Below are 1,153,433 nucleotides of genomic sequence, written 5' to 3'. Positions count from 1 at the left end.
TTATTAATTAAATTGTGTACTTACCTGCAATTATCCATATGCCAGTTTTTAGGTCCCTCCACCCTGCCCCTCCCCCTCCCCACCTCCCTGCCCCACCGTAACTCCCTCCACGGCCCGCGGCTGTTCAGACCCATCCACCTCTGCCTCTCACATACCTACACATCATACACGCACACGCCACAGGTCAGACACACCAAGCGCACACACACAGCATAAGAAGCTCAAAGCTCCACGCACCCATTCTCAAGGGGAAGTAGGCACACCCACAGGGAGAGGGGAGACACCTCACATACGCATCCACACACCCAGTAGAACTGACTCACACCCCTGTACCTCCACCCCCAATGTGTCCCCGGGTTCAGGTGGTAGTTTTTCCGCACTGGCTGAGGTGTGCAGCCAGGTCTTTGAAGCTACTTTCGGCGATGACCCAGTCAGTGTGGATGAATCCACAACACCTGCACCCACTCCACCTGTCCTTCCCTCTCCTGTCCATGCGGTGCCGGAGGATTCCACAGATGGTGCCCCCATAGTCACCACAGCGGATTAAACGCCATGTGCAGGCAGGTTTAGGTGTGATGACACCCAAGGAGGCACAAACTGTTGCAGAGACTTTTTTGGACTGGCCATTGGCCTTTAATGAGCGAGGACTCTTATTTGCTTTGCTATTTTAGCACCAGCTGAATAAAGCTATTTGTTTCCTTTTCAGAACTTTTGTTTGTGTGAAAATGTCTGTGACTGCTGTGTGCCTGGGAGCTGATGTGATGTTAGAATATAAGTATGATGACATGTGTCACTCTCCTGATGGTAATGTGGTTATCAATGGTAGGTTTGTGATGTAAAGGTTGGCCACTGGTGGGCAGTGGGGTGGGTCTCAGCCACCCACTCTGATGTTGGGCACTGGTGGGCAGTGGGGGGGTGTTAGCCATATACACACTCTGATGCTGGGCACTGGTGGGCAGTGGGGGGGGGGGGCGGTAGCCATACACACACTCTGATGCTGGGCACTGGTGGGCAGTGGGGGGGGTTAGCCATACACACACTCTGATGCTGGGCACTGGTGGGCAGTGGGGGGGTGTTAGCCATACACACACTCTGATGCTGTGCACTGGTGGGCAGTGGGGGGGGGTTAGCCATACACACACTCTGATGCTGGGCACTGCTGGGCAGTGGGGGGGTGTTAGCCATACACACACTCTGATGCTGGCACTGGTGGGCAGTGGGGGGGTTGTTAGCCATACACACACTCTGATGCTGGGCACTAGTGGGCAGTGGGGGGGGGGGTTAGCCATACATACACTCTGATGCTGGGCACTGGTGGGCAGTGGGGGGGTGTTAGCCATACACACACTCTGATGCTGGGCACTGGTGGGCAGTGGGGGGGGGGTTAGCCATACACACACTCTGATGCTGGGCACTGGTGGGCAGTGGGGGGGGGTAGCCATACACACACTCTGATGCTGGGCACTGGTGGGCAGTGGGGGGTGTTAGCTATACACACACTCTGATGCTGGGCACTGGTGGGCAGTGGGGGGGGTGTTAGCCATACACACACTCTGATGCTGGGCACTGGTGGGCAGTGGGGGGGTGTTAGCCATACACACACTCTGATGCTGGGCACTGGTGGGCAGTGGGGGGGTGTTAGCCATACACACACTCTGATGCTGGGCACTGGTGGGCAGTGGGGGGGGGGGGTTAGCCATACACACACTCTGATGCTGGGCACTGGTGGGCAGTGGGGGGGGGGTTAGCCATACACACACTCTGATGCTGGGCACTGGTGGGCAGTGGGGGGGGTGTTAGCCATACACACACTCTGATGCTGGGCACTGGTGGGCAGGGGGGGGTCTCAGACACTCACTCTGATACTTACACATACAATTACTTAGCAGACGTATGTCCCACACGTCTATTACACTGGTGAAGTGCGGTGACGTACGTCGATGACGTACATGCGGCACGTATTCCACTGGTGTTGTGCGGTGACGTACCGTACCCCGAGGTCGATGACGTAGGTGCGGTACGCGTCCGTATTCCACTGGTGTTGTGCGGTGACGTACCGTACCCCGAGGTCGATGACGTAGGTGCGGTACGTGTCCGTATTCCACTGGTGTTGTGCGGTGACGTACCGTACCCCGAGGTCGATGACGTAGGTGCGGTACGTCTCCGTATTGCACTGGTGTTGTGCGGTGACGTACCGTACCCCGTGGTCGATGACGTACATGCGGCACGTATTCCACTGGTGTTGTGCGGTGACGTACCGTACCCCGAGGTCGATGACGTAGGTGCGGTACGTGTCCGTATTCCACTGGTGTTGTGCGGTGACGTACCGTACCCCGAGGTCGATGACGTAGGTGCGGTACATCTCCATATTCCACTGGTGTTGTGCGGTGACGTACTGTACCCCGAGGTTGATGACGTAGGTGCGGTACGTCTCCGTATTCCACTGGTGTTGTGCGGTGACGTACCGTACCCCGAGGTCGATGACGTAGGTGCGGTACGTCTCCGTATTGCACTGGTGTTGTGCGGTGACGTACCGTACCCCGTGGTCGATGACGTACATGCGGCACGTATTCCACTGGTGTTGTGCGGTGACGTACCGTACCCCGAGGTCGATGACGTACATGCGGCACGTATTGCACTGGTGTTGTGCGGTGACGTACCGTACCCCGAGGTCGATGACGTAGGTGCGGTACGTCTCCATATTGCACTGGTGTTTTGCGGTGACGTACCATACCCCGTGGTCGATGACGTACATGCGGCACGTATTCCACTGGTGTTGTGCGGTGACGTACCGTACCCCGAGGTCGATGACGTAGGTGCGGTACGTCTCCGAATTCCACTGGTGAAGTGCAGGAGTGTGTGGCGCAACGTACCCAGACATTACAGTCGTGCAATGGAGATGTGCGCGTGTGGCAACACGTACAGGTATGTTGAAGTTCGTTGTACTCACCTTCTGCGCCGTCGTCGGTTTCTAAATACGAGGTGGTGGCCGTACAGGATAGGGATGAGACGGACGATGGCGTTCATGTCCTGCTTGTTGCGTACCGGCGTGCGGTTCGTGCAGGAGTGTGGTTTTACGGTAGTTTCGAGCTCTCGTAGAATAAGAGCCGTACGGAGTGTGTTCTACACGGATCGTACTTCCTGGTTCGGGAGACGCGGTCTTTTTACGTCCGAACGTAGCGTGTAACGTCAGCCGACTGCAAATCGTATGGACTTTCGATTCGGATGGCGTTTTTTCCGAGCCGTACGGAGTGACGCTTTAGATTGTGATCGTACTTGCAGATTCGTACGTGGACGCCTACGGGTACGATTCGTACGGGGAAAAACGCTCCCAACCGCTATTCGGAGCGCTTTTTCACGGATCGGAATTGACGCCTAGGTCTCAAACATACACGACGCCTCCGTAACAACGAAGTTTCACCTAAAACATACCAAAACCACGACAACATACACACAATAACACTAGAAACTTCTAATCTACCCTCAAGCACTACTACTCTCTAAGAAATATTAGTTAAAATTCACCTTACCTTTCTCAACGCGAAGCAGCTCCCAACCGCAAGCTTCTCCAGTCCTGAATGAAGCAAAATAACCTTACGCGGTAAAAAAGTAGTCCCCTTAAACCATATTAGAAACGTAAACATACTAAATACAATGTTCTAATAAGAAATAAAATACATACCCACACTTATAATTTCAAACTAAATTTTGTAACACAAATTACTATTTAATTAGCTTAGATATCCTTTCTTAATTAATATTAAAGAATATTTTTTGAATATTATTTAATATTAATATTACAAAAATATATAAACATTGTAAAAAATACATATTAAATATTAATGTTAATTTATATTTATTATAAATAATTTTTGCTTTATTTAAGTGAATGTAGTTTTTTTTTGCTTTTGTAAATTAATAATATAAATAAATAATAAATATTATGTATTGTTATTATTAATATAATTTAAATATGTCAATAGGAAATATATACAATTACAACTATAACATTGAGTTACTATTTGCAGAAGCTTTTTTTTTAAATGTGACATTTTTTTATAATTAGTTAACAATTGTAAATTAATTTTAATGATTAATATAAAATATTAATTATTATTATTAATTATTCTAACCATGTATGTAAATAATAAAAATGTAATCAGAAACATTATATCCAACTAAGTCATTGTTTTACTATTTGATATAGTATTAGGAATAAAAAAAATTGCCAAAATAATTGTATACATATAACAATAATTATTGTTTATTCATAGTTTATTAAGAACATTGTATTTAATATCTATCAAAGTATTTGACAGTGTTTTTTGTATTAAATCTTTAAAACATATATTTACTTTCTTATTAGATTATAATAATTTATATATCAAACATGTACATTTAATAATATTAATATATAATATATTAACATTATTAAATAAATATTTAACAGGCTGTTAAAAATTTGATTACAATTTTGTGTAAATATTACTAATTGTTACCCAAATATAATTATGAAAACTTTTTATATTTTTTGTATAAATACAGTGAAAAATATATTTTTTCGAAAATGTACAACATTTATAAATCAAAATAAATGTAATTCAATACATCCTATTTTCTTAACTACTTATATTAAATGTTAATTTTTTGGAATATTGTACTATACATGTTATAAATACAAATTGACAATAAACATTTTAAAAACATCCATGTGTACTTATTTATCTTAGATTATGACACAGTTATGTTAAAATTTCTGGGAGGGTGCTGGACACTGACCAATTATAATTTACTATTCCCACTCCAGTCAGGCAAATATCAGGGAAGGTGCTGGACACTGACCAATTATAATTTACTATTCCTACTCCAGTCAGGCAAATATCATGGAAGGGGCTGGACACTGACCAATTATAATTTACTATTACTACTCCAGTCAGGCATGTATCAGGGAAGGTGCTGGACACTGACCAATTATAATTTACTATTCCCACTCCAGTCAGGCAAATATCAGGGAAGGTGCTGGACACTGACCAATTATAATTTACTATTCCTACTCCAGTCAGGCATATATCAGGGAAGGTGCTGGACACTGATCAATTATAATTTACTATTCCAACTCCAGTCAGGCATATATCAGGGAAAGTGCTGGACACTGATCAATGAAAATTTACTATTACAACTCCAGTCAAGCATATATCAGGGAAGGTGCTGGACACTGACCAATTATAATTTACTATTCCAACTCCAGTCAGACATATATCAGGGAAGGTGCTGGACACTGACCAATTATATTTTACTATTCCAACTAAAGTCAGGCAAATATCAGGGAAGGTGCTGGACACTGACCAATTATAATTTACTATTCCAACTCCAGGCAGGCTAATATCAAGGAAGGTGCTGGACACTGACCAATTATAATTTACTATTCCAACTCCAGTCAAGCAAATATCAGGGAAGGTGCTGGACAGTGACCAATTATAATTTACTATTCTAACTCCAGTCAAGCAAATATCATGGAAGGTGCAGGACACTGACCAATTATAATTTACTATTCCCACTCCAGTCAGGCAAATATCAGGGAAGGTGCTGGGCACTAACCAATTATAATTTACTATTCCTACTCCAGTCTGGCATATATCAGGGAAGGTGCTGGACACTGACCAATTATAATTTAATAATCCAACTCCAGTCAGGCAAATATCAGGGAAGGTACTGGACACTGACCAATTACAATTTACTATTCCACCTCCAGTCAAGCAAATATCAGGGAAGGTGCTGGACACTGACCAATTATAATTTACTATTCTAACTCCAGTCAAGCTAATATCAGGGAAGGTGCTGGACACTGACCAATTAAAATTTACTATTACCACTCCAGTCAGGCAAATATCAGGGAAGGTGCTGGACACTAACCAATTATAATTTACTATTCCTACTCCAGTCAGGCATATATCAGGGAAGGTGCTGGACACTGACCAATTATAATTTACTATTCCAACTCCAATCAGGCAAATATCAGGGAAGGTGCTGGACACTGACCAATTATAATTTACTATTCCAACTCCAGTCAAGCAAATATCAGGGAAGGTGCTGGACAGTGACCAATTATAATTTATTATTCTAACTCCAGTCAAGCAAATATCAGGGAAGGTGCTGGACACTGACCAATTATAATTTAATATTCCCACTCCAGTCAGGCAAATATCAGGGAATGTGCTGGACACTGACCAATTATAATTTACTATTCCTACTCCAGTCAGGCAAATATCAGGGAAGGTGCTGGACACTGGCCAATTATAATTTACTATTCCTACTCCAGTCAGGCATATATCAGGGAAGGTGCTGGACACTGACCAATTATAATTTACTATTCTAACTCCAGTCAAGCAAATATCAGGGAAGGTGCTGGACACTGACCAATTATAATTTAATATTCCCACTCCAGTCAGGCAAATATCAGAGAATGTGCTGGACACTGACCAATTATAATTTACTATTCCTACTCCAGTCAGGCAAATATCAGGGAAGGTGCGGGACACTGACCAATTATAATTTACTATTACAACTCCAGTCAAGCATATATCAGGGAAGGTGCTGGACACTGACCAATTATAATTTACTATTCCTACTCCAGTCAGGCAAATATCAGGGAAGGTGCTGGACACTGACCAATTATAATTTACTATTCCTACTCCAGTCAGGCATATATCAGGGAAGGTGCTGTACACTGACCAATTATAATTTACTATTCCAACTCCAGTCAAGCAATTATCAGGAAAGTTGCTGGACACTGACCAATTATAATTTTCTATTCTAACTCCAGTCAAGCAAATATCAGGGAAGGTGCTGGACACTGACCAATTATAATTTACTATTCCCACTCCAGTCAGGCAAATATCAGGGAAGCTGCTGGACACTAACCAATTATAATTTACTATTCCTACTCCAGTCAGGCTTATATCAGGGAAGGTGCTGGACACTGACCAATTATAATTTACTATTCCAACTCCAGTCTGGCAAATATCAGGGAAGGTGCTGGACACTGACCAATTATAAATTACTATTCCTACTCCAGTCAGGCATATATCAGGGAAGATTCTGGACACTGAACAAATATAATTTACTATTCCAACTCCAATCAGGCATATATCAATGTAGGTGGTGGACAATGATCCAATATAAATGTTACCACATATAGATTTTTCTTACCATTTTTTAAATTTTTAAAAATTTATATATATTTATAGACAAAATTGTTATTAACATTTTAAAATGTAATGTTTATGTTATAAATAAAATATGGATTTTTTTTTAAATATTCAAAATTTGTTTAAATAATTGTAAAATATAAAAAATTATATAATTATTAAATGAAAATTTTAATTTGTATTTAATATGATAATATTTTTTTTTATTTTAAAAAACTTTTAAATATTTTATTACAATTTATTATCTTTTTATTTTAACTTTGATTTTTTTTTCTATATTTCAGAAAAAAAACAATTATTCATTTTTTGGATATTTAGGTATTTATTATTTTACGAATTTTAAATTATTTTTAAAATTTTGTAAAATTTTAAAATTAAAATCAAAATGTAAAAAAATTTGTTAATTTTTTTTATTTTAAAAATTAATAAATAAATTTGTTATTTTTTTAAAAAAAGATTGCAATACATTATTTATAATTTATATTAAAAAAATTCCCATTATTTTTTTAGTATTTTATTTCTAAATTTGTGTTAATTTTTAATAAATTTATTTCCAAACTTCAAATAATATTATTACATTTTCTATCATATTTTTAAATTACTCCCCACCCTTATCCCCTATTAACCCAACATCCGGCTCCTAAACACTGACATAAATTTCAAAATTTAATAAATTAACATTTAATTTTTTTTAATTATTATTAATATTATTTTGTTAACATTAATCTTTTTTTAACATTTTTTTTAACATTTTTTATTATTTTTTTACCTTATTATATCCATTGTATCTCTACATTTTCGATATTTTTTCCTATTACTAAAAATCGATATTAATACTACTCGATATTTTTGACAGGATATTTTTGTACTCTATATTTTTTAACCATTAAATATAATGATATTTTCTACCTCGATATTCTTACTGTCGATATTTACATATACTCGATATTTTTTACACGATATTTTGTCCATTTGATATTTTGGAATCGATATTATGACTAGTTACCAGCTCCCCCCATCACAGGTCAGCGCCCAGTGCGACCGCACTAGTCGCACTGTCCTAAAGCCGACCCTGCTAACCGATTTTACCTGTGCGAGCCCCTACTGCTAATTAGGCCACTTTATGTGGCCAACAGCCTTGCAATATTGAACAGTGGTCAGTGTGTGCTGTCTAGCTTTGGATTTGTACTGGAAGCATGTCCTTCCAGTGCAGATTCCTCTGCCTACAGGATCTCAGAAGTATTCAATGTATTGGGTGTGTGATGTACACTTCAGCACACACACAATACATTGGTGTTTAGGAGATATGGAAACTTTTTCCCTGGTTAACACTTGCCTCAAGGAGGCGTTCATTTTTGATGCATAGCCCATTCTGGCTATCTTTATAGCTTGGGTTTGGCATCAAGACCTACATGCGTTTGCTCTGACCCTCTCAAGTAAAGCTCCAGTAACGTCACCGTGAGGCAAAGCAACTCACACTGCTTTCTTCAGGCTCAAAATACCTTTTGCACTGGAAAGTAAATACCTTTAAATCACTTAGGGGGTCATTATGATGACGGGCGCACTTTGTCCGCCCGTCACCATAGTGGGAAACGGGACCACCCGCCATAAGGGCGGGGGTCCCGTGGGGGGCATTAGGATGTGCCCGCCACAGTGGCGGGCACATCCTGTAGTTTTAGCATTGTGACGGGCGGTGCACTCTGCACCGCCCGCCACGATGCTAAAAATGCTTTTTTGCATTTGCATATGCAAAGCGGCAGGCACCGCGCGGTGCCTGCTGTTTTGCATATGCAAATGTGGGGGGGTACCATAGGTACCCCCCATGTGCCCCCTGACAGTGGTGTGAACCTGGGGGCCCTGCAGGGGGCCCCCGCAGCAATCCCCGCCTGCCTTTCCGTGGCGGCATTGCCGCCGCGGAAAAGCAGCTGCAGACAGGCACCCTAATATGGATGGCGGTGTCTGATAGACACCGCCACCATATGGTTCCATTACCGCCCCGGCCGCAATGCGACCGGGGCGGAAAAGCGGCGGACGGTGTTTTCGTCCGCCGCGGTCCCCCCCGCCATCCTAATATGGCGGGGGGGAATTAGCATGCGGATGTCGGGCGGATTGCCCCCGCCAGGGTGGCGGTGGCTACCGCCACCCTGGCGGGGGCAATCCGCCCGACATCCTAATGGACCCCATAGCTGTGACACAGAGCCTAAGTAAATCTCGGCCATTATCCTTCACCTTAGAATTATGCACCAGGAGAGCACCTTATTATGCAGCAGGGTTGAGTAAATTGTGCAGCATAAAAGACAAATTATGCGGCATAATGCAGCATTTTAAAAATAATATTACTTTATTATTTTGTCATTTTTACTCATGGCAATACTGTATGGGCAAATATTTCACATAGGTACCCGTTTAACCACCATATACAGAAACAGGCAACTAAATGATGACCAGTTAATCGCTACGATGGGCCTTCCCCTAAAAGTAAATACATTGCCATGTTTTAATAACTTTTGATCTATTTGTGTTAGAAACTAATATTTTGTGAAAATCTGCAGACTATGCAGCAGAGGGTGGATTAAATGGAAAATGCACATATCCTTAATTATGAGGAAAAAGCAGCGGCCGCAGAATTGCATAAATCCAGTGCCCCTGATCATAAAATTAGATACTTTTTGTGAACAGATCATCAACTTCATGCATATTGATCATATGTTTGTTCTGTATGCAGTACTAGTCTCCTTACCATTTCTCACAATCTGCACAAAGATTCAACTCTGCAGTGTTTACAGTTAATAACTGACAAACAGATGGGTCTCTGATGGATATTGCCATTTTTTATGTGGTGCACCCCAAAATCTTTTGCCCTATCTGTTATACTGACTTTAGAATTCTGTGCACTTTACTCTTGCTAACAAGTAGTAAAGTACTGGTGCTCCCCCTGTAAACATGTTAGAATTGGCATAACCCTATTTGGTGCATTTGACTTACTTGTGAGTCCTAGTATATGGTACAAAGTGTACCCAGACACTGTAAGCAATCCACTACAAAAGCAGTGTAAAACATAGTTCAGGCCTACTACTGTAGCCTGACTAATGCAGATTTTAAACTGCAAATCAAACTGTAAAAATAAACCGTTCCCTTTCTCAGATAGACTGTTCGTGTGTCATATGTTCTTATTTTCCTCTGTACAAAATTCAATAAAATCTGTTTATAAAAAAACAGTTTTGACAGGTCTGAACCTTCCTTTACATTTTAATAAGTCACTCCTAAGTCAGCCTCTTAGCACATACGACAGGGGGCCGGGCATTTAAAAGTAGAACATGTAGAAATGTAATGTCTTTACAGTGACTAGCATCTAAAAGCTCTTTTCACTGTAGCAAGTACAGCATACGGTGCTCACCAAACGAAGCTCCAGCAAACACCATTCCCGACCGGATCTTTGCACTTCATCGACAACCCTCTATGACTCCAGGCCTGCTATTTGGACTACAGCGACGTCCATCCATGATGCTCTCCTAGGACCTTGCAGCCTCCTCCATCGCAAACTAGACTTTTCGTGCTGAACTTAGAGGAGGTTAACTTTTTCAGGTAGACTAACCCGGTCCCTGTATCCAGCCCAGGCTCCATGGTGATCAGCCTGAACTTGTGACTTTCTCCTGTCGAGCACGACCAGATGACCCAGAGTGGCACTTTGTGCATTTAGGCGCTATACTTACCTAAAACATTACAATTGCATATCTCTGTTCTACCGATTGGATTTTTGTCATTCTGGCATCATTTTATTTATTAAAATGTTCTCTTTTTTTCTAAAGTGGTTGGGTATTTTTCTTGTGCTGTGTTTTCACTTTGTTGCTCTTTGTGGGCTGCATAAATACTTTACACATTGTCTCTAAATTAAGCCTGACTGCTTTTGTGGCAAGCTACTAGAGGGTTAAGCATTGGTTAATTTAGTAACCTTTGTGGTTCACAGTGCCAGGGATTGCTGTTGCTACTTGAATATGTTCTTCACCCAACTCAACCAAAATCCAATTTTCCACACTGCAGCACTTAATATCATTCCAAATCCGGGGTGCCCATCTTACTAGGTCAGTTGTTCCAACACCCTATTTGTTCCAACATTAATACATAAAATAGAAGAGGCACACCAAAGCTATCTGGCAAAATAAGATCAATATCACAGAGGATTTAGCCCACAAAGCACTCAAACTATCCTGCACTACTTTAATGTCGACCAAGCTACAAGCTCAGTTCTATAAAACTTTTTTCGACCTTTATTATACTCCCGAAACAATTTCAAAATGGGGGGAAGGGAAGGGGACTCTTTGTCCCAGATGCAATCGACCTAAAGTCGATCTGATACATATGTTTGGCTACATGTCATACTCTAGATAATATTAAACGAGAAGTTTCCAACTTTCTATCTGAAATATTCGATGTCGATATAGAGATTGGCACAGCAGAAATCATGTTAGGAGTAGACCAAGTTAGTAGACCCATTGCCATGCAGGGACTCATATATATTGCTATGGCAGTCTTAAGAATCTGTTTGACTTCCGCATGGCTGGATCAATATCCACCAACATTTCAACAGTGGCGGATGCGCTTTTTAGCTACATATAATCTTGAAATTGCCATTTATAGCCAGAAAGGTATCAGGAAAAAAATAACAGGATTAAAAATTTGGGACCCAGTTAGATTATGGTTATTGAGCCCAGCATAGATCAATACGGCTGAGAGGCATCGAGTGTTTTGGAATGTAACGATGTATTTCTTTTTGCTCTTTGTTTTTTTTATTCCTTATCCTTCGAAGCCTGTATATTCCTTTGTATTTTTTTTTTTTTATTCTTTAATTTTTTTTCTGTATAATTTTTGATTCTTTTACTGCTCTATCTGTACCGGGTGGCAGGGGGGGGGGAGGGAGGGGTAACCGCGATGTAAAAATAAAAAGTTAAAAATCTCAATAAAGATTTGTTAAAAAAAAAAACAAAGCTTGTGACAAATCCTCTTTTTTAATTTGCGATACAAAAAACGTTACCGTCTAGGATTAAAAAAGCAGGTCCTGATGCATAAAATGATGCACTCATATCACCCTAATGCACAAATTGAGTTTTATTAGTAAAAGATCATCTTTTTTCATTCTTGTGAACATCAATATGAGATGCAGCGACTTATTTAATCTCAGAAAGAATAAGACATCGTCATGGTTTATGTATATACTGTAAAGTATATTTTTTAATTTCCTGTTTTTATACATGAGTATAAGACCATCCAAACCACAGCGGCCAACCAATCCCTGCTGTGCACAGTCGGTGGCTGACAAAGCAGGGGATTTCCCCTTTTTTGTTTATATTTTTATTCATTTATATTGTTACTATTGTTATTATTACTAATATTGTTAATATTAATAATAATATTATTTTAGTCTTTTAAACAAAAAAAAATGTAAAACTACTTCAATTATATAATTTACCACTTAGGACATATTTCTAAAAAAGATACAATTTGGCTCAGCACATAAAAAGCGACTAGAAGCACAAATAATCATTAGCATTGCTATTTTTAAAGTATTGCACACCCTGCAGTATAATTCACAAACGTATTAAAGACTTTTGCCAGAGTTTTCAAACTTTGCAACCTTGCTTGGGTTCACAAACACTGCCCTAGGGTCTAGAAAACCTGTAGCAAAATGTATTTTTTTCAAATTAACTCAAGGGGAAGGGGGTACTTAATGGTGCCATCAACTGGTGGTGGAGGCCAGGGCCCTCTACTTGGGCTAAGGGGTCAGGGGATGCACCTCTTGCCCCCTTATGGCTCATTTATTTCTGGAAAGGTGGCCCAAATAAATGTTTCCGAGTTGTGGCCAGCCAATCGGAGGTTTTGGGTCATGAGCCCAGCTTCGGGGCAATGGGAATTTATAACTGCAATATCCCTTGGCTTTCCAAACGCTAAGGATGAGTAAAATGATCCTCTTAGCCCCTTTGCTTTGCCCAAGGGTGATGGGTGCTTAAAAAAATACATTTGCAATGCAATCGGTCTCGCCTTTGGGACCTTATATGTATTTAGCTTTGCAGCACATTAGCTTGGGTGCTGATACATCTATTGTTCTTTAACAAGGAGGGAAAGTAAGAACCAAACTGCGAGGCACGCCAGGTACGGGAATACATGGAGGGAAATATTGCCTTTCAGCTGGAAATGGTGTAGTCCAAAGCTTTGTTTTTAATATAAAATTAGGACCTTCTGTGTTCATATCACAGAAAATACAAGATTTAAAAAAAATATTATTGTCTACGGGTGCTCATGGAAGACAACTTCTATGGACTGGAATCTAGCGAATGCTAAAGTGATTCTGATATTTTACTGACCTCTGCTGGTCGTTTTCTATCAAGAAAGTGAAATAGAGGCAGTTGCCAGAAAAATGTAAAAAAGAAAGTCCCTCAGCAAGAGCAATTTTTGTATTTTTCTGGCCTCGACTGATTGTTTTCTATCAAGAGAGTTAAACAGAGGCAGTTGAACAAGCAGAAAGTCATTCTGGTATTTTACTGACCTCTACTGGTCGTTTTCTATCAAGACAGTTAAATAGAGGCAGTTGGACAGAATAAAAGTCACTAAGCAGAAGCAGATAAGTCATAGGGCTAATCTCCAGAGCCCACAAAGTAAGTACATGTATATACTAAAGTATATACAAGAGGTCTCAAATGCTCGACCTAAATAGGGGTGAGCGGGCATGCACTCCTGAATCCTGCTTTCAAATGAGAAATTATCATTGTGCAAGATACCCTCACTAATCATAAATTAGATTGTACAATTTTTTACATATTCGGCATGCTAACTTATATTTACAGCTACCAGCATTTAGTTGGACATAATTACTTCAAACAATTATGTTTGAAATAACATTCAAACTTACAAAAAAGAAAAATAAATATAATCACTTTGCAATTCTTTTACAAACAAAATCATATATAGTCACATCAAATTTCTTTTTAGAAACCAAACATTATCATATCCTGTCTAATGTACAAATGGGTTATATTTACTGATCTTTTCAATCAGATGTAGACACTTGCAATCAGTTAATAAATACTTCAGTTATTGAGGTGCTATATGAGGTTACTGTTGTGATGACTCAATTTGTTGGAGGTGTCCTTTATAATGATTTAGTACAGGCAACTTATAAAGTCTATATGGCACAGAGTTGTTCATTATACATGCCTACACTTTTCAATCGTCGCACTATGTGACAATATCTCAATGAGATCCTCCTTGGGGCCCAAAATGTTGTTCTGTGAAGAATTAAAGAATGTATATATTTTTGATACAATTATAGTGTTTTCATTGAATCCCTAGGGTTACAATAATTGAGTATTCACGTTTGTAACACAAATAACAGGAAATTAATACTTAAATGGTTCCTTCCTGGACATTTTGCTTCTATTGTTTATGATACCCAGTCCCTGGGGGATTATTGGGTGGCTCTGTTCTATTGCTATTGGTTCTGTGAAGCAAGTCAGTGAAAGGCCAGTGTTTTAGTTCTTCTTATGTTGCTGAACATTTAGGCGAAAGGTTTTCTTATGTTTGTAAACCACTTTGGGCCTGATTGTGAGTCAGTCAGTGCATTTCGCCCCCTGCGCGAGCTCCTGTTGGTACAAGTTGGCAGATATTTAAAGTATCCGCTAATTATCGTATGTGCTAAATTCCTCAAACTTCATTAAAGTTTGGCAGGTCAAACCTGCTGAAAGTTAACAGGGGGAAAACCATACGATATTTACTTTATCATGCAGATTTTGGTGCATTAAAAAACAAAATCTGCATGTTATCCCCCAGAAACTGGTAATAGGTGCTATTTATCTCACCCGGTACATAACGCATCCTGTGGCATTGCCATTTATCAGGTACGATAAGTAGCACCTATACCCGTAATCAGGGTCATCATTTTGTGGTGTTCGACTGCCATTTAGTTGAGTCACTGTTTCACTTGCAAAGTCCTCCATGAACTAAAGGATGTTGCCTTCATATTTTCTTCCAGTTTTTTGGGGGTTTTTTGGCACACCACGTTGTTGGTGAAAAGACTCCTGCGGTCTTTGTTCGGGTCAGGAGATTTGGCGCCTGTTGCTTGTCACTATACTTTTGCCATTGTTTGTCCAACTGATCCAATTTGGAAATGGCATGGAAGTGGGTGCGATCAGATGTGTTTATCTGTGCTGGCTATTAAAGTACAGGTCTGGGCCACCTGTCATTCATCTCTGCACTCTGTATCTGCTTAAAGTGGTGGTTTTGTCTTTGTGAAACCCCCCAAATGAATTGAAGCTTGCGAGATCAAAAAATGGGCACCCATTTCTGAATACAAAATGGTGTCTGCACCCTCAAAATGTATTTTTATTCACGAGTTTACCACCCACTAAAAGCATTTTCCCCATGTATGCACAATTTGTCCTTGCTTCTGGGTATGTTACCACTAAAGCTTACTTTGTAAAATAATGAGTGCCTGTGCCCACAGCTCTGCTCAGAAACTCACGGCCGGTCCTAGTAAATGTTGGCACACCCAATACTAAGGCTGCTTAGGCCAGAATCCACCTCATGCCTTTTAATTCACTATCAGACACTCCCTACACCATTATCTGATTCTTACGTTCTCCCTTTCTGACAGATTTTCCATCTTTCCCTTTTTCTTTCTTTCCTCAGTGGTTTCTTTTCCCTCTCTTGCTCTTCATCAATATCTGCTGTGGGAAATAGGCATTGGTCCCCAAAAATAAGTGCTGGTGGGTCCCACCTGCTCAAATTAGGCACAACCCCACTTTGTGACCTAGAAGTGTTCATCAGGTTTCCTCCTCTCTGTGTAACTATGTTGTCCGCACAGATAAACTCACAAACTTGGGTGAGGGTGGGGGGTAAATAATTCAATATTTTATCAGATAATTACATTTCATGAAAAATTGGAATCTGTATGACAGACCTCACAAGGTTAACGGTTATGATACAATTAATACAATTGACTCTTTCTAGCCCACCTGACACCTTTTTCAAATCTAAAATCTCAACAACTACTGAACTAATCTAAACCACTTTATTTTTGTTAAGGCTTTCCAGTTGAAGTTCTACTTTCATTCCAAGTTTGGTTCAGTTAAAACAAAGTACAATATATATACATGTGATGGAGCAGGGTTTTCGCAAAAAGAAACCAGCTCAAATTAACTCCCCTATAATACATACTAAAAGTGTGCGGTGTGAAATTAATATGCAAATCACATGAACACGTAGGAAACCGCTTTGCGCGTGTATGCACTAACATAAAATAATGCATGATAGAACAAAATCGTATTTACATTGTGCTTTGAAAGAAACAAGAAATAATGCATAACTAGGCAGCATCTTGCATCTTTCTTTAAAATAATAATGAATAATGTCGCTTTTACCTAAAGCTTTGCAAAGGAAAACTCTAACATAGGATAGTGCAAAAGTGGGGGGTAAACAGTGAAAAGTGCATTTCTGTGTAATTAATGAATGTTTATGTTTCATTTGCCATAGTGAGCTGAATGGGCCTCCATTATTCCTAAATTAGCCTGATAGATGAGGGGCTGGAAAAATGAGCAAGAATGACATTGCAAGACAGACTGAAGCGCTGAGCGCTGCAGAGAAAGAATAAAAGTTCAAGGATGTTCATCTCAAAGAGCATTGTTTGCCTGCCAATAGATGAGATTGACCTTGGGACTAAAGACTCCTTTCGTGGACGCAGCTGAAAAATACGTATGAAAGAATGTAAAAGCATCTAGTATTGAAAATGAATAAACGAGTCAGAAATTACGTTATGGGGGCAATGAATACACAATAGGCTGTACAAAATGTGAATGGGAACCTGATGGTGTGACAGACCACCTCCCAAATCCACCAATGAGCTGTCGAATTTCATGAAATGTTTCAACTGATGTGGAATGGACATATAGATTTTAGGCAGTGCTTAATTTGTAAAATATGAAGTGCAGGTGCTCAAATGTTTGTCGGAGGCCACACCCAATTTTTCTGGCCCCACCCACTCCCTCCACTGGCTCCACCCACTTACTCTATTAATTCCACCCACATCTTCAACTGGCAATGCTAAAAGTCAGATGGCATCTATGTAAAAACTGAGCCCTGTTAGCTGATTTTCTTTTTTAGGACTAGAGCCCTTGGGAGTACCTCACCAGCCCCATACCCATGCCAGAGCAAACTTGAGTCTGAAAGCCTTCTCTGACAACCTTGCAGTTGCATTTAGGGGGGTCAGGCATTTGTATGCCCCACTCCTGCCCCCCGTGGCTACAGCGACCCTGTACACACATAGTGGTCGCAATAAAGACACCAGTCAGCCTGGACATAAAGCAGGTGACAAAGCGAAAAGGTTGCCAGTGGGGTGTGGCTCCCAGCCATAGGCCTGCTGCCTTGCAAAGTCACGGACGTCAGAAAGCTGCCTGCAGTGCTGGAAAACTCAAGACCAATAAGTAGGTACCAGCCACTGCCACCAACCCGAGTGTGTGTTCTGTCTGTGTGTCAATAATAACATACATTATTTCTTTTCAATAGTGGGAAGCAAACTATTTACATCGGATTCCCTTTCTTTTAGGCCTCATTACGAACGCACTAGAAACAATTGTTTTTTTCCGACTACAACAAGCACAAACTTTTTTTTTGTAAGGACTCAGGTCAGACATTTTTTGTTGATTCACCTCACTCATGTACTTTAGCCATTAACCCTTCGAAATAATCTGCTTGCTTCTTAAAGGCACCACGCAGATAACATCACTTTCTGCATTATCATTACACCCATGCCTTCCACTGCATGAAGTAGTATGACTGTTCTCCTCAGTTTTTAGCTGCCTCCCGTTAGCGCACTTACAGCCTGATTCATGTACGGGCCGTTTTGCGTGGCCCTAATAGCGAATCATAGCGACTCGCTATTGAGGACACGCAAAACGGTATTCATGTAGGAATTGCTAAATAAATAGCGATTCCTACATGTTCTCTATTTGCGAGTAGAAATTTGCTACTCGCAAAAAAAGGAATAACTCCCCATTCATTCCTATGGGCCAAAAGGCCCATAGGAATGAATGGGGAGTATCCCTTATTTGCGAGTAGCAATTTACTACTCGCAAATAAGATAGCGATTTTAAGGGTGCCAGGGGTGTCCAAAGGACACCCTGTAGCACCCCTAAAATGCACATTTGAACAGGTGTTGCGCACACACATGTCCAAAGGACATGTGTGTGTGCAACATGCAACTTAGAAAAATGCTTTTAAAAGCATTTTTCTAAGTTTTTGCTATTTACCGAGAGGTCTGACCTCTCGGTAAATAGCGGCCCAAATTTGCAAAATCGCAATTTTTGAAAGTGTCATGAATAGCATTTAAGGAATCTCTAATAGAGATTCCTTAAATGCTAATCCTCGCATATTAGCTAATTCTTCATTAGCGATTTTGGCATTTGGGATTGTGAATCCCAAATGCCAAAATTGCACTCGCAAAAGGCAAGATTCTGAGAATCTTGCCCTTTGCGAGTGCAATTTAGCTTCATGAATCAGGCTGATAGTCCAGTGACTTCTTAGACTTCTCGTTGCTCAATGAAGTGTTATTTCGAATATTTATGTTTCACTTGTCTTTATTGCTTGGTTTAGCTCACAAAAGAGTGTCACTTAAAGCATGATCGCGCCATGCTGGCTCTGCGCAGTGCACTAAGAGGAGCCGTGTAAGCACAGATAAGAGTGACTTCCAATAACCCGTTATAGTGGGCGTTAATTGTGCGCACATGGGAGTGTCACTCCTAGTAGTTGAAATGTCACTCTAACCTCAGTTATGAAAATGTCAAACAGCATTCTGAAACCTTGGCAGCTGTGTCAGTCCTCCGGTTCAGTAAGGGAAAGTTCCCCACCCAGAGGGGTGCGGGGTGTAGCCACTGTATTCTAGTTCGGTTAGGGAGAGCACAGCGGATGTATCGGCACTTTTCTCCAGTTACACCCAGATTGTTATATTGGAAGAAAGAGCCCATCTACGGGGCAGGGTAGAGCATGGCACGTGCTCCGGAGAGTGATGCCGGTGTTTTAATACTATAGGAGGAAGGCTTGAAATTGGACGCTTGGTCAGTCATTGGGCACTTGTGCTGTGCAGCATCGAGGAGTCCAGCACTCGGTACCACCGCCCATCTATAGATCCACTCCCTCTATGAGAGTCAATGCACCCGAGGCCTGCTGATTACTATCTTAAAAGATAGAAAACTGTCCAATGAAAATGAGCCCCCCATGCATGACATCTGGCTCCTCTTTTTATTTTACGCTAGCATCGCATTGGCCTTTTAACTTTACTTAAACCTTATCCGGAACCGGCAGGCCAGTACTGCGGCGCCTGCAGGGCATGCCCCGCCCGGCCATATGCAGATAAATAAAAGAGTACCACTACGGCCAGCGGGGGTGACGCCTTCCGCGCCTACTACTAGGCCAGGCACTGGTCTCTGCTTGGTCTGGCATTCAGTGAATCTGCCAAACCCAACCCGGGTTACTTGGTTTACAATTACTGCTTAATTTAGAATATTACAGTTATTACTTCTGGTGGGACGGCCCTTTCAGTAATATGATTAGGTGGCCTGGTGCTGCTTACTACCAGACCGGCGGCAGCCCTGTACTACTGGCTGGCTGCTGATCAATGCCTGCACAGGATGCCCAGCTCAGCTCTGCCCTTAACGTCGTCGTTGGCCAGGCTGACTTAAACAGCGATGTGGCAATCAAATGTGAAAAAAAACTGCGTGCGCTGCGCGCACAGCCCCTACCCAATCAGAGCCTCCAGCGCGCCCGCCCAAAAAACCCAGTGTGTGTGTGTTCTGCAGCCCGCCCACCGGCAAGTGACAACAGTTAACACTACACCTACTGAAATAAGAAGGGCTGCAGCCCGCGCCCCCCTTCTTCTACATATTATTTAATTGATGAATATTCACTTGGGCTGCAGACCGAGTGGTTAAGAAGTCTAACAGCAGCAACAGTAAACGCCGTGACTCACACTTGATATATGTGAAAAACAAGCTGTGAGCCTGCGGCGCCTGCACCTAGTATATACAGTAAAGGTACATTTAAAAAAACATGAATGTGTGACATGTGCAGCAGATACGTAGACCCGGCCCTGCTAATTAAGTGCCGGTGCTAAGCCCCGGAAAGCACCGGCACAAATTAAGCTAGGGTATAACTGGGATGCCTTTAGGGGTGTGGTTAGGCAGTTGTCATCGGGGAGAGAGAATTGGGAGGAGAGAGATGAGAGGTGTGAAGCATCGCTGTCCGTTGGTTTGCAGAGAGGCCTACCTGATCCTGTCCTTGTCCTGCTCTTGGGTTCTAACGTCTTTGTTCCCTGACTCTATTTCAGGGGACCCCCACCGTCTCCTTGGCTAGGGGGGTGGTATTACACTGATTCCTTGGGTTAGTATTATCCTTCTGACTTGTACTTTGCATAATTATTTGCATATGTAATTTTGTTTTGAAACTTATGTCTCTTCATCTATCCACTCCGTCATAAGTATATTGTTTCGTATTATTTAGATGAAACTCATGTCTCTTCATCTATCCACTCTGTTATATGTATATTGTTTCGCATTACCTTGCTGAAACTGATGTCTTGTAATTTATCCACTCCTTCATGTGCATATTGGATATTAAGGATGAGTTTGACACTGTTTGCATTTTGCTGATGTTTTTCTCTCCCTTTTGTGAATTCATTGTTTGCATTTGTAACCTTATGCAGTTGAGATAAACTTTATTAATCTTACATAGTGTCTGTGATTAGTTAGCTAACTAGGTAGTTAGATAGTACTATCATTGCCATCAACTTCTCAACTAATTGGTTCATCGATCAAGAGGCAAGTAAGTCGATATAATGTTCAGTTATGTATTTAGATATGTTAAACATGAACCTGTGAAGAAAACAAATCTTAACGTCATTAAAACTTGAACTCCAAGGACGCGGCGCGCGGCGAAGCAGGATGGCCGCCACTTGAGGACTCCCGCCGCATCGAGCTGCGCTAGAACTAACAGGGACCTCTTCTGCATCTTCCTGCCTCTCCTGGTGGGCTGTTCTGGACATCGGAACACATGGAGAGTGTTTCCTGCAAGTATCAGACCTCAAGGAGGTCTTTATGACTCTTTTCTCGTTCCCGTATTTTTCGGAGCTCTGACGGCTGCCATTTTAGGTGAATTCACCTCGCGCTTTCTCATCTCCACAGCGCGATGTTGCGGTGCCGCTTTTGTTCTTCTGCCCCCACCTTATGCCTGTTACTGGTTTGACTTTGCTATTTATTTAGGGGCAAAGGGGTTTTTTTTCCTCTTCCCAGCTTCCTGTGATATTTGTTAGTGACTATAATGCAGCTGAATGAGGCACCTGCGTATTTCAATGTGGCGCAGTTCTTTTTTTACGCTACTGCCTTAATTTTGCGTTCTCCTTCTCGCCTGCTCCTCAGGAATAGCTTGTTTTTCCTTCTCTTTCCTGGAGTTTTCCTCTTTTTTTCTTTTCCTGTGGAGCTTCTTTGACGCCCATTATCTGAATCTGACGCAGCAGTGTTTAACTTGTTTTGCATTGGTTGCAAGCATGGAGCATTCGCAGAAATCCCAGGGTCCTTCAACTGGGGGTTGTAAGGATACCAAGGCTACTACTGGTAAATGCCTCAAACAGGATCCGCCTTCTCCCTCCAAGTCGCCTCTTCCACTCACGTTGGAAGATATTATGGAGGAATTGCGTCTTATTAGACCTTTTATGACTGAAACCGCCGCCTTCTTACAGCGCATTGAGGACAAATGGACAGGCCTTGATTCCAGACTTTCAGATGTCGAGCAGAAGGTCAGAGATGCCCAAGATGTGGTAAACACTATTGAAACTCTTAAAAAAGAAGTCAGTCAATTGAAGAGGACCACGGAGGATTTGGAAAATCAAAATAGGCGCAACAATCTGCGCATTTACGTATTCCAGAAAATTCTGAAGGCACCGACCTGATAACGTTCTTGAAAATTCAAGTCCTCCAGCTTGTTGGTCTCCCTAAAACTACGGACTTCAATATCCAGAGAGAGCGCATAGACTTGGGCCTCAGACTGCTTCTACCTCTTCCAAACCACGTGGCATTATTGCTTACTTTCTCCTTTATTCAGGCCTAATGGTTATTATCAGCGCAGCGAAACAGCACAAACAACTCTTTTGGTCCGGTCACAGAATCTTCTTTAGTCAAGATGTCTCCAAATCCACTGCTAGTCATCGGAAGGAATTTCTTGATCTGAGACCTGCACTTCGATCTATGAATGCTCGCTACGGACTAATTCATCCCTGTTTCTTCAAGGTTACATATAAAGAAAGATCTTGGAGTTGAGAGGATCCAGCGGACCTTCGCAAGTTTATCCATTCACATAAAGGAGAACAGATGGAACTCAGCAAGCCATGATAATGACTTCATATTTCCGTAATTTGTATTAGTTTCTCTTTATTTTGCTTCCCGCTATTGTTAATATGTTGGCTGTTTGCTGTTTTTCGTTTACTGTTCATCATTTCCTCATCATTACCTTCTTGTTTTTCAGGTATGTTTTCTTTCTCCTACTTGGTGCCACCCCTCCATTTGTGCCCTTCTGTATGCTCTACGTGTTCTGTATTATTCCACGGCCCCGTTCCTCCCTATTGTATGGTAAGCCCCCTTTATCCTTCCTTCTACGTGTTTTTGTCATGTAACTATTTCTCTACCTTATCTATGTTGTATCCCATTATGTACCCTTTCTTCATTCTGTCCCATTCTATCATATTTCTTTCTCGATGTTCCTCTCCTGGGTGGCTGTTCTGCCTTTCGTTGCCCTCCTCCCCCTCTAATGCCTCTTCCTTTCTATTGCTTTTTGACTAGAGTCTTCGGACTCTTGGTCATCTTCATCTTGATTCCCATTCTGGTGGAGTCCTATCCTCCACTGCCTTTTTCTTTTTTCTTTTCTTTGCCTCTTTCTCTCTCCTTTTCTTATTCCGCTTCTGTTATTCTACACTTCATTACTTCCTGTTCATCTCTCTTCTTATTCTCTCTTCATGTATCCTTCCACTACTTTACATTTTGCTCATTTCATAACAATTGGTTCCTCTAACATCCTTATCTTCTTTTTGTTCTTTATGCGATTTCCTCTTCTCCTTCCATTTCAGCCTCTTTATCCTTTCTTATTCATTCATCTACATCTTTCTATTTTTCTCTCATCTATTTGAATTCATCTATTTCCTCTTTCCTTTTTCAAAATATTTCCTCTTTTAACCCTCTATTTTTTTATACTCCTTTCTCATGAAGGGACTACGCATTATAACTTGGAACGTTAAGGGATTGTGCAATCCCATTAAAAGACATCGAGTGCTTTCGCACCTTGCTAGATTGAATTGTCATATTACAATGTTGCAATAATCTCATCTCACAACCCAAGATTTATCTATGTTACGCAAGTATTTGGTTGGTGAGATTGTTTGTTTACCTGCGGTTAATAATAAGAATGGTGTAATTACTTTATTTCATAAGTCTTTGAATGTTGTTTTGCATAACGAGTCTGTTGATACCAATGGTAGATGGCTATATTTAGATGTTACAGTTAACAATCACCCTTTTTCTCTGTGTAATGTTTATGGTCCAAATGGTGTTGATACATCCTTCTGGAATGATTTTTCCACCCTCCTCTCCTCACACTCTGCCGAACACTTAATCCTGGGTGGGGACTGTAACCAATTAATGGACCCTTTCCTTAATCGTAAGTCTCAGACTAGATATGTCCCTAATAGAATGCAGAAAGGTTTCTCCAAGACTATTACCAATAGGGCACTTATAGATGCATGGCGCACTTCTCACCCTGATATTCTTGAATTTTCCTTTTTTTCCCCTGTTCACAAATCGCACTCAAGGATTGATTACTTTTTCCTCACACAGCCCACCTTCCAATATGTGAATAAGGTTGAAATTGGCTCCATACTCATATATGGCCATGCCCCAGTTATTCTAGATATGGATTATCCTTCTCCCTCCTCTACTTCCAAGAGATGGCGCTTCAATAATTCTCTTCTTTTAGATACTCAATTCTCCGAACAATTCCTTGCATTCGCCCAAGAATTTTTTCGACTTAATCTCTCCTCCGTCTCACAATTTCATGTTCTCTGGGATGCTTTTAAAGCCTCTGCTATGGGCTTTATTATCGATTATATTTCGCGAAAGAAAAAGAAAGCTCTTTCTCACTCCTTATCGCTTCTTAAGCAAATTAAAGCTCTTGAGCACAAGTATTTTACTCATTCTTCCCCTGGTATTTTACCTCTTCTTATTCTAACTAAGATGCTATATAATAAGCTTTCCTGGGACTCGGCCAGTAATACCCTCCTTAAATTTAATGCCAAGATGTATGGTGGTCGCAACAAAGCCGACAGATCTCTAGCGAACTATCTAAAGATTACAAAAATAAAGTCTAAAATTGCAGCCATTAACGACGCTTTGAGTACTTTACACTTTTCTGACTCCTCCATACTTGATTGCTTTTCTAAATATTATACCTCTTCATATACACCAGAGACTTTTCCTTCTTCTGACCTTCTTGATTCTTTTTTTCAAACCATCCCCAAATCCCCTGACAATGCCCCTGACCTTACCTCCTTATATATATCCATTTCTGCTGCGGAACTTATTGAGACGTTATCCCTATTGCCTAAAGACAAAACACCAGGTCCAGACGGTTTCACAGTTCGTTTTTTCCTACATTTTAAAACTCTTCTGATCCCTCATTTATTGTCACTGGTGGATTTGTCTGTTGGTGAATCTCAGGGTTCCTTCACGCAAGCAATGTTTTGCCTCATCCCAAAAAAGGATAAAGACCCCTCTGGGTAAGAATTATAGACCAATTTCCCTTATTAATACTGATTGCGAAATCTACGCTAAACTCCTCGCCCTCCGCATTGATAAGGTTATACCCGATTTAGTTAACATATACCAATCTGGTTTTGTGAAAGGTCGTTCAATCACAGATAATTCACGTACTTTCCTTAACATCATTCATCTTTCGTCAAAATCTGACTCTCCTCTTGCAGCTGTTACCCTTGATGCTGAAAAAGCTTTCGATAGGGTAAGCTGGGACTTCATTTTTGGCTCTTTGAGATGGCATGGCTTTAGCCCCACTATCATTAAATGTATTGAAATATTATATTCTACTCCAACCACTTCTGTTTGGGTTAATGGTTGTCAATCCAGTTATTTCCCTCTTCTTCGAGGGACTAGACAGGGCTGTCCCCTTTCTCCCCTTCTCTTCATTCTTGCCCTTGAGCCTTTCCTAGAAACCATTAGACGTTCCAAATGCTATACAGGTTTCAATTTCAAAATGTAGATATTAGATTCCCAGCTTACGCTGATGATATCCTTCTTTTTATTTCAAACCCATCTGTTTCCTTACCAGAATTTTTCTCCCTATTGAACAGTTATTCTACTGTCTCGGGCTACAAGTTGAATATTGATAAATCTGAAATTCTACCCCTCAACAAATTCTGCCTCCCCTCTATGTTTACCGACTCTGGCTTTGAGAGGTCCTCTTCTCATATTAAATGTCTCGGCATTCTCTACTGTAATAACCTTAAGAACCTTGTTAAAATTAATCTTGCTGAAATTTGTAAAAAGACCTCAGCCCTTATTGACAGTTGGTCTCCTCTTTTCCTTTCATGGTGGGGTAGATTTGCCAAAATTAAAATGATGCTTCTCCCTATCATTAATTTTTATCTTTCCATGCTTGCCATTTCTCTTCCTAACACCTTCTTTCGTACCATCAATACTATCCTCATCAAGTTTTTGTGGTACAATCGCAAATCTAGATTGTCACTAGCTTGACTCCAACTTCCTAAAGATTCTGGGGGAGTTAATTTCCCTAATCCTAAACGATACCATTCAGCCTTTACTTTCTGATTCTACCTCTTCTACCTGTACTGCATGGAGCTCTTTGGAACAGGCCCAATATTCTCCCTTCTCTCTTCTTTCTGCAATTTTGATTGCTTTGCTTCCAAAACATATGTCGTTCCCCACTCTTGCTCATTCTTAGGCGTTAGCTCTTTCCTCGTTTTGTGCCCATCCCTCTTTCAATTCTTGCTCCACGAATATTCCTCTCTGGTATAACAAACACTTTAAGATTAATATCGCGCTTTGTTTTGGAAGGAGTGGATTGATAAAGCTATTTTTACCCCTCAGCACTTGATGAAAGATGGCACCTTTATGTCCTTTTCTGCCCTCCAATCCCTCTACCATATCTCCTCACATCACGCCTCTCAATATAGTACACTCACAGATGTCCTTACTCGCTATTATGCCCCTGCGCACTCCAATCCCACTACCTCTTCTGACCAACTATCTCCTTCCCCAAACCCTATTGATTTTTCATCTCAATTTAAGGCGGCTACCATATATAAATTAATATCACATTCCCATGCTACCAGAGTTAAATCCCCCTTAGAAATACAATGGGAAAAAGACCTAAGTCTTGATCTTCCTATACGTACTTGGGAATTGCTTTGGTCCAGAATTCACACTACTTCCCGCTCTGCTAGTACAACGCAAACTTTATATTATTTTTGTAATAGACTCTTTCTGACCCCTTGTGACCTTCACCGTTTTCATTTGCTAGACTCCTCTAAATGTTGGTCATGACCTCATGTCACGGCAGACCTTCTACACATGTTTTTCCATTGTCGTCTGACCAATACCTTATAGACCACTATTTGGAATAAACTTAATGATATCCTTCAACTAGATGTTCCTTTTCATATTAACCACGTTTTCTTGGGCAGTCTCTCCCCAGCTTTTGCCAATCATAAGGATGTAGGCCCTTTTATTAATCTTTTCTTAGCAATTTCCTTTCAGATCATTATTGTTCACTGGAAGGACCCTTCTAAAATCTCTTACCAAGCCTGGTTGAATTTATTATGTCATCATCACAGAATGGACAGAGCTTACGCAACCTCCACCTTCTTGTTAATTAAGAGAGATTTATTATGGTTACCTTTAACTACCTTCTTATCTAGAAAGTTAACATGATTTTTGTAATTATTATTTCTTCATTGCTATACTTTTTGTACAGTCATTTGTTTTAAAGATGTTTCACCTTTCCTACTTTCTTTCTTCTTTGCATCTTGCTCTCTTCTTCCTCCTCCTTTTCTCCTTTTTCTTTTCTTTCTTCTCTTCATCTAAGTTAAAATTCACCAAAATGCCTTTTTCTTTTTTTTTTTGCTTCACTAAGTATAGTTTCTTCTATAGGACATTATGTCATTTCGCCTTTGCTTTATATTCCAAGTTGTTAATTGTTCCTACTATTACTATTATTTTGAACTGATGTTTTACATTGTTTTATAACCTCAATAAAGCATTTTAAACTTTAAAAACTTGACCTCCAGCTCATCAAGGATTTGGGTGAATGTGTATGGGCCATTGTATGTAATGTTGTCGATTATTGATCCCTGATTAATTGGTGAGCGCTAGATCACTTGTGTGTGTGTGTGTGTGTGTATACATGCACACCTGGGTCCAGTGTATGTTGAGCTATGGAATGTCTGAGGTGTGACGTGGTAATGCCACATCTTGGGCCTTTGGGTTGTGTAGGTCTGTATAAAGATTACCCTGTAGCAAGCTGTAAAGGTATCTATGGTTACAGGCAATATCTGTTGCTGGTAGAAGAATGAATCAGAGTCCATAGATATATATGAAGGACAGTATAGTGTCCATTTAATGGATCAACCAGTTCTCAAATACATCATATGCTGCAAAAGGACCTGTGTAAGCAAACCTCTTCTCCCTCACCCGGAGGAGATAGTGTGCTGTTTTCCTTATAGGGGCCATCAAGCAAATTATGTCACACAGTCGCTTAGCAAGTGGGCCACCCCGGGTGACACAAGTTTCGGGGGCAGGGGCCCCATGTTCTCTCTGCACCAAGCTGGAGAAGCCGTCACAGGACTTGCCAGCACCAGCTCTTTCTTACATGCGTCTGCCAAGGGGCAACCGCAGTGACTACTACAGGCGGCCCAACATCTAGCTATGCCACTGATGTCACAATAAGTCTCAAAACTCAAGCAGACATCATCAAGAAACGAACAATCTAGAACCGTTATTGTTGGTGATTGTTACAAATGGATGGGTGGGTGGGGAGAACTGCTCTTTTCCTCTCTTAGGAACACTCCTTTAAGCGCCATGAATAGGCAAGGGCCAATGGCCAAAAACTTGTTGTATTTTATTACTTATTAAATCATTTTATTTGCTCTACTTTTTTAAACAAGTAACAATTGTGAAATGCAGAGTCCCTCCAACCACTAACACAGCTAAAATATAATCACTAGTAGATTTTGATTTTATTTTTACTTTCAGATCTGCTTCAGTTTTCCAGATTGTTAACAGGCCTTGTCTAAATCAGTCATGTTAAAATGGTCGATTTAGCCCTAAGTACAATTTTGGCATTCATAAGTTATGTTTGGCCTAGATCTTTGGATTCTGCAAAGTAGTAGCCCATTACTGGGGTAGATGAATTCTGTGGTTGTCGAATTCCTGGATTTATGAATAGCAAGATTTCCTGGTCCTTCCTGAGTCCACCTCATACCTCTTTCTCTCACCACCATACACGCCCTGTCTTTCTTCCTCACTTTGGAAAGTTCTTTTTTTTATCCATGCTTTCTTTCTGTGCTGCTCTTTTGCTATCTTTCTCTTACTCCTTCCCCCCTTTTCTGCCTTGCTCTCTCTCTTGTTCTGTGTCAAAGCATAATGATGAAAAAGGAGACCCGGGTCCCAGAAATGAATGCTGGTGCCCGGATGTATGATGTATTCATGCATGCTTTTACAATGCATGCCTTTACAATGCGGGTATTCCAACGAACATGTCGTTCTCACGCGTTCCATTACAACGCAAGTTGTTACAACGACTTGCCTTTGGGAAGCGCTGGACTGTGGAATAGTATGTTTTACTATTCCAACTCCAATCTGTGCAACAGTAGGGAAGGTGTTGGATTTAAGATACGACAATGCGTACCCTAAAGCAAGTCGTTGTAACAACTTGCATTGTAACAGAACGCATGGTAACGTTGTGTTCGTTGTAGTGCCTGCATTGTAATGGTACTGCGTAGTTCTGTCTGCTGTTTACCCTAGTGCCCACCAACTGCAAAAGCTGGCAAAATGAAGCACTGATTGAGACAACACATAAAGGCACTCACAGGCTCAACTACAGCTGCACCCAGGGCAAGAAGGAGCTGTCCAGGCTAGAAGCCTTTGTGAAGTCACATAAGCACATTCTCTGCACATTTACCAAGAGAGGGCCACAGCAGGACATTCCTTTATTTTGACAATGAACCGCCACACTTTTTCAGAAAAACTGGAGTAGGCCAAAACCCGGTTGAAGCTACCCCTTTGCACTTTCTCTCTTGCAGGTGAGACAACTGTATTGGGTTATTTTACCATTAAAACCAGCTTCATAGGTTGTCCATAAGTCCATAAAAGCAACTAGAATGAAAACACTAGAATTTATTCATATTTTTGAGGAATGGGACTCTGCCACTAGGAGTGCTGAGCTATTGCCCTAGAATAAGAATGACAGATGCCATAGATGAAGTGTTGGAAGCCATCTTCATACTTCAAGATGTGAACTTAGATGCAGGAGGTGCTGCTGGGTAAGGCATTCTGCACTTATGAACGAAACTGAGCCAGATGCCCCCTAATAATGGGGTGACCCAATCATCCCGTCTTACTTTAATCACACCATCCTTAAGTACTAGTAGTCACTGTTTTCTATAATTAACTGAATATGAAACTTTGAGATCAAAAACACTTAGGGATTTTTTGAGATGTGGGTGAGGGGGTTCTCCTGTCAGGAATACAGTTGCATCACCAGAAGCTTAGATGGCGTCGGTCATGTCTCTCAAGGGCAGATTTCACCTGGGTTGCATTTCATCTACTCCTGCTGGGAAGTTCTAATTTTCCTTTCTCTCTGCAAATTGACCTGTGCTAGAATCAGAATCTAAGGGATGCACGTCGTTACAACGCATGCTTTTACAACGCATGCCTTTACGACGCAAGTTTTACGCAAGTTTTACAACGCAAGTCGTTACAACGACTTGCGTTGGGGGGCGCTGGATAGTGAATAGTTTAATTTACTATTTACTATTCCAACTCCAGTCCCTGTGGATAGTAGGAAAGGTGTTGGATAGTATATTAAAACTATTCCCTATCCTAGAGCGCCCCCCAGCGCAAGTCGTTGTAAAAGGTGCGTTGTAATGGTTGCGTCGTAAAGGTACTTCTTTGTAAAAGTTGCGTTGTAAATGCTGTTCCCCGAATCTAAGTGATTTATTCATTACCTTGCTTGTTTATTACTGCTAGGAAGGCTTGGTTCCCACTGTTGACTATCTTTGTGCACCAGCATGGTGCAGCTGTGATTTTCCATTCATTTTCCTCTTTCAGCTATACCGTTATGTTGGAAATTGCCTTTTCTAGGGTGATTTCCCTCAACCTTTTGCTTTTGTACCTCCTGGTTTTCCACTGATCTATGTGTTAACCTTAGGACTTTGAGCACTTTTGACATTGTCATTCAGTAGCAAAGCTCTGTGCTTATCATATACATACTGGTGATTGGTGTATACTTGATTGGCTGATTTGAGTTAGCTGTAAATCTCTTGCCAAAGGGTAAGACATAAACCTAGGATCTCTAACTCAAATGTACCTCCTTGGGCCTGCAGCACTGGTTGTGCCAAACAAGGAGGTAGCTCTTCAAACATGTCACAGGTTTGCCATGACAGAGCCTGTGTGTGCAGGTTACTGTTACTCTGTTTGGTATTGAAAAACTACTTGCCAAGGTTCTTTATGTCTCTTGCTATACTGGAGTACTCCTTGTGGACAGGGTGCAGTGTAGGGAAGAGGTAAGGTATGTGCGCATGCGCTACATACCCTAGTAGTGAATGGCCCCGGATGGTGTGTTCAGCATGGAAGAGCCTGCTTCTTGCATTGGATTAACATTCAGGATTTGTGGAAAGGCTATTTAGCGGTATTTCCGACGTGCAGAAGAATGGCAGCATAGTCCATACTAATATAATAAAGAGAGAGCCCAAACCTTTGAGGCGGGTAATCTCAGGAACCACAGCACCAATCACAACATCCAATACAGCGTTGGAAAGGGCAGTTGCAGCAGAAGGACATAGGCTATGGAGACGCCCATCATATACATTAAAAAGGTAAAAGAACCGTGCCAGCAAAGTAGTCCCTTGTGGGCATGTCTGCGTTGTGCTGTGGGCGTGTGCTGGGGGGCAAACGCTGGGGGCGTGTGGTACGTACCACCCTTCATGTCATGTCTCATATCGTGTGCTAATCCCACCCTGCTCCCTTTAAATACCCCTGCACCCCATAATCATAACCCGCCCTTACTCCTTAAAATACCCCAACACCCTTAAACACTAACCCATCTTAACCCTATAAATATACCCTGTACCTCAAAACCCAAACCTATCCCTAATCCCTAAAAATACCCCTGTACCAAAAAACGCAAACCTAGCACTGAACCCTATAAATACCCCTGTACCCCAAAACCCAAACCTAGCCCTTAACCCTTAAAATACCCCTGTACCCCAAAACCCAAACCTACCCCTGAACCCTGAAAATACCCATATACCCCAAAACCCAAACCTAGCCCTGAACCCTAAAAATACCCCTGTACCCCAAAACCCATTCCTATCCCTAAACCCTAAAACTACCCCTGTACCCCATAACCCAAAACTATATCTGAACCCTTAAAATACCCAAACACCGCAAAACATATACCTCAGTACCCCAAAACATATACCCCTATACCCATACTAACCTTATCCAAACATTTAAAAAAAACATGCTTTTACCATTCATGCATTTACAACGAATTTCGTTGTAAATGTATGCGTGGTAAAAGCATATAAAATGTAATGCCATGCGTTATAATGGCATTGCGGAGTCATAGTACTTTCGTAATGAAAGTATGCGGAGTGATGGTATGCGGAAAGAAAGTTGCGGAATAATGGGTGTTTACCCTCCCCCGGTAAGTACATTGGTGGCATGGCGGCACACATCTCCAGCAACATACTCATATTTTTTCACCACCCATTTGAAAAGTGCACAGGTCTCTCATTGATGGCCAGCACCGACATACACTTTTAGACACACCTCCCGCCACAAGTTCTAGAATTGCGAACTTTAGAGCTGGGGAGCTACGTTCGAATCTCGGCATCAGCTCAACATCCTGTTATTCCGGGCAAATCGCTTTGTCTCCCCGTGCCTACCACAAATGAATGTGTTCTTCTGTAATGTAAATTATGCTCATGCCATGTTGTCGAGTCTGCGCTATATAATATTGCAAGGAAAAATAAAGTAGAGAAACTCGAGTTCACACACTACTGAACGCGCACTCTTAAGTGCATCAGCAGTGCACTGTGAATCGGAGCGTTTCACAGGCCTGTCACAGATAAGAAATGCTATCTAAACGAAATTCTACAAAACAATATGCTACTGGCCGGCAGCAATTCATACCCGGACAACGTCGGGACGGGCTGCTAGTATTTGATATTGATGAGTTGGTAATGGCAAATCCTCTCTGGTGTTGCAAGAGGATTCAACATTACTAACATGGAAATACCACTTTGGGAAAGTGGGTATTACCGTGCTCAGGGCTTTGTGTGCCTGTCAGCCTGCCTCCAATCCACATCTGGATGCTGGGGGGACCGCTACATCTGTGCATAACTGATAAGACAGCCATAAACCAGGGGCTCAAGGTAAATTGCAGATCGTTGAGGGGCCTTTCTGGGATTGATAGGTGGGGTGGAATTGGCCCCTGCATTCCAAGGGGCAGGATCTTGGCCCCAATAAAGATATTGATCAATCAATCAATCAATGACACTTATAGAGCGCGCTACATACCCGTAGGGTCTCAAGGCGCTGGGGGAGGGGGGGTGCCGCTACTGCTCGAACAGCCAGGTCTTCAGCTTCTTCCTGAAGGAGAGGTGGTCTCGGGTCAGGCGCAGGTCGGTCGGGAGGGAGTTCCAGGTCTTGGCGGCCAGGTAGGAGAAGGACCTTCCTCCTGTAGTCGCTCTTCGGATGCGGGGGACGGCGGCGAGGGCGTGGTTGGCTGATCGGAGGTGGCGTTTGGGAGCGTAGAAGTTGATCCGGCTGTTGAGGTAGCTCGTGCCTTGGTCGTGTAGGGCTTTGTGTGCGTGGGTGAGGAGGCGGAAGGTGATTCTTTTGTTGACGGGGAGCCAGTGGAGGTCTCTCAGATGTCCGGAGATGTGGCTGGTTCGTGGGATGTCGAGGATGAGTCTGGCGGAGGCGTTCTGGATCCGCTGGAGTCTCTTCTGGAGCTTGGCGGTGGTACCGGCGTAGAGGGCGTTGCCGTAGTCCAGTCGGCTAGTGACGAGGGCCTGGGTGACGGTCTTCCTGGTCTCGGTGGGGATCCACCAGAAGATCTTCCGTAGCATGCGTAGGATGTTGAAGCAAGCCGAGGAGACGTTGTTGACTTGCCTGGTCATGGAGAGGGAGGAGTCCAGGATGAAGCCCAGGTTGCGTGCATGGTCTGTCGGTTTGGGTGCGGTGCCCAGGGCGGGAGGCCACCAGGAGTCGTCCCAGGCGGAGGGTGAAGAGCCCAGGATGAGGACCTCCGTCTTGTCAGAGTTCAGTTTCAGGCGGCTGGTCGTCATCCACTCGGCTACCTCTTTCATCCCTTCGTGCAGGTTGGCTCTGGCGGCGGCGGGGTCGTTGGTCAGGGAGAGGATCAGCTGGGTGTCATCGGCGTAGGAGATTATGCTGAGGTTGTGTTGGCGTGCGATGGCCGCTAGGGGGCTCATGTAGACGTTGAAGAGGGTGGGGCTCAGCGAGGATCCTTGAGGGACGCCGCAGATGACTTCGGAGGCCTCTGACTTGTACGGTGGTAGGCTCCTGGGGTAGGATGGCAGACAGGAAAGAATTTAGAGGGGGTCCTTGCATTTCAAAGGTGGCCTTTTGAACTGATCACATGTTCATAGGCCATTTTGGGTTTAACTACTGGGACTCTGCACTCAGGAGTTAAAATAAGCTTTGTGGGATTGGAACCATACTACGCTGGTTCGATGCTGGGACTTTGACAAGAGGAACTATTGGGGAATAAGGGACTGCAACTGGATTATCTGAAGACTTGTGGTGGCCTCTGGCTTGTTGTGCTCTAGGAATGGTACTATCACTTGGTGGATTTTTGCCTGGATGTTGCTGGCCTGCAGCTAATTGCCAACTTTCATGGCCAGAGTCCCTAATCACTCTCCGAGGGATGGTTGGCTCACCTTCTGTCCATGAGATACCAGGGACAGAAAGGATCTCCTCATTTCCACGAGATGGACCGCGCAGGGTGCAGCAGAACAGGTGGAAGTGATTTTGGTTGGTACAGGGACCAATCTGATGTATGCCATAATCACACTTTGCAGAGGAGTGGGCTTGTAAGGATCAGCACTCACCTGGGGTGTGGAACATAAGAAGTTCGAGGAGTCAGGGGAAGTCTGTCAAGTCTGAGGGACATGTGCTGGCAACCGAAAACCTGTGCCAGCTTGCACTCTGTAGCGTGTGGTGTCTGTGGGGTGTTGAAGGAAGCTGCTGAGTCGATGGAACTTGAGCTGGCAGCCTAGACTGACCTCGCCCTCCATATCAGGAGGACGAAAGAGCCCGACATCGCTGCCTCAGTCTGAGGTCACTGGCTCCTTCTCCCCAGACCACACTACAAGGTATTCTGTTATGGAAAAAATCATGACTGGACCCAAGAGGTGTCGCTGTGCCTTGTGGGTGCCCACGGCTGACTGTCTGGAGCAACTGCATATTGCACCTCCGCCAGAGGGGAAACATTTTTCCAATTGGGAATCACCAGCTGCCGGTGTCAGAGTCTTTTGCCTATTGGGAGGTGGGGGTAGTGATCAACCACTTGTGAAAATGCAGCTGGATGCCTGGACACCTAATCTGGAGGGACGAAACCCAGCACTTGTTTTCTTCCACTTTAGGTGGTCCAAATAATCTCTTCAAAGTGTTTCCAGATGGGGCAACATGTATTGTTGGCTGGTGTCGTTTGAGTGAATGAGGGGCTGTGTCACGTGACATAGTCGAAACCTAAGATTTCTTGACCATTGCAACTGAATGTGGTATGTGATATTGGGAATGTCAGGTTTTCCGAATACCTCTGAATAGTGCATATATGTTCATGACATTCTGCTGCTAATGGGAGAGTTTAACAATTGCATATAACTGTTGAGTACATATCCAATGTGTATGTCATGTTAATTTTAATGTGTGTAATACAAAGATCAGAATTCTGCTGCTCGAGTAGATGTTCTACTCGAGTGGCCGCTTCCTCAACATGAGCTATCTGTGACCACTCGCGTTGAGAAATCTCGCCGGGAGGTAGTCTAGAGCACGAGTTTCCTTGCTTAACATTGGCGAGAGCAAGCAAGGAAAAAACTCTGCTCTGCAGATTTTTTAGGAACTCCGCACGAGTGCAGAATGGGAAAAGCTTTGCAAACTCTGCAAGCGGAATTTCACACCAAGGCCTCCCTGACTGCTCTGTGCCAAGCTACCCAAGTGTGCGCACAGATTTTCAACCAAGTGCATCGTACTCATCCTATCTTGGATGATGGATTCTATCTGGCTCCAACAAGTAGCTACAGGCAGGGCCATTCAAATCAATCAGAACAGATTTCCTCAAACCACAGATTGTACATAATGTTTCGTTTTCAGTTGGTTTATCAGGGCATGACAGTTTCTAGGGCAATACAGTAGAAGGTTGAATAGTACACCATCAGACTGGAGTACAGAAATGACCCCACAAAGCAAGAATGAAGCAATATTGGAAATTACCATGGGAGTAAGGCTAGAAAAACGTTTCAACTTCTCTTGTGTATTCCGTGATCTCCATGGAAGGGAAGTATAAGGTAAAGGGAATAATTCTTTTAGATGGTGGCATAATATGTGTGTGTGTTTGTGTGTGTGTGTGTGTGTCTGTGTGTTTATGTGTAGGTTTGTGTGGAGATGCTTCCAATTACACAAATTAATTGAATATTTTGAATGTGTTTTATGTGAGCAAGTTCTGTACATGCTTTCAATATATCTAGCCTGAATTTTACTTTTTGATATTTTTGTTTAGCACTCACTTCAACTGAGTAGCTGCTTTAGTGAACTTTCAGTGAAAGGGTGGTGAGCGCTATACATGGTTAGGTCTGAGCAGGGCTTACTCTGTCACAAGCTTGAGGTGAGTCATTATTTTTGGAGCTCCTTTGAATTTGAGCTTTTTACAAAAAGACTCTCTTTGACTTATCTTTCTCAAGAAGTTAGTGACTAGGGGCCAGATGTACCAATATTAGGAATAGCGATTACCTAATTGCGATTACTAATGTATGAAACTCAGAGTTTTATTTAGAGGTTCCTAGTGGGTCATGATTTAATCAATCTACCTCATAAATATTAATAAGGTAGGTCGCAATTTGCGACCCATTATGAATCAACACCACCACAGGGATGGTGGCCTGCTGAGGTCAGCAGACCACTATGTCTGTGGTTGCTTTTTAAGAAAGCAGTCTTTTTTTTATTCGACCTATTTTTCTTAAAGGTAAACAAGATGCATTTAAAAAGAAAAGTGTCTTTTAAAAAAAAGATTTTTCTCCCATGTACCACTGCTTTCTCTTAAACAGACTTTTTTTTTACATTCCCAAATGTTAAGGAGTCCCATCTGCAAATTCATTACTACTACACTTCAGTAGTCCCTAAATTATGAATGTTTTGCAAACGGAATTCAGTTGCAAAACGTTAATACATCCCATTCTGATTCTGTATTCTGAAGGGAAAACCCCTTCCAAATACTGAATAGGTATTTGGTCGCAAACCAAAGTTCTGATTCGGTAACATGCTACTAAATCGCAGTTTAAGTTTGATACATACCAAAATACTTTTTTGCAGTCACAAATGGGCCAATTCTGCAAATCAGCCCTTTTGCGACTGGAAAACAACTTGATACATGTGGCCCTAGATCACTAAATAATGGACACTGAAAGACCCTTACTGCTGCGAGGCTTGATAAACTGCGTGCTCCTGGCTTTGATCCGTGAAAACTCTGAACGACCATGTCATTGGCCCAAACTTCTTGCTCCAGGGAGTGGAAAAACTAATCAGCCAGAGAATTATATTGTGTGCTGCATTTGTAAAAGAATAAGTGTCAGGACCCAAAAATGTTCTCAGATGCCTGATTCCAGCACTGCAAACGTCGGGATTGCTAGATATCGAAGCTGTCTAGACTTGGTCTAACCTAATGCCTCTTTCATCCTCAAACCTACACTCTATGTCCCTTCATCTCATTCTTGCGGGTTCTTTTTCATCTCTACTTTGTTCATTAGTCAGTTTTCCATCTCTCATCCCTACATTTTCACTTTCTTCTGCCTCTTGTTCTAGGCCAAAGCCAGTGCCAGTAAGCCCCACCTGCAAACACTGTCTCAGAGTAAGCACTGATCCCCTTCTATAAGAGTTGATTGGATTATCCAAAAATATATAGTAAAGACACAAAATGTGACGATGGAACGGGTGGCCTGAATGTCCTGCAGATATTGGACAGCTCTAGTAGTGATTTTGAGGACACAAGAAGGATATCAGTGTAGGAAAGTGAAAAAACATGTGTATGTGTGTGTGTGTGTGTGTGCGTGTGTGTGTGTGTGTGTGTGTGTGTGTGTTTTTTCATGGTAAATGTGACACTGAATATGGGTAGGTTATGCTGAGATGATTTGGGATCCAAATGTTGGTGATAAATGTGCATTATGTGTGTATTAAGGCTGAATTATGTGTGCATGCTGAATGTGCCTTGTTTGTGTTGAAATGCTTGATCACTATGTGGGTGATTTCAAGTTGGGCCAGCAAGCCCCATAATAGGATTACAAGTGCTATTGTTTCTGAGCACATATCGACCTACAAAAAGCAATTGGAAATATGCCTGGGAAACCAGCCAGATTTCAGCACAAACATGCAAAAAGCGATAAGGTTGAACTGCCTTCCTCATGTAATTCCCCCTTATAGATGAGGAAATTGACAATGGCAAAGTCGTATAATCCTTGAACGCACAGTAATTGATGCGGCGTGATACCTTCAAAGACAGTAATCCCCTTCCTTGTACTTTTTAGGGTATGTTTTCTGTTTGTAAAAGAAGGCACTTCATTTCCTCCATGCCTTGATTTGGTATGTGTATTACAAATTCAAATCAATTATACATAATACAGTTGTCGGGTGGAATTGTTAGATGTTTAGTTTGTTCAAAAATTCATTGGTATCTCTGATGTAGGATGGAGTCATCTGAACCAATGGTGGAAAGGATTCATTATGTATTTACCAATTGGTTCATGATTCAAACTACTTCCAGATACTATCAGTCGGAAAGGAGGATCTTGGGAATTTTTTATGTACTTTTGGTAACATATACAGTCTTGACCTGCATGGAAAAGTAGTTGTTAGAATGTCTCAGTGTTGTAGATCAGAATTTACACCCCTCAAGACAAGTGAGTCCGAAATGCATTGGCCATGGATGGAATGATATGAGAAATATTATGCAATTAGCAAAATATTATATGAAGATGGCACATGTGAAGCAACAGAGTGAGTAGGATGTTGAAGAAAAGAGTGATTTAAATAACATGATGGCTAAAAAGTACAAGAGGGTGGATTACTGTCTTTAAAGGCATCGTATCTTATCAATTACTGTGTGCTCAAGGTTTATATGACCTTTGCCATATAATGCATAGTGTTATACACATAAGGCTGTGGACAGATAGCCTACTAGAACATCAGGTCGAGAATAAGGAACATTTTTAAGAGTGATCACTCATAGTATGCTTAATGAACATCACATTTTATGATAATGGACCAGTGAAGGCCCAGGAATAACATTCCATCTCAGTTATATCATGTATTTCCGTGCATTATTTCCAGCCTGTTTGTATTGGATAATGTTGCATGCATGGTGCATGTGTACGTATGTGCTTTTTATCCGTTTCATGCATGTTTTGTGTGTCTGAAAGGTTTCGTTTCCAGGTAAGTGCTAGGGTCTATGTCTCCATTTTTATCACGTACAAACGTGGTGTTGAAGGGCCGAAAGACAGCCAATCTGATCGCTTGGTTGCTTCAGTGCCCTCCCATTGCGCGAGCCCTCTGGTGGGCGGGAGGAAGCTGTTATTTGTTCTCTCCTGTCCTCAGACTCTCGGCCATCCTCGAGCCCTTGGGGATTAAGCAAAGATTGTGCACGTGTCCTTCATATCATCTTTCACCAAACTACCTAGGAGCGGGGCAAGTTAATCCAGGACAGATGCTAAATTACATTTTTACTAAGATTAAAAGGCAAGCCTTTTCCGCTAATCCAGAAAATGTTGTTTCCCTTCAGATTGGTTACCGCTTGCGAGAGGTGTTTCATGCACTCTGACATCTGGATTAATCAAATAGAGATTAAAGGACGGGGAGGATTCATAAGGAAAAATTACAAGCTAAGGCTTTCTGGGTCTGTGATGACCTTCTTGCCTCAAGACGGACATTGGCAGGTTCAGATAAGAAACCCCATAACCACTCTATCAGTTCTTTTTTTTTTTCATATAGCGCATTTTTTTTTAAATAGTTTTATATAGCGCAAACTCGACCCAAATGTAACAGAATGCTTTACATGAGCACTGGTTGTGTTACAGATGGACCAATTCATTTTGTTAGGCATGGGGAGATTAAGTGATTTGCCCTGAATCACAGGATGTTGAGCGTCCCTGCTAAAACTCAAACCCAGTTCTCCAGCTTCGAGGTCGACCGCTCTGGCCAATAGGCATGATTCAACCCACTGTGTGTGCCTCAGCAGTTGCTGCACCCTTTCACCCTTCATGCTTGTGACTAATGCACAAGGAATCTCCCGGCATATTGGATCATTCACAAGGAAACCACCTCCCTCTTGCAAGGAACTGAGGGCCATATTATCAAGAAAGGGCGATACATTATCGCCGCTTTTATTGGCAGGAAACTGCCGCTAAAAGGGCGATAATGGGGTTGATAATATGCCCTTGTGAATTCCCACAGAAGCCCAGGTTCTGGTGTTAACCTGGGCTTCTATGGGAATTCACAAGGGCATATTATCAAGCCCTTTATCGCCGTTTTAGCAGCAGTTTCCTGCCGATAAAAGTGGCAGGGGCATATGTGCCCAAGGATGTGGAAGGGACACTGTACCCCAATTATGGCTGTATTTTTCCGCTAATCTAGAAGGCAATGGGTCCATTCCCATTGCTTGATCTATAATACATGGCACGCTTACGCTACTGTTGGAGGTCGGCGAGCGAACAAATTAACAGGGAGAGCCGAGTCAGAGCTGAGGCAAGAGTCAGGCTTGACTCTTAGAGCCCATGCAAGAGCCGAGCCCTGAAAATGTGTTCTATGTAAATCATATAACAAACACCAATAACAATATGATAAAGTCTCTTAAAAATAAAGCATGCTTCTTTAACGTGCGGAAGCTTTGGCATTAATACGTCATATTATATCACTGTACTGAGACATACTTTTTAAAAGTGATAGTCTTTAAACATGAACCAATAGTGAACTTAGAGGAAAAACGGTGTCATGCAAACCCTGTACATGGCCCAGATTATTATAGAGCAACATTATAGTCTATTAAATCCAACACAAAAGGTTTTTGTACAACTTGTATTCTGAACTCACATATTTAAAAGTACTTCATCCCCAATAATGAAGAAAAAAGAGTTTTGGTAAAATAAAATGTCTGCCTGCAATCACAGAATTTAAGAGGGGAAGCCACGATTTTTCCGGGTTTCCTGGTTGCACCTTGTACAAATCAGCCACTAATTGGGTGTTTTTTTGTCTTTCATTTTTTGAAGTTGCTCTTTGTTTTGGCATCTTTATGCACTTGTCTGCAGTTTTTATATAGCACAAACTGGGCCAAAGGTATTGGAGTACTTTACATGAGCAACATTTACATTACAGAATGTCACATTCAGATTTTATAGGCACAGGAAGAATAAGTGTTTTTCCCAGAGTCACAGGATGTTGAGGTGTCGTAGAGACTCAAAGCTGGTTCCCCAATTCCAAAGTCCGCATGTCTTGCTGTTACGCCACCTCATGGGCAAAGGGTGCGTGGCAGGCAGAATTCACGTGAAAGCTTGGCTCATTGTGGGCTCGAGCTTTCAGTGCCTTGCCTAACTCTGTACTGATGGAGTATGTGGCAGCCATTTTATGGATGCTTGTGTGACAGCATCCCACAAATTATCATTATAGTAATGGTAGCAGTGGACCTGATTCAGTCCCCAAGACAGCAATACACATACGTTACTTACTTTAGAAATACATTCCATGCTTTTCTTAAATGACTAATTTTCTTGGGAGAGCATAGATACCATCTTGGAAATTTATTCAAATTCGAACCAAGGATGTGCAGCATGATGCTGGCTAGGTGACATTTGAGAAAAATGTGCCTTATTGATCCAATAGATTCATCCCCAGAACAGACAGAAATTGGTGACAAGGTTACCCAATTGGTCCAAGGGAAAAGCCACTAGGTTAACAGGCTCAGAGAGTCATTTTATTGCATTATGGATAAAGGGAGGAAGCAAGCAACGATGAGGCAAGCTATCTGACCTGCTGGACCTCGGGAGCTGGTGGTCTTGGCAGTTCAATTGTTTACTGCCCAGCGCAGGTGAGGTGGCACCAACCGGGGGTCAACTGAACTTGATGAGATCACTACTGATTGCTGAAGAACACTTTATGACTTGATTTTGCATCCCTTGACTTGTCCCTTCAGGAGAATCGGTGAATGCTTCATAAGCCACTGTGAGGCAGCGATGGGTTGTGTGTGTTTGTGAATATGTGCGCTTGTTTATACTTCCATATATATTAGCATGTGTGTATGTATGAGTGCGTGAGGACATATGGGTGTGCCTATTAGTGCTTCTTTGTACACGTGTGTGCATTTTGTGTTACACCTAATTTATGGGGGTCACACCTGCTTTATCTTCTAGCCCCCAAATTCCTTTTCAGAGAATAAGATTACTGGCAGGTGTCTTTCACGCCATACTTACTGCGTTAAGCTCAAGTGAAAGGGAGTGTTTGGAGTCGTAGCATCTCTCATTCACAGGCGGTATGTATGGATCCCAGCAGCCCTTCGATCAGAAAATACACACGATAGGTAGTATTATACTATATGGTTATTTGTCAGACACTACTTGTATGCAAACCATGTGCATTACAATGATTGTAAAAATTATAAACAGGTCAACAATAAATACATATCAGTGTTAAGGTCAAATACGTCCCAATCTATTTCGGCATAGAGATAGTTGAGATTATATGCATACAATAATTTTGTAATATGCCAGCTCATGCAATGCTTCCCTGTATAAACTATGGTGCTTTCAGGTTCGAAATTGGAACTCTATGTTTTTGAGCTCACTCAAGCAACCAGTCTGAGGTTACCCCGCCCCTTTTACAAACACCTTTTTTTTTTAGCTTTCCCAGGCGTAGCTTTAAATGGAGTAATAAGGGTGAGCTCCTTTATCATTACCCCCTCACAGGACCTCCTCATCCCAGTCCTTACAATAGTGAAACGATCCCGCCCACCGGCCATCTAAAATGCTAGTCTTTCTTTTGTTATTATTATAGAAAATTCTCCCATCCTCCGCCATGTCTGTTAGTAACAAGACCGGACACAATCACAGGGGAGAGAGAGAGAGGATAGGACCGGGACGAGTGGGACCTTAATCGGGGTAATGAAGATTGTAACTAACAACACATTATGCAGGCTATTTGAAAAATCGATTGTGTGTATACAGAGGTGTACTGCTGCTTTCCTTCCCTCTGCCTGTACAGAACACAATAGGTAATCTCCCGCTTAGCTATCTCTTTAGCTCCAGCACTCACAAATAATGCATGCAGCAGAGAATGTTAAGTTTCCTTCTTGACCAAGCTAGCAGGAGTTAAAAATGCATGGCAACCCAAGCACACGCCTATTAGGTCTAAACATAATAAAAATGACATGCTGGCCTGCTTTGTGTTTCTAAGCCTTTTACTTGTCCCTCACATGAATAGTATTTGAACATCAAAAGCATTGATAAATCAGCATGAGTTACATGCAAACAGGACTGTATTTATTGTATGCAATGCTAAAACATATAAAAGTCCTGGTGTGTGTGTGTGTGTGTGCGTGTGTGCGTGTGCCTGCGTGCGTGCCTGCGTGTGTGTGTGTGTGTGTGTGTGTAAAATACCTGACTTTATGATGATAGAAATCTGGTGGGAAATACCTAGACATATGAAGGCAATGTCAGGCCTAAGGTGTGAGTACCTGGGCATATTACAGCAATATAATGACATGAATACCAGGGTATATGATAGCAGGGGCTGCCAAATAGTGACCCTACCTGGGCATGTGATGATAATAATGTCTGCAAAATGATAGGAGAACCTGCGCATACAAGGCTCGGACGTGCTATCATTGGGTGTAGTGTTGTGATAGGGCTGAACCACAAACTTGCAATATCTGGCATGAAGTGAGAGAACCTGGCCATACCTAGAACAAGGGCGGTGTATCGATGCCGTGCATAAAGAAATAACTGGGACATGGTGACAGTGCCTGAGCATAGCATTGCAATGCCAAGAGACATGCCAAGAAGTGTTTATGTAAAGCATACGTTATGAACATCATATCTTCATGCCTGGCAAATGATGAGGATACTCAGGCATGTGACAGAATGCATTCAACCACTGGTATGTAGTTTTTGGAGATATAATGGTAAGGTTTGGTGTGTTCTACCACTATATGGGCATCTGATGGAAATGCCCTTATATGGGAAGAATATCTGTGGTAATGATGGCAATGACTGGCATAAGTAGAGAGTAGTTGGATGAGGCAGTGTGTGTTTTAGTTTGTGTCTGCTTGCCTTGATAATTGTACAATGTGGCCAGTATGTGCATGGGGTCATTAAGGGTAACACTGCCTGAATGGACATTGTTGTCTATTATGGTTAAAAGGGGTTATGGCTTTACTCTGGAAATGCAGACACTACCATGTCAAAATGTGCTTTAGTGCAGCATTATGGAAGCTAGAACAGCAATGGTGTTGCATCGAAGCGGTGTTAAAGCTGATATCAGTGCGATGTCTGTAACCCGAGGGATACCTCTGCTGTCTGAGCCTGTAAAACATATTGTGATAGCAATGAACAACCTCCTGAAATCACTTTTCACAATAAGGAGGTCTGGTCAACTTGCACAGTGCCATTGGCACACTGAGCCATTCATGCATATCAGAGCACATCCATTCGCACACAAAGCAGCCCTGGCCTATGTGAGCTGTACCCCTGTGAGGCCGGCTGGTCAAGCAGGACTCTCTCATATGTGAACATTTGATTCTATTATATTCAAGATGTCTTGTACAACGCACAGGACAGCTGCCCTAAAGGGCCTTCCAGCAATGGGCCTCCCGGCACTTTGATGTACTTGAACAGAAACATGACAGGCTGCCCACTGAGAGTCATATTAGTACCTGCACCCTGCACTATGGAATGTTTAAGTAATGCTCTGATATTGGCAGAATCCTTGAATAGATGAGCAATATTCATGAATAGTTTAGCAACATTCAGAAATATGTGGAAAGTGTGCTGTCTTACAATGGCATCACCATAGCAGCAATTTAGATGGTATATTATGTTCGTACACAAAGTCGATTACCTATTAACTGATTAATGAGAACATCGCACAATGTTCATTCTTTAGTCACTCATTTTTTCTCATTCTTCAGTCTTGGATTCATTTGCTTCATCGCTCGTTTAATGCAATAGAGCACTGGAGATTACATATCATATGCCTCAAAGTTCATTAGCTAATACATCATATCATTCAAATGTCCAGTCTCCTAACTAGGCCTTGGCAAGCATGACTGAAATTATCTGTAAATATTCAAAGGATTATTCAGGGCAATTCAGGTAAAACAGATATTGGTTAGGTCAATGTGGACTCAAGGGGTGGGTGAAACTCACGAAGTTTCACTCCGCAGATTGCTTTGGCGTTACATAAAAACTCTGCGAGATTCCACGGGGTTCTGACCATCGACAGAAAATATGCAGCTGGCGCTGCAATTTTGTGCTGATTGCGCAAGCAGAATGAAACATCAGCGCAAACTGCACCATGCATTGTGCAAGAGCACCCCGCCATTGAAGTTGATTTTGATGTTGCTCGAGTAGAAAATGTACTCAAGCAGCAGCAAATCTACTTGAGAGGCAGCCCTCTGACCGCGACCCCCCGCAACCACCTGCGACCACCGAGTTAGAAAATTGAGCCACGGGATGCAAAATCTCGATCGCGCTCGCCAGCTCTCGTTTTCTGGAACCTCGTGGGAGAAATATTCCACCATACGGCAATTGGTGTAATTTGGACAGAACTCGGCGTAAAAGAGTAATGTGGAGTGACAAAAATTCTGCCAATTAAACAGAAAAATGAAACCTTCATCCCACCCCTAATTGACTCTTGATTCTTCATTGTGATTCAGATGCCAACTGGAGAGGCTCTGAATGTCTACCACAGCCCCACTCCTGAAGAGGGGGCATGGTGAGCTCCATGTACTCTCTGGGTCCCCCACATGGGTGGTGTGCACTCAGTTTTCACCTCCCAGGAGTGAGAGCCTGGCTCTCATAATTCCAAGCACAGGTTGGAGGATCGTTCATAATCCCTGTGAATGTGGCTCTTTTATATCGCTCACTCAGTCATTGAGAGAGGAGCCGAAAGGGCCACAGATACTCGTGAGGAAGCTTTAATTCCGCATCTCAAGGTTCAAGCAAACAAGATGTCCACCTCCGTCAAAGTTACTGTGCCATGAGAGTTCACTAGACAGTGTGCTTAAGTTCAGAGGTTCACAGCAGCAAGGAGCTGCTGCACAGCACACCTTACTTTCTAGTATTGACTTGGAGGGCAAAAGTATGCAGCAGCTTCTCCTGAAACAACTTTTAGCTAGCCAAAATGGCAGATCCTGACCCTTGTCAGGAAATATGAAGTGCTGCCATTAATGAGGAAACACAACCTTTCACCTTCATTGCATACACTGGATAAAAAGAATCTCTCTACCAGCACCTGCACATCATCCCACTCAAGAAGATGCTGTTATGCACCTACAGCTGGTGTTGCTTTGCTCCCTGGCAGTGAAGACTTTAATCTTTAGGTATTCCACACTACACACAATCTTGATCCTTCCTACTCTCATTACTTCGGGGGCGCAGAGGTGAAGACCAGAGTCTTTTTTTCTCCCAATAGTGATCAGCCATTGACAGAGCACCTTGAAATTCTCAGCTTATATAAAGACTGTTGGTATCCGGACAACCTGGAGCAGGACAGCTTCCTCTGACGATGTACTGCTCAGGGTGGTGAACACTTGCTTTGACCTGATTAAATGCCATGAGTGTTTACTAACGTTAAAATCTGCAGGCTTTGCATGTCGTTGTTGATGAAGCAACATTTTGGCCACACTTAGTACCTGGGTAAGCTACTAATAGTGGATATATACATGGACTCCACAATGCTTGTTTCTCTGACTGACCATTAACCATTGTTACTGTAGGAGGCCTTTAATGCTTGGGGCACTGCCCTCGGCACCCCCACTCCCATGGACCATGCCCGCAACCTTGGAATCATCCCTCAGCATGACCAACCAGGTCAACGCCGTCTCCTCCACGTGCTTCAACACCCTCCACATTCTCCACAAGAGCTTCAAATGAATCCCCTCCAAATCCAGAAAGACTGTCACCCAAGCATTCATAACCAGCAGACAGGACTACGGAAACGCCCTCTATACGGAGTCAAGAGATCACTGCTCTGAAAGCTCCAGACCATCCAGAACACCGCCGACAAACTTGTCCTTGGCATCCCATCACAAGACCACATCACCAAGCACCTCCGAGACCTCCCCTGGCTCCCTGTCGAGAAGAGAATGACCTTCAAGCTCCTAATGCACGCCCACAAATCCCTCCACAACATCGGACCCCAGTACCTCAATGAAAGAGTCTCCTTCTATGCACCCAAGAGAAGCCTCGGCTCCGCCGACCTTGCCCTGGGCTTAACCCCTTGAATCCACAGAGCCAGAACGTGGGTAAAAATGAGCATAAGCAAAGCCAACAGGTCTAGCGTTGTCTGATAACCTTTGATTTATTTTGTTAGTGAGTGTTTTATGGATTAAGACATGTGACTCACAAGAGGCCTGATAGAAGAATTGTGGGAATCTGCCAGGCCCTTTCCTAAGCAAAACAAGCATTGTCTAAAGCAAATATATATATATATATATATATATATATATATATATATATATATATTTTTTTTTTTTTTTTATTTTTTTTTTATTTTTTTATGTAAAAGCACACATTGCACTGGCAAGACCTGGCAATGTAAGGAACTACTAATTGTGCAGATGTACACATTGTGAGACAGCATAATGCTATCACTTACAGTCAGGTAAGCCAATGTGATGTGTGTGTGAATTAATGGAAAACGAAAACTGAGAAACCACATTGTAGGAAACCAAATCATGGAAAACCAATTTTAAGGAAAGACAATTTTAAGGAAATACAAAAAAATCTAAAATTAAAGGAAACATTTCAAAGGGATAATGTTTAGAGCGATGAGGGGTTATTAGGAGTCAAGAATAATTGGAGTTCGGGCATACAGGTTTTTAGAGTTCAGAAAAGGGTGAAGTGTATGGGTGATGAGAGTTTTTAGGTCACACGGATGAGTGGTATTTAGGTGTGGGAGGTGTTTTTAGGTTTCAGGGATGGGTGGCATGTAAGGATGCTGAGGGATTTTAGGTAAGGATGGCCATAGCTCGTGGAGTTTTACTATGTGGAAATCCATGGAGTTGCAGGAAAACTCTGTGAATTCTGTGGAGTTCCACAAGCGGGCAGAGATTCTCCAATCCCCCACCCTAGCAGAAGAGCACTTAATGTTGTGAGTGCCAAACTATTGCAGCATGATATGCAGGGGCAACACGTCAGCCAGAGAAGCTTGGAGCCCCAGGTAAAGCAGCCCATCCTTACGAAGTCCATCAGGGCATCCTAGCCACCTCCAGGAGTCCAGACCGCTTCCCGGTCACCCACCCGCTGCACAGTTGAAGGGTCCAGCAGGTTCAACGCCCAGAGTGACCTGCCATGGAGCGGCCAAGCAGCTGCACAGCCCCATGGTGGCCCCCTGCTGGCCCGTACTGTCCTTGAACATTGCAGGTCAAGCGAGGTGGTGGCTTCTCCTCAGGGCCAGCAGGCGGCTTCCATTACTGTCTGGTGCCTGCGCCAGCAGGCCGGGGCAGAGAAAAAAACAACATGTCTCTTAGCTGGAACGCATTGTGCTGTTCAAGCTTTGTTTACAGTCTGTTTATCTTGTAAACTGATAACAAGGCTTCAACCGCACAATGCGTTCCAGCAAAGAAAGCAGAAGGCCCGAGTCATCACGTCACTCGTCCTGACTTGCTGAAGGCTCCCACAGACAGGGAAAACTCTGCTACGCTTGTTGAACTTCGTGCTTTGAGCGGAAAGCTGAGTTGCAAAATTCCACAAACTCCATCCACGGAGCAGAGTTAACAGCCCAGACTTCGATTTAGGGTTCATGGATGGACGTTGTTTAGGGCTGCTGAAGGTTCAATTATGGATTTTGGCTGGGTTTGTGAAGAGTTTTTAAAGTTCAGGATGGTGTGAAGTTTAGGGTGGTGAGGGCTTTTAAGGATTCAGGGGTGGGTGGAGTTCAGATGTGGAAAGTGGATTTTAGGGCTCAGGGATGAATAGTTTAGGGTAATGACTTCTTATGGGTCATGGATGATTGGTGTTTAAAGGCGGTGAGGGTTTATAGGGTTCAGGGATGGAAGCAGTTTGGGCGTGCTGAGGTGTTTTAAGGGATATGGGATGGGTGGGGTTTCGGGATAGAAAGGGGTTTTTAGTGTTCAGGAATCGGTGGATTTTAGGGTTCAGGGATAGGTGGATTTCCTTGTCGTGGCTGTCAAGTGGCTGTCAATTGGTTGTTCTCCCTTCTTCAATTCAGTCCCACACCTTGTCATGTGTTGTAAAGGACCATGACTTGCCGTTGCCCAATACTCTCAACTTGGCTGGAAATAGCATCATATATTTGAGGCTGTCTGTCGGCAATGTTCTATTACTGCATTTTCATAGGGTTAATCGCCTTTGATTCGTGCAGCATGTAGAATTGTATCACAGTCGCAAAAATTAAGCATCTGTGCAATAATAATTTGTGGGGAGGGGCTGGCTTTGGCAGTGGTGTTGGTGCCCTGTGCCTGTGTCGTTTGGGTTGAAGATGGCTAACTATGAGGTCTTCCAGGAACAAATCTCACTGGGGCCCTCCGCCCCCTCTGGTACTGCTACCACCCTGATGTTGTTTCTGTGGGACCTCCACTCTTGGTCTTCCAAATTTGCAGCCATTCTCTTGTGATGATGTGTAAGTTGCTGTATCTGTTGTTCCATTTGCCTGGTGGCGGATTGCAATTCCTTAATATTTGTCTCAGCAACAGCGACCTTCTCTGAAGTCTTGTTCATGTCTGCCTAAGGGAGATTCACTTCGATGGTGACCTTGTCCATTTTGGACTCCAATGTTGTTCCTAGTTCTCAGATAGCCGCCATGATGGTCCCCATGGAGGGCTCCGTAGTCTCCTGACTCCCCCGTGTTGCTGCACCCTCTGCCATTGTCTTCCTGGGCACCACCGCATATTTGTCAAGCTTATTCCTTTGGGATGGGAAGACACCCTTGGGCCGCATTGCATTCCAACTGTAGGGGGGTTGTGCTCCCTCACCCTGGCACCAGCCTTCCCCCTGTTCTATGTGGATTTGCCTGTTGAGTCAGCGGTGTTGATTCAGCCAGAGTGGGTATACATAGAGCTAACAAGAGTGTGTATGGGCCCTGGAGGGAACCCTACTACCTGGCCCTCCGCTTCTTCCCCACAGCAGGCCCTGTGGCCACAGTCTTTCCACTGAGCCCCCCTCTGTCAAACAGTTCATAATCTTGGGTGGGCCAGATCCGCCCAGATCCTTCATCTGATCCTGGGCTCAAGGATTTTCCCTGCTTGTGGCCGGGGAGAGTGGCTGGGACAAGGCCCACCCGTCTGTCTCTGGTCATCAGTGAAGCAGCGCCTCCGGCTGGCACCTCAGTCCTCGATCCTTCTCTGCCGCAGGGAGGTCCTCGCTAGCAGCACCCAGGCCAGGCCAACCTCAGCCCAAATGGCTCCACCCCACATGAGCCTCTGGGGGCACAGCTCTTGGTCCTGCCTTGGCTCCGGATGCAAGTCGATCTCACTGCAGCAGCCCCATGCTAGGGGACAGGGTATTACAACAAGGATCTCAGCTCCCACACTGACCTATTTGGCCTTGCCCGCACTGTCAGATGCCCTCACTCGCAACCGAGGCTGGAGGGAAAAAGTGTGGGTCGGGTCCACCCGTCTTTCGTACGGCATCGGTGGGGCCGTGCCTTCTGCCGGATACCTCACTGCCGCCAGAAGGCCTTCTGCGGTGGTGCCCAAGCTGGGCCGTACCAAGCCCTGATTCCCCCTTCTCTGATGGGCCTCCGGGAGAACCGTTCTCGGCCATGCTTTACCTCCAGGCGCGGGCTGCCTCCTACACAGACACCCAGGTAGTCCCTGAACCTCAATTTCAATTTCGATGATTGCAAGAGGGCTACCTCGGAGCTCTTCTACTGTGTGGCCATCTTTGCTGGCGCCAAGCCACACCCGAAGGAGCATTCTTAATGTCAATACTTGTTGTTAGTAGATATCCGGCTGTGCAGCATTTGCGGGGCATACACAGAAGTTGGATGCTTTTTGTTGGGCAGAGACCAAGGCTTGAGCAATTGTCAGCATTTACTTTGGTTTGCGTCTTGTGTGATTGTGGCGCTCATACTGCAACTGGCTCATCGCAGCATGCATGGGGACTGGGAGCATGGTGAATGAGAGATTCGAGAGGCTTTGTACAGGATCACACAGTTTCAATGAATGAGATGGCAGTGGCATATCTCACAAGCACTGCATGGGCACCTCTTATATACATGGTGTTGGCAGACTCTCACTTGCACATGCTCTCTCTTGCACACATACACTCCTCCATCACTTGGGCACAGTTTCTTAACACACAGAGCCATTGCTCATTACTTGTTCCACCGTAATTGCAGCTCCCAGCAGCTCATGGCGGCACAAGTCCATTTTTCATTTTTGAGGCATTTCTCTGCTCATGTTTTTGGCGCAGGTGGGCACAGGTGGGCACCTTGGACATTTACTGATGTGGGTTGCAGCCTTCCATGTTGCATATTGTCATTTGGTGAAGCTGTGCTGCAGTGCGTGCAGCACAAAATTGATGAATGGCTGAGATGAACCCTCAGGCAGCCAATCATTTTGACAGGAGTTCTTCTGGCCAATTCAGGATCATCACACTTTCCTACTCGGGATGGACTATGTTTCTCATTGTTTGATTGGCTGTGAGCACCTTGGTCCTGCTTGCTGTGATTACGGGACAAAATGCACCTGTTGGTTAGAGTGGGTGATAGGTGCGCATCTTACAGATGGCCAGCTGGCCAAAGACGTTCTGGACTTGTGGTCACTGGAAAGTGGAAATATCGAGGGACCGGGCCCACTAGCTGTGGACGGTGTGTGTCGCCCTGTGTTGTCATGTGAAGATGAGTGGTTGTTGGCAGCCCAGTTTGACCGCCTATTTCCCGGATGGCAGTGGCCAGGTGAGCCTCAAATGCAACGGCGTAGCCCTCTAGAGCTGCCAGTGCCAGAGTGGATCACTGGTGCAAATTGGAAGCTCCCGTGCTGGGGTTGCACATCACCCAGCTGTGCCTCTGGTGTTGGGGTTTCTCTTGGTTCAGATTGCGAGGGCACCCGTGCATGGTGGCCCTCTCCTCCCTGCCAGAAAGGGCCTATACACTGCCAGGCATCCAGGCTGCAGAGGCACCCAGGTGGTGCTGTTGGTTGGTTGGTCGCAACAATTCCGCTGCGCACGACACTCCACGGAATCTCGCTGAGTTTATAGGTAACTCTGCGGAATTCCACAGAGTAGAACTCCACGACCTCTGCCCAGCCCTAGTTTTAAAAGAGTTCAAAAAGTAAGTCTGATAAAAAGATGGAACACGAGTTTATATGGAAAAAAGAATCATTTGAATAAGAAATTGTTATTGCAGACAGCATGTTGGAGGTCTGACTTTACAAAAAAAACAAAAGCGGTCAGTAGGTACTCAAGGTTATGTAGGTAGCAAATGATAGGGTGAGGCTGAAAGGAATACATCACATCCGAAGCGTGGTGGAATAATGATCAGAAGAGGAATAAGTTCATTCATTGTCAGAAGCACTAGCCTTGTAGTCCAGATTCAATGGGAGAGAAGAATGTTTCCACGTCCTTTTCACGGGCAACCATACATGAGATAATATGTATGTTAGCATTAGACCTGGGAAAGAGAAAGGAGATAAGAGAGAAAGCAGAGACACTGGATAACAGCACCATGAGTCAACATTTGACTCCCCACTGCCTTCAAAGGCTTATATGCTGACATCTATAGACAAGACAAGAAAATATCTTTAATATCAAATCAATCTTGGAGAAAGTGGAGAAGTGTGGCTCAATGGTTAGAGCGGCAGACCCTGATGCAGAGGTCTAGCCCGGGACTGGGGTTCAATTCCCCGCCTCGGCGGGTCTTGAGCTCAAAAATTCCACGGACCTGATCATTTTCGCCTCGGTGCCTATTCCAATCATGGAGTCCCACTCTGCAACTCTGGGCAATAGCTTGCTTAATCTCCACAACGGCCCCCACAATGCTAAGGATGCCTGGCCTCCACCTTGGGTGTGCCCAGGAGTGGACACCTCACAGGGAAAGCCAGGATGGGTTCCACAGCGGTATTCGTACAAGCGCCTTGAGACCCTTGCGGGTGAGTAGTGCGCTATACAAGTATTAATTTAATTTAATCTTCCTTTAGCCTCGCATACATCCCATTTCACATAATACACTTTCAGAATATCTCTGTGCTTCCGACTCTAAGTTCTGATGGTATCCGGAATTTCCCAAGAACTGAACCATAAATATTATCTCTGAAACAGATGTCAAAAGTATTCTGACCTATTGTATGTCTTTCACTGAAGGCAATTATCTTTTGCTTTATGTGAACCTGCTCCCTGTTTCAAAAATATATTTCTTCATAAAACTTTACAATTTACCGCATCAAGAAAAAATGTATCAAAGTTTCTGAAGTGAAAAGGATTATCGCTGTTCCTCATGTAAGTCACCAAGGTGGAAAATTGAAAATTATAACCTTAAATGATAGTTCTGAAACCACACTTTAGCATATAGTTTGCCTACACAAACACAATTGTATTCCAAGAAATACTGATCTGCATTCAGTTCATAGTTCTTAAACCACACTTTAGCATATAGTTTGCCTCCACAAACACAATTGTATTCCAAGAAATGCTTATCTGCATTCAGTTCATAATTCTGACAGTTCCAAAGGCAATCACAATCTGTTTCCGAGGTTTTTTAAAACTCTGGCAACAAGCTCCTGGCTACAGCAACAACGTTTCTCAATTGACTAGCAAGCATGCACGAGACGATAAAAAACATATATTCAGTAACTTCAAAATATCCACTGATATTTCCTTACCGCATGAGAGACCTGTGGCTTCAGGAGACTTGTGGGTTCTGTGACTATACTCAGGCATCTCACATAGTACATCCAGTGAAGATGCAAAGCCTCCCTCTAAGTGAGATCAACACACTGCATGCACTGCCAACATCTGATAGCAACACCTGAGTATGGTCCTCATACGCTCATTGCGAGTGAAGAGGTGAGGGCCGGCCCCTTATCGTGACTTTCAAGCACTGAGTTCAACTGTTGAGTAATGTTCTGGTAAATAAAAAGAACCATAAATAGATCAAGGATACATATATCCTCATATGCTCAAAAGAACCATTCATTTACTGCAAATTATCTGTGGAGTCAGTTTAGCTGAGCTGCTCAGGGAGGACCTCCTAATGCAATCCTATGTACCTAAATCCACAGTTGATGGAAGACGAGTGATCCACTGTCTCTCAATTGAGTTTTCCAAAGACCACCTTAAAATCTAGAGATGCCAAGATGCCTAGAGCAAATTCTTCTTCTTAATCATAGCATCCTTGATTGAAAGGCATTTGAACAAAAAAAAAGCATTAGTCCAGTGGTCGAATTCCACTGTAAACCTTGGCTGTTCACAGCCCACATTTTCCGCTCTGCTAATCAATCCCGTGTCCTGATTTTGGAGGAGATTTCCACACAGCGTGACCGGGACCAACTTGGGATAGTGGTCTCTAGTAGGCTATCCTGGTGCTGCCTTATCTTTTAGAAAACAAGATATGCTCAGTTTGCTTCAAAGCCCAGGACATGCAGCCTACCAGGGCCATCAAGTTACTGCTTTACAGTAACACTGGTCCCCTCAGGGTCAAGCATTCTGAAAGAAAAGAAGATGAACCAGCAACACTATGGATTTGACTGTGCATATTTCCCAGGGAGAGTATCTTTCATGTGCAAATGTGTGGTTCACAAAGATGATTGATCTGTATCTTTTCTATTTAATATTGCTATTCTATTCTCGACCCACAGTAATGGCATTAAGGCATCCCCAGAGTCCTTCATTGTTATATGAATGGATAGAGCCTTTGGATGCTACATTCAGCCTTGATTTCCCACAGATCATTCCAACTATTCTTTTAAGAGATGAAGCTGTGCCACATACTTGCATTGACTACAATGTACATAGACAAGGAGTGTCTAATCTAATCTAATGACCTGGAAGACCAAATCCTGTGGATGAATAATGAATATATAACATTATAGGAATGTTATTTCATTGCTCGGTATCATGGTGGAGATTATTTAACATTCAATAGACACATATTTGATGAATCTGTTGGATCTTTAGCCAGAGAAGCCAGTAAGGGCTGGGAAAGTTGTTAACCATAGTAAAGAGTTGTAGCTGTAGTATGATTACTCATTCAACACTTTGGCACGTAAGATATATTCAAAAGGGGCCTAGAAATGTCCAGATAGATGGATCCAATTTATACTATTGAAAAATCAGGACGTTAGAACTTTTGCGGTCTGCAGATATGATTTATTCATTCAAAGACAAATTGATCAATCTCAATACATGCTCCATCATCGTGGACTTACAAGCAGCCCAGAGTAATTACCAATGGCTCAAATTAAGATGTTTGTTAGCAATTGGGTTGTTGGTCATGGGGGTGGTGAGCCTTTCTCAGACAACAGTCACAATCCTTGTCAGGGTGAACCACAAAAAGTTAAAAAATTAACTTGTGTTTAACCCTCTTGTAGCCTGGCATAAAAGCAGTTAGGCTTAACTCAGCGGCAATGTGTAAAGTAATTATGGACCACTCAAATAGTAATAAAGTGAAAACACAAGACAAGAAAACTCCCACACTAATTTGGAAAAATACTGTAAATATTAATACATTATTTGACACCAAAATGTCCAAAATGCAATCAGTAGAATCGTAGTTAAGAATTTAAAACTGTTATAGTGTAAAATAGCACCTAAAAGATCAAAGCACCAACCGTGGACACCTAGTCGTACGAGACGAGGGCAAACTCAAAGGTTATGGCTGGACAAGATGGAGCGCAGGTCAGATACACAAAGTGGATTGGGCCTGGTTTCTGCTTACCTTTGTACTTAAAAAAATTTCAAAGAAAAATGTCTGAGAAGGTAAAGTTCATTGGTACAAAGCAACTGGCGATGTCAGAGGAGGCGTCCTCATTGCCTGGAAGCTGCTGTACAAAGTCGCAATGAAGATACCTAGGTTCAGACTTAGGGCATCATTAGGATGGCGGGCGGATATCCTGATGTGAAAAGGGACCGCCCGCCATAAGTGCGCCGGTCCCGTGGGAATGATTAGGATGCGCCCGCCACACTGGCGGGTGCATCCTGCATTTTTAACATTGCTGCGGACGATGCTTTCAGCATCACCTGCCGCAATGTAAAAAATGCATGCTGTGCATATCCATGCACAACGTGGCAGGCACAGCACGGCTGCCTCCCGCCTGCATCTTGATAGGGATGGCGGTGTCTAGTAGACACCACCACCATATTAATAGGGGTGGGCGGACATTTCCGTTCCGCCCACGGAATGTACGGAAATTTGCCCTTCCGCAAAAGAAGGTGGAAAAACGGGGCAAATTTCCACACACTCGGGGGCGGAACGGAGGTTGCCCGCCTGCCCACCGCCCGCCGCCCACCTGCCCCCCGCCCACCTCCTGCCCGCGCGGGAGCCTGCGCATGCGCATTCCCGGTGAGGAATGCGCATGCGCAGGCTCCCGTGCATGTGCAGTTTCAAGAAGAAGGCGCCATAGACAGGAAGAGATGTCCCCGCATTAAGATAAGTGTTTTAAAGTTTATTGCAGGCTTTATTATTTTTAATATTGCGGGCGGGAGGCGGGCGGGCGGCCGGCGGGTGCCACGTAATGGAATTTTGCGGAGATGCATGGAAATTGGTTCAATTTCCGTGCCTCTCCGCGAAAGTCCATTACACGACTTCCGTCCCCACCCCTACATATATTAAACCCTTTTCCGCCCGGTTGACTTGTCGACCGGGTGGAAAAGCGGCGGACGGTCTTCCTGTCCGCCGTGGTACACCCCTCCATACTAATATGGTGGGGGGAAATGGGTGGTGGGCGGGGAAGGATGTAGGGTTGATCGCCACCGCCATGCGGGTGGTGGCGATCCACCCTACAACCTAATTGGCTCCTAAGTCTCTTTTTTGAAAGTCAAAAATCACCAGTGGGGTGAAGCTGCAGACTGTAGCCCAAAAGGGCACCAAAAGGCAGGATACCCCTTCTGCGATTAGACGCTTAACGGGATTTTTCTGATGAGAAGAACATAGCGGGAGCTGCCATGAAGTCAGCCCAAATGGTGATGACCTTGGACGGATCGTTGAGCAGGTAGGTCAGAGCATTTTCTGGGCAAACGACTTTGGATTTAGGCTATCTAGGCACCTTTAGCACCACTTCCAAGGGTCCAGGACTGGAGGGGCACCACTTGGAGTGTCAGGACTAACAACTCAAGCAGGGTCCAGTTGCAGGTTTAGGATGGTTGGAGTCTTTTCTTTTCCTGAGACCCTGATCAGGAGACCAGAACACTAGCCCCTGAAGTAGGAGTGGGCAGAATTTGCTGAGTTTTACTCCGCTGAATTCCGCAGACTTACATAAACACTCCTTAATATTACCACTAAGTTCTGCGAGCTGCAGAATTTCGGCACATCGCTCTGATTTTCAATGCCAGGAACATGTCTTGTGTTGTAGTATGAGGGTGAATAGCACTACTGGTGCTGCTTCTTTATGCTACTCAAGTAGATTTTCTATTTGAGCAACAGCTTTCTCAACGTAAATACTAGAGACCTGCTGCGACCACCTGTGTTGAGAAATCGCGCTAGAACTCATCCTAGCGCTTAATTTATTTTCCTTGCGCTTGGCAACTTAACATTCGGGAGCCATGCACAAGAAAAATCCACCATGCAGCAGAGTTTTTCTGGAACTCCATGCTCCAGGCGGACCACGGAGTGGGAAAACACCACTGGTGGAGCTAAGTTTACCATCCACCCCTACCTTTAAGTCCTTCTAGAACTCCTGGGTTTATGTAGAAGAGTAGGACTCAAGCAGCAGGCCAAACCTCTGGACTCTCAGAGCAGGCTTCAGACAGTAGGGCCGACCTTCTTGATGTAGCAAAGCAGTCCTCTGAAGAACCTGAAGTACACTGCAGGCCACAGCATCAGACAGCCTTCTAAGAGCCCTTACTCAGATCCATGAGTAAACTGAAGAGCAGGTCTGAGGGTCCTTTGTTTATACTTGGTGCCCCTTTTGAAGTGTCTGGAATTTCCTGCCTCCCTGTCTTGGTTCCAGTCTGTCTGCAGGCCCAATAGGCTAGTGTGAAGTTGTTTGTATTAGAGCAGGGCACAGACTTTTGAAGTGCAAATGGGTCTGTGCATAGCTCTGCCCTCCCCATCCTGCCTGAGATGGCACATCTTGTCTCTGTTTTGTGTGGCTGTTTGAAAGGAATACACAAAGGCGAACTGTCAACTACACCCAGTCATGTGACCCAGGAACAGGCTTACAGGCACCAAATGGTTAGGACAAGAAAATACTAACTTTCTAAAAGTGGCGTTTTCAGAATTGTGACTTAAAATCTGATTTTAAATCACAATTACTCACACACCAAACGGATGTATGACGTTACAACGCATACTTTTACAACGCCTACCTTTACATCGCAAGTTTTACAACGCATACCATTACAACGCATAATGCTTTTGGGCGCTGGATAGTGAATAGTTTAATTTACTATTCCAACTCCAGTCCCCGTGGATAGTAGGGAAGGTGTTGGATAGTACATTAAACCTATTCCCTATCCTAGAGCGCCCCCCAGCGCTATGCGTTGTAATGGTTTGCGTTGTAAAAGTTGCGTTGTAATGGTAGTTTGTTGTAAAAGTTTTGTTGTAAAGGCTGTATACTACACCAAACATGACTTTCCTACCTGCTCCCAATCAAAAGTCACTTGATTATTGTAAGCAGGTAACCCAACGTTATCCTATGGGTGAGGTAGGCCTCACAGTAATAAAACATGAGTTTGTGGATTTTTCACTACCAGGACATGTAAATCTTAAAAGTACAAGTCCAAATGTTCAATTACAATGCACCCTGCCCTATGGACTGTATAGGGCCTACTTTAGGGGTGACTTATATGTAATAAGAAGGGAGTCTAAGGCTTGGCAAGGGGGTTATTTTGGCGGGTCGAAGTGGCAGTTTAAAACTGCCAATAGGCTGCATGGCAGACCAGGAACAGGTTTTAAGGACTACTTAAGTGGATGGCACTATAAGTCTGCAGGCCCACTAGTAGCATTATATTCACCAGCCCTGAATATATGGTATACCACTTTAATACAGGCTTTTAGGTAAATTTAATATGCCAATCAGGTGTAAGACAACTTGACCATGTTTTAGGTAGTGAGCAGAAGCACGTAAACGTTGGTTAGCAGTGGTAAAGTAAACAGAGTTCTAAGGCCAACAGAACATTTCAGAAACAAATGAGGGTGAAGGCAAAATGTTTGGGGGAAGACCACCCTAAGGCTCACAGGTCTAACACGGTCTCCCTATAATGTTTTGTTTTACTTAGTACAAGCACCCTAAGTGTAATGGTTATGCCTAGATGTGGGCCCCATAGCCTTTCTACTATAAGGCTCAAGCTGAATCCGACAGAAGAGGTGAAATAAATCTGAAGCCTGTCCCCGGTTGTCTGAGTTACCATTCAGAGTAGGCGTGCCTAGCAGTTCGGTCCAGCCTGTTCCTATTAGATAATGATAAGGACTGGCTTGCAGATGGTTTCCCCTCTCTATAGTGACACAGTTTGCAAAAACCTCTGCACTGGAATGCTGCACAAAGCAATTCCCAATGGTTGAGATTAGTTCAAGCATTCCATCCATCGTTTTGTTGTTCTCATTAACATACTGAGCTTGAGCAGAGGACAGCCCCTATGTAGTAATCATGATTATCAAGCACCTATGGCACACTGCCATTTGATTGTGTGCCATATCTCCAACAGTGATGTGCATATAACGTGTTGCCATGTTGAAGCCCGCCCCCATGCTTATCTCTGTATAGAAGCCATTGATGTAATCTCTGTGATAATCACCGAGGAGAGAGTCTCCAGTGTTAAACCCAAAGCAAGTGTTAATGCCTGGCAAGGCTTCCCATCTAATTAAAATACAGCCTGGCTCTGAGCCTTCTTTGTTTCAATGGAAGCCGCCTGCAGCCCAAAGCGCCTCTCGAAATTACATTTTAGCGAGTTCCCAGTGGCAGACATAATTGATATGTGGGAGAAAAAGACACCTGATACATACTAGTTTGTTTTTTTAGACCTGTATTCTCCTTGCCACAAACATGGTTACAAAAGATACATATTTTGGGGGTTATCATCAAACTTTATTCTTTATCGTCATTGAAAATTGGGAATATAAACAGATCTACAGAGACAAATGATAAACCTGCACACAGTTTTTACGCATGCGTGCCAATTTGCCTCCTTCATGTAATGTCAGGAGTGCATAAAGTGCCTTCATGGCAGCATGATGTTGAAGTACATTGGAGACATGCACTAATTCCTCTAAGCTCGCACTTGTGTAATATATGCATTTCATTAATTACTCAAGTCAGGGTTTGAGAAAAGGGAATGATTTACTTTTTTTAACCCCTTAACCCCTTGGCCGCGGCGGTAATTCCGCCGTGGCGCTGGGGGGCCGTGGGGCGCTGCCATGCTCGTGACGGAACAACCCCGTCACGAGCCACAGGTGTGCTGTGCTTGTGACGGAGTGGTTCCGTCACGGCCACGCCCGCTTAATAGAATGCGCCGCGCAGGCGCTGAATCGTGGCAGCGTGGGCGGGGCGGCACGCCGTGACGGAACCACTCCGTCACCAGCACAGCGCGTCCGTGGCTGGTGACGGAGTGGTTCCATCACCAGCACACAAGAGGTTAAAGTAATTATTCTTTTCATAATTACAAATAAGTAGTCCACACATGCATAGACTTCCTAGTTCTTACACATATATTCAACACTGAAGTGATCTATGCACACTTTTTTCCCTCTTTTCACACTTATTAGGCCTGTTATGTTGAAATGGAAGTTAATTGTTCGTGTTAAGTGTATGAGGGAAACTGAAACATTTCTTTCCTTCCAAATATTTGTCCAGTGCTTTAAATGGGCCGGTACTCACCGGTACTGAGTACCGGCACTTTTCATTTTTAACCTCCCGAGTACCGGCACTTTTTTCATCGCCATGGAGCGTACCGGTACTGATGACTGGTAGGCTCAGTGGTACATGTGCTGCTAAGGATGAGGCTGTCTTGAACGCCACTCAGACAAAGCGCCACCGTAGCCCTGTACCGAGTCGCGGCTGAATCATTCAGCAGCGGCTCATTACATTTTGTTAGTGTGTGGGGGAGGAACCTCAGTATCACGCTGTGAGTGACAGGGGGGCACGCTCAGTATCACGCTGTGAGTGACGGGGTCCGATCAGAACCTGCACTGTAAATCACAGGTGTGAAATTTCGCAGCCACTCAAGGTCCAGACAACTGGCTGAGATTCTGCAAGATGAAAGCCGTGGGAGGTAGGAACTGGCGGCATTGATGCTCTCTTGACCGGGTGAGAGGGGTGTTGGGAGACACTGTCTCTCTCCCTTTTCTGTAGTGCAGGCTTCGATCTTTACCTGTCTCCTGCTCCTTCACTTTTCGCCATTGAGATGTCTCTACTGTCTCCGTCTTGTTTCTATTCTACCATTTACCGGTAGCCACCGAAGTAAAGAAAAAAAACGCATATTCACCGGCATCTGCAGAAGCATTCTGGATGGTTACCATAGTGGTTTATGTGGTGTTAGTCAGGGATGGTTCCACTCAGCAGTCTGTATATTATAATCAAAATACATTTTTTACAGAATTGTGATCTGGATGAATTTGAGGTATGCTCACAAATAATGAGGCTAAAGTTTGTATACTGCACACCACAAAGCATAAATACACAAAACTAGGGTTCTGGTGAATCCTGCTTATTGACAAGAGTCATGAAAACGGGTGTATAGTAAAGGAATCGTGTGGGTTCTTTATTTGAAAGTGAAAGGAGCTAAAGACGTACATATTTAAGGCTATGTTCCTGTTGATACACAGCTTACCGCCATGGTCTGCTCCTGGTAATTAATATCCATGCTGTCCTGAGCCTGGCCTCTGGCCTGAACATCCGAGCAAGGTCTAGCTGTGGTTGGGGTGGGGTCGGAGTTGAAATCTTTTCAGGTTTCAAAGCTGAACTGGACTGTGATTTAGGGTCTCTGTGGGACTGGGGGTGGTCTCTAGTTTTAGGCTGGAAGATAGGTAGGCCTGGGCTGCGTTTTGTGCCCAGCCGGAGAGATTGATGAATTATGTGCTCATCTAGGCTCTGAGCTGGACAAAAAAACTAAACTCTAAACTTAGGTGGGCTCTGAGCTGTGCTGGTTCATCAACTGGTCAGTGAATGGGCTAGAATCATTAACCCTCACCCGGTTGGACAGAGAACAGGACTGGAGTGAGCTGCAGACATGGGCGCGCTGAAAACTGGTGATAAAATGGCTGCACGTGGGAGGCTGATGCTGGAGTTTACTCACAGAAAGCACAACTGGGACAGATCCGCACCTGCCACACACTTACCGAAGACGGACTGACAACACTTACTACTCACACATTGCCTCACAAGAACAGGGAGTGGCTCGCAAGCAGCTCCTGTCTCTGGCCCAGGCAGGGTTATGGGCTGGGTCATTGTGGGTAGGGTTGGGTTCCCCTGGATAGGGTTGGGTTCTGCACTGAGTTATTCTGGATAGGGTTGGGTTCTGCACGGAGTTCTTCTGGGCAGGGTTGGGTATGGACTGGGTTCTTCTGGGCAGAGTTGGGTTTGGGACTGAATTCTTCTGGGCAGGGTTAGGTTCTGAACTGGGTTCTACTGGGCAGGGTTGGATTCTGCACTGGGTTCTTCTGGGCAGAGTGGTTCTGGGCAGTGTTAGGCTCTGGACTGGGTTCTTGGGTACTGGACTGTGTTCTTCTGGGCAGGGTTGGATTCTGGGAGTTGGGTTCTGGACTGAGTTCTTCTGGGCTGGGTTAGGTTCTGCACTGGGTTCTTCTGGACAGGGTTAGAATCTGCACTGAGTTCTTCTGGGCAGGGTTGGGTTATGGGCTGGGTTCTTCTGGGCAGGGTTGGCTTCTGCACTGAGTTCTTCTGGGCAGGGTTGGGTTATGGGCTGGGTTCTTCTGGACAGGATTGTGTTCTGGGTTGGGTTCTTCTAGATATGGTTGGGTTCAGGGCTCGGTTCTTCTAGGCAGGGTTGGGTTCTGGACTGGGTTCTTGGGTTTTGGACTGGGTTTTTCTGGGCAGGGTTGGATTCCGCACTGGGTTCTTCTGGGCAGAGTTGGGTTCTGGACTGAGTTCTTCTGGGCAGGGTTAGGTTCTGGACTGGGTTCTTGGGTTCTGGACTGGGTTCTTCTAGGCAGGGTTGGATTCTGCACTTGGTTCTTCTGGGCAGAGTTGGATTCTGGACTGAGTTCTTCTGGGCAGAGTTAGGTTCTGGACTGGGTTCTTGGGTTCTGGACTGGGATCTTCTGGGCAGGGTTGGATTCTGCACTGGGTTCTTCTGGGCAGGGTTGTGTTCTGGGAGTTGGGTTCTGGACTGAGTTCTTCTGGGCAGGGTTAGGTTCTGCACTGGGTTCTTCTGGACAGGGTTGGAATCTGCACTGAGTTCTTCTGGGCATGGTTGGGTTATGGGCTGGGTTCTTCTGGGTAGGGTTGGCTTCTGCACTGAGTTTTTCTGGGCAGAGATGGGTTATGAGCTGGGTTCTTCTGGGCAGGGTTGTGTTCTGGGTTGGGTTATTCTAGATAGGATTGGGTTCAGGGCTCGGTTCTTCAGGCAAGGTTGGGTTCTAGACTGAGTTCTTCTGGGCATGGTTAGGTTCTGGACTGGGTTTTTGGGTTCTGGACTAGGTTCTTCTGGGCAGGGTTGGATTCTGCACTGGGTTCTTCTGTGCAGGGTTGGATTCTGCACTGGGTTCTTCTGGGCAGTGTTGTGTTCTGGACAGAGTTCTGGGCAGGGTTAGGTTCTGGACTGGGTTCTTGGGTTCTGGACTGGGTTCTTCTGGGCAGGGTTGTGTTCTGAACTGTGTTCTTCTGGAGAAGGTTGGGTGCTGCACTGAGTTCTTCTGGGCAGGTTTGGGTTCTGCACTGGGTTCTTCTGGACACAGCTGTGTTCTGGGCTGGGTCCTGTGTTAGGCCCTGAGCTGGACTCCACCCTCGTCTGAGCAGGGGACAGACTGGCTCTTGGCTGTGCTGTGAGAAGGAAAGGGCTGAGCCAAGGGTAGGATAGATTAAAGGGCAGGGTTGGGTTGCACTTGCAAAGAGAGGTGAGCTGTGGGCAGGATTGGTTCACTGAAGGAGAATAGCTCTAGACTTGGCTGGGGTGGGTTGGACCCAAGGCTGGGATCATCCCTGAGCTGAGCTGGGTTCTGGGATCTTCAGATTTGGGCTTGAAGTGAGCTGTCTCTGTGTTGGCATAGCCAATAGGTCTCGCTTTTGGGACCTCATAAGTATTTAGTTATGCAGCACAATATCCTTGGTGCAACAACATCAGCTGTTACACTTATAAGGTCCCAAAGGCGAGACCTATTGGCTCTGCCAATGCTTGTTAATTCTGTGGTGAGCCTTTTGTGTTATTGAATATCTGCTTTTGTGTGAGAGAGAGGAAGCGACAGAAAGAGCATCAGGACATAATGTGAAGGTATTTTAACTGAAAATGTGAGGAATGTTTTGTGTGTGCATGTCTGCTTGTTCTTGGGCCTGTGTGTGAGCGCATGCTCATAGGCAAGAATGTATGAATGCTGTACCAAAATAAAACAAATAAGAACTGAAGCTGCAAATATAAAAAACGCAGAAACTAAAGCATAACACATTGTTTGGCCTTGATGTAATTTTTTGTGAGGAAAGAACCACTTTATGTTCATACATTTATCATGTTTTTTGGCGTGTGCTAAAACTGCTGTAACTAACATGTTCCTTTAAATGCAATGAGCGGCTTACACAGTTGAAAGGGGCATATTAGGAGACAGGTTATTAATTGTCTCATCTGCCATGCGCACATGTGCAGAGGTAATTTGCACATGCAGGCAATTTGAGACTGTTGATAAGTGTTTAAGGGCAAAATGATTACTTGACAGATGGCAGTAGTGTCATTATATAATTATGCCCGCCCTCAGCTCCGCCCCTTGCCCAGCCCCCTAGCTCAATTTGATGAGTACCTGCACTTATTTTTCCCCATTTAAAGCCCTGTATTTGTCACATTTTGCATCTCAGTAGCAGCCGCGGCCGATAGTGGGAGTACGGGCCGGGCGGTGACGTGGGGAGGGGGAGGGGCAGGGTGAAGGGTAGTAATGTATGGAATCCAGACCTCAACAGGTAAGTAAACATAAAAATAAATAAAACGAATTTCGTTGCGCGCACTGAATCACCAAATGCGATGCAGTGCGCGCAACGAAATTCGTTTTATTTATTTTTATTTTTACTTACCTGTTAAGGTTTCATATGTTTATGTGTTTCCATACAAATGCACACTCAGTCCACTCTCTCAATAGTGTAGTACATGTGTACCTCCATTTGTAAATCATTCGTGAATTGAAAATAGTTCCAGGTCACTTAATTTATCATTGGTGAATCAACTCCTAATGTTGAAAGACGTGGCATATTTTTGGGGAGTGGCGTTTCTCTGTAAAGTTCACATGCGGGTAGATTTTCTCCTCGGCATAGTGTTTCTGCAGTGCTCGGTTCCGGTCTTTTTTTTGTGGTCTTTGACTAGTATGTATTCTGAACCAGTACACTGGTAACTTTTTCATTTCCCTAATTCATGCGTGCTAGCTGTTTTTTGTGAATGAATCTTGCTGTCAACTGTTACCAGTTTCCTTGACTGGCGCATTTCTATAGCGAGGTTAGTAAGGAAGATGTGAAAAGTAACAGCGTAGTCCTCTAACTTTTGCGTTTGTAAACAAATGAAGGCTCACACTTAATAACGAGTTGCACCGGTGCTCAGGCAATGTCAATTTATTTACCATTTTAAAGACCCACGTGTGCAGTGTTAAATTACTTTGTCTCGCGCCCAAGCAATCCTTTAGTAAATGTGGGCATAAGTTACTTATTTGTGAAACGGTTCAGTGAACGCGTCCTACAGCACGGCTAGCCACAGAGGCCGGCATTGAATAGATCTGTGTTGCACAAAATGGCCGCCCTGTCCAGGGTGCTGAAAGGATGCATTTTATTCTGGTACGGCCCGTAGAGGCAGCAACTGAAAGGAAAAGCTAATTAGCAGGATTAGCACGAGAAACTGTGCTCTGCTTTTATTTCTAATAAATGTAATCTAACATTGGTCTGGCTGTAAAGGCTTCCGATCCCAACTGCCGAACTGCGGCCTCAGAGTGATAATAATAATAGCAAAGAAACATACCAGTTCTGCTCTCACAACCCAGCTGCCCCTTCAACCCACTGGTTGGCTGTACCTTTACCCTGGCACAGCTTCCTGCTGAAACCGCCGCCCTGTCCAGGGTGCTGAAACAGGCTGCGTTTGTGTTTAGACTGAGCTGTAGAGGCAGAAAAGCTAATAAACAAGATTAGCGGAAGAGTCTGGGGTCTGTGTTTCGTTTTTTAATTGCAATCTAATATTGATGTGGCTACAGAACACATAGGCTTTTGAGCGCATATGCCTCCAATAGCTCAATACTAATAAACATTAGAAGAAGAAGAACAGCACAGTAGCAGGCCATTTCCTCTCTTAGAAGAACCCAGCTGTCCCTTCGACCACTTATCTACTGTATCTTTGCCTTTAGCCCAGTACATGTTTCTGCTGCCTTTTGGCTACCTTCGATGTATAATAATACATATTTTTACCATAACTACCATACTGCAACAACATATTGTTATTATAATAATTAATATTATTATACGTAATGATGATGAGGCTAATAGTAATAGTAATAATAATAATAATAATAATAATAATAATAATAATAATAATAATGCAAACGAATACGTGTATGCTCCTCTAGAGCATCTAGAATGGACCGAGCCAAGCTGGCAAAGAAAGGCCACTAGCACGCACTAAATAGTGGCAGGGTGGAAGTTGGCATCCCACCCACCAGCAACCACAACAGTCCTCTTCATCTGCCATGAGCTAAAAAGAGAAATGGGATGGGGGAGGAGACTAACTCTGAAGACGCAATTGTGGCAGGGTATGAGACTAGGCCCTTTGTCAAGATTACCAGGGTTTAAAAAATGTCAGTATAGGCATCTCCTCTGTGGATGATGTATGGGATGCAACCAGTGTGTACCCTTTAAACACATGCAGGTGACAAATGGCATAGCGATGTAGCAGCCATTAAATACCTTCCTCTGAGCCATGCAATGCAAGTCAGAACCCCCTCAGGGAGAGAAGACCAAAGAGGATCCCCCCTTGAAAGAAGGTCACTAGATGGCTGCATTAATACGAAGGCTATCTCCCCCACCTATGTACACTGACGAGAAACACACAGGGGGAACTAGAGGAGCCAAGGGCACGTTGGCAGAGAAACATTCTAGGATGACGAATGAAGGGATGCATTACAATTCCGAAGAGAAGTGGCCATGAAGACTAAATTCCACTTAATCCAATTGAAAGTCCTTCATAGAATGTATTACACCCGAGTCCTCCTGCACCCAAATCTGCAGGGCCAGGGATGATAAATGCATGCAGAACAGTGGTCAGAAAGACAATTTCCTCCACACTCTATGGGAAAGCCCTAAACTCCAACGACATTGAGAGGGAGCTGTACGTAGAAGAGGCTATTGAACTATGTATTGATGCAGAAGCTCCCATTGTGCTACGGGGAATCTGACAGAACTATAGTAATGAAGAAAGAAGTTATGCCAAAGTGGGCCAGCACAGTGTATTCAAATCTACAAGACTGGATAGAGGGAGTAGACGCGTGTAGAGCATGGGAACAAGCAGTCTATCATGGAGAGAACTGCCTCAAAAAATTGAACAAATTTGGGAAGGGGGATGGGATACAGGGATGTAGTGAAATGAAGGTCTCAAAAAAGAAACAAAGAGATGATGGAACAGAGATATGGGAAGGGGGAGGACAAAGGGACAAGGGGGATGTACAACTACCTAGAGCCATTGAGAACTATGGCAAGATGTGCCCCAGGGAACTTTGCCCGTAATATGTACCTTCGGACTGGTGCGAGGGGGAAGAAGTATGTGAGGGTCACTGCACTGTTTGGGATATTTTATTACTTGACACCTTTGTGTCAATCTAAAACCCAAATATGTATTATTATTAATATTATTATTAATAATAATAATAATAAGAATACTAAGCAGAAGATGAACAGCATCTTTGTCAGACATTTTGCATATAGCATCAATGTTGAACATTAGGTAGATGGGTCTTAAAAATACAGTGGCTATCTTCAGGTGCCTCAAAACCATAAAACACACGTCACCAACAGGCCTTCTGACTGCACCTCTTCTGTCGACCACAATCTATTTGTTTAATTCTATGATTGGTTCTCTCCTAAACCCCTGTGTCCTGAGTCCTCTAGAAAGAGCTGTATTGAGCCCCTTCAACTCTTAGTCGGATAATCAGCACCTCTATCAGTCCTATGCACCATAGGGAGAAAGGTGTAATGCTAGCAGAGTAAAGACAACAAGATTGTTGTATTAAGTTTAAACAGTGTCATATTTAACATCACATGAATTGTAGTATTAGATACATATTTTACAGAAGCAAGAGTGAGAGTGGGAGGACCCACACATTTCTACTGTCCGACCAATGCTTGGATGATGGAATCAAATTCAGACGTGGAAATAAATGGTTTTCTTCCATGAAGCCGAAAGCGACAGGAGTTGGCTGATCTGGCAATTTCAGTGAATATAGTGAGAGCAGAGCCAAACCCAGTGATCAAACAGTGGAGATCAAACTATAAAAAATATCAAGACAAGACAGAATAAAGATCCAAAGTAGAGTCAATGGATTGAATGAAGAAATCCTGTTTACAAGGATTGATTCTAATGGGTAAAAAAATGACAAAGTTATTTATGGGACAAGGCAGTCTTTCAGATGGAGGACCTCCATTAAAGATTATATTTTAAAATAGCACTTGGTTCATTAGCATACTCATGAATAAAGATACACCTGCTGCACTCCAGGTCCCCAAGCAGCTCTCTATAGGCCCTCAGTACAAGTCAGATAGAGAAGTCTCCAGAGGGACGATACCACCCCACCCATTTCTAAGTGGGCCAGTGTTGCCGCAACAGAATTACTGGCATGGGCCCGGTTTTACTTAGTGCCAATCCACACTTGGTAAAACCATCAGGGCTCTAGGGCAAGTAAAGCAATAAGAATTATGGACTTTTGCAAAACTACAAAGGTTTTACTGACTGTAGTAATGTCACACACATATCTGGTCAGTGGGGTAAAGACGTCCAGCTGTAAATGAGTCTCATATTCAGACAGGATTCCAAATTTCTTTATGAATGTTATAGACCTTGCCCTTATGTATCAACTCAGTTACCCAAAGAAATATATTGTGTGCTTTGGATATATATTGCTTTTGAGCCCCTCACAGCATTCATTTTTAATGTATTCATTATAAATGCATTATTTCATTGTATTGTATTTACTGCATACAATGATGTTTGAATATAGGTGGATAGTGAACCAGTAGCTCATATCTTTTGTACTGAATATTATGATTTATAAAGAACATTAGATTTAGGCAAATGTGTAGGAGAAAATATTTTCTTTTTTGCACACCTTACATTACTAATCATAATGTCTGTTTTTGATAATAATATTGAGAGATCCTATATAAGTTGGATGTAAAGGCATTTCAGCAGAGAAAGAATATGCAGATTTCTGAAGGAGCATCAAAGATGCAAACAATCTGCTTAAAAGTCACACACTGGCATGAGCTGATACTAATAATCTATTTCCCAGGAATAGCGCGACAAAACAAATACAGATCCTGGCCTAGCTTCTGGGTGCAAGGGTGTAGAAGGAAAAACATTGCTTACGTCATGAGGGAAAGGTACATGTCTGAGTAGGAGGTATTTGGGAAACTTGCTTTCTAGATCTTCTAAACACAAGCTTCAGAGAACTGGAATGGAGATTGGAGTTGTGTCATGAGTTGCAGAAAATTTGAAGATCATCAGTTGAGAGTCACAGTGCTCCCCAAATCGCTCCAATGATACTAGTGTGTATATAAGGTCACAATAAGAAAAAGGGGAAAGTGGGTTAAGGAATAGTACATGCATCTTATCGGGGCATCAATATAGCTCAACACTAGGGCGCATTTCTGAAGAGTGCGGAAGGAAAATAACAAAGCTAAGGGACACAGAGCCACTGAAAAACTAGCATTGACAGGAATCACTACAACCACTATGCACTGTAACAGTCCCTTCATGCCCTAGAATTGCTTTACCTTTTAGTACAGTTATGTGCTCATTTCTACCTCCTAAATGCCACCTATCAGTTCTCCATTGTCTTCAGTCAAAATGAAAATGTGGTATTGATTCTTTTGGATGAAACATGTGAGGCCATACACCTTCCAAAATGCAAGTGGGGTGTGTTGTTTACTGTAAGGGGTGTGTTGTCTGAATGCTGACGTGGGCTGAGGAGTTGATAGAAGTTAATAAAGCAAACTGTTGGCAAAGTTAATAGACCTTGACTTTCGAATGTGGCATGGGCTATTGGCTTTGTCAATTCGTTTTTTCCTCACGGATAGCAACAAAGTGTGCAGATGCACAGAGACCATCTTGAAATGCTTTCTCTTAAGCTTTATGAAAAGGCATTTCACAATGGCTGCCATGCTTGCACAGGGATCTTTGTGCATTCATTGTGGCCCTCTTTAAACGCTTTTTTAAAAATAGTTTTATAAAAAACAATCCAAGATGTCCACCTGGGCATCTGCATATATTCATGTCCACAATGGTAGTCATCTTGGAATCTTCTGTATTCAAAATATAACCAAAATCATTCCAAAATGGCTTCTGTGAATTCCAAGGAAAGTCATTTGCATTTCTCTAAGGATGTACAAATCATGGATGTCCATTCACCAAAATGCCTTGGGTGGTGGAAGTGATTTCACACACTCTCTCCCACATAAATACACTGTTACCCGCAAGCATGCACAGGACCTACATTTAAAAGAATTGTATTAATTATCTCAGCTGCCAGAAATATTAGACTCATAGTGAATAATGTACTATTATTCACTATGAGTGTAATAAAAAATTGACAGAAAACAAGGGAGAGTGGAGCACTAATCTTACATTCAGAAGGATGAGTTTGCTGTGTTTCAGATATTGATCTTGCCTCCTCTGAGGCCAGGGGTCACAAAGGCAGTGCAAGGGGTTGCAAGGTGCAAGCCAGGGGTCGCAGGTGCATCCCCCAGCGACCCCTAAATGATGTCCATGGGAAAAACTGAGGTTTTTTTGTGTGTGACATTTGAACTTCTCAGAAGAATTATGGGTTTTTCTGCATATAATACCCGGGCAGTCATCTGTGTTAAAAATGAAAGTGAGGTATCCCCTCATGATGAAATGCATTTGACATACCAGCTCACTGGATTACCTATAGATCTTCTAAAGTCATGATGTGAACGTTGCTAGCATAGTGCAAGCAGCACAATTCTGCGTGAACTAAGTCTCCAGCACACAAAAATTATGTGACCAGAAAACCAAAAAAAAGACATTATGTTGGATGCGCATAACCCAATGGCTGAAGTTTGCACCATGTTACATTCATGTCAAAGTACACCCATATCCCTAGGCATTATGTTTCTTGTAGAAAGACTTGTACCAGTGAACCCGGACAAAGACCCAAAGTCCTTGAAGCAAAGACATGTATCGCCTGATTTCTAGATGCTTGTGCTTGTTGTCTTTCTTTGCAGATACTGCTTGAATGTATGATAAAAAATGGATGTGAATAAAGAGAAATTAAAAAAATGCAGTTCCTTACTGTTTCTGCGATGGTTACGTTTTAATTGATACCTTTTGAATTCTCTAATCTGTGTTTCTCCATTTTTGTTTAGTTGCACTTTTGTGTATTTAACTTTTTAATTAAACCTCTATCACATTTCACTGGAGATTTGTACTGTTGCCAAGTTCGGTGTGAGGCGTTGTCCAATCTTACATCTCTCAAGATTTACTACTATAAATGATGGGGCCCATAAACGTTTGGAGTAACACAGTTCTGGACTCAAAGCCAGTTGGATTTACACTTTCCTGCGGCCTTCCGTGCAACATATATAATAATGCTGACGGGCCGGATTGACCATATATTCCATGGGACATTTGCTCGGAGGGCCTGAGCCGCCATTGGAGGCAGGTGCCTTAGTTGCTTTCCCCAACTCTTCAAGATTAATTGCAGGAGGCACAGTGGGGCTCCAGGAGAGAGAGAGAGAGAGAGAGAGAGAGAGAGAGAGAGAGAAAGAGAGAGAGAGAGAAAGAGAAAGAGAGAGAGAGAGAGAGAGAGAGAGAGAGAGAGAGAGAGAGAGAGAGAGAGATCCTTGTGGGAGAAGAGAGAGGGATGTCAATTAGAGGTCAGGGGAAGGGTGGTCAATGGTATATGTGTTCAAGGAAACCCTGAGCTCGACTGTGTAAGGCACTACGAGGCCTCTTAAGGTGTTTACGCATCAGGTGTGTCCAAAGACTGTGAGGTCAGTTATAATTAAGCAAGGTTCCGAGAAAAACTTCACACAAGTCACTGCTTTTAGTTTGGTCAAGTAGATCTATATTTACTTTAAATAAGCTGTAAAATGAAGGAATTGTGTAACTTAAACTCGAGTGACACTTTTTGCTGTACTCTGGCGAGAGTGACAGATGCAGGCCCATGACACCTGTCCTCCCACACACCTGTTAAATACCAAGGGGCAGATTTATGAAGCCCTTGCGCCGCCGGTGCGTCACTTTTTCCCATGTTAAAAATGACGCACCGGCGGCGCAAGGCCTTCATAAATCTGCCCCCAAGTTTTGCTGCCTTTTTTCCTCCTTTTGAAATAGTACAGCTTGGCCAAGCTGCGCCTCTTCTTGCTGTTGAAATATGATGGGACAAATATTTTAAGTTGGGTAAAAAAACTATCCAGCGCCCCATTCCTTGTACCTCATACAATCTTAGGGCAGCTCAGATTTAATATTGCTTCTTTTTAAAACTTAATCTTACATTGATTTAATAATATTGCTTTTTAAAACCTAACCTAAAATGCATGCAACTGTAGAACTACGAATCATAGTATTTTTGAAACTTTACAGACATGTCTTATGTGTATTGGTAAGGCCAATGGAATACCAAATTATACAGCGGGGTTGGCTGAATAAAGCAGCAAGGAAAGGTAAATTAACTACCAATTATACAGCACCCCTTTCAAATATAAGCAGCTGCTGAACTGCATAGTACATTTTATATTTCCTATGCACATGCCACCTTGGGATTTAATACACAGGGCATTGGAGAAACATGCAATATACGTGTCTGATATGCCCGCCGCTTTGAAAAATGTGTCTGATATGTAAACATGAACTTGAGTAAATAATAGAGAAGAAAATAATGAGGCAGAAGGGATCGGTCTTTGCACTCGGACTGAATTGTATTTAAATATTTTAGGGCATTTATTTCGTGGTGTAAACAAAAGTCATTCTCCTAGTTCCCCTGGTTTGTTAGGGATGTTTGCTCTATCCGAAAAACATAGTCACCGCTACAAAGAAATGTGTCCAATTAAGTTATGTAAAGTGTCTGGGATTTAAATACTTATTGATTTTGAGTTTAAAACCTTGTTAAAAATATGTGACTAATGCAGCAGATGGTGGATTATATCATCAGTTAAAAAAAATTCTTATCTACAAGGAAAATGCAGTAGTTGCAAAATCGTGTTTTTCTACTGACCCCCGGGAATTTGTATACAAGGAAAAAATGGCTGGATTTTCCTATTGTATTTCTTTCAACTTTTTGAAGTTGGACCTCCCAAATATTGTCATGTCACATCTTTACAGACTTCCATAGGTGTTTCGTTCTTTTCCTCCTTTGACGTATTTTTGGATTTGTGTGTGCTTGGTACAGAGACCCCTTGAATTCCCCACAAAAAATGCCTTCCATCTACTACCTAGGTATCTATCCTGTTTCCTTACATCCTGAATGAATACGTTTATAGAGAGAAATTAGACTGAGTCGTGCAGTCAACTTAGTAGGTTTACAATAAGTGCAAATAATCATGTAAAAGGCTGTTATGGCAAAATATTAAACAAGAACTGCATGAACCATGAAGTATTGTCGCAGATGAGTCAGTGAAATAATACAAATAATGTAGGGGAGGACAGAGGAGGAAAACAGCAATTAGAGATCAGGAGAGGAGTTATTGGCACTGCACGTTCACAGCCTAGCATTGCTCGGCAGTGACTGGGTGCCAGGGTCTGCACGAGCGCCTGGGTAGAGTTCCAGGAATCTATCTCCACAGGCTGTCGTGTTATTCAGTTGTTCGAAAGTGGTTGCTACGAGGGATTGCCCACTTCTATCAGTTCAATCAAAACTCTATCCAAAGCAGTTCAGGTGCCTCGAATATACCCACCTGTGGCCACATCATAAGTTTATCATGAAGGTATCACTTTATGCTGTCTGTTTCCAACTTTGGATGGTCATTTTTTCACGACCTGTGTCCTGTGGGCAGGTATGAAACTAGAGATGTTCACATATAGCGCACAGTAGCGAAAGTCCCCCCTACTAATGTCTAGCTAATCTGATCAGATTTAAAGATACTGCCTGGAATATACTGCTTGCCAAACTCAACACACTTCTAGGAGCTGCAAAATCACATAACAAATTAATAATGCTTCAATAATATTTCGATAGGGAAAATTAAAGGATTTCTTTTAATACTCACTTTTCAACGATGAGGTAGATCGCATAAAATTACCACAATGTAACCAGTTTATTATCTATGATATAAAGTACACCCATCTATAAATTATATTGATCTTGCTACTCATCGAGGAATTATCTTACTGCACAGAAGCACGAGACTGCAGGATAAATGCCTTTATTAGTTGACAGAAGTGCAAGATGACTTGTAATATCCTTTAAATGTGCAGACTAGGATTTTCATTCAATATATTATTAATCTACTTGCCCCAAATGGTGTATTTTGTACTGCACTAGTTTCATTGAAATCATGTTTAAGATAAACCTGACTTTTTGGCCAAATGAACTTTGCATTCTTGGATTTTATTTTTATTCAAACGAACAATGTTAACATCTATACAAGACACAAAATGTGACATGTTGGTGAAAATCCCATGGCTGGCTGAAGTCTCCCTTTCGACATGGTGTCACTTGCATAGAAAAGAGAGGTGTCCAAGTATTTAAAAAAAATACCTTCGTCTGGGTATGGGTATAAAGCTTGCACCATTATTGAAATATTCAAGTGTCTATTGGACGCAACATATTCCAAAGTACTCCTTGGGAATTGAGCATCCTTCCCCAAGGACTGCCACACTGCTCTTATATCCTTGTTTAGAATGAAGCTGGAGCCCCATGAAAGCCTTCTGCCTGCTCACACCTGAAGGTGGGCTCACTGTGCTCTGCCCAGTGGAGGGCAGGCAGGGCAACAACACTGCGAGGAAAGAGGTGTGTCTGCCGGTGTTGAAATGCAGAGTTACTGCAACAAAGCGAAGGTAAGAACCCCTAACTTCAGAATGTTTGAGGGTGAGTGTGTGCAGATAGCAGAGTGGTCTCTCTGTGCCAGAAGAAGTAGACATTTGCGTTTGTTCTAAAGTCTGGACTTTATAGGGGCTGAACCTTGAGTGGACCTGGGTATTATCAGGAGCAGAGCTTGGAGCTGAATAAACATGATCAGAGCTTTGAGTGAGTCTCTATGCTATTAGGAGGAGGGCTCTGGGCGAGTCTGTGTTTTTCAGATCGGAGTTGTGAGTGATTTTGGGTAATATCAGGAATAACACTTACAGTGAGTTTGTGTGTATGAAGTAATAAGTGTAGGTTTGTTACTAAGCCTGAGCACTATACACAACCACACACCTGACATACTCTGTCAATTACCAAGAGACATTTAATGATAGAATGTTAGCACTATTAATAAGAATGGTTACTAAGGGTCTAATTTAGAGCTTGGCAGATAGGTTACTCCATTACACGCGTGATGGATAGCCATCTGCCGTATAAGAAATTCCATATGATATAATGCACTTGTAATGTAGTGAACAGAATATATCTCACATTAATGATGGAGAATAACATTCGTCAAACTCTAAATATGCCCAAAATCTGTATTGATAGAAGAAGACAAATCCTTCAGTGCTATTAGGAGCAAAACTCTTGTCAGTGTCGAGCCTGGGTTATCAGGAGCAGGACCTTAAGTGAGTCAAACTGAAGTTAATCGGATCTCCGAGTGGATCTGGGTATTATCAATAACTTGTTTTTGAGGATTTCCAGATTGATTTTCTTAGAATTGCTTATTGCTGATCTAGTGATTTGAAGGTCAAGGATTCACATCCGAACAAGGTAGACTCTGCATTTCTGAGGTCACTAAATTGAGTACTTTAAATTGGGTAACAGTGACAACTACACTTACAAAGTTTGGCAATGGCAGAAGAGTGGTATGACGTGCAAAATAAAAACAATGTTTTACTATAAGAGCTGTGGGTTAGTCTCTGCATTATCAAGAGTTCAGCCAGTAGTAATTGTGAGAATAATCCAGAAGAAATCAATTATACAGTATTAAATCAAACAAGAATAGCACCTCAGAATCTCACTGACTGACTATTTTATCTAAGCCGACAAAGATAAAACAAAGAAGAGAATTGATAATGAATTCCCTTTCTTGTTCTTCTTCGCATAATATGCCAATCATCAGTATTATCCTAAAAGCTTTCAGGTGACATAGATTACCTTGTTAAAATGCATGTTCCAATTACTTTCATAAAACTCCCTTTACTCCAGCAGAAAACTATGAAAGGAAAGTAATTCTGTCACACAGTATTGGAATGTCATTATCTGCAGCTCAGTCAAACCATGAGCACTGTGTGGCCTTCATTTCCTGAGAAACATTTTACCCTAACACAATCTTCTAAGGGGCACTATCCCTTTGCACAGCATTGCTAAGGACATTGTTGCTTGATGAACGGTATTTATGGTTACAGCCTTATTTGTGGTTCAATTTTGTTTTATTGTATTTTTAACCACTTGACCGAAACATAGTGATACTAATGCTCAAAACGTCTGCTGTGGCTCACTTGAGAAAAGATTTAGGTGTCTTCATATCTCAGTTAGTTCATTCTCTGTCTTGATCTCCAGGTCCTGGGTGGGACTAGGGATGGAGCAAAAGGGCCTCATTGCAATGATCATATAAGAACTAGGGGTGGGTGAAACTCGCTGAGTTACACTCCATGGAAACCCACTGAGTTACAGAAAAGCTCTGCGAGATTCAGTGGAGGTCTGCCAAAGGACGTCAAGATTGCATGTCATGCTGCTTGAGCTGCAATTTAGTGCCAGTAGCTCTAGCAGTGCTGAAAAATCATGGCAAACAGCACCATGCAGTATGCAAGTGCACGCGGGCATTGGACTTGACTTTGTTGCTATTTGGGTAGAAAATCTAGCAGATCTATTCGAGAAGCAGCCCTATGACCATGACTTCTTGCGCCTACAGCCGTCCACAATAGAAAATCGAGCTAGGGAATGCAAAATCACCTGCACGCTTGCCAGCTTGCATTTCTGGAGCCTTGTGGGGGAAAAATTCTGCCACACGTAGATTGGTGGAATTTGGCCAGAACTTCATGTTAAATGATTAATACGGAGACACCTAATTCTGACAATTGCATGGGTGGAATGAAACATTCCTCCCACCCTTAGTAATAACGGAATCTCCAGTTATTCTTGCCACTTTCTGTGGCAGTTTATGACAGCTGCAATGAGGACTGGAGTCCATTTCAGGTTTCGGTGTCGTCAATCCTCCGCTTTAGCTGCTAAATTGAGGGATGTCCCTGGAACTGATAACCTGAGTCCCACTAAAATATTTCTTAGGTTTACACTGGCATCTTCTTCCTGAAAGCGGAAAAGGTGGATGGGCAGATGGATGGATTGGTGTGATAAATATGGTCCAGATAGAATCATTGATTGGTTAATGGATGGCTGGAATGAAGAGGGAACAGATGGTAGAATGAAGGGATGGATTGGTGATTAGATAGAAGTTTGGAAAGGTGAAAGTTGAAAGTGGATGTGAGGATGAATTGATAGATGGAAAGTTGCAACTGTCAAGGAGACCATTTTCAGAAGGAGTCAGGCATTCTTGCTTCATTTACTCATTGTCATTAGGTGTTTGGTCAAAAGTGGGGGTCATTAAAAATTCTGGCTACTCCCTTGTCCAGATGACATGGACAATCCTATAAATGCACAACCATAAAGGACAGGATAGGTGGGAGAATTCAAAGTCTAGGGATTTTAATGGTGAGTAAACATGAGGATCTCAGGGTGAATTAAAAAGTCTATGAAAAGTATAACCAAGAAGAGTGACAAACTATTGACGCACCATGGGAAAGGTGCTAATATTGATCAAAACTTCACTCCACTGTACTCTACAGCACATCACTCCACATTCAGACACTCCACTCTACTCTACAACTCTCCAGGCCACTCTACATCACTTCACTCCACTCTACTCTACAACATGCTACTCCACTGTACGCCTCACCACTCTACGCCACCTCACTCTATGCTATTTCACTTTGTGCCCAATCCACTCTATGCCACTCCACTGTATGCTATTCCACTGAATGCTGCCCCTTCACTCTACACCACCCCACTTAAAGCCACTCCACTCTATGCCACTCCAATCTATGATATTCCATGCTACTCCACTCCACTCTACACCACTCCACTCTATGCTACTCAACGCTACATCACTCTCCTCTATGGCATTCCACTCTGTGCCACTCAGCACTGTGCTATTACACTGCCCGCAACTCCACTCTACACCACTTCACTCTACGCTGTTCCACTCTATGCCTACACCATTCCACTGTGCTCTTTTTCATTGTACTTTCAAAAAGGGGGTGATGATGGACAGAGTATCTGAGTTAATCAGAACACTCCTACCCAGTCAAGAGATCAGGGCTTGATCCATCACCGTTTTTTAGCTCACTGCACCATCCCAGTTCAGAACCTGGCTACATGCAAATTAGTCTGTCCCTTGTCCAGTGCATCATGGGAACAGGGCAGACCAAACTACCAAGCCAATTATTCACTGGAAAGGAAACAAGCTTCCGCGGACCGGTTTCTGGCATTACAGCCGTCTTCGGCCCGGCTTGCTTGAATCCTGATGGTGCAGTGAGCAAGGGACTCATGTCTGAGCATACCCTTCCACACTTATGGTGGCCAAAATATTTTAAAAAGGGGGTGGTGATGGACAGAGTATCTGAGTTAATCAGAACACTCCTACCCAGTCAAGAGATCAGGGCTTGATCCATCACCGTTTTTTAGCTCACTGCACCATCCCAGTTCAGAACCTGGCTATATGCAAATTAGTCTGTCCCTGGCCCAGTGCATCATGGGAACAGGGCAGACCAAACTATAAAAGCCAATTCTTCACTGGAAAGGAAACAAGCTTCCGGGGACCGGTTTCTGGCATTACAGCCGTCTTCGGCCCGGCTTGCTTGAATCCTGATGGTGCAGTGAGCAAGGGACTCATGTCTGAGCATACCCTTCCACACTTATGGTGGCCAAAATAATTTCAAAAAGGGGGTGGTGATGGAAAGAGTATCTGAGTTAATCAGAACACTCCTACCCAGTCAAGAGATCAGGGCTTGATCCATCACCGTTTTTTAGCTCACTGCACCATCCCAGTTCAGAACCTGGCTATATGCAAATTAGTCTGTCCCTGGCCCAGTGCATCATGGGAACAGGGCAGACCAAACTACCAAGCCAATTCTTCACTGGAAAGGAAACAAGCTTCCAAGGACCGGTTTCTGGCATTACAGCCGTCTTCGGCCCGGCTTGCTTGAATCCTGATGGTGCAGTGAGCAAGGGACTCATGTCTGAGCATACCCTTCCACACTTATGGTGGCCAAAATAATTTCAAAAAGGGGGTGGTGATGGACAGAGTATCTGAGTTAATCAGAACACTCCTACCCAGTCAAGAGATCAGGGCTTGATCCATCACCGTTTTTTAGCTCACTGCACCATCCCAGTTCAGAACCTGGCTATATGCAAATTAGTCTGTCCCTGGCCCAGTGCATCATGGGAACAGGGCAGACCAAACTACCAAGCCAATTCTTCACTGGAAAGGAAACAAGCTTCCGGGGACCGGTTTCTGGCATTACAGCCGTCTTCGGCCCGGCTTGCTTGAATCCTGATGGTGCAGTGAGCAAGGGACTCATGTCTGAGCATACCCTTCCACACTTATGGTGGCCAAAATAATTTCAAAAAGGGGGTGGTGATGGACAGAGTATCTGAGTTAATCAGAACACTCCTACCCAGTCAAGAGATCAGGGCTTGATCTATCACCGTTTTTTAGCTCACTGCACCATCCCAGTTCAGAACCTGGCTATATGCAAATTAGTCTGTCCCTGGCCCAGTGCATCATGGGAACAGGGCAGACCAAACTACCAAGCCAATTCTTCACTGGAAAGGAAACAAGCTTCCGGGGACCGGTTTCTGGCATTACAGCCGTCTTCGGCCCGGCTTGCTTGAATCCTGATGGTGCAGTGAGCAAGGGACTCATGTCTGAGCATACCCTTCCACATTTAAGGTGGCCAAAATAATTTCAAAAAGGGGGTGGTGGTGGACACAGTATCTGAGTTAATCAGAACACTCCTACCCAGACAAGAGATCAGGGCTTGATCCATCACCGTTTTTTAGCTCACTGTACCATCCCAGTTCAGAACCTGGCTATATGCAAATTAGTCTGTCCCTGGCCCAGTGCATCATGGGAACAGGGCAGACCAAACTACCAAGCCAATTCTTCACTGGAAAGGAAACAAGCTTCCGGGGAATGGTTTCTGGCATTACAGCCGTCTTCGACCCGGCCTGCTTGAATCCTGATGGTGCAGTGAGCAAGGGACTCATGTCTGAGCATACCCTTCCACACTTATGATGGCCAAAATAATTTCAAAAAGGGGGTGGTGATGGACGGAGTATCTGAGTTAATCAGAACACTCCTACCCAGTCAAGAGATCAGGGCTTGATCCATCACCGTTTTTTAGCTCACTGCACCATCCCAGTTCAGAACCTGGCTATATGCAAATTAGTTTGTCCCTGGCCCAGTGCATCATGAGAACAGGGCAGACCAAACTACCAAGCCAATTCTTCACTGGAAAGGAAACAAGCTTCCGGGGACCGGTTTCTGGCATTACAGCCGTCTTCGGCCCGGCTTGCTTGAATCCTGATGGTCCAGTGAGCAAGGGACTCATGTCTGAGCATACCCTTCCACACTTATGGTGGCCAAAATAATTTCAAAAAGGGGGTGGTGATGGACAGAGTATCTGAGTTAATCAGAACACTCCTACCCAGTCAAGAGATCAGGGCTTGATCCATCACCGTTTTTTAGCTCACTGCACCATCCCAGTTCAGTACCTGGCTATATGCAAATTAGTCTGTCCCTGGCCCAGTGCATCATGGGAACAGGGCAGACCAAACTACCAAGCCAATTCTTCACTGGAAAGGAAACACGTTTCCGGGGACCGGTTTCTGGCATTACAGCCGTCTTCGGCCCGGCTTGCTTGAATCCTGATGGTGCATGAGCAAGGGACTCATGTCTGAGCATACCCTTCCACACTTATGGTGGCCAAAATAATTTCAAAAAGGGGGTGGTGATGGACAGAGTATCTGAGTTAATCAGAACACTCCTACCCAGTCAAGAGATCAGGGCTTGATCCATCACCGTTTTTTAGCTCACTGCACCATCCCAGTTCAGAACCTGGCTATATGCAAATTAGTCTGTCCCTGGCCCAGTGCATCATGGGAACAGGGCAGACCAAACTACCAAGCCAATTCTTCACTGGAAAGGAAACAAGCTTCCGGGGACCGGTTTCTGGCATTACAGCTGTCTTCGACCCGGCTTGCTTGAATCCTGATGCTGCAGTGAGCAAGGGACTCATGTCTGAGCATACCCTTCCACACTTATGGTGGCCAAAATAATTTCAAAAAGGGGGTGGTGATGGACAGAGTATCTGAGTTAATCAGAACACTCCTACCCAGTCAAGAGATCAGGGCTTGATCCATCACCGTTTTTTAGCTCACTGCACCATCCCAGTTCAGATCCTGGCTATATGCAAATTAGTCTGTCCCTGGCCCAGTGCATCATGGGAACAGGGCAGACCAAACTACCAAGCCAATTCTTCACTGGAAAGGAAACAAGCTTCCGGGGACCGGTTTCTGGCATTACAGCCGTCTTCGGCCCGGCTTGCTTGAATCCTGATGGTGCAGTGAGCAAGGGACTCATGTCTGAGCATACCCTTCCACACTTATGGTGGCCAAAATAATTTCAAAAAGGGGGTGGTGATGGACAGAGTATCTGAGTTAATCAGAACACTCCTACCCAGTCAAGAGATCAGGGCTTGATCCAACACCGTTTTTTAGCTCACTGCACCATCCCAGTTCAGAACCTGGCTATATGCAAATTAGTCTGTCCCTGGCCCAGTGCATCATGGGGACAGGGCAGACCAAACTACCAAGCCAATTCTTCACTGGAAAGGAAACAAGCTTCCGGGGACCGGTTTCTGGCATTACAGCCGTCTTCGGCCCGGCTTGCTTGAATCCTGATGGTGCAGTGAGCAAGGGACTCATGTCTGAGCATACCCTTCCACACTTATGGTGACCAAAATAATTTCAAAAAGGGGGTGGTGATGGACAGAGTATCTGAGTTAATCAGAACACTCCTACCCAGTCAAGAGATCAGGGCTTGATCCATCACCGTTTTTTAGCTCACTGCACCATCCCAGTTCAGAACCTGGCTATATGCAAATTAGTCTGTCCCTGTCCCAGTGCATCATGGGAACAGGGCAGACCAAACTACCAAGCCAATTCTTCACTGGAAAGGAAACAAGCTTCCGGGGACCGGTTTCTGGCATTACAGCCGTCTTCGGGCCGGCTTGCTTTAATCCTGATGGTGCAGTGAGCACGGGACTCATGTCTGAGCATACCCTTCCACACTTATGGTGGCCAAAATAATTTCAAAAAGGGGGTGGTGATGGACAGAGTATCTGAGTTAATCAGAACACTCCTACCCAGTCAAGAGATCAGGGCTTGATCCATCACCGTTTTTTAGCTCACTGCACCATCCCAGTTCAGAACCTGGCTATATGCAAATTAGTCTGTCCCTGGCCCAGTGCATCATGGGAACAGGGCAGACCAAACTACAAAGCCAATTCTTCACTGGAAAGGAAACAAGCTTTCGGGGACCGGTTCCTGGCATTACAGCCGTCTTCGGCCCGGCTTGTTCGAATCCTGATGGTACAGTGAGCAAGGGACTCATGTCTGAGCATACCCTTCCACACTTATGGTGGCCAAAATCATTTCAAAAAGGGGGTGGTGATGGACAGAGTATCTGAGTTAATCAGAAAACTCCTACCCAGTCAAGAGATCAGGGCTTGATCCATCACCGTTTTTTAGCTCACTGCACCATCCCAGTTCAGAACCTGGCTATATGCAAATTAGTCTGTCCCTGGCCCAGTGCATCATGGGAACAGGGCAGACCAAACTACAAAGCCAATTCTTCACTGGAAAGGAAAAAAGCTTTCGGGGACCGGTTCCTGGCATTACAGCCGTCTTCGGCCCGGCTTGCTTGAATCCTGATGGTGCAGTGAGCAAGGGACTCATGTCTGAGCATACCCTTCCACACTTATGGTGGCCAAAATCATTTAAAAAAGGGGGTGGTGATGGACAGAGTATCTGAGTTAATCAGAACACTCCTACCCAGTCAAGAGATCAGGGCTTGATCCATCACCGTTTTTTAGCTCACTGCACCATCCCAGTTCAGAACCTGGCTATATGCAAATTAGTCTGTCCCTGGCCCAGTGCATCATGGGAACAGGGCAGACCAAACTACCAAGCCAATTCTTCACTGGAAAGGAAACAAGCTTCCGGGGACCGGTTTCTGGCATTACAGCCGTCTTGGGCCCGGCTTGCTTGAATCCTGATGGTGCAGTGAGCAAGGGACTCATGTCTGAGCATGCCCTTCCACACTTATGGTGGCCAAAATAATTTCAAAAAGGGGGTGGTGATGGACAGAGTATCTGAGTTAATCAGAACACTCCTACCCAGTCAAGAGATCAGGGCTTGATCCATCACCGTTTTTTAGCTCACTGCACCATCCCAGTTCAGAACCTGGCTATATGCAAATTAGTCTGTCCCTGGCCCAGTGCATCATGGGAACAGGGCAGACCAAACTACCAAGTCAATTCTTCACTGGAAAGGAAACAAGCTTCCGGGGACCGGTTTCTGGCATTACAGCCGTCTTCGGCCCGGCATGCTTGAATCCTGATGGTGCAGTGAGCAAGGGACTCATGTCTGAGCATGCCCTTACACACTTATGGTGGCCAAAATAATTTCAAAAAGGGGGTGGTGATGGACAGAGTATCTGAGTTAATCAGAACACTCCTACCCAGTCAAGAGATCAGGGCTTGATCCATCACCGGTTTTTAGCTCACTGCACCATCCCAGTTCAGAACCTGGCTATATGCAAATTAGACTGTCCCTGCCCAGTGCATCATGGGAACAGGGCGGACCAAACTACCAAGCCAATTCTTCACTGGAAAGGAAACAAGCTTCCGGGGACCGGTTTCTGGCATTACAGCCGTCTTCGGCCCGGCTTGCTTGAATCCTGATGGTGCAGTGAGCAAGGGACTCAAGTCTGAGCATACCCTTCCACACTTATGGTGGCCAAAATAATTTTAAAAAGGGGGTGGTGATGGACAGAGTATCTGAGTTAATCAGAACACTCCTACCCAGTCAAGAGATCAGGGCTTGATCCATCACCGTTTTTTAGCTCACTGCACCATCCCAGTTCAGAACCTGGCTATATGCAAATGAGTCTGTCCCTGGCCCAGTGCATCATGGGAACAGGGCAGACCAAACTACCAAGCCAATTTTTCACTGGAAAGGAAACACCTTTCCGGGGACCGGTTTCTGGCATTACAGCCTTCTTCGGCCCGGCTTGCTTGAATCCTGATGGTGCAGTGAGCAAGGGACCCATGTCTGAGCATACCCTTCCACACTTATGGTGGCCAAAATAATTTCAAAAAGGGGGTGGTGATGGACAGAGTATCTGAGTTAATCAGAACACTCCTACCCAGTCAAGAGATCAGGGCTTGATCCATCACCGTTTTTTAGCTCACTGCACCATCCCAGTTCAGAATCTGGCTATATGCAAATTAGTCTGTCCCTGGCCCAGTGCATCATGGGAACAGGGCAGACCAAACTACCAAGCCAATTCTTCACTGGAAAGGAAACAAGCTTCCGGGGACCGGTTTCTGGCATTACAGCCGTCTTCGGCCCGGCTTGCTTGAATCCTGATGGTGCAGTGAGCAAGGGACTCATGTCTGAGCATACCCTTCCACACTTATGGTGGCCAAAATAATTTCAAAAAGGGGGTGGTGATGGAAAGAGTATCTGAGTTAATCAGAACACTCCTACCCAGTCAAGAGATCAGGGCTTGATCCATCACCGTTTTTTAGCTCACTGCACCATCCCAGTTCAGAACCTGGCTATATGCAAATTAGTCTGTCCCTGGCCCAGTGCATCATGGGAACAGGGCAGACCAAACTACCAAGCCAATTCTTCACTGGAAAGGAAACAAGCTTCCAGGGACCGGTTTCTGGCATTACAGCCGTCTTCGGCCGGGCTTGCTTGAATCCTGATGGTGCAGTGAGCAAGGGACTCATGTCTGAGCATACCCTTCCACACTTATGGTGGCCAAAATAATTTCAAAAAGGGGGTGGTGATGGACAGAGTATCTGAGTTAATCAGAACACTCCTACCCAGTCAAGAGATCAGGGCTTGATCCATCACCGTTTTTTAGCTCACTGCACCATCCCAGTTCAGAACCTGGCTATATGCAAATTAGTCTGTCCCTGGCCCAGTGCATCATGGGAACAGGGCAGACCAAACTACCAAGCCAATTCTTCACTGGAAAGGAAACAAGCTTCCGGGGACCGGTTTCTGGCATTACAGCCGTCTTCGGCCCGGCTTGCTTGAATCCTGATGGTGCAGTGAGCAAGGGACTCATGTCTGAGCATACCCTTCCACACTTATGGTGGCCAAAATAATTTCAAAAAGGGGGTGGTGATGGACAGAGTATCTGAGTTAATCAGAACACTCCTACCCAGTCAAGAGATCAGGGCTTGATCCATCACCGTTTTTTAGCTCACTGCACCATCCCAGTTCAGAACCTGGCTATATGCAAATTAATCTGTCCCTGGCCCAGTGCATCATGGGAACAGGGCAGACCAAACTACCAAGCCAATTCTTCACTGGAAAGGAAACAAGCTTCCGGGGACCGGTTTCTGGCATTACAGCCGTCTTCGGCCCGGCTTGCTTGAATCCTGATGGTGCAGTGAGCAAGGGACTCATGTCTGAGCATACCCTTCCACATTTAAGGTGGCCAAAATAATTTCAAAAAGGGGGTGGTGGTGGACACAGTATCTGAGTTAATCAGAACACTCCTACCCAGACAAGAGATCAGGGCTTGATCCATCACCGTTTTTTAGCTCACTGTACCATCCCAGTTCAGAACCTGGCTATATGCAAATTAGTCTGTCCCTGGCCCAGTGCATCATGGGAACAGGGCAGACCAAACTACCAAGCCAATTCTTCACTGGAAAGGAAACAAGCTTCCGGGGAATGGTTTCTGGCATTACAGCCGTCTTCGACCCGGCCTGCTTGAATCCTGATGGTGCAGTGAGCAAGGGACTCATGTCTGAGCATACCCTTCCACACTTATGATGGCCAAAATAATTTCAAAAAGGGGGTGGTGATGGACGGAGTATCTGAGTTAATCAGAACACTCCTACCCAGTCAAGAGATCAGGGCTTGATCCATCACCGTTTTTTAGCTCACTGCACCATCCCAGTTCAGAACCTGGCTATATGCAAATTAGTTTGTCCCTGGCCCAGTGCATCATGAGAACAGGGCAGACCAAACTACCAAGCCAATTCTTCACTGGAAAGGAAACAAGCTTCCGGGGACCGGTTTCTGGCATTACAGCCGTCTTCGGCCCGGCTGGCTTGAATCCTGATGGTCCAGTGAGCAAGGGACTCATGTCTGAGCATACCCTTCCACACTTATGGTGGCCAAAATAATTTCAAAAAGGGGGTGGTGATGGACAGAGTATCTGAGTTAATCAGAACACTCCTACCCAGTCAAGAGATCAGGGCTTGATCCATCACCGTTTTTTAGCTCACTGCACCATCCCAGTTCAGTACCTGGCTATATGCAAATTAGTCTGTCCCTGGCCCAGTGCATCATGGGAACAGGGCAGACCAAACTACCAAGCCAATTCTTCACTGGAAAGGAAACACGTTTCCGGGGACCGGTTTCTGGCATTACAGCCGTCTTCGGCCCGGCTTGCTTGAATCCTGATGGTGCATGAGCAAGGGACTCATGTCTGAGCATACCCTTCCACACTTATGGTGGCCAAAATAATTTCAAAAAGGGGGTGGTGATGGACAGAGTATCTGAGTTAATCAGAACACTCCTACCCAGTCAAGAGATCAGGGCTTGATCCATCACCGTTTTTTAGCTCACTGCACCATCCCAGTTCAGAACCTGGCTATATGCAAATTAGTCTGTCCCTGGCCCAGTGCATCATGGGAACAGGGCAGACCAAACTACCAAGCCAATTCTTCACTGGAAAGGAAACAAGCTTCCGGGGACCGGTTTCTGGCATTACAGCTGTCTTCGACCCGGCTTGCTTGAATCCTGATGCTGCAGTGAGCAAGGGACTCATGTCTGAGCATACCCTTCCACACTTATGGTGGCCAAAATAATTTCAAAAAGGGGGTGGTGATGGACAGAGTATCTGAGTTAATCAGAACACTCCTACCCAGTCAAGAGATCAGGGCTTGATCCATCACCGTTTTTTAGCTCACTGCACCATCCCAGTTCAGATCCTGGCTATATGCAAATTAGTCTGTCCCTGGCCCAGTGCATCATGGGAACAGGGCAGACCAAACTAACAAGCCAATTCTTCACTGGAAAGGAAACAAGCTTCCGGGGACCGGTTTCTGGCATTACAGCCGTCTTCGGCCCGGCTTGCTTGAATCCTGATGGTGCAGTGAGCAAGGGACTCATGTCTGAGCATACCCTTCCACACTTATGGTGGCCAAAATAATTTCAAAAAGGGGGTGGTGATGGACAGAGTATCTGAGTTAATCAGAACACTCCTACCCAGTCAAGAGATCAGGGCTTGATCCAACACCGTTTTTTAGCTCACTGCACCATCCCAGTTCAGAACCTGGCTATATGCAAATTAGTCTGTCCCTGGCCCAGTGCATCATGGGGACAGGGCAGACCAAACTACCAAGCCAATTCTTCACTGGAAAGGAAACAAGCTTCCGGGGACCGGTTTCTGGCATTACAGCCGTCTTCGGCCCGGCTTGCTTGAATCCTGATGGTGCAGTGAGCAAGGGACTCATGTCTGAGCATACCCTTCCACATTTATGGTGACCAAAATAATTTCAAAAAGGGGGTGGTGATGGACAGAGTATCTGAGTTAATCAGAACACTCCTACCCAGTCAAGAGATCAGGGCTTGATCCATCACCGTTTTTTAGCTCACTGCACCATCCCAGTTCAGAACCTGGCTATATGCAAATTAGTCTGTCCCTGTCCCAGTGCATCATGGGAACAGGGCAGACCAAACTACCAAGCCAATTCTTCACTGGAAAGGAAACAAGCTTCCGGGGACCGGTTTCTGGCATTACAGCCGTCTTCGGGCCGGCTTGCTTTAATCCTGATGGTGCAGTGAGCACGGGACTCATGTCTGAGCATACCCTTCCACACTTATGGTGGCCAAAATAATTTCAAAAAGGGGGTGGTGATGGACAGAGTATCTGAGTTAATCAGAACACTCCTACCCAGTCAAGAGATCAGGGCTTGATCCATCACCGTTTTTTAGCTCACTGCACCATCCCAGTTCAGAACCTGGCTATATGCAAATTAGTCTGTCCCTGGCCCAGTGCATCATGGGAACAGGGCAGACCAAACTACAAAGCCAATTCTTCACTGGAAAGGAAACAAGCTTTCGGGGACCGGTTCCTGGCATTACAGCCGTCTTCGGCCCGGCTTGTTCGAATCCTGATGGTACAGTGAGCAAGGGACTCATGTCTGAGCATACCCTTCCACACTTATGGTGGCCAAAATCATTTCAAAAAGGGGGTGGTGATGGACAGAGTATCTGAGTTAATCAGAACACTCCTACCCAGTCAAGAGATCAGGGCTTGATCCATCACCGTTTTTTAGCTCACTGCACCATCCCAGTTCAGAACCTGGCTATATGCAAATTAGTCTGTCCCTGGCCCAGTGCATCATGGGAACAGGGCAGACCAAACTACAAAGCCAATTCTTCACTGGAAAGGAAACAAGCTTTCGGGGACCGGTTCCTGGCATTACAGCCGTCTTCGGCCCGGCTTGCTTGAATCCTGATGGTGCAGTGAGCAAGGGACTCATGTCTGAGCATACCCTTCCACACTTATGGTGGCCAAAATCATTTAAAAAAGGGGGTGGTGATGGACAGAGTATCTGAGTTAATCAGAACACTCCTACCCAGTCAAGAGATCAGGGCTTGATCCATCACCGTTTTTTAGCTCACTGCACCATCCCAGTTCAGAACCTGGCTATATGCAAATTAGTCTGTCCCTGGCCCAGTGCATCATGGGAACAGGGCAGACCAAACTACCAAGCCAATTCTTCACTGGAAAGGAAACAAGCTTCCGGGGACCGGTTTCTGGCATTACAGCCGTCTTGGGCCCGGCTTGCTTGAATCCTGATGGTGCAGTGAGCAAGGGACTCATGTCTGAGCATGCCCTTCCACACTTATGGTGGCCAAAATAATTTCAAAAAGGGGGTGGTGATGGACAGAGTATCTGAGTTAATCAGAACACTCCTACCCAGTCAAGAGATCAGGGCTTGATCCATCACCGTTTTTTAGCTCACTGCACCATCCCAGTTCAGAACCTGGCTATATGCAAATTAGTCTGTCCCTGGCCCAGTGCATCATGGGAACAGGGCAGACCAAACTACCAAGTCAATTCTTCACTGGAAAGGAAACAAGCTTCCGGGGACCGGTTTCTGGCATTACAGCCGTCTTCGGCCCGGCATGCTTGAATCCTGATGGTGCAGTGAGCAAGGGACTCATGTCTGAGCATGCCCTTACACACTTATGGTGGCCAAAATAATTTCAAAAAGGGGGTGGTGATGGACAGAGTATCTGAGTTAATCAGAACACTCCTACCCAGTCAAGAGATCAGGGCTTGATCCATCACCGTTTTTTAGCTCACTGCACCATCCCAGTTCAGAACCTGGCTATATGCAAATGAGTCTGTCCCTGGCCCAGTGCATCATGGGAACAGGGCAGACCAAACTACCAAGCCAATTTTTCACTGGAAAGGAAACACCTTTCCGGGGACCGGTTTCTGGCATTACAGCCTTCTTCGGCCCGGCTTGCTTGAATCCTGATGGTGCAGTGAGCAAGGGACCCATGTCTGAGCATACCCTTCCACACTTATGGTGGCCAAAATAATTTCAAAAAGGGGGTGGTGATGGACAGAGTATCTGAGTTAATCAGAACACTCCTACCCAGTCAAGAGATCAGGGCTTGATCCATCACCGTTTTTTAGCTCACTGCACCATCCCAGTTCAGAATCTGGCTATATGCAAATTAGTCTGTCCCTGGCCCAGTGCATCATGGGAACAGGGCAGACCAAACTACCAAGCCAATTCTTCACTGGAAAGGAAACAAGCTTCCGGGAACCGGTTTCTGGCATTACAGCCGTCTTCGGCCCGGCTTGCTTCTATCCTGATGGTGCAGTGAGCAAGGGACTCATGTCTGAGCATACCCTTCCACACTTATGGTGACCAAAATAATTTCAAAAAGGGGGTGGTGATGGACAGAGTATCTGAGTTAATCAGAACACTCCTACCCAGTCAAGAGATCAGGGCTTGATCCATCACCGTTTTTTAGCTCACTGCACCATCCCAGTTCAGAACCTGGCTATATGCAAATTAGTCTGTCCCTGGCCCAGTGCATCATGGGAACAGGGCAGACCAAACTACCAAGCCAATTCTTCACATGAAAGGAAACAAGCTTTCGGGGACCGGTTTCTGGCATTACAGCCGTCTTCGGCCCGGCTTGCTTGAATCCTGATGGTGCAGTGAGCAAGGGACTCATGTCTGAGCATACCCTTCCACACTTATGGTGGCCAAAATAATTTCAAAAAGGGGGTGGTGATGGACAGAGTATCTGAGTTAATCAGAACACTCCTACCCAGTCAAGAGATCAGGGCTTGATCCATCACCGTTTTTTAGCTCACTGCACCATCCCAGTTCAGAACTTGGCTATATGCAAATTAGTCTGTCCCTGGCCCAGTGCATCATGGGAACAGGGCAGATCAAACTTCCAAGCCAATTCTTCACTGGAAATGAAACAAGCTTCCGGGGACCGGTTTCTGGCATTACAGCCGTCTTCGGCCCGGCTTGCTTGAATCCTGATGGTGCAGTGAGCAAGGGACTCAAGTCTGAGCATACCCTTCCACACTTATGGTGGCTAAAATAATTTCAAAAAGGGGGTGGTGATGGACAGAGTATCTGAGTTAATCAGAACACTCCTACCCAGTCAAGAGATCAGGGCTTGATCCATCACCGTTTTTTAGCTCACTGCACCATCCCAGTTCAGAACCTGGATATATGCAAATGAGTCTGTCCCTGGCCCAGTGCATCATGGGAACAGGGCAGACCAAACTACCAAGCCAATTTTTCACTGGAAAGGAAACACGTTTCCGGGGACCGGTTTCTGGCATTACAGCCTTCTTCGGCCCGGCTTGCTTGAATCCTGATGGTGCAGTGAGCAAGGGACTCATGTCTGAGCATACCCTTCCACACTTATGGTGGCCAAAATAATCTCAAAAAGGGGGTGGTGATGGACAGAGTATCTGAGTTAATCAGAACACTCCTACCCAGTCAAGAGATCAGGGCTTGATCCATCACCGTTTTTTAGCTCACTGCACCATCCCAGTTCAGAACCTGGCTATATGCAAATTAGTCTGTCCCTGGCCCAGTGCATCATGGGAACAGGGCAGACCAAACTACCAAGCCAATTCTTCACTGGAAAGGAAACAAGCTTCCGGGAACCGGTTTCTGGCATTACAGCCGTCTTCGGCCCGGCTTGCTTGTATCCTGATGGTGCAGTGAGCAAGGGACTCATGTCTGAGCATACCCGTCCACACTTATGGTGACCAAAATAATTTCAAAAAGGGGGTGGTGATGGACAGAGTATCTGAGTTAATCAGAACACTCCTACCCAGTCAAGAGATCAGGGCTTGATCCATCACCGTTTTTTAGCTCACTGCACCATCCCAGTTCAGAACCTGGCTATATGCAAATTAGTCTGTCCCTGTCCCAGTGCATCATGGGAACAGGGCAGACCAAACTACCAAGCCAATTCTTCACTGGAAAGGAAACAAGCTTCCGGGGACCGGTTTCTGGCATTACAGCCGTCTTCGGCCCGGCTTGCTTGAATCCTGATGGTGCAGTGAGCAAGGGACTCATGTCTGAGCATACCCTTCCACACTTATGGTGGCCAAAATAATTTCAAAAAGGGGGTGGTGATGGACAGAGTATCTGAGTTAATCAGAACACTCCTACCCAGTCAAGAGATCAGGGCTTGATCCATCACCGTTTTTTAGCTCACTGCACCATCCCAGTTCAGAACTTGGCTATATGCAAATTAGTCTGTCCCTGGCCCAGTGCATCATGGGAACAGGGCAGACCAAACTTCCAAGCCAATTCTTCACTGGAAATGAAACAAGCTTCCGGGGACCGGTTTCTGGCATTACAGCCGTCTTCGGCCCGGCTTGCTTGAATCCTGATGGTGCAGTGAGCAAGGAACTCATGTCTGAGCATACCCTTCCACACTTATGGTGGCCAAAATAATTTCAAAAAGGGTGTGGTGATGGACAGAGTATCTGAGTTAATCAGAACACTCCTACCCAGTCAAGAGATCAGGGCTTGATCCATCACCGTTTTTTAGCTCATTGCACCATCCCAGTTCAGAACCTGGCTACATGCAAATTAGTCTGTCTCTGGCCCAGTGCATCATGGGAACAGGGCAGACCAAACTACCAAGCCAATTCTTCACTGGAAAGGAAACAAGCTTCCGGGGACCGGTTTCTGGCATTACAGCCGTCTTCGGCCCGGCTTGCTTGAATCCTGATGGTGCAGTGAGCAAGGGACTCATGTCTGAGCATACCCTTCCACACTTATGGTGGCCAAAATAATTTCAAAAAGGGGGTGGTGATGGACAGAGTATCTGAGTTAATCAGAACACTCCTACCCAGTCAAGAGATCAGGGCTTGATCCATCACCGTTTTTTAGCTCACTGCACCATCCCAGTTCAGAACCTGGCTATATGCAAATTAGTCTGTCCCTGGCCTAGTGCATCATGGGAACAGGGCAGACCAAACTACCAAGCCAATTCTTCACTGGAAAGGAAACAAGCTTTCGGGGACCGGTTTCTGGCATTACAGCCGTCTTCGGCCCGGCTTGCTTGAATCCTGATGGTGCAGTGAGCAAGGGACTCATGTCTGAGCATACCCTTCCACACTTATGGTGGCCAAAATCATTTCAAAAAGGGGGTGGTGATGGACAGAGTATCTGAGTTAATCAGAACACTCCTACCCAGTCAAGAGATCAGGGCTTGATCCATCACCGTTTTTTAGCTCACTGCACCATCCGAGTTCAGAACCTGGCTATATGCAAATTAGTCTGTCCCTGGCCCAGTGCATCATGGGAACAGGGCAGACCAAACTACCAAGCCAATTCTTCACTGGAAAGGAGACAAGCTTCCGGGGACCGGTTTCTGGCATTACAGCCGTCTTCGGCCCGGCTTGCTTGAATCCTGATGGTGCAGTGAGCAAGGGACTCATGTCTGAGCATACCCTTCCACACTTATGGTGGCCAAAATAATTTCAAAAAGGGCGTGGTGATGGACAGAGTATCTGAGTTAATCAGAACACTCCTACCCAGTCAAGAGATCAGGGCTTGATCCATCACCGTTTTTTAGCTCACTGCACCATCCCAGTTTAGAACCTGGCTATATGCAAATTAGTCTGTCCCTGGCCCAGTGCATCATGGGAACAGGGCAGACCAAACTACCAAGCAAATTCTTCACTGGGAAGGAAACAAGCTTCAGGGGACCGGTTTCTGGCATTACAGCCGTCTTCGGCCCGGCTTGCTTGAATCCTGATGGTGAAGTGAGCAAGGGACTCATGTCTGAGCATACCCTTCCACACTTATGGTGGCCAAAATAATTTCAAAAAGGGGGTGGTGATGGACAGAGTATCTGAGTTAATCAGAACACTCCTACCCAGTCAAGAGATCAGGGCTTGATCCATCACCGTTTTTTAGCTCACTGCACCATCCCAGTTCAGAACCTGGCTATATGCAAATTAGTCTGTCCCTGGCCCAGTGCATCATGGGAACAGGGCAGACCAAACTACCAAGTCAATTCTTCACTGGAAAGGAAACAAGCTTCCGGGGACCGGTTTCTGGCATTACAGCCTTCTTCGGCCCGGCTTGCTTGAATCCTGATGGTGCAGTGAGCAAGGGACTCATGTCTGAGCATGCCCTTCCACACTTATGGTGGCCAAAATAATTTCAAAAAGGGGGTGGTGATGGACAGAGTATCTGAGTTAATCAGAACACTCCTACCCAGTCAAGAGATCAGGGCTTGATCCATCACCGTTTTTTAGCTCACTGCACCATCCCAGTTCAGAACCTGGCTATATGCAAATGAGTCTGTCCCTGGCCCAGTGCATCATGGGAACAGGGCAGACCAAACTACCAAGCCAATTCTTCACTGGAAAGGAAACAAGCTTCTGGGGACCGGTTTCTGGCATTACAGCCGTCTTCGGCCCGGCATGCTTGAATCCTGATGGTGCAGTGAGCAAGGGACTCATGTCTGAGCATGCCCTTACACACTTATGGTGGCCAAAATAATTTCAAAAAGGGGGTGGTGATGGACAGAGTATCTGAGTTAATCAGAACACTCCTACCCAGTCAAGAGATAAGGGCTTGATCCATCACCGTTTTTTAGCTCACTGCACCATCCCAGTTCAGAACCTGGCTATATGCAAATTAGACTGTCCCTGGCCCAGTGCATCATGGGAACAGGGCAGACCAAACTTCCAAGCCAATTCTTCACTGGAAATTAAACAAGCTTCCGGGGACCGGTTTCTGGCATTACAGCCGTCTTCGGCCCGGCTTGCTTGAATCCTGATGGTGCAGTGAGCAAGGGACTCATGTCTGAGCATACCCTTCCACACTTATGGTGGCCAAAATAATTTCAAAAAGGGCGTGGTGATGGACAGAGTATCTGAGTTAATCAGAACACTCCTACCCAGTCAAGAGATCAGGGCTTGATCCATCGCCGTTTTTTAGCTCACTGCACCGTCCCAGTTCAGAACCTGGCTATATGCAAATTAGTCTGTCCCTGGCCCAGTGCACCATGGGAACAGGGCAGACCAAACTACCAAGCCAATTCTTCACCGGAAAGGAAACAAGCTTCCGGGGACCGGTTTCTGGCATTACAGCCGTCTTCGGCCCGGCTTGCTTGAATCCTGATGGTGCAGTGAGCAAGGGACTCATGTTGAGCATACCCTTCCACACTTATGGTGGCCAAAATAATGTCAAAAAGGGCGTGGTGATGGACAGAGTATCTGAGTTAATCAGAACACTCCTACCCAGTCAAGAGATCAGGGCTTGATCCATCACCGTTTTTTAGCTCACTGCACCATCCCAGTTCAGAACCTGGCTATATGCAAATTAGTCTGTCCCTGGCCCAGTGCAACATGGGAACAGGGCAGACCAAACTGCCAAGCCAATTCTTCACCGGAAAGGAAACAAGCTTCCGGGGACCGGTTTCTGGCATTACAGCCGTCTTCGGCCCGGCTTGCTTGAATCCTGATGGTGCAGTGAGCAAGGGACTCATGTCTGAGCATACCCTTCCACACTTATGGTGGCCAAAATAATTTCAAAAAGGGGGTGGTGATGGACAGAGTATCTGAGTTAATCAGAACACTCCTACCCAGTCAAGAGATCAGGGCTTGATCCATCACCGTTTTTTAGCTCACTGCACCATCCCAGTTCAGAACCTGGCTATATGCAAATTAGTCTGTCCCTGGCCCAGTGCATCATGGGAAGAGGGCAGACCAAACTACCAAGTCAATTCTTCACTGGAAAGGAAACAAGCTTTCGGGGACCGGTTTCTGGCATTACAGCCGTCTTCGGCCCGGCTTGCTTGAATCCTGATGGTGCAGTGAGCAAGGGACTCATGTCTGAGCATACCCTTCCACACTCATGGTGGCCAAAATAATTTCAAAAAGGGGGTGGTGATGGACAGAGTATCTGAGTTAATCAGAACACTCCTACCCAGTCAAGAGATCAGGGCTTGATCCATCACCGTTTTTTAGCTCACTGCACCATCCCAGTTCAGAACCTGGCTATATGCAAATTAGTCTGTCCCTGGCCCAGTGCATCTTGGCAACAGGGCAGACCAAACTACCAAGCCAATTCTTCACTGGAAAGGAAACAAGCTTCCGTGGACCGGTTTCTGGCATTACAGCCATCTTCGGCCCGGCTTGCTTGAATCCTGATGGTGCAGTGAGCAAGGGACTCATGTCTGAGCATACCCTTCCACACTTATGGTGGCCAAAATAATTTCAAAAAGGGCGTGGTGATGGACAGAGTATCTGAGTTAATCAGAACACTCCTACCCAGTGAAGAGATCAGGCCTTGATCCATCACCGTTTTTTAGCTCACTGCACCATCCCAGTTCAGAACCTGGCTATATGCAAATTAGTCTGTCCCTGGCCCAGTGCATCATGGGAACAGGGCAGACCAAACTACCAAGCAAATTCTTCACTGGGAAGGAAACAAGCTTCAGGGGACCGGTTTCTGGCATTACAGCCGTCTTCGGCCCGGCTTGCTTGAATCCTGATGGTGAAGTGAGCAAGGGACTCATGTCTGAGCATACCCTTCCACACTTATGGTGGCCAAAATAATTTCAAAAAGGGGGTGGTGATGGACAGAGTATCTGAGTTAATCAGAACACTCCTACCCAGTCAAGAGATCAGGGCTTGATCCATCACCGTTTTTTAGCTCACTGCACCATCCCAGTTCAGAACCTGGCTATATGCAAATTAGTCTGTCCCTGGCCCAGTGCATCATGGGAACAGGGCAGACCAAACTACCAAGTCAATTCTTCACTGGAAAGGAAACAAGCTTCCGGGGACCGGTTTCTGGCATTACAGCCTTCTTCGGCCCGGCTTGCTTGAATCATGATGGTGCAGTGAGCAAGGGACTCATGTCTGAGCATGCCCTTCCACACTTATGGTGGCCAAAATAATTTCAAAAAGGGGGTGGTGATGGACAGAGTATCTGAGTTAATCAGAACACTCCTACCCAGTCAAGAGATCAGGGCTTGATCCATCACCGTTTTTTAGCTCACTGCACCATCCCAGTTCAGAACCTGGCTATATGCAAATGAGTCTGTCCCTGGCCCAGTGCATCATGGGAACAGGGCAGACCAAACTACCAAGCCAATTCTTCACTGGAAAGGAAACAAGCTTCCGGGGACCGGTTTCTGGCATTACAGCCGTCTTCGGCCCGGCATGCTTGAATCCTGATGATGCAGTGAGCAAGGGACTCATGTCTGAGCATGCCCTTACACACTTATGGTGGCCAAAATAATTTCAAAAAGGGGGTGGTGATGGACAGAGTATCTGAGTTAATCAGAACACTCCTACCCAGTCAAAAGATAAGGGCTTGATCTATCACCGTTTTTTAGCTCACTGCACCATCCCAGTTCAGAACCTGGCTATATGCAAATTAGACTGTCCCTGGCCCAGTGCATCATGGGAACAGGGCAGACCAAACTTCCAAGCCAATTCTTCACTGGAAATTAAACAAGCTTCCGGGGACCGGTTTCTGGCATTACAGCCGTCTTCGGCCCGGCTTGCTTGAATCCTGATGGTGCAGTGAGCAAGGGACTCATGTCTGAGCATACCCTTCCACACTTATGGTGGCCAAAATAATTTCAAAAAGGGCGTGGTGATGGACAGAGTATCTGAGTTAATCAGAACACTCCTACCCAGTCAAGAGATCAGGGCTTGATCCATCGCCGTTTTTTAGCTCACTGCACCGTCCCAGTTCAGAACCTGGCTATATGCAAATTAGTCTGTCCCTGGCCCAGTGCACCATGGGAACAGGGCAGACCAAACTACCAAGCCAATTCTTCACCGGAAAGGAAACAAGCTTCCGGGGACCGGTTTCTGGCATTACAGCCGTCTTCGGCCCGGCTTGCTTGAATCCTGATGGTGCAGTGAGCAAGGGACTCATGTCTGAGCATACCCTTCCACACTTATGGTGGCCAAAATAATTTCAAAAAGGGCGTGGTGATGGACAGAGTATCTGAGTTAATCAGAACACTCCTACCCAGTCAAGAGATCAGGGCTTGATCCATCACCGTTTTTTAGCTCACTGCACCATCCCAGTTCAGAACCTGGCTATATGCAAATTAGTCTGTCCCTGGCCCAGTGCAACATGGGAACAGGGCAGACCAAACTACCAAGCCAATTCTTCACCGGAAAGGAAACAAGCTTCCGGGGACCGGTTTCTGGCATTACAGCCGTCTTCGGCCCGGCTTGCTTGAATCCTGATGGTGCAGTGAGCAAGGGACTCATGTCTGAGCATACCCTTCCACACTTATGGTGGCCAAAATAATTTCAAAAAGGGGGTGGTGATGGACAGAGTATCTGAGTTAATCAGAACACTCCTACCCAGTCAAGAGATCAGGGCTTCATCCATCACCATTTTTTAGCTCACTGCACCATCCCAGTTCAGAACCTGGCTATATGCAAATTAGTCTGTCCCTGGCCCAGTGCATCATGGGAAGAGGGCAGACCAAACTACCAAGTCAATTCTTCACTGGAAAGGAAACAAGCTTTCGGGGACCGGTTTCTGGCATTACAGCCGTCTTCGGCCCGGCTTGCTTGAATCCTGATGGTGCAGTGAGCAAGGGACTCATGTCTGAGCATACCCTTCCACACTCATGGTGGCCAAAATAATTTCAAAAAGGGGGTGGTGATGGACAGAGTATCTGAGTTAATCAGAACACTCCTACCCAGTCAAGAGATCAGGGCTTGATCCATCACCGTTTTTTAGCTCACTGCACCATCCCAGTTCAGAACCTGGCTATATGCAAATTAGTCTGTCCCTGGCCCAGTGCATCTTGGGAACAGGGCAGACCAAACTACCAAACCAATTCTTCACTGGAAAGGAAACAAGCTTCCGTGGACCGGTTTCTGGCATTACAGCCATCTTCGGCCCGGCTTGCTTGAATCCTGATGGTGCAGTGAGCAAGGGACTCATGTCTGAGCATACCCTTCCACACTTATGGTGGCCAAAATAATTTCAAAAAGGGCGTGGTGATGGACAGAGTATCTGAGTTAATCAGAACACTCCTACCCAGTGAAGAGATCAGGGCTTGATCCATCACCGTTTTTTAGCTCACTGCACCATCCCAGTTCAGAACCTGGCTATATGCAAATTAGTCTGTCCCTGGCCCAGTGCATCATGGGAACAGGGCAGACCAAACTACCAAGCCAATTCTTCACTGGAAAGGAAACAAGCTTCCGTGGACCGGTTTCTGGCATTACAGCCGTCTTCGGCCCGGCTTGCTTGAATCCTGATGGTGCAGTGAGCAAGGGACTCATGTCTGAGCATACCCTTCCACACTTATGGTGGCCAAAATAATTTCAAAAAGGGGGTGGCGATGGACAGAGTATCTGAGTTAATCAGAACACTCCTACCCAGTCAAGAGATCAGGGCTTGATCCATCACCGTTTTTTAGCTCACTGCACCATCCCAGTTCAGAACCTGGCTATATGCAAATTAGTCTGTCCCTGGCCCAGTGCATCATGGGAACAGGGCAGACCAAACTACCAAGCCAATTTTTCACTGGAAAGGAAACAAGCTTCCGGGACCGGTTTCTGGCATTACAGCCGTCTTCGGCCCGGCTTGCTTGAATCCTGATGGTGCAGTGAGCAAGGGACTCATGTCTGAGCATACCCTTCCACACTTATGGTGGCCAAAATAATTTAAAAAAGGGGGTGGCGATGGACAGAGTATCTGAGTTAATCAGAACACTCCTACCCAGTCAAGAGATCAGAGCTTGATCCATCACCGTTTTTTAGCTCACTGCACCATCCCAGTTCAGAACCTGGCTATATGCAAATTAGTCTGTCCCTGGCCCAGTACATCATGGGAACAGGGCAGACCAAACTACCAAGCCAATTCTTCACTGGAAAGGAAACAAGCTTCCGGGGACCGGTTTCTGGCATTACAGCCGTCTTCGGCCCGGCATGCTTGAATCCTGATGGTGCAGTGAGCAAGGGACTCATGTCTGAGCATGCCCTTACACAATTATGGTGGCCAAAATAATTTCAAAAAGGGGGTGGTGATGGACAGAGTATCTGAGTTAATCAGAACACTCCTACCCAGTCAAGAGATCAGGGCTTGATCCATCACCGTTTTTTAGCTCACTGCACCATCCCAGTTCAGAACCTGGCTATATGCAAATTAGTCTGTCCCTGGCCCAGTGCATCATGGGAACAGGGCAGACCAAACTACCAAGCCAATTCTTCACTGGAAAGGAAACAAGCTTCCGGGGACCGGTTTCTGGCATTACAGCCGTCTTCGGCCCGGCTTGCTTGAATCCTGATGGTGCAGTGAGCAAGGGACTCATGTCTGAGCATACCCTTCCACACTTATGGTGGCCAAAATAATTTCAAAAAGGGGGTGGTGATGGACAGAGTATCTGAGTTAATCAGAACACTCCTACCCAGTCAAGAGATCAGGGCTTGATCCTTTCCAGTAAAGAATTGGCTTGGTAGTTTGGTCTGCCCTGTCCCATGATGCACTGGGCCAGGGTCAGACTAATTTGCATGTAGCCAGGTTCTGACCTGGGATGGTGCAGTGAGCTAAAAAACGGTGATGGATCAAGCCCTGATCTTTTGACTGGGTAGGAGTGTTCTGCCTAATTCAGATACTCTGTCCATCACCACCCCCTTTTTGAATCGTTTTGGGTACCACAAATGTGGAAGGGTATGCTCAGATGTGAGTCCCTTGCTCACTGCACCATCAGGATTCAAGCAAACCGGGCCGAAGACGGCAGTAATGCCAGAAACCGGTCCCCGGAAGCTTGTTTCCTTTCCAGTAAAGAATTGGCTTGGTAGTTTGGTCTGCCCTGTTCCCATGATGCACTGGGCCAGGGTCAGACTAATTTGCATGTAGCCAGGTTCTGACCTGGGATGGTGCAGTGAGCTAAAAAACGGTGATGGATCAAGCCCTGATCTTTTGACTGGGTAGGAGTGTTCTGCTTAATTCAGATACTCTGTCCATCACCACCCCCTTTTTGAATCGTTTTGGCCACCACAAGTGTGGAAGGGTATGCTCAGATGTGAGTCCCTTGCTCACTGCACCATCAGGATTCAAGCAAACCGGGCCGAAGACGGCAGTAATGCCAGAAACCGGTCCCCGGAAGCTTGTTTCCTTTCCAGTAAAGAATTGGCTTGGTAGTTTGGTCTGCCCTGTTCCCATGATGCACTGGGCCAGGGTCAGACTAATTTGCATGTAGCCAGGTTCTGACCTGGGATGGTGCAGTGAGCTAAAAAACGGTGATGGATCAAGCCCTGATCTTTTGACTGGGTAGGAGTGTTCTGCTTAATTCAGATACTCTGTCCATCACCACCCTCTTTTTGAATCGTTTTGGCCACCACAAGTGTGGAAGGGTATGCTCAGATGTGAGTCCCTTGCTCACTGCACCATCAGGATTCAAGCAAGCCCGGCCGAAGACGGCTATAATGCCAGAAACCGGTCCCCTGAAGCTTGTTTCCTTTCCAGTAAAGAATTGGCTTGGTAGTTTGGTCTGCCCTGTTCCCATGATGCACTGGGCCAGGGTCAGACTAATTTGCATGTAGCCAGGTTCTGACCTGGGATGGTGCAGTGAGCTAAAAAACGGTGATGGATCAAGCCCTGATCTTTTGCCTGGGTAGGAGTGTTCTGCTTAATTCAGATACTCTGTCCATCACCACCCCCTTTTTGAATCGTTTTGGCCACCACAAGTGTGGAAGGGTATGCTCAGATGTGAGTCCCTTGCTCACTGCACCATCAGGATTCAAGCAAGCCGGGCCGAAGACGGCTGTAATGCCAGAAACCGGTCCCCGGAAGCTTGTTTCCTTTCCAGTAAAGAATTGGCTTGGTAGTTTGGTCTGCCCTGTTCCCATGATGCACTGGGCCAGGGACAGACTAATTTGCATATAGCCAGGTTCTGAACTGGGATGGTGCAGTGAGCTAAAAAACAATGATGGATCAAGCCCTGATCTTTTGACTGGGTTGGAGTGTTCTGCTTAATTCAGATACTCTGTCCATCACCACCCCCTTTTTGAATCTTTTTCATTGTACAGCACTTTACGCCACTCCACTTTAAGCTATTCCACTCTAGATGTCTCCACTCTATGCAGTTCCACTCTACGCCACTCTACTCTATACCACTGCACTGTGTGCCACTCCATTCTACACTCCTCCATTCTATGCTATTCCACTCTACCCCGTTCCACTCTACGCCACCCAATTTACAGTATCCCACTCTACCCCACTCTACTCTATGCCACTCCACTCTATGCTATTCCTCTTTATGTCAATCCACTCTACACCACTCCATTCTACAGTATTCCACTCTATGCCACTCCATTCTACACCACTCCAGCGTATGGTATGTAACTCTACTGTATGACATGCTACTCGACTCTATGCCACTCCAGTCTATGGCACTCCATTGTATGGCACCCTACTCTACAACATGCCAGTACACTAAGCATGGGCGTAAAATCCGCTCCGATCGCGGATTTTTTGGATTTTCGGCAAATTCGCAATCCGCGAACTCTCGCGAATTTGTCGTAAATCCGTGAATCCGCTCGCCGCGGATTTTTTGCTTGGTTGCGGCGCGCGGCGTGGTGCACGGCGTTCACTTTCCGTCATTAAGCATTTGCCGAGTTGTTTTTCTCGATCATATTTTGCGAGTGCCGCGCCATTTTGGATCTTGCTGCGTGATCCCGCGGGAGTTTGGCACCCGCGAATACGTAATCGCGGCTTGCCACCTTGCACAGCACACCTCGCGAGAGTTCGCAATTGCGAACACGTAGTTGCGGCGTAAAGGAACAATCTCGCACTCGCGAAATAGAGATTTTGCAATTCTGCACAAGAAAATCACCAGCAAACAGGATAAACCTTCAGAAAATTATGATTTTTATCAGAATCACTCCTCAGGTTGACATTTGCATGGCCTTTTTTTTTTGCAAGGAGTCCATTTTGGGGGGGGGAGGAAGGAAGTGCCCCACAGTCTCCAACTTCCTGTTCCTGTCCAGCAGGCTCCACCCAGTGCTTTGTCCATCTCCTGGTCACTTTCATTTGCATCTGGAGCTGGAAGGATTACTTTTTGTGGGTGCTGCTGGATATTTGGATTTGAGGCCTTTTTGACTTTCTTTGGATCACTTTTGGATTAGAAATCAACTTTCACAAGTAAGTTTGTTTGGGGCATTACAGTTGCTGCAACTACAATTTTGGAACTTTTTCAGAACATTAAATAAATTATATTGTGGGTAGCCACAGTATCCAGTAGGACCAGGGTTGGTTATGGGTGCATGATACAACTGTTTTGTTGAATTTAAACACCATTGAGGCCATGGATGGGCTGGGATTGTGCTGATTTTTGTTGTTTTTGTCGTTTTTTGGGGGCTGCTGGTGGGGCCCTTTGCCCAGGGGTGGTGAGTGTTGCATGGGCCTAGTCTTTCTGTGGGGTGTCTTCTTGAATTTAAACATCATTGAGGCCATGGATGGGCTGGGATTGTGCTTATTTTATTGTTTTTTGTCGTTTTTTTGGGGCTGCTGGTGTGGCCTTTTGCCCAGGGGTGGTGGTGCATGGACTGAGTGTGCTTGTGGTGTGGTCTCACTCTCTTTAATGTAAACATCATGGATGGCATTGGATTGTGGTGATTTCTGGCTGCTTTTCTGTTTTTTGGGGGTGTACTGTTGATGTGGACTGGCCATGTGGGTGGTGGTGGTGGCCATCTTGAGTGCTGGCTGGTACAGGCAACATGTGCTTGGGGTGCAAGGGGCCATTTTGAAGAGAGGCAGTGTCTGAGGCCTGCACTTATTTTGCCTACCTTTCATCCATTATGCCCAGGGGTAGTGAGTGTTGCATGGGCCTAGTGTTTCTGAGGGGTGTCTTCTTGAATGTCAACACCATTGAGGCCATGGATGGGCTGGGATTGTGCAGATTTTATTGTTTTTTGTCATTTTTTTGGGCTGCTGGTGGGGCCCTTTTCCCAGGGGTGGTGAGTGTTGCATGGGCCTAGTCTTTCTGTGGGGTGTCCTCTTGAATTTAAACACCATTGAGGCCATGGATGGGCTGGGATTGTGCTGTTTTTTGTTGTTTTTGTTGTTTTTTTGGGGCTGCTGGTGTGGCCTTTTGCCCAGGGGTAGTGGTGCATGGACTGAGTGTGCCTGTAGTGTGGTCTCACTCTCTTTAATGTAAATATCCTGGATGGCATTGGATTGTGGTGATTTTTGGCTGTTTTTCTGTTTTTTTGGGGTGTACTGTTGATGTGGACTGGCTTGGGGTGTAAGGGGCCATTTTGAAGAGAGGCAGTGTCTGAGGCCTGCACTTATTTTGCCTACTTTTCATCCATTATGCCCAGGGGTAGTGAGTGTTGCATGGGCCTAGTCTTTCTGTGGGGTGTCTTCTCGAATTTAAACACCATTGAGGCCATGGATGGGCTGGGATTGTGCTGAATTTTGTCGTTTTTGTCGTTTTTTGGGGCTGCTGGTGGGGCCCTTTGACCAGGGGTGGTGAGTGTTGCATGGGCCTAGTCTTTCTGTGGGGTGTCCTCTTGAATTTAAACACCATTGAGGCCATGGATGGGCTGGGATTGTGCTGTTTTTTGTGTTTTTGTCGTTTTTTTGGGGCTGCTGGTGTGGCCTTTTGCCAAGGGGTAGTGATGCATGGACTGAGTGTGCCTGTGGGGTCTCACTCTCTTTAATGTAAACATCCTGGATGGCATTGGATTGTGGTGATTTTTGGCTGTTTTTCTGTTTTTTTGGGGTGTACTGTTGATGTGGACTGGCCATGTGGGTGGTGGTGGTGGCCATCTTGAGTGCTGGCTGGTACAGGCAACATGTGCTTGGGGTGCAAGGGGCCATTTTGAAGAGAGGCAGTGTCAGAGGCCTGCACTTATTTTGCCTACCTTTCATCCATTATGCCCAGGGGTAGTGAGTGTTGCATGGGCCTAGTGTTTCTGAGGGGTGTCTTCTTGAATTTCAACACCATTGAGGCCATGGATGGGCTGGGATTGTGCTGATTTTATTGTTTTTTGTCGTTTTTTTGGGGCTGCTGGTAGGGCCCTTTGCCCAGGGGTGGTGAGTGTTGCATGGGCCTAGTCTTTCTGTGGGGTGTCCTCTTGAATTTAAACACCATTGAGGCCATGGATGGGCTGGAATTGTGCTGTTTTTTGTTGTTTTTGTCGTTTTTATGGGGCTGCTGGTGTGGCCTTTTGCCCAGGGGTAGTGGTGCATGGACTGAGTGTGCCTGTAGTGTGGTCTCACTCTCTTTAATGTAAACATCCTGGATGGCATTGGATTGTGGTGATTTTTGGCTGTTTTTCTGTTTTTTTGGGGTGTTCTGTTGATGTGGACTGGCTTGGGGTGTAAGGGGCCATTTTGAAGAGAGGCAGTGTCTGAGGCCTGCACTTATTTTGCCTACTTTTCATCCATTATGCCCAGGGGTAGTGAGTGTTGCATACTTGCATGGCCCTAGTCTTTCTGTGGGGTGTCTTCAATGTAAACATCATGGATGGCATGGGATTGTGCTGATTTTTCTGTGTTTTGTCGATTTTTTGGGGTGTATAACTGAACTGATGTTCCTCTGTCTTCCATTGCTTTTAGGTGCACAAGACTCAAGAGAACCACCAGTGCCAGGAAGAAGTCCTGCAGCGGTGTGTGTGTGCAGCATAACGTCACGCGACGTCACGTCTGGACACAGACAACTCTGCAACTCGTGCAACTGCTGCCTGCTGTTCTGACCTGCTCTGAAGAAGCTGGCCCCAAAAAAAGTTACCCGTAGCTCCTCTAGCAAGAAAGGTGCCAGTAAGGAGCAGAAGAAGCAAGTTACCAAGGAGACTGGTGTGCCGCCCGCCCCTTTTTTTGGGAGTAAAAAAAAAAGTATGCCTGCAGCAGCAGCGGGATCTGCTGGGGACCAAGCTGGCAGCAGCACCCCCGCTCCATTGGGCTCAGTGCCACCACCACCACCACGCCAACTTAAGTCCAAGCCCTTGAGTGCTGCAGAGGCAGCCAGTATAGTTCTTCAATCACCATCGACCAGTGATGTTGGCTCATCGCAAGAAAGCAGCAGCAATGTCCCTCAATCAACACAGGTTGTTGTAGCTCATCTGACGAGTGTTGAACAACCACAGCCGCAACAACAATCACATGTGCAAGTACAAGCCCAAGTACATGTGGAAGGAGATGCGCAAGCAGAGGTGCATGGAGGGTCACAAGTGCCCACAATAGTTGTTCCTCCCGAAGTAGGGGCACATCAGGAATTGACAATCAAGGCGAGGTATCATTTGAGGAAGACACTCCTCCTGATGATCATTCATTGTCTTCCACACCCCTAGCAAGGAAGAGATCAAGGGTGGTGTCTACATCTTCTTCAAGCACACCTCCTTCTGATGATACGGATCAAAATTGGGAACCAGCACCACTGCCGTCTGAGAGTGAGGCACACCATGATCTGACAAAGGTAGTTAAGCGTAAAAGGAAGCTCGTCCAAAGTCTCAGACTTATGGAGTGTGATGATGAGGCTCAACAAGAAGTGGCGGATACTGCTGCTGATGAAGACTCTGACAACAACGACCCAGTCATCATAAAGGTCACTGCAGCCCCAGCGGGCATGCAGCAAACAGACATTTTGACCCTAGCCCGAAAAGCTGCTGAGCGTGATGATGATGATGTTGTCGACGAGGAGGCAGTGGAAACACCACCACAATCATTGGAGTTAAGTAGTACACCAACTCGTACCGCTTCCATATTTCTTTCTGGCAAGAAGGAACCTCCATCCACCTCGACCTTAATTAGTGGCGGTGAAAGTGCACAACGTACAAAAGTTGGGCAATCCAGATCCTCCACTTCATCTGGCATTAGCAGCATGACCACCACCACCAGTATCGCCGCCTCCTCCGGCCCCCAAAGACACTTCAAGTCCCCAGTTTGGGACTTCTTTACTGTTTGCCCACAAAGGGAAAAGTTCGCCATTTGTACCATTTGTAAGGTTGCAGTTAGTCGTGGTAAGTTAGGTACCAACTATGGTACCGGAGGCCAGAGAGGTCATCTTAGGAGACAGCACACTGTCCAATGGTTTGAGCACCTAAAGGCGATCAAGGAAGCCCGAATTGGAAGTCGAGAAAACGTTGATGTTTCATCTGATGATGACGAGGAGGAAGAAGACGTGTCAAACACTTCACTTACACCCAGTACCCCTGTCAGCAGCACACCCAATGTGAGGCACACTAAGAGTGTTGGAGCGAGTGAGACACCAACGCGCAAAAGTTCACCAGCGAGCATAATTGGGTCAACGAAGTCATTATCATCCCGTAAATGCTTGGTCCAGGGCAACATTAGAACCATGTTTTCTTCAGACGCGCCATATAAACGCAACCACCCACTGACGCGTCTGTATAACACTAAGCTGGCTAAAATGCTAGCTGTGGACCTTCTCCCTTTTTCTTTTGTAGAAGCGGTAGGTTTTCTAGAATTAGTGGCAACGCTCTGCCCTAAATGGAAGGTTCCTAGCCGGTTCTATTTTGCCAGAGTTGTGGTTCCAGCACTACATGAAGATGTGCTGGAGGCGATTGGGGCAGCTTTGCAGAAGAGTGCTGTTCACACTATACATCTGACAACAGACATGTGGACCAGTGGCGCAGGCGCTGATTACATGTGCATCACTGCACACTGGGTCTCTTTTTCAGGTGTTAAAGCAAAGCTAAACGCAGGTGTTGACCCGGACCAAGTTTTTAAAGCTGCTCGGAAACATGCAACACTAGCCATGTTTGGCTTGGAGAAAGTCACACAGCAGAAAACATTTTGGACGAGTTTAACAAAAAGGTCTTTCACTGGCTGGCCCCAAAAAAACGCCAGATTGGTTATGTTTCCACGGATAATGGCGCCAATGTAGTTAAGGCCATGTCGCTGGGTGCATATTTCAGAGTGCCGTGTTTGGCGCACTGTATCAACCTGGTAGTTCAAAAATTCTTGAGTGATACAGACAGTACAGCGTTCGAGGTAATAGCCACCTGCCGCAAAATGTGCAACCATTTCAGCCATTCTTTTAAGGCCCGGAAGCATCTGAGGAGCCTGCTACTTCAACGTCGAATGCCAGTGAAAGCACTCATCCAGGAGGTGGCAACACGTTGGAACTCAACCTTCTACATGCTTGAGCGTCTGTATGAGCAGTATACGGTACTCGATCACTATTTCTTAACAGAGGGTACAGCTCAGAAGGACCTGCGGATGGGTGCGGCGCAATGGGACATAGTTAAAAGCCTGACAGACATGCTTCGTCCTTTTGAGTTCTTCACGCGTGCAGTCAGCCAGGAGGACTGTAATTTGGGAAAAGCTATCCCATTGTTGTGCATGCTGGAGCACCAACTGAAGGCGGTGTCTTCTGAGTTTGAAAAAGATGAAAAAAAAGACCCTTTTATTTTGTCGGAGAAATTATTAGAGCGCCTACGTGGTGATAAACGTCTTAAAAAGATCAAGTCAGAACAGCATTACATTTGTGCTACTATTCTGGATCCACGCTACAAAAAGGCACTGGCAGGCCAAGCATTCTTTCCTTTTGCTGATGAAGATGTTCAAAACTACAAACATTGGCTAGCCTGGTCAGCCAAGAGGTTTGAAAAAGAACAGCAGGATATTGAAGGAGAAGGCAGTACATCAGCATCAGCATCAGCAGGCCATCCCCAGTCAAAAAAATCCACTTCTGCACCTGTGGCTGTGGCACAAGTGACCTCTCAGCCGTTAAAGACACCGGCAACCGGATCATCTGCACCACACACAACAGTAACAGTGGCTGCTGTAGAGGATTGGCTAACTTTGCTTGGGTATGGTTCTCGAAAAAATGTCACAGGCACAGCAAAAAGTAAGCAAAGTGGAGGAACCGTTGATGACCTTGAGTCGATGGTGCAGGACTATCTGAATGACTCAACAGAGGTCTTTCTTAATGATGAGCCATTGCAGTATTGGCATGGGAAAAAACAATTGTGGCCACAGCTCTCCAACCTGGCTATAAACTATTTGTCTTGCCCACTCGCAAGTGTGTCTTCTGAACGTGTTTTCAGTGCTGCTGGTGGCATTGTAACTCCCAAACGGAGCCGCCTCTCGCCCAAATATGTGGAGCGGCTGACAAAGATCAAGATGAATCAGCACCTCATACCACCAGATTACAAAGTACGAGAAAGCACGCCGCATGAAGACGAGGAAGACGGCAACGTAGATGAGGGGATTTGTTCTCTGTTCGGTGACACTGACCTCCTCCTGCCTGAATTCGCAGAGTATGATGACAAAATCTTCTTCTTATTCCCTGACACCGAGCCCTGAAAATGAGACAATGAATCAATAACTTTCTTTTTCGTCCTTATTCACTTTTATTCCTGTGTGTCTGTCTTTCTTTGTTTTGCACAGTTAATTTAATTCAAACTTTAATCACCTAATCCCAAAAACAAGCCCATCTGCAGAACTGTCTTCACTTGTTTGCTTATTGATTTGAAGGTGCCGCAGTCTACATTCCTCAGGTTCACAAGTTCTGAAGAACATGCTCCTCTATCCTCCTCCTCCAGACTCCGATTTCCCTCAAAGCAGAGGGCTGGATTACGCCCAATGAAGAAAGACTCAGCACTTGTGGGGGTGTTCTACTTCTTTGCGGGTGAGTTGACGGCTCTGGGCCCATTGCTGTGAAGCTCTAATAACGGATAAAAGTGTTTTGGACCAAATATGAGGCGGAAATTTCTTGCCATTTTTGCTGATTTGCTTGCCTTTGAGGTGCTCTTTGGCGGGGTTCCGGGTGTTTGTGGGTGAGTTTTGGGGTCTGGGAGCACTGCTGCAACAGTCTAATGTTGATTGCATTTGCTTTTCAGGAAATCCATGGTGGAAAACAGGAGTTATGATGATGACCTAGCTGCACAGCGCGTTTGGACCGAAGGCCGAGAGATATTGTAAGTATGAGATTTTTCTTTTTTGCTGTTTGGGGGTGTTGTCGCGTGCTTTTTTGCGGGTGGGTTGGCGGGTCTTCTTGGGGCATTCCTGGGAAGGTCTAATACCGGATAGAAGTGTTTTGGACAAAATCCATAAGGAAAAGCCTTTTTTTTGCTATTTCTTCTGACATCTTGCTCAATGTAGCGTTTTGGGGGGCTTCCTGGTGTTTGTGGATGGGTTGCGGGGTCTCTGTCGAAGCACTGCTGCGACAGTCTAATCTTGATTGCATTTGCTTTTCAGGAAATCCATGGTGGAAAACAGGAGTTATGATGATGACCTTGCTGCACAGTGCGTTTGGACCGAAAGCCGAGAGATATTGTAAGTATGAGATTTTGCTTTTTTGCTGTTTGGGGGTGTGGTGGTCGCATGCTTTTTTGCGGGTGGGTTCTTGGGGCATTCCTGGGAAGGTCTAATACCGGATAGAAGTGTTTTGGACAAAATCCATAAGGAAAAGCCTTTTTTTTGCTATTTCTTCTGACATCTTGCTCAATGTAGCGTTTTGGGGGGCTTCCTGGTGTTTGTGGGTGGGTTGCGGGGTCTCTGTCGAAGCACTGCTGCGACAGTCTAATCTTGATTGCATTTGCTTTTCAGGAAATCCATGGTGGAAAACAGGAGTTATGATGATGACCTAGCTGCACAGCGCGTTTGGACCGAAGGCCGAGAGATATTGTAAGTATGAGATTTTGCTTTTTTGCTGTTTGGGGGTGTGGTGGTCGCGTGCTTTTTTGGGGGTGGGTTGGCGGGTCTTGGGGCATTCCTGGGAAGGTCTAATACCGGATAGAAGTGTTTTGGACAAAATCCATAAGGCAAAACCTTTTGCCACTTTTTGTAACTTAGGGTTCGTTAGGGTTAGCCCTAGCAGCAGGATTGCATGTGTTTCGGGGTGTTCTATTGCAACTCAGTTCTGGGGTTTTAGAGCACTCTTGGAGCGATGCTGGCTATGGATACTTTTGCTTGCTTGCAAGTGGTTTGAATACAATCCACGGTGGGTAAGGGTGTATTTGGGCCTACTTTTACTTTTAAAGTACGTTTTGTCACCATTTTTCTGCTAGGCCTCGTTTTTTGAGATCTGATTGGGGGTCTTCTACATTTGCGACTGGCTTTAGTAAGGGTCTTGGTGGGAGCATTGCTGGGAAGGTCAAATTTTGTTCTAAAACACAGTTTACAGTACACCTACCTTGAGGGGAAAGATCCGCTATAATATTTTGGCCATACTTATTTATCCTTAAAAAGGTGACTCAGACAGAGTACGCAATTTCAAAAATATTGTACTGTCTATTAGGGAAATCAAAGTGTGACTTTTTGCACCACACAGCTTACATACCTTATATTTATTTATCAGTGGTATTGTAATAGCACTTCCTGTTTTCCGTTCAATAATTACAGGCCGGGTTTCAGTCGACATCCGCCAGGCAGGCAGTGGACAGGGTGTCTTCTGTCAGTGGTCACCAACATTGATGGACGAAGCGTCAGCTGGAATGGAGGAGTGCCGCTAATAAGAGGAATTGTTTGCTGCATGCAACTTACTTACCAAATTCAACAGGACAACTCCAACAACATACAGAATACAGATACAGTATCCATTGTTTTCTTCTATGAGTGTGACTGCATGTGGTTAGCTTTAGTTTGTACCCAAAGATTTCTTTATCTTCAATTATTGTTTGTCCATGCTGTGCTTTTTTTTCTTCTCTCAACAAAACCTACCCAAAAAGAAACCCCCATTCCCATCCATTTTCCAAACCCTAACCCTCTTCCCCCGGGCTGTGTGGTTTTGCTTGATGTCTGACTAAATGACATCACTAATTCCACACACTTGCTGGGGAGGATAAGGTCATAGCAACAGGCTGGTGAAGGAATACGAGGATATCTTCTAGACTTACTCAGCTTCAGTACTATTTCTTGTAGTAGTAGGAGCCAATGTCAACTAAATTCAACGCAAGTACTAGTTATACTTGCAATACTTTACCATTTGTTAGGCTACATTGTGGCACTGTTCTAGTTTACTGTCACCTGCTATATTCTCGATCGTACCGTAACCGTTGTAATGCTACAGTAAGGACAAACCAGGTTTCGTTTTCTTTTTTCCCATAGGCATGCAACTGCCACTGTGTCACACCACTAGTACCACCGCAATGAGGAAATTTCATCCGCCCAGGAATGCCAACCTTAATCCCCATTTCACGTGGAGCCAGCCCTGGGCCTAGCCCTAATTGCTAACACAAATTACAGGTAAGATAAGCGTTTGGTGGGAGGTAGTATAATGGAGTATTATGACTAGACGAGAGATTGACGGTAGTACTACTAAAGTCCTATGACTCTTCAGGAAAACAAACTTACTGTTACACCCCCACCCACCAGACTGAAAAGCAGTAAAAAACAGGTATGGTCAGATAAAGTTCAAAAAAGTATATTTATGTAGCCCTAACAAAATAATTTCCCTCAAGACCCTCCCTAACCCCAAAGATTGTCTTTGAAAAGTCCCAAAAAGAACCCAACTCCCAAATCCCACCCCCCCAAAAGTCTCTAAAAAAAGGGCAAGGGACACTCCACTACTGGAGGGTGCTGGTGAATTTTGCGGCCAGGGCATCATATTCCTTGCGGAGGGTGGCAAGGTCGAAGCGGAGGCCCTCCACCAAGTTCTTGTACCTAAGGACCTCCTGCTCCAGGTAGGACATTCGGACTCCTAGGCGGCGCTGGCGTGCCTTGCAGCTCCTGTGGGGGCAGCTGGTCTTTTTGCTGCTTGGCGGTGGCGGTTGGCTTTGTTAGCCCGGCTCTGTACCGCTGGAGCACTGCGCTGGCTGGCAGCCCGTGGGGTCACGGAGGAGGATGCAGCTGTCCCACTCGAGGATGTTGTAGTTGCACCGGTCGACTGCGTGTCCTCCTCCTCCTCCAGGGCCACCAGCCGCCGATATTCGGCGACAGTGGCATCCAGCCTCCGTTGCCGGGCCATTCGAGCCTGCTCCCTCCGTGATGTCGATTTGGAAGGAGCAACTATATGAAGAAAGAAAGACATAGTCTGTAACCAATGCTCCTTCACATTAATAACACAAAGTGATTGAGCCGAAAGTTGTGTCACAGTACAAGTAGCAAATTGAAAGCACAGTACATAACTATTGAGGACAGTATCTATCTAACCTCCCACTTCTGCATCCTTGCTCTAACATTAGTGGGAGTTTAATGAACAAATTCTACGACCACTATGGACTTCCATTACAGTCGACTATGACAGTACATCAGTCTTATTCTTCTTCTTCTCTCTTGTTTAGGAAAATTGGTACGTTATCTTATGCAAGCCGGCAGAATGCCAGCGCAGTGAACTTGCACCCGAGAAAAACAGACGCACACCATGATGAGTGAGACAGACTTGCGTTACTGTACCGGTCCAGTACATGCAGGTGGTGAAGCTATTACTTTTCTATTACGGGTGGCACTGAGAATACCCTGTTACAAGGGCTACTGCTTAATTAATTTACCTTTCACCCTACAGTGCAAATGAGTACTAGAAAAGGAGAATGAAGAAGATAAATAATTAGATTATCTATCACTTCACATGGGATGTATTTGATGACATATGGGATGACTTTAGGTGCTTTGCTTATTATTGAGTGAACAGTGATACACCCACACATGAATGACGTACTACTACTAAACTAAAGTTATTAAGAGAGGTACGGAGTGTCCACCGTAATGACCGGATATATGCTGTGCTTGCAGTTGCAATACAAACTACTGCTACTATTCATGGTAGTATTGGACACATTTACAATTTCTTTTCCTTGCCTTCCCTACACTGGAACGGACGTGCGGGTGCGGTGTTACATGCTCTTCAAGGTAACACTTAGTTCATCCAGCGACCATCTACTCTCTCTAGATACACATGTGCTATCTAAGAGTCAGATAATACCATGCTCCAGGCATCCATCCATTCAAAGTATATGCACACATACAGTTTCTGTTTCACCCACCCAGGCTGTTGTCCTTCCACCCATCCTTGATTCATCATTGACCCAGCCATGCACCGTACCATATTCTTTCCTTCCCAGCCACCTCGGGGGCCAAGCAAACACATATCATTCTTCTTTGCCAGCCATCATAAAATTTCTCGTCCTTCCACACTTACTTACACCCTTGTTTCGCTTTTCGTTCATCCCATCCATCAAGTTCATCTAAGATCTTATTGGGATTCTTCTCACCAAAAACTTCACAGCTAAGTCGAAGTACATTTCGAGGAGGCTACTACCTGGTTGATTTGTAATACACCCGTGCAGAAAGCACACTATGCAGTCTTCAATCTCAATAAGTAAGGAATATATAGCTTACCTCTTCCCGCCACCACCGTGCGAACCCTCACAGGAACGTCCGCCGGCACTTCCACCGCATCCTCCCCAGAGTCCTCGCCCAACACCACCACCTCCGCGCTGGCCCCGCCACCAGATGTTACACCTACAAAGTACATTTAAGAATGTTAGAAATACACCACTCACTACTATATCATATTTGGTCTAGGAGGAATAAAGAAATTTAAAAAAACCGAAATACAATGTAATAATTTGTAACTGTATACTCTACAGTAAAAATGTCCCTTTTTCCAGGGAAGGCTGTTGTCTTGCTGCACTTTTTGGCACAACTGATGAATGCCTACTTTTTATTTTTAACACACAACACTTTTTCTCCTAACAGAAGCTTGACTTCTAAGAACACGATCAGGGTCAAGCTCAAGTTCAAACCAGGTGAGAGCTCAGCTCGACCACAAGAAATGTGTCCAATTAATCGTTAGCACTAAGCACTTTTCCATTTTCAGTTAAACGTTTACTTTTATGACGAAGTCGATTTTAATAAATGTGTTTAGTTTTAATAAAGCTTTTAAACTTAAATAGACTCTGTGGTTTTTGGTCCTCCAGACTAGAGTGGATGAGCTAAAGGTTTTGGAATTTTTGCAAGCATGAGTGCCTCTGACACTTCTTGACTGTGACTCCGTACTCTTGTCCTGCGTAGGATAATCTAATGATCATTGGGGATCAATCATCGGTGACTTAGGGAGCTAAATGACTCTGCCACACTATCTAGTCAGTAAGGAGATTGGGGGTTCTTCAAAGTCTGATATCACTGAGGTATGTGGAAAGAAAGTCTACCTGCGCCTATTATAATTGATAAACAATGCACTATTTAGTGTTCATAGTTCGGTTTGTGCAGATTTGTCCCTGCAACAGTAGTAGACTGGATTGTCCTCCTATCCAAACCAAAAGTAAAGTAGTATCTTATTCGTTCTTGGTGGTCATTCACCTTTTTATTGTTGGCAATTGTCAAAGCATAAACATTTAGAAGACTTGAAAAGACATTATGGACAATCCCAGAGGACTGCACTCAGTGCATAGAGCTATTGCTGACTAGAATGGGAGTCCAATGGAATTGCCAAATGTGCAATCTTAGTTAGCTACACAGACAGACTAATAAGAATAATCTAGTAATACCACAGGGAGTCATAGTCGAGGCAGGATAAGAATTTAGATCCAGTCTACAAGAAGATCAAAGACGATTTAGAAAAAATCGAATGAGGAACACTAGGAAAAAATAGGTACTCTATATTAAAATTAAAACTTACTGGGGCCAGCAAAGGAGCCCTCGCCTGCCCGATCCTGGCCTGCATCCTCCTGAACAGCACCCTCCTCCTCCTCCTCCTGTGTCCTCTTGCCCTTGGGGGGAGCTGATGTACAACATGAAAGAAAGAAAGACCAGAAAACATGGATGAGATTTGTCAACCAAATCAAACATTTCAAAAGAACAATAACAAAATATTTTGGAGCAATAGCAAATAGATAGACAACTATTCCACGGGATATATTGACCAATCTCATGTGGTATACTACGTTATTCGTATTGCCTGATTTGCGGACCGTTGACTTTGAAAGTTCCTATGTAACTCACTAAACAGACTACTAAAAAGGTTTGCCTAGGCCTGGCAGGCAGCAGTCCACAGCACGCGAAGTGACAGACAAAGTCCATCCTGCTTGCAGATCAGTGAATACTCAAACTATCAATCCACCGACCACCACCACTATTTCTTCTTATAGCCATGTGTCTAAAGGAAGGACTGGACTTCAGTCTGTTGGGGCTGATTTAGAAGTCCCTTGCGGCTCATTTTCCTCCATTGTTGCGTGACTTTTGTGACGCAGCGGCAGAACAAAAGAGTCGCCATGGTGCGGCGTATATATTAAAAAAAAACGCATATGGGAGATGCATCACGTTGTAAAGCCCTGCGCCATCAGGGGGCGTTCCGGCGTCAGGGAGGGCGTTCCTGCACAGGAACGAATCCTAAAAGTGGCTGAGGGAAATCTACAAGATGTCAACCAGTCACTTTTAGGACAATGATGCGTGACTCAAACCCTGCGCCTGCTTGAAGCCGACGTACGGCTTGATGCAGCATTGAGGAGATAGGGCACCCCAGAGCATTGCTGGAGCTGCGCCATCGTTGGCACGCAACTCCAGCAATGCGCCGCCTTTACGGCACAGATGCGTAAGGCTTCTGTGACGTTTTGGGCCAATGGGTGGTGGTGGCATGGCGCACAATTACTGCCGCATCCCTGCTACTTTGCAGGGATGCGCCGGTAATTGAAAATATGACCCTTAGTGTCTAGCATTACGCAGTTCTTATCTTTACTCTACACTCATACATAATTTCCCAGGCCAATGAAATGAACACAAAATACAAAACAAATAAGCATAGTAGTAAGCAAGGCTACTGAGAAGGAGAGCAGTGCACCTGAAATGCATAGAAGATTTTGAAATATAATTTACCTACAATGTAATCGGCAGCATTATTGCTCTTGGTAAAGAACAAAGATTTGCAAATAACAGAGCCGGATAAAACAGAGTAGTGATGAATAGCTACTACTACTCACCAAGCCCGGGGACCTCTACGCCGAGCGCGTCCAGCAAGTCCCATTCCCGGTCCATGACATCCGTCCAGCGGTGGGTGGCCTGGTTATAGGTGCGCCGGACCCCAGAGAGCTTAAACATGGCCCGGCACACCTTCTCCCACCGCTTCCGGCGCTCCCGGATGCCATAGCCGGTTGCGATCTTGCCGCCTCCCAGGATGGTCTTGGGGAGGCGGCGCTGGACGTAGAAGATTAGTGCGCCCACCTCCTCCGCGCTAAAGATCTCCCGTGGCACCACTTGCTCCCCCCTCAAACGCCCGCACGGGAGCCGGGCACGGGGTGCGGGACCCTTCCCCTTCTCAGGGTGCTTCCCGGCTCCCTTTACCATGGTCTGGGCAGAAATAAAGTTAAATGATAAAGAAGAAATAGAATAGTGAAGAAGAAAAGAAAAGAGTTTAAAAAAGTAGTTTAAAATTAACTAAAAGTAGCAGAAAACACAAAAATATAGAGCTAGAAAAATAGAGGGATAGATAATAAGTAAAATAGATCAAATAAACTTCAAACAAGCAAAGGATAGCAGAGATTCAGAGAGGATACAGAAAGCATGCCCAGAACCATAGCAATGAATGAGAAACAAGATGGCCGCGCCCATTCACGACCGCGTGGGTAAGTTCGCGCGAGATTTTCCTCGCGATCACGCGCGAAATTGTACTAGCGAGCAGCACACTTTGCGAGATTACACATAGCGGCCGGAAACGGAATTACGTCACGCAAACAAGATGGCCGCGCCCGTGTACGACCGCGTGGGTAAGTTCGCAAACGTATCACTACAAGCGCCTTGCGAACATGCAAAAAATCACGCGAACATACACGCCGCAAAAAAAAATAGTGTATTCGCACGCATTCGCGGCTTCCAAAATCGATCTCGCACGGATTCGCGCCCCGCAAATCGCGCGAAATTGCAGAAAAACGATTTTTGCTAAACTGAAAGCAATCACCAGGTGCAAAAGTTCAAACTTAACATTAGTAACCATTCACTCTAGTGCTTCCTGAGGGGCCCCTCCAGAGTTCAGATGCCTATTTGCAACTATTCTATGACCCTGCTATGACCCAAACAGCAGGCTCATAGAATAGCTACAAGTAGACCATAAAGGTCCTGTGAAAAAAAATTGCACTGCAACAGAAAGCAAATTACAGATAAGGAAGGAAGCAGGTGCCAGCCAGACTGAAAGTTTCAAAATTACTGACACATTAATCACCCCCAAATTAATTCATGGCAGTTGAAGAAGGGCAGGTGTGCTTGCTTTCACTGCAACAGAAAGCAAATTACAGATAAGGAAGGAAGCAGGTGCCAGCCAGACTGGAAGTTTCAAAATCACTGACACATTAATCAACCCCAAATTAATTCATGGCAGTTGAAGCAGGGCAGGTGTGCTTGCTTTTTTTCACCCCCATAATATACAGTGATAAACAAACCTAATGGGTGGCAGTGAGGATGTACCAGAGGGTGGCATGGGTGTACCAGAGGGTGGCAGTGGTGAAACAGAGGGTGCTGTGAACCTGTGATGATAAACCAGACGTAGAAACAACATAGTCACGGCCGTTGCGAGCCGAAAAGTAAGTTCGCAATTGCGAAATGGTCCACAAATCCTCGCGAACGCGCGCCAACACAAAAAACGTAAAAATCCGCAAATCCGCGAGAGTTCGCGTATTTTTGCGGATTGCGAATCCGTAAATTCGCAAATTCCCCTATGCGAGATCCGCTAGATCCGCCCATACTTACAGGACACTCTACACCACTCTACTCGACAACAAGCCAATTTATGACACTTTACTCAACTCTATTTTCCATCTCTCTCACCATGCCCTTCCACTCCACTGTCTGACATGCCACTCCACTCTTTGACATGCTACTCCACTATATGCTACACCATTCCAATCTACTTCACGCCACATCACTCTACTCTACAACGTAACTCTCCACTCTTTGACACTTTGCTCCACTCTGTGCTACACCACTCCACTCAACTCTTCTCCACTCTATGCAACTCCAGTCTACAGTATTTTATATATGCCACTCTCTTCTATGCCATTCCACTGTACGCCACACCACTCTACTCCACACCACACCACTCTACTCCACTCAACACTACACCATTGCACTGTATGTCACTCCACTGTACGCTTTTTCGCTGTATGCACTCCACTCTACGCCACTCCACTGTATGCTATTCCACTTTACGTTACTCCACTCTGCGCTCTGCTCTACCCCACTCTACTCCACACCAATCTACTACGCTATTCCACTTCATACCACTCCACTCTACACCACTCCACTCTACAGTATTCCACTGTACGACACTCCACTGTATGGTATTCCACTCTATGCCATGCCACTCTACTGTATAACATGCTACTCAACTCTACAGTATTCTAGTCTATGCCACGCCACTGTATGCCACTGTACTCTACTCTACATGCCACACTACTCTACAACATGCCACTTCAATTTTTGACAGTGTACTCCACTCTGATATAAACCACTCCACTCTACTGCACTCCATGCCACTCCATTCTATGAAATTCTACGACATTCCACTCCACTCTATGACATTTTACTCCTCCCTACACTACCCCTCCCCACTATTCCCCACCCGCGTCTACTCAACTGCACCACACTTTACCTCACTCTGTGTCACTGGATGACACTCCAGTCTATAGCACACCCCTCCGCTCTATGACATGCCACTCCACTATACGACACACAACTCCAATTAACGGCATGCAACTCCACTCAATGCTTTTCCACCCTACACCCCTCAACTTTACGCAACTCCACTCTATGCCATTCCACTCTATGCCACTCCATTCTATGCTATTCCACTGTACTCTACTCCACTTCATGCCACTCCACTCTACACCACTCCACTCTATGCCACTCCACTCTATGCCCAGCCACTGTACACCTCTCCACTGAAACGCCACTCCACTCCACACCACACCACTCCACTCTATGTTATTCCACTGAACACCACTCCACTCTACTCCACTCCACTCAAAGCCCCTCCAGTCTACACCATTCTACTCTATAGAACTCCACTCTACTTTACAATGCACTACTCGCTCTATGCTACTCCATTCTACACCACTCCACTGTACCCCATTCCACTCTATTCTAGGACACACCACTATGCTCTACGCCACTTTACTATTCTCTATAACATGATACTCCACTGTGTGCCACTCCAGTCTACACAACTCCAGTCTACACAACTAGGCCTGGGCGGAGTTCACAGAGTTCTACTCTGAGGAATTCTGTAAAGTGTCGGAAAACGTTGCCGCTCTCCACAGAGTTCCACTAGTGGCGGAGTCTGTTAAGTCGCGCTCTCCGCACCGATTTTAGCATCAAGAGTTTACCCTGCGTTATAAAATCAATGTGAACTGCCCTACACATCATGCCAGAGGGGCTGCTGCTTTCTGACACTCGAATAGACATTCTACTCAAGCAGCAGCTTCCTCAACGTGAGCGGACGATTTTTCAACGCTAGCGGTCGCGACCTGCTGCAACCATCTGCGTTGAGAAATCTCGCTGGGAGGAGGTCGAGCATGCAATTTTTTCTCGTACGTGATCGCCAACTTAACGTTGGTGAGCCCCTCGAGAAAAAAATCTTCTCTTCGCTTCACTTTGCTGAGTTTTGCCATACTCCGGACAGAGCACGGAGTGGACAAAACAATGCCAACTCCGCGAGCTGAGCAGAATTCTTCACCCACCCCTGTAAACAAAACTCCGCTCCATGCCACCTTACTCTAGTCCCCCCAAAGACACTCTATTCCCCTCCACTCTACCACACAATACTCAACTCTGTAGCACTCCACTGTATAACAATGTACTCCAGTGTATGCAAGTGTACGGCACTCTGCTTTACTCTATGACACAGTACGATACTCTACTCCATTCTACATTACTCCCTCTATGCCACTCCACCCCACTTTACTGCACTCTACTCTATGACACACTTCTCCACTCTAGTGTACTATACTCCTCTACTCCACTCTACACCACTCCACTCTATGTTACTCTATCCCACTAAACTCTATGACACTCTATGTCACTCCACTCTACCACATTATACTGCATTCTGCTCTACTCCACCCCATTCCACTCTACAACGCATAAATTAACTTTGTAGCACTCCACTGTACACCACTCTAAACCACTTTCTAGCACTGTATGACTACACTCTATGACTGCATCCTACTCTATGACAAACTACTCCACTCTAGTTTACTGTACTCCACTACTCCACACTACACTTCTGCACTTTACACTACTCTATCCCACTCAATTCTATGACACTCTATGAAATTCCACTCTACCACACTATAGAGCACTGTATTCCACTCCACTCCACACCACTCTACTCCTCTTAAAGACACTCTACTCAGCTCAAGGACACTCTTTGCCCCTCCATTCTACTACACACCACTCCACTTTATATCACTCCACTGTGCAACAGTGTACTCCAGTGTATGCTAGTGTACAACCCTCTAATTTACTCTGTCACTGTACAAAACTCTACCTCATTCTACGTGACTACTGCTATTCCACGCCACGCTGCACTGCACTCTTCTCTATGACACACTACTCCACTCTAGACTACTGTACTCCACTACGCCACTCCACACAACTCCACTTTGTGCTTCTCTATTCCACTCAACTTTACCACCCTCTATACCACTCCATTCTACCATACGCTATGCCACTCCACTCTACAACATTGTAATCCACTCTGGTGCACTTCACTCTACAACACCTCCCCGCACTCTACAACATGCCAGTACAGTCAAGTCCACTGTACGACACACCACTCCACTCTATGACAATTTACTCCACTGTATGCTACACCAGTCCAATCTACTTCACTCCACGCCACTCTACTCAACAATATAGTACTCCACTCTATGACACTTTACTCCTCTCTACTCCATTTTATGATACTTTATACCACTGTATGACACTCCACTCTATGTCACTCCACTCTACAACACTCTACTCAGCTCTACGCAACTCAACTCTACAAGACTCTACTAAACTCTACTCCACACTATGCCTTTACACTCCTCTGTACAACACTCTACGTCACGCTATGCCCCTACACTCCACTGTGCAATACTCTACTCCATTCTACGACGCTTTCGAACTCTTTACCACAAGCCACTCCACTCTACTGTACAACTTGCCACTCCAGTTTATGACACTTTCTTCGGCTCTGCGCTACACCACTCCATTCTACTGCACTCTGTGCGACTCTGCTCTTGAACACATCACTCCACTCTATGGCACTTTACACCATTATACGCTATGCCACTTCCACTCTACTCCATTTCATTCTATGACATTAACTATAACTCGCACCTTCTCCATTCACTGCTTATAGCCTTTCATATTAAATCGCTTATATGAACTTAAATCAATGTTTTCACAACCTCATTTATGACATACCAAATCGCATCATTTTCAAGAACACAGTGCATGGTAGAGTGGCGACAGTGTAAATAGGAAGCTTGTGAGAATGTTGTTGCCCCGCCACTGGATCCTGTCCCTTTCGTTCTTGGTCAACACTTCCCCAACCTGCAGCATCACGCCTAAGGTATGTATGTAGCACACACTTAATCAAAATGGGGTGGAGTGCTGTACAGATATGCTGCCTACGAGCACTTCCGGGTTAGCTGTGTTCTGGCGGCAGAAGTGAACTTTTACTGCATGGTGATGTAGTACTCTTTACAGGGGTACGTTTTCAGCTTGTACTTGTACTGTGTAATGGTTAGGAGCCACTGACGGAAGCAGAGACACAGTTCCAGTTCCTAGATGCCAAACCCTTCCTGCACAAGTGGGCTGTCAACGCTGCCTGTTCATTGTTCCTTTCATCTTTCCCTCTTATTCCCTTTACTTTTATCTTTCTCGCCTCTTTTCTCCCTAATTTGATGTTTTTTGTTAACTTTCTCGCCCCTTTCTTATTTTGACGTTTTGCTCCTTGTCACTTGTCTTGCTCTGTCCATCACTCAGCTCCTTCTCTTCATGCCAGCACTCCCAGTCACAATACACAGCAGGTGGGCTCTCCTCCCATGCACCCACACCCCTCCCCCATCACTAACCCTCTTGCCTCTCCCACCCCCTTCTCATTGGTTTCCTAACAGAAATAACCGTATTACAGCTTAAACTCCCCTAATCCTTCAAGTTTCCAAGACGCCTTGTGTCATTTAATAAACCCGGGTGCTGTAAAATGGACGGTTAATACAAGTCGAGAGCTGTATGCATTATATTTTTTTTCAATTTGCCAAGATCAAAATGAAATCAAAACCTGGTCTCTTTCCATCGCCTGGCTAAGAAAGACCCGGGCAGGCTGATCTGTCAAACACTGGAAATGCTGAAGAGCCCTTTCCTAACGATAATAAAACAATTTTCTCTTCTGCACAGAGAGCCTGCCAGTGAATTAGACAGCAGCTGTCACTCCATTTTAGCAGCGCTGTCAAGTAAAAGGTCTCAATCAAAACCTGGAATAGGAATGGAGAACACTATTTTTCCGCAAATTGAGGTCGTCTAGAACTATGGCAGTGGCAGGCAGAAGCCACCGCAGAGATTTTTCATTACAAAGTAATGCACCGATTTCGACCAATCGGGAGCGCGCTCCTGCTACAACGAGAGGCAGCACAGAAACGCAAATGGAGGCTGCCTGGGGCTCTTCTGACGTAGCCTGGTGCCTGACTGGCGGCCATATGGCTGGTCGCGTTCCTTTCCAAACTTCACGCCACCTCCTCTTGAGCGTCCTAAATAAAAGATTTCTGGGCATATTTACAAGGGCCATATCTCAGCTTTTTTGTTTTTTAAAGCCAAAAAAGCAGAGATAAAAATATTGCTCTATTTACAAGAGGGTGCTAACATGCATTAGTGCGTGTTAGCACACTTTTTTCCAACGCCTCCCCTTGCATCTCTAATGAGGAGCAAAGTGGGCATCACTGGGCAGGACAACCTTGTAAATATCGCTGATGTGAAAATCGCAATATTTACAAGGTGGCTCACGCATTTTAGCAGAGGTTAGTTTTAGGCGAAAACCGCTGTTTTCGCCAATAACTAACGTCTGCTAAAATCATGACTAACCCATACCTAACATGGGGGGTGGATTCTTGTGTTACGACCACATGGTCGCATCAACAAGCATATCGCCGTTTTGCAGGGAACATCTCTGGAAAACCAGCTATGTTCCATGCAAAACGGCGTCTACCCCGCTATCGCTGGAATTTATTTCGCCATTGCGCTATGTGTTGTAAATACAGCGCAAGCATGGCGATAAATTCCAGCGATAGGCGGCGATAAATATAAAAGCGCTAAGTGCGCTTTGCGATATTTATCGACTTCTGTTGTAAATATGCCCCTTCATTTCTGAAACCTTTATGTATTCGTTTTTTTCCTGAGGCTCCGTTACTGCTGTTTATCTATCTATTTGTTTATTTATTTAATTACTTGCTTATTTATTTATTTATTCGTTAATTCATTGATTGATTTATTGATTGTTAGGGCATTCATAAACAGTAACTAGGTATGGTGTCAGCATGATCTACATGAGAGAATGTGGCATTGGAGCAAAGGCAACAACTGCTGACAAAGCAAATAAGTCTGTCTTTAATGTGTTGCTTTAATTATTATGTACACGTACGATTTGTGCTGTGTGTCTGTACAACGTACCTCTTTCTGTGACGTGTGTGTGTGCGTGTGTGCCACTTGTTTTATTCCTCCAGTGCCGCAAGGTTTGGGAATAAAATGACAATGTCACCACACTTTGCCACATCACTGTGAACATTAACACTTACTACAACTTAGCTTCCATATTCGCGTATTTAGCACTAAGATATTCTTCTCGGAAGGTAGTGTCCTTTTACTGCACAATGGCATTGTGCATAAAAAGCTGAGCAAAATGTAAACTTAAAAAGAAAAGTTGTGCATTCTTTTGCCATTGTGCATAAAACAGCTTTGGTGATGACGCAGAAAAAGTGAAGTGACGATATCACAATGTGGTGAAAAAATCTTTGCACAACCGAAGTGAAAGTTAAACCATTAAGCTTCACAAATGGGGGGAATCACCCCAAATCAGAAGTAGTAGTACATGAGCCTGTTTTGTTGAATTTCTATTATCAGCACTATTACCCTTCCTCATCTCCAATCTCCATAGCACTCCCTCCAAACATTAGGAAAATTCGAAACACAGCAACATTTAAGAAGGAAGCGAAGATCCTCATGATGAGTAAGTTCCTTACATAGGTAAGACAACTCATCACTAGAACTGAAATATAGACGTTCCAATACAGAACATCTATGTAATTAGAAGGGCAAGTTACCGGCGTTAATGGAGATAAATGCTCTACGATATGACCCATGAATCAGGACTGGCGGTACACATTGAGACCAAGCTGTATTTTTATATCTACCTTATGCTACTGTTACTGTATATATATATATATGCTCACCTCCTTAAAGTCGAATAATTATGTACCTCTTATCTCTTTAAATGATTATACTATATATGTTTAATCTCTAACCTACCTCTTGTAATGTAAAGTGCTCTGATACCTACGGGTCTTGTTCGCGCTATACAAAACTTTACAATAAATAAATAAATAGATAGACCACCCTAGAAAAATAACTTAATGTAATATGAAGTTGGCCCAAGCACACTGTAGTGGGCTGGCCACATGTGTTCAGATGACAAAGTAGAAGTAGCCGAGATGATGTTGATGAAGTTTATTCAGTTCTTAGAAGTAGTTACAGCAAGCTCATAAGTAGAGTAGATACAGAGCCCCACCAGGAGCAGCTTCCTAGCTGCCCAGCCCATCATCCAACTGACAACACTCACACACCAGGGACCCAAGCATTCCACTCATGTCACTCACGCCAACATTCTACACAGAACACTCACACTGGCTCAACAGCTAGAGAGAAGGTGAAAGGGAACATAACAGCATAACATGAGAATACTAAACACACCCCAAGAAGGGTGTCTCTGGCATCAAAGGCTTGGCTTGGGGTCTCCGTAGGTCAGCCGCGGTCACTTCACGTAAGAGCAGTGAGGCGGGAGGGCCAAGTTAGGAGGGATTTCGAGAGATGACCACGAGGGATAATTAATTAATTATTTAATTTTCCCTCGTGGTCGTTTCTCAAAATCCCCCCTCACCTGGCCCCACCGGTCTTACCTGCAGCGGCCGTGCCTGCAGCAGGTTCTGGTGGCCCCCAAGGTTAAGCACAATCGCACTGGTGGCTGAACACTCTCAGTAAAAAGCCCCATCCACTGGAATCATTTACTGCCCCTTTAATGCTTGCTTTGGCATCAGTCAGTAAACACCTTGGTTTCAAGAAAGCCTTCAAAATGTTCCTCTTCTGGTGCCCCATAAAACACTTCAAGTTGCCTGCTTCACAAATAACTGGCTGTCTATGCAGCGCTTTGTCAAGTTTTTGTTATTTCCAAGGGCTGCAAACAAAAGGTCTTAATATTACCCAATTCAGAAGCATTTCATGTATCGACCTCGATAGGATGAAAATCTGACATTACATTGCTCGAATTTAAATTTGTGATCTGCGGGTCACCCTAGATCTCACCACAGACTAATCCTCTCACTGAGCCACCTGTTGCTATGAGGAAAGTGAAGATATAATGTATGTGGATGTAGTGTGTCCAGATATTTGCGGTGCTGAATATAGTAATATTCGTGGTAATTTTCACAATCTTATCCGTGGATATTTAAAATAGGCTACTTTATTTTGCAGAAATGAAAAAAACGTTATTCGGAGTTCACATAATATTGTGCAAATGTTGACCGTCCCTAGTGGAGATGAAGGCATGCAGGAAGCGCGTGGACACAGGCTAATCTGAACATCAGAGCCGTGCTGTGAGTGTAAAGGTGAGTAAACCAGGCATGGCTCGAGATTGGCTCAGGCTTAGGTCCCTTAGGACTGTCACACCAAAACAGAGCTGGGCCACGCCTTCAGGGCTCTGAACCTTTCCCTCACTAATGCACCTTTCATAAGGCAAAAACTGCTAATTGCTTTTCACTTCAACTTTTCCTTTCATTAAATGTCAGTATGTGCAGTGAAATAATCCAACGTGCTAAATTGACACGCAAAGGTTGAACGATTTTTGTATTCATTTCAGCGACTTTATCATATGTTTGCATGACATTTGTTAAATAAACCAAATCTTTCAGTGGCCTGACTCCTTTGGCTGTTCGAGCCAAGCCTGAACCGCTCTGTTTTAGCTTGACTGGCCCGCCTATATATCAATATGATATCTTGCCTGCCTCAAAAACAATGGCAAAGAGGGTGGGGCCAAGTGCAGAGTGCAAGGGCAGCGCCACCCACCTGCTGCGAGCGCAGCATGCGAACACATATAAATAAAATGGAATTTCGGTGCCATTTTATTTATTTGCCACCACACCGGGTCATACTGTCTACAGCGCGAGTGTGGGTGCGTGGCCGAATCCTGCAAATGCCGGATGTCTGCACTGGTCTACAGTGCGCATGTCAGATTAGCTGGCCATTGCAGAATGGCAAACCCGACATGCGCACTGTTAATCCCAAATCTGTGAAACAGCCTTGGGATTGCTGGCACAGGACCTCTGCCTCAAAATAGGCGCTGGGTGAGCCTGCTCCCACCAATCCTGGAGCTGCTGTCACAGCATGAAAGCAGCTCCAGGATTGGTCCAGGATTAGTTGGAGTTCCGTTCGACAAGCAGGAAGGAAGACCTTCCTGTTCCTGCTGGTGGAAGTGCTGCAGTGGTCGTGCAGCTCCGTGTTTATGGTGAGTAGTGCTTTCGCACCCCACCTTTTTATATTTGAGGGGTGCTACAGCTGTATTTCTGCTGGCCCCCTCCCTTGTGTCCCTTCACCACTCCATAATGCAAAGTAAAGAACACTTAAATACAGAGTGCTGGTATGTAGCTATTCAGCTACGGACAAGAAGGCATGGCTATAGGTTAAGAACTAATGAAAAAGCGAGATGTAACCAAAAGGAGGCGTCACAGCAATTAGAAAAGAACACTAGGAGAGGAAAGCAACTGAAGATGGAATGATAAAAAAGAGAAATTCCAAACACACACACACATACGTATGCATAGAAGTGAAAATAAATGCGGCCCAAAAAAGCGTTATTCACAGCAATTTCACTTATGAATGCACTTTCAAACATATGTTACTACATTATAAAGGTCAAATTAGAGTTATTACCATACTATAATAAAGTGAAATTCACATGAGAAAATCACTGTTTACTGCCTCACAGATTTTATATGGAACGGCTCTCCTTACAATCAAAACTTAAAACCTTGCATCCAGGTTTTGATTATTCATCTCCTTTTCAGTCTTGTGGTGAATGATGTCACCTGGACCCATCAAAGTCAATAATGGAGAACTTTACACAGTTACCAATTATGTTTACTCTCTCTCTCTCTCTCTCTCTCTCTCTCTAAATATATATATATATATCTATATCTATACTAATATAATAAAGAGAGAGCCCAAACCTTTGAGGCGGGTAATCTCCGGAACCACAGCACCAATCACAACACCCAATACAGCGTTGGAAAGGGCAGTTGCAGCAGAAGGACATAGGCTATGCAGACGCCCACCATATACATTTAAAAGGTAAAAGAACCGTGCCAGCAAAGTAGTCCCTTGTGGGCGTGTCTGCGTTGTGCTGTGGGCGTGTGCTGGGGGCGTGACAAACGCTGGGGGCGTGTGATATGTTCCGCCCTTCATGCCATGTCTCATATCGTGTGCTAATCCCACCCTGCTCCCTTTAAATACCCCTGCACCCCATAATCATAACACACCCTTACTCCTTAAAATACCCCAACACCCTTAAAAACGAAACCATCTTAACCCTATAAATATACCCTGTACCCCAAAACCCAAACCTAACCCTAAAAATACCCCGGTACGCCAAAACCCAAATCTAGCCCTGAACCCTAAAAATACCCCTGTACCCCAAAACCCAAACCTAGCCCTGAACCCTAAAAATACCACTGTACCCCAAAACCACCCCTGAACCCTAAAATACCCCTGTACCCCAACACCCAAACCTAGCCCTGAACCCTTAAAATAACCCTGTACCCAAAAACCCAAACCTACCACTGAACCCTAAAATACCCCTGTACCCCAAAACCCAAACCTAGCCCTTAACCCTAAAAATACCCCTGTACCCCAAAACCCAAACCTAGCCCTGAACCCTTAAAATACCCCTGTACCCCAAAACCCAAACCTACCCCTGAACCCTAAAATACCTCTATACCCCAAAACCCAAACCTAGCCCTGAACCCTAAAAATACCCCTGTACCCCAAAACCCATACCTATCCCTAAACCCTAAAACTACCCCTGTTCCCCATAACCCAAAACTATATCTGAACCCTTAAAATACCCAAACACCCCAAAACATATACCTCAGTACCCCAAAACATATACCCCTATACCCATACTTACCTTATCCAAACATTAAAAAAAACATGCTTTTACCATTCATGCATTTACAACGAATTTCGTTGTAAATATATGCGTGGTAAAAGCATATAAAATGTAATGCCATGCGTTATAATGGCATTGCGGAGTCATGGTACTTTCGTAATGAAAGTATGCGGAGTGATGGTATGCGGAAAGAAAGTTGCGTAATAATGGGTGTTTACCCTCCCCCGGTAAGTACATTGGTAGCACGGCGGCCCACATCTCCAGCAACATACTCATATTTTTTCACCACCCATTTGAAAAATGCACAGGTCTCTCTCATTGATGGCCTGCACCGACATACACTTTTAGACACACCTCCCGCCACAAGTTCTAGAATTGTGAACTTTAGAGCTGGGGAGCTATGTTCGAATCTCGGCATCAGCTCAACATCCTGTGATTCCAGGCAAATCGCTTTGTCTCCCCGTGCCTACCACAAATGAATGTGTTCTTCTGTAATGTAAAGTGTGCTCATGCCATGTTGTCGAGTTCGCGCTATATAATATTGCAAGGAAAAATAAAGTAGGGAAACTCGAGTTCACACACTACTGAACGCGCACTCTTCAGTGCATCAGCAGTGCACTGTGAATCGGAGCGTTTCACAGGCCTGTCACAGATAAGAAATGCTATCAAAACGAAATTCTACAAAACAATATACTACTGGCCGGCAGCAATTCATACTCGGACAACGTCGGGACGGGCTGCTAGTATATATATATATATATATAGAGAGAGAGAGAGATATAGATATATAGATATGTATACATATATCTTGCACTCTCTCTCTATATATATATATAAATATATTTGTATATATATATATATATAGAGAGAGAGCTGAAGATATATGTATATATATATATATATATATATGTACATACACAGAAACGTGTGCCAACATTCTTTGCATTTTCCTGTTATAGGTTATCCATGGCTTTTTTCTGTGCCCTTCATATGCCCATTCTGAAAATCATCTCCAGAGACACCCTTGCAGAGAAAGAGTTATTGTTCAGATACTCCAGGCTTTTCCTTTTGATTCAGACCCTGCTGTCAGTTTCTCTGCCCCATAACTCTCAGAACACATCCGTTTCATCTCAATGACGAGCGACAAAAGGATTCAGCATCTGGCACTAAGAAAGCTTCAAGCACTGAGTGTACTTCTGTCACTCAGCAGCTGTGTGCTACACCCCACTGCCTGCACTGTTCTGCTGAAAGAGGATCAGAGGCAAACAGTATGAGATTGAGGGGGCCTTTGAAACCATTTCATGTTCTGCATGCCTCCCTGGAGATTGCCACCTGCTTCTAAAGAGTCCTAATAAGGGAAGGGAAGCAATTGTCTAGATGTAGAGAAGCCTGCTACAATGCAACATTGTTGGTTCAATTTATGAAACTCATAGCAAGAGTAGTGGCAACTGGGGAAGGGTGTAGGTCCCTTGATAAGACTCTTATGTTTTTGCAAAAGATGCTTTGTTGTTGCAGCTGGAATGAACTCCCAAAAATAATTTGTATCTCCTTTTGCCATACACACTATTATGTCATTGCCTTCAAGCTAAGGACCCGCTTTATAGTTTGGCGGAGAGAGTACACCACAAAGCTGATGGAGTACCCCTCCACCAAACAGAAGGTCCGCCCGATTGATTTACAGACGGGTGGAATTTCAGTATGTAGACAGCGGAGATTACTCCATCTCTGTCACCCACATACCATTCCACTGGCCCAAAAGAGTATGGGATGTTAGAGGTTTGGCCATTTGTCTGCCTGACCACTTTACTGTGGGTGGAGATAGGCAGCTTTTTTTTTTACAAACCACCACCCAAAACGTGGTGGCATGTAAAAGTAAAAACTTTTCAATGGCCCTTGGAGAACACTCCCATGGTGAGAAGGTCATTGCTTTATTTTTAAAAACAAAATCCCAGTTTGGGATTTTGTTCTTGAAAATAAAAAAATAAAAGGAAAGTGTGCAGTGCGGTGTCATCATGTTGCGGGAGCCACATGATAACAGCACTTTTAATGCATTTACAGTAACCATCGTGACAACCGTTCCTGTATATGTGAGAGATGTCCGCTGGGCCAGCAAACATCTCTAAATTTGATGGGCAGAGTATTCTTTGCCTCGCCTAAAGTACTGTGTCATGGTGACGGTACTAACACCGTCCACCAAAGTCAAAATCAGGCCCCATAATATGAGGTAACTTGTACTTATCTGACCTCTTTAAACAAATTAACTAGGCTGGGTGGAGTTCATGGAGTTCTACTCTGCGGAACTCTGCGAAGTTCCACAAAAAATCTGCCACACTCCGCGGATTGCCGCCAGCTGTGGAGTCTATTAAGTCGAATTACTTAAACTGATTTTAGGTGCTTGGAGAGTTTCCTGCACTGTAAAATCAGTGAGAACAGCACTCTGCTTGGCACTAGAGGGCACTGCTGCTTTCAGCTGTGACCTGCCATGACCTTCTACGCTGGGAAATCTCGCCCGCAGGAGGACTAGCACATGATTTTTTCTGGCAAGCACTCTCCAACTTAATATTGTGGAGCTGCGTGGGAAATAAACTCTGCTCCACCTCACTTTGCTGAGTTTTTGGGAACTCCGCACAGAGCGCAGAGTTAGCTAAACTCTGTGAACTCCGACAGTGGAGCAGAATACTTCACCTGTCCCCTTTCTTCTCCTAATTCCCCAACTTTCTCAACATGTGCTTTTTTCGTGAGCCCTGTCTGTATTGTGTCCCAGTCCTACCACTCCTACCCCACCATACCCACCCCGTTTATCTAGTCTATCTACTTGCCTTCCATAACCCTGAATTACCAGTGCCCTGGCTATCTTGTCTGCACTGTCTGCACATGGAGCCAGGTTGTCCCTCTCCATTGTACTCTATATTTCATGTACCTTATTTCCTCAATTTATTTTTAAGTTTAAAAAAGCTTTATTGAATCAAATATGCCAAGTAAAACAGTAGTACAGAATCACAATCAATAAGAAAAAAGAATCGGAGAAATGGAAAGATACAATATAAGGGTGAATTTTAAAAACAAGAAATCCCAAAAAGGGAAAACATAATATATGTACTAAGGGAAAATGCTTTTTTTTTTACTTTATATTTTGGAAGAGAGAAAGAGAGAAAGAGGGAAAAAGAAAGGAAGAAAGAGAGAGAAGGAGGAGGAAATGAAAACAGAAGATTAAGATAAATTAAAAGAAACAATTGAGGCATATTAGGATACACGTCTGGAAAGAAAATCAGTTAAAGGTAACCATAACACATCTCTTTTAATCAAAAGAGAGGTAGTATTAGCATGGGCACGATCAAGTCTGTGATGATGACATAACAAATTCCACCATGCGTTATAAGAGATCTTTGAAGTATCTTTCCAATTTGTAGTAATAATCTGCAAAGAAATATCTATAAACAAGTCTATAAATTTATGAACAGTATATGAAACATTCCAAATAGGAGAAGAACCACCTAGAAAAATATGAACAATGTCAAAAGTGTGATTGGAGCTTAAAATAGCATTCAGCTTGCACCATATTTGTTGCCAAAGGGATATAACCAAGGGGCATTGAAAAAAACATATGAAAGAGATTACTGTCAGGATAAGGACATGACCAACATTGACTGGAATCTAAGGTTTTGAACTTGAATAGGTCAGAAGAGGTAAGGAAAAGTCGGTGTTAAAAGAAATAAAGAGTCTGAGTGGTGCTAGCTGAATGAGATACGGTGTGAATTTTAGACCAGATGGATTCCCTAATAGGAAAGGAAAATTCCTGTGCTAGATCCTTTTCCCATGCAAGTTCGGGTTTGGATTTAGGGCAGTCGGGGGTAGAGCGGGAGAGGATCTTGTAAATAGTAGCAGCTTTGTGTGGGGTGGTAAAATCTAATGGAGTAGAGTCTGATGGAGCAGTATCAGATAATGAATTGTGGTACGAGATGAGAGTAGATAAGGCTAGTTTAAAATCAGGAAACTGAGGAGAATATGTATTAGATAATTGAAAGGATGAGCGAATATCTGAAAAATCCAATAAGGAACCATTAACAAAGAGCTTATCTACATACATAATACCTTTGTCAATCCATTCCTTCCAAAAGAGGGCTTTGTTATTGATCTTCAGAGAATGATTATACCATAACGGGATAAGAGAGTGTAAATGTGCTTGAGAAAAAGAGGAGCGAAACAATGAAAGTGAAAGCACCCTGGAGAGTTTGAAAGTGGGTGAAAGAAATCGTTTAGGGGTTGAGATAAATGAGTAGCCGTGAGGAAAGGGAAAAGCGAAAGCTGAGCTAGCTCTAGGGCACTCCATGCAGTGATAGGGAGAGAGGATGAATCTGCAAGGAATTGCCAGATTTGTTTTAAGGTGAAGGAAGAATGAAAACGAACAAGGTTGGGAAAATTTACACCTCCCAAATGTTTTGGTTGCTGAAGGCGAAACAGGGATATCCTGGGTTTATGGTTGTTCCAGAGAAAACAAACAAGGATGCGATTGATAAGCGTGAAAAAGTAGGCAGGGAGGGAAATGGGAAGCATAGAGAGATAAAATTAATAATGGGGAGAAGCATCATTTTAATAGTTGCCAATCTTCCCCACCAGGATAAAAATAGGGGGGACCAACGTTCAATTAGATCAGACGGCTTGGAAAGAATATCTTTATGATTGATTTTGATGGTATCTTTGATAGAATTGGCATATAGGACACCCAAACATTTGATGCTCGTTGGATTCCAATCAAAACCGGAGCCATGAAACATATGTGAAAAACAATGTTTGTTAAGAGGTAATACTTCAGACTTATCAATATTTAACTTATATCCAGAGACTGAGGAATATTCATTAAGTAAGGAAAAAGACCAGGTAAAGAAGTAGTAGGTTTAGAGATATAAAGTAAAATATCATCAGCATATGCTGTGAATTTGATGTCTAGCGTTTTATAAACAAAACTGGAGTAGGATGAAGAGCACCAAATTTTTTCAAGGAAAGGTTCTAAGGCTAAAATAAAAAGAAGGGGAGACAAAGGACAACCTTGTCTAGTACCCCTATGTAAAGGGAAGTAAGCTGACTGAGCACTGTCAACCCAAATAGAAGTAGAGGGGGCTGAATATAATAATTGGATTAGTTTAATAATATGGGGACTGAAACCATGCCAACGAAGAGCCCCAAACATGAAGTCCCAATTAACCCTATCAAATGCTTTCTCCGCATCAAGGGTGATGGCAGCAAGAGGGGCATTCATTTTGGAGGCAAGATGAATAATGTTGAGGAGGGTTCTAGAATTATCAGTAATAGACCTGCCTTTAACAAAGCCGGACTGATAAATGTTGATGAGGTCCGGAACAACAGTATTCGATCGGGAAGCTAACATTTTGCATACATTTTACAGTCTGTATTGATTAAAGAAATAGGCCGATAATTTTTGCAAAAGGAGGGGTCTTTATCTTTTTTGGGGAGTAAGCATAACATGGCTTGAGTAAAAGAACCTCTGGATTCACCCATGGAGAGAAAGGAAGCTATCAATGAGGATAAGTGTGGTATTAGATAATTTTTAAAATGAAAATGAAAGCGGACAGTAAAACCATCAGGGCCGGGAGACTTATCTTTGGGTAAAAGAGTGATTGCTTGCAAAATCTCCTTTTCAGAGATGGGGGCATCAAGAGAGGAGAAATCAAGATCAACGGTTGAGGATTTAGGTATGTTTAGAAAGAAGAGTCTATTTGAGAAGGGGATGGAGTCGATTCAGGTGTGTATAAAGAGGAGTAGTACTGAACGAAACAGTCAAGAATCTTATCATCCGTGCTGTGACGATTCCCATGCGCATCAGTAATAACAGCTATGTTAGATTTTTGTTTCTTAATTTTAAGGTAATTTGCAAGAAATCTGCCAGCTTTATTGCGCCCTCCATACATTTTAGAATTAAATTTTAAGAGGTGATTGCAGGCCGCCTCACAAGAGTATTTATTAAATTTAAGTTTGGCTTTAATAAGGGAAGAAAGAGCTTCAGGAGAATTGGATGTATAAAAAATATGCTCCAGATCTTTGATCTGTTTAAGGATAAGGGAGGATTTGGAAAGGGCCTGCTTCTTTTTACGAGAAACAAAGTCAATGATAAAGCCTCTGGCTGAAGCTTTGAAAGCATCCCAGACAAAATGGAATTGGGAAGCAGAGTTAAGATTATTATGAAAGAATTCTTCCATAAAAAGAGTAAATTGATTAACAAATTGAGGGTCCAGAAGGAGAGAGTTATTGAAACGCCAACGACGGGAGCTGGGAGTAGGTGAAGATAAATCAATGTCTAGAATAACAGGGGCATGATCTGAAATGAGAATAGAACCAATTTCAATATTTGTCATAAATTGAAAAGTGTGTTGAGTGATAAAAATATAATCAATCCAGGAATGTAGTGCATGGACAGGAGAAAAAAAGGAAAATCCCAGAGTATCCGGGTGAGACAATCTCCAGGAGTCAATTAAACCTCTAGAAGAGATTGCTTTGTAAAAGGACTTTTGCATTTTGTTAGGAATATATCTGGTCTGAGACTTACGATCCAGGAAAGGGTCCATTAACTGATTACAATCACCTCCAACAATTGAATCAACACTGGTGTGAGAGGAAAGAACTTGGAGAAGTCATTCCAAAAAGTGGGATCAATACCATTGGGACCATAAACATTGCAAAAGGATAAATCTGAGTTATTTACTGTAACATCTAAATACAGCCATCTACCATTCGAGTCTGAAATCTCATTTTTTAACTGAATTGACAATGATTTGTGAAACAGAATGAGAACACCCATCTTATTGTTAACTGAAGGCGAACAGAATACATCACCCACCCATTGTTTGCGTAGAGAGGAAAGGTCTTTTTGGGAAAGGTGAGTTTCTTATAACAAAGCAACTTGGCATTTCAATCTTGCTAAATGAGATAAAACCCTTTGTTTTTTAACCGGGTTACGAAAGACCTTTAACATTCCAAGATATTACATGAAGACTATTCATTTAAGAAGAAAATAGGAAGATATGCTTAAAGATAGACAAAAAGAAGGGAGCTGAGATAGAAATAAGCAAAAGATAAACAGCTTAGGAGAGGAAGGAAAAACTATTGAAAGGAAAGAATGCCATGAGGAAAGAAATAAAGTGGGAGGAAAGCTAGAAGGAAAAAGAGAGGAATGGGAGATCAAAACTCCCCTGAGATAAAGTGAAGAAAAAAAATGGCGAAAAGCCAAATGGCTTCAGCCATGCAGGTCAAAAGCATGAAGGACAATAAAGTGAGAGCGGGAGCAGCAAAGGACAAACAACCGCACAGCAAAAGAGAACGTCAAATGTATGGCCTCAAAAACATTGGCTACAAAAAGGGAAGAAAAAATAAAATTGGGTCAGGAGACCAAACACGACAATATAAAACAAATGAAGGAAACTTACCCAACAATAGGGAAAGGAAGGCAGTGTACTAGGATGCATAGAAAAGACAACCGAACAGCACAATGAAGGGAAGATAAAACCAAAACAGTGGAGAGGAGACCTAAAAAACAAGGTGAGAAGAACAAGAACACGTTACCATGAGGAACAAAATACCGAGAAGTTATAAAACAACAAGCAAAAACACAGAAACATTAAGAACTGCTGTGTTCCATGGAGTCTTATTTATGAGTGTTGATAAACTTCCGAAGGTCCGCTGGATCGTCGAAGCTGAAAGTTCTTTCTTTGTAAGTCACTTTGAAAAAGCAAGGGTGAATGAGTCCGTATCTGGCATTCATGGATCGTAGTGTAGGTCGTAAATCCAGAAATTCCTTGTGTCGGGCAGCAGTCAGCTTAGAAACATCCTGAGTGAGAAAAATGTTGTGACCAGAGCATAGTAACTGCTTGTGCTGTTTGGCAGAGTGAAGAATAGTCATAAGGTCAGAGTAGAGACGAAAATAGGCGATGATGCCTCTAGGTTTAGAAGATATAGAAGAGTTTTTTGGTCCAAGACGATGCGCCCTTTGAATATTCACATCCAGATGCTTAGGAAGTCTTTAAAAATTGGATGATGTCTGACCCCTCCGAATTCTCCGGAATACTATAAATGCGCAGATTGTTGCGCCTATTACGATTTCCCAAATCCTCAGAGGTTTTCTTGAGCATATCAACTTCCTTTGTAAGGCTGGCAACCTTAGCAACAACATCTTGAGCATCACTGATCTGTTGTTCGACATCTTATCCAGGTTGGACCACTTTTCGTCCAGTCTCTGTAACGTAGTGGTGGTATCAGCCATAAAAGGGCGTATGAGGCGTAGCTCCTCCATGATATCTTCTAGAGTGACAGGAAGTGGAGACTTAGAGGGAGAGGGAGGATCCTTTTTGAGGCGCTTACCAGAGGAAGCCAGGTCGTTGCGTGTAGAGAAAGCGGTATTAGAAGCTCTGGAGTTATGTGCATGCTCCATTATGACGAACACTGAGAGAACCAGTGTAAAGGTAAAGGGAAAGTGGACCACCAGGGCACGTAAGTGATAAGCTGACCCAAAGAGCAACAGCAGTCAAGTGGAAAGCACACTAAGGGGATTAAGTGCTCAAAAATACAGCAAACTGTGAGAGAATGGTAGGGCTGTTACATGGACCAAGGGATATACCACATATGCCAGTGACGCACATTCAAAGGAATAATGCTGAGGTAAAAATAGTTCCAAGAAACGTCATTGAATCAGTCAATTAGAAGAGTTATCCAGTGTTTGCAGCAATAAGTGAGAAATGAAGGTAACTGGAGGGTCAGAGACAAGAAAAAAGGAAAAAAAATTGTTTTGGAAAAAAAAACGAGTGAAAAAACAAAATGGTGGCCGCTGTCGAAGGAGGAGCATTTCCACTATTATCTACTTGAAAAAATGCATTTGAAGCCCCAGAAAGCAAACCCAGCTGAGAAGAAGCATCTCCGATTACAAAAACCGCCGATTTGCAGAGAGAACGCTGGCGAGGAACAAGTCCTTCTTCACAAAGCGCCGCCTGACATCGCGGAGCTCAAGTGGGAGCGGCCATTTTGTTTCGCCACGTCGCACGCTCTCATTTCCTCAATTTATGTAATCTGTAAATTTCCATCCCAATTTAGTTCTCATGGGGCTTTTGAATGCCACCAGGACCCCTTCCTATGGACTGTTTTTCTGCCTCCCCCTCACTGTCATTTTAATGGCCACAACACCATGCCTCCATGTCCATTGTACACTACCCCTCCATCACTTGTGTGAAAAATACCCTGGGACATTGTACATACTTAATACAAGGTACTGAGATAGCACAGCACACCCCCCCACTCAAATTTACCTATTGTGAATTCCCTCCTTCCATTCCCTCTCTTATCAAATGCCCCAAGCCACCAGCTGGAGTCCTGGTTGTTTCCTGATACCTACTAATCCACTGAGGTGCTTACACGCAATCTGTTACATACCACACCCCTCACAGCACCATCACTGAAAGGACAATAAACTCAAACTACACTACAGTCCTTCATCCTAAATCAAATGCTACCTTTACCCAGTACTCCACTTACACTCCCCTCCTCTTTACCAAAGCTCAAGACCACCACATCCTGTCACACCATAACACTGTGCCCCTTGATGTGACTGACAGCACTTGGAATAACTCTGCATTAATGATTAAACATATCTGGAACACAGTCCGTAGTTGACATTCATCATGCACTTTCAATGACACCAATCAACCTCTGTTGCTATCCCTCTCTCCTAGGTGCAATGAGTTAAAATTATAAGCAAATTGCATAGGAGGACTTCTAGCCATATGCAGGGGTGCCATGGACTGTGAGGGTACTTTACACTGTTGGCAGAAACAAATGTCCAGTTTACCAAAACAACAGATGAATCCTCATGTATTCTTGGCCTGAATCCCTCATCATAAAAGAACCACACCACAAAATAAACCTATTCTGTGTTGTCCATATCAAGGCCAAATACATAATTAGTGCTACGCTCCTCTCCAGAAACCTGCAAAAACAACAGTTGATGGACAGAATGCAGAACAATGTCATACATTCACCTCAGTACAGAGATCTAGGCCTAAATCCATCGTTTTTTTGCACTCCACACCACCCCAGTTCAGACATGGCCATATGCAAATCAGCCTTGATCTTGTGCCTCATGGGAACAGTCCAGCCCGAACTGCCAAGCCACGTCTTCCCTGGACCGGAATCAAGCATCCTAGGACCGGTTTCTGGCTATCAGCCATCATCAGCCCGGATAGCTTGACTCCAGTGGTGTGGAGAGCACGGGACTCACGTCTGAGCATACCCGTCCCACTCGGAGTGACAAATGGAAAAACAACAGTTGATGGACAGAATGCAGAACAATGTCATACATTCACCCCAGTACAGAGATCTGGGCCTAAATCCATCGTTTTTTTGCACTCCACACCACCCCAGTTCAGACATGGCTATATGCAAATCAGCCTTGACCCTGTGCCTCATGGGAACAGTCCAGCCCGAACTGCCAAGCCATGTCTTCCCTGGACCAGAATCAAGCATCCTAGGACCGGTTTCTGGCTATCAGCCATCATCAGCCAGGATAGCTTGACTCCAGTGGTGTTGAGAGCACGAGACTCACGTCTGAGCATACCCGTCCCACTCGGGGTGACAAATGGAAAAACAACAGTTGATGGACAGAATGCAGAACAATGTCATACATTCACCCCAGTACAGAGATCTGGGCCTAAATCCATCGTTTGTTTGCACTCCACACCACCCCAGTTCAGACATGGCCATATTCAAATCAGCCTTGACCCTGTGCCTCATGGGAACAGTCCAGCCCGAACTGCCAAGCCATGTCTTCCCTGGACCGGAATCAAGCATCCTAGGACCGGTTTCTGGCTATCAGCCATCATCAGCCAGGATAGCTTGACTCCAGTGGTGTTGAGAGCACGAGACTCACGTCTGAGCATACCCGTCCCACTCGGGGTGACAAATGCAAAAACAACAGTTGATGGACAGAATGCAGAACAATGTCATACATTCAACCCAGTACAGAGATCTGGGCCTAAATCCATCGTTGTTTTGCACTCAGAAGGACTGATGTACTGCTCTGCTGCAAGAAGGACTGCGACTCTGCTTCTCTAATGCTCTGCTGCCCTATTGCTTGAGTAAGAAGGACAGGGCCTGCATTTTAATCCCATGACCACCAGCGTGACTCCAAGGGCTAGTTGGCTGGTCTCCTGATCAGATACTCAGGGACAGAAAAGGCTCCAGGCAGTCACCACGAAGCCAGCACCTGGACTAAGTCAGCTATGAGTTTTGCTGGCCAAGTGGTGCCACCCCAGTCCTGGACCATTGAAAGGGGTCCTCAAGGTGCTCTGCCAGCTTAGCTGTGGTCCTGTGAACAGAATCAACGCAGTGCAATGCATCTCCTCACAGCTATGTGCTTGACCTGGCATCCTTGGTGTGGTTTCCACTGTCTTTTTTGCTTCTGTTTCTTGTATTTTTGAGTATATGCTAGACTTGATTTTTAACTCTGGGCACTTTATCCCTGCTGATCGGTGCTAAAGTGCTAGTTCTCCTGTGTAAATTGTGATTATGATTTGTTACCCATGATTGACATATTTGATTTACTGGTAAGTCCCTAGTAAAGTGCACTGTCTATGCCAGGGTCTGTACATCAACTGCTACTAGCGGGCCTGCAGTACTGATTGTGCCATCAATATGAATAGCCCTGAATACGTCTCAGACCTGCCACTGCAGTGTCTGCAAGTGCAGTTTTCAACTGCCATGTCAACCTTGTTAGTGCACCCCTTGCCAGGCCCCAAGCCTCCTTTTTTCTACTTGTCAGACACCCTTTTCAGTAGGCTCAAGGTAACCAAATGGACAGGGTGAGGTGTATGTGAAAGGTAGGACATATACTGATGTGTTTTACATTCCCTGATAGTGAAATACTGCCAATTTCACTTTCACTATTGCAAGGACTATCTCTCACTTAGGTTTTCATTGGAGCTGCCATGTAACATCTTACAAGTGTAACGTTCAATTGGGATGAGATAGAAATTTGGAGTTTGAGTTCCCTGAACTCAGGATTGAAAAATACATCTTTCTGTAAGGGTTTTTTTAAATTGTGTGTTTGAAAATGCCACTTTTAGAAAGTGACACTGACACCTGAATAGGGCTGTGCCTGTCATCTCACAATAATGTCAACACCCCCTGTAATGTGTCAGGAGCCAGGGCAGGGCAAGGCAGGATCTGTGCACTACAAAGATTATCCTTTGAAATATGCGAAATATGCGTACTTCAAAAGTCAAAAGGGGGATAAGTATTGGACCTGTAACCCCACATTTTAACAACACTTCTGGATCAAGAGGAGATCCTGCCAAGAAGAAGAGCTGGAGAAGCCATAGGAGAAAACTGCCACTCTGATTGTTGCTGTGTTGTACTGGCTTACTGCTTCCTGTGTCTGTCTTGGGCGGAAGAATGGCTGGACTGTACTTTCCTATTCTGCTTATCAAGGTTCTCCAAGGGCTTTTGTGTGCTTGCCTCCTGTTGGAAGGCTCAGGGTCAGCAAAGACTTGACCTGCAGCCCCTAAACTCCTCTGATGGGAGTTCTGACCTGCCAAGTGGTGCCAATTCCAGTTCTGGGCATTGGAGGTGGCTTTGCTGCTAGAAGAAGAAAATCCATGCAGTGATCTTCCACCCCTACTTTTCCTCCAGAAGCTTGCTGCACAGTTACAAAACCAGTGCATCACAGAGCTGCCGCGGAAGATCCAACGCTTCGCCTGTTCGCGTGGCCTTCAAATCGCTGCACCCCAAATCCCAGACACCGTGTCTCTGACATCCGAGACACCAGCTGCGACTCCGCCAAGGTCCACTGTGCGGCCGAAAAACCATTGCATCACTGCGCTATGGCTGAAGGATCCACACAGCGCCTGTTCATGGCTGCGAGAATCGACAAAGAGCCTGTTTCGCCTCATCAACCTAAGAGCTTCCAGATTTTCCACACATTGCACCTGTGCTCCAAGTTTCCAGTCTCATCACCCAGCAGGAAGGAGACGCTTTCATAATTTGATGCATTGTTTCCCCTCACAGTAAGGAATCAACCCAGCACTTCTGCATGCAGCAGAACTGACGCCTCCTTTCCCCTGGGACTCCAGAGTTGACAAATCGCTGTGTTTTCTGACACTTCCCTCCTATGCAGCTGTTTTTAATCTCAGATTTTGATGCACCAAAAGTGGTTTGTGCTAAAATCAACGCATCCATAGAGCTCTATGGACAAAATTGCTTAAACCTTTAAAACATGATATGTTTGCGTCTGTATTTTGAATTTTTGTTGTTTTGGTCTTGTTTGGTTTAGATAACAATTGGTTCTTTTTCTAAAATGGCATGGTGTCCATTTGTAGTGTTTTAACTGTGTTACTGTGTGTCTTATGTATAAAAGGTTTACACATTGCCTCTGAGATAGGCCTGACGGCTTGTGCCAAACTACCAAGGGGGTGAGCAGGGATTATCTTGGGTGTATAACTCCATTACCCAGACTAAAAGGAAGGGTCCCTATTTGCAGAGGGTGCAAACCTCTTCCAGCTAGAGCCACCATTTCTAATTCTATGCTTCAGAACTGACACTGTGTGATGCATCCCCAATGCAGGGCCTCACATCGCAGCCTGCAGCTCCTTGGAACCGCTGCTGTGCATCCTTTATGTAGGACTTTGCATTGCAAACCCATAGTCAAAGGCATCCTCAATGATGACCCAGGCACTCGAGGAACATGTATTAAGTAATCTGAGTCATCAGCATAGATGGCACCTGGCACATGCTCAGGCAGTGGGACACAAAATCTGTACAGGTTCAGTTTAAATTGTTTGATTTATGTATTCTTCTTCTGGGAGTCATCCATCTTATCTTTTTTTCTGAGTTTTTATTAGCTCTTTTAAGGATCCAAGTGCTATGCTTTTCCCACCTGCGCTTCTTCAGGAGCATCACGTAAATCACTCTGCAGAGTAAACCAAGATCACACTATTCACACAAACAGAATATTAAAGCAAAACATATATTAATAGCCAATTATTTTTCATCTAGGTCAGCAATCAGGAACTACATCAAAAACATCTTCTTCAAGAGCAAGGAAACCCAGACATACTAATGCTTTTCCTGGGCTAGTCCCAGTGGTGTATGTTATTTACTGGGGGTGGTGGGGGAAGTGGATGGGGAGGGTTGTAAATGAAAAACAAAACATTTACCTTCATGCCAGCCACCCGGCCGTCCGCCGCCTCTCAGTCTGCCCACCGCCTCTCGCTCCTGTAAGAAGGAACAGGAAGCACCCAGGCTCTTGGCTCCCCTAGCCAATCACAGCGCTGCAATGCAGTGCTGTGATTGGTCTGAGTGTCGTGGATCGGTGCTCAGGCAGGGAATGGGAGCCTGGGGCATGTTCTGCACCCAGGCTGTAATGCAGCCTGTGTGCAGAACATGCAAAGTGAGCATGATTGTTTGGCAGGCCCAAGATGGCCGGTCAAAGCGTCATTGCACACCTTGGAGTGGGCAAACCACTCCTCCCCTGCCCTGGTCTGGCAGTCCAGCCTGCCCTGCACCAGGAAAGGAAAACTAAAATGATAGTAAAGCTAGTTATTATCATTTTAGTGTTCTTTAAATACTGATCTGTGAGCAGTGGGGCAAAGGCAGAGGAGCCGCCACTGGCTGGTCCATTAAATTGTTTCGGGATCTCATTGCTGTGGTAGCTGCAAATCTAAACTGTGGGTTTGCAGTTATGGAAAGAAGTGACATCATGAGAACAAAATGGTTAGAACGTCTCTGATATGAAACAGAAGTTCTACTTCTTAGAGATAAAGAGTGGAAACCTTCAATTCTCAACTACTTTGGTGGCAATCTATGCCAGTTCTGTGGCGGGCAGCTTTACGGGATCATGAGTTGCTGCGAAAGTCAACAGTATGTATGAAAAAAGCCATTTGTGTATGAGTCATGCTAGAGATACAGGGGCAGATTTATAGTAACTGGCGCATCCCTGCATATCAGCAGGGATGCGCCAGTTATTGTGCGTCAAGGCAGACACCTCTTTACAATGCGGCGCACCATGGGGCAAGAATAGACAGATGCGTGACGCATCTGCTGCTGTAAAGGTGACGCAGCTCCAGCAAGGCTCAGGGTGCCCCAATGCCTAATATGCTGCATCAATCCTTACTCTTGCTTCAAGCAGGCGCATGGTTTTGATGCAGCATGGCCTTAAAAGTGACTGAGTGAAATCTTGTAGATTTCACTCAACCACTTTTAGAAGGCGTTCCTGCGCCAGAACGCCCCCCATGCGCCGGAACGCCCACATGTGGCACAGGGCTTTACAATGTGATGCATCTCCCAGATGTGTCACGTTGTAAATACTCCGCAGCCTGGCGCTGGCTTTGCGCCGCCACTGCGTCACAAAAGTGACGCAACGGCGGCGCAAATGTGGTGTATGGGGCTTCTAAATCTGCCCCGTAGTGCTTACAGATATGAAACAAGGTTGTCCATATTTTCATGTGTCCGCCGTAAGTGTATCAGAGTAATATGTGGTGTTGTTCTACACCAGTATGAACTGAGAGTTGGTAGGGGCTGACTTTAGTGCAAGCTGGTCTGGTATCTCAGATTACTTCAGGTATTCACCATTCATGACCACTCACTAAAAAACCGAGAGCATGGTTCATCTTGGGAAAAACAGCTTAACACTCAGGGGCCGCTTCACTACGGACCTCTGCATGCGAGGAGGAGGCCCCGTAGTCGCGGCAGGGCCACGCAATGGGTAACAGCAGTACAGAGGTCCCATCATGACTGCGCGGCCTCTGCCATGAGTTAGTAGGCTCTTTGTGAATCGAGCCCTCACAGTCATGGGTCAAAGACCTGGAAAAACCACCAGTTAAGGTGGTCGTAGGTTAAAACTCTGTCAAATCATCCTACAGCCTCCTGTTGAGACTGAGACTAGCACATGCTGAACGCAGTTTTCATAAATCTTAGCAAAGTAAGATGTTTATTTCCACTAATGCAGTTAGCCTTACAAAGTACTAAGGTCAGCAGTGTTCCCTCTATACAGAACTGGAAGAAATCAGAGATTGCAGAGTTATGGAGATGACATTTCTTCGCTGTCTTCTGCGTGGTAAGTATGCGCACCAGAGCCGTGCAGGAAATGCTGACAGCTACAGGTTTAGCCTGTAATAAAAGCTTGCAATACCTCTTCTCGCACAGCTTCCAATTTCAGTTGCCCAGTGTGATTTAATAACGCTGTCACATAAAAAATATTGATTCGCTGTTTCCCCAGCTGAACTTTCACCTGGAAATGGAGGCGCAGAGTGGATGGTTATGCTTTTACATAAAGCAGAGCAAAACATTCACTTACAGAAGGAGGCAAAGGTAGAGGAGAAATGGAGATGGTGCAGGAGTCAGAAAATGCCCTGTTTCGGCATGACCCTCCATTTTTTTCTCGCCTCCTGACTCCCCTTTTTAACAAAGCCATAACATGCGGTTTGATTCCTGAGTCCTGGAGAGGAAGTATCCTTAACCCAATCCACAAGTCGGGTTCCCGCTCGGATCCCTCCAATTACAGATTAATCGCATTGATAGATGTGGAGGCGAAACTATACGCATCTAATCTTTTGGTTGAGCTAGAGGCTTGGGTCAGCAGATCAAACTTAATACCTTACACGCAAACTGGATTTCGGGCAGGGATGGGCACCCTCACCAATATTTCAGCGGTTACTCTCATAGCCAATCAGTCATTTGCAAAATCTAGGCCCTTGTACGGCTGCTTTATCGACCTAAAAGCAGCGTTCGATAAAGTTTTCAAGAGCCAATTTATGGGCAAAAATGCAAGACTGGGGGGTTCCGCCACGACTCCTGATGGCCATCATCAATCTATACTCACATACGTGGGTACAAATCAAGAAAGGAGATGGGTCCAGTTTAACTGGCAAAATTCCAACATCCAATGGGCTAAAACAGGGTTGCGTACTGGCACCCTGCCTATTTAACATTTACACCTCCGACCTCGATAAGCGCCTCAGGTTAATCCAAGCCGACCCTCCAAAATTGGGAAAAAAAACGATCCCTTGTGTCCAATATGCCGATGACATCGTCCTGCTAGCACAAACTCCCATAGGCCTACAGAAACTGATTACAGAATTAGGAGACCATGCCACCTCGAACCAACTCACGATTAACCATAAAAAAACAAAAGTTATGTGTTTCTCGAAATCTATTAAAACATCGAAAAGTCAAACTTTTTCCTGGAATTTGGGTGAGCATCAATTGACTAGGGTTATGTGCTATAAATACCTGGGCTTCCAGCTAGATGGTAAGCTTAACTTCAAATCACACTTGGACCAAGGTCGCATGAAAGCCAAACAACTGTTCTTCGCTTTTAAAACTCTAAGGAAAAAACTTATAGGATGCTCTACCGCCCACCTGCTTAAAGTGATTGCGGCAAAATTTTTACCTTCCATTTCATACGGCTCAGAAATTCTGAATACTAAAGATGCCACAGTCCTAAATACAGCATAATCTATACTATTTAAGAGACTTTTCTCAATTCCGCTACACACCTCACAGGCACAAATCCGCCTAGAATATGGTCTAAAAAATCAGATTATGGCCAGACAAGGCGCCCTAGTAAAATACTACTGGAGGATGAGGGAGGCAGAAGATAACACCCTAGCCCATTACTGTTGGGTCGAGATTGAAAACCAAAAGAGCCTAGCCAACTCAACCACAGCAGCCCTGAAGGAATTCCTGTCGGCATTACAGTTAGAGGATGCTTGGCTCACCCTCACAACGTACTCCGGATTTAAAATCGTAGTCAATAACGCTATCAAACGGACCTCTTTATTAACTGATAAAACGTCCTTTGCAAAAAAATATCATGCCTGGGCTGTGATAAAGGATTACCAGAGGCTGAAGCCGCAACAATACCAGTTGGAACAATTCTCCCATCAGAAAAAACATTATCTGACTATGATACGCATGGGGTCTTTCCCCTCAAAGGATTTGACCCCAAAATGGAAACAAACATGGCCATTCAAGGAGTGTCGTCTCTGTGGTCAAGGGGAAGAGTCACTACTACATTTTCTATGTACTTGCTCTTTTTTATTGGAAGCCCGAAAATCCATCCTCCGGGAGGCTCTAAGGAAGGAACAAACAAGAACATGTAGAGCAGCGGTCATTAAATGTCTCGGAGGGTCGTCAATTCCCCTGTCCTGTAGAGCCATAATACTATGGAAAATCACAGCAAAAGAACTGGCACAATGCGACTCTGCCAAGCAGCCAACTAATTAGCAGATTTTTCCCAAATGCATTGTTATATTCGTCATTATTTTTAAAATAATAAGCATCTCCTTATTCTGACATTGACCTTAAGTCTTTCTAGGTTTTTAAAAATGTATATTCTAAAGCACTGCGTTTTATGATGGTTGTCCATCATTTCATGATTTTTTTAATGAATCAAATAAAAGTATATTTTGACTGACTGACCTGGGACTGGAGTCATTGAATGAACCTGTGTCTTGCCTGAAGTCTTTCACACTCCTAGATGTGTGCCCTTGTGAGTTAGGATCTAGTGAAAGGCGTGTGATCATGGACATCCATTGGCATTACATTTACACCTGTCCTTGTGTCTTGTGCTGTCCTGCTACCCCCTTTGTCCGTGGACATCAAAGCAGCAGCTTGCATTTCCTCTACCAACTCTGCAGCAGCTAGGAGGCCCTTGAAGGGGGAGGCAGTGGGAGGGGGGGGTGCAACAAGGGGCCAAGGCGATATTGCTGTGTTTGATATTGTGGGGCATATTATCAATGTGAATTCCCATAGCAGCCCAGGTTAACACCAGAACCTGGGCTGCTATGGGAATTCACAAGGGCCTATTATCAAGCCCATTATCGCCGCTTTAGCGGTAGTTTCCTGCCGATAAAGTGGCGATAAATTTATCCCCTGTTCTTGATAATGTGCCCCTATTTTCCTTTTGCCTGCGTTGTTTTGATTCAATGGCCTGCTATTTTTCGCCAAGAAGTTCTTTAGTCATTGTACATTTGTCATACATATTTATATTTTTGTTTGTAGATTCTGTGCTCGCTTTGTTTGATATTATGTTCCTTTTGACTGCGTTGTTTTGATTCTATGGCCTACTATTTTTGTTTGTTCCATTTTCGTAACAGTTCTGTCATGTAACGTAACTGGTTCTATTGTACTGTGCTCTGACACCTTCGGGTAAAGTCCGCGCTTTATAAAAATGCATTAGATAAATAAATAAATAAATAAATAAAGTGTGTGTGTGATGACACTTCCACTAAATCGACGTGCATGTGTGAGGTGGAGCAAAACATGAGATAACCTACACTGAACACTGGGTAAAAAAGCGTAACCTTCCTACATGCAGCCGCTGCCCTGGGGCTTCACGTTCACGTTATATGACATTTTCTAAGGCTTGTGTGTGAGTGGCGTCTCAATGCCCTTCCAGCTGGTGGCCTTTTGTTCCAGCTGCCAGGAAGCAGGCCAGGCTCAGGGGAGAAGAAGCTGCATGTTTAACTAACCTTCTCAATGTGAGTGTGACAGAGACCATTGAAGATTGAAGTGATCCAACAGCTTCACCGCTATCCACGCGCCAACTGGAACAAGAGAGATGGACTGCACATGCAGAATAGGAAATACCGGGGGGGCTTATTTTACAAGCCCCTTGCGCCACTTTTGCGTCGCTTTTAAATAAGCCCCTGCGTGTCCATTAATGAATATCAAACATTTACTGAATGTAAAGTGTGGTTCAGCCTTTTACAGAACTCACATTTTCAAGAAAGTAAATATATTTTAGTTCTGCTCACTCGTACTTCTGATGGGTCAGGTACACATGTGCGCATGTCATGTTGAGTGAGCATGGCTCTTCCGCTGTTCTTTGGTTGACTGATGCTGACAAACTGACTGCCTTACCTTTTAAGTTTCTGCAAATGCGTAATAGGTCTCATGTTGCCAGAGCAATCCTCTGAGATAAGGCTGGGACCGATCGAAGCAGGACATCAACCTAGGTGAGGCAGTGAGAGCCAGACGTGTGGAGGACGAGTTGTGGTGTGTGCTTTAAGTGAGCCAGGTCCCTCTGGGTCTCAGACCCAGTAGTATTTCAAAATGGACATTGAGACCGGTCCTTCTGGCAGCTGCGGCCCGTGCAGGTAAGAGCGGTGGGGTGGATTTCGACAGACGACGACGAGGGAACATTAATTATTTATTTAATTTCCCATCGTCTGTTGAAATTCTCTCCACCCGGCCCCACCACCTCACCGCTCTTACCTGCACGGGCCACGGCTGCCTTTTGGAACCTATATTGATGTCCTCAGCTTCAGTGGCAAAACATTAATCAATTTCTGAACAATCAATGCAAAAATTGTTAAGGTAATCCATGTTTTACTTAATCTTGCATTCCCTAAAAGTGTTAGCCATTTCCAGGATGTGTGTTTCTGTAGTTTTTTTCCATGTAGCATATTACTCTTATATCTTGCATACTTTGAAACTGAGTCACCTCTATGTGTTCATAATGGGCCACAATTGAGAGCTTTGGCGTTGAGACTAAAGGCAGTGCGAGTTTCTCAGTTGGTCAAAAAAGCCCTCTTCCAGGCACCGGACCAGTGCAGAATTAAAACTGTCTTGCAGGGCGGTGTAGAATTCTTGCATTTAATTCATGCATGTTTAGGATGGCTATCACCATTCCAGTAACTGATAGGCTATAGTTCACTTTGTAGAGGTAATGGCAAGGTTCTGTGATGTTGAACGTGCCAGAGAAGGTCAGAAAGCAGTGGTCTCACTCATTGGATGTAGCATGGGCCATCCCCATGCCTGACAGTGGTCTAGGGTGACTTTTACACATCAAGGGAGAAGAATTAGGATAGCTGCAATGTTATTCCTCATGTACTAGTGATTGACTATGATGGTGCCTTAATATGAATGTCAGGGCCACTGTTCAATCTTCAGTGGAAGGGCGAGCAGCTGTGGGCTTGTCTGGGATGATCTTATGTTTTCACCAAGAACTTTAGTTGGAATTTTGTAAAGGGAATAAGAATTCAAAATTACCCAATAAGAATTCAAAATTTCCCAAATTGAAAAATAGTAGCATTGGACCTATGGTTTGACTTTCTCAAGATGGGAGTCAGCTGATATTTTTGTAACTCTTGGCCGTATGTCACTCTATAAAGGTCAGCAATATCGACCATCAAAAATATCACATTTGCTACATCACCTACCACTACATCGCTATGATAAGTAAATATTTAATATTCTTAACTTCACATCTACTACCCTTGAAAATTTCGTGATAGTCGATATAGGGGATGCAATATTTTTGTCCTGCAATTTAACAAATGACCTATAGTGACCCACACACCTGGATCACCAGCAAGTTAACATAACCTGTACTTCTATAAACTTAGAACCTGTCTTTTCCGTATAAAACTGCATTTTGTCACTCATGTATGGTCACCAGAAGCTTTTGTTTTCGCCCCTTGCGTATATGATAGATAATGCACCTGTATTTGATCTGGTGTAAACGTCATTTTGATACAGATTTAATGGGTAACTGTCGCATATTCAACGCCAGGGGTAGTAAGCGCTATATAAATGCAATATTTCAGCAACAAGCACCTGTCGCAGCTAAAAGGGTCATTATTTGATGTGAAAGAACTGGAAGGAAACAGAGAAAATAAGTGCTGAGTGGTTGTGTGACAATCAAGTCTCCTCGAGCGTTTTTCACACAGCCTTGGCATGCTCTTTTCATTTTGTTGTCTGCTTGAAGCCTCCAGCACTTCTAAATGCAGGGAACTGTAAATGGGTTTAGACAGGGCCAGCTTTAGCGCTGGTGGCGCCAGTGTGACAATGTTTGTTGGCGCCCCCAATGACCTCCTTCTCTATCACCCTTTAACAGTGGCCCTCGAGTCTCCATAACCACTCGCTCCCTCACATGCTTTTCTCTTGTTTTATAGCGCCACTCATACCAGTGTAAAATGTCAGAGCACTTTACATCACATACACATTAAACAGCGATAAGCGATTTCTACCCAAGTGAACCCTTTCTGTACAACTAGGACAATGAAAGACTGGGATAAAAAAATCATAAGGCACTAATCAGTACCTTTCAGTTTCACACAACGCTTTGATGACAGTTAATAGCTCCTTGTGCAATATTATGATTTAGACTTATAAAATGCAAGTAATTAAAGGGGCTCTCCGACAGAAGCAGTAACTCATTGACCTATTTTCATTATATGCACTTTGTGATCTGCATGATACAAGTGCTTTGCAGCTGGCAGCGCTACTTTATGATGAGTCAAAACTTCCACTATACAAACCTCCCATCTCTCTCTAGTAAGAACATTAATCACCAGAGTTATCTTGACATTTTCACGGTTGCCTGAAAATTGCTGTAGGCAAGGAACATGGCAGCAGGTGCTTTTAAAACCAGATTGGACTTGAAAACACGCGTCCCCCAAAGTCAGGGCCTGGTGTGGTGGAACCAATCGCACCGCCCTAGAGCCGGCCCTGGGCTTAGATACTAGACTTTGCAATTTCAGCCCTGCCCAAGAATTGGAATTAACATATGCAAATCTTTCAAGGACATAAAAGAGACAGCTGAAGATACCTCTTGTGTATTTGTGAGCATTCACACAGTGGCGGCTGGTATTTAACGGAGGTGGTGAGGTGAGTCGTAGGGGAAAGGGGGAGGAAATGAAAAAAAATGAAACACCTGTGTGCTGCTACCGCCGTCGCCTCTCGGTCATCTTTGCATGCTTCCAGGACCCCAGGGCAGGCCGCACCCACCTCCCAGGCTCCTCTTAGCCTGTCACAACACTGCAATGCAGAGTTATGATTGGTCTGAGCGACGTAGTTTGGCGCTCAGCCAGGGACTGGGAACCTGGGCATGTTCTCCACCCAGGCTGTAATGCAGTCTGGATGGAAAACATGCAAAATGCACATGACGGTTTGGCCAGCCAGAGACCGCTGGTCAAAGCGTCATGCGCACTTGGAGATGGAAAACTACTCATCCTTTGCCCTGCTCTGTGAGCAGTGCAGCCCCACACCCACCCAGCTGAACAAGGACGTGAAAATGAAATGATAATAAGTTATTATAATTTCATTTCTTCCTTTTTGACCTGCTCACTGGGGTAACGCTCTTTTGCCACGCCTTAGTGGAGGAGCCACCCCTGCATTCACAAACTGAAATCCAATCCCATTCCCACCAGGGAAAGGACTAAAAGTTACTCTGGCCAAGGGACTGGAGTACTCCTCTTTCAGAATGAGAAGGGGAACAGGTCAGCTCCAAGGAAGGGCTTTCTAAATGGGCAAATATGTTAGTGATCCCGTGGAGAAATAAAAGGAAAGGACAAATATACATTTGTACATTACGCTATGTACACCATGTAGAATGTTGTATAGTGGGCAAAGAGTGGGAGATGTCACATGACATTCACCTCCAATGACATCAGAGGCATTACGTTTTGGATCAACATCTAATGTGGGTGTATTTCAGATATTCAAATTGAGTACTGAAAGGTGTTACTAGCTCAATAATGCTGTGTTCTTGCTTAGACGTTCAGGGAAAATTGTTCTGTAATTAGGAAGAGATGATAAATGAATTAAGGATAGGAGCGAAGGCTATTTCTCGAAATAGATTTAATTAAGAATGAATTAAGAATTATGTAAAAAATTGAAATAGTTCGCCCTTCAGAGAAAGAAAGTGAACTATTATGTGAAAATGTGGCCACTGTGAGCTCTCCTGTTAAAGTTACAAATAATGCTCCTAAAAATGTGCAGAAAACTAAGGAGTCCAATTAAGCAAAACAACCTTTTAAAACCATGACTAAGATGAATATGATGATGAGCTGATATAGAAGACTGAACTAACTGGTGAATAAAAAGTGCAATAAATTATTAAATAGTCACAGAGCGCGGGTGCAAGGATATCTTAAAACAGAAATAAAAAAGTGAGGCAGGTGTCCCAAAAACAAAACGCGTCCAAAAAACAAAATATTCTCTCTCTAAAATATGACATCAAGATCTAATCTATTTAATACTGTCTGATTTACTGTAAGAAATCCTGGCGATCATTGTTGATGCCGATCTTGTAGCCAAAATGGAGGTGTCTAGCTAAGTAGTCCCATGTTCAAGTGGACAAAAAAGAATATACCAGGTCAATGCAATGAGTCCGCCCTTAAGCGGCCTACACCCTCTCTTACATATGCCTTTTCAGACCACCCTGATTGGGTTATGGTTCCTAGAACATAAGTAAGCACAGAACAACCCAGATTAGTTAAACGTATTTATTAAAGAAAGTCGAGCTCCGGCAATTGACCAAGTCTTGAACAAATAATAAGTGGGTTAAGTCACCCCAAATTGTGAAGCAAACTACTGCACCGCCCTCTGCATGAATGCCAGTCCTGGCATTCCCCAGCGAAGGGCACCGTGCTAAGAAGTGGCCGACAATGCCACTCGAATTGAACAGTCTATGAAACCGGAGAGCAATAAAGTAACAGGCAAACCCGTCCCCCGCAAGAATGCCTGTCCAGGCACTCGCCAACGTGGGGTACAGTAAGTGCGCAGTTGAAGGCACTGCCACTGGTGAAGAACACTGTTTTCACAGGAAAGAGCTGAGCCTAGCTCCGCAACAAGTATCAACCTCGGGTCTTGTACAGTGTACGTGGTTTCTAGGGACAAGAGGAATGCGGCTTGAAAGGTAGGAATCCACTGTCACGGGGCAAGCGCTCAGTAGAGAAGCCTCTAGGAAACGAGCGCTATGGCAGAGACTCGGTTAGTGCTAGCACCCAGCAATACGAGGCAGAGCGTAGGAGGGGTACAGATCGGGTCGCGTAGAGCAGCCGCTCTCGCACAGAACACCCGTACCACAAACGTCTGGACAGGAAGCGATAAAGGAACGCTATTCCCTACCTCGTCGAGGAGACTGGAATCGCCAGCTCTGGAATCGAAATATCCGACACTGTCCCTGTCGGCCGCCATCATTTTAAGTTCCGCGCATGATCGCGCACAGCCTCACGGGAGTTATAGTTTTTCCCGCTGCCTCTGCTGGGACATGTAGTTCGTGTCTGCGCTCTGCGAGGTTCCCTTGCGCTGCTGATGCGTTCCGTATTCCGGGTGACACATGACAGTACATCCCTCCTCACAAAGGGGCCCCACAGGGACCAGGCTTCGCTGGATATTTTTTGTGGAAAGCCGCCACCAAACGTGGCGCCGAAACACAGGTAACAGGTTCCCATGATTGTTCTTGGGGGCCAAACCCTTTCCAGGCAACAAGATACCAAAGCTTGCCCCTCTTCCACTTGGAATCGCGGACACCTTCAACTTCGTACTCGCGTTCAGCTTCCATCTGAACAGCCGAGGTAGACGGTGGTGCTTTAGATACCGAGGGTTTCAACAGGGAAATATGGAATACCGGATGTACCCGCATGGCTGAAGGCAATGACAGTCTCATGTTCACCAGGCTGATGCACTTTGCAATTCGAAAGGGGCCTATGAACTTAGGATGGAACAGGCTGTGCTTCCGGAAGTGCATGTTGCGGGAAGATACCCACACATAGTTCCCTGCTTTGTACAACGGGCCTGGTCTTCGGTGGCGATCAGCTTGCATCTTGTACCTCACCTTGGATTCCGCCAAACACCTCTGGGTGCGCATTACCGTTTCCTTGATACGAGTCGTTCTCTTGGACGTCTCTGGCATGCCTTGGCTCCCTGCCGGGTGTGTGAACGGAAGAAACCATGGATGGTGTCCGTAATTACCGTAAAACTGTGACACCTTGGTGGAACTGTGTGTGGCGTTGTTGTACGCTATTTCGGCAAGCCACAACAGCTCCACCCATTCCTCTTTACCCTGATCGATGAAACAGCGCAAGTTCTGCTTGAGGGTTTGGTTGAGTCTCTCCGTTTGGCCGTCCGTCTGTGGGTGATAACTGGTGGACAGCGCGGATGTGACGTGTAACGAGGAGCACCAAGTCTTCCAAAAGCTGGCGGTGAACTGTGATCCCCTGTCCGACACAATCACACTGGGCAGACCGTGCAGCCGCACCACGTCCTTCAACAACACTGAGGCCAGCCGTCTGGCTGATGGCACCCCCTTGCAGGCTATAAAATGCCCCATCTTGCTGAGGTAGTCGACCACCACCAAGATGGCGGTATGTCCTTGGTCCACATGAAGCCCCACTATGAAGTCTAAGGAGATATTCTCCCATGGTTTGGTGGGAGTCGGAAGGGGCTGCAACAATCCTTGTTATCTGCGATGATCCGTTTTCATTGCGGCGCAAATGTTGCACGAAGCGACCCATTCCTTCACGTCGTTCCGCATGTTAGGCCACCAGAATTGTCGTGAGAGGTACTCTGCTGTTTTCTCGGGCCCCAGATGACCCGCACTAGGCGCCTCATGACACCACTGGAATGCCTGTTTCCGAAGCCTCGGAGTGGGTAGTAGTAAGCAACTCCCTTTCATGGGGATCTGGTCCCTCACCTGCCATTCTGCGTGGTGAAGCAGCCAAGTCTTCCACTCGAACGTGAGCACGCCCTTCTGCACCCCCTTCAGGAAGCTGTCAGGCTGTATCACCCCGATAACCCTCTCCGGGTGGATGATCGAGTTTGCTGGTGCATGGACGGGAGTCAGGCCCGACGCTGGCGTGAAAGCGCATCCGCTTTTCGGTTCTCAGCACCTGGCCTGTAGGTGATCACGAAATTGAAGCCTGAGAAGAAAAGCATCCACCTCATCTGCCGTGGAGATAGGTGCCTGGCTGTTGTCATGAATTGCAGGTTCCTGTGGTCTGTAAAGACAGAGACCACGTGCTTTGCCCCAATCACCACCACCCTTTCCCCATACACTCCTTTCAAAGTATTCACACTTGTACAGCCCCTTATTCAGGACTATTTTCTTGCCCTACGCTAAGAATAAATTGGCCTTGATTATCTAGTAAAGGTTTAAGTGTTTCTGCACACCTATGCATATATACTTTCCTGTTTTACTCAAGATGGCATTTCCTCATTCCCCTTTCCATGTTTTTTCTGTCTGAATATTGTGTTTTTTTATTCATTCGTATACAGGTTCCTCAAATTTCTTTCTGGCAAAGGCTATATCCCTGAGTGCATACTATTACGTGAAAATCGGAACTCTACAATCAGTTTACCCTAAATCTCTTAAAAGATACTGTGTCATCACAGAGCATATATGTATTCACACATATTCTGTTTATGCAATGGGATGCGCCACCACATAGGTGTTGCCAGGACAGCAGAGATAGCAGACTCAGCCGGTTTGCAATGTGTGCACTGATGAATAATTGCATCTTGATGGGTGGTGCCTACAGCCCACAAACACAGAACCTACAAACTACCCCATTGTTCCAGTCAGTGGAAGACCTGGATCCTGCATGATAAGTATGGGGGAATGAGGCAAGGATCCTGCTAGGTAATTACAGACAACCACAAAGCACTTCACTTACAGGAGTAAAACAGATAACTGTTTGACAGTCTCATTTTACATAGTAGAGGGAGACACCTTGAAACTGGCTACATTAAATTAGCCTATGTTAGTATAAGCTAGGCATAGCTATAGCTTTCATAAAGCTTAACATACACCAGTAAACGTTTCTAGATGCTACAGTATGGCAAAAAGTGTTGCATATGCAAAAAGGAACTGATATGCCAATAGTGGCTCACATTTTTTTAAAGCAATTTTATTTAATTTTCGTTACATTTTACACAAGTATTGTTGCATCTTTGGCACGAATATTGCATACATATACCACAATTCTATTTGTCCATAGAGTCCATGGTGAGGCATATGAATAGTGGATACGTCAGTTGATTGCTACTAATGTCATGCCTTGTATAGTTGTGTTTGAGCATGGCTCCTATAGTGACCATCCTTCCTGGCTGATACCCGGTCTCTAGAACTACCAGTGCAAACAACTAACTGGGGATTGAAACCAGGGATGGGGGGGGGGGGGTAAGGTGGGGCATGGGCCATCCCCAGTGGACCACCGAGGGGTTGCATTATTATGGGCGATTTGGGAGGTGTCCTGAGTCATGACGCTTGTGGATCAGGGTGACTTGCATGAGTCTCTGTCTTCCTGATAGTGCACTGTGCGTGTAGGTCATGGCGATGTCTGGGTGTGACAAAGCTGTCAAGGGTATCTCAGGAGATTCAGAATGCGCGACGCGTCCGGAGACTTCCACTGCCAGAGGCGGTGATGGTGGTTGTTGGGAATTTGTTGTATGGTGTCTGAATTGGTGAAGTAGCGTGGCCCACTCTGTGGATATGTGTTTCCTACGTATACCCCGCACCTCCTCCTGCCTTATTGTGTCTTCCTCCGCAGAGCCCCACTGGCCTACCGCCCGATCCATGCCACTATCGGGGCACCTCTGGATCCTGCCAGTGCATTGCAATCACTCTCTTTGCCAGTAGGAGGGCTAAGGAGGCAAATCTTGTTTGCACCTTCAGAGACTTTCGCCTGGAGAATACTCTGATCCCACTGGCCTCCCATGTGTTCATGTCGATAAACCCTGTTATTTCTTGCAGTGTGTCATCATGAATTGTGCTGCAATAGAATTGTATTGTGAGGCTTTGCCGAAACATGTGTTTGAATGTTGCGTCCGGGGACTGGCATCTCGGGCAAAAGAAGCACATTCCGGCGTAGTACAGTTGGAGCCATGCTGGTGTTAGGTAGGCCAGATGCAGTATGGAAAATTGTATGTTCTTAAACTGGGCGTTTCTACTAGATACTTTCTTTGGGTATTCTTAAGCTTGTTACCATTCCTTGTCATGCAGTGGGCATCCCAACTCCTCATCCCACTTCTGTCACAGTGGGGTGAGTGTAGTGGTGGCAAGGTCGCGGATAGCTTTAGAAAGTCAGGTGATTAAGTGCCGGCATGTGCCCATGAGGAGTATTGCATGGAGCACGGCGTGTGTTGCAGGCTCCCCCACTGCTACCTGTATAGATTACGCTGATACAGGGAGGGCTCCAGGGGGCAGTAGCCGGCAGAGAGCTTGCCCTGTGATTGGGCCTTTGTCCGAGGTGATCTCCCCCAGATGTTCCCTGCTGTCCAGCGAGACAGCCTTTGGAACTGCGCTGAACGGAAGTAAGCCTAGAAGGAGGGAGCTCTCAGTCCCCCTCGGTCTGTTGGTAGTTGTAGTTTTGTAAGGGCTACTCTGCGACATCCGTTTCTCCATATGAGGGAGCATAATAGTGTATCTAGTTCTCTGAAAAAGGAGCAAGGGGGAATGACTGGGATGTTGGCAAAGTGATAGAGAAATTGTGGCCCCAGAATCATCTCTGCCAATGCAATCTTGCCTATAGGGGCTTGAGTAGGTTCTCCCAGAATTTTCCCCGGGTTCTGGCACCAGCCAGAGCTCTGCAGTGATTGCCCTTGGATAGTTCCAAGGGGGAACAGTACAGTTTGACATCAAGGTACCATGGGGCTTGCTCACTTCAGGCTGTTCTTGAGCCTTCCGCACATATCTCAGTGGGGGGGAAGGTTTGAAACCAGTGGATATATGGTGGAATCGCCCAGTTAATTTTCAGGCCTGATGCAGCCGCAAAGTCTGAAAGCGTTGTCTAGATGGGATTGAGGTCTGCTGTGATATCTCGTACATACAGCAGCAAATCATTTGCATATGAGGACACATTATGTGTGATGCCTGCTATCGGTATGCCCCAGCTCTCTCCCTCCCGACACAGCCGGATCGCCAGAGGCTCCATCGCAATGGCGAACAAACGGGGGGAGAGGGGACATCCTTGGCTAGTGTCCCTCTCTATTTGAAGGGGGGATGAGGTATATTATCTCAGCCTCCCCTTGGATGTATGCTTCATATATAGTAGTTTTTTGTACACTCTGAAGGCAAGACCAAGCACCATCCATTCGAGTGTCTCATAAAAGTACGGCCAGGTCAGTGTATCAAATGCTTTTTCCAGGTCCAGGATCAGACAGGCCGCCCTCGGGTAATAACTCTGTGCCCACTTCTGGACCTGGAATAGTCTGTGAATGTTTTATGAGGTGCTACTACCTGGAACAAACCCGTTTTGATCTTGGTGTAATAATGGTGGGATTGCCTGGGCTAGACGATCTGCTAGGATCTTGCAATCGGCAGCCAGTTGCATCGGGTCCCTTTCAGGCTTCAGGAATTAAACTAATAAAGTTTCCAAAAGGGAACCATGACATTCCCCTTCCTCCAATGGCACTTTGTACATGTCCGCTAGTTTCGGCGCTAACAATGTGGCAAAGGTTCCATAATACTCTACGGGCAGGCCGTCTAGCCCAGGGGCTTTGTTCCGAGCCAGGGCCTGCTTGGCTTATTTCACATTCTGCGGTGTGATTTCCGCTTCAAGGAGTGATCTGTCCTCTATTCTGATCTGAGTTATGGTGAGGGGTGCTAGGAACAGGTCAGCTAATCTCTGGCAGGCTTGCTCAGGGCATTTGTAGAGCATTACATAATGGTTTTAAAAGAGTAGTAAAATATTTGTCTGGAAATGTGCATCTCCCGTGGGGCTTATTATTTCTATAATAGGCTGTGTATCCTGGTTCTGATGAGCAAACCAGGCCAGAGTACCCCTGATGTATCCCCCTCTATCTTATCTGCCTCACTGTGTATAATTTGAAGTTGCATCCTGCAGGTCTACGGGGGCTGCGGCATATGCCATCTTGACTTCTGCGACTTGGAGTGGGGACGCTGACCCTTTGTCTGCTGCCTTAGTCATGGCCGCTAGTGTGTTTTCGGTTTCTTGCAGGCTTTGGTTGAGCTTCCTGCACACTCCCGCAATCTGCCTGATACATGCCCCTCGAGTGACCACTTTAAAGGCATCCCATTCTAAAGCCCTGATAGAGGCTGTGTGGACATTTTTCACGAAGTATTCTTTGTTACCATCTTCCTGGTCATGACGAAACATGGCGTCCTCAGGCATTACCGCAGCTATTTCCAGGTGGGGATCAGGGGGGGGCGGTCGCCATTTGAAGGTTAAAAGATGTGCATCTTATCAGAGGCAACTCTCCTGAGATAGTCTGTTTGCTGGATTATGGGGATTATAGTCGGCGAGCACAGAAACCATTTGAGGCAAATAGGTAGGTTATTGGATACCAAATGGAAGGAATATAGCCTAGACGTTGGATTCCGGTTCCTCAACTCGTAGTCAAGGACCATTGTTTCTCCCACAAGCTGAAATGCTCTACTGCGCAGCGGAGAGGGGCGCCGAGGTTTGCGACCGGTCTAAGGTCAGCTCCAGGACATAATTATAGTCACCGCCTAAAATCCAAGGCGATGTTGTGAGTTGTGCCAGTTGTGTTGACAGCAGGTCGCAGAACTTTCCTTGCTCAGTGTTCGGGGCGTAGATGCTCCTGAGGAGTATGGGTTGTCCATCTAGGAGCCCGTCCATGCGTGCATATCGGCACTCCGTGTACACCATCCTATGGGTTTCTCTCAATGGAGTCCCCGGCCTGAGCCAGATCAATGCTCATTGCACGAACACAGAGTATGTTGTAGCATAAGTGGTGCCCCGCCAGCGTTTTTGCATGCACTCGCGTTCGATCTTTATGAGATGGGTTTCATGTAGCAGGACTATTTGCACTTTTTAGCACTTGACGTAGGAGTAGACTGCATACCACTTGCGCACTGTGTCCATTCCGCAGACATTTAGGGTTAGTAGACTAACATCTGCAAGTTGTAGCCATGATTTGGTGCATCTTGTGCCTGGGGAGGGGTGGTGGTGTGGAAATCGAAAATAATTTCTGTTAACATAAGCTGAAGCCATCTTGATTGTGGCATCCATTTTGTTAGCTATGTAATTCTTCTGTCTTCACTGTTGCTTGCCTTTCCATACTGCATGTGTCATCAAGTTTAGTTAACTCCTTCTGTACTGAGCCAAAGCAATGTATGTGCTGAGAGAAGGCCTGTAGCTGCTCAAATGCACCTGGTCAAAGATGTAACTGTCAAGACATTTTGTGCTGCTGTGAACAGTTGTGTTTCCCCTCCCACTTTGCTGACTAAGTGATTACTCATCTGCCCATGTCTGGCTGTAACTATTTCTGTGTAGGTCTGTATCTTCTATTTGTATCTACCTTCTTACTCTGCAAAAAAGTCTGTATATAAGCGCCATGGCCTGTGTATTCAATGTGCTACCTCCTGGAACACTTGAGGGTGTTGTATGGACGTAGTCCCACTCATGAGAGATTAATAAACGTGTTCTTTGAATTCCAGCTTCAGTGCCAATCTCTATTTTGTTGGTCTATGGACCTGTGGACAAGATTAGGGTGAACCCTGCACCATTGTGCTCATTAAAAGGCACATTTCCACAGTGGGAGGCACCCTGTGCTGTGCCTGATCCTGACCCTAATGAAAGTAGTGTCATGTGGAGAGGCCCGGCCTGCATGGGGTTATAATCGCTTTATTGGGAGGTAATGGAATACTATTTGGGGACCTGGTCCCAACTTTTCGGGCTTATTACAACCGGTGATACATCAAAACCAAACATGGAGCTTAAATTCTAATATGTTTAAGGGGCTGTGTACCTGTGACCCTGCCTTCCGTGCCCTTTGTGGTTTGTATGTCCAGGTGTGGAGCCGGCGGGCCCTTTGTGTCTCAATGAGGATGGGGAAGTGTAGAGAGAACAGTGGTTTTGTGTCTTTGCTGTGGACTCCAATTTATGAGCTATGTAGAAATTTCACCAGGGGATAATTGAGCGGGAGAAGTGGAGCATGAGTGTGAGGGACTGTTTCTCTTAAATTAGCATGTCTGCTGTCTGGGGGGTCACTAATGGTGGGGTTATCGAGTCTGCTCGAGATACGCTGGTTTCTCTGGAGTCGTCTTCAGACAAGAAGATGTGCAGGCCCTCCTCCTCTTCCTAATTTGCAGCAGTAGGATCCAGTTCTGCCACTGCTTGGAGGGCTCTTTTTTGTTGAGCCATTATTTCCTCAAGATTGGGGGGAATTGTGGTGGGGCCTGGGTGCTGCTGCTCTTTTTGTTGTGAGATTCTTTCCCCTCGCTGGCCCCAGCTTTGCGTTTCTCGTGTGTTTCGGGATATTTCTGGTGTACCTTGCCCAGCACATTGAGTTCCAACCAATCAAGCGCTTCCTTCGGGTCGGAGAAAAACTTTGTGTCGCCTTCAGGTAGTACTCTGAGACAAGCCGGGAAAAGTAGTAAACATTGGATTCCCTTTTGACGGAGCATTCGTTTTACTTTCCGGGAAGGATGCTCGTTGGCGTTGAACAGCCCTGGAATAATCCGGGAAGATCTCACCATGCTGCTCTTCTCCTGGAGGATTCTGTCAGCAGCTGACGAAGTTGCACAACAGACATAACAAAAATATGCCCAAAGTAACCAAATCCAGCACAATGAGGAGACAACAGAAACCTCAGAAGACCTGAGTATTTAGTTGTTTTTCAGTGGGACCATCAGGGATCTCGTGCACCCAAGCCATGCCCTTTCTCCAAAAAGCACCACAACAATTCCACACCTATGGCCACAATGACATGATTAATGAACAATGAAGAAAGCACTGCTTGCAGAGATGATGCAAGGGTATGTTATCACCTCCCTGACTAGCTCTCACTCCGCTTGAACTGTCAGAGCAACACTCTGCTCCCAGGAGCCACATGGCCAAAATGTATGCATTAAAGACAATTGTTGAAAGATTCTAAAAGAAAAATTAAGGTGGTATAAGATCCAGGGAAAAGCTGTGAACTAAAGAAAGGTTCTAGGCATGACAGTAGGTTGTGAAACTGGAAGTCATAGTGGGCCTGGATTGATCTTTGTAAATATTAATGGCTTCTCAATGGACAAACACTGCTTGTTGCTCTACCTACTCAGTGGTATAGCAAGGATTCCCTGAGCCCTAGTACATGCTAGGGACACGGGACACTGTCCCACCTAGATGGATAATAAAAGAGAGTGGTAATTGGGCTGTACTAGGCCCCTCAAACCCCTGGGTCCCACAACCCATGCACCTGCTGAACTCAGTGAATTAATGATAGCAACTCCCTTGGACTTGATCAATTGGATGCACACTCTTTCTGCAGCTGCCTTCATTTTCCAAATGCTGCTGTTCTTGATTGGCATTCTTGTTTCTTCATCCTTTCCTTTGGTTTCAATAGATCTAAAGCTGCTTGCAAGGAGGTGGAATTCTGACCCTACATGAAACACAAAGTTATGAATGCTAAGTCTAAAGATATTATTACTAGAGGCTAGCTCAAAAAGAAACATCTGGGGGCCCTTCCAGTCGCCTACAGCATCTTTACCTTGCAGTGAGAATTAATTTCGCCAACCAATCAGAAACCTCCTGGGGATTTACCATTCAGTGCAGGGGCTAAAATATATCCAACGAGAAGGCTTTTTGCAGAGCAAAGCCTGTAATCTGCGATCAAAGGATCCTGGGTCAATGAATGCCACTCTGGGGCCAAAGATTAGTGTACGGTGTAATACAAATTCTGAGATTGCCTGAGGCAGTGCAGCTGCTTTATCGATTCGCATTCCCTTGAAGCATCGGGGCATGTGACTGGGTCATGCTGTCATATTTCTCTTTCAGACACTGTGCTTTTCCCCTCTTTCCTGGATTGGAGTTTTCGACCATACATAATACCTTATTTCATGGTTCATAGCATTTTTAGGATATGTCTCTGCAATTTATGATGGAGGAAATGTGCGGTGTTTTTTTTTTAGGATTATTCACCCTAATGAACTGAGACAGGTGATGTGGAAATAGGATACCTTAGCACAAATTCACACTTTTTGCAAGCTTTTCAAGCATAGGTGCACGGATTCTACCCCGACCTTATGACAATTCACCAACATGACAGTGGTAAAGGAAGTGACGTTATAGGGTGACTCCAGATTACACCGCACAATGTGATATCACGTGAACCTTTGCTCCTAATGAGATCAGAGTTAAGAACTGATACATGACACTTGATTCTGATGCCACCGAAGTTAACAAAAAACAGTAATAATTTCTAGGGGTTCCACCTTCGTCTATGCAGAAACAGTGATTATCTGATAAACACAACCGTCACATACCAGGTGCTAGATCATAGTTGCATTTATAAACTGCTTCCTGCCCCTGACAGGGCCTCAAAGCACATTTTAGCAATAGAAGCTGCCACTCTGAGGGTGTTTGGTTGCAAGAAAGCATGTTAAAAGGTGAGGCCTTGTGCAAGTGTTTTTCTGTGTGCTCAAAGTTTTTTATTAAACGAATTTTTCATAAATATTAAACACAATACAAAGAATAATACCGAACAATAAGGTATATGAACATCCTGCAATATAAGGAATTTAAACATCCATTAGCAATGAAATAGAATACCTATAACAACATTAATAAATGCATAATAAATATAAATACAATATAAACAAAATATTTTAAAAACGGGCTGCATTGAACAGAGGTTGACTGATAAAGATGCAAATACATATTTTAAATTGAAGAACATGCACTGATGTAGGAATCAAGACTGGAACAAGTGTTTTAATGTTGTGCGTGATGTCCAGAGTTGTTCTCCTATCATACATGCGTCTTGGTGTCTAGTGAAGAGAAAGGAATAGGAAGAGGGCTCTTGAATTGAATTGTCGAACACTTGCTTGAGGGGTGAACATTGATGGAAGGTGAGATGGGGTACGTAGATAAAGGTATAGTGCGTGCCTTGATGCTGCAGTTTGGATTTCCTGCAGTATTTGAAGAAATAAGAGCAAGCCCTCGTGTAGAGGGTTTTCACTTTCATAAATGTCATTGGTGGTATGATGAGTTCTTGGAGACACATAGCTGTAGGGTGGCAGTAATTCCATTATGCACTGTTTAGGTTCCCTTGTTCGGACATGAGGGTATAAGGGTACTCAGCCTCTATTGGTCAGTGGCTCAGAGTCTATGCTTAAGTTCTGAGATGTCTAGGTCACATGGATTTCTGGAATTTGGATGATGTGAGCAGTGCGTAATTTGTGAAAAAATAAGTGCAGGTGTCCTTGTCAGGAGGCCACTGCAGCCTTCACCACCCATTGCCCCTATCAGCACTGCCAGTGACAGTACCAAAACAGGTACTAACTATTACACTCCCACTAGAGTGACAATTCAGACCACTCCAGCCCCCTAAAGTTACATGAATGACTTTGGGGCAGTATTTGTAATTTTAAGGTATATTGAATTGGCCAACAACTGTTGTGCTCGTCTTTAAATTAAATAAACAGAGCCCCCATGTGGCAGACCATCATAAGCGCCAGTATAGACAATTATGTGCCGGTAACACCACTGGAAACCACCGACTCAAATTAAGCACTGTATGTGAGTGTTTGGTGCATCGTTGTAGCATTTTAGGTAGAAAGCCTTGAGGGAGGGGGCTGAGAAGAATTGAAGAAGTCTCATGAGATGATCCAGCCTTAAGGTACACTAGAGTCGGTGCCAAAAGAAGCTGATGTATATGGGAGCAGTGAGTTGTTACTGGAACTATTAGAGATGAAGAACAAGATCCAGGATGGTTCTTTTTCTGTCAAACTTCTTTAGTCTTAATAGGAGGTTCTGCTGGGTGACTCTGTCAACCACGGTGGATTGGTCAGGAATCGTCAACTCTCTTTCGGCCCATCGTGGTTTCTCTGATTCCAAAGTCAAGGAGAGATTAAGGAATATTAGACAAACTTTAAATAATGTATTTTCCTCCCAAAACAAAACTATTTCAAAAGAACTAAAATGAAATGACACCTTCTCATGTGTCACATCGACTATTAACACTATTAGTACCACCATATAAAAGTACCACATTGCACCATAAGAAGGTGATACAGGTGCAGCAGACTGGATTCATTTTCGGGTTAGTCGTATTGTTCCAGCACCATGGACAGCAAGCAAAGCATGGCTGCGCATGGCTCAGCTTCACAGGCACGAGGCGGGGAGGCTGATCCCGCATAGAGAGAGGGTGCTTGGGAAGGGCATGGCTCCACTCAGCCTTTTGTTGGTGCTATGCAAACGGAAATCGTAACATATCGAAGGTGAGGCCACCGTTGATTGGTTGTGCGTTTTCCCTTGAGTTTATGAAATATCTAACTCTGTATGTTGTAAGGAGAGGTGTTACATTACGTGTTAAGGACGTTATATACAATTTCTAGCTTTAATTGAAAAAAACATACCTGGCAGTGTCATTGGAGGTTTCAGGTGCGGGAATGCAGCAAGTTTACCTTAATTGCAGGTGGGAGTGGGTGGAATCGGTGGAGTTTCATTCTACGGAATTCCATGGAATTGCATTAAAATTCCATGAAATTCCACTGAGATCAGCGAAGGGACAGAGTGAGCACCACAATGTGCAGTGCATACCCTTTGGTGTCCTTACATAAGTATGTAAGGGCACAGAAGGGTAGCCCCTCCAGTGCATACTACTCAGCGCCCTTATATACATATGTAAGGGCACCAAGGGGTATGCACTGCATTGCTTACCCCTCAGTACCATTATATACTTATGTAAAGGCAACAAGGGGTATGCGCTGCAATGCACTGCAGCGAAAGATGTTAAAGGCTTGTAGGGTTAGAATTCACACACCAGCTTTGAAAATTAGCTAACACAGGCAGCTGTACTCAGGAGGGCGATACTGACTCCAAAGATTGGATCATTTCTCAATGATTGACTAAAAGAAATCACTCGCTGAGAAAGAAGCCAATAGCTGAAGTGCACAAAGTTAATATTGCATCAACAATATCGTCTCACACAACTATTGTGAAAATCGTTATTGTGATTTATTTTTTTATTCGAATTTGCTTGATTACTAGTTATGCAAACTATTTAATTGATAAGGTATTCTTTTTTGTAAATTGTCCATTATTTTACATTTCCATTAGATAATTATGTTATTAATTATGTAAACATTGTTATTGTTTCCAGTGAATTCATTCGTTTTAATGTGGCTTTTCCAAGATTTAGTATTTTCTGCAATTTCTGTTTTCTATATTCTATTTATCAATTTAGTTCGTTTTAGTATCAGTTCACATTCCCTTTTGTGGGTTGTTAGGATTGTAGAGGAGTGAGATGGGAAGCATTTTAAGCTTCAACCCATAAACCTTGTGTTTTAAAAAATAATTTCATTCATTTATTTATTGTTTAATGCACATTTTCTGTTTACTTTTATTATATATATATTACACATTATCTTTCATTACCTTCTTCATTTTTCCATTTTATATAAATGTATCTTTATATATGTAATATTTTCAAATGAAATTCTTTTTTTAAAGTTATTATTCTTTTGAACTATTTTTAATATATACTTGCCTGTGTGATGTGGATACTTAGGACCACAATATTTTGTAGACAATATTATTGTTGCTTATATTGTAAGTATGTAAACGAAGTATTTAGGACTACAACATTTTTGCTGGGTTATTTTTGGATCACAATATTTTTGGCGCCAGTATTCTGTCATGAAAGCACAGCTACAGTAGGCTGACTCATTGCCCCTTTAGTTATGTAGCGGTGAATGAAAGCAAAATGTGAATGACCCTCGAGCAGACCAATGTAAGAATAGAAGAATAGAAGGCTGGCTTTAAGCCCCCATATCCAAGTATATTATTTGCATGTATGTTTTGTAAAGTCAAACAGTCTTGGCTATCTTGGCCAACATCAAACTTTGAAAACCTGGATATAGGCATAATACAACTATTACATTATTATTTGCCAGGGAAGTTGCAAACCACACACCCTAAAGATTCTTCAAATCTCTTTTCATTGAGAAGAATAACAAGAAGTGAGCCTACAAGACATCATTGGAAAGCAATGTAAATAGAAAATAATTGATGACCCTTAGAATGATATATGCTGCAGAACAAATACACCATTGTAATGTATGAGGATAATGGAGAATGCATGTAAAGTCAACTGTATTGGCATCTCTCCACTGACAGAATTACTCACATAGTATAGTGCTTTCTTACTTATATCTGGGAAATTGCAACAAGCAGGATAAAATGTTCCACGTTTGGTGGACCTGTCCTGTGATCATAATTTATTGGAAATAAATACAACAAAAAATAAAGTTACTCATTGTAAGAACGTTTGATCTTCCTGTATGTATTAGGTGTTCCTTGAGATGAAATACAGTCAAAGTTAAAACCTAGGGGGAGGAGCCAAGATGGCGATCGGGATGGCTGCATAAACGCTCAGCTCCGGGAGCCCTCCCGCCCCGCACATACATCCTGGCTATTAACCTGAGCAGTATTTGTTGATTCGAGTAGGGGAAGGAAAGCATTCACTTACCATCCGCTTCTATGGCTCCACCATGCAGTTGACCCGAAGAAATGTCCCCGGTTGTTTGGCGGCCTTCGAGGTGCTGAGACCGGGATCTCGAGTGAGGAGAGTATCCAGTCGTGACTGCGACCCCAGCGGCCACTGGTCGCGATGGGAAGCCACTTGGAGAGAGCCTGAGGTCTGAGAGCCGAAAGAAATTATACCAACCCGCTCCCAATAGCGGGTTGCCCTGCGAGAGGTGCGGTATAGCTGGACCGGAGAGAGTCCATGGTGCCCAGTTCCCCTTCGGTGTGACGCCCGGTCATGTTAACAGCCCCCCCGGGAGCCGGTGGGTGACTCCTAGAGAGCAAAAGGGAGCTTGTTTAGCCTTTTGGTGACTCTCCTTTCTGTTACCTGCCTTGACTATTGAGATCCTGCTGTGGATCCTGCTGGTTCCAGGGGTTGGTCCCGATCCCGCGGTGAGGTGGAGGAGAACAAGATCGCAACGGCTGAAATGGCGGACGCTGCCCCCCTGCGTACCCGCCGTCCGGGCAGAGAAACCGGTGCACAGGAGAACCCCGGGGGTTGGCAGAGCGATGAAAGACCCACACCAGGCGATATTTTGGTTGCTTTAACAACTCTGCAGATTGCCCTGTTCCGGGAGGCCTGGGAATTGGGTGAAAAGGTGGCCGCCATTGTTGGCCCGCCATTTTGTAACGGCATGGATCGCTTTCGAGTAGGCGCCGAGGTGTTTCCCTCTGATTCATTAACGTATTCCCCGGATGAGTCTCCGTTCTTGGAGCTGCAGCTGGGTGTGGTGCGTGGGCTGGCAGCAGATTCCCCTGTGGCACGTGCGACTGTTTTGCCGGGGCCTCTCTCCGGTCGGCGAGTGGAGGAATGGCATCGCTCCATGGTTTGGGCGACCCCGGCGGGGTTTCGACATTTCCCTCATCGTGTGATCCCTTTTCCATGTTTGGCGGGACTGTGTTCTGACTCGAGACTGTCGGGGGTTTCGATATTGTCGTATTCAGACTTCCGCCATGCATCCTCCGCGAGACTTTGGTGGCTGGGATCCTATGGAGCAACGATACTGCCTGATTCTCTCGGTGCACTCAGACCCTTTGTGCTACTTCGCATCCCGTCTAAGGAACTATTCAATGTTGGTATTCTTGACAGAAGTGGCCAGGGGTGACTTTGATTCGGACATGGAGGGACTCATGGATGGTTGACGTTAATTTGAGGGGTGCTTATCGGAGTTGTAATTGATTGCGCTATACGTGATTACTGTTCTTTGTACTTCTTCTACCGTTGCTGTTTAGACGATTTTGGATGCGGTGGTGGGAGGGGCCGAATGACCAGATCGAGGGCCCTTCAACTGTCCTTTTTCTCTCTCTTTCTTTTTCTCTTTTCTTTTCTGTATTTCAGGCCTCTTATTTAGGGCGACAGGCACGCTGCTGGGGAGGTAGGCCGTAGCCTTTTGCAGGGGTGCAGGGTTGGGGGTTGGGGGATGGGCTTGTTATTTTGTTCTCTCTTTGTCTCTATGGCCCTTTGCCCTTTTCCTTTTTCGATGTCGTCCGTTTCCATGTTTCCTATACTGTGGTGCGCCTCTAGGGGCGGGACTAGCTCGCCATGATTGCTCCGTGTTTTATGCATCCATCCTGACTCTTATGCACCCTCCCCCGTCACTCCCAATGTGTGTACATCACTGGCGTAAAACTTCCTGCTTCCACTTAGCTGTACTAGGGGCGTGTGTGACTGTGCGACATCGATTTTCTTTTTCTTTTTCGATATTGTAAAATGGACCGTCTCCGATCCTTATTATTATATGGTAATTTGAATTCTGTCATATCCTGGATGCTGCTCAACCTTCGACCTCCGGACCGCTGTATATTTGTACACTCCATTCCTCTTTCCCGATCTGATTAGCGGCCGGCCGGTCTGGTTGTAGGCCCATGTTTGTATTTCCGTGTCACAACAATAAAGGTTCTTTAAAAAAAAAAAAAAAAGCATGGACCTGTGAAATATGAGCGCTCTGTAGCTCCCTCAAGCTTCTTTACACTTAAGTTGAGATGCAGTCATCACAATAAAGGAGTCCAAACAAAAAAAAAAAAGTTAAAACCTATTGGTGGCCATAAGTTATATAATCAGTCTTCAAAATAACTGCTCCACCAACAGATCTTCGATTGAAAAAGGTGTGAAACGCATGCATTATATGGACGTATAACAGGCAGTCAACCCCAGTTTGGTGATATTTGGTCGCCACTTACTGCACACCTTCATTGAAGCAATACTCACACCATATGAAGATTTTGGATCTTAAATACTTCCTGAATTTTACTCTTATTTTTCCTAAGATACTGAACTGTGCTGTGAGAGTACATAGATAATAGAGTATACTGACATAAATATAAATGTTTCCTTCTTCCAATATTAGATCCAAACATGGTGAGGACAAGCAGGCAACGTCAGCATAACAGATTGGCTCACCTCTGTATTGGGACCTGGGACAACTGTGTCTTTTTTTAGGCACTATGTATTGTTGATACTTATCAATATTTGCAATTACTGGTCACAGATCCTACAGCTCATACATCTAATACCAATATGTGGGAATCACAAAAGGTTACAGACATGTCATATATGATGCACATATTACAGTTTCCCTGTTTTTTTAATTGCACCATATTCTATTAAGGGTGGGGCGAGTAAGAGAGATAATTTAAGGCCCCCCTGATGCACCCCAAAAAAGGTAAGTGTGCAAATGTGGCGCACACACATGCCCTAAGGGCATGTATATGCATGACATGACACTATGAAAAATGCTATTTTGTGCATTTTTCAAAGAATTTGCAAATTACCATCAACTTGAAGTTAATCCTTAATGCAAAGTCGCATTTTTAAAATGCTTCATGCATTGCATTTAGGGAATCGCAAATTGCAATTCCCTAAATGCAGTCACAAAATAGGTAATCACAAAATATGCGGTTACCTATTTTGCGAAGGCATTTAGGTTTGATGCATCGGAAATGGCTTTTTACCAGGCGCAAACTGGCCAATTCTGCGAATCGGCCCGTTTGCGACTGGTAAAAAGCTTGATGCACGTGCTCCCAAGTTTTCAATTTTCAACTTTGGATGCTGACTGCTGAAAGCAGCCAAAATATCTGGGTGAATTTCATGGAAGAATGAGGAAGCATCAGTGGAATTGTGTGTGGTATACCGGATTCTCTGGGTAATTCCTAATTTCTCAGTGATCTTCCACTTCTAATCCAAAGTAACTCAGCATCCATGGCATGACTGGTATTCCTGGTGTCAATAACTCTGGAGCGCAGAATTTAATTAAAGGAGGAACTTGCAAAGAAAGTCTAAAAACAAAGACACGGTTGACCTATGCTCAAACACAAATGTAAGTCCATCTGATCCTTCAAAAAATGGAGCTGGGATCCAAATAAAAACATCGCTATACATTTGCAAGATTAAGCATGTGTCCCTTCTTGTCAATTACTCTCCCTGTCATCAAGAGCCTGTCATGAACACTTTTTATACTATTTGCATATTATACTTTCTATGTAATGCCTGCATGTACACAATGCCAAATAAATAAAGATCTAAAAAAAACAGTTGAACTCTTTCCCCGTGATCTATTCATCCAAACAGCCTTCCAAATGTGCCCACCTCATGCCCCATCATGCCCGTCATGCCCCATCATGCCCCGTCATGCCAGCTATCCTAATGTCTGTCCAGCACTGAAAGATGAATAATATGACACTTCATTCACCTGATCAGAAGTCTAACCTGCTCCCATTTCCTCTGTCCCTTCTCATTATAAACAAGAGCATTTTATAATGTGAACAGCTTCTATATGTACATGCAACTATACAACTCAACATAGTGCAACAGGCAGCTACTGTGTCAATGTTTGCCTGCCATTTTCATGATGTATTGTGTCAAATGCTCGGAAAAGCACTATCATCTCCATGTCCTTAGGATTTTCCATCAGTAATTGTCTTTAAAAAATTTGCCAACTAAGGTAAGTTGTCAAAGTTTATTATAAAAATCTAGTCTAAATTTGCATATATCTACTTAGACTATTACAATACAATTAGATTATGTTTGCAACTTTAAGGTATGCAGACATGCATCTCGAAAAGATTCCCTCCCACGCTATTGACATGATTGTCACTTGAACGATAGTGCCAAACCTTGATCCATCTACTCCTTACCCCACATTCAATTTTCTTTAGAATTTACATTTTCTGAGAATTCACTTTTTCGTACCACTTCCACCTTTTTTATTACGCACATTCTCTGAAGCATATCTTATTTCAGATTATGATAGATTTTTTAAAGTGATGCCAAATAAGCTTACTCTGTCTGTGATGCCAATGCTTTGTTTACACCAGATACATCCCTTTATGTCTCCCGTGCTTGCAGTTCTAGCCTTCTGTGCCCTGTCGAGGATAGAGAACCTACAGCAATCTAACAAATTCTTTCACTGGAAATAATAGTCAGTATAGAGACACAAGCAATCAGTCCTGCCAGAGAACCAGCATAAAGCTATTTGCTGCTTTCCCAGCCCCCAGTTAGTATGCACATAAACTCTTGTATCAATAGTTCTAACATGCTGCAGAGTGTATGAGGCCTAAATATACCCATTATAGGTTAATCAATCAATCAAGTTGGGCTTGCATAGTGCAGCTTATCACCCGAGGTGGTCTCCATGCCACTGTGCCGCAGGTATCAGTCGAAGATCCAGATCTTGAGTCCCTTTTTCAAGTGGGTCAATGTGGATGAAGAGCAGAGGTGGCGTAGGAGGGTGTTCCTAGACTTGAAGACGAGTTGGGAGAAGAGCATCCTCCCGAGCGGCATCAGCAGATACAAGGTATCTGTGCGAGGGCGAGGTGTGCAGAGCAGAGGTTACTGGGATGCCAATGGAAATGCAGGCGGGGCTTCATGTAGGCGGGTCCTTGGTTGTAAAGGGCTTTGTAGGAGTGGGTCAGAAGCATGATTAGGTACCTCTTCTGGATGGGTAGCCAGTGGAGGTCCTTCAGGTGCTGAGTGATGTGGGCCCTCTTGTGCAAGTTGAAGACCAGTCTGGCTGCTGTGTTCTGGATCCTCTTCAGCCTTTTCATGAGTCCAGTGGTGGTGTCTGTATAGACTGCATTGCCGTAATCCAGCCGGCTGAGGATGAGAGCTTCCATCACAGTTTTCCTGGTGCTAATGGAGAGCCACTTGAAGAATTTGCAGAGCATGTGGAAGAAGGCAGAGGAGACGACGTTGACCTGACATTTCATTGTGAGTTCACTGTCCAGGATGATGCTGAGGTAGCAGGCGTGGTCTTTCAGAGTGGGGGTGGGTCCGGGGTCCAATGAACACCAGGAGCTGTTCCAGAGGATGGTGTGTTTGCTGAGGATCAAAACTTCAGTTTTGTCTGCGTTGAGCTTTAGGCAGTTCTTCTTTGTCCAGGCTGAGATGTTCTTCATACAGTTGTGGAAGTTAGTCTTTGCCAAGGAGGGGTCTGCTGAGAGTGAGAGGACGAGCTGGGTATCGTTGGTGTAGGAGATGATGTTGATGTCATGTGATCTGACAATGTCTGTGAGTGGTGTCATGTAGATGTTGAAAATGGTTGAACTGAGGGATGAGCCTTGAGAGACACCGCAGATGGTGTGCTTTGGTTGTGAGGTGAACGTAGGGAGGCCGACTCTCCTGGTGTGCCCCGTGAGAAATTATGCTATCCATCTGAGCCCTCGTCTGTGATTCCGATATGGCGCAGTCAATTTATGTGTATGTGGTAGGAGATGGTGTCGAAGGCCTAAGAAAGGTCAATCAGGAACAGGGCGGCTGGTTCTCCTCTGTTGAGTAGAGTGCGGATGTCATCTGTTGCAGCGATTAGGGCTATCTCGGTGGTGTGGTTGGCACTGAAGCCTGATTGGGAGGGGTTGAGTGTGTTGTTTTTTTCCAGGTGTCCAGTGAGTTGGAGGTTGATGGCCTTGTCCTGGACCTTGACGAGAAACGGGAGCAGTGAGATGTAATGGTTGAGCTGGAGCTTTCTGGGGTCTGCAGATGGTATCTTGAGGAGGGGTCTCATAGGGGAGAGGAGTTGACCTAATGGGCGGTAGACCTCGAATCTGGGAAACCGGTTACGAGTCTCAGCAATGAAGCTGAACATCCTGTTATTCTGGGCAAATCCCTTAATCTCCCTGTACCTGTCAAAAATGAATGTGTGTCCTCATGTAACACAACTGGTGCTATATAAAGCCCTCTGATACCTGATACTGGGTCAAGTTTGTGCTATGTAAAACTCCATTAAAAAAAAACCTCTGCGTATTTCCAGGCATTGAGAAAGGTGGTTGTAGTGATGGAGCCATTGAGGATGGTGGTATGGCACAGATGAAAGCAACAGACAGACAAATAGGCAGAATGCCCTTCGGATCAGTCCTGTACCTGAAGATGCTCCTTTCTGACTAGGAGCAGAATATCAAGGCTTTTTATAATGGTTTCCACAACACACAAAGCACTGGTTTCCCTTGGTGTCCAAAAGATACAGTGACATTTAAAGCAATGTGTGGCCCACACATTACAAACATGGTGAGAGTGAATGCATTGGTAAACAAATTCAAACATCATGGATAAGTAAAACTATCATAATGCACAAAGTTTATACACTAATAAAATACATGCAGTTTGCTATGGGTCATAGCTGAAAACCTCAATGGGCACCAACTAAAGATAATAAGATATACCACGGCTGTATATTATATTGTGAATGATGCATTCATCATTGGACATGAGGGCATATGACAACTGTAATTAAATGAATTATTTCAAAGATGTCCATCCACCTGCTGATAACATATTTACAAAGCCAAAGTATGGGGACATAAGAACCCTAGTAAGGTTTGAAGGTGCAGCTGTCTGAAAAATGTATTATTATCAATTCATTAGCATGTATGTAGACCGGGCATTGGCTCTGCCCGGCAGGAGTATTGCCCTCTCAAATATTGCCACTGGATGCTTGGTGGATCATTCTTCATCTGCGGAGTGATGGCATTGCAATTCACAAGGGCCTATTTTACATCTTTAAAAAACTCGGCATCATCATTGTTAGACCTGACATCATTGGCATGAGTCTCTTCTCCATTTTTTCTGTTTGCCTCCTCTGTTTACGATGTTTTTGCTGGTATATTGCTTTGGGCACTGTGCCACTGCTGATCAGTGCCACAGTGCAAGTGCTCCCTATGTGAAATTGCTGTATTGATTGACTTCCATGTTTGGCTTATTTGGTTTACTGTCAGTCCCTAGTAGAGTGCACCAGGAGTGCCAGGGCTTGTAAATACAAATGCTGCTAGTGGGCCTGCAGCACATGTTGTGCCACCCACAAGAGCGGCCTAGTAAAAGTATGTCTGAAGGTCTACCATTGCTAGACCACGTGCAGTCTGACTGTCACGAGGACTGCGCAAGTACACCTACTTGCCAGTCCCTAAACCTTCCCTTAACTTCATGTTAGTCACCCCTATGGTAGGCCCAAGGGCAGGGTGCATTGTAAGCATAAGGTAGGACAAGCCTGACAAGGTTGGCATGTCCTGATAGTGAATTACAGCCATATTCGTTTTTCACTATTGTAAGGTAACCTGCTCTCCATCAGTTAGAATGGGCTGCCAGGATTATTAATGCTATAATCCTAGCGGGCTCGGGGAGCATGGTGCAATGTCGAGTTTGGTATCCCTGAACTCAGGGTTTAATAACGCATCCGTTTCGGTGGATGGTTTTTGGACTCTGTGTTTGAAAATAGCACTTTTAGAAAGTAGCTATTTTCTTGTCTAACTGTCTACCGGTCTCTGCTGGTTCTGGTGTGCGTGTGACAGGAGCTGGGTGGCTCCAGAGGTCTGAATGAGTCAGTGTGGGATGAGTGGGGCATTTGCATTGAGAGTAGGGGAAGAGTAGCTCCTGATAGCCTGCCCTGCCTGATACAATGCTGGCTCCGCCCCCCTGCCAGGCGACTGATGACTCTGTGCCTGCCAGGGACTTTCCTGGCCCCACCTCCTGCCGGGCAACTGATGGCCCTGCCCCTGCCAGTAACAATGCTGGCTCCGCTCCTGCTGGGCGGCTGAGGACTCTGCCCTGCACAGTGAATAGGCCAGGTGCTTAGGCCTGGCAACACCCACAACAAACCCAAGATGGGGGGAAATTCCCCTGCATGGACAAAGGGATCAAAGCCAAAATGGGGTATAAGAGAAGGACCCCTGAACCAAGAATTTAGATCACTTCTGACAAGGAAACCTGAACCAAGGACAAGAAGCCTGCTGATCTAAGGACTGCCTACCCCTTCTGCCAGAGTGCTGTTTGTTGGGGGAATCCTGCAGTTGCTTCTTTATTTTTGCCAAGGAACCAGGAGAGAGGAACTGAGTGTGTACTCTCAAACTTGCTAAGAAAATCTCCAAGGGCTGGAAGAAGTGCCAGCCTCCTGTTGAAGTCAGAGGGTCAAAGGACTTCATTTATTTGCTGAAAGTGCTTGTTGCTGGAACTTGAAATCCAGCACCTCTGAAGAATCCAGCAATCTCGACGCCGACGGACGTCGCCGAATCCAGCTCGACATCGTGAGGAACGGCTCCAGTGTCCCGCACCTTCGACGCCGGCCGCCGGGCCCGATCGACGCCGGTAGCGACGCCAGTGAGTAGCGAGTTCGGCTCCAGCTCCAAGGGACCCTGTGTCGACGCTGCCGCTGATCGCATCGACGCCGAGCCCTCTCGACGCCGTGAGCGCTGCTCACTCTTGCAACATCGACATCGACGACGCCGTATCCTGCTTCATCCCGTGAGCGCTGCTCCCGCCTGACTTCGGTCGACGCCGCTGCAGATCGCCCCGACTCCGAGGCCCGATCGACGCCGAAGACGCGACGCCGGACATCTCGACGCCGCTGATCATCGAGTGCTTCACTTTTCCAAGGTACTGTGTTGTTGGGGTCTGTGCGATTCCGGGCTCGACGTAGCGCTCCTCGCGGTCGACGCCGAACCTTTGGATTAACTTTGCCTCGACGTCGTGTGACTCCCGTGTGGGTTACATTGTTGCCAAGAACTGTGTTTTAAAGAAGAAGAGTTGCTTTTGATACTAAAGACTTTTGTGCTAAGAAGAAACCGTGCTTGAACTATTATTTTTCCTTCCAAGAGTATTTATTAAGACTGTGGTATATTTTTGTCGTTATTTGGTCTTGTGCTAAGCCTTATATAAAAATACTTATTTTTATAATACTACTGTGTCGTGTCCATTTGTAGTGTATTCACTTTATTACTGTATGTGGTCATAAATGCTTAACGCACTGCCTCTGAGATAAGCCTGTCTGCTTTGCCAAGCTACCAAGGGGGTGAGCAGGGGTTATCTAAGTGTGTGATCCCCTTGCCCTGACTAGAAAAGGTGTGTCCCTATTTGTCAGAAGTGTATACCTCTGCCAACTAGAGACAGCCGCTTCTAACATTGGTGGCAGCGGTGGGATTTGAACTTTGCATTTATGACCCATGTGCAGTGATAGTGTGCGCTACATAGTGAAAGCAGACCATAGCGCAGCCACAATCTGTTTTGGTTGGATATCCTATTTTTGTTCTCCGCTTTTCCTGAAGCTTGATTTTTGAAACTGCCAGTTTTGACCATGAGTGATGCCGGAGTCACTACCCCTGTTGTTGTGGAGGAGTTTGATAGGAAGAAGATAAAGAAATACAACAGAAAGCAACTGGAGCACTTTTGCGAGCAGTTGAAAGTCCCTACTCCAGGCCTCTCCAGAAAAGCAGAATATCTCAAAGCATTGGAGGCCTGGTTAGAGGCCAGAGATCCCTCTGATCCGGTGGTGGTACCGACAGGGGAAGGGGAGGAGGAAGTGCCCGTGAATGGGCCTGTATCCCCTCCTGGCAGCAGTGTTTCCTCCAAAGGTCTTTCTCCTGAAGAAAGAGAAGAAAGGGCGAAGGAGCGAGCATACAACATGGAAATGGCAAAACTTAAGATAAATGGGCAGTTGGAGTTAGAGAATGCAAGAGGCAGGAGAGAAGCTGATCTGGAGATCAAAAGGTTGGAGTTTGAAAGAGAGAAGTTAGCTATGGAGCGTGATACCAGGTTGAGGGAGTTGGAGCTCAAAGCTAAAGAGTTAGAATTGAATCCCTCTGGTGGCAGCATCCCATCTGTGCCTGCAGAAAGTAGGTTTTATTTTCCCAAAGATGTGATCAAAGATTTTCAGAAGAATGAGGATATTGGTCAATGGTTTAAAGCATATGAGTTAGCATTGTTGGCCCACCGGGTCCCTGAGAAGGATTGGGGAGCGGGGTTGTGGGGTCGCTTTGTGAATGAGGGAAGAGATACCCTGTTAGACATGCCTGTTGAGGATAGGATGTCTTATACTCATATGAAAGATGCTTTAATGTTGAGGTATGGCCTAACCCCAGAAAAGTACAGACAGGCCTTTAGAGAATGTAAGAAGTTGCCTGGTACGACGTGGGTGGAATATGTGTCATATTTTTGCAGAGCCATGGATGGTTGGGTAAAGGGCAGCAAAGTGGAAAGTTATGATGCTCTTTATGATTTGTTTGCTTGGGAGTACTTGTCTAATAACTGTTTCCCAGAGCTGCGCCAGCACCTTATTGATAGCAAGATATCTAACCCTAGAAAACTTGCTGAGGAGGCGGACCGCTGGGTCAGTACCAGGGTCCATAAGGGTCCAGTGGGAGACTCAGCCAAAGGTGGGCAGGGTCCCCAGCAGAAGAGTGGGGGGGACAAGGGTAAACAGAGGGAGTTCCAGAAAGGGCCCCAAAGTAATCCCCAAGGGAACCAAGGGAAGGGTTCCCAGCCTCCCCCTGTGAAGAAATCAGAGGCCCCGCCAGGTAAACCTGGTCATAGGGGCCCAATGACCTGCTTCGCTTGTAAGCAGGTGGGACACCGTTTTTATGATCCTCAGTGTCCCTTGAAGAATTCTGGTGCACCACCCAGTGCACCACCCCGTCAGTTGGCGAGTGTAGCCCTGGGAGGGGAGGAGATGGTTGCCCATGGTGGGGAGGGTCCCGCAGAGATGTCCCTGGTCTCTCTAGGAGACATGGAATTGGTCCCTCCACCCCCTCTGCCTAGTAACACTAAGAAATATAGGCAGTGGGTGACCATTAAGGGCCATAGAGTGGAAGCTCTCAGAGACACCGGAGCGAGTGTGACAGCTGTCAAGTGTCACTTGGTGTCCAGAGAGCAGGTTGTTCCCCACGCATTCTACCCTGTGATAGCTGCTGACAACTCCCAGAGAGAGTGTGAGGTAGCTCAGGTTCCCTTTCAATGGGGGGGAGTTTCAGGTACTCTTCAAGTTGCTGTAAGGCCCGTCATGCCTGTTGATTGTCTCCTGGGCAATGATTTGGAAGACTCCCCTTGGGCTAAGGTGGAGAGGGAGACACATTTGAAAATGTTGGGTGTGCCAGAGTGGGTGTGTGCAACCACTCGATCCATGACAGCAAGTAAGGGTGTTGATGGGGTTCTGGAGCCTGAAAGTATGGCCCAGGACCCAGCTGTGAAGAGAAGAGGCAGGGGGCGCGGGAAACCGTCCCCCGTAGTTCCCGTGGTCCAGGAGGAGGCAGACCTTGAGGGGTATGCCCTGGAACCCACAGGTGAACAAGTTGCTGAACTGGGAGACCTGCCCGAGCTGACCCACTGGCAGCAGGATGGTGGTCCCTCCAGGGAAGAATTTTGTGCAGAACAGAAAGTGTGCCCTTCTCTTGTGGGTATGAGGCAGCAGGCCTCAGCCCAGACAACAGGTGATCAGTTAGGGTCACATTTGGTCTACTGGGAGAACGATCTCCTGTATAGCGAGCCTAAGGCTGCTGAGCCTGGGTCAGCCCGTGTGCTGGTGGTACCCCAGCGCTTCAGAGCCTTCCTACTGGGTTTGGCTCATGACGTTCCTTTAGCTGGACATCTGGGGCAGGACAAGACCTATGACAGGCTTGTCACCCATTTTTATTGGCCTCAGATGAGAAGGGATACAGATATCCATTGCAAGACCTGTCAAACTTGCCAGGCAAGTGGGAAAAGCGGGCGGAAGCAGAAGGCTCCCCTCCAACCTTTTCCCGTGGTCAGTACCCCCTTTGACCGGGTGGGGATTGACATTGTTGGGCCCCTGGACCCCAAGACAGCCCTGGGCAACAGGTTCATCCTGGTCTTGGTGGACCATGCCACACGGTACCCGGAAGCCATCCCTCTCAGAACAGTGACGGCCCCCGTGGTGGGACGGGCACTGATGGGTGTTTTCTCCCGAATGGGGTTCCCCAGAGAGGTGGTGTCAGACCGGGGCACCAACTTCATTTCCAACTATATGAAGTCTCTGTGGAAGGAGTGTGGGGTAACCTACAAGTTCACCACTCCTTACCACCCTCAAGGTAATGGGTTGGTTGAAAGATTCAACCGTACCCTTAAAGGCATGATTATGGGTCTTGAAGAACCAATGAGGCGTAAATGGGACGTCCTCTTGCCATGCCTGTTGTTTGCTTACCGTGAGGTGCCACAGAAGTCTCTAGGGTTCAGCCCCTTTGAGCTTTTGTATGGACACCCGGTAAGAGGACCTTTGAGTCTGGTCAAAGAAGGCTGGGAGCAATCTCCCAGGAAACCTCCCCAGGATGTATACAGTTACATGCTGGCCTTTAGGAACCAGACTAGGCGCTTCAGAGATCTTGCTCAGGCAAATCTGGAGGCCAGCCAGGAAGAGATGAAGCGGTGGTACGACCGGAATGCCACTCTGGTGGAGCTTCAGCCTGGACAGAAAGTTTGGGTCATGTCCCCTGTGGAACCTTGTGCGCTCAAGGACAGGTGGACTGGACCATTTGAGGTTGTGGAGAAAAAGAGCGATGTCACCTACATGGTGGACTTGAAGTCTCCCAGGAACCCCTTGCGGGCCCTGCATGTCAACCGTTTGAAGCCCCACTTAGAAAGGTCCGAAGTGGGCATGCTCATAGCTACAGATGCTGGAATGGAGGAGGAGAGTGAGCCTCTTCCTGACCTCCTGTATGCAAAAGAGCAAGATGGGTCAGTGGATGGTGTTGTCCTCTCTGACACATTGACCCCTGAACAGCAGCAGGATTGTCGCCAATTGTTGGGACAATTCCCTGATCTGTTTTCCTTGATTCCTGGTGTCACTCAGTGGTGTGTCCATGATGTGGACACCGGGGACAGCACTCCTGTGAAGCACAAGGCTTACAGAGTGACTGACAAGGTCAGAGCATACATCAAGGAGGAGGTCTCCAAAATGTTTGCCTTAGGGGTGGTTGAGTCCTCTAGCAGTCCTTGGGCCAGCCCAGTGGTCTTGGTCCCAAAGGCTGCAGCGCCTGGTGCTTCACCGGAACTTCGGTTCTGTGTGGATTACCGAGGACTCAATTCAGTCACCAAGACTGACGCGCACCCCATCCCCAGAGCTGATGAGCTCATAGATCGGTTAGGGGCTGCCCGGTACCTTAGTACGTTTGATCTGACGTCTGGGTACTGGCAGATCGCCTTGACTGATGGGGCAAAAGAGAGGTCAGCGTTCTCCACACCAGATGGGCACTACCAGTTCCGGGTTATGCCCTTTGGGATGAAGAATGCCCCTGCCACCTTCCAGAGGTTGGTCAACCAGGTCTTGGCTGGACTGGAGGATTTCAGTGCCGCCTACCTGGACGACATCGCAGTGTTCAGCGCCAGCTGGGAGGAACACTTGCGCCACCTCCTGGAAGTGTTGTTGGCCCGGCGCAGAGCAGGCCTCACAATCAAAGCCAGTAAGTGCCAGATTGGGCAGGGTTCAGTGGTGTACTTGGGGCACCAAGTAGGGAGCGGCAAGGTGGCCCCCTGCAACCCAAGATTGATACCATCCTGGCATGGGCACCGCCCAAAACCCAGACTCAGGTGAGAGCCTTCTTGGGTCTCACGGGTTACTACAGGAGGTTTGTCAAGTATTATGGTAACATTGTGCACCCCTTGACTTCGCTGACTTCCAGGAAGCAGCCAAGACTTGTGATCTGGACTGACGCCTGTCAGACGGCCTTTGACACCCTGAAAACTGCAATGTGCACAGCACCCATACTCCAGGCACCCGACTTTTCTAAAGAATTTGTTGTCCAGACGGACGCTTCAGAGCATGGCGTGGGGGCTGTTCTAGCTCAGGTGAATGAAGAGGGCCGAGACTTACCTGTAGCCTTCATCAGCAGGAGGTTACTTCCCAGGGAACAGAGGTGGAGTGCGATAGAGAGAGAAGCATTTGCTGTGGTCTGGGCGCTGAAGAAGCTAAGACCCTACCTGTTTGGGACTCACTTCCGGGTTCAGACAGACCACAGGCCCCTCAGATGGTTGATGCAGATGAGGGGTGAGAATCCAAAGCTGTTGAGGTGGTCCATTGCCCTACAGGGGATGGACTTCACGGTGGAACACCGCCCTGGCACAGATCACGCCAATGCTGATGGTCTGTCCAGATTTTTCCGCCTTAGTGATGAGGACTCCCTAGGGTAAGGGTAGTTCTCCCCACATTTCAGCTGGAGGGGACACGTGTTAGACCAGACATCATTGGCATGAGTCTCTCCTCCATTTTTTCTGTTTGCCTCCTCTGTTTACGATGTTTTTGCTGGTATATTGCTTTGGGCACTGTGCCACTGCTGATCAGTGCCACAGTGCAAGTGCTCCCTATGTGAAATTGCTGTATTGATTGACTTCCATGTTTGGCTTATTTGGTTTACTGTCAGTCCCTAGTAGAGTGCACCAGGAGTGCCAGGGCTTGTAAATACAAATGCTGCTAGTGGGCCTGCAGCACATGTTGTGCCACCCACAAGAGCGGCCTAGTAAAAGTATGTCTGAAGGTCTACCATTGCTAGACCATGTGCAGTCTGACTGTCACGAGGACTGCACAAGTACACCTACTTGCCAGTCCCTAAACCTTCCCTTAACTTCATGTTAGTCACCCCTATGGTAGGCCCAAGGGCAGGGTGCATTGTAAGCATAAGGTAGGACAAGCCTGACAAGGTTGGCATGTCCTGATAGTGAATTACAGCCATATTCGTTTTTCACTATTGTAAGGTAACCTGCTCTCCATCAGTTAGAATGGGCTGCCAGGATTATTAATGCTATAATCCTAGCGGGCTCGGGGAGCATGGTGCAATGTCGAGTTTGGTATCCCTGAACTCAGGGTTTAATAACGCATCCGTTTGGGTGAATGGTTTTTGGACTCTGTGTTTGAAAATAGCACTTTTAGAAAGTAGCTATTTTCTTGTCTAACTGTCTACCGGTCTCTGCTGGTTCTGGTGTGCGTGTGACAGGAGCTGGGTGGCTCCAGAGGTCTGAATGAGTCAGTGTGGGATGAGTGGGGCATTTGCATTGAGAGTAGGGGAAGAGTAGCTCCTGATAGCCTGCCCTGCCTGATACAATGCTGGCTCCGCCCCCCTGCCAGGCGACTGATGACTCTGTGCCTGCCAGGGACTTTCCTGGCCCCACCTCCTGCCGGGCAACTGATGGCCCTGCCTCTGCCAGTAACAATGCTGGCTCCGCTCCTGCTGGGCGGCTGAGGACTCTGCCCTGCACAGTGAATAGGCCAGGTGCTTAGGCCTGGCAACACCCACAACAAACCCAAGATGGGGGGAAATTCCCCTGCATGGACAAAGGGATCAAAGCCAAAAAGGGGTATAAGAGAAGGACCCCTGAACCAAGAATTTAGATCACTTCTGACAAGGAAACCTGAACCAAGGACAAGAAGCCTGCTGATCTAAGGACTGCCTAGCCCTTCTGCCAGAGTGCTGTTTGTTGGTGGAATCCTGCAGTTGCTTCTTTATTTTTGCCAAGGAACCAGGAGAGAGGAACTGAGTGTGTACTCTCAAACTTGCTAAGAAAATCTCCAAGGGCTGGAAGAAGTGCCAGCCTCCTGTTGAAGTCACAGGGTCAAAGGACTTCATTTATTTGCTGAAAGTGCTTGTTGCTGGAACTTGAAATCCAGCACCTCTGAAGAATCCAGCAATCTCGACGCCGACGGACGTCGCCGAATCCAGCTCGACATCGTGAGGAACGGCTCCAGTGTCCCGCACCTTCGACGCCGGCCGCCGGGCCCGATCGACGCCGGTAGCGACGCCAGTGAGTAGCGAGTTCGGCTCCAGCTCCAAGGGACCCTGTGTCGACGCCGCCGCTGATCGCATCGACGCCGAGCCCTCTCGACGCCGTGAGCGCTGCTCACTCTTGCAACATCGACATCGACGACGCCGTATCCTGCTTCATCCCGTGAGCGCTGCTCCCGCCTGACTTCGGTCGACGCCGCTGCAGATCGCCCCGACTCCGAGGCCCGATCGACGCCGAAGACGCGACGCCGGACATCTCGACGCCGCTGATCATCGAGTGCTTCACTTTTCCAAGGTACTGTGTTTTTGGGGTCTGTGCGACTCCGGGCTCGACGTAGCGCTCCTCGCGGTCGACGCCGAACCTTTGGATTAACTTTGCCTCGACGTCTTGTGACTCCCGTGTGGGTTACATTGTTGCCAAGAACTGTGTTTTAAAGAAGAAGAGTTGCTTTTGATACTAAAGACTTTTGTGCTAAGAAGAAACCGTGCTTGAACTATTATTTTTCCTTCCAAGAGTATTTATTAAGACTGTGGTATATTTTTGTCGTTATTTGGTCTTGTGCTAAGCCTTATATAAAAATACTTATTTTTATAATACTACTGTGTCGTGTCCATTTGTAGTGTATTCACTTTATTACTGTATGTGGTCATAAATGCTTAACGCACTGCCTCTGAGATAAGCCTGTCTGCTTTGCCAAGCTACCAAGGGGGTGAGCAGGGGTTATCTAAGTGTGTGATCCCCTTGCCCTGACTAGAAAAGGTGTGTCCCTATTTGTCAGAAGTGTACACCTCTGCCAACTAGAGACAGCCGCTTCTAACAATCATACAATAAGTTATTTATCTCATGGATGCATTGTTTTTTCACTGCAGCTGGATTTAAAAAATATATTTTAGTGACGGTTTAAAAGTACGCCTGATGTTTGTTTCGCTGGACATCCGCCCAGCTTTTCAGAGCTCATTAATCTCATAAATTTCATTTTTGATAGGTACCGAGTGCAACCTGAAACACAAACAAGCATTGCCAAAGCTCGTGTTGACTGCCTACTTTTGGCCTTACCAATGTTTCTGCTGTTTGTGAATGCTTTTTGTGAAATTGGACAAGGAAACTCCGGGCTGCGTCATTCCATTATCCTGTATCCGGTGGTGGGTGTGTCAAAAATGAACATGACACAACAAAAGACCACTGGATGAACAGAGCGGAGTGAAAGCTCCTATTTAGTAAGTATTTGTATATATAAGATTTTATTAAAATCAAAGGGGCTTATTTACAAGCCACCCTCACGTCAATTTTCCCAAGTTAAAATTGACGCAAAAGTGGCGCAAGGGGCTTGTAAATCTGCCCCAAAGTGTTTTGGCTAACCTCAACCCTCTAAAAACGAGGTAGATCTAACCAGGGGAAAAGAGCAGAGCAGTTAGGCCTTCCTGTCTTCATCTGCCGAACTGGAACCTGTGAATTTGCTTCCCCTCCATCGAGCTAAGTCTGTCTCTGGCCCAAAACAGCCATTTCACTATTGTATTATTTCTGCAAAACGTTCACAGCTTCATATGATTAAAACAGCAGACAGTTTATTTCTGCCTGGGGCAACCTTTGCACTTTAATAACAACATATTTCCCAAGCCTGTACCATTACGGTTAATTGTGCAATAGATTCAAATTAACTCGTTTTTAATGTGGTTAGAAAATCATTTCTGTTTCCTATTAGAAGATAATAGCCAATCCTCTGTTCCATCAGGGCAAGGGGTGATGCAAACACTGGGCGCTCTGGGATAAGGCTGGTATATGCGGCTTTAATTAGCCCAACCATCTCTACAAATAATTTAAGTCTGTGTCCTGAAGGCTAGATGCTCTAGGGTTTGATGATCTGCTTTGGGGATGCAGCAATTTACAGAGAGAGGGTGCTCGCCAATGGTGCCAGCCCATTAAATTCATAGGGTTTTAGAAATGTGCAGAAAATTAACAAACACTTGCAACAACAATGGTACAAATCATATCCTGCAATCTGGAGCACATACTCAAATACAAATTGGGAAAATGTGGTATTGTTTCAACAAAAGATGGGATGTTGTTTAATACTACAGAAGTTCCATTTACATTGTGGCATAAGCAGGAAAGAGGATGAAGATTTAGGCAAGGAGCAGGGATGGACTAAGAACGCAAATCGGCCCTGGTTAATTAAGTCAGGCCAGGCGCGGGGTGGCGGTAAAGGGGGGGGGGGGGTTGGTTGGTGCGGGCTGGGCGCGGAAAACACTGAAGCTGCTTTTGTTGCAGGGGCCGATATTGCAGCCATGCTGCCAAACCGCCCCCCCTCCCCCCCACTAGCTAAAGCTGCCCACCCAGCGGTCCAAAACCGGCCCCCACCCTGGCAGCCCCCCGGGTTAAAAGCCCTGACAAGGAGTTTTAACACAAGTTAAAACAAGAAATGGTAAAGTAAATAGGCCTGGGTATTTTATAAGTGAAAGTGCTTCTTCAGCGATTGGGAAATGTAATGTGGTTGTTTGGCTGTGTGAGTGAGTGGGTGAATGTGAGAATGTGTCATGGGTAACTGGACGAGGGAACTGGTATTCAAATGAATGAGCCAGTAGGTGAGCGATTGGATGGATAATTAAGTGCATGACCGGATAGCTAGATGACTGACTGAGTGTATGAATAGATGGGGGTATACTGACAGCTTATCTGTATTAATAGCTGAGGCCTCCGGTTAGGGCCGGCTTTATCGCTGGTGGGGCCTGATGCGACAATTTTTGTTGCCAACCCCCAATGACCTCCTTCTTCACGGATTCCAACATTGCTTCACATCTCCATAGCCCTGTCTCACATAAATTTCATTTGTTTTGTTGTGCCAGTGTACAGTGTTAGACCACTTCAAATCACATACACAATATAATGCAAATCATACAAGCGGGTAAATCAGCGTATGGGAAATGTCACTTAAACAATGAAGAGTGCAAAGTGTAGGAGTCACATGACATCCATACTGGCAGGCAGAATAGTTTAAGAGTGCTTGGTCGGGAGAAGCATTAACTGCAGATTTAAAATATTTCACAGTGCTTGGGGTTGGCTTTACTTAAAATAATTTTGGGGGGAAACAATTGACTCTTTTTAGCAACATCAGGATGATGAAAACCTGGGGGGAAAACATAATGTTAAAACCAATAACATGCAGTTTTCATACAGCTCTTTGATGACAGTTCAGAGATCACTGCGCTATATTAGGATTGTAACTTATGAACTGCAGGTACCGATAGGATTTTCCTAATTAAACAGTAACCAACTGACCTACCTACATGAAATACAATTCTGGGATCTGCTTGGTACATGTTCTTTGCAGCAGGCACATTAGCCCTCTTTATTGCTTTATAATGAGTTAAAACTGCCACTAGAAAAAACATCATATCTTTTCAGCAGGTACATTAATTCCCAGATGTACCTTGACATTTTTATTGTTGCCTTAAAATTGCGGGACACAGAAGGAAATCTGCAGCAAGTGTTTTTAAACTCATAAGATATTTTAAAACACCACTCCCCGAGGTCAGCACCAGATGCGGTTGCACCGGTCACACCACCCTAAAGCCAGCCCTGCTTCAGGTGGCTGTAGAGACTTTATGAAAATAACAAAACTGCCACTGCGAACATCACATCAGGGCTGGTGTACTGTATTGTATTTCATTCATTGTACAATATTCCATTGCACTATATTATATTCCATTGCATTGTATAGTATTGCATTTGATAATATTGGGTTGAGTTGTATGCCAGTGCTGCTTTGTACTGTATTAGTATTATATACTTTTGCACTGTACAGTACTGTGCAACATATAGTACTGCAATTAACACTACTATTGCATAGTATTCAAGTGTTCAGTAATGAACTGAATAGTCACATCCATTGATACATAGCACATTGGTGTGCACAGTATTATTGCACAGTGTCACATTGTATAGGACTATGTTAAATTAGATAAAATGTTTGCATTGTATAGTATTGCTTTGTTCTGTACTGTGTTGTTGTACTGTGTCGGTTTGTATAATAGTGATGTTTTTATAGCATTGTCCAGTAAGGTATCAGTAAAAGGCAGGTCCAGCTAATTGTGTGGGCAGTAAAGAGCAACAGGAGGTGATTGTCATGGATGAAATCGCAACAGGTGTCTGACAGAACCAGCCTTAGAGGCTGGCTGGAGAGGGGGCTCAGAGAGCAGACCAGGGAAAAGGGAGAGCTGAGCATCAAATCGCACTGCACTCCAAGGCAAATCTAGAATGGGCCTCATGTGAGGCAACTAGTTGTGCAAGACTTCTTCCAACCAGATAAAGACCTACTTCAATATCAAAGTCAGTCTAAAAAAGACAACTAAAATGGAATAGTAACAAAATTGGTAAATCCAAAATGTCTCACTTTTAAAAGATGTTACTCAACCTTTTGGCTTTACGCCATAAAGGACTGTAGAAATATAGCAACCTTAAAAATGATTGGAGGTATGAAACAGAACAGAACATCCATGTTGACTACAGCACAAGCACAAGATTAGGAAAAATGCTTTGTTTTCCTCAAACAGTAAATACCTCATGTAAAATGTAGAAAGTGTGCGATGGAATGAGGTTGTTCTGTTTCATTGAGCACATATATTCAACTAATTGAATCAGCACCATTCCAAGATGGCTGACAACTATATTACACAAAACCATTCCTGTCATCAATTTCTGCAGCCCTTATGAAAATCAAGGTTTAAGGTTATTATTTTAAATATACACACTCCATGAAAAAATCTTTTGCTAATATTAAGTTATTGTTTACTCTCCTCAAAAGAGTTTAACATAAGAAATACATTATTAAGAAAGTTATGGTTATGAAATCTACCCAAAATAACCCCAATGTTGGCTAGTTATGGATATTTGAGAAAACCATCTTTTGCATAAAAAATAATTTCTAAAGGAATGGCTGTAAAAAAAGAAATATTAATACAATATGTATATGAGTAATATTTAAACAGGGGAGCGTGGCTTGGTCGCCGAGGGGAATGGCGGCGTGAGCCCGGAGCTCGGTGCCAAATCCCCGATACATCCTGAAATTAAGTGCGGAAACCTGCGTAGATACGGGCATCCATGCTCTGACAGCAAAAAGGAACAGCGGCGGCGCCCCGGGAGCTATTAAAAGCGCCCTTCCGACGGCACACTGACCTGACTAAGAGGGCGACTGTGTTTGAGGAAGGAGGCGACCCAATATGGCGGAGGCGGCCGGAGCTGGCGCTTGCGGACACTGAAGTCCAGCCCCACAAGGTGACTTCGGAGGAGACCTGCACGAGTGAACAGTGGAGGCGACTAAGGCACATCCGACTGTATGAGCGGTGAAAACTAGCGCTTGGAGACGTGCGAGCTGGGGCCCGATTCGGAACCCGTGTGGCGGAGACGGCGGTTCCCGAAATGGCGACTGCTATTTCCACCGCGTACTGAGAGGGCCGCCGGGGGCTGAGGACCTGGGAAGAGATTGGGAGCCCTCGCAGCGGCGGACAACCCGGACCTCCGATTGCCCGTAGACGGAGCAGACTGCTTGTCCTGGACGGTGAGAGGGCCCTCGGGGTTCGGGTGCAGCGCCTAGAACTACTCAGCGCGGACTGGAGGGGAAGCGGCCTGTTGGCAGCGGAGGGGAGGAGTGCTGAGGACAACTCTGGGATCCGAGAGGGGCTGACTTTGTTTGCGGAGCGCACTGCCCTATGGGGGAGAATTGCTCGAGGTTCTCACGAGGGGCAGTGGAGGAGCCCACATGCTGTGCTGCTGCGTGGAGCTGGATGATTGCAGACAGAGCACACTGGCGTAACAGAGGTGCAGGAACTGGAACATACCACGAGTTGATGCATGGGAGCTGCCGAGGTACCGTAGGCGCCGGGGGAGAGTGGCTGGACTGGCCCTGTGGAGGAGAGAGCTTCCCCTGCACGATAAACCTGAGAGCGTCCCTGGGACCTTACTCTGATCTGATCTGCTGGTACGCCCGATATGGAGGGTAGGGGACTGGTGAACGACGCCCCACGTGGAGACTCCCCGTGGCGTTGTTCATCCTGAGAGGAACGGCGCCCTAGAATCACCACAGTACTGCGGTCAGGGCGCAGCAGCAGACTGGTGGTGCCTGGCATTTGAGACCCGTGGGGGGTGTCATTATCATCGTCACGGCCTTGCAGGCCCAGGTCCGGGTACCGGCTGTGCACTGTGGATTGTGAGGCACTGGGGGCCCGGTGAAGCGGTTGAGTGGAGCTGAGGTGGGGAGTGCGTGGACCTGGAGACCCCCTTGGCGCGGCACGGGAACCACCCGGAGGGCTTGTGAGGAGCTAGGTAACTGAAGATTGCTGCCACACGCCCCTGGCCTGGGTGGGTGGCTGAAGGAAGAGGAGGCGAGGAATAGAGAGCGCTGGGGGCCCTCTCCGCCCTCACGTAGTCACTGCCTGGTGGGCTGTTAAAGTGCAAGACGTCGGACTGGGGCTGATTGCTCCCCCTTGTGGAGCTCCAAGCGACCCTAGCCCACATATGGTACGGCACCAGCGAGCTGGGACCGGAGGCGTCTGGGCGCCGGGAGACTGCTGAGGCACCTGTACTGGATGGACAACGAGCGCTGGAATAGTGGGAGCACTGCGATTGCGCTGGAGCTCAGGCTGAGGGACAGCAGTCCTACGAAGACCCTTGTTGAGTGTTCACCCCCAGTGGGGCTGCGAGTGCCCCCTTTGGATTTGCGGCACGACCGGCTGGCACAGTGTCACAATGGGGAAGCCTAAGGGGAAGCAATAGGGGGCCACCGGCTCCGACATACCCGAGAATACCGCACCGGGGTCCGCGGATCTGCAGCAACTCCAGGATCGCATCCTGGAGGCCATATCGGCAACGAGGGAAGCCCTGCAGCAGGATATTGCACAGGTTGCAATGGGGTTGGGGCTCTTGGGTGCGGACCACAGCAAACTTAAGGACAGGGTTAAGAGCACGGAAGATGCCCTGACGGAGCTGATCCCGGCTCATAAGTCAGCGGAGGTGAGGCTGGCGGACGCACTGGAACGAATACAAACGCTGGAACGACGGGCAGAGGACGCTGAAAATCGTAGCCGACGCAACAACATCCGCTTGGTGGGTCTGCCGGAGAAGAAGGAAGGTGAGGACATGGTAGGATACTTGGACAACTGGCTCAGATCGGAAGTGACGTCGGAAGGCCTGTCCCCTTTCTTCACACTTGAGCGAACACACCGGGTTCCGGCTAGGCCTCCCAAACCGGGCCAACCGCCCCGACCGGTAGTCATAAAGTTGCTGCACTTCAAGGACAGGGATTTGCTGCTTCAGAGGGCCAGGGACGCAGGTCCATTCCAAGTGGACAATTGCAAAGTGACACTGTTCCCTGACTATACTTTTGAAACCCAGAAATTGCGTGCCTCCTTCCTATCAATCAAACGGGAATTGCGGACCGAAGGTATACAATACTCTCTACTCTTCCCGGCAAAACTCAGAGTGGTGGTAGATGACAAGACCCTCTTCTTCCCCACATTGGCGGATGCCTGGGCTTGGTGGGAAACTTACAAGGCAGGAACGGATGGAGCGAAACTCAGGGAGGAAGAGGAGCGACGCCGGCCGCAAGTGGGGAAATCGCAGAGGCTCCGGAGACGCCGACAGGGTTCTAGAAGACCCACAGAGTCTCAGACTGAGGGGGAGCGGAGGGCAGCGCTGCAGGCGGTGGTGGAACTTTCGGGGTCTGCCACAGCCCAGCCGCGCCGAGGAACTGATTCAGAGGGCCACGCCACGGGCTCGGAAACGGACCAGTCGGATGCTAATAGCGTCAAGGGCCCGGTGGTGACACCACAGACGTCGGAGGTAATCTTGGAAGCCTGATGCAGTGGCTGACGGAGAGGGTCGTTGGTGGTACCTGAGGGGAGCCTAAGCCTAATGATGCCAATACATGCGGTAATATTGATTGGCTTTTCGCAAGTGGTTATGGGGGGATTGTTGGGCGGGAGGATGGGATAGTAGCAGCAGCCGCCTCCGGGACCGGGTTCCACCCTATCAGCCCATAAGGCCTCTGCAGCGATGACTGCAGACTAGTTGGACGGTTGGGTTGTTTATTTCAGAGTTTGGAGCTAATATTTCGGAATTGGGTCCTGTTCTGGGGGGAGGGGGTTGAGGGTGGTTGGGGACGGTCTCCGTGGGAGTTCATCTGGATTTGCTCAGGATGAGGTACCTCTGGAGGTGGGGAAAGTTAACTTGAAGTTCTGTTGGGGGGGACCACCACTTGTGCTAGAGCGAGGAGTTGCGCTACGCTATGTCGGCTACTATGGGACTATGGCTAATATTGGTACGTTGAGATGTGTAACCTGGAATGTGAGGGGGCTGCATACTATGGCGAGAAGGCACAAGATCCATGCTTACCTGGTTCATAGAGGAGCTCACATCGCGCTGTTGCAGGAAACACATCTAACAAAACAAGAGAGTGTAGCGCTACAGCGCGGGTGGAGAGGGCAGGTGTTCAGCACCACGTATTCGGCATTCGCAAGGGGTGCGCTAATATGGATCAGGGCGGGCACTCCTTTTCAAGTAGTTAGGCACACGATAGACCCTGAGGGCAGGTTTGTGGCTGTCGAAGGCAAACTCAGGGGCCGGGATATAGCTCTGTGCAGCGTGTATGCACCAAACCATGACCAGTTGGCTTACTTGACGAGACTGTCTGGGGCGCTTGCGAACTATATGGCGGGCCTTATCATGGTGGGAGGGGACTTTAATTCGGTGATAGATGTTACATTAGACAGATCCCACCCGCCACTGGGGAGCTCCCCGGTGCACCGACTGGCGAAGGGCAGGTCAGACTGGCAGGAGAGGCGGGATTGGCAGACGCTTGGCGCGCGCAGCACCCGACAGAGAGAGATTACTCATATTATTCTAGCTTGCACGACCTTCATGTCCGACTTGTTGCGATCTTGTGCTCCCCACTCGTGTTGCCTGCTGTAACACGTACTGAATACCTAACCCGCACAATTTCAGATCATGACCCCATGCTGCTGACGCTGGACTGGATGACTGAGACTTCGCGAGTCCCTACCTGGCAGTTGAGACCGGAAACGCTAGATGACCCACTGTTCCGAGCGGCGCTAGAAGAGGGGATCACCCATTATTTTACCAAGAACGAGGGCACTACCACTTCCAGGGCAATGGAATGGAATGCCTTCAAGGTGGTTATCCAGGGACACTGTATAGGGAAATACGCAGGTGTGCGTAAGGTTCTACTGGACGACCTGGATAAGGCAGAGAGGAAATTGCGAGTGGCAGAAGTGGCGCGACCTAACCACCCCGAGCTCCAGGACGGCGTTAGTGAGGCCAGGGAAGCAGTGGCGGTTGAGGTAGAGCACCTACGTAGCTTTGATCACAAAGCCTACTTGCTGAGGGCACACGCTGAGGGGGACAAGGCTGGGACACTGCTTGCATGGTTAGCTAACCCTGCTAAGCGCAGCTCCCCGATCCTAACGCTGGAAGGGGAGGGAGGACGCTCACTCTGTACCCAGATGGAGATACTGAACAGCTTCCAATCCTATTATGAGACTCTTTATAGGAGCGCGTTAGAGGGGCGGGAGAGCGAAATTGACACCTTCCTTGAGGGTTTGCAGTTGCCACAATTGGACCAAGAACAGGCAGACATCCTGGGCAGGGACATTGACTTGGGGGAGATCAGGAGTGCCGTGAAGCGGATGGCCCGTAACAAAACTCCGGGTTTGGATGGCTTGCCCATAGAATTTTACAGTAAATATCTAGACCTACTCGCTCCACGACTCCTAACGGTATATAACGAGGCTAGACTGCAGGGCCGGTTGCCCCAATCCATGTGTGAGGCACTGGTGATCCCATTGCTGAAGCCAGGCAGGGAGAGTCACAGCCCAGCTTCTTACCGCCCGCTCTCTATGCTGATCACGGACTACAAAATACTAAGTACTATATTAGCGGCCAGACTGTTGCAGTATATGACTGGACTGGTCCACAAAGACCAGTCCGGCTTTATACCCACGCGCAATACCACAATAAATATTCGGCGACTTCTACGCCTACTGGATGACCCGCTGGCGGGAGCACAGATGCCCCTGGTGCTGTCAATAGATATCGAAAAGGCGTTCGACAGTTTAGAGTGGGAGTACCTGTACAGGGTCATGCACCGGTTCGGCCTCGGAGACGGCTACATCCAGTGGACGAGAGTGTTGTACGCGTCGGCGGTGGCGAGGGTGCGGGTGGGCTCGCTCGTATCGCACCAGTATCCGATGGGTTGCGGCACCCGGCAGGGCTGCTCCCTGTCCCCCCTATTGTTTGCCCTAGCTATAGAACCTCTCGCGGCTGAGGCCAGTCCAGGAAGGCACTATAAGGGTGTAGTCAGCAGAGGGGGCCCTCCGTTTGTTTCGCTGTACGCAGACGACCTCCTGCTGTTCCTTGAGGATGCGGAGGGGGCACTGGCGGGCGCGGAGGCACTTCTATCGCGCTTTGGCAGGCTCTCAGGACTGCAGGTAAATTGGTCCAAGACCTGCCTCTTCCCCTTGCGGCGAGGAGAGGTACGACCGGTCCAGCGCCAACTGCTCAACTGGGAACCCACCTGTCTGTATTACCTGGGAGTGTACGTATACCACTCTGCTGTGGACATGCTGGAGGGCAACGTGGGCCGTTGCATACGTGCATTGAAGGGAAGCATGTCCTTTTGGGCCACCCTCCCGCTGTCGGTAACCGGCCGGATTGCGTTATTAAAAATGATCGCTTTGCCTTTTCTCTATTATTATCGTACGCTACCTGTATGGATATCCGGGTCCGTCTTCCAACAACTGAAGTCGCAAGTGACATCGTTTCTCTGGGGCACGGGCAGGCGCAGAATAGCATTGTCCACGCTTCTTCGCCCGAAGGACGAGGGTGGTCTGGCGGTCCCAGACTTCGAGCTTTATTACTTAGCGGCGCAATTGCAGATCTTTACGCAGGAGGTGGCGAGGGTGTTCCGGGGTCCGGAGCACAAAAGGGATGGAGGTACTCCACGCCACGTCCTGGCTTATATCACCTTACAACAGAGGCTTGCCCTCAGAGATCTGATTCAGGAGGAGCGGACGTTCAGGCTTTGCTGGAACAGAGCGCAACGTCGGGCGGGCGTACGTCACCCGTACACACCGGAGATACCGCTGGGAATGGTGACGGTGCTCCCCCACGGAGGGGACTGGTCACACCTGCAGACCTGGGAAGACGCAGGACTACAAATGTTGGGTGATTTGTATGAAGATGGGGTGCTCCTGCCGTTCCAATCTCTTCCAGACTGTTTCGACCTACCGAGGGGCGATTACTTGCTACACGTCGCGGTGACCGGGGCCATACAGGTGTGGTATATAAATAAATAATACCGGATCTATTTTTGAATGAATGAATGAATAACAGATAGCTCAATAAATAAGAGTCAAAATTCGAGGTAGTAGGAGTTTTGCAGGTTTATTACAGCATAAGGACAGGAACAGGACAACCTGCACGGAATAGGATGGCAAGCCTGGCAGCGCTGCCGCGGTCAGGGTCTAGAATGGCTCACCAACAGGATCGGAACTGGGAACACTTTTTAACAACAATACATGAGCATATATACATAACGCCAACACATAGCATTACATTGCAATGGGCGTAGCAGTGGGTGGAGCAAGAGGCATGACGCGAAACAGTCGCGAAAGATAAGGGCTAAAGAGGGTGTAACTGGGTGTGCACATAGACATGTGATGCAAATGTAACAGAATATGTCATGAATGGGCGGAAACATTGGAGGGAGCTACCTAAGGAGCCGGGACCTCTAACCTGATGGTGCGCGCAAACTGGCAATGACGTGTTACTAGGAGAAGCTGGGGGCTATGAACTCTGTGCTAGGAGCAGAGACTAAAGTCTGGAGGGTCGGAGCGACATGTACCTAAACCCTATCTGGTATCTAATGTTTAGGGAACATGTTGATATAAACTAGAAGTCCTGAGGGGAAAAGCTAACAGACTCTAAGGCTAGAGCATGTATTTATTCTACATGTAGTGCGTGATGAAGAATATTAAACCATTAAATACAGTATTTCTCTTAACATGGGGCCGAATAGGCTAGACAATGACGGAAACTATTGATGCAGTTCAGTAGCTTGGGAATGCAGAGAAGGAGGACTAAACTGATAGCTGGAATCATAACATAGTCTTGGCAGACTCAGAGGCAGAGCCAAGCTGCACCGGGCACTGCGAGGCAGGAAGTAAGTGAAAGGTCGAGGATACAGGTGGGGGCTGTATCGCTCCTCAGCGAGGCTTCAGGAGACAGGAGCTGAATCTGGTGTCCGGGCCCTGTTGAGGCCTAGAAACGGGGACTTTCAATGAATTAACGTGCACACTGAGAAACGTGGCAACATAGTTTTACATAGGCCTGACACTCATATTACTCACGAGAACTGGGAAATGACATACCAGAGGTGGACACAACTATAATTGCGTCTTGAATCGGACATGGGGAATACATATGCATATTTAATCATGCACACATAACATATGATGGATGACACGTAGGGACATAGAACATGACAACATTTACTTTTCCACATTCCCTCCTTGTCACTACGTTTTCATCAGGAAACATCAATATTCATGATGCCATCTATCATTTCATACAGTACCATTTGTTCATCTCGAATTGTCTTGGAACGAGATTTAGAACGGGGCTTGGGACTAGGAATACAAGAGGTAGCACACATGCCGCAAATCGCAGGGCCACATTGTATACAGAGGCAGCAGCTGAATATGATCGCAACTGCGATACCTAGAAAGGACAGGACTTTCCATCCCCAGGCGGAAATTATATTCCAGAACCAACCGGACCATGTCCAGGTGCCTGGATCTTGGTGTAACAGATGGGCAATTTTATGAAGTCTGGTTATAGCTGAATAAACAGACGGCGCGTTATTTGGAATGAAAATGCAGCAACTGGATCCGATGAGTCTACAGGCCCCGCCCCTATCGGCCAGTATGACGTCAAGGACGAGACGATTCTGGAGCACAACAATTCTCATAAAGGATTGCTCTTCGGTTAAGTTACCTAGAGCGGAGGCAGTCTCATCTACTACAGCTTCAAGGGTTCTTGTTAACCTACGGATTAGCTTACTATTTACAACTGTACCTAAATAAGGGAAAACACCTTTATCAATATCAATGAATTGCTCTGCAGCAGTTTCAGTATAGTCGACAATCGGGAGATTTCTCTTGTGTCTAGTATGTACTAGGTAGGAATTCCTATGGTAGTCAGGTGGGGCTAGAAAAACAGGTGGCAGTAGGAAGGCAATGTAACAGGTTCCCTCCCAATCGAGGGGCAGACGAACATATGCAGTTTGACCACAAACAAAATAAGAATGACGTGAAGCTTTAAAAATAGATTTCCCACTGTCACTATACTTGACAATAGTAGTACAATCACTATGTCCTACATGTACAGAACCATAATTACGAACACATAATTCGCCTTTGACTGGTAACACTGAAATAGCAGGTGAGTCTGGAGTAGTATCAGACTGAACATTCAGGACCATAAAATTCGACGAATAGTTACCTAAATTGTACACTTCATTTTCTAGATCTAAACCTGTTCTGTGGGGGGGACCATGCTTGTCTGGGAAACATGTGCTGTTAAGAAAAGACATATCTGTTGAGGATGACGTTAAGGTGGACCATGCTCCACACGAACCATTATGTGAAAAAGGATAAGGAAAGAGTGGCAGAACTCCCTTTGACGTCTGGAAAGGGGGGAGTCGACCACACACCCAACAATTAGTGGCATTGCTGGTCTGGTGTGAATAATGCAACATGCGGATAAAAGTATTGTTACGCATAGCGAGGCGGTATGAATATTCATGAGGAGGCAGATCACTAAACGTGTGCTCTACTGTAACATTAGAATGCTTATTTACATGAGGAACTGGAAAACACAGATAAAATGCGTAACTAGTGCAGGAAGTCAAAAGGCTGAGAAATAATATGAAACTTAGAAAAACGATACATCGGATTGAGTTTTGACTGACTCTCTCACTATGGGGGTCTATTTTATACATGTCAGAAACAGTCTAACCGTTTCACCTAGGGGAGGACTTAGACAATCAAACTGGCTGACTTATTTTACTAGACCGTAGCTTTTGCTTATACTCCTGCTGCGGAGTTTTCTCTAACAGGGGAGGGGTTGTGCCAATGTCATTTGCGGGACAGTCCTTAGGAACAATGTTTTGACAAGTTTTTAAATCCTGGGAAATGTTCTTGGAGACCGGCTTTAATCCGTAGAATTTCTTGACGTGCGAAAGGTGTACCCAGCCGCGGCGTCCTTCCAATTTCACGGCTGTACGGGTGGTGAGGAGGACCTGACGGGGCTCCTTCCAACGTGGCTCCAGCGGACTTGATCTGTCAAAGTTACGTACGAGGACCATTGAACCTGGAACGATTTCATGCGGGGCCACCTCGGTATTGTCTGGAAATGCGGCGGCAACCTGTGAACGACATGAGTTGAGGGCAGACATCAAGGAAGCTAGGTAATCTGTCAGCATATTACATGAAACATTAGTAATACTTCGGGGTCTAGGAGTACCCCACATGTTAGGGGGGCGGCCGAAAACGACCTCATACGGGGACAGACCTGATCTGGAATGTGCGACCATGCGCATATAAAACAAAGCAACTGGCAGAGCTACTAGCCAGTCCACACCTTTCTCTTTACATATTTTGGCAATTCGGATTTTCAGAGTCTGATTATGTCTCTCGACCAGACCAGCTGCTTCAGGATGGCGTACACAATGAAACTTCCACTGGTACCCTAACAACAGGGAAACGTGCTTCATGAGTTCAGATGAGAATGGCTGACCGTTATCAGAATATACGACTCTAGGGAGTCCATATCGAGGGAAAAACTCACGAACCAACTGCTTGGCAGTGGTCGCGGCTGTGTAATCTGGGACTGGATATGCTTCTGTCCATCTGGACAAAGCGCATACAACTACAAGAACATACTTGAAACCTCGACATCGCTCCATCTGAATATAATCCATCTGGAGGACCTCAAAAGGGTGGTCAGGAGGCTGGAATCCCCCTTGTTCCACCGGGACACTTTTACCTGGATTAAACTGACAACATATCATACAGGTACGGACTTTCTGCTTGGCTGCAGCTCGTAAATGCTTGTTGAACCAAATGTTCTGGATACTGTCTAACATTGCTTTTTCTCCTAAATGTGCTGGACTATGTGCGGTATTAATGATAACTTGAACCATAGAGTCGGGGAGAAACCATGTGGTTCTTCCCTTTGTCACCCATCCTTGATCTGTCTGGACCCCTCCTTGTTCAGACCATTTCTTGATTTCATCGGGAGTAGCATGTAACTGGATATCTATGACATCCTGGGTGGGGTCCTTAACTGTCATACATGTAGTCAGATCTGGAGTTTGTGTCTGTGTCGGATTAACTTGAATGTCTGGAGTCTGTGCTGTAAGCTTGGCTGTGCGATCTGCTAGATCATTACCTTGGGAAATAATGTCAGTAACTTTCGTATGTGCTTTGCATTTCATAATAGCAATGGATGTCGGTAAATGTATTGCATCTAACAGAGCTTGGATAAGGAAACCATGCTGAATTTTGGCTCCATGAGAAGTCATGAAACCTCTCTCCTGCCAGAGTACTCCAAAGTCGTGAACGACTCCAAATGCGTAGCGTGAATCTGTGTAAATATTAACTTTCTTTTCCTTGGCGTGTATACAAGCTTGTGTCAGAGCAACTAGCTCTGCTGCTTGAGCGGACAGAGTGTCAATGCGGTGTGTCTCAATAACTTCAGTGTCAGTAGTCACTGCATACGCGGCAACTAAATCTCCTGTACTAGTTCTCATACATGACCCATCCACGTAAAGTGTCAGGTCGGGATCTAGTAACGGAATGTCTGTCAGGTCTTGTCTTGGCTTTGTCGTAATGTTGACTACTTCCACACAATTGTGTGCGGCAGAATTTGAACTAGCTGATGGCAACAGTGTAGCAGGGTTCAGGACGTTGCAGCGTCTGATTTCTATGTGTGGCTGGAACAGTGTCAATTCATAACCCGTTAAACGTGCAATTGTCAGGTGCTGTGTTTGTGTTCTATTTAAAAGAACTTCCACGGAGTGTGGAACTTGTACTGTCAGGGAGTGTCCTAAAACTATGGAATCACTTTGTCTGATAGCTAGTGCTGTGGCTGCAACTGACTTGAGGCACGCGGGCAAAGCCTGGGCGACTGGATCTAATGTGCTAGAAAAATAAGCACACGGCTTGTATTGTCCTGCTTGATCTTGTGTGAGAACAGATAATGCTGTACCTTCGCGTTCAGTGACGAAAAGTGTAAAAGGCTTGCTGTAGTTCGGTGTAGCTAGAACTGGAGCTTGACATAAAGCTTTCTTTAACTCGTTGAAACTAAGTGTATGTTCAGATGTCCAAGGGAGGACAGTCGGTGCGGCTGTCTCCTGTGTCGTTAACTGTATCAGTGGTTTGGCTAGAAACGCATACTGAGGAATCCATTGTCTGCAGTAAGAAGTAAGGCCAATAAAGGCACGTACCTCCTTCTGGGTCCTGGGCTGAGGAAGACTCGCTATCAACTGGATGCGATCGGGTGTCAACTGCCTACCCCTCTTGGACAGCAAGTGTCCTAAGTAAACCACTTGCTGGACACAGAATTGAAGCTTCGAAGGGGACACCTTGTGCCCCATCTCGGCTAGGAAATACAGAACCGTCAGTGACGCTCGCTCGCAATCACGTTCAGAACGGGCTGTGATCAATAGATCATCGACATACTGGAGCAGGGCAGTGTCAGTTGGCATGTGAATATTGTCTAGTTGTCTCTTAAGTGCTTGACTGTAAATACTAGGACTTTCTGTGAAACCTTGAGGAGCTCGTGTAAACATATAGCTCCTTCCATTTAAACAAAATCCGAAAAGAAACTGACTGTCTGGATGGATGGGAACACTAAAAAATGCATTCTTAAGATCGATTACTGTAAAGAACATGGCTTCGGAATCAATGGCTGTCAATAGGGAAGAGATATCTGGGACAACTGGGTACTGAGGAATAATACATTTGTTAAGTTCTCGTAAATCAATCACTAATCGATATACTGGGGGTGCATTTGGATCAGTTCGTTTCATGACTGGAATGATCGGAGAGTTACATACATTGGAGTCAGTTTCTACAACTACTCCTTGAGCCATGAGCTCGTCTATAATTTTGGATAAGGCTGCTACAGCCTCAGGTGGCAATCTATACTGCCTGATTCGTGGTAACACTACACCTGGTTTGAGAGTCACACGATGGGGTGTGATTTGCATGTAACCTACATCAGTTGGACCTTGCGCCCATAAATGCTGCGGGACATAAGACAATCTCGGATCAAAATCTCGTAATACATAGTGACCCTTAAAGTCACGTAGGAACAATCGTATTCCCTCGGGGGAACAACATATAACTGCACCTAACTCTTTCAATGTCTTAATGCCTAACAGATTTTCTGGACATGACTTAGTAAGTAACAGATCAGTAGTGCGGGACAATGGACCTACTTCTAGAGTGACTGGCTTTGAAATCTCATTTACGATAGGCTTTCCTGAAAATCCAAGGGAAACATTTCTAGAGCCTGAGAGCGGAGCCCCTGGAACTTCGGCGTGACTAATTGTGGTCCTACTTGCCCCTGTATCAATCAAAAACTTTCTGTCTTTCCCTAATACTTGACTGTGAACATAGGGACCCTCTTGATCTACAGGTATCTCGATGAGAGGCAAGCCTACCTCCCTCTCTAGGCTGTTTCATGAATACTGCTGATACTCTGGATACTCAGACTGTGCATACTGGTACATCTGCGATGTAACATGCTGTGTTGCAGCAATAGGCTGCGGTGCTGTAACTGTCTGTGGTGCATTCTGTGACTGAGGAGTCTGTGAAACTTGTTCTTGTCTAGGCGGACGTGGTCTTTCTTTAGTCTTACCAGTAGCTATGTTATGTTTCAGAACTGTACACTCGTTTATGAAATGACCTGGCTGTTTACAATAATTGCAGTTCCCTTTAACGGGTGCTGCAGGATGACTGGCTTGATTCGGACCCCTCTTCTGACTGTCGTGAGGAACAGATTGTGCAACTAGCACTTTCATTTTTGTGTCTTTCATACGTTTTCTTTCGTGTTCTTGTTCTTCTCTGATTCTATTCTGGTGATACTGGAGCATCTGGAGCATCTGGGACGGAGTATTAGCTTGCCAGGTACTTTCGACTTTCAGAACTCGGTTTTTAATTGGTGGACTTGAGTTCTCGACTAATTTAGTAACGAAAAGGTGAGGGTACGACTCACTACTTGTCTTGAGACCACTGTTGATACTAAAGCACTTTTCAAACCTAGAATAAAAATCACTAATATCTTCATCTTGTTTCTGTTTACAGGCTGAGATTGCATCCCAGTCTTCTTTTCTAGTTGTCAATAATCTGAGTAAAACTTGAATCAATAATTCTGGTAATTCTTTACATTTCTCTCCTAGACCAGTACCTGGTACACGTATCTTATCTTCTGCTTCTAGGACTGCCCAATCTATCTTTTTCTCTCCCACCTCCCATTCTTTCTCTTTGAGCTTTTCATACACCCCTGCGGGCAACAGAACCTTTAACATTTTAATTATATCCGGGTATGTGTATTCTCCCATACGGAGCATATCTTTTAATTCTCTATGGTACCCTGCTGGATCTTTGTCATGACAGGGAATTAATTTCTTCATCTCTAGAAGTTCCATCTTTGTGATTGGAGTGTATACAAACACTCGCTGCATTTCGCCACCCGCTCCTCTGACTGGGTGGACTTCTCGTAACGGATTCTGTCTGTCTATGTAGAATGATTTACTTTCTGGGGGTGAGACATGAACGAAATGCGGGTTCAAGAACATTCTATATTTATGGCGTTGTTCTAGAATGACACTAATTAAATCGGTACCTAGACCTCTCCATCTGTACTGGAGTAACTCGTTCAGGATATCATGTAACGGGCCTGGATCAGAATGTTGACCCTCATACAGAGTAATGAGGTGCTGAATCATATACATACCCACCAGTCGCTGCTCGGCTGGGGGCATTTTCAGAAACATTTGTGCCACTATTTCGTCTGGAAAAGTGGTAGAATCAGTAATCCATCGGACTGCTGACCGAACTATTTCTTGTTCATGCATAGTACTTAACTCACTATAACCGATTCGTGATTTCAGAATGTGATCGGTAGCTTGGAATACTTGTTCTAGGGAACCTTGTTCTGGTGCTGAATGATGGGAAATTGGCTTGTGTTCTAGACGTAAATGGCGATCTGGAAATCTAGGTTTTCCTACATACGCTATTCTGGCGGTATTCTCATCGTCTTCTTCTTCAGGATCAGAGGTACTTTCTTTCTCGCTTACTTGTGCTGCTTTACGCTGTTCGTGTATCTTTATTATCTCTCTACGGATTTTCTTGTACATACTTTCCATGGCACCAATGGTATTGTGCTTTCCTTCGGCTATATTATCACTCCACTTTGTTAGAGTTTTCATTTCTTCCGGGTCTTTAGACGGATGATCCTGTTCTCTTATTAGACAGTTAATTAAGAACTTTAATATCATGCGCTGAATCTCGGCTTTCCTTTGAGACATGGCATCACTAATACTTTGTGGGTCATCCCCTGTACGGATGAAACGATATATCCTGTCTAGATCTTCTTTCATATTCGGCAGGGTGACTAGATACTCGGTCACTCTCCTTACGCGTACGGAATATAAAACCATATTAAACTCGCCTGGAACTGGGTCATAGACACATTCGCCAAGGGTTTGCCTGATCTCTGCAACAGACTTATTATTTTTAGGAGTACGCTGTGATGCTTGAGCATGTAATTCGAGTGCTGATAAACGCTTGTATGGCGGCGGGGTTTGAGGAAGATCTCCTCCTGCAGCCCCTAAACTAGAATCATCAACTGATGCTTTTCGTCCTGGCAGGGTGGGTAATTGTAACGTGGGCTGGACTTGTATGGCGGGCTGACCCGGGGGGGCTGTTAAGGGCACCCCGGTGTCTGGGGGAGTAGGAATTACCTGATTTACAGGGACTGGCGGAGCGCGAACAGGATTTACATATTCAGGGATTGTGTCGTCCAAATAGGACGAGATGAAAATATCAGCTGCGGTCGGTTTGTGACGTAGCTTGGTCGGAACTAACGGTGGCGGGAAATTACTAGATGCCTCCGGGGTCGCTTTTGGCAAGCCCTCGGCAAGAAGAGGATACATACCCTTAATGAGGGCGTTCCTCTGTCTGTCTGATTGCTCAGTTCTAACTCGTTCACCTATCTCGATTAATTCCCTTTCTTGGGCTCGTTCTTGGGATTCTCTACTTAGTTCTGACTTTCTGATTTCTTTTTCGGTTCTTTTATGAGCTTCTTTTCGCCATAGCTCGATGGCATCTTTCTGTGATTGTCTGGCTTTCTTTTTCCATAATGCCTCCTCTACTCTCATGATGCACTCGGCATCCCACGTACCTGATACGGGCCATCTATACTTCTCTTCTAGCTCCTTTGTATACTCTACCCATAAATCTAAATATAATATGGCGCTTATGCCATGTTTCTGATACATAAAGTGACCTGGACTGTCCCTAGGCGGGACGGGAACTGCTGCTTCCAGCAGACCCTTTCTAGTTTTCAACTGACGTAACTTGGAAAATATGGGCATGACTGAACTGTAATCTAGACACAATACAATACACAATAAACATGATACTTATTCCCCATTCATACCACGACATTAAAATACATGAAAAACATTTAAAATAACAGTTCGAACAGAATACTACCTGGAAATATTGCGAACAGAACACTTGAAATTTCTCGAGAACAGAACTGACTAGAACAGAAACTAGATGCACTGCTGAAACAGTACGAAACTTACCGGTCTCTTAAAGAGACACGTCAGGACCCGCATCCACCGAAGTGGACACTTCGTTTGTGGGACTGTGTACCACCAACCCACAGACCAGAGTCAATTTAAATTGACCCTGTCTAGATACCACCCCAGTAACGGTACTCACCGGGCAGCAAGAACGGAAGGCCTCGGACTGGACTGCACTGCTACGACGATGACGACGAACTTCGGACTTCAGTTACGGGTGGACCTCCGGATACCTCGGACCTTGTACTCTTGGCTTGGGCTCTGGTCGGGACTCGCCGCGTTCCTCCACCGTCTCGTTTGGATGCTGGACCGCCTCCTCCGTCTTCTCCGTGGGCCTGAGGGATACTTGAGCAGAAATATCTGCCACTGCGCAGAAGAGTTCCGTCACGACTGCAGAGGGTCAGGGGGTCGGCGTGGCTTCACCGACGCGTGGGGAAAGGGCAAGTCCCTATTCGGGCGCCATTATGTGGTATATAAATAAATAATACCGGATCTATTTTTGAATGAATGAATGAATAACAGATAGCTCAATAAATAAGAGTCAAAATTCGAGGTAGTAGGAGTTTTGCAGGTTTATTACAGCATAAGGACAGGAACAGGACAACCTGCACGGAATAGGATGGCAAGCCTGGCAGCGCTGCCGCGGTCAGGGTCTAGAATGGCTCACCAACAGGATCGGAACTGGGAACACTTTTTAACAACAATACATGAGCATATATACATAACGCCAACACATAGCATTACATTGCAATGGGCGTAGCAGTGGGTGGAGCAAGAGGCATGACGCGAAACAGTCGCGAAAGATAAGGGCTAAAGAGGGTGTAACTGGGTGTGCACATAGACATGTGATGCAAATGTAACAGAATATGTCATGAATGGGCGGAAACATTGGAGGGGGCTACCTAAGGAGCCGGGACCTCTAACCTGATGGTGCGCGCAAACTGGCAATGACGTGTTACTAGGAGAAGCTGGGGGCTATGAACTCTGTGCTAGGAGCAGAGACTAAAGTCTGGAGGGTCGGAGCGACATGTACCTAAACCCTATCTGGTATCTAATGTTTAGGGAACATGTTGATATAAACTAGAAGTCCTGAGGGGAAAAGCTAACAGACTCTAAGGCTAGAGCATGTATTTATTCTACATGTAGTGCGTGATGAAGAATATTAAACCATTAAATACAGTATTTCTCTTAACATGGGGCCGAATAGGCTAGACAATGACGGAAACTATTGATGCAGTTCAGTAGCTTGGGAATGCAGAGAAGGAGGACTAAACTGATAGCTGGAATCATAACATAGTCTTGGCAGACTCAGAGGCAGAGCCAAGCTGCACCGGGCACTGCGAGGCAGGAAGTAAGTGAAAGGTCGAGGATACAGGTGGGGGCTGTATCGCTCCTCAGCGAGGCTTCAGGAGACAGGAGCTGAATCTGGTGTCCGGGCCCTGTTGAGGCCTAGAAACGGGGACTTTCAATGAATTAACGTGCACACTGAGAAACGTGGCAACATAGTTTTACATAGGCCTGACACTCATATTACTCACGAGAACTGGGAAATGACATACCAGAGGTGGACACAACTATAATTGCGTCTTGAATCGGACATGGGGAATACATATGCATATTTAATCATGCACACATAACATATGATGGATGACACGTAGGGACATAGAACATGACAAAATTTACTTTTCCACACAGGCGCACTGGAAAGAGGGGCTCCTCGAACCCGCAACGACCATGGCTTGCCAGTACACCATGATGGCAGCTGGCACTTATAAAGCAGTGAAGTGCCTCTACTCTAGGATGTCGCGGGAGACTCTGCTGCCCTTGACTGCATTGAAAGCCAAATGGGAAGCGGATCTGGATATGGAGATCCCTGACACAACATGGGCGCAGATAGTGCGGCGGGCCCGGAAAAGCACGAGAAACGCACGCTTCCAGCTTATACACTTTTATGTCCTCCACAGAGCTTATTTAACACCTGGCAAAATGAGGAAATATTTTGGGGTGGCGGAAGCGGCGTGCCCCAGATGCACTGCGGGAGTGGTGGAATTGGGCCATATGTTGTGGTCCTGCCCTCACCTGCGGGATTACTGGCGGGATATTGGAGAGACACTAAACGACGTCACGGACAGAGGGTTGCAATACGACATGGCCATTAGTATACTGCATTGGTTCCCTCATACGCCCAAAAATAAGATCACCAGCAAATTTATCGATATGTGTCTCCTTTTGGCCAAAAGAGAAATAACGAGGAACTGGAAATCCAGAACGGGCCCTACACATAGGCAGTGGACCAATGAGTTCCTGAAATGGGCAGCTAGTGAAAGTACACTTAGATACCAATTGGCTCGCCGCTAGTCGGACAACAAGGCATTAGACGCAGCGACAGCGTGGGAGGCGCTAGTGCAGGCTTTGCGAGATAGCACAGCACTGGGAGAGGAGGACCCTCCGAACTCAGACGTAGATGCCCCCAGAAACACCCAGGACACATCACATCTCTAGACACATATTTACCCCTGACAGCACTCATGGATGCGGACTAACCAAACTCCGGCGCAGGTGGAGGTACTCGAGGGGGGAGGGGGGAGTTGGGGGGTAACCTAGTTGCGGGGGGGGGTTTAGGGGGGAGTAAAACAAAAGCGGACAAGTGCATATTTGACTAGATGGCTGTGCCTGATCATGCGTCACTGGAACGGGGGTACAACTGTTCAATGCTGCCCGACATCCGGGTTGTGGGCTCAAAGGCCGTGTATGAAGATGAACAATTGATGACTAGAATTGGCGTCTGAGAGGCAGTGCCTAGAAAAATGTACTTTGTATTTCATATGTCTGCAATAAAAACTGTTTTAACAAAAAAATGAGTAACATTTAAACAATATACAAATAGATCTAATACATAAATATACACATTTAGTGCCTCATTTACGATGGCGGTTGGAGTTGCCTCTACCCCACCCAACCATAGGTCGGCCGTTCCGCACACCGAATTAGGATGCGATCGCTCATGGTGCAGTCACAAACTCCCATTTCTCTATGGGAGCTTGTGCAGTGGGCAGAAACCACTCGCAGCAAAAGCTGCCATGGAGAAACTGGAGTTTGTGTAAATCCCTGGAGCGTGCTGCAGGCACCTCACAATGCCTCCCATATAGTGCAGGGACTTTCAAGGGGGCACCATAGGTGCCCCACATGTCCACAACCGGAGGTCAGGAGGGAAGGGGGCTCTGCTAGGGGACCCCACAGTCACTTTTTGATATGAAAAGGCTGTCAGAAAACAACATCATAATCCCGGTGGCAGAAACACCTTCCTTAAGGGATTATGAGCGGTTTCCTTGAGCCCGTCCGAACCAAGTCGGTGTCCTGATGAAACAATGGAGTAAAGGAATAAACCTTCACATGCAAGCTATACTGGAGTCCACCTCTCCTTTGTTTCACAAGCCAAGAAACAAGTGATATTTGTGTTCATCAGAGCTCACATTCGAACACGCACCGTTACCACCAGGGCCAGGGGCAACAGTGAGAGGATTGTGGACTTTTTTTAAAATTATATATATATATATATATATATATATATATATATATGCGAAAACTCCAAACAACACCACTTCCGAATCAGACAGGAGTCAGATCGGCGAGGTAACAGAGGAGACGGACCACCAAATGCGCTTCACAGGTTCTTTTTTTATTGCAAAATTGTCAGTAGGCAAGAGGGCACTACGCGTTTCGGGCTCGAAAAGCCCTTGTTCACATGCCTATATATTTTATATATATATATATGTATATATATATATATATATATATATATATATATATATATATATATATATATATATACACATATAGGCATATTTGCCATTTTAAACAACTGCACTCTAAAGGTGCATGGACAAAACACATGGCAGCAGCAGCCTTTAACATAGAGTTGAGAGAAGAGTAAAAGATGCTCTGTAACTGATAGGTAAGCATAGTAGTACCTTGGCACTCATTTAATCCTCCAATTCAATATCCACAAACGTGGAAATCCAAGCACAAATGGTTGGCTCTAAAACCAATGTTTTTCTTCAGAAAGAATGAATGCCAGTAGAAACTCCAGTGGAAGAACTCATGTAGATTAGGTATGTTAGGAAAAAGATGTATACGGCAAAAAAGGAGACAGGACAAAGAATGAGTCTTTGCATGTACTGCCGCAACACATGCAGTTTTGCTCATCATTGCCTTCCTGTAAAGGAAAGAGATAAGAGACAGACTTGGCTGACAGAGCAAGTCTGAGTCAATTGCACTCTCTAGACCTGTCACCGATGAAGCTCATTTCGCCTACCTGTGTCTTTGTCACAAGGAGATGATCCTAATTAGTCACCTGCGGAATTACCGGATATTTCATGGACAGTGACTTTCAGCAGACATAATTACTTCCCATTAAAATTTAAAAATTGCAGAACCTATCAGGGATATTGATGGGAATGCATTACCTCTGACGATGTATGCCAGGAACCTCTAATTATACTAACCCATTACAAAGACACTAAATTATTGTTTTTGGTATAATTGATGGTCCATCATTCCTGTGGTTCTGGGTACACCATGGTTACAACTAATTGAGCCTTTAATTAGATGGAAGCAACTTTCTATTCAGACCATTGGTGATGGAAACAAATTACCAACAAGTCTCATTATCCTGGTCTTGAAATTGTCTGCTCAAAGTTTAGAGGACAATAACGTCTTTCAGCAAGTGCAGGGGGGATATTAAACTTAGATCAATGGCAATGGCTTAAAAAACAACTAAACTACAGACAATTAGTAGATGAACTTATCTGCCAGGAGCAACAGGTGTAAAAATACCACAAGAAGATATGTGAAAAAAACTATTTCATGATGTCACATCATTTCAATCGCAGAACATCCAGAGAAAGAAAATTAAATTAGTCAGAAGGAACTTTCAATTGTCTCATCAAGTGACTACCTTCAAGGTCTATAAGCTGTGTGTGCCAAGCAAAGGTGGTAAAAACTCTCATGGCTTTTTACAACCTATACCAACACCGGTGTAACCCCAGACACAATAAACTGCCTCAACCCTTCAGCACAACATTGAATTGGAAACTTCACACCTAGATGTGGACCTGGGCTTTACTCCACAGTGCAAAGAGGGACAGAGACTTGATCTAGACCAATAAGAGTCATTTGCCTTCAGGCACTTCACAAGCAATTTATCACTGACTTGTTGGTAGATCAACTTTCAACAGGGAAATCTCACTTTTCTGGCTACTTGCACCAGGGCCAGTGATGGTGACTGCCATAAGAGAAAGAGAGAGAGTAGAGACCCTCAGTTGCAGATTCCTGGTTACTTCACCAAAAGAAGGGTACTCTGTACTTTGCTCTGCTCCTTGACTGAGAGACACTAATCTTCTTCCTGATGATAAAACACAACATCCTTTTAAGGATTAGTGAAACCTTACTCAACATGTTAATCTAGAGACTTATGGAAAGTTCTCATATTGATAATACCACACAGAGGGAATGAACTGCTGAGTAACAGATCAAAAAAACTAAGGTATGAGGGCGAGGCCTGTCAGAAATTAGATTACTGGTTGATGGAGTAAAACCCTACTCAAGCAGCAACCACAATCCTTATCAGGGTGAGGCACAAGCAAATCCCAACCTAACCTGTGGTCAACCCTCTGGTAGCTTACCACAGAGCAGTCACGCTTAACTTAGAGGCAATGTGGAAAGTATTTATGCAGCACTTCAAACAGTAAGAAAGTGACAAGACAACACAAGAAAAGTCCTGCACCAATCGAAAAAAAGAGAGTATAGTTTAATAAATAAGTTAAGACTAAAATGATAAAATCCAATCAGAGAACCAGAGACAAGCAAGTTTAAGATTTCATCACAAATCGAGCCAAACAGCACAAAGCGCAAATTGTGGCTATCTGGTCGCACAGGACCAGGGCACAGTCATAAGTTCAGGCCAACCATGATGCTGCACCGGTCGGCTACAGGGAATTAGTTAGGCCCACTAAAGAAGAGTGCCCTAAGTCCTGGTTGTAGAGCTTTGTGAGATCCTGCATCAAGAATGCATTGTACACTTGAGGAGATGTGTCAGTTCAGAGGAGCTGCAGAACGGTGATGTGAGGTCCTGCAATGTTGTCGAGGATCCCGTTAATGAGGGCTTGCAATGCAAAGTCCTGAATCAAGGAAGTGCCACACAGTCAAGGAGATGTGTAAAGAAGGCGATGAAAGGACCTGCGTCAGCGAAGCTTCACACAGCAGTGGTTTCGATGTGGGCTGCAAGGTTGATGTGGAGTCCTTGCACTGAGAGAATTCTTATAGCAGAGGGGATGGATCGGTTATGCTTGGGTTTGCACCGTGCAACAGAGGAGATGCGTCAGTTCTGCTGGATCTACTGATGGGCTGGAATAGCACCTTTAGGCCCACTTCCAAGGGTCTGGGGTGGCACAATGTGGCAAGGTAGGACTTGCAGATGACAGAGTCGAGCTGCTAGGATCTAGGTTGTTAGCTTCTGTACCTTAGGCTCTAGTCAGAAGGGCAGCCAAATGGCCCTTGGAGTCACTCCGGGGTCCACTGTTCAACAGACTAACTGTAGGGGGAGTGCAGCCCTGTGTGTAGGTCTATTCAAGGGTATGTAGGGCTTTGCCCAGCTCCACGTTCTCATCCTCCCAGTGACAGCCCATTTAGGCACACTTAAGCTCTCTATTGCGTGTGACTGTCTAGAAGAAATACACAAAGCCCAATTGACAGCTACATCAATCCATATGACCCAGAGAAAGGCTGCAGGCACTAAACGACAAAGGCAGAAAAATACAAACTTTCTAAAAGTGCCATTTTTTAAAGTGTAAATTGAAATTCCACGTCACTATGAGAGAGGATTTTTCATTTAAATCCCAATACCACCAAACATGAACTTGATACCTGCTCCCATTTGGAAATTATCCCCTTTAGATTTAATCAGGCAACTCCAATATTATCTTATGGGAGGGACAGGCCTTCTAGTAGCAAACAACAAGTGTAAGAGTTTTCACTAGCAGGCAGTGTTCAATTTGAGCTGATGGTTTCCGGTGCTATGCACCAGTACTGAATTGTCAACAGTCTACCATATAGTGGGAAAGTTTGTCTGATTTAGAGATGAGCTCAAGCACAAATGGGGCTTTTTGGGGCCTAGAACAGTCTGTAGTGTCATATTTGTAGGAGTGTGATGTTGAATAACTGTATTGGTACTGTAATTGACAGCGCTGGCAGGGGCAATGAATGGTGTAAGCAGCAGTGACCTCCTGATGAGGGCTCTGGCACGTACTTTTCCTTTAAAAATTAAGCCCTGCTTCAAGGACATGTAAAACTAACAATGAATGATGTCCAACTTTTTTAATAAACACTGCACCCTGTCCTGTGTGCTTCCATGGCCTACCCTGTGGGTGAAGTATATGAAATAATAACCAAAGTTTGTGCCTGGCAAAAGGGTTATTTTTCCAGGCCGAAATGGCAGTTTGAAACTGCACACACAGGCTGCAATGGCAGACCTGAGAATATGTTTAATGTGCTACCTATGTGGGTGGCACAACCAGTGCTGCAGGCTCACCAGTAGCATTTAATTTAGAGGTCCTGGGCACAGGTAGTGCCACTTTATTAGGGACTTCCAAGTATATTTAATTTGCCAATTTGATATAAGCCAATTCTACCATGTTTTAAGGAGAGGGCACAAGCACTTTAGCACTGGTTAGCAGTGGTAAAGTGCACAGAGTCCTATAGGCCAATAGAAAAAAAGTCAGCACAAGAGGAGGAGTGAAGGCAAAACATTAGACGAGAACCACTGCAAGGATGCCAGGTCTAACAATGTCCCAGACAGGAACTTTCTTAAGCAAAAGAGAAGCAGGTTTTAAGCTGCACCTTTCACTCGTAAAATGGAACTGATGAAAATGTGCATGCGTGCACTGATGGAGTGCGCTGTGTGTGAAGTATGCATGACTGTGCTGGACAGGCTTGCTGTACCGTGTATTAAAACAGATACGGAAGTTGTTTGCAGTCCTGCCACTTAGGAATGGGAGTATATCTTGTAATTTACATGTTTTGGGTGAAACATAATTTCTCATCCATCATGTAGCAAATCTTTTCATTTGAGAGAATAAGAACTTTGCAGACATTTCTCGCCTCCCTCCATTCTTACTTTCATTTATGTTCAGATTAAGAATACACGTTCAAGGACTTGAGGAGCTATGCTACTAAGGTAATCAATTTGTAATCTATGTATGGTAAATGTGCAATGTATCGGGAGGATCCTATATGTCATAACGGAGATCACGAAAGCATAAAAATATTGTCTAGGTGAGTGCTATGTATCATCGTTATGGATGATTTGTTCATGTAAATGATCTCTTGGTGCATTCATTGGGGGACTTTATCTGTCTATCTAATTTGCACTTTGTTTGCTTTCTCCTTCACCGTTGCTCATTCTTCCTGTGCTCCTGTTGCAGTTTGCAGCTAGTCTTCTTTGCCCCATTTCCTGCTTCCTTTACTCTATGATGCTTTGCTACTACTCATCCTCATCTTCTGTGTTCCTCCATGTAATCATGTCATTCCTTGATGCCTTTCCATAGGCCACCAGACTGTTCTCTAGTCTTTTTCATGCTTCACTCTAGCTCCTGGCGCATAAGTGCTGCACTCCCCAGTGCTGTCATCACTTCATGTACTGTTGCCTTCAGCACTCCAGTTTTCAGTATATGCATTCCACTATTTTTCAGTCATCTCTGCTCCATGTATTTGTAATTCCATTTCTTACAACCCTCCTTTGTGTGTCAGTCCCTCTGCAGTAATGCTTTTCACTTGTCAGTAGTGTTGTCCATACCCTACAGCCCTTTCCTTCGCCTCCCTAGATTTTCATTTGTATATTTCGATTCTATTTTGTTATGAATCACTTACTATGTAAGTCCTCTCCTTAAGTGCTGGCTTGCTAGTAACGATCCTCAGACCCCTCCTAGTCTGATCACTGCACGTTATGTTGTCTTCTAAGTTCTGCTTGCTAACAGCTTACTCCTAGTTGTCTTTCAGTAGCACTCACAGTGTTGTTCCAACCAAACCCATACAAACAGCTGCCTTTGTTTATAATAATTCTCTGTATGTGCCTATGGTTCATGTGCTGGCAAAGTGAGCCTCATCAACTTGCCCAAATGGCCACTAACTTCCTCCCACATTCTTTTCCATCCAGAGCCCATTTTACGCACATGTATAGTTACAGCCAGACATCTGTCATTAAAATAATTTCTTACCCTTTTCTGATCACTGCTTAAATTGGTCTTTGCCTGTACACATTGCCTATATGATTGTGTCTACATTGGGCTTTTTTATTCATCTTGTCTAGTCATCAGAGGGTTTAATAGGTCTCATTCACAAACCTGGTAAAAGATAAATTCTTGTTTGTCTGTGCTTCAGAAAGAGCAAGTTGTACCAAATGAGAGAATGCCCAGCCGCGTAGCTAGGGGGGGCCCGCCCCAGGCGGCACCATTTTGGGGGCGGCAGCCGCGAGGCACTGGCGTCCCGTTGCCGCGGCCTTTATAATTTATTTGGGACACTACTTTACAGTAATGTCCCCAAATAAATTATGAAGGCACCCGCAACGGGCCGCCAGTGCTGCGAGCGCGGCCCGTTTAAAGTGCAACTGCTTCCTGCAGCATGTGTGCAGCGCACGCATGCCATGCCACGCCACCACCACCTAGAATAGGCCCGTCGCACACAGAATTAACTTCTGCAAGGTTGACTGCGACGGGCGAGGCGGCTGCATGTAGCATGACTAGCATGATGGGTGCGGGGAGTCTACCAGCAGTGATGCGGACCTCTGGTGTTTGCGGATTGAAAAGCTTGAAGACGCAGTAAGGTCAGTGCATGGGATAGTACTGATATTTCTTGGTGAACAAGCATAACACTTCTCTGAATGGCAGTGCGCATTTGCTTTGCATTTCTCTTCCCTGTCGTAGGCCTTACCAGTGAAGAGGCCCCACCTCTCTGCAGACACATTTATGCACTACCACACAAAAAAGACCTAATCCCCCAAGTACTACTCTATAAAAGGGTGTTATACACATCTCACATACTTTTTTTTCTGCTTTGCATACCTTAATATTATCGTTTCTTGAATTGGTCCTGTTCAGGGGCATCCTTCAGAATAGAGTCCTGCAATGGTGCTGCGTGGACTCAACCCCCATTCCCTGTCGAGTATGGATTGAGGGTGGATTACTTTATTTGGTCTCTCTTTCTACAGCTTCTCAGCCCTAGCGCACGTCTAATCTGCACTTGTTCCCTCTGTTGATTGGAATTGAAGGGATGGGTGTACAGCATATGCGCCATGTTACATGTTTATTTGGTGGCCATAGATGCACATCCCCAGCTGAAGGTGTTTGCTACACAAGGCTACTTAAGCTGTAGAGTGCTGCGCCTCAGGTGACTGTTAGTCCTGGCTGGTTCACTGCTATTAGAGCAATGTTTGCCTTTAGTTGCTTGATGGAGGGCGAGTACTCTTCTAAGAGACTGACAGGCCTTCAACTTCAGAAAGTCAGGGAGGTGTAAAGGGTGTTTAGGGGGTTCGTTTAAATGCCTTTATGACTGAAACATCTAGAGACACCTGTTTCTTCTCATTCTGCTTGGTTTTCACAGGATGCTGGGGAAAACTCAGATACATCAGCCTTGACAGACCCCAGAGGGGGTTTTGTTGATAAAGAGGGTTTATTCTGGTCCTGTCTTCCTTAGGAAAGAACTTGGGGCTTCCTATAGTTCCAGTGAATGCTCTGTTCAATAGTTGTGCTCCCTTTTCTCTGTTAGATAGGCTTCTTCTTAGATCCCTCAGTATGATTCCAGTTTTCAAGCATGCCATCCTTCACGAATAGAAAGGCATGGAGAAAATCACTGTCAACCAGTTTGTAACCAGAATATATCCAGTGGAAAACCATACTTTCCACTTCCTGTGACTGTAGATCCAGGGCTTCAGAACTGTACAGGTTGCTTGAAAGAGACCAGGGAGGATTTCACCCATAGGAATGTAGGTGGGGCCGTATACAAGGCCTATTTAGTACTCAACCTGTGCATGAAGGCTTTTATTCTTCATATGCCTCCCAGAGTTTAGTCATTGGCTTCCACTTTCTTTCCATAACTATCCTAGAGGGTACAGATTGTGCAGATCTTGTTGCTAAAATGGAATTACAAGTACAGTTTTTCGCAGGTGATTCCTTTGACACTCTAAGAGCTACAGCGATTTCCTCTGGGGCAGTCATTGCTGCTCTGTGCCATGTATTGAAGCATGATTGGTAGGCACATGGTCTTCAGAAATCTTCTGTTCTTCATCTTCTCTTTCTTGGCTGCTCTTTGTTTGGTCCTGAGTTAGATGATCTCATTCACAAATATTTCAAGAACAGTGACCATGCCCTACCCTTTACTTTCACCAAAAAGGGTTCTGATTCATCCAAGTCCTATTCAAAATGACAGGCCTACTTCCCTCGCAGACATCACACTGCTCAGGGTCAGCCTATAGGTTGTGCCAGTCATTTCAAAGTTAAGAACTTGGGATCCTCATTTAAGTCCTCTTCAAATTCGTTGGCCAAACTGCATTGATCCTGACATTCACAGCCTTTATACATTAAGCATCATGTGTCAGGCAGAGGAAGACTTAGATTTTTCTTTGACATTTAGAAACAGATCATCTCAGATGCCTAAGCATTGGGTATTTTCAAGATGAGTACAAAATGGAGTCCCCCATGCTACATCCGAATTCGGAGCCCTTGATAACTTTTTTGACCCTCTTCAGCGTACAATCAAGAGAGACTAATGGATGGAATTAAAACCCTCTTGGACAAGCTGACTGATGCTCCTGTTACCAGGAAAGAGCAGCAAAAGGGGTTTATTCACACTTCTTTCTGCTCCCAAAGGTGTCTAGGGGTGAGGTCTGCCTCACCAATCTGAAAGTGAATCAGTTTGTGAAGATGATTCACTTTAAGATTGAAACTCTTCAGTCAGTTATTCCCCTCATCCTGCCCGGAGAATTTCTGGCTGTCAAGGGGTTGGAAAAGGCCTATCTCCATGCCCCCATTTGGTTTCCTCACCACAGGTTCATTCGATGCACTGTTCCGTCTCTTGATTTTCATTTAATGGTTCTTCCTTTTGGCCTTAAATTGACGTCAAGTCTACAGTGGCCATTTTCATCCCCAACAAAGGAATAGCCCTCCATCAATATTTGGATGGCTGGTTAGTTCATGCTCTTCGAGAAGCAAGTCTCTGGTGAATATAGAGTCTGTCCATCGTTTTCTGAACTGCATAGGGTGCTTGATCAACTCAACAAGAAAATCGAGACTGGAATCTATTGATGATCTCAACTATATTGTGGCTCATTTAACGATAGATATCGGAATGGTTTCCTTTCCCTACAACTTGCCTGTCAACTTAGGTTTAACTTGATATCCTCACTGGCTCACTGATCATCTCTTGGAGTTTGATGCTGAAGCAGGAGGAGATGAGTAGTACTCACTCTTCTTCAGGAGGATTTAGATTACTTCTTTCCTTCTGGTTATCCTGTCTCTTTACTCATGCTTTCTTGTTTTGTGCTTCCCTCTAGGTATCTACAGTCTTTGTCATTCCATGGGCATTTCTCCACTTGCTCTCAGTGTTACGACATTTTCAATTGTTGAGGTCTAGCTTTTTGATTATATGATCTCAAAATCCCAGTGACCATAGAGTTTGTTCAGGAACTTTGTTGGCGATTGATCCAATTTCATTGAGAAAAGTGATTGCCCTTTCTATCATTACATTTATAATAATAACAATGGTTCAAGCACAAAAACATTTAAGAAAAGACCAAATACATGAAAGAGATACCCATGGACCAACATAAGGTTGATATTGCAAAAAAACGTATTTACTAAAGCAGTAATTAAAAATAACAATAAAGCAACAAGTCAGTAGACTAACAGGAGCTCATACAGTTACACAACCAACATTACAGAAAATACAATTGACAGTCTAAACAAAACAATGGCAGAGGCAGTATACTATACACATATTCTGAAACTGTATCATGGATCAAGCCATGCTGGCCCAGCCGCCTATTGATGGCCACCGTTGACTTAGATGATATTGCAGTAAACATTTAGGGCATTCAAAAATTTAATGACCTGAAAACATCCTACAGCACCCCATTGTTCCCGCTCTACATTAATGTAACCCTGGTGTCAAACAAATTGAGTAGAGGAAACTTTTTTTAAAACATCACACTACTACACTGGAAGCTAATTCATACTGTAGCCCTTATATAGTGCATTCAACTGTGTAGCCTTGGACCGTGTCATGTATGTGCATGTAACTTGCATGATCGAGGTAACTATCAGCAGCGATACTACCTGTCTCTCGGACCTGTTTCAAGTGCTCGCCATCCTTTTTCCCCAGCACCCCCCCCCCCACCCTGGGGGCAGCAATTTGAGGGATAGCCCTGGGCGCCACAAGTTCTAGCTACGCCTCTGAGAATGCCGGTGTTTCCCACTAAGGAGGTCGGGACTCTTGATATGCAACAAATATTTGCCCTCTGCACCTTTGTTGTCTCTTCGGGTAGTCGTGGATTAGTTATCAATATCCAGCTCAAGTCCTTAAATGGAGGTACATGCTGGTGACTCACTTGCTATTGGATACGCTAGGCACACACCCTAAACCCCTACATGACTTACCTATAGTAAAATATCTGTGTACGTGGAAAGATTTCAAGAGGACTATATCAGGACTGTATGCCACAAAACAATACTTGACACCCAATTTTCGTTAGGTACCTCGACGGACCTTCAGTGATGGTGGGTAAGTAGGTTACAAATGGAATTCTAAGACAATGAATGGGACTTGATTCTGAAAGATTACAACTCAGGAGTGGACTCCAAGGGTCTCGTATGGAATATAGGGGCACATGCCTTTCCCAATGCATGTAGGTTTAGTAATTCGTAATTTACGTAATCGGCAATTTTTTGCGATTACCTAAATTGCGAATGCATTTACGGAACCACAATTTGCGAATTCCTAATAACGATGCATGTAGCCTTTCCTAAATGTGAACTGTGCATTTAGGAAACGCTAATTACCATCAACTTCAAGTTGATGGTAATATGTGCATACTTTGAAAAATGCACAAAAAAGATTTTGTTACATGGTGCCCCCACCCTGGCAGCACACTGCCGGGGAAATGCCCGGTTCCCGCTACTGCCAGTCCGGCCATGCATGCGCCAACAACACTGTAGCCCTTCTTGGAAACCTTGAGTAACTTATTTGATATTATTTCGAAATGTAGAGTTTATTGCTTATCCTTATTCTTTAATTTGCGAGAGTGAGACACGAGGTCTTAATCTGTTGCTATGTGATAAAAAGTCAATAGAGAAATATAATAATAAAAAACAAATCAGCTGTAAGAAGCTGGTGTAGGGTTCAATACAACACAGCTATGAGATCAAAATGTACAGCCAGAGCTGTTTGGTTTGTAAAATAAATGTGCAGTAAACATGAAAGTCAAATAAGTGACAACGCACCCACATCACGATAAACAATAAAAACGAGATTATTAAATACTATGTACAGACCGTGATCACCAGCTGTTGAAAACCACCACTGTACTCCAGCCCAAAGAAACGCAAAACAATATTGTAGCCACTGTAAAGGAAAGAACGTCTGGCAAACTTGCATCGCTAGTAATTGTTTCCCAATGTGAAAAACACATTGTATAAAGGAGGATTACAATCCTCCCACCAAACTAGTAACTTCGTATCAGGTTTGCAAAATTTTTACCATCTGGGACCCTGCCGATGCTGTAAACAGCCAAAGCAAAAGCAACATAGAGGCAAGACAAATAGTAATGTTAAACTAAGACTACTATGGAAAACAAGAGTGCCTGGGAGTTTTGGTGTTTTAGAGTTTAGAAAAGTGGTGTAACTGCAAAGGAGCTGGGAAGATAAACCTGCCCCTGAGGTTATTCCCTGTAAAAGGGGATCTCTCAAGACCTGGACCATCTATATGAACAAGGTCAGCAGCTCCACACTCAAGAGGACAGGACGGATATGGCCTGTGGGCCCGGTGGACAAAGGGCAGACAGTGGGACTACTAGTCCATCTCTCGGTCCAGCCAGCGTGTGGGCCAGCGAGGTGGAAAACTACAGCAGAGACAAATGTTGGTGCAGGGAGGAAATGGCTTCGCCATAAAGAGTGACCACTAAGCTGACTGGCACTTTAATCGGTTGGCTTCCTTAGCTAGCCCTCTTTGGACCAGTAGTAAGAGCTGAGGATGGCTACTCAACGCTGTGGTCATGTCTCTGGTCTCCATGGTCGACTCTGAGCATCTGCACAGCAAATGTCCGCAGCGGCAGCAGCGCAGGGCAGCAAAGCTTCCGCGGGACCTGCAGGCATGTTACCAATCAGGAGGAAATGGGCACCACTCTCAGTGGCGTAGCAGGGTCAGGTGGAACCCGGTGCAGAAAATTTCTTGTCACCCCCACTTGACAAAATGGCAAAAAGATATGTTTAAAACACATATTTTTGCCATTTTGTCTCCCCCCTCAGTGATGACACCCGGGGCGGCCCGCACCCCCCTTCCTACGCCACTGACCGCTATGCTTCAGATATGAAAGCATCAGGGTCCACGGACATCTTTCTCCAGGGTCCATGGAGGCCTTTCTCCAATAAGGCGTTCAATAAGCACAATAAACCAGAAGGAGAGCTCCATCTTAAAGTTCCAGATCCTGATTGTTGGACAGGAGATCACTGCCAATCTGGTTCGGCGCACTACAAATGTTTGTAAATTTTACACATTATTTTGAGGCAGATCCTACGTCCTAAAAGACCTTCCTGGGAAGGATGCCTATTGACTTTGCACACATCCTCCAGGGGCATACTCTGGTTGGAACAACTATATTCTAGGCAGGTTCTGGCGACAAAGGAAGTAGGAGAGAAAAATACATTTAGAGTGAGCTTTTAGCAGCATCCTTCATCCACCTTGCAAATGCTATTCTCACATGATCAGGTAAGGTAAACCCTACTCACAAGTGCACTGATAGCAATCATGCTCCGATTAGGATCATTGCAAAACCAATTCTTATAATGTTCACAAACTTTTTCACTCATAAAAGAGAATACGCAAGCGCGCCACCTTATACCCAATCGCTATGGAGTTAATTTAGAAAAGAATGCTAGTATGCATCACCTCTGGGTAAAGCTGCGGCACCCTAAACTAAAATGTTACCTCCAGCCTGAGCCAGTTGGGTGGAGGCTGAACAGTGTCTCCCCGTTGAGACTACATAGTGAGGAGATGAATGGAAGGTCTCCTCTCATCTCTGAGGGGCACAAGATCTATAGTTTGAATGGCTCTTGGGATCATGGTCATGTAAATCTCATACAAGTATGGTAAACACTTGCACAGATAACTTTTGAATACTCACAAACATCTGTAAGGATATTTCGCACCTTTATCTGCAGAGGTAATGTATAACTTGAAGACACAGAGGGAACTGCAGAAGAAAGTGTGGGAAGGAAAGCATATGTCAATCACCAATCACATTGGTTGTCTCGGGGAAGGGTGGAGGATGAAAATATATTTTAGGGAGCATAGTTTTAAGTGAGAACATATATTTTTTCTAAACTAAATTGAAAAATGTGCCAAAGTCTTACACTGACGTATTTTACTCCATCTGTGAAATAAATGTATACACATAAATCTGTTTGTTGTGCCAGTTGTAAGCTACACATGCTTTAGGTTAATGAATTTCCCCAACCTCACCTGGTTCACCTCAATGGATATTCTGCTCATTTAGATACACAAGAAAGAGGCGGCAACTTGCACCAAAAGCAGAGACATTACAAGTGTGGCAAAATTGATAACCACAACGATTATGACTTGTCAGTTATATCATGCCTGATTCTGTAGATTCCCTTGAGAAGCCCTGTATATAAAAGGTACTACAGCAATCCGGTGTGATAGCATTCTGCTATTGACATTGGAAGGATGAAAGTCTGAGTTGGCCCTGACAGAATTTGTACTTGTGTCCTGGAAAACATTGAGATCTCAGCAACGAGCCATCATATCAGCCAGCTCAGTGACCATCATAATCCCTGAGTGTGTGCCACTCTCATAAATACATGCAATTTAAGCATCAGGAAATGTTTGCTTTTGCATCCACTCTTTGTTTAAAAAGGAGTGGACATGCAATATGCCAGGTTTATCTATACACTTTGTAGGGTACATCAGGTTGAACAAACTTCCACTCAGAGCAGCAACAACTTGCTGGGCTGTACTGTGTCAAAGGGAGAGTGTGGGAATTCAACATATTTATTTACCAAGATATGTTGCAGTCTTACTCTCACCCTGCTCTGGCGCACCGAGTTTGACTAGCGCCCTGGCTATGGGCAGGTCAGAGTTTCCCTGCCTCTGGACAAACCCATGTTTGTGTAGGGATCAGAATGCTCAGTTGTGTGCCACTTACCTCATCTGTTGTCCCAAAAAAGTACCAGAATGTTTTTAAATAAGTACAGATAGAAATTCATTAGAAGGAAATATAACGGTGCTTGGGAAAGATCAGAGCTGTAAGGTCTCCTGTTTGTGTTTCACTGGTAAACAAGAAAACACTCGGGCCCACTTGAGGTTTAGATAATGGTAAGATATTTGAAAGAGGATTGCATGGGTGAATGTGTTATTTCAAGAGTGACTAATTGGCCCATGAAAAACTGTTAAAGTAAACAATAATTAAAATAAGCAGACAACAGGAGCAGTCACTTATTAACCGCGGGCAACCACAGCAAAGCATGGCCACCGACCAGCAGAGAAAGGCTCACCGGAACAAGACAGAGAGAGATGTCACTTCCGCCGACTCTCTGCCCCAATGACAAATAGAGCTATTGAGGTTTGGTTCAGAATTTGAATATGACTGGGCCGAGACCCAGTTTTATACATTTGTTAAATAGAAAAAGAGTGGAAAAGGGCTGTCTGTCGTGCACTTTACTTGCTGCAGGCATGTTTCCAAGCCCCCTACACGCCTGCACCATCTGAGTGTTTCAGAAATTCATATTAAGCTGGAAGTGTGCTTTTCTGATAGCAAGCAATAATTTGTATCAGAGGTGGGTTGGGGCCAAAACAAAATGAACAGTGGACAATTTATAGATAAGGAAAAATAATTAGGTACAAGTCACTGATCCTACAATTGACTCCGTAAAGGGCCAAGATGCCTTCACAGCAACTAATGGCCCTTGACGCCATTTTACTCAACTAACGCTAGGACTCAGTGGCAGAGCTGCTCACTGTAACTGAGCACAGATTTATACGAGCAATAAGGCCTTCCACAGAGGTCTTCATCTTGGGCATTTGGCTGGACTAAAACAGCCTATATGCCATGGTTTTGCCCTTACTGCTGTGTTTCGAGGCTTAATAAGATCCTGCGGGGCTCATAATTGCAGGACTTTATTGTACCACAGACATGCGTCTCCTCTTAGAGAAGGGGATAATCCCTCCCTCGGAGACAAGCTCATCAGCCCTGGGCCGGAGGGATGGTTTTAATCTGCTCAGTTCTACATCTTTTATGAAAGGGATCTGTTCTCATTCCAGGGGTCACAGAGCTTACCTCCTGCAGACCCCCCCTCCCCCCCCACACACACACCTTCAACATCTCTGTCTTTTGTTTATTGCTGCTTTTGTTTTATCTCCTGACTTTGAATATTTTAACAAGACATTAAAGGGATAAAATAAAAAATCCAGGCAGCAAGACTATTTTACGGACCAGGTGCTATCTTAAAATGGCTCTTAGTTCTGGTTTATCTTTTCAGAGTCGTTTTCTTTGTTATTTGTACTCTCACTTGTTTATTTGTGTGTTTTAGTAGGTTGTTTAATAGGACCTTGAAGCTTGTTTTCCTGCTGCCTATATACATTTAATAAACAAAGAAATACACCTCTTTATGGCTAGTGGTAGATGTGGTAGAACGTCATGCTTTTAATGCAGTTAGGACAGTGATATGTATTTCACAAACTGTGATTAGGACAAATTAAGTCCAGTTCCCCAAACGGTATGGATAATAATTTTCTTAACGACAAACGCCCACAGATATGCTTCTCTATCTTCAGGAGAATTTTCCCCATTTCTGAGGGCAACATCCCCTGAGCAGGTGACAAAACAAGCACAGTGTAAACCCACGTCCTGTGAGTAGTCATAAATAGAAATATAAGTGCACCTTTGACCTTGAAGTGTTACAAGATATCTGGAGTGTCCCTTGCAGCTTGTTACCACCGGAAATGGTAGAAGGATGGTGCTTGGTTGTGCAGTCTTGAATGTACGCATTCTGTTGGGCCATGTCACTCATCGCCATATTCCTCCTAGTTTTCCTGTTGTGTAACAGTGCCACCAGGAGGTTGGTGCACACTATTAGAGAGGTGTGGCGCAGCGGCCAGAGTGGATGACTCTGTAGTGCTGGACTCACAGAACTTTGATCCCCGGCAGCAGCTCAGCTTAGCACCTTGTGCCTTTGGGCATTAGCTCACGCAATGTCCCCGACTGACCCCAGCGCCTTTCAGTTTCAGACCCTTAGGGGTGAGTAAATTGCGCTTTTCAAATACTGGATTTATCGGTGACAGTGATGGCACATGTATGCAGTCCAGTGTGAGTAAATGTGAACAGGATATTATTTGATACAACTGTGTTCCACATATCACCTATTCTAGAGGCCAAATGTGCCTAGGCAGTGGCGTAAATGTTTAATTGCGCATGTTTAGACAAGATATACAGGATGTAGTTCACAGAATGGGAGAGGGAGTATGGAAGACTGCTGCAAGTGACAGTACCTTGCTACCAGAAGGATGTAATTTGAGTACTGATGGCGAACCCTCCCCAAACAAATATTAAATGGCCTAGAGCACACCTGGAGAGTAACAACAATCGGGAAAGTATACCTATATCCCATACCTATATCCCCTCCACACCTTCCTTGTGGGATCCTGCCCAAGGTGCATCTGCCACCGCCTTGGCTGTCTCTCATGCATTGCGGAAGTGCATGGAGAAGGGGAGGCTACTGTTTCTCAGAAGTGAGGAGCTTATTTACTTCCTACACTCCAGTCCAGTGGTTAGCCGAAATCAAGCGACAGCCAGTCGCACAATAATTCTTAGAGGTTATTTGAAGTGAAACGACATCCTTGAAACCTTGAAAGCAAGCCTGCGGGATAGTGAATTATGTTGCATCAGTAATAGACCTGTGGGCAGCATCTGTGAAAGCTTGTGGAGGCATCTACATCACTGGGACGTCGGATAGCGAGAGGGTGGGGTGCTATCGCTATATGTACCTTCTGTGCAATACGCTTCTCCGTACTACCTCCCTAACCAATTTTATTAATACAAATTGTAAAGTGGACATCAACTGAGAAATTTGGGTTAAATTTGATCAGCAGGAGGGGTTTGGTCTTTTGGGGCGCCTTCTAAGGTGTGAAAAGCCATCCGGGTATTTGAATAACAATTCACTGTGGTGGGGAATGTTTAACATTAATGGCTTACTGTACGCTGTGGTTGAGCCAGACGTATTAGTTGTAAGTTAACATGTTTCAGCCTTTACTCCTATTCATAATTGGCAACAAGCGCTAAGCGTGTACGTGAGAGTGACACTTTGATCTGATGGCACAGGGATAGCCCTTGCTGCTCCCAGGTGAGAAACTGGTACCACCACAGCTGATCTACCCATTCACTGGCCATCATTAATGGGCATCCATTGGAACCAATGCTAGATTTCAAATGAAGGGTCAGCCCAGAGCCTACACAGTCTGAAAACTGCTATTAGCATATGCCATCACCCAGAGCACATGTTTTCAGTCTTCCTTTCAGAGTCTATGCTTTTGTGAAGGATGTTTTTGCAATCTAGGTTTTCACCCAGTCCCTCACGTGAATACAATATTATTCATACACGTTACACTCCAAGACTCTCAGCTTCTTCTCTTGTTTCTAATTCTCTTATCTGATACACATGCCACCCATTCCTAGCCTCATAACATGCATGTAGCTTCATCAACTCCTCTCCATACATTTGCAATTCCTACTAGATATGGCCTCTCTTCTTATAAATGTGTACTTTTAAGGATTTTAGTGGGAAATCCCGAGGGACTTTCAAGAGTAAATCAGAGAGCACAGCAATTTGTGAAACTTTACAAGGCATTTGCTTGCCACATGCAGTCAAAATAATTGCATTGTATTCATGATATTGTAGTTTCCATAATTATTTTGGAAAATCTATCCATTTCGTTACACTTGTAAGTTCAATGCATGGCCCCAATGCATCTAAAGACTATGCCTGTCCCTTCATCAGAACCCAAGTTGAAAAGTTGCTATGTCCACATCTACAAGTTAAGGAGTTTAAGAAATTGGTTACTGGTCGGGGGCGGTGATGAAACACTACTCAAGCAGCAACCACAACCCTTGTTAGGGTGAGCCACTAGCAAACCCGAAATGTACCTGTGCTCAAACGTCTGGTAGCTTGGCACAGAGCAGTTAGGCTTAACTTAGAGGCAATATGTAAAGTAGTATGCAGCACTTCAAGCACTAATTAAGTGATTAATTAAAAAACAAATTAAAAACTCATAAAAATTATTTAACTTCCCACACTTTAACCCTATAATCCCCACAACCCACAGCTAAAATATAGCTGTAAAAAAATGAATCACACAACTTATTTTCAATTAAAAAACTAATAGTATTTAACAACAAATTTTAAAGTAAGTAACATTAATTTACTTCCCACACTGTACTCCTATAACAATCAAACCCACACACAAAAAATATACAAATACCCTAATTAAATATAAATTAATTAAATATTACTAATGTTCAACTAATTTTTAGTTTATTAAACACAAATTACTTCCCCCTTTTACCACTATAAACACAACAAAACACACCTAAAATGAATTACACAAATTACATATTTAATTTTCAATTAATTAATTAATAGTAATAAACAACTAATTATTAATTAATTAAACATAAACTTGTTCCCACCCTTAACCTCTATAATCCCACAGCCTGCACCTAAAATTAATTACACAGTTTCATGTAATTAATTTTCTACCAATTAATTAATATTAAGAACTAATTATTAATTAATAAAAAATATATTACTTCCCACCCTTTACCCCATAAACCCCACAACCCACACCTACATAAATCACACAATTAACATTATTAATTATCAATTAATTAGTTAATATAAATTAACAATTAATTATTAATTAATGAAACATAAATTACTTCCTGCCCATTACCCATGTGTACCCCAAAACCTGCACCTAAAATTAATAAACAACTTCCATATGTAATTTTGAATCAATGTATTATTATAAATTAACAACTAATTATTAATTAATCAAAAATAAATTACTACCCACCCTTTAACCCTATAAACCCCACAACCTGCCTCTAAATAATATACACAATTACCATAATTAATTATCAATTAATTATTAATATTTATTAACAGTCTTTTAATAATTAATTGCAAATAAAATACTTCCCTTAATTAATGCTATAAAATCTAAATTAAATAAATACAAAAATATTCATTAATTTATTATAATTAAAAACCTTCCTGACCTATTCCCCTATAAACCCACAACCTGCAACGGAACTAAAAAATGAAAAACATAAACAATACTTATACAAAAAAATCTATGAACTAAAATACATAACATTAATTAAAACATCGATATTTTAAACATCTATTTTCTTGCAAACAATATTAATGACTTCTATATTTAATTTTTTTTTATTTCTTACCTAAACTTCGATATTCTTGACCACGATATTCTTGCTGTCGATATTTCTGAATCAGGATATTTCCAACTCGATATTTGTGCAAGTCGACATTTACAACTCGATATTCTATCTTAGCACCATTGTAAAAATTGCATTGGTGTCAACATATTGTGAAATATCTGCTGTGATACTTGTTGTGAATCCTTCTTTGGTTTAAGTAGCCTGTAAGTCCTTCAATATTATTAGACTGCTGTACACCCTGTCGTGGACTGATTGCACTGGTATGCTGTGCACAACGTATGGTATCTTGTACACCCTTTGTGATATGTTCACCTGATTGCGACGTTAGCATATTGTAATCCCTCTTGTGAAGGTAGTATGTTATAGACATTGGGGTTGATCTATATTAAAGACCGTGCTATGGTCTATTTACACCATGTGGGTTTAGTCATCTAAGCAACCTGTAGTAGTACTAGAATATGTTACATCCTTTGTAGCAAGCAAGCATGTAATGTAAATAATTGGTACCTTCACTGGAGCCCAAGACTGTGGTAAAAAATGTAGGGGTTTGACTGGACCAGAAATTAATTATGAAGGAGCAGGCTTCTACCACCATTGGCGCTTGCTTCCATGCACTAGGTCTTTTGTGAAGAGTATTCCCCTACCTCCCCTTGTACATTCGTAAAACTCTGATCCAGGCACTAGTATTAAGATGACTAGACTACTGCAATGCGTTGCTGATCTCAGCCAGTGCAGCATCACTGAAGAAAATGCAAGTGGTCCAAAACACGGCTGCACGACTTGTCTCCAATGCACTTGCCCTCCACCCCTCTCTTCCTCTCCTGCAGAGGCTGCATTGGTTGCCAGTGCCAGTGGCGTCACTAGGGTTGGTGTCACCCGGTGCGGGTAACTCATGGTGTCACCCCCTCAGAACTTACCGGATGGACCAACTCACCCTCTGCCTGCACCATGTCCCCTCTGCCTGCACCACCTCTCCCTCTGTCCGCACAATCTCCCCTCCGCCTGCACCATTTCGGCCCCTGCCTGCACCATCTTTCCCTCAGCCTACACCATCTCACCCTCTGCCTGCACCATCTCCCCTCTGCCTGTACCATCTCCCCTCTGGTTGCACCATCTCTCCCTGTATCCACACCATCTCCCCTCTGCCTGCACCATCTCTCCCTCTGCCTGCACCATCTCTCCCTCTGCCTGCACCATCTCCCCTCTGCCTGCACCATCTCTCCCTCTGCCTGCACCATCTTCCCTCCGCCTGCACCATCTCCCCCTCTGCCTGCACCATCTCTCCCTCTGCCTGCACCATCTCCCCTCCGCCTGCAACATCTCTCCCTCTGTCTGCACCATCACCCCTCCGCCTGCACCATTTCAACCCCTGCCTGCACCATGTTTCCCTCAACCTACACCATTTCACCCTCTGCCTACACCATCTCCCCTCTGCCTGCACCATCTCCCTTTTGGTTGCACCATCTCTCCCTCTGTCCGCACCATCTCCCCTCCGCCTGCACCATCTCTCCCTCTGCCTGCACCATCTCTCCCTCTGCCTGCACCATCTCTCCCTCTGCCTGCACCATCTCTCCCTCTGCCAGCACCATCTCTCCCTCTGCCTGCACCATCTCCCCTCTGCCTGCACCATCTCTCCCTCTGCCTGAACCATCTCCCCTCCACCTGCACCATCACTCCCTCTGCCTACACCATCTCCCGTCCGCCTGCATTATCTCTCCCTCTATCTGCACCATCTCCCCTCCGCCTGCCCCATCTCACCCCCTGCCTGCACCATCTCACCCTCTGCCTGCACCATCTCCCCTCTGCCTGCACCATCTCCCCTCTGCCTGCACCATCTCTCCCTTTGTCCACACTATCTCCCCTCTGCCTACACCATCTCTCCCTCTGCCTGCACCATCTCTCCCTCTGCCTGCACCATCTCCCCTCCGCCTGCAACTTCTCTCCCTCTGTCTGCACCATCTCCCGTCTGCCTGCACCCTTTCACCCCCTGCCTGCACCATCTTTCCCTCAACCTACACCATCTCACCCTCTCCCTGCACCATCTCCCCTCTGCCTGCACCATCTCCCCTCTGGTTGCACCATCTCTCCCTCTGCCTGCACCATCTCCTCTCTGCCTGCACCATCTCTCCCTCTGCCTGAACCCAGTGGCGTCACTAGGGTTGGTGTCACCCGGTGCGGGTAACTCATGGTGTCATCCCCTCACAACTTACCGGATGGACCAACTCACCCTCTGCCTGCACCATGTCCCCTCTGCCTGAACCATCTCTCCCTCTATCCGCACCATCTCGCCTCCGCCTGCACCATTTCACCCCCTGCCTGCACCATCTTCCCCTCAGCCTACACCATCTCACCCTCTGCCTGTACCATCTCCCCTCTGCCTGTACCATCTCCCCTCTGGTTGCACCATCTCTCCCTGTGTCCACACCATCTCCCCTCCGCCTGCACCATCTCTCCCTCTGCCTGCACCATCTCTCCCTCTGCCTGCACCATCTCCCCTCTGCCTGCACCATCTCTCCCTCTGCCTGCACATCTCCCCTCTGCCTGCACCATCTCCCCTCTGCCTGCACCATCTCTTGCTTTGTCCACACTATCTCCCCTCTGTCTGCACCATCTCCCCTCTGCTGCACCATCTCACCGCCTGCCTGCACCATCTCACCCTCTGCCTGCACCATCTCTCCCTTTGCCTGCACCATCTCCCCTCCGCCTGCACCATCTCACCCTCTGCCTGCACCATCTCCCTCTCTGCCTGCACCATCCCTCCCCCTCCGCCTGCACTCCCTCCCTCCACCTGCTGCTCTTTTAACCCTTTCCTTGTCACCTTCTCCACCCTCCCCCCCCCCATGGTTTCTCCCTCACAGTTCTCGGCTTTTCTCAAAGTGACTGAAATAAACACAGGAAATGTGCTTTGAATTTGTGCGCGCGCAGCTGAGGATAAGTTTAAATAGACACAGAGCAGAGGCGAGGCTGCAGAGCTGTGTTACATACACAGCGTAACCAGATGGTGTCACCCCATGTGAGGGTGTCACCCGGTGCCGTCCGCACCCCCCTCACCCCCCTAGTGACGCCACTGGCCAGTGCGGAAGCAAATCCACTTTAAGATCTGCTGCATTGTGCATAAAGCCCTAAACGGCAAGGCCCCCAGTTATTTGGCAGAGAAATTCAAAAATATCAGCCTCCTAGAACACTACGCTCAGGGACCAAATCTTTACTTCTGGTCCCACGCTGGAAAAAAGCTTGGCTAGGCAGGAAAGCCTTCTTCCACTTAGCCCTACCTTCTGGAACCAACTTCCAATCTCTGATCTCCTTAAATTCCATAGGCTTCTGAAGATTATATTGTTCCAACCTATTCCCCTGTTTCTGACTGACTAAGCAGTTGGCGAGCGCGGAGATACTCCTTTGGGGGGCGATTCAGGCGCTTTATAAATCCTAAATCAAATCAAATCAATCAAAATCAACACATTTGAAGTAAAACTGTCTTTATTTTTTATTTTTATTATCAATTATTTTTTAATTACACGTTTCTATACATTCATCTTAATACAATATAAAGCAAATGGTAATTTATTTATTTATTGACACATTCAAACCAATGATACTGTAAGAGGTGGTGGAGTGAAAAGAAGATGGATACAATCCCGTTTGGTAGATCTATGAAGATTGATGTCCCTCAAAGTATTGAAATTCCATCCAACAATAGCCAGTCATGGCGATTCTAATAGATTCCACTCCAGGGTCAAAAGGTTGGATGGGTCATTTGTATTAGGCCACAGAAACCCCCACACAGAAAATTATAGTTAGAGCATGCCATTCACCCCCCCAAAAACACCTACCTGAGCTAACAAATTCAGAGTTCAGCAATTCCACCCCCACTCCTTTGCTTGACCTTAAAGCAGTTGCAAACCTTTTGGATAATTCAACTTGATCAGAGACTATATAATACCGATCCAGATGATGCCATTAATGAGCCATACTTTGATTGCTTTAGAGGGAAAACGGTAACAACGAGGACCCCAAAAATACATTTGTTTGTTTTTCCAATGCTTCCCACCCAGTCTGCAACCCCGAACTCCCCCTCAGATAATTTTCCCACTGCTAATTGGCATTTTGAAAGTCATATGAGCAGGGGAGTTAGAGAGGGTTAAAGTAAACCCATAAAACTAAAGAGTGTACCCCACCCCACCTACCCTCAATGCACCCTACCCGACACTTTGCCCCATCTGTGAGGGCATATCCTAAATACATCTCAGGGGTTCGCATCTTTTGTGATAGGCTCTATCAGGGCATCAACATCCCTCAGGCTGCGATAGTTATACATTTGGTTAATCCACATTATGTGGGGCTTGACTGGGAATTGTAATTGAGCCTTAGCACCTATTTCATGGACTTCCTTCATTTTCCTGCCCAGATCCCACTAGCATTGTTCTGTGGCTTTGCAAACGTCTGACCTTATAATAAAGGTGACACCCTTACTAGCAAAGGAACCACTCGTCAATGCAGTGCCTAGGATAAGCTCTTTTACCATGTAAGACAAAATGTTTGCCAACATCATCCTAGGTATATGACGCTTCGGGTTTCTCCTGAACAGTTCTCTATGGGCTCTCTAAATCTCCTGCTCGAGATTCATGTCAGGCTGATCTTTGAGGACCGTATCTCTAAGGAAAGCTATCATGAACCTCTTTATGTCCCCTTCCTCCTCTATCTCTGGGACATTGAGGATTTGAAGATTATTCCTCGAGACTGAGTCTTGATCCTTTCCAGATGCTCTCTCAAAACTTGTTTTTGCTTTACCAGCTCTTCAATGCCTGTTGTGTTCTTTTGTATATCCTGCTTAGCCTGAGTGACCTCCTCTTCCAGCACTCTGGTTTTTTCAGCCACCTCATCCACTGTTTTACTCCTGGTCTGGCAGGAGGCTTGAATACCTTTCTGATTAGCCTCAGGGACCTCAAATCTATTTTTAAGTTCAGCCTTGAGGCCCAACAAAATTGAGCCAAAGATCCATCAGGCTGCACTACACCTGTCTCAGTCCCATCTAGCCCATCTCTGACCAGTGAGGAGGCCATCCGCTTGTGTTGTTCTCCCCGACAAGGCACCCCTCCACCCTCACTCCTCACAGAGGGTACAAGCTCTCAAATCAGTTACTGATGGCTATCTGGGGCTCATACTGGGTGGCAACAGCTGCTTCGAGGTCAGCTGATATATTTGGTGTATCCGTATTGCTAACAACTGAGGGACTTTGCAGATACACGTCTTCCTGTCTCTGATCCTCCAAAGTCATGACATAAGGACCGCCATCAGTACAGAAAAAACAGGTGAAGCCATAACCTCAAGAAGGAGTTCAATGATGGGGTAACTTTAATCTGAGTAGTAGCCTTTATACCGCTCCTACCCACAGCTCCTTACAGCTTGTTAAGCTGGCCTGTAGATCTCCCCTATCCCAACCATTAAGTCTTGAGGTTTAAGGCCCCAGTGCCCTTTCCAACACAAATGACTTTTTTTAGGATGGTGTCGGGTCCCGCTTGGGACCAGTTTGCGCAAGGCCTTGCTTCAGAAGCAACTGTAGAGGGGAGTCTGGGCGGGAGAGAATGCAGTGAGCATCTTGAGTGCTGACTCAGGTCTCTCTTGTCTTTAAAGGCTAACCAATGATGTGTGGAAGTTTACCCTGCTTATGCCCCACAGTGCAGCCTCTGAAACCCTTGCACTTGCCCCGGTTGATGAGTACAGAAATGCAAACACAGGGTACTAATTCTCCTCTGTTCTTATCCCAGGCCGCTCCTCCAGGCGTCCCCATTATGCCAGGACGGTCGGTCCCTGTTTTTAACCAGCTGTCCCAGAAAACTTCAAGAAATTTAGCTCATGTCCCCGTTTTTGGAGGGGGTCGACTGAAAACGGTGGGAGGTGTTTTTTATGTTTGACAAAGCAGGGATAGTTAGCAGTTGTTTCAAGAAAGCAATTTAATTAACAGGCAAGCTACTGAGCTTAAAAATTGCATTTTATGTATGTTCTTACTGCCTGTTCTGTAATTCTCTGCTGAGGCGCGCTCTCATCGCTTGAAGTTAAATGGCAGTCCTTCTTCTATTTTTTGTGAAATGTCCCGGTTTTTGGCTTTAAAATTCTGGTCACTCTAACTAACCCAACAAGGGCTTTCCTTACGCACTGGGGCTCCCGCATGATGTCCTCCTAGCGGGGAGCCTTGCGTGAGTGGCCAGTGTCAGGAAGGGCCCTCTAGGTATGAAAAGCATCAGCAAGCTTCCAACAATCCTCCAACGATGAAACAGTCTTCACAGAGCCCTCCAGATGCCTGTTTTCCAAGGCATCCAACTTCAAAGGACAGCGGGCAGAAGCCTGGTATGGCAAGACCGACTAGTTTGTAGCTGCCATGTTTCCCCGCAGATTTTTTCTTCCAGATCGAAAACATTTTACCGCACGGGGTGATGGAACGTAAATTAATATTCTAACTAATTATATAAATTAAAAATATTTCAATAAAAATGTAACCTGTAAAATCATTTCAAATGAATTAAAATGACAAGTTTTAGTACAAGTGTGTTGTCTCTTTTTAACTTTTGTAGCCCTAGGTAAATAGGAGTTATGGAAACGTGTTTTAATTATTTTTACCTAAAATTGATAGCTCTGTTTAAATAATTTGAAATTATTTTTCACAAAATGGGCTATTACTTTGGCAGAGATCTCCCCAAAAGGTGCAAAGGTACTAATAGTAATTTTACGCGTAAATTCAGCCATAAGAGTCTCCTCCCTTCATTTGAGGTGGTGTAGAGATTAAGTCCACATCTAGGAGTAAATCTACACATGGAAATGTTAAATTCCATCTATGAGGGGATGTACACTTAGGTATAGGTGTAGATTTAAACATGAGCCAGTCCTACACATTCAAACTTACCTTTGTAAATAGGGCCCCTTGTGTTACGTTAGTATGTTGTATACCTTACTGTGGTGATAGTCCATCATACAGACATTTGTAGCGCTGGCATTACTTAGAAAGAGTACTAGGCTAAGTCACACAGTTATGTCAACTATTGTTGACTAAAGCTTCATCAATCTGGTGAGTCCTTGCTGCTACCAGCAAGCATGATCCGATAGTATTTGACATCAATGTAAAGGGTAATATCAATAAGGTAATTATGCCTCGCCCTTGTACTGTCCCCATGACCTTCACTCAATAAATATAGTTTGAGAGGCAGCCAGATATGTCGTAATAATGGCTTCTGGTACGTCAGGAGAACAGTGTATATTTCTGGTAAAATAAGTGACTATTTTAAAAACGACACTTCTAGTCAGGGGGAAGAGCAGTAGACAGCTGTGCCAGTCTGTGGTGTCTTTTTATCTCAGCCTTGCTGTATTAATATTGTGACAACTCACACAACCACAAAAACCGTCTACAGATGAGCAGCTTATACATCAGTAAAAGGCGCCCACTTCACAAAGGAAAAATGGAAATTACCTGAATAAGGCTCTCAGTACACGTTGTTTGGAATAGGGTGGCACATTCACCACCGGTGGTGTATGCCTTCACCCGAGGGTGAGGCATTTATCACATGTAGAAATTGCTTCCCAGTCTGACTTTTCAACAGGAAATGAAGCAAAACATGCAGGTATTAAGCAACACATTTCTGCATGTTTTGCCTTTTAACCATGTATTTTCCCCCAATATATTAAGGCATCACATAACACGTTACTCTGTGCAAACTCTTCTTTGAACAGATATGAGAATTTATTCCATAAATTGTAATGAGGGGCAAATGTTAACCTTCCATGACCAACTTACTCATACTTTAATTATGTGTTTAGAAGCCGGCTCCAAGTGGTATAAATGGAATACTAAAATATTCAATAAAAATGAAGAAGCAAAGAAAAAGTAGGTGTACCCCTGGGAGTGGCCTAAGAAGGGACAAGGGAATTCAATAAAGATGATTGAATACACCCACAAGGACTGTAGGCCTCAGTGGTGAACTCAGCTCCGTTCGTGGAGCTCGTGGATTGCAGAAAACTCCACTCCGAGTAGCACAGCAGAGTTTTCCCCCGTTTGTGAACAGTAAGGGCCTCATTATGATTGCGGATAATCCGCATACTCCGGGCCGGCGGAAGCCACCGCCGGCCCGGAGTATGCGGATTATCCGCCGCAGTGAAATAGAAGACCCACCGCCAGATCAGGATGGCGGTGGGAGTGCGGTTGGACCAGTGGCGGACGGCAGGTCCGTCCGCCACTGATCCGCGGTGTGAGGAGGGCTATTTGGTGACGGTGTCTGCAAGACACCGTCAGCCAAATTAGGAATTGCATGAACACATGCTTTTCTGCGGCGACTTTTCCGCCGTGGAAAAGCATGTGGACTTTGGCTTTTGGGGGCCCGTTGCGGGCCCCCAGGGTGTCGGGGGGTGGGGGGTGCACATGGGGGGTACCTATGGTACCCCCCAACATTTACATGCACAAAGCGGCAGGCACCGCGCGGTGCCTGCCGCTTCATGCATGTAAATGTAACACATGCAGTTTTAACATTGCGGCGGGTGCTGCTTCAAGCAGCACCTGCCGCAATGTTAAAACATACAGGATGTGACCGCCAGGGTGGCGGTCACATCCTAATTTGCACGGAGGGACCGCCGCTGCCCCTGCGGACGGTCCCTCCACCTCTGGGGTGACGGACGGACGCAAGTCCGTCCGCCATCCTAATCGGCCCCTATGTTAGTGACGTGAGCTGCCGCTCAGGTAGAACTTCTACCAGAGCGGAAGGAAACTCAGCCAGGACGGCAGTTCACGCCGCACTCCGCCGCTTGCAGAGCACTGCAGATTTTTTTTGTCACTTTGCAGAGTTCCACGTAAACTGTGCAAACTACGCCCAGCCTGCAAAGGAGCTTGGCTGTCTGCTCATAGTTTCTTCTATTCAATGATTGCACCCTTGCAACAACGGATATGAGCCACTAATCTAGAAACCACATCCTTAAATCTATTAGCTTTTGAAATTTGTAATGTGTATTAAATAATGTGATATATTTTCTTCATTGATTCTATACAATTATCCGTTTCCTCAACATCTTATGAATAAATCCTATCATATAGTCAAGTGTATATAAAACAGTTGCTGTGTTCGTCCACCTTCCTTAGATCCATATCTATAAGTGGAAATTATTCTCTCCAGAGCAAAATAAATAAACTAGAAAAATAAACTAGTCAGAACTAGGTTACACAGACATTTACTGACAGGTTATCTAAATGGGAATACAATTAAGAACGCTCTTGTGCTTTTTCACAGATGACCACAAGTATCGAGGCAACTTCAGCTATATTTCTAGCCAATGCTCCAGACATTGGACAGTGTTAGAAAGATACAGCATTATGACATGCTGAAAAGTTGTTCAAAAATATTGAAGAAATAGAAACGGAGGTCCTTGAAGCTGTAAGTCTGCCAAACATCAAAGACGCTTTGGCCAATTGAGAAAAATCCATAACAGAATTTCAGACTATAACCTTGAACAGAAAACTCACAAAAGTGCATAAGAAAAACATTATCTACCCATACGTCCCAGACAATTATTATCAGACATCTTAAAAGGGACAACAAAGTTTCTAATTCAATTCCACCTCAGAGATAAGTAACCAAATCAAGTAGCTCTAGTAACACTGAATACGCTTTGTTAGACCCGTCTGCTTCTGAGAGTCCCCTCACCACTATGATTTCTTTTGTTCCCCTGTACCTCCCAAAATTTGTCGCTTTTTATTTGTCTACCAGGACTTTTTATGTGTTGTCTCATGGGGTTAGATGTTCCTTGATGCCCAGTTGCTCACAAGGTTTGTGGCACCTATTTACAAGGCGCCTGGCCCAAACCTGTGGCATTACAAACTGGGGTTGTCAACCTGTATAAATGAACTTAAAATGGTGGACACCCTTTTTCCTCATGTGAAGTGACTCCCATTGGAGCCTTCATGAACCCTGGCCTTTTGAGGTTTTGGCGCGCTTTGGTTGGCGCGCATTTCTGACAGGAATTCCTTTATTTTCCTCAGGTACACAAAATGGCTGCTCTAGAACCCCAGTACGGTGGCTGTGAGTGTCCTAAATACCCCTCAAGAGTGCCTTGTCATTGTCACAGCCAGAGAAGGTTCTAGAACCTTCTGGCTCGTGCCAGTACCCCAGGGCACTGGCTATATAAGGCCCAGTCCCTGGCGGCCATTTTAGATTTGATTAGATTTGATTTGAGGAGAAGATGATGATGAAGTTCAGATTAGAGAAGAGATTCCAGACTTGACACCAGATTGACACCTGCCCTGTTGACCCCTGAGGTGGCTGGTAGCGCAGGCAGTAGAGCAGCAAAGGGTTGCTGGCGTTGTGTCTGACTGGCGTTCCAGTCAGCTACGTGAGAAGTGATCTAGCGCCTACAGCGCCTGCCCAGCGAGTACCTCATTGCCCCCAAAAGACTGTGGCCAGATTCGTGTGCCTCCCCGCCCCCCGGTGGTGAACTGTGATCGATTTATCGAGTCGCGAGGCGAGAGCAAGTTCGCCGCGGCCGCGATCGTCAGCTGTGTCCCCTTCGCGACAGGTGCCTCTAGAGGGGAGCTCGGACGTCTCCGAGCCCCACCAGCGTAGAACGCTTCCTGCGCAGATAGAAGGTGAGGTGGTGCGCCGGGGCGGGGAAAGGCCGGCCTTCGTTGGGCGGGACCAGTGTCTCTGCCACTCCCCAGTAACCCGGGAGCTGTAGCTGTGGGCGGGAACCCCCCTGTATGCGGAAGTCGGAGGGAGGTCCGTGGAGCCCCTGAGAGCCCCGTCGCTAACGAGAGGAGTGCTGTGCCCGACTGAATCGTATCTTGACTGCAGCCGATGTGAGGTGGGCCCGTTTCCTCATAGTGAATGCAGCGTTGTGAAGGAACTGTGAACCGGCATTTATTTGACTGTGCGCGAAGGTTGTGTGACCTCTCCGGCAGCCCGTTCGTCGGTCTAATGACTTTGAACTGGTGCCGCCTGTGCTCAAGTGGTGCTAAAGCCCGTAGGCGCGCATAGACTTCACTGGCAAAGCAGAGATCCTATCCCGGTGACCGCCGAGTGCAAATGATGTATTTACTGTGTTTCCTTGCCTTCTAGATATACGCGCATACGCCTTGAGTGATTAATAAAGAGTCCCAAACCTTATTCTGTGCTCAGAGAAGCCGTATACCTGGTCATTGAAAACAGCATAAACTGTAAGAGTTATCTTTCCCATTTGAAGCGTATTGCACATGTAATGATTCTAAAGTATTTAATTGGTGGCAGCGATACCAGAAGAAACATGTGGTTGTTTATTTAAATGGACCAATATTTATCCTGATATTTATTCTGATATTTATTGTGATACTCATCCCTGAAGTTATTCTATTTGTTAATACTATTTATTACCAGAACTGTATGACCAAAAGAAATGTATATGTGCTTTCCCAGTCAACCCTATTTACAACAAAGAACTTTTATATAAAGGAATCGTATTTTTCTACAGAAGTGGTGTGGTGTCCTTCTTTTTGGTGTGGATGTACAAGGAGTTATTATTGGGTCAGAGCCGGCTTAACACTACAGCCTTCACTTGCCTTGTCACTTGAGCCAAGCTACCCCCTTTCTGCTGGGCTTGCCCATCGCAGGTCCAACACGCTTCATATCCAAAACCAGGCACAAGTACAAGCTCACTTCTACCAGACCCACAAGCACCAAATTTGAACAGCCTCTGATTTGTTTAGGATGAGGTAGAGGCAGAGAGGGCAGTCATGGGAGGAGCAGTGGGAGACCATCTGTGAATTATCAATTTGAAGTATCTTACAACAGATGTAATCACTATCGATGGTAGTTCAACCCACAGTTGAGACGACAATGATGTTCAACTTTTCCAAGTATTTTCTTCCCATACACCGATATAAGTCTTAAGTAAAGGGCTTTCCACTAACAAGCCTGATTATTTCCACATTAAAATTGAGCTGCTCAAGTTCTTCAGGAAAAGGTAGATTACACTTTTTCTTCAAGAACAGAGAGGACTCACCCACTCAACAGGGCACTCCCTACAGAGCAACATCCATCTTTTGCCTTCCTGCAAATTCTTCTCCAGTAGAGGTACGGCCTTTTGAAAAATGATTATGTAATAAATTGACACAATATGCAATCAGAGATCTTCTATTAGGTGCAATAAGAGCAAGTCAGAGAAAGGAGGCCTCCTATCCCTCAAGTTCAATCAGAGCATCATCATAAAGACAATGGGTAAGGGGGGAGGAATAGTAACACGAACACAGCAAACTATAACCAAGAAGTACAGAGACAACTTGCCAACCAAAACAATAAAAACATTCTTATCAAAAGCCCCTCTTCTGAAATATCATCGCTCATCAAACAAATCACTGAATCTGGCTGTTATTATTATAAATTTTATAGAGCGCTTGGTTACACCTGCTGGTGTGTCCCCGCGCTCAAAGCTGCTGTTTGTTTCCTTAAGAGTGGGATTCTGGTTGCGGCTCGAAGCCCTATTTGAGTCCTTGAGGGTTGGGGAACAGGATTGTTTTCAGTTCTTTACGGAATATCAGCTCAGATTTTTCCATGTTGCTGTGAATACAAAACACTGATTCCTCAACAAATGGGGGGCATCACACGTTTCCATACATCCACCCAGGTGGTCTATAATAGCTTATGGTGCTTCAATATTAAAACTGGTGTGCTGATACACTGATTGGTTTGTCAAACATTTTGTATCCAACACCTCTTCCTATGCGAGGCACAAAGATTATTTTATAAATCAGATAAAAAAACCTCTATTAAATTCTAACCAGAAACTGCTATTTACATTGGACATACAAGCACTATAATTTAATACCCTGCAGCATGAAGCCCACCAAATGTTATGGAATATTCTGGACACAAGTTTCAATACTACACAGGCTCCCATTACTTTCATATTCTGTTTAGTACAAAATCCACTTTTAATTTTTACAATATTAAGGATGCAGCAATGGAACCCATCTCCATCCCAAAGTTGGTGAACCTATATATGAACTGCTATGAACCTAAATATATCTTGAATTCACAATGTCTATTTTTTATTCCATATATCCTTATAGAAGAGGTATGTAGATAACGTTTTACCCTCTCACTCTTTCTAAACTGGGTTAACTTTTGCAATATTGACATCCAATTCATATTGGGATGCCATTGTGAAAATATCAACACCTTATTGCTCACAGATAAAAGTAAGGAAGGTAATCTCCATATCATATCTTAACCCACAGCCCAGACAACTATGCTCACATACACCAGTCACCATCCACAAAGTCTATGCGATAATTTACCTTTTGGACAGTTTCTATGCTTAAGAAGGAATTTAAGTAGAAGGAATACTACTTCCGAAAATCTTGTATCCTAATTCTAATACTTCTAGACAGAGGGTATATCAGAAGGTTTCTGATCAGACCACACAAAAGAGCCTGATTCTTTTCCTGAGAATTATTCCTTACTCCATCACAGAAAGGCAGTTCCCCAACTAGACTAACATTAATGACACAATTTAACAATTTAATGCAGATGGTAATGTTCTAAAAAAAAAAAAAGATTGTCCTCAGACATTGGGGTATTCTCTACTCATTAAAACCTACATTAGAAGAATTGATAGTCTCTTTTAAAAGAGGCAAGAATCTCTGTGACCAAATCATCAAGGCACAATCATGAAATACCAACAAAAGTGAAACAATCATTAATCTATTGTGTCTAAGTACAATAATTAGCCTCTAGAGGTGTGGGCCTTGCATGGGATTCAACACAAATGTCTTTAAACATGGCACAATTTGTGTGCCCCTGTGTTAGAAATTGGGTTTCTGGTTGTCAGAGTATGCATCAAATACAAGCAGGAACCACCACCCTAGTCAGGGTAAGCTAGATACACACTAAACGATACCTGTGCTCACCCTCTTGTAGCTTGGCACAGAGAAGTCAGGTTATCTTAAGAGACAATGTGTAAAGTATTTGTGTAAACACAAACACAGTAACACAATGAAAACAGCACAAACATTCTCCACACAAGGTTAGGAAAATAGATTATATTTTTATGAGTAAAACAAGACCAAATTGACATAAATCCAAAGATAAGAACTAGAATTAGGAATCTTTAAAGAATACATAAAAAAATAGTGCTTATAAACATATGGTGCTTAGAGTTTACTTGAGGTTCCGCTGGACTGGGGTAAATCCAAAGGTCAGGTTGACCACGAAGTAAGGCAGGCCAGCGACAGAACTCACGCAGGTCCCACTAAAAAGTATCTTGGATGGTGCAAGCTTCGACTTTGAAGACTCAATGCGTCGCTTCTAATCAACCCAGCCATCAATGCCTCATTGAAGAAGCCTTTTATGATGCAGGCGCTGCTACGTTGAGCTGAGCAGTCAATGTCTTTGAGTGGCTCCTGCAGCGGCGTCGAAGGGCAATGCATCAGTTCCGATCGAAGCAAAGTCATTTTGATGGTTCTGTATTGCAGAAATCACCTTTTATGAGCCCAGGACTGGATTGGCACCACACTGCAGGGCAGGACTCACTGATGGGAGAGTCAAGGTGCTGTTGCAAGGTTGAAGGAAGTCTGATGAACTTGAGACTTCGGAAAAGGGGGCAAGCCAGCAAGCCCTTGAAGTCACACTGGGTTCAAGTAAGGGGGGTCCAGTCCTTGCCCTCAGTAGAGCAGAGATCTGCAGGTAGCAGGGCAGCACAGTAAAGCAGAAAAACAGTTCTTCTAGAGCTGCAGTCAAGCAGAGTGGCAGTCCCTTTGCATAGCAGTCTTTACACCTGGCAGAGTACTTCACATGTCCAGTAGTGTACTGTCTTGGTAGGGTCAGAGCCCCTGTACTTATGGCCAGCTGTACCTTTGAAGTGGGGGTGACTTCAAAGAGAGGTCTTTTAAGTACACACTGATCCTTTCTTCCCAACTGTGGCTCCATACTATCAGTAGGGGGCAATCAGCCCTTTATTTGGAAAACAGAGCACTACCTATTCAAGTGTAAGTGTCTGCTCCCCCTTCCATCCCAGGAGGAGTTATCAGAATGCAGATGAATGCAAGTGAGTTCTCTGTCTCACCTACCCTTCATGTGTTTGTGGCTAATTAGAGGGAATGCACAAAGTGTACCTGTCACAAGGCCTGGGTGGTAAATTCCGTTCCACTCGCGGAATTTGAGGAATTTGGGTAATTTCGTGTTCCGCTGAGCACACGAAATTGCCCGAAATTCTGCGTTCGGCGGCTTCGCAAAATTTTTGCTTGTTCGCGTTCTCAAAATGCGTGTTCGCAAGATATTTCCACCCGAGCAGGCAAACGATTGCGAACAGTAAAAAAGCATTGCGAACAAGCAATTCCGAGTGTTTGCGGAATTTTTGCTTGTTCGCGGAGATTTTTTACCGTTTCATGGAGATTTGCGTAACGTGATTACGCAAATTCCGTCTACCTGTCACCCATCCCAGACGCGTATTGGAGACAGGCTGCAGGCACACAGAGCAGTAGGAGCAGAGAAATGCCCACTTCCTAAAAGTGCTCCGAATTGGAGAGGCATACCGCCCCGCACCGGACGCACAGCTATGTTTTACTTTGCATTCCACAGATGCCAATCGACACATTCTTTTTCTTCCAAGTTCTTTTATTTTATCAAAATAATCAGAAGTTAATCATTTCTTCCAGCTTTTTGCGCAAATCACAAGATTCACCAAATTCTAAAAGGTACAGCAATGCTTATCCAAGCTTTATCCTGCACCCCGAGGGCGTGCGTAAATTTGATCCACACTCATCAATTTCATTTACCCAATGCAATTCGGGTCATTCTTCGACCCTTCGTCAAGGGTTTGATTATCTAAAATGCAAAACACATCTTTTTAAAAACACATCTTTTAAAAAAAAATTCTTACCCAATCTCTTTCGTTATTTACTAACACATTGGTACCCTGCACCCTCCCCAGAATCAACATTTTCCCGCTATAAGCATAACAAATGCTACTGCTACCTCCTCTCTTGTGAAAGGTATGATGAAAATACAAATAGTGAACTAGTTTCTATCTTTGAAATCATATGAATATTTGAGCAATGTGGTAGTAGAGGAAACATAGAGGAGGGTATCGCCCAGAGGGATCAGGGGAGAGGAGGTTCACGTCATTAAGGCCTGGGACACACAATAATCACGAAGACAGCACTTGAGGAGAGGCACGAAAGGGAAAAATAGCTTTGAAAGTACTGGTATTCATACATAGGAGTAGCATTTGTTATGCTTATAGCGGGAAAACGTTGATTCTGGGGAGGGTGCAGGGTACCAATGTGTTAGTAAATAACAAAAGAGATTGGGTAAGACATTTTTTTAAAAAGATGTGTTTTGCATTTTAGATAATCAAACCCCTGACGAAGGGTCGAAGAATGACCCGAAATGCATTGGGTAATTGAAATTGATGAGTGTGGATCAAATTTACGCACGCCCTCGGGGTGCAGGATAAAGCTTGGATAAGCATTGCTGTACCTTCTAGAATTTGGTGAAGACGTAAGCGCCTCTCTTGTGATTTGCGCAAAAAGCTGGAAGAAATGATTAACTTCTGATTATTTTGATAAAATAAAAGAACTTGGAAGAAAAAGAATGTGTCGATTGGCATCTGTGGAATGCAAAGTAAAACATAGCTGTGCGTCCGGTGCGGGGCGGTATGCCGCTCCAATTCAGAGCATAATAAGTAATAGCGTGGCTTTGGGCTGTCCACGGTTTCCGGGGAGCACGCAAAGAGAAGTGAATATGGAGGAATAAACAGAAAAGAATGTGAAAAAGTGGTGTGCACCATGTCACTCATACAGTGCACTTCCTAAAAGTGGCATTTCTAAAATAGTAATGTTAAAATCAACTTCACCAGTAAAGAGGATTTATCATTACCATTTCAAAGATATGAAACATGAAGCAGCTACTGATTTCTAATGAGGTATTACAGCTCAAAAGTGTATTAAGGAATTCCCAATGCTATTCTAGGAGATAAGTATGCCTCACAGTTGTGAAAAAATAATTTGGGTGTTTGTCACTACCAAGATATGGACAACTTAACAGTCATGTCATACCTCTTCCTTACACAGCACCCTGCCTATGGGCCAATTCAGGCCTATTTTTGGAGTAACTTATGTGTAATAAAAGGGGAGTTTAAGGCTTAGCAAGTAGCTTTAAATGTCAAGTTAAAGTGGCAGTAAACTGCACCCACAGGCCCTGCAATGAAAGGCTTTAGACAGGTTTGAAAGTCTTCTTGTGTGGATGGCACAATCAGTGCTGCAGGCCCAATAGTAGCACTTGAGTTGCAGGCTCTGGGTATATAGTATACCACTTTACAAGGGACTTACAAGTTAACCAAATATGCCAATTGTGTATGCGCGAATGTTACCATGTTTAGAAGAGAGAGCACATGCTCTTTAGCATTGGTTAGCAGTGGTAAAGTGTTCAGAGTCCTGAAACTAACAAAAAGATTGTCATAAAAAGAGGAGGAGCAAGTCGAAAAGTTAGGGGTGACCCTTCAGAGAGGGCCATTTTCGAACACCCTGCACAATTTTACCAATTGAAATAGTACTAATATTGTTTATCTGGCAGTTTGACAATATGGGCGCCTTGCCAACTCAATATTGGGCAAGCAACACAGCAGGTAAATACAGTATACAACACAAAAGAAGGACCAGATTTCGCAAGGAAAACTCAACATTTCAGTGTGGACAATCTCAAAGTGGATACACTAACATGGCAAGTAACTAAATTGGTCGCATCTAATCTCTTAGGTGGCAATGTATATTGTCTTCAGAGAAAGCAAATGGATCGACCCCTTGAACTCTATGAATAAGGATGAATTGTAACCTCATAATTTTGTAAAACTTTAATGATATAGTGACTCGCATATATTTCCTGAACAACTTTCTGAGTTTTATCTATTTCACAATTTGCTTGTGCACAAAAACACAGAACCCTTCTCACAGTATATGTGTGTATATCATGTGTTTTTGTATTGCCAATAACTTGTATGATGTATTTATATGTGCCAATCATTGAAATCGTGCCTTATCACTAGTTTTGTAAACAACTGCATGGGTTTTCTTTATTGCCAAAATCAGTAATCAGAATGTTTGCATTGTCACCATTATTAAACATACTTTCCTTTGTTATTAGCATTTGTATCACTGTCCGCAATCAAATTCACCTTCTTGAGAGACCAATATAGCCTGGGAGCTCTAAGTCTACTTTCTGCTCCCTCTACCCACAAGGTACCCACCATCCTTCCTCAGTTTTTATATGCATATTTGGGCATGGATTTCGGTTGCTCTAGTGGCCAGGTGGTCATCTCCGCTCTGCATTTACTCTGTGCTCTAGACTTGAGGAGCACTTCTGTGCATAGACTTCATCCTCCTAATTGGCACTCAACACTGGCCTGAGTCCTGTTATGGTGGAACACGAACAATGATCGCTCTTTAGACACAACTCTTCCACATTTATAAGCATCCCTCTCTGTTGGAATACGTGTCCGACTAAAAGCTTCCTTCTGGGTGCTCTGAGATGGGATGTTAATTAGTCCTGGCAACCCACTACTAGAATCAATCAACTTTCTATAACGAGCAGCATTGTAGTCCTAATGTTTTTCAACAATGAGTATGTCTCAGCATTCAGTAACAACACCTCCATAGGACCAAAGCTAGTAAAGTGACCGATTACTGTCACCCCTAGCCCCTACTTGACCAATCCACATCCTAGGCATTGTTGAGCTTACAAAAACAGTTTCTTTCAGGCCTTCATCCTTGAGTTACCAGAGGAGTTCTCACAACTTCTGTAACAGCCATTGACTTCCTGTTGCAACACTAAGGGGGAATCCAATAGCTTACTCTATTGGGCCACCTTCACACGCTTACTTTCCTCCCTTGAAGCTAAGCCTTCTCTATCTTTCCAACATGACAGATCAACCATTTAGGAATATTTGATTTTTGATTCCCTAATTTAATGTTCAAAGGCTCTGGGACAACAGTGTTAAAAAGCAGTATCCACTATGAAAATGCCCAATATTGACCCCGTGCTACCCAATGCCCCTGCAAAAAAGCCTCCTAATCTCCTACTTCGATTAGCTTATGAGCAAACATTTCCATGGGAGGCCTGGCTTTCTCCCTTACTACTGGAACCTCCTCCATCTCAGTTGTGGCATGTTGGATAGTGAAACCTAGAGAGGAAGCATTTAGTGCCAACCTCCATGAGCAACCACATTGTGTCCTCCTTTGCCATCACTTTTTGAATATACTCATCTTCTCCCTTTTTTGCAAAGACTGACACAGTTTGGAATCAGCCATATTGCTTGTAGTAAGTGTTTTGTGGCAAAATTTGGCTAAAACCCAATGCTTATTAAATATTGCCTCCAGGGAGATATCGACCAGTTTCATGGTCTCTTCACTGGAGTGTAGTATAGTGAGAACGTTACATGCCCTTCAAACATGAAGTCCTGCATTGTTGTCTCGACTTCAGAATAGTTCTGCAAATTATTTGATCTTGATCCTAAATGACTAAAGTACCCTATATGTTGTGGTCCCCTTTTCTGCCATTATGAGAGAACATTGACACTGACTCAATGTAGGGAATAAACCCCAAGGAAATGTAGTCACTGGCGGTCCGTTTCTTTGGCGTTCACTCGGCGGTGCCTACAAAATAGGCACCCCAATGGGAACGTCAAAGGTAATTCCAGCATGGCATGGACTGTTTAGTGCATGCACACAGGGGGGCACATGTTGCGCCCCCCCCTGTGTGCACCACATGGAGTGAGGCGCAAGGGGGTCCATTAGGGCTCCCTTTCTGTCCTCACCGCCACTGCTTTCATGAAGGAAAGACCTCCATGAAATCAGTGGCAGTGAGGAATGTCATAATATGCTTGGCAGGACTGCAGCTGTCAAGTCCTCCGCGTCACCACCAGGAAATGGCTGTTACCTGGCGGTGTCAGCGGTCTCAGGGCGGCAAAACGCCAGGCCACAATGTGGCGCTCAGACAGTCACCACACCATGATTCTGGCGGTTCGAGGACCGCCAGACCTGTAATTAGGCCCTTACAGCCAGATTCATCAAGCTTAATTGCGCTTGCAAAGGGCCAGATTCTGAGAATCTGGCCCTTTGTGAGTGCAATTTTTGCATTTGGGATTCATCACCCCAAATGCAAAATTCGCTAATAAAGAATTCGCACATTTGCGAGGAATTGCAGTTAAGGAATCTCTATTTGAGATTCCTTAAATGCAATTCATTAACCAATTTTAAATTGCGAATTCCCAATATTTGGCCGCTATTTACCACAAAGTCAGACTTCGTGGTAAATAGCGAAAAAAATAGAAAAAAGCACTTTAGTGCATTATTCTCTGTTGCATGTTACACACACACATGTCCTTTGGACATGTGTGTGCGCAACACCTGTGTAATGTTGCATTTCAGGGGTGTTACAGGGTGTCCTTTGGACACCCCTGGCACCCTTGAAATTGCATCCTTATTTGCGATTAGCAAACTGCTAACCGCAAATAAGGAATAACTCCCCATGCATTCCTATGGGCCTGTAGGCCCATAGGAATGCATGGGGAGTTATTCCTTATTTGCGATTAGCAATTTGCTAATCGCAAATAAGGAACATGTAGGAATCGCAATATTTTTTGCAATTCCTACATGAATCCCGTTTTGCAAGTCCTTAATAGCGATTCCTTATGAATCGCTATTAAAGACTCGCAAAACGGGTCTTTGATGAATCTACCTGTTAGTCTCAAGTTCAGAATGCCCTTACAGTATAGTTACACTTAATATGTAGGGAAATGTCAAACTTGAAACATATCCCACGGTGATGAAAAACGTTGTTAAAAATCTGCAAGTCACTAAATTGTATTTTGTAAACAGAACAATGGACCATTTCTTTACTACAGTTAACAAGTGGTTACAGGACATTTTGGGGCATATTTACAAGAAGTTAATGCCACCAGAACGTCACTTTTCCCCATGTTCTATTGACGTTAACTCCTTCGCCTTATTTACCAGGCAGCGTTAAGCCATTTGACGTGGCTTAACGTTGCCTTGTAAATAATGCCCCTATTCACGCAGCACTTAGTGTGAAAGGTGCATGCAATGGGTGTAGCAGTGGATGTTCTGCCGCAACACCCATTGCTTTTTGATGCTGCCCAATATTTACAAGGTATGTGAATACCTGGTCTTAAGCAGGTGATAAGAGGAGAAATGCTGAATTTCTTCTCGTATTTTGCTCCTTTCATGTGTGCTGCATTCTACAGCACACATAGAAACAGCAAATTGCATATAAAGATTGTTTATGTGGAGGAAGGTGTCCCTTTATGCACATAAACAATCACCCCTGCAGCTCAGGCACCTATGCAATATTTTGCAAAGGTGCCTGCTCTGGTGCTAGTCAGCTTCTTTAGCGCTAGCATTAGGGGAAACACAGGGGTGTGCCGTATTTTCGTAAATACAGCGCATCCCCGCATTTTGAAACTGACGAATTACAGCATTACCAATCTTGCCGTAACATCGCAGTCTGCCAGTTTCTAGTAAATATGCACCTCAGTCTCCAAGGGCTGACTGGCCATTAACTCAATGTTGCAAATGCAAAGGCTTTAGTGCCACATCATCAGTCGCTCACATTCCTCTGTATTGCATATCTGTCATGCACTGGCTTGGTGTGGTGTGCAGGACCAAGCTCCTCAAAGACAAAACAGTCCTGCAGAAATCAGGACTGTTGGCCAGCTAGGTGTATGTGGACACTTCATGATATGTGTAACCTACTCTTATAACTCTAGTAAAATTGGTACCATTCGATACATCTAACTCATTCATGGAATGAGGTGATTCAATTTCACCAAACGGTTCATCTCCAGGGTTCTTCTAAGTAACATTCTACTTAGGTCTTCATTTAGTGAATATTACAAGAGTAAAACTATGTTAAATATAAAGGTGTGCAGTTGCAAAGTCTGCCAACTAATAATTTGGAATACTGAGTTTACAAAAAAAAAGAAAATACGGGCACCCCTACCAGGTTACAGATCTTGCAGTCAGAGTGCTGTCAACCACAACTCTGTAGCAGCCATTTATAGAGAATCCCCATTGACCCTGATTCGTGGTCAAAAAGGACATTTCTACTTGCCATGATATAGGGAGACTGGCACACATTCAGTTTTACATATACATATGCACCTAGAAATTGTCCGTCTCTTGAAGATTCCATTAATCTCCCCATTACAGGCTTCCTTCACTTCACTTAGTGTCGCACCAGGGTACTCTTATTATCTTTGTACTGTGGTCGATGTGTGTGTATAAAAGGATGGCTTCTGTGAGAAGACATTGACCACAACACAATATGTTGGTGTCCACCAATTTCTGTCATGGAGGTAGGAATAGAATCCCGTGAAATCTTCGTTCTACAACAGCCCTTGCAGGCATTACCACATAGCCCCTTGTTTATATTGCCAGTGGCAGCTTGGATATGATGCCCAATAATGGCTGATACACATCCCACCGGATATCTGTTGTCTCCACCAGGGTGGAGCCTTCAAAAGTGATTTTGTTGCCTGCATACTCTGGATCTGAATGAGGTATGGTCCTACATTAAATACTAGATTTCTGTCAGTGCCATGAGCTATGGATTAACACTGGCTATTTGAGCCCGGTCATAGGAAAATCCTCAAATCTGACAAGCACCTACAGGACAGCTGATGGAGGCTGCAAGCCAGGACTAGGATCTTGCTTGTGCCATTTCCCTGGAGGCTGAGACCAGCACAAGCTTGAAGGTCTCAAAGAACTGCCTGAAACAGCTGTGTTCTACAAAAATAAGAGAAGATAGTGTACTGTGAAAGGAGCAGGCCCTGGCTTGAGGACAATTGTCCAAGGGCTGCTCCTCCACTAAGGCAGAGGAGTGTCGCCCAACTGAGTATAAAAAAAAACAAAATGATAATAAAGCTTAATTAAAATGTTATGTTATTATCATTTTTTTCTTGAAATCAGCCAGGTTGTGGCGGGCTGGGCTTGCCTGGTAGAGGGAGGAGGAGTGGTTCCTGCTAAACTTAAGTGCGCATGAGGGTTTGATGGCCGTCTCAGGCCGGCCAAACTGGCATGTGCACTTTGCATGTTCTCCACCCAGGCTGCATTACAACCTAGGTGGAGAACATGCCCAGCCTCCCAGTCCCCTTCTGAGTGCTAATCCACAGCTCTCAGACCAATCGCAACGCTGTCTTACCAGTTCTGTGATTGGTCAGGGGTTTCTGGGATGAGGAGTGCTTCCTGTTCCCGTGTCGGAGGAAGAGAGGCGGCGGCTGGCGATCGTTAAGTTTTTTTTCTCTAAACACCCGTCACCTCTTCCGCCGCACCACTGTTCCCTAACTGCCACCACTGCAATTGTCAATACCCACTGAGATTGCAGCCAGCAAAAAGGCCGAACTTTAGTTATAAAATTCAGTTCAAGCAAGACCCAGAACCATAAAGACCTTCTTCTCATTGAATATGGAAAAAGTAAATAAGAACTGAAATACTTTATTTCGGTAAACAACCTTTACAACGAAACTTTTACAACGCACTACCATTACAACGCGGTCATTACAACGCAAACTATTACAACGCATTGCGCTGGGGGCGCTCTAGGATAGGGAATAGGTTAATTTACTATCCAATAACCTTCTCTAGTGTCCACGGGGACTGGAGTTGGAATAGTAAATTAAACTATTCACTATCCAACACCCAAAAGCACTATGCGTTGTAATGGATTGCGATGTAAAAACCGCGTTGTAAAGGAAGGCGTTGTAATAGCCTGCGTTGTAACATCATACATCCCTTTATTTCCTCATTCTGACCCATATTCTTGCACTCCACCTCTATCTGTCTTTTTTCTCATGCCTTGTCTCTTCTCTTCTCGAATCCATGGTGCTAACTTTGACCCTTCCAATTTCTTTGTATTCCATATCACCCCTCACTCTCACCTTTGAATTTCAACTTTTTTTAATCTGAAAATCCAAACGTTTCTCACATTCCTGTGCATAGATCTTCAAATCCTTCCTGAAGTCTTCTCTCATCCAGATTTGTGTTCTTCTCTCTTCTAGCACAGTCACACTATTTTGTTTCCATTCTATTATCAATGAGTCAATGCTATAATCACAGGGCAGCTCCTCCGCTGGATCAGAGAAGCGTCTCCCCACTTAAATGCCCCCGGGCTGAAAAATAAAATGGTAATTTATTGTCAGGGCGGGGCTTACTGAGAGCACGGAGGAGAGTGGGCTGTAAATGCACTTTTGAAAGTGTGCATGTCCCTTTCATCGGCCATCTTGAGAGGGCCAGTCCGACATGCACACTTTAAAACCTGTATCCAGCTGTTTTAAGACAGCCAGGTTTGAGCAAGTGCAGTTCTCCAGAGCACTGTGGAGTGCTGAATGGGGACTCTCCATTCCCCAACTTTGTTTGAGAGAGGATGCATTTGCTGTAGCAGCTGCATGGCCCGTGTGATTAACTCCATTTTGTATGCCCCAAACCGCAATTGTAGATCTTTTCCTAGCCATGGCCAGTTGAGTGGAAACAAGGCTGGACCACACGGCTAAGCTGAATTTGAAGGCTTGTGTTCTCCCCATTATGGTCAGTGGTACGACCACATGTGTCGGGTCGAAACGTTGATGCTCTTTCATTAAGCCTGGATTGATTGGACATCTGTGCAGAGTGGCAATAGTAACTTAACAATGGACGACTTCTAGATGCGATATATAGGTTATTAGAAATTGTATACCCGACAGGCTTCCATGAACAATAATATGATTTGTGAAAAGGTCTAAAGGACCCCCCTGCTTTTTGATTTTCCTTTTTCTTCTCTGAGCACTCATCTTTATCATTTTATCCATTTATGGATCTAAGAGTTTTCGATATAATATGTACATAAGAATGTTGTTTGAGCCTGATTTATGGGTAACTAAACTTGCAGAAATGCAATTATGTTTATGTGTCTTAATCTTCTGGTTTTTAATCATGTCTGCGGCCCTATCCTGGTAACTGTGCATTGAATCTACAAGACTTTTTTTCTTCTTTTCCAAATTGTGGTAGGAGATCTTTTGATATATTCAGTTCTTCTATGCCTCTTGTTGCTTTATTGGATCGGACCATTGTTTGTCTGTACCCTCCAATCAGGGAGCAGCTCTCAAGCATAAGAGCTGCATCAGTATTGGTCAAGGGATTTTCCTGGTGACCAGGCTGAAGTCGCGAGAGTTCCTGAGCAAGAGATTCTGTCCTAAGGTGAGTTTACTTTTAATATATTTCAAGTTTATTTGCGCAAACCCGTTTATTTTTATTTTTTTTATTTTATTTGAGTGTGCGCACCCATCCTCCCGTCGACGCCAACTGCCATTGTATAATCAGTCTTTATTCTACAGTGTACAAGCTGAAATTATACATTCTCCCCTGCTCTTCTTTCTCTTAAGTTGCACACCGGTTTCGAGTTTTATGTTTTTTAAACTCTATCCATGCTTTGGATCCTCCTTATCTGTCATCGATTACTTCCTTCTGATCCATGCTCTTCCATTCTGCTCTCAAACCCAAGTTTGATAGGTTGCCCCTTCCAATGGTCCCGCCTCACCTCGTGGACAGCCTCGTTATCATTCCTTTTCTTTGGCTGCATAAACGCTTGTAATCTCCGGGTTATGACTGCTCAATGAATTCTCCAGCTCTTATAAGTTCTTCCGACCCTTGGGGCGAATTATTTCCATTGTTAAGGCCAGTCCATTTGAGTAGTCGTGATAGAATTGTACAGAGGGTTCTGTACAAATTGTTCAAAGGCGATAATGCAATAGTACTTGACAAAGGAACCTCGCATTAAGTGTACTTAAGGAAAGACAATTGTTATCTAAGGGAGCAAGTTATTTCTTCTATACAATATTCAGATTTTACACAGCCTTTTATGATTCTTGCTGGCTCTATACTACGCAATTACCTCTGTGTGAATTTTCAGTGTAATTATTTTGTTTATTCAGAGTTAATCTTTCTCAGAAATTGTAGAAATTGATTCTCGCTGTATGATGTATTATCAGCACTTTATGGTCTAATGGTTGCATTCTTCAAATGCCTGCTTCAATATTCTAATTGATGCCCAAAGAGGCTTTCCAGCTGTGTTCTAAAAGACATTTGTATTTCACTATTAGCTTGCACCACACCTGCAGTTTTGGGCTCACGCTGGCCACGATTTAGCATTTTACCTGTTAAATGCTAATCCTAGAATGATTTTGTGCTTCAGTACTTCCCTGGTTTAAACATTTGATGCAAGGGCTCACTTGAAGTATTTTTGCTTGCTGGCAACTTAGCTGCCCCTGCAGAGTTCCTTGCCAATCTGGTCGGAAAGGGCATGCCAAGAACATTTGAGTGCAAATCTAATGCCAGCTGAGCCGCTATGTCTTTGCAGCCCACTCAATACTGATTTCCTTTCTCAGACACAAACCCCCATATTGGTAGGTTGTTTTTGTTTTAAAACAAAATGGCAATATCCCTCACTGACTAGGAGAACCCAGTCCATGGTGGGCGCTGCTGATTTTTTCTTTGCTTGGGACGACTGTGCGCGTAGGATCAATCCACGTTGGCAGCCCACATAAAATAATGTGGGACGCCTGACATTTACACAGCTGCAGCTTGGTGGCAGATAGGTCCCAGCTAAAGGCTTTCAGCGCCAGAGGAAACCTTCTCCCCCACCCTTGGAAACAAATCAGTTCACCTCCAAATGGCGAGTGGTACCAGAAATGTGGCATATGCAGGGTGTCTGCTGGTTTACAGTGGATGTACCACCCCCCCACCCTCTAAATGACCCCCAAAGAATTTCCGAAGTTGGAAATGGTGATAGACCAGGTGATAAACCTTTGACGATTGATGGCGGCTTCACTTTGGGGATCAATTTGACGGTAGCCGTACAATAAAGCAATGTCTTTTTCACACAGCCTCAACGACTGGGCAATTTCTCAAGCCCGTAATAAAGACCAGGTACCTATGGAGTCCGCTTAGCACATTGGGGGTCTTCGCATCAGTGCACTCAATGTTGTGGTCACGCGTTCATCAAACTAACTCAAAATGGTGCTCCTCCCAGTGCACACCAAGCATCATGTTGAACTTTCAAGAGCATTGATACTGACAAGATTGGACTACGGTTACACTGCCTAAACTGGGCTCCATGGACCCTTGATCCAGAAATCACACAGACATCAGAAGAAGTCATGAAGCACACGCCAAAACCTCACCTAACCCTTCCTTTTAAAGCACTCTCCTAGCTCCCAGTGGAGCAAAGAATACAACTGCTTACTGTGAGTCCAATTCTTAAAAAGCGAATCCACGCCTATAGGTATATCCATGTTGCTAAGTCATCCTATGTGCGCTGTGCTTCCCCATTTTTTGCAGACTGGTATTGGGGGTATCTAACTCTGACTGCCCCTGGGCACTGCCTAACAGGCACAGGGCCAGTGCTATGGTACAAACACAGTGAAAACACACACATACCTGAGGGTACACTTTATTTTAGGGTACACTTATAATTGGCGTGATCTACCCTATACATCAATAGTACATGGGCAGGGGGATTAAAACTACCCTTAAGGTCCTACTATAGGGGATGGCAGTTTAGAGACCAGCAGCTCTTTCTGCCCTTGCATGTGTGCACTGCTGACAGCCTGAGTTCATTTTAAAAGCAGCCCTGCTTTTAAATGTAAATTGTGCCCAAACTCGACTTTGGTGGTAGGGGCACTTACAAAAGTGATAAACAACAATATCTTGCATATTAATCACCCCCAGGGTCTCCCTTAGGTGTCCCAGGGGTGAAGGGTCATGTATGTATGAGGAGGACCCTTTTAAAAGAGGTTTTATATGCCCTGAGGACAGATAAATTACACAATTCACTTCCCCCATTGTAGTAAAGTGCTTCCTAAAATCGACTTTTGCGCTAGGAGCACTGTGGAGTTAGGATCAACACTATTTGTAGATATTCCAGATCCCTAAAGTCTACCCTGGGTGTCCCGGGGGTGTTGGGCTCCTGTAATCATAAGCAGGTTCCTTATAAAAGATGTTTTATATGCCCTGGCTAAAGCAGGAATTTGCAGATGTTAGGGAGAGGAGAGCTATGGTAATGAGCCATGGTAATGAGCCATACTGGAGGTTGGTTTAACTAGTTCTAGCTCCTCTGCTGATAATTCAGTCATACTGAATTTTGGAGAAATAGTGCTTTAGAGTAAGTGGTCATGCTCTGGAGTGTGGCCCTTCACCTCATTGGACAGGAGTGATCTACTGCTTGACCTCAGAGAACACGGAATAAATATGTGAGAGGTGCTGAGCCGCTCAGATCTGCTGCTTGAAACTAAGAGAAGAAGAAGGTTTGCCAAGCTGGAATCTCGATTTTCACCATTAGGCCCTGCATTCTGACTGACTGCGCCTGGTGCACTATCTGGAACTACAGCCCTTTGGGTCCACCTTGCTTCAAGAGGAATAACAAGTCGACTCCCTGCAAGCTGCAGTTTCACAGAGTTCACTTGGTCAATCACCATCAAGAATCCCCAACCTGGAGTGTGTCCAGTGGGTTAGTAAGGGTTTTGCCCAAGTGGAAATTTGAACTTTATTGTTTAGTTAATTAAAACCATAACAATTTCATTTGCAGCACACAACCAATTATAAAACTTTTTGAGATACTCATTAAAACGAAGAAGAAAAAAAAAGAAGTCACATAAAAATTTTGTATAAACAAAAATAAAAACTAGATAATTCTCCTCCAGTTATTCAAAACATATCAAAAGGAAATGAGGCGTGAAGATTAACCATTAGCAATTATAGACTTCCGGCAGTTTTAAGGCGTTTCTCGCAGTTACCGCTCTAAGTGTACTGGGGATGCTCAGACGTGAGTCCCAGGCACTCCACACCACTGGAATCAAGCTAGCCGGGCTGAAGAGAGGTGTTACCTCGAAACCGGGCCGGTCCTCGGATGCTTGTTTCCGTTCTGGGAAGGACATGGCTTTTGTAGTTCAGACTGGACTGTTCCCATGGGGCACAGGGTCAGCGCTGATTTGCATATCGCCATTGTCTAACCCAGGGTGGTGTGGAGTGGAAAAACGATGGATTTGGGCCCAGATCTTTGGACTGGGCTGAATGTGTGACATTGATCCACATTCTGTCCATCATTGTTGTGTTTGCAGTTACCGCTCTAAGTGTACTGGGGATGCTCAGACGTGAGTCCCAGGCACTCCACACCACTGGAATCAAGCTAGCCGGGCTGAAGAGAGGTGTTACCTCGAAACCGGGCCGGTCCTCGGATGCTTGTTTCCGTTCTGGGAAGGACATGGCTTTTGTAGTTCAGACTGGACTGTTCCCATGGGGCACAGGGTCAGCGCTGATTTGCATATCGCCATTGTCTAACCCAGGGTGGTGTGGAGTGGAAAAACGATGGATTTGGGCCCAGATCTTTGGACTGGGCTGAATGTGTGACATTGATCCACATTCTGTCCATCATTGTTGTGTTTGCAGTTACCGCTCTAAGTGTACTGGGGATGCTCAGACGTGAGTCCCAGGCACTCCACACCACTGGAATCAAGCTAGCCGGGCTGAAGAGAGGTGTTACCTCGAAACCGGGCCGGTCCTCGGATGCTTGTTTCCGTTCTGGGAAGGACATGGCTTTTGTAGTTCAGACTGGACTGTTCCCATGGGGCACAGGGTCAGCGCTGATTTGCATATCGCCATTGTCTACCCAGGGTGGTGTGGAGTGGAAAAACGATGGATTTGGGCCCAGATCTTTGGACTGGGCTGAATGTGTGACATTGATCCACATTCTGTCCATCATTGTTGTGTTTGCAGTTACCGCTCTAAGTGTACTGGGGATGCTCAGACGTGAGTCCCAGGCACTCCACACCACTGGAATCAAGCTAGCCGGGCTGAAGAGAGGTGTTACCTCGAAACCGGGCCGGTCCTCGGATGCTTGTTTCCGTTCTGGGAAGGACATGGCTTTTGTAGTTCAGACTGGACTGTTCCCATGGGGCACAGGGTCAGCGCTGATTTGCATATCGCCATTGTCTAACCCAGGGTGGTGTGGAGTGGAAAAACGATGGATTTGGGCCCAGATCTTTGGACTGGGCTGAATGTGTGACATTGATCCACATTCTGTCCATCATTGTTGTGTTTGCAGTTACCGCTCTAAGTGTACTGGGGATGCTCAGACGTGAGTCCCAGGCACTCCACACCACTGGAATCAAGCTAGCCGGGCTGAAGAGAGGTGTTACCTCGAAACCGGGCCGGTCCTCGGATGCTTGTTTCCGTTCTGGGAAGGACATGGCTTTTGTAGTTCAGACTGGACTGTTCCCATGGGGCACAGGGTCAGCGCTGATTTGCATATCGCCATTGTCTAACCCAGGGTGGTGTGGAGTGGAAAAACGATGGATTTGGGCCCAGATCTTTGGACTGGGCTGAATGTGTGACATTGATCCACATTCTGTCCATCATTGTTGTGTTTGCAGTTACCGCTCTAAGTGTACTGGGGATGCTCAGACGTGAGTCCCAGGCACTCCACACCACTGGAATCAAGCTAGCCGGGCTGAAGAGAGGTGTTACCTCGAAACCGGGCCGGTCCTCGGATGCTTGTTTCCGTTCTGGGAAGGACATGGCTTTTGTAGTTCAGACTGGACTGTTCCCATGGGGCACAGGGTCAGCGCTGATTTGCATATCGCCATTGTCTAACCCAGGGTGGTGTGGAGTGGAAAAACGATGGATTTGGGCCCAGATCTTTGGACTGGGCTGAATGTGTGACATTGATCCACATTCTGTCCATCATTGTTGTGTTTGCAGTTACCGCTCTAAGTGTACTGGGGATGCTCAGACGTGAGTCCCAGGCACTCCACACCACTGGAATCAAGCTAGCCGGGCTGAAGAGAGGTGTTACCTCGAAACCGGGCCGGTCCTCGGATGCTTGTTTCCGTTCTGGGAAGGACATGGCTTTTGTAGTTCAGACTGGACTGTTCCCATGGGGCACAGGGTCAGCGCTGATTTGCATATCGCCATTGTCTAACCCAGGGTGGTGTGGAGTGGAAAAACGATGGATTTGGGCCCAGATCTTTGGACTGGGCTGAATGTGTGACATTGATCCACATTCTGTCCATCATTGTTGTGTTTGCAGTTTCTCGAATGCCTGCAAGAATTTTACCAGCTTGCAGTGTATTTGAGGGGCAGTAGAGTCCAAACCTCCAATAATGGCAGATCTACATGTCTGTAATCTCTTAATCCGAAAGGTATGTTTTAAAAAGTATGACTGTTCCTTGATCAACATCTTGCAATGACAAATTGTATGAATTAAATCTTCTTTAGGACTACCACAGAGACAGCTTCATGCTGCTTCCAGGTGGGCTCCTCAGCTAAGGTTGGTTTTGCCCAAGTGGATTGTGGGTACTAAAGTCCCAAACTTTCAAAGACCATCTTGGAGTTTCCAGACCCTTGGATTGTGTTTTGAACACTTTGGACCCACAAGAGGAGCAGGATCCCACCATGATCTGGCCTCCAACATATGGTCTTCAGCAGAATTCTAAGGCTGACAATCTGTCTTAGGCTAAGGCTTTTACTAGGGGTGGGCGGAGTTCATGGAGTGACCAAATAGTTCTGTGAAATTCCACAGAGTTCCGCGTGCAGGCTACAAATTGAATGCTGACAAAACTCAGGTATTAACTACTGTGGGGATCTAGAACCTTGTTACTGGAACTTGTGTCACTGTAACTTACCTGGGAGTAAAGATAACGGCTAAGATTAATCAGATCATTGATTTAAATTTTGCACACTTGTTAAAAGAAACTACTAAATTGCTAAAAAAATATGGCATAGGCTTCCTATAGGCCTGTTAGGCAGATGTAACCTGATCAAAATGAAAATATTGCCTACATTCTTATTTTTGTTCCGTTCTATTCCTCTGAAAGTCCCCAACACATTCTTTAAAAAATTAGAAGGGGCTCTTAGCAGTTTTATTTGGGGATATAAAAAACCGAGGAGGGCAATCGAATTTCTTAAAGCCACATATGATCAGGGTGGCCTTGGTCTCCCAGACTTTAAAATCTATTTCTGGGCCACTTTTACGGGCCGTTTTCGTAGCTTGCTTGGCCTAGATCAGTCTGATTTTGTGTTTAGGTTTATGCTTGGGAATCAGAGTGATCCAAACTATTTCAAAAGGGTAAAGTTCAAGAACTTAAGGGATATTGCCTATATTTGGCAAGGAATGTCTATTAGATGTGACTTACCGATATTCCATAAAAACTATCCATTGTGGGAGAACCCGATTTTCCCTGAGGTATTTAAGGATCAAGCGGGTAAAATTTGGGCAAACCATGGAGTAAATTGTTTGGGGGATTTGTATAATGATAGAGATATCAAATCATTCGAAAATTTAAGACTGGCCTATAAACTCCCAGCCTATTGTTTTTTTAAATATGCACAGAATAAAAACTATCTTGTCTCAAATCTGGCCGTAAAAGAAATAAGACATTCAACAATCTGGGATTGTATTTACTCCTGTATAATCATAGACCATTGGGCAGTGAGAAATTAGTGGAACGCTGTACCCCAAATTTGGAGACATGGTCTCACCCAGAATGATCGAACAAGTACTAGGCTATGTTAAAAATTCAGTCCACTCTGTCAGTCTACAAGTTCAGCAAACACGCATGATGTATTATACCCTTACTCGAATAGCAAAATGGGCCCAAGGAAATAAGATGGGGGATAAGGTGAAATGCTCAAAATGTGGGCTGTAAACTTTAAACATATGTTTATGGAATGTCTGGAATTCAATGGATGTTGGAGGAAAATTTAGCAAATACTTAGCTCAAAAATAGGATTGGATCATAAACTCACTGATCTTGAAATCATGTTAGGATATAAGGATGATAACCCGGCAGTAGCACGTCTTTTCACGATCTTGATGGCTGCAGCTAGATTGGCTATTGCCAGGGCATGGGTCTCGACTACACCACCGGTGGCAGAGGATTGGTGGGTGATTATCAGAGATACCTATGGCTTAGAAGCCGCTCTGGCAAAGGCAAGGGGCATCAAATCATTAGTAAAATTAGAGGCGCTCTGGGGGCCAATGGCCTTGGATGGCTTAATATAGCTAGATCTGGCAAAAATATGAAATAAGAAGTAATACACCTAAAATGTTCGCAACTGCTCTTCCGTATGTATTTGCTATGTTATCTTTCTCCCACCTTTTTTTTCTGCCTCACTATTATGTTCTTGCCTATGTGTTAATTATAATATCTGCTTATCTATATTAATTTGTCTGTATAACCGCCGCCAACCCCGCCCCTTTTTGCCTTCTGTACCCTCCCCGCTCCCGCCTCCCAGCTGCTCCGCCCCCCCGCGCACTTCGCCATATATGGCGACCGCGCGAACGCGCAGCGGGCGCGCCGATTGTGCGCCGAAGGCGCGCCAAAGGTAAGCCCGTCTGCGCCCGTCCGCGCCTGGCCCACGCCCAGTGCCAGGACCCCTGGCCCCCACCGACGGAAGACGACCCGACTGTCCTACAGCGCCACAGAACTCGTCGCACTCAACACCGGCAGATTCCCTGGATGCCACCAAGCCACCCCGAAGCACACCCACGGACCCTTCAGTTGCAACGCCTGCAAGTTCACCTGCATCCGGACCTGCCCCACACCAGCACCTGGCAAACCGAACACCAGCAGCAACCACCTCAAGTGCATCCTCCTCAACACCCGCTCCGTCCACAGACACGCCATCGAACTCTGGAACCTCCTAGACACCACAGCCCCGGACGTTGCCTTCCTCACAGAGACCTGGATGAACGCCTCTTCAGCGCCCGACATCGCCATCGCCATCCCTGAGGGCTACAAGATCACCCGGAGGGACCGCACCGCCAACCAGACGGGAGGAGGCATCGCCATCATCCACAGGAACACCATCCGGATCACGACCAGCACCGACAACTCCCTTAACACCGCGGAACACCTGCACTTCCAGATCCACACCGACCCGAAGACCACCCTCAGAGGCACCCTGATCTACCGACCCCCGGGACCACGCACCCAATTCAGCGAGGACATCGCCGACTTCGTCAGCCCGCATGCCCTCCCTTCCGCTGACTACATCCTCCTGGGGGACCTCAACTTCCACCTGGAGAACAACAACGGCCGCAACACCACCACCCTGCTCGACAACCTCGCCAACCTGGGACTCAAGCAGCTGGTGTCCACCCCCACCCACCTCGCCGGACACACACTCGACGCCGTCTTCTCATCCAGCACAGACATCGCCTTCAGCCACGCCTCAGAACTTCAATGGACGGACCACAGCTGTGTCCACTTCACCTTCAAAAGAACGACGATCCACCACCACCAGCAACAGGCTGCCCGTAGAAGCTGGAACAAGATCACAGCCGACCAGCTCACCGCCTCCCTGAGCCAGCACCCTCCTGCCAGCTCAGCGAACCCCAGCCAGGCCGCCGACAACCTCACAAAGTGGATCAGCAACTGCGCGGACGAACTCGCCCCCCTACGGACCCCGCCCAGCAGACCCGGCAGCAAGAAGGCCCCATGGTTCACCGACGAACTCAAGAGCTCCAAGAAGAACTGCCGAGCCCTCGAGAAAGTCTGGAGAAGGGAACCAACACCGGACAACATGACCACCCTCAAGCTCGCCACCCGGAAGCACCACCAACTGATCCGCGCCGCCAAGAAAACCGCATTCAAGGACCGGCTGGACAACAACGCACACAACTGCAAGGAACTCTTCAACATCGTGAAAGAGCTCTCCAACCCCAGCGCAGGAAACAACGACATAACCCCATCGCAAGACCTCTGCAACTCCCTCGCCTCCTACTTCCACAACAAGATCGCAGACATACACAACAGCTTCAGCATTCATCCGACGCACGCCACAAACACAGCTACGCCGCCCACCACCACCCTCCGCGCCTGGACTCCAATCAGCACCGAAGACACCGTGCGCATGATGAACTCCGTCCACTCCGGATCTCCGACCGACACCTGCCCTCACCATGTCTTCAACAAGGCAGACGCTGTCATCGCACCCCACCTGCGGGACATTATCAACACCTCCTTCGACTCCGCCACCTTCCCTGAGAGCTGGAAGCACGCCGAACTCAGCGCTCTACTCAAGAAACCCACAGCGGACCCCACCGAACTCAAGAATTACCGCCCCATCTCGCTCCTCCCGTTTCCAGCCAAAGTCATCGAGAAGACCGTCAACAAGCAGTTGGCCGCCTTCCTCGAGACGAATGGATCCCTCGACCCCTCACAGTCTGGCTTCCGAGCCAACCACAGCACCGAGACCGCCCTCATCGCTGCCACCGACGACATCCGAGCCCTGATGGACAACGGAGACACAGCGGCCCTCATCCTCCTAGACCTCTCCACGGCATTCGACACGGTCTGTCACCGCACCCTAGTGCAGCGCCTCAGCAATGCCGGAATCCAGGAGACACTCTGTTCATCACCACCCCCTTTTCTGAATCGTTTTTGGCCACTATAGGTGTGGCAGGGTATACTCAGACATGAGTCCCTTTCTCACTGCTCCATCAGGATTCAAGCAAGCCGGGCCGAAGAGGCTGAAATGCCAGAAACCGGTCCCCGGTAGCTTGTCTCCTTTCTGGTGAAGAATTGGCTTGGTAGTTTGGTCTGCCCTGTTCCCATGATGCACTGGGCCAGGGACAGACTAATTTGCATATAGCCAGGTTCTGAGCTGGGATGGGGCAGTGAGATAAATAACGGTGATGGATCAAGCCCTGATCTTTGGACTGGGTAAGAGTGGTCTGCTTAATTCAGACACTCTGTTCATCACCACCCCCTTTTCTGAATCGGAATCCAGGAGAAGGCACTGGAATGGATCATCTCCTTCCTCGACGGAAGGACACAGAGAGTCCGCCTACCACCGTACAAGTCAGAGGCCACCAAAGTCATCTGCGGCGTCCCTCAAGGTTCCTCGCTGAGCCCCACCCTCTTCAACGTCTAAATGAGCCCCCTCGCGGCCATCGCACGCCAACACAACCTCAACATAATCTCCTACGCCGACGACACCCAGCTGATCCTCTCCCTGACCAACGACCCCGCCGCCGCCAGAGCCAACCTGCACGAAGGGATGAAAGATGTAGCCGAGTGGATGACGACCAGCCGCCTGAAACTGAACTCAGACAAGACGGAGGTCCTCATCCTGGGCTCCTCGCCCTCCGCCTGGGACGACTCCTGGTGGCCCCCCGCCCTGGGCACCGCACCCAAACCGACGGACCACGCACGCAACCTGGGCTTCATCCTGGACTCCTCCCTCTCCATGACCAGACAAGTCAACGCCGTCTCCTCGTCATGCTTCAACATCCTGCGCATGCTACGGAAGATCTTCTGATGGATCCCCACCGAGACTAGGAAGACTGTCACCCAGGCCCTCGTCACCAGCCGACTGGACTACGGCAACGCCCTCTACGCCGGAACCACCGCCAAGCTCCAGAAGAGACTCCAGCGGATCCAGAACGCCTCAGCCAGACTCATCCTCGACATCCCACGAAACAGCCACATCTCCGGACATCTGAGAGACCTGCACTGGCTCCCCGTCAACAAAAGAATAACCTTCCGTCTCCTCACCCACGCACACAAAGCCCTACACGATTAAGGCCCGAGCTACCTCAACAACCGAATCAACTTCTACGCTCCCAAGCGCCACCTCCGATCAACCAGCCACGCCCTCGCCGCCGTCCCCCGCATCCGAAGAGCAACAACAGGAGGAAGGTCCTTCTCCTACCTGGCCGCCAAGACCTGGAACTCCCTCCCGACCGACCTGCGCCTGACCCAAGACCACCTCTCCTTCAGGAAGAAGCTGAAGACCTGGGCTGTTCGAGCAGTAACGGCTCCCCCCCCCACCCCCCCAAGCGCCTTGAGACCCTACGGGTGAGTAGCGCGCTCTATAAATGTCTTTGATTGATTGATTGATTGATATATGTTAATTATAAAATTATGCCCTATCTGATGGAAATGTAAAAAATTATTTTTAAAAAAAAAGGAGTTCCGCGTGCAGGTGGAGTCTGTCACCCCTAGGGCTGAGTGACTGATTATGCAAAAAGGGTAGTGTAGTCACTGTAGAAAAGGTATGCACTGATGGAGGCACAGTGAGTGGAACAACGGCATCAACACTGAGGCCAGAGAGACCATAAGCTCCTCACAAAGCCTGCCCTGCACCAACTCAAAGTACAAAGTGCAATTCCCAAAGTGCGAGGCAGAGAGGCAGGAGGAAAGAGTGAGTAGAGGAGGCAGAAGAAAACTGACAGGAATAATAGTTTGGAAAGCAGCTGCATTAGGGCTAAAGGCTGGAGAGCTTGTAATCCATTAAGTAAATCCATTGGAGCCAGAAGTATGTGTGCATTGTAACGTTTAAGGTAACGAAAACTAAAAGGTGGGTGGGAGAAGGACATCGGATCAGGAGGACACAACATAGAGTGTGAGACAGGGAAAGATGACAGGGAGCCTAGGCTTGAGGTGAAATGCGGATCAGAGAGACACAGGTATGTTCATCAACTATCTTTCGCTACATTGCCTTGTGCGGTCACACAGTGCGTGCCTAGGCTCTCATCTCAAGCAACCACATCGCCCTCCTCGGTTTAGCTCTCACCACCTGCTCCACTTCCTACAGACCTCCTCCTGCAGCACCATATGGGTGGAGAGTAAATGCAGGCCCTCATTCATGCACCCCGTTCGGTACTCTACAAAAACAAGCTCACATTGGATTCATGGGGGTTGTGTGCATGGGAAGTCTCAGTGGTGCCTAGTAGAAATGTAGCATTTACACTGCCAGCGTCAAATTAACTTGCGACTACAAATGAAATCCCTGAACATGTCCAGTGAGAAGCCATAGTACACATCCTCATATGCTTCCCAGCCTTACACTGGCTTGATAAGATCTTGGCACATTACAAACTATGCAAGGGATGGGCCACGTTATTGCAGCTGCCATGCTAGGATTAGGCATATACAAAAAAGAGTGACAGTAAAACTTCACCATGTGGCAGAGGCAGAGGTTTTGCTGAAGTCCACGCTTCAAGCAGAGCGCGGAGTGACAAAAACTCAGTGAACTCCGCTCGCAGAGTGGAGTTTACCATCCAGGGCTAGCTTTTATCACTTAAAGGCCACACATGGGTGCACCACTCTCATTTAGTAGGATGCCAAATTACCTACAGTCATCCTCTATACAGAACCTTGGTGTTCATGGGCATGGTTTGTATTGACTGAGACTGGCTGCCTAAGTCCCAGTGCCAGTCCAGCTGCTCCATCCTGCCTCCTGCTGGCCTTATGAAACAAAGGCATGACGTTGCCCTTTTCGGCCTCTTTAAAAATGCAACATGTTTATCTTCTGATTGGACCTAATAAATGGAGTTTCGGGGGAGAAGCCAAGCTCGCGACCGTGATGGCCGCGTTGTAGCTCGGCTCCGTCAACCTTCCTGCCTGAACCGTCTATCCTGCACCTTATCCTGCCCCGAGAAGTCTTACTTGATGGAATATGGATTTATGACGTTTTGCTGGCACTTACCGTCTGCTCCGGATGGTCCTAAGTGCCGCGGATCCTGAGCTGCGACCTGTCCGCTTCGCGGCCTCCGGGGCAGGCGGGCCTGGACTCGTCTGTGGCGCCCGGGCGGGGCGGATCGCCGGGGCCGACCCCTTGGTGGAGGAGCGGGGTCGGCCGGAGCGGCCACTCTGCGGTTGGACTGGTGGGGACTGACCGGGCCTGGTCTGGCTGTCTGGGGACCTGGTGGTGGAGCGTTGCCTTCCACGGACGGGGGTTGACCACATGGACGACTCGTCTCCCCTTTGTTCTCCTGTTCGGCCATCTTGAAACCCTCCGCCCGGTCTCGGCGGGCGGCGCCCGTGGGTCGGTGGCGCCGGCTGCCTCAATATTCTGGTGGCCCGCCTTTCTGCCCTGGGGGGTCCATTGCTTGTTGCCGGTTTGATCCCATCGCACTCCGTTGGCGGCCGGATTGGGGTCGGAGATTGCCGCGGCCGCGCCGGGCTGCAAAGATGGCGGCCCGCACCCTGCATCTATGCCTCGTTGGGGACGGCGACATTGGCTCGCCGCACGGCACGTTTGCTGAATACTGTAAAGGTGAGCCTACAGTTGGCGACGTATTCGTCGCCTTGTGTTCCTGGCGTGCTTCCATGACTGTGCCTGTCCCTGGGCTGGCTGGTAGCCCTTGTTCCGGGCTCGTTGTGCCGTCCCCTGCGTGTATGGCTTCGCCGCTTCAGGGTGCCGCGGTGCCTTTCCTGGACATCGACCATCCTAAGACCACCGGTTGTTTGGACGTCCGGATGCCTGCTGCCCTGTATTGTCTGGAGTTCCTCCCTGTGGTGAATGCATTGGAGGGCCCCCAGCCGAGATCCGTCCGGATCTGTCTCGCCGGGTCTCCCGGTGATTTTTTGCTTCGGCCTGCCGAGTGGAGATCCTGTGACTTTTTCACCGGGGCGATTTTTTCCCCTTGGCCTGTGGAGCCGCGTTTTAGTCGTCTGCTGCTGTTGCCGCCCTTTTTTGCTCATCTGGTCCGAAGCCGTTATAATTTGTGTAGTGGCTCGACATTTGGAATCCTTGCTTTTTACCTCTGGCCCCTCATGTTCTGGTTCTTTGTACACTCTGTGCCTATGGCACTGGACAGACGAGGACAAGGTTGAAATGTACTTGCACCGCCGGACTGTTACTTTGTGGAATGGCCAGATGACTGCCCTGCGGCTATACCTGTATGATTGATTCCTCTTCATATTCCTGGTGCCTGTTTATCTTTTGAACTGCCCTCGTCTTCTAGTGGGCTCTGAATGTGCTTGGACGGGAGGGTTGGGAGCTGGTAGTTTTGCCTCTGTGTCTCCTCTCCCGATGGTTTTTTCTTTCCTCCCCCTTCCTCTCTTTTTGCCTACATGGTTTCTTCCTTACTTTTTGCCTCTTCTATATTTCGGGTTTCCGGTTAGGGCGACAGGCACGCTGCTGGGGGGGTAGGCCATAGCCTTCTGCAGGGGTGCAGGGTGGGGTGGGTGGGGGGGGTCTGTCTTTTTGTTTTTCTTTTGTTCTTGGTTCTATGGCTCTCGTGTACTCTTTTTTCTGGACGCTGCGTCTGCATGTGGGCCTCATGGGGTGCTTTTTGCCAGCGTGGGCCTGTGGCCTCCCTGTTACCGATGTTCATGGCGCATCCATTACTCCTGTTTCCTCTGGTTCCATGGGCTGCCCCTTTTTCGTATGCTTTCCTTGCCATGGGGCACATGCTGTGGGGCCGCGTCCTCCTCTCCCTGTTTTTTCATCCCCTTTTTCCTGGTGTTCTTTCCCCTTTTTTCCCCTTTCTTCTCTCATTCCCTGGGTCGATGTAGTGGATGGCTTCGTATTGCAATCCTGACTTCCTTTTATGTATTGATGCGTATCTTTGTAGTGACGGGTGGGCGTTGGGCAGTGGATGGTATTGTTTGCTGATGTGGGACTCACGTCTTGCCCTTGCTGTACTGTAGCTGTTCTTTTTTGAAACTCGCTGTGTTTGTTTCACTGCCTGCTGACGCCCCGCCACGGACTTTTGGACCTTAATAACTGCAATGTTCCTGCTACTCACCCTATTATATTATAAAATTAACCTTCACTTTTCCTGTTCACTGTAGTTTCCTTGTGGCTTTATGCCTTGCTTTGTTGCGTCTGTAATATCGGAGACCTGCTGGGTTTCTCTCCTGGCCTATGTGCTATTATAGTGTGGTGGCCGGCCCGCTGGGTTGTAGGCCCGTATTTGTCAGCTATATATGCACAATAAAGGTTTTCAAAAAAATAAAAAAATAAAAATAAATGGAGTTTCACCAGCTCCAACCTTTACCCATCATTTCAAGAGTGACAGATAACTCTAGGCCTGTATGCCTAGCCAATCCCAAAGGCACCATCCAACCAATTTCAGAGCTCAGCTCACACCAAAAGGAAAACTCTTTTTCAGAACAGTGACTTAAAATCTGACTTTACCAATAAAGAGGATTTTGAATTCAAATTAATTTGAGTGTAAACATCATGGGCCTGGTTTAGGTCTTGGTGCATTTGGTTCCGCCGTAATTTTTCTGTCGGATTCTCCATCCACCTACTAGGCGGTCTGCCAGCCTCAAGGCAAAAGCGGCTGTTGGAGAGAGTCCAGCTACTTACAATGTGCATTTTCATTAAGGAAACTGTGGGGAGAAAACCTCCAAACCTGAGTTGGCAGAATCAAAGGGATATGAGGTAGAAACAAAACTTTTTTTCTGTTTTCCACTTCGGGTTCTGTCTTGAACCTGATTGTCCCACTCCTTCCTTTACTGCTGCTACTTGACTGCTAAGAAAATCAACTCCGTCGCCGCCCGGATCAAAGGTAAGCATCTTCTTTTTTTTCCCCTATGAATCGTGTGCTTACTTTTGCCCTAGACTCGTGCATTTTTACATTGCTCTTAAGTGTTTATTTTACAGCTTATTGTGGTAAAATAAACAAACGAGTATCAACTCATAAGAAAAAAATAGCAATTTTAAAATTACAAATATGTAAAAATAAGTGAGATAATTCTATCATGTACTTTTTTTTATTACCCCAAACAAATGTAAGAAAAAAAGGAGTAAGGGTAGGAGGGATGGTAGAGTAGTGGCTTTTGGAGGTAGAGGGAGCTGGAGTGGGTGATGCGCTTGTGTCTGTATGTTTGAGGGTGGCATGTGGGTCAGATGTAGGGTATGTAGGTTTGCATGTGTGTTTTTGGGCTGGTGTTTGATGATCTGGTGAGTGTGTGTGTTTGTGCTGCTTGTGTCTGATGGAGTGGGTGCCCGCAAAGAAATTAGGGTGCTTGGGATTGGGGGTGCGAGTTTGAATTTGGGTTGAGGGAGGGACAGAAGGTTGAGCTGAATGCAAGGCTGGGGTGTGTGAGGAGGCTGCTATGCTATATGTTAATAAAATGCAAAACACATTAGCAACAGCTAATTCAAAAACAAGCACTACATGTATGTTTAGTTTGTTTAGTGACATTAAAAATCATGACTTACGATGTTAAGTGGGGCTGTTTCAATATTTCGGGAAATAAATTCTTTAATCTCTCATTTTAATGAAGAGACCCATATTTCGTCTTTCAAATATGATTTAGTGAATACCCAGCGTTTGGGAGTCCCTAAATGTTCCCCTAGAACGAATTCTATGACCAGCATAGCGTGATCGTAGAACACATTATATACAGTCCTATGGTGGTGCAGGCTAAGTGTTCGGGAAGCAAGATACAAATCAATCTGTGAAGAAGACTTAAGTCTCGCTGACCAGCAGGAATATTCTCTTTTGCATGGGTTTTGTATACGCCAAGGGTCACTGAGATTAAGTGTTGTTTTATAGTTGAGAATAGTTTGCCCTACTTTTGGTTTGTGCTGCCTTCTCGATTGAGAAGATGAGTCTAACTTGGGATTCATAACGACAATGAAATCTCCGCCAATAACTATATCTCCTACCACCATGAGCAGAGACTGAAATAAAGCTTCATAAACTTCAACGTTGTCATTTAATGGTCCATAAAAACTAACAAAGGTGATGGGTCGCTGTCTATTTTTAATTTTACATGTGGCCCAGCACCAACGTCCTGAGCCCCCCTCTTCTGTCTGAATAATTTCAGGATATATATTCTTATTTAAAAATATCGCAGCCCCTCTCTGGGATTCAGTACATGATGAAAAGTCCTGAAACGCTGCCCAGGTTTTAAACATTGAAAACTCTTCGATCTTGGAGATAGGAATATGTGTCTCCTGTAAAAGGATAACAGCAGGATTTTCAGCCTTAATCCACATTTCTACCGCCCGCCTCTTTTTAGTATTATTTAAGCCATTAACATTAAAAGAGATGATTTTCAGACTCTCCTTACTCATCATTAGAGCTTATTTTACACATAACTATACCTTTTCTGTCTAGCCAATCCATACCTTTTGTATATTCTCTACAGCTGGAATTCAAACCATAAGAAAATAGAACCAACATCACACCAATAACTTCATTTTTCCATATTTTTTCCATCCCCCCACCCCCTCCCATGAACTCATCCTCTCCACGCCCCACCTCCAGTGGCCCCTCTTCCACCCCCACACTGGCCACGGGAACCTATCCCCCAACATTGGGGTGTCCTGTTATTACACCCACTGGCCCCCTGGGTCCCCCAGCCCATTCACCCCCCCCCCCCCTGGCTTCTTAAGCCCGAAACTCCAAATTACCAAATTATAGTAGCATCAGGTGATTACCAAATTATATTAGCATCAGGTGATTAATCAGCCCCACTATATCTAGCTCATCTGACCATTTGAGATCTCTTTAAGCAAATCCTGTGCTCCGTTTATATCTGATAACATGTAGAATCTACCTTTAACTAAGACTTTAAGCTTAGACTGATGAGCAATCATAGCTTGAGCACCTCTAGCTTTGAAAAGCTGTAACATTTTTACAAACTCCTTCCTTCTGCAGGTAGCAGCGGCAGACATGTCCGAAAAAATTCAGCATTTAGATGTTTCATTGACTGCAAATTGTCGTTGTTGGATAGCCGTGGAAAGAATAGTCTCTTTTATCCGAACATCGGCGAAATATAACAAAATTGTGCGGGGGAGAGTGGAATTTGGAAAGGGCTGGGCGGGAACCCAGTGTGCCTGTGTAATCGTTAAATCACCCTCATGGTTGGGAATCACTTTTTGTTTAAAAAAAGAATTAACCCATTGCACTGTGTTAGACCCCTCAATTCCTTCCGGAACCCCTACTATTCCGAGGTTTGATCTGTGATTGTAATTCTCCAAATCATCCAATTTGGTTTCCAATGTCCGTGTAGTCTTGGAGATCGATTTAACATAATTTTTAGCCTCAGTCATTTGATCCTCTAAATTCGATATTCGGGTCTCAGCTTCTTGGAGACGGCCTGGAAAGGTGGAAACTAGGTCCTCAATCTTTTCCAACCGCTGGTGAATTAAAGCCAACTCTGCCTTTTGAGACCTCTTCATCTCCCGCACCTCGTCGAGAATTAAATTCAGCATGTCCTTTACTGACATCTGTCTTTCCCCCGTAATTTCGGTATCCAGGTCTAACAAAGGGCTTAATGGGTCAACAAGGTCAACCGAGTCAGAGGAGCCCGCTAAATCAGCCGTAACAGCTGATTGAGTGACAACTTGTACCGATGCCATATTCGCCATATTAATGAGTGAGCCATTTTCTGTTTGAACGGAGGGTACTGGCTGGTTTACCCCGGCAAATACGGGAGGAGTGACGTTAGTGTTAACACTGGTGTTGATAATGTTGATATTTGGAAGCCGGCGCCCTGAAACTTCAGTCACAGCCAGTGGGTCAGGGGATTGACTTACTACAGCAGCTGCTTGAGTAAGACTGCAGGTAGAGAGCACACCAGTTTTTTTTATCAAACAATGGAAACGGTTTTGCACCCTTTGCCACCCCAGGGATCTTAATCTGTTTTCGTATTTATATCTTCTTGAAGATGAGCCGCTATGGTAACTTGAGAAACCGCTGAGTCCATATTCGTAGACCCTGCCTCTTCTCCTGGAATGATATGAATTGAAGGCTCCGTCAAAGAGCCCTCCAGCTCATCTGAGCTCCCCGACGTGACGTCCTCATCATATTCGCCTTTATCGCCTTTGCCCCCTTTTTCGCCTTTACTTAATAATTTGGCGGCATTCTTTGCTTCTTTGGCTTGCAAGCGGAGGGCTTTCGCCTTGCGAGTATTTAGTAGTTTCCCCATACTTAAAGTTGTATACCTCCGGGTTTTTGAAGCCCGAGAGCAGCAGGAGTCAGTAATTGCAGTAATTATAGCTGAGGCAGTTCTGGTGGCGAGAAATAGTTCACTTGCGCCCCACAGGAAAAATTTACCAATGAGCCACCCGACTGTGAACCCTAAGAGCTGCAGGGAAGGGCGTGCTGTGCTGTTTATCTGTGTTTTTAGAAAGTACTCTTTCTCGTCCAGCCCTGCCCTGCTCTGGACCTCCAATAGTCTCAATATCCACTGTGGGTGCAGCTCATAGTGCAAGAGGAAAAAAAAAGCCCAAGTGACTTACCCGTCACAGTTTCGTAGTTGGTGAAGAGGCCTCCTGCTGAAAAACCTCATGTAGAAGAAGTAAGCATCAGCGCCGGATGCTCAAATCTGTGATGAAAGGGCCCGGTATGGTCGAACAAGAATCCCGACCCACAGGCGTCAGGAGACCAAGCGAGCCGTCCCAGAGCAGTTTCCCGTTCTCTAAGAACCAGCTGGTCAGTATGTGAACCCGTAAATCAGCGCGCGTCCTCCGGAGCAACACCGACCAGCATCGGAGCATCGGAGCCCGGCAAAGAAAGCCGCAATGTCTTCCCCATCGATTTCTATCCGTATTCCGTCTCTGTCTAGGTCTGTTTTTGGGGGAGGCAAAATAAGAACGCGGAACTCCGGCTGAGAGCAGTAAAACGCCAGCTACCAGCCACTGCCTGCCGCCGCCATCTTCCACATAGGGGGAGGAGCTGAGGACCAGACCCCAGGTGTTACACGGAGGTGTTGCGGTTTAGGCCCATTACTTAAAGGCTTTCATCCGCGGCATACTCATAGGGAAAGAGGCGGCCGCTCTGTCTGCTGCTAGGTCTATTAAAAATTCATTGGAACTTCGTATACAAGCCCTAAGCATTCAAAGGCAATATAATCCTTCGAAGAACATTAGAGAAGAACTGTGCAAAGCTAAACTGGAATTCAGTACATATTTACACGGTCAGAGTGAGAAGTCATTCCAAAATCAATCTCAAAGAATATACGAAGAGAGCAATTTCACAGGGAAATTTTTAGCCTGGCAGGTCAGAGAACAAGCCGCCACAAATTTGATTCGCGGTTTAAAGTGCCCAGTGACGCATGAGTATACAGCAGATTCGGAGGAGATAGGGAAGATAATGATTACTCACTACAATAATATTTATAGTCATCATAAATACAATTTATCTACAAAAACGAACTAATTTCTTAGAAAAATCTGCTATGCCTTCCCTCTCTGATATTCAACAATGGGCAATGGTGAACCCATTTTCTTTGGAAGAAGTTGTGCAGGTAGTGAAGGATTTACCGAATGGCAAAGCGTGCGGCCCAGGTGGGCTACCCGCTGAGTTTTTCAAAGTTTTTTTTCCTGTTTTTTCCGATTTATTTTTGCAATTACTCAACTCCATGCTGGAAGGAGGGATTATTCCAGAATCTTTTCGGGAAAGCACGGTGGTTAGTTTTTTGAACAAGGGGAAAGATGCTAAAGACCCTAATTCATACCGACCAATTACTTTATTAAATTCTGATTATAAGATTGCCACAAAGTTATTGTCTATTCGGTTTAACCATATATCACCAGATCTGATACATCCTGATCAGAATGGTTTCATTGCAGGCAGACAATTGATTACAAACACTCATTATTTGGTTGAAGCTTTGCATTTTTTTGAGACACAGGGGCTTTCGGCTTTAATTTTGTTGTTAGATGCAGAAAAAGCTTTTGATTTGGTGGTGTGTGAGACACTTTTTATTATTTTGCAATATTTTGGTATTCCGGATAAAATTACCAACTTAATTCGTAATTTATATACCGGTTCAAAGGAGAATATCATTATAAACACTTCAAATGTAGGGTCAGTTTCAGTTCGACGTGGCACAAGGCAAGGTTGTCCTTTATCCCCTGTCCTTTTTGCTTTTTTCATCGAGCCCCTTGCAATTGCAATTCGAGATTGTGCTGGGATTTCTCCTCCTGTCCCGTTAATGTCTAAGATCAAGCTTTACACCGATGACATTATGTTATTAATTAAAACCGATTTACAATCTCAAGTTTGAGTATTCCAGCTCTTTGAAGAATTCAAGACTTTTGGAGGATATCGGATTAATAAAAAGAAAACAGAAATATCGGTCTTTGGCGGTAGAAACCCTGAAATGCATCATGATTTAAGTGGCTGTATTAATGATAACCCGAAGAGATATCTCGGGATTTTTTTTCCAGTCTCAGTTAAAGACCTGTTCAGTCTTAATTTTGATCCCCTTCTTCGAAAGGTTCATAAAATGCTCACTCGTTAGAATCCCTTGCCACTATCAATTCTAGGACGAGAGGCCCTGATAAAAATGTAAATTTTGCCATTATTCAATTTGTTGTTCTCCACGATTCCATGTTTTCTGTCAGGAATATTTTTTTCTAAAGTTGAATCTATGCTCTCAGGGTTTATTTGGGCGAAAAAAACACCTCGAATTGCAATGAGTACTCTTTATGAGGACTCCGACCAGGGCGGCCTTTCATTACCGAATCTTAGAGAATATTATAACGCCTACTTCGCTCAGTATTTGTCAAGATTCAAGGAGCAAACTATGTATTAAAATCCTTTTATTAACTTCTTTTTTGAGATAATTTGCCTCGAAAGTCAGATACCTTCCCCCTTGCAGGTTCCTAAATCCCCTAAACTTGTCCGCTATAAGACATTAGCATGGTTTTTTAGGAAACTCACAGATATGCTCAAAATATATTCTCTGTCCCTCTTTAATTCCACCTCTTCACTGATTAATGTAATTGCATTCACAGAAAGGAGGTGGGGCTTGAAATACTGAAATATTGCGCTAGGGTCGGATTTAGTAAAGTGTCCGATTTTTAAAAAAATGGTGTATGGATATCCCCGTCAGAGATAAAATCCTTAGTTGATGGGAATTCTCTGTTAGTCGGGTCCTATAACAAAATATATAAAATATTAGAACAATTTGCCCCTACCCAGTTTATTCATTTATCTTCTTTGAACAATGATCTTTTGTTTAATGCAGTAAACAGGAAACCGGGCGACTGGAAACGTTGCTTAGCTCAGACTAGGGAGGTAGATCTGGGTCTTAAAGCTGCTAAAAAATGGAGGGAACAAGAAAACCACGAACTATCTCCGAACACCTGGAGGACTCTCAATAAATTCAATTTTAGTACATTAAGGGGTGAGAAGTTTTGTTAAGATAATGGTCTCGGACAGTTGGATATGTGTACTGATAAATTCTGAGTTATTGTATTTTGTATTATTATTTGCAATGACATTATATAACTTTAAAAAAAACTTTAAATTTTTTTTAAAAAAATCATGACTTACTGGTGTACTTACCAGTCTCCACTGGATGTAGAATCTGCAAGACCTTCTCCTCCCAGGCCTATAGTGGTAAGAGGGACTTGGAGAACCACCACCAATCCTCTGGGCCTCCAGGTGATGCTTGGAGGTATGCAAGTGGCAACAATTAGCACAAACACACCAGGTGTGTGATGCTAGCATCCATCCAAAAGCCACAGCAATAGTTCAATGTAGAACATACCTCAAAACTGACTCAATCCGTCACTCCTCCAGGAATCCGCCACTAGGACACGTCAGTACAACTGAGAAATAGGCTCTAAATAGGCTCTGTGCAATCCCGCCTAATGTTAGCCAGCAGAGAAGTCCGCCACGTCGAAAGAGGTGAGCTGCTTACATGATGGAAAACAGTCTGTTGACGCGGACAGAGGTTCAGCAAGCCTACATCTAAATACAGTGGGCGGGAATATGTCAGCTCGACAGAGTACTTGTACCCACTACCACAGAGGGACGATGGGAGTCCCGCCTAGATCTAAATCAGGCCCCATATTTATATCTGCTCCCAATACCAATCTAAAGTTATAACAAATTAGATGCAATAAGGTAACCCTGTGTTAGTCAATGAGAGAGATAGGCCTCAACGAGAGAGATATGCCTAACAGAAGTGAAAATCGACTTTAGGAGTTTGCACTGCTCAGAAATGTAAAACTCAAACCCACATGTCCTAATGTTTAAACATAAGGCACCCTGCCCTATGAGCCTTTAGGGTTTACTATAGTGGTGACCTATGTATTAAAAAGGAAGTGTTAGGCCTCGCAAAAGGTTTATTTTGCTAGGTTAAAATAAATGGTAGTTTAAAACACCATTACAGCCTGCAGTGACAGGCCTGAGACATGTTTTAAAAGTCTACTTTAGTCGGGAGCATAATAGGTGCTACAACCCACTAGTAGCATTCAATTTGCCAACCATGGATACCGGTAGTACGATTTACTAGGGACGTACAAGCAAATTAATTGTAAAAATGAGTTGTATACCAATTGTACCATGTGTTAGGGAGAGAGCACAAGCACTTAACCACTGTTTAGCAGGGAAAGCATGCACAGAGAGAATGCCAACAAAAGCAGCATCAGTAACAGAAGGCAAAGATCTGGGGGAGACCATGCAGTAAGGGCCAGGTCCAACAGATACGGGTTAGTCAATCTTCCCAAAGATGAAGTGACATCATTGTCTATGCTAATTGGTTTCCTATCAATGTTCTTTTAACTTTTTGCCTGTTTTCCAGGTCCAAGGGAGGGCAAATTCGGTGTGCAACCCTGGTTGGTTGAGTCAATGCAAAGTTAATTCATGAGATGCTTATCTGTGGTTCTGGAGTCTGGAAAGTGTGTTCATTCCGAAATCTTTTACATGGATCACTAAGGATGGGTCAAGGCAGGACTTTAAGAGGGGTGGGTCCTGCCAGGTCTCAGAAGGGGCAGTAATTAAAAACTGACTCAGAACCAGGTCCCTATTGGACCCTATATTTATGTCCTCAACTGCACCGGTAAAACACTGATCAATTTATCAGCAATAACTACAAAAATCCTTAGGATTATCCATGGTAGTGACATAGGCCCTCTTAACATTTCACATGTTTAAAATTGTCCATTTCGTAAGATAAGTTACTTTTGCGAATGTTGTGTTTCTGTAGTCTTTTTTCAGGCTACATGACTCCTGTATACCGCATAGTGTGAATCGAGTTGCATCTAGGTGTCTGGGTGAGTTTAGGCTATGAGTAGGTGTTCATGACTGAGTGTTATTGAAAACTCTGAAGATGAGGCTGAATGCAGTGCAAGTTTTTCACATCGCCTGTCCCTGAGTCATTAAGTGTTCAGACTAGACTATATGCTCACCCTATTCTTGGCTTCTCTGCAGAGCACACAAAGAGATGGGCACATGTGTGCCAATTTTAATGTGAAAGTGTGTGAAGGAATTACACAACTCTCAAAATATTGACAGAACCAGTGGAAATGAAAATGTTTTCTTTACGAGAGAGTGCAGGAGAGAAAGAGAGAGTGTGTGTGTGTGAGACACGGAGAGATGGAATGGTGAAGTGGAGGTGACGCAAGGAGGTACATGCAGAAAGATAGAGTAACAACCTAGTCATGAAGCAGAAGTAGATGAGGTGTGAGGTAGGAGGTAGGAGGATTTACGAATAACAGGGGGAGAAAAAGAGTGTCACTGTTTAACAGAGTGAGAACCTGCAGAGGAACGCGGTGTAAAGGGCAGAACAGGAGTGGCAGAGACACTTTGAAGACCACTACTCCTTCCAGAGACCATAGAAATGTTTAATTCTCAGTCTCATATTTTCAGAAATTAACATTTTTAATTTATATTATTCAAAAGATCATGGTTGTTACTCATGTACCTAATACAGGTAAGAAGCATTGGCAAAGCCAATAGGTCCGGCTAGTTTCAGGTGTATTTATCATTAATGTGTGATATGCCTGGAGGCAAGAACAGAAAACATACAGGTTAACGAATCCAAATACTTGCCAGGTGGCATAATGTGTGTGGCAATGATGTTCCAGCCACACCCATAATTATGTAGGCTATGCCTCTTAGAAAAGATACATAGTTACTCTACTTAAACCAATCTCCTTTTAGAGACTTCCCCTCACACCTTTTTCATCCCACATAATAAACTGAGTCAGGGCAATCACAGACAATGCTTACAGTGTTTAAGCTATGCAGGTGGGGGGCAAAAACACTAATTTTATGCAGACTGGGACTCGGTTTTCATCATCAGACTTTGACCCAGAGAAAGAAAGAAAATAGAGGAAGAAGGAGAAAGAAACAAAAACTATTGAGAACGTGAGAAAGCAGTAATGAAAAGGAACTTGCAAGTGTGAGATAATGAAACAAAGAAGTATGGTGGTGGGAAAGAGAGGCACGATGTAGAATCAAGACCGAGCAGTCTTGGTATTTGGCAATCTCATAATTTAAATGCACTGGCAGTGTACTCTTAAAATAAAGCCAGCACCTATTTTTTTTTAAATTGACCGCATCACACTTCTATCCAGCATGAATGGAGCTGCTCATATCAAGAGGGGGTGTGTCCAAAGGACTGCTTCCCCCTCCCTAATGTCAACTATGTGTGCAATAAAATAATAATTTGATGAACCTGGCTCCTTTGGTAACAGGAAAAACATTGGAGGTCACAGAGCCGTTTTCAACTCTGGTTTGGCTCATCTGGCCAAGCAAGCAGGGTGGAGTGGAGGGAGAGAACAAGTCACAACACCTATTTTGTAAAAAAAGATGATTTTTTCCTAAGGGTGGGCGCAGAATTCCCTGAAGTTGATCAAGAACTCTGTGAATTCCCCAATTTCTCTCCGTCAGATTCCCAATTAATAAAACAGAAACCTCATATACTTTCGGTAAAATAACAAGTATCTCTGTCTTTACATGCTAAAATGCATATAGTCATTTCACAAAAGTGATTTTTAAAATTTAGCAAGCAGTAAGAGGTGATGATTTTGGGATCCTCCCCAACCCGGGGAGAGAACAAAGCAGATGCCTTGAAAACAAAGAGCACATCTTGCTGAACAATTCGGTGATGGTCCTATACCTTCAGGACCACCCCGAGCACAGTTATGGGCAAAAATACAATCCCAACCAAAGGCTCTGCAAAGCATTATGGGACAAGATTAGCAGTGGGCAGTGAATATTATAGTATGCAATATCAAAATAATTCTACAAAGTGCTGCAGTTCCACTAGTCGTTACTAGGTGTCCCTCACGAGTCAAATGCAAAATCATTGAAACCCTTTCATGAAGCTGCAGTTCCACTAGTCGTTACTAGGTGTCCCTCGTGAGTCAAATATTTGACTTGAGGGACAACTAGAAAGGGGTGGTTCTAAAAGGATGGGACCGCCACTGAATCATTCTGCATGATATGCTCTTTGTGGTCAAGGCATCTGCTTGGTCCTCCACCTAGGTTAGGGGGGACCCCAAAATCATCACCTCTCTGATTGCCTGATATTTTCCATTTTCAAAGTTATCTTTTGTGAATTAGTTATATGCTTTTTAGCATATAAAGTTGCTTTATCAAAACATTTCTGGGTGCAGTGTAGTAACTGATTCCATTACGTGGACAAACTGAGTTTTTGCCTGAATTCTGCGTTTTTTAAGGGATGCGTAGTTAACAAATCTCCTTAATGGAATGCGTAGTTAACAAATGTCCACAAACTCATTGCCCAGGGTTAATTTCTTCCACAAATTCAACATAAGACGTAAAACTTTGAATTCAGTCTTGGGCTAAATGTAGATTGTTCAAAATTTGAATCTGCATATAAATATATTTGTGGATAGAACAGCCACCTTAAATGTTAGACCATAAACTAAGAAACACAGTTCCTCATTAGTAACTCTGAAATTCATCAAGCTGGTACATTATAAAACAATAAAATAAATAAATAAAAATCATTGTTTGTGAATGTATTTGCTTGAAAAGTTTGGAAACCAAAATCAATCGAAGCCAGACCTAACAACTTCTAAAAATATTTTACTATGTGCGAAGAGTGGGTGGGGCCTAGGAGGGCAGCACTAACAGGTAGATTCATCAAGCATTTTTGCGAGTGCAAACGGTGCGAATCACAAAATGTGACCGTTTGCGCCCGCAAAAATGGCATTTGAGATTCATCAATGGTTCATGAACTCGCAATTTGAAAAATCGCAAATAATTGCGATTTCTCAAATTGCGATCGCATTTAAGGAATCTCAATTAGAGATTCCTTAAATGCTATTCATGAACGTTTGAAAAATTGCGAATTCACTATTTTTTGCCGCTATTTACTGCGAAGTCTGACTTCGTGGTAAATAGCGAAAACTTAGAAAAATGCACTTTAGTGCATTTTTCTAAGTTGTATGTTACACACACACACATGTCCTTTGGACATGTGTGTGCGCAACATCAGTCTACATTGACATTTCAGGGGTGTTACAGGGTGTCCTTTGGACACCCCTTGCACCCTTGAAATCGCATCCTTATTTGCGATTAGCAAATTGCTGAATGAATGGGGAGTCATTCCTTATTTGCGATTAGCAATTTGCTAATCGCAAATAAGGAAGCTGTAGAAATCAAAATAATATTGCGATTTCTACATGAATCCCGTTTTGCGAGTCTTTAATAGCGATTCCTTAATAATCGCTAATAAGGACTCGCAAATCGGGACATTGATGAATCTGGGGGTATGTGCCAAGCATGGCCTGAGGCATCTCTACCTGCTCCCAATAACTTCAACACAAAAACAATGTTTCTGAGACTGCCACCGACATCCTGGGGAGGTTTCATACGCTGCAAGGACATCCACTGTGCAGGGTCTCCAAGCACAAGTTGGAAACCCATTCATTGCAGGGTATTTCCAGCTCATCTTGTTTACCACCCTGTGATATTGGCTCTTCACAGGGGACCTTGTGTGAGTTTGTAGGTCTGTGAAGCTGATGCCACAGGTAACCGGAAGTGAGTTGGTGAATTATGACAAGATTAAGTACATCGCAGAGTGTGATATACCGTTAAGGAAATGGGAAGTTTTCTAAACTGGAAGTGCTGCTTAAAGGATTATTTAATTGGCTCAGTTTGTTGCAAGATGTTTTCCTAGCATGCATATACCTTGTTTTTGCAGTATTTGTTATACTATCCACATACAACAACATAAGAAGCATTTGCAAAGCTAAGAGATGCGGCTTTAATGTGCCAGCAGAGAGAAAACAAGCATTGGTACAGCCAATAGGTCTCGGCAGTGCAAGAGTTATTGGCGTTGTCAATGGATTTTGGCCATATTGTATAGCAGCACGGCTGAAAATTTGAACGTCCTTGAAAAAAGTGCTTTGACATGACCAATGCTGGCTGTGTCTTACCACATTTTGTCTGGCAGAAGGGGTGGGACAAGCACAACAGCACGAGGCGGGGCAAGTAACGCAACACAGGAGGGGCTGGAGAGTGGGTGGGAAGAAGGTAAACAAGCATTGGTAATGCATCGGTTTCGCCAATGTAATGAATAAAGAGCTGTTTTCATCAATCATCGTACGGGAGAAGGAAATAGCTCCCTGACAGACAACACAGGAGTAGAGAGGATGTGGCATAGTAGCCATGGCTGCTAGACTTGAGAGCTGGGGATCCCGGTTCCAGTCTCTGCGACACTGCACAACATCCTGTGATTCTATTCCAATCACTTTACTCTCTTCGGGTGATAAATTGTCATATAAATATGCTGCAAGAGTAAAAGACAAAACTTTATGAAAATATTGTTACACCAAAGCGGATGTTAACAATATTTTGGCGGCGGGAAACTGATAGGAGAAGCAGATGAGGAACAAGCATTGGTAAATGCAGGAAAATATGCTACAGCCAATAGAAATGAAGGAAAGGTATATGGCACTCATAGGAACCAATGAGAAGCCAGGAAAGAGAGGAGGCAGAATGTAAGTCTCTTTTAAGTTTATATTAAAAACAATAGATTTCTCAAGCACAGTGCAAGCTCTGTGCAGGCGAAACCTAATAAAAAGGCATTTAGTATTTGGTAAAACACTCCCTTCACTTTGCATAAATTTGACCAGCCTTGTTTTTAGCTGTGTCACATTACACCATCAATACTTCTTGGCCTCTGAAGTTGAGCAACACCACACACACTTTTGAAATTGCATCCCATGCTTTATGGACAGCTCAGGCCATAGCGTGCCTCAGCTCCATACAACAGATTGCCCATGTAGATTTAAGGGCGAATGTATTGCAACAGAGATGGGGTCCGTTCTGCCTTTGGCTAGTGGTCTTGCATATTTCAATGAGCTGGCTTTAGAAAAACTAAGAAAACAGACAACACAAATGAAGGCGGGTGGAGGGGGAGATGAAATAAGGACCAGAGCGGGTGGTGGGAGGAGAAGAAATGTACGGGGCAGACGACAGGGAGGGAAAAAAGTGACATGGATGGGTGGAAGGGGAGAAAAGTGACATGGACGGGGCAGAGGGGAGGGAAGTAAAGTTACATGGGCGGGACGGGTGGAGGGGAGAAAAGTGACATGGACGGGGCAGGTGGGAGGGGGAAAAGTGACATGGGTGGGGTGGATGGGAGGGGAGAAAAGTGAGATGGATGGGACAGGTGGAAGGGGAGAAAAGTGACACGGATGGGGCAAGTGGGAGGGTTAAAAAGAGACATGGATGGGTGCATGGAAGGAGAAAAAGCACATGGGTGGGTAAGAGGTGAAAAAGCGACATGGGCTGGTGGGAGGGGAAAAAGCAACATGGACAAGGGGTCCGTGGGATTAAAAAAAAGTGACATGGATGGGAGATATTGTAGGGGGCCTGAAAACAAATTAAAAAAACAAAAGTTATCACCTTTGAGATAGCTATTGGCTTTTGTCAATGCTTTTTTAGCCACTTCATTCCCAATTTCTGAAAGTAAAACTAAAGCTCTGGGACTTCTATGAGTTACTTTTACTTTCAGCCATGCTACACAAGGCTGCTATGCAGCATGGCAAAAAAATTAAAAAAAAGCCAATAGCTCACTCATAGGCGAGCCCTATTGGGTTTGTGCTTACTTATAATTGCTGTGTATTGTGGGAGTTGTAGTCCCAGCTTTACATTAGGACTTATCAAACTACCACTGTCAGAATGCCACAAAAAAACAGAACTGGTAACTACTTCCACCTATCATGCTATTGCACTGACACTACCAACAAAGCAGCATTTACTGACACACAAGAGAGCCGATTCACTGGAGAGAAACTATAAATTTGCACTTTGTATCAAAACCAGCTGGGCTGCTCATGAAAGTTGGAAAAGCATTCTTTGCTATAAATATAATTTTAGGGAGCAACAGAAGAAAAGATATGACATCATCCTTTGAACTTTTCCTGAAACCCATAGGCTGCTATAAAAAATGTAAATAATAAACCCTACATTCTTCCCATCAGTGATTTATTTGATCCATTCATCATGGCACCATACATAGATAGCAGTTTCACTTCCCAACACAAGAGTAAATGCGGCTTTTTTAGGCGGACTGCGCGTAAACAAGAGCAAGAATGAGAAAGTGAAAGCCTACTGTAATACCTGTCATCCAGTCAGGGGATCCAAGCTGTAGAGAATGTCCATTGTAAGATGGCAAGGAGCGTCTACAGGCAGCAGTCAGAGGGACAGCAACAAAACATAAGCATTGAAGAAAAGTTCTATGATGCAGCCAGCACTGGCTGTGTCATAGCATAGTGCTTCTTTTTCTTGTGGGAGGGTCAGAGTAATCAATACAACCTGGGAGGAGGGTGAGAAGGACAGGTCAAGCAACACAATGGGGGGGGCAAGGGAGAGTGGGACAGGAAAAGACGGTCAGCAAACCCATGCACTCCTATGAAGTGCATAACGAAAAAGAATGAAGTGCTGACACACAAAGCAAGCAGCGATGAGGGAACGGGTGGGGGATGGGTCAAGCAGTGAAGCTCGAGGGTTTTGAAGGGAGGAGCAAGCAACACCAAGGATATTCATTTAAAATAAAAATAAATCCTCTCACTTTCAAGTCAGGCAAAGAAAAGTCAGGCGCTCTCAGAAAACAGTGTCTGACTTTGACCTTGGTCTTTGAGTGCACAGCAAAAGTGATGAGCTAAGAACAAGATGTACTGGCCTGTTTACAAAAATGGAGCTCGGAGCGAGTGAAAACAGGAGCGCTCATTTGAAGTGCTCAAAAATAAAGAAAAAAGTAGTTCCTAAAACAGTTTCTAAAATGGCAGCAGTGGATGCAAAGTAGTAATTGGACCATGCTTTTGTGGAGGGCTAAACAAAGGAAGAAGCACGATGCATGCATGCCGTGGACCAACGGGGAGAAAGAATATGAGAGCTACGATGGAGCCTGCAAGTTGGAAGCTTATCGGCAGGCTGAAGCCCACATATTGAATACAACAGTCTCCTTGGGACAATGCCGATACCTAACCAGAGTATTTGTACCTGCATTGACGGCCCATACCACCATTGCACATTGGGATGTGGAAGAATCTGCCCAGACACAGCACAAACATCTCCTCTTACTTTCTTTTGTACCAATATGTTTCCTTGTATTGTGTGTAGAGAAAGACAAACTGTGTTTCGAAATAAGCTGCTAGGGCTGGGACATGATAGAGTAAGATCCCGGCAACTGAGATTGTGCTGGAAAGAACCAAGAAAATACACTTCTGATCCCTGCAGATCCAGAAAGCTGATTTCTTGGGAAAAAAAAGCTTGTGAATTTTGTTACATCATGGTGGTATGTGTTTCAGTGTAATTAAGAGGAACAGTCTTTCAGTGTAGTATTTATTAGGTACAAGATCACCGATGAGGAGCTTAAAATCGGTTGATATGGGTCTTTTCTAGATGCTGCTGCTAACATAACATGAGTATTTGTAAAGCGCGGGTACACTGTGAAGGGTATCTTGGCACTGAATACCAGATGCTTATGGTTACCCAACTCAATGGTATTCATATTATCGACCTCTGAAGGATGAAAGGCTGAGTGGACCCACCAGGATTTGAACCAGTGAACTCAAACCTGAGCCCCTATAGTGAACGCATTAGTCTACTATGCCCCAGACCCGGTTGCTGTGTCCACCTGAGTGCTTCCATGCTGCCATTTTCTAGGTGACTAGCAATTAAATCACGGCCTTAATTATCATTCCACAATGATTCAGTTATTTCCCTATCTTTTTGCGCAGTATTACCCACTTATCCCAGTGGGGGCTAATATAAAATACCGGGAAAGTCAATGCAATTCATTTTTGTTACTTGTGTAAAAAGGGATGGTGCAAGCTGTATTTGCACCAGAGTAATTGTGCAGCAAACTAATTATCCAATACGTGTCATCACCTTTTAGAAGTGAAAGACTGGGCTAGGTTTCAAGCAAAAAGATGTTGTTCCATTTTATGTTCCATTTGTAGCAAATACGGACATTTTCACACGCCTTTTGTTTGTGCTCTAAGGTTTCTATTTTGTCAGAATTGTTTTTTGGGTATCAAGAAAAAAAGAACACGGCAGTGCAACAGGAGTACATCATGGTACAGAATGAAGATTGTTACATGGGGGAGGGGAGAGAGGAGTAGCAGGGTGGGGAGGAGAGGGAAAGGGGAGGGGGAGGGATGGAGGTAGCATAACAATGCAGAAAGGTACATCATCAACATGAACAGTGTAGCAACTCGGATAACTCGAAATGTGGTGGCGTTGGTGAGTGCTATGGACAGCAGAAGGGAGGGGTTCATGGGCTAGCGGTAGTCACTGAGTTGAGGGGAATGTGAGCGAGGGCACAGGGTGGGGGGATGGGGAGGAGGTGCGCACCTTTGTCTGATCCTGGTATGAAGGGTATCGTAAGTCTTGAGCGTTGGTGGTAGGTGATGAGGTAGGGACAGCAGTGTGTGGTGTGATGAGGGGGATGGCTCAGTGAGTCTATGTGGACGGAGATGTTATGTACTTCTGAGGAGGCGGTGTGGATTGCATCTTCAAGAAGGAGGTTGGTGTGCCAGATTTTAGTGATGTGATGGTGGCTGCCCAAGTTGAATAGAGGATGGGTAGGTGTCTGCCTACATGTCCGAGGGCAGGAAAGGGAGTTGGGTGGGTAGGGGACACAACGTGTGATGGGGGAGGGGAGGGCAGGGCAGAGGGGAGATGGGGGTTTGAAAATATGGAGAGGGGGAGATAAGGAATGGCAGAAGGGGTGAGAAAAGGGAGAAGGGGTGGGAGAAAGGTGAGGGAGGGGTGTGTGGTAGTGTGGTTGAGGGTATCAGTAGGGGATGAGAAGATGGGGGGACGGGGAGGATTGAGCTGATCAGTAGTTGTTGCATTCTGGAATAATGGCCCGTACAGTGTGGATAGGGCAATAGGTTGTTAGTGTGTGGCATCCCGGAGGAAGGGGGCCAATGTCTGCGCAAACATTTCTGCCTGATCCTGCATGCCATAAGTAGCACATTCGTGGGACATTTTTGGGATCATCCCCACCGTCCAATCTCTTGTGAGTGGTGGGTGGGTGACCTCCATTGCTGAAGGATGCAAAGCTTAGCTGTGGATAGTGACATGTGTAGGAGGCGGCGTTGTGGGCTGGTAATGTCCGGGGAGTCTCTGACATCATGCAGGAGGATGACTGGAGGGGTGAGGGGAAGGTGGAGGGAATTGACTCACCCAGTGTGTCCCCTACATAGGACAAGAAAGGTTGAATAGAGGAACATTGACAAAGTATGTGGGAAAGGTCAAAATGTGTGTCTGGGCATCTCCAACACCTGGAGAGTGTTGCAGTAGGCCGGCCCTCTGTAGTTTCACAGGGGTCCAGTACCAATCATGAAGGGTCTTAAAAAGGCAAAATTCTAGCCAGGCCTCGCAAGTTCCCTTGTCCAGGGCCTCTTCGATTTCTATCTAGTCCTCTTCCTCAACTGTGAATTGTAGTCATGCCTGCCATTTTGCACGGAGGCCGTGTAGCAGAGGTTGTGAGAACAGGTGGTTCATCAGGGCTCCATATGGTTCCAACATCACTCCTTTGTGTCAGCCCCATACTGACAGATAGTCCACTATCGGCGACGATTGAAGGGCCCAAGGACGAGTACCAAAACATCCCTCAGGCAGTGTTGTAGCTTCAAATGCTGCCAGGCCTGCTGCAGGGGTAGCCCAAATTCCTTTCACAGTGGAGCGAAAGGTTTTAAGTCACCATCCAGTAGTACCTGGTCCAGGTTCTGTATGCCCACTGCCTTCTATATGTGCCAGTGGAGTTTCTGGCTGACTATTCGGATGCTGTCATGGGCCCAGATTGATGCCTCAGTGTGTAGGCGGTGGTCTATGCCCAGAAGGTGGTGCAAGTCTTCTGGGAGCATACTTGGACTGTAGAAGTAAGAAGACCTAATTTGGGCTGTCACCTCAGAGTTTATGGGAGTCAATAATAGTAGTGGGTTCGAGAATTTCCTTGATTTTATTACAGCCCCTATAGCTAAGCAGCTGTCAGTCAAGTTCCGACATGGTACCCTTCCTCTTAGGAATTTTACCTAGAGCTGGAAGACTGTTATCGATTATAGCTCTGTATGCCCTGTCTGCCTTCAGGTTGAAGAAACCCTTATGCACTTTTTTTCTTCTACCCGGAGTACAAACAACCTAGGAAACTATGGATAATCCCAGTTTGAAGGAATTTGTGTTTTAGACAATGGGGTTGATTCCGATTCGGTAAAATCCCCTACGAATCGCCGTACAGAGCATTTTTCCCGTACGAATCGTACACCTTTAATGTACCTGTATGTACAATGAAGTACGATCCAAACCCAAAGCAGATCTCCGTACGAATCGTACGAAAGACCATACGACTTAAAAATACGTACAAATCGCATTCGGAACACGCAGTACGCGACGTCCGTACGGATTGAAGCAGCTTTTTACGAACCAGCAAATACGATTCGTTACGACAACACTCGGTACGACTCTTTTTCTACGGGAGTTTAAAACGTCCGTAAAAGCATATTTCGACTCGAACGCCGTGTAAAATGGACCCCCCGGGTTCCCGAGTGCACTCCATGATTGCAGGGGTACGGTGCGTAGGGGTACGGGGCATCGGGGTACGGTGCATGGGTGTATGGTGCATGGGGGTACGGTGCGTAGGTGTATGGTGCATGGGGGTATGGTGCGTGGGTGTACGGTGCATAGAGGTACAGAGCATAGGGGTACAGTGCATACCCTGATGATTGCAGGGGTACTGTGCATATATGAATGTGTGGTTCTCCATACGAATTGCTCATACAACGTTTTCCGTACCAATCGGCTTCTCGTTCCCCGGTCCGGATCGTACTTGTCGGGTCGTACAGCATGTCTACGATTTGTACGGTTCACCGTGAGGATCCTGTATCGTACGGATTTTCCCTTGCTTTTCGTAAGGTTCGCATACATTCATACATATTCTTTTCCTATGGATCGTACTACGCGATTCGGACGGATTTGTACGATTCGTACGGAAACGGCTACGAATACGAATCGTCGTACGGATTTGTTTCCTGAATCGGAATCGACCCCAATGTGTTGCAGCGTGCTGACGCTTCTGAAGTACATGTTTGTGTAGTTGCTTACATTTTACATCACAGCTGATGCATAAGGTGAAATGCGCCGGCTTGAGTATAACAGGTTCTGTGAGCCTCTTAGACAACTCTGTTAGCATGCTGCGTGTAAATGGTCCCTTCTTTGTAGGCCCAAACGCATTTGCTCTCCCCAGAACCTCAAATGGGGATGATCCCATGTGAAGACCTTATTTCTGCTTGGTTGATCTTAGTATTTTTCTCCAATTCTTTGGTGTGGTTACATGCATTTGTATGAGGGAATTTCCTTAACATATGTAAATTTGCTGTTAGGCGAAATGCACATTTTAGAATCATACATGTTCTAACCTGTATTTGTATAATGGATTTTATTTAGTATATCTGCTCTCTGCGGATTATTTGTATGCAGTGAATCTGATATATTTATGACTTTTATTGTTTATACGAGCTCTCTTGGTTTTTACTAAAATAAAGGATATTGAGTAATTGGTTGATTGATTGAAAGAGGAAACTCACAAAGTGAAAAACAGGAAATAAACTTACTTGTAAAGTCAACAAGTAGGACCCTAAGGCGAAAGATTTGAAATGCATGCCACAGTGAAAAGGCAAAAACAAAGAGGGATTGCATTCTGCATCCATTTGATTTATGAGATTAAGAATTTAATGTCAATGATTCAGTAAATTTGTAAGCAGTAAAATAGTCCCTCTTGCTCTGTAACTCAAGCGCGCTGTAGGGGGTGGAATGACACAGTAAACAGCCAATAGCATGAAGTGGTAGGGGGGAGAAAGAGGAATATTGCTCTGGCCTGTGCCCATTCAACGTACATTTGAAAGTATTTGTAACAGCAGAAAGCTGTCCGTTCCTGCACAAAAACAATCATCCTGCAGTGTAGGCACCCTTGCAAAATGACGCAAAATGACGCAATGGTGCCTGTGCTGGCGCATGGCAGCCAGTTGTGCGCCAGCGCAGGGGAAAGCACAGCGATGCACCGTATTGTTGTTAATACCATGCATCCCAGTGATTTGAAAATTATGCAGCTGGTGCAGCTGAATGTCTTACGGCACCACGTTGCGTAATTTTCTTATAGATGAGGAGCTCAGTACGCAAGACTAACTTTGTCTCAGTTCTTTCCTCCTTTCAACAGTTCCCATCTGCCAGGAAAAGTTCCCTCATTTTCCAGATGCCTGTCTCTCCATGGGACACGATTAAGTGGCACAGGGAGTGCATAAATCTTACTTCCAGTATTATTATGTTGCTAATTGATCAAACCAACCATACAGTTCAAGAGACCCCTCACCATTCACACGGTTATGAAGGAGAAAACTGGAAAACCAGGATTACTTGTAAGAAACCTCAACAGACACCACCTACAGTAAGTAAATGTCATGGGTAGGGCTCGAAGTTAGCATGACAGGAATTCACAGCAGCTATTTGTGGCCAAAAAATAAGACAGGAGTAAGACCACAGCTGTAGAACAATTTACTAGATACACTTATTGTTTGTGCTTTCAACTCATGCAGTCAGCCCCAGAGGACCTGCACACCAATAGAGGTGGGTGAGTACTGGACATTACAACTTAAGTAGGCTTTATTTTATTAGTAGGTCACTATTAATGATGGGGGTAACTTGTGTAATTCTCTCTAGCATAATTACTCATAATTACCGCAAAACTACTCGTAATTATGTGCAATAATGTCAGATGCCTAATCCGCCATTTAACACTATTTAGCACAGTGTGAAATGCACCCTACTCTCAACAATGGTCCAGTGGATGCATTTTATGCTAAGAAAATAGCACACAATGCTACAGGACATCAACAGCAGAAGCTAGCAGCCGCTAATTCTCTCTCAGTTCACTACTCCTGTGCTTCTGTGGTAGGACTTTTGACCTAAATTACATTTAATTACTCAAGTAGGTGCAATTGTGCAATTTATGTAATTTCACATCACAAGAAAAATGCCTATTTTTTATATATTACTGTGGTTACTCTGACATAATAAAATTTCACCCAGGCCTAGTTACTATACAGAGAACAGAACTGGGAGGTTATTGAGAAAGAGTTCACCATTATTCTTTGGCACTAGGTTTGTAGTGCAAACAGATCATAAGCCACTGGAGTGGTTAATAACTATGAAGGGAGAGAATCCCAAGTTGATATGATGATCTATATCTTTGCAAGTGTTACATTTTGTAGTGGAGCACAGAGCCGGATTGAGCCACGAGAATGCTGATGGAATTTCTTGCCGGCTTTATCGATTTGACGACTTATCCAGGGGTGGGCGGTAAGCTCCGCTTCGCCATCGCAGTTAGCGGAGTGTTGCCACCCCACGCTCCAAGTAGAGCACGGAGTTCAGCAAAAACTCCTCCAACCACCACATGGCACAGTTTACTGGCACCAACCAACCACTAGTCTGTATTTCCAGCAGTATATTTCCAGCAAATTGTCATCTCAAGTAGTACAACTGCATTTGGTACTAGTGTCCTTAGGAGGATAGCCCTGCTGGTAGACATATTCAGCCTCCGGTACAGCAGCCATAGTAGGTACACTCCTGGAGGTGGATGTCCATTTTTGAGAACCGCGGCTAGAAGCTTGGCATGTGACGTCAACATGCAAGTATTCAGAATAGATAATGTGCTGGTCACCACCTCTAAGCCTCATGAGAATTGTAATTTCCTGAGAGGCTCTTGTCAGAATTGGGGCATAATGAGGCTGGTGTGCTGTTCTCACTTAGGTGCCTGTTGGACCTGTCTGCTTCTGAGAGTCCCCTCACCAATATGATTTCTTTTGTTCCCCTGAACCTCCCAAAATTTGCCGCTTTTTATTTGTCCACCAGGACCTTTTTGTGTGTTGTTTCATGGGGCTAGGTGTTCCTTGACACCCAGTTGCTCACAAGGTTTCTGGCACCTATGTACAAGGCGCCTGGCGAAACCTGTGGACATGAAAACTGAGGTTGGCAACCTGTGTGTGTTTAACCTTAAAATGGTGGACACATATTTCCCTCATGTGAGTGACTCCCATTGGAGCCTCCTTGAACCCTGACCTTTTGAGGTTTTGGCGCCCTTTCTGGTTGGCGCGCTTTCCTGACAGGAATTTCATAACTTTCCTCAGGTACACAAAATGGCTGCTCCAGAGCCCCAGTACGGTGGCTCTGAGTGACCAAAAGACACCTCAAAAGTGCCATGCCATTGACACAGCCAGGGAAGGTTCTAGAACCTTCTGGCTCATGCCAGTACCTCAGGGCACTGGCTATATAAAGCCCAGTCCCTGGCGGCCATTTTAGATGTAATTCAGATTCCAGACTTGACACCAGAGTGACACCTGCCCTGCTGACCCCTGAGGTGGCTGAGAGCACAGGCAGTAGAGTGGCAAGGGTTAATAGCCTGATTCCTGACTGGCGTTCCAGTCAGGCGTGTTCCAGTAACCTTGCGCCTACAGCGCCTGCCCAGCTAGTGCCTCATTGCCCCAAAGACCGTGGCCAAGTTTATGTGCCTCCCCGCCCCCCCCCGGTGGCAAAGTCGTGAAGAAAAGGCGAGTCGCGACCTTCCACAGTGCCCCCTTCGCTATCGCGGGGGACTCGGACGTCTCCGAGCCCCACCGGCGTTGCGCACTTCCTGGTTGTGCAGTGATCGAAGGTGAGGTGGTGCGCCGGGGCGGGGAGAGGCCGGCCTTCATTGGGCGGGATTAGTGTCCCTGCCCTTTCCCAGAGACCCGGGAAACTGTTGCCGTGGGCGGGACCAGCCACCGTATGAGGAAGTCGGAGGGAGGTCCGTGAAGCCCCTGAGAACCCTGATGCTGGCGTAGGAGGTGCTGTGCCCCGACTGAATCGCTATTCGATTGCAGCCGTAGTGAGGTGGGTCGTTTCCCCTGGAGGGGTGCCGCGTTAACAAGGAACTGTGCACCGGCGTTGATTTGAGCGAGCGCTGAGACTGAGTGACCCCGCTGGCAGCCGTTCGTTCGTCTACTGACTTCGAACTGTGCTACCCTGGTGCCTGCGATATTGCCGTAGGCTCAAGTAAACCACACCGGCAAGCGGACATCCTTCATCGGTGGCAGCGGAGGGCCAAATGTCATATTTACCGTGTTTCCTTGTCTTTAGGTACACGCGCATGGGCCCCCCGTGAACATAAAAGAGTCCCCAGTGCACCGTGAATCCAGAGAAGCCCGCATGCATTCCCCATGATTCCACAAGTGCTGTTATCCTTTTCAAAGTGGGTTTATCTTGCAAATGTAAACTTCCTGATTTATTTAATTGGTGGCAGCGATACCAGAATGAAAATGTGGTTATGCATTTAAATGAACCAGGCTTTATTATTCCATGTATTAGTGATATATAAACCTGAAATGCATTTTATTTATTGATAGAGCTATTCCTAATATTTATGCAACACCAGTGTTCCTGAAGTCCTATTTACTGTATTTATTCTCAACCTGAATCCCAGAGTGCTGTAACAAATGTAATGTGAATGTGCTTCCCCAATTGATCCCTATTTACAGCAGAGAACTTTTATATAAAGGAATCGTATTTTTCTACAGCAGTGGTGTGGTGTCCTTCTTTTTGGTGTGACTGTGCAGGGGGTTATTATTGGGTCAGAGCCGGCTTAGCACTACAGCCGTCACTGCCTTGACACTTGAGCCAAGCTACACCCTTTGTGCTGGGCTTGCCCATCGCAGGTCCGACTTAAAATTGGTGCTCAGCGGGTGGGATTGCGAGCCGTGCTTGTTCTGTACCCCATAATAATTCAGTGTGCGTCACAGGTACACACCCGGAGTTTTCTACTAGCGGCCCTCGAATTCAACATTTTGCTTTTTCTAAATTCTTTCCAGGAGGTGGGTGGAGGTGACCCTCAGAGTTCCTATCCTGGTAACCTAATTCGGGGTGGTTGTCCACACTTTTCACTGGCAAGATGGAATTCGAAATGTCAGAGCTGGAGACCTATACTGTGGCACAGCTCAAGGATTTCTGTCAGGAAAGGGGAGTGTTCGTTAGGCGAGGGGCCAAAAGAGAGGAGCTCCGTACTAGTCTGCGAGCCTGGGTGGAAGCGCACACGGAGGGAACGGTGGAGGAGGAGGAGTCAGACAGAGGTACTGTCATTGATGGGACTGCGGAATGTCTCCCGGGGGTGGGTGAAATGTCACTCAGCCCTAAGGTAACCTCACGGGAGGGCAGCAGTGTGTCATTGAGAGGGTTGTCAGAGACCGAGTTAGCCGACAGTAGAGAGGAAAGACAGTTAAGGTGGGAAATAGCAAAAATGGAGATGGAAGAAAGGAGGGAGGGGAGGAGGATGGAACACGACTTCAAGCTACGAGAACTCGACCTCCAGGCCCACAACATCACTCCGGAGAGTGTCGAGTCAAAGGAATTTGCCAGGGAGCCCAGGCCCCATTTACCCAAGGACGTAGTCGCCAGTTATACCGCTGGAGACGACATAGCCAAGTGGCTGGCAGCCTATGAGGTCTCCTTAAGAGCCCATGGGATCCATGAGAAGCATTGGGGTGGTGGATTATACCGGTACATGCCTCCGACAGGTAGGGATGCACTATTGGCCCTAGCTCGGGAGGAACAGGTAAACTACCCTGCCATGAAGGTGGCGCTCATCAGGAAGTTTGGGTTAACCCCCGAGAAATACCGGCAAAGGTTTAGGGGCAGCCACAAACTGAGCTCACAGAATTGGGTTGACTTCCTGGATTTTGCCAAGAAAGCCCTGGATGGGTGGGTCCAAGGTAATGAGGTGGAGGACTATCGAGGGTTGTACCACCTAATACTCAAGGAACATCTACTCGAGAAATGTCTTCCCGAGCTGAAGCAACACCTGGTAGACAGCAAACTTACTTGCCCCCGTAAGCTTGCTGAGGAGGCGGACATTTGGGCGAGTACCCGAGTGTCCACGAAGGGGACGGGAGGAGATTCTCAGAAGTCCGGACAGGGCGCTCCCCAGAAGAAAGAGGGGGGAGATAACAAGAAACCGGAGTTCTCCAAAGGCCCCCAAAATAACTTTAAGGGGAAAAGTTTCTTTTCCAACTCTAAGGCTAACCCGCAGAAGAACCCTAATCCTGGCCAGAGTCAGCAGCCAAGGGTTGTCCATTGCTTTGAGTGCGGTGGTATTGGACATTATAAGGGAGACGTGAAATGCCCAAAGAGACCACCCCCTCCCACTGGAGGAAAGGCCCCGGGAGTCGCTAGTGTAGCGCTTGGGGAGGAGATGCCCTTAGTTAAGGGGAGGGAGTGGGCGGGAGTCACCTTAGTGTCCCTGGGTGATTGGGAGATGGTTCCAAAGATCCAGGTGCCCTCAAATACTACCAAGTATGGGCAATGGGTCACCATCAATGGCCATAGAGGGGAAGCTCTGAGAGATACAGGAGCCAGTATGACTATGGTAAGGAGTCATCTGGTGTCCTCAGAGCAGGTGATTAAAGGCGTACTTCATCCAGCCACAATGGCTGACGGCAGAATGGGCCACTATCCTGTGGCCGAGGTTCCCTTTGAGTGGGGAGGGGTTGCAGGTTCCCTTCGAGTTGCCGTAAGCCCCGCCGTGCCAGTCGATTGTCTGCTGGGTAATGATATGGAGCACAATGCTTGGAAGGAGGTGGAATACCGGACTCACACTGAAATGCTGGGTACACCTGATTGGGCCTGTGTGAGTACCAGGTCTGCGGCTGCTCAGGAGGAGAAGTCGCGTGGGTTGGAGCCTGGAACAATGGCCCACCCAGCTGCTGATGAGGGAGCATCTCGACGACAGGAAGAGCCTGCCTCGATGTCCGTGCCCCGTGAGACAGATAGGCCACCTGTGGAGGTGGACCCGGAGTCCGCGGAGGTGGACATGGTTCCGTTGGAGGATCTGCCTATCCCCGCTGAGTGGCAAGTGGAGAGAGGACCATCCAGGGAGGAGCTAAGCAAGGGACAGAGGGAATGTCCCACCCTCAAGGGTCTGAGGCAACAGGCGTAAGCCCAGGCAGCAGATAACGAGTCTGGGAACTATCGTGTTTACTGGGAGGATGGTCTCCTCTACAGTGAACCCAGGGCGCCAGTTCACGGACTGTCACGGGCCCTGGTAGTCCCACAGTGTTACCGAGCCTTCCTATTAGAGTTGGCTCATGAGATTCCCTTGGCAGGACACTTGGGTCAGGAAAAAACCTTTGCCCGGCTTGTCCCCCACTTTTATTGGCCTCGAATGAGGTTGGCGTCCGATACATACTGTCGGTCGTGTGTGTCATGCCAAGCCAGTGGGAAAACAGGGACGAAGCTGAAGGCTCCCCTGGAACCACTTCCCGTCGTTGGCACCCCCTTTGAAAGGGTAGGCATCGACATTGCTGGGCCCCTAGATCCACCGACATCATCCGGTCACAGGTTTATCCTGGTACTGGTGGATCACGCCACAAGGTATCCAGAGGCAGTCCCTCTGAGAACCATTACTGCACCGGTAGTGGCGAAGGCCCTGATGGGGATCTTTACCCGAGTGGGATTCCCCAAAGAAGTTGTGTCTGACAGGGGGACCAACTTCATGTCAGCATATATGCGGGCAATGTGGAAGGAGTGTGGAGTGACCTACCGGTTCACCACTCCTTATCACCCACAGACCAATGGTCTCGTGGAAAGATTCAACCAAACCTTGAAGGGTATGATCAGAAGTCTACCCGAAAGCCTGCGGAGGAAATGGGACGTCCTCCTACCCTGTTTGCTCTTTTCCTACAGGGAAGTGCCACAGAAGGGAGTGGGCTTCAGCCCCTTCGAGCCTTTGTACGGGCACCCTGTACGTGGACCTCTCAGCCTGGTGAGGGACTCCTGGGAAAAGTCTCCCCGGAAAGTTCCCCAGGATGTGGTGAGCTACATGCTGGCCTTCCGAAGCCAAATGGCTAAGTTGTGGAAGCAAGATTCTGACAACTTGGAAGCCAGTCAAGCAGTTATGAAAGCGTGGTATGACCACAATGCTCACCCAGTGGAGTTGGAGCCTGGACAGAAGGTGTGGGTGATGGAGCCGGGGGAGCTGAGTGCTCTCCAGGACCGTTGGACAGGCCCCTATGAGGTATTGGAGAAGATGGGCAAGTCTACCTATCTGGTGGACGTAAGGACCCCTCGGCATCCGCATCGGGTGTTACATGCCAATCGCCTCAAGCCCCACTTCGAGAGGCCCGAAGTCATGTTGGTAATGGTGACTGACGGATCGGAGGAAGAGGACACAGAGCCTGTCCCTGACCTCCTTGCGTCTCAAGAAAAGGATGGGTCAGAGGAGGGAGTAAAACTCTCACCATCCCTGACTCCTGAGCAGCAGGAGGAATGTCGCCAGGTCCTGGGGACATTTGCTCTGCTGTTCTCCCTTGTCCCGGGTAAGACCCATCTGTGTACCCACGACGTGGACACAGGAGACAGCCCACCTGTGAAGTCAAAGTCTTACCGGCTGTCTGACAAGGTGAAGGCCAGCATCCGAAGCGAGGTAGCCAAGATGCTGGAGCTAGGAGTCATCGAACCTTCGAACAGCCCTTGGTCCAGCCCGGTGGTTTTGGTACCCAAAGCTGCCCCACCTGGCACCACACCTGAATTACGATTCTGTGTGGATTACCGAGGACTCAATTCGGTAACGAAAACCGATGCTCATCCGATCCCTCGGGCGGATGAATTGATTGACCGGTTGGGAGCTGACCAATATCTCAGTACCATTGACCTCACTGCAGGGTACTGGCAGATTCCCATGACTGATGGAGCCAAGGAAAGGTCAGCCTTCTCCACACCTGATGGACACTACCAGTTCTGCGTTATGCCTTTTGGGCTCAAGAACGCTCCTGCCACTTTCCAGCGGCTGGTGAACACGATCCTCACCGGGTTGGAGTCATTCTCTGCTGCTTACTTGGATGACATAGCTGTCTTCAGTAGCAGTTGGGAGGATCACTTGCAGCACTTGCAAGCTGTTCTCCAAGCCCTGGAACGGGCTGGCTTGACGATCAAGGCCAGCAAATGTCAGATTGGACAGGTGTCGGTAGTGTACTTAGGTCACTTGGTGGGCCGGGGAGCGGTGCAGCCCCTTCAGGCGAAGATTGAGGCAATCATGGCCTGGAAACCCCCCAAGACCTAGACTGAGGTCCGAGCCTTCCTGGGCCTCACAGGTTACTACAGACGGTTCGTGAAGGGGTATGGCACTATCGTTGCACCCCTTACAGAACTCACGTCCAAAAAGCAACCCAGGAGAGTCATCTGGGCGGAGGCTTGCCAGCGAGCCTTTCGACACTCTGAAACAAGCAGTGTGTAAAGCTCCAGTACTGAAGGCTCCAGATTTTTCAAAAGAGTTCATTGTCCAGACAGATGCATCTGATATTGGCATTGGGGCGGTGTTATCGCAACTCAATGAAGAGGGTCTGGATCAACCCGTGGTCTTTTTGTCATGGAGACTGCTTCCCCGGGAACAGAGGTGGAGTACCATTGAGCGGGAAGCCTTTGCGGTGGTCTGGGCACTGAAGAAGCTGCGACCATACTTGTTTGGTTCACACTTCCTTGTTCAGACAGACCACCGACCCATTCGCTGGCTCATGCAGATGAAGGGGGAAAAACCCAAACTGTTGAGGTGGTCTATCTCCCTACAGGGAATGGACTTCCGGGTGGAACATCGGCCCGGAGTTGACCACGCCAATGCAGACGGTCTCTCCAGGTATTTCCGCCTTAGTGTTGAGGACTCCCAAGGGGTTGGGTAGTTCTCCCCACTTTCGGCTGGGGGGGACGCGTGTTGGACCCGTCTGCTTCTGAGAGTCCCCTCACCAATATGATTTCTTTTGTTCCCCTGAACCTCCCAAAATTTGCCGCTTTTTATTTGTCTACCAGGACCTTGACACCCAGTTGCTCACAAGGTTTCTGGCACCTATGTACAAGGCGCCTGGCGAAACCTGTGGACATGAAAACTGAGATTGGCAACCTGTGTGTGTTTAACCTTAAAATGGTGGACACATATTTCCCTCATGTGAGTGACTCCCATTGGAGCCTCCTTGAACCCTGACCTTTTGAGGTTTTGGCGCCCTTTCTGGTTGGCGCGCTTTCCTGACAGGAATTTCATAACTTTCCTCAGGTACACAAAATGGCTGCTCCAGAGCCCCAGTACGGTGGCTCTGAGTGACCAAAAGACACCTCAAAAGTGCCATGCCATTGACACATCTAGGGAAGGTTCTAGAACCTTCTGGCTCGTGCCAGTACCTCAGGGCACTGGCTATATAAAGCCCAGTCCCTGGCGGCCATTTTAGATGTAATTCAGATTCCAGACTTGACACCAGAGTGACACCTGCCCTTCTGACCCCTGAGGTGGCTGAGAGCACAGGCAGCAGAGTGGCAAGGGTTAATAGCCTGATTCCTGACTGGCGTTCCAGTCAGGCGTGTTCCAGTAACCTTGCGCCTACAGCGCCTGCCCAGCTAGTGCCTCATTGCCCCAAAAGACTGTGGCCAAGTTTATGTGCCTCCCCGCCCCCCCCGGTGGCGAAGTCGTGAAGAAAAGGCGAGTTGCGACCTTCCACAGTGCCCCCTTCGTGAATAGCGCCTATCGCGGGGGACTCAGACGTCTCCGAGCCCCACCGGCATTGTGCGCTTCCTGGTTGTGCAGTGATCGAAGGTGAGGTGGTGCGCCGGGGCGGGGAGAGGCCGGCCTTCATTGGGCGGGATTAGCGTCCCTGCCCTTTCCCAGAGACCCGGGAAACTGTTGCCGTGGGCGGGACCAGCCCCCGTATGAGGAAGTCGGAGGGAGGTCCGTGAAGCCCCTGAGAACCCTGATGCTGGTGTAGGAAGTGCTGTGCCCCGACTGAATCGCTATTCGATTGCAGCCGTAGTGAGGTGGGTCGTTTCCACTGGAGGGGTGCCGCGTTATCAAGGAACTGTGCACCGGCGTTGATTTGAGCGAGCGCTGAGACTGAGTGACCCCGCTGGCAGCCGTTCGTTCGTCTACTGACTTCGAACTGTGCTACCCTGGTGCCTGCGATATTGCCGTAGGCTCAAGTAAACCACACCGGCAAGCGGACATCCTTCCCCGGTGGCAGCGGAGGGCCAAATGTCATATTTACCGTGTTTCCTTGTCTTTAGGTACACGCGCATGGGCCCCGCGTGAACATAAAAGAGTCCCCAGTGCACCGTGAATCCAGAGAAGCCCGCATGCATTCCCCATGATTCCACAAGTACTGTTATCCTTTTCAAAGTGGGTTTATCTTGCAAATGTAAACTTCCTGATTTATTTAATTGGTGGCAGCGATACCAGAATGAAAATGTGGTTATGCATTTAAATGAACCAGGCTTTATTATTCCATGTATTGGTGATATATAAACCTGATATGCATTTTATTTATTGATAGAGCTATTCCTAATATTTATGCAACACCAGTGTTCCTGAAGTCCTATTTACTGTATTTATTCTCAACCTGAATCCCAGAGTGCTGTAACAAATGAAATGTGAATGTGCTTCCCCAATTGATCCCTATTTACAGCAGAGAACTTTTATATAAAGGAATCGTATTTTTCTACAGCAGTTGTGTGGTGTCCTTCTTTTTGGTGTGACTGTGCAGGGGGTTATTATTGGATCAAAGCCGGCTTAGCACTACAGCCTTTACTGCCTTGACACTTGAGCCAAGCTACCCCCTTTGTGCTGGGCTTGCCCATCGCAGGTCCAACAGTGCCTTAAAATGTAATTTTTAAAATACAGCTGCCGTGTTGCTTGGCATAGTGGACCTTGTGCCTACCAAACATTATGAAGAGAGGTGCGTTATCTAAGAATGTCTAATATTATTCATTGATGCTCCTTTTTTATGAAAAACCACAAGCAATCACATATTAGCTGCTTATAGTAGCCATTAGCAGACCAGGTACACAGTGCCTGATGACCGCTGATAATTGAAAAATAAGTACCAGAAGAATAAAAAGGACAATAGCCGGTAAAAATGAGCTAAAACATAAGCTCAACCCACTAATGATGCGGATAGGCTAATATCTAAATCTGCTTTATGAACATTTAGACAAATGTGCACACTAGGAGCTGAGCTGCGGGTAGAGCAGGGAAAGCTGCGATGGAGCCATCATCTGGCTGGGGGCAGAGCAGGCTGATCATGCAAGCCCTCAGCACCCTCCTCCTCCTCACAGGTTTGGCACACTGCTGGGAAGGGAGGTTCATGAGCACAGGGAGTATAGGGGGTGCAAGGCAGGGGGAAGGGTTCGCCACTGATTTGAAAACACGCCGTTTTTGCCATCTCTTTTCTCGAGTGAGCTGTCCACCTTTTAAATGCAGCAGAGCCTGGCTCAGAAAAACACAGCCTTGCAGTGAGCAGTACATGGACGTGTGCACTAAAAACTAGGGAATGTGTGGTCAAAACATTGCACTTTTTAACACATAAATCGATGCTACTACTGGCCACATACTTTCCATTGTGTGGGGGCAGGTCTGCGTATGCAGCTCTGGCTACAAGAAGACATCTTTCTGTGGCCTGATGATGGGCACGGAGCGTATACACCGTGTTCACTAAGCAGCCTATCCCCACAGCTGTACACTGGAGAGAGTGTCAACATCAAGTGAGATGCGTATATCCTGCAGAGCTTCCCAGTTCAAATGCAATGCCATATCTAAATATTTTGAAACACATGTGTGAAACATAAGGAGTGGTATAGCAAGTCTGCTGGTGGCCCTAATGCATGCAAAGAAATGACCACCCCTGCCTCTTGGATAGGAAAAGATAACTGATTTGAGGGAAAGTGTCCCCTGTGCACCTCTATGCCACTGCACCTACTGCACCAATCACGCCTCAGAAAAATATGGGTGAAACTCCACGGAATCTTGCAGAGTTTTTATGTACCTCCATGGTAAAACTCTGCAAGTTCTGCCCACCCCTACACTTAACCTCTTCAGGTTAGGAGTTGACTCTCTGTAGTTTGATCTGGGAGGGGCGTCTGTTGAGATGGAAACAATGGTGTGATGGTGTGAACCCTGCCTGCCCTGAGTATACCAGATGCGGTGATAGGGGGCATTTCAGAAAGGAGACCGGGCTGACAAGAAAATCATAAAGAGTAGGGCAGGGACTTTGGAACTTTTTGTTGAGCGGATATTAGTGAGGCTCACATCCTGGTGTGACCCTCAAGACCCTCTCATGACTTGTGTTGTGGGGTTATTAAACTTAGGGCTGCTGTTAGACTGCTTCCTGGACAAAGGACAGGCCAGGGGAGAGGGCTCTTCAAAAGGGGCAACACCCACAACAGAATTTTCAAAGACACTAAGGACCTGATTTAGATAATGGTCGGAAGGGTTACTCCTTCACAACGGTGACGGATATCCCATCTGCTGAAATATAACACCCATTATATCCTATTGGATTTATATTTCAGCGGACAAAATATCTGTAACTGTTGTGACGGGGTAACCCGTCGGCTAAGATACAAATCAGGCCCTAAATCATATGTGTCTCTAAAAAGATTATATAAAGGGGAGCTTTGGGATTCCAAACGGTCAAACTGAAGCTGTATATAAGCATGGAGAACTACAGAACAACTTCTGCTTATTAGGGTTGCTGGCTGTATTTTGAGTGGTGAGCCAATGTTCACCTTGCACCCATCTCCTCCACGAGAAGCCCTGGACTGCTTGACCCTCGCTACCTCCGAGAGTCAAGTGATGAAGAGGAACTTAGCCCAGTTGCTCAGAGCCCACAAACATCAGGGGTAAAAGGTAAAGCCCTCTACCACCACAGTTGGGCCCCGTAGTTTCTGCTTGCCCAACGGCACTCAGAATTGGGTTTTGATAAATATAAAAAGAAAAATTGAACAAGTTGAAAAATACATTTTGAAAAGTTAAAATGTGGGTCAGGGTCCAAATGGATGATTTCATCCAATTTTCTATAGGACATTATTGTGGCTTTGTCTTAATGTGGTGAAATACATAAACAGCTATCAGATACTGCCGTAGGGTCTACCGTCGAAGTTTTCTAACTATCAAATTCTGATTCATGTTTCTCACAATGGTAATGTGACACTCTCAATGTTTCAAGCCCTGAATTGATCTCAAATTCCTGGGCAAATTATTAAAATTGATTCATTCTATTATACAAGAGGCTATGGATCCATTTATCCTTTTTCAAAAAAAGACACAGTACACAAGACTAACTTTGTCCCAGGTCTTTAGTCTTTTCAACAATTCTGATCTGCTAGGAAGTTTCCCTCATTTCCCAGAGAACTGTCTTTCTATGGGACATGATTAAGTGGCAAAGGTAGCGCCTACATCTGATCTCCAGTAGTTTAAAGCATTATGTTGCTATTTGATCAAATGTTAAAAATATATATTTCCCTTTGGAACTGCTACACAAAATCAATTATGCTGTCACTCACATGCACATACGTATCACCCAAGGGAGCACAAGTACACTGGATGTAAGAACACTTATATTCAATTTAATTAAAAAAGCTTTCAGTAAAACATTCGATAAAATACATCATAATACATTCAAAAACCATGAAATCTATACACAAAATATAAACCCCGGAAAAGACTTTAAAAGGCAATTACATTTGTCATCAGGATGTGAATTTGGAAAAATACATAGACAACAAACATTGACGTCATTGACACGTTGACGCTGTGTTTTGGGTTAAATTTGTGGAATATAGAACCACACTTTGACAGGGAATTTACACTCTTGCTGTGTGTTGTCTAAGTATTTTTCCAAATTAACATCCTGATGACAAATGTGATTGTCTTTTAAAAGCTTTTCCGGGGTTTATATTTTGTGTATAGATTTCATGATTTTTGAATGTATTATGATGTATTTTATCAAATGCTTATACTGAAAGCTTTTGATTTTTTTAAATTACATTGAATATAAGTGTTCTTACATCCAGTGTAATTGTGCTCCCTTGGGTGATACGTATGTGCATGTGAGTGGCAGCTTAATTGATTTTGTATAGTGGTTCGAAAGGTAAATATATATTTTTGACATTTCAGTCATTTTGGTACCTGGTCCCTTTGAGTTGTGGGGCCCCTCTCTTTGTATTTAAGCCATTTGATCAAACCAACCTTACAGCTGTAGAGATTCCTCGCCATTCACACAGTTATGATGATGGAAAGACAGGATTCCTTGCAAGAAACCTCAGCAACCAAATGTCATGAGAGGGCTTGGATTTGGAATGACCATTATTCATAGCAGCTACTTGGGATTAAAGAATCAGACAGCAGTGAGGCTACAACTGTTGAACCATTTACTAGATACATTTATCCGTTGTGCTCTCATCTCCTGAAGTCAGCCCAAGAAGAGATACTCAATAACAGGTGTGGGTGAAGCTGATAGTCTTGAACTTCACAACCGCCCAATTAAAAAATAAAATAATAAAATATACACCAGCTTTGCCATTCATGAAGCTGTGGAAATTTTAAAAAGAAACAAATAAAACAAATTGGATGGCAAAACATATTCCTGTCCTGACGCAGGGATATTCTTCCTGGCACAGAAAACCTGGAGCATGCTGTACTGCAGCCACTTACCTTTTTCTCAGCAGTGCTGTATTCTGTCTCCTTTCTCTGCTGTCAGAAATTCCCCAAAAAACAAAACAAAACACACAAGATGATGGACGGAATGTTTCACAAAGGCAAAACATTCACCCCCAGTCACAGATCTTGGTTTAATCCATCGTTATTTTGCTCACCAAGCCACCCCAGTTCAGACATGGCCATATGCAAATCAGTCTTGACCCTGTGCCACATGGGAACAGTCCAGCCCAAACTGCCAAGTCATGTCTTCCCTGGACCGGAATAAAGCATCCTAGGACCGGTTTCTGGCTATCAGCCTTCATCAGCCAGGACAGCTTGACTCCAGTGGCGTAGTGAGCACGGGACCCACATCTGGGCATACCCTTCCCACATAGGGTGAACAGCAAAACACACAAGATGATGGACGGAATGTTGCACAATGGCAAAGCATTCACCCCCAGTCACAGATCTGTGTTTATTCCATCGTTATTTTGCTCACCAAGCCACCCCAGTTCAGACATGGCCATATGCAAATCAGTCTTGACCCTGTGCCTCATGGGAACAGTCCAGCCCGAACTGCCAAGCTATGTCTTCCCTGGACCGGAATCAAGCATCCTAGGACCGGTTTCTGGCTATCAGCCTTCATCAGCCAGGATAGCTTGACTCCAGTGGCGTAGTGAGCACGGGCCTTGGCAGTTCTGGCTGGACTGTTCCCATGAGGCACAGGGTCAGACTGATTTGCATATGCCATGTCTGAAGTGGGGTGGCGGAGTGAGCTAAAGAATGGTGATGGATTAAACCCTCCGACGCTCATGACGAGCTGAGCTCGTCATGAGCCACGGTTCTCGTGTGTTCATGACGAGCTGAGCTCGTCATGACCGTTAGAACGCTCAGGTGCGGGGCTAATTCCCCTGCTGTGCTGGGCGTTCTAAGGAACAGGCGTGGTCATGACGAGCTCAGCTCATCATGAGCACACAAGAAACATAGCTCATGACGAGCTGAGCGCATCATTAGCACCGGGGCACTGTGCGCGCCCCCTCACCCCCCCCAGCACAGCGGGGGAATCGGCCCAATAGGCAAGGGGTTAAACCCAGATCAGTTGACTGGGGGTGAGTGTTTGATTTGCTCAAACGCTCCGTCCATCATACCCTTTTGTATCGTCAGAAATTCCAAGGCAGGACATCTGGCAATGGAGAATGTGTATAATGCAGCTGAGAGACAGTACTTCTCTGCTGTCACTCAGGTGAATGTGAATAAATACAATTCTCTGCAGTCGATGTCCCACACGTGGGTTTTTCTGGTATAATTGGTATGATAAAGTGGAACATGTCCATCACAGGTGAAGTCCTTGACTTTGTAGATGTAGAAAATCAGTGGTCCAGTACTTTAATGTATCAGGGAGTTAAGTGGAAGACCAAACTACTCAAGCAACAGTAAAACATCCCACGAGTGTCAACACAAATGATAAATAAAACTGTTAGAAATGACCAGCTTTTGAGTGGCATGCCACATGATTTTTGCAATCTTTTGCGGAACCCATTTTTGTTGGGCCTAGGACTCTGCACCCTTTACTCCTACTAAGCAGTGGAAAAGGGATTGTGCTCTCCCTTTTAAACATGATAAAATTGGCATACATAAGTTTGGCACCTTTAATTTCCTTAAAAGTTCCAAGTTTATGGTACTGCATGAACCCAGGGCCTGTCAACTAAATGCTACCAGTAAGTTGCAGCACTCATTGTGCACCCATTAAAGTAGCCCTGGTAAATATGTCCCAGGCATGGCATTGTAGTCTAGATGTGAGTTTTAAACATACATTTCCACCTACAAAATAAACATTTTGCCAGGCCTAAACATTCCTTTTTAAATATTATAAGTCACCCCTAAGGCAGTCCCTAAATGCCCATTGGGCAGGGTGCATGGTATTTAAAAAGTTGGTCGTGTATATTTCATGTTTTACATGTCCTAGCAATGAAGCGCTTCCAAAGTTGTTTTTCACTCTGGCAAGGCTGGCTCTTCTATAGACTAACTAACACTGGTTTACCTGAATACATTTAATAAGGGCTATATTTAGTTTGGGAGCAGCTAGAAGCATATTCTAAAGACTGATTTTAACTGTAATTTAAAATCCAACGTAATGGATTTAGGCAGAAACTCTTTCAGTTTTCTGCCTAAACCTAAACTTATTGACTGCCAGGGTCCTGTGTCACCTGTCCCCTAATGCTTCCCTGGAGTGTTAAGTGTATTGCTCTCAGGCAGTGGACAAATGACTGAGTGTGTGGAGTGGTGTTCATCTAAAGAGCAGGATAGCCTAGGGGTGTACCCAGCTCCTTCCTGAATGTTAAAAGATATCCTAGGGGCTGTACCCAGCCCTCCCTGAGTTCGAAGGATGCCTACCCTGTCACTGGCAGATGCAGCTCAAACCTCGGCCTGCCTGTCTAGGTAGCCAGCTTGGCCCCAAACCCATTCAGGGATAGAACTGACCAGAATTAGTTTGGGGGTAGCCAAGGATTGTTCTCCAACCACTGGCATACAAGTGGACACCAAAGACCTCTTCTGCAACTAATTCTGGAATTATGAAGAATCAGAAGGACTGCCCTGCTGTCTGAAGAACCTGAAGGAAGACTAGACCTGTTTGACATGAATCCAAGACTCCAAAAGTGACTCCAGAGGCCTCTATCCTGCAACTGCCCAGCTAGCCAGTTCTAACTGGACCTGCCCTGTACCCTACTGATTGCATCTGTTGAAGTGAGTTCTAACCCTCATATGGTGTCTCCCTGATCCTAGACCCTTGGCTGGTGTTGGAGTGTGCCCAACCTCACCAAACTGCAAAAACTGAGGCTTAGAAACTTTCTGGCAAATTTTCATCCAGAGAACTGGCGGGAGACAGGACCACCATTGAGCCAAAGCTATTGAAATTGAATCGCCAGTCAGGTTTAACTTGATGGTTTGTCCCACTAAAGGAAATCTGATTTCCAGAAACGTTTCTAAGTCTGAACATAGAGAGCTTCAGCGGGACAAACAGAGAGCAGCATTGCATCAACATTGAGGCCTTCCTGGGCACAGACTTTGGCAGCTCTGACCTTTCCTGCCTTCAAGAATGACTGCATCGGGACCCCGCTCTTCTGCAACTCACCACTGCGAGTCCCGCTCCAGATCTAGCTTGCAGCTTGCCGTGCCGACGTCTCATTGATGATCACTTTTTCTCCATAAAAATTTCCAAGTCAGATGTTAAACCTTCCACAAGGGATAAACCTGGTCTCTGTATTGAACCTGCGCTCCATCACTTTTGACTTTGACCTGGTCTAGCGCAAGCAGATGACTGCAGTTGACACTTTGTGCTTGTTGGTGCTTTTTTTATTCAAACTTAAAAAGTTCATATCTCTGGTTCCATATAATGGATTTTTGTCATTTTCGTGTCATTTTTTTCTGAACATTTACTTTATTTTTCTAAATCAGCTTGACATTTTGATTGTGTGGCCGTTTTCACCTTACTACTGTTTTAGTACTGCATAAATACTTCACATATTGCCTCTAAGTTATGCCTGACTGCATTGTGCCAAGCTATCTGAAGGTTAAACATAAGTTTATTTAATTACTTTGTGGTTCACCCTGGATTATTTGTTGAAGGGGTGCGAACACACTTCAATTAATAATCACAAAGGTTATTACAAGGATCTTTGTGATTATTATTTAAAGTGTGTCCACATCCCCTTCAAAAAATAATTGAATTTCTTACATAAAGATATTATGAAATAATAATGAGCACAAACGTTGCATAACTTAACTCATTCTGTGAGGAAACATTCCAATTTCATTTTCAGGCTCAGTTTATAAATGCAGAGAATCTCAGATTTTGTGTTGTAGAAGACACAGGTACATGTGAAGAAGGACTTGATTTCTCGCACGCCTTGGTACTATGTTATTTGTGTGTTTGTTTTATTTGCAGTAAAAAGGTATCACTGTTACAGAAATCTTTCTTGGACAGACATCGCAAAAAACAACCTTTTTGAGAAATGTTAGTTCAGTCTTGGAGAACACTGGACTTTTTGTTTTGTCACTAGCAGGAGGCCACTATCACAGTTAAGCTGATAACATTCTGATACAGAGGCAGTTTAGGCAGAGAGAAAGAAGCCAGTGCTCCAGTGTGTGGTATTTTAGAAGGCTGTTATTTAGAAGAGGATTCACAATACAAAAAGGCAAAAGACAAAGTTGAGAAAATACAGAGAAAAGCGAGTAAACCAGTCAACGAGTTTTATATTAGAAGAAAAGAGCAACAGTTCTGTATTCAAAAGCGTAGGGGAAGACAGGGCAACATGTAAGCTATTAACAATTATAAGTACTCATCATTTAAAGTCATACACAGTAATAGTAACGATAATGATTTCAAACAGAAAGTAGACCTTCAGGTAAGGTATTTTGGAAAAACGTTTTAACCGCCGGGGCAGTTTGGCATGAAAGTTTATTGTGATTGGGTTTGAATAACAGGGTGGAATGATGAGGTTAGCAATGTAGTGAACATACACCCTCCCTTGCAGTGAGTCAGCCATGATGGCAGTCAAGATCATTCTCAATACATTAATCTTGATACATAATCGCACCTCTTAGCTTCCAGTGTTTGTAGAAAGAAGCAGGTTGTGTTCCTTTCCACACCAGCCTAGGACACCTTTCCATCCATTGAGACTTGCAGATTCCCAAAAATGTTTTCACTTTAGGAAAGCAAGAACAAGAATTCCTTACTCAACTCTTCGGTAAAGTTGAGTTCTAGTATGCAACACCATAGGAAAGACACTTTCTAAAGCTCCTCTGTCCAACGTGATAAACAATGGTTCCACTTTTCAGATAGGGAAGTCAAATAAATCTCCACTCTTCCACTGGGGAATTGAAGTTCAATATTTCTACTCGACCCCATGGGGAAGAAAAGTTGTAGATTTCAAGTCCAACCGTTGAGGAAGGTCATTTATAGTGCTCCAGTTCCCTTACATAGGCACATTCACTCTACCTTATAGGAAGGTCTAGCTCAAGAACTACACTTAATCCCATGTAGAAAATAAGTTTCAATTCCCAATCCACCATTTTGAAGGATAGCCTCGATTTATGGGATCCGTTGCACTCCTTGTGACAGGCAACGTCTAGAGCTTCACTCCACCTACTTTGAGGAAGACAAGTTGTACAATTCCACTCCAACTTGTGGGGAAGACAAGTTCTAGAATAACGATTTAACTCAATGGGTAAGGACATTCCAGAGATGAGAGTTCTACCCACCCGCAAAACCTTGAGATAAGTTAGTTTAAGGGTTCCACTTTAACCCATGGGAAAGGCATGTTCTACAATTCATTTCCACCCAGTGTACAAGGCAAATTCTAAGCTTAGAGCACATAGAATTTATTCTGAAACAGCAGGTCCATAAGGAGTAGGCTATTAGGATGCCTTAATGCTGAAGTTGAGGTTGAACTAGGAGCATGTCAACAGGAAGTCTTTCATAAATATGAATGATGTGAATATAGGGAAACAGTTGTACCATGGCAGAGGAGGATTGAACTGACAGCATGGCCACGAGAGCTCATTCAGTAACAGAGTTAGTGGGATACAGGAAAGGGGCTGCAATACTCAAGAGGAGCAGGACTAAACTGGATGCTGGATACAGGAAGTTCATTTATAAAAAGGAACAGTAGGATCATAGTAATGGGACTGAAATACTGCAGTATAGTGCTCACCTCCCAATGCCTTCGACAACATGTCTATGACAACCAGCATAGTAAAGGCTCTCTCTACTGCAAAAAGTGAAACATTCCTCCCAGAAAATGACGTTAGAGCTGACATTCAAGGCCATGTTACCTTACCCCAGATGGGGATAACAGCTTATTTACTGACTCCCAGGCAACACACAATACTACATTAAAGGCATAGTGCATGCTGCACAATGTGTCATCAATGGTCTGAAGAAATATGGTCACATCATCAACCCTGATGGAACTCCAATGGCTTCCTTTGGCAGGCGGCACCATCTTCAAAACCAGCTGCATTGTCTGCAATGCCATTGCAACCAGCAACCTGCCTATGTGGAGCTCAATCTCTCCATCTTCAATGATTATAAGCAATATGCTTTAGGGTACGATGTGGCAGGGGGTAAAGATTAAAGCTGGGCAGAGCTCGCTGAGTTGTACTGAAAAACTCAGTGAAATTCTGCAGAGTTCCGCACCCTGGCAGAGCAACTGCACCAATTGATTCCTTTCTTGATTGGTTTCATGATGAGTTCATGCATGCAACCCCTGTGTAGTGAGGCTTCCTGACCTTACCTGAGCCTCCTTCACTTGGTGGGTATTGGTTGATGGATATCCACGGCAATGCAGCCCGCCCACCAGTCTCTCCAAGCCGCCACTGCCTTCCTGTTCTTGCTGGCTGAACACACCCAGCTGAATAGGAAACTACCTGAGCCTCTGCTGCTCCAGCTCAGATTCAATGGGGGAGCCTCAGCCAGCGTATAGCAGCAGCTACACCCAAATCAAAGAACATGCAAGAACTGCAGTGCACATATTGTATTGCGTGAAGGCATGCCTGACCTTATCATGGGATTTCCTCGTGACAAGCTTACCTTCAACCAATACAACATGCTCACTGCAGTTCTTGCTGTCCTTTGAGTTGTGGTTAGATGCTGCACTAAGCTGGCTGGGGCTCCCGCATTGAATCTGAGCTGGAGCAGCAGAGGCTAGGCATCTTGGTAAGGCAGTTGCGGCTAATAGAGACTTGCGACCACGCAGTGGATAGCCTCCATTTGGGAGGTAAGTCCTAGACTCCTCCTAGTCTGTTCCATCGGTAAACTCCGCTCTGCTGCGAGCGTGGAGTTTTTGCATACTTTGCACTCTAAATGGAGTGCGGAGTTCTAAAACTCTGCAAACCTGCTGGCAGAGCGGAGTTAAACGCCCACCCTTAGTAAAGATTTGCAAAGAAAAAAACTAAAGGAAACAATCCTCCTTTAGCTATGCACCCAGGATCTACAATAACATACATACAGCTATCTGGACAGTGCCAATCCTGCTGCAATTTAAGAAAGAGCTGAAGACGCATATCTGTGAAGAACACTACATCACAATGCACTAACATTCCACCTCTGCTCTTAGAACCCAACTTCCCCTGGTCTCACTCATTGACCATGCCTTTGCTCTTGACCCTGTACAATGCTCCGCTGCCTTTCAGCTATGCAAATATGACATATCTACATACAGACATCTGAGGATAACCATCTAAAATGTATTTAATTACAAGTTTGATATGAACTGGATCCATAATCAAGGGCCTCCGGGTGGCCCAGGAACAAGGTGCTGGCTGTGGAGGTGCGGAAATAGATAATAACTTAAAATGAAATTATAATATGAAGAATTTGTAAACAAAAGGTCAACATCTGGCGAATGGTGTCCCACTGCCTTCCGAGTGCGAGATGTACCATATTGTTACTTAGCAATTTTGAATCTTTATTCTGAGTTCAGGAACAAAAATAAATGCAACCCAAATAATTACAAAATTCTGTCATCTTCTACCTCATCTATTCAAAATGATCAGTGTGACGCTGGCTTGAAGCTCTAGATTGCAAGTGGTAAAGTGATAGCCTGTGGAGGGAGCATGGAACTTTGTGTCTGACCTTAGCATAAAATAACATATTCATTTGCAACCTCTGTTTCAGTCAACTTTATACCACTTTCACAGTATTGTGGATGTTGTGGCATTGTAAGACATACGCATGGGGGTTGATCAGTGTGCTTCATCATTCATGAAAACAGTGTTCAACTTGCCCTTCTTTGTAGTGGGACATAGCCAAATATAAGCAGGCTTTTGGCTTAAATGAAATTGTCTAGCCTGTGTGGAGACATTTGCCTTGTATGATGTTCATTTTTTGGACTAGCCCCAAATAAAGTGCCATTCCTGGTGTCAATCAATGCACATAGAAGGGGACCCACTGCAATGGTGATGAGTTCCTGAGGCAGGAAAAAGAACAACTACAATGTAAATCCTCATACAACCATTCTATAAATCCACTGACACAGTATTCCTTAATGAACAGAGCTAATCAACACATAAGTATAAAACAATTATCAAAATTAATTTATTGTTAACATTTAAATTAGACAAACACATAACATATATACAAAAGGGCTCTAATATAATACAATACAATCGTCCACATCTATCATGACCCATACTCGTACACGGAATTCACTCAATATGTTCTTATTGTTCAGATCCTAATAGATAGAGAAGATATGCTCTAAAAAATATACTTTTGTATTACTATTTAGAAGACAAGATATAACACATGGCAAAAAAACAGAGGCCAATTATAATATATAGTTGATATTTATGATGTGGTTGGAGTGCACTATGCATTCAGAGGAGCTTTCTCTAAGCGTGTTTCAGCACAGAGGCCTTCATCAGGAGAGGCAGGTTTAATTGGTTTTAAAAATACCTAAAAATATACAAAATTATATATAATAATTGAAACAATGTGTGTAACCATTAACTACACATCTGGGAACTATCTGTGCAAACTACCAATACAAAAAACAACCCATAGTGATAGTTCACATATATCACCCAAGTGATAGAGAAAGTTCCTCTGTGTGCATTGTGCACTCCAGCCACATTATAAATATAAACTATATATGATAATTGGCCTCTGGATTTTTTGCCATGTGTTATATCTTGTCTTCTATATATTGATTTGAAAGTATATTTCTTAGAGGTTATCTTCTATATCTATAAGAATCTGTACAAAGAGAAAATATTGATTTGTACATATATTGGAATCTAATTGTTGGATTTGTGAGTAAACTCCATGTATGTGTGTGGGTCATGATAGATGTGGATGATTGGATTGTTTTATAGCCATACTGTATGTGTATTTATTTACATGTTATGTTTTTGTCTAATTTAAATGTGAACAATAAAACAATGTTGATAATTGTTTATAGGTATGTGTTGACAAGTTTTGTTCATTAAAGAATAATGTGTCAGGAGGTTTATAGAATGGTTGCCTGAGGAGTGACATTATAGTTATCCCTAAGCCAATCATCAGACTAATAGTGGCGTATTTGTGCCTCCTTAAAAAGTTTTGCTTATTGTCCCAGTATTACTGTTTCATCCACTCTCCTTGTAAGTGAACTAACGGCTTACATTCAGGTGTAGGCTTGTATCTGGTAAATATATATATATATATATATATAAATATATACAAAATGTACCCTGCATGCTATTATCCCTGCTTTTAAGGACCCGATCGCTAGAAAATCTTGTATCGCTTGTACCAAAGGGCTAGGACTTATTTACCTCCAGTACAGTATAATACCTAATGCCATTCAAACCTACTGAAAGACAAGAATACAAATACAGGGGAAATGCAGGGAACCTTCGCATGGAAGGCCAACACATATTTTGTATCCATGCTTGTTGCTCCAATGCATCCTGGTCCACTCTGGCACCATCCTTTCCTCACCCTTCCCCCACCACGTCCTGCATCCAACATATGATTTGTTCAGAGTATCTCTATGCCACCTATCAACAATCTGGCATAGGCTTTTTTCACACAAGTACAAGATAGAAAACTTCCACTTAGAGGAGGGAGGAGTGATGGTAAAAGAGTCCACTTGAGAGTACACCTTAGCTGCTCTGTGGTCCTGCTACCGCCTCCAATTCGAAACAAAGACTTTACTTCCATCAGCCGCTTACTAGTAGAGTTAAGTCAGCTGTCAATCATCATTGCTACATTTCCAGTTCTGGCACGGAGTCCATCATAAATTTCCCCTGTATCTCGCGTGAAAGAATCTCCTGGATGCGACTGGCTTCGGGACCCTCACCTGCTCTTTGAGTTCCTGTTTGAGTGTGAGCTCCTCTTTGAGTTCCAATGAGCGACTGAACGGATGAATGAAGGGGGAGGGTGGGACTAAGACCAGAGAGGCTTCACTGGGGTGAATTGAGAGCAGAGTCTGGAGAGTCCATCCGAGGACACCGAGGAGGAAAGGCTTTGTAACTATAGTACTCCACCACTTGCTTGGGTACTTCAGCTAGCACACATTTTGCCAAGGCAGCTGGGGAAGCCTACAAAACAAAAGAGGGAATGGTTTATTGCATACTTGCTACAACTGTGATTTTGAGTCTTATCATTCAACAAACAATTTGGAGTTATTGTGAGGATTTCATGGTAGGAATGAATTTACCGCTGGGACATTGAATCCCCAGCTTATGTGTGCAGTGCGTTTTCAGACTGTTGAAAATGCAATGTTGTTTGCAAGTTCTTCTGTAATGTTAAAGTAATGAAAATTGAACCCAGATACTCCACACATTTATAGGCATTTTACATACATGGGGATTCGTTGGGCTAATCATGTCACATTAGAGAATCCCACAAATAGAAGGTGCCAGTTCCAGTAGTTCTATTGGAATGGATAACATAGTTTTGTTTCAGCTACTATATTTGTTCAAGAGTAGAAGTATGTAATCAATGTAATGGCTTGTGCTCAAAACAAATACTGTAATTATGTTACAAATGTAGGTCCAATTTGTAGAGATCTATACACATGTAAGGCTGAATTACAAGCTTGATTTACCAGAGCAAGTTAGTCACAAAAAAATGACTATGCTTTCATAGATCTATTTACTAACAAGCAAAACTACACCATAATGGTGTAATCTAAATGGTGGGGAGGGGGTATTCCAATGTTGAGATAAACTGGAAAGTCGGTGTACATCCACAATCTCTCATATTCACAAACTCTTTACTGACCACACCTGACTGCATCTCAGACGCTCCCTTTCATCTGACCTATTTTGGATACAGTGCAGTTTTGGGCCTATCCTCCAGAAGAGCGAGTCCAGGATATTCAGGTGGTTATTACCCCTGATATCAACAAAAAATAAATCCATTTCACGGGCGGGAAGGAGAATAAAGATCCTCAGATTTGGTGGCGGGGCAAATGAAGAGGTTTCACCAAGTTAAAAAAAAATTCCAGCACAGAAGCAGTACATATAAAAAACAAAGGAGCAATTGCACACCTGGGAAGACATTTTATTATGGCTGTTGCTTTGCTACAGCGACTTACATGCCATCCTGGGCCCTCCTGCAAGTCTTACTCTAGCACACAGAATGCTTCTTCAACTGGTGCGGCAGGTGCCGACAGGCCTCCGCAATCAAACTTACCTGCCTGCACCCACCGGTACAATACTGGGGTACATTGCTCCTTTCCTTGGGGGAATGCCCTGCAAAGATGCCAGCAGCATCTCCCTCTTTAGTAATCTTCCTGTTCCATGGCATTGTGGGACTTACTTGGAAGGTACCTGAGGTACCTGTTCCAAAATGGCCACCATGTAATTCTTCCCTATGGCCCTGTTCCAAATCAAAGATGGTGGCAATGTTCTAGACTAACTTCCTGCTTTTCCCCTAGAACAAGGAGGAAATCCATTTCTCCTTGTGTCATGCCACAATGCTTCGAGAAGTAGATTTCATCATGTTCGGTGCTTCGAATTCTTTTCCTGGGGACCTTTCCCCTGAAATTCCACCAGTTTCATTCTTCCTTGTTTTTCCCTGTGCAGCCTCTGGATACCTGCACCTCTTTTCTAGGCCATTGTTCTTCCTCAGCACTCTCCAAGTCCTAAACCCGGTTCTTCTCTTTGAAGGTGCTGTTTGTTCTCTTCTCGTCAATGCATTTTCAAACACCTAGAAACACGCCTCCATGAACTACAGGTTCCTTTTGCCTTGTGGCTTTTTCCTCCTTGAGTCTCTTCACTGAAGGTACTACCTGCTGAACATGTACTTGTTGGCAGCATCGTGACTACTGGAAGCGATCACCCTTATCTCAAGCAGACCAAGTCCTTGAAGGTCAGACTGTCCAGAGCTAAAAGGAAACGCCCTGGAATCGTCCATAGGTCACCTAATTGAAAGTGCATAATTAAACACTATGTACAATTACGCATTAAAAAATTCCTCAACATGTTTATAATCTTGCTTTCACAAACCTTTCGAGTAGTAATCTTGGAAACCTGAACTTTCAGAAGCTTCTATAAGTGTTCCTGGAAAGGTTTGTAAATTCCTGAAACAAGTAAATCTGCCCCTTTAAGAGGTATTAACCTCTAAGTGCTAATTTATGACTTCCTTTCAGAATTGGTTTTCTAGACTGCATATGCCAAGTGACATTTACAAACACAGTTTATTTATGTATTATTTAAGGAGTTTTATAAAGTGCATACATGTCGCCAAATGGCAACTTCAAAGTAACATGGGGCAGATGTACAAAGCTTTTTTTAGGTCACAATTGCTCAATTCACAGAATTGGGCCATTTGTGACCACAATTACTTTTTTTATGTACAAACACCAAACTGTGATTCTACAGAATCGCAATTTAGGTTTGCAATTTGGTATTTGAAAGGGGCGTGTTTAGATCATCCATTCCAAATCGGAGCGGTATGTGTCATTGTTTTGCGACCGAAATGCGGTGGCAAAACATTCATATTTTATCAGCATCTCAAAGTGGGTGGTAACCCCTTCCCCCAAGGGACCACTTCCCCTTTGAGAATGTAAAACATTTTTTTTAAGAGCAAGCAGTTGTCTTACAGACCATTGCACGTCCTTGAAAAATTAAACTTTTAGTTATATTTATTTAAATTAGTTATATTTATTTAAATGAAGCCTATTTTCCTGTAACAACAACTGGTTGTATTTCGAAAATAAATCACAGACATGATGGTCTGCTGACCCCAAGAGACCACCATCCGAGTGATGGCTATCATTCTTAATGAGTCTCAAACTGTGACATACTTCATTAATATTTATGAGGTAGGTTGATTTGGGACACACTGGGAATTGTTAATTACAAGAAATATATTAGGAATAGCGATTTCCAAATGTTGATTAACGGAAGATTACAATTTGGAAATTGCTAGCCCCAATGTTAGCATATCTGGCCCCAAAGAGAGTAAGAAAAGGCAAGCAACCAAAAGAAAGGTAAGAGAAAAGGTGATCATAGCTGTGAAACTTAAAGACTAGAGAATGTAAGGAAAAAAAATTCATAAGGTTGTATAGGCTGATCGAGGACAGGATATGAAAATAGTTGCTTTAATACAGTTTCATTGAGTTTCCTGCTAAAAAATGTGATAACATGTAAATTAATTTTATGGCACGACACGGAGGCCATATTATGCAAATCTCCTTTATTACCACAGCTCAGTAGCAACAATAGAAGAATGTAGAACATCAATAACATTCTGAGAAGGAATAAAGTCTCTTAGAAACCATGTCTCAGCCTTCTTTGTTGCTGCTGCTCAGAAAGATAAGTAGCTCTTCCTTATCCTCTGACTTACTTGGTGATTTTTTAACTAGAGGCTTGTCCCTCCTGTTGTACTATTACTAGCAATATTTATTATAATATCCTTGTACAGTTTACTGCATGTTTGTATTGTTTCTTACTTATTCTGGGCTTTGCCTCTTAATATAGCATTAGTTCGTATGGGTATGTACCCCTATTGCGCTTTACCCTCTTGGTAACCTGTACCTTTTTCACCTTTCGCTATGACCCCCTCCGGTTCTATTTCGGACCGGTTTCATGCCCCTTGCCGCTTCACAATCCTTGTTATTGTTTGGATACACTCGCGCGCCACTCGCAACGAGTACATCTGAAGTACAGGGGCTCACCTTCGGGCTCACCCCTGTGTTTCCCCCAACTCCCTTTCCGATTGCACACACCTACCCGCCTCCGCCTCCGCTCGCAGCCCGCTCTGCATTTTTGATGAACTTTGCCGGCCCCCTCGCCAACGTTACTCGAGAGGGGCCGGATTAGAGGAATTCACCTTACAACGGCAGACGCACGCGTAAAACGTGCATGGCGGCCATTTTGGGACCTTGGGCAAGTCCTATTCTTTTGTATTAAGCAGCCATTTTATGGCGTTGGTCTGCCCTTCTGTCGGCGGAATGACAGTTTACCGGCACACATAACGTGCCCCTCACACAACGAACAGCGCTTTTCATCACGAGAGATCCCTTTACCGCTCTGCCTAATATTTAACCCTTACTCCACCACAACAGTTATTACTACCCCCTTTCTTGGGTAAGCATGTCAGAACCTATCCCAAACATCGAGGGTCATTTAGAAAAACTAGTCAATAAGGCCTTTGAAAAGGTCCTTGACTCAATCGACATAAATATTAATAAAAGGCTTGAGGCCTTACATTCCCCCCTCCCATCTACCAGTGGTACTCAATCTGGAGCAAAAGGAAAGGCTCCCAAGAAAAGGGCATTAGGAGGTACAGATCACGAAGACCCAAAGAAGCATAAGGCAACCTCCGCCCCTTCACGCCCTCGGGGTGGTGACAAGAATGGTGCCTCGGGCACCCCATATGGGCGAAATGAAGGCCCAGAGCCCCCTACTAATATGGATATCGAGGATATCCCAGAACCTGAAATAGACCTGTCCTGTTCATCTGAATTCGACACCGATGAAGATGATTACCAAAAAAGAAGAACGGGGAGCTCAGAGGGGACACTTAAGGTCCCGGAGAAAAACATAGCCCTACTAGACCCCTTTGGAGACCCTATGTTCGACCCACTCCTAATTAAACACCCCTTGTCACCCGAGTGGACCCCCTCCCAACACGTCGCTGATTACTTAACTTTTTGGCTTCGGAGGGAGATTCCACAGGAAGTCAGGGCAAGACTTCGATCTGAATGCCCTAGACCCTCCCTACCCAATAAAGTAACCACTACCCCCGAACTTGATCCCAAAGTGGTGGCCTTTATCTCTAAAACCTCTCGAGACCCTAGAAAAGGACTAGATAAGGGCCTTAGATCTTGCCAGGATCGCCTACTAGATTCTATTGGTCCTATAACAAAAAATTTTGAGATGGCAGAAACAGCCTATCTCGAGGACCGACAGGTCGACCCTAAGGAACTGAGGGAATGGGTTCAAAGGGCTATATGTTTAATTGGAAATGCCAATACCGCCTTATCCATTGAGAGAAAAAAGGGAGTCCTCTTTAAAATCGACCCCAAATTAATCGAACTAGCTAAGAACGATGGAGGTCAAACTACTCAAGGTTTCCTCTTTGGGGAGGAATTCATCAAAGATATGGCTAGATATGTAGGAGCCTTTAACTCCATCCAAAAATCCCAAAAAGACATCAAAAGAGTATTCCAAGATCGTGTTTTTACCCGGGCCGGGAGAATGCGGGGTCGTTTTTCCGGCCGAGGAAACTCAAACTCAAGACCCTTCATGTCTCGTGGTGGTGGCAGATTCAACTTCAACAACTCCAACAACTTTGGACAATTTTATCCCCAAAGGCAAAGACCTCGTGGTAGAAACTTCAGAGGCGAGAGGAGACAACGCTCCTTTTCCACAGGTAAGAACCTTACCAGACCCTTCAGATACCCCTCCAAAGGTGGGAGGGAGACTACTCCAGTTCGCTGGAAACTGGGAATTGGTAACAAAAGACCCGTGGGTACTCAACACAGTAAAGGGCTACAAAATAGACTTTATAGCCACTCCCTTTCAAAGAAGAACCCCCAGAGAAATAACGTTCTCGGCCAAGGACCAAATGTTAGTCTCTCAAGAAGTCCAAGAACTCCTAAAAAAAGGCGCAATAGTCGAATCCTTCTCCCCAGGGTTCCTCAGCAACATATTTCTGGTGGAAAAGAAAAACAAAGAGCAGAGACCAGTGATAAACCTGAAGGAACTAAATCAATGGGTAGTTTATCAACACTTCAAAATGGAGGGAATTCACCTCCTAAGGGACGTGTTAAGGAAAGGAGACTGGTTGACAAGACTCGACCTAAAAGACGCCTACCTAACGATACCTATTTGGGAACCTCATCAAAGGTTTCTACAATTCACATGGCAAGGCCACCTATACCAATTTTGCAGCCTGCCCTTCGGCCTCTCGTCCTCCCCTTGGTGCTTCACCAAAGTACTCCGACCCATCGCATCCTGGTTGAGACAAAGGGGAATCAGGATGATCATTTACCTCGACGATATCCTTATAATGGCACAGTCAAGAGAGACTATTTCCTCTCATACAGACCTCACGATACGTCTTCTACAACACCTAGGTTTTATCATAAACCTAAAAAAGTCTTGTACGACCCCCTCTCAACAGACCCAATTCCTAGGGTTCCTGGTAGATACTATAAAGACAGAACTCCGTCTCCCCAGCGACAAAGTGAGAAAAGTCAGGAAAGAACTGAGGAGAACACTTCTTATGAAAGTCTTTCCCCTGAGATACCTAGCCAAAATCCTGGGCCTTCTTTCCTCCACAATTCAAGCTATATTCCCGGGCCCCCTCCATTATCGGGCTCTACAGAGACTGAAATCGAGACATCTGAGAGCCAACGGCTCGTACTCCCAACTAATCTCACTAGATCAAGAATCCAAAACCGAGCTACTCTGGTGGCTCAGAAATCTAGAAGCTTGGAATGGCAGAGCCATCTTTGGAGATCTCCCAGATCTAATAATAGAATCCAATGCGAGTTTAGAAGGCTGGGGTGCAAGATGCGGGAACTTATCCACTGGGGGTCGCTGGACCCAACAAGAAAAAGAATTGCATATCAATTGCTTAGAGTTACTAGCAGGCTCGTTTGCGGTTCGCTGTTTTACTCAGGACTCAATGAAATGCTGCGTAACTTTACGAATGGACAACGTGTCTGCAGTCCGCTATGTCAGCAAGCTGGGCGGCCCTCATTCCAAAGACCTGACAGACCTGGCGAAAGGCCTATGGAACTACTGTTTGAACAAAGGTATTTCAGTTGTAGCGGAACACATTCCCGGACTGAAAAACGAAGTTGCCGATTGGTGTTCCAGAAATTTCAAGGATTCCAGCAACTGGAAATTGAACAGAGATGTATTTCTGTCCATTCAAACGAAATGGGGTCCATTCAAAACAGATCTATTTGCAGACCGTATAAACACCCAGCTGAAACAATTCTTCAGTTGGAGGCCGGACCCTCAAGCCATGAAAGTAGATGCCTTCCTACAAGATTGGACAAACCTAGCACCTTATGCCTTTCCCCCTTTCTCAATGCTCCCTCGTCTCCTTCTCCACGCTCGACGTTACAGTCAGAGCATGGTAGTGATAGCCCCTCTCTGGAGGTCCCAAGCATGGTTTCCCATCATCCTAGAAATGAGCATAGATTTCCCAATTTTAATTCCTTCCTTCTCGGAAATCCTTCTAGATCCAGAAGGTCATACACATCCCCTGATAGAACAGGGCCTTCTAATTCTGACGGCATGGAAGATTTCAGGAGACAATGGAATGTCCCTGGACTTTCGTCAAATGCTTTCAGACTCATTTCAGAGTCTTGGGCACCCGGAACAAGGAAAGCTTATAGACTGGCATGGAACAAATGGGTTCGCTGGTGCCTTCAACGGCGTTACGATCCCGTTTCAACTGATCTAGTCAATGTTATCAACTACCTTTCGGACCTTTTTACTTCAGGTCTCTCTTACAGAACTGTTAACGTTTATAGATCCGCAATTTCAGCCGGTCATTCTTTAATTAACGAAACATCAGTTGGACAAAATCTTCTTACTAAAAAGATAATGAGAAGCATGAGGGTTTTAAACCCTCCTGGCCCTAAATATACCACCCTGTGGGACGTCACTCTTGTTCTTAGGACTTTAGCGTCTTGGGGAGATAACTCTTCTCTATCGTTCAAACGCATCTCTTTTAAAATTACTGTCTTATTGTGTCTGGTGTCCTTTCGTAGAACTTCTGACGTTAAGGCTTTAGACATTTCTAGTAGGGCCTTTCAACCCGAAGGAGTTTGTTTCTTCCTCAAGAAAAGAACGAAGACCTTATCATCTTCAATCTTCTATCCCTTTTTCCCTGAAAATGATAGACTTTGTGTGGTTAAATGTTTAAAGGAATATGAAAAAAGAACTAAATATCTTAGAATGAATGAATCACAACTAATAATTTCTTATAGATCTCCTCATAAAGGAGTCTCTTCTCCCACTTTAGCCAGGTGGGTTAAAAATGTCATGCATGAAAGTGGTGTTGATATTTCTGTTTTTGGTGCTCACTCTTTAAGAGGTGCTTCAGCCTCTAAAGCCTTCTGCTTAGGAGGAGGATTACAAGACATCCTTAGGGCTGCAGATTGGTCTAATGATACTATGTTTAGAGCATGTTATTTCAAACCAATTTCTAATTAATAATAATAAACTTTATTCGGATTATTACAATCCATAAAAGCAATACAATTTTAAAAAAATCTTCAAAGAGATCTAGTTATCAGTTACTTAAAATGATTGCAGAAAGGAATTTCATTAGTATATACAGTACAAATATATTTTCTTAAAGGTTTTTCCTATGTCTGTATATACATTTCAAAAAATTAAGGACATGGTAACATGTGGCTTCGGTATCCAAAAGCTGCAGGCTCAACATGGCCACCCTGCATTGTCTGAGACCCCACGATTTTAAGAGGGTCAGTAGCCAGAGTTTGCGGTGTTCCTGATAAAATTTACAGAACAGAACTGTATGAAGCGTGGATTGACCTGATATCCCATCACATGGGCATAGAGGTGAATTTGTGTCCCACACATTTGGTGTTGGGAAAACCACCAGTTTGTGAAATACGTTCAGTCTGAATCTTATCAGGAGGAATCGTTCAAAGGTACCAATGTCAAGATTTAAATAGGGCTGCATTGAAAGAGTAGATTGAACCAACATGGCGTGTTGCGCCGACTGTTTCCCAGCCTCAACCTGAAGTCTTAGTTTGATCAAATGGTCCAACGCTCGCTGTTTTAAATTCTCCTTTGCGAGTTCTCCAATTTTTTCGGGATTAGAATAATATTTTTCCATTCCGAGATCTCGAAGAAAGGTCCGAATGTAGGCCAGCCATTTAATTCTCAAAACATAATCCAAGGACATTGCGTCCGCCACTATCATTTTTGTGAGGGCATTTTTATCCGATGTCCAGATACGTCGCCAAAGTAAAATTGGTTGTAACTTGGCAAGGTCTTCAATATATGGTGCCCCTAGTTCCAAGTGGCAGGCGTAAGTGGAGGAAGTTTTGGGGGCAGATAGGATAAATCTGAAGAATTTGTTTTCTGCAATTTGCAGAGAGGTGACGTCCATGTGTCCCCATAAACCTGCTCCATATAAAGCTGTGGATTGGCATTTGGCTTTATATATAGTTATCAGTTCTCTAGGTGGACGTTTTCCTAATTTTTGAGAGAACGATACCAAAGCGGCTAGTGCTCTTTTAAAGCAATGGCTTCTGGCTTCTATTGCTGGTTTCCAGGAGAGTTTATTGTCTATCATGACCCCCAGATACGAGTATTCTTTGGTTGAGTCAATTTTTTGACTATCAAGGTAAATAGAGTTTTGCTGTTTTTTCCCAACCACAGCATTCATTACAAAAGTTTTTTTCACGTTTATGTGGAGGTCAAGAGTTCTCATAAACTGGGAATAGCTATTAAGGGACCTTTGGAGTTCGCGGGGAGTTTGTGCAAGAAGGACGGCGTCATCCGCATACAGCAGGGCGGGGATCGGGCGATGTTTTGCCAAGGGGAGATCACGGGCACCCTTTAGTAGCTCAACCTCCAAGTTGTTGGTATAGAGGGAGAAAAGGAAGGGTGCCAGGACACAACCTTGTCTGACCCCACGCTCTACTGCGAAGGACTCCGTCAGTTCTCCCTTTATTCCATAACGAACTCTTGCAGATGGATTGGAATAGAGTTCCCTTAGAAAATTCAGGAGTGGGGGATCAACCCCCATCTGTGCCAGGAGGGACCACAATTTTGTATGGGCGACGCAGTCGAACGCCGCCGACAAATCTACATAGGTCATATAAAGTTTTGCTTTCTTTGCATGCACATATTTTCCAAAAATTAATGATAAATTTAGGACTTGTTCCACGGTACCTAATCCTTTTCTAAATCCGAATTGAAGGTCGGATAAGATACCTCTTTCTTCTGCCCAGTCCTGAAGTCTTTCTAAAATCACTCTTCCTGCTATTTTTCCCAATGAGTCCAACAAGGAGATTGGGCGATAGCAGGCGGGGTCCATGCGATTACCTTTTTTAAAAATCGGCACCATAATGGACCTAGTCCAAGACTCCAAGATTCCTATTTTTGCTGTAGCGGTACAGACTCTTGTTAAAATTGGTGCCCAGAGATCTGTTTGATGTTTGAAAAGATCTGCCGGGACACCGTCCGGCCCTGGAGCTTTCCCTTTTTTGGTGGAGTTCAGTGCCACGAGAATTTCGGGAATATCAAAGCTTATATCTATTGGGTATGGTGAGAGTATTTTTTCCTCTTCTTCCAGGTCTTGATCGTGGGTTGGTTTTCGGAAGATACTGGTAAAATGTGACACCCAAGTTACAGCGTCTATGGCAGCTTCGATTTTTGGGCAAATGTCGTCTGCCAAAAAAGGAGTTCTTATAATTTTCCAGAAAGCTTTAGAGTTTTTTTCCTGGGCACTGGTGTGAAGTTCATTCCACAGCTCTCGCTTCAGTTCCTCTTTCCTCCTTTTTCTTATTTTTAGATATTCACTTCTAAGAGTGGCTATTGTTCTGGGATCCCTTTCTTTTTTATTTAGGGCTAGCTTTAGATTTGTATGAGCCTTGGTGCACTCTTGATTGAACCAGCCATTAGGCTTGGATGAGCTAGATTTTTGTTTTCTTGTTAGTAGCACCTTAATTTTTCCCATGATTTGGGCGAAGTTGGTTAAAAGATCCGTATCATTGGTAGCTGTATCCAAACAAATTTCAATTTGGGGATGGACTAATCTTATTAGCTCCTTAGTGAGTTCCTCTGGATTTGTCCTCTCCCATTTTATAGAATACCCATTTACTTTATCCATGTTAATATCTTCCTGAGTCAGTGCGTTGGCTATTATTTCTGAAGAACATTTCTGGTGAATTAATGAGACTTCCAGAGTTAGAATTGCATGGTCGCTTTGGGAATTTGGTATTACTTCAAAGTTCTTTACTCTTAGTTGTAAGGATGCTGATATAATTATAAAGTCTACCGTAGTTTGGTAGCCTCTTCCAATATAGGTGGGTGCAAGTGAGTTTTCCCCATAGTCCGAGGTGTTTGCTATCTGGAGATCCAGATCGGATAGGAGATCATTCATTTGCCTTCCCATTTTATTGTGGGAAAAGTGAGTGAGTAAGAGGCCTTCTTCCGTCACCATGCCGGGACATTTTCTTTTTGGTTTGGTACAGGCATGTAGGTTGAAATCGCCTGCCCATAATATGTTTACCGGGCCTCCTTCTCCTTGTTTCATTCTTATATTAATTAATTTCTCGTGAAGGTGGGCCAAGACTTTCTCGAAGTCCAATTCATCCAGATTGTTATAAAAATTGATAATGATCATCGACTCTCTTTTCTGGAAGTAAAGACCAAGGATCTGCAAATTTTGTGCCAATTCGATGACCTTTATTTTAACGTTTTGGATAGTGTTGGCTATAAAAATACAGAGACCTCCCTTTGGTCTACCTGTATGTCCCGACTGGGCAAGGGACGAGTACGTTTTAAATCCTTGCAGGTGGTATTCTTGTAGGGACCATGTCTCCTGTAAGCATAGTACTTGGTGATTAAGCGTGTGGTACAGGATTGTCCCATCCTCTATTTTTGTCTTTAATCCCGCAATGTTCCACGAGATCAAGCTCAGGATTATTACGCTATCCCTTGAACTTTTTGTACTTTTTAAATCATTTCGGATCTCGGGAGCTGGTAGGGTCTCTGAGTCTGGGGAGACTGACGGGCTTTCTATTTGAGGTTGGGAGTCTTCCTGAGGTTGTGATTGTGGTAGTCAATCAACACATTCCAGGGGGCTGTATCTATTTACTAATTGGGGGCCATTCCAGCTATCCCAACGTGTGGAATCGTTGCACTTTATCCGGTGGTCCTGGCCACTCCATTCGTCCCTATTTCTGCCATGATGATTTGGGCCTAGTGGGTTGAATGGGGGAAGCCATCCTTGCCGCGGCTGTTGCCAAGGATGGGTACTAAAATGCATTGATTGCTGAGGTTGGTGAGGTTGCCACCCTTGTTGGGTGGTGTGATGTGGATATTGTGGTAGGTTGATGGGGTGTTGGGTTGCATGGTGTGCGAATTGGGAAAATAAGGCCGGTGACTGCCACTGTAGAACTGGATGTTGTAAGTTTTGTGGGAAATTAGGCCTATCTAAGTAGTGTTGGGGATGATATATGTTGTTTTCGGGGGGATTGGCAGGGCCGGGGTTTGATGGATATACATAAAAGGGAAAATTCTGCCTTGAAGGTGAGGATAAAAAGTAGGACAAGGGGAGGGGATTTATTTTTGTAGCAGGACCTCTGTTGGGCGAATTACAGATATAATTTGACGCCCCAATCTCCCTGAATTTGATACTGATGACGTCCCCCGCTATTGCCTTCGGGGTTCTACCAACCCAGTCTCCTCTACGTACAGAGAAGATGTCACCCCTAATATGTGCGGGTAATGGTCTGTGGAGTTGGAGCCATTGGGCACATTTGTTCCTCAACTCTGCAAAAGTTTCTCTCGTACCCTCCTTCAGTGGGGCACTGCTGTTAGCACCACCACGAGGGGAGAGGCTTCCGGGGGTAAGTTAATTATTTTGGGCCGAGGTTGCTTTGTCTTCAGATCTGATGGTTTTTCCTGAGAGGGGGTCTCTGGTGGGATAGTGAGATTCCCTTTTGTTTGTCTATTATTTGTTTTTGATTGACCTACTAAACCTGTTTGTGTGGCAGAAGGAAGAGCTACCACCTCCGGAGTGTTTTGGGAGACTTCCAAGTTGCTCCCTTTTTTTGCTAAAGGAAGTGTTTCTGCCGCTTTTTTAATTTGTGAAATATTAGGATTGACTGTTTTACCTGTTATTTGTTTAGTGCTGGGTGATTTTTGAGGAGTTTCCTTAGCTCCCTGTGTTGGGGCAGGACCATTCCTACTTAATTTACAACTGCATTTAGTGTTAATTAATGACGTAAGTCTGTCCAGCTTTGATATGAGTGGTTTAATCTGTGCTGTAATTTTGGCTTTAAGGTCAGATTTTAGATCCATAACCATGTTTTCCACCCAACAGGGTATACCTGCCGAGGGATTTGGGGTAGGTGTGATCAAATTATGGTTCTTTATTTTTGATTTTCCCTTGATAATTGGCATTTCCTTTAAGAAAGTAGTGATGATTTCCTTTGTTTTTATTGGTTCTGCATACGTTTCTGGCTCAGGTGGTAAAGAATTACAAATGGGACTTTGGACTAATTTCTCATCCGGTGATTGGCAAGCTTCTAGATCAGGAGTTGCATCGAGATCAACATATGATTGATTGGAGTCCGATTGGGTTACGGATAAGTCTACTGAGTTAGGAACAGTCACCATAGGAACAATGGTTAATGGCAGAGGTAAGGAGCAATTATTATTATTTGCCCCCTGATGGACAGGAGAATTTGCGGTAGCAATTGAGCCGAGCGAAGATCGTTTTGCCTGTATGAGGTCTAAAGAGACTCTTTTCTCCAGTAAGATGATGCTTTTGTCAATGGTGTCATTTACCCTGGATATGAACAGGTCAATAGGGCCGGTCACTTGCGTCACCAGTGTTGCTTTCTTGGACGCACTTCTTGTTTTGGGACGCATCCTGATCCCCAATAATGTGCGTTAAATAATTCAAAGGGGCCCAGGGGGGTTGTCGTGGGGTGCAGGGTGACAGGGCCTGGGCCGTCCTCTGCCGTCCTCGAACGGCCTCAAACGGCCCTGTCTTTGCCCTGTCTTCGCCCGAGCTGCGTCCCGAGCTGCGGGAGGGAAGTGTTGTTTTGTAGGAGGTGCAAAGGGCGGGGGGCGGGCCAGCAGGGAGAGCGGACCGGAAGCTCTTCCTTGGTCTTGCAGGGACTTCTGGGAAATGAAGTCCCCGCACGCTCGCAGCCCCGCTGGTCCCTCGCGCCCCTTACCGCCTTGGAGTCTTGCTGCCGGTATCCTCGCCTCAATCCTACAAGATGGTGCCTCCACCAGCACCCACCGGCGAAGCGGCACCCGCGAAGCGGGTGCGGCGAGAGGTGGGCTCGGGAGGCTGGGAGACCGATGCCCTGCTTGGCTGGTGCGTGAAACTGATGCCTTCCGCTTGGCTGCAAAGTAGGTAAATGTCCCACGAGGTGGAGGGAGAGGGACGCTTTTAGCTGGCTTAGATGGGCGGGGGGCGGGCCAGCAGGGAGAGCGGACCGGAAGCTCTTCCTTGGTCTTGCAGGGACTTCTGGGAAATGAAGTCCCCGCACGCTCGCAGCCCCGCTGGTCCCTCGCGCCCCTTACCGCCTTGGAGTCTTGCTGCCGGTATCCTCGCCTCAATCCTACAAGATGGTGCCTCCACCAGCACCCACCGGCGAAGCGGCACCCGCGAAGCGGGTGCGGCGAGAGGTGGGCTCGGGAGGCTGGGAGGCTGGGAGACCGATGCGCTGCTTGGCTGGTGCGTGAAACTGATGCCTTCCGCTTGGCTGCAAAGTAGGTAAATGTCCAATTTCTAATGTGATTGATAATGTTCTTAATGCACTTTAAACTTGCATAATATGGCCTCCGTGTCGTGCCATAAAATTTAGATTTTTCACAGCCTGCTGGGCAGAAAATCTGGATTTTATTAAGGACACGGAGGCTAATATTATCCCACCTCTTTCTTCATACCCTCCCATTTGTATTACATTACGATGTATACCTTTTTTCTTTCAGAATAACCTGATCTTGGATTTTTATCTATGGAGTTTTTGGATCTTCGAGTTTTGGATCCTCAAGTTTACCTCATGTTGATCTTTCTTCGCAGTTCTTGAACAAAGAAGGCTGAGACATGGTTTCTAAGAGACTTTATTCCTTCTCAGAATGTTATTGATGTTCTACATTCTTCTATTGTTGCTACTGAGCTGTGGTAATAAAGGAGATTTGCATAATATTAGCCTCCGTGTCCTTAATAAAATCCAGATTTTCTGCCCAGCAGGCTGTGAAAAATCTAAATTTTCCCTGTTTACTCTCTTTCAGTGTTTGACTATAGGGTGATACTTCCTCTCTCCCTCTAAGTAGTCTGATCTCCCCAGGGTTATGAGTAAAATAGGACACTTTTTCTGCTTTGCTGGATCATTTTTGTGTCTTCTTTGCACTTGAAATGAGTTGACACTGTTAGATTGCAGGGCACTCAGAACTGGAGCATGTGCACTATGACTGAACTTTGGTACATTCACAATGAACTATATAGTTTATATTTGGTGTGTAATTGTGTTCTTTATTTTTATTTTTAAGAATTTTCTGAAATTTAACACTGCAAGTATTAATTTACTTATTCTAATTGCTCTCATTGCTACTGTCCCTTATGCCCACATACACCACCCATAGGCACCACCCATAGCTTACGGTAGTGGCTCTTATCCTGTGGTCCTCGGATATCTGGGGGTCCACTAGACCTACTCAGGGAGTCTGCGAATGCCTTTAAAATTAAATACCAATTGCACATTAATGAAGGACTCATAGATAAAAAAGCATATTTGAATATTTAAAGATTTCAAATACTCTTTCAATGTGAAGGGATTTGAAATAAAAAGCTAAAAATTAAGTTGGCATCCTTATCTTGTTTCTTGGGAGTACTGCTTACAGAAACTAGTACAGGCAATTGATGTCTTCATGTGAAGCAGCCTTGATATGTGCCAACATAAAGAGAGCATGCATAACAAGCAAAAAAAGACAAAGTAATATTCTATAGTCTAGCATATTGCTTTGTCTTTCAGAAAAAACGACATCATGTAAAACGTGAGCCTTCAGAATAAAATTAAAGTTTTAATTTTAGCATATTCTTTTATTTGTTTATTAAATAAAATATGTTATCATTTGTACATTTGCTTGATCTATATTTATTTATGTACTTCTTTGTATTATTTTGAAGTTCAAATCATTGAAATTGCTTAGGCGAGGGTCCCCTTCTTCCAATAGTAATTCAGAGGGGGTATACAGAAGGCTAATGTTAGGGCCCCATAGTCCTGAGGAAGACCACTCACCCGTCTGGTCTTAATTGTCTGCCAAAACATGTTGATTCAAGGATGTGGTAACATTCAGCTTCCATAACATCTGTTTTACCCTTGTAATCCTTATTAGTGGCCCATAATAAAATGATATGGGTGACCCACTGAGTAATTTTAACAGTATTTACTGAACCCCAATTGCTACTACATGCGAATTACATAGAAGTTTGGAATCAAGTTTGAACCCATTCGGGCAATAACATGCCCTGAATGTAGACAGCTTGCTATGATAAATTATGTCACTACTAGTTGGTGACAGCTCTTTGTCCATAGTAATAATTAAACAGTAAGAGGCCTTGTGAAAACTCGTTTTTTGGTTTCCAATATAATTTGTTTATGATAAATCAGAAAATTACCAAGCAAATGGTTGATTATGGGGCAAGCGGAGCAAATTTGTATTTATTTGACAAATTCTGCCAGTGGCTCTATATATCCGACAACTGGTTAGTTATAGATGTTATGTTTTGTTATGCTAGTGTATATTTGTAGAGCGCCAAATCACCAAACAGTCTCTAAGAGCTTGCAGCATAGACCAAGAACCCGGGAATCCCTTATTCCTGCTGGGCTCAGCACGATTAGGGTGAGCTTATCCAAATGCCTCAGTGAACAAGATGTTCTTGAGTTTCCTCCTGAACTGGAGTAAGGTGGCTTCCCCACGCATACTGTCCGGTAGCTTGTTCCAGAGCTGGGGAATCACAACTGAGAAGGCCCACTCCCCCAAGGTGGCTCTATTAAAGTGCGGGCAGGCCAACAGGCTTGACTCAGGTGAACGGAGGCATCGTCCAGGCACATAAGGCTACAAACGGTCTTTGATGTAGTTAGGCGCCACTCCATACTGTGCTTTATGTGCAATGCACAGGCCCTTGAACCTGACCCTCTGCTTAATAGGGAGCCAGTGTAGCTGTTGTAGCAGGGATGTGGCGCGTGCTCTAATTGGCAATTTAAAAATCAATCTTGCCTCATTATTTAGAACTACCTGAAGTTTCCCCAGAAGTCTGTCAGGAAGCCCTATGTATACTGCGTTACCGTAATCCAAGTGTGACAAGATTAGTGCTATACGACGGTACTCATGGTGGAAAATGACAACAAGGTCGCAAGTTTCCAGAGTTGCCTCATCAAGCCCACACTACTGCCCACCACAGCAGACACCTGATTGTTTAGAGTTAGCTTGGTGTCTAGCCTGATACTCAAGCTCTTCACAGCTGGCACCTGTGTCAGGGTGGTGCCAAGCTCTTGCGGCCAAAAGAGGCTGGACCAGGGGTTAGCTCCTGTTGCGAGGACAAGCACCTCTATCTTATCGGGATTTACCTTAAGTGAATTAGAGGTCATCCAGTTCATAGTGAACCAGGGGATGCTCTAAACATTAAGCTCTGCCTGAGTGGAATTGTCTAATGTCGGGGTGCTTGAAAGTAACTCTTTATAATAAGACACACAAACTTCATGATTTTTCCAGAGAACTACGTTGATTTAAGGTTAGGATAACGACTACTGGAGTATACAACAGTGTCTTGCTGAACTATGGTCCTTTAAGGTCACACAGATAAAACACAAGATATTATCTCCTTTCAAATGATGCTTTAATTAAGACCAGACAAGTGGAATGTTTCATCTTGGTACAGTGACCTGTGGCCCTTTTTCTAGCACAAAGAAAATATAATTTATTTCATCATTCTTTCCAGGTAGGGGGAGATTAAATAAGGTTAATAGCCTAGAACAAGTGAGAGTTGTGGGCTCCTGGGAAGTGGCTCAGTGTTAGAATATTCTGCTTTCTAGTCATTTATAAAAATGGAAACAGTTCCTAAATAATACATATGCTCCCATGCGGCCTTGGTAAAGTGCATGTGTTTTATTTGCTGTTTAGTTTTCTCTCTTAAAAAAATACCCAAAGAAAGAAAAGTTCTACCGTAACATAGCGAGGATTTGCAGCTGGAGACAAGAAGAAGGCAAAAAAATAATCTGGCGCAGCTGACACCGACGTCACGGTGGTCTATTTCCAGATATCTGTTTCAGAGCGCATTGAGATGTTAGCGGCGCGGACTGTCGAGGTAAATCGCTGTGTTTTTAAGCAGGCGTGATATTGGAGAAATGCTGCTTGTCAGGGCGAATTAGTTCTGGAAAATACACCGTTAAAAGCCGTGGGGAGAGTTTTGTTGGCAGAAGAAACTAGTGTCTCCGCCAAGGCGAGCATGAAAATTACGATTTAGTAAACAAGGATGTTTCAGAGTTTGATTTAAACAATAGTAAAGGATTTCACAGAAGAGAAAATTGAAGGCGTTCTCATGGTTGAACTGGCCTTTCGGTCAGTCTGCCACTGCCAGGTGGGCCAGCTTAAAAGGACCAGTTTCTTTTGGCACTGTGGCCCGTGACAGAACCAAGCGGCACATGCATCAATCATTTTGCCTTCGCAAACGGGCCATATGCGAACACAAAAAGTGCTTTTCAGATGCAACAAACCCCAATTTTTGATTAGGTAACCTGTTACCCAATCGCAAAATGGGTTTGCGATTCGGTATTTGGAAGGGGCGTGTTCAGGGCGTCCCTTCCTAACGGTGTGCACAAATGTTTTGTGACCGTGAATGCAGTTGCAAAACATTCGCATATTACCACCTACTTCAAGTAGTTGGTAACCCATTTGCAAATGGGAAGTGATCCCCAAGGGACCTCTTCCCCTTCATGAATGGTTGCAAAAGCATTTTTAAGACACAGGCAGTGGTCCCACGGACTTCTGCCTGGTCTTAGAAAATGAAAAGAAAACTTTTCATTTTACTTTTTGTGAAGGATCTCGTTTTCCATTCAGGAAAACGGGCTCTTTACAAAAAGAAGATTCTTTCTTTAAAATCAAACACAGACATGGTGGTCTGCTGACCTTAGCAGGTCACCATCACCGTGATTTTTCCAATCTACCTCATTAATTTTAATGAGGTAGAGCAATTTGCGACCCCTAGAAATCGCAATCTGAAACTCTTTGAGTTTCATGCATTGCAAATTGCGATTTCCTAATTGTAATTCACAGGAATTCGCAATTAGGTATTTTCAATTTACAATTTTGGTGCATGTGCCCCCAAAAAACCCAGCCCAATCACTGGCCCTTTTGAAGCTGGCACATCCATCTGCAAGTGCCAGAATACCTGAAAAGTCAGTCCAACGGTGGGTTTTGCTAGAGCTTTGCATTGAACGGCACCATCAAGGAAGCACTTTGGTCAATGTAACATTAGCACTTTTTAAAACGTATTAAACTTCTTGGGTAATTTTTAACTTTACCCACAATATTCCAAGAATGCAGTTAAAATAGTAATTAGACTAATACAGACTATTTTGGAGAAAGCTGCATTTTCCTCAAATATTCTAGGAATGGAGTTATGATAGGAAATTTTGCCTCCCAGAGTCTGTCACACCTACTGCTGCTGTGAGGGCACGCATAATTTACAGCATAACTTTTTTTGGGGATCATTGCTTAGCAAAGTGGACCACTGAAAACCTTTGATACTGGTTTCTTGTGATTTATCAAAATATATGGACCAGAAAATAGTCTTTGAGGTACCAGTGTATTAAACTACGGTTTATATATATCAAGATGTGGGAAAACAAGCATCAGTGTACCACTGCACTTTGTTCTGTGTACTTAAACCTTTGTTATCCAATCACAAGGTTTTATGGTAGAGCAGGCAGTTTTCTGTGATTGGGTACGGTGGTACCTATTAACAAATCACCTTATACTGACATATGTAAAGTGTTAGGTACTATTCTTTATCATATGTCTGTTGCATAGGATTAGCTACACATTTTAACAGACTTGTTCATTTTCATATATTATACCCTAATGTCGGTACACTCGGGTGTAATATTCTGCAGTCACGGCGAATTTGACAGTGGTATCTCTACACTATAATTAGAGCTACTAGAATTATCTGGCAATCGAGGATACAAATATGAGCCACAATTGCCTAACCCATGAGGCAAGGAAAGTCAACTTATGTTGTTGTTTTCAACTCACATTAATATAGAAGACCTCCAAATACTATACAATATTCAAGGGTTTCTTAAGAAACAAAGCAAAACGTATTTTTCAAATCCCATTAAAAAATATTACTACCACATAATACTTTTGCTTGACATTGTCCTCACTTAGGCCCTCATTAGGATGTCAGGTGGACCGCCACCAACAGGCCATTGGGGGCGGTCCGCCCGACATCCAGAGAAGCGGCCTGACCATCGGATTAAGTTACCGGTGGTCGGAGCACATCAGACAGGGGGAAATACTGCCAGCTCCGACAGGCTCAAGGAGCCAATTGAGGCATCGGTCGGATAGTAATGCCTACAATGAAGGTGGTGCCTGCTCTGGCACCACCTTAGGGATTACGATGTCCATTTCCCACAGCCTTTTCATGGCGGTCCCACCACCATGGAAAGGCTGTCAGAAAGGGACTTTGGGGGCCCATAGCAGAGGCCTTCATGGCCTGTTGCCTACACTATGTTGCCACAGTGGGACATGTGGTGCCCCCCTAAACATCCATGCACATGGTGCCTGGCACACAGTGCATGGATGTTTAAAAACATGCCTTTTACTACTGCGGCTTGTGCTGTGGCCCATTCCCGGACTTCAGCACAAGCCGAAATTGAAAAAAGGCATGTTTCCGACCACCTACACAGCAGTCACATCATAATATGGTGGGTGGAGCTGCTGTCTACTTGTCAGCCAGTCTCCATCCCGCTACGATGGCGGCCAGACGCTCGTTCGACCGCCACTGCAATATGGCCCTAATTATCAGAATACAATCATTTCTATAAAGCATGCAGAGTTGTAAAACAAATCTCCATTTTCACACATCTTGTAAGGTTGTGCTTATTTCATTCTGCACATCCCCCAAAAAATGTTAAAACTCGTCTTCAGTTTCATATGCATTTTACATCACATCATGAGACCCTGGGAGCACTTTCCCATCAAGAAACAGCTTGCAGCTCTTTATTGTTCAATACTTATATCAAATCTAATTGTAGATAGATTATAGTGTATGTTTCAACATATTAGAAAAGTTAAATGTTTGGATTGGTGCCCTGTAGAAATAACTATGGGGCATATTATCAAGGGGGTTTATCTCCGCTTTTTTGGCTTGAAAAGGCAAGAAAGCGGAGATAAAATTATCTCCCTATTACCTAGCTGTCGCTAACACCAGTTAGCGACAGCTAGTAGGAGATAGCGACCATCTTGGGCCCCACTTTGCATGTCAGTGATATTTATCACTAATGACATGCAAAGTGGACGTGCCAAGATGTTAGCGACTGGAAACAGTCGCTAACATCGCTATCTCCTATTACCAACTTATGGAGATATTCGCGCTTATCTCCAAAAGCTAACACCTGCCCTGAGCAGTTCTTAGCCATGTTATCCAATGGGAGGTGGATAACATGGCTAAGAGCATTAGCTCGGTAATGCATGAATATTGCTGACTTTTCAGCGATATTCATGCATTGCGGCCGATTTTTATCGCATTTGCGATAAACCTTCTTAATACCAAGGTTTGTTTGCGATAAAAATTGCCACAGCTCAGCGGTAAATTTTTGTCTCTAACCAAGCAATAGCAATAATTATCGCTATTGCTTGGTAATATGCCCCTAGGTGATTTCCAAAGTGCACAAAAATTAGCACAGAATGAGTCTTTATCTTCGTCTTGGTTGATTTACATCTAAATATGAAATAATGTTTTTCATACTGCAGACCAAAGTCCTTTTCCAGACCACCAATTGGTGCATTGATTGTGTCTAGGGAATGGGTTCTCTTCTTCAGTATCTGAATACAGCAATCACCAGCTGAAAGAGTACCAGCTACCTTTTCCAAAGTGCTTCCCACTGCGTTGCACCATGTGTGCAGTGGGTATTATTTGCCAAAGTTCATACCCACTGAGTAAAATGCTGAAATTTGCAAATTATGATGCAGACGTTGAACGGTATGGCTAGTGTCTCAAATCAATATTCACACTGAAAATGTAGTGGCTCCAGAATCTCATAATTCCACTGCCCATGGCCGAACTGGCCGTAGCGGGCACTGGGCGTTTCCCCAGTGGGCCACCAGGGAGGTAGCCGGTTTTGGACTCCTGGGCCCGTTTTTGTTACCAGAGTCGGCTGCAATATCGGCCACCTGTAACAAAAGCAGCGGCAGTGTTTTCCACATGCCCCTGCCACTGGTCTTGACTATAAGGCAGAATCCGTGCATTTTATAGCAGTTTGTGTAGTGCTGCCGGCGCTATCTTGTGTCATTTGAGCATTACTTAGTTTTATCTGTAAATAATAAGGTAGGATTCTGTGACATCATACAGTGATATATTTACACTGTAGCGCAGATTCTCTGTATATTTCATGTGAATAAAAACATTATCTGACCTCATTGATTATTATCACTTGTTAAGTGACACATTTACGGTATTTGACATCTGGAGTAATTCTACCTATCCGATACTCTGGGTGATTTTAATTGCTATAGGGTGTGCTCATTAGTGCTCTATATTCTAAAGTTTTTACACATATTAGGTCACTTTTGTATGAGCAGCATCTTCTGGTAGTAGGTGCATTGGAGCGAAGCAAGCACCCCAGAATACATTACAATGTATAACCAATATTGATTCACACTGTATTACTATATGTTTTGACACTTTTAGATCCATTGACTGTGCGGTTCTTTTCCCAAGTTTGGGAAACACTACTACCAATTTATATGAAATTCATGTTAAGTGGAATTATACAGCAGTAGATCACTACACTATTTAGTTGATCTGACTAAATTTTGCAGAAAGAAAAGGCAAATGAAGCAGCATAATGCAGAACACTCTGTGGCAGAATGATGCCACAATATTGTTATTTTAACACATACCATTAGTATCAGTGTAACACCTGAATACAGCTTCCAGCAACTGAAAGGAGGCCAATTAAGCTTCTACTACTAAGGATCCTCATGTGTGGTGCTCTAGGGTGTTGGTCCATTTAAACTAAAAACAATATATTGTTGCCATTTTTCAAATTATGCAGCAGGCGATGCATTATGTGGTAAGTGGGATAAAGCTCTAAATATACACAAAACATTGCTGCATCAGAATAGCAATTGTCAATTTGTCCTAAAAGATTCTTCTGTAGTCTGCATGCATTATGCAATAGCACCTTTACATTCTGGTGCAATATTTTATCCATATTATCAAGTGTTACTGACACACTAACCATGTCCACTGAAATTATGCGGCAGGGGAGGGACAAATTGTGTGGCATGGTTGAATAAATTATGCAGAAACAAAAGGCAAATTATGCAGCATAATGCAGCACATTTTGTTATAGTATTACTCCATTATTTTGCCATTTTTAGTTTTTGCACACGTTAACACTGTCTGGGCAAAAATGACCCCTCATTATTACCGGTGTAATATCAAAATATAGCAATAAGCAACAAAAAGAGGATGGGTTAACCTTTGTGAAGTGCCCTTCACTACGCAGCAACACATGTTTTTGCATTTCTAGTTACCTTTTGAACCATTTGAGCTTGAAACAAATTTTACTGTTAAAATCTGCAGATTAGTCATCTCAAAGATTATGTGGCAAATTTGGCAACTCTATAATTATGTGGAGTCGCTGCAGCCACAACAATCACATGATTCCAGTGGACCTGACTATAATCAGCATCACTGTCATGTTTTTATTCCACAGCTGTGGCAAATTCCATATTATTAGGCAGTAGCGGCTCCTGGTGGGAGTGCTACTGGGCGGTGACGTGGGGCGGGGGAGGGACAGGGGCAGGGTGGGGGTTAGTAAACGAATTCCGTTGCACGTGCTGCATCGCCAAATGCAATGCAGCGCGTGCAACGAAAATCGTTTTATTGATTTAATTGTCAACTTACCTGCATTCATCCATATTCCGGTGTTTACTACCCCCCACCCTGCCACTCCCCTGCCCCGCGTCACAGACCGGTAGCACTCCCACCAGGAGCCACTACTGTTATTAGGTATTTTTCACATGGGTCATATCACTTCTTGCAGAATGTGCAAATTCACTCAAAACAAAAGTTCAATGCTTTAACCGATAAAAAGTTACAAAGAATGCTGCGTGTGTAATGCAAGACTGTGAAGAGGTGAGAATATCCTCCTGGTGATGTTCATATTCCAGAAGTACTAATGGTCCTGATGGATTGAGAGCTTTTGTCATCAAAATACGACAAAACTCATGGATGTTTAAGTACATTCAACATATGGTTGAAGGAAGTGTTGTGCTTGAATATTTAAAGCAGCATTTAAATGCTGGCTTTAAACAAATAACAGGAGAAACAAATATTTTTCAATAGAATTTTAAGAAGTTAAAAGAATTTCATACATTAAGCGTCTTTATTAAGGTCTGGTGTATGAAATCTTGAAATCCATCCTAGTGAGAACATCAAAATTAATATAGACATGTGACTAGATTCATAACAAAGAGGGCATCACTGAATAAAAGATGTGTACCATTTGTCACAAGAATTGTGAACATGAAGGGTTGTATACTGCATCGTGCATCATTATATTTGTTCTACACAAACCATTTTATTTGAGAGTAATAAAATAACAGAGCCTATTTATTTCCTTCAAAACAAAGTTGAATATTGTTATTTAGTACATCTTCAGCCATGTCCACAGTTTTATTTCTTAAAATGTTCGATTTTCTAAATCATCTCCATGTTTTTCCTCAGCACATACCAGTGTAAAATGTCTTTATAAGTAGGTGTGCACAAAGTGGTAATTAAACCCAAATGGCCCAGCAAATTTGAAGAATTTCATAGATTACTCAACTTTGCCAACTGTTGGCATAGTTTAGCTTCTCCCTTCCATGCGGATGAAGGTTCCGCCCAACAGGGATCAGGCATCTTGGTGCAGGGAGTTGTTTACCCCCGCTCTCACCAAAACAGTACTGGAGGAACACAAAAGCCACCGCTCGGCTGCATCACCGCCATTCACTTCTTCTTGAAGCCCACCCCAAAACTACTGGCAGCAGGGAGGAGGCAGAGTATGGCATCTTAGGTGAGTATAAGCAGGGGCACTGGAATTATGCAGCACAGGAGGACCAAATTATGCAGCGTCGTTGACTAAATTATGAGGCAAATAAAGGCAAATTATGTGGCATAATGTGGCACATTTTGTGATGGACAGATCTATCTATTTATGTGCTACGTTCTCTGCCCGACCGTGAAATATCCACAGCTGTAACCTTACCAATAAGTTGTGGTTTATGAATACACAAAAAATGTAAATTTACACAAAAGTGCAAGTTTACCTTTGTGAATCAGGCCTTCAGTATTGTATAGTGGTAGCACATTGTACAGTGGTATCTCTACACTGTAGTGAAGTAGTTAGTTCTTAACAGTGGTATCTGCACATCTGCTGTAGTATGAGGGTTATACTCAATAATAACTATGTGCTACAGGGTATTGTGATGCTCTTTCAGTGTACTGTTCTGTCGTACCAATTCACTATTCCTCTGTATCTTAGAACTTACATTTTTAAATTCTCTGAAGGGTACAAACTGCACAATGTCCCTTAGTGCCGGTTCGCCTTTCGGAGAGCGAAGAATACCATCATCGCCATCCAAGATCTGCATGTCAGTGAAGTCGGCGTTCCCCACTCCGACGATGATGATGGACATGGGGAGGTAGGATGCACGGACGATCGCCTCCCTGGAGTCGGCCATGTCAGTGACCACGCCATCCGTCAGTATCAACAGAATAAAATATTGCTATGGAGAAGAGCAAGAGGTTGTAAGTAGAGAATAATCTTTGAAAAATAAACCTAGAAAGTGTCTTCAATAAAACATAAGACAAGAATGTGCCTCGAGAAAATAGACCAAGAACAATGGCTGGAAGGAGTTGGACCAGTAAAATGCTCAGGAGCAGGGATCAAAACAGCTTCCAGAGGGGTTAGTGGGTGTTGCTGTGTTTCCTATATTCTAACAGCATGGCAGTGGCCCCTACATCCTAAATGACATGACTGTGGTCCCTCTATCCCAACCAACATGACCATGGGTCCTAGTTATTAAGTGGCATGACAGCCGTCCCTACTACTTGACTAGCATGGCAGTGGTTCCTATATCCAAGCGAGTATGACAGTTGTACCTACATCCTAAAAGGCATGACAGCTGTCCCTACATCATAACTAGCATGGCAGGGGTTCCTATATCCTAACTGGCATTAATTGGTACCTACACCCTAACTCATGGATTTAAGCAGGATGAAAAAAGTAGAGAGGCCTCTTAAAGGGGATGGATCTATTTAATTAAAGGCATGGCTTAAACATGCAAACTAGATTTCTGTGATTCCCACAGTGTGTCACCAGACCAGTACTTTGGCTCCTCTCTCAGCTTTCTTCTATTGCACCCAGGTCTATAGCACAAGAACTGGCATTCACCTCAAACCAGCCAGGAATATTTATTTATTTTATTTTATTTAAAGAGTTTTATATAGCGCTGGCTAGACCCGTAGGTATCAGAGCGCTTTACATGAGAATCAACAATGTAACATAAAAAGTTCAACAATTACACAATAAATCCCAAAAAATAGGCAATACAATTAGGAGAGGAGAGAAAGGAGAGAGAAAAGTAGTGGAGGGGGCAGGGGAGGTGAGAAAGGGAGGAAAAGGGAAGAGACAATACAGAGAGATGGATAGAAGTCTGTCTAAAGACCGACTGGATAGGTGAAGACCAAGGAGGGAATCCACGGCCCATCTCACCTATAGCTAAACTAGGTAGCTCCATCGGGCGTCAGACAAAAAGTTCAGTCTCAGTACATTAAGGGAGGGGAGAAGGAGAGACATAAATAGAGGGAGGATGCAGGAGGAGACAACAGGAGGGACGAAAGGAAGTGAAACAATGTGGTTTAACAGTATAACAGAAAAAGATCAACAATTACACAATACATCAAACAATCAGCAATACAGTAGGAGAGGAGAGAAAGGAGGGAGAAAAGAAGTGGGGGGTAGGTGAGGTGAGAACGTGAGGGTAAGGGAAGAGACAACCGTAGAGACGAGAGGAAGTCTGTCTACAGACCGACTGGGTAGGTGACGACCAAGGAGGGAACCACGGTCCATCTCCCCTATAGCTAAACCAGGTAGCTCCATCGGGCATCAGACAAAGAAGTTTGGTCTCAGGTGTCTGGGGAAGAGGTTCGCAGAAAAACAGGATGGGAGGGAGATACGGCAGAAAGACAAAGGAAAGTCTGCCCAAAGACCGGCTGGGTAGGTGACGGTCGAGGGGGAAGTCCCAAAACCCATCTCCTCTATAGCTCTCAGGTAGCTCCACCGGGCTTTGGCCAAATAGCTAGGTCTCAATGGGACACATTTAAATAACATGGGGGGGCAAAATAAATGGAGCATAGAGGGGAGGGAACAGGGCAGGTGAGAAAGGGAGGATAGGGGAGGAGACAACAAGGAGAGATGAAAAGAAATCTGTCTAAAGGCCGACTGGGTAGGTGACGACCAAGGAGGCAATAAGCCGGCCCATCTCCCCTATAGCTAAACCAGGTAGCTCCATCGGGCATCAGACAAAATAGTTCAGTCTCAATACATTGAGAGAGGAGAGAAGTAGAGATATAAATAGAGAGAGGAAGCGGGAAGAGACGACAAGAGAGATGAAAGGAAGTCTGGCTAAAGACCGACTGGGTAGGTGACGTCCAAGGAGGGAATCCCCGAACTGTCTCCCCTTTAGCTTTGTCAATGGTTGTTAGCTGTTTAAGAAACATGTGTAACAACAATGATTTTGTTCTAACTAGTTTTGAACCTGTTTCAATTAATTCAGAAACTGTGAGACTGAATTAAACAGTACAGGGGTCTGTGGAAAGGGTTGTGGTCTTCAGAGTGTCCTACATTAACTCCTGTTATGTTCACTCTTGTAGACATGCACACCCATTTTCTCTTCACATCTCCACCATCTGCATATTTTACAGCTCTCCTCTTTCTTCATCAGGACCCTCTTTTCGCTCTCGCCAGAATGCACTTCCTCACATCTTCTTCACTTCACCACCCCAAACACACACAGCACCCACCCTCCTGTGAGCACTGCAATTACGTTTCATTTTGAATTGTCAATATTTTGTCAGCCGTGTACCTCCGTCACATAAATTTGCACAGAATCACAATAGCAACAGGAATATGTAACCATTGCTCTGTGCGCTCCACAGAGAGGCCAAGGATTGGTTGACCACGTATTCCGAGCACCTTTTGAACCCTGTGATAGGCACTGTGAGAACCACCTGTTGCCTTAGCCGCAACTTCAGAGCGCTCAACCGTGGCCCTTCATAATCACATGGAGGAGCCTCAGTTCTGTATACACAAATACACAAGAAATATACACAACAAAAATAAGGAAACACATCTTTCAAATATATGACACTCTTAGGGAATGCAAGATTAAATAAAACTAACAATATAAAAAGGAACTCAATTGCTGACATGGATTACTTGAACGGTTTTTACATCTACATAAATCGATCAGTGTTTTGTCACTAATGTTAAGGATGTGAGTATATAATGTCCACTTCTATTACTACTGGGTTTAAGACCTGGAGGGACCTGGCTCACTTAAAGCCCTACCCTCACTGGCATGACACTGGACATGAGCGCCATTTGCTTCCTGTTGACACAGGCGTGCATGGATTGATCCAAAAGTATCCATAGTTGTGGAAATAACACAGACTCTTGAGCTCTGCATGAAATAACAATCAAGCATTTACAGAACCATTGTAACCCTAGCAGCACATCCAGGGAACATCTCAGGTGCCACATAAGACATTGATGTGCAACAGATTGGATGTAACCATGGACCGCAATTGTTAACAACATGTCTGCTAAGAAATAGGAATATTGAGTGGTGGGTACCCTATGTGGCACAAAGGCATGATGTGACACTCAGACAAAGGACCTCCATCACGAATTGGACCTCAAGGTCTGCATCCTTTGCATTAATCTTTGAGGGTTTTATGATTACACATGATTAGAATGTTTTACACAAGAACAGGATGCTCGCAAAGACATCCGTACTGTGGTTGTTTCCCCGAACGGGCACAATTTCCTGTATCCTCCATAGAGACCTTGAGGCCCGGGCCACTGACTGGTGACTCCCAACCGGTCTTCCTCAGACGTGAGGGCAAGGCACAGGGACGGACTTTTGTGTCCTTCAGTGTATGTTAGGGTTGTCCGTCACTGGTCCACGAGAACATAACTCATGCCTCAGAACTCAAAATAAATTACCATGCTAGGGGTTTAAATGGGGATCATTTACGAAGCCAGTCGCTATTCTTAAACTAGATTAAGGACACGTTGCTCCTGGATCAGCAATGGACAAATCTTTCGATCAGAAAGCATAAACTTGATGCGCACCTGTCTTGGATGTTCACAACCCTGTGGTCAGTTCTTTCCAGGAGGACGGTTAAAGTAAGATTGTCACCATGAATGACGCCAATACTGTGATTTTCCAGCCTGGCCTTTCAGCTCAGGGCAGGGCCTCCACTCCACTTCAAGCAGATGTAGCAGCAGGAGGTAAAGACAACAGCAGGAGCATGGACATTTTCATCCAGTCCCAACTGGTCATGATTTCTGCTGACCATGGTTCATTGACAAGTATAGGTCATTAAGTTCCTGTAATCAAAGATATGGGTTCTACATGGGCCAGACTGACCCTCTATGCCATTGGCCATTTCCTTGGTGGGCTGGGATGCTTGGAGGCAGATTTGGAAGTTCATGGCCTCTGTTGTTGCCTGTCACTTTCCCCAACTCTTCAACGTTAGTTGGAGGAGGTATCATGAGAGAAAGAGGAATGAAGAGAGCGAGAGATCAGAGAGGGAGAAGAGAGAATGGATGGATGGAAAGAGAGAGAGATCAAGAAGAGGGGGGTAGGTCTTGATTGAGCATTTCAAATTGGGCTGCTTTTGATTCCCCCCAAACAGGTCGTTGGTTAGTAGATTCAAATGGAAGAGAAACCTGCCATCCACTTTTACTTTTCAGGTGGTATTGCAAAGTGATATCTCATTCTCTGTATGTATGTCAGTATGTATAAAGCGCATACTTGTACATGAACAATGGAGTGCCATACCTGGCCATCGGCCAAGATTATGGCTGAAGATTAATTAGAGAACAGATAGGAGGGGTTTACTGAAGTCAATATATAATGGTAAGGGTGACTTTAACCCCTTCGATGCTCATGACGGAACAGTTCCGTCATGAGCGTCGGTTGGCCTGTGCTCATGACGGAACCGTTCTGTCATGAGTCCATAAGCCCAATGGAACGTAAAGCACAGCGCAGGAATTTGCGCCGCGCTGAAGAGGTTAAGATGTTGCATTGTTTGAAGAGAGGACTTTGCAACTCTTTACTGAATTGGAGGTGGGTTGAGGCAAATCTGATGTCCATGGTGATGCTGTTCCAGATCTCAGGTGCATAGATGGAGAGGACCTGCTTCTTGTGCTTTTCATTTGACCCCTTTCTTTGTCGGTGTTCTGTCTACAAGTGAGTCGAGATCTACCCAGGGTGGTTAGTTTGTCAGATGTAGATGATGCTTGTAGATCACATGGGCATGCAGAAGGAGCTGCGCAGTTTCTTCAGGGCCAGGCTAATATGTTTGAACTTCTTCAGGTTTCTAATAGGGCATGCTGCAGAGTACAGAATAGTTCAAGAGGGCCGGTAAGATGTCTGGGAGGCTGTGGAACGTTTTGTTGGGTAATGGTGTATAAAATTTGAGTAATTTGCCTTTGCATAATTTCAGAAAATCTAAGGAAAATCACGCAAAATTAAATGTAATTATATGAAATGAAAACCAGGCATTTAGCTGTGTAGTTTAGCATAAAGTCCATCGGCTTATCAACTTTTAACCTCTTGCGTGCTCATGACGAGCTCAGCTCGTCATGCAGCATGGTGGCGCTGTGCTGATGACGAGCTGAGCTCGTCATGACCTCCGCGGAATGTCCACGTGGGGATAATTCCCTTGCTGTGCTGGGCGTTCCATTGAGCGGGCGTGGCCATGACGAGCTCAGCTCGTCATCAGCATAGCGCTACCGTGCTGCATGACGAGCCGAGCTCGTCACGAGCACCGCGGCGCTGCGTGCGGTCCCACTCCACCCCGTTCCGCGGGGGAATTAGCTCCGAGGCGAAGGGGTTAAAGCAAAGAAGAACTGCATCCTAAAAAATATTGCAGAAAACACACAATTGCCACGAACAATAGGTTCTTCAGGTTCTTCACGTTCTTCACGCTGTCCCACTCTATAAATTTGCCACAAACATTGGTGTATTATGCAGTGTGGCGAAATTTTGGGAATTTTGTGTAATATGTAAATTCTTGAAATTACATGAATTATGCTGGCGTAATTTAAATTACGATCTGGCCTAGTTGCTTTCCTGCCGGTCTACTAAGTAAGCAAGTCTACTAAGGGTTTGACAGAGATCTGAAGGCACGTTCAGAGAGGAAATATTTAGCTTTTTTTCAAGAGAGAGAAAGAAATTGTCAAATTCAGTCATTTCTTGGGAGGAGGTGCAGGACTTTCATTCATCCACATAGTGCCCCATAAGATATCTGAAATCAATCCGTGCTGTTGAAGAAAGTCTACCTGCTTAAGATGCTTTTTCATTTCTTTACTGAAAAAAAATCAATCAGGGGGTATTTGACCACTCAAAACGGAGGATTTTCACCCAGGTTAAGGGGTCTCTCCACATTGGCTTAAAGTTTGACATAGTGCAGTCATCTTCAGGGCTTTTTTCAGCAAAGCCAATCTTTGCCAATTAAACAAACATACCCCAACTGGGAAGAGAGGAGTCTTAATTACTACTGGGAGTTTGGGAGAATTTTCAACAGAATGAATGCTCAAAGCAGCACAAAGCATTACAAATAGTGGATTTAGGGCAGTGAAAAAATCCTTTTTTCCCATCTTTCTGAAGTATGGGATTTCTTTTAAAGCCGGGAGCTTTTTTAATAATTCACAGAATTTCTCAGGCGTACACATGTTTGTGGCCCATTTTGAAAGACTGTGAAATCCTAGCAGTCAGCAAAATAGCTCGTACATCTTCTTTCATATAAGTCGAAGAACTTGCTCAAGGGAGGCTGGCTGACGTGGAAAGTGCAATTAAATAATTAATATTCTCCCAATTAGACACTTTAATGGATGCGTTACCCAGGGGGCTTCCGCTGTCTCTGAAAGGCAGGAAGAAGGCTGAATAGAAAAAAAAATCATATAAACAAACATTATTCTCCACGTCTTCCCTACCTAGCCAATGCGATGACCATGGAGCTGCCTGATGAATAGTGCTCGAGGTCCCCTGTTAATGTCAATGTCAATCCTCAACATTCTAACCTATTTCTCAAAATGTTGATCCCCCCCCCACACTTCTGTGGTTTATGGACATTTTTTTCGAAAAACAATGATACCACAGTTTTGCTACATCCACATTTTGAGAGAAGAAATAAAGGGATGGATGAATAAATGAATGGGTGGATGAATGAAATGCATTCATATAGGACACACACATGCTGTCCTAATAGTCATATGGATTATTCAACAAGGAGCGATTTATTGGCCAAGCAATTTCTGAGATAATGGGCCTCCTGATTCTCTGCCAAGGCTTTCCAGGATCTTATGGAGGAGAAACTTTGCCTCTTGGGTCTTATGGTTAAAAGAAGATTTTATCCGGCAAAAAGGAGCAGAGGGCGAATTTTGTAGATCATGCAGCCCAACCCATTCGCATGTAAGAGCGCCCGACAACAGGCAAAGTGTCTAGAAGAACAGAAGATGATAAATACCTGCATACTTATTTTTTTTACCATGTGCTATATATACAGGTGAAGGGGGTAGCAGGAGGCAAGAGAGAAAGGATTGAATGTTGTAAATATCTTTGCTACCACTTTTGCCTTTTTGCTTGAACATTTGTAAAGTGTGCTTGTTTATTACACTGATACTTATCAGATTACAGTTAAAACATTTAGAAATGACAGCTAATAGGTAATGATTGTTGGTGCCAAATAAATCAACAATATAAAGGGCCTCATCTACAAAAAATTTACGCTGTGGGGTGCCGCAGCCCTTTATCTGCACCGTGCACTTTCAAGTTTCAAAGCACTTGTGGGCGTCGTATTAACAACCATACGATGCAGCCCTGTGCTTTACCCTGTTCTGCACGCAATTGGCTGCCATGCGCCAGCACAGGTATTGTAGCATCATTTTGCAAGGGTGCCTGCGCTGCTGGGATGATGGTTTTTGAGCAGGGGGGACACCTTCCTGCACAAAAACAATCTTTAATGGCATTTTCCTCTTTCCTTGCAGAAAGAGGAAACAATAGGGAAAAATACAAGTATTTCTCCTCATTGCGCCATTCCTACGCCTACCCTGGTGAGGCGTAGACTCATTCCTAGTTTTATAAAATTGTGTAAATCTGGGAATACCTCTAGTTCTATGGATGTTGTGGGGGAACACCCACAGCACCACCCATGGAATGCCCCTTCCACGCAGAGTACTAGGTGAAAGGGGGCCATATTTACAAGTCCATGAAAAGTCACACAGGGTGACTTTACGTGGCATTGTAAATGTGGGCAAGCCCATTGCGCTGTCAGCGCTGTCGGTCCATCAAAAAAAGTGATGCACCGGCAGCATAATGGGCTTGTGAATAAGCCCCTTAGCGTTTTCCCTCCCTTGCAGAAAGAGGTTGGATCAAGTACATTTTGTATTCTGGTTTGATTTCAGCAACAGTACAACAGTGACTCCAAACATAACAAAATCACCCCAAAGGTGTAATGTGCAATAAAAGGCATAATTTGCAATCTGTGCTATTTTTAGTTTCATATCCATCCATGCCTTACTCCTTCCACACATCAATCGACCTAACCACCCACCCAGCCATCCACCCATTCATCCATCGCCATCCATCTATTTATCCATCCATTCATACTCCCTCCATCTATCCAATCAACTGCCCATCCATCTGTCCGTCCATCCACGGATTACATGTACATTGTGACTCCTTTACTACAGTGCACTATTTTCTTCTTGGTGTTGTGCAACAGGGCTGGTACTCCACGGGTGTGCACTAAAAATCCTTTGCCCTTGAGCGTATAACGTCAGGTGCAGAGGTTAGCTTATTAGAGTATATTTCTATTTGTTTGATTCACTAGCGGGCTGTGTGACCGAAGTGTGTCAAAATGTGAATTTCAAAATTAAAAAAGGTACTCCTAGTGACCTGCTGCTGAACCCAATTTTCCTACATATCTATATTTTCTAGCTTTTAAGTTGGATGACCTACCGATGCCTCCTTCGTCCTCTCCTCTGCGGCTGCCACCTTCGCCACCCTGGAGATGAGCGGTGCCACATTGGTTGGCCCGTAGAGTTGAATTTTCGGCAAGCAGTTCTGGTAGGATTCCACAATGCCCTGAATCCCTGAAGGAGAGGCCAAGAAAACTGAAATGAGGAGCAGTGAAAACTCCACAAACCTTACATTCGGAGAAGATGTTTCTGTTCCAACTAAAACAGATCAGTCAGTCTATTAACAGAACATTTCCCCTAGATTTAAAAACATAAAAACATACAAACATTCCATAGACTACACTTCTTCATCATTTGCTCAACAACTATGCTATTTCTCTTAGTAGAGCAGTTCCAACACAAAGCACACGCCTACTTAGAAGCATGGCTCAATGGTTAGAGCGGCAGACCCTGATGCAGAGGTCTGGCCCGGGGCCAGGGTTCAATACCCGCCTCGGCGGGTCTTGGTCTCAATTTCCTCGGACCTGATAATTCTCGCCTTGGTGCCTATTCTAATCATGGGTCCCACTCTGCGACTCTGGGCAATAGCTTGCTTAATCTCCACAACGGCCCCAAAAGCGCTGGGATGCCTGGCTTCACCCTGGGGGTGCCCAGGAGTGGGGACACACAGGGAAAACCAGGAAGGGTTCCTAAGCGGTATACGGACAGCGCCGGGACACTACCTCAGGGAAGTAGCTGTGCGCTCTATAAATACCGGTACATTTACATTTACAAAGGGAACTTCCAACCTAGAGTCAACTGCTCATGCCTCTCCATCTAGAACTTTGGCCAACTTCCTAGGGTTCAAAATGGACCTCGTGGAGGGTGCTGGAGAGGAGCAAATACCACCATATAATCTTGTTTTCCCAGTAAAAGTCTGATAATCGGATTTATACGTATTTTCCCTTAGTGTGAAAACGTTCTGAATACTGTTGTACTTGACATATGGAGTTTGTGTGTGATTGATTCCACTTTGCCCTTGGTGCTGCAGCTTTTAGGTGGGCTTTCTCCTGCACCCATGCATCATCATCATCATCTTCACCCCTTGCATCATTTAAATAACTGTTATGACCAAAGCTCCAGAGCAGGCACACATACCTTCACATTCATCGTCATCAGGGTTGAAGTTGATGGCAAAGTCATGGGAAACCTGCAATGGAAGAGAGAATTCTGTCAAAATAAAACAAGCATAGAAGACACATGATAACAGAAACACAGACAGTGCCCAGGTTTATCACAGATGAATCTGTTTCTCTTTCTCCAATAGGGATCTGTTGTTTGAGAGGCACGACCAGGTGCACTCTGGGAGAAAGTCAAGCTTCGGCCATCCTTACAAGGTTATTGGGAAGAACCCTATACTAAACTAATTGACCGCCATCTTGGGTAACATGCACAATATGCTTTGCTAGTATTCCAAGTGATATGCATTTAGAAGGTTTGCTGCTAGGGGTGGGCGGTACTCGCAGAGTTTCACTACGCGGAATTCTGCGGAGTTACATGACAACTCCCCGAGATTCTGCAGAGTACTGCGAATGGACGGAAATTGGCACGTCGTGCTTATTTTTTGTGCTGGGAGCATGTTCCGTGCTGCTAAATCAGTGCAAATGGCACTACGTGGCACGCCAGAGGGCCCTGCTTCTTTGCTGCTGCTAGAGTAGATTTTCTATCTCAACAGGTGCCCTCCTTGCACCGGAAAATCTCACTAGAGGATGTCAATTTTCGCTCGCCAACTTACAGTTGGCGAGCTGCTTGCAATAAATAACTCCACCATGCAGCAGCTGGTGATGTTTTGCCAGAACTCTATGTTACAAGCGTAATGAGGAGTGGACATAACTCTGTGAATCCAACCGGTGGAGGGGAATTTACCACCAACCCCTAGTTTGCACTCGCCAAGATATGAAAATACTTAGGAGAACTACTTTTCAAGTGCGAATTCAAAGTATCTAACAAATAGTCTTAGGCAGTAGGTCCAGGAAAGTCAGAACCCCACCAGATTTACAGGCCAATCACTATATTTGTTGATGTTTTTCCATTCGAGATTTACATTTTGTACATTTTCTTTATGTGGATATCCTGAAAATGTAGCATGTACCTCCTAGCCTTCCTGGACCTATGTTGGACACCCCTGATCTAAAACGCACATTATCTTGCTCTTTAACAAGTTGAAAAGTTGCTCCATTACTTTTTCCAAAGACCCCAGGGATTGAAGACTCATCAACAATGGTAAAGCTTTGAGCAACAGTTTTGAGATAAAACACCAAATATAGCCATTATTCCGGTCAACCCATAGCAAACATTACCTTACTTGAATGGTGTCCAGGAAACAGGACACAGGCAGTTCTTCATGAAGAATAAATACTTAGATACCAGTCAGTGTTATAACCACCACCCGCATGTCCATGCTTCCTGGAAGTGTCTATATTTGTGTATTTTTTTTATTTTGATGGTTAGATAGACAAACCTATATAAACCTCTTTTGTGACTCTCTTCTTAAAAGTTCTACACCGCACTTTCTTTATCTCATTGCAAATCTTTTTTGCCAGGTTTTGAAGAATTTCAAAACGAAAATCCTAAAATAAATGCATGTATTTTTTTCCTAAAATCTCTATTGCTAAAACAAACTTCGTCAAATGCGGCATTTCACTGGACCTTACTCTGATGTTATAGCTATTTGGCATTGGCATAGCACACAATCTAGCGCTCTTCCAAGGAAAAAAGATCTTCCGTGAGGTATAGAAGCGGCTTTAACTGATGAGTGCTTAATTTGAGCCGGTGCTTTCCGGTGCTCAGCACCAGCACTTAATTGGTTTCAGGTGCTCGGCACCGGCACCTAACTGTCAACACCATACTTAAAACAGTCTACCACATGGTGTCGCTGCTCATCTAATTTAGAGATGAGCAGAACAACGGTTGTTTATGAATACAATAAGCATTAAAACAGTGCTAATATCTGCCTGCCCAGCCATCCCTTTAGCTTTCGGGACCTGGAATAATCTGAACTGTCGCATTTACATGCGAGAGAGATGGTTGGTAGTTGTTTTGGCAGCGGTGACAAGGGTGATGGGTGTTGCAAGCTGCAGTGGCCTCCTGGTCAGAGCCCTGGCACTTAATATTTTACAAATTAAGCACTGTTGATGACTAGGCATGAACTATGCAGAGACTGGAGTACAAAGATGAAAGACTATCAATGACTGGCCAGGACAGCTGCTCCATAACACAATATTCTACATAAAGTGTAAAAAATAAAGCAGAAGAAACATACAATTGTATGATTTGTTTTTCAGTGTTGGTGACTTTATTACACCTGGATTCCGGATGTCATCTGCTCTTTTCAAAGGGGCTATTGTCAGCACAGAAACACAGAACTAGCCCCGCTGACCCACTGGGAACCATGTAAACGGTGCTTACCTCACACTGCACAGTTATTGGAAACACGTTCCAGACACAGAGGTAAAAATGGAATTCAAATAACATGCGAATCGCAGACTCCAAAAACAAAAACAGAAAACAAGATAGCACAAAGACTGAAACACAAAAACATAATTTAAATTACAGATGTATAGTCCTCCTGGCCATTAATCTGCTCAGCAAAGGAGAGACAGAACCTGATTACATTCCTAGAAACGCAATCTCAGATCAGAGAAAAATCAGAAGAAAGCGCAACGGATGGTCAAGTCTTTGGAGTGCAAAAGGACTAGTTGAGATTCATCTCCAGGACAACATAATTGAGCTTCCTATGAGGTGGCAGCATTCAAACTAAGGATGGGCGTAGTACGCGAAGTAGCGCTACGCGAAGCTACGCGAAGTGCACTTCGCACTACGCGAACTTCACGTAGCACTACGCGAGCTGCGTAGTAGCATGTCCGCACTGTGCAAGATGCGTTTTCAATGATTGCACAATGCGGACAAGCATCCGGCACTGTGCAATCATTGAAAACGGCATCTTGCACAGTGCGAGCTGTAGTTTTCTTCTGCTCGAGTAGTTTTTTACTCAAGCGACAGCTTTCTCAACGCGAACTTGTATTTTCTCGCTCGCGAGCATGCGCAACCACTCGCAATGAGAAACCTGACCTCCCCGCATTGAGAATCTCACCGGGATGTCATTTTGCTTGCTCGCGGTCGCGAACATAACGTTGAGGACCGCGAACAAGCAAAAAAGGACCGCCGCACTACGCTATGCTGCACTACGCGAGTTCGCACTGTGCTACATGCAGCTCGCTTAGTGCGAAGTTGCGCGAACTTCGCAAACTACGCGAGCGTAGCGTAGTGCTTCACCCAGGGTTAATTCAAACCTGAGAATTATTTAAGAAAGTGCAGGAATTTAGAAAAAAAGCACCTGCAAGAACATTGCGATAAAAATTCTGAACAGTATCCACACATGCCAGAGCTTCTCTTTAGGCTACGGTGCAAGTCTTTAATTTGAACCAGTGTTTACCAGGGCTCATCAGAGAATGTAAGAATTTTAAAGCGCCAGTACATAAATGAGGGGCTTAGGTTCATGATTACAGTGACCGCGCAGTGGCCAGACATTTTGCATGAAAGCATCACTTCTGCTGCACCAATTGTGCTAATTATGAGTGATACACAACTATTTTACAAAAGTGTGGCACTGCTACCAGAGCAAAGTGAAAAATAGCATCCACCCGCCCCCTCTCCAGGCAGGAATAGGCTCTGGCTTGCCTCCTAGTGCCCTGGTCAAATTTAGATTCTGAAATGTCAAAACAAACAGCAGCTCTCAAGCTAAACCAGGTAACTTATTCAGTCACCACAAATTCCAGAATGCAAAAGAAAAACAGCACTAGACGGCTCGGAATTGATTCATCTTTGCATAATCCTGATTATTCCAAACAAATGGACTGTGAAATTCATGCACTGATATTCTATAGTTCTGCACGCACCAACTTTAGGAGGATCAGTGGAGGGCTGTACATTGCAACGGGACTCACATAAACATCATGTCAGGGAAAGAGCTGACGCGATATGGGTGTCACGGGATTGCAGTGTCGCAACGAGACAATAATGACAGCTATCACCTAAGAAAATCGCTGTGCCATGGAATATTATTATTACTATTATTAATATGACTTAAGTATTACTTGTACTATTAATATTAACTTATTCAGTTATTCTTTTTGTCTTTTTAAATTAAACACAACGATTGCAAAATACCACCATCCAAATTTCTGAGCTCTCAGTTATTGACTCCATGTCAGGAGTTCACCTCGTGTGTTTTGGGGTTTTTGCATTCTGGTACTTGTAGTCTTGTTTATTCTATTGATACACAGGCCTGTAAGCATTAGGGTGCAGACAAATGATGAGCTCCTCAGACACAACATTTAGAAACATGAGGTCCCTATAATTTCCAGGTAGAACATTGGTGGTCTTTCTTTTTTGGGGTGCCGCGCTGCACAGAGGGACATCATATTCCTACTCTTGGTGTCTTCTTCATTTCAATCCAGAGGTTCCATGGCATTTATTGCCAAGATGTATTTTGGCTAATTTTTACATTTTACACACTACATAAAATGATCCTTTGTTGTGATGTTTTCTCTGAGAAAGATGAAAATTGAATGAGCAAACAGTCCAACCTCCTCTTCTCCCTCTGACTCTGTCTTCCTTCAGCGGTTTCTTACCTCATACTTTGGAGGAATCCTTGCACCGAATCCTAATGCTGAGAACTTCTTGTCACTGGAGGGAGGAGAAAGAAAAGGTTAGACATGAAGAATAGCAACAAAAGTCTACATCATACCAGTACACGCGTCGAACATGCAACAAACCAATAGGTGTTTGGACAGATACGCCGACATGTCTCATGTCCTCACAGGTACCATTGTCCATTTCTGCCTTTGTGACCATCATCACTTTGCATTCTGGGGCCAGTGACCCAATACCCATGACTCACAAGGTTATTATCAAATCTTTAATCAGTTTTGTGCAAAAGAATCATGAGCGATGACATTAAAAATACATACAAAACGATAAAAACCTTTAAAAAGCCTGTACTTAAACAGCAATTCATAGCCATTTCTCGATATTCCTTGTTGCCCACACCAAGCTATTCAATTTATGCCTCAGTTCACTTATTGTAAGAATTATAGTAATATTACCCTCAGTGATGCCAAGGCTTATGCCTAGGGTGTTATCACAACATCTAATACATTCTACTCAAGGTACTCTGTAAAGATGGTCAAGGGAGAGACAGTCAGGTATTACCGCACTATTCAAAGTAGCTTCATACAAATGGAATACAAAAAGTGCACAGGCCTTGATCAAATTATATGCTCAATATGGAAAGGCCTCATTCCTTTCGGTTCGGCGGATAAGCGCAGGGATGGATTGAGGAACGGCATGCAATCTTCTGGATATTGAATTTTCCACCTGACAGTCAGAATCGGACATATGTGGGATTTCCCCGGAAGGGTGAAGGGCTGTTTTTTCAGCAGTGGGGACTAGTTTTGTTACAGGGGGCCGGTTGTGTAGCAATGCTGCAATATCGGCCCCCAGTAGCAAAAACAGCAAGCTAGTGTTTCCAGCCTCCCGGTGCCAAGCAGTGCTTCCCCAGGCAGTGGTCCGAGAAAATTGGCAGGACTGGTTTGAGTTCCCAGTCCGACCCTGGTCAGCAAGAGCTTAGCGCCCTGCCCTTCCGCCTTAATGGTTCTAGTTAAAGCGCTGCGAGGCCTCAGGGTAGTTACGCGCTATATAAGTTTAATTTTCATTTCAGTATAGCCCCAGACACTGAGCCATAGCTAGCAGTGGACACGCTCTCGCTATTGTATATTGTGAGCATCTCACTAATGGGCATTTACCCCAATTTGGAGGCCAACCTGCAGATGTAGCAGTTTTACTTGGCTGCTGGGTCTTGATGTGAATATGAGGAACCCAATTCCTGTTGCTGTCAAACAAGATCCCTAGAACAAAGAGTCACTAGGGATTTGGATATTGTTGGTGACAAAATGGATAGTTTTCTTAAGGATTACCCTTAAACATAGATTTGCCATAAATGCAGTGGAAGAGTTCAACAACAATTGTAGGCCATTGCCTATGTATGCCATAATGACAGTATCATCTGCATATATCACTACGGGAATTGATCTGGTACCCATCCTAGGTATATCAGTGGTAGAATAAAAAAGTGCACTAAGTAACCCGTTTATATAAAGCAGAAGAGGCCAAGACGCACAACCGTCTTACTCCCCTGTTCACTCAGAAAGATTTTGCACAATCTCTCAGGTGCCATAACTGACCTTAGCAGTAGCGTTCTGATTAAGAGGATTCAGAAGATGAATAATTTGCAGATCAGCTCCTAGCAAGCTTATTATGTACCATGGTTTAATTGACACAATCAAACTCACTGCTAAGGTCCATGAATCCTAGGAAGTGAAAGCCCTTCTTGGTCTGTGTGCATTTGCCCACTAACAGTTCCATGTTTAGACATTGTTCTAGTGTCTCAGACCCTTTCTAAAGCCAAACTGCAGATCTGAGATAATGAAGTGATCTGTGGCCCATGTTTCCAGTTTCTTCAAAAGCATCATTCCCAAACATTGACATAGGTGTCCAGGAGAGAAACTGGCCGATAGCACTCTGGGTCAGATTTATCTCCCTCCTTAACCGCATGCGCGCTAGCGGTTTTCCCGCTGTGCGCGGCGGTTTTTTAAAACCCGCGTTACATGACGAGCTGAGCTCGTCATGAGCGTACGAGAGGCGTAACTCATGACGAGCTCAGCTCGTCATGAGCGTCGAAGGGGTTAAAGATAGGGACAAAAGTTAAATGTATCCATTTGCGTGAAAAAAGTCCTTGCTGGTGGCTATCTGGACTTTGGTTATAGTGGGGCCCATTATGCAAGTTTATCCTGAAACAAATCCATGGAAACCCCATCAGGTCCAGCAGCTTTACCTGCTCAACTCTAAAGGTGAAACTACATGTCTAAGAATTCAAAGCATTGTTGCCCAAAAGGCCACGACTCACCAGGGCATTACAAGGTGATTGGACCATGCTCCATGTTGCTCTCAATCAGCTCAAGGTTGTGACGGTCACTTTGAGTCTGCCCTAATTTTGCAGCCAACATAACTAATCGTGCTCTGTCTTAACTTTTCGGCAAATGTAACTTAGCATGCTCAGTAGAGGGATTTCTGTTTCCCCATCCATTACATAGAGGTTCTTGGGTTACTGCATCCATTTCACTCCCCGGAAGTACTCCATCCCCAAGCAGATGTCTTCCAGAAGCGGAACAAGAACAACCTCACTAACTGGCTGTTAGTCTCACATAGTCTCACATCTTGACACAAAAGTCACATTCATTGGCTGAGTTTCCCTTCCTGAGAACAGTCTCACTCTTTAGGTCCTTTGGGGCTCAGCCATGCACAATGAACCTCTTTGGTTGGAATCTCATGTGCTGGAGAAAAAGCTCAGTCACTAGGTGTCACTTTGACTTCTTGGCACATGATGCTATTCATTCAGTATGGGTTTTCAGTCTGAGAGCGCTTTATTCATATATGTCTTTGTGTTAATGAAGTACTATACATATTTGAGGAAGTTGTAATACATTGTGTACAACAAGTTGGCACTTACTTCAAATTACATTTCACATTTGAAATACATAGGTCTTTACCACACAGAGAGATGAAATTATCCTGCTAGAATTACATATAATTCAATTCAGTCAAATGCCTAGGCGGGGATTCAAACCCAGATATACAGTTCCTAAGTCAACAGTATGGCCACTTGGACACATGTCCTCCCGTATAACACTCATTGGCTGTGGGTCTCAGTTCTTGGAGCTCAGTGTCACTCACTGGGAGTGGGTCTCACACAATCGTCACACTCATTTAGTGTGAGGCCCACATCTTGGTGAAGAGACTCACTTGTTCATTGTGAATCCCTCATTTCAAAGTGCCATCTGTCTCCTGGTTATTGCTATTAATATTATTATTATTATTATTATTAGTAGTAGTAGTATTATTATTATTATTATCATTATTATTATTATTATTGGTGTTGTTATTCTTTATTGTTATTTGTATTGATATTAAGTTATGGGAAATGTAGAAAGAGATTAATGCCTCTAAATATGTTATATTCCATCAGAGCATGTGTTATTTGTTTAACTTTTCAATTAAACAATCAGCAAATAACTTTAATTTCTGAAATAGCAGCAAGAGTTTTTAGAAAGAATCAAATTTCTGAGTAAACTTCCTCGGTAGTCTCACTGACCTTAAGAGCTGTGCTCCCAAGCCTTTAGTACCAACCCTCTAAAATCTCACTCCATTGGGCATTTAGCCTTGAGAGCTCTAAAGATGAGGTCTTGTTTAAGGCCCATGGGGTAATGGATTTACCGGTGGAACGTGAAGGAGTCAGACTACTGAAATCCCAGGGGCAGCCGCATCACATGCAAGACTCTCTATGCCACAGACTGAACCCAACCCAAGCAATCTAATCATATCTGGAGGCAATGCCAGACTAGTAGACAAAACAATGCAAGAGGGAAAAAACAGAGGGCAGGCCTTCTCTGCTCCCGCAACTAAGATCTGGTATAATGTGGGGGGAGAACTCCGCTCCGCCTACGGAGTGTGCGGATTGTTGCCTACTCTGCGCTTCGCGAATAGGTGGAGTAGGCAACACCCGGGCACACTCCGCGGTGCAGCGGAGTTGACACCAGCCCCCGCCTTCCACCCGCCCTATTAACAATAGTTATAGAAGCTTAAAAAGACAAAATAAAGCATTAAAAACGCTTTACCTGAGCTGCGGCGTCCCCGGGCAGCCCTCTTCCTCCATCGCGACTTCTTGATGACAACTGTGCATGCGTGAGTGCTCGCGCATGCGCATTTCTCACGAGAAATGCACTTGCGCGAGCACCCGCCCTTGCGCAGTAATCATAAAGAAGTCGGGATGGAGGAAGAGGGCAGCCCGGGGACGCCGCAGCTCAGGTAAGGCATTTTTAATACTTTATTTTGGTTTTTTTAAGCTTCTATACTATTGTTAACAGGGCGGGTGGCGCGTAGCGGAGCTATGCCAAGAGTGCGGAGATTGTTTATACCTCTGTGGCGCTCCGCGTAGACCCGCTACGTTCAATACGGCCAGGGATTCCCTACTAACATTACAATGGCACCAATACTCATACAGTTCAGAAAAAGGCTGCAAACTCATCTCTTGAAGGAGCACTACAGCTGAATACATTCACTTCTTCTTAGAATACTACACAACACCACTTTAACCCTACCGCCTGCATAAAGGCTGTTGGTTTTCAGCAAGGGAAGCCCCATAGAAATGATAACATATTCATAGATACACACACACACAGATGCTTCTACTTTGAGCGATCAACGGAAAGGGTAGGGTTCCTGTTGAAAATTTTTTGTATACGCGCCTATTGCCAGTGCGACGATTCTGAGGTAAAACCTGATTTGAACAAGACTGGGGGAAGAGAAGAAAAAGAGACAGTGCAAAAGGACAAGTGGGATAAGAGTAGAAATAGTCAGGTGGGAGAGTGATGATGGAACTAAGAGAGAAGGGCGAACACCATGGGAACAATGAAATGAGACAGTGGTAGAAGAAAGCAGAATGAAGAACGGAAAGAGACAGTGGTGGAACACTGCAGACGGAAGAATGAAACGAGACATAGGAGTAACAATGCAGATGGAAGAATGAAAAGAGACAGTGGTGGACCGTATAGGCAGAAGAATGAAAAAAAACAGTGTTGGGACAATGCAGATGGAAGAAGGAAAAGAGACAGTTGTAGAGTAATGCAGAAGGAAGAATGAAAAGAGACAGTTGCAGAACAATGCAGATGGTACAATGAAAAAAGAGAGTGGTGGAACAGTGCAGGCATAAGAATGAAATGAGACAGTGCTGGAACAAAGCAGACTGAAGAATGAAAAGAGAAAGTGCTGGGACACCATGCAGGCAAGAATGAAAAGATACCATGCTGGAACAATACAGATGCAAGAATGAAAAGAGACAGAGCTGGAACAATGCAGATGCAAGAATGAAAAGGGACAGAGCTGGAACAATGTAGATGTAAGAATGAAAAGAGACAGAGGTGGAGCACTGCAGACGGAAGAATGAAAAGAGACAGTGGAGGAACAATACAGATAGTAGCATGAAAAGAGACAGTGGCGGACCGTGTAGGCAGAAGAAGAAAATAGACAGTGCTGGGACAATGCAGATGGAAGAAGGAAAATAGACAGTTGTAGGGTAATGCAGAAGGAAGAATGAAAAGAGACAGTTACAGAACAATGCAGATGGAAGAATGAAAAAAGAGAGTGGTGGAATAGTGCAGGTGGAAGAATGAAATGAGACTGTCCTAGAACAAAGCAGGCTGAAGAATGAAAAGAGACAGTGCTGGGACACCAAGCAAGCAAGAATGAAAAGAGACCGTGCTGGAACAATGCAGATGCAAGAATGAAGAGAGACTGTGCTGCAACAATGCAAAAGGAAGAATGGAAAAAGACAGTGGAGGAACAATGATGACGGAAGAATGAAAAGAGAGAGTGGTGGAACAATGCAGGCAGAATAATGAAAAGAGACAGTGCTGGAACAATGCAGGCAGAAGAATGAAAAGAGACTGTGCTGGAACAGAACAATGCAAAATGAAGAATGAAAAGAGACAGTGGTAGGACCATGTAGGTGGAAGAATTAAAATAGACAGTGCTGGAATAATGAAGGCAGAAGAATGAAAAGAGACAGTGCTGGGACAATGCAGTCAGAAGACTGAAGAGAGACAGTGCTGGAACAATGCAGACAGAAGAATGAAAAGAGACTGCTGGAACAATGCAAATGGAAAAATGAAAAGAAACAGTGAAGAAAAATGCAGATGGAAAAATGAAGAGAGAGTGGTAGGCCAGTGTAGGGGGAAGAATGAAAAGAGACAGTGGTGGAGCAATGTAGGTGTAAGAATGAAAAGAGACAGTGCTAGAACAATGCAGATGGAGGAATAAAAAGAGACAGTGATGGAGCAATGCAGAAGGAAAAATAAAAAGAGACAGTGCTGGAACAATGCAGGCAAGAATGAAAAGAGGCAGTGCAGGGACAATGCAAAAGGAAGAGGAAAAGAGTGAGTGGTGGAACAATGTAGGCAGAATAATGAAAAGAGACAGTGCTGGAACAAATCAGGCAGAAGAATGAAAAGAGACAGTGGTGGAACAATGCAGATGGAAGAATGAAAAGAGACAGTGGAGGAACAATGCAGACAGTAGAATGAAAAGAGACAGCGCTGGAACAGAACAATGCAGAACAACAAATGACGAGTCAGAGGAGAAAAAATGCAGATGGAAGAATGAAAAGAGACAGTGCTGGAACAGAACAATGCAGAAGGAAGAATGAAAAGAGACAAAGTTGGAACAATGCAGGTGGAAGAATGAAAAGAGATAGTGCTGGAACAATGCAGGCGGAAGACTGAAAAGAGACAGTGCTGGAACAATGCAGGCGGAAGACTGAAAAGAGACAGTGCTGGGACAATGCAGGCAGAAGAATGAAAAGATACCATGCTGGAACAATGCAGATGCAAGAATGAAAAGAGACAGAGCTGGAACAATGCAGATGCAAGAATGAAAAGGGACAGAGCTGGAACAATGTAGATGTAAGAATGAAAAGAGACAGAGGTGGAGCACTGCAGACGGAAGAATGAAAAGAGACAGTGGAGGAACAATACAGATAGTAGCATGAAAAGAGACAGTGGCGGACCGTGTAGGCAGAAGAATGAAAATAGACAGTGCTGGGACAATGCAGATGGAAGAAGGAAAATAGACAGTTGTAGAGTAATGCAGAAGGAAGAATGAAAAGAGACAGTTACAGAACAATGCAGATGGAAGAATGAAAAAAGAGAGTGGTGGAATAGTGCAGGTGGAAGAATGAAATGAGACTGTGCTAGAACAAAGCAGGCTGAAGAATGAAAAGAGACAGTGCTGGGACACCAAGCAAGCAAGAATGAAAAGAGACCGTGCTGGAACAATGCAGATGCAAGAATGAAGAGAGACTGTGCTGCAACAATGCAAAAGGAAGAATGGAAAAAGACAGTGGAGGAACAATGATGACGGAAGAATGAAAAGAGAGAGTGGTGGAACAATGCAGGCAGAATAATGAAAAGAGACAGTGCTGGAACAATACAGGCAGAAGAATGAAAAGAGACTGTGCTGGAACAGAACAATGCAAAATGAAGAATGAAAAGAGACAGTGGTAGGACCATGTAGGTGGAAGAATTAAAATAGACAGTGCTGGGATAATGAAGGCTGAAGAATGAAAAGAGACAGTGCTGGGAGAATGCAGTCAGAAGACTGAAGAGAGACAGTGCTGGAACAATGCAGACAGAAGAATGAAAAGAGACTGCTGGAACAATGCAAATGGAAAAATGAAAAGAAACAGTGAAGAAAAATGCAGATGGAAAAATGAAGAGAGAGTGGTAGGCCAGTGTAGGGGGAAGAATGAAAAGAGACAGTGGTGGAGCAATGTAGGTGTAAGAATGAAAAGAGACAGTGCTAGAACAATGCAGATGGAGGAATAAAAAGAGACAGTGATGGAGCAATGCAGAAGGAAAAATAAAAAGAGACAGTGCTGGAACAATGCAGGCAAGAATGAAAAGAGGCAGTGCAGGGACAATGCAAAAGGAAGAGGAAAAGAGTGAGTGGTGGAACAATGTAGGCAGAATAATGAAAAGAGACAGTGCTGGAACAAATCTGGCAGAAGAATGAAAAGAGACAGTGGTGGAACAATGCAGATGGAAGAATGAAAAGAGACAGTGGAGGAACAATGCAGACAGTAGAATGAAAAGAGACAGCGCTGGAACAGAACAATGCAGAACAACAAATGACGAGTCAGAGGAGAAAAAATGCAGATGGAAGAATGAAAAGAGACAGTGCTGGAACAGAACAATGCAGAAGGAAGAATGAAAAGAGACAAAGTTGGAACAATGCAGGTGGAAGAATGAAAAGAGATAGTGCTGGAACAATGCAGGCGGAAGACTGAAAAGAGACAGTGCTGGAACAATGCAGGCGGAAGACTGAAAAGAGACAGTGCTGGGACAATGCAGGCAGAAGAATGAAAAGAGACAGTGATGGAACAATGCAGATGGAAGAATGAAAAGAGACTGTGCTTTGAAAAATGCAAAAAGAAGAATAAAAAGACGCAGTGATGGAACACTGCAGACAGAAAAATGAAAAGAGAGATTGTTGGGCCAATGTTGGCGGAAGAATAAAAAGAGACAGTGGTGGAGCAGTGTAGGCAGAAAATGAAAAGAGATGGTGCTAGAACAATGCAGATGGAGGATTAAACAGAGACAGTGGTGGAGCAGGGCAGAAGGTGGAATGAAAAGAGACAGTGGTGGGACAATGCAGGCATAAGAATGAAAAGAGACAGTGCTGGATCAATACAGGTGAAAGAATGAAGAGAGACAGTGCTGGAACCATGCAAAAGGAAAAATTAAACTAGACAGTGGCGGAACAATGCAGGCGGAAGAATGAAAAAGGTAGTGGTGGAACAATACAGACGGAAGAATGAAAAGAGACATTTGAGAAACAATGCAGATGAAAGAATTAAATGAAACAGTAGGTGAACAAAAATCAATCTGGGAATCCAGAGGTACAAAACATTTTGCAGGAAGTCTACAGCAGAGGATGTGATGACCCACAATGCACAGATCTCAATCCACCTCTCACCAGAATGTGTGAAAGCTCAAGAGGTTAAAGAATTGTCACACAGTGCCCTAAACAAAATCTGCGTCATGATAAAATTCGTGTTTTTTTTATATAGCGCTTAGCACCACAATCCTGCCTTTTCTGAGTTTTGTAAAATTACCCATTTGAATGGCCCTCAATTTAGCAACCTCAGAAGGATGGAACGGTGAGTTTGCTTATGCGGGTTTGAAACTCGTATTAACTCGGTGAGCAATTTTACCCTAAAAGGTGCATTAATGCAATAAAAAAAATATTCTCCAGTCTTAGAGACTGGAAGCTGACACATTTTGGATGCAGCCCTAAGTCAAATTATATATCACTGTGAAGATCCCGTGTGTGCTTTGCATAGGAGGACAAAAGGTGAACGTGTTTACAGAATTCTCAGAAGTCTACTTTCTGAAAAGAAAAATGCAACGTGCTCGTCTCATTTAGAAAAATAGCAAATGTCTTCTTTTCAGACTGGAAATCTTCCGCCACCAAAGTTCCTTTGAACATAGAGTTAAGCGTTTATTCATGGCCCTGACAGACAAGAATTCTTCTCTTTAAGCTGCATAAAACGTTCAAGTTTTTAGCTGTTTTGTGCCTACTTCCAAAAATAAACCAATCACCAGAAAAGCAGAAATGCAAATGCTATCCTGTGTCAAGTAATTTCTTCCCATTGTCCTTGAACAGCCAGCCACAAAGAAGGGTTCAGCTAATTGCGCTCAATGCAGGAATCAGCGCTCAGACTGGTAGTTTAATCTGTATTATTTGCTTTGTTTCTTGGTGTTTTAGGACAAAAGGATATAATGACTTGAAAGAAGAAGACCGCGACTGCCTCTCTCCCTTCTGTCTGCAGGATCATTCTTGGCCACTTGGCTGCCAGCTAATCAGCGAGCTGCGGCAGTCTAGCCCCTCTGCTGATGAGGCAACTAGGAACAAGTGTACACCGCGAGGTGGACCACTCAGGTGATAGTCTGGAGGGCTGGGGAAGAGACAGTCATATATCAGGTTCTGTTAGCACAGTAAAAAGATTAAAGTCTTAGCTTTGTGTTCATTAGTCGATTAATCAAATCCCAGCTCAGGTACCTGACACAGTATGGGACATTGGCCAAATCTCCAATTTTCAGGTGATGGAAGCTTAAGTGCACTGAGAACTCTTCAACAGTGCATCTTGTTTTCCGCTACCTACAGGTCCGCCATGCGTTGCAGACGCACATACCACGCGACTATTCTCCCCCGGACTCCTCCCCATTGTAGGATAGGTTTTAGATGGGGACCTACCCACAAATGCAATCTCACTAATTTATAAGAAACTTATCAACCACACTGGGGATCCACTCAGCAAAACGAGAGTTAAATGGGAACAAGACGGGAAAATCTTAGATGATGATGACTGGACAGCGGCAGTGGCCTCCCCAAGGGAGGTGGCTATCTCAGCTAGACACCTCATCCAGCTCAAGATATTCCATAGAGTACACATAACAGGACCTTGCCTGGTGAATATGGGAGGAGCGGAGGGGAGTGAATGTAGAAGAGGGTGTGGCTAGACGGGTACGTTCTTACACATACTATGGGAATGTGACTGCATACAGCGCTACTGGGGCAAGATTCACACAGTAATGAGTTACGCATTGACAAAGGTTGTCTATCTAGAAGCAGAGATGCTGTTAAATGTATGGGAGCCCACGGACCCGAAAGGGGCACAGAAAACATGAGTGACGCTTAGCCTCATGATAACCAAATGAAACATTGCACAACTTTGGGGAGCTGATCACGCCCCAACTGAGGAGGCCTGGATAAGGGACATGGACTTGTGTATGTTTAGGGAGAAGACGGTGTATGTGGCAAGAGGCTGTCCCTGTAAATGGGTTTCCATCTGGAACGCGTGGAATATATATCTAGGATCCATCTGTACCCCCCCAACTGCCAGACATAGATGTCCAAGACTCACCATAAATTCTATATGTTAACAAAATACCAATCTTGAATGTATCAACCCACATGTGTAATTAGGAATGCCTTAAGATGTGATGTACCGTAGTGATTGACTTTAACCTGTTAATAAAAATAATATTAAAAAAACAAACAGTGCATCTTTTTGACAGAAGAGTAGATAGAGCAAGAGAAGAGGGAGCAGCTTGCCTCCAGTGTCACTCTTTACCAGGGGCCCTATTACACATAGTGGTCTGGGGCGCTGTTCACCTGCTTTTTGCACCTCTGTGGCATTATGGTATTGCAGTAGGGGCTTCTTCTGTAATGCTGATAGTATTGGTGCACATGTATATCCAGTGGTATTGTGAGAGGGCATTCACTTATTTGCAATGGGGGCATGGTCTGATGAAAATGCGGGATTCACTTTGGCTCTGATCCCACACCGTAATACGCATGCGGGCACAAAGGCAAACATGCGCTCAGGAGGTGCACTGTCAATGAGCCCCAAAAGGTGGCGCACTGTTAGTGCGCCCTATGAAAGCAGCGCTCCAAAGAGAGTGAAAAGAGGTCCCATGGGCCTATCATCCAACCCCATGCGAGAGAGTTTTGTCCACCAGCACTGTGAAACACACTGAGTGGCTTGTAAGCAGCCGTACATCTTTAACAGAATGCACTGCCTTCAGGTCAGTGCATTCATCATAATAGGGTGCACTATCCCACACTTTTGAAAGGTGCAACATGGCACAAACAGGAACAATGTCCCCCATGTGTAATGTGGCCCAAAGACTTTTCTAGTCACTAATAATTTTGCTCTTTGATGGTCAATGAGGACCAGCTGAAGAGATGTCTAAAGACCAATAATGGGTGTTTAAAGGCTGGCCGGCACTTTCTGAAGACTGGGTGCTTGTGTCTCTAGATGAGCAGTGGGACCACCTACAGGTGGGCAAGTCGGAAAACATATATGGAGATCCAACCCAGAGCCAAACCAGGGACCTGGCTTGGCTCTAAGAACCAGAAAAAAAGATTGGTGCAAGCTGAAGGAGCTGTAAATACACAGTAAAAACTTTTCCAGACTAAAAATTGGTAATTTCATGAACACTTATGTTTCAATTTACCTCATCAGATTATATCACTTTGTTGACATTTATTAAAAGCAAATGTTTTTGGGGTGGAGCCTAGCTGTATGTTTTCACAGGTGCTCCACATCAGCTTTAACCTTGGGCCGCATAGACCCATCCGGGGTGGGAGACAGACCCCGCAGTATGGCGGCTGAGAGAACACAGTGCCTTAGGAACTGATGACGGTGACCTTCAGGACTCCAAAGGCCACTGAGAGATCCAAACATCAATATGACAGGGCAGTTCCAAGATGGCAGCACCAGATAGAAAGGCAGGACAGTGAGACTTAGAAGATAATTGTGGAACACAAACCTAGACAAAAGACAGCAGAGGTTTGTACAGAGTCAAAGGTAAAAATACAAACAACAATAGCTTGCAGTGCCAGATGGTTTCTGGGAGCAGAGGTGGACTGTTAAATGCATCATGATGTACTGGTCTTCAAAGAGGTAGTTCTTCAGCTCTTTCCCAAACTGGATCAGGGTTGGGGACCTGGTGATGCAGGTATGCTGTTGCAGAAACTGATTGCATGAATTGAGAAGGCTTGTTGCCTTGTGTCTTCTTTTTTACACATCTTTGCCTCCAATTTCATAGTGTGCTGGGAGCAGGAGTGACAAGACCCACTGGAGATGGTGGGCACTTGTCAGCAAGATATGCAGGGATGCTTTGTAAATGTCAGGCTTTGTAAATTATGTGACTGGTTTTCAAGATGGTGCAGGCCAGAAAGAGGTGCTAGTAGAGTTCCATCAGGATGAAGGTGATGTGGTTATATGTCTTCAGGCCATGGATGAGAAGTGGTAAAGCATTTAGGAAGCCCTTAAGGGGAACAGTGTGGAATCTGGGAGGCCCTAAAAAAGGCACTGCCACTTACTGTATGTGCTGACTAGTAAATCTTACTCTAAAAATATGATATATTTTCTAGCTTGTGAAAACAAGCAAGTCGGATTTGTGAAGTTGAATGGCTTCTAACTCTACTGTGTGTTACTCACTCTTTTGCTTTCTATTGAGTTTAATAAAAAAAGATTTCAATGTACACGTTTTTAAATATTAACTTTTCCCTACTTCCAATACTCTGACAAAACTGCATGTCTCTACCGAAAGAAATTAGTTTATTTAGTGTTCTGTATGTGTGGCCGATACTGATCTTCTATGTGGTTAAACTTGTCTTTTAAAGCATATGTAGGCCTATTTTATATTTATGTAGCATATGTCCTGAACTGAATTTCTTCAAGGTGGTCTCAGATTTGAGGCTCAATTGAAGTGAAGTGATTTATGTAGGATCACACCATTTGGTCAATTGGGGAAGCTGCGACTAGGATGTGAGCCCAATTTTCTTGTTCCGCATTGCGTTATTGAGCCACTGAATCTCATTCTCTGTCCATTTTCTAACCAAAAACAATTTATGTTCAATTATTTCTTGACCTATCTACAAGTATTAAATAATAATTCCATCTTAGTTGACATTTCATTCTTGAATAACCTTTAGCATAAGGGAAGACAGGTGGGGCATTAGCACCTTAATGCCGACAATTACATTGATTACTGAAAATAATCAATGTGAAGTTGTCTCGTTCGCTTTCCACTCGTCTTCAGTGAGAAACATTTGACTTGCAGCTCAGCTGGGCTTCAGATACACAGAGCATGAAAGGTCCCTTTTAAATTTTGTGTGCACAGATGTCATGTGTCTAGCTTTTTGTCTTTTAAAAGTGCATTAGAGAGGGAAAATGGCAGCACCTAGGATGGTTGGTCCCCATAGGACTAGGGGGGAGCCAGTCTGGCTCAAGACTTGCTTGGCTTGCCTACCTCTGGAACCAAAAGTTGGTCTCTGAAGGTACAACATATTTCTTTTGTGAGCTTGCTTGGGTGTTTGAGGACTAGCTTGAACTTTCTTAGGGCTGAGGTGACTGAAGATAGGCTGATGGGCTTCTGGAGGGCATGGTCTTGGTATCCTAGGACACACCAAGGGTCTGTAATGGCTGTTTGGTACTGTTTAAGAAGCAGCTGACAGTAGAGAAATTCCAAGATTTACTGAGACCATGCAGGAGGTGTCTGAGGGCACACCAAAAAAAGTCTTTGAAAGCAGTTCTGGAAAGTTTTGTATCAGCTGGTGGGATCTAAAGACAGGTTGGAAATGGCTAGGTAAGTCTATGGCCCGAATGGTGGTGTTTAAGGAGCTGGGTAAGGGCTGCTTGTTGACTTCCAAGGACTGGTTGGGGATTACTAGGACTTGGCTCAGGTGGCTGAAGGGAGAGTGAGGGTGTCTAGAGGTTAGCAGAGGATACCTGAGGGACATCAGGGAGGATACAATTCCAACTAGGGATATCTGAAGTGAGTTGATGGCTGGCTAAAGTAGCTAATGACCAATTAGTATTTCTGAAGGCTGAGATCGAAGTTCTCTGAGGACATGATGATGCTCTCTGAGGGTTGGTTCGGGAAGTTTAAGTATGAGAGTAGACCGCCGGGGGGTGGGGGGGATCTGAAGGTATACCAAAGGTTTCTTGAGTCTTGCTGAGTCTTTCTGAGAATTTGCTATTGGTGACGGTGGGCAAGGCAAGTGTCTCCAAGGGCTATTAGCGGATGGTGAAGGAGCAATGAGGTGGCCGTGTCTGATAAAAACAAAACTGTGGGCCATCGAGAGATGACAGAATCAGCTGGCTCTCCACAGGTAACCAAATTCTCTTTGGGAGTCTCTGAACCACTGATGGCAGCCAAGGGTGTCTATTGGCCAGCTAAGGGCCAGTGGGTGTTCAAAGCCTGCCCAAATTGGTGTTTGGTCACAAACCCAGGGTTTCTATTGGCCAGATAAGGGCCAGTGAGTGAGCCCGAATTGGTGTTTTTTGTCACAAACCCAAATTGTGATTCGGTAACGTGTTACTGAATCGCAGTTTGGCTTTCATACATACCAAAATGGTTTTTTTGCCATTGCAAACACAAAATAGCTTAGTATTTCTGGCCCTAGGTTCTCTCAGTTTCACTTTGCATCCACAATACTTTGTAAAGGCCCTAGTACCTGGCAAACTCCATAGCTAACACTCTGGGGGTGATTTTTAACAACACACAGGTCACAGCACGACTCTCTTAGTTTATGTGCTAATTAAAACTTATGTTGTTTCATTTTCATAGAGATATATCACAGTAAGTATATCTGTAAATTAGTTGTGCGTTTTAATTATATTCCTCCCATTTTCTTCTCTATGTGTCCCTTTAGGGTGTCCGCAAATGACAGCAAATTCATGCAAAATACATTTTCTGGGATAACTATCCTGCTTGTCAAGAAGGAATTGGTATATGTAATACCTTCCGCCAATTTTTACTTTGTTTTAATCAATAGCACTTTGCACACTAGGACTTTTGAGACCATGCTCACAATATAAAAAATGAAACATAAAAGGCACGGTCTGAATATGGGGTTAACTAAAAGGCCTGGACTGCCTGCACTGGTCATAGAAGACATGATACTAACTGGCAGATGTTAAAAATGTCAATTCTTCATGTACTGTACAATATAGGTTCATCCTGGTTACAGGTCGATGAGAAGATGTGTCTTGCTTTAATCTGTCTCTCTTTGAGATTAGTTTGGTCTATTCTATTTAGAGGCTTAGTTTATACTTAAAATCCAGATGTGGGGCACATATATACACAGGAAAAACAGAACAGTCATACAGAATGCAAATTACAGAGCTATAAGCAGAAATGAAAAGAAATAAAAAAGATAAGGAATAGTAAATCTACATGCACCTACATATTGTTACCTTCACAATATAGTGGTAGCCGACATTATGCACTCAATATTTGTGAAGGACAACATTAAAAACTCTAAAACTCCACAGTGCCGTACCACACCCTACATTCCTGTCATCAAGAGGAATACTTATTTTACAAAGAAGAATCTATTGTTACATAATTTATGGGTTTTGACAAAACCTCATGTACCAAAGTACACAAATAGGAAACCCAAACAAAGGAATATCTCACAGACCTAAAATTTCTAAGCAATCAGAAGGGCAAAGAGAAGCAAGCAATAACAACATAACTGAAGAAGAGGTGACAACAGTCATTTACCTCTGAAACTAAATAAATCTATGTTTAAACTCATTTGAGAAGACAGGTAAAATCACAAACTATTTGTCAAAAGCGCATTTGAACTTTCTCCCTAAATGAAGTACAGATCACTAACACTGTGTTTCTTACATGGCTATTGTCTTGTTAAATGTATAGGTTTAATTATTCTTTGTGATCGCACCAGCTATATGAAAAAGATCCTTTCAGGTCTATCATATTCAGGCGGGGTATGCGTAATCACATAATTTGGTTTCATGTAATTACTCAAACTTTTGGCAAATTTACACAAATTATGCTTCAATATGCAAAGTGCAAATCCATGATTTTGCGCTATATAGTAGAGCGAAGTGCATTCCACTAATTCTTGACATGAGGGTGCATATAAACAAAGCAACACCAACAACCTATCTGTACATTTACTCCGCGAATAGCGTGTTTCTCAGTAATGTTTTACTGCAAATGGCATGTAATTACACAAAGTGCCATAATAGCACAATTTTGGGACTTTCTCGTAACAAGCATAGCACAAAATACCCAAAATTATGGTAACTGCGCTGGCAAAATTTAAACTTCACCAAGGCGTGATACTGAGACGGATCAGACATCATGTGAGGATGACAAGGCTTTGAAAACCTTAGGAAAACATGCCATTTATGTGTCAGGATTAAACATTTTACACCGTATTGGTGATTATAATATATCTTTATGCGTAAACGCCACTTCAATGGGTAGACCTGGGGTCCTTGACATCAACCCTGGACATCATGGGTTTGGGTCTGGGAAAAAATTATTTGGGTTTTTGCAAACTATCATAGTCCCTTGAGTAGTTTCAGGGAGTGTACTACTCCCAGGCTTTCTTTGCTTAAAATGCACCACAGACAAGGAACACCTACTATCTCCATTACTCTGCACTACTAGTGAGTTAAAACCTGAGGCAACATGTTAACGCTAATTAGTAAGTGTTGGAATTCTGAGTATCTAGTTGGAACAGGTAGATACTTGTAAGAAATAGGGACCCTGGCCTCTAGTCAGGGTAAAGGGGATACAGTCTTTAGATAACCCCTGCTCACCCCTTGTTACCTTGGCACGAGCAGACAGGCTTATCAAAGGCAATGTGTAAAGTATTTGTACCAACACTCACAGTAACACAGTGAAAACACCACAAATGGACTCCACACCAGTTTAAAAAAATAGAAGTATTTAATCTAAACTAAACAAGACCAAAACGACAAAAATCCAACATACACAGTTCAAGAAAATGGTTTCAAAAGAGTTCTTAAGGTTGCGTTGAAATAATCCACAGTTGCGTCACTTTTTAGCCAAAAGTACCTTTAGATGCGACAAAAGTTCCAAGTGAAAGCAGCAGCAGTAAAAAACAAGCGATGCGTCACTCCTGAGACCCTGGGCAGGCGATGCGACAACCCCGCTGGAAGCAGCGGGTGTGTTGGGGTGACTCCGGTCTCTATAGGGAGGGATGCGATACCTTGTGTGGATTCCGATGCACAGGTTTTGTAGGAAGCGTCTTGCAAAGGTATGATGTCATGATCTTCGAGATGGCGACGATCTCAGGTGCGGCGGCGATGCGCAGCGTATCGTCGATCTTCTCCTCTCGTGGCCCCTCGATGCAATGGCTCTGTGACGACTCTCGCAGCGACGTGATGCGGTCCGCAAGCAAGCGTTGCGACGATCTCACCCAGTGACGACAGGCTCTGCGACGATACTCGCAGCGATGGTACTTTTCCCACATCGGAGGGATGCATTCCGCAAGCGAAGGATGTGTCGGTTCTTGCAGCGGCAACAGGCGCGGCAACATTCTCGATGTTCGCGGCGGCGGGAATTTCCTCGCACTGACGGGGATGCGCTCTGCAAGTGAGCGATGCGTGAAACTTTGCAGAAAGACTTCGTTTCTTCTTGTCCAGCTTTCCAAACAACAAGTACAACTTCCAGAGGCACCACAACTGGCCCAAGCACCCTAGGAAGGACAGAACTCTCTCATTAGAGTTCAGGGGGGAAGCTGGGGGTGAAGTCCTTTTGTTCCTGGGACTTCTTAACAGGGAGCCTGCTCAACTCAGGCCCTTGGAGATCTCTTCAAGCAAGGGGACACAGCACAAAGCAAAGTTCTTCCCTTCTCCTTGGTAGCAAAGCAACTGCAGGTAGGCCCACAAACACACAGCAGGACAGTCCTTCCTCTTCAGTCTTCCAGCTTTCTCCTTGGCAGAGATTCCTTCTTGATTCCAGGACGATCTAATTTTCTATAGTCTGGGGTCCTATACTTATACCCCTAAAAGTCTTTGTTCCCTTTGTGCAGGAGGGCTCTGGGTGTTCCTTGAGCACTTTGTTTTCCTGGCTTCTCCTTTCCTTTCAGAGAGAGGGGCAGGGACTTCAGCCGCCCAGCAGGAGGTGGAGCCAGCATTGTGGAAGACAGGCACAGCCCTATTGAGGCCCAGGTGCTACCCCCTCCCACCACTCTAGATGCAGATGGAGCTATTCAGTCCAGGGATGGCCCACTCAGCCTCTCGGAGCCACCCAGCCCCTGTCACTCACAAACCAGACAGTCAATTCACAAACAGGCCCAGGCACAAAGAAAGGTCAGACAAGAGAAAAGCCACTTTCTAAAAGTGCTGTTCTCAAACACGGGATTTAAAAAACACCTTTCCTAAAAGATGTGTTATTAAATTCTAAGTTCAGGGATACCAGACTTTTATGTCCTATCTTGCTCCTATGGGAAGATATGCAGGTAACCACTGTACACAGCATTCCCCATGATAGCCTATGAGCAACATAGCCTTACAATAGTGAAAAACAAAAATGGCTGGAATTCACTACCAGAGCATGTCACCTGTACTAGTACATGCTCCACCTTTCACATACACTGCACCCTGCCCATGGGGGTACCTTGGGCCTTCCATAGGGGTGTCCAATGTATACAGAAAGAGAATGGTTAGGCCGAGTCAGTGGGGACACTGGCCAGGTTGACATGGCAGTTCACAGACTGCACACAGGCACTGCGGTGGCAGGCCTGAGACACCATTTTAGGGCTACTTATGTGGGTGGCACAATCAGTGCTGCAGGCCCACTAGTAGGATTTGAATCACCAGTCCTGGCACACTCAGTGCACTTTACTAGGGACTTCCTGGTAATACAAATATGCCAATCATGGATAACCAATTACACTTACAAATTACTCAGGGAGCACTTGCACTTTGACACTGATCAGCAGTGGCAAAGTGTCCAAAGCATCTAAACCAGCAAAGACGAAATCCAGCACAGCATCAAAAATACAGGAGGTAGAGGCAAAAAAGACAGGGGAAACCACACCAAAAATGCCTATTCTAACAGTAAATGAGTGCTATTCCGCTCGAACCTCGACTTTAAAGATATGCTGTTTGATGGTGGGATGATCCTACATTACTGATGGAATAATGTCACTGTCACATCTCCTTCATGAACTACCACACTTTTCTTGGCAGTCACAGGATTTAAGGGTAACTTGACAAAATTATGCAGGTAAATAACCCATTACTACTTTGAAATATCTGAACCAATTTGGACAGCCGGCCGACACATACATTTATCTTCAGGATAGGCAAAACAAATGTAGGTATTGTAAATACTTACTGTTTGCTTTCTATATGATAGTCTATGCTTCTTAATAACTAGCCATGCCCAACTTACCATACTTACCTATCATAACTACCATAGCTACCTACCAAACCAACAATATCTTACTTTCCATAAATAGCCCACCTCCCAACCTACCACACTGACAAACCTTACCTAACACACCACACCTTTCCTATCATTACCGACCATACCTAACCAACCTAACCTGTTACAGGTAACCTACCTCCACCTTTTCAGTGCAAATTTATTACAGCTGTCCTAAGGTGGGGAGGGGTCCTGAAAAAGGGGCAGGTTATCCCTAAGGGAAACCTAGGAATAGTTTAAGGTATTTCAGCCTGCTAGAGAACTTGTGTCATACTCAAGGGATCTCTGTTGGTGGCCTGTGCTTATACAGCCTACCCAGGGAAAGTGCTGATTGGAGCTTTTGAAGGATATCAACATTTGAACGCTGTTGCTTCTTGAAAAACAGCGAGACCTATTGGCATGGCCAAGGCTCAATCTGACTGTCGCGCTTTATCATTATCACTAATTCTCAGCTCTGCTCTAGCACAATGTCTCTATCACCTCATGTTTTCACACTTCAAACAAAAAATGATCCGGTATCAGTGGTTAGGTATAATTGTCATCCAAAGAACAATAGCGTAAGGGTACTTTGTTATGTTTTCAGTTTGGTGACTTTCCAGCTCTGGGAGGGTTATGTTGTTCAACCATTCATTCCTTTCGTTTAGATTTACATTAAGTTCCTCGGTGTAGATATTCTGGAAGAACTCATTAAAGGCTTCCCCAATAGCTGTATCTGTTGACCTAGTATTGGCTTCCCCTGTTACCCTTATTTCCTTGATAAAGTTTCTAGATTGATCAGCTTTAATTTTCCAAGCCAGCAGTTTTCCAGCAGATTCGCCATATTCGAAATGGGCAAGTTTGCTTGCCTGCCATCTTTTACTTATCCTGTCCTGTAATAGTGTATCTAGCTTGGCCTTTAGTTCTTTTTTCTCCTCTTGGTTGTCAGAGGGGAGCTGGTCTGGCGATTCTAGCTGGGACACGAACGAAAGGAATGAATGGTTGAACAACATAACCCTCCCAGAGCTGGAAAGTCACCAAACTGAAAATATAGATAAAGCCATAACAGAGTTGGAAGTTTCCAACACTATTAAACAAATAGCACAGGGCAAAGCCGCGGGACCAGACGGTCTCCCCGGAGAATTATACAGGGTACTCAATTCTATTCTTACTCCATTCCTTACAAACCTATTTAATAACATAATGATCAGAGGGGAGACACCACCAAGCTCTTGGGGCGAAGCCAATATAGCTTTAATATTAAAAACAGGCAAAGACCCAGCCGAGTGTGGATCATATCGCCCAATCTCGCTTCTCAACAACGACTACAAAATCTTTACTTCAATCTTGGCTGCGAGATTGGGAAGCGAGATTGGGTCGATTATTCACCCTGACCAAAAGGGGTTTATTAGAGATCGGCAATTGGCTGACCTAACCTATGATTTGGTGGGAGCTGCGGATATTGCTTCAACCTTCGGCTTATCCCTGGCCATCATGACCCTTGACGCAACAAAAGCGTTTGATAGGGTAAACTGGGAATACTTAAATTTAATAATGAAAAAATACCATCTGGGCCCCAAATTTTGTCGAGCCATAGGCTTACTATACAACAACGCTAGAGCATCCCTATTAATAAATGGTACGCGAACATCTCCTTTTAAAATTAGTCGAGGAACAAGACAGGGTTGTCCCTTATCTCCCCTTCTCTTTAATTTATACGTAGAACCGTTTGCACAATCTATAAGGGAAGATACTAATATTCCACACTTTAATTTTTCGGGCTGGGAAAAGAAGATTGGGCTTTATGCCGATGATATAACTTCATTGAGGTACCTGGGAATTACTATTACCAAAGATCTAGAAAACCTGGCTCAAAACAACTTAGCCCGTATCTCCCGAGAATCTCAAATCTTGATGAAAGCTTGGTCCTTTCTCCCGCTCACCATCTACGGGAGAACTAGTTTGATTAAAATGAGTATCCTCCCGAAATTTACTTTTATTTTTAACTCTATCCCGCTAGTTTTCGACACCAAACAGCTTGCAAAATGTCAGCAAAATATTAATTCATTTATTTGGGGGTATAAATCCAGTAGATTAGCCTGGAAAAAATTGAGAAGGAGAAGAGAAAAAGGGGAGCTTGCATTGCCAGATTTGGAATGCTATGCCTGGGCATTCCATCTGACCCATTCCCGGATGTTACTTAAGACCCCCAGGGAAAATGCAAATGGGCTTATGTATAAGGCAATGCTAATGGGCTCGGGCCTCCCAGTGAACGGATTTCTCTTTAAGTTCGGTCATCAAAAGTTCTTTAAAAAAATTTGATTAAAGTCACTATTGAGTACTTTAAAAGAATGGTCCCAAATAAAGTTTAAAACCGGCATAGGATACCTATCTAAACATGCCCCGATTTGGGACTTACCGGGATTAACATCACAAGAAACCAACACAGTTAAAAAGGTCTTGCTAGACGCAGGTATCACACAGTGGGGCGATCTCCTGGTGGAAAGATCAATCATAGACTGGGATATTTTTAACTCCAAGGTAACATCATCATTCTCTTGGTTAGTATACTTGCAATTAAGCAGCTGGCTCCGGATTCAAACTAAGAAGAAAGCAATGATGGGAGAAGTGAGTGTGTTAGAAAATATCCTAGTTGGAAGACCCCCCGGGAAAAAGGAAGTAGCACTTTTCTATTGGCATATCATAGAGGATGGAGAGAGAGATCCTAACCTCCCGGAAAAACTCTGGGGTGTAGAGGGAGAACCACATATGGAGGACATATGGGAGGAATCTTTCACCCTCCTCTATAAAATTATCAAGCCAGCATGGTTGAGGCGCAACCATTTTTTCACACTTCACAGAGTGTATTATTCTCCTAAACGCCTGTCGAAATTTCAACCCGAGAAGTGTTGTTGCAAATGTTCCCTTCCAGCTGCTTCAGGTCTCCACATGTTTTGTGAGTGTCCGAACATTGCTACCTTCTGGAACGAAGTCAGAACAACACTCAAATCCATCCTTGGTTTACCTATCCCGTGTTCGTGGCTTTTAATTATTTTTGGAATAAATGACAATATTAAGGGACTAGAGAGAGAATTTTTGTTTTATGCCATTTTATTGGCAAGAAGAGAAATCTGTAAAAACTGGGTCAACATAAACTCCCCAACACATGCAGAATGGTTGTCCTCATTATATGCAACGTCAAAGCAGGATCTGTCAAGAACATGTAGTCCTCGATCTTTGGGATTTTGGGACCTTTTGATCAATTGGAGAAGGGACAGTTAGTCAACCCGGGGTTTTTTTTTGTTTTTTTTCCCCCGGGTCCGATGATTAGGCCTAAGATCTCTCTGTCCAAAGGGTGCCACCGAAACAGATACTGGACAAATGGGAAAGTAAAATCACATAATAATTACAGAATCAAACGTACAACTAGTTGCGGCAATGGTAAGAAGTAATTAGAACGCCAGCCAACAGAAAAACATATTTCGTATTGTGTCTCAGGATCAGTAAAGCAGTTGAGAATTTACTATACTAGCATGTATATGCCATGATAACTGCACTTCAAAATATATTAAAAATAAAACATTGCTAGGAAGTACTAACGGCAAAGTCAGAATGAAAAATTCGAAAAGACTAAGAAGTGGTGGTGCTAACCGATGTCTGTAAATTCGCTAAAGAATCGGCATTCCCTCTTCATAGTGGACAGGTAAGATGCCCAAATAGCATAGAAGTGAAAGGACTAAGGACCATATGTATCAAGCTAATTAGCATTCGCAAAGGCCGAAATTCTGCGAATTTCGGCCTTTGCGAATGCTAATTAGACAAATGGTATGTATCAAACATGTTTGATGCAAAATAAGGAATAGCAAAATTTGCTATTCCTTATTTTGCGATTGCACTTAAGGAATCGCAAATTTTGCGATTCCTTAAATGCAATGTATCAAACAAAAAATATGCAAAAAATGCCATTAAGGATTCGCAAATTACCACCAACTTCTAGTTGGTGGTAATTTGCGAATTCTTTTCAAAAAGCTTTTTTCCAAAAAACAAAAGGTGCCATATGACGCCCATGTATGTGCGCCATATGCCCCCAAATGTCTTTTTCAGGGGTGCATCAGGGTGTTCTTGAGACACCCCTGCACCCTTGGAAAAATTCCTAATTTGCGATTAGCAAATTGCTAATCGCAAATTGCACTTTCATTCCTATGGGCCTCCTGGCCCATGAAAATGAATGGGTAATTTGCAATTAGCAATTTGCTAATCGCAAATTAGGAATGCTAAGGAATCGCTATTGAAAAGTGATTTTGTACATACATATCGTTTTGCATTTCCTAAATAGCGATTCCTTAAAATTCGCTATTTAGGAAATGCAAAATAGTTTGATGATACATATGGCCCTAACTCATTAGCGAGTCCGGGAAGTCCCAAAAATGCTACCACCGTCATGTAATGATCCCAGTCAATTGTAATAATACAAAATCCAAGGAACTCAATCATAGTCGAATATGACTTTGATATCTTCATTAGCCCCTACATATGACTGTATTGCACTGTTTTCTAAAATTGCTTAAGGAAAGGTCTGACAAGAATGCTAATTACGTTTTGGTGCAAGGAACCAGTCTTGGTACTGCACTAAACTCATTACACGCTTTGTAGACATGAGGCTTGAATTAGAGTTTGGCCAACAGGATACTACAACACAAATGCTATTGATATCCTGTCTGCCGTATTACAAGTGTCACAGGAAATAATGCACTTGTAATACGGCGGACAGGATATCCTTTACATTTGTGACAGAGTATCCCGTCCACCGAACTCTAAATCAGGCCCATGGTTTCCTATCCATAGTTACTTTAACATATTTTTCTCGTGTACCGCCTCTACTCTTCTTTCTTCATCTTACTAACACCACTTGGGTAGCTTTAATAAATATTTCATATTTAGAACAGCAAATTGGGCTCTAGGGATTGCTCTAATTTATATTACGGACCATGAATCTTTTCACTTTTTTCATTCCCTTTACATTTTTTAACAGATTATTTTACTAAGGACGAATATTTACAACAGAATTTGCTAGAATTTGTATTAATTCAATTGACATTTCTCTTTGCTGTTCCTTAGATTTTTTTTTCTTCATTTTCTTTTTTCCTTCTATAGCTCTCAATTCACTGTGGGCTCCATTCTCTGCATGCCCAAACTGTCTCTAAAGCGTCTTCAGTGGTGGCCAGCTGTAATTAGCACAGGTGTGGTGATAGGCATACTGACAGGCACTAATAAAAAACCAGAGGTGCCCATACTCCCAGTGGCAATACGTCGCCTGGCTGATATGGGCCTGCTGATGGCCTGGCGAGTTGTTGCACTTTGCTGGATGCGAGGCCCCTTGCCGACGAAACGCAGATGGACTAGAGACATGCTCTACTGCAGTACCCAATCGCAAATTTACAGTGAGCTCCTCCCACCTGGGAACAGGCCTAAGAACTTTTGGGCTCTATATCTAACTTATCAACCTGCCAAAGACGGCGCAGAATCAGTGCGGGAGGAGACAGAGAGCGGCCCGGAGCCACAGGAGGAGGTGGTTGGCCCCTGAGGTTAGACATTCATTCACCCCATTAGTGTTACAAGGAGAGGAGGGGGGAATCCAACTGCATTACACAAGGGACATATGGAGCGCCCCAGGGGCGGTGGGCATTGCTATATACCCTTCCCTACGGCTGTACACTGAACTAGGGGGTGGCCTGTGGGATCAGGGCTTTTGAGGTGGGGCTGAGCGGGGGGGGAGGTGGCGGGGTGGGCGGCATTAGTACAATTATGGTGGGATTGAGTAACGACCTACTTATTATTGTGACGAACAACAGGCGAACGGGCAGTTTGGGTGGGGGGGTTGTTTGGGGACAGTTGAGGCATTGTTTAATGGGTAGAATCAGTATTGGCTCACAACATGGAGTTGCGGTCATAACGACACCACATACATTGGGTTCACCTCTTCTCTGGGGAGGAAGGGTAGGGCGAGGGGCGCAGGCACAACATGAGAACTGGAGTCGACTGTATGCCCTTTGCTACATGCCGCCGGACCCCCGGGTTGTTGGCTTATTGGCTGTGGGTGCTCGACACAGAAAGTGTGATCTTACTGCCCATGTTTGCTGCCGGCCCTCTGGGTTGTAGGCGGATGGCTGTGTGTGATTGACGATACCCAAATAAAGGTTTTTTGAAAACAAAAAAAAAAAAACAGAGGTGCCCTTAGGCCCAAAGCTCTGAATTATGGTCTGTTTTAACCTGTGTTTATAATGGGCCACGTTTGAGAGCTCTGGGGTTGAGACTGAAGGCACCCTGAATTTCTCACAGTGCCTGTCAGTGAATTAAAGCTTACTTAAAAAAACAAAACTGTTTACTTACGTACTGCCTTGTGCTCCTCTTCATCTCTGCAGCACAGGATCCCTGAGCACCAGCAAGCAACTCACCTCTACCAATCTAGATGCTTTTCTCAGAAGAATGAGAGAAGCACTAGGATTGACTGGAGCACGCTGGTGCGACGCTCCTTATACACTGGGGTTCTGGCTTGCTTTCTACTCAGCTGCCTAAGACAGCTTTGGTTGGAGTGTTTAAAGTGCCCATGTCAGGCTGCCCATCCCAAGACAGCCGGCCAAAGTGACATGCGCACTTTCAACTAAGTGCACAGCATACCTTCTCCGCTGCTGCCCCGCCCCCACACTTGGCTGGTCCTGCTCTCCAGCGGAGGGGCGGCAGGCCTCTGCTCTTATGGAGGCAAAGCCGTTGTTTACCATTTGGATAGGAAATTTGAAAGATTTCCTATAACATTAGTGACTAGCAGTGGCGGCTCGCAGAGGGAGTGCTGTGGGTGGTGGGGACTGGGCATGGTGGGGGGTAGTGGACTCAGACATACGACAGACAGGAGTAAAGTAAGTAATTAAATAAATCAGACTATTTACGTTGTGCTCGCTGCATCGTCGAGTTGGCGATGCAGCGAGCGCAAGGTAAATAGGTTTATTTAATTAATTACTTTCTTTACTCCTGTCTGTCGTATGTCCGAGTCCACTACCCCCCCACCCTGTCCCTTCCCCGCCCCGCCTCACCGCCCCGTCGCACTCCCTCTGCGAGCCGACACTGCTGACTAGTTTCAGCTCTAAGGCTGATAGGAAAGGAGTTTCACAATATTGCTGCCGCTACAGAGAAAGCCCTGTCACCAAAACGAGCGGCTTTAGCACTGGGAAAGACAATTAAATGCTGGGAATTCGAGCAAAGAGTGCGACTGGATAAATGCCAGAGAATGTATATCTCTTCTCTCTCTCTTTGCTGCTGTTTACCAACTTTACTTTCTAGTCGTAGCTTCACCATAAATGTTATTTAAACTCCAGAAGCTGGAACAAGATCACTGCAGACCAGCTCACTACTTCCCTGAGCAAGAACCCTCCCACCAGCACAACGAACCCCAGCCAAGCGGCCACCAACCTCACGAAATGGATCAGCGACTGCGCAGACGACCTCGCCCCTCTGAAGACCCCGCCTAGCAGACCCAGCAGCAAGAAAGCACCATGGTTTAACGACGAACTCAAGAGCTCCAAGAAGAACTGCAGAGCACTCGAGAAAACCTGTCGCAGAGACCCAACACCGGACAACATAACTGCCCTCAGGCTCGCCACCCGAAAACACCACCAACTGATCCACGCCACCAAGAAAACCGCATTCAAGGAACGACTGGACAACAACGCACACAACAGCAAAGAACTCTTCAACATCGTGAAAGAGCTCTCCAACCCCAACGCCGGAAACAACGACATCACCCCTTCGCAAGACCTCTGCAACTCCCTCGCCTCCTACTTCCACAACAAGATTGCGGACATACACAACAGCTTCTGCACTCAACCGACGCACGCCACGACCGAACCACCGCCCCCCACAACCACCCTCCGCGCCTGGACCCCGATCAGCACCGAAGACACCGTCCACTCGATGAACTCCATCCACTCCGGATCTCCGACAGACCCCTGCCCTCACCACGTCTTCAACAAGGCCGACGCTGTCATCGCACCCCACCTGCGGGACATCATCAACACCTCCTTCGACACCGCTACCTTCCCGGAGAGCTGGAAACACGCCGAACTCAGCGCCCTACTTAAGAAGCCATCAGCCGACCCCACCGACCTCAAGAACTACCGCCCCATCTCGCTGCTCCCGTTTCCGGCAAAAGTCATCGAGAAGACCGTCAACAAACAACTGGCCGCCTTCCTCAAGACGAACGGCTCCCTCGACCTCTCGCAGTCTGGCTTCCGGGCCAACCACAGCACCGAGACCGCCCTGATCGCAGCTACCGATGACATCCGAGCCCTGCTCGACAACGGAGAAACAGCGGCCCTCATCCTCCTGGACCTCTCCGCGGCCTTCGACACTGTCTGCCACCGTACCCTAGTACAGCGCCTCAGCAACTTCGGAATCCAGGAGAAGGCACTGGAGTGGATCATCTCCTTCCTCGCCGGAAGGACACAGAGAGTCCGCCTCCCCCCGTTCAGATCGGAGGCCACCGAAGTCATCTGCGGCGTTCCTCAAGGCTCCTCGCTCAGCCCAACACTCTTCAACGTCTACATGAGCCCCCTCGCAGCCATCGAACGCCAGCACAACCTCAACATCATCTCCTACGCCGACGACACCCAGCTGATCCTCTCCCTCACCAACGACCCCGCCACCGCCAGAGCCAACCTACACGAAGGGATGACAGACGTTGCCAAGTGGATGATGAACAGTCGCCTGATACTGAACTCAGACAAGGCGGAAGTCCTCATCCTGGGATCTTCACCCTCCGCCTGGGACGACTCCTGGTGGCCCCCCGCCCTGGGCAGCGCACCCAAACCCACAGACCACGCACGCAACCTGGGCTTCATCCTGGACTCCTCCCTCTCCATGACCAGACAAGTCAACGCCGTCTCCTCGGCGTGCTTCAACATCCTGCGCATGCTACGTAAGATCTTCCGATGGATCCCCACCAAGACCAGGAAGACGGTCACCCAGGCCCTCGTCACCAGCCGTCTGGACTACGGGAACTCCCTCTACGCCGGAACCACCGCCAAACTCCAGAAGAGACTCCAGCGGATCCAGAACACCTCAGCACGACTCATCCTGGACATCCCCCGCCGCAGCCACATCTCCGGACACCTGAGAGACCTGCACTGGCTCCCGGTCAACAAGAGAATCACCTTCCGGCTACTCACCCACACACACAAAGCCCTACACAACCAAGGCCCAGGATACCTCAACAGCCGCCTCAACTTCTACGCTCCCAAACGCCAGCTTCGATCGACCAACCACGCCCTCGCCGCCGTCCCCCGCATCCGAAGAGCCACCACAGGAGGAAGGTCCTTCTCCTACCTGGCCGCCAAGACTTGGAACTCCCTTCCGACCCACCTCCGCCTGACCCAAGACCACCTCGCCTTCAGGAAGCAGCTCAAGACCTGGCTGTTCGAGCAGTAGCGGACCCACTCCCCCCAGCGCCTTGAGACCCTCCGGGCGAGTAGTGCGCTATATATATATATATATATAAATGCTTTGATTGATCCCCCTCTTTGTCCGTCTCTGGTTTGTTCTGTTTCTTTTTACCTTTTTCTATCTCTTATTTTCACTCTCGTCACTGTCAATCCTAGTTAATGGTTATTTCTCTACCCTTCTGTCCCTTTTTATTCACTGCTATTTTACAGTCTTTCACTCGCATTTGTCCCCTCTTTTCTGACATTTCTCAGCTCTTCTCTCCTTTCCTGTCTTTACCACAATTTCCTGCCTCTTCCTGCACTTTCTTTCTCCCTTTCCCACTAGTTCGCAACTTTTTCATCTCGGTCTTTCTCTCTCCACTATTCCACTTCCACATCTTCCTCTTTTGCTTGCATTTTGCAGCTCGTCCTGTACTTTTCTGTTTTCTTCTATTTAACAAATCCGCCTTTCTCTTCTCTGTGTATTCTCAATCATTTTCTCTGCCTAACAGCGTGGGGATTCGAAAATATGAGAAAGAAAGCCAAAGTCATCCAATGAACAGCCTCGGTTGGCTCTGAGAGAAATCACTTTTCTGTTTTTTTAAAATAATTATTCAACACGTGACTCATCTGTATTCATGCCTGGGAGGGGGCGAACCATCACCAATTAGCAGCCAATTAACTTAGACTTTGTCATTTTGTTTATCAAGAAAAAGGAATTAGCTGGGGCAGGAAGGGGAGGGGGCGCTTCCATTTTGTTCTTTCCCAATGTTTTCCTCTGTGAATAAATGTCAAAGCTGTCGTTATGCGTGCAGAGCCAATGAGCGCGTGCTGGGGTCGGGATACAGCTTCAAGTAAGCAGCCAGAAACCGACTCAAAAGCTCGGCTTCAAAAGAGGCTTTTTACAGAAACCTGCACTCACTGAAAGATGCCTTCAATGAAAGATGCAATTACCGACAGATTCATTTACCGATAAACGTGTTCATTTGAAGTAAAGTCACAGAAAGATGCAATCACCAAAAGATGTATCTATTTAAAGATGTTTTTTTTTTTTTACAGAAGTTACTCCACTTGATGATGCTTTTACCAAGAGAAACATTCGCAAAAATGTGCATTGACCAAAATGTCAAATCATAGAAAGGCGTATTCACCGAAAGATGCTTAAATCTAAAGATGAAATTACCGAAAGATGCAGTCCATGGAAACCGGATTGAATGAAAGATGTTTTCACTAAATGATGAATTAAACTTGAGATGTTTTGTCTACAGGTAAAGTCCCTGCAAGACGTGATCAATGAAAGATGTGATTAGTGAAAGATGAATTTTCCGAAAGATGCATGGGCCAAACCATGCTTTGTCCTGACATGCGTTCACAGAAAGATAATATTACTGAAAATGAATTTAATAGAAGCTGAAACATCAGTTCACCAAAAAATGCATTTCCCAAATTGTACCAACAGAGGAAAACTCAATCAGTAAATAACATATTCACCAAAAGATTTATTCAATGACTAATGGATGTATTCGCCAAAAACACTATCAGAAAGAGAAGCCACCAAAAGAAGAAGACACTAAAAGATATTGTAACTGAAATCTGCGATCCAATCACCAAAAGATACATTTACCACTTATGATTTAAAAGTGCACCAAAAGAGAGTGCACAAAATGGAGTCGCTGAAAGCTGTATATTTTGAAAAATCGAATGATCAAAATATGAATAGACCAAAACATACAGTAAAAGAAAAATATAATAAGATGCATTCACCGAAAGAAACTTTAAATCTACAGAGGTATTCACCGAAAGGCACTAATTGGAAAAAAAAAACATTTACCAAAGTTGTGTTCAAAGGAAGATGAATTCTCCAAAAGATAGCACTGAAGAAATAGGTATGAAAAAAGGAAGCTTTTACTAAGAAATGCAGTGGCAGACAGATGTATTCTTCGAAAGCTGCATTCACTTGAAGATGGCATCTTTGATTCATTGACGGACGAGACATGGGAATATCTATTCGACAAATAATGAGTTCACTCAAAATTGCAAAAGATGAATAGAAGAAGTGGGTAGGAAGAAATCAGCTGTGTAAGTTGAGTACCTGGCTCGATGTTTCAGGACGTTAAGCGGGTTCAGCTAGACTGACTATAAAAGATGGGTTTGACCCTCCGTGGTCGTACATAGATATATTGGACCTGATTTTAGAGTCTTTCTTGATAAGCAGGATTTAATATGGATTTGATAGCATTGAGTCTGGGCACAACAATTTCCTTCGAGGTGACAAGTTGTATCCAAGACTTAGGGTTTTCCAGATGCTGAGGTTAAGGGGATGACAATGGCTATCAAAGGGTAACTTGGAACAGCGGCATGCTAAGCTCACTCATTAAGTCCAACACTTACACTTGGCAAGACTTTGAGTTAGCGAAGCAGCAAGCAGTCAAAGGGAGAGCAAGAAACACCTTCAAATCCTTGAGCTTTCAGTAGTAACTGGTTCCATCGTGCAGATTAGGCTCTGCACGGAAATCTGTTGGGCCTTGTGCAGCAGGAGGTGAGAAGTCGGTAGGCATCCGAGCCCTCCCCAATGTTGATTTCATGTACTACTAGTCTATAAATTGCATTGCCTGCAGAGTGATGTAAGTTCCCTAATAGTACTCTGCTTTACAAAGATCACAGAGATAACATCAGCAAGCAGGCTTGTGAGGAGAATGTTCTGAGCGAGTCCAGGTGTCATGGTCGATAATAAGAGTGCTCAGATCAGCCACCCCCTCCTACCCCATTTTTTCTATTAAATGGAAGCAGCACAATGATCCAGAAACTTCTCTGCGAACAGTAACATCACCTGGGATTACATCTCAATCCTCAACGTTGACAGGTTGATATACTTGTGACTGCTTGTCTTCTTCCAACTTCCATTCAAAGTGACGACCATCCCAAGAAGAGGGATGCCGCAGCAAATCTGTATACGCAGGCCCACAGCAAGAAGGTATCCTGTCTTGTGGAATTCATCATCGGATACAGACTGCAACCTAGCCCCACTGGAAGATTCTGAGCTCCAAAAAAGAGACAAAGTCCAAAATTAATTTTGGTAAAGGTGCAAAAAATATCTGACTTATCAGAAGACCTTCCTGGGCACATAATTGTAACTTTTCTATCTCTGAGCTTTTCCTTCTAAAACTCTAAAACCAATGGTTTCTTCTTGGCCTAGTGCAATGGCTATTTTGCTTCGAAAGGACTTATTTTGATACAGCATTCAACCATGCCCCGCTGGAGGATTTTAACCTCCACTTCAGAAATGAAACACTAAGGCAAAATCTTTGATCAGGATGTACCTGTTTGGCGTATCCAACCCGTACTCCATCACAGTCGGCTTGGAATCACGCCTAGGTCCTGGTCACCCACCAACAGTGACTACTGATTGGTGCTTTACTTTTTCTTAGTGTTTTTTTTCTTAAATCTTTAAAAGTACATATCTCCGACTAGTCAGAATTTCAGTATGCAGATGGCTTCCACCGCAGATGACCTGACGGAGTAAGTGCTGTCAGAGGTTTAGCCATGTGTCTGCCCGCTTTAGTTAGAATTGACAGACACATGGCCCGTTTTTGCTTGCACATACCACCAAAAAATATGTATGTGACAGCAAAACCCTTTAAATGACCCCCTCACCCTAGGGGAAAATCCAATGTATTTTCAAAAACAAAATCCCACTTTGTACCACATCTGTACCTCTTCTGAGCAGAAGACTCACTGGAATGAGTCCAGTATACCAAATAATTAAAGGAAATACAATCCCATACAGGAGATTGTACTGAGGAGGTGACTTATAATTTGGCCTATAAGAAATCAGACTTTTTGGGTCCAAAGACAGCATTTAATTCAAAGCAGTTCGAACTACATCTTGGGTGAGACAGCAATTGATTAAGCCTGCAGTTGCAGGATACTCTTTCTCCTCCATGAAGACCTCTGAAAATCATAAGATCTTTAAAAATGTTAAACCGGGCAACAGTCTATATTTCAGTGACTGGAATGAGGGAGTTTAAGCCTAGTGAGTGGGGTTACGGGAGATCATGGATGGGGCACACTGTTTGATATAGTTCTTCCATGACAATCAATGTTCTTTCAATATCAGCAGAAAAATATTGTTTTACTTGCATCTATTTAGTAGACTGTTATCAATGAAGAGGAACACTTTGAATACAAAAATTAGTTTTGAGAGATCATCATCTTTATGGATTGGGTTCATACAATTAAAGTACATTGAATACTGTTTTCATTTCTCTACATAATACACAATCTCAGGTTTTAATTGTGGGGCATTGATAGTGATAATTGAATCTATGACCGGGGCTATCTGGACATCACAATGTCCCATGTGGTATTTATTTTTCGACTTTCCCAGTTAACGATCCCTCTCATCATGACAATTTTCATCTAATTCACTTTTTCTTCCAGATATAGCCCCAAATTCATCATTAATTTTGTTGGAGAGTTCAATTGTTTGATATATATCTGACAAATGAAGTAGCACACCAGGCCACATTTTCCACATCTCACTTAATCCAAAAATGAAATTTTAGCTTAGCTTGCTTTGTAGAAGTTGAACTAGAGGATATACATGAGCAGAAAGCAATTGAAAACGTTGGGCATCTCAGTCTTCTGCCTCTTTATTTATAATTTTAATTCAGTTGATGGTAGACCAGTCATTAGACAAGACGCAGACAAACCAGTTATGGTGCAATATTTGCATGACACTTATTACCTCCAACCCCAAAACGAATTTCCTCAGCATCATCCTTAAATGTTTGCAGTTGACTAATACTATATGGGCTAAGCAACCTATTTTTGAACTTAATTCTATCTTCTAGAGGAAGATAATTCAGATTTTTAATATGATGGTGATATAATCTGATTTCTTGGCTCCAGTGCCCCTTCGGATTGTCTCATGGAGAATGGCTCTAAAGGGTACAGGTGACAATTAGAAAAAATCTGTATGTAATGTGTTGTGTGTTGTATAGTTTAACACTTGTACTGCTGTTCTGAAATCTGATGGCGAAATAGTGAATTTCGCATTTCTCAGCAGAGCCAATTAAAACGAGTTAGTTTTAGTCTGTTTGGAGATGTGTTCCACCATATTTAGTTTTTGATCAATTATAAACCCAGGAGATTTGGTCAATGGGACGATGAAGGGTGGGATTCACAGTGAAAGAGAACTGAGCCATTCTTCGATTCGAGGGAGTCAATAGAGTAGCAAAATAACAATTCAGTGTTTGTGGGTTTCCGTTTTAAGAAGAATGTGTTTTAAGTAGAGTTTTAACAAGAAAGATGAATGTACCACGAAAGAACAATTCAGCTCAATTTGCCTTCTCGGAAATATGCTATAATGAAATATGTTACTACCCAAAGACCTTGTTCTCCAAAAAAAGCATCCAGTGAAAAATTGATTCATCAACACATATATTCGAAAAAATATACATTCACAAAAAGAAATATTCACTGAAGGATACACTCATAGAAAGCTACATATGTATAAACCAAAAGACACGTTAGTTAAAAGATGCATTCACCAAAACGTATTCTTCCCAAAACATGAAATTGTTAAAATGTTCATTCACTGAAAAGTTTATTGCTTTTATTGTAAGAATTTTTTACTGAAGGATGCATTCACTGAAATATAAATTTCCTTTAAAATACTTACACTAAAAATGCCCTCATGAAAAGAAGAATTCAACAATATCTGATCACTAAAAGAAGTAATAACAGAAGCATGTAATCACCGAAAGATGCCTTTACTGAAAATATGTGACCACAGAAAGATGTCATTACTTTATGATCTCATCACTCACAGATATGATCACCGAACGATGACAAAAGTTGTAATTTCTATTCCTGAAGGATGGAATCACCGCAGGAGGTATTCACTTAATGTTACAGACATAGTAATATGACTTCCCTGAAAAATGTGTTCAGTAATAGATGCCTTGACTGATTCATTCACACATGCAAAGATGCATTAACACAAAATATGCATCCCCCTAAAAGAAATATTCCTAGAAAGATGCATTCGTCCAAACCTACATGCTTCGCAAGATACAAAGAATGAAAGAAGCATCTGTTGACAGATGCTTCCAGCAGACGATGAAACCACCGAATAATCCATTCATCCGATATGGTCACCAAAAGATGCTATGATTAAAGCATTATTTCACCGAGAGGTGAATTTATTGGAAAATACTGTAACTACAAAATCCATTCAATAAAATGAATAGTCATCAAAACATGTATTTGTGGAAAGATGTATTCACAAAATATTTAGTCACTTAACAAAATATTTTTGAAAGATGCATTGACTGAAAGACACATTCCGTGAAAGATCGGGTTACTTATAAATGGAGTCACTGAAAGATGCTTTACTTAATAGACAGTCACTGAAGGAAGCATTACCGGGATATGGACTCACTGGAAGGTACACTAATTCAAAGTTGCAGTCACTGAAAGATAGATTTCCCTTTCTCCAACTTTGTTCACAGTCAAGTCAAGTCAAAAGATTTATATAGCGCGCTACATACCCATAGGGTCTCAAGGCGCTTACGGAGGGGTGGGGAATTACTTGTCGAATATCCAAGTTTTAAGTTGCTTTCTGAATGCTAGGTGGTTCTGAGTAAGGCGAAGGTGAGTGGGAAGGGAGTTCCAAGTTTTAGCTGCCAGGTAGGAGAAGGATCTGCCTCCCATCGTTGTTTTGTTGATGCGAGGTACAGTGGCAAGAGCTTGGTTGGAGGATCGCAGCTGACGGGAGGGGGTGTAGAAGGACAGTCGTGTGTTGAGGCATTCAGGTCCAAGTTCGTAGAGTGCTTTGTGTGCGTGGGTTAGGAGGCGGAAAGTAATCCTCTTATTTACGGGGGGCCAGTGGAGGTTTTTCAGGTGACCGGAGATGTGTTCTTTACGCGGGATGTCTAATATGAGCCTGGCAGAGGCGTTCTGGATGCGTTGGAGTTTTTTCTGGAGTTTTGCGGTGGTACCGGCGTAGAGGGTGTTTCCGTAGTCCAGGCGGCTAGTGACCAGTGCGTGGGTGACCGTTTTACGAGTTTCGGTGGGGATCCAGCGAAATGTTTTTTGGAGCATGCGAAGAATGTTGAAACAAGAAGATGAGACGGCGTTGACTTGTCTGGTCATCGAGAGTGAGGAGTCCAGGATGATGCCCAGGTTCCGTGCGTGGTCTGTCGGGATGGGTGCCTTTCCAAGGGCCTCTGGCCACCAAGAGTCATCCCAGGCGGAGGGGGAGGTACCTAAGATGAGGACTTCAGTTTTGTCGGAGTTCAGTTTCAGACGGCTGTGCTTCATCCACTCGGCTACTTCTTTCATTCCTTCGTGTAAGTTGGTTTTGGCGGTGTTAGGGTCTTTTGTGAGTGAGAGGATCAGTTGAGTGTCGTCAGCGTAGGAGATGATGTTGAGGTTGTGTTGGCGAACGATGGTCGCAAGGGGGCTCATGTATACGTTGAAGAGGGTGGGGCTGAGAGAAGATCCTTGTGGCACGCCACAAATGACTTCAGTGGACTCTGAATTGAATGGTGGGAGGCGGACTCTCTGGGTTCTTCCGGTGAGGAACGAAGTGATCCATTCCAGTGCTTTTCCTTGGATTCCGATGTTTCTGAGGCGCTGTAAAAGGGTGCTATGACAGACCGTGTCGAAGGCTGCGGAGAGGTCGAGGAGGATGAGGGCGACTGTGTCTCCATTGTCCAGTAGAGTTCGAATGTCGTCTGTTGCTGCGATGAGGGCGGTTTCAGTGCTGTGCTTGGCTCGGAAGCCGGATTGTGAGGAGTCGAGGGATTTGTTGGTTTCGAGGAATGCAGCGAGCTGGTTGTTGACCGCTTTCTCGATGACTTTGGCCGGGAATGGAAGGAGTGAGATAGGGCGGTAGTTTTTGAGTTCGGTGGGGTCAGCTGTGGGTTTCTTCAAGAGGGCGCTGAGTTCGGCATGTTTCCAGCTTTCCGGGAAGGTTGCAGAGTTGAGGGAGCAGTTGATGACGTCTCGGAGGTGCGGTGCTATGATGGAGTCTGCTTTGTTAAAGATGTGGTGAGGGCATGGGTCTGTGGGGGCTCCTGAGTGGATAGAGTTCATCAGACGTATGGTGTCCTCAGTGGAGATAGGCTTCCAGTCGTTGAGGATGTTCAGGGGGGGTGGGGGTCCTGAAGGGGGTTGGGAGGGTTGGTCTTCGGGTCGGTTGTCGAAGCTGTTGTGGATGTCTGCAATTTTGTTGTGGAAGAATGAGGCTAGGGAGTCGCAGAGGGCTTGAGAGGGGGTGATGTCGTTGGAGTTGGCTGAAGGGTTGGTAAATTCCTTGACGATGTTGGATAATTCCTTGCTGTTGTGGGCGTTGTTATCCAGTCTGTCCTTGAAAGCGGCTTTCTTGGCATTCCGAATTAGTTGGTGGTGTATGTGGGTGGCGTTTTTGAAGGCATCCTTGGTGCTGGTGGTTGGGTCTTTTTTCCAGGCCTTCTCAAGGGAGCGACAGAGTTTCTTGGATTTTTTAAGGTCATCGTTGAACCAGGAGGCCTTCTTGCTGCTTACTTTGATTTGTCGTTTTTTCAGTGGTGCTAGGATGTCGGCGCTGTAGGATAGCCATTGGGTGAAGTTGGTGGCTGCTTGGTCTGGGTTTGAGGAGTGGGCTGGGGGGTTTTGAAGAAGCGAAGAGGAGATCTGGTCGATGGTGATTTTGTTCCAGTTTCTTTGCAGAGTAGGTTGAGGATGGTTGTTGGATGTGGACTTGTTGTAGGTAAAGTGAACACAGCTGTGGTCAGTCCAAAGGAGAGCTGTGGTGTGGCTGAAGGAGACATGTTTGCTTGAGGTGAAGATAGGGTCGAGTGTGTGACCTGCGATGTGGGTGGGGGTAGTGACAAGCTGTTTAAGTCCGAGGTTGGCGAGGTTGTCTGAAAGGGTGGTGGTGTTGCGGTCGTTGTTCTTTTCAAGGTGAAAGTTGAGGTCGCCCAAAAGGATGTAATCCTTGGAGGGGAGCGCGTGTGGAGTGATGAAGTCCGTGATGTCCTCACTAAACTTTGCGCGGGGTCCTGGTGGCCTGTAAAGGAGGGTGCCTCTGAGTGTGGTTTTGGGGTCGATGTGGATCTGGAAGTGAAGGTGTTCAGAGTTGGCGAGGTTGACGTCTGAGCTTGTAGAGATGCGGATGGATCACAATGGTTCACAATGTCCATTGCTTGGCAGTATTGACCCCTGGTGTGAATAATGGTAGCAGTTTTCTAACCTCCCCTTTCTATAAAAAAAACCTGTCTTTTTATTGTCAAGCATTTAAAAAAAAGTGTGAGCAATATTGTGAAAGTGAGTAGAAACCTAATCAGGAATTGATTGCCTAACTTTTCATTCACTTTGGTGATGATCCTGTGACCATAAAAGATGCCTTTGTCTTGATTCAGTAATGTGTAGATGAGTCCCACAATAAATACAAAATGAGCACTTCAAAAGGACACATATAAGGATAAATAATAAAGAGAGATGCTTTCTGACTCATGGAAAGGAATTTCTTCCAATTACAACCCAAGATGCAATACTTATGGGCCGATTACAATGTTGTTTGGAAATTCTTCCGACCAAATCAGTTTCGGAATCATTTCCGACCGACTTGGGTTCTGAGAGTCCGACCGAGCGATTACGATGTTTCCGTACATCATTCGGTCCAACTCCTATTGACTTCAATGGGAGCTTGTGTTCCGAAAGAGAACACATGCTTCCATTGAAAAAAGGGGTTGTTGGGAAATACCATGCACTCTGTGGCGGGCACCCCATGGTGCCTTCCACACTGTGTATGGTTGTAAAGAGGGGTCCTATGGGTACCTCCACGGGCCCAACCCGAGGCAACTGGGTGAAAGGGAGCCTGTTACGGGCCCCCATAGTCAGATTCCGACAGCCGTTTCATGTCGGACAGATTGATTCGGAATGGCTGTCCGAATTGGTCATCGTAATCGCTCGTTCGGAAACCGTGTCCATATAGAGCTGTACCATACAGCTCAGAAAGACTTGGGCTGTCGAATCCCATTTGGAACCGATTTGGACAGCCCGAATGGTTTCCTTTCATCATATTCAGTCATTCGGAAATGTATCCGAATTGGTCGGAAACATAGGTTCTGAAACGGATTTGCCAAATTCGAATCCCATTCTGAGCCTTTCCGGACAGCATCGTAATCGCCCCCTTAGGGACAAAACTAGGTTGCCAGCCACTCTCATAAGCCTCCTGGACCATTTATTTTTAAACGCTATTCAAGGTTTTCATCAGCAATGTAATGTATCATCTTTAACCCAGTGATCTGAGACTGATCACTCAATAGTCCTAAGGCCTGATTTTGAGAAGTGCTGTAGTATATAATCCTGGTCCTCTACGATCTGGTCCTCCGGTCATGAGCCTCATATTCTTGATCGTCCTTGTGTTTCTGATCCTCTTGGTTCTTTTCCTCCACCCAATGGCGTTGCTAGGCCTATTGCTGCTCAGGTGATCCATGAGTTTGACGCCTGGTGCAGGTAATAGCAGGAAGGGTCAGCGGTTGACTGACTACTTGTTCTTGGGTAGGGGGGTGGCGGTCGACAAACAAACGGGGGTGGTGTGTAGTCGAGAGATGACTTGCTCATCTTCGACGCCCCCAAAAAGAGCACCACCAGGGGCGGACCGCCACCCTAGCGCCGCCACTGCGTCCTCCTTGTAATCATCCTCCTATACCTCCACCTCTTGGTCCTCCTTCTTTGACCTGTCTCCATCTCTCTCCTGCCGCTGCCCCCCTCCGTGTCACGTCCTTCTCTCCTGTCAATGATCCTTGGTTATACTTCTCATCACTCCTGTCATAACCCCCTTTCCTTTCGTTTTCTCCCTCTATCTTCATTAGTAGCTGGTACCTCTGAAAGGCTTGTAGTGGTGGGCCAAGTTCAACCTGACATGTTACTAACCCCTACTTAGAGAGCACATGAGGGATAATGTTTCCCCTCTGCCCCCCACCCTACCCTGAGTTTATATCAGGCTACCTGACATGGAACGTATAGGAGCTGCCAGTGTAATTACATTCTGCCTTCCACCCCACCTCAAACCTTGCCACCGTAATCTGCTCCGGGAGGCCAAGGATGACCTAACAGTACAAGCATTATCTTCCTATGAATTAAGTCAAAAACACACTTAACTCAGTCAATGATGGTTATAAACCTATCACTATTATTGTAGGGCTGAAGTTTATTTCAGACACAATTGTCTTAAGAACAAGAGCCTGCGAGTTTTGACTGTTGTGGTACTCGCACCCCCTCTCCATGTTACCGTGGCCTACTCCTGGGATTGCCCCAAAGTTTCAAGATCTGTGTTTTGGGGTGAATTCTAAGGTCAATTTACCCAGGTAATGTAGATCTGATCCATAGTATTACTATCCTTACCTACAAACGAATCTGTCTATGCAGCGAGGCTGTACCACCAACTCCCAGATCAACTTTCAGACTCTAGGACAACTATATTAGAGGTTAGGTAAGCTATTAATGCAGTAATTGCCCCCACAGGCTATGCTGTTAAGACTTGTTCCCCAGCCTGACAAAGTTATATATTTGGAAATCACCAATATAGGGTTGTTGCATGTCTCTTATTCTCAAACTCGCTATTCTCTTTTTTATGTAAATCCCACCACGATTTCATCTTCAACTATGCATTACTTGTCTCAGTCCTCTAAACACCACCCTTGACTGCAACTCGTCTTAGTGCCTTCTACCCGACAAATAACATCCATATGCCATTCAGGTCTCTGCCCTGTGTGGTATTGACTCACCCCTTCACAGTCCTCTGCACACTTCATTTACACCATTGCCTTTCATAAGATAAATCAATGTATCTACTATTGTACAACCTTCTAGTAATAATTGCTCCATGGACATAGACCTAAGATGAACTTCTGTATCTAAAGTCAGTGTACACACAAAGTTAACCAGTGTATCTGATATCCTAGTTCATTCATTATTGTAGCTCCTTGATGTCCATTCTGAATTACTTGTTTGATGTATGTGTATGTAAGACCAAGCCCTGCACCCAATTTCTTAAATTATGAAAAGGCTATAAGCAGCAGACTTAAGGGCAACTGAGAAATCCCTGAAAATGTGATGATCATTTTCACGTGAAACCTCAGGGACCAGATACTACTGCAAGCTCCCTGTATATTAAGAATCTACTTTTCAGGTTTTATTCATGGGAGGCAAGCTGGGGAGTCTTACCCCTGGTATGTGGTGTGAGGAAGAATTCTCTGATAAAGGTATAGACAGTGCTAATTTTATAAAAGAGGCTACATTCACACTATTGAAAGTTGTGGTATCAAACATGAAGCCTTCATTCCACCTCATTCTTCTTTAATCCACCACCGGACACTCTCTGCCTCTCTATCTCACACTTGCTGTTTCTTTTTCAATCCTGCTTCTTCCTTTTTCACTGCTTTTTCATCTTTCTCTTCCCCTGTCTTTTCCCCTTTTGGGTTTTTTTCTCTCCTGTTGTGGATCAAAATTTGTTAACGAAAAATAAGTACCAGTCCTCAAAAGTGAGTGTTGGTGCCTCCCACCAGCAACCACAGGCTCAAATTAAGCCCTGATGTTAGAACAAAGTACCATGAATATATATGTTAAGACTATTTATTAAAGTATAACACTTGGTTTTAGAATTAATGTTAGCATCAAGTTGGTAAAGTTCAGCAGTCTTCAAAGTGTACTATCTATCTCTCCCTGATGATTAGGGAGGTCCTCAGCACACTAAAATCTTGGCCAGAAATCTAGAAGAGATCCTAACTTATGCTGTGAAGACTGGTTTGAAGGGGCAGATTTCAGAAAGTTATGCGCAGAAACTTTTCAAGTCCTATTGCTCAGCTCAGTTGGGCGCATGTCTGTTCATTGATGCTGGTGGCATCAGCAGGACTCTGAAACATGCGGTCGGAGTTCTGAGCACCATATGGTTATGTGAATACTACTCACCGTCGACATCTGCATTCTCGAATGTAAATCCCATCAAAGCTAACTCAGCCTTCAATGCTTGTTAGAACATCTGCTTCAAAAGTCACAAACTGGGTAACAGCAGGATCTTTTATTTACAGCATAAAGACTTAGCACAAATGCAGCAGGAAGTGCTGTAGCCAACCATTGGCAAAAAATATAGGTCTGGTTTTCATTTCAGTTCTAGTTACCACATAAAATATAAGCCGTTGCAGCAGAAAAATAGGAAGATAAATGGTTGGTTTCTGCATATATGCATCTATGGGAGAAATAATTTGATGTGTGATAACACAGTATCTTTTACACATATTACACAGTCCCTCAGGCATTTAAATCCGACCACTCTGTAAGAGGCAGAATGATACAGAAAACAGCCAATAGCATGAGGTGAAAAAAAAATACTAATCTGGGTGAAGTTAAAGTCCACTCTATATTTTAAAGAATGTTGTCGTGCCCAACCAAGAATCCTGCTGCACAGCCGCGAGAGAGCCAACACTGTCTGATGTTTGGGTGCAGGGCCTTAGATCAGCCCCCGCAATCGCACAGTTAAGATCACCATCTCCCTGTTCCCAATGTACACAGAGTGCATTTGTTAGTACGTATTACACAAGTACTATATACACCCCTTCCTTCAGCCGCGCGCAGTGGGCTTGGGATGAGGGCCTGAGCCCACGCCCCATCTATACAACCCCGCTGCCCGCTGCCTTCAACCATGCACGGTGATCTCTGTGCACCTGGTTTGGGCGTCAGTGTGGCTCAGCACTAACCCCGACCATTACCAGGTCTTACCCACCTTTGAATGTGTGCATCTGGCTCTGGGCACAAAGACTAGCTGGAAACTACTTGGGTGAACCCATGCAGTGAAGTAGTGTGGCTCACTGGTTAGAGGCCGCAGACCCGAGAGCAGAGGACGGCCCGGGACCAGGGTTCGATTCCCGGCGCGGCAGGTTTCTGGACCAGGGTCAGCGGACTCGATAATTCTCTCGCCTCGGTGCCCACTCTGATCAGCGTTCACACTCGGCAACTCTGGGCATTAGCTTGCCTCATCTTCACTAACGGCCCCACCAGACCGCCGGGGATGCCTGGTCTCACCCTGGAGATACCCATTAAGGGGACCATCTCTCAGGGAAGCCAGGAAGGGTTTCGCAGCGGTCGAAGCGCCTTGGGACCCTACGGGTAAGTAGTGCGCTATATAAATGCCTATACATTTACATTACATTACACATACATGCAATCATTGTGCAGTATGCAGCTTTTCGCTGTGCTGCATTGGTTTTATTTCTTTGCTTTACCACCAACATAGAGATTGTGTAAACTAAGTCCATTCTGCATGTTACTTAATAATGCATGCACTTTTTTTTGTATTTTGGTGTTTGCAATTGACAGTACGATGTTTTTTCGAGTGATCGCGCACGGTTACATATATATACATAGTTGGAGCTTGGGCACTTAATAGTCACGTCACATTTTTGCTTACATCTCGAACAACACTGAACGACACGGCATGGAACTGTTTTTCCTGTAATGGAGTAGAAATGTACAGGAAGCTACTCTATGGGAAACAAGACATTATTCGCAAAAGTGACACATTTTGAAACCTCCTCCAATAACTGTTGACCAATTTGACTAATCAGCAGCACATTAGGTACATTAATGACTTGCCTTTGGAATTACATTCCTTCTTAACACTGGTGCAAATTTGTATAAGGAGACCAAAGATATAAGGGTGCAAAAAAAGGGAGTTCGTATGAAGTGTGATGTCAACCTTAACCATAGAGTAAGCGATAGACAGACAGACAGACAGACAGACAGACAGAGAGAGAGAGAGAAAGACAGACAGACAGATAGATAGATAGATAGATAGATAGATAGATAGATAGATAGATAGATAGATAGATAGATAGATAGATAGATAGATAGATAGATAGATAGATAGATAGAATCAAAAAATAGATAAGGAACTAATAAATAAAATAAATACACAAAAAAAGAACATGAAGGAGAAAGAGGGATGCAATGAGGCTGAAATTACAGAGAAGGAGGGAGGAACGCGTCGGTTTCTTGGAATTATTGAAGCGATAAGGGGGATTATCCTCATTGACATATTGCATCCACGCACCTGCTGCTTTTACTTTGAATCACGCGGAAAACCCTTGATTAAGGGCTACTTGGGGGAGGGAGCAAATCATAGGAATTGATTACGGTTTACTACAGAGCAGGAGAGTGAAAAGGCAAGGACATAATTTTACAGTTACACACTGAGCTAGAGGGGAAGATAATAGGGAAGGTAGAGGGGCATAAAACATTTAATATAATGGAGGAGTGAAAAATAGATAGGAAAGACTGGCAAGAGTACAGTAGACTGAGAGTAGGGGGGAAGAAAATCAGCTGAGATGAGAAAACTGAGCCAGAGAAGGCACTTATATACGTAATTTCTAACTCAAAATATTATTGAAAGTTGGGAAAACTGTAAGAAATAAAATGTATGGGTGTGTGAAGTTGCATAGCCTCAAGACATAATCTATTTTTTTTTTTAAAAAACAGATATCTAAGCTTAATGTTTAGCTATTCATAGTTCAAAAAAATATTTGAGAGACATGCAGGGCAATGGGGAGTAGGGACTCGAGCCACTCTGTATCCGTCCACACCCTGCCCTCTTGTTCAAACAAAATCGCCAGGCCTGCGCATCCACTGCCCGGCCCACCCGAAATCGCCATAATCTTGACTGGGGGACTGCTGCACCATACCCGCCCTCCCCAACACTAATTTAGTACCTGCACCCCTCCCCCCCCCCACGACACCCAAATCTTCCACCTGCGCACTTACCACCAAGCAATGCTATGGCTTCCATCCTCAAAGCTCGGTGAAGTGGCCACATCGTGGCCAGCGGCTATAACGATTTGGGAGCATCAGCCTTCGTATGTCCAATTAAAGTGCGTCTACATCATTGGGAGGGACTCAACCTATACCGGATCTGTGTGCTGTACACAAGAGTGTATAAGTACTTGCCTCCTTGCGCATGAGCTCTCCCCTTTTTTCGGCACTGCTGTAATGAACAGTTTTCCAGCACAGGCACCTATTTTCATCAACATTGCTGTCATAGTCAGTGACGAAAATACACATTATTGGAGTATCCCTCAAACCTGCGCCATTCCCGTAACGTTGGATTATCTTCATTGTCCATTATTTCAACTCAAGTTTGTGCCGAAGAAATATCGGGCCCAATTAATCAGCTTCCTGATGAAGGCATTTTTGCCGAAACACACGCAATAACAACACCTTCAAGCCTTCCACAATGTGATTCGATATTGTGCTTGACACTGAATGGTCATCAATGATTTTCTGTCTTCAGATCATATAGCACAACAGTTGATGTTCACTAGAAATTATGCTTTCTCGTCTGTATGTGTACTAAAACGCTTTATCAGGTGCATTTTTTTATATCTAATATTTTTTCAATATTGTATAAGATATAAAACATCTTTTGTTACTTTGAATAGAAAATATTTGGCTTATTGTTTATTTTTGATCGCAATTCATGTCCATTAAATCTTTGGATGTTAAATTAATATCTGCATGCCTGCAAATCCACATGTAAAATTTCATGCTCAAGAACATTTCCAAAATTATGACTTCCATCTTCGTCATCTATTGGTGATTGCAGTAGGGTGTAGTACTTCAGCCTTCATCTTTTCATATTCTGCTTCAGGATGCTCCTGCCAAGGTTCAGAGTAGGAAATGGAAAGGATTTTGTTCAACAAAATACCCATTTGAAAGATGTAGGACAACTTTCAAGTACTAGTCGTAGCCGAAATGTATCACATTTTCTCCAACTATGCATAGTTGTACATTCCTAGTAAATTGGCATCCATGCCATAAGGGCCACAATCACAAACAACTCCCTGGCAAATGGTAGTGTTTGGGCCCTTTACTTAAGGGAGGCCGGGCCACACTTACAATCCCATCATAAGTATAAAACCTTGTGTAGAAAACACTTTGACTTTTTCGGATTACTTATCAAAAGAAAATGTAATTGGTCAATCAGTACCAACATACTTTTAAATATTTTACTCAAGTAAGTTACCAATCTCTTTTTCTGTTGATACACAGAACAAACATAAGATACACGGCATTCCATAGTGAATCTGACCCCTCACCAATCAATCAATGTGTGCATTTCAAAAGTTAAACCAGTTAGATTCACAAAAATAAGTATGCCCGTGCCTCGGCTGCACCCCACAACCTTAGCAGTGCAGTAAAACTATAGGTTTTCTCAGTAGCAGGGTACCGTTAGTTGACAAGTCATATTACCTCATCAGTAAAAGTAGTATGCATATCTGGAGCGGAAACTCACTTCTGCCCAATAATGGTCATCATCTAATAGAGGCAAGTATTAGTTGGCCAATACTGCCTGCTGTCATTCTCATGTGGAGTGGCATGGTCAGAAATATTGATCAAAGATCTACCAGTGCATCCTACAGGAAGGTAGACAGTGGGCCCGCCAAAAGACACTTCAAAGGCACATTTACATTAGGCCCATCCGCATGAATCCTCTGCCTGGTGCAGAGTGGAGAAGGAACACCCCTTGAAGCCCAGTTGTTACCTCTGGTCCCTTTAATTAAACAAACCACGTAGCAAAATGCTGCCTCACTATGAATACTTTGAACCTTTAGCCTTACTGTGCATTGTTGGTCGAATAGCAAGACTTTAAACTACTCTATTTAGACAATCAAGTCCATTAAAGTGACAACAACATCAAAAGAAAATCAGATTAAATGCATAAAAAGCAGTAGTGCTTTGTACATCACAGTCAATTATTTGAAGGTGAGAGCCTCTGTGATACATAGCGGACCATTATAAGAAAACACCAATAAGATGTCAAGGCGTTTTATGATGTGTTTGTATGAGATGTTAAAATCAAACCAAACCCCATTGAATAAGCACATAACAGATTCCGATCGCTGTAAGGATTGGTCTACTAACAGTGGTTATGGGACAATTCTTATTAGTTTAAAGCGACTGGAGCTGAGCGTAGTGATGTTTCATTACAGGTTAATTCAATCCAAAAACAAAGATGTGATCAATGACCAAAAGTTATACTAAAATGAAGAGTCATGAAGTGCCATGCCCAATTGGTAAAAAATACAGAGATCACAAACAACTGTACTAAAAAGGTTTTTTGGCATTAGAATCTAAACAGTAAATTTCTATAAAAGTGAGATAGTCCAAATTTGAAAAAAGAGTTAATAAAAGATAATGAGACAAGCAGTTCGCAAGCAGTGGTTGAAGTGCAGTGATTAATGTAAGGGTTCTTGAGCTAAACATAATAACTTTTTCATTGTAAATACATTCTAAAAGGAAGAATCTAGTTGTGACCTCAAGAATTATTCTAAAGTGCTAAATCATAAAACGCTATGTGCTAACTATTGTCCTGACTTTGGACATATGTCAGAGTTGTAACTCTAAGATCCTAAAGGCGTTGGCGTTTGGCTAACTTCCTTACAGGCACATGCAATCAACCATTTTTGCGAGTGAAAACCATGCGATTCGCAAAAATCTGACATTTGCGCCCGCAAAAAGGGATTCTGCGATGCATCAACCTGTCAACCTCTCGCAATTTAAGAAATAGCGGGGGCGGAGCCAGGCCGGCGACCAAGATGGTCGCCCGGGCTCCCGGCTCCATCGACCTTCTTCCTCTACCGCCGGATTCTGCCGTCCATTCTGCGCTGCTGCCGGGATCCCGAATGTCGGAAAGGGTGCTGCCTCTCCGTGTGCGACTCCGGCGGATCTCCAAGCCCTGAGGACGAAGATATGCCCTCCTGAGTACGGTGGCCTGCGAGAGCCCCGGAACCGCGACCCCGCGTAATGCGGCTGCCGGCTGTGAATCGAACAACAGCGGCCACACAGACCCGGAAGGTGCCGGTCGACTGTTACGGATGTCCACCCACCACTGAAATGAGCACTCGATACCCGCTCTATTGTGCCTGGTGTCTCCCCGTGTTCCTCCGCGGCTCCATGCCTGTCATGCCCCCCCCTCTCGCTTGCTGCTTTGTCGACCAGGAAACTACGCCATCGCTCTTTGTCTCCCTGCCATGGCTGTGTGCAACCCGCGTACAGCTAACTATATTTCGCGCTCTAGGGGACAGGAGCCGACTGATTCGCAGCAGCCTGATGGCGCCTTGAGACCCAGGGGGCGCCTATATGACCTTTTGCGGGGGACTGGAGATGGCTCCCACACTGTGTGCAGCGTGGAGAAACTGGTGTTGGGCCCCCCTTTTCTTGCATCTTGGGTTGGCTGCTCTGGTGTACACCCGTGCGGCATTTATGCTGGGGGTCCCAGCCTGTGCGGTTGCCTTCATTGAGCCGTGCCTGCCCGGGGTGATGGTGGCGCAAGCTGAAGACTGGGGAGCGGGGATCGGACGCCCCCCCCCCTTGTGTGCTGGTGGTTTACAATTCGGACTGGATGGCCATCGTGCTCTAACCTCGACACGTCTGTACTGAGGGAAAGCCTGATCTCGGTATTGTCTTTGGAGACTTCGCTTCTGTTGTCCCCTCTGAAGGTATTGGTGGAGACATTGCTGTGGAGTGTTGCCGTGATTTTAACTGTGGCTGAGATGTGAGAATCCGTTTGTTGGGAGTTTCCCTTTTTGTTCCACTACGAATCGCCCCATTGGCATTGGCTTCCTTGGGTGCATGGACTGTCGGAAAATCCATGGAATGTGCATGTCTTGGAGTCTCGTACCATGTCCTTTCATCGGTGGCTGTTATCGTCATCCACTCCTTACGCAACGCCATGACTAACCCCTTTTTTGGGACGGTACTTTGTTTATTTGATCTGAGGCTGCCAGATGGGTTGTGATGACTTTCGAATGTGTTGTATCCTGGTGTATTGCAAGCTTCCCTGGCTTTCTTCGAGCTTAATTGTTTGCATTATTTTCGATATCCTGCTTGACTGATCCTACATCAAATGTACTGTGATATGGCTATATTACGATTGGGTGGTTCTGGGCTATGTGATGGCTATCTGCTTCCTTTGATTGCTGCACCGGGGGCTCTCGACTTAACTATGTTACTTGTGGAACTGAAGGAGTACCCGCTATCCTGCTTTAGTTTGTAGCCTTCGGCATCTTGGCAGCGGCGCTGGGGTAATTGAATTGTTGTGCGGCAGTGTGTGGGGGGGGGGGGGGGCGTGGGCCCGAGCTGGGGACCCCTCAATGTTTTTCTTCTCTTATATTTCTCCTTCTTTCTATATTTCCTCTCTCTGCTATATTTCGGGTTTAGGTGCTGGGCGACAGGCACACTGCAAGGGGGGGTAGGCCGTAGCCATCTGCAGAGGTGCGGGGTGGAGGGTTGGGGGAGGGGTTTATTGTTTTTCCCTTTTTGTTCCTATGGCCTTTTTCCTTGCTCTTTCGGTTTTCCTTTCACTTTTTCTCTTTTTTTGGGTTTGGGATCAGTTTATTGTGATGATTGCTGAGTCCCCATTGTATTGTCGTGATCTGTGTCTCCGTTGTTGTTATATTGTGGGTGGAACTGGGCGGACGTATGATCGCACTCATCGCAATTGTATGCTGCTGTATCCTGATTCCTTGATGCAGTGCCCATGTCTTCTCTACTGGACTTTTTGTTTTGCCCGCCTGTCCCATAGATGTGACCTGTGGTTTGACACCTGATCCCTATTTTTCTTTATGCTATATTGTAACTTTTTACGTTTTTGTTGTCATCCTGCTCGAAACAGTAAAATTAAACATCGCATATCCGGAATTTTGATCGATGTGTGCCTTGATATTGTGTCTTTAACGAGCTGCCGTGCCCCCGGGATGTTCGGCTGAATAGCGGTGTACACTTTTACGTAAATAAAGGTTTTTCAAAAAGAAAAAAAAAAAAGAAATAGCAAATTATTGAGATTTCTTAAATTGCGATTGCATTTAAGGAATTGCAAATTGTGATTCCTTAAATGCAATGCATGATGGAAACGCAAATTGCGATTTTAATAATAGGGGGCACAAATTACTATCAATATGTTCTTGATGGTAATTTGCAAAAACTTTGAAAAATGCACTAAAGTGCATTTTTCAAAGTTTTAGGTTACACACACACATGCCCTTGGGGCATGTGATTTCAAAAAGGGGGTGGTGATGGACAGAGTATCTGAGTTAATCAGAACACTCCTACCCAGTCAACAGATCAGGGCTTGATCCATCACCGTTTTTTAGCTCACTGCACCATCCCAGTTCAGAACCTGGCTACATGCAAATTAGTCTGTCCCTGGCCCAGTGCATCATGGGAACAGGGCAGAACAAAGTACCAAGCCAATTCTTTACTGGAAAGGAAACAAGCTTCCGGGGACCGGTTTCTGGCATTACAGCCGTCTTCGGCCCGGCTTGCTTGAATCCTGATGGGGCAGTGAGCAAGGGACTCACATCTGAGCATACCCTTCCACACTTATGGTGGCCAAAATAATTTCAAAAAGGGGGTGGTGATGGACAGAGTATCTGAGTTAATCAGAACACTCCTACCCAGTCAACAGATCAGGGCTTGTTCCATCACCGTTTTTTAGCTCACTGCACCATCCCAGTTCCGAACCTGGCTACATGCAAATTAGTCTGTCCCTGGCCCAGTGCATCATGGGAACAGGGCAGACCAAACTACCAAGCCAATTCTTTACTGGAAAGGTAAACAAGTTTCCGGGGACCGGTTTCTGGCATTACAGCCGTCTTCGGCCCGGCTTGCTTGAATCCTGATGGGGCAGTGAGCAAGGGACTCACATCTGAGCATACCCTTCCACACTTATGGTGGCCAAAATAATTTCAAAAAGGGGGTGGTGATGGACAGAGTATCTGAGTTAATCAGAACATTCCTACCCAGTCAACAGATCAGGGCTTGATCCATCACCGTTTTTTAGCTGACTGCACCATCCCAGTTCAGAACCTGGCTACATGCAAATTAGTCTGTCCCTGGCCCAGTGCATCATGGGAACAGGGCAGAACAAAGTACCAAGCCAATTCTTTACTGGAAAGGAAACAAGCTTCCGGGGACCGGTTTCTGGCATTACAGCCGTCTTCGGCCCGGCTTGCTTGAATCCTGATGGGGCAGTGAGCAAGGGACTCACATCTGAGCATACCCTTCCACACTTATGGTGGCCAAAATAATTTCAAAAAGGGGGTGGTGATGGACAGAGTATCTGAGTTAATCAGAACACTCCTACCCAGTCAACAGATCAGGGCTTGATCCATCACCGTTTTTTAGCTCACTGCACCATCCCAGTTCAGAACCTGGCTACATGCAAATTAGTCTGTCCCTGGCCCAGTGCATCATGGGAACAGGGCAGACCAAACTACCAAGCCAATTCTTTACTGGAAAGGAAATAAGCTTCCGGGGACCGGTTTCTGGCATTACAGCCATCTTCGGCCCGGCTTGCTTGAATCCTGATGGGGCAGTGAGCAAGGGACTCACATCTGAGCATACCCTTCCACACTTATGGTGGCCAAAATAATTTCAAAAAGGGGGTGGTGATGGACAGAGTATCTGAGTTAATCAGAACACTCCTACCCAGTCAACAGATCAGGGCTTGATCCATCACCGTTTTTTAGCTCACTGCACCATCCCAGTTCCGAACCTGGCTACATGCAAATTAGTCTGTCCCTGGCCCAGTGCATCATGGGAACAGGGCAGACCAAACTACCAAGCCAATTCTTTACTGGAAAGGAAACAAGCTTCCGGGGACCGGTTTCTGGCATTACAGCCGTCTTCGGCCCGGCTTGCTTGAATCCTGATGGGGCAGTGAGCAAGGGACTCACATCTGAGCATACCCTTCCACACTTATGGTGGCCAAAATAATTTCAAAAAGGGGGTGGTGATGGACAGAGTATCTGAGTTAATCAGAACACTCCTACCCAGTCAACAGATCAGGGCTTGATCCATCACCGTTTTTTAGCTCACTGCACCATCCCAGTTCAGAACCTGGCTACATGCAAATTAGTCTGTCCCTGGCCCAGTGCATCATGGGAACAGGGCAGACCAAACTACCAAGCCAATTCTTTACTGGAAAGGAAACAAGCTTCCGGGGACCGGTTTCTGGCATTACAGCCGTCTTCGGCCCGGCTTGCTTGAATCCTGATGGGGCAGTGAGCAAGGGACTCACATCTGAGCATACCCTTCCACACTTATGGTGGCCAAAATAATTTCAAAAAGGGGGTGGTGATGGACAGAGTATCTGAGTTAATCAGAACACTCCTACCCAGTCAACAGATCAGGGCTTGATCCATCACCATTTTTTAGCTCACTGCACCATCCCAGTTCAGAACCTGGCTACATGCAAATTAGTCTGTCCCTGGCCCAGTGCATCATGGGAACAGGACAGACCAAACTACCAAGCCAATTCTTTACTGGAAAGGAAACAAGCTTCCGGGGACCGGTTTCTGGCATTACAGCCGTCTTCGGCCCGGCTTGCTTGAATCCTGATGGGGCAGTGAGCAAGGGACTCACATCTGAGCATACCCTTCCACACTTATGGTGGCCAAAATAATTTCGAAAAGGGGGTGGTGATGGACATGGGGCATGTGTGCACGCAACATGCGTGCACAGGTCAATTTCAGGCGTGCAACAGGGTGTCCTTTTGACACTCTTGAACCTTTGAAATTACATGCGCAATTTGTGAGTACCTATTGGTACTCGCTAATTGCGCATGCAATCTCCCAATCATTCCTATGGGCCTATAGGCCCATAGGAAGGAATTGGAAGGCATTCCTTAATTAAGGAATGTTTGGGAATGGCTAGTTTTATAGAGATTCCTACATGCATAGGCTTCTGCAATTCCTTAATTGCGATTCCTTAATAATCGCAATTAAGGAATCGCAAAAGAATACCTTGATGCATGTGCCTGTTAGTGTTTTATCCACTCTGTCCAAAAATGTTATCAAGTTGGCTATTACTTATGGTGGCCATCATTCAGCAGGAAATTGACAGCAACCTGTTTTGCCTTGTTTGATAAAGCAGTGATGGAGGAACCTTCTGCGTTCATGAGTTAACACAAGACATATACAGAGGAGGTGTGGTAGTGACTCCAGAGATAAGCCACAGAGATGGCATGTGTTGCTGATAGGGTGGCAGGCCCATGAGGGCAGAAAATCGAATGAAGAGAAACATCCCATGTGAAGGAGGAAAAACGTAACCTTGTAATAGAATGAAAATGATTCAGTGATGTATTTTTGCACCTATCTATTGGCATAGCTCCTGATGACAAGGTCTGCTTGTTTTCTGCTCGTGGTCTATCACCAAGACCTGCCACAGAATGGGGTCAAACTATCTCTGTCTGAGACGACTCATCAATTAAACCTCAACATGAAGTCTATGACTTTGTTTTTTTAGCAGGAACTTAAATTTAATTTTGTGAGTAAATCTTGACTTGAGGTAGATACTGCATATCTACTCCTGGCTGCCATCAATTTTCATGGTTGCTGAAGAGAATCAATCTAAAGTTCAAGGAGGGGTCTCAACAATGATCGATAAGCCCTTCATTCGACTGAAGCAATTCCATTGCAAGCCTATGTTAAAATGTGAACCCATACACTTCAATTCAATTTTGGCCTCACACACACTGAACATTGTGTTGCCTTTGTCCTGTTAACAATCCGCTACAGCTTTAGAAGACACACTTGCTGGAGTCATGTTATCGTACAATAATAATACAGTCTCGGTGATCCTTATATCAGGGGAGCAGATAGAAAGCAGCCATCAATCAAACAGCTCCAACTTATCTTTGAAGGCCTAAACATATTTCAGAATCTCAGAAGACTAATCGTTGATGCTGTATATAAATTAGATCATATATTTACCATTTTTGAGTTCCTGATTGTCCATGATCCCCTCATATTACTCTGTTCTGATCACTCGACTAATCTATTAACTGTACCATCTTTGCATTGTAGACAATCAATTTCTATGGATCTCCTAATAGGCAACCATTGAAAGGTATTGGAAACCAAGACCCTACTTGTGCCTAAATTAAGTCAGCTGCAAACATTAGTGAAAATTCTGACCTTTATGAACAATGCTTTGGGCAAGATGTCTCGCTGAAAGAATATCTTGTTTCTTAGAACGATATACAAAATGGTTTACTTCTGAAAACAAGGGTGCTTACCCATATAAAATGAAATAGGAACGTAAGTGAAGAGAATAAAAAGGTAAAACCGAAAAAATAGTTTACCTCAGGTATAACAAGTTTTATTTAAAAAAAATTCTTCCTTGGGCTTATGCAAATATTTGGAGTACATTTCCACCTATCAAGAAATTCTTAAATTGTTCCAGGTCTCCTTCCAAAATCCTTTGATGGTCACAGTTTTACGGAGCAGTTCTAGAAGTCTTTGTGAACTCTATGTTAATTCATTTGCAAAAGTGGAACGTTTACCGCAATGCATACCATAAGAGACCCCACCTGTGGAAAGAGATTTGTCTGAGTAGAGACACTCCTTTTCTTTTTCCCTTACAACACCATCACCTTTGGGTAGATTCCTTGGCCATACCCTCGGTAGATAAGGAGGTATTTACTTTTGCAGTTGAAAAGATTACTGATTGATTGATTGAATGTATTGTTTAGGTAGTTAAAATCATAACAAACAACTTCACAATTCATGCTAAAACCAAAATTCTAAAATCAACATACCTTCCGGTCTATATTTTTGTAAGGTCATAGAAAATCGGATAGTTGCTGAAGGTTACACTAAAAATACTTATTACAGGTAACATCTAAAATTACCTTATGTATTGTTCTCATTAACCTAAAACTTATCCACCAACGTATTAGACCGTGATGTACATTTAAGCGAGGGCAGAAGCATTATTGGCAGCAATCAGCTTTGAACTGAAGGACCCTTGTTCTTATTTTGAACTCAACAGATGCTAGAAACTTAACCTCTTCCGTGCTCATGATGGCTCCCGGCTGTCATGAGTCACGGTGGGCATGTGGGGGCCGTCACAACCACGCCCGCGATTGGAATGTCCAGCACTGCGGTGGAATTTGCGCCGCAGTGAAGAGGTTAACAAGTCTACCGTGCGCACGGTTTCTTCTGGATTGAAGCATGCAATCATGACTTGCCTGCTGGAGGGTACACCACGCTCCAGGAAGGGAAGTCTAAAAAATGTCCTCCTCTCCTCCATCATTGCGGGGCAGATACAAATAAAGTGCATTATGTCTTCTTTCGCTGCCCCAAATAAACGGCCCTCAGCCGGACACTTTGCCCTCTCCCATGGTGGTGGAGTTAATAATGAGACACCAAATCTGTGTCTCATGTATCTTAATTTTATATAAAGAGCATACGATTCACCAAAAATAACTTTGCAGTTTCATCATTGTATAGTTAAGAATGATCATCAAAGCATGCAGCCTCTTGGTTAAATTGGCTTTGCCTTCAAGGACATAGATCTTCCCAGAGCTCCCGTAGATCTCCCGTAGATGGAGTCTATTTATACCTTCCTTCAGTTATATCTTTGCTGGGTTTAAAGGGTTCTCAGTTATGGAAGCCCATAAAACTTCACTTAGAGTCCTACTAAGTGCCAATTTCAGCCTATGATAGGTCTTCATGTAACCCCATTATCGTTGAAAAGAGTAAATCTTAAACAATATCCAGACAGAGGTTGGCCCAAATATTTGTAAATACCCACAAACGTGTAGGTCTGAGGTCGTCCGCCGATTTATGTAGGCGCCCAACCCTGTAATCTGCACACCCCACCACCCTCAACCAGAGTTACTCAAAGTGTAAGTAAATCCGTTTACAAATGGAAACTTCATAAGTAGCAAACACATTAGTAAATTAAGGTATCTGCCCACCTAATTTTAATTTACTTGCATGCATATCTTTATGACTCAAGCCCTAACAAGGCACATCTTTGTGACACAGAAAGATGGCTGCTGAATTATTAAATCATTTTCGAAACTAAATGTCTTTATTGTTCAGGTCATTCATATGTTCTAGCGTAAAAGACTTTAAAATCTTAAAATCCAGCAAATGATATAAGGAAAAGCAAGCTCCCATCAAACAAAGCAGTGGTAAAGACATCATAGAGTAACCCAGTGACCAGCACCATTGGAAACAATCCTATAAGGGAAGCCTGGCAGCGGATGCCAAAATAATATATAATAAAAGCTAGTCCCTGCCGACAGCTGCTCTGGCTCCAAAGACCATCTGTTCCTGGGGACCATAGATACATTTCTGGCAACACTGCCAATAATTTCGGAACCATTCTGGCATCTTATTAACAGTTATTGAACCCGTGATCACCTATTTACACCTTTTAAGCTGCCTCGTGTTATTCCGCTTTAAAAAAATAAAGAAAAGTAGGTCCTTTAAATTGCTAACTTATGTCAAATTTCGAAACCTACTCTAACCAGCGACATTGATGGCACTAGCTAAGATTGCCCAAATGTAAACATTTGTGAAAAATAATAACATCCTGGACCATGGCAAGGAAATATTTGTCCCTCAAGTATGACAATGTGGTAACTGCGATTTTGTACCATTTGAGAGGGAAGGTGGATGACGGAAATGTTGTGGCACTTATTCCCTTAAATCTGTCAGGCATCTTATTCACATCAACCACAGCATTCAAAGATCTTGTCATGAGTAGTTTGCATCACCCTAGACCTCAGTGGCACCTGGTACGTCTATGATATCATTCAGCTCTGGGACCCATCATTTGAGCTCGGTAATTCTTCAGGTCTCTCCACTGATCCAATCAGACTTTTCAAAAAACACTGTGTCTAATTGATCTTATCCTTACTTTCAGTGTAAATTTTCAAAATCCCCAGAAGATACCCAAATGTTGTTCTAGCTACTATTATCAAGAAAGTTACCCTGGCTGACGTTTGCTAAACAGCCTAAAGATTAACCTACTGACAGTGACAATCATGTTCTGCTGCAACTAAGAAAATGGCCCCACGAACAGTGACTTTCATGTCTGTCCAAGTTGTTTCCGATGGTTTAAAATCTAGGGTTCTCGATAATTTAAAATCTAGGGTTCCCGTCAAGCGAATATTTAGCCAAGTAATAATTATATTGGTTTGTCACATTTACACTACACAGAAATGGTACATTTAGGACTTTCAACATGTTTGGTCTAACTCTATTGACATCAGACAATGAAAAATAATGAGGATTGTTTTGACTGCCAGTAGCAACTTGTTTTGGCTTCATGGAATCATGATTGAATAATGCATTAGTACTAACATTTTATGGGTTGGAATTTACTGACACACATTTCAGCTACACACCGCAGGCTATTAGCAATAGGATTGTGCAAATAAGACCAAAAAAACATTGTAAAGCCATCCATTCTGCAATTTTTTCCACACATATACAAAATGCATAGAAGCATAAAAGTTCAAAAAGGCAAAAATGGTGTTATCTAACATAGGTGTGTATAATTTTGCAAAAAAGTAAATACTTAAAAAAGATTAATCTCTATGGTGTGTGTCTGTGCACGCATGCATGCGCTTGCGTGTATGTGTGTTTCGGTGTCTGTGTGGTGCATGTATAGTTAGCATCCGGTGATCACTCTTGTGATAAGAATCCTGCTCTAAGGTGGACTTGGTGCCTTGAGCTCACAGACTATGTGCGGATAAATGGGACCATTACTGAAATACTAAGGTACATAGAACTGTAGAAACAACATGTCTAGGAATGAGGAGGAGAAAGTGAGAGAAAACAGAAGCGACTAAAAGAGGGAGAAGGAAGCAACACAGAAATGATTTTGAGGTTTACAATACCTATCGTAGTCCTGGCAGATCTCTCCTACCGCAATCAGTGCCTTCAGATACTCATTGGGCTGGTAGGGGTTGATGTAATGCAAAGAGCAGCTGTTTCGAGGATCTCCATTTGAGGCGGTGAAGTCAATGGCAACCTGGTGAAGAGAGAACCACCATTAATCAAGCAATCACATATAAGTGCAAATGTACAGGTGGGGCGATGGGAGGAATTTGACATCAACATCCTGCAAGCCCTAGGAAGGGATGGGTGTTCTAATGTTATGGTTGTCTCCTCTCATAATTGCAAGAGAAAGGTCCTCACTTCAGCCAGAAACTATGATTTTGTTCCACAACAGCATGTGTCAGCCATAGAGTTCATCTTTAGGACATCATTAAGGATGATAGTTTGTGGGAGAACTCTCTTTCTGACAAAATGTCTCCAGTTGTGGAGGCACTGCCCTGTGGAATCAAAACTTGCATGGTGGGGAAATGCACACTGTAATCTGTTCAAGCTATAGTATCTTCTCACCCAAAGCTTGCGGTCTGCCTCATGCTGACTTTACCTAATTAGTTAAAAAAGCCTTTGCCAATGTTTCCACCTCTGGTCTATGATTAAACTTCTATTTTCAAACCATAAACAAATTGAAGGCTCCATCTAAGGCTTCACGTGTCAAATAAACTGTGTGGGTCATTGAACATGCAGTCTTTAGACTAGCCAGTGAAGTATTCTACAAATATTCTTGAAATTCCTGTGTCAGATCTTCAAATCTTAACATGATCTCGTCACCCAACCATCAGAAATCTTCTCCCTCCACACTAGTTTTGGAAAATAGTTTGTTATAGTTCTTTCAATACTCTTGAATCAATGAGCAAACTGCACTGGAATTGGAGTTAGTTGAAAATCAATACAGTACTCAAAATGGCTACAAACCAAAGTATTCCAATGAAACATTGTAAGATATCTTACTCCTTGCACTCCTCAGAAAATAGGTACATTTAGCTAACATAGTCTTCTTTTCTTCTTTGCTCCTATGCAGAAGTTTGCCTTTATAATTTAGTTTCTTGCATTGACTGCTATCCCACTTTGCAATGGTAATGGATTTTTGAAACACAAAGAGGAAACCTCGAGAGCATGCTCCACATCTGAAGTGAACATGATTTGTGGGCAAGCTAGAAGGGTCCTTTCCTCAGGTAGGAAATTCAGAAGCTGAGTTCATATACCAACTCTACATCTTTCTATTCTTGCATCTTCTTGCATCGGACTGTATTGTCGCGCCTTCTGACCTGTGAATTCATCTGACCTGTGGCTCAGTCTGGGGAGCCACTGAAAGTAATTTCCCTTCTTCTCTTTCTCCTTCCTTTACTTATTTCTCACTCTCTACTTTCCTTATTTTTTCCTTTCTTATTTTGTTCTGTCCATATTTTCTGCTCCCTTTCCTCCAAAGGGATCATATCCACAGCAAACAGAAGACATATATCACAATACATCAAATCATACACCTCCAAATAGGCAAGAGAATAAATACAGACAGTGGGATAAATAAGGGCTCATGGGAGTGGAGGAGCAGAACAATACAGAACGATAGCAGTATACAAGCAGGAGGAGGAGCAGGGCGAAAAAGTTATAAAAGGCAAGTATAAAGACGCATGGAGACATAAACGAAAGCCGCTTAGGATGGAAGAGAATTGTAGAATGGTGAGGGACTATAGGACACATGTTATATCATAGAGTATATAGAGGGGAACAAGTAAAATGCCTCAAAGTTTCACCGAAAAGCACACATCAGCACCTGTGGAGGTTTTGCACTTAAATTAAGTTAATTTATTCTGGCTAATGTGCTTCGGCAGTCGCAACTTTGCAGTAATGGTTCAGCATACTTTCATTGAAAATACAAATTCTTGATTTGCCTCTATCTTTGTACCCCATAGACAAATCTGTATCAAATTTGACATTCATTTAGGGTAATTTTTGCTCTTTGTAGACAGCCCTTTTAAAAAAAATAAAATTTGCTAAGCATTTGACCTAGCATGACAGGGGCAACAGCTATGCTGTTTATTGTGCGTTGCACGCTATAGCTGTGAATTTCAGGATATTGACGGCCCTCTAAGTTGTATTGTGCCCTGAAGGGGAAGTAGATGATACTACCAATTTATAAGTAGCACTAGTAAATTGACCAATAAGTTACTGGAGGTCAAGGACAATTACTACTTTGAATAATTCCTGGACGATATCCAGCCCCTACTGGCGAAAAAATTATACGTCCAATTTAGACATGGAACACTCCCAGTTAGGGCAGTGACAAATAAATGGTCAAATGTTCCCCTTGCAGATAGTTCTTGCCCAGGGCGCGAAGGTAGCCAAGAGACAGATCTGCACATTCTGCTCTTTTGCCCCTTTTACTCTAAGGCAAGAGCTAAATGGATTGTACAACTATGCAAGAATATGGGTTTTAGGGAATATAGGGAAGTATACAGAATTTTAAAATATGACACTTCCCCCTTGATTGTGTTTGTGACCTCTAGATACCTTTTCTCAATGTGGTGTTCCAGAGGCGTGAATATTAAAAAAAAACTGTGAGATCTTTGCTATTGTGACTGTTGTAACCCACTAGGAAATTGTAAAATCAAAACTTGGAGGGAGTGGTTCTTTTAAACTTTATTAGGATTCCCCTATGTTTTAATCCTGTATTTTAATAATGTTTTATGAGTATGGATTTTTTTACTAAGAGTATATTGTATTGTTTTAATTGCCATGTTTTTTATCAAAAATTTTGTACACATGTGCTTTTACGGCTTCCAGCCGATAATAAAGCTTTTGACTGACTGACTGAACTAGCACCCAACCAAGAATGTCCCTGTAGGCAATGATGCCATTGTCTGTAATGCTTATCGATGTACATGTTGCGATGTATATGAAGTGAAACAGAGTTACCTTGCAATGATGGCACTTCACTCCAGACGAACAGGCACTTCATTGAGCGATAGCAAACCTCATTGATTACTCCCTCGTCCCTGCTTCTTTTGCCTCTTCCTTGTGTTACTTATTTCTATTCCCCTGAGCTAAATATTTGCTCCCAGTTACACAGTTCATATATGTGTTTGATGTAATTACCATGGAATGTTGCAGAAAATATGGGTGTGTTCCGACTGGTCACCTTGAGAAGCATCTCTCACTCTTACTCCGAGACACACAAGCTAACGGTACCCTGCATTGCGAGGAGGTAACCTGGACTAGCTATGTCGTGCTCACTCAAATGTTTCTGTTGCACAGTCATTTGTTAACAATCCTGTAATGTTCTACTGTCTATTTGCATGCTGCAGCAGTTTTATAAAAAACTCTTAAAAAACAGATTTTGAAACAAACTTGTGAATTTCAGGACTTTTTTGATTTTGTGCGCTCTGAATCATAACTGACCTTTAACTGTGTTTTCAGTGAATTTAATATTCGTTTTATGAAGTACTTCATTCACTTTCCATATACCCATTCTGCACAGCATAAGGTCTTCAGCCAGGTCCTGTGCCCAACCTGATCCAGCCGTGGTCAGCAGGGGTTGTTGGTCTTAGGGCCTGCCGGGCTTTGCATGGGCTTGATTCTAAAGCTGCTAAATGTCATGCAGATTCGTCAAACAGCACCAAAGTCATTAGCAAACGAAACTTATATTTACCCCATTAACTTTGCCCTGACAGATCTGGTCAACTCTAGACATAACCAACGGAAAGTTAAACATGCTAAATGTCTGCCAAATCGAGTGCAGAGTCATGAAAGGGTGCCACATTTATTATTAGCACATCAACACTTTTTTGACCCCAGTTCTTGATTCTGCCCCTCCCCGGATGGACCTGCATCAAATCAAGAAAACAAAGAGGGCCTCATTTATGAGGCCGTGCGTCACTTTTACGCCGATGGTGCGTCACTTTTTGTGACACACCAGCAGCGTAACAAATGGGCCTTGTTGCACCATATTTACAAAGTGACGCATCTAGGTAGATGCGTCACTTTGTAAACCCCTGTGCTACATTATACCTGCCCCAGGTATAATGTATGCAGGGGGGGGGCGTTCTGACACAAGTGACGCAGTGAAATCTATAAGATTTCACTGCGCCACTTCTAGGACACAAATGCGTCTATTTCTTACGCCTGCCTCACAGCAGGCCCTTTCATATGGGGCTTGCCCCATGTGAAAGGACACATTGCTGGAGTTGCGTCACTTTTGTGACACACTCCAGCAATGCGTCACTTTTGTGCCACACAGATACGTCGGAAATACTGACGTATCTGTAACTCCTCGCGAAATGATGCGTCATACAGTAAATATGCCGCATCATTGGTGTCGCAAGGAAGGTGCAGTGAAAAGTGACGCATCGCTGTTTTCATTCAGCGATGCGTCACTTTTCATAAATGAGGCCCAGAGAGTCTAAATATGCTGGGACTCTGTTACATTCGTGTGCCCATCCATCAAACTGTGCTAAATTTACTAGTAAATCAAAAATGATTTGGCCCTCTGCTTTTTACTCCCTCCCCTTATTCTGCACGGAGCCTGAAATACCACGAAAGGTACGCATTGCTAACAGCCTGCCACATTTTATGCAGATTTATCAAATAGGTAATGATCAGACGGAATATTATATTTCTACTTTCATGTCACGTTTGGTGTAAATCCATTCAGCGGTTTTTACTGTATGTGTGAGCAAATTTCCTGTGGGAGCTAAAATGGTAAAATACATATTGTGTCACCCCTCTTAGCTTATTTTGTCCTGCACAGATCTGCACGAAAGCTGGCATGCTGGACCTTAACTAACAGCCAAGAGATTTCCAAATGTGGTTAATAATATAGTACTACAGTGCAAAGATCACATCCCAGTTTGTTTTCACAATATAGACACAATGATTTTAGAAAAACACTAAATGAAAAAAAAAGATTGGAAGGTGACCTTTATGGGACCAGTCACTTGATCTCAGTTGTTGTAGAACTCCTTTCAAACTCCACACAATTTGCATACAAACAAGAAAGATGCCAAAGCTTGTCCCCTCCGGTTATCATGCTATCTTCTGATTGAAAGCGTCTCGAATGGCCCTGAGGCATTTTTAATCTCTATACATCTTCAACAATACTGCCTCCTGCAACATTCTATATATCATACAAGCGATTCTTTTTTCATTTTAGGAAATCACCCTTGACCACACAGCATCATTTTCAGAAGTATCAGACCTAGTAACCATACTAATTCTATAATTGAGTTTAGCAAACCCTGATGAAGCAACAGTGTAATTAATAAGTTGCGAAACATGCATTGCTTTAGTTCATTCCAAACAAAAATTTGAACAATAATAAACAGCACACAACCAATTTTGAAGAATTGTGACAACTTGTACTCCACTGACTTCGGTATCCGTCTTGTTAGTATTAGAAAAACACAGTTCACTGCTTCACAGATTGCATTTAAAATTACTTTTCCTATGGGAGCAAGTCTCCTGATAGTCCGGACTCCCCTTCAAAGTAATTTTACCTTGCTGCACAAATTTAACCCCTAGAATCCTACTTTTGGTTAAATCGCTTTTGATAAAAGAAATATGCAGGAATACAAATGCCAGGAAATAAAAAATATATATGTGAATGTTGAAAGTATAATATGCTAGCAGTCACGTTGAGGGAGACAATGGGCTACCCTTCACTTCTGGGCTCTCCATACACAAAACACTATCTATCTATCCATCCATCCATCCATCCATCCATCCATCCATCCATCCATCCATCTATCTATCTATCTATCTATCTATCTATCTATCTATCTATCTATCTATCTATCTATCTATCTATCTATCTATCTATCTATCTATCTATCTATCTATCTATCTATCTATCTACCTACCTATCTATCTGTCTATCTGTCTGTCTTTCTGTCTGTCTATCTATCTGTCTGTCTGTCTATCTGTCTATCTGTCTATCTATCTATCTATCTACCTATCTATATAGCTATTTATATAGCTATCTATCTATTCTATAGCTCTATCTATCTATCACGAGAAAATAGAGGGGAAACGTATATAGAGAGGCAGGGTGATAATATAGTAAGGTGGGATTAAAAGAAAGACATTGCAGCTAAAGGTGAATATTAATAGAAACTGCCTCTTAATATTAAACTGTGATATGGAAGTTTTATTTCCCAATTTCCTCCCCAATTTCCATAAAGTAAACATAGATGAGGAGGGACAAAATATATTAGTGCCACAATGTCTGAACTTTATAATGCGCTTTAATAACTGTCTAACAGGACTGGTGAGATGCTTCTGCCTCCAATTTGAGAAAAACAAATTCCTTTGCATGCACTTTTCTGTAATTTTCTGCCAAATGCACAGGTTACATTCACTCATTCATTCATTCTCTAGTTTTGTACACATAATAGCTGTAGTCGTCAAGGTCTGCCCATCCAGGTGAAGAAACCAAGGAGTGAGGGTTAGTGTTAAGGTTAGAGTTAGGGTTAGTTTTATAAATATAGACTGACTTACGGTGAAGTTGATCTGGCATCCACCCATGATGTAATCGAGGAAGGAGTAAACTCTGTGAATCTAAATCCAAAGGAAACACAGCATTAAAATATGATATGAGCACTTTTCCTCTCCATGTTGCTTGAGATGTTGGGGTGACAGGGAGAACGTGCAGCATGCCACACAATAACCTTGAGAATAATTGAAGTTTTCTTATGTCTGAGAAGAAAGCAGAGATATTTAAATGTATGGTAAAGAACACCTCGTTGCCTGGCTTGGGAACCCCTGGACCTTCCAATAGTTTCCCGCAAGGATAGTAAGTACAAATTAGGATGATTATGCCCCTCCCGCCAATCTAATCTATCTATATAGTTGCCTTATGTGACACCGTACGCCCTTAGAAGTGTGCAGCTCCACCTTTGCTCTTACTGCCCCTTGTCTATTTTAGGCATTTAGGAAATAACTTCCAATTTTTGTGCCCTCCACTTCTTCTGCATGGAACTTCGACGATTGTCGCCCTCCTTGAAAGAAGGCTTCTTTCCTTACCTGAATCCTGACAATTTTCCCAGTCCAAAGCAACAGACATATTGTTCATGAATGTCAATTATAGGAGCTGCTGACACCCCTTGCTCACTCTCTGGCTCCCCAAGCATAGCCCTTGCTGCCGGTGGTCTCAGGCGTCATGAATGAGTGGCAGGGAGAATAAGTATGGAGGGCTCTATAAGCCCTATTCACTCTCTGTATTTTATACTCTCCTCCTTTCTGTCAGTCTCTAAGGCAGTAAATAGGAGGCTGTTGACAGCTACCTGGTCAAAAGGTCAATACCGTGATGTTGGCAGGGGTCAAATTGTTAGGGGTGTTGGTTTCATTAACCCAGACCAATAACCATGACATGATAGGAGAGAAGAATGAAGATGTCACTTACTTTCAATGTTTTAAATAATTTAGAATAGAGAGTAGGCCTCGTTGAAATTATATTTACAATGGCAAAATTAATTAAATTCCTATATTCAGCATCACTGAAATTTGTGAAATTTCTCAAAGTGATATAGTGTGCCATTTTACTTTTTTTTTTTTTACCCAAATGCCCATCTTGCTTTAAAACGCTATATGAGATACTAGCAGGAGACTGGTTTGCAAAGAAAATGTCTCTCCAAGTTACATTTTCTCCTAAAACTTTCTCCTCCCTGTATTTACCTACACATTTTTATGCACGGTGAGCTCTCAGGTAAAATAATATAATGCAAGATACCGGCAACTCACATTTCACTAATAAAGCATCATTTTAAGTCATTTTCATGAAATTTAAAAAAAATGCATGTGCATCAGGAAGGCATGAATCTTGACAGGCCATACTCATTCAGACTTCTGTCTTTCTGGCATCAACAAAATAAGTACCAGTTTAGAGTGAAATAATAAGTAGCATCACTATAGTATAAAAAAGACAATTGAGTGTGTGGGACATGTTATATGTAGGATGGATATTGCTATCACTGCTGGTCACTGATATTGGGCGCATCCAGCACTTGAATGCAGGATTGTCAGAAGGTTTTGTGGGGCATGAGTCACAAACATGATGGGAGGCCCCTTCTCTAGTTTTATGTTGACATCTAGCAGCAGCTGAGGTTGCCTGCCATATTGAGGATATATCACACAAGTAAGCTAAGCCTGGTTTTCTGATATGTAAATAGATTTAACAGTGGCCGCCTAGGACCCTGAAAAGAGTGGTGCCTGGGGCAAATAGCTGCAGCTGCTCCAGCCTTTTTTCAGCCCTGCTTGGATAAGGAGGACGGTGTGTGTCTCCTGGCCTGCATATACGTCACGAACATTTCTTCCTACATCTTTGTTTACTGCAGATAGAGATTTGTTATGAATATTGTGTCTTTTCTATGCTGGGTATTTATGTGCTTGAGTTACATATGCCTTTCAATTAATCTCAGTGCTGAACACGTGTGATTAATATGACATATGCTTAATTTATATTTTTCTGCAATATGATGATCAAACTTACATGAATATATTTGCTGTATTTATGCTAAACGCTGACTGCTTCAATTTCATTAGCTTGCTAATGGTCTCTAAGAGTTTCTAAAATGTTGACAACTCTGCGTTTCATTTATTGTTGTTATTCAAAAGAACATCATCTTGTAATAATTGAAAGAGCCTCAGGTCCCTTCATGTTATTTGTTTTTGCTAAGCGTTTCCAACAACAATGAGATTATGTCATAAAAGCTGAGCACAGAGAGTAAAGAGTAATAGGAAATATTCACACCAGCTACTCTGAGAAGCGCGAAAAAGAAGCACAACTCTGTTCCCAAATGAAGGCTACCAGGACGGGAGGCACTTAGACTTCGGTCACTGATTTAACACTTTGTGTGCGATCGTCGGCCAACAGCCGTAGCGAACACTAACTCCGTAGTGCTGCTAACGTCCATTGGCCGACGCGGCCCCGCCCACTCCGCTAAACCGCCGCACCGCAGAGGAATTGCCGCTGACCTCAGAAAAGAAAATAGCAGGCTTTACTATTTCATTGAATATAGAACTCCATTGCATAAACAAGCATGCAGATGTGTACCAACTCTGTAACTCAAAATAAGTTTACTTTTCTGCTGTGCTAGAATTAGATTAGAGCTTAGAAGTAGCAGATTTAGGGTAGGATTGCTATAGATTTACAATAGCAATCATTTTGGAGTGGCTCCTCCTAGTTACCCTTTTGGTTAATGATTATGCTACCCTTTTGTCTTCATTGTGATTACTATTCATATTGTGTGTAGTAGACTAGGGTTTTGATTTAAAACAAATCATTAAAATATAAAAATCTATCGGGCATTTTCTAGTGCCTTTGTATGTGTTATTCATTATTGTAAGAACGTTTCGGAGTTCCATTAATAATCCATATAATATCTCATGGGATTGATCATTGCCAGACACACATCTCACCCCAATAGTGCTCAGCGGGTTGTGGAATGGTTGCAGTACAACTGGTTTTCTGGTTTACCTTGGCACATTAACTGAATCCTTAGTGCCAGGAGGTTTTGAAAACCGCCCTCAGTGTTTCTGGAAAATTTAGAGAACCTTTCAGACTGTCAGGTCCACCTTGACTGTCCATGTCCTGCCTCCTACAATCATTCTGTGCATTCTCAATCGCTATCTTCTTTCTCGCGCTAAACTTGGTAAGATCCGCACTTATGTCACAATTTGCAAGAATGAGAAACAAAATGTCAGCCTCTCTCACCTTCAGGTCTGTGAGGATCACAAGGCCAGAATTCTTATAATTTCTTTTCTTCACTTTATACTTGGGGTTCATACACTCCCACTGCACCTACAAGGATACACAAGGAAACGCAGATGTAAGATGTGAGTAGCATGGAAAGATCAAACTAGCAGATGCTGGACAGAGCTAGGCTTAGAAACTGGTGGCATATTTTAGCAGACAGAGAATCTCATGTGACATCCAGATGTTTCTGAATTCAAAAGGTAGGGTCACCTTACAAATAGCATTCAGCAAGACCCTTCGACAGAAACACACTGAAGTTGTGTCAATTATCCATTTGCAGATTAAGTATTCTTTCTTTTTTGTCAGCGGGATGTTACAGATAAAATAAACTGCTAATATTTTAGATAAGTTACATTCTATTTTACTTAAGTCATTTCATATCAATGTGATATGATCTCAATACAAAGATGCTACATGGAAATATGGACGACGCTTGCACAATAAGCAATAGGCATCAGCAGTGAGCCAGTTGAAGTGGGATGAAGTGGTCATCTGCTGTATTTACTCAATAAGACTGCTGAAGGAACACCTTTGAAGGATTTTGGTCATGAGGAGAGTAGAGAATTAATTTATCACGGGACACCTCTCTGTCCTTGTAAGGCCAAGTAAAAAGGTTTGTAAAACAGTAATGGATACTAGGTAAGTGCAAACGAGGAGAGGACTTTGAGGATTTTCAAAGCAAATGAATTTAAAGGATCTAAGTGGGATTCAATCATCAAAGTACTGGAGCAATTTCTGCAAACAAGTTCAAAGGAATAAACATAAAGATAATACAAGGAGAGAGCTCCTGGAGGATCAAGAGGAAAGTGTCTTGATTGTTTTGATCTTCCCAGGTTGTATAGTGTGTAGATGCAAAACTGAAACTGTGTTATGTGAAGAAACAAAAGATGGAAGGGTGTTGAAGAGATGGGAAGAATGAGTGTAAAAGAAGGTGATACATATTGGAATGTAGGAGGAATTGTTAGCATTGTGAGTTTGTGACATAAAGGAGAATTTCACTAGGGGTGGGCATAATTCGTGTAATTCAGTCTAGTGCAATCACACAGAATTATCTAAGAATTCCCCTAGATTATGCATAATTATGCAAGAAGAGTAATTCTGCATTTGGCGCTTCTTCCTAGAGCAAAAATGCCCTCAAAATGCGTGTGCTCATGCATTATTTTGCTGCGAAATAGCAGTAAATGCAGCAGAACACCAGCTTTTCAAATGTGCTCTTGGGGTAGGATTTTTCCCCCAAAGAATTCTTAAGAAGGCAATCGGGAGAAATCGCCTTATTATCAGTAATTCCGCCTCAAAGAGTAACGCAAAATTACTGAAATTGCTCCAATTACTCCGGAGTAATTGAAATTCCATCCAGGCCTAGTTGTTACTTAAGTACAGGCAAGGAACAGTTGTTGGTGAGGGTGTGAGGAAAGATCAATGAAGCGACAACCTATTATTGGGCCCAAGGGTGTGGTGAGGTTAAAATGATATAAGCAAAGTACGCTCTGGGGAGGGAGAACATGTGCTAGACTCCTTGCAGCTCCTCCATGGAGGAAGTGGTTGGGCCTGGGCTGTGGGAGGAGCTGTAATATATCCTTGTAGCCCGCCGTAGCCTGAGGGGATTTAAATCACCTCGGGCTCCAAGAGGCCTTTGTGAAAACATTGGGATGTTGCTTTGCGGGCCTTTACCAGCCCATAGAAGCACTGAGCTCTCCATTGTCTTCAATGGAGTGCTCCACATTCCAATGTTCTAATTGAGATTAATGCTCAGGTATGTGGGTTAGAAACACTGCCTTTGAATGTGCAAGAATATTTATTTATTTATTTATTTATTTATTTATTGAAGTTTTGTATAGCGCTAGCTGGACCCGGGGTTATCAGAGCGCTTCACAGCAAATAGAGAAATGCAACCAAGGCAATAAGCATAGAATACAAGAATCGGAAACGATAGGAGGGAGATAAAGCCTGTACACCAACAAAACAACAACAATAATAACGCAATAAGAGACGGAGTTCGGGGGCAAATCGGTTAGATTTGAGTTCCGCAAAGGATATCAGATTTCTGCTGTTGGGAGATGGGCTTCTCGCTAAGCACCGGAGCGTTCAAGGAAGAGGGCTTTGAGTAGCGTTTTGAATTGTGGGAAGGAGGCGGTCATTCTGATATGTGGGGGGATGGCGTTCCAAATCCTGGGAGCGTTCCCCGCAAAGGATTTATTAGAGGTCTTGCGTTTCTGTGATTTCAGCGGGATGAGCAGGAGTGTGTTGGAGCTTCTGGGGTTCCTGGACTGTCCAGCCCTTTTGAGTTTAGAGGCCAGGTATTCTGGTTTGCCTGTATGCAAGGCTTTATGTGTGAGGCAGGCTGTGCGGAAGTTGGCTCGTTGGTCAATCGGGAGCCATTCCAGTTCTTTGAGTGCCGGTGAGATGTGGTCAAATTTCTTTGTTCCTGTGATCATTCTTGCCGCAGCGTTGAGGGTGGAGTTGAGGGGTCCCAGGTGTGACTTGGCTGTTCCAGTCAGTACAGCAATGCCATAGTCAATTCTTGAGAGCACAAGTGCCTGGGTATATGGGAATATGAAGAGGAATATTGCGAAGAAGGTATAGATGTGGGTGAAGTACAGTAAGGGGGTGTTCATTGCTAGTAGCGAAGCGCATAATTGCCAGAGAGCATGGGTATGAGTGGACATATACTTTGGGTGGGGGGGATGTAGGGGCTAGGGGCTTTAGAGCTGATGGATGCCTGGTGGTGAGGAGAGCATGGGAAAGAGAGGGGTTGTGAGCTGAGGCCTCCCTACCAAGCAGGCAGTTGCATAACAATGACGCAGCGAGAACATTCTGCTTGTGCAGCTTAAAAAAACAGATGGGCAATCCAGTATACTTCTAAACATATGGGTGCATGCACAGAAATTTAAAAAATACTTCTGAAATACTCCTAGAGGTAATCATTCCTAGAGGCTCGTAAGACCTGCACTGCAGGTAAAGAGTTAAAACTCGAGGGAACCATGTGTAGTCCTTGCCTGTGTGGGTGCTCGCCTCTGTGATCCACTCACAGGACTTTAAGGTCATCCATGGCAGGTTCTGTCCAAACCCAAAATGGAGGATGACGGTGGGTTGAGGACGGTGGTGGCGAGAAATTCCTCCCAAATATGGCAGATCAAAGTACAGAAGTGGAAGGGCAGTGTACACCACTCATAGATATCCCCCTTATCTTGTTGACTGGCACTGCCCAAATTGTACTATGGTTGCTCTGAGTTTCTTATACTGTTGCTCTTAGTTATTGCCCTTTTAATTGTCACTTTACAAACAAGCACCTAAAAATATACACATACCAGAAAATAATGAAGTACAAAGACTGCTAGAACTCGAAATTGAACTAGCCTTTCTTGCAGCCTAAGTGTACAACCATTATTTATATAACATCCCCGCAAAATATATTTAGGAGTTGTCTGACTTGTTTTGTGACCAAAATGTCATAGTTTAGCATTTTCACAAAGACTTTCGAGAAGGATTTTCAAAATGTAGAAGGTTACCGCACATTTTGTGACCTTTAGAAATCAAAGCACCTTATTTTCGCCGATGGCCTTCTGCATTTCCTCGAATGTTGCATAAAATTCTCCAATGAAGTCGTGCTTTCCTCTGGAGTCATAATCCCAGACAAGACACTAGGGGATCAAAGACAAACAAAAGTTAATGAAATCCGATAGCACATCATGGCGAAGCTGCAGCAAGAGAGTGGTGAGGAAGCAGAGAAATCAATATTTTGAAAAGGATTAAATGGATAAAGTGAGTAAAAGACAATGAAGATGTAAAAATATCCCAGAGCTTTAGGAAGCAGCAAGAAAAAAGGAAGCCACGGAGAAGGCAGAAGTAATGTAGGAAAGGAGGCAGAAATGGAGAAACAAAAGAAAGAAAGAGAAAATAAATTACAGAAAGTATGGAAAGAACGATTGAAGGAAAGAGCGAGCGAAGGAAGAAACGATAAAAGGAAAGGAAGAACATAAAGAAACAAAGAAGCAATGATGGAAGGAACGCAGGTGGGAGGAAAGGAAGCAATGACAGAAGGAGAGGAGGAAGGAAAGAGGAAAGAAAGAAAGAAAGAAAGAAAGAAAGAAAGAAAGAAAGAAAGAAAGAAAGAAAGAAAGAAAGAAAGAAAGAAAGAAAGAAATGGAGAGGAGGGAAGAGGAGGGGCGAAAGGAGACCAGAAGAGAGGAGGGGAGAGGAGAGGCTAGGCTGTCAGGAAATTAGGATGGTGGAAAGGAAAGAAAGAAAGACAGATAGCTGGATGGATGTGCAGAACAATCTAACTTGTTCCTCGCCTGCAGCCTTCTGTTTCATGTATGGATGTGTACTAGGATTGTGTGCTTCCACAGGTACCCTCCATTATCCTGAGAGAGCGCCATTTAAAGTGAAATTTGTAGGGGTGCAGCATATGTACAAGTAGTAAGCACCCGCATATGTAGAGGCCTGTTAATCATGTTTAGATGCAATGTATGAAAGAGTACTACGGTAAATTGGTATCAGAAAATGTGCAGAGCCAACGTTACAAGGAGCAATCCATGCTTGCTGAAAATAGATGCTTTTAAAATGAAACCTTCTTCTTATGCAACGTGTGTTTAGCAATGCAATTGAACTTGAGATCCGCTTTATCTGAAATGTAACGGTCTACATATATATATAATGATTTGCTTAAAGTAGAAAATGCATTTGCTGTTTAAGGTTGGAGGCCTAGCGAACCAAGAAGAAGGAATGCCAATGTAAAGCGTTGGGCCTATAAAATAAGCAGTGGCTTAGTTCCTTTGGAATTGGTGTAGGCCTGTTGGAGAATACCTTGCTTGACATATAACTGTAGAAATGATTTATAAAAGACCTTTATAAAATGTTGCAATATCCGTAGACTGTGAGCTACTTACGTGTATTCCTTTGCAGGCGCCTCATCGAGCAGATAGTAGAGGGGCCCATTGTGTGTGTATGTTAGGATTCTAGACCTAGATATGGAGGAGTAGTCCCGGAATTCAAGGAGGCAACTTGGAAGGATGAAGAGCCTGAGACCCAAGGCCGGCTGAACAGACACAGATGGATCCACGCCATATGGAATTTTACAGAACCCAACACCTTCTAGAGGGGCGTACCTATAGGCGTGTCATTAACATTGTGGGGTTTCGTATTAGGGACAGCACCCCGAGGGTGGAGGCAGAGCAGATGGCTTAGGAGCTAGAGAGAGCGGTCGCATGGGCAAGGAGCTTAGCAGCGGAGATGGAAATTCTAGTCTAAGAGAGAAGGTGGCGAACTTCTTAGGAAGTCACCACGGCTGACACCTTTTGGTTAGGTTGGCCTATTGTTGAGTAGGGATGTCATCTAGCATAGAGTAGGGACAGACTAATCTGAATCTATGTCTTATATCTTGATGAGTACCAGAACTCAAGTCATAGCTATTCTGTTTAGTTTAATGATTCTGGAGTTGATTCTCGTTCTGTTCATTAGCCGGTTGAGACTTTTCCGTAGGACTATGTTTGTATTAGTACCTGTTTATCTCTTGAACCTCTTGCTGAGGTGCCTGTATCTCCAGCTATTTTTGGTTATGTAATAAACCTTTTAAATTCAGTCTTTAGTCAGTGGTTCTTTGGGGAAAGTATTTCGGTATCTTGAATTTGAACTGTTTAGCTGTGATTAGATTACCTAAATTCACTCTATGACAGGTAAAAAGGTCCAGTCGACCTGTGACGGGATTCTGGAGAATGGTAAGCAGACTCTAGAGGTGAAATCCTGCCTTTTCAGTTGGTAGCAGAGTAGGATGGTTTATCTTCTGGAGTAAGGGTAACCTAGAAGTAGGTTGAGATTTCCCCGAGGCCCATAGAGACTAAAATGAAGAGCGTCCAGAGAATCGCGGATGGAGGATGGCGTTCCATGGAAACTGACGGAGAGTAACAGTGCGGCAGAAAGCAGCAGGTCGGAGGAGAGTGAGTATGAAAAGGGTCATGCGTTGTTAGATTGCGGTGTTATGTTGTGTCATTGTGTTGTAATGTCTTGCGGAGCTGAATGCCAGTAGTGTGAAAGGAGATCAGGTTGTGAGCGCGCGCAACCGGTGAAAATCTTAAACTCAAGGAGAGCTTAAGTGGTTCGGGTGTATCGAACATCCAAAGTAATTGTCGACCATTGTGAAAGGGGGTCATGAGGTACCATTGATCGCCCGAAGGAGTGTGAAGGTAACGGACGCTGGTCGGAAGTTACCGGGTGTTGAATAGTTGAGGTGATTGTCTGTTCGCTCGCGGACAGGCATTTGCCGGGAAAGGTGACAATTACAGTTAGACTGTGGCCGTACAGTCAAAGAAGTGGTTGCTTGGTCGGAAGTAATAATTTCTAGTGTATGATTGGGACGCATGCGTGACCGGCGAGACATCGGAGAAAGGAGGGGAACTGATGCGAAACGGAGGCGAGTGACGTCAGAAGGAGCCGCGCTGTGATAGGGCGGTTAGTGTGAAGCCGCGCTGAGATTGGTGGATTGTCATCAGGAAGTAAACGAGGGTTGTAAACAAGGAAACGTTGTGGGTTTCATCATGAAATGTTTTAAAGTATTGCGGAAATGTTTCAAAGGAGAAAACAAGATAGAACCTCGGGCGGTGAGGAGGCTCCACCCGAGGATACTCCAGCCTATTATATGGCAGCGAATGGTGGGTTGCATACCATATTGTGGCTTGATAATTGGTGTAAGATGACAGATGGAAATGAGGAATTGACTTTTCCTAAATATGGAACGTTTAGACTAGAAGTGTTATACCAGTTGGAAGCGATTATGGCTGCATTGCGACCTTTGCCCAGACCAACACAGTTTGAAGCGCTAAATGCATGGATCAGGGCAGCCCACGACAGGAACAGAGACAGGAGACAGGAAAGAGTAAAACGATCGGTAAGGGCAGTTCAAGAAGCGAGATGGGATGCCATGGAAAAGAGGTGGAGGGTACAGACCATTGCAGTAGATAAGTTGTATCCGTTGCTGGAAAAGTGCAGGGGATGGGCAGAAAAAGATCACAGAGGATGAAGACAGTGAGACGGACGACAGCCTAATAGAGAGGCTGTTGTCAGAAAGGCCACCCCCATACAATCCAGAGCTAGAGGGAACGCAACCATTGAGAAAGCACTGGGAAGCCCCAACAGGGGAAGGCGGAGTTCCAATGGGGAACGGATGGGAAACCCCAGGGGACAAGTTTACCCCAGATAAGGGAGAAAAGGCACCTCCACCCTCACCGGTAGCGAGAGTAGTGGGAAGATTTACAGTACAGAAGGTACGGGTGGAAGATGGTGTCCATTCTCAGAAACTGCCAGATGCCCTTACAGTACCGGTTACCATAGGTCCCATAGTATCAGTGTACAATCCAGAACAGACCCATAATGAGAGTACACCCCAGATGGGGAGTGAGAGGAGTGCAAGCGATGGCAGAACTCAGGTGACAGATGGGTGGAAGACATTACCTAGACCTGTAGACGGAGCACCCCTTTGGTAACATCGGCAGACCCTTCGGAAGACAGAGGGGGTTGGAGGGGATCGATGGATCTGAGAGGACCAAGGCCGAAGTCGATGAGGGAGTTAAGGCCAGATTTGAGAACTTGGGAAACAGTTGTGGATACCCAGAGCGACAGGTCGAGGAATGTGTTTGGGTCGGAGAACGAGGAGAATAGGATGGTTTCTCACTGTGCAGCTAGCGAAAGCAGACAAGAATGGGAACGCGGAGGTGTGGGAAGCAGGGGGACGTCCCACCACACCTCTGGAAACAGCAGGCAGGAGTGGGACTGCGAGACCTGTGAGGGTAGAAGGGTTCCTCCTAACACACCTGAAGAGAACAGAAGAGAGAGTCAGAACGGCAGCGGGAGGGACTCTAAGGAAACTTCTAGCCAAGTCACACTGAGAGCGGCAATAAAGGCAAGAAGGTTAGACGTGCTGAGACTAAAGTCAGAAGTAGAGGAAATAGTGGAAGGTACACTGCCGCTAGAAATAATTGAACTTTACGAACCAGATGAGCTATTGTTCGTGGCAAAGGATGTCACTCGGAAGGCTAGGACTGCTCATGAGAAACTCTCAGAATTAGCGAACAAGTATGAGGTGGATTTGACAAAGACAAAAGCTTTGCAGGGGGGCCATAGGTTACAGTACTCAGATCAAGACCTGGAAGAAAAGAGGGTGATCGGGTTAAAAACCCATATCAGGGAGCTGATCATGGGAATCCGAACATGGTCCAACTTGGAGAGATGGGAGGAAAGGTGGTCAAAGAAAAAGACTGTTAGGCGGAGTGTTATTGGGACACCCCCGGGAGGAGGGTTGATGCATGCCGAAGCGTACCCCTTGCGGGAGGTGGCCCATGGGGGATATGTACATGTACCCTGGAGCAGGGGAGATCTGGCTGCCTTTACTAACACTTTCCCAAAGTTGCGAGAGAGCCCAGTGGAATGGTACAAGCAGGTAGAGAGGTTCGTTAAAATCTCAAAGGTGCTGTGGATTGATTTAAACACACGGTTTGACATTGTGGTTCCAAGTGATTTGTGGATAGCGTGCAAAGTCAGTGTCGAATGGCCCACAGCGGAGCCAGAGCGAGATACAGCCACAAACGGGCCGTCACCTAGGGTAATGGCAAAGTACGAGCAGGCGATCACGTGGCTGAAGACTAAGGTACCACCACAGGACATAGACTGGGTAAAAATAGATCGGACTAGGCAGGAACCAAAAGAGACGGTGCATGAGTACTATGAGAGGCTATTGCTGATTTTTAAACAGTACAGCGGATTAGATGTGATGGATCCAAAAGATATGGGACAGTTCGTATCCAAGTTCGTGCTGGAATTGAGGCCTGATATCTGCCTCATGATACAGCAACATTTGATCTGTTGGCAAAACAAGCCCTTAGATGAGATTCTGAGGTATGCGAGGTACTGCAGTGATGAGATAGACTCGAAGACAAAGAAGCTTAAGGATAAACTGATGTTAGTCCAGATGCAAGCGGGAGGACAGGGCCAGTCAGGCAATGGCACCATGAGCAGGAAGACAGGGGGACATAAAAAAGACAACGAAGAAGGTCCGAGACCTAGGATAGACATAGCGACTCTGAAAAAGACGACCAAGTGCCATCAGTGTCATGAGGTTGGGCATTGGAGACGCGAGTGCCCCCATAATCCGGACAATCAGGTGCAAGAGGAGGAGGAGGAGGAGGAGGAAGTCGAAGCCCCTCCGATACGGAAGGTGACAGTGACTAAGCCCCAAATGACAAAAGGGGGACATCGGCCCCTAGGGCTCCGGTTCCTCAACCACCTAAGATTTCAGCAGGGAACAAGGTTTACAGGCAGATGCCCTTCATAGTCGAGGGAGATGAGCACTATTTCTTTGATCCAGTGTCAGGGCGGTGCCTGAATGGGGAGGAAGACTGTACCCTTGGAGCAGTGCTGGAGGTAGATCAGAGGGGACCCTTTGTAGAGGCTGACGTAGACGGGCACCCCACTACTTTCTTGGTCGACACTGGTGCTTCCAGATCTACTGTGCGGTCTGCGGTGGTCCCAAATCTGCCCCTTTCAGGACAAACTATTCAAGTGGTAGGAGTAGCGAACAGGAGAATGACAAACCCATTGACTGAGCCAGTCCCGGTAAAGATCGGAAGTTTCAGAGATAGACACCAATTTGTAGTGTGCGATTCCAGTCCTGTATGTTTGCTAGGAAGAGATCTTTTGTGTAAACTCAATTGCACCATCTATTGTACCCCCAAGGGAGTAGAATTGCAGACTAATGATGACGATGCTGATTTTAAAGTTGCAAACACGCACATGTGCATTGAATTGTACCCTGCCATAACTGTGGAAGAACTTCCCTGGGATTTGAGAGATTCAGTCTCACCAGAGGTGTGGGACTTTACGGGGGAGGAGATAGGACTGATCAAAGGAGTAGAACCTGTCAGAATCCAAGTGAAACAGAATGCTGACTTTCCTAGAACACCACAGTACAAGCTGACCCCAGAGACATTGGAAGGAATAAAACCCGTAATTGAGTCCATGATTAGACAAGGGATTCTGAAGGAGGTTATGGGCAGTCCTTGTAACTCTCCGATAATGGGCTTGCAGAAGCCAAGTGGGAAGTTCAGGATAGTGCAGGACCTACGAAAAATTATCAGCATAGTCGTCCCATGTTGTCCATTGGTACCGAATCCATCAGTAATACTGTTTCAGATACCGTTCCAAGCTGAGTGGTTTTCTGTGATTGATTTGTGTCAAGCTTTCTTTTCCATCCCACTGCATGAGGAAAGCCAATTTCTTTTTGCGTTCAAAATAGAGAGTCGCGTATTAACATGGTGCCGTATCCCTCAAGGGTATACAGAGAGCCCATCGATCTTTAATCAGTTGCTGAAAAGGAATCTGGAGAGTCTGGTACTGCCACAGAACTCAGTTCTCGTACAGTACATAGACGACCTCCTTGTTGCGTCAGACACCGAATATGCTTGTAGGATTGACACCATCGCCTTGTTGAACTATTTGGGAGAGAATGGACACAAGGTATCACCTAACAAGTTACAGTACTGCCTGCAAGAAGTGCAGTATCTGGGTCACAGAATAGAGCAGGGAAAGAGGAAGGTGTCGCCTGACAGAATTGAAACGATCATGAGAATGACTGTGCCCTCGACCCAGAGAGAGGTTAGAATGTTCCTGGGCATGGTTGGCTATTGCCGACAATGGATTGCAAACTTTTCCCTGAAAGCGAAACCCTTGCAAAAACTGACGCACAAGGACGTGGTTGATCCGGTACCATGGGACACAGATTGTATGATGGCTTTTCTTGAGCTGAGAGAGGACTTGTGTCGTGCTCCGGCTCTGGGGATGCCAGATTACCACAAATCATTTGCATTATTCTGCTGCAAGAGGGAAGGATGTGCTTTAGCTGTTCTAGTGCAAGATCATGGAGGAGTCCGTAGACCAGTTGCCTACTTTTCGGCTACCTTAGACCCAGTAGCCGCAGCATTGCCCGGATGTCTCAAATCCGTTGCTGCAACAGGTGTCAGCATTGAACGATGTGAAAGCATAGTGATGGGATATCCACTGACAGTGCATGTACCTCATTCTGTGGAATTGTTGATGACCAGGACCAGGACGCAGCACTTGACCAACAATAGGCTCACACACTACGAGCAGGTTATACTTGCTGCAGAGAATGTGACCCTCAGGAGGTGCTCTGTCTTGAATCCTGCTACTTTGTTGCCATTACCAAATGATATAGATGATGATTGGGAAGACCATGATTGTCTTGATGTAACTGAACTGTGCACCAAACCTAGGCCGGATATTGTTGATGTGCCATTGACAGACCCGATGAAATTTATTTTGTCGATGTCTCATGCATAAGAGACAATACTGGTCAGTTGAGAGCAGCATTTGCTGTCTGTACTATTTCTGGAATAATTGAAGCAGCCTGCCTGGAAGGAGTACACTCCGCTCAGGTGGCTGAGATCATTGCGTTGACGCGTGCCTGTCTGGCAGCCAACGGAATTCGGATTACCATCTTCACCGACAGCCAATATGGGTTTGGGGTGGTTCATGACTTCGGACAGTTGTGGTCGCAGAGGGGTTACATGACATCATCAGGCTCCCCAATCAGGAATGGAGAGTTCGTCAGGTTATTGCTGGAGGCGTTGCAAGGTCCTGCCGCAATAGCAGTGGTAAAATGTACCGCTCACACCAGAGGCACGGACTTTGTGACAATGGGGAATCGTTATGCTGATGAAGTCGCACGCTATTGTGCAGAGCAGGGATACTCCTTTACTGAACAACACATTGAGGGACCGAGGGAAAGAACTGAGCTAAGCATGATGCTTGAGGTGGCAGATACCTGGGAAGAGTTGAGAGACATGCAAGGTCAGATGTCAGATTAAGAGAAAAAGGTGTGGGAATCGGCTGGTTGTGTCAAGGGAGATTTGGACATGTGGGTTTCAGCTGATGGAAGAGCTGTGTTGCCGATTGAGCTGGTGAGTGCGATGGCACGACAGATACATGGTCCTGTGCATCTGGGAAGGGATGCGATGTTGCGTGTGTTCAGACAGACATGGTACAATCCCAAATTTAGACAGGCTGCCGAAGCAGTATGTCAGAGATGTGTGACATGTCAACAGATAAATGTTGGGAAAAGAACTCCAGTTACACTGAGTCACATTGGAAGGTCCGACGGACCTTTTTACAGGATGCAAATAGATTTCATTGAAATGCCGAAGTGTAACAGCCTTAGGTATGTCTTGGTGATTGTGTGTGTGTTCTCTAGATGGGTTGAGGCATATCCCACTCGTAGGTGCGATACACTCACTGTAGCCAAACTATTGTTGAGGGAATTGGTGCCACGATTCGGGGTTCCGACCTCTCTGGAATCGGACAGAGGAAAACATTTTAATAGCGAAATTGTGAAGATGCTCTGCTCTGCTCTGAACATTGATCAAAGACTGCATTGTAGCTACCGTCCAGAGGCTTCTGGCATGGTAGAGCAGATCAATGGTACCCTAAAAGCCCGAATGGCAAAGGTGTGCTCATCCACGTCCCTGAAATGGCCCGATGCACTGCCATTGGTATTAATGAGTATGCGTAGTACCCCGGATAGGAGGACAGGGCTCTCTCCTCACGAAATCCTAATGGGGAGGGCTATGAGACTGCCATCTATTCCTACAACTGCCTTGCTGAATATCACAGATGACCTGATTCTTGATTATTGCAGGGGACTATCTGATGTCATCGGTTCTGTGTCCCTTCAGGTGCAGGCTGCTGAAGTTCCGGCTGCTAGCGACCTTTGTCACGACCTGTGCCCCGGTGACTGGGTATTCGTGAGAAAGCACGTGAGGAAGAGCTGCCTGGATGTACGCTGGAGAGGACCTTTCCAGGTGATACTCGTAACCACTACTGCCGTGAAGTGTGGCGGATTGCCGAATTGGGTCCATGCTTCTCACACCCGACGAACTCCAGCACCTGAAGAAGGAACAGCTCCTCTCGTGGATGAGAACAATAACGACGAAGAGGATCCGAAAGAGGGAACAAGTCAAGCTGTGGGGGGGCTGGTAGAAGTTGGGAACTCCCCTGATCAAGCTGTGTATGATCACGACGACAGCGACACTGAATCCGCCCCAGAAGAAGGAAGTGGCGGAGAAGGTGATCAGAGTACAGAAGAAACTGATGGGGAAGACGAACAGGGAGTGCAAACAAGAGGCTGGCGAGCAAGAGGTGCAGAAGCTCATTGGGCCAAAAGACGGAGGCGAATGAATGTGAGATTGGCTTCCGAAAGAGAACTTGCCCCTGTGTCCGAAGAGTCCGATTTGGAAGGGGAAAACGAAGGAGCTGCGCAGAGTGGTCCGAGAAGGTCAAGGAGGGTGCGAGTACCGTGCCAAAGATATGCCACTCCAGAGTGGACCTATCCTTTCACAAATGTTAGGATTGCCAATGCCAGGGGTACTGAGGTCCGGGAGGGTGAGGTCAGTGGAGGTGACCAGCACAATCCCCAATGTTAAGCTGCAAGTGGTGCTGTTGGTACCTGGACTCGAAATTGAAGGTATCCTGACACTCACCATTCCTAATCCCCCTCTCCTAAGCAAGATACCTGATTTACTCCTGGAAAGACTGGTATTTCCTACCTTTGTTCCGGACATGCCAGCCTATGATGTAGTTGTGCTTCGCATGGAACTTTTGGATTATGTGTTGCAGGCAATCGGATCAAGTATAATCATAGACTATTAAGAGCCGTGAACTGAACTTTGAACTTTTGAATTTGATTGACTTTGTGCTTTGCTTTGAAAAGACTTTGAAAGGAACTTTGAAAAGACTTTTGTGAATAGCTGTTAAAACTAACCTAGAGCCGAGTGGAAGAAGAAGAAATTTAGGGACTTTCCACAGAGGACGGAGAAGGGTTAGGGCTGTCTGAAAAGAAGAACTGAAACAAGAACTTCTGTTGCCAGGTGTGGTTCAAAAAACTCAAGTAACAAAGAAAAGAGACTTTGGGTGCTTTCCGAGAACGAACTGCTTGAGCCGAGACCATGGCGCCTGAAAACCCGAATCGTAGAGCCAAGTGCATAGTAGGCACCCTTTTAGCAGGAGTGATTCTCCTTATAGTTATAGTAGTTTCAGTTTCCTATTTTGCACCACACAAACAGGTAGAGAAGGCTGAGGGGGCACCGACACCAAATACCCCTAGCCAGGAGGAGGAAAGAGAAAGCAGAGAAAAGGCTTTACTGGCTGCAGAAAGTCGTAGGTTACATACAGATCTGTCTAAAGGAAATTTTGGGCAGAACGCATATGCAAAGCTGCTGTATGAATACATTGATGCAATGGATGCGAAAGACTGTTATGTGTGTATGCAATTGCCAGCTTCAGTAGATGAGGGTATTAGATACCATCACCTTCCATTGACATATAGAATTTCATGTAGTTTGTTGATTAGCATATTGTATGGTAGAAATCATTTTGAATATTATTTTTCAAATTATGATGCTGTGTTACCAGAAATCCCAAATTACAAGCACTTGAATAAGTGGGACTATTATAAATCAGAAGACAGACTGGGATATTTTTTCATTCCCACACAAGAGCTAGACACCCCGTATGCACACCGACACAATTTGACTTGTTCATTGTCAGAGGTGGAAAAGAAGTTCATTGAGCAGGTAGAAGACAGATACACGAAGCAAAAACAGTTGCGAGATTCAGGACAAGGAAAGGTAGATTGGACCGAAGAGGAGAAGAAGCACAAATCAAGAGGGAGTTAAGGTCCAATAGCTCTAGATGAAGTACAGAAAGGAAAGTTGTGCCTTCACCGTCCACAGACTTATTATGAGAATGTGTATGTAGGTCATACCACGTGTGAACACACCTTTACGTTAGAGTATTACACAAAGGATTTCTTGAAGAGCGTGGTGCAGGTGATCCCTACTGTATATTTTGTCTGTGGAAAGAATGCGTATGTGAGATTGCCAGAGAAGTGGTATGGAACGTGTTACCTAGCAATTATCTTTCCCAAGATTTACCATACTGAGGATTTTGCTCTCTTGGAGGGAGGGTCCCAGAGGAGGGTAAGGCGAGGAGAGAATGCTGGAGCAATTATTGGAGATGTGTTTGGAGCAGCGATACCTATGTTGGGAGTCATTTTGAATGACATCAAGATAAGGCGATTAGCAACTGTAGTGGATGAACTGTCAATGAATACAGCCAAGTCATTAGTGTTGGTCGAGGGTGAGATGTTGTCGATAAGGACAATGGTTTTACAGAACCGTCTTGCCCTAGACGTCATCCTAGCAAAAGAGGGCGGAGTCTGCAAACGTTTGAAGATTCAGGAATGCTGCACTTATATACCAGACAACTCTGAGGATCTGGAGACATATATAACCAACATTACTGCTATTCATTATGAGATTGAGGACTTGACCCAAGAGAATACATGGGAGACTGTTGGCAAGGGATTTGGAAAGGTTGGAAACTGGTTTGCCAACCTAGGAAAGGGTTTCCTTGGGTTTGTACTGAGACCCCTCCTCATAGCAGTGGCATGTGTGATTGCCTTGTGGGGTTTAGTGAGGCTGTACAAATGGTACAGGTCGAACCGGTTGGCAAGATCAATGAGAGTGCAAGAGATGCGAATGGAAAGACTGCAAGACAATCAGCACCGCAGTTTGAGAGCATTGGAGATGCTCAAGAGGGGAAAAATGGCCACAAGCTCTGTTTAGTTTAGTTCTTACCCTGAGGATGATGTGAGGGTGGTGATGACACGGGTCATCAAAGAGGGGAACTGAGAGAGCGCCATTTAAAGTGAAATTTGTAGGGGTGCAGCTTATGTACAAGTAGTCAGCACCCGCATATGTAGAGGCCTGTTAATCATGTTTAGATGCAATGTATGAAAGAGTACTACGGTAAATTGGTATCAGAAAATGTGCAGAGCCAACGTTACAAGGTGCAATCCATGCTTGCTGAAAATAGATGCTTTTAAAATGAAACCTTCTTCTTATGCAACGTGTGTTTAGCAATGCAATTGAACTTGAGATCCGCTTTATCTGAAATGTAACGGTCTACATATATATATAATGATTTGCTTAAAGTAGAAAATGAATTTGCTGTTTAAGGTTGGAGGCCTAGCGAACTAAGAAGAAGGAATGCCAATGTAAAGCGTTGGGCCTATAAAATAAGCAGTGGCTTAGTTCCTTTGGAATTGGTGTAGGCCTGTTGGAGAATGCCTTGCTTGACATATAACTGTAGAATTGATTTATAAAAGACCTTTATAAAATGTTGCAATATCCGTAGACTGTGAGCTACTTACGTGTATTCCTTTGCAGGCGCCTCATCGAGCAGATAGTAGAGGGGCCCATTGTGTGTGTATGTTAGGATTCTAGACCTAGACATGGAGGAGTAGTCCCGGAATTCAAGGAGGCAACTTGAAAGGATGAAGAGCCTGAGACCCAAGGCCCGGCTGAACAGACACAGATGGATCCACGCCATATGGAATTTTACAGAACCCAACACCTTCTAGAGGGGCGTACCTATAGGCGTGTCATTAACATTGTGGGGTTTCGTATTAGGGACAGCACCCCGAGGGTGGAGGCAGAGCAGATGGCTGAGGAGATAGAGAGAGCGGTCGCATGGGCAAGGAGCTTAGCAGCGGAGATGGAAATTCTAGTCTAAGAGAGAAGGTGGCGAACTTCTTAGGAAGTCACCACGGCTGACACCTTTGGTTAGGTTGGGCTATTGTTGAGTAGGGATGTCATCTAGCATAGAGTAGGGACAGACTAATCTGAATCTATGTCTTATATCTTGATGAGTACCAGAACTCAAGTCATAGCTATTCTGTTTAGTTTAATGATTCTGGAGTTGATTCTCGTTCTGTTCATTAGCCGGTTGAGACTTTTCCGTAGGATTATGTTTGTATTAGTACCTGTTTATCTCTTGAACCTCTTGCTGAGGTGCCTGTATCTCCAGCTATTTTTGGTTATGTAATAAACCTTTTAAATTCAGTCTTTAGTCAGTGGTTCTTTGGGGAAAGTATTTCGGTATCTTGAATTTGAACTGTTTAGCTGTGATTAGATTACCTAAATTCACTCTATGACAGGTAAAAAGGTCCAGTCGACCTGTGACGGGATTCTGGAGAATGGTAAGCAGACTCTAGAGGTGAAATCCCGCCTTTTCAATCCTATGGACTGCCCACATGATACATTGGTCACGTTATTTGCATGTGCGCTGTCGGTAATAGCAACTGATGTCTTCTAACCACCCCTTGCTGCAGGATGTCTTCTGTGTAAGTGGGAGAAGCCTCCTGAACAGCTGCAGCAGAAAACCTAGGGTCGAGCTAGGATTATTATGCAGCCTCCCTCAGACCGCTGACCGGCTCTTGTTCCTTTCAGTAATTCTAACTCAAGGATAGAGCCACCAAAAAGTTTGAACTGTAACTGTCCTTTAAGCTGGGCACGGATTAGGCGCCAGGCTCGCCTTGCACAATGCACATCAAGGTGTATTATGCGATCTGCATGATGTCAGCATTCACCCCATATGTAGTCAGCCCCATGTTAGAAAAAATCATAAATAAAAGATGCACACATTTGAATACATAAAAAGGGGTTCTGGATCAGCCCTCTTCATCCATTGGTCTATCTGCCTGTCATTCACATCTTGCTTCATTCCACCAAGGCATACAGCGTGGGGCAATGGCCCAGCTTACTTCTGTCAGTGCTGTTCTTGCACTGTGAGCATTTTTCCTAATCACATGGGCACATCTCCCTAAAAAGAAGTGCGATTTAGTGTTAGGGCAAGAGGATTAACAACTTACTTTGAGATTAATTTGTTCATTCCATGCTTTATTCTTTTTTTCTTAGCCAATTTATGTGTTTAAACTAGGACTTCAGGGTATAGTAATTCAAAGCCAGTAGTACAATTTATTTAACAAAAATCAATTTCCCTGGGAAAATAGGAGTTCCATCACTATTCTCAGTGTGCCTGCATGCTTAGAAGTACCAGTAGTAATCTATGACAATTATATGATTTAATTTATTATACAGCTTCATTTGACAAACCCTTTACATCCATTGGTCTGTTCAAGTGGTATTCACATTTTGCTTCTGCCCATTACAGCACACAGCATGGTGCAATGGGTCTGCCCACTTTATCCATTGGCCGTCTTGAGCCATAAGCGGCAGTATTTTCCCTGTAAAGCAGGGAACACCAGTGCTGGTGTGCCTGGGCAGCTGGTGAACTCTTTTTCAATACGTTTTAATATGTTTCATAAAGTGTTTTTGTTTATTGCATATCTTTACAAAATAAAATATATTTTTTTTAATTGCATGCTTGCTTTGCCACGGTTTGTTAAAAATGGCAAGACACACAGAGGATGTTCCCTATAATGTCGACAAAGTCGTCCGTAGTTTGCCTGACCCATTCATCTTGGGGTGTAAGAGTATATACATTCCTGTAGTTTTGGATGATCAACAGCTAGTCCATTATGGACGCTGTTGGACTTGGCCTTATTTGGCTAAAGTTCCATAAACTTTTTGCTTTCCCCCTAAGCCTTTTTTCTGATATGGTATTGCCAACTTAGATGCTTTGGGCACTTTGCCACTGCTGATCAGTGTCAAAGTGCAAGTGCTCCCTGTGTAAAGTTTAATGGTAATTGGTTGTCCATAATTGGTATATTTGCCATACTAGTAAAATCCCTAGTAAAGTGCACTATGTGTGCCAGTGCTGGTAATGTAAATGCTACTAGTGTTCCCTGATTTGCATATGGCCATGTCTGAACTGGGGTGGTGGAGTGAGCTAAAGAATGATGATGGATTCAACCCAGATCAGTAGACTGGGGTTGAGTGTTTGATTTGCTCAAACGCTCCGTCTATCATCCCCTTTGGTATCGCTTTGTTTGCCCTAAGTTGGCAGGGTATGCCCAGACGTGGGTCCCTTGCTCACTTTGCCACTAGATTCAAGATATCCTGGCTGAAGAGGGTTATGAACCCGAAACCGGTCCCAGGATGCTTGTTTCTGGTCCAGGGAAGACATGGCTTGGCAGTTCGGGCTGGACAGTTCCCATAAGGCACAGGGTCAGACTGATTTGCATATGGCCATGTCTGAACTGGGGTGGTGGAGTGAGCTAAAGAATGAAGATGGATTCAACCCAGATCAGTAGACTGGGGGTGAGTGTTTGATTTGCTCAAACGCTCCGTCCATCATCCCCTTTGGTATCACTTTGTTCGCCCTAAATTGGCAGGGTATGCCCAGAAGTGGGTCCCTTGCTCACTTTGGCACTGGACTCAAGATAGCCTGGCTGAAGAGGGTTATGAACCCGAAACCGGTCCTAGAATGCCTGTTTTCCTGTCCAGGGAAGACATGGCTTGGCAGTTCGGGCTACACTGTTCCCATGAGGCACAGGGTCAGACTGATTTGCATATGGCCATGTCTGAACTGGGGTGGTGGAGTGAGCTAAAGAATGATGATGGATTCAACCCAGATCAGTAGACTGGGGGTGAGTGTTTGATTTTCTCAAACGCTCCGTCCATCATCCCCTTTGGTATTGCTTTGTTCACCCTAAGTTGGCAAGGTATGCCTAGACGTGGGTCCCTTGCTCACTTTGCCACTGGATTCAAGATAGCCTGGCTGAAGAGGGTTATGAACCTGAAACAGGTCCCAGGAAGCTTGTTTCCGGTCACGGGAAGACATGGCTTGGCAGTTTGAGCTGGACTGTTCCCATGAGGCACACTGTCAGACTCATTAGCATATGGCCATGTCTGAAGTGGGGTGGTGGAGTGAGCTAAAGAATGATTATAGATTCCACCCAGATTAGTAGACTGGGGTGAGTGTTTGATTTGCTCAAATGCTCCGTCCATCATTCCCTTTGGTATTGCTTTGTTCACCCAAAGTTGGCAGGGTATGCCCAGACGTGGGTCCCTTGCTCACTTTGCCACTGGATTTAAAATAGCATGGCTGAATAGGGTTATGAACCCGAAACCGGTCCCAGGATGCTTGTTTCTGGTCCAGGGAAGACATGGTTTGGCAGTTCGGGCTGGACTGTACCCATGAGGCACTGGGTCAGAATGATTTGCATATGGCCATGTCTGAACTGGGGTGGTGGAGTGAGCTAAAGAATGATGATGGATTCAACCCAGATCAGTAGACTGGCGGTGAGTGTTTGATTTGCTCAAACGCTCCATCCATCATCGTCTTTGGTATCACTAGTGGGCCTGCAGCACTAAATGTGCCACCCACACAAGTAGCCTTAAAGAGAGAACTCAGGCCTGCCACTGCAGTGCCTGTGCGCAGTTTGTTAAACTGTCATGTTGTCCTGACAAGTGCACCCACTTGACAGGCCGTACCTTCCCTTTCTATGCGCATCAGACACCCCTATGGTAGGCCCAAGGCACCCCCTGGGCAGGGTGCAGTGTAAGTAAAAGGCAGGACATGTATTGAGGTGTGTACCATGTCCTGACAGTGAAATACTGTCCATTTCGTTTTTCACTGTTGAAAGGCCATCTTGCCCATCGGACAGAATGGGGAAGGCTGTGTAATACGTTTCCAGCCTTTCTTCCCAACGGCTTCAGATAGAGAGGTGTAGTTTAGTGTGCCTAACACATCTTTTTGTGAAGGTGGTGTTTGCATTGTGTGTTTAGAAACCACTCTTTGAGAAGTGGCTGGGTTTTTGTGCTTTAACATTTCTGTGGTTCTCCGCCTGGTTGTGGATTGACTGTCTGGATTTGAATGTGATAGGCTCTAGGGAATATCTTGACTTAGGGAAGGAGGTAAGACAGCAGCGGGCTGACCTGCATCTGGAGTGTAGGGGGAGGAGTAGCCCCTGGAGGTGAAGAGGCCTGGGCTGCTGCCATAAAACTATGGCTCCATCTCCTGCTGAGTGATTGAGGATCCAGAACCCCACTATCAAAGGAGGAAGGTGCCACTGGCAGCGAGACTTCCAGAACTGATTTAGTACAAAGACTTCAAAGGCTTTGAGGGGTATAAGTATTAGAGCCCCACAGTGGCCGCTCACAGAGGAAGTGCTGCGGGGTGGTGGGGCGGGCGAGGGAGGGGCTGCCTGGGGGGTAGTGGAGTCGGACATACGACGGCCAGGAGTAAAGTAAGTAAGTAAATAAATAAAACTATTTACCTTGAGCACGCTGCATCGCCGAGTTGGCGATGCAGCGAGCACAAGGTAAATAGTTTGTTTATTTACTTACTTTAGTCCTTTCCGTCGTATGTCTGACTCCACTACCCCCCTCCCTGCCCCTCCCCGCCCTGCCTCACCACCCCGTAGCACTACCTCTGCGAGTCACCACTGGAGCCCCATGTGTTTGGGCTGCTGTTTATCTGGAGGAGGAGAATTGCTGCTGCTTGGCCCCAGGAGGAGACCACCACAAGGGACTGCCTCCCTGCTGGAAGGGCAACCAAGGAAGGTTTGGGTCCAGTCTCTGACTAGCTTGGACCACTACAATATTCTAAACAAGAAAAGGGGGCTAGTCAGGTATGATTTGTTTTTGTTTTTTATGAACACACCCAGCCTGAGAGTGCTACGTGGTCAATATTTTGTTTTTGATTTATTTTCTTTTAATTTCAAAAAATATTTTACATTTCTCTTTTGTATATCATGAAAACAGACAGTCATCAAACAATAAAGAATGCATTCAAAAGACAGTGTGCACAGTATATACAAGTGATCAATATATACATCATCAATACAAACGATTGCAATGAAACCAGAAATAGAATGATATTAAACAAATTAAATAAATGCGATGCCTAAGTGAATTTTTTTAAAGAGATAGGCACCAGTCCTTCTGATTTTGTAACAGAAGACCAGCGGACAACACATTTCATGGAAACTGCCTGCTAGTCTTGCTGAGCCAGTGATTAGATATTGATATAGTTGCACAACTAGGGACCAGGGGTGTGGTTTTATTTAAGTCTCTAGTGGCACTCTTCCTCTTTATCGCTGGCTCGGGGTCAACGCGTTTCGAACCACAAGGTGATTGGGGGTTCTCCTCAGAACACGGACTGGATATAGCCGTAACTGTGAATATAATAAGATCTGGTTTGAGTGTTGGTTATAAGCACAAAAAAAAAAGCCATCCGTGAATTGAAAAATCAACAAGATGCTATCATTAGACCGGCAGAGAAGGGAGGAGCGGTTGTACTGTGGTCAAAGGAACTATACCGAGCTGAAGGTAGAAGTCACGTGTACAATCAGGAATGGTACCGCCGCATTACACAAGATCCCACTTCCCAGATCACACAAGAAATTTCTAAACTGGTCCATGATGCAAAGGAACAAGGGATACTGGGTCCCAAAGAAGCAGAATACCTTGTAAAGAAGTACCCTCGGGTCCCTCATTTGTACTTTTTACCGAAAGTACATAAGGATGCCACCAAACCACCCGGGCGGCCCATCGTGTCCGGGTGCGATTCGGTCCTTGAACCAATCTCCCAATTCGTTGATGTGTTCCTGAAACCACTGGTGGTGGAGGTTCAATCATATCTCAGAGACACCATGGATTTCATTAACAAGGTGGAAGGACGGCAATTTGACCCAAACAAACATCTGATGGCCACGATGGATGTATCATCTCTGTACACCCAAATCCCGCATCATGACGGACTTGATGTTATCGAAATGTCCCTAGAGAAAAGGCCTCGTCCACACCGAGTGCCTACCGACTTGATCGTCGCATTCGCATCTTTGGCGCTAAAAAGAAACTTTTTCACGTTTGAAGAGGAAATGTTCCTACAAATCAAGGGCTCTGCGATGGGCTGCCCCTTTGCTCCTGAAATGGCGATCCTATACATGGGCCAATATGAAGAGAAATATGTACATAACAACAACCCATATCAAGACCACATCCTCCAGTGGCTAAGATATATTGATGACGTGTGGTGCATCTGGAGTGGTACACCGCAGCTTCTCGAGGAATTCCACTGTTGGCTCAATGACCGAAGTCCAGACATCAAGTTCAGTCTTTGCTATGATGCTAAAGCCTTACCATTCTTGGACGTCGAAGTCAAGACATCACCAGACGGACTGGCATGTACCCTTTTCCAGAAAAAGACGGATAAAAACAATGCTCTCCATTTCACGAGCTACCACCCCAGGAGCCTTAAAAACAATTTGCCCTATGGGCAATTCCTGAGGGTCAGACGAAATTGCTCGAGTACGCAAGACTTTATTACCCATGGTGAAGCCCTAACGAGGAAATTGCAAGAGAGAGGATATCCTCGCAAGCTGCTCAAGCATTCCATGAAAAGGGCCAGATGGACCCCAAGGGAATACTTATTGCAAAAGAGGCAGAGATCTCCCACACAGCGAATGGTCTGTGTGTCTACGTTTGGACCTCACACTCAACCCTTGCAAAAGATTATCCGAAAAAACTGCCATCTAGTGGAGGAAATCATGCCTGAGGTGGGTTCACCACTATTCGCCCTTAAGAAGAACCACAGCATAGGGCAGTTGATAACATCAACCCGTCCACAACCAAAGAAGGACACCCAGAGCACCATCTTTGGTACGACCCCTGTAAAAGGACACAGAAAATGTGGGACATGTTCCGTCTGTAATCTCACCATGGAAGGTTCTCTATTCTCTGATGGAAAAAGATTCTGGCGCCATGAAGATCACACCAACTGCAAAACCAAAAATGCAGTATATGCCATTCAGTGTCCGTGTGACAAAGTGTATATCGGGAAGACAACACAAGAGGTTCGGCAAAGGATCATACAGCATCGCTCCCGGATCAATAATAAGGTCCTCACAGCACCGTTAGTGTCTCATTTCTTACAACATAGGCATTCGGTAAATGATCTGAAATGGACAGTGCTGTCGGTCATCAAAGGTGGACATGGTGATCCTGAGACTCGACTGTCCCAAAAAGAGGCTTACCTAATATTGAAATTTGATACATCTAACTCGGGGCTCAATGAACTGTCTGAAGTAAGCAATCTGCAATAATGACCCCCCTTTTTTGAGTCTATCGCATATTCAGTTTGTCTGTGACTGCTTTTCTGCCGAGTGCGTACAGAGCAGATTCCCTTCCCAGCTTGAACTACCAATACCAGCATTCCTGGCAGTTAGTGACGCCCAGCCAATGTGGCCGCCCACCGCTTCTAAACTAGCTACATCGGCCCGGGTCACTTGCATGACAGACGCCGGAGGTAACGCTGGGAGGAGAACGCTTGTATCACGAGTAAGTGTAAGCCCTCAAGCACGCTATTACCGCGATGCGCCTATGCCGCATGCCGCTCCATTCGCATGAGCTGTGGCGGTCATTCGCACGTTTTCCGCGCTGTACTCAAACTCGTTTCCCCTATTTTTCAACAGCGCCTTTGAAATTACCGCTGGACCATACGGCCAGACTTCCCTCCTTTGCGACCGCTCATCATTTAGACAGGTATGTCCCCCTGTCGACGAAAAGTGTAATGTTGAACTTAGTGAGTGTCTCGGCCCCACAGGTTCACATGCGGCTGTAATTCTCTCCCGTGCAGATATTCCACGTGGCACACGAATTGACCCCTTCAGTCCAGATTAATATCATGGATGCCACATAATGACTACGGTATGCTTTTAACCAAACCATCCATTGCTCCCCATGTTGGCAGTATTTTTAATTAGTGACAGGCAATCCTTTATCATTCTCTGTGCAGAATAGGAGTACCATGTGAGGCTGGCGCCCCCCCATACACATCTCAACCGTGAAGACTACATTCAGGTAGAAGAAACTATGAGTTCTCGAGCTTCTGAGTCCATTAGATTGTGCTTATAACCAACACTCAAACCAGATCTTATTATATTCACAGTTACGGCTATATCCAGTCCGTGTCCTGAGGAGAACCCCCAATCACCTTGTGGTTCGAAACGCGTTGACCCCGAGCCAGCGATAAAGAGGAAGAGTGCCACTAGAGACTTAAATAAAACCACTCCCCTGGTCCCTAGTTGTGCAACTATATCAATATCTAATCACTGGCTCAGCAAGACTAGCAGGCAGTTTCCATGAAATGTGTTGTCCGCTGGTCTTCTGTTACAAAATCAGAAGGACTGGTGCCTATCTCTTTTAAAAAATTCACTTAGGCATCGCATTTATTTAATTTGTTTAATATCATTCTATTTCTGGTTTCATTGCAATCGTTTGTATTGATGATGTATATATTGATCACTTGTATATACTGTGCACACTGTCTTTTGAATGCATTCTTTATTGTTTGATGACTGTCTGTTTTCATGATATACAAAAGAGAAATGTAAAATATTTTTTGAAATTAAAATAAAATAAATCAAAAACAAAATATTGACCACGTAGCACTCTCAGGCTGGGTGTGTTCATAAAAAACAAAAACAAATCATCCCTGCTGGAAGGCCCAGTGTGCTGGCCTGCCTGGACCCAGCTGGGCCTCAAGGACTTCTAATTCCTGCCTTCTGGATTCTTTAGCCAGCTTGGCCCTAGGAACGTTGGGGGGCTTAGCGCCTCGTGAGTGCTATATCTTAAACCCCAGGAGAAGAGGGGAGTGCTGCGGGCTTTGCAGCGCTGAGCTGCACGTCGTTCAGAGGGAATCCCCGGCGTAGGGATTCCCGCGGGCTTCCAAGAAGGGTGGGTGCCCACCCCCCGTGTTGCCGGTGGAAGCGGAAGCCCAACCCGCATTGCGGTGTGCACGAAAAGCGGGAGCCTACCCCACTTTTGTATTTATTCAAGTTGGGAGCCTACCCCACATTGCCAACACATGGAAGATCAGCAGGATCTATGAATCACTGAGATTGGTGACCCGAAAGCCAGGCGGCCGTGCCTGGTTGGGGGCGTGGCCGGAGCTGGAGCCGGAAGTCAGCGCATGCCAAGCGGGGCTCCCGTGAGCTGGTGGGAGCCCAGCGTACACCAGGAAGGCTTCCAGCACGGTCCCAGGGCAGGAGAGCCTACCAAGGCACAGGATCAGTGCCTTTCTCCTGCCTCAAGAACCCCGGAGTAGACCAGAGGAGGTCCAGTGAGCGGGGCCTGACTGCGACCTGAGGCAGAGAATCGCTCAGGAGACCCGGCCAGAGGACCGTTCGAGGCACATTTTCGGTACCTGGGGACCCGCCATCAGAGGAGCTGAGTCCCAGAAGAGCCCTGGTGAGTGGGGCTGACTTGCAAGTATTGTTAGTGCCCATTGCCCCAGGAGGAATCCCCGAGGGGGGGCTTCGAAGGCTCAGTGGTGCCGAAGCTTGTTTACTTGCCACATCTGCCCTGAAGTTGCAGGCAGCTGCACCATGGGGGCCAGTTGGTTTTAGAGAGTCCCAGAAGGGGGAGGCTCCCTCCCGAGCACCGTGAGTACTGGTTCATTTTTCAAAGAGTTGCAGTGCCGGGAGTGGCACCGGGAGAGTCCCAGGAACGGGGACTCTCAAGGCACTAGTAGTGCCAGTACTTGTTGATCTTCAGCTGTATCGGGGTTGCAGCCAGCTGCAATGATGGGGGACACATTGTTTCTAATGCCAGGAAGGGGTGAATGCTCCCTACACCCCCTAATGTGATGATTCATAAGGTGTTTTATGCCTATAGAGGTTGTGTAATGTGTTTATGCTTTGGAGATTTTTGCGTAATATGATTTAAGCCTAACTGCTAGTGCCAATCAGGAAGGGATGAATGCACCCTACTCCCCCAGCGCATTTGTGCACCCAGTGCTTTGAGGCACAGTGCTTGTCACTGTATCAGTAGCCAGAGGACTGGTAGACTGTCCTGAAGGAGCCCTGACATTTTGGACAGAGGGTGTTTGAGCCCCAGGTAAAGACCAGTTGGCCTGGGGGTCAGTTCTGTGTTTTAGGCATAATAGCGTTAGTCCTAATATGGTACATGACTAAAGTGATGATGCATAAGTGGTTTTATTTAAAATTATTTAAAATTGTAAAAGAGCTCTGCAGTCCTGCCAGTCTCTCATCTAACCTGACTCCCTCTCAAACAGGCTGCGACAAAATGAATAACTTCTTTTGCGAAAAAATAGACAAGATCTATTCATCCTTCTCTAAACCCAAAACAGGCAGCCCGGTGGATCACGAGCCCTCCTCCCCCCAAGCCTGCTGCACTAGCTTTGGCCCATACTCCGAAGAGGAAGTAGGCAAAGCAATGCTCGAAATCAAATCTGGCTCCCCCTTGGACCCCTGCCCTCATCATATTTTCCGGCAGCTCATTCCCCTGATCTGCCCTGCAGTGACTCAGGTATTAAATCATTTGCTAGATGCTGCAGAGTTCCCATCCAGCTGGAAGAACGCCACAGTCACTCCCCTTATAAAAAAAGCTGGTTTAGATATTAACAATCCGGCCAACTACAGACCCATATCCCAACTTCCCTACCTGTCGAAAGTCCTAGAGAAACTGGTCAACAGACAATTGGCCAGCTTTCTCGAGGCAAACAATCTACTGGACATCACACAAACAGGTTTCAGGGCCAATAACAGCACGGAAACAACTCTCCTAGCAGTGCTGGATCACATCAGGATGCACGTAGATCAGGGGAAGACAGTTGCCCTAATACTGTTGGATCTCTCGGCGGCTTTCGACACCGTCCCCCACCACCTGCTTCTGGAAACCCTAGCATCTAAGGGTATCAGGGACAAAGCACTGGGCTGGCTGCGGTCCTTCCTATCGGATAGATCACAATCAGTGCGCATGGGCAAGTTCTCGTCCCCATGCCGGAACATCAAATATGGGGTCCCACAGGGGGCCTCACTAAGCCCAACTTTGTTTAATGTTTTTGTTTCATCCTTGGCGGGAATAGGCAGAAAGTGGGGTGTGGAAATCTGTTCCTATGCCGACGACACCCAACTCACTGTCATCTTGGATGAAAAAAACAACCCTAAAGACAGGCTACTTAGCTGTCTTGCGGAACTGGCCGAATGGATGCACCAGCATTGTCTAAAACTCAATGCAGATAAATCCGAAATACTTCTGTTCGGAAGTCACACTCAGCTGTGGAATGACAGCTGGTGGCCAAAAGCGTGGGCACTCCACCTGCCCCGTCACAAACAGCAAGAAACCTTGGAATAACCATAGACACTTCCCTATCCATGAAGGCTCATGTAGCTGCCATATGCGGAAAAGGCTTCGCAATACTAAAAATGCTTAAGAGAGTCTTTCCCTGGATTCCAATGGAGTGTAGAAAGATCCTGGTCCAGTCTCTCTTGATGAGTAGGCTGGACTACGGAAACTCCCTGTTTGTAGGCATGGCCGAGTATCTTTTTACCAGGCTCCAAATGGTGCAGAACGCAGCAGCCAAGGCCATTTGTATGAAAAGGAAATACGACTCAGCCAAGAGCTGTTTGCGTTATCTCCATTGGTTACCAATGAAGCAAAGAGCGACTTTTAAAATGATGTGTATTACTCATAGAGCACTGCACAAAACTGGTCCCCTCATCCTTAGAAATAGGATTCAGTTTTATGCTCCCACTAGGAACCTCCGCTCCCAATTCTTGGCTCGGGCAAAAACCTGCCGGGTAAAGAGAGCCAGGATGGGCGAGCGCGCTTTCTCACATATCGCTGCTACCAAATGGAACGAACTACAGCCCTCCGACTCACAGAATGCCACCTGGCATTTAGGAAACAGCTAAAATCTTTCCTCTTCCCCCATCCTGAATAATTTAACTGGGTTCATACCTACGTCACATGCACATTAGCAATCATAGCGCCGTGATATCCTACCCTGGATGATTGTTAGCGCTTTATAAGAAATTAAATTAAATTAAATTAAATTTATGCCTATAGAGGTTGCGTAATGTGTTTATGCTTTGAAGATTTATGTCTAATATGATTTAAGTGTTAGTGCCAGTCATTACAGGTTGTGTTTTACATTCACTACTTGCGCTTTTGTGATGGTCCCTTTCCCAGTCCTGAGGCAAAGTAGCCGGGGGCTGGAGGTAGTTTTTAAAGCATTTATCTGCATTTTGATTTTAAAAAACTGCTTTTTAACTGTGTGGTGTCACTCACCCTTTACTTGTGTTTTTCACGCGCATCTGTAGCAAAGTCTTTAAGCGCACAGCCGATCTGAACGCTGCTCGCGCTCTTCCTCACCCAGCGGCCGCCATCAGCACAGGCGTGCGCGCTGGCCACGCCCCTTTAAGCCACGCCCCCTGCCTTGACTATAAAACGCTGCATTAACAAGCGCCCGTCAGATCCCTTTCCCAGTCCTGAGGCAAAGTAGCCGGGAGCTGGAGGTACTTTTTAAAGCATTTATCTGCATTTTGATTTAAAAAAACTGCTTTTTAACTGTGTGGTGTCACTCACCCTTTACTTGTGTTTTTCACGCGCATCTGTAGCAAAGTCTTTAAGCGCACAGCCGATCTGAACGCTGCTCGCGCTCTTCCTCACCCAGCGGCCGCCATCAGCACAGGCGTGCGCGCTGGCCACGCCCCTTTAGGCCACGCCCCCTGCCTTGACTATAAAACGCTGCATTAACAAGCGCCCGTCAGATCCCTTTCCCAGTCCTGAGGCAAAGTAGCCGGGAGCTGGAGGTACTTTTTAAAGCATTTATCTGCATTTTGATTTTAAAAAACTGCTTTTTAACTGTGTGGTGTCACTCACCCTTTACTTGTGTTTTTCACGCGCATCTGTAGCAAAGTCTTTAAGCGCACAGCCGATCTGAACGCTGCTCGCGCTCTTCCTCACCCAGCGGCCGCCATCAGCACAGGCGTGCGCGCTGGCCACGCCCCTTTAGGCCACGCCCCCTGCCTTGACTATAAAACGCTGCATTAACAAGCGCCCGTCAGATCCCTTTCCCAGTCCTGAGGCAAAGTAGCCGGGAGCTGGAGGTACTTTTTAAAGCATTTATCTGCATTTTGATTTTAAAAAACTGCTTTTTAACTGTGTGGTGTCACTCACCCTTTACTTGTGTTTTTCACGCGCATCTGTAGCAAAGTCTTTAAGCGCACAGCCGATCTGAACGCTGCTCGCGCTCTTCCTCACCCAGCGGCCGCCATCAGCACAGGCGTGCGCGCTGGCCACGCCCCTTTAGGCCACGCCCCCTGCCTTGACTATAAAACGCTGCATTAACAAGCGCCCGTCAGATCCCTTTCCCAGTCCTGAGGCAAAGTAGCCGGGAGCTGGAGGTACTTTTTAAAGCATTTATCTGCATTTTGATTTTTAAAAACTGCTTTTTAACTGTGTGGTGTCACTCACCCTTTACTTGTGTTTTTCACGCGCATCTGTAGCAAAGTCTTTAAGCGCACAGCCGATCTGAACGCTGCTCGCGCTCTTCCTCACCCAGCGGCCGCCATCAGCACAGGCGTGCGCGCTGGCCACGCCCCTTTAGGCCACGCCCCCTCTCTTTAAACATGTGCATGCATAGGAAGCGCAGCGGACGAGCGCAGCGGGAGCACCGTTTACGCGCCGAAGGCGCGCCTAAGGCAAGCCCGTCTGCGCCCGTCCGCGCCAAGACCGCGACAGGCGCAGGAAACTCTGCCCTAACCACCCCACATATCAGGTACCTCTCTAGTGATCTCCACCGTCTACGAGGTAACCAGATCTGTCCCTGTCAACTGGACCTATCAGAGGTTTCCGGCCCATCTTGCTGCATCCACTGCCGATGGCTTCTCACTTTCCTGCCAGCCCACCCATCTCCTACCCTCTCCCCCCCCAAGGTCCCTCTGCCTCCCTTCAAAGGCGGGTTGATTAACGCACGGTCCATGTGTAAACACAGCCAAGATATCCACGACCTCATCTTAGACTCCGATTTGGACTGTCTTATGATCACAGAAACTTGGCTCACAGAAGACAGCAACCCTGTTATTGCTATAGCCCTCCCCCAAGGGTACTCCTTCTACAGACAGGATAGAATTAAAGGTAGAGGTGGTGGCGTTGCTATCATCCTAAGAAGCACCTTCAACTGCCATACTTTCAGCTTAGATCCCCTAACTGATACAGAAGGTATGGGTTTTTCCATCAAACTCAGCCAATCCCTCTCTTTCACAGGAGGCCTGATTTACCGCCCTCCCGGCAATTCCTCCAAATTCCTTGACTCCCTTAGCGACGCCCTAGGACACTTCCTTCTCCGTTACCCCCACTTTACTCTTTTAGGAGATTTTAACCTGCACCTGGAGTCCTCATCTGACTCACAAACTCATAGTTTCTCACAGATACTTGATATTTTCAATCTACAACAAACTGTTACTCTTCCTACCCACTCATTAGGATACACTCTTGATGGTGTCTGTACTAACCTGCTCGCCCTCTCTACTCTGCCCCCCCTTCCACAGATATGGACTGATCACAGCCTGGTCCCATTCCACATCACTATTAGTCACTCTCAAACTGCCAAAAAAAAACAATCCCCACTGTGACTATTCTGTTAACTGGAAAACCGTCCAGGAAAACCTCACCAGTAACCCCATTTCTCACTCCCTGCTTCCCGCTCTATCCGGCGACATTGAAAGGGATGCAGACCTTTTTCACAAGTGGGTCACACAAGAAATTAAAACCCGGACCCCCACAAATCGCCCCGGCAGAACCCACAAGAAAACAAATAATGCCCCTTGGTTCACTCCTGACCTAGCTACCTCTCACCTGCTATGCAGGAAAGCTGAACGTAAATGGCGACGTACCTACAACACTGACGACCGTCTCGCCTATATACTATTGAGGAAAAACTATCTCTCCAACATCAAATCGGCCAAGAGAACCTATTACGTAAAGGCTATCAAAGAAGCTAGCCAGAAACAAAAAACCCTGTTTTCCATTGTAAAAACCTTCACTCAGCCAAAAGCCCTCCAACCCGAAATTCCCCCTTCTCAAGATCTGTGCGATAAAATCTCTGAGTACTTTGATGACAAAATAGCCTCCTACCCCCCATGGGCTCCCTAGTCCTGTCCAACTTGAATCCTCAGGTGGCAGTCTCAATAGTTTCACTCCTGTCACTTTGGCCCAGACCAGAGAAGCTATTCTATCCTGCAAATCCGGTTCCCCTTCCAATCCCTGTCCCCCCAATATCCTCCACCAAATCATAGATGTAGTCAACCCTATCATCAATAACATAGTCAATCTGTCACTCAGTTCCGGATCTGTCCCTCGCATCTGGAAAAAGGGTGTCGTCAAACCACTTATGAAGAAGGCCAACAAAGCCCCTACTGACCTAACCAATCTCCGCCCCATCACTCTTCTTCCGGCCCTGGGAAAAATTACTGAACAGTTAGTTTACAAAGAGCTCAAATCCTACCTAGATGTCCACAATATACTCCATCCACAACAATCTGGTTTCCGTCCCAAACATTCAACGGAAACAGCTCTGATTGAACTAACTGAAACAATCAAAACGCTGCAAGACCAGAGGAAGAGAGCCATTCTTATACTCCTCGACCTCACAGCAGCGTTTGATATCATATCCCACTCTATCCTGATTAACAGATTGCTGGGCATAGGGATTTCAGACTCTGCCATATCATGGATAAAGTCATTCCTCAGCGACAGGTCCCAGACCGTCGCCCTCGGCCCTTTTTTATCTAGGGAAAAAAAGGGTCCATCCTCAGTCCCCTTCTTTTTAATGTTTACCTCATCCCTCTTCTAGCCTTGATTGAATCATTCGGCATACCTGTCACCTCGTATGCCGATGATACCCAGCTGATCGTACCCCTAGAAGACAATTCTAACTCAGCTGAGCTCAACCTCAAGAACTGCCTCACTGCAGTCTTCCAATGGATGGACACCAACCACCTCCGTTGCAACTCTAGTAAAACAGAGATCCTCCCCATCGGGAAAAACACCTCTTTTTGCCCAGCCCTTTGGTGGCCGGATAACTCTGTCGCCCCCCCCCCCAGACCGTCTCCACGGCCAGGAACCTAGGCGTCTTATTTGATTCAGACTTATCGTTCGATCAACACGCCAGTAATGTTGCCGGGAGATGCTTTGGGATCATTAAATCTCTTAGGAAATTTTTTGACTTCCTCCCTCTGGAGGCGAGAAAAACGGTAACAGTAGCCCTCATAATCTCCCGTATCGACTACTGCAACGGTCTTCTGGCCGGGACTGAAAAATCCACTCAGACCAAACTCCAAAGCGTCCTTCACACGGCCGCCCGCCTGGTTCTCAAGCTGCCCCGCAGATCTTCAATCTCTGCAGCCCTTAAAACCCTACACTGGCTACCCCTTCATAAGAGAATTCTCTTCAAAATTCTTACTGTTGCCTTTCGGGCGTTCTACAATACCGGCCCTAAATACTTAACTAGACGCTTCCCTCACTATCATCCGACTCGTTCTCTTCGTTCTGCCCAAGACAATCTCATGACCTCTGCCAGGTTCAACTTGAAGTTAAAGGGTGGTAAAACTTTAAGCTACCTGGACCAGAGCGGCCATCTAGCCTTCTTCTTACCTCTTGAGGCTGGGTTTTAAGGATCCTTAGCGCCATGATGCTCCCTCCGGAGCGAACGCCGCGCTCTATAAATACCCCCTCAAATATCAAATATCAAATGGTTCTGACAGTGGCCCGATTATCCCTGTCTTGTATATAATCCCCTGTAAATATTGCCTAGTGACAGTTGGCACAGTGTATATTGTGTGATGTAAATCCTAATGTGTTTTGGATAATACAAAGGCTATATTTGTATATAACCTTGTGTGGAGTTTCTTTTGTGGTGTGCCTTGCGTGTTGTTGCTGTGTGTGTGTTGCGCAAACGCTTTACACATTGCCTCTAGGATAAGCCGGACTGCTCGTGCCAAGCTACCAAGGGGGTGAGCAGGGGTTATCTTCAGCGTGTAACTCCCTTGCCCTGACTGGAAGCAAGGGTCCCTATTTTGACTAAGGTACCTACCTCAGTCAACCAGAGACCCCAGTTCTAACAGACGCCGAACCATGAGGAACAGAGTGCATAGCTATTCCTCAAAAAGCAGGGTGTCCAACATTGGTGAAGGAGACCTGGCTCTATGCAAGATTTTGAACCTGGGCACTAAGTTTGTATATGAAATCCATTGAGATTCATGGTATAAAATGTATTTTGTGTGGGTATCCTGAAAATCTGGAATTTGTTTAGCTTTTCTGGACTGTTCTGTAGACTTCAAGTAGCCTCATGAAATGAACAGGGCTGCTCCTCCACTAAGGCGGAGGAGCGGTGCCCTGCTGCACTCAGAGCAGTGGAAAAGGGAAAAATAAAATGATAATAACAACAATATCATCATTTTATTTTTCGTTGCTGTTGGGCTGAGTTAGGCCGGGATAAGGAGGAGGAGTAGTTCATGCACTTAAGTGCGCATGATGGTTTGGTCAGCGATCTTGACCCGGCTAAACAGTCGTACATTTTGCATGTTCTCCACCAAGCTGTTATACACAGCCTAGGTGGAGAAAAGCACAGGCTCCCTGTCCCCGTCTGAGTGCCGAACCACAGTGCTCAGACCAATCACAACTCTGCATTGCAGTGTTGTGATTGGCTTAGGGAGCCTGTGTGCTTCCTGCTTCTTCCGGACTCAGAGTCAGGAAGAGAAGCAGAGAGACGACGAGGAGCGACGGTGGAAGAGGTAAGTTTAAATAATATTTCTTTTCAAGTCAATCCATCCCCTACGAGCCGCCACTGGAAATGAAGCTTGTTAAGGTTGTGGATCAAACACTTTAACATTACTGTGGCCACTGCCAACATTGGAGTCCCAGTATTATATGCATGCTGATGATTCAATTTGAAATAGTGAGCTGAGCCAGCCCAGATCACATTGGTTTAAAAGATGTGTGTGCCACTGGGCTGTAAAGTGCAGACAGGGCTGTAGAAAGGATGGCAGGATTGTAAAGTTATAGAAAAAAATTGCAAAATGTACTACAGCCTTTTAGGGCTAGGGTGGGTCAAGTGACTAGAGTATGTGGTAACGATAATTGCAAGGCAAATGTTGCATGCTTTTGTAAGCACATTATCCCAGTTAAAAGACCCTATTGGTGTGCGAAGTAGCAAAGTTTTGTACCACACAGTTTTCCTAAGTCTAAATTTTAAAAAATTACTTCCGGCGCTTGGGTTGCAAGCATGTCACTCAGCAGCTGCCTACATTGGTGGAACCGCATGCCATACTTCCAATTTCTCTGCTGCAGGAAGTCGAAAGGTGGGACTTACAGCAGAGAAGGCACTGCTACCAAGAGGCAGCTACTCTGTTTTTTTTGTTGACTAAGGCAGATTCAACTTCAAATGAATACATCAATCAAGTCTTAAATCAGCTTATTTATTTAAAACATGATTGTTCACCAAAAGTGGTCCATGAAATCACATCTTGTTTCCATGCTGCGTGTTTACTACCCTTAATGTGATTTTTTTATGGAGTGGTGAAATTGAAAGAGGACAGAACGGTGGCTTTCTATGCGACATCAAACCAAATTGCATCCCTCTCTCAAATGAATCAAACACGTCAATATAACTAAATACTATGCTTAAAAATAAATTAAGTTCAGGTTACCAATCACAAATATATAACATTATTTTTTTTCAATAATGTGTTAATTACATATAATAAACTATATATTTTGCAATAAAGTCTGTGGCCAGCAATATAACATCTCCTGCAGCTCAACTGCCTCATTTAAACCTGAATCTACTGTCTGGAGTTTCAAAATCCATCTGATTGCTAAGTGTTAAATATGAGACTAGATGGCCCCTTGCTTCTAATGGTTTCACATAGTCAAGCCATAAGATTTTCAGATAAGATATTTGTCTGCTGGGGCTCTGAAAACACTGTTCTGCATACCCTTCTTGACTGTAATCCTTTGAAGCTCTAATAGTGCTAAGGGTGGGTGGAATGGTTTATCCCCCCCCGCGGTATTGGTGGAATTTGGCAACTCTGCATTGCTCTTGTAATGCTAAGTCCCTGCCATATACCATCAATTTCATGTGGGTGAATTTTTTACCTGTACGGCACCAGAAATGAGAGCGAAATTTGGTGTCGCTCAGTGTGATTTTCTAACGTGGGCAGTCATGGGCCATCACAAGCGGTCATGGTCAGAGGGCTGTTTCTTAAGTAGATTTCCTAGTGCTCAAGTAACTGTTCTACTAGAGTGGCAGCAAAATCAACATGAATGGCTTTGCGCTCTTGCGCAGTGAATGGTGCCACTCACGCTGATCTTTCATCACTGATGAAGCTACTGGGACTGAATTACAGCACAATGTGCATATTTTGCACCTGCAAGGTAACTCCATAGAATTCCGCATGGTAAACTCCATGAGTTCCACCCACTTCTAAACATTGTAGACAATATAAATTTGTTGTCATGGGCATTTGATTAAATGTGCTGCTAAATAGGTCTTACATTCAGTAAAAATGACTACAGACCTCATTACGCGTTTGGCGGTGCGAGACCGCCCTGCTCCCGCACTGCCAAACACGTGGTTGAACTGCCCTCCAAATTAGGATGTTTTCTGCAGTCTCGCGGGCAGTGGTTTGGCGTTCTTACGGCGGTGCCCATGAAATAGGCACCGCAATGGAAAAGTAAAAATCAATACATGCCCGGCATGGACTACAGTCCATGCCGTGCGGGTACTGGGGTGCATGGACACAAGGGGGCACAAAATGTGGCCCCTGCATTCAACTCATGGCCCTGAGTCAACAGGGGGCGCTGTAGATCCCCCTTTATTTGCTTTCCACCATGGTTTTCACGTCAAGTTCACTGCTACGAAAACCATGGTGCAGAGGAGACTTGCAATATGCTTGGCAGGACTGCAGAGGTCCCGCCAAGCATATTGCGGGCTCAAGAACGCTGCAGCTGTCCCAGGGCTGCCCGACCGCCCTGGTCGTAATAGGGCAGTCGGAATACAGCCACTGCCATGCCCGCGACTGCCAGACTCGTAATAAGGCCCTAAGTATGTTTTTCAATTTTATTGTAATTAAATTATTTCCTTTTATTAGAACAAAATTTACAAATGAAGCATATGTTGCAATCATTGAGATATTTTTAGTGGGGGTGGGAAACACTTTATTTATTTATTTGTTTATTTTATTTATTTATTTCAGAGGCATAGGATTTGGAACAAAACTATTGTATGAAATAGTCATTTCCTTACATAATGCAATAATCTGTTGTGGTGAATAACATAGACCAAACGGCTTGAGACTGAGGCGTGGACCGTGCACACTGTTTTATGTGATAACGGCCAACAAAGAAAGAGAAGCATTGCACAAATGAACAAGTTTACACTTCAGTTTTCATAGCCTGTGAACACGCATGGGTGCTTCAGGGAAACATGGCATTTGGGCTTTACTCATGGTATTACAATGTTTTTTAATAGAACACTTGAAGGTGGGTCTGGTGGCAGAAACCTGGTTTATAAAAAAGGAACAATATACTGGAGGAGGCCAAGCAGATTGGGTTCAGGGGCGATGTGTACTATGATCAGTGAAAGGTAATTTACAAATTTAGGGTTTCAGGGCCAGATGCCCATTTGCGACAGCTAAAAAAGGGTTGTCCTATGTACAAAACCTATTTTGCGAGTCAGTAACCTATTACCGACTCGCAAATTAGGGTTTGCGACTCACTATTAGGAAGTGGTGTGCGAAGGGTGTTCCTTCCTAATAGTGAGTGGCACTGGAATGTATGATTATTTTGCGACCACCAATGCAGGCGCAATACAATCACCGTTACCACCTACTTCAAGTAGGTGGTGAGCTAGTCGCAAACGGGAAATTTAATTATACCCAAGGTATTTAATAATTTGTAAATTTGTGGTAAAGGTACCACAATGATTGATATCGAGTGTTGTGGGCGAGAACTGTGGCAAGGAAAGGAGGCAAGTAGAACGCAAGCAAAATGCTTGCCCTGTGCCACTAAGAAAGGAAAGGCAGCACCATAGTCTCGCCTTACTGTCTCCTGGGTTCAGGCGAGCCATATACTGAAGTCCAGTGACAAGACTTCCGGAAGCGGGGGATGGACAGCTGTGAGTGGCTACCCAGGACTAAGGATAGCCATGAGAGACAGAGAGAAAACAATTTCCTCCACCCAGGTGCCCCCCCTCCAACCTGCCTGGGATGAGTCCTGGGAAGCAATATATAACCTCAGGCAAGGTCGGCAAACTTTTCCTAACTTCGTAAGGGAAGGTAAATACACCACACACCCCTGACTTGGATTCGAGTTTTATTTTACATTTTTTATCCAGCTTCCCCTTTCAGTATAGCAATACATGTGGTTCTGTGCCTTTACTAAATAACTTGGATTATATTTTTATTTTAAGTTGAGTATTTTTAAAGCATGAACCAAGCCCCAAGGGCATATACATGGTCTACATATAAGTATGTTTTCAATGAAAACTGAAGGTGATGAATGAAAAAACATAGGTTCCTATTCGAACCCAAGGTGGCGGTCCTTGAACCACCAGACTGGAGGTCCACCTGCTGCAATCCATGTACATCAGTTGGACTGCCACTGGACCGCTGCTACCACCAGGATCCTTGATCCCATGGCGAAGAGGCAGCGGTCTGAGGAAGTAATATGCTGGCGGTGCTGCAGTGGCACCACAGAGCATATTACGAGTTTCCTCACTGCCCTCCTTTTCATGGCAGTCAGCCCATTATGAAAAGGGTAATGGTGAGGAAACTAATGGGGCCCTTACAGGGCCCTCCTCTGTGCATGTGGTTGTTTGCAGGGGGGCACATATTGGGCCTCCCCCTGTATTTTTGCACCCCCTGTTCCTGCACGAAAAGAAATGAACCTTGTTAATTTCTTACAAATGCAGGACAGGCTGTGGCATTCTCACGGCGGTGCATGTCTAAGGCATAACTATGGGCCTTAGACACGCATCGCCGTGGGACCGCCGCCGCAGGACCGAAGGAATGCCCGACCCGGATTCCTATTGGAATACGATAGGCAGTCAGACTACGGGTTTGGCGGTCTCGTAGCAGGGCACTGTTGTGGCGACTTGCAGCGAGACTGCCAAACTCGTAATCAGGCCTAAAGTTTCTTAGGGTGAGAGGAAGGATGAGTGCATAGTGAGAATGGTAGGAAGATTGTAAAGCCAAGACTTTTTAAACCTTTTCTGAAATGTATTAGTGAATGAAAAACTATGGCGTGCAGATGGAGGTCATTCCATAATACTGGCCCTTATGGCATATGATCTGTGACCTGTTTGTGAGACTTTTTGTCTTTCAGCTTGGAAAGGGATGTGTTTTTAGTAGTGGCCATGAACCTGGGCTTTATTTGTAAAAAATTAAGTGTCAGGGCCAAAGTTATTTCACACGAGTCAACTGCGGATGTCCCTACTCCCATGTCAGCTTAAACTGTAGGTCTAAGTCCTAGTTTTATCATGTTTTTAACCCCTTCGACGCTCATGACGCGCTCAGCTCGTCATGAGGTACACCTCTTGTACACTGATGACGAGCTGAGCTCGTCATGAACAATGGGATTCTGCTTTCTTCAGCGCACAGCGGGAAAATGCGCCGCACCAATGCAGTTAAGATATATTAAATAGTTAAATGCCTCATCAATACACTCAAAAGACACACAATTAAATAAACTCTGCTAGAAAAACACACACATGGTGCCACCATGTGGTGGATTCTAATATATATGTGATGGTGTTTGCAAATAGGTGCTAGCACTGAGCAACGGCAAACACCAGCACAAATTAAGCTTTGTGTGCCACTACAGTCAGACGTGTTGAGTTGAGAGGCAATGAAATTTGGCTTTCCGAGACAAAGTGTTTTATAGATCTTACAACACACTTTGATGCCAGATTCTGGTGAAGACAGATAGCAGTACAGTTCTTACAGAGTGGGGGAGATAAGCTAAATCGTTTCACGCTGGCAATAAGCCAACCACTGCATAAGGCTTTGATTGGTGTCAGTGAGAACTCTGTGAGACCAGTGATTAAAGCGTTGCCTTTGTCAATGTGTGACAAGGTGAGTGCCTGGACTTGGAAAAACATCTTCTATGTACTGTGTAATTATGGCTTTACACTCAACAGCAATTGTGGTGCAGGTCCTTCACGTACACACCTAAAAACATGCTGACATAAGAAGAAGCAAACCTAATATTCTCTTCCAGTTCTGCTATCCCAATAAACATATAAAGGGTATGCATTTAAGGCATAAAACAAGATGGCTGAAAACTGGTATTGGATTTGAATACCTACTTTTGGTGAGCAGGAACAGTAAAAATATTTTCTATTTATGCAGTGAATTGCTGTACAGATTGATAGTTGTATAAAAATTCAAAGATTTTACATGCAATTTTAACATTTGTAAGCAAACGTTTTTAATGTGAAACAGAAAACTTTACAGAAGCATCAAGCAAGAAATTGAAGTCTATGTATACCTTTAAGGTGTCAAATATGTAGTAAATGGGAGTTGTGTGTTCTTACTATAGCCTTGAAAATATGTTGTGATGAAGTGAAACACGTGTCGGCTAAGTCTGGGAGACTTTGATTGATGTTCATGGTTTAGTTGATAGTAAATGAAGTTTCAGAACAGAAGAAGAATAAGCATGAACTAAATACATTTTGGCACCTATCCTTCCAGTTTTTTTAAAATCTAAATCTTAGTTCCCTCCTAAGAAAAGTATGTTACTTATCAAAAACTTAGGGCCAGATGGACGAGCATCCCATTTTGTAAGTCGCAAATTGCAACGTTTTGCGACTCGCAAAATGGAATGTACAACAGTGTCTCAGACACTGTTTGCAATTCCTAATGGGGTCGCAAATGACCTGCCTCGTCAATATTCATGAGGCAGGTCGCATTTACCGACCCATTGAAATGGCCAGCACTCGCACGGATGGGGGTCTGCTGGGATCAACAGGCCACCATGACTGTGACTGCTTTTTAAATAAAGCAGGTATTTTTTGCAAAGGCTTCCTGTTTTTCTTAAAAGAAAACGGGATGGATTTCAATCCCAAAATATTAAATGTTTCTGTCTCATTTTTTAAGAGCAGGCACCACTGCCTGCTCTTAAAAAATATTTTTGCTGCCCAACCCAAAGGGGAAGGGGACCCTTTTCTGTTTGCGACTAGATTACCACCTACTTGAAGTAGGTGGTAACGGTGATTGTATTGCGGCTGCATTTGTGGTTGCAAAACAATCATACATACCAGTGCCACTCACTATTAGGAAGGAACACACTTGGCACGCCCCTTACTAATAGCAAGTCGCAAGCCCTATTTTACGAGTCGGTAATAGGTTACTGACTCGCAAAATAGGTTTTGTACATACCACAACCCTTTTTAGCTGTCTTGTCGCAAACGGGCAGAATGCCCATTTACGGCTGCTAAAAAGGGTCTTACTTCTGGTCCTTAAACCCTAAATATTTGCTATTCGTATTCCAATGCTGGTAAAGTCCTGCTTTTGTTGCATACTGTTGTGTTGATTCTAGGCGATTCAGCTAGTGAAAAAGAGTGTATACATTTTCCTATGTTTTAAGAAACCCCATTTGAAGATGGTGGCTCCTCGGCAGGACGCAAACAAAACTAGGGTGCAACGCCATCGAATCATGTGCAGAGAAGTGAGACAACCAATGCAGCCATCCAATCGTTAGCAAGGTGCCGACTCAACACTCACTCCAAATATATATAACAATAAGTTTCCAGCTTGTAGCTATAGCTGTTTGCAGCCGAGGCCTAAAACAGTCTGCTCTACCTTTACTGTTTGTTTAGCATATAAGATGACTGGGTTTAGGGAACAAAAGTACAGCATCAGCTGCAGTGAAATCTCCTCTCTTGTCCTGTTTTTCTGAAGCCCATTACCAAAGCTCCCACCTCCCGTCACCCTAACATAGAAACATATAATTTGATACCACATAAAGACCGAAAGACCCATCCAGTCTGCCAAAATGTCACTATTCTTCACTCACAGACCCTAAGTGGTCCCCCGCTTTACTCTTGCTTAGCAATGACCGCCAATCTTTGTGCGTGCTTACCCTCAGTTGCCTCCTTTCCTCACAGCAGCACAGGGAGCTGAGAGAAACCTTGAAGGACTCCCACACTGGATTCAGATTGTTCTTAACGACCTACAAAAATATAAAATATTGGTGCAGTTGTTTCATTTGACAGGACATCATATCACTCAATCAATCAATCAAAATAGACTTTATTCGGTTTTTGAACAACTCGCTTAAAAGCAACTTAATAAAGTCCAATCATATACAGATATCAAGACATAGGGACAATATACAGGGCTTTACAAATAAAATCCATTAAAATTTGACAATAAATGTATACAAAACTATGCACATGTTAAAAGTTAAAAACTCCAAGAGGGCATCTGGAGACAAATGGTGACATAAATAGACAAAGGTAAGTGTAGGTAAAATAATTTCCAAGTATATGAAGTTCGTGTTCACGGCTATTTCTAGGTGTCACAGCGGCTTTCAGAAAGCTAAAATAATGTAATCCTAAGGCATTTGAAGATGCAAAAGGACTGGTCGAGCTTGAGTGAAGATTGCCCGCTTCAATAAAGAAGCGATAAAAGCCTTTCTGAGGATCACATAAAAATTACAAAACATGAAAAAATGTAAAGTGTTCTGCGGAGACACATTGTCGCAGCAGCAGGGCCCAAGATTGTGGCCCCATGATCCACCCTGAGGAGATGCTGATAGATAACGCACCAGATCCATCCTGACCCTAGTGAGTAGATATGGGTCATGCATACTAGGTACCGCTGATACGTAGGGCTCCATCCCAAGGACTGTTTTCAGCAAGAAGTGATTATGTTTTCGTTATAAGACATCTATTCTCTGTCCAAAGCTCTATGTCTCATGAACTGACATCATATAATTCATTGATATTTGGGTGGTTGTCTTTTGGACATATTGGTGACCTACATGAAAAAGACCTTTCCTATTGGTCAGTTAATTTTCTCACACCTGAAACCTCGGACACAGAGCCGAATGGGTGACATAAAATGTTAGGACACGGATATGTGCTGTTACTACAAGCAGGACTCAGATGAGAGCAGGAGAGGTCTTTGGGCTTCCCTTCGGTAGGTAGGAAACTGCTCTGTGGAAACAATAGAGTACAGCACAATATGACATGATGCAATACAATAAAATAAAGCACTAAAAGTCTCTCCCCAGAAAACAGGCTTGCCTTCCCATCTCTTTGGCCACAACAGTCCATCTTCATTGTACCAGTCATCACACCACTCCTGGAGAATTATATTTGTAAAGCTTGCACTTATCAGTAGTCCCACACAGGAAACCTGTGAGTGGTCCTTTTTTGTCTTCGTGTGGTATGCTATTAGGTCATGTAATAAAACGAATCATCATCATCCACTTCCTAGATCCCTAGAAGTAAAATTGCACTTAGTCTTCAAGTCTCATTCCTTTAATGTATGTCAAATACCTGCCCATGACATGATGGGTCACCATTGAAGTTAAACGTAACTAGAGGGCTGAAGATAAAGAGATTTTATCATTTGAAAGCAATCTTTGCATTTCCTAATGTCTGTTTTATTGCCCGGCAGGTATGACAGAATGGTTAGGAATGCATTCGTTATTTTTAAATGTAGGCACTTGCATTGTGTGAATATATGCAGTTTAGGGTAATTCAGCTTTCCTAAATAAATTAAAAAGACAATTTAATGGTTAACACAGAATTTCTTTCCATATTCAGTGCTGGTGGAAAAAAAATCTTTCAAAATGATAGACCTGTTGTCAGAGCATTAATCAGTAAGTTACAATGGGGTAACCCAGTATCCCTCAGAACCTGGGCAATGCTATTTAGTATAAACAGTGGTTCCGTTGGTTAAACACTGATTGCTTCAAACTTTCAAGATTAATTCTTACAGTGATTTGTCGAGTTGCAATCTTAATCAATCTGTACCAAACAAATGCAAATCCAAAAGTAGGGTATAAATAAATTATTTCATGAATTCAGTTGCATTCATAAGTACCCTGTCTCAATATATACATTACAAAATCAAGTATATTCAGAAAACGGCGCATCAATTGATGAATGTGGTCCAATAACTCTTGTTATTTCACACATGTATTACTACAGTGCAAAGGTCATATCAATTTATTATCACATTCGCATGAAATTCACATGAGAAAATCACTGATTACTGCCATGTAAATTGCACGATACAGATCACTAAACAGGCGAAACAAACTCTCTTAATAAACACAAGGTCTCTTCAATGTGATTTTTCGTTACTGCACAGAATTAAGCCTTTGAATCCTGGTTGTTGTTAAATACAAATACACATGAAAAATGCCATGGCATAAACCTAATATTCCAATATAATGTAACATACTATTTATTATCATTGTTGAGGGTGGGGGGGACATCATGGCCCAATCGAGGCTCACCACTCATGTGCCACGGGCCCTCCCCACCCTCAACACACATGTGTATGAAGATATATCTACTGCTGAGGCAGTGATAGCACCTTTGTAATTATGGTTAGGTCAGAGTTTCCATTAAATTGTCATTTTGAAAAGGCATTTTCTGTTTCCCTAATAACATTGACACTGTTCAACAACTCTGCACAAAACTTTCCACAAAAAGTACATCCGCTCGGGGTTCATCATGGAAAGTTTCATTCAGATCGTGGTGGCCTAAAAATATTGGGGGTTTGATAAGTGATGGTTCCCATTTTAACTCCCATACAAATCTTTGCTCTTTTGATGCAGAAAAAGTAGCTGTGCTGGGAAATGACACTAAGTTTGACATGTAAGGAGGTTGAAAGCAGGGCCTAGTTGCAGCTAAGTCCCTCTGCAGCCAGCATCAACCTATCCTGCACAGGGTGTCCGAGAAGAAACTGAGGCAACAGAAAAAGGTGTAATGAGGCTAAAAAGAGATTTCTCACTCAGGATATACACACAATGCTACTCCATACAGCTAATGATGTTATTAAGGTAAAAGGAAGGCATTGAAGACCCTCGTAAAAATTGATACTGATACTATGAGAAGAGAAAAATCTCGAAATTGGTCTGGCACGCTGAAGAGAGGTGCCCGAGCATCACTAAGTTCCCAATGTAATGTGTGAAATTAGTCTTCGAGAGTAAGTGTCACCACAATGCCAGGCGCCTTATCGACAACTGCTAGTCTGCCCCCATTGATCAATAAAGCATCCATCTCACTCTCCTATCCTGCTCTGATCAGCTCCTTTGGGGCAGGATTGAGTTTCAGGCAGACGGCAGCCATCCTTGTCATGAGTGATACATGTAGTCTGACTGCCCCTAGCCTGACTTGACCTTCAGTAACACTTGCATACAAACTTGTAACAGAGCTTGTCTTAGCATGAATATATGCCTTTCAGACTAGGCACATATTCCAGAACACTAAACATCACAGGAAAGAGCACAGTGGTATCCTATATTCACTGACAAGCTCACAAGGAAAGGTACATCTATCTGACAAACTTAAGAAAACTGCAGAGCTAAAAAAAAATGTGCAAGGGCTTAATATTTTCACTGGGCAAAGACATTTGCCTCTTGTTCAAAGTAATGAATGAATGTACCGCAGACTGAGAGGATATACATGATAACAAAATGTCATGCAATCATTCTGCTTGCTCCGCGACTGCAAAGGAATCCAATCGAATGAGGTGGTAGCCACTTCCTTGTTTTGGTGTTTTGGTGAGGTGGCAGAAGGGATGGGTGAAAAGTACAGGAATGCCAGCACAATGCCAAAGTGCAATAAAGGGCTTCTGCACTTTCCATTTGAAACTAGGTGGAAGGAGTTGGCTGAATGTTGAAATATTGGCTACAGATGCATTGTGCAAGCACAACATAATGTCAAAATATTGAGGGCCAAAATACCGTGAATGTCTGTGCATTTAGATAAATAAGAATTTACAATTCTTAACTTCACAACTGCCTAACTTTTGCTTTCACAGGAAATGTTGATCTCCACATGTTGCATTTTGGGGCCTGTTGTATCACAGGTGCCAGGCCGAGCTACACAAATTGGCCTAGAATTGTTATTGGGACAAGTGTGAGAACAATCAGTGGTAGGAATTGTGTGGATCCATGTAGATTCTGGAAAGTTTTTCCTCACATACATAATGTGTGATTTTAGGCAACATTTGAAGTTTGCAGAGCATTCAGGGTAAGAAAACTTCATGGAATCCATGCAAGTGATGCCGCCCTGGACAAAGCCACATGGTTAGTTTCCAAAATTGCCTAGGTTTGGTAGGTTTTCCAGGGTGCTGCTCAAGCACAGGCCCAAATCTAGTAGCTACCCTCACCGCAAAATCAGGTATTTTAGGCCAAACCACACAAGTTGGGTCGTTTTTTTATTGGGAGAAGTGTGGGAACGTTGATTGAGTGGCAGGAATTTTGTGGATCCCTTCAGATTGCAGAAGTTTGCATCACAGAAATATGAGGAATATTATATTTAAAGCTTGAGGTTTGAAGGACTGTGTGGGTAAAAATATGTAACAGGGTCTACACAAGGCACAACACTGTGGACTCCCAAGTGTATCTAGTTTAAAAAAAATTGTGTTTGATAGCTTTCGATGGGTGGTGAGGGAGCCCACACCTAAATTCCCCAGTTACTCCATCACCAAATTAGGCAAATGTTTGACAGGAAATGCTGGCATATCCACATTGTATTTTGGGGCCTTTTGTGCCACCAACGCTAACCAGTCCCACTAGTGGTGTAGTGTTTTTATCAGGATAATTATTGAATTTCTCTATTTTGACAAGTAGTTTCCTTTAGAAAACTGTGAGCAATTTACAAAAATGACTCCTAGCTAATTTTGGAATTTTGTCTAGATTTCAGAAATCTATAGCTTTCTGGGATCACACCAGTTTCAATCATAAACTCTAAGTAGGTTGAAACTCTAAAAAATAACAAATATGACTACCAGTTCGAAAAAGGCAAAACCTGTGCTGAAAACATTTTTGTTTTCGTTTACCACTCTGTATCTCAAACGCTGGTAAGATGGTGATCCTAGTACAGCAAACATTTTGGTGAGGTCATTTGTAGAGAAAATAAATCCTATGCTTACTTGCACAGCACTGTTTCCCATGTTTCCACAAAAAAAAAACTTTGGTATATTTTGGCTATTTTCTTGGTATCTTCTAGTGGAATCCACAAACCCTGGTTACCTTTAGAATTCCCAAGATGTGGAAGAAAAATATGCAACGCGGCCTGGATATTTTATGTGGAAAAAAGTTATGAAGGACTGAGCACGAAGTGTTCCAAACATAAAAACAGACTCAGCACATGGGGTAGAAAAGCCTCAGCAACTAAGAAGCTAAACTGGGGGGCTCTGAAACAATCCGTTCAGCTAACATGCAAATATGATCAGTAAGGTAGAAACAGTCATCACAAAATAAAGGGCTCTAAGTAGAGTCTTAAATACTTGGAGCTGTTTGTAATTCCGTTTTGTACTAAGCGGTATTCCCCAGTTGGATATTACCATGAGTATGAATATATATCAATCGGTTATGCAGAAAATGTACATACAGCGTCGGTGTGCTTAAAACTATGTAAATCAAGTACACGCTGAAGCCATCGAAATGAGCATGGAATTACTTTTCAAGTTCATTACACCAACCGCTAAAGGACACACTAATCCATAATTTTGTACACATACAGGACAAAGAAGCCATTTCATATTAGATGAATAATTAAGATATTGTTATTAATTTCAGTCATTTGTTGTAGCAGGCCAACTGCCAGGGAACATTGGAGTGCTTCCAAGAACATCTGTATTACAGCAGAGCAGCTGTAATAGGAAGTGCTGTACTTAAAACAATATTGCCTTTGTGGAGTCAGGTGGAGACAACACAAGAGAAACTAAAGTGAGATAGCAAGGAGGTAAAACATGCAAGTAATGCCGACCTTATTTACAACAAACATCTGTGTACATTTCAGGCTACAAATTCAAACATATGAGCACCCACATTAACAGGGAAAACTTCATACATAGTGAACATAATACATAAGGATGATAAGAATGATAAGGTAAGTATGATAAGTATAGGCTAACATGACTGTATCCCTCCCATTTTTCTCTCCTTCACCCCATGTTTAATTAAACACATTCACAAGTTCACCACAACATGCCTGGATCAAACCTCTGAACTTCATGAATAAAACCAAAGACACTACCCACAGCAACTCCTTAAAATGCACACACTCCCAACCATGCCCAACTGAGTCGCCTCTTACTCAGTCACCCTAAGAGCACTTTGAGGCATTGTAAGGGTAGGGAGGCACTCTACAAATCCCACAACATAATACAATATTATATTACATTTTATCAGATTATTTCTCATACTTACAGTTTTACAAGGAAATAAAGTGGTGTGCATGTAATCATGTCTTAAACTTCTAGTTCCAGTATCATCAACTAAGCCATTAGACAGCAGTGCCTCCAGTGAGATTCAAACAGAGGTCATTCAAGCACAAGGGCAAATGTTCATATGGAACCAAAGGCATTCACAGTAACACACTGCCAGGATTTCAGTGCGAGAGAGCAGATGGAGAGATTCAAATTATAAGCCCTTTGCACCTCATATTGAGATTTGCATCATCTGATGCACAGAGAAGGATACGTTGAGGATTGTACAATGGTGAGTAAGAGAACTGGACCACTACCCTCTGCATGGGTGGGAACTTACAGATCAGCAAACGCACTTATGGGTCCTTTGTGGTTGAACATATTTAAGCACACTACAAACAGGTCTCATTGTTTTGCAACAGTTTATAGTTGCATTGGCTCTCCCCTTACATATAATTTGTTCACCCGACTCTGAGTCCATCAATTATGTTGTTTTGACCTTTTTAACTTCATTTCAGAATTGTCAAACTCTGAGAGATATACCACTATCCTCATTGCGGTAGACCATTTATGAAAGGTGGAACATGTCATTCCGTTTAACAAGCTACCTACAGCAAACGAGTTATCTCATGTTTTCTTTGATCATATATTCTGCCACCCTGCCCTACATTGCTAAATTATAGGCAGAAATTGATCGAAAGATAGGTAGCACTCATTTCAAGTGCACCAGTTATCATCCTGTACAGATGGAGAGACAGAGAGAGTTAAACAAGGCAATTGAGCAGTGCCTTAGGTGTTTCCTAATGAATCACAGTCCGAATGGTTCAGCTGTAAAATTTGCTCACAATAACTTCTTACCTAGTTTTCTGGGAAAATCTCCTTGTTGCACTCATCCCCACACGTTACTCGTCTCCATTTCTTCATCCAAAACACCGTCAGTCTCTCAAATACTGCTTCAAATCCACCCAGGGCACCAGAAAGGCAGTACAGCAACATCAAGCGAAGGCCAATCCAGAAAACAAGCATTATTATCATTTACATTGACAACGTCATTCTTCATATTATCGTGGGGACACTGAGTGACTCTCCAATAAAGTTCTTTCTAATCCACAATGTCATCCAAAATTTTCACGCAGGTCTTAGGCCCCTTTAAAACCAAATCTTATTTTTAGTGGAAAAATGAGTGTTTACATTATTTCTGCCACTGAAGTAGTGAATACATTCTGTTGTACACCTTTCCCAAGTTAAACTCGATAATACATGGACTGGGACATCGCCACCTGTTCTTTTGGTCCATGGGTCTCCAGGATATGAGGTAGACTCCATTGTAGATTTAAGGATACGTCATGGGCAGTTGCAATATCTGGTAGCCTAGAAGGAGTATGACATTTCTGAAAGATTCTGGGAACCAGATCCTTTTGTTTATATGTTGTGATAAATCACTTCCACAAACATTCTCTTAACATTCTAGTTAGACCTGCAAAGTCTCCATAGAATACTGGAGAGCGGGGGAGGTATTGTCTGAATTTCAGGCAAAGAGCACTGAGAGAAGGTTCCATGTTACAAATCATTTGTCCCTCATATTTATCTTTGAATCACTTGATTCAAACAGAGAAGAGATTGGGAACTCTGGAGGAATGGAAACTTAGGGCCAGATGTAGGAAGGCTATTACCGGTCGGTCGGTAATAGCCTTTTCAGATGTAGGTTGTATATTTACCGATTCGGTAAATAACGAATCGGTATTTACCGATTCGGTATTTACCGAATCATCATTTATCGATTCGGTATTTACCGAATCGGTAAATGAGATGTAGAAAGCACTTTAAAGAGTGCTTTTCTGCTTTAAGGATTCGTTATTTACCACCAACTATTAGTTGGTGGTAAATAAGGAATTCCTCTGTAAATGCAAATCTGTGCATTTACACCTGTGCCATGTGACAGGAAAAAATGCCCTTAGGGCATGTATGTATGCCACATGTGCACACCAGCACTATTCAGGGGTGCAACAGGGTGTCAAAGTGACACCCTGCCACCCTTGACTCTTTGCCTATTTTACCGAATCGGTATTTACCGATTCGGTAATTGACATTCATGCCTATGGGCCTCCAGGCCCATAGGAATGAATGGCAATTACCGAATCAGTAAATACCGATTCGGTAATTACCGAATCTTAACGATTTGGTATTTTCTACCGATTTACATTGCAATTACCGATTCGAAAATACCGAATCGGTAAAATTCGGTATTTTCGAATCTGTAATTTACAATTACCTACATCTAGCCCTTAGATCTCAAACACAGCAAATTAACTTGCAGACAATTAGTGATAGAGCATATTTAACTGCACTACAGCCAGGTCTCCCTGCCTAGCATTGATTCATAGTTGTACTGGCTCTCTGCTTTCATATAGTACATCTCCTCATCTCTGCATCCCGCATCATTCTTGTTTTAAACCCTTTTTGGTTCCCTTGTGTTAGTCCTTACCTAGAACCCTCTTTTAGCTGATTGTCTGTATTGTCTGCCATTGCCGCATTTCGTTCTGATGCTATTGGTTGGGCTCCATCTTTTGGGAGTCATGGGGATTAGCACTGGTATCTTAGTCATTGTCTGTTCTCATGACTATAACATTCGCCACTGGTTCAGATAAGAATACTGACTGTGTTGTGTTTAATAACTCATTACATCTGACATTCTTAAGTTGTATCTACTTATTGTCCGTCCCTCTTTCTTGCACTCATTTAGCATATGCTTCCTACACCTCCTGAGATTCAGTCAGCGCACTAGTCCTCAAGCAGTTTCTATTACATTCTGGGTTTTGTCAACACCAACCTGCGACAACAAGCAGTCTTGTGTTTTCTTTATCTGTCCCTATTTTCCTCTTCTTTTTCGTGTGAGGGATTCAAGTTGTAAATACCTCCTGAGAAATTCAAGGACAGAGAGGTCTCTCAGCAGACCTACTTCTTTGGCTAAAGCTTCACAGTTTGCATGCCATAAACATTTGAATCCTGTTGAGAGTCCACTCCAGGCACTGGTTCAAGCCATTGCTAAGATTCAGAATAATCTTGTGACTCCTAGTTCGGAGAGAGCATTTTTATTGAATTACTTTAACCAAATCACAACTTCTCCCTTAACACCCGTAAGCTCCAGCTGGGTAGCAGATTCCATTACCAAGCTAAGGGAGAAGTAATCCAGCAGGAGGTTTATCGATGACAACCAAACTATGAACCTGTGTTTTTCCACAATCCCCAAATAAAAAAGATTCCAGAAATCCTTCACATTTCCAATCATTCATTAACCCAGTGTCACTTACAAATTTTGTCAAAACCCTAATATTTTCCAGTCACAAGTACATTTATTTTTGTCCTAACTTACAAATAAAGCTGTGGCCTGAGCAACTCATTTAATTATTCATATAAGTTCTTGACTTTCTAATTACGAACAGTTCATGACTCAATTCAAGGTGGTATGTGGTATTTAGAAAGCAATAGATTTTACAAATTCTATGGAGTTTCTAACTTTAAGACCAGCAAATCAAGATCTCGTCTGCTACATTAGTCCGTTCAATACGCAGAGGAAGATCACAGTCTTTCTACCATTTTGAAACTCTATAGAGGTTCTTCTCTATGACCGTAAGTCAAAGGTGGTGACTGGGACCTGATCAGTTTCGACTCTTGGAATATCCAATGACTGTGTAAGTCACTCAGATATCATATATCAATTCACTGCAAATTAAATTCACGCTGATGAATGTTGGACAACTCTGTTCTATTATGGTGTGGAGTATCTGATGCTAGATACTTTAGGACTACACTACCTTTGCACTTCATTAACAGAGTGTAGCACTGCCAGATCTAGATGGCGTATTGACTGGATTTAAGGTAAAATGGGGAGAGGCAATACATCTGCGAGTGGCAAAATGTGAAGAAAGGAGGCAGGTCTCTCACATAGAAATGGCCATTAGATGTAAGGGAATTACAGCTGGTAAAAGGGAAATAAATTATTATTTTGTCTTCTCCTAAAATAGTGATAGAAAATAAATGATCAGACTGTCCAAAGTGCCCAAACTTCAAATGTAAATTCAAAAGTAATTAACGCTTGGACGTACATATTTCTAAAAGAGATTCTTTAGGGGAGCCACAATAATCATCCTTCCGGATCATCTCTGTTTACTCTCATCAATTCTCCAATTCTGAAATAACCTTGCGACACCCTTGAGATAATATTTCTAATCAATGATGTACAGACGCACTACCTAAGCAACCTGGAATACTCACTTTTCCTCTATTCATATTTGTCTCATTGCTCACTGTATCAATGTTTTTGAAGGAAGTCTAAATCCCTCCTTACATAAATCATCATTTTTTTTCAACACACTGCTCTCACATCCACAGTGATAGCGGAAGTTAAATACTTGGCTGGCTGTAACAGTTCTGTGTAATTGTAAACATCTTAATTTTTCTTTATGGCCCATATGACTTTGACCAAAGACATTGTGCACGTGATTCACAAAGGTAAACTTACACTTTTCTGTAAATTTACAGTTTTTTTGCTCTTCACAAATTACAAGCTAATTGTACGTTCGAAATGGTATCCAATTTTCTGGTGAGTTTTTTGTATATCTCGGTATAGAGGGTGTTCCCCTTGTTCGGATTGCTTTTGACTATGTCATGGGTGATGGCTTTCTGGGTGCAGATTGGGAACCATTTGAAAATCTTACTCAGCATCTTCAGGATATGGAAGTATGAGGCCATGACGCCAATGACTTGGGTGGTCATGTTGAGTGATCTCAAGGTTCTTTGCATTGTAGATCCTAGCATCCCATGGTGAAGTGTGAGCATAGGAAAAGGAGAGAACTTTAAGGTTGTGAGAGCAAATATTTTTGGGTAGAGGGATCATTTATGGGTTGAAGACGGTCTGGCTCATGGAGGATCCTTGCAGAACTCTGTAGATGAGGCAACAGACGTCCGAAGTGTATGATGCCATGCTGACTGACCGGGTCCTTTGAGTCAGAAAGGAGCAGATCCATCAGAGTGTGTGTTCAAGGATTCCGATCTCATGTAGGTGTTAGATCATGATGGGGTGTGAGACTGTGTCAAATGCTGCTACAGAGAGGTCTAAGAGGATGAGGGCCACTGTGTCTCCTCTGTCCAGGGTGATGCAGATGTCAGCCATGGCAGCAATTATGGCAGTTTCCATGCTGTGGTTGGGTCTGAAACCAGACTAAGTAGTGTTGAAGAGTTATTGTTATTGATGATTTTCTATAAGACCTTAGGCAGGAATGGTGGCAGGAAGATTGGTCTGTAGTTAGCAAGAATTGAAAGTTCTGCAGAGAATCTCTCCAGCAATGGGAGGACAGTGTGTGTTTTCAAGCATCTGGGAAAGACGTGGAAGTGGTGGACACATTCAAAATGGGTATGTGCATGGCGCTGAAAGGTCGCAGTCTTCTGGACTAAGCATAGTGGGGGCAGGGGTCCGATGGGGCCCCTGGGGAATGGACTTCATTATGGTTGTGTTCCTTCTGGGATCATGATGGGCCATGTGGTTAGAATTGGTTCTTTGGATTAGATCGAGAGGTGTTTCACAAGGTCTGTCAGTCCGGTTGTGGGCTGAAGTTGCTGTCAAAGGTGTTGATTTTGTTGCTGCTGAATTTAGAGAGATTGTTGCAGAGGTCCTGCAAGGGGGTATTTGATTTGGAGGCCGCTGATGGTGAGGTGAAATCTTTCACAATGGTTTTGTTGATGCTGGCAACAATGCAGTCTATCAGAGTGGCGCGTCTAGTGGTGCAGATCATTTGGTGATAGCGTCTGAGGGCGGATTTGAATGTGCTCCTATCTACATTGGCTGGCTCATTCATCATTTGTGCTCCAGCTGTGTGGAGTGGAGTTTCATCAGTCTGAGTTCCTCCGTGTACCAACAGGCCTGGGGTCTGGATCTTGTTGTACTGCTGTGTTTGAGGGGGGCCAGGTAGTTGATGCAGACGGTAATCCAATGTTTGAAATTTCTGATGGTGGTGCATGTGCGTTGGACTGGGACGGGGAAGCTGAGCTTGACAAGCACATGGTCTGTCCAGGGGATTGGTGTGGGCTTATTCACTTGAATATTGATGAAGTTCATGAAATAGGTTCCATGAGGTGTCTGGCAATGTGGGTAGGTCTATTTACTCATTGGGTGAGACCCAGGCTTCCAAGTTCTTCAATGATTTCTCTTGAGTTGGGGTCACCGTGATCTTCAAGGTGTAAGTTCAGGTCTCCAAGTAGGATGTACTTGCTAGCATCAAGGAAGAAAGTGGTGTAATAAAGTCCGGGGCGGTGTCGGTGAAGATGGTGTGTGGTTCCGTTGGCATGAAGATAAGAGTGCTGCTTAGGGTGTCGTTTGCTGTGACATGGAGCTTGGATGACAGATGTTCCATTTTGGAGGATGATATGGCCATGAATTTGGTGAAGCTGATGGTGTTCTTCTGGATAATGGTGATTCTGCCTCTGAGCTTGTCTGTCTTGCCTTGCAAACTTGTAGGCAGAAGACATGGCTGTGGGGATGCCAGGTGAGGAAAAGTAGGTATGGGGCAATGTCAAGTAGCAGATTCCAATATCTTTAGCACATTTGGTGAGTGAGCGGGTGTTTAGGGGCACACATGGCTGGTTACATGTATGCGTGTGTTTGAAAGGCTGTGTGAGAGTGGGGTTTGGGTGCTGTTGGTGTGGTGAGTGTTGGGTGTGAGTAAGTACATGCAAACTTGCATGAAGGGCAGGAGAATGCTCCCTCTGTGTTGTGTGGTGCTGCGAGGCAGCAACGTGGGGAGCGGCGGCTGAGGTTGAGAGCATAGAGGGTCGCAGCATGGCAGCTGCAGGGGGAAGGACAAGGGTTCCTGGCACTGGGCACCATCCAGGCACAGCTGGGCTTGCTTTTGGCTACACATCCACACTGTGGCAGCCAGTGGGGATGTAGGTCCTAGGAGGGGCAAGGAGTGTTGTCACTTCCTGTGTAGATGGATGATGGGAAATCCAGTGTGGTCACTTCCTGTGCAGATGGATGACGGGAAGACCAGTGATGCCACATCCTGTGCAGATGGATGATGGGAAATCCAGTGATTTCACTTCTTGTACAGTTGGATGATATGAAATCCAGTTATATCACTTCCTGTACAGATGGTTAATAGGAAATCCAGTTTTGTCACTTCATGTGCAGATGGATGATGGGATATTCAATTATGTCACTCTACCGATGGATGTTGGAGATGAGTCCTCTTGCTTGGTTACTTCTTTGAACTGCACCATTGAAAGGAATGCTGTTATGGTTTTAATCCTGATGCAGGGGTTAATTATATTATGTGCCATGACATCAACATTATTCAATTAAGTATAAAGAGCCCCTGATGTAATAATTTAGGGAACATTGTTAATGAATAATCATTGGTTGGTGTCAAAAGAATCTCAGCTTCATAACTCAATTAATCATATATATATGTAGATATATTAAGGGAGTTCTCTGCACAGGTCAACACAAGATGTGGACAATGTATTAAGATAACAATACTAAATGTGTAATAGCAGTAATGTATAAGTTTACAGGGCCATATCACAGGGCAATATCAGAGACACTCACATTAACCGAATATTTATTAGATGTAAAAATCCATCAGTGCCTAGGTGGCATCAGTCATTGAAGTATCCAGTCAACCAATAAGTGTACATCAAGCAATCTTTGTATTCCTTAGGAAGGAGACTGTAAAGATATTGAGGCCAACATGGAATATTCACCAATGGATTTGTCTCACAAGCAGGGCCGTCTCTACGGTGGTGCAATCGGTGCCACCGCACCAGGTGCTGACTTGGGGTGGGTGTGCCATTTTTGCAAGTATATTATCATTTTAAAAGCACTTGCTGCCTCGTTCCTGGCCTCGAGCAATTTTCAGGCATCAATTAAAATGTCAAGATAACTCTGTGATTATTTGCCTTCCTACAAAGTGCATATAATGTAAATAGGTCAGTGGGTTACTGCTTCTGTAAGAGAGCTCCTTTTGTTACTCGTCATTTATAAGTCGAAATCCTAATATAGAACATTCAGCTATTAACTGTCATCAAAGAGCTGCATACAAACTGCAAGGTATATGTTAGAGCTGTATGTTTTTTGCCCAGTCTTTCATTAGACTAACCTTGCCAAAAGGGTTTATTTGCGTAGAAAACAATTCTTATTATTAAAGAGAACCCTTAACAATAATGTTATGTTTTAGATTCTGAATTTGTGGTTTTCCCGAATAAGGACTCTTAACCTATATTGCCTACCAGTATCGATGACATGTCACTCCTACACTACACCTTGTAGTCCTGTCTGATGTAACATTTCCTATACACTGATTTACCTACATATGATTGTCTCTTTGCAATGTGTGTGTGATGTAAAGTGCTCTGACACCTTACACTGGTATGAGTGGTGCTATAAAACTAAATGTATCTGAGAGACAGTGATCATTGAGACTTGAGGGGCACTGTTAAAGGGTGCTAGTGCGGCAATCCGTGGCAGAGGTGGCCTGGTGGGCGGGGGGGGGGGACACACCAGCAAACATTGTAAGAAGCACATAAGTACACCAAAAGGAGTGAAATCAGACGCATACTGTGGCCCAGTCACAAACAAACAGTGCAAACAGATGGACTAATCACAAGCTCACAGCAAAACGCGAATGGATAGCTCAACACCAATGCAAGCCAATATTCAGACTATAAAGAGGTCACAAGAGACAGCCAGGTCAAAGACTCAGAAAAGAGGCAGAAGCAAACCACATAACAGACAGGTGCATCCTACTCTTACACATAATTGGAAAATTAATTATTTTATAAGCAAAATAAGCAAGTGACAGAACTCGATATCCTAAAAGTCATCAACTTCTACTGTCACATAATGTCAAAAGAAATATATACTGGTGACACTGCCAAATATGTCTTCCAATTTCATCTACTTTAAACACGCCCTCAGGCTTGAATAAATCAAAGACCCCTAGGAGGAATCAAATACATATACATTAATGACACAATCAAAGTAAGGTGCTTAGAAACGGCCTTAAAACGCGTGCAATGTGTTCAAGCAGAAGACAGTGTTCATACTCCTAGCCAATCACAATCACACAATGACCCTTGGAGAGGTGAAGGAACCCGATTATGTAAATCAGTTGCCATCAAGCATCAGGTTCTCCATAGTTTGATGGTGGAGGCAATAGTCTCCTATTTGCCTGGCAGCGGACTTTGAGTGAACTTCCCAGTCCAGAACAGTAGAGCAATCTGCTTTGAGAGTAACAAAAACACAAGTGGATCAGCTCCAAGGGGTCTTGAGATGTTTGTCCACCCAGCTAAAAACACAGTGTGCAGTCCAAAGTGCACAGCACCTGGGTAGAATTTCACAGCAGGCTATCTTTGAGGGTCTTTCTTTAGAATACAGAGACCCTCATTATGAGATTTGTGAGGAAACCACAATAGTAAAGCCTTACCAGGTTTGGAAGATTACCAGCCAATTATACTTCTCACCCTCAGGAATGGGGAATAACCAGAGCTGGTGTTAACCCATCGATTCCAGTATGATTCTCTTCCATGCAGGATTAGTCAGGGTTTTCCTGCCAAAAGCTGCCAGGCAAATTAAACTGGAAGTGCTTTATTCCCGCACAACTTGGAGCCCTGATTAGACCGTTAACTTTAATTTATGACCGAATACTTATAACTATACTTCTAATAATGAGGGTCCCAGTAGAAATAATGCTTAACTACGAGCAAGACTAACAGATCACCGGTTTAGGTTGCCGGGGGGTACAAGAACTTAGGTAACATTTATCATCAATGTAGGAATAGGCACAAAAGCTTTTAAAGTAAGAAACATCACTGCACATAGGGGCGCGATGTAGTCCAGTTCTCCAACTATGAGTATTATAAGATGAGGTTCATGTGAAACAAGGCTGGAGCCAAAATTTCCGTGTATAGAACTTTAAAAAGGCTCATGGCGGTGTTAAAAACCCTTTAATCAACAGAAGAGCAAAATAGGGTAAAGTTGATCGAAGAAGGGTGCCACTAATCTTAATATAGAATCCATAGAACCACCTGGAGCAATGTTAGTCTACAGCAAAGCCTGTACAGTAACACATAGAGCGGAGATAATCTATAACTAATTTACCGAAGCACCTGGGGTATTGCTAAAGTAGACTACAACAAATTAAGCAAAACAAAACATAGAGCAATGTATATCAAATTGAAAACATTAACAGTATGTCAATGACCAAATATCTTTACAAAATAGAATATTGATAGTAAACAAAGCACCTCTTGAACCCTAGGATCATTGTCAGTGCTTTGAAAGGTACCACGGATTATGTCCATCACTTCTGCAACATACAATTTGTGTGTATTACCCGATTTGATTGCCAGCTGTTTTTGTTGATTTATAAGATTGTTTTAGGCACCTTGTACATAGGAAAGGATAAAACATAATACAGTGTAAAGGCACCCAGATAGGGCTTACCACCATGGGAAGGGGAGAAACTGAACGTGTAAATGAGGGATGAACAAGGTTAATACAAGCAGTGGTTTAGGAAGAGGGGTGCGGGGCGCCCCGGGTGTCATCACTGAGGGGGGTGACAAAATGGCAAAACTATGTGTTTTAAACACACAGGGGCATATTTATGAATTCTGGCGCATCTCTGCAGATCAGCAGGGATGCGTCAGAACAAATGCGTTACGCAAAACTACCCTTGCGTCACGGCGGATGCGCCGCATTTACAATGCGGCGCGCCGTGGCGCAAGGGTAGGCAGATGCATGACGCATCTCGTGACGTAAGGGCGGCGAATCGCTGGAGTCGTGTCGCAAGTGCGACGCGACTCCAGCAATGCTCGGGTGTGCCCTATACTTAACGTGCTGCGTCAGTCCTTACACCTGCTTCAAGCAGGCGTAAGGAATTGACGTAGCAGCGTCGCACAAGTGCCTGTGTGAAATCTTGTAGATTTCACGCAGGCACTTTTGCGAGGCGCACCTGCCCCGGAACACCTACCCTGCGCCGGAACGCCCACATGTGGCGCAGGGCTTTACAACGTGACGCATCTGCCTAGATGCGTCACGTTGTAAATGGGTCGCAGGGATGCGCCACGTTTACGCCGCCGTTGCATGGCGCAACGGCGACATAAACGTGGCGCAAGTGCCTTGTAAATTTGCCTCATATTTTTGCCATGATGTCAAGCCGGGGGTGACAAGAAATTTTCCACACTGGGTACCACCTGACCTTGCTACGCCACTGAATACAAGGTTGTGCGTGATCGGCTTAAAGATGACAGTCAGTGCAGTTATAGTGAGAGGATACAGGTAGGAGATTGAGTGAAAGCTCCACATGTGATAGGAATGACATCTCCTGTGACTTACCACTACACTTTAGTTACAAGAAGCTGGCATTCTGCTCAGGCCTCCCAGTATAATCTTATCCACCTTATGCAACTCCCAATACTCACCGCTCATTAACTCACTTCTCGCTTAAAATTTAAAATTGTAAACCCATTATTGGGTCTCTTTGGGATTCTGGTACCTTAAAAAGAAAACTCAGGGAGGGCATTTGCATTACAATAAGACTGATGAGCACAAGCCCTTGTTAGCGGAGTTTTATTGAGCAAAAATGCAGACATTTCAGATTTGCTTCCCATTGATCTAGCAAAGCCAAATCCCTCTGGTTTTTCATAAGGGCTTGCATCGCCTAGGTTCCTGCCACCAGGGAAAGAAACAGTATATACTGAATTAGCTCCTTGCGCTGTACATAGCATCCTCAGTTACAAAAAGCATCCCCGGTCCTAAGATTGGCGGTCCATTCCCGAAAACCCTTTGACACAACTTTAATTTGCTTCAGATTTTGCATGAGTAACTCTCTCCAGAAGTGACACAGGTGCATGATTAACTCAGAAGCCAGAGTCCTGGGACACAACTTTGAAGACCAGAAAGAGATCAAAACAGCATATTTCATTTGCAATCCTGAAGCTTTCTCAGCATAGGTCCCTAAACTAATTTTCTATAAAGTAATAAATCTATGTTTCGCTTTACCACCAGGGATGCTTCTTCGTATCCTTTCATCTAGTGAAAGATCTCTGTAATACTTTTCAGCTCAGGCTGCAGACCCTTGAGCTTGACCAGCTCTCCTTATAGAGATAACTTAGGGACGGATAAAGAGAAGGAGGCTTCGTAATCACTTCAAATTCCTTTTTCATTGTAAAACCTACTGCGGCTGCCCTACACCAGCAACAAAACTGCAGCATGTAACAAAGCTCTGGAGCTTATGCAACTGTCAAACCTCCATCTAGTTACAGACTGGTACTGTCACTGACACATGTGGCAAGGACTTCTGTTTATCTGTGAAGGTTGGGGAAGAGAGGACCAACCAGAGGTGGCTTCCCCGCTTTGCTGGAGAAGAGTCGCCCCTCCCCCCACCCCACCAGCAGTTTCAAAAGTTGAAAAGTGAAGCAATGACAAAGCAGGTTTATGATCGTTTTGTTTTTCAATGGCTCAGCACCGCATCCTGGGGGCAGAGCATTGCGGGGGAAGTCACAAGGGGGAGTGGTAGTGCCCTGCTATCAGTGTGCATGTGGATTTGGGCGGCCATTTCAGGCCCGAGCTGCATTGCCGGGTTGGAGACAGTCCTAGTCTCCCCTGAGCACAAATCAAGGGCACTCATGCCAATCCTGACACTGCTCTCATTCATGAGAGGAGCTTCAGGATTGGCCGCAGTGTCGTATCTTGCTGGTGGGGCAGTCAATACACCAACCACAGGACAACAGGTTAGTGTATAATAACTTCTTTATTTACTTTACAGGAGCACGTCTCGGCACGTCCGTCCTCTGGTCAGTCCTGCCTTTTCTCTCCTCTTCCTGTCCCTAACAGGATGTGGTGTCCAGTGACCTGGTCACTGCCCTTGTGACCCACAGGGTCCTAGTGCCCTACGGTCAGTCGTTGCCCTAACGTCAGGTCACTACATCTCCCCCTTTGTCGCAAACAAAAGTTCCTGATATATTTCACTAGTCATTGTCATATTTTTCAAACTCACAATGGGCCACTAGTTTCCTTAGCCTCGTTGCAAAATCATCCATTGACTCGTCAGGTTGTTGAAACGCTATGTTGAAGCTGTATATCTCAAAGTCGATGTTTCTTTGAGGATCAAATTTTTTTGTCAGACACTTTATCAGCCCTTTGTATGAGCTTGTTTCGCTTTTTGGCAGTGTTATCAGAAGGTCGTCCACTTCATCCCCCACCATATTTAGGAACAACCCTAGCTGTTTGGCTTCTACTACATCCGTGGCTTCCATGTATCTTTCAAATTTCATGATCCACTTCTCCCATCTTATTCCAACCTGTGGCTCTGATACGCTGAATGGCAGTGGTCTGCGATACTGTGCGCTTTGCTTTGTCTCAGGCATCTTTTGTGCTCTATTTGTCTCTTTGTCTTCTTGCCCCTTTATTTCCTTTGTTTGTTAGTGTGTTGTAGTGATCTTGTCACTTTCCACTTCTCATTCCTTTTTTTTTTTTTTTCACTGGTTGCTGGTATGTTGTGGGGATCTTTTTGTCCCTTTCCTCCTTTTTCCACCAATTTTCCTTTATTTATTTTTTTGTTTTGTTTTCTTCTCTTATTCTTTTCTTGTTGATGCTTTTCACTTCTTTTTCATTTTCGCCTGGCCTTGAAATGGCTGCCTCCTATTCTTTATGTATTTCTTCTTTCCGGTCCCACACAAAATGGCCGCCGCGAGATTTCGCGATCGAAATCTCACGCTTCCTGTCCTTAAGATGGCCGCCTTGGTGTGTCCGTGCAGCTATTGGCCCTAGCTGCCTGGTTTCTTAATGGCCGCCGAGATTTGCTGTCTCGCGAGAGCTGGCGCTTTGATTTTTCGAGCGCGGAGACCTCGCGCTGTTGCTCTGACGCTCTCCTTACCGCGTTTAGCTGTTCTTTCGCTGGACGCTGTCGGGGTGGGCTCCCGTGTTGCTCCTTGCCTCTTTTCCTCGCTGCTGCTCCGCATCCAGGGAGGGCACCTGCTTTTCTTCAGAGATGCTCGTCCCGGACACGCGACGCGGTGGTCCACGCGTTTGTCCGTTCCCTTCGTCGCCAGTTGTCGTATCTTGCTGGTGGGGCAGTCAATACACCAACCACAGGACAACAGGTTAGTGTATAATAACTTCTGTATTTACTTTACAGGAGCACGTCTCGGCACGTCCGTCCTCTGGTCAGTCCTGCCTTTTCTCTCCTCTTCCTGTCCCTAACAGGATGTGGTGTCCAGTGACCTGGTCACTGCCCTTGTGACCCACAGGGTCCTAGTGCCCTATGGTCAGTCGTCGCCCTAACGTCAGGTCACTACACGCAGGGGAGCCTAGGAACCTCTGCCTGCAGTGGAGCCACGAGAGGAGCAGAAGACTGGCGATGCAGCGGGCTGCAGGCAGAAGGTAAGTTCTTTTGTTCTTTGTTGGGCCCCCACCCCTGCTCCCACCCACTCCCCGACACTCTGCCCTAACACCAGCTGCTACTAGGACTAACCAATACAGCAGCAGCTCTGCCCACACTTTGGATACACAGTCATGAGATGCTCCTACTTGGGTTAGGACTCATGACTAAACATTCATGCAATATCAATACTTATGGAAAAGAGCACAGTAAGAGGTACTATTGATTCCAGTCAACTCCAGAATCCCAACAAAAAAGATTAAACAGTCTTCTTATGCACTAGCCCAGTAGGCTACCTTTGACTAAAAGAGTCCCTACAACAAATCGGCATGACATCATGTCTGAAACAAGCAAGGATACCTCTCGGCTCCAAAATCAAACTATGGACCTAGCCAAATATCGTGTGAATGCAACTACTCCTGCCTTGCCGAGGCTGAAACAAATGATCTTTTTGCTGTAATGCAAACCCTCTTATTGATTTTTATTAATTATTTGTGTATTTTAATGATTACTTACATCTGAGCAAGTATGTATTGAATAAATATGTAGTGATCATTTAAAATAAATAAATAAATACATACATGAATAAATAGCATAACATTTTGGATTAAATAGATCCAGGATTTAGGTCTAGCAGAGGCACCAAACCAGCTCCGTTGGATGTAAGGTAGTAACTGTTGGCCACCTCAGTGGTTATGAGTAAAGCATCACATTTAGGGATACAATCTATACTGTTGTCTATGATACATTATTAAAATCCTTCAGAAGGTTGATGGGGTGCTGGAAGCATCCATATGATGCTTTACATCATTGTTTGTTTTTATTACAAATTGACAAATTCACCAGTGGGAATTGTTAGCACCCGCAACAAATTGTGGGGTTTACATAGGTATATGCATTGTCACAAATACCTGGGGTTATTTATGATAAACACTGCAAGTAGTAGTTACTGAAAGGCGATAACTCTGGGTTCTTGTACTCAACTCGTTTTACCAATCGTTTTCAGTCATAATAAAGCCTTCTTTTCTTTTCATAATCCCTTTTACAGAAATAATTATTGAATTTAGGGTCGAGCCATCCCCCTCATTGGTGGATTCTTTAATAACAATTTTTCTATTCCAAAAGTATTGAAAACTAAGTGACGACTTCCCCATGATGTAATTGCTAGACCAGCTTAACTACAACATAAAAGCAGAATACCAGCTAAGCTTCAATCTTTTAGGAGCTTTCAACGTCATCAAATGTTAGATCTTGTACTGTGTATCTGCCAGTAACATTTGCCTGTCAGTTTGCAACTCTTTCACAATAGTTTTAATATAAGATTGTTCTAATAAGAAGTAGTCTTCTTATTCATGATGTAATCAATAGCTCTTACTTTACAGGGACTGTTCCTTTTGCAATTAAATCTTTGATTACACAGTTATCGCCTAAAGCACTATCAAGGGGGCTTATCCTGCAATGGGCAAGGAGGCTGCTGTGACCTCTGTTGTGCACGATCTGAAATCGATTATGGATAGTGGCTGCGTCCATACACTAGCATACTCCTTGTATTAACCCTACGGGCAGTATTAAACACTAGTGACCACCCACTCCTGCGACAAGCTCAGCCCAGAATGTAGCACTACAGCAGATTGAATCTTTTTTCCTCTGACCGGAAGCAATTATTCCAATGCGGGCCTTTTATTTCTGTCCCAAAAGGGGGTGTTTGCAATGGTCTTTCATGTCTCCCTTGGTATATAATCCTTAGTGGTGCTAGCGGATATCAAGCTAGTGTTCTACATGCGTATGTTTAGATGTATACTGACTACACACAGATCCTTCCTAACATCCAATATCCCATTCAGATTGATAACTCATGCCCCCCACCAGCTCTAGAGGTGGTAAAATGGGGGATGAATGTAAATTATTTTTAGCTTACATTCTCAAAACCTAAGATCACGCTGACCAGGAGCACTTTCTTACTTTGGAATTGCAGTCTTTGGCCTAATTTTATAAAACTTTGCCTTGAACCAACCCAAGTGATAAGATACATTTCGATAGTGTTTGACCTGGCTTATCCCTTAATCAGTCGTTCACGGTATACATCCTTTACAACGCAACTTTCACAACGCACTACCATTATAACGAAACTTTTACAACGCAACATCCATTACAACACATGCATTTACAACGAAGTCATTACAACGCATGACACTACAACGCACACCACTACAACGCATACCATTACAACGCAGAGCATTACAACACATAGTACCCTTACACTATCCAACACTTACCCTACTGTTGCACCCCCTGGAGTTAGAATAGTAATTTTTACCCCTACACTATCCAACACTTACCCTACTGTTGCACCCCGTGGAGTTAGAATAGTAATTTTTACCCATACACTATCCAACACTTACCTTACATGCAATGCAATGTAATGCGTTGTAATGGTATGCGTTGTAAATGTAGTATGCGTTGTAGTGGAATGCGTTGTAAAGGTAGTTTCAAAGAATTCGTTGTAATGGCATGCGTTGTAATGGTGTGTGTTGTAATGGATGTTGCGGTGTAAAAAATGCGTTGTAAAGGTAGGCGTTGTAAAAGTATGCGTTGTAACGTCATACATCCGTCGTTCACAGCAACATACAAAGTCTGCTTTTACCATTTCTGAATTTTGCTTTGGCTATTTCCTTTCCTTATGCTCCCTCAATAAAAATGTTGTGGTCATTGCCTTTGTCCAGTTACACATGGGCTTTGGAAATGTTGTCAATCTCAGCCTCCCCGAAAAAAATATAACCTTTCCACTAATAACAAAATATTCAGAATGCATGAGTAAGGACGGTGCTTGGACTAAGGATATTTCTGCCAAATTCTCACTAACGTTATTGGCTTTCCTTCCATAAGAGAATTTTTCTTTTATCGGTGCGCTTAATAAATCACAATTTTTATGAGGCTGGTTTCGTTTTTTCATGGTAAGATTTTCAAAATTAAGCTCAACTTCTCAATGCTTTCAGGTACTACCTGCATTTAAAACTCAAGAGGGGGAAACAGATTCTTCAGAGTGTAAGGCACTATGCTTTGGGCTCTAAAAATCACTAAGGAGGAGATAGCAAAGCTAATTAAAAACTTCCGCCCTTCAAAAGCTGCGGACCGAATAATATTCTGACAGACCTGGTGAAACTCGATATCCTGTTTTGGAGTACACTATTGAGCAATCTATTCTCAAAGGCTATTTCTACTGGGATGATTCTTACATCTTGGAAAGAAGCACTAGTTTAACCCAATACGTAAAAGGGGCTAAAAACAAGATTAAAACTTTTTTCGATTAATAGCCCTCTTGAACTTTGAGGGAAAACTATTCTCAAAATTCTTATTATAATAACAGGTACAATGGCCTATTAATCACCACCTAATACCAGTAACTGAAGCAGGATGTTGCCCTAGTTGCTGTACTGTGGACCATATTGTTGCCTGGTCCTTGCCTGTGAAAAAATCAGTCAAAAATAAAAAGACTGTGAATGTCTTTTATATGGACTATTCCACAACCTCTGATAAGATCGATCACTAACGACTATGGAACAAGCTCAGAAACGGGAGGATTAATTCAACATGATTGCACTTTGTAATTGAATTACATACAGACACATGGTTACAGGTAAAACTCACTACAGATAATGCATTGTCAACAAAAATTGATGCAGAAAATTGATTAAAATAAGGCTGTATCTTGGCTCAACTTCTATTCTCCTTCTAAATAGCCGCCTTACATGAATATCTCCGTACCGCCAAAACTTGGAACTCAAGGGATTACACATCTGACATGTGCCGATGTTCTGGGGATAATGTCACAAACTGGTAAAGGCCTACTACAGTTACTAAATCATTTAAATGACTTTAATCAGACAAACAGCCTACCAGTTAATCAATTGAAAGCAAACGTCATATTTTTGCAAAAAAAGTATGAAAATTGCCTGGGCAATTGGAGAAGCCATAATTGAAACAGTCAATCAATATGACTACCTCGGCATCTCAGTAGACTCTGGGTTATCTTGTTGTAACCACCTGGAAAGCAGGAAACTAAAATCAGTTACCACCACCAAATCTAGTTTGTTAAATTTTTTGTTGCTAGAGCAATTGATTAATCTTTAAAAACATTAAGAATGAAGTTAATTCCTTTATTACTTTATGCATTGCCTGTTTTAAATGGCAACAACATAAATAATTGTTACAAAATGTATATGCAGCTTAATAACGATGGATTAAACCCAGATCTGTGACTGGGGGTGAATGTTTTGCCATTGTGCAACATTCCGTCCATCATCTTGTGTGTTTTGCTGTTCACCCTATGTGGGAAGGGTATGCCCAGAGGTGGGTCCCGTGCTCACTAGGCCACTGGAGTCAAGCTATCCTGGCTGATGAAGGCTGATAGCCAGAAACCGGTCCTAGGATGCTTGATTCCGGTCCAGGGAAGACATGGCTTGGCAGTACGGTCTGGACTGTTCCCATGAGGCACAGGGTCAAGACTGATTTGCATATGGCCATGTCTGAACTGGGGTGGCTTGGTGAGCAAAATAACGATGGATTAAACCCAGATCTGTGGCTGGGGGGGAATGTTTTGCCATTGTGCAACATTCCGTCTATCATCTTGTGTGTTTTGCTGTTCACCCTATGTGGGAAAGGTATGCCCAGACATGGGTCCCGTGCTCACTGGTTCACTGGAGTCAAGCTCTCCTGGCTGATGAAGGCTGATAGCCAGAAACCGGTCCTAGGATGCTTCTTGATTCCGGTCCAGGGAAGACATGGCTTGGCAGTTCGGTCTGGACTGTTCCCATGAGGCACAGGGTCAAGACTGATCTGCATATGGCCATGTCTGAACTGGGGTGGCTTGGTGAGCAAAATAACGATGGATTAAACCTAGATCTGTGACTGGGGGTGAATGTTTTGCCATTGTGCAACATTCCGTCTATCATCTTGTGTGTTTTGCTGTTCACCCTATGTGGGAAGGGTATGCCCGGACGTGGGTCCCGTGCTCACTGGGTCACTGGAGTCAAGCTATCCTGGCTGATGAAAGCTGATAGCCAAAAACCGGTCCTAGGATGCTTGATTCCGGTCCAGGGAAGACACGGCTTGGCAGTTCGGTCTGGACTGTTCCCATGAGGCACAGGGTCAAGACTGATTTGCATATGGCCATGTCTGAACTTGGGTGGCTTGGTGAGCAAAATAACGATGGATTAAACCCAGATCTGTGACTGGGGGTGAATGTTTTGCCATTGTGCAACATTCCGTCTATCATCTTGTGTGTTTTGCTGTTCACCCTATGTGGGAAGGGTATGCCCGGACGTGAGTCCCGTGCTCACTGGTTCACTGGAGTCAAGCTATCCTGGCTGATGAAGGCTGATAGCCAGAAACCGGTCCTAGGATGCTTGATTCCGGTCCAGGGAAGACATGGCTTGGCAGTTCGGTCTGGACTGTTCCCATGAGGCACAGGGTCAAGACTGATTTGCATATGGCCATGTCTGAACTGGGGTGGCTTGGTGAGCAAAATAACGATGGATTAAACCTAGATCTGTGACTGGGGGTGAATGTTTTGCCATTGTGCAACATTCCGTCTATCATCTTGTGTGTTTTGCTGTTCACCCTATGTGGGAAGGGTATGCCCAGACGTGGGTCCCGTGCTCACTGGGTCACTGGAGTCAAGCTATCCTGGCTGATGAAAGCTGATAGCCAAAAACCGGTCCTAGGATGCTTGATTCCAGTCCAGGGAAGACACGGCTTGGCAGTTCGGTCTGGACTGTTCCCATGAGGCACAGGGTCAAGACTGATTTGCATATGGCCATGTCTGAACTGGGGTGGCTTGGTGAGCAAAATAACGATGGATTAAACCCAGATCTGTGACTGGGGGTGAATGTTTTGCCATTGTGCAACATTCCGTCTATCATCTTGTGTGTTTTGCTGTTCACCCTATGTGGGAAGGGTATGCCCGGACATGAGTCCCGTGCTCACTGGGTCACTGGAGTCAAGCTATCATGGCTGATGAAGGCTGATAGCCAGAAACCGGTTCTAGGATGCTTGATTACGGTCCAGGGAAGACATGGCTTGGCAGTTCGGTCTAGACTGTTCCCATGAGGCACAGGGTCAAGACTGATTTGCATATGGCCATGTCTGAACTGGGGTGGCTTGGTGAGCAAAATAACGATGGATTAAACCCAGATCTGTGACTGGGGGTGAATGTTTTGCCATTGTGCAACATTCCGTCTATCATCTTGTGTGTTTTGCTGTTCACCCTATGTGGGAAGGGTATGCCCAGATGTGGGTCCCGTGCTCACTGGGTCACTGGAGTCAAGCTATCCTGGCTGATGAAGGCTGATAGCCAGAAACCGGTCCTAGGATGCTTGATTCCGGTCCAGGGAAGACATGGCTTGGCAGTACGGTCTGGACTGTTCCCATGAGGCACAGGGTCAAGACTGATTTGCATATGGCCATGTCTGAACTGGGGTGGCTTGGTGAGCAAAATAACGATGGATTAAACCCAGATCTGTGGCTGGGGGGGAATGTTTTGCCATTGTGCAACATTCCGTCTATCATCTTGTGTGTTTTGCTGTTCACCCTATGTGGGAAGGGTATGCCCGGACGTGGGTCCCGTGCTCACTGGTTCACTGGAGTCAAGCTATCCTGGCTGATGAAGGCTGATAGCCAGAAACCGGTCCTAGGATGCTTGATTCCGGTCCAGGGAAGACATGGCTTGGCAGTTCGGTCTGGACTGTTCCCATGAGGCACAGGGTCAAGACTGATTTGCATATGGCCATGTCTGAACTGGGGTGGCTTGGTGAGCAAAATAACAATGTATTAAACCCAGATCTTTGACTGGGGGTGAATGTTTTGCCATTGTGCAACATTCCGTCTATCATCTTGTGTGTTTTGCTATGCAGAGTAATCAACAACTCTTACATATGCGAACTGCCACCCCTCATTTTGTTATACGTTTGGAGCTGAATTTAAAATCTCGGACTTCATCATGGGGCCATATTGAACTATATTTGTGATTGCACTGGGTCCTATCCAACAACTCTAAAATCTTTAAATTAGGCGAAACTTTAAAAAACCTTAAACAAGGATATGGAACTAGACATTCCAACATTAAATAATTGAAGTTCATAATTTACCGGACCAAGATACCTTGGTTAGTTTAACTCAAGTGGCATGTAAAAATTGAATACATAGGGCCCTACTCACTACTCAAAGGGAGAAATGATCTTCCTCACTTAATAAGTTTAGACATACGGACCTGGTATCCGAATCATACATGTTGCCACATCAGGACTAGATCAGCTCCAGTCTGCATGGTGCAGTAAGAATGAAATATTAACTTTCAGACTGCTCTATATGCCCTTCTATGAATCTGAAGGAATTTGGAATCTGAGTTTGCAAGGTGTAGTATCCCTTCCAGCGACTACAGGACACTCAGGCAAGTTTGAAGTATTTATTAAAGGAGAGCAGGTGTGGGAAGACAGACTGAGGTCTTTGTGAGTTTAAAAAAGAAACCATCAAACACATACTATTTATCTGTCCTAATCTCTCCCAACTTAGATGACTAAACCAGCAACAACTTTTTTTAATGCAAAAAACAGATCGAATTAGAGACGGGTAGCTATTGTTTTAGCCTTAAACCTAATGCTGGTAATATTAATTTAAATTTTTTTCTGATTTATCAATCAATCAATCAGGGAATGAATTGTAAGCGCACTACTCACCCGTGAGGGTCTCAAGGAGCTGGGAGGGGGTAAGCAACTCAGTTCGGTTGAAGTGCCAGGTCTTCAGGGTCTTCCTGAAGACGTTCAGGGAGGGGGCGCGTCTGATGTTGATCGGGAGCGGGTTCCAGGTCTTGCCCATGATGTAGGAGACGGCTCTTCCTCCCGTTCAGGCTCTGCAGGTGCGCAGTGTTTCGGCGAGGGTGAGGTTGGAGTATCTGAGGTTTCTTTTGAGTACGTGGAAGGAGATTCTCTCGTTGAGCCATTGGGGTCCAGTGTTGTGGAGGCATTTGTAAGCGTGGGTATCTTGAAAGTGACTCTCTTCTCAACAGGGAGCCAGTGGAGGTTTCGTAGGTTTAGGGTGGTGTTCGTGTCAAGGGATGCTGAGGATAAGTCTGGCTGAGGTGTTCTGTATTGTCTGGAGCTTGCGGAGTAGACACTTGTTGATCCCAGCGTAGAGGGAGTTCCGTAGTCCAGTCTGCTGGTTATGAGTGCGTGTGTGACGGTCTTCCTTGACTTGGGAGGGGGCATCTATTTGAAGGTCTTTCAGAGGATGCGGAGGGTGTTGAAGCAGCTGGAGGCAACAGCGTCAGTTAATGGAGAGGGAGGAGTCGAGTACGATGCAGCGGTTATGGGCGTGGTCAGTGGGGATCGGGAGGCTGCCGAGGGCAGTGGGCCACCAGGTGTTGCCCAATGCGGACGGTGAGGTTCTGAGGATGCGCACCATAAGTACAAAATCACAACATAAATGTTTTGTTTTTTAAGTTTTGTAAGTTTTACCTTTGTTTGTGTATTTTAACTGATTACGTCAGATAATTTTTACTATTGGATAAGTACTGTACAATGCTGCTTTGTTGTTGGATTTGCTTTTATGGATGTTTTTATACATTCAAATAAAGATGATTGACTATGACTGCTGAATACCTCTGTCTTCTCTGAGTTGAGCTTCAAGCAGCTGTTGCTCATCCAGGATGCAACGTCCTGCATTCCTTCCTGGAAGTTGAGTTTGGTGGTGGTGGGGTCCTTGGTGAGGGAGAGGATGAGCTGAGTGTTGTCGGTGTAGTACACCATGCTGAGGCCGTGCTGCCTGACGATGGTGGCGAGAGGGGCCATGTAGATGTTGAAGAGGATCGGACTGAGCGAAGATCCCTGGGGTACTCTGCAGTTGATTTCCGAGGGTTCGGTGAGGAAGAGTGGCAGTCGGATTCTTTGGGTTCTGCCGGTGAGGAATGAGCGGATCCAGTAGAGGGTGGTTTCTTCTATGCCAGCGTTGTGGAGTCTGGCGCTGAGTGTGCAGTGGGAGATGTCGAATGCTGCTGAGAGGTCGAGCAGGATCAGGGCTGAGGTGTGTCCTTGGTCGAGGGGCGTGCCGATGTCATCTGTGGCGGTGAGTAGAGCAGTCTCGGTGCTGTGGTTGGTGCGAAATCCGGATTGGGAGGGGTCAAGGATGGAGTTGTCTTCGATGAACCTTGTTCGTTGTGCGTTGACGGTCTTCTCAGCGCCTTTTGCAGTGAAGGGGAGGAGAGAGATGGGCCGGTAGTTCAATTTAGCCTATACAATGCTGTAAAGTTGTGCCCAGTACATTTGTAAGCCCCTCGTAACAATATTGCTCTGTTTTAAATGTCATATCTTTCTTATTGTGATCTACCTGATTAATACAATAAACCTTTGAGTGATTGACACCGTGCTTTGGAATGCTCTGCAGAAACTGAAGAAAGAAGGCCTCTTCTTTTAAGAGAAAAACTAATAACCTTGTTGTTTGACAGTTAATATCAGTTGACCTTTCTCAGCTTGTAGTGGGACATGCCGGCTCTAACTAGAGAAACTGCTTAATGAATGGTATTGCTATTAGAGTATGAAACCATTTCTCTACACCATAAGTTAATTTGCATTTTGAAATGTTACACTTTTTTATTTCCGGAGTGGAGAGAACACTATGACAGTGATTATACCTTCACAATCTGTTCATGCGCTCTCTAACAGAACTTTCCTCAGTCTTTGGAGGAGAAGACCACAATATTGTGTCACACAATATCATCCCTAAGTATCAATATTTTTATGCCACCATTTTGGGGAGCCCATGTGCCAGCTGAACTCAGAACTCTTGTCGCAATATCTCAATATTCAGTGTTTGGTCACATTGAATGCTCAAGTGTTGCTCTGTGTATAATTAACAAGCATTTCCAATGCGCTAGGTCTCACATTTCGAGTGTGATATATTGGTATTGTGAATGACAATGCCTTTTATTTATGTGTTGTTTTTAAAACAGATGCATAAAAGGCATTGTCATTTACAACGCCAATAGCTTAAACTCTCGCAAATGCGAGACCTATTGATTTGTACATGTGTTCAGCACTCATGCTATAAAATGTTTTTTTTTATATTAGGAGAGAGCATGGCAGGACAATGCTATTTGAGAAAATAGTGCTCGCTGGCTGTAATTAAAGCCTACTGAGTATTAACACAGGTAACAGGGCGTGTCCTCATGGGTGGTTACAAAATGAGACAAGGCGGTACTAAGGAAGGAATACTAAGCCTATTAACCAATGAAAACACACAGTTTAAAGTGGACAATGACACAATCCAATGAAAAATATGGGTAGAGAGTGGGCAGAGCTTGTAGTCCATACCTGAATACAGCACGCCTCGCAAGGCAGCGCATGCACTGCCCAGGCTCGACCTAAAAAGAGCATTCAGATTACGCTGGAGTTCTACGTGTGTGTGATCACAGATTCCAACAAAAACCGTAAAAGAAAAATATTAATGTGGCTGAGCCATAATGCAGCATCTAACTGGCCTAAATTCTGGGCCTGGTGCTTGTATCGAAATCAGGTGCAACCCAAGAAAGGCAGAATGCAGAGGTAACACACCATCAATCCTAGCTTTTGTAGGTAAAGTTGTCATAGCTAGAAACTAACTAGAAGCCTATAATTTTAATGTCATATCTGCTCTCTTACAGCCCTCTCACATGCCATGGAAAGAGATGATGTATTCTGCCCATTTGTCTTCAAGGATAAGTTTTTCAATCTGATCTGTATGTGCAACCTATGATGTGGTTGGAAAAACAGATTACAGACTCATGCGCCTTCAAAGAAGCAAAGGGAAAGAACCAGCACTAAAATAGACAATTGGAGAAGCAGAGGGTTAGAATAAGTGGTTACTTATGAACTGTCTATGCAGTAGTGAGAAAGAAATAGTGGGTACCCAGTCCTAACTGATAATCAAAAAAAAAAGTAGTGAGAAAAAGAATGCTAACTCATGGACTATTATACGAAATGGAGTTATTAGTTGAGAGAGGTGAGTGCCTCACTCATGTAATCAACAAAATCCTTGTCATGGTGAACCACAAAAGTCATGAAATCAACCTGAGCTTAACACTCTAGTAGCTTGGCACAAAAGCATTCAGGCTTAGCTAAGAGGCAATGTGTAAAGTATTTCTGCAGCACTCAAACAGTAACAAAGTAAAAACACAACACAGGAAAATACCCTAAAGCACTTTAGAAAAATAGGCTATATTGTATTTAATAGAATGACACCAAAACAACAAAAATATAAAAGGTAGAACCAAAAATATGAATTTTTAAAGTTTTCCGTAGAAGTAGTGCCGAAAAGCACAAAGCGCCAATCGCTGTTATCTGGTTGTGCTGGATAGGGTCAAAGTCAAAAGTTAAGGCTGATCTTGAAAGAGGGCCCGACAGATACAGGGACCAGGCTTGTCCCAGTGGAAAGTTTACCTTCTTACTTAGTAGAGTGTCATGCAGGAAGCACTTGTCAATAAAGTCGCAGACAGCTGGACTGCAGGGTGGATCCAGACAGGAGCTTTTCGACTGCAGGTTGCTGAAGTCTTAGGCCTCTGTTGGAACTTTGGGTTGGCGGTGCACTCGTCGTCATCGCAAAAAGCTGGACGATGATCGGAACTTTCCGCTGGTGGGAAATGCGGGTTGTCAATGCTGAGAGCTCCAGGCACTGAAGTAGAAGGTCTGTTGGGAAGATTGCATGAGCAGTCATTTGCAGGTCCCACGTTGGACTCAGTAAAGTCAGCTTGTGTTTGTGAGGAGACCGAGTATGATTGTTTTCAGCACACAGAGCCCAGAACCTCTGGTTTGTCACTTACAGTCCTCTGCTTGCAGTTTTTAGTGTTGCAGGAGCACACTCTACCACCAGTCAAGGGTCCAAGCCGTGGGGGGGCATTCTTGGGGATTAAGTCTCACTCCAGCAGAATCTATCAGGCTGTGTTCAGGCAGGTCCAGTTGGTACTGTTCAGTTGGGCAGTTGCAGGGAAAGGCCTGTAGAAGCTTGTTGTGTCTCTGTAGGTCAAACAGGAGGTCAGTCAACTGACCCTTTGAATCACTTCTTGGGTCCTGGGTTCAATGCAAGCAGGTCCAGCCTTTCTGCAGGCTTCAGACAGCAGGGCAGTGCTTCTTGTGAGTCTCCACAGGTCCAGTAGTGTTGTGATGAGAGGTTCTGAGGGTGCCACTTTTATACTCTGTGCCAGCCTGTGTGCCTAACCCTGGACCAGTTCTGCTCAGTTATTTTTTCCATGGATTTGGCTTCAATCTCTCTAGGGGAACAAAGGGCAGGCAGGTCCACGTGTGGGCTGCTTTGCCATTAGCATCCTCTGAAGTCAATAAGGAGCAGGTTATAGCCTTTGAATCTGAGGGAGGGCTGCCTAAAACCACTCAGGCCATCCTACTATTCAGGAGAGGAATACCCTGTCCAACACCCAATACTCTTTTGTCCCCTGTCTGTAAGGAATTAACATTACACCACAGAAGAGCCATTGCCAGTCATGTGACCGTGGCAGAAGGGCACCTTTGGTTTAAGCAAAAAAAAAATCAACTTTCTAAAACTGGCATTTTCAAAATAGTACTTTAAAACCTGGCTTTACCATTAAAGAGGATTTAAAATTACAATTCAAATGAGAGGAAGAAATATTTCTGCAGCTGTTCTCAAACTGATGTTGTCACTTGTTAAATGTAATAAGGTAACCCAATGATAGTCTATGGGATAGCTAGTATTAATGCTGTGAAAAATGACTTAGGGCTTTTTCAGTGCCAGGACATGTACAAGTGTCCTACTTTTTAAATACCATGCACTCTGCCCTATGAGCCTTCAAGGGTGACCTTAGAGGTGACTTGCACTTGTTAGAGAGGAAGGTTTATGCCTGGCAAAATGTTTATTTTTTCGGACAAAATTGCAGTTTAAAACTGCACTTTAGTCTGCAGTGGCAGGCCTGAGACATGTTTTACAGTGCCACTTTAGTGGGTAGGACAATGAGTGCTGCAGCCCACTAGTAGCATTTAATTTACAGGCCTTGGGTACATGAACTACCATTTACTACGGACGTATAAGTAAATAAATGTGGCAAGCAGGTTTATACAACTATTACCATATTTGGAAGGGAGAGCACAAACATTTTACCATTGGTTACCAGGAGTAAATTGTGCTAGAGTCATAAAGCCAACAAAAACGGGTTCAGCAGGGGAAAGCAAAACATCTGTGCTGACCCTACAGAAAGGGCAAGGTCAAACAACTATCCACCAAACACAGACAACCCTCATAAGCTGATCCCATGGGGCAGCTATGTGGGAGGGAGTCATGGTGAATAGCTACCCAGATAATATTTTCCCATATCTTTTAATTAAATGAATTGAAGCATGTTACCATTTAGAAGCTGTATCCTGAGTGGCACTGCACAAAAGACAGTCTTGTCTGTCTGAAGATAGCATCATGCAGAGCTAATTAGCAGTGCTTCCTTTGTGCCTGCAGAAAGGAACATTTCCACACCTTCTCCTGGATACTGGAGAACCGCATGCACTTTTTAAGCTGTGATTTTTATTTCTGATTTTCTGTACAGAAGCTGCTTCTCAGGTGACAGTGACCTTTTAGATGACACTGGCTTTGTGAATTCCTTGTTCAGTCTTAGAACAAGTCACGCCCAGTGCTTCATTAGTTGCTAACATGCTCCTCTGAAAGCAGTGTGCAGGCGGGGCAGGGGTGTCTTGCGACAACATAGAGCAAGATGGCAATAATTACCAGGTGAATCTGTTATATAGACCCTAAAAGCATGGGAAGGTGTGCATAACTACAAAAGCTATGTTATTAATCAACAGTATGTTTTCCAAATGTGTGCGTTTGTATGTGTGTGCATGCGTGCATGTGTATGTGTGCGCATATGCGCGCATTAAATGTATGTGGTTTATAACACTATAGGTTGTAATGCTTGAGGAAATCCTGTACTTTATTGTAAGGTTATATTCATTATTCTAGTGATGTTGACTAGGATGCCATTTATGAAGTAAAAAATATCATCAATAATGTCACTTGTGATGTTATCTTTTGGGCTGTGTAAAGTTTTTTAAGTAAGTGTAGTCTTTCTTAGATCCCGAATATTAGTCATGCCTGTTCTTCAAGGAGTCTTCCCCTGTATTTTGTATGTGAGCAAATACCTGGCTTAGCTTGTGCTTCCAGGTTTCTCGTTTCGCATTCCAAAAGCTCGCATAAGTCCTGGTTTTCATCCTTGTGAGCAAGCTCACCATCTCTGGTGGTTCTCAGCACACCAGTAGCCAGGACACTACCAGTCCATGAACTGCCAGATTCATGAGGGCATGGCGGTGGCGGTCCCAGACCGCCCGATTACAAGTCAGGCGGTCAGGCCGCCACAATCCCGCCGGAGCCGCAATATGCTTGGTAGGACTGCTGCGGTCTTCCCAAGCATATTACGGGTTTCCTCTCCGCCAGTGTTGTCATGGAGGTTCTTACTCCATGTACACGGTGGCAGAGAGGAAATAAAAGGGGCACAGCAGGGCCCCCTGTGGTTCCCTCGCTTGCCTCCTCGGCATGCGGATGCACACGGTGGCTCAACATGTGCCCTGCTGTATTACCACACCCCAGTTCATGCACGGCATGGACTTTTCAGTCCATGCCTTTGAGGAACTGGTTTTGGCGTTCCCATGGCGGTACCCATTTACAGGGCACCGCTTTGGAAAGTAAGAAAAAAAGCCAGCCAGACACAAGATTAACTCATAATCTGGCCAGCGGTCTGACTACAGCTTTGGCAAAATCTAATTCGTCCCTAAGAGATATAAAACTATACTGGAAGGCCTTACCCATCTATGCACTCAGAATCTGAAACAACATCTCTGTTTAGGTCAGGACCGCCCCAACACTGCTCTAATTTAGAAAAGAGTTGGAGACTCACCTCTAAAAAGAAACACTATATCACAATGAATTAACCAACCACATCCCAGCTTCTCTTCTATTACTCATTGACTTTATTGTCTTTGACCCTGTACAGTGGTCTACTGCAGTTTGACTAGGTTTGATATCGATATATCATATATATATATATTTTTTTTTCCTATTTTTTTTATATATATATGTATATTTGTGTGTGTGTATATATATATTTATCAAAGCTCCTGCTTGAGTCGCAAAATCGAGAGGCACGCGAAAAGACAACTCGGAGTTCCAAGCTTAAACTCCTTTATTAGGTATGGAGAATGCCGGCCTGCCGATTTCTTTCACAGCCAGTTCACCGCTGCCTGACGCGTTTCGAATGTCTTCCTCAGAGGCTGTCGGTAAAAGGAATGAAACACAGTCTGGTCCCCGCCTCTTAAATACATATGATTGCGCGCCCTCAGATGGGCTGCTCATGATGATGCTGCGCAGGTACTTATGGGAGTTGGAGTCCAGTTGGGAAATGCGTTCCCTTTGAAGTGTTTCTAATGTTCTGCTGTTTGATATATATATTTATATATATATATTTATATATATATTTATATTTATATACATATATATATATATATATATATATATATATATATATATATATATATATATATATATATATATATATATATATATATATATATATATACGGAGGCCTACGTTTACTGTGAGCACTTGCAGGAACAAATTGAAAACATATGACTGCATGATTTACTTTGCCACTATAACAATGCAGGTACTTTGAAAGAATCGTTTTTGCACATGCTAAGTAACAGATCTACTGAGATTCTATGTGGAACATTTTAAATTTAGTACAATGCATTGTGGAACACCTGTATTTTTTACGAACTGGTCATGTGACATTACGTATTTAAGTATGCACGACGCACTTTGCTCTTTTAATCATTCCCAACCTGTGATCAAGGCGTCTGCCGAAACGCGTAAGGAAAGGGAAATATGTGCTGCTGCTTTCGAAATAAATGACTTGCTCTCAGAAATGGGCCTCATATCTTTTGCCTTGTCGTGATGACTACTGGTGAGCTGCTCCAGGCTCACTGTTCCATGAGGCCGCCCTGAAGGGTCGGGGGCTCATTGTGCTTGGAGACTGTGTTTGTGGATATATATATATATATATATATATATATATATATATATATATCACTCCAAATATATATATATATATATATATATATATATATATATATATATATATATATATATATATATATATATATATATATATATATATATATATGAGCAAGAACTCCACAAACGCCACTTCCTGATCCCTCCAAGACCGGCGAGGCAAAGTAGGAGACGGACCACGTAGTTCACAGGTTCTTCAGTTTATTGCAGCTGATTAAAACAGGAGGGCAATACGCGTTTCGGGCTTCAAGAGCCCTTGTTCACATGCAAAGAACAAGTGCAGCTTTTTGATTTTTATAATGCTCAAGTGACCAGTTTAAACACCGCCCTTCCCATAGTCACATGACCATAGACATAGAAAACATCTTCCATGAAGAGAAAGTTATTCCTTGTGCAAATACGCAGAAAAACGTCCTGGCATAGTTATACATATGTCAATAAGCTATTGGCGTATAACGTTTATCATTACATACGTTAAATTAGTTTTTATATGCAATATATAGAAAATGCAATTTTGAATATAAAAATCTGCATATAAAAACAGTTGATGTATAACAGGATAAATCCGGAACAAGCCATAAGGGCAGATTGAAAATAAATTGCAAAATACAGTGCTGAACTAGATCTGTGTCTAACTGTACAAAAAGTGCGAACATACGTGCTGTAGGGAATTACAATATTTAGATTATAAAAAATACATGATAAAGTCACCTGTGTGAAAAATTCATGAATGCTTAAATTGACAAAAGGGAATCCTCATAATCTTGTCATTTATAAAAAGCATCAGTATAAAACATTTAATACAGGTAAAAAAAACATTATCATGTTAAAAAGTGATAAAAACACCCAAGTATACAAAGTGCTAAAAATCCTAAATAGTGATAAATATGAATAAATATCTAGAGGTGAGGAGTTGGTAACTAGTGTTTGCCGTGGCTAACAAGGAACTTGACTAACCACGGCATATAGACTGATGGAGAAAATGAAATATTACCATGACAAATCGGATTTCAAGAATCATTATAAAGACTAATCAACTCAAGGTAACAGGGAACCTGACTACCTGAGGATACAGTTAGTTAGAGTAAGGGATACAGTTTTTACAGAAAATTACGCAAATCCTCAGTGTTATTGAGCCCGTTAGGCCACTTACTGTCATATTCCAGAATAAATCGAGATTCTAGTTGCCTTAGTTTTAACTCTCGATTACCACCCCTTCTAAGGGGGGGTATTGAAGCTACCACATAATACGATAGGCAGTTGACATCTTTATTATGTGTGCTCTGGAAATGACGGGCCACCGGTTAAGCTTGATCACAATGCAGAATAGCTCTGATGTGCTGCAGGATTCTGACGTGCACCTGCTGCTTGGTACTGACAATATAATTAAGGCCGCAGGTGCACGTCAGAACATACACAGCATGATCGGTCTTGCATGTGTGATTACCAACAATAGGCGTTTCTTCTGATTTAAAAGGGGTACTGTAATGAGTTTTATTGATGCCAAATTGGCACGCTCTACAAGTAGAGCATTTACGAAACCCCGATACTGGTTGTAACCAGATAGCCTTTTGCTTCAATTCTGGGCTACTTTTATCAAGAACTGTCCCCATGCTCTGTGCTCTCCGGAATGTTACAAAAGGTTTATTTGGCAGCATACTTCCTAGCACTGTATCTGTCAAGATGGTGGGCCAATTACGACTGATTATTTGTTTAATCTTTTCTCTTGGTTGCTGAATGCAGTGATAAATCTAGGGCAATTGTTAGAGATTTCTTCATTAGGAGTTAAAGACTCAGACGTGTTATCAGAGGAATCAGGGAATAAAGAGGATCTGGATCGTTTATCTGCTCTAGCCAGAGCACGATCAAATACCATATCAGAATATCCTCGATCTTTTAATTATATCCGTAGATCTTTAACACATTTAAGAAAGACAGTTTGAGTGCTACATATTCTTTTGATCCTGAGAATTTCCTCCAAAGGAATGTTGTCAATCGTGTGCATGGGATGGAGACTGGACGCATGCAGGGTTGTGTTGCCTGCAGTGGCTTTTCTGTGTAGGGTTGTTTGTAACCTGTTGTTACTGTCAACATATACACTGACATCTAAAAATTCAATCTGTTTGGTACTGATATGGGACGTATATATATATATATATATATACTAGCAGCCCATCCCGACGTTGTCCGGGTATGAAATAGAATGTGTGTAATGTGTGTATTTGGCAAGGGCAATTGATTTTAAAATCTCGCGGTAGACAACATTTTTTGTTTCATTAGAATAGGGACGGAGAAGGCCCAGCTGCAGCCCTGGTTGATGTTAGCAGGCGCGTGTAATTGGTGTAGTGATCCGCCGCCTGAGCCCGGCTACAGCCCTGGTTGATGTTAGCAGGCGCGTGTAATGTCGTTGAATGAGAGAGTTATCAGCCGCGGGTAAATCCGTTTAATGAGAGAATTGAGTGACAGCGAGTAGGAGAGGCTGCAGTAATTGTCCCTGCAGACATGCTCATTTGCGTGTTCCCCCGCTTGAGGCCCAGATGCAGGCCTGGTTAATGTTAGCAGGCGCGTGTTCCCCCGCTTGAGGCCCAGCTGGAGCCCTGGTTCATGTTATCAGGCGCGTGTAATTAGTGTACTGATCCGCCGCCTGAGCCCGGCTAGAGCCCTGGTTGTTGGTAGCAGGCGCGTGTAATTTCGTTGAATGAGAGAGTTCAGTAACAGCGCGCAGGAGAGGCTGCAGTAACGTTCCTTACCAGGCCTCCAGGTGAACGCGTTTGTCACGCCCCCAGCACACGGCCACAGCAGAAGATCTTCTGATTAATGTACGACCCGCATGGCATGAAGGGCGGAACGTAGTACACGCCCCCAGCGAGCCCCTTGATGCGGCGCAATTGCGTTCACATGGCATGAAGGCCGGACACACGCACCCAGCGTTTCTCACGCCCCCAGCGTGTCACGCCCCCAGCGTGTCACGCCCCCAGCGTGCCCCTTGATGCTGCGCAGCAACGTAATTTGCGCTTGTATGTACGACTCACATGGCATGAAGGGCGGACACACGCCCCCAGCACATGCCTACAGCCCACGATGTGATGGCCGTACCATACGCCCCCAGCATTAGTCACACCCCCAGCCCATGCCCACAGCACAACGCAGACTCGCCCACAAGGGACTACTTTGCTGGCACGGTTCTTTTACCTTTTAAATGTATAGAGGAGTTGGCCTAACGGCTAAGACGCTCGACCTCGGACCTGGGGATCTGGGTTCGAGTCTTGGTAACGACGCCAAACATCCTGTGATTCTGGGCAAATCACTTAATCTCCCCGTGCCTAACAAAAATGAATGTGTGTCCTCATGTAAAGTAACTGGTGCTATGTAAAGCGCTCTGATACCTGATTCAGTTCGGGTCAAGTTTGCGCTATATAAAACTCAGCAAATAAAAAAAATATATATGGTGGCCGTCTGCATAGCCTATGTCCTTCTGCTGCAACTGCCCTTTCCAACGCTGTATTGGATGTTGTGATTGGTGCTGTGGTTACTGAGATTACCCGCCTCACAGGTTTGGGCTCTCTCTTTGTTATATTAGTATGGATATATACATACACCCCCTTTCTTTTAAAATTTCGCATGGAGGTGGCTAAACGATATTTAAAGTTCAGGAGGAAAATACTACAGACTGTGCTACACTGAAGTTATGTGAGAGATCATGAGCTGTGGATGGTGGAAGGATCTGGGTTCATAGCTAACTCGAACTTTCAAATTTGGGATCCTTTTTAGGTTTTGTGCCAGAGCCTGGATATCTCTTAAACTGAAGGTCTCTCAATATCTCTGTGAAGCTGCAAATCTTCAAGTCCCCAAATGAAAGTTTTCTCTTGCGAGTCTCTTTTTTGTTTAGTGTTCTACTTTGAAATTGTTTGCAAGGCATGTTGCCATGGCAAGTATCTGGCCTGTACCTGCACCTAATGGGCCAAAAGCTATGCCCTAGATGCTGGGAGTCAAACAAATCCCACATGCCATGTGATCATACCCTTCATGTTCAATATGCAAGGATGTGCAGTACAAATTGCAGAGCTTACAGCAATGCAATGTACGTACTGTGAGAATGTTCTGTGTGCCTTTGCCTGGACATCAAACACATAGGGTATGGCTTAAAGTAGTGGATAATATGACTGGGCACTGGGCATGCCCTGGACACTGAACATAATGAGGATGGGACACACAAGCCATGGCCACAGACTGTATACTGGGCATGGCTATAAACACAAGGCCTGGGCTTTCCTCACACTAGACAAAGTCTGCAGTCATACCATGTATGCACTGCTTATAACGCATAGCGTTTCGCCAGTCCCATGTATGTATCGCATATTGGGCATACTACAAAAGAGTTATAGACTGTGTCCATGCCCTATGTCCCTTAGCAATGCCTGGCATGCCTTATATTCTTGATATTAAACATAGAGAACATAGCTAGCAGCCAACCACTACATGTATAGATTGCAAGGCATGCCCTGCAGCCTTATTTTGCATACCTTTTATAGTAGATATTGTGCCAAGAGGTCTTGACCTACAGCCATGCCCTTTATGTACTGTATATGGCATGACCTTTGGTCATGCCCTGTCCACTGTACACTATTGCCTGCAGCCTCCATCACATCCTTAATATGTTCCAACAAATGCACAGCACTGAATGAGCCGAGACAACCGGTGACTCACAGAAGCAGCCACAGTGGCACGCTAATGTCAAGGCTATGCCCTGCTGCATGGCATTGATAAGCACAAGTGGCTGTCTCCTGGCAACCTGGAGGTGGCCTATGTCAACCACCCTGCTCCCTCTATCCTCCCTACAACTCAAACTCGTTTGGAAAAAGAGGAGCCGGCAATCCTTTCGCTCTTCCTCCTTTCAACTCTCAGTGCAACTCTAGGCACCACAGATAAACATTTTGATTAATGAGAGGGAGCAGGAAGACCTGTCTTTGTCAACAGGTAAATGTATTGATTAGTGAAAGAGAGCAGCAAGACCTGCCTGTTTCAGTTGTCTCCCTGGGCAGAATTCTGGCAACGCGCTGGTAGCAGAGGGGGGAATATACTGTCACAAGCCCATAGGCAGGGCAACACGTCACATGCTCACTTACCACCCACTGCAAAACCACCCCTTGCTCAGATGGCTTTCTCGTTCCATGCAGAAAGCAGAGCTATCTCTCTCGAGCAGGACAGTGATCCCTAACCTTTGACAGATCAATACATTCCTCTCATGGATGGTATCTCCCTCATTGCAAACAGAGCATCATCTATCTAACTGAAAGGGGAGAGCTACCTTTCACCTGTAAAACAGCAGAGCTAGCCCCCATTGGTTAGAAACAGCAAGTATATACCTTACTCCACTGAGCTATGTCTTGGCAGGTGAATCTGCAAAATTATCTGTGTAACTGCCTTTTTGCCTGTTTTTCACTCTGCCTGCCAAAACCACTCCCTTTAACCCGGGTAGCCCAGAGTGTAAAGCTCAGAGAGCCCAAAGATTAGACACAGGGAGCCAGAGAATAGGGGGCCTTGGGAAAAAGGGGATCACCAGGTTTGGCTATGGGGTGTTCTGGAAACAAGAGGCCTGAAAGCATGGATACAACAGTCAGAGGGGCTCTACTGCTAACTTACACAGGGCTCTGAATACTAGACACAACAAAACATTGTTACACTCAGGAGTACCAGAATCAGTTGGAAATAGGGACAGATCTGGTCCAACTACAAGGAGAGATGGAAACAAGACCTCATCTTCTTGAGCAGCATGTTTCCATTAGAACCTAGATCAAGGACAATACAAGGCCATTTGAGTAATTCACAAACACTGAATTAGAAATATTTTGACCCACAGCCGCCTATGTCATTCATAAGGGCACAAGAACCATTGCCTCTACAGGACAGCATTGATAGAACAGACACTGGTTACATGGAGAGCTCCAAGACCAAAGCCTCTGCTGGAATCACCAGACCACTGGTTAGGCTGCATTTCAGAAGACTTACCTCCTCGTTAGGAACACCACTGTGAAGGCAACAACCCACAAACTCAAAACCATCCATCCCCACTAATGTGGATCAGAGGCAAAATCCTCTAGTGCAAAACATCTGGTGGACGAATCACAACCATAGGGTGATGTCTGAGCAAAGCATCAAAATGCCAAGTAGTTAGTGAACATTGCATTGTACAGATACCGAGTGACATATTATCAAATCAGTACCCTAGGATTGTGGATCAAAAATGAGTCCACCGGCCAATAAGGGACGTTTATAATTTTGGAGTTATCAAAAGAGCCAGAAGATAAACAAGAATGCATAATCCTTCCTGATCCGGGCATGCTGATGTTGACAGAGATCCGAAGACACCAGAACAAATTTGACTATCTTACTTCGGGAATATATGACTATTTTACTTGCCTCTGTGGCATATCCTGCTGACACTAACTTGTGTGTGATATGCTGCCTCGGAATTGATCGATAATTATGTCTGGATAGAAAGGTTTCCTTCAACTTCAGCTAGTCAGTTTTTCTTAATTTACAAAATGGGCTAAACAGCTTTTTTTGGACTAGTTATAACTTTCCCCCACTTGCCCCATTAGTACAAATATTTACTCCATAACATTTCTCCATGTAACCCATTTCAAACATGGTTCGTGGAGATTTGCCATGGTAACTTATTGGGCGGTCCCAAAGATTTGATTCACATTCGAATCACACAGGAATTTTTTTTCATGGGATTAAGACTGCAAAAACTGTACCACACAATGACTCCCACCCTGAAGTCAGAAGTCATCTTTGGCAGCAAATAGCTGAACATTTTTGATCTGACTATAGCATGTGTAAGAAATTCAGGAATTCCATCTTTGGGAAGAAACATGCTGCTTTTTGTTAGTGGGTTGGTGAGTTGGACAAACCTTTAGGGGAGAGAATATTAACAATTAACATCGTCATAACTTAAAATTGGTCCTTTGACTTGAAATGTGTCCTTTGGATCCACTACAATAACCCTTAGAAACTTGGACAAAGGACTGTGGACCAAGAAGTTGGCTCAGTACTAGGGAATGTTGTACTGTGCGTACATCGTACGTATCACACATGGTACATACGCAGGTAATCTCTTTTTGTGCAAAACACTCAGAGCATGACCATTGGCTAGACTCTGGGCAATTTAAAAAAGGGGGGAAGAATAGGATAAAACTGGGGTTCGACCTCCTCTACAAGCAACTCTGGGTTCACAATGGACATGTGTACTGCAGACATGATACAGCCATAGGTAAGGCCATGTTGGCAAACACCAGGGCAGACTCATAGGCCACACCTTTGTCACCTAGTCCAGGTTTTTGTTTATACTCTAGGAATGACATTCCTGTCCTTACCATTGTAAATTAAAGTCTAGGTATCCCAGAATGTAAGGCCAAAACATGCACTTCATCAGTTTCTCTTGTAGCTAGGAAAAATTTGAAATCTGGTATGGTGGGAAGGTCATCTGCATTCTGCTTTAGGAGTCTGGCCAAGCCTTGCATGCATTATTTACATGACATAGCCACATGCCATGCCTGGTTGGCACTATAGCCATGTGTTCTATCACAGGCCATGCCCAGTTAACACTATGAACTTGTGTTCTGCCATAAAGCTGGGCCCCATTGGCACACTATGGCATGGCGTTCTGACAGAGGCCATGTCCAGATGAAACAAAGGCCTCGTTTCTGCACAAGCCATGCCCAATTGGCACTATGGCCTTGTGTTCTGACACAGGTCTTGCCCAGTTGGCACCATGGCCTCATTTCTGGCACAGGCCATGGGATGCAGCTTCAGGCCTTACCAACCGCGGCCTGTGCATTTAAGAGCGGTGGGGCCAGGTGGGGGGGATTTCGACGTAAGTTGACAATGGAAAATTAATTATTTATTTAATTTTCCCTCGCCATCGTCTGTCAAAATCCCACCTCACCCAGCCCCACCGCTTCACCGCTCTTACCTGTACGGGCCGAGACTTGTCCTTAACCTGTTCACAACGCACAAAGTAAAGCTATAAAGCATTCTCTGAATGTCGTATGCACAGGGCATGTATGTACAATATATCCTTTTTATGAGCAGTACCAGACTGGCCATAGCATTCACCAGTCAATCTACCAGGAGGTTTGAGGAATGGATGCCGGCATCTTAAGGTCCATCAGGAAGCCACCACCATCACTCTCTCCATCATACTGGAATTTGCTTTGGTTGATGACTTGCCTCATGCCTTTAGGCAGCAACCAGCACTTCCGTCTCCGCCCAGAGCGGCCCTGGACCCATGCACTTGTCACCACTGTTCATTACACCCAGTATGGGGGCACTGGTATGACCAGATTTGCCTGGGTTCTCCTTAGTACCCAGATCAGCCCTGTTTACAGTACAGAGATAAAGCATGCACTTAGGGCTAGCACTGTCAAGGGCGGAGGTTGCCCACAAGTTGTAGCCGTTAAATAGTAATCCTCATTGTCACAGGTGAAAACTTTTTACAGCTGGTTCTCTCACTGTCCGGGAATCTAGAGCTGATTGGGAGTGGGAATGATACTAGGATTGCCCTGAGATGAAGTAGGGTAACCTGGTGTCCAACATGGCAGAGTCCTGCAGAGATGTGAGGCCATCCATGCCAACATTTTAAAACTAGAAAGTGGGAAATGTTGAAAAATAATCGGAGAACTGCTTTTTTCCTATTGACTTATATTGAAGCAGAGACAATTTTAGGCAGGAAACTACTCAAATAAAGCCATTACTTTTTTAAAATATTGGAAGTCTCCCAACTGAATCACTGGTATGTAGGTAAGGTTCACTGTTGCAATGTTATATGAAATTAAATTTTATAGAGCGCACTCCTACTCCAAGAGATGTCTTCATGTGTGGGCAGCTCAGGTTTGTCTCTGCCCACTTCCCCTGGCCTCAAAGGTAATGCTCACAATTGAGACCATGGACATCATTTAGAACTACTAAGGGCCGCAGCTGCGACCCCTGTTTTGCCTCTTGCAGCTTATGGACCTGCCACCGACCCCCAGCCTCAGAGGTGGCAAAATTGGTGCTAGTAGCGCAGTGGCAGCCAATCCTTATGGACATCGCTCGGGGCTTCAATCTTCGTTTTCTGTCAATTTTGTTTATTCCACTAATAGTAAATAATATTACATTATTCGCTATTAGTGTAATAAAACATTAAGTACAATTTGCTGAAGTAGGACCTTCTCTGGCAGCTGTGGTAGGTAACAAAATGCTTGCAGGTGAGAGTGTGTTTACGTGAGAGAGAGTGTGTGTAAGCATGTGCCTGAGTGAATCTCAAATGGTGTGTAATATCACTTCTGCTACCCCAGGCATTTTGGTGAATTGACGTCCATGTTTGAGACAGAGATGATATGCTGTTAAGACACAAGTTGTAGAATGGTTCTATGCAGAAGTAGTACTGTCATATAGGACAAACATGGCCCTGCTCAGTGGATAAGGAGAGTGACTGCCTAGCGCGCTGCAGAACAATGCCCAACAATTAGAACATAGGAACACTAGGGCTACAGAGGCGTACATTGTTTAAGTTCAGCAGTAGCGGTCGGTGGTGGGAGTGCTGCCGGGCGTGGAAGTGGGGCGGGTGAGGGGCAGGGTGGGGGTATTAAACTACGGAATACGGCCAAATACAGGTAAGTAAACATATAAATAAATAAAACAAATTTCATTGCGCGCACTGCATCGCATTTGGCCCCTCCCCCGCCCCACGTCACCACCCGGCAGCACTTCCACCACCGACTGCTACTGGCTTTCAGTTATGAATACATCTACAATGCAATGTCACTATTTGTGAACATCGTCCCGTTAGGGTTACCACCGGGCCATTTTTTTTCGGCATGGCCACTATTTTAGTGTCCGGACTGGTACAAATAAATAGGAAAATCACCTATAGCTGGTATGTTTTTTCCTCTTATCAGTGCACACTTAAAATAAGAAATATAAGCATGAAGCACTTTAGAATGAGTTCTGGAGCTGTCTTTATGATCCATGACTGATAAAGTAAACAAAGACAGGACGCCATATTAAAAAAGAAGGGAATGGTTTTATGTAAAGTCCTATTTAAGTATAATGTCCGGCCTTTGCAACATTTTAAAACATAAACAAATGACTGGTGTTTTTCTCTGTGAAAGTTGCCAATCCCATGTCTAAGTAACCACATCTGAGTTATAGATGCCGACTTCTTAGCTGGAGGACAATGCCAATGCAATTAATATCCAGGGCTTGGAATTGAAAGAGTTGCAGACGCACATATTGGGTGCACTACAGAACTATGCAAACCCCAGCATGCTCTTCAATCCTATGTCCTATTCCTCCAGACATGCTGTCACCTGTCAGCAGATCAGAAAGAGGACTGAGGGAGAGGAAATATAGAGAGCAAAGGAGGTAGAAATAAACTAAATGAGAGAGGCACACAAGGGAGAGGTGTGGCGCCGCGGCCAGGGCGACTGACGCTGGAATCTGGGGACCACGGTTCGATCCCCGGCTCCGGCGGCAGGTTAGCCCAGCACCATGTGACTCTGGGCAATAGCTCGCTTAATCTTCCCGACGGCCCCCAGCGCCTAGAGACCCTTACGGGTGATTGTGCGCTTTACAAATGTGGACTTTACTTTACACATTAAAGGATAGATTTAAGACCTTGGGGTCTATTATAACAGCAGCTGGATCACCACCGCCCGTATGGCGGTGGCTAGCCGCCCGCCATTATTCAATGCCCGCATGCAATTTACCCCCCACCATATTATGATAGCGGGGGTACCGCGGCGGATGGGAAGACCATCCAACGCTTTTCAGCCCGGTCGAAAAGGGTTGAATATGGGGGCGATGACTGCTAGACATCTCCATCTATATCCCAATGCATGCGGGAACCAGCCTTTCCGTGGTGGCAAAGGCATGCGGTGTTCGTAGTTGGGGGCCCGTTGCGGGCCCCCAGGATGTTGGGGGGGTGGGAGGGGCGGGAGGGGCACAGGGGGGGTACCTATGGTACCCACCAGCATTAGCATGAACAACGTGGAAAACTACAAGACTCCATGTATAAAAAGATAGGCTTGTCCTTTCTTTTTTATTTTAAAACGTTTCCACCTTGACTGAGGATTCTCAGCAGTTGTAAAATTACTATTAGTAAAATTAAACTTGTAGTTTGTGAATGCCAAAAAATAGTAAACTCACACAAAAGTGAATCAAACAGCACCAGACCTTCTAGCATTCATTTTCCCTGAACGCCAGCATTCCCAGAATGTCAACAATATTTTTAAAGCAGCTCCTTTCCTTAAAAGAGACAGTCTACATCCAAAACCAAAAGCCATCAGGGAATGACATCAAGGGGTAGTAGCTTACTGTAGTCCTCTGGACTGCTGTCTTCTACTGCTAATGGCCAGCAGTCATCATTGTCAAGATGGAAGCTATCTTTCGAGGACAATTTCCACTTTTCTAAAACAAAGAAGCACCCAATGTATGGCCTCGAAATTTGCCCGATGGTCTTGACCACGAGGGTGGTCACCAAGTATTCATCTCATTTAGAATTTCTGTGAGATTTGCAGTGCATTTCAGGCACCTCCTATTTGCAATTCGTAATCAGTCGCAAAGTGTAGTTTGTGAGTTGTGAAAATGTTTCCAGTTCCCACAGTACACTTAGTACATTGGGAATCATTCTTTTGCAGTCGCAAAGCCTGTGATAGGCTTTGTGATTACAAAAGGGTTTAGTTAATTGAGCCTGAAGAGTAGCACTTTGACCCCCCCCCCCCCATAAGCATACTCCGGGGTGTACTTTGGGCATATTTTGGGAGAGGGCATATGAGTGGCCATTCAACTCGCTAAGATGAGGAGCTACGTTCATTCTTGTTCTGCCTCACTTCATGACTGGGGCACCTCTTGCATCCTAAGCAGGCCAGGCAATGCAACCCTTCAGGAGGGCCCTATTTAGCCCAACACCAATGAATATCTGTGAGATATTATGCAACTTCAAGTCCAGAGCAAACCATAGGGAGCTCACTTCTCTACCTTAAGGGGGTATAGAGGGCTCTCTCACCAACTGTATCAGGCAGAACATTAATCAGCTGGCATGAACACTATACTCATTCATGTATGGAATCAATCAGAAAGAAAGCCATGAGAGAAGAAAACAAACAAAGAATGAAGGAGGAAATGGCAGTAGGAAGAACGGAGGGAAGGAAGTGGGGCATAGATGAATGCAGGTAGGAAGAAGGAGCAAAAGCAGGGAAGGAAGGAAGGAAGGAAGGAAAGATGATGGGAAAAATAAAGGGTGGAAGGCAGAAGCATTAGTCTTGGATCCATGTTTAAAAATAATATACTATACACCCTCACAAAATTGAAGGCCTATTAACATCTGCATTCCAATCATTTTACGACTTATAAGTTCTCAATGTAATTCCATATTGATTTTTTGTGACAGAGCATATTGAAGATTTTGAAAGGTAATGATCCAGGATTACAAAAATTGGAAATTTCAAAATGTGTTCATCAAATAAGTAACTAGCGTTCTTTTTCTGAATGAATTGCATGTGAGAAATATTGATGAATCTCGGAAAGAAAAAACATTTTCGAAGGGAAATCATTTTTATCAGTACATTTGACCAATTCGGAACCAAATTAGTGACAAAACGTTTGTCATTGGCTTGGTAAGGACCAGTGACGTCCAAGGAATCTTCTTCTGTTTAATATGATTATTCCAGGTGGAAGGGATATGACAGATAACGTCATGAAACTAAGGGGCAGATTTACAAGCCCCTTGCATTGCCGGTGCGTCACGTTGTGTGACGCACCGTTGGCGCAACCTGCTCTGTGATATTTACAAGCACACGCAAAGCCACCCTGTGTGAATTTACCTGTGCTTGTAAATATCGCCCTTTTCTCGCAACACTTTGCTTCTTTGGGGCGGGACATGGGTGTTGCTGTGGGTGTTCCCACACAACACACATGTCCACTATGCATTTCCAGATTTACGAGCAATAGTAAATCTTGAAATGCGTAAGAATGCTACACCCCCACCCTGGTGGCGTAGCGAGGTGCAATGAGGAGAAATGTTTTAATTTCTCCTCGTTTTTTTCCTCTTTCAATGCGTGCTGCATTCTGCAGCACACATTGGAAGAGGAAATCACCTCAAGTGTTTGTGTGCAGGAAGTTGCCTCTTCCTGCACAAAAAATATCTCCCCACGACGCAGGCATCCTTGCACCGTGGTGCAAGGGTGCCTGCGCTAGCGCATGGCAGCAATTTGTGTGCCACCATAGAGCGAAGCACAGAGATGAGACATATTGTTGTAAATATGTTGCATCCCTGTGCTTCGAAACTAACACAGCACAGCAAAATGACTTGCGGCATTGCACTGCAGTAGTTTCTTGTAAATCTGCCCCTACATTTTTTTAAAAGACATATAGAATAAGAATTTACAGTATCTGACTCTCAGTTGATTCTAAACAACAAAATGACAGGAACAGAAGGGCAAGAAATAATGACTATTTTCCGTCAGCAGTGACACAGAGCTGCACTTTGATGTCTTCCTTGATAATGACTCCCGCCTGGATAATTGAAACTGCAATCCAAACAATCTTCCAAAACATTTGAAAAAAACCTGCTAAAACGGTGATGGAAACAATATTTTTTTACTCCCCACAGAGGTTCAATAACAGCGGAAATGTCACAGGAGAAAGAGATAATGTTGCAACACAAATCCTCATCTCCTGTTAGCACTAAAATGATTAACTCAATGCCTTTGGGCATTCCTAGCGTTTTGCCCCCAGCCTCATCCTCAGGGTAGCACTTTCTGTCATTCTAAATTACTACTTTTCAACCATTTCTAAAAATGTTTGGGGAACGTACAACTTTCCCCAAATTATTCCAGGACTGGCACTGGAGTACTAAATAAGCATCCCAGGATAGTTGGGGGCAAGTAGATTTTTCCCTAAATATTCTAGGACTGGAGTAAGAATAGTAATTTTGACCTTCCAGTGTCCGCCATGCCCATTGTTGCCCTCAGGCTACTTTTCAGGGCAAGACACATGAACGAGTGTGCCTAGTATTTTCCGAACATCGTGCATGAACCACTTTATTAAAATTAATTTAAATAAAGCACACACTTTCAATTTCTTTCTACCATATTCCTGTCCCCCTTATTGCAAGGCCAAGTTACAATGATTGCCATAGATAGTCGTAGAATTAGATATAGGAAGCTGGTGTTACCAATGTTCTATTTATCGAAATGTTATATGTAAAGCGCCCACTGCCCCTGTGACTTGGCCCATACTATAAATATCACAAATAAACAACCACATTAAGAACAGAAAATATTACTAAATATGAAATAATTTAAATGTGCACTACACAACTGCAGGTCAGCTGTAACACATCTACCTGCTGTTTGGACTGTGATCCCAGCAAATCCTCCTGACTTGTTGTCCCTTACAACCAGATCAACAAATTCTCACAATCCAAGAGAAATGTCACCTGCATGGACAAACCCAGCCAGCTCATGCCTATAAACCTCACACGCTTCACAAAAACATGTTAGGTGAAGTTTTCAACCACCACATAAAATTTCTCTGAAATTGAACTTTCTCAGCCTTGCAATATGGCTTTTGACAAAAAGGGATCCATTCTGAGCCTTATTCTGGCTAAGAGGGATTTCATTCCAGCATCTGATCCTCCTCTACCCATTGACTGCTAATATCACTGCTTCACCCCAGCCTTCATTAACATCACCCATCAAACATCAAGGGGCCACCCAGTAAACATGAGGTATTATCAAGAAGCCTCAGAATCTACATGCTGACACTCTCAACTCTTCCCTTTCAAGATAATTCTTTTACCAGAACACAATGACACAACTCTGCTGCTGGAGCACAATAACAACGAATTCTTTCTTTTCCTAAACTTTCTATCACCTCTGACATCCAGACTTAGAGCTCAGATGGATCAGGTCACTGGTTTCAAAATCACAAATCTATGTTTATAAGCCCTGCAAAGGAAGAAACCCTTTCCCTCTCACAGATGGAGGAAATGTCTTACCTCTCATTATCTGATTGTATTCATGAATGAAACAAAATAGTACAGAATGTCTCTATTCTAGATTAATTCTCCTCACCTAAAATCCATACACAACAGGGCTACAAATTGCTAGAAAGCCCTCTTTAAAAAACAATTTTCAAAAATACACGAAACGTCCCTACAAAAATAAATTTAACACTACCGTAAGTTATTGAGCAGAGAAAATCCTAAAGATCGGAAAAAATGCTTAATGCTCATGAACCCCCACTAACCTTAGATAGATATGAACCAAGAAAAAAAAGATCAGTTAGCCTACAAGAACATATTTTCTCGTATTAACTCCAGCCTACCTGAAAAACGGGATTAAAGAAATAAAACCATCACGGTCCTCATCTAACCCTACCCAACACCCTGGTGAAAGAACACTAAGAACCCATTATCCATCTCTGGCTCTTGATTTTAAATCCCTCCTACTGCGTAGCTCTGTAGAGGTCTTGCATAAAGAAGGACACATCCATCACTACTTAAAATCAAATGCCTATCGGGCCCATATTATAGATAGGGTGTGCTTTTCATGCCATGTTGCACCTAAAGCAGGTGTGCCGGGTGCAAACATGAAAAGGGCGCCCTCTCAGGAAGAATGTGGTGCCCTCTGGGCAGCCAAGAATTCGCGCTGACCTCAGGACAGTGCATGCAAGAGAAATCCGTCAGCAATTTTAAAAAGGATTTGAGATCCCCCTGCATGCGGGTGCAGTGAGTGACTCCCTTTCATCCCTATAGAGGACTGCATTTAGAAGGCTTACTGAAAGTGCATCACCTTTTTGTAGCACACTTTCAGTGTGCCTTCTAAAGGCATATTTGCCTTTGCACACACTCCGGTAATGAATATACCTCTTTTCTCCACATGCGTTTTCCCCACAGGGAATTACAACGCTGTTGTTACAATGACCGCATTGTAACAATGGATACCATTACCCCGCAAGTCGTAACAACGACTTGCGCAGGGGGGCGCTGGATGTTGGAATAGTATAATTTACTATTCTAAATTCAGTATGTACAACACTGGGGAAGGTGTTGGATTTTGCCCCCCTCTGCAAGTCGTTGTTTCGACTTGTGGAGTAAAGGTATGCGTTGTTACAAGGCGGTCTTGGAAACGACCGCATTGTAATTCCCTGCGGGGAAAAGTATTTGTGGTAAACAATGTTTACCATTGGTAATATGGCATGGGCACAGAGGCAAAGTGATTCCCTCATTTGTAATGGGTCACACTCCATGCAAATGAGGGAATGTCCTCTATTGATCGAGCTGGCGCTCTATGTGCGCCAGAACTATTTGTATTACAAAAAGAGCCGCACAAGCATCTGTGGCCCAACGTGCCCAGAGGGCGCATTAAGCAGGCACAAAGGCCTGTTGTGCCCCAAAGCACTTGTTTAAAACGGCCCCAGGACCTTTCAGAAAGTTACAGACCAACCACAATTTTCTATTTCTTATTAGGGGGCATATTTATGAAAATTATGGCATAAGCCAAAGCAGCAAGTTACCAATCTGCACTGCCCTGCATTAGAGGGAAAGGGCAGGAATGTGCCATATCAATCCAATATGACACATTCCTGTCCTTTCCCCCTTTGCTGGTGCCATTTCAGCAGCCTAGCGCTAACACAGGCTCCCTTGCACCATGGGGCAAGGGTGCCTGTGTTGTAGGCAGGATTGTTTGTGTGCAAGAAAGGGCACCTTCTTGCACCGAAGGAATCCACAGAGGCATTTCCCTCTTTCTATGTGTGGTGCAGAATGCAGCCTGATTTGATGGAAAACGAAATACGAAAATAAAAGACACTTCATTTTGGACAAATTACCCTGGTGATGTTACTGTGAAGATAACTAAGCTCTGGATATTGAGCAGGATTTACAGTAGTGGACACTTTCATTATTGTTGGTATATAACGTCTGGAGAAAGTATTGACTTTGAAAATTGATGGTATTTTGCTCAGCTGAATTATTCTTCAATGTTATTTTTACCCCTACGCTATCCAACATTTTCCCTACTGTTGCACTCTCTGGAGTGGGAATAGTAATTTATACCCCTACGCTATCCAACACTTTCCCTACTGTTGCACTCTCTGGAGTGGGAATAGTAATTTTTACCTCTACGCTATCCAACACTTTCCCTACTGTTGCGCTCTCTGGAGTTGGAATAGTAATTGTTACCCCTACGCTATCCAACTCTTTCCCTACTGTTGCACTCTCTGGAGTGGGAATAGTAATTTTTGCCCCTACGCTTTCCAACATTTTCCCTACTGTTGCACTCTCTGGAGTGGGAATAGTAATTGTTACCCCTACGCTATTCAACACTTTCCCTACTGTTGCGCTCTCTGAAGTGGGAATAGTAATTTTTCCCCTACGCTATCCAACACTTTCCCTACTGTTGCACTCTCTGGAGTGGGAATAGTAATTTTTATCTCTACGCTATCCAACACTTTCCCTACTGTTGCACTCTCTGGAGTTGGAATAGTAATTATTACCCGTACGCTATCCAACACTTTCCCTACTGTTGCACTCTCTGGAGTGGGAATAGTAATTTTTACCCATACGCTATCCAAAATGTACTTAATTTTTTTAATTAGTTTTACATTGTTATTAATTGTTATTTATATTATTATTTTATGTATGTATGTATATAGACGAGCAGCCCTGTGGCAGAGGGCTCGCGCGCGCTGGGCGCTGTAATCACTTTTTTAATACCTCCTAGCTCCTCTGCTGACTGAGAGCAGCTTCACAGCTTCCTCGTCCCGCTGACTACGAGCGGTGGACGTTACTTATTTTAAAACCCCCCCTATCCCGCCCTGCTGACTCCTCCCACCTCCCTCGTCACTAGCCTATTTAGGCTCCGCCCCTTTTCTTTCAGTGCAGACGAGCAGCCCTGTGGCAGAGGGCTCGCGCGCGCTGGGCGCTGTAATCACTTTTTTAATACCTCCTAGCTCCTCTGCTGACTGAGAGCAGCTTCACAGCTTCCTCGTCCCGCTGACTACGAGCGGTGGACGTTACTTATTTTAAAACCCCCCCTATCCCGCCCTGCTGACTCCTCCCACCTCCCTCGTCACTAGCCTATTTAGGCTCCGCCCCTTTTCTTTCAGTGCAGACGAGCAGTCCTGTGGCAGAGGGCTTGCGCGTGCTGGGCGCTGTAATCACTTTTTTAATACCTCCTAGCTCCTCTGCTGACTGAGAGCAGCTTCACAGCTTCCTCGTCCCGCTGACTACGAGCGGTGGACGTTACTTATTTTAAACCCCCCCTATCCCGCCCTGCTGACTCCTTCCACCTCCCTCGTCACTAGCCTATTTAGGCTCCGCCCCTTTTCTTTCAGTGCAGACGAGCAGCCCTGTGGCAGAGTGCTCGCGCGCGCTGGGCGCTGTAATCACTTTTTTAATACCTCCTAGCTCCTCTGCTGACTGAGAGCAGCTTCACAGCTTCCTCGTCCCGCTGACTACGAGCGGTGGACGTTACTTGTTTTAAAACCCCCCCTATCCCGCCCTGCTGACTCCTCCCACCTCCCTCGTCACTAGCCTATTTAGGCTCCGCCCCTTTTCTTTCAGTGCAGACGAGCAGCCCTGTGGCAGAGGGCTCGCGTGCGCTGGGCGCTGTAATCACTTTTTTAATACCTCCTAGCTCCTCTGCTGACTGAGAGCAGCTTCACAGCTTCCTCGTCCCGCTGACTACGAGCGGTGGACGTTACTTATTTTAAAACCCCCCCTATCCCGCCCTGCTGACTCCTCCCACCTCCCTCGTCACTAGCCTATTTAGGCTCCGCCCCTTTTCTTTCAGTGCAGACGAGCAGCCCTGTGGCAGAGGGCTCGCGCGCTCTGGGCGCTGTAATCACTTTTTTAATACCTCCTAGCTCCTCTGCTGACTGAGAGCAGCTTCACAGCTTCCTCGTCCCGCTGACTACGAGCGGTGGACGTTACTTATTTTAAAACCACCCCTATCCCGCCCTGCTGACTCCTCCCACCTCCCTCGTCACTAACCTATTTAAACATCCTCCATGCGTCAGCGCAGCGGACGAGCGCAGCGGGCGCGCCGTAGACGCGCCGGAGTTGCGCCAGAGTTAAGCCCGTCTGCGCCCGTCCGCGGCCGACCGGGGCCAGGGGCACGAGATGCTGCCGGTTCAATCACGCATTCACCTTCCCAACTATGTCAACATTGGGCCCCTGGTTCCATTGACCTCTCCACCATGACCCATCTTCAACATCTTGGTCTATACACCCCCCCACCCAACTCCCCCCCCGGGATTGTATCACACCTAGCCTCACCACCTCCCACACCCTTTCCTATTCCCCTCCCACCCCCTGGCCCTCCTGTTCCTCTGTTTAACACTTCGGCTGCCCTCCTGAACACTAGGTCTGCAGTCAACCATCAATACGAACTATTTAACAACATCGATTCCCATGAACCAGATCTCTTATTTTTAACTGAGACCTGGTTCAAGGCCGACTCCCTGCCCAATGTGCTTGCCGCCTTACCATCTTCATACTCCGCCATTCGAGCGGATCGCCCAGAAGGCAAGCGGGGTGGAGGAGTGGCCCTAATAGCTCGTACTGACCTCAATTTTCAAGTCCTCCCATCCCCCCCATCCCTGATGTGGACCACCTGGTGGCTCATTCTACCTCCCACCTGGCTCCCCTCACTTTTGTCTTAATCTATCGCCCTCCCCAACCCACCCCCTCATTTCTTTCCAATATCCAGACCCTTCTGGCTACCTTGGTAATCAACAACTCTTCGGTATTGGTCTTAGGGGACCTTAACTTCTGGCCTAGTGACCCTGCCGAAAGCCCCCAATCTAAGGAGTTTACCAGCCTTATGAATAGCCTAAATGTTCTGCCACTGATTCTTAGCCCCACCCACATTCATGGTCACACACTTGACCAAATCTGGTCACTGAACATTCCGTCTACACCTCCCACTATATCTCCTTGCTCGTGGTCAGATCACTCTATCATCACGTTCTCCCTTGCCCTGGCGCCCACGGTCAAACCTCCGCTCCCCAAAAACATCTGGGTCCGGAAATGGGGCAAAACAGACATGCCCTCTCTCTGCTCAGCCCTGGCCAAAACCAACCCTGACTTATCGGGCCTTTCAGCCACCTCTCAGTTGGCCGCCATTAACTGTTGGCTTACTGCGGCGGGCGATGAATTCGCCCCCTTAAGGCGGCTCACAGTCAAACGGGCCCACGCAGCTAACCGCTGGTTCACACCGGACCTCAAAGCAATGAAACTAACTGCAAGAAGGGCCGAGCGAGCTTGGAGGAGCACCTACAATCCCGCACAAAAGGCAACCTAATTCTCTGTCTTACAAATCTACAAAAAGGGCATTCTCGAAGCAAAAACCGAATATTATACCAATAGGATAATGACAGCCGAGTCCCAATCAAAGGAAATTTTCTCCACCGTTCACGAACTAGCATCATCCAGCAGAGCCACGGTCACCATCCCCCCTTCTCAGTCCCTCTGTGACTCGCTTAACGAGTTCTTTATAGATAAAGTGATCAAAATCAAACTCAACATCCCCCTGCCCTCCCCCACTTTTGTCACCCTGTCTCCACCCATCACTACTGTCAAGCTAACTAACTTTCCATTATTAACTAATGACACTCTCCTCCCTCTTCTTCATCGGGTCAAATCTGGCTCCCCCCTGGACTTTGCTCCTGCTCGTATCCTCAAAGAAATCTACTCAGCCTGTCCTACACCTCCCCTGACCCTCCTTAATGACTCACTTACACACGGTTCTGTCCCCAGTCCACACAAATCGGTGATTGTTATACCAATCCTAAAAAAAACGGACGCCGACTCATCGTCCCCCTCCAGTTACCGTCCCATTTCACTCTTGCCTTATCTTGCAAAAGTCCTTGAAACCCATATCACTACTACCTTGACCACCCATATCGAGGCAAATCATTGCCTCTCCCCCTGTCAAGCTGGCTTTCGCCCCATGCACTCTACAGAGAAAGTGGTCATCTCAGTAATGGACAAATTGCGTGAAGGTATTGACACCAACCTTCCGCAAGCCTTGATACTCCTAGACCTGTCCGCCGCTTTTGACACGGTGGACCATTCCATCCTCCTCCACCGTGTCAGGGCGGCGGGCATAGAAGGCTTGGCCTTTTCATGGCTTGAGTCTTTTCTTGCTGGGAGAAGTCAAGCGGTCCGTCTGGCTGGCTACGCTGCGGCCTCCCGCAAGGTAGAGTGCGGGGTCCCCCAGGGCTCATCACTTTCCCCCCTATTGTTTAACCTTTATATTTTCCCCCTCATTTTTATGTTACAGCAGCTGGAGGTCACCGTATTTAATTACGCGGATGACCTCCAGCTAATCTTCAATCTTTCCCACTCATCTTCATCTGCTTTGAACGTCCAGACAGTAATGACGTTCATTCATGATTGGATGAACTGCAACCACCTCAAACTCAACCCGGACAAGACCGAGTTGGTTTTGACCGGAGGTGGTTGCAGTCCATGGTCCCCCTCCTTTTGGCCCCCTTCCCTTGGTGTTCCCCCACTCCCTGTGCCTTAAGTAAAAACCCTGGGGATTTTCCTCAACTCTCAACTCACTGTCCATTCACAAGTTAGTTCCGTGGTTTCTTCTTGTTTCTTCTCCCTTAGAATAATTAGGAAAGTTTCCCGTTTTTTTTCTTCCTCTGCTCTAAAAGTAATTGTATTGGCCATGGTATTGTCTCGTATAGACTATGGTAACATAGTCTATAATGGGGCCCCTGCCTACGCGATCCATCGTTTGCAACTGGTGCAGAACCAGGCGGCTCGCCTGATCCACGGCTTGCCCAAATACCATCGGGCCACCCCACTGCTCAAAACACTACACTGGCTCCCAATAAAAGAGCGCGCCCTCTTTAAACTTGGCTGCCTCACCTATCAGGCCAGATCGGGCACTGCTCCCGAATTCATCTGTTCGGCCATTAAGTCTTATCACCCTGGCAGAAAACTTCGCTCCGCCTATTCGGCCCTCCTTGCCATCCCTCGTTTTAAAAAACAGAAAGCGGGCGGATCGAGTTTTGCTGTCTTGGCTCCCACCTTCTGGAACTCCCTCCCTGCTACCCTGCGCACCTCTCCTTCCTACCTTCTGTTTCGGAAGAACCTTAAAACCTTCCTCTTCGCGCAAGCCTACCTGACTTAGATCCCTCCTGTTGCTGCCGCTCTCTGTCCACCACTAGCGCCATGAAACCGCCTGGTAAATGTGCGCTGTACAAATGTTTTTAAATTCAAATTATATTTTAATTTATTTATAAGTTATTAAAATAAATATTTTAGAGTTAATATTAATTAAGTATATACTATGTATTATATTTTTATTATTATTAGTTTTTATTACATTATTTATTAATTTTAAATATTAGAATATATTTTTAACTATGTTTATTATATTTATAAGTATTATTTTGTTAATATTACATTTTAATTAAATTTTAAAAAAACGATATTTTCTAAAAAACGATATTTTGCACATCGCTATATTTTTTTCGATATTTTTGTACTTACCTTGTTAGAGATAGGATCCCGATAATATTGTCCTCGATATTTTTGTTGCGATATTTTTGTACCTCGATATTTTTGTAGTCGATATTTTGTCATAGATTCCTTCCGACATACAGAACCTGTTATCATGAGTGGAACTGAAACCAAACAAACTAAAAGCATAATTTCTGCTACTTTCACATGAGCAAACTCGGAACTTCCTAATGAATGTGCTGGTTAACCAATGTGTTCGGTATCTTTCCTAACTGAGTAACATCAGCAAAATACTTAGAATTTGTTGTAAAAAGTTAGGGTCCACCTCTGCTCACAAATAAACAAGTTGGTCAAAAACACCATTTACCACCAAAGACTAGTACGATGCATTGGACCTTTTATTCCCAAATCTACGTATTTCTCCCCAAAAAACGAAACAAAATAAGGCAATATTTTATGAACGGCACTTGGATGAAAATGTACTATGTGAGTAGGCTAAGGTTTAAAAGTCCATTTAGATTCCACCAGGGTTCTGGTTACAAGCAGAATATATATCACTGCTGAGATTTCAGTTTTTCTCAAACGGGAATTTTCTTGAAATTTCTAGCTCGTAAAATCTTGTGAAATTTCACAAATGTGCCTTACTCCAAATTTCATGAGATTTTTCAGGCGTAACAAAAAATTCAGTAGGAGGTACATAAAACTTACTTTTCAGTTGCAAGCCAACATTCATATTGACTTACCGGCGCACCCAATTATTGGCACTTCATTAAAATGCTTGATCACATCTCCGCACTTCTTACCTCTCTAAATTGCTCTCAACTGGATCTACAAGAGAACATGTGTCACACATATATTTTTCACATCACTCCACTACCAAGCATCTTCGAGAAAAAAATGAAAGTCTCTGGTGGATACAAAGATCTCAGAACCAAACTGTCCTGGGTTTTAGGCGCAGGAAGTAGAGTGATAGCTCAGATCTGGAATGCACTACCCACGCAGATCTAATGTGCCTCCTGCTTTTCCAACTTCATAAAACGCCAAAAAAAACACCATCGCCACAGCTTTGTTCAGTACAGATTCGAATTGTATAGCCATGAGAACAAATTACCTCTAGTATCATTTCTGATGTTTTCTTTCAATTTCCTGTTTTATCTCGTCACATGTTAACGTATCCTTATTTAATATTGTGCCTTCTATCCTATGGCATTAAATATTCAGTTTCTTTTTCATCACTGTAACAATCCCTAGCTCCCGCTATAAAATATTCTATGCTTAAATGTGTGCTTTACCAATCAAATCCGCTCCCGTTTTCAACCCAAGTTGCCTCTACCAAAACTCTTGACCTAAGTACTAATCTACCTCTTCCTGTACATCATTTTCACCTGTCTGTACCCGCTGCTTGGATTCTCTTTTCATTTCTTCGCTACACATGGCTCATGCTTGGCCCCAACCTTGCATCACTTTACTCCACTCGATGCCCCTCCATGAACACAGATGGTCAGTGAAGAACAAGAACACACCGAATCTGGACATCTTTGGAGACAGGTGCTTGAACCTGAAGTGAGTTTACATGCACTTATAAAAGGTGAGGCGTTTGGTTTGAGTGTTCCTATTCAATTCTTTTTCCCAGCATTTGTAGTGGACAAAGTCGAGATTGTACATATGTATGTGATACTTCCATATTGCAAACCTAGCCAAAAGGCAGAGAGGCACTGTACAAGGTCAAAGATAATCAGAAATTCATCACCTGACGTGAAAGTTATCTGGTTTGTGGATGGTAAATGCATTGTGGTGGTATGCTCTTGAAAGAGGTGTACCTTCATCCGTTTCCTTAACTTGATCAAAATTGTGGGAGAGTGGGGGTGCCTAATGAATACAGGGATGTTGTTCCAGATCCTGGGTTCATAGGTGGAAAAGGCCTTCTCCCTTGTTTTTAGGCTGAAGCTGAACAGACAGCACAGCTGCAAAGACATCTCTGGGATTTTCTGAAAGCTTCCCCAGAAATGTATTTTGCCCATTGCTTACTATTGGCTTTGTGACTTGTAACTCATGTGTGCTTCCTTTCAATTTGCTGGCTTTATTTGTATTAGGCTGTCCAGCTTGAGTTAGTTCCTCCCGTAGAGCATTGCCTGTTCACCATCACTCCTTGTATTCTTCCATGAGTGCTCACTTTCTGTTAACGGGCCTTTACATTTTGTCACATTTGCTGTACATACAAAGACCAAGGTTGAATGTCAGCCTCTATCTTCTAGGGAGCTTGGTGTTTACTTTTATTTCTCTGACTTCAAAGTAACAAGTGTGAAGATATTTGTGACAATCCTGCTGGGTACCCATATGAGGACAAACTGGGGTCGATTCCGATCCGGTAAAAAGCGCTCCGATTGGCTGTACGGAGCCTTTTTCCCGTACGAATCGTACACCTACAACGTCCCCGTACGAACTAGCAAGTACGATCCTAACCCAAAGCGCCACTCCGTACGACTCGTACCAAACACCGTACAAATAAAAAGTACATACAGATTCACTCCGGCCGACGCTGTACGCCACGTCCATACGTAAATTGGCAGCCATTTCCGAACCAGGAAGTACGATCCGTGTTGACGACACTCCGTACGACCCTTTTTCTACGGGAGCCGAAAACAGCCATAAAAGCAGAGTTCGCGCCGAAACAGGTACGGAACAGCCCCCCGGGTACGGCTCGTACCCCCCATGATCGCAGGGGTATGCACCGTACCCCTGTGATCACGGGGTGTACGTGCCGTACCCCATTGTACGATCGGTGTACGAGCCGTACCCCATTGTACGATCGGTGTACGTGCCGTACCCCATTGTACGATGGGGTACGGCACGTACACCGATCATACAATGGGGGTACGGCTCGTACACCCATCGTACAATGGGGTACGCCTCGTACACCGATCGTACAAAGGGGGTACGGCACGTACACCGATCGTACAATGGGGGTACGGCTCGTACACCCCGTGATCGCAGGGGTACGGTGCGTACCCCTGCGATCATGGGGGGTATGGACCGTACGGTGTGTATATGTTTGTGTGCTTTTCCGTACGACTCGCCCTTACCTGACGTGGACCGTACGAATCGCGTCCTCATACCCCAGTCTGGATCGTACTCGTCGGGTCGTACGGCATGTGTACGAGTCGTACGGCATGTGTACGAGTCGTACGGTTCACGGTTTCAGCCTTGCAATACGTACGGATCGCGACGATTCGGACGGATTCACGGAATGCGGATCGTACTTGGCGACTCGGACGGACGGGTACGATTCGTACGGAGAGGGCTCCGGATACAAATCGTACGGACGTTTTTTTTCCTGAATCGGAATCGACCCCACTGTGTTATTGTTTCTAACACATCAAAATTTAAATGTCTGTATATGAACCGAGCAAATATTTCAGAATACACCAGAATTAGGAAAGCACAAATGAAGCACATGTTTTGGTAATACTGAAGTGTGGAGGAAACAATTATTTTATTATGATCAAACCAAATCAATACACTTTGTGATGCCATTTCCACACATCATCGTGTGTGTGCTGTATAGTTTTCCCAGATAACCTGTGTGTGCAAATATAATAGTGGTTTCAATTGAAAATGTGTTGTCTTTAATTGCAATGCGCTACCACACCATGAATACTCCACTCTACACAACTCAACAGTATGACATTCTGTACCACTCTACCCCAGTCCACTCTACAACCCTCTAATCCTCTCTATGCTATGCCACTCCATTTTCTACCACTCTACTCTACTCCACACTATGTCACTCTACTCTACGCCATTCTGCTTCACTCTATCCCACTCCACTCTTTGCAACTCTACTCCACTCTATGCCACTCTAAACCACTCCACTCTATGCCACTCTATTGTATTCCACTCTACGACACTCTAATTCACTCTATGTGACTCCAGTCTATGCCACTCCATGACATTCTATGTCACTTTTTGCTACTTCACTGTATGCCACTCTACTCCATTCTACGACATTCCATTATACGACACTCCACGATACACCACTCTATAACCCTCTACTCCTTCCACTATACTCCATTCTATTCTACAACACTCCACTCTACTCTACTCCACTCTACAACACTCTAGGTCACTTCACTTTTGCCACTCCACTCTGTGCCACTCCACTCTATGACACTGTGCTCTATAACACTCCACAACACTATGTCACTCCATGCCATTCTATGCTGCTCTGTGCCACTTCATTCTATCCCACTCTACTTCACTGTACTACATTCCACTCTGATGTAGCTCAGATTTTATCTGGAGTCAGGCATTGCTTTATTTTTTTGCTTCAGACAGACTACATTTAAAAAGACACAGATTTGGTACAAGTGAAAAACACATGGCACACGGAACATGAAATGAGGCCTAGTAAGTCTGAAATGCTTGTGCTGAATTAACATGTGTTTTATAGTGTAGAGAAAACTCATGTTTCAGTGGCCTCTTTAGCTTTGAAAATAATCATGGAATGTGTTCTCTCTTCCCAGTTCATTTTCTTTGTAATCTACACTCCCTGTTCCTGTCTTAAGAGACTTTGGCTTTGTTGCATATTTAGACAACGCATATTCAGTGCATAACACATCTTCTTATAATGTGTATTAATTAACCATACACCAACACTACACGGGAGCAAACGCATTTTGAATGAAAAGCTATCTAACACATTAGAGTATGTTACTATGAGTATGTATTAACTGTGTGCGCTTTGACATTTTGCACTGGTGCATGATTATTCTATGTTGTACATTGCACATTTTTGCATGTTGTGCACAAATAATAAAAAGCTGCTTTAAACTAATAGCTTTTGCTAGGTAATCATTAATACAGGGCAATAGTATGGGGGAGGTAAAACATAATGGGTTTATTTGCATAATACTCTTTTTATGTTTGTTTTTGATTATGGGCCCACCATTAAATGGCTGCTTGGGAAACCAGCATGGCTGAGAATTGTACTGAATGAAAGACGCATGCACAGGACTGTCAAGTGCCTCAAGTCAAGACTGTACATTCTTGTTATTGTGCCAATGTATCAGTGTTTGTAGAAAGTATCCTACCTGCATGCGATGTGAAAAGAAGGAGGAAAGGGACTGATACTTTTTTCTGCCTTAATGTTGAATATTTGTATAATTATTGCTGGTGAAACATAAGACTGTATTAAGCATTAACACATCATTTGTTAAAACTGGTATGGGTTGGATTTGCCAATGGAAACAGGATAGTGAGACCCTCATGTCATCTATGCTAACCAATCACAGTACAAGCGTTTCTGAAAATTGTAACATTATTAGTCTAGACAGCCAAGAATTAGAGTATAAATAATGACCTCTTAGGGGGTGTGTTTGCTCACTTTCTAAGCCTTAAGCTTCATGGGGACTCTGTCAGAGAAGGAGGAGAGGAGAAGAAGCAGATGAGATCAGACATCATATGGGTTAGGTACGCGAACGTCGCAGGTGCAGTCAGGGTGGAGATTGCGTCCGAGGAGAGATAGAGGGAGGTGGGGGCATAGGCTAGCCTTGCACGTCATATCCACTATACGCTACTTAACTCTTTGCTACTGCACTCTATGCCACTCAACTCTACCCAACTCTGCATCACTCTATGACAATCTAAGCCACTCTTTGCCACTTTACTCTACGCCACTCTATGACACTCCACCTACCACACTTCACTCCAAGATACTCCGCTCTATGACACTCCACTCTACGACCCTTTACTCTATGTCTCTCCACTCTATGACCCTCCACTCTATGACCCTCCATGACACTCCATGACACTCCACTCGGTTCTACAACAGTCTGCTCCATGACACTGCACTTTTCCACATTCCATGGCAATCTCCGACACTCTGCTCTGTGACACTCTATGCCACTCTATGCCACGCCAATGTATGACACTTTACTCCAATCTACACCACACCACACTGCACCAATCCACTCTATGACACTTTACTCCAGTTTAATCTATGCCACTTCACTCTACTACATTCTGCAGCATTCCACTCTACAACATTTTACTCCATGATATGCTACACGAATCTACATTCCTCCACACTACATCACTCCACACTACTCCACTTTACTCCACTCTATGCCACTCTACTTCACTCTAAGCACTCTATGTCATTCCATTCCACTCTATGACACTCCACTCTATGAAACTCCATGACACTCCACTCTACAAGATTCTACTCCCCTCCACCCTATACTCCTCCACTATATTCTCTTTCAATCTATGCCCCTCCGCTCACTCACCTCCACTTCACTCTATGACACTCTTCTCTACTCTGCTCCACTCCACTCTATAACCCACCACTCTACGACACTCCACGACACTCTATGAGTCTCAACAGCTCTCATCTACAATACTCCACTCTTGGCCATGCCACTCTACACCACTACACTCTATGCCACACCACTCTAAGGGCTACATGTATCAAAATTGTGAATTGTGAATACCTAATTGCGAATTTCTGAGAATCCCAATTAGGTAATCGCAATTTGCAATGTATGAAACTCAAAGAGTTTCAGATAGGGATTCCTAGGGGGTCGCAAATTGCTCTATCTCATTAATATTAATGAGGAAGATCGCAATTTGCTACCCCCTAGGAATCGCAAAAATCCCGGGGATGGTGGCCTGCTGGGGACAGCAGACCACCATGTCCATGATTGCTTTTAAATAAAGAAATCCTTTTTTTGGAAAGTTGCCCGTTTTCCTTAAAGGAAAATAAGATGCTTTACAAAAAGTAAAATGAAAAGTTTTCTTTTTCATTTTTTAAGACCAGGCTGTGGTCCGTGGAACCACTGCCTGCTCTTAAAAATGCTTTTACAAACATTCACAAAGGAGAACAGGTCCCTTAGGGACCCCTTCCTATTCGCGAATGGGTTACCACCTACTTGAAGTAAGTGGTAATATGAAAATGTTTTGCAACCGCATTCACGGTCACAAAACATTCACGCATACAGTTAGGATTCTGTCTTTGGAAGGGACGCCCTAAAGACGCCCTTCCAAATACCGAATCGCAAGCCCATTTTGCGATTCGATAACAGGTTACCAAATCGCAAATTAGAGTTTGATACATGGCAAGAAAATTTTTTGTGCTTGCAATCCCTTGATACATGTGGCCTGAAGCCACTCCAAACCACTCCATGCCACTCAACTGCACACTATGCCACTCTACTCTACGACACACCACGCTAAGCCACCCCACTCTATGCCACTCTACATCACTCCATGACACTCCACACCACTCCACTCTATGACACTCTATTCCAGTCTACAACCCTTTACTCCACTCTACGACACTTTACTCCACTTCATGCTACACCACTTAACGCTCCTCCACGCTACAGCACTCTATGCCATGACATTGCCTGCCCCTTTACTCTGGTCTATGCCCTTCTACTCTATGCCCCTCCACACTATGTGCCTCCATTCTACACCCCTCCACTCTACACTACACTACATTTCTCCACTCTACTCCACTCCACTGCATTCCATAAAACTCCACTCTACTCCACAACACTGCACTCTGACAGTTCACTCTATGACACTCTACAACACCTCATGACACTCTATGCCACTCCATGACCCTCTACGCTACTCCACTCTACACCACACTACTCCATACAATGCAACTCCACCCCACGCCTCTCTCCTCAACAAACTTTTAACCATGCTCAGCAGCAGCCCCACTAGTGTACAATATGGCTAACACACATTAGCAAAGCCAATAGTTCTTGCATAGGTGAGACCTATTGGCTTTGACAATGTTTGTTCTATTTTACACTACGTACTCTGTAGTCTGATGGTGTTGTGGCTGAAGGTGTGCCAAGAACCACCAGAGATGGTGAGCATGTCTGCAAGATATGCGGGTGTGCTGGTCTTGATGATATCTCGTAAGGAAGGGTTCAACTACACTAAAAATACATTTTGATTGGTCAGTGTATCACTTTTTGTATTGTATTTAACTATTTATATGTCCTTTTTTTTAAATTAATAAAAATAATAGAACAAAAAAATACATTTTTATCCTCATGCACAACAATCTCTTCGCAAGCGATGAAATGTATAAGAACTGCAAGAAGCAAAAAGAATGCTACAACGCTGAGTTGTGTTTTCTTTAATAATCTTAATACAAGAAGGAAACACTCTCACATAAATTCGTCCAGGTTCTTTTTTCTACTGCTTTTTTTCTACTGCTTCTCCTGAACAGAAACGATGGATCACTAATCATTTATTTGTAGAAGAGATATATTGTCAAGTTTCCCAAATTCAGTGTTATGACATTCTTTGGGGTCTCATTCACGCTTTATAAAGCAATAAAAACGTGAGGTAATTTAAATAAATAAATCCACTCTCGATGCTGTCTGCCAAACACTCTTATTCTTGACATGCCTCGCTCGAGCCAGTCAGGAAGAAAAAGATCAACCAGTGTGCTGCTCTCAAGAGAGTCGGAGGGCCGCAGGACATTGTGGCAGCTGGGGGAGGGGTCTGCGTGGAAGCCATGAACTGCCAGTCAGCCGGCATCCATCTTGTGAGCCAGCATAGCTGTTTGTGACAGGTGCCCGTCACTGGTTCCTTCCATCAGGGAGCAGCGCGCGGTCTGCCCCGCACGTGACCAGGGATGATGGCATTTCAGTCCCCCACTGCTTCAATATCACAACAACAGAACCACCACTAGAAAGGCTGTAACATATTTAGTGTGTCAAGATTAGCACCTTGCAGCACGATAGCTTAACTTCTAATAGAAAGAGTGTCAGCACTTCAATACTTCTAGTAGGATTACACTGGCACTTCCACACAGCACGTCATTACTTGAAATAGGGCGATACGGCACTTGTCAACAGAAATGCAATAATTTAAATGAGACTTTGCCGACACTTCACACCCGAAATGCAAATCGTCTTTTTAGATGATGATGGCACTTCGACATCTTTAATCGGATAGTGCTGGCACTTGTCAACAATATACAGTTCTAATTCAACAGTATCGGCGCTTATCAACAGCAAACTGCAGCAATATTTGTGTGATCCACCAACATCGCCCTTGCCGAAACCCCGTGCATCCGCAGAGCCAGAACAGGAGGAAGAGCCTTCTCCTACATCGCGACCAAGACCTGGAACGAGCTTCCGATCGACATCAGATGCGCCCCCTCCCTGAGTGTCTTCAGAAAGACACTCAAAACCTGATCGAAGCTGCTCAACCCCCCACAGTGCCTGGAGACCCCCGTGGATGAGTAGTGCGCTTACAATTCCCTGATTGATTGATTGATACTTAAATATCTCTGATGGTACAGGAGATTACCTGCAACAGTGTTTTTCTTCTGCTTAGTGCCAAAACTTGCAAGCAGCTGTGCAATACATCTAAATGGACAACGCCGATACCTACAAACAGCATGGCAATTCATCTAGGGCCACTTAACAGTTGCCAACTGTGCTGCACATGTTCCAGTGTGAGCACACAGCACTACAAAGTAAGCAGGAGCAACATTAGCGTCATCACTGTAGTTCTGACTGTAAAGTGAGTCACTTTCAGGCAGCACTGCAACAACTCCAATTGAACAGTGCAACATGTTTAACAATGCAACTACAATTCTTTTAATGGAAAAGATACCAGTACTAGCTGATAGCACTGCATTCATTTTAACTGGAAAGTTCAGGCACTAAACTGGAATAACATACGTTCTACCAAACATCACTCGCAGGGACTTCAAACAGCATTCAATTCAATTCACGTTTACAGGTGTTTTTTTCTTTTTGTGCATATCTGAGAACAATTTACACAAATATGGACTGTTAGTGGGGACCTTAGTCCATCATTTCTGTTTGAGAAATTCAAAAATTAAGAGATACAAAAAAATAGAAAAATGTACAATTTTGTTGATACTCATGTGGTCAATTCATAATTATCATTTTGCATATTTCATCCCAAGTAATACATCTGTATGCAGGTTATTTGTGTAGAAATGAGATGCTTGATATCGAGCGCATTCAGCAAGATGAGATATTTCTACTCCTTGAACCACAATAGAAGAGAGACAGACAGTCTAGCTATTAGAAGGGCCAGGCGTGGAGGCCGCTCGCTCTCTTACAACCTAGCCAAGACCTGGAACTCTCTTCCCCTCCCAATAAGATCAGAACCCAATCTCCTCACCTTCCGTAAACTTCTTAAAACTTGGCTGTTCAGCAAAACCTTGGTTTAAATCTTCACTCAGCTCCACCTACTCCAGCCCTCTGGCCTAACTCAATCTCTTCACAGCGCTGGGATGCCCCTGGGTAGCCAACGCGCTTTACAAATCCTCATTCCATTCCATTCCAGCTAAAATGTACATTTTCGGGCCATTTCTGACACTGGAAGAAAGTATATTGCAAATTTGCAATAACAGTTTATCTACTGAGCAGAGGGCTGGTCTTCTAAAGGCCTCCCTCCGAGTGGCCCATACTTAGGCAGGTAATAGATCCCTTGGTAAATACAAAAACTTTGAGAAGCGGGATTTACCGGGTGAGGTATTACCTTTGCATTTCAAGTTCTGCACCGCCGATGGGGGATACCATAGTAATCCTACATGTTGGCCCTGATTCTGAGCTCAATACTCAGTGTGTGCGGTATTTTTCACCAGAAATATATGTGGGGTAAATCAGCATTACCACCAATGCAAGAAGTAGTGAGAGTTCAATGTGGAAGTGTCTCCTTGAGCTGATAGGTCAAATGTTACTAAAGGGCTGAGCAGGGAAATCATCATGTCTCCTGTTGAGATGCATAATGTCTTGTATTGCAGCTGTACCGAAGAACCTTTGAAGATGCTTGAACATATTCAGCCTTGATTCCAATCATGCATTTTTCGTTGTTAGATTAATGGCAAGTCACTTTAAATTACTAGCCAGCATTACCCTCAAGCCACAGAGGCATCAAATCAACAGTACCACAGCTCAGTGTTCAACCACTGTCAAGTGCTGATATCAGAAGCTTCATCAGTTGCTAAGTGCTGCCTTCAGTACACCAATGGTTTTCATAAGCTTGATCGATGATTCGCAGAGCGATATGTTGGAGAGTTGTAAATTTTCTTTGCTTTAAGATCTGTCCCTTTCTTTCTTACATGCTCCCTTAATGTCACAAGTACACACAATATATGCCTACTTGCTTCAACAAAAAGGGTAAGAAAGAATAGAGTAAGAAGTAGGAGCTCGCTCACCTTCCCGTATCAATGTTTCCAGCAAACAGAAGCGAGCACGCTACCAAGGGTCATATTCATTCTTTTGAGATGCCCCTCACACTGGGTGTGAAAAAACGCCTTTAGGTTTCGTCAAAAGACCCCTCACCCACCAACCCAGGGCATCTTAAAAGAATTAATAAGGAGCTTGGAAGCGTGCTCGCTCATCTTTGCTAGAAATACTTGCTTCAACACACACAATATATGTACATCCATTGTATGCCAGCTATGTGCACCTGGGCCACTGTCACTCACCTCTGTCCTGTAGACCAACTGCTCAGTCTGATCATCATTCACTCGATAGATCTCCAGAAAGGGGTCCGATTTACTAAACAGATCCTAGAAAGAGAGAAAATAGAGTGATCAGGGCACCTGACACAGAACTGGCCACTACCCACATAATATGGCATGTTAGTCCCAGACTATCCAGTGACATTGGTGATGTAACACCCATTTCAAGCTTCTTACTGGATCTTCAAGATGAGCAGATTAAAACTGGAGACACAACTGACGGTAAGTGTAGGTAGGTACTTACCTACAATAAAGCATTTAGGTGGACGTAATGACTGAAATATTGCGGTAGGTCGATGGTATGGGACTTGATATAGTGACATACGCCAAATCATGAGATACCAGGAAACAATCAAAACTTGGTAGTCAAACTAGCAACCTTAGTGTCATTGTTAAAGGAGTAGGATGAGTGGCTTGAGTTTTCATCCTGCTGCCTCACTTGATCAAAGATTTAGAGTCCTTGAGAGAATCACATTATCTGCCTATGTCTTAGTTCCCTTGTGTTTTGAAACGGGGTGTGTGTAGTATAAGCCTCAAGACTTGTCGTAGGTGATATAAAAAGTGGACTATTTTGCTCATACCAGACCTTCCATGATGTTTTTCCATTTGCAAATTAGCCTTATAACATAGACATTGGAGAAGTATATGGGGCACCTCCAAATGTACTCAGACGACACGCTAATCCACTTATATAGAATAGCACATCAAACAATTCTAAATCCCTGACCTCGTGTTTGACCATGTGCTCCATTTGATAAAACAGAGCTTACTCTGCATTATTAGAGCTAAGATTGAGATAATCAATTTTGAGGTTAAGTTTGATTCTGAACTTTCATTCTCTCATCAAGTCCATGCATTGGTTAAAGGAATCAACCTCCAACTCGCCCTACAGTGAAATACACCCACTACTCCAAACTAACCACCGTGTGAAGCTGACAAGAACCATGTCCTGCCTTACCCCAATTACAGCAATACTGTCAACAGTGATCTTCCCAAAAAACTGATTATCAAACTAAAAACTACAGAAAGAGGCATCCAGAAGATGGTTTAACCCTCTCAAGCGTGACCACATCAAGCCACCATGCGAGCTCCTCTGTGGCTCCCAGTCAAAGGCAGGGTCAAATGAAGGATCTCTCCACATCCATGAAGCATACTGGGGCACACTACACCCCAGATAGAAACCTCTGATCTTCAGCCACCCACTTGAACCTCCGATGATCATTACAGAGGATGGAACACAGAAGAAGAACCCTAGGAGTACAAGGCCCAAGACAGTGGAACACATACCTTGAGATCTGAAACCAACTACAACTGTTTCAGGAGGTGCCTGAAAACTGGACTATTGTGATCTGCTTTTTAAATTAATTCCATCCAGACCAGAGGCTTTACTCCAGAAATGCCTGACAAGGGCACTTACTCTAGTCAAAACTTCATAATTTACTATCATCTAGCTGTATATTTATTATCTCAACTAGTGCTCTGAAGTAACTGAAAGGTTTCACATAGTGATAAATAGTCATAAATAACCAGTACATACATATATTGGATAAAGTAGCCTATTATTGTATGTTACAAGGAAATTGCAAGTCGCCAGCAAGTTACTTGATCATACGGCTCAAGTTCCTTCATGGTGCTTTAATTGTCTTAATAACCTTGGGAAGGAAACAGTAGAGTCAGTTGCACCCTCAGATAGTGTGTCACAAAAACAAGAGGTAAAGCCATCTTAATTGAAAAAAGATTTACACTGGCATTTTTCTTCCAAATTGCAGATATTGTGGGGAAAATATGAAACAATGAGCAGCAAACGTAATTACCACAATATTTTGTGGTCATAATGTCGTCCCAATTTATGGTAGTTTAATTCAGCAATACCACATTCGTGACAGTTAACCCACCTCAATTCAGACTTTTACCACAAATAGGTCAGCTATGTGATAGATCAACACACCATTAATCACGCTTGCCACAACATTGTAAATTACACCATTGTTGTCGTGCTGCCTTTGGTGCAAAGTTACCGGTTATGAAGATAATATTTTGAATATGTACCATAGAAATAAAAGAAATACCATGCAGCTCATGAACTGTGGCAAGCAACTGTTTTAATTTAGTTAACCAAGGTGGTAAATCGAGGTGGCTTCCAAGGCGTTTTAACACATCCAAACAAATTGGTGCTCTCAATCAAAATATCAAACAGTGCTCTATTCCTTACTTGGGATTTAGATTGTGCATTTGCGACATACCAGGTACAGGGAGTTACCCTAATCCAGGCGTAAATGAATTAGACCCTGAACTACCACTCTGAGTGTAAGTACTGGGAGCTAGCTTAGTATTTTTCTTAAGGCACGAAGAAGTCCAAAGCAGCAGGCTGCTAACTTCTTGGCCTGAACTTCCATTGATATCCTTTAGTCTATCCAGAACCCTAGGTTCTTTACTGCCTGGGCGAGAGTGGGGAGGAGCCCTAAGTTGACTGGTCAGGTGAGTTCATTCCAAAGGGAGGGCTTGTTTCCTACAGTCATGACCTCAGTTTTATCTCTGGTCAATTTTAGACAACTATCCGTCATCCATTTGGTGACATGGTTAAGCTGTGTATTTGACAGCTAGCAAACAACCAGTAAAGAGCTCAGCTCGTCATGAGCACAGCTCCACTGTGCCTCATGACAAGCTGAGCTCGTCATAAGCATGGAAGGGGTTAAGTATGTTGTAACTTGTTCCTACTTGCTATGCTGTTTCCTTGTTTTCTTCTTTTCCCTTATGCCTGTACTTTTTGTTTTATTGTAAAGGAAGGGGGGGTTGTTGGGATCTGGCACCAGCTCGTGTGCTAGCTCATGCTGGCTGCGGGTTCTACTGTTGCTATGTTGTGCGGTTCCAGCATGGAATGGGGCTTGTTGGCTGACAGTTGCTGCCGGGGCCTGGAGGACGTTGGACGGAATAAACACAGCACCTACCTTCAGCATTGTGTCTTCTTTTCAAAGTGTTTGTCCCGCACTATAAAATCAGCGCAAATGGCACCACGCACAGGGCAAAAGGGCGCTGCTTCTTTCTGCCTCTTGAGTAGATGTTCTACTCAAAAAAAATCTTGCCAGGAGGTGGACTGCAGTAAGATAGCCTTCACTCACACTCTCCCACATGCAAGCGGGGATAAAACTCCGCTCTGCAGAGTTTTTTTTAAAACTTTGCGCACTACGTGAAGCGTAGAGAGGGAAAAACTCCACAAACTCTGCAAGCGGAGCAAAATTTCACACCCAAGCCTAGAAACAGGATCGTTTACAAAAATGCATTTCTTCTGAACTAATGCTGTCAATCAGCATTCACCGTGTTTTGGAGAAGTGCAAATATTAGAATAATGACACTCGGTCTCTCCGCCGGTTTCCCAATCCCTTATTGCTTTCTTCTTTGTGAGCCTGAATGTCTCAGTGCCACGAGTCCTCGACATGTTTGCTTATTAACTTCACAACTGTGTTTAACGTTGTATAGCACAGCTCAATGGAACAAGATCTATCCATGCAGTGCCGCCAATATTCAAATTCATTGATGTGTGACTTATAGGTGATGAATTGCCATGTTTTATGTGAAGTACATGAACATTCAAACAACAGACTGCTCTGTTTGTCACCCTCCAGCCATGAATAAATATGTCTGGCGTTTTCATTTAATTTTATGTACTTGTGTTCCTGCTGCAATCAAAAGGACTAAGCAATTCTCCCTGACCTATCATGATATTGAGTAATTTCAGGGCTCTTTCAACTTTGTTCTTTCAAGTTTAAGCACTTGCATTTTTTGTGCCCTGAACACACACCCTTTTTTTATGACCTATGATGCTTTGAAATCGCATCCAGCCAAAACACAGAGAAAGTAATACCGGACTCTGGTGACACACTGATTTAGTATGTTGCTTTATTTTTTATTGGAAAGTATTTTCATTTTTTGTTTCCAACTTACATCCCTATTGTTAATTAACAAACAGCTTAACTAATGCGTTCTGCTAAACTGTCTCTCTTCTATTGTGTGCTTCAAAATCGTTTTGAAAAGGTTAGCCACTAGTTGTGCACGTACAGCTCAAACTTGGCCATTTCATGTGAGGTTTGTTTTGTGGCGAGCTTCAAGGGCTTCGGCTATGTTTATTTTGTCCTACAGCACCAAAGCACACATATGACTTTTCATGTCACATAACTAGCTGTAGAAACATGTATTATTGAAAACTCGCAGAACTTGAGCTGCTTTGCTTAGCTGCATGTCCATGGCATGAGCTACTTTGTGTACTGTGCACAGTCTACATAAATGTGTGTGTGATTAGTAAGAGAAATTAATTTTCGTTTTATTTTCAACTATGAGCAACATAAATCCTTAATTTATATAGTGCCTCTCAACAAGTTTTGAAATGTTGTCAGACAGAACTTGCGTAATGCAAGATGTAGTATCACTGTTTTGCTGGTCGGACTTGTGGTGCTAAACTGATAACTTATATGGTGATGGGGTACATAGTTTATTTCAACCCTAAAGCACTGCACAAGAACTCTGCTTACATAGCATAGAGACTTAAGCAGTAGGGGCCATATGTATGAAGGTACCGATTTGCGATTCTGAAATAGCGATTTTTTTTATTATTTTTTTTTTTAAAACCTTTATTGGTACACAAGTAAATACAAGTATGGGCCTACAACCACTCCGGCCGGCCGCTAGTTGAGTCGTAAGTAGTGCAATTCAACGCAGAAAAGTACAGCAGCCCGAAAATCGGGGTCCAAGAGGCGTACAGGATAAAACTTACAGTGTAAAAGCCAGGATTCAAGAAGGTGTTTTTTTACAATAAAGAGAATCAAAATCGATGCCATACGTTTATACATGGACCCACAATAGCAAATACGGAGCAGGAAGGCACAAACAGTGGAACTAGAAGTTGGTGGTAATTTGCGATTCCTTAAGGGCATTTTGCAAATTTTTTAGGCTTCATACATTGCATTTAATCGCAAAATTTGCGATTCCTTAAATGCAATTGCAAAATAAGGAATCGCAAATTTAGCGATTCCTTATTTTGCACCAGATGTTACTTCGGCCTTTGCGAATGCGAATTTGCTTCATACATATGGCTCTTCGTGTTTTATTCATGTGTGCTGCATGTCCATGACAGTTCGGATCGATAGACCCCGTCCACCTTCCATCAGCACCCTCAGGCCCCAAATGGAAGAGTAGCATGCGCATGAAAGAAAAGGCTGGGATTTTTCCCAGTCCAGCAATGCACGGTCACCTCACAGCTGGATACCTCGGCCCACTTTTCTGCTATTTACAGATGATAGTTCCAGTCCTGGAGCCCTCACCACATGCATTGCTTCATCAAGTTTTTAATGAGTTTACATTTTTCAAGAGTACACATTCATATCTGCTTTAAAAACTTTCTTGCTTTCTCCAAAATGTGTTAAAAGGTACGATTTGCCACTTCTGTTTTACAAACTTTTCTCGAATGGAGAACCCTTCAACCCCCACATTCAGTGGGTTGGGCTTACTCACAACGCAATATTCATCCCCAACTTTTATGCCTAACCACTTTGAAATGTCAGTAGCCACCACTGATTGTAGTCCAACCTGTTATATCTCTGTACACCTCGCTAGCCAGTGTTAATTTTTCCGGTCTATCATAATATATTTTCACTTGCCTGATTACTACCATGTGAACGCACTGCCAAGAGCCTTTTTCTAGAATCACTGATCTCGCCTCAAGGGTTCAAACCATATCAAAAAGGTGAGTTTAGCAGGCTAAGGGGTCCATTATGATATCGGGCGGATTGCCTCCGCCAGGCTGGCGGTAGCCACCGCCAGCCTGGCGGAGGCAATCTGCCCGATATCATAACCAGATTTCCCCCCCGCCATATTAGGATGGCGGGGGGGACCACGGCGGACGGAAAGACCGTCCGCCACTTTTCCGACCCGGTCGCCTTGCGGCCGGGGCAGAAAAGGAATAATATGGTGGCGGTGTATAATAGACACCGCCAGCCATATTATGATGTCTGGTTTTCAGTGCCTTTCCGCGGCGGCGATGCCACCACTGAAAGGCATGCGGTCTTCACTCTGGGGGCCTCCTGCGGGTTTCCAGAGTTAAGTACAGGTGGGGGGTGCACATGGGGGGTACCTGTTGTACCCCCCTTTATTGTCATTTACAAAGCGGCAGGCACCGCGCGGTGCCTGCCGCTTTGTAAATGACAATGTGGAAGTGAATTTTCAGCATTGTGGCGGGCGGTGCAGAGAGCACCGCCCGCCACAATGCTGACAATACAGGATGTGCCCGCCACTGTGGCGGGCACATCCTAATGGCACCCCCGGGACCCCCGCCCTTATGGCGGGCGGTCCCGATTTACGATGGGATGACGGGCGGGCAAAGTCTTCCCGTCATCCTAATGAGGCCCTTAGGCTCTACAATTGGGCTTCCCAGAGTATCCCAATTAACGATTGGATATATTGGTGGGAAACATCCTTTACAACGCAACTTTTACCACGCAGTGCCTTTATGACGCAACTTTTACAACGCAAACCATTACAACGCATTGCGCTGGGGGGCGCTCTAGGATAGGGAATAAGTTTAATTTACTGTCCAACACCTTCCCTAGTGTCCACGGGGACTGGAGTTGGAATAGTAAATTAAACTATTCATTATCCAGCGCCCCAAAGCACTATGCGTTGTAATGGTATTCGTTGTAAATACCGCGTTGTAAAGGCATGCGATGTAAAAGTATGCGTTGTAACGCCACACATCCTATATTGGTATTAGAGAGGATTCCCACAAACAGACTGGAGCTAGACCGCCAACAAATTCTAGTTATTCTATTGACTGTACGGCAAGGCAATTCACAGAATTCTACCAGCGTTCACTAGACTACTGCTTCTATGCTGGCACGAAGCATTACAACATATCCATTGATACACCAAACCCCCCCGTGATGACCTCGCTTTGGTGGGACACCTGGTTCCTCAGCTGGCCGGACTGGTCTGCTTTCATCAGAGGATTATGGTAGGTATTTCTCTTCTAGGGAACCTTTGCAAGCTGACAGTATCAGGACTTTCGAACATCTTGCTATAGACTTTCAATTGCATAGAACCCAATTTTTCTGATACCCCAACGAAGGCACGCCCTAGGGAGTTACATAAGTAAACTGATTGCACATCCAGAATTTAATCCTTTCAAAGCTAAACTGGTTGTTGAGGCTTTTGGGAATAAGGAGGTCCACGGATATAGAGATCTCTAGTGTCCAATTCCTCTGATACCAATTTAAAACTGAGAGTGAGGTGTGAGCTAGATCTCGGTACACTAGATGATGGTGGTACTGCGGGTATTGTCCACCACTGGAGACAAGAAGACCCCCAAGCGATGGAGGAATAGGCTAGGGGCATAGACATCTGTACTATGACAGACGAACGTGTTTGTAAAGCTATTGGGTGCAGAAGATATGTGCTAAAATATGGAACCACGGTTGCAATATTTTAATGAGGACACGAGATGCTCAAGCTACTTTACTGTTCGATTGTCACTAACATATATTTTTGGTGCTCATGTTACAATCGTGATCTGTTGTTTTCTTAAGTACTTGCAGACTTGTTAAAATGCCTGTCTATGACTCATTCCTCTTTCTGTTTTGCATTATCTTGTTGAATCCTTTAAAATCAATCAAAAAGATTTCTAAAAAACAAGGGGAGTTCATTAGCAGTATAAACAATATTATATTTTGGCAAACTACCTGGAGTTCGTTTCTACTTTGGGAGCTTCCACTCTACACTGTCAAACTCCCTTTCTAAAAGGTAGGGAGGGCTTAGGAGCTGGTCTGTATTTGTTCACTATCTCTATAATTCTGTTCAAAGCCTTCTGTGGATCTCTTTGTGTTCAGCTATTAGCAAGTTACCTAGAATTTAATAGGATGAATAACGCAATTAATCCACGAAGTAAGATAATACAATTCTTGGAGTGTGGAAGACAGTAATTTAGGCAATTGTCACTCACTCTGGCTTTTTGAAAGCAACATGACTTTCGACTATGTGACACATTTTAAAAGATTCCTCTTTAAAATATATAGGGCCCAATTTAGAGTGCGGAGAATGGGTTAATTTGTCGTAAGGGGACAGACATCCTGACCACCCTATTACAAGTGCCATTGGGTATAATGCACTTGTGATCTGGCAGACAAGATATCCTTCACGTTTGTGATGGAGTAACCCGTCTGTCAAACTCTACATCAGGCCCTATGTTTTGTGATCCTTGCAAAATCTCTTTTTTCCTGTGTCTTTGTTCCTTTATCTGTCAAAAGAAGGAGCACTACTAAACAGGCTCCTACCTTCATATGGCTATATGTCACAGTATCATCTACAGAAATATTGTCTGATAAAAATATTGTGTCCTAAATATACTTTATATATATACTGTGATAATGGGTGTGAATCTTCTGTTATCAATTCCAATGGCCATTATGTTGGTAAACGATATACAGTTCACAATATTTATGTCAGATGAAATTCTGATAACAATATTCTGGTACTGTACATTCCAGGTTAAGTTTTTGTTAAAAAATGGATAATCCGGTTCATATAGATCGATTTTGCCTTTTAATATTTTTGCTTTGTGCACAGGAGATTGTTGTTGTCCACTTATGTCATTATCTTGTGATAAAAAATGACAGTGCTGAAGCAATTCGATTTGCAGCGTGAACATTTCTTGGAAGCCAGATGTTGTTCTCCCAAAGAGAATGCTATTATGTGCTAATTGGTGGCCATTTATTTATAAGTGTGAGAGCTTATGCTAACGTCTTCTGCTGAAAATCCCATGCGAACCTGAAAGTGGAGATACAGGAACGAGAATATTTTTTATCTTGAGGCAATCCCATGCTAGAAGCTTAACTGAAGAACTAAGAGACGATGGGCCGAAGTGCAAACCTCACCATAGTTGTTCAATATGGGGAGCACATCTCAGGCCACAGCCCTGGGCTTGGAGGTAGAATGAAAACCCTCCATCTGGAGACTCAGAGTCAATGGCTTAAGCTTTGATTCTCAAATATAACAATGCAATTGGTATCACAGATGTAATATGCTATTACACACCTTTGCTTCTGTCTGGCAACACAGCATGTTATCAACAAACCGATACACTGTTGTGCTTACTTCCTTATGCTTCTACTGTCATACCAAAAGAAATGCAAATATACATTTTATATAGGTGCTTAGGCATTTAAAAATAGTGCAGAGTCTGATGGAACAGATATTAAGAACTTTGGGACCAATTTTGAGATTGCCAGAGAGGATACTCTATTGCAATGTCAGTGGAGTACCCTCTATACCAAACTCTCTTTCAGTTCACCCACTGCCTGGCTTATGCTGACAAGGTAAAATTTACTGTAAACCTTTCTCTAACAGAGTAGGGGCCATTGGATGAAACACCTAACATTGTCTGTCCTATTTAGAGTGGACAGTGTTAAGTGCTTTTTTTCCTGTCCGTCATCAACGGATGTATGACGTTACAACGCATACTTTTACAACGCATACCTTAACAACGCATTTCTTACAACACAACACCCATTACAAAGCATTCCATTACAACGCATGCCATTACAACGAATTTTTAAATACTACCTTTACAACGCATTCCATTACAACGCATACTACCTTTACAACGCATACCATTACAACGTATAACATTACATTGCATGTATCGTAAGTATTGGATAGTGTAGGGGTAAAAATTACTATTCTAACTCCAGGGGGGGTGCAACAGTAGGGTAAGTGTTGGATAGTGTAGGGGTAAAAATTACTATTCTAACTCCAGGGGGGTGCAACAGTAGGGTAAGTGTTGGATAGTGTAGGGGTAAAAATTACTATTCTAACTCCAGGGGGTGCAACAGTAGGGTAAGTGTTGGAAAGTGTAAGGGTACTATGCGTTGTAATGTTATGCCTTGTAATGGTATGCGTTGTAATGATATGTGTTGTAGTGGTATGCGTTGTAGTGTCATGCATTGTAATGGTTGCGTTGTAATGGCATGCGATGTAATGGGTGTTGCGTTGTAAAAGTTTTGTTGTAATGGTAGTGCCTTGTAAAGTTGCGTTGTAAAGGTTGTTTCCTGTCATCAACGTATACAACCTGATAATGAGGGACAAGAAAAAAATAATAATACCCGCATCATGGGAAAAAACATCCATGGTGTGGGGGGGCATTAGTTCCATATTTTTCAAAAACTTTTGCTTTTGGAGTTTGTTTTCGAAAAATAAAAATAATAACTTTGGCTATAATTTGTCAGCTGTCAGTCAAGTATGAAGAAGCAGTCCATCAAACCTTTCCACTATTAAAAGACACCACCACAACAGCATTTCTCGCCAATGTATAGAGATGCCTGCGGGTCAGGGGACATGTCTCAGTTTGGCAGCCAGCTAAAGACAGGTTGGGGGACAGAAAGTCCTCTGATTCCCTGTCTTTCTTTACTCTGTCTGCCCAACGCTAAATCAGTCCCTATGTTCTATGTGAGAGTCACAGATTAAAGGTGCATAAGGTAAGAAATCCTACATGCCATGAACTTGATCATGGCAAGCTCGCTGCATATTAAGGTTGTAAACCAAAAAGATATATATGGGAAATAATGTTCAGCCAGTATTTCTGCTAGCATTGTGCATAATTCAAAAATATCCTTAAAAACAACAACAAAAACCTTGACGCCCACAACCTGGGAGTATTCTCCCAGGGTGTGGGGGTCATTATTGATTTTTTTCTGTCCAGCAGTAGTACTTTAACTGCGAAACTGTAAATGAGGCCTTAAATGTTTTAAATAAACAGGTAAGGAGTGCCCTTAAAAGAATACTAGGAAAATAAAGAACAACAATAGCAAATAAAGTAATAGTTTTATGTGTTTTATAATGGCAATGTATAAACTGCGCACCGCATTCTTGGCTATGGATGCTTAACTAACATGCATAATTCTTACCCAACTCAGTGTTACAGACTGGAATCTACTTTCTTTCCCTCACGTAAGAGAGATGGAGAGAAAGAGAATAGAAGCCATGATTCACAGCTTTTCTTTAAACAAGAGGGTATTGGACGAGCATCTAAGGCCAGGGTGGAGTTTACAGGAGATTTAGTTTTCTTATATAAATATTGGAACATTTGCCCTCGCTTTTGGTTGCAAGTTAAGACTCTTTGATGTTACGATGAAAAGCCTAATGTGGCATGGTTTACATTAAAGATGACTATATAAATCTAGTATTTCGATGTGAAGAGGATATGAGCTTGCCTACTTAATAACTATGTTTGTTTGGTGGGTCTGCCTACGCCTTGGTGCTTACAGAGCATCTGCTTTCTTATTACCAGTAATGGACCAAGGAAATGATGCAGCTTTGCGGATGTTCTCATCGAGTGTGGTTGGGTGACTGATGGTGGCTAGTTTGTCCTGATGGATGTTAGCATTAAGCATTATGCAGAATGAGGCTCATAGCAATAATTGTGCTTATTTGAATATTTCATGACGACTTGATGAAGTAAGAAATGATTAGAAGGGTACTTTCTGTAAGGAGAAATTAAATAAAGCTTTTACGATAACTCAGTTTCAGAGAAGATGTTTAACTGATTGATGTGCAGGATGCGGTTACAGAGGGAGCGCTTGTTAAAGACTGCTGGTAAATGAGGGATTCTGTTCTTGATGTATTCAGAGTTATGTTGAATAGGTGAAAGGTGAGGCAGAGATGGACCTCAAGGTAGAGCTTCAAACATCATTGGGAAAGCGCTTCACTGTCACCCCCAGGGGTTTCTGGGAGCTGTGTCTCCATCGAAGAGCCAGGTCTTGAGTCTCTTTCTGAAGTCTGCCAGCAAGGTGGCTGTACGGAGAGGGAGGGGAAGGTCGTTCCAGGTCTTGGCAGTGATGTAGGAGAATGAGCGGCAAGCGCTGCGGCTGCAATGGATGCAGGGGGTGTGTGCGAGGAGATTGGTGAAAGTTCAGCCGATGGATGATGCAGACAGGTCCCAGGTCATGGAGGGCTTTGTAGCTATGCATGAGAATCTTGAACTGGCATCTCTTCTGGATGGGTAAACAGTGGGGGTCTCTCAAGTGGGGGTGTGATGTGGGTTAGTTTGAGGGGGTCCAGGAAGAGTCTGACTACCGCGTTCTGTATGGTTGTCCCATGAAAGTGATACCCACATCAAATGCTTGCTACATATCTGCATTCTTAGTTATATTTCTAGATAGAGAAACAATCTTAAATATAATGAACTTATTCCTAATTAGGAATTAACCAGGCTGTAACATCGATGTTTAATAGAGTGGCCAATAGTGTATACTATTTTTGTCATGTTGTATCTATTAAGCAGTAAACCCTTGAAGAGTCAGGTGAGCGTTTTGTAGGTGGGTCCTTGCTTAGTGACTCTGTTTGGATGATAGGTGGTAGTTATGGGTCTTGACTTATCTTCCTAGCTTCTTTAGCTCAGAGGACAAGAAGTTCACCTTCTCCGCATGGTCTCCCCAGTGCAGAGGACATGAAATCTGTCTGATGTTCACACTAGACACAAAGGGCTGACAAAAAGTGTGCTGGAGATGCAGCAGGTTTTTGAGCCCACACCTTATGCTGCAGGGATGCTGTCCTTTTGCACTGACAATGTATTACAGACATGGGCGCAGAGGCAAGAAACCCGTCGGCACATGCACTGACCTTACTTAAGTTAGAGGTGATATATAGTCAGACCTTGCCCCGAAGTTCCCTATTGGGAGCCCTAGGGACCCCCAGGTGTAGCTGTCTTTAAAGAGAGGCCAGACCGTTTTCAGTGAAAGATGGAGAAACAGTTTCAACCCATGGTCCTACCCTTTACAAATGTGCTCACCTCAGCACATGCACAAACTGTCAGGTTTCTGCCTCTGCTGAGGGCAGTGTTTCAATTTTACAATTGATCTCCCTACTCTGATCTGTGTCAAGCGCACCTAATGACAAGTACATCATGGCGCTTATAGGGACAGTGCGGCCAATATTTAATATGAGCCCTGAAATTTTCAGATTTTTTTTTTTAAATGGGATTGGATCTCGTCCTTTGTCACCACCCTGACTCCTGGAGGCCAAATAGTTATTCTCACACCCTACCCAGGGACGTTGAACCCGAGAACTGTAGCCATTCCCGTGAATTCTGAGAAGAAATTTGGATTTTTTTGGGCATAGTTTTAATATACAGGGCAACAGAGAAGGAATAAAACCCTAACTCTGCCTCCCACTGGTGGCAAAATGACTCTCTCACACCTGGGCTAGATACTGATGCCACTTCCTGGCATCTAATAGGCTTTCTGTCCCCTGGGGCAAGAAGGTAAGAGGTGAATCCTCCAATCTTCCCCCTATTGCTTTGTGCCCGGGGCTGGTGTCTGTAGTTCAGTGCAAGAATAAGCAAGTACTGCACTATATTTTCTGTCTCACACTTCTGCCAGATAGTCTGGTGGGATCTCTGACCCCATTCCTCGAAAGGGATAGGCAGGCCTATGGTCTGAGCTGTGGACTTTGGAACTGGGGAGCCAGGTTTGAGTCCTGGCATTGCCTAAACATCCTGTGATTCTTGACAGATGACAGAATCACCCCAATTACAAAAAGATCAAATCTCGCCTGGTGTAATGTAATCTGGGGCACATGTAAAGTACTTTAATACCCTAGGGCTAAGTTCATGCTATATAAAACTGCAAAATATTTTTTATTAAAAAAAGTGTCCCACTAGACTATTGGGAATAATGAGAAACTTATTGGGGTGTACTGCTGGTCCATCATGGCATCAAGTCCTAATCCCGGGTACCTGACATTAATTCTGCCCCTAGGGGAGGCAGAATAGGTGGATTACCACCTCTCTGTCAGTCCATGTGTCAAAGCAACACTTTAAAAATCTATATGTTCTCACTTGCGATGGGAAACCAAAGAACGTCCAAACTATGGATATTTCTGAAGCTTGGAGACTCACAGAAATCCAGAATGGTGTGACTTGTGTGTGTCCCAGCACATTTTCTTGCCCATAATTCCTTGTGAATGAGAAAGTATAGGTAAAAAAAATCCTATAGTCATGTGATATAAAAACCCTGGCACTTCCATGCAATGGAGAAGCCTTACCATCCCATGTTCACACCCTTCTCTGTACTGGGCTTCTGCCACCCATGTTTTGGTGGACATAACACACATCAGAGGAACCTACCAATATTGTAACCACATAAAAACCTCAGTGACACCATATTGGCTTCACAAAGTCCAAGTTTTGGCCAATTGCTGCTCTGGACGATAGTCCACCCAGATAAGTAGGGTGCTGTTTTTATCTGGAGATGCGTGGAAATGCTAGGTGTTAGGACTTTTTTTAACCCTGCAGATTCTGGAACTTTCCCTCAGAGAAATATGAGGAAAATCTTTTACTTCAGCTAAAGTTTGGCATTTGTAGGGAATTGTGGGTAAGACCACATACGGTAATGCACCCAAGTCACTCTGCCTTGGAATCTGTTAGGTGTCTAGTTTTCAGAAATATCTTACGTTAGATTTCTTTGGGTGTTGGCCAAGCACAGGCCCAAATACCACAGCTACCCATATCAACAGAATGAGTGAATTTCAAAGGAACAATCTTCTTTTTTCGATTTTGCATTATGGGGCAATTACTCTTGCAGGCATTAGGACCCCCACACAAGTGGGGTACCATTTTCGTCAGGAGAAGTGTGGAAATGCTGGGTGAAAGAAGCTTTCTCAATACCAGATTCTGGAAATTTCCCTCACAGAAATGTGAGGATATTTCATGATTTTTGCCAAGGTTTTGATGTTTGAAGAGCATTCTGGATGCAACATGTAGTGTGTACATGCACACCGCACTCCCATGTACTCCCCTGGGAGTGTAGTTTTCAGAAATGTTTGGGGTTGGTAAGTTTTTATAGATGCTGACCTAGCCTGAGCCAAAATATCACAGCTACCCACATTGTCAAAAATAGTGAATTTTAAAGAAAGAATCTTGATATTTCCTTGTTGCATTTTGGCTTCCAAATGTAAGCCAGTTCACAAGATGGAGCATAGTTTGCAACATGCCTACTGAATCACACATGCCTACTGAATCACATGATAAATCTCTGCAACCAGAAGAGTCTGATGGATGCAGTGGTATATTACTTTTTCAGATTGGAAATTGGGACTAATAATTACAGAGGAAATGATTATCACCTATTTCTAGTTTTTCCAACTCATTTTCATTAGTTTTTGATTCTACATTTAGTTTTTATGGAAAAACCATGAACAATCTACATAAGTGACTCCTTGCTAAATTCAGAATTGTGTCTACATTTCAGATATGTACAGGTTTCTGGGTTCACCCATTTGTTTCACACTTCTTTTCCACCACAAGCTGCAAGTAAGCATAAACAGTAGAAATAAGGAATATTGAATACCAATTAGACACTTGCAAATGCTGTGGTGAAAAACAAATGTATAACTCTGCCTGTTCCTGAAAGGTGGGATGAGGGTGTTCGTAGCACAGCAACTTATGTTGCTGCTATTTAAATAATACAATGTTTCAATACTATTCTTTTCCTACTTTAAAAACAAACTTAAACGTTTGCTACATTTTGCCTATTTTCTTGGTTGCCTGCAGGTGAACAAACTGCATATTTTTACAACCCTCAAAATGTAGTAAACAAGCACACACGATTGGCTTGGAAAACTTTGGTGAGGAAAAAAAATTATGAAGACTTAGGACCTGGTTAGGATCTTGGCGGACAGGATCACAAACACGACGGATATCCCGTCTGCAAAAGTACAATTCCATTATATCCAGTTGGCCGACAGGATTACAAACATGACGAATATCCCATCTGCAAGAGTACAATTCCATTATATCCTTCGAATTTATAATACGGCAGACGGGATATCTGTCACATTTAGGACAAAGTATCCAATACGCCAAGATCGTAATCAGGCCCTAAATCATGAACTGCCCCAAACATAAAAAAAGGCATCAGCAATGAAATGGGGAATGCCTCAGCATTTAAGAGGGTAGGGTTTGCAGGTTGGATTGTTGTTGATCTCTTTCACAAGACTGTTGTAGTTGACTGGGGTCGGATGCAGGAAGCCCGTGAAGTAGCCTTTAAGGAATATGAATGTGAATTGGGGTTCTTGGATGACAAACTATTCCAGGAGGACAATTCAGGTTATTTTGAAAGGATATCTTGTAACATTTTAAAAACCCTTTGTTGTCAAGTAAATCAGCAAAATATTTGAATGATTGTCCAAATAATCATCTTCAAACAGAAGTAACTGTTCTCTATCTTCCGCACTGCAATTGTACATGGAACATTGATGGGTCAATTCTCGTCTCTGACGTCAGGTGCCCTAACACATGAGGTAATACAATAACACCCCCATTTCACGCTTGTTCAGCACTATATGCTCTGCTTTTCTTTCATGCTGTCTGAAAAATGCTTTGTGCTTCCAGGATTATAACTAAAAACATTCCTATGATAATTCTTCTGACAGACATCTTTTGATTACAGAGCCAGGAGTCAAGGAGGCATTTTTCTAATTTCATTCAAGCCAGCGTTTTATGACTTCATGGCCTGGGGCGCTCTAGAGATTATTAAAGATCAGAATCTATCACTCCCACTGTCTAGTTATCTCTGCTGAAATGCCATTGAATCTGAAGTGGCGAAGAAATTGCCTACCACTGTGAGTTATAAAACCCACAGGAAGGAGAGTGTGGGAGTAAGGCAGATGAATTGAGAGCAGGTGTAGATGTACAGGGAAGGTTGGTAGGAGTTAGGAAGGCTGGAAACATGTGGACCCAACTCGCATGATCTCCTTACTAACCCTACAAGTCACGTAGCACAACATTCGATTCACAATGCTATATGAGGAGACCATAGTCACCACCTCACCTACCTTTTCTGTGCAAATATCTCAGCCCCAATTGGGGAGATCTCCGCACACTTTAATATACGATTTAGTAGTTTATGTGGGAGGTACAGGAGAAGTAGGTGGAAAATGGCGAATACTTACTACTAAATGAGAGGAGATTAGGAAAGAGTGAGGAGGGTTTTATGGAGGGGTGAGGTGTGGATTAGAAAGGGACATGTACGAACCCACAAAAGAGTAAGCTCATTTCTACTCACTAAATGCACTTCTGAAACTACTAAAACCAGACAGGTCCCATAAACACTCAAGCTCAGACCTGGAAGAAATCCAGCACCGTAAATGGCAAACCCCTGGTGTTGCTTGCAACACCTTTCTTTAGAAAATCATGAAATATTAATAGAATCCAATAGGAAATAATGTTAAAATAAATATATTTATTTTAATCTTTTCAATATATATCTGCATTTAATTTAATGGTGAACAGTACATATAATTTTTTTTTAAATAGTTATAACATATTTAATAATAGTTTTTATGTAAAAGGATATTTTACATTTTGGAAACAGTGATTAGGTTAATTTAAATTATTACTACATATAACTTTTCTGAATTTTTTTATATGTAATAAATAAATATAAATAGTTTACGTTAGGTGTACATTTGTTTTTAAATGAATCATAAAAAAAGATTTTTTTATTCAATACAATATATTTAAATTAATGAGATAGTTAATTTAAGAAAAGCTAATAGTGCATATAGTTTGTACAAAATTAATTGACACTAGTATTTGATATAAACAAATGTTTACAATTTTTTTCAAAGTTTAGGAAACTTTTTAGAATTCTTTATACTTTACCATAGAGAGGTTCTGACAAAGTAGCAAAGACTTTCGCCTACATGGGAACATTTATTAATAGTAACTTTGCACTAAATGTTGTTTCCTCCTCCTGATTCAGGGTGTCGAGACATGTTTCTCTATACATTGTAGTAAATGTACACTTGGAAATGGTGTATAAACAAAAGATATACATTTATGAGAAACTATAAGAGTACATTTGCACATGTAGATTTACTTATGTATAAATGTACCTTTGTCAATATACCGCATAATGAGGTGTATGGGGGCAGGATAAAGAAAAAGCCTGCAAAGAAAAAAATCTGTACCCGCAGAGCTATTTGCAGAATGAGGCAGAAACAGATTAATTTCTGAGGAAGTGATTGATGGTCATGGAAAGAAACTAACAATTAATGAAGTCTGTGGTGAAGCAGAAATGGTGTGATTCCTGGAGCATTAAATTCCAACTAGTGTGCTTTCAGGTGCACTATAATCTTTCCACGGTGATTAATCCACATCGGAAATATTGGATTGCATACTCTTTTCAGGACATCCATGTGGCACTCCTTTGCAAACTCCCTCCTTTATGTGCAAGCAGGGTGAGACTGGCCGTACCAGGCATAGGGCATTTACCCGGGAGGCTGGAATGGTGGGGACCGGTTTTTCAGCGGTGTAGGCCGGTTTTGTTACTGGGGGCCAGTTTTGCAGCGATGCTGCAATATCATCCCCCAGTAACAAATGCAGCATGTGTTTCCAGACTCCCAGGGCCAGGCAGTGCTTCCCCAGGGGCCGGTCAAAGAAAATTGCCGGGGCTGCTTTGGGTTCCCGGCCCGGCCCTGTGTGCAAGACAGTAATGTGCTGAACTGTAGGTGCTCTGACTCTCTCCTGCTGTCAATGCCAGCAAGGGCTCTGTTCAAGTGAACAAACTGACCCTCATGCAGATGGATGTTTCCATCGGATCACTGACAGAATATCGACAGTCAAAATATCGAGATGACAAAATATCGAGGTAAAAATATAGACTGCAAGAATATCCACTTCCTATCTTCAAACAGGTAAGTACAAAAATATCGACTCCAAAATATCGAGTGTAAAAAATATACTGTCAAAATATCGAATTTTTTAAATGTCTTAAAAGTAATTTAAAAGTAATATAATAATAAATAAAATTAATTGTAACTTATTTAGAATACTTAAATAAACATAAAATTAAGAAATAATTAATGTAACTTAAAAAAATATATATATTTTTAATAAATATATATATATATATGCATATTATTAACAAAACATATACAATATTTTTACCGCAGGATAGTGAGAGGTTTAAATTTACTGTAACGACTCCAGTGAGTGCAACAGTAGGGAAAGCATTGGATAGCGTAGAGGTAAAAATTACTATTCCAACTCCAGAGAGCGCAACAGTAGGGAAAACATTGGATAGCGTAGGGGTAAAAATTACTATTCCCACTCCTGAGAGTGCAACAGTAGGGAAAGCGTTGAATAGCGTAGGGGTAAAAATTACTATTCCTACTCCAGAGAGTGCAACGGTAGAGAAAGCGTTGGATAGCGTAGGGATGAAAATTACTATTCCCACTCCAGTGAGTGCAACAGTAGGGAAAGCGTTGGATAGCGTAGGGGTTACAATTACTATTCCAACTCCAGAGTGTGCAACAGTAGGAAAAGTGTTGGATAGCGTAGGGGTAAAAATTACTATTCCAACTCCAGAGAGTGCAACAGTAGGGAAAGCGTTGAATAGCGTAGGGGTAAAAATTACTATTCCAACTCCAGAGAGTGGAACAGTGGGGAAAGCGTTGGATAGCATAGAGGTAAAAATTACTATTCTCACTCCAGAGAGTGCAACAGTAAGGAAAGCGTTGGATAGCGTAGGGGTAAAAATTACTATTCCCACTCCAGAGAGTGGAACAGTAGGGAAAGCGTTGGGATAGCGTAGGGGTAAAAAATACTATTCCTACTCCAAAGAGTGCAACAGTAGAGAAAGCGTTGGATAGCGTAGGGATACAAATTACTATTCCCACTCCAGTGAGTGCAACAGTAGGGAAAGCGTTGGATAGCGTAGGGGTAAAAAATACTATTCCTACTCCAAAGAGTGCAACAGTAGAGAAAGCGTTGGATAGGGTAGGGATAAAAATTACTATTCCCACTCCAGTGAGTGCAACAGTAGGGAAAACGATGGATAGCCTAGGGGTAAAAATTACTATTCCAACTCCAGTGAGTGCAATAGTAGGAAAAGTAAATACTTCAAATATAAATATAAATAACATAAATAGTAATACCAATTACAAAATAATTAAAATATTTTACAAAGGTATAAAATATATTAAATAATCAATTAAAAATACAAATAAAAATTATGTAATAGTAAAAATTACCTACTAATACTAATTATTTACCTATTAACAATAAATTAATTTACAATTTACAAATATTTTTATAAATAAACGCCATACATTTTTTACAAAAATGTAATTACTTACAATTAAGTTACTTCCCAAGCTATTCCCCTATAAACACACAACCCACTAAAGAAAATAAATTACTAAAATTAACATATTTATCAATTAATCAATTAAATGTAATTACAATAATATTTTAATTAATTACCAATTAATAATTAATTAACAATTAATTCTAAATAAATACCATTAAATTAAATAACATATTTAAATAATTATTATAAAATTATTTCCCACCCTATTCCCCTATAAACCCACAGCCCGCTACAGAAAATAAATGAATAAAATTAACATATTTATCAGTTAATCAATTAAAAATAATTACCAATTATATTTTAATTAATTACCAATTAATATTTAATTAACAATTAATTCTAAATAAATACTAATAAATAAAATAACATATTTAATTAATTATAATTAAATTACTTCCCACCCTATTCCCCTATAAACCCACAACCCGCTACAGATTTTTTAAAAATAAAATTAACATATTTATCAGTTAATCAATTAAAAATAATTACCAATCATATTTTAATTAATTACCAATTAATATTTAATTAACAATTAATTATAAATAAATACCAATAAATAAAATAACATATTTAATTAATTATAATTAAATTACTTCCCTCCCTATTCCCCTCTAAACCCACAACCCGCTACAGAAAATAAATTACTAAAATTAACATATTTATCAATTAATCAATTAAATGTAATTACCAATTATATTTTAATTAATTACCAATTAATAATTAATTAACAATTAATTCTAAATAAATACCAATAAATTAAATAACATATTTAATTAATTATTGTAAAATTACTTCCCACCCTATTCCCCTATAAACCCACAGCCCGCTACAGAAAATAAATTAATCAAATTAACATATTTATCAGTTAATCAATTAAAAATAATCACCAATTATATGTTAATTAATTACCAATTAATATTTAATTAACAATTAATTATAAATAAATACCAATAAATAAAATAACATATTTAATTAATTATAATTAAATTACTTCCCACCCTATTCCCCTCTAAACCCACAACCCGCTACAGAAAGTAAATTACTCAAAATAAAATATTTGTAAATAATTCAATTAAGATTAATTACCAATTATATTTTAATTAATCACCAATTAATAAATATTTAACAATTAATTATAAATAAATACCAATAAATAAAATAACATATTTAATTAATTATAATTAAATTACTTCCAACCCTATTCCCCTATAAACCCACAACCCGCTACAGAATTATATTACACAAAAATTAAACATTAATATTAACTTACCTTAAATTCGATATTTTTGTTGTCTATATTCTGTCTAGTCGATATTATGTCCATTCTATATTTTTGATTTGATATTATTGCTATTGTATTCGATATTAATTTTTTCTAGTCGATATTTTTGTAGTCTATATTATGTCTAGTCGATATTATGTCTATTCTATATTTTTTACTCGATATTATGTCTAGTCGAAATTAAAAACTCGATATTTTGACTATTTACCGTTTCCATCCTTCACTCACTCCCCTGGCTCCTGATACAGTCAAAGATAACATTTGCATTCCTCTGTTGGTCCATTGCTGTGTTCCTGGCAGTGCTCCATCTTTTATGTCTCAGAGGTTTGCTCCTATACTCCTCATAGGACCCTGAGTTTGTGTCTCTCTGGCCCTCATTACGAGAAGCCCAGTTATTGGTGTGTTACTTATCGCACCTGAAAAAGTCTGTCTCCACTAGTTTGGAATTTATCGAATGTTTACATACCACCCGATTACCAGATTTTCTTGAATAACATGCAGATTGTGGTGCTTACCACACCAAAATCCTCATGTTCCTGTAAATAAATGGCATTTTCACCTGATAAATATTGGCAGGTTTCACCTGTCGATTTTTATCACAAAAGTTATAACTATGATATGTGCAGAAATGACAATACTTCTCACAACCGAACTGCTCTTCAGGAGGGCATCTTTTTTAGAAGACATCGCATCGACAAGTCACATTTTGGTGGTTGTCCTTCTCATGCCTTGGCACCTTCTCCTGTAATGTGTTAGACAGAAATCGAAACCCATCTATTAATTCCCTGACTTCTGCTGTTTTTTTCCCAGTTAGTATTTTCGTCGCACGCACAAACATTTGGATGAATGTGCGCAACAATAGTATCAAACCTAACATAGTCAACTGCTATTCATGGAAGCATGCAGATAGAGAGAATTAATAGAGACATGAGTACAGATAGGAAAAGAGAACCTGCCCAAGGGGGGGAGGGGGCAGAAGAGAAGGAGCGAGGTACAACATTGGACCATCGATCAGACAAGGAGACACTACAGATACTATCAATGTGCTTAGGTATATATTCACATGATGGCACATATCCCACAATGGGGCCAGTATTTCGAAAGTATGAAATGGACAATCACTTCCAGGAAGATACATGTCTCCAGTGCCAGAGATTCAAGAAAATGAAATAATGCCTGACTTTTGGACCACCTGTGAGGGCGATAAACAGACTAAAGGCAGTCTGGGTAGTGCAGGGATGAGTAACTTGTATTAATCAGCCTATATTTATGTACTCATAATATTTGGACATGCTGGATAATCCCTGGTCCCTCATATATTTTGCCGACATCTGCCCAAACAGTGCTTCAAGGAAATACACCAAATGACTGATTGCTACAAGGGCAGTGGTGTTGTTTTCTTTTCAATTTCCAGGATTGGTCTCCGATTTTATTGTCTAGACTCTCTTTCTCCTCCTGTGGTCCTCAGCTACTATTCTCTTTGTACCTAGTCGTTCTTAGTCTTGTGTTGTTTGTTCTTTCTTGTACCTTCCTCTCTCTAATCTCTTTCTCCACCTCCTCTCCCTTTTTGTTTTTCTTCATTTATTTTCGAGGTCTCCCCCTCCCCCCCCCCCCCCGCACACCATCTGCTCCATTTTCTCTTTCTTTCAATCCCTCCTTGTACCAGTCTTTCACTAAAGACAGAAGTTGAGGTTGATCTACCATCAGAGTCTGACTCCCACATCACTTTCTACTCATCCTTTCACCACTAACTTTTCTCTTTTCTCTCTAGTTTCTCTACCTCAGCTGAATCTCTACAATATTGTTCTTTCTCCTCCGATGTTTTGCTCCACTCACCAGTGCCTCTTCCTCCCCCCCTTTTCTTAAATGTTCCTCTTCCTCCTCCTTTCTCCATGATATCCCTTTTTCTGTGGTTTCTCCTGCATGTTCTATCTTTTTCTCCTATCCCCTGTGTCATTCACTGTCTTCCCCAGGCCTACTCTCTACTATTCCAGCACTTGGACCTCCACACATAAGAACCTATGATGGACTTTTTTTTAGCACCAATGATTTTGGAACTGCTCCTCCACAATCTCTACTGATAGACCTCAGTGTTGTGTTGCATCATCCTTGCTATTGGAGAACATAGAAATTGAATGCACAGTTTTGCTTTGCACTACCAACACATATGGAATATAGGGAAACACCTCTATACTATACTTAAATATGATCACACACAGCACTGCAGGTACATCTACTTGGTGCTTTCCCACACCAATGATACTAAAACAATTTATGCTGTTATTTGAAATGTATATCTCAATGATAAAAACAAAACTACAAGACACAGACTGCAAAGTGCTTCTAGCTAAAAGGCCACAGGTGGGAAACATCCTTTACAACGGAACCGCTACAATGCGGTACCGTTACGACGCAGTTTTAACAACGAAAGTCATTACAACGACTTTCGCTGGAGGGCGCTCTAGGATAGGGGATAGTTTAATTTACTATCCAACACCTTCCCTACTATCCACGGGGACTGGTGTTGGAATAGTAAATTAAACTATTCACTATCAGCGCCCCCCCAACGCAAGTCTTTGTAACGACTTGCGTTGTTAAAACTGTGTCGTAAAGGTACACGTTGTGACGGTACGCGTTGTACCGTCATACATCCCCACAGGTGAAAGGTGCCACACCTATATTTCTATGATGATGGTCAAATACTTGTGATTCTGTCTTACTGAGTAGCTTTGTTGAATTGTGTTTCAGGTCAAAGGGGCTCTGATTCAAATATTTTTTTTTTTCTATCACCAGCTTGTCTGTCTTGAATGTTTCTCCATTATTTTCCCACAATGAAAGAGGTCTACCTTTGACTCTGATCATGCTGCCCTGTTGCTTGCTTACTGTTGGCCCGCCATTGTGTATGCTTTGCAGCCATCACAGTCAGTGGTCTATTACATGACTAAATTTGAGTCATAATGCATCTTTTGATGTTTGCAAACAAATCCTTGTTGTGGCAGATACTGTTGATTTTTGTACAGTACTTCCTCAGCGAGTTGTCACATGTCTTCAGCGCACGTGGCTTTGTGTGTAGTACAAAGAGACCATTTACTGGCGCACACAGGGAAAGCAAATTAGAGGGAACATTGTGTTGTTGCAAATGGTGGCCTGTGTGTAAGAAAGCATCTGGCTGATCAAGGTTAAAGTGTTTAATCTGATAGTTGACCAGTGCAGGACAGATGAGTACATCCCACCTCAGTATTGTCATGGCAGTGACTCTAGGCAAATGGTTCCCTCCACAAGCAGAGAGACTAGGTGCTGAGATGGTCTACTCACAGTAATTGTCCAAGGAAACCCCTTAGCAGGAATGGGATGTGAAGATCATTACCTGTTTATAAATCTAAGGACATCTTTGATATTGACCGAATACCTGATCTGTGTTTAGGCCTGGTCTGGTGGCTCAGTGGACTAATGCGTCCACTGCAGGGGCCTGTGTTCGACCTCATAGTCACAGGTTCAAATCCCGGCGGGTACACTCAGCCTTTCATCCATCTGAGGTCGATAAAATGAGCACCATTGAGTTGGGTAACAATGAACATCTGTTATTCAGTGCCAAGATACCTACTGGTGAGCGGGCGCTTTTCAAATACACGTTATGTTATGTGATAGAGCCCTCTAATGCTGCAGCAAAACCAATGCAGACTGTATGACCAAAGCAGAGACAATGTGGCTAACAGAAAATACAACAGCGAGGTCCACATTCAGGATCCACCAATGAGGTTCAATATCCTCTCTGGCAAAGGGGCATAACTATTGACATGTGCCAGGGGACTGGCTGGTGCCAAGGGCAGCCAGACTGTCCCCTACTTTAACAAGGACCCTGAGGACGGTCAGTGACATAACAAAACTTGAGGGGGCCCCCCTGAAAAGTACATAGAGGGAGCCACCACCGGACTCACTCAGGAGCTCTCAGGCCAGAGTACTGTCCTGAGGGGGCCCCTTGAGCTCGGGCCCCCCACACTGCAGCGGGCTGCGGGGGCCTTTGTTACTCCACTGGGGACGGTGTAACTGAGTAGGATACTGGAATGTGTTTGCTTGTTAGCGAAAATAGTTCAGAACATCTCTGACATGTTTTTACGTGACCTTTTTAGATGTGTATGAATGTAAAGGTCACAGCAAGAGATTTAAAAACTTCACAGAACATCCAGTAAAGGGTGAATTTCTGATTAAGCGCGGTACTAGGTGTACTATTTTGCATTCATTATGGAGCAGCAATTTAAGATGTATTGTGCAGGAGCGAATTTAGTCCCTCTGGTTATTTTCAGAAATGTCTTTTATTGACACGATGGTTAGAAGTAGAAAAGGGTCCTTGACAAATTCTGCGTTTGGTACGTGATGTGGTTCTAAGAATTATTTGCAATTTTTAAAAAGCTTAAATATGCAAACGTTCTATGTATTATCCCTTATATATACTTGGCTAGGGTAAAGCTTTTTAACTGCAGAGAAATAAAACAACAAGTCATATTTTCATTGCTATCAGCATATATTTTTAAACACATTGACAGTGTTGTTATCACGCTTTAATGTTAATGTTTGTTGCTTGTTGGACATGGCCTTTTTAGGGGAACATCCCTGAAACGTTTTGTTTTTTTGTCCTCCTAGTCTTCGCCTACTCTCTGTTTGCGACCCTAGAACTAGGGGCATGTTGCCACTGTACAGCAGTGGGAAAGTATGAGAACCTACCCTTTGGCTCGGAGACAGATAGGGGGTACCGACAGACAGAGCGCTCGGAGAGAGATAGGGGGTACCAACGGACAGAGCGGGGCCTCAACCACCGAGCAGTTGCCGGGTAAGGTGAGGCATACTCTCACAGCAAGTTGGGAAAGAAGAGTACATACCTACACGAGCACACGATCCGGTTTCGGTAGGGTGGTCTTAGACCACGGATATGTTCATTCCTTTTTCAAACACTGATTGAGAGATTGAAATGTTTTTCACATCCAAAATTGTATTTTTTCAGTAGCACTTATCATCAACTAGGTCCTGAAGAAAGCCGGGTAACATTGCCATAGCGGCTGAAACATGTTGACCTCACCTATTGCCATGAGATAGTAACTTTGTTTCATACTATCAGGTTGTTTTTATTTATGGCATTCCGACGATCTCTAATAAACATATTTTTCGTCCTTATAGTCATTTTTAATTTTTCACGTTCACCTTAGCACTGCACACCATCAGTACTCACATATTCTGTAAAGCACTTTGGCCGAGTTCATCCGGAGTAAATAGTCCAGTACCCAATCTTGTTAGCTTATGAGCAACATAGGCTGCATGGACTCTACTCCTGTGTTTTCCAGATGACGAGGCTCCGCCAAAAGGGTGGGCTGATGGAATTCACATTCATGCCGAATGCTGGGCAAGATATCTGAGTCTGGTGAGCACTCATTCAGAGCTAAAAGAGTTTTTTTCTGACCGAATAGACTGACTAACTCCTTTGTGTTGTATATGAGCACCCTCCCTATCACAGGTTAGGAGCAAGGCCCTGGGTGCAGCCTGGTATTGCCAGTCGGCCTGAGCCCTTGCGCCTGTGATGTTTTTATACCCCCACCGCCAACCTGCCAAGACGGGCTGGTATGCACGTTGGCACTAAGGAAGTGCTTAATATGAATCCAGACCTCCATTGTCAGCCAGATAGCAAATGGACAAATGCCACTGTAAGCTGGTGTGCTTACTGGTTCTCATGTGGACCCTCAAGGCTCTGGGTCCTTTGCCACTGTACTGCAGAGTGACAGTGCGGGCACCCTTCCGGCACATGGTAGGAAGTGGAGAGGCATGATGTTTGTAAATGTAGGTCATGCCTGATTTTGTGACCTGTATGTGCACTTGCACTGCAAGAGTGGTTTACTCAAGAGAAGGACCTGCTATTGTACATTGGTGTGCACACTCGCATGGACTGTGCATTCAACCGTGTGTCCAACCTACCACAGCAGGTCTGTGCAAACGCCCCTACACTTGTACTCCAGCTCGCCTGTAACAAACAAGGTCCAGTCGGAGGGGGTCCTTTCACCTCCACTCGGATGGAAGGTGAAGAGCTGGCCAGGCACCCATGTGTGTTCGCTGTCCAGGAAGGACGGAAGACCCACGAGGGTTCCCCAACCGAGGAAGCTTGCTCTTCCCTTAAGTTAGGATGGTAAACGGGCCACCTGTATGTCAAGCTGCAATAATGGATAGCAGAGGCGCAGCATCGTGATGTTTACTATCAATGGATTTGCTAGGCCAAACCCGTTCTAATGGTAATGATGTGCTTGGGATATCTTGCGTGGAAATGCCACATACAGAAATTAGACATTTGTATGCACCAAACTCTTTGTGTGCCATGGTGTTTGGTGCCGATCGGGGTAGTGCATCTGGGCATTCCCCAGTGACATCCATAAAACATTGGGCATGCAATTGAGATAGCTGACTTCTGCCATTTGCTCACCTGGCAGAATATGAGTGGCAGAAATTGTAACACCTGGCCACTGGGTCCAGATCACGGCCCCTAAAAAGATAGAGATCTGCATTCTGCAGCCTCAAGGCAGACAGGGCAGAAAATAGTAGGGGACACATCTGTGGCTCAAAGGAATACCCTTTGAACCATCCCCCAACTTCAAAGGCCCATTGGGGTATAACTACGCAGTACCACTCCTCTGAGGGAGAGAACTGCTTATAGGGATGCAGGACCGTAGTACCTGGACTGCGTGATGCATATTGCCAGAGGACTCTGTTGTGCACGTGGAGGATAACTACCTATGGAAAGGACTGCGAGCCTTCCTGAATAGTGGCTGGCCCGGGCTGACTACCTGCTGATGCGTGGCACCCTGAAGTGGGCTCCCAAGGACCAGTTGGCTGGTCTTGCAGAGGTCTCAGCAACATCAAAGATCTCCTATGAGGGGTCCACACCTCTTAGAGGTGATCTGGAGAGCGGTGGCCTTGAAATGCCCATATCACCTTCTGAAAGCTGGACAGTGCCAAATGAGCTTGGAAGTACAGAATCATGCCTGGAGACCAGAGTGTCTAGTGTGGAGCTCAACGCATGGCCCGCATCTATTACAATGTGGTTCCTGGAACCCAGGCATGCATATGCATCTTGTTGACGGTGAGCGTATTCAGAGGTTGCGGGACTCAAAGTGTGCTGCTTGATTAACTGTGCTGTTTTTCTCTCATGCGTAACGCCCACTGCATGCTCATTGCATGCGATGTCCGATTCATGGGTTGCGACCCTCAGTGGTGGGGGACGGATACATTACAGAGTCTTTTTCTACCTGATGAATCACTGCTCAAATTGCGCCTGTGTGTGTGTGTGTCCAGAATCATCTGGTGCAAGGGACATCAAGGTGTGCCGGACATAGTACCTCATTTCCAGGGAGATACGGAATTGCAACTCTACTTAATGTAACCTGAAGTGCCTAGTGTAACTCATCTCATTGTGTGCCAGACCCTGTGCCCGGATTGCCGGAGCACCACTTGGATCAACTTGTACCAGACGGGATGCCTCCTCAAGCCAAGAGGCTCCACTCTGTGTTGTTCCTCATTCACTGCTTGTTCCCTCACTGGCCCATCATGGTGACAAACTGCCCTATCCCCATCTGCCCCATCTGAAGACTTTGGGGCACCAGATAGGAGTGGGAGGAATTGACTAGGCTGGGGGAATGCTTCCGAGAAGGTTTGAGAACAGGTCAAGAGACTGTGTGACGCCCATGTGCTTAGCAGAACTGGACTGGTGGCAGAAGGCCTTGGTGGACACTTGTTTGTAAAAAATTGTTGCTGGTGGTCCGTTTCTGTTTCACAATTTGTTGGTGAACTTCCTGAGTGGCACCAAGACCCCCTTTGTTTATGTCTACCTCTTGTTTATGTTTACTGTCTATCCCTACCTGCATTCATGGGGCCAAGACGAAGTGTGACCTCAGCCATAAGCGACCTTGTGTCCAGATGGAGGGGCTGGTGAACTTCAATTCAGGTTGTCTGGGACAGTGGGGGCGAATTGGATCATGGCGGGAGACTTGAAGCCACATGGTCTGCAGCATGCTATCTGTTGACCTGCTTGGCATCTGCATTAGGGTGTCGGGTGTGTATGAGTCCATACGGACCAGGCTGGTACCAGTGGCATTACATAGTGGTGCAAAGTGAGTGTGCGGGAGTGACCGTGGACCACATGTGCCTGATGACATCGGTCGGCAGTGTTGGTTTATACGTTGTTCTCTTGCCAAAAGTATTTTAATTCTTAGCAGTGGGTTTATCTGCATGGCCTCGTCCTGCAGCGCTGCCGAATGTGTGATGATTCTGTCTATGCACAAATTACTGATATCGTTTTAGCCCAGGGTGCACCCTATAGTTGTGTAAAATTGAGTGATTAAGATTATGAGGGTGAGCCGGGGGGGCTAACAATGTGTCACACTGCATGAGGGTGCTGTGTGGGGTTTAAGACTTTTCCCATGTGTGCATGTTATCGAGATCTGATCAACACAAAGTTGGGCCTAGTACTGCTAGTAATATTGCCAAGTGTAATTTCTGCCCATAACTCCATGACATTGAGGGGACATTGTTTAATGTGAGTATTGAATATAAACAAAATTTCTCAACATCAAGTGTGAAGTCTCTCTTTTATGTCATGCAGAATATTTATTGTGTACACAAGCTATGTTCTTGCTGTACATATTGCTTCTGAGGGATGCCTGACTGCTCAGTGCCAAGCTCCCCAAGGGTGAGCATGGGTTGTACAGTGTGGGTAATTGCCTGCATTTGACGGGAGCGGTGCCTTCTGTCTGGTTGGGGTACCCCCTCAGCCAACCAGACAGTGGCAGTTCCAACACTGCTGAAATGTTTTAGGTTCACACTTAAAGTGTGAAGCTAATTGTAAGTGCAAACACTAGTAAGTCCCCAATTAGGATTAGTTCAATTAACTGCAATATGAGAAGTAACTATTGATGGTGCACATATCGTAACTGCAAGCTGTGCAATAAGCCTTGCACCCCTAGATACATTTCGGCAGGTGAAACCTGAATAAATGCACTGGGGCAAAAATGGCAGAAAAACTACAGGACAATTGGATTTTGGTGCGGTAAGCACCAAAATGTGGATGTTATGCCCCATTTCTAGTACATTAATTGTAATGTAATCTTACACTTTAAAAAAAATCTGAATAGGAAGTGAGATATACTCTTTGTTTCTCTCTTTTGAAATCTATCCCAGTGGAAAAAGTAATCCCCTCCCAATCACCTCCCAGGGATGGAAAGGTGAGCCCTTGAGCCTGGTGCTCGGCCATCTTGACAACTCTATGTAGAGAATGGAACAAGATGAGCTTCATTGGTTTCATGCTATTGTAGTCAGAGGAGCTCAGGGCCAACTTTCAGAATAAAAGGTCTGATGTGTACTTATCCTTTTTACATTGGTTGTATTTACCACTGCATATTCACTCATACAGCCTTGGCATTATAGAAGTTTAAATCATTCTTCATGCTGTCAACTCTGCCACGAGGGCTTAACTTGTAGCCATGGGGCATAACGCAGGACCCTGCCGCCCCTGAATGCAAGCCTCCTCCAACCTTCCAGAGGGCCCCTATTCAGCTGCAGGCTTATGAATATCTGTAAGATATAAGAAACTCAGGGCCCCCTCGTCCCATTCTTCAGGGGGGCTCTGTCTTTTTGCTTCATGCCACTGTGGCAGCCAGTAACACAGGAAGCGGCCTTGGGCCCTAATACAAGCAATGAAGTGGGCCACCCAAACTCTTTGCTAGATTTTAAAAGCCTGTCATAATTGGGGTTCAGTAGGCCCTATAACACAGCACAAGGTCAAGCCCCTGTGCTGTTACACTCACACACACAGAGGCATGCCCTGACCCTACGTTGAAGATCAGGGCGAGGTAATAGAGAAAGGCAGATCCCGTTCTCACCAAGGTGACAGCGCGGAGTTCTACCAAAGTACAAGTGTGCAGACTCCTTTATTCGTGCTAGCGGCACATGCTTAGGACAGCCCAGCACAGGCCATCATTATAGTGATGACAAGGATAGAGCCAATCCTACAACCCAGACTCCTCAGCCCTGGCCGTCTGCCAATCCTCAGAGACAGCACTGTGAGCCTTACATCGTGCTGCCCTCCTCCCAGTCCGGAGGGCGCACGCTCCACGTCCATCAGCACCCAGGCCTCCATTTTCATGCCCGCGCTTACCAGCATGTGCAGTCTCAGGTGCAAGCGCTACTTTTAATGGCAGCAGTAGCACTCTCTCACAGATGGCCCCTGCAGCACCCAGCTCCATCACCTGCACCACTGCTCTTTTATTTGTGAGTACTGGTTCTCCTGCCTGAACTCCAGCTTTGCAGTCTCCTACCTGGTGCACCTCACCGAACACCTGCTGCCCATTTTCCACTTTTCTGGCCTACACCGCAATGAGCGCGGATCATCAAGACAACATGCAGACCACACCTTCGCAACACGCCATGCCTGCCCATGCTGTCAGAGGGGCATCCAACCCACTACCTCCCATCAGTGTGCTTAATGACCCTCCTAAAACCGCATCCCAGTAGTGCACCTGGGTAGCTCTCCTCAGTAACTATTTCAAGGCCACTAATGAGACAGATGGCAAGACAAAGCACTCCCTCTTTTTACACTGCACAAATGTTTTCACAACCTCCTCAACACTGGTGCTGATGATGACTACGATGGTGCCATAACAGCCCTGAATGTACACCTTGAACTCCAAATGAACCTTGATTTTGAAAGCATCAAATTGCAGCAAGCTCACCAGTGGGAGGGTGAATCCATTGACCTCTTCTACACTGACCTGTGTGGGCTGGCAAGTAAGTGCATGGAAGATGATGCTCAGAAAGAGGTGTGCACCCAGATTATATAAGGCGGCCAGACGGTTATGCTGAGACAACACATCCTTCACCGGCCCAACATGCCCCTTGATGAAATCCTCATGCTCACCCACTTCCATGAACCCTCTAATGACTGAGCTGAACAGATTGAACTTGCATTTCAAAAACTTTCAACCACACCAGAACCTGTCTCACGGCCCAGCAAAATGGAGAAGGCAACTGCACGGACAAAATGACTACCCCACCAACCCAACTAGAGGCCGACGCCTGGTAAAGACAACTCGCGAAGCCAGTGTGGATGCTGCCATCTCTCACCTCACCTGCTCCACGAATACCCAGCTAGAGGCAAGATGTGTTCAGCGTGTCCTCGGCCAAATCATTTTGCCAAAGTCTGCTGAAGGCGACGCCGAATGGCTGTTACCTAGGGCAGAAGCACACCATGCACCAAGGAGTAAGGACAGTCACACATGAGCGAACTACCCATGTCTGGCTTCGGGCAGAGCAATGTCAGAGGCGAGGACGATAAAGACATTTTCCTCATCTCATTTGCCCTGACACCAGGGCTGCCAACATGCCACGTCCGCCCCATCTGCCAAGACCTCATCGACAGCACCCGGACCACTTCACTCATCGGCAAATGACCTTCTGTGAACATCGCCAGCTTGCGACACTTCAACAACCTGCTCCACACAACGCCTGCAGCCCATGGCGGCAAGTATCTTCACGTATGTGAGCACGACCCCCAACCTGTTGGCTGGTGTACTTCTTCTGATTTGCATCACATGGCACCCACTCATGCCCGGCCAAATTCTTTGTCACCTTTGCAGACTCAGAAGCATTCATCAGCTGTGGCACAACCGAACAACTTCAATTCATCCACTTCACTGCTACCTTGGATGACATCTCAGGAGTAGGGTGACCAACTGGCATGAGTACAAATTCAGGGCAGTGAGTGTAAAAATTCAGGACAAAGGGTCAAAATTCAGGACAACATTTCAGGACACAAGGTACGTTTTACAGACACTTCAGAAGAGGTCATGCATTCGTATATAAGTAAGCAAATAGATAACCAACATAAACTGCTCCTCATTGATGGATTAAAAATAAGGAGACAGGCCTTTCTGTGTCTCCAAAGTAGTAAGTGAAAGGACTGCTGCATGCCGAAAAAACAGCATCTGGCACTGACAGCAGGGAAGGTGCCACACCGCCAGGGATTAACTTGACTTAGTTGGGCTCTGTGAACAACATTGGCAAACTACACAAGGCCTCAAGTTCCCCAAAGTACTCTGATGAGGGAAAGCTCCTCTGCTACAATCGACTGGCTCCAAGTGTTATGTTAAAGGCAGACAGCCCATTGTTATTCTAAATGTGATAATCAGATGCTGTCTGAATGACAATTGTCCTGTCCGCAGCCTGTGCGAGCTCGGGCAGGGGCTGCTGCATCCTGTGGAGTTAAATAGAGAAGTACGAGCTAGCCCCGATTGTGAGAAGCTTTAACTCCTGGGGCTTCTTGCAGGAAACAGCACAGTTTGCTGAAATGCCCAGAATTCGGACAAAAGGCGTCTGTAAAAGGAATGACGGACAATTGACAGGACACCAAAATGACAGACAGCCCGTGAAATTTAGGGACGGTTGGTCATCCTACTCATGAGATGTGGACAAGCTTCTCCTCAACTTCCCTCGACTATTCACTGGCCTGGGCTGCCTAAAGGCTTCACCAATTGTGCTTCATATTGGCCCCTCAGTGCGCCCAGTGGCACTCTGCCACCACATAATCCCTTTCCTTCTCCATCCAGCAGTGGAAGCTAAGCTCCAAACATTTGAAGAATCAGGAGTTATTGAAAAAGTCTCTGCACCAACCCCCTGAGTATCCCCTATAGTAGCAGCCAACAAACCCAAGCAACCAGGCTACATCTGGATCTGCATGGGCATGTGCCTACCCAACACATAAATGAAAAGAGAACACCAAATATCCCCCAATATTGATTACTTTATAGCTGACATCAATGGCTCAACCTGGTTCTCCAAAATCAGATCTGAACTCAGGCTACCATAAGCTAGAGCTCCATAAGGATAGCAGATATATTACAATCTTCTCCCCACATGTTGGCCTCTGCTGCTACTGCTGGCTCAATTTTGGAATATCTTCAGCTGCGGAAATCTTCAATAATGCTATCCGAGAAATTCTCTGACAGGACTTGGAGGTGTCATTAACATCAGTGATGACATCCTCATTCATGCACCCACTCCTGAAAGGCATCAGCACCGCCTGCATACCGCCCTTTCAAGGATTGAGTCTGCCAGCCTCACCCTGAACCATGCAAAATGCTAGTTCTTCCAAGAAGAGATGGGGTTTCTGGCTACATCTTTTTCAAAGACAGTGTCAAGGTCAACCCATCCAAATGTGTCGATATAAGAGATGCAGCTACACCATCATCTGCAGCAGAGGTGCAGAGCTTTCTGGGTCTTGCAACCCACTGTGGAAGACTCATCCCCAACTTAGCGACACTGAGATGCCTCACCAAAGCGCCTAGACAATGGGCCCAACAGATGCCTTCCAAACAATGAAGAAAACACTCCTCCAAGACACTGTAATGGCCTACTGCAACCCCACCAAAGAATCTTAGCTAGTGGTCGATGCCAATGCCACTGGTCTGGGAGTCATACTCCTGCAGCATGCCAGAGATGACCGCTGGCCCTGCCGCATATGCCAGCAGAGTTCTTACAAAGATGGAAAAAACACTATCCACACATCGAAAGCAAAAGCCCTCGCCATCAAGTGGGACTGTCGTTATCTCCACTTCTACTTGTACGGCGCCTCTTCAGGCCCCCCACAGACCACAATCCACTGCTGTCTGTTTCCTGGGACAGCCCCACACCCGCCGTCCTGGATCGAGGAATAGGCCCTGCAGCTTCAGATGTATCAATTCTCCACAAGATACAAGCCAGGCTGCGGTATCCTGGTCGATTACATTTCCAGACACCCACAGCAAGCACCAAGTAGTCCACCCACCCTTTCACCTGATGAAGACAAGTACGCTCACTCTGTGGCGGAACTCACCTGCCCAATACAGTCTCCCTTCAGGATATCGCTGATGCCACCACATTGGACTCAGCACTCCAAAAGCCACAGGAGGCTAACTCCTCCGGGAAGTGGAAGGTCTTCCTCTGGGATCTTGGGAGACATGACAACATCATCCAACAGGACCTGGTCGCCATGAACTCAGCACCGCACCAGCAGGGCTCCTCCTGCACGGCGACCAGATATTCTTCCCTCTATCACTGCATGCAACAATGTTGACCCTGGCACACACAGGCTACCAAGGTTCCACGAAAACCAAGGCATGGCTGAGGTAGAAGGTGAGATCAACCGCCTTAGACTCTGAAGTCAATGATATGGTTACACAATGTCACTGATGCAAAGCTAAACAGGCTACCAGACAAACCTCCTTCAATCGCGATCAATGGCCCAAGTGAGGGGTCATGGCGCAACATCAGCTTGGACTTTGGAAGTTTACCTGACAGCCAGCACATGCTGGTCATTTTAGACACTTTTCCCAAGTTCCCTATTGTTGAAATAATACCAGCTACATCATTTGACTACACCAGGAACTGCCTTGACAAAGTCATCACAACCTTTGAGGTCTCCCACACTCTCAAAAGCGACAATGGACCCAGTTCCGTAGTCTAGATTTCAAGCAATAGCTACAATCCCTGGCCATTGAGAATAGGAGGATCACACCTCGGTGGCCCCAAGCTAACGGAGATATGGAAAGATTGAATCACACCCTCAACAAGGCTATACGAATTGGGTGTGCACAGCAATTCAAAATTGGGGTGGTGAAACACAAAACCCTCGGGCGGTGTGAGTATAAGTATTGAGGCCACCACAAGTGCAATTAGGAGTGTTGTCCCAGGCAAAGCAGTTTGTCATGATGGGATCCCAGGGGACCTTTTAGTGCTGATATCCAAAACAGGCGGGGTTTTTTTTCAATAGGTTTGCAAATGCAGTATTAGAGGGCGCTGAGATCCCGGCATCTGGAAAGCTGCAGAGATCGTACTCATCCACAAAGCGGGTTCAAAGGATTTACCATTAAATGACAGGCCAATAAGCATAATAGGCATTTCCCAAAAAGTATTCTGTAGACAGTTATTAAGTCCACTTGAAACATAGACTCAAAATGCTAGCACCCGGTCACCTTTGCAGTATTAAAAAAAGTGAGGCACCCGGTATTATGAATAGGTGGTTCCTATGGGGGAAGTGTAGCCTTGGACTTTCACTGCAATAGTATTGTAAAGAAACTGTTCTTCAAGTATTCTTAGTTATGCAATAAATGTGTTTTTTTTTACTGATAAATTCAAATAGTGCAGAAACGGTTAATGACAATATGCCACATCATTAACATTAGTCAAAAGACAAGGTGCTCCTACAAAGTGACGGCGCATTGAACGTGAATAATGTGATGAAAAAAGGGTGCTTTCGATAAACACAGTTATGTGTACATGCGACTGATTGGGATGATATGTTATTGTACATGGCACCCATGCTGTTAGTTTTAAAAACCTCAATCAGAATTTAAAATCGGTCCACATATGTTGTCGACGTATCGACCCCTTAGCACAAATACTTAGACAAAAGCATATCATGCACTGGAGCTGGGTCACAAGGGCAAATATTATGAAGCAATTGTAAAAGGTTGTCTTCATAGGATGCCAGAGGAGTTCTCCAAGGCCTTGTCTATTTTTTTGCTCTTTTTTGTACATACACGATGTATATTCTCAGATATTATACAGATAATTGTACTTATATTTTGCATTTTATAAACATTTTTGGGCTTATTACATTCTTTGCCCAATCATTGACATTATGCTTTTAAACATTTATCCACTTGTACACCTGGAGCTCTCTACTTCTGGGGCCCGATGTAGGTAATCTCGATTTACCTACTCTTAAATACCGAATCATACCGATTCGGTATTTAAGAGTAGGTAAATGGGATGTAGGTAATTTTACTTTTGAAATTACCGAATCGGAATGATTCGGTAATTACCGAATCGGTATTTACCGATTCGGTAATTGCCATTGATTTCTATGGGCCCTGAGGCCCATAGGAATCAATGCCAATTACCGAATCGGTAAATACCGATTCGGTAAAATTACCGAATTTGAAAGGGGGACAGGGTGTCACTTTGACACCCTGTTGCACCCCTCAATTGTGCATGGGTGCACATGTTGCTGACATACATGCCCTTAGGGCATGTATGTCTGCAACATGGCACAATTTTTTAAAGCCAAAAAAATGCTTTTTGAAGGGTTTTCATTATTTACCACCAACTTGTAGTTGGTGGTAAATAACGAATTCTTAAACCCTTGTAGCACTGATTACAGTGCTACCTACATGTTAAATTACAGAATCAGTAATTTTACAAATTCGGTATTTTACCGAATCGGAAAAATTACAGATTCGGTAAAATTACCGATTCTGTAATTTAACATGCCCCTACATCTCAATATCCAATACCGGTCCGAAACGGCCAAAAATCGGTATTTTCGGCCGTTTCCGACCGGTATTTGCCTACCTACATCGGGCCCTTGGAGTTATACTGCTCACTCCACTACAGAAACTGCTTCTGTAAAATGACTGAGATGTTGGAGCACCTTCGTGTAGTTATCTATTTGACACAAGTTGTGCCTTTACGGATTTAAATTTTTTTAGAACTGAAATCATCTTGCTGGTTTTACATTGATAAACACAGGTGTTATGTTCTTGATGAGTAATTTAATGCTACTATGTATATTTCTAATGTTAACGTTTTATGATTGTTGTATGCTTTTATGGTTTTTACCAAAATAAAGCAATGGATTGAGTGATGATACACACCCTCAACAAGGCTATCCACATCGGTGTGCACAGCAAGTTGACATTGAAGAGATGATTAACAAAACCCTTGGGGTGTAGAGGCGCATGCCCACAGCACGACTCAGAGGGCCCGCCAACTTCATGTTCATGCATGCCGTCCAGGACTACGTACCCTACACCACTATACGGACACAGAACGTCAATGTCTTAGCCACACAACAAAGAGCAATGCTAGAGGCAGCCTAGCAGGCAAAGCAAAAATTTCAGACATCAGTGTGGGAGATTGGGTCCTTGTGCGAGATCGCCACCAGGAGAGGAAATTTTTACTTCCCTTCAAAGCTCTCCCACTCTGAGTAGTCGCCTGAAAGGGAACAATGGTGACCGCCAGAGAAGCTTAGATAGTATCACAAGAAATGTATCTGCTTTAACCAAATGGCATCAACCAACTGCATGTCTCTCAGACCAGCAACCCACCTACCCCACCCAAATGAGTGGAGAAGAAGCTTAGGACCTGGAAGCCGACCACCTCACGGACAGTCCCGGGTCACCGACCATGCCTCCACCCAGCCAAGAAGAAGCAATACCGATCAGAACACCCAAGCCCACATGGTGCCTCCACCAGCTAAGAGTAATCCCTACATCCTGACAAACCATATAATAGGGCCAAAAAGACTTGAGGAATACATGTGTGATAAAATCCAATAGACTGTTGCCTGCCACCTTCACCAGACTGGCAGACAGAGTCCTGGTGGCCCTCATCCATGGTGGTTGGACTATTTAAGTTTTCTCTGTTGAACGTTTTGGGGGAATGTAACACAGTGCAAAGTCATACCCCCACTATCTGATACACACATGCACACATGCCCTGACCCCACTTAGGAAGTCAGCGCAAGTTTATAAAGGCAGGCAGATCTCGCCCGCACCAGTTCACAGTGTAGAGTTCTACCAGAGTACAAGTGTGTAGACTTCTTAGTCCATGCTAGCATAACATGCTTAAGACAGCCCACACTAGCCATCATTACTGGCCCCTTGCACCCTTTTTCACCGCATCTGCTGCACTAATGAGAGCTTTGCACCTGATGACATCATAGTCAGGGGAATAAGTATTTTGTTCCCCTCGCAGCTGATTTGCTAATATTGTGTGGCCCTTGTTTGTGCCTATTGATTGCCAGAAGCTCTTGCCTTCAATAGAGGCAAACAGGTCTAGTTCTATGCCCTACGTGTAAGGCAGAATTTACCAACGTGCAAGAAGCAACATGTGTGTTAGGAATTTGAGGACGTGCCTGCCTGACATCACCGGGTAGATCGCTCATGCCTTGGTGGAGGACACAGGCAACTCAAGGGAAGAGGCAGGGCATACCATATAGCTCTGAAAGACGAGAATATAACTAATTTGGCTGTAGGGTTGGCTGGCAGGTGTAAAAAACTAAGCAACAGAAGTTAAAGACAAGAACTCAACAGTTAACACCCTGCTGTTATAACTTCTAGATAGACAATATATTTCCAGGGCAATCTGGGGAGCAGGACTAAATAAGCCTTATGTGAGCTTGCAGAAGCTGGCTGGCAACTTTCTGCTGTTCTGTATGGCTTCCCTATTCAGTTAGTTGCCAGTGTTTTCTAATTTCCTTACTGTCCATTTTTTCTCCCTTTTCTGGGTCACTCATGCTGGTAGGGTTTAGGAAGGTCTCTTGTTGTTTAATTGTCGTTTGCCCTGTTTATTTTCTTTTATATGGAAACATTGTCTCTCTTAGCGTCCTGGGATATCGTGGTCAGTGTGAAGCTCTGCACAGGATAATCCCTCTAGGAGTTCAAGTAAGACAAGATAAATGCTGATTTGATGGTTTGGTTAATTCTCTGTATTTACTTACCTGATCATTTTGTGTTTATCTGTAACCAAGACTCCATAATCCCTGATGAACCTCCTGGCCGCATAGCTGATCCAAAGAGACACAGAGGTGGCACCTATCTCTACCTCTCTCTCTCTTCCATCTCCCATTTCTATGTGTCCTACTAATAAATAGACAGGGAGCAGGAGTTTTACTATTATCAAAGATATTGTAGATCTTAACTAAAGCTTGACAATTTGTTTCTTTCAGGGATGTAGTAATGGATTATTGGGATTAGGTGAGATTTGAATTTCTTTCAATATTTGAATTTGTCTTGCTGTTCTGTTATTTACTCCAGGTGGGCCTTTGAAAGCTGTGTCACCACTATAACAGGTGCGTCCAATAAACCTCCACTTTTCTATTCAAAACTAGCTGTACCCTGCCACGGGTTGCTGTGGTTCAGTCTGGTTAAATGGAAGAGAAAGAAAAGAGTAAGCGCACGTTTCTAATATGTTTCATTTCACAATGCTGGTGGGCACACAATATGTTTTTGTGACTATTGTCACGTTGTGTATGTATAAACACGCGCTAATGTTGCAAAGTGAACTAACTCCTCCCTGTTCCCTCCACCCACATCTCGGTCTGCCATCCTGACACCAACTGTCCATCCTAATATATGTAGACTATTGTCTCTATGCGTCCTTTCTTAATGTTACAAAGTGAACCAACTCCTTCCCCCTCCCTCCAGCCACTTCCCAGTCTGCCATCCTGACACCAAGTGTCCATCCTAATATATGTAGACTATTGTCTCTATGCATCCCTTGTAGTTTTTGCGCAGCAACCAAATCAACAGTATCTGTTATGCCTTTTGATTAAAAACACACGCGTATTGGATACGTGCGTATTCTAATCCCACGTTGTGTATATATAAACACGCGCTCAATCGAATCCAACGTTGTGTCAAAATTTCAAACCAATCGGGGAAGAACTTTCGGAGATTTAAGATTTTGAACAAAGGAACATTGACATTTTTATGTGTCTGTTCGGGCTTTCGATTAAAAACACGTGCATATTCGACACGCGTGTATTGGAATCCAACGTTGTGTATATAAAAACACCCCCCTATTCGAATCCAACGTTGTGTCAAAATTTCAAAGCAATCGGTGAAGAACTTTTGGAGATTTGCGATTTTGAACAAACAAACATTTACATTTTTATTTATATAGATAGATTGGTGACTCTGATCAGATCTGAGCCTTTGCATATGATCACAGGGGGAAAGTTGCTCATACATCTCTGTGAAGCACATAGAGCACCTTCAGTCGGATACAGAAGTCATCAGCAATGTAAGTTATCTAAAACATTACTGAGGACCTATTGAGTCCTCTAAACATTTCTGCGGTACCAAATTTATGTCATTTTATCCTGGTACATTACAGCCAAACAGTGTTTCATGTAAATAATAATTTTGATGAAAAACATTTCCATATAAATGTGCATTACTGATGCTTGCTTGAAAAACGATACTGATTTTCAATACTACTGCAATTAGAAACTGGGTTACTGGTTGAATGGGGTGTGAGTCCTCAGGTCTTGTGCCAAGAGTCCCGTTCACATTAGAGAGGGCCGCAGGGAGCAAGGAGAGCGTGGCGGGTGGTGGCCGATGTGGCATTAAGAGCAGGCTGGGTGTCATGGACGGGGGGCTGGAGCTTCATGTTGGTATTGCCCTGTGGGCTATCGATGCTGTTGTGCAAAGAAACAGGTCTCACCAAGGGTCCAGGATCTCAGAGACACCACTTGGGGGTCAGAAACTTACTGCAGCTGGGTCAAGGAGTTTGTTAGGGAGCCTTTTTTGTCTTTGAGGGTCAGATCAGGAGGCTAGCAGACTAGCTCTTTGAGTCACTCTGTGATCCTGGGTTCAAGATGACGTTGCAAATCCAGGGGCATATTACCAAGCAATAGCGATAATTATCGCTATTGCTTGGTTAGGGACAAAATTTACAGCTGAGCTGCAGCGATTTTTATCGCAGATAAACCTTGGTATTACCAAGGTTTATCGCAAATGCGATAAAAAACGGCCGCAATGCAAGAATATCGCTGAAAAGTCTGCGATATTCATGCATTACCGAGCTAATGCTCTTAGCCATGTTATCCACCTCCCATTAGATAACATGGCTAAGAACTGCTCAGGGCAGGTGTTAGCTTTTGGAGATATTCGCGCTTAGCGCGAATATCTCCAAAAGTTGGTAATAGGAGATAGCGATGTTAGCGACTGTTTCCAGTCGCTAACATGTTGGCACGCCCACTTTGCATGTTATTAGTGATAAATATCACTGACATGCAAAGTGGGGCCCAAGATGGTCGCTATCTCCTACTAGCTGTCGCTAACTGGTGTTAGCGACAGCTAGGTAATAGGGAGATAATTTTATCTCCGCTTTCTTGGCTTTTAAAGCCAAAAAAGTGGAGATAAACCCCCATGATAATATGCCCCCCAGTTCTTCCCCACACAAGAAGGGAGCAAGTTTGCACAGCAGGGCAGCAGTTCTTTTAGTCCAGCAGAATGGCAGCTCTTGTAGCATCAGAGCAATCCTTCTTTCTGGCAGAGTATGCACAGATCCAGAAGTGTAATAAAGAGTTGCTGTTAAGGTCTTTCTTTCATACACAGTTGTGCCTTTGAAGTGAGGAGAAGCTTCCAGAGGCATGGCCTTGAGGTGCACAGATACCCTGCCTTCCCTACCCTGGCTCCAGATTAAGGGGTATGCAGCCCTTGTTATGAGAGGACACAGCCTATTCAAGTGTAAGTGGGGCACAACTCCTCCCTCCTAGCCTGCCAGTGATGGCCCATCCAGTCACAACTAAGCTCCTACTGTGTGGCTGTTTAGGAGAGAGACACAAAGCCCAACTTTCACCCACACCCAGTCATGTGGCCCAGAGACAGGCAGCATGCACCAAATGGCTAAGGTAAGAAAATTTCGATTTTCGAAAAGCACCATTTTCAGAATTGCAATTTAAAATCCGACTTCACCTTACGTTAGGATTTTAAATTGTGATTCCATGGGGCACCAAACATAAACTGGTTATCTCTTCCCATTTGGAAAGTACACTTATAAAATGTAATGAGACAAGTCCAATTGTATCCTGTTAGAGAGATAGGCCTTGCAGTAGTGAAAAACAAATGCAAACGTTTTTCACTACCAGGACATGTAAAACTTTACTCCTACCATCTAGGCTGTCCAGGGCCTATCCTAGGGGTGAATTATATGTATTAAAAAGGGAGGTTTGGGCCTGGCAAAAGATATACTTTCCGAGGTCGAAATGGCAGTTTAAACTGCACACACCGGCTCTGCAATGACAGCCCTGAGACATGGTTAAAGGGCGCCTTAAGTGGGTGGCACCATCAGTGCTGCAGACCCACTGGTAGTATTCACCTTACAGGCCCAGGGAACATGCAGCGCCACTTTACTAGGGACATAAACCTTGATGTGAGAGTTTATGATATTACTCTGTAATACACGGTTCAATAGACTGGTGTTGAATATATTTTGCAATTCCACAATGATGATGGTATCGCATTTTAATTTGTTAAGAGATTTTGGTCCTCAAAGTTTATTCAAAAGGGATTCTATTTTTTTTTTTACAGTTCAATGAACCTTATACTGTAACTTTACCTTAGCAATGACCCTAAACCTAACCCTGACTTCAGTCTTAACCCTTACCATAACTTAATGCAAATATTATCTCTTCTGTCAACCCTAACAGTGATGCTAACTATAAATCCTAACTATGATCTTCAACCTAATGATGTACCAAACACTTATTTTATATTTTACCCTCGTTTTAGTATGACAATTTCATTTACATTTATTTCTCTGCTTTGTATTTTTCAGATTTCGTTTTTCAGTAAAATCTTTTATCAATTAAATGCTTTCATTCAAAATGTTCCATGGAATGAACTGGATTAAATGTCAGGATACTGTGCTATGTTTTATGTTGCATTCTATCAGACTATTTTCAAACCTCTTAAGTTGATACTGAATATGGGAAGAGACAAGCACCACATTTGTAAGCCACCTAAGTCAAAAGATTGCACTGGCTTTAGGTTTATGAGTTGCCTTCAACTAAGAAATGGATTGTGCTGGGGCTATTTTAAGTATTAATTGCTGATTCTTACACTTAGGTAATTTGACACTCATTGTTCTTTTCAAATAGCAGCCCAACCGTTAATATATTTTGGATAGATACTGACTTCCATGAAAGGTTAAGTTGAGTTGAACTATTACACACAGTATGTAGCTACACTGTTGCAGAACTGTAGTACTCACTTTTGATTGTGTAGCAAATAAATGCTGATTACATTGGGGATTGTAATAAAGCTCAGTTGCAGTCTGAGCTCATGCATTACTACGGCAAGGTGGTGGATATCAGGAAACCTTTGAAAGCTCAAAATAAGAGAGGGTCTGCTGCTAACATCCAGCTGCCTATGTTGTACTCCCCATTTTGGCTTGAATCTATGGAACTGTTGGACTTTGCCCTCTCTGCAGGGTCACCCCTAAACATTTTGCATTCACCCCTTCTGTTTTCCGAACCCGTTTTTGCTCAATGTTGGGACTTTTACTTTACCATTGCTAACCCATGCTATAGTACTTGTGCTCTCTCCTTTAAACATGGTAAAATTGCCTTACACCCAATTGGCACATTTAATTTTACTTGTAATTCCCTAGTTAACTGGTACTCCATGTACTGAGGGTCTAAAATGAAATGCTACTAGTGGGCCTGCAGCTCTCATCGTGCCACCCACTAAAGTAGCCTTTTTAAGCATGTCTCAGGCCTGCTACTGCCTCTTGTACTGCAACTTTAAAGTGACATTTTGACTTGGCACAATAACCCTAAACCTTCCTTTTTAATACAGATAAATGTCCCCGAAAGTATGCCCTAAGCAGCTCATGAGCCAGGTGAAGTGTATTTAAAAAGGTGAGCATGTTAGAACTACTTCTGCGATAGGATAAGATTGGGCTATCTTATTACATTTAAGAAGTGCTAATCTATGTTTTGCAACAGGTAGAAATGTCATGTATGGTCTCTAATGAATTGTAATTTAAAATCATCTTTAATGGTAAAGTCGTGTTTTAAGTCACAATTCTAAAAATACCACTTTTAGAAAGTTTACATTTTCTTATACTAACTATTTGGTGCTTGCAGCCTGTGTCATGGGTCACATGACTAGGTGTAGTTGGTCTTTATGTGTTTCTACCAGACAGTGAGACAAAGAGGGACTAGGTATTAGCAGTATGTGCCATCTGGCCAAAATGGGGAAAGCGGAGCTGCTCTCCCACACATACATTTCAAAGGAGCTGCCGCAGTACACGCACAAAGAACTTGAAACCATGATTTTGTCATCTCAGGCCTACCCCTTTCAGCCTAGACAGGGGAAGGGGGGAAATTCCAGAACCAGATGGCAGAAAGACCTAGATGTTTCTTCCACTTCAAACTCTGGCACAAGTTATAAATATTGGACCTTCAGACCAACAGTTCAGCACACTCCTGGACCAGGAGACACTACAGAAGAAGGACTGTCCTGCTGCCCGAGAACTGCCCTGCTGCTTGAGGCCTCCCCTGGTCATTGAGAAGGAAAACTGTTTCTGCTCACTACATTCCAGGCTGAGTGATTCAAAGGATCAGTTGGCTGACCTACTGTTCTGAGCTTTTGGCCGCCATAAGTGTGGCAGGGTATGCTCAGACGTGAGTCCCTTGCTCACTTTGCCACTGGATTCAAGCAAGCCAGCTGAAGACGGCTGTAATGCCAGAAACCGGTCCTCGGAGGCTTGTTTCCGGTCCAGGGAAGGCATGGCTTGGCAGTTCGGGCTGGACTGTTCCCATGAGGCACAGGGTCAGACTGATTTGCATATAGCCATGTCTGAACTGGGGAGGCAGAGTGGGCTAAAGAACGGTGACGGATTAAACCCAGATCTTTTGACTGGGTGTGAGTGTTTGATTGATTCAGATGCTCTGTCCATCACCACCCCCTTTTGTACCGCTGAGTTACAGGGACATGGTAAGCTCCAGAGGCCTCTCTGCAACTGCCCATATGACCTTCTGCACTGGACCTGCCTGAACCCGGCTGTACTTTGCTGGAGTGAGTCCTTGATCCTCAAGCGGTGACTTCTCAGGCCCTGGACCCTTGACTGGCATCATAGAGAACTCCTCCTGGCCTAACTGAAAGTTCCACCAAACCCAGCGTGTTGTACTGCGAAGCCCCGTAAAGTCTTGGTGCACAGCTGAAAGCTTCATTGGAACTGATGCTGAAAAACACAAAGCCCAAAAACACCTTCCCACACAGCTTCATCAGTACTGACCCAGGGCCCCAAAAAGCATTGCCACAAAGCTTCATGTAAACCGGTGCCGGATGACATGAAGCCTCTCAAAACAACTCAGCGCAGACCTTGAACCAAGGACATAAAGTTCAGCTCTCAGAGACCAAAGTTGGTCCTTTGCCCAGTATGCATTCCATCACAATCGACCAGAACTTGTAACTATGTTCCGGTCCAACATGACCAGATACCCTCAGTAGGCGCTTTGCACCGTTTGGCTCTTCTTTTATCTAAACCTTTAAAATTCAATATCTCCAGTTCACCAAATTGGATTTTTGCCATTTGTGTCTGATATTATTTATGAAATCATAATCTATTTCTAAATTGGTTTGTGTTTTTTCTTGTGCTGTGTTTTCACTTCATTACCATTTGTGTGCTGCATAAATACTTTACACATTGCCTCTAAGTTAAGCCTGACTACTTTTGGGCCAAGCTACCAGAGGGTAAGCATTGGTTAATATAGTTACTTTTGTGGTTCACCCGGTCAAGGATAGTGAATAGAGAAAAAAGAACATTAGAGAGAAAATAGAAAGGAAGAAATGGGATGGAGGAAGAAATGAGAAAAGAAAGGAGGAACAAAATGAATGAAAGGAGAGGAAGGAAGGAGATGTAGAGATGAGAGAGAGTAAGACAGCGGGGTGATTCAGTTCAGAGAGAGAAAGAGAGGTTAGAATGAAAAGGACAGATGGAGAAAGAGAAGGAGAAAAGAAGACCTGCTATGCAGGAGAAAAAGAGGGAAGAAGGAAGAAGAAAAGGATGAGGAGACAAATTGGGAGAAATGGAAGAGAGTAAAATGGAGGAGAAAAGGAGATGGTGAACAATAGCTGGGAGCAGCAGGTGCAGTGGCACTCTATCCCTCTATCCATACCTTAATTATGGCTGCTTTAAAACCAACCTCTCAGGTAAGGTGCTCCTTTTCACTTCCATGCATTGGGACCCTTTCCATCTTTGTTACACCATTGAGAAAGTTAAAGGTTTTCTCCCCGAATATGCTTATCTTTGTACAAGACCTAGAACATTTACCATTGATCGACGTTGATGGCAGAACATCTGGGATATTCCTAAATATTTAAAGTGTGCCATTGTTTTTTTTGTTTTTTATAAACTGTTTTATTGCATCTTTCAAAACATAATTGCCATAGCAAGGCTAGTACATGGTATATCGACGATGACAGTGGCAAACATATTGACACCAACCAACAAATAACAATGCAGGTTTATACAATAGTAAATACAAGCAGCTCTTATTATCATAATGGACTAGCTGGCATAGCTTTTAATGCAGGTGTGAAGACACTGTAGTCAGTGAGTTCAGGGTAGAGTAGCAAATAGGAGCGGAGAGGTTGCCAGATGTTCTTCGGTCAGGAGGCAAGAGGCAACAACGTTGCGTATGCTTCACTGGCAGTATCGCAGTACATAGGATCCCTCAGCCTAGATTTCACTGTTGGTAACGCAGGTCCTCCCCAATGTAGGGAGATCGGCCTCTCGGCCAGTAATAAAGCATTAGCAGCAAAGCGCCGGATCCCAGCATCTGAAGGACGAACATATCCCAACAATGCAAGCAGTGGGGAAGAAGACAACTCCAAGTCTTCCATCAATGTCAGGTGCCCAAAAAACGCCTCCCCCAGAGGCCTCCCTTCGGCGGGAGGACACCGCGGCTTGCACCACCCATTGACCGTGCAAGCACTCCAAATGACAGTACCAACACAGCTACTAACTAATCCAGACTATTCCACGCCTCCAAAGCTGTAAGAATAGAGTGGGAAAAGGTATAAGGCATTTTAATGTATATTTAATTAGTAAACAACTGTTTTTATGCTCATCTCTAAATCACACAAACAGCACCACTACATGACTGCCTGTCACAAGCACCAGTGTTGACAATTAAATGTCGGTGCCCAGCACCGGAAACCACTGGCTCAAGTTAAGCACTGCAATCTGTGCCCAGAGGGCACAGTGTGTGGCTTTCAGTCACGCCCTGTATCCAGGCTCCTTTACCCCAGGGCTCTCTACACGATTGACTCTATTTGTAATGACTGGGACAATGAGGTTGAGGATGAAGGCAAAAGGGTAATGTCATTTTCTTATAAGTATGCCCCTTTTCCCTTCTGAGAGATAGTTTGTTATATTATGATAAATACCAATAAAACACCTTGGTTGAGAGTAACATTCAACCTAGGGGTTGGGAGAAACATTAACCATACTTGTGAGGTCGGAAAACCGTACCCTCTGTGGAGGCACGAAAAGTTTCTCAAGTTGGCCAGAGACTTCACTCAGTTGAAGTTAATAAACATTGTGTCCTGGCTAAGCAGGTGGGGCACCTGGCTGCAAGAAAATACTTCTAGCAAGAGTGTTTTACTCACTGCTAACCCTGGGTGTAGTTCGTGTAGTTGCGCTACGCGTAGATACGCGAAGTGCACTTCGCACTACGCAAGCTACACGTAGCTACGCGAACTGCGTAATGCGGTATGCAAAATGCTGTTCGCACTGATTGCACAGTGACGGATGCTTGTCCGCACTTGGTAATCATTGCAAACGGCATCTTGCACAGTGCAAGTGGTTGTTTTCTGCCGCTTGAGTAGTTTGTACTCGTGCGGCGATTTTCTCAATGTGGACTGGTAGTTTCTCTTCACGAGCGGTCACGAGCATACGCGACCACTCGCAATGAGAAACCTGACCTCCCCGCCGGGAGATTTATTTCCCACACTTTCGATCGGCAACTTGATGTTGCTGATCGCGAACGAGGAAAACTTATCTCCCGGATGTCATTTTGCTCGCTCACGGTCACCGTCTTGACGATGAGGACCGCGAGCAAGCAAAAAATGCCGGCTACGCTACCCTATGCGTTTTTGCACTGTGCTACATGCAAATCGCGTGGCGCCTAGTTGCGCAAATTACGCAAACTATGCAAGCGTAGCGTTGTCCTACGCTCAGGATTACTCACTGCTCACAGGGGCCTTCTTAGGCATTTTGCAGCATTAGGTAAAATATGAAACAGCCCTGCCTCACAACCACACATTGCCTATCCTACACCTTTAGGTCAGAAAGAAGCGTGCACAGATGCAGAGAGTCTGGACTATCCCACTCACAGCCCTGAGCACAAGGACTCTTCCCATCGCAGTTGTTCTTTGTGTTTAAAGTTTTAAACAATTATACTAATTAGTTAATAAGTTGACTTCACAACTTCGCACACACCTTTTTCTGGCTTCCTACTATGTTTAGGGTAAGCACTTTAAGCTAAGTTGACTTCCATCAGAAATAGATTGTCAGCATGTTTTCTGCGTATCTTTCACAGGGAATATAACATCACTCTTCAAAGCAATAACAATTACCCCTGTCCTCACTTCAGACTTTGTAGATTAGCAGTGGCTTCACACTGGAAGAGAGAGCCACACCAGAATGCCTGCCAGCAGGATACCACCACACCACCTACTGTACATTGACCTACTTTCATAACAAGAAGCCTTTATTCCAGCCTTAGAATGATTCCCACCGTGCCCCCTGCAGCACGGCAGTAATGCTTCTCTGATGGAGTGCACAGGAGCAGAGGAACTGCTGAGATTTGAGAGATGTTAGTAATAGTGTCAACTTATAGATTTTGGGGTCCTATGCAAGCAATATTTTGGAGGCGGCCTTGTTAGAAACAACTTTGTATTTCATTACCCATTTTCTGCTAATTAAAGCCCCATGGTTCCGATCAATATTGAATTATGTGTTAAAGAATGATATAGAGAAATAGACAGAACTATGAAAGCGCAAAATTTACTTTTCCAGGGGCTCCTTGACAAGGTTGAAATGGGACAAAAAAATGCCCGCACCAAAATAAAAGGGGCCCTCATTACGAATAAGATAGTTGAAAGTGGCCAACATTTGCAAATCAGACCAGTTTTGAACTTGTAAACCACGCTGTGTGGGTATTTTGCAAAGTATGGGAGACTACATGCTTTGTGTTTGCTGCAGGCAACAGCAAAACAAAAACCCGAGCAAAGAAAAATCAACCCATCCGCACATAAAACTGGCCACAAACTGCTAAAAAGCCAACCCACACAGTGATCTTTGAGACTTGCCCATTGGGCACTGTCTCATTTCTCTAATGTCCAGTGCGACCCTGCCCCTAGGTGGGAGCCCTGGGATATTATCCACTTTGCCCATGCCTTAAAACATCTCTGGTTTGCAAATATGATTGATTAACATATGGTTTAATGGGTGCTACTTCAATCGATCCTCAGGGTCTGCCCAGCAGATTTCTTATGCTCCCTTTTGGAAGAAAAGATACTCTTGAGTGATGCTTCTGAAGGGTGGAATGCAACTCTTCAGCGCTATGTTCCCTAGCATATATTGAGCTGGTCCACATCGGGTGCAATACATACTTCTGCCCAGTGTCTTTTCTTGTACCCTGCATCCTACCCTCTGGGTCTTGTTTTAAAAAATAAAAATCCTATAGAAAGGACCGTAACACTTTTGACTTGGTGTGTGGGCATAGCATATGAGACAAACGAAAAGCTTACTTAAAATGTCTCTTGAAACCAGTAATCAGCTCTTACCAAAACCACAGTAGAAGGGGGGAATCTCTGAGGCAAGCAGAATAGGCATGTTTTTCCAGGATCTGTGCACTGATCTCTTTCAGCCAGCTGTCAGGTGTTTCTCGCTATGTGCAGTAAATGGCAATATCTTTTCAAGTGAAGATCTAGAGAAAGCCACTCATAGAAGGGATGAGGCATTCTCCTTTGAAGATGGCTGGTCTTAAGGTGGCGGATTGTGGCACATGGTGCGCATGAGATGGACTCTGGCTGGAAGTGTAAGAGGGTGGCTGTGAAACTTCCTGGTCCCCATGCCCACCCTGAATCTGTTATCTATATCCTCCAGACCCTCAGACACTGTTAGAGAAGGTATGATCATTCCACTTCTTTGAGAGCCACATCGGTTGGATACAAAGCTGCCAACTATGAAACAGAACCTGCAGGCGTGAGGGAGGTGAATTCTCGTCTTTCCGAACCTCGGTGCTACAACTCAGTTGAAATGGAGTGAGATTCAAGCAGTGAGGAACTAATTGCTGAATCGTGAGTCTTACATCCAGCTTGCCTAAGGGTTGTGAGAAATGGCAATGAATGCTGGTTTTCTCAGGTGAACATGGTAGCCTCGATTTTGAAGACCATCAAATCTAGTGGTTGGTCAGCAGATGCAGAAAAATTATAAGTGGCTGGCGGGTGATAAAACGTTCTGGGGCATGATACCACCCCAATCTCTCATTGACGCAAGTGCTCACTGAGGACCTTGCAGGGACTTCTTTTATGTGTATTTTTGCTAACATAAAGTGTAGGAGTGTAACTTTTTCTTGCATACCTTCTTAACCTTAGCCCCTTTCCCTGATATATTTCCTTGATATCAATATCCATCCCCACTTCCCACACCCCCAATTAGCTTTTCCTTTCCTCCACTTCCACATGGGGAGCTGAAGTTGTCTTTAGATGTACAGAACATGTATCAGAAAGGAAAGTTGAACAGAGGTAAATCTTATCTTCCAATGAAGCAGGTAGGATTGATAGAAAAACTCTGTGTAATATTTGGGGTTGATGTTCCTGGGTATTGAAGAAGGAAGTACGGGTTGAAAAATTCTATTGATCTTCCATCAGAAAAAACTATTTCAACATAAAACCAGAGTAGTAATGTAAGGATGGGTTATTCAGCATAAGTACAAAACCTCAATTGCAAAACCTTTACCACTGTGTTATGTATAAAATACTTATCAGGTAGGGCTTGTGTAGCGTTATTTATTTTTGTGAGGCCAATCATTTTTACTGGGTTTCCTAGAAAATATGTGGGCAACCTCCATATAGCCACAGGTTCCACAAGAGTCAGAAACCTCACTTCAACCTTTGCCTGGGTTCTGTAGACTCACACACAATTCAGATGTTTCATTTCATTTTGCATGTCTTGAGTGGAAGGACCAGATTACATCAAAGGGTTTTTAGTTCTTGCCTACCAGACAGCATAAGCAGCATGTGGGCTTGTGGGCTTACCGAAAACGTACAGACGACTCATTGTGTACCATTGGTTGGCTTTATTGTCATTCTCATTTGCTTTCTTCTTAATTGATATCTTATCTTCCTCTTCTTGTGTTTTTTCCTATTGTTCAGCTACGTCTCCATTTAACTGTGCTTGTATGGTCTGAGAATTCAAAGGCCCCTCAGTTGGTAATCAGAAAAACCACCAATGTGAATATCAACTTACGTTTTTCAATGAGGATTAGCCATTTAAGGTCTTTAGATAACTGTTGCTGGGTCCGCCGCAGTGTTGGAGCGTGAAAATCTGTGATATTTGGTGTTCAGCGGCACAAATTCTCACTTCCCTTTACACAGCCTTAAATGTTACTAAAATGTGAATGGTGATACACCTATTGACACTGCACATCATATACATGCTGCCTGTTTAAGTGATAACAATATCAATTGTCAACTGTTTAATGAGATTTCTTTGCACCCCTTTTCCCTCACTAAAAAACAAAATGTCTGATTCCAATGACAGGCACCAAGGTGTCATACAGCTGGCCCTAGAGGTCTTGAAACAAGTCAATGTAACAGAAGCAGAGAAGCAAAAACTATATTGGTTTACAATAGCACAATTCATAACCTATCAGAGCCAGGGGTATATATAGAGAACTGTATTGTGTCCCTAAAAGGCCATAGCTTTGGAACATCAGGTAGGCTGGAGGTGCTCTTTGTTCCTGCCACAATTGACATCTGGATGCACCAAATTGCTGGGAAATCCTCTGTATTCCCTGTGAGATGGTGAGTACCATACGTATTATATCAACTATATGTGCTGGTGCCAGTAGCGGTTGCATTTATCTCATTATGTTTCACAATTCTAGGTATTTTGCCATATCACTTGTTTTAACAGCACTAACATTAAAAACAATATATTTCAGATTATTAAATACAGCTTTACTTCTGACTCTATTTTTGTCATTGATTACCAATATTGTTGTAGAATATCCCAAATGATTACAAATGTATTTGCTCAACATTGAGAAAACCCCATTGCTTTTTCCATGATGTTCGTCAAGCACAGCTCTTTCCACCAAGAAACTATGGGTTTTTCCTATTTCCATAATTGCATTATTGGTATCCTAGCAATAGCAAGCCCTGCCAACACAGGTTCGCTAATTTTGGACTAGGTGGAAGGTGAATATCCAAATATGCTTCTCTGCCAATCAACTAGATTTTAATTTTCATAAAGATGTTTGAACATTTGGCATCAATATTGACCCAGCCTCTTACTGATCTTAATGTATGTATCATTGTGCTAAAATCATTGTAGAACAAATACTTGAAAGAAAATGGTAGATCATACCAAGCTATATATTTATGAAAAAAAGCAAATATGTACATAACAAAGTTCCGGATTTGTAAACAACTGGATCATTTTAACAGTTTACTTGCACTCACTTTGTAATTAATTTTGTTCCCAATTCTCCACTGCGATCGTTCATAATCCTTATTCCTGTGATTACCATTTATAGCATATTGATCATGTTGTATTGTGACTTATGTTTCTTTGTAATTCTATAATGATAAATGGCATACATGGGCTCCTCTCATTGTCTACTTACATAATTAGAAACGTTCATGTGTGAAGTATTGCGAACAATTTCTTCCTTAGTATTTTATTTTAGGGTTCCTACAGATTGCTCCCAAATAATTATCCATTTGTTATTTGAGAGATCTGCAATCTCTTGGGCTTTATGACTGTTCCTGTATTTTAATTAATTAAATGTAGGTGAAACTATCAGATTTTCCCACGTGTACAATATATTTTGTGGTACATATACATTTTATCCACCTTTCTAGCTCCAATCCATATTTAATGTGCATGTTTCCATTATATTTATACCCTTCAGAGCACCTGGCAAGGAATACCTTATCATCCAGCTTCTTCGCACAGAACGCGAGTTCGACGTAGCCATTATTCCCAGAAATCTCTTCCGCATTCACCTGGGAGAAGAACAAACAAAGAAACGTGGGTTAACAAAGAGCAGGAGTCACAGTGAACATTAAATTGCATTAACAACCTCCAAGCATTTGTGGAAAAAGGCATAGAGGATTTCAATGAATAGACAGCCATTGGAGTTAAAACTGTTCACAACTAAGCAGCTATTGAAAAGAAAACCCATTCAGCTCCCAGGTGCAGCTGTTCAAGAGGGTTCCAAAAGACCACCCAACTCTTCTTTGCTCACTGCCCAAGGACTTAAAATTCCATTCAATACTGCTCTAGACACAGAGGTTAAAGAGACTTGTAAAAGAACAACGACCCTTTATCTAGATACTGATATTTGAGTGTGATTTGAGTGTGATGCTCATAAACACCCAGGCTGTCTCCAGTGAACTCATTTTAACTACAAAGCCATGATGGTTATGAGTTTTGTTATTAGCCGTATTCCTGCAAAGTATATGTTCTATCCTTTGTGAGAAGTTTCTTTAAAAAATGTTGGTTTGATCTCCATAAAATACGTGCATTTTTTTGTGCTTTTGTGCCTCTACAGAGATCAGATATTTTTGCTAACGGCAAAGGAAATATATTAGTGCAACCCAAAGGTAAACGTGTACTAACATTCACAATCTGTAAAGAAAATTGTAAACAAAATTACAACATTTTCCCATTATGAGTTATTACGTTGTCTTCCATAGAAATGGGATGTTTCAGTTTGTTTGCCCTTTTACACAGAACATATAGTTTTGTTCATGTTTTGTCAAATACAATGTTTTTAGACCGTAGTCCATTAAACACAGCAACATATATACAAATAAAAAATAAAAATAGATAGAATCCAGTTCATTAAAATAAAAATTCCTTTCTTAACTTTACATAAAAGCAAGCCAATGTAACCATTCCATATTCATCCTGAGCATTGACCTGAGATTTTACCTTTACTGACATTAAAAACAACCCAACCTCACTTAAGAACACAGCAGCCTCTGAACAGAAGAAAATGGGTGAAGACCAATCCTTTATCAAAAATTCTGTTGTTTGCGTTGCTACAAAGACCATATATTTTTGTTAACAGCAAAGGAAGTGTATTGGCTCATTCCAAAGGTACATTCTACTGAGATTCGCAAGTTATAAAGAAACTGTAAAACAAAATAACAAAATGTCTTCGTAATACGTTATTGTGTTGTCTTTCAGAAAAATATAAATAGTACATGGGTGATACTATCATTAAAGTCCTTACTCTTAACAATCTTAAAAATGTGCGCTTCAGCCTTAATAGGTGTTAGAGTCTTTTTTGAGTGTGACTTTGTTCGGAAAACATTGACGAATCATTAACTATGGAATTCCTTCCATCGGGTGACAGCTATCATTCAATAGAACATGAGATAACATAGCTAAAACAGATATTTTATGATTCTGTCTCCTCTAAATGATCAGTGAATGTATAATGAACTCTGACTGATTCTGACTGATTTAAACGTGGATCTTTTGGGTTTTTTTTTTGCCTTAAATATTTAATTTGCACTCTCTGCATCACAAAAAGAAAACACAGTTTGGAAAGTACCCCAAAATGTAACTTCTAGTAGATTCCTTAGTTGTATGTCCAGGCTAGAGATTGAAGGTAAATAAAAATGTGGGAATTTGCAAAGAAGGTCAACCAGCTACGGGATACATAACTGGCTTTTTAACCCCTTCGAGGCGGATGACGAGCTCAGCTCGTCATGAGTTACGCCTCTCGTACGCTCATGACGAGCTGAGCTCGTCATGAACCGCGGGTTTTTTAAAAACCCAGCGCACAGCGGGAAAACCGCTAGCAGTTAACTAATGTGGGAAGGACAGCCATGTTGGCGCTACCATCAGCTGGCAATGGACACAAACCCAGACTATATGAAAGTAAAGCAAAAACCATACCATGCCAAATTGTACAAACTTTGCAGCAGATCTTTCAAGGCTTAATCAGAAGGCCTGGAGACTTCGAGGAAAAGGAACTTTCTGTTTAGTTTCATTAAATGTCCACAAACATAGCATTTTTAAGGCCTCCTTCACTCAACTACATATTGCTGGTAGAGCATAGCCCGATCAAGTCCCTACTAGCTATTCTGGTACTTTCATGGTGGGCTGGGGGTTCAGGTTACTTTAAGAGCAAGACATCTTGGTATCACCCAACCATTGCCCCATCGCCATGTCCTAGTTTCAGCCTTCTGCAGACTGACCTGTGTTGCAATACTATACATGGTTAGAGAATGCAGATTTCACTGGCACTGCAAAATGCACCAAAGAGGTGCCCCGGTCATTTTGGATCAAAGAATTTTGGGTGGCAGACGCCAACCACAGTACTATGCACCGCAACAGTACTATGCCGAACGATAGCATTCAACTTTGTAAAAGTTTCAGTAATATAACAACCCATTCCAAGCTGCTCTGTTTCGAGAAGACTGCAAGACTGAACAACTGTTTACTCAACAATGTAGGATATTTGTGAGCCCAGCTATGTATAGTTGGCAAGGACTATCGTATTGACCTTGGTATGTTTTCCAAAGTAAATAATATGCATTCCTATTTTCCAACAGGGCATGAGGAGCTAGGACTTCATTTATGTTCTAGTTGGCTGGTCCCCAGTCCACTAGTGTTCAGTTCTTCGCAGAGAGATCGTAAACAGTAACACGCATTGGCAAAGCCAATAGATCTTGTCTATATGAGATTTATAGGTTTTGCTAATGTTTTTAGCTCTGTTGCACATGGCTGAAAGTAATGTAAAAAAACTGTATGACATAGCCAGCATTGTCCGCATCATAGCACTTGCAAAATATCCTCAGATATGCTGCACTGAAGCTAGTGCTGCTGTATAATATGGCTAAAAAACATTGACAAAGTCAAAAGGTTTCACATAGGCAAGACATATTGTTGCTAAAGGTGAAATGGTTACACAAAAAGCACTCCTGACTGCTTGTTTAGTGGTAACATATAGCAATAATCGATGTTCAGCGGGTTTCCAAGACCTTTTGGCTCCTGTGCCTTCACCTGCTTCACCATTCAAATCATGGCCCTAGTGGTTACAAGGTAACTGTACTTTTGACTGCTTGATTAGTAGTATAATATGCCAATAATCGGTGTTCAGTGGGTTTCCTAGACCTTTGGGCCCCTATGCTGCACCTGCTACACCTGTGGTACCATTCAAATCATCACCATAGTGCCTGCAAGGTAATTGCACTTGACCGCAGGTTCAGTAGTAAAATACAGTAATAATCAGTCTTCAGTGAGTTTCCTAGACCTTTTGGCACCTCTGCAGCTGCCCATGCTGCACCATTCAAATCATGGCCCTAGTGTCTCCAAGGTAATTGCACTTGTGACTGATTGTTTAGTGGTAAAATATCACAATAATCAGTGTTCAGTGGGTTTCCTAAACCATTTGGCGCCTGTACCACTGCACCTGCTGCACTATTGAAATAATGACCCTAGTGATTTCAATGACAAATGAGGGAATCGTTTATATCCATTAATATATGTGTTCCAAAAAACGCACAGTTGCAGACGGAATACATAATTATTGATTTAATGAAAAGTGCTTTTAAACGTATCCTCCTCTGTAAAACAAGATGCTGCATATGTCATAAATAAAGCATATGCTTTACACATCAAAGTGAAAACCAAGCATTGTTAAATCGTGTTACAATGTGGCTGGCTCTTTTCTGTGAAAAGAGCTTATCCTGTGCTTGACAGTGAATGGGTCATAAACAGTGTAAATTTACCAATATCACCGTTTGTTAGGCTGACGCTGAGACTGAAATATGGTTTTTTACTATATTCCTAAAAGGCAGTTTCACAAATTAAATGGACTCACCAAAGAAGAGGTATTTTGCAAAACACGTTCAAATGTGGTGTGCAGTTTAAGAAAAAGATACCTTTTGAGATGGCTAAGTCTAAAGTACTTGTTTTCTAAAAACAAAGGGCACAAGCAGGCCCTATAGAGAAAGTACACTGCATTCCCCTTTCCTATAAACACCCTCACTTTCTAGTCAGCAAAAGCAAATTAAACACCAGGGTCCCACAAAAACACAGCTTTACATTTGACCTGAGTCTTTGAATGCCAAGCAAATGTGACAAGATAGAAAGATGTAAAGGCTTCTTTATTACAGAAAACGAGTTTCTGGAAGAATACTGTAAACACAGCTTTTGCATTGGGGATGTAAGAACTCAAGTTGCACAGCATAATGCAAATAAAGCCAGCAAATGGAAAGCCATAAAACGTGAGTTACAAACCACAAAGTCAATAGCAAGCACAAGGTGGAATGCATACTAGGTCAACTTTCTGAAAGTCCCCAAGATGTCTTTCGCATAGCCAGACAGCTAAGATGTCTGGTAGGCTGCAACTTACAAATCTGTGTCATAAGGTCTTCCCTAAATGGAGGCCACATAGACTGGATTTACACAGAAAATGTCCTTCATCACTATATGCGGTCATTGGCCCTGCTAGCCAATAAATCATTACCTTCCTATGCTGTGCGTCTCCAATTTGTTTGGGAGCTTTTCCAAGACATTCATTCACATCATGGAGCGTAAATGTTAAATGGCGCTTGCCTTTATCAATTCTCACAATCAAAATAGATTTACGATAATTATTTTGTGATTAAAACATGTAAACTGCCTAAGTCAACAAACATGAGATATCATGCTGCATCATGAAAGCATGCAGAAGTGTTTAAAAAAAATGAAAACATTCAAACGTGAAGAAAGAGAGAAACAATGATATTTGCATATATATGGAATCACGTTTGGAGAATCAAACCTTAGTTAATATAAAGAGTGTGGTGATGATAAGTTCAAAATGTATCAAAATGAACTAATGTCTGCATAATAAAGCTTCTGAACTTATTAGAATGCTTACTTTAGTAATAATTGATAGTGTGCAAAACTGTAGCTTTGTCTAACGTTATCAAAACGTGTATTTTCAGAGTGGCAGTTCATATTTGTATTGGAAAATGTTGAACATGCGAATGACGTTATCTTTTTTTTAGTAGTGCCTAATATTGACATGTAACCTTTAGAGAAGGACAGTAATTGAATCAATCAAGAGAAGTCGAAATGCAACTATTAATGTGTGAATTATAATAATAATAACATGGTAATGGTTCAGCAAAATTTCATGTAGGCCATAGATGCTTTTTCTCTCTTGCTCAAGATCCTCTGGCGCCTGGAGGTGCATAAAGGCAGTTGCAAGATCCTGCTGCGCGGGACCTGATTTCACTGAGCAGGGAAACAGGTTTCCTCTCCCAGGCTCCTCTGCTTCTTCCTGCATCATCCTCTGGCGCCTGGAGGCGCACAAAGCAAATTGCAAGACCCCCCTGCGCGGGACTCCATTCCACTGAGCTGGGGCACGGACTGCATCCCCCAGGTTCCTCCTCTTCTTCCTGAATCATCCTCTGGCGACTTGTTGCGCATAAAGGCAGTTACAAGATCACGATGTGAGGGCCGCGCATGGGCGGAGTCTGGGCCAAACTTAGGCCCATCCTTGCCCATCATTGACAGGAAGATGCAGGGCAGGGCTACCCCGTGGTCCTACCATTCAGAATTGACTGTGCATGTCTCCGACTGGGTACCGTAAGTTATTTTAAGAATTAGCATTGTTTGCAAGACTGTATGCCATTCTTGGCACTTGTAAGTACAGCACATGAATACCAAGCATGATTACAAAAGCACAGAGTATAAATTAATAGCCATTGCGGACATTTTATTTTTGGGTTCCTGTTGCTGAATACGTGTGTTCATTTTGTTAATTCTGCTAATTTGTTGGCACAATGGGAAAAAGAAAGGCGACATATAATCAGTCCCCCCAAAGAAAAAGCTATCAGGGACCCCGTTCATTAATGAAAAAGAAATGTATGAGTGGGGCGATGGGGGCAATTAGGAAACAGATCACAAATGTGGAAGAGACGATAAACTCAGGTGGACTGGGGGTAGTAATCAACAAACAACTACAAACTTAGGGGTCTAATTAGGGATTCAACCGTAATCCTCTGCTCGTTATCACCTTATCAATAGTACAAGGGTACGAACACAATAATACTAACAAACCAGATCACAAGATGTGAAGAACCAGTAACGTGAGTCACCCCTGGTATAGGATTCCCATCAACAGTCTTGTAATGATCAATATTATCATTTGGTAGTCCTTATCGGGTATTGTGTCTCTAGATCATTGAGACCGGCATACCCCGATAACCAGATACGGGGTAGCGACCCACAATCACTCGGTACTACCACATGGTGTTGATGTGATGGGAAGTGCAGTGTAAATAAAAACAAGTGGTGATCTTAAAAAAGGATAGGGAACTCAACCCAGGAAACTTTAATGATTGTTGGCCCCTTCCTTAATAAAAACAAGAACAGTATAGTATCGTCATCGCAAACCACACAAATAGCTGCGAGGAGACCAACATGTTTCAGCCACTAAAGGTTAACTCCTTCGGCTTTCGTCAGGGTCTCTGTTCTATAATAATACTACTGCATTAGATGTGATTAACGTGTGAAAAAATATATGAAAAAACACACAAGTGAAAACCAGTAAAGGATATAATGTTCCTTCGACTGTGTCAACTCCTCTCTTCGGCACCTGGTTGAATATGTACTGTTTAGAGAGGACAAACGTACAGGAAAATCACAATCCGCTACACTGGTCTGTAGAAAACATAATGAATTGTTTCACAAAAATATAACAGGTTGCTTACTCACCCAGTATGTCCGGGGAGTGGACCTCACCTCTTCCTGGACCTGGCTCAGGATATATGAGGCTCCTGATTTCAATAAGCGAGGGAGATTGTATGGATCCAACTTCTCAGGATCAAGTTCAGAGACAGGAAGTGATTCAGAAGCCAGCAATCAACCTTCCAATGCCGGTAACCGGTTTGTAGTTGTTTGTTGATTCCTACGGGGGAGAATACTTAGGCTTGGTCTATAAATATCCCTCCAGCCCTGCAAGAGATTGTGTTTTTCGGACTGGGGGTAGTACCAACCAAGGACAGTGAGGAAGTGGTAGATTCTCAAGGCCCATCGTATTCCAAATGGCTGTGTCCATAATGTGTCGAATCATATAACAGCCAGGGACCTTGAATGAGACACACAGCCACTACCAAAACACCCAAGAAATCACGAGGGCACCTCTAATGAAACAAACAAGAAGAAAAAATACATTAAATACCCTATAATACTACCCACTGTAACCAAGGCCCTTAAGGGAAGATCCCAGGGGAAAACAGTCCAAAATTCCTCAGATAGAACCCACCAAATTATCTACAATAGTGGAAGACCAAGACAGATTTTTACGGGATGCCCTCGACAGTGTAACAACCAGAGTGGCCTTGATTGAAGAGATGTTAAAAAATTACCGCTGATGGGCAAGGGTGGATAAACATGACAGCCTAACTGATAAACAAGAGGCGTCACTTAAGCCCATCAGAAAATGTGAAATGAATAGCACACAGACTGCCTCCATGGCAGCCATGCAAACTATAGAGCTATATTGTAAGGAGTGCTGAACAAAGGTCGACTCAAAGACCTGGTAGAAGTGACCACGGCTACCACACAATCAACCCAACCTGTTACAGGGAGGGACAACTGAAGAAGGGGTGTTAACCCACCCACCCTTAGGAACACTGCTCCTAATATTAATAAACCTCAAACCCATTGCAGAATCAAAATAGGAATCTCCCTGAGTAGAAATGTCTGGACCTCCCGCCAGCACCCTCCCCCTACACCGTTGTGTTAGCTAATGTCCCGAGAATAGCGGATCAGGAAACAGAACCTTGGGATGCCTTGAGAAATGAAGTCCTCCACTGGATAGGTACGAAATTGGGCCTGACTCAGGCACTCTTTACAGAATTTAAAATGGTCAGAAGAGTGAGCTGGATCAGTAGAGAATGTAAAATCTGACATGGTGATTGCATGGTATTGTTGTTTAAATCCCTGCACCTGGTAGAAAACATTATCAGAAGAGCGGGCAGCCAGACGATCACCAGTAACGGTATTAACTTTTTGCATTCGGGTCACTTTTACCAGCCACCGACTAATCTAAGATCAAGACCAAGAATTTATCATGGGGATCCATTTGCAAATGTACACTACGCATATAACATTCCTGTCAATATTCGGTTTGATAGCCTTCCAACATTAGATGAGATAGATTGACATAAACCGACAGACAGGGGTGTAGCACTAGGTAAGGTGAATATCTCAGGCCTAGCCCCGGAAACATTAGAGCTCTGTGTTGAGAGGGGAACAATTCCAGGTTAAAGGATTAACAGCAGACACGCCTCTGAGAACTTCAGCCCCCGCCATAGTATAGGCCCTGATATCTTACTGATTAATCCTGCTGAAAGGACAGATGGCGGAATTGGTCTAAATACAGATATTTTACCCACAACTTTGAACCATCCCCCAAGGGAAAATGAAAATAACTACAAAGGTAATATTAACAAAGATGATCAATGTAGTGTATTATTCTGGAATGTTGCAGGCTTATCGAAAAAAGTAGCAAACCCCCTCTGGTTGGACTTTGTAGAGAAATGTAATATCCTGTGCTTTCTGGAGACATGGGCAGTGGATCCAGTATACATCAGTGGTTTCAAGACCTCTCACACTGCAGCAATACCCTCGGCACATGGGAGATCAATGGGGGGCTAACCACATACGTGTAAAACTATTTGAAAGTGAATGAGATTACCCAGGCAATGTCCAAAATCTATTACCAAATTATCCCTATTAAAACTGATAAACATCACTGTATAGTTGTGATACATTTTTTTAACAATATTTTGTTGGACACAATCCTGGGGGTCTTGAGAAAAATGATTACAGATCTAAATAATATACTTAACGAAGCTATAAAAGATATGTGTGTCCTCTTGGGTGGAGATTCTAATACTGGGCTGTGTAAGTTTAATGGGGGGGGGGGGACTGTGGCATTTTATCTGATGACAACAATATTTACACTCATTTTCCACATTCGAGTTATGGGGACTATCTAAATGAGATTTAGGTTTTGCTAATGACTTACGCACTCCCGTCGGTTCCTTTTGATTTTATCTGACAGACATTCACCGGGGCTTAAAGGTTTTAAAATGCATAAAAATGCCTTAAGTGACCATTTCCACCTGAGTTTGGCTATCCAACTGCCCAGAAATATGATACATATTAAGGGCAAGTCTGTGCACCTGGTTTAAGACACAGCTCTGAACAAATCTAATGGTTACTCACGTCGGTGGTCTAAAGTGGACCCAGTAGAATTTACTAAGAAAATAGTGAATAAACATAAATCTGCCGTTATCGCTTGTCTTGATGAAGCAACTGCTCACCCTGAGGTTTTAGAAGCCTAGGCACTGATCACCGAGGAATCAAGGAGGCCCAAACAGTGCTAAATAAAAAAGAACACAAGAGACAACTAGGCAGGTTTAATGCTAGGTGTACGAAAGCCTATACAACTCTGAAACATGCTCTACATAAAAAAAAAGAAATAGTGGAGAAGTAAAAAGATTGTAGATGGAAATATAAACAGGCCTTGAAAGAGTGTAAGGATGACATCAAAAGGGAAGCTTGGATAGCCATACACGAAGCAACAAGGGCTCGAGATAATACTGCTTTCCAGCGGGCAGTGAACGCTCCCATCTTGTACCTCATGATATTCCCACTATAGAAATCGCTATAGGTGGAAAAAAATGGGTGAAGCATTATTCAAGTATGTATAAATCTACATTAGACAGGCCAACTATGGACGAAATACAGCCAGTGCAGTGAACAATTGCCTCAAGGGTTCACCCAATCGATCTTCACATTACGTTAGACAAGGTAAATGTAGCGATTAAATCTAGTAAGGGAGGAAAAGCACCCGGACCTGATGACGTACCTGTAGACATTTTTAAAGCCAACTTGCTACAATGGGGCCCACTGTTGACACAAGTGATAGCAGCATACTGCTCTTCAGGCCTTATTACAACAAGGTCTGCATCACTTTTGGTACCGATATTCAAGAAAGGGGACCAACAGAACCCAGCCTGCTACCGGCCAATATCCTTGATACCTTGGTTACAGTGGTTGGGCGCATTGTACTCAACAGACTTCAGGATTGGGCTGAAAACAATAACGTATTATTCGAGTAGCAGTTTGTATTTCAGGCGGGCTTGGGTACAGTTGAGCAGGTCTTACATTTGAATATTTTAATCGGGAAGTTCACAGTGGCCAAACAGGGCAGATTATATTTGGCCAATGTAAATTTAAACGCAGCATTTGACTGCATAGTACATGACAAACTATGAACCATACTGGCCAATATGCGTGTAAAAAGTTCACTCTTACATTTTTTTAAGGCAACTATATGCCAGGACAAAAGCAAGGTTACGTTACGGGAGAAAGGGGGAATGCACTGCTCCATTCACCGAAGAGAGGGGGGTAAGACAGGACTGCGTCCTGGCACCTTTTCTGTTTACACTTTACAACAACTGACTGGAACAAGCATTGGTGGATCAGTGCCAGGACTTGCCGCAAATTGATAACCGCCCTATAACAGCCTTTCTCTATGCCGCCGACGCTGTCTTGATGGCAAGTACACAACTGGGCTTCCAACGGGTGTCAACTAGCTATACCATATATATAAATAATCTGGGTCTCCGGGTTAACATCTCAAAGGTTATCATTATGAAGTGCGGGAGAGGGAGCACAAAATGTAGGGACATACACATTGATAACAAACAAAGACATTTCCCTAACTAGATATCCTCTTCGACCACAAGGGTTCGTGTTCCCAGGCAGTTAAAGCTAGGAAGCTTTTATTTCTGAAATTCACGGCTGCCCTAGTGAACTTTGAAAGAAAATTGGGAAAAAGACCTCCTGAAGAGTTGTTAAGCACATATAGGGCAAAATGTGTCACCACCGGCATGTATGGCGCTGGCATATGGGGTTACACTGATACTCAGCCCCTACAGCTGGTGGAGAATGCCTTTTTATGATTTCTTTTGGCTGTCCCTGGCAGTTCTTCCACTTATATATGTCATGCAGAGTTGGGGTTACCCTACATAATGGCCCTAATAAAAATACAGCCAGTTGTTTTGTGGCATAGGATCTGGACCTCCACGAAAACTAATTTTAACAGGAATATTATAAGAGACTGCACTAAGCTTGATTAGAATCTTGACATCCCATGGCTGAAATATAGAAAAGATTTAATGAATGACTTGGACCATCCGGAATATTATGAGGACCCAAGCTCTACACTCCCTATACTTAGGAGAGATTTTAAAAGAGAGATCATGACTTTTTAGGGTTGTATGATGGAGCAACGACCACCAGAAAAACTACATCCTTAACACAGATGCCTTAACTATGACTTAGTCTAAACCCCAAAAGTTGTAACAACTATTTTTTACAATGACAATGCCTTTACAACGATTGCCTTTACCCCAATAATGTAACTATTTTACAGATGAGTATAAACCGATATTTAAATATGTATGTGGCTCACCACCACAGTGGAATGCACTTGGGACGGGAAGTTCAGCGTATGATGAACTTTGTTATATTTTCTCACACACAAGAACGGGGGAAAGGCACAGCACAACCACTAATCCAGACTCCCCAATCACAACTGTAACATACACAAAGAGGAGTAGTGTGTATGAATATCTTCAAGAGAGGTGGCACGTGCTTTGTGAAAAAATACTGCCCTCACTCACAAAATTGTGACATGCTTCATCATAGGGCTTGCTTACAATACACCCCTGTGCAGACCAACACCTGGGGTAGAGCAAAAGGGAGGAGAAGACAATACAAACATATAAAAATAATAATATGGGTAATGGATCCTGGGATCACTGAAAGAAAAAGGGCGGTGAAGATTAAAACTAGTTCAGTGGTGTCTTTTGTAAATATTTTATTCCTAGACCCACTGACTAGGATTAAAAATGAGAAGGATGGTGGTGACAGGAAAGTATTAGGAGTTCCTTCACACCTCCTTACTGCCATTGTGACATGTTTCCGCTGTTGGAAATGTGCCTACAGTTACAGGTCACCACAGCATTCATCAGGACCTTTCAGATCAAAGTTTCTAAAATCCCTCAATGCCCCAAAATGGGAGTCCCCGGAACCAGTTGTTCACTGAGAGAGTAACACACTCCTGTTAATCTGTGGGTATAGAAAAGATAAAAAAAGAGTGGGGTCAGTCATACCCGGGTACCAGTTGTAAACTACAACAAGTATCACACCTTCCAACCAACCAGCACTCCTTTCATTAAATGTGTATAAGTTATACCTCCACAGAGACCTAGTACCACCTGTGTATAACAGAAAAAAAAGCATGGCAATACCATGCTTCATCTTCAGGTGTCCCTAGTCGGACCTGTTACGCTTGCTCGTCCATACAATATGCTCAAAATGAACTCTGCTGAGGCAAAAAAAAAACACGCTCTCATTTCCCGTTTCCATCTAAGGAAAAGAAAGACTCAACTCACTGAGTTTACCATTAGCCATGCTTAAACTGTCGTGTAAGAGGAGGAGACCCCCTGTAGTCACACTCTGGGGGAGAATAAAAACATGAAGGAGACACAGTTTAAAAAAATTATTGTTATGCGCTCTGAAATATGTCACAGCTATCCACATTCTCAACAACCCTGACAGGTTTCTTATGCTCTGATTCAGTGTTCTGTGCACTATAATGCTAAGCTGTCATTTGTGGAATTTTGAAAGTACAATTACCCTTCCGCCAAAGAGCCTGAATGAACCTGGCATTCCTGATCATGATAGATCATGAAATGCCTTGTTTGCAGTGATATGATTTAGTGCTCCGATCTTAAAAGCACACCCGCATATATAACCCCCTTAGTAGCTAACCGCTGTTTTGAAATGGGGCGGTTTGCATGTGTTGAACCGCTGTTCCATGCGGCCCCCCTCGCGCTGCATGCCCGCCCCCCATTGCTCTTTACTACTCCAAGGTTGGTGCTCCGCTTCGACCTCTTGTCCCTCAGTAGCTAACCGCTGTTTTGAAATGAGGCAGTTTGCGTGTGTGGGCCCGTTGTTCCATGCAGCCCCCCCTTGCGCTACATGCCCGCCCCCCATAGCTCCTTACTACTCCAAGGGTGGTGCTCCGCTTTGACCTCTTGTCCCGTGCTCGCCGTGTAGGGATACCGGCAGCCGGGCGAGGCTACTCTCAGTGTGTTAGGGACCGTGGTCACGATTTCTCCAAGCGTCCTCGCTTCACGTGACCGTGTCATTCCAAAGCTCGCCCTGGTAACCATGGGGACTGCAGCGAGATCCGCTTGCAGTTCCCACTCCCTGTTTTTGTTTTTTTTCAACTTTATTCAAAAACCACAAAATTGTGGGGACCCCGGTGTTAAAGATAGGTAAATATGTAAATAATATAAATTGCAATAGCTACGTGGTGAATTAGAAGTTCTGTGTGTTTCCATGTACTCCCTGTGAAGCACACACAAGAGCATCAGAGGTGTAAAGTTAAAAAACAGCAGTTGGATGTTGCCCAGCTAGGTGCCCAGATAGGTTGTTTGGATTCACAATTCTCTAAGGATCTATGGTACTAGTTTTTCTTAGATATATCTCCATAGCTAACTTTTGAATTAAATTAAATGTCCCTAGGGCGTCCCCGCGACTTGTTGAGACGAAATAACAACTTTGTAAGTTACCAGGTAAAGGTAAACAAGCCTCCACCTTAGGTAGATAAAAATATATTTAAACAAATGATATATGTCAGTGGGTGCGAATGATGTATTTCTGACAACTAGTCCCTGTATCCATTATACTTGTAACCGATGTCATTAACGAATTATTGTATTCCGTGGGATGTTGTCGTTTAGCCCATGTATATGGCTCTTCAATCTGTAAACCTATTTCTGTTCCATGAGTAAAAGTGCCCTCTTTTTGTCCCCTGAGTGAGATTGGAATCTTAGTTTATCTAGAACCGTCCTCGTTTGGTCATTCTCTGTGTGGGAATTTACCAAAAAGTGTTTTGTCAATTGGGTATTTGTTTTTTTGTACCTATGGGGTGCTTCGATGTTCAGTAATGCGTGTTTTCACCTTACGGGTGGTCATCCCTATATACTGCTTCCAACAGAGGCAGGTTATCAGGTAGATGACATGATCAGAGATACAGTTAGTATGTATCCTATGTTCCCAAGGTTACTGTAGGCCCACCTCCACCCTTTTGGTGTTTCTGGTCAAATGGCACACATCACAAGAGCCGCATCTGATGCGTCCTGTGACTTGTAGCAGTCTGCCTTGATGCCACGTACCAGCTGGTTTCTTGGCAGTTGGTCTTGTATGGATTAATATATCTTTTAAATTTGTACTCCTTTTAAAAGAGAACAGAGGCTTATCCATGCTCAATCCATTTGAATTTAGGATCCGCAAGTTTTTTAGGATGAGTTTCTTGATGTGGTGTGAGGCAGTGTTAAAAGTTGTTACGCACACTGGTTTATCCATTTTCTCTTTTTCCACCTTCTCTAACAGACTGTCCCTGTTGGTCTTGACAGCTCTCTTCCGAACTTTTTTCACCACTCGTCTGGGGTATCCCCGATCTTGTAGTTTTTTCGCCAGTAGATCAGCTTCCTGGTGGAAGGTGGTGATGTCCATGCAGTTGTGTCAGAGGCGGAAGAATTGCCCCACCTTGAGGTTCTTCCTCAGTGTTTTAAGGTGGAAACTCTCAAAAGAGAGAAGGGAGTTATTGTCAGTGGGCTTGTGAGAAACCTGGGTGGAAAGTTTTCAATTTTTAGGTTCTATCAAGAGGTCCAGGAAGAGCAGTTCCGTCTTTGTTACTGTGGAGGTGGAATGTAGTAATTGGTTCCTGTTGTGCAGACACCCAAGAAATTCCTTGACTGAATCCTCATCACCCCTCCAGATCACTAGGACGTCATCTATAAATCTCCTCCACAGTATGATGTTGTTGGTCCAGGGGTTGTCCTCTTTATAGATGTTATTATTCTCAAATGCTCCCACCTAAAGTTCTGCCAGACTGGGAGCAAATGTGCTCCCCATTGATGTCCTGTAGGTCTGGAGATATAACGTGCCCTCAAATTCCTCGTTAGGGCTATCTCCACCAGGCCCAGTATGAATGCTTTTGGGGTTTGATAAGGTCACTCTTCTTCAAACAAAATATCTTCCACGACTCTTAGTGTCTCCTGTTGAGGGATGTTGGTGTAAAGTGCCTCAATATCCAACTCTAGCAGGAAATCCTGGTCCAGGTCAAAAGGTACCTCTTTAATGAGGTTCAACACATCGCGTGTGTCCTATAAATAGAGTTGTAGTTTCTGGACCAGGGGTTTAAAAAAGAAATTGCAAAATTGCGACAACGGTTCCAATATGGAACGAATCCCACACACAATCCGTCTACCAGGTGGAGGACGTGTTAGTTTGTGGATTTTGGGACGTGCGTAATATTATGGTGTAACTGGTGCTTCTTTCACAAGGAAATAAGCTTCCTGTTTAGAAATCCAATCATTTTTCAGACCTTCTTCACCAAGAGATGCTATGTTCTTGGCAATGTCAATAATGGGGTCTGTTCAGGACTCTATAATTTCTTTCATCGGAGCGGAGACGTAGGTACTCATTTCTGTAGGCTGTTTTATCTTATAGGACAATCGCACCCCCTATGTCTGCTGATGTTATGATTACGGAGTCATTTTCCTTCAACTGCAGTAATGCTTCTTTCTCGATAGTGGAGAGATTCATAAAATGGCGTCCTACTGGTCTTTGCGAGGATTCAAAATTATGGATAACAGCTTGTTCAAAGGCTGCCACCTCTACTGGCAGTGCTGCAATGAGAGTTGTGAAGGAAGATTTAAGGCATAGTGATGTGTTGCCGGTTTTCTCACTCCTGTCATCTTTGCCCTCAAAAAAGCCCTTGAGATGAATATTACTGAAGAAGGCTGCTAGTTCCTGCCTGATCCTAAAATGATTTAGCAAGTTTGTTGGGACCATTGTTATATACATAACATTTCAGGGCAGGCCCATTCAGATTGTAGCTCTATTTATTGTGCAATAAGAAGAAGACTCCAACTGTCAGCCTAGGCAGAAGCTAGCCATATAGAAGTCCCTGTTTGTTACTTTAGCCTGTCCTGTTAGCTGAAGCCAGTCTTGGTGACTCCAAAACCATCTGAATTGTCCTTCGGGTACAGGGATATTATCATATGAAGTCATTGTACAACCAACCTCAGTCCTTCGGTCTGTCCGTTCGCCAAAGCTTGTGGTGGTAACCCACCACTTTGGAGGTAGAGGCCCTTTAATTTCTGATAAATACTTTGGGTACTATTCCAGTTCAAGCACCAATAGTTCCCATGCATTTCACTTTGACATTAGGATTGGTTTGACTCCTAACTAGTCTTCCCTAAAATGTGTCCATTGGCCAAGACACCAGTTAGTCTATTCACGGTTGTTGAATTAAATGGACATTAAGGACCTAATTTCGAGTTTAGCAGACAAGGTGCTCCATCGCAACGGAGGCTGTGTATCCTATCTGTGAGAAATGGGGATGGGATGCATCTGAGACCTTGTGTCTTTGCTTCCTTTTTAATCCCCACTTTTCAACATGAAAGTAAAAGGCAGATTAATTTTCAAGATGTAGCTATAAAGGATTATAAGGTTACCCACGATGGGCTCTTTCCAGTAACCATGGAGAATGCAAAGCCTGGAAGTGACCTCCAACTATGTTCCGCCTAAGGAAGAATTGCCTGTTGTAGTCAACTAACCAACTATTCATGATGATCCTTGCCAGTAGGCTGGCACAGGTCCTGCCGGACACTATATACAAAGATGAATCTGTGATCATCAAACATAGGAGGTCCTTTCACAACATTATACGGATGGCTCATCTTCTCGACAAAGCCTACAACAAAGAGACAACAGATTGCTGAGAAAACTTTCAACAGGGTAAGTTGGATGTTGATGAGGAAAGCCTTAGGAGCTTTGTAGTATGTAACTAAATAGTCAAAATGGTCATGGCAACATATCCAAAACCAAGAGCTGGGGTATCCATCAACAATATCTATTTGAGGGACTTCTGAGATGAAGTTGATTGAGACAGTGCTGACAATGTCACTCATTCTATGTATTGACTATTGAGCTGTTTGCCATGGCAGTGCAGCAATCAATCATGATCTAGGATTACATTTTGGCCAAAATCAGCACATGCAGAAAGTGGACTGCTCTCTATGACTTACTCCGTCGCATCCATTACCCATTGATGACTCTCTTGAAAGTCTACAGATAGGACTCAGATTACACAACCAATACTCTTAGAGCCAGTGCTCCCTTTAAATGGACGAAAAAATTGTTGGACTATTTCAGGGTGCTCATAATTTTCACCCAAAGTTCTCCATGGGTTCGGTAAAGTTCACCAGCAGAGTACGAGATTCTGCTGATCAGGGGGTGCACATGAAGTGCATCCCAGCCAAAGTCGGGTGCCTACTCCCCCAATAGCCGGCTGTGGGAGAGTAATGAGGGATGACAGCTGATTGTAGTTCTATGACACAGGTAGTTTTATGAACAGAAAGAGCTTCTTCCTTAAGAAATAGGGTCATGAGACAAGACCTTCAGCTGATGTTACTTGTGATGACATGCTGGGAGAACATACGGTGTCCTGCTTGAGTACAGTGTGCACTAAAAAGACCCTTTAAAGTGCATCTCTTGTGAACTATTCTACTCCTTCGTGAAACTGCATGGTAAATGCATCAATAAGGACTCCATCATCTAAATGATGAGCAGCACTGCCTGAAAAGGTCAGGCAATAAATCAAATACTAGGTGTGAAAATAGTACTGTTGACTACACAGACCTGTTTTTTTTCTGTAGACTAAAATGATTTACCAGCCTGTGTTACTCTACAGGTACATCCAAATTGAGGACTAGAAGTTTCTAGTTGAATTGGTCTTTCTCTGTTTGCTGATCCTGTTGTTAACAGTGAGATGGACGTCCTGATGGCTAGATGAGTGGGCGAGACCTGGTGGTCAGCGGTGCCTACCAAAGGACATCTGGCTGTGTGCAACAGCAGCCGCTCTCAGCGTGGGTGGGTATGTCTATCATATTCAAAGAACTCAACGTGCTCTTGTCACAATGAGCTCTAGAGTGTTAGAAATAGAACAATCATGGTACAGAAATGCCACAAAAATGACAGAACATGGAAATGAGTACGTCTGAGTAAAATTTAAAATGTTGGCATAATTTGTGTAATTTAAAGAATTTCATGTTAAGCTTGTGATGCAAAATATTTGGAATTACGTGATTACGCCAGTTCATGTAATTTATGTGCCGTTTCCATCAAAAATGTACAGGGAATGGCACCATTCGCAATAAAAAGTTATTGCAAAAGCCCAGAAACAACAGTAAAACCCTTAATTATGGATGCAAAGTGGGCATTACGAGGTGGGAACTGCACAATCACCCATTGGACTCAATAAAAACAGATACCTACTAAAGTCACACAAAATAGTAAGACCTATCAGTGTGTAAATACCAACAACATATGAAAACAGGAATGAGCAGTGGTGTTAGAAATGGGGGTCTCTAATTGGCAGAGGTAGTAGTCCAAGTAGGAATCCTTGCTTCTAGACAGGGTAAGGGGGATACATACTTCAGATAACCCCTGCTCACCCCTTGGCACCTTGGCTCGAGCAGACAGGTTTATCACAAAGACAATGTGTAAAGTATTTGTGATCAAAACAAACAGAAATACAGTGAAAACACCACAAATGGACACCACAGCAGTTTAGAAAAATAAAGTATCTTTATCTAAACCAAACAAGACCAAAACGAGAAACAATCCAACATACATATATCAAAATGTCACTAAGAAACAGTTATTTGCAGAAATAGCACTTGTAGAAACAAATAGCAAAATGACATCAGCACAGGCATACATCTAAAGTACGGCACCGACCACGAGGTGCATGCCATCAGGCATGGAGCTACACGGACCCCTACACAACAGTACCTTGGAAAACAAAGTCTAGGAATGATGCACAGCATTGTGGAGGTGAGGTGTCAGTACCGAGGTTGAGGTCGGTTCCCTGATTGTCAAAGAGAGGCAAGGTGCCATGTCAGTTCCGGTGAGGCGATGCGAAGTCAAAGACTTCATGAAGCCACCCTCGTTAGTTATCGGCTCTGCGATAATAGGATGCAGGCGCTGGTGGTGACAGCGTTGGTGCGAGCACTGCTGTTTGGAAGGCCGATAACTGCAGGTGTCGGCAGGTGTTGAAGGGTATCAGAGCTTCAGTGCACGTGGGGCGCTGCATCAAGTACTTCACAAGTGGTGCCTCTGGCCTCGGTGCAGCTCGCTGCATCACTGGCAGCGTCGCTGATGGCGCCAGACTTGTTTTTCTTTCTTTTAGTTTCTTTCAGCTCCCAACAGCAGGAACAACCTCCAGAGGCCCAGAACTGGAACAGGCAGCTACTGGCAGGTCAGAACTCCCAGCAGTGGAGTTCAGGGGAGTTGGTGGTGAAGTATTTGTGTCCTTGAGACTTTAAGACAGGAGGCCAGCACACACAAGCCCTCAGAGATTCTTCTTGAAGCAGGTTCAAAGCAAAGTTCCAGTCTTTGTCATATGAAGTCACTGTAGGCCAACCCAGCAAAGCACACAGCAAAGGGACTGTATGCCTCCTTACAGCTCTCTTGCTCTTCTCCTTGGCAAAAGGTTCTCTTGAGTCCAGAAGTGATCTAATTTTCTTGGTTTAAGGACCACAACTTATAGCCCGTTTTGTCTTTGTTCTCTTTGTGGCAAGGGTATCCAAGCCTAATCCAAACCAGTTCTGTCCTCTCTGGTGGAGCAGTACTACGGGAAGTGGAGACAGCATTGTGCTGAGGAGATACTGCCTATTCAGGTGTAATTCAAACTCCTCCCACCACTCTAAATGCAGCCAATGTCTATTCAGCTCAGTTCTTTTTTTTTTTTTTTTTGTCCTCATTTCACCTTAAGCATCTGCAAATTCGCATAGAAAAGTCTACCTTCCTAACTGGGCGCCCTGGGTCTATGCTCTTGCATTCGCTTTTTAGGCCTACCAGGCCAGCTTCATTTGTGCGAGGCTTGGTGTAATCATTGGACCATATGCACTTAGACTAATCTCATTTCAGTACCCCAAGTGATTAATGGCCCCCAGAAATTCCCCTCCCTTGGCCCAATCTCGCCATGCACAATGCTGCTCAACCAGGTCTCATATTGCGGTGGCTCAGGATCTTTCCACAGCCTGCAGATCTCTCTACGGGCTACTAATATCAAACACAAAAGTAGACCAGTCAACTTATTAGATAATTGGTATATAGAATTATTCTCAATACCAAATATAACTAGTGTCGGATTGAGATTGAACGTAACTTTAAAAACACCCTCCAACGCCCTCCCCACATTTCCCCAAAAGGTTCTTAGAAAAATACAGTAAAAAAACTTATGTATATCATCAGCCTGTACTACACCGCACCTAGAACATTTAGGAGCTAATGTTGATATAAATCTAGCAATTTTTTGGGGAGTATAGTACAATCTATTTACCACAAAGAAATGATTTTTCTTTAAAGAAGCTGATTTAATATACTTGTATAAATTATAAAGAGAAAGATAAAACAGATCAGCAGAGACGTCTTCCAGCGATGAAGCACTCCATACCTTATAAGGAGGAGGAAGAGCTACCACCTCTGCCTCAACTACCGCTCTATACCAAATCCCTACTTCCTTTTTTGGGGGGTTTACATTTTGGAGGATATTCTCAATTTCCCAATTTCCACCAATAAAATCTCTCTCAGCAGTGACCCAAGAACATAATTGCAGGTATTTAAAGCGGGAGAGAGAACCCCCTGTTTTAGCTTTTATCACTTCCCATGGATGTACACCGTCCTGTGATATTAACTCGGACCAAATGTCAATTCCTGCTCTCTTAATAGGGATGGCCAAGGTGTCATCTAGGCAAGCAGGAAGTCTTGGAGAGTCCCAGATTGGGGCAAAATCGGAATAATATCTTATTCCTCACTTTGTTTTCAAACCTTGCCACACCCTGAGAGCGGACCTCATTACTTTTAAACGTACCTTTTTGAAAAATCTGGGAGCACCAAACTTATACAAAAATCCGGTACTTCCTCCCTCAAAGAGAACCATGGCATCCAGAATCAGTCCCCAATTGGAGCTAGGGGGAGAGGAGAGTAAGCAACAAATGTTTTTAAACAAAAAAACAAAAGAGTGTAAAAAAATATCGGGGAGGGCGAGGCCGCCCTTAATCAACCTCCGTTTTAGCTTCTTCCAAGACAGCCTGGAATTTTTATTGGCCCATATGAGCTCCCTATCTTACTTTGAATGTTTCCCAGTAACTTCCCAGGGAAATCAAGTGGTATAGCCCCAAACAAATATATCAACTTTGGCAGAATAACCATTTTAACCAAGTTTACTCTCCCGTAGATGGTAAGAGGGAGATTCTGCCATTTCGTCAAAAGATGGTCGATTTCTTTAGAGATTTTCTTCAGATTAATAGTGGGGATCTCCTTTATATTATGGGTTATAATAATCCCTAAATACCTAAACTCCCCACAGTGTCTCCCAACATAGTCTTCAACTCCCCAGCACATAACCTCAGTTTTAGATGTGTTAACCAAGTATCCTGAGAGGAGACCAAACTCTTCCAAGGTGTTTTCAACCCTGGGAAACACCTCTACTGGGTTGCTGGTATAGACCAACAGGTCATCTGCATAAAGGGCTAACTTACACTTAAACTCAGAAACCTGAAAGGGGATGATCCTCTCATCGAGTCTCAAAGCCTGAGCCAGAGGTTCAATGTAAATATCAAACAACAGGGGCGAGATGGGACAACTCTGCCGTGTACCCCTCTGTATACTAAAGCTTGGTGTCAGGAAACCATTAAGCAAAATAACAGCAGAGGCCCCTTCATAGCATTTAATTAGCACATTAATTAACGGAAGACCAAAACCCATTATTTTTAAAGTCTCCCAGAGGTATATCCACCTTACACGGTCGAACGCCTTGGCGGCGACTGCCAAGGGTTCCGACCGTGCCACCGCTAGGTCAATACAACCTATTAGTTGTAGGGTCTGTTCCTGAATATATCTTCAAGGCAGGAAACCTTTTTGGTCCTAATGGATCAATTGTGCAGCGACCCTACCCAGTCTCCCTGCCAAAATGCTAGAAAAGATCTTATATTCAGCTCAGTTCTGAATCAGCAAGGAAAGGCAAGAACCACCTCAACCCCCCCATCCCTACCCTCAAGTGGCTGTATACAGTGAATGCCCAGTCCCTGTCACTTCAAAACCAGACAGTCAACACACAAACAGCTGAGGCACACAGAATGGTTAAGTAAGAAAATGTCTACTTACTAAAAGTGACATTGTCTAACACACAATTTAAAAACCGTCTCCCTAAAAAGATGAGTTATTAAATTCTGAGTTCAGAGAGCCTAAACTCAATTTCTCTATCTTGTCCCAATGGACAGTTATACTAGTAAATGCTAGTAGTGGGCTGTTAGGTTTGTATGGGGAGCAGAGTAGCAAGTTAATTGAGATTATATATTGTATTTGTTTATTGTATATTAAAAATTAAATTGATTAATCATTTTTAAACTGTTAAATTATGTCATCGTTTTATTTATTGAAGCTTGATTAGTAAATTATAATGTATATTTTTGCTTTAAATTTTTATTAACAAAATAGAAAACTGTGAGGATCCTATTGAGGACTGGGTAAATTATACTCATTAATTCAAAATGTTGGGATATTCGCATTATGCACTAAAACACAGTGACAGATGGATTTGAATTTTGAGTAAGTACACATAAATTTGCTGACGTTCTAAAAGTTTGTTATTACTGGTTTGAAGTAAGGGTGAGCAAAGGTTTTTTGCAACCTTTGTGAAAGTCTATGGGAACTTTTGAACGTCATATGGGTTTAATTTTTTTCTTTAGCTTGCAGGTATCCTTATGTAACACTAACAAAATAGAAAACTGTAAGGGTCTTATTTAGACCCGGGCCAAACTTAAATTATGCTCAAGTTAGTCAAAATTTTGGGAAATTTTCATTATGCTTGTAATGTGAAAAACAGCAATTATGCTATGACACCACATTGCCTACGTAGGCCACCATTCACTGTAAAGTTATAGCACAGGAGTATTTATGAGTAATCATTTATGGTTGAATGGGCCCTCTTTGCAGGGTCACCCCCAAACATTTTGCCTTCCACCTCCACTTTGAGCTGCATTTATTTTTGTTGGCTTTAGGACTCTGTGCACTTTACCTCTGCTAGCCAGTGATAACGTGATTGCGCTCTCTCTTTAAAATATCGTAAAATTGGTACATTTAATTTACTTATAAGTCCCTAGTAACGAGGCACTATATGTACCCAGGGTTTGTAAATTAAATGCTACTAGTTGGCCCACTTCACTGATTGTGCCCCCCAATTAAGTAGCACTTTAAATATGTCTCAGGCCAGCCATTGCAGAGACTGTGTGTGTGTGTGTGTGCAGTTTTAAACTGCCAATTCCACAAGTAAATGATGATATAGAAGGTCCCTTGGTCATGCTGGGTCAGAAAATCACGGTTAAGGCATTCAATTATGCTAATATTTATTATGACACACCTCATACGATCAGCTTTCCGGCTCACTTAACCTTCTCAGCATCAGTTCCTGACCCAGCATGACTATGGGACCTTCTACATAAAGACATTAGATGACTCATTGTGTGTTAGCCATTGTTTGGGCTTCACCTCCTATAATCAAGAAAACTGATCATTTACTTGTGGAATTCTCTAACATACCTGCAGATTGCGTATCTACACCCATGAATCAAGTTCATGAATGCATCTGTACTTGATGCACATTTCATGTTGATCGACGCCTCATGTACATTGAGATGTTTTTATTGAAATACAGTGGATGCTCCAACAACTGATACCTTGTCCTGATGATGACTCCCCAATTGCTTATGGGTTGAAACATCGTCAACGCCAATAGTGTGGCTTTAATGAATGAGGACACCATTGTATTGTTGTGCATTTATGTTTTGTCTTGAAACACTGTCTTTGCAATTTTCCCTCAGTCATTACTTGCTTTGTTTACACTTGTCATTGTTCATAATTGCAACATTGTTTGTGTAACTGTACGAGCGCCCCCTTTTAAGTGTATTAAAAAACTTTCCCCCTTTTTCTCTTTTTTGATAATATTAAAATTTACCTTGAAAACTAGAAAAACTATTTTGTGCATGGGCACTCTGTGTATTAGGAGTTTAAGAGTTGGGTAGTACAATTGTCTTCTTTTCTTTATTCGATTTCTATTCAGGGTGGTTTATTCTTAATCTTTATTATTTTTTAACAAACATCCTTTCTCTTTTTCGAAGTAATGTACTTGAACCATTGTTTGTATTATATTATTAATTACCCCTGGTTCAGGTTATAGGGTTGTCCCTGTTGTTTGTAATTAATGTGTATATGCCGGCATATAAAACAATATAGGAATCTAGTCTACTGCTACTATGTATCCCCTAACATTAGTGCTGAGGGGGGTGTGTGTTGTGCCTAGAATCCCCGTACTTGATGATCCAACCCTCTTTACGTGTAAGGAATAAATGTAAGCTCCCATTGTGGTCACGAGTTGGACATCCTTTGCAGAGATATCAGCAAGCTGGTGCAGCCGAAGCTTCAGCATGTATTACCTCGCCAATGACAGCAAAGTACTTCTCTAACTAAACCCAGAAATGCTTGTTTATTTATATTGAAAAGCATCCTTGCAAGTCCTGGGCAAGTCAGCATTGCTTTGGACTATAGATAGCTGTGTTTGCACGTGAATGAAAAAATAGAATGACACTTGCACAATGCATGTCAAGGCCTTGTACATGGTGTTCAAGGAATCGTGATAATGTTCTCGCTAAGTGGAATACGTAAGTGAAGCAGTTTTCAGAGATACTAATCCAGGATTGTCATGCACGCGAATGTGTGTAAAAGGCTATTGTGTGAAGTAGAAGGCAATGCAAGAAATATATACATAGTGAAAAATAGCATTGTTTCCATGTGGGCATAGCTAAGACACATGACATTCGAAAGACAGAATGACTAGACTTTAGGAAGAGTAAAGTGCATGAATTTAACCACTTTTCTAGATTTAGCAAGCTGTATTATGTTCATCATATAATTTAATCCTATAATAGCATTATTTTACTCTTTGTAAGATAAATGTATTTCCCCATTCAATGACTCAGTGCATAATAAAATATGTTCCTCAGATGTTAAAAATGTGTTACAACATTTAATACACTTACCATTGGGAGTCATATCACAACACTAATGCTCAAAATGTCAATTGGTTCAAACGAAACAGCATATACACGCCGTAGTTCTGAGTCCATAGATGTAGTGCAACATAAAAGGATGGTTTAATGATTTGTTAACACCAAGAAACTAAAGTATGTAACCTCATCAGGGAAACAGCTCATAGGTTCATTTGACCACATGCCATTGTTTGGTACAAGCTTGAAGGAGGCTCTGTTAATCAAATAGTTGTTCAAATTGTGCAGCAGTCCAAATACTTTGGTCCATTCAATGGCACTGGGCAATCCTGAGGTATTTGTTAATCACTTAAACGCAAGCTATCATTGGGTCTGGCATTAGCCAAGACCTTTTGATTTTAATAAAACTTTACTTAAAGAGGCTATCAGACAACTTTCTAATTCCATTGGTCTGCTGTTGTGTCATTTATAGTTTGCTTCCACCCACCACAGCATACAGCATACAATGAGTCTGTCTTCTTAAGCCACTGGTTAACTTAAGTGAGAGTGACTTCAGTTTGGTCTTTCACAAGGAGCACATCTGCACACAAGGTAGTTCTTTTTAGTGCCAGCGTTTTTATTTTTACTTTATTTTTACTTTTGTGTTGTCTTTCTCTTTAGAGCCTGATGTGAACACAGGGTGCATTCCAACTTAATCAGAGCCCATCTCCTTCTAATGCTTTTGTAAATTCCTTTTGAGTAGTATTGCTTATATGAATGCTGCTATTTCACATCAGCTCACATTTATTTATTTATTTATTTGTAAGTTTTGTATAGCGCGAACATGACCCAAGTGGGTATCACAGTGCTTTACATAAGGATGACAAAGAAAAAGGAACATAGTTCAAAGACATAACAAGTTACAAGTAGGTCAATGTGTCACAAGAGTAAAAATTACATAGTGGAGGGAAATAGGTAGAAGGCAATTGCAACAGGAAATTTAGGACAATATATATCAAGAACAAAAGGGACATTATGGCAGGCAACAATGGGTTGCAACAGATGACATGTAATAGTTAGGATAACCAAAAATACTTGAGGTAAGAGGAACAAAGTTTCTAGATCAGCGCATTGTTCATTAGTAGTCCTTTCATTTATCTTTTGAAAACAAAGGTGGATGGAATAAGCCTTGTCTCCACTGGACAGTGTGCTTCATCTATCTTGACAACTGTATTTCTTTTCTTTCCTTTCTTTCCTTCCTTCTTTACCTCCCTACTACTCTCCCTTTCTCCCTCCCTTCCTTCCTTCCTTTTTTTTAAAGAGTTATATGTAGCGCGAAGTAGACCTGAAGATATCAGGTATCAGAGCGCTTTACATGAGCACCAGTTTCGTTACAGGTGGACACAATCTTTTTTTTTGTTAGGCACTGGGAGATTAGGTGATTTGCCCAGAATCACAGGATGTTGAGCGTCATTGCTGGGACCCAAACCCGGTCCCCGAGCTTCGAGGTTGACTGCTCTAGCTGTAAGGTTACATCCTCTCCCCTTTCTCTTTCCCCTCCCATTTATCCTTCCTTTCTTCCTTCCTGCCTCTGTTCCTCCACCCATCCCTCCATGCCTCCCTCACTCCCTCGCTCCCTCAAATTCAAGAGGCTGGTGCAATGCTAAACCAACTGGCTTTTTTAGGTCTATATTAGCTAAGACCTTTTGATTTGGATAAAATTATGTGTATAACATACTTACTTATATGGTTTTTAGCCAGATTTCATCCATTAGTCTATGGTCACTTCATTCACATTTATGTTACACCCACTGCAGCATGCGTCAAAGGGCAATGTGTTAGTCCACTTCAGCCATTGACCGACTTGATTGTGACATATGGTATTCTTCCCTTTCACAAGTAGCACATCCACATACAAAGCAGTTTCCACTAATGTCAAAAAGATATAGGTTAATTCTGCGTTTTGAGACCAAAATAACATTTGTGCCAGAAACCAATTTTTAGATTGATGAGGGCCTGGACTTTATTGAACAATAAAGCATTACAAAAATTATGAGAAAAGAAAACAAGAATTACCAAAAGGCTGGCAACCAACACCAGACATAGTGGCTTTGTCAATGCTTGTTTTACTGAAGGAAACATATGCTACTTTCATCAGCCCTTTTGATGCTTTCTCAAAAATCAGACAGATACCTGCATAAGTCTCATTTGTGCTGCATAAAAAACAATAGCACCAAATCAACGTTTCTATCCCAATATCCCAGCTGCAAATTTCCCTCTACATCATCTAACCAATCCATCTTCTTTTGGGCCCAAACAACAATGTTGTACATTAACAAGGGACTGCTTTGTCTCTGTCTGCCACAAAGCAGAGCTGCAATAAGCAATTTCCCATTTGATTCTTAAATATCAACAGTGCCTCATGAGAAACTTTAGACCTAGAATCTGGATTTATCCATCATAATACATTTTCATAATATCATAATCTCAGATTTACTGAAAATGGATTATACACTCACTTTACCATGGATATCACATGTTATTAGCATATTGATATACTTGAGTTTATATGAAGTGTGGGCAGCTCCAACTTCCTGTTCAAAATCAATCCTACTAATAATTAAAAAGTGATATTTGGAGAAAGTTACTTTTGATGCTGCTAATCAATTTGTGGATGGCACATTGATACCATTCTATGTGTGACATAAAGTTTGACCAGTCAAGAACACTAACTGGAACTAATGTACTAGGATGCAAGAGCCCTATTTATATTCACTGTCAGTTGGAAGTTCTTGCATATACTGTGTATACCAGGATTGATGATTGAACTTTATGAAAGAGTACAGAATATCTAAAAATGAAATAGAGGATATCCAATTGTGTTTCAAAAACTTGGAGTAAAAGAGGTTCCTAGTTTCATTTAAAGAAATGGTTATTAGATATATTTGTCAAAGAGGACTGGCATTTGTAAGATCCTGATGTATCAGTAATACATACTTTTCCGCCAATCAATTCTTGCAGAGTGCGTGACAGCGCTCTTGCATTTTACTTGAACAGCAGAGCTAGAAGCTGATAACTCGAATGTAAATCTATCTCACAAATCGTAATGATTAAGATTATCCAAGTACATTCTTTTGAAATTACACTTATAAGACAAATGCTTTTTAAAAATGTTTAAATTACTGGTGCTACTAATTAGGATATGCATGTCTTTGAGTCGTTTTTCACAATATTTCCAACAGAATATTCACTCAAAATAGCTGAATCTTCACACGGGTTGGTGGACATATTCATCAACTTTACATAATGTTGATTGATATGCATTCCTCAGGCTTGCTGATCTAATCTCTTATCTCTATTGGATGCTAGACCACCACTGGTACCCCCTCTGACCAACTACTAACATTTTCACAAGTTATAGCTTTGAACTTGAAATTGCTATTACTGTGAACATGTGCACCCTCCTTTGCTGTATGTGCTGAGATCTTTCTTGTTCTTCTTCAATCTGTTTATTTCGGCTTGCAAAGTTTCATAAACACATACAACTTAAAATAAAAAAATATATATATATATGTATATATATATATATATATTCCCAACAGCCCCTACGAAAAGAGCAGCTGTGGGCAATCCTGGTAAGCAGAAATTTGTTTATTCTGTCATAAGGCGATATACGTCTTTCGGCTGGTCCAAACCTTTTTCAAAGTCATTTTTTTGTTAGATGTTTTCAAATTTAAAGGTACAGTGCACTTAGACATAGAAAAAACAATGTCTGTTGCTAACATGTCCCCCTCATGATGCATACTGTCTCTTAAACTGGTACAATACACATTCAAATCCAATTTCTATATTTTTTTACTTCTTTAAACAAGCCCCCTTGGCATTATCATTTATATCTAAAATATCCTGGACTGAAAAGCATTTGGGAAGCATATATATATATATCCATACTAATATTATAAAGAGAGAGCCCAAACATTTGAGGCGGGTAATTTCAGTAACCACAGCACCAATCATAACACCCAATACAGCGTTGGAAAGGGCAGTTGCAGCAGAAGGACATAGGCCATGCAGACGGATAAAAAAATGTATAAAATAATAGCAAAAAATCCATACTATCCATACTAATCCATACTAATATTATAAAGAGAGAGCCCAAACCTTTGAGGCGGGTAATCTCAGTAACCACAGCACCAATCATAACACCCAATACAGCGTTGGAAAGGGCAGTTACAGCAGAAGGACATACGCTATGCAGACGGGTAAAAAAATGTATAAAAAAATTGCAAAAAATCCATACTATCCATACTAATATTATATAGAGAGAGCCCAAACCTTTGAGGCGGGTAATCTCAGTAACCACAGCACCAATCACAACACCCAATACAGCGTTGGAAAGGGCAGTTGCAGCAGAAGGACATAGGCTATGCAGACGGATAAAAAAAATGTATAAAAAAAATTGCAAAAAATCCATACTATACTATCTATACTACTATTATAAAGAGAGAACTTTGAACCTTTGAGGCGGGTAAACTCGGGAACCACAGCGCCAATCCAAACACCCGATACATCGTTGTAATTAAATGGGGAAGGGAGTTAGAGGGTTATTAGCTAGGCTCGCCCTCCAATAATTTAAGTCAAACAAAAAAGGTTTCTGTTTCCAGATACCTTAGAGCCTTGCTAGAAGAAAACACAGCCAGCACTCACTGGGGTTGACTGTAGGGATTGTGTATAATGTATATAAAAAAGGAAAAGTTGTTCCTTTTTTAGGTGTCCCCTCACTCACCGGGGTTGCCCCACAGTGACATGCTTCATCATTGGGGCCATCCCAGTCCTCTTAGGGCTGGGGCGTGCTACGACTTGCGAAGTTACGTAGGAGCACTTTTATGGACTATGTGTGGTGCATGTGTATTTGTGGGGAGTGGACTATGTGATGTGGGTTAAAAATACCTGTCCAGTAGGTTTTCAATAAACTTTATTCTGACCTCTAGGTGGTAATATTAAAAACGGGGTGGGGAGATAGGCTGCCCTAAACTTTATGTGTCCAGATGTGCCTATCAACTCCTAAGTCTACATGTTTCGTGCATACCCCAAGCACTTCTTCGGGACTACACAGGGACCAGCCCTGTGTTCGCCACTCCTTAGCTCTTTCACTGAGATATTTATAGAAAAAGACTTTCAACTGCAGCAAACTCTACTAAGTGCATGCATTAATACCTACGTATTTTGTTCCAAAAAACACGTGGTTCCTGAAAGATAAAAAACAACTTGAAAGGTCACGGGGTGATTAGCCCCATATGTTATCACACACAGTGTTTATGCAGAAAAAGTGATGGTTTTCTGTGATCCGAAGGCGGACTTATTGGCCGTGGTTGTTTTCATGCACAAAAACGTGATTCATTTCGTGCATTTTTGAACGTGATTTAAAAACACCCCGCTCAGTGACACACCCAAGCATTCCTCAGTCATACACACTCATACATACTTTTCACGAGACCTAACTGGGCCCCATGGAGTCGGAGGGGTATCGGTATCCTAGCAACTCTAATGGGAGAGAAATCGAGTTGTTAAATCAACCAGCAATGCGCGTTTCTTGGCGATGTTACGAAAAACCCATTGGCGGTCCTTGGTGCCCTGTTTTCACTTACTTGTGCTCTGGTTACCTCCTACATTCAGGCACCTACTTGTCTCCCTCCGGTCCGGATGTTATCGGACTAGGGGTTTCAGTGGTGTTTATAAGGAGATGCCGTTCGCGGTTTGTTGATGCTGGCGTGGGAACGCCCTTACTCAAACTAGAGCGTGTGGTTCCATTCCTGTTTCACGCCTACGTGGCGGCCATCTTGGGGGTACCGATTTCGTCCTCTGTTATAAAAAATGTTCAGTTGGGACTTTTATGGGCATAAGCACACCTCAAAAGTAATTTGGGGTGTTGTATATAAACTTCAGCGTATTATCAGGGTATAAATTGGCCAGGTTATTTTTGGGAATAAATTCGAAAAAGTTGTCAGAAAATTATTAAGAATTTATCTGACACACCAGGTTCACCAGTAATGCCCTCTGGGTTACTTATAATCTCTCACATCCATTAATTAATTAGCTATGACTGGCAGAAAAACCTGATATTTCATCAGGGATCACGCAATCAGTTCGAATAGATGGTAGTATTTACATTCGTGAAACTCATGAGTTTTATACACTATGGATCTGTTCTCGTGTAGTACATGTTTATCATTTAGGTAAACTGTCCCCACGGAATATCGTCATTCAGTCCCCCAATATGCGAGCGGAGTTTGAACACCCAACGTTGCTCTTTTTCCAGTAGTTTCTTTTCCATGTCAGCATGGGGTTGTTGAATTTCCAGCACTACCCAACGCATATCATTGGGTGTGTGTGCCTTTTCCAGGAAGTGTGTTGTCATTTTTGTATCTGAGTGTTTACACCTAAAGTTACTGCGATGTTCAACCATTCTTGTGTTTACCTTTCTGGTTGTCATTCCTATGTAGTGCAAATTGCACACACATGTGATCATGTAAACGACCCCTGATGTGTTACAGTTTGAGAAGTTTTTCAAATCCCATACGAGGCCTGTGTTACAAGTCACCTGTTTGGTGGTTTCAGTAAGGTGGCACACACTACAATTGGAACACGGGTGGTGTCCCACTGGCAAAGGGTGTAAAAGTCGGATTGGGCCTTCCGTATTCCTTGGACGTGTATGTACCACTAAATCTTTCAGATTTTTCCCTTTCCGATGACTGAACATCGGTTGGGTGATGTTCAGACCTCCACTGTTCAATGTTCTCCAATGTTTCTTTATGATTTTTGTCACCTGCTGTGAAGCTACAGTGTATGTAGTGATACAAATAGGTCTTCTTTCAGAGGTGTCTGATGGTGGTTCCTTGGGTTTTGACTCCAGCAGTGCATCCCTGTTATTATTGGATGCCCTTTTCTTTGCTTTCTGGACAATCCTTTTCGGATACTGTCTTTGGTATAGTTTGTCGCACAGCTCCTTGGCCTGCACTTCGTAGTCACATTTTTCAGAGCAGTTCCTTCTTAGTCTTAGAAACTGTCCAAAAGGCAGATTTTCACGAAGTTGGCGTGGGTGGAAGCTCTCAAAATTCAGTAGACAGTTCCTTGATGTTGGTTTAAAATGTGTAGTGGTTGTTAGTGTCCCTCTTTCAGCCTTAATGTTTAGATCCAGGAAGACCAGTTGTTCACGACTCATTGTAGAGGTGAACTTCAGAAAAGGGTCCTGTAGATTTAGCCAATTTAGGAAATCATATGCCTCCTGCTCATTTCCATTCCAGATGAGGATGACGTCATCGATGTAACGTCTCCACATCTGGATTTTGGTGGAGTGGGGGTTGTCTGTACTCAGGATCTTCTTTGTCTCTAGCCAGTGCACATACAGTCCCGCCACGCTCGGCGCGAATGTGCTTCCCATGCTAGTCCCATGGGTTTGTTTGTATATGGTTTGTTGGAAGAGAAAGAAATTCTCGGTTAATGCGAGGCGGCAACATTCTAGCACTACATGCCTTGGTGTCTTGTAATCCCACTGGTTCTCAAATAAGATGTCCTCCAGAATTTGTAGTGTCTCTCTGTGTGGCAAGCTTGTATAGAGGCTTTCTACGTCGAGACCAATTAGTATCTGTGTAGAGGGGTCAAAAGTAAGGTCCTTTAAGAGGCACAGTACTGATTTTGTGTCCTGTAGGTATGTCTCTGTTTTCTGTACTAATGGTCTCAAGAAAGCGTCTGCAAACTTGGACAAGGGCTCTAGTATTGATCCTATGCCTGAGACAATTGGTCTCCCGGGTGGTTTTTCCAATCTTTTGTGGATCTTGGGGATCGTATAGAAATACGGAGTCCTTGGGTGTTTATTATCCAGAAAGTCTGCTTCCTTTTTAGTTAACCAGTCATTGACCAGACATTCTTCCACCATCCCCGCGATCTCAATTCTGAGACGTTCTGTAGGGTCCGCCCTCAGAACCTCATAATTCCTTTGGTCAGCTAGTAATCTCAGACATTCATTCTTATAGTCTGCTGAGTTTTGTATCACAATTGCCCCGCCCTTATCGGCTGGCTTTATTGTAATTGTTGTGTCATTAGCTAGTTCATAGATGGCTTCCTTTTCAGCTCTACTGGTGTTATAAAATGTATTCAAAGACCCAGTGTCCAAATCCATTACATCCTTCAGGATTGCTTTTTCAAACGCCAGTAGTTCTACTGGTAGGCTATTGGTAGGTGGGGTGAAAGATGATTTTTTCTTTAGTCCTGTGTCACTCACAGTTCCCATTGGTTGTGGTTTATCTTTAAAATAGACCTGTAATTTAATGCTGCGAACGAATTCCTTTAATTCACAGTGCAGCTTGAATTTATCCAAGGTTGTAGTGGGGACAAATCCTAAGCCTTTTTCCAAAACTCTATTTTGAACCGGTGTCAAAGCTTTGTCAGAGAGGTTTACCACTAGGCTTAGATGTTGCTGGTTGATGGCGTTGTTACCGGTCCTTGGCTCCTTGTGTGTGTTCTGTTGGTTTCCAGAGGTTGGGCCCATTGTACTTGCTGTCCTCTGGTTTTGCCTCGGCCTGGCCTTTTGCCCCTCCCTAAAAAAGGCTGTTGTGGTATTCCTGACATCTGGGTATTGTCCCAAAATGGGAAAGGTTGTTGTGGATATGGTTGTTGGAAAGGGGGGTGTCCGTAGAAGAACTGCGGTGGCGGTCCTTGGTAGGGTTGCCAAGGGTTTCCCCTGTTCATTCTCCTTCCCGCTCTGCCTCGTCTATTTCGTGGTTGATTGCCATTGTAACTGCTGTCAGAAGAGTCGGATCCCGTGTCCGAAGCCCCGCTGTCACTGTTGTAGCCTGGGTTCCTTCCAGAAAGTACATACTCGGCTTTGATGTATGGGTACACCTTTTCATGAGAGAAGGTTTTTTTATCTTTATGGAATTTTGCATATTTAGTGTCTTTCAATGATACCTCGAATTCGGTCATAGACTTGTTCAGTTCGTCCAGTCTTCTCTTGAGTTCAGCTGGTGATTGATACGATTTCAATTTAACTTCCAAATCCTGAATCTGCACCTTCAGTGCCTCAGCTCTGCGTGCAGCGGTTTTGACAATAAGGACTAGCCAGTCCCTGGTGCAGTGCCAGCTGATCAGTGACCAGTCTTTTTTAAAAATGAGATCATCTTGGAAGATAAATGGTTCGTTGTTCACTATAAGGCCGCGCGGTGCTGCGTTGGCCCTGTGATACTCACTCATCATTACCCCATGAACCATCACTTTTTCTGCATAAACACTGTGTGTGATAACATATGGGGCTAATCACCCCGTGACCTTTCAAGTTGTTTTTTATCTTTCAGGAACCACGTGTTTTTTGGAACAAAATACGTAGGTATTAATGCATGCACTTAGTAGAGTTTGCTGCAGTTGAAAGTCTTTTTCTATAAATATCTCAGTGAAAGAGCTAAGGAGTGGCGAACACAGGGCTGGTCCCTGTGTAGTCCCGAAGAAGTGCTTGGGGTATGCACGAAACATGTCGACTTAGGAGTTGATAGGCACATCTGGACACATAAAGTTTAGGGCAGCCTATCTCCCCACCCCGTTTTTAATATTACCACCTAGAGGTCAGAATAAAGTTTATTGAAAACCTACTGGACAGGTATTTTTAACCCACATCACATAGTCCACTCCCCACAAATACACATGCACCACACATAGTCCATAAAAGTGCTCCTACGTAACTTCGCAAGTCGTAGCACGCCCCAGCCCGTAGAGGACTGGGATGGCCCCAATGATGAAGCATGTCACTGTGGGGCAACCCCGGTGAGTGAGGGGACACCTAAAAAAGGAACAACTTTTCCTTTTTTATATACATTATACACAATCCCTACAGTCAACCCCAGTGAGTGCTGGCTGTGTTTTCTTCTAGCAAGGCTCTAAGGTATCTGGAAACAGAAACCTTTTTTGTTTGACATCGTTGTAATTGTCAGGGTCTGCAGATGGACATAGGCTATATAAAAAAATAAAATATACGTTCTTTAAAATATTTACGATAAAAAAAAAAAGTAGTCCCTTGGAAGTAGCGCCGGCTGCGACGTGCGTGCTGACATCAGGAGCGCAGGGAGGAGCGGCGTACAGGAGCGCGTGGAGGAGCGGCGGACAGGCGGGGAGGAGCAGTGAGGAGCGGCGGACAGGCAGTGAGGAGCGGCGGGCAGGAGGGGAGGAGCGGCGGACAGGCGGTGAGGAGCGGCGGCTGAGGTAGGTGAAGCGGCCCGTGTGCGGCTCATTGGGGGCCCTAAAAGTGGCGGGTGCGCTCCAGGGGACCCACGGACAACGGGGGCCCTGAAGCCTGAGACAACGTCGGGGCGGGCGGGGGCCCAGAAGCCTGATTGCCTGATTGCTCCCGGACAACGTCAGGATGGGCTGCTAGTATATATATATAGGACCTGCCCTAATGCCTCTAGTCTAAGGCATCCAATTTCATTTCATGTGAGCAGTAGTTATCCAGCACCTAAAAGACAGCCTAATATGCTCACAATCAGCACATTATAAACAGTCCACCTAAATAATTTTTCTAATATTCCTTAATCATGATTTCTTCCGAGTCCCAAGATCATTCTCAGTGCACAATTAATCACAGCATGCCATTGTTTCAGAAACCCAATCAGATTGACATCCTCAATAGCACATATTAGACCGATCTCTCTTTACAATAACTCATGGGTGAATAAAAGCTTTCCACATTAATAGTCTTACGTTTTATAAAATCAAAAAAGCAAATGAATGAGCAATGCACTCAATGCACAAACACACAAATAAAGAGGTTGCGCTGAGATTTAAAAATATATGTGAAAAAAATTAAACTGCTAAATCACAGACGATTAAATAGGTATCAAAATTATGGCCAGGAAAAAAATCAAGCAATGGATAAAGCTTTTCAAATGTTCATTCAGTACTGCTTCTTGAGAGGTTCTGACTGCATGTGTTGCTTTTAATGTCACATACCGTGAGGGTCGACTTCCCGGCGTACTTGCCATACTTCAGGAACAGGGCTTTGCTGATTTTCTTTTGTGCCACAATCTGAGAGTAGAAAATAATAGAGATGGTTAACCTTTGAGAACCAGATCAAGGGCTCTGTGGGGGTGAAGCATACAATTATTGAGTGATCTTTGATTGCTTGGTCCAGAAAAGGACTGTGTGTGCTGGAACAGTATGTTTTATTCTGTGAATGCTATGTTTATATTAGGTACTCAGATAATGCAGGAAAATACTGTAAACACTGCACTATTTCAATTATCTGATTAGCGTGTGCAGACCCACAGATTGTAACCACTGCACCATCGGTATCATGTTCAGTTAATGCAGGTACAGGCTGTAAACACTAAACTATCTGAATAATGTCCATAGATAACGAAGGCAGAAACTGATAGCGCTACACTGCTGATATTACATGATCATCGACTGCAGAAACAAACTGCAATCATTAAGCGCTTTGTATTATGTGCTTAGTTATTGCAGACACGGGCTAATAATGTTACATATGCATAGGAAATGCGGAAATACTGTAAACCCTGAACTCTTTCGATCAAGTGCGTAGTTAATGCAGACACAAGCTGCTAACACTGCACTGCTGGTATCATGTGCTTCATTAATGCAGACACAAAGGGCATGATTACGATGTCAGGCAGACTTACGCCCGCCCCACACAGTTGTGGTCGTGGAATGGACCGACCTCCGGTCGGAAGTCCCGACAACGCAATTACAATGCAACCGCATACTCCCATTTCTCTATGGGAGCTGGTGCTGCGGCCATAAACCGGCTGTAGCACAAGCTCCCATAGAGAAATAGGAGCCTGTCACATGGTGCATGAATTTTACCCCCAACCAGCTGGCCAGGGGAAAAACAGGGCCTTTCTGGGAGCAAATCCATGTTGGAGAAGCCGACATGGATTTGCTTTTGGAAAGTGCCATCATAATCTCGAAGGTGGAAACGCCTTCCTCACTGGATTCTACAGCCCTTCTGACTGGTCGACGGGCTCCTCTAACCAGATTGACCAGCTGGTTTGAATTCCGAACACCGTGACTGTAACATAGCAGTCAGAATTCAAACAAGGGATGTCGGTCGGAAAGCCTCTAACCAGCGGTCCGAGACTCTCCGACCGACATCCTAATTAGCCCCAAAGTGGTAAACATGGAGCTCTTTACATTATATGCTTAGTTAATGCAGACACAGGCTGCTAGCACTGCACTGCTGGTATCATGTGCTTCATTACTGCAGACACAAACTGTACAAATGGAGCTCTTTAAGTTGAGTCAGACACAGTCTGCTAACACTGCACCACCGGTATCACATGCTTTATTAATGCAGACACAGATTGTAAACATGGAACACTTTCAGTCATTTGCTTAGTTAATGCAGAAAATACAGGCTGCTAACGCTGAACTCTTTATACCATGTGCTTAGTTAAAGCAGACACAGCCTGCAACATTACACTGCTGCTATCACATGCATAGTTACCGCAGACAAACTGTAAACATGGAGCTCTTTGCATCATGTGCTTAGTTAATGCAGAGACATGCTTCTAACACCGGACTGTTGGTATCATGTGCTTCATTAATGCAGACACAGACTGTAAATGCTGAACTCTTTTTATTATGTGCTTAGTTAGTGCAGACACAGGGTGCTTACATTACACTGCTGCTTTCACATGCTTAGTTAATGCAGACACAAACTGTAAACATGGAGCTCTTTGTATCATGTGCATAGTTATTGCAGAGACAGGCTTCTAACACCGGACTGTTGGTATCATGTGCTTCATTAATGCAGACACAGACTGTAAATGCTGAACTCTTTTTATTATGTGCTTAGTTAGTGCAGACACAGGCTGCTTACATTACACTGCTGCTTTCACATGCTTAGGTAATGCAGACACAAACTGTAAACATGGAGCTCTTTGTATCATGTGCTTATTTAATGCAGATACTGGCTGCTAACACTGCACCACCCTATCACATGCTTCAATAATGCAGACACAGATTATAAACGCTGAACTAGTTAATTTAGACTTGGATTGCTGATACTGTACTGCTTGCATAACATGCTTAGACATACACTGTAAACGGGGATTTTCATGATGAGATGGGAGGCTTTTTATGACGAGGGAGGAGCATTATTTATAACATCCTTTATCCATCACTCTGCAGCACGTTAAATAACTATTGGGACACTAGACTACAATATGAAAACATTATAACAATAGAACATTGCTGCACTGTAAGAACCACACATCACACTAGCGTACACAGATAATAAGTTCTAATACATTTCCAAACTTTCATCGACAATGCCAACAAGAAGCACCCGACTGCTAATGTTAGGGCTTTCGTTGGTGCACAGCCAGACCAGGCATTCTCTAGATATTGGCAAGACCCTGCCTGCGTTTGAAGGTGGCACACTTGAACAGTTTGCCATTTGCAGGTCAGACACCATTCAAAGTACTTTCTTTACAAACATGTCCTTCTTTGTTTTTCAAACCAAGATGTCTTAGAAGCCTGTAGAGATACTTTGTGTTCACTGCTTCAACCTTACTCATCCCAAAGTGTAGCAGAGGCCACTAAACGTGTAGGTTGCATGCTTTCTATTCTTAACTATGCTAATTGCTCATCAAATTCCACAAAACAAGCAAGACTGCATAGTATGTTAAGCATGCTCTGCTGATATATGATTTGACCAGCAGAGATCATAAGTTCAAATCCTAGCTAGACTAACTCAGACTTTTATCCTTCTGAAATTATTATATTTGATACCATTATACTTAGTTATAGTAACACCTGGCCCGTAAAACACAAAACACTACAAAAACGGCTATATATTATGCATAATAACAAATTATTATACAATGGTGAACTTTCCTTTTTTTATTTAATTGTTCATGTTGCTTGGTTCAGGAGAGGATTCTGTCTGGGAAGGCTGTGGTACTGTATTTTACACAAAGGAACGTAATTACAAAAACATTATGGCTGTCATTTTTTAAGACGACATTGGTTTTGACATTTAAGGGTCTTCTGTGTGAATACCATAGTGAAATTTCCTTGAAATGCCTCACAATTCCGCCTTTCTCAAATTTGTAAACAATGTAAGCCTTATTTTAAACCTTCGTGGAAAGATCTACACAGTTCCAGGAAAATACACAAAGTCTAAAAATGTCCAAAAAGGCAAAACCCTTTTAAAACATTATCCAGTATTGAAACAAAATAGTTTTCCGTCCAACAATAATTAATTTAGGATAAGGAATATTTGATTTCAGAGAAATGCTTCTGAAGATTTCTTTGTAAACGTTTTCGATGAAGTTCACAGGGCTTTTCTGGAAAGATCGTCCTAACAGTCACTGCAATATCAAGAAAATGGCAGTTCCTGTTCAATGGCAAATTTCTGAAAAAATGTAAGGGATTCCTTAGGATATTTCTATTGCAATATCAGCAGTATTTGTCTTCAAAGAATGATGTCTATTCCCTCCAAATAAGTTTACACTGAAATGTCCCAAAAAGTATTAAAGAAATGTCAATATCATATTCCAATCAAAGAAAAATTTATATTTTTTAATACTGTGAAACCTTTCCTAGAAAGTGCAACAATGTTTTTTGGGGATGGACATTTCTCTGTATGATTTGGGAGAGGTATTATACAACTACAATTCATATATTACTATGAAGGAGCTCTGCAATGCTATTACAATATTGTCTTACCACCACTACAAGTTCTAATGTCTTACATTTACAATGTATTGAAAGGTTTAGGAGTTTGTATGATGGTGTTTAATGCATTAAGTGCAGGTGTTGTATTGGGGCACTAAGGAGGCTGTAAAGTTCAGGGACGATAGTTTATAGGAGCAGTAAGAAATTGTTTTGGATTCAGGGACTATATATTTCTATATATATTCCTCTCGATTCTTTGGACGGCTTGCCGGCGTGCTTCCAAATCACCAGGGGTACTGAATCTGAGATGCCCGCTGCGTCTCTAAGTATCAAATCCGCAATTCTCCGTTAATGGGAAATTAATCCAGCACTTCGTAGGGGTTTATTCACTCAACTTTTATTCCTGAGTGATGGCATCACTCATGAATAAAAGTTGAGTGAATAAACCCCCACGGAGTGCTGTATTATTTTCCCATTAATGGAGAATTGCGGATTTGATTGATTTGATATCCAAATATATATATATCTATATCTATATATATATATATATATATATATATATATATATATATATATATATATATATATATATATATATATATATATATATTTCTAAACACGCTCCAAGGTATGCCGGGGGCCCCTGGGGAGGTGGCGTGTGCTCCGGACGAGCAACCCGGAAATTCAATTCACTCCAAACAGACGTGTAAACATGCTCTCAGTAGCTGCCACAAAAACGCCAAACAGGATACACTCCAAGGGTGTTTAATCAAATGCTACATGTTTCGGCTTCTCACAAGCCTTGATCACGCAAATGAGAGTGAATGTGCAAAACATTTAAATCAAGTGAAAACAATGGAAAAGAACATAGGACTGCGGGAATAGTATGGCAGACATCTTAGCAGAGTCAAATGAAAATGGAAGTAGGGCTAGTGGAAAGTAATAGTGGACATAAAATAACGTCATACAACTGACCTGGAGAAGTAATAATAATAATCATAAATAATAAACATTAGACATGATGCTGCACGGGCCATCAAAAGATAAGTTGATGCCCATTCCAAATAACACAAATAAATCGTTATCATGGAAAGAAAACAAAACAAAAGCTGTACAGTATGCATCGCGCAATTTCCAAAGTGAAAATGCCCTGCAAGCGGCGACAAGTGCCGCGGAATAAAGGAAGCAAACAAACCGGAAAGTTCCGGACACAACGCAATTACGAGTGCTGTCGCTAGTTTGAAGAGACAGTACATCCAAAGTCAAGGGTAGGCAAGTGATACTTGTCCCATCTACACAGGAGCACCATGAATGTCAAATGAAGAGTGCAGCACAATTCATTACGTGCAACAAAAGTCCAGGTCATAGCCCAGAAAGGGCTCCACAAATGCCCAAAGTCTGCCAAACAGTCCAGGTAGTGTTCAGTGATGCCCAAGTGGGCGTGCTCTTAGAAAAAACAGGAACATGGTGACAAATAATCCAACAATGAAGGGACAGATCCTGCAGTGCTAAAAAGAAAAGAACAATGTCCTGTTTGGCGTTTTTGTGGCAGCTACTGAGAGCGTGTTTAGACGTCTGTTTGGAGTGAATATATATATAGATATATATATGACTCGCGACCAAGACACTTCGATATTGAAACGCGTTGAGCGTGCTGCTCTGTACATATATATATATATATATATATGTATATATAGAGAGAGATAGATAGATATAGATATATATACATATATTTTCACTGAAAAAAACAAAGGTTAAAGTAACGTTAGATTTAGGTGAATTTGTCAGTGCGAACATTAACGTTTTGAACTAAATAAAAACAATGGAATTCACCAGTTTCTCAGTAAGGTTGCAGCAGAGAGGCCAGTCCCTCTTAATACTGTACTAAAAACACCCATCTTCTGAGAGAGAGGTCTAAACTGAGAATTCTTTCCACCCCACACCCTACTATTCACACCTATCATTAGAGAGAGAGGTCTCAACCTAGAGGCCAAGTAAGTGCACTGCTTTTGGTAAACTTATTCTACACAAGATTTAGTGAGTGGAAAGCTGTTTGTTGAGGTGCATGTTTTTAATGTACGTTTTGAGAGCTAGACTTTAGAATGTAGAGAGACGTCTCCAAGTATTGAACGATGTGTTAAAAAATAAAATGTTCAATCCATATGCAGTTGTAAGTAAAAGAGGCCGCGTTTATAAAATAATAAAACAAAGATTCTGCAATCTGTTAACAGAAGGCCTCCTGTTTTTATGAACCTTACTGTACACATATTTTACCCCATGAGATGTTTGAGTGGCGATATTGCTATTCCGCAGGCCTGGACAGACCACTTCCTAGTCTCGTTCTCGCTGCGGCTGCAGGGAAAAGCCGATTTGATCCATCCTGCCGCTGTCTTAAAATGCCCTTGGCATAAGCTGGACATGGGTCTTTTTCCCGCTTGTTTGGCTAGTCATTCGCCCTAGCTGCCACAGGACGTGGATGTGGCAAACTCTCGTTTTCATGAGTGGTTGACGCTAGGCCTAGATAGTTGCATCCCGGCTAAATTGGGGGGGAAGATTCATGGGCCGTCTAACCCTTGGTTTAACAATGCATTAACCCTAGCCAAAAAGGGCTGTAAGCAGCTTGAACGTGTCTGGAGACACTCCTATGATGTAGGAGCAAAAAGTGAATATCGAGCGGCTATTAAGCAGTACCACAAGCTTATTTGGAGAACTCGAGCGGAGTATGTGGCCGATAAAATCTTGGCTAGTACTAATCCCACTAAGACAATTTTCTCACTGTTGAAGGGTATGAAGAGGGATTTCCCTGATTTCCTCGAACCATCAGTGTAATGAGCTGGCAAGGTATTTTGTGACCAATGTCGAGAAGATATACCTTGGCCTACCTATCCCGACTTTGTCTGCTGAGGCGGCGGACCCGGGGGCTATTAGTCCTATGGTGGGAAACAGCCTGTTGTTTCCTCCCCTGACACATTTTGAATTGGAGTCCCTTTGTCTGAAAATCAAATCGGGCTCGCCTGCCGATCCTTTGACACCTGCCCATTTTCGCCAGTTTCATGCTCTTATTTCCCCGCTGAACATCGACTTGGTTAACCTCTCTCTGACATCTGCTTCCATACCTGGGGCATGGAAACATGCAAGAATTATTCTGCTGCCTAAGAAACCCTCCTTGGACCCGGCTGAGCCAGGCAACTATTGCCCTATTTCCCAGCTCCCTTTTTTGGCGAAGCTGGTTGAATCCCATGTGAACTCCACTCTCTCTAAGTTTATTGAGCAGAATGCCATTCTGGATCCATCACAGCATGGTTTCCAAGCACGTCACAGCACCGAGTCTGCCCTGTTGGTAGTGATGGAAGCTATCCGGGCGAGACTGGACATCGGTGACTCAGCAGCTTTGGTCCTTTTGGACCTAAGTGCCGCTTTTGATACTGTCTCCCATGCGACACTTCTAAGGCGCTTGCAGGAAATTGGCATCAGGGATGCGGCACTGAACTGGTTCCAGTCTTTCTTGGAGGGGAGCTCCTTCCAAGTTTCCGTGCCTCCTTTTTACTCACAGGAGTTTGCTTCACATCAGGGGGTGCCACAGGGCTCTGTCTTGAGCCCCTTATTGTTCAACATCTATGTCCGCTCCCGGCTGTGGTTGCTAAAGGTAGGGGCTTGTCATTGGTGTCTTGTGCCTGTCCTCGTGGCTGTCCTCGGTATTTGCATGGCTTGCCCGGGCCAGCCTCAAGTGTAATGAGGACAAGTCTGAAATACTCCTGTACGGCCAATTCCCGGTGGCCTTTAAAGAATCACTCTGGCCAAAAGGATCACCATGCCCCAAGGGTGACTGTGGGATTGCAAAAAACCTGGGGATTTGGTTCGGAGCTGATCTGTGCTTTCGCGAACAAATCACGAGGCTGGCGGGTACATGTTTTGGCACCCTAACCACCCTCAGGAAGTTTTTCCCTCTCCTCCCCCAAGTTGCAAAAGAAGCAGTAGCCAGGGCACTTATACTCTCACGCCTGGACTACTCTAATGCCCTTTATATCGGTGCCCCAGACTTTCTGATTCGCAAATTGCAAGTGGTCCAGAACGCGACAGTGAGGCTCCTCTTTGATATCCCCAGGAGGCTAAGCATGCGCAAGCAGCTCTGCAAACTCCACTGGCTTCCTGTCGCCCAAAGAGTGCGCTTTAAGGCCCTGGTACTGGCCCACAAAGCTTTACATGGCCCGTGCCCATCCTACTTAAGGGCCAGATTTGCGTTCTACCAGCCAACACGTCAGTTGCGATCGGCCACCCTCAAACATGTGGTGATTCCTAGGTTCAAGAGGGTTCGTCTAGGTGGCCAATCTCTGGCGGTTAGAGCTGCCTCCTTGTGGAACAACTTACCGGACGCTCTGAGGCACACGCTGAACCTGACTAGTTTCAAAAAACTTCTCAAAACTCATCTATTTCAGCAAGCGTTCTAGCTCCACTGTTCTCAGCTGACACTATGTCTCTCTTCCGCGCCAGGACAGTCTTGACTAACAGTGCGCGTTACAAATCAATATATAACATAATATAACGTATGCTGACGATACCCAATTGGTGATCGCCTTCTCCAAGAAATATTGCTCTGAGCTGGTTAAGTTCAAAGAGGACCGTTCAGTGGTTGCGGACTGGATGACGGCTAACTGCTTGCAGTTGAACGCCAGTAAGTCCGAGATCTTACTGCTGGGGAAGGATCGGGATTTGTGGTCCGAGCAGTGTTGGCCAGATCGCCTCAAGCCTGCCCCCCTGCCCAAGGAGGCTGTGAAAAACTTAGGAGTGTGGTTTGACAGTAGCCTGACTTTCAACATCCAATCGAAGGTTGTGGCAGGGACATGCTTTGGACTTTTGCGAGGCTTGAAACCTTTGCTGGGTTTCTTTCCCCCAAACGTACGTCAAACCATTGTCGAGGCATCAATTTTATCCAGACTGGACTATGGCAACTCCCTTTATTTAGGTGCTAACAAAACCGGCATCCAGCGTCTGCAGAGAGTACAGAATGCAGCAGCTTGCATTCTGGTAGCCCTTCCGAAATCTTGTTCTGTTTCCCATGTGCTTCAGAAACTTCATTGGCTGCCTGTTGAGAAGCACATTCAATTTTAGTCTCTCTGTGTGTCGCATAAGATCTTGACACTACAGGCGCCTCTGGGGTTAGCCAATCTGTTAGAGTTTTATGTGCCGCGGCGTCCGCTAAGATCTGCCCATCAAGCATTGGTTTGCATGCCTCGCGCTTTGAAAGCTATAGCTGGGAGCCGTGCCTTCCGTAATTTGGCGGTGAAGCGCTGGAATTCGCTCCCTGTTTCCATCAGAGCAATCCAGAACTACCTGGCTTTTCAAAAAGCCATTAAGACCTGGTTTTTCCCTGTTTAACTCTTCATTTTTTCTCCCGTGGTTCCTGTTTAGTGTCTGTGGTCACGCTGGGACGCCCTGTCGCTGGAGCAGCTATGCGCTATACAAATCCGACAAATAAATAAATACATAAATAGAGTAACACTGTGCCCACTGTTAGGAAAGATTTGTCTAGAAGAATGTGTTATTTTATAAACTGTTATGGAACTATGTTTGATTGCATGTTATATTTTAGTTGTAAAAAAATGCACTGATTGAAGTGTTGAACACTTCAAGAGAAAGGAATATGAAACTAGTGGTACAGTACATATAAATATGTAATTGTGGGTGAAAAGTGAAAAACAACTTTAGAGTTATATAGTGATGTATCACTGTTATCATTAATTGATCGGTATGTAACTTTACGTTTGTTTGGTTATCTTGTTTTCATTCAGTGGAAAATGGAAACGAGAAGTTTTGAATAATAGAAGTATTATGTCACAGAATATACAGAGGAGGAAAACAAAAAGTGTTCACTTCAGAAGAAAGAGGGAACACTAACTATGATGAAAGTCAGAAAAAAACATAATTGCGGAACTGATGTTATTGTTACTGCCTATGCCGACATTTAAGCCCTTGAAGAAGCTTGCACTGTGTAGCTCTACTTGTTTTTGATTGCAAAATGTTCTGCTTACTTAAACATCAAAAAGTGCTTTATTTACAAAAGGAGGGTTATTATCTGCTTGAGTAGGTCTAGGTTCTTGTAATGGATGTGAAACACTGGTTGTTTCTTATTTCCCGGCTGAACTCCTTTTCGCACTTGTTTTTCTTTTAAGTGACTCTTTTGCTACCTAGCCTGCCAGAAAAAGACTATTAAAGCACATATTGTTTGGCAGGCTGTGGTGGCTGAAAAAAAGGAAAATAAGATCTACGTACATCAAAATCCAGTCGGGAACAGAAAATGTCATCAACTGATAACGTTTGTTTTACAGTTGTTGATGTCGTTTGTTAATGTAGTTGTTGTTTGCAATGTTGTTAATTTTTTTATATAAAATGTTTAACATTATAACAGATTTCTTTCTCTAATAGCTTGTAAAGATTTAAATATTGAAACATGTTTCTGCTTTGCTGCCAGGATCTTGTTGCTGCCTGCTGTGCCGCTGTCTTTGCCCTAAGGGACTCGGTGTCCCAGAAACCCACCGGACACTGTGAGGAGGAGGAGTTGGGCAGCTCGCCCGTGCCACATGCTCTGAAAAGTGCTGGTTGCCTCTCGCGGCGTAGCTTGTGTTTCTGATAGGATTTTGTTACTGCCTGCTGTGCTGTTGTCTTTGCCCTAAGGGACTCGGTGTCCCAGAAACCCACCGGACACTGTGAGGAGTAGGAGTTGGGCAACATGCCCACGCTGCACACACTAAAAAGCACTGGTTGCCTCCCGCGACGCGGAACGTGAACGTGCCAATGGCGGGCCCGTTAGAGCCCGGAGGAGGTTGGGCTGGGCCACCTCTCTTGTCTCTGGAACTCATTGGTAAGAGCATGTGGTGACCCTGTGGACAACCAGGACTGGAACCTAAAAAGAAAGCATAAAGAAAGGAGCCAGGTGGATTGATCCCAGCTAAATACACTCGAAGGTAGGAGTCTCTGTTATTAACCTGAATAGAAGTGAGAGGATTTTCTGCTCAGTCTGTGGCCATACCTTAGTCCCCTTAACACTGCAGCTGTCTATCCTGTCCAATTAATATATAACCCTATTTGGGAAGTATGAGGAAACGCAAAGGCCTGACGTCAGCACCCCCATTTCCTCCAGCCACAACGATAGATGCATTTTTATCACGGGCTGCTGGGATTATAGATAATGAAATTGAGCTGTTGGCCCGCTGGCTCTCTCGGTTGCCTGTATCTCTACCACTAGGTGCAGTGGGGGGTATTGTATCACATCCTGTCCAGGAGATTCGGCTGGAAAATGGACCATCATTAAGTCAAGCTGGATCACCATCCTTGGGGATTGAGGGAGACCACAGCCCAGAGGTAGCCGTAGTCAGCATGGGAGTCCGCAGGGGGGCAAGGAGGGGTGCTTGCCCCCCTGTGGAGTGCCCCTCCTTGCCCCCCCTGTGGACGCCCACGCCACTATGCATTGCACATGGTGCTCCAAACCCTGTTCCTCTCCAGCTCGCACTCTCTGTTCTGGTCTGAAGCTCCTCTGAGTCCCAGGGCTCAGTAGGACAGGGGAACATCATTTACAACGCGGTGTTTACACCGCAGTACCTTTACAACGGTGCCATTACAACGCAAGTCGTTACTACGGCTTGCGCTGGATGGAGCTGTTGTATAAGGAATATTGTAATTTTATATTCCAACACCTTCCCTACTGTTACGTAGGCTGGTGTTAGAATATAAAATTATAATAATCCACAATCCATGCACACCAACGCAAGTCGTTGTAATGACTTGCGTTGTAAAGGCAGCGTTGTAAAGTCTAAAAGATTGCGTTGTACTAACGTACATCCGCATCTCATTGCACGTCACATCTAGACAACAACTGGAGACTCTGCTCTTTTCTAAATCCTTCTGAGTACCCTCTGCCCCCACCTCCATCTTATAATTAAGTTAGAAGTGACAGGAGACCTCGGACTTTATAGCGCGCTCTGACACAATTACAAGATTGAGGCAAAGTCTTTTCAAATAATTATTGGATTATAGTGATGGACTGTCTAGAACAGTTGCTGTTAAGTCAATTACTAAGCAGAAAGAAGATTCACATTTCACTAAAAGAGTATATTTTAACGTAGGCACTGCTCTGTTGCAAAATGGTGGACATCAATGGATGATTTTTGATTTAATAAATTGCATTTATCAAGAATGATAACACAAACAGAAAACGAATGGAAATGAAGTGTTAGACATACGTCAGTACAGAGGGGGATATCCAGATGGGCTAGGAAGCGTGGATGCTAAGAGGAGAGGGGCTGAGTCCATGTGTAGTCACCACTGTAGTCCAGAGCAGGGAGGAGGCGCACGAGCAGGCATATGTAAGATGTATCCATGAGTAGAAATGATCATACCCCCCTTCCTCATTGAGGGTTAGAGCAACTCGTTCTGGGCACTTGCCCAAAATGCCGCAACATTACAGATTTCTCATGCAAATCCGGGATGTGTTCATTGAAAATAATTTTTTGGTCCCTTAACGTTTTCTTCCGCCCAATGGTATAGATAGCCAAACAGCGGAAAGTTTACATCCATGTGACTGTTAACGTTTTCTTCCGCCCAATGGTACTCAACCCTGCAGCTTTATTTGCCCCTCCCTGCTTCATAATTACAGTGGCCCTGCTGAGTGCCTCATATTCCACTCACAGCGTACAGTGTGATTGGTGGAGTAAGGCTGGGCCTGCCTTACCCGTGTGCTCTAGACTAAGATGCTGTGGCTGCGCTTGTGTGGTGAATGTGGCCTCAGGGAGTTCAGACCTCTGTGAGTGCCGAAGACAGACAAAGTGAGGAAAGCACGTCGCTGTCGACGGCAGAGCCACTTTTCGCAGCTACCTCTTGCCACTGGCGGGCCCCAAAACTAGGGCAGTGCCTCATACACACTTAAGGGTCTCCCAACCTGTGCACTAGAGTCTGAGCCCGTGCTGTTGTCAAAATGAGACGGTCAGAGAGAGAAAACAGTAAAACTCGGGAAGTCATGCAATGACACAGAAATGAGTATGAAAACAAAACACAAACTCAGCGTAGCAGGTGCTTCCGAGTAGACTGGGGAAGATATTTCCTTAGCATCCTGTCAAGAACTTGTCTGCATTCCTCACCTGCACTAAGTTACTACCTGGTGACGTCAGAAACAAGGGGTTAGTGGGGCAGAAATGACCAAGCAGTTCGAACTCCACTCTGACCTAATTTTAGAATTGCCATAGGTGCTCCAAGACTGCTTGAGCTTGATAAAGGTAACCAAGTTAAGTAACACCAGAACAAGGGGTAAATGTAATTTGTGAGGTATAGAGGAAAAATGGTTGTAGAAACATCCGTTTCATTTTCATGTATCATCACCTTCGCTAATTACCAAAAATACAGTACAAAAGGTAGAGAATCCATAATTAGGTACTTTGCAACGCGACAAAAAAGGCCATCCTTCCATCCTTTTTCAACTTTGGGCTGAAGCTCTTTTTCTGTCCATCTGTTCACATTTGTTTCCTAATCACAGTGAAGCGTTGTAAATGGCCATAGCAAGTGTTTTTATTTTTGTATACATTTGACACATTCAGCCAACTAAATAGCGAGTAGGTGCTTAGAAGTATGTAGGGTCTAAATGTAGTGGTGTGAGATTTGTATAGTTGAGGACCCCTATTCCGAGATCTTTCGCATACATAGACCTTCTAGGTAGGGGGCGCCACAAGTTGTAACTAACACCCCAAACCTCGGGACAGGAAGATTTCCAGGATAGCACAGGTACTGGTCCAGTACCTGAAGTGTGTGAGATCATATGCGGCCTGCTTCCTGCCCCCTATGGCTCCTCCTGCGCCCCAGTGTTTCTTGTGCCCCACCTGGCACACATCATGTCGGAGGATGGTGATGGCGTTAACATTTTGCTCCCCCCCGGAAAAATGTCTGCGGACACCCATGATAGTCAGCAACATCGGACTCGAGCCTTCAGGCCCAATTATATCGATCAGTGGCCCAGGGATTAAGGTCAAGCCAGGGGAATCACAAGCAGGGACAGGTATGGGAGTAAAAAGGAAAGGTCCGGCGACAGGGGCTAAAGCCAAACGCCCAAGGGCAGAGGGGTCAGGACAGTGTGTTAGTAATCCGCAACCACTGTCTAAGGAGGACATGGATGTCATTATGGATGGCTGGATGGGCCCCTTGATGATTAATATTGAACGTAAATAGGACCCTATCATGCAACGTCAAGTCTCAATGGAGCAGGAGCACACAAGGATTTACCATAATAGTCCAGCTGGGAAGATGGTTTCTCCTGGGGGGCTGCAACTGGCCCCTGTCCAATAGGCAACACAAACAGTGAGCAAAGCTCAAGTGGGTATAGGCCTCCATTAACACCTGTGCACAAAGTAGGGCCAACCTCCTTCCACCGCCTTTGGTGGACTTAAATCCTCGGGTGGTGGTCCCTATGGGTGGAGCCGGGGCACTGACGTTACAGTGTCCCTCAGTTTGTTTCGGTTCAGCCAAACCCCCCAAGGGAGAGCTCAGAAGAGGTAGGGGTTTTCTCCCGGAGTCCCAGGCATCAGACCCCATGGGCTAGAGCCCGAGGCAGAGGCTACCAACGGCACATCTTCCACCAGAATCCTCTCCGTATGTAGTAGTACTTGGTAATGTCTTGGCGCTACCTCTGGGTGCCATCGAAGAATTTGAGCAACTCAAGAACAAGGTACTGCATTGGTTGGATCGTAACACGTCTCTAGGTCTAAGGTTGGAAAAACTTATCATTATGGCACGAATAGTGTCCTAGGTTAGGAGGACTACAAAAACCCTGGCAGGAGACTGTATAATTGTCAACTTTAACAGATCCACCTAGTTGAGAGAATCTTACATTCAGTGTCACAGAATAATAAGGGTGGGCTTTTATCATCCATCATGGTCTTCCCTCTGGGGTATTTTTACAGACCCTTCACCCGTGCTTTTATACCCAACAGAGTGGGCTCCTGGAGGCTCCCAGTTTATCCCGATCGCTCTTAATTGAACCATCCGATGCCAGCTCAAGACATACCCCTTTACAACTATTTTACACCTTTGGAATCATTCGACGCTTGTGATTGACTCATAATACTTTTAAAGACTCCATAGAGACGGAATCAACTCACCTTAGTAAAACAGAGTCTCCCTCTATAGGTCATGGGGATGGTAAAGCTTGTAAATTTATTTCATGGAATGTTGCTGGAATAGCTAACAAGATTGAAGATCCCAGATGGATTCGTTCTATAAAAGGTTTTAAAGTGATCTGTTTACAGGAGACATGGTCTTTAATAACAGTTTCTTTCTTGAGGGATTTAGACCTTTTTGTACCAGCCATTCCTTCACGGATGGGAAGACCTAAGGGTATGCTGCTAATTTATGTCTCCCTGGACATACAGTGCCGCTTGAAGGATTACCAACTGATAATGATTGTCAGCAGCCTTTATTTTTTTCCCAGGTGCCAGTAAACCTTTATAATGCCAATTCTGCATTTCCAAATGTGTGTGACATCGCTAGTATGGGCTCTATTTTAAAGAGAATGATTACTAAGGCTTCCCAGAATGGCTATCTTTTGATTGCAGGAGATTTCAACATTCATCTATGTGCGGATCCAAACGCAAGCACTATAAACAGCATAGGATGCCCTCTGATGGTGGGTATGCATGTTGAATACACCCCACAGGGAGATAGTCTTAATGCCATAGTCGATGAGTTTGATCTAATCATGTCTAAAAGCATGGTGGCTGACAGCAGGAACCATATTATTCCAACATTTACTGGGAGGGGGACCTCAACCTTTATAGACTTCATTTTTGTTTCTATCCCCTTCTTCCAATCGAACAGAGTATTTACAGTGATCATACCCACTGTGCATCTCGACCACTTGGCCAAGACCTGGAAAAACCCATATGCAAGCATCTAGGGGAACATTAAGGACAACAAACCAGGGCAGAAGGCTAAGGTGGGCACAGATAACCGTGAACACCTTTTACGAGCCCCCTTTAGCTAAGTGCAAGAGGGAGATCGATAGCTGCACAATCGGGCCTGGGAAGACATGGGCTGTTCTGGAAGCATTCTCTGCCATCTCATTTACAATTGGTCACCTGCTTAAGGCACCACCCACATACTCGAAGGGTCAAATTACGAGATGGTTTGATCACGATTGCTCCAGTGCAGCCAGGAATCTGAGGGGGGCACTAGGCACTAAACCAAGGGATTCTGCTAGGGTAAAAGAGTGTAGAGGGATATATAAAGCCGAACTAGCAAGGCGCAAGCCCGAGTTAAGGGAGGAGGCATGGAGTAAGATTATTTAGGCATGTACCCTGAAAAATAGTAATCATTTCTGGAGTATTGTCAACTGTCCTTTTCTGTCAGGTGGACACTCACAGGCCCTTGATGCACATATTTCAGAAGAGGAATGGGTTGGCTATCTCCAGGATATGATCAGCAGTCCATCAGATCCAAGTCTAGCTGGTGGCGGAGGGAAGACATCCCTTGTCTTCACAGCAGATGAAGTTAGCAAGGGTATAGTGGGGTTGTCCAGGAACAAGTCACCAGGACCTGATGGTATCCCTCCGGACGTCTACTTATCTAACCTCCAGTTGTGGGTACCAATCCTTACGTCTGTTTTAAATGCCGTAATAAGAGGAGACTTGCCTTGCATTTGGTCCCTATCCTCCAGTGTTCCGATCTTCAAAAAAGGGAATAGGGATAGTACCCCCTGTTATAGACCCATATCCCTATTGGACTCATCATTCAAAGTAATGGGACATATCCTGTTGTCCACAGGGTCAGACGACAATACCATCCTAACTGACATCCAATATGGTTTTCATCCTGGGAGTTCTACAGTCGATCAATGATTGAATTTATACATGATTATTAACAAATATGCCATTGCTCAATCTAGTAGTATATATTTGGCCTTCATGGACTTGTCTTCTGCTTTCAATCGTGTACACAGAAACAAGTTATGGGAGACCCTATTGGGTATGGGCGTGGACAAAGACATCGTCCTCTTCCTCCGTGAGCTTCACAGGGATACTAACGCAGTGGTACGGTACACAAATGACAGTAAGTTCACCCGTCATTTCCCAATTCAGAGAGGGGTGCGACAGGTCTGTATCTTGGCCCCTTTCTTCTTTAACTTATATGTCAACGACTTGGAGAGGGTACTAGTTAACACTCAGGTAGACTTCCCTCAGGTGGCACGGCGTGGTCTGCCGGTATTATTGAATGCAGATGATGCTGCCCTTATGGCCCGGACATCAAGGGGCCTGCAAACCCTACTCAACTCCTTTGTGAAGTTTGTGGAAGACCGGGACCTTTTAGTTAACATCTTTAAGTTATATGTGATGCAGGTGGGCCAAGCTCAAGTAAGTCCTTCAACTTTAAGGTAGAGTCCACACAGGTCCCTAAGACCAGTGTCTTCTCTTACTTGGAGGTCATGCTGGATACTAAATAAAACCGGGGCCCTCTGAGAACCAAAAAGAAAGAGGAATTCCTAAGGGCTAATACGGCTATTTCTAACTTCTCATCGCGGCTGGGTAAAAAAAACAATAGGTGCAATCTTGGAGATTTGCAGAGCTAAATGTTTTGCACAGGTAACTTATGGCAGTGAAATCTGGGGTTATACATCACATGAAGAGTTACAAAGAGTCGAAAATAGGTTCCTGAGACAACTCCTATATGTACCCCAGGTACCTCTACTTTTTCTGTAAACAAAGAATTGGGTATGTGTTACCTGTCAGACCTGTTGCCATTTTGCCCTTTATCCTATTGGCTTAATGTTTGGTTGAACAAGGGGACCACCTTACACAAAGACATCCTAAGGAATTGTATGGCCCTTAACCATGCCCACCATATCCCTTGGTTCAAATATTTTCGGGAAGGGTTCAGGACTCTTGGGAGATCGGATCTCTTTAGTGACCCGGATTCAATCAACAGGAAAGATTTACTTTGGGCTAAAGAGTCTTTTTGCAGACTCCGTGTGGTGAACAGGGAGGAGTGTGAGTTAATGAAGCCCAGTGTACGTAAATACATTATCCTGAAAACTGTACACACCACGGACCCATATCTCCTTGGGCTTTCCAATACATACAACCGTTTTCTATTGACAAGATTCCGTTTTGATCTATTTTAGCTCCCCCTTGCCCACCCTCGAGGGAGAAGCAAATTTGAGACCCTGCTGCTATGCTGTTGTGACAGCAAATCCCCTCAGGACATGATTCATTTTTTAATGTTTTGTAGCTTTTATGAGGTGCCGAAGAAGACCTACTTAATCCCAATTTTAAAATCAGCTAATTTAAATCAATTGCGTCCTGTATTTACTTTTCTAGCTATGCTCTCAGGGTTCACGTTATGGTATGTTCATAGTTTATTAAAGGCCACAGTTAGGCTTAGATTCAGCTGTGATTAGCACTATGTATTGAGTAGGCTTGATGGATGAATTTTTATATCTACTCATTTTAAAATTGTGTTTTATCTTTTTGTTTGAAATATGGCAATCGATTATACCAACTGGATGGGAGCTTATAGCTTGTGGAATTTCTGACTTTCATGGTTTTTATCACAAAAGCCAAATAAAGTTTTATTGATTGATTGATAATATTACAGTTTTGCAATGTTGACTTAAAGTAACAGTTCCATCTTCAAGAACTGTAACAGTGCTGCTGAATGTATATGTATGTTTAAAGTACTATAGAGATTAGTGCTGTTTCCCAATGTAGTATAAAGATTTTTATACAAGAGACATCTTTTGGCCAGAGGCAAATGCATGAGGGCAGTTCTTTGCCCATCTTAGTATAAATGCTTGTCACTCTGGAGAGAAGTTTCAGTGTAGAGGTCTGTTTCTGTGTTGACCTTACTATACATGCCTAATTCCATAGGGAGAAATCTGAGAGAGAGGCTAGTGCGTCCTTACATTCAAGTATGCACACTGGTTGCCCAAAACATAGTTGTCAATAGCGAGGATCCTCAATTATTTACTCTACTTATAATATTCATTATCTAAAGAGAGGTATAAGCAGAGAGAGCCGTCTCAACCCACAGCCTGTTTTGCACATGTGTAACTCCGGGGAGATGTCTGAGTTGACCCAGCAGTCTCTTTTTAACCTAGTCTTTATGCTTGCCATCAAAGAGAAACTTCTCAGTATCAACCCAATTTCCTCCCCCACTCTAGTTGTAGATCTGTCATTCAACAGATGTCTCAAGAGAGAGCCCAGTCCCTCCCCTCACCCTATCACACACACCTGTAATCCCAGAGAGAGGTCCCATCAGAGAGGCCAATACCTCTCTGCACCCTACTACACATACCTGTAATCTGAGTTTAGCATAGAGACTAGTTTCTTCCTACATCCTAATATACACACACTTCATCCAAGACAGAGTTCTTAGTTTTGAGCCCAGTCTTTCCCAAACTGTGTTGCACATCTTTGTTGTCCTGGAGAGAGGTCGCAGTGGAATGGCCAGCCCCTATTATACCCTACTATGTAGACTGGTTATCCAGTGGTGAGGTGTTTTTGAAGAATCTAGTCCCTCCCCTCTCCCTAACACATACTGCTGCCATACTGTGGAAAGCTGAGTCTGGAATGGCCACTTTTTCATAAGGTCCTAGGAGATGGAAGTAAAAGTTGTAAGTACTATAATGAAGAAGAGTGTACAATATGTGATCTTAAATAAAAAGCAATCACGCAAAGAGTCTCACAAGATCACAGAAAAGAGGTAGGAGGTGGTGAAAGACATTTTTATAGAGAAAGGTGTCAGTGCACAAGCTTATGTGTTTGAATACTCTACTATCCAAACTGAACGATGCAGACCTGTTGTCCATGGGAAATAGACTAAATGTTCAAGCTCACAAGACTCTCATGAGAGACGGAGAAGTACATGGCTGAAGGCAGGTGTTTGGGTGCTCCTAAGCTCACAGGAGCCTTGTGGTATTGAGAAAAAAGTAGTGGGGTGCACAAAATCTATCCCAAGAAAGAGGTTTCATTTGAGACTGTTGTGTGTGTGCAGGCTATAGAGAGGAGGCATCTAAGGGATAACTACTCTGAAGAAAATAAATGTATATTGTTTATAACTAATTGTATGATCTCGCGGGACTCTTGCAGGATCACAAATAGTAAAAAAGCGGTAGATGAATTTTCAATACACTCCATCAGTATGAAAGCATATTGTGGTGCTGAGAGAAATTGTGTCAGAGATAAGTACTGTAATGAGTAGATAGTTATTTTTTATGGGGTTTGTTCAAACTCGCAAAGACTCACATGCCAGAGCATTTGGGATCCTACAATTCTCTTGCGAGATTCGCATGGAAAATTACTAGGCCTGCCACAAGGTATGTTACGATCCTGTAGGAGTCTTGTGAGATTGCACGGGGAGAAGTAAAAAATAAGGGCTAAGGCTCAACCAATAGTTACAATTCTTATGGTTAGAGAAATATTGTTATGTGATTGGCTGCAGAACCAGAGATTGCTCATTTGTCCTTGTTGCCTTGGAGGAAAAGGAAATCTCGTTGAGTTGTGAAGAAGTTAATTTATCTGGAGTTGAATGAGACTGGTGTGGTCACTTGCATTTAAGAAAGAACTCTAAGTTCTGGTATTTAACAATATATTTCAGAAACCTTGTGATGCGTTAGTAAGTGTACTAATGTGGGTACACTTATTCTATATGTTTACAGAGTGAAAAGTTGTTAGGTGAGGTGTTGATGTGTTAATATAGGTTTTGAGAGGTACAGATTAGAATTTAGAGAGATGTGTGCATGGTTTGCATATTGTATTAAAAATGAAATGCACATACTGTGTGTGCTTTTAAGTAAAGGAAGCAGTGTTTCTCAAATTATAAACAAAGAGTGTGGTTGTTATGAACCTCATTGTACATATACTTTAGTCCTATGCAAAGTTTGAGTGGTGCTATTGCTATTCCTAAACTGAAAAGCTGAATTGAGCATTAGTAAAGGTGTCTCAAGAGGAATGCGTTACTTTATAAACTTTTAGGAAATAAGATTTGATAGCATGTTATAATTTGTATGTGAAAAAAGTGCACTGGGATAGTTTTCAGGAGAAAGGAATTATAAGTTACTGATGCATTATATATAAATATTTGATTTTGGGTGAAAACATAGAAATGTTTACAAAATATAATGATATATTACCGTTATCAATTATTCACCGGTATGTAACTTTAATCTTTTTGGTTATTTTGACTTTTTTTTGGAGGAAAATGGAAACTTGTGGCTGAGGAAATAATTGCCTGCTTACATAAGCAGCAAAGTAGAGCTTTGTCAGACCTCTCCTTAAAATCATCAGGCACTGAGTCTCTGAATATATAAACTCTTTCTTCTGCACTACACACACCAGTGATGCTCATACCTTTTTTTACTGCACTCTAAGATCTTTTTGGCCTTCAAGTGCACTTATTTAACACTCCAGCCAGCAAGACCCTTTTCTCCTGCAAGGTTTTCTTAACCTCACTCCTCTGCACCCAGCTGGATAACCGATGACCTCAGGTCCCACTCAGCCTGTCTGTCCTTAAAGTCCTCAAGGCACTGGCTTTGAGAGGACACAGTACTTTCTGCACCATACCCAATAGAGAAGTCTGTCTCTGGTGGAACCCTCTCTCCTCTGGAGACTTTGCTCACTCATTTTTCCACTCCTCTCCCTCCTTCTGAAACCCACTACCCTTTGGGGTCATAATTCTGAGGTCAACTACAAGCAGGGTTCTCCCTTTTCAAGAGTGCTTAAGTAGTACAATTCAAACACTTCTTGTGGCGCATGTTGCATTCTGCACATGTCCTCCCAGGCCCTAAGGGTGAACTAGTACTCAAGTTTCGAAGTATAGGTGAGTAAATGGGTGTGTGAATGGTTTTATGGGTGTGTGACTGAGTGTGAGCCGTCACTGTCTGGCTATATGAGGCGTGGGTATATCAGTGTTTTTGTGGGAGTGCAACTGGATATGTAAGTGCCTGCCTGACTTTGTGAACTGTGCAAATTACATACTATAAGCAAACACCCAATTCTAATTTCAAACACATTAATTTCTGCTTGCTTAATAAAATTGCTATACTTTCAGCATACCAATATGTCTTTCTCCTTTCCTGCTCACTGTATTTTTAGTTAATAGTCTCATCTAAGCTCCCTTCTATGTGCCCTTCTAGTTTACTGTCTAGAAGGTACACATTGTCTTTCAGCTTACACGCACTTACAATATGTACTTTTATTTTTACAACCTAATTAACATACCCCTAAAACCTCCATGCTGTTATCGCAGTTTTATTTATATGTCTGGCAACATCTGTTTTCATTCCATATCTCCAGTCAGAACGCCTGCGAACCACCTCCTCTCTCAATAGAGAAGCAGGTAAAATGGCTACCCCTCATGCCGCTATAGTGAAGAAATCACAGGCTTCCTTCCATCTTTGTTTTTTGTTATAACATTTCTAAACGGTCAGTATTTTTTAACTCTTTCCCTGTTTCTGCAAAGGAGTCCAATTTGTTTATTTTTTCCCATGACTTCACGGATCCTCAGCGACACTCAGCGAGCCCCCCAATGTAACTTTCCAGTGTGGTTCATGGATTTACACGGCTCCGTGGATTTTGAGAGTGGGGAAACAAAACTTCTTAGCATTTCCCACCCAAGTACACATGCTTGCTACTCATTTTTATCACATACAAGGGGTCAAGGAAACTCTCACCTGACCCCTTCAATTGTATGAAAGCAAAATTTCAGCCCGATGACCATTTCTCAAGATATAAAATGGCATCCACAACTTTTCTGTGAAGGTGCAGTCAGTCAATCTGAACCCTTCTTTTGGGGTGTGGACAAGCAAATTCACCCCAGGTAGATCTCCGGAGGGTCCACGTCCCTAGATAGACATTGCATTTTGGTTACTATATCTAAAACTACTGAATTGATTTACACCAAATCACAAAAAGGTATCTTTCTGGACCACGAGCTAGCTATCTGTCAAATTGGGTGTATGTCTGTCCAGCGGTTCGGGTTGCAGTCGTGTTCAAAATCCCTGTGGGAATTAACGTGGAGAAAATGCATTTTGTGACCCCCTTTTTTGGCCCTCATTTGACATATCACCCCAAATTTTCAAGACAGTAGCTGATGTGAGCATCGTATTAGTCTTGAACATTTTTGAGAGGATTTGTCAAACGGCGCCAAAGTTATTGGCAAAACAAAAAACACTCCACCTATGGAAACTTGGTCCTATCTATAACTATCTACTAATATATACAGAACAGGAGCGCCTTCCGAAATCCCTGGCCCGTTAGCAGGTGGTGCGGAGCCAGCCAGCAAGAATTGCCACAAGGAGTCCCAATAACACGCTCACTCAGGAGATGGCGATAATTTCAGGTTTAATGGTCAAAGGTAACATGGTTCGACAGCAATGCTGTCTTGATCACACTGACGATTGTTGTTTTGGTTAAGCTCTATTTTTCTTACTGGTATGGGATCTTTTTGTGTGGTGTTTTCACTGTTTTAAGTTTTTCACAAACACTCTACACATTGCCTTTAAGTTAAGCCTGACTGAACTGTGCCACGCTACTCGAGGGTAGAGCACAGGTTAATTTAGGGTTTGCTTTTGCCTTACACTGACAGAGACTGTGGTTGCTGCTTGGCCAGGGCTCACTTTCCAGTCAACCAACAACCCAGTTTCTTAAGATATATATAAATATATATATATCCAAAGATAACCCCGACCACTTCCAGCAAGCACCTGGCGAGGAAGGAGACTCAGGCCTCTGCAGCAGATTTTCAGGCAAGAAAAACTTTATTGTTCACTTCTCACGACGACGCGTTTCGGGCTGTGCAGCCCTTGATCACATTCAGCTTAAACTGCGCCATTTTTTTCTTTTTATACATGTAGTGAAAGTGCACACCTGGGTTGCATTAAAAAAACAGTCACATGGTCAAAAGACAGTGTAAAAAGACTTCAGAAGCAAGGTGTGTAGCGTACTTTTTCTTAACCCTACACCAATACATGCTTATATGCTATTCATTTAGTTTAAAATGTTGATGTATTTTGCACGCAATATTAATTTAACAAATACAGCATATTTAAACAACTACAATCGTTTAAATACAATTGGTAATTGCAAATGAATTCAAAAAGATTCTCTCTGGATAAATCCATATTGAATCAGCGTTGTTTTTTTGTTATTTCACACATGCACTGCCCATGTACATTGCAATTCTATCCGGATAAATCCAGGCAACCAAAATACCCAATTAAAGTGCTTGAGTGCGAAGGTCCTAAATTAGTAACTAATATGACAGTGCCAAAAACAGTAGTGTGTAAAATAGCATAAAAAGTGCAGTGCAGTAATAAATATATTATGTTAAGACCTTGATTAAATATATATATATTGTGATTTCCTCGTTATACGTTCTTTTCGCATAAAAAACTAGCGTAGACCCAATCGGTGCTTCAAAGTTCTTTATTGCCACCAAGCTTTTGCGCCATTATATATATATATCTGAGTGTCAATGTAACTATGCTGTGATGGTGTTGTAATACATAGCTGTGGTGTGCGTAGTAATAGGAAATATCATTGCATGTACGTAAATGCATTGCAAAAGCATGTGTTGTAGTGGTGTATTTTAGTAACCTTTATTTGCTGGAGAGCCACTTTACACTCTGTACTTTTCCAGTTGAATTCCCCCATATGAGCTTGTGTAGTTTGGTTTCAACCCCATGACAGATTTCCCTCATAGTTTTGTCATTAATTCAAAAGACACGCCCTGTCACGTTATGATTCCTTATATACATTTAAAACCTATTACAATATACGATGTCCTATTGATTACCTGGCAATAAGACAACACTTGACACTATCAAAACAATTAAATAAATGTCACCACATCCAAAAAGTGGCATATTTATATAGGAATATCAATCAATTACATTACATCGCAAAGTTGAAAATAAGGCAAAATATTGGGAAAAGGGCAATCATAGGACTCCATGATAAATACTCTTTTAATGTCATCTCCTTTAGAAAAACATTAAGTTGAAGGGTAAACTGCATCAGCCATTATTTTCTGTATTTGACATTAAAACAATAAGGACTGAATAATGAGAGCAAATCTGCACAGACCAACATGCTCAATCAATTGTTTATGATTCCCAAATGGAAGTGGTTTATTTTGTGCACCTGTCACCTTTATATACATCAGGTCTCAAGGGCAAATTTCAGCAGCATCCAGATCAAGAAGAAACAAGGACTGTGTGAATATTTTCCTATGGGAATTTTCCAAATTTCTCATTAAACTTTTGGGGCCAGGTGTACGACCAATTTTAGCATGCACAAACGGGTTAGCGACCCGTTTGCACACGCTAAAATTGGTATGGCCATGCACTAACGCAACTCGCTATTTAGAAGGGGCGTTCCCTTCCAAACAGAGACTCTCTAACCCATGTACTAATGTTTTGCAACTGAAATTGCTGTTGCAAATCACACGCAATTACCACCTACTTCAAGTAGGTGGTAATGCATTCGCACATGGGAAGAGGTCCCCAGTGGACCCCTTCCCTTTTGCAAATGCATGCAAAAATATTTTTTAATGGCAGGCAGTGGTCCCAGGGCCCACTGCCTGCTCTTAAAAAATTTAACAAAAACGTTTCATTTTTTTTTAATGCATCCCATTTTTCTTTAAGGAAAATGGACTGCATTTAAAAAGAAAAAGTTGCTTTATTTAAAAGCAGTCCCAGACATGGTGGTCTGCTTAGCCCAGCAGGCCACCATCCCTGGGAGGGCCAGCCATTCCCAATGGGGTCGCAAAATGTGAGTGCCTCATTAATGTTAATGAGCCTCGCATTTTGCGACCCCATTGGGAATTGCAATGAGTGTCTCTGACACTGTTGTGCATAGTAAAGTGCGACTCGCAATCTGCGACTCGCAATCAAGCGCAAACTGCGAGTCGCAATTTACTAGGGTCGTACATCTGGCCCATAATTACTACATTTAGTTTTCAAGGTTTTCTCACTTTTCTGCATCTGGGTTTTCATATTGAAATCTAAATTTTCATACATCCTTTAATATGCTTCACAGAGGGGCAAAGGCTTTTAAGGATTACTCATAAGTTTACTCTTAACAAAAAGGCTTATCCAATTGCAGTGCCAACTAGCACTCATGTGGAAGACATTTTGAAAGAAATGGGGCCAAACAATATATTTTACAGAATACAATTAGAAAAAAAGTTGCAAATTTACAGGATGTGTACAGATGCGTTCTCTGGAAATTATGCAAGGGAACAACCATTATCTGATAAGGTTTTCCAGGAATATAGGATGACTCTTTAAAGAAGGATAGAAAAATAGATATACATTGATAACTCTACAACACAATTTTCAGATGCGTTGACTCGAAAGGCTATAGGATTAACTACAGTTCTGAAGGAGCACTTGTGAAAATCACATTCCTGTCTTAGTATGCCTGACAAATCTGATCATCCAAAGGCAAGTTGGCAGGTCAATTCCACAAAAAAAATGTGGCAAAAATGCATCAAAAAAGCATAATTTAACCAGATTTTCTAAAAATTGACTAATAAGTGATGACATTTTATAGGCAGTATGTGTAATATGGACGTGCAATTTGTCATTTTCACAGTTTTTTTGCTGTCTTAAATTAATGCTACCTTCCATCTTCTTTCAATTTTCGATTTTGATCTTTCTGTCCAGACTTTCAGTGATATACAATATATAGGATAGACTAACGACAGTGTCATAAAAGCTTTCCCAATTTAAATGAAGAAATGCCTCCATATAAATTATGGATTAACAGACATGGCACCGAAAACCCTCTGCACCAAGGAAAAAGCATTATTAATAAGTGTGGCTGTCTCAGAATAAATTATATAACGCCAATATCATATTATGGATTTGCAAAATTTTTTTTTCAAAGATCAACTCCTGAAATGCACTGTATCTAAATGTCCATTTTTCATTTCGGATAAATGAACTCAACTCCTCCAGGCAAAATTATTTTTTTTAAATACCTATTGGCCAAATATGTGCTTATCATTTTCCTGAAAACCAAAGGTTTGCTCGCTACATAGCAGTTTGCCATTGTCATCAGACAAACCCCTTATGAGCTGAATTGGACTCAATGACCATGCACGGCAAGCACCTGTCAGCAATGTATACCATATGTTACTTGTAGCCCTAAAATGTAACAGATCCACACCATATGCCTGGATATCCATCAGATGCCACCGGTGGATACAAGACCTCTGGTACATTTACCATCCCTGCATTGCCTATGCCATTGACCAGTGAAAGACTGGCATCCTTTGGGACGGAGCTAAGCCTCATCCATCATTAAGACCTTGGCTTTCAGGGGGTGCTGCTTGCCTCTGGCTCCTGCGAGCTGAATGGTGTGTTAAAAGGTCCTAAATATTGTTATTTGTACTTCAATAATTTATTTGCTGGACCTACCCTCTCAGGGTCTGATTCACAAAGATAAAGTGAGACAAAAGTCTAACTTTACGACTTTCTGTATTCACAAAGAGCATTTACTACTCTGAAATAACCTTTGTGAATACTGAAAGTCACAAAGTTCAACTTTTGGTATTCACAATTGCCATTTACGAGTAACCCTGGGCAGGTAACTCCGCTCCGCCAACGGAGTTTGTGGATTTTTGCCTACTCCGCGCTCTATTCCAAATGCGGAGTTTTTGCAAAAACTCCCCTCCGTGGCGGAGCGGATTTAGCAAGACGCACAATGTAGTGTTTTTTCATGGAAGAAGGATGGTGAGGAACAGGAAGGAGAGCGGTCAGGCAGAGGAGGAGGCAGCCACGCAGGTAAGTGCCCTATTTTAAATTTTTTATTAATTTGGGAGGGGAGGGAGCACAGCGTAGCATTTTTCCACTGAGTTTTTTTCAAACTCCATGGAAATACACATAGACGTACTATACCTGCTATGCCCAGGCTTATTTATGAGTAGTAAATGCCCTTTGTGAATACCAAAAGTCATAAAGTTAGACTTTCATCTCACTTCACCTTTGTGAATCGGGCCCTCAGTCTTCCCTGTGCTGTCTGTATAGCAGGCAATTAATTGTGGGTTGGGCTCCCTGACATGATCTGTGGATCTCGTGCACCTGTTTACAATCAGGAGGTGCAGAAATTGTCTTCTCTGAACTTCTACAGTAGTTGAATCTTTAGGAGCAGTGGACGGCAGTTGTGAGATGTGAGTGCAGAGTGTGGGAACAGCTTTCTGTCTATGATGATTGCACTTTGGCAAGGCTTGCAATGGTGGTGGTCATCATGGATTCCTGGAGTATATAGCCCTCATGTTTCAAAGAGTTTCTTGCTCGGCAACTGAAATGTTTTGTTACTGTACCTGTAATGTTTACTATCAGATATTAGAACCTTTGGATACAGAGAGGTATTCTAGGACAATACTTAAACTCACATATTTAAACTTTGATATAGTACCTTATTATTGGAGTCATCCTTCCAATGATTATAAACTTTAACTCTACCCTTAATCTTTCGTTAAAGAACTGGAAGGACCCTGACTTGTACAGAGTTTGTTATCCTATGAGTGAAATATGGCACCAGGCGGTGATTCTTAAATTGTGGTCTGCAGACCCTCGAGGTCTGAGACATCTTTTCAGGGGGGTCTGCAACTGTTTAGAAAACAAAGTAATGTTAGCAGATTAAACAATTATGTACACAAATCAAAATGTAAAACTGTAAAAAAGTTAAAATGTTCTGTACATGTGAAGAAATTTGAGGCTAAAAATTAAACTTCTATTCTTAGCTTGATTCATGGGAGCTGCACAACTACAGCTAACAGTAGTATGCAAGAATAGTGGCCTCATTTAAAGCACTAGTGAGTTCTGACAAAACAACTGGGTGCATTAGGAGTTTAGAAATAAAACCAAAATTTGAAAAGCTCCAACCTTCCCTTTAAAATTTAGATTTTTGTATATTTCTTTGTTTGTGAATTAAAGAAAATATTTCATGTGTGTATTTGTTTGATGTAAATCAGTATCTGTAGTTTTGCGCATGTTTTTTGATGTTCACATCATGAACTTTTTTTAGTGATTCAGTGGAGGTCCACAGAAGTCAAACAATTATGACCTGCTGGCTTAAGGTATTGGCAGTGGTGTGGCAAGTGACTGAATATTGGCAGGAGGAAATGTACAATACTAATATGCATTCATTGTGTTGCAGCTTATGAACTTGTAACATTGAGAATCATTTGGGTCGCAGTCTAATTTATGAATATATTGAAGGTAGTTTTCTACAGAGAAATCTGTGTCATAGCTTAAGTTATTCTTGCACACACTTGTGTGGCTCTTTTGCATTTTACCTCTAAAAAGTCACATGCTTCAACTAGTTAAAGAGGGTTAGAACTATAGAGATAATGTCTATGGGCTGTTTATGGTAATAGTAAACTGGATTTAGAGTGATGATCCACTAGTTTTCATTTTAGAATATCAAAGCTTCTGCAGTACAGATGGAGCACAGCTGTAAGACTTGGCAGGGTGAAGGTATCCATTGTCTCTGCCAAGTTTCATCAGGATTTTTATTTCACTACACAGCCAACATGGGTTTTGTGGTTTATACCGCTCTATCAAGGCTTGAAAATTAGTTGTAAAGCTTTGTTAATTACGTGTGACCTTAAAGGGATTAATTATCCTTGTTTAGCGTTTTCTCCATTTAATAGTATTTACATCTTCCTCATAGGAAAATCCTGTGCGAAAGTGTTCAGCAGACAAACTGTTTGATTTGTGTGATGATATATTTTGTGTGCCTCCCAATACACTTGAACATTGGCATTAACTGTTAAACAGAATCACTCCAGGAGAGCAACTAATACAGGGAGGCCAAGCACTGAGTTAGGCCACTGATATGCAAGTGTACTTTTACTGTATCTAATGCCTTTGTTCTCTCTCTCTCTCTGTCTCTTGTCCATTCTCCATTCTCCAACTCTACTGCTGCCAAGCATAATATATTTACATGGTTGGCAGGGGGTACAGTGAAATCTGGAGATTAGCATCGCTCCTGTTGTATCTAGATTGCCAGGATAGCACAAACTGGACAATGGCCACTGAAATGTTCTGTTGCCAAAGACTTGGTCTTTCATGTTGAAACCATGCACTGCTCTCTATGAAACAATTTGCTTCTATTTGCTCCTGCACAGCTTCCTAGCTTCCACATTACGTCAGTCTAAAGTGTGATCCCTGGGGCGATCATCTCTTAGGCATCCTGGCGTTCCAGCTTCCACATGACAACAGTCTAAAGGGATGTCCCTAGGGCATTCATTTCCTAGGCGTCCATTAAAAGGTTGAATTTAAGGACGCTATTTGAGAATGTCTAAAGAGTGCTGGACTGGGCCACATCTCTTTGTTGGTATACCTTGCCAAAGAGAAATGTCTCAATGCTTTGTACTATTTGAGAGATTTAGGTAGGGGCTGAGATACCATTGAATTTTAATATTATGTCAAATGTTGCCTTACTTGCCACTAGGTCAACAGTAAACATTCTCAAAGCATAGCAGATTTAATTTGTGATGATAATATTCAGCTGCTGGTAATAAGGAAACCTCCCACACTGTCATCAAGCTTTATATAAAACCTGTTCTTACAAAAGAGGGATTAAGCAGCACTTTACATTCCAGTTGTTTCATTTGTTGATAGTTGGCATCTCAATCCTGTTCCTGAATTGAAAAATGGATTGTTAAATGAAATCACAGTGGATTGCACCTATGTCATATAAGTGATATCTCCATCCACAGTACAGTAATTTGTTTATATCAGAATGCAATGTGTTGTGCACCAACTTGCTGCTTTTAGGTAACCAGATTGTAATACTACGATATTTTAAAATTAGATTAGATACAGATTGTGCTTTAGTAAAGGAATTTAGTGTTTCTTGACTTCAATGGATTTATTTAACATGTATGTGGCTTTACCACCCTGGGGGTGACATAATAGCTTTGGTTTTATATTTTCACTTAAAATCCACAAATCAGTCAATGGTTCCATTTTTTTAAATCTGATTATGCCACAATTTTATTTTATACTGAGACACAGATATCTACCATATGCAACCTTAATTGTCATATCATATGGCGAAATTACAGAGCCCTGAATGTATTAGCATTATATTACACATATTTGAGTTTTAGTGTCCTTATTTGCCTTTCCCTCAGATATTTTACATGCATTTAATTATACATGTAAATTGAATTTTGATAAACTAATCCCTGAAAGGAAAACAAATAGTATCTCTGAAAGCTAGATCTCTTATTAAGCAAAAAGAGTGATGCCTGGAAAAAAAGTAAACATAGATTTACAATAGTTAGCATAATTCATCGTAGGTCCTGTAATAGAGCAACCTGGATAGCAGACCACAAATACTATGGAACCTGAATGAATGATGTAATTAAACATCACAATAGAGCCAATTCTTCTTCATAGCAATTTTGCAATACTCTTGTACATTTTTTTCCATCAGAAAATTGCATACTTCAGAAATAGAATTTAATCTGACTCTCTCTTTCTTAGATTCTAGCCCCACAGTGTCTCTGCAGCAAATAATAGACTCCTCATCATGGGGACCTTATTGTGGCTGATGAAAAGCTATGGAATAAGCGTACCTCTGTCTTACATCCTCTAATTAATTATATTTTTGAAGTTTTCAATTGAATGTAAAAAGGCATTTTTTGATCTCGTAATTTGATTCATAATGCAGCCTTTCATTTGCTGTGCCTATTTTCTCCATTAATTTGTTTTGTTATATGTAAAATATTGTATGTATTTTAAAATTAGATTAAAGACAGATCTTTCTTCAGTAAAGGCCTTGAAATTATACCTGGCAAACAAGCATTTTGTGCACCCAGTGGTGTTGTGTGGCCCTACTCTATAAACTGCTGTCACAATTGGGGAGCTGCTCACTTTCTGTCAGATCTGGGTAAAAAGAAAACCTTCTTTATAGGATTACTCCACTTTAGTAAGAAGAGAGCATACAAAGAAAATTGTGACAGAGTTGGTGGCGTGGAGGAGGCTGGTGTGTCATAAAAGGAAAGCTCAGGAAGAAGGAAAGAAACATTTTGAAAATGGAAAGAAAAATGAGAGAAAAATGTAGTCAGTGTCTGAGGAAGGAAGATAAAGAAAGGAGGTTAGAAAAAGAATGATGGGTATGAAGAAATAAAGGTGACTGAGAAAAAAAGAAAGAAGGAGGGAAAGGGAGGAGGGAAGAAATTATGAAAGGAAGAAAGAAAGGGTAAAAAGAAAAAGGAAGGGAGTAGGGCCCGAAGGAGACAGTGGAATAGTGAATAAAGAAGGGAAGAGGAACTGTAGCAAGAAACGGATGTTGGAAGAAGAAAAGGGGAAGGGAATCAAGGAAGAAAGTAGGGATATAGGGACGAAAAAAGTAACAAAGAAAGGAAAGGAAAGGAAAAGAAAAGAAAAGAAAAGAAAAGAAAAGAAAAGAAAAGAAGAGAAGAGAAAAGAAACGAAACGAAAAAATAGGAAAGGAAAGGAAAGCAAAGGGAGAAAACAAGAAGGGGAATGACAAAAAGGAAAAAATAATGAATTAAAAATAGAAATAACAATAGAAGGAAAGATAGAAAGGGGGAAGAAGAAGGAAAAGTCAAAAGTAAAAGGTGATAAAGAAAAAGAAGATAGGAATAAATAGGGAGGACCGAAGCGAAAGGATGAAAGGGTTGGAACAAGAAAGGAAGAAAGGAAAGGAGAAAGGAAGAAAGAAATGAAGCTGAGAATTGGAGGAAATTGATGAAATTGATGAAGAGTGGAAAAAAGTAATAAGGAAAACAGGTAGGAAGGAATTAAGGAAAGAGAAAATGAAGGAAGAAAATAAGGTGTAAGGGAAGGGGCTAGAACAGAAAAAAGGCAATACCATGCCTGATATAAATATTAGGAAACAAAAGAGCCTGTTCGTACTTTTTATGCTAACCCTCCACGGGATGGGGAGAAAATTCTTGGTTTTCCTATATAACCCTCCCCCACCTGGGTTGTCCCTTGGTGGCATGCTTCATCATATGGTTCATCCTGTTCCGCTGCGGAACAGGGCGTGCTGCTGTGACCTACGTATTACGTGGGTGCATTGAGTGGTATACTCTAAATGATGAGAGGAAATAGGAGTGGGAGGGGTTTTGAGTGGAGTTTATAAATACCTTCCTGGTAGGTCAATTATACTATTTAACACGTCCTCCTGGTGATAAGGTTAAAAAACGGGGCGAGAGCTAGAAAGTATAGGTTATAATGTACCTGCCCTTATAGTGATCTACATGTTTCAAGCCAATCCTCATGGCTTTTCTTCAGAACCAAGGATCTAACTTCCTGATTCCACTACTACAATTGAGCTGGCGCAAAACGAGTGCACGCACTCTGCTTGCTAACAATAAGAAAGTAATTGCCCCCACTTGGTGTCACTGCTTGTTAACCTGTAATATATGTTCACGAAAGAGTTGGCCTGCCAAGAGTTGTCAGAAGATAGAAATACAACACGCTTACATTGATTGACTAGAGAAGCGCAGGACAAGTCACGACAAGGTGTTTTTTAGTATATATAGAAACAACTCGTTGTGACTTGTCCTGTGAGCTATTACATGACATTGATTGAGGTGAGCACAACTAATAATCCAGTGACCCCCCTTAATGCACAACACACAAAAGTGAATGTTGTACAAAACACAAAATACACTAATTAGGACAAAGATTTTGGTTCATGGATCCTCCGGTGGTCAAGGTGAGCCTTTAGTCACACACTACGGGGGACAGAAATCATGGCCATTACATTGTGATCATACAACATGGCTCAATTTGACAAAGAAGAAATGCTGCATTTTCATCCAGAACGGCTATGCCGTACTCAAAACTCCGAAGCATCCCCTCGGCCAATTACCTAAGGGCAAAGCGCACCGGGGCCCCGATATTACCGGTCTCATTGCTGTGCCCTGGCAAAATACCTTGTGTTAATGTAGGCGGTGCGTCCCCGCTGCATGGTATATTGTTGCAGAAAGGATAGAGACTGCACACCAACTAAGATGGCAACCACGACTGGACCACTTCCTGGTTTTCCTCACACTAGAGGGGCAGTGAATGTGATGGCCCATGTCTGTGTACAGGCCTGAGTGTTTGTGAAATGGCTATAAAACTGAAGAGGAGAGATATCCCTCTGTCAATAAACACAATGCTGGAGGGATGAAAAGAGATAAAAAAAGGTTTATGGATATCCACATAACTTTTATCATCTATGTAGAGATCTTAGTTCTTTTCAGGGAGATCTGGCCAGAAAGGGCAGTTGACATCTTTTTTTGTAAGTGAGTGGCTACATAATAGCCAGGCTTCACCAGTGGTGGCTATATTATACAGACAAGTAGCATCTCCAGATAAGTGTTAGATATGCACTCATTAATTTAGTGGTCAAAAGGACACAAACAGAAAGGTATGATCAATGGAGGTGAGAATTATGCCTTATAATGACCCCAAGCGTTATTGTCATTCTGGCCCTCTGCATGCATCTTGAGTTTGTACACCCAGCGCTGTTCTTTTTTGTTTTTTTAAGTCTGGATTCACAATTCACTGTATTCTGTAGCTGTTCTAAGCTACCCATTGGTAGTCTTGCACTCTATGTTTCTTCTCAATATAGTGAGATAGCATTTTTGTTGTTGCTCTTCCACATCTGAGGTTGCTTCTGTGTTCGCTTATTCTTGTTTTTACCTTAAGGGTGGTCATACCTACGTACTGTAGGTTACATAGACAGGAGATCAAATATCCCACTCTTTGAGTGTTGCAGTTTGTAAAATTCCTCAGTTCCCATGTGGTGTTGGTAAAAGGTACTGATTTGGTACCGTTTGTTAAGGGATACGTAGCACCCGCCACACTGGTAGTGGCCTACAACTGGGTATAGTGTGCCTTGTGTCAGTCTTGATTCTGTTGTCAATTACGAGGGCGTGTGTACTAGGAAGCCCATCAAACTTTGTCCTTGTCTGTAGGAGAACATGGGTTTAGGAAAGTTAAGGGAACCGCTGTTTAAAATCCGCCAAAGTGTGTTTATGATTTTACTCACTTTGTCTGCGGCTTTGTTAAAAGTGGTAATGCAGAAGGGCCTATCTAGTTTTTCCTTTGATTGTTATTGTTATTTTTATATTTTTATAGCGCTACTTCTACCCGAAGTTGTCCTGGCACTGTATGAAGTCCTGCTGGAACAATCAGAGAATGGAGGAGGTGACACTGATATTATTTAATGAAAAGCCATGTCTTTAATGCTTTCCTAAAGGCCAGGAGATTGGTCATAGTTCTGAGGTATATTGGGAGATCGTTCCATGATGAGGCTTAGCCCAAAAGGGCCTTCCTATTGTTATTACGTGCCCGTTTCATAGCTGGTGCAACTATTCTTGGTGGTTATCGTCTAGTGTCCATTTTAGTTGCCAAACGGCCTGCTTGTACTTTGTAATTCTTCACATCTGAATAGTTCCTCCTCAGTCTTAACCCGTTTACCGCGGCTATAATTTCGCCTCAGTGTGGGGCGTTCTATTATGTGGGCGGGGCCGCGTCGGCCAGCGGTCGTGCGCAGCACTACCAAGTTAGTGCTCGCGACGGCCGTTGGCCGACGGCAGCTAGGAGAGGGTTGAAATCTGTCATAAAATAGTAAGCAATTTATTGCCGTTGGTTTCTCATGAATACTGCTTCTGAGAGTGCCCTAGTGAGCTGTTATATTGAGGTCAAGGAATACTAGTTCCTTGCTGCTGAAGGTGTATGTGAATTTCAAAAACTCCTTTTGTGTGTTAGCCAGCTCCAAAATTCTTTAGCAGTCAGGTCATTACCCCCCCAGATAACCAGCACGTTGTCAGTGAACATCTTTCATAGTAATATGTGTTTTAGATAAGGGTTTAGAGGGATTAAAATCTTTTCTGTTTCCAGATGATGGACATAAAAGCCAGTATTAATCAATGGGGATACACAGTACAGTGCAGAACCTGGGGACAATTACATGAAACAAAAAAGTGGTCCTGCCACAACGCACTTTACAAAGCTACATCAAAATCAGATTTTTTATATCCCTTACTGAGTTAGGATAACAATCAATGCTCCATAGGGTAGTCTAAACACCTACTCAAAGCAAATAGCACAAAATAATTCTGTAATTCAATAATTCATTTTATGCAAAAAAACGAATTTTTGTATATTCACAAGGCAGATCATACACACATATGGTCTAGTGTGAGAGTGAAACTAAGTGAAATAAAGTGTATCGAATTCATAACATACATACGCAAACAACATTAACAATAAAGCATAAGTAAACAATAAAGGCACGGAGAAAAAGTAATCATTCTCAGCATGACCTAAACATTATTCATAATCCTTTTGGCTGGTCAAAGTGGTATACACAAGCTTCTAATTTTGCATTGACGTTTCGAGCCTTATGTATCTGTGCTCGATAGAGGCATCAAACGGGGGTCTTCTTCGGGACAAATAAAAACTAGACTGTGTGTAGCCTCAAAATTATGGTTCCATAGGAATCCAATGGGCAGACACGTTATTCAATTCTTAAGAGCTTCTGATTTGCTGCTGGATGGATAATTCCTGATTTGTATTGTCCAGGGAAAATAGTGACTGCAGCAGTCAATTCCAAAGAGCACACAACGTTACTACAAAAGCAGAGGTTATCTTTCTAAGGAAATGTACAGATATTCGCTGCGACTCAGCCCCAAAGGCTGGCTGAATACTGGAACAATCTGATTGAATACTGAAAGGCTACTTCAAAACCTTACTGTACTCTTTTATAATCATATGGTTCTTAATGAGTGGCACTTGGTTGTTTCAGGCAATTTCTATAGTATTTGAATATTATGCTTAATAGAACATACAATTCATTGTTTGTTTCATTTTTCATACATTGTGGACTCAATTACTTCTTGGCACACTCTTTTTTTTAAAATAATTGCTGACTGTGTTGCACTAGGTTTACTAAATGTTAAGATGCACACGGAGGGCACTGCATAGTGCAAATCGCTGATTTTTATCTACATATTTTCTTTTTTTTTTGGTTTTCCAATGAAAGGTATGACAACACAGCTTCGTTTTATTGATATTTGTGTCCTCAAACACTAGATCTAAGTGCATATAAAGAGAGTTTAAATATTTATAGGAAAGCTTATTACCCAGGTCATTATAAACTAAATAATATTTTAAAATAAATATCATACATAATTTCATTTGACCAAACCGCACATTCCCACACCCCATTAGCAACCCTTTCACAGCAGAAAAAGCCCAACCTAAGCATTAAAATCACTTAACATTAAAATGCAATTTTGCAGGCTTGTTTACTCAATTGCTCGGGGCTGGTGCAGTCTGTGGATTCCCATAAGCAGGTGAAAAGCACATAGCCTCATTGATTCTTTTTAACTCTAGCCACCACAAGATAATAAGACTTTACCTGTAATTGCTGCATTGTTTTTGTAGTGGACGAGTAAGTGGCCTACAATTTCCACAATATACCCCTTGAAAAGGCGAACCCCACAAAAGGTAGGAAAGTCCCACAATTTGAATTCTGAATAGCATACCTCAAATTATCCATTATTTATGGTATTCGGAAAACTGTAGGTTATTGGCAGTCTATTTTCTAATTAAATGGAGGAGGTCTGGCACTAACATTATGTAAACCCTTTCACTTACAGCCCTTCTCATCGCTGCCGCAATACTGCTACACTTTATCGACATCATTTAGGGATTGCCATGGGTCACAACTGCGACCCCTGGCCTGTACACTAGGACCTGTGTAACTGCCTATGCGACCCCTGGCCACAGAGGTGGCAAAATCAGTGCCAAAACGAAAAGGCCAGCTTTGCCTTCTTGTTCAGCTCATTTTTTATTTACGCTAACAGTGAATAATTGTATATTATTGACTATTTGTGTAATAAAAACTAGAACATGAGTGACTACCAGTGAGCCACGGTGAGTGAGAATGATGGAGTGGAGAGTAAGAGTGAGTGCAAGTCAGTGTGAGTGAGTAGCTGGAAGGTAATCAGTGTGACAATGTGTGAGTGTGTATAAGATAGAGCGCATGAGAGTGAGAATAAATGAGTGCAAGTGAGTGAGAATGGTTGAATAGGAGTGGGTAGGTGAGAATGAGTGTGAGTTAGTGAATGTAAATTAGCATGAGTAAGAATGTTGTATGCTTGCAAGTTGCTTTTGGTCCTTGCAATACACTGGTGTTGGCATACTGGAGGCAATTATTAACAGACAGGGACCTGGCATACTAGAGATGTAGTTGATGAATTGGACAATGTAAGAAATTGGGTTACTAGTTGACTGGGGAGTGAGCCCTAATCAAGCTGTATCCACAACTCTTGTCAGAATAAGGCAAAAGAAAAACCCAAATTAACCTGTGCTTAAACTCCTGGTAGCTTGACACAGTGCACTCAGGCTTAATTTAGAGCAATGTATAAAATATTTGTGCAACCTTTGAAACAGCAACACAGTGAAAACAACACAAAAAGGATCGAAGACCAGGTTAGCTAATAGAGCTAAATTTAATAAAATCCAATCATGAGAACCGGAGTTATGAATTTTTAAAGATTAAAGTTTTAACCAGCACCTAGAAGCATAAAGCACCAACCACGGTTATCTGGTCACGCTGGACTGAGACAAAGTCACAATTTCAGGCCGACTCTGATGGAGCACAGGTTGGCAACAGTCCCTAGATTAGTCCAGCTGAAGTTTACCTTCTCAAGTTTGTGCCAGGTGTCCCGTTCGGGTGTGAGGAAAATTGAATTTTGCCTTGTCATGTGTCCCTACGTGTTCCCCATTATATGTTATATGTGCATGATCGATATGAATATGTTCCCCCTTGACCGAATAAAGACGCAATTATAGTTGTGTCCAACGTTAATATGCCAGTTATCCAGTCCTCGTGAAAGCAACAAGTATTAGGCCTATGTTGCCAACGTTTTACATTGTGCACGTTAATTCATCGAGTTGTCCCCGTCTCTAGGCCTCATAAGGGCCTGGACACCAGATTCGAGTCTCAAGTCTCCTGAAACCTCTCCGAGGAGCGATGCAGCCCCTCCCGCATCCCTGACCCTTCACTTACTTTCTGCCAAGCAGCGTGGTGCCCGGCCTGGCCTGCCTGCCTGTCTGCCAAGAATATGTTATGCCTCTAGTTATCAGTTCAGCTCCCCGGCTTCACATTCCTAAGCTAACGAACCGCATAAACATCTTCAGCTATAGTCTAGTCTTCCTGTCTCCATGCAAGAGAATTACTGAATTAATATCCATAAAAGATTCATAGCACACGCAATACATATAGAGTATATGCATGCACCAGCCTTAGTGTCAAGTAGCCTTTACCCTGATGACTTTTAGGTTCTATCAATATGTACTCCAAACACGAGATACCAGATATGCTATAGGTACATGTCGTCCTGACATCCCAGACTTTAGTCTCCTCTTCTAGTGCAGAAGTCAGAGCCCCCAGCTCTCCCCAGTTACACGTCATGGCCCGTTTGCACGCACCAGTAGGTTAAAGGTTCCAGCTGCCCAGGTAGCCCCCTCCATGTATCCACCCCTTCATGACACTTCTGTGACGTTTTCATCACATGTCTACTTTCACGCCCTGTGCACGCCTTCTTTGTACGCCCATATGTTCTTATCTTTCGTTTGTCACTTGTTACGCCTACTGTATTCAATGCAATTGTACTGTTTTACTATATATACTATGAAATGTTAATGAGACGTGGCAGCTGCCATTCCATTCCATTGCATGCCATACCATGGTCTTTAGGCTCGAGCCATCTGATTAAAGCCCATTCTGACTCAGATATCACGGATCCTGCCTCTTATTTATTGAGCTATCTGTTTCAGTTAATGCATAGAAAAATAGTACCGGTAATTAATTATTTATTTACCACATAAAATGGCGCCCGAATAGGGACTTACCTCTTCCCCACGCGCCGGCGATGTAACGCAGGCCCTCTGACCCTTCTACAGCCGTGACGGAACTCTAAGTGCACGTGCAGATATTTCTGCTTCAAGTCTCCCTCAGGCCCACGGAGGAGACGGAGACTGCGGTCCGGCATCCAGACGAGGCAGTGAGGAAGGCGGTTCGTCCCGACCAGAGCCCAAGCCGAGAGAGCAAGGTCCGAGGTATCCGGAGGCCCACCTGTAACCGAAGCCCGAGGCGCATGCGTAGTGCGTAGCAGTAACCAGACGTCGTAGCAGTCCAGTCCAGTCCGAGGCCTTCAGTTTTGCTTCCCGGTGAGTACCGTTGCTGGGGGTATCTAGACGGGTTCATTAATTTGTGCCCGGTCCGACGGGTTTGGGTACACAGATCCGGTCCGACGTGTTCACCTAGGTGGATACGGTATGACGTGTCTCTTTAGGAGACCGGTATGTTCTGTACTGTTTTAGCAGTGCATCCAGTAATTCTAGTAAGTCTGTTCTCGAGAAGTTCAAGTATTATGTTTTCAATGTATCAGGTAGTATTCTGTTCGAACTGTTATTAATGTGTTCTTGATGTTGTGGTATGAATGATTGTTTTGCTATTTATTATTGTGATCATTGTGTATTGTGTTCGAGTTCAAGTACGGTTCAAATATGCCTCTGTTTTCGAAGTTGCGTCAGATAAAAACGAGAAAATCAGTACTCGAAGAATCAGTTCCTGTCCCTCCTAGGGGCAGTCCTGGACATTTCATGTATCATAAGCATGGCTTAGATGCCATACTGTATCTAGATATATGGGTTGATTACACCAAACATCTCGAAGAGAAATATAGATGGCCTGTTTCAGGAACATGGGATGCCGAGTGCATCATGAGAGTAGAAGAAGCATTATGGAAAAAGAAAGCCAGACAATCCCAGAAAGATGCCATAGAATTATGGCGTAAAGAATCGCATAAAAGAACCGAGAAAGAATTCAGAAAAACCGAATTAAGTAGGGAATCTTCCGAAAAAGCCCAAGAAAGGGAATTACTAGAAGAAGGTAAACGAGTTAGAGCAGAACAGTCAGACAGACAGAGAAATGCTCTTAATAAAGGTATGCATCCCCTTCTCGCCGAGGGTTTGCCGAAGGCAACTCCGGAAGCACCCTGTAATTTACCGCCACCATTGGTCCCGACTAAGCTGCGTCATAAACCGACCGCAGCTGAAATTTTTCTTTCTTCCTATTTAGACGATACTGTCCCAGAATATGCTAATACAAATCCTACTCCGCCTGGTCAAGTTCAACCTCCTGTTAATAACGTAATTACTGTGCCTCCAGTCGTGGGTCCCGGGAATCCTGTCCATGTGCCAGTACCCCAGGACCAACCCACATTACGTACTCCTACTTTACCAGTCACGTTACCAGCAGCCGCACATTCAGTATTAACTGACGATTCCAGTCCAGGAGGAGCAGGGGGAGGTACTCCTATCACCCCGCCTCAAACAAAGCGCCTGACGCTGAGAGATGCAGCATTACAGCGTACGCCAAAAGTGGCTACGTACGAAGCCCTCAAAAAGTACCTTACTGATTGTAGATATGACCCAGTGCCAGGTGAAGATCACATGATATTATATTCCGTACGTTTACGACGAGTTGCAAACTTCTTGATTACCATATCAGATATGAAAGAACATCTAGACAGAATATATCATTTTATCCGAACAGGGGAGAAACCAGAAAGTATTCACGAAGCTATGGCACACAGGAAAGTCGAGACTCAAGGCATGATTTTGCAATTTTTAACAAATTGTTTAATAAGAGAACAGGATCGTCCTGATAAAAATCCAGAAGAGATGAAAGTCCTGATAAGATGGAGTGACAATATAGCAGACGGAAAACACAAGACACAGAACAGTATAGAAACCATGTACAGAAAGATTCGGAAAGAAATTATAGGCATACACGAGAGGGAGAAAGCAAGAATAGTAGCAGAGAAAGAGAATGACTCTTCAGACGAAGAGACAGACAACGAGAATCCCACCAGAATAGCGTATGTAGGTAGGACGAGACCTTCTGATAGACACACACGCCTAGACTACAAGAAAGCTTTTCCTCCTCCCGTGCCAGAACAGTGTTCTCTTGAACAAGTATTCCAGGCTACCGATAAAGTTCTGAAACTACGAATAGGTTATAGTGAGCTTAGTACCATGCATGAACAAGAACTAGCCCGATCAGCAGTCCGATGGACTAGTGATTCTACCATGTTTTCAGACGAAGTAGTGGCTCAAATGTTTCTGAAACTGCCCCCAGCCGAGCAGCGATTGGTGGGTATGTACATGATCCAGCACCTCATTACACTGTATGAGAGTCAGCATTCTGATCCAGGTCCTTTATATAATGTACTGAACGAGTTACTCCTAAACAGATGGAAAGGTCTAGGTACCGATTTAATTAGTGTCATTTTAGAACAGCGCCACAAATACAGAACGTTCCTGACTCCACATTTTGTTCCTGTTTCACCCCCATTCTACATAGATAGACAGAATCCGTTGAGAGAAGTGCATCCTGTTAAGGGAACGGGGGGTGAGCTCGAACGAGTATTTGTTTACACCCCTATAACGAAAATAGAACTACTAGAAATGAAAAAGTTAGTGCCCTGTCACGATAAAGATCCAGCAGGGTTCCACCGTGAATTAAAAGACATGCTCCGGATGGGAGAGTACATGTATCCTGATATCATCAAAATGTTAAAGGTCCTGTTGCCTGCGGGCATATATGAAAAACTTAAAGAAAAAGAATGGGAAGTGGGAGAGAAAAAGATAGATTGGACCGCGTTAGAGAACGAAGATAATACACGAGTTCCAGGTACTGGTCTTGGGGAAAAAGCCAAAGAATTGCCCGAACTGTTAATACAAGTCTTGCCAAGATTACTAGCCACGAAAAAGGAAGACTGGGATGCCATCTCAGCCTGTAAACAGAAACAAGACGAAGACACAAGTGATTTTTATTCCAGATTTGAGAAATGTTTCATTATTAATAGCGGTCTGAAAACGAGTAGTGAGTCATATCCACACCTTTTCGTTACCAAACTAGTTGAGAATTCTTTACCACAAGTTAAAAATCGAGTATTAAAAGTCGAAAGTACATGGCAAGCTAATACCCCGTCACAAATGCTCCAGATGTTACAGTATCACCAGAATAGAATCAGGGAAGAGCAAGAACACGAAAGGAGACGTATGAAAGACACAAAAATGAAAGTATTAGTTGCACAGTCTGTTCCACAAGATAGCCAGAAGAGGGGTCCGAATCAGACTAGTCATTCTGCAGCTCCTGTTAAAGGGACATGCAATTACTGTAAACAACCAGGTCATTATATAAACGAATGTGCAGTTCTGAAACACAACATAGCTACAGGTAAGACGAAAGAGAGACCGCGTCCTCCTAGACAGGAACATGTTCCGCAGAATTCGCAACCACCGCAGAACGCACAACAGACAGTTACAGTACCGCAGCCTATAGCTGCCACACAACACGTTACACAACAGATGTACCAGTATGCACAGTCAGATTATCCAGAATATCAGCAGTATTCATGAAACAGCCTAGAGAGGGAGGTTGGCTTGCCTCTCATCGAGGTTCCTGTAGATCAAGAGGGTCCCTATATACACAGTCAAGTATTAGGGAAAGACAGAAAGTTTCTGATTGATACAGGGGCAAGTAGGACTACCATCAGTCATGATGAGGTTCCAGGGGCTCCAATCTCAGGCTCAAGAAATGTTTCCCTGGGATTTTCAGGAAAGCCTATTGTTAATGAAATATCGAAACCAGTTTCCCTAGAAGTTGGTCCATTGTCCCGAACTAAAGACTTGTTACTTACGAAATCATGTCCTGAAAATTTACTAGGCATTAAAACATTGAAAGAATTGGGAGCGGTAATATGCTGCTCTCCGGAAGGAGTGAGATTGTTTTTACGTGATTTTAAAGGTCATTATGTGTTACGAGATTTTGATCCAAGATTACTGAAAGTACCACAGCATTTATGGGCGCAAGGTCCAACTGATGTAGGTTGTATGCATATTACACCATATCGTGTTACTCTGAAACAAGGTGTTGTGTTACCACGAATCAGACAGTACAAATTGCCCCCTGAGGCTGTAGCAGCCTTATCGAAAATTATTGACGAGCTCATTGCTCAAGGAGTAGTTGTAGAAACTGACTCCAATGTATGTAATTCTCCTATCATTCCGATTCTTAAACGTACTGATCCAAATGCACCTCCAGTATATCGATTAGTGATTGACCTCCGAGAACTTAATAAATGTATCATACCCCAGTACCCAGTGGTTCCAGATATCTCTTCCCTATTGACTGCCATTGATTCTGAAGCTACGTTCTTTACTGTTATTGATCTCAAGAACGCATTCTTTAGTGTCCCCATTCATCCAGACAGCCAGTTCCTTTTCGGTTTCTGTTTAAATGGAAGAAGCTATAAATTCACACGAGCTCCTCAAGGTTTCACAGAAAGTCCTAGTATTTACAGTCAAGCACTTAAGAGACAACTAGACAGTATTCACATGCCAACTGACACTGCCCTGCTTCAGTATGTTGATGATCTATTAATTACAGCCCGTACAGAACGTGACTGCGAACGTGCGTCACTTACAGTCTTGTATTTTCTGGCCGAGATGGGACACCAGGTGTCCCCTTCGAAACTGCAATTCTGTGTCCAGCAAGTGGTATACCTTGGACACTTACTGTCCAAGAGGGGTAGACAGTTGACACCTGACCGTATCCAGTTAATAGCACATCTTCCACAGCCCAAGACACAGAAGGAGGTACGAGCTTTTATCGGCCTCACTTCTTACTGCAGACAATGGATTCCTCAGTACGCATATCTAGCCAAACCACTGATACAGTTAACGACACGGGAGGCAGCCACATCGACTGTCCTCCCTTGGACCCAGGAACATACACTTGTTTTTAATGAGTTAAAGAAAGCTTTATGTAATGCACCTGTGTTAGCGACACCGAACTACAGTAAGCCTTTTACACTTTTTGTTACTGAACGCGATGGTACAGCATTATCTGTTCTCACGCAAGATCAAGCAGGACAACACAAGCCTTGTGCTTATTTTTCTAGCACATTAGATCCAGTAGCCCAGGCTCTGCCTGCGTGCCTCAAGTCAGTTGCAGCCACAGCTCTAGCTATCAGACAAAGTGATTCCATAGTGTTAGGACATTCCCTGACAGTACAAGTTCCACACTCCGTGGAAGTTCTTTTAAACCGAACACAGACTCAGCACCTGACAATTGCACGTTTAACAGGATATGAACTGACACTGTTTCAGCCACACATAGAAATCAGACGCTGCAACATTTTAAATCCTGCTACACTGTTACCCTCGAGTACATCAAATCCTGCCACACATGACTGCGTGGAAGTCATTAACATCATGACGAAGCCAAGACAAGACTTGACTGACATTGCATTACCTGATCCCGACCTGACATTTAAGTGGATGGTTCATGTATGAGAACAAGTACAGGAGCACTAGTAGCCGCGTATGCAGTGACTACTGAAACTGAAGTTATAGAAACACATCGTATTGATACCTTGTCTGCTCAAGCAGCAGAGCTCATCGCTCTGACCCAAGCCTGCATACGAGCTAAGAACCTGAAAGTAAACATATATACAGATTCACGTTATGCATTCGGAGTCGTACACGACTTTGGAGTACTCTGGCAAGAAAGAGGCTTCATGACCTCTCATGGAGCCAAGATTCAGCATGGCCCCCTCATTCAAGCTCTGTTAGAAGCAATACATTTACCGAAAGCCATTGCCATTATGAAGTGCAAAGCACATACGAAAGCCACTGACACCATTTCCCAAGGTAACGATCTAGCAGATCGAACAGCCAAGCTTACAGCTCAGACTCCAAACATTCCAGTTAACACGACTAAGACAGATATTCCAGATCAGACTACTTGTATGTCAGTTAAGGACCCTACAAGAGATGTACTAGACATACAGTCACATGCTATTCCCGACGAAATCAAGAAATGGTCTGAACAAGGAGGGGTCCAGACAGATCAAGGATGGTTGACGAAGGGAAAAGCCACATGGTTTCTCCCCGACTCTATGGTTCAAGTCATTATTAATACCGCACATAGTCCAGCACATTTAGGAGAAAAAGCCATGTTAGACAGCATCCAGAACCTTTGGCTTAACAAGCATTTACGAGCAGCAGCCAAACAGAAAGTACGTACCTGCATGATATGTTGTCAGTTCAATCCAGGTAAAGGTGTTCCGGTGGAACAAGGTGGATTCCATCCTCCTGACCACCCTTTTGAAGTCCTCCAGATGGATTATATTCAGATGGATCGATGCCGAGGTTTCAAGTATGTCCTCGTAGTTGTATGCGCTTTGTCCAGATGGACGGAAGCATATCCAGTCCCAGATTACACTGCCGCAACCACTGCCAGGCAGTTGGTTCGTGAGTATTTTCCTCGCTATGGTTTGCCCAGGGTCGTGTATTCAGACAACGGCCAGCCATTCTCATCCGAACTCATGAAACAAGTATCTCTCCTGTTAGGGTACCAGTGGAAGTTCCACTGTGTACGACATCCCGAGGCAGCTGGCCTTGTCGAGAGACACAATCAGACTCTGAAAATCCGCATTGCTAAGGTTTGCGCAGAAAAAGGCGTAGATTGGATGGTAGCCCTGCCAGTCGCCCTTTTTTACATGAGAATGGTCGCTCACTCCCGTTCTGGTCTGTCACCTTTTGAGGTTGTTTTCGGTCGTCCCCCGAATATGTGGGGTACCCCGATGCCACGTAAAATAACTGATGTTGACAGTAATATGCTGACAGATTACCTGGCTTCCTTGATGTCTGCACTACTCTCTTGTCGTTCACAGGTCGCGGATGCCTTTCCCGACAACACTCAAGTGAAACCGCACGAGGTCATACCAGGCGACCTCGTCCTCATCAGGAATTTTGATCGTTCAAGCCCGCTGGAGCCCCGCTGGAAAGAGCCGAAGCTTGTTCTGATGACCACAAGGACCGCCGTCAAAGTGGAGGGCCGCAAGGGATGGCTCCACTCCAGTCACGTTAAACGTTTTCATGGACTCCGTCCAAAGACTTTTTTCAAGGACTGCCCCGATACTGACTCTAAACTCCCCCAGTTAGAGAAAACTCCGCAGCAGGAGTATAAAAACAAACTACGGTCTAGCAAGTCAGACAGTTTAATTGTTTAAGTCCCTCTCGGGTGAAGCGGTTAGACAGGTTCCTGACATGTATGAGATAGACCCCCATAGTGAGAGAGTTAGACGAAACTCTAAGAAAATACGTTATTGCAAAAATTTGCGCAGCAGATGCGTAATCACGTTATTGTTTATGTTATTTCTGAGTCTTATGGTTACATGCATAAGTTATGTTTTACATGTATATTTTCCTCCTATTAATTCACATGTACATTTGTTTTCTAATGATACAGTAGAGCACACCTTTAGTGAACTACCCCCTCACGAGTTATCCTACCGACTTGCCATGCGCAACAATACTTTTATCCGAATGTTACATTATTCACACCAGACTAGCAATGCCACTAATTGTTGGGTGTGTGGTCGACTCCCCCCTTTCCAGACACCGAAGGGAGTTCTGCCACTCTTTCCCTATCCGTTTTCACACAATGGTTCGTGTGGAGCATGGTTTACGATAACATCATCCTCAGACGATAAGTCCCTTTTGAATAGAACATGTTTTCCAGACAAGGAAGGTCTTTCCCATAGGACAGGGTTAGATCTAGAAAATGAAGTATATGATCTAGGTAATTTTTCCTCTAATTTCATGATTCTGAATGTTCAGTCTGAGACTACTCCAGACTTGCCTGCTATTACAGTTTTACCAGTAAAAGGCAAGTTATGTGTCAGAAAGAATGGTTCAGTACATCTAGGACACTGTGATTGTACTACTGTGGTCGAGTATAGTGACAGTGGGAAGTCTAATTTCAAAGCCTCACGTCATTCGTATTTTGTATGTGGTCAGACCGCATATGTACGTCTGCCCCTCGATTGGGGTGGAACAAGTTACATTGCCTTCCTGCTGCCACCAGTTTTCCTAGCCCCATCCGATTATCACAGAAATACACATCTAGTACACGTTAGACATAGAAGGGAGATCGAGTCCCCAATTGTCGATCAAACGGAAACTGCCTTAGAACAGTATACAGACTTCAATAAAGGTTTCTTTTTCTTCATAGGACCTGTCCAGAATAGTAAGTTAATACGTAGGTTAACCAGAACCCTTGAAGCAGTAGTGAATGAGACTACTTCCGCTCTAGGTAACTTAACAGAAGAGCAATCTGCTATGAGATTTGTTGTCCTTCAAAATCGCCTTGTCCTTGACGTCATACTGGCCGATAGGGGCGGAGCTTGTAGAGTCATCGGATCTAGTTGTTGCATTTTCATTCCTGATAACGCACCGTCTGTTTATTCAGCTATAACCAGACTTCATAAAATTGCCCATCAGTTACACCAGAATCCAGGCACCTGGACATGGTCCGGTTGGCTCTGGGGTATAATATCTGCCTGGGGATGGAAAGTATTGTCATTCCTAGGAATAGTAGTAATGATCATATTCAGTTGTTGCCTATGTTTACAATGTGGCCCTGCGATTTGCGGCTTGTGCGCTACCTCTTGTATTCCTAGTCCTAAGTCCCGTTCCAAGAAAATGAGAGACGAGCAAATGATGCTGTATGAACAGATAGATGGTATCATGAATATTGATGTTTCCTGAAGGAAACGTAGGGAACAAGGAGGGAATGAGGAAAATTGAATTTTGCCTTGTCATGTGTCCCTACGTGTTCCCCATTATATGTTATATGTGCATGATCGATATGCATATGTTCCCCCTTGACCGAATAAAGACGCAATTATAGTTGTGTCCAACGTTAATATGCCAGTTATCCAGTCCTCGTGAAAGCAACAAGTATTAGGCCTATGTTGCCAACGTTTTACATTGTGCACGTTAATTCATCGAGTTGTCCCCGTCTCTAGGCCTCATAAGGGCCTGGACACCAGATTCGAGTCTCAAGTCTCCTGAAACCTCTCCGAGGAGCGATGCAGCCCCTCCCGCATCCCTGACCCTTCACTTACTTTCTGCCAAGCAGCGCGGTGCCCGGCCTGGCCTGCCTGCCTATCTGCCAAGAATATGTTATGCCTCTAGTTATCAGTTCAGCTCCCCGGCTTCACATTCCTAAGCTAACGAACCGCATAAACATCTTCAGCTATAGTCTAGTCTTCCTGTCTCCATGCAAGAGAATTACTGAATTAATATCCATAAAAGAATCATAGCACACGCAATACATGTAGAGTATATGCATGCACCAGCCTTAGTGTCAAGTAGCCTTTACCCTGATGACTTTTAGGTTCTATCAATATGTACTCCAAACACGAGATACCAGATATGCTATAGGTACATGTCGTCCTGACATCCCAGACTTTAGTCTCCTCTTCTAGTGCAGAAGTCAGAGCCCCCAGCTCTCCCCAGTTACACGTCATGGCCCGTTTGCACACACCAGTAGGTTAAAGGTTCCAGCTGCCCAGGTAGCCCCCTCCATGTATCCACCCCTTCATGACACTTCAGTGACGTTTTCATCACATGTCTACTTTCACGCCCTGTGCACGCCTTCTTTGTACGCCCATATATTCTTATCTTTCGTTTGTCACTTGTTACGCCTACTGTATTCAATGCAATTGTACTGTTTTACTATATATTCTATGAAATGTTAATGAGACGTGGCAGCTGCCATTCCATTCCATTGCATGCCATACCATGGTCTTTAGGCTCGAGCCATCTGATTAAAGCCCATTCTGACTCAGATATCACGGATCCTGCCTCTTATTTATTGAGCTATCTGTTTCAGTTAATGCATAGAAAAATAGTACCGGTAATTAATTATTTATTTACCACAGGTGGATAGGGCCACGAGGAAAAAGGAGAACGTTGAGGGAGGCTGTTGGTATAGTGCGCAGAGCAGGTATGGTGTCAAGGAAAGATGAGCTGGTGTTTCACATTGGCGGTCCCCCGCAAGCAGTCGATGTTATAATGTGAAGTGGCAGGCTGGTGGCAGTTCACGTTGATTCTCGATGCAAGGAGCCGTCTCGGTGTAAATGGGCCAGTTCACAGTCTTGAACATCCCAAAATCTTGATTTGAGCTCCCTGAGCCACATCATGGGTCCAGGACCTGAGGGGGTACAACTTTGGGGTCAGGATCTCCCAGAAGCTGGGTCCAAGGGCTGGTTCAGGATGTTGTGGAGCCTTTTATGTCCCTGAGGTTCAGATCAGTAGGCAACCAGACTAGCCTTTGTAGTCACTATGGGGTCCTGGGTTCAAGATGATGTTGCAGGTCCAGTTCTTCTTTTAAGGCAAGAGGGCAGCTGGCCGCCAGCAGAGTGACAGTCATTTCAGCAGCACAGCAGTCCTTCTTCCTGGCACAGTACCTACAGGTCCAGAACTGTACTTAAGAGTTGGTGTCTGAGGTCCAGTATTTATACACAGTTGTGCCTTTGAAGAGGGGAAGAAGCATCTTGAGGCATGCCTTTGAAATACACAGATGCCCTGCTTTCCTGGCACTGGCTCCAGATTAACTACAGGGGGTATGTAGCACTTTGAATGGAGGCAGGACGCAGCCTATTCAAGTGAAAGCTGGGTTGCACCCAGCTCCTCCCTACCATCCTGCCAGTGATAGCCCATCCAGTCACACCCAATCTCCCCATTCTGAATGGCTGCCTAGGAGGGATACACAAAGCCCAACTGTCATCTAAACCCGGTCATGTGGGCCAGAGACAGGCTGCAGGCATCAAATGGCTAAGGCGAGAAATTGCCAACGTTCTTAAAGTTGCATTTTCAGAATTGCAATTTAAAATCGGACTTCACCATAAATGAGGATATTTAATTGTGATTCTCCAGTCACTAACATGACGCTTTACAAGTGTGGATTATTATTATTATTATTATATTAGTTCGATTTTGCCTACCATTCCTTCCCTTGTTTGTGTTCCCCCAGTGTGTTAGCTGGACATCGGCTGGTGTCCCACGTTCATCACACTCTGTGTTTTATTCCTCCTTGCTTTATTGTTATCAAGACATTAAAGTGTCCGGCTGGGCATTTCTTAACAAATATAGTCCTATTTAGTCTATATTCATTTCTTGAACATTCCCCTTCCTCACTAAGGACCGCTATTTTTCTGTTTTGTGGCCAATAAATTCTGATTACGGCATTTCTTTATGTGTGCGCAATCTTTTGTTGGAGAAACAGATATAACGTGAGCACGCCCCCACCCGATGTGTCAGAGGAGCAACAGCTTTTGTCAGTGAATTTGAAGCAATATATATATATGTTATACTATGGTATGTTATTTGTATTTATGGACAGTGGATTTTTATGGGGTATCTCATGTCAACACTACGCGCTAGCAGCGCGTCGGCCCATGGAGGAGCAGTGAATGTGAGGATTTGTGGTTGAAATATATGTGTGTGTATAAATGTATGAGGCGCATTACTGAGGCCCCCGCACTACAAGCTGGCGTGGGTGTGTTTGGCAACAGCTTCGGCAACTTTACACTCCGAGGGATCGGCTCTACCCAGGCCCACCAGCAAGGCACGGAGAGAGTTTTGAGCGGTGAGGAGGTCACTTGGCCTCACGCCGGGCGGAAAAGGATTGCCGTTTCTGCCCCCGCTTTGATGATCACCGGACCTGCAGGTTGGTGCGGTTGGGGACCAAGGAGGTTGCCCTAGTTCATTTTGCACATCAGGAATCTGGCGAAACCTGCATCCTGCAGTGGCTCCGATAACAACGGGACATTTCACATTCCCCCGCATCACCTACCTGAAGTTGCAGTGCACTCTGGTACTTTGAGTTCACTAAGATGCTGTGATCTCTGTGTGGTGAGCGAAGAGATCGAGGGGTGGAGCTGTCCATGACCAATGAACATGGGGCAGGACACATATCAAGTGCTTGTGGGAATAGTCACCTGATCATTGTGGGCGCTGACGAAGGCCGGAATGGCCGAAATGCATTCGCCTCTGCAAATCCGTGAATAAAGGTGTTCTCCAGTCGTCCCCTATTGTGGCCTCAGCTCTTTTTTGCAAAGGAGGTTGGTGTCATATGTATGTATATATGTACGTATATATGTGTACATATATAAACATATCTATATATAAATGTATATATATATATGTATATATATATATATTTATATACACATGGATATATATATATATAGTTATTATATAAATGAATAACTTTACTCTGAACAGACTAATCCCCATGACATTTCTAATAAATGGACTGCTTTCAAGGTTGGCGTATCATTGGGTAAATAAATATATACCTGTCTCCGGGTCACATGGCTGGGTGTAGCTGACAGTTGGGCTTTGTGTATTCTCCTGGACAGCCCCATACAATAGAGAGCTTCAGTGTGCCTGGATGAGCAATTACTGGCAGGATGGGAGGGGGGAGCTGGGCATCAGCCCAACTTACACTTCAGTAGGCTGTGTCTTGCCTCCACACAAAGGGCTGCATACCCCCTGTGGTTAGTAAGTATGGGCGAATTTTGCGGATTCGCGGTCTGCGAATTCATGCGAAATGGCAAAAAAACGGCGAGTTCGCGGATTTTCCTGCGAACTCACGGATTTTTTTGCCATTTGTGACACGTGTGTCTGTAACTTTACCACCGCGCCGAAAGGCGCCGAGGTCCCTCGAGTGAGCTGTCCATCATAGTGAGGAAAGGGCAGGAAGACGTTGCATACCCTAGTGTGTGTGTGGCGAGTTCACATGCCTCTTGTTTATAAAGGGTCAGAGACTGATCACAAGATGAGGAGAAAGCAGCCTCCTGTTCACAGGAAGTACAAGGGGATTGCGCTCGAGAAACTCGTGGATGCAGACCTCCATCAAGGATTACATCTAATTGTAGGCGGTAGAGATATGGGGAGGAAGCACACCTGCCTAGCCTCAACCGTGCTCACTAGTTGTTTGGGCGCCGAGGTCCCTCGAGTGAGCTGTCCATCATTGTGAGGAAAGGGTGCGAAGAGGTTGCATACACTAGTGTGTGTGTGGCGGGGCTACTATGCGAGTTCACATGCCTCTTGTTTATAAAGGGTCAGAGACCGATCACCAGATGAGGAGAAAGCAGTCTCCTGTTCACAGGAAGTACAAGGGGATTGTGCTTGAGAAACTCGTGGATGCAGACCTCCATCAAGGATTACATCTAATTGTAGGCGGTAGAGATATGGGGAGGAAGCACACCTTCCTAGCCTCGACCGTGCTCACTAGTTGTTTAGGCTGATTATAATGCGTGACTGAATTTGAGCTTCAACTCTGGCACCTGCTTTATTTATATCATTCTGTGAGTGCTTCCTGTTGAGGTTTAATTTTTGTGACAGGAGCATCGTGCCAGAATTAATCCTGCCTGCATTATCCACGAAAATGCTGCAAAAAAAAAAAAATCCGCCCGCGAGCGAATTGGCGAATTTTCTGCAATTTCGCGAGATTCACGGATCGCAAAATTGCTGAAAATTTGCAAATTTCACGAGCGGAACGAATTTTGCGCCCATACTTAGTGGTTAGTTTGGAGTCAGGGAAGACTGGAAGCCTGTACACTTTAAAGAACATTTCTAGAAACGTCTCCCACTTTCAGAGGAAGGGCACCAGGTATAAATATTGGACCTCAGACACCACCTCTTCAGTTCACTTCTGTGCCTGTGGAAACTGTGCTAGGAAGAAGGACTATTGTACTGCTGAAGGGACTACCACTCTGCTGGACTGCTGCTCTGAAGGAACTGCTGCCCTGCTGTGATGACCTGCTGCCTACTACCATCCTTCATGGGTGAGAAGGACTCGGCCTGCATCTGTTGAACCCAGGACCCCAAAGTGACTCAAAGGGCTAGTGGACTGGCCTCCTGACTAGAGCCTCAGGGACAGAAGGCTTCAACAACCTTGAACTTGGCACCTGGACTCTGCCATCTGTAAGTCCAACCCAGCTAAGTGGTGCCACCCAAGTCCTGCACCCTTGGAAATGGGTCTCAAGGTGCTCTGCCAGCCCATTTGTGGATCTAGCCGAACTGATACATTTCCTTGCTCCCCAGCTCAACCCCAAGCAAGACCAACACATCACCTCTGCTGTGAGATTCTCCCAACACATCACTTCTGCTGTGAGGATTCTCCCAATGCAAGGACTCTGCATCGAACTTGCAGTCCACATCGGAACCGCCACCTGTGTGAAGCTTTTCTACTGTAGCCCCTCGCATCACAAATCCCTTTTTGACTACAGCCTCAATGACGACACAGGTCATCGAATCACAGCCTCACAGCTCTCCAAAACCGATGCATCACCTTTACTGCACGATGCATTCTTGACGCCAGACTTCACATTGCAAGCCCTCATCGAAGGGATCCTCGACAACGATGCAGGAACTTCACAGTACCGTACGCATCCTCGCAATGATCTGCAACCGGGACCTAATGTTCTCTTGTTCTGCAGGCCCGTGCTCCATCATGGCCTGCCAGAACTTGTGACTTTGTACAGGTCCAAAGTGAGCAGATATTCACAGTTGGCGCCTTGTGCGTTTTGGTTATATTTTCACTAAAATCTTAAAACGTGCATATCTCTGGTTCTACTGATTGGATTTTTGTCATTTTGGTCTTGTTTTCTAAATTGGTGCAGGTCCTTTGTGGTTTGTTGTCATGGTGTTATTGTCTTCACTAATATTTAACAGATTGCCTCCAAGGGAAGCCTGCCTGTTCTGTGCCAAGTTACCAGGGGGTTGAGCACGAGTTAATTTGGAGTTTGTTTTTGAAGATAGGATTTCATCCAGCAACCCAATTTCTTACACACTATCTTTCTCATCTAATGATTGCACTTATCACTTTAAGCAGACTTAAAACTGTGAAATTATTGGAAATACCAGATTTGGGGAATAGGCTGTTCAGAGTAAAATTATTCATTTGGATGAACTATTAAATGGATTAGAAAATGGGGATTAGTCATAGTAATTCCAAGATGGTTCTGATTTGAGAACATAAGGATATATGAAAAATATCCCTATTTATATGATTATGACTGCATTTGTTGTTCCCCACCCTTGATTACTTTATTGGAGAATTGTTTTAGTAATATATAAAGTGCAAATCATGTAACAATAGTTCTACTGTAGCGTAAGAAGAGGATTATTGCAAAGTGAATTTTGGTAGAAAAGTTATAAATGAACACAATGAACAAATAAGGGCCTAATTACGATGCGGTAAGTAACGGCTCCGACCGTTGGTCAGAGTAGTTACGACCGCATCGTAATATGCCGATCGGATTCCTTTCCGACCGACCCATTACGATGGATTCGGTCGGAAAGGAATGGGAATGGCCATTCCGACTGGCTTCCGACGTGCTTGGAGAGCACGTCTGCCAGTCGGAATGCAGCATGTAATCCTGAGGGAGGCTCATTCCGCCCAAGGAATTACGATGTTGGGTTTACACAGCCTTTCTGTTCTGGCCTTTCTGACACAGAAAGGCTGTTGGATCGTGACTTTGGGGGCCCCCAGCAGGGCCCTCTTGAATGTGCGGCCTCCGCTTGAAGGCCAACTCAGTAGTATTGAGATATTTGCATTTAACCATGGTGTTATTCAGGCTTAACATGGTTACATTGTAGAGATATATTGGCATTTAAACCAGCAAGCATGAAAGCCACAACTTCTGTCAATTACATTCGAATTTTTCATAAACTATGATGGGGTTATGAAGGGCTTGAAATATTTTTTGTGCCACATTTCAATTTGGGAACTCTCCTAAACCCACGAGCTTCAAACCAGGCAAATAATTGTCATAGAGAAAAAAAGAGGCACTATGGCCAGTTCTCATCCACAAAATGGGTAGAGAGGTACCCAGAGGAATAAAACCATAGCTCAAAAAACAGAAAAACGCATTTGAAGGAGAATACATTAGTGAAATGCAAATCACAATGAAGAGCACAAAACTGTCTTTTTGAATTCTGAAATAGGTGCCATTTTCTCATGCGTGTAAGTTTCTGTGAATACACAATTTCACTAACACATAAATAAAAGTGAATACAAATATAAGGCACCAGCTTAAGCACGGTTAAAGGACAAAGAAAGGACAAAGAGAGTGAAACGGAGAAAGGCATATGCAAATATTTGGGGAACAATACTAAAACCATTTTCATACAGACCGACCTAACAAATAAATAATAATTCAGAAGCTTGGCTCAATGGTTGCAAGACATTTCTGAATTTGAAACAAAGGTCAGGCCCTGCTTCCAACTACTAGGAGTGAAAATTGCAAAAAACACAGTTGATGGACAGAATGTAGAACAATGTCATACATTCACCCCAGTAAAAGGATCTGGGCCTAAATCCATCGTTTGTTTGCACTCCACACCACCCTGGGTTAGACACTGGCTATATGCAAATCAGCTCTGACCCTGTGCCTCTTGGGAACAGTCCAGTCCGAACTACCAAGCCATGTCTTTCCCAGACCGGAATCAAGCATTCAAGGACCGGTTTCTGGCTATCAGCCTTCATCAGCCTGGATAGCTTGATTCCAGTGGTGTGGAGAGCCTGGGACTCACGTCTGAGCATACCCAGCACACTCGGGGTGAAATTTGCAAAAAACACAGTTGATGGACAGAATGTAGAACAATGTCATACATTCACCCCAGTACAAGGGTCTGGGCCTAAATCCATCGTTTTTTTGCACTCCACACCACCCTGGGTTAGACACTGGCTATATGCAAATCAGCTCTGACCCTGTGCCTCATGGGAACAGTCCAGTCCGAACTCCCAAGCCATGTCTTTCCCAGACCGGAATCAAGCATTTAAGGACCGGTTTCTGGCTATCAGCCTTCATCAGCCTGGATAGCTTGACTCCAGTGGTGTGGAGAGCCTGGGACTCACGTCTGAGCATACCCAGCACACTCGGGGTGAAAATTGCAAAAAACACAGTTGATGGACAGAATGTAGAACAATGTCATACATTCACCCCAGTACAAGGATCTGGGCCTAAATCCATCGTTTTTTTGCACTCCACACCACCCTGGGTTCGACACTGGCTATATGCAAATCAGCTCTGACCCTGTGCCTCATGGGAACAGTCCAGTCCGAACTACCAAGCCATGTCTTTCCCAGACCGGAATCAAGCATTCAAGGACCGGTTTCTGGCTATCAGCCTTCATCAGCCTGGATAGCTTGACTCCAGTGGTGTGGAGAGCCTGGGACTCACGTCGGAGCATACCCAGCACACTCGGAGTGAAAATTGCAAAAAACACAGTTGATGGACAGAATGTAGAACAATGTCATACATTCACCCCAGTACAAGGATCTGGGCCTAAATCCATCGTTTTTTTGCACTCCACACCACCCTGGGTTAGACACTGGCTATATGCAAATCAGCTCTGACCCTGTGCCTCATGGGAACAGTCCAGTCCGAACTACCAAGCCATGTCTTTCCCAGACCGGAATCAAGCATTCAAGGACCGGTTTCTGGCTATCAGCCTTCATCAGCCTGGATAGCTTGACTCCAGTGGTGTGGAGAGCCTGGGACTCACATCTGAACATACCCAGCACACTCGGGGTGAAAATTGCAAAAAACACAGTTGATGGACAGAATGTAGAACAATGTCATACATTCACCCCAGTACAAGGATCTGGGCCTAAATCCATCGTTTTTTTGCACTCCACACCACCCTGGGTTAGACACTGGCTATATGCAAATCAGCTCTGACCCTGTGCCTCATGGGAACAGTCCAGTCCGAACTACCAAGCCATCTCTTTCCCAGACCGGAATCAAGCATTCAAGGACCGGTTTCTGGCTATCAGCCTTCATCAGCCTTGATAGCTTGACTCCAGTGGTGTGGAGAGCCTGGGACTCACGTCTGAGCATACCCAGCACACTCGGGGTGAAAATTGCAAAAAACACAGTTGATGGACAGAATGTAGAACAATGTCATACATTCACCCCAGTACAAGGATCTGTGCCTAAATCCATCGTTTTTTTGCACTCCACACCACCCTGGGTTAGACACTGGCTATATGCAAATCAGCTCAGACCCTGTGCCTCATGGGAACAGTCCAGTTCGAACTACCAAGCCATGTCTTTCCCAGACCGGAATCAAGCATTCAAGGACCGGTTTCTGGCTATCAGCCTTCTTCAGCCTGGATAGCTTGACTCCAGTGGTGTGGAGAGCCTGGGACTCACGTCTGAGCATACCCAGCACACTCGGGGTGAAAATTGCAAAAAACACAGTTGATGGACAGAATGTAGAACAATGTCATACATTCACCCCAGTACAAGGATCTGGGCCTAAATCCATCGTTTTTTTGCACTCCACACCACCCTGGGTTAGACACTGGCTATATGCAAATCAGCTCTGACCCTGTGCCTCATGGGAACAGTCCAGTCCGAACTACCAAGCCATCTCTTTCCCAGACCGGAATCAAGCATTCAAGGACCGGTTTCTGGCTATCAGCCTTCATCAGCCTTGATAGCTTGACTCCAGTGGTGTGGAGAGCCTGGGACTCACGTCTGAGCATACCCAGCACACTCGGGGTGAAAATTGCAAAAAACACAGTTGATGGACAGAATGTAGAACAATGTCATACATTCACCCCAGTACAAGGATCTGGGCCTAAATCCATCGTTTTTTTGCACTCCACACCACCCTGGGTTAGACACTGGCTATATGCAAATCAGCTCAGACCCTGTGCCTCATGGGAACAGTCCAGTCCGAACTACCAAGCCATGTCTTTCCCAGACCGGAATCAAGCATTCAAGGACCGGTTTCTGGCTATCAGCCTTCTTCAGCCTGGATAGCTTGACTCCAGTGGTGTGGAGAGCCTGGGACTCACGTCTGAGCATACCCAGCACACTCGGGGTGAAAATTGCAAAAAACACAGTTGATGGACAGAATGTAGAACAATGTCATACATTCACCCCAGTACAAGGATCTGGGCCTAAATCCATCGTTTTTTTGCACTCCACACCACCCTGGGTTAGACACTGGCTATATGCAAATCAGCTCTGACCCTGTGCCTCATGGGAACAGTCCAGTCCGAACTACCAAGCCATGTCTTTCCCAGACCGGAATCAAGCATTCAAGGACCGGTTTCTGGCTATCAGCCTTCATCAGCCTGGATAGCTTGACTCCAGTGGTGTGGAGAGCCTGGAACTCACGTCTGAGCATACCCAGCACACTCGGGGTGAAAATTGCAAAAAACCCAGTTGATGGACAGAATGTAGAACAATGTCATACATTCACCCCAGTACAAGGATCTGGGCCTAAATCCATCGTTTTTTTGCACTCCACACCACCCTGGGTTAGACACTGGCTATATGCAAATCAGCTCTGACCCTGTGCCTCATGGGAACAGTCCAGTCCGAACTACCAAGCCATGTCTTTCCCAGACCGGAATCAAGCATTCAAGGACCGGTTTCTGGCTATCAGCCTTCATCAGCCTAGATAGCTTGACTCCAGTGGTGTGGAGAGCCTGGGACTCACGTCTGAGCATACCCAGCACACTCGGGGTGAAAATTGCAAAAAACACAGTTGATGGACAGAATGTAGAACAATGTCATACATTCACCCCAGTACAAGGATCTGGGCCTAAATCCATCGTTTTTTTGCACTCCACACCACCCTGGGTTAGACACTGGCTATATGCAAATCAGCTCTGACCCTGTGCCTCATGGGAACAGTCCAGTCCGAACTACCAAGCCATGTCTTTCCCAGACCGGAATCACGCATTCAAGGACCGGTTTCTGGCTATCAGCCTTCATCAGCCTGGATAGCTTGACTCCAGTGGTGTGGAGAGCCTGGGACTCACGTCTGAGCATACCCAGCACACTCGGGGTGAAAATTGCAAAAAAGACAGTTGATGGACAGAATGTAGAACAATGTCATACATTCACCCCAGCACAAGGATCTGGGCCTAAATCCATCGTTTTTTTGCACTCTACACCACCCTGGGTTAGACACTGGCTATATGCAAATCAGCTCAGACCCTGTGCCTCATGGGAACAGTCCAGTCCGAACTACCAAGCCATGTCTTTCCCAGACCGGAATCAAGCATTCAAGGACCGGTTTCTGGCTATCAGCCTTCATCAGCCTGGATAGCTTGACTCCAGTGGTGTGGAGAGCCTGGGACTCACGTCTGAGCATACCCAGCACACTCGGGGTGAAAATTGCAAAAAACACAGTTGATGGACAGAATGTAGAACAATGTCATACATTCACCCCAGTACAAGGATCTGGGCCTAAATCCATAGTTTTTTTGCACTCCACACCACCCTGGGTTAGACACTGGCTATATGCAAATCAGCTCTGACCCTGTGCCTCATGGGAACAGTCCAGTCCGAACTACCAAGCCATGTCTTTCCCAGACCGGAATCAAGCATTCAAGGACCGGTTTCTGGCTATCAGCCTTCATCAGCCTGGATAGCTTGACTCCAGTGGTGTGGAGAGCCTGGGACTCACGTCTGAGCATACCCAGCACACTCGGGGTGAAAATTGCAAAAAACACAGTTGATGGACAGAATGTAGAACAATGTCATACATTCACCCCAGTACAAGGATCTGGGCCTAAATCCATCGTTTTTTTGCACTCCACACCACCCTGGGTTAGACACTGGCTATATGCAAATCAGCTCTGACCCTGTGCCTCATGGGAACAGTCCAGTCCGAACTACCAAGCCATGTCTTTCCCAGACCGGAATCAAGCATTCAAGGACCGGTTTCTGGCTATCAGCCTTCCTCAGCCTGGATAGCTTGACTCCAGTGGTGTGGAGAGCCTGGGACTCACGTCTGAGCATACCCAGCACACTCGGGGTGAAAATTGCAAAAAACACAGTTGATGGACAGAATGTAGAACAATGTCATACATTCACCCCAGTACAAGGATCTGGGCCTAAATCCATCGTTTTTTTGCACTCCACACCACCCTGGGTTAGACACTGGCTATATGCAAATCAGCTCTGACCCTGTGCCTCATGGGAACAGTCCAGTCCGAACTACCAAGCCATGTCTTTCCCAGACCGGAATCAAGCATTCAAGGACCGGTTTCTGGCTATCAGCCTTCATCAGCCTGGATAGCTTGACTCCAGTGGTGTGGAGAGCCTGGGACTCACGTCTGAGCATACCCAGCACACTCGGGGTGAAAATTGCAAAAAACACAGTTGATGGACAGAATGTAGAACAATGTCATACTTTCACCCCAGTACAAGGATCTGGGCCTAAATCCATCGTTTTTTTGCACTCCACACCACCCTGGGTTAGACACTGGCTATATGCAAATCAGCTCTGACCCTGTGCCTCATGGGAACAGTCCAGTCCGAACTACCAAGCCATGTCTTTCCCAGACCGGAATCAAGCATTCAAGGACCGGTTTCTGGCTATCAGCCTTCATCAGCCTGGATAGCTTGACTCCAGTGGTGTGGAGAGCCTGAGACTCACATCTGAACATACCCAGCACACTTGGGGTGAAAATTGCAAAAAACACAGTTGATGGACAGAATGTAGAACAATGTCATACATTCACCCCAGTACAAGGATCTGGGCCTAAATCCATCGTTTTTTTGCACTCCACACCACCCTGGGTTAGACACTGGCTATATGCAAATCAGCTCTGACCCTGTGCCTCATGGGAACAGTCCATTCCGAACTACCAAGCCATCTCTTTCCCAGACCGGAATCAAGCATTCAAGGACCGGTTTCTGGCTATCAGCCTTCATCAGCCTTGATAGCTTGACTCCAGTGGTGTGGAGAGCCTGGGACTCACGTCTGAGCATACCCAGCACACTCGGGGTGAAAATTGCAAAAAACACAGTTGATGGACAGAATGTAGAACAATGTCATACATTCACCCCAGTACAAGGATCTGGGCCTAAATCCATCGTTTTTTTGCACTCCACACCACCCTGGGTTAGACACTGGCTATATGCAAATCAGCTCTGACCCTGTGCCTCATGGGAACAGTCCAGTCCGAACTACCAAGCCATGTCTTTCCCAGACCGGAATCAAGCATTCAAGGACCGGTTTCTGGCTATCAGCCTTCATCAGCCTTGATAGCTTGACTCCAGTGGTGTGGAGAGCCTGGGACTCACGTCTGAGCATACCCAGCACACTCGGGGTGAAAATTGCAAAAAACACAGTTGATAGACAGAATGTAGAACAATGTCATACATTCACCCCAGTACAAGGATCTGGGCCTAAATCCATCGTTTTTTTTGCACTCCACACCACCCTGGGTTAGACACTGGCTATATGCAAATCAGCTCAGACCCTGCTCCTCATGGGAACAGTCCAGTCCGAACTACCAAGCCATGTCTTTCCCAGACCGGAATCAAGCATTCAAGGACCGGTTTCTGGCTATCAGCCTTCATCAGCCTGGATAGCTTGACTCCAGTGGGGTGGAGAGCCTGGGACTCACGTCTGAGCATACCCAGCACACTCGGGGTGAAAATTGCAAAAAACACAGTTGATGGACAGAATGTAGAACAATGTCATACATTCACCCCAGTACAAGGATCTGGGCCTAAATCCATCGTTTTTTTGCACTCCACACCACCCTGGGTTAGACACTGGCTATATGCAAATCAGCTCTGACCCTGTGCCTCATGGGAACAGTCCAGTCCGAACTACCAAGCCATGTCTTTCCCAGACCGGAATCAAGCATTCAAGGACCGGTTTCTGGCTATCAGCCTTCATCAGCCTAGATAGCTTGACTCCAGTGGTGTGGAGAGCCTGGGACTCACGTCTGAGCATACCCAGCACACTCGGGGTGAAAATTGCAAAAAACACAGTTGATGGACAGAATGTAGAACAATGTCATACATTCACCCCAGTACAAGGATCTGGGCCTAAATCCATCGTTTTTTTGCACTCCACACCACCCTGGGTTAGACACTGGCTATATGCAAATCAGCTCTGACCCTGTGCCTCATGGGAACAGTCCAGTCCGAACTACCAAGCCATGTCTTTCCCAGACCGGAATCACGCATTCAAGGACCGGTTTCTGGCTATCAGCCTTCATCAGCCTGGATAGCTTGACTCCAGTGGTGTGGAGAGCCTGGGACTCACGTCTGAGCATACCCAGCACACTCGGGGTGAAAATTGCAAAAAAGACAGTTGATGGACAGAATGTAGAACAATGTCATACATTCACCCCAGCACAAGGATCTGGGCCTAAATCCATCGTTTTTTTGCACTCTACACCACCCTGGGTTAGACACTGGCTATATGCAAATCAGCTCAGACCCTGTGCCTCATGGGAACAGTCCAGTCCGAACTACCAAGCCATGTCTTTCCCAGACCGGAATCAAGCATTCAAGGACCGGTTTCTGGCTATCAGCCTTCATCAGCCTGGATAGCTTGACTCCAGTGGTGTGGAGAGCCTGGGACTCACGTCTGAGCATACCCAGCACACTCGGGGTGAAAATTGCAAAAAACACAGTTGATGGACAGAATGTAGAACAATGTCATACATTCACCCCAGTACAAGGATCTGGGCCTAAATCCATAGTTTTTTTGCACTCCACACCACCCTGGGTTAGACACTGGCTATATGCAAATCAGCTCTGACCCTGTGCCTCATGGGAACAGTCCAGTCCGAACTACCAAGCCATGTCTTTCCCAGACCGGAATCAAGCATTCAAGGACCGGTTTCTGGCTATCAGCCTTCATCAGCCTGGAGCTTGACTCCAGTGGTGTGGAGAGCCTGGGACTCACGTCTGAGCATACCCAGCACACTCGGGGTGAAAATTGCAAAAAACACAGTTGATGGACAGAATGTAGAACAATGTCATACATTCACCCCAGTACAAGGATCTGGGCCTAAATCCATCGTTTTTTTGCACTCCACACCACCCTGGGTTAGACACTGGCTATATGCAAATCAGCTCTGACCCTGTGCCTCATGGGAACAGTCCAGTCCGAACTACCAAGCCATGTCTTTCCCAGACCGGAATCAAGCATTCAAGGACCGGTTTCTGGCTATCAGCCTTCCTCAGCCTGGATAGCTTGACTCCAGTGGTGTGGAGAGCCTGGGACTCACGTCTGAGCATACCCAGCACACTCGGGGTGAAAATTGCAAAAAACACAGTTGATGGACAGAATGTAGAACAATGTCATACATTCACCCCAGTACAAGGATCTGGGCCTAAATCCATCGTTTTTTTGCACTCCACACCACCCTGGGTTAGACACTGGCTATATGCAAATCAGCTCTGACCCTGTGCCTCATGGGAACAGTCCAGTCCGAACTACCAAGCCATGTCTTTCCCAGACCGGAATCAAGCATTCAAGGACCGGTTTCTGGCTATCAGCCTTCATCAGCCTGGATAGCTTGACTCCAGTGGTGTGGAGAGCCTGGGACTCACGTCTGAGCATACCCAGCACACTCGGGGTGAAAATTGCAAAAAACACAGTTGATGGACAGAATGTAGAACAATGTCATACATTCACCCCAGTACAAGGATCTGGGCCTAAATCCATCGTTTTTTTGCACTCCACACCACCCTGGGTTAGACACTGGCTATATGCAAATCAGCTCTGACCCTGTGCCTCATGGGAACAGTCCAGTCCGAACTACCAAGCCATGTCTTTCCCAGACCGGAATCAAGCATTCAAGGACCGGTTTCTGGCTATCAGCCTTCATCAGCCTGGATAGCTTGACTCCAGTGGTGTGGAGAGCCTGAGACTCACATCTGAACATACCCAGCACACTCGGGGTGAAAATTGCAAAAAACACAGTTGATGGACAGAATGTAGAACAATGTCATACATTCACCCCAGTACAAGGATCTGGGCCTAAATCCATCGTTTTTTTGCACTCCACACCACCCTGGGTTAGACACTGGCTATATGCAAATCAGCTCTGACCCTGTGCCTCATGGGAACAGTCCATTCCGAACTACCAAGCCATCTCTTTCCCAGACCGGAATCAAGCATTCAAGGACCGGTTTCTGGCTATCAGCCTTCATCAGCCTTGATAGCTTGACTCCAGTGGTGTGGAGAGCCTGGGACTCACGTCTGAGCATACCCAGCACACTCGGGGTGAAAATTGCAAAAAACACAGTTGATGGACAGAATGTAGAACAATGTCATACATTCACCCCAGTACAAGGTTCTGGGCCTAAATCCATCGTTTTTTTGCACTCCACGCCACCCTGGGTTAGACACTGGCTATATGCAAATCAGCACAGACCCTGTGCCTCATGGGAACAGTCCAGTCCGAACTACCAAGCCATGTCTTTCCCAGACCGGAATCAAGCATTCAAGGACCGGTTTCTGGCTATCAGCCTTCATCAGCCTGGATAGCTTGACTCCAGTGGTGTGGAGAGCCTGGGACTCACGTCTGAGCATACCCAGCACACTCGGGGTGAAAATTGCAAAAAACACAGTTGATAGACAGAATGTAGAACAATGTCATACATTCACCCCAGTACAAGGATCTGGGCCTAAATCCATCGTTTTTTTTGCACTCCACACCACCCTGGGTTAGACACTGGCTATATGCAAATCAGCTCAGACCCTGCTCCTCATGGGAACAGTCCAGTCCGAACTACCAAGCCATGTCTTTCCCAGACCGGAATCAAGCATTCAAGGACCGGTTTCTGGCTATCAGCCTTCATCAGCCTGGATAGCTTGACTCCAGTGGGGTGGAGAGCCTGGGACTCACGTCTGAGCATACCCAGCACACTCGGGGTGAAAATTGCAAAAAACACAGTTGATGGACAGAATGTAGAACAATGTCATACATTCACCCCAGTACAAGGATCTGGGCCTAAATCCATCGTTTTTTTGCACTCCACACCACCCTGGGTTAGACACTGGCTATATGCAAATCAGCTCTGACCCTGTGCCTCATGGGAACAGTCCAGTCCGAACTACCAAGCCATGTCTTTCCCAGACCGGAATCAAGGATTCAAGGACCGGTTTCTGGCTATCAGCCTTCATCAGCCTGGATAGCTTGACTCCAGTGGTGTGGAGAGCCTGGGACTCACGTCTGAGCATACCCAGCACACTCGGGGTGAAAATTGCAAAAAACACAGTTGATGGACAGAATGTAGAACAATGTCATACATTCACCCCAGTACAAGGATCTGGGCCTAAATCCATAGTTTTTTTGCACTCCACAGCACCCTGGGTTAGACACTGGCTATATGCAAATCAGCTCTGACCCTGTGCCTCATGGGAACAGTCCAGTCCGAACTACCAAGCCATGTCTTTCCCAGACCGGAATCAAGCATTCAAGGACCGGTTTCTGGCTATCAGCCTTCATCAGCCTGGATAGCTTGACTCCAGTGGTGTGGAGAGCCTGGGACTCACGTCTGAGCATACCCAGCACACTCGAGGTGAAAATTGCAAAAAAGACAGTTGATGGACAGAATGTAGAACAATGTCATACATTCACCCCAGTACAAGGATCTGGGCCTAAATCCATCGTTTTTTTGCACTCCACACCACCCTGGGTTAGACACTGGCTATATGCAAATCAGCTCTGACCCTGTGCCTCATGGGAACAGTCCAGTCCGAACTACCAAGCCATGTCTTTCCCAGACCGGAATCAAGCATTCAAGGACCGGTTTCTGGCTATCAGCCTTCATCAGCCTGGATAGCTTGACTCCAGTGGTGTGGAGAGCCTGGGACTCACGTCTGAGCATACCCAGCACACTCGGGGTGAAAATTGCAAAAAACACAGTTGATGCACAGAATGTAGAACAATGTCATACATTCACCCCAGTACAAGGATCTGGGCCTAAATCCATCGTTTTTTTGCACTCCACACCACCCTGGGTTAGACACTGGCTATATGCAAATCAGCTCTGACCCTGTGCTTCATGGGAACAGTCCAGTCCGAACTACCAAGCCATGTCTTTCCCAGACCGGAATCAAGCATTCAAGGACCGGTTTCTGGCTATCAGCCTTCATCAGCCTGGATAGCTTGACTCCAATGGGGTGGAGAGCCTGGGACTCACGTCTGAGCTTACCCAGCACAATCGGGGTGAACATTGCAAAAAACACAGTTGATGGACAGAATGTAGAACAATGTCATACATTCACCCCAGTACAAGGATCTGGGCCTAAATCCATCGTTTTTTTTGCACTCCACACCACCCTGGGTTAGACACTGGCTATATGCAAATCAGCTCTGACCCTGTGCCTCATGGGAACAGTCCAGTCCGAACTACCAAGCCATGTCTTTCCCAGACCGGAATCAAGCATTCAAGGACCGGTTTCTGGCTATCAGCTTTCATCAGCCTGGATAGCTTGACTCCAGTGGTGCGGAGAGCCTGGGACTCACGTCTGAGCATACCCAGCACACTCGGGGTGAAAATTGCAAAGAACACAGTTGATGGACAGAATGTAGAACAATGTCATACATTCACCCCAGTACAAGGATCTGGGCCTAAATCCATCGTTTTTTTGCACTCCACACCACCCTGGGTTAGACACTGGCTATATGCAAATCAGCTCTGACCCTGTGCCTCATGGGAACAGTCCAGTCCGAACTACCAAGCCATGTCTTTCCCAGACCGGAATCAAGCATTCAAGGACCGGTTTCTGGCTATCAGCCTTCATCAGCCTGGATAGCTTGACTCCAGTGGGGTGGAGAGCCTGGGACTCACGTCTGAGCATACCCAGCACACTCGGGGTGAAAATTGCAAAAAACACAGTTGATGGACAGAATGTAAAACAATGTCATACATTCACCCCAGTACAAGGATCTGGGCCTAAATCCATCGTTTTTTTGCACTCCACACCACCCTGGGTTAGACACTGGCTATATGCAAATCAGCTCTGACCCTGTGCCTCATGGGAACAGTCCAGTCCGAACTACCAAGCCATGTCTTTCCCAGACCGGAATCAAGGATTCAAGGACCGGTTTCTGGCTATCAGCCTTCATCAGCCTGGATAGCTTGACTCCAGTGGTGTGGAGAGCCTGGGACTCACGTCTGAGCATACCCAGCACACTCGGGGTGAAAATTGCAAAAAACACAGTTGATGGACAGAATGTAGAACAATGTCATACATTCACCCCAGTACAAGGATCTGGGCCTAAATCCATCGTTTTTTTGCACTCCACACCACCCTGGGTTAGACACTGGCTATATGCAAATCAGCTCTGACCCTGTGCCTCATGGGAACAGTCCAGTCCGAACTACCAAGCCATGTCTTTCCCAGACCGGAATCAAGCATTCAAGGACCGGTTTCTGGCTATCAGCCTTCATCAGCCTAGATAGCTTGACTCCAGTGGTGTGGAGAGCCTGGGACTCACGTCTGAGCATACCTAGCACACTCGGGGTGAAAATTGCAAAAAACACAGTTGATGGACAGAATGTAGAACAATGTCATACATTCACCCCAGTACAAGGATCTGGGCCTAAATCCATAGTTTTTTTGCACTCCACAGCACCCTGGGTTAGACACTGGCTATATGCAAATCAGCTCTGACCCTGTGCCTCATGGGAACAGTCCAGTCCGAACTACCAAGCCATGTCTTTCCCAGACCGGAATCAAGCATTCAAGGACCGGTTTCTGGCTATCAGCCTTCATCAGCCTGGATAGCTTGACTCCAGTGGTGTGGAGAGCCTGGGACTCACGTCTGAGCATACCCAGCACACTCGAGGTGAAAATTGCAAAAAAGACAGTTGATGGACAGAATGTAGAACAATGTCATACATTCACCCCAGTACAAGGATCTGGGCCTAAATCCATCGTTTTTTTGCACTCCACACCACCCTGGGTTAGACACTGGCTATATGCAAATCAGCTCTGACCCTGTGCCTCATGGGAACAGTCCAGTCCGAACTACCAAGCCATGTCTTTCCCAGACCGGAATCAAGCATTCAAGGACCGGTTTCTGGCTATCAGCCTTCATCAGCCTGGATAGCTTGACTCCAATGGGGTGGAGAGCCTGGGACTCACGTCTGAGCTTACCCAGCACAATCGGGGTGAACATTGCAAAAAACACAGTTGATGGACAGAATGTAGAACAATGTCATACATTCACCCCAGTACAAGGATCTGGGCCTAAATCCATCGTTTTTTTTGCACTCCACACCACCCTGGGTTAGACACTGGCTATATGCAAATCAGCTCTGACCCTGTGCCTCATGGGAACAGTCCAGTCCGAACTACCAAGCCATGTCTTTCCCAGACCGGAATCAAGCATTCAAGGACCGGTTTCTGGCTATCAGCTTTCATCAGCCTGGATAGCTTGACTCCAGTGGTGCGGAGAGCCTGGGACTCACGTCTGAGCATACCCAGCACACTCGGGGTGAAAATTGCAAAGAACACAGTTGATGGACAGAATGTAGAACAATGTCATACATTCACCCCAGTACAAGGATCTGGGCCTAAATCCATCGTTTTTTTGCACTCCACACCACCCTGGGTTAGACACTGGCTATATGCAAATCAGCTCTGACCCTGTGCCTCATGGGAACAGTCCAGTCCGAACTACCAAGCCATGTCTTTCCCAGACCGGAATCAAGCATTCAAGGACCGGTTTCTGGCTATCAGCTTTCATCAGCCTGGATAGCTTGACTCCAGTGGTGCGGAGAGCCTGGGACTCACGTCTGAGCATACCCAGCACACTCGGGGTGAAAATTGCAAAGAACACAGTTGATGGACAGAATGTAGAACAATGTCATACATTCACCCCAGTACAAGGATCTGGGCCTAAATCCATCGTTTTTTTGCACTCCACACCACCCTGGGTTAGACACTGGCTATATGCAAATCAGCTCTGACCCTGTGCCTCATGGGAACAGTCCAGTCCGAACTACCAAGCCATGTCTTTCCCAGACCGGAATCAAGCATTCAAGGACCGGTTTCTGGCTATCAGCCTTCATCAGCCTAGATAGCTTGACTCCAGTGGTGTGGAGAGCCTGGGACTCACGTCTGAGCTTACCCAGCACACTCGGGGTGAAAATTGCAAAAAACACAGTTGATGGACAGAATGTAGAACAATGTCATACATTCACCCCAGTACAAGGATCTGGGCCTAAATCCATCGTTTTTTTGCCCTCCACACCACCCTGGGTTAGACACTGGCTATATGCAAATCTGCTCTGACCCTGTGCCTCATGGGAACAGTCCAGTCTGAACTACCAAGCCATGTCTTTCCCAGACCGGAATCAAGCATTCAAGGACCGGTTTCTGGCTATCAGCCTTTATCAGCCTGGATAGCTTGACTCCAGTGGTGTGGAGAGCCTGGGACTCACATCTGAACATACCCAGCACACTCGGGGTGAAAATTGCAAAAAACACAGTTGATGGACAGAATGTAGAACAATGTCATACATTCACCCCAGTACAAGGATCTGGGCCTAAATCCATCGTTTTTTTGCACTCCACACCACCCTGGGTTAGACACTGGCTATATGCAAATCAGCTCTGACCCTGTGCCTCATGGGAAAAGACCAGTCCGAACTACCAAGCAATGTCTTTCCCAGACCGGAATCAAGCATTCAAGGACCGGTTTCTGGCTATCAGCCTTCATCAGCCTATATAGCTTGACTCAAGTGGTGTGGAGAGCCTGGGACTCACGTCTGAGCATACCCAGCACACTCGGGGTGAAAATTGCAAAAAACACAGTTGATGGACAGAATGTAGAACAATGTCATACATTCACCCCAGTACAAGGATCTGGGCCTAAATCCATTGTTTTTTTGCACTCCACACCACCCTGGGTTAGACACTGGCTGTATGCAAATCAGCTCTGACCCTGTGCCTCATGGGAACAGTCCAGTCCGAACTACCAAGCCATGTCTTTCCCAGACCGGAATCAAGCATTCAAGGACCGGTTTCTGGCTATCAGCCTTCATCAGCCTGGATAGCTTGACTCCAGTGGTGTGGAGAGCCTGGGACTCACGTCTGAGCATACCCAGCACACTCGGGGTGAAAATTGCAAAAAACACAGTTGATGGACAGAATCTAGAACAATGTCATACATTCACCCCAGTACAAGGATCTGGGCCTAAATCCATCGTTTTTTTGCACTCCACACCACCCTGGGTTAGACACTGGCTATATGCAAATCAGCTCTGACCCTGTGCCTCATGGGAACAGTCCAGTCCGAACTACCAAGCCATGTCTTTCCCAGACCGGAATCAAGCATTCAAGGACCGGTTTCTGGCTATCAGCCTTCATCAGCCTGGATAGCTTGACTCCAGTGGTGTGGAGAGCCTGGGACTCAGGTCTGAGCATACCCAGCACACTCGGGGTGAAAATTGCAAAAAACACAGTTGATGGACAGAATGTAGAACAATGTCATACATTCACCCCAGTACAAGGATCTGAGCCTAAATCCATCATTTTGTTGCACTCCACACCACCCTGGGTTAGACACTGGCTATATGAAAATCAGCTCTGACCCTGTGCCTCATGGGAACAGTCCAGTCCGAACTACCAAGCCATGTCTTTCCCAGACCGGAATCAAGCATTCAAGGACCGGTTTCTGGCTATCAGCTTTCATCAGCCTGGATAGCTTGACTCCAGTGGTGTGGAGAGCCTGGGACTCACGTCTGAGTATACCCAGCACACTCGGGGTGAAAATTGCAAAAAACACAGTTGATGGACAGAATGTAGAACAATGTCATACATTCACCCCAGTACAAGGATCTGGGCCTAAATCCATCGTTTTTTTGCACTCCACACCACCCTGGGTTAGACACTGGCTATATGCAAATCAGCTCTGACCCTGTGCCTCATGGGAACAGTCCAGTCCGAACTACCAAGCCATGTCTTTCCCAGACCGGAATCAAGCATTCAAGGACCGGTTTCTGGCTATCAGCCTTCATCAGCCTGGATAGCTTGACTCCAGTGGTGTGGAGAGCCTGGGACTCACGTCTGAGCATACCCAGCACACTCGGGGTGAAAATTGCAAAAAACACAGTTGATGGACAGAATGTAGAACAATGTCATACATTCACCCCAGTACAAGGATCTGGGCCTAAATCCATCATTTTTTTGCACTCCACACCACCCTGGGTTAGACACTGGCTATATGAAAATCAGCTCTGACCCTGTGCCTCATGGGAACAGTCCAGTCCGAACTACCAAGCCATGTCTTTCCCAGACCGGAATCAAGCATTCAAGGACCGGTTTCTGGCTATCAGCTTTCATCAGCCTGGATAGCTTGACTCCAGTGGTGTGGAGAGCCTGGGACTCACGTCTGAGGATACCCAGCACACTCGGGGTGAAAATTGCAAAAAACACAGTTGATGGACAGAATGTAGAACAATGTCATACATTCACCCCAGTACAAGGATCTGGGCCTAAATCCATCGTTTTTTTGCACTCCACACCACCCTGGGTTAGACACTGGCTATATGCAAATCAGCTCTGACCCTGTGCCTCATGGGAACAGTCCAGTCCGAACTACCAAGCCATGTCTTTCCCAGACCGGAATCAAGCATTCAAGGACCGGTTTCTGGCTATCAGCCTTCATCAGCCTGGATAGCTTGACTCCAGTGGTGTGGAGAGCCTGGGACTTACGTCTGAGCATACCCAGACACTCGGGGTGAAAATTGCAAAAAACACAGTTGATGGACAGATTGTAGAACAATGTCATACATTCACCCCAGTACAATGATCTGGGCCTAAATCCATCGTTTTTTTGCACTCCACACCACCCTGGGTTAGACACTGGCTATATGCAAATCAGCTCTGACCCTGTGCCTCATGGGAACAGTCCAGTCCGAACTACCAAGCCATGTCTTTCCCAGACCGGAATCAAGCATTCAAGGACCGGTTTCTGGCTATCAGCCTTCATCAGCCTGGATAGCTTGACTCCAGTGGTGTGGAGAGCCTGGGACTCACGTCTGAGCATACCCAGCACACTCGGTGTGAAAATTGCAAAAAACACAGTTGATGGACAGAATGTAGAACAATGTCATACATTCACCCCAGTACAAGGATCTGGGCCTAAATCCATCGTTTTTTTGCACTCCACACCACCCTGGGTTAGACACTGGCTATATGCAAATCAGCTCTGACCCTGTGCCTCATGGGAACAGTCCAGTCCGAACTACCAAGCCATGTCTTTCCCAGACCGGAATCAAGTATTCAAGGACCGGTTTCTGGCTATCAGCCTTCATCAGCCTGGATAGCTTGACTCCAGTGGTGTGGAGAGCCTGGGACTTACGTCTGAGCATACCCAGCACACTCGGGGTGAAAATTGCAAAAAACACAGTTGATGGACAGAATGTAGAACAATGTCATACATTCACACCCGTACAAGGATCTGGGCCTAAATCCATCGTTTTTTTGCACTCCACACCACCCTGGGTTAGACACTGGCTATATGCAAATCAGCTCTGACCCTGTGCCTCATGGGAACAGTCCAGTCCGAACTACCAAGCCAGGTCTTTCCCAGACCGGAATCAAGCATTCAAGGACCGGTTTCTGGCTATCAGCCTTCATCAGCCTGGATAGCTTGACTCCAGTGCTGTGGAGAGCCTGGGACTCACGTCTGAGCATACCCAGCACACTCGGGGTGAAAATTGCAAAAAACACAGTTGATGGACAGAGTGTAGAACAATGTCATACATTCACCCCAGTACGAGGATCTGGGCCTAAATCCATCGTTTTTTTGCACTCCACACAACCCTGGGTTATACACTGGCTATATGCAAATCAGCTCTGACCCTGTGCCTCATGGGAACAGTCCAGTCCGAACTACCAAGCCATGTCTTTCCCAGACCGGAATCAAGCATTCAAGGACCGGTTTCTGGCTATCAGCCTTCATCAGCCTGGATAGCTTGACTCCAGTGGTGTGGAGAGCCTGGGACTCACGTCTGAGCATACCCAGCACACTCGGGGTGAAAATTGCAAAAAACACAGTTGATGGACAGAATGTAGAACAATGTCATACATTCACCCCAGTACAAGGATCTGGGCCTAAATCCATCGTTTTTTTGCACTCCACACCAACCTGGGTTAGACACTGGCTATATGCAAATCAGCTCTGACCCTGTGCCTCATGGGAACAGTCCAGTCCGAACTACCAAGCCATGTCTTTCCCAGACCGGAATCAAGCATTCAAGGACCGGTTTCTGGCTATCAGCCTTCATCAGCCTGGATAGCTTGACTCCAGTGGTGTGGAGAGCCTGGGACTCACGTCTGAGCATACCCAGCACACTCGGGGTGAAAATTGCAAAAAACACAGTTGATGGACAGAATGTAGAACAATGTCATACATTCACCCCAGTACAAGGATCTGGGCCTAAATCCATCGTTTTTTGCACTCCACACCACCCTGGGTTAGACACTGGCTATATGCAAATCAGCTCTGACCCTGTGCCTCATGGGAACAGTCCAGTCCGAACTACCAAGCCATGTCTTTCCCAGACCGGAATCAAGCATTCAAGGACCGGTTTCTGGCTATCAGCCTTCATCAGCCTAGATAGCTTGACTCCAGTGGTGTGGAGAGCCTGGGACTCACGTCTGAGCATACCCAGCACACTCTGGGTGAAAATTGCAAAAAACACAGTTGATGGACAGAATGTAGAACAATGTCATACATTCACCTCAGTACAAGGATCTGGGCCTCAATCCATCGTTTTTTTGCACTCCATACCACCCTGGGTTAGACACTGGCTATATGCAAATCAGCTCTGACCCTGTGCCTCATGGGAACAGTCCAGTCCGAACTACCAAGCCATGTCTTTCCCAGACCGGAATCAAGCATTCAAGGACCGGTTTCTGGCTATCAGCCTTCATCAGCCTGGATAGCTTGACTCCAGTGGTGTGGAGAGCCTGGGACTCACGTCTGAGCATACCCAGCACACTCGGGGTGAAAATTGCAAAAAACACAGTTGATGGACAGAATGTAGAACAATGTCATACATTCACCCCAGTACAAGGATCTGGGCCTAAATCCATCGTTTTTTTGCACTCCACACCACCCTGGGTTAGACACTGGCTATATGCAAATCAGCTCTGACTCTGTGCCTCATGGGAACAGTCCAGTCCGAACTACCAAGCCATGTCTTTCCCAGACCGGAATCAAGCATTCAAGGACCGGTTTCTGGCTATCAGCCTTCATCAGCCTGGATAGCTTGACTCCAGTGGTGTGGAGAGCCTGGGACTTACGTCTGAGCATACCCAGACACTCGGGGTGAAAATTGCAAAAAACACAGTTGATGGACAGATTGTAGAACAATGTCATACATTCACCCCAGTACAATGATCTGGGCCTAAATCCATCGTTTTTTTGCACTCCACACCACCCTGGGTTAGACACTGGCTATATGCAAATCAGCTCTGACCCTGTGCCTCATGGGAACAGTCCAGTCCGAACTACCAAGCCATGTCTTTCCCAGACCGGAATCAAGCATTCAAGGACCGGTTTCTGGCTATCAGCCTTCATCAGCCTGGATAGCTTGACTCCAGTGGTGTGGAGAGCCTGGGACTCACGTCTGAGCATACCCAGCACACTCGGTGTGAAAATTGCAAAAAACACAGTTGATGGACAGAATGTAGAACAATGTCATACATTCACCCCAGTACAAGGATCTGGGCCTAAATCCATCGTTTTTTTGCACTCCACACCACCCTGGGTTAGACACTGGCTATATGCAAATCAGCTCTGACCCTGTGCCTCATGGGAACAGTCCAGTCCGAACTACCAAGCCATGTCTTTCCCAGACCGGAATCAAGTATTCAAGGACCGGTTTCTGGCTATCAGCCTTCATCAGCCTGGATAGCTTGACTCCAGTGGTGTGGAGAGCCTGGGACTTACGTCTGAGCATACCCAGCACACTCGGGGTGAAAATTGCAAAAAACACAGTTGATGGACAGAATGTAGAACAATGTCATACATTCACACCCGTACAAGGATCTGGGCCTAAATCCATCGTTTTTTTGCACTCCACACCACCCTGGGTTAGACACTGGCTATATGCAAATCAGCTCTGACCCTGTGCCTCATGGGAACAGTCCAGTCCGAACTACCAAGCCAGGTCTTTCCCAGACCGGAATCAAGCATTCAAGGACCGGTTTCTGGCTATCAGCCTTCATCAGCCTGGATAGCTTGACTCCAGTGCTGTGGAGAGCCTGGGACTCACGTCTGAGCATACCCAGCACACTCGGGGTGAAAATTGCAAAAAACACAGTTGATGGACAGAGTGTAGAACAATGTCATACATTCACCCCAGTACAAGGATCTGGGCCTAAATCCATCGTTTTTTTGCACTCCACACAACCCTGGGTTAGACACTGGCTATATGCAAATCAGCTCTGACCCTGTGCCTCATGGGAACAGTCCAGTCCGAACTACCAAGCCATGTCTTTCCCAGACCGGAATCAAGCATTCAAGGACCGGTTTCTGGCTATCAGCCTTCATCAGCCTGGATAGCTTGACTCCAGTGGTGTGGAGAGCCTGGGACTCACGTCTGAGCATACCCAGCACACTCGGGGTGAAAATTGCAAAAAACACAGTTGATGGACAGAATGTAGAACAATGTCATACATTCACCCCAGTACAAGGATCTGGGCCTAAATCCATCGTTTTTTTGCACTCCACACCAACCTGGGTTAGACACTGGCTATATGCAAATCAGCTCTGACCCTGTGCCTCATGGGAACAGTCCAGTCCGAACTACCAAGCCATGTCTTTCCCAGACCGGAATCAAGCATTCAAGGACCGGTTTCTGGCTATCAGCCTTCATCAGCCTGGATAGCTTGACTCCAGTGGTGTGGAGAGCCTGGGACTCACGTCTGAGCATACCCAGCACACTCGGGGTGAAAATTGCAAAAAACACAGTTGATGGACAGAATGTAGAACAATGTCATACATTCACCCCAGTACAAGGATCTGGGCCTAAATCCATCATTTTTTTGCACTCCACACCACCCTGGGTTAGACACTGGCTATATGAAAATCAGCTCTGACCCTGTGCCTCATGGGAACAGTCCAGTCCGAACTACCAAGCCATGTCTTTCCCAGACCGGAATCAAGCATTCAAGGACCGGTTTCTGGCTATCAGCTTTCATCAGCCTGGATAGCTTGACTCCAGTGGTGTGGAGAGCCTGGGACTCACGTCTGAGGATACCCAGCACACTCGGGGTGAAAATTGCAAAAAACACAGTTGATGGACAGAATGTAGAACAATGTCATACATTCACCCCAGTACAAGGATCTGGGCCTAAATCCATCGTTTTTTTGCACTCCACACCACCCTGGGTTAGACACTGGCTATATGCAAATCAGCTCTGACCCTGTGCCTCATGGGAACAGTCCAGTCCGAACTACCAAGCCATGTCTTTCCCAGACCGGAATCAAGCATTCAAGGACCGGTTTCTGGCTATCAGCCTTCATCAGCCTGGATAGCTTGACTCCAGTGGTGTGGAGAGCCTGGGACTTACGTCTGAGCATACCCAGACACTCGGGGTGAAAATTGCAAAAAACACAGTTGATGGACAGATTGTAGAACAATGTCATACATTCACCCCAGTACAATGATCTGGGCCTAAATCCATCGTTTTTTTGCACTCCACACCACCCTGGGTTAGACACTGGCTATATGCAAATCAGCTCTGACCCTGTGCCTCATGGGAACAGTCCAGTCCGAACTACCAAGCCATGTCTTTCCCAGACCGGAATCAAGCATTCAAGGACCGGTTTCTGGCTATCAGCCTTCATCAGCCTGGATAGCTTGACTCCAGTGGTGTGGAGAGCCTGGGACTCACGTCTGAGCATACCCAGCACACTCGGTGTGAAAATTGCAAAAAACACAGTTGATGGACAGAATGTAGAACAATGTCATACATTCACCCCAGTACAAGGATCTGGGCCTAAATCCATCGTTTTTTTGCACTCCACACCACCCTGGGTTAGACACTGGCTATATGCAAATCAGCTCTGACCCTGTGCCTCATGGGAACAGTCCAGTCCGAACTACCAAGCCATGTCTTTCCCAGACCGGAATCAAGTATTCAAGGACCGGTTTCTGGCTATCAGCCTTCATCAGCCTGGATAGCTTGACTCCAGTGGTGTGGAGAGCCTGGGACTTACGTCTGAGCATACCCAGCACACTCGGGGTGAAAATTGCAAAAAACACAGTTGATGGACAGAATGTAGAACAATGTCATACATTCACACCCGTACAAGGATCTGGGCCTAAATCCATCGTTTTTTTGCACTCCACACCACCCTGGGTTAGACACTGGCTATATGCAAATCAGCTCTGACCCTGTGCCTCATGGGAACAGTCCAGTCCGAACTACCAAGCCAGGTCTTTCCCAGACCGGAATCAAGCATTCAAGGACCGGTTTCTGGCTATCAGCCTTCATCAGCCTGGATAGCTTGACTCCAGTGCTGTGGAGAGCCTGGGACTCACGTCTGAGCATACCCAGCACACTCGGGGTGAAAATTGCAAAAAACACAGTTGATGGACAGAGTGTAGAACAATGTCATACATTCACCCCAGTACAAGGATCTGGGCCTAAATCCATCGTTTTTTTGCACTCCACACAACCCTGGGTTATACACTGGCTATATGCAAATCAGCTCTGACCCTGTGCCTCATGGGAACAGTCCAGTCCGAACTACCAAGCCATGTCTTTCCCAGACCGGAATCAAGCATTCAAGGACCGGTTTCTGGCTATCAGCCTTCATCAGCCTGGATAGCTTGACTCCAGTGGTGTGGAGAGCCTGGGACTCACGTCTGAGCATACCCAGCACACTCGGGGTGAAAATTGCAAAAAACACAGTTGATGGACAGAATCTAGAACAATGTCATACATTCACCCCAGTACAAGGATCTGGGCCTAAATCCATCGTTTTTTTGCACTCCACACCACCCTGGGTTAGACACTGGCTATATGCAAATCAGCTCTGACCCTGTGCCTCATGGGAACAGTCCAGTCCGAACTACCAAGCCATGTCTTTCCCAGACCGGAATCAAGCATTCAAGGACCGGTTTCTGGCTATCAGCCTTCATCAGCCTGGATAGCTTGACTCCAGTGGTGTGGAGAGCCTGGGACTCACGTCTGAGCATACCCAGCACACTCGGGGTGAAAATTGCAAAAAACACAGTTGATGGACAGAATGTAGAACAATGTCATACATTCACCCCAGTACAAGGATCTGAGCCTAAATCCATCATTTTGTTGCACTCCACACCACCCTGGGTTAGACACTGGCTATATGAAAATCAGCTCTGACCCTGTGCCTCATGGGAACAGTCCAGTCCGAACTACCAAGCCATGTCTTTCCCAGACCGGAATCAAGCATTCAAGGACCGGTTTCTGGCTATCAGCTTTCATCAGCCTGGATAGCTTGACTCCAGTGGTGTGGAGAGCCTGGGACTCACGTCTGAGGATACCCAGCACACTCGGGGTGAAAATTGCAAAAAACACAGTTGATGGACAGAATGTAGAACAATGTCATACATTCACCCCAGTACAAGGATCTGGGCCTAAATCCATCGTTTTTTTGCACTCCACACCACCCTGGGTTAGACACTGGCTATATGCAAATCAGCTCTGACCCTGTGCCTCATGGGAACAGTCCAGTCCGAACTACCAAGCCATGTCTTTCCCAGACCGGAATCAAGCATTCAAGGACCGGTTTCTGGCTATCAGCCTTCATCAGCCTGGATAGCTTGACTCCAGTGGTGTGGAGAGCCTGGGACTCACGTCTGAGCATACCCAGCACACTCGGGGTGAAAATTGCAAAAAACACAGTTGATGGACAGAATGTAGAACAATGTCATACATTCACCCCAGTACAAGGATCTGGGCCTAAATCCATCATTTTTTTGCACTCCACACCACCCTGGGTTAGACACTGGCTATATGAAAATCAGCTCTGACCCTGTGCCTCATGGGAACAGTCCAGTCCGAACTACCGAGCCATGTCTTTCCCAGACCGGAATCAAGCATTCAAGGACCGGTTTCTGGCTATCAGCTTTCATCAGCCTGGATAGCTTGACTCCAGTGGTGTGGAGAGCCTGGGACTCACGTCTGAGGATACCCAGCACACTCGGGGTGAAAATTGCAAAAAACACAGTTGATGGACAGAATGTAGAACAATGTCATACATTCACCCCAGTACAAGGATCTGGGCCTAAATCCATCGTTTTTTTGCACTCCACACCACCCTGGGTTAGACACTGGCTATATGCAAATCAGCTCTGACCCTGTGCCTCATGGGAACAGTCCAGTCCGAACTACCAAGCCATGTCTTTCCCAGACCGGAATCAAGCATTCAAGGACCGGTTTCTGGCTATCAGCCTTCATCAGCCTGGATAGCTTGACTCCAGTGGTGTGGAGAGCCTGGGACTTACGTCTGAGCATACCCAGACACTCGGGGTGAAAATTGCAAAAAACACAGTTGATGGACAGATTGTAGAACAATGTCATACATTCACCCCAGTACAATGATCTGGGCCTAAATCCATCGTTTTTTTGCACTCCACACCACCCTGGGTTAGACACTGGCTATATGCAAATCAGCTCTGACCCTGTGCCTCATGGGAACAGTCCAGTCCGAACTACCAAGCCATGTCTTTCCCAGACCGGAATCAAGCATTCAAGGACCGGTTTCTGGCTATCAGCCTTCATCAGCCTGGATAGCTTGACTCCAGTGGTGTGGAGAGCCTGGGACTCACGTCTGAGCATACCCAGCACACTCGGTGTGAAAATTGCAAAAAACACAGTTGATGGACAGAATGTAGAACAATGTCATACATTCACCCCAGTACAAGGATCTGGGCCTAAATCCATCGTTTTTTTGCACTCCACACCACCCTGGGTTAGACACTGGCTATATGCAAATCAGCTCTGACCCTGTGCCTCATGGGAACAGTCCAGTCCGAACTACCAAGCCATGTCTTTCCCAGACCGGAATCAAGTATTCAAGGACCGGTTTCTGGCTATCAGCCTTCATCAGCCTGGATAGCTTGACTCCAGTGGTGTGGAGAGCCTGGGACTTACGTCTGAGCATACCCAGCACACTCGGGGTGAAAATTGCAAAAAACACAGTTGATGGACAGAATGTAGAACAATGTCATACATTCACACCCGTACAAGGATCTGGGCCTAAATCCATCGTTTTTTTGCACTCCACACCACCCTGGGTTAGACACTGGCTATATGCAAATCAGCTCTGACCCTGTGCCTCATGGGAACAGTCCAGTCCGAACTACCAAGCCAGGTCTTTCCCAGACCGGAATCAAGCATTCAAGGACCGGTTTCTGGCTATCAGCCTTCATCAGCCTGGATAGCTTGACTCCAGTGCTGTGGAGAGCCTGGGACTCACGTCTGAGCATACCCAGCACACTCGGGGTGAAAATTGCAAAAAACACAGTTGATGGACAGAGTGTAGAACAATGTCATACATTCACCCCAGTACGAGGATCTGGGCCTAAATCCATCGTTTTTTTGCACTCCACACAACCCTGGGTTATACACTGGCTATATGCAAATCAGCTCTGACCCTGTGCCTCATGGGAACAGTCCAGTCCGAACTACCAAGCCATGTCTTTCCCAGACCGGAATCAAGCATTCAAGGACCGGTTTCTGGCTATCAGCCTTCATCAGCCTGGATAGCTTGACTCCAGTGGTGTGGAGAGCCTGGGACTCACGTCTGAGCATACCCAGCACACTCGGGGTGAAAATTGCAAAAAACACAGTTGATGGACAGAATGTAGAACAATGTCATACATTCACCCCAGTACAAGGATCTGGGCCTAAATCCATCGTTTTTTTGCACTCCACACCAACCTGGGTTAGACACTGGCTATATGCAAATCAGCTCTGACCCTGTGCCTCATGGGAACAGTCCAGTCCGAACTACCAAGCCATGTCTTTCCCAGACCGGAATCAAGCATTCAAGGACCGGTTTCTGGCTATCAGCCTTCATCAGCCTGGATAGCTTGACTCCAGTGGTGTGGAGAGCCTGGGACTCACGTCTGAGCATACCCAGCACACTCGGGGTGAAAATTGCAAAAAACACAGTTGATGGACAGAATGTAGAACAATGTCATACATTCACCCCAGTACAAGGATCTGGGCCTAAATCCATCGTTTTTTTGCACTCCACACCACCCTGGGTTAGACACTGGCTATATGCAAATCAGCTCTGACCCTGTGCCTCATGGGAACAGTCCAGTCCGAACTACCAAGCCATGTCTTTCCCAGACCGGAATCAAGCATTCAAGGACCGGTTTCTGGCTATCAGCCTTCATCAGCCTAGATAGCTTGACTCCAGTGGTGTGGAGAGCCTGGGACTCACGTCTGAGCATACCCAGCACACTCTGGGTGAAAATTGCAAAAAACACAGTTGATGGACAGAATGTAGAACAATGTCATACATTCACCTCAGTACAAGGATCTGGGCCTCAATCCATCGTTTTTTTGCACTCCATACCACCCTGGGTTAGACACTGGCTATATGCAAATCAGCTCTGACCCTGTGCCTCATGGGAACAGTCCAGTCCGAACTACCAAGCCATGTCTTTCCCAGACCGGAATCAAGCATTCAAGGACCGGTTTCTGGCTATCAGCCTTCATCAGCCTGGATAGCTTGACTCCAGTGGTGTGGAGAGCCTGGGACTCACGTCTGAGCATACCCAGCACACTCGGGGTGAAAATTGCAAAAAACACAGTTGATGGACAGAATGTAGAACAATGTCATACATTCACCCCAGTACAAGGATCTGGGCCTAAATCCATCGTTTTTTTGCACTCCACACCACCCTGGGTTAGACACTGGCTATATGCAAATCAGCTCTGACTCTGTGCCTCATGGGAACAGTCCAGTCCGAACTACCAAGCCATGTCTTTCCCAGACCGGAATCAAGCATTCAAGGACCGGTTTCTGGCTATCAGCCTTCATCAGCCTGGATAGCTTGACTCCAGTGGTGTGGAGAGCCTGGGACTTACGTCTGAGCATACCCAGACACTCGGGGTGAAAATTGCAAAAAACACAGTTGATGGACAGATTGTAGAACAATGTCATACATTCACCCCAGTACAATGATCTGGGCCTAAATCCATCGTTTTTTTGCACTCCACACCACCCTGGGTTAGACACTGGCTATATGCAAATCAGCTCTGACCCTGTGCCTCATGGGAACAGTCCAGTCCGAACTACCAAGCCATGTCTTTCCCAGACCGGAATCAAGCATTCAAGGACCGGTTTCTGGCTATCAGCCTTCATCAGCCTGGATAGCTTGACTCCAGTGGTGTGGAGAGCCTGGGACTCACGTCTGAGCATACCCAGCACACTCGGTGTGAAAATTGCAAAAAACACAGTTGATGGACAGAATGTAGAACAATGTCATACATTCACCCCAGTACAAGGATCTGGGCCTAAATCCATCGTTTTTTTGCACTCCACACCACCCTGGGTTAGACACTGGCTATATGCAAATCAGCTCTGACCCTGTGCCTCATGGGAACAGTCCAGTCCGAACTACCAAGCCATGTCTTTCCCAGACCGGAATCAAGTATTCAAGGACCGGTTTCTGGCTATCAGCCTTCATCAGCCTGGATAGCTTGACTCCAGTGGTGTGGAGAGCCTGGGACTTACGTCTGAGCATACCCAGCACACTCGGGGTGAAAATTGCAAAAAACACAGTTGATGGACAGAATGTAGAACAATGTCATACATTCACACCCGTACAAGGATCTGGGCCTAAATCCATCGTTTTTTTGCACTCCACACCACCCTGGGTTAGACACTGGCTATATGCAAATCAGCTCTGACCCTGTGCCTCATGGGAACAGTCCAGTCCGAACTACCAAGCCAGGTCTTTCCCAGACCGGAATCAAGCATTCAAGGACCGGTTTCTGGCTATCAGCCTTCATCAGCCTGGATAGCTTGACTCCAGTGCTGTGGAGAGCCTGGGACTCACGTCTGAGCATACCCAGCACACTCGGGGTGAAAATTGCAAAAAACACAGTTGATGGACAGAGTGTAGAACAATGTCATACATTCACCCCAGTACAAGGATCTGGGCCTAAATCCATCGTTTTTTTGCACTCCACACAACCCTGGGTTAGACACTGGCTATATGCAAATCAGCTCTGACCCTGTGCCTCATGGGAACAGTCCAGTCCGAACTACCAAGCCATGTCTTTCCCAGACCGGAATCAAGCATTCAAGGACCGGTTTCTGGCTATCAGCCTTCATCAGCCTGGATAGCTTGACTCCAGTGGTGTGGAGAGCCTGGGACTCACGTCTGAGCATACCCAGCACACTCGGGGTGAAAATTGCAAAAAACACAGTTGATGGACAGAATGTAGAACAATGTCATACATTCACCCCAGTACAAGGATCTGGGCCTAAATCCATCGTTTTTTTGCACTCCACACCAACCTGGGTTAGACACTGGCTATATGCAAATCAGCTCTGACCCTGTGCCTCATGGGAACAGTCCAGTCCGAACTACCAAGCCATGTCTTTCCCAGACCGGAATCAAGCATTCAAGGACCGGTTTCTGGCTATCAGCCTTCATCAGCCTGGATAGCTTGACTCCAGTGGTGTGGAGAGCCTGGGACTCACGTCTGAGCATACCCAGCACACTCGGGGTGAAAATTGCAAAAAACACAGTTGATGGACAGAATGTAGAACAATGTCATACATTCACCCCAGTACAAGGATCTGGGCCTAAATCCATCATTTTTTTGCACTCCACACCACCCTGGGTTAGACACTGGCTATATGAAAATCAGCTCTGACCCTGTGCCTCATGGGAACAGTCCAGTCCGAACTACCAAGCCATGTCTTTCCCAGACCGGAATCAAGCATTCAAGGACCGGTTTCTGGCTATCAGCTTTCATCAGCCTGGATAGCTTGACTCCAGTGGTGTGGAGAGCCTGGGACTCACGTCTGAGGATACCCAGCACACTCGGGGTGAAAATTGCAAAAAACACAGTTGATGGACAGAATGTAGAACAATGTCATACATTCACCCCAGTACAAGGATCTGGGCCTAAATCCATCGTTTTTTTGCACTCCACACCACCCTGGGTTAGACACTGGCTATATGCAAATCAGCTCTGACCCTGTGCCTCATGGGAACAGTCCAGTCCGAACTACCAAGCCATGTCTTTCCCAGACCGGAATCAAGCATTCAAGGACCGGTTTCTGGCTATCAGCCTTCATCAGCCTGGATAGCTTGACTCCAGTGGTGTGGAGAGCCTGGGACTTACGTCTGAGCATACCCAGACACTCGGGGTGAAAATTGCAAAAAACACAGTTGATGGACAGATTGTAGAACAATGTCATACATTCACCCCAGTACAATGATCTGGGCCTAAATCCATCGTTTTTTTGCACTCCACACCACCCTGGGTTAGACACTGGCTATATGCAAATCAGCTCTGACCCTGTGCCTCATGGGAACAGTCCAGTCCGAACTACCAAGCCATGTCTTTCCCAGACCGGAATCAAGCATTCAAGGACCGGTTTCTGGCTATCAGCCTTCATCAGCCTGGATAGCTTGACTCCAGTGGTGTGGAGAGCCTGGGACTCACGTCTGAGCATACCCAGCACACTCGGTGTGAAAATTGCAAAAAACACAGTTGATGGACAGAATGTAGAACAATGTCATACATTCACCCCAGTACAAGGATCTGGGCCTAAATCCATCGTTTTTTTGCACTCCACACCACCCTGGGTTAGACACTGGCTATATGCAAATCAGCTCTGACCCTGTGCCTCATGGGAACAGTCCAGTCCGAACTACCAAGCCATGTCTTTCCCAGACCGGAATCAAGTATTCAAGGACCGGTTTCTGGCTATCAGCCTTCATCAGCCTGGATAGCTTGACTCCAGTGGTGTGGAGAGCCTGGGACTTACGTCTGAGCATACCCAGCACACTCGGGGTGAAAATTGCAAAAAACACAGTTGATGGACAGAATGTAGAACAATGTCATACATTCACACCCGTACAAGGATCTGGGCCTAAATCCATCGTTTTTTTGCACTCCACACCACCCTGGGTTAGACACTGGCTATATGCAAATCAGCTCTGACCCTGTGCCTCATGGGAACAGTCCAGTCCGAACTACCAAGCCAGGTCTTTCCCAGACCGGAATCAAGCATTCAAGGACCGGTTTCTGGCTATCAGCCTTCATCAGCCTGGATAGCTTGACTCCAGTGCTGTGGAGAGCCTGGGACTCACGTCTGAGCATACCCAGCACACTCGGGGTGAAAATTGCAAAAAACACAGTTGATGGACAGAGTGTAGAACAATGTCATACATTCACCCCAGTACAAGGATCTGGGCCTAAATCCATCGTTTTTTTGCACTCCACACAACCCTGGGTTATACACTGGCTATATGCAAATCAGCTCTGACCCTGTGCCTCATGGGAACAGTCCAGTCCGAACTACCAAGCCATGTCTTTCCCAGACCGGAATCAAGCATTCAAGGACCGGTTTCTGGCTATCAGCCTTCATCAGCCTGGATAGCTTGACTCCAGTGGTGTGGAGAGCCTGGGACTCACGTCTGAGCATACCCAGCACACTCGGGGTGAAAATTGCAAAAAACACAGTTGATGGACAGAATGTAGAACAATGTCATACATTCACCCCAGTACAAGGATCTGGGCCTAAATCCATCGTTTTTTTGCACTCCACACCAACCTGGGTTAGACACTGGCTATATGCAAATCAGCTCTGACCCTGTGCCTCATGGGAACAGTCCAGTCCGAACTACCAAGCCATGTCTTTCCCAGACCGGAATCAAGCATTCAAGGACCGGTTTCTGGCTATCAGCCTTCATCAGCCTGGATAGCTTGACTCCAGTGGTGTGGAGAGCCTGGGACTCACGTCTGAGCATACCCAGCACACTCGGGGTGAAAATTGCAAAAAACACAGTTGATGGACAGAATGTAGAACAATGTCATACATTCACCCCAGTACAAGGATCTGGGCCTAAATCCATCGTTTTTTTGCACTCCACACCACCCTGGGTTAGACACTGGCTATATGCAAATCAGCTCTGACCCTGTGCCTCATGGGAACAGTCCAGTCCGAACTACCAAGCCATGTCTTTCCCAGACCGGAATCAAGCATTCAAGGACCGGTTTCTGGCTATCAGCCTTCATCAGCCTAGATAGCTTGACTCCAGTGGTGTGGAGAGCCTGGGACTCACGTCTGAGCATACCCAGCACACTCGGGGTGAAAATTGCAAAAAACACAGTTGATGGACAGATTGTAGAACAATGTCATACATTCACCCCAGTACAATGATCTGGGCCTAAATCCATCGTTTTTTTGCACTCCACACCACCCTGGGTTAGACACTGGCTATATGCAAATCAGCTCTGACCCTGTGCCTCATGGGAACAGTCCAGTCCGAACTACCAAGCCATGTCTTTCCCAGACCGGAATCAAGCATTCAAGGACCGGTTTCTGGCTATCAGCCTTCATCAGCCTGGATAGCTTGACTCCAGTGGTGTGGAGAGCCTGGGACTCACGTCTGAGCATACCCAGCACACTCGGTGTGAAAATTGCAAAAAACACAGTTGATGGACAGAATGTAGAACAATGTCATACATTCACCCCAGTACAAGGATCTGGGCCTAAATCCATCGTTTTTTTGCACTCCACACCACCCTGGGTTAGACACTGGCTATATGCAAATCAGCTCTGACCCTGTGCCTCATGGGAACAGTCCAGTCCGAACTACCAAGCCATGTCTTTCCCAGACCGGAATCAAGTATTCAAGGACCGGTTTCTGGCTATCAGCCTTCATCAGCCTGGATAGCTTGACTCCAGTGGTGTGGAGAGCCTGGGACTTACGTCTGAGCATACCCAGCACACTCGGGTGAAAATTGCAAAAAACACAGTTGATGGACAGAATGTAGAACAATGTCATACATTCACACCCGTACAAGGATCTGGGCCTAAATCCATCGTTTTTTTGCACTCCACACCACCCTGGGTTAGACACTGGCTATATGCAAATCAGCTCTGACCCTGTGCCTCATGGGAACAGTCCAGTCCGAACTACCAAGCCAGGTCTTTCCCAGACCGGAATCAAGCATTCAAGGACCGGTTTCTGGCTATCAGCCTTCATCAGCCTGGATAGCTTGACTCCAGTGCTGTGGAGAGCCTGGGACTCACGTCTGAGCATACCCAGCACACTCGGGGTGAAAATTGCAAAAAACACAGTTGATGGACAGAGTGTAGAACAATGTCATACATTCACCCCAGTACAAGGATCTGGGCCTAAATCCATCGTTTTTTTGCACTCCACACAACCCTGGGTTATACACTGGCTATATGCAAATCAGCTCTGACCCTGTGCCTCATGGGAACAGTCCAGTCCGAACTACCAAGCCATGTCTTTCCCAGACCGGAATCAAGCATTCAAGGACCGGTTTCTGGCTATCAGCCTTCATCAGCCTGGATAGCTTGACTCCAGTGGTGTGGAGAGCCTGGGACTCACGTCTGAGCATACCCAGCACACTCGGGGTGAAAATTGCAAAAAACACAGTTGATGGACAGAATGTAGAACAATGTCATACATTCACCCCAGTACAAGGATCTGGGCCTAAATCCATCGTTTTTTTGCACTCCACACCAACCTGGGTTAGACACTGGCTATATGCAAATCAGCTCTGACCCTGTGCCTCATGGGAACAGTCCAGTCCGAACTACCAAGCCATGTCTTTCCCAGACCGGAATCAAGCATTCAAGGACCGGTTTCTGGCTATCAGCCTTCATCAGCCTGGATAGCTTGACTCCAGTGGTGTGGAGAGCCTGGGACTCACGTCTGAGCATACCCAGCACACTCGGGGTGAAAATTGCAAAAAACACAGTTGATGGACAGAATGTAGAACAATGTCATACATTCACCCCAGTACAAGGATCTGGGCCTAAATCCATCGTTTTTTTGCACTCCACACCACCCTGGGTTAGACACTGGCTATATGCAAATCAGCTCTGACCCTGTGCCTCATGGGAACAGTCCAGTCCGAACTACCAAGCCATGTCTTTCCCAGACCGGAATCAAGCATTCAAGGACCGGTTTCTGGCTATCAGCCTTCATCAGCCTAGATAGCTTGACTCCAGTGGTGTGGAGAGCCTGGGACTCACGTCTGAGCATACCCAGCACACTCTGGGTGAAAATTGCAAAAAACACAGTTGATGGACAGAATGTAGAACAATGTCATACATTCACCTCAGTACAAGGATCTGGGCCTCAATCCATCGTTTTTTTGCACTCCATACCACCCTGGGTTAGACACTGGCTATATGCAAATCAGCTCTGACCCTGTGCCTCATGGGAACAGTCCAGTCCGAACTACCAAGCCATGTCTTTCCCAGACCGGAATCAAGCATTCAAGGACCGGTTTCTGGCTATCAGCCTTCATCAGCCTGGATAGCTTGACTCCAGTGGTGTGGAGAGCCTGGGACTCACGTCTGAGCATACCCAGCACACTCGGGGTGAAAATTGCAAAAAACACAGTTGATGGACAGAATGTAGAACAATGTCATACATTCACCCCAGTACAAGGATCTGGGCCTAAATCCATCGTTTTTTTGCACTCCACACCACCCTGGGTTAGACACTGGCTATATGCAAATCAGCTCTGACCCTGTGCCTCATGGGAACAGTCCAGTCCGAACTACCAAGCCATGTCTTTCCCAGACCGGAATCAAGCATTCAAGGACCGGTTTCTGGCTATCAGCCTTCATCAGCCTGGATAGCTTGACTCCAGTGGTGTGGAGAGCCTGGGACTTCCGTCTGAGCATACCCAGACACTCGGGGTGAAAATTGCAAAAAACACAGTTGATGGACAGATTGTAGAACAATGTCATACATTCACCCCAGTACAATGATCTGGGCCTAAATCCATCGTTTTTTTGCACTCCACACCACCCTGGGTTAGACACTGGCTATATGCAAATCAGCTCTGACCCTGTGCCTCATGGGAACAGTCCAGTCCGAACTACCAAGCCATGTCTTTCCCAGACCGGAATCAAGCATTCAAGGACCGGTTTCTGGCTATCAGCCTTCATCAGCCTGGATAGCTTGACTCCAGTGGTGTGGAGAGCCTGGGACTCACGTCTGAGCATACCCAGCACACTCGGTGTGAAAATTGCAAAAAACACAGTTGATGGACAGAATGTAGAACAATGTCATACATTCACCCCAGTACAAGGATCTGGGCCTAAATCCATCGTTTTTTTGCACTCCACACCACCCTGGGTTAGACACTGGCTATATGCAAATCAGCTCTGACCCTGTGCCTCATGGGAACAGTCCAGTCCGAACTACCAAGCCATGTCTTTCCCAGACCGGAATCAAGTATTCAAGGACCGGTTTCTGGCTATCAGCCTTCATCAGCCTGGATAGCTTGACTCCAGTGGTGTGGAGAGCCTGGGACTTACGTCTGAGCATACCCAGCACACTCGGGGTGAAAATTGCAAAAAACACAGTTGATGGACAGAATGTAGAACAATGTCATACATTCACACCCGTACAAGGATCTGGGCCTAAATCCATCGTTTTTTTGCACTCCACACCACCCTGGGTTAGACACTGGCTATATGCAAATCAGCTCTGACCCTGTGCCTCATGGGAACAGTCCAGTCCGAACTACCAAGCCAGGTCTTTCCCAGACCGGAATCAAGCATTCAAGGACCGGTTTCTGGCTATCAGCCTTCATCAGCCTGGATAGCTTGACTCCAGTGCTGTGGAGAGCCTGGGACTCACGTCTGAGCATACCCAGCACACTCGGGGTGAAAATTGCAAAAAACACAGTTGATGGACAGAATGTAGAACAATGTCATACATTCACCCCAGTACAAGGATCTGGGCCTAAATCCATCGTTTTTTTGCACTCCACACAACCCTGGGTTATACACTGGCTATATGCAAATCAGCTCTGACCCTGTGCCTCATGGGAACAGTCCAGTCCGAACTACCAAGCCATGTCTTTCCCAGACCGGAATCAAGCATTCAAGGACCGGTTTCTGGCTATCAGCCTTCATCAGCCTGGATAGCTTGACTCCAGTGGTGTGGAGAGCCTGGGACTCACGTCTGAGCATACCCAGCACACTCGGGGTGAAAATTGCAAAAAACACAGTTGATGGACAGAATGTAGAACAATGTCATACATTCACCCCAGTACAAGGATCTGGGCCTAAATCCATCGTTTTTTTGCACTCCACACCAACCTGGGTTAGACACTGGCTATATGCAAATCAGCTCTGACCCTGTGCCTCATGGGAACAGTCCAGTCCGAACTACCAAGCCATGTCTTTCCCAGACCGGAATCAAGCATTCAAGGACCGGTTTCTGGCTATCAGCCTTCATCAGCCTGGATAGCTTGACTCCAGTGGTGTGGAGAGCCTGGGACTCACGTCTGAGCATACCCAGCACACTCGGGGTGAAAATTGCAAAAAACACAGTTGATGGACAGAATGTAGAACAATGTCATACATTCACCCCAGTACAAGGATCTGGGCCTAAATCCATCGTTTTTTTGCACTCCACACCACCCTGGGTTAGACACTGGCTATATGCAAATCAGCTCTGACCCTGTGCCTCATGGGAACAGTCCAGTCCGAAATACCAAGCCATGTCTTTCCCAGACCGGAATCAAGCATTCAAGGACCGGTTTCTGGCTATCAGCCTTCATCAGCCTAGATAGCTTGACTCCAGTGGTGTGGAGAGCCTGGGACTCACGTCTGAGCATACCCAGCACACTCTGGGTGAAAATTGCAAAAAACACAGTTGATGGACAGAATGTAGAACAATGTCATACATTCACCTCAGTACAAGGATCTGGGCCTCAATCCATCGTTTTTTTGCACTCCATACCACCCTGGGTTAGACACTGGCTATATGCAAATCAGCTCTGACCCTGTGCCTCATGGGAACAGTCCAGTCCGAACTACCAAGCCATGTCTTTCCCAGACCGGAATCAAGCATTCAAGGACCGGTTTCTGGCTATCAGCCTTCATCAGCCTGGATAGCTTGACTCCAGTGGTGTGGAGAGCCTGGGACTCACGTCTGAGCATACCCAGCACACTCGGGGTGAAAATTGCAAAAAACACAGTTGATGGACAGAATGTAGAACAATGTCATACATTCACCCCAGTACAAGGATCTGGGCCTAAATCCATCGTTTTTTTGCACTCCACACCACCCTGGGTTAGACACTGGCTATATGCAAATCAGCTCTGACCCTGTGCCTCATGGGAACAGTCCAGTCCGAACTACCAAGCCATGTCTTTCCCAGACCGGAATCAAGCATTCAAGGACCGGTTTCTGGCTATCAGCCTTCATCAGCCTGGATAGCTTGACTCCAGTGGTGTGGAGAGCCTGGGACTTACGTCTGAGCATACCCAGACACTCGGGGTGAAAATTGCAAAAAACACAGTTGATGGACAGATTGTAGAACAATGTCATACATTCACCCCAGTACAATGATCTGGGCCTAAATCCATCGTTTTTTTGCACTCCACACCACCCTGGGTTAGACACTGGCTATATGCAAATCAGCTCTGACCCTGTGCCTCATGGGAACAGTCCAGTCCGAACTACCAAGCCATGTCTTTCCCAGACCGGAATCAAGCATTCAAGGACCGGTTTCTGGCTATCAGCCTTCATCAGCCTGGATAGCTTGACTCCAGTGGTGTGGAGAGCCTGGGACTCACGTCTGAGCATACCCAGCACACTCGGTGTGAAAATTGCAAAAAACACAGTTGATGGACAGAATGTAGAACAATGTCATACATTCACCCCAGTACAAGGATCTGGGCCTAAATCCATCTTTTTTTGCACTCCACACCACCCTGGGTTAGACACTGGCTATATGCAAATCAGCTCTGACCCTGTGCCTCATGGGAACAGTCCAGTCCGAACTACCAAGCCATGTCTTTCCCAGACCGGAATCAAGTATTCAAGGACCGGTTTCTGGCTATCAGCCTTCATCAGCCTGGATAGCTTGACTCCAGTGGTGTGGAGAGCCTGGGACTTACGTCTGAGCATACCCAGCACACTCGGGGTGAAAATTGCAAAAAACACAGTTGATGGACAGAATGTAGAACAATGTCATACATTCACACCCGTACAAGGATCTGGGCCTAAATCCATCGTTTTTTTGCACTCCACACCACCCTGGGTTAGACACTGGCTATATGCAAATCAGCTCTGACCCTGTGCCTCATGGGAACAGTCCAGTCCGAACTACCAAGCCATGTCTTTCCCAGACCGGAATCAAGCATTCAAGGACCGGTTTCTGGCTATCAGCCTTCATCAGCCTGGATAGCTTGACTCCAGTGCTGTGGAGAGCCTGGGACTCACGTCTGAGCATACCCAGCACACTCGGGGTGAAAATTGCAAAAAACACAGTTGATGGACAGAGTGTAGAACAATGTCATACATTCACCCCAGTACAAGGATCTGGGCCTAAATCCATCGTTTTTTTGCACTCCACACAACCCTGGGTTAGACACTGCCTATATGCAAATCAGCTCTGACCCTGTGCCTCATGGGAACAGTCCAGTCCGAACTACCAAGCCATGTCTTTCCCAGACCGGAATCAAGCATTCAAGGACCGGTTTCTGGCTATCAGCCTTCATCAGCCTGGATAGCTTGACTCCAGTGGTGTGGAGAGCCTGGGACTCACGTCTGAGCATACCCAGCACACTCGGGGTGAAAATTGCAAAAAACACAGTTGATGGACAGAATGTAGAACAATGTCATACATTCACCCCAGTACAAGGATCTGGGCCTAAATCCATCGTTTTTTTGCACTCCACACCACCCTGGGTTAGACACTGGCTATAATCAAATCAGCTCTGACCCTGTGTCTCATGGGAACAGTCCAGTCCGAACTACCAAGCCATGTCTTTCCCAGACCGGAATCAAGCATTCAAGGACCGGTTTCTGGCTATCAGCCTTCATCAGCCTGGATAGCTTGACTCCAGTGGTGTGGAGAGCCTGGGACTCACGTCTGAGCATACCCAGCACACTCGGGGTGAAAATTGCAAAAAACACAGTTGATGGACAGAATGTAGAACAATGTCATACATTCACCCCAGTACAAGGATCTGGGCCTAAATCCATCGTTTTTTTGCACTCCACACCACCCTGGGTTAGACACTGGCTATATGCAAATCAGCTCTGACCCTGTGCCTCATGGGAAAAGTCCAGTCCGAACTACCAAGCCATGTCTTTCCCAGACCGGAATCAAGCATTCAAGGACTGGTTTCTGGCTATCAGCCTTCATCAGCCTGGATAGCTTGACTCCAGTGGTGTGGAGAGCCTGGGACTCACGTCTGAGCATACCCAGCACACTCGGGGTGAAAATTGCAAAAAACACAGTTGATGGACAGAATGTAGAACAATGTCATACATTCACCCCAGTACAAGGATCTGGGCCTAAATCCATCGTTTTTTGCACTCCACACCACCCTGGGTTAGACACTGGCTATATGCAAATCAGCTCTGACCCTGTGCCTCATGGGAACAGTCCAGTCCGAACTACCAAGCCATGTCTTTCCCAGTCCGGAATCAAGCATTCAAGGACCGGTTTCTGGCTATCAGCCTTCATCAGCCTAGATAGCTTGACTCCAGTGGTGTGGAGAGCCTGGGACTCACGTCTGAGCATACCCAGCACACTCGGGGTGAAAATTGCAAAAAACACAGTTGATGGACAGAATGTAGAACAATGTCATACATTCACCCCAGTACAAGGATCTGGGCCTAAATCCATCGTTTTTTTGCACTCCACACCACCCTGGGTTAGACACTGGCTATATGCAAATCAGCTCTGACCCTGTGCCTCATGGGAACAGTCCAGTCCGAACTACCAAGCCATGTCTTTCCCAGACCGGAATCAAGCATTCAAGGACCGGTTTCTGGCTATCAGCCTTCATCAGCCTGGATAGCTTGACTCCAGTGGTGTGGAGAGCCTGGGACTCACGTCTGAGCATACCCAGCACACTCGGGGTGAAAATTGCAAAAAACACAGTTGATGGACAGAATGTAGAACAATGTCATACATTCACCCCAGTACAAGGATCTGGGCCTAAATCCATCGTTTTTTTGCACTCCACACCACCCTGGGTTAGACACTGGCTATATGCAAATCAGCTCTGACCCTGTGCCTCATGGGAACAGTCCAGTCCGAACTACCAAGCCATGTCTTTCCCAGACCGGACTCAAGCATTCAAGGACCGGTTTCTGGCTATCAGCCTTCATCAGCCTGGATAGCTTGACTCCAGTGGTGTGGAGAGCCTGGGACTCACGTCTGAGCATACCCAGGACACTCGGGGTGAAAATTGCAAAAAACACAGTTGATGGACAGAATGTAGAACAATGTCATACATTCACCCCAGTACAAGGATCTGGGCCTAAATCCATCGTTGTTTTGCACTCCACACCACCCTGGGTTAGACACTGGCTATATGCAAATCAGCTCTGACCCTGTGCCTCATGGGAACAGTCCAGTCCGAACTACCAAGCCATGTCTTTCCCAGACCGGAATCAAGCATTCAAGGACCGGTTTCTGGCTATCAGCCTTCATCAGCCTGGATAGCTTGATTCCGGTCTGGGAAAGACATGGCTTGGTAGTTCGGACTGGACTGTTCCCATGAGGCACAGGGTCAGAGCTGATTTGCATATAGCCAGTGTCTAACCCAGGGTGGTGTGGAGTGCAAACAAATGATGAATTTAGGCCCAGATCATTGTACTGGGGTGAATGTATGACATTGTTCTACATTCTGTCCATCAACTGTGTTTTTTGCAATTTTCACCCGAGTGGGCTGGGTATGCTCAGACGTGAGTCCCAGGCTCTCCACACCACTGGAGTCAAGCTATCCAGGCTGATGAAGGCTGATAGCCAGAAACCGGTCCTTGGATGCTTGATTCCGGTCTGGGAAAGACATGGCTTGGTAGTTCGGACTGGACTGTTCCCATGAGGCACAGGGTCAGAGCTGATTTGCATATAGCCAGTGTCTAACCCAGGGTGGTGTGGAGTGCAAAAAAACGATGGATTTAGGCCCAGATCATTGTACTGGGGTGAATGTATGACATTGTTCTACATTCTGTCCATCAACTGTGTTTTTTGAAATTTTGACCCCGAGTGGGCTGGGTATGCTCAGACGTGAGTCCCAGGCTCTCCACACCACTGGAGTCAAGCTATCCAGGCTGATGAAGGCTGATAGCCAGAAAACGGTCCTTAGATGCTTGATTCCGGTCTGGGAAAGACATGGCTTGGTAGTTCAGACTGGACTGTTCCCATGAGGCACAGGGTCAGAGCTGATTTGCATATAGCCAGTGTCTAACCCAGGGTGGTGTGGAGTGCAAAAAAACGATGGATTTAGGCCCAGATCATTGTACTGGGGTGAATGTATGGCATTGTTCTACATTCTGTCCATCAACTGTGTTTTTTGCAATTTCCAACTACTAGGAGGCACTGGTGTGAGGGCACAGGGACTGGATACAGGTCAAGCCCGTGGTCCAACCCCACAGCATAGGTCAGGAAGCCATGCTTGGAAGGAGTTAGACAGAAGGTTGTAGGGCGCACGGCCTAATCAAGGGTCCGTCCCTTTCTTCAACATCCACCATGCATATCTAAAGGAGGTGTGCAGTGGGGTATGGACATAAACACATAAAGAAATGCAGACTGTGGGTTGCATAGCCTGGTCAGCATCCCACCCCATATATTCAGTTGGTGGGAGCTTGACGTTTGGGTCAGTTTGCAAATATTCCTTAAATAAAATGATGGAAGCCACAGTTAAGCAATGGTATGGTTCAGGTAGTTCTACCAATATAACATTCTCACAGGAAATACTTGGATAATCACAGAAAACAGTGTTACAGCCGTGGTATGGTTCCAAAACAAAACCTAATACTATTGGATTGACCAAGGACAGTCCGCCACACAAATCATAACTCACAACCCATCATGAAACCATAACTTGCCAAAGACTAGCTCTCTCATGACCTCATACATGATGTGATAGATCACATTACAAACTGTGTCAATGGCATAACAGTGACATTTCATGTCACCTTAAATATTGAAATTATCAGTGACATCAATAGTGGTGCATCATAATTTCTAAGGATATTTGTTATTATTTAAGGATGTTTTGTTTCAGGTCCAATTGTTTATTAGTATACATATTGTGAGGCCACAAACCACCCAGTTGGATGTGGTTGTGGTTTTCAAATGCTTTTCTCTACTGATCCACCTCCAACTTTCAGTCATTGATTTGAGCCTGCACATTGTAGCACCAAACCAACAAGGATGCATGATGATATGGTTGTACACAATAACGCGGTACTACACACACTCCATCTTAGGAACATAAAAGGTAAACTATCCTTTTTTATAAATTGATATTTATCTTATAGATTTAGAATATCTGGAAAATCTGATATTGAGGCAGTTCCTTCTACTTAGATATAGAGCTGCATACAGGAACAATTTCATCAGGATTCGTTTATTGTATCCTATCATCAAAATACATATCTGTATATCCATGTACTCATCAACGGCAATTTGTGAACCTTTTTTGTATGTACTTATTTTGAAAAAATGTATTGAACCACACAACATATTAAAATATGAGATGTCTGTGTCCTGCCTAGTTATATTTCAGTTCACCATGGGGACTTCTAGGGTGCTGCTATCATAGCTACAAGCCCTATGGCTCTGCATTGTGGAGTACCTAGTCATGGTGTTGCAGTGGTCTAGTTGCATCTTTCCTATTTACAGAGTTAGCGTGTGCAGGCATGGGCCCCACTAATGTGGTTACAGGTGCATGCAGGATTGCTCCCCACTGATGTGGGTACAGGTGAATGCAGGCTTAAGCTCCACTGATGTGGCCACAGGTGCATGCAGGCTTGTTCCCCACTGATGTGGTTACAGGTGCATGCAGGCTTGCTCCCCACTGATGTGGTCACAGGTGCATGCAGGCTTGCTCCCCATTGATGTGGGTACAGGTGCATGTAGGATTGTTCCCCACTGATGTGGTCACAGGTGCATGCAGGCTTGTTTCTCATGGATGTGGATACCGGTGCGTGCAGGCTTGTTCCCCACTGATGTGGTCACAGGTGCCTGCAAGCCTGGTCATCACTGATGTGGTCACAGGTGCATGCAGGCTTGCTCCCCATTGATGTGGGTACAGGTGCATGCAGGCTTGTTCCCCACTGATGTGGGTACAGGTGCATGGGGGGGGTTTGCCCAATGCAAATGAGGGAATCCCTTTCCCTCTTTACTCTCGCCGTATTACAGACGAGAGAGCAGAGGCAAAGAAGCTCTCAGAAGACACACTGTCAGTGCGCCTCCTGACTGCAGCCATTTGGAGGGGGGAAAGGTGATCCAATGAATCCCCCAGACATCCTCTTGGACGCAGGTGCAGTCACTGACTGCACCCGCCTGCAAGAGGATTTCTAACCCCCTTCAAAGTGCAGGCGGTGTGCCTCCTGCACTGTGAGAACATGGAGCAGCTTAAAAGCAGACACTCCAATTTTCACAGGAATGCGCTGCCCCCCAGGCAGCCTGAACATACGGCTGCCTTAGGGGGCTGCCCTGGGGACAGTGCATTCACCCTAATACGAAGCATTTTCCTTGACTGCGCCAGGCACACCTTTTAAAAGGTGCACCTGGTGCAATCAAGGAAAATGGGTCATATGTGTAAAGTGGCCCCAGGAGTCTGAAGAAAGGGAGCACGCAAAAGGCAAGTAGAAGTGGAAAGGCACAAACCGGTTGTGTTATATTGTTGTCGTTCATCAAGGGGTTGACTTATAATAGCAGCAATTGGGAACTTTATCTTTGCACTCATATCTTTCTAAGTGAATTCAAGCACAATTGGTGGGAGGGTTTACCTGTCCCAGTGTGCACTCCACCCCACCGAGGAAATCATCATCACGGGGGCCGATGCTGCAGTGCCCATGGATGTCGTACACTTCGAAGCGCAACTTCTGAACCTCCTCAAAGTAGTAGTCCACGGTAAAGACCTTGGAGAAGACAGGGTGCAGGTTACTCTTAATGACCTCAGTCCTGTCCACCTGGAAAGAGAAGCAGAAGAAAGGGTGTGTCAAACTATGACCTCATGAAGCAGCCAGGCAGTAAAGTGTTATGAAAGACCGTTATACAAGATGATGAGAATCTCATGTGCGGTCCCCCAAGGTATCACTTGAGTCCGGGGACCACATTCAAGATGGTCAAGAGCAGTGCATTCTTTCCAATGGTTATAACAATCTAAAGACCATCAATCATCTCCCGTGAAGCCCTTCCTAATTAGTGCAACATGAGTGTGGCATGGCCAATGGTATTCTTACTTTACCTCCTACTCTGTGAAGCCACGACTGGTTGGGCATGTCTACCAAGAACTTCCATTCCCATCATCAAGTAAAGACACTCTGGGCTGTGTTTATATAGTAGTGGTACATTCCATTTACCTAACTTAGTATGAAGCAAGAATGGGCTGGTCCCCTCTTGTGATACATTTTCTTCACCTCACTCTTACTTAAGTCATGCTGGATTGAGAATGTCTAGTGGCACATTTGGTCATCCCACTACTATTAATATCACCTGGAGCAGAGCTTGTCAAGTAATCAGTTCATGGCACCTCCCTCTTATTGAAGTCATGTTGGAATGAATGCGGATAATGGCTGTTTCTGTCACCCATTATTAAGGCATAATAGCTTTGCACTATTTAATGACACATCCCTGTCAATCAAACAAATTACTGACGCCATATTGGGCTGGGCACGTCTAGTGATATATTGGCTTCAACCCATGTTTTGATACATCAAGAGACATCAGCTTCAGAAAGTAGAGAATTTCTCTGAGGAAAACTCGAGGGGAAATATGAGGATTTACCAGCACAATCGGACCTGGAATTACCAATTTCCTCTGTAATTCCTCATTCCTCATAGGAACTTCAGGGTTCCACACATAATTGGTGATAAATCTGTCCTATTCAGTTACAGGCTCAAGTACCACAGTATCAGCAACTATTGGGAGGATGCAAACTTAACAGGGCTGAAACCAGGCCACTCATAATGAGGGCCTTAGTTAAAACACCGATGGCTTGTCATAGCTAGCGATACATTCCCAGTATCTCCCTTGGTATCAAGGCTGTGTATGTCAAATGGAGACAAATGAGTAAAAATAAAAAATACATCTTATAAAGATTTTAGGTATTAAAAGATAGAATGAACAATTGATAAATGCTTGATATTTGTGACACAAAATAATATGTAGGAATTAAACTAAAAATGTAACCTAAAAGTCAAACCTTAATAAATAACATGTATTTATTTAGAGGTTTTATAAAACACTGGCCCTTGACTGTGGGTACTTTAAAGAACTGTGCGGCAGATTTACAAGAACTGACGCATCTCTGCATATTAGCAGAGATGCGTTAGTTCATTTGCGTCATGCAAAATAACCCTCGTGCCACCATACATGCGTCGCATTTACAATGTGGCGTACCATAACGCACGTATTGACAGATACATGATGCGTCTGTTGGCATAAAGGCAACGCACTGCTGGAGTCATGTCGCAAGCATGACGCAACTGCAGCAATGCTTAGGAATGCCTATTCATATCATGCTGCGTCACTCCTTATGCCTGCTTCAAGCAGGCGTAAGGTTTTGAAGCAGTGGTGTCATAAAAGTGATGCAGTGAAATCTTGTAGATTTCACTGCATCACTTTTACGAGGCTTTCTTACTTCGTAACGCCCACCCTGCATACATTATACCTGACGCAGGCATAATGTGACGCAGGGCTTTACAACGTGACGCAACTCCCTAGACTTTGTCACGTTGTAAATGTGTTGCAACGTGGCGCATTGTTTACGACGCCGCTGCATCACAAAAGTGACGCAACGGCGGCGTAAAAGTGTTGCAAGGGGCCTGTAAATCTGCCCCTGAACTTCAAGACAAAATTCTTAAAACCAATGCATACGTCATGCAATGGCCTCGTGGCCATACTCCTGTGAAATTAAAACACAATTACTTAATTTAGCACATCGAAACTGCAACTCGCAGCAGCCACGTCTTCTGCACATGTCAACATTGCTCACAGGATGTGCTCGCCTCTGACACTAAGACGATTCACGCTTTGGCACCTGAGAAATGAAGTCTGCAAATGTGCCTGCTCAACAGAAACTATTTACATTGCTGTTTCCTAGTCCCCAAGAGCGCTGCTAAGGCACCTGCTTATATTTTTGGCCAGAATTCAGTCATGTGATTAATACTTGAAGCTTCTGCGCAGCCCTGCCTGAATTTGGGTCCTGTCTTCCCTTGGAGAGCATTACTCGACTTACAGTTTAAGGGGGATCACCTTTTCGAATTATTCTTTAATTCACAAGCTATTGATTGACTTTTTATCGCAGTACACCTTTTATAGCAAATGAAACCTTTGCCAGAATCTCTAATAGTAGTTTTCCTTTTTCAAAAAGCTTTTGATGGTCACAGCCTGAACCCATAGATATGAATGTATCAAGCCAATGTTATGTTTGCCCTATTAGAACTCTGGGAGGTTGAAAGCTTGGTTGACGATAATGAAGTGGCTGGTGGCCCATTTTAGCTGGTACAGATCTGATCCAAATTTCCAATGTCTGTCTTTATATTTATCCCTTTTTAATTAAGAACATTCTACACACAGTGGGTGGAATCTTCCAATAGCCCAATAGTCCTTTTGTCTTGGGCTCCAAAATAGTCAAACAACTTCATAATAAGCCATCAGATGTGGCTCAAGCATATACCTCACCTTCAGGTAGCCCTTGGCACTAGGGCGGAGGCGCATCGCCCCACTGTTTTCTTGCAGTGTGAGAAGCAGAAACATAAAATGGTAATAATTTTTAGTTATAACCATTTTATGTTTGGTTGCGGGTGGGCAGGTGGGAGGCTGGGCCCGGGCTGCATGGAGGAGTGAAGTGCCCACTCCTAATTGCGCAAAGACTGTTTGGTCGGCCTTCTGGGCCTCCAAACCAGTCATGCCCACTCTGCCCTTCTCCAGGCAGACTGCATGGAGAATGTGGCCCCCTCATAAGCTACTGGCTGGCCGGCGTCCCGACCAATCACAACACTGCTTGCAGACTTGTGATTAGCTTTGGGGAGGGAGCCTCGCTGCCTGCTTCCTGTTCCTGTACTGCCGACAGCGACTGCTTAGCAGTAGGCTGTAATACTTGTATGGAGCTGAGATCTGGATCCCAGAATATCCAAAACAGCTATATATAAAAGAAACTAGAATCTGGAAAAAACCCTGTCTATCTGAAATTTGAATCCAATGGAATTAATCAGAATGGAACTTGGTTTGAAATCAAGATGGATGGTTTCATGGATTGCCACCTTTAAATGGTTCTTTGTACAAAGCAGCACTCAATCCACGTTATTGGTGCCCAGAATTCCAAGAGGGCTCATATCGAACAAATCTGGGAGGAACACACAAATTTTTACATTTCGTATGGAATGTGTAGAGAAGATGGAATGAGAGCTTACGTGGGCAATCACTCACGACATTAAGAACCTACAAATCATATCTAAAAAAGCATACACAAGATATCTGGGTAGGCTGATGCAGACAGTGTCAATGGAGTTGGAGCCTTCAAGTCATGCCTCCATTAGTATAATGAATGATACTCATAAATTGTCACATTATGATATGCAAAACTGATCTTTAATTAAAATGTACCAAATAAAAAGCTTTGGGCAGGCACCTGAGTTTCATCTAATTGGTGCATGGCATGAAATGATGAGTATCAGCTTTCTTTGCAAGTTCTGCTGGTGAAATTGAGAATTCTGATGATAGACTCCTCGATTGCCCACTTTTTGATCGCCATAGAAACAAATATCCTTTTATACATCTGTCCATAAAAGTGGTTGCAGAGTATGAACAATTGCTGTGTTCTATCATGAATTGGAAAGATGCACTGAAAATTGACTAACTGATTTCTTGTGTTGATATTTTCTTAATTAATGTGTACATCTTTTAATAAACTTTTATACTGTTTAATGAGTAATGTTTGTTGTTGTGCTTCATAACAACCAGAAATAAATTAATACAAATAGCTTTCTCCATTTATCTCGTAAAAAGAATAAAAAAACACACATCTCATTAACACAATGGCTTTGTATTTTGCACACACATAATGTATTTTCCTACCAACTTGAAAAAAGTAAATAAAGAGCCTTCGCCTTATTTACTGCTAGACAGATTTAACTTTAACCTGCATGCTACGTATTGAACTATCTATCCGAAAGGTCAGCCGGTCATCCCTTTGATCCTAATTACATGGGGACCGCTCCCTTGGATTAGTACTACACCTCTGTTACTTACAGAGTTACATGACTAGGGCTATATATTCAGTTATTACTATGATACAGGCATTACATCTGTATAGAAGACCTAGCTCCTGTCTGTGAATCTCATTATTGTTTGATTTTCTTCGCCTCCATTTTTCGGCAACATTTCGGGCTCTTTTGGTGATTTGCAAAAATGAGAGCTTCTGATGCCCTGTATGCCAAATGATTGTAGGGGGGACTTGCACAGTATTTCTGTGCTACTTCCAGGAACCCTTCAACCAGTGCTTAATTTGAGCCGGTGGGTTACAGGGCTCAGCACAGGCACTTTAATCATCAACACCAGCACTTTTCATGAGCACCAGTTATGTACACATTAATTTTCGGGGAGATTAAGTGATTTGCCTAGAATCACAGGATGTGAAGCCAACACCAAGACTAGAACCTAGTTCCCAGCTCCGAAGTCAGCCGCTCTGGCCATTATGCCACACCCTCTCCTCACTTTCATGCTTAGTCGTTGGTTCTGTTTTAGGCAGCGATAAAAGGAGAAATGGGCTGGTACAAGCTGCCTCCTGACAAGAACCCCATCACTTATTTTTTTACAAATAAACCACTGCCTTAATTTAAATATATGTGTTGGTTTGCTTGGTGCCACTTATCCCTAAAGCTTGTCTTCATAATTAAAAACGGTGGCAACTAGGAAGCCAGTTGAAAGGGAATTCCTAGGGACAATAAAACAGGCCTATTTATCTGAAGTTTTCAAGTCATTCATAAAACAAATTGGTACATTTATTTTTTAACTTATCACTATCGCACCACTGAATCAATATTGCATGTTATCTCCCTGAGACTTTACTGTACCTTTACAGAACTGGCACTCCCCCCAAAACTTTAAATATTTTAGAAGGCCCCTATTTGTTTTCTTCACAGTTTAGTACCTCGAAACCCTCTATTGTGGAGCTCAGAGTCCTCTGACCATCCTCCCAATAGATGCATTAAAAAGTGGCTGACTCTGTGTCAGCCCAGCTCATAAATAAATGTTAGATTCCGTTCTTGCTGTGGCACAAAGAACATCAATGGTAATTGTGGCCAATAAAGCGGAAATAAGCTGCTCACCTCTGTGAATATTCTTTTGAGTATAAAAACAACTCATGCAAACGAAAGAGTGCTCTGTTCATTGGAAGAATAAAAATAGTTTTTAGGACACAATGTCCTCTTCATTGACTGATCCACAGAACCAGATGGATTCTTCTGCCATCAAGTGGAAGGTACGAGACTCACTTGTTTGAAGATTTCAAAAGCATAGAAAACCTCACGTGCATTGTTTGATAGGTATGTTTTCCCAGCCCAAGCTGTGGGGGAAGAAGTATTTATCTACCTTAACCCAAGAGGTTTAAGAAAGAGACCAGTAGAACAATTTCAAGTCCCCATCTGACCCATCTCCCTGCCTCTTATCCAGCCAAAGTGATTGAGAAGGCCATCAACGAGCAACTCACAACCCACTTCGAATTTCAGCATCTTCAAAATTCAGAAAGGAGGATTCAAAAAGAAGCAAAGCACTGAAACAGTACTCATTGTGGCCACTGATGAAATTCAAATCATCCTGGACCAAGTAGAAACAGAGGCTCTCATCCTGCTCTATCTCTCCCCAGCCTTCGACACTGTCTCATATAACAACCTCATCAGAAGACTCCACGAGATTGGCTTACAAGGATCTGCTCTCAAAATAATCTGTTCCTTCCTCATGGGAAGAACCCAAAGGGGCACGCTGTCACCCTTCACATGAGAGACCAAGAGATTGATATACAGAGCCCCACAGGGATTGTCCCTTAGCCCCACCCATTTCAACAAATAATTGACAGCGCTAGCCATATCATTCGATCACAAGATATCACCATACTCTTATAGGCCGATAACACCCAACTCATCCTCTCTCTGATGAACAAGACAACCACCACCAAGACCAACTTCACCAACTGCATAACCATGGTAGCAGACTGGATGCAAACCAGCTGCCTGCAGCGAATCTCCAACAAGACAGGAGTAGTGATCTTTGGAGACAAGACCTCCCCATGGGACTCCACTGATAGCCGTCTGAGCTAGGACCAATATCCACAGACCACGCAAGAAATCTAGGAATCATCCTAGACGTCAAGAACAACATGATGGCTCAAACCAACTCAGTGTGCACCTCTTCCTTCCACATCCTATGAATGCAATGAAAGATCTTTAAATGGTTGCCTCAGAATACCAGAACGACTGTCACTCAAGCACTTATCACCAGCAGGCTAGACTATGGCAACACTCTCTACACCGGAATCTCCAAACAACTCCTACAAGGACTCCAGACCATCCAGAACAACACTGCAAAACTCATACTCGACCTTCCATGCCACACCCACATCACACCACACCTCATAAAGATTCACTGGTTCCCCATTCACAAGCAAAGCCACTTCAAAGTTCTCACACACACACAAAGCTGTATACAATACAGGAATAGAATACCTGAACAGCCACATACACTTTCACCAACCCACCAGACCCTACTCTCACTTACACATATTCCCGCATCCGCAACATCACAACTGGAGGTCGCTCATTCCCCTATTAGGCACCCAAGACATGAAACAACCTCCCTCAGCACAACAGAGCCTCCTCCTCATTTCTTGAGTTCCACAAGTAGCTGAATACCTAGTTCTTTATCTAAGCACCTTGAGGTCCTCACACCTACACACCTGCCCAAGCACCTGGATACCCTCCCAGGTGATTAGTGTGCAATATAAATCAATATAACATAACTGTTAGACCTGACAACCTTAGGGTGGTCTTCCCTCCACCCTTTTGCCTGCCTTCTACAATTGTCTCATCTTGTTCTTGCTGGGTTTTCTTCGTTCAGAGTTTTATATAGCACAAACTAACCCGGCAGGAGTTGTAATTTACCTGCTGCAGTTTCAAACAATCTAAAATCACTTCCCGATTAAGGCCTGTAGACACACCTGCCCAGACCTTATGCCATAATAAAATCGGCTGGATTTTAATAAGGTCAGACAGGTATGGCAGCCCCTGTGTAATTCATAAATGTCAAGGTAGCTTATAATTCACATGGTTGTGGTCATGAGGTACAAGGTGTATGGAATTTCTCTACCATTTTTCTTTCATATGATATGTAGGTCCAGTTTATGGGCTGAACAGTATGAATCTTCTGATGTATTTCTAGCCCTGACCCTAAATGTATCATTTAGGTATACTTGTTATGCTATGTTATTGTTAGAAATGTTTTTTTCTGGTTGTCAGAGGCATGCACCCTATTTATTATGTACCCCAAGTAATTATGATAGGTTCTTACTGACGCACCTACGCTTAGGCAATTTTCACAACCTGGTTACATTTCCCCAATTAAACGACTGGTCACGTACTCTCTGCCCCTGTCCTTGTGACAATGTATCTAATCAGTCGACAATCCACATTATGTTTGTTTGTACATTTTATACCATAGTTAGGAGAAGATGGATTGTGCCTTATTTGAAGATACTAGTTTTGAGGCAATGTCGTCCCACATTCATAAGGCTTCAATCTCTAGCTGATGAAAATGTCACTAGTCACATTGCAAAATATCTGAAAAGGGTGGTCAGAACAAGGTCATCGATGCAAGGTCCAGTTCTGATTGAAACTATCTGATTCACATGATGATTTTGTTACTACCTGAGCATGTGGCTAACATTCTGTAATCTGTCTGTTATTTCATATCTATGGTAATTGTAATGGATTTTAATCCTTCTCAAGCTTGATAAACATTTATATTATGAAATGCTTATTTTTAAATGTTGAATGATACTTTTTGTGCTTTTATGATTTAATACTTGAATGGAATTAAGCAAATATTGATTGATTGATTGATTGATGGATTTACACAGGTGCAACATCATGTCCTTGTCACTGTTATGTACACAGAAGCTACATAGCTTTCTGTGCAATAGCACACACATGTAGAATATGCCAGAGACTGAAGTATTCTTTCACAAATCAACAAAACACAGCCATAACAGTGAAAGAACCTCTACTTTTGTCATGTCACATCCCTATGCACTACATAATTATGTGGTGCAACTCCTGCATTTTCCATCATTGACCATGTCCATGCTTGTCCTTTAGACGCCACTCACAAAAGAACACCTCCACACATGCATTTACCATTTAAGGATGTCTGTGGTTTAACAAGACATCACATTGTTACAAGACTTGCTTATGTGTAAGTGCTGTCACATTAGGTGGTGATGTCACACAACTCCTCAAAGTTTCCCACGCAGTTGACCCTCCGATTTTATGTACTGATGAAGGGATCCTCATGCTATCACTGGGGACAGAATAGAGGCACTTGTGCAGGAATCAAAAAAACACCCTGAATGATGCACACATTTCAAAAGGCATGTCTGCTATATCCAAAAGTAGCCTAAAAAACAAACCCAAGCTGTTTCCCCCCCCCCGACCCCCCCTAGATATATATAGCGTGAACTTGACCCGAAGGTATCAGAGCGCTTTTTATGAGAACCAGTTGCTTTACACAAGGACACATTAATTTTTGTTCGGCACGGGGAGAGCAAGTGATTTGCACAGAATCACAGGATATTTGAGCGTCATTGCCAAGACTCGAACCCGGTACCCCCGATTTGAGTTTGACCGCCATAGCTGTTAGACCACATCCTCTCCCAAAGATTGCCCTGGATAAGACTCCTGGAATTTTACAAGAAGTTTTCGTATCATCAGAACTACTGCTACAGTGGAGGAGGAAGACTGAAGGCTTACTACCGATACACGCAGACCGCTAGATATACAAAATTCAAACTCAAATTTCAAAGCTTTATTCAACAGCATGTCATAAAAGCAATTGTACATCCTAACACTACACTATAAATACTACATGATTAAATTCATTATTTTAAAAACTCATTAAACCATAATGCTGCCACTTACCAATTTTTAAAACAATTTATACAGAATAATTAAAAACAATTCAATAAAATGTGAGTTTAGAAAGTTGATCGTACATAAAACGGTGTCATAGAATTCATTTGGCGGTGTCTGAGAACAACAAGGTGCGGGTGCGTAGAGTCCAGGCCCACCCTAAGAATTTTGCAACGGCAATCGCCATACAGGGTGTGCAATCTGATTCAAGTACTCTTAGCGCCTCTATGTATCTACGTGTACCTAGATTTAAACACACAGGTTTTATCCATTTGTGACGGGGGCTCACATAAAGGGGACATACAAACAGCAGATGAGGGATGTTCTCAATCAAATCTTTACAATAGTGGCATTTGTCATCCTGAGTTATGACCATTTACAAGTAAAAGCCTTTATAGGAAGGGTCCCGGTTCTGAATTGAAAATACAATTTTCTATCAAACGGCCTTTCAATGATGTCCCAGTAAGGCTCACATGATGGTAGAGGTTTGATATCAAGAAAACGACCGGTCAGGTTAGTGCTGGATCCAGTACTATAAGCAGTCATCCAGACCATATCCCAGTACATTTTTTTCAAGGTTGCCTTTGGTGGAATACTTAAGGCATTGGGATTGATCCATAAATGATCTAGTTCCAACTTAGTTAACATACCCCTTAGTTCTTTAAGCCACGGAATGGAATGAAAACGATCTGCCCTTATAATGTCCTTCAGGGCAGTGGCATAATGGTCTAATTCGAGGGTTGTCATAATCCATCTCCAGTATAATAGAGGTCGTAGCCGTGCCAAATCCTCTATGTTCTTCCTGCCAAGATCGTATACTAATGGTACGGTAGGAGTACTTTTGGGAACCCCCGACTAGACGGCGTAGGAACCTGTTCTCCGCCAAAGTTAGTTTTTCAGGTTGGAGAATCCCCACAATTCCGACCCGTACAAGGTGGCGCTTATCACCTTCATGTTATAAATTTCTAAGGCAGGGGTAATTGGCTTGGTCAGTGAAGCTTTATGCTTAAATGCCACTACACCCGCCAGCTGATGGAATTTTAGAGCAGCCATATCAATATGATTATTCCATCTCATATTACACTGAAGGGATATTCCTAAATACGTAAAGGCCTCAACCTGTTCTAAGGGAGTTCCATTAAAATTGATTGTACCCTTGATTGTTTTCCGCTGGTTCAAGCACATGAACTTGGTTTTGGAGGTATTTATCTCAAGTCCACGCGTCTGACAGAACTCACCGAAAACATAAACTGCCTTCTGGAGCCCACTCGGTGTTCGAGAAACTATCAGCGTGTCGTCCGCAAACATGGGAACTGGCACGCGTGCCCCTGCTAGTACAGGAGCATCAGTGGGAGTGCGGTTTAGATGGTCTACTATGCCATTGATGTATATAGAAAACAGTGTGGGTGCCAGAACACACCCCTGCCGGACACCACGTTCGACAGGGAAAGGGTCGGTCACTTCACCCTGAGCCCCCCACCTAATTCTTGCATAATTGTTCTTGTGCAAGCGGACAAGAAGCGTTAACAGTTCCGGGCCCAATCCAGCCTCAGCAAGTAGACTCCAAAGTTTAGAACGAGGGACTAAATCAAAAGCTGATTTTAGATCTACGAAAACAGCATAAAGGGTCCCATTGGTTAGGGTCACGTTCCACCAGTAAAGAGCTATAAAAAAAGAATACCTGATCAACTGAGCTTGTACATGGGCGAAAACCAGCTTGATATGGGGACAAAATATCTTTTTCTACTATCCAGGATTGTAATTTATTTTGCACTAGACGACCTATTAATTTTTGAGCCGAGTCTATGAGGCTAATAGGTCTATAGTTGCTAGGTAGTGATTTGTCTCCCTTTTTGAAAACCGGAATTATTTCAGCTCCCTTCCATGATGTAGGTATTGAGGCACCCCTCGCCACAGAATTGGCTAGCCACTCGAAATATTGACACCAGGATAATCGATCACTTAGAAACACATCGGCAGGTATGCCATCCATACCTGGGGCTCTGCCCCCTGTCACACAATCTAGCGCTATGCTAATATCTTTTGTTGTAAATAGCTGGCACTGATAGAAAACTGTAGGGGGTAGTGTACGCTCTCCTTCAGCTAAATTACAAGCATATTGTGGTTTGAAGAAGTCTACCCACTGATTTTTAGCAACGTTATTTTGCGGGGGTTGTGCAATCCCACCTCTATCCCACTTTACTAGGGCCCAAAATTGCTTTTGGTCCTTTACTGCACAAGCATATTTCAGATCACGCCAGTGTTCCTCGTCCCACTGTTTCTTGGCATCTTTCTGGGCCTTCCTGTATATATCCCTCGCCTTTCTCACACCTAGGATGTTCCTACATCTGAGTTCAATACTAAGATTCCGGCGGGCTACTCTACAGGACTGGTTATACCACCCCACCTTTGGTAATTTTGTATTGACCTTATCTGGTTTTGTGGACTTCATAAAGAACCCTTGGAGCTTAGCAAAAAAGTTAGTGTGAGCCTCTAACATAATTTCAGGAACATTTTGGTTTTTACTGTATAAGTTTATCTTGCCCACTTCTTCGACCACCACTTTTTTAAGATCCTCAAGCCTCTTTGAGTTCTCGATCAATCTACCCCATTTTATATGGCGCAGGTTATTCGAGGCTACAATATCTAAGGTGACTTTGCCCCCCCCCCAGGATTTGGTTCTCTTAACCCCTCCTTAGTTTGGAAATCCATGCAGAGAGGGTTATGGTCACTCTCCATCCTGTTTTTTTACTGACATGTCAATCAGCCTATGCCATTCTCTGATATCCACCAGGAAGTAATCTATTCGGCTTGAAGACCTACCATTATCAAAAGTTTTATCCCCCTGGCGATCTGACGGGGTGCGCCCATTGGCTGCTCTGAGTCCTCTCACTAAACATAAAGCCTTAAGTTAGATGGCCACCGCTGTCCATCTTTTAACTGCGGGTAGTTCAAGCTGGGGGACGCCCCACTTGCTGTCCTCTTCAGCAGCTAAAATGTGGTCCTCTTGACCAAGTGGTTCAAAGGTAGTGTTGACATCACCCCCCACAATGATAGACAACTGGGTTGGGAGCACCTCAAGCTCGTGGTCGAGGGCAGTGATTACTTCTGATGTTTGGCCCCCTGCTACTCCCCTAGCATAAATGTTGAAAATAGCCACCCCCTGGCCGATAGCCCATGTAATATTAACTGACAAAATGTCATTTGATGGGGAACTCCTTTGCTGAATTCTACAGCGTAATGATTGACGAATCCAGATTATCAGGCCCCCTGATGGGCGACCTTTAGGATTTTTTGTAGCTGGCATCTGGAAATTAAGAAACCCAAAACGATGAACAGGAATCAATGACCATGTTTCCTGGAAAAGAATGATGTCAAATTGGTCGTTAAAATTACACCATTCTGGAGATGTTAGCTTGTTAGCAATACCAGCAAGATTCCAAGAAAGAAAGGACAGCCCTGGCTCAACTGCTGAAAAGCATAAAGGGTCCTGAGTTGTTAACATGCCTTGTGATTCAACCACCAACCTGGATTCAGGTTCTATATTATTAAATGGATGACCTGATGGTTTTAATGGGAGTACCTCTAGGCGGGGACTAATACATATCTCCAATAAATTGGAGCAGGACTGTTGGTCAGGATCTTTATTCTCTGTTCTCATCCCTGTGTGATTTAATTCACACACCCTTTGTACTTGGGTCGTAGGAATAGCATTGATAAGAGCAATCCCCTCGGCTGTAGGAACACACGTTCCATCCTGCTCGGCTAGACCAATAACCACAACACTATCAGCCCTCTCATGTCAGTTGCATTCATTCAAGTCTGACAGAGCCGCAAACCTATTTTCAATGCTAATTCCCCATTCACTGGTTTGGGCACCCCTGACCCACTTATTTGACACAGAATTCCACTTTGTCCTTAATATACTGGGGTTCGCTATGCTACCTCTATAATAGAAAAAATCGAGTGTTAGCGGAATTATATCAGTGCTCCTACGTTGTGGGGGGAATATATTTGACAGAACGTTAGGAAGTACATCTGGACCTGAAAAATGCAAGACTACACAATCTCCTCCAAATTTTTTCGGGCCATTCCCTATCCATTCAACCCTTCTTGCCATATTGATTTCCCCGGCTAGCTGCTGTTTACCCCATGGAGATATCAACATGTTATCCGATAACCAATGCAATGCTTTGCTGATCAAAGAAGATGTTGATTCCACCTGGCCAGGCTTCAATGGGGGTACGTTTGCCAGGACCAGGACAAGCGGAGAAGCCTCTACAATGAGTTGGACGGAGCCTTTCTCTAGACACGATGTAGTAGGTTTTGTAGTGGGTCTTGATGGGGGGTCTTCTTTGGCTATTACCTTGCCACCTTTACCTGCTGGGGGCTCAGTGGGGGGAGGATCCGATACCACTTTCTCCCCACCCCCCACCACACTCCCTAAGAGCTCCTCATTTAATTGATTTGATTCAACTCTAATTGAAACTAGGTTTGATATATTAACCACCTCCTCCACTGTTTTATTTAAGAGACCTCCTAGTCTGTTTACCTCTGCTGTTAACTTGTCAATTTTAGCTACCAATGGTTTAATAATACATTTTATCTTTGAGTCGATCATGCTCACTAACTTCTTAATTTGCTCATCTTCCATGATCACCTTCCCACCCTCCACCCGTTTGCTTCATTTATAACCATATTTTCGGGTGGAGAGGCTACCAAAAGTAGTAAGTTCAATCTGTGAATGCCAAAAGTAGTAAGTGCTTTCTGTGAATACCAAAATAGTAGTAAGTTTAGGATTGAGTCTTAAGTTCATTCTGTGAATCAGGCCCTTAGTGTATTATTTGAGTTATCATGGCGATGTGTAGCAACATGTGCCAGCAACGCTGACATACCATGTCATTGTTCAAGGAGAGCTTACAAGTAAGGAAACTGAGAGTGATTTATTGTGCCCTTTTCTGTCCCTTGTGTGAGGCTGTGAGAGTGTTGGGCCTCTGTGAGTGCTGCCTTCATCAGACTGCATGTTGCTCTCTGGATATCCCCCTGGAGCAATTGTGTATCAAACAGCTAAGCTGTGTAAAGTGCATTATACAACAATCATGCTACAGATCATTTTGGGGTGGTAAAGAAGTGTATGACAAGAGAGGTTCAGGAATCTGAATCTGGAGTTGAGCGTGCAAGAACATTGTTATATGATGTCACATGTCCTAACGGCTGTGCTGTGGTGTAGGCTTCTATTGCTGAGGTGCTTGTAGCAGTGGTTCCCTAAGGTCAGGGCCACTGGAATTATGTGATAGGGAAAAGACACATTATGCAGTAGAGTTGACTAAATTATGTGGCAAGAGACAGTATATTATGCAGCCTAATGCAGCACATTTTGTGATAGTATTACTTCATAATTTTGAAACTTATTCACATGTTAACACTGTCTGGGAAAAGGTTGTATCTCCCTGTACCAGTTAAACAAGTTAATACAGTAATATGCAACTGAATGATGACTAGTCAACCTCTGCATAGGGCCTTCCACTGTGTGCAAAATTGGTCACTGCAATTTTGGTACTTTTGATCCATTTGAGCTAGAAACAAACTTCATAATCATGCAGAATACGCCACAGCTTAAGAATCGCATAAATCTAGTACCATAAGAATGGTGTGGCAATGGGTACAGATTGATTCAGGTGTTATCTACTCATGGTCTGTGATGGGAAGCTGTGTCATACGTACCTAGACTATGCCATCCCTGTAGACACTAATTTCAAAGTGTTGATTGGATGTATGGGGTCTGACTATGTAGCCATGAGTATGTAGCCATCTGTAATTCCCTGATACTGGACTACTACATTGATAAATCAGTAGTTGCCATCACAGACCACCTGTACATTTAATGACTGTGTTTCTGTTCTGGCTTTTCGCACATCGGTTGCATCTCAGCATGTGGTACCCATGTGACATGCGTACAGTTATGGGTACCCATGGCTGACTGGGGTCTGGTTTGCTGTACCTGATGTACTGATGTACTGTGGTGTGGACAGCATTACATCAATATTTGGTATCAAGGCAGATAGTGCATGCAAAAGTGAATTGCTGCTGCTACTTGTCCTGATCTGCATGTCACACCCTTACTTTGTGTCACATGAGCATCCCAGCAAATGCTTAGTACATTTGGCGCCAAAAGTATTGGCATTCTGGCTGTGGCAGGGAGAAACCTGGCAAGCCCAGCCAATGACAGCAACACTGTATCACACACCCCCTCCAATTGTTCTGCTATGTGGCTTGCTCAGCACCCACACAAAAGTCTAAAAGTGGCCTTTCCTTATTTTGAAGATAATACGCACTGTTTTGGTCCTTGGCAGGACCCGTTTATGCTTGAATCATTGTCTTCATCTTCAGAGTCCTTGATCAAGAGACAAGGCTGCGTGGGGCCTTGAGTCCTCCATTGATACTTCCTGTGACCAGCTGCTGCTTTGTTCAAGGAAATCTCTCATTGAGAGAACGAACCAGGAAAGAAGCAAAGCTCTGTGTTGAAGGAAGAGCTGTCCGCTGTTTCACCCTTTGGCTGCACAATCTCCTGTCTTGTACTTATTCATCATTATTCCAGGAGAGCTTCTGTCACACTGATTCAAGGCATCAGATCCCACTTCAGACATCTCCTTCATTCTGCTGCCAAAACAATTAACTTAAATCATATTTTCTCCTAAATCTGGAGGTAACTTTACTTAGTCGGTCAAATCTCAGCCATAGATATACCTGGTCAACTAGTGACCCGTCCGCCTCCCAACCTCTATACAATACGCAGTATGGACACTTAGGCGCTAGTCGCAAGGGTCCGGGAAAGGGATGAGTCTTCCATCCCCAGCAAAAGCCGGTGCCTCCATGTGCGGTGTTTACCAGATGTAGAAAATACTTTTATGTTTTGAAATGTTCTCCAAAAAAAATGAGGTGTTACATGTAGAACTGGTGTTTTCCAAACCGACTTCCACATGTCAGAACTTACCACATTTGTCCTGTGATCAATTTCAACAGGATTGACCAGCCAAAATGTATCAGGGGAAAATTGTAGAATTGGAGTGTTACTATAGATCTCGGCATTATGGTTCAGGTCCAGACAGGAGTTTGCTCAAAAAGCAGAATGTATTCTTCCACCACCAATTTGGGTAGCTCAGTGGGCAATGTTTAAACTTCCTTAGCCCTTAATGAGTCCCTGCAGTGACCCTTAGTTATAGGATCCAAACCTGAAATCTTACTGAATGGTTAATTAGGTTTTTCTTCTGACCTATTTATGTAGGTGGGTATCACATTACTTGTTTCCTGGAGATGTGACATATGAATCCTATTGTTTTTTAAAGCGGTTGCAGCATTAAGGTCTACAGGGAGAGAAGGCTAAGAGTTGATAACAGTGATGGTCATTTCATTCATTTGGGATGGGGAGAGGTTTTGTTCCATGTAGCAAAACAAATATGGTGTTAGAGTTAAATATTGTTTCAGTAACGTAAAACTTGTTGAATAAGACCAAAGCTGGATTTGCCTGAGGACTACCTTTGCCCTTCTCCATCCCTGGAGCTGATACCCCTCCTGCCATCAGGACCGGCTTTAGAGTGGCGTGACCAGTGCAGCTGCACCTGGCTCTGAGTTCAAGAGACACTATCTTGAGAATTAACTTATGGCTCTAAGGCACCTGCTGCAGAGTTCAATGAGTGTTCAGCAGTTTTCAGGCAACAATACACATATCTAAATAATTCTGGTGATCAATTTTCCTGCTGGAGAGAGATGGGCTTTTGTCTAGTGGCTGTTTTGACTCACCATGAAGTAGCACAGAGGGTTAATTACCTGCTGCAAAGAAAGCACACCATGCATTTCACAGAACTGTATTTTACGTGGATAGCTCAGTGATTTACTACTTTTGTCACAGATATCCTTTTATCACTTGTTGTTCATAAATTACAATCCTAATCTAGCGCAGTGGCCTATGAACTGTCATAAAAGAGCTGAATGCAAACTGCATGATATGGGTTAGAACATTATGTTTTTACCCAGTCTTTCATTATCCTACTGTTGCTAAAAAAGGGATTGTTCGGATAGAGATAAATTGTTATTAGTAAAGCCAACTCCAACACTGTAGTGAGGTTTAAATCCTGAGTTTGTGCTTCTGCAGACCAAATACCCCTAAATTACAATGACTCCCAGCAAGGATGATGTGATTCCTACACCTTGTAATCCTGGTTGTTTTAGGTAGCATTTCCTATAGGCTTATTTACACACATATGATTCTCTGTTTAATATATGTGTGATGTGAAGTGCTCTGACACCCTACACTAGTATGAGTAGTGCTATAAAACAAATGAAATGAATGTGATAGAGAGGCTATTGCGAGATTAGGGGCACAGTTGGAGGGTGGAAGTGAGGGAATACGAGGAGAAGGAGGTCATGGGCAGCAGTACCAATAAAGATTGTCGCAGCTGGTGCCACGGACGCTAAAGGTGGCTCTGTCTGGCATGGACAGGACAGCAGGGTGTGACAAGATTTGTGTGCCCTGTTGTAACCAGAGTGGGAGCGAGCAAGCACAAAGCCAGCCCCTCTACCAAGCGACCTCTTCTTTTAATAACTCCTGGAGCCACAGCCTGGGACTCCCGGAATCAGTCAAAGTAGGTGGTCCCAAGACGAAAGTATGTGGCTGCTCTCCGGGTCCTGTGTGGCTGTAGGGGAGTTATCACTGCAGCTCATTGATCCTTTCTTCCATTTTTTTTCCTTAAATAGATACACTTGACCAGCTTCACATGTATCTTTTTTTTTTTTAAATAATGCATAAAGTTGTGTGGTGTCAATCTCCGCAACTTCACACAGCTTTGGCATATTGTAAAATATACTTACAAACACCTCAGTCTTTGCTTCACTCACTTTCACCACCAATGGAACTCTTGTGATCTGAATATGTGAATATGTGCCAACTTGCATTTGTGTTCTGCCAATGATGCTCCAGGCGTTAAATCTTTACTTGACTATATTTTTGTTTTGTTAGGCTGGATATTGTCTACTGATTTAACTACTATAGAATCAATCAGTTTACTGAACAGGGATTTACACCCACAAAATACAGATATTAATTTAAACGTGAATTGTAATATTTTGCTTAGAGATGGTAAGAAGCACAGAACTGAGCATAAACTGAAAATACTAATAATGGCAAAACGGTTTAATGATTGTTAGAATCAGTCAACTTCATTGGGTTAAATGTTGGCTTTTATTTTGGCAAATACATATTCAGAAAGAATATGAAAACAAGGACTTTGACAAGACGGGGGTCCTATAAGGCCTGCTATGGTTATTGCAATACAAGAGACTTTGAGCTCACAATGAAGGTAAAATTAAGATTCTATGAGAAATTATATGGCAGCTGGAATCACAGACAACAAGGAAGGCAATGGGCCCTATAAAGGCACAATATAAAAATAAATCATCGCATCAAAAGACTGGTATCTGATTAAATAGGACAACATTTTGAAGGTAACTCAAAGAAAAAATACAAGAAAGTATTGAAAGCTGGGTGTCCCCAGCATAATTCTAGGACTGTTGGAGGTGGTACCTAGAAGCCTAGGTTTAAGAGAGTGAAATATTCACTCAAAATCACCTCAATTCATTCACCAAAGCGTGAAGCTCTGTTGGGAATGCTAAATCACAAATATACCCTTTTGCATCCACAACTATACCAAGACCTTTGTGTAGATGGATGGAAGGCGCCTGGTCCTATCTGGCTCTTATACAGGCAGCATTCGCAAGCCGATTTACCAGCAGAAGCATCATCATTTATTTAATGCTCTCCAAAACATGTCCCTGTTAGATGGCTCTGCAAAATGATGTACAGTTATCATAATGGGGATTTGAAAGGAGGGGGTAGAACGCAGAAATTGATTTCATGTTATCAACCCGATTTCGGCTCTACAGTCTCTCCTACTAAATGTATCATGTTTAGCAAAGATGGCAAAACAAACCAATGATTGAGATCTATGTATATATTATAGAGACTAGACGTCTGCCTTTGACTTTGTTAATCAAAAAGTATTTCATGTATTATGCCCTCTTGCACGCAAATAACTTCACTTGAGCATTTTTACTGTCCCCGCCTTGCCCTACATCACCCCTTTGCAAGCAGGTACTACCTGCCCAAGGAAGGTGGTAAATGGGTATACCAACCCTCCATCAATGGAAATTCCATACAGAATTCCTCTTGGTGAATCTGAGTTTGCACAGTTATTCCCCATTCCATTGGGGCTAACTCGTAATAGGAGGATGCATGTGCAAAGATCTGCAAGTGGTCATCATATATCTTCTAAAGCATAATAATTCCTGATATGGTTGCTTAAAATAAATGATTGGGTCTTACCAGCCAATGATGCATGGCTGATAATATTGACCCGTTGGAATCTGAACAGTGCCCCGGCTGGAGCCTCCATAGGTTATTGCATCAGAAATATAAGATAATGAGAAACTCTGTACTAAATTCATTCCAAATATGCCAGTTTGTTAATTTGTTAGTAAATAGAATCCTAAAAATGTCTAGCACACTAGAGAATGCGGTATGTGCGAAATAATAATTTTGAAATTTAAGGTAAAGTGTATGATAATTATCTGCATAAAACAATATAGTAACTCTCTAAAAGATAAAGTGGGAGGTTTACATTGAAAACACTTTTGTTATTTTACCACACACATAGATTACAAAGTTATAGAACACACCTTAGGCCAAAAATTAGGCCTTTGTATCTCCAGTATCTCCTGTCGCTTTTTTTCGACTGAGCCCGCACCTCACATAAGGAGGCCTCACAACACACTGCCAAGAAACTAGTTCAAGTAGAACATTCTCTGTGGAAACCAGCCTCCTGCTGATATCTCACACGCCTTTTAAATGCAGGAGGTGCTGTCTGGTGAAAAAAAATCATGCAACATCACATAGGAGAAATTTTACGAAATTTCACTACATTTGCGTACAGTGAAATTTGTGAACTTTGCAAATTTTGTAAGTAAATTAAAATATCTTCGAGGCCAAGTTACATAGAAATCAAATAATGATCTAGGATTTGCCTTTTTTACTGTTTTGTCAGTTGGAAAATATTTGTCTAATCTTATTAAGATAGACATATTTTATCCACCTCATACAATCAATTTGCAAAACATTTTTTGTTTTGCTTACAATTTGCTATTTGTATGCTGATGTTTACCTCTTTTTTAAGAATGCAGGACTCGAAAAAGTGGTGATTCCTAACCTTGACTTTTTCCAGTGTTTATTTCGTATAACAAGACACTCTTCTCATATCATAAGTAAAGAATTGTATGACGAATTGTGATTTTTTACCTACTGAAATTTGTGTAGAGGCATATAGAAGCTACAGGCATAGTGTACAATCAGACACTTTCATATCAATATAATTAGGAAGGTGGTATAAGCTCCAAGTCTGTCTGTTGAGGATGAAAGGGTGAGAGACGAAACAGGGTCTTGTGGTTGAAAGGGGGGATATTTAACTGTTTGTTTGCGGTTTTATATGTTCAGTACTGGAAGGAGATGCATGTAAATCACAGAATTTGTTTCACAAAAATTGGGCTAAATTTCACAACGTGTATGTTACTGAAATATTGTCCACATCTAACAGACAATACACCCCTCCCACCCCAACAAGCCAGCAATTTGGTGGGTGCTCATTGTGCTAACTTCTGCGGGGCTTGCAGATCAGGTTCCTTAAAAAAAACTTTCATCTACAAATTGCAGTCAAGAAAGAATGATGTGGACTGAATATTTGGATTGTAGTAGTAGATCTGATAAATATGCACTTTTCTTGAGACATTGACCCGCAGAAGACAGCGCGTCTGTTTGTGTGTCACATTGTCTTGGCTATTGTCATTCACATGTCACACGGATTCGCAATGGCCAGGAGAGCTGTCGCGCCCCATTAGTGACCTTGGGATTCAGGTCAGCAGTAGGCCGAGTGCCTTGCACAGCCTGCCTATGGCCATCAGAAAGTGGGCCACGATAATTGCTTTCATATTCCGGATAAGTTTCTCGCTGGTCCTGGCAGTCTGACCTCAGCCGACGAAATGCCACAGCTCACACATTGTGTCACTAATATCCTGTCCATCGTTGAAGACGCATATGCATTTCCCATGTATGCAGATAATAAAACAACTAATATGAAATGGTTTGCTAAAGAGGACGGGGATAAATCAAAGCCAGCTATTATGCAGAATGCAAATTACATCCATTTGGTCATGAATCAAGTAGAACAGAGTTGTGATCTGTGCAATGACCATTTTACTGGAAGAAATAGTTTTACACTTACCAATGCTATGGGAGTATTGTGGTGTTATGACCACTTGCCTGATCCTTAGATGGCTGCCAGTCAGTACACAGTCTCATCAATGCACATCCGCACGTGTGTGACCTAATGCATATAGTGCACCTGAGAAAAGCTCACAAGTAAAAATGTTTTATAAAGTGCATGTTTTTCAGATCTACTACAAAACAAATACGTAATGCCTAATTGCATTCTTTCTTGCCTATAAGTTTTAGATTAGTGGTTTCAAAAAATCTGATTTGGTGGATTTAGGACTCTATCACGTTTGTGGGTGGATTACCCTGCCTGTAATCTCCTAAATTAGGCCCTATTACTATCTATACTTGGTTTAATCTCATTCCTCTTTCTCCCACCACTCAGAATGTCCTGGCACTTTTTCTTATTCATGCTGTTTTTTCTCTTCCTTTGTCACTATTTTCTTGGCTTTTTTTCCATTTATTTTTTCTCTTTGCTTCCTAAAACTAAGTGAAAGTGTCCACCACCTGCAACTATCTGCATAAATGAAGCACTAAATGGAAATCAACTTCATGATCCCAATTCACAAAGGTAATTTTACATGTGCAGCTGTATACACTCATGCTTAAATCTTCTACTGCACCTTGATGTGAGTCTACACTTTTTTACTATTCATCTTTACCGGGAGTAAATTTACAACTAAGTGCAGATGTAGATGTCTTCAACCCCTGGCATTACAAGGTGAAGACATCTCAGACAGAACTTACGTGTGAAAATGTTACTGCTAGTACCTTTTCACAAGTAGGCATAAATCGTTGCCACCTTGTTGGGAATCTACCTGTGTTATCATAGGGGAAATAATGAAGTTGATAAATTCTTAAAGAGAAAAAGATTTTTTTTAAATTATGTAAAATAAAAATATAAATTAATTAAATATCATTACTATTAAGCTAGAAGCAATACACTAAAAGGTTACAGCACACTAACTAATCTAATTAAATGTTTATTAAATAAGTTTATTTATTTGAAATAAAGATTTTCTACCAAAATTTAAAAACAGTCTCAGCAGTATGTTAATATTTAACCCCTTGCATGCTCATGACGAGCTCAGCTGGTCATGAGTCACAGTGGAGCTGTGCTCATGACGAGCTAAGCTCGTCATAACGGCCGCGGCCCGCCCACGTGTGGCTAATTCCCCGCCTATGCGGGATAATTAGTCAGTGGGCGGGTCTTTGACGAGCTCAGCTCATAATGAGCACAGCTCCGCTGTGAGTCACGATGAGCTGAGCTCGTCATGAGCACAGCTGGGCCACGCCCCCCCCCCGCACCGGGGGGGGGAACTACCCCCGCGGCCTAGGCGTTAATTAATATTTAGTAAATGTATTCAAAAGCTGTGTATACTTGTATTCATTTAATATAATTTAGGGTTTTATTACAAGTTTAACAGTTTAATGTAATGATGATTTAAATCATAAAACATTTAATTTATAATTTCAGTTAATTTTCTCACTCTAAAACAATTTTGTATATTTAATTTTATAATTTAGTTTATTTAATATTGTTTCTTACAGGATGTTTTATGTAAGTCCTTGCCTCTATTATTTTATGTGAGTGAGCTGCAGCATCTGAGGTTGGCCGTGGGTGGTGCTAGACTTATTCCAAAACTGCGTTGGAATACATTTTGCACCCACTATCCCATGTCCCGATCACATCTACACCTAATTGTACGCTTACATGTGCGGAGATCTCAACTACCTTGGCCGAGATCTCAACAGAGAAAAAATAGGAGAGGCAGAGTTCTGTGCATGTAGGATTGTGAATAGCATTTTGTAGAGCTACTACTATAGTACTTCTTACATACTACAAAATGGAGTTTGTGAATACGCCCCAGCATGTGGGAGATTGCTCATGCGATTCCTCAAACCTTCTTATGAACAGTCCCACAAGTCTTTCATTTATCGTCAATTCACCACCTCCTATCTTAGAGCTGCTTGCCTGCTCTGCAGGTGCCAGATGTGCACATCCTGAGATGACACCAAGAATCAAAGGCTCGCCTGGGATTTGCTCTGATGAGCTGCTACCTGAGGGCAGGAGCTTCTACGGATCTTAACCGTAGACACTGCGGTGAAGTTTTCTAAGCTCTACTTTCAAAGGCGCTGTGAAAGAGTCGGGAAAGATTCTAGTAAAATTAGATTATCACAGGAGACGATGCCGGTGTCGGAGCTGAGAGTCCGACAGCACATTCCGATTGAAAGTTCTGTTTCAACTCTGAAGTGGAGCTGTTTTTTATTCCTCACAGAAGAATACTGTGGTGGTGGAACTGATGCCGCGCCATGTGGCATGTCTGCAGCAGATATGCTCGCATGGTTAGCGAAGAATTGATCAAATTATGGGTAACCCCTTCAGATTGTTGCACTTTAAAAAAAATATAAAAAATTCCGTGGGGTCACCAGGAGGGGCTAGATGAGCCCTGTTTTCAGATGCATTCTACCTGTCCCTCCAAGCCCTGGTGCCCCATGACCCCTTGAGTCCCAACAGGGCTGGACTGGGTACACAAACCAGCCCTGGCATTTTAGCTGGACCGGCACCTGGAGTGGGGAGGATCAGGGCCGGATTGGGAACCGAAACCAGCCCTGGCAAAGAGCACGGCCAGCCCCAGCGGGGGGATTGGGTGGCGGGGTGCTATTGGAAATCTTTGTGCCGATTTTGTTGCTAGAGGAGGATATTGCTGCAAAACCGGCCCTGGTAAACAAAACGGCCCCCCAGGGGTCTAAAACCGGCCCCCACCCTAGCGGCTCATCAGGGAAATGTCCGGTGCCCGCTATAGCCAGTCCAGTCCTGGGGAGGATGCTAATGAGACGCACTGCTGCCCAGCCGCGGTCGGTAGTGGGAGTACCTGCCGGGCGGTGACGTGGGGAGGGGGAGGGGCAGGGTGGGGGGGTAGTAAACTATGGATTACGGAAGTTTACAGGTAAGTAAACATATAAATAAATAAAACGAATTTCGTTGCGCACACTGCATCGCATTTGGGGATGCAGTGCACGCAACAAAATTCGTTTTATTTATTTAAATGTTTACTTACCTGTAAACCTCCGTAATCCATAGTTTACTACCCCCCACCCTGCCCCTCCCCATCCCCACGTCACCACCCGGCAGGTACTCCCACTACCGACCGCGGCTGCTGCTACCACTTTTGTTACAGGGGGTCAATATTGCAGCCCTGCTGAAAAACCGGACCCCTGTAACAGAAGCATCCCCCACCGCTCCAAAACCGGCACCCACCCTTCCAGTCTACCGGGAAAATGCCCGGGAACCGCTACGCTACTAAATTGAGTAACAACAAAAGAAAAATTACGCAACCTAATACAGCACATTTTCTGATAGCACTACGTCGTAATTTTGTCATATTTTCAAAAGGTAACACTGTCTGGGAAAAGGTTTCACCTCATTAGTACTAGTTTAACATCCAAACAGAGTAAAAAGCAACTCAAATATGACCAGTTAACCTTTGCATACAGTCGTCTGCTGCGCAGCAACACGGGGCGCGCAATTTTAGTAACTTTTGATGCGGTTGAGCTAATAAGATTTTTTAGGAGGAAAATCTGCAGATTATGCAGCAGATGATAGATTATGCAGTAAATGAGGCAAATCTATAGTTATCCCTAAAATACGACAGCAGCAGAATCGCATTATTCCAGTGGCCCTGGATATTATCTATATAGTGTAATACAACCCTGTCCAGGATTTCGCTGAAAAAAAAATAATAGTCAAGAAGGTAGTTGGGGGGTGCAAATGGTCCCTCCAGAGAATGGATGGGGTCCTCTTAGACATTGAGGACAACAGTATCAACATCACTAGGGGTTACATTAACCTCTTGGCCTGGCAGACCGTTACAAGTGTTCTGAGGGAGATCACTCCTTCTATGTTCCTGTGTCTTTATTGGGACTTGTGAGTTGACTCTAATCAGCCCTGGTAACACTTTTCACACCACCCAGTGGCAACCACTGAACACTGCTTAATTTCTAGAAAACATACATACCAAGCCCTCACCAGGAGGGCACTGCAGCTTGCACCACCCATTCCTCCGACCAGCGCTGCTCATGACAGGTCCAACACAACTATTGACTATCACACTCTTAAAAGTGTGACCATTCCAGGCCCTCAAAGCTGTAAGATTGGAATTAGCCTGGTAATAGTCATTGTAATGTATCTTGAATGAAGAAGCAACTGTTGTTGTGCTCATCTCTATATTAGACAGTCAGCGCAATCATGGTACAGACTGGCATAAGTACTGGTGTTGACAAAGTGCCAGTGCTGAGCACTAGAAACCACTGGCTCAATTTAAGCACTACTGGACATCATTATCACTGCAGACCAGGAGTTGTAACTGACCTGAGAGGTAAGAGTGAGACAGGTGCAGAAAGAGTGCATGGCCAGACGGTAACACACACGTGAGAGGGCCAGGAAAAAATTTATTTTGACTGGGTCATGTCTAGCCTAGTCACATCATGATAGCTCGGTCTGGGATATAGGCAGAGGCTGGGGTCAGTTGGCTGTAGATCCTACATAAGTTTCTCAAGTTTTGTCATATAGCCCTTGTTTCTACTCTTCGGCTGTTTTGAACGCTGTAAACGTAGGTGTTACTATTGCCCAGTTTAATAGTAATTTACTAACACCAGAAAGATAACATTGCAACAGAAGGCAGAGCAACCATCTAACTCTCTGAGCCATCTTGAGCATTTGCTTAACCACAAATTGGACAACAAGAGAAACAAAGTTACCAAAAACTTGCACTGCAAGGACAAAAGGTTGGAGAAGGGGAAATCCTCCGACTGTACTTGAGATGTCCTGGGTCTTTGTAGCAAATATCCAGTTTAGTAGTTCAGAATCAAAACCTGAATTATCTTTATTCAGCTGTGAGCAGCCATAAAAACGTGCAAAACGTGCAAAAATAGCAATACAAATGTTTAGTAGCTAAGCAGTTAGAGAATACAACTTATGATCCCAGGAAAATGAATATATCTACTGTCCCCTGACTCTTGTTATCTATCAGTAAACATTGTGAATATGTATGCGAAAGCTTAGGACATAAAGAATATGTTTGTGTTTGGCTGTGTCTCTGTAGGTGCTCAGGCATGGCAGGCGGGCAGTGTAGGTTTAGGCACATGAAACAGTGACCTGCTGGCCTCACATAGCCATTTGATCATACCTGGGGTGTGCAACAGGAGGTCTAAAGTTACTAGGCATTGTCTCCATGTCAGGTAGCCCGCTGAAGGGGTGAGAGACTGAACCCATGGCTGGACGTCCGGAGTGTTTGAGCCAGAGATGTGGTCTTGGTGGTTAAGTAACTGGCAAAAGTTATAATAAACATATACTAGCTTCCACACTGGACACAATTGTGTGATCGTGGGCAAACTAGTTTATCTCCTGGTCGGTGCCTCACTTCCTTACATTGCAATAATCGAACACGTAGTAAAGTGCTGAACACCTAAGAGTGACTCAGATTTTCTGTGGCCCTCAAGCTACAGTGAGCCTGGCCTGACACCCTGGCTGTACTTACACATGCGCACTCCTTTGCACAGTGAGAACAGCACTCTCCTTTTAGGCAGGGGTTAAAGGGATTGGAAGACAGGAGTCACAGACCACTAGTGGAGAGACCCATTCAGGTATTTTGAAATGAAATGAAATGAAAACAAATTTATAACGCGCAGAACTCAGCCCAATGGGCATCAAGGCGCCTAACCAAAATATTTGCAAGTCCAGAGAGCTAGTTACTGGTAGGCTTTCTTGAAGCACCATGTTTTAAGGGCCTTTTTAAAGAGGGGCAGTGAGGATAAAGATTTAAGCTCCAGGGGGAGTGCATTCCAGAGACGAGGGGCGACTGTAGAGAAAGCTCTTCCTCCCCATCTGGTCTTCTTAGTCCGAGGAATTACCAAGCGATGCTGTTGTGATGAGCGTAGACTTCTGCTGGGAACATATCCAGAGAGAAGAGATCCCAACCCATCAGAAGTTCCTGCTTTCAGAGCCCTATATACTAGACAGATGATTTTGAAAGAGATACGATGCTCTACAGGAAGCCAGTGAAGACTCTTTCTGGCTAGGGTTGCAGAGGAAGAGCGGGGAATGTCTAGTACAAATCTTGCTGCCGCATTTTGTACTATTTGGAGACGCTGGATCAATCCCTTATTGATCTCTGCGTACAGTGAGTTGCAATAGTCTAGTCTAGAACCGACCAATGCAACCACTGTCTGTTTCCTAGCTTCCGGGGAGAGGTAATGCACTATTCTTCGAAGAGTTTTAATAACTCCCCAGCAGGTGGCCACCGTTCTATTAACCTGCTGGGTCATTGCCAGCGAGGTATCAAAGATGACCCCAAGGTTTCTAGCTGAGTGTGAGGGGACAGGGCAAGTTCCCAAAGATGGCGGCCACCATTCATTTGACCATACATCCTGGTCCTTTCCAAAGATCAGCACCTCGGTCTTATCACCGTTCAGCCTCAAGGAGTTGAGTACCATCCAGTTGGCGACTGACTGCATACAACTCCTGAAGCTGGACGCTGAGGTGCTAACCGAATGGGCCAACGACACCATGATCTGAGTGTCGTCTGCATACGACACTACTTCCATTCCCTGCGCTTTACTAATCTCGCTAGGGAGCCACGTAAATGTTAAATAGGGTCGAACCATGAAGGACTGGTGAGTGGGATGAGCTTGGATATTTTGGGGAACACACAGGAAGAACATGACACCCCTCACACCCTTCTCAAAGACTGGGTATATGAAATGTCTCTTGAAAACAGCTCAGAAAACTAAGATAAAAAGATGCGCCCAGCTGAACTCATGTCTTCGAAATCCTAAATCTAAAATGCCACTCTCCACCAACTGGGCAAGGGTCTGATAAACAAACCAGTGTTTGTACAGGCTTCACGAACTCAACAAGAACTTTTCTGCCTGCAAATATAAATGTATGGTATTGAAAATGTGACGCTCTGTACTTTAAACAACTTAGAAAAGCAATCATTGGAATTAAGAGGGAAACCTAAATTGCGTTCACATGCTTAAAACATTTCTATATTATATAATATGTGTTCATGAGTGCCCTAAGAGGAAGCAGTGAGACACTTGGAGCAAGTGGTACAGTGGCCTGGCCACTATTCAACTTTGTGTCTGCTGCACTCCAACCTTAAGGAGATGAGAGTCTAACTCCAGCCATGCACATGAATGAATGGTATTAACTGAGGTGTGTGTTTTGTTGTTGTGTACATTGATGAAAAATAATAGCAGTAAACCAATTTAGGTAACATATGTATGCAAAGGGAATGACATAGAACTGCTTTCATAAATGCATTATGGATTCTGCAGTAATATATATATTCACACACATACACACCAATTTATAAAGAGATATTTCAGAGTCGCAGAGGCATAAACAGTACTTTGATGCCAATGACACTCTAAACACAGTGAATGGGACATCCGCCACCTTTCGGCTGAGGTCCTGCTTCATCGCATTTTAAGGAAGACCCTAAGTATAGTATAGTGTGTGATTGGGGCCTGTATCAGACACTCATTTATGTTTAGCAATGTATATATGTGTGTATGTGTATATATATATTTATATATTCCTTTACTTAGCAAGCCAGATAGTCTGCTAACAAGATAAGAGGCACACTCGGAATCAAGATGTAAAGCTAAAAATGCTTTATTCGGTGCATTCAGTTCCTCTCCCCTCCAGCTCGACAGACGCGTTTCGCCTTCGCGGCTTTTTCAATGTCGATTAACCAACAGTGTGACAACCATTTTAAACCCAACCTTTGAATCCATAGCCATGGAAACAAATGACGGACACAATTTCTACCAACTATACATTCGTAAGGTGGCAGCCATCTTGTAATGGGTAAAAAAAATGTAAAAATTTCTTTAACAATTAGAAAGTGCAAGTGCTCAAAAATTAGTACAAAATCTTAAACTGAAAAATCGTTTTTCACGATTAAAGTAAATTTCTAAAAAAAACAGGTGTCTCAATTGTGAAATGGCAACTTAATAATCAGCCATTTACGTAACCGACATAGAACTGCTTTCATAAATGCATTATGGATTCTGCAGTAATATATATATTCACACACATACACACCAATTTATAAAGAGATATTTCAGAGTCGCAGCGGCATAAACAGTACTTTGATGCCAATGACACTCTAAACACAGTGAATGGGACATCCGCCACCTTTCGGCTGAGGTCCTGCTTCATCGCACTTTAAGGAAGACCCTAAGTATAGTATAGTGTGTGATTGGGGCCTGTATCAGACACTCATTTATGTTTAGCAATGTATATATGTGTGTATGTGTATATATATATTTTTATATATATATGTACATATAAGTGATTCTAGAAGATAAACCTGGCTGAGATTCCACAAATCACTGACCAAGGATAGGAGCTCTGGGTTAGGATTCAGGATTGCTTCTAATGAAGCCGAATATGCATGGGCCGGTGGGGTGAAGCCTGGGATGTGGCGATGTAGTGTTTTGTGAACTCATGTCATCATGATTCATGCGCAAAGACAGATTTAGAGACTAAATAGAGTCTAAAAGGTTACAAGAGCCAAGGAAATAAACATACTGGGTGACTCAAGTTGTCCTGATGAACCATTAGTATATCTATATAGCTTTATGTTTTACAATCATTTAATATATAGAGATAGTGTATGAGTTCAGTTGTCTATGAAATTAAGTATATGAACATGAATGAAATCTTCCAACACCCACCCCTACAATTGACATAAACATATGTGGCATCATTGTCAAAAAACAGCTGCACATGTAACTTTTGACTTACATGCACATACAGGCATTTTTAGAAGTAACCCCCCACTTTTCCTGTTCTCAAAAGTTGTTTCTGCACTTGTAAAAGGATTTACCCACACAAAGATTTCTGTGGAAGTAAATTTAGGAGCAGGGAGGGGGTCGAAGGCGTTACAGAGTGGGAATGTCTTGTGACCTACACACATATACATTTGTTGGTAATTACACACTCCTATTGAAACCCTTCCCACTCTGGGAAAGGTTGGACATTCACTCCTGTGAAGAGAAGGAATGAATTCATGTCCAGGGTGGGAAGGGCACTGAAACTCGAAACTGGTTGGGGCACACTAAAATCTGTTTCTTAAGAAGTCAAATATTTTCACCATGAAGAAAAACAGAATAAAAGGTATCGGGAGCACCTACACTTGTTTGCTTTTTTTCACATCAAAGCACACACACCTATATTTTTGTGCATGAAAAAAGTGGAAATTACCGAAGATTTCCTGCAAAACTGTGTTTGTCGCAGGTTTCTTAGCATTACAATTTCTGATTGACAAAAAGGTGGAAGTTTGTTCTGTGGAGGACAGGTCATCTCTATGACCTTCACGTCTTGACCTTGAATCCTGAGTACATACCCTGTGCTCCAGTTGAAAGGACTGCCACAGGACTTGTCCTGCACAAGACTGTCGTACAAGATGACATTACATTTCAGGGAATCATCACATTTTCTATTTCCCTGATTCGAATCATCTGTTATTCTGCCCTGCCATAGCATCATTAGACAGGTCCTCCCACACACTCATTACATTATCGTGCGTCATCCATAATTATGAATAAGTGACACATCTTTGCAATAGCAGAGGAAACATATGTAACAGAATAGCAGTGATATGGAGCAGTTGCACAAGATTAGCCTGTCTGTAACAAACATGTACTTGATGTCACAGCTGTGGATTTGAGGCTCTAAATCTGCGTCCTAGCACCAGAATGAGCTTGGATGAAATTATTTTCTATTTTTTCTGTCATTTCACACGTACCTTTTCATTTTTAAAGGTTTGGAGACTAACCACACCTTCTCCTTCTTCATAGCCACACTGAAACGTCATTCCCTTCCTCAGTGTGCCATTTGACATGATGTTTCCGTTTTCCTGTCATGTTAACTAGATGCAAAATATGTATTTTTTTCTAATTTGATTTCTTTCTAAATATTTGCTCGAAAAGTATTGGATCAGAAAAGTAAAAGTAATAGAGTGCAAACGAAAATGTTATTTGGTGGATATATATGTATATTTTTTTTAAATAAGTTATCAACGTTGAATGAATTGTAACTTATTTTCCTATATACCAAACCATCACTCAAAACACTTTTTAATCAGGGGATCAATACCAAACGTTTTAACTTGCTTTTGACTCAAAGTCTGTCTTACCGTCTGGTTACAGACATCCTTAGCGATCAGAAAGGCTTCGTATTATCAATTTGTAAAAAAAAAAAAGTACTATAAGAAGTATATCCGGACAGTGGGCTTTAGACACCCCACTTCACACATTGGCGTTCACATGATTTTTATGGTTTGCCCTTGAGAGAGGGTGGCTGTACATCATGTCTATGGCATTTCATGGGGGAGGGGGGGGGGGGGGTAAATAGGCACATTAAGTTTTGGTGCTGCAACCTCAAGTACTCCTTATGTTAGACCATATATGTGACTTGCTGTGTAGCTTGTCATTGAGAAGCAATGTGTGTTCTTTAGTGTATCTACTTTGGTGACACTGCAACATGTTAGTTGCTTATTTATATCTTTTTTATTAATGATTCCATGCTGTTTGGGTGCCCTAGCCTAACAATGACACAGACCTGCCCACTAGTTGCCTTTTGGCGTTCATTTTTTTCACTTTGATTGCAGAATAACGTGTATGTACAACTCCTTTTTGTACAGAAAGTGAAAACGTGCACACAAATAGGCTTTCTTAAAGATGCTATGCAAATCACTGGCCCTTTGCCAAAAATAGTTTGCAATATGTTGCAGTGTATGCCTCTCCAGTTATAATGAATATTTCAGCATAAACTTCTTTCATCCAGGATACAGCTTAACGCTACCAATACAGTCTGTTCAGCAAACGACCTGTTTTTAGGTCCAGCTGGCAAAAGCGTATTTGCCTCCTATAATTCATGCCAAAATGCTGAAGACAGTGAAGGGCATTTTGGGCTGGTTTGAGCAATGAAACATTTTGCATCGTCTGCATTGGTGACAGTGCCAAAATTAGAACCTCTTTTCAACCACTCTATAGAGCTTCCCTGATACTTATTTTACCCCCAGAAATGCCAGTGATGTCAGAGCAGGGAAAATAGCAGCAACCACATCGACCACCACAGCAGGAAGAACAGGTGCAACAACAGCTGTCACAACAGCAGTGACTACAGATGCTGCAACAGCAGTGAGAAGAAAAGCAAGCATAGTTGCCACCATATCAGGGATAACAACATCAACTGTCAGCACAGAAGACACAACAGAAGCAACTACCACCACTGCATGGACTGCATCAGTACTGTAGCGAGCACTAGGGCATGTACAACAGCAGTAACAACCACCTGAGAGGGACAACAGTAAAAAACAGATGTTACCATAGTAAAAACCACATCTGCATCCATGGTAAGGTTAACAATAGTCAGATCAGCATGGCCACAATAGTAACTACATATGTTCCCAAAGTAGTGACTATAACAGGAACCACATATTCCGCCACAGCAGGAAACACATAAGCAATAACAACTGTCATGATACGTCAACCACTTCTGCCTCACATCAGCAACACCAGCTGCCACCATGGCAGGCACAAAAACAGCTACCAACACAAAGGGGATGACAGAAGCAGGGTGACGGAGTAACAAGCACATGGGCCACCATAGCACAGACACAGCAGTGTTGGGAATGGGTAAAGAGCCATGTACCACTGCCCGAGTGCCCAATGACTTAAGAAATCCTGGCTTTTTGTTTGACTTGCACCATGCTAATCTAGTGTGTGCACAGAGACCTGTGCTTGGCCAAGGTACTGAGAGGTACAGAACCTGTTCCATGACGTAGAGTGGCACACCAAGTGTACCCTAATAGCTGGCATAGAACTACGGTCCACGTACTGGGTTACTCACATAAAGCAGTAGTGACAGTATACCAAGCTCTGCAAATTACTAGTTGTGAACAGATCATTTGTCTGTATCAAAGTAGAGTGAGGTCTACTGAGAGCACTCATATAAAGCTACGCTTTAGTGAGCGTCCTAGACGCTGGTGTTGATATCCCACATACATGTCGAGTGTGTGTATATGCAGTGAATATGTAGCTTGTGTGGCAGTAGAAACCTGTGCATGATGTGGGTCTGGGTACTTGAACCAGTGGGAACCATTTTGGATAGCCCCTGGTTTGGTATGATGATGATAACAAAGTTTATTTAGACAATAGTCTATAAACCATACATAGAACAATGGATCGCACCTTGTGATAAAATATTTAAAACTACAGTTCATTTTACACATTTCGACACTTATAAAACCTAAGCATAAAATATTTAAAACTACAATTCATTTTACACTTTTACAACACTTATAAAACCATAAACATAAAATTGGGATACTCTATATTTTTTTAACTCTCCCGTTCTCCTTTGTTAACTCCATTACATATTCTCTTGTTGCTTTCAGAAATTTCCCCAATGCAATTGTAATATCTAAAAAAGGCATTTCTGTAAGAAGGTCGATAGCATCAACACGAGAGGTCACCTCATATTTTAAAAAAATTGGACGTAAAAAAGTTTTCCGAATTACTAAAATACAAGTACAATCAAGCAGTATATGTAAAATATCATTTCTCACTCCTAGACCACATTTACAAGTACCGTCCGGATGGATCAGGGCCACTCTTATATTTCTTTCGATCTTCCATGGATTTAGGCCCACCCGGACCTTCAAGATATCATGTTTCAGCCATCTACTAGGCAGTAAATCCAGGTATGGGAACCGGGTCTCCTTTTCCCATTCATTCTTAACCCAATTCACCGATTTTTTTAGCCTCAGATAGTCCATGTCTTTTGATCTAGAGTATTCAAGCCCTAGTTCTCTAAGCATTTTTTTGAGCATGCTATATTCATCAGAGGAAGGGAGAGGCTCAATTTCAGGTGCGCGGCTACCATTTGGAGGGTTTTCTTTACATCTCGTGCCCAGCATAAGCTGCTTGCTCGAATTTCCTCTCAACACCAAATTGATACCTTCTCATCACTACCAGGCTCCTGTCGATTCCAAAATCTTATTAGGGACAATTGAGTCTTTACTTCCCATGATGTTAAACCCACCTCCATTCTAATAGCTTGAATCATGGAGCTATTTGGTAGAGATAATAGCATTTTCACAATTTTACCTTCTTCCCGGTCCCACCCTCTTTAACACTCAGAAAAAGCACCTCTGCTCCATAGAGCACTTGAGGGGGGGATCATAGCTTCAAAGGCCTTCAAAAGCGGTCTGTGTGACATATCGCCATAATCTTTATTACATTTTTTCAACCCACAGACCGAAGAGTAGGCCTTTGCCGTCTGTGCCTCCAAGTGGGTATTCCACTTTAAAGCACTATTAAACCAGAGGCCTAAGTATTTGTATTCACATACTACATCCAATTTATCCTGACCTAAAAACCAATTAAAATTGTTTACCCGCTTTCCAAAACATAGGATCTTTGTTTTTTCCATATTCACTGTTAAGAGCTTTTTATCACAGTACTTTTTGAACACATTTAGCTTTCTTTGAAGGCCCATTTCAGTTTGATCCAAGATCACCAGGTCATCGGCGTATAAAAGACATGACACTTTGTTATTATTCATTCGCGGGCTCGCACTTTTTTCAACTTCCAAAGTCGCTGGGAGATCTGTCAAAAAGATTGAGAAAAGCAGGGGTGCCAATACGCACCCTTGTCTCAAACCATTCTTTACTGGAATTTTATTGGTCAGAGAGCCCTTTATATCTTTAATGACCTGGGCCCAATTGCCACTATGAAGTTCTTTTAATATGTTCAATATACCCTGTGACATTCCATAATTTTCCAATACTTCCCAAAGGCTATTTCGGTCTACTGTGTCAAACGCCGCTCGGAAATCGACGAATAAGCAAAATAATTTGCCATTTTGCTCCATCGATTTCCTGGCCAGCGCCACAATGCAAAACAATGGTCTATCGTGGAATGGCCTTCTTTGAAGCCCCCTTGTTCAACTGGTATAATAGATCTATGTTCCACCCAAGCTTTTAGCTTATTAAAAATTATTTTAGAGAAAACATTTTCTCCTATATCCAATAGGTTGATTAGCCTATAATTCTTCGGGGCATGTACATCCCCTTTCTTGTGTAGAGGTCTTATTATGGCTCCCTTCCAGTTTAGGGGCATAATCCCTTGGTCTAAAATTAAAGTAGACATTTTTGCGTAGAATTCCGCCCACCATGTCTGGTTTGAATTTAATATTAGGGCTGGTAGGTTATCTGGGCCTGCAGCTCTAGTTAGGTTCAATGTTTTTATTGTTCTAAGGACATTAATTGTTGTACATTCTTTTTGTAATTCCTCTACTAGGCCACGCCAGTCCCCAGATGCCTCATTTCCAATTCCACTTCTCGGGGCGTATAAATCCTGTATATACTCTGCCCACGCTCCCTCTTCCACTACGCAAATCATCGGAGCAACCGAAGGTCCCATTGCTGACTGGATTAACTTCCAGAATTGCCGTGTATTCTTGGCTTCGATTGCTTCCAATAATTTGCACCAACATATTTCTTTAAAGGTCCTTTTTGCATTGCGGATTAGGGTAGTATATTCCCTCTTTATTTTTATTAGGTTTTCTGCCCTAGATTGCACAAAGTTTTTCCGTAGGCTACGTTCTTCTCGCCTAACTTCTCTTTTCTTTAATAGGCATTCCTGATTAAACCAAGTTCCTCGCTTTGCTTGTGGCCTTCCATTGTTCTTATTGGCGCTTGCATTATACCTTAATTCTATGCTCATACATTTTACTATTTGACTTATTTTCTCGACGTACCAAGGTAAATTCTCGCCACACAGTTGACCTAATTGCACCTTTTGTTGCAGACTAATTAACCTTTCAATATATTTTTCAGTTAACCGAGTGGTTATCCGCTTTGGATAATCCATCTCTTGCGGGATAACTATGTCGCCTGCTAAATGTTGGGCGATTACAAGCTCTAGTTTTAACATTTTATGATCACTACATTCCGCACGGGCAATCCTAAAATCTTTTATCAACTCAAAATTCCAGGCCAACATAAAAATATAATCTATCGGGCAATTTTGAGTCCCGTATTTAAAAGTTTTCCTTGCGGGGCGGTCCTGAGTTATCCTCCCATTTAGACAGAATACGCTTTTTGTCGCCAAAATGTTACCCAAATTGGCCGCATCGGTCGTTATTTTAGTATCCAGAAATTCTGCTTTTTTCAATTCACAAGCCTCTAGAATTTCAATGTACCACTGATCAGACCATTTGGGGTTTAATTTATGATTAAAATCTCCCAATAATAGCATCAAATCATTTCCATACTTATCACACAATGTATCCATATTGTTCTTAAAATATAACAATTCATCCCCATATTCCTTCCGTGAGCTCCACTGCATATACACATTTAGGATCAACATATATTCATATTTTTTATCAGCAAAAGATGTTTGTATTCTACAAGCCAAAAGCCACTTAGACGTCACAGGTATCTGAAAAACCGTAGTTAATAGGCATGTTGAAATCAAGGTCAGCAAGCCACCGGCAGGGCGGCCAGAGGTAGATGTTTCTGCTGGGCGGTAGATGTGTTTAAATCCTTCCACTACCGGGGGTTCACCACAGAGGCAGGTCTCTTGTATACAAATGATTTCACACTTTTTGGCGAGTTCTTTTAGATTTTCCTGTTTTATCTGTGTACCCATCCCGTTTATATTCCAAGAGACCATATGTGTGCTCCGTGGTTGCCCCCTTACCTATTCTACGTCGCTTAGGGGGTCATTTATTTCTGATTCTTCCCTATAACTTTGTGAGGGGCCTGCCGGGCTTTCAATATAACTCCAGTTTTTCCATGACTCTACTAGGTCCGAATTATTTATCACTATATTGATATTTTCCCGCCCTTGATCCATTTCTTTTCCGGGTAGCTTCACTTGTCTCTTACCTAACCCTGCATGGTACTTTAAAAAAGTTCGCTGCTGGGGCACCGTTAGGCTTTGTACTAGTTCTTCTTTAGGCACTAGTCTAATCCCCTCTTTTTGGATCTCCTGCTCTGCATTTATTATTGCCGTTAAGGCCAGAGCGGAATAAAACTGTACCTTGGTAACCTCCTTACCATCCCTATTTTCCTAGAAGCCCACCTGTTTCAAGTCTTCTGTACCTATGCATTTTAAATTAGAGCAGTGTGCAAATATGTTAAGAAGGTGGGACCTATTTAAATACGTGCTCTTTTTTGCTTTTTTTCTCCCCCTTCCCAATTTTACTCGTTCGAAATAGAGTAACTTATTCCCTTTATCCATCTCTTCTCTAGGATTACCCTCTCCCTGATGAAGTTCTGGGTTAATTCTACAACCCTCCTCCAGGCTACTTTCCCAATATACCTTCTTTTTATCTGGTACCTTCCGGGCGGGTGCACTCACTTGCTCAAGGGCCACCTGTCTTATATTTTTTGTTAGCTTTGCCTGGTGGGTTTGCTTCTTACTTCTGCTTTCCTCTTTTACTAGGCTCCCGCCCCAGTTCTCTGAACTCGTTCTCATTAGACTGGATTTTCTTACCCTTTTATGGGGCATTTTATGGGGCTGGGGCTTGGGATCATGCACTACTGCTTCTATTAACTCAGGCCTTTCTTCATCATTTTTTGTCACTCTTTTACTTATCATTGCTTTCGCACCCCTTCTTTCCACTCTAACTCTTTTTGGTAAACCATAATTCCTAAGTTCACATCTTCTTTTTACCAGCATTGGCCATCTTGACACGTACACTTGATTTTCCCCGGAATGGACTATATCGTCTTGACTTACTGAAGGGGATTTAGTAATTCCACCTTCCTCTTCCCCTTCCCTCCCAAGGCTCGCAACCACCGAATCTACGACGGGTCTTAACATTGAGGGTATTTGCACCCTAATACCATGTAATTCTCCCTCAATTTTAGACAGATGCGTTTATTGGCTTTTCAGAATGTCATGGTTTAACATTGTTACTTCTAGCAATCCTTGTAATGATTTTTGCACCATTATCATCAATTCCAGGATTGAAGATGCTGGGGTTTCCGACGACTCCAAATTTGTCTCAAGTTGCTGGTTTTCCCCATTTATGTCACCGTTTTTATCCAGGCCCACAAAGCATTGCTTCTGGTTTGTACCAGCTTTTCTGATTCATCAAGACTGCCACCTGGGTTTGGGGTTCTTCCATCACTGTGTCTCGAGCTCAGACTAACTACCTCCTCTGGCGTCTGTCGTAATAATCGCGGGGAAGAGGAAAGTCGCGGTGACATTAATGTCCCCACATGGCCTAGCAACGACTGTACCGATCGTTCGGCCAAATCTATTGAGTCTGCCAAGCAGTCATCAAAGATCAACGAAGTGCCCCCCTTCCATAGGTCCCCCTCCTCTTCAGTAGCCATAGCTTTAGCCGGTGAAAAAACCATTTTAAAATGCTTTCCCACGATTTCTTTGATTGTATGCGTCGCTACACTCCCCTTACTTCCTCCCTGTTGAGCTTCCTTGGGAGTTTTCTCTTTATTCTTTTGAGGATGTTTGGTTTTTTCCTTGATCCCTGGTGACGTCAGGCTCTCTAGGTCATCTTGTCTGCTTTCGCTATTAGATTTTGCTTTCCTTGTAGTTCCTAAAGTGCTTTTATTTCTCAGTGGGGCCATTTTAGTCCTTAAGCACTTTCCCTCACGTACTTCAATTTAAATCAATTTAACTTTATAAACTTAAATAATAATACAAAAACTGCTTCCACTTACCTCTGCTGTGCCTTGCGCATGCGCTCGTGCCCCGTGACCTTAGGGATTGACAAGGATATAATTAGAGGGGATTCCTCCTTTACAGATTTTTTGGGGATTCCTCCTTTGCAGTTTTTAACCCAGGAGTCTTCACCCTAAACCTCCTCTTATCCTCTTCTCCCACTGCAGCTTCCACCGGCTTCCTCTAGCCCCTCTCTGCCTCCACAACACAATTAGCACTCAGGTGGGGAGGGGGGGGGGGAGATATTTTTTAGCTTGCCCCCACTGGGCTATAGCCGATTTTGTAGGTGCTAGTCCAGCAGTTCTTTGCTTTATCAGGGCTCTTGTAGCCCAGGGCTCCAGGATCAGTGCCCCGAGGGCGAGGATGCTGCCTGGACACACGGGTCCCACAGGTGCCAATCGCCTCGTACCTCGCGGGCTTTACACTTCCTTTTGCCGGCTAATACTTTTCAGCGTTCAACCCACGCTGAGATTTGCGCTGAGAATGCGGGTTTTGCGGGTTTCAGGCTGCCCGTCGCTCGGCTCCCGACTCGATTCCCGCGACCGGCTTCACCTTCCTCTCTTCGCGCTCCTCGCGCTCCTCGCGCACTAGCTCTCACGTCGTCACGTTGGGGTCACGGGTTCATGAGTCGCAGCGGCAATACGGCATCAACAGAGTCAATTCAGCGAGCTGAACACGATGCTTGAAACAAAACTCATGCGGCAAAAGATGGAGGATGGATATAGCTTCCAAAGGCAGTGGAAGTTTATTGACTGGATCCATGACTATTGGGTGAAGACCCAGACACTGAATTGAGGGAAGATAGACACAGGGCAGCTCTTAGACATGCAATATGAGCAACAGGCAGGGACATGACACCAATTTATATTGTTCATGGTTTGGAAGTTTCTAGGCAGGGCCGGCCATTTGTTTGTCACTGATTACTGCTTCAGGTAGGCTGATGACAGCCAGATGCAGAGATAGCACAATTCATTGTGCTCTGGTTTTGGATACGCGTGCCTGGAGCTAGCATTATTACTATGTGCTGTGACAGCCATCACTCTGCAGAGTCTGTGCTTCAGAGACAGCCAGAAAATAACATTTGAAAGAGAACCATCCCAAACTGGGTTCTAAGCAGTAGACAGTGGCTACATATCCCCTGTCTACAAAATTAGTATAGAAGTGGGACCCAAACTACCCCACTTTATTCCAGTTCCCAGTTCTTTTTGACCAGGGAAGGGAATGATCCATAAAGTACTCGAAGGACTGATGTGTGGCTAAGCCTGGACCTGCATGTCAGAAGTGGGCATCATCTGAAGGCTGTAATTCTTACTAGAGTCACAGAGTATCTGCTTGCACCTATATGTCTGTCTACTTACAGGGGGGAAAGAGTACCATGCTCTTCAGAAGAAAAGACTGCCCAAGAGGAGAAACTATTTGTGTTTCCTCTATAATGAATACCCAGAAGAACCTGATTCCCATGGAAGTGAATCTAGGAGTGACTTGTATTGTATGGGGCCTCCGTGACCAGTTGCAGTGGTGAACAGCGCCATGCCACACCATTTAAATAAGCGACATTGTGTCATTCCGCACTCCTCTATGTACCAAAAAACTGGGGCTCCCACTGCCTGGCATCAGAACTGCCCTGAGAAGACCCACTGTCATTGTATAGCAGCCAAAATCCAGATTGAAGGTTGCAACCGCCCACTATGACCACCAGCAGAAGACCCTGCCAACAGGAACCCAACTACCACTGGCTTAAGATGTCAAAACTGCTGAAACTGAGAGCTGCTGTGTAGGCCCAGCTTATCACCACCAGAGATGTATAACCTGAGTGAGAATGGCACAGTAACTCTACATCACTAAAGCTGCTGCTACAAGAACAGGTGTGATGAGAACATCTGCCAGCATCACCAGAGCTGCAGCTCCATTGAGCACAGTCTACCTGGGAACAGACTGAAAGACAAGTGAACAAATAAATTTGCCATATGAATAATAGATGTTTTACCCAATTGAACATTTTGTGGCAAAAGCCATTGAACCTATCTATGCATTATCCAGAGTAAATTGCACATGTGATTAATTAATCATATGTCATATGACGTGCAAGGGACAGTAGACATTAGAACTCATAGAGAGGGAAGACAGCGCACACCAGAGAGGGTGTAGCACCTTACTGGGGATTATTGATTAGATTACAGCCTGGAACTATATCATTATTTAACTGTGTGGTATTTTGTTTGATGTGAGATTAAAGTACTTTCTTTTTAACTAAAGATAATCACAGGACTAGGCAATACATTAATCTGTCTGTTAATAGACTCTTGATTTCCAATCTCTTGGCCACTGAGAATTATTTGATTGCTCGCTCTTGCTAACCTGAGAGTCAAGTGCATAACGGGTGCAGTTTGCAGAGCCATATTATGGACTCCAAGACACCACAGGCAAATTACCCCAATGACCATAGTTGTGGCCCTACAGCTCCCACCTACCCTGTGCTTCATGTCCCCAAACAGGGCCTGGCAAGCAGTAACAAATGCTATAAGGAAGGCAGGGGCAGCATCAGTGATCATAGCTGTAGCCAAAGCAGGGACAACATGTGACACAACTGCAAGGAGCAACTGCCACCAGAGTAGCTACAAAAGCTACCACAACAGCCCCTAACAGAACTGCTCCCACAGCAGCAACATCACTGATAATAGAGCAGGGTCCATAGCAGTGCCCACAGCAGAAATGACAGCAGGGACCACGGCTGAAGGAAAAGCCACCACCATGGCATGAGGCAAAGCACTGACCAGAGCACAGAAGGGTCCACATGATCAACCAAAGCTGGTATAACAGCTGCAACAATGAGAGTTACAACAGCTTATATGACAATAAGAAATCACTGTAGCAACAACAGCTGTGACTATAGCCACCACCCATACAGAAACAATAGCTGCACCAATAGTTGCAAGTACAACAGGGACAACACCAGTGACAAATGCTTCCACCCTAGCTGTACCCTCAGCAAGTACCAGAGTAAAGGTCACAGCTGTCACCATGCCAGAGGTTACAGCAGTGACCACAGCTGTAATCACAGCAAGGACAATAGCTGCCAATACAGTAGACACAAAAGCTACAACAAAAGCTGTAACCTCCTCAGCGGCTACTGCAGCAACCACATCAACTACAACAGCAGGGGCAACAGCAGAAACAAGAACTGTCAGAACAATGGGGACCACCACTGCCTCGATTGCAGTGATCACAGCAGGAACCCAGCCGTGAAAAGTGACTACAGCTTAGCATGGACAACTGCCAGGATAGAATAACAGCAGCAATAACAGTTGTAGCCTCTGAAAAAAGCAAAAAGTTATCAGTGGAATTCTTGACTTCTCAGTCACTGAAAATGCCTCTTTTGCAGTGCACTGTACAAATGTAGAAAGTGTTTTGCTTTCTTCTTTGTGTTCTTCGATGGTTGTGCTGACGTTTGACTTTTTAGTTAAGTTATTATTTCAAGTTTGGTGGAGAGGTGACTATAAATTGGAACTGTCATTTTGCAGATGGCAGAGATTCAACTTGCTCTCTTATCAGAAACTCATGACCCGATGGCCCTTCGGCCACATGTCTGAAAGATCACGGTGGCAGTAGACCTGTCCCTTTTAGGGCAGGACAGCCACCATTGATTTTCACTGACGCGTTCCACCAAGCTTTTTCAATGCTATTGGAGAAAAATGCAGTACAGATAAAATCTTTTTCAATCAGATGATTAGATATGCTGTCTATAGCATCAGCTCAAGTTATTCTTCATACCCATGAGTCAGGTGGCCAATATACACTTTTGGGAGCATCATTAGATAGCCCTTTTTTACCCCTTAGTCCCCCTGAGTGGACTGAGGGCTACTTTAGAGGGTAAAGATGGCACAACCTTGTTGTTGAAACAGGTAGTCTGGAACAGGTCACTCTGATTGATGCTTCGGAGTAGAGCCAAAGACATAGGACCAGACATGAACAACCTTCCGACGAAGATGAAGAGCCACCAGACCACAATTGCCTACAGTGATCTCCAAAGACTGCCCCCTTCCAATGCTTTGACCAGATATGAGAGCAAGCCTAGAACCAGCCATATTCCTGTCAACCATAATTAATCTGGTCCCCTCAAGACTATTGAAATTTCCAGCAGCAGGTATACCAGAGTAGGAGGAAGCATGGAGGACTTAATCCATGGTAGGATTTCACAATATCCACTGACTGTATAAATGCTTACCATTTAGATTAAGTGCATATAATTGTATTGCAACAGGATATCCTAGAATCCGAAATGGGCCTTTCCCATTGGAACCTCTATTAGATATACCTGATGCCCACTGAGCCAGGTTTGATTCATTTTTGTGTTATTTTCTCAAATACATTTAGCACAAGTTGAAGGACGTGTCCTAGGGAGCAGTAGAGGTGAAACATCACTTGAATATTATCCTCAAAGAAGTTGCAAAACTGCCCCTTGAGGCCAATTAGAGCAGATGTGAGGAGTGCATATGGATGTTAAATAAAAGAAGGGAAATGTATGAACCTTGGGGGACCCCACACTTAAAAGGTACTTTGAAAGAGCACGCATTGCCCAAGCAAACTTGTGTTGTTCCTGGTGCTTACAAAATAACTATACCATTTGCTTGCCAGTTTTGACAGTCCGCTACTTCTTCTAGACTAGAGCACAGGTGGTTGTGCATTGAATGTGCAGTTTGTCAATTGTTGCCAAAATTGCAGCATCGCCGTGACCCTGGATATCAGGAATAGATGACTGGACATCTAGCAATGCTCTTTTATTGTCTCTGCCAGGGTGAACGTTGGCTTTGTTGATAGCCTGAAAATGTGGTTGATCTACAAATTCCTGTTGTTAATCTATGCACCTTTGTGTCACTCTGTGATGGAGCTAGCCTGGTTTAGAATTCTTAAGAAGTAGTAATACGTAGAAGCAATTCATCAATACATTACTCAGTCAACTTTATGGGGCTTCCAGTACCTCAAAATGGGTCACGTTTAGGCTTTTAATCGGCAAATAATAGTGATGTATTTATCAGATATTGAATTGAATCACACCTAGGGGTCGATTCCGATCTCGTTAGGAAAGCCCTCTGAACGACTCGGTTCTTAAGAGCTTTCTGAACGAACCGTGCTCTGTGAGTTCGAACGACCGATTTCGATGTGTCCGTATAGTGACAGACTCAGTTCGGTCAGATTCCCATTGAACTCAATGGGAGTCTGTGTACCGAATGTGTACACAGGCTCTCATTGCAAAAAGAAGTGGGTGGGGAAAAGCGTGCACTCACATGGTGCCTACCACACTGTGCATGCATTGAAAGGGAGTACTCATGGTTAACCCCCTGCGACCGATTCGGAGGGCCCCGGGTGAAGGGGAGCCTGCTAAGGCCTCCCTCAACGTCCAATTCCCATAGCCGTTTTGTCTTTAAAACCGAGTTGGTACAGTAGTCAGAATCGGGCATCAACTCGCTCGTTCGGAAAGCCAGCCTCATTGAGCTGAACGAATCGGCTCTGAATGAGTCGGACTGACTGAATCGAGTTTGGAATAGATTCGGTCTGCGTGGATGGCTTCCAAGCATCGTACTTGGTCATTCAGAATGGGGGACGATTCGGAAGGTAACATATGCTCCGGATCAGATTTGTTTCCTCCGAATCCCGTTTGGAGCCCTTCCGAACGACATCAGAATCGACGCCAAGTCATTGAATAACTTGTCCTAACAAGATTGGGGACTGGGTGCTGAAGTTCTCTGAGGATGTTAAATAGTTCTTTCAGCCTGTATGATTTCCTGGATAACAAATACACTTTTGCTTGCAAAACGTTGTCATCATATTATTTGCAGGTTGTGTTTCAAATTCAGGCAATGCATCTTTAAAAGGATAATCTTCTAAGGGTGCTAGTACTATTGTGATTTGGTTTTAAAAACCCTCAATCTCCAATTCAGCTAGGCACCAATTATTAATTTCTTCCTTATATAAAGCTTTTTTGGGGGGGGAGTAGGCTTTGGAAGTTGCTATACTATGCCACTTAGAATTTTAATAGCAAATTCTGCAAGATGCCTTGAGAGCTGAGAGTTGCCGCAGTGCTCATAAAGCATGGGTTTATGCTCTAGAACGTCTTATTTCTTGCAAAGACTTAAATGAACTCGCATCTCCACTCAAAATATTTGATGTGAATTGACTGGTCAATAACCTTCTCATATACGTGCATGGTAAGATACAATTTCTAGAGGCCTATCAGGCATTTGTCCATTGACTTAAAAAAGGATGTCTTTTGAAAAAATTAGATCATGATTCATGCGCGCTCAAAGATCTACATTAGCTCCCAGTGGCAAATAAGATAAAGTTTAAAGTGCAGTCTTCATTGACTTTAAGGCACTGATGGGCGGAAGTCCTAAATATCTTCTGGCCCTATAGCCGCTATACTCTAAAGCATTGCATAACCTGAGAAACAGGAAGGCAAATCTGATCACAAAGGCCAGATTCATCTATAAGGAATATGGAAGAAGATAAGTCCTAGTAATGGTTGTACAAATGTTGGATTTGATGCAACCGTAGCTCAAGAGCATTTAAAGGTCACCAGCATTCAGAAACAAGCATTGGCAAAGTAAAAAAATGCTTCAACCTATTTATTTTGCCAGTTGCTTTTCCTCAATGAAAAAAAGCTGCAGCTGACTTTTTACTTGTGTTGACCCAAGCAAGATCCCGAAGAAAAACGGAACTCTTTATTGCTGGTATTCTGTGGACTTGTTTATCATGCAAAAAAACATGCTTTCATCAGACCTCCTATGCAATCACCTAGACATTATGCATTTTATGCAGTGGAGTATCTACCTGCATTTGCATTTAAAATAACACTTTTCTATCGATCACTGTAGGATGATAGCTCGCATTGGCCACAACATATAGTTGAGTATTGTTATAGTGCAAAAACCATCACACCCAAGGTACACCACAAAACCACCTTGCCATGTGTATCAAATGCACCTCAGATATGTCATAACCAGCAACCGTAAAACACCCAATCTTACATTTCACCCAACAACACCCATTACACAACACCTTTGTAAATACAGGTGAATAGGGTCATACCCAGATAGAATATGCTAGATGAAACCCTTACCCCCTTACTTACAACAGAGTACCAAAGCCACATAGTTGGCAAACCACTGCCCACCAAGCAAAACACCCACCTCACTAGCATCACCTTAGAACTATTCAGATAAGATTGGCCAGAACATACCACACACTCATATACTATATACCTGCCACCTATCTGACAACGGACAACTATCCTCCCAGTGCAAGGAAACAGCAAGGTTCTTCCACACACATATCCATACACACAACACACAACAAACTCTTTACCTGGATTAAATATCACCAATCAGAGGACATTCCAGAATTCTATGAAAAGGGCACCCAGATTCCAAAAGCACGACGGTGCTATACAACTGGGAGAAATGTGCAATACATTACAGACACCATAGCATAATTAAAACTCTGACCAATAGGTTACACACAGATGTTTCATCTCAAAATGCATCTGATAGCAGCTGGTATTGTTTTATGAAGAAACATGTCTTACCAGCTATCCTAAAATACAGATGGCCTTCTAATGATAAATCATTTCAAGAAATTGGTGCCTGAAGAGAAAAAGCTGTGAGAACAATGAAAGACTTTTTTATGGGGAAAATCTGACAGCCGGGATAATTGGCTGAGAAGAGATACCATGCAAAAGTATGTTGACTGAATATACCAGTGATGAAGGTGGGCCATTAGTTAAAACAAGCATTAAAAGAGCTAACAGGTACTGCCTTTTGGTTTTTGCAATGCTTTTTGACAATGCTGAAAAACTAGCTGTTGCCAATGCTGAACAGCTTCAGCAAAATTGTATATGTCATGTATGTGTCATGGGTCTACTGTAGTCAAGCATGCATGTGCATCCCCACAAAGACAAATGCATGCTACATGATGAGGCAGTAATGTACTGTTCCAACATGGCAGAAAATCATTTTGTAGTGGTAAATTAGAAAAAAAAAATGAGTAAAAATGTAATTTTATAAAAGAAAGGAGCAGCCTGGCACCAAAATGCAGCTCCTGGGCCTTCCAAAAAAAACAAAAGATTAAAAAAGAAAATGCGGGCATGGCTATCTTGCCAATCAAGATGGCAGTAGATCTGTGCTGCTCCGTCTCCCATAGAGCTTACTAACCACAAACAACGCCTTTCTGTTTAAATTTGCAGGCTTCCTTTCCATCCAGTCTGCTTCTTGGCATGTCGAAATCTCTGGGGTGGGGGGGGGAGGTCAATTTTCTTGAGTTTTGCAGCCTACTTGTTCGCTAACTGGTGTGGTGGTTTTCAGCTGATGTGCGAGTGGGCGCCATTTTGTGAGGCTCTCCCCTCTCATCTCCTACATGATGAACCTCGAATTTGCGGCCATGCAAGCTTCATTCCCTGCTGCCTGCATCTTCTGCTGATCCCATTTCACCTTGTGGTATTCCTGTGCTTAGGCCCATTTCTCTTTTGAGGCCCCTGAAGTTCTCAGAGAGCAAGACCACTGACTCACTGTCAGTGAAATTGCTCCCCCTCCCTCGCAGCTCCACCATTAAGTGAGACCTGCCCCTGCCCTTGCACTCTCGTGTGCTGGTGTTCGAGGACCTCCTCCACCTGTAGGATCACCTGCGTCTCATCCCTGGTGGTCCAGTGGACAACTGTTCTCCTCTGCCTCGCTCCGCTCTCCTCTCTGTTTTTTCACTAATTTTTTTTTCTCTGTCTTTTTCTGTTTCTTCACTTTTCCTATCTTTTCGTCACTTTTTCCTTATTTCCCTTAGCCTCCCTGGTGGTCCAGTGGACCCCTGTTCTCCTCTGCCTCCTTCTGCTCTCCTCTCCGTTTTTTCACTCGTTTTTTTCTCCCTCGGTCTTTTTCTGTTTCTTCACTTTTCCTACCTTTTCTCATTTTTTCCACTCTTTCCTTATTTCCCTTAGCATCTCTGGTGGTTCAGTGGACCTCTGTTCTCCTTTGCCTTGTTCCGCTGTCCGCTCCGCTGTCCACTCCATTGCTACATTTCTTTCCTCGCACTCCTCACTTAACTTAATTAATTTTTCTCCCTCTTTACCTGTCCATTTTCTCATCCTCCTTCTTTCCTACTATTCTTCTCTTTTGCTCTTTTCCTTCCCTTTTTGTATAGAAATTAAAAATTTATTATCTTATTTTCTGTATTACATTGGCAATTATGTTAATATATATCACCTTACATGGTTGTTATTTTTGTATCACAATAGCTTTGTCAAACTGCAATAAAATGATTTAACATTAAAAAAAGAACTTGTTGGTCGAGGCAATGGTGGAGTAAGCGGGAGGGTTAGGAGTGGAAAGTAAATTCCCACGAGCAGTGGAATCAATGAGAGGACTTCGAAGGAGCTGAGTCAGAAGGTTTATAAAGGTAAAAAAGACCAAAAAATGCAAAGCAGGACAGTTAGAGGAGGAAGAAGCAACAAGCGAGTTTGGGAAGAGCAACATGGAGAGTGCTGCAGGAGGGGTTTAAGGGGACCCTGTACATGCAGGAGAAAGCTACAAAACACATACACTCCCATGGAGTGCTGAACCCAGGATGAAAAAACAATTCCCTGATGTGGAGCTCTGGATGGATAAAAAGCCATCAGCAATGTTCCAGGGTAAGGACAACCGCAAAAAGAGGAAGGAAAGTCAGTGACTAAGATGGAAACAAATGTGATCAGCAAGAAAGCCAACCAATAATAAACAATACACTCATTCGACACCCACTGTAATTATTGAAGACAGAAGACAACTAGAAGCTGCCTGTAGATGAGACCCAAATACCACATCAGCATACATGAGCCTTAAATTGTATACAGCCAACAGCAGGCAACTAAAGTGAAGAATGTTGCTATAAGGTTAAATGATCAGAAAAATGGACTAGGAATAAAGTTCCAGCTACCTCTTTCTGCATTGCCTGACTAAAGCGAGACTGAGGGACAAAATAGGGCAACAATATATAGCATCAAGCTGCCAAACACTGTGCAGTGATCAGCAAAAATGCCCCAGGTAATGTTCATTGGTAATGCATCCTGACAGAGAGAAAACATTTTGGAGCAGAAAAGTGTTTAAATGTGTGACAGATGGTGGTCTGGCAGTAAAAGTAAAACTGTCCCTGTGGCTTCTGCTGTGACAATTTTCTGTTGCTCTGAAAGAATGAAGAGTCAGGCGGATGCACAAAACAAAACAAGGTCTCTCGGGTGGCAGATCTTCCAATAGTTGTGGAGATTTATTTATAACTCATAGCCAACTCAATGTTAGGCTGATGGCTTTAGCTTCTATTATTTGCTGCAGTGATTATTTTGTTGTGCTTGTTTGGAACCCCTGTGGGCCCATTTCCGCAGGGTAGCCAGGACGTCATTTGTTATAGGAAAGCAAATAAATGCAGGGACCTGTTTTTAGGTCAAGCTTCAAGACCTGTTGTATTTAGTTTGTGGGCTTCAGCCCACCCATAGGCTTCTCATTTGTTCATGGCATGCATACATTGATCCTCTTCTTGTGTTGAGCCCTCCCTGAGACCACCAGCCACCTACTAATACCCATACTTAGCAGCCATTTAAGGTAAGGATTTTAGGACTACTTTTTTAATTGGTTAGCAGTGCTTTTCACCAGTACTGTTGTTTACATTTGCTCCGAGAGGTTGGCGCTGCAATCCCATTACCTGTTTATGAAAAGTGCTGTGATTAGGTGTTTACACTGCAGGACTGGTCCAGTGCTGTTTGTCACTCCCATAGCAGCTGTATGCGTGTCTTACAGCCATCAGTTTGCATGTGTAGGTGCCCAGCTGGGCAGCAGCCTTGGGGAACTACCATGGCACCATGCCATGGGCTCTTCCTGAGCACCTTACCCACATCTCGAGCAGCGAGGAGAGTGGCCCCTCTGGACCTCAGAACAGGTTGGCTGGGATGTGTGGAATCCTGTGGGGTTGGAGGGTGGCTGTCTGCTGTGTGTGTGCGTATGGTGTGTCTGCTGCCTGCTGTTTGTGTGTGTATCTGCTGCGTGTTTGTCAGTGTGCTATGTTTATGCACGGTGTGTGTGCGTGCATGCATGTGGGTCAGATGAATCCCTCTGCTCTGCTCCGCTCCAGTCGATTTATGGCCATTCTTAAAGTCCATGTAGTAAATGACTGCACAGACTGCTGCTGCTATGTTTGCTCTAGATGTATCCAGGCCAGAAGGGACTGTGCTTTCCCTCGGGAGACACTCTCAGCCCTGCCTTGGCGAGTGAGCAATCGCTGACCTCGGTGTGCATGATACCCTGCTCTGAGGAAAGGAACCTCTGTCTGCCTCTGCCCTGACCTCCAGCACTGCCTGACCTCTTCTGTGGGGGAGAGGGGTATGTACACTGGCACCTATGTGCATTTTAATACAGTTGTTAATTCAACAGATTCCTAAATGACATGCTTACACCCAGGTCTCAACTGAAGCACCTAGGATACATATATTCCTTCCTGCAGCACAGCAAATGTGCTTGGGTGCAGCTTGTAGGAGAAACATGAACAATTCAACTTATGTATGTACTTCATAGCAATTGGGCAGTTTAATGAGTTCTATTTTTCAGGCATTTGAGTGCTTGGTGAAGGATGATGGTTGCTCACAAGGAGCATGTGGTAACACCTACTTGATAAGTGCCTTCACTTAATCAAGTCTACTGTGCACTACATTTCAACAGACCAACTACTAGAGCTTTAATTGTTTTTCTCAGTGTGGCAGTTTAACAAAAATTAATATTTTACCACAAGCCACCCACAAAATTGTACCCAGGCGCTAATAGCAAGTGTTACTGTTGTAAAGCTCAACAACAGTTATTTCACCCACTGCATTTCCATCCTGTGATCAGCAACATATTTCCACAGGAGGCACCCAATTCACCGGTTATCTCATTGTCTTAGATATTACAGTTTTTCCATTTGGCTTTCCCCAGAGCTGTGCATCATGAAGGCAGCTGACTATGATGCCGTCGCTACACATCCACCAGATAGGCTGGTGAATAATGAACTAGGGCCAAATTACGATGGGAGAGGGCTAGTAAAATGTTGCTTCACCTAAGGTGGCAGAAGCTCTGCATTTTACCCTTGCATATTTGTGTACACTGGAACTTCCATCACCAATTTCATATTTAGCTGCAGCAGATGCTTTAACCTCCTGAGGTTTAATACAGGACACAGAGAAATGCAGACATTTAAATATACACAGACAGACATATACAGGTGCATGGTGGCTTTACACACACAGATAAATTCTGGCATGCACAGACTGACAGATATATACAGACCCAACCATCAAGAGATTCGCAGAGATGCACAGAGGAACACACAAACCTACACAGAGATATACAGACACAGGAACATACAAACACACATCAAAACATACATATGGTTGCACACACTGCACACATGGATAGACACACATACAGATTAAACTCATAGTAGACACACTCACTTAAAGACAGAGACACCAACACACACACACACACACACCAACACATACACATACATAGAGACACAGGCATACACAATAAACAAACAACCACATGGTTACAGATGCAGGAACACAATTGGGCACCCACAGGTATGCAAAAAGCCAACCGCTACAGAAATGCTACAATACAGTTAAACACACCCACAGAGAGACACACAGATTCATACATAGACTCACAAAGACACATACACTTACCCTTAAACACACGCAGACAGGACACTGACAGACACATAGCTGTGTATAGACACAGACACCAATAACACCCAGACACATATAAACACCCTCATGCTGAAGATACACATGGATATACTCACTTGCACATGCAGACTGACATGTACACATATAAGGACAGCTACACAGACACCGAGATACAAGAACATACAGACACACTTTAGGAACACAGAAACTAAGACAGACACGCACATACCATATAAATGATAATACAAATATGCAGACAAAGAAAGACACATAAATAGACTAGTATGCACACAAAAGAAACATCACAACAGACAAACATACAAGCCACAAAGAAAGACAGCATGGGCAAAATCAATAGGTTTTCATTAACCGCCAACAAGGCAAGACCTATTTGGCTTTGCCAGTGTTTGTTCCTTCTGCATGGGAAAGGTTTATTGATCAAAGGTCGTTTGCTTCCAGGACTATTCTAAAATATGGTACCCAGAGCTACAAAGTGTTGTTAATCAGCTCTTTCTCTCAGCTCTTTTTAGTTATTATCAGGTCAAGCTGACTGTAGGCCAATCTGACATCGCCAGCAGGGCTGGTTTGACAGGTCAGTGTGTGTGCTGTTCTCTTGCTGTTTATGGGCCCGCTTTATGGTCTGGTGGGCCAATATTCTATTCAGTTCTCTGATATTACCACAGACATTGACTGATCCAAGCACAAATGCATGCAGTCTCACAAACCTTACAAAACACCTCAACAGCTTATCTGTACAAGTTTAAAACTGTCCTGATTTGCAGAATGTGGGACACTTGTCAACTATTTGACTCTCTATTGTGGTGCATTATTATTTTAGTATCCAGGCCTATTTTCTGTACCAGTCCGACCTTGGATATATTTTGATACTATCAATTTATTTTGACTCACAGATCTGTAGTAAACTCCTTCCTGATATTGGCATTAAAATAGGTGCAAGCAAGCTCACTGCATGCTACTGAGAGCATGAAAGGAAGCTAGATTCAACCTTTTCTCTTTCCTGGAACCGAAAAAAACATCTCAGAATTGACTGCGTAAGGCTCACTTTAAAAAGGATCATAGCATCATTGCATATATGATCTGGCAATTTCTAAATGGTTTTCCCTTTCTGATTTGCAGTATTCTACTCTGGACAGGATATGTGCCATGCCCCCTTGTTTTCTGTTCAGATTGTGTAGCATCCTCCTCAACAGTATGAGGCAGAAATGACAGAGGTGCACAACATTGACCTACAGCAGCATTGGACTTGGAATCAATAGTTAATTCACAAAGAATACTCCAATGCTGCAGACTTTTTCTCTATTCCTAGTACTTCTCCTAAACCTTGAAGATAAATAAGTACTCCTGGGCCAGCTGAAGCATTTGAGCCTCATCTATTTATGAATGCTCATCTGGCATTAATAGGTTTGCTGAGCACTCCCAGGTGTGAGATTCTCCAATTTTTCAAATCCAACTGGAAATGTACCTTTGATGTCATGGCACAGCTGATAAAAACCTGATTGCCTGATCCAGTGATTGTACAGGAGAGTGATCTGTAGTGGTGACAGCAAGAAGTCCTGAGGCATTCCATACTGGTAGATGCGACCCCTTACTCCTTCCGTGCAATGCAATATTCTGGAAACTACCATAAAACCAACTTTCTTGATTAATTTGCACGCACAAGTTTACCAACATATTTCCTCAAACCCTTTGTGGCTTCATAATAAATGTAGCCCCATGTCCACCTTGGAATGGGCTAAGTTATAAGTGGACGGGATGCCATAAGGACTGTGTCATGTAAAATCAAACATTGTAGTAATTCATCTAAGTACATGGAAGGGAGGGACCCTGCCTAGTCAGTTATAAACCAGTAGCCCTGATCGACAGAAAGCAACATCCTAAACATGTCTATCAATCATTTCCGGTATTGATATGCAATGTGGGTACCACAAGATTTGTTTTATACAGGAGTTGCACATTGACTCATCACGCAAAGCACTCTCCAAAATTGTCGTGCACATTTGTTGCAATATTTTGTCTAACATCCAACAAAAGTAGCATCCTTCCAGCCACTTCTTTGGAGACCATGTACCATAAGGAATATCTCCCATGTACATCGCGGCATTTAGTACATTTATAGGATTCATGTGATAATGACTTACTTTAACTACTAATTAATTCTTTATTAGCCTTCTAACATTCAATACCCATCAGACAGTCTGTCATCAAAATTAATAAAGTACATGCTGCTTATTGGCACAGCATCGCTGCTCGCGGTATGCAATCTGCAGTAGACAGATGAATATGCTCAAGACAGTGGGTTTCCTCTCTGGGTCCTGGCACTGCAGTTCTGGACTTTGCTGGGTTCCAATCTTGTATTTGTAACACTACCTGTCTATTGTTTGTGGGACTGATAGGTTAGCTGTCTGTCTAAAGGCAGGTGAGCAGTTAGGAGGAAAAGTACAGGAAATGCTGGCCAGGCAGACCTGTTTGAGTGCTTGTGTGCAGTCCTAGACTGAAAGATATTGAAGTAAAGAGAATTCCATGAATAAGAGGCTGCCATTCAAAGTGGGACTCTAGCTTTATCCATATCCCGATTGGCCTCTTGTAGCTAATGATGGCCATACCATCTTTGACTTACAAAGTGTGTGAACTCATGGAAACACTCTTTAAGCTAAACTCAGCAGACTTGTGCAATTACCCTCCATCAATGCAGGATGCCACAAATGTACAGCACTTAGTAGAGCTCTATTCTGCTACAACTTGACAGCTCAGTTATTTTTCTACTAAACAACTCTTGCTTCTAACGACAGCATGCCAACTGTTAATTGCACCACATATCCAGTGCAGATTGGCACGTGAGAATATTATGAAAGTGGTCAAGGTTTGTCTCCTATCCAATAGCATCATCTAAGAAACTTTCCAGTAGGATCATACTTTCCACTTATTGAGTCAGCATCATGATGATACACTTGTTGACATATTACAAGAAAGATTCATTCTATATTTGCATTTACTACTTTGAATACAGTTATGCATATACACAGGCTTGTTTATGGCCCAGGGAGGAACTGGCCTGGCAGTTTGAGCTGGACTGTGCCCAATGAGAGCAGGGTCAAGACTGGTTTGCATATTACTGGGTCTAAACTGAAATGGCATGGGGAGCAAACAAACAATAGATTTAGGCCCAGATCTCTTTACTGGGGTGAATGTTTGACATTGTTCAACATTCTGTCCATCAATTGTTGTTTTTGCAATTGTCACCCTGAGTGAGACAGGTATCCCATTGGGCCTCTGCTCTCCATGCCACTGGTCTCTGCTCTCCATGCCACTGGAGTCAAGCTAGCTTGGCTGATGACGCGTGAAACTCTGAAACCGGTCCCAATATGCTTGTTTCTGGTCCAGGGTTGACCCGGCCTGGCAGTTCAGGCTGGACTGTTCCCATGGTGGAACTGGCCTGGCAGTTCGAGCTGGACTGTTCCCAATGAGAGCAGGGTCAAGACTGGTTTGCATATTACTGGGTCTAAACTGAAATGGCATGGGGAGCAAACAAACAATAGATTTAGGCCCAGATCTCTTTACTGGGGTGAATGTTTGACATTGTTCAACATTCTGTCCATCAATTGTTGTTTTTGTAATTGTCACCCCGAGTGAGACAGGTATCCCCATGGGTCTCTGCTCTCCATGCCACTGGAGTCAAGCTAGCTTGGCTGATGAGGGGTGAAACTCTGAAACCGGTCCCAAGATGTTTGTTTCTAGTCCAGGGTTGACCCGGCCTGGCAGTTCAGGCTGGACTGTTCCCATGGTGAGCAGGATCAAGACTGATTTGCATATGGATGGGTCTAAACTGGAATGCCATGGGGAGCAAAACAAACCCAATGGATTTAGGCCAAGATCTCTGTACTGGGGTGAATGTTTGACATTGTTCAACATTCTGTCGATCAATTGTTCTTTTTGCAGTAGTATACAGTTATATGCATGGTTAATTTAGAAGGGCAGCAGAAAACAATTTGAACCAAAACATAGGACTAGAAGTAGACCCCATGTTATCAATGGCAGTGTTGTACACCTTGGCTTTCATTTAACAACTGAATGCATTCAGAAGTGTAGTCTTATATCTCCTCACTGCTACTGAAACACCCGACTACTGTGGTATGTAAATAATCTCCAGGATTGGAGCACTGTGTCTTTGGTGACATATAGTCTCATGGCGGCCCTAATTAGGCCGTACAATACTCCACACAACGCCACTCAAGGAAATGCCACTCAACTGCACTCCATGCAAAGCCACTCCACTCTACTCAACACCACTCTACTCCACATCACTCCACGCAAAGCCATTAGACGCAACTGCTCTCCACTCCAAGCAACTCCACTCTCTGCACTCCACAGACCGCCACTCCACACAACGCCACTCCACTCTGCACAACACCACTCAATGCCACGTCACACCATGCAACATCATTCGACGCAACTGCTCTCCACTCCAAGCAACTCCACTCCACTCTATGCAACGTCACTCCACTCTATGTAACACCACTCCACTCTAAGCAACTGCACTCCATTCTAGGCCACGCAACCCACTCTACGCCACTTCACTCTATGAAACGCCACTCCACGCAACACCACTCCACGCAGGGCCACTCCACTCTATGCAATGCCAGTCCATGCAATGGCACTCCAGTCCACACAACAACACTACACCCTATGCAACCTCACTCTATGGTACACCATTCCACTCTATGCAATGCCACTCCATTCTCCGCTATGCCACTCCATGCAACTGCACTCTACTTTACCCAATATCATACTACTCCACACAATCCCACTTTACTCTCCTCAACACCACTCTACGCCATGTCATTTCACACCACTCCACGCAACTCCACTCCACTCTACGCAACGTCACTCCACTCTAAGCACCCCCAGTCAACTCTAAACAACTTAACTCCACGCAACTGAACTCCACTCTATGCCACTCCACTCTATGCAACAACACTCCATGCAACGCAACTTCACTCTGCAATGCCACTCCATGCAATGCATTACACTCTAAACAACGTCACTCTATGCCACGCCACTCCACTCTACGCAACGCTTCTCCACTCTATGCTTTGCTAATCCAAGCAACTCCACTCTATGCTACACCACTCCATACAACCCATTCCACTCTACTCAACATCACTTCACGCAACTGCACTCCACTCTATGCCAAGCCACTGACTCTGCACCTTGGTGCTCTACACAACACCACTCCATACAACGCCACTCCACTCTATGCAATGCACTCCATGCAAATGCACTCCACTCTACACCATTCCACTCCACTCTACCCCACACCACTCCACTATATGCCACTCCACTCTCACAATCTACTCTACTCTAGGCTCCTCTACTCTACAATACTCTACTCCAATCTAACACAACACTCTTTACGCCACTCAACTCTGCACTACACCACTCCACAACACTCTATAGCACTCCATAACACTCTACTCCACTCTAAAACTCTACTCCACTTTAACAATCTGTTACACTAAACTCTACGCCCTTTCACTATACGACAATATACTCCCTACATTACATGGCACAACACTCCATTCCACTCCATAACGTTCAACTCAACTTTACACTACTCTACTCCACGCCACCCCATATAACACTATATTCTACTCAACTTAAAAACACTTCACTCCACGCCTCTTTATACCAATAACTTTTAGCCATACTGAATAGCAGCACATTAGAGTACAACATGGCTAAAACATATTTGCGAAGCCATAGGTGAGACTTTATGGCTATGGCAGTGCTCATTTCATCTTAGGAGTGCCACTGTCACTGCTGCAGCCCAGGGTTGTCAAATACCAAGGCTGCCTAGTCTTGATTGCACATCATGCCTTTCTTCCACCACCCATCACCTCCAGCCTCTTTATCTCACTCTTGAAGACTCTTTTTTCATCACTTTCTTGCTTGGTGATTGTTTTCCTATCTTTGTCTTCCTCCTTCTATCTTTCTGTTGCTGGGGTCAAAGTCTGGTGAAGAAAGATAGGTCCTGGTCTCCCAGATTGAGGCCCTGCACCCACTGCCAGTGGCACAAAAGCACGAAGATGCTAGCACCTGGTTCTCTCTGATCCTTGCCCCAGCAAATACCACCTTCTGCTCTTGGAGGTGGTTTGAAGTTGGGCTTAGGAGCGATCAACTACCTGTGTGCCACACACTAATTTACCAGGTTACCAGAAGACGGTTGGCTGCTTGCTGCCGCCATTCTCACCTGTTGCACAACACGCTCATGGTCCAGTGCTGCTGGGCTCCCTACGCTGCCATCTCCGTGGGCAGAAAGTGCCCAGCTGGCACAGTTCTTGCTGCACATGCTGGGACTGCCTCACACACACACGCACACACATATATGTATATATTTATATATGTGTGTGTGTGTGTGTGTGTGTGAGGCAGTCCCCTCAGCATGGGCTGGTTAAATGTGCCACATGTGAGTCCACTGGTGTGTGTGGGTGTATGCTTGTGTATATATATATATATACACACACACACACATATATATATATTATATATATATATATATATTATATAGATATATACACACACACACAAACCCATGGACTCACATGTGGCACATTTAACCAGCCCATGCTGAGGTGACTGCCTCACTCCATGTCTAAGAGACACTATTTTCAGTCCTGGGATTTTGAGTGACAACCTAATGCATTCTGAATGTGGTACTCTCGCACTAATCTATTTAACTAGTTAGAATAACTCACCTGATAGTAATGGCTTTCTTGCTAAAAGTGCAAGACTGTTGGCATGGCCTGATCCAGTGACTCTAAACATTGCCCTTTCATTTCTCATACTTTATTCCTGCCACGGGCCATATTAGATTTGCAGTAAAGCACAGTGAAAATACAATTTTCCCGGCCTCAAGCTCCACATTGTTCATGGTGGGCTTCCACTGGATGTATGACGTTACAACGCATACTTTTACCACGCATACCATTACAACGCGGTTTTTACCACGCATACCATTACAACGCATAGCGCTTTGGGGTGCTGGATAGTGAATAGTTTCATTTACTATTCCAACTCTAGTCCCCGTGGACACTAGGGAAGGTTATTGGATAGTAAATTAACCTATTCCCTATCCTAGAGCGCCCCCCAGCGCAATGCGTTGTAATGGTATGCGTTGTAATGACCGCGTTGTAATGGTAGTGCGTGGTAAAAGTTTCGTTGTAAAGGTTGCATACCGCTTCCACTCGGTGAATATAACATGCAAGACTTTTCTATTTATATATTGGCACACGATACTAAAATAAGGACAACGTCATAGACAAAAACCTTATATGGTCCGCTATGCCCAATGGAAGAACAAATACTTGTTCTTGAGCCTATCGTTTCATTGTGTTGCAAAAACTGTATTTTGCGACCCACTTGATGGCTTTTTGTTTCGGTTAAAACCATTAGAAGTGCATGTATATGTAAAAATAAGTTAATATATTACCTTATTTTTACATATAATGACGTGAAAACGTGGAATGCACCTACCCTTCTTTCTGGACTAACATTGGACACCCCTGCGCTATAGTGCCTGGAGAATGCTCATATCCCAGCATGTGATCAAAGAACAATCTTTCTCACTGGTCTACTTTCCCCAATCTTACAGCAGTACCCAGATAGCTCAGTTGGTTAAACACCTTCTTCAGAGACTTGGGTGAAATCAGATACCCCTCAGGCAAGTCTGCTCATTCTTTCATTGTTCTGGTGTAGATAAAAGGCGTGTCCTTCAGTTGGTTGATTGGACGTGCAAAGTTGGGCAACGATAGTTTATGTGCAGTACGAGATCAAGACATTAAGGATTTTTGTAGCTAGTTCCCTAGTCTCACCACAAGCGCATTGATTCAGGTCCAGCAATTCACTTATAGTTACCTAGATTCATAAAGTGTATTTTGCCTTCCTTTCTCCCTCTCTCTCTTTAGAAACTCTCACTGTCACCTTCTCGTTTTAACCTCCATCCATTAACCTTGTGCCTTCTCACCCTCCTTTCCAAACTCATTTCCTTTAATCGCCTCTCTCTCTCCATCATTTTACGTCCAGGCCTTTTATCTCTCCACTCTTCCCGCCCTCCTCCTTCCCTCTCTCTCTCCCTCCTGTGTCATTATTTCCCACTTTGCACTGTTGTATAATTGCTTTAATATCACAGCCACCTCTAAAGTACAATTCATGTTGTTGTGTGTTTTTTTAATCTTTCTAATGAATCCCGCCGACAGCGCGTGCTCCCCCCACGGGGGCTGTTTGAAGTCTCCTCTGCACACGCAGGTGTTCCTCGGTTTCCCCTTCCCCACTGTTCCTTTTCTGTCAGGCGCGGATTCCTCTCAGAGGCTCGGCTCCCACACACTCCCTGGTGGGCGCTGCATGGACTTTTTTTTATTATAAACCACTTCTTTCTGTCACTGGATATCTCTCATCATTGTGGCATTCTCTCGCTGCTCTCTTTCTCACACACTACTTTCTCTTCTTTCTCTTTGTCTCTGTAGGTCTCCCTCTCTCTTTTCTCCCGCTCTCTGTTTCACTCTAATTCCATCTCTCTCTATTACTGGTGAATGTTTATCTATATCTCTCCTTGCCACGGCTTTCTTTCACTTGTCCTTTTCTGCCTCAATTTCTGCCTGACAGGGTGGGAAGCAGTAAATCTGCAGTTGTGGTAAGGCCTCACTTCCCACTGAAAGTGTGTTTTAGGTGTGGCTACAGACAGCTTCAGTAGTCTGGTACCTCATGTCATCAATAATTCAAAAAAGTACAATAAGAAGTACAGATAAGGAGTGGCTTAGGAGCAGACACCATCAGTCACTGGCTTTGATGTTTTTCCAGGGCTTGGCATTCCTTGGGGGAGCTGTTCATCAAGACCATAATTTTTTTTACTATTTTTCAGTCTGGCCAAGTCAATTATAGATGTTTTATACACTGATGAGAGCCATTCAGAATGTGTGGGAGGCAAAACCTCTGCCCATTTCTTGCATATTTCTCGTCTGGAAATTGATTTCCAGCTCAGACATAAAGATAATCAAACTTGTCTCAGTAATTTGTAAGGAGAACCTTCTTTTTTGTCCTATGATTAGGCCTCACGAGAAGCTCTCAGACCAAGATGGATGGATCCCCTTGGTATCACTGGGTCATCAGGTAATAGTGATCTAAGGAGGCTTCTACTTGCAACTCTGGTCTCTGGTTTTTCGAAATTGGTGGAGAGCATGACCACCCTCTCATAAACAGCGAGAGGTCAGCAACAGGTAGGATGCAGGTGAACCACTGGTAGGCTGGCAATATGGCGATGGGGCAGCACCCCAAAATAAAAACCTACCTCTAAAAAAGCGAGTAACAGTGGAGACCGGCAGATTACTAGTTTGCGGGGGTCAGAGGTGAATGAGGATAAAAATAAAAAAAAGACTATAACATTTTGTAGATGGGTGAATTTATCTTCTCAGGATCTACCAGACTCTATACACTAATTTGATAGTTAAATTCCCAAAAAGTCCAGTGAAAAGGGAGCAAATGGCTGAGTACAAATGGGGTAGGTTGCCCTGCTGGTGGAGTGCATGGTCTCACCAAAACCAAACCCTTAGTCCAGCTCCAATGCACCCAGCCAAAAGTCATGTAGAGCATGGTGTTGATGCTGAGTGGTCCAGCGTAGGTCCTGGTCCTGCCACAAATGAATTGTGCCCGTGGCTGAAGATCGCGCACAGCGGGAGTTGGATGCTCCTGCGGTCGGGCACATATCCTGCATCTGAGGATGCTCTGCTGAGTTTGAGCATTTTTTAGCTGCGAATGCATGGCGTTGTGAAGTGCACCTCTGCAGATGTGTTTACCACACCTTTGGGATATTTATTGTTTACATGCTCGTAGCATCTGTTGAAGCTTCCTGCATCATCAGACATCAGATTAGATGTTATCATTCACAGATGTTAGATGTGCTTATGACGCTTTTCAGTTCCAAACAAAATTCATGTTTAGCACTCAGGTCCTGGTCACTGAAAAATTGCCAATACTAAATGTCCTGCCATGACTCACATGAGAATTTGGTCACAAAGGAAACACGACATGTCGGGCATTAACGTTTTTGAAACCTTCTAATAGATACTGAAGGCGTTTGTAGTCTCTTCTACACTCTCTCCAAATCAGCTATTATGCTCTTTATCCTCAGTATCAGCAACCACTGCGATGCTGGTGAAGTTGTCTCCTGAAGAAGCCAAGGTCTTTGTAAATGAAAATTTACTGTTGAAGTGAAAAAAATCTGGATCAATAGAACTCAGTCTTCCCTACAATGAAAGAGCTGAAATGAAATGTGCAATGGTGTACAATGATAGCAAAATCACTCTTATGTAGGGAAGATGAATACATATGGACTGAATAATATAATTAATGATTTTTCATCAATATCCTGCAGATCATCTGTAAACAGTCGCATGGGCTGTGGGGAGACCTAGAGTTTTTTTAAGTCCACGCACTCCGACTTTGCGGGCTGCCAACTATGAAAACAAGCAGTATATGTAATATCAATATGTGTCCCTTGAAATGCAATTGGAATTGATTCAGATACAAAAAATAAACGTTTTGCAGATTAGTCCCGAAGTCTATGGGCTCTCGATCAAAGCCTCACTCCCAGACCCCAACCAGCAGAGGAGTGATATACACCTGACGCCCAGTTCTAAAGATGTATGACTGGTGCTATTGAATGTTGGGAGTGCTGAATACCAAGGCTACATAGTTTTCATTCCACCTCATGACTCTTTTATCCACCCCCAGACGGTCCATGCCCGTTTATTCCACTCTTAGGGGTTCTTTTTCATCCCTGAACTCTTTCTTAGTCACCTTTTTCCGTCTTTCTACTCCTCATTCTTTCCTCCTTTTGTGTTTTTCACTCACTTGTTCTGTGTCAAAGCCTAATGAGGAAAAGTAAGTGCCTATCCCCAAAAATAAGTACTGGTGCGCCACACCTGCAACACCGTCTCAAATTAAGCACTGTTGCTTGTCCCTGTATTTCCAAGAGGAATCAGCAGATATTACTTGTAGAAAAAACAGACATTACTGCATACAAATTGATCAAGACATTATTTTATTTGTATAAATAAATGGCCAATACTTCTCTTATTTTGCCTCTGCACTGCTGAATGCCCGCCAGGTTTCCCAAACAGAAAGTCTGCCTTGTCTTGATTCCACCTCATACCTCAACACTTCCTGTCGAATTGTATCACTTCTATTTTGATCACTGATTTCTCCCTTTGGGTAGGTTTTCCTATCATTTTCTTGTTCCTTCTTTCTCTGGATCTAAGTCTGATACTGAAAAACAAGTTCTGGTCCCAAAATTAAGTTCCGGTGCCAAGCATCTATAATGACCATCACAAAAGGAATTGTGTGTTCCTTGGGGTGCTGGATAGGTGATGCTTAGATGCACCTTAGTGGTTAAAGGGTGCCTTCATTGTGAATTCGCATAAAAAGAACACACAAATTCTGCAGAAACGTAAGGTCTAGAGGACGTGTCTCTAGACCTATGAAAACTGTATCTGCGGTGGCAGGACTTCTTGTGTGGCCCAGTGAATTCCAGGCCAGGTCTTTGGGCTTTTGAAAGTGTTAAGGGGGAGAACTTTTTTCATTATTTGAAAAGGAATACATTCTTCCAAAAAACAGCTGGTGCTGGAGACCCAGACACTTCTTTATTTCCTGTTGGAGAAATACCATGTCAGACACTGGTGAAGAGGAGAGCCCTGAATCATCACATGCTTCTAAGCCCCAAGAATAAGAAGGTGAAGAATATGTCGCAGGCACTAGAGAAACATTGGAGGAAGCAGAAAATTCCCAGAAGAGTTCCATCTTCTGTTTTTCTGCCCATCCTCTAGGGGGAAAAAGTTCAAATTAAAAAAAGGTTACTTGAAGCTTTCTGACCAGGCTGTGAGCCAGGGACTCTCACGTGTATTTCCAAGGGGCATCAACATCCTGTGAGTTGAGGACGAAGCATGAGAAAAAATGTGCGCTTATGTTTCTCATGGTTGTTGATCATGAACTGGAAGACCAAAGAAAGATGCAGCAAAGTAATTCAAGCCAGGACAAAAGAGCAGCCAGAGCAGAATGTCCCTGTGAAAGAGCTGGCAGAAAAATGTGGTGAAATTGACCCACGTCTCCAGAGAGTCGCCATGTACTGCATGGACAGTAAACCAAGGATGTATGACGTTACAACGCAGGCTGTTACAACGCCTGCCTTTACAACGCGGTTTTTACATCGCAGTCCATTACAACGCATAGTGCTTTTGGGGGTGCTGGATAGTGAATAGTTTAATTTACCATTCCAACTCCAGTCCCCGTGGACACTAGGGAAGGTTATTGGATAGTAAATTAACCTATTCCCTATCCTAGAGCGCCCCCCAGCGCAATGCGTTTTAATAGCTTGTGTTGTAAAACTTGCGTTGTAATGGTAGTTCGTTGTAAAAGTTTCGTTGTAAAGGTTGTATACCGTAAACCAAACACCTGATGTGGAAAACAATACATTAGAATTATTTCTGACATTCTTAATTGCCACGTGCAGAACTTTCAGATGAAACGTACTTTCCCTTTCTTTCTGAAACATTGTGTAGCAGTTTTAAAGTGTCCATTTGCCACTTAAGGGTACTGAAAAAAATATACGTTCTCCCATGCCCTGCCCAATTCAGGTGCTTTCAGTACCCTGGCCTTGCTCAATGGATCAATGGCCTCAGTACTCTAAGGAAAAATCCTCCTTGCCTTTGCCAAATGGTCCAGGAGGAATATCTAATCCCATGACCTTCACGAATGGCTTATTTGACCTCTTAAAACCAATAGCTTAGGTCCTGTCTAGGCCTAGGTGGGATTTCAATTACGCTGGAGTGCTTGGAGTAATTTTGGTTGATCCGCATTACTCTTTAATGCAGAAGTACTGATAATAACGTGATTACGATGGCTCATGTAAATAAGACTATTTTGGGGGCTCAAATTGTACCACAAGAGCATATTTAGTAAGCGGGAAGGGTTGCTTATGCTCTGTGGCATTTAATGCTATTTTCCCAGCACAAAATGCATCTTTGCGTCCATTCTGGATGCAAAGGTGCATTTTGGGCTAAGAAACTAAATGAGTGCTAAGAAACTAGTGCTAAATGCACCATTACTCTTCTTGCATAATCTCAATAGTTACGCTTAAATGCTGGGAGTAAATTGGGGGAAATTCCTACCCCAAGTGCACATTTAGCGAGCAGCTGCTCCCGCTTGCTATTCATGTTTTGTTGCATTTAGCGCTATTTCTTTACACAAAATGCTTCCTGGGCATTTTTTCACTACTAAAATAGTGCTAATTGGCAATTACTCTTCTTCCGTAATTCAATGTAATCTTGCAAATTATGCCCACCTCTACCCTTGCCTAAAGACTGTGGAGAGTTGTGCTGCCCCTCCAAAAGTCCCGGCTTTGAGGAATATTATAATTTTATATTCCAACACCAGTCCACGTAACAGTAGGGAAGGTGTTGGAATATAAAATTACAATATTCCTTAACCAACAGCGCCATCCAGCGCAAGTCGTAGTAACGACTTGCACTGTAATGGCAGCGTGGTAAAAGTTGTGCGGTGTAAACACCACGTTGTAAACGACGTTTACCACCCCACCTTACTAGTGGCTGGGGATGGTTGCCCAGGCTACTGTGTACCCTTCTCGTGCTCAAGGACCATGAAGAGTGTCCCTTTACAAATGACATACACCTCTGTGTCATGATCATAACTTCAAAAATGACGCTGAGGCTTCTGTCAACTGCCTGAGTCCTCCTTGACCCTCAAAACCATGCCACTGAATGAGGCCCGGTGTCGCTGTTTGCAGCTGTCACCTGCCTAGAGCCTCTTTGTCACCTGCAAATATCTTTGTGAATGATTTCTGGCACCTGACAGCTTTCCCAGTCCTCGACCACAGCATCAATTTCCCGTTTACACCTGCGAAGAGGAAACAAGGACTTTTGTCAGTTATGTCAATCTATCAGTGTATGTTTTGAAAATTCTAGCAGGATATTTGAACAGCAGTCGGATGCCCTGGCAGTTTTTCTCCTGCATTCTTTTTACCAAGGAGGAGTGCCAGAGCTATTGTCAGGGGGCCCTGATGACCTGGTTGCAATCACAATGATTAACCGGGCACTTTGCCGGAGCTTGGAAGGGGTGGTTTACTTCTCAGACTTCAAGGACCAACAGAACCCCCTGTAACCCTGGCCAATGGCTGTTGATGGTTTTCTATGCACTGGCAGTCCACAGACAGCCCCTCACTCAAGGCATCTTCCCAGTGGCTCTCAGGACATGTTGGATGCTCCCACTCCTAAAGAAACCTACCCTAGATCCTGAAGATCTCACCATCTACCAGGCCATCACTAGCCTACCATTCACTGTCAAAATCATTAAAAAAACTGTCTACGTTCAACTTTAACATAAAATCAATAATAAATATCTCCTGCATGACTGCAAGTCTGCCTTCGGACCATGCTGCAGTGCTGAGACTATTACCTTACACATCATAGATGATACCCTTGTGAGCACAGATGAAGATGACGCCTGTCTCCTGATATTGCTGGGCCTCTCACCTGTCTTTACACATTCGACCATCCCACCCTCATACCCACCCTGGAGTTTCGATTGTGATTAACTGGCAATGTGCTTCAAAGGTTCTCCTCCTACCTTTCCAACCAACACCAGTTTGTTCACATGGGCACATCCAGGTCCCAACAGATTCCTATAACCGGCGGAGTCCCCCAGAGTTCCACACTGTCTCCTGTCATCTTCAATGTTTACATCCACCTGGTTGGGGCTCTACTCACAGACAGGATCATTATTCAGCAATATGCAGATGACACACAGCTCTACTTTGAAAGTCTCTGTGATTTTACACATCTAATGCCCCAAACATCACCTGCACAACACCAGACCAGGATGACCATTTCCTAGCTACAACTCAACTCAACTAAAACAGAATTCCTGTTACTTGTCAAGAATAACAAATAATAAACAGTACAAACCTGTCTCAAAGACATGAACCTTGAAGGCTTCGAACCCCAACTTTCACTAAATGTCAATCCATTGATGCACCCTTTACACCAATCTCAACCATCAAGGATCACATTGCCAGAAAAAAGACGGGCTGGTACCAACTCTCTCTTCTAAAGAAAGTGACTTCAGAACTGCTGTTCAAGCCCTTGTACTTTCACATCTTAATGATGGAAACGCCCTGCTCCATTGCCTCCCAGACTCCACACTGGCACCTATTAGGGCATCCTGAAACCAGTAGCAAGTCTCATCAAGGGGTTAAGAAATATGATCACATCTCACCCAACCTGATGGAATGCAATCAGCTCCCCTTGCCAGCACACACCATCTTCAAAACAAGATTTGTTTACAAAGGCATCAAGACCAGCAATCTCCCTTATCTTGCAGACAAGCTCACCATCGCTGGCGGTTCTCAGTACACCCAAAGCCAGGACACCATCAAACTTCAGACTTAGAAGTGTAAAAAAGAAAAAAACAAGGCAGCAGGCTTTTCCATCTATGTACCCAGAATCTGGAACAGCATTCCAGTATCCATCAGGACTGCCCCAACTTTTTTCCAAATTTAGAAAGGAGTTGAAGACGCACATCCTTAGGGAACACTACATCACAATGCATTAACCATCCACAACCCAGCTACCGCTCCTATCACTTGTTGACTTTTTGCTTTTCTTTGACCCTGTACAGTGCTCCACTGTCTTTTGTCTAGGCTCACTCTAAATATACCATATAAATACATACATGTATACATACATACATAGATAGGTTGACCATTATTCACTGTCCTCCCCCTGATGCCCCTTCTCATTACACCATCTCTCAACACAGTATGTCTGATTTCCCCCTTCCCCTTATCTTCTTTCACCCTGCAAAACCCATCCACAGCTACATGTTGTCTTTCTTCACCACGTTCAAACAAATCTTCCCATTATGGTGATAGGAAATCATCAAATAAATCTTAAAATTCACTGGAAAAACTTTTGTTCAAGTTTAGCTAAGGCTGATAGTTTACAATGTAAATCAGTAATATTCCAACGTAGACAAAGGAGCAGTTTAAGAGGGGAAATATGTGCAGCATCTCCATTTACTAGCCAACGAGAAAATCAAGCACTGTGATCCAAGGCCCACTTACTGCCATAGGATGACACATGATAAGCACATGAAGTCAGTGGATCATGTCCCTATTAAACACACTTTCCCTAAATGGCTATGTTTGCATTTACACTTTCGGATTTGCAAGCTGAATTATTTCCTGGTCCTATAAAATTTGCATCTCTATTATTCATCCTTTCACGTACTCGATCACACTCACGCCCACTCTTTCGAGATTCACGTTGGCGATGGGAGCTAACGTCTTGTTAATACCTTAACTTTTACATTTTCAGGATTTTCTGCATAGTGATCTTGCCACTAATGTCCCCATCAATCTTAACTAAACTTTAACTAAAGTTTTTTTCAGTGAATATACCTGTCTACTGGTCAGGACAGGCAGTACACCCAGTAATGTTTTCTTGAGCAAATAAGCCCTGACTGCCTCGGAGCCACCTGTCTGAATGCAAGAATTTATTTGCAATGTCCATTGTCTGTCTCAGGAGATTAAAAGTGATGAACGCAAGGGGGGATCGCAGCTTCTATTGAAGACATGTACCAGATTCCTATATACTTTGAGCACAAATGAGTTAAACAGCATGAAAGAGTTAAGAAAATCACATTGAAGCTTCCAGCGATGTTTGCCCATCCATTTCAGACTAAAATTGTCAGCAGGGGGTGTGCACATCAAAACTACTTGGAAGAAGCATTCCCCTACAGTAACCCTAGGACCCGCTACTACCTTGAGCGAACCATGTCCACAAGGCCCCTACCTATCACGTGTTGCTTGTGAGTACGCACTCTGCCAATATATTGAAAACATAGGGCCTCATTATGATGGCGGACAAACTTCAGTCCATCTGTCCACCATCGTTTTGGATTTGGGACTGGCCGTCTATGATGTGGCCTCCCCACAATCCGAATTACGATGAGACCGCCACCACGACGGTCGCGTCACCTATATTTTGCATCGTGGTGGGGTACGGTCAGCAGCCCTTGCCGCAATGCAAAATATAGGGTTCAGACACATCCCTGAACTACGTGGCAGGCACTATGCAGTGCCTGCCACATGGTGCAGGGATATGTAGGGGGGAACCATAGTTGCCCCCCCCGGGTACATGTCCCTGCACCTGGGATTAAGGGGGGCCTACTATGGGCCCCAAATCCGTTTCCGCTAGCTGTTTTGAGGCAGATTGACAGAAAGGAAAGGGACATCATAATTCAGGGCTGTGCTTTTGATCTGCCCGTCTGGACACTGGCTGTCTGTCTTTCCGACCCGCATGCCTCCCCCATGCTTATAAGTCCCATATAAAGTGGTACACCCTGTACCCAGGCTTGTAAAATATCTGCTGCTAGTGGGCCTATAGCACTGATTGTGCCACCCACTGAAATAGCCCTTTAACCAAGTTTCAAGCTTGCCAATGCAGACCCTGTGTGGGCAGTTTACACTGCTGTGTCGACCGGCCAACATAACCCTATTGCCAGGCCCAAAACGTCCATTTTAACATACATATAAGTCACCCCTAATATAGGCCCTCGACCAATCGGAGGGCAGGGTGCAATATTTTTAAAAGTCAAGACATGTTATTTAAATTTTTACATCTCCAGGTAGTGAAAAACTCCCAAAGTCATCTTTCACTAGTACAAGGCCTATTTCCTCCATAGAATAACATTGCGATTACTTTATTACGTTTTATAATTGGGAAGAGATGGGCCCCCAAGTTTGTTGTCTCTAGAATCCTAATTTAAAATCCTAACTTATGCTTTAGTCGGATTTTAAATTCCCATTCAGGAAATGACACTTTTAGCCTGGCTGATGAGGGGTGATTCCTCGAAACCGGTTACAGAATACTTGCTTCCAGTCAGGGGAGGACCTGGCTTGGCAGTTCGGGCTGAACTAGTCCCATGGGAGCAGGGTCAAGATATGGCTGGGTTTGAACTGGAACGGCATAGTTAGCAAAAAACGATGGACTTAGGCCCAGATCTCTGTACTGGGGTAAATGTTTGACATTGTTCAGTATTCTGTCCATCAATTGTTTTTTTGTTTTTTTGCATTTGCCACGCCAAGTAGGACAGATATACCCAGATGAGGGTTCTGTGCTCTCCATGTCGCTGGAGTCAAGCTAGCCTGGCTAATGTTGTTATGTTATGCTAGATTTATACCGCGCACGGATACTCGGAAGTGTCCCGGTGCAAAAGCCCAAAATAGCAGAGAGAGTGCGGCGCAGGCTGGGGCTAGGAGGTTACTTGAAAAGCAAAGTTTTTAACTGCTTTTTGAACTGCCTGAGGTCACTGATGTTCCGGAGCTCAAAGGGCAAGACATTCCAGACCTTGGCTGCTCTGACTGAAAGGGAGCTACCTCCCGTTCTAACAAGACGGTACCTGAGTATAACTGCGAGGCATTGCCCCGTGGAGCGTAGATGCCTAGGCGGTACAAAGAAATCAAAACGTCTCCTCAAATACAAAGGCCCCGCTTTGTAAAGAGCACCGTGGGCAAGCGTAAGAGCCTTGAACAAAACACGCTGATCTACCCGAAGCCAGTGCAAATCCCGAAGCATCTGTTTGGAGTTGAACCTGCCAGGAATACTGAGTAGTGCTCTAGCAGTCGCGTTCTGAACAATCTGAAGCTTTTTTATCAGGTAGTTAGGAAGTCCAATATAAAGAGCATTAGCGTAATCTAAACGCGAAAGGATGAGCGCGCGGGTCACCATTTCTTTAGCCGCTTTGGGCAGTAGGGGCAGAAATCTCTTTAGGAGTTTCAGTGTGCTTCGGCACACTCCGGCTAATTTATTAATCTGCGGTAAAAATATGAGTTCCTCACTAAACCTGAACCCCACATTTTTAACCGGGCTCCCCGTTGACTTAGACATGGGGTAGCCCATGGGCAAAGGTCCTCTCTAAAATGCAGTGGGAAGGACCCATAGAGGAGCACCTCAGGTTTACCCTCGTTGCATTTGAGTTGGGCATGCGCTAACCATTTAAAAACTTCCGTAACGCAGTTTTTGGCAGCATCCGGGGAAAAATAATTTTTCTTCCATGGGAAGAGGAGCTGGGTGTCATCAGCATAAGCTATGATCTGAGCACCCAGCTCCTCCGTCAGATGGACAAGCGGCATCATGTACACATTAAAAAGAAGAGGGCCCAGAGTTGAGCCCTGGGGAACGCCAGTGGTCAGGCCTCACGGTGTAGAGGAGAATGGAGGCAGTCATACTTGCTGTGTTCTGTTTGCCAGAAAGGATTCTATCCACTCTCACACCAGACCAGAGATGCCGATCTTAGACAGCCGGGCCAGAAGTTGGCAGTGCGGTACCGTGTCAAACGTGGCAGAGAGGTCTAATAACACTAGAGCCGCTCTGCCACCTTAGTCAAGGCATTCTCTAATAGCCTCCGCTATCTCAACCAGGGTCGTTTCAGTACTGTGTGAGGCCCTGAAGCCCGACTGGGGTGGGTGGAGGTCGCCAGAAGTCTCAACAAACTCAGAGAGCTGCTTGTGGGTGGCCTTCTCACACATCTTCGCCACAGCCGGGAGAAGTGAGATCGGTCGCTAGCTAGGCAGGGTAGTGGGATTAGGTGAAGGTTTTTTTAGCAAGGGAAGGAGTTTTGCCTGTTTCAACTCAGAAGGAACCATAGCGGTTTGGAGCGACAGGTTGACAATATTATTTACTTCAGGATTAACTTCATCTGCCACTGCAACCAACACCCTGGCTCGGCAAGGATCTGCTGGAGAGCTTTATTTAAGAGATTTACCGCTATATGTATCAAGCTATTTAGCATTCGCAAAGGCCGAAATTCTGCGAATTTCGGCCTTTGCGAATGCTAATTAGACAAATGGAATGTATCAAACTAGTTTGATGCAAAATAAGGAATAGCAAAATTTGCTATTCCTTATTTTGCGATTGCACTTAAGGAATTGCAAATTTTGCGATTCCTTAAATGCAATGTATCAAACAAATAAAATGCAAAAAATGCCATTAAGGATTAGCAAATTACCACCAACTTCTAGTTGGTGGTAATTTGCGAATTCTTATCAAATATCTTTTTTGATAAAAACCAAAGGTGCCATATGACGCCCATACATGCCCTTAGGGCATGTATGGGCGCCATATGGCCCCAAATGTCTTTTTCTGGGGTGCAGCAGGGTGTTCTTGAGACACCCCTGCACCCTTGGAAACATCCCTAATTTGCGATCAGCAAATTGCTAATTGCAAATTGCACTTTCATTCCTATGGGCCTCCTGGCCCATGGAAATGAAGGGGTAATTTGCGATTGACAATTTGCTAATCTCAAATTAAGGAATGCTAAGGAATCGCTATTGGAAAGCGATTTTGTACATACATACCGTTTTGCATTTCCTAAATAGCGATTCCTTACAATTCGCTATTTAGGAAATGCAAAATGGTTTGTTGATACATATAGCGGTTAAGGATAGCCAATGTGCCAGACAGCAGAATCGGGCAAACACCATCAAATGTGTGTGGGCTAGATCTGAATATAAGACCGTCTGAAGCGAGTAAACTGCCTGCACCTGGGGAGCAGTCCCAAAGCTATCCTGGATGGTTTGAATTTCATCAATAAAAAAGACCGATAGCTGCTCACACCAGGAGTTAGAAGCGGGAGCGGCCATCAGTTTGCACGTGATTTCAGGAAATTTTGGACGATTGCAAAGATTTCCTTTGAATTATTTTTAGATTGGGCAATGCGCTCAGCATAAAAATGGCCTTTGGCCTTCTAGACCGTGGTGTACTAGCTATTCTACGCCTTCCTAAGAGCTATTTTGCCAGCAGGCAATAGGCTTGTCTCCAACAACGTTCAAGCTTTTTGCATCATTTTTTTAGTTCTTTTAATTCGTTGGAAAACCAGGGTTGGGACGGTGAATTTCTAGCTCTTTTATGGACCGGAGGTGCGGAAAAATGTTCCACTGCTCTTGAAATCCAGTTATTGAAACTACCTAAAGCTTCTGACAGACCCTCAGACATATCAGGGTGAGTATCTGTCAGGATTCTGCCCAGGGCAGCAGGCTCGATACGTGTGTGAGGTCTGACCTCCGAAGTCCTCGTGGGCGGATAGGATGGCTTGATGGTCCATGAAAACAGAATTAGGAAATGATCAGACCAAGGAACAGGAAGAGGATCCTGTACAACTAAGGGAAAGTTGGGACAAACAACATCGATGGTATACCCCCAGTGTGTGATGGGGATTTAATCCATTGAGTCAGGTGGGTGAGATCCAAAGAATCAATCAGAAGTCTAGCGTCAGGAGCCTCCCCGCAGTCCAAATGGATGTTAAAGTCCCCGAGAAGCAAACAATTGGAGTAATGCAGGGCTCTAGGCACAATGGCTTCGTCAAAGGCTTTCAGAAAAGAGCTAGAGGGACCTGGAGGACGATATAACAGCGTAACCTCCAATAAGAAATGCGGGGAGATTGTGAGGGAGAAGTCCAAAGCTTCCTCCTCCATAATATCATGTGACTCAACTTGCGTGAGAATCCAATTTTCCCTAAATACTAGCGCAATCCCTCCTCCTCTGCCTATGTTACGGTCAACCCTGGCAATTTTATACCCCACAGGGATAGCCATGGCAATAACAGGAGCTGAGGACTCGTTAAGTCATGTCTCTGTTATGAATAGCAGATCTAACTGATTATCCACCAACAGTTCAAAAATGTCAGGAGCATGTTTAACCATGGACTGTGCGTTAATTAAGGCCGCTTGAGCGATCAATGGGGCAGCGGGCTCATGTCTGAGTAGGCCAAAGGAACCCAAAGTGTGGTTAAAATGGTAATTACAGATCAAACATGTACTAGAAATGTGTTCTAGGAACACCCATTCATGGCCGCACTTACTCCATGAAGCCCCAATCGACACCAATTCATCATGGCTCCAGGACCTGCACACCGTAGGCAAATCAGATGGAAAACGGGCAGCATGGCTGGCACTGGCCGCATCCGGGACGCTGACGGAAGCAGACGGGCTTGTCTTAGGCGCGTCCATGCAGCGTGCTTGATTTATGCCAAAATGCCCCTACAAGCAAGATGGCGGCCTAGAATGTCCCACCGGGATTCTGGGGGTTACATGGTGCGTGTGCAGGAAAGTGGTTGTTTATTATTTTTTAAGGTAGCAGCCTATCTTTTACAGGTTAGTAGCAGCGTACGATTTCAAAGCAGAAAAAGTGCAAAGCGCAGTTTAAAATCACGATCTCTAGCAATAATAATACAATGGGGCCCATATATTAATCTACTGTGCCAATGGCCAAATTTGAACCAATACCACATACATGGAAGGGGGCTGTAATAGTCACCATTTTTAAAAAGGGCAACAAGCATGACACGGCAAATTATTGTCCTATCAGTTTGATAGACATACCTCAGAAATTGTATGCCAAGCACTTGTTATTAAGGTTAACTGATTGGCTTGAAGATACTGGGTTGTTATCTAAGTACCAAGCAGGGTTCAGGAAGAAGACGAGTACTATTGATCAAGTCTTCAGATTCCTCGGTCTATGTTGGAAATACATATCCCTTAGAAAAGGCAGCTTACATGTAGCCTTTGTCGATTTGAAGGCCGCATTCGACATGGTACCCAGAAGACTTCGTTGGTCATGCTTGAAGGATCTGGGAGTACCGATCGAATTATTGGCCCAGATAATCAGGCTGCACGAGGGGACTTATGCAAACGTGAGATGGGGGCCTAGGGGTCAACTTACCAGGGACATAGATGTGAACAGGGGAGTGCGCCAGGGCTGTGTCCTGGCGCCTACCCTGTTTACATTATATGTAAATGATATTCCAACTCACCTGGAGGGCTGTAATAATGACTCCCCTAAGCTGGCTGGGGAAACAATTCCAGCCTTACTCTTTGCAGATGACACCATCCTAATCTCACAAACCCCTCGTGGGCTTCAGAATTTGTTGAATTCTTTTCACTTATACTGCGTCAATAAGGGTTTACAAATTAATGCCAGCAAGACTAAATACATGTCCATTAACCCTCATAAATCTTTTAAAAATAACCTGGAACTAAATAGTCAAAAACTGGAATTTGTACATACTTTTAATTATTTAGGCATTACAATTGATTCTAAATTATCGTGGAAGGCTCAACTAGGAAGTAGATTAGTTCTTATCCAAAACAGTGTTCCCATTGCAAAAAAACATGGCGGGAGTACTACAAAAGCAATTTCTCCAGCGCTAGAAGTTTACAAATTCAAGGCGCAGGCGGCTGCCTTGTATGGGGCAGAAGTTTGGGGTCCTTACTGCAAACATAACTTTGGAATAAATGAAAATAAATTCATCTGAAAGTTATTGTCATTACCCATCAGGACACCGATGCTTCCGGTAATGCTGGACCTTGATCTGAAACGCACTGATAATCTAGCAGTACTTCGTCCACTTTTATTTTGGGTAAGAATTTGTGCAACAATAGAGTTAGAACACTACAAAAAAGGCTTACAGGAGATAATGAGAGCGGGTGCTACAAAGTCAATTCCGTGGTTACAGCATGTTTCATCATGGTTAATAAAAATAGGATTACCCCACTAAGGGAACGGGCCCTCAAACTTAACTACACTTTGTAGCAAAACCGTAAAATTATCTTTTTGGAATCATATTAATAGTAAACTTTTACAAGATTCCATATTGGGCTCTTTATTCTTCTTTTCTTTTATTTAAAGATACTGCCTCATTCGAACCTCTACTGGATGAGATATGCCCACAAATTGCAAAATCATTGTACCTCAAATTTAGGTACGGGGTACTGCAAACGAATGGAAATACATCGAAATGGGATCATAATAGAACCATTAAGGATTATGATAAGTGCGTATTTTGTAAACATTCCAGTGAAGCTAAGGAAGATGATGCACATATTCTCTTCTTCTGCCCTTTATATGATACACCGAGAAAGAATTGGATAAAACCATTGTGTATTAGTCTAAACTTAAGACAGTGTAGAGAGGCATAACATGTATTGAGAACTGATACTACGCAATTGGTAGTCTTCGGTGTATCAAGATTCCTCTCTTCTGTGATGTACATTAGAACAAAAAAAGGATGGAGATTATAAAAATAACAACTTGTACAGTTTTTTTTTTCTTAGTACCTGCAGAAACTTTATGATCCCCTTCTTCTCGTGATTTTTTTTTTCTATATCTTGTATGTGACTGATGGACAATATAAGTAATACCGTTTTATAATGTTGTATATAGAGATTTTAAATAATTTAGGCTATTTATTGTATTAATGGAAAACTATTTTCTTTTTATGGTAAATTTTATTTATGCCGGGCTGCTAGATTGTATGTGTATGAAATCTAATCTTTTTGGACCCTCGCTATTGTAGTATGAAATCAAGAATTGATGATCTGATGTTTTTATTATGTACTTTTATGATCTAAAAGATCGAAATAAAGTTTTGAATTAAAATAATACAATTCTAAAAACAGTTCTAAAACACATTAGCAGCCTGAGCACTGACAGCGGCTAGAGTCACTAGTCACAAAACACTCAGAGTCAGTGAAAGCGGCAAATGAGGGGTGATACCCCGGAACCGGTCCCAGGATGCTTGTTTTCGGTCCAGGGAGGACCTGGTCTGGCAGTTCGGGCTGGACTGATCCTATGGGGAGCAGGGTCAAGACTGATTTGCATATGGCTGGGTTTAAACTGGAATGGCATAGTGAGCAAAAAACAATGGATTTAGGCCCAAATCTCTATACTGGGATAAATGTTTGACATTGTTCAGCATTCTGTCCATCAATTGATCTTTTTGCTTTTAGAAAGTTGGCATTTTCTTACTTCAGCCATTTGGTGCCTGATGCCTGCGGCTTGCCTCTGTTCAGTCCAGGGTGGGAGACAGCTGGACTTTGTGTATCCCCCCAGACAGCCACACACAAAGGGAGCTTAGGTATGACTTTTTTTTTTAAACATATTTTTATCTGTTTTTGAATGTTGTTCTCATATACAGAATAATTTCTACAATTGATTAATAATGCTTGCATCGTGGACATCATATTGTTTATGTTAATTTGTGTCTGCACAGATATCGGATACAGTAATCATGGCGTATGTAGAGACATAGATATTCAACAGCTGGAACTGTTATAGTAAAGATGCGAGACATGATAATATCTTAGAGCAAAGTGCTCAACCCCTTCCCCCATCCACCCCCCCCAAAAACAACTGGCTCCTGCTTGTCCAGACTGGGATTTCATTTGACGGAAACAAAAATAGCCAAGTCCTCACCAGGCTGCCAAAAACACTGTCACTGTGGCCTGTAGCCCTCATGAAAGGGCAAGGCCTACCTTTCATACCCAATATAAAAAACTGTAAAAGAGGGGGCAGGCAACTTGTTTCTGTTAGACAGCAGTCTGGAGGTTTGCCCATCCACTTCAGACTAAAACTATCAGCAGGGGGTGCGCATATCAAAACTACCTGGAAGAAACACTTCCCTACTGTAATCCTAGGACCCACTACCACCTTGAGCGAAAAATTTCACACAAGGCTCTTCTCTATCACGTGTTGCTCGTGAGCCCCCACTCCGCCAATAATTTGGAAACAGTGATTTTAAGGCCCAATTTTCAAATACATTTACTGAGGGTCAGAAGTCTATCAAAATGAATTCAGACTTGTGAAAAAAAAATCTACAGCAGTTTACATGTAAATAACTCTCATTTTTTACTTTTTTATTGATGGCTTTCAGCCATCTTGCATAGTTGCTTTTATTTACTCTTTTCACAACTATATATTGGTATGGTGTTTGCAATAACATAGCAACTAGACAGCTCTGTAATTACTCCTTGAAATGAAAAGGAAGTCCAATCTTTGTCCATTTGAGCCAAATGAGGACTGCTGCTTCTCGGTTAACAGAGAAAGAAGGAATGGGCTAGCGGGGCAGAGCCATGACATAAAAGGATGTTGTGGGGATTCTGCATATACACAGAACTATGTGCAAGAAAACAGGACCTCGTGTATAGGGGTTGCACCTTCCTACCACCTTAGTGCCCAAAATCCCCAAACCGACTAGCTATAGTGACTCATTAGTTCTCCTACATAATCAATGATTAGACAACCCAGAACACAACACTCCCGAGGCTCTGAGGAATCGCGGTAGCAAGACATACCCTTTCGCTCACTCACTCGTACTTGTCCACAATGAGGATTGTCAGAGTCACAGTATAGTTAAAAATGTTTATTTTAATTATTGTGCTCTATAAGGCAGTATATGAGCCACTACCAGCAACAACATGCATAAACGTATAACAGTTAGCATTGTTACAATACCATAGAATATGAAGGGGTATGTCATCATATATAGACAGTGGAAAAAGGACTATAAGGACTAACCACTATACCCTTGGTAAGCTGAGGTTTATTGTATAAAGGAAAGTCTCTGTGCTTTGTCAGCAGACCCCATACCTTAGAGCCTAAATGGTAGCTTTACATCATAGAAAGAGCATAGCTCTTCTCCAAGGAAAGGTTTCCCTCCAAGTGTGTGTGAACAACATGCAACCCTTTAATATCAAACCACGAGCTTTACAGCAGTACAGCTGTGTGTAGAATGTTTTGTCTAGGTGCTAGGGACTGACCAGACAGAATAACAAGGGGCATGTTTATCGACCTTGCACATCCTGCTCAGACTAAACTCCAGGAACACAGTTAATCAGCAGGGAGGGATGAGGATTTAAAGTGTCCGTTTCTTTCCCCAAAATAATCAATTTATAATCAACAAAATTGGACACTTGTTACACTGCTCGACTTTTGGTTCAGTGCAAATAAGGAAACCCTCAGAGAAGTCAATGTCTGTTTGGAAATTGCGGTGTATTTGTTTCATCCGCCCCACATTGACATTCACGCAGTTATCATAGGGTTATTCCTGTTAGTGTGTACTGCTAGCCTCATCCAGAGGCACCTCCAGTCTCGAGTGCAGTGTCCAGAGACAGAAGGACTTTCCCAAAAAAAGTGGTTTAAGAAATGAAAATGAGTGCCCGAAAAAGTTTTATTATTGGGCAAACTTTCATTGTTTAAAAATTGCGAACACTCAGTGGTAGGCCGAGTTACTAGGCCGTATAGTATTACTGGGTTAGAGTTGTCGACATGTTTCAGCTCTAATGGGCCAGGCGGTCTGTAGAGCTTTCGTCAGGACTTACATAAAAATAGGACAAACAATATTTACATACACATATAATGCTACTCACACGAGTTGTGCGGTAATCCCAAACTCATTGCATTTATATGAGTGTTGTGTTCTTTACGATCTATGGAAGAATGTACATGTAAAGCTATTTTTAGCTAAAAGCAGTGATTCTTAGAAGTGGGCAAGTGCAGTAATTTAGCTAGTAGTTTCATTAACACTAGTGATACTCATGAAGAATTTTTCACGAGGACGAGCGTAGAAGTTCAGGTAATAATTTTATTAACACTGGGATTTGCTCATGAGGGGAGGAAAAAGTGGGAGGCTATGGATACAATATCTTTATAGAGTGCAAGCGCTTGTTAATCTCATCATCTATTATTTCAAAGTTATGTCGCTACTGGCCAGAGGGTCTCTCTCAGCCTAGCGGCGAGTGCCATGTTATCTGCTGATCATTCGACCCAGGGAGGAGTGCCCTTTTATTCTCTATCCTGGATTGCACACAATAAGTAAGCTAGCTGTAAGGTCTAATTGCTGTCACTGAGACTCTCATCAGGCAGGGTGGGGCTAGCGAATGGTCTAATCCTGACGATTTACTGTCAAGAGCTGTTACACGCCCTTGCGTGTTAGACGGCAAGAAATTAAATTAAAGCCCGCTATTACGACGCAATGAAGTTCTTACCTGTCGTGATTAAGAACTCTACTTCCTGCGGGGGCGCCTTCATGTGCTGCAGAGCTAAAGCAGAACAAGGACCTCGATCAGGAAGTGAGAAAATATACGGCTTACTTATTGTGTGCAATCCAGGATAGAGAATAAAAGGGCACTCCTCCCTGGGTCGAATGATCAGCAGATAACATGGCACTCGCCGCTAGGCTGAGAGAGACCCTCTGGCCAGTAGCGACATAACTTTGAAATAATAGATGATGAGATTAACAAGCGCTTGCACTCTATAAAGATATTGTATCCATAGCCCCCCACTTTTTCCTCCCCTCATGAGCAAATCCCAGTGTTAATAAAATTATTACCTGAACTTCTACGCTCGTCCTCGTGAAAAATTCTTCATGAGTATCACTAGTGTTAATGAAACTACTAGCTAAATTACTGCACTTGCCCACTTCTAAGAATCACTGCTTTTAGCTAAAAATAGCTTTACATGTACATTCTTCCATAGATCGTGAAGAACACAACACTCATATAAATGCAATGAGTTTGGGATTACCGCACAACTCGTGTGAGTAGCATTATATGTGTATGTAAATATTGTTTGTCCTATTTTTATGTAAGTCCTGACGAAAGCTCTACAGACCGCCTGGCCCATTAGAGCTGAAACATGTCGACAACTCTAACCCAGTAATACTATACGGCCTAGTAACTCGGCCTACCACTGAGTATTCGCAATTTTTAAACAATGAAAGTTTGCCCAATAATAAAACTTTTTCGGGCACTCATTTTCATTTCTTAAACCACTTTTTTTGGGAAAGTCCTTCTGTCTCTGGACACTGCACTCGAGACTGGAGGTGCCTCTGGATGAGGCTAGCAGTACACACTAACAGGAATAACCCTATGATAACTGCGTGAATGTCAATGTGGGGCGGATGAAACAAATACACCGCAATTTCCAAACAGACATTGACTTCTCTGAGGGTTTCCTTATTTGCACTGAACCAAAAGTCGAGCAGTGTAACAAGTGTCCAATTTTGTTGATTATAAATTAAACTCCAGGAACAGCAGAGAACGCAGAAAGCAGACAGTTCATATGAAAGGCACAAACAGAGTCTTGCAAAATAAAGTCATGTAGTAACAGGCGAAAAAGCAGCATCATGGCAGTTCATGCTAACTTGGCAATGTCGAGAATGATCCTAACGGCCATATAACAAGGACACACTGGCTGCTTTATATCAGGGGTGTTTAACACTTTGGCTATCACAACAGGTTCTTCACAGAGGATACTTGTGAGAGACCCAATGTGAAGAATAATTTAATAACAGCCCTTTTATAAGTGAAATCTATTCACTAACTCAGTTTCCTCACACAACTGGGTGTTGGCCTGGTGGTGCGAAACAAATGCCTGGACTTCCACTTCCCGGAGAATTTTGATTTCACTCAAGTCCATAACTCTGTTATTTTCTGTAGAGCCTCAAGCACTAATACATGAAAAGTAAAATTATCAGATTCTCAGTTCCAATCTTCTCTCTCTCTCTCTCTCTCTCTCTCTCTCTCTCTCTCTTAACATCCGCTTTCTAATACTAGTATCTTGAAAACCGAACTGTACCTCTCTGTCGCGGTCATTTCTCAATTTCCTTCCATACGACTGGGTCATAACAGCCTTTTTTGATCTGGATATTGACAGTGCATATGTAACACAGACCTATTGCCAGAGCTTCAAAATTTCCAACAATCAAGCTGGCATATCACGTTAAAATACATTATATGACAAGCAGGGCGCATGAGGGGGCATAAAGCGTAAATTTATAGAGACACAAATGCAGATTGGTTGGGGTACTAATGGAGAGAAAACACAATATTTGTAAATAACCAAAAATTGTGAAGTCATTCAGACCAGAGAGGGAGAGAGTGTGTGTGTGTTTTGTTGAGAAACTTCCATTACAATGCAGTCATTACAACGATCTACCTTTACACCGCAACTGTTACAATGCAACTGCCTTTACATCTCATGCCATTACAATGCATGCCATTACAACTCACTAGAGTAGGAATAGTAATTTTTACCCCTACACTATCCAACACTTAGTAATGTTTACCCCCACACTATCCAACACTTACTCTACTGTTGCACTCACTGGAGTCTGAATAGTAATTTTTACCACTACACTTTCCAACATTTACCCTACTGTTGCCCTAAAAGTGTTATGTATTGTAATGGTATGGTTTGAAAATGAATGCCTTGTAATGGAATGCGTTGTAATGGTAGTTTTTAAAAATGTGTTGTCACGGCATGCGTTGTAAAATCATGCAACGCAATGGTAATTGCGATGTAAAGACTGCGTTGTAAAAGCATGCGTTGTAATTGCATGCGTTGTAACATCATATATTCGTTTTTGTCTCTTTTTATGTAAAACTTCTTGATGAAATCCGGCAGATACCTTCCCATATCCAACTGAAAGCACCTGTACCCAACTGTTTACAAGAAAATACATTTATTAGGGAGAGTATAACACCCCAACCCCCCCTGAAGCTACACCCCTGCCTATCGTTAAACATATATGACACCCCTTTCAACCATTGGTTTTCTTCAGCCAGCCTCTTTCACAGATTGGCTTGAGACTTTGTCAAAGACGTCTTGGCTAAGCCTAGTAGAGTTTTCATCTCTTGTCTAATTATATTGGTGGTTTGAGTGTATCCTTCTGCTTCCACTCCAGTGTGTGCATTGACTGCATGAAGGACTGATATACAGCTGTAGCCCTCTGCATCTGCTGGCTCTCTCTTGAAGAGCTCCCTCTAACGTACTATATGGCTTTACCAATGCTTGTTATGGTTTGGCGTCTAGTGGCAAAGGCACTAAATGGCAGATATAGTACAGTGATATTTAAAGGTGAGGCCACAGAAGCTATTGAAGTGACAAGAAGAATCACTGCATCCACCACTTCCGGCTGCCTTGTAAATTAGCACTGCCATTGCAGCTATTGATGCTGCAGCATAGCATAGTGGTTTCTTTCACACAAATACATACATCATAATGTTGAAACACGATGCACTACTGTTGACACCACAGATATAAGGCTAGGTGAGTTCCTAGAGTCGGTGGGCCTCCAGGCAATGGAGCACACACTATCACTTGGTATTTCTGAGCCTTTGGCTGTAAGATTTAGCAAGCACTGGCAAAGCTGATAGGTTTGACATTTATACGGCGTCATATCGGCTTTGCCAATGTTTGTTTGTGCATTGTGCAGCAAGCACTGACAAAAGCATCTAAAAATGCTACAGAAAACAAAGCAACTAATGTTAGTGCTTGCTCCCTTAACCTTTGTAAGTGCTTGCTCTGCTTAGCTACTGGGCCACTATTGGGACGCTTGCTGGCTGTAAAATAGTCATTGATGCACTACAAAGGAGGTGTAAGGACATATCCAAACAGCCAGTAGAAAAAGAAAGGGTGTTAATTACTCTTGTAAGCTGAGCCATGAACAACAATGCCTCAAGCTGAGGGATGAGGATTCCAAAGCAGAAGAAGCAAATGGCTGGCGGAAGCTGACCCAAAGGCCTTAGAGTATAGCATATAATATGTTGTGAATGGCGCAAATGTCATACACATTAAGGGGCCCATTATGATGTCGGGTGGATTGCCCCCGCCAGGCTGGCGGTAGCGACCGCCAGCCTGGCGGGGGCAATCCGCCCGACATCCACACTCGTTTTCCCCCCCACCATATTAGTATGGCGGGGGGGACCTCGGTGGACGGAAAGACCGTCTGCCGCTTTTCCGCCCCGGTCGCCTTGCGGCCGGGGAGGAAAATGAATAATATGGTGGCGGTGTCTATCAGACACCGCCAGCCATATTATGATGGGCATTTTCCAATGCCTTTCCGTGGCGGCAATGCTGCCACGGAAAGGCATGCGGAGACTCCCTGCAGGGGCCCGTTGCGGGCAATCCGCCCGACATCCACACTCATTTTCCCCCCGCCATATTAGTATGGCGGGGGGGACCTCGGCGGACGGAAAGACCGTCCGCCGCTTTTCCGCCCCGGTCGCCTTGCGGCCGGGGCGGAAAAGGAATAATATGGGGGCGGTGTCTATCAGACACCGCCAGCCATATTAGGATTGGCATTTTCCAATGCCTTTCCGTGGCGGCAATGCCGCCACGGAAAGGCATGCATAGACTCCCTGCGGGGGCCTGTTGCGGGCCCCCCTGGGAGTCCGGAGGTGGGGGGTACCCCCCCGCATTTCAAAGTCAACATGGCAGGCACCGCGCAGTGCCTGTCATGTTGTGCTTTGAAATGCACAACGTGCATTTTTACCATTGCGGCGGGCGGCGCTTTCTGCACCGCCCGCCGCAATGGTAAAAATACAGGATTCTAATTGTCAAGGCAGGACCGTCGCACCTATGGCGGGCGGTCCCGTTTTGCACTGGGGCCGGCCCATAGCCAGAAGTATATTTTATGGGGGGCATGACCTTCAGCTATGACCAGACACTAAAGCTGTGCCCTATAGGTGAATTATTTTCCAAATGCTGTTTCTACTACTAGTTAACGATGCCCAGAATATCGTGGTACAAGAATATCAAGGACAGAATATTGAGGGATAAGTGCATTGTGCGAAGTATGGATTTGCTATTCCTAACTCCACATATATATACCTTGAGGTTATAGCTTGCATAGGTACATATATGTGGAGGATGGTACAGCAATACTATACTTAATTTTTGAATTTTTTTTTAATTTCAAAATATTTTATTGGAAGATTCAGTATCAAATAATAATACAAATAAAACATTACAGTAGTTCAAAAGAAAGAATTATAGTAGTACAAAAGAGCAGTGTAGTATAATTTTTGATTCAATATTTTGTCTTCAATATTATGTGACATCAATATTCTGGTTTTGATATTCAGGTGTGATTCAATGTGAAGGAATATGTGGATTATTTTATGGTACATATTAAAGCCCACTCAATCAACTTTTCATAATCCAACTTCAAAGCCTATAAATTAGATGGGATTTAAAGTAGAAGGGTGCAAAGTTGTAAAATAGGCGAACTCGCTACTTTGTGTATTTTTTAAACTGTTCAGTCTCTGTGAAATGCAAAGTTTATCAAGTTGCCTTTTTTTTAAAAAAAATAAGCTGGCCTCAATTTACAGCCCTCCCTCCCACACCTCTTACTCCAGGTAGTAGTTGTGCAGCCTCAACACTCAAAATGTATTTGCTTGAGGATGTGCTATCTGGGACCTTCTGCAGCAAGAAATCATCACACCTGGAAGGCCCGAAAGAATAAACCTTACCTCACATAAATTTAGGAAACTTCCCCTGGTTCATAAAGTGTGGAGTTTCCTATTGTATCCGATAATGAAGTTTTTATTTAACTCGCCACTAATTTAAAATAACTTTACAGAGAGCTTGGAACATATCTATCAAGAACCTTTTGGGAAATTAGTAGCAAAGAGTTCATTTTAAACATTTTAGGAATGCAATAATGGTGAAAACTAAATAGAATTTAAATGTCATTTTAGAGGGGAGGTTGGGAAGGTTCCACAATGACTTTAACTACAAGGTCGTGACATAAGATGGATAGTTCAATTACATTTCATCAAAATCAGCAGTCAAAACTTCATGGCCTTGAAGCAGGCTTTGACATTGGTATACGCCTCTCATAATTAAAGGCAGGTTGTGCGAATGGTGTTGTACAAAACAAGACCTTTGTTAGATATCGACCAGCATGACAAGTAGGCACGGTAAAGTATAGGTGACTGTGTGAGCCCAGGATGGGTCCATTTGAAACATTTGGTCTTGCTGAGGACACTAGTTCCATCTCCAGTTAGAGGATTGACAGATGGGCAGGCAACAGCACTGCCTCTAGTGGTGGTTTCATGGTCTGCATCTACAATCCTTGTCTGTGATGACCCGTCTCTTTCATGTGGCTTATATGACACCTCTTATTTGGAGGTAGTATGATGGACCACTGCATGCCTGAACCACGCAGTCTCAACCAAAACCACATTTTTACCATGCATGCCTTTACTACACATGCCTTTACTATGCAATTTTCTGCTAAATACATGATTGTTAAAGGGACATGTGTGCTAAAGATTATAAGGCTGCCCCCAGCCTTCAATACTGTCCCTTTTCCACCGTCCCACCCTGAGCCCTAAAAATTAACCTGATGCCCTCAAAACGACCTTGACCCCCGTCCTGAGCCCTAAAACTGGCCCCTACAGCCCTAAAGTACCCAGATTAGCCCTAAAAACTGGCCTTACGTCCCTAAAGTACCCCGACCCAGTCCCCTCCCCAGCCCAGAGGCCTAAAACTGTCCCCATGCCCTCAAAACTACCCCGACTCCAGCCCCCCACTATGAGCCCTACACACTGTCCGCTACATCCCTAAAGTACTCTGACCCAGACCCCCTGCACTGAGCCCTACAAACCGACCCCAACATCCTAAAAACGACTAACCCCAGCCCCCTCACCCTGAGCCCTATAAACTGTCCCCGACACCTGTAACGTACCATGACCCAGCCCCCCTGCCCTGAGCCCTAAAACTGCTCCCTGCCTTATAAACATCCCGCCCTCTCTCTGGGCCCTAAGAACTACCTCCCACCCCTCCAAGGCACATCCTCACTTGCCTCACTGTGTCCTCTCCCGATCCTGCCTCTTTCTATCTTCCTGTGCCCACCCAGTGGCTCTGCATCTCGACTGCGCATTGCCTTAACCACACATATGCTTGGCTAAGACATATGTGTGGGCAAGGCAAGTGTGGTCCGGCTTACAGGGAAACAGCACTCATGGCTAAAACCCACATTGTTGAGGCCGTTTCATCCATTTGGATGCTACGGAGTCCTCCACTTCCAGAATTATGGACATTCTTTACTCTTCCACATGTAGTAGTCTTCTTCCATAGGACCCTTAAGGTGGACTCTCCAAGTGGATAACATTGCTTTGACGATCATACAGTTATCTGAGTGGTCAATGTAGAAAGCATGGAAATGTGCCATGTGTGCTAGAAATGGAAAACATTACTTGCAGATGGATAGTTTGGCATTAAGTCACGTGCAGATAAAAGTCAAGCTTCATGTTATAAAACAGTTAAGATACTGTCATATTTCAATGTACAAATGAAAGTCAAATCACCTCCTTAACAAAACTTGAACTTCTCCGCAAGTAGGTTATACTTTTCAGTGACTATACCAGCAAATGTAGACATGGCTGATCTATATTAAAAGAGAAGACATCAGCACTTCTCACCAAGAGCATATAGTGACAAATAACAAGTTTGGTGCCATTGTTATGAATTTTACACAAAGCAATGTGGATAAAGTAACAAGGGTTAGAATTTATTAGTATTGTAAAGACCACTATCCAAGGTAATTTGGGGATCTTACACTAAGATCTCTTTTAGAAAATAAAGTATTGAAATGGTGCTTTGAAATCACATTGGGCCAGGTGTATTGGGCAAAACATAAGTTTTAAATTCCATAAAAACCCAGTCACCACTTCTCCACATGTACCTTAGTTCTCATTCTGTTCCTTTAGGATCTCTATTGCTTTCTCTATTGTCTCCCAGTCTCCTAATTTCTGCCCCCACTGCATCTTTCAACCTTTTCTCCCCTATCCCTTTCTGTTTTCTGCTGCAGCTATCTTCCCATTCCTGTCTCCCTTGCTCACTCTTGCCTTTTCTAGTTACTCTCCTTTCTTTCTCTAAGTCTTCATCCTTTTCAAGAACCTCTTCCCTTCTGTCTTCTTTGTACTTCTTAATATTTTTACTCTCTCTTAGTCCTCTTCTTCATCGCCCATGTATGGCAACTAACCCCGGGCGGAGCAGGTGGAGTCGCTCTATGCGTCGCTCTACGGAGTTGGGCAAAAACTCTGCTTCGTGCCACCCAACGCCCGCAATAAATATTTTTCAAATACAATTATTATTATTATTATTGTGTCTTTTATAAAGCGCGCAGCTACCCCAACGGGGTGTCCCGGCGCTGATTGAATTAGAAGACGGTCTCTCGAGGTGGGCATTACAGGCGAAACAGGAATGTTTTCAGGAATCGGCGGAATTAGAGTTCTGAGTTACTCCTGCGTAGATCCAAAGGCAGTTTGTTCCATCTTTGGACAGCGCATAGCTCAAAGGTTTTGCCTCCAGCCCGTGCTTTTTTAAATCTTGGAGTAACCAATAGAAGTTTAGCGTTTGAGCGAAGGGCTCTCGAATTACTGTACAGCCGGAGGGTAGCCCGTAAATGGGCGGGCCCATTGCCTTTGGTAGTTCGGTAAGCCAATGTCATGGCTTTGAACTCTATGCGTTTACTCATGGGGAGCCAATGCAGTTCCCGTAGGTAAGGTGAAATATGCTGCCTGCGGGAGAGGCCAACATTACAATTAAAGTAAATATAAGTACACTTATCTTTATCGCGGCATCCCGGGCTGCCCCCTCCACCTTGCCTGCAGAATCCCCTATGTCAGATGTACGTCATGGTAGGACTGCGCATGCGCAGTGTTACCATGACGTATATCTGACGTAAAGGATTATGGCTGCATTACCCACTGTAGTGAGTCTGGAGACAGGGCAGAAAGGGAGGACCACTCTGCACTTCAAAGCCATTCTTTGAAGTCTCCCCCAATTCAAAGGGACCACTAGGTATGAGTACTAGACCCAGACACCCCCACTTCAGTAAATTGCTGGACCTGTGAAGACTCTGCTAGGAAGAAGGACTGCTGTGCTGCTGAAGGACTGTCACTCTGATGGACTACTGCTTTGCTTGACTTCTGTCTTGGTGTGCTGCCCTGCTGCCGGCTGTTCCCTTGCCTGGTTGAAAAGGACGGGCTCTTCATCACTTGAACCGAGAGTGACTCCAAGGGCTTGCTGGCTTACCTACTGATCTGAAGTCTCAGGGACATAAAAGACTTTCATCCCTTCTGCTGCTGCCCCGCTAAGTGGTACCACCCCAGTCCTGCTTGATTAGGACTCATACCCCAGTCAACCTACAAACCAACTTCTAACACTTACAGTAAGAAATCCTTAGGAGGCACTGCTTTCTCAGTACAAGGCGCCAAGTTCTGGAACACACTGTCAGCCAGCATTTGAAGCATCCAGCAGCTTATACACTTCAGAAGAAAGTTGAAAACAGTTCTGTTTCCAAGACAACTACACCATCACACATTCCAGCTACAGAACCTGGAAAGACAGTTTCACCCTCAAGCTCAATCGTTAGCTTACAATCCACACCCCGGAAACAACCCAGCCAGCAAACTACTTTCAATAAGCATGTAAGTTAAGAAGAGCTGATCTATGCTTCACCGGGGTATTATGTAGTTATGTATGTTCAGCATAACATTTCTGGACCACACTAATACTAATGCCGTAACACTCAGTGGATGGTAGCCAAACAAGCCTGCCCATAATGCAGGCACTCTTGCACTATGACGAAAGGGTGCCTGTGTTGGTGCTAGGCAGCACACAGTGCGCCACTGCTAGGAGAGAGCAGAAATATGCCATATCTTTGTAAATGAGGCACATTTCTGCTGTCTGCCTTTCACACAATGCAACACACCAAGTTGCCTTGCTGTGTTAAGTGAAATATGAGTAAATCTACCCCAAAATTTTGGGTTGGACAATAAGAAGCTAAGCAGACTATAATCATAAGAAATACTATAAAGGGACCTGTAGAGCTGTTCAAAACTACAAGAGTACTGAAAAAACATAAACTGTGCATCTATGTCTTGTACATCTAGTTATCCACTACACTGCTACGTGCTGCACCTCATAACACCTCGGTAGTCATCACGCATGACATGGAGACACATAAGATCACAAAGACAACACCCTTCCAAACACACCATCCTATACGGCATAGCATGCTCCCCGTGTAGGTAAGCTGCATTTGCCACTCATCATAATCTGCAGATTTAAACAAAAACACATTTTGTTTCTAACTCAAACAGATCAAACGTTACTAAAAATGCTACAACACAAGCTGAAAAATAATGGAGTGAAAACCATCACAAAGAATGCTGCATTAAGACGCATAATTTGTGTTTCTGCCACATGATGGAGTCAACATTGCCACATAACTTATACTTCTATTGCATAATTCCAGTGGCTCTGTCTGTACCCCAGAAAGATGGTCACATAATTCACTTTACAAAATCCTCTCACTTTGCAGTCAAAAAAATAAAATAAAACACCATCTCCATGTTAAAATAATATGCAGCAGTTTGTCAGAAAGCATAGATCAACATTTAACCTGTGTCGGAACACACAGCAAATATAACAAGATAAAAAAACTATTTAAAGGCATTTTTATTGCTCATTCACCTTCCGAACTTGGCAACTCTATACTGTGCCAACTACCTTGGTTATTTAGGGGTACAAGAGAATTTTATGGCTGGCCCGGTCTTCAAATACCTCTCCCTCAACCCCGTGGCTACCACCCTGATTTGAGGACACAAGCTTTCTTTCAGCAAATTGCAAAACTTTCATTGATTTAGAAAATAGGACTTAATTCTGTTTTTCCTTCAAGTAATCCTCATAAATTCTAACCAAGTGAAAGGACAGCACCCGGAAAAATAAAGCAAAAAGAAAATCTCATTCCTCCGCGCAAAGTGATCCGACTGGTAAGCGGCATGCTGGGCAAGCAGTTATGGAGATCACTAGTAATATTACCTGGTTAGGTTAGGAGATCTATATATCTCCTCAGTGCAAGACCCAGGAAAAATATTTGTTATGCCCACGTAATCTTGCGTAATTTCTGGCATTTTGCGTTAAAGTTGATATGTGAAATTCGCTAAATTGTGTCATTATGCCTGGTCACATAATTAAAGACCGTTTGTACAAAAATCCTATCATGGGAGCATGGGAACAATGCAAACAACCAGAAGGCAAGCGGCTCTTGTTGAGGCACCTGTGGTTTTTGTGCTTTTTTTAGCACAAAATGCCTCCTTGCTTCAAATATAGACACAAGGTCACCTTTTGCAGTAATATTTAGTCCCAAATTGCAGATTTCCATTAGTCATAAGTTTGAATAATTTTTCGAATTTTCTGAATTACCATGTAATAGCACAAAAGGAAATGATGCACATTTGTCACACCCCAATCAGTATTAGCCTTGCTCATCCTCTCGGTGTTGGATCCACTGATTTAATTTAATTACTCAAGGATCCACTCAAAATGATTTTTCATTTAGTGTGGATGGGATGAGCGGGTGGCATAGAGCCCAGGGGATGGGGTAACACCTGCAACATTAACAGTCAGAATCAGTAAATTAGGGGGTCCTCAAAAGTGATAGTTTTGTGACAACCGCACGAGAGAGAAGAGGTTAGTAGAGGGGGGAAAAGACAAAAAGTTGATTGAAGAGCGTAGAAACTGTAGAAGGTAATTAAATAAGTTACATCTTTCATTTACCTGTGAGCACATTATTGAGAAAATGTAAAGATTGGAAAACAAGACCTCAGTGGGGATTCAGAGCTTCTCATAGAATGTCAATGGATTTGCCAGCCCTTGCAAGATGTGTTTGCCCACAGCCTATAGTGGTTCTATCTTCCAGATATTCTATGCTTACAAGAAATAGTTGTTCTGTTTGAAAGTCTAAAACTATTTAGTGAGTTTGAGAGTACAAGGTGTTGAGACACTGGAAATATTATATAAGGGCATTTCTCTTTTGGTACTTGGCCAATCATTCACTGATAAAAAGGGAAATATGGATAATGAAAGGCAATGGGTTGTATTGCATATTATCACATATAAGAACTCACTAATATTATGTTCTTGGTACCACTCCAAGTGTGAATTTTGGTCCAAGTGTTTCAACCCAGGCATTTGTCTGTTTGAAAATGGTGATGCGGGGCCCCGGCCGCCACCGGCGGGGCCCCCCTGGGACCAGGAGAGAGAGAGGGGCAGTCTTCAAAATGGTGCGGGCAGCCGGGACCGGCCCGGGGCCCCGAGACAGTCTTCGAAATGGTGCGGGCCCCCCCCCCCCCAGAGCAAGTCCGTAGACCGAAATGGTGCTGGTGCATTAACATAACATTTATTACACTCTCTGAGCCGCCAGCCACAGAGCCACTCGAATCTCATGAAATGGCGGCCGCAGGACAGAGTAGACTTTCTTTGAAAGAAATTCTTTCACTTTCGGTCTTTTGTTCCGCCGCCGCGTATGCGCGTGCAGTGTCACCGTGGGGGGGGGGGGGGGGGGGGGGTTGGGCTGCTGGTGAGTGGTGACCAAGTTCAGCAGAGCCAGCAAGCCCTACAGATTCATCATGTATATTTGGTATTGTGTTGTGATTATCTGGTAAAGTACGTCGTTTGTTGCACCAGCACCTCGCCGTGGCCTTTTCTGATTGGTGCACGGCGCGCAGGGTGGTGGCTGGTTTGGTGACCATTGCCATGCGCAAAGCGCAACTGAAAGTGCGCGTCTGGTGAAGCGAGGCACGCATCACAGTTGCAAGAGATGACCGAGAGAGAAGGCATGGCCGCAGGCCCTCATTTAATTATTTATAGCCTCTTCTGGCTAGCCTGCCTTCTTGCCCCGTCTTCTGAAGCCCGCAGGGATGCATCGTGGGGCAGGCGGCAAGGAATAAAAGTAAAAGTTAATTTAGGCCTCTGTTCCGACCGTTCTGTGGAGTCAAGAGGCAGAGACCGTGATGATGGCTCCAGTGCGATTATGAGGCACCAAACTTATTGCATCGGCGGTTTCTTTCAGCTCCTGCCTCGGGTAAAGGTTTATATTTTCAAGTCTAGGCTGTTTTCTCGGGGACTGTACCCTTTCCCGGTCTGTTAGCATGAGGAAGATTCCCTATGGTCGCCTTCAGGTCAGAGCCATATCTAAATATGTATTTATTCCTGAGACTTTTACCTTGATTTTTTACGTGGCTCAAGCTCTAGAAGTTAGCTGTGGATGGCATCCCTTGTCAATGAAACCTGAAGACAATCAATCAGGAGCCATTGCGTTATTAATAACTACAAATAGTATTCACCTTCTTTGCAAGTATTTGAATTTTACAAGCATCTGTTACGGTCTTTCTTTCCTCCATAAATTTACATACAATAAAAATATCACGATACAGATCGGAATTTTGTCTAGTGGAAGTTTTGGCTAATTAGTAAGTAGGACAGAGAGTTAATATGCCTGCTGCAAAGTGTATGCTAAATGCAGATCAGGGAGAGCATATATGATGAAAATAGGTTAGCGCTTTGTTCGAGACATCCTTTTTTTTTTATTTACAGTGAGTGTTTAAGTTAAAATCCCAGTGAGCTATTAAGTGTCATAAAAGAGTGCATACAAACGGAGAGTGCTATGACCCCCCCCCAGTTTTTCATTATTAGAATGTTGCAAAAAGGGTTCATTTTGGTAAAAAAAAAACCAGTTCTTATTAATAAAGAGAACCCCCTAACCACAGTGTAACGTTTTAAATTCTGAGTTTTTGTGCTTCTCTAGACCAAGCACTCAAACTATACTGTCTATCTGTATGGATGGCATGTGACTCTTACCCCTTGTAGTCCTCTATCTTATGTAACATTCCAAATACACTGTATTCACACTTTAATTGGTTGTCTCAGTGTAATGTGTGTGTGATGTAGAGTGCTCTGACACCCTACACTTGTATGAGTGGCGCTATAAAACTATTTAAATGCATTTCAGCAAGAGAGTGGTTATGGAGACTTGAGGGGCACTGTTAAAGCGTGTTAGTGAGGGAGTCCTTGGCTTGGTGGTAATTGGGGGGCGTAAACAAACAAACAAGCCGGCCCGGGGTATAATAATTTACATACAGCTGACAGCAAGTGGACTGCTCTGCTGCAATGTCCAAATTCATACAACTAAATTGAATTATTGTTAAAATCATCATGATTAAAAATTGTGATTTATTGCAGCCACACGACAGTGCGCAAGCCGTAACCATAATCAAAGTTGGGAGCATAGTATAGGCCTCCAGTCTAGAGATAATGGGCGGCCGCGTAGTCACCAAAGAAAGATACCTTACAGCATACATAGAGAGGCCTATGCACTGTGACAATTTCTGATGTTTTACCTGATTCACCGTAGCGATAGGCTTACATGAGGTAGATCTACATCTTACCTTTCTGTTCTGAAAAAGGCCTTTCTCAATGATTTTTGCTTTTTCGCTCTCTGAAAAAACAGGGCTGGGATATGTTAAATTCCTCATACAACCTTGAAAGTTGGGAATGTTATGTGCACTTTCCTACACTTCCGAGACCACTTCTGCCTAATGCATGCCTTAGGTGCCTAGGTGGGCTCTGCGATTGCAATCACAATTGAAATGTCGCACATCAGCAATCTTAAAAACTAGACAGCAATGCTGCAGGTACGTGCGCCCATTATTTCAAGCGCTTGTTGGCAAATGCAGCCGGCTTTCTGGCAGCCGTGCTTCTGTGTATCTTGGGGGTAATTTAAAACAGGTGGGTCCCTTCTGACAGTCATACTACCTGTTGGTTTTGCTGTGAGATAACTGCACAGCTTCTCCCTCAGCCTGAGGAGAATGCAGTATGGGGCCTGTCCGAGCGTGAGTCAGTGTCACACTAGCAGCTAAAATGGATCCGTGTGTTGTAACTATTCCTGTTGGGACTGCCTCACATCCTTTTGGGTTGGATCCCACATGGACAGAGAGGCCCTGGACCTCTCCTGATTGATTGCTGGCAGGGAGGGGGCCCAGTGCTGGCAAAGACTGGCAATTCAAGGGGCGCCTCTGCAGCAGGCAGCAATCTTGTATTTCATAAAAGCATATGGGAATGTGCAGATTAAATATCAGGAGGTGTTTTAAATATTCCTTCTACCCCCACATACAACACGAGTTTCCTTACTGGTCATGATGTGTACCACAAGCCATTACATGTGCTTAAACCGTGTTCCCAGCGGCCCTGCGTTATGGAACACTCCTATTAGCTTTTGACAAAACACACTTTCAACCCGTAGGTTGGCAAAGAACTTTGATTTCTGTTTCCTGGCATGAGATTTAGATATGTGTCTTTTAATGATGCTTGGCCCAGGAGGTTAGTTTGTATCAAGCACTGCGCGGTAACAACGTTGGAGGTTTCAAATCAAAATATGCCAGCATTTTGGGCTCCGGGGCAAAGTGGTGGGCTGGGCTGCCGGGGGGGCCCCCTCCATGTGTTTTGCAGGGGGGCCCCCTCAAGTTTCGTTACGCCACTGGTTCACGCTGCTTTCAGTGTGTTGCTTTTTGCCGCGCCATGTTCAGAGCGGGACCCTCTGTTGGCCAGAGTTGCTGTGGTTCACCCACATCAGTGGAAGCTCAGAAAAGTTCCTTGCAGGCAGCAAATGGTGAGTGCATTCAGTGGACCTCCACATTACTGCAAGACTCTTAGAATGTCAAACTTGGGCTTCTTCTTCATGGGATCATGGGTGACACAAGTTCCCGGTAGAAGCTGGAGCTTGACCAAATCAGTGTCCAAATCCCAATGGTAGTCTCTCCATTTGGAATCACATGAATTTTCCAATCAAAGATGTGGCAGTCACTTCCTATAATGTCAGTCCTTGTTTGTAGCACTTAAAAGGCAGCACTTGGAAACAATGAATGTGTTGCAATGCAGTTAGGACCAGATGTACGACCATTTTTGCATGCACAAACAGATTTGCGAAACCGTTTGCGCATGCAAAAACAGCATGGGGAATGTACAAACTCTATTTTGCCAGTCCCAATTTTTTGCGACTAGCAAAATAGGGTTTTGCGCCTATTAGGAAGGGGCATTCCCTTCCTAATAGCGTGCACAACCCCATGTAAGAATGTTTTGTGTCCGCAATTGCAGGCGCAAAACACTCACAAATTACCACCCTCTTTAAAAGGGTGGTAATGCACTCCTTCCCCTTTCCAAATGCAGAGGAAAATATTTTTAAGGGCAGGCAGTGGTCCCACAAACCACTACCTGCGCTTTAAAAATGAAATGAAAACTTTCATTTGTTTTATTTAATGCATCCCGTTTTCCTTTAAGAAAAACAGGCTGCTTTAAAAAAAACAGCTTTATTTAAAAGCAGTCCCAGACATGGTGGTCTGCTGAACCCAGCAGGTTACCATACCTGGGAGGGCCTGCCATTCCCAATGGGGTCGCAAATTGTGAGAGGCTCATTAATATTCATGAGCGTCTCAATTTGCGACCCCATTGGAAATCGCTAACAGTGTGACATAGACTGTTGTACATTAAGAATAGCACCTCGCAAATTGCGAGTCGCAAAAAGCTCACAATTTGCGAGGCGCTATTTCAACGGTCGTACATCTGGCTCTTAGTTCCCTATTTTCTCATCGTGTGCAGTGCCCCCTTGAAGTACATTTTTATCTCTGATTTTTCCCAGCAGATTTTGATCCTTCCTTGTGAATTTGTCTAGTGTAGCTTTTGCCATTTTACTTTTTATCTTCCTCTAAACAGTTTTGAATCAACTTTTTGGTGAATCATAGATTGTGTTAGTGGAGTTTGGTGCCCTGTGGATTGTCACATATGCAATATCCATCATTAATCAAGAGCTACATACTTAGCCAAAGGACACTTTTGCATTTGTGGGTTTTAACTCCTAATTGTAATGCTCATAAGGAGACACCTGTCACTTTTCATATATATTATTCTGTGCAGGTTGGTACCATGGCTACTGGGAGAAGTTGCCCTTTCCTTGAGCAATCTTAAACGGCATGCAACAGACTTACATTGTATCAAGTCCTTGACACTTCTAGATAACACATCTACATTTCATATTATTGATCAGCAAATGAAATTCCCCTGCAAGACAGTCCACTTAATCTGGGGCACTGGACGTCTATACCCATATTTATTATTTCCTAATAATCAGCAAACTCTGTTATAGTCACTTTGGATATTAACCTTATTCTAATTACTGATTATGCTATAATACATTCAGAAAATCTAATTAGTTACACAAACAAACAGCAACAAGGAAGGACATTTGTTATATTATTTCTTCAAGATTCCCCTTTAACAGAAGTTGTACATTCCAAAAATGAGGCATATTTTAGGCTGACTGAGGAGACCACTGATGTAGCAGTTGTCTGGGATGCTTTTAAATCAGTGAATGAGGAATATAACCAGCTATGGAATAGATCTAGAATGAGGAAAACTAGGAAAATACTTATAAGAAGGCACTACTGGATATGCATGTTAAGGCCTTAGAATCTATAGCCGATGAGGAGAAGGTACTTTAGGAATATTTGGGAATTTTTAGAGATTTATATTTGGCTTAAGGGAAAGGTGTAGAATAGCCAAATGTGTCAGCATTTGGAACACAGGCTTGCTTATGTGTACAGCCAATATCCTTAGTAACTCTGGACTAGCTCAACAGAAGAGATCTGAAATAAAAAACACCTTTCTGGAATTCTACAAGTCACCATTCCTCGTAGATAAAAAGGCATTTGACCATAGTCACTGAAAAGCCTTATATTTAGATGAAAGAGATGGTGCGTTAGAACCAAATCTGTTGGGCTTGGTAGGTCTGTTGACCTATTCCCAGCAGCAATATTCAATCTCATCCAAGACAACAGAAAATACGTCAGGATGCTCGTTTCTGGTCCAGGGAGGACCTGGTTTGGCAGTTCAGGCTGGACTGTTCCCATGAGGCACAGGGTCAAGGCTTATTTGCAAATGGTTGGGTCTAAACAGGGGTTGTATGGTGAGGAAAAGAATGATGGATTTAACCCAGAGCTCTTGACTGGGGGTGAATGTTGGATTTGCTCTGCAATCGATCCATCATCTGTGTGTATTTCACATCTATAATTAGGCATGGAAGCAGAGGTAAAGGATTTCCTCATTTGCCTGGAGCCATGCCCCATGCAAATGAGGGGACACCCTCTTGTGATAGCGTATTACAGAAAGGGCCACACAAGCATCTGTGGCTCTTTCTGTAATTCCAAAGTGCCCCAGGGGCACTTTGGAATTACCTATGTAATGTAAATTACCTATGTATTTATGAACTGTGGAGGAATCACTTCATGGTGATAATATTGCTATTTTCTCAAATAATGGCAATAGATTCTTACCAGGTACAACCAAAATTCAAATTCCATCACCATAATTCACGTACTTTCTAGGAGTGAGTGTAACTAGTGTAATTCTTTCTAGAGTAATTCTTGTAATTACAGCAAAATTACTCGTAACTATGTGGAATTATTTACGAAGCGTATTTCAGCATTTAGCATTTAGCACTATTTGCTTAGAGCATATTTCCTTGGAGCAGAATGCACCCTCGTGTTCAAAATGGGCCAGAGGATGCATTTTGAATGCTACATGACATGAACAGCAGTAACCAACAGCCATTCACTCTCTCTTAGTTTGTTGTTCCTGTGCTCCCACAGCAGGATGTTTGCCCCAAATTACTCTTAATTATTCAAGCTAGAGTAATTGTGTAATTTCAGTAATTTCACATTGCAAGAGTAATGCATAATTACTGAAATTGCAAAGCCTACTCAGAGATAATTAAAATTGCACCAGTCCTAGTAGTTTTGGGAATTTGACACACGCTTGTTATGTGAAATTACCAAAATTACACCTTTACTCTACATTTCATAATTACGTGCCATTTGTGGCAATATTTTACAGTAATCACATGAGAATAACAGTCAGAAAGCAAGCGGCTGTTGCGAGTGCCATTTATGTTTTACACACTTTTATTTTCAGAAAAACATATTAGTGTACCATAAATTGACGCAAGGAAGCCTTTTGTGCTAAAATATAATACTAAATGGTGGATTTGTCTTTCGCTCAATTATACATTTTTGGAAATTGGGTCTCTCTTGTTGGCAGAAGTTTGCACATTGTCCAAGTAAATTAAACCTGTGCTTACCCTCTCGTAGCTTGTCACAGAGCAGGCAGGTTTAACTTATGAGGCAATGTGTAAAGTATTTTTAAAACACAATAACACAATGAAAACACCACAAAAAGACACCACACAGGGTTAGAGAAATAGACAATAATTTTATGAGTAAATCAAGATCAAAACGACAGCAGAACCTGAGTTTTTAAGGAATAAACCAAAAATAGTGCTTAGAAGTCAATAGGGCTAAAAAAGTTACTTGAGGTTGCACTAGACCGATGTAAATCCAAAGTTCGGGCCGACCACGATGGAGGGCAGGCCAGCTACAGGACTCAAACAGGTCCCGGTGACAAAGTACTTTGGATGGAGCAAAGCGTCATCGCCGAGAGCCAGATGCATCGGTTTCGATTCAGTCGAGTGGATGCATGGAATTTGAGCCTCGCATTTGGGACCTTGGATCAGCACTGCATCAGATTCAAATCTCGCCGTCGTGACCTCGGGTCGGCTCATCATCATCAAAGAGCCACCCAGGGATGTCTTCGGATCGGCACTAAGTCGAAGGGCACTGCATCGGTTCCAATCGGCGCAGTGGTGACGATGCAACAAATTTGCTGCAAAACAGCTGCAGAACCCACTTCTGAGGTTCAGGACTTGAGGGTGCACCTCAGGCAAGGGTAGGACTCATATATGGCAGAGTCTAGCAGCACTAGCTGAGTTGCAAGAAGTCTTGTATAACACTGAGACTTCAGAAAACAGGAGGCAAGCCCTTGGAGTCACTCTGGTTTCAAGTGAGATGGGTCCAGTCCTTGTCCTCAGCAGGGCAGAGTTCAGCAGGCAGCAGGGTGCAACTCAGCACAGCAATGAAAAATTCCTGGGAGCAGTCATGCAGAGTGGCAATGCTTGTAGCACATCAGTCCTTACTCGGGGCAGAGTTCTTCACAGGTTCAGTTGCGTACTGTCTTGGTAGGGTCAGAGCCCCAATACTTATACCAAAATGTGTCTTTGAAGTAGGGGGTGACTTCAAAGCAGCTCCTTGAAGTGCAGAGGTCCCTTTTCATTCCAGCCTCTCTGCCAGGCTATCTATGTGGATAATCAGGCCTTTGTGTGGAACACAGGACATTGCCGATTCAGATGTAAGTGTTAGCTCCCACTCCCCCTTCCTGCCCATGAAACTCATTAGAATGCAGATGAGTCCTCTGTCACACCCACCTTTCCTTTGTTTGTGGCTGTCTAGAGAGAATGCACAAAGTGTAGCTGCCACTCAGTCCAGACGTGTATTGGAGGCAGGCTGCAGGCACACAGAGCAAAGTTAAGAGCAGAAAAATGTCCACATTCTAAAAGTGGCATTTCTAAAATAGTATTGTCAAATCCAACTTTACCTCTAAAGAGCATTTATCATTACCATTCCAAACATATGAAACATGATTTAGCTACTCCTTTCTATTCAGGAATTACAGCTTTAAAGTATTTTAAGGAGTTCTCAATGCCAGCCTATGAGAGGAGTAGGTCTCATAGTAGTAAAACATGAATTTAGCTGTTTGTCACTACCAGGACATGTAAAACTTAAACGTATGTGGCATGCCTTTTATGTACATAACACTCTGCCCTCAGGGCTACCTAGGGCCTATGTCACAATGTTTAGGGGGAAAGCACATGCACTTTAGCACTTTTTTGCAGTGGTAAAGTGTCAGAGTCCTACGGCCAACAATAAGATACAGCAAAAAGTGGAGATAAGCAGGCAGAAAGTTGGGGCAAGACCTCCCTAAGGATGACAGGTCTAACATACATATTTTCACATAATTTCCCAGAAATTTTATGTATGTACACAAAAGTAATTTATGCAAATTTGACACACTCCCTAGTGTTTAAAGACAATTTCGGTGATGACAGAACACTTCAGAACAGGTTGGGGTAAAAATTGACCTTTTGACTTTCTGGAGTATGTGTGGTACAGTGCCAGGTATTTTCTCCATTGTTTACTCAATGTGAAACATCGGAGGGACACTTCTCCTGCTATTTGTGGCTTGTGCCCCGAACATATAAATGCATCATTACTTTAAACAATTTGATTACATACAAATACGTCAATAGGGTACTCAATGCCCTATTAACTCACAGAAAGAACCAGGTTCCACCTAGCCACACTATGAGTAACTCTTCAGGTAAATATAGATATATATACAACAGTGATATATCTTGGGGTTGATCTTACTAACCATTATGTTGGAGATTGTGTACTTATATCAAAAAATTACTTATCTTCTGCTGATGGTTACTGGTCAAGCCAATTTGGTACCAAACATTGTCAACCTGTACCTATTTCAGCTTTACTTTCAAATATACCCTTATCTTTCTTGAAAAAATTAAAAACATTGGGCACTGAGTGTTTTTGAAGTCCGTTGGGATAGGGAGTGTTAACGGATTCTCTAAAATCACGGACCTGGGGTAGCCAATTTTAGACACTCAGGACATGACTCACAAAGGTAAACTCACACTTTTCACAAAGGGATTTACTAGCAGTATCTTTACGAGTGCGTAGTCTCCACACATGAAAATATAGGTCTTTTTATGTGCGGAGACTCAGCACTCATAGACATACTACTTGTAAATCCTTTTGTGACTAGTAAAAAATCGTAAACTTACACAAAAGTTTACCTTTGTGCATCAGGCCCTTATTACTTTTGCCAAAACAATCAACTTAATCACTTACATTTGTTCAGTGTTCCCTTCAAATATGAGCTGATAAAACCTAAAATTACGCAAATAATTATTCAAATATGGGCGGATACCATTTATAAACTTCATATACCAGATGTCCCTTGTAATCCAATGAGCAGATGGTTCAGAATCTTTACAGCTGCAGACCCAGACAGATTTTACCAGAGCACTCCCTAGTAAAGGTTAACCCTTTCCGCTCTGAATGAATGAATGAAAGAGCTTTTATATAGCGCAACGTTCACTCCAAGTAGTCTCTTGGCACGGTATGCAGAGAAAAAGGGCACCTGATAGGAGAAGAGCTGGGACAAACTAAGATGTCAGAACTTTAGATAAGAGACCCAACAGTGTTATCAGGGATACCAAAGATCCAGGTTTTTAAGGACTTCCTAAAATTGAGTTCCGTTTGTGTGTGTCTAAGTTCTGTTGGCAAGGAGTTCCAGGCTTTGGTCCCTAGGACAGCCAATGTCTTTCCACCCCTGGTTTTAAGTTTAAAATTGGGTACTGTTAAGAAAATTCTCTGAAGATGACCGCAGAGTACATTGGGTGGTGTATGGCTTAGTTCTGACATTTAGATATTCTGGTCCATTTTTTATTTGTCGTTTTATAAATGATGGTCAGGACCTTAAAAAGAATCCTCTTATGGACAGGCAGCCAATGGAGGGTTTTTAGTGCTGTTGCTGAGGAGGAGTCTCTAGGCAATTTGAGTACCAGCCTCACTGCAGCATTCTGGACAACCTGTAGTCTTCGCAGGACCTTTTTGTTGGTTCCTGCATAGAGACACTTACAGTAGTCCAGACGAGATAGAATTAAGGCTGCTACCACAGTCTTCTTCGCCGGCATTGGGAGTAGATCGAAGAATTTTCTGAGGATTTTTATTACTTGAAAACAAGTGCCTGCCACAGCGAGAGCTTGCTTGTGGAAGGATAATGTGTGATCAAATTTTATTCCCAGATTTCTCACAGTGTCTACTTTATTAGGAGATGGAGACGAATTTGACGGCCACCATTGATCCTGTCTGAACACGTTGGTCTTGCCAAACAGCATAATCTCTGTTTTAGAGCTATTACATTTCAGATGGTTTCGTTTCATCCAATCCATCACTGCTGTTAGACAGTGGTGAAATTTTTCTTCTGCCACTGTAGAATTTTTATCAGGGGTAAGGATCAGTTGAGTGTCATCTGCATAAGCGATGCATTCAACATCATAAGTGTCCATCAGAAAAAGCAGTGGTGCCATATAGAGATTAAAAAGGGTTGGGCTCAAGGCCAGGCCCTGAGGAACCCCTGATGCCAGCCCTTTTTCTTGCGATTTGTACCATCCCAGTGTTACAATCTAATGCTCTCTATCTCTATTACCACTTTCATCCTAAGATTTATAAAACCCATCTCCTGAAACTCCACCCTGATCAGTGTATGTTTGGATTAATTTTATAAAATAGTCAATTTCCCACCGATTTCTACTAGATATCCAACCATTCGTCAAAAAATGAACGTGATTCTAAAAACCAGTTCAGTTTTCAAGGTTGTGCACAATGACAGCAATACAGTTTATCACAGCAAAATATAAGACAGGCTCCTAGAAGTAGTAGGTAAACCCCATGCTACATCAGTAAAGACCTCATACATCTTCCTTCCCTCAGGCATGTAGCTGTCATTCATGCTAGTATATCCCCATCAGTGCCCAGGGATCTGAGGGGTATTTGCTGCCCAATTGATGCTGCCTATTTCTTCCCAATCACAGTGAATAGGGGTTCATTTTCCTTGCTTGCCATACGGTCCATTTCACCTTTACTATGTCACCCCAAGTGTCAGGGGTACCAAATGGCAAGCCAGATGTAGCAATTCCTAGCCTTAACTATCCCCCACTGATACCCATGCTGACAGCACATCCCAAAACCTGCATCCATATTACAGAGTAGTTACTCGATTCGTGATCATTTCCTAATTATGAATATTCAGATTTATTAATTCCCTAAAGCAGTGGTTCTTAACCTGTAATCTGGGGATCCACAAAGCTTTCTCAGGGGTTAAGCGACTGTTTAGAAATTAAATAATATTAACAGGTTAATAAGGTGTTAATAAAAAAAGAAGCAAATAATTGTAACCTTAAAATAACAAAATGTTCTGTTAATGTGATGGGATTTAAAATTGGAGGGTAAAAATTAAGTTAGCACCCTCAGATTTATTTGTGGGAGCAGTGCAAATGCATCAAACAGAATACAGTATGGACTATGAGTGGCCTCAACTGAATTTAGGAAAGCTCCAAGCTTCCTATTAAAATGTACATTGTCATTTCATATATTTGTTTGTGAATTGAATAACACATTTCATCATGAGTGTATTTACTTGATGAATGATTGTGCCTGTATCTTTCATGTATTGTTATGCGGTTCAAATCATCAGAAATGCTTAGTTGGGGGTCCTTGCCTTCCAATAATGACTCAGTGTAGGCCCCCAAGTTCCAGTAATGATTAAGTAGGGGTCCGCAGAAGTCAAAAGGTTAAGAACCACTGCTCTAAAGATTATTTAATGCTGCATTAAGTCTCTATTCCACTCCATCATTGTTATTGCATTGCATTTTGGACCCCTGTGGCTCCTTTTTTTAACCTCTTAAGTGCAGCCGTGGACCAAAGGCCGAAGGACACACTACCTTTCCAGTGTGCATGTGTCGGCTACTGGCTGACACTGTGGCGGTATGTAAAGGTCACTCTGGTGCTCTGCCCCAAAGGGAGTGCTTTATTTCATTTTTAGTTCAGGCTCCTCAGGAAGAGCATCCCAAGCAGCCTGAGTGTTTTTCTGTAATGACGATCAACATGCACGGAGAGCTGGCGTCATAAAAGTAAAAGTGAATGTAATATAGGCGATGGGCTCATTTTTCATTCTGTGAATTTTTGTTCGGAGCATATATCTACTCCCTGAACACTGATTATCTTGAGAGAGTTATGGATGGAAATGAGAATATCTCTCCTTTCTAATGATATATCTGCCCAATTGATCCCTGCTGGGAGATAACCACAGGAGGGCGATCCCCAGGCAGTGATCCAACCAAAAGACACCGGGGATTTTGTGGTACCGGCCCTTTGGGCAAGGGCTTATGTTCTCTAATGATAGTAGTCTTGCTGCCCCCCTAATGGGGGGAGGGCAAATGGGGGCAACTACCCCCAATCTACCTCCCAGGAGGACAGCAAGCCCAATAGACACCAGGGTCTAAGTATATACATGAATATAGGAAGGGGCTGCCCACTATGGGTATGGCCATGCTCCCACTCCCACAAAAATCTGTCGACAGTCTTTCTGCCCCACTCAGAGGGTGGATGGGGTGACTACCCCCCAATCTGCACCCTCGGGCCAGAAAGCTTGCTAGACACCAGGGATTTTTTTTTTTTAAATATAGGTGTGGAGGCTGCCCACCATGGGCATGGCCGTGCCCCTATCCCAACAATAAGCCAGAAGGTCTTTCTGCTCTTTGAGGGGCTGATGGGGTAATTATCCTCAATCTGCCCCCTCACCCCGGGGGCAGAAATCCCACTAGACACTAGGGTCTAATTATAAAAATAAATATAGGTTGGGAGCTACCCACTATGGGCATGACAATGTCCCCACCCTCCTAAAAAAATTATGACAATCTTTCTGCCCTCCTGGAAGCCGTATGACAGTGATTACCCCCAATATGCCCCCATAGTGGGGCAGATTGTAAGTAATCGCTTCGTGATTGGATTTATATGGATCTCAGCAGATTCCTGAAGTTTCCGTCACAGAACTGTAAGTAAAATGTGTGATTTCAGGCATAATTTGAGGTCTGCAGGGCATTGAGGGTAAGAAAACATTATGGGATCCACGCAAGGTACACCACCCGTGAGTGCCCTGGTTGTCTAGTTTTCAAAAATGTCTGCAGTTTGTAGGTTTGCATGGATAGCCCCACAGCAGGGCACCAACTATCTCATCTACCCTGTTTGCTTATCTCTAAATATAGCTCTTTAGGTTCTTTTGTGTTGTGGTCTCTTGTAAGTCTGGGCGGTGAACTCTGCTCGCTGAGTTTGTGGAGTTTTCCGCACTCAGCATTACACGGAGCTCGCGGAGTTACGAAACACTCCGGGGAGTGGAGTTTTTCCCCTCACTCGCATTCATCAAAGTTAAGTTGGCGGGAGGGTGCGAGGAAAATCCACCTCCCAGCGAGATATTTCTTTGTTCACGATCGTCATCATCAAATTGGCAAGCACGAGCATGGAAAATCAACCTCCCGGCGAAATTTCTCTACGCGGGCAGTCAGATTACTCATTGCGAGTGGTCGCGTATGCGCAAGAGCGCTTGCGTTAAGAAACCATCCGTTCGCATTGAGAAAGCTGCCGCTCGAGTAAAAATCTACTTGAGCAGCAGAAAGGAAGCAACACCCGCTTGCGCTGTACATTGTGCCATTTGCGATGATTGCACTGTGCAGACAAGCACCTGGCACTGAAAATCACAGTGAATGGCATTTATCTAAAGAAACTCCGCCGCTTGCGGAGCTCCGCATAGCGCGGTGGAGTCTTTTTTGCACTTCACGGAGTTCTCTGTAGTGGAACTCCACCCTGGCTTAGTCTTGTGGCCACACCCACACACGTGGGATACTGTTCTTAACAGGGGACAAATGGGAACTCAGGGTGATTGGAAATAGGTGGCTCTCAGAAATGTGAGGAAAATGTGTGTTTTTTTACCAAAGCTTGACATTTGAAAAAACTTGTGGGCATAATGACCCGGTGAAAGCCACGCAAGTCATTACCCCTATTCTCCCCTTATGGTCGATCTTTTAAAAATGTGCAGGCTGGCTAGGTTTCCCAAGGTGCTGGCTGAGCAAGAGCCCAAAATCCACAGCTATCCACTTTGCAAAAAAAAGGGTCAGTTCTGAGCGAAAAAATGTGATGTATCCAAGTTGCAGTTTGACCCATTTCCTGTTGCTGGCACCAGGCCTTCCCACACAAGTGAGGTACCATTCTTATCAGGAGACTTTTGGGGAATGCTGCGTGCAAGGACGTTTGTGGATGCAAGCAGATTCCAGAACTTTCCATCAGAGAAATGTGAGGAAAATGTTTTTTAGTCAAAGTTTGAGTTTTGGAAGGAATTCTGTGTAAACAAAAAAACCTAGTGAGAGCTACACAAGTCACCCCACCCTGGTTTCAACTAGGTGTATAGTTCTCAAAATTGTACAGGTTTGCTAGGTTTTCCTCGAAGCCAGATGAGCTAGGAAAAAAAAATCCACAGCTACCCATTTTGCAAAATAGGGGCAGTATTGAGTTAAAAATTTTGATTTATCCATGATGCGTTTTGGGCAATCTCCTGTTGCATTTAACTAGGCCTAACCACAAAAATTAGATGCCATTTTTATGTGAGTACTTTGGGGAAATGCTGGGGAGGAGGATGTTTGTCTATTTTCTTGGTCTCCTCCACGGGATTCCACTAGCCCTGGGTACCTTTAGAATCCCCAGGATGTTAGAAAAAAGGCAAAGTAAATTTGGTGTGGATACCTTATGTTGAAAAAAGTTATGGAGCCCTAAGCAAGAACTACCTCAAATAGCCAGAAATGGGCTCAGCACTGAGAGGGAACGCCCCAGCAGTTAAGGGGGTCAATTTTGTGTTTCTGTTTGTCTTTGAGTTTTGCAGTGTTACTTACACCCAGAACATAGATGACTGAGTGAGTGCTTTACAATCAGGTGGTAGATGCTACAGGCAGTGATGTTTTAAAGAAGGCAACAGAGAAAATGTAACATGTCAATAATGCAGCAGAGGAGGCTACTATTTGATAATAAGTTAATAGTACATTTAAATACCAGGACACAAACTCGAAAAATGTATTTAAATCGTAAGTGAAACACAGTCAAGCATTCAAAATGCAAAAGTGGCTTGGTGAGCAAAATAACGATGGATTAAACCCAGATCTGTGACTGGGGGTGAATGTTTTGCCATTGTGCAACATTCCGTCCATCACCTTGTGTGTTTTGCTGTTCACCCTATGTGGGAAGGGTATGCCCAGACGTGGGTCCCGTGCTCACTACGTCACTGGAGTCAAGCTATCCTGGCTGATGACGGCTGATAGCCAGAAACCGGTCCTAGGATGCTTGATTCCGGTTCAGGGAAGACATGGCTCGGCAGTTCGGGCTGGACTGTTCCCATGAGGCACAGGGTCAAGGCTGATTTGCTTATGGCAATGTCTGAACTGGGGTGGCTTGGTGAGCAAAATAACAATGGATTAAACCCAGATCTGTGACTGGTGGTGAATGTTTTGCCATTGTGCAACATTCCGTCCATCATCTTGTATGTTGTGCTATAAAATCCCAGAGGCGCCAATTCGGAGAGGTTAGAACCGGGTAAGGCCGTCATTTGATTAAACTTTTCAGCACCGGATAAAATGCGGGCTACAGAGGGAAACGCTGATCTGAGGGAGCTAGTCAAACATTTGCACGGAGTTTTCATAGTCATTATGTGAAATAACGTGAGATTGGACAGAGATTTTTTTTCTGGTTTGGGTATAAAAGAACGAATGTGTTTTTACTTTCTCTCATGGTATGGTACACTTTTGGACAGATAGTTTATGGGTGAGTCTTGAACTAAAAAATACATTTTGATGAAGTAGAACAGAACCTTTAACAGAATTCAAAAAAGGTCTGGAATACGGCACATGCGCAATTGTGCCTGAATAGTAATACCTACATGGTCTGTAGTGTTACACGAATGCATAATTTGAAGCTGCAGACTTACACTGTATGTAGTCTTACACGTATGGGTAGTCGTGTCTGAAGACCTACATGGTCTGTAGTGTTGCACGTATGTGTATTCGCTGCTCTAGACATACATGGTTGGTACGTAGTGTTACAGGTATAGATGGGTATTCGTGGCTTAATACCTACATTGTCTGTAGTGTTACATATTCGCGTAACCGCGGCTTAAGACCTACCTGGGCTGTAGTGTTAGACGCATGCGTAATCATAATGAAGATTTACATGGTGTTTATAGTCAGTGTCACACGTATACGTAATTGAGGCTGCTGACGACCTACATGATCTGTAGTGCACAGCAGACAAGTAAATAGGCGGAAGACATGGGGTTTGCCTCCCTGCCGGACTGCAGCCATCTCTCTGTACCGTGGCCATTTCACGATTTTCAAAGTTTGTTATTTTATCATCTTTGTTCAGTCTGCTTTGCGCAGGTGGGGGTAGCCTGCAGCGCCCCCTCTTTATTCCCTTTGTGTTTCCCGTCATTTCCTCAGCCCTGTTCTTTTCATCTCCCACTTCAGAGTTGCATTAAATCAGTTTTGAGGGCGTGGAAGTTAATTTTGCACTGGAAAATCCTTTGTGTGGAAAATGGGCCTTTTTCAAGCCCTTCGGTACTTTCTCTCTGCTATTGTCTGGCGCAAAAAGGACGTTTTCTGACGGATGCTAGCATTGTGCGCTGTTGTCTCTCCCAGCGTGTGGGGCTGCGCAAGTCTCATCCCCAAACAAGAGCCTGAAAGGCATAAAATGGCCGACCGTCAGACTCCAGGTGTTAAAATTACTTAAAAAGAACATTCGACGCATGAGACTATTTGATCCAGGCAACAATGTGGCGCGGTGCTGTTCCACGCTGGCGAAACCTCGCATGCCTGGCTTCTGAATTGCGAGAACTCACCACGTCGCAATATAAAGACGATTCTGCTATGTAAACGTCGAGCTTCAGTGATTCAAAATCCTTATTCGGAGAATAGGACGATAATTCACGTATTGCATGGAAAAATAAGGGAAGAAAGTAAAGCGGGGAATTATAAAATATTTCACATAAACCTCTTTTGATAAAACTGAATAATTTTAAAGAGGAAGATGAGTCAAAATTATTTGTGTTGGGAAAAAACGTTCTGACTTTCACCTCTTAGGATCCAGTCTTTAGTGTTTGGCCTTGGGGGATGATATTATTTGAAATGGGCTGTAAATGGATTCATTTTCTTGAAGGTGAAACTTCCTGAAAGGTTCTTAACGCAGGGGGTCTGAGGAGTCCTTTCGAGCCGGTACGCAACGCCCATAGGGCTAAAAGCGGTACAAAAGGGAGTGGTAAAAAAGGGGGTGGCTAAAAGAGCACCGGAAACTACCGGCTCAAATTAAGCACTGCCCTGCCCTCACACTAGCACACCGATCACCCTGCACGCATGTGATACTCCACTCACCTGTCACCTTCACTGTTCACCCTACACTCAAAGCGATCACAATGCTTACCATGCACCAGAGGCGCAACCAGAGTCAAATTTCGGGGGGGGGGGGGGGGGGGGGCAAACAAAAAATTTCGTGGGGGGGGGCTAAATCTTTAGGCAATAGGCAGGGTGTAGCTGAAGGGGCTCTTAGAAGGGGCGAAAGAACAACAATTCCTCATTATCATGCAATTGGTCTTTAAAGACCTGTGATGAAATGATCAGGTGCGGCTGTGTGTGTGCCCGGGAAGCTGTCTTAGCCCGGGCACACACACGACGGGGGCTGAAGCCCCTTGAGTCCAATGGCCGTTGTGCGCCTGCCATGCACTCATGCTGTTACCCTGCACTCACACCGTTTATCCTCCTCTTACCCTGCACTCACAGTAGCACACCGCTCACCCTACACTCACAGCGACCACACTGTACCCATGTTGGCAATTAACTGCCGGTGCTGAGCTCAGGAAACCACTGGCTCAAATAAAACACTGCCCTACTCTCACATAAGCTCACCGCTCACCCTGCACGCACATGATACTCCACTCATCTGTAACTTTCACTGTTCACCTTACACTCAAATCGATCACACTGCTCACCATGCACTCATGCTATTGTCCTGCACTCACATGTTCATTCTCCTCTTACCCTGCTCTCACACTAGCACACCGCTCACCCTTGCACTCACAGCGACCACACTGCACTCATGCCTCTCACCATGAACTCATGCCCTTCTCCCTCCACTCACCCTGCGGTCACATGAGCACACCACTCACCCTGCACGCACATGATACTCCACTCACTTGTCACTTTCACTGTTCACCCTACACTTAAAGCGATCACACTGCTCACCATGCACATGCTGTTACCCAGCACTCACACCGTTCATTCTCCTCTTACCCTGCTCTCACACTAGCACACTCACCATGAACTCATGCCCTTCTCCCTCCACTTACCCTACGGTCACATGAGCATACCACTCCCCCTGCACTCATATTGATCACACTGCACTCACTCCACTCGCCATCCACTCCAGCTTTTCACCCTGTACTCACCCTGCAGTCACACGAGCACACTACTCACCCTGCATTCATGTAACACATCACTGACCTGTCACTATCACTTTATAATCTCACTCAAACAAGCACATCACTAACCATGCATTCGTTTGTCCCACTCTGCACTTTCACCTGCACCCAAACTCATATGTTCACTCACCCTGCAGTCACTCCTTTCATCTTACTCTCACACTGTTGCATCGCTCACTGTGCACTCACATAAGCACTTCTGTCATTCATACAGCTCACCCTTCACTCACATGGACACAGAACTCACTGTGCACTCACACCATGCAAATAAGTATGTCACTTACCCTGGAGTCACACCACTCAACCTGCACTCCCTCCTCTCACCCTGCACTCACACGGACAAACATCTCAGCCTCCACTCATACAGGCACTCTGTTCATCCTGCCTGCAGAAAGGGACAATAGTCTGCCGGAACTCACAGGTACACACCATCACCCTGCACTAACTCCTCTCATCATGCACTCAACAGCCACTCTCACAGATCACCCTTCACTCTCGCCATTCACACAGCACCATACACAAGCACACCACTCACCCTGCATGTACACCGCTCACAACCCCCTGCACTCTCTCCTCTAACTCTGCACGCTCTCCTCTCACCCAACTCTCACATTCAATTCATTCAGCTCACCCGACAGTCACATTTCTCACCCTACACCCACACCACTCCTGCTGCACTCATTCACACTATTTACCATCACCTAGCACTTCCTTGAGCACACCTCTTACTCTGCAAATATAAAAAGTACACAACTCTCATGAATAAACACATTTTACAAAGTCACCCACAGCATACCTGCCCTTTCCATATTTCTAGATGTCTACTTAATTCCATCTGCAACAACGGGCCTGGAGCAAGATGGGACAGTGGACTGAGAATGAGGGATGGCACAAGGAGGAGGAATAGGGCTGAGGCTTTGGGGTATGGTGCTGAATTGAGGATCATGTGACCCTTCAGCCAACCCTGGCTATCCATTCACCACAATACTTCATTCCAACACATGTTTTGTTTTTTACATTGTAAGTTGGCTCTGAAAATACTAAAATGCAAAGTATTACTGTATATAGTCCACGGCTGCCGAAGAAGTCAAGCATTCCATAAAAACATTTTGATGCTGTAACTTTACATGTTAGAAAGTGGATTAGTTCATTTCCAATACTGTAACTGCTTGATCCACGTGTGAAACCAAATGTATGCCCTGTGCATCTATATAAAGGAAGTGCACTTTTCGTTCACATCATGCCTGTAACAAATATTGACAACGCAATATATTATTATTTTTGAACAGTGTATAGAAAACATGTTTTTATTAAGCGTCACTAAAAGGCTAGACAGGTATAGCAATAGCAACAGTGCAAGCTTTTCTAACAAAATAAAATCAGATTGACTAATGGAAGCGTGAGTGGCAGCCTGTGTGTGAGTGTTACAGAGTACAAATGTACGAAAGATTACAAAGTCATAGTGAGAATGAGTGAGTGAGAGAATGGGTATATGTGTGAGTATGTGTTTGTGTGTGAGTGTATGTGTCTTATGCCAAAGTGTTATTTTATATATATATTTTATATTTTATATTATATATATATATATATATATAAAGTTGAAAGCCCAGGTGTCCCTGGTGCACCATGAAAGTACTGGAATATTTCATAAATGCCCTATAAGCATCTGCGGAATTTTAGCAAATTTGACCAGAAAGTTAAAATAATTTCTCTGGGGAGAAGCCCACTCTCCCCTAAACCACCTACAAGAAATCGTGCAAGTGTGCTACTGGTCTAGCGCACTGGAGGTTATTCTTGCCTTATGGACAAGGGCACTAATAGCATATGGGTGGGAGGTGTTACTTGTGGTAAACTGCAAGCCCTGACATGTTTCCATTAAGACACCATCATTGGCTGAGGGGACTAGGACAGTCTAACTGAGAAAGCTGCTAGCCCAGTCATACCCAGTGGCATATATGACTCAGCTATTATACTTGGTCGAGAACACTGACACGTAATTCTTAGCATATGGGGTGGATCTACAGCAAAACGTTGGAACTGATAGTTGAGGTAATTCTTGTCAGAATATTTCTTCTACTCATTTAATAGGGGGTGGCAATAGCAAAATGCTGACCCTTGTATACCGGAGGTAATGTTTACAAGTAACCATGACTAAGGCTGAAGTATCCATGGTCAACTTCAGGCACTGTCATATTGTATGTACTCTTTGGCATAAGGGATTTACCCATAAAAAAATGCTGCCCTTGGTATTGTGGAAGTAATTTCTGACTTATGACATTTGAAAGAAATGGGATCTACTTCTAGGAAAGCCCAGGTGTCCCTGGTGCACCATGAAAGTACTGGAATATTTCATGAATGCCCTATAAGCATCTGCGGAATTTTAGCAAATTTGACCAGAAAGTTAAAATAATTTCTCTGGGGAGAAGCCCACTCTCCCCTAAACCACCTACAAGAAATCGGTTAACTTGTTTTGTTTGCTGGAATTTGGGGAAAGTATCACACACAACCACTTACATAGATCTTTAGTATGCAGAATTTGCAGGATGTTGAGGGGACAGTTTAAGAGTTGAGTGTGCACTGTCTCTGCAGAAAAGACAGGAGCAGAGATTTTGTAATGAAATAAAAGCATTGTCTAATTGTAAAATTGATATAATTGCTTACATTTAAAAAGTGGTGAAGCCTGTTGCTCTCCTAATGTATCTGAATTTTCCCCAATTTATAGTCAAAAGTGAACCATGGGGTCCAGGCTCTCCCAATAACTGTGAATCTGGCTCCCATGGCTTCGGAGAGAGGCATGTGTGCGGGTAGCTGCAGGTGGGAGAGCAAACTTAGTGCACTGAGGTAGCAGGAAGGACCAGCATGAGGCATGTTGGGGCTGCAGCAACAGGCATGTACGTTGGAGTACAGGGATGGAAGTGCAGAACTGAGTTGCTTAGTCATCATTGCACAAACGTAAATGGAGAAGATAAAAACCTGCACAGACACCTTTTAGCATTATTGCGGATGGCACAACAATTTTGAATGGGGGAACATCCTTAATGAAAACCTCTATTCACCAATAATAATAGTCTATCAGTAAAAACATGGTCCACAGTGTAGTTAATGCACACAATGTGCATGTTATGATGCTTTAGGAATATTATTAGCCAATACAAGTACCACACAGTAAGATAGTCTTCCCATTGCAGACTGCCACACCATTACATTTTTTTAGGTGACAGAACTCCCCTCAAAATCCAATAGGTGAATGACATGCACTGATTTTCAATGGCAGTACACACCTTCTGCCCAAACAAATATAATACTCAAGGAAACCGACATGTGCGTGGAGACAAAGCCCTTCCCTTAGGTGTGCTTCTTTAAGCTCTTTTTCTGTTGATCCCATATGGTGAGGTGACAGCTGTGATGTGCATCCATACTCAAATAAGTAAAACTCTGAATCTAAGAAGTTCTGAAACACATCCATTAACTAAGATGTTCTTTTTTAAAGTGCATTACAACACTATACAAGTATCTTAACTTTTCCAGACTGATGCATGGAGTTATGTCAATGGTTGCAGTTGTATTAATCATTACGCAAACGCAATGCAGTGGTTTTAATACACTCTTCTTTATTCAAAATCAAATTTTTACAATGATTGCCAATAATCTTGCACAGTTCCTATCTGCACATGAAACATGGCTGACAGCCCCATTAGAAGTCCCAGGGAGGATTCTCCACCATGTGAACGCAACACGAATGCAGCAATTCGGAAGGCCAAAAGGAGGCTGAGCTGTCTACATCTCCACAGCACTAAACATGTCCTCAGTCCAGCTGTCAACAACAACATCTGCCATGCAAATAATAAAAATGGAGATGGACTCACACCCAGGGTTGAGCACCATCATTCTCATTAACATCTATGCACACCCAAAACAGAAGATAAAAAAAGACCTATTTACACAACTCATCGCCATTATCTCAGAATTTAGGTTTAGCAACCAACCTGGAAAATATTTCTAATGGGAGACTTTAATTCAAATCTGCTGTACACCCAAGAAGGCGAAGATAATATTACTGCAGCAAACGCAATCTGGGCAGTGCAAACACAATCATATCCCAATCTAAAACGAGTGGACAAGGTAGGACAGCACTTTGTCACAGACTTGAACATTTAGGGATACATGTGCTAAATGGCAGAATAAAACAGGACAGACCCGCCAAATATACATATAATGGCCCTAGCTCAACCTCAGTACTGGATTATACAATAGGATTATACAATAGTAACGCTCCAGCTCCTAGGCCGAATAGAAAACTTCCAGATCACATGTTCCACCGAGAGTGATCACATGGCTCAGCACATTGAACTAAAAACAACATTTCGAAAACACACAGAAGCCCTAGAAGTGGAGGGGTCCATATCGACAATGAACTTGAAACGACTTCGATAGACAAATAACACACTACCACACACATCCTCACTGGCAAAAGATCTAACAACCCTGGAGTCACAAAAAACTTGACAATCGAAACATGGACTACTTTCCTGCCAAGTCTATCACAATCAGAGGCAGCCACAAAACAGCCAAGCAAAAAGAGGACAAATCATAACAGTTACCTTAGTCACACAGCCAGAACTTTAAGGAAACAACTGAGAAGGGCTCTCAGGATGGCAAAACAACAAAACCCATCATCAACAACAAGGGAACAAGTACGTCAATTAAAGAAAAAATACAAAAAATAAATTTGGGACAACAAAAAAACACAACATAATGATTTTTGGACAAAGCTATTATTTAATGCAAATAAATCAAAAGCCAGAGCTTTTTGGGATCAAGTGAATCCCCTTGCCAGAACCTCAAAAGTCATAAATGCGACTTGTGTCACGGAGCCCGCATGGGTACAACACCTAATCACCACATTCTCAGCAACAAACCAGGGAGGCACAAATCTCACTGATACTACTTCAAAGGGAGAGCAAACAGCTTTGGCGACATCAAACAAGCACAGGGTAAGGAAGGGCAAGTTCCCCATTATTATCAAAACAACAGGAAACGATGAACAGCAGAATGAAGACACAATACAGCCACATCCTCCCTATTCCGTAGTAGAAATTTCACAAGTAATAGCAAAAAGCAGGCTTGATGGGGCTACGGGCCCGGACGGAGTACCCAAGCAATTTACAAACAAGACCCCAACTACTAGGCAAGTAAGATGTATAGTCTGCTTCAACTGATAGGCACATCTAGTCGCATCCTGGAGAGCTGGAGAGGGGCAATAATCAATCCAATATACAAAGAAGGAGAGTGTACAGACCCCGCTAATTATTGTCTGATCGCGCTAATAGACGCCGAGGCCAAATACTACGCATCCTTGAGCTGAGCAGACCTGATAAATTGGTCCGAAACGAACAAAAAAATTCCCCTCAACCAGTCGGGCTTTCGACGGGGTACAGGTACAATCACATTCGCGTTAGCATTAGACCTAATAGCTGATAAAAGCCTACAACAGCGGTAAAAACTCCATCTATGCTTTGTGGATTTTAAGGTGGTGTTTGACCGGGTCAGTAGACGCACGTTGTGGTGCAAATTAAAGCAGCTGGGCTTACCAGACTCAATCCTCAAACTAATGATGGATCTGTATACTGATACCTGGATGCAGGTTGAAATCACCAATAGCCAGAGGCTTGCCAGGAAGATCTACACCAACGAGGGATTAAAGCAATGGTGTGTCCTGGCTCTACACCTGTTTAATCTATATATGGCTGACTTAACACCAAGGCTAGATGGGGTTAATGCACATCCACCCCACCTGGGCACACTGCCACTAACACACCTACCCTATGCGGACGACGTCGTGCTTCTAAGCCAAATGAGGATTGGCTTGCAAAGAGCAATTCACGAATTGGCTGACTTCGCAAAAACAAACTCGATGAAACTAACCATAACAAAAACAAAGGTCATGACCATAACTCACAGTTTACATAACCAAATGACGTTCACAATCAACAACGCGAGATTAGAAGTGGTGAACAGCTACAAATATCTCAGGATACACCTGGATCGAAGGGTCTCCTTTTCAATGCAGAATGAGGCCATACAAAAAAAGGGCAACGCTCTAACATTTGCATTTTTTAGCTTATCAAAAATCTTTAAAGGCCCACTGGTCACTCCATTATTGGCAGTCATCAAAGCTAAATTGCTCCCAACCATTGCAAGTGTTCATCACAGAAACAATGAATGCAGCAATCTTGGACAACATTCAAACTCAAGTGAACAAAAGGGTATTCTCTCTGCCACGTGACTCCTCGCCAGCCCAGGTTCGTTTAGAGTTTGGCTGCAACAACAATTATGCAGATAGGTATGAGGCAATTAAAACCTGGTATAAAATGTAGCTTAATCGTGGTCTTGTGATCAATAAGGCGCTCTGGGATGCCTTGCAAAGTGACCCTCAGTCCTCCTACGCAAAGTATTTAGAAGCTTCACTACAAATAACCAGGACGGCTGACCTTTGGCATCGGAATGTACCAATGACGTCATTCCAGCAAATTATAAAAAAGGCGGCAAAAATGCACTTGCTGCAAGACGATAAAGCAATGTTAAGTCAGCGAGCCCATTTTTGGATGGTATTACATTCCTAAGCTATGCCTGAGCCTGCAGCATATCTGGGTCGGGCCTTCTCCCCTTAGCTAAAAAACATGTTTTTAGAGCTCCGTATGGGGAAGCTGCATTCCAATGCAGACCGTCTCAGCTTGAAGTACCACGGCTCAAAAGCATGTAGCCTATGTGGGGCACCATACATCTAATATGCATATGTCCAGCTTTAGGTCCTCATCGTCGCCGTCTGTTGAGGAGACAGTTTAATGAAAGAGGTATTCCCTGATCTGCTATATTAAAAAGCCTGGACTCAAGTGACCCGCAACTAATCTGCCATTTGGTAAAATGTTTAAGTTGTTATACAAAATCTATGTCCTCTGTTTTTAACAATAATAACACAGTAAACAGAAACAACTAATCAAATGTTAATGCACCGTCCAAAAAAGGTGGCGTATCAGCTGTATCCAATATTTTTTTTATTTTTTATGTTTATAGAAACAGGGATATTTACAAGTTTTAATATGACACTGCAATGAATTTTATGAATTGGAATATTTTTTGGGTTTTAATTAACTATACAATAAAGACATTTTCACCTTTCACCTATCTGCACCAATTCTGCCTTTGATTAATTGAAATCTTAGTCAGTGGATGACAGTGACTACAAGGAGGTAGGTAGTGCACAGTTGCCCTGTCGGAGTATGTATCTTTTCTAGTAGAGCATATTCATGCAACATAATATTTTTCCTAAATTAATATGGGATACCTTATGGTTTGTTCGCTTTGTACATGTTTAGTGGACTCCATTTACCGTGTCATTGCATGGATACTAAACTGATGCATATGTATGCCTCAGTGTATAATCATTGAACTAAATATATTATTTCCAATAATTGCCCATGTCTGCATAGCAAACACCTACAGCAATATTCAATGCTCAACCTTTATATGTTGAGTAGCATGGATATTTTCTTTTCTTCTGAAGAGCAACCCAGGAGTAGGTAGCACGAAAACCTGAGTGTAACTAGGAATGCCATGAGACTTGATGCGCGCCTTGCTTCAGAATAACCTGCCCTATGTCCTGGGAAGATAACCTGTGGCCTTAAGAGTAGACAGTGGTCAAGAGACCTTAACATGAGATAGGAGATCTGAACAGGGAGAGCCGATGATGGGCCTTAATGTCACAATGTAGTTCTGATGGGGCCAGAGGGCTTCCTCTATAACATACATGGGCTATTTAAAATCCCACTATTTCCCACTATCCAGAACAAGGCTCATGAACAATCTACTTAAAGGATCAGGAAAATAAAATATGCGGAGAAAATATACCTTTCTTTCCCTCTTGAACTTGTGAGCCAACTAGAGAGTTAGAGGTGTCACGTGGAACATATGTCTCCATTACAATTCACTAATGCCCATTTAATCTCAGCTTTTGGTTGTTGTCTGATTATCCTGCTGCTTGCATGCCACGCCTACAGGAGTCATGGGTGAGGGTCTTGCCTCCACCAACAGTGTTATAAATGTATCTAAGAATATCAAGATCCCTCCTTTAGTGAATGAGCTGCAAACATCAAAAAAGTGCACCCTAGAGGTGGGAGGTCAGATCTATCCTGGTAGGGGTACGACTCTCTCCTGCAGATAGGGCGACGAGCTACACATATTGTCCTCACAGCTCATTAACATTAATTTGTGTGTGTGTGTGTGTGTGTGTGTGTGTGTGTGCATGTGTGTGTGTGTGTATGTACATTATGAGAAGAAGAAGAAAAAGAAAGTCTTTATTTGGTTTTTTACAACCATAAAGTGTAACTCTTTAAAATTTGCTAAAAAGTATGTTAAAAAACAATTTTACAATAAAATACATCATTCAGTCTTGATAAATATAAAGAAGAAAATTATTCTACTCTTCTAATAACCATATTCGTGATAGAGTGCATCATGGTGTCTGGATAAATAAAAGATTTTCCAACTCATTAATAACCATATTCCCCGATTCAATGTCCGCTTTTTTTAAGAGTGAGTCAATCATGGTTAAAAGCTTTACCCCTCTACAGATTAAAATGTTTGATGACCCCCCCCCCGCCCACCAGGTAACAGTCTGCCTGCAGGTACGTATGTTAAATTCTTTTAAGATTGTTTTTAAAAGCATTTTTCTTGCTTCGCTAACTGCAGGAAAGACACATATCATATGACAAAGGGATTCCTTGCGATATCCACATAGTCTACAAGTTGCATTATCGTATTTCTCTTTCCAACTTGGTCGCAAATTCTTGGTTTCATAACCCCCAAACCGATACAGCATATACTTCTTTTTCAGAAATAATTTAAAATGAGCTGCTAGATAGGCTTGTGGTTTTAAATTTACATATGAATTTTTCACTGTCCAGGAGTGTCGCCTTTTTACCATTGTGTTTTTGTCTTCTAAAAAAGATAATTGTTTTGCGGAGCCGTTGCACACTCTGTTGAACGCCACCCTCTCCATCTTGCTGTCCCATGCCTCTTGAATGTCCAGTTCTACCAGAGCTATTCTTAGATATTCTCCCCATGAACACGGGGTTTTTTCATCAAACTGAGCTTTTATTACTTTCCAGCAAAAATTGTTCAGGGTGCCTGGTTTAGAGGAGCGAAATTTCCAACATAGTTTCACAAAAACAGATTGCCTCTGGAATTTCTGATTTTGAAGTCCAAATTCTAGGCGAATCTGAGCTGGTGACGCTCCTCTTTGGAGATGAAAGACAGCTCTGTACACTTTTATCTGTAAATCATTTAAAATTCCGGATTCCTGACCATGCCATATTTCTAATCCGTAAGCCAAAGCAGGAAGTAATAGTGCTGCCATTGTTTTTAAAAGATGACTGTAAGAGGGGCAACTCAATTTTATTTATAGCTGTTTGTAAGCAAATATTAGAGTTTGGGCTTTTGCTCTTATTGCACTTTTTTGATCCTTTAAGGACATGCAACACCCTAAATTGATACCCAAATACTTATAGCTGCTAACTTCCTCTATTTCTTTACACTTGGCAAACCACTTAAATTTTCTTTTAGGTCTTGGGCCAACTAAATGCACCACCTTACTTTTTTTCCTGTTAACTCCAGCCCCTGTTGATCGAAATAGTTAGTCAGATGGTCGATGACTCTTTGCAAGCCAATAGGGGTCTGCTTAAGACCACTATGTCATCTGCATATTGCAGTTACTGTATGTGATCCTCTGCCAATTTCGGGGGATGGCCATTTACCTTTGTTAAGTGGTTATCTAGGTCTGCAAGGTACAGATTAAAAAGGCTCGGGCCAGGACACACCCTTGTTTCAGGCCATTTGTTATATTGATGTTGGATGATGCTATACTACCGTCTCCCAGCTTCACCCGGACCCAGGTTTCACTAAGGAGGGATATTATAGAATGAATTAGTTGTTGTGGTACCCCCCATCCTTTCAATTTTGTCCATAATCGTTCTCATGAAACTCTGTCAAAAGCCGATTTCAGATCTATATAACAATAGACCAGATTTCTTTAAAATTGCTTTTTCTGAGAGAAGTGCAATCACTGCCAGGTTTGTGCTTGTGCCCATTCCTTGCCTAAAACCGGTTTGGTATTTGGGAATTAAACCTTTCTCCTCCATCCAATCCTGTAGGCGTATTAATAGGCAGGAGGCATAAAGTTTTGCATCAACATCCGTTAGGGCAATGAGCCTATAATTACTAGGCTCATTACGATTATCGTTTTTATATATAGGATGAAATATGCTCCCTTTCCACGAATTAATGATTTTGTTTTGAGTATACAAGTAATTAAAGAGAGGAGTAACAAGATTTGCCCAAAATTCTGCATCGTGTTTAAAAATTGCATTTGGAAGTCCATTAGGCCCTGCTGCTCCTTCTGTTTTCAATTTTTTTAATATTTCTTTTAGTCGGTTTTTGACAATTAAGATGTTTGAGCCATCATGAATTGAATACTGTGAATTATTTTCAAATTGAACCTTATTAGGCTGGACTAAAATGTCTTCATGTTGCACTATTTTCCCTGAAAAGGGGTCAAAACCAATGTTTATATTTTTGTCCTCCTGCGGGGTGTCTGGCCCATGTTCCAATTTCTTCAACACCTCAATATTTGTATTATTATATACATTGTGTATATGTAATTCCCAACTTTTCTCACTTATTCCGGTTTTTGTGACATTCCTGTTCCCTTGGTTAGTTTATATTTACTGGCCCAGAGTAATTTTTCCCAGATCTTTTCCTTACGTTTCTTTTTTGCCACTCTACACTTCTCTTTAAAGTTCTTCTTGATTTCTTTAATATTGTTGTTTATAGCCAATTTTCCAGATCTTAATGCCATAAATACTTTTCTCGATTCTCTCGTAATTTCCATCTTCAGGTTTCGCAGTTGTATATCAAACCATAGTTCATAAATTCCATTTTGTGGACCTTAACGTCCCGATAGGACGGGAAATTTATTTAGCAGAAACGTTCCCAATTGTTCCCAAAAATCTTCTGGTGACTTGGTACACTGCACTCGACCATTGGTTATGACATGTTGTGCGGCATCCATTATTTGTGTAACATTCGTACCACACCATTTTAATTTTTTCAGATTGTATGTTACCGGGATTACTGTTAGAGAAGATATTTTCTCTTTTGCAAACAGCTTTGCATTGATGGTCAATATTTGCGGCAAATGGTCACTTACCGGGCGGGATTGTATGAAAAATGAGTCCACTGAGATGTAAAGTTCATCACTGACCATAGTATAGTCAATAATTGATCGGTTCTTCCCACTTAGGAAGGTGATCCTAGCCGGTTGATCTTCCTTTATTTTCCCATTCAGAATGTGTAATCCCATGATGTCCAAATCGCTTTTAAATTCTTTTGCCTCCGTTTTCTTTTGACGCAAACTCTTTATTTGACTTATTCCCTATTAAATTGGAATTAAAATCACCTGTGATTATCAACTCATATTTTTGATGACTTTTCTGTAAAACCTTGATAAAGTTGATCAGGCATACAAACTTTTCTTTTTTCAACTTTTTATTGGGGTGAATATATATGTTTAAAATCAACAGCTGCCAGGACATTTTGTTTCCAGTGTTCTTGCGTTCCATTTTCACAACCTGTATCCAGCTTTCACCCGTATTGAGTTCTTCCATTTGCCAATCTAATTTTTCTGTTATGAAGGTGGACAACCCACCTTTCGGGTGCCCATATTTGTAAATTTGTTCTGCCAGAACATGTAATTCTACATATCCAATTATAGGTTTAGGGTTCAAATTCCAAGTTTCCTGTAAAAGGATGATATCAAAACTCTGTAAAAACGCCTGAGTATCCGGATCTTGATCCGTTTCATCAAACCCATGGATATTCCATGAGCAGATTTTTATTTTGTATTCCTTTGACGTATCCGGGTATATCACTGGGGGCTTTAACCTATATGGTTTGTTAAATTCATCAGGATTGTTTATAGCTTAAGAAATGGGGCACCCATGACCAATCATGAACTCCTTCTAGCAGTTGATTTAAACAAACTCGATACTGATTTGTTCTCTCTAATATGTTATTTGCTGGCTCGGTGTTTTTAGGAGTAGTGCTTTGAGCCCCCCGTAGGCAAGTTTTTGGGCAGATCTCCTTGCCATATGCAATCAAAATGGCTGTATCAGATAGAAGTTGGAGCGGGTATTTTAAAGGTTTGGGTAAGATAGAAAAATACCCCATGCATCAAATTTTACCCTTTCAGAGAAAATCAGGGCTGTTACTTCCTTTGAGGACCAAGTTGTTAGAGTAACCTCTTTTTCAGATCCTTTTTCCTTTTGCAAAAATTCCACTTACTGGAGATCTGCTGTTGAGATATTACACAGTTTTGGTATCTCCTTAAATAATCTCATTAGGTTCCCCTATTTAAAGAGTCCAAATTTCCCTTTGTTTGATATTCTGACTCGAAGATCAGTGTATGTGGTAATACTCCTAGTTTACTTTGTTGAATACCCATTTGGATGGAACTATTCTGTTCAATCTTTGTATTTCCGACTCTATTTCCAATTTGTACTGTGTTGTCCGTAATCACCCTTTCCTGCTTTAATTTATTCTCTTGTCCATCACTTATTATTGTACTCAATGTTTTGTCAAAATTTTGACCTACTGCCATGTTTGTAAGGTCTTGTGGAATAGATTTTTTTTGCAAACTCCCAGAATCGTCCCTTTTTATCTAAGTACATTTTCAAATTATTCCAATCTTTATTTTCCGTATATTCACTCAAAAGGCCGGTTTGTTTTTCCGAATTAGTTTTTTAACCACCTATCTGTTTTTAGTTTGTTTTGATCCGCTTGTACTTTATCTTGAAAGATAACCCTGCTTTGGTCATTCAAAATTTCCTCGCGCTTTGTTGACATAATTGTTGAAGTTTGTACGGTTCTATTTTTTCCGTCTTGTCTATTGGGTACGGTTTTAACATCAAGCCGTAAACTCAAATTTGTTATTTCCCCGTTAGCAATTATTTGTTTGTATCCTTCTTTTGTCGGCTCATTCATTTTTTTTGTGTTTTTGTTCCAGAATGTTGTCCCTCACAGGGGATCTTGGATTAACTGGGGAGTCCTGCTTTTTCACAATAGTAAGGCACTCTTTATCACTTTTTATTGTTTTTACATCTTCATGTAAGTGTATATTACTTGTTTGTGTATATGAAGATATATTACTTTGAAAGGATTTATTTAAACTTACAGTTGGATCTTGCAAATGAGACTTTACTCCAGCAATAACCCCAAGGAGGCTTTTGTTACATAGTTGATTGATTCTATTACAATTCAGAAAATATTGGACAGTTTTGCTTTGGTTCTTGGATGATTTGCTTACTCACATTTCGCCAGGTTTTACGAGCTTTTTTTCGTTGTCTTTTTGTTAATCCACCATTTGATAGGTTGGGTGTAGAGATTGTTTCCTGGACAGTTTGCATGTACCCTGGACAAGTGGATTCTTGGATTTTATCTTTTTTAAAACTGCCTTCATGTTGGGGGCATTGTATCTTTACATCTGTGATTACTTTGTCGTTCTGCACTTCTTTTCTATCAATCATATCTGAGTGTTCTTTATCAGCCTTTTTTCTGGTGGCTTAACGACATGTAGTATTTCCGTTAGTATTTCAGGAAGGGATGCCAATTTATCTATTATCTGGCTGCATCCACAATTTGAGTTAACTAGGAATCCACTGTCGGGGGGCTTACTCTGATTGTCCTTAGTGGTCATTACAGTTAATGAATCCAGTTTGGTGTTAATCCCTGCAATGTAAGTTGCTATCAAATTCATTAACTCAATTTGAACATCAAGTTTGTCTGATTGGAAATGTAATACATCTATGGCTCGCTGTAAAGATCTCAGTAAATTGTCACTCCATTTTACTGGGTGAGCCGATTGCGACGGGAATTCTGAAATTAGATCGATTCCACTCACCGAAGAGATTGTAATTGGGGGTGACCGGAATGGTTTTCTTCCCATAGGGCTAGAGTTTAGCCTGATGTGATTCCCCTCCTGTTTGTCCGTACATACTAATTGTTTTATTGGGGTGGAGGCTGCCCCTCCCTCCTCCCTAATTTGTTGAACCGAAGGTGTGCCTATAGCTGAGCTCTTAACGCGTTCTTGAGTGATTAAATCTTCATTTAATTGTATGTTGAAGTTCAATGATTTAATGAGGTCCACATCGTCTGATATGGAAAAGTAACCTAACCATTCATTGGATTGCATTTTATTATATTCTTTATTTATTGCTACTCCCAGGTTTCCTTTATCCTTCAGGTATTCTTCAAGTTTCCCATCTTTATTTTGAACGAGCTGATCTTTAAGTTGGGCCTTGGACGGGTGCACCTGCGCTGCAGTTGTTATCAAGATTTTATTTGGTGGAACATCCATTCTGGCCATCTCACTTTTAGCATCTTTATTTGCCTTGGTTAAATCATCTTTACATTTATTTGTTTCATAAACCCTCATTCTTATAAATTCGGGTCTTTCCGTTACAGGGCTGGATTGTGTTATTTTTATGTTGGTACTTTGGCATCCTGACCGCTGTTGACTTTTATTGTCTTGTGTTTTTGGTGTTATTGGACTCGGCAGTCCTTGAGCCTCATCTGTGGCGTAAATTGCGGCCATTGGATCCTTAAGAAATTGAAATCTCTGGTTCTCGTTTTTTCCCCCAAATTAAAAAAATTCACTTATTGGTGATAAAACAGAGACCAACTTTTCCTTTTGAGATGAAAAGTTTTCTTTCCTTCTCTTAGTGTCAGTAGTAGAATTTAGATCTGTTTTTAGCTGTCTCTTTTTAGGTTTCCTCTGTGGTGTTTGTCGCGTTTTTCCTGATCTCATAATCCTTGATTACTTACTCCAATTCCCGATAGTTAGTTTCCTATTTTTAACTAGGGCAAAATCAGCAGATATTCCAGTGTAACAAAACATGGGGTGCTGTAATTCTGCCTAGCTAATGCAACTGCAGCTCACAGCTTTTTAGCACCTGTTAGGCGGCTCCCACTGTAACTTGGGTCCTGCAGTAACCTTGATTAAGTTTTCAGTAAAAAGCCGTGCAAGGCCACAGCCACGAGCCACTATTTGACACTCTCTACTGCCAATCTCAACACAGTGAACTCATTTGCTCCCCAAACGTTGCTGTTTGTGCTGACATGACCTCTAATAAATTCAATGGGGGTCTCTTAGGAGTCTGTGGGAGACTGACTTTCTTCAAAAACACCGCAAACGCTGAGCCGCATTCTCCTCTAGTCGTGACAGCAGCAGCAAGACAGATACAGTAAACACGCCTTGCTCCTGCTCTGCTTCTCTGGCTGCTTCTGGCTCTGGACCGGTCTGTCCGAAAAGCAGGACTGGAGTAACTTGAGTGAGCACAGAGGCGCCAATGGAGGCTACCGCGGACCACAAAATAGAGACCCCATGCAATCAAAACTGCTGCTCTCTGCTGCCCCCGGGGGCCTCTGGTGGCTCAGTGTCTTAATAACTAATGTACATTATGTATTCCCTTCTCGGAATGCAGTTTAGCAGAAGAGTCTATCGGAGGTTGATCATCTTTATGGTAATTCACACCTGATGGTGTATCTTCAATTCGATTGGTGACAGGGAGTTGGGTTTTCTTTCCTGCCTCCAGAAGTTAAATGACTTACATGAGGAACAGAGTGTGGGGCAATTCCCATCCCAAGGAAGTGAGTTCTCCTCTTCATCCTTGTACCACACTTTGGGTTACCTGTTTTTAAGCATGATTCCTTTTCTTTAGCAACCTCCTAAACAGGAGGATTGACTTTTTTATTTTGCGCATAACTTGACTTTTCTGTTGCCGTCGCAGTGGTTGCATGGTAAGAGAATTACCCCATACCTTTTGATTGCAAGTGACCAAGGATTAACCTGACTGAGGAAGCGGAGCAACCTAGGTTTAAAGATGGGCAATGGACTGCTCACCATTTGTTCCCTACTCCCTCCTTGGTGAGTTCTTATCCATTGCTTAATTTTTGCTATCTCCAGGCAGCTTTTTGCAGGCTTAGAGATTGGATGGGACCTGTTCGCGTCACGTCCTGGGGAAGATTGAAGGCTTAGTCTGGGGTATTTTGTGGGTAGTGAGGGCTATGTCTTACTCGCCCATTGACCTCACATCTCACTGTCATTCATTTTTTTTTTCTCACCTGGCCCCTTTCTTTCATGAACTGTATTACTATTGTTCCAAGCGAGATTATTTTCAGGTTTTGATTGTGTATGGACGAGACTGACATCAAAATCTTGCCTTATATATGGTGCAGCGATAACTGTTCTGATTGTAAGTTATCCATGATGTGTTACTGAAGGGTAAAGTTGATATAGCGTCCTTGATCTATTAGCTCGACCCTAGTGTTGCAACCATAAAGTGCATCGGCAATGGGTGCCTGTCTCAAATGCTGTTGTATTAGCCTTAGCATACAGTTCTATGAGGCAGCTATCACCAATTACTGTACACAGACTGCTGATCAATGCCTTGCTGGTTTCCTTGGCAGAAGGTGGTGTAGAAGGTACTCGTTTCTTGCTTACGAGAGGGCAAGAAACTTGGAAAACAGCTCATCTAATGCCTCAGATTTTCATTGATGTTAGAAGGAAAGCACAAAACTTCAGGCGGTGGAGAGTCCACAATGACACCCCTAGACCATCTACTGGAGGACTGGACTCTCCTTTATAATCAATTTCCAATATTATGGCCCAAGAGACCATTTCAAACCTACCTGATGGGAAGTTGAGGGTGGCCTAGTCCTCCTTGAAACCTGCCTCTATAAGCTGGCATAATCCTTTCATGTCTAGTTGGTCTACTTCTGGGTTATCCAACATTCGTATTTGGGGGCTGATCTATGCCACATTTTAAGAATATTCTCTCACTATTTAAGTGTAAAGAGGTGTTGTATCCAATGAAATAATCCACAGTGAGTAATAAGGTTGAAGGTGTAGATTTATTCCAGTCAAATAGCAGAACACCACGGGAGTGCGTCCTTCCTCTCCGGAGCATGAACGGCAACTGGCAAGTACAACCGTCCATGTCAGAGAGTCAGGCGGCCCTCACGAGAATGCATATTTAAATAACAATATAAGAAGGCTAACATAACATTAGACTTCATGCGCACCTAACAGAAAGTGTGCGCATGAAGTCGGAATTAAAAGGAAACAATGGCGCGTGTATGTGCGCGTGTGTATGTATACATATTACATCACCCTTCCCCTTTCATAAACAAATAAACAAAATTAGGATAAATAAAAATCTTTGTACCTTGAAGGAAAAGAGCAATTACGTGTGGGTCTTATTTGTTCAGTACACTCCACATCATTACATAAAGAACTTGAAAGCGTCGGATTAACTAAAGAGTTTCCCAACTCCTGATTTTGTGCAGATTGAACTTGACAATCTAAACTATTTTGTATACTTGGGTTTTGAAGAATCGGTTCAATAGGAAACTCATTTTGTACACCTAAATCTTCCAAGAAATGTGAAAAGTGTAAATCATCTTGCAACACTTCTTTTTTTATCAATAATCCTTCTAGCTTGATCTGGTGTTAACTTCACCAACACTCTTTTACTATACCAGCCTCTTTGACCAAGAAATAAAGAGCCCTTAGAAGTTTTCAACACCTGTACGGGAAGAGAAAACCTAGAAAGACCTTTCTTAACTTTCATTGGAGACTTAATTAACACCCAATCTCCAATCTCAAAATCAGAATCATTTTTGCATTTCCTGCCACCATAATATTTCTTTTGAACAGCCTGTATGAAAGAAACATTCTTGAGCATTCTCTCTTTATCTTTACAAACCAAACATGAATTGTCACTTTTCCTCACATCCTTGATCCATGAAGGACATAGAGTACCATTAGGTTCCCTTTTCCTCAAAAGTCTAAAGGGAGAAACTCCAGATGTTGTGTGTGGGGTAATGAGATATGGCCAAAGCTTTTTCTTTAGAAAAATATCTACAGGAACTCTCTCAGCCAAAGCTGTCTGTATCCCCTCTTTTATGACTCTATTCATGCGTTCAACTAAACCGTTGGCTGCCGGAGAATACAAAGCAACCTTTAAATGTTTGACATCATGAGACAACAAAAACGTCTCCATACTAGTTGAGGTAAAATGTGAACCATTGTCCGTGACCAACTCTTTAGGAAAACCCTCAGTCATAAAAATTCATGTCAAAAAGTTAATCACAGAAGCAGAAGAGGCTTAAGAACAAAACTCAAATTCTACCCATTTTGAGTAATAATCTACTATCACCAAAATTTATTTTTTATCATTGGGAAGTAGATCAAACGGGCCTGCAAAATCTAGTGCAAATTTCACCCATGCTTCTTCAGGTGTTGGTACATTGTATAAAGGGAGTTTCGCAATTTTCCAGTGCTTGTCTGAGACAAGACATGTACTACAGGCATTTATCCAATTGGTAACATTAGACTCTAAAGCAGGCCACCAAAAACTTTCTTTTAACCTTCTAGCCGTCGCACCTATACCTAAATGGCCCTCATGCGCTATGTCAAAAATCCTTTTTCGTAAAGATAAAGGGGGTACTGCCAAATCTCCACGCATAACTAAACCTCCTACTATAGAAAGTTCTTCACTGATTTGTGCAAAAGATTTCAAAGAGGATGGTAACGACCTTTCTCTAGGCCAGCCAGTCACAATCATGTTCTTAACAGCCTGAAGAGTAGAATCCTCTACAAAAGCTTTTAACCAATCATCCTTTGTTACATGAGGAAGATTGGTAATAACATCCTCAATAGTGGCAACCACACATTCTACATCATCAAATCTTGTGGGCAAGTAGTCATCCTTTAATGATAATCTAGATAAACAGTCCGCTCTACCATTACGACCACCTGGTATATACTTAACAATAAAATGATATTCATGCAAGCGTGACAATAATCTTACCAGCCTTGATGACGCTTTACCTGTGCCATTTCCTGACAATAAATGAATTAAAGGTTTGTGGTCTGAGAAAATTTCAAATTGTGGGCCCCAAATAAAAGTTCTAAATTTTTCAACAGCCCAGGTACAAGCCAAAGCTTCCCTCTCTATTGTACTGTAGTTAGATTCAGTTATAGAGAGGGATCTGGAAGAGAAACCCACAGTGTTCTCTTTCCCATTTACCCATTGAGATAAGACTGCCCCCAGTCCCTTTTGGCTTGCATCCACTTATAATAAACATTTATAACCAGGTGAAAATGGAGATAAAGCAGGAGCCTGAAGAATTAACTTCTTTACTAATTCAAATGCTTTCTGTGTATCATCATTCCATGTAAAATGAAAATTTTTCTTCAACAAAAGGCGTAGTGATTGAACAACCTGTGCATAGTTCGATATAAATCTAGAATAGTATTCCGTCATACCCAGAAATGACCTAAGTAGATCTTTGGTATGAGGAACTACCACTTCATCAATAGCTTTTGTAAGAGAAAATTTGGGACTGATTCCAGAAGCTGAAATGGTGTGCCCTAAATAATCTAGTGACTGAACCATAAATTTGCACTTATCTGCACCCAGTGTAACTCCAAATTCTTTAAACTTCTCAAGTACTTTTCTTAAAGTAATAATGTGTTCATACTTGTTCTTTGAGTAAATCAGGACATCATCCTGGTAAGCTTGAACTGAAGCAATACCTCCCAACATGTGATCCATGAACCTCTGGAAGACGCTTGCCACAGAGGCTAAACCAAAGGGTAACCTAAGGTACTTATATGCACCAAAGGGTGTTATGAAGGTCGTAAGGTCAGTGGAAGGAGTGGAAAGAGGAATTTGATGATAAGCCGACTTTAAATCTAAGATGGAAAAACAAGTGGCACCAGAAATATTTGATAAGAGATCCTGAATTTTCGGTAATGGGTGGCAATCTCCTAGTATGTTTTTATTCAGTGAGCGTAAATCAGCACACAAACTAATCGAATTATCTTTTTTTCGCACAATAACTATAGGACTCACCCATTCAGAGGAGTCTGTGGGAGTTATGATCCCTTCTTCCACTAATTTATCAAGTAAGATCTTCAAATCAGACCTCAGACTTAAAGGAATGGGCCTGGCCTTATGTACAATGGGGATAGTATTCTCCTTTAACTTTATAAAATGCTCTACCCCTGAAATCTTACCAATGCGTGTTGTGAACACATCTGAAAATTCATTTAAGATCTTTGTTGTGAAAGATGAAACATCATTCCCTTCAGAATTATCTATAACATCAATATAAACATCATTATTGATTTGAATGGGATTTTCAGCACCAGGAACTAACTTTAAGCCCATCTTAGCCAGATCTTGCCATCCAATAATGTGTTTACCTTGAAGGGCCACATATACTTTTGCAGAAATTTTTCTCCCCAAACAAGATACAAATTCAATAAAATAGCCATACATTTCAATATTCTGACCCCCATAACCTTTAGGAATAATGTCTAATTTTTCCAACTCTTTGCCAGGCCAGTGTTTCTCAAATAGTATGTCTGAAATGATCGTAACTGGTGCTCCAGAATCACCCAACATTTCTATTTTTAAATCACCAATTATAAATTCACCTAAAGGTTCCTTGACCTTTTCCTCAGAAGTACTCACATTTACAGTATCAATATCAACAGAAAGCATCATTCTTTCCATACTATTAGAAAGAATGAGACTATGTTCAGGAGAATCCTCATTTGAAATCTCTCTAGTATCTAAAGAACTCACTCTAACATTTCTTTTGCTTTTACAAACACTATAAAAATGACCAGTTTTTCCACATTTTGCGCATTTTCTACCTAAAGCTGGGCAAATGGGACTATCACCTAAGTGCGATTTCGCTCAGCACCTGTAACAGTATGATGAACCTTTGTTTTGTCTTGTTTGAAAAGGCTTGGTAAAGCGTGACCTGTAAGAAATATTGTTAACAGAAGAATCATGTTCAACAACATTAATAGGAGAAACATTTTCCTGATTCAGGCAAGTAGACGTGATGATGGATCTTTCTATTCCATTTGCTATAATAATAACCTCAGTCAATGTTGGATCTCTGCAACTAAGAATTCTTTCTTGGATCTTTTTATGAAAACAAGAATAAACAAATTGGTCTCTGATGTGATAGTCTAGTTCTGCTCCAAAGTTACATTCAGATGCCAAATTCCTGAGAACCGATATATAGTCTTCAACAGATTCATCTGAGGTCTGTTTCTTCTTTCTAAAGTTAAATCTTTCTAGCATCACACTGGGTTGTTCCAAGAATTTCTTATTTAATCTCTGAACAGCATCTGTATAAACATTCCATCCCTCACCACCATCTGGAGGTGGAATAGTGACCGGAAAATTATTAAAATTCTCACGTCCAACTCTTCCTAAGAAATTGTATAAGATGGCAAGTTTGCGTTTAGCTGAGTAATCTTCTGCATCTATGGCTACTAAATAGTTTTCAAAAGATTTAATCCAGAGTTTCCAGGGTTCTTTAGGTTTACCTTGATGAGGTAAAAAATGTTCCAATTGAAATATTTCTTGTTTTGCCTTTAGAAATAAAAGCTTTGTTTTATAGAAAATAAATATTGACCAGTTCCTTTATCATAAAAAGTCAAATATGAATTTTTGATTGACTTTTCACATGTAAGTATTCTTTTTTTTTTTTTTAAGAGGAAGTATGTCTTTAAATGACTTTATATGACTCTGAAATACTGCCTCACGAAATTCTAGAAATGAAAGTCTTAACAATGAAGAAAAGAAGGAAAGTAATGCTTTTTTTTAAAAACGTACAGTTCCTTTTTAGTAAAATATTGTGCTCCGGTTTGCTTCAAAAGCCAAGAAAATCGTTTTCCACAAAACGATCGTGCTCCAGTTCTCTAAACAACAAGGAACAAGTGACAAGCCAATCATTTGATTTAGGGGCGTGGTTGCACGATGAAAGACCAATGGGAAGAGGTTTTACAACAACGCGTAGTCCCTTTTTTAAGAAATGAAATTCAGAGGCTTGAAAGTAGAATCACGTGTTTCCTCTCCGATCAGAATGCCTGTCCGAGTTAACGGAGGTGTAAGAAACAGATTAAAGGAAGCTTGAGGCACAAATGGTTGGTGATGTTCGTGCAAAAACGCCGAAAAACGTCGCCAATTGTAAAGAAGTTTTGTATCCAATGAAATAATCCACAGTGAGTAATAAGGTTGAAGGTGTAGATTTATTCCAGTCAAATAGCAGAACACCACGGGAGTGCGTCCTTCCACTCCGAAGCATGAACGGCAACTGGCAAGTACAACCGTCCATGTCAGAGAGTCAGGCCGCCCTCACGAGAATGCATATTTAAATAACAATATAAGAAGGCTAACATAACATTAGACTTCATGCGCACCTAACAGAAAGTGTGCGCATGAAGTCGGAATTAAAAGGAAACAATGGCGCGTGTGTATGTATACATATTACAGTAAGTTACTCCCAGTAAGGTACATTGTGTTTACATTTATAGGGTGTTATGTGGTTTTCTTCAGAGACGTTTTAAGGAATTAGCATATGGGGCTCTGGTCCAGGGCACCAGCCTTTCAGCTGGCCTCCTGATACAGCCAGCCATGTTCTAGAGGGAGTCTTGTCCTGACGACCTTTAATAATTCTTAAATAGATTTTTTAAATACCATGTACATGCAACATCCATAAAAAGTTTCTTTTAGATCAAAACAGAACTTCACTTACAGGGCAGTGTGACCGGTGCAGCCACACCTGGCACTGACCAGGGAGTGTGCTGCGTTTTTAAATAGCACAGGTTTAAAAGCTCTTGCTGCAGAGTTCCTTGTGTATACAGCAGTTTTCAGGCATCGATAAACACATCAAGACAATTCTGGTGATTATTGTTCCTGCTATAGAGAGACCAGTGTTTTGTCTAGTGGCAGGTTCTACTCCCGATATAGTAGCCCATTGGGTTAATATGTCTGCTGCAAAGAACATGTACCACACAAATCACCGAACTACATTTTGAGTGGATCCCTCAGTGGGTTACTGCTTTTGTTAGAGATCTCTTTGTTATTGTAGTTCATATGCTACAACACTAATTTAGCACAGTGATCTACGAACTGTCATCAAAGAGCTGTATGCAAACAACATGTTATAGGTTGAAACATTGTGTTTTCCCCCCTAGTCTTTTATTATCCCATACAGGGTTACTTTGGGTAGAAATATACTATTATTAGTAAAGCCAGCCACTGTGGGACATTTTAAATCCAGAGTGTGTGCTTCTCCAGACCAAACAGTCTTGAAATATACTACCTATTATAATCTTGACATGTGATTCCTACACCTTGAAATCTCATTGTCTTATGTAATACTTTCTTTAGACTGATTTACACATTCAGGATTAATTGACTCTGTATAATGTATGTGTGATGTAATGTCCTCTGACACCCTACACTGGTATGAGTAACACTATAAAACAAATTAAATGCAAGTGAGAGAGGATCTATGGAGCGATAAGGGGTATCTGTGGAGCACAGTAGTGTGGGAATTAATGGAGAAGGAGGGTTCTCTGGGTCAGTGAATGGCAATAAAGATTGTCGCACTGGGCACCACAAGTGCTAAAGCCAACCCTGCTCATATATGAAAAACGGGAGGGTGACACAGAGATTATTTGCAGTAATATTAGTTAGCTTCTGCTGTGTTACAATATTGGAAACAAATCACTATCCCTGAAAATTAGATGTAAACACATTTGGTATCAAGACAAGTGTGCCTGTGCACTGTCAGTGACCTGGCCAAAGAGACCATGAAAAAGCTGAAATTGGATCATAAAGTATAAGCTGTTCCGATCAGGGGTCCCCAAATTGCATTTGGCCCACGGCTCAAAAAATCCTTAAAATGTCCCTGGTGATCCTAAAAGCCTAGGATTAATCGTCAGCTCATCTGGATATAGAATAGAGCATGCTTCTCTACTTGTTAATATAGTTTTGGTTCAATGTTTGTAGGCTTTGGTGATTCAGTGCCTTCTAAAGCCTCAAATCAGTTTGAAGCTAACATTGCAGAAGTTTGTTGTTGTGAGCCCAGTGTCTTGTATTTACAAACTGAGGTTTTGTTCCCCGGAGATTTCTTGCCCTTGAGATCCTATATTTTTCTGCTTTGGTTGAAGGCTACTGAAAAAGCCCACCCACATGTGATCTGTACAAAGACGCATGCTTCAATTTCTTACATTTTCATAGCTGTCTGTCGCATAAAAGAGTTCTCTGTGCTCAGGTTCCCTTTGAAGCTGGCAAGATTGCAGATGCTGGAAGCAGTAATTGAAGGTTAGATTAATCCCAGTCAATTCTAAAAACATGTGGCTCTAGATTGCATGGTTTTCCCAGCAGCCACTTCTGCAGGAGCATATCCGTTGCAATGTAAAATCCAATGTAATATTTAACGTGGAACATGTCATTTAGAAACTGGAGTGAGAGCCAAATTTGCATCAGATACACTTATAACAGTTGTAAGATTTTACAAATATTATCTTCTTTCTGAGCTGTAGTAAATTACAAAAGCCCACATATTTCTATCTGGAACCACCTAGACAGCACGCAGGCTAACGGCTCTGCTTTCTAGCAACTACTTCAAAGGGTCTCTTATATTAGGCACCGGCGGAGAGTGTAGTTTTTTCCTAGGGTTTTCACAGAAATGTTTGTTCCTAAATAGTATCTGACACCCTTTATAGTTGAAAGATCAAATTGAAGAAACTTTCTTGGGTGCAAATATGTGGGTTGATTAGATTGAGTGCAGATTGAGTATCATTCACGGTTCCCGGTGTTATGAACCTCAATGTACCCCAATATAGGCCTAGGTAGTTACATGACCCTTTACCTACATCTGTCCTACCATTGTTATACATAACAGGTCTGGTGCTGATCTTTTACCTAGTTAGGTACTACATAAATCTTGTGTGGTTTTCTCCGAAAACTAGCCTCATGTATTATGCATAAGGATTCTCAGTATCACAGCAGAATTACCATCTTCTGCATATTAACTCTGTATAAGGGTCACCTCTATCATCATCCTTGCCCAACATGCCCATAGCACACTTCTAGGTAGAACCCCTGAGGGTAGTTTTCAGGTATATAAGCACTGAATCTCCGCTGGGCAAACCAGAGGAGAGAAAGACTTCCATGCTGACGCGAGACGCTGAGGTCCCTGCATGCAGACACTCCAGCTCGTAGTGATTTGACATCCCTTGCGGGGTGTCCATCACGAGACCAAGACGGGTTCCTGTGCTCTCCCACATCAGGTAATGGGGTTAGCTTTATCCTAGGGGGATTCTTGGCTATACACCCACATACATGCTAGGTACATTTAGGTACAGCTAGCTAGGGTTGCATCGTAGGAGTACTCATTGTTATCGTCATGTATCTATATGCACTCACAGATCCATTGTTTCAGCACTATGGTAGAATTCTATATTATATTAACTCTGCTGGTGCTCATATACGTATATATATGTTTCTGTCTAATGGTTGCTGCACACGCATTTTGTACTAGCATGATGCTGGTTCAATAAATGCTTATTGAAAATGTCCCCACAGTTTCTTCCGTATATCTCTCTGAGACCGAGTGTGCACGAGTGACTGAGTGAAAAGTACTGTACTGTTTCCATGATCCTTCTGGGGTCAGGATTGTCATGTTCGATAGTAGCTAGAAACTATTCGCCCTTTGATTAGAGGGACTCATAGTCGCACTGTGAGCTAGCTGGTCTACAAACTAAAATCCTCTACGGGTGTCTGGAATCAGTCTGAACACCAATCCCTTAGCTTATGTTGTCTAAACATGCAGATCCTATATACATTTGTAGGAACTACACGATACCAGGAGATTTAATTTCAGTGACTAGTGAGGTTTCTAAATCAGAGAAATCTCGGGGCTTCGAGCAATCAACACTGAAGGTACTTAGGTTAAATGAGAAACTGAAGGTCACTTCAGTGTCTCTCTGCCTAGACAGTCCAAATGTAATTGAAGAGATGGTCAGTACAGTGCACCTGGATACAGTGCAAAAGGTACCACAGGCTCAATAAATATGCATGTCCAACTGAGTGGTGTGTGCATTCAACAGCTTTAATAGCTCAGACCTTTAATATATATTTACGTTATAACTAAGGCTGACCACCGTAAGTACACAATACACAATAGTCCACACCAGTCACTATACTAACATCTTCCAGTGATGTTACATAAAGACAGTTCCTTCACTATTAGAAGGGCAATCACAAAGGATTTATTGAACACAGTCCCCTTAAACACAATAAAATTATAAAAACATGACCTACAGGTAAGTATACTATCAGTTTTCCACATAGTTTTGATGGGTTTTGTGCCTGAAGTTTGGACTTACCCAGAACGAAAAAGACACACAACCCATGCACGTAAAATAAATTCAGAATTTCAGGCTCGTAAATGCATCAGGTTTGTGAAACGTTATGTAAACAGACACTGTTATGCAAAAATTGAGAATTGTGATCTATCAGTTAAAATGTGGTAACTTTTATCTATTTTGGTTATTTTAAAAGATGCTTGGAATTGTAAGCATTACAGTTCCTGACTCTGACTATTCTAAAGGGGTGGAATGAGAGCAAATAAAAGAAAGATGAAGGAAGAATTTTTTGAACGCAGGGGCTCCACCTTGGGTGGCACTAGTCCTGGATGCTGAATAGCAGTCTCGGCCCAGCAAACCTGTCCATTGCCCTTCTCCCCCCAGCACATTTCCTCAGCAGCTCGGAATGACTGTTCCATTGGGTGTCTTGGCTGACACATTTTTTACGTAATGGACGTAAATGAACCACGTGACAATAAAGAAATGTGTACTATCATTTATGTAGGAGGTGCATGTCAATACAGAGGTTAGATAAAATGTGCTTTTATTGAACATGCAAAAAGAGAAAAAATGCTGGTCATTTCTACATAAAGGTCCCATTTCTGTCATTCTTTCACTGCTAGGCCTCAATATCTTCAGTTATTCCTTCCTTTCCCTATAATAAAAAGAAATGCCTTTTTGTAACTGCATGATTTAAGCATTATAATTGAACTGTAGAACCAAACATCTTCCTGAAATGTGCTGTTTGCTGCAAAATGACTTCTTCCCTTCCTCACACCATATGACTTAATCGTGGGAAGCATCCATTAGTACGCGGACATTTGTTTGCGTACCATTACTACGCAAGCGTTAGTACGAATGCAATGTAACAATGCGTCGCCTTTAGTGCGCGTGCTGTTACATCGCATGCATTGTACAACGCATGCGTAGGGGGGCGGGTGCCGCTTTTGGAGATCGTCACGGCGGCCATTTGCTCCGAGGGTCTGCTGCTGGTGCTTTTCCAAGTCTGCTGCTGCTTTCCAGGTCTGCTGCTGCTTTTCCGGGTGCAGACGAGGAAGTAGGAAACCCACGACGGAGGAAGCCGGAGGTAGCAGGAAGGGGGAGAAGATTGGAACCACGCGTAGTAAGAGGTAAGTGGGGCTGTGTAGAGTCGTGTAGGGGCTGTGTAGGGTCGTCCAGGTTTGTGTACTTGTGTACGGTTGTGTACTTGTGTTTGTGTAGTGTAGAGTAGTGTCTGGGTCGCGCAGGGTTGTGTACCTGTGTTTGTCTGGTGTAGTATCGGGGGTTGTGCAGGGTAGTGTTTGGGAGTAGGGACAGGGCTGGATCTAGGGGCAGGGTTGTGCTGGGGTAGTGTTGTAGGGTTTAGCGTAGTGTTGTGATGTTAGTGTAGTGTAGGGTAGTCTTTTAGGGTTTAGGGTAGTGTCAGGGGCGTGCAGGGTAGTGTTTAGGAGTAGGGAAAGGACTTGGGCTAGGGGCAGTGTCGTGCTGGGGGTAGTGTTTTAGGGCTTAGGGTAGTGTTGTGGAGTTAGTGTAGTGTAGGGTAGTGTTTTAGCGGTTTTGGGTAGTGTTGGGGGGGTCGTGCAGCGTAGTGTTTGGGAGTAGGGACAGGACTGGGGCTAGGGGCAGGGTCGTGCTGGGGGTAGTGTTTTAGGGTTTAGGGTAGTGTTGTGGTGTTAGTGTAGTGTAGGGTAGTGTGTTATGGTTTTGGGTAGTGTCGGGGGTCGTGCAGGGGATAGTGATTTAGGGTTTAGGGTAATGTAGTGGTGTTTCAGTAGTGAAGGGTAGTGTAGTGTTTGAGTGTTTTGGTAGTGTTTTAGAGTTTTAGATGTGTAGGCGAGTGTATTTCTATTAATTATTTATTCTAGTGTGGTGTTTAAAAAAGGGGGTTACATATCTGTTTTTAATATGTCACGTTATTCCGCATACCTAGGTAAGTTTTTGCTTCGCATACATTACCACTTTCAATGTAATGGTATACGAACTAAAAACTTGCGTACTAACGGTTATTGCTAAGTAATAACCGCGTAGTAATGGCATGGGAAGTAATGGCATGCAAAATAACGTCTCATATTACCTTTGCCACGTGCTTATAATGAACAAGTATTCTGCTATAAATTCGAGTCTCTTGATCTAACCAGGACATGCTAGATACTGATGTTTCATTTCATAGAGCAGCCCATTCTTACACAATGGGACACTAAACAACTAACAGAGTAGACTTGCAACGGGTCTCATGAGAACCTTCCTAGATGTATCTTTTTGAAATAAGCTATAGTAACATAAAAATAACATGTTGATATTAACGTTTACCGTGGAAATCGAGAGAGAAGACGACAGACTTCAGAAGATCCTTTCCTATTGGCTAGATACAATCCAACCTTCAGAGTTTGCAACATGTTTTGTGCTGTTCTATATAGTAAGTGTTCCTTGTTAGAGAGACAATGCATTCTATGCACATCTTCCCCTGCCATGCACTCTAGCACTTGGCTGTGCTACTCTCGCACAATATTTCTGTAAGCTACTGCTAACAGTGGTTTTCTGTTACTCTGATGCCTTTTTGGAGACCTTCTCCATTCTGATCATAGCTACTGCTGTGATTCTTTACTTCCACCAGATGAGAATTTTCTTTCAACAGTTAGAGGCAGCAGTGGGCATCCGATAAAAGCATTAGGTGCAAAGCAGCCAAATACTTTTGTGGCACAGTAAAGCGTCAATCATCTATACCACTGTGACCTACGGGAATGAAAAGAGTTCTGGTGCCCCATGCACTTAGGACCACCAGCAGCTGGTAATGTTATTCCCCACATCTGCCTTCCTTTTTTTTTTTTTCTTCAATTGTATATAGCGCAAACTCCATCTGAAGGTTTTGGAGCACTTTCTATGAGCACTAATTACATTACACCAGGACATATTCATTTTTTGGTAGGTACGTGGAGAATACGTGATTTGCCCAGGATCACAGGATGCTGAACTGACGGCGACACCCAAACCTGGGGGTCAATTAGGATGGCGGACGGATCGCCACTACCATGCAGGCGGTGGCGATCCGTCCGCCATCCTTGCCCGTCCGCCACCTATTTCCCCCCCCGCCATATTACAATGGCGGGGGGGACCGTGGCGGACGGGAAGACCGTCCACCACTTTTCCTTGCGACCGCGGCGGAAAAGCTCTAATATGGCGGCGGTGTCTATCAGACACCGCCAGCCATATTAGGATGTGCTAGGGGCTATGCCTTTCCGTGGCGGCAATGCCGCAACGAAAAGGCATACGGTCCTTGCATTGGGGGCCCGTTGCGGGCCCCCAGGGTGAAGGGGGCAGTGGGTGGTGCACATGGGGGGTACCTGTGGTACCCCCTGCAGTTGCATGCACAATGCGGCAGGCACCACGCGGTGCCTGCCGCTTTTTGCATGCAAATGCACAGCATGCATTTTTAACTTTGCGGCGGGTGCTGCTTAAAGCAGCTCCCGCCGCAATGTTAAATATACGGGATGTGACCACCAGGGTGGCGGTCACATCCTAATTCCAATGGAGGGAACGCCTCTGCCCCTGCGGATGGTCCCTCCACCTCGGGGTGGCAGACGGACGCAGGTCCGTCCGCCATCATAATCGACCCCCTGGTTCCCCAGTGCCAAAGTCGGCATCTCTGGCCCTTACACCTCAATTTTGCTATGGCACTCTGCCCGAAATGGATGCATCCCATGAGAGAGGCCAGATTAGTAGGATCAAAAAAAAGCCAATAGGTAAGGGCACACCAAGGTAAACACCATTGTGAGACATTCCAAGAGTTGTTGGGTCAGCCTGGACCATTTGAAGGCCACGATCCTCGTGCGAGTGTAGGGGGCAATCAAGAGTACACCAGAGCACAAAAGATGTTGTTGTCAGGTGACATTTGCTCAGTTTTAAAAATGTTGTTTACAAACATGTATTTATGTAAATTGGTTGCATAATGGTTTGACTAATGCATTTTTTTTAATGAAACAGAAAACTAGTTTTGACTGCTGCCTGTGAAATCACATCAGTGTACAGCCAAATAGGTCTGTGGCATTAAAGGAAAGTACAGTAAGTTTCCAAATTGCACGATCGCCTATTTCAGAGACGGTGCAGGCTTTATTTATGAAACAACTTTATTTAAAAAATTTAACAAGCTCTCACAAGTTGCTGCCTGATCACATTTCGTTCAAGAATATACTACAGGTATATCGGCATAGTGCATTATAGATTATAGCTTTATTAAGGTTTGGGGAATGGCACTTTCTCATTTCAACTGTATTTGTTGATTTGAGCTTTTCAACCCCAAATCTTTTGCATTATGAACTTTGTGATGGTGACGGAGGGTGCTGGTAGTGTTGGTGGCTGTGAACACTGCTGGAGATGATTATTACTGATACTAGTATGTGATGGTGTGCACCGGAAGTGACGTGAGCTTGAGGGCACAGGCATCAGATGAAGAGAGGAAGCCAGAACTGGACCTTAGGTTTGCTAAAACCCTCTTCACAAATGTGTGACCATGGACACTGGCAGTGAGGGTGAGTGGCCCACTGGCAGTGATGCTGATTTAGGGTATCCCTGAGACAGAGTCACAGATAGTGATCTAAGTTAATTAATTGGTCTTGAGACAGGGCATACTTGTCGGTTTTAATAGGGACCGTAGTGGGCTCCTGTTTGCAGCAGGAGATTGTAATAAGTCTGTAACTCAAATATTTCCCACAATGCCGCTTTCTCAGAATGTATTTGGAATGGAAAGATCAAGAAAGATGCTAAATATGTTTTGATAAATCCAGAGCATGTGAAACCTTGAAATTATGTTTTTAGATACCTCCAATACATATCGGGTCATATGTACGAACACATTTTCCCAAAGGCAAAAAATGGGTAAAACCTGTTAATGCATCGGCCCCTTAGCTTTTTAGCCGATGCTTAGGGCACTTGTGCTGAAAACTCCATTGTTTTCCAACCACTTTTCAAAGGCTTCTTCGGGAGGGTAAACCCCGGTAGCCCCTGGAGATGATTAGGCTCACCTGACACACTACAAAGGTATTGCAATATCTCGCTAGTGACATATTTTTGGTCCACCCTTGTGAAATTTGTGCAGTAAAATTCACCATTCGGGTTATTTTTTACAAATTTTCCCAAGAAGTGAACCATCCAAATTCCCATAAAAAAGTGGGCTTTGCTTGCTTGTGCAATCCTATTCTAGGCAGGAATGTATCCCTCATCACTTTAAAGCTTCACCATTTGTTATCGCTCGCAAGCGGGTCTGCTGCCAACCCTGAAGACAGCGAGCAGCCTATGGTGCAATGTTTGGCACCAGTGTTGGAGGTGGGCAGCAACATGGATGGAAGCGGGTGGTAATGAGTAGCAGCAGCTTCATAACTAAGGCAGAGGAGAGTCGCCCCACTGCTTTTGAGCAGGGAAAACTGAAAAAATAAAATAAAAAAGGTTATTATGATTTTATTTTTCCTCGCTTACTTCGTGCAGCTGAGCCCATGGCGGAGTCATCCATTCCGACACATCGACACAGCCGTAGGAAGGAGGAGGAGTGGTGGCACTGCTTGGAGTGCGCATGACGGTTTGGCCCGCCGTCCAAGGCCGGTCAAACCGTCATGCGTACTTAGATCTCTCCATCCGAGCTGTGCTTTCAGCCAGGTGGAGAATAAGCAGGGGCTTGCCGTCCCTTAGTGAGCACCTAAATAGGGCGCTCACACCAATCCCCGTGCTGCTCTCATGCTGGGTAATACCAGCACCTGGATTGGTGGAGGAGACCCTGTGGCATGCCGGGAGCCAAGGAGCAGAGGCCAGAAGAGCACTGCCACTGCATAATGCAGGTCACCATTGTTTTTTAAATTCTGTTCCCCCATGCTGCCCCCCGCACTGCCCTATCCGCGCTGCCCAACACTTACATGTCATAGCAGCCGCCACTGGCAATAAGGATGAAAATAGCCAGCAGTTTTCTAAGGAATATTTTGTGCACCATTGCACTAATCTGCTCACAAAAAAATTAAATCAAGCTGACATCATAGGCTGGTAGTTCAGAGAATGTGATATACTCCTACACACTAAAATAATATGACTGGCTCTGGGCACTTGTCTCAGGTAAGAAAGATATGAGAGGGGCGGTGAATCACGAACGCTACAGACCTCCCGCCATAGTACTGACCAAACAGGCACAAATTCATGCTAAGCGTAGTGGGAGGGAGACACAAGCAAAGACAGAGAAGCTGTATTTTGAGAGCAGGAAGATTCTAAGAAGAACCAACCTTGACCAAACTAAACTGACAGCCTCACAAACAAAAATTGGCCGGTTCTGAGGATGGTGTTAAATTACTCTACTGGACATAAAGATTAAACTATAGGCCACAAACAGTAAGATTGACGCTATATCCATAAAAACTGGCTCAAAAGAAAAAATACCGGAATAAACAATCCACTGGAATGGACTGGCTTACATGCCAGGCTATGAGGATGTATGTGCTGGCACCTATTCAACCCTCCTCCCAGAACTCCCTCTTTCCATCCAGTACTTCCTCCTCCTACTGTACAATTCCTTTTCCCACCTGACACTTCTTCTCAGATTGTGCCACCTCTTTCCATGTTATGCTTCCTCCTCCCAGCCTGCACTGCTTCTCTCCAACCCGTCCTACCTTTTCCTTTTCATTGCATGCTCTCTGCCCACCTAGTAATCCCCTCTGCCCAAGCTCATACCCACTGCCCACTTTGCATTGCCTTTTCACACCCTACACTACCTCTTCCTCCTTGCAGTCCTTCATCCCATATGCACTAGCTTTCTACACCTGGTCCTACATTCCCTCCCCTCTAAGCCCCTGGCACTTACTCTCACCTTCCCTGCCAATGGTCTTCCCTCTCCCCACCCCTAGAACTCTCTCCCAGCCTCTGGAAATCTCTTCTGCCCATTGGCTCACTCTCGCTCTCTCTCTCTTTGCCATCCCTTCTGTATGCCAGTGGTACTCATTTGCATGATACCTGCTACGTCTTTGCACCAGTGTAGCACCCCCACGTATCTAAACACCTGACTCTACTGTTTCCACCCCAAGCACCACTTCTCCATGCCTATCAACACCTCTCATTGTCACCACAAAAAATGGTCACATCATAACACATGTTGCCCGTGCAAGCCACTATAAAACTTGTGATGTTAGTTTCTCGATGAAGCTCTTCAAATAGGACCTGACCTCTCATTTTGTCGTATCGTCACATTTTCAGCCTATCAGTGTTGTCTGTAGTTCATATGACTTTGTTTTCCTGAGACATGCAGTATTAAGTTGCACTGTTACAGAGACTCTTCCACAAAGCGCAAAATGTAGAGATGTCATCGGAAATAACGAGACTGGCTTATTTACTGTCTCAGTGTCACATAAACACACCGAAAACCTGTAAATGTCACACAGTTAGGCTGTCCTGTTTTCATTTATTTTTTGTGGATTTCCATGGTGTTTTATCAGTGTTCCCAAACCTTTTGAAATCAGTGCTTACCAGTATTTATTCAGCTACATGACCCAAAAAATAGACAAAAAACATGCTCGAAAATGTTTTTAAAACAAATCATTTTTTGTAGTGATGATATTAAAGCACATATTTGAATGTAAAGGAGAAGTACTGTGGGCCATGTATTGTCTTCCCATTGGCAGTGTGTCCAATGAGCTTATGTAAGACTGTTTTAAGCATAGAAAGTCTGTGTATTTCTCTCTCACTCACACTTCAATCTCATTACACTTTCTCACATCTCATTACATCTTACATTCACTTTGTTAGGACTCTGACTGGTTTACAGGATTAGTAATGGATTAAAAAGTAAGAGTGAAGCCAGTGTTGAGTACTTTGCCTCAAACCAGGGCACGGTTTCCTCTGAGGCAACTTTGTGGGAGGCCTATAAGGCCTACGTACAGGGTGCAGCTATCGCAAAACATGGGGGCATCCAAAAAGATATTTGCAAGCAGCTTGCTCTTCAGGAATCCTGGATCATGGAGGTGGCCGGGCTTCCTCCAAACAACTCTTGGAGTAGCAGAATCAACTGATACAACAGTATACAGATTTGGCAGAAAGCAAGGTCAGTAAATATGTGTTTGCTAGACAGTATGGAGAGTTACAGCAACACGGAAGAAGTTTGTCCAGGCTCCTACATAAGGACCCTATCGGAACTAACATATTCTGCAATGACACTGATGATAGGGAGTCCCTTATGGATAGGGAGATTATACTTGGTGAGTTCACACGATATTATACGCATATGTATACACTTTGGGGCAGATTTATGTCGGACTTGCGCCATGTTTACGCCGCCGTTGCGTCACGTGGCGTAAACGTAGCGCATCCCTGCGATCCATTTACAACGTGACGCATCTAGGCAGATGCGTCACGTTGTAAAGCCCTGCGCCACATATGGGTGTTCCGGCGCAGGGTGGGCATTCCGGGGCAAGTGCGCCTCGCAAAAGTGCCTGCGTGAAATCTACAAGATTTCACGCAGGCACTTTTAGGCCAATGCTGCGTCAAAACCCTGCGCCTGCTTGAAGCAGGCGTAAGTCTTGACGCAGCATTGGACAGATAGGACCCCCCACCATTGTTGGAGCTGCGTCGCGCTTGCGACGCAACTCCAGCAATGCGCCGCCTTTACGGCACAGATGCCTCACGCATCTGTGCCGTTTTTGCCCCATGGTGCGCCGCATTGTAAATGCAGGGCACCATGGGTGGCGGAGCTGCGGCGCACAATAACTGGCGCATCCCTGGGGATGCGCCAGTTATTGTAAATCTGCCCCCATGTGCGCAGGAACCTGTTGATTCTAATCCGTATTACCTGGAAGAGATTGCCTTGGTGTGGCTGGAGGACGATCACCCGCAGTAAATTTGTCTCCATTGGTCAGGGAGGTGATTCAATATTGTCGATATGCAGGACTGGGAAAAACTGATCTGTTCCTACTTACGGACTCCACAGTCAGATATCTCAGCGTGCTCCTTCACAGGGAGATACAGACTGTGGTTCAATGAAACCATAGATACATTATTCCAACAGATAAAACTCTGGCTCTGTCTCACCCTCTCACTGGTCGGGAGAACAGCTCTGACCAAGATGTGTGTCCTACCACATTTCTTTTACTTGTTTATGAATATTAACATCCAGTCAAGAGGAATTTCAAAATTCTCAGGACTATGTTACTCGAATTGAAATGGGCAAATGCACCAGCTTGTATTAGCTGGGAAATTGAGGACACTCCAGTTTGAACGGGGGGGGGGAGGATTTAAAGTCCTGACTTAGAATAGTATTACTTGGGGGCTCTGCATCACTTTGCATGACATTGGTATCATCCGGATGTACAACTTCCCTATCGTATTCTGGAGAGGGAGTGGGCCAGAGACATTTCTCTCTTGTCTGAGTTACCCAGAGCCTTTCAGAGACCACAAGGTGAGGTGAACACAGTTGCCACAATAAGCTAGGCCTGGAGAGGCTTGTGTCAGAAGTTGGGGGAGCCCTTCTTGTACTCGCTGCCGATGCGAATTTCTAAAAATGCAAAATTACCACTCACAGCTGAAAGGGTGGTACAACGATCCCTTGACTTAGAGGCATTGACGGGGATCTGGTATTTGAATACTGAGTGGCAGTTTCTTACACTGAATCAGTTCCATGCTAGGGTGAACCCCACAGCTTTGGACTCATTTCATGTGTGTGCCTCCACCAAACAGTAAAGGAGCATATCCCTGGGCTCTCAATGGAGCCTCCAGAGTGTGACCCTTTGACTCTACTTATTCGCTTGCAGGAATCTGCTATGTGGGTGTCGAAATTGTACACCTTAGTGGTGCAGACCAGGAATAGGCGACTAGCTTTAACGTTCGTGGCTTGCAAGATGGACCTAGGAATGACACTAACTGATGACAATGGACCTTCTATTGCATGCAGACCTGGCGTATCTCTATCAATCATCATCATAACCTATTTCATTTTCCATTCCCACTCATGGCATACTCCACTCCAGCCAGGAAACATGGACAGATCCAACCTGAATGCATGCATGCCCACAATGTGGGGAGGGCTATGCTGAGTGTTCCACCTGGTATGGGAATTCCCACCTTTCATCAATTCTGGCACGCAATAATCAGTAAGATAGCTACTAGGACTGAACAATGGCTAGAACCATAATCAATGGTGGCACATTTGGGATATGTGCAAGGAATTTCCCCCAAACACCAGACGCCTGATGGCATTGGCTTATTTATTACCGAAATGCAGTGTGGCCATGAAATGGGAAAAAGTAGGTCCCCATGGTGGAGTACTGGCTGGGGGAGATCTTATACCTGCAATGACTGAACCAAAACTTACATTACTCAAATGCCACCCACTTCGCAGCCAAAATATATTTGGGCCCCCTTAGGGGATATTGTTGAGGCAAACCTAAGTTTATTACATAGAATATCCAATACAGCGCCAGTCATCTCCAGCATCCTAGGCTTAGGCCCAGGATGCTGAAGATGACTGACGCTGTATTGGAGATTCTTTGCCATAATGCACTACTTGATCGATATTGGTGTTGATATCATCCGAGGTAGAGACGTATTCTGGAGGGGACTGGCGTTATGGCACTATTATGCCACACTGGGTAAAATGTTTGCTTTCTTCTGTAGTACAATCCACACCATAGGATACTGAAATAGAATTGCAACTGTGCACATTCAACAGATGTTAAGGCGTTTTAACCCACATGCTGTTGTCTTTACATATGAAAATAAGTAGAAAATAACAAAAAATGCAAGATTCAAATGTTTTGACAAACAAATTCCTGGACACAGTTAGGGGGTTATTCACCTACTCCTAAATGAATATTACTACACCGCAAAGGTGGTCAATTCTGCTAACAGAATAGTACCTTGTGAAGGTAAACATCCTTTACAACGCAACTGTTACAACAAAGTACCTTTACGACGCAACCATTACAACGCAACTTTTACAACGACTTGCGCTGGGGGGAGCTCTAGGATAGGTAATAGTTTCCAACACCTTCCCTACTATCCACGGGGACTGGAGTTGGAATAGTAAATTAAACTATTCACTATCCAGCGCCCCCCAACGCAAGTCGTTGTAAAAGTTGCGTTGTAAAACTTGCGTCGTAAAGGCATGCGTTGTAATAGCATGCGTTGTAATGTCATACATCCCCTTGTGAAGCCTTTAAAACATGTTATTATACCAGATTAATTTGTAGCCCTGCATTCAAAGGCACCTGAAATGTGATGCTTTAAGCAGGCTCGCCGCTGGTTTTTTGTACTCTTTGCCTACCTACATTAAGGCGATGCTGTTGTTGTGTGGCCATTCATTGCTGCCAAATGTCACATCCTGGCAAATGTCTCACTTTGTCAGTCCTGACATTTTAACAGACATCACATTGCCTCCTGGGACTTGAAAGTCTGCTGTTAACATTGTAACTATTGAATCAAAAACATCCACAATAAAGTGCAGTTTGGTAAAAGGCCAGGATTAGCTGAAGATATATCACACAACAATGGAAGACATTGCAGCTATGAGTTTTGCTGGTATTTGAAAAGTCTTGGGTTACGTTTTCACAACTATCCCATGTGCCTTGGTGACAGAAATCTTTTCACAGGGACCAATCACTACACCTTGCTTTGAATGTTTGAAGCCTTGGGTGTTTGGCAGTTCACCTGCAATCACTACTGACTTGTTAGAAAAGGGTCCTGATGTATCAAAGGGTTTTGCCCATTCTGTGTCTGTGATAGTGCATATTGGTCACCATTCTAATGAGCCAGCAGTTTCACATATCATTGAAAGCCAAAACACTGCCAAAAGATCAAATATGATTTTAATATTCCCAGATTCTCTACAGTGTATAAAATAATTAGATCACGGCTAAAACATGCTTCTAAACCTGTGCATTTCATTCAAGCACACAAAACTGAATGAAACCATAGGAAGAAGAAACAACACTCATGTGGTATAATCTTAGACTAGTCTTTCTTGCATCTACCTTTCATAACAAAGTTGCAGAGAATTGGCCCCGACAGGAAGAAATAAAAATAACTGATTCACTCTCACTTTCCTTCCTTTGAATGGCATTTTATTTCCTGCTTATACAGGCGTTTATCAGTGTTTATGTGTTTACAGTGATGATGGCTTTTTCCCTTTCAGTGGAGTTTTATCAGTTATTATAGGTTTAATCCTAAAGCACGATAGGCTACACACCAGCTTATGTCCACTCTCCACAGACAGCTCTATCTGCAACACAGCGGCAAATAAAAGTCGCCAATGACCTGATCATAATCATTCCTGTCACCTATGCCAACCCCTGAGGCACCATCATGGAGTGCCATTCGCCCAATGACAGCCTGTCACCAGGAGCACTACCAGGAAGTGCACCACCTGCCACCCCCACCGTGAGCACTATCATTGTTCCTATCCGTCACACCTCTGTGCCTTTTTGTACATTGCTGGTGGTACGCACACCTGCCCTAGATGTTTATAGCAGTTAATGCCAAGTTTCTTGTTTTATAGAAGGGACACAGTGCCCCTTTCTATAGTTCTTAGACAGTTAATCCCCCATTCCCCGGTTTTCAGCAGATGACAAATCCTCTTCCTCCTAGTTCTTAGGTAGTTGTGCTCCCAATGCATGGCAAGTAGTAAATGCCCTTTCTTTAGAATAGTGGCAAGGTAGAGAGCAGACAAACACACTACCCCTGCCCTCGCTCCATCACTCACCTCCCAGCCTACTGCTTAGCAGTCGGTACTTGTATTGAAGTGTTTACCATCAAAGTTAGTGATGGCCACTCAGGCTTATTACATTTCTTCAAAAAAAACATATGTTTACCAAGAAAAGCCATGATATGTTTAAAGTACTTCAAATGTGAAATGTGGGCATGAACTGAGGGCCTGTGCTTGAGAGTGCAGTCACGAAAAGAGGTTTTCAAATATGATCAACTGCTGAACTGTTGCTTCAAAACTGGAGAGAACAGGCAGTGTGGAAAGAGGAGGTTTTTTGCTGTATCAAATGGTGCACAGTGGCTTAAATGTGAGGTGCACTGTGCAATAGGTTGTGATTCACTGTTCTGTGGCTGCTCCATTTGTATATATTGTCTTTATGATTACTTTAATATAATTGCTTGATCTACTCAGATTTGCCTGCAATTGTAACCTTTTGTCCTGCATTTTGACAATCGCTGCTCTGAATTCCCCTCCACGCCAGGTGGTCACCATAGGTACAGCTGCTTATATGTATGCAATCTTTATAGCAACAAAAGTGGGGAGGCCTTAGAGAAGTTGGTCCAGGTTGGGGTATCTGAAATGCTGGAGTAGATGGACTCAGTCAGCCTTAAGGTAGGTAGCTGCCTATTCCCCAACCTCAGCGGCCCTGCATGACATGCAATGTTTAGTTTTGTCTGACATCCCCCCCAGCCCCTTCTGTCTTCCTGCTTAAGCCTTTTTGTGCGGTGTAGAATCTGCCGCAGTGCGGACGTTTCTGTGAGTGGGTGGTGTCACATCGGCCACCAGACGTGCGAAGCACTACGGAGGTAGTGCTCGCGACAGCCGTTGGCCGACGCACGCAACAAAGGGGTTAATAATCAGCTAGTCCTGCCACTTATCCTACTGGCCTTCCCAAAATGTAACTGGCTCTCCCAGAAGTCCGCCAGCGATGCTAGATATGCCTGTCTGACATGCAACTGACTCTACTCCAGACCTTCATGGCCATTCCGGTGTATGGCCTGCCAGTAAGAATCCTTGCTGGTCATTCCGGCTCTGTACAGCATTGAATTCAAAGGAAAAACACGTTTCTTTGATTAATTTTTAATGTGAGGATAGCCTGAAAGGGCAAGCACTCAGCGTGAGGTGAGAAAGGATGGTTGGAGTGAAAAGGAGCCAGCCAGCCTGCACTGCGGGCTGGAAAATCTGCTCAGATTCATTTGCACGTTCTGTGTATCTGGCTGACTCACCCTGGCAGTACTGGCATAACATGTAGCTTCAGAGCATTTTCGTGCTCTGAGCTCAGACACAGAACAAGGAACACAACTAGAGTTAAAACAAACAGCAGAAGGATCAGAGGAGGGGGAATTGGAGAGGAACAAGACATCACAAAGCCAAAAGGTCTAGCTTTCAGCATTCAGCGATAGCACAATCAATCAATCAGGTGTTTTTTAAGCGTGACTACTCACCCATAAGGGTCTCAAGGCGCTGGGGAGGGGGGGTTGCAGCACATTGGGGTGATATGCACAGAAGAGAGTCAGAAGGAGGGGACAGAGCTGGCTATAGATGTAAAGTAGTCCCTGGTGCAGTTCACTGTGAGTACTCAGGCGGGTGGAGGTGGCAGAATACACCCACACAGCCAACAAAGTTAAGTGAAAGATGAATACCCGACTGAGCAAAGTCTCAAGGGAATGGCTGAAAGCGACTTATCAAAGGAAGGGAGGACCCACAGCCCATTTTATGTATATTATTAGTAATAGGTCTGTTTCATACCAAGAGAAGAAACAGAGATAGAAAGCGGAGTGGAAGAAGGCATTGCATCTAACCATATCTGATTTACCTATATGCCACTCCCCCTCCCCTAATTTTTCAAAAAATTTGCAACAACGAGGCTACCCTTAAAAACTTTTGAAAAAAGCCATGAAAAGGGCTTGGTGGACCCCAAGAGAATGTCTACTAGAAAAAAGTCCAAAACAGGAAACAGACAGGATTGTCTGTGTATCCACATTCAGTCCCAATTCCAACATGTTGAAAAAGGTAATAATGCAGAACTGGCACTTAGTGAAAAATTTGGACATCTCCTTGAAAGAACCACCCCTCTTTGCATTCAAAAAAGAATCGAGCCTAGCCAATCATTTGGTTAGAGCTGCACTTCCACAAACTAGTCCATTGACAGTTAGATCATATGCTGGATTACCACCGGTTCAAGGTCACCGAAAATGCGGGACCTGTATATGCTGCCCCTCTACAAAGGAAGGAAACATCTTTGAACACCAGAACATTTACTGGAAGCATAATACATTCACAAACTGCAAATCGAGATATGTGATATACGGGAATATTTGCCCATGCAAAATGTTGTATATAGGTAAAACCAACCAGGAAGTGAGGGCACGCTTCACCCAGCACAAGTCAAGGATCAAAAATAATGTTCATACAGCACCACTGGTAAACCATTGGCGTTTAAAAAACCACAAAGAATCTGATCTGCTGTGGACAGTCATATCTAAAGTAGAAAAAGATCAAAGGGGAGGAGACCTGGACCTGAAACTCTCAAGAAGGGAGGCAATGCTCATTGTCAAATATAATACTGCAACGAATGGGCTCAATGAATTGTCTGAAATTTACAACCTCAGTTAACCTTAAGAACACAATGACATGCCAAACGTTAAAACTGAATATACCAAAACCCCGCATAGAGTCTGTGACTCTTGCAATAACACCACCATAAGGCTTTATGTAGGCCCCCTCTGGTAGTAAATCACATGCACATAGAGCGCAGTGGCTCATCTCGAATTGAACACAACCCATCAGAATGCAGGTAATCATGGCTGTGGATATAGACAAAAGAAATGCCTAAAATACTACATCTCCCAGCGGCTCCGACGTTAATTAAAATACTGGATCTCCGTTTTACCCGCTTATCGTGTATAGTAAAATGCAGACACTACATCCCCCATGAGCACCAGGGGCAGCACTACAACTCCCATGCTCCCTGAAACAAAATACGGGAAGTAAAAATGCAAGAAGCCCTTCCGACTGAACAACCGAAGGCGTTGCAAACACAAGGATTCCATGGGCGGACGGATTATAGACAGCGGTCCCAGCCGCGCTTTAAGGTAAGAACCGAAAGAAGACTCCGCTTGTTTAATAACTCCAACGTGTTGAGAACAATTTCTGAAACCGGTGTATTGTTTCACCCCATAGCGCGCACAAGCACGAGGGACCTGAATAAATGATACACGCTAAGCCTGACTGTGCCCCGAAGTAAGTGCATTCAACGAAATGTTCCTTTTCAACAAACTTTATCTATCACCAACGATATTTGCTCAATCGGCACATGTCTTTTAAATCTTAGTGTCACGATACCACGAACTATCCGTCTTAAACCCAAATTAAAGATCCAGACCTCAGGAAACAAATGTAAGTGTTATTTAAACCTGGTTTGGTGTTGTTAGACGCAGTATAGTTGTTTCTAGAGAGAAGTCTGGTGTGTGTCTAAAGGGTAACGAGTAGTTCTATTTTCCATCTTTTCAGTAATCCACGGCAGATTTAATCTGGTTTCCAAACAAGTCTCAATCGAGGTAAGAGAGGCTATAGCTGGTTCAAGAGGGCTGGCAGCTAAATTGAATAATAAAAATCAGACTAATTAGGCTATTTTTTATCTTCCCCCACAGCTTGTTCTTTTTGGTCCTGATGAGAACTCTATAACTGTTTAGAGTTCGAAACGCGTAGACCCCCTTTTTTCTCAGCCATAAAAGCCTTGCAAAAGAGAAGTGTTTGAATGAACCACACAAAAAAGAAACTTTGTCGGAATGTTTATTTTTATGGCGACTAAGGAACATTGTGTATATATAAAAATCTGAATTAGTGTAAATATTTTTGTCTTATGTTGGATGAATGTGTAGAGTGGGCATGAATGAAAGTATGTAAAGTGCACAGTCGAATGTGAAAATGTTATTGAGGTTTTTTGGATTTGCATTTTTGTATATTTTAATTGTATCATTGTTGCTATCAGAAAATGTAAAAAGTGAAAAATAATTTTTCTAAATATGCATGAAGATTAAATCGGACAAAAAAGTAGTCCACCCCATTTTTTGTTTCAACTCAATTAGTGGCAGGTAATTTGGTCTTGAAAAAGCAAGTTGCAGTATTGGCATCTTTTTTTGTTATTTAGACTCCCCCTACCCAGCATCTACTTACCAGCACAGTTTGAAGCGGCAGTCCCAACTGCATTACCACTGGCCAACAAATAAATAAGGGGAAGAGAGGAAGACACAGAAATGCAATAGTTGATTTATTAAAGCAATAAGTGCAGGCTAAGATGATGTTGAACTTTGCTGGAAAAAAACATCAGGAGAACAATTAACAAGCCTCTTGCAGGACTGCTGTACACTGAGTGCATATCTGTGAGAGAGCAAAAGTGAGCCAGCTCGTGAACATTTGATATAGTAACAAAGTCAAGTGGTTATTGCCCTCAGATGGCCCCAACAGGGTGTCACAGTGTCATTGACTCTTTGATTGATCTATGTCTTTATATCTGTACTAGCAGCCCATCCCGCGTTGTCCGGGTATGAAATAGAATGTGAGTAATGGTGTATTTGGCAAGGGCAATTTATTTTTAAATCTCGCGGTAGACAACATTTTTTGTTTCATTATAATCGGTATGGAGAAGGCCCAGCTGCAGCCCTGGTTGATGTTAGCAGGCGCGTGTAATTGTTGTAGTGATCCGCCGCCTGAGCCCGGCTACAGCCCTGGTTGATGTTAGCAGGCGCGTGTAATGTCGTTGAATGAGAGAGTTATCAGCCGCGGGTAAATCCGTTTAATGAGAGAGTTGAGTGACACCGAGTAGGAGAGGCTGCAGTAATTGTCCCCGCAGACACGCTCATTTGCGTGTTTCCCCGCTTGAGGCCCAGATGCAGGCCTGTTTGATGTTAGCAGGCGCGTGTTCCCCCGCTTGAGGCCCAGCGGCATCCCTGGTTGATGTTATCAGTCACTTGTAATTAGTGTACTGATCCGCCGCCTGAGCCTGGCTAGAGCCCTTGGTGATGGTAGCAGGCGCGTGTAATTTCGTTGAATGAGAGAGTTCAGTAACAGCGCGCAGGAGAGGCTGCAGTAACGTTCTTACCATGCCTCCAGCTGAACGTGTTTGTCACGCCCCCAGCACACGGCCACAGCAGACGATCTTCTGATTAATGTACGACCCACATGGCATGAAGGGCGGAACGTAGCACACGCCCCCAGCGTGCCCCTAGATGCGGCGCAATTGCGCTCACATGGCATTAAGGCCGGACACACGCCCCCAGCGTTTCTCACACCCCCAGCGTGTCACGCCCCCAACGTACCCCTTGATGCTGCGCAGCAACGTAATTGGCGCTTGTATATACGACTCACATGGCATAAAGGGCGGACACACGCCCCCAGTGTTTGTCACGCCCCTAGCGTTTGTCACGCCCCCAGCACACGCCCACAGCCCACGATATGATGGCCGTACCACACGCCCCCAGCGTTAGTCACGACCCCAGCCCACGCCCACAGCACAACGCAGACACGCCCACAAGGGACTACTTTGCTGGCACGGTTCTTTTACCTTTTAAATGTGTATGGTGGCGATCTGCATAGCCTATGTCCTTCTGCTGCAACTGCCCTTTCCAACGCTGTATTGGGTGTTGTGATTGGTGCTGTGGTTACTGAGATTACCCGCCTCAAAGGTTTGGGCTCTCTCTTTATAATATTAGTATGGACTAGTGTTCCTCTGCAGGAAGAGTGTTCCTATGTCAGAAACAATGTCCTATAGCCTGAAAGATAGCCCGGATGACAAATGCATCAATTGTAGACAGCTGTGTGTAGGCTGAAGGCCGCAGAGTTGAATCCTGGATGGTCCACTCAGCCTTTCATTCTTCTGAGATCAATAAAATGACTACCACAGAGTTGGATAATAATTAACACCTGTTATCACATGGTACAGTATGTTATAAAAGTGTAGCAGTAATTTTTATTCCCAATTATCCAGGTTAAGGAGCATGATGGCCTGGCCTGATCCTCTGGCTTAAAAAAACTCCGCCGCCCACAAAATCTTCTCGGCCACAGCACCATATGCCCCGTATGCCTGAATAAATCTGCTGCAATGTGCCATATCTACAGTGTTTGGTTGGGAGGGGACTGTTATTGTTTTGAGTCTATATGGAAAGTCTTTTCATGTTGTACGTGATGGCTGCCATGGCGCAGTGCCTGCCAGTGTGATGAGTGAGGGTGACAGATAGTAATAATAACCAAACAGTGGGGAAGGTAGAAGTATTAAGGAGAAAACCACTTAATGTCCAACGAAAACTAAACAATCTTAGGGGACAGTGAGGTTCCAGAAATACTTGTGTCAATCAGGAGGCTCTACGAGTTTTATGAGACACCCTCATCCACTAGAATCCGCTAGTGGCATGCTTCATCATCCAGCCAACACGCGAGACACCTAGTGTGACTGAGTGGGCTCTACAACGGTGAGGAGGAAGCACTTCTAAGTGTGAGGATTGGTGGGATCCATGTAAGGTGGATTTAAAATTACCTTAATTTCCCTGTTGACTTTATTCCTTTACTAAGGAATCAGGGTAAGGGTAAAATCATGACAGGATGTAAATTGGGAACATGTCAATGGTCCCTTACATCAACAATCTATGGCAGTCTACATGTTTCAGCCACTCTGGTCCAACCAGTCTCGTGGCTTTCTTCAGGACCTATTTTAGCAGATCTCTAGTCTCAATATGGAAAGATTATCCAATTGACTTAATAATCACTACTGGTGATTCTAAGAGATGAGGTCTTGAATGAAGCTTTTACCTCATATAAGTAAATGACTTACAGTTCCTTAGGGTACAATTGCCCAACAACTCTATGGGGGGGCTCAGATTGACTCCATAGGGAAACAGTAGAGGCTGGCGGAACCTGTAGTTACACATTTGTCAAGGGTGCCAGCCCGGGCATTCTGCCTAGTGTTACCTACAAGCTCTACATGTACAGGTGATAGATAGACATGCAAATTATAATTATAATAAGGGCTAACCAGCTGAAAAAGAAGGGCAGCAGGATGCTTTGTGCCCATACACCAAAAAGCGGGGTAATCAGAAAAGGCCTGGTAATCTATATGCTGACATGCATTGGGCAGTGATCCTGTTGAATCAATAACGTGATATCAAATGATCAATACACCCCATAAAAGTGATAGGAAATTAAATCAAGTAAGGCAACCTGAACAGAAACTACACAAACTTAAAAGACTCAGATTCCACCTATTCTTGCTAGGCAGAAGAAAACCACAATTGTGACCAAGGGCTCGCACCCCAAGCTCCTCTCAAGCTTTCCAAGGATATCAAAGCTGGACGAGCACCATTTACACGAGCCCTAGTCAGTTCATGGTTTGGATCTAAGCCAGGCTGGCACCCTTCACGTCGAGGGTGAGAAACAAAGCACTGGTAGATTCCTGCCCTGACAGTGCAAGAGCCAAGTGACCTGACCTGCCTCGTGTTACCATGCTGTCCTCACCCGTCCGTGTCAGTCCAATACTTTTCTTAGATCTCAGAGATCCTCATTTACATAAGGAGTCATCCTCCTGACCTTCTAGAATTTCCTCCCGGACCAGCGCCCACTTTTAATATTGCCAATGAATGACACGGGGTAAAAAGAGACAATGTGGTGAAAGGAGACTTACTCTGCTTCCCTTATTTTGGCTAGGACAACAGCATTGAGCCGATTTAGTAGTTCTCGGTTTGTCCAATCTAAGCACAGCTCTTCTCTTACCCGTGAGCTTTATGAAAACACCTTTTTTAATATGTTTCTACAAGTTAATTTTCAATCCAATCTCCTCTGTCAGATCCATTGCCACTCTCTTCCTTCCCTTCATTAACTCTGCTCTCACTAGGGCCAGACAGCCCTTTTATTCCACAAGGCATTTCCCCAGTGGGTTGGAGCCCTTGGAGGCTGTTTTTGAAAGCCGAGGGCTGCTGCTGGTGCCTCGAGGCTTCAAGAAAGAGAGAAAGAGAGGGGGATGAGGAAGGTAGATAGCAGACAATAAGTGAAAGACAGAGGGGAGAAGGAGAGAGAGAATGGATGGATAGAAAGTGAAATATTGCACAGATGACAAAGGGATTGGGGCTGGTTTCAGCATTTCTGCCAGAGCAGCCTTTGCCTGCGTTGTTTATTCAAGAACTCTGGTCATGAGCCACACAAGGAACATTTTAAATACTCCTTAGTACCTTAAGGCTGATTGCTACGTCTCTATAACCAGTGGTGGCTCTCATAGGGAGTGCTGCGGGCGGTGGGTGGTGCAGGGGAGGGGCAGGGGAAGGGCAGGGTTGGGTGGTAGTGGACTCGGACATCCGACGGACAAGAATAATGTAAGTAAATAAAACTGTTTACCTTGTGCTCGCTGCATCGCCAACTCAGGGAGCGCAAGGTAAATTGTTTTATTTATTTAATTACTTACTATACTCCTGTCCGTCGTATGTCCGAGTCCACTACCCGCCCAACCTGCCCAGCCACCCCGCCCCACAGCGCTCCCTCTGCAAGCCGCCACTGACTATAACACTGATTTATTGGTTCTTTAGCCACATCCTGCTAATCCTTCTGCTCTGTGAAGATAAGGCCCACAATCTGCCTTTATATCAGAATTAGAAGATGAAAGAAAACTGAACCCTCCCAGCCAGGAAAAATCAAACTACCCGTCACCACACTAAAGCAGGTCGTGATGACTCTTGCCAACTTTGCTGAATCTTGGCAGTTGGTCCCATCAAGCTAACCCTTCCCAGTTAGAAGCTATGACCCTCAATCTGCCTTCACCAGCATTTGAAGATGAAATATGCTGAGCCCTGCCAGCCAGGAAAAATCACACTGCCGCCTTCATATTAAGGTTGGTCACAGAGACTAAATAAAAAGGTACAAAGTAATAGCATGAAAGGGAGATAAGACGAGAGAGAAACTTTGCAAAACAGAAAATAAGAGAAAGCTACAAACAGAACTGGAGTAGGAAGGATGAAGAGAAAGGAAATAAAATAGGATAAGAAGAGAGAAATGGCAAGGGATGATATGGAACACATTTCAAAATAACTGAACTTAACAATGTGCATAGATCTCCAGAAATGGAAAAAGAGTAAATAAAAGAAAGGGATATGAAGAGATCGAACAGAAGATATGAAAGAGGTAAATGAAAAGCAAAAACACATGAGAGTAATAAATACACATTACAAAAGAATAAGTAAAAGAAAGGATCAGTAGAGAAAAAAGTGAAAAAGAGCACATTTCTAAAGAATGTGTTTAGAGAAAAACATGGAAATTCAGAAGCGAGACTAGTGAAAGGTATGAATATGCAGAGGTATAAAGGGGACAAAAGACGAAGGTCAAAGACATGGCAAAAGAAAATAAATAAAAAGGCAATAAATAGATGGAAGTCAGAAACAAAGGTGAAAGAATAGGGAATCGATTAAATGAATCTGAAGGGAAATATGGGACATAGGCTTAGTGTTAAGAGGGATAGAGGGATAGAGCCGGAAATGATGAGGAGAAAAAATTCTGAAAAGGCAAGAATATGCCAAACCCGAACGTTACCTAAATTGAAAAATTACATAAGAGAGAAAGATAAAAGAGGAAGAAAAAAAGCAAAGCCAACATAATAGGAGGGAATGAAGCAGCAAACACTTGTTCCTGGAAGGTTAGCCTCCATCTGCTTCCTTCGACTTCAATGATTCACGCCATAATGGAGCGCCGCCTTTCTCCTAACAGCCTGGAAACGCAACCGCGTCAGCTGTAGGGAAAAGGATCCAAGTAATTACCATGTACCATTCATGAAGAAATAATGAAACAATATAAAAAGTCTTCGCCGTTGGATTTGCCAGCGGCAAGTGAATTAAACTTGATATTGATTTGTTTGCCTTCTGCACCTCTTCTGTGGCCTGGGTTTAGTGCATTGACAAGGGAAAGCCTTGGCTTCCACAGCCCCTTGTAGGGATGCTTCAGATCAGAGGAATACTTGCAAATGACTGATGTGTGGTCCCTATTCAATCTGTGTTGCGTTGTATTACGCAGCGTTGTGGTACATTATGTAGTGTTTAAGGCCCTTAGGCACTATTAAACTTAGCCAGCTCTGGCTGAGAGGTGGAGGCATGGTAATGGTGAGGGATCAACAAACATTGACCCGGGTTTTGAAAGTTAGCTGGTTGGATTGAGTTTCAAGCTCCTTTGAAAGTCAGGCGACTCCTAGTAAGTGGTTGAATGATCCTCCCAAGAAGCATTGAGGGAAGAAGGGTATTTGAAAGTAGGTTGTGGGGGAGAGGAGGTTCACAGGTTTATTCAAATGTTGGAGACAGAAAACCTAATTTTGATGTTATGGGTGACCTCTCTGTAGAGTCCTTTAGGAGTGATGGTGATGAGTCTAAACAAAATTTACACTATGACCTCAGCCTAGCGGGGTTGGAAGGTGCAGTCTGGCATTGCGGGACAGATCCATACGTCTTGTCTGTGGGGAGGCAGGTGGGCCCGCTTCGGCTCCTGGGGTCCTCGTTCATCATGTGACAGGACCAGCTGCAGCATCACTTGGATGTTGTGCATTCTACTACCCCCACCATGTTGGCCTTTCACATCTCCGTAGGAGACTGCAAGTGGATCCCACAGAGGTCTGTCTCACAGTAAGGACTCCTCTGCCGACAAGTTCTACCATTGGTGGGCCCGAAATATGAGGGATTTTGGGAAGAAGATACAACCACATTCTTTGGTCATGAATGTTTCTGCCTTTTTAGTTACTCTTGGAGGTCTCATTGCTTACTGTTGAGTTTATTCCTTTCATCTTGCTGATGGTTGAGCTGTCAAAGGCTGAAATCACTGGTAATCAAACACAGTAGTTGCTGACTATAGAGCTCAACATGGCCGGTAATGAGTCGGGAACTCAGAATTAGCAATTACTGGGGATCCAGCCTACCATAGCTTCTTTATGGAGTATCTCACCCATTAGATAGGGGCGGTTCTGCCTTGGGCATCCCTCCAACCCAGCACCGGAGACTGTATCTTACTGGTTCATTGGGCTTACAGAGGCCGGTTGGTCCAATTGCTTTGGCATGTCTTGGCCATGTGGGACCCTGATATTTACTTTTTATCATAGGGCACCCATTTCTATTAGACTACCTCCCACTCTGCCTTAATTGTAGTCTTTATTTTTCTGAGGATGTACAGTTAATCTTCCGTCCCAGCCGGGAGGAAAAAGCACATTGAAGATGGTTTTTGGGGTGATTTGGAAGGCTTTTCCACCCATACCGAGGTATGACTATCAACACAGGTATTTAATGAGGGGTTGATTGTCTCTCTTCTGAATTGGGCTATTAACTGGCTTTTCTTAATTTTTTGCAGTCGTGCATCAGTTTCTCCCTTAGTCCTAGCAGTTTTGTTGATTTTAAGGTAATGGTCCCAAGTTCATTGCAACATATTTCTCGCTGCACTAAAAAACATTGCTCAGTGTGCTTTTTCTCCCAATTCTATGAAAGCAGTGTCTTTTATAGAAGTGCCATTTTGACTAGCCTAGTAGGTTGGCAACCTCCACTCCAGAAGAGAAAATAGTTAATCTCCTGGTAGCTGGAGAATGAACCTAGTGCACTGACATTCCCCCTTCTTCAGGGAAGCACGCTGAGCCTTGGCATCGGTCATTGCTGAGCTCCAGGGAGAGGCATATATACCATATTGCCAATCTTTCAGTGGAGTGCTCTCACATATTGCCCTTCCTGGACCACTCATACTTATTCAAGGTCTTCTTTTTGTGGGACCACAAATGGGGCATACATTCTCCACTCCTCTTGTTCTGTGGTGACATCGGTGATGGCCAATAGCCTACGACTTGGCCAGCAACAACAGCACCCGGCAAGCGGCATTCAGTTACCACTAGCTGCCAACACCAGCATCCTTATAGACCAGACCAGCCCACCTGCATGAAACCAGTATCCGGCTCCCTCTGAGCCCAACATCACAAAAGCCACAAGGGGGGTGGGGTCCACCCAGGTTATTGCTTCTATGGCTGGCATGAAAAATATCCAACAACTGGACCTGGGCAGTAATACATTTTCCAGTCTAATTGAGCGGAGACTGTGCTAATGTGAGGCATAGCAAAGAGTAGCATGGCATTATTGAACATTTAAAAAGTGATAAAGCTAAATCAGGTGAAGGAAATTATGTAAAATGTAAAAGGTAAAGTCACTGGAGGCAAGAACGAGTAACATAGCTCAGCAGGTTAAGTAACGACTGCAGAAGCCTGTTGTAGATAGTATTGCCAATTGATTGAGTACCAGTGAGTTGGGCAATACTGTCGACATCTGGAATTAAAACACTTGTTTGCACAGGGATCGGAATTAGGAGCTGAATGATTACTATCACACACCCGCAGTTTCCCCCTAATAGATTGAGGCAAATCAAACAAGCCAAAATTTCAGACCCACATGATTTTGCAGCCTGGGAGGCACATTTTGCATCGAAAAACAAATTTGCGATTCTAAACCCCAAGATTTGTGTTATTTTGGCGTCAGGCAGAATATGTGCCTGTCACAAAAATGCAGCTCGGTCCTTGGTCCGACACTGCTGGAGAATCTGACAAGTTAGTCAGTGGCCCGACACTGCTGGAGAATCTGACAAGTTAGTCAGTGGCCCGACACTGCTGGAGAATCTGACAAGTTAGTCAGTGGCCTTGCAGAGTGTCCAGCAGTCTGTACCTCCGAACAGATGGGTGTCTTATGCCAGAGAGTGCATTTCTAAATCTGAAAAAAAAATGCTCTCTCTGGCATCCGGCAAATACTATTCCAAAGTTGCACAGGGCAGTGCACAATGGAGTGGCAGGGAGTGGGATACAGAAAATTCAGAACTAAGAGGGCAATGAGGGTAAGAAGAGGGGGTTGAGTGTCTTTGTGTTGTTTGAAGAGGAGTGTTTTAGCCACAAGAGAGAGGAAAGGACTGGAGAGGGGTGTAGTGGAGAGTACGTGGCATTGTGGCCAGAGGTGGCGACCCGGCAACCAGGTTCAAGTCCCGGCGTCCGCTCAACAAACTGTGATTCTGGGCAAATCGCTTCATCTCACCGTGCTTTAAAAAAGACAAACGTGACCTTTCGTAAAGTAACTGAGGCGCATGTAAAGCACTCCGAAACTGGTTGTGTTTGCACTGTATAAAATTGCAACAAAAAGAAAAGAGCCGCTGGGTGCCCCTAAACAAAGAGCAGTGGGGAGAGAGGGGTCTGGTGAGACAGGTAAGTAAGGAGAGAGGCAGGTGCAAGAGGAGGTCTCTGTGCATCTTCAAGGAATTAACAGGTAAACAGGCCGACGACAGAGGAATGTTACACCTCTAGGGGCATCTCATCTGAAACGGTTCAGGGGAAAAGGCCTACAAGAAAAGCAGACATGCGAAATTCTGTGTGCTAGATACTGGGTCTGTACTTTATGCATCATTTGCCGGTTAAAAACTCAGAATAGGATGCATTTTCTACCTCTAACTATTACCCCTAATGTGTAATGAGGGCTTTAAAAGTGTGAGGAATACAAAATGGAGTGCTGTAAAAATAAGTATTAGAAAGCACTGAAAGTGTGCTAATTGGGGTCGGCGTTTTCGGAAATGGAAAGTGTTTTTACTGGCCTAGGCGATTAAGAAAATTGTGCATAATTAATCTAGAATTGGGTTTGTAGGAGATTTCAAAGTGTTCATAATGGGCCAATACAGAACACAGGAAAGGGACTAGGAAAATGCTGGGCATTGTGAAATACTGCAAAGTAAATTGTTTGTTGCTACCAAATAAGATGGTCTAAAAATCCCAGTAGGGTTTGACCAATGTTATGGCCCTAAAACATTTATATTCTCAGAAGCACACATCATGCCTTTTTTTGAAAACAAACTGCATGCCATTTGACATGGATTAGCTAGCTGTTTTGAGACTGGAAAGAGATGTCAAGTGGTTAGGTGTTTTACTTCGATATTTGATTGAAATCTATAAATATTACACTTAATGACAGCTAATTAAGATGTCTTAGGTGTATCATTTATCACGTGAGTTGCATTAAATTTGCAATCTATACTGTAACCATTTTGCCAACACCTGTAGAATATGTTTGGTCACATTAAGGATGCCACTCACTGTTGTGTTTGGCATGGAAATGTATTGCATTGCTCACAAAAGGCAGTAGGCCGTAGTATATGGTGACCTCATCCTTCACAAAACAAGTCCCTTTATTAATCTTTGCAATTCATTACATTTCAGGGCTTGAAATGGGAATGTCCCCTGCATGGTGAACTATAATTTACCCCTGGGTTTCCAACTGCATGTAATCTGGTATCCTGACTTTTATTTTGGCTCTGGTGTCACTCTAATATATCTTTTGCAAAGAGGCCTAGGCAGTCCCTGACAATGCAAGAACCACAAACTGTCTTATGCCCTGTGGGGGCTCACGAAGCATGGCTTATAATAGACAGAGGGCTATAGTTCCTGTCCTAGAATGAGCAAATAAAGCAGTGGAGACATCATGCCATGTTTTGTGAATCCTTAGTGTGGCTAGACTGTTTTATCTGTGTCAGTGAGAGTAAAGCCTACTAACTCCACTCATGCAAAGTCCTTCTGTTATGTAAAAGGCAGGACCTCGTGTTGACATTCTGTGTGTATGATGAGTGCATGCATTTGTACAGTACGCATGCAATACATGTGTCATAGTAGGACTCTAGGTGTGAATGACTCTGTGTACTGAAGCAAGTGGGGCACATTTTGGATGCCTCTGGTTCGGCATGGCACACGGAGAAGGATGAGGGCAGCTCCCCTACATGGTTGAAGGGTATTGTCTGAATTCCTGTGTCTGGAGGATGGAGATTTAGACACTGAAGTGAGGAGGTCGGAGGAAGGGCTACCTTTAGAAATTCTATGAAAATTGTGTTAGGAATGGGCTGATGATTAATTATTTCGCGACCCCACCATTTGATGGCAGAGATGGGATGAATTTTGTGTTGTTCAAGGTGAAGAAGTTTCTAGGTCAAGCCTACCCTTTTGTCTGTCCTTGATTTCTTCAGGAAGGTGGATGACACCAGGGTTCAGAAACCTTACACTTCGTTGTGGCCATACAATGGATGCTCCTGCTTGGAGACAGCCTCAGTGCTACCTCCTGTAAGAAGCATCACTTTACGCAAAGACTGTGCTTTGAGGGCAGCCTGAGAAGGAGACTAGACAGAGATTTTTTCCAAATCAGTTTTGAAGTTTGAGACAGTGAATTCACATCCTTTTTCCAGACAATGTGTATACATGTGGGACTTAAACAACCCCACTTGGTTCCAATTCCAACTTATTCAAGACGAAGGAAGAAAGGGCTCAGTAAAGTAACGCAGAGTGTTGTGTGACCAGGGCTGGTCTGCTAGAGGTGAGGGGCATCATCTGAAGTCTGCTCTTTCTGCAGGAGGAGCTGAGGCTCTGCCTAATGTTGAGAATCCTAGTTAGTTGCTAAGAGAGGAGTGCTTCTGCCTCACCTGCATGAGGAGACCCTGTCCTGAGAAGAAGTCCAGTATGTTCCTGGCATGGAGAACACCTAGAGAAAGTGGACTCCCTCAAAGAGTAAGCCAGGGTGACACATGTTGAAAGTGAGGCCCTGGATCTCTCTTCAATTTTCGGGTAAAGCACTTCACCTAAAGGACTTCTCAAGTACCACCACCAATGTGACTCCCGACAGCCGCTGTGGGCCACATTTCAGTGCTGTTGCCGCAGACTCATCAAAAGCCACAATGCTGCTAAGTGAGAGCCAATTGGCCTAGGAAGGCTCCAACTGCAGAAGTACATGCTTGTGAAACTATCAGCCTGGAACTTGTCCACCTCAGCCCAGGAGAGGGTCATAACTATCTTGTTGTAGGATCCACCTGCATAGACTCAGAAGAAGGGTGTATCTGTCAAAGGCACCAGGATCACTACGCTAAAGCCCACTGAGTTGCATATGTCTGCCCCATGCAGATGCTGCATATGCTGAAGATTCAGGCTGTGCCCAACAGTGGTGTAGCTAGACCATTTGCTGCCCCTGGAGTTCTCTGAGTTTGCCACCCCGTTACAGCCGCATGTAAGAGCAGGGGGGCTGCTGGCGATTCCTGCGTTTGCCTCCCTGCGACGGCCGCAGTTAACACTCCAAAAACTGAGCCTCCCTCCTTGCTCCACCGCAGGTGCCCAACATCCCTCTCAACTCTGAAAGAAACAACAAGTGAATACCATGGGCCTGCAGTCAGAACAGAGAAACTGCAACGTGCTGACTAGAGTGCAAAGGCTTCAGATTGATTCTTACAACAACAATGGAGGTACAATAGAAGTGACTTATTGTGCATTAAAACTGTGAGGAACATTATTTGCACTTCAACCTAATTCATGCCTCTGCCTACGACTGCTGTGAAGGTATAACAAATAGGGTCACCTGGGCAGAAAATGAGCATTGTGTAGAGGAGAGGTTAATTGGGCCTAACACTGTATTTGCAAATTGGATTGTGGAGTATTTCGTTTTTCTCTTTCATTAAAAGTAATTTCTTTCACACAAAGCAAGCAGTGGGCTGCACATTGAGCTATTGTGTATCTTGGTTATTGAGTTCTGAGCTCATCTTCCCACACTACACTGAAAAACCTTGCAATGCTCTCCCTTGCTACACAAAGAGTCATGTGCAGAAAGGATTGTACTTTCCTGATTTGTAGAGTCATAGTAGGAGAGACCCCCATATGCAAGTGACAGAGGACCTCAACCACAACAGCTGGGGCCCAGTAGCCCCTGTTTGATCTGTAGCCCCTGACAGCAGGGTTGAGAGTAGGCCATGCAGTTGGTATTCTTTGATGATCAAACCAACAAAAGTTGCAGTTTTCCCCTACTCACTTAACAGAGGCAAACAATATAAAGTACCTACTATTTGATTTTTAGTTAGACCCATCAGTGAATTTCAGGTCTGTGTTCAAAAGCCAATTGAATTTTTCTAAAATAAAAATAAACACATACAGAAAGGTCCATGTACTGCTTTGAAAGCATGTATGTATTTATTAGTTTATATCATGTACATCTTATGCTTGTAGTATTAGCCCGCCTTACCCAGAATGTTCCAATCAGATGCAATGATTGGTCAGGAAGGAAAATTAGTTAGATCCAATAGATCAAAATATATAAGGGATTCAACGAGCGGCACATGAAGAGTACGAGGATACCATGGATAATAAAAGACATATTTTATGGCATTCTAGATGCTGAGAAGAAAAATCACCCTAAAGAATATATTAAAAGATTTGTTGCTAGATAATTTTAGAAGTGTATGACATTTTTCTGTAGTGATGGAGCAAGGCTGTTTCCTTACTACTTGGGTCGACTGAGATGGCCTTATTCCTTATTATGTTATGTTATGTTAATGAGATTTATTGAGCGCGCGAATGCCCGGAGGTGTCTTGGCGCTATGAATATAGTAAGCCCAGCCCAGTGTCTAATTCTGGAATAGCCAGATTTTTAGCCCTTTCCTGAAGATGCTTAGGGAGCTGGCACTTCTGAGCTCAATTGGCAGCACATTCCAGAGTTTTATGGTACCATAGGAGAAACTACAGCCGCCCCAATCTGCGGATCGAATTCTCTGTACTTTCATGAGTCTAGCACCTGTGGAGCGTGGGTGTCTGGGCGGTTCATACCAGACAAAAAGATGTCTGAGAAAAGAAGGTCCTCGGTTGCTCAGTGCCTTATATGCTAAACATAGCGACTTAAATTTAATTTGAAGCGCCACTGGGAGACAGTGAAGTCTTTGGATCTCTTTGATAACTGAATTGTGCTTAGGGATGTTTTCCAACAACAGAGCAGCTGTGTTTTGAACAGTCTGATTTTTTTTAGATATTGCTTCTGTATGCTCAGGAGGTAGAGCCCATTACAATAATCCAGTTTTGACTGGACTAGTGTTGTTACCACCGTCTTTCTAGTGTCCACAGGAATGTAAGGTAGGATTTTCTTTCATTTCTTTATGAGAAAATGGGAAGCAGAGACAATGGCATTTGTCTGGTATGAGAGTGCTAGTTTGTTATCAATACAAACTCCCAAGTTTTTTGCCTTTTGCACTAGTTTTCGTGGTTCACCCATCTCTGCCGGCCACCAGACGTTTTCCCAACTCGGTTGCAGGTTACCGAAGAGTATGACCTCGTTCTTCTCGTAGTTGAGTTTCAGACATTGTGTTCCCATCCACCTGTTTATTTCTCTCATACAGTTCTGAAACTGTAGAGCAGGGGAAGCTTGACGTCTGTATGCTGCTACTACTATCTGGGTATCGTCAACATAAGATGTCAAGCTAAACCCAAATTCTCGGATCAAAGGGGCAAATTCAGAGACATAAACATTAAAAAGAGATGGGCTCAGAGAAGTTCCTGAAGAACTCCACATGGGAGGACATGTGGCTCTGATTGATACCTCTCTAACATCACTATTGGTCTCCTATCATTCAGAAAGGAGGTAAGCAGGGCTAGTGCCACTCCCTTGACCCCCAACGTCTCCAGCCGCTGCTGCAGGAGATTATGATCAACAGTATCAAATGCGACCGATAAATCGAAGAGGACAAGGGTAGCTGTGCCCCCGCTATCCATCACAGCCCTGATCTCCTCAGTGGCTTTAATGAGTGCCGTTTCCGTACTGTGCTCGTGATGGAAGCCAAACTAAGACTTATCAAGCAATTCGTTTTTATGGATGAATTGGGATAACTGTTTATTTTGGCTGCGAGCGGCATCTGTGCTATGGGAAGATAATTGCTTGGATTAGACACATCCAAGTTGGGATTTTTAACAATGGTAAGATGGAGGAGTCTTTCCATATAGATGGGAAGTTGCCTCAGTTGAACATAGAGTTGAAGATTTCTGTGAGCTCAGAGCTCACCACTTCTGCTCTTTTAAAAAAGCAGGTGGGCAAGGGTCGAAAGGAGACCCGAATTAGCCCCTATTATGTATTTTTCCACTGCCTCCGATGACGTTGGAGAGAAACAATAAAGGGTCTTTCTCTTGGGTTTGGGGCTCCTAAGTGGTTTGGTGGGGCAGTGGGCTGGCATGTCTTCAAAAGCATTATAGATCTCCATAACTTCATTCTTAGGGAGATAGGCCAACTTGTCTACTACTTCAAACAATTCTTTGGAGGAGTTTTTAACTTTCTCAATCTGTCTAGTGAAAAAATCCTTTTTTTCAACTATCAGTAGGTTTTTATATTGGGTTAGCGCAATTTTATAAACCTCTTTAGCCGCTGTGTCGTAGTTCTCTCTACAGCGTCTTTCCAATCGACGGCACTGTTATTTTTCCTTACGCAGAGCGTCAGAAAACCAGGAGGCCGAAGGAGAACTCCGATTCCCTGAGGTTTTCTTAGTGGGCACCGAGACCTTAATCGCTTCGTTGAGCCAGTCTGTGTATCTAATGACAGCTAACTCAGGGGGAACATTCAGCAGTGGTCGTTTACTCTTCAAATATGTTTGGCGAGTATCTTTATCTACTTTATTTCAGGCTATGTAGGTGAGAAAGTGGGTTATTGTTGTCCTACCCTGCCAGACAATAGGGACTGATAAGTCAAACTTGATTAAGGAATGGTCTGTCCATGTCAGTGAGAGAGTTTCTTTTAGTGTTAGTCCCTGCACAGAGGTAAAAATACCATCCAGTGTATGCCCTGCCTCGTGGGTAGGTGTTTGCACTAGCACAGGTAAGCCCAAGGCCCCCAGTGTGTCTAGTAGGGCAACAGTCTCCTTGTCCCCATTATCTTCAAGATAAAAATGGAAGTCTTCCAGAATTGTGAACTCGTTACTGGTGAGAGTCGGTTCTAGAAGACCCTCTAAATTCTGATTACCTGCGCTTTTAGCGCCAGGAAGGCGATAGAGTAAAATGCCTTTAAAGGTTTTCCTAGGGTGAGTTCAAAGGCAAACTGTAGGGCCTCATAGAAGGGGATGGAAGCTGGATACAAAGTAGCTTCAAACTGCTCCCTAAAAATGATTGCTACTCTGCCCCCTCTTTTGGTCGGCCTATCCACTCTAATAGAACGAAATCCCATAGGGGTTGCTGTTACAAAGTTCGGATCCAAGGCAGCATCTGCCCAGGTTTCTGTAATAAAAAGCATATCTAATTTAAATCTGGAAATCATGTATGCAATTTCGTACTTGTGCTTAGCGAGGAACTTGACATTGGTACGGCTGCAGTGTATGTCAGTCATGAGTGTTTCAGCGAACCATTGCTCAGAGGAAGCGGGGGGTGAAGAGCTCTAGAAGTCTGTTGTGGTGGGCGTGAAAAACCACAAGAGTATACCGCCCTATCTCCACCAGGGGTCAAGATACAACACCTATTCTTGCCCTTTGTAAACTGTAACAGTTCCTTACTTCATCAACAGTTCCTTGTTCATGCATGTCACAAGACTGTCACATGCTGTAATACCATATGAGATTTAGCTATCCCAGCCGAACTACTTATGTGCTGTCATTTGATAATGCATATTCACTTCTAAGCAACAAGTGTGCACTGCGCCCTCAGTTCACTGATGAAGCACATTCTGCCCAAATAATTGTAGCCTTTGTACTTGCCTATGTGTACTTAAAACAAACTCACACCTTTGGTGTAAGCACTTGTTGTTCACAGCGGTGACTCCTCCGCTAAGGCGGAGAGGCGTCGCCCCACTGCTTCTGAGCAGTGCAAAAAAGGAAAAATAAAATGGTAATAACAGGATGCTATTATCACTTTATTTTTCTCTACGGAGCCAAGTTGGGCGGGGTTGGGCTTCTGTCGCAGTGCAGGAGGAGGAGTGGTATATGCACCTTAAGTGTGCATGACAGTTTGGCCGGCCCTCTTGGGCTGGCCAAACCGCCATGCGTACTTAGCATGTTCTCCACCGGGCTGTAAAGCACAGCCTTGGTGGAGATCAAGCACAGGGTTGCAGTCCCCGTCTGAGCACCGAACCAGGGGGATCAGTCCAATCATGATGCGGCGGTCATGGTGACAGTAGCATTGTGATTGGCTTAGGGGGGCCTAGGTGTTTCCTGCATCCGTGAGTGAGAAAGAGAAGAGGATGAGAAGAAGTGTGCGGCGTGAACTTATAAGTGATCTTTTTTTTCATCCACCCGCTCCGCCACCCTCATTCTGTAACAGCCACCCCTGAATGTTCATATATTTCCATTGGTGCCTCTATTTTGCATGAAAGTTGACTATTCTACCAGTATGGCACTTGAATGCCCTTGCTGGTTTATTTACTTATCCATTTAGGCTGTTGGAACCTATGTTAACTGATTCTAAAGGATCACTCATTTGTTATAAACCTTAGTGGCCATCTTCCTAGGAATAACAGAGGGGCCTTTTTCGGTCCTGTCATTTATTTCCTTCACAGAAGCCACAATATCCCTGTAAAGCAACCTAGAACCCAGGACAGGAACTAAGTGGAAGTAAGTGTGTTTGAAAAGTTACATATGCCCTCTCAGTCCTCAGCAAACCCTGAGTTCCGGCAGCACGTCAAGGTGCATGGAACCATATAAAGCCGAAATACAAGTTGCACAACACTGGGGTAACAGTAAAATTGAATGCTAATATTCTGCTGCAGTGCAGTAGATCGGCACCAGTACCATGAAATGGTAGTCCCTTTGTCATTGATTTCCTAACCTCCTCTGCCTCCTTCTTTATCCAGTTCTCTCCTTGCCTGATGGTGAAAAATAGGTCAAATATGCTTAGCCCCCAAAAAGAGTGCAGGTGGCCACCACTAGCAACTAGCCACACAAAATGAGTATTGTAACCCCCTCCTACAGCATTGGAGGCAACATAACTCTTTAACTTCTGACTGTAAACACCCAAATAGGTGGCCCAAACACTTAAAAAGATCATTGACTAGATATAAATGTGGGGTGATCTGTGGGATTTGTTTCCAATCATACATCGTTATCCCATAAAGCTATGACAGATGTCATCTGATCATTTACTACTGTGGGAAGCATTAAATAAAAAACAAAAGGAGAACATGGATTCTGGGTATGGAAAACATGGTTTGTGAGTGGTTGTCATGTCATCCAGCGAGATGGAGGAGTGTAGAATTTATAGTGGGAAGTATAACTGATCAAGTTGTCAATCATATACTTCGGATCACAGACCCACATCTCCTCATACGGATCAAAATCTCAGCAAACTTTGATACTGTCTACCAAAAAGTCCTGCTTGACACTACCACTTTAAGAAGGTGTTTCAAAAGCACTACCCTGCAATTGTTCTCATCCTGCTTAGAGAGCCAAATTCATCTAAATGAACTCTCCCAGGTCTGGTCACATCTCTGAAGCATTTGGGATGCCACAGAGCTCCATCTTTTTGTCAGCAACTTTCAATCAGTATATGGAGCCCCTCAGAGTCCTGCAGGCTAACTGTTGCTGTGATATCCATCAATAATTGCGTGGTATCATTCTAAAGGTGTCCTTTGGGTAAAATATTGACCAACGGAGTGACTGCATCACCACATTTCAAGTTTCATGTTAACAGCCTGCATCAAACTCTATTCTACAAACAAGGAATGTGTACTTATCACCTTTGACAGCATGCAATAATGAACACAAGTGGCTCTGTACAATGAACATTCAGAACTTTGATCTTCAACTTCCCAACAGCGCTACCACCCCGGGTTTCAACATAAATCCTTTCCTCTTCCTAAACACACCGAAAAGAACACAACAACTGAATGGCACCACTTCAGGACCCCCATCCAATTAATGGTCTTGTCCCATCTGGAGAAGGTTCATACACTACTAGCTGGCAACCCTGAGATGCAGCTGATCCCCCAGGAGTGTAATTAATAATGCGGTCATTTGATCAAAGGTCTTTGAAAGTATAGCAGAATTAACCTCAGAAGAAGAAATGTCTATATAATGCTTTGACCTCCCTTAGCACCTTCTACTGGATGCATAACATCCAAAGCTTGCTGCATATGTATGTTTGTATATATGTATATATGTATGTATATATGTGGTAATTACATACCTTGAACCGATCCAAAGGGCAGCGGAGTGCTGTACAGGGTCAACATACAAGGTGGTTAACTCAGTCACTACACTGTCCTTGGCAACCAAGAATTTAACCATTTGTGGCTCATGCCACACCTACAATAGCAACATTGTACGGCTTTACATTAAAATGTGCAGGAATGAACAGATAAGTCATCAGATCTTGCTCTTAGTTCTAGGCAACTAAATGTGGGAATTCCACCCCAGACATCATCCTTCAGGTTCCTTCTGAACTTCTTAAAGGATCTGATGAACTACCTAAGTGAGTAAATGGACTGTTGTGAATTATGTGGAGTGAGATGGTCTCAGGTGAAATGGATTTTATCAGCCGTATGTTTAAAGGGTCTTTAGGTATGTTCAGTGCCAGCAACTCAAGGATTGATGTTTATTTATGAATTTTTGAAAGAATTTTTTTAATTATTCAGGATTGTTATGTTATTAAATATTAAGATGGCAAACATATAGGATGATACTTAAGAGTTGGTTCATGTTTTATTATGTTTTTGATGGTACAATTTTGCAGCATTTGTAAAAAAAAAATGTTTGTACATAGATACTGCTGTTATTAGGAAGCCTGAAGAAGGAGGTTAGAATCGCATAAACCCTCCAAAACGCGTCGCTTTTTCTTGGCCCATGAATATACGTTGTCTTTTTGCTATTTGATAGAATTTAAGATTGCAGTATTGAATCCACGACTGCATGTCACTGTGGTCTTGTGTCAATGAACTTGGAACTTTTGAGAGTGTTGCAAATCAAATGTTATCTTATTTATAACATATTTTTAATTTGGTGTATTTTTAATGTGCATTATGATGTATTATTCCCAATGTGAATAGGTGTTTTTATGAACATATAACTTTTTGAACCAACTGAATAAAATTAAAAATGTTTATACATTCTTCCTAAACTGAATGGAGATTTGGCTTACTGGCAACTGATAAACGGACCCGAGGTTGTTTGAGTGGTATATGTGTTGTAGTTGCATGACTGGTATGCTTATATACTACTCCAAAGGGAGTTATTTCTAGACCTACCTAGTTAAACAACCAGTTGCGACTCACAATTCACGTGGGTGGGGGGGGCGGCGGGAGGGGTCGCGCCGGGATTACCGTGGGGGGGAGGGGTTAAATAAAAATAAAACGTACCTGACCGGTCCGCGCAGCCTTTACTCCTGGGCCGGGTCCCGCTTTTTACTGCTCCTGAACAGGAACAGGCATGCTCCCTTCCCTCCTGTAAGCCAATCACAATGCTGCAATGGCAGAGTTGTGAGTGGTGCGGAGTTCCGGACAGCACCCAGCCGGTCACCAGTAGGGAGGCCATTTTGTAGAGTGCGCATGACTGCTTTGGTCGGCCCCAGAGGGCCGACCAAACAATCAGGGTACTCAGAGTGGTACAAGCCACTCCTCCCCGAGCCACCCACCCCCAACCAGGCATATCCTCCCACGCGCCCCCAACCAGGCATACCCCTGCCTTCTGCTTGCTCGCAGCACGAGAAGCAGAAAATAAAATGGTATTTAAAATACTATTTTATTTTCTGCTTCTCACACTGCGATAAAGCAGTGGGGCAGCGCTCCTCCACACTAATGGAGAAGCCGCCCCTGTAAACAACACCTAGTCAAACAGAGTCGTCCTTGCTAGTAGACCCCTTCCACATACTGAATGACTAGGCCAGGGTAGCCACCATTCTTAAATAACCGCTACCACATTCCATAGCCTTTACGCCTTCTCTTTGTCATTCACAAACTGAGAGAGCACACACATTTGTTGTAAATTCCATTGAGCCACAGAATGGTCAATGAAATTGACATTGTTAATCATGATGTAAACTTACTGTTACATTGCAATCATATCTAAGTACAGAAAAAGTCAAATTATGCTTGACTAGAAATCGCAAAACTTAAAAATATTTTTTTGCCCTTATTAAAAACTTACTCTGATTCTCCTTTTCAGAGTCTACTTGTAGTTAATAAGACTCTAAGGCAACCATATAAGTTCTTCTATTGAGCGCTGTTATAGAGCAGCAATAGCTTACATGTCGGAGAAGTCAACGAAAGAACTTAAAGGGGATATGTATGAGTACTTGAAAACCATAAAGCACAGGGATCGTTTTCTATTCCTTAATTTGTTCGTTTCTGCCAGTCCTGTACCTCGTAGGGCACATGGGGTTCTGAGGGCTTCGACAGATGAAAGCATCACGCTGGGATAAAAAGGCATATTTGAGATTCCCACAGTGTTGGTCTGATGAACTAAGAGAACAGGTGATGTACTTCTTTTCGGAATGAGCACTCTTTCCAGTTCTATTTCTTTTAGTCGGAGTGTGAATCCTTGATCACACTGAAGCAGATTGAAGGGATCATAACACAAGTGGGAAACATCAAGCACTACCTACCTTGATGAACCGGTAATGATGTATCCATATTCAAGAAAATTTTACTTTAGAATGTCAACGTAGATGTAGTCAGCCTGGTGAATGTCTATTTTGTTGCATTAAATGTATCAGTTTCTTCACAGCCTGAATACCTGAGTCACTTTCTTCTATTATTTGCCTTTTCTTTGCCAATTAATTTTTTTATTTGCATTCCACTTCCATCCTCCTTATCCATTACCTTTGTTCATTTTGGTGTGAGGTGAGCTTTACGTAAAATCCCTGTTGGACTTGGCCCTTTTTGCAGGGTAATCCCAGAACTTTTTGCCTTCCTCCTGTATTTTTTCTTACCTGCTGTTGGTGGTTTTATGACTTTGGGTACTTTATCACTGCTGATCAGTGCTAAAGTGTGTAAGAACTGGGACCACCAGTTCTCGGGGGTAGCTTGGCTCGAGCAGGAAGGCTGCCAGGGGCTTGCGTGTAAAGCAGCCACTTAACACACACATCCAATGAGACACAAAGTGAGACGCAATAATGGAGACCACACCAGTGGTTGTGTTTGAAAACCAAGATCTTTTATATAGGCTTTAGGTCAGAGCAGATAAAGCATTAGCGAACCATTGGCATTGCATTAAAGCATCTCATTAAGACATTTCATGAATCACATTCAGAATGCAGTTCCTGTAGAAGGGTAAGCATCTCATTAGGCAGTTGCAGTAAGACGTATCATTAAAGTAACAACCAGCTCATCTGAGCAGTTAAACCTTCCATAACACAGCCTGTCGCATCGTACTCTTCGGCAGGCAAAGAGGGTACTTTCTTAAACCTGGAGAATCCTACAAGAAGCAACCATAACATTGCATTATAGTAACACATTAAACCTCTCATGGATGCCTTCTAGATTGCACTTCATAGAAAGTGATAAGACATTTCAGCAAGTACTTTTCAGTATAACAGAGAACTTTAAAGTACACAGCCTGTAAGTAACCTTCCACAAGCTTCTCTTCTTGTGAATACAGATCGTTTTGCGACCCAGATCAGATCATCAGAATACAATGGAAGTCCACCCCTGCAAGAAATTTCAGAACAGTGAAGTGACTCTCCATCCAATTACTAGGCTTGTAAATAGGGTGCACTATGAACATTTCAGGCTGGAGACATGCATGCAAAACGATATGAAGGGGAAAGTGTCTATCCCCCAGACCTCCAAACTCTCGAGGCACATTAACAGGGGGGCCAACGGGGCCCAGTCTCAGTTCACACCGGGGGGGGGGCGACCTCGGGCCTCTCCCGGCCTACCGCCCTCCTCCCCGGGGGCTACCTTGAATATTCGGCCCTTCGGGGCCCTTGCGCAGGTTCTGGGGAGTTCCAGCCCTCTCGTAAGCCTCCCTCGGCCCAGCGCGGTGCTCAGAGGCAGATGCAGGCACCGGCGCTGGGGCAAGGAGGATCCGTGGTGTGGGGGGCAAACCGGAGGGGGCTCTCAGGCTCCACGGCCCCCTCCGCGACGATCCGGGACTTCCCCGGGTGAGGGTAGCGGCACGGGGACGGCAGTCAATCGCTGCGCGGCTCAGGCGGGGGCACGACCGGTGACGCGGCTCGCGTCCCCCGTCACGTGATGCGGGCCCAGTGCGGCCTGATGGCGCGATGCGGCGGCCCTCTCCTGGCATACGGGGGCCGCCGAGGGGGAATACACGCTCCCTCTGAGGAGATTCCTCGATGCCCCAAGAGGGCGCAGACAGCTCCGGGCCGTGGCGGTGAGTTGGCCTGTGGTAACTAGCGCTTCAGGGCACAGCGCGGTGACGGCGGGCAGCGCCAGGCTATCACAGCGCTCGAGGACAGCAGGTGAGCGCTTGGGGCAAATGCAGCGCCTCGCAGGCAGGATGATTCCTGAGGGGGAAAAAGCGCCTAGGGATTCCAGTGCCTCACAGGGGACTTCAGCGCTAGAGTCACGAGGGCACAGTTAGCTCAGGGCAGGTAGTCTCTGACAAAGCGCTGGGCAGGGGAACAGATTACAGCGCTCTTCAAGTTAGTCAGCAAGCACTGCAGGCAGGATGGGAGCAAATTATAGCGCTTGTCACACCGTTCAGTCAGGGGGGGACAGGTAGACTCAGTTGAAGGCAGGGGGGTGCGCAGGGCAACACAGTCCAGTACCTGGTCACTCCCCCAGCAAGCTCTGGTCACAGGAAAGCAGGTTTCTTGGCGCTTGGATGGTTCTGAGCCCTTAGTTGCTTGTTTCTTGAAGTAAAAGAGGGGGGGGTGAGTTGAAGGCTTGAAGAGTTTTTCCTCAGTCACTGCAGAAGGACCCTGGGGTTCCCTACCACTGGGCCAGATCAGGGGGCTAGCTTAAGACACCTCACCCAGCTTAAGAGGCAGCACCTAAATCCTGTCACTCCCAGTAGCATAGGTTCCTCACTAGGCCCTCCCGCCTAAAACTCCTGCGTGGGTTCCCCAGGTCAGTGATGCCCCAACTGACTAGAAAAAGTTCCCTCCCTTGCTTATATATGCCCAGGTCAGGTGACCACTCTCTAAGGCGGCAAAAATCAGGTCCGCCTTCCTTCTGGAAGGTTCCAGGAGCTTCCCCACTCTACCTATGGACAGGGGAGGGGTGGCTGGCATTGCAACATTGTATGGGGATCCAGCGTGCTCCTGGCAACTAGGGTGCTACACTAAAAAAAAAACACGCTGCAGTAGCAGGGGCCAGTGGCAGCCATGTTTGAAGTAGAGAGCACCTGCACCCTAACATGGATTAGCCATGAAAAGGTGCCGAAGACCTAAAGGCCAACAAAAAGAAGGTGGGAAAAATTAGGCAAGGGCAAAAAATCACAGGGAAAGACCACCCTAGGGCTGACAGGTCTAACATGCGTCCCCCCCAGCTGAAAGTTGGGAGAGCTACCCAACCTCTAGGGAGTTCTCATCACTAAGGCGAAAAAACCGGGAGAGACCGTCAGCATTGGCGTGGTCAGCTCCGGGCCGATGTTCGACCCTAAAGTCCATCCCCTGTAGGGAAATGGACCACCTTAGCAACTTGGGGTTTTTGCCTCTCATCTGCATGAGCCAGCAAAGGGGTCGGTGGTCGGTTTGAACTAGGAAGTGAGAGCCAAAAAGGTATGGCCTCAACTTCTTCAAAGCCCAGACCACAGCGAAGGCTTCTCGCTCGATGGTACTCCATCGCTGTTCCCGAGGGAGGAGTCTTCGTGAGATGAAGGCCACAGGTTGGTCTTGGCCATCATCGTTGAGTTGCGACAGCACGGCGCCTACGCCATGCTCTGAGGCAACTGTCTGCACGATGAATTCTTTTTGGAAGTCCGGAGTGGCCAGCACCGGAGCGGTGCACATCGCGCGCTTCAGTGTTTCAAATGCCTCCTGGCAAGCAGCTGTCCAGATGACCTGACGTGGCTGTTTTTGGGACGTCAACTCGGTCAAGGGGGCCACGATGGTACCATACCCCTTGACAAATCTGCGGTAATAGCCAGTGAGGCCGAGGAAAGCTCGGACCTCAGTCTGAGTTTTGGGGGACTCCCAGGCCATGATGGTCTCAATTTTGGCCTGGAGGGGTTGCACCTTACCTCCGCCCACCAAGTGTCCCAGGTACACGACAGAGCCCTGTCCAATCTGGCACTTGCTAGCTTTGATGGTCAAGCCAGCCCGTTGTAACGCCCACAGCACCTCCTGGAGATGCTGCAGATGGTCCTCCCAGGTGCTACTGAAGACAGCTATGTCATCCAGGTAAGCTGCTGAGAAGGACTCCAGGCCAGATAATACCTGGTTCACCAACCGCTGGAAGGTGGCCGGAGCATTCTTGAGCCCGAAGGGCATCACTCGAAATTGGAAGTGGCCCTCGGGGGTGGAGAACGCTGTCTTCTCCTTCGCTCTATCTGCCATGGCAATCTGCCAGTACCATGATGTCAAATCGATGGTGCTAAGGTACTTGGCTGCTCCCAGCCGGTCAATCAGCTCGTCTGCCCGTGGTATCGGGTGAGCATCTGTCTTGGTGACAGAATTCAACCCCCGATAGTCCACACAGAACCGAAGTTCTGGTGTGGCGCCCGGTGGAGCCGCTTTTGGCACCAGCACGACCGGACTAGCCCATGGGCTGCTGGAGGATTCGATCACTCCCAGCTCCAGCATCTTGGTCACCTCACCCTGGATGCTGTTCTTTACTTTATCGGACAGCCGGTAAGACTTGGTTTTCACTGGTGGACTGTCCCCTCTGTCCACATCATGGGTACACAGATGTGTGATTCCAGGCGTGAGGGAGAACAACGAGGCGTGCTGCGCCAAAACCTGGCGTCAGTCCCCCTGTTGTTCTGGGGTCAAGGATGGGGAGAGGACAACTCCCTCCACTGAACCATCCTTCTCCTGAGCCGCTAGAAGGTCAGGAAGAGGCTCACTTTCCTCCTCCTCCTCGCTCCCATCCGTCACCATGAGGAGAGCAAGCTCCGATCGCTCATGATGAGGCTTCAGGCGGTTGACGTGGAGCACCCGGTGGAGTTGTCGGGGGGTCTTCAAGTCCACGACGTAGGTGGTCTGGCCTCGACGCTCCACAATCTCGTACGGACCAGTCCACCGGTCCTGGAGGGCACTAAGCTCCCCAGGCTCCATGACCCACACCTTCTGTCCAGCGTCCAACTCCACCGTCCGAGCGTTGTGGTCATACCACTCCTTCATGACGGCTTGGCTAGCCTCTAAGTTGTCTGAGGCTTCCTTCCACAGCTTGGCCATCTGACTGCGGAATGCCAGCATGTAGCTGACAACATCACGGGGAAGCTTCTTTGAAGTCTTCTCCCAACCCTCCTTGACCAGACTGAGGGGTCCCCTAACGGGATGGCCATAGAGCAATTCGAAGGGGCTGCTGAAGTGAACCCAACTCCCTTCTGGGGTACCTCGCGGTACGAGAACAGCAAGCAAGGGAGGAGGATGTCCCATTTCCGCCTCAGGTTTTCTGGCAGACTCCGGATCATCCCCTTCAAGGTCTTGTTGAAGCGCTCTACGAGCCCGTTAGTCTGGGGGTGGTAAGGAGTGGCGAACCGATAGGTCACTCCGCACTCCTTCCACATGGCCTGCATGTAGGCCGACATGAAATTCGTGCCCCTGTCCGACACCACGACCTTGGGGAATCCCACTTGGGTAAATATCCCCATCAGGGCCCGCGCCACCACAGGTGCAGTAACGGTCCTCAGAGGGATGGCCTCCAGGTGCCGAGTGGCGTGGTCCACCAACACCAGAATGAACCGATGTCCCGCAGAGGTTGGAGGGTCCAACGGCCCAACGATGTCAATTCTGACCCGCTCAAAAGGGGTCCCGACCACCGGGAGTGGTTCCAATGGGGCCTTCAATTTGGTCACAGTCTTACCACTGGCCTGGCAAGTCTTGCAGGTCTTGCAATTGGTGTCAGAGGCAACTCTCATCCTAGGCCAATAAAAATGTGGGACTAGCCCCGCAAAGGTCTTGTCCTGGCCCAGGTGTCCGGCTAGAGGTATCTCATGCGCCAGTTCCATCAAAAAGGCCCGGTAGCACTGGGGGACCACTAAGGCCCTCGAGGACCCATGCACCGGAACCCTTGGCTCACTGGACAGGAGGCCATCCTCCCAATACACGTGATAGCCGCCGGTCTCCTTGTTTGACGCTTGGGCTTCGGCCTGTCACCGCATGCCTTCAAGCATAGGGCACTCCTTCTGCGCCCGACAGAATTCCTCCCGGGTAGGCCCTCCTTCCACATGCCACTCGGCAAGGGTCGGCAAGTCCCCCACGGGAACGACATCCACCTCCACGGACTCCGGGGTTACCTCCGCGGGCTCCCCATCCATCACACGGGGTGTGTCCTCCATAACACTCTCCTCTGGACCGACAGTGGGTTGGGCCGTTGCTTCAGGCTCCAACCCGGATTGAGCTTCTTGCCGGGCAGCCATGGACCGCGTGACTACGCAAGTCCACCCTGGTAATCCCAGCATCTCAGTGTGGGCCTTAAACTCCACTTCCTTCCAGGCGGTAGGTTCGAGGTCATTACCGAGCAGACAGTCCACAGGCAAGGCAGGGCTGATCGCAACTCTCAACGGGCCTGACACTCCTCCCCAATCAAAAGGAACCTGAGCCACGGGATAGTAGCTCATTCTGCCATCAGCCAACACGGCTGGATGGTACACATCAGGAACAACCTGCTCAGGGGACACCAGCCGCCTCACTACAGTGGTCATGCTGGCTCCTGTGTCCCTCAGAGCGTCCACCTCCTCCCCATTGACCTTCACCCTCTGCTAGTATTCGATGGTAAGGGCGTCACTGGGACCATCTCTCTATCCCCAAGTGAAACCAGGGTCAGGCCTGTCCACTCCCCTTCCCTATCTAGGGGCAGCTCCATCCCAAGCGCTACGCTAGCCATCCCGGGACTCTTGCCACCAGTGGGGGCTGGGGGTCGTTTGCGACACTGGAGATCCCCCTTGTAGTGTCCGACCTCTCCGCACTCATGGCACCGGACCACTTTTGGCTTCTGACTCTTGTCAGGGTAAGTGGGTTTCGGGGAACTCCTCTGAGGTGGGGTACCTACTCCTTTCCCAAACTGTCTAGTTTGTGGGCCTCGTGAGAACTCCGGTCTTTTATCTCCACCCTCTTTCTTCTGAGGGGCGCCCTGTCCGCCTTTCGGGCCATCTCCCCCCGGGCCCTTGTGTGACACCCGGTGCTGACCCAAATATCCGCCTCCTCCGCAAGCTCACGGGGATCAGTAAGCTTGCGGTCCACCAAACGTTGGCGCAACTCCAGAAAACACTTATCCAGGAGGTGCTCTCTCAAAAAAAGTTGTATAGACCCTCAAAATCATGCACCTCACTGCCACGCACCCAACCATCCAGAGCCTTTCGGGCATACTCAAAAAAATCCACCCAATTCTGCGTGGATATCTTATGGCTGCCACGAAACCTCTGGCGATACCTTTCAGGGTTGAGGCCAAAATGTTTGATAAGCGCCTCCTTCATGGGGGGATACCTAAACTGGTCTGCCTTCTCCAAATACAGGAGGGAGTCCCTGACATCAGGAGGTATATACCGGTACAAACCACCTCCCCAGTGTTTCTCAGGCACCCCATGGGCAGTCAAGGCCACTTAATACGCCTCCAACCACCTGGCAATGTCATCCCCCTTGGTGTAGCTCGCTATCACCTCCTTAGGTAACCAGAATCTGGGCTCCTGATGAGCTCCTGGTACGCTGCCACCATTAGGACTTCCTGGCGCACTCAACTGCAATGCTTGCAGCTCCATTTCCTTGAGCTGCAGCTTGTGCGCCCACTTCCTTTCCTCCAATGCGAATTTTTCTCTCTCCAAAGCAAACTGCTTATCTTCCCTTTCTCTCTCTAAAGCCAGATTCTTATCTTCCCTTTCTCTCTCCCTCTCGTGCTCTAACTTGGTAAGCTCCCACTTCAATCGCCTCTCCTCCCTCCTGTCCTCGTACTCCTGCGGTGACACACTCTCCCTAGATGCACTGCTCCCTGCCCCTGAACGTCTTCCTGGCAATACATTGTCTGACATGTCAATGTTGAGTAGGCCTGGGTCTTCCTGAGTGTCCGGCTCCCCGTGTGTGACCTGTTCCCCATCCTCTTCTTCCTCTGGGTGGGCCCTTACCCATGCCCTTAAGGCGGTACGGAGATCTTCTTTTACAGCTCTCGTCCCCACAAGCATCCCCATCCCCTGACAAAACTCCCTTAACTGCACTGCCGTGTACCTATCAAGGTCAGCCAGCTTGAACTCCATTCTGTCAGGTGAGGACCTAGATAACCTAGAAGAAAAATCGTGGACGCAGGCAACAATGCTGGTTCAACACACTTTGCTGCAGGCTAGACAGTGGTGGGCAATTGGGTTTGCTTGTAGCACGATAGGTGTCCAATTAATTAAAGCACACTCTGTCCCACTGGAGGGTGTTAGGTAGCTACAGGTCCTGGATCCCACCGCTCGCCACCAATGTAAGAACTGGGACCACCAGTTCTCCGGGGGTAGCTTGGTTCGAGCAGGAAGGCTGCCAGGGGCTTGCGCGTAAAGCAGCCACTTAACACACACATCCAATGAGACACAAAGTGAGACGCAATAATGGAGACCACACCAGTGGTTGTGTTTGAAAACCAAGATCTTTTATATAGGCTTTAGGTCAGAGCAGATAAAGCATTAGCGAATCATTGGCATTGCGTTAAAGCATCTCATTAAGACATTTCACGAATCACATTCAGAATGTAGTTCCTGTAGAAGGGTAAGCATCTCATTAGGCAGTTGCAGTAAGACTTATCATTAAAGTAATAACCAGCTCATCTGAGCAGTAAAACCTTCCATAACACAGCCTGTCGCATCGTACTCTTCGGCAGGCAAAGAGGGTACTTTCTTAAACCTGGAGGATCCTACAAGAAGCGACCATAACATTGCATTATAGTAACACATTAAACCTCTCATGGATGCCTTCTAGATTGCACTTCATAGAAAGTGATGAAACATTTCAGCAAGTACTGTTCAGTATAACAGAGAACTTTAAAGAACACAGCCTGTAGTAACCTTCCACAAGCTTCTCTTCTTGTGAATACAGATCATTTTGCGACCCAGATCAGATCATCAGACTACTATGGAAGTCCACCCCTGCAAGAAAATTCAGTACAGTGAAGTGACTCTCCATCCCATTACTAGGCTTGTAAATAGGGTGCACTATGAACATTTCAGGCTGGAGACATGCATGCAAAACGATATGAAGGGGAAAGTGTCTATCCCCCAGACCTCCAAACTCTCGAGGCACATTAACAGGGGGGCCAACAGGGCTCAGTCTCAGTTCACCCCAGGGGAGGGGCGACCTCGGGCCTCTCCCGGCCTACCGCCCTCCTCCCCGGGGGTTACCTTGAATATTCGGCCCTTCGGGGCCCTTGCGCAGGTTCTGGGGCGGAGGGAGGAGTTCCAGCCCTCTCGTAAGCCTCCCTCGGCCCAGCGCAGTGCTCAGAGGCAGATGCAGGCACCGGCGCTGGGGCAAGGAGGATCCGTGGTGTGGGGGGCAAACCGGAGGGGGCACTCAGGCTCCACGGCCCCCTCCACGATGATCCGGGACTTCCCCGGGTGAGGGTAGCGGCACGGGGACGGCAGCCAATCTCTGCGCGGCTCAGGCGGGGGAGCGACCGGTGACGCGGCTCGCGTCCCCCGTCACGTGATGCGGGCCCAGTGCGGCCTGACGGCGCGATGCGGCGGCCCTCTCCTGGCCTACGGGGGCCGCCGAGGGGGACAGCTGAGGCGGCGCTCCAGACAGGGGGTGCTCTTCGGCTCAACGCGGCCTACCGAGGATTCCGGCGGCCCTCTCCTGGCATACGGGGGCCGCCGAGGGGGGATACACGCTCCCTCTGAGGAGATTCCTCGATGCCCCAAGAGGGCGCGGACGGCTCCGGGCCGTGGCGGTGAGTTGGCCTGTGGTAACTAGCGCTTCAGGGCACAGCGCGGTGACGGCGGGCAGCGCCAGGCTATCACAGCGCTCGGGGACAGCAGGTGAGCGCTTGGGGACAAATGCAGCGCCTTGCAGGCAGGATGATTCCTGAGGGGGAAAAAGCGCCTTGGGATTCCAGTGCCTCACAGGGGACTTCAGCGCTAGAGTCACGAGGGCACAGTTAGCTCAGGGCAGGCAGTCTCTGACAAAGCGCTGGGCAGGGGAACAGATTACAGCGCTCTTCAAGTTAGTCAGCAAGCACTGCAGGCAGGATGGGAGCAAATTATAGCGCTTGTCACACCGTTCAGTCAGGGGGGGACAGGTAGACTCAGTTGAAGGCAGGGAGGTGCGCAGGGCAGCACAGTCCAGTACCTGGTCACTCCCCCAGCAAGCTCCGGTCACAGGAAAGCAGGTTTCTTGGCGCTTGGATGGTTCTGTGCCCTTAGTTGCTTGTTTCTTGAAGTAGAAGAGGGGGGGGGGTTGAGTTGAAGGCTTGAAGAGTTTTTCCTCAGTCACTGCAGATGGACCCTGGGGTTCCCTACCACTGGGCCAGATCAGGGGGCTAGCTTAGGACACCTCACCCAGCTTAAGAGGCAGCACCTAAATCCTGTCACTCCCAGTAGCATAGGTTCCTCACTAGGCCCTCCCGCCTAAAACTCCTGCGTGGGTTCCCCAAGTCAGTGATGCCCCAACTGACTAGAAAAAGTTCCCTCCCTTGCTTATATATGCCCAGGTCAGGTGACCACTCTCTAAGGCGGCAAAAATCAGGTCCGCCTTCCTTCTGGAAGGTTCCAGGAGCTTCCCCACTCTACCTATGGACAGGGGAGGGGTGGCTGGCATTGCAACATTGTATGGGGATCCAGTATGCTCCTGGCAACTAGGGTGCTACACTAAAAAAAAAAAACGCTGCAGTAGCAGGGGCCAGTGGCAGCCATGTTTGAAGTAGAGAGCACCTGCACCCTAACATGGATTAGCCATGAAAAGGTGCCCGAAGACCTAAGGGCCAATAAAAAGAAGGTGGGAAAAATGAGGCAAGGGCAAAAAATCACAGGGAAAGACCACCCTAGGGCTGACAGGTCTAACAAAGTGCATATGCTCTCTTTGAAAATTGATGGTTATGATTCCATGATTGGTATATTTGAATTACTTGTCAGACCCTAGTACAGTTCACTATGTGTGCCCAGGGCCTATAAATCAAATGCACAGAAGTAGCTTGTAAAATGTGACTGCCATGTAGATTTGGCCAGTGCACACACTTGCCAGTCCCTAAACCTTCCCTTTTCTACATATTAGTCACCCCAAAGGTAGGCCCAAGACACCCCTGTGGGCAGGGAGCATTGTAGGTGAAAGGTAGGACATGCCCTGATGTGTGTGCCATGTCCTGATAGTGAAATACTGTTCATTTTGTTTTTCACTATTGCAAGGCTAGCTGTTGCCATAGGACAGAATAGGGAGTTTGTTTATAACATCTTTTAAACATAACTGACCCTAGGAACAAGATGGAAAAGTAAAGTTTAGTATGCCTGAACTCAAAATGTTAAAATGCATCTTTTAGTGAGGGGAATTTTAGGTCTCGGCCTGCGTAGGCTGCGCTTGTGCAGTCTCGCTGGCGAAAAATGTTGTCTTTAAGTATGGGGGCTTGAACCTGCCCCTCTTCTCCATTAGCTGGCTTCCTCAACGGAGGCCAGCCATTGGAGGAGAGGGGCATCACTCCGTTCAAGCCCGGATTCGGGGGGGGGGGGTTATGTTCTTTCTCTTTTCTTTCTCTCCTCTTCCCATTGGCTGGAATTTTACATTCCAGCCAATGGGAAGAGGAGAGAAAGAAAACCACGCCCCCGAATGCGAAAATGACCGTGCTTTCTCCGAGGCATTTCTGCTTCACCTTGGAGAAAGATGGTGGTGTTTTGGTGCTTTCGCAGGCTATCCATGTCAAGTGGGTCGGCTCGGCAGGCGATATACAGCCCAGTCCTTCCCTCTCTGGTCACTATTCATGTGAGGCCTCAGGCGCCCGTGTGAGCCTGCAAGACCCCGCTGAACTCATGGCGGCAGGGGCCCTCGCTCACCTCCTCACAGCAGCTCTGCCCCCTACACAAGTCCCAGGCGCATGCAGCTTAGCCCCCCACACGGCCAAGTCTCCTCCGCATGCAGCAGCTTCAGGCCTCCCCCCTCAGGGGGAGTCTCTCCTCGCGCTGCTTAGTAACTGGACCCTTACAGTCAGCCCTCCTGCCCGGGTAATCTCAGTACGATTTCTGAGGTAGGGCCAGCGATGGCTGCCGATCTTTACCCCCTTCTGGGTCTGTGCACCACTACCTGTCCGGCATTAGCGCATGTCCGCTGTAGCTGGCTGCCGGCTCTTCGCTGCTCTCCCGGCCCTCGCAAGCTTGCTTGTACATAAGCTCCGCTCGCAGCTCAAAGCCACCGCACGTTACCCCTTCTGGGCCCGATCTCTCCAGTGCCCAAACCAGCGCAGGGGCCCCACCCGGTGGCCTGCCCTCGCATCAGGATCTCGCCGCGCAGATGGGATGCTTAGATTTCGCGGGTCACCTTCCCTACCGCCTCGGAGTCACAGTCGGCCCGGCAGCCTCACTTCACTGCAGCGGCAGGGTGGGTCGGTCCCTGATCTTGTTTCAGGTCTGCTTTCAGTCCCCACTGCACTCTGACTCCCTCCGCCAGACTCTGTCAGGTCTTCCAGGCTCGGCCATCTTGGGACCCGAAGCTACGGGTGGATCAATTTGGTGGGGCGGATTCCAGGCCACGAAGCACCTTCTAATTGGTCGTGCCGCACTCAGCAACGTTCTGCCCCCGCAGTTCTATGTGGCAGGGGGGGAGTTCAGGATGTCGCTGGATCAGGCTTGTCGCGAGGAGCTCCCCGTTCAATTTCCTCCAGCGTCGGCTTCCTTGACACCGGGGAGTGGGCCCAACCACCGCCGCCTGTGCACCGGGAGCCACAGGATGAGGAGGACGAGGACCCGGCCGAGAAAAGGCCCTGGGAGGAGGATGACTTCGGGGACAATGAGGTGCTGGACCTAACGGGCGGGGCCGGTGACTACTCGCACCCGCCCTTCACTGTTCGCTTCCCTGGGGCTGTAGTGCCGCCCCGAGCACCGGCGCGTTTGGCGTAGCCCTGGATGCACCCTGTGCCATCTCCCGGGGGCAAGCGACTCCCCTTAGGGTGCGGCAAAGCCGCAAGTAGAGAAGCCGCCGAGTCCTCTGCCCCAGCCGGTGAGTGCTCGCTTTTCTTGCCCTTTCCTGCCCCCTCGCTGTGCTTGCTATACTGCCCCCTCACTGTGCTTGCTCTCCTGCCACCTCACTGTGCTTGCTCTCCTGCCCCCTGGCTGTGCTTGCTCTCCTGCCCCTAGGCTGTGCTTGCTCTCCTGCTCCCTGGCTGTGCTTGCTCTCCTGCCCCTTGGCTGTGCTTACTCTCCTGCCCCCTGGCTGTGCTTGCTCTCCTTCCCCCTGGCTGTGCGTGCTCTCCTGCCCCCTGGCTGTGCTTGTTCTCCTGCCCCCTGGCTATGCATGCTCTCCTGCCCCCTGGCTGTGCTTGCTCTCCTGCCCTCTGGCTGTGCTTGCTCTCCTGCCCCCTCACTGTGCTTGCTTTCCTGCCCCCTGTTCCCTGTGTGTGTGTGTGTGTGGCTCTGTGTGTGTGTGTGTGTGGCTCTGTGTGTGTGTGAGTGTGTGTGGCTCTGTGTGTGTGTGTGTGGCACTGTGTGAGTGTGTGTGTGTGGCTCTGTGTGTGTGTGGATGTGTGGCTGTGTGTGTGGCTCTCTGTGTGTGTGTGTGGCTCTGTGTGTGTGTGTGTGGCTCTGTGTGTGTGCATGTGTGTGTGGTTCTGTGTGTGTGTGTGGCTCTGTGTGTGTGTGTGTGTGTGTGTGGATGTGTGGCTGTGTGTGTGTGTGTGTGGCTCTGTGTGTGTGTGTGTGGCTCTGTGTGTGTGTGGCTCTGTGTGTGTGTGTGTGGCTCTGTGTGTGTGTGGGGGGCTCTGTGTGTGTGTGTGGGGCTCTGTGTGGGGGGGCTCTGTGTGTTTGTATTTGTCTCTGTGTGTGTGTGTTGGGCTCTGTGTGTGTGATGGGCTCTGTGTGTGTGTTGGGCTCTGTTTGTGTGTGGGGCTCTGTGTGTGTGTTGGTCTCTGTGTGTGTGTTGGGCTCTGTGTGTGTGTTGGGCTCTGTGTGTGTGTGTGTGTGTGTTGGGCTCTGTGTGTGTGTTGGGCTCTGTCTGTGTGTGTGTGGTTCTGTGTGGGTGGCTCTGTCTGTGTGTGTGTGTGTGTGTGGCTCTGTTTGGGTGGCTCTGTCTGTGTGTGTGTGGGTGGCTCTGTGTGTGTGTGGGTGGCTCTGTGTGTGTGGCTCTGTGTGTGTGGGTGGGCTCTATGTGAATGACTGTGTGGGTGACTCTGTATGTGTGTGTGGGTGGCTCTGTGTGGGTGCAAATGCAATAGGTCTCGCATTTGCGAGCGATTAAGCTATTGGCATTGTAAATGACAATGCAATTTATTTATGTTTTAGAAACAAAAACATAAATAAAAATAATGTCATGAGCAATGCCAATAGCTCTAACTTTAACAATGGCGAAACCATTGCATTGTAAATGCTTGTTACATCCTGTGTTTGAAAAGACCACTTTTTGAAAGTAGGTATTTTCTTGCCTAACCATCCAGTGTGCCTCCGCTAGGTTTGTGCATTGCATGTCTGGCTTTTGGATGACAGGGCCTGGAAAGGGACAGCGGCACCAGACGTCTGATGAGTCAGGCTGGGCTGAATAGGCCTGGTCTGCATTTGGAGTGGTGGGAGGAGTAGCACCTTCACCTGAATAGGGCTGTGCCTGCCTCCCACAATGACGGCTCAGCCCCCCTGTGGTGTGTCTAGAGCCAGGGCTCACACTGACAATGAAGGTTGTTGTGCATTTGCAAAGTGTCCCACACAACTGATTTTGGCTGGGAACAGACACTCTCTGGTTTCAGAGAACAAAGGAGTTTTGGGTATAAAAAAAGGGGCCCAGATTGCAGACTTTTAGGTCACTTCTGGGAAATCAAGAGGAACCTTTGCCAAGGAGAAGTGCTGGATAAGCTGAGGAGGAATACTGCCCTAGTGCTGTTTTCTGTCTGGGGTTGGCCAGCAGTGGCTGCTTGCTGCCAAGGAAACGAGAAAAAGGACTTTGCTGTTTGCTTTGTCACCTGCTTGAAGAAAAGATCTCAAAGGGCTTGAAACTAAACTTGCCTCCTGTTCTGAATTCTCAGGGACACAAAATACCACTTGCAACTCTGCTGTTGCTGCTGGAAACTGCCATCTGTGAGTCCTACCCTTGCTTGAGGTGCCTCCTGCAGTCAAAAGGCCTCAGAAGTGGGTTTTGCAGCTGATCTCTGCAAGAACCGGCGCAAAACATCTCGAATCCGTGCGAAGCCTCTCGGAACTGGCGCAGGGCGATGCGAAGCCGCGCCGAGTCCATCCGGGTGACGTGAAGCGTCACCGCGCAGCCCACAGTACCGACGCCAGATGACACAAAGCCTTGCAAAGCGGCGCAATTCATCACATTTGGGCACCAAGTCTACAAGAACACCGGGGCCACAGTAAGAAACTGATACATCACCTCCCCGCGCAGTAAGAAACCGACGCATCACCTCCACTTCAGTAAGGAATCGACCCATCACCTCCCCTGCGTGGCAGGTAGGAACTGGCAAATCACCTCCCCTGAAGTAAGGAACTGATGCATCACCTTCCCTGGGCGTAAGGAACCGAAGCATCACCTTCCCTGTGGCTGTTTTTGTTTATGACTGTGATGCATCCAAGGTACTTTGTGTTGAAAGTTTTGCATCCATAGGTTTCAATGGACAGAACTGTTTCTACCTTTTGAAAGCCATATTTTGATTACTGTATTGTTGATTTTTGTCGTTTGGTCTTGTTTTGTTTAGATAAAGATGGTTGCGGTAGCAAGTAAAGACAGGAGTTGGCCTAACGGCTAGGGCGCTCGACCTCGGACCTGGGGATCTGGGTTCGAGTCTCGGTAACGACGCCAAAACCTCCTGTGATTCTGGGCAAATCACTTAATCTCCCCGTGCCTAAAATTAATGTGTGTCCTTCCTCATGTAACGTAACTGGTGCTATGTCAAGCGCTCTGATACCTGATTCGGTTCGGGTCTAGTTCGCGCTATATAAAAATCTGCAACAAAAAAAAAAGAATATTACTACCCATTCGTTGTTACTCACTTTTGCTTTCCTTGGTGTGTTTTTTAATAGACTTCAATATGCACCTTTGTTTTGAATTGTGAAACGTTTTTGTGACCTTTCACTTAATTTTTTATATCCAGTGCTTTAATTCGCAACTGCGCTCATTCTGTTTTTGTTTCTTCTTTTTTTTCAATAAAATGGTGTTTAGTTAACTAGGGTTGAACATATAAGCATATATTCCTATGTAATGTTACTGTTTTTATATATAATTCTGCACATCGTTTTGTGTTCCTATATATTTTATAATCAAATAAGGATGTTGTTCCTTATTGTTCTGAATTAACCTTTAAACTCAGTTATGCTTCCTAAGTTTCATGTCTCCAGTAGGCCCAGAAGCCATTTTATTCAGAGAAGTATATTAGCATACTTCTGCAAAGGATAACTTTGTTTTCAGTGTTGCCAACTAGAAGCAGTGTTTTAGGAGAATAATGAACTCAGAATTCTATTCATCAATGACATCTTTTCTTCAAGGACCTTGTGCTTCCTGCATGAGAAAATCCTGTCACCTGTTCATTGAATAAGTTTTAGCCTAATGTAATATGTTTCTGTCACATGCTTAGGGTTCATAGGCAAACATATATACACTGTCCTAAATGTCATGTATTTTAGCATTACACGCTCCAACTGGCCATTTTTTGGGCGAGAGCTCTGTTTGGTTGAAATGACATTTGTCTCTTGGTTATTTGTTGTGCTGCTTATGATTTTTGCATTAAACCCAAGTTAGTCATGTTGTCCTCCTGACATGTTGAGGTTTATTTTAACACAATGCATTTCACAAAGTTGGGTATTCTTTACTATTGTGTTGTCGAACTGTGTTTCTCAAATTTAGAAATTCATCAAGGTGTCATAATTCAAATGAAACATTGAAATATTAATGTTGCAGTAATTCAGATAAATTGAATAATCTGTCCATATCCCACAAGGTGTAGGCAATTACTAGAGACATGTGAGGGAGGGTTTTCACCAAACCAAGCAAAATAATTAGGAGATGTAATGCTTTATTCACTTAACGGAATATTGTAGAAGCCCTCAACCATTTGCCCGAAAGACAATTCCCTTATCAAGAACTATCTAACTAATCTGATAATAGCAAGAAACATTGCATCTTACAAAAATCGGACTCCTACAAAGACTAAATTAAATCCAGGGTAATGGTAAGCAGTATTACTCAATCTCATATTGCAGTGGCTCCTGCTGCATGAAGAGCAGTAATCCACTAGGAATCATGAGTTACCACAGTTTCTCTACTAACAAGTAAGTCAGAAACTAAAACAACAACAAGACCAGAATCAGACCGACTACAGGAATACTATATTGTCATATTTCCTAATGTAGTCAAACAGAAGACCTGTAGTTTTCTACATAACCCTGTTTATACTCTAATCAGTAGTATGTGTATATAACATAAAACCCCTTCTCAACACTTTGTTGACAGTTTTTAAGATATCAGGGACTCATAAAGAAGCATTCAGTCCCTTACACACACTCAAATTAAACAAGCATTTACAATGCAATAGGTCTCGCAGCATTAAAGTTTGAGCTATTGGCATTGTATATTACAATGTGTTGCATTAATTTGTTATCAAACTCTGAATTGTTTTATAAAGATTGATTGCAAACTGTCAAATGTTGCTGAATAGTAAGCAACGTTGTGAATAATATTGTTTGCTAGTCATCCTTGGGTACCAGAGTACTTCACTTGAGGCAGAGGTATTATCTTTAGACTACAGGTGCCGGTGCTGCTTGAGCTAGAAACAGGGCCAGCCACTCACTACTCTGCACTCACTACTCACCACTCACTACTCACTACTCTGCACTCACTACTCTGCACTCACTACTCTGCACTCACTACTCACCACTCACTACTCACCACTCACTACTCACCACTCACTACTCACTACTCTACTCACTACTCTACTCACTACTCTACTCACTACTCTGCACTCACTACTCTGCACTCACTACTCTGCACTCACTAATCTGCACTCACTACTCACTACTCACTACTCTACTCACTACTCTACTCACTACTCTACTCACTACTCTGCACTCACTACTCACTACTCTGCACACTCACTCTGCACTCACTACTCTGCACTCACTACTCACTACTCTGCACTCACTACTCTGCACTCACTACTCTGCACTCACTACTCTGCACTCACTACTCTGCACTCACTACTCACTACTCTGCACTCACTACTCTGCACTCACTACTCTGCACACTCACTCTGCACTCACTACTCACTCGGCACTCACTACTCACTCGGCACTCACTACTCTGCACACTCACTCTGCACTCACTACTCTGCACACTCACTCTGCACTCACTACTCTGCACTCATTACTCACTACTCTGCACACTCACTCTGCACTCACTACTCTGCACACTCACTCTGCACTCACTACTCTGCACTCACTACTCTGCACTCACTACTCACTCGGCACTCACTACTCTGCACACTCACTCTGCACTCACTACTCTGCACACTCACTCTGCACTCACTACTCTGCACACTCACTCTACACTCACTACTCTGCACACTCACTCTGCACTCACTACTCACTTACTACTTTTTAGTTCCATCTTTAGTGCCCTTCAGTATTCGGTGGTTCCGTGCAACAAGGGTAAGAACACCGCCTTCATTCTTTGAGTCAGGCTAGCCTTAAAACTTCAAGAGCCTGAGCTCCTAACATATCTTCACTAAAGGGTCGGGTCTGGTATATCACAAGCTGAGGGGTCTGTTTTCTAGAGGTACGCGTGGTGGCTTGGGTACGATTTGCGATGGGCAACGTTTTATTAACTTACGAGAGTAGCGTCACCAAGCTTTAAAATGTAAATACCCCCAGGGCGAGACGTTTCTACTCCTTCACGCCGACAACTCTTTGGTACCCCGGGGGTGTCAACTAGAGCTCAATACTGTTTTTCGTGAGAAGTCCTGCCTCCTCGTGCTTCTGTCAGTCAGGCCTTCGAGCGCGCTCTCGTTTCTCCTCCCTCCTCTCCTTACCTCCTCCCGCAAGCTCGGCCCCTGCCTCCCACCGCTTTCCTCGGCAAGCCGCTCGGTGACGTCCCCCTGCAGTCGGTGGAAGCGCACTGCAGCTGCCCCACTCCCCGCGCCTCTCGATGTGAGCCTCCCGGCGGAGCTCGCTCGCTCTCCCGGTTACATTTCCGTGGAATCTGTTCCTTCTGCAGATCTGAGCGCGCATCCGGCTCGGCGCCGCTGCAAAGGTAAAGCCGCAGCCGGAGCTTGGGAGGGAGCTGGGCTGGTGTTCGGGGAGCAAGGATAGACAAGGGATTGCCCCAGGGGTGGAGGCGGGAAAAGAGGACACACGCAATGTAAATAAATCCACTTACCGTCATCTGCAATTTCACGAAGCACTTGATGTGTGTATGCGCATGCGTGTGTGCTTCACAGGAGACAGCGCCTGGCCGCAGCGCTCGTTCGCGTGTGCGTGTCACTTTCAAATCGCCTCCAAGGCGATGAGCGCAGCCAGGACTGTCTCCTGGGAAGCACACATGCCGACAAAAGGGGCTCGGCGGAGACGCGCTTTGCGCGGCTAGCCGAGACCTAAAAAACAGCTTAGGATGCTATGTATGCAGTGAGGATCTATCAGTATCTATCAAGCTGTTGAACATGTTTAGAGGAGCTACATGTACACATGATGTCTATGTGTTTTTATTCCTATTTTGTTGACAGTTTTTTAGATTGACTTGTCCAATATTCGGTGCTGTGGTGGAAAAATGCTTGGCCCTGATGAATCTGCATAAAATGTGTAAAGCAGAGAAACATGTTGGCATCTAACAGCGGTATGCATACATAGCATCCTAAGCTGTTTTTTAATTTGAGTGGGTTCACTGAGTAAAAGAATAAAAGTGGTGTGTATGGAGTGAATCCCTTCAATTTTAACCACTTTTTTTCCACACTGTGAGGTGTGATTCACTTTTTCACTTCACCGGCCGCACCTTTACATCTCTGATATTTTCTTTTGGACACCTTTTCTGTTGGGCTTAATGACCGCCGATGATGATAAAAATAGGCTTATCTGGTGAGTACCTGCCAGTTACCCGCTTGGTGTTGCGCACGTGAGGGGTCATTTTGCCTTTTCTCACATTTTTTACACAAATGAGTGTGTGTAAGGGACTGAATGCTTCTTTATGAGTCCCTGATATCTTAAAAACAAAGTGTTGAGAAGGGGTTTTATGTTATATACACATACTACTGATTAGAGTATAAAGAGGGTTATGTAGAAAACTACAGGTCTTTGTTTGACTACATTAGGAAATATGACAATTTAGTATTCCTGTGGTCGGTCTGATTCTGGTCTTGTTGTTATTTACAACCAGCCAATGTCATGCAAATCATTGAGGTGCATAACTGCACAGATCATGAGAGGTTCAATAGCTCTCTTGAAAGCCTGGCTATCCCTGCTGATGAGTTTATATGCCCTTCTTGGCAAGAAATGTGCTGCAACTAAACAGGAAAATCTACACAGCTCAGAAGAAGACAAGGCAATTCAAACTGACGATGATGTGGTTTTTGGATCTTTGAACAACTAGGCAAAAAAATGGTGTGAAACATTCTCTAAACGTAGCAAGAAGGAATCAACTCTTCCAATGAACCCAATACAAAGGGAGGTTATGTAGAAGTATTTAACTCTGTGGAGGCAAAAGCTATTTCTCAATGCAATATAATAGTCTGGCAATGTCAAAACAATATGGGTAGAGGCAAAAGAAATTCAAAAGAAGCCCAAAAAGCAAAGTGTCTCCTTGTTATGTTTTTTTCAAAATTAAATTGTCTTCATTCTTTCATCATCAACAGAACATTTCTAGAGCTGGTGCAGTTTATGGATCAAACGTTTTTTCAATGCTGTAATGTTTACAAATGATGAAAATTCCCAGAAAGAATCCCAATTTTGTAATATAAAATGTAAGTTTGTTTATAATAATATTGTCCATCGCAACAATCCACATAAGGGTCTATACATTGTTCATCTTTTAAAAACACTCCAGACGTAATTTTATATATTGACAGACTTTCATGTATTAGGAAATCCTACATAAAGTAAAGAGTGTATAAATTCACTCAAAGAGCCCTGTGTCATAGATATATTCCACATACATATTCAGATCTCTCAGTCAAGCAGAATATACACTGATAGATTGAGAAATATAACCCAAACTTTCTGTAGACGAACTAACAGACTATGCATTTGCTGAGCATTAATCTATACAGTTTTCTGGAGCAGCACTCATATAAGATAAAGTCCCTATTTATACTCTAACCATAACCAAACTCTAACCAAAACACTTTCATTAGTTGAGTAGCGTCTATACACTAACGTACATCAATTGAGGTCACCAGTGATATCTTAAATGCAAAAATATATAATGCTTGTCAAGTGTTTTGATGATTTAGAAAACAATGTCATATATTAACAGGTAAAAAAACTGAAAATAAGTCTCAGCTCTCAAGTTAGAAATTCCAATGCACAGGTGTAATATTTCAGATTATGTAGAACACGTGGTTTGTTTTATATCACGTGTTCGAAGCAATCAGCTTCTAGATTTGCCCATGATACAATTAAATTACTGAAAAATAAATTTTAAAAAAATGTGAATGGTAAACTGTTCCCCTATTTATCCTTGCTTTCAATGACGTCTGAAAGATTTTCCCATTGAATCAGGACTTTGCACCATGTTCTCCAGTATATAGGCACACCAGTGCTTCCTTCTTAACATAGGCTATGCCAATGCTTGTCTATCTACCTGACTTGAGCACAACAGAAAACAGAAGAGAGAACATCTGAGAAGTAGCTTACCTACATTACTCTGCAGTACAGAAGAAGTATACTTCTTTCTGCATAGTCCCTAAATTACTGTTTGTGGAATGGTTATCATTGCAATTCAGATTACTTTAAAGATCAATTTGTATAGCTATATTGAAAACTTCCTAGTTTGAAAAACTTAGATTAGATCCTTAATTTGGTTCCAATAGTGAACTAATATCCTTCACTTCAACCACCCAGCCACCAGGATTTGTAAGAGACCGCAGTCGTCATATCACTCCATTGTGTCAATTGAAGAAAAAACCTTTAAAACACTCCTCAGAACAGAAAAATTATATGTAATCAGTGATGTTCGAACCCTTGTCGGCCTGATCACTATTCCTTCTTTCTCACACCTGGTCCCATGATTATTAGGAGGAAGAGTCCACCATGATCCATTTACTATATTTAAAGTTCCATTATATTTGTTTCTTCAATCAACTATAAATAATTCAAGCAAATATATTCTCCTGCATAAAAAGAGTCAAAAAGCATGCTAGAACCTGAATCTTTGTACCATAACACTGTAGCATTATCATTGATTACTCCCTTATGCAACACACATTGATCAAGATGTGTCTGATAAAAACACAGTCTATTTCTATCAATTAGATAACAAATTGAGTTTTCGAACAGTATCTATTCTATCTGAATTAGACCTCTCAGTAACAAAATTAAGCACTTCTATCCACCTGTGCTATTAGAACTGGAGGTCTTATTTAGACCCTGGAGGGATGTACTCTGCTGCTCTCGAGGGCTACAAACTTCCATATTTAGAAATCATTACCTGCCTGGAGGATAGCCCTGTGCCTTCAGAGGAGCAATCACAATGGCAGCAACTCTTAAGGCACTGAAGAATTGCTGTGTGGCGGCCATGTTCAAAGTGCCCGCGTAGTAAAAAAAATTCTTTTACAAACACAAAATCCCAAATAAAAACTAACATCCTTCACGCTGTGAGTTTTGGGGCAAATTTTTGTGTTTTCCTGTTTGTGACTGCCTGGCTTTCCCTGATGAGCCCAAAAATGGAAAAACAATGATATACCAACTTCCCTAAATGGGGTGTATGGTTGGTACTTAGACCAACGGCCCAAACGTCTTTGGGGCTGTCAGTCTAAGGTTCCTACCAATTTAAAATTTTTAAAAATGGCAAGTCATCATGATGTTTTAATTGCTAATGCTTTAAAAATGTATCTTGATGTATATCGGCTACCACATGCCTTACATACCAATATCTTTCCCTTAGTAGAAGATGTGGATGATAAAGGAGCAGAGATTTGAGAAAAGTAGTTGAAAAATAAATCTAGAGATCCAAATGCCAAATGTCTAAACTACAGATTGAGGTATAGTCAAGAGGACGATTACAGATTCCAAGACGGATGACAACACCAAAAAACTATGACATGCTAGATGTAAACGGTATGAAATAAACATCTAGACTATATGTTGGCCTTGAGTAATCTTATGGTCTATTTGTCTAATTTAATTGGATAGATCATGTATGCTTATCTCAAGACCATATACGTTTATTTTGTATGCATGACAAGTATATGTTTATGTTAAACTGTTTCAGTGTCTTATAAATTACTGAGTGCCCACCATGGATATATTAATGAGGAAGCTGGAAGCCTTTGGTGACTTCACATTGTACATTTATTTCCAAATACGATAAAGAAGCTCAACAAGAAACGGACTTTATCAACTCATAAACAAAACTGCTCATCATACTCACATTCCACTCATCACGGCTCATGCCATAAAGAACTTACATAAGACACATTTAAATATTCAAACCACTCTCTACATTAGCTATGCAGTCACACATTTATCTGCAAACTTCGCCTAAACTACTGCACAAACACAGACATGGGCAATACACACATACCACAATATCCTTTTCCCAAATATTAATCATGTATACCCACAGTTGAGAGCATTCAATATATTGAATATATATGACATAACACTCCTTGAGTAAACTTATATAGTCTTTAATTTATGGTACTCTTGGTAATACCAATAAAAAGTGATTTTTGGCTGTACAATGCATGGACCATTGACTACTAAGCCGAGTGGAAAATTTGATTCTGCTCACGGGAATGGCGAAATATGGATTTACACAAACAACAAAACACTCATGAAGCACTACAAAGTCTCACAGACTTTGTGGTGCTTCCTGTGTCTATAATGGGTTGGTCAAAGGAGGTCCCATGGCCCCAGGAGTCCGTGAGCTTAGGCCATGAAGTGTGCAGATTGACGTCATAGTTTATTGGGCCGTGAATGAGGAAGTGATAAATAGGCGTGGAGCCAGCACCAATTACTGATGGTCCCTGAAGGCAGCACGACAAAGACAGGACGAGTAACAACAATTGGCACAGGGAGGGAGGGAGACCGAGAAAGAGTGTGAGAGAGAGAAAGGGAGAGACAGACAGAGAATGAGAAGGAAAGAGAAGGAGAAAAAGTCAGATATAGATAAAAAAGAGAGAGACTCGAGAGAGACAGGCACAGACAAAAAGAGAAGGGGAGAGTGCGAAAAAGTCAGAGAGGGAGAACGAGATAGATAGATAGATAGATAGATTAGATAGATAGATAGATAGATAGATAGATAGATAGATAGATAGATAGATAGATAGATAGATAGATAGATAGATAGATAGATAGATAGATAGATAGATAGATAGATAGACAGACAGACTACATGGATGATGATGTTTGAAAAAAACGCACTCACCCCGATTAGCTTGCCTTCAAAGCTCGCCACACTCCTATCAATGTTATTTTACCAATGTGCTTGATAATTTACTATTTCTAAAAATGCTCACAGGGATAAATATTCACCAAACTCAAAATCTACAATGTTATTTAATTTGTGCCGTGTTTTAGTCCATGTCAATGGCTTATTTTATTTATAGGTTTAAAGAATACCAGGTGCAGCTCTCTCATTTAGACAAAAGTGTGCCTGAAGGAGAACGCCGAACTGTCAGAGCAAAATGTTCCCCAACCCATCTTTGCAAATCCCAAAACTGCAAACACAAATTACTTGTTCAGTTCATTTTTATTGCGTTTTAGGCAATCCCTAGGGGTACAAAAGACAATCATCGAACTACAGTATTTAAGAAAACTATATACGGTAGAGTAATTTATCTGAAACAATCATAAAATCATGACATTTAAACACCATGTAATACATCAATTAGCACCAGACTAGACACGTTGTTCAAAAGATAGAAGAAGGCGCCTATTGCTCATGAAAAAACTGAAAACAAGTTAATCCACCGACATAAAGACACGAATAAAAATTAATGCGCTTTCTGGGCATTCTACCCGTTACCTGTGAGGAGCCAGACTCGCGCTGTGTGTTTCCCTGCCTCCCGGCATTTCCATCAACTGTTCGCGACACCCGCTGCGCGGGTGCCGCTCACTGCTTTGTTGCCCCATCCTCCCTGGTGTGAGCGGCTCCACAGTCCGTGGAGAGTAACGCGCTCCCAGGTTGAGGTCAGACATCATCAGATTGAGCGTGGAGCCTACCGGGGGACTGCGAGGTCCAGCAGCCTCAGCTGCACACAGCTGCTGCCTCTTCCCCCGGCGGCCACGCCCCCAACCTCTTCCTTCTTTGCTGGTCTCAGATCTACCGCGACGCGGGACGCGCGCGGGACGCAGCTCGGGGCGAAGACCGGGCAAAGAGCGGGCCGTTTAAGGCCGTTCAAGGACGGCAAAGGACGGCCCTGGCCCAGTACCCCTGTTTCTTTGCCCTTGACAATTATAACACCCAAGATGTCGACTATACGCAACAGAACTCGAAGTCGCGCGAACAAAGCCATGGCTGTAGCACAGGTGACTGGACCTATTGATCTTTTTATTTCACGTGTCCATGAGACCATTGACCAAAGTATTGTTTTATTGGAAAAAAGAGTCTCTATGGACCTTGCAAACGCTAGGCGTTCATCTTTGGGTCCTTTGGCAAAGGTTAAATCACCTGCTCCGCAGACTATGAATAATTGCTCCTTACCTATAAACATGCCTACCAGTAGTGTTACGACTGTACCTAATACTGTCGATCTATCGGTTGCCCCATCAGACTCGGACCCGTCCTCTGAAGACCTGGAGGTCACACCAGACCTAGAAACTTGTCAGTCACCTGACAAAGCGGGGCTGAGTCTGAGCGGGTTTAGCGATGCGGAAACAGTTCCCGTACCTATTGTTCCCCGGGGAAGGGCTCCTAACCCCCCTAAGGTTACATTGAAGGGTAAAAATAAAGTAAAAGCACCAGTTAGGAATCATAATTTGATTTCCCCTACTCCACAAATGACATCAGGCATCCCATGCTGGGTACAAAATATGGTAATAGATTTAAAACTAGACCTTGAAGCCACTTTAGCAGCACAAATTAAGCCTCTAATTTCTAAAGTGGACAGGCTTACTTCGTTAATACATTCTAAATGGCCACACAAAAAGCAGGGACAAGGGCCTGATCAGCTACAAGGATCCACAGACTTAGCCCCTGAATGTTTACGGAGCACACAGCCTCCTAAAGATGAATTAAACAAGGGTCAAGTTACTGCAGCCCCTGGGAACCCAGTTATATCCCCTGTATCGCAAGCAGGGAACAATTTTGAGCAACCAACAACTGTACTGGCTTCTAAGGAAAAGGCCCCGGTTCAGGTGAATCAACACCCTGTTACTGATAATATTAACACCTCTTCTATCCAAGCTAAAGATGTTGCCGGTAAACCTAATCCTAAATCTGCATCCCTCCCTATAAATAAACCAGAAGGGTCTAAGCAAAAGCAGGCGCGTTTTAGGTCCATTAATCTACCACCAGAGGTTTCCCCTTTTGTCGTTGTGTTGACAGCTGTTCCTCCATTGAAGGAGGGAGTAAAAGAAACGTTTACTGAGCTTAGAAATAAATGTGCTCAATGGCTTCATCTACACAAACCCCTTCCTAATAACATGAACGGCGAAATTCTCACCGTGCGTAGAGGGGACTGGGTGGGCAGAAGCAAGAAAACAATAGTAGGGGACGTAATCACAGTTAATTTTAGGGATGTAGGGGCAGCAAGCTACATATGTAATGCACCCAATAGTGGTCCTGCGACTCAAATCAACCCACTTCCTTTGTCTTATTTCTTATCAAAGCCAGCACGACCCAACCCTCCATGTCCTACTTTTCAAAGTAATAGAGGACCTGGGTATTTTCCACAGCAAGCTGCCAAACCTTGGCTGCAACCTCCTTATCCACCTCCCTATTTTTCACATTATGTTAATTTACAACAGCAATTACCAAATGCCATACCTTTTTCTATGCACCAAGTTAAAGTCCCCTGGCAACAGCCATTTCATTTTCCGTCACCTTTACCCCAGTCTGCTTATCAATGGCAGCAACCTTTCCCGCCACCACAATTAGATAAACAACCGTGGCAACAACCATGGCAGGACCTGCCCCACTCCCAAGATCCTATGTCCTCTCAATTCGCCCATCCAAATAGATATGCCGTGTTAGATGAGGTGGACTGACTCAGCTCTCCAGAAGCATTGGATTCAAACATTTCTACGCCCTTTCTTGATATGGGGAGTTTTCTCCCCCTTGTCACCCCACCAGCCGAACTTACTATATTGACATCCCTAACACCTCCTCAGCATACAGGTAATCGGGGTAGCCCCGACACATGCATAACTACTGTTAGTCACAGCATAAGCCCAGTCACCATCTTTCGGGAAGATAGTCCTGCTTTATTTCCACCAGCAAATCAGTCGGAGTTGTCTGTTGTTGGTGACTATGGTAAACCAGCAGGAATTTCTCTTATTTCCTGGAACATTGCTGGCCTTTCCGGCAAATTAGGTACACCTTTTTGGACCAGCTTTTTAGGCGAGGGATTTGACCTAATCCTATTACAGGAAACATGGTGTCCAGACCCTATCTATATCGAAGGGTATGCATCCTTCTGCCTTAGAGCAACCAAATCCAGCTCGGGCAGGGCTAAGGGGGGCCTTTTATTGCTTGTGTCCACCAAGCTGCGTGACTGTACGGTCAAATATAGTTCGACCGTGGGGACACATAGCCAAGTTATAAGGATGGAGTGTAGAAAGAACATTGATTTAGTTATCGTTAATTTTTACAACAACATCTTTGATGCTACTAGGGGGGATATTTTACTGCCTCTGGAAAGGGAAATTATCAAGGCCCTTAATATTTCGAAGGGAAGGGCTGAGGTGGTTTGGGCTGGTGATTTTAATTTGCAGCCCTGCCACTTGTCTAATGGGAACATCTGTGGCTTTGATGCAGCATCAAATAGCCACTGGGGAGACCTGGGGGTGAGGGATGATTCTCCCCACTTCCAACACTGCAGTTATGGTTCCAAGTTAAATAATATACTAGTCACGCTGGACATGACCCTGTTAAACTGCAACGTTGATAAACGGGCAATAATATGCCCTACATTTACGGGCAGAGATGCAGGTTCATTCATAGATCACATTTTGCTGTCTAGCAGTGGAAACTATACTGATTTGTACGTAAATGAAGAAAGCCTTAGTGACCACAATAGCCTACGCGTTACCCTTCTGGGGCATGGTACTTCATTAGTTCCAGATGGTAAATGTACAATTGACATAGTGCCTACCAGACCAAAGGGCTTAAGGATCAAATGGACTGGTTTAAATTCTAAAGCTAAGCAGAAGGAGGTCCTTCTTCAATGCAAGAAACAAATTAGCTATTGCCTGGACGATGACTGTGATTCTGGCTGCTTAATAGATCACTTTGTATCTATGAACAGTATTATCGACGGTATTTTTACTAAGATCCCGTCAGCCAATAGTGGTCTTAAGCAGGGGTGGTTTGACAAGACCTGTATAGTTGCCCTCCGTGACTTAAAGAGGGCTCTTGGCACCAAACCACGTGTTAAGGCGGACATACAATACCTCAGGGCCAGTTACAAAACAGTTATCAATAAAAGGAAAAGGGTATTACAGACCGAAGCGTGGGATAAGTTGAGGGAGGCTGCTGAGACTAAGAATAGTAAACTCTATTGGGAAACAATTAATAGCCCGTTTCTCAATAAAGAGAATGTCCCAGAACTGACCTCATATGTGGCATGTAACGATTGGGTTAACCATTTTTCCAAAATATTTAACCCAGAAGGGTTGACCTCTGAGTTACCACCATCAGATATAAATCCATGGTTGCCCCTTCCAATGGCCATAACACTGGAAGAATGCCATGAAGCAATCTCTTTAAGTAAAGGAGGCAAGGCCCCTGGTCCCGATGGGGTCCCGTTGGATTTATATAAAGATGAAACAGTTTTATGGGCTCCCATTTTGATGAGAATTTTTAATTGTGCGGCTGAAAGTGATTTTCCATCCACGTGGGGTCAATCGACTATCATTCCTTTACATAAGAAAGGTGACAAATCAGAGGCCTCTAATTATCGTCCAATTTCACTATTGGACGCCTCTGTAAAGGTGATGAGTAGGATTTTGCTGAAGAGGCTAGAAGACTGGGCAACTGATTTTAACATCTTAACTAGAGTCCAATATGGCTTTCGCAAAGGCCTGGGTACACTGGACCAATGCGTAAATCTGGACCTTTTAATTAGTAAATATACTGTGGCTAAAAGTGGCAATCTCTTTTTATGTTTTGCTGATTTGAGCAGCGCTTTTGACTTGGTTAACCATAATATTTTATGGGAGGTTCTGCTCGATGCAGGGGCACCAAGGGAAATAGTCTATTTTTTAGCCAGACTGTACGAAAAACTTTCATGCAAAGTCCGCTATGGGACCCTTGGTGAATGTACCCCGTTTTTTAGAGTGTCTCGGGGTATACGCCAAGGTTGTGTTTTAGCTCCGCTTCTATTTTCCCTATTTATTAATGGTGTCGACCGAACCCTGATTGACATCCCAGCAGATGCCCCCCTGATTGGTGGTAAACCTGTTCCGCTGTTACTTTATGCGGATGACGCTGTTCTTCTATCTCGAACACAGATGGGCTTACAACGTCTAATTGATAATTTCATGCAGTTTATCCAAGCTAGGCGGCTTTGTGTAAATAAAGCAAAGACGTATGTAATGTCATGTGGTCAGGCAACCAAGCAGGTAAAACATACCTTTTTCCTAGATAAGACAAAGTTGACCTATGTTAAATCCTTTTGCTATCTGGGAATAACATATAATAATAGTGGGTCCTGGAACGAGGAATTTGATGCTGTAAAATTAAGGATGCTACGGTCTACTAGTAGCATATTTCGCTTTGCCTCCAAACTTGGCTCACGAAGTATTTTTGATATGATGAACATTTACAATGTATGCTGTGTTTCCTCTGCTTTGTATGGGGCAGGGGTGTGGGGACACTGTGAGGGTATTTCCCTGCAGAAGGAGGAAAACAAGTTTTTAAGGAGATTGTTATGTGTTCCCCCCTCTGCTTCCATCCAATTGATCCATAAAGAAGTTGGGATCGAGTATATCTCTGACTTAGCAGCAGTTCGGCCACTCTTATTGTGGCGTTCTATTTGGGCTAAGCCAGAGACTCGATTCACCCAGGATATTATCCTTGACTGTATAGGTTTGGATCACTCCTCACGTATATCCTGGTTAAGATACATCCATCGCTGGTATCTTCTTCTTTTTAACATTGATGTGCTCCGTGAGCCCGAAAGGGTTGTCTCCATTTCAAAAAAAGAAGTTAAGACAACATTTTTAAATTTTCGTAAAGCTGAGCGAGATAAAGCCGTTGGCAACCTTGTTACCGTGAAATTCTATAAAGATTTAAATTTAGCTCCTGGACTCCAATCTTATCTTGTATATGTGACACGCCCCTCTCACCAGTATGTTTTAACACGGGTTAGATTGGGCATTGTTCATCACTTGGTTGCTTTTCCAAACACAAAAACCAGTTCAAACATGCCCTGTCCGTGTGATAGTATCTCTCGGCAGAGTAGTTGCCATTTTTTACTTTTTTGTAAATTTTTTCAGTCCCTTAGGATAAAGTACCTTAAACCAATTTTTATCAAATACAATATTTATACCACACAAACAGCATTGATATTTTTATCTTCACTAGAGAACGAGGAGATCTGTTTCTTCTTGGCCACTTTTATCTTAAAATGTACAGCTGCCAGGAAAAGTATTGTACTATAATAATGTTTACCTACCTGTCTGTACTTATGTTATACAGCTGCCAGGAACTGTTTATGATATTACCGTTTACACTCCTGTCTGTATATATATGTTCTTAAATTTGTAAACTTTATATCAATTTCTGTAATTAAGGTATCATTATATATGTAGAGGTCCACAGTATTGAATGATTATCTAACAATTTTAATGTACAATTCCCAGGAAATGCCTAGTGAGTAACCCCTTTTGATCCCCAGATTGTCCATATAAGAATGCTTCGTATCTTATAATAATAGGCTGACCTAAAGAGGCATGATTATTTATCACTTTCTGCACTTTAGCCTTTTCCCCTTTTAGGAGAGATTATATGGTGATTTTAATATTTCAATTATGTATTTTGCTTGTATGATTTGTATGTGCAAATCGAATAAAAGCTTTTTGAATTGAATTGAATTAATGCATTATTTCGTTATTATCAGTAAATTTCATGATAATCGTCAAAGAATAAATTAAGAAAAATAATCTGCCAAACAGCCCATTACAAACTAAAACACAGTAATAAAATGATTAATTACAGAAATTGTTAATTATTGCATTAATTAGATACCCACTAGCTTGTAGCTGTTGGCTCCTAATGACAAGTTAACATATCGAGCTAAAATTGGGCGTGGTCTATTCGTAAAAGCATAAATCGTGAAAGCTCCTGCCTTCAAACACTCCTACCATGTGGAACCAGATAGGTTTTAATAACTGCTTACGTAAATGTGTCAAAGAAGGGAATATACAAAGAATGTGTTGAAGACACCCTTGTGCTAGGCCATAAGCCAGGAGGATGTATTTTGCCATTCCGGGGAGTGCCCATGGGGGCTTTGTTCGCTTAGGCCCTGATTATGAGTGGGTCAGAATTCTGGGTTGTGTGGAGTTTACATCATTCAGTAATTACCAGGTGTGAAAAAGTCCTCACTCTTTGTTAAATTTTGGCAGGTCAAATCTACTGGAATATAAAAGGGGGAAGTGTACTGCATTTACTGTGCCATGCAGGTTTTTGATTCGGTAAGCACCAAAATCCACGTTATTCCCTAAACTCTGGAATAGGTGGAATAATTCACCAGGTGGAATACATTGTGCCTTCTCTCTAACCCATTTGTAAACAGGGCCTTAGTCTGAATAGACTATGGACCAGATTTAGATTTTGCCAGGCAGAGTACTCGGCCACAAACCCAGCATGCAAAACAGTTTGCCTGCTATCCCTAAGAGTCTTGTGGGGCCATCATGTTTCGAACCACAGTGCCCCCTCTGCCTCTGCTGTCTGAAAACCCTTAGAGCGGTCAGATGGACACTTTTTAGGTTTCGCCTGGCGTAGCACTGCGCAGCAGTGTTCGCGCAGGCGAAATCTTATGTTTACCAGTACGGGGCTTTGTCCCGCCTCTCTCTTTTATTGGCTAGCTCCATAAATGGAGGCTAGCCATTGGAAGAGAGATCTGTCCGTAATTGTCGGACCAGATTCGTGGGCGTTCCGTAGATTTTTTCTCATCCCGCCCCTTTTAGAACGTCATGCGGCGGTGGGCGGATGTTTTTTTTTTTTTTTGTCTCGGCATGTTTTTGCCATTTTGGACGTGTCTTTTGCAGGGGTGGGCTGCGCGATTGTCGTCTCCGTGGCTACAATGTTACAAATGGCGAGATGCAAGATGCAAGATGGCGGTCCAAATTTCCAAGAAGAGGAAGGTGAGCCGTGTTTAATGTTGAAACGGTAACTTCTGGTTTAAGAAAGCCCTCTAATAACACTGGGAGGGTGTTCCCGTGATTCGCAGATCGCTTTGGCCCTGCAGTTGTTCTTGTATCGTGCTTTGATAGCTATGGATGGCGTCGGATTGCGGCTGGTGGCGGTGTTTTGCTCTCCGCCTTAGACATCGCCTGTGTCAGTTGAACCTGCTGAGCGTGGTATGCGTTACCGTCTGCGGGAGGCTGTGGATGCCTCGCTACTATAATTCACGGTAACCACCTGGCATTGACTAGACGCTGCCCTATAATGTATTCCTTGTTTCGTGGAAAGTGCAATGGTGTCTTATGCTGGAAAGTTTGTACTAACTGCGTGTTAGACCGTCTTTTTATGTTTTTCCTTATTACCGGTTTCACTATAAACTGCACCCTTTCAGAGTTTGTTGCCTGTTTTTTTTTTTTTTTTTTTAAACATATTTTTATTGCAGAGTTAGAAACCACAGGAGACAAACAATCAACCAGTGCCCTCGTGACACCCCACCGTCCAATAATAAATCCAAACTGTACACAGCCATTCAGCCCGCATCCCAGGGGCCGGGCGGCATGTTGTTCCAAGCAATAGGAGAAAATCACAGTGCAAGTCCCACAGGGACCATGGTCGAAAAGTCATCGTACGTATCTGCTTTTACCCCCCCCCCCACAACAAAATCTCCGGCAGCCATCCCAAAACTAATACAGTGACATCCCGCGCTTCGGGGCCACCCCTAAGCGCCCCCGTCCCAACCCGCCCAGACGCTCCCCCAGCCCTCCCCTACTTCCACCTCACGCAGCCTCCCTAATAGAGCCTAGGCACCCAGGCGAGCCACCCCCTAATGGCTTCCGTCCCACCCCAAGTCCCATAAACCAGTCCCCCCCAAAGCCCCCCCCCCCTGGCAACTGCAAGGAGTACCCCTCGCCCTGTCGAATTAGATGGATCCACCACAGCGCGGAAATTAACTCTCCCGTGTGTGCCCCGTGGTGTCCACCGGCTCAGTTCTCCCCATCCCCGTCATCCACCATCGAGTCACGCAAGGCCTGCACCACCTGCTCCCATGCACGCGCCGCGTCCAAAACCCTCTCATTCCCCAACTTAACAGCCTGTTTCATCCGGAGCACACTCTCGCAGGCAGACCACCGCAGCAGTTCATTCTTCCACCTACGCAGCGAGGGCCCCCCCCTAGACTTCCAGTGCCACGATATCTCCCTCTGCGCCAGTATCAAACCCAGGTCAATAAATTTGCTCGTCACCTTGGTGCGTTTGGTGTGCGGGAACCAGAGCAACAGGCACGCCGCCATATCGAAGTCCACCTCCCTGGCAGACACTGCATTCAGGAGTTCCCCTACCTCTGCCCAGTAGGTCCCCAATTGCGGGCAACCCCAAAACAGATGATCCATGTCCGCACCCAAAGACGAACACCGTGGGCAGCGGGCATCCGGCACCCGGAAGTACCTCTGTAATTTCTCCGGGGTTAAATAGGCCCTATGAAGCACATAGAAATGTACTTGTTGAAAGCGCGCATTTCTCGTGCCCTTCCACGTACGCCGCAGGATGTGTCCCCATGCCGTATCCGGTATGGGGCGGCCCACGCTCTCCTCCCATTTAGTCTTGAGCCCTAGGAGTGGCTCCAGACCCTCATGCAGCATCCTATTATGGAGGCACGTCACAGCTTTAACCGTACCAGCTGCCATCACCACATATTGGCACGCCATAGTCGTCGTTGGTTCTACGAGCCCCCCTTTCCAGTGCTTCTGTACGGCAGCCACCACCGCCGCGTGTAGGAGGAACCCCCCGTCAGGCAGCCCAAACTGATCCCGGAGTACCTCAAACGGTGCTAACGCCCCATCTATGTACAAATCGCCAACCACCTGCAATCCCATCTCTTCCCAGGCCAGCAACGGGGACCAATCACCCCCGTGCGGCAAGGCCGTCAGCATGCCGATCGGAATCTCCGGTGCATAAGGCCGCGAAGCCCTCGCTCTCCGAAGGCTCCTCTGCCAACACAAGCGGAGCGTCCTTTCCTCCACGGTGAGGGCCCGCAACTCAAGCCTCTGCTGCATGATAATATAGGATAACACATGGCGTCGTATCCCCCGATCCCGGTCCACCTCCGGACCCCTGAACACCCTAGCCACATTCTGTGTAAGAACCTGCAGCTGTGCCGCTAGATAATACAGCTCGAAGTCAGGCACAGCCATACCTCCTTCCATCTTAGGGCGGAGGAGCGTGTTCAGGGCCACTCTACGGCGACCATGCCCCCACAGAAAGCCAATAATCATCGACCTCAGGTCTCTGAAGATCCCCTGGGGAATCCATATGGGCAGCGTCCGGAAATAATAGAGAAAGCGGGGGAGTGCTACCATCTTCAAAAGGGCAATTCTGCCCAGAACCGTCAGCGGGAGGGTCGACCAGAAAGACAAGCTGCCCCGCAGTGCCCGGATACAGCGACCAATGTTACCCTCCAATAGGTCCGCGGTAGCATGATAAATGCGAACACCCAAATAGGTGAAACAAGATGGTTCCCACACCACGGCCAAGTCGCCGTCAGGAGCAGGTGATCCCGCTCGCAGCGGGAACACGCAAGTCTTCGCCCAATTGACCTTAAGACCCGACAGCCGGCCGAACTCCGACAGCAGCTCCATAGCACCGGCCAACGCCCGGGAGGTGTCAGCCAGGTACAGGAGCAAGTCATCCGCATAAAGCGATATATAATGCCACTGCTCGCCCCTGGCTATCCCCATGTACTCGACACCCGACCTCGCATGGACCGCTAAAGGTTCCATTGCCAGAGCAAACAACAGGGGAGACAGAGAGCACCCCTGCCGCGTGCCCCTGCCCACCGGGTACGCCGCAGACACCAGGCCGCCCAAACGTACTCTCGCCGTCGCCGATGCATACAAGACCCTTGTCCATCTGCGGAACCCCTCGCCCATTCCAAACCTCTCCAAAACTCCGTCTAGGAACGGCCATTCCAAACTATCAAAGGCTTTCTCGATATCCACAGACAGGACCGCCGGGGCACCCTCCCCGTCCAAGATGGCGTCCATTATCCCCACCAGTCGGCGAACATTCAGCGCCGTGCTCCTCGTGGGTATGAACCCGGCCTGGTCCCTATGTACCAGGCCCGTCATATACGGGGCCAGCCTGGTGGCCAGTATCCGGCTCAGAATCTTATAATCCACCGTCAGCATGGACAGTGGGCGGTAAGACCGCACGTCTGCTGCATCCCGGCCAGGCTTCAGGAGCGGCACAATCAAGGCCTCCTGCATGGATCCGGGCAGTGCCCCAGCCTCGAAAGCTTCAGCATACACCGTCAGCAACCTGGGTGTCAAACTATCTGCATACAGCTGATAAAATTCAATTGGTAGGCCGTCCACCCCTGGCGTTTTGTTGCGGGCCATATGCTTTATGGCCGCCCGTATTTCCGTGAGCGTTACTGGACCGCCCAGTTCCTTCGCGTCCTCCTCAGCAAGGACCGGAATCTGCCTCTCCCCCAAGTATTCCGCATTGGCCTGGACCCCCACCTCCAGCTGACTCCGATACAGTTCCTCATAGTACCCCCTAAAGCACTCCAATATCGCTGCCTGGGTGTACACCATCTCTCCCTGCGCAGTGCGAATGCCGAGGATCGGGGAGCCCCCAAGTACCGGGTTGGCCAGTCTGGCCAAGAGGGTACCCACCTTATCCCTTTCCGCATGCGCCCTGATGATATACTGCTTGTAGTCATAGCATCGCAAACGTTCCGTCTCAGTGGCGACCACCTCCTTCGCTTCTAATAGCTGGGCTTGTAGGTCCGGTCTAGCCGGCCTGCGGCGCTCCAAGTCCCTCAACCTATCTTCCGCTGTCACTAGGTCATTCAACACAGCCGTGCGAGCATTCGAGAACCTGCCCAGACACACTCCTCTCACCACCACTTTCATTGCATCCCATTCAATGGACCTACTCGTGGCCGAGTCCGCATTCATTCCGAAATAGCTATCAATGCCTTGCCGAACCACGTCTTGGAAGACGGGATCCTCAAGTGTCTCCGGCCGAAGACGCCACGTTGGAATAACTGAGCGCTCCCTCTGCCACTGAATGTGCACCAATAGGGGATTATGATCTGAGATAGTCCTAGCCAAGTACTCCGCATGGGAGACCAACGGAGCTAGGGATCCACCGCAGAGCACCGAATCAATCCTGACATGCAGGTCATGAAGTGCAGAGTAAAAGGAGTAATCCCTGGCCTCCCTGTGCCGCTCCCTCCAGACATCCAGCAGCCCCCACCTATCCTGCCAGTCCTTCCTGTGCGCGGTCAGCCTGCGCACCGGGGAGTCCACCAGAGGGGGATGGGACCTGTCCAGAGCCACATCCGTAATCGAGTTAAAGTCCCCCCCTAGCACTATCGGGCCCGCCAGGAAGGAGGCTAACGCCCCTGAGAGGCTATCAAGGTATCGAGCCTGATCAGTGTTTGGTGCATACACAGAGCAGAAAACCACATCCCGTCCATATAACCTCCCCTCCACCGCCACAAACCGGCCACCCGGATCCACGACTTGATTCAGCAATTGAAAGGGTATCCCCGCCCTCACCCAGATCAGCACCCCCCTGGCATACGCTGAGTAGGTGGTGCCAAACACCTGGCCCCGCCACCTTTTCTGCAAGGCAGTACATTCCTTCTTAGTGAGATGAGTCTCCTGAAGCATAGCAATCTGAACCCCCCTGCGTACAAGATATGCGTGGACTTTATGACGTTTCACCATAGTTCGCAGCCCCCGGACATTCCACGTTAGGCATTTCAGATTAGGTAATGTCCCCATTCCAACTTCGTACAGTCCGAATCAAATAACGAATGTTTATAACCCCCCCAGTGCAGTTGCCCCTCCCCGAACACACCCAAAACAGAAAAACTTCCCAAACCCCTCTCCCCAGGACAGAGCACACGAACCCAATGTCCGCCCCCATCCAAACCTTGAAACAACTCCTCACACTCTTACCCTGTGGTCTCCACCACAGGCGGCCTTAAGGGCCCAAGGGGGGTGAGTCACCGCCGACCCCAGCGAGCGGAGCCCACGCCCCGCGCCTCCATCCCTCCTGAAGCACAGAACTCCCCCTCCCGGCATCCCGGCCCCTATCAACAGGATACCACCCCACCATGAAGTCCCGATCTAGCGTAATCCAATCCAATGTCAGCCACAAAAGATACCATCCGAGGTCTGTGGGGTCACCTCCGGCCCCTTCGAACTGTCCGCTTCCGAGAGTTCCTCTCCCGACCTGCCGCCGTCACCTCCCGAGTCAGTCTCCGCACGTTCACTGTTCTGTTGCGACCCTGTAATGGCCGCCGTCGCTGCGAGTGCATCCCTCTTTTCCGCCGCCATTTGAGCCTCCCGCCTCTCCCGCTGGCGCCTGTTGCGGGATCGGATGCGTTGCGATTGTCTCACCCGGGGCTGCTTGGGTTCATCTCGCCTGCTTTTATGCGATCTATCCGTACCCGCTCTGTACAACTCCAGCCAGTGCCAAACCTCGTCCGGAGTCTGGAAAAAGTGCGTAGTCCCATCCAACATGATCCGCAACTTAGCCGGGTAGAGCAAGGAGTACTGAATGCTTTCCTCCCTGAGCTCCTTTTTCACTGCCAGGAACGATGCCCGGTTTTTCTGGACCGCTTGGGTGTAGTCCGGGAAGATCGTAACCCTACTATTCTCCACGTCATAGGGGCCCGACATCCTGGCCCGCTGAATGAGAAGATCCCGGTCCTTGTAATGGAGGAGTCTCACCACCATCGGGCGGGGGGGGCGACCAAGCCCCGGCGGGCGAGCAGGTACCCGGTGGGCCCTCTCCAGCGTAAAGAAAGGAGTGAGCCCCTCCGGCGCCACCACAGTGCGGAACCAGTTCTCCATATAGGCCACTGCATCCTCCCCCTCAATCCGTTCCGGAAGGCCTACGACCCGCACGTTGTTCCGCCTATTGCGGCCTTCCGCATCCTCTGCCCTCCGTTCCAACGAGTCCAACCGGGCCAACATATCAGTGATCTTATGTTCCGCGGCCACCACCGATGGTTTCAGGTCCAGCAATAGTTGGTCATGGTCCTTAACCTTGTCCGCTAGCTTCGCATGATCTGCGCGCAGCAGCCCCAGGCCCACGGCCACTTGGGCGATGTCTTGGTGCAACACGTCCTTAGTCGAGGCGATCGCATCAAGTATGGCATCTAGTCGCTGGTTCAGCCGTAGGTCTCGATCGAGCTCCGGGGAGGGACTCTCGCCCAGCTGGGTGGAAATCGCCGAGTCCCCCTCAGTGCGTCCCTCGGCCATCGACCCACTCGTCGCCGCCATTCCAGAGTGCTGCGTCACAAGTCCAAGAGCTCGGTTATCATCAGCGCCCGTGGGCAGCGCCGGTCGCCGGCAATGCAATGTCTCCACCGACACTCACAGGCACAAAAGCCACGGCCTGCGACGCACACTCCACTCGGCCGCTCCCCTCGGGAGCCTGAGGGGGAGAGGAGAAGTCCCAGGGCGGTGTCCAGCTAGGGTCCCCAAGCTCCGGACGAGCCAAGGTTGCGTACCGTGGCCGCAGAGCACAGCCCCGCCGACCCTAGCACCCCAGTCAGCGGAATGCAGGATCTCCCGGCAGGATCCCTCGCCAGTCGGCGACAACTCGGCTCAGGGCTGAAGTCCGGGGCCTTCCAATCTCCCCGCCGCCATTTTCTTCGCACCCTCGGCAACACCTCAGCCGTTGCTTCGACACGGTCTCCTCGGGGGCGGCAGTCCCCCAGCAGTTCACCAAGTGCACCCCGCTGTCCCCTCGCACTTCAGAGGGCAGGAGGATCGTCTCCGGGTCGCCTAGGGTTCCGAAAACAGGAGAAATAGCGGGATCCTGCGCGGAGCTACGAGCTCACGCCGCCATCCCGATCGGCGTCCAAGCCACGCCCCCGAGTTTGTTGCCTGTTATCACTATAGTCAGGTAAAGTTGCCATATTAAGCGCGGTTTCGTTAACTAACTTTATTCTCGCAAAGTAGCCTTATTGTATAGTACGGCCATTATTACCCCAACGCACTCACTACAACCTTAGCATATACATGAAATCAAAAATGCTGTTACTTTTAAACACCCCCCCACCCATTTCCTTCCAGATACAGATTTCGGGCAGTTGCACAGGTTTAAGTTGCCTTATATAGTAACTGTTTCTTAACCACAAGCAATATCTTTTCAGTAGGCCAATATGTTCACTGTTATGCTGCTGGTTTATGAACCTTGTGAGGGGCTCACGCCACTGCAAAGTAGGTTGCCTGTAGCCTAAGTAGTTGAGAAGAAGTAACAAATTAATGGGGGCCGCCTAAGAGCCCGTCTGAAGGCCGGTGTTAGTTACCTGTGCACGTTTTAAACGCTTCCTGCCGGTTCTTTCCGAACGTTGAAAATGGAAAATCACTTCTATTCCGACCAGTGGAGTAGATGCTTGTTTGATGTTCCTTGATTGAGGCTCCCTGCGTAAAACACAATAGTCGGAACTTTTGAAAGTTTTTTTCTTCTCTACTTTCTTGAACCCTGTATGGTTTGATCTGGTACTTAGCCAACACAGAAATGGCATTGTAGACGAGGTCGTTGCAGGGTGAATAGTGACTTGCATATGTTTAGTGATACGGGGTCCCAGTCTTTAACATAAAGCACTGTGACCAGGGGCCCGATGTAGGTCGGTCGGTAACGGCCGAAAATCGGTATTTTCGGCCGTTACGACTGGTATTTCAGAAATGGTATGTAGGGCCCTTAATTTTACGGAATCGGTAAATTTACCGATCGGTAAATTTACCGATTCTGTAAAATGCCGAATCGGTATTTTTACCGATTCGGTAAATTTGAGATGTAAGTGGGACTCTTCTGAGTCCCACAAGCCTTACAAAATCGGTATTTTACCATCAAATCCAATTTGATGGTAAAATACCGATTCCGGTGTGCGTGCACATGTGTGCATGCACACCTCTGCCATATGACAGGCAGACCTGCCCTTGGGGCATGTCTGCCTGCCACATGGCACCCGAGCCTGTTTTGGGGGGGCCAGAGGGTGTCAAAGTGACACCCCCTGCACCCTTGTGAAATTCGGTATTTACCGATTCGGTAAATACCGAATCGGTAATGCCCATTCATTCCTATGGGCTTCAAAGCCCATAGGAATGAATGGGCATTACCGATCGGTATTTACCGAATCGGTAAATACCGATTTTCTCCGATTCGGTATTCCAGCACATCTGGAATACCTACATACCCACCCCTCAGATTTACCGATTCTTAATTACCGAATCGGTAAAATTCGGTAATTAAGAATCGGTAAATCAATCCTACCTACATCGGACCCCAGGTTCTTAAAATTACAAACAGTCTAATAGGCCTCTACAAAATGCGGAAAAAGTTTTTGATAAAACCTGCTTCCAAAATGTAGATTTTAGCAATGTAAGTAAACAGTGCTATTGTTTTTAAAACAGTCATTTTAGAAACTCAACAGCTCAAAGAAAACATGTTGTTAGGAAGCTTAAAGCCATTCCATCAACTAATCCCAATAACGGCTTCCAAGCACCCTTTTTCGAGGTTGCTCACACTTTTTTCTGTTTTTTTTCACGCATGCCAGCACAATGGCAAGAAGGCATGTTTAGTCACTTCAACTCCTGGTCCCTTGCAGCATGTCTGACTCGTCCCTGTGGCTAAAGTGGAGATTGCAGAGGAGGGTTGGCTCTGTCGGTTATTTTTTAACATCAATGGGGCTATCCCACCTTATGAAGACCATAGTAGGTCACATCTCGCTTTAAGGATTGGAGTGTTTTGTGTACCACAAGTGCTTTTGATATTCGCTGCTCTGTCCTGCAGATGATTGCACGAGCGTCTGGATGTCAAGGGAAATGGTTATTTTGTCACATAACTGTAGTAAGAACACCACTTGACTAGTGAGCAATGAGATTCTGAATGTCAGCCAGTTTATCCACAGACATGGATAGATTTTAGAGTTAAGTGTAGACTAGAGTATTAAATAGCAAACACAAGGAGATGAATTGCTGAAACTTTTCAGACACTTGCCCCAAGTTACAGATCGGGGTTGATTCAATCATCGTTCTTTAGTTCACTTTGCCACCTCAGTTCAGACCCAGCTATATGCAAATCAGTCTTGACCCCGTGCCTCATGGGAACAGTCCAGCCCAAATTGCCAATCCAGGTCTTCCCTGAACCGGACACAAGCATCCTGGGGCCGCTTTTGGGTAACACCCCTAATCAGCTAGGCTAGCTTGAAGCCAGTGGCAAAGGACCCACTTCGGGTATACCCTGCCAACAAGTGTGTGGAGTATTAAGATATCCAGGTTTATCGACCTGGAAGCCCCTTGGTTGGATGAATGCTGAGTAGTTTACTTTGTGCCCCTGTTTTGTTGGCAACATCGTTAAGAGGATGTTATTTCCACACATGCTTAACTAAATAAGCTAGTTCCCCATGTTGGCTGTTACTTAAGTGAGTAGTTTCCCTTAATCTCCAATAATCTGGATACGTTAAAACATCTGCAGTAATAATGCACACAATGTTGGTGAATGCGGGCCCTGCAGCCAGAGAGATTAAGCTATTGGCATTGTAAATGACAATGCCATTTATCTGCTTTCAAAACCAACACATAAATACAAAATTTGTCATTTACAATGCTAATAGCTCAAACTTTTACAAAGGCGAAACCGTTGCATTGTAAATGCTTGTTTCTGTTTGGTACCACCAAGGAAAGCCTGGTGGTCCCCTAAAAAATGAAAACATTCCAACTTCCTGGGAGAAAAATTTCAGGATGAAAGGGTCGTTCACGTTTTGTTTTTTTCAAAACCAAGCTCCCCATAGGAGAATTTGTTTTTGGAAAACAAAAAGGTTTTCTCAGCAGACGTATCAAACATTTCAGCCGCTAAGTAAACTTTTGGTGCCTTCAGAGGAGCTACCAAGACAGAGGTTCTTCTGAAGGCACAGAGATCTCTGCCTGGCCAACAGAGGTCTCTAAATATAGTGATCGGCCATCCAGTTAGTAATCTGGTCAAGGTGGAGCTTGTAGGTACCTCATAGGGTATAACAAGGCCGCCAAACTCTGAACCTAGCCCTAAGTCTAAATCTTAGAACAGTCAATTGCATTCTGGGTAATATAGGGACCTTTAAATGATGCTAAAGATCCAATGTGATATAGCGATTTGCTCGGTCTTCGCATTAGGCAAGAGGAGTATTGTGGTAACAGCTGAGCCAAAGCAAAAAAAAGAACAGTGTCATCCAGATGAGCTCTTTGTTAGGTAATGGTAAAGGATGATCTTCAGCAAATAGCTCCAGATTACACCTGGCATATTTTTTGCATTTTTATTGGGCATTGTTAAGTAGCTTGTTTTATTCACAGAGGCCAAATAATAAGCATAATGCAGCACACACAATAGTATCCAATTGCCATTACAGAGTTACATTATATACAAAGGTAGAGCATAACAAGGTAGCTGCAACTTTGGCTGAGAAAGTCTGCAGAACAAGTACTGTTGAGAGGATGCCACACTGCTTATTAAATATCTTTAATCCGTCACTGTTGGAAATGACCATCTTTTGCATGGCACTTCCCCAGATTTTTGCCTTCTTGTGCCAATCTTATTTTTGTTGGCCTCAGGACTCTGCACACTTTATATCAGCTAACCAGTGATAAAGTGCTTGTGTTTATCCTTTAAAACTTGTTAAAATTGGCATCTGGCTCATTGGCACATTTAATTTATTTAGAAGTCTTTAGTATATGGGAATTTATGTAAATGTAAATGTAAATGTAGTGTATCTTGTATAGCGCACGTATCACCCCAGACGTGGCATCAAGGCGCTGTTAGCATACCGCTGAGGAACCCTTCCTGGCCTCTCCCTGTGAATTGCCCACTCCTGGGCACCCCCAGGGTGAAAGCCAGGCATCCTAGCGTTGTTGGGGCCGTTGTGGAGATTAAGCAAGCTATTGCCCAGAGTTGCAGCGTGGGACCCATGATTAAATTAGGCACCGAGGCGAGAATTATCAGGTCCGATGAAATTGAGATCAAGACCCGCCGAGGCAGGAATTGAACCCTGGTCCCGGGCCAGACCTCTGCATCATTGAACCCATGTACCCAGGGCCTGTATATTAAATGTTATTAGTGGGCTGCAGCACTAATTATGCCACCCAATAAAGTAGCACTGTAAACCATGTCTCCAGGGGTGCCAGTGCAGCCTGAGTGTGCAGTTGTTAAGTGCCATTTCAACCTGGCAAAACAAACTTTTTGCAAGGCCTAAACTTTCCTTTTAGATACTTATAGGTTGCCCTTAAGGTAAGCCCTATATGTCTATAGGGCAGGGTGCATATTATTTAAAAAGTAGGACATATATATTTAAAATTTTACAAGGTAAGGGAAAACCTCCAAAGTCGAATTTAACTGTGGCAAGGCTGGCTCTCCTATAAGTTAACACTGGTTCACAATATTACCTCTAATACATGGTAAGTTTAGTTTGGGAGTAGCTAGACAAATGGTGCAAGGGCTAACTTTATTAGTAATTTAAAATCCATCCTAATGGTCACGTCGGATTTTATATAACCATTTTGAAAATGACACTTTGGAAAGTTGTAATTTTCCTGCTTAAAACCAAAAGGTCAGGCGACCAGTTGTCACCTGACCTGATAGCTCCCCTCTGGTTGCTCCCAGGGGGCTATGGAAGTGGGGAGTGAGAATCCTCCCTTGACACAATAGCCCGAAGGCTGTGCTCAGCCCCTTTTCTGAGCTTCAAAGGACTGCTACCTTGCCACTGGGAGATGATGCTCATACCCAGGCCTCTCTCCACTTTGTCTCTTTAGTCAGGATGGCATTAAACTGAGTGGGAATATAGGAACTAACTAGAACTGATCTAGTGGGTGTAAAAGTGCTTGCCCACCACTCACAAGCTGACAGTGGGCATAAAAGTGGACCCACAGACCTCTCATCAGAACACTCATGTACCTGTGGAGAATCAGCAGAAGGACTGCACTTCTGTTTGAAGAACCTAAAGGAAGACTGGACCTTGTTGCATTGAATCCAGGACCACCGAATGCATCTGCCCACCTGACCAGTAACAACTGGACCTACCCTGGATTCTGCTGCTGGCCTCTGCTGGCATCCTACGCCCCAAGTGGTTCCTTCCAGGTTAAGGACCCTTGGCTGGTGTTAGAGTATCACAGCCATCAATGTGGATTCGCTGGTCAGCCTCAGCTTGCTGGTTCACTGAAGGAGGTTTGACTTCCAGAAAAGTTTCAAAGACCGAATGTAGAGGGCTTTACCTGGAATGACATCAAGCAGCAACCCGTCAACGTCGATGCCTTCCTGGGCATGGACTTCAGACTTTTCCTGCTCTGAGCTTTCCCGCCTTCATCTATGACTGCAGCTGGGCCCTGCTCTACAGCAACCTGCCGTCATCATACCCTGCTTCTGATCCAACTTTAAGCTCGCCCTGCCGATGACTCATCGAGGACCACTTTTTCTCCATAAAATGTTCTAAGTCCATATGTAAACTTTCCACTCGGCCCTACCACAAAGTAGATGCCTGATCGTATGGCCGAACACCAACCTCAAACCATGAGTGTGGCCATTCCTACAAATATGGAAAGAATGAACACTGATGCAGGGTTGTAAAATCACCAAGAACTGTCACTGTAAGGAAAATCTGAACAACTACTGCAGTGGAGTCAATGGAATTTGGGGCCAAATGGACATTGTGAACATTAGCAAAGGAATTGCCTGTTAGCACTTCTGACATCGGATTTCAAGGTAGCATCATCACTGAGGAATAACTTAAAGAAGGTCTACTTCTCTTCTCTGCAGAACCTGGACATATACAGACTAAAGGCATCATTCAGAGTTTGGTGAAATGGAAGTAATGTCATAAATTTGCAGTTCTCCCACCTAAACTAAACCATGGTTTCTCTCGCTTCAATGGGAGGTGGGGGGGGCTAATGTATTTCTAATAGCTGAGCCTCAGCTTGTTCTGCCATCAAAATCCTTTGACGAGTGTCTCATCCACCATGGGACTAATGCCTCAGAAGGTCCATCCTATTTAAGACAGACCTTCTGATGTATATTTTATCTGCCAGGCCATGCTTTTTGCTTCTACGACCTGACAGGAAATATCAGCAATGCCCCCCATGTGTGGATAGCAAACTCTCTGAGCATCGTGGTCATTGAATTTTGAATTTCAGAAACAACTAGCAGCTTTCAGGGTTTATTTCTAAGATCCAAGAATAATCCGACTAGCTGATATAGCATGGTGGCAAGTCAACATTATATTTTCCATAAAGTTCTCCCACCATGTTAGGGGGAGCACTTTCGGCAAAAACATAACTCTAAATGACCCTGTGAGTAATTCCATCAATCAGTCAAACAGGAGTTTGTATAGCATGGCTACTCACCCAGAATCTCAAGGCACTGTGGAGGGTGCTGATCCGTCTGGGTGTGGCGGTTCATTCTATGGATACACCACCATATGATTACAATGCCAGTAGTCCACACTCTGACAATGTTTATGTTGTTGTGTGCTTATATTTGATATCCCCCTTCAGAGACGCAGTATAGTAGTATGGACGGTATGGTTAGAGTCTGTTAACCAAAAGGATGGTGTATCCATAATAAAGGAAACCACGTTTCCTGGATTTTTTTTACTTGGTCACACCAAATCACCAAGATTATCACCTTGTTTAATAGAGAATACGATATAATGTACATTTTCCCTGAACAGATCAGTAGGGAGATTTGAAAGCTCAACCTACATGACAAGCAAAAGAGCTTGTCTTTTTACCAAAGGGTTGTACGGTACCACTTACATGTATGTATGTATGCATGTATGTGTGTATGAATGTATTTATTTATTTATTTACTTATTTTAGGGCTGTTTTGCATAGCAGACTATACGTACATTGGCTCTTTTAGGGGAATTCCTGACACTAATAAAAACAAGGATGGAAAAGGAAAAGTAAACAGCTGGTGTTCGTTGCTTTAAATGTCTACACTAATCTGAGGCCATAGAAGATTAAATGAAAATGAGTCTATCCGACCATAATCCCCCATTAAATCCTGATTAGTTGAGCGTTAACCAGGTGAGACATTGAAAGGGGATATGCGTCAAGTTGTGTATTAACAACAAAAATGAAAACACCAGTGGGTTTCTCTATCCCTTTCACACCCCTTTTTTGTTCGATCACTCTTCCTTCCCCGGACTGATAGACATTAAATGCCTGTCTAAAATCGCAGCGGTAACCTACTTTGGAATCCAGCCTTAATATAATCCATTCTTTGACTGTGTCCAAGTCCCTCTCACTGACTCCATGAAGAGCATTCCCCCCATGATACCCCCTTATTTTCTGGGGGGGACCATCACGCTTTCAGGGTGACATGGAGTATGCAGGCACGAGCGTACCATATTACGCTTATATGACGGAATCTGTGTCATTGCAATTAGATGGACTTCAGAGAGCCAGATGTGAAAGAAATAAGTAGTTTTCATCAAAGACACTTTCTGAAGGCTTCTGAAGTCATTCACAGTCAGTAAGTAGGGATTTGTTCGTCTAGATTAAGTTAGGGAATACCATCATGGACATGAGTTATGCTCCACCAGTGATCTCATCTAGAGGTTTCTTCTAGCCAGTCGGGTTTCATTTGATATTTCATCTAACTCGCTTCAAATTGCAGAGCATTAGCCTTGTGAAAATTAACACTAAATACATCTGAGGTGCATTAGCGTCTTCTATAACCTAGTTAAGCGCCATATGAGTGAATTAGACACATTTGAAATGGAATATTATAGGTTTTAAACTGTAAAAAATGCATCCTGTGGCATTACTATATTCCTCTGCAGGTTCTTAATTGGTTGACAGAGATAACAGAGATTCTCCCGCTATCAAAATGAAGACAGCACACAGCAATATATTTTGTTCTCTCTGACAATCGTGTATGTTTCCATTGTCCTACTGCCTGTAGAAGGTTGGTCGAGAATATTATTGGTGATACGAACTGTTGGAAAAGTGTGAGCACAACCAACTCTGTCAGTAGTCAAAATCCTGGACCATAGGCTCTCCTGCCTACTCATTATCCTCAACCTTTCCTCAGCGTTCGACAAGGTGAATCACAACAATCTTTTAGAGGTTCTAGAACACGGAATGGGGTGGTCAGCAGACGTCCTCGAATGGTTCACCACATTTATTCAAAATTGCTTGCAACAAATAAAATTGGGTGGCTCACTATTGCTCGCGTCACCAGGTAGATTTGGAATTTTTGAAGGATTCACAATCTCTCATACTCTTCAAGCTCTATATTGAACCACTGACGGAGATCCTTAGACAAGCAAACGTTTCATACCACATGCATACGAATGACACTAAGCTGTACTCAAAAATATCCTTGCTGGGGGATATCTTTGACATAAGTGACACATTCGTAAAAACCCAATCCTGGTTGACATGTAACCAACTCCCGAAAAACAGCCCCATGGATGCCATAAAATGTCAACCTGTTATCATTGAATCAACAAAATCACTTGAGAAAACCCATGATAAGAATCTTAACACGCAGCCACACATCAACTACCTAAAAACAGAATTCCCACTTCTCTCCCCCTAGCTACAGCTCCCCCCGCAATTCATGAATAGATCAACCACCTGGGTGCCATTAAATGTAATCTGTTATCATCGAACCAACAAAATCACTTGAGAGAACCTGTGATAAGAACCTTAACATGCAGGCACACATCAGCTCATCGACACGCAAGGCGCTTCTCTATCTCAACCTCCCCAAGAAGGAAAAACCATTTCTCGCACCAAGAGACTTAAAGACCGCAGTCCAATCCCTAGTCTTAGCTAGACTAGACTACGGGTGTGCAACACTAGCAGGTTTATCAAAATCACAAATTGCAACATTCAAGTCAACCCTCAATGCCGAAGCAAGACTGATAACAGGAAAAGACATTTCGACCATACCACACCCTTGCTCAAGTCTGTACAATGGCTCCCCTCCGAAGCCACAATCCAGCTGAACATAGTTTGCCCGACTTACAAAGTTCTGCACTATGATACACCTGTGAACCTAGCACAAAAACTCACAATCTCAGGAGGCAGCCACTCCCTTCGGAGCACTAGTTCACCTTTGTAATGCAGCACTCCAAGGTTTGATAATTGATTTTATAGACCTACCTTTAAACTTTGTTCTTCATGTATACACATATGCGGTAAATATATATATATATATATACTAGCGAAAACTAAAAAGCTAACAACAAAATAATTTTTAAAAAAATCCTCACTCACATTACTTTGACTTTGAAGTGTTTCTGGGGAAAAAAACCAATACAATTTCATACAGGAAGAGAAAAAATAGACTATGCAGAACCGAGTTATACGTTTTTGAGATAGACAGTTATGGAACGCATTCAGTACTGGGTTTTCAATGACGTCACAGCACGCTAGAAGGTCCATATGGAAGTCAATGTGTTCTTTTTACGAGAAATTAACTGGAGAGTAACATTCCTCTTACTCCATCTGAACACACCATTTAAATTGGAGGAGACTTTTATCAGGCTCACAAAACACAGTTTCTTGCAGCGCAGCAGGCAGTAATAGACAGGTTTCATGCGTTTCCTAACCCCCGAATTTGGTAGGTATAAGTGCTTGTTTATTTCCTGAGATCTGCCGGTTAAATTACGAGTGCCTGCCTTCAGCTTGATCCCGAGGCTTTGGCATCAAGAGAGCTGTTGGGTTGTGCATGTTGTCCTATGGAACGCGGCTTAGTGACTGCATGCTCCTGTGCTTGGCTGTTTCCCATTGTCTTTCATCAAATGTGGTGGGCAGGAAAGTACATAGGATGGTGTTTCAAGGACGGTGAATTTATTGTGCTTGTTGTGCGTGGGGGAGGGGCCATGACTCACAAAGAGGAGAAGCCTTGAGTGGGTGCTGAAGCCTCTCCGTTCCCTCAACAATGCTAAGAAAAATATGTTTTCACTCTATGCATCTTCATACGTGGAGTTTTTTTTTATGTATTTTACCAAAACCAGGCTAGAAGGAATTATATTTATATTATACGGTGAGGTAAAATCCAATGTATAGACCTCCTGACTATTAGAAGATTTGTTTCCCTGAGTACATTAATTGCAACATGCAATCTGTGAGGTAACACACAGCTTTTGATTTCGTAGTATTGTGATAATAAATCTGTAAATGGGCACACAAATTCTAAATAATGACTTAATAATATGTTATTGTGCCACATTTATTTCATTGTTTACACACGCGCACATATGTAGACACATAGATATATATATACACATGCACACAAACATACACTATGGCAGTGAAAATAAATGTGGTCCAATAACTCATCTTATTTAGAGCAACTGTATTAATAAATGTACATTCACACATATAGCCTCTAAAGATCCCGTGGACCCAATCCCCTAGGCCGGCTCAGTTACGGTGTCCCAGAGAGGCCATGCCCAAAACACAGTAGTTTTGCTGCCCGCACTAGTGTGTCCAGGGAAACATAGTATACGATATATATAAATATATAAATATATATATATATATATATATATATATGTATATATATACACATATATACACACACACACACATATATATATATATATATATATATATATATATATATATATATATATATATATATATATATATATTTATTTATTTACACACCTTGTCAGGTTAATGCACAGGCACATAATTGCTGCGTGCCTCAGCCTATTGTATGGAAGGAGCGCTATTTTATTGCCTTTCGACCTCAACCCACCACAGCATTTTCATAAAATGAAGCACAGCGGCTACCTGTCCACCCCTAAGAAAAATAGGGCAAGTGATACTTCTCTAACAATAGCAAAGCCTATTAATAGCCTGGCTCTTGGGGAGGGAAGGATTGAAGTCCGGCCGACAAAGATGCAAACTCAATACCCTATTGATCCAATCTATATATACATATATATATCCCAGAGCCCTTTGAAGTCTTGTTCCGGTTGAAGGCGAAAGAATTCTGAGACAGGTCGGTCAATAGGACAATCAGAGAACATTCAAAAGGGCATTACTTCTAATAACCAGTAGTACTGGCGATGATGCAACCACATGGAGCATTGATAGCGTCGTCAAATAACTTCGATCAATCAGGTTTCTTGCATAGCGCGACTACTCACCCGTTAGGGTTTCAAGGCGCTGGTGGGGGTTGGGCGGATGCATCTGCAGTTTAGTCGAACAGTGAAGTCGAATGGAAGAAGAAGAAATATAACTTGTATAGTCAGAATTTACAGCCTTTGACTCCATAGAAGGCATCCTTGCATCAACATACCGTATAATTCGCAATTACGAATTGCTAAACATGGCTTAAAAAATACATTATTTCACCATTTAATTGCCTACTTAACATTTTTACCAAGACGTCTAGTAGTTGACAGGAAGAAAAAAATAATTAGGTACGTAGAACAATTCCAGTGTAAACAGTGGTCCCCAGAGGGAAATCTCTGGAAAATAATTGGGAACTGGCTGGTACTCCATATATCACAGATGCAGAACAATTACTGGAGGATGTGACAGGGCCTTCCAAAGTCCCAGTATCTACTCATGTGCAAGTCGCTTAACATGAAATAAAACTTAAGAGGGCGTTTTGCTAACAAGCAAATTCAATTTTACACCCCTGGGGTTCCAGTCATACCATTTGCCACCGGTTTCACATTAAAGGGTCGTTGTACTAGACACAAACTAGCTCTTTTATCTAGTCCTGCTTCTCTAACCATCTCCAACAATAGGCATTCCAGAATTCTTCTTTAGTTTGATGATGTCTTCTTGAGCAGCAGTTCTTAACTAGAGCGCTGTGGACCCCAGGGATCCGCAATGCAAATTTACGTGGTCCGCAGGCGCTTAGAAAATTAAGCAATATCGGCAGATTAATAAAGTACATATAACTAAGGAAGTAAACTGTAATATTGAAAAATGTTACACGTTCTGTAAATGCGAAGGAATTTGACATCAGAGTCTAAAAATTAAGTTGGTATCCTGTGCTTTATTTATTGGAGCATCGCGAGTAAACAAACAGACTACAGTATGGGCAATCAGTCGCCTCTCTTAAAGCAGAAAACAAAACATTAAGGAGGGTCTCAGGGAGTAATTTAAAGACCAGCAAGGTGTATATCCCCTATCTTACATATGAAAATAACACTAAACACCTTGGGTCTGGACAAATAGTGTAAAGGTGAGTAGTGGAATAGGATGAAAGTATGTCGACAGGTAAAGGTACCAGCCACCTCAGTAGGGAGGAGAAAGTTTCTTGTCAGTACCCATCATTCACATTTTGTGGGATTTCATCATTTGGAACTGACCTCCTCTAGCTCAGACAACCAGTCTAGAATGATTGACTGGAATGTCTTAGGCAGATCGAAGGACTAGAGGATGGCTGTTAACTCAACTGAGTTTACCAAAAAGCCCATAGGCACAAATTCATGCTATGTGAAGAGGGTCGAAAATATGTGCAGCGATAAATTATACGAAAAAATGTGTTAAAAATGACTAGGGGAACTCTTTCTAAACTTTATTCTTAGAGATCACTTGTCATATTTAAAAAGCAGTCTACTAACATTCAAAATGATCAAATGTTAGGCAATAATATAGGTCGACATGTTTCTGCCCACGTAAAGATCTAAATGTATCGGGGCATTCCTCAGGACCAAAGAAGTGAAAAATGTAAGTTGCTGCAAATGACACAAAATAGTGAAAAATTATATGAGACAGTGAAAATTGCCAAAAGTAACAATTTTTTATACTCCACCGGTAATGTCCAATCTAAGTAGTAGAGGAAATTATCGGTTACCCATAGTAATTGGGTGTCACCCTCACCTCAACCTGGTAATTACTCAGGGAAGGGGGCCCCGCTCTATCCGTCGGTACCCCGGGCGGACATTACTCGATGTCCGCCCGGGGTACCGACGGACATATAATTTTTCACTATTTTGTGTCATTTGCAGCAACTTACATTTTTCACTTCTTTGGTCCTGAGGAATGCCCCGATACATTTAGATCTTTATGTGGGCAGAAACATGTCGACCTATATTATTGCCTAACATTTCATAATTTTGAATGTTAGTAGACTGCTTTTTAAATATGACAAGTAATCTCTAAGAATAAAGTTTGGAAAGAGTTCCCTTAGTCATTTTTAACACACTTTTTCGTATAATTTATCGCTGCACATATTTTCGACCCTCTTCACATAGCATGAATTTGCCTATGGGCTTTTTGGTAAACTCAGTTGAGTTAACAGCCATCCTCTTGTCCTTTGATCTGCTTAAGACATTCCAGTCAATCATTCTAGACTGGTTGTCGGAGCTAGAGGAGGTCAGTTCCAAATGATGAAATCCCACAAAATGTGAATGATGGGTACTGACAAGAAACTTTCTCCTCCCTACTGAGGTGCCTGGTACCTTTACCTGTCGACATACTTTCATCCTATTCCACTACTCACCTTTACACTATTTGTCCAGACCCAAGGTGTTTAGTGTTATTTGCCTCTCTTAAAGCACCTACATAAGAGAACCTGCATTAGAACCAAAAAAGACAAAGCGATATACAAGGGTTTGGCATATCGCTTCGTCTTTTAGAATTAAAAAACACATTTTGAAAAGCTACAGCCTTCCCATTAAAAGTAAAAATTAGATTTTCTATATGTGTTTGCAAATTAAGTAAAATATTTCATCCTTTGTGTATTTGTGTGATATTTACTTGTGTATGTGTTTTTGTGTATTGTTTTGAGGTTCAAATCATAGAAACCGCTTGAGCTGAGGTTTCCCAATTCCGTTAATGATTCATATGGGGGGTAAGGTCCCCGGATTCCATCAGTGGGGGTCCACAGAAGTCAAAAGATTAAATACTGCTTCTCTTGAGAATTGAGTGCTATTGTGACATTTCTCCTTAGATGGCCATTTACGGTGTTTGCAGTCGGCTAGTAAAGACCACTCCATCTATAAGGGCTCTGGAGGACCTCTGTCCATAGACAATGGCTCGTAGGAATCGGTATACAAATGAAGGCCCAATGAACAGTTAGCGGAGTGGAAGGGGTACAGCTTTTGGCCAATGAAGCACACAGTACGTCACCATTTATTAAACGTATTGCCCCATTAGGGAATGGGTCGTCACTGGCCCAGTGGCAACTGAGTACACTGTTATGTAAAGAACCATCTTCTACTTGCGTCTTGCTGGCAATTGCAACCGGAAATTGTCCACCTAGGGCTACTCCCTGACTGCACATAGCAAGTGTGAACTTGGTAATCAAGTGAGTGTTCTGGTACCATTCTGCCCTAGAACCCTATTGATGCAGAGGCACTGGACTGTGTGGGAATAATTCACTCTCTAGAGGACAATTTGCCCCAGGGTCCCCAACCTCTTATGTCACCAAGGATACAGAAGGAGTAGACATTTCCATGAACCAATAATGAGACTGAAGAAAGAGGCACCTACCTCCATCCACGTTCCCTGGGACTGCATAAGGAGCACCACACATGGGTCTGACTTGTTCAGTGTGTCCCGGTCCAGCAGGTTTTTGCAGCAGACTCGTAGCTCCACTTTCAAGACGCATCCTGAAGGGACCGCCCCCAATGGGGATTGGGTGGCCAGGTCTGAAATCTCATCGATATTCATGTTCCAATCCTAAGCCACGAGGACAGCAGGGTAAAACTTGTTTGTTTCCAGAAGAACACCTTGGTTCTCTCACAAGCACTTTCCTTCAAAGGCTAAAGAGCAAATGCATCAAGTATACGAGTAAGATGGTGCTTAACCACAGCACAGTTCATTCATTTGCAAGACATTGGAAACCTCCTAGATATGAATTTGGATGTGCTTTAATAATTTCCTAGAAATTGGGTAGATCTGGCTGAGCACCAGATGGAATTCGCTCCAATTAACACCTTTCTTCTTCTTTGGCTTCAAGCAATGGCTCGCAAACCTATTCAACTAATATTGTTGTGTATGTCTTAAAATCCTTAGCAACTGGATGATGTCTATGATAGCCGTTGTCCAAAGGAGAGATCAATGTCTTGGAAGAGATAGAAGATATGCGAGCACAGTGCTTGGAAGAATGTCAGACAACCTCAGATCTTACATGTGAGATGAGTCCACGGCAGATATCACTGAACAGACACCGAAAAGAAGATTGGGTTGCTTTCTGACAGGTGTGGCTCTCTGAGGTCTTCTCATGGGATCAATCTTTCCTGCTGAGGCAGCTGAGAAGTCTCTGTTAACAGTTGGTGTATATACCGTGTTTTAGAGACCTCAATGTGTCTGTATTGATTTCAGTCGTGGTGTGCTGTCCGTGCCTGGATCAGCTTCAACAAGATAAGGATTCCAAGGTGGTTATCTGTAAGTAGAGAAGTTGTTGGTTAGTTGACAAGCCATACACGTGATAAGCATCATACTTCAAACTTAATTTTATAGATCTCATAAAGGAAAATTCTGTATTGCGATTAGCGCTGCATCACGATTAGACAGTTAGGCTACCGTATTTGCTAAGTCCACACACTGGCCCTTTTAAGCTTGCCTATCTGGTATACCAGAGGGCCAGACTGTCCAGTAGGTCAATCCAACACTGACTCTCCTCTCTAGTGAATTTTAAGATCTCAGGTCGCACTGTCCACTGCTCACATGGCATTCGTATCCCTGATGAATAACTTTCCTTCATCACTTTGAACCAAGGTTCCAATATCTCATTTTTTTCTTTCCTTTGGGATCACAAAGCAGTGACAGGCTTTGTATTATTTGGAAATTGCTATGCCTTACATACTGTCTCGTCTAGCCTTTGAGGTGAGAACTCAAAGAATATCCATCTTTGTACCTCTACTCCCTCATTTTTTTTTTTGCTTAGAACATTTGGGGCCACATGTATCAAAGTTCCATTTTCTATTCCCTAAATAGCACTTTTTAGGGAATGCAAAATGGTATGTAAGAAAATAGAGATTCCTACAGAGTCACAATCGCAATTAGGGATTCGTTATTAGGAAATGCTACTAAGTTTGTTCCTATGGCCCACATGCATCAAGCATTTTTGGAGTCGCAAACGGTGCGATTCCTTAAAATCGGCCATTTGCGAATGCAAAAGTGCTGTTTGGGATGCATCATGCTATTTTAGAAATTGCAATTTTTTTGCAAATTCTAAAATTGCGATAGCACATAAGAAATCGCAATTGTGCAATTTCTAAAATGCTATGCATCATTTCTTTAAAATGTGCGATTTTACAAATTGGAAGTGCAAATTACCACGAAGTTCAACCTCGTGGTAATTTGCGAAATTGTTCAAATATGCACAAAAATGCATTTTTTAAACTGTTAAGTTACAGACACACATGTCCTTAGGACATGTGTGTATGTAACTTATACTGAAAAGTACATTTCATGGGTGCAGGGGGGGGTCATTTGCACCCCCCTCTCCACCCTTGAAATGCATTGATGAATTTCTATTTCAAATTGCGAATTCGCAATTCCCATTCATTCCTATGGGCATTTTGGCCCATAGGAATGAATGGGAATTGTGAATTCGCAATTGAAAATTTGCATTTTTTATGCAATTCGGTAAAAATAGTGATTTTTACCGAATTGCAAAAAAAAAGCTAAAATATTCATGCATAGGCTTTTGCGATTTCTAAATTGCGAATCGTTATTTTTCGCAATTTAGAACTCGCAAAAGCCAATATTGATGCATGTGGGCCTATGTGCCTAAAGAACAATAGGTGCGAATGGTTTTGCATTACCTAATTTGAGTTACCTAATTGGTAATCGCAAATTAGGAAATGCAAAACCAAGTGTGCCCGGGGACCCAAGGCCCCCCCTGAAGCACCCCCCCAAACAATATACACATGTAAAGCTCACCCATGCCCTAGGGGCATGTGAGCGCTACATTGCACTTTGAAACATGCATTTTTTAGGCATTTTCAAAAATCGCAAATTGTTACCATCGACTTGGAGTCGATGGTAATAGCATTTCCTAAATGCCCGAGTTCCATTTAGGAAGGGCTTGGTACATGTGCCTAGGGAATGGCAAATTGTGATCCCCTATTTGAAGTCGCAATTTTAGGTAATCGCAGAAAATTATGATTACCTAAAATACACTGCCAAAGCCTTTCATACATCTTGAAAGACTAGTTTGCATTCACAAACGGTCAAATTTAGTGATTCGCAGCATTTGCGAATGCACGATAGGTTGATACATGTGGCCCTTGGTATTCTGGCCTTTGCACTGGATGTGGCCCGCTGAGATGCCACAGCCGCATGTGCCTTGTTTGAAAGAATAACAATTTTTATTTGCCAAAGTGTCACAACTGTAACTGTGGTAAAACAGCTCTCTCTGCACAGAACCCCTGACTATTTTCAAAAGTATAGCGATACGGAGAAGGAGTGAAGGATGTATTTGTCTCACCTCCTCCCAAAATATAGTTGGTGATTTTAGATTAAATGTTGTTTTTCCAACAACAACTCCTGCAGAACATATTTCTTCTGTGTGAAATGTAATTAAGCCTTAAATCTGTAGCCTTCAATAGTTATGTGCAAGCACAATCAAATTTGAAGGCCTTGGCAATCCGGGCTTAAAAAACAGCTGTGACGATAAATTACTAAAACCATCACTCTCATAACAGTTTTGGAATACAAGGTACATTCTGCCTGAGCTTTGCTGAAATGTAATCCACAGGGCATACCCATTTCTGTGTGTGATCACAGTGGTCAGACAATGCCCAGCAGCATACCACCTTTTCTAGTTGTTTAAGTACTGCTGACGTTTTCAGATGGGTGGTCGTTCAGGTGGGGAGATTATCAGCCGCGGCCCATGCAGGTAAGAGCGGTGGGGCCAGGTTGGGGGAAGATTCAACACACAACCACGTGGAAAAATTTAATAAATAATTGATTTTCCCTCGTCATCATCAGTCGAAATCCCCACCGCCCCACCACTATTACCTGCATGGTCCGCGGCTGGAGATTATTCTTGACATGTAGAGGGCTGAACTGGAAGGGCCAGGGTGGGGATGTACGATAGTACAACATGATCATTTTGATTGTGGTACTTTACAACGTGGTTTTCACAACGCAAGTAGTTACAACGCCTTGCGTTGGAGGGCGCTAGATTGAGGATTAATTAAATTTTCTATTCCAACTCCTGACCACGTAACAGTAGGGAAGGTGTTGGAATAGAAAATCAAACTATTCCTTAAGCAAGAGCGCCATCCAGCGCAAGTCGTAGTAATGACTTTCGTTGTAATGGCTGCGTCGTAAAGGTCGCGCAGTATAAACACTGCGTTCTAAAGGATGTTTCCCCAGGGTGGAAGTGGAAAATTTTCAGTACATTCATCTCAGGGATAGTTTTGAAGCAACAAATTATATTTCTGGACCAGAATCACATCGCTTTGCTCCCACTCAAAGTGTGGTAAGCCTGGGGATTTTGGTAGCATTAACTAGGAGATCCTCGACTAGGGGGAAACACTTAATGACTTATGCTCTAAAATACCCTCCCTGACCGACCAAGTAAAGAATCTGCGTGAAATAAAGAGAAAAAAGAGCTCATCAGCCAGCTGCACTACAGATTCCCTGACATGAATATTCTGAGAGTTGTTGACATCTCTAACTTAAATTTTTGGTACAGGATTTTTCTCCATGGCTGGTTGCTACAGTCTCCTACTAATCCATAGGACTAACGGCTTTCAAAGATTTGCCAGAAAAGCTTAGGTGCAGTTGTGGAACTTCCCACCTATGGCTGATGAAAATAGAGGCGTGTAGAAGCTGTTGCTTGCCTAGCAGGATTCCAGTATATCAATTGAAAATGAGCATTTCTCATGGGCCTGAAAGTAAAGAAATTGAACCCTCCTGTAACTGGCAAAAGTGGTCTGGAGCCCGAGGGGTCAGCACTGAAGATTCTTTAACTATTCTTCAAGGTAGCAGTTCTCAACAGGACCTATACAAAAGTTGGGACTTGGAATTTTTTTTACTTCTGATGACAGGGACCCCCTGTCCAATTTCCACGAAAAGGCTGATATCTATGAGTCTTTATTATATCAGATCTCAAGCTGCCACAGGTCTGCTTTTTCAGGGAGACTTTTCTTGCAATAGCTTCCAGCCTTGCCCCACTGAAGAACTTTGAGCCCCAGAAACATTTTCAAGTCTGAAGGTAAAAGCTTTCAGCTGGATCAACCATCAACCTCCACGGAGAATAGCCCTCAAATGGAAATCGGCACAGTTCCCATTGGTGACTGCATGGGAGGATGATGTCACCTGTTGGGCTAGATCTGAAGAGCGGGTCTTGATTAAAGAGGATAGGGTCACTAAGTGTCGCAAGCCGCTTCTGGCACCTTGGGTGGATATAGTTGAAGTTTGGGAAGCTCGTCACATGCCGCCACCGGATTTAGACTATTCATAACAGGGGGTGGTGATGGACAGAGTATCTGAATTAAGCAGAACACTCCTACCCAGTCAAAAGATCAGGGCTTGATCCATCACTGTTTTTTAGCTCACTGCACCATCCCAGTTCAGAACCTGGCTATATGCAAATTAGTCTGTCCCTGGCCCAGTGCATCATGGGAACAGGGCAGACCAAACTACCAAGCCAATTCTTTACTGGAAAGGAAACAAGCTTCCGGGGACCGGTTTCTGGCATTACAGCCGTCTTCGGCCCGGCTTGCTTGAATCCTGAAGGTGCAAGGGACTCATGTCTGAGCATACCCTTCCACACTTGTGCTGGCCAAAACGATTCATGAAAGGGGGTGGTGATGGACAGAGTATCTGAATTAAGCAGAACGCTCCTACCCCGTCAAAAGATCAGGACTTTATCCATCACCGGATTTAGACTAGGCTGACGCCGTAGCCTAAATTTAGGCATATACCTGCCCGGGTGTTCGATTATAGTTATGGACTTGGGACGCTTCGCGAGGACTTGGATACCTGAGATATAAACTAAGACGCCTAGGATAGATGGACACGGTGGGACACAATAGGATTGCCCTCTCTCACCTGGGCTCCACCCCTGGATACATGTATACCTTAACAGACGGCATTTAACTCGCTCATCTTCTAATGAAGGACTCCCCTGGTAGATGGTTGTTTGCATTTAGTGTTTTTGTTTACAAATAAGTTAGAGCACGAATTGGGAACATCATTGTTCCATTGGGTGTTATAAGATCAAGTTTGGCTATAGTTAGAACTCCCATGCACTTTCATATTCTCGATACCCGAGATGTGCTTGTAATTATGATAGTTGTGTAACAGAATGGAATATATGCCTACGGTAGACGGTCCGACTCCCAATTGGGCCTCCTGCGTCACTCAACAGAAATGCCTGGTACATATCAATGTATGAAAGTGTAATACGTACTGATTATCCTTTTTTTTCCGTTTCATTTCTTTTTGTCTCTTTGACTCCTATTATTTGGTTATGTACATTCGTTATACGTGCTGAACTTGGTTAATATTGGTCATTACAGGATTCGAATGACCTCATTTATACTGACATAGCGATAATAGAATTTGTATAAGTCTGGGTGTTTCTCCTGGTTTGTAAAGGAGATGAGTATCAGATTACTAATTACTAAACAGAGGGGTTACCCCCGTAGATATGTAACAAAACAATTGTATACTGTTGATTTGGAATTTAATATAAACTGCCAATACAAATGATTTAATAAAAAAAATCAACCTCCACCCAGTGACTTATTGCTTGGGCACCCTGAGTGCCTGCGTCCAGGTCAGCCATTTGGAAAACACTTCGACAAGTTAGTACCTTAATGCATTTCCCACATGTGCATATTGAAAAAAGTGTCCAATGCTTCTTAGGTGAAGTTTTCTTCTTTGTGAGTTTTGATGTCAGGATCAGATTTTTTGCATCCCTATCACATGCATGTTCACTCAGGAATTCCTCCCTTCATATGTCATACAGTTTGATCTTGTGGTAGCTCAGTCAAAACCCTTAGGAATACTCTGGCCTCTTTCTTGCCAGGCCTAGCAGCCTAAATCTATATGTAAACCATAGTATAGCCGGGTCTGATGGTCTAGTGGACTAATGTATCTACTGCTGGGCCCTGAGTTTGACCTCATGGTCACAGGTTCAAATCCGGGTGATTCCACTCAACATTTTATCCTTTCTGAGGTCGATACAATGAGTATCATTGAGTTGGGAAACAATAAACATCTGTTATTCATCGCCAAGATGCCCCTTTGGGGGTGAAAGTGCGCTTTACAAATACACATGTTATGTTATAGGACATCACATGGCAATCAAACAATTCAGAGGCCCATAACATGGAAAATTCTTTACTCAGCACAGACTCTGCTTAAAAATGCTTTTTGACACCTATATCTAAGCTGCTCCTAGTCCCTGGACTGCCAACCCAACTTTCAACACAAGGCTTTTCGTTTTGTTTACAAGTCTCAAGCTAGCAATATTAACGGCTTCAGCGCGGCGTGAATTTTCGCGCTGTGCTGAGCGTTCTAATGAGCCAACGGGCTCATGACGGAACGGTTCCGTCATGAGCACAGGCCAACCGACGCTCATGACGGAACCGTTCCGTCATGAGCATCGAAGGGGTTAATGTAGAGTACACAGAAATATGAATAGATCATATCCTATTTTCTGCCTTAATCCCTTCGCCTAATCTTTAGCCAAAGAATGCAGATTGCTTTTTTTGTGTCATGGCCTTATCTTTGTGAAACCATGCTGCCTTGAATTCAGAGTACTACACCAGGTCTTGAGCCCTTTCCCCCATTAATAAACATTCTTGGGCCAACATCAGTGTACTGGCGCGTGACAAACATCTCAGGTCATTATTTAAAGTGATAACAAGAACCCTCAGATTAAGCTTTCTTGTAAATGCCGGTTGCACCTCAATGCCACTGATGTGACCTCTAATGTAACCAAAGTAGGATAGCTGCTGCAAAAGTGCTCGGTGTGGATTCAGAGAGCACGAAGCACCCAAGGAGAGTCCATTAGCAAGAGATAATAGCCTCGTGGGTGAAGAAAACGAGAAGGCTTTTAACATCAGACTTTATTGCCTATTATGTTGGGAATTCAGAATCCACATTTTCAAGAGCAGTCGTATAATAGTAGTGCACAGCGAAGATGTAATCATCACCTTCACAATCTCTCAATTATACAGACAGAATGTCTTTTTAACAAAGCAAAAAGCATGTTTCTAAAAATCTACATTCTCAACTACATAATTATTTATTCTACAGATAGCAAAGCAGTATAGTCCGGAATTTCACTTATTGATTTTAATAAATATTACACTGTTTGAAAAAACATAAAACAAAGTTTTCTCTGATTATTTGCCCAAACTTTTCACATCCTATACCCATGTGCCCCAATCTCCTCACATTGTGTACGTGTCCCAAACTCCTCTCACCCACACACCGCATATGTCATCACACTTCATTTAAGTTCAAGCGCTTTGTAATATCTGCCCATGTTACGCAAGCTCTGACGGTGTATGTCTCTTTCCCCATGATACCTCTCACTGCCTCTTCTTAGAAATGTAGCTCCAGTGTTTAATTTGAGCAGGTGCTTTCAGGTGCTCAGCACCTGCACTTCTTTCACAGGGCCGGGGCTACAATTTCTGAACCTGCAGATGGTGGTCTCAATATTAATTGTTCAATTCAAAATAAAAAGAATAACATACATTGCATGGTGACTGGCTGGTAAATGTTCATAGGCAGGCCGACATACACCTGTCCAGGCAGGGATGATTGTGTATCACCACTTTAGTGATGATGTCATCATGCTGATCACAAATCCAAGAAGTCATCGACAAACTATGGCTTGCATTCTATTCCCCTAGTCTGCTGCACCTTGCTACTGCCAGAGCCTAGACCTCCCATTGGATAATTGCAGCTGGTGGCTGGCTCATGACGCAGTTGAGGCAAGGAAGCTGCTAGAGCGCATTTGGAGCCTGGGAGTGAGGGCTCTTGAGGAAGAATAAATGAAAGTAAGTGTGGACTTTCCACTTGGTGCATAGCCAGAGTAGCATTTCTGGCAGCCCTGCATTGCTGCTATCCTTAATGTGCTCGATGCAGCTTTGACCCAACACATCTTTTGTGAGCCATGGCGTCACCTGTAGAATCTGTGCGCTGCACCCCAGCATGGTAATTGCTGAGCGTGAGTGAGTCCAGTAGGCCCCACAGCCATACTTACCGGCATTGGTAGCATTACTGCTGGGGACAATGCCTGTGCTGTAGCAGGCAGGGTCATAGCAAGTTGAGCAGTGCATGCCGATGCTGTCGCCACCCCTGGATCCACTAATTACAGGCAGCACTAGCAGTGACATGACCTGCTGTGCTCAAGCAGTCGCCTGTTCCGTAATGAACCCAGTCATACCTCACTGATTAAAATATGCAAAAAAAAAATTCATTTGGTGTACATTTTGTTTTTTCGGTATAGGTAAGAAAGTAAAACACGTCATCTTCCGCTTCTTTAGGAATGACAACAAATAGCAGGCACATGTACAGGCTGACGACAGAGGTCACAGGCAGCAGCAGTGTTAGAGATGAGAGACAGCAAGAGTAAAGAGGAGAAGAAACAACAAGAGAGGAGAGAGATAAAATGGAACAAAGTAGAAGAAAAGGAGGAGAGCAAATCAGATATAAAGAGAAAGCAGCCATAATGTGAAGAAGAGAGCATTAAGAAGAGAGAAGATAGAATGAAAGGATGTGGAGGACAGGACAAAGGAAAAAGGTGAACAAATGATCAAACGGAGACACATCTAATCACTGCTAGAGAGGGATAGTAAAGAGCCAAGATCAAGGGGAGAGAGAGCAGAACATGGATGAAAAAAGGGCAGGCTAAAATGTATAGAGGGCAAATCAGAAATACAGGGTGTGACAAAGGTGATTGAAAACAATTAGAGAGGTGAGAGGATAAACTCTTAGAGCAAAAACTTTGGGTACAGACAACAGATCAAGGATAGAAGATAGAGACTGAGGCAGTGAGAGTGTTGAAAGGGGGGCTCACCGGAGGAAGACGAGAGCGTTGGCCTCCTTTGCAACATTTTCAGCACCTGCACTTCTTTTTTTACAAATTAAGCGCTCCCCACACTGTTAAAGTTCCCCATTCTATCTCATATTGTCTTCTTATAAACATTAGGTTTCCTGACACTAAGGGGCCCATTAGGATGGCGGGCGGACTTTGTCTGCCCGCAATCCCGACGTAAAACGGGACCACCCGCTATAAGGGCGGACCGTGTGGTGCCTGTCGCGTTGTACAGTGAAGTGCAGGGGGGTACGGTACCGTAGGTACCCCCCATGTGCACCCCCCACTCCTCCAGAGTCCCTGGGGGCCCCCACAAGACATTCCTGCATGCCTTTTCGTGGCGGCGCCACGGAAAAGCATGTCCCCGCCTTCACCCTTATATGGATGGCGATTTCTAACAGACACCGCCACCATATGAAACCCTTTTCCACCCGGTCAACTCCTTGACCGGGCGGAAAAGCAACGGACGGTCTTTCCATCCACCGCGGTCCCCCCGCCATAGTAATATGGCGGGGGGAAATGGGTGGCAGGCGGGGAAGGATATCGGGCAGATCATCACCGCCCGCATGGCGGTGGCGATCCACCCGACTTCCTAATGGGGCCCCAGCTGCCCAACCCATCTGCCTGCATTCTTTCTATATGCCCAACCACTTCTCCCCACCTCGCTCACCACTAAGTGCCCACAAAGAACCCGAACCACATATACTGTATGTATTTAGCTGTGCAGTGAGAAACATAGATGCTTTCAGTTACTTTCATATAGTTTGTTCATTAAATGGAAAACAAATTGCCTTAATTTTTAGAGAGACAGAATTAGAGTATAAGTTAAAGAAATTATTCTGAAACCTCATAAATGTTATGTTCTCCCCTAGAAGACTGTGCATGGTATTTCTACTTTCTTTATTTCTATATCTACTTTACAAATTGCCTACTTCTGAGAGAGAAAAAAAGCAATGGACTGACTTGTTTGAATTAATTTCACCTGGTATGAATTTCTAGGGCTGTATTCTATCTAGTCCATCATTTTATTGCCCATCATCACACTCTAGAGAAGGGACAGCCATATGCAAATCAGTCTTAGTCATTGTCAACTGGGAATAGTCCAGTCGACAGTGAGGTCGGGTACCTCCAGATGAGATCGCAAACACAAGCGTATGATGGACAGAGCGCTAAAACTTTTCACACACTCACCCCAGTCGCAGATCTGGGTTGAATCCATCATCATTCATTAGCTCACTTCGCCATTCCCATTCAGACTCCGCCATATGCAAATCAGTCTTGACCCTCATGGGAACAGTCCAGCCCAAACTGCCAATCCAGGTCTTCAATGTACCGGAAACAAGCATGCTGGGAGGGGTTTCGGGGTAACACTCCTCATCAGCCAGGCAAGCTTGAATCCGATGATGGATTCGATCCACATCTGTGAGTGTCTGAAAAGTTTCAGTGCTCCATCCATCATCTGTGAGTGTTTTTTTTGTTTCCCCTAAGTTGGCGGGGGATGCCCAGACGTGGGTCCTATTGCGCACTTTGCCACTGGATCCAAGTTAGCCTGGCTGATGAGGGGTGTTACCCTGAAATAGGGTCCCAGGATGCTTGTATACGGTCCAGTAAGGATCCTGGCCTGTCAGTTTGGGCTGGACTTCTCCCATGAGGCACAGGGTCAAAACTGATTTGCATATGTTTGGGTCTGAACTGGAGTGACTAAGTGAGTTAAAGAACGATGATGAATTCAACCTAGATCTGTGACTGGGGGAGAGTGTCTGAAAGTTTCAGCACCCTGTCCATCATCTCCTTGTGTTTACCTCCAGATGAGATAGCAGGCAACCCCAGACCTATTTCAGCCTTTCGGCTCCATCAGTAAGGTGCAGCTTGAGTCCAGTGGCACAGAAATGGGCAGGACGTTTTCCAAACCATCACAGTTTCTTTGCCCAAAAAGCCACTTTAGACATACAAGCCATATGCAAATTATTCATAGTCCTGCTCCAATAGGAACAGCCCATCTCAATCTGTTTGCCTGGTGCCTTCTAGATGTGAACACAAGCAACTTCGGACCAGTTTCAGATTTTTGGGCCTCATCACAGGGTGCACCTTGAGCCAATGTACTCAGTGTGCCAAAGAAATCAAGCTGCTTTTGGTTGATGGCGCGAAAACAGGTCAGAAGTGGTCTGGATTGATTGTTTCCCATTCAGAGGGGGCTTGGCCCAGCAGTTCCAGCTAAACTATTCCTATTACATCAGGACCAAGCTTGATTTTCATGAAAGTGTTTCTTGTCTGGAGTGACACATTTGGCAAATAAATTGGACTGGAATACAGTTCAGAATAATTACCAATTAGCTGAGAGTAATTCAAACATTACACTCAGCACCTTTCTATTTTACTGCTTACGACTGAAAGGGCTTCTTACTGCTCATGCTTGTCTCCATGGTCCCCAAGACAAAAATGGGTTCCTTCCCTCCACTTCACCTCTTTCATTCCCCAGCTTATTTTTACTTGCAGTCCTAGCAGACTACCCTACCTTCACCTCCAACACCGCATCAAGAATGTGCCGGTTCCTGCAGGGAAAAGCCTGGCTTAATGGAAATCATAATCCACCAATCTCTGTGAAAGGACTTCCAGGGAGGGAGTTTAGTTAGAGCAACCTCCTGATCAGTGCGGAATAGGGAAAAAGGGGCATGGGGTAAACATACTTGTGCAAGAGAAGATCCCCACACCAGTGAGGATATGTGACTGAAGAATGCCTATGCACATCCGAAGATGATGCTGATGACTTGAGCAATTTGAGGGTTGGAGCGGCAAGGCATATAATAAAAAATGGCACAATGGGGGCGTGGCCAGCAGCCGGCGATGGCGGCAGCTTAGGAGGAGAGCTCCGTGACTGAAGCGGCCTCCTAAATAATCCGACCACCTATCCGTTCGCAAAATTTCCCAGGCGGGAAGGCAACGAAGCCCAGGACCGGGCGGCAGTGACACAGACTAGCGGGACTTCAATCCGTGGTCAGGAAGTCCAGTTTTGAGCGGTCCCCGTGTGGGCCTGTGTGAAGCATCCGGGCCGGGGTGTGGACTGCGCCGCTGAGCAGGCAGGAAGTGTACTGATCCGGGCAGAGAGGCACCGGAAGCGCCCGGCCGCGGCCGCCGATGACGAAGGAGAACCCTCGGCGCCCTGATAACGCCACCGGACTTCATAAGCCCAGAGTGCGAGCCCAGGCACCCCTCTGAGGTGAGGAGGAGAGCGACCCTGACAGCCTACGGGGGCGGGAAGAAGCGCTCTGAGCGGCGACATCGGGGGAAGAGACCGCCATCTTGGGGTCACGCAGAAAGCCCTGCATCAGCCGCTGCAGACCCGGCGTCGCAGAAGGAGCGCTGGGACAGACTCGGAACACGTACCGTTGTCAGGCAAGACAAAGTATAGCTCCAGGGCTCCTCCACTGACTGGGGGCGCACTGCGCTGCAAAAAGCCCGGGCGGGCACCGGACCCCATTGTGACTCCTCCCAGTGCTGACTCCGGGTGTTGAGGGTCGTCCACACAGGACTTTCTCCTTGGACCCGGACCGACTTATCTGCCACTACCACGGGCCATACAACAGTAACGGGGGTACCAGGAGGGAGATTCGACGGTCGCAGGGCAGGAGCCGCACGTACGACACTGAGGTGGAACAACTAACGCTCTTCCAGGGGAAAGCATTAAAACGACCGCCCCGCGACTGGGGCTGGCAGCTTCATCCCACCGTTCCCACTGGAAATTGCAGGAACGGGGACACTGTAGAGGGGCCCTGTGATAAGTATTGTCACCAATCATCGTATGGACCAGAAGGGAATATCCGGGACCACACTGACCCGCTGACCGCCACGTGGACTGTGCCCCGTGGCCACCCGGGGGAGATACGAGTGGGTCTGCCCGGGCGGAGTCTGGGGTGAGTGCATACGACCAGGTGCGCCGGTTCAGGAGATTGAGACACCGGCTACCTTCACATTTGGCGAGCCCCGCTGCTAAGATGGCCGGCAAGGGGCCGAAATCCAGAACGGCGCAGTCCCGCCTTGACCGGTTTGCGTATGAGAAACCCGTTTCCTCCCCCCCAGACGCCAAAACACAGCAAGGCAAGACTGCGGAAGCGGCGGGGGGCAAGAAGGCGACCCTGGACGATGTCATGCGGGCCCTCACGCAAGTGCAAGCAACGGTGGGGTCGATCTCAGACGAAATCACGCTAATAAGAGCGGACTTCCATAAGATGTCGGAGAAAGTGAATAATATGGAAGTGGTGACCAAGTCTTTGGTGGAGGATGTGTCGGAGCTACAGATTAGTGTGGAACGCATTTCGAAGGAAAATAAGGAACTGTGTGACAAGCTCGATGACCAGGAAGGGCGCTCGAGGCGGAACAACATCCGTATAATAGGTGTGCCGGAATCGGAAGACACGAGGGCGATGGACCTGTATGTGGAGAACTTAATCAAGCAGACCCTGAAGCCTAAAGGACTCTCCGCCTTTTTCACAGTGGAAAGGGCACACAGGGTCCCTGGAGGACGCTGGAAAACGGGCGCTAACCCCAGGCCGATCATAGCGCGGCTCTTCAATTTCAGGGATCGGGACGCTATCCTGCAAGCGGCGAGGACTTCGCCCCCTATTAGGATCCAGAACTCTACGCTGGCCTTCTTTCCGGACTACACAGCCGAGGTCGCACGGAGGAGGAGAACCTTTTTTGAAGTAAAGAAAGAACTGAGAGCTAGGGACATCCCGTATTCAATGCTTTTTCCGGCTAAGCTTCAGATTGTGGCAGACAATAAAACTTGGTTTTTTGATTCCCAGGAGATGGCACAGGAATGGCTGGAGGGGTGGAGGACGGCGGGCCTCCCTCGTCGCTCCAACAGGCAAAACAAACACCGTAATACTGGCTCTCGACCGGGCTCACAATCCACCGGGGAGGATGCGGAGGAATTCTCCCATCTGAATGCCCTTCAAGAGGGGGGCGATGAAGAGGAACAGTGACTCACTGCTATTGTCTGGCTGAACTGACTGCAACGATGACCGGCAGTGCCGCCTTGGACACTGGGCTGAGGGCCTCCGCAGCCGTGGAAGGAGGCCGCTGATTCCGGAGAGTCCTTCACCCCAGCGAGCAAGTACTATGTTTCGGGTTGGGGTCAGGCACTCTGCTGAGTTGGGGGGGCGGGCAGTTTTGAGTCCGTTGAGCAGGGGGGCATGGAGGGGGGGAGTTGGGGGTAAGATGTGTTTTTGGTTTTCAGTTAGTACACAGGGTCAGGAACAGTACCATGGGGCACATGCGCGTAGAGTAGTGGTATTGCGGCAAAGCACACGTGTTCGCTTCACAAGCTGCTTGGTTCGTTGCGAACATAGGATATCTTTCCGCTCATTTAAACATGGTGGGGAGGGACGCTAGTATGGGGCGGGCATCCCCGTTGAGCCTCATGTCCTGGAATGTGAGGGGTCTGGGAGACAAAATAAAGCGTGGGTTGGTCTTGCAGAGCATAAAGAGGTTGAACCCCGCCCTGGTCCTATTACAGGAAACTCATTTAACTGGCACAGCGACACGGGCCCTAGATAGGAAAGGCTATAGCATGGTGGTCCACTCTGAATTTACTAAGGGGTCCCGGGGCACAGGGATATTAATGCACCGCTCATCCAGGTTCATGACCCAATCAGTTAGCATCGACACACAGGGGCGCTTCGCGGCGATACATGGACATTGGGAGGGGAAGCCGCTCAACGTGGACTCGGTGTATATCCCGCCAGCGTTGCACACCATAGCTCTCCCAGAACTGGGAAAATTTTTGTTAGACCTTCCAGAGGGGGATCTCATTGTGGGGGGTGATTTTAATGCGGTGGCACACAACTCCCTAGACCACTGCCCTGTGTGCACACGAACACCAGGGCCTTCCAGATTGCATGACTTCATGGAAGCGCAGGGTTTAGTAGACATATGGAGGCAGTTTCACCCAGAGGACCGGCAGTACACAATCTATTCGGCAGTCCATGATAGCCTCTAAAGGATTGACTACTTCCTCACGCTGGGGGGGGGCCTCCTCAATTTCACTGACACTCACATCAGACCGCGAGGGGTCTCAGACCATTCCCCGCTGACACTGACTCTTTCCAGCCAGGTACGCACCCATAGACGCATCTACCCTATTTACCCGGGATACCTCAGAGAGCCTGTTATAGCTAAGGCTTTAAAAAGGGGCACGAGATCCTACCTCGCTGAAAATGTAGGGTCGGTGGCATCACATACAACCTTGTGGGAAGCATACAAGACGGTTCTTCGCGGGCAGGCAGTCTCTGTTATCACGCAGCATAAGCGCGCGCGGAGTCAGGAATTGTTAGACCTAGAGGAGCAACTCGCCAGGGCAACACAGGACCACGAGAGGAACCCGACTGGGGTTACGCAACACGCGCTCAGACTGTGTCAGCAGAGTCACACCGACCATATACGCCGCAAGGTAGTGGAAAATATGGCGGCGACAACGAGTAGGATCTATGACGTAGGCGATAAGGCAGGTAAACTCCTAGCATGGTTGGAAAAAAAACGGGGAGGGCAGAGGGCCATACTGCAACTGAAGGACCCGGCAGAGGTAATACAGACCAATCCGGCGCGAATAGTGGAACTCCTGGCAGATCATTTCCACTCAGTATACTCCCCTGAATTCGAGGTCACACGGGGGATGGTAGAAGGATCTCTCATGGGGGTACCAACCCGTGCTCTCCCCCAGGACGAACGGGACGAGCTTGACTCGGACCTGACGGCCGAAGAAATACAAGTGGCCATAGCCGCACTACACCCAGGGAAAGCGATGGGCCCCAACGGAGTGCCGATTGAATGGTACAAGATCATGTCCGAAACGCTGTCCGCACCCTTACTCAATATGTACAAAGAATGCCAGGAGCGGGGGCATTTGCCTCCTGACCAGCGCACGGCCACTATAGTAGCAATACCGAAGCCCGGCAAACCCCCTGAAGAATGCGGATCATACCGCCCAATCTCACTCCTTAACGCCGAAAATAAAATTTTGGCAAAATTACTGGCCACTAGGTTGCTGCCTCATCTGGCGCACCTGATTCATCTGGACCAGTCGGGCTTTATGCCACACCGGAGTACAGCGCTGAATCTGCGACGGCTGCACGGGGTGCTGGCACGCGCCCCACAGTTGGCGGAGCCGGCAGCGGTGCTGTCATTGGATGCCAAAATGGCGTTCGACATGGTAGAATGGCGCTATCTCTTTGCGGTCCTGGAGCACATGGGTATTGGCTCGAAATTCATATCGTGGGTCAGGCTGTTGTACACCAACCCTGTGGCAAGGGTGACAGCCAATGGTTGTATCTCGAGGGAGTTCCCGCTGGCGAGGGGCACGAGACAAGGGTGCCCGCTATCGCCGCTGCTATTCGCCTTAGTTTTGGAACCCCTGGCCACGGTTATCAGAACCACCCAGCTGCTGAAGGGCATACAGTGGGGAGGTGACTGGGAGGATAGGGTTTCCCTGTATGCTGATGACATGCTCATTTACCTCATGGACCTCACGAATGGTATTCCGGTCCTACTGGCGCTATGTGAGAGACATGGGGCAGCATCAGGGTATAAACTTAATTGGTCCAAGTCCGTACTCTATATGATACGGGGTGACCCCCCGGTCCTGCCCACTGATTGCCAGTTGATCGTAGAACCCCTTTCCTTCAGGTACCTGGGGATTCAAATCACAAGGGAACATGCGACCTTTCTGGAGTTGAACCTTGGGCCCCTGCTGGACAGGCTGAAGGCGGATGTGCGCCACTGGAAGACCCTCCCATTGACACTGCTAGGTAGAGCGGCGCTCTTCAAAATGATGGCGCTGCCTCGCTTCCTGTATGTCCTGGAAAACACGCCGGCGATGGTCCCGTTGTCGTTCTTCCGCCAAGTGTCGGCACAACTGTCAGGCCTGCTGTGGGGTGGCAAACCAGCTAGAGTAGCACATTTGAAACTGATTAGAGACTGGTACAGCGGGGGGATAGCGCTCCCGAACCTTGAATTGTACTTTTGGGCAGCTCACCTTAAGGTGATCAACCAGTGGATCCATGGTGCACAAGATGACCCGGCCTACATGGCGGATAGACGCCAACTGGGCACAAACACACTTCTGGCCCCGCTCTATAACAAGGGAATGGTGGGGAAGCTGGAGGGACCTACCAAACACACAGTGTCTATATGGCATAAAGCTCAGAGGCGGCTTGCTTGGGAGGGGGTGATTACCAAACTCACACCACTATGGGATGCCAAGGCCCTCGGTAATCTGCGCAGCTGTAAAGGGTTTGACCAATGGGACACCATCGGGATATCCACGGTAGGAGATCTATGGACGAGAGATGGCGTGCTCTCCTTTGCGACCCTGAGGGAGCAATACGACCTTGGGGTGAATGAAACATACAGATATGTACAAGTTAGGCACGCACTCATGTCTGTGTTAGAGCCAGGGGTGACAGCCCCGGAGTCTGCTCCGTTAGAGGACCGACTGCTTACGGACTATATGGAGGCTGGTGCTACCTCCCTCACCTACCGTAAACTGCTGAACAACTTACCGGATCCACTGGAGAAGCTGAAAGAAACTTGGGAGGATTAGATCGGAGACCTGAATGAGGCGGACTGGAATGCAGCCTTAGCCTCGCCTAGGGAGGCGGGTGTGTCCACCCGATTTAGATTGGTCCAATTTAAAGTGTTACATAGGGTTTACTACACCCGCACGACACTACACAAAATCCACAGGGCGGAACACCCATACTGCCTAAGGAATTGTGGGGAGGAGGGTACGCTGTTCCATACTTTGTGGGCCTGTCCTCATATACAAACTTATTGGAGGCGTGTAACACGAACGGTCAGTCAGACCCTACAGAGCTCGTTCACACCTGACCCTAGGGTTTGCTTACTGAATGTGTGGGGCCCAACCGACCTGCCACCGCATGGGCAACGATGGGTGATCATTGGTATGATGCTGGCAAAACGAGATATTGCAAAGAATTGGGGGGCACCGGAGACCCCGACCCTGGCTCAGTGGTGCAGGAATATGGACATGCTTATGTTAACAAAGGCTTAATCCGCGCAAATGGAACAAAATATGGTCACCTTGGAACACATACAGAGGGGATATTTGTGAGCCTCTGCCTGAAGATGAAGATGGAGATAGCTCAGGGGAGGATGAGGATATGATGTAGTAGGGGGGAACGCGGGGAAGGGCATTAGAAGCAGCGGAATGCGCGGGGCCCTATGAACTGAAAATGCAGGCAGGCTTGTTTTTGCTGACAAATATGTATAATGCTTGTGATGCCTCTATTCACGCCAATGCTGTATTTGATTTATGACACGAATCGTATATATTGACCCTTTTAGTGCTAAGTTATGAGTTTGGGAGAAAAAAAAAAATAATTGAAATGTTGCTGTATTGATAGACTGCAGCTGAATGTTGACGCTGCACTGAAAATTGAATATCCGTTGATGTTTCTCATGTGATGGCAACAATAAAAAACAAATAAAAAAAAAATAAAAAATGGCACAATGATAATCATATCAGCGTTTAATTTGTGCAGGTGGTTTCCGATGCTCGGCACTGGCACTTAATTGTCAGCACTAGCTCTAGTTGCAGTCCACCACATGGTGGTGCTGTCTTTTAAGTTTTGGGCTGAGCATAACAACTGTGTTTATTAAGTCAATATATATAGAACATGAATATTACCAGCCTCTCATGCCATTATTATAGCTTTGTGTGGCCTGAATTATTCTGAATTGGCATACTTATAGGAGTGCGATGGTTAGGTATTATGTTGCTACAGCCATTGGCAGCACTGGCAGGATATGGGTGGTGCAGGCTGCAGTGGCCTTTCGAGAAGGGCCCTGGCACTTAGTTTTTTACAAATTAAGCACGGAATCAAATATATAGATAACATAGGTGAAAGCATTCAGAGGGAGCGAAGGAAGATTGAACTCACTGGGTACTTCGGAAGAGATGGCAATAACGAGCACCAATAAGAAAGCAGCCGCAGGCCCAGAGGACAGTGAGGCAAAGCAATTGTAGTGATGGAACCAATTGGACCAAGGATATTGGAGCATAGGTTTATAATAAATGACACTGAGATAAGGCAACAAGAGGCCATATGGAACATAAATGACAGAAAGGAACAAATAACAAATGTGGAAGGATGCAATGGGGGGATGAACTAAGTGAGAGAGGGAGCTAGGTAATAAGCAGAAAGTTGCCAGGCTGCATCTTGCTAGTTTGCAAAAAGGGGATACCATGCTTCCTCTACTGGCCCTGCCTGGGAACTGTCTGTTCTTTACTCTCTGTGTCTCTGTGTGAGCCAGCCACCAAGAGCTGCTCCCCCACAGCCTCCAATTATTCCCTGTGTTTCTCAGAAAGAATCAGTTCTTCATTTGGACAAGAACGAGTGCCGGTGCATAAAGCTGTGCTCAGAAGCCTGCAGCCGGTGCAATTATATGTCGGCGCACCCAGTATCAGAGCCACGTAATCTTGAATCCACCTCATGCCTCTTGAATCTACCACCAGATGCTCCTTATCCCTTTATCTCACTCTTGCAGGTTCCTGCCTTCTCTCTTTAAAGCGTTTTTTAGGGATCGCCAGCGAGACCTATTGTTGTTGTTTTGCCTCCCAAGGGAGACAGACAGGTGCACATGCCGATTTGGGTCTGTGACGCGCTTCTCAGACGTGCACACACAGCCCCTGCTTCCGCTTGGCTCTCATGCAGTAACGGCCGACGCGCGTGCACACACACACACCCATCCCCCCCCCTGCACACACACGCACACAGACACACGCACGCACACTCCCCCCCCTGCGCTTACCTCGAGTCCTCTGCTCTGCTTGTTTTGTAAAAGCTTTCATTAATTGCAAGCAAACCTACCCCACCCTGCACGTTCTAGCTTGCTGGAAGTATTCCGTATAGCCGCTTTTAAAAACCCTGTCCTTATGCTCCTGTTTGGGCCCTACCTCAGCCGTTACTCTGTTGGCAGACGGCAGCTTCACAATCTCCACAGCCGACTCACAGCCGCCTCTGCCTCACCTTTTTGGCATGGTGGTGCAGCAGTCGTCCCCTGACAAGTCCCAGTTTGTGGCTAGGCTTCTCAATCACGTCGCATCACCATTACCCAGCGTGGCCGGACAGCCAATGTGCACTCTCACGGCGTGTCTTTGAGCTTGGGCCCGGACAGCGATGTGCACGCTCACGGCGTGCCTACAACGTGCGCATGCCGCGCTTTCACTTTCCCCTGTCATTACAATGCGAGCATTATAGCAAAGTCTGGAGGCTGCAAACAGAGATGACTGACCCGCGCTGGGTGCCCTTTGTCAGTCTTCCTGCCACCCAGCTGGTTATTGTGGACGATGAGGTGAAGGGACAGGTCGGACAAGTGCTAGAAAAGCAGCCTCAGCTCTTCGTGACGTGGGCTGCACCCTCACTGGAATACGAGGTGGATTAAAGACGCCAGGGTTCGCTGCAGCAGCTCGAGGCACCACAGCGCCAGCTCCACATAGGCTTGTTTGAGTGTGGCTTAGAGAGCTAAATGTGCTATATAAGCAAATGGTCTGGTTTGTGTGATTTGTAAGGACAGTGTGCATAGCATTCTGTTCCGTCATTGAAATGCTATTGGCTGCTGTCATCGCCGAGTTCAGCAGACTCCTCTCTTGAAAGCCCTTAAACATGTTCAGCTTATTCAAAAACAACGAAGGGTTGCATCTTCATTGTGGTGCCTCAGAATGTGTGCCTGTTAACTAAGAGTGGAGCAGTGTTCAAGTGCTAGTGTGCGCGCGCAGCCAACTTTCAGGTCGTTTTAGGTTTTTTCAAACCAAGAGCAGTCATTGCTTGGTATGTGGAAACATACAAACATAATACATACTGGGCAGAAATACTGTGCTGTTGCCACGGCTGCAGATGGACGTCAGTAGCAAAGAGTCATCAATCCTGAAGGTGTTGAATGCAAGATAATGTGATATTTTTTTCACCAGTGCTGGCAATTATGAAATATTTTATTTGCAGAACTCACAAGGAGTCCTAGATGAGGTCATACATTAACAACCATTTACAGTTGGCAAGAAATCTTTGAGATGCATGTGCTACCAAGAAACCAATACTTGGTTCTTCATAAGAAAGACGCATGGATTTGTCCCTCATTCTGTACCTGTGCTGCTTTGTGTGTGTGTGTGTTTTTAATGTAATTAGCCTATTTGAGATAAAACAAAATCTAAATCTTTTTCGTTTCATTAGCATTGGTTCCGTTATATAGAGGTTTGCTAATCGTTTGACATCGACCTGAAAGAGACAAAGCAATGTCTTTTAATATTTATTTATTTGTAGTATTTATATAGCACAGACCCAGCCATACGGGCAACAGAGCGTTTTACATATAACTGGAAAGAGAACTGTTTACTATCTCTCTGCTGAACTTTAAATGAGAAGGCTCCACTGAGTAGGTGGTTAGTCTTCCACATGATGTAAGTGGATATAGTTTCACTTGCTTTTGAGTGACTCCTGTAGTATTCTTTCACAAGGATAGTTTCAAAGCATAACACATGGCCAATAAGCTCGGTCGAGCCCCCCATACAATAATAATTCATCATTACTTCTGTCTTAGAAGAGTCTGGCTGAACGATGTTATTGCAGTTCAGCATTCAAACAGTATGCCATGACAAGCTTGTGCGATGGCTACATATTTTTTGATTTCTTATTGCAAGCATATGCAGTACAAGCATTGGCATAGCCAATAGGTCTCGGCTTTGGGACCTTATATGTGGACTACTGTTAACATGTAGGCAGTAGCGCTTGTGAAAAGCACAGCGCTCTAAAAACAAGCATTTGCAGTGCAATAGGTCTCACATTCACGCGAGTTTGAGCTATTGGCATTGTAAATGACAATGCCTTTTATCTATGTTTTGGTTTGTAAAACATAGATAAAAGGCATTGTCATTTACAATGCCAATAGCTCAAACTCGCGTGAATGCGAGACCTATTGCATTGCAAATGCATGTTTTACATTCTCTTCCTCCACTTCTCTGCTTTGTTTGTTATTCCCTCTCTTGCTCTTAGTAAATGTCTGGTGCAGAAAAATAAGTCCCCAAAAATGAGTGGCAGTGGTCCCCACCAGCAATCACCAGCTCAAATTAAGCACTGGACTAAATCGAAGCCTTGCACTTTTCTCTCGACGGAATCCTGGCGCACTGGGGACTCTCCTTCTGCCCTGACAGCAGCCGGCTCCATATCAGCTGTAATACATTCTGCACAGAATAACCTGTAAACCCTTCATTTTTGTCACTTCCATGAGGATGTGTCAGTTTCCACAAGACAGGCAGGTGACTGGCCTCCTGCACTTCAGAGAACACCTGTGAGCCCCTCCCCACGCAGTTACCAGCCTGTCACTCCCCGCACATCCTGTTAGCTCTGTCTCCTCTCTGACAGTCTACTGTCGAGCAGGACAAGCAGGGCGGACTGTCTGTCCATGCAATCCGTGCTTGCAGGCCTTGTTCCTTGTACTGCAATTATTATGCATGCGTTTCTCCTCCACAGCTACTGATCAGAGAGGCAAATCCACTTTCAGACGCGTCCTTCAGAAACGCTGCCGGAAAAGGATCGAAGAAATTGCATATGTCGTGCGATGAAACTATACAATTTCTTCGCCGCTCTCGGGTTTGCGGGGGAGAGTGAGCCGGAACTAATTCATTCAAATGATGCTAAAAGGCGCATACCGTGAGAGACATGCAATTGAAGATGGCGCCGATCTGTTACAAAGTACAAACGGATTGGAATAATAACACAAGATGCCAATGATGCGCTGCCTTTATTTGCTAATAGACTAACACCGACCAGCTCTAGCATGCGTATAAGCGTGCGCAGGCGTGCATTTGTGCGCATGTGCACGGTTGCGGGCATGAATGTGGACATGCGTGTGCATGCTTAGCAGTAGCGTAGCCAGTGTGTCAATGGTCCTAGTGGCAGAAAGGAAAGCCCCCCCTCACTGCTGTTTGAACTCTATAATGCAACAAAATTCAGGCTTCAGTGGACCCCGCTGTAGTGTCCTGCTGGACACGTTCTAGTGTTCTGCCTGTTTGTCCCCCACACTTTACACCCATCCATCAGAGGCGTCAGCGGTCAGGTAACCTTGCAGATAATAGGGGCCAGGCGCACCTGCCCTTGGCCAGTTCCAGTATCCAAATACAAGGTGTTAGTGTGGTCATTTGCTTATCACGTGGGCCTAGGGCCCAAGACACCACACCAGCATGCCCCTGGGCCCGATTCACTTCACCTGCTGCGCCAATGGAAGCTACGCCCCCTGATGCTTAGTGATAGTGGAGAAGTGTGGCTGAATGGTTAGAGCGGCAGACCCTGATGCAGAGGTCTGGCCCGGGACCAGGGTTCAACTCCTGCCTCAGCGGGTCTCGGGCTCAATTTCCTCGGACCTGATCATTCTCACCTCGGTGCCTATTCTAATCATGGGTCCCACTCTGCAACACTGGGCAATAGCTTGCTTAATCTCCACAACGGCCTCAACAGCGCTGGGATGCCTGGCTTCACCCTGGGGGTGCCCAGGAGTAGGCATTTCAGAGGGAAAAGCCAGGAAGGGTTCCACAGGGGTATGAGTAGAGCGCCAGGACGCCCCTTTGCTGGGGCAGCAGTGCGCTTTACAAGTACAGTCATTTCATTTCATTTCATATTGAAAGGAGCCACAAAAATATTACAATTGTGATAAATCTTCAAATGCTCAGCCCGTGTGCTTACACAAGCACATGAGACACACCTGTGAGCTCTTCCTACAGTGCTGACACTAGTAAAGAAGGCCCATATTCACACTAGCCAGTAACAAGACTGTAATGGAACTGTGTGCAGGGCTAGTTTTGTTCTTTTGGATATGTCCGCCAGCAAATACGCACATCCAACCCCTTCCCCGAATCTAGTAGTCCTTGAGCGGTGAAACAAATAGTCCGCCAACAGTTCTCCCCTCCCAGAGTGAAGCCTCCTCCTGCCTTGCCTGGGACCGGTACCCCACACATTAAGTTGCTCTACATAGACATTATACATCCACCTTTGCTAGTCGACACTGGTCTCATATAGGAAAAGAGGGCAGAGAGCCCACTAAATTGGGACACCAAAGTGCTAAGGATGTTCTTCCGGGACTGCTAAAGCAGATGGATTTTACAAAAGTGCAATTTCGCATGATTTGCTAGAGGCGGTTAGTACTTTGTTCAACGTTTTGACTCTTCACTAAGGAGGTCCTGTCCACCAGCCTCAAGAGAAAGGACTTTGACGATGCATGAGTGAAACCATGGCTCTGGGTTACTACTTCCATTTCAGATTTGACCTAACTTTGGCATGTGCCATAAGACTGCCTCACTGCTGAACACACACAGAGGTGAAAACATGCCATGCATGATAAAGGAGATGAACTGAATCTTTCAGGAGAAGTGCCCTACAACATGGTCAGAAAGCTAAAGTCCAGGTGGCAAGAAAAACCTGAGAGGGGAATTTTCCGTAGACCGAGGCTGTCTAGAAGCCTCAAGGTCATCCCATCCAGCTTCCCAGGGGAATCACGATGATATCTGAAGTCAGGAGCTGTGGACTGTGTTCCCATCTCAGTCGCTGCGGGAGGTCACACTAATTGGAATCAGCTGCCTAGCTGCTCCAGTTTTGAGGATATCACTTAAAGTTTCAGTAAAGATCCCCATTGTCCAGGCCAGTTGCCACAGGTCACTGGACCGGTTTGTGCCTGTCGCTCTTCATTCATGGATGCCCCACCACCTGAATGTTCAACTGGCCATTTCAGAGTGATATACATCCCTTCTTCCTTAACTAGAGACAAAGGGCCTCCTGGTGGGTGCAGTCCCACTAGCCAGCCACTGGCCCCTACAGATGCCCAGTGGGCTACTGGTGGGCCTGGCAATTTCTGATTGGCTGAGGTGAGGCCCTAGCCAGGCAGAACCTACTGCTCCCATCAGGGGTGGGTGATTACACTCACTGTGTAACCTGCGCTCACCCGTGGGTAGCTTGGCATTGAGCTTAGAGGCAATGTGTAAAGAATTGGCACTCCACTCACTGAGCATCACAAGAGACTTCACACGTGATGTATATAAATAACTTTTGTACTCAACACACACAATAATCAAATTAACATTAATGATCATATATTTATGGGCGTAAATCATACTTGGAAATATTACTAGCAGTACTAGGCCCAACTGTGTTGAAAGAACATCAACAATATGCACAATTGGGAAAGATCCTATTCTAACCCCCCACCAAATCCAGGCACAATGTCTGGTGCGCGGTGATACTAGTCGCACCAGGCAATTCCGGCTTCCCACAATGAGGAGTCACACTCTCAGTACCTCCCTGGAAGGGAGGCACAATGCCTGGTTTGCATTGATACGGGTCGCACCAGACCACTCCGGTCACACACAATGAAGAGTTGCAAAGTCTGTACCTCCCTGGAAATGAGGCAAAACGCCTGGTGCGCGTTGATACTGGTTGCACCAGGCAATTCCGTTCACACACACAGGTGCAAGCTTAGCAATGCCACACAAGGTAGATTGAGGCACTACTATGGTTGCGCCCCCACCTCTGAGAGGTACAACCTGGGAATTGGACACCGTGCGCAATGAGTATGCAATTGATGTGACGCACAAGAGAGATGCAGAATGATCGACAAAGCGGGCCAAACTGGATCCTGCCACCAGTAAATCTACTCACCACTAAAAAGACGCTTATGAGTGTTGAAGTCCCGATGATAAAGGGGCCACATGCCCTAGATGTGAGCAAGACATCTGGGGCTCCGCACAAGGCAATCTGGTCTCCAGGTACAATTCTTAGTTCCACGCTCATGCCCGCTATCAGTTGGGATGCAACAGACAATGTGGGAACTTAAGAGGGCGCCGCTCTCCAGGTGTCACAAGTAGATGGTGTGAGTCTATCGTAGGAGATCTTTGATGCCCCTGTGACCTCCGGAAGAACAGTGGGCAAGTCAACAAGCTCTTGAAAAGCACATTTGAGAGTGACCACAGCAGCAGGTAATCAACACAGGCCGCGACTATTCATGAAGGGCGTACGGTCTCTTTCAATGGCAGTAAACCTCCTTGTGCACAACAGATTCCTCTGGCAGTGTGCACCACGCAGTTTCAGATTCTCCATCCCCACAAGTGTATTCTACCCTGCTGAAGTATGGCACCAGTAGTTATACTGTAGTGTGCCTTTGAAGTTGGAGGAGGTTCAGAGGGTCTCCTTTGAACCACAGATGCCTCCCCTGAATTTCAGTCCTGTCTGGCATGAGGCTGCAGAATGCATATCTTAGTGGAGCCTAGATCTGGCTTTCAAAGGCCAAGTGTCATAACCTCTTCCTCCAATCTATCCAGCCAGGCCCTCAAATGGCATAGGTCTGTTGATCCAGTTGCATGCCCAATGTTTTATAGCTGTGGAATACCCAGATGTGCTACCCCAGCCTCCAGTGTGGGAAGGAGTCAAACTATAAGGCACACAAAGAGCTTAAGAGCAAAGAAATGCTTACTTTCTAGAAGTGGCATTTGAAAGCTAGTAATGACAAAACCACATTTCCCACAAGAAACGGTTTGTCATTGCAAACTCAATGATTGGAAACATGATGAGGCTGCTCCGATGCAATCCACTATTGCAGCCTGTAGTAATTTCAATCCTTTCCCAAGGGTAGCCTATGGGAAGAGCGAGCCTCATAGGTAGTCAAAACAAATGGGCATTCTGTAAGGGTGGGGGAAGTTTATGGAGTTCTACTTAGTGGAATTACGCAGGGTTTTGAAAAAAATCGGTGAAATTCCGCGGAGCTCCGCTCACCCGTAGTGACGACAACTTGAGAAATTCTCACACTGCGGACTCCAAGTACACAACGACTACTCATTACAACTGCCCATGTGCCAGTAGATTTTGTAAGCAGGAGCAGAAACATAGCTCTACAACATCGTTTCAAATAAAAAAAATAAAAAACACCTTCAGTGTAATTCTTCCTGTCAGATCCAGTCTGTCCTTTACTTGAAGCTGACACCATGTTCTTCCTCGCACCAAGCACTCCAAAGCCTGTGTTCGGATGTCACTGTGGCATGTCAAGGGCAGAAAACCTCCACTCAATCAGTGTGGACATGTGTCACGCATTGCATATTGCCTGAAAAATATACACATTTGTTCTGGTTGCCTGGACTGCTTTAGGGAGTTTGAGAAAGTGGCGTTATAACTCTGTCAAACAGTTGTCCTTTTGTAATGCGCCTTATTACCAACCAATAAAGTACTTACGGTTTAATATCACCGCTACATTGACATAAAGATAAAGGGTAAAGTTGATTGAATTAGTCTGTGCCACAAGGGAATGTTTCAGAGTTGTATCTCATTAGTTAGGGAGCCCGTTGGCCTGTCGCAACCGGCCCGTAATCCATATGGATGGCGGTTTACGCTGTCTGGATTACAATGCACAGTTTCCAGCAGGGTTTCCATGCCGGCCTTTCTGAAATGGAAACCCTGTCGGAAAGCATGTTGCCCTTGCGGCCTCCGGTTGGGCACCGAGGGGGCACCCATAGAGCCCCCCCTGTTAATCCCTGCACCTTGTGGCATGCACATTGACGTGCCTGCCACGGGGTGCAGGGATTAACGCAATCTCCCATTCCTCTATTGGATCTTGTGTTTACAGCCGTAACACAAGCTCCCAAAGAGAAATGGGAGAATACTACCACACCACATGTGGTCGCATCATAATTAGGCAGTTGGACCACCGACCAGAGGTGAGTCGGTCCCATTTCCGCCACGGTGTCGGTCGGAGAAAACTCCGACCGACATCGTAATAGGCCCCTAAGTCTTGGAGCATATTTATTTAAATAAATACAAATCAGTAAAGGCTCCGAGCCTGTGTAACCCCCCTTCTTTGGATGAGTTACCTTGCCTTATCTTGTCTGCTTGTGCTGGTTGTTAAACTAGGCATGTATCATTTCCTTACAGAACAGCCCAGTACCTTCAGACTTTCAATTTCAACAATTGCATTTATAGATGTGCATTCTTCCTTAAATGTCACTTGACCTTGGTTGAGGCGCAATCTTTGTTGCTCTTAGTTTACTTTGCCATGACTACACAGATTAAAAGAATAACCAGTCACAGCCTTGTTTTGTCCCTATAACTGTTGAAATTAGAGCAGCGTAATTTTAGCTCAACCCTACATATGCAATGTATATACATTTATGCACTAATATATGACATTTATACTCAAAGTGTGGTTTAACTTTATTAATGTGTGTGCTACATTTAAATGAATTAGATTACATACAAAGGTGCATTCGGTTGATTCATAGACTAATGTAACCATATTCATTACATATTCACTTTTGATAATGATTATTTGCTGTCCACTGATTTATAATCCATATTTATAATATGTAATATGTAGTGTGGATCCATTTTGATTCTCTAGTTAACTTAGCTTGACATTAGGCATTAGCTGAAAATGTTTCCTATAATTCTGCCAGTACGCTGATTTCTTTCTTTTGCAGTTGTGACCTAGTGCTTCTTGTTAGCTAGAGAAAGGCTTATCGTTATGTAATGGACTGCTGATAGTGAGGCCTGGGAGAGAAAAGTTGGGAACCAAAATGAAGCAATGATGGTGCGAGAAAACCTCCTGTTCATAGTGTACCAAGAGGAATGCAACACTCAAGGACAACCGATGTGTACCTCCTTGTGTGGAGATGGGAATTTAGGGGGTGATTAGAATGGCGAAAGGACCGCCATCAAACAGTTTTTTCCCACCTCCAGATTGGAATGGCAGTGGGAACTTGACTACGTCCCCAGCGGACGCCAAGACTGCCTGCCGCCAGCAATTGTTCCGATTGCCTGGCAGACGGTGCAGGGTGCCCAAAATGGTGGCGATGCCTAGCAGGCACCGTCCACCAGATTAGGATACATGCAAAAAACAGCCTTTCCATGGCAGCTATGCCGCCATGGGAAGGCATGCAGAGCTTTGCTACGGGGGCCTGTTGCGGGCCCCCCTTGTGTTGGGGAAAGGTGGGGTGCACTTGGGGGGTACCCATGGTACCCCCCAACGTGTCACTGCACCAAGTGGCAGGCACCGTGTGGTGCCTGCCATATGGTGCAGTGACATGCACTATGGGCGACTTCAGCATCGTGGCGGGTGCTGCTGTAAGGACTGGCGCATGTCTGGCGGCCGGTCCCGACACCGCAGGGATGGCAGCCTTACTCAGGTCCGCCCACCATCCTAATAAGCCCCTTAGGGAGTATGTTGATTCCCGGTTCACTGACAGAATATCGGCCTCAAAAATAGAGATGTGAAAAACATCAAGAGAAAAATATATGATTCAAACATCAACTGCCTACTCTTAAAAGGGTAAGTGCAAAAATATCGAAAAAAATATCATTTACCAAAATATCGCTGCAATAAATATCGATTTTTTAATATATTTAATTTAAAAAATAAAATAAACATATATTAAATACTAACATTAATTTAGAAAAATAAAATATATTTAAATGTATATTTTAACAAAATAAACTTACTTTAAAAATGTAAAGACACATATATGCATATATATTTATGAACATACATATATAAAAATATAAATAAACTATTATTTTAGATAGGAATGTAGTTAAAAAACAATTAAATACTATATCATTAAAAATATATGTATACATATTTAAATATACCAAAAACATAAAATATTAAAAAAGAAAACCAATTTTATTTAAAACAAAAAGTAAACAACACAAATGCTTTACAATTTAATTACATATGATTATAAACAAACATATTGACATTTTTAAATAGTATTATTATAATAAGTCAAACATATAATTGTATAAATTACAATATAAAATAGATTATCAAAAATAAAAAAAATACATATACATTTCCCACTACATCATACTAAATAATATATAAACATAAGCACTCCCACCTAACACAACACAACAGTAACAACATTTTTTACATCACACAAAAAAAGATGTTTTACTATAACTACAATAAATATAAAATTAGTTAAAATATAACATTGGAAAATACTACAATTTGCTATTCCCAGTACAACTAACACAACAATAAATATTATAATTAACAAAAGAAATTAATATTCCAACTCCAGTCAGTGCAACAATAGGAAAAGTGTTGAATTGCAGAGGAGAACATTTTAATATTTCCTCTCCAGTCAATGCAACAGTAGGGAAAGTGTTGGATTTTGGTGGGGTAAAATTCACTACTCCCACTCCAGTCAGTGCAACATTACACAAAATGTATATATCTTCAAAAAAATGAAAATAATTTTTAAAAAGTTCATAAATTGTGATATATGTTGAATAAAAAATACGAATATATGTAATATTACATTTTTTAAATTAATGTACTTCCCACCCCATACTCCTACAAAACCCACAACCCACATTTGAATTAAAATAAAATTTAATTTCACAATTAACATAATTATTCATCAATTAAACAAATATTATTGATGAAAAGTTAAATATAAATTCATTAAATAAATTAACTACCCACCATTACAGAAGGGGCTGCCGTGGCTTGTGTGGCCCCTTCTGTAATAGTGATAGTACTGGCGCACATGTTGCACCAGCGCTATCTTGAGAGGACATGCCCTCATTTGGATGAAGCCCAGGCTCCATGCAAATGAGGGAATCACTGTAGATCTGTGCTTGAGTCCTATTATAATAATGAACGGGGGCACAAATAGGCCCTTTGGAGGCACACTGAGAGTGAACCGCACAAAAGATTGTGCAGTGCTGTGGCGCTGCCTGATGGACCTCCCAAGACATCCCCCTGCAGGTGGGAGAAGTCACTCAACGCAACCGCAGCTGGGAGATCTCTGTCCCTTCTTTTACATGCATACGGTTGCTGCCAGCACTATGAATCACGGAGTAGTTTGTAAGCAGTCATTCCATTTTCTACTAAGGGGCCGATCACGATATCGTTTGGAAAGCATTCTGACCGAATCAGTCTCAAAATGATTTCAAACTGAATCGGATTCTAGTACTCCAACCAATTACGATGGTACCAAACACCATTCGGTCGGACTACCATTGACTTCAAAGGGAGCCTGTGATCTGACCAACAACACAGGCTTCCATTGAAGAAAAGGGTGCTTGCAGAAAATCGTGCTCCCTGTGGGGGGCACCTCATGGTGCCTTCCACACTATGCCTGCTTAGAGAGGGGGGACCCAGGGGTACCCCCACGGTTGCCATTATGAGACCCCCGGGTGAAGTGGGCCTGCTGCAGGCTCCCAAAGTTAGATTATGATAGCCGATCTGTGTCGGAACAACAGATTTGGAATGACTGTCCAAATTTGATATCGTTATCGCTAGGTTGGAAATGTGGTCCATAGACCTGTACGAGTAAGCTCCGACCGACTCAGTTGCTCTGATTGCCGTTTGGAACTGTGTCGGAAAGTTTGAACGGGTTCCAGCCCTCGTAATCGGTCGTTCGCAAATGTGTCTGAGTTGGTCGGAAAGGAGGGTTTTGAATCGGATTTGGATTAACCGAATGCCATTCGGAGCCCTTCTGAACGACAATGTAATCCGCTTTTAAATGTGTTGTTTTCTTTGCAGTCGCAGGTTTGCGGCTGCCCTGCAGGCAGCGCATTCTTGAGTAGATGGTACACTGTCTCAGTTTCTACCGGACGCACCCTGTGAAAGTTGTGCACCTGGGACCGACCGGGACAATTCACACATTTGTCCCCTGGCGTGGGAGTTGTATGATGCCTCACTAGTTATTTGAAATGCAACTACACATGGATCAAATTCTTAGTGGAATAGTGTTGTATCGTGATAGGTTTTACTGGCACAGCGCAGAGTCCAGTGCCTATTTTATGTGCCTGTGGTGCGTAAAGTGAATTAATTTACCTAGATATTTCTCTAAGTCAGTGTTTTATTTCCAGATATTACAGCTTGGAAACACTGATCAAGGTTTGCCTCTTTCTGGTTCTGAGCTGGAGTGTCTGAAAATTAAGCATTCATAAAACTAGCGCTAAGCTATGCACTGCTCTAGCAGAGTCCATTATAATACGACTCCTGGTAGGGAAAATACAGCGAACGATATAATTAAATGCTTCTGGGTTGAGAAGTTGGATTCAAAGATGCCTGACTCAGTTTCCGGAGCAAAGATGTTGTGAGACATTGCAACGTGAAGAGCATCTAGCTGTTCTTTCCACCCACTGATTCACAGAAGAAGCCGATGTGTACTGACTTCCCTGAATTCGATGTTTTCGGCAGAATCCATCTTGGGAAGTGTCATCGTGTGAGGCAGGGTGTCCTCACAAGCAGGATGCTTTTACCACATGCTTGGCAGAAGACCAGAGCTATGGAGGGGCACCGTAAAAATAATGGGGCAGACCCCGCAGAACAAAAGGCCAGGCGGCTAGACCCAACTCAGCGGACAGCCGGATTTAGACTTGATAAGGCCCTAAGCTATTTGAAATATGGGGCCCTTTATAAGTCCAGATATTCTATGTGACTATGTCAGTGACAAATATGGCTAATAATATTTTTTGGGGGCCCCCTAGAAAGTGGGGGCCCCAAGCTATAGCTTGTGTAGCTTATACGTAAATCTTGCGCTGTCAGCGGAGCTTCCCCCACCTACACTAGAAAGGTACCATCGGGTGTCTTAAGAACTGTCATATAGCTCCTGTATATCCTTATATCGTGTTAAGTTAGCATAGGTACATTTGAGGTTTAAACGCCATTTTTCTTTCTTGCAACTTCTGCACACGACACTTAATTGTTGACTTAGCTTTCAACCTAGTAGTTTGCCGTGGTTTATGTGAGAATAATATGTTATTGCCCTGATATCAGCTTTGCTTAATAAACTATGTCTGCACGAAGAGTGCTGAAGTTTCAGGAACAACACGATATGGAATTGTTATGAGGTCTGATCTCCACGCCTTCATAGTCATAACACAAGTGCAGCCTTTGCCAACTCTGGTTTCAGGCGGGATTTATATTGCTTTGCACGAGGCACATAGAACACACTTGATGCGGTGCACATGCAGAGAGAGCTGGTGTATGCTGATGTGATTCCTTCATGCTAGGACACTAAGGTATGGGCCCGCCCTAAAACAACCCAAAGAGACCTTCTTAGCTAATAATATAATATATGTGTTAGGGAGGGTGAGATATAAGTGTTGTTAACTCTTATTCATTACAGCATGTTAACATGCTGTCACCATTAGCTTTTTATGTCTTAGTAACTATGCTGATAATTTTGATACTGATAATAAGTATACTTGTATTATCTAAGATACTGCGCCTGAGAAGACGGCATTAGTAAATAAACATTTCAAATGCACATGTGTCTTCTTTACTCCATGTTCTGGTTTGTAATGATAATATAACAAAAGAGTGTTCATGAGTTCCACGTACCCTGAGGTACTGTCAGTTCATGTTCTGGTTTGTCTAAACATTGGGAGTTTGATATGTCCAATGAGACACTGTAGCTAGCTCGGTAAGGGGTGAGTTGGTTGCTAAGGTAAGTTTTGGGACACCCTAATTTGCCGAGGTTCCACTCCTCTGTGCACAGTTCTGTGTGAGAACAGAAACCCTGCGACATGGCGCCCAACGGTTTCGGTGGTCTTATATCATGACACTCGAGTAGTTTATCGTGCATGCCTTAACCCCTTCACCTCCGTTTCCGGAAAGCGGGGTGTCGGTGAAACCTACCTATTTTATGGAATAGGTTTTATTCAAGCTTGATATTTTCTTAAACGGTTTCTTTGAATTACTACCCAGTTGTGCTACAAAGTATTCTTTGTGTTTTCTTGTTTCCAGTGTTGTCATGGCGGCGGTGGCTATTGCGCAGCATAGTCGCGTAGCGGTACGCAACCATCTTCAGACGTACCAGGTCCCAGTAGATGGGATGGCTGTGATTTTCGTGGTATGTGCAGATCCGGCGTTTCCTTACGAGTTGTTTTACTCTTGGGTTACGTTTCCGGCTGTGGACGCTAATTCTGGTTTGTTCCACTCCTACACCGCCTCGGATGTCCCGGCTGAGTATACGCCGTACAGGGCATTGGAAATACCTATTGATCATTGGCAGCATCGAGTTTGGTTTGATGGCGCCCTCCCCCACTCTTTGTCCGCAGCGAGGTTAGGTCCACTCTCGAGTCCAGGTACAAATTGGCCTGCGTTGGGTGGCTTTACCCCGCACCCGAATCACGGCGCTTGTAACCTGCAGGAAATTCGTAGGCTGCATGTTGTTTCCATTTCCGTGATTCGTGCATTAGTGCAATACATCGGTCGCCACCTGCCTGGTGGTCCCCAGGTGGGTGCGGCCGTTCCCATCGATCGAGGCGGGATGCGTCTCAATCCGGTGATGGTTAATTCGGTTTTTGGTGCTCGTCCGGTTGACAACGATGACTTCCCGTTCTGGCTAGCAGAGAAGTTTGATCAACTGGAGGCGGTTTTTCCGAATTCTACTCCTGCTGATAAACATAGAATGTTAACGATTACTCTACCGAAGGATTTAACTCCTGAGCTTGTTGACTGTGAAAGCTGGGGAAAAACATTTGCGGCAGTTTATACAAGGTGCTTCGGCACCCCGTCTATGACTGCCCTGCCTGACATCATTAGACGTGTTCAGAATGATCACGGTCCAGAGGCAGCGGTTGAATTGGGTATGCGCCTGTGTGGTTCTTTTGAGATTGTATGTGATCTCATTCTCTCCAATGTTAAAGGAGATGCAGTTAACTTTCAGGTGTCGAATGCTTTGGCTGCTCTGCCCGATGCCGACAAACCCCGCCGGTTGGCAAAGATTGTGGTGGCCGCTTATAAAACAATTGGCCGCACAAGTAGAGGTCTGAAATATTTTCCGGTAAAGGAGAAAAAACAACCTCAGGGACAATCTGCAGTGACAGATGTCCAGCCCAAGTCCAAAACACAAAATTGGCCTAAGAAACAGACACAGGGGAAGCAGAATACACAGACTCAGGATTCTTTTCCTGCAGTGCAAGCACCTGCGCCGACAGAAAAAGTTTATGATTTGCGCGATCGCGCGATGATTAAATCACCTGATCGATTTCAGGGTTCTGATCAACGCTCTCCTCGTTCCTTTCAGGAAACATCGGTCCCGAAGACCACTGGAGGAGGGGGTGGACGTGGACGTGGTGGCCAACAAGGACGTGGTCAGTCCCGCCAGACGGACGGCGCAGTGAAGCAGGAGGATTCTACGCCTAAGCGTCCACAGTTTGCGAAAAAGAAAGTCGCTGCCTTAACAGCGCATAGATATGCCACAGATAGTGAGAACGCGGCTTCGGAATCTGACGTGGGCTCTGACCTTGCTGGACAGCGCGGCGGAGATTACCATAGTCAGAGAGGCGCTCCGTCCACTACTGAAGGTGACAGCGACTGAAGTGTTTGTTGTCATAGAAACAGCCGATACGAGATTAGCTCCCCCTGAAAGATTTTTTGAAATTGTCCTGTTAATTGAAGGTGACATACAGCGTACTGTCAGAGGGGTATTTTGGGAAAACCTTTCGTCTACGTACGACATTTTGCTTTCCGAGGCTGACTGGCCCCCACCTTTTGTGCTCGCAGCGCCGCGAGGGGAGGAGGTAATCCTTCCCAGTTTCGCGCACACTGTCTCGACTGAGCATGCGCAGCATTTTGCAGAAGAGTGGGCTCGGGCTCTTGCGCCGGCTCTCTACCGCAACCAATGTGGTTGGGACAAATTGTCCCCGTGCCACGAAATTCCTTTGCGGTCTGAGCCACAGCCTCAGCCTCAATATCCCATACGGCGTGAAGCTAAAGCTGCCGTCGCGGAAATCCTTGAACAATTGGAATATCAGGGAGTTATTGAAACGTGTGTGTCACCGATGAATAATCCCCTTTTTACTGTGACCAAACCTGACGGATCATATCGTTTGGTATTGGATTACCGGCATTTGAACTCGCATTGCCGTAACTGTGCAGTACAGAATACTCACGGCTCTGCGTTAGTGGATAGTCTAGTGCGTAAGCGTTTCAAGACAACGCTTGACATTTCCAATGGTTTTTATGCCCACAGACTGGATGGCTTTAGCTCCCAATGGACAAGTTTTACGTCCGCTGGTGTGCAAAAATGCTTCCGGCGACTCCCTATGGGCTACAAAAATAGTCCTGGAGTCTTCACCTCCAGAATAGTCACTCTATTGGAGGGTATCGATCCAGATGCATGTTCTTATGTGGATGACATTTATCTCACAGACGACGAAATTTGGATGCATCTGTGTCGAGTGAATTCCATCATTTGTACCTTTGCTGATATGGGTTACAAATTTAATTTTGCAAAATCGCACATTGCAGAACACACGGTGTTGTTCCTCGGCTATGAGCTGAACAATGAAGGTAGAGGTTTGGCTCCTCACTTCTTGGAGAAATGCGCACAATTGCGCGCTCCTACAACACTGAAAAAATTACAGTCTTTGCTGGGCTTTTTGAATTTCGGCAGAACTTACATTCCGGAATATGCCCAGCGTATCAAGCCTTTGTATGCTTTGATACAACCAACTTTCTCAAAATCATGCTGGCTGCCTGAGCATTCAGCCATTTTGCAATCCTTGGAGGCTGATCTGCTCGCTTCTAAATATTTACTGACTCGTGATAACCACACCAACCTGGTAATAAGAATAATTCCTGGGACGGTGGGTTTCACATACCTCACTTTTAATGAAGGTGACACAGTACCTATTGCTTACAAGTCACACTTGTACACTTCGGCTGAGTTGCGGTTTCCCACAGTGGAAAAGGTTTTAACTGCTGTACAGATGGCGATTCTTAAGGAACGAGCACTGTCGCAGGGGAAACGCATGTTAGTGGTAACACCCTGTCCTCATTTGGAGGCAGTCACGAAAGCCAGTGTACCAAATTCGAAAGCTTTGCACCCTCGGTGGATTCAGTGGGCTGCGTCATTGTCATCCACGGATGTCATGTTTATTTTTGACGCCTCCTTACGGTCGCAAGAGTACTTGCAGTATGAATTCGTTCATCCTGCTCCTCTGGCTATGCGACCTTTGGAGGACTTCCATTGCATCATTTACACTGATGGGTCGGCGCAGGTTGCGCATGGCTCTAAACATGCCTACGTTTCCGCATGCGCCATTGTGGTCGGTGCTATGTTGAATGATGAGTTCATTTCCAGGGAAGTGCACACGATGCCCCTGGGCAATTGCACCGCACAATTGGCAGAGCTTCGTGCTCTATTACTAGCGTTAGAGTACGCGGATCCAAGTGTTACTACTCTGATTGTAAGTGATTCTTACTACTGTGTCCAGTCTTACAATGAAAACTTGTTCTTTTGGATTCAAAATGATTTTCATGATTCAAAGGGTAGCACAATAAAACATAAAATGATCTGGGTTCGAGTGGCAGAGCTTAAGGCTAAGTTGCCACTCGTTTTTGTTATTCATACTCTCGGTCATCAGCGCGTAGGAGTTCACGCTGTTGGCAACTCGCTTGCTGATGAAGCAGCGAAATCAGCAGTATCTACATGCTTAGTTGCAGCGGTTACTAGGTCTAAAACCAAGATTGATAGCGACATCTTGGCGGCGATTGCTGCCTCTGAGAAGGGAAGTAAACATCCTGCGGGATTCCCTTCGAAGTATAAATACCACTTAAGTCCCGAAAAGGTTCCTTTTGTGACAATTCCTGATGTTGGGGAACGGCTGATTCCCAACTCGGATCGCAGGGCAGATTTGATTACAGCGGCTCATGAAGGTGTGGCGTCTGCGCATGCGGGCGTCTCGGCCACTGTAACTCAATTACAACAACGTTTCTGGTGGCGGGGACTGTACAAACAGACACGTGATTATGTCCTTCTTTGTGACATATGCCAGCAGATTAAACCTTCAACTGCTACGCGTCCGCCACAGACTCAGTTGTACATTTCTAATAAACCGCTAGACTGTGTTTATTTAGATCACTGCGGTCCTTTTTCATCTGATACTGCGTATAAGTACATCTTAGTAGCAGTTGACTCATGCACACGCTTTGTGTGGGTATGGCCACATCGCAGCGCTGATTCACGGACTGTCATTAGAGATTTGCGTATCTTTATAGGGATTTTTGCCTGTGGTACCTTCCATTCGGATCAGGGTCCGGCTTTCGCCTCTAAGGCGTATAAGGATGCCATGACTTCAATGGGGGTCCAAGTCAAGTTTTCGTCACCCTACAGACCTGAGGGTAATAGTGTAGTAGAACGAATGAACCGTGATTTAAAGCAATCTTTGACAGCCCGAGTTATAGGCACTGGCAGAAACTGGCTGGCTCATCTCTATGGCGTGCAGCGTGCTCTTAATAATCTCCCTAGAAGGTCTCTGGGTGGGCGGACCCCATACGAAATGCTCTTTGGCATCAAGATGTACGTCCCTGACCTTGACGGTCTAGACTCAGTGGTTCGCGCCACTTCCTTTGACGCAGATGAACATTGCAATGTTTTACAGAATCTACAAAAGACCAGAGACAGTCTTGCAAAGGAACATTTGCCCTCCACATCGGATGATGCCTTGCAGATCCCGGTAGTTGGCTGGCTACCCCAGGTTGGAGAACTGGTTCGAGAGAAGATCGACAACAAGAAAGAGTTTGGTCCCTCCTATCGAGCTCCAGTCCCGGTGCTTGGAGTGAAGGGCACAAGAACAGTCATATTACCACCACTTCCAGGTCGTAAGGAAAACAGGTTTATTTCTATTGACAATGTCAAGATACACAGAGTGGCCGATTCTTCTTAGCATGACACCAGCTGTTTCCTGTCCTTCCATTGTGAGAAATTCAATTATGCCCGCTGCTTCTAATATTGAACCTGAAGTGGCCATCGAATTACCTGCTGTTTCCAGTCCTTTATTAAATAATTTACCGGGAACTAACATTGATGAGACAGACTATGCCTATCCCACTGATTTGTCCATACCTGACCTGCAAACACGTTTAGCCACAGAATCCAGATTTTCTTTTGACTCTGTTTCTCTTGCCTCAAAGGAACCCTCTCGTGTTGCAGTTTATGCAAGCTTGTTTAAAAAACATTTTTTGATACCACCTTGGACTTACATTTGGCTGGTCCTTGTTTCGATTTACCTTTTTATGTCAGTTGGTTTTGTGTTTTATTTTTTTCGAATCATCAATGGACATTATGTCGAGGAAAGAACTTGCATTACTCATTTAAATGGAACTTTGGCCCCACTTTCCTCTTCTCATTCTACACACAGATTAAAAAGAGACTTGACTTTGGTTAACATCACAGCATGGCCTGTCCTGGATGGAATCGTGTGGGATGCAGTTCGGTTTCAGATTCATGGCCCAACGGAAGTCGTTAATGTTCCTAATGTACTTAGAGTGAATATGGGGGATGTGGTGAAACAAAACATTCGTTCTGATGATTGGGATGTTAATGCTGTGGAAAGTTTGTTTTCTGATTTGAAATACTATGCTGCTTTTGATGCTGAGGATTTATATTTAGAATCTGCTAATTATGGTGAATTGTTCTGTTACCAACATTATGGCAATCACTTCTTACACAAAATGTCATCCCGAAGGGAAACTGTTAATTTCACTCAGTGGGAACATTGCCCAGCACCTAAACAAGGGAGTTCAGAAACTTTTCTGAAAAAGTATACTTATTTCACTGACTTTAACCAGTCCAGTCCCGAGTCCTTTTATTTTAAATTTCACAAACAGCCACTGTCCAAGGTTAGACTTACCGATACTAAATTGTTGTATTCACAGGCCTTTCTAGATCAATTGGTTACTGGAGGCTATGAGCTATGGAAGGAAACAATCAACCTTAAATCGGTTTGGGGTTCGAGGGCCTGGCAGGTACAAGGCATTGAGGCTTTGCACCGTGCATGTCTCATCCCGAATCATATGTTGTTTTTGAATGAAACAATTTCCCAGACCACATGCTTTGGATTGGCTACTTCTAAAAGATTGAACACTCCTTCTTTCCCGGAGTTGGAGGAATATGAGGGTTGGAGTAATTTTACTCAATTGTCCATTAAAAATTTACAGGCTCTGCTTCTTAATTCTTCCTTTAACATTTCCACTATGAATCCTAAGGGTTGGCTGCTTTGGCACCGTAGTGCTGATTCTTGCCAAAAAAGATTTTTAAATATGACTGACGGTTTTAAGACTGTTAGATCTGATCCCCGGTTTGACTTGAGTCATACTGTTACCTCTTACTCTGTAGGCAAGTTGTGTCAAGCTTGGCTGAAACATTCAACTTTACCTGCGGTTAAGTATCACCTTTCCAAACTGAATGCAGACGTGGATTTGAATGATTTCATTAAAGGCCCAGCTAGTGGCAGGTCGAAAAGGTGGTTATATGGGGTTTACAATGAAATTTGGAAACTGTCACAGATTGAGGCTGCTACACGCCTTAGGGCTATTGATCAGGCGAATCTTGAGAAAGTGCTTGCAGTTGTTGACAATAGCATTAACGTGCTTTCCTCTAGAATTTACACATTGGATAATATTGTATCGTCTGTTGTTGATATTGTGCATGATGAGGTGTCAGTATTATACCATGGTCAACATCAATTACGGTCAATAATGCAGTTTGCATGGACCCTTCAAACTCTGAAAATGGGTAAAGTTCCCTGGGGATACATGAACGTTTCTTCTTTATTTGCACCGTTTAATTTGACTGACAAACAACGCTTGCTTTCAATGCGTGATGCTTCCTTTTCTATGTTACATATTGAAAGGTTGGAATCTTTACCTTTTTCTGTGGCAGAAGCCACTGCTGCGACGTGGCTTATCCACGGTTTAATAACGCTGCCTTTTGCTTTATATAAGTTTTCAAATTGTATGAAATATGTGCCCATAGGTCGTTATGAGCCTTTAGGTAGCGGTTTTCTTCATGAAGTCTGGTCACTCCCATACACATACAGATGTTTCAAAGATGAACAGGAGGTTTATCTAACAGGGGAGGAGTGTACTGAGACGCCAGATCATTCTTTGATGTGTCGACACATACAGTTACACGGTTCATGCAATAAGGACAGGCCGAATATGGCTTGCGTTTTACAGGGCACCCCTGTTCCTGCTATCATCCCCACGTTTAAATTATTAGGGAATGGAAGTTATTTAATGCTCAATAATGAAGACTGTTGTGGGTTAATTAAAGGTATCCCTTTCATAGTTACAGTAAGCGAGCGGGTTATTTGCTGTAGAAATGTGCTTTACCCTCCCACACATGAACATAGAGATTCTTCCATCTGGCCAAGAATACCAACCTTGGGAGCAGAATTCAGCGGCATGGCAAGAATAAGAGCTCTTTTGTCCCAGAAAGAGGTGGCCTTGAGCTCGGCCCGTGAAACTTTCGTGCTTCACATTGCTAACACACGTACAGAAGTTCAGGCTCTATTAAATACTGATTTGCCTTTGCATTTCGGAGCCATGGTTCGTACTATCTTTAACGCATCCTCCACAAAGGGCCTATCACATTTTTTTAAAGTTGTTAGCAGTGGTCTCGTGACTTCCTTTGAGAAAATTTTTGGAGTCATCCCTGCTTTCTTCCATTCAATCTTTTCATCATTGTTTGGAGGGTTCCCGTTTTTACTTGCACTAGCGGCTGGCGCTCTGGTGGTTTTCTGTCTTTTTAAATATGGATGCCCATCCTGTGCAAGACCACGCGCAACTGCTGCTGACGCGGTTCCGCGATCGCATGCTTGATTATTATGGCACACTGCCGTTGGCGACTTTGAGCACGGCATTTGGATTATCTTTTCGATTCTCCTATTTCACCTGTGTCCAACCTGTTTTTCACTGCCTGACCTGTGATTTCCAGTGGGCCGTTGATTTGTGTCTCTGCGGACCGGTTTCTCCTGACGTCGATATTAATCAACTGATGAGTCCTATCATTGCTCACGAGTTGGTTTGTTCTGACGAGAGGATTATGGCCTTAGCAGTGGCGCATGGACTAATTGGTCCCTGGGATGTGTTGTCGGCAGCACGGAATTTCTTGGAACTGAGTTTTCTTGAAAACCCACCGAGCTGTCCTCTGATGGTTATAGAGGATCCGGTGCTGGAAGAACACGTATGTTCCTTTCATCTTTTAAATTGGATGGCTGAACTGTTTTCGGATGAGGACAGTGACTTCCTATTGGAGGCTGTTGCTACTTACTTTTCATATACAGTTTTGTCATAGACACTGCTTCGGATTGACGTGCTGATTAATAGCATTTCATTGATTTTATTGACTTATTTGTAAAAGAACTTTTTGTTTTCGTTTGCCTATTGGCTTGAGCCACGTTATATTTTTGGGCTATTTTTTAGCATTACTTTTAAAGTTTGGTTTCGACTCATGCTCGTTTACTGTTGAGTTCTGCTCTCATGTGATGGCACTTCTGTTATCATATTTAGTCCGTTCTCGGATCATGGGGGGGTGTCATATAGCTCCTGTATATCCTTATATCGTGTTAAGTTAGCATAGGTACATTTGAGGTTTAAACGCCATTTTTCTTTCTTGCAACTTCTGCACACGACACTTAATTGTTGACTTAGCTTTCAACCTAGTAGTTTGCCGTGGTTTATGTGAGAATAATATGTTATTGCCCTGATATCAGCTTTGCTTAATAAACTATGTCTGCACGAAGAGTGCTGAAGTTTCAGGAACAACACGATATGGAATTGTTATGAGGTCTGATCTCCACGCCTTCATAGTCATAACACAAGTGCAGCCTTTGCCAACTCTGGTTTCAGGCGGGATTTATATTGCTTTGCACGAGGCACATAGAACACACTTGATGCGGTGCACATGCAGAGAGAGCTGGTGTATGCTGATGTGATTCCTTCATGCTAGGACACTAAGGTATGGGCCCGCCCTAAAACAACCCAAAGAGACCTTCTTAGCTAATAATATAATATATGTGTTAGGGAGGGTGAGATATAAGTGTTGTTAACTCTTATTCATTACAGCATGTTAACATGCTGTCACCATTCGCTTTTTATGTCTTAGTAACTATGCTGATAATTTTGATACTGATAATAAGTATACTTGTATTATCTAAGATACTGCGCCTGAGAAGACGGCATTAGTAAATAAACATTTCAAATGCACATGTGTCTTCTTTACTCCATGTTCTGGTTTGTAATGATAATATAACAAAAGAGTGTTCATGAGTTCCACGTACCCTGAGGTACTGTCAGTTCATGTTCTGGTTTGTCTAAACATTGGGAGTTTGATATGTCCAATGAGACACTGTAGCTAGCTCGGTAAGGGGTGAGTTGGTTGCTAAGGTAAGTTTTGGGACACCCTAATTTGCCGAGGTTCCACTCCTCTGTGCACAGTTCTGTGTGAGAACAGAAACCCTGCGACAGAACAGTGGGTAAGCAGACTGCATCACACAAAACAAATTAACCACATTATGTATGTTTTCCCAGTGTCTGCAAAAGTGTTACAAACGTTGGGACTGGTTTACAGAGCTATTTATATCCGTAGAGATATGTTTACTAGCAAAAATGGCACAACTTATGCCTCTCTGAAATCTATAAAGGTGTAAATGGCTTCGCTACTATTTGATTGTTCAGTACGACTGCATACAATGATGCAGTAGTAAACCCTATGCAAAGGGAGGGAAGAGGAAAACTTCTAAGTTCATAAAAATTCACAAATTCCTCCTCAATCACTTCCCACCCAGGAAATGGTCAAAGACTTACTTACGGTGGAATGCGGATCAGAGTGGGCGTAGGAGAAAGGGAAAATGTTTTCCAGCAGTTTTTTGGGGGGAAACAAGCATTGGCGAAGCCAATAGGCTTTGCCTTTTCAAGAGCTATTGGCTTTGCCAATTAATTTTATCCATGTTGTATACCAGCATGGATACTGTTCAGCATGGCTAAAAGTTAGTAGTGTAGAGGACCGTGGTGTGGAATGTCGTCGAGTGGAATGGCAAAAAGTGGAGTAGAGTGTTGTGTATTAGAGTGGCATAGAGTGGAGTTACGTACAGTGGAGTGGCGTAGAGTAGAATGGACTTGTGTAGACTGCACCGGCGTAGAGTGTTTCCGAGTATAGTGGTGTAGAGTGCAGCAGCATAGAATTCAGCGGTGTACAATGTAGTGGCATAGACTAGTACATAAGTGGGAAACCCACACATAGGGTCCCGGGACCTAGCTCAGGTGTAGGTGACTGACCTAATTGATCAGTTTGACCATTGGAAGAAAGAAATATTTCTTTCTAGTGTCCCCTCACTCACCGGGGTTGCCCCACGGTGACATGCTTCATCATTGGGGCCATCCCAGTTCTCTACGAAAAGGGGCGTGCTGCGACTCACGACTACGTAGGAGCACTAAAGTGTGAAAGACTATGTGTAATGCAAAAAAGTTCGTCCTAAGAACCCGGATGGGTGCACAAACTATAAATAATATACTTAATAAACAAAGCATGCATTCACATTAGAAATACATACGTCTGTATCAAATTGGTGGTTCTGTAAGAGAAAACCCATCCGGGTTCTTAGGAGTGGCATATGCAAGGCTGGTCCCTCCATGGTCCTGAAGAAATGTTAGGGGTAGCATGAAACATGTTGACCTTTTAAGTTCACTGAATCAACCCTACTTAAGGTTGACCTACAGTGACACTAACCCCACTTTTAATATACCTGTCTAGGAGCAATAATAAATTCGTTGAGGCCCACTAAGCACGGTGTTTTTAACTCACTCACACCCACTCCACCGCACTTTTTTGCATTACACATAGTCTTTCACACTTTAGTGCTCCTACGTAGTCGTGAGTCGCAGCACGCCCCTTTTCATAGAGAACTGGGATGGCCCCAATGATGAAGCATGTCACCGTGGGGCAACCCCGGTGAGTGAGGGGACACTAGAAAGACATTTTTCTTTCTTCCAATGGTCAAACTGATCAATTAGGTCAGTCACCTACACCTGAGCTAGGTCCCGGGACCCTATGTGTGGGTTTCCCACTTATGTACTAAACTCGTTGGAGGACGACCTAGTCTTTTACACATCCTTCTCCCTCTGTTTCATATCTGTGGCATAGACTAGAGCATGGGTACTCATAATACGGCCCGCGGGCCGCAAGTAGCCCGGCAGGCCTTCATTGGAAGCCCGCAGACCTTGCCTTGCCATTTCTACATTTCCGGTGAGGCCGGTAGTAAACACAGAAGATGGCCGTAGGAGCATATGTAGTGAATACATATTCAATATGTATTCTCCTGCTGCCATCTTCTATGTTCACTGCCAGCCTCTGTGACGTCACACATGGCACTGGCGGGAAGCTTCCCAAAAGGCCCTTTAAAAGTCAGCTGTAAGCGATTTCACAGCTGACTTTTAAAGAGCCTTTTGGGAAGCTTCCTGTTTTCGTGTTGCTGATGACTTCCTCTTTGCTCGCAGCCTCTTCTCGTCCTGCAGCCTCTTCTCCACCCGCATCAGCTATATCTTCAAACTTGTCACAGATATTATTTGCAGTAATAATAGTGAACTGCTGATGTGTTACAAAATTACATTACAATATTGATAACACACATCACTATCCCTGAATATTAGATGTAAACACATTTAGAATTTGGACAATTGCACTTGTATACTGTCAGTGCCCTTGCCTAAGAGGGCATAAAAGTTCTGAAATTAAATCATGAATTCAAACCTGCTCTGAACAGGGGCTCCCAAAATAGTTTTGGCCCAGGGCCCCTAAAATCCTTAAGATGTCCCTTTTTTTCATATTATATGTGTGTGTGTGTGTGTGTGTGTGTGTGTGTGTGTGTGTGTGTGTGTGTGCGTGTGTATATATATATATATATATATATATATATATATATATATATATATATATATATATATATATATATATATGTATGTAGGTGTGTATGCCGGGTCTGGTGGCTCAGTGCACTAATGTGTCCACTGCAGGGGCTTGTGTTCGACCTCATGCTCACAGTTTTTTTACTCTAGCTCCCCTCTGTCCCTGCCCCCACCGGTGCGACCCTCAGGCACAAACCACACTTTACATTTAGCCCCCTAGAGAAAGTTTTTGAGTACCCATGGACTAGAGTGATGCACAGTAGAGTGCAGTGGTGTAGACTGCAGTGGTTCAGGTTGGAGTGGTGCATAGTAGAGTGGCATAGAGTAAAGTGGAGCAGAGTGCAGTGGTGCTGGGCAGAGTGGACTAGCACAGTGCAATGGCATAGGGTAGAGTACAGTCCCATCGAGTGCAGTGGTAAGGAGTGCAGTAGCATACAGTATAGTTCTGCAGGGTGCAGTACCATAAAGTAGAGTGATGCAGAGTAGAGTGGTGTGGAGTGCATTGGTATAGAATGCAGCAGTGCAGTATTTCAGAGTAGAGTGTCGCAGCGTGCAGAGGTGTAGAGTACATTGGCGTAGAGTGCAATGGCATAGAACAGAGTGGTGCAGAGTAGAGTGCAGTGGCGTGGAGTGGAGTGGCATAGAGTGCACTCACCCTCGGACGCTGGATGGACGACTGCGCCAACACCGTAGCCCCGCTGAAAAAGCCCACTAACAGAGACACTAGCAAAAGAGCCAGCTGGTTCACCCCAGAACTCCTCGCTTCAAAGCGCACCTGCCGGAAATTGGAGAACATATGGCACAGCGATAAGACGCCGGACAGCTGCGCTGCCCACAAAGACACCATCCGCAACCACCACCTCATCAGGACCGCCAAAAGGACCTCCTTCACAGACCGCCTTGACAACAACGCACACAAGGAGCTCTTCAACATCATGAAGGAACTCTCCAACCCCAGCTCCAGCGCAAACGACATCTCGCCATCACAAGCCCTGTGCGACTCCCTCGCCACCTTCTTTCACAAAAAAATCACCGACATCCACGACAGTTTCAAACCCCGGACGACCCCTGCGGGCCTCGACGCACCGGATTCACTGCACCACATCGACCACGACTCCCTGACAACCTGGGCCAACGTGAGCATCGAGAACACAATCAAGACCATGGGCACAATCTACTCCGGATCCCCGTCCGACCCCTTCCCACACCACATCTTCAACAAAGCCGGCAGCTCCATCTCACCCCACCTGCGCAACATCATCAACCTCCCCTTCGAGACTGCTCCCTTCCCTGAGAACTGGAAACACGCAGAAACCAACGCCCTACTGAAGAAACCCAAGGCGGATCCAAGCGACCTCAAGAACTTCCGGCCCATCTCCCTGCTCCCATTCCCAGCAAAGGTCATCAAGAAGATAGTTAACATCCAGCTCACCCGTCACCTCCAAGACAACAACATCCTGGACCCCTCCCAATCAGGATTCCGCAGCAACCACAGCACCGAGACCGCCCTCATCGCTGCCACTGACGACATCAGGATCCTTCTAGACAACAGCGAAACGGCAGCCCTCATCCTCCTGGATCTCTCCTCCACCTTTGACACCGTCTGCCACCGCACACTACACATGCGCCTCCACTACGCAGGGATCCGAGAGAAGACCTTGGACTGGACCACCTCCTTCCTCACCGGCAGAACTCAGAGAGTCCGCCTCCCCCCTTCCATTCCGAAGCCTCCGAGATCATCTGCGGTGTCCCACAGGGATCCTCCCTCAGCCCGACGCTGTTCAACGTCTACATGGTACCACTAGCACGCATCGCCCGACAGCACGACCTCAACATAATCTCCTACGCCGACGACACGCAGCTGATCCTCTCCCTCACTAAGGACCCTCTCACCGCCAAATCCAACCTCCACCAGGGAATGAAGGCCGTCGCCGACTGGATGAAGAAAAGCCGACTTAAGCTGAACTCAGACAAGACGTAGATCCTCATCCTCGGGCCCAACCCCTCAGCATGGGACCACTCCTGGTGGCCCGCATCACTGAGGACCCCCCCGGCCCCTACCGACCACGCACGCAACCTGGGAGTCATCCTCGACTCAAAACTCACCATGACCAAACAAGTCAATGCAGTCTCCTCCACCTGCTTCAACACCCTCCACATGATCCGCAAGATCTACAGATGGATCCTGACAAACACGAGGAAAACAGTCACCCAGGCCCTAGTCAGCAGCAGACTCGACTACGGAAACGTCCTCTGCGCTGGAGCCTCGTCCAAGGGCGAAGGCCGCCTTGATTCTTTTAGATCTTTCGGCGGCCTTCGATATCGTGAGCCATGACATCCTCATATCAAGGCTCTGTAGGCTGGGAGTCTCAGGCCTGGCATTAAGTCTGCTTAGATCCTATCTTAATAATAGACGGCAGTTTGTTCAGATGGATGATCATTGCTCTAAACAATTTCTACTTCCGTGTGGGGTTCCACAGGGCTCATCCTTGAGCCCTACCTTATTTAATCTATATGTTACCCCTCTAGCAGATGTCATCAGGCAATTTGGCTTTTCGTCAGTATCTTATGCTGACGATACACAGATTGTGGTTTCTATTTCTGGCAATCCAGATGAGACAGCTGCTCATTTCAACCAATGTATGACATCTGTAGACTACTGGATGAAAACAAATTGTTTAAGGTTGAATGGAAGTAAAACTGAGGTGCTTCTTCTGGGTTCAGACCCCTCCATATGGTCCGAGAAATGGAGGCCCCAATCAATGGGAACTCTGCCTATCCCTGTGAAAAAGGCTAGAAATTTGGGAGTAATTTTTGATGACGATCTCACATTCCGGTCCCAAGTTAATAAGGTTGCTTTTCAGGTACACCTAACCTTAAAACTGATTCAGAAGGTGAAACCTTATATTCCACCATCCACTGTTAAGACATTGGTAACATCTTTAGCATTAGCGAGATTGGATTATGGCAATGCGCTGTACTTAGGTCTTCAAAAACAACATCTCGCCAAACTCCAACGGGTTCAAAATTCCGCGGCCAGTATGCTGTTGAGCATCCCTAAGTTTCAGTCAGTATCTCAAGGCCTTAAACATCTTCACTGGCTGCCGGTGAAAAAAAGAGCTGAATTCAAGGCCCTTTGTCTGACCTTTAAAGCACTGCAGGGGATAGGACCCGAATATTTGAAACAAAATCTCCGATGGTATATCCCAAAAAGAACACTCCGATAGCCCACGAGCAAACTTCTTCAGGTATCAAAAATCAGAAGGGTGCGCTGGTGAGGAAGTACTTTCTTTTTCCACACTGTCAAACTTTGGAATAGACTACCGTTATCCATAAAGAGCAGCACAACTCTTTCCTCTTTTAGAGAGGCAATAAAAACTTGGCTTTTCTTGCACTGAATCTTTGCTGGTAGCCCTCTCACGCAGTAGCGCCTAGACGCCCTTGGGCATTCGAGCGCTATATAAATTATAAATTCATTCATTCATTCAAGCTCATCAACAGACTACAAAGAATCCAGAACACCTCCGCAAGCCTAATCCTCAACGCAACCACGTCACCCCCCACCTGAGGAATCTGCACTGGCTTCCCGTTGACAGAAGAATCTCCTTCAAGCTCCTGGTCCACGCACACAAGGCACTCCACAAAACCGGCCCAGCCTATCTCAACAGTCGACTTTCCTTCTACGCACCCAACAGGAAACTCCGCTCCACTGAACACGCCCTGGCCACGGTCCCGCGCATCCGTAGAACCACATCCGGAGGCAGGTCCTTCTCCCACCGCGCCGCCAAGACCTGGAACACACTCCCCCTCAACCTACGACAAACCGAAGACCTGCTGACCTTCAGGAGACGACTCAAGACCTAGCTCTTCGACCAGTAGCAACAGCACCCCCCCCCCCCCCCCGCCCCCCTCAGCACCTTGGAACCCTCACGGGTATTTAGTGCGCTTTACAAATGATTGACTGATAGAGCAGATTAGACTGGCGGAGAGTGCATTGGCATAGAGTGTTGCAGGGTATAGTTAAATAGAGTTAAGTGGTATAGAATGCAGAAGCATTGAATTCAGTGGCGTAAAGTTCAGCATCGTACAATGCAGTGGCGTAGATTAGAGTGGTGCATAGTAGAGTGCAGTGGTGCAGAGTGGAGTAGTGCAGAGTAGAGTGGCATTGAGTAAAGTGGAATAGAGTGCAGTGATGCAGAGCAGAGTTGCACAGAATGCAGTAGCATAGAGTGGTGTAGAGTAGAGTGGCATAGAGTGGGGCAGAGTGAAAGAGTGAAATATAGTGCCATAGAGTGCAGTGGCACATAGTGCAATGGCATAGAGTGGAGTACTGCAGAGTGCAGTGGCATAGAGTGGAGTGATGTAGAGTAGAGTGGCACAGAGATGAGTGGCATAGACACCAGTGACATAGAGTGCATCGGCTTAGAGTGCAGTGGCGTAGAGTAGAGTGGTGTGAGTAGAGTGGCGTAGAGTGCAGTGGCTTTGAGTACAGTGTTGCAGAGTAGTGTGCAGTGGCATAGAGTAGAGTGGACTAGAGTAGAGTGCTTTGGAGTAGGCTGTTGCAGAGTATAGTGATGTAGAGTGCAGTGGCAGAAAGTGCAACGCCATAGAATTCAGTTGCGTACAATGCAGCATCATAGAATACAGTGGTGTAGATTAGAGTGGTGCATAGTAAAGAGCAGTGGTGCAGAGAAGAGTGCCAGAGAATGTAGTGATGTAGAGTGGTGCCGAGTGGAATGATGTAAAGTGCAGTAGCATACAGTGGTGTGGTGCTGAGTGCAGTGGCAGAGTAGAGTGGCATAGAGTTCAGTGGCAGAGAGTGCAATGTTGCAGAGTAGAGTGTCGTAGAGTTCAGTGGTGTAGAGTGCAGTGGCATAGATTACAGTGGTGGAAAGTAGAGTGCAGTTGTGTAGAGTGCATTGGCATAGAGTGCTGTGGTTTAGAGTAGAGTGGAGTAGAATAGAGGGGCATGGAGTGAAGAGGCGGAAAGTGGTGTAGACTGTAGTGGCACAGAGTGCAGTGGCGTAGAGCAGATTGTTTCAGACTAGAATGAAGTGGCATAGAGTAACCCCCTGGGTATATCCGCTCTGCCAGCGGAGTTTCTGGAGTTTTTCCTACTCCACGTTCCGTTGCGAACATGGAGCTTCTGCAAAACTCCGACTCCATGGTGGAGCGGAGTAAGCTGGCCTCTCCACCCTCCCAAACTAATTATAATGGTTAAAAAAGGCACATACCTGCCGTGGCTGCCTACTCCTTGCCATGACCACTCTCCTTCCTCATCCTCGCTGTCCTTCTTCTTAGATAACCCCTACGTTGTGCGTCTTGCGTGTGGGCATGAGCACTTGTAAGACGTACAACGTAGGGGTTATCTAAGAAGAAGGACAGCAAGGATGAGGAAGGAGAGTGTCCATGGTGAGGAGGAAGCAGCCACAGCAGGCATGTGCCTTTTTTTAAACATTATAATTAATTTGCGACGGGAGGGTTCGTAGCGAAGTGAAGTCCCACAGAGTTGTTTCCCAACTCCGTGGAACTTCGTGTAGAGGCACTACGCCTGCTCCGCCCACCCTTAGCGTAGAGTCGAGTGATGCAGGGTAGATTGCAGTGGCGCAGCGGCATACAATTCAGCGGTGTACAATGCAGCGATGTAGAATGCAGAGGCATAGATTAGAGTGGTGCATAATAGAGTGCAGTGGTGCAGAGGCGAGTGGTGCTGAGTAGAGTGGCATAGAGTAGAGTGGCATAGGGTAGTGCCATAGAGTGGTGAAGAGTGGAGTGGCATACAGTGAAGTGATGCAGAATGCAGTGGCATAGAGTGCAGTGGTGTATAGTAGAGTGGCAAAGAGTAGAGTGGCAGAGTGCAGTGGCATAGATTTGTGCAGAGTGGAGTGGCATAGAGTGAAGTGATGCAGAGTGCAGTGGCATAGAGTGCAATAATGCAGAGTAGAGTGGTGTAGAGTGCATTGGCATAGAGTGTAGTAGTGCAAAGTACAGAGGCATAGAGTTAAGTGTGGAGAGTGCAGTGTTGCAGAGTAGAGTATCGCAGAGTGGACTGGCATAGAGTGCGGTGGCGTAGAGTACAGTGGTAGAGAGTAGAGTGCAGTGGCTGAGAGTGCAGTTGTGTAGAATGAATTGTCATAGAGTGGAGTGGTTTAGAGTGAAGTGGTGTAGAGTGGTATAGAGTATAGTGGTGGAGAGCGGTGTACAGTGCAGTGGCATAGAGTAGATGGGTTCGGAGTAGAGTGAAGTGACATAGAGTGGAGTGCAGCAGCGTATAGTGCCATAGAGTGTAATGGCATAGAGTAAAGGGGCATAGAGTGCAGCGGCATAGAGTGCAGTGGTGCAGAGTGGATTAGAGTGGCATACAGTGGTTTGGCATAGAGTGCAGGGGTCTAGAGTTGAGCATTACAGAGGAAAGTGCATTGGCGTAGAATGTATTGGCATAGAGTGGAGTGGCATAGAGAGGAGTTGAGATGTAGAGTGAAGTGGTGCAAAGTGGTGTAGGGTGTAGTGGCACAGAGTTCAATGGTGTGGTGTAAAGTGGAGTGGTGCAGAGTAGTGTGCAGTGACGTGGAGTGGTGCAAAGTAGAGTGGAGTGGTGTATAGAAAAACATGCATGGTGTGGAAAAACACTGCCACTACAGAAAACACATTTTCATTTAAAATGGCCATTACATTTGCACAGACATACAGTTTTACTAAAAAACAAACAATACAGAGCACAAATGATAATGTGTGGAAATTGCATCATCTAGTGTATTGATTTGTTTTTATTATATACAAGTATTTGGTTCAAACACACTTCTAAATTAATAAAGATGTGCTTCATTTTGTGAGCTCCTAATTCTAAAATACTTGCACAGTTCATTTAAATGTTGTTGTGTGCTAGAATGAAAACCTTTCCGACCCCTGGTATCAAGCAAGATTGTCACATAAATCCTCTTACTTTGAAGTACAAGACGTACAAGCCTGTTTACAGAAAGGAGTGCCTGTGGAAGAATACAAGTAAGATGATGTGAAAAGGTTTGCTCCTTGGGATGGACAAACTCACCCTGGAGAGCCTTAAGCAAATATAACCAGCAAATAGAAGGCCAGAAAATGTGAGTTACAAACCACAAAACCAATGGTAAGCTGCGGATGGAATGTATTCCCAGGGAAGCTTTCAGAATGTCCCCAAGATGTATTTAGCAAACCTGACAGCTGTGCTGCCTGATAGGCTTCTACCTAAAAACGTGACTTTGCACATCAGGCTGCATTTTACCAATGTGAAGTTATACCCTGAGCATTAGGAAACATCAGATGCAACATAGCATTACCAATACTTTGGAAAACTGCGACTGACACTGCTTTACAGACATACTATTGAGAACTCTCAATATTTGGACATTTACACTTTTGAAAAGGAGAATCCTTATGGGGGTACATATATGACTTTTCTCTCTGAATATGGGCATCTCTTTATATCTTCTTTAATGAACCTATTGAAGCAGTTTAAGAGGGAAGGAAGCAGTCTTTTCCATCACTGTACATTATTGGCCATCCTCTAGTATAACTACCACCAATCACAAAGGAGTCTCACAGTTGGTGCAAACAGCCTCTTTGCTCATGCCAAGGAAGGGGAAACACAGTGAGAGTGCCAGAAAGCACCCCAAATGCCCTGGGACACCCCTTCTTAGAGGATCTTGCACATTGGTAACCCTAAATGCTAAAGGACTGAATAAAACTATCCTAAAGGCCCCAGTTCACCCAGCCAAACCAGCCCCTGTAAGACACCCTGTTTGAGCCAGGGAAGACCAAAGCCAACAGATGTTTGTATCAGATGCCTCACCAGCGAATTACTTTTTCCGTTTATAGCTGCCAAATGTTTTTGGTGTGTTTGGATGGCCTTTAATGTATCTTACTACCATGGCATCACCTCCAGCAGAGCCCTTGGCTGATTCTGGGAGACGGTTGACCCTAAGAAGGACCCTACTTGTGATTGGTGGTAGAGAACGTGTTATATATAGGGGTAAAGGGGTAACATTTTCCAGCTTCCTTCTTTGCAACCTCTAATAGTTTCCTCTCTCTTACAGCACATGGGAATACAAAGGATGTTGGTTCAAGTGTGCTCTGAGTCTGGGTGTGTTCACCCATGGATTTACATGTGCATCGCTGTGTGTTCATGTGTGCACATGTGTGTGTATGTGTGTTTATAAAGAGTGTCGGTCTATATGTTATGGATGGTAGCCCCCCCCCCCCCATCAGAGGCACCCTGGCCTTTGGGTTTCTGTATGATAGAGGTCCCATGAAACTTCCCCTGGTCAGGTAATCTTTTTTGTTTGTTCTACCATTCGCCGATCCGCCACACTTTCTTCCTGCCTCTTAACAGGGTGAAATACACAGAACGTTCTACTCGTCTAGGAGGAAGCCTGCAAAATCTGCCCAGCAACAAGAAGAAGCAAACTTCTAATAGGGATTTTAAGCCTAGACAGTGCACATACGCTGTCTGCAAGACCTGCTGTAATCTCTATGCGGAGTGAGTGTAATCCCGCCTCCTGCTTGCCATTGGTTGACTCCCCCATTGCTCTTCTTTAGGGGCTCCTTATTAGTTGGTGTTCACGATACATCATTTCCATTTTTTACCGAGGAGCACCGACCAACTACAGTTTACTTACACTGTAAAGTGTTTATGTGGTCCTTTAGGGACTACTTTTTTAAATGACCTGCTGGACATGTTGCCCACTTCATGGGCCGCCATGCGCAGAACTTCCGTATGTACGGGTGCCGCACTTAATGAGTTAGCACAGCGCCCGCTTTCATGAGTCTTTTTTTATTACCATTGCACCTGCTCCACAGGCCACCATGGGCATGCATTTTACATGCACAGGCATCGCACTTTATATTTTAGTACGGCCCTCCTTTCATATGTGCAACTTTTCCGTCAGACACACTTTAAAAGCGGTGCAAGCATAGCGAGTAGTTACAGGCTCAGCTGCATTGGCAATGGCAGCACGCTGCAGCTCATTGCTGCTTGCTCGCACCGCGGGTGGTTGTATATTCTATAAAAATTATCCTGGTACGTGACCTGCCCCACCAGCTGACTGTACCACGGTGACTGCCGGCCACTGGAGTGGTTTCTCACCCAGCTGCAGCAGGCCAGAGCACACCAGAGTCCTCCACTACAGTGCAGCAGCTCAGCTGAAACAAGCCGTCGTCCTCAATCATATGTTGTGTTGCTGCCATAGTAGAATCTGAGTCGTTGCTACGAGGCAGCCCATACCGAATTGCCCCTCGCAGAGTAAGTGCCTGATGGAGTGAGGTATCTCTGTCTGCAGTGCTAACAATAACAAGGATTTGCAATGCAATAGGTCTCCCATTTGCGAAAGTTTGAGCTATTGTCATTGCAAAAGACAATGCCTGTTATTTATTTGTTTTAAAAACCTTCAAGCGGTGCATAAACACGCACTTTGTACTTATAGTCCTTACTTATGATAAGCAAAGCTGGCAGTAAAACAGGCGCATTTACTGCCAACCTTGCTTCTCTTAAGCAAGAACTACAAATACAAAGTGCTTGTTTAAGCACCGCTTGCAGGTTTTCAAAACACATAAATAAAAGGCATTGTTATTTGCAATTCCACTAGCTCAAACTCTCTCAAATGCGAGACCTATTACATTGCAACTGCTTGTTTAATCCTGTGGTTGCAGATAGGTTCCTCGGGCACTCTTCTTTGGGGACCGTAATTTATGTTTCCACTGTTAGACTTTCACCAAGAACTAAGAGAGAAAAGCAGAAAAGAGCAAATAAAGAGAAGGGCGGAAAAGGCAGTGACAAAGGGAGAAAGCAGGGATGAAAAGAACCTACAAGAGTGAGATGAAGGGGCAGAGAGTGCAGCGTGGTGGAGGCAAGACGCATAAGTTGAAATCAAGACAAGACCGTCTTGGTATTCAACAACTCCAACATTCGAAAGCATTGCCCACGGGATTCTAAGATCCCATATGGGACCTAACAGTTATTATTTTATGAATTAAGCACTGGAAACACCTGCAAAGATGCATTTCAACAAGTTTATCTGACGCCCACGTTTGAACCCTTTAAACAAGGTGTTTGGAAATGGGCTGCTACCAAGTGCCTGTATTTAAGTATTATGCTGGGAATCTACTCATTAATTCAATATCGGTTTCCAGTTACGCCCTTCCGAATCCTGTGTATATGTGAGAGAACACAAATCTGAAAAAAATGTATAAGTGCACCATATTTACAAGCACGTAGTTAATTAACATATACCTTGCACCAGAGTGTCTTATATTTAGTAGTGAAACGTATAGAGTGTTTAAGTAGGGTATCAATAATCATAACAGTGTGAGACTAATGTAGAAATGTTGGAATGAATATGAAAACCTCACGTTCTCATGTTAAAGGAATCATGTAAGAGTTAGGTGGAACTCTACAAACCAGTATATTGTGTAGGCCTCATGGCAATTCACAGAAAATCTAAACGTGCTGCTAAAATAATGTAAGGTGGGGTTAACGTGGTTCTTCCAAAATGTATTATCGAATTTAATTTGAAATATATGCTTTATAGATGTGTGTTTTAAGAAACGTATGTTAGTTAAGAATGCTGTTTAAATCAAGTTAAATGTTTTCAGAGTGCAGGGACCCGCTTCATGTAAATCAAGTAGGCCCGAACTGATAGGGATGCTCCTTTGATCTGTAATGTGCTCGTTAGAGGAGAAGTCGAGAGGTGCCAAGTACAGAGCTTTCCATATGCTTTATGACCTATAGATATGGTGGAGCTTGGAATTTGAGGCCCACTGTAGGATGGCCTGTATGCAGGTGCGAGGGGTCCTAATCAGTCGAAATGAATAGAGCCTTGTTCAGTGGCGCTTGGCGCAGGCCTGTAGGAGTCTTCAGGAATTTCAGGAGGTACCGGCGCACTGAAGAAGAAGCCTGGGAACCAAGGTCAACTTTAACGAGGGTCTTGAAGAGTACCATCATGGAGTTTACCGCGCAAAGAAGTACCACGTGAGGGGCGTCCCAAGGGGCGTTCCTATCGGAAATGTGATTTTGTATTAGGGAAAGCGACCCGGGAGGAGAGCAGAGCAGATGATTTTGGGAGCCTAAGGAAGCGGATGGGTAGGCAGATAGACTGATCAGGAGAGACCCATTATCAGAGAAGAGACAAAGAGAAGTGCGTGATCTTCTTAGGAAGTCACCACGGCTGACACCTAGAGGGGTAAAGATCTTGTTAAGTAGGGATGTCACTTAGAGTAGAGAGTAGGGACAGACTAATCTGAATTTTCTTTTCTGTAATGACTCTGAGGTTGCAACTTGTAGCCATTTTGGCAACTCTCATGATATTTGAACTTGTACTCATTATTCTGTTTTGTAGACTCAGATTATTCAAAGAATTTATGTTCATAGTGATACCAGTTTACCTTCTGAATCTCATTTTAAGAAGTTTGTATCTTCAGTTATCTTTGGCCTTATATTAAATCTTTGAAACTTAATCCTGGTCAGTGGTCATTTAGAGTGGTGTAAGTTCTTAATTAATTGACCTATTGTTAGATTGCCTTTTACTCAATGACAGGTACCAACGATCCAGTCGACTTGGTTTGGGATCTGGTAAGGTAACTAGTAACCAGTAATCCCGCGTTAACATATGTCTACAGGTTCTGTGCCAGCAGAGCTTAATTTGCAAAAAATAAGTGCAGGGCCCTCATCAGGTGGCCACTGCAGCTTGCACCACAGATTAACCCTGCCAGCGCTGCCAATGACAGTACCAACACAACTACTAACCGTCACACTCCTACAAGTATGACTGTTCAGACTATTTCAGGCCCCCAAACGTATAGTCATTTTTTATGTATATTGGATGAATAGTAAACTGCTCTTGTGCTCGTCTCTAAATTAGACTGTCAGGGCCACCATGTGGCAGACTGTCATAAGTGCCGGTACCGAGCACCGGAAACCATCGGCTCAAATTAAGCACCACTCTGTGGCCCGTGGTGATGCAAGGTTGACCTGTGTCCTTGAAGCCCTGCAGAGACCTCTTCCACACAGACATGAGGAGCTGACAAAAGCTCCAGCAAGTGACACTTTTTAAAATGGGAACCGTCATTTGCACCTACCCTCATGTCCCTTGTAGCCAGTGGTAGCCAATAGCCTCTGTTAAGCATTCGTAAGCAATTGCTGTCATCAGGCTCAGGCCTGGATTTCGTAACAGTGCCCAAGAACTTACTGAGACACACTAGAGGTCTCTCGAGACCATAGTGGGCTATGCAGCAATTAAACAACACCCTGGAACCTGCACCTCACATCCAGAGTAAGGCCTATTGTGAGAATTGTCGACCCACCCAGACTGGGATTACAAGACGTTTTTAGGACTGAGCAAATGCAACTTCCTTGAAACTCTCAGCCTAAAGAGCAAGGCTGAACCAGAAGACCCCAATGGTTGTACAAGTGTGCTCCAGCTAGGCTGCTTTGCTGCATGCTTGAGGCGTTTTGAGGAGGTGCATATTTTCCTTATTGAGATGGCAAAGGCCTGCTTATGTCGTTCGATTATAATAGCAGGACCACTTGAATTAGGCAATTCTGTGGCTGTGGCGTTCTCGCGAAATTATGGACTTGCTGCCCGTGCTGCATAACCCACTATCTGCTGTGTAATTTGCAACTGTCAACTAATATAATTTCTACCTCAACGAATCAAAAGTTATTCAAACGAAAACCTCACACTTAATACCGCACAGGGCAGACTTTTTGCAAGGGTTAACTGGTTACTTTTTACCAGTCACGGCCGGCATTGCTCATGGGTGTGTGGGAGGGGCGCGGGTCAAGCGGTGTGAGTGGGACGGGTGAGTGGTTGCGAAGAAAGGGGGTCACACGGGGAGGAGGGGTATAAATAATACAAATAAATTAAATTAAACGTACCTTTCCTGGGTCCCGAGTTTGCGCTGCTGGGTCTGGTCCTGCTTTCCTGCCTCCGCAGGAACAGGAAGCAGGCAGCCTCCCTCTCCTCCCCTAAGCCAATCACAACGCTGCAATGGCAGCATTGTGATTGGTTGGGACACCGACCACACAGGCGTCTATGGGGCCTACATGGAAAAAAGGGAGAGTGCGCATGACTGGTTTGGTCGTCCCCAAGGGCTATACTATATATATATATATATATATAGACATAGAATCCTGACTGCCAGAGATAGCGATTACACCAGGCGTAGACCTCCACTCCAATTCCAGGTGCTTAGTCCAGTGAAAAACACCAATGAAGCCACATTACCAAATCTTAGTGCCAGCAATCCATTTTATTTCTATAAAGTGCAAGAGCGAGTGCCCTCCCTGACGCGTTTCGCTCCGTATATGTATGTATATATATATATTTATATATATATATATATATATTCAATGAAAAAACCATAGGTTTCAGGCCCTATATAGTTAGGAATTAGCATTTAAAAAACCTTTGAAATTCACTCAATAAACTATAAGTTTTAGGGGTGTTATAGTTAGCTGGACATTTCACTCATACAAAACCATTGAAATTGCTCCTATATAGTTAGAAGGACTAACTATATTTCGCGCACCCGCAATCCACTGCTAATGATGTCACATATTACATCATTCATGACATGGTCAGTGACATCACTGATGACATCTCAAATGACATCACTGATGACATCACTGATGACATCATCCAGTGAATGTGGTTTGCTTCGTTATTTAAATATGCATTATATATAGCAATTTGCATTGAAGAATGAGTGGATATATAAAAATAAATATTTGGATGGAGGATTTAGTAGCAATGTAATTGACTGTTTACTTTAACAATGTATAGTGTCTCACTAAATATAGTGGATAGTGACTAAACTGTGGGCCCGATTCACAGAACTAACTGAAGACAAAATCCTAAACTTACTACCATTTTCGTATTCACAGAAGGCACTTACTCATTTTGGTATTCGCAGAAGACACTTACTCATTTTGGTATTCACAGAAGTTAGGAGTCCTAACTTTAGGACTCCTAAATGCCATCTGTGAATACCGAAAGTCCTAAGTTAGGATTTTTCTCAGTTTAGGAGTAGTAAAGTTAGGACTGCTAACTTTTGGACTCCTAAATGCCTTCTGTGAATACCAAAAGTCTTAAAATTAGGATTTTTCTCAATTTAGTAGTAGTAAAGTTAGGACTCCTAACTTTAGGACTCCTAAATGCCTTCTGTGAATACCGAAAGTCTTAAACATAGGATTTTTCTCAGTTTAGTAGTAGTAAAGTTGAGAAAAATCCTAATGTTAAGACTTTCGGAATTCACAGAAGGCATTTAGGAGTCCGAAAGTTAGGAGTCCTAACTTTACTACTACTAAACTGAGAAAAACCCCAATTTTAAGACTTTCGGTATTCACAGAAGGCGTTTAGGAGTCCAAAAGTTAGGAGTCCTAACTTTACTACTACTAAATTGAGAAAAATCCTAATTTTAAGACTTTCGGTATTCACAGAAGGCATTTAGGAGTTCTAAAGTAAGGAGTCCTAACTTTACTACTACTAAACTGAGAAAAACCCACATTTTAAGACTTTCGGTATTCACAGAAGGCATTTAGGAGTCCAAAAGTTAGGAGTCCTAACTTTACTACTACTAAATTGAGAAAAATCCTAATTTTAAGACTTTCGGCATTCACAGAATGCATTTAGGAGTCCTAAAGTTAGGAGTCCTAACTTTACTACTACTAAATTGAGAAAGATCCTAACTTTAAGACTTTCGGTATTCACAGAAGGCATTTAAGAGTCCTAAAGTTAGGACTCCTAACTTCTGTGAATACCGAAATGAGTAAGTGCCTTGTGTGAATACCAAAATGAGTAAGCGCCTTCTGTGAATATCAAAATGGTAGTAAGTTTAGGATTTTGTCTTAAATTAGTTCTGTGAATCGGGCCCTGCGTGAATATCTGTATCACTTTGTCAGTTGTTGTGTAAACTGGTTCTCCAGTTGGTTACTAGCTATGTGAAAGTCTATATTAGTTATTAATTAGTTAACTGAGTATTTGTATTGGAGAGTGAATGTGTGTGTGGTTCGGTGGGGGGGGGGTGAGTGCCCAAAGATGTGTGAATAGTTGATTCAGTAGATATATGAAGTTAAAACTACATGGTATAATAGTTGTTTGGGTGAGTGAATATCTTTATGGGAGTGGTGATGAGCAAATATATTTCTCTTTGGTGCATGTCCAACAAAGTAGAAAAATAAAAGGCAGTGTATATGTCAGTTTTTGTATATAAATAAGTATTCATAAGAGTCAATGATTCTGTAAGTGACTATATGGATGACTGTATACTTGTAATAATGATTTTATAATACAGTAAGTATGACTTACTATGTAAATGAATAGATGAAGTGGTGTTTGTATAAGTGTGTAGCTAAGTAAGTATGTAAGTATGATCCATTGTTTGCATAAGTGAGTAGGATAACTTCATATTTTAATAGGTTGTGTGCTGGTGTGTAATGACGATATAGGTGTATAAGTATTTTTGATAGTGTTCTATTTTTCATTGACAGCATGTATGATTGAATCTACAGGTAAGTGATTAGATGTGTGTATACATCTAGGAATCACTGAGTGGGTTTTTAGATACTTGTATTGCTGTGTCAATGGATTCAAATATGATACTCTGTATTTTACAAAGAGTGATGAAAGATTTTACTAGTGTAAATATATTAATATCCTAGTGGGACCACCTGAGCAGCCCTAGGGGGTCAGGGTGTTTCTACCCTGCCCCCTTTTTGTGTTCTACACGTTTGTTTTTCTGCTTTCTTCTGCCTCAGTCTACTGAGGGCCAAGATGGATGCCAACACTTCCTGGTTAGAAGTGTTGCCCACGTCTAAAGTGGAGCTATCTTGGGAGAAGGAGCTGGCTTGTTCTTGGTCTATTTCTCTCTGGGATAAGATATGGACTAAAACTTTGAAGACTTCTCGCGCAGCATCCCTCACTCAGTCCCTATTTTTCTTCTATCATAGACTTTATCTTTCTCCTCTTTCTCTGTCTCGTTTTCTTTCTTCTTCCACCTCTAACTGCTGGACATGCAACACACCTGAGGCTGATCTTTTTCATCTTTTCTTTCTCTGTCCTTCTGTTCAAGTTTTTTGGAAACAAGTTTGGTCTCGCATCTCACGCATTTTTACACTTTCTGTTCCCTACTCCAATTCCCTTGTGTTTCTAGGAAGTCTTTCAGACTCTTTGAACCTCCCCTCCCACTCACTTGGTTTTCTTGACCTCATGCTAGCCCATGCTCTCCAACACAGTGCCTCCAATTGGAAGTCCCTTACAAATCTTTCCATTCGTTGTTGGTGGAATCTCCTGTGTAATTCCCATAGACTTGATGTTGCCTTTGCCTCCTCCTGTAAACCCTCTCGCAATATTGAGCTTTACTGGTTACCCCCTACCCTGTATTTAGATCAATCTGCTAGAAGAGACTATACTCCACTTTCCTCTGACAATTTTAAGCCCTCTTGAACATCTGTACTCCTGCCTGCAGTTTCGTTCCTTAGATTTCACAGTTTTGGTTCTTTCACTCATGGTATATATGATACTTCCTTCTTTCGGTTATTGTGCACTTGATTTGTTCTAATTGCCAACAATTGTTTATGCCTATATCTATATGATTGATATTAACGTGGTTTATATTTCCCCTCTACCCCCCTCCCCCCTTTCCCCCTTAAAACTAGAAAATGCTTGGATTTTTCTTAGTGTCACCAGTAGTTTAGCATTTATCTTTTTCTATATTTTTCGCACTCGTTTTGTTCCTGCTGATGTCACCTTGCTGTTTTATAAAGCTCTCAAATTTTAGAAGTGTTGACAGCCAATGAGCATGCAGCTTTCTCGGGAAGGCATGCTGATTGGCTGTCACTGTCGGTCAACACTAGCACAAGATGGATGCCAGCACTTCCTAATTAGAAGTGTTGACAGCCAATGAGCGTGCAGCTTTTCGGGAAGGCATGCTGATTGGCTGCCATTGTCTGTCAACACTCCAAACCAGAAAGTGTTGGCAGCCATCTTGTGCCTCGGTAGAACCAAGGCACAAGAAAGCAGTGAAACAAAGGTGTGAAACTCGCAAAGGGGCCAGGGTAGAAGCACCCTGACCCCCTAGGCCTGCTCAGGGGGTCCCACAAGGACCCTCCAGGCCCCAAAAATATATATATGTTTTTTTTTAAATCGCGGGGTACGCGTACGTACGCGTACGCGTACGGTACGCGTACCCCGTGACTTTTTTTTAAAACAAAATGTATTTATTTTTTGCCTTGGGGGTCCTTGTGGGACCCCCTGAGCAGGCCTAGGGGGTTAGGGTGCTTCTACCCTGTCCCCTTTTTGAGTTCTACACATTTGTTTTTCTGCTTTCCTGTACCTCATACTACCGAGGCACAAGATGGCTGCCCACAATTTCTGTTTCAGAGTGTTGAGACAGTGGCAGCCAATCAGCATGCAGCTCGTACACGTAGAGGTACGCGCACGTACGCGTACCGTATGCGTACGGTACGCGTACGTACGCATACGGTACGAGTACGGGTAAGCTTATGGGTAAGTGTACGGTGAGCTCATATAGATATATATGTGTTTTTGAAGTTAATTTTCATAAAAACCACAGGAGCAATTTTCACCAAATATAGCAAAGGCACTTCTGCGTACCAGTCCCTACAATTTTGCCAAGTTTGGTGTAATTCCGTTCAGCGGTTCGAGCTGTAGCCTTGTCAGAACGTCCTATGGAAATTAACATGGGGAAAACATGTTTTGGGACCCCCCATTTTTCTCAGCCCCCACTTCACGAATCCCCTCAAAGCTTTCAGGGAAGGAGCGCAGCGGAGCTGGCCAAAATTTTGGAAAATTACACGCAAATTCCTCAACCGACGCCAAAGTTATTCCCAATAGAATGTTGCGGATTTCCTATGGTAGCTAGCTCCTAACTATATATATATATATATATATATATATATATATATATATATATGATAAACACCAGTTCCAGTAGGAGGAAATGCCAGGCATGCCAGGCCAACTCAAGGGCGGTCCGAAGCACAAGCAAACAGAAGAAAAAACACGCAGAACGCAAAAAGGGCGCAGGGTAGAAACACCCTGACACCATAGGCCTGCTCAGGGGGTCCCACAAGGACCCCCAAGGCCCCAAAAAATATTTGTTTTTTTTTTAAACGGCGCGGATCCTGCCGATAAATAAAATACGAAGCGCGGGCTCCAGAGCTTTGTTGGTAATTAGCCCCAGGGGGGCCAAGTCCCGGGGGCATGCTAAAAAAAAATTGTGGGGGAGCCCAATTGCCTCCACACTGCCCCGGGGACCGCCACCTCCCGGGGCAAAGCATGAATAATTGCGGGGGGCACATGGCCCCCCGCAGCCCCGGGGACTGCCACCCCCGGGCCTTTATAGTGAAATGTTGGGGGGCCTCTAAGGCCCACCAAGCCCCGGGGACCGCCACCTCAGGGGCTCGAATAAATTGTGATTGTGGAGGGCACATTGCCCCCCCGCAGCCCCGGGGACTGACACCCCCCGGGGCTTCTTTTAACAAAATATCCCGTGTGGGGGGTTCAAGCCCCCCAACACACCCCGGGGACCACCACCTCCCTGGGGCTCTAAATATTTAAATTGGGGGTCTGTGACAGACCCCCATAGCCACGGGGACCACCACCCCCCAGGGCCGGCTCCTACAGTGTCCCGGGGTGCTCTTTGGCGCTTACTGGAGGTACCTAGTGGGCTAGTTGGACCCTAGGGACCCTCATGATTCAAGGGGACTTAATCTCCCAACTTAAAATAGCCACAGCGCGTGTTTGCACAGTGGTGAAGGGAGGGGACGAGGCCTGAGGTGACGTGTGCAAACACGCCCTGAGGCGCATTTTAAGAGGTAGTTTTAATCCCCCTGCCCTATTATATACTAGGGGCTTACAGAGGAGGTCCTGCTAATCACAGGGAGACCCCAACGCATGGTGTTCCCAAGTGTATGTAGGTATTTTCACTGTATTCTTAGTGTCTTTTAGCATAGCACTGGCTCTAGGACTGGTTAGTCAGAGTCAGTTACCACCAGTACCCATCGGAGAAAGTTGAGGGTACAGGATGATTTTGCAACAAGGCTTCTTTCTGCACGTTTTCCTTCTACCTGCACTTTTCTTCGTCTTTGAGGACTTCTGTTGCTTCTTTCTACATTTCTTTTTTTTCTTTCTGTGCGTTTTTTCTTCTCTCTTCACATGTCCTATCTCTGTAGCCATAGTTAGAAATTAGCATTTAAAAAACCTTTGACATTCACTGACAAAACCACAGGTTTCAGGCACGTTATAGTTAGGAATTAGCATTTAAAAAACCTTAGAAATTCACTGACAAAACCATAGGTTTCAGGGGTGTTATAGTTAGTTGGACATTTCACTCGTACAAAACCATAGAAAATCCCCTGTTATAGTAAGTTAAGCTAACTATAACTCACACACGCGCAATGCACTGCTGATGACGTCACATATTAGATCACTCTTGACATGGTCAGTGACATCACTCATGACATCACTGATGACATCACAAATGACATCACTGATGACATCATCCTTGTGATAGAGTGGCAGACCTCCTCTCACCCTAATATAACCTTTGATACACACATACAAAAATAGAAACTAAAATTTTCAAAACAATGGACATAACAATAGCAGTTACAACAAACTATTCAGTAATTCTAAGATCTACATACACATCCACTCATTCACCAACAGTCCTATATAGTCACTCATACATGTACTCACTCATCTTATGTACTCATACTCCTATACATCCTGTTACATACAGCCACTCATCCCTAGATTTACTCACACACATAGTCACTCATGCTAATAAAGAACAAACATCCATTTACTTGCATATACAGTTATAGACACCACCACCACACTTACTTCGACAGAAACGTACACATACTTACTCTTTTGAACAATCACTTATAGGAACACATACTTATTCTTACAGGAACTCTACCAATCTCTCACTATCCCATGTACTCACTTATATACACCAATACTCACATATACTAGTTTAAAACATATGTAGTTACTTAGAAAGACACTATTGAGACAGTCATTCACTCACTAACACACCCATACACACACTCATCCACCCATACAGTCCTGGACACATACTGTCTTCAACACATACAAATAGTGACTCAACTCATTCATGCATGTATGCACTAAGTAATACCCCCCACTGAACCATACAGACACTCAGACACTCATACTTGAAAAACCAAGTAATAATCCATATACACTCTCATGTAGCTACTCACCAACCCATGAAACCACTTATACACAAGGTGAGAGATTGATACGGATATTTACATATTTAAGCATTACGCACTAACAAATATATTCACTACGATACACTTAATCAGTCAATTATACAATCAATTTTTCATTAAAGAAATCATACATTTAGACACTTCTATACCCATTTATTCTTCCATCGACCTTGAGCTATATATATATAAAACCTATTTAATTTTCAGAAAAACACAAATTCACTGCATGATGTCATCAGTGATGTCATTTGAGATGTCATCAGTGATGTCATGAGTGATGTCACTGACCATGTCATGAGTGATGTAATATGTGATGTCATCAGCAGTGCATTGCGGGCGGGCGAGTTATAGTTAGCTGAACTAACTATAACAGACGAATTTCTATGGTTTTGTATGAGTGAAATGTCCAACTAACTATAACGCCCCTGAAACCTATGTTTTTTTCAGTATATATATATATATATATATATATATATATATATATATATATATATATATATAGTATACTATGTGGGGATTATGCATTCCTATTAGCAAATTATGTGGGTAATTTACAGTTTGGTGGAAGTGAGACATTTGCAGAGGCTTCTCTGTCTGATACTTTTACTCTGTGGTCCTTCCACCACTGGACCATCGCCATCTTGATGTCAGCAGGGCTGCTGTATTCAGGGTGTGCCTTCTGATTTAATTTTCTTACCAGGGTATGACTTGGATTGCATGTTGAACCTAGACAGGAAAATAAATAATTGTATTCATACACTGGGGAAACAAACTCTGAGCATGTCAGGGCCTTGTGTTATTTGTTTCCCTAAAAACAAGCCTCTACTTCAGCATGCCATGGCAGCCAATTCAGCATCCCATCGTTGCTAAAAGTACTGCAGTTTCAGCAAAAATTCCCCACCAGACTGGCATGCAACATATAAGTCAAGGGGTTGGCTGCCAGGGGGCTGCCAAAGTAGCAGGGAACTTGTAATTCAGGGGGAAGCATGACCCGAGGGCTTAAAGCAACACCAAGCTCTAAATAAGCCACCAAGGAATTGGTTTTAAACTCTGTTGAGAAAACTAAGTATTATCAATAATCATTTAGAGATAATATGTCCATAATTGAAAAAAAAGATAACCCTACCACAGATGCCCGCCATTTTCCCAGCTGGACTGCTCCCCCTACACTGAACAAGCATTGCCAAAGCCAATAAGTGCCTCCTATGGGACTTATCGACTTTGCCAATGGCTTTTAACGATGCAGTACAGAATCCCCGATGCTGTGCAGCACGGCCAAAGAGAAAACAGGTGCATCATTTTGTAGGCACGTGCATGTGTCGACTTTTAATTTCTTTACCGATCAGAGAAGGATTACTATTTTTTTTAGATGGTATTGCACAGGCAGATTTGTTCCCCAAATGAGCATGGAGAAGCAATACAGACGGTGAGGGTTGGGGTGGGGGGGCTATCTCACCTTTGAATGCCTTTCATTGGAGTTACAAGTGCATCACCGTTCACCCCTTAGGTTCCATGTCATTTACCGTCCGCCTCGCAGCGGCCCTGCGTTTTTGGAGGAACTCACTGACTTCATCAGTGACCAATACTCGCAAAGTGACAATCAGACTTTCGTAGGTGATTTCAATCTACACTGGGGCTCACCGCAAGACTCGTCCGCAAACTCCCTGGCCACCTTCCTCTCTGATAACGATCTCATCCAACACTGCACAGAATCAACACACTCTAAGGGCTCAATCCTGGACCTTGTTATTTCTAAAGCAGGCTTGCTTTCCAGCTCTACCCCTATTCACGTAGATTGGTATGACCACCTCCTCATCCCATTCTCTATTCAACTATCACACGCTATTACACTTGGCCAACCCAAGAGGGCTATCTCCTGGTTCCGTGATGTTAAAAATATTGATGTCGGTCCCCTCTGTGAATCAGCTTTGTTATCACTTCCAAGGCTAGACCCGAACCTAGATGTGGACGATCTCACCTCCCAATGTCTCACAGTTCTTGCAGATGAAATCAACAACGTCGCTCCACTCAAAAGCAAAAGATTAAGGCCCACCCCCTCAGCACCTTGGTTCAACAAATCCCTCTATGAAGAAAGGAAGCAGCTAAGATTCCTGGAGAAACAATGGAGGCAAGTGCCATCCACCGATAACTTGTCCACGCTCCGCTCCGCAAGATCCAAGTACCACAAACACATCTTCCTTGGGAAAGCGGCACACTTCAAAACCCTCCTTGACTCAGCCAAAAATAGACCCAAAAAACTATTCGATCTCATCAAGTGTCCTGACCGCTCACCCCCCTTCCTCCAAGTTGGAGGACTCTGCAAAGAGAGCAGCGGATTTCGCTTTATTCTTCGACGAAAAAGTGAAATCTCTTGTGGATCAGGTCGCTCATCCTACCCCTCCAGAGGAGTGCAAGTCCTCAGCTGTTTGGCATAACTTTGACCCCATTTCTGAAGATGCCCTTCTCAAGTGCATCTGCGAAACAAAGCCCTCCAACCATCATCTGGACCCCATCCCCAGTGCCATTGCCATTGACTTTTATTCCCTTTCCATCTCCTACTGGTCCACTCTGGTCAACCTCTCCCTCTATCAAGGCTCCCTTCCTGTCTCCTTCAAAACTGGGCAGGTCACCCCGCTTCTTAAAAAAACAACTGCTGATGCGTCTGACCTCAACAACTTCCGCCCCATCACTAACTTACCCTTTCTTGCGAAGGTTACAGAAAGATGTGTAGCAAAACAACTCTGTCGTCATATCAAAGACAATGATCTTCTTGACAATTTCCAGTCTGGCTTCATTCAAAACTGCAGCACTGAAACCGCCCTACTGCAAGTGGTTGATGACGCTCTGAGGATCCTCGACTCAGGGGGGTCCTGTCTCTTAATTCTCCTTGACCTTTCTGCAGCCTTTGACACTGTCAATCACAACACCCTCCTCAACATTCTTAAACAGAGAATGGGCATGGAGGGCACTGTGCATAAATGGTTTGCTTCCTTCCTCTCTGATAGATCACAAATGATCAAAATAGCGAACAGTCTTTCATCTCCTGTGGCGGTAGGTCAAGGTGTTCCTCAAGGCTCTATACTTGCACCCACTTTGTTCAACCTTTATTTAGAACCACTAGGAAATCTCCTAAGTAAATCCGGGATCCATTATCATCTCTATGCTGACGATACTCAAATCTACCTCAAGGTTGCCTCTACTCATGATCTCTCGATCCTAAGCTCCACTCTTGACACCATTCATAACTGGATGTTTACTCATCAACTGATTCTGAACCCCTCCAAAACCGAATTCCTCCTCTTCTCCTCTTCAATCTCTCCCCCCCCAGTGCAATCTTGAATGGATCAGCTGAATCTACTGAACACTAAACCCATCATTGCCGACAGCGCAAAATCCCTGAGTGTCATCCTCGACAAAAAACTCAATCTAACCCCTCACATCAACTCCATTGCAAAGTCTGCTCGTTACCATCTGCGCCTTCTTTGGGGAATCCGTCGCTTCTTCCCGGAGCAGGACCTTATAACCCTGGTGCAATCGTTGGTCCTCTCAAGACTGGACTACTGCAATTCTCTTCTTACTGGCCTCCCCAAATCCCACCTGTCCCCCCTTAAATCTGTTCTCCATTCAGCAGCTCGTTTCATTTATGGGGCCAAAAGAAGCGACCACATCACTCCCATGTTATCCACCCTCCGCTGGCTTCCAATCGAGGCTAGAGCCATCTACAAGACTGCTTGTATCACCCACAAAGCCTTGCACTCCTCCTCTCCTCGCTACCTGGCGAATAAACTGAAACTCTCTGGTGGCTCTAGACCTTCACGCAATGCGGAAAATCTTCTGCTTGAACCTCCCACTTTCAAGAAGGAAAGAACGATGGCCCAATCCTTTTCGGGCAATGCGGTGAGAATCTGGAACTCCCTTCCACCGCAGCTCCGGACCACCTCCTCCTCCCAGGCTTTCAAAACTGACCTCAAAGCTCTCCTCCTTCAAAGACACTTCCAAATGTAACTCATGCCCTCTCTATTATCCGTAGGAAGCCCTTCCATTTTAGAAAAATCTACTGTACATGACTATGGAAGTGTTTTCCCAGTGTGTTCTTGTGATCTGAGAGTCTGCCATTTTGTGCAGTACTATCTTTCTACCTGTGTCTGGTACTCATGTGTATCTTTCACCCGTCACTTTCTCTTGTAACACACTGTTTTCTACCTCCTACAATTGTTTATTTTTGATACCTGTACTAGTGCCACTATTCCCTTCTTATTGGTTCTTGTGCTTGAGTGCCCCCCATGTATTGCAGTATTATAGCTTTATGTTTACTTTGTATGCTTTTGTAACTTGCACACGTCACTTTTTCCTCCTGTAATGCACCGTTTGCTACCTCTTTTATTTTGTTGGTTCACGATTGTCACTTTTGTAATGCACCGTTTGCTACCTCTTTTATTTTGTTGTTTCACGAGTGTCACTTTTGGAATGCACCGTTTGCTACCTCTTGTATTTTGCTGGCTCACGATTGTCATTTTTGCTTCATTTAATGTAACGTTTGCCTTTTTATTTGGTTAACTTGTATTGTTCTCATGTACCAGTTCTGTTCCTATTGTGAAGCGCTCTGACACCTTCGGGTAATGTCCGCGCTATATAAAAATGCACAAATAAATAAATAAATAAATACACATGGGGCACAGGTGGGGGGGCAACTCGGGGCTTGGTGGAGGAGAAACAAGCAGCTCGGAGCATGTAGTCGGGCAGGGAAGCAAGCAACACAGAAGGCGTGGAAAGCAACACAGAGGGTGCAGGGGGAAGCAACATGAAGGGCAGGGGTAAAGAGAATCCAAACGGAAGGGGCTGGTGGGTGGGGGAAATATGGAGGGCCAGGCAGAAGAATGCAAGCTGGAGATAGCAGCTGGGGAGGGGTGAGGACATGAAAGGGAGACAGTAGGAAAATATACATGCTCTCTTGTGGCGTGCTTGCTTTGAAGGAAAAAAGTTGTTCCCTAAAAGTGAGCAGTAGAAGACACAAGTAAAGAGGCTATGCTAGGGGGAGGGGCAGCCACAGGATGGACACGGCAGGCCATTGAGTTAAAAGCAGGCAAATGAGAGTGACAATAATGTCGACCATTTGTAACCAACAGGTGGGCTTTAAGCCCACTACAAGCTAAACATAGGTCTTTCCCAATCACTTGTCTGGTAGAAAACACCTAAAAAAAGCCAAAGGGCCCTTAGTAACAGTGGTGGTGCCAAATGAATAAAAAGGGACATAAATTCGATTTTTTCTCACATTTTTAGGTTGTGATTTGGCTGTAAGATTTCTATCTTGCCTAGAGAGCCGAAAATCCCCCCACTGTCCCTGCCCTGCACCCTAAATGTTGACTATATCAGTAGATGACATCCAAGGTTATTTTCAGACAGGAGCGTAGCCAGTGCATCTTGGGCCCTAGAGCAAGGTAGGAAATTGACTAACTGGCTTCTGTTTGAAATATAAAATACAGCACTAATCAGGGCAATGTGAGCCCCTCAGGTGTCTAAGCTCCGGTGCCACTGCACCTGCTTCACCAGTGACAGATAGGCCCCTATTTTCAGAAAGGTGCGATTAAATGAGGACTCTGCACTTGAATTCAGTTAATTGAGAAGACCTGCAGCATCAGCTGAAAGGAGGCATCAAGTCCAGCACGAAAATGATTTTCCTGTTGCATATAAGATTGAGACCAATCAAGCCACACCTCCCCAATCTGGAAGAATTTATTATTTAAAAAATCGATACGATTGTGTATTTGCATTTAAGGTGCATGAAGGTAAGCAAAGCCTCATTGAACATTTATAAATAAAAAAATATACCCAACACCCCCTCATTAAAATGTCTACAGGTGCTGATTGTGATATACGATAGACATGCCTGTGAGAATAAATTATTTAAATTATTTTAATAAATGGTACTGACTCTCTTTTACTACTGTCTCCCTGAAGTTTATGTCCACTGCTTGAAATGTCTGCAGAGGCCTCGCTTCAAGTGCAATACTTCCGCTAGAGAATGTAGATAACCAGAGAGCATTAATATTTCAACAGCCCTACCCGTAAATCCTCTCCCTCCATTCTGTGCGTGAAAGAGTCTGCATGGAGTGTGAGCTCCCAGGAGGCTTTAAAATATAGATGTAAGGAAGCTTAGTGGACAGGGCCGGCTTTGGCGCTGGTGGCGCCCTGTGCGACAATGTTTGTTGGTGCCCCCCCCAATGACCACCTCTGCTGCGGATTCCCTCACCACCACCCTTTATAAGTACCCCTCAAGTCTCTGGAACCACTGTCTCTCGGATTCATTTAGTTTTATAGCACCACTCATACCAGTGTAAGGTGTCAGAGTGCTTTAAATCACACACACACATTGTACAGCGACAATCACAGGTGTGTAAATCAGTGTATAGGAAATGTTACATCAGACAGGACTACAAGATGTAGTGGAGGAGTGACATGTCATAGGTACTGGTAGGCAATATAGTTTAAGAGTCCTTATTCTGGAAAAGCACAAATTCAGAATTTAAAACGTAACATCATTGTTAGGGGTTCTCTTTAATAACGAGAATTGTATTCTACCCACATGAACCCTTTTGGCAAGATTAGGATGATGAAGGGCTAGACAAAAAACATATAGCTCTAACATATACCTTGGAATTTACATGCAGCTCTTTGATGACAGTTAATAGCTCAATGTTCTATATTAGGATTTTGACTTACAAATGACAAGCAACAAAAAGAGAGAAAAGAGAGAGAGAGAGAGAGAGAGTGAGAGAGAGAGAGAGAATATGTGTGTGTGTGTGTGTATATATATATTTTTTTTTCCAACAAATGCCAGTGAGCTTTAGGGCAGCACACGATAGTTCGCCATTAAGTATGTCAGCTCGCCGTGATTTCCCCACTATATTGTCTGGGTGCCTGACGCGTTTCCACGGCTCATGCCGCTTCCTCAGAGGCATTAAGCAAACAGGTGGCACTGCGGATGCTCGACTCCTTTTTGAAATGTCAGGCACTCTTTGATTGGTTCACTGTCCCCCATGGCAAAGTGCGTTTTGATGTTGCAAAGCCTGTTGGGACATGTAGTCCTAAGGAGCGCTCATTATTTTCCTTGGTAGGTTCCCAGCGTCACACTGAATAATTAAATGCTATCTTCAAACCTTCAGAGGTAGCACAGTGAGCACAAGAGGAAGAGAGTCTTGCCGGGGCATCCCCACAACCATAAACCTTGGAAGAACAGAAGCTGGTTTAAAGAATTAGGATTAGAATTAGTAGGTTGTACTCGTCAAGGCTCTACTACAAGAGGAGTTGCTATACTAAAGCGGTATGGGTTGGGTCAATGTAGACGAGTCAAAGAAGATCCGCTGGGTCGTTGGGTGATCATGGAATTACGATTGGAGGCTACATTGCTGACCATATGTTTTATTTACGGGTCCAATGCTGACGATAAGGTTGTGTTGAATCAATTGAGTATTGAGTTAGCATCATGGCCCTCTCCGTTAGTTTTATGCGGGGATTTTGATCTACATCTGGATGGGACATATGATATATCTAGTAATTGTCTATATGCAGGCAGGAAGAAAAATGTGTTTAAAGCCACTAAAGGTATTATTGATGAATTTGGGTTAGTGGACGTAGGGTACGTAAAGGGAGTGGGTACCCCTGGGAGCACTTTTTTTTTCTGCTCCGCACCAGAAGCATTTTCGGCTAGACTATTTCTTTGCTTCGGCTGGATTTATCAATACTGCTGCAACCCTTAGGTTTGAAATTATCCCTAAACTAATCTCCGACCATAACCCTATAACCCTTAACGTAGACATCAATTTTAGACAATCTCCGAAGCCTTGGTCCTTCGAGCGGAAGCTTCTCTTCGACCCCCTTTATATTGAACACATGGGTAAGTAGATCCCTGGGTTTTTTTAGAATAATAGAGTCTCAGCTTCAATTGGGATTATATGGGATGCTTTTAAACAGGGGTTCGAGGAGAAACTTTAAGCTATTCACTTAATAAGCAGGGGGAAAATAGGAAGGCGGACGAAGGAGAGATGACCAAGCTGCGAGATATTGAAATTAAATTAATGATGGCATGTAGTAGAGGGACCTGTATTGAGAAAATTTCAAGGGATTTAGCGGTACAGAAAGCTAGGATTCATCAGGGCTTCTCCACGAAATTGGCTCAACAAATAGCAGCCTATAGATCGGAGCTGTATGAAGTGGGGGAAAAGTCAGGAAAGCTTTTAGCCAAAAGACTTAGACAGAAGGCGGTATCTGCTAATATAGATAAGATCATGGATGACTCAGTGAAGCTATATTATAACCCATCAGATATATTAGGTTTTTTTTGCGAATTCTATTGTAATTTATATACGGATGATGTCTCTAGAGACATTAAAGGAAGGGTAACTGACTTCATTGATTCCCTACCTAATACCACCTTATCATTAGAAGGGGCAGAACAATTGGATTCACCCATTACGTGGGAAGAAAGAGAACTATCCCTAATGTCACTAGCTTCTGGTAAAGCTGTTGGACCCGATGCTATACCTCTCGAGTTTTTTAGGTTTTTTCGCTATATTTTAAAACAAGAGCTAATTATATGGTTTACAGAGGCCCAAAAAGGAACGGCTCCACCATCTTGGCAAGAATCAATAATTACTGTCTTTCTCAAAAAGGATAAATCCCCTTTGTCTCCGTCCTCATTCCGTCCTATTTCACTGATCAACGCGGATAGCAAGGTCTATTCTAAGATCTTAGCCTCACGACTTTCTAGAATCATTACACCACTTGTGTCGAAATGTCAGCATGGGTTTATTCCTGCACGTGACACAGCGGACCATATCCACCGTTTGATCACTTTCTTGGATTGGGCTCAGGCAACCCGCTCTAATATTGGCGTAACCCTGTTGGATGCTGGGAAAGCATTCAACAGGGTCGCTTGGCCATATATGTGGGACATTTTAACTAGAAAGGGACTGGGCCCAGGTATCCTAACCGCTTTAAGGACTATGTATCTTGCCCCTACTGCATCTATTCGTCTGAATGCTCAAACTTTGGTCCCATTCTCAATCACCCGTGGTACGCGACAAGGGTGTCCGTGCTCCCCGTTACTTTTTGCGTTTTATATTGATCCTTTTGTTAATCGTTTAAACTTGGAAGAAAAAATAAAACCAATCTATTTAGCCCAAACAAACTATCGAGCCTTAGCTTATGCTGACGACATTGTGGTTGTTACAACAGATATTGAGACTGCGTTGCCAGCTATTAACGATCTAGTTGTACAGTTTGGGTCCTTTTCTGGGTATAAGTTGAATCTTTCCAAAACTCAGATTTATATACTGGGGATAATCCGCCCATTAATATTCCACTTGTCCCAGAAGTTACTTATTTGGGAATCAAGATCTCACTCCCAGTCTCCAATATCCCTGAATTGAATATTAATCCTGCAGTGGCTAAAATCAATGTTTTATTAAAAAAGTTAGATCACCTTCATTTATCATTACACGGGAGAGCTAATGTATTAAAAATGCTAATCTTACCTACATTTTTGTATATGTTCCGTACAATACCCATTGAATTTCCCCCTGCCTGTTTTAAAAATCTAGAAAGGGCAACTTCGAGATTTCTGTGGGGTTACAAACGCCAGCGCAAAGCTTATAAAGAGATGATTCTTCCTAAAGAGTGTGGTGGGTGGAATATCCCTTATTTCTTTTTTTATTATATTGCTGCGACCCTTCAATCGATTAGCCCACTTATAATTGGGGATAAAGCTTGTATCCCTTTTTTTAACACTCCATCAATCTATGAGTTAATTATGGGCGAAGAGAGGAGGAGCCAAGCTCGCGACCGCAATGGCCGCTTTGTAGCTCGGCTCTGTCAGCCTTCCTGCCCAACACGCAAATCCTGTCAAATATCCTGCCGCTAAGACGACACACTCGGGAAGAAACGGAAACGTAAAGCATTGCTCTTACTCACCGTCTGATCTGGGGGCTCCTGCGTGCTGTGGTTCCGAGGCTGTGCTCCTGCTTGGTCCGGGCCCTCGCGGTGTGGAGACCGGAGCCTCGCCTGCTTGGATCGGCCGGGGTGGCGGTGTCGACGGCGGCCCCTGATGGGAGAGAGAGCCGACGGTGAGAGGCCATTGTGCGATTGTCCCGGTGGATACTGACCAGGCCTGTTCTGGCGGCTGGGAGGCCCCGTGTGGAGTGCGGTGCGCCGCGGACGGGGGTCGACTGTGCAGGGGGTGCCCCCCCCGTTGCTGCCTCGTCCGGCCATCCTGAAGCCCTGCGCCCGGAGTCGGCTTGTGATGCCCGCGGGTGGTGGTGCAGGTGGACCCCCCGAATTTGGTGGCACATCTTTCTGCACCAAGATTGCCATTAGTGGGGCCTGTGTGAACTCCAGGGGGGTCCTCGCTTAGGAGCCCGCTCCGGGAGTTGCGGAGGGTGGTGACGCTGCTGAACCCTCAAGATGGCGGCCGACGAACTGGGACACGGATTTCCTCAGGACGGCGGACTTGTGTGGCTGGATTGCGCGGGGGCCTGGCCATATGAGCGTGAGCCCACGATTGGTGATGTTCTTGACGCCCTGCAATCCCTGCATGCGGCCTTGGCCCCCGGTGCCCCTGTGAGAGGTGTGCGGTCCGCCGCCATCTTTGTTGGACCGTTCTTCATGGACGCGGATCGGCTTCGTGGTGACGCTGCTTCGTCCCCCTCGATCGCTGCGAGGAGTGCTGCCGCTGTCCATCGACAAGTCTGCAAGCCTGCGGCCCCGAATCTTCTGACAGTTTTGAGTGTGGAGTGTGGGGACGTGGGCTCCATGTTGGGGCCCGTTCCTGCCCGAATGTCCGAGGAGCGTTGTGGACTGCTGCTCCGATCTACTTTGGTGAGGTCGTACTGTTGTACTGCGGGGGAACCTCTGCTTTCCTATTCGGCTAGACTGAACTCCTGGCTTTTGTTGCTCTTGTTGTCATTGTTGAGAGATCCGGACTGCAGAGAACGATTCTTGTTTTGTTGCTGGTTACCGGGGCCCCCTGGTCTGTATCCTTGCCTTGTTTTGTTCCGATCGGAAGGCCTCTCCATCTTGCGGTGTTTGCTACCCACTGCTACCTCACATGTGATAGTGATGTCTAAGAAGGGCCAGGGGTGAGCCAAACTGAACCCTGAATACTACCGGTAAATGGATTGTGCTGTGGCTGACCCCACTCATGATAATATGGATGATCCCCTTGTGAGTTTATGATACCTGAGACTGTGTCGATCTCGTTTAGACGCTGTGTAATTGTGTGGACGGCCGGGGGGCTGGGGCCGAACGCCTCGTTTGATGGTCCCCTTCCCCTCCCTCTTGATTTCTTTTCCCCCCTTTTTTTGCCTCTTTATTCCTTTCTCTCTTCTTGACTTCTCTATATTTCGGGTTCTGATTTAGGGCGACAAGCACGCTGCTAGAGGGGGTAGGCCGTAGCCTTCTGCAGGGGTGCATGGTGGGGTGGGTGGGTTGAGGCTTCTTTCTGTTTTCTTTTCCTTAGTCCTATGGCCCTTTTGTATCCCTTTATCGGAGCGCCGCGTCTGTCCCTGTCTCCCATGGTATGCTTGAGGGTGGGGACTGGAGGTGCGTTGTTCTCCTTCTTGCGCTTCGCGCATTTCGATTACGATTCGCATGCCCACCTTGCTGGCGATATCCTTGCTTCTTTGCGTGCTTATTACTGTGGGGTGCTTGCACCAGCGCGGCGTTCTCTCCTTCTTGCTTACATTATGTCTTCCCTTTCTCCCTCCCTTCTTCCCTCTTTTTCTCTTTTAGGTTAGTATGGCGGGTGATTATATTCACTGTCGCTATTCCGGTTCCTCTGTTCTGTTTAAAACGTGTAACTGGGTGATAAGTAGACAAGCGACGAGCCACGGTGGGTGCTGCTTTGCTATATGGCGTCTATTTCCTGTAAGGTGTAAACTGTTGCTGATAACTATCCGTATTGATGCCCTTATGTTTTGCTGTTGCTTCGTGGCCCACTCTGGGAACTCGGATATTCATATACTGCAATTGATCCTGCGATACTCCTTATTTAAAAAATTAACCTTCTTTGCTCCTGCTCGATGGCCGCACCTATCCTTTCTAGTCAGAATTGGTTGCTTTTGTATTGTTGGCTGATTCCGGTGACCATCATTCCGGAGTCATCGGCTGCTCATACTGTGTCGTGGCCGGCCTGAATGGTTGTAGGCCCGTATTTGTATATTTCTTATTGCACAATAAAGGTTTTAAAAAAAAAAATTATGGGCGAAGAGATGAAAGCGTGCTTCTTGAAGGTAATTGAACCTAGTTACTTCAAGAAGACTACATTTAAGACTCTAAAAGCAGCATATGCCGTCTGGCAAACTGTCCGGCGTCATCTGGGTATTACAAAATTGAACACATATACACCTTTTTCAGCACCTGGCTTATTACCCCATATCTTTTGTGATTTAGTAGCTATTAGATGGGGCACTAAAGGAATATGTAATTTAGGGGATTTGTTTAAAGAAGGTCACTTAGCTTCCTTTAATGAGTTACAAATTAAGTTTGCTTTATCAAAAAATGATTTTTTTAAGTACTTGCAAATTTGTAGCTTTTTACAGATTGCAGGGCCATCATTAGACCATCGAATGAGTAAAATCCCCCTTATTGAGCATTTGGCAAAAAGACATCAATTGATATATTGTATTCGTGTTTGATGCAGGAATTTCCTGATGATTTGGAAAACTGCCAAGTAAAATGGGTAAACAAGCTGGGGATACCCGAAATCAATATTCTTGAATCTGTCACGTTAGCCAATCGAGTTCTTATAACTGGGATGATGAAATCACAATACTTTATGTGTATACATGACTTATATTACACTCCTAGTAAGATTTCTAAATGGAGCATGGCAACGGGGACTAAATGTAATAGATGTGGCTTGCATGCCGCTGATGCGGTTCATATGTTTTTTCAGTGCCCTAAACTTGCTGGGGGTAATCTTGAAACGTACAATTAGCATAACTGCTGAGATGGTATTGATTGGCTGTAGCCCAGGAATTGTGAGGCAACCAAGACCAAAAGCTACAATTTGCTTTCTTTTTATTTGTATGGCTGTAGTACGAGCTTGTATTACAAGAGACTGGATTAATCCCGATCCCCCCTCTTTTTTCAGTTGGCGTGAAAGATTACTGTTAATGTATAATATAGAATTGGCTATTTATAAAACTAAAGGGCTGAAGAGGAGGGGTATCGGAGTAAAGGTATGGGAACCCATCACTGAATGGATTTAGGCTTTGGCGATGCTCCAGACATGATCTGTTTTATGATATGTATTATGATAATAATGTCTGACGAACTCATGCATCTGATTGTATCATTGTGCAATATTTGATTTGTATTTTCTGCTTTTCCTTGCATAAAATAAATAAACAAAAAAATAAAAAAATTAAAATAAAGCCCCCTAGAGCAAGTCGTTGCAATGACTTGCGTTGTAATGGTTTGCGTGGTAACAACGCGGTCATTGTACTGACCGCGTTGTAATGGCACCGCGTTGTTCTGACAGTGTTGTATATGCTGTTTCTCGTTAAATTAAGCATTTTAAAGCCTATAAAGCAAGTAACATTGGTTAAAACTAGAAGCACTGCCGTTTGGCAGACTGGCGAGGTGAAATAAAATGGCCCATGGGCCACAACCCATGATCTGGCTAGGGTTGGCAACTGGACTATTTTTTACCAGCATTACTGGTATTTTAATGTCCTGGCTGGTATGAAAATGAAGAAAATCAACCAGAGCTGGTATTTTTTTCTTCTGATCAGTATGTACTTTAAAAGTAAACCCGATGCAAAAGCACATTAAAATGTGTTCTGAAGGTGACTGATAGTTAAACTAGACAAAGACAGAAGAGCCATGTTAAAAAGGAATAAGGATGTTTTTACATAGAGAGACCTCTTTAATAACCATGTTCGATCCTTTGCAGAATCTGGCCGGTTATTTTTTGTTTGTGTACTTTTATATAGCGTGAACTTGGGCCAAAGGCATTGGAGCAATTTACATGAGCACTAGTTACATTGCACAAGATCAAATTCATTTTTATTTCAGGTCTTGGGAGATTAAGTGATTTGACCAGAATCACTGGTTGCTGATCCAAGGTTGGCACTTGAATGTTTTTTATATCCTCTTCATTTTTCTCTCTCACAGCGATGCCTATGCAAATTCACAACCCCTCCACTCGGCACTGGGGCCGAGGTGACAACACCTGCCCCTCACTAAGACCTCTGCATACTCCTCCTCCTATGCCCATCTTGGCCGGAATGTGGTTGCCCAGTGAGGAGGGATCAGGAGAAAAACACTGCTGCTTGGCCGAGTCGGACTCATGGGGGGCCATGTTGAGAATGGCCCAAGGGCCAGTGCAACACCTGGCCCCTTGCCTGGTTTAGGTGGAGAGAAGGTGTGACAGAGGTGAAGACACATTACAGTGGCCTATTGGGGCCTGGAAGACAGTAGGGCTCTGTGGGCCAGTTGACTGAGGGCCTAAAAAAAGACACACTGGTGGCCCTTAGGCACTTGTCCTTTGCCAAATGCGCGATTGCCGGGCTTCCCAATCTGACCCTGCCTCCACCATGCAAGACTTGCCTGCTCATCTCAGAATCTGAAGAGATGACCAGCACTTGAAGGAGTGGTCTTGCCTTCACTTGTGCACGCAGCTTTCGTACCTGTCCCCCGACTCACCGCATGACCTGCCTCACGTGTGTGACTGGGGGAGCTATGTTGGTTTCGCCATTGCTCGCCTGCTATGAACAAAACGATTCAAAAAGGGGGGTGGTGATGGACAGAGTATCTGAATTAAGCAGAACACTCTTACCCTGTCAAAAGATCAGGGCTTAATCCATCACCGTTTTTTAGCTCACTGCACCATCCCAGTTGAGAACCTGGCTACATGCAAATTAGTCTGACCCTGGCCCAGTGCATCATGGGAACAGGGCAGACCAAACTACCAAGCGAATTCTTTACTGGATTTTTTTTTTTTTTTTGGGCAGTGGCAGGGTATGCTCAGACATGAGTCCCTTGCTCACTGCACCATCAGGATTCAAGCAAGCCGGGCCGAAGACGGCTGCAATGCCAGAAACCGGTCCCCGGAAGCTTGTTTCCTTTCCAGTAAAGAATTGGCTTGGTAGTTTGGTCTGCCCTGATCCCATGATGCACTGGGCCAGGGACAGACTAATTTGCATGTAGCCAGGTTCTGAACTGGGATGGTGCAGTGAGCTAAAAAACGGTGATGGATCAAGCCCTGATCTTTTGACTGGGTATGAGTGTTCTGTTTAATTCAGATGCTCTGTCCATCACCACCCCCCTTTTCTGAATCGTTTTGGCCACTATAGTAGTGGCAGGGTATGCTCAGACATGAGTCCCTTGCTCACTGCACCATCAGGATTCAAGCAAGCCAGGCCGAAGACGGCTGCAATGCCAGAAACCGGTCCCCGGAAGCTTGTTTCCTTTCCAGTAAAGAATTGGCTTGGTAGTTTGGTCTGCCCTGATCCCATGATGCACTGGGCCAGGGACAGACTAATTTGCATGTAGCCAGGTTCTGAACTGGGATGGTGCAGTGAGCTAAAAAACGGTGATGGATCAAGCCCTGATCTTTTGACTGGGTATGAGTGTTCTGTTTAATTCAGATGCTCTGTCCATCACCACCCCCCTTTTCTGAATCGTTTTGGCCACTATAGTAGTGGCAGGGTATGCTCAGACATGAGTCCCTTGCTCACTGCACCATCAGGATTCAAGCAAGCCAGGCCGAAGACGGCTGCAATGCCAGAAACCGGTCCCCGGATTTCTTTTTCCTTTCCAGTAAAGAATTGGCCTGGTAGTTTGGTCTGCCTTGTTCCCATGATTCACTGGGCCAGGGACAGACTAATTTGCATGTAGCCAGGTTCTGAACTGGGATGGTGCAGTGAGCTAAAAAAACGGTGATGGATCAAGCCCTGATCTTTTGACTGGATATGAGTGTTCTGTTTAATTCAGATGCTCTGTCCATCACCACCCCCCTTTTCTGAATCGTTTTGGCCACTATATTAGTGGCAGGGTATGCTCAGACATGAGTCCCTTGCTCACTGCACCATCAGGATTCAAGCAAGCCGGGCCGAAGACGGCTGCAATGCCAGAAACCGGTCCCCGGAAGCTTGTTTCCTTTCCAGTAAAGAATTGGCTTGGTAGTTTGGTCTGCCCTGTTCCCATGATGCACTGGGCCAGGGACAGACTAATTTGCATGTAGCCAGGTTCTGAACTGGGATGGTTCAGTGAGCTAAAAAACGGTGATGGATCAAGCCCTGATCTTTTGACTGGGTATGAGTGTTCTGTTTAATTCAGATGCTCTGTCCATCACCACCCCCCCTTTTCTGAATCGTTTTGGCCACTATAGTAGTGGCAGGGTATGCTCAGACATGAGTCCCTTGCTCACTGCACCATCAGGATTCAAGCAAGCCGGGCCGAAGACGGCTGCAATGCCAGAAACCGGTCCCCGGAAGCTTGTTTCCTTTCCAGTAAAGAATTGGCTTGGTAGTTTGGTCTGCCCTGTTCCCATGATGCACTGGGCCAGGGACAGACTAATTTGCATGTAGCCAGGTTCTGAACTGGGATGGTGCAGTGAGCTAATAAAACGGTGATGGATCAAGCCCTGATCTTTTGACTGGGTATGAGTGTTCTGTTTAATTCAGATGCTCTGTCCATCACCACCCCCCCTTTTCTGAATCGTTTTGGCCACTATAGTAGTGGCAGGGTATGCTCAGACATGAGTCCCTTGCTCACTGCACCATCAGGATTCAAGCAAGCCGGGCCGAAGACGGCTGCAATGCCAGAAACCGGTCCCCGGAAGCTTGTTTCCTTTCCAGTAAAGAATTGGCTTGGTAGTTTGGTCTGCCCTGTTCCCATGATGCACTGGGCCAGGGACAGACTAATTTGCATGTAGCCAGGTTCTGAACTGGGATGGTGCAGTGAGCTAAAAAAACGGTGATGGATCAAGCCCTGATCTTTTGACTGGGTATGAGTGTTCTGTTTAATTCAGATGCTCTGTCCATCACCACCCCCCTTTTCTGAATCGTTTTGGCCACTATAGTAGTGGCAGGGTATGCTCAGACATGAGTCCCTTGCTCACTGCACCATCAGGATTCAAGCAAGCCGGGCCGAAGACGGCTGCAATGCCAGAAACCGGTCCCCGGAAGCTTGTTTCCTTTCCAGTAAAGAATTGGCTTGATAGTTTGGTCTGCCCTGTTCCCATGATGCACTGGGCCAGGGACAGACTAATTTGCATGTAGCCAGGTTCTGAACTGGGATGGTGCAGTGAGCTAAAAAACGGTGATGGATCAAGCCCTGATCTTTTGACTGGGTATGAGTGTTCTGTTTAATTCAGATGCTCTGTCCATCACCACCCCCCTTTTCTGAATCGTTTTGGCCACTATAGTAGTGGCAGGGTATGCTCAGACATGAGTCCCTTGCTCACTGCACCATCAGGACTCAAGCAAGCCGGGCCGAAGACGGCTGCAATGCCAGAAACCGGTCCCCGGAAGCTTGTTTCCTTTCCAGTAAAGAATTGGCTTGGTAGTTTGGTCTGCCCTGTTCCCATGATGCACTGGGCCAGGGACAGACTAATTTGCATGTAGCCAGGTTCTGAACTGGGATGGTGCAGTGAGCTAAAAAACGGTGATGGATCAAGCCCTGATCTTTTGACTGGGTAGGAGTGTTCTGTTTAATTCAGATGCTCTGTCCATCACCACCCCCCTTTTCTGAATCGTTTTGGCCACTATAGTAGTGGCAGGGTATGCTCAGACATGAGTCCCTTGCTCACTGCACCATCAGGATTCAAGCAAGCCGGGCCGAAGACGGCTGCAATGCCAGAAACCGGTCCCCGGAAGCGTGTTTCCTTTCCAGTAAAGAATTGGCTTGGTAGTTTGGTCTGCCCTGTTCCCATGATGCACTGGGCCAGGGACAGACTAATTTGCATGTAGCCATGTTCTGAACTGGGATGGCGCAGTGAGCTAAAAAACGGTGATGGATCAAGCCCTGATCTTTTGACTGGGTATGAGTGTTCTGTTTAATTCAGATGCTCTGTCCATCACCACCCCCCTTTTCTGAATTGCTATGAACAAGGGCATAGAGAAGCACCTGCTTCCCAGCTTCAGCTAGAGACATTGTAAGGCATGGGCAAAGTGGGCAATTGTTCAGGGGCCCCCAACTTCCAAAGGGTGCCCGGTTGAAAATGAAATTTCTCTCTTTTTGGTTTCTGTCTATTCGATTTCCCTACCTTAACCTCTCTACCTCTGATGACTCTGTCTATCTACCCAGTATCATTTTTAAAATATCGGGGTTCCCAGTAGGACATATTTCAGCAGCTTATGTATGATCATATTCAAGTTTAACATATAATTTTTTGGCATCATATATTCTGGAATCAGGAAATTGTTAATAAAATTCAAATTTGTTACATAAAGGGGCCACTAAAATGTGTCTTGCTGTTAGCCCTCAAAATCCTTAAGATGACGCTGTTTTGAGTGGAGTGTCACTGGACAGATAAAATTGTTTGGTTTTTTTTGCTCGCAAATAAATCAAAAAGAAAATGTAATAGAATATACAGCAATAACGAAGATAATATGGCAGTGTTGTGTGGTTGGAGCCAAAACAACTGTGCCAAGTGCCACGCATCTCTTGTTAGACTAACACTTTTTGTGTTCTGACTTGACAGTCTAGCTGTCACTAAACAATTATGTGGGTACCACTGGAGTGGGGCTTTGGCTCCGCCCACATGTTGGGATGCAGGAGTACATGTTTTTATTCGGCAGAGGATGTGTGCTTCCACAAAAATTGCTTGCCCCCTCTACCAAGCTATTATAATTTTATTTTTCCAGCTGCCTGACCTTGAAATTTCAGGGGCACGCACGTCATTGTAATGCTATTAAAGTGTCCTAGATAACTAGATAATTGATGGTGTTTTTCTCTGACAGCATAAGAGAAGAGGGCAGTCATTAACCTATGTGGAGTTTTAGGTCTGTTTTGACAGTACAACTGTCATCAGACATTTTAACCTACATCAATATTATTCTTCAGTTCTTTGCTTCAACATAAATACATACCCATTAACCCATTCGGTGCTGATGACATCTCCCGGCCGTCATGAGTTACAGTGGGCGTGTGTTGATGACGCCCGGGAGTCATCATGACCACGCCCGCAATCGGAATGTGCCGCACAGGCGCAGAATTCCGGCCGCAGCCAGGGGGTTAAATGCTGCAGCCTGCACCAGTCCTTCGTTGGAGCACTAGCAGCAGTGTGACATGTTGCAGCTAAGGTTTGGTGTTAGGGCACGCTTACTGATCATTAAGTTATACAGCATGGTGTCAGGCTCTCTCTCTTCCTCTTGGTGAGTCTTGACTGGTCCTGCATCCTGTTTGAGCATTGTGATTTGATGGACTCACAATGAAGCCATGGGGTCCCGCCTACCCAGCCTGTGGATTCAGACTCCCAAAAGATCAAAGGTTTCACTTTGCCTTTGTGTGACATTTATTGTTTTTTAATCTGACTCAGGATATAAAAATAGAAGCATAATACAATAGGCCTGGCGCTATGTTTCACACAGAGGTTGTGTGGATCATGAATGTTGTGCATACTTTTGTAGTGCTGTGTGTGGTAGGTGTAGTTGTGCCCTTCCTATGGCCTTGATTATGGTGGGACTGGTCCAAGCTACATAAAGCAGGGTAAATAATTACTTATTCGTTCACTTAATAATAATAATAATAATAATAATAATATTAAATCCACATTTGTAAAGCGCACGATCACCTGCAAGGGTCTCTAGGCGCTGGGGGCTGTCGGGAAGATTAGGCAAGCTATTGCCCAGAGTCACATGGTGCTGGGCTAATCTGCGCCGGTGATCGAACCGTGATCCCCAGATTCCGGAGTCAGTCGCCCTAGCCGCGGCGCCACACCTCTTCCACAATTACATTACATTACATTACATGGACAAAACTGCTTTCTTCTGTTTCAAATAATTTGTCACTCAAAGTCTCATACATTATTGCTTGAAATGTCTAACATACAAACTCTAAAACAATTAAATTATCACGCATAAGCAATTTAAAACTTGGCAGATATGCAAAGGGTGGCATAGGAACTAAACATGGTAATAGAGCGAGAGAAGAGATGAAATGGAAATCTTGAAAAGGCAAATAAAGTGAGAGCACAAAAAAATAGAGTATAGAAGAGTGCAAAGAAGAAAAGATGGGAGCAAAAAAGAAAGCAGAAGACAAAAAAGTTGTAAAGAATGAAAGAAATATGTAAAGAAGAAAAGAAAAATGGGAAGTAGAGAATAGAAGGAAAGAAAGAAGGAAAGAAGGAAACGTTCCTTGGGAGAAGAATTCCTACAGGCCTTCCTTAAAGCTCAGGATCCAATGCTTTACTCACTCACTCACTGGTAGCCATGTGGTGGGGTAATTTATTACGTTTCCTAATAGACATATTGCTAGCTTACCGTGGGCTTAGAGCTCGCCGATTGTTTACCATTGGTTGGCTTCAATGTCACTCTCATTTGCTTGCATGCTATTCATTTGCGAGTTTGGGCTTTCTTTCCTCTCCCTCTGTTTGTCCCTCTCCTGGAGCATGGATACTTTTTCACGTATTACTTTTTTATTTTTTTGTTTGCCGCTTTATGACAGTGCATGTGTTTTCCAGCGGTCTCCCTAGTGTGCTTCTCTTCCCCTCTCTACACTGCACTTGCTTGCCAGGGTGGTTCTACTGCACCACGCTCCCTGATGTACTTGTCCTCGTGTACTCCTCCTTCCACATATATGTCTAGCCCTTGTGCTTCTCCTCCCTCCTGGCTTAACGTTGCTCTCTCCCTCTTTCTTTCTTTCTTTCTCTATCTCTCTCTATATTTCTTTCTATCTCTCCTGTTTTTTCTCTTCCCTACTGTCCCTACCCTCCCTACCCCATGCTACTCGCCCACTGGCTCCACTGCACCCTCCTTGTTGCTTACCCCCCACCTGCATCCTCAGTGTTGCTTCCAGCATCCCGTCTTGCTTCAGAGTCCACTTGCCCCCGTGTTTCTTCCCCCACCTGTGTTGATTTCCATGATCCGCTTTCCCCCATGTTGCCTCCACGATCCCTCACAAGTGGTACTTCTCTCACCGCTTAAAAAAAATATTTTGCACTTTCTTTATCTTTTTATCAGCCAATCCGAGTTGGATCAGCAAATAAAAGGGGGTGGGTGTGATTGGCTCTATCATTTCATAGGCACGGGCATTCGTGGTGTTTTCTAATTCAGCAATTTAACTATACTGCATAGCATTGCGGACCCTGTACAACACGGGTGAAAGGCATTGGCCACGCAAATAGGCCCCAAAAGCGAGACCTATTTGGTTTTGCCAGTGCTTCTTTGACTGACTAATCCCTTGGTTGTGTGTCTGCCTGCAGGGCCTTCTTGCAACGTGGCTCATGCTTCCTGACTTGAGAGTCACCACCCTTTCACATCAACATGTCTGCCCATTACGTCCTTTCTGCAAGCAACCAGGGCCTCCTTGCCTCGGACAAGGAGACTTTATGCCAAGATCCCACACCTGCAATATTCTGCCACAAAGGGCCCGCGCAGCCCGCTCTACATATGGCCCATACTGCCAGGTCTTACCCAACACTGTGCTTCTATTGGGGATGGGTCAACATTAACAAGTAGCCTGAGCCTCCAGGTTTCCACCTCACCACTAAACACTGGTCTCTGGCAGGCCACCAGTAGCAGGGTGGCACTCTCCATCAACCACGACACTCATCAGCCACTGTGGGATCTTCCCTAGTCATATTCCCACTGTACCCAGACTAATATAACACTTTTGCCCAAGGAGACAAACCATTTACCAGCCACCGCGCCCCCAACTTTGCACTTCAGCCTCCCACCACCAAGTCATTCGTCAACCTAACAAGTCTGTTATCATGCCAACTTTATGATACCTCACCACAAGCCTCAATTACAAGCAGGGATTGAGTCGGGGTACCACGCGGGTGGACGGCGTCCCCCCACTTATTTTACCGGGTGGACGCCGTCCTCCCTGCCCAAAAGCTGGACTTCACTATTTGGCCTCTCTGGCAGCTCGACAGCCTGGCAATTAGAGCGCCGAGCTGCGAAATCCGCCGATGCGTAATTACAGGTGAGGCTTTGTATTAGGAAACAAACCGGCAGCCTCTTCCAAACAGCGGTAATCAGTTTTTGTGTAATTGTTTGTGATGGTTTTTCAGTTGCTCTGCCCTGCGTTTCATCTTGGCACCAGGCCGCAGGCGTGGTGTGGGGTGCGGCAGGTTGCAGACTCATCTAAAGACATATGAATACCCATGAGATTCCTGTCGTGACGTCACTTCCGGTGACCGCGCCCCCCCCCCCCACTTGTGCCCTGATCACAAGTATATGTCATTCCAAAGATGTTCAACTGCCCAAGGAGGGTGATACTCCCAGTCTAAAAAATGCAAATAAAGCAATGCACAGCTTCGGGCATCCATCAAAGCAATGGCATCTACAAGATTCAGCCAATAAGAGACTTCAAATAGGAAGACATCAATTCCAGACCCTAGAAAAATACTGGAGCATCTGCGTATGTTATACTGTGGGCACTATACCTCGCTGCATCTCCTTCACCAGCCCTCTCAGAAGTGCAACCTACCATACACTTACGTGTCTCACCTCTCACCCTGAAAGGGTACTTTTGCTGTAAAGTTACTGTTACCCAATGTAATCATAAGCAACCCAAACAAATGTCACATAAAACCAGAATTTGTGTTGACATGGTCGTGCCAAACAAGACCAGCATATATTACCCACAATTGATGACATTTTAGTGGAGCTTCGTGGAACCACTCTGTTTCAAAAGTTGGTTAAACATCAGGCTGCCATCAGTTAGAACTAGACGCGACATCAAGGCCAATTACAACCTTTTCCACGCACGTGGGCGTCCGTCGCTACAAAAGTCTGACTTATAATATGTCATCTGCCGCCGAAGTGTTCCAGAGCACCATCAAGTAATTAATGGTAGAACTACAAAGAGTCCTTACTGTCAATGATGACATTCTAGTTAATGCCACCAGTGAACAAGAACATCAGGCCAGACTATCTGCGCTGCTCCAATTCCCCCATGACATAGGTCTCATACTCAGCAGCGACAAATGTCATTTTTTGATGTGACGCATAGAGTTCTTCGGATACAGTTTCTCCGAAGAAATCTCCCTTGACCCAATCAAAGTAACAGATATAAGAAAGGCGACAGTGCCATGCTCTGTGACAGAAACGAGAAGCTTTCTGGGCTTGTCAATTACTGCTGCAGACTTTTTCAGTATCTTTCGACGAACATGCAACCACTACACGAATTGCCATGGTCAAATGTAACCTTGGCCTAGACGGATACACATCAAGGAGCATTTGACAGGGCACAGAGCACATAATGCTAACATACTTTGCCCCACAGTCAATACTTGTTGATGCTAGTGAGGAATCATGACATCCTTATGAGGATACCGCAGCACGAGCAATGGATAAGCATAACAGCAATGTGCTATCCCCAACAGAGCAGAGTTGTTCCCTGACGAAAAGAGGAGAACCAGCCTTTGAGTGGGTGCCTATCTACTACATAATATATCCAATGTGGCATTGATTTACACCGGCATTCACAAACCTCAACCTACATCTTTATCATGGTATTATCAAAGTCACGTAATTGTATTAATTAGGGTTGGGCGAAGAATCAACTCCGGTGGTGGAGTTCACAGAGATTTTGCCCACTCCGCGCTCCGTGCGGAGCTCTGAAAATCTCAGCGAAGTGACGCGGAGCAAAGTTTTTTCTCTCAAACAACTTGCCAACATTAAGTTGGGGAACACTTGTGGACAAAACTGGGTATTAGACCTCCTCTCGGCGAGATTTCCCAATGCGGGTGGTCGTTGCAGGTCGTGGCAGGTTGCGACCACTTGCATTGAGAAATATGCTGCTCGCTTTGAGGAAGCTGCTGCTCAAGTAGCGCCCTCTGGAGTGACGCGTAGTGCCATTTGTGCTGATTTTTACAGCACAGGACAAACTCCCAGCACTAAAAATTAGTGCGAGCACCATAACTTAACAGGCTCTGCCGCCAGCGAAACTCCGCCAAGCACGGCGGAGTATTTCCGGCACTTCACTATTGTCCGCAGAGTAAAACTCCACAAACTCCCCCCAGGCCTAGTATTAATCGAAGGTTGCTGCAATTATATCAAGTGGCAAATTCCAGTGGTGTGGCGAATCCTGCTGACTTCTTCTACTGCACCTATGGTTTGCCACATGACATAATGTGCATGACGCATGTTGTCAGAAAAAACAACTTCAACTTCATACTATAAAATGTACTTCCAAAGGCAAAAACACTACATCGTTAACCCAGAACACCACTCAAGATGACCACCTTAAACTAGCCATGGAAGTATGCATGACATACAAGTGGGACAAGCTTTCCAAGTCCTTGCAAGGTAGCACTCCATTTTGTTTTTTGTTTGATCTGTTTATTAAGATTTATTCATAATACAATTACAGTTCAATATCAGACATAATAGAAGTACAAGGGTGCTAATACCTGACTTAGTAACAAAATAAGACATATTGAGGAGCACATTACTATTGGTCTGAGGGGGGCATGCATCCCCTTGGATCTAGGAGTGACTGGCATATACAGCACGAGAAAGAAAGTATCTGCTAAGACAAGCAGTCAGTGTGCAATTATAATGACCATAACAGTTCATTTTAATGATATCAAACACGTATAAACTAATTAACAGTGAGCAACCAGCTATCTTAGACGGAACAGGGATAAAGATTATGGGGAGGGTTACCGTCTTCACAATAAAAGTCAAGTGTCACTTACTACACATCTCAAACTATGCAAGGTGGCACTCCATACAGAAGATGGCTGCTCGGGGAACTGGCACAAGTCTGCTCCACCACGAACTGTCACTCACACCACAATAAATACTGCCATAGGACACCAGGACCATGGCACTCCAACCACTATGGTACTCTTTGGTCACACTTCTTCACGAAGGCCACCAAGGGGTCATTAAATCAATAGCCTTGCTTCAAGGAAAAATATAGCTCCCGGGCATGGTTGCAACTAAGCCGTAAGCAGTTGTACGTAATGCCAGGTCTCTAATACAGATAGAACGGGGATTGAGGCAAATAAAAATTGCACCTATCCTTAGTGGAGTAATTTATATCTAATTGCACAAGGTGCTAGGGACCGGAGATCCAATACCCCTAAATCTCCTAAAATACGTAGTATCTCAAAATTCAATAAAGAACACAAAGGTCCAGCACACTTAGTTTCGGTCAGAGTTCTGTAAGAGTGATTAATCTAGTACAAATATTTGCCCGAATACGGACGCGATACATTCATATATCACCAGATTTTAGAAGAAAACCCATATAAATGAGAGAATACAGTCAAGATTTCCAGACAATGTGTTTTTTGACCTGAAGAAGTCCGAGATGACGAAATGTGTTGGCTATGGTCTTTTTATATTGTCGAAAAAGAAGTCACCAATATGGAATTTGAAGGAACAACTCTGCTGAATTGCTGATTTTGATTTTGAAATAGAAATTACAAATGTTTGTACTAGATTAATCACTCTGAAACTAAGTGTGCTGGACCTTTGTGTTGTTTATGTAATGCCAGGTCTGAATGCTCACAAAACCACAAACCCCTATAATCGCGAAGCCTCATTGCCCCCTTGCCCAAAGTCAACATGGACTGCCATGACCTGCCAGATGGCCAACATACCATGATTGACATTTCTTGGTAGCCTTTTGCTGAGTTCTTGCAATCCATGACAGCAGAACATGAGATGTCTACACTGGGCAAGATCTTCAGCATCATGAGCACACCAATGGTGTTAAAATCTGACAACACCCCACCGGGAGCCTAGTTAGATGAGAATGGTTCAGTGGTACCAGAGCCCAGGGATATCAGGGGCGTACCTCAATTTTACCTGTTTTACTACCAAATCAAGGGATGGAGTGGGGGCATTTTTCTTGCTTTCATTAAGGATCATGGCAACCCTGCTACGGCGCTAGTCAGGAAAGCAAGCTGCCTTCTGCCAATAGACAGGTTTCTACCACAACCTTGTCACTCCCCACTAGCCAGATGCCAATGGAGAAGTAGAACGGTTTATGAGTAACCTTATAAAAACATTATAAATAGCATGGGTGGCTTCTAATGGGCACCACAAAACTGTTATGAACAGATTGCGCAACCCCACACCCAGTTCAGCGGTTACCCAGAAACCCTTTAACTGGGGATGCAACACAGTTGAAGATTCCTCAAATAACAGGGTTTAAAAAAGCACTATTGTGACATGGGAAAGGAGAGGAAAGAACCCCACAATGCCACTGCATGCTAGACAAGACTAACAACAATCCAGCGATGAGATATAGGCCTTCACTAGCTTTTGGCTGGTAACCCTACTTTCACCCAAAATGGGACTGCATGTAAGGAGAAAAATACACCCTTAATGTGGGAATTTGCTATGGTGAATTGCAGCAAGTAAAACCAGCAAATTGTTAGGACAAATTATACACAATTTGGGTTTGCATGCCTCCAGAGTAGGTCAAAGTTCTGCATAAATTGAACATAATTACTAACTCCTTTGCATACAAGTCAGAATTCAGAGCAAATTGTGGATCTTCTAAATACTGCACCCTGTGGAAGCAGTAATGAGCGGATGCAGAAAAATTATCACTCCCGATATTTTTCTGTATTAGTGCATAATTTTCAAATTGGATTCTCGGAACAGAAAGAGGCAAACACTCAGTGGAGGCCCGTGCAGGTAAGCGAGGTGGAGTGGTTGGTCGGTGGGGCAGGGATGAAGGGTGGAAGTCGACATACGGCGGTATAGTAAACATTAAATAAATAAATAAAACCACCTACCTTGCGTTCTCTGCATTGTCAAGTCAGCGATACGGCGAGCGCAAGTTAAGCGGTTTTATTTATTTATTTATTTTATGTTCACTAACCCGTCGTATGTCAACTTACACCCTCCCACCCCCACCCCACCGCTTTGCCACGCTTACATGCAAGGACCGCAACTGCAAACACTGCACACTGTTTCGAAGCTGTCCAATAATAGTGTGTGTAACATTGGGCTTAACATTGTGCTAAACGTATCTTCCTCATTCATGCATCAATTCCCTATGTTACCTATTACTTATCCAGGGCCGGCCTTAGGCATGTGCAAGCTGTGCACCTGCAAAGGGCCACCAAACCCCAGGGGCCACCACGCCAAAATATATCCTTAATATAATAATCCTCTGAGGATGGATATATATTTGCGTGGTGGCCCCTGGCAGGGATTTGGCGGCCTCCGGCTCTGTTTCACTTCCAAACAACCTGACCCCCACCTCTTCACTAGCCGCCGCGCCTCTTCTGGGGCCTCCTCTTCCAGGGCCCTCTTCCAGGGCCCCCTACCTACCTTTCTGCCCAGGGCCGCCATGAGCCTAGAGCCGCCGTAGTGTTTACTTTCATGGAACTCCATGGTGATAGAACACTGGTAGCCGGTCAGGGAGTCAGTTGCTCTCTTGGCAAGCTGCTGGATGGATGGGACTACTTTTACTGGGAACAAACGTATCTTCACCTCTACTCGGGAATCTTCGTTATTTGCAGTTACTAATGTTACAGTGCGCTTTACAAATACACAATAAATATTATAACTCAGAAAAAAACTGGTAAAATTAATGGATTTTAGACAGTGCAAGTGCATTAAAATATGTGCTCAGCTCTGCGCTGAGACAACACAGCTGATCATAATGAGTTTTGCTGAGCGCTGTTTTTATGCGTCTATGGTGCAATAAGTCTCAAAGTTAGTGCTTTATTTTCAGGCAGCACAGCTCAGAAACAGAAAAAGGCAGGGTCAGACTGACCTATAGAGCAATTAGGCAGTGCCCGAAGGACTGGTCGAAATGTCAGTGTGTGGGCCGGTTTTGTGCCGTGAGTAGGCCTAGTTTATTGTCTGGTGGGGCTCTTTTTACTGTTTACTTCCCTGATTTTAAACCTAACCATACATTACCTGCGGCAAGTTCAAATCCTGGAGTTTTCCATACCTTGCAAAACACATATACAGCATGTCACTATAAGTTAAAAAGTGCCCCGATTTACAAACATGGGTCATTTTTATTTCACTAATGGGGTCCTCTTGTATTTCAGTAATCAGGGCCACTTTTATTTTATTAATGGGGGCATTTTCATTTCACTAATGGGGTCCACTTTTATTTCACTAATCAGGGCCACTTTTATTTCACTAATGGGGGGCATTTTTATGTCACTAATGGGGTCACTTTTACTTTGTGCCAGGGCCTATTTTCTGTCCCAACCCGACTCTGGAAAAAGGTGATTCTTGCTCACTGTTTTGAGTTGTCTTCTCTGAAAATAAACATTAACTCAACGAAATAGCCAGTGAAAGGAATTTATTTTACTTACTGCAAGCACATAAAATCAAGAGCTAGGGTCTGCACTGAGCCAGAAAATCCCATCGTGTTACGCCCCCTGAAGGATCATATACGCGATGAAAGAGACACTAGTAGTTCATGCTAGAAGGGGGCGATGTAAGGTGAAGCGCACATGTGGTTGAGTGCCTCTCAATAGATGGCAAGGAGGCCACCATTTTAGGTCATTCTTGTGACCTGACCACTATGACTGTGAGTTTTGTGGTTGATATATATTTTTATTTTTGTAGTTTTATCTAGCGCAAACATGACCCGCAAGTATCAGAGCACTTTACATGAGCACCAGTTCCGTTACACAAGGTCACATTCATTTTTGTTAGGCACAGGGAGATTAGGTGATTTGCCCAGAATCATAGGATGTTGAGAATCAATGCTGAGACTCGAACCCTGTTTCCCAGATTTGAGATCGACCGCCCTAGCCGTTAGGCCACATCCTCTGCCACTAGTCCCTTGCCACCCTTTTAAATGAAACTGGTACCATTTAGTTGACTGACAACCATCCCTGTTATTTACAGTGCTGAGAAGCTGCAAGGCAGTGAGAGTAGGTGGTGTGTAAAAACAGGTCTTGTGGGTGGCAAGCTTAAAGCACAGCGTTGACTACACAAGGAAAAGGGGAGTTCTGGAAGAGGAGCTTTATGCTGCCAACTGCATACCAAACGTCACCATTCTGCCAGGCCTGCCCCATTATAGCATGTGAAAAATGCAAATAAATCTCAGGTGCATCCAGGCTGCTCTTTTTTGTTTAGCAAGCGCTGGTGATGTAGTGGGGACATTCATCACAGTTTGTGCACATTAAGCAACTTTTTGTATGTGTATTTGTATTGTGTTACCAGCCATAGAGCTTGCTCCAGCAGCAGAATGCCTCACTCATGCTATGCAGAACCCTCTGTAATTCAAGTACAGAGTGACTCCCACAGGCTGCGCTGCCAGAATATCTTTATCCTGACCTCCAGGTCTAAGTGACCATCAGTCGCGGCTCGCATAACTCGCAGGTGGGAGAATGGGGGGCATGTCGAGGGAGGGTTCGCAGGGGGGGTTTAAAACATTTTTTTAACTTACCTTACCGGGTCCCGCATCGACTCCGTTGCTGGCTGGGTGCTGCGCCGTGTTTTGCTGAAACAGGAGGCATGCATCCTCCCTCCCCTACCCTAAGCCAATCACAACATAGCAATGGCAGTGTTGAGATTGGTGCAGACAGTGCCCAGCAGGGCGCCTGTAGGGAGGCCTTTTTGTCTATGTAGGCTACATAGAGAAAATGTAGAGTGCGCATGACTCGTTTGGTCGACCCAAGAGAGTATTTAAAATACAATTTTATGCTTCTCGCACCGCGAGAAAGGAGTGGGGCGACGCTCCTCCGCCTCAATGGAGGAGCCGCCACTGGTAACCATCTATGCTACTGGACTTCAACTAAGGGCCTATGCATAACTTGGGCTCCCGGTTTTTTGGGTGTTTATTTTTGGAAGATTTCCATCTGTATTTACCATATTTCTTCTTTGTCCATCTTATTGGTATTAATACATATTTGTTTTGTAAACAGGGGATGTGATAACTCGTATATTTCCACATTTATTTAAGGTGCACTCATACATTGATGCCTGTTAGGTTTTAGGAATTTACACAGTCAAAAATAATAAACCCACTGTTGGACTTGGCTCTTTTTGCTGGGTCATCCCTGAACTTTTTGCCTTCCTCCTGTATTTTTTCTGACCTGTTGTGGGTGGTTTTATGATTCTGGGCACTTTACCACTGCTGATCAGTGCTAAAGCGCATATGTTCTCTATTGTACATTGATGTAATGGATTAGTGATTCCATGATTAGTTATTTGATTTATTTGTCAGAACTTAGTACAGTGCACCATTTGTGCCCAGGGCCTGTAAATCAAATGGTGCTGTTGGGCTTGCAGCACTGATTGTGCCACCCACAGAAGCAGCTCTTAAAATGTGGCTCAGGTCTGCCATTGCAGAGCCTGTGTGCAGTCTGGGACTGCCATGTCAACTTGGCTAGGGCACCCGCTTGCCAGTCCCTAAACCTTCCCTTTTCTACATATTAGTCACCCCTAAAGTAGGCCCATGGGCAGGGTGCATTGTATGTAAAAGGTAGGACATGTCCTGATGTATGTGGCATGTCATGATAGTGAATTACAGCCAATTTTGTTTTTCACTATTGCAAGGCTACCTGTTCCCATAGGACTAAATGGGCAGTTTGATTATAAAATCTTGTAATCCTAACTGACCCAGGGAACAAGGTAGAAATTTAAGTTTAGTATGCCTGAACTCAGAATGTTAAAATACATATTTTAGTGAGGGCGATTTTTACATTCTGTGTTTGAAAATACCACTTTTAGAAAGTAGGTATTTTCTTGCCTAACCATTCAACATGCCTCCGCTAGGTTTGTATATTCCCTGTCTGGGTTGTGAGTGACAGGGGCCTGGAGAGGGCCTTGGCTCCAGCCGTCTGATGGGTCAGGGGTGGGCTGAATAGGCCCTGCATTGAATAGAGAGTAGGGGGAGGAGATTTCCTTTCAGCTACCTGGGCCAGGTCTGCTCTCAAACAATGCTGTCTCCACCTCCTGCCAGGAAGCTGCACCCAAGAGGACATAACTGGTTTGGACTAGGTACAGACACTCTCTGCCTTCAGAGACAACGGATGTGTGTATATAAAAAGGTGGACCCAGACCCCAGAACTTTAGATCACTTCTGGGAAATCAAGAGGAACCTTTGCCAAGGAGAAGAAACCGGAGAAGCTGAAGGAGGATTACTGCCCCTGTGCTGTTTGCTGTCTGGAGTTGGCCTGCAGTGGTTACTTGTTGCCAAGGAAAGGAGAAAAGGAATTTGCGGTTTGCTTTGTCATCTTGAGGAAGATCTCCAAGAGTTTGAACTGAGCTTGCCTCCTATATGAAGTCTCAGGGACACAAAGACTACACCACCAGCTCCCCCTGCATTTCCTTGCTGGGAATTCTAACCTACAGAGAGGTGCCTGCAGCTGTTTAGGACCTCTAGAGACTGTTTGTTGCTGGGAGCTGGAAGCACAATGCAACGACGAGAAGCGTGTCACCTCCACAGCCGTTGGCGTTGCATCGCCGAAGAAGCGTGCCGCCGCCGCAGCTGTTTGCCGTCAAATCGCCGACTAAGCATGTTGCATCACCGGAGAAGCGTCCCGCCGCCACAGAGGTCGCCATCGCATCACCGAAGAAGCTTGTCGCAGGGCCTGCTGCGGCACCAAAGATCATCTATTTTGCTGCATGGCCGTCGGGCGTGCATGCATCGCATCCACGTTGTCGCATCACATCAAAGATGCCATTTTGTCGCAGCATACCGGATCGTTGCATCGCATCGAGTTGCCATATTGTCGCATCGCACCGGATCACAGTAAGAAACCGACGCATCACCTCCTCTTCGGTAAGGAACCGAGCATCACTTCTCCTGCACTGCATTAAAGAACTGACGCATCACCTCCCCTGAAGCAAGGAACCGCCGCATCACCTTCCCTTCAACCCTTTTGTTTGTTTTTACGCGATGCATCTAAGGTACATTGAGAATAAAGTGTTGCATTTACCAACTACATTGAACTAAGCTATTTCTACAGTTTTAAAGTCATATTTTTATTACAGTATTGTGGATTTTTGTTGTTTGGTCTTGTTTTAAGTCTAGTAAATATTACTTATTTTTCTAAAACTGGTGTGGTGTCCATTTGTAGTGTTTTCACCTTATTACTGTATGTGTTCACAAATGCTTTACACACTGCCTCTGAGATAAGCCTGTCTGCTCGTGCTAAGCTACCAAGGGGGTAAACAGGGGTTATTCAGGAGTGTATCCCCCTTTCCCTGACTAGAAGCAAGGGTCCCTGTTTGGACAAAGGTGTATACCATTGCCAACTAGAGACCCCCATTTCTAACTCCCACATAAAAAAAATTAATATAATTGCACAAATACATATTAAGACACGCAGTAATTTAAGCAAACCTCATTGAGATTTGTAACTCCCCATGCTGCCAATATGTACAGCTATTGGCCTGATATTCATTAATTGCAGCATGGAGAGTCACTCAAAAGAAGCCAGATTATCTGTATTTTTCTACTTTTAAAAATAAATACGGACAGAAAATGCAATGTTTTCTGTCAGTATTTATCAGTGCAAATCATTAAAAACTGAAAACAGGGAACTCCATGCATAAGCCAGGGTAACATGTGCTTGATCTTTTGTAACTTAATTACTGCAAGGGATATTACACTAGTTACTCCCGGGCTTACCTGTGAGAGCCCCTGATTTCTCAATGTTACTACTAACAGCCCCATCAGGAGTTACAAGGTCTGTGGAATCACCCCTGACCTGAGATGTTTCCTCTTGAGCTTTCAGCAACTGAAAGCAGCCAAAATCTCTGGGTGAAATACCCAATCTCCTTAAATTACTCTGGGGATTCTCAAGGTTCAACCAGTATTCCCCGATAATTAACCTACCCTAATTAGACACTCCATAGTATCAACAGCACATCCAGTATTTAACTCGAGCCCCTCGCTTTCAACCTGCAGCTCTCAATGTAATGTTCCCTGACATCCTACCTTTTAATTAGAATGTATTTTATTCTTTTAATCGGAAACATAGCAAGTCCAGTAATTATGGAGGATGATAAAGCCGCAGCGTCATCCACATGTAATAACATTCCAAGTATAATTACTAAATTAGAAGCACAAACAAGAACATTATCAGAAATAATAACAGTGTTAACAGTGGAGACGCCCAATGAAGAAACACAAGTTGTGTCGTTCAAATGCTCGACAAGATATCCAGTAAGTGTGTAGTGTGATCGGAGTGTGGCCAGCGCAAGGGTGAAGATGGGTATCACGTAATTACAAGCAAAAAAAATATATAATAATAAAGTACTGGGGCTCTTGTCAGGAGGCAGCTTGCACCAGACTGTTTTTTTTTTGTAAAACAATTTTTATTGCAGAGTTCAATGCAAGGTATACAACATACGTGCAAGAAATTTGTGCGGGACCTTAAATACCTTCCTTATGTCCAGTCATTACGTACACAGCCTTATAACCCGCATCCCGGAGGCCGGGCGGCAATTAATCATTAAGAATACATTCCCAATCTCCTGGTGCAGACGTTCTCAGCGGTCCACCGCCCTCCGCTTTTAACTTTTCCAAACCTTCTTTTCCTCATCGTCCAGCAGTGGGTTGATGAGCCCTCTGTTTTAACTGGGTTAGTACATCTTCTCCCCCCCCTCCCTGCCCCCCTGGTGTCTGTGCCTATATTCGGTGGTCGCATACTCAGTTGTGTTGGTAGTCTCGGGATTTGATGTCAATTATTGGGTGTGTGTGTCCGGTGTTAGTGCTGGGACTAGAACCGCTTCCCCCGGGGCCACTGGGTCTACTATTTCCTCCTCTTCTTCACTCTCTACTGCACTGTCCCTAAGAGCTTGGACTAGGATCTCCCATGCTAGCGCCGCTTCCTGAGCTTTCTCATCTGCCTTACGCCTGGCCAGCTGGTACCTAAGCGTGCTCTCCGCTGCAGCCCATTTCAGAAATTCGTTCATCCATTTCTGGCGTGTCGGTGCTGTCTTTGATTTCCAACCCTTGGTGAGCTCCATCTTTGCAATAAGTAGGCCCATGTCAATAAATTTACTTGACAGTTTGGTTTTGCGTGTGTGTGGAAACCAGTGTAAAAGTGCGACCGCGCTGTCATATTGCAAGTCTCTATCTGTTACCCCGTTCAGTGTGTCCCCCACCTCTCTCCAGTAGTCTTGTAACTGTGGACAGCCTCTTAGCATGTGTAATAAGTCACCACCTAGTAGTGCACATCTGGGGCATGCTGCGTCCTCTGCGCCAAAGTATTGTGCTATTTTATTCGGAGTAAGGTAGGCCCTATGAAGGATGTAAAGATGTATTAATTGGAAACGGGCGTTTCTGGTGCTAGCTTGCACCAGACTGTTAGCGCCGCCTAAAACAGAACCAACCATGAAAGGGGGGAGAGGATGTGGCATAATGGCCAGAGCTGCTAACTTCGGTGCTGGAGAACCAGGTTCGACTCTTGATGTCCGCTCAACATCTTGTGATTCTGGGCAAATTGTGCACTTTTCCCGTGCCTACGATAAATGATTGTGTCCTTAACTGGTGCTCATGAAAAGGGCTGGTGTTGATGATTAAGTGCTGGTGATGAACACCGGAAACCACTGGCTCAAATTGAGCACTACATACATCCCTCTACAAGACAGGTATCCCTCCCCTGAATCGCTTAACTTCCCCAGCGTATGACCTACACCTATAGCAGGCTGGCATTCCCACCACCAAGGGTTGACATCCCGGAAATGTGTGGGAGATCCGTTGTGTGCCCGAAGTTAACCCCTAGGATCCCACTCCTCAAAATGCCTGAATGTAAGGTCCAAGGCACATCACCGAACCCTCTAGTCCCACAGAGAGGAGCTTAACATGCAGGGCTTTTGGAGGCCCTAAACACTTTAAAAAAATGTAGTGCCCCCATATTTATCTAATTCACAATATAAATAATAATAAGCCGTAAAAGAACATTTTATTTTTCGGAATGAAACAAAACTAACAGTAAGACGGAAAATAGGGTTTCTTTTTGTATATTCCCACTTTATTTATAAATTCAGTTGCACCATTTACAGTTTAGCACCATATGGTCAGGGCACTGGAATCATGCGTCAGTGGAGGGCCAAATTATGCTGCAGGGTTGAGTAGATTATGCAGCAAGAAAAGGCTAAATATGTGGCATTAAGCTGCACATTCTGGGAAAGTATTGCTTCATTATTTTTACATTTTTAAACTTGTTCACACTGTCTGGGCATTAGTTACACCTCTTTAGTACAAGTGTAACACCCAAATATAGAAATAAACTACAGAAAGATGATCAGTCAACGTTTGCAAAGGGCCTTTCACCGCATGGTAACACGTGTTGCAGTGTTTTTAGTAATGTTTGAACTAGAAACACAATTTTTTGTTGTTAAAATCTGCAGATTATGTAACAGATGATAGATTATGAGGCAAATGCGGCAAATCAATAATTATGCGAAAATCGCTGTGGCCTCTCAATTGCATAATTCCAGTGGTCCTGCATATGATCCATGGTAAATCCGGCAAAGGAAAATGTCTGTGGTGCGCCCACTTCTCTTGAACCTACTTATTTTGCTTAATGGTTAATCCAGCCCTGATAACGTGAGCTCCTTAATGTGTGGAGTGATGATGAATCATGAATGTCATAATTCCTGCGTTCGGTCATACCGCTCACTTAGGGCGAGTGGGTAGCATTTTTTGCCTCCAATATTTCTGCTACAGGTCTCCCAGCACCAACTTCCTGTTGCACCAGTCCCTCTAGCGTACAGCCCTGCTATAACCATGGCCTCAGCATGTGACCATTTTACTTACATACTACTTTTTATATCACCAAAATGCAGCTTCAAGTCACTGTGCTGTGTCGTCTGCATCTGTCGCTCTAAAACATGAACATAACATTACTCCAGCTCAAGTACGGCTGTAGGGCGGTGCGACCGGTGCGGTCGCACCTGGCACTGACTGCCGTGTTTAGAAATAAAAGGGATTTTAAAAGCACCCACAGCAGAGTTCCTTGTGCTTCCAGACGTTTTCAGGCAACAATAAAAACGTCAAGATAACTCTGGTGATTAAACTCTCTTTAAATATACTGCCTACCGGTATCGTGACATGTGACTCCTACATCTTGTAATCCTATTTTACGTAATATTTCCTATACACTAATTTACACATGTGAGAATCATTACCTCTGTATAATGTGTGTGATGTAAGGTGCTCCGACATCCTACAACTGGTATAAGTAGCGCTCAGTGCTTTAAATGGGCAGGTACTCACCGGTACCGACACTTCTGAATTTTCTGCCGTCAGTACCGGCACTTCTCTTTAGCCAGGTAGAGTACCGGTACGCTAATAGATGGCACTGCAGGCGCTAGTTAGGTAACTCTTCTAGCACAGGACAGATGCCGGTCTGCTTCTCAGGAGCTTGTAGGCACAGTAGCCCTTTGCAGAGTCCCTGCTGGAGATTCCAGCAGTGTCCATTTGAATGCCCTGAGACTGCAGGGGTCTGAGAGGACTAGCCTTGTGTCATGCTGTGATTAACAGTGCAGGGTCTAGACAGATTCTGCACAGGGCCAGATTGGGAACCAAAACCGGCCCTGGCAAAGTGCTCGCCTCCCCCCCCCCCCCTTCCCCACCGGGTTGGGGGTGCCGCTGAACTCTTTGCCAGGGCCGGTTTTCGGCCAAATTTGTTACAGGGCCGATTTTGCAAAAACGGCCCTGTCACAAAATTGGCCCCCAGGGGCCCAAAACCGACCCCCACCTGTGCGGTGCACCGGAGGATTGCCCGGTGCCCGCTACGGCCAGTCCGGGCCTGATTCTGCACCGTCAATCAGGGACACAACGACCATTCAGCTGAAAGTGCTTTAGCCTTCTCCCCCCTCTCCATCAGGTGTGTGTCCCTCTGTTCACCAGGCCCTATGCTATTAATCACATTCACACTATTGTGTGCATTTGGGCAAACACAGGCATGGAGGCAGCTCACTGACAGTGGCAATTTAGAAATCCATGGGAGGCAAGGGGTTTAAATGGCTTTAATACCACCTGAGACTTTGTGTGAGTGTTTGATTTTGGCTGTGTGCTTGCCAACTTGTGTGTGCCTGTTTTTGTGTGAGAAAAGTGAAAGAGGAAAGGAATCAGGACACTCTCAGGAGATATTTTAAAGAGAATGTCTGAAATGCGTGTGTGGGTGTGTGTGTGCATGCTTGAGAGTATATAGTATTGTGCCTAAGTTGAACAACAAATAACAATATGGTATTAAGAAGCAGCAAATAATACAAAAAAAGAACTGTTAACATTCTATACTGTTTGGCTTTCATTTTGTGGCATTATGTATCATCATAATCTGCTCTTAGCCCCGCCCTAGCCCCACCCACATGCCAAACCTCTAGCTCATATTAAAGAGTAACTGCACTTATTTTTTTCCACTTAAAGCACTGGTAGCGCTATAAAACAAATGAAAAGTATGTGAGAGAGGGCCTACGGAGAGATGAGGGGCACTGACAGAGCGTGGCAGTGAGGGAAGTCATGGAGGAGGAGTTTTTTGGGGGGGTGGGGAAGCTCAGGCTTCAAAGATTGTCGCACTGGGCGCAACCAGCGCTAAAGCCAAACCCCCTCCTGTGGCCTAGTAAGGGGTCAGGGTCTGAGATACCTCACTACACGAAACAGAACCTCTCATTTCAAGTGAAGACAGTTATGGGTTGGCCCATACATTCCAAGTGGCCCAGCAGGTTCACTTACTCCCCTATTCGATTTCAGCCCCTGCCCCTTGGACAATGTACCTTGGTGAACAATGATGACAATCAGGGTTTATTTATCTACAATGCCAGGTTGTGCCACAACTGCATTGACAAGGCACTGGAGAAGGTAATCACGAAACCACCAGCCACTCACACAAAGTCCATCCTGAATGATTTTCAGCCCAGCGTCCAATCCGATTGCGGCGCAGCATGTGCAGAACTGAAGGTCAGGGAAGACCGCCTCATGGCCAGAGGTAAAGAAATGGGCACTTATCATTTCGAACGTACTGGTCACATTTGATATAATAACTACCACAAAATTCGACTTACTGACTCAATATGCTGAATGAGGTGGCACCGGTATAGCTTGGTTTAGAACACCCCTAAAATACCGCACTCGTAGTGGTTTAGCAAGGGGAGGGCGGTCCGCCCCGGGCGAACGAGTTTTGGGGGCAGCAGCCAATACAATAAAATTAGATACTAGAAATACCTGTGATTGTATTCTAGCGCCTAGAAATGGCAAATGCGCAATTTGAAGTGCTACGTACAAATACAAGTTATTGATAACAATATTGTGCTTGCAGCGCCAAGTGACTGATTTGTCTGTCCTCTAGGCGCTTCCCTCGTGGACCCATTGGTTAACAGTCTTCGAGCTGCAGGCCCGGGAGCAGCTCGTTCAGGCTGCTGGAGTTGTTGTTGCCGTACGAATACACTGTTATCATCGCCAGTACCGAGGCGCCCCCCTCGCAGACGAGCCCCATGCATCCCGTGCCAGGGGGACAGCGGGTACACATCCGGCGCCAGTTCTGGAGGCGGCACGAGCACGCGGCCAGGCTGCCAGCAGCCCAGTCACTCGCGCTAATCAGTCACATTGTTTTCGTAAGATGTCGCGCTCATGGTGCCAAGTCCTCATTACCGACCGAGGCGACGTTGATTCTACTCAACCCGTGCCAGGAAGATGGAGTGACGTGCCCAGGATCACTCGTAGAGCCATTCTGGCTCTGGGGAGGCGTGAGTTCGCGCGGACTGCCTCCTCTGCTGAGCCCCACTGTCGCTGTTATGCTGTGCTTTAAATGGGCAGGGGCTGTCCGGTACTGAGCATCTGCACTTCTTCCATTTGAAATGGGGAGTAGCTGAACTTGTCAGCACTGCTTCCATCCGTTTAAGGGGAGAGTACCGGCACTTCTCAGGAGAAAACAGGTACCCTGAAAAGTGAGTACATGCACTCATATATTTCCATTTAAAGCACTGCTTTATGCGAAGTCAAGCCCACCGAGTTCTCAATGTATGCATTTCTGACCCCCCGCAGTGAACCCCTCTATCGGTCATCAGGAGGGAGCTCACTCCTCGTTCATTAGGTGACTGTTTCCAGCCCTGAAAGTTTCACCTACAAATCATTGTTTTCACGTGTAATAGCCTGTTTCGTTCCATGGAAGCAATCCCAGACTACAACACCCATAATGCATTAGGCTATCGCACAAAGATGTAGGCCCGGAACAGGTGCCTGTAATGACCTGGAGTGAAGTGGTCACCCCATCGGCAGCTGTGATGCTGGGGCCCCTCATCCGAGGGGTTGAACCCCTGCCCACTTTCTATCCAGTTGATAAGCAGTGTGGGGAGTGCAACAAATAGGACTGGCCCTCAATTCCTCCTCCCCCCTTCAGAACCCCTGCATACTGTGGTGAAGCGGGGTGAGCTTGGTTCACTGTGGCAGAGGGCTCACCTGAAAGGAGGGAGCCCTTAATCTCCTAGTGCCAGGGAACAGCAGAGCCCGGGACAGGCCAGTGGTACCCCCACACCAGTGCCACCCTACACCAGCGAGTATGGAACACGAGGGCGTGCCAATCAGGTCGAAGGCGTGTCCACCCAGCATCAGCTTTTACCAAAGAAGAGACACATGTACCAAGTTTCTGACCTTTTATTGCTTACTTACCCCCAAACAAATCTGTTAGTGCCAAGGAAATGGAATGCAAGTCTTTGCACAACTCAAGGGATCGCCTCTCACCTGCTAAATGAGGTTTTTGAGCATGAAGGAGGTGCATAATCTTTAGCAGGAAAGGAAAATACATGCATAGATACATTTTGCAGGGACGTCAAAGCATCAAATTACACAACAGTTGTGGACATCTTAGAGTCCAGTGTCTTGCGTGTGAAGTGGGTCCTGGTGAGATACTTTCATTTGGGGAGTGCTGGTCTGGATGGGGGATTCTTATTGGAATTCAGGAACCCTGTGGTATGCACACAGTGTAGACCAGACCCTGAGGTCCAGGGAAACCTTTAAAACCAGCTGCTTTGCACAGAAGAAAAGAGGCACATCAGTTATCACAAGAGTGCACATCCAGGTGGGTGTTCTTCTGAACACAATAATGTATGTATTGTAGTCTAACTCTTTCACTCAGTGAGGCCACGTTCATATGTGTGAATAATGAATTGTCGATGAAAAACATATGTCCCACATGGCTTGCCTCTCCCTTGAAGCATCATTGATTCAAGCTGCCCAGTCATTTGATCCCCCACTCCAGCATCATTCCAGTGGACCTGTTTACAAAACGTAGGCCAAGCCTTGGCTTCCATCAGAGCAGGCATGCAAAAGATGTATCAAAGTAACACAAGAAGGGAGTGAAGAGGTAATGCTTAAAAGAGCAGAAGAGGTGGATACTTCCTCCTCAAGTTATATTGTCAAAAAACAAAGGGATCCACCCTTATGGGAAAGTATAGAAGTGTTTCTCCAGACTATATGTGTCTCCTACAATGATGGAAAGCACACAGCTTTGTTTAAATACCCCTCACCCACCAAACGGACCCTCAGTGGCATGCGTCATCATCGGGGTCTTCCCGCCCCGCTGCGGGACGGGGCGTGCTACGACCTACGACTAAGTGGGAGCACTGGTTATGAAAAACAATACTATGTGTGGTGTAGGAGCGTGAGTGGAAGGGTCAGGAGTGAGTGAATGGTGAATGGTGAACATTTTTAAAATACCTGGCTCAGTGGAAAAAATAAATGGTAATGTTCTTTCGAGCTGGTATCATTAAAAGTTGGGCATGAGATGGAGATACTATGCTTTAATGAGCAGTGTCTCCTGTGTCCACATGTTTCGAAGCGCTGCCCTGGCTTCTCATCAGGACCTAGAAGAGATCCCTTCTACACTCAAATCAAAACAACTGTGTATTTACATATAATCCTTAATAAGTGGTGCACATAAATTTAACATGCACAGTATACTATACCCCAGTAGGAATATTGCTAAATGGGTTTCTTATATCGCCCAGATAATGCCCCATGAGCCTTTAAAATGGGAGGGAAGGGGTACCTATAGTCACACAAATATCAAGGTTACCTTCTCACCAGGACACTCCTCACCAGGACACTGGTTCCATGGAGCCGCGGCGAGGCAGTGTCCTGGTGAGGAGGTAACCTTGATATTTGTACATACCAATACCAACTGGTGCCAGAAGAGTGGCTGAGTATCAAAGAGAAATACAGAAGTGTTCATACCAATACAAACTTCTGCCAGAAGAGTAGGTGAGTGCCAGGAGAGGACTAAGGAATTGTACACACGAATACTAACTTCTGCAAGAAGAGTGGATGGGTACTGGAGAAGATTGCAAAAGCGTACTCATCAATGCCAGCTTCTAAAAGAGTGGCAGAAGAGTACTAGAGAGGATGAAGGAATTGTACTCTCTAATGCCATCTTCTGTCCGAACAATGGGTGAGTTACGAAGAGGACTATGGAATTCTACACATCAATACCAACCTCTCCAGAAGAGTCAGTGAGTATCAGTGATGACTACGGAACTGTGCACACCAAAAAGTCCTGCCGGAAGAGTGGGCGAGTACCATAGAGATTTACTGATTAGTACACACCACTGACGGCTTCTGCTAGAGCATGGGTACTCGAAACATTTCCATGGGGACCACAAAGTACGGTCTGTGGCATGCCCAAGGGTCGCACCGATGACAGCATGGTGCGGGTCAGAGCGATAAAAGGTGGGCGTACGAGGAAGCAAAGCAGATGCATGGTGTGGACAACAAATCGAGACTTCATTTGACTTTTGTCTGCCACTGCCACTCGATTCTCATGCAGCAAGAATTAAAGACAAAGCATTAACTAATAATGTAAAATGTGAGAGGGAAAGAGATACTCATCTGGTGACTGAACTGCTAAATGTAAAATCAGAAAACATGGCATCAGTCCTGGCTTCCCCTCATTCACCAAATTCTGTGATCCTCGACAATTGGTTAACTGCACTTTGCCTCCTTTTTCTACATTACTACATAAGAGAGCCCCTTGAAATACATGAGTTCAGGATGTGTGCTATATCAAACATTCTGTTGTGTTTTATTTAATAAAATATAATGTTGTTCCAAAGATATAACAAACAAGGCTACACACAAGGTGCACCTGACAAATGAATTGCTTCTTGGTTAAAACAGAATTAATCACATATACAGGTGGCAATTAATAGAATGAGCCTAAGTAACAATTGATTCAAAACGGGTAAATTTACAATACTGCGTTATAATCTAAATCATTTAAGTAAAAAGGTTTTTTCCATGGTTAAAAAGCCAGACTAAAAACCAAAGTTTAAAACCTTCAAAACCACACATTTAACAAAAGATGAACTCAGTGCGTTCTGAATTGGCTAATGCTGAATGGAGAGGGCTACGGGCTCCAATGTTGATTTACAGCTTGTATCCAAGCCGTTTCCTGATGAGATACACATTAAACAGAAACCTACTTATGGAAAAAACTACCAGTTGTGAGGTATTAGACTTAATGATACGCTCTGCCTCTTTGTATGACCTGACACCCATATTTTAACAAAGGGGTCTAATCCAACGGTGCCTAGGTGATGTATATGCTGGACAAAAAAGCAGTAAATGGGTATCGTCATCCTTTGCCTTTAATGAGCAGAGGGAACAGTGGCCATTATCATTCTTACCTCCCCAATTGCATGTTTTAGCATTTATCTGTAATACCCCATATCTAAATTGCAAATATAAGGTTTTTGCTAATGGTGGTCCTATCTCATCCATAAATGGTTCGAATGCAGCTTTATCTTTTATTATCATAAATTCCTGAGTCAATCTGCCAATAGATGAACTATGGGATAGCTCATCATTGACGTAGGACCAATAAGTAGACTTTAAAAGCGTTTTACACACCAGTGTCATATTCTGGGGTTCGTCCCAAAAATGGGACAGCCCTAACCTGGTACACCAAAGGGAAACATGTTTTAACCAGGCGATTTTCTTGTATTCATCAATCTGGATAATTTCTATCAGACCATTTTTATAGTTACACAACTCCGGGGTTGTCCATAACCTTACCCAATACAGCAATGGTCTAAGAGCTGCTTGGTAATCTGTCCGTTTAAGATCCAAATCCAAAAACATTGGAATTAGGGGGGTTCTAGTTGGTAGTTTAAGTAATCTGCGCAAAAAATTGTTTTCTTCCTTTTCAAAGTTGCGTTTACAGTGATGTCCCCAAACCTAGGCACCGTAAAGTGCAGCTGATTGGGCCTTTGCCTTAAATACTTCAAGTGCCGGTGTAATGGCTTTAGAATAACTAGCTCCGTGCACTTTTAGGATGGGCATCGAATTCTGCTTAAAGGATAACTTGCTTTTTGCTAGATGTCCCTTCCATAAAAGGTTACTATCCAACATAATGCCTAAGTAATTGAAACTCCCCATGTATTCCAATTTTTGGTTATTTAGAGCCAAATTCTTTCTAAAGGACTTTTGCGGGTTTATGGACATATATTTTGTTTTAGATGAGTTTATTTCCAACCCCTTCTTTACACAGTAACCATAAAATGAATTGACCAGATTTTGAAGACCCTTCGGAGTCTGTGAGATGAGGATTGTATCGTCGGCAAAGAGTAATGCCGTAATCGCCTCATCTCCTAGCTTCTGGGAGTCATGATCGCAGTCCCTTAGGTAAACAGGTATATCATTAGCATATAGTGAAAAGAGCGTAGGCACCAGCACACAGCCTTGACGTATTACACGACTCACCGGTATGGGCTTTGAAAGTTTGCCTCCCTTCCCCCATCTGACTTTAGCATAATTCCCTGTGTGTAATCTGATAAATTCTTTGAGTAGCTCGCAAGGGACCCCCATATCTCTTAATGTGATCCACAGAATATTCCGTGGAACGAGGTCAAAGGCGGCCCTCAAGTCTATAAATGCCACGTACAAACTGCCCTTCCTTATGTTAATATACTTCCAGCAGATGCATGTGAATCTGAACACTTGGTCCACCGTACTAATTTTTGGTCTAAACCCAGCTTGGTATTTAGACAATATCTACGTCCCCTCCATCCATTCTGTGAGTCTATTTAAAATATGTCTGGCAAAAACCTTCTGTAAAAGGTCAATTAAACTAATTGGGCGATAATTGCCCGGATCGTAACAATCCCCTTTTTTGAAAATCGTTACAATTTCTGCCCCTTTCCAACTGTCAGGGATTGGTGTTCCAGGGTAAACAACCTTTACAACGCAACTTTTACCACGCAGTGCCTTTACGACGCAACTTTTACAACGCAAACCATTACAACGCATTGTGCTGGGGGGGCGCTCTAGGATAGGGAATAGGTTTAATGTACTATCCAACACCTTCCCTACTATCCACGGGGACTGGAGTTGGAATGGTAAATTAAACAATTCACTATCCAGCGCCTAAAAGCGCTATGCGTTGTAATGGCATGCGTTGTAAAAACCGTGTTGTAAAAGCATGCGATGTAAAAGCATGCGTTGTAATGTCATACATCCGTGTTCTAGCCACTATAGAATTACATTAAAAAATTATGTATGGCCCCCATACTTCTACGTCATGTTTAAATAAATCTCCAGGAATCTTGTCCGGTCCTGGAGCTTTGCCCGCTTTAATGGCTTGTAGTGCCTGGATAGTTTCCTCTATACTAAATCGTCGTGGCATAATACTCAATTCTAGATTACTCTCTTTGTTATCTAAGGGCTATAATCTGGTCTAGTAAGGTAAAACACTCATGCGTGTTAATAAAATACAGCTAGCAGAGAGTTTATCAAGTTTTTACATGTTTAGTGCAAGATGTCTTTAAAACTGAAGATGTTCTTAAAGATAAGTTGCCTAGGCCACTTAGTTAAAGTGTAAATAAAGTATGCTTATTTCATAGCTTTCTGAATGTCCCCTCTCCATCAAGTGAACAGCAGCCCAGTGCTGCTGTTCATCAGGTGGCTGCATGTAAAGGTCACAAGCAGCGCGAGCCGTACTTTCTGTATCCCTGTGCTAGAGAGTGCCTGGGTACCAAAGAGGACTACAGAGTTGTACACCCTATTACCGGCTTGTGATAGAAGATTGGTGAGTACCAAAGAGAATTACAGAATAGTACACACCAATCCCAGCTTTGCTAGAGAATGCATGGGTACCATAGGGGGTCACATAATAATGTATATCGATTTCAATTTCTGCCAGAAGAGCTGGTGGGTTCTTGAGAAGACTTCAAAAGTGCAAACCAATGCCAGCTTCTGCAGGAAGAGTGTGTGAGTGCATGAGAAGACTATAGAATGATATGCCTCTGTGCCAGCTTCGGGCATCTGCCAGAAAAATGGGTGAAGACCGAACAGGACTACAAACTTGTACACACCAATAGAGGCATCTTCCAGAAGAGTGGGTGAGGACCAAAGAGGACTGCAAACTTGTAGACATCAGTACAGGCATCTGTCAGAAGAGTGGGTGAGTGCCGAAGTGGACTGCAAACTTGTAGACACCAGTACAGGCATCTGTCAGAAGAGTGGGTGAGTGCAGAAGTGGACTGCAAACTTGTAGACACCAGTACAGGCATCTGTCAGAAGAGTGGGTGAGTGCAGAAGTGGACGGCAAACCTGTAGACACCAATAGAGGCATCTTCTAGAAGAGTGGGTGAGAACCAAAGAGGACTGCAAACTTGTAGACATCAGTACAGGCATCTGCCAGAAGAGTGGGTGAGGACCGAAAAGGACTGCAAGCTTGCAGACACCAATACAGGCATCTGTCAGAAGAGTGGGTGAGTGCCGAAGTGGACTGCAAACTTGTAGACACCAGTACAGGCATCTGTCAGAAGAGTGGGTGAGTGCAGAAGTGGACTGCAAACTTGTAGACACCAGTACAGGCATCTGTCAGAAGAGTGGGTGAGTGCAGAAGTGGACGGCAAACCTGTAGACACCAATAGAGGCATCTTCTAGAAGAGTGGGTGAGGACCAAAGAGGACTGTAAACTTGTAGACATCAATACAGGCATCTGCCAGAAGAGTGGGTGAATATCGAAGTGGACTACAAACTTGTTGACATCAGTACAGGCATCTGCCAGAAGAGTGGGTGAGGACCGAAGAGGACTGCAAGCTTGCAGACACCAATACAGGCATCTGTCAGAAGAGTGGGTGAGTGCAGAAGTGGACTGCAAAATTGTAGACACCAGTACAGGCATCTGTCAGAAGAGTGGGTGAGGATCACAGAGGACTGCAAACCTGTAGACACCAATAGAGGCATCTTCTAGAAGAGTGGGTGAGAACCAAAGAGGACTGCAAACTTGTTGACATCAGTACAGGCATCTGCCAGAAGAGTGGGTGAGGACCGAAGAGGACTGCAAGCTTGCAGACACCAATACAGGCATCTGTCAGAAGAGTGGGTGAGTGCAGAAGTGGACTGCAAAATTGTAGACACCAGTACAGGCATCTGCCAGAAGAGTGGGTGAGGATCACAGAGGACTGCAAACCTGTAGACACCAATAGAGGCATCTTCTAGAAGAGTGGGTGAGGACCAAAGAGGACTGTAAACTTGTAGACATCAATACAGGCATCTGCCAGAAGAGTGGGTGAATATCGAAGTGGACTACAAACTTGTTGACATCAGTACAGGCATCTGCCAGAAGAGTGGGTGAGGACCGAAGAGGACTGCAAGCTTGCAGACACCAATACAGGCATCTGTCAGAAGAGTGGGTGAGTGCAGAAGTGGACTGCAAAATTGTAGACACCAGTACAGGCATCTGCCAGAAGAGTGGGTGAGGATCACAGAGGACTGCAAACCTGTAGACACCAATAGAGGCATCTTCTAGAAGAGTGGGTGAGGACCAAAGAGGACTGCAAACTTGTAGACATCAGTACAGGTATCTGCCAGAAGAGTGGGTGAATACCTAAGAGGACTACAAACGTGTAGACACCAAAGCAGGCATCCTCCAGAAGAGCGGGTGAGGACCAAAGAGGACTGCAAACTTGTATACACTAATACAGACTTCTGACAGAAGAGTGGATGAGTATAGAAGTGGACTACTAACCTGTAGACACAGGTATCTGCTAGAAGAGTGGGTAAGTATCAAAAAGGACTGCAAACGTGTAGACACTGATACAGACATCTGCCAGAAGACAGGGTGAGTACCGAGGTGGTTTACAAACTTGTAGACACCAATACAGGCATCTGCGAGTAGAGTGGGTGAGTACCAAAGAAGACTATTAAATTCTACACACTAATACCAACTTCAGAATAGGTGGGGAGTACCGAAGGGAACTGGAGAATTGGAACCCAATTCCAACGCTTTCTAGGAGAATGCATAGTGCTTACCAAAGTGGGCTACAGAAGTATATACACAAATGCCAACTTCTACCAGATGAGTAGGTGAAGTGTGCAGAGGACTAAAGATCTGGACACCAAAACTAACTTCACCCAGAAGAGTGGTGAGGTCTATAGAAGCGCTGATACAAGGCTTCTGCCAAAAGAATATATTAGTGCCAACTACACCTTCACTATTGTTATGTTATGTTATGTTATATTTATTTATAGCGCGCACAGCTACTCAACAGAGTGTCCCGGCGCGAGCAATGGAAAAAGGAGGCAAGGACCTGGGAGTAGCTAAAAGAGAAGGGTTTTTAGTTTTTTCTTAAAGATTGTAAGGTCCTAAAGGCAGCGCAATGACGGCGGCAGTAGGTTCCAGGCTAGAGCAGCTGACCTGACAAATGAGCACCCGCCCAGCCTTTGGCAGTTAAATCTGGGGGTCTGCATTAAAAACTGAGAGGAGGAACGCAGCTGTCTCGCTGGTGTTTAAAAAGCAAATCTCTTTTGTAGGTAGACGGGACCAAGACCATATAGGGCCTTATGGGCAATGGTCAGCATTTTGAATTTTATCCAAGACTCCACTGGGAGCCAGTGCAGGGAGTGCAGGTGTGTACCCACACAACTCCTATTTGACAAGCCCAGAAGAAGTCTGGCTGCCGAGTTTTGGACTACTTGCAGTTTCTTGAGGAGGTAGCCAGGGATACCCACAAAGAGCGCATTCGCTTAGTGCAGATGGGACAATATCATAGCCCGGACCACCGTTTCTTTGGCAGGTCTAGGGAGAGGTGGCAGAAATTTCCTCAAGGCCTTCAAGATGCCAAAGCAGGTCCCCGCCAGCTTCTTTATCTGTGTTGAAAAGTTGTACGCTCCAATTCCAGCTTATGCTACAAGAGTCCCAAAGAGGAGTACAGATTTGTACACACCAAGAACAACATTTGCCAGAAGAGCGGGAGACTATTGAAGCAGACTACAGGATTGTACACCAGTAACAACTGCTGTCACAAACGTGGGCTAGTATTGAAGAGGCCTATAGAACCTTACACCAATACAACTTCTGCCAGAAGAAAGGCTGCATACACAAGAGGTCTATAGAACTTTACACCAATACAACTTCTGCCAGAAGAAAGAAGAAGTGCAGAAGAGGTCTGTAGAACTGTACACCAATGCAACTTCTGCCAGAAGAAAGTGATAGTAAAGAAGAGGCCTATAGGACTGTACGCCCATACAACTTCTGCCAGAAGAAAGGGTGAGTCCAGAAGAGGCCTATAGAACTGTACACCAATACAACTTCTGCCAGAAGAAAGGGTGAGTACAAAATAGGTCTATAGAACTGTACACCAATACAACTTCTGCCAGAAGAAAGGGTGAGTATAGAAGAGGCCTATAAAACTGTACAAAAATACAACTTCTGCCAGAAGAAAGGGTGAGTCCAGAAGAGGCCTATAGAACTGTACACCAATACAACTTCTGCCAGAAGAAAGGGTGAGTACAAAATAGGTCTATAGAACTGTACACCAATACAACTTCTGCCAGAAGAAAGGGTGAGTATAGAAGAGGCCTATAAAACTGTACAAAAATACAACTTCTGCCAGAAGAAAGACGGAGTACAAGAGAGGCATATAGAACTGTACACCAATACAACTTCTGCCAGAAGAAAGGGTGCATACACAAGAGGTCTATAGAACTTTACACCAATACAACTTCTGCCAGAAGAAAGAAGAAGTGCAGAAGAGGTCTGTAGAACTGTACACCAATGCAACTTCTGCCAGAAGAAAGGGTGAGTCCAGAAGAGGCCTATAGAAGTGTACGCCAATACAACTTCTGCCAGAAGAAAGGGTGAGTACAAAATAGGTCTATAGAACTGTACACCAATACAACTTCTGCCAGAAGAAAGGGTGAGTATAGAAGAGGCCTATAAAACTGTACAACAATACAACTTCTGCCAGAAGAAAGACAAAGTACAAGAGAGGCATATAGAACTGTACACCAATACAACTTCTGCCTGAAGAAAGGGTGAGTACAGAAGAGGTCTATAGAACTGCATAACAATAAAACTTTCACCAGAAGACAGGGAGAGCAAAGAAGAGATCTATGGAACAGTGCACCACTATAACGTCTGCCAGAAGAAACAAGGAGTACAGAAGAGGCTTATAGATCTGCACACCAATACAACTTCTGCCATAAGAAACAAGGAGTACAGAAGAGGCCTATAGAACTGTTCACCAATACAACTTCTGCCATAAGAAACAAGGAGTACAGAAGAGGCCTATAGAACTGTTCACCAATACAACTTCTGCCATAAGAAACAAGGAGTACAGAAGAGGCCTATAGAACTGTTCACCAATACAACTTCTGCCAGAAGAAAGAAGGAATACAGAATAGGCCTACAGAACTGTCCACCAATACAACTTCTTCCAAAAGTAAGGGTGAGTACAGAAGGGGCCTATAGAACTGTACATAAATCAATACAACTTTTATCAGGAGAATGGGTGAGTGCAGAAGAGATCTATAGAACTATACACCAACACAACTTCTGCCAGAAAAAAGACGGAGTACAGAAGAGGCCTATAGAACTGTACATCAATCAATACAACGTCTGTCAGAAGAAAGGGTGAGTAGAGAAGAGATCTATAGAACTGTACACCAATACAACTTCTGCCAGAAGAAAGATGGAGAACTGAAGAGGCCTCTAGAACTGTACACCAATACAACGTATGCCAGAAGAAAGGGTAAGTACAGAAGAGGCCTATAGAACTGTACACCCATAGAACATCTGCCAGATGAAAGGGTGAGTGCAGAAGAGATATATAGAGTTGTACACAAATACAGCTTATGCAAGAAGAAAGGGTGAGTACAGAAGAGATCTATAGAACTGTACACCAATACAACTTCTGCCAGAAGAAAGGGTGAATACAGAAGAGGTCTATAGAACTCTACACAAGTACAACTTCTGCCAGAAGAAAGAAGGAGTACAGAAGAAGCCTTTAGAACTGTACCCCAATAGAACATCTGCCAGATGAAAGGGTGAGTGCAGAAGAGATTTATAGAGTTGTACACAAATAGAACTTCTGCCAGAAGAAAGGGTGAGTTCAAAAGAGGCCTATAGAACTGGATTGACCAATTCAACTTCTGTCAGAAGAAAGATTGAGCACATAAGAAGTCTATAAAACTGCACTGACCAACACCAGGTTCTGCCATTAAAATGGGTGGTTACCAAAGAGGACTACAGGACTGCACACATCAATATCTTGTTCTGCAGAACAGTGGGTGGGTATGGAAGAACTGTACACACCAATACCAACCACTGCCTAAAGAGCAGGTAAGTACTGTTGAGTACTATACAAGTGTATGTAGTAATCCCAACTTCTGACAGAACAATGGGTGTTTATCGAAAGGGGCTGTTGACAAATACCAAGATCTGTCATAAGTCATAAGAGTGGGTGACTACCGAAGAAGACTACAGAACTGTACACATCAATGCCAGCTTCATCCACAAGAGTGGGTTTGTACCTATTAGGAATATGAAACTGTTCTCTCCAATATCAAGCTCTGCCACAAACGTGTGTGATTACCAATGCCTGCTTCTGCCACAAGAGTGGGGGAGTACTAAAGAGAGCCACAGAACTTTACCCACCAAACCAACCTCTGCCGGAAGAGCAGGCGAGTAACCGAAGAGGACTACAGAAATGTACATATCAACGACAACTTCAGGCACAATTCTGGAGTGATGAATCCCTACGAGGACCATAATAGTGTACACACTAATAATGGTGTATTGCAGAATACTAGAATAGTACAGAAGATGTCTATGGTACTGTACATTTCAATACCAGCTTCTGAAAGAAGATTAGGAGATTGCCAAAGGTGCCTATGCTGATGGACACACCAAGACTCTATATGGCTAGAATAGTGGTCGAATACCAAAGGTGTCTGCACTAATGGGGTAATCTGACAATGGGAAGTATGAAACAGGTTTAATATATTGTACTCTACTGTACCGGCTTGGGGCAGAAGAATGAGGCAGTGCCAAAGAAGTGCACAGTGCTGGACAGACCATCTGCTGGAAGAGTGCAAAGAGGTAGTGAAGATGTCTACACCACCCTACACCCTTCCACTGGCTTCTGACAAAAGAGGGCTATGGTATTGTAGGATACTATGCCCGCTTCTGACAGAAAAGACCTGTGGTATTGTACAGCTCCTAAACCCGCTGGGTGAGGGCCGCGCCCACAGGTGATACTGTGTCCAAGGAAAAGGCAGTCCTGAAGATACCTGGAAGAGGCAGTATGGAGAACCCCTCTCTGTGAGCAATGTTTCCCTGCAGTCGCTAACCCCTCGCTCCCCAGTGGCGTAGCAAGGTCAGGTGGTACCCAGTGCGGAAAATTTCTTGTCACCCCCGGCTTGACAAAATGGCAAAAATTTGTGTTTAAAACACATAGTTTTGCCATTTTGTCACCCTACTCAGTGATGACACCCGGGGCAGCCCGCACCCACCGCACGCTCCCCAACAAGCAGTGACCTGAACTCTCTCCAGGTTGGCCCTGCTGCTCCATTGCGACCTTCGGTGCTGGAGCCCTGACAAGCGGTGACCCGAAGCCTCACCCAGTCGGCCCCACTGCTTTGTGTTGCAGCAGCCGGGCCTGCGCGATCGGAGCCAGCTGCGGCACTGGGGCTGCCACATCCTTCTGCGGCACTCACTGCCAGCTGCCCTTGTCTCAGCCTGCTGGGTCCCGTGCTCCTGCCATGGGGCATGGGCTACCTGGCCGATCAGAGCACCTTGGGTGGTGTGACAGAGAATTGCCTCTATTTGTTGCATGCTGAATTGGAAATTAATGAGGCAACTTAATATTGTGTCGACCACATGCCCCCCTCACTCATGGAGCCAGCCCATGTCATTATCTGGAATCACATGACACCCTGATTGCCTGTAATGTGTGGGCTGGACTCATAATTGAAACACTAGCATTTTTGGGCTGGTTAAAGCGGTCACTTGCCGCCTGGTTTGGTGATCGTGACCTGGTGATTCTGTTGTGGCTGCAACTTTTCACATGTGTTCTGAGCACTCGGCGGCCATCTTCCTCTTAACCCTTTCATCCTCCCCCGAACAAGCTGCTGAAACGGAAAAAAAGCTCACTGAAACAAAGAAAGGACTTTAAACAAGCCATGACCTACACTCTTATTAAATCAAGTAACAGGTTTACATGCTAGCCCCAGCATAGGAGCTCCACCTAGCGGCACTCAACTGCAACTTTTTTTTTCTTTTTTGGACAAACGTTCTGAAACTTGAATACTACATGGTCACTCGCCCCTTGTTATCTACACCATAGCCCCAGCATACGAGCTCCACCTAGTGGAATAACTTTCAACTGCAAATTTCTTGCACAAACTTTCTGAATCTTGTATGTTCAGAGATCGGCTGTAATTAAACCCACCCACTTAAATCAACTACGGGATTTTCTATCAGCCCTTAAATCTTACCATTTTTCCGATATTACCAATCATATACAAACCCACCCAAATAAGATTCACCCCACCTATCTTCTTCATCCCTCCTTGATCATGATTCCACACCCCCGCACTCCCCTAAGGCCTCACATTGCAACGTCTTGGAAAGATATGGTCCCAATTACTACCTAATAATTTTCTCTCCTAACGTCTCCGAACATGCTGTAAAAAGATACAAGCCCAAACTCCTCAAAGAACACCCCAAACCTTTAATAATAGACATGTATCACAGTACGACGAACGGAGGCCTTAAAATGGACTTTAACTTCTTCTCCAAGAAGCCGGCAAATAGGAAAGCAAACTTCCAACAACACTTGCACGTAACCAAAACAATCAACATCACATATGGATCCAAACTTACTATATCTCCATCCCAAAACGTTGTCAGGGAACTGTCCATATCTAGATACACAAATGGAAACATCCTAATACAAGCCTCCAAACAGAATGACGCCATTTTCGACCGCCACTACCTCGTTTTTTGCACCTCCATGCCTTCTGCTCACAACTCTTCACTTCCTACTTCCCATAAACCACATATCTCTCCCTTTGCATCCCTTCCCATCCTGGAAACCTAAGAAGCTAAGATCAATCTACAAGAATTGCTATCTCCCCCATTAAGGCTCATTTCCCCTACACCTGATTCCTCACAGACCTCCGACTACATTAGACTAGTTCCTCCTACAGCTCCCAACCCAGATCCCGATGACCTCCAGTCAAGCTCATTCTCGTCTATCTGATCCAACTCTCTCCCAACTTATGCCTACACTTTCACAACTTGAACTCAAAATCAACCTAATATTAGAAGAAACCGCTTCTATTCGGATTGACACCAAGATGCACTCAATCCTGTTCTCTAACCCCTCAACTCTGGCAAACACTAATCCTGACACAATCATGCACTCTGACGCTCCTCGCTCTACCCCTTGGTGAACTAACCCCTCCACTCAGTACCACCTCAAATTAAGGCAAACCTCTAATGGAATGTCACAGCTAGAAGCAGGAGTTCTGAGCAACTCATACAACAATGCTCCCAGACAACCCTGCTATTGTACGATTCTGGCCATTATTGGCACAAGTAGGATGCTGACAAACTATCGCCCCTCCCAACCCCGCCCTTCTCTCTTCCCTCCAACCTGATAAATCTCAATGGAGAACATCACCCAAGATAAACTGCAAGCTCCTTAACTGCAGTCAAGCATGCAGGTGAAATTGCAGAAGATGTACTATTACATGAAATTGTCAACTGCTTTCTGACTGAATCCTAAATAAATGGCCATTCATCCCCTATATTGACCTCCTCACTCCACCGGACTTCTCAATCATTTGTTGTGACCGGAACAGCGGTACTGGTGGAGAAATTGCTATAATACACAAATCTGACCTGTTCCAAAAACCCTTCCGAACCAACAAATACCCCACCTTTAAATATCTAGGAGTCAAACTCTCCCCCAAAGGCTCTAATCCTATCAATTTCCACGCCATCTAGCACCCCCCAGGAGAAAATAAAAATTATTTGAAGATTTAAGAGACTTAATAAACTCCCTGAATGAATCCACCAACATTATTCTTGGAGACTTAAACTAACACTTAACTGATACTAAAGCTACACCAATATAAGCCTTTTACACCCTCCTCGAATCAAATGGCCTTACACAAATTCTGCAAAGAGTAAACGTATAACAAATGCTCGAACCTCGACGCAATCATTGCCAAATATAATTCCTTATCCCGCCACTCCATCCTACCCATGGATTGGAATAACCACCACCTTATCTTATTTACACCTATTAACATCCAACAAAAGCGCCCAACCCTAACTAATCGTCCGAAGCACTGGGCAAAGAATTTACACAAAATCCTCCAATCAGAATTTTAATCCCTAATCATTTCCCACATTTTTCCTACTCCTGACCTCATTTCAACTGATGACCTCACCTCCCACTTCAACAATAAAATGGCAGATGTTCTCAATATTGTCGCTCCTGGTTCAATAAAGACCTTAATATGGAAAGACGACAACTTAGACTGACTGAAAGAATCTGGAGACAACAACTCTCCATGAACCATCTCTCCCTCCTCCAAGTCGAACACCTAAAATACAAAAAACACATCCACAGAGAGAAATCTTTCATTGGAGCTCAATTAGACTGCTCTAGAAACAGACCTAAAGACATTTTCAATATTATCAAACAACAAGCTTCCATCTTCCCCCAGCATGCATTTGTAACCTCTATAGAGAGCTGTAAAGAGTTTGCCAAATTCTTTGCAGAAACAAATAACAAATATCAAACTTTCTCTCATCCCCACCAGTTCCCCACTACCACCTACCTCTGCCTGTTCCCCTGTCAAAGATGATCATAACATCACCTCATCGCTGACTAACAAACATCTCCTTCAACTTGTCCCCAAGACCAATCAGGACACCAACAACAACAACATACAACTAAAAAATAATGCATCCTGGACCAAGTTTGACAATATCTCGGAAGAAAAGGTCAGCAAAATACTTGCTTGCATAAAACCATCATCTCACCTCTCGAATACTCTTACTTCTTCTCTAGTCAAAAATATTAGACATATCGATTCCCCTATGTGGACAAAAATCATTAACTTCTCATTATTCAACAGCTCTATGCCGGCCTCACTTAAACTCGGCCAGGTCACCTCCCTTAGCAAAAAGCCAGAAGCTGACCCGAACAACCTAAACAACTATATACCAATAAGTAACCTCACTCTCCTCACCAAAACTGTTGAAAAATGTGTGCTATCGCAATTAAACAACCATATTGATGAATTCAACTTACATGACACCTTCCAATCTGGTTTCAGGAAAAACTATAGCACGGAAACTGCAATCCTGAACATAATCAATGATATTTACAGATCTCTTGATGATGGGAAGGTCTGCCTCCTAATCCTCCTAGACCACTCAGCAGGTTTTGATACGGTCAGCCACAACTTCCTGCTAAACACCCTCTCACTGCATGCAGTAATCAACAGAACTGTCCTACAGTAGTTTGCCTCATACCTTAACCAACCATCTCACCTAATCAAGCTAAACAATGCCACCTCACAAGCAGTTACGGCCCCACAAGGAGTCCCCCAAGGATCAATCCTGTCCTCAACTTCTACATGGAACCCCTCACAGACATCTTGAAACGGGTCAGCCCACGTACCATCTCTATGCAGACGACACTTAACTCGACATCAAAATATTGTCAATTAAAAACATCCACCACCTGAACAACTCAGTTATCAAGGTACAATCCTGGCTGACTGATAACCATTTAAAACTCAACCCCAGCAAATCCGAATTCTCCTGATCCAGACAAAAGGAAATTCTCAGCCTATTCACAACTGGCTCAGGAATCTTGATGCATTAAACTGTAAACTATCTGTCTCTAACTCTGTAAAGTATCTAGAGATTACACTTGACAAAGACCTGAACATGCAAGACCACATTAATGCCTCAACAAAAAAGTGCCCTCTACACTCTAAAACACCTAAAAAAAATCAAGCCCTTTATCCCCACTGATGATCCAAAGTTGGTAGTTCAATCCCTAGTCCTCTCCAAACTGGACTACAGTAACGCAACCATCACAGGCACACCAAAGAACCACCATATCTCAATGAGGTCTACACTCAACGCAGCGGCTAGACTACTTTCCCGGGAAGGAAGTTTTGATCACATCACTCCCACACTGAAGCAACTCAACTGGCTACCTATGAAGCAAGAAGCCTTTTCAGAGGGCTTGCATAACCCACAAAGCTCTTTATACAGAGAAATCAAACTCTCCCGCTAACAAACTTTCAAAAACTGGACAAAAGAGGCCGGTGAAGTTCTAACAATCTACTCCTGGTTCCTCCCAAATTCAAAAAACGAAAAATCACTTGCCCATTCCTTCACCTGGAATGCACCTAGAATTTGGAATACCCTACCCCAGGAGCTACGTGACAATCAATCATTCCTCTTCGTCTGTAAAAACGTAAATTATTTCTTCTCAACAAATATCTGAACACTCCCTCTTAAAACACTTCCTCAAGTGCCTCACATTCCATCACTACCTCTGAAATCATCAGATCAGTTTATCCTCCTTCAACTGAGAAACACAACATCTCTACCTCCAGAAATTACTATTCTTCTACTATTCCCCGTTTGCTTTGTACTACCCCGTATACATGTGTTTGTGCTCTCTTTGTAAATTGTGCGTCTATCCAAACTCTGTGAAGTGCTCTGATACCCCCGGGTCAAGTCCGCGCTACGTAAAACTCAAAAAATACAATTAAAATAAATATGGTATCCATGGTATGAGCAGGAGCCTTAGGTTGCCACCTACTGGTGGCACCAAGTTAATGCAAGATGCTTGAAATGTGCCTTTCATAACTGCATGGTGAGTGCTCCAGAAGTTACATTTGTACTTTGTTTGCATTTTTCTGAGGGTAGGGGTAAAGGTCATACATTAAGGTAATAAGAGGCAGTGTCCTAGGCAGCCCCTCAAAATATTAAATATGGCCGCAGTAAGAGCGAGAGGACTGTGTCAAAATGACACGACCTGTCAGGCACCAGAAATCTTTACCCCACTCTGAAAATGAGGTGCACGAAGCCCGAATGTGCACGCTTCTGTCACCTAATAGAAAGTGCCGAAGGGCGGACTGAACATCACTTTGGTGAAAAATAGGCACTTTCCATTAGCAGAAGAAAGCAGTGCTTTACATGGGCCGGTATTGTCCGGTACAGGGTACCGGCACTGCTTTATTTTATTGCCGGCACTTCTCAAGAAAGACCTAATAATTGGAGAGTACCGGCACTTCTCAGAAACAAGCAGGCAATCTGGTACAGAGTACCTGCACTTCTATTTTTCCATTTCAAGCACTGGAAGAAAGATCTGTGGCTGTCCACACACCTTTCCACCTGTGTGTTTCAAGGAGCAGACCTGGGTCCTCCCAGTGCATAGACCAGTGGGGGTCCACTGTATGTCCAGGAGGGACAGATATGGATCAGGATAGTTACTTAGGATAAATGGCATTTTAATTTATATAGACGGTACTCGTGTGGTAACTGGTTGTCATGAAAATCTGGCACGGACCCAGCAGTCCTTGGGGAACTTAGGCCACCCCTAGTTTTATGTATAGCGCGAACTCAACCCGAGGTATGGGAGCGCTTTACATTAGCACTAGTTACATTACACAAGAACACATTCTTTCGTGGTAGGCACGGGGAGATTGAGTGATTCGCCCAGGATCACAGGATGTTGAGCCGAGACTCGAACCTGGTTCTCCAGTTCTAAAGTCGGCAGCTCTGGCCTTTATTCCACATCCTTGCTTTAACAGTTTATGTATAACAGTATTCCAGGCAAAAAAAAGACTTCTGCGACCTATGCCTAAGCTGGAGCCTTACAGAGAAATTAGATTGCAAACCAAAATAATCAAGGAAGAATGGATTCTCCCAGCAGAATGTGGGGGGGGGGGGGGGGGGAGGGGCTGCGCCACTGCCTGGCATCCGGCTACTCTGTACGTAACAGCGCCGCAAGACTTGACAAATATATAAATGCTGCAATACCATACAACTGTTCCGCCACAGGGCGCCCGTTCTCAGTATATGCGATATGGAATAATTAATATTTAATAATATACGCATCACTGTGCACTGTATCTAGTTACAACCTAACCCGTGCGGATGATTCACCTAGCATATTGCTGACCCCCTGGGGCATAGGCTGGAGTAATCTGTGCAAGCGTGAGGGATAGCTCTGCTGTCTGTGACGTGTCTCGCGAAGAGTGTATTCACAGCCTCCTGGCAGCCTCCCTCCCCTCTGTACCCGTGAGCCAGGGCTGTGCCGCCCAGGCTATCAGAGGGCGTTATTCGTACACTTTCATTGGAGAGCTCTGCTGTCTCGTGTGTCAGAACGCACAAGCTGTGCACACTTGGAGTGGTAGCTTGGTTGTGTAAAAATCTGACTGCACCATCTGTGAACAGTTTGGGATAGCTCTGGAGTGTAACGTGTCAGCTTTAAGAATCTGCGCTAGTTGTGGGGGGAGCGCTGCTGTCTGGGACAGTGTGTGCACATGTATGGGATAGCTCTGTTGTCTGGGACAGTGTGTGCACATGTATGGGATAGCTCTGTTGTCTGGGACAGTGTGTGAACATGTATGGGATAGCTCTGCTGTCTGGGGCACCCGCCTTTACACTGTGTGCACACATATGGGATGGCTCTGTTGTCTGGGACAGTGTGTGCATATATATGGGATTGCTCTGTTGTCTGGGGCACCGGCCTTTACACTGTGTGCACATATATGGGATAGCACATATGGGATAGCTCTGTTGTCTGGCACACTGTGTGCACATATATGGGATAGCTCTGCTGTCTGGGACAGTGTGTGCACATATATGGGATAGCTCTGCTGTCTGGGACAGTGTGTGCACATATATGGGATAGCTCTGCTGTCTGGGACAGTGTGTGCACATATATGGGATAGCTCTGCTGTCTGGGACAGTGTGTGCACATATATGGGATAGCTCTGTCGTCTGCGGCACCGGTCTTTAAGCCGTGTGCACATATATGGGATAGCTCTGTCGTCTGGGGCACCGGTCTTTACACCGTGTGCACATATATGGGATAGCTCTGCTGTCTGGGACAGTGTGTGCACATATATGGGATAGCTCTGGTGTCTGGGACAGTGTGTGCACATATATGGGATAGCTCTGCTGTCTGGGACAGTGTGTGCACATATATGGGATAGCTCTGCTGTCTGGGGCACCGGTGTTTACACTGTGTGCACATATATGGGATAGCTTTGTTGTCTGGGACAGTGTGTGCACATATATGGGATAGCTCTGCTGTCTGGAACATTGTGTGCACATATATGGGATAGCTCTGCTGTCTGGGACAGTGTGTGCACATATATGGGATAGCTCTGCTGTCTGGGACAGTGTGTGCACATATATGGGATGGCTCTGTTGTCTGGGACAGTGTGTGCATATATATGGGATTGCTCTGTTGTCTGGGGCACCGGCCTTTACACTGTGTGCACATATATGGGATAGCACATATGGGATAGCTCTGTTGTCTGGGACACTGTGTGCACATATATGGGATAGCTCTGCTGTCTGGGACAGTGTGTGCACATATATGGGATAGCTCTGCTGTCTGGGACAGTGTGTGCACATATATGGGATAGCTCTGCTGTCTGGGACAGTGTGTGCACATATATGGGATAGCTCTGCTGTCTGGGACAGTGTGTGCACATATATGGGATAGCTCTGTCGTCTGCGGCACCGGTCTTTAAGCCGTGTGCACATATATGGGATAGCTCTGTCGTCTGGGGCACCGGTCTTTACACCGTGTGCACATATATGGGATAGCTCTGCTGTCTGGGACAGTGTGTGCACATATATGGGATAGCTCTGGTGTCTGGGACAGTGTGTGCACATATATGGGATAGCTCTGCTGTCTGGGACAGTGTGTGCACATATATGGGATAGCTCTGCTGTCTGGGGCACCGGTGTTTACACTGTGTGCACATATATGGGATAGCTTTGTTGTCTGGGACAGTGTGTGCACATATATGGGATAGCTCTGCTGTCTGGAACATTGTGTGCACATATATGGGATAGCTCTGCTGTCTGGGACAGTGTGTGCACATATATGGGATAGCTCTGCTGTCTGGGACAGTGTGTGAACATATATGGGATAGCTCTGCTGTCTGGGGCACCGGTGTTTACACTGTGTGCACATATATGGGATAGCTTTGTTGTCTGGGACAGTGTGTGCACATATATGGGATAGCTCTGCTGTCTGGGACAGTGTGTGTGCACATATATGGGATAGCTCTGCTGTCTGGGACAGTGTGTGCACATATATGGGATAGCTCTGCTGTCTGGGACAGTGTGTGTGCACATATATGGGATAGCTCTGCTGTCTGGGACAGTGTGTGCACATATATGGGATAGCTCTGCTGTCTGGGACAGTGTGTGTGCACATATATGGGATAGCTCTGCTGTCTGGGACAGTGTGTGCACATATATGGGATAGCTCTGCTGTCTGGGGCACCGGTGTTTACACTGTGTGCACATATATGGGATAGCTTTGTTGTCTGGAGCACCGGCCTTTAAACTGTGTGCACACATATGAGATAGCCCTGCTGCCCGGTGTATCAGCCTGTGCATTGCTTGCACCTGTAGGAGATAGTTCTGCTGTCTAAGGTATGAGCCTGTATATTGTGCCCATGTGTCGGTGATAGCGCTGCTGCCTGGGGCATCAGCCGGTGCACTGGTGCACGTGTGTAGGGGATAGCTCTGCAATCTAATGTCTGAGCACGTCCACTGTATGCACATGTAGGGGATAGCTCTGCTGTCTACTGTAATATGAACATGTCCATTGTGTGCGCGTGTAGAGGATAGCTCTGCTGTCTAATGTATGAGCCTGTCCATTGTGTGCGCGTGTAGAGGATAGCTCTGATGTCTAATGTATGAGCCTGTCCACTGTGTGCACATGTAGGGGATAGCTTTGCTGTCTAATGTAATTTGAACGTGTCCATTGTGTGTGCATGTAGAGGATACCTCTGCTGTCCACTGTACCATGAACCTGTCCATTGCGTGTGCATATAGAGTATAGGTCTGGTGTCTAATGTATGAGCCCGCCCACTGTGTGTACATGTAGAGGATAGCTGTGCTGTCTAATGCATGAGCTTGTCCATTGTGTGCACTTATAGAGGATATGTCTGCTGTCTAGTGTATGGGCCTTTTCATTGTGTGCACGTGTAGAAGATAGCTCTGCTGTCTAATGTAGTATTAACGTGTCCATTTTATATGCATGTAGAGGTTAGCTCTGCTTTCTAATGTATAAACCCTGTCCGTTGTGTGCATATGTAGAGGATAGTTCTGTTGTCTAGTGTACTATGAACGTGTCCATTGTGTGCACATGGAGAGGATAGCTCTGTTGTCTAATGTATGAGCCTATCCATTGTATGCACATGTAAGGAACAGCTCTGCTGCCTGGGTATCGGCCTGAACATTATGTGGATAGCTCTGCTGTCTAAGCTATCAGCCTGTACATTGTGTGCACATATATGGTATAGCTCTGCTCTCTTAAGTATCAGCCCTCGCGTTGTGTGTGCTTGTAGGGGGATAGCTCTGCTGTGCATAGCAGAAACAGTCAGATGTTAAGTGTGTCGGCTTGTGCATGTGAGAGCCGTCAGCTGCTTGCTCACGCAGCAGGCACCGAGTGCAGTCAGGGAGAGTCGACCTCATGCTTCGAGAGCAGGCACAGTCAGTACACTTGCGAGAGAGGCAGCATATCTGAATTTAGGGGGACAGCCGACATCTCCTATTCACTCAGTATCGAACACCACTGTACATTTGGGGGAGAGCTCGGCACAATTGATACATTTGGGGGAAGAGTGTATTTTTTTTTAAGTGAAGTAGGCCCAATCTGTAAATGTGTGGGACGGATAGTCTTTATACATCCACAGCAGGCACAGTTTGCACACTTGCAGGAGAGTCCGGCTACTTCCTTCATCCACAGTCACAATGATGAATTTGGGGGTGAGATCATCTTAATTATGCAGGTAGTATCATTTGTAAATTTGAGGGGGGCTCATATTCTCTCAGCAGCATCCGGTGTGTGCTGAGAGTCTGTCTAAGCAGTTCAGCAGCAGGCACAACCTGCACTAGTGTTCTGAAATAAGCAGCAGGCACAATGTGTAGATGTGGGGGAGGGGCGACTTGAGAGCATTTCAGCATCAGGCACAGTTCGCACTTCATGGGGTAGGGGAGGCTTGAAATGCAGGCAGCAGGCACCATTTGCACATCAGGGGATGAACTCAGCTTCCTGATTCTCCAGCAGGCACAAGAGGTGTAGTTGGAGGGCAGAGGGGAGTCGGGTTCCATAATTCACCAATAGACTTGGTTTTAATCCCATGGGTACTGGCAAACATTTTGGTGTGTGGTGGGAATGAGGGCCACACTGTTACCAGCAGATTGGAGGCTGGAAGGGCTGAGGAGGGGGTGAAGGTGGGTGTATGGGATGCAAAACATGCATCTAGTTGCTGATTTGTACAATGTGAACAAGAAAACTTGGGATCAATCCCGGCTTCCCCACTTTACCAAATTGTGTGATCCTAGACAATTGTTTTATTTCACTTTCCCTACTTTTTCTTCATTATCACATGTACGAGGACCTCAAAATACATCACTTCAGGATGTGAGCTGTGAAAAACCTTCTCCTGTGGTTGATTTAGTAGACTATAATGTTATTCATGTACAATAGCAACCCAGGCCACCCATAGGGTGCACATCACAACTGACTCGCCTCTTAGCTCACTATTGGTGTTGTTGTCAAGGTGGGGGTAGCATTGTCAGGTTGGGGAGGAGGAACCATAAATGTTTCTAAATTGAAGTTTGAAAATTATCACTTTAAAAAAAATCTTCTCAATGCCCAGATATAATCTAATGTATTAAGGTGAAACGGTTTTGAAGAGACTTAATTCCATTTCTTCATGCTTGCTGAAAGATAGTTGTTAAAATATATGGTGTAAACTGTGAAGGACACCCTAGTTACTTCCTTTCTTTAATTTCAATTACCTTCAAATCAATGCTTACCCGATTATTTACCATCTCTTCAATGTTACTGCTGAGTGTAGTGAACAGCAGCCCAGTGCTCTTCTTCGGGGGGGGGGGGGGGTGTCAGGAGGGCCACATGCGGCCAACGGACATTCTTTGGGTATCACTTGTTTCTACATTTGGGACTCAGTTCAGCTTCTTTGCCCAACAACGACACCATTTACACACTTTGGGGGCAAATGTGATTCAAGATTTCCCACGCAGGTACACTTTGGGAGAGTTCTTCGTGGGCAGACACAATTTCCACACTTGAGTGAGAGACGAGGTTCATGTTTCACCAGCAGACACGGTTTCCACACTTGTGGGAGTGCTGTGCTACACATTTCACCAACAGACACAATGTCTACACCTGGGGAGAGATGGTGTTCATGTTTCACCAGCAGACACGGTTTCCACACTTGTGGGAGAGCTGTGCTTCACATTTCACCAGCAGACACTGAGAACTGCGCTTCATGTTTGTCATGCAGACACAATCTCTACACTTAGGAAGGTTTTTGCTTCTCAGGCAATCACAATTTCCACGCCGGGGAAGGGCTGTGCGTCACATTTCTCCACCAAGTGCAATGTTCTCACTTGGGAAGAGTTGAACGTCAATATCATCAACAGGCACTTTCCACAGCTGGGAGAGTTGCACGGCATACGTCATCAAGTGACACACTTTGCACACCTGGGAGAGTTGCACGTCATACGTCATCAAGTGACACACTTTGCACACTTGGGAGAGTTGCGCGTCATACCTCATCAAGTGACACACTTTGCACACTTGGGAGAGTTGCGCGTCATACGTCATCAAGTGACACACTTTGCACACTTGGGAGAGTTGCGCGTGATACGTCATCTGGTGACACACTTTGCACACTTGGGAGAGTTGCGCGTCATACGTCATCAAGTGACACACTTTGCACACTTGGGAGAGTTGCGCGTCATACGTCATCTGGTGACACACTTTGCACACTTGGGAGAGTTGCGCGTCATACGTCATCTGGTGACACACTTTGCACACTTGGGAGAGCTGCGCGTCATACGTCATCAAGTGACACACTTTGGACACTTGGGGAGAGCTGAGCATTCTCCAGATTCAAGATGCTAGCAAAATCTGTGCAAAGATGGAGCTACAGTCTGTGCATGGGAGCGGTCTGCTTCACACTTGACCCGCAGGTTTAATTTGTGTGTTAGGGTTACACTTCCGTTTCCTAATACACCCCCTCCCCTACCTGCTTGAATACAGAGTTGACTTTTGATACTTGCACCTGCTTGCACACACCTCGCACGTTCGGCGTTCAAGCACATGACCGTCCTCAGATGCGCGTGCAGCCTGACCGACCGAGAGCTCCCCTGCTCCGGGCGTGCTGTCTAAGGCAGCCGCGTGCAGCAACTGAGTGTACCCCGGGTGCGTAGATCACATGGGTGCAGCAGGAGCAGTGGCACCGGGCCCGATTATTGCTGTATTTTACAATTCAACTACAGCCGCTGGGGGGAGGGATATTCCCTTCCTTGCACTGGTGTTCATGACACACCGGTTACGCCACTGCCAGGTATAGCTCTGTGGTCTTAAAGCAACACCATATACAATCTATGTACACAGGGACAGGGCTGCTGCCTCGGGCGTCAGTGAGCGAACTCGGTGGTGTTGTTGGGTGGTTGAGGGCGGTGGGGGGTCGCTCTGCTATCTAAGACACCCGCATGCACTATCTACGTACGTTTCACTTTAAGGGCATAGCTTATAGCTTTCTTGTTAAATATATAAAAAGAGTGGACGCGATCTGGGTGAATTTTAGCGCTCGCTTCCCTCCCGAAGGAGCGAGCGGGCACCGTCTATGTACACGTGAGGGATTGCTCAGCTGTATGGGGGCATCTGTGGGAATTTTAAGGGTTCTCCGATGAACGAAACTTCAGCCTGCACCATCTATGTGCTGCGAGGGAACGCCCTGCTGTTATATACACTTCTGTGTGTTACCATTAGGCGCTCTCCCCACACCGGCTGTGGCATGTGGACCGTGAGAGACAGCTCTGTCTGCTGTCCTGTGCATATGTAACCGATGCCACCCGAATGGTGCAGCTCAGCTGGTGGTCTCAAGAGGCCGTTTCAAACTCCCCAAAGTAGACGAGCAAAGCTCTTCTCTTTGGCACACTAAAGCGCTTAAGCCTGCAATCTTCCTGTAAAGCGCCCTGATGCCCTGTTCTCCGAGATTGGATTTCACCTCTTGATAAGTTTTTTACTTGGATTATGCTTCTGAAAGACGGGTTGAAGATACGCGAAGTCTCCAAAGCCTTGTCAGGGGGTAGTAAGCGCTATATAAATACACTTTACACTTACAATGGTGATTATTTATACAACAACGAATTTAAAAAAAAGTTATGCCCACGACATTTTAAAGTAGAAGGAAAAGCTTCAAAGACGGATATACCAAAACAGAGACTCCACTGTATCATAGCATATGTGCCAGTCAAGGAAACTTGTTCTCCTCCCAGCCAGTTCTTACATCCGCCAGACAGTTTTTCTGTCATCTATTACGTCCGTCAGGTAGATTTGTGATACATGTGTCATACCCTGTCCTTACAGAGCCTGCCTTAAAGCGCCTCAAGCCGCTAAGCCGATAAGGAACATCACTTTATTTTCACTGTCCATTCGACGCGTGACAAACTCCCCTGCTTCTAGGCGCTGCAGCAAAGAACGCAAAACTCCATCCTAGCAATATTTCACTCGCCACCTTTAGTTTTTGTAGCAATGAACCCTTAAGTCACAGCTTGCTGTAACTTCTGCTCCAGATTTCCAGAACATTGCCACTTTGCCACGTTAGAAACCTCGCTCCCCCTCTGGCTGCCTCTTAGTATGCCCTGGTGTAAATGCGGTGTTTCTTACCTGCTCCGCGGTGCCCTGGGGGTCCCGACGCCGCTGGCAGCCTCGCCGTGTCCAGGGCGCAGCAGCAGCTGAGGCTCCGGGCTCCGACAGCACCACCTCTACCGGCGCGGAGTGCAGCTCTGTGCTGCCAGCCGCCAGCGCCCGCACACGCTGCACCGCGCCGCTTCTCCCCTAGGGGGAGACGGAGGCCACTTAACGCGTGCACTGCCAGGCGCCTGCAGACAGAGATATTTCAGTGATTTCCACCCCATTCCCCAAGGCCCCCAAGCACCAATTTACAGAGAAAATATTCACACCTTCGTGTGTCTTAATGTTCGCAAAACATCTGCTGCCCTCGGGGTGCAACGAAGACAAGAAACTCAAGGCAGCGATAAGGACCCGTGTTTTAACACCAGCACTCGGCCACAGCCTAAACTCTTGACCCTGCCCACTGGAGACTTGGCCTTTCATCCCGGGCACTTAATCGACACATTGTGTGAACCTGGGCGCACCACTTTACCTCCTATGAATGAAACTATAAAAAGGTGCAATGTAAGCTGGTAAAAAAAATAGCTGTACAGTGAGTGGCAGGTGCCAATCACCTCCTTCCGACTCACCGCCACATCCGTTCCTGTAACAGCAGAAGCCACATACCACCCGAACTCCGAGGTACTTAGTAGCGTGTCTATTGCGCCTTGCCAATGCACGTGCCCCCTCGAAGCGCTGGTCACGGCAGACCTGAGGGGCTGCTGCACTATAATCCAGTGTCTCATGTCCGAGACGCTTCTGCTGCAAAAACATTGCAGTCCTTGCTATCCGGGGCTCATATAACCAAAGGAGATGCGATCTACTAACAGGGGAGCAGACTTGGCCAGAATGTCCGTTTCCCCACTCATCTAACATGTGTGATCGTGTGCAAATCGTTGTTTAGGGCTATGTTCCCAAAAGGTGATGCTGTGGCCAAACTACTGAGCGGCGCCAAGTTGCAGAAAACGGACAACAACTGTTTTTAATTTTATTACCTGAATGGGAGTCCTCAAGCAGCAAAATTATATTTTGCCATGAGAATGAAATACCCTTGCATTATTACAGGAGAGTCACTATAGCCACTCTCTAGTTTCTTTAAAAAAAATCATTCATATTCACTCAACACCTTCCCAACATTCCTTCGACGACTAGCTGGTAAGAAGGTGCAGGACATACATACACCTACTGTAACCTGCTGGGTTCAGGTTTTAATCCTGGTAGGCCTGGGTTGGCCTTTCATCCGTACAAATTCAGTAATCTGAAATGTTCGATGGTAAGTAACATCTGGTACGCACAGCGTGAAAAAGTCATGAGAAAGGAGAGAAAGAGATTTTAAAAGGAACTGTCTTCATGGGACATCTCACCCTTTGGAAATCGTGATGGCGAGCTCAGGGAGAGCCGGCTGGTAATCGGAATAAACGCCGGCCCCAGACAGACACTTCTCACTAGGTTGTGACTTCAAACAGAAAAGGACCGTGACAATGCATGCAGCCTGTGTAGGATAATCCTTGCACAGCAGTCAGACTGTGAACATGAGACATCTATCACTGCTTAATTTGAGCCGGTGGTTTACGGTGGTCAGCACCGGTATTTCTGACAGCCTGCCTTGTGTCTGGTGGTGCTGTTTGTCTAATTTAAAGATGAAAACAACAGTTGTTAAGAAGAAGAATAGAAGAATAGAAGCTTTATTCGATTTTGTTTTTTAAAATCATAAAAGCATACAAAAAATGACAGTAATTAAAAATAAATATATACATTCAACAATAACATGACTTCACGTTCAAAAAAGACATAACCCCAACTTCAGGATTCGATGTTAAGACATATTTTTCAAGGGGTTTATTCCTATCTTGAAAAAAAATACACGGGTTTGTCCTTTAAGGTGAGTCAGCTCAAAAGTTACGACAATTATGCAATGAATCAAATCTGTTGGCAACAGAGAAACTAATACCACTGGGTACCTGGACTTCCCCATCCAGCGGGTGGTGGTAGTCTATTGTTGTTCCTAACCGGGGGATATTTCGCATACAGGGATAGAAATCATGTAGGTCCCGAGTCTGTATTGGGCCATCCCCTTCTTGGGCTGGACAAGATCTTAAATATGGTGCGATGTTCCGATTCCTAAATCTAACCAGTACCAAGTCCCCTGAAATGTTTTTTGGTAGTGGGCCCAACCAACCCACCCTTCTCACACTCAGAATTCCGCCGTCTCTGTCCGGTGGTAGGGGTCTATTTCTTCCCATCCAGAATATAACTTTGTTCCAGGTGACTTTCAGCTTTTCCCAACGCAAGTGGTGGTACTCCTGTAAGGACGGACACATATGGCGCGGCTTGTGGCGGGAGGTGTATGTATGGTGCATTGCGTACTGTCTTGGCATCTGAGGGCCTAGATATAACTGGTTTGAAAGGAGCTTTGAAAGTAGTTGAACCTGAAGTTATAGGGGATTGTGGGGTGACTTGCTTGCATTTGAGGATGGCAGGTGGCTTAGCTGTTGGGAAAGTGGTGGTTGGCTGGGGTCGGTTCGAAGTTACGGGATTATCGATGGGATTCAGGATAGCCGTGATTTTATTCTCGAGACCCAAGAGCCTTTCCCCTATAGCGTTGATTTTTTCTGTTAGTGGGGAAATTATGGTTTTAACAAGTTGTTCAATCTGAGTCAGAAGAGAGATCTGGGAATAAGATATTGATTCGTCCAGTTTGACTTCAGTCTCCATGGTGGTAGGGAGATTATGAACAGACAACACAGGGGTAACAGTTGGTGTATGAGATTTGGATTGAGTCCTTTCGGCATTGTCCTCATCATGCTCTCTATTGACGGGTAGTAACCATGAAAGTACAGAGGCTTGTGTGTTGGCTTTGTTCAATAAAGAGGGGGTTTCCTGTAAACTGCTTTTAGTGTTTGTAGTGCGGGTGCCTTTGGCGAAGAAGGGTGAGTCCACACTGACATATTTTGTTTTGCAAAGTCTGTTTAGCTCATCCCACGGGGACAGGTTATGCATTCTTGGGGAGTTTAGTGGAGGAGATAGCGTACTAGGTGGGGAGTAACAGGGACAGATTATGTCTGTAACATGCACAGTAGGCCGGGAGTTTGTGGTAAGCGTTTGGTGCATTTGCACCACATGACACCCCTGCGCAGCTGGGCTTGTTCTCCCCTTACAAGGCATGATCACAATGAAAAAGGTGATGTTGCAAACAGAAGTTAAAATAAAGTGTGTACACTGTACCTCCTTTTGCAGAAGTTACAAGGGGGGTGGCCCGTCCCGTCCTACTCGGACCACTGAGGGCCACAGAGGGCCCACCCTTTGCCCGGGCTTAGCCCGGGCGCTCCCGCGCGCGACAACAGTTGTTTATTAATTCAATATACATAAAAAATGACTAATACCTACGGCCCAAGCCTTCCTATAGCTTTGGGGGCCTGGATAGTCCGAATCGTCACACTTGCAGGAAGGAGTGTGATGGTTGGTAGCTGTATTGGTACTGTTAATTGCAGCACTGGAAGGGGCAATGGGCGGTGCAAGCTGCAGGGACAAGGGCCCTGGCACTTAAATTACTTTTTTACAAATTAAGCACTGGATGTGCCTGTGGGTGTCCAGCATTTATTTACATAGGAGGCTGTGAGGGAGGAGCAGTCGGCGCCAAACGTTTTCTTAGGAGCCCACTGCTGGCACTGCCAAGTTTGCCAAATACCAAGGCTTCCTAGTTTTGATTTCACCTCGTGCTCTTTCTCCCACCGCCCCAAACTCCTTGCTATTTATCTAGGATGACCAAATGTTGAGAAGCTAAAACCGGGACAGTTAGGACATAAAAGTAGGACCAAAGCCTGTAGTCTTACTTCTATGTCTGGCATGTCCCAGTTAATGTGTGGCCTTGCAAATGTGAGTATGTATGTGCAATCTGCAAAAAAAAAAAAAAATATATATATATATACATATATATATATATAATGATTTACAGACACTGCGCTTTGTAGTCCCCTTTGGCATTGGTACCTGCAGATGGCGGCAGCAGCTGTATGAGATGCAAGGATTTCCGTAATGAGGTACTGGGTTTTTAAGAACCGGCACAGAACCGGTAACCCAGCGGTGTCAGGGAATCAACACCCAGAGACCTCGGGTTCTTCCTGATCCAGACCTACAGAAACTCAGAGTCTTCTAGGTGAAGTCAAAGATTTGTTTATTGGCTGCAACCAAGGTAACAAGTGTCCTAGAAGTACAATACAGGTATATTCTCAGGAGACTGCACACTTTTGCAAAGTCAGGCTTCTCTTCTTATACACAATTTTGGGCTCCAGGCAAAACATTCTTGGTTGTGAAGTAAATCGTTAACATACTTTTAGTACAAAGAGAAAGCAGAGTCATGATGACATGTCCATATTTCACTTCGTGCTGCCTACAACAAATCATTTGGCAAGGCCCAACATTTCATCAGATATCACTGGACCCCTAATAAAACCGGGCACCTCCCCACCATAAAGCAAGTGGAGCGAAAGAGTGAAGATAGATGTGAGCGAGATATGGCAGGTGTGCGCGCTGAAATGGTTTTATGGTTTGTTGAGCCTAGATGCTATCTTGCTTCGGCCACTGGGAGGGGAACTGACCTAACGAGTTCAGCCTGGGGCAATGGTTCCAACTTGTACAGGTCATGGAAAAGTCGATTAAGGAGTGTGTGTCCTTGTGGAGTTGAATTCAACTGGATTAAGGCCTATGTAACGGGCAACACATAAATGGAAGCCAAGGGTTCAGACTGTAAATGACGATTTGGAAGGGAAATCGTCACTCGAATATGCTGAAAATATATGTACATGATGTACTCGTCATTCTCGGTCTTTTGATACCAAATTCGTCATGTTTCGACGAAGTTTTTAGTCTCGAGTCCAGAATAATTACACAAATCCAGATTTTCAGAACCACAATCCCTCCTTTTGCCCTTACATAGGCAATTAATCTATCCTCATGTTAGTCTGAGTCCAGATCGATATTCGTAAAGTCATTGAGATGTTGCTGTAACATCATTCTAGTGCTAAGTTCATCTCTTGACACAGGCTTCCTTACACATGATGTAGCACAGAGGCCACATATTGCAGGAGCACACTGTATGCACAGACAGAACAGGAAAAGAATGGCTAAGACCATCCCAATGACGATCAGAATTTTCCATCCCCAGGCAGATATCAGTTCCCAGAACCATCCCATTAACGACCAATCTCCTTTATCCACATGAATAGATTCGGAAATTTTATGCAGTTTGGAGATGGCCCTGTACACTGTTGGAGAATTATCTTGGATGAAAATGCAACAACTAGACTGGATCAATTTGCATACTCCACCTCGGTCTGCAAGTATAACATCCAAAGCGACCCGGTTCTGAAGGGTCATAAGTCGATCCGACTGGAGCTCAGCTGTTAAGTTACTAAGGGCACCAGCGGTTTCAGTCACGGTGGACTCAACTACCCTTGTTAATTGCCTTATGTTTCTACTGTTAGCCATGGATCCCCAGAACGGCAGAAAACCCTTTGCAAAGTCCCCAAATTCTTGACCTGCAGTGTCTTCTTTACTCAAAACACCTCTAACTACCCTTGTCCGGTGGTAATCCGCCGCTGCTGTGTAGGTGGGAGGCAACAGGAATGAAACAAAACATGAGCCCGAGAAGTCAGGGGGCAACCATGTATAGGCTCTATCATGGCAGATGAAATAAGTACCCTTAGCGGCTAAAAACGCAGGGGAAGTCTGAGATCCAAAAACATACGTTTCTGTACAGATACTCTTCCCTAGCTGAGCTCTGGGATTCTTGCCAACACCTTGCAGACACAGGTGACCTTGATGGGGTACGATCCAGATAGGGAATGATCTTTTGGCTTGCTGTTTCTCACTTAAAGTAGTGCCATACCCGGTCACGTTCCAACCTACATATGCAAGTATCTCATCATCCGGAGTATCTTCATAAGAAGTTACTTCCTTGATCATGTCAACTATACCTTTGACTAGGGCGCTAGTTTTGAGGTTGTCTTTTACAGAACGTAGGGGTTGGATTTCTCGTGCATATATGAACATTGTCCTATATGCCCATACTGAACCATTGTGACTAAATGGCAGGACCAAATAGGGGATACCTTTATCCGTTGTGTGAGGCATGAGACCGCACACCCAACAGTTAGTTGTGTTCATTACAAGCTGGTGTTGGTGTAATAACTGAACAAAGGAGTTATTAATGAACTCTAGTCTCCTATTCGATTCGTGGTCAGGCAGAGGGTGGAAAGAATGAGAGGAAACAGTAGGAGGAGGTATGGGTGATGCAGTTGGCGCAAATGTTACATGGAAAGAGAATAAAACATAACTTATCAAAAAGATCATTACGCTGGATAGCATAAAAATACACAATATTATAAAACTTTTCTTTGTCCTCGTGTTACACAGTCTCTGCTTAAAGTTCATTGGTTTGGCAGGTCTCTCCACATCAGGAACCTCCATCCTCTCTAAAGTGCTGCCCGCGGTGGTAGGTTGCCTCTGCTAAAGGATGCTTCCGTCAGTCTAGGGCAACTCCCTTGGACCAACCAGAACTACCGACCTAACGTCGTCAGCTGCACCCAAAAGACTTTAATCAACCGCGGCCCTAGCAGCAGAACCCGGATGGCGGTTCGAAAAACAAAAATAAGCAAGTTACCTAGATGGGAGATCTGCACTTTCAAAAATAGGACTTGGGAGGGAAAAAAGATATTTTTATTCGTCCATAGGTCTTGGTCTCAAATCATAAAAGCAATTCTTTTTATTAGTCCGTTTTTCTCGGTCTCAGATTGTAGCGTCTTTTCCCTGGTACTGTCTGGTCCTGAAACAGGAGTTCAGGCTCCAACAAGTTCGATTGTTCTGGTGGTGGCACAGTCTCTTGAAAAATGTTCTCGCTTTCACAATCAGGGTTAGTTCCTTTTACATGGTCATCGCTGACAGGTATGACACGTGGCACAGTTGTAAGCTCTGAGTCAGTGACACCCTTCTGGACCCACTGGTCATGTGGCGGAGGTGAAGGGATTCTTTTGCAATGGACCCCGTGGATCCAGTTGGCCTTCCCCTCCACTCGAACTGCTGACCTCGTGGAAAGAAGGACGAGGTGTGGCCCGGTCCACCTGGGCTGGTCGTTCTTTGTTCTCTGAAAGTTTTTCACGAGGATCCAGGAACCAGGGACAATGGAGTGACCTGGAGTCTCAGAGACCGGAGGCAGGGTGTTGTGGACCTGTTGATGCAAAACACGCAATTTAGCCGTCAATTCATACAAGTAATCAAGCAAAATAGGGTGTTGCAGCTCGCTGAACTTTGTGGGCCTAGGCACTCCCCATATGTTGGCTGGCCGGCCAAAGACAATTTCGTAAGGGCTGAGTTTCACTCGCGAATGCACAGTCATTCTGGTGGATAGGAGTGCTAAGGGTAGAGCGTCAGGCCATTTAAGACCTGTGCTTGCTTGGATTTTGGCCAATTTAAGTTTTAAAGTGCCATTGTAACATTCTACTAATCCAGCTGATTGGGGGTGATTTGCAGCGTGGAACTTCTGCCTAATGCCTAGCCCTTCACACACTCTTTTCATCACACGACCCACAAATTCACTTCCGTTGTCGGACCAGACCATTCTAGGCATTCCGAACCTGGGGAAGTACTCTTTCACAAGGGCTTTTGCTGTGGACAAGGCAGTATTGTCTTTTAGGGGATAGGCTTCTACCCATCTTGAGAAAGCACAAACAACCACGAGCACGTATTTTAAGTTGTTGCACCTCTCCATGTGTATGAAATCTAGCTGCAAAACCTCGAACGGATACGTTGGAGGTGCAAAATGACCAGCTGGAGTTGGGGTTCCCCTACCAGGATTGTGCTTCAGACATACCATGCAATTCTTGACAACATACTCCGCACACTTGGGAATCCCTGAATTCTTCCACACTGGGGCCAACAACTCGCAAATCCCTTTCACGCTGATGTGAGACATTCCATGAGCCATTGTAACCACTGCAAGCACATATGCATCGGGTAACAGCCATCTCTGATGCTCTGCCAATTCAATCCAACAACCATTTGCATCCATTCTACCTGTACTCTCTCTCCACGTGCTCAACTCTTTCTCTGTGGCCTCAGCTTGGATGGACTTCACACTCTCTATCGTGTCCTCACATATTCCAACATCACCAGTCCATCTTTCAGGGCCTGCAACATACATTCGGCTCATCACATTCTTTGCCGTTTCTTTAGCGATCTCATCAGCAAATGCATTTCCACGACCTACATCATCAGTCACCTTCTTGTGAGCACTACATTTCACAATCGCCGTTTGCAGAGGCAAAGTCAGTGATTCAAGAAGCTCATTCACCAACTGACCATGCTGAATCTTAGCTCCATGCGAAGTCAGGAACCCACGTTCTCTCCACAATCGTCCGAAACTGTGAGCCACGCCAAAAGCATACTGGCTGTCGGTGTAGACATTCACTTTCATTCCTTTGGACAATACACATGCTCTTGTGAGGGCGACTAATTCTGCAGCTTGAGCTGAACCATGTGGTACTCGTGCAGTTTCAACGACTGTGTGCAAAGTCGTGACAGCATATGCTGCAGTCACGTTACCATTTGGGAGCTTAAAGCATGAACCATCCACCCATAACGTACCATCACATTCAGCAAGAGGAGTGTCAAATAAATCCACTCTCCCTTTTGTCTCTTCCTCTGTTGTGAGGAAACAATCGTGCTGTTCTAAAGCATCCGATTCCTCTGCAATTGGCAACAACGTGGCTAGATTTAAGGTACTGCACCTTTTTATGTGCACATGGCTCGCTAGCAGCGTCAATTCGTAGCTTGACAGTCGAGCACTAGTTAAGTGCTGTGTCTTGGTCCTATTTAACAATGTGTCCACTGCATGCGGAACCATCATGATTAGTGTATTATTCATTACTAGACTAGCAGACTGTCGAATAGAAACAGCTGCTGCTGCTGTGGCCCTCAAACAACTTGGCAATGCCTTAGCTACCGGACCCAAAGTCGACGAAAAATAGGCGCATGGCCGCTGTCTACCTCCAAATAATTGAGTCAGCACAGACAATGCACAGCCCTCCTTCTCGTGGACATACAATGTGAAAGGCTTACTGTAGTTGGGGGTACCTAACACAGGAGCCGAACATAATGCTGTGCGTAATTCGAGAAAACTTTTCTGACACTCTTCAGACCAAGGGATGGGATTGGGTGTATTTTTACACGTTAATGCCACCAAGGATTTGGCCAATAATGAAAAATTTGGAATCCACTGTCTACAGTACGATGTAATGCCCAAGAAAGCACGCACTTCTCTCTGTGTTCTTGGCACACTTAATTTCGCTATTGCCTGAATTCTTTCTGGGGTCAGTTTCCTTCCCTCCTTCGATAAGAGGTGACCTAAGTAGGTCACTTCTTGTCGGCAATATTGAAGCTTGGAAAGTGACACCTTGTGATGCAGATCGCACAGATGACGCAGTAATGTCAATGTGGCCTTTTTACAAATTGTCTCAGTGTCTGCAGCAATGAGCAAATCGTCCACATACTGTACAAGAGTGGCACCTTTAGGCAAAACAATTGTGTCAAGCTGTGTTTTCAGAGCTTGACTGTATATTGAGGGGCTTTCACAGTAGCCTTGAGGAGCGCGTTTAAAGCGGAAGCTTCGTCCTCCTAAACTGAAGGAAAAAATGTCCCTGCTCTCCTCAGCAATTGGGATGCTGAAGAAAGCATTCTTTAGGTCAATCACCGAAAACCACGAAGCAGAAGCTGGAATCATAGTCAATAATGTGGTAATGTCGGGGACAACTGGGAATTGTGGCACAACTATCTTATTCACTTCGCGAAGATCAATTACAAATCTGTACACAGGTGGCTGAGAAGGGTCAGTTCGTTTTAAAACAGGCAGAACAGAACTATTGCAAACGTTGCCTCGTGTTTCCTCAATCACGTCCTTTTCAATCAATTCGTGAACAATCGCTAGCAAAGCTTTTTCACCCTCATTAGATATTTTGTATTGGGGAATCCGTGGCATTTTGACATTGGACTTCAATGTTACAACATATGGTGGAATTTCTAAAAGACCTACATCATTAGGACCAGTGGCCCAAAGAATATCTGGGAGAAGTGACAATTCAGCTGGAAGTGTATCCCTCGACAAATACATGGGAGAAACTACTTTCTTACCTAAAGTAAGTTGTACTCCTGAAGGAGAACAGTACAAAGTCGCATACAATCTTTTTAGCAAATCCAATCCTAGCAAATTTTCACCACAACCTGTTGTCAGAATAAGGGGTGCTTCGAATTCACAAGGACCAACAGAAAGAGATAAAGGGTCAGAAATCGGATTTCTAACTAGGGCGCCAGAAAAACCTACAGAAACGTTCATTTCGCCAGACAAAGGTGCGCCAGGGAGTTTGGAGTGCATTATAGAACTCTTTGTAGCACCAGTATCCAACAGAAAAGGTTCTGACACACCTGATGTAATCACCTCAACGTAAGGTCCACTCTGATCTACTGGAACTGAAACAACTCCCTCTCTTTGTCTATGGCTGTCCTAGCAATCATTATTCTCCCACTGCTCATCTTCTGTGTAATAATCATCAACGTAGTATTGAGCTGTCCTGTCAGATACGTTATTTTGCTGATCAAACCTGTTCATAGAGTTTTGTGGTGGAAGGGGACGTGTGTCCTGAGGGGCGTTTCCACGCCCTCTACCTCTCGGTGTTTGCTGACTGCCACGACCTCTAACACCAGAAACTCCATTTGCGCGTTGTAATAGAATAGGACAATTATACTTGAAATGACCCTCTTGTTTGCAATATAAACACTGGTTGGGGCCTACAGATACACGGGGTTGATTATACTCGAATCTTCGCGAGTCTCTCTGATACTGTTGAGGCTGCTGAAAAGTACTTTGGTAGTGATTCTGACCATTATTTTTTTGATTACCACCACCTCGTGGCGGATAGGCTTGCTGTAGCAAAACCTTCGTTTTTAGTTCCCTAGTTTTCTTTTCTATTTTATCTTTCTCATCTTTGTCTCTATTCTCATAATATTGTGCAGTAGCCAATATCTGGGCTGAAGATGAGACTGCCCAAGAACTTTCTGAACCTTTTAATTTTTTACACAATTCTGGAAGCAGATTGTGCACGAATTTATCGACAAACAATCTCTGACCACCTTCTGTGGTCATATCTTGACCGCTGTGGTCAACGAATGTTTCCTCAAATCTGGTGAAGAAGTCTGAGACTGTTTCTTCTTTCTTCTGCTTGCATGCAGACAACTTATCCCAATTTACGCGTATTGCAGGCATTATCGTTTTCATGTAATCTACTATTTTACCAGGGAGTTCTGCTATCAAAGGCTCAGGCTTGGCACCACCAACTTGTCGGGCATCGGCAGCAGTAATATTAGCCCATGTGTCACCTAATTCCTGATCATGATCTATATGACGAATTTTACCGCATAAAGGCTGTGGAACAACATTTCCAAATAACATATCGATATCGGCTAAATTCATTATACATGACCCAGCAGTTTGTGACAACTCTTTGTAGTACCCTGCAGGATTTTTACACGGATCTGGTAATATTTGTTTGAGTGCTAAAACTTCAGCTCGCTTCCATGGGACATGTACCCATACACGCTGAAAGTGTGGCAGAATAGGTGGGACAGCGGTCGTGTCACCCTCCCTCCATTGTGGGGGAACTTCTCTCATAGGGTACTGTCGCGCCTTTTTCCTACTGGATGTATTAGATTCAGATGGTGACCCAGAACTGCTTCCCTTACTTCGATATGATAACAACATTTCAACTGCTTTTTCCACATCTGGACCTACAATCATACCCTCTCCAAACTTAAACCGTACACGACACATCTCTTGTGGGATGCATTCCTGATCATTGTCTTCTAAATCCTCGCAAAGGAAAACACACATCTGTTCGAAAACATATCTCTGTGTCGCTGCTTCCCATTGATGGAAGACTTCCATGACAGACTGCACATCATATTTTACAGTGTCCATGACCCATTTCCATGCTAAACTATTCAGTGAATCTCTCTCTTGATAATCAGGCATTCGACTTCGCAACTGTCTTCTTCCTATGTTAGCGGTCGTAGTAGGCGACCCGAAAAGAGGTAAAAGAAGGTTAGTAACAGTGCTGGCCATTTTCTGCCGAATGGAAGGTGAAACTGAAGGACAAACAGATGGAAAAACGGGGTGAGATAAGACAGGGGCAGAGATAGCAGAAGAGGTATCAGGGAAAATAGAGGGGGCACTAGGCAAAATCGTAGAGGGAGCATTAGGAGCCGAAAATAATACAGTAGGTAAAACCGTAGAAAACACAGGTGAAACAGAGGTGGTCGGTGGGCCTGGAGGAGGCTGCACCGAAGAAGTAGGAGCCAGCTGAAGAACAGCTGGTGGGTGCTGTGGGGGAGCAGGAGGCGTAGTTTGCGCAACTAAAGGTTGCGGGGGTGCTGTGGCATTCTGCGCATAGGGGGGTGGTGAATTTAACAAATGTGACATTAATGGGTCTTTTTCACGCTCTTTTGCTGCCTCTTGCTGAAGAGACGGCAAAACTGGATAACACTTATCTATTGCCATTTTACGTTGCCTGTGCAACTGCTCATTCATCTGCTCTTCCTCATTATCTTTAAACTGCACAGCAGCTTGCAGTACTGAAAGTCCCCCTTCTCTCTTATTTTTCTTAGCTAATTTAATTTCTTTTTGTTTGGCTTCTTTACGCCATAGGCGAAAAGAGTCAAACATCGCCGGCCGGGCTTTCTTTTTAAAGAGTTTAACTTTAAGGTTGTCTAAGATTTCGGAATCAAAGCTACCATATTGGGGCCATTTTAGAACACCATCTTTCCTGGTGTATTTAATCCATACTTCGTTGTAGGTGATGGGGCCTACCCCATGTTTCACATATAGCTTGTAAGTCGGAGTTCCAACTGGAAGAACCGGGCATGAGTCCTCCAATCGGGAGTCCCTATTATTACCACCAAGACAAAACAAATTCCCAAGTCTAAGACCAGGCATCTTCGCTCTCTAGTCTAGTTCCAAACTTCAAAGGATTATCGATTACGATATTTCTTGTGAATACACGAGTCCTTCGGTTTTGGTGCTTGCAAGTACCAACACAAACCTTTGTATCCCAAAGATACCAAAACTAAGTCCAACTAAGGACTGGGAGACGCTCCACTTATACTTAACTGAAATATCGATGACGTCACCAGAAGACTCGTCTCAGTGTTTCGCTCTACCAAAGACTTCAAGGGTCCAAATCAGGGCGATAGCCAGGGCAGCAGTCCTTGTAGCCGTCAGGAAGCGGGGAACCTCGCAGCAAAGACCTTCGGACCATGTCGACATGCAGGGGTCGATGAGGTGGTTGGCCGTCCTCCGGAATTTCCACACGAAGCTCCTCACGATCTTCTGGCTGACTGGTACCACTGGAATCGCCCCAAACGTTGGGCGCCAACTGAGGTACTGGGTTTTTAAGAACCGGCACAGAACCGGTAACCCAGCGGTGTCAGGGAATCAACACCCAGAGACCTCGGGTTCTTCCTGATCCAGACCTACAGAAACTCAGAGTCTTCTAGGTGAAGTCAAAGATTTGTTTATTGGCTGCAACCAAGGTAACAAGTGTCCTAGAAGTACAATACGGGTATATTCTCAGGAGACTGCACACTTTTGCAAAGTCAGGCTTCTCTTCTTATACACAATTTTGGGCTCCAGGCAAAACATTCTTGGTTGTGAAGTAAATCGTTAACATACTTTTAGTACAAAGAGAAAGCAGAGTCATGATGACATGTCCATATTTCACTTTGTGCTGCCTACAACAAATCATTTGGCAAGGCCCAACATTTCATCAGATATCACTGGACCCCTAATAAAACCGGGCACCTCCCCACCATAAAGCAAATGGAGCGAAAGAGTGAAGATAGATGTGAGCGAGATATGGCAGGTGTGCGCGCTGAAATGGTTTTATGGTTTGTTGAGCCTAGATGATATCTTGCTTCGGCCACTGGGAGGGGAGCTGACCTAACGAGTTCAGCCTGGGGCAATGGTTCCAACTTGTACAGGTCATGGAAAAGTCGATTAAGGAGTGTGTGTCCTTGTGGAGTTGAATTCAACTGGATTAAGGCCTATGTAACGGGCAACACATAAATGGAAGCCAAGGGTTCAGACTGTAAATGACGATTTGGAAGGGAAATCGTCACTCGAATATGCTGAAAATATATGTACACGATGTACTCGTCATTCTCGGTCTTTTGATACCAAATTCGTCATGTTTCGACGAAGTTTTTAGTCTCGAGTCCAGAATAATTACACAAATCCAGATTTTCAGAACCACAGTAATCTGCCCAAATGACCAAAATAACGAGATGCGGCACACCAGAAGAAGCACAAAAATGTATTGTGCACTAACCAAAGGGCGACGCGTTTCGGCGTTCAGCCTTTGTCAAGCTATTTCCTGTACCACAATTGCTGGTACAAATACACCAAACAGTTGGACGACGTAGAAGAAATACTTCTTTGCTGCATATTTGTGTTTCCAATGTTAATTCCCATAGGAATTTTACACATAGCTAGAGCCCGAACTGCTGAATGGAATTACACAAAATTTGGCAGAAAGATAGATATTGGTCAGGGAAGTGCCTTTATGTATGTGGTGTAAATCCGTTCATTAGTTTTAGAGATATTAACCAAAATCAATATTCGTATACATAGGGACGCGGATGCTCCGCGAACACTCCCGATTGCGTTTTGAGACCTTATTGGCTGCCAACACTTCAAACCAGGAAGTATTGGCAGCCATTTGGGATTCAGCTTGACCTAAGTAGTTAAAAACCCATAGAAATTCACTTAAGAAACCAAAGGTTACCGAGACAATATAGTTAGGAAATAGAGTTTAAAAAATCTTAGAAATTCACTGAAAAAAACAAAGATTACAGGGACATTATAGTTAGGCTCAGACTTCACTCGTACAAAACCATAGACATTCATCAGTTATAGTTACCTGAGCAAACTATAACTTACACCCCCACAATGCACTGCTTATGTCATCATATATTAAATCACTCATGACATGGTCTGTGACATCACTGATGACATCTCATAATCATAATCAATCTCTTTATTCGATCTCTTGTGAAAACAGATCATAAAAGCATCCATTCATGAAATTAAAAAGCATCAATTCATCATAGTGGAATAGTTTAATTTTCTATTCCAACTCCAGCCCACGTTACAGTAGGGAAGGTGTTGGAACAGAAAATTAAACTATTCCTTTTCCAACAACGCCCTCCAGTGCAAGTCGTTGAAACGACTTGCGTTGTAAAAGCAACGTCGTAATGGCAGCGCGTGGTAATGCCCGCGTTGTGATGGCTGCTCACCCTGCAGGACTGGGGCCAGTCTGATGGTGAGGTTCTGTAATTATCGAGTCTGACTCCATTTCGTTCTGTGCCACCATTTTGTGTTGCCCTCACGCAGGCCTGTAAAGGTAACCTGGCGAACGAAGTGGCCTGGCCTTCTTAGTTCATGTATACATTAACTAGGTTTCTCTTTGACTCTGAAATGAAGTGTAAGAAACTGACCTCTTCACCTGAAACTGACCTCGCAAAGCCAATTTCCCTGATCGATCTTTTATCTGAGATTGCCAATCAATGTTCAGGACATTGTTAACTTTTTAGTTTCCTTGCACGTGCTTTATCTTGTTCAGTATCTGTTACTGTTTCGTTTTTTATGTTTCTTCATTACATGGGTTATGCTTTCAATTATAGGTTTGTCCGGCTTGTGAAGATTGAATTTGAAAATAAGCTGAGTAGAATGGGATGGCGGCACACCCTCTGTACAAATTCAGCAAGGTCAACTTAAATGGGATCGTACATGTATCTTCGGGTGCCCAGGAAAAGTCCCTCCTGGCCAATGGGGGCTCCGGATTTCAACAATATAAATGGGGGAGTGCAGGAACCTCCTGCACTGTTTCCTGTGGCACTCCAGTTAGAGAAGGTGACTTCTTCAAGAAAAATTCAATGAGTTTTGGCAAAGTCGAAAATGAAAATACACTGTTTATCAATGCTCCATTATGAGTAGGATTTATTTTGAGAGTCACATATTAAATCATAGTGACTACGTTGAAAAATTGTATACACAATTCAATATTCATAAAATCCGTACTCCACAAGCACATTTTCTAACCCCAGCATGCTAAGACAATTACTTTACACCTCCAAAAGAATCATTAATCAACGCCTACATGCCGGAACCCTCATTAGATACCACAAAGATCAACGTATCCCAAGAGGTTTATGTATTGCCTTGAAGCCTACCCTCTGCAGGAACAACCCAAAATTTACGGAACGATGGTACACCATCCTCAACCGTTGCTCACTCGATTTAATTCTATTAATCTTAGAGGAACTTTCGAAAGTCATTGATGACTTGGAGAAAGAAATTGCACAAATCCAACGTAATTTGGACAATAATATGCATAAAGAAGAATTGGAAAAGGCTTTAGCGGACATTAACATCCAATTGGATAAATATACAAAGGAAATAAATGACAGAAAGATTAGGAAATACAAACGTGACACCATGGACTACAAGTTGGGGGAGGTGTACAGTTGGGCCGAAGTTTATGCCCAACGGAGACAACAAAGACCCTTTAATAATCCCTCATCAGATGAAGGTAGCTCTACCGATGGCTCTACTTCACAAAGGGGAGAGACTCCTCATGAAAGACCACCTAGAAACGTTGTACCTTCTAAGCCCACTGAAAACATCTTGCAAACCATCGCTTCAACATCTGGTGTCTCTTTTTTAGAGAAAGGCCCCGCCATCACCGTCGAACCCGGAGGAGCAGAAGCCGCAAAATAAACCACAACATCTATAGCCCAGGCTACCAGGAGCAAAAGACTTTAGTCCTTAACATTTCTAAAAGCACCTTAACTAACTCCCAACTGTCTACACTTGAACGAGGTACCTCATTCGTTCTTACATACAATGCCACTGAATTGGAAATCGAAGTGAGTCTATACAAATTCATGCGAAATTTGAGACTGCGTCACTTTTTCACTAATGTATATCCCCCTACGGTCACCCCTGTGACTCATACTTGCAAAGATTTGAGAAGCAAGAGTACTTTCTTGGCCCCGGTGAGCCACAAGATCTTCGACACATATGAAACCATCACCATGAACTCCATCAAAGACTGTTTCAAAAAACCAGTTCACATACGCAACAACTTCAATCGTAGGGAATCCAGAGCGTTGGATCAAATCGCATGCAATCCCAACATTGTGTGTTGCAAAGCAGACAAAGGGGGAGCATTGGTTGTAATGGACAGTGATTATTACAACAAGAGCGTGACTGAACACGTCCATGATACTGACTTGTACATGAAGTTAACGCATGACCCCACTGAGTCGTTTTCCAAGGTTCTGAAAACCATTCTGGATAAAGCAGTTACTATGGGCACCATTACCGACAAAGATCACAAGTACTTAACACAAGCTCATCCCAAATGTCCCAGCATTCACATGCTACCCAAGATTCACAAGAATCTACATCAACCACCATTCCGCCCCATCGTATCGACCAAGAATTCCATTCACTAACCAACAGGGAAATTTATTGACCTTTACCTTCAGAACATTGACAAGAACATGTCCACTTACTTACGTGACACTACTGATTTTTTAAACCGTCTTCAGCAAGTGACCTTGGAGCCTGACAACACATATACCCTGGTTACCATCGGCGTATGTGCCTTGTACACATCGATACCACACAATAGGGGTATTGAAGCAATTGAATCCTTTCTATTGACCCATCCCATCGACGACGACTTGAAAATTCTTATACTCGAACTCATACAATTCACACTCTACCACAGCTATTTCTCATGGAACAATGATTATTATCTGCAGCTCGTTGGCACATCAATGGGTAACTGTGCAGCGCCTAGCTACGCTAACCTCTTCATGCATCGCATGGAATTGGATCACATCTTGAGCAACAACAAATGGATCAATAACATTCTCACCCTGTGGCGATACATTGACAACATTTTTTTAATTTGGATTTGTCAACCAGAAAAAAATTCCGAGTTTCTGATGTATATCAACAATCTTGATGATCATATACAATTCACTCATACCATCAGCACCACCAGTCTACCCTTCCTGTACGTCCGGGTCACTTTACTGGACAACAAACTAGTCACGGACTTGTTTGTGAAAGATACTGACAGAAACAATGCCCTATTTTTCACCAGTTGTCATCCATCTTCTTTGAAAAGGCATCTACCTTACTCGCAGCTGTTAAGGGCCAAAAGAATCTGTTCGGAACCTGAGGCGTACGAGCTGTCTGAGCAAAAGATCCTACAGAAATACAGAGATCGTTGATATCCTGAATCCACTTTGCTGGCAGCCAAATCACGCATTTCCAATAAGAATCGCCAAGATTTGTTGACTCCTCACATTAAACCTACCAGCAACCAGAGACCGGCCTTTGTGTCCAAATACTCTACCAAAAGTACTGCCATCAAAAACATCATCTTAAAGAACTGGGACATGATTCAATATGAACCGGATTTCCAAGGCATTTTCAACCATAGACCACTGTTTGCCTACCAGAGAGCGAAAAATATTAAGAATATTTTGGAGACTCGACCAACCGACTCCTCTACCCGCTACACTGACACCAAACCTTGTCTAAATTGCAGTCACTGCAACAATATCATCACAGGGAATTCCATCAATCATCCATCATCTGGAAAAACTATCCAACTTTTGACCAACGCAACTTGTGATTCTAAAAATGTTGTGTATTTACTTAAATGTCCCTGCGGGTTACCCTACGTCGGTAAAACTGAAAGGAAATTAAAAGTTCGTTTGACTGAACATAAGAGCACCATAAGGAACAAGACCATCAAAGCACCCCTTGCGGCTCATTTTACCGCACACCACCATAATGTTAGCCAACTGCGGTTCCTTGTTTTGGAGATTGATCCGTTGAGACCAGGCATGGATAACAGAAAAAGACTTCTTCAAAGAGAAACCGTTTGGATAAAGAGACTTGATGCATGCCAGTAAGCATGGGCGTAAAATCCGCTCCGCTCGCGGATTTTTCGGATTTTCGGCAAATCCGCAATCCGCGAACGCTCGCGAATTTGTCGAAAATCCGTGAATCCGCTCGCGGCGGATTTTTTGCTTGGTTGCGGCGCGCGGCGTGGTGCACGGCGTTCACTTTCCGTCATATTAGCGTTTGCCGAGTTGTTTTTCTTTGCGAGTGACGCGCCATTTTAGATCTTGCTGCGTGTTCCCGCGGGAGTTTGTCGCCCGCGAATACGTACTCGCGGCTTGCCACCTTGCACAGCACACCTCGCGAGAGTTCGCAATTGCGAACACGTAGTTGCGGCGGAAAGGAACAATCTCGCACTTGCGAAATAGAGATTTTGCAATTTCGCACAAGAAAATCACCAGCAAACAGGATAAACCTTCAGAAAATTATGATTTTTATCAGAATCACTCCTCAGGTTGACATTTGCATGGCCTTTTTTTTTGCAAGGAGTCCATTTTGGGGGGGGGGGAGTAAGGAAGTGCCCCACAGTCTCCAACTTCCTGTTCCTGTCCAGCAGGCTCCTCCCAGTGCTTTGTCCATCTCCTGGTCACTTTCATTTGGATCTGGAGCTGGAAGGATTACTTTTTGTGGGTGCTGCTGGATATTTGGATTTGAGGCCTTTTTGACTGTCTTTGGATCACTTTTGGATTAGAAATCAACTTTCACAAGTAAGTTTGTTTGGGGCATTACAGTTGCTGCAAGTACAATTTTTGAACTTTTTCAGAAAATTAAATAAATTATATTGTGGGTAGCCACAGTATCCAGTAGGACCAGGGTTGGTTATGGGTGCATGATACAACTGTTTTGTTGAATTTAAACACCATTGAGGCCATGGATGGGCTGGGATTGTGCAGATTTTATTGTTTTTTGTCGTTCTTTTGGGCCTGCTGGTGTGGCCCTTTGCCCAGGGGTGGTGAGTGTTGCATGGGCCTAGTCTTTCTGTGGGGTGTCTTCTTGAATTTAAACATAATTGAGGCCATGGATGGGCTGGGATTGTGCTTATTTTATTGTTTTTTGTCGTTTTTGGGGGGCTGCTGGTGTGGCCTTTTGCTTGCCCAGGGGTGGTGGTGGTGCATGGACTGAGTGTGCCTGTGGTGTGGTCTCACTCTCTTTGATGTAAACATCATGGATGGCATTGGATTGTGGTGATTTCTGGCTGTTTTTCTGTTTTTTGGGGGTGTACTGTTGATGTGGACTGGCCATGTGGGTGGTGGTGGTGGCCATCTTGAGTGCTGGCTGGTACAGGCAACATGTGCTTGGGGTGTAAGGGGGCCATTTTGAGGAGAGGCAGTGTCTGAGGCCTGCACTTATTTTGCCTACTTTTCATCCCTTATGCCCAGGGGTAGTGAGTGTTGCATGGGCCTAGTGTTTCTGAGGGGTGTCTTCTTGAATTTAAACACCATTGAGGCCATGGATGGGCTGGGATTGTGCAGATTTTATTGTTTTTTGTCGTTTTTTTGGGCCTGCTGCTGTGGCCCTTTGCCCAGGGGTGGTGAGTGTTGCATGGGCCTAGTCTTTCTGTGGGGTGTCTTCTTGAATTTAAACATAATTGAGGCCATGGATGGGCTGGGATTGTGCTTATTTTATTGTTTTTTGTCGTTTTTGGGGGGCTGCTGGTGTGGCCTTTTGCTTGCCCAGGGGTGATGGTGGTGCATGGACTGAGTGTGCCTGTGGTGTGGTCTCACTCTCTTTGATGTAAACATCATGGATGGCATTGGATTGTGGTGATTTCTGGCTGTTTTTCTGTTTTTTGGGGGTGTACTGTTGATGTGGACTGGCCATGTGGGTGGTGGTGGTGGCCATCTTGAGTGCTGGCTGGTACAGGCAACATGTGCTTGGGGTGTAAGGGGGCCATTTTGAGGAGAGGCAGTGTCTGAGGCCTGCACTTATTTTGCCTACTTTTCATCCCTTATGCCCAGGGGTAGTGAGTGTTGCATGGGCCTAGTGTTTCTGAGGGGTGTCTTCTTGAATTTAAACACCATTGAGGCCATGGATGGGCTGGGATTGTGCAGATTTTATTGTTTTTTGTCGTTTTTTTGGGCCTGCTGCTGTGGCCCTTTGCCCAGGGGTGGTGAGTGTTGCATGGGCCTAGTCTTTCTGTGGGGTGTCTTCTTGAATTTAAACATAATTGAGGCCATGGATGGGCTGGGATTGTGCTTATTTTATTGTTTTTTGTCGTTTTTGGGGGGCTGCTGGTGTGGCCTTTTGCTTGCCCAGGGGTGATGGTGGTGCATGGACTGAGTGTGCCTGTGGTGTGGTCTCACTCTCTTTGATGTAAACATCATGGATGGCATTGGATTGTGGTGATTTCTGGCTGTTTTTCTGTTTTTTGGGGGTGTACTGTTGATGTGGACTGGCCATGTGGGTGGTGGTGGTGGCCATCTTGAGTGCTGGCTGGTACAGGCAACATGTGCTTGGGGTGTAAGGGGGCCATTTTGAGGAGAGGCAGTGTCTGAGGCCTGCACTTATTTTGCCTACTTTTCATCCCTTATGCCCAGGGGTAGTGAGTGTTGCATGGGCCTAGTGTTTCTGAGGGGTGTCTTCTTGAATTTAAACACCATTGAGGCCATGGATGGGCTGGGATTGTGCAGATTTTATTGTTTTTTGTCGTTTTTTTGGGCCTGCTGGTGTGGCCCTTTGCCCAGGGGTGGTGAGTGTTGCATGGGCCTAGTCTTTCTGTGGGGTGTCTTCTTGAATTTAAACATAATTGAGGCCATGGATGGGCTGGGATTGTGCTTATTTTATTGTTTTTTGTCGTTTTTGGGGGGCTGCTGGTGTGGCCTTTTGCTTGCCCAGGGGTGGTGGTGGTGCATGGACTGAGTGTGCCTGTGGTGTGGTCTCACTCTCTTTGATGTAAACATCATGGATGGCATTGGATTGTGGTGATTTCTGGCTGTTTTTCTGTTTTTTGGGGGTGTACTGTTGATGTGGACTGGCAATGTGGGTGGTGGTGGTGGCCATCTTGAGTGCTGGCTGGTACAGGCAACATGTGCTTGGGGTGTAAGGGGGCCATTTTGAGGAGAGGCAGTGTCTGAGGCCTGCACTTATTTTGCCTACTTTTCATCCCTTATGCCCAGGGGTAGTGAGTGTTGCATGGGCCTAGTGTTTCTGAGGGGTGTCTTCTTGAATTTAAACTCTATTGAGGCCATGGATGGGCTGGGATTGTGCAGATTTTATTGTTTTTTATCGTTTTTTTGGGCCTGCTGGTGTGGCCCTTTGCCCAGGGGTGGTGAGTGTTGCATGGGCCTAGTCTTTCTGTGGGGTGTCTTCTTGAATTTAAACATAATTGAGGCCATGGATGGGCTGGGATTGTGCCTATTTTATTGTTTTTTGTCGTTTTTGGGGGGCTGCTGGTGTGGCCTTTTGCTTGCCCAGGGGTGGTGGTGGTGCATGGACTGAGTGTGCCTGTGGTGTGGTCTCACTCTCTTTGATGTAAACATCATGGATGGCATTGGATTGTGGTGATTTCTGGCTGTTTTTCTGTTTTTTGGGGGTGTACTGTTGATGTGGACTGGCCATGTGGGTGGTGGTGGTGGCCATCTTGAGTGCTGGCTGGTACAGGCAACATGTGCTTGGGGTGTAAGTGGGCCATTTTGAGGAGAGGCAGTGTCTGAGGCCTGCACTTATTTTGCCTACTTTTCATCCATTATGCCCAGGGGTAGTGAGTGTTGCATACTTGCATGTCCGTAGTCTTTCTGTGGGGTGTCTTCAATGTAAACATCAAGGAGGGCATGGGATTGTGCTCATTTTTCTGTGTTTTGTCGATTTTTTGGGGTGTATAACTGAACTGATGTTCCTCTGTCTTCCATTGCTTTTAGGTGCACAAGAAGACTCAAGAGAACCACCAGTGCCAGGAAGAAGTCCTGCAGCGGTGTGTGCAGCATAACGTCACGCGACGTCACGTCTGGACACAGAACCCTCTGCAACTCGTGCAACTGCTGCCTGCTGACCTGCTCTGAAGAGGATGGCCCCAAAAAAAGTAACCCGTAGCTCCTCTAGCAAGAAAGGTGCCAGTAAGTAGCAGAAGAAGCAAGTTACCAAGGAGACTGGTGTGCCGCCCGCCCCTTTTTTTGGGAGTAAAAAAAAAAGTATGCCTGCAGCAGCAGCAGCGGGATCTGCTGGGGACCAAGCTGGCAGCAGCACCCCCGCTCCATTGGGCTCAGTGCCACCACCACCACCACGCCAACTTAAGTCCAAGCCCTTGAGTGCTGCAGAGGCAGCCAGTATAGTTGTTCAATCACCATCGACCAGTGATGTTGGCTCATCGCAAGAAAGCAGCAGCAATGTCCCTCAATCAACACAGGTTGTTGTAGCTCATCTGACGAGTGTTGAACAACCACAGCCGCAACAACAATCACATGTGCAAGTACAAGCCCAAGTACATGTGGAAGGAGAGGCAGCGCAAGGAGATGCGCAAGCAGAGGTGCATGGAGGGTCACAAGTGCCCACAATAGTTGTTCCTCCCGAAGTAGGGGCACATCAGGAAATCGACAATCAAGGCGAGGTATCATTTGAGGAAGCCACTCCTCCTGCTGATCCTTCATTGTCTTCCACAACCCTAGCAAGGAAGAGATCAAGGGTGGTGTCTACATCCTCTTCAAGCACACCTCCTTCTGATGATACGGATCAAACTTGGGAACCAGCACCACAGCCGTCTGAGAGTGAGGCACACCATGATCCAACAAAGGTACTTAAGCGTAAAAGGAAGCTCGTCCAAAGTCTCAGACTTATGGAGTGTGATGAGGCTCAACAAGAAGTGGCGGATACTGCTGCTGATGAAGACTCTGCCAACGACGACCCAGTCATCATAAAGGTCACTGCAGCCCCAGCGGGCATGCAGCAAACAGACATTTTGACCCTAGCCCGAAGAGCTGCTGCGCGTGATGATGATGATGATGATGTTGTCGATGAGGAGGCAGTGGAAACACCACAATCATTGGAGTTAAGTAGTACACCAACTCGTCCCGCTTCCATATTTCTTTCTGGCAAGAAGAGACCTGCGTCAACCTCGACCTTAATTAGTGGCGGTGAAAGTGGAAAACGTACAAAAGTTGGGCAATCCAGATCCTCCACTTCATCTGGCATTAGCTTCATGACCACCACCACCAGTATCGCCGCCTCCTCCAGGTCCCACAGACACTTCAAGTCCCCAGTTTGGGACTTCTTTACTGTTTGTCCCAAAAATCCAAAGTTTGCCATTTGTACCCTTTGTAAGCTTGCAGTTAGTCGTGGTAAGTCAGGTACCAACTATGGTACCGGCGGCCAGAGTGGTCATCTTGAGAGAAAGCACGCTGTCCAATGGTTTGCGCACCTAGCTGCGATCAAGAAAGGCCAAAATCAAGGAAACGTTGATGTTTCATCTGATGTTGACGAGCAGGAAGAAGACGTGTCAAACACTTCCCTTACACCCAGTACCCCTGTCAGCAGCACACCCAATGTGAGGCACACTAAGAGTGTTGGAGCGAGTGAGACACCAACGCACAAAAGTTCACCAGCGAGCAAAATTGGGTCAACGAAGTCATTATCAGCCCGTAAATGCTTGGTCCAGGCCAACATTAGAACAATGCTTACTTCAGACGTGCCATATGAACGCAACCACCCACTGACGCGTCTGTATAACACTAAGCTGGCTAAAATGCTAGCTGTGGACCTTCTACCTTTTTCTTTTGTAGAAGCGGTAGGTTTTCTTGAATTAGTTGCAACGCTCTGCCCTAAATGGAAGGTTCCGAGCCGGTTCTATTTTGCCAGAGTTGCGGTTCCAGCACTACATGAAGATGTGCTGCAGGCGATTGGGGCAGCTTTGCAGAAGAGTGCTGTTCACACAATACATCTGACAACAGACATGTGGACCAGTGGCCCAGGCGATGATTACATGTGCATCACTGCACACTGGGTCTCTTTTTCAGGTGTTATAGCAAAGCTAAACGCAGGTGTTGACCCGGACCAAGTTTTCAAAGCTGCTCGGAAACATGCAACACTAGCCATGTTTGGCTTGGAGAAAAGTCACACAGCAGAAAACCTTTTGGAAGAGTTTGACAAAAAGGTCTTGACAATGCTATCCCCCCTAAAACGCAAGATTGGTTATGTTTCCACGGATAATGGCGCCAATGTAGTTAAGGCCATGTCGAAGGGTGACCATGTTAGAGTGCCGTGTTTGGCGCACTGTATCAACCTGGTAGTTCAAAAATTCTTGAGTGATAAAGAGAGTCCAGCGTTCGAGGTAATGGCCACCTGCCGCAAAATGTGCAACCATTTCAGCCATTCTTTTAAGGCCCGGAAGCATCTGCGGAGACTGCTACTTGAACGTGGAATGCCAGTGAAAGCACTCATCCAGGAGGTGGCAACACGTTGGAACTCAACCTTCTACATGCTTGAGCGTCTGTATGAGCAGTATACGGTACTCGATCACTATTTCTTGACAGAGGCTACATCTCAGAAGGAGGACCTGCGGATGAGTAAGGCGCAATGGGCCATAGTTAAAAGCCTGACAGACAGGCTTCGTCCTTTTGAGTTCTTCACGCGTGCAGTCAGCCAGGAGGACTGTAATTTGGGAAAAGCTATCCCATTGTTGTGCATACTGGAGCACCAACTGATGGCGGTTTCTTCTGAGTTTCAAAAAGATGAAAAAAAAAAAAACATTTCATTTTGTCTGAGAAATTATTACATCGCCTACGTGGTGATGAACGTCTTAAAAACATCAACTCAGATCAGCATTACATTTGTGCTACTATTCTGGATCCACGCTACAAAAAGGCGCTGGCAGACAACGCATTCTTTCCTTTCGCTGATGCAGATGTTCAAAAGTACAAACATTGGTTAGCCTGGTCAGCCAAGAGGTTTGAAAAAGAACGGCAGGTTATTGAAGGAGAAGCCAGTACATCAGCATCAGCATCAGCAGGCCATCCGCAGTCACAAGAATCCACTTCTGCACCTGTGGCTGGGGCACAAGTGACCTCTCAGCCGTTAAAGACACCGGCAACTGGATCATCTGCACCACACACAATGACAACACTAACAGTGGCTGGGGAGGAGGATTGGCTAAGTTTGATGGGGTATGGTTCTCGAAAAAATGTCACAGCCAGCACAGCAAAAAGTAAGCAAAGTGGAGGAACAGTTGATGACCTTGAGTCGATGGTGCAGGACTATCTGAATGACTCAACAGTGGTCTTTCTTAATGAGGAGCCATTGCAGTATTGGCATGGCAAAAAACAATTGTGGCCACAGCTCTACAACCTGGCTATAAACTATTTGTCTTGCCCACTCGCAAGTGTGTCTTCTGAACGTGTTTTCAGTGCTGCTGGTGGCATTGTAACTCCCAAACGGAGCCGCCTCTCGCCCAAAAATGTGGAGCGGCTGACAATGATCAAGATGAATCAGCACCTCATACCACCAGATTACAAAGTACGAGAAAGCACGCCGCATGAAGACGAGGAGGACAGCAACGTAGATGAGGGGATTTTTTCTCTGTTCGGTGCCACTGACCTCATCCAGTCTGAATTCGCAGAGTATGATGACGAAATCTTGTTCTTATTCCCTGACACCGAGCCCTGAAAATGAGACAATCAATCAAGAACTTTCTTTTTCGTCCTTATTCACTTTTATTCCTGTGTGCTTTGTGTCTCTCTTTCTTTGTTTTGCACAGTTAATTTAATTCAAACTTTAATCACCTAATCCCAAAAACAAGACCATCATCAGAACTGTCTTCACTTGTTTGCTTATTGATTTGAAGGTGCCGCAGTCTACATTCCTCAGGTTCACTAGTTCTGAAGAACATGCTCCTCTATCCTCCTCCTCCAGACTGCGATTTCCCTCCAAGCAGAGTGCTGGATTACGCACAATGAAGAAAGACTCAGCACTTGTGGGGGTGTTGTACTTCTTTGCGGGTGAGTTGACGGTTTTGGGCCCATTGCTGTGAAGCTCTAATAATGGACAAAAGTGTTTTGGACCAAATATGAGGTGGAAATTTCTTGCCGTTTTTGCTGACTTGCTTGCCTTTGAGGTGCTCTTTGGCGGGGTTCCGGGGGTTTGTGTGTAATTTTTGGTGTCTGTCGAAGCACTGCTGCGACAGTCTAATCTTGATTGCATTTGCTTTTCAGGAAATCCGTGGTGGAAAACAGGAGTTATGATGATTGATGATGATGACGACCTAGCTGCACAGCGCCGCGTTTGGACCGAAGGCCGAGAGACATTGTAAGTATGAGATTTAGCTTTTCCGCTGTTTGGGGGTGTTGTGTCGGGGTTTTTTTTGCGGGTGGGTTGGCGGGTCTTGCCTGGGGCATTCCTGGGAAGGTCTAATACCGGATACAAGTGTTTTGGACAAAATCCATAAGGAACAGCCTTTTTTTTGCCATTTCTTCAGACATCTTGCTCAATGTAGCGTTTTGGGGGGCTTCCTGCTGTTCGTGGGTGGGTTGCGGCCGGGGTCTCTGTCGAAGCACTGCTGCGACAGTCTAATCTTGATTGCATTTGCTTTTCAGGAAATCCGTGGTGGAAAACAGGAGTTATGATGATTGATGATGACCTAGCTGCACAGCGCGTTACTTTGGACCGAAGGCCGAGAGATATTGTAAGTATGAGATTTAGCTTTTTCGCTGTTTGGGGGTGTTGCCGCGTGTTTTTTTGCGGGTGGGTTGGCGGGTCTTGGCTGGGGCATTCCTGGGAAGGTCTAATGCCGGATAGAAGTGTTTTGGACAAAATCCTTAAGGAAAAGCCTTTTTTTTGCCATTTCTTCAGACATCTTGCTCAATGTAGCGTTTTGGGGGGCTTCCTGCTGTTCGTGGGTGGGTTGCGGCCGGGGTCTCTGTCGAAGCACTGCTGCGACAGTCTAATCTTGATTGCATTTGCTTTTCAGGAAATCCGTGGTGGAAAACAGGAGTTATGATGATTGATGATGACCTAGCTGCACAGCGCGTTACTTTGGACCGAAGGCCGAGAGATATTGTAAGTATGAGATTTAGCTTTTTCGCTGTTTGGGGGTGTTGCCGCGTGTTTTTTTGCGGGTGGGTTGGCGGGTCTTGGCTGGGGCATTCCTGGGAAGGTCTAATACCGGCTAGAAGTTTGTTGGACAAAATCCATAAGGAAACACCAGTTTTGGCACTTTTTGTAAGTTAGGGTTCGTTAGGGTTAGCCCTAGCAGCAGGATTGCATGTGTTTAGGGGGGTTCTATTGCAACGCGGTTCTGTTGTTGTAGAGCACTGTTGGAGCGATGCTGGCTATGGATACTTTTGCTTGCAGGCAAGTGGTTTGAATACAATCCACGGTCTGTATTTGGGTCTACTGTTACTTTCAAAGTACGTTTTGTAACCATTTTTCTGCTAGGCATCGTTTTTGGAGATATGATTGGGTTCTTCTACATTTTTGCGACTGGCTTTAGTAAGGGTCTTGGTGGGAGCATTGCTGGGAAGGTCAAATTTTGTTCTAAAACACAGTAGTACACCCACCTTGAGGGGAAAGATCCGCTATAATATTTTGGCCATACTTATTGATCCTTAAAAAGGTGACTCAGACAGAGCACGCAATTTCAAAAATATTGTACTGTCTATTAGGGAAATCAAAGTGTCACTTTTTGAACCACACAGCGTACATACCTTTTATTTATTTATCAGTGGTATTGTAATAGCACTTCCTGTTTTCCGTTCAATAATTACAGGCCGGGTTTCAGTCAACATCCGCCAGGCAGGCAGTGGACAGGGTGTCTCTTCTGTCAGTGGTCACCACCACATTGATGGACGAAGCGTCAGCTGGAATGGAGGAGTGCCGCCAATAAGAGGAATTGTTTGCTGCATGCAACTTACTTACCAATTTCAACAGGACAACTCCAACAACATACGCAATACAGATACAGTATCCATTGTTGTCTTTTATTCTATGAGTGTGACTGCATGTGCTTACCTTTAGTTTGTAACCAAAGATTGTCTGTAAACTCTGTATCTTCAATTATTGTTTGTCCATGCTCTGCTTTTTTTTTCTTCTCTCAACAAAACCTACCCAAAAAGAAACCCCCATTCCCATCCATTTTACAAACCCTAACCCTCTTCCCCCGGGCTGTGTTGTTTTGCTTGATGTCTGACTAAAATGACATCAATAATTCCACACACTTGCTGGGGAGGATAAGGTGATAGCAGCAACAGGCTGGTGAAGGAATACGAGGATATCTTCTAGACTTACTCAGCTTCAGTACTATATCTTCTAGTAGTAGTAGCCAATGTCAAATAAATTCAACGCAAGTACTAGTTATACTTGCAATACTTTACCATTTGTTAGGCTACATTATGGCACTGTTCTAGTGTACTGTCACCTGCTATTTTCTCGATCGTACCGTAACCGTTGTAATGCTACAGTAAGGAGTACAAACAAGGTTTCGTTTTCTTTTTTTCCATAGGCATGCAACTGCCACTGTGTCACACCACTAGTACCACCGCAATGAGGAAATGTCACCCGCCCAGGAATGACAACGTTAATCCCCATTTCACCTGGAGCCAGCCCTGGGCCTAGCCCTAATTTCTAACACAAATTACAGGTAAGATAAGCGTTTGGTGGGAGGTAGTATAATGGAGTATTATTTCGGAGTAGACAAGAGATTGACGGTTGTACTACTAAAGTCCTACGACTGTTCAGGAAAACAAAGTTACTGTTACACCCCCGCCCCCCACCCACCAGACTGAAAAGCAGTAAAAAACAGGTATGGTCAGATAAAGTTGAAAAATATATTTATTTATCCCTAACAAAATAATCTCCCTCACCCACCCTAACCCCAACGATTGTCTCTGAAACGTCCCAAAACGATCCCAACTCCCAAATCCCACCCCCCAAAAGTCTATAAAAAAAGGGCAAGGGACACTCCACTACTGGAGGGTGCTGGTGCTGGTGCATGATGCGGCATGGGCATCATACTCCTTGCGGAGGGTGGCAAGCTCGGAGCGGAGGCCCTTAACCAAGGTCTTATACCTCAGGACCTCCTGCTCCAGGTTGGACATGCGGACTCGTAGGCGGCGTTGGCGTTCCTTGCAGCTCCTGTGGGGGGCAGCTGGTATTTCGGTTGCTTGGCGGTGGCGGTCGGCTTTCTTAGCCCGGCTCGGTCCCGCTGGCTTAGTCACGGAGGAGGATGCAGTGGTCACAGTCGAAGATGTTGCCCCGCTCGACTGCGTGTCCTCCTCCTCCTCCAGGGCCACCAGCCGCCGATACTCGGCGACTGTGGCCTCCAGCCTCCGTTGCCGGGCCAATCTAGCCTGCTCCCTCCTTGTTGTTGATTTGGAAGGAGCAACTATATGAAGAAAGAAAGACATAGTCTGTAACCAATGCTCCTTATTAATAACACAAAGTGATTGAGCCGAAAGTTGGGTCACAGAGTACAAGTAGCAAATTGAAAGCACAGTACATAACTATTGAGGACAGTATCTATGTAACCTCCCACTTCTGCATCCTTGCTCTAACAGTAGTGGTAGTTTAATGAACTAATTCTACGACCACTATGGACTTCCATTACAGTCGACTATGACAGTACACCAGTCTTATTCTTCTTCTTCTCTCTTGTTTAGGGAAATGGGTACGTTATCTTATGCAAGCCGGCAGAATGACATGGACACAGCACAGTGAAGTTGCACCCGAGAAAAAAAGTTGCACACCATGATGATGGAGACAGACTTGCGTTACTGTACCGGTCCAGTACATGCAGGTGGTGAAGCTATTACTTTTCTATTACGGGTGGCACTGAGAATACTCTGTTACAAGGGCTACTGCTTAATTAATTTACCTTTCACCCTACAGTGCAAATGAGTACTAGAAAAGGAAACTGAAGAAGCTAACTAATTTGATTATCTATCACTTCACATGGGACGTATTTAATGACAGATGAGATGACTTTAGGTGCTTTGCTTAATATTGAGTGAACAGTGATACACCCACACATGAATGACGTACTACAAGTAAACTAAAGTTATTAAGAGAGGTACGGAGTGTCCACCGTAATAACCAGATATATGCTGTGAATGCAAACGCAATACAAAGTACTGCTACTATTCATGGTAGTATTGGACACATTTACAATTTCTTTTCCTTGCCTTCCCTGCACTGGGACGGACGTGCGGGTGCGGTGGTACATGCTCTTCAAGGTAACACTTACTTCACCTGGCGACCATCTACTCTCTCTAGATACACATGTGCTATGTAAGAGTCAGAGAATACCATGCTCCAGGCATCCATTCAGTCAAAGTATACGCACACATACAGTTTCTGTTTCACCCACCCAGGCTGCTGTCCTTCCACCCATCCTTGCTTCATCATTGACCCAGCCATGCACCATACCTTATTCTTTCCTTCCCAGCCACCTCTGGGTCCAAGCAAACACATATCGTTCTTCTTTGCCAGCCATCATACAAGTTCGCGTCCCACTTACTTACACCCTTCTTTCGCTTTTCGTTCATCCCATCCATCACGTTCGTCTAAGAACTTATTGGGATTCTTCTCACCAAAAACTTCACAGCTAAGTCGAAGTACATTTCGAGGAGGCTACTACCTGGTTGATTTGTAATTGTAATACACCCGTGCAGAAAGCACACTATGCAGTCTTCAATCTCAATAAGTAAGGAATATATAGCTTACCTGTTTCCGCCACCACCGTTTGATCCCCCACAGGAACGGCCACCAGCTCTTCTAACGCCGCCTCCTCCCCAGAGGCCTCCGAGTCCAAGTCCAACACAGCCACCTCCGCGCTGGCCCCGTCACCAGATGTTACACCTACAAAGTACATTTAAGAATGTTAGAATACACCACTCACTACTATATAATATTTGGTCTAGGAGAAATGTTAAAAAAACAGAATACAATGTAATAATTTGTGACTGTCTACTCCATAGTAAAAATGTCCCATTTTCCAGGGAAGGCTGTTGTCTTGCTGCACTTTTATGCACAACTGATGAATGCTTGCTTTTGATTTTTAACACGCACCACTTTTTCTCCTAACAGACAGAAGCTTGACTCCTGAGTCCTAAGAACACGACCAGGATCAAGTTCAAACTAGGTGAGAGTTCGGCTCGACCACAAGAAATGTGTCCAATTAATCGTCAGCACTAACCACTTTTCCGTTTACAGTTAAATAGTTTTATGACAAAGTAGATTTTAATAAATGTGTTTACTTTTAATAAAGCTTTTACACTTAAATAGACTCTGTGGTTTTTGTTCCTCTAGACTAGAGTGGATGAGCTAAAGGTTTTGGAATTTTTGCAAGCATGAGTGCCTCTGACACTTCTTGACTGTGCTGTGACTCCGTACTACTCTCTTGTCCTGCGTACGATAATCTAGAGATCATTGGGGATCTATAATCGGTGACTTCGGGAGCTGAATGACTCTGCCACACTATCTAGTCAGTAAGGAGACAGTGCATAGAGGTATTGCTGAATATAATGGGAGTCCAATGGAATTGCCAAATGTCCAATCTTAGTTAGCTACACAGACAGACTAATAAGAATAGTCTAGTAATACCACAGGGAGTCATATTCGAGGCAGGATAAGAATTTATATCCAGTCTACAAGAAGATCAAAGACGATTTAGAAAAAATCGAATGAGGAACGCTAGGAAAAAATAGGTACTGTTTATTAAAATGTAAACTTACTGGGGCCAGCAAAGGAGCCCTCGCCTGCCCGATCCTGGCCTGCATCCTCAGCACCCTCCTCCTGTGTCCTCTTGCCCTTGGGGGGAGCTGATGTACAACATGAAAGAAAGAAAAACCAGAAAACATGGATGAGATTTTTCAACCAAATCAAACATTTCAAAAGAACAATAACAACATATTTTGGAAAAATAGCAAATAGATAGACAACTATTCCACGGGATCTATCTCATGTGGTATACTACGTTATTCGTATTGCCTGATTTGCGGAACGTTGACTTAGAAAGTTCCTATGTAACTCAATAAACAGACTACTAAAGAGGTTTGCCTAGGCCTGGCACTGCAGGCAGCAGTGCGCAACACGTGACAGACAAAGTCCATCCTGCTTGCAGATCAGTGAATACTCAAACTATCAATCCACCCGCCACCACCGCCACTATTTCTTCTGATAGCCATGTGACTGTCTAAAGGAAGGACTGGACTTCAGTCTGTTGGGGCTGATTTATAAGTCCCTTGCGGAAGTTGCGGCTGATTTTCCTCCATTGTTGCGTGCCTTTTCTGACGCAGCGGCAGAACAAAAGACTCGCCATGGTGTTGGTGCGGCGTATATATTAAAAAAAAAAACACATATGGGCATATGGGCGATGCATCACGTTGTAAAGCCCTGCGCCATCAGGGGGCGTTCCGGCGCAAGGGAGGGCGTACCTGCGCAGGAACGAATCCTAAAAGTGGCTGAGGGAAATCTACAAGATGTCAATCAGTCATTTTTAGGACAATGATGCATGACTCAAACCCTGCGCGCTTGAAGCCGACGTACGGCTTGATGCAGCATTGGGGAGATAGGGTACCCCAGAGCATTGCTGGAGCTGCGCCATCGTTGGCACGCAACTCCAGCAATGCGCTGCCTTTACGGCACAGATGCGTAAGGCTTCTGTGACGTTTTGGGCCAATGGGTGGTGGTGGCATGGCACACAATTACTGCCGCATCCCTGCTACTTTGCAGGGATGCGCCGGTAATTGAAAATATGACCCTTACTGTCTAGCATTACGCAGTTCTTTTCTTTACAGTACACTCATACATAATTTCTCAGGCCAATGAAATGCTTCTGAACACAACATGCAAAACAAAGAAGCATAGTAGCAAGCAAGGCTACTGAGAAGGAGAGCAGTGCACCTGAAAATGAAATGCATAGAAGATTTTGAAATATAATTTACCTCAATGTAATCGGCAGCATTATTGCTCTTGGTAAAGAACAAAGATTTGCAAATAACAGAGCAGGATAAAACAGAGTAGTAAATGTACTACTACTACTACTCACCAAGCCCGGGGACCTCTACGCCGAGCGCGTCCAGCAAGTCCCGCTCCCGGTCCATGACATCGGTCCAGCGGTGGGTGGCCTGGTTATATGTGCGCCGGACCCCAGAGATCTTGTACATGGCCCGGCACACCTTCTCCCACCGCTGGCGGCGCTCCCGGATGCCATAGCCGGTCGCGATCTTGCCGCCTCCCAGGATCGTCTTGGGGAGGCGGCGCTGGACATGGAAGATCAGTGCCGCCACTTCCTCCGCGCTGAAGATCTCCCTCGGGACCACTTGCTCCCCCCTTAAACGCCCGCACGGGAGCCGGGCACGGGGTGCGGGACCCTTCCCCTTCTCAGGGTGCTTCCCGGCTCCCTTTACCATGGTCTGGGCAGAAATAAACTTAAATGATAAAGAAGAAATAGAATAGTGAAGAAGAAAAGAAAAGAGTTTAAAAAAGTAGTTTAAAAGTAAATAAAAGCTGCAGAAAACACAAAAATATAGAGCTAGAAAAATAGAGGGTTAGATAATAAGTAAAATTAGATCAAAAAAACTTCAAACAAGCAAAGGATGGCAGAGATTGAGAGAGGATACAGAAAGCATGCCCAGAACCATAGCAATGAATGAGAAACAAGATGGCCGCGCCCGTTCACGACCGCGTGGGTAAGTTCGCGCGAGATTTTCCTTGCGAGTACGCGCGAAATTGTACTAGCGAGCAGCACACTTTGCGAGATTACACATAGCGGGCGGAAACGGAATTACGTCACGCCAACAAGATGGCCGCGCCCGTGTACGACCGATAGGGTAACTTGGCAAACGAATAGCTAGAAGCGCCTCGCGAACACGCGCAAGATCACGCGAACATACACGTCGCAACAAAAACAATTTTGTATTCGCACGTATTCGCGGCTTCCGAAATCGATCTCGCACGGATTCGCGCCCCAAATAACGCGCGAAATTGCAAAAAAAACGATTTTAGCTAAAATGAAAGCAATGAGCAGGTGCAAAAGTTCAAACTTAACATTAGTAACATTCAAGGTAGTGCTTCCTGATGGGCCCCTCCAGAGTTTGCAACAATTCTATGACCCTGCTATGACCCAAACAGCAGGCTCATAGAATAGCACCATAAAGGTCCTGTAAAAAAAAAATTTCACTGCAACAAAAAGCAAATTACAGATAAGGAAGGAAGCAGGTGCCAGCCAGACTGGAACTTTCAAAATTACTGACACATTAATGAAACACAAATTAATTGATGGCAGTTGAAGAAGGGCAGGTGTGCTAGCTTTTTTCAACCACCATAATCTACAGTGATAAATAAACCTAATAGGTGCCAGTGAGGATGTACTAGAGGGTGGCATGGGTGTCCCAGAGGGTGGCAGTGGTGAAACAGAGGGTGCTGTGAACCTGTGATGATAAACCAGACGTAGAAACAACATAGTCGCGGCCGTTGCAAGCCGAAAAGTAAGTTCGCAATTGCGAACTTGTCCCAAAATCGGCGCGAACACGCGCCAACACAAAAAACGGAAAAATCCGCAAATCCGCTAGAGTTCGCGGATCTTCGCGGATTGCGAATCCGTAAATACGCAAGTTCGCGGATTGCCAATCCGCAAAATCCGCTCATCACTAGCCTAAAGGCCTTAATGACCGGATTGAATCCAGTTGCTTCCTTTGATCTACCGGTCGTCTTACTTGCTGACTTTCTTTACCCACATGTACCTTTATCTTTTTGTCCCTTTTTCCTTTCATTTCTACATTCCAGACGTCTCCTACAGTTTTCAGCTTTAACTCTTCATTTTTCCTACTTTATTTTCATTGACACTCATCCACTTTTTTATCCTTGGCATTCTGCGTTCTTTTCGTTTCTCTTTACCCCCACTGCATTTTCCCCTTTACATTTGTCTTTTATAACTGTGATCTGCATATTCGCCTTTTTCTTCTACTACATCTCCATTACTATCTGTTGTCACCTCCCTGGCACTTTCTTATAACTTTCAGCTTAAGATCCCCTTTTTGTTTGCTTCCCCCATCCAAGATGGCTGCCGAGTTTACGTTTGTTTTCCCAGTTCATTTTCTGAACCCTCTTTATATTTTACTTTTACCATTTTATTACTCGTTTCACTTGATTAATGTTTGTCTTCGTGTTCACATTTGTAGTTCTTCGTCACTTTCCTCACTCGCCGGTACACATTCTCCCCCTAGTCTGCTGTTTATGTTTACGCCCCGCGTCTTTTCTTATTTACTTCCGGATTCACCCCCGGCACTCTTCACTCTCCCGACTGACACGCTATGCGTTATTCCGTGGATTCATCCGGTAAGCACTGAACACTCCGTTTGTTTTAACCTCTGCCACACGGGTGATTTAAACACTCACTCTGCCAGCGTAACTCGTAAATAATGTGTTCGGTATTTTTTGATCGGTGCACACCTCGTTTTGCTCGATGTTACACTTCTTGGGACTGTCATCTATATCTCTGGTGTATTTCGTCTTTTCACCTTTTCCGTTTACCTTTTCAGGCACCTTACGTCTGACACGCGTTTCCCTGCATGTTATTCTTTACACTCACATTTGTGTTAATCCCGATTTACCGACACACTTTACGTTTGACCCCACTTTGTTTATGCTAGCACCTTTTGGAGGTCGCTCCTCTTCCTGATACATTGTACTCTTCATTTTCAGATTGCGATTTGACTCCTGACGAAGGGCCACAGTCCCGAAATGCATAGGGACATTAATAATGCAATTGGATTTTCATGAATATTGAATTGTGTATACAATTTTTCAACGTAGTCACTATGATTTAATATGTGACTCTCAAAATAAATCCTACTCATAATGGAGCATTGATGAACAGTGTATTTTCATTTTCGACTTTGCCAAAACTCATTGAATTTTTCTTGAAGAAGTCACCTTCTCTAACTGGAGTGCCACAGGAAACAGTGCAGGAGGTTCCTGCACTCCCCCATTTATGAGATTGAATTTGGGACATTCCTAATAATTAACTTTTGGGTTGGGAAACTGTAAATTGAGTTTTTGCTATGTGATACTTTGTTTGAAAATGTATCTTATTGGCTAGAATTTTGTGCAGTGGGTGTACATTTATAATGTGAATATTGGGTAAAAAAGGAGACGTCTCGCCTTAGTAAAATGAGCAGTCTCCTGGGAATTTACACCGTGATGTATTTCTAGGATTACTGTTACTAGCTGCAGCTAATAAACTTGGTCTCTGACGCCATCCAGAAGTGTTCCGTGTCTTTGAATACCAAGACAAGTGAACTTGAAGATCTTAGGCGTGTCCCTGACGCCGCTGGGTTAAACCCCGGTTCTTCAACTGGCGCCCAATGTGGGGCGACTTCAGCGGTACTGGTCCAAGCCCGAAGATTGTGAGGAGCCCCGTGAGGAAATTCTGGAGGACGGCCGCCACTTCATTAACCCCTGCCTGTCGACGTGGACCGAAGGTTTTTTCTACGAGGCTTCCCCTTTCCGACGGCTGCGAAGGACTGCTGCCCTGACTGTCGCCCTGTCTTGGACCCTCTTGTGATGATTTGTAAGGCGAGACGTTAGACGGTCTGCTGGTGGCGTGACAGACATTTTGTTAAGTATAAGTGGGTCGCTCCCACGACTTTGTTTTGTTTCTTGGTTTTGATTCGGCCATTGCAATAGTCGAAGCCGAGGGGTTCGTATATTTACGAGTGTATCATTTTTGATAACCCCTTGAAGTTTGAAGCAAGACACTCCTTTATCTTCGACTTCTCTTATTTCTGTCCCTACGTCTCTCTTCCTCAAAACACTTTGTCTCCTGTCCTCATGTCCACTTCTCCTTCTGCTCGGCAACGAATGACTGAGACTGTCACTAGTCTTTTGTCTCCTCTCTTTGGGTCACTAAATATGACCCCTGTTTCTGAACGTAAGCAGAGACGTAGTCAGCTTCCTGGTCCCGAAGAGCGGGCAGTGTTAGATCTCCTTGCTCGTAGATGGGTTTCGAATGCCTCCAAATACGGTCCACAAGTGGTTATGGATATCTTCCTACAGTGGGAGGCACCAAAACAAAGGTATGTTTTTGATGTCATGTGTACCTTCCTTCGTCAGGAGTGGGAAGATAATGAGTTGGGTTCAATTCCATTGGAATTGATTAATGTTCAGTCTGAATTTGCTAAAGGAACGATATTGGGTTCCGATGTTGAGGAAGCGGTAGAGACACTACTCGCTTTTAGGTCGAGACTTCCACCTCAGTTATTGTTCGAACCTGACCCTTCTGTTAGGAGAAAAGTGAAGCAGTATCCTATGAGAGAGGTTCCCCCTGTATGGAGAGAAGAATTTTTGGCGGATGCCGCTCATGGTATTGCGGCTGCACCGGCTCATTTTCAGCGAGTGTGGGTGCATGTCCCTTGCAAGAGAGCTGAGGTCCTGGCTCTTAAGCAGACCTTGCCTGACCCCCGTAAAAATCCTGTTGGTTATTACAAGGAGTTGTCTCAGACAGTTGATGCATGTGTTATGAATTTAGCTGACATAGATATGTTGATGGGTAATGTAGTTCCTCAACCCTTGTGGGCGAAGATCCGTCATGAGGATCACGCGCCAGAGTTAGGAGATACATGGGTTAATATTACTGCTGTAGATGGTCGGCAGGTAGGCGGTGCCAAACCTGAACCCTTAGTTGCAGAACTACATGGTAGGATTATTAATTTAATGAAAACTATGATGCCTCCTTTGCGGGTGAATTGGGACAAGTTAGCAGCATGCAAACAAAAGAAAGATGAGAGTGTGTCTGATTTCTTCAAAAGGTTCGAGGAAACATTCATTGATCATAGTGGTCAGGACATGAGTACATAAGGTGGTCAGAGGTTGTTTGTCGATAAGTTTGTTTTTAATTTACTTCCTGAACTTTCTACTAAGTTAAAAGATTCTGAGAGTTCATGGGCTGTTTCTTCTTCAGCCGAGATATTGGCTACTGCACAATACTATGAGAATGGAGATAAAGATGAGAAGGATAAAGTAGAGAAGAAGACTAGAGAATTAAAAACGAAAGTTCTTCTGCAGCAGGCTTATCCGCCTCGCCCTAATCAGCGTCATTTCAGCAACCCCCACAGTTTCAGAAACTGTTGCAGAAGCCTGAGTCTTTTGCTTCGCGACTCCCGCTAGGCCCTAATCAGTGTGCTTATTGTAAAGAGGAAGGTCACTTCAAGAATAGTCGCCCGATCTTGCTACAGCGTGTGAATGATATGTCTGGTCTGAGAGGTCGTGGTGATTACCAACAAGTACCTAGGGGTAGGGGACGTGGTACGTTTCCACCGAATGAACGTTCCTTTTCCCCTCAGAATTCTATAAATTATTTTGACCAACAGAATGTTCCGACCGTTCAGTCCGCTCAATACTACACTGATGATTATTATGTTGGAAGTGAGAGTGCTGGTTTTAATGATAGTTAGGACAGCCATGGACAAAGGGAGGGAGTAGTGTCAGTCCCAGTAGACCAGAGTGGACCTTATGTTGAAGTGATTACATCAGGAGTGGCAGAACCTTTTCTTTTGGATACTGGTGCAGCAAAGAGTTCTATCATGCACTCTAAACTCCCTGGCGCACCCTTGTCTGGCTTGACTAATGTTTCGGTAGGATTTTCTGGCGCCCCAGTTCGTAACCCGGTTTCTTGTCCTTTGCCCCTTTCTATTGGTCCTTGTGAGTTGGAGGCTCCCCTTATTCTAACGACTGGCTGTGGCGACAATTTGTTGAGTTTGGACTCATTGAAAAGATTGCATGCGACATTACATTGTTCTCCTTTGGGAGTACATCTTACAGTGGGTAAGAAAGTGATTTCCCCGATGTATCTGTCTAAGGATCACCTTCCACTGGAACTGCGTTCTCTCCCTGATACACTTTGGGCTACATGTCCAAATGATGTTGGTCTCTTGCAGATTCCACCTTACGTTGTTACCCTTAAGTCGAATGCTAAATTACCTCGCATTCCTCAGTACAAAATTTTCAGTGATGGCGAAAGAGCTCTTTTAGCGATTATCTATGATTTGGTTGAGAAAGGTGTGGTTGAAGAAACGAGAGGCAATGTGTGTAATAGTCCTGTTCTGCCTGTCCTTAAGCGTACTGACTCTTCTCAGCCACCTGTGTATCGGTTTGTGATTGACCTTCGAGAGGTCAATAAGATTGTTGTGCCACAGTTTCCTGTTGTCCCAGACATTATTGCTTTATTGACTATGATCCCTGCCTAAGCTGCTTGGTTTTCTGTTATTGATATGAAGAACGCTTTCTTCAGTATTCCGATTGCTGAGGAAAGTAGGGATATTTTGGGCTTCTCTTTAGGAGGTTGCAGTTTCCGGTTTAAACGCGCTCCTCAAGGTTATTGTGAGAGTCCCCCCATTTGTAGTCAGGCTTAGAAAACTCAGCTTGATTCTTTTGCATTGCCTTCTGGTGCTACTCTTATCCAGTATGTTGATGATCTGTTGGTTGCTGATGATGATGAAGGGATTTGTAAAGAAGTTACTCTTTCTTTGTTGCGACACCTGTCTGACCTTCATCATAAAGTGTCACCTTCGAAGTTGCAGTATTGCCGACAAGAAGTGACCTACTTAGGTAATCTCTTGTCGAAGGAGAGAAGACGATTGACCCCAGAGCGTATTCAAGCGATTGCCCAAATGACTATGCCATGCACACAGAGAGAGGTGCGTGCCTTCTTAGGTATCACCACGTATTGTAGACAGTGGATTCCGAATTTTTCTTTGTTAGCGAAACCTTTGTTGGCACTTACTCTTAAGGACACACCACACCCTCTTCCTTGGTCTGACGAATGTCAGAAGAGTTTTTCTGAATTGCGTGATGCATTGTGTTCTGCTCCAGTGTTGGGTACCCCCGACTATAGTAAACCTTTTACACTTTATGTACACGAGAGAGAAGGTTGTGCGTTGTCAGTATTGACGCAACAATTTGGAGACAAGCAGCGCCCATGTGCGTATTTTTCAGCCACTTTAGATCCAGTAGCTAGGGCATTGCCTAGTTGTCTAAGAGCTATAGCGGCAGCGGCTGTTTCTATTCGACAGTCTGCTGGTTTGGTATTGGATAAGACATTGATTGTGATGGTTCCACATGCAGTGGATACCCTATTGAACAGAACAAAGACTCAACATCTTACCACTGCACGTTTGTCAGGTTATGAGTGGACGCTTTTGGCTAGTCATGTGCACATCAAGCGGTGCAACACATTGAATCCAGCTACATTGTTGCCAATTTTTGTAGAGACAGATGTTCAGGAACAGCATGACTGTTTTCTCCGGACAGAGGAGGAAACGAAGGGTAGAGTTGATCTAAGAGATACTCCTCTTTCGAATCCTGATGGTACCCTATGGGTAGATAGTTCATGCTTTAAGCTTCCGAATGGAGAGACGACTGCAGCATATGCTGTCACAACTTTGTATACGATTGTTGAAACAGCACGTATTGCACAGAATTCAGCACAGGCAGCAGAGTTGATAGCATTGACTAGAGCGTGTGTGTTGTCAAAAGGAAAGAGAGTGAATGTTTTTACTGATAGCCAATATGCATTTGGCGTAGCTCACAGCTTTGGTCGTTTGTGGAAAGAGAGAGGATTTCATGGAACGAAAATTCAGCATGGACAATTAGTGAGTGAACTTCTTGAATCACTTACTTTGCCGACCCAAATTGCGATAGTAAAGTGTAGTGCGCATAAGAAGGTTACGGATGATGTGGGTCGAGGGAATGCGTTTGCAGATGAAGTAGCGAGAGAAACAGTGAAAGATGTGACGAGTCGGATGTATGTTGCAGGTCCTGCCAGATGGGTTGTGGAAGGAGGAATGTGTGAAGATACAACAGAAAGTGTGAAGATGATTCAGGCGGAAGCTACTGAGAAAGAATTGAGTATGTGGAGAGAGAGTACGGGAATGTTGGATTCAACAGGCTGTTGGGTTGAGTTGTCAGAGCACCGGCGATGGTTGTTGCCGGATGCATATGTGCTCCCGGTGGTTACTATGGCTCATGGGCTGTCTCACATTAGTTCAAAAGGGATATGTAGAACAATCGCAATGGACCGCACACCGCTAGCCCCTCCTCCGGATCGCCCCTCGGGATTCTGGTACATGGAGTTCTTGAGTGGTTCACCCATGTGGGTGCAAGTGGGTACTTGTTGGACTGATGATCTCTAGACCCGATACATGTCCCGGGTTTTTGGATATCGCCCGAGACATGGCTCGGGTTTCTGGATAACTTCCCTCATCAGTAGAGAAAATAGTTAGGGGTGGAAGAGAAGGCCGCCAAACAACCGTCAAAGGCCTCGATGCCCGAACTGGTACGCAGGTGCGTCGTCCAGGAGCCTGTCGGCTCAAAGCTCAAGGGAGCCAATTTGTAGAACAATCGCAATGGACCGCACACCGCTAGCCCCTCCTCCGGATCACCCCTCGGGACTCTGGTACATGGAGTTCTTGAGTGGTTCACCCATGTGGGTGCAAGTAGGTACTTGTTGGACTGATGATCTCTAGACCCGATACATGTCCCGGGTTTTTGAATATCGCCCGAGACATGGCTCAGGTTTCGGGATAACTTCCCTCATCAGTAGAGAAAATAGTTAGGGGTGGAAGAGAAGGCCGCCAAACAACCGTCAAAGGCCTCCATGCCCGAACCGGCATGCAGGTGCGTCGTCCAGGAGCCCGTCGGCTCAAAGCTCAAGGGAGCCAATTTGTAGAACAATCGCAATGGACCGCACACCGCTAGCCCCTCCTCCGGATCGCCCCTCGGGACTCTGGTACATGGAGTTCTTGAGTGGTTCACCCATGTGGGTGCAAGTAGGTACTTGTTGGACTGATGATCTCTAGACCCAATACATGTCCCGGGTTTTTGGATATCGCCCGAGACATGGCTCGGGTTTCGGGATAACTTCCCTCATCAGTAGAGAAAATAGTTAGGGGTGGAAGAGAAGGCCGCCAAACAACCGTCAAAGGCCTCGATGCCCGAACCGGCACGCAGGTGAGTCGTCCAGGAGCCCGTCGGCTCAAAGCTCAAGGGAGCCAATTTGTAGAACAATCGCAATGGACCGCACACCGCTAGTCCCTCCTCCGGATCACCCCTCGGGACTCTGGTACATGGAGTTCTTGAGTGGTTCACCCATGTGGGTGCAAGTAGGTACTTGTTGGACTGATGATCTCTAGACCCGATACATGTCCCGGGTTTTTGGATATCGCCCGAGACATGGCTCGGGTTTCGGTATAACTTCCCTCATCAGTAGAGAAAATAGTTAGGGGTGGAAGAGAAGTCCGCCAAACAACCGTCAAAGGCCTCGATGCCCGAACCGGCACGCAGGTGCGTCGTCCAGGAGCCCGTCGGCTCAAAGCTCAAGGGAGCCAATTTGTAGAACAATCGCAATGGACCGCACACCGCTAGCCCCTCCTCCGGATCGCCCCTCGGGACTCTGGTACATGGAGTTATTGAGTGGTACACCCATGTGGGTGCAAGTAGGTACTTGTTGGACTGATGATCTCTAGACCCGATACATGTCCCGGGTTTTTGGATATCGCCCGAGACATGGCTCGGGTTTCGGGATAACTTCCCTCATCAGTAGAGAAAATAGTTAGGGGTGGAAGAGAAGGCCGCCAAACAACCGTCAAAGGCCTCGATGCCCGAACCGGCACGCAGGTGCGTCGTCCAGGAGGGATATGTAGGTTGTTGGCTCCGGTATGGCAGAATGTTGGAATTCCTAAGTGTGCTGAGAATTTGGTTAAACACTGCATGATTTGCTTGATGCATAATCCTGGAAAGGGAACCCCAACTCCAGCGGGTCATTTTGCTCCTCCAACGTATCCGTTCGAGGTGCTGCAGATAGACTACATTCATATGGAAAGATGCAATAACTTGAAGTATGTCCTTGTGGTTGTTTGTGCCTTTTCCAGATGGATAGAGGCCTACCCCCTAAAGGATAATACTGCCTTGTCTACAGCCAAGGTTTTGCTCAAAGAATTGTTTCCCAGATATGGCTTGCCGAGGATGGTATGGAGTGATAATGGAAGTGAATTTGTGGGTCAGATTATGAAGAAAGTATGTGCGGGTCTGGGTATTAAACAGAAATTTCACGCTGCAAATCACCCCCAGTCAGCAGGCCTGGTCGAGTGCTATAATGGCACTCTGAAGCTGAAGTTGGCCAAGGTGCAAGCAAGCTCTGGTCTTACATGGCCCGATGCCTTACCATTGGCACTTTTGTCCACGAAAACGACAGTACATTCTCGCGTGGGACTTAGCCCATACGAGATTGTTTTTGGACGCCCGTCGAATGTCTGGGGTGTGCCGAGGCCTAAGAAGTACAGTGATATCGAGTACCCTATGTTGGTTGACTACTTACATGATTTGACTGCTAAATTGCGTGTTCTTCACCAACAGGTCCATGACACTTTGCCTTCAGTTTCTGTAGACACAGGCCACACGATTCAACCTGGCGACTGGATTCTAACCAGGAATTTTCAGAGGTCAAAGAACTTGGAACCAAGATGGACCGGTCCATACCAAGTCCTGTTATCAACTCGGACTGCTATCAAGGTATTCGGCAAGAAAAACTGGGTACATGGTACCCATTGCAAGAAGATACCTTTGCCCTTACCGTACGATAAGTGGGTCCGGGAAGGTGTTGCCGATTCCGAGAGTGAAAGGGTTCCAAGATTTGTACCTTTTAGCGATGCACATCTGGAATGGACTCAGTCAGAACGTGCGGATAATGAAGTCTTGCAAGAAGCTGTGCCGCCGTGTTTGAGATTTGATACTACGCATCCAGAGACACTCTTTCAGGATCAAACTGTGCCTGGTAAAGAACGATACAACTTAAGGTCTAAAAAGGACAAATACAATTTGAATTTTTTGTGAATTACACTCTTTCAGACAAGAGACTATTTTTCTTTTTCTTTTTTGAGCCACCATCCGGGTTCAGCTGCAGGGTCGCGGTATAAGACTTAAGGGGTGGCCCGCGTATCGACGAAAGGTCTGCGGTTCTAGGGACGTCTAGGACGCCTGGACGCACACTCGAGTGAAGAAGGAAAATTGCCGCGAGCAGCACGTTAGAGGATGGAGTCTGTTGTAACTGAAAGAGATGTTGAGAGAATAGATCTTAAGACAAGATTTTGTACATTGATATGTAGCAAATGTTTTATAATATTGTGCTTTTTGATGTTTTTAAGTATCACATTAGCTTGTGTGGGTTGGATTGTCTATGTTACACAACAGACCTCTGCACCCACCTTCCAACCTATGCTTTCTTTCACTACTGTTTCTTTGCATCAGTTTTATACGTTGCCTGAACATGAGCGAACAAGGAGATCAGAATTTGTCAACAACTCGTTCATACAGTTGTTGCATCAGCATCAGTTAGTAGTAAATACTACTAATTGTTGGGTTTGTGGTCTTATGCCTCATATGACAGATAAAGGTATGCCATATTTGGTTTTGCCTTTTTCTTTTAATGGATCTGTATGGGCTTTACAGACCATGTTTATCTATCCAAATGAGGTACGCCCCTTACGTTCCCTTAAAGATAACTCCAGCAATAATTCCTTGATAAGGGGAATAGTAGCTATGATCCGAGATATTGATGCATATAATGCTATCCCTAAGGATGAGGTGCAGGCTTATGTTGGTTGGAACGTGACTGGATATAGTACCAGCTTGACAGAGAAGGAGAGACGAAAAAGGTCTCCCCCTATTTGGATTGCAGCCCACTGAGGCCATTTTTGTTTGCAGGGTACTGGTCTGAATCCAAAAGCTCAGCTAGGTAAGAGTGTGTGTGCTCAAACCTATGTCTATTCATCCCGGACTTCTCCACCGTTTGTGCCAGCTAAAGGCACATATTTTGTTTGTCATGACAGAGCCTACATATGGTTGCCACCTGATTTTTCAGGAACATGTTATGTGGCGGTTTTGCTTCCCCCTACATACACTACTGCTTCAGACTATCATAGAACGAGATATGGTAGAGGTGTCTTCAATCAGGAAGATACTGCAGCACATGAAGTAGGAGATTTCTTCAAGGGCTTCCTGTCCTTTTGGGGTCCTATGATCAATAATAGGCATATTCGACAGCTAGTCCGCGGTGTTGAAGCTACTATTAATGAGACAGCAGGTACTCTTAGTAATGTTACAGCTGAGCTTCAAGCAGACCGCCTTATGACTTTGCAGAATCGTATGGTTTTAGACATCATACTTGCAGATCAAGGAGGAGTATGTAAATTGATTGGATCCAGTTGCTGTGTTTACATACCAGATAATGCCCCTACAGTATACCAAGCCATCTCTAGGTTGCATAAGATCTCTGAGTCTATCCATGTAGACGAAGGAGACTGGTCAATGACGGGATGGTTTGGGGGACTGCTGTCTAAGTGGGGATGGAAGATTCTGACATTCCTGGGTATGGTTTTAGCCATCCTTTTCTCTTGTTGTCTTTGCATCCAGTGTGGTCCCGCCATTTGTAGTCTTTGTGCTACTATGTGTGTTGGGAGATCTGTCCCGAGAGAAGTAGAGAATAATAAAATGATGCTACAGCAACACTTTGATGACCTAATGAATATTGATATAGACCTAGATTCAGATTAACATGAGTCTTAGGTTATTGCCTACATAATGGCAAAAGGAGGGTCTGAGGTTCTGTAATTCTCGAGTCTGACTCCATTTTGTTCTGTGCCACCATTTTGTGTTGCCCTCACTTAGGCCTGTAAAGGTAACCTGGCGAACGAAGTGGCCTGGCCTTCTTAGTTCATGTATACATTAACTAGGTTTCTCTATGACTCTGAAATGAACTGTAAGAAACTGACCTCTTCACCTGAAACTGACCCCGCAAAGCCAATATCCCTGATCAATCTTTTATCTGAGGTTGCCAATCAATGTTCAGGACATCGTTAACTTTTTAGTTTCCTTGCATGTGCTTTATCATGTTCAGTATCTGTTACTGTTTCTTTTTTTATGTTTCTTCATTACATGGGTTATGCTTTCAATTATAGGTTTGTCCGGCTTGTGGAGATTGAATTTGGGACATTCCTAATAATTAACTTTTGGGTTGGGAAACTGTAAATTGAGTTTTTGCTATGTGATACTTTGTTTGAAAATGTATCTTATTGGCTAGAATTTTGTGCAGTGGGTGTACATTTATAATGTGAATATTGGGTATAAAAGGAGACGTCTTGCCTTAGTAAAATGAGCAGTCTCCTGAGAATTTACACCGTGATGTATTTCTAGGATTACTGTTACTAGCTGCAGCTAATAAACTTGGTCTCTGACGCCATCCAGAAGTATTCCGTGTCTTTGAATACCAAGACAGGTGAACTCGAAGATCTTAGGCGTGTCCCTGACGCCACTGGGTTAAACCTCGGTTCTTCAATGGAATCAGGCAAATAAGGTAACCCCGATTCGAGATGTAAGGTGTAATTGGAGTGTGATTGGGGTAAGGATACCCGATTTTTGAAGAAGGTGTCTCCAATCTCTGGAGCTGGTCGACGTTTACAGTCCCCCAGACTCCCGCCCCAAACGCTACCACTGCCTTTGTTTTGGCTTGGTATGATGTTTTTAATCACTCCCAGAGGACTGGCACCCAACCTTCTTGCAAAACCTTTAATAGCCTGCCGACTCCTTTCCATAGCTGAGGCTCTTCCCCCAAGCATATTTTTCCAGGAGTAGTTCTTGTCAAATAAGACCCCCAGGTAGGAAAAGGAGTCTACCACTTCAAGTTTCTTAAAGGCCAGCCAGAACTGGGGTGTTTTTCACCTCTTTTTGCGCCTGCTATGACAATGAAAGTTTTGGCCTTGTTTACTCTAAGATCTAATGATGCCATTAATTAGGCATATGTTGTTATAAGGTATTGTAAAGCAACCCCTTAGAAATTCATCAGTTATAGTTACCTGAGAAAACTATGACTTACACCCCCGCAATGCACTGCTTACCTCATCATATATTAAATCACTCATGACATGGTCCGTGACAGCACTGACAACATCTCAAATGACATCACTGATGACATAATCCAGTGATTGTGTTTTGTAAAAATTTATGAGTGTTAAACATATACTAAGTTACCACAAAAGTTAAATTAGTATAGTTTGTGTACTATGAGTGATACTATTTGTAAAATATATTATATGATTATTGCAGGCTGACCTGACCTTTGTCCCAACAAAACAGCACGTATATTTAAAATTAAAATTAGCATGGGGACACCGGGACAGTCCACTGAAAACCGGGACTGTCCGGGAAAATGCGAGACGTCTGGTCACCCTATCTTTATCTCACTCTTGTAGTTTCTTTCACATTTCTGCTTTCTCCATTTATCACAGGTCTTCCATCTTTCTCTTCCTTTCTCTTTCTCCCTTTACATCCATTCTCACTCTTTTTCTCCTGGTCAAAGTCTGATGATGAAAAATAAGTCTGGTCCCCAAAAATAAACGCCGGTGCCCACCATCTGCACAAATGAAATAGTGGAGGGGATGCAGTTCACAGCTCTATAAACATATTTATGTACGCTCCAGCTAATATGGGGAATGTGAAACCAAAGGAGCCCTATGCCGGCAGGAGTGCCTCCGAAGACTTTAGTGCAGATGGCAGGTCTGGCTTTAGACTGGCTAGGTTAATGACGTGCTATGCACAAAACACTAGTTTGTCCCTCTTCCTGATGCCTGCTTTACAAGGGCACTGCCTCTCTCCAGTACCAAACAACCTGAACTGTATGTGCTGTGACATCAAACCAGAGCGCATATTACTAGAGACGTGAAAAGGGCAATTCCAAATTAAAAAGGTGAAAGTACCTCAGGACAGATATCTGTCCTCACAGGTGGCTTAGCAGGGTGTCCTTCTTGTACATCAACCATGAGTGAGATGCAGGTGCACGATTCAAATTCATATTTTCAAAGTCCAACAAGCATTCGCAAAGACAACAGATGTGGCCTTTGTACCCAAAAAACACAACATAGAGGCACTTATGCATGCATACCTATGTGAATTCACATATCATAAATCTAGAAGGACATGCAGATGCACAGCAAAATACCTACAGGATAAACACACATAGATCAACAGACTTACTGAGGGAGGAGTACACACAGACCAGCAGACATAAAGATACACAGAGGCACGTTAAACATACCTTAGACCACTCAAACTATCAAACATGTGTGCATATTGACAAGTAGGCCCCAGTGAATATACAGAAGAAACACCTACAAACAATCAAACACATGCACCTTTTCATACAAGCAACGCAATAAGTGGCAAATGCAAAGAAACAATACACAAGCAAGTAGACATAAAACCATAGACTGCATGTACACAGGTTGACACACACAGATGGGTGGGTAATGCATGACTGAGTGGCTGTGTGGTGAGTGAGATGTTTCTGCCAATGACAGACTTTCCTGGTGGGGGTAGGTGCATCCACACTCCACCGGCATGTCCTAGAGCTGTGGTTTTGTACATGGAACTTCTTCGTTTAGTCACACGGTGTTAGTGAGTGTGATGGTGCAGTTTGATTGTGATAGCATAATGGCAGTGAGTGTGATCTGGTAAGTGCAACAGCTGCCACAATGACAGTGTGTGAATGCAACACTAGTCGGTGTGACACTGGGGGTTTTATGGTGTGCATGACTGCAAATAATCTTTGTGACCGCTTCCCATTTCTCAAATGTGAGGTCCTGTTTTGATCTAAAAGAAACTTTTTTATGGATGCTGCATGAGACATAAACACAACTTTCTCTGCAAAATGTCTACCATAGACTCAGACACATCGCCCACAATTAGTTTAAGAATTATTCAAGGTCATCAGGGCAAGATTATCTGCAGAAAAGAGTTGGCTCTATCCAGGGCCACCCTGAAAGGCTGGGTGCCTGGGCCAGAGCCCACTTTGCCCATGTCTTAAAACATCTCTGAGCCCCTATGAATAGCTCACACTCTCCCAGAGCCAAATAAACCAGCCAGCATCACTGACATCCCTGAAGATGTTTTCCATACACAGTGTTCCTGAAGCATTTAGGAATATTAATTGACAATCTTTTGATACTGGATTGGCAACCGTTTTGCAGTACCTACATTTAGCCAAATGGCCTTTATTGCAACTCAGATACTATCTTAAGACAGACAATTATTCCTTTCAGTTGTTCACTAATCTAGGTATTGAATTGTACTTGCATCCTTGTTGAACTTATACTTCCTTTTCCTTGAAAATAAGTTCCAGAGGTGCACCACATTTACAACATTTACAAAGATTAAAAAATATTTCCACAAAGTTCCATAGCCGATATAAATCTTCTCTTCTTTTTTTCTTTAAAAATGCTTCATATATACACAACGAAATCAGCCAACACGTTTCGTTCATTTACAAATGGACTTCTTCTGGGCACAACAGAAGTGAGAAATTCAATTGGGTAATCTGCTCTCACAATAACAACAACTTGTTGTTTGCATATGATTCATTTGTCATTCCAGTTGTAAGTATTCCTGGAATATTCAGTCAAAGTATTACATAATTAAATCTTCAATTCCATTCATTAGTCCATTGGCCATGTGCATCTTTTATTTTTTTTTAAATAAATGGAAGAAAGAAGGCTAATCTACCCATCATCAAGCACTGGAATTGGTGCTAAGCGGGAAACCGAACCAATCCTCTCGGCCCGCACGCCAAGAGAGATAAAGGCGTTTCCTTGTTAATGAACCTAAATGAAGCAACTCCCTAGCAGTGCATCTAAAACCAAGTCATGCTCTTGAATAAATCTCTTGTATCGACTTTGCAGTTAATGGTCAATTGCATGAAAGAGCCAATGGGGACAAATCTTGGGGTATTCGTCTCAAAGACTCTCTAGAGGTGCAGATATTGGAAGAAAGCACAAAATGGTTGTCATTGCCCGTTAAGTATAGTCTTGAAAACCCACAGGATGTAGGCAGTAGCACAAAATGGTTGTCATTGCCCGTTAAGTATAGACTTGAAAACCCACAGGATGTAGGCAGTAGCAGCAGCTATCTACAGAGCAAGATGTTGGGGTTACACCGATGTCAGAGAAAATAATGGAAAATTAGTTAGTGTGGTGTCTCTTGCAACAAAGAACTGGTAGCCCGCTTGTTTCTTTATGGATAGAGCTCGGCTTTAAACTTACTGCCGATACCATCGTGCTCCGCCTTGTACATAGTGCCTTGAATTATACAGAAACGCTCAGGCTGGTGTCTATCTTGGATCTACCTAAGAGGTAGCTTCCAGTCATTGGATGGCACATGTTACATGCTGTCCTACTGAACTGGAACATGGCCATCTTTGTGAAAACCTTAGCCTTCTTAAAGCTGACAATGTGGACCAACAAAAGGAGACAATTGGATCTCCAAGAATTAGAGCGAACCTGTTTTTTAGGCTTATTTGGATCTGATGCAACCTGAAGCAGACTTGCAATTCTTCCAGCTCAAGTCCACAGGGCGAAATGGGACCAGTCAAGATGCAAAGAAGGGCTGTATGACTGTGCTGTAGGGCAATTAACCCATCCTACATTTATGCTCCTCATCACTAAACCAACTGCATTGCACCATAAATAGCTGCTCCTAATATTTAAGAGTTATAACACCACTGGCAATATTGATGCATTTGCGCATTCTTTTAGTACAGGGCATGTTTTGATTTATTATGATGTGGATTCATATATTTGGCAGGGCTGTCTGCTCAGGGCCGGCTTTAGGGCAGTGCGACCAGTGCCGCCACACTGGGCGCTGACTTGGAGAGGGGCACTGACCACAGGGAGGCATGTGTTAGCAATAACTTCAGATTAAAACACCTGCTTCTGAGTTCCTTGTGCGTCCAGCTTTTAGGCAGGAATAAAAAGGTCAATATAACTCTGGTGATTAATGTTCAGGTCGGAGTTCTATCTAGTGGCAGTTTTCACTCTCCATAAAGTTCTGCAGAGAGTTAAAATGCCTGCTGCAAAGAACAGATCTGTATGTTATGTTGACAGTTGAGTATATTAGTAAAGCAAGCCGGTACCAAGGCTTTAAAACAAATAAAATTTATGTGAGAGAAGGACTATGGAGATATATGGGGCACCTAGCCTGGCAGTTCGGTCTGGACTGTTCCCATGGGTCACAGGGTCAAGACTGATTTGAATATTGCAGGGTCCAAACTGGGGTGGCGTAGTGGGCAAAAGAACGATGGATTTAACTCAGATCTTTTGACTGGGGGAGAATGTTTGCATTGTCAGCATTCCGTCCACCATTTGTTTGCTGAAACACTTTTCGCCCTAAGTGGGATGGGTATGCCCAGACGTGGGTCCCTTGCTCACTGTGCCACTGGATTCAAGCTAGCCTGGCTGAAGAAGGGTGACATACCCTGAAACCGGTCCCAGGATGCTTGTTTCCGGTCCAGGGAGGACCTAGCCTGGCAGTTCGGTCTGGACTGTTTCCATGGGGCACAGGGTCAAGACTGATTTGCATATGGTTGGGTCCAAACTGGGGTGGCGTATTGGGCAAAAGAACAATGGATTTAACCCACATCTTTTGACCGGGGGAGAATGTTTGCATTGTCAGCATTCTGTCCATCATTTGTTTGCTGTAACACAGGGCCGGCTTTAGGGCAGTGCGACTGGTGCTGCCACACTGGGGGCTGACTTGGAGGGGGCACTGCCTGTGTTAGCAATAACTTCAGATTTAAAACACCTGCTTCTGAGTTCCTTGTGCGTCCAGCTTTTAGGCAGCAATAAAAATTTCAAGATGAAGGTGATTAATGTGCAGGTCGGAGTTCTGTCTAGTGGCAGTTTTCACTCTCCATAAAGTTCTGCAGAGGGTTAATATGCCTGCTGCAAAGAACAGATGTGTATGTTATGTTGACAGTTGAGTATATTAGTAAAGCAAGCCATAACCAGGGCTTTAAAACAAATAAAATGTATGTGAGAGAAGGACTATGGAGATGTAGGGGGCCCTTTTTCTGGGTGGTAGTGAGGAAATCAGAAGAGGTCATGAGGTGGGAGGGGGCACCAAAATAAATAGTCACACTGAGTGCCACCAGTGCTAAAGATGGCCCTGTGGCTGCTCCCAAGCAGTGTAGAAGAATAGAATTGGTAATGGTAATGTTGTTCTTGTACAGTCCGTACCCTCAATAACTTCAGTAATGTGGGACTTTGCCTGTAACTTGAAAATGTGTTCTACAAAATAAATATTTTATATGTGCTAATTGGAGAACTGGCCTAACAAGGAGTGTTTCACTTTTATTTTAATTGTTACAGTTCTTTTTTTGAAATATGATTTTTATTGATTAGCCTGTAGGGTGTTTTTTGCAGTTTTATTTAGCTCAAACCTGGTCGAAGGGCATTAGGGTGCCTACCATGAGAATTAGAAGTTACACATATTTCGGCACACAGGAACTACGTGATTTGCCCAAATTCACAAGATGTTGACCAACAACCATGAAAAAAAACTGGTTCCCTAGTTCCAAAGTCACCAGTTCAAGTCCTTAAACAACATCCCCACGGATTGTCTTGGTATTATTATTGTTATGGCTATTCTGAGAACAATAAAGATAATTAACTCTTCAGGTGGAAACAATCCTAATTTAAAGAATGATCAATGAGTAACTGTTGCAAAGTCATCCTGTGCCCTGGGCACCCCCCAACTTTTTGCCGACTGATACTTGTGGTAACTGACTCTGACTGACCCTGGGCTCTGCTTAACTAGGCCCAGGGCCAGGGCTATGCTGAAAGAAACACATTAGAATACAGTTAAAACACCTACGCACACCAGGGTGCACAATGGTATGGTGGGGTACCCCTGTAATTGGCATGACCTACCCTATAGGCCCCTAGTATATAATAGGGCAGGGGGATTGAAACGACCTAGAAGTCCCTAGTACCCTAGGGCATGGCAGTTTAGAGGCGAGAAGCTCTTTTTGCACTTGGATCTGTGCACTGCTGAAGCCTGAGGTCAGTTTAAAAACAGCCCTGGGTGCCAGGACTGCTTAAAAAAAGGTAAATCCTGCCCAAATTAGACTTTGGGGTTTGGGGCACTTAACAATGGATAACCTATTATGTTTTGGCATATTAGGAACCGCCAGGGTCTCCCCTGGGCATCTCAGGGGTGGTGGGTCAGATATTCATAAGGTACACCCTTATAAAATGAGTTGTATATGCCTTGGGTTAAGTGTAATTTCGCATTTCGATCCCCACATTGTGGTAAAGTGCTGCTCAAATTCGACTTTGATGCTATGAGCACTGTGGAGGGAGGATCTGCAAATTTGTTACAGATTCAGAACCCCTAAAGTCTCCCCTAGTTGTCCCATGGGGTGGGGGTCCTCTAGATATAAGCAAAATACTTATACAATATGTTTTTGTAAGCCCTTGTGCTGGAAAAATGGCCCAAGTAATTTTTCTAATTGCAAATTACCTGTTGCATAGGTTAACATGGTATGAAGTTATTGATTAATAACTCTTGATTACAGAGGGCTAGAAATGCCATTCAAAGACTTCCCAGGATGGTATTAATAAATCCAACAATATCATATTGTTGAATTTCTCCTAAATTGTACATACAAGAAGTTATAAGACTTTCTTCTTTGTGCAAGTTCAAATTCAGCCTTCCAGTGGTCTACCCTGATTGGTCAGTTAAGTGGATTAGCCAGACTGCCTTGAAGAGGTGAGAAAGAGCCCCTGGGGTTAACCTGCTCTGCTGGCAGGGCAGTGTGGTATTCCATAGTAATACCAGTCCAGGGGGAGGAGTCGTAAACTATGTTTTTCAAAGAGGAGAGTAGAGACCAGTGTAATTTACAACTCTGAACTTCCCACCTTAGGCAAATGGTAGGATTAAGGAAGGTATGAGCAGATACATGGTGTAGAGTCTAAGTAAATAAGCCATCTTAGGGGTGTGTTTAGGCAGCTCTTACCTCCTTGCTGGAAAATCATCAGCCATTATGGATATTGAAGATTTGATGTAATCTGGGACAAAATAATGCTACACTCTACAGGATGTGGTCATATTTTTGAGGAGTTACCCGGCTCCCATTGGTCAGAAGTGACCTCCTGTCTGACCCAGAGAACATTGAATATGTATCTGAGAGGGGCAATCAATCAATCAATCAATCAAAGACATTTGTAGAGCGCATTACTTACCCGGAGGGTCTCAAGGCGCTTGGGGGGGGGGGGGGGGCGCTGCTACTGCTCGAACAGCCAGGTCTTGAGCTTCTTCCTGAAGGAGAGGTGGTCTTGGGTCAGGCGCAGGTCGGTCGGGAGGGAGTTCCAGGTCTTGGCGGCCAGGTAGGAGAAGCACCTTCCTCCTGTTGTCGCTCTTCGGATGCGGGGGACGGCGGCGAGGGCGTGGTTGGTCGATCGGAGGTGGCGTTTGGGGGCGTAGAAGTTGAGGCGGTTGTTGAGGTAGCTCGGGCCTTGGTTGTGTAGGGCTTTGTGTGCGTGGGTGAGGAGACGGAAGGTGATTCTCTTGTTGACGGGGAGCCAGTGCAGGTCTCTCAGATGTCCTGAGATGTGGCTGCGTCGGGGGATGTCGAGGATCAGTCTGGCTGAGGCGTTCTGGATCCGCTGGAGTCTCTTCTGGAGCTTGGCGGTGGTTCCGGCGTAGAGGGCGTTGCATTAGTCCAGTCGGCTGGTGACGAGGGCCTGGGTGACCGTCTTCCTGGTCTCGGTGGGGATCCACTGGAAGATCTTCCGTAGCATGCGCAGGATGTTAAAGCAGGATGCGGAGACGGCGTTGACTTGTCTGGTCATGGAGAGGGAGGAGTCCAGGATGAAGCCCAGGTTGCGTGCGTGGTCTGTCGGTTTGGGTGCGGTGCCCAGGGCGGGGGGCCACCAGGAGTCGTCCCAGGCGGAGGGCGAGGAGCCTAGGATGAGGACTTCCGTCTTGTCTGAGTTCAGTTTCAGGCGGCTGGTCGTCATCCACTCGGCTACTTCTTTCATCCCTTCGTGGAGGTCGGCTCTGGCGGCGGCGGGGTCGTTGGTCAGGGAGAGGATCAGCTGGGTGTCGTTGGCGTAGGAGATGATGTTGAGGTTGTGTTGGCGTGCGATGGCCGCGAGGGGGCTCATGTAGACGTTGAAGAGGGTGGGGCTCAGCGAGGATCCTTGAGGGACGCCGCAGATGACTTCGGTGGCCTCTGACTTGTACGGTGGTAGACGGACTCTCTGTGTTCTTCCGTCGAGGAAGGAGATGATCCATTCCAGTGCCTTCTCCTGGATTCCGACGTTGCTGAGGCGCTGCACTAGGGTGCGGTGGCAGACAGTGTCGAATGCCGCGGAGAGGTCTAGGAGGATGAGGGCCGCTGTTTCTCCGTTGTCCATCAGGGTTCGGATATCATCGGTGGCGGCGATGAGGGCGGTCTCGGTGCTGTGGTTGGCACGGAAGCCAGACTGTGAGGGGTCGAGGGATCCATTTGTCTCGAGGAAGGCGGCCAGCTGTTTGTTGACGGTCTTCTCGATGACTTTGGCTGGAAACGGGAGGAGCGAGATGGGGCGGTAATTCTTGAGTTCGGTGGGGTCCGCTGTAGGTTCCTTGAGTAGGGCGCTGAGTTCGGTGTCCTTCCAGCTCTCCGGGAAGGTGGCGGTGTCGAAGGAGGTGTTGATTATGTCCCGCAGGAGGGGTGCGATGACAGCGTCGGCCTTGTTGAAGACGTGGTGAGGGCAGGGGTCGGATGGGGATCCGGAGTGGATGTAGTTCATCATGCGCACGGTGTCTTCGGTGCAGATCGGAGTCCAGGCGCGGAGGGTGGTGGTGGGGGGCGGTGGTTCGGTCGTGGCGTGCGTCGGTTGAGTGCTGAAGCTGTTGTGTATGTCCGCGATCTTGTTGTGGAAGTAGGAGGCGAGGGAGTTGCAGAGGTCTTGCGACGGGGTGATGTCGTTGTTTCCGGCGCTGGGGCTGGAGAGCTCTTTCACGATGTTGAAGAGTTCCTTGCAGTTGTGTGCGTTGATGTCCAGCCGGTCCTTGAATGCAGTTTTCTTGGTGGCGCGGATCAGTTGGTGGTGCTTCCGGGTGGCAAGCTTGAGGGTGGTCATGTTGTCCGGTGTTGGTCCCCTTCTCCAGGCTTTCTCGAGGGCTCTGCAGTTCTTCTTGGAGCTCTTGAGTTCGTCGGTGAACCATGGGGCCTTCTTGCTGCCGGGTCTGCTGGGCGGGGTCCTCAGTGGGGCGAGTTCGTCCGCGCAGTTGGTGATCCACTTCGTGAGGTTGTCGGCGGCCTGGCTGGGGTTCGCTGAGCTGGCGGGAGGGTGCTGGCTCAGGGAAGCGGCGAGCTGGTCGGCTGTGATCTTGTTCCAGCTTCTTCGCGCAACCTGTTGCTGGTGGTGGTGGATCGTCGTTCTTTTGAAGGTGAAGTGGACGCAGCTGTGGTCCGTCCAGTGGAGTCCGGTGGCGTGGTTGAAGGTGATGTCTTTGCTGGATGAGAAGACGGCGTCGAGTGTGTGTCCGGCGAGGTGGGTGGGGGTGGACACCAGCTGCTTGAGACCGAGGTTGGCGAGGTTGTCCAGCAGGGTGGTGGTGTTGCGGTCGTTGTTGTTCTCCAGGTGGAAGTTGATGTCCCCCAGGAGGATGTAGTCAGCGGAGGGGAGGGTATGCGGGCTGATGAAGTCGGCGATGTCCTCGCTGAATTGTGTGCGTGGTCCCGGGGGTCGGTAGATGAGGGTGCCTCTGAGGGTGGTCTTGGGGTCCGTGTGGATCTGGAAGTGCAGGTGTTCGGCGGTTGTCAGGGTGTCGTCGGTGTTGGTCTTGATGCGGATGGTGTCCCTGTAGATGATGGCGATGCCTCCTCCTGTGTTGTTGATGTGGTCCCTCCGGATGATTTTGTAGCCCTCTGGGATGGCGATGGCGATGTCGGGTGCTGAGGAGTCGTTCATCCAGGTTTCCGTGAGGAAGGCGACGTCAGGGGCTATGGTGTCGAGGAGGTTCCAGAGTTCGATGGCGTGTCTGTGGACGGAGCGGGTGTTGAGGAGGATGCACTTCAGGTGGTTGCTGCTGGTGTTAGGCTTGGCGGGTGTTGGTGCGGGGTTGGTCCGGATGCAGGTGAACTTGCAGGCGTGGCAGTTGAAGGGTCCATGGGTTCGTCTCGGGGTGGCTCGGTAGCAGCCCGGGATTCGGCCGGTGTTGAGTGCGTTGAGTTCGGTGGCGTTGTAGGTCCGTCGGGTCGGCTTCCGTCGGTGGGGGCCAGGGGTCCTGGCACTGGGCGCGGTCCAGGCGCGGACGGGCGCAGACGGGCTTACCTTTGGCGCACCTTCGGCGCTCATTCGGTGCTCCCGCTGCGCGCGTCCGCTGCGCGGTCGCTCGGGGGGTGACATAAATCTGTAGTCGGGGGGGCGGGTCAGCTGGGAGGCGGGAGCGGGGCGGCCAATGGGATGGAGATGGGCGGGGCCGCAGGGAGGTAGCGGCGGGAATCGGCGATCGGCGATCACGGGCGGCTCAGCGGCGGCTGGGTCGCTCTGGCGGCAGGCAGGCAGACAGGAAGGCGAGTGGCAGCAGGGGGGTGACCAGGCCTCGTGGAAGGCGCTGTGGTCACTCCATATCTGCTGCTTGAAACGTATTAAAGCAAGACATTGCCAAGCCGAGACGTTTTGCTGTGCAAAGATTTCTAAGGCCTGACCTCTGAAACTACAACCCTGTGAATTATTTTGCTGAAAAAGAACTAAAGAGTAGACTCCCTGAAAGCTACAGGTTAAAAGAGCTCATCTGGAACATCACCAACTAAATCTGCACCCTGATTGTGGGAACTGAAGTCCTCAACTTTCAAAGACCATCTTGGAGCTTCCAGTCCCTTGGAGTGAGTTTGAGACACTTTGGGACCCCTTGAGAAACTTCCGGAGGAAGTTCAAGAAGTTTGGAGAACTTTGGAGCAATTTTGGTAAAAAATCTCCATAGAGGGACCGACTCAACCTGGTCAGCCAGGCCGCCTGCCTTCAACCACGAGCCAGCCAAGCCATCCAGGTTTGTCCCGCTTAAAAGCTCCATGTGTCCAACTTCCAGAGTTTGACCGGGACTAGAAGAAAACTGAAGCCGGCGCACCCTCACCGGATCCCGCTACAAGAGGAGCATCGAGAGACCCTGCGAGAAAAAGCTCCAGAAAAGTTTCTAAGTAGAAAAAGTGACTGAGAGCAACCGTAAGAGCCAAGCCACCTGCCTTCCATCGCGTGTCAGCCTGGATTCCTGAATTGCCCCGCTGAAGCATTAAAGGAAAACTCTCTAAGTCCGCTCCAGGGAAGTTGACCGGGAGATCGTCGAAAGGCAATCCAGTGAACCCTCACCGGATCCAGACTGGCTGGGAGCTTTGAGGACCCTCTGGAAGAAAAGCTCCAGAAAAGTTTCTAAGTGTGAAGGTAGAAACTGAGACTGGGACCTGCCGCGAGCTGTAACTGCCCAGGGCTCCATCGTGGTTGGCCTGAACCTTTGACTTTGACCCAGTCTATCAGGTATCACAATAAGGCGGGCATCAGCAGTGTGAGGCCCAGGTGGAAAGGAAAGGCAGCAGTCGGCTGAACATGGCGACGGTGCGGTGGCTGTAAGGAGTGCTTCCTTTTTCTCTGTCAGTGAAGCTGGGATCATCACGAAACGTGAAGGGTCAGTAACGGTCCCAGGAGGGAAAGGAGCGACACTGGTTGAGTGTGGCGGACAGCTCACCACCCACTGGAGAGGATTACTGAGAAGGGAACACCCAGAAACGGCAGGAGGAGGTTCAGGAGGGGCCTTCGCTGGACTGGATTTGCCAGTATTTAGACTGAACCCATTATGCCGGAGTATAAGCTGGTGGTCCTCGGCTCGGGAGGTGTAGGGAAATCTGCCTTGATGGTACAATTTTTTAAGGAACTTTTGTTGAAAAATATGACCCTACAACAGAAGATTCTTACAGAAAGGCCTCCTGGTTTATGGACTAATTCCCTGCATGAGTCTCACTATCTGAGCTTCACGCACTGCACACTCTGTTGAAATTAACTTGACTGTCTATTTTTCACCAGGAACGCCCTTATCTCCCTGAACTGCTGCCTCCTTTCTGTGCTGTTACACTCCCTGGACGCTCAACGGGGACATCCTGTTACCAGACTCTGCTGGGTGATTGTACTGCCCTCAAGCGCGGACCGCGGTCTGCCTGGGACTACATTTCCCAGAGGGCAGTGCGGTCCCGCGAGAGGTACAGCCTCTGCCGGTCTTCCAGCCCCATAAGTATCCCGGAGGGTTTCCGCGGCACGGGATGCGTGCGGGCTCGCCCGGGCCAAGGGCGGGCCCGACCTTGGCCGTCATCGGCCGGAAGAGGCTGGGTTAGGCCAGGGATTTTGGTTAATTTTTGTCAACAGCCATCCAAGGTACTGTGTACTATGTCTCTAAGGGACTCTTATTGAAGGAGTTTGGAGTTGGTAAAGGAACTTGAAATTGTGAGGGTATAAGTTTTAATATTTACTGTATTAAGTGCGTAAGATATTGTTTTTGTACAACTAACCTAACATGGGGAGGAGTAAAAATGGAACCGCTCTACCAAAAAAGAAACAGGTAAAAGCGGGGGAAGGGCCCTGTCTATCACTAATGAACTATCTCACTGGTGCAATGGGTGCCATTGAGAAGCAAATATCAAGCGTTGAAGAGGCAATGACCTCAGATAAATCTAATAGCATGGAGGCCCGATTGAATCCTCAAATGTTAGTAATAATACCAACATGCCAATTGATCCGCAAATGGAAAAGTTAAGTTGTACAGAGGGATCTGAAGTTAGGAACGGATGTGTGGTAAACATCTCCGACCACATTGATGGTACTGACTTAGAGAGTGACCCCCAGCCACCCTCGAAACGATTTCGAAATCCTGACAGAGCCCATAAGCAGAACACGGAACATGGCTCAAACGATAAGGCTATAGCAAATTCAAAACAAACAAAAGTGATAAAAAATGGTAGGACACTGGCACAAAGCAAAATCTGTAGGGAGGAGAAAGCCCTAGCTAGCTCAGACAGACGATTGCAGAATGAAGTGCTAAATGTACTAATTAAATTGGAGGCCTTAGATACTTATCTTAGGGATATTTTAGGAAATATAAGCGGGAGACTGGGAGTAATCGAAGATATGCTGATTAAATCTCACCGTAAAAGTGAATCTCTTCCTAAGGTCACAGAAGATGTAAGAAAAGATGATATCATTTCAAATTCTGGCACACAGTTACAATCTCATAATCAAAGTCCACAACGATTAATGGGAGGTGGTATTGGAAATATGGTGATTAGCTCTAGATCAATTATACCCAATGGATGTAATAATATCCTGCGTGAGGGGCATAGTGTGATTAGAACTTTAGATGCACTGAGAGGTTTAGAGTTTGAGAAACAAGTCCCATATATAAATCTACCACCGGCGGTAACTCCGTACGTGGTGGTATTAACCAATGTACCGCGGCTCCGCAAAGGGGCCGAGGAGACATGGGAAAGCCTAAGAAATAAATCCCTATCTTGGATGGGGTCTAGAACAGGCTTGACAGATAGTCTATTTAACGAGTTTAAAATGGCTAGAAGGGTGGGCTGGATCGGAAGGGGCCAAAAAGAATATGAGAGATAGTGCGTAATTTTGAATTTTAAAACCCCTCATTTAACTGAGACAATCTTGGGCAGAGTGTTTAATAACCCAATTAGTGAAGACCAGATTAATATTGTCCCTCTGGGTTATTTTTATAAACCAAGCCAGTTTGGCTTTGTTACCCAGAGAAAATACACTCCGCCGATTCTGCCCAGTACAAGCTATGGAATATCCACATCTAACCGTTTTAACACGTTACGGAATCTGGAAGAAGTTGATTGACAAAATGGGTCAGTTACTGCGAGTACGAGGGGAGTTCCTTTGTTATCTACTGTATTTACTGGGGATCGAACATAAATGAACTATATGGACAGTGCTGGGAGAGGGGCCAGTGGGATCATGGGAATATATGAGAATGATCCTCATGGGAATATTATGGAAAGCGATTTATCACTTAGTGTTAAAGCTGGAAAGCCTGTTGTTATGGATGTTTCTCAGGATATATTGAGGGATCTTATTCCTGGACACAGTACAGTAGAAAGCTTGTTGCCCGAAAGAGCACCAATAGGGAAGGGTAGATGTAATTTTATGTTTTGGAACACAGCTGGTTTAAAATCAAAAGTGAATAATGTGCTATCGTCCCGTTTTATACAACAATTCGATGTTTTTAGCCTGCAGGAAACATGGGTGACAGAACCAATTCATATTAATGGCTACAGAACCTTTCACACCAATGCGATAGCCTCCAAACACACCAATGCGATAGCCTCCAAACATGGTAGAGCAAAAGGGAGGTTATGTACGTATATTTCAAATTTAGTTAAATTTGAAAAAATAGAGTTGGTGTGCGAGGATAGTTTTTACCAAATCATTAGTATGAAGGTGGATACTAATTGTCTAGTAATACTCATAAATTATTACAATAATATTCCCCTTGATTCACGAGTAGGGATTTTGAAGGTTATACATGGCCATCTGTACAAGTTGCAGGACTTAGGAAATAAAGATGTGATTATGCTATGGGGAGGAGGTTTTAATACTGCTCTCTGTCAACATTGGGAGAATGGGAATTGTGGTGTTATGTACGATATGGAGACTTTTCTACCCCACTTTTCACATACCCTATACGGTGAATGTTTAAATGAATTAATATTTGAGTTTGACCTGGGTCACGCAAATACTTTAAGTAGACAACAATCGCCCCTGGGCCCTACGTTTATAGGACATGGATCTTCATCCATAATAGACTTTATCCTGGTCTCGAATCGCTACGGGTCCATTATTGAAGATTTTTCACAATATCAAATTGCTTTGATTGATCACTTCCCACAGAGTGTAGGTTTATTGTTGTTTAGACAAAATATATAGGAGAAGCTAACACCAAATGTATCATCTTAGAAAATATTGCTTTAAACAGACAAAATGGCTATAGCTTAGGCTGGGAGAAGGTGATACCTTCAGACTTTATGGTTGAGGTGGTGACTAATTGCAATGAGGCACTTATGATATGCCTGGAAGAAAATGTACCATCTAAGGATGTTATTGACAGCTTTATTGTAATTACAGATTATATTAAAAAGGTGCTTACCATCAATATAAAGCATAGGTATAATCATAAAGGGGGAAAGGGTTGTTTTGATTTTAACTGTACCAAGACCCATAGAAATCTAAAATATGCTTTGCATAATGTTGTCAAGGACAGAGATAAAATTAGAAGGGCACGGAAGGAATATAAATTGAATAAATAGAAGAGAAAAACTGAAATCAGAGGCCAGGTTTACACTACACGAAGCATCGATTGCTAAAGATCCGTGTGCATTTTGGAGGTCAGTTAACGCACCATTCCTCAACGATAAGGCATTATCATCAATTGAGGTCGCAATCCCTGAGAACAGATGGATAGAGCACTATCCGTCCTTATATGATGCTGCATCTCCACAAATACATGAGATCAGGGGCTTTGAGGACGAGCATGATATATTAAACTGGGATGACATGGAGGATCAAGGTCTGTTGTTGAGGGATCATGGGAACGCTGCATTATTTGAGCTCAGTAAGGTTAATCTGGCCATTGCTTCAAGTAAGGGAGGGAAAGCCGAAGGGCCGGATGGTGTTCCTGTCGATATTTTTAAAGCAAATATCGCTCTATGGGGCCCTCTACTTGCCAAGTATTCAATGCATCTATATCAGCTGGTTTTAGCCCAACATGGTACAAGTCTATCCTTGTCCCAATTTTTAAAAAAGGGGATAGGAATGACCCAGCCTGTTTCAGACCTATATCGCTATTAGACTCAACAGTGAAAATCATAGGCAGGGTTTTATTGAACAGGTTACAGAATTGGGCAGAAGAATGGTCAGTTATAACAGACCTACAGTTTGGTTTTGGCAAAACGTTAGGTACCATATAGCAGGGTTAAAACCTAAATATTTTACTGAATAAATATATTAAGGCAAAAAAGGGGCCACTATATCTGACCTTTGTCGATTTATCAGCGGCTTTTGATAGTGTAAGCCACAATAAATTGTGGCTTACTTTAGAGGAAATGGGTGTTGATTCCTTTTTAATTTCCTTTATAAGAGTTTTATTTAAGGGCAAGGGCACGGGTTCGGTTTGGGACAGGTGGTGAATGCACGAGACACTTTAAAGTAAAACGAGGGGTTAGGCAAGGGTGCGTTCTTGCACCCTTCCTTTTTACTTTATACATAAACAGTGTTGAAAAGGTTCTAATTCAAGAATGTAGAGACGTTCCTGAGGCTGGTAAACGGCCTATCCCCGCATTACTATATGCGGATGATGCGGTTTTAATGGCGCGCACTCCGCTGGGATTAAAAAAGGTGGTTTCCAGCTTTGCAAATTTTATGTCGGTTAGAGGTCTTACAATAAATTCTTCTAAAACATTTGTAATGAATTGTGGGCCAGGATGTGTTAAGAAAAAATCTATTTTTATGGATAATAAGAGTATAGAATCCACAAATACCTTTTCATATCTTGAAATATTGTTTGACCGTACAGGATCATGGGTGCAGGCTGTAAAAGCAATGAGGCTACTTTACATTAAGACCTTATCTGCTCTTTCCAACTTCAGCAGGAAACTGGGTAGACGTCCTGTTGTGGAACTACTTGAGATCTACAAAGCGAAATGCGCTATCTTAGCTATGTATGGAGCCGGTATATGGGGTTATGCGGATGTGGGTTCACTCCAGGTAGCTGAAAACATGTTTTCAAATTTTTTATTGATGGTCCCTAATAGTACCTCCTCTTTTGTGTGTCATACTGAATTAGGTTTGACCTACCTAGAAGATATCATTAAGATCCAACCGGTCTGCTATGGCACAGGATATGGACAACAGAGGAGACAAATTTTAATAGAGGCGTGTTATTGGACAGTAGGGCCCTGGATGGGATGGTAAGGATTGGATGGTTGTCTTATGTTAAAACATTTTTAAACAATCTAGGATTTTATGAATTTTATGATAATCCATCCTCTATGGCAGAAATGAGTAGAAAAATCTTAAGATTATTTGTCTGAATTTCTTGGCAGAACGGAGACTGTGTGCGGAATTAAATAAAACCTCGGTTCAGGCACACAATCTCATATTAACCATCTTCTGTCTTCAGCCATACTTACGTCTCTCGATGAATGATTATGACCGTTTTCTACTTATGCGTTTTCGCCTGGGTTCCCTACATAGATTAATTAGTTTCCCAGTAGCTAATGATTGGACAAAACTGCTTTGCAAATGCCCATGTGATGACACCTCTAAGCAGTCTACAATGGATGTGTTATTCTTTTGTAAATTTTATACCACTCAGAGCAAAAAATGGATTGTCCCTGTTTTAAAAGAACTTGGAATGAGGTATTGCCGCCCTGCGCTTTTGGTACTCCAGCAGTTAGAGTCAATTTTTGTTGTTTTTTCCTTTTCGGTCTTTTAAAAAAATGTTTTTAGACTGAAAAAAACGATTATAATGTGATAAAATGGAATTATGTTTTTATGATGTTTTTATATGAATATACTATATTAATAATGTATGAGGATATTATTATATGTGCTTTTATGGTTATAGTTTTGTGTAACCGAATAAAGCATTATTGAATTGAATTGGTGTTATAATCTTCTAAGTGCTATATTTTGCTAAATCTTTGAAAATTCATATCTCCGGTTCTCTACATTGGATTTTTGTTATTGTGGTGTCATTTTAAAAATGAAAATATTACCTATGTTTATTTTATAAATTGGTGTAGGATTTTTATTATGTGTTGTGTCCTAATTATTTACTGAAATTGTGTTTTTAAAAGTTTTACATACCTGTCTTTTAAGTTAAGCCTGCCTGCTTACAGCCAAGCTACCAAGGTTTGAGCATAGGAATAATTTTTCTAAGCCCTATGCTGAGACCTACCATGTGTAGTGACCTTATTGCCAGTGGCAGACCTACATTTGCCCCTACCAATAACCCACTTTCCAACATTTGGTGGCAGCAGTGGGATGAGGACTTGTGTTTAAAAGTACACCTTTCAGTAAAGTGAATTAAGATTATAAAAATCCTCTAAATTGCATTAGAACCCAACTTTTGAGTTTGATTTTTGGAATTTGGACTAAACTGTTTTGATTTTTCCAAATTGTTCTAAGTCTGTTGTGCCTAGTTTTTGTGACCCAAAACTAGGGAACATGGAGATGGACCTGGCTAAACTGTCCCAGTTCGAGCATGATGAGCTTAGGGAACAGTGTAGGCTTAGGGGCTGCCTGCGTCCAAGAGGATGAGGAAGGCAGGGTTGCTTGAGTCCCTACAGGCCTGGGCCTGGGAAGCTGAGGAGAACCAAGTGGGTGGGGGGTGGAGGATGTTCCCCCCAACCTCACCCAAGAAGGGGGTGAGGATAAGACCTCTTCCGTTATTACTAGTGTTAGCCA

At 44.6% G+C, this 1,153,433-nt stretch overlaps 1 protein-coding gene across 1 annotated transcript; it reads right to left on the bottom strand.

Moving 5' to 3' along the window:
- Positions 1 to 314,460: 314,460 nt before the first annotated feature.
- On the bottom strand, positions 314,461 to 954,772 carry CPNE7 (copine 7). Its single transcript, XM_078669226.1, has 15 exons — positions 954,080 to 954,772; positions 724,925 to 725,107; positions 626,417 to 626,491; positions 590,126 to 590,200; positions 535,809 to 535,892; positions 464,916 to 465,005; positions 426,699 to 426,797; positions 423,115 to 423,201; positions 419,901 to 419,960; positions 413,414 to 413,547; positions 355,394 to 355,448; positions 350,859 to 350,910; positions 349,762 to 349,895; positions 340,996 to 341,232; positions 314,461 to 315,564 (listed from the first exon to the last, which is right to left on the bottom strand). The coding sequence occupies exons 1-15, from the start codon at positions 954,257 to 954,259 to the stop codon at positions 315,427 to 315,429; spliced, it is 1,683 nt and encodes a 560-aa protein (XP_078525352.1). The 5' UTR covers positions 954,260 to 954,772; the 3' UTR covers positions 314,461 to 315,426.
- Between the last annotated feature and the right edge of the window lie 198,661 nt (positions 954,773 to 1,153,433).

This window comes from Lissotriton helveticus, chromosome 12 (assembly GCF_964261635.1).
Source record: "Lissotriton helveticus chromosome 12, aLisHel1.1, whole genome shotgun sequence".
Taxonomy (NCBI): Eukaryota; Metazoa; Chordata; class Amphibia; order Caudata; family Salamandridae; genus Lissotriton; species Lissotriton helveticus.
This window is presented reverse-complemented; position numbering and strand designations above follow the sequence as displayed.

Excerpts from the sequence above, each read along its gene's own strand:
- CPNE7 (XM_078669226.1), bottom strand. The coding sequence starts at position 954,259 with ATGAATATCGATGAGATTTCAGACCTGGCCACCCAATCCCCATTGGGG. Across the intron at positions 590,201-626,416 it reads CCGGGAAGTCGACCCTCACG|GTGAATGCGGAAGAGATTTC; the intron begins GTATGTGACATT and ends TTCTTCTCCCAG. Across the intron at positions 423,202-426,698 it reads AGGCCATCGGCGAAAATAAG|GTGCAGTGGGAGTGTATGAA; the intron begins GTGCTTTGATTT and ends GTATCCTTGTAG.